This window comes from Neolamprologus multifasciatus, chromosome 18 (genome assembly GCF_963576455.1).
Source record: "Neolamprologus multifasciatus chromosome 18, fNeoMul1.2, whole genome shotgun sequence".
Lineage (NCBI taxonomy): Eukaryota > Metazoa > Chordata > Actinopteri > Cichliformes > Cichlidae > Neolamprologus > Neolamprologus multifasciatus.
This window is the reverse complement of record NC_140456.1, coordinates 6,927,043-8,080,475: the sequence shown is the minus strand read 5'-3', so window position 1 is coordinate 8,080,475 and position 1,153,433 is coordinate 6,927,043. Positions and strand designations below refer to the sequence as shown.

General features: G+C 40.0%; 10 protein-coding genes, 9 long non-coding RNA genes, 9 other non-coding genes and 1 pseudogene across 59 annotated transcripts in view; 11 read left to right on the top strand and 18 right to left on the bottom strand.

Annotated features, from left to right (window-relative positions):
* Window positions 1–10,543: 10,543 nt before the first annotated feature.
* On the bottom strand, window positions 10,544–11,900 carry LOC146497280 (uncharacterized). The gene is made up of 2 exons (XR_014870921.1): window positions 11,398–11,900; window positions 10,544–10,658 (listed from the first exon to the last, which is right to left on the bottom strand). It is a non-coding gene; the product is annotated as an uncharacterized LOC146497280 (long non-coding RNA).
* A 2,443-nt stretch (window positions 11,901–14,343) lies between these two features.
* LOC146497272 (contactin-associated protein-like 4) lies at window positions 14,344–173,257 on the top strand. 2 transcript variants are annotated; one of them, XM_085141740.1, is made up of 24 exons: window positions 14,345–14,736; window positions 54,018–54,128; window positions 65,338–65,531; window positions 73,094–73,241; window positions 76,655–76,861; window positions 94,516–94,688; window positions 94,788–94,934; window positions 97,520–97,787; window positions 97,922–98,071; window positions 102,226–102,397; window positions 117,590–117,696; window positions 120,585–120,704; window positions 123,484–123,684; window positions 127,727–127,889; window positions 129,309–129,436; window positions 130,808–130,978; window positions 135,698–135,916; window positions 148,961–149,200; window positions 157,050–157,274; window positions 158,788–158,921; window positions 160,604–160,691; window positions 166,450–166,668; window positions 167,767–167,838; window positions 169,110–173,257. In XM_085141740.1, the coding sequence occupies exons 1-24, from the start codon at window positions 14,652–14,654 to the stop codon at window positions 169,301–169,303; spliced, it is 3,936 nt and encodes a 1,311-aa protein (XP_084997866.1). In that variant the 5' UTR covers window positions 14,345–14,651; the 3' UTR covers window positions 169,304–173,257. The 2 variants fall into 2 exon arrangements, with proteins under 2 accessions (XP_084997867.1, XP_084997866.1); XM_085141741.1 differs by lacking the exons at window positions 167,767–167,838; window positions 169,110–173,257 and adding an exon at window positions 167,658–167,747 and having other exon boundaries at window positions 14,344–14,736.
* LOC146497279 (uncharacterized) lies at window positions 20,441–45,916 on the top strand. The gene is made up of 2 exons (XR_014870922.1): window positions 20,441–42,660; window positions 43,066–45,916. It is a non-coding gene; the product is annotated as an uncharacterized LOC146497279 (long non-coding RNA).
* trnal-uaa (transfer RNA leucine (anticodon UAA)) lies at window positions 83,235–83,317 on the bottom strand. The gene has a single exon. It is a non-coding gene; the product is annotated as a tRNA-Leu (tRNA).
* trnal-uaa (transfer RNA leucine (anticodon UAA)) lies at window positions 106,707–106,789 on the bottom strand. The gene has a single exon. It is a non-coding gene; the product is annotated as a tRNA-Leu (tRNA).
* trnal-uaa (transfer RNA leucine (anticodon UAA)) lies at window positions 107,207–107,289 on the bottom strand. The gene has a single exon. It is a non-coding gene; the product is annotated as a tRNA-Leu (tRNA).
* Window positions 109,891–109,973, bottom strand: trnal-uaa (transfer RNA leucine (anticodon UAA)). The gene has a single exon. It is a non-coding gene; the product is annotated as a tRNA-Leu (tRNA).
* On the bottom strand, window positions 110,262–110,344 carry trnal-uaa (transfer RNA leucine (anticodon UAA)). The gene has a single exon. It is a non-coding gene; the product is annotated as a tRNA-Leu (tRNA).
* trnal-uaa (transfer RNA leucine (anticodon UAA)) lies at window positions 111,497–111,586 on the bottom strand. The gene has a single exon. It is a non-coding gene; the product is annotated as a tRNA-Leu (tRNA).
* A 22,699-nt stretch (window positions 173,258–195,956) lies between the features above and the next one.
* On the top strand, window positions 195,957–209,898 carry LOC146497271 (uncharacterized). 2 transcript variants are annotated; one of them, XR_014870866.1, is made up of 3 exons: window positions 195,957–206,035; window positions 207,925–208,028; window positions 208,311–209,898. It is a non-coding gene; the product is annotated as an uncharacterized LOC146497271 (long non-coding RNA). The 2 variants fall into 2 exon arrangements; XR_014870865.1 differs by having other exon boundaries at window positions 195,957–208,028.
* An 82,548-nt stretch (window positions 209,899–292,446) lies between these two features.
* Window positions 292,447–318,001, bottom strand: LOC146497270 (uncharacterized). Of its 2 annotated transcripts, XM_085140420.1 has the most exons (14): window positions 317,773–317,999; window positions 315,960–316,018; window positions 312,532–312,671; window positions 310,997–311,181; window positions 308,672–308,896; window positions 306,988–307,110; window positions 306,666–306,756; window positions 301,796–301,866; window positions 300,825–301,650; window positions 299,356–299,518; window positions 298,770–299,131; window positions 295,891–295,964; window positions 295,584–295,630; window positions 292,447–295,188 (listed from the first exon to the last, which is right to left on the bottom strand). In XM_085140420.1, the coding sequence occupies exons 1-13, from the start codon at window positions 317,875–317,877 to the stop codon at window positions 295,595–295,597; spliced, it is 2,460 nt and encodes an 819-aa protein (XP_084996546.1). In that variant the 5' UTR covers window positions 317,878–317,999; the 3' UTR covers window positions 292,447–295,188; window positions 295,584–295,594. The 2 variants fall into 2 exon arrangements, with proteins under 2 accessions (XP_084996546.1, XP_084996548.1); XM_085140422.1 differs by lacking the exon at window positions 308,672–308,896 and having other exon boundaries at window positions 317,773–318,001.
* Window positions 318,002–322,807: 4,806 nt separating this feature from the next.
* Window positions 322,808–340,947, top strand: LOC146497269 (arylsulfatase I-like). 3 transcript variants are annotated; one of them, XM_085140424.1, is made up of 11 exons: window positions 322,808–322,950; window positions 325,756–325,948; window positions 330,671–330,810; window positions 332,069–332,218; window positions 334,324–334,398; window positions 334,496–334,670; window positions 335,015–335,251; window positions 336,543–336,689; window positions 337,482–337,620; window positions 339,596–340,221; window positions 340,309–340,728. In XM_085140424.1, exons 2-11 carry the CDS (start codon window positions 325,772–325,774, stop codon window positions 340,726–340,728), a joined length of 2,286 nt encoding a protein of 761 aa, XP_084996550.1. In that variant the 5' UTR covers window positions 322,808–322,950; window positions 325,756–325,771. The 3 variants fall into 3 exon arrangements, with proteins under 3 accessions (XP_084996550.1, XP_084996549.1, XP_084996551.1); XM_085140423.1 differs by having other exon boundaries at window positions 322,864–322,989; XM_085140425.1 differs by lacking the exon at window positions 322,808–322,950 and adding an exon at window positions 340,847–340,947 and having other exon boundaries at window positions 325,772–325,948; window positions 340,309–340,729.
* Window positions 340,948–360,599: 19,652 nt separating this feature from the next.
* LOC146497268 (enhancer of polycomb homolog 1-like) lies at window positions 360,600–394,964 on the bottom strand. Of its 4 annotated transcripts, XM_085140471.1 has the most exons (15): window positions 394,587–394,964; window positions 387,653–387,748; window positions 374,668–374,827; window positions 371,934–372,079; window positions 371,529–371,735; window positions 371,251–371,399; window positions 370,895–371,042; window positions 370,429–370,593; window positions 369,009–369,098; window positions 368,595–368,743; window positions 368,002–368,444; window positions 365,025–365,143; window positions 364,761–364,896; window positions 363,443–363,818; window positions 360,600–362,842 (listed from the first exon to the last, which is right to left on the bottom strand). In XM_085140471.1, exons 3-15 carry the CDS (start codon window positions 374,765–374,767, stop codon window positions 362,770–362,772), a joined length of 2,301 nt encoding a protein of 766 aa, XP_084996597.1. In that variant the 5' UTR covers window positions 374,768–374,827; window positions 387,653–387,748; window positions 394,587–394,964; the 3' UTR covers window positions 360,600–362,769. The 4 variants fall into 4 exon arrangements, with proteins under 4 accessions (XP_084996597.1, XP_084996599.1, XP_084996596.1 ...); XM_085140473.1 differs by lacking the exon at window positions 394,587–394,964 and having other exon boundaries at window positions 387,653–390,341; XM_085140470.1 differs by lacking the exons at window positions 387,653–387,748; window positions 394,587–394,964 and adding an exon at window positions 385,771–386,439 and having other exon boundaries at window positions 364,761–364,893.
* Window positions 394,965–395,894: 930 nt separating this feature from the next.
* On the bottom strand, window positions 395,895–423,495 carry LOC146497267 (integrin beta-1-like). Its single transcript, XM_085140474.1, has 16 exons — window positions 423,160–423,495; window positions 412,038–412,104; window positions 410,350–410,435; window positions 407,189–407,405; window positions 406,035–406,205; window positions 405,676–405,914; window positions 405,400–405,555; window positions 405,137–405,232; window positions 404,600–404,689; window positions 403,682–403,822; window positions 403,253–403,455; window positions 402,768–403,006; window positions 402,461–402,683; window positions 401,309–401,544; window positions 400,741–400,907; window positions 395,895–397,040 (listed from the first exon to the last, which is right to left on the bottom strand). Exons 2-16 carry the CDS (start codon window positions 412,102–412,104, stop codon window positions 396,975–396,977), a joined length of 2,397 nt encoding a protein of 798 aa, XP_084996600.1. The 5' UTR covers window positions 423,160–423,495; the 3' UTR covers window positions 395,895–396,974.
* A 4,906-nt stretch (window positions 423,496–428,401) lies between these two features.
* LOC146497265 (neuropilin-1a-like) lies at window positions 428,402–633,198 on the bottom strand. 5 transcript variants are annotated; one of them, XM_085140467.1, is made up of 20 exons: window positions 632,886–633,198; window positions 621,040–621,136; window positions 616,974–617,047; window positions 533,359–533,533; window positions 503,311–503,492; window positions 492,503–492,730; window positions 486,528–486,698; window positions 479,623–479,789; window positions 463,911–464,066; window positions 462,723–462,867; window positions 458,043–458,218; window positions 457,348–457,503; window positions 452,970–453,114; window positions 441,654–441,827; window positions 441,073–441,114; window positions 437,708–437,845; window positions 435,360–435,661; window positions 434,620–434,716; window positions 434,001–434,045; window positions 428,402–431,683 (listed from the first exon to the last, which is right to left on the bottom strand). In XM_085140467.1, exons 4-20 carry the CDS (start codon window positions 533,508–533,510, stop codon window positions 431,409–431,411), a joined length of 2,751 nt encoding a protein of 916 aa, XP_084996593.1. In that variant the 5' UTR covers window positions 533,511–533,533; window positions 616,974–617,047; window positions 621,040–621,136; window positions 632,886–633,198; the 3' UTR covers window positions 428,402–431,408. The 5 variants fall into 5 exon arrangements, 4 of the variants coding, with proteins under 4 accessions (XP_084996593.1, XP_084996594.1, XP_084996592.1 ...); XR_014870593.1 differs by lacking the exons at window positions 616,974–617,047; window positions 621,040–621,136; window positions 632,886–633,198 and adding an exon at window positions 534,453–535,301 and having other exon boundaries at window positions 428,402–430,676; window positions 430,713–431,683; XM_085140468.1 differs by lacking the exon at window positions 621,040–621,136.
* On the bottom strand, window positions 482,527–486,521 carry LOC146497266 (uncharacterized). Its single transcript, XR_014870600.1, has 2 exons — window positions 484,144–486,521; window positions 482,527–483,427 (listed from the first exon to the last, which is right to left on the bottom strand). It is a non-coding gene; the product is annotated as an uncharacterized LOC146497266 (long non-coding RNA).
* pard3ab (par-3 family cell polarity regulator alpha, b) lies at window positions 572,746–946,410 on the bottom strand. Of its 15 annotated transcripts, none has more exons than XM_085140456.1 (26): window positions 946,227–946,410; window positions 872,497–872,598; window positions 823,150–823,333; window positions 817,310–817,497; window positions 815,641–815,784; window positions 793,161–793,249; window positions 791,146–791,229; window positions 786,712–786,837; window positions 784,437–784,846; window positions 780,499–780,638; window positions 779,711–779,839; window positions 776,706–776,741; window positions 774,032–774,079; window positions 764,007–764,195; window positions 763,123–763,293; window positions 758,585–758,735; window positions 750,556–750,742; window positions 748,950–749,101; window positions 747,898–747,942; window positions 738,526–738,756; window positions 737,174–737,414; window positions 725,877–726,005; window positions 715,576–715,851; window positions 674,570–674,693; window positions 667,598–667,740; window positions 657,181–661,023 (listed from the first exon to the last, which is right to left on the bottom strand). In XM_085140456.1, the coding sequence occupies exons 1-26, from the start codon at window positions 946,236–946,238 to the stop codon at window positions 660,630–660,632; spliced, it is 4,125 nt and encodes a 1,374-aa protein (XP_084996582.1). In that variant the 5' UTR covers window positions 946,239–946,410; the 3' UTR covers window positions 657,181–660,629. The 15 variants fall into 15 exon arrangements, 14 of the variants coding, with proteins under 14 accessions (XP_084996582.1, XP_084996576.1, XP_084996578.1 ...); XM_085140450.1 differs by lacking the exon at window positions 946,227–946,410 and adding an exon at window positions 911,002–911,403; XR_014870592.1 differs by lacking the exons at window positions 657,181–661,023; window positions 667,598–667,740; window positions 674,570–674,693; window positions 946,227–946,410 and adding exons at window positions 572,746–579,137; window positions 693,021–693,826; window positions 911,002–911,402.
* LOC146497264 (uncharacterized) lies at window positions 828,832–845,657 on the bottom strand. The gene is made up of 2 exons (XR_014870601.1): window positions 836,218–845,657; window positions 828,832–836,185 (listed from the first exon to the last, which is right to left on the bottom strand). It is a non-coding gene; the product is annotated as an uncharacterized LOC146497264 (long non-coding RNA).
* LOC146497263 (uncharacterized) lies at window positions 875,450–877,078 on the top strand. Its single transcript, XR_014870595.1, has 2 exons — window positions 875,450–876,223; window positions 876,342–877,078. It is a non-coding gene; the product is annotated as an uncharacterized LOC146497263 (long non-coding RNA).
* LOC146497261 (cAMP-responsive element modulator-like) lies at window positions 917,143–932,272 on the top strand. 3 transcript variants are annotated; one of them, XM_085140477.1, is made up of 8 exons: window positions 917,143–917,268; window positions 918,926–919,043; window positions 919,192–919,320; window positions 923,442–923,530; window positions 923,630–923,766; window positions 924,570–924,758; window positions 930,871–931,030; window positions 931,465–932,272. In XM_085140477.1, the coding sequence occupies exons 2-8, from the start codon at window positions 918,936–918,938 to the stop codon at window positions 931,607–931,609; spliced, it is 957 nt and encodes a 318-aa protein (XP_084996603.1). In that variant the 5' UTR covers window positions 917,143–917,268; window positions 918,926–918,935; the 3' UTR covers window positions 931,610–932,272. The 3 variants fall into 3 exon arrangements, with proteins under 3 accessions (XP_084996603.1, XP_084996604.1, XP_084996605.1); XM_085140478.1 differs by lacking the exon at window positions 919,192–919,320 and having other exon boundaries at window positions 917,144–917,268; XM_085140479.1 differs by lacking the exons at window positions 917,143–917,268; window positions 918,926–919,043; window positions 919,192–919,320; ... (1 more) ...; window positions 923,630–923,766; window positions 924,570–924,758 and adding an exon at window positions 928,493–928,672.
* On the bottom strand, window positions 918,358–928,335 carry LOC146497262 (uncharacterized). The gene is made up of 2 exons (XR_014870596.1): window positions 927,934–928,335; window positions 918,358–925,509 (listed from the first exon to the last, which is right to left on the bottom strand). It is a non-coding gene; the product is annotated as an uncharacterized LOC146497262 (long non-coding RNA).
* Window positions 939,284–967,397, top strand: LOC146497258 (cyclin-Y-like). 2 transcript variants are annotated; one of them, XM_085140475.1, is made up of 11 exons: window positions 939,286–939,891; window positions 956,702–956,776; window positions 960,159–960,176; window positions 960,460–960,494; window positions 960,656–960,750; window positions 960,840–960,875; window positions 961,744–961,801; window positions 962,157–962,276; window positions 962,691–962,857; window positions 963,241–963,403; window positions 965,725–967,397. In XM_085140475.1, the coding sequence occupies exons 1-11, from the start codon at window positions 939,738–939,740 to the stop codon at window positions 965,839–965,841; spliced, it is 1,038 nt and encodes a 345-aa protein (XP_084996601.1). In that variant the 5' UTR covers window positions 939,286–939,737; the 3' UTR covers window positions 965,842–967,397. The 2 variants fall into 2 exon arrangements, with proteins under 2 accessions (XP_084996602.1, XP_084996601.1); XM_085140476.1 differs by lacking the exon at window positions 960,159–960,176 and having other exon boundaries at window positions 939,284–939,891.
* On the top strand, window positions 946,623–952,027 carry LOC146497259 (uncharacterized). Its single transcript, XR_014870599.1, has 2 exons — window positions 946,623–949,505; window positions 949,571–952,027. It is a non-coding gene; the product is annotated as an uncharacterized LOC146497259 (long non-coding RNA).
* Window positions 967,398–968,135: 738 nt separating the features above from the next.
* On the top strand, window positions 968,136–972,393 carry LOC146497257 (gap junction delta-4 protein-like). The gene is made up of 2 exons (XM_085140481.1): window positions 968,136–968,526; window positions 968,795–972,393. Exons 1-2 carry the CDS (start codon window positions 968,463–968,465, stop codon window positions 969,895–969,897), a joined length of 1,167 nt encoding a protein of 388 aa, XP_084996607.1. The 5' UTR covers window positions 968,136–968,462; the 3' UTR covers window positions 969,898–972,393.
* A 68-nt stretch (window positions 972,394–972,461) lies between these two features.
* On the bottom strand, window positions 972,462–989,017 carry LOC146497256 (frizzled-8 pseudogene; annotated as a pseudogene). Its single transcript, XR_014870594.1, has 4 exons — window positions 987,538–989,017; window positions 987,003–987,166; window positions 986,739–986,845; window positions 972,462–980,099 (listed from the first exon to the last, which is right to left on the bottom strand). The product of XR_014870594.1 is annotated as a frizzled-8 pseudogene (transcript).
* A 12,450-nt stretch (window positions 989,018–1,001,467) lies between these two features.
* Window positions 1,001,468–1,001,560, bottom strand: trnar-ucu (transfer RNA arginine (anticodon UCU)). The gene is made up of 2 exons: window positions 1,001,524–1,001,560; window positions 1,001,468–1,001,503 (listed from the first exon to the last, which is right to left on the bottom strand). It is a non-coding gene; the product is annotated as a tRNA-Arg (tRNA).
* Window positions 1,001,561–1,007,373: 5,813 nt separating this feature from the next.
* Window positions 1,007,374–1,007,461, top strand: trnay-gua (transfer RNA tyrosine (anticodon GUA)). The gene is given in 2 exon segments: window positions 1,007,374–1,007,410; window positions 1,007,426–1,007,461. It is a non-coding gene; the product is annotated as a tRNA-Tyr (tRNA).
* Window positions 1,007,462–1,020,208: 12,747 nt separating this feature from the next.
* Window positions 1,020,209–1,020,295, top strand: trnay-gua (transfer RNA tyrosine (anticodon GUA)). Its single transcript is given in 2 exon segments — window positions 1,020,209–1,020,245; window positions 1,020,260–1,020,295. It is a non-coding gene; the product is annotated as a tRNA-Tyr (tRNA).
* Window positions 1,020,296–1,114,434: 94,139 nt separating this feature from the next.
* LOC146497251 (uncharacterized) overlaps window positions 1,114,435–1,153,433 on the bottom strand; it is a 169,353-nt gene continuing 130,354 nt past the window's right edge. For both annotated transcript variants that reach the window (XR_014870598.1, XR_014870597.1), the window contains one exon: window positions 1,114,435–1,118,382. This is a non-coding gene — a long non-coding RNA (uncharacterized LOC146497251). The remainder of the gene's footprint in view (window positions 1,118,383–1,153,433) is intronic.

Sequence of the window (1,153,433 nt, the reverse complement as noted above, 5' to 3'; positions counted from 1 at the left end):
CCCAAGAGATTGCCTATAGGTGTGAATGCGAGTTTGAATGCTTGTGTGTTAGCCCTGTGATAGACTGGCGACCTGACTGTGTTGTATCTTGGCTCACCTGACAGTAGCTGGGATAGACTCCCCTTGACCCTGAACTGGATAAGCAGAAGAGGATAGATGATTATTATTATTATCAATATTAAATTTTTAAATATCACTCATCAGTTTCAGTGTACCGTGACACACCTGCATCAGATGTAACAATATAAACCATTTCAAGGCATGAATGCACACAGTTTCCTGTAGACGAACTCCTCCAGCTACAATGAAGCTGGAGTCCTGTTAGGATTCATTGATCTGCGACTCTGTGGCAGTTCCATGTTGGTAAAATCCTGCACATTGAAGCAGCGGTTGTGATTTGGTGCTATATAAATGAAATGAAATTAAAGTGAATATCCATAGCTACCAATTCAACCACACAGAAAACTTGAGGTTTCCTGAATTATACACATATAACACTATCCAATTAATCCAATCCCGATTCTTATGCAATACACCGATATCTATTGTAGCTGTAATACTTTATATTTTGGCTATTTCTACAAAGCACTAGATACAACAGCAGGTAACTCATTGTGCTATTTGACTTAAATGGCTCTTTAATTTCCAACAGAGGAACTCTCATTCCAGCTCTTAGTACCTAGAATGCAGTAGAGCACAGGTGTCGAACTCCAGGCCTCGAGGGCCGGTGTCCTGCAGGTTTTAGATGTGTCCTTGATCCAACACAGCTGATTCAAATGGCTAAATGACCTCCTCAACATGTCTTGAAGTTCTCCAGATGCCTGCTAATGAACTAATCATTTGATTCAGGTGTGTTGACCCAGGGTGAGATCTAAAACCTGCAGGACACCGGCCCTTGAGGCCTGGAGTTCGACACCCCTGCAGTAGAGAGTAGGGATGCACCGATACCGGTATCGGGTATCGGCCTCGATACCACATTTTCTAAAGTACTCGTACTCGTTAAAAGTCCCCCGATACCGGGGACCAATACCACGGTCTGAGACCTGTCTATGTTTGAGCGGCATGTAAGGGGTTAATCACAGGCGCCGAGTGCCCGCCCCCAGGCCCAGAGTGCCCGCCTCCAGGCCCCGGCTGCAGCTCAGAGCGGGGAGAAGGCGAGGCGAGACATATCAGCCGTGTGGAACTATTTCAAAGTGAACAAAGACGCGAAAACAAAGGCGGACTGCAAATTGTGCTCAGCGAAATTGTCCAGAGGAGGCTCTAAAGGTAGCGCATTTAACACAAGCAATTTAATCAAGCACCTAAAATCCCAACACAACAACGAGTACAAAGAGTTTACCCACGCTTATTTACCCACGCTTATTAGCACAGAGGAGCATAGCTGATGCTATAGCAGTGGGACGGAAAATAGTTGGGCATTTTAAACATTCCGCCTTAGCCTACTCCCGCCTCGAGGACATTCAGGGACAGCTCAACCAGCCAATAAAGAGACTGCAGCAGGACGTACAGACACGCTGGAACAGCAGGTATTACATGCTCCAGTCCCTCATTGAGCAAAAGCGAGTGCTGGGGGTGTCCAAGCATGAACTCCCTGACCCCTCACCGCTCACCAATGGGCTCTTATGGAGACGACTGTTGCCATCCTCGCCCCCTTTGAGGAACTAACTAAAAAAGTGAGCAGCTACGACGCACTAGCCTCTGATGTCATCCCAGCTGTGACTGTGCTAGTGAGACTTCTAAACAGAGAAACAGACGAACATATTTAAAATTAAATTTTGTTTTTTTATAATTATTTATTCTGTAATATGTTGCATACAACATGCTTTTCATTTTAAATAAATGTTCTTAATTCCAAACTAGTCCCTTGTTTGTTTTTTGTTAAATTATAGGACTAAAGCTGTTCCTGTAAATTTAAATCATGTTTTTATTAAGTACTCGGTATCGGTATCGGTGAGTACTGAAATGCAAGTACTCGTACTCGTTTCCAAAAAAGTGGCATCGGTGCATCCCTAGTAGAGAGTTTACAGTACACAGAAGACTGAACTTCTTTGTAAAACTCGTTAATTTCGCTGCCTCTTTTCTGGCTCCCAGCAGCTTGATCTCTGCTCTGCTCTCAAAGAAACTCTGAGTGTCTTTTCTGCTTCAGCCAACTGGCCGGCCGGTCAGGCAGCAGGCCTCCAACAGCCTGCAGCTGCTGCTGTGAATATAAAGCAGAGGCAGAATGCACTGATCACCAGCTCTCTCCATCTGCTATTCAACACAAATACAACCGTGGACAAAAGGCGAAGCAGTAGCCCGGGCTCACATCATTCAGCTGCAATCTGAGTCATCATGTTAGAGACATTTTGAGCCTTTAATGCCTCACTTTACTCCATTATCTACTAATAAATGTGCTTCTCCCTTACATTTCATAATGCTGGATGAATCCACTGCTTTGAGTCAGAGAATTTCATCTTGGAAAGAAATGTGCTTCGAGATGTTTGATGGCATAGGGACGATTTGCAAGTTTAACTTGTGAAATACTCTGGCAATGAGTTCATTAATAGCTGGATTGGTTCGTGGCAGCACTAGTCAGTCACTTTAGCTCTCTGGGAGTCTTGTTCTATAGACTGTACATCATTTAATTTGATGAAGAGTTTAAATTAGCTGTGTAAAACTATGAGCAATTGCTAACTGTGAGTTTGGAACCTAATTAATTAAGTTTCGGGCAGGACTGCTTGAAAAACATTCCTCTTTTAGAGTGTTTATACTCAGGAAGTTAAAGAGAAAGTGCAAAACTGCAAAGAAGTTATAACAGCTTCTTTGTTTTTTTCCAGCTTTTTGTTTCCTCAGAGGTTGGCGCTGTCAAACTGCTCTTACCTCAGGGCATCAAAAAATGCCATTTTGATCTGTGACAGACAATCTACCATTAGGCCATGGTTCATTCCTGTTTAGACATTTTTAGGTCATGTTTGTTGGTAGTGTTTGTGTGCATGTGTACTTTTTTCTGCTTGTAAACATCATAATTTGTTTTTAATGAATTCCAATAAAACTTTGTAAGGGTGTAGAGTAGAGTCATTTTAACAACCCGTTAAAATTTGGCTTAAATCCACCACAGTCTTCAAGGTTAATTCGAAAATTACCAGAACAATCTTTGAACTTAGAAACTATGAGGTGCTTATGAAACTTATGAAGACTTAACATATAATCTCAATTTTATTACATTCACATCTTCCTTTCTTTCAAGTTGACCCCAAAATGTGTTATATCTTTAAAGAATGTGTTGCTAAGAGAAAGTGAATGAGCTGCGTAGTTAGTTATTATATAATAAGCTCAAGTTTTATATGTTCACTAATTTACAAATCTATACTTTTTATCCATTACTAACTTCAAAGTAAACACCTGTCATATTACCTTCATCTTTACTACAAACTTATTTAAAAAGAACAAAAAAACAAAACAAAAACAAAATACAATATTAGTCCCTTTAAAGTAAATACTGCCCAAAGAGTGTGGTGCCATATGGAAGTGCTGCTTATTTGATTAGTTTTCTTTTCACCCTCTCTTTATCTTTACGTTTGCTTTCATTTCTGTTCAGTAAGGTCTAGGCACCAACATTTGGTTCAACTTTAGGAAAAGAGGTTGGTTTTCAATGGTTGGTTCAAATACACCTCATTCAAAGAAACCCTACAAGCAAAATGATGCTAAAGGGTACCCAGCATGTTCAAATGTAACTCGGCTTTACATGAGCCGTTTAACTGTTGAGGCAACCGGTGAGTGACAGCACCAATACGCGCTTCCTTGTTGGACAAATGCAAAACTTCAAAGTTATCATAGTTTATTCCCAAATGCCCATTATCATAGTCGCTGATAATGGTCATAGAATGCACAGTGATATCAGTTGGGCTGTTCCCAGCATTTGATCCCCATGGAGATGAATAAAGTTTAAAGTATGCTTTCAAAGTTGCTTTCAAAATGCTTGGAAGCACAGATCTACCTGTGCAGTAGCCCATTCACATGCTGAAAGCTGTTATATTTATTTGATGTTTATTCATCATGCTGGTAATTTTGCTGCTGAATTTTGTGGGGAAAAAAAACTCAACTTTAATCATTTTATTTTATTTTTTTTTGCATTGGGTTGGAGATGTGAGCATCTCTAATGGGATCGACCACAAACATTATCCCTGCACCATCTAACCTGCAGCATTTCATTAACTCGGTGTCGAATATTTCCCCTAACCCCCCACCCTCCCTCCCTCTTTTCTGCTGTTTTCTCCTCAGAAACTGTGAAGTCTGTTTGCAGAAAGTTGATTCTGTTCATTTGAATGCAGCATTTTCACTGAGAGAAACCTTTCATCACTCATCCACATGACTTCTTCCTTCTCAACTTTCCCAAACTTTATGAATAGTCGTCTCTTAACAGTCGTCCTTTGGGACCATTTGAAAAAAAACAAAAAAACGGAAAAAAATCCTCTGGTTGCTAGGCAGCATTACAACATGATAATGTGATATAGATAAAACCTTCAGAGGCCTAAGACATACCTGCGTGCCAGGTTTGGTTGCTCCCAGTCAGAGATTTGGTATATTATAGTAAGATTTGTCTCCATGCTCTGTTAGAAAAAGGTCCTGATTTGTAGAAACAAACATGACTCTAAAGTGGCTTAGACAGCACATTAGTGAATGGTCTCAAAAGAAAAGCTTCTTTCTCTTATCAGTTTTTATCCAAAGACATGCACAGAAATACTAACAGATCCCAAGTTCATCCTTTCACCTATTTTCACACTCTGTCAGGAGGAATTTTCAGCTCTGCTCATAAAGTATAATGAAATGAATTTAGATTAAAAAATACCAATCATAGATGAAGCCATAATTAAAAACCATCTATATTACTTTCTTTCAGTTGTAGTTACATCTACACTGGCCTCCCACTCCCTCTGTGCTCATTCTTATGCAGCTCCTCATTCTATTTTTCAGAAGTCCATTCAGCATCTCTGTTTAGCTGTGCAGGAAGTTACCATGGTAAAGGGAAAATATGTCATTAATTGCTATGTGGTGCAGAAGTAACAAGTTGCTGGTCGGGGATCAGGTTCAGGGATCAGAGAAAGAAATTCCTCTGCGTTTGACAGAAGAGGAGATGGTTTAGTGCAGGGAAGGATCCATTGGGAGCTAATGGTTGAATGAGTGCTCAAATAAAAGCAAGTTTGCTTGCATTTATTCAATCACTAAACCTTTTGCTTCTTTGGTTTGGTTTATTCTGCAAAGTGGGAGTGAAGCAATCTAGTGTCATCAATAAGTCTGCGATCTAAAAAGTTTAGCTTTCATCAGCTTTTTATTCTTATTTAGAAACACCAAGGAAGTGATGTCATTTCTAATACAGCCCAGCAAAGATAAAAGTAAACATATAGTGTAAGCATGGTACGGAGCCCCGCAGGGGACATGGGAGAAAAAAAAAATTAAGACGGACTTTTGCGAGATCTCGCAAAACTAACTCGGGATCTCGCAAAAGTTTTGCGAGATCTCGCAAAACTAACTCGGGATCTCGCAAAAGTTTTGCGAGATCTCGCAAAACTAACTCGGGATCTCGCAAAAGTTTTGCGAGATCTCGCAAAACAAACTCGGGATCTCGCAAAAGTTTTGCGAGATCTCGCAAAAGCTTTAGCCCATTAGCTTGAAGCTAACGGGAGGTCAAGACCTCCCGTTAGCTTCGAGCTATCGGGAGGTCGAGACCTACTACAGCCGGGAGGAACACCGCTTTCCCGGCACATCGTGCCTCGACCTCCCGGTCGGCTTCGAGCCAGCGTCCGAAGAATGCGGCTAAAACGTTTGCGAGATCTCGCAAAAGTTTTGCGAGATCCCGAGTTTGTTTTGCGAGATCTCGCAAAAGTTTTGCGAGATCTCGCAAAAGTCCGTCTTAATTTTTTTTTCTCCCATGTCCCCTGCGGGGCTCCGTAGCATGGAAATAAAATACTCTGATAATTACAATAAAGAAAACCGAAGAGAGATATGAGTCACATAATAAAACCAGTAAGAATCTATAGACTAAACACAAAATTAATGAGGTGCTGAAGACAAATAAAACCTGTATATAATTTCATGAATATGTGTCAGATTTTAGATCCATCAAAGTGTTTGCTGTGATCACAACTTTACAAAAGAGAGGCAGTATCCTTGCCAGCATTAATGCCCGGGGTGCCTTTTAATTAACAGACAACTTGTCAAAAGTTAGTTTGTGGGATTTCTCACCCTCTAATGAGACCATCAGTTGTGCTGTGTTGAGCTACTGCTGGTATACATAAAAACAGTTCTATCTGCCTACGTTGGTAATTCATTGGGTAATTGTTTTCCCCGCTCAGCTAAGAAAAGCAAAGCAGCACTTAATCACCAAAAGACCCCAAGTTCAGTCACAAGAACCATGAAATGCTGTGATGAAATTCTGGAAAGGAAGACCAAAGGTGGCCATCGTCATGTGTCTGGGCCTTGGAGCCAGGCTTTCATCTTTTTGTTGGCTCATGTGGGTTTTTGGTTTTGCTCTCTGCATTTTTGTTTTTCTGTTTCAGGCTTGTGAGTCAGAGTTATTGTCTTGGTAATAGTTAGTTCTTTCTTGTTTAATTTTTTTAACTTTTCCACAAGTCTTTACCTTCAGTTGTGTTTCTCGGTGTTCGGTGTTTTTATAAAAGACTTGTCGTTTTGTATTTCTTCTTCCTGACTTGCGATTGTTTTATATTTTGTGAGAGCTCACCATTAAAAGCTGCTTTTTGAGTTTACTCAGGTCTCCCAAATCTTGCATCTGGGTGGACATCCTGCCTGCTAAACAGCTGTTTCATGACAGCCACTGCTGCAAAGGATTGATTCACTCCATTAGAAACTGCATCAGTCCAAGCAGCACATGCATCTCAAAATCAGCTGGATGGAGACTGAGTGACTCTTTTATCATCAAACAAGACTTAACCACCATGTACACCACAACATCTGAGACAATGACCCAAAACACACCTCAAGGATCTTAAAGGATTCTTGACAAAGGAGCGTGACAGAGTCCTGTATCAGCTCACTGACCTTAACCCAGCTGAGAAGGTTTTAGTACGATTTAAATGTAAAAGTAAAGAAAAAGCAACCAACAAGTGCAAAATTTGCAGTCTGTGTGAATGACAAATTCATGGGTGTGCTTCCTGCTTTGGTTTCATTTCCCTGCCAGCTCTGGCAGAATGGAAACTTTGCTGAGCTTTGTTCAGTGTCCCAATTTTAAAATTGAGGATTGATTATTCTAACAGTTTCCCATCACACTGTTATGAGCATTATTACACCAGACTATAAAATCCCCCAGGCCACAAAGGGTACGCTCAAACAATTTGATAATTCAAAAGTAAGGCAGTTTTCTTATTAGAGATATATTGAAGCAAAAGTTAACATTTAATTGACAGTGGCCTTTCATGCTCATACGAGCACTTCTCCACATGCCTGTCACGATGTGCTGTCATCACAATTTGGGTGGATTTCCTTCTGCTGCCAAAATCTCCAACCAGACAAGATGAGATGTTACAGTCTGATAAATGAGCTCCATCCAGGTTTAACTGACTAACTCCAGAGAGATCAAATTCTGCTATGGAGGATGGAGGGACATTAGTGTTCGTTGGTGGGTAACGTCTGGGTCACAATTAACTCCCCTGCTCTGCTTTCATCTGTACTGTATTCACTGGTGCCAAACCAAGTGGACAGAAAGAGTCTTATTTTCTTTCTTTAACCTGTAAATGAAAATCTGGTCACTTTTTACACACAATTCTTTGAAAGTTTTTCTAGTTGAAAAGAAGCAAATTGGTTTTCCCCTGTGTCCCATTGTAGGCTTTCACTGAGAACTGCCAAGTGATTCTGTCAAACCTGTCAGATAAGGCAAAAACTAATCTTCCTTTCACAAAGTTGAAACTACGCCCGTGTTGTGAAGTTGTTGTTTTTCTTTTCAGACTCTACAAAACCTAAGATTTGTCGGTCTTTTCCTCCCCATATTTTACTCTTTGAGGATTTTTTGATGTTCAGAGCTGGTTGAAAGAGAAAAAAAAGTGCATTCATTATCCCTTTACCTGCTTCTAAAATGTTATTTTAGATTTTCTGTCTCACCTTATCAATCTACTGTAACTTTCTTGCTGTGTGTCACTCTCAGTTCGACCTCTGCCACCAAAAGCCTGCTATTTTCTGTCTCTGCATTTTCTGCACGTCTCACATTGACATAGTTTGAAAACCTCTCACTGGTCTGATTTAAACATTAAGCAGCAGCTGTTTTCTCTGTGTGCGGTATGTCCACAGGCCAGCAAGGTGTCTGATGCTAATGTTGAGTGTTTGTATCTGATTCTCCCACTGTGTTTGCTCTCAACAGGTTTTTTATCATCTCATCCCCCTGCTGTCTATACTCTCAGTAGGTTTTCATTATCAGATCCCCCTGCTGCCTCTCTGCACGCCTTCCCCTCCCTTCTCTGTTTTCAGGGCTTTTTCTTGACCGTGCATTATCGACCGAACGCAACCGAAAGCTTCTCTCTCTAAATGTATGCACTCACTATTCTGCACTGCACCCGATCTGTTGAATGTAACATTATAACCTCATCCCCAGGCACTTCTGTGTTACACAAATTGGTCTCAAACGACTACTGTGCGTTGAATCACGGTTGCTTTAACGCACCCCTTACTCTTGACTTAAGTAAAGCCAAGAACAAATTTCGCTTCGAACTGTAGAGCAAATTTTAACCTAGTGTTTAGAAAATCTGGGCGCCATCAGAGCACTCCATGCATTTTGTGTGTGTGTATGTGTGTGTGTGTGTGTTTGTAAAACCTTATACAACAAAAAAGTAGCAGACCAAAGTAGATTTTGAATGTGCTTATCTGGGGACCTTTATAGCCTCCTCTTCTTTACATGCCAATCAGATGCTTTTGTCTCTCACGATGCAAGCTTTACTTCACATGAGCACAGCAAACTATTGCCACCTACAGCGACTGCCTGGCAACGTTGTTGTTCTGTCATTTGAATTAGCAGCAGCTCCCGGATACTTCAGATTATAATGGCATGCACAGCGCAAGCTGTTGATATACTTTATCTGAGACAATGTATGAGGAGGAGACATGGCTCAAAGAATCCTGAATAAAAATCCATGGGACAATCCTGAGTGGCTGTTGCCTCACCCCTGCCCCCCAAAAAGCCAATCAAGCGTCAAATGGGAAACATATTGGCTAATTTTCTTGCTACACCGATACATGCGCAAAGCAGATCGTTACAGCTGTTTGGTAGCTGGCACATTTCTACATCTTTAAACATGATTACTGTAGTAAAGCTGTAGGTAACTGTAGTGTTCATTAATTTTTATCAGCTTGCTGTATCCTTAAGCATAAGCATGGTATTTGATCACAGTTGTTGTTTTTGTGGGAGAAGCCGAGACACTTTTGTGTCGGCACTCTGGATTGAGCACTAAATGAAGGTGTGATGTTGTGAAACAGTGCAGTAGGAATATAACTGGTGGAGGGAAAAGACTCTTGGTGGCCAAAATACGCAAAGTTTTAAAGCAGCACACTTTATATTTCACGCGGCAGTGACCACTGAAATAAAAGCTGTCTCCCCATTCTACTAGATAGGAAGTTTCAAGATCATTGCCAAGTTGCAAAACTTGCTTCTGATATCACATTCACAGGTCTTGATAAAACCCATCAGACTAGCTGATGGGTTCGGAAATCCATCAGCCATCCTGATTTAATTGTAATTTAGCTCCTGGGGTCCAATATTTCAAGACTTCCAGTTTAGGAAATCACATCTCTGCCCTCGGAAGCTAAGTCATTACTGGGTGATGACCAGCAGTTGTTCAATGCAGATATCGTTCCTCTTTCCTTCAGTGACTGCTTACTTCATTCAGCCAGTCCTGCTGCAGTCTTGGTATTATAGCCAGGAAATAAAATGGACTAGAAATGAAAAAACAACAAAAAACACCCCTTCCCAACTTTAAATGTATTCCGTAGACTACAGTTGCCTAAATCCACAAAGACTTGGAAACATCAGAGCCATAAGCAGTAAATGAGCTGATCGCCTTTCTCAATCAGAGCAAGTCCACCGGAGTTCTCAAGATGAATCATTTTTTAAGGTCAGTCATTTATCAGCGTTGCCTTAAAGTTCCCCCATCTGCCAAATTCTACTTTACCCTTAACAGACAAGTAAGAGTTGTTTTTAACCCTTAATCATTCAAACCCCTGGTAGTAGCTTAAAATTTTGGGGCTGTAAATGATCTCCTGTAATGTTTCTCTTGCTGTGGTTTCTGTGGGTTGGCATGGTTGCAATGAGCCATGGCAGCCAGTCAGAAATTTATTTTAAAAACAACTCACTACTCGCTGTCTGAAAGTGTTCAGTTTAGTACAACGAGCTAGATTTTTGTGATACTACAATTTTTGTGGTTTTGCAGGTTTCCAGTGTTTACACAGTGTTTTAATGATAAAAACTGATGGACAAAGATGCACCTCTGGGATCACATAGTAGGAAAAGCAGTCAAGTGGCTAAACTGAGAACCCACACAAACAGAAAAACATTTCAGCTCAAAAGTGTAATTGCTTGTCATTGCAGTTCATTTTAATGTTTTTGTCTTTCTGAGATTTTTATTTCCTTTTTCTCCTCTTCTGCTTGATCCAGTAATACCCAATGTTCCTCAGAAACTTTTCTGAAAGAGAGAGAGAGACCGTAATGCATCACACACTGCAAGAATTTCACTTAAATAAGCATTAGAGGGGATAAAATTCTTTATATTATATTATATTATATATTTTCACTTAATCCAAGCTTCTACATTTCACTGTGAAATAAATGCATTTTAAACCCCTTACATTTAACAGACCTTAAATATTTCTGTTATTATTTAAAACCACTTGAAAATAAATACATGTAAAACTAAAGTGACAAGTCAATTAATTTATAAATCATTTGACAGACTTTAAATTGAACTGATCTAATCTAGGTCTCATCTATGAAAAATACAGGTGAACTTCACATTTAAAAATATTGTTCAAATTGAGCATTTTTCATTTTTACTACTTTAAACCATTTATTATCATATTTAAAAACATTAACTTAGGCTGTAGTTTCAGTGCAGGACTTTCACATGTGATGTGTAGTACTTTGACAGTCGTATCATGTAGGATCTGAAAACATTTTAGCACTAACAGAATGTTTTGTGCACAATATATTACAATTTCTTTTCACAGCTTCACTTCTTTTCATATATCTCTTCTGCTCTTTTCCTTTATCATTTTCAGACGACTAAATGATACTAATTTAGTTTAGTTATACTAATGATGATACTCATCAAAACTGCACAATAACCAACTGTGTTAACTCCCGTGGCTCTAAAGTGAGCTATTAAGTTGTCTAATAACATCACAGGTAATTGCTATCACACTCACTCTCCTGGTTGCTTGTTGTCTCTCCTATCATGTTGCATAGCTCAATTTCTTTGAGTCTGATGCAGAGCTCACAGATATCATCCGCCTCGCTCCATGACGCTACAGTAGGATCTTCTTCTGCCGCACTGAAAACATCCAGAGGCTGGTAATCAGGCACCGGCAAAATGTTTGATGTCTTCCAGGCTGCTGGAGCTTCGAGCTGCTGATCAGCACCATCACTCAAGTTGTTAGCAGAGCAGTCGTTTCTGGAACCGATGGGCAAAGAGTTTTCCTGGTTTGGCGCAGGGTCAAAAAAAGGCCAGGTTTTCTTGTTGTCTGTTTTGTCGTGGATAGAGGGGAAATACTTGACAGCTGCCATTTTGCTCAAAGAGTGCATTGTTTTTGTTTAAATTCAAATTGGGAGATATCCATATTAGCTATTCCAGAACAGGAGTTTCCACAACATGGTGCCCGATTGTTACCTGGTTTGATGAAAAGCCCAAACCCAACTGACAACCCAACAATCACTGACCATGTATCCAGAGTACCCTCTGTAGCACAATGTCATTTTTTTTTAAACACACAGGCTGATATTCTTCTTCAGTTTAAAATAAAGATGGACACTGTAGCTTCTGCATTTGAAAAGGGAAGCTCATATGTGCCTAAAACCTGCATTATTTCCAGTTGCCAGAAGGGGGCACGTCTTTAGGTTTAAAAACAAGTCAGATTTTATAGAGGTCTATGGGAAAGCAACCCTTTGCTCACTGAGCTATGGCCACAGAAGTGGTCTCAGTCACAAGTTACAAAGCTTATTTAAAATAACGTGAGGATCATGTTATAAATGATGGTTTCCATCTGACTTAAAAAGGAGAACAAAGCAGAGCATGCTTTAGTTTGGTGAACTTGTCTCACAAATACATTAAGTATGCTTATACCACAATTTTCCTTTTGCAGACTCACCTTCGCTGGGTGCCACCTGTTCTTCTAATGTATCTGCAGCATCTCAAAGGGATGAGCACCAATGTTCCAGCCAAGTACAGGGCACTTGTGGAATACATTTTCAAGACAGTAATGGGATGCTAATGCAAACACTTGTCATGTCTTGGTGACAATTGAAAAAGTCCACCCAACTTAAAACAACGAGATAATTAAAGATTGTGGAAAATATGCTTGTTTGATTACTTACAGAGCTGGGTGAGAAGATCGATGATGTTGTAGCAAATGTAAAGCACAGTCACTAGCTGATTAGGTTAGCTTGGGTCTTGGCAGTACTTCCTGGAGTTGTACACATGTTGCCCCTTATTTCTCCCCAAGAAATGTAAATAGGGGAGACCGGGGATAGTTGTAACGTGGGTCAGTTGTAACACTTCCAATTTCTCCAATCAGGGCTAAGTTTCAAATGATGTGATTCATCCTGTACATGTCCAATTCAGTTCTGCTATCACATGTGAAAAATCAGCATATTTTGTCAAACACAGACAATTTAACACGAAAAAAAGTAATTTGTATGCCAAAAAGTACGTTTTTCTACTTTATTTCAATTTCTAATAGCATTATCTGCTTTGCAGTTAAACTCATCAAACTTAAATTATGTCATTTGTATGTCTATGGGGATATATTCTGTGTAGGTCTTTAGTGATAATATTTTAGCCGTTGGCTGTAATGTTAGCTAGTTCATGGCTATAGGAGTCTGGGTCAGTTGTAACAGCAACAGTCTGGGTCAGTTGTAACAATAATGCAGATGTTACAACTTACCACACTATTACTTTAACTTATATTAAACAAGTTGGGGCAACGACATCAGCAGAGAGAGGTTCACTGGTCACCTTTGTATATGCGGTTAATGCCATTGGCAACACAATTCCTCCACTGTTTGTGTTCCCACACATACGTTATGCAGACCACTGTGTCAGAGATGGACCAGTAGGAAGTATTGGTAGTGGAAATAAATCAGGATGGGTGCAAGAAACAGATTTCCTCATCTTTCTGAAGCACTTTGCAAACCACACCAAGGTAAGCCATGATAAAAAGTAATGGAATTGCGATGCTGGTGCACAACTACATTTTTTCAGCTTCATTGTTATGTTCAAAAGTTGAGTTGTAGATTATAATGCCCACTGAGCCAATGAGGCCAAACTCAAGGAAGACCAACCAAAATTAATGAAATATTCAGTTGCAGAAAATTCCATAATTTGTCTTTTTTGGGGGGGTTGGCATATGTTCAAAAGCTAGATTTCTGCATTCTGTCACACACACATAGCTACATAAATGGCTCTAAGTGCATTCATGTGTTGAATAAACAAAGATTACATGTTAATGTTTTGTTAGTACCCTTATCTCATTGTGTTACATTTCACCCCAGGATATGTTACAACTAACCCAGACTATGGGGTTAATTGTAACATTTCACTCTTTGTGTTTGAGACCATACCATGCAATGGGTAATTGTGCTGCAGAGAAAATAGCTGCACTATTTAATAGCAGAGACATGTAAATACTTTGCATTACATTTTGAATCCACTACCTTAAAAGAGCTCTAATTTACAGACAGAAATGTCAAAAATGTTACAACTATCCTCGGTCTCCCCTACAGCTTTATATGAGATTTTACAGCTGAACGTTGTAATGACAGCCCTTTTTTTTATTAGCTATCACACATCGCCTTCATTCTTATGCACTTTTTGTATTGCTTGTTTATATTTATTTTTAAACTAATGGGACTCAGCAAAATTTAAAGGATCAATTCTTCTCACAATGTTTGTTCCTCAGCTGTGCGCACGTTTTAAGCCCACACGGGAATATAACTTGCTCCAAATGTACACAAATTTAGGCGCTTGCACAACTACTTTACTTTTTGTAAATAAAAAGCATTCGAGTTAGTGAGATTTAAAATGCACACACCATAAAAATGAAGTGTTGAGTAAGGCGTGGATTTGTGTGTGGTGCATTTCACGTGAAACGAGTCTGCCTGGCAGGATTTATTACCCCATTGGAACTGAAGGACCCAATCTTGCAAGGCGCAGGGCTTTTGAAACTGCGCTTATTAAACATCGATGGACTGAAGAAAAGCTTTCAGAGGAGAGGGAGGCGCATGGAAGCTGCCGCTGGGAACGCGTAGTAAGACCCTCGCTCTCGCCCTCTCTCTCTTTCTCACTCTCCCTCACTGCCTCCCTTCCTCCCCTTCAGTTCTGGTTTGAGGAGATCTCTCTTGGAGCTGGAGAGGAGAGTTCGTTCGTCTCTCTCCTCCAGCAGCCGCAGCCTCTCGCCGCTTCACCATGGATCTGGGAACTGAAAGAGTTGCTGGGATTATCGCTCAGGTCGCCCTGCTTCTCTCCTGCGCGTACGGGACGACCGGAGAAGGTGAGCCGGCTGTGCGTTTTTTTTTACTTTTCCCGCAGGTAGCGCAGCAAGTGCGGGGAGTCTGCTTAAAACACGACACCATTCATCTGATTAGAGCGATAGAAACACAGAGTCCCTGTTGACCGATATGTTTTTGTTACTTTTTAAATTAACATTCGAGCTTTATAAAGAGCTTTCTTCTTCTTCATCAGCTTTCAGCGCGTCTTCGTTGCCAATCAGAGGAAATTAAAGAACTAGATTGGTTTTAAAGATATTTTTATTAGAGCAACATTTAAGCCAAACGCTTGCCCTGCACAAGTCAACTTCTCTAGAAAACATTCCCCTTGCGATTAAGCCCCTTGTAATACATCTTTCCAAAGATTCCTGATTCTCAGGCTCACAGTGCCTCCTGAAAACCTTTGTATTTAGGATGCTGCAGCCCAGAAGGTTTCACAGAGCTCAGTGTTTGTCAGTAAAAGGTCTCAGCTGTGTGTTCAAACCTCTGTAGGCTGAAGCCTTTATGATAACCGCTGAATCAAGTTCATCCACTCCATACAGCAAGGTTATGTGTTTGCTTTCTGGTTAATTTTGTGCTTGGCAAAGCATGTTGAGCCTGCCCGGAGTACAAGAGTGTGTGTGTGTGTGTGTGTGTGTGTGTGTGTGTGTGTGTGTGTGTGTGTGAGTGTGAGAGAGAGAGAGAGAGAGAGAGAGATAGAGATAGAGGTTGAATGCAGCTTGTACAGTAGATGTGGGCTTGGGACTGAGAGGATGCTGGGTTGCGTCTGAGGTGATGAAATGTCACTTTTCATCACTGAATCATGTCTGAGTTGAGCATTAGTCAGCCTCCAGGTCTCTAGTTATGTGTCACTGTGGGAATGTGAAGCTGGGCGTTGCTGTTTTCTTCCTCTGCCCGAAAGAAGAGGCGAAGAGGAGAGAGATGGACAAAAGGAGCAGAGAGGGAGATGCCATACGCTTGTACATGTTGGAAACAGATGGCAAAATGACTCTCCCGCCCTCCTGTCTTGTTCTCTTTTCTCGCAGCTCAGTGATTTCTTTTCATTTCTTATTTCATAGCTTCGCTACCTTACACTCTTAAAGACGTGATTTGTGTAAAATATTGTTATCTTCACTTTCTTCTCCGTAGAAGAAAGTGCAAGTCCTCCACTTTTCTTTTTCGTGTTCCCTTTTCCTCTCGCGTCCAGATTTACAGTCGCTGACCCCCTGAATCCCACAGTCATTAGAAACTCTTGCTGTGCAGCCAAACATTGCTCACACTCGCAGAGCTTTATTTGAAATTCAAGTGGAGACTTCAAAGTTTCCAAAGACACCACATTTGTCAGGCTGAGTGTTGCGAGCATGTCCGGGTTAAAGCGATGCACTAGACAGCCTGAATATTTCCACTTGATAGAAGGGCGCAGTCATGAAAATACATGAAGTGTTGTGCTTATTAATGCATTTGGATGTTTGAGCTTCACTGTGCAGAATGATATATGGGCACTTTGACACCAGAAGGCTGGATTCACTTTTCATCCGCTGAAGGGGGGAGGGGCTCTCTCAGCTCACCTTATATCTCAGTTTAAATGGAACCTATTATGATTTTCATATTTTGCTGTCATTACTTTGCTGTTACAGTGGTAGATATTCATTTTTTTAAATAGAGTTTCAGATAATAAAGTCAGAGCACAGGTTCAGTCTTTTTCTATTCGTTACAATGTGTGCTGTTTTAGAGAGCCGATATCATATATATGGTCATCTCATACACGCAGCCACCTGCCTGCTCAAACCTTCTGTTTACAAGGAGCAGCTAGTCCTCATCTTCTCCCCGTTAAGTGAATTTTCTTTTCTTAAGGGAAGGAGAGAGGCTGGACTGTGACGGGCTGCACTGAGACCCCAGTATAGGATATATGAGTGAGCCACTTAGACAAGTGCAAAGTGAAATAATGAAACATCTCATCTTCTGAAATGGATATTTGCATATTTGTAGGTTTAGGATTTCTGAGACACAGTAATAGAAACAGTTTTGTGAAACTTATTTGTCTCTATATAATTTGAAACATCATTGAGTGGAAATACCAAATTAAACATAAAAGCAAAGAGAGAATCCTAATGTTTCACCCTTTGTAAACTGCCAGGAGCAAAGAGGCGCATAAAAAGTCTCTTTCAGTTTGTGTGTGATTTTGTTGTCTAACAGTAATGAGGTAAGGAAAGAGACACATTGCTACGTCTGCAGACAGATGATGGATAAATGGTGTTGTGGAAAGAGTGTAGACAAAGCCGTGTGTAAGCAGTTAGAGTCGATGGCTTTGTAGTTTCCATCCTTCCTCCTTGAATAAAACATCTAGAGCTTCACCAAAATATCAGGCTCTCTCTCTTTTTCCACCTGCTGTGTTTCCTCCTCGCTTTCCTGCTGCTTCTCACTCAGATGTGGTGCGAGCTCTCCATCCGTTCCTCCTTGTCCGACTTGTCTCTCTGCCTGTTGCGTTTTTCTTTTAGCCTTCCTTTTGTTTCCTGCCAGTGTCTCTCCACTCCCTTTGTCCTACTGAAGAGATGCGTCTCTATTTGTTTTCCTTTCGAGTGTCTTTCTCTTTGTCCTCCTCTACCCAAATCTCTTCTCTACACCCGGATCAAAGAGGATGTCTCACTGCGCCATCACTGTTCTTCCAATTCATGCCTCCGCATTTCTTCATCTTTCCCGCTCTGCATGTGTCCTCCCTGCTCACTGAGTCCTTCCACGTGAAGCTGAAAACAGTTTGTTAATTCTTTATGACCCAAAATCTTTTTTTTCTGAGAGACCTTGCTAGATAGATGTGTTTCTGCACATTTCCCAGCTCAGCTTGAAGGTGTGTGGAGCTGTATGTGGAGTCGCCTGCCATCGGTATTACAGGAATAACAGACAAGCCATTTGTGCCACCTTTGCACGTGCAAGAAAGCTAACAGGGAAATCCAGAAGATTTGCAGTCTAACACGTAATATGTGCAATTGTAATCCTGAGACAAAGATAGTAGAAGTGAAAAAGTCTATTTTGGTGCGCTGCGTATCTGTAAATGCTGTTGGCAATGCTTATCTGAGGGTTTATTAGCAACAGAGCGCTCGGCCTCCCAAAACAATCCCACATTTGAATAAGATGTCTCTATTTGTAGTTGTTGTTGGTTGAAACAACTCAAACACTTAATTTGTGATGTGGCTGCAAAACACCCCTTATAACGGAGCTCTGATTGTAAAAGCAAATCTTTCAAATGTTGCTTTTCTTTTCTCAAAACAAAACAACAACAAGGAACTATTTTATCAAAAAAAATCTGGCAAAACTTGTGATGGCAGCTTGATTTCTAGTCAGAATGAGACCACCACACATTTGCAGTTTACTTGTACGAGAAGCACAAGTGACGCATGAACAGTGGAAGGTGTCGACATGTTATTCAGCTCTGTTCTCGTTGCTTTAACACTTTTTGAGAAGCTTTTAGCTTTTGCACTTAAAATAACGTAACATATTGTCACCAAAAGAATGAACAAACAGCAATGCAGCTGCGTCTTGTCAGCTCCACATGTACGTATTTATGTGCGAGGAGGTGCACCCACAGTAAAAGCTGGGAAAGTAGAAATTAGCATCATTGTAAATGACAGCGTGCAGGAGCTATTACTGCATATTGCATACATGTTACAATCAGAATGTAAAGAATCACTGGCAGCAATGATAATTAACTGTTAAAGAAAAACATTATCCATCTCTGTCAGGAAGAGCACCCAGCGTAAAAAATCTGCCAGATGAAACATGCGGCGCTACCCTCTGTGACAAGGGAGCAGCCAACAGTAGCTTTTTAGTTTTTGTCAAAGCTGTGGTGATCACCACTGGAGACTCACAAAGAGCTGCATGAGGCTCAGAGCCACAGGTTCAAAACCCGTAGTTTGAACACTTCTCTTCATGTTTGCCCAAGAGTGAAATTTACTCCCTAGAACAGCTGCTTAGCTAACTGCATTATGGATCTCCATCTCGGGATATGTTCGTTTGCCTTGAATTAGCTTTTAAAGTGAGTCTCACATGTTCAGTGACAGGAAAAATCAGTGATTTATGGAAGCTTTTAAATGATAAGGCTGTTTACTAACACATACTTAAAGCTTAGAAAATGCAAAGAAGTCGTGCCATGGCAGTGGCCTGCCAGTATTGCATGAATATTTAAAAAATAACTGCGACTGTTACAGTCAGTGTTTCTGTCGATCTCTCTCCGTTTTCTTTATTTTTTGCTTTGTGGTTCTTTTCCTTGGCTAGGCTCTCTCTCTCTCTCTGTATCTGTCTCTGCCTGTGATTATCTCGCTCAGCGTGACCCAGCAGCACACTCATCATGCACGGACCATAAACCACAGCAGCATAATAAGTTAAGACTGCAGAGATGGAGGGATCCCAGCTGCAAGTTCTTAGCCTGAGCCTCACGTCTCAATTCTCCACGGAGACAGTTCACTGTTCATTATGGAGGTGGCACTAAATGACAACAAAGTAGAGATACATATTTTAACAACCGACGGCGCTCGGATGACTTGTTAGCCGAAGCAGCGAGCTGCTTTGCCACTGGAGTTGAGCTGATGAGATTCAGGGAAGTCGGTGTGTGAAGCAGCTATCCGCAGGGCCGTAAAGCCAGTGTGCATTTAATCGCCTTCCAATATGAAAAGATAAAAGAGTCAATGCATGTTCAGCAGCTGCTATATGACGAAAATAAAAGCTAAAATATCCCTGTGGCAGGAATAAGGCACGGCGGGTCCAGGGATCAACGTTTTGTGTTATTTTATTTACAACACCTCACACACCACACAAACCTGAGTCCCCGTGTTTTTAACGTGGCGGGCGTGATTGCGGATGCCGTGCAGGTGCGTCCGCCCTCCCTGCACGCCACCGCAGACCACGCCCCGCCACACACCCCCATCGCCCGATTGAGGCCGGGGAGTCATCCGGCCGAACCTACTCCCCCCCACCCCACCGGTTGGGGGGAGCAACGTCCGTTGCGGAGGCCGCCCACACCTCCAATGGCGGCGAGCCTTGTCCGGGGGTCGGCCACGCCTCCAGCAGCAGCGGCGAACCCGGTCTGGAGGCCGGCTACCCGGCAAGCCGGCACGACCCCGCCGGCCCCGGGAGGAGCTCACTACCCGGCGCATCTGACGCTCCGGGGCAGCTCGATCCTCGACCTCGGGCACAGGTCGAGCAGGCTCCCCTGGCACGGGGACCGCCATCTCCCCTCCCGGTTTCTCCACCGCCGCTGGCTGGAGCGCTGGCTGGGGCGCTGGCGGGAGCGGCTCGTCCGCCGCTGGCTGGGGCGCTGGCGGGAGCGGCTCGTCCGCCGCTGGCTGGGGCGCTGGCGGGAGCGGCTCGTCCGCCGCTGGGGCGCTGGCGGGAGCGGCTCGTCCGCCGCTGGCTGGGGCGCTGGCGGGGGCGCTGGCGGGAGCGGCTCGTCCGCCGCTGGCTGGGGCGCTGGCGGGAGCGGCTCCGGCAGCCCCTCCCGCGACTCCTCTTCCTCCAGCCGGTGCCGACCCTCGCGCGCCTCGTCTGCCGCCTCCGGTCGGAGCGGCTCGTCCACCGCTCCCGGCAGGAGCAGCCCTTCACCCGGCTGGTCCCCCTCCTCCGGCAGGCGCAGATCCCCGCGCGCCTCGTCTGCCACCTCCGGCTGTTCAGGTGCCCCACGCGGCTCCTCCACCGTTTCACTGTCCTCGGTACATGCCTGTGGGGGTGGCGCCCGGCCCAGAGCAGCGCCGCCAGCTCCCCAATCCGTTGCAGGTGGCGCTCGGACTGGTCCTGCAGCTCTGCCTGCTGGCGACGCACCTCCGCCGCCTGCTCCCGCTGGGCGGCCGCCATTTCGGCCACCCTCTGGGCCAGCTCCTCCGCTCCCTGGCTCCGATAAGAACCCGCCGTGCCGCCTCCTGGGTTTCGGCACCACTGTGGCAGGAATAAGGCACGGCGGGTCCAGGGATCAACGTTTTGTGTCATTTTATTTACAACACCTCACACACCACACACACCTGAGTCCCCGTGTTTTTAACGTGGCGGGCGTGATTGCGGATGCCGTGCAGGTGCGTCCGCCCTCCCTGCACGCCACCGCAGACCACGCCCCGCCACAATCCCCTTTAAGCTCCAAAAACAGTGAGTAACTGTTTATCGGCTGGAGCTTCGAGCCTCAGGTCAGTTTTAGGTGTCAGAATGAGGTAATGAGAATAAAACCCTGCAGGTTTTAAACAAACTGTTAGCAAATCTTGATGTGGATAGAAGTGCTTTTTTCTAAATGCAGGAGTACAAATGAAATTGAAAATTAGAATATAGAAACATAGACTCTGTAGAATTTGTCAGCTGCCATTGGTGCTTGAGTTGGGTTAACAATATGCTGTCAGTGCACCACTGTTCCTGTTTGAAACATGTTTTTGCTCCATTTTGTTGTGTTGAACACAGAGATATACATGCAGAATGTGGAAAGTTACTCTCATACACCTCCTACTGTCTGGAAGAAGGTCCTAACTATAGGCGGTACAAAAGTTGGACATGAAAAGTGAAGCCAGTGTAAACTTGCAGACGTTTTAATAGCCATCAGGGGACAATGCCCGTGATTTTCTATAGGAAACCCGCCCACGGAGTTAACTTCAGTAAGCACTTTTCTAAAGAGTGTTCAGGTTCAGCCAGTCTTCTTAGGGCATACAAAATAAAAGATTAAGTCCATTATGTGAATTCTGGTCACTTTAAGTTTCAGAAGGGAAGATTATCTGAATGACAACAATGAAAACACATCTCAAGTCTTTCAGAAACCACACAGTGACGTCATGGTAACTACATCCACACTTTATACTGTCTATGGTTCTATCTTACTCTGACAGACTGCTGATTGAGAGGGGGACATATGTACAGTGGCAGAAAGTTAATAATTAAACTGACACATTATAACATTTCATTTATGATGCAGATGCTTTTTTAGTTTTATTTCATGCACAGAAATTGTGATGTGTAGATGACTATTCATTTGTTAATTTGCAAATGGATTCAATTCAATTCAATTCAATTCCATTTTATTTATTAATTTCTATAGGGTTGTGAGTCTCAGGCTACCACTGCAAATTCAAGGTCCTTAAGAGAGTTTGGTTGGAAAAATATGAGATTTTTTATCACTCCTAAATTCACAGCTCGGCAAACAGGCTCACAGAGCCAGGGCCTATGTTGGAGAGGTTGTGGTACTCCCATGGCAAACCATTTTCATGTCTTCTGGGCCTGCCCAAGGATCCAGCCATATTGGGGGGAGGTGGCCATTGAGATAAACAAAATAATCGGGATAAAAATAGACTATTCATTTGATACGTTGTATCTTGGCAATTTACCTAAGGCGCTTCCACATAAAGATAATTATTTATTGAAAATACTTTTGACTAGCAGCAGAAAGGCCATAACCCGAAGATGGCTAAAGGCAGACCCTCCAACTCGGGCCCAGTGGCATGGGATAGTGGAAGAAATTTTTGGAATGGAAAGACTTACCTTTGTCCTTAGACTTGAGCTTGAGAAATTCAAGAAGCTCTGGGAAAAATGGATTGTGTACTCCCTTTGTACTGAACAATTAAATATTACCATGATGTAAGTAGATACTAATGTTGGTAATGAGTATGTCTTCCATGCTGACCTAAATTTTTGTATTCTCATACTATAAATTAATAAATAAAAAGTTATAAAAAACAACAACATTTCTAAAGGGTTGCTTTCCAGCCACCCCAACCTCCCCGTGACCCAGATAAGGATAAGTGGAAGAGAATAGATGGATGGATAGCCAAATAGTCACATCAATACATTTTATTGCAAGGTAAAGATGGTACAATAGCAGAAAGAAAACAACAATTAAATGACTCTCTGAGCAAGCACTTGGTAACAGTGGGAAGGAGAACTCCCGATTGCCAGGCTCAGGGAGGGGAGCAAACTGCTGTGTTTGGTTAGGGCTGATGGGAGGAAGACAATAAAAATAACGTTCTCTGTACTGAAGGTTAAATATTATAGGGGGCTATTAATTGCTCCAGTAAGTTTTAAAGAAACTGTTTATTTTATTAATATATATAATACCATATAATGTATATATTATATAATATCAATTAATATTTTAATCTTTATTAAGAGAAGATGTCACGCTTAAATGGAATTTTAGAGCAATATTAACCAGGATCAGTGTGAAGCATGTTGAACATCAGAGCTTATAGTGAATCCTTTTAGCTGCCTGCTGGGAAACAACCTGCACTATGAAGGTTGACCTGCAAAATCTTTAAGACAGCAAAGAAACATTTACTAGAGCGGCGAGTTTACTCATGTGAATCTCTTAAAAATTCATCTTGCGAGAACAGAATTTCAGCTAAAACCACAAACGTGTCCACAACCTGACGGCGGAGCGGTTTGCACTGAGCATTGAAGGAGCCAAAGATTTTGTATTGCTCTACTGAGTGGGTAGAATTGATGCAAAGCAAGAAACTGCAGAACAGTGAAGCCCTGCATTGAATAACAGTAATTAATTAGAGGTTTGTTTCAAAACTGCTGTGTCTCTAATTGTGCCCTCTAAAAGTTTAATATCATGACCTGTTTTCTTCTGATTTATTTTATTAAATATGAGCGCTGCGCTACTTTGAATTTTGAGACTCCTGTTTTAATTACTGGATTTAATTAGCTTTGCTTTTTGATTTTTGAGGGGTTTTATTGGTTAATTGTTTTATGTGTGTGTGTGTATTTCCATTATGAAGAATGAAGACAGCTATTACTTTTCCTGACAGTATTACTCAGAAAAGAAAACAATTAAGAAAAAATCCACATTAGAGGTTTGTACCTCATTTATGTGGACGCTCGCTGACATCAACCAAGTCTTATTGCGGAAATTCAGCCAGTTCTTGCTGCTATATCTAGTCTACTATCAGTGAAGTTCAAGGGGTAAATCTCTGAAGTCTAATATCATGCACTTTATTTGAATCCTAAGATCCTTCTGAGTAGCTTGTTGTCTCTGGTGTACCATATAAGTGTAGGTGGATGAAGCGTTTGTGGTAAAGTAATGAACTTCCAGGGGAGGAAAAGTTGTAGCGTAGAGGTATGGGTGTTCTAGCACACGCTTTCCATCTGTTCAAATTATGAAAAGAAGATTTTGAAGAGGCTACTTTGGGTGCAATATTGGTCTCCCGCCTCCTCAGTAATGAATTTTTATGCTTGTGCATTGGAGACAGCTGTGGAGGAGGAATCTTGTTTTTCGAATTGTCCGTTCTTCCTGCGACCACGACACTGCGGGAGTGCGTCTGGAGAGAGAGTAACCCAGGTTATTTTTTCGGACATAATATTTACAGATTTCCCCTGAACATGTCACATGCAGGAATCATTATGTTACTGTTTCAGGAGAGAACAATAAGGATAAATTGACTCATTCTGTTTTTGATTGTGCAGAATGGACAGATTGTGCATTGCACTTTTCTTAAGAACTGCTCATCCAAACAAGATGAGTGGGTGACTGAAGTCAAACTAGTGGCAATGAATACTCGTATAAGTAAAAGTAGTGTAGAATACAATACAAAAAAAAAACGTGTGTATTATGTTTTTGAGTTTTATACCAACAGAATAGTAACATTTTGTAAAGGTTAAACATTTTTTGGCTTCTTGTAGGCCTCTCGCTCCCCTTACAGACAGAGCGGAACAGGCGGCAGTCGCTGGAAACAACTTTCAGCTAAAACAAAAGAACTGCTCATTTACTGTGAAGCATCTTATATAGTGGCACTGCATTTAATCAGTTGCACAGCTTATACAGCTGCCGAGAGAAGTGGATAAACTGTTGTCTGTGTTTGGCACACGTGATCATTTTGGTTCAACGAAAAACGTTTACAATTTTTCGATAAAAGGCACAATTTTTTTTGTCATAACTGAAGAATTCATACACTGATTGCTTCAGAATTTCACGCATATGTCATAAACTGTTTACTGTTATGGCTGCAGCATAATGTTTATCTCTTGGCTCACCTGCTGAGCTGTTCAGCTGGGGTTTACCTATGATTGCTGACAGTGGTCTGGAAAGCAACCCTGGAAAATCAGACTAGGTTGAGGTTGCAGACCAGGCCATATGGCAAATATGTTTTTTGTTTAAACATTTATGTAATCCAAAAAGGAAGATTGCCATGTGGCTGTGATAGGGAGTGATGCCAGTACACTGCAGATGACTAACTGTCATGTATTTATTATAGAGATGGACCGATCCGATATTACGTATCCGTATCGGTCTGATACTGACCTAAATTACTGGATCGGATATCGGAGAGAAATAAAAAATGTGATCCGATCCAAAGTATCACAAAATCACATCACAAAACGCGCTACTTAGCGTAACCCAGCTCATCGGAGCAGTATGTGTCACGTGATAGAGCGGCTGTTGGCGGTCTGTTGGAGCATTTGGAGCCTTGCTACATGCTTCCTAACCGCGACATTTCATCTAGGTAAAAACTATCCCAGAGAAGTAAAGCAAGTGTGTAAGTTCATCCCTGAATGTTTGCGCAGTTTTTCCACGTTAAGCTTAACAACTGATATATTGAGCCACAGCTGGACTGGCCATCGGAGTTCCATATTGAGGTGAAAACGAAGTGATTTGTCCCGTACTTCAGCTAGAATTAAAAAATAGACACAAGGCTGGAGTTATTCTGTCTTTGATGTTTGCTGGAGCCACGGCTGTAAAAGCTGCTGGTCATGATATCGGTTTGGATATGTGGTGAGAGGGAAACATGAAGATGAAACCAGGAGATGTCCTTACTGTATCATCAGAGCTGAGCAGGTGATGGAGAAACAGGTTTACCTTTTAGGTGACATGAATGGGTTGAAGGGAAGTTATGAACTGTTTATGAGAGACAAATAACACCAGGTTCCTTTTCTACAGCTGACGGCTGGTAACTGTGCAGGGGCGGATCTAGCAATGTTTTGTCGGGGGCCAGGTTGGGCATTAACAGGGAGAGGGGGGCACAAAGAAATACTTTTCTTTGTCATGTCATTTAAAAACGTTGAATAAATAATTACCTGAATCTTACAACAAAAGTGGTCATTTGATTAAATGTATAGAAATCCATTATTGTATATAGTAACTAATAAGTCTAATATACACCCTAGTAAGCTATAGTTCTTTTTCCTTTGGGAAGGTACCATCTGTGCAGTCTGCAATTCTGTTGAAGCAAGATGTTGAATCTATTTAATTATTGTAGAAAAATAATTGATTTCTGTGCATTTGTTTTACACTTGCATTAAATTAAAGTTGATTACATCGATTAAGGGCGGGGGGTGGTTCCCTAATATTTTTGCTGGGAGTTGGCAACCCTATTAGTTAGGTAGGTAAGTACTCTTTAAAATACCAGAATAGGGAGGATGGTGTAGGTTTAAATTTATTAGATTGATCAGTGTTGCTGAACTAGAAAATGTTTTGGCTGGAGTGTATTTTTTGCATGCAGGTATAACAGAATAGCTTCAATCTCTTGTTTTTTTAAAACTTGAGTATGAACTTATACAAAATGCGGCATGATATTTATAAAAAACAGTTTTATTGATTACAAAATACGCTATATCGGATTCATATCGGTATTGGCAGATATCCAAATTTATAATATCGGAATCGGTATCGGACATTAAAAAGTGGTATCGTGCCATTTACGGGCGATCGTGGCTCAAGAGTTGGGAGTTCGCCTTGTAATCGGAAGGTTGTCGGCTTGGACAGTCTCGGTCGTTGTGTCCTTGGGCAAGACACTTCACCCTTTGCCTACTGGTGGTGGTCAGAGGGCCCGGTGGCGGCAGTGTCCGGCAGTCTCGCCTCTGTCAGTGCGCCCCAGGGTGGCTGTGGCTACAATGTAGCTGCCATCACCAGTGTGTGAATGTGTGTGTGAATGGGTGGATGACTGGTTGTGTAAAGCGCTTTGGGGTCCTTAGGGACTAGTAAAGCTCTATATAAATACAGGCCATTTACCATTTCTAATTTATAAGGAGGTGCTGCAAACATGGAATTCAGAAACAAGCAATCATTTGTATGTGCATGTCCAATGCTTTAAGTAATTGTAGTTATTTAAAAAATTGTCTTCCTGACCCCTTGGGTTGAATCAGCAGGATGAAATCAAGTAATAAACTTCACATTGTGAACATATCTGTTTGCCAATCCATACTTGCACCCAAAATACAGAATAACTTGAAACAGTTGATTTTGGTCCACCATATTCCCTATCTTGTTTTTATTTTGGCTCTGGTAGGTAGTGAATACAGTACTTGAGTTAGGCCAAGGCTGCTGACCTACTGGCAACCTCCCGTCTCTAGAGATAAACACTGCTTGCTTGTTGATAGATGAAGTTGGCTGCAAGGAGGGCAGTACAGCAATTAAAACCTCCTTGTAATTGCACCTGCAGTTTGGATGGGAGACACAGACTTGTCTGCAATCTTATTTACTTCCAAAGCAGTTGTAAAAAAGTGCAATTCAAACCAAAATGGTGAAGGTTTGCACCCAAAGTAAAAGCTCTAACATACTGCTGCAATCAATTAAAAGGTGCCACGTTTACTTTGAAGGTGAGCTTTCACCATTTCTGGATATTGTTGTCAATCTCACTACTTGCAACATTTTGCAGACAAGCTGGATACATCATTGCAACCAGTTTCAAGCTACTGTCTACCAGTAATCACCTTAATTTGACAAAATAGGGATAACTTACCAGTAATTCTTCAGCTACTGCAACTACCAATAATTGCCTGCACTCAGTGGGGGAATACACATTTTTTCCCTCATGATTGGTGATGGTCAGAAGGTCGCAAACCACTCTCTAGGCCTGTTTGACTTGGGCTTTCCACAGCTTGGTTATTGTAAACAATTCTGTGCCACTATTTGTGAAGATGTGGGGCGTAACATTAAAAACAGGAGTTGAAGGATCTTAAAATACTTTGCAGAGTGCAGAGAGTGAAGATCGGTGCCTTTGAGTTTAATGTAGTAAGTAACCACCGAACAATTAATTCAGTTACTCAATTTTTACAGTAAAAGGGTCACTTTTTGTCTTTTGTGTCATTTTATAAAGATAATTTGAAATAAAATGAATGAAAGAAATTTCAGTTACTTAAATTTGAACATTACCGGTGGATTAAACGTAAGACTGCATTGACAGAGGCGGGCTCAGGAGTCGATAGAATGAAGACTAGTGTGCTCCCTGAAAGAAAGAGAAACGAGATGAAATAAAACTTTAATGTTCCTTGTGGGGGTCAGTGCAGCTGGAAAAAAGAAATACACACACACACACACACACACACACACACATACACACAGTAATGTCATACAGAAGGCGAAGCTGGTGCCTAGCTGTGTATTAGTATGAACATTAGCAGATTTCTTCTTTAGGATGGCGAAGAAAGAGGAATTTTATGTATTTAATTTATTCTGTGCAATAAAAATTATAATGATTCTGAGATGAAGAATACACTTATAAAAGCCATACCCTGACATCTTACAGAATTAAGGATACACCAATATGTGGACGAATGGTTTCTAAGGGGAAATCTAAACATGAAAAACTACATTTGTAGAGGTTTGGTAGAGGGTATATAAATTTAGAAAACAAAAGCTGCCACTCAAAGTATATGCACTGCCATGAAATTAAAACCACCTTATAGCCGAGATGGAAAAGCTTCTGGACCCAGAGGAGTTTCTGCAATTTATAAGCTATAACCAAACACAAACCACAGATGCCTGAGACCAATAAGTTGTCCTTCAGCTATTTACTCCTCAGAGAGTCCACCTATAGCACATTGTTCACTTAATAATCATCCACGTCGACTTTTCCCTCCACATTTCATTTGTTTCAGTGCTCTGCTGCTGCCAGGGGCAAGGTCTGGCTAAAGCTGTTTATCAGAATGAACTGAAGGGGCTAAAATTCGCCCTGAGAGGTTTGATATTTGTGTTTCTTCACTAACAATATTTCACTTTTCATCAGGATTAGGGGGGGAAGGCTTTACATTGATGAATCACAACATTAAAACAAAAATAAATTAAAACAGCTCTGACCCATTAGGGCATAGATATGTTGGTAATGAGTATTTTGAGTTTTGTGGGGTGAGGGCCTCAGTGGATTGGACTTAGTATGGGGAATCTCGCAGATGTTCATTTGGACTGGCATCTGAGGAGTTTGGAGGCCTAAAACGTTTGAAGTATAGTGGGGCACATGTCTCGCAGGGATAATCTGCATTCATTGGTTTCTGGGCCTCGCATGTTGAATCCTAAACATGAGCATTCTCGCCACCACCGTGTTGGTTTTTTAGAACCAGAAATGACAGTAATTAGCACTTGTCCTAACATTAAGCCTTAACCAAATGAAAGCAGCTGAGTTATAAAACAGATCATTTTGCATACAGCTGTTGCAGATGAGGGGGTGGACCATAGAGATGGAAAATGGACATCTATGTAGCTCTCTAGACTACAAGGCTCATTTAATCATACCTTCAGTGCTTTTTTTCCTGTATAAGTTCTCTAGCTCCCATCCATGCTCAATTTAGATGCATCATTTAACTTAAGGTGCATGTTTTGGACTGTGGGTGGAAGTCAGAGTACCTAGAAAAAAACTAAACAAGCAGGCTTCACACAGAAATGCCCATTTCTTGTTTCTGATGTAGAATTTAATATGGCAAAAGAAATTCACGTGTTTATACATGGAAGTTAAAGGGGACTGAACTGTCTCATTTCTGGAGCCAGCCTCAAGTGGCCATCAGAGAAACTGCAGTTTTTTGCTACTCTGCATCTTTTTTTTCTTCTTTTTTTTTTTGCTGACTGTATTAAGGACAGCCCTTCTTACTGACATTATACATTGCCAAAAGTGGAATACTTATACATGGGTTGACCTCAATATTTTCATTGTGTCACCCTTTAAGCTGAACATCTGTCTTTACAGCCAAGAAAAAGGAAAACTAGTGGCCTCTTACGTGTTTAATCTGCTTTCTCTGTCCCAGTGTTATTGCTGCCTTGTTTAAATTATTCCTACATGTCCCTATATTTATTTATGTACGAAATGTCAGCAATTACTCTTGATTTAAAAACTGAACCAAAAAGTCTTTGGTTCAGTTTTTGAAAAATTATTCCAATTTAAATAGAAATTGCAAAATTGGTCAGAAAAACTGCGCTTGGATGTTTTTCTCAAATTGTTTAGCCTTAATGGAATTTTTTTTTTGCTTTGCATGTTTTCATCTTCATAATACTCTCCCCCTCTCTCATCAGTCTTCCTTTAGGATTTTATCTCCCCTCTGAGCTGGTTCACATCCGCTGGAGTGTGTGCTATAATCATAGCCTAATGACAGATAATCTCAAGAACACTGAGTGACTTTAATCCTAGCCTAATGACAGATAATACCACACGATCCCTGCTGTGTGTGTGTACACTGATTTGCATTTTCGCCCTGGTCCCTCTGTGTTTAAATGATGGTGACTCACTGGTTCCTCTGAGTCACCACATTCCCAGTACGACAAATAAAATTAAAACTTTGTAGTCGGTTTACTTTCTCCCTGCAGAGAGAGCCTGAGGTGTCCTGCCTGAAAGTCAAACTAAATGCTCTTTATGAGTCAGGTGTCAGACTACTGAGTTTCAGACTGCCTCTGCCCATTTGTCCTATGACTGAACTTCATGATGGTTGATATAATTGGACAGGTAATCCTACTTTCATTATCTTGAACTTAGTAACCTGTTTCTAAGCTAATTAGGCTGTAAGATCTGCATCGTTATTGGTTATTCACATGCTTGATGCTGAAGGAAAAGTTTGATTATTCAGCTGCTGCAGGCTGGAGGGATTTAATATGAGTTAAAGTAAATTATTGAGATGCTGAAGGCTCAATGGCAAAATCAGAGGTGTTATTATTCACCCAATGAAGGCTATTGGCTGCCTTTAGAAAGAGTTGGTTATTTAAGCTGTGGAGGCTCCAGGGGAATATTAGGAGGGCTTGATTAAATCTCCGTGCTCATGAAGTATCCCTCATCTGTTCCAGGATTAATCTGGTAAAGAAAATCCTGAGGATGGAGAGTGTGAACTTGAAGTCATTTCAGGTGTGGCGCAGCCCTGTCTCAGGGGAATTTATTGCTTTTCAGTGAGGTAGCTGAGAAAAACAATGGCATTGTCATTTGGTGTGAATATGTGGTGGAATTCCTTGCAAACCTCCCCGGCTGTTTATGATTCATGAGAGGGCAGCATCAACAGGAGCTGGGATGGGGGGGTATGGGGGAGGGGGATAGAAAGTAACTGAGGGTAAATCCCCTTCATATTTCTTCTTTAGTGTCATTTATGGAAATGCGTGCTGGCAAAGTGGAACCATGAATGGGTTTTGATGAAGTCAAGGTTGCAGAGCAAACGAGGAACCACCGGTCATGAATCTGGATTTATTAACCCAGGAACAGGTAGTTAAACCAGGAGCTAAAAAGGGAGCTACAGTCCAGCCTTGTGATATTAGGACCTGCTGGACTGGTGTTTGTTCAAGGATGTCCCTAGCAGAAGTCTGGCTCCCAAAACAATGAAGCCATTTATCAAACGCAGCCATTGTTATCGAAGATGACTTGTTGTCGCTTCAGATATCAGCTCTCATGTGTGGAGGTCACGATGCTCCATCACTCTGAGACTGTAGACTCTAACAGTAAATGGATTTTACACTTAAAACTCTATTTGCAGCAGCTCATACTGTATTAGTTATGAGTGTCATAATTTGATATATATACTGAGGACATCAAACTTACCAGCTCTAACTGCATACCAGAGTTGCCACGCTGTTTCACCCACCAGAGATTAGCCTTTCATGAGACAGATTACAGATTAAGTTCTGCTGCAGTTAGTATTATAACAGATTATGCTTTAAATACTTTGAAAAATACTTTGAATTTAATTATGAAAAGGCTCCAGTAGATTTGACAAATAAGTATTTGGTGCCCAAAGTGAAAGCATTAGGTCCCCTTTAATGTGAAGGAGACAAGAACGCATGCCTGGATGATATATGGAAACGCTACAGGTGGATGGTGTTGATGTTCATGACACACTGTCTCATCTATATCTGATACATATCTGAAACTTTGGCCTCTTGGTGGTGGTACAGAAAAGCTTTGCAGTGACACCAGCTACATCAGGGTTTGTTCTCTGGGGATCATACGCTCTAAAAGACTTTAAAAAACTTTTTTGGGTGAATATGAACGTGATGAATATTTAATTGATTGCAAGTTACAAATTTGCTTCATGGGGCAACCCAATAAAATTTACCAATTACTAATTAATTAGATTATTTTAGTACAAGACACTGTTGAAGAGTGAAAAATATTTATATAATTGAATTCCTTGAACTTAGTAGTTAGAGCTCTGCATATGCACTGGTGTGATATTTGCCTTGTGGATGTAGTCATTGCAGCCTGGTGGTAGAGCCTAAGGAAGTCATAAAAGTCATAATGAGTCATCGTTTGGGGATCTTTTGTATTCTCTGTATCATCTGTGTCCTTTGGCCTTATGTGTCTACCCTGCATCTCAGTCTGATGCTCCCTAGATGAGGTCGCAATGGGAAAATGGTTTTTCCTCAACATCATTTGACCCCTTCTTTTCCACTTATGGAAAAGCCGACATCATCCTGCCCTCACAGTGTGACTTAGATACTGGGAATATAGAGTCCATGCAATTCTCCTGCAAAGCTAGCGTTTATGCTGAAAGACCAGGCTTTTCTTCTGAATTGGACACACTAGCATTCAAAAGTTTTTTTTCTCTTTTGTGCCCATTTTTTCCCCTCAAACAAACTGCTCAGTGTTATTTAACACCAGCATCGTATTAATACAGTTGTAGTCCTGAAGGTTTGTGTCATCGCCTGCAGCTGGAATTGCTTTCACTTTCTTCCCTGTATGTCAGAGGCTCAGATCACATGTGTGAATAAAGTGTCCAACCAGAGTTTCCGAATTTGTCCGTAATTAGTCCAGAAAGCAAACTGAAAGTTGTATTTTCAGCTTTCTCAACATTGTAATCTTCAAATTTAAGCTGTGGTTAAAAATTTGATGAAACAAGAAATTCTAATTGGTGTCTGCAATTTTTGAGCAAACAACCAGATATTTAAACAACTCTGAGTTGTTTATTATCGCATCATCCGGAACTCAGCAATTTATCAGTTCCTTTCATTCAGGGAATTTGTGCATAATTCTGGGTTTAATTTTCACACTCACAGAGTAGATCCTGCCACTACTGCTACTACTACTTATTTTTAATTGCATAGAGAAAATGCCAGAACAAAAAGTCTGGTAAAACAGACACACTGGCTTCATTGCACTCCAGGAATAACTCATTTCATTCTGGTTTAGTCAAGCCGTTTTCTACTATTTGCCTTATTAGAGGCAATAATTACAGTTTAGTTAAGTTGGTGTTTGATGATGGAGTCTGCATTAATTTCATGTGCCAGTTGAAACCACTACCAAAGTGTGCCAAAAATATATCGCCCACACATCACCAGCAGCAGCCTAAACTGTTGATACAAGGCAGGAAAAGTCTGTGTTCTCAGCTTGTTTAGGCCAAATTCTGACCCAATCATTTGAAAACTGAATCAGCTGATTCACATTGTAGCCTAGTGCTCGGTGTGGTCTTCTGCTGCTGTAGCCCATCTGCTTCAAGGTTCGCTGTTTTGTCTATTAGAAATGCTCTTTTGCATGCCTTGTTTGTAACGGCTGATGATTTTAGTTACTTTTGTCTTCCTATCAGCTCAAAGCAGTCTGGCCGTTCTCCTCTGATATCTGTCATAAACACGGCATTTTCATCCAGACAGCTGCCACTCACTGGATATTTTCTCTCTTTCTTCAGAACATTCTCTTTAAATCTCACAGATGTCTGTGTGGGGAAAATCAGCAACAAACATGCCACATTCAGACGTACTTAAATCACCTTTTTTTCTTCATTCTGATGCTCAGTGTGGATGTCAAACCTAACCTCGGGGCTGATAATACTTTTCCAGAAGCTATGGGAAATGGAATAAATCAATATTCTTTCAGGGTTTTGTTACAAAGTCAGAAATTCCAGTGCAGCATACTGTAAACAGTAGTTTTTACTGCTGTCAGTTTTAAGTAGCTGGTGTATCAAATTTACTTTATACCTCAGTCCAAGCTCTAGGGTGTCATCTTTACACACCAGAATGGATGCTGATCATAGTTCAGTGTTTTCTCTGCTGACTATTTTTTATGATTTCAGTGTCCAACAGCTCTGCAGCCTGCTCCTCTGATATTCTGCAGCGAATGCTGATGAGAAGAAGCACGGCCAGTCAGTTTGTATTAGAGAGGAGGACAGAGCTGAGTCAGTGGCCATTAAAGACAGAAGGGTGAGGCTGAATTTCTACACAACAAGACAGCGGTAAATCAGAACTAAGCACTTTGAGGTGAAACAGAAGAGGATGAGGAGAATAGGTGGACAGTGAGGAAGAGGAGGAATGAGAAGTGAGGAGAGCTGTATAAAGTATGAAAGGCTACATTTTAGGGGTAGCAGGCTGTCTGGCTGGAGTATTCCCTCTGTGTTTCTCACAACTGCAGTGACATTTTCCTCTGCCTTTCCCATTTTATCCCTCACTGATTTTGCCGTATGTATGCACCGGCCTCCATCTGCTTCTCTGGATGCCCCACCTCACATCTTGGAGATGATTTGACTTCATGAGAAGCAAAGAACAGACTGTGTATGGGGAAAGAAATGATAAGCACTCGAGGATAAGAGTGTAGAGAAGACAGAGGGGAAGAGGAGGATTAGGGTGAGGTGAGGAATGAAGAAGGAGAGGAAAAAAGGGATGATAAGAAAAAACGTCTAGCTAATAGTCCCCCCGTTTGTTTCCCTGCTGTGACACGCTGAACCTCTTCTACAATTTCACCCCCGCTGGCTTTTTAGGGAGTGTTAGTGTCTATGTGTTCCCATGCAGCCCTCAGTTTTGCAAAGCCTCAAGAGTACTGGGTTTCTGCAAAGCAGCAGTGCTATAAATATTAATGTCTGTCCAGAGAAGTGAACGTTTAAGCAATAGATTTTTGCTAAGAGTGGTCGGATCTGTCTGTATTTGTGTCAGTGTCGCTACTTCCTGAAACAATTACAGGGGAGTTTTCTCTGTATTAAAGAATTAGTCAGGGTCTAATTTCTTTGTTTTTTTCATCATAGCCAATGAAATCTAATCTCATATGACTTTGGGCTGAAGATGTTAAGGATGTGAATTCAGCTTCATCAGACATTTATAATATATTCATTGATTTATTTTTTGCATCTAAGCTATCAGGCATCCGTTTTTTAAAGCTGTTCTCATGAATAGTTTTAGATTAACACTGGATTAAAAAACGGAGTCCTTCATAGTGGATGCACCCACAGGGATTTTCACCCTTTTCAACTCTGTGGGGCATTTAAGAGTGTTTTGGATCATTTTTAAAAGGTTTTTCTACTTCTGTCTTCCCCATGAAAATGATCCAAAATGTTCAGTAGTTTTACTAGATAATGTTATTACTGTGCATGACCACAAGCAGAAACTATGTAGATGGCATGGAGTGTAGTATCCTGTTTTTAACATCATTATAAATTATATTACACCTCATGTTGCTCTTTCTGTAACCCAACTTATTCGATTTTCCAAATAAAACTAAAGAGCGAGTAACAAAGAAAAGAGGCTCGACTTGAACTCACATCTGGACCTGCTTGTGGCACAGCCAACTAGAGGTGGGAATCACCATACATCCCACGATACGATATTATCACAATACTTAACGCACGATAAGATATTATTGCAATTTTTAAAGATTTTTTGCGATATTCAGATTCTGTACATAAAGGTAAACTTTATCAATATTCATTTTATCTAATAACAAAGTCTCACACTCAGTCTTTCTCTCATTTCAGTTTTATTGTTGACAAACTGAACGGTTTGTATTACAGTCTAGTCCAACTTAACTGAATGCAACCATCTGGTACAATTATAGCTATTCTGAACTATGCAGTTTATGAAAACTATGCAGCCCCTTCAGCAACTGAAGAATTTGAAAGTAAATTAAACCAAAATATAATTTGACATTAAATAAAAAAGTTTTAAACTTAATTAAAATAAAACATGTCTTAAATTAAAATAAGTAAACTGTCATGTTTATTGCTGCCAAAAAAAAGTTAAACACATTTGGACAGTGAAGGAATGTCAGGATTCTTGCTCAGAAAAAGGAAAAACATGCTCTGAAGTCAGTTCCAGTCCACAAAAACTTTTTTTGTAACAAAATATCGATTTCTGCTGTCCCTGTATCGATACATTATTAACAAACAAAATATCACAATCCTACACAGTATCGATTTTTTCCCCCACCCCTACAGCCAACCCACCTACTCCATAATGCACATTCTCTGCATCCCTTAAAATGGAAACTGTTATATTTTGTGTCAGGAAAATTTACACGGGTTTGAGATGGAAGGAAAAATAATTTACTTTAGAAAAATCCATGGGAACTGTCTGAGAAACATATGAACCAATCCTGTTATTGGTAAAGGAACTCATCATTTCTCTTCTCTAATTATATCCCCGATGTTGATGGGTTGAGACAGAAAAGGTGATGTGTTGGCATTCTGTATTGAGCCGCTAATGAAGACGTAATGTTGTTTACTTATGGTGGAAGTGAAACTTGGAGGGAGCAAAGCTCTTGGAACCTTAATTTGGGTGAAATTTAGTGAACTTTGAGAGCATTTTACGGTAATTTTAATTTAAATTGGTGATTCTTTATTGCAGATTTTGTCACCATGACTTTTAAAGAAACAAAAGGTATAATGATATTAAGTTGATTAAGTTGAGTGGCTGAGAAGTATGTGACTGTTATGCAGGACATGTATGAGACATATATAAGGATAGCGAGACAGTGGTGAGGTGTGTGGTAGGAGTGACAGATGCTTTCAAGGTGGCAATTGGCTCTGAGACCTTCCTTGTTTGTAGTGGTGATGGACAGGTTGATAAATGAGATCAGGCAGGAGTTTCCGCAGAGTATCGTATTCACAGATGACACTGAGCTGTAGTGAGAGTAGGGAGCAGGTGAGAGAGAGCCTAGAGAGGTGGAGGTATGCTCTGGAGAGATGAGGAATGAAATAGTAGAAGCAAGAATACATCTGTGGATGAGAGAAAGACAGGTGTAACCGGGCAGATAAAAGTAGCAGAGGTAGTGAAGGTCAATACAGCAAACAAAGCCATGGATGGAGTACAACAGAGGTGAAGAAGAGAGTGAAGGCAGCGTGGAGTGGGTGGAGACAAGTGTCAGGGGGGTTTGTGACAGAAGGATGACAGCAAGAGTGAAAGGGAAGGTTTAGATGAGGGTAGTGAGACCTGCTGTGATTATCTGGAGGTAGCTGACTTGAAGATGCTTTTGAAGATTTCCACTGGGAATGGCCTGAATGGACAGCGTTAGAAATGAATACATCAGAATGACATCTTAGATCAAGTGCTTTGGAGATAAAGTTAGAGAGGCAAAGTTGAGGTGGTTTGGGCATGTGCAGAGGATAGATAGTGGATATGTTGGACAAAAGATGTTGAAGATGGAGCTGCCAGGAAGGAGGAAAAATGGAAGACCACAGAAGAGGTTCATGGATGTAGTGAAGAAGGACATGCACTCGTAGGTGTGACACAGGAGGATGCTGGGATAGGATGAGATGGAGGCATGCTTGTTCAATCCAGAAACTTGCCATGAGGTGCTCACCGCTGCATGATTGAAGTTCGTAAGAATACAAACTTCTTTCCCAGAAAATGCCCTTGAAAATTGTGCAGATGAGTTTTACTCATCCCTTAACACCTCAGATACCTAAAAACAATCAGTGAATGCAGCTCGGAAACAACCCTTATTAAAATTGTTCTTCAACTACATTTGTAGGTGTTTTGGCCATGACCATGAAGAATGTATGGTTTTTTTATGCCAAGAACTATTATGGTGCTTTACAAATAATGAAGAAATGTATGTGGAAAACATAAAGCTGCTGTCTTTTCATAGTATTTTAACTCTTAAACTTTCAGTAACAAGAACTAAGAGGAAAAAAATAAAAATCTGAACCATAAATTAGATGAAAATCAGTGTTTGTTTCAATTTCATGAAATATTTTACCCGTTTTGCAAGTTTTTATATTGCCAGTGGTGTCACACTATTTCCCTCTTATTACAGCATGATATTATTCCAGAGATTAAATGTAAAGGGTTATCCAAGCTGCGTGTTTTACTGGTCCTCAGGGAGAAAAGTGCAGCTTGAGGGGATTTCAGGTCTTGACCGGTCATACTGCAGTTGTGTGATAAATTCTAAACCCAGCAACCAAACACCAAAAAATTGAATTTCTCTACAGGGTGTATTATCAACTTGGAGATAAAACACTTCAAGCTTCAGCAAAAGATTCAATTTAAGGCAGGCTGAGAACAAATGTGTGTAATACTGGTCTGGAGCAATGCCACCTACAATCTCGTGCTCCCTAACCACCATGATCACCCAGAGCTGCTTTTTTTCTGAAAAGACATTGGAGTTCATCTTTGGTGTGACGATGCTGGTTTATCAGTTTGTGTGTCATCTTGTTGTGTGCTTTTTTTCATGTGAGCTGAAAGAAGGACTCTAATGATTGCCTGTCTGGCTGACTGATGAAGTCTCAAAAGTTCTGCAACTAGTGATGTTTTTGGACTCAAGGTCAAGTCAAGTTTAACTTTATGGTGCAAATGGATGTTAATGTTAGTTGTAAGATTTTGGCTGGAAACATTTTTCCGATTTTGGTCGATATCGACATGATCACACGGTTGCTGCAGACAGATGCACATCCATTGTGTGAATCTCCTGCTCCATCATCAGTGTTGGGGAGTAACGGAATACATGTACCGCCGTTACGTATTTAAAATACAAAATATGAGTAACTATATTCCGTTACAGTTACCGTTTAAAAAGGTGGTATTTAGAATACAGTTACTTTGTTGAAATAAATGGATTACACGGCGGTACTTCCCTGTTTCATATTGTGGCGGGTCAGGCCTGTTTGGGTTTTGTTTGACAGCTACGTTCTGTAGTTCCAGGTGGCAGCGTTACGGTTGCCATGGTTACAGGGTGACGCCCTCTCTCTGTGTGTTTCCTGGGTGAGAGAGGCCTTTTTGTTGTTGTTGTGCTAAGCTAATAGGCAGAATGCTACCGGTATAGCTCTAAAGAATGTAGCATCATAGGCAGTGTAGTCCGTGCTGCAGGGAGAATGGACTGCTGTACACGTTATGTGTCTGTGAGCGAGGGAGGGAGAAAAAGGAAAAGTACGAGCTGTCATCGAGCAAAAACGGGAGCTGGAAGCATGCAAATATAATAATAACCACTGCAGCCAAGAAGAGTGCCTGACGAGCCCAGTTGTAAGTAAGCTATTAAGACTACACCGTGTTCGTGTTTTCCTCCAAAAACAATAAGTTCTGTTGGAGCAGCCTTTCAACGCCTCTCTCTGTCTCTCACTAGCAAAGTTGACCCGGACAACAAAGTAAAGCTAGTTTTTGGCTACGAGCCCGACACAGAACCCACCGTATTAGCCAGAGGTCCCTTTACTACGGTTCGGAGCTGCGGACCTTCAGTAACAGTAATAAATCACAGCAATAGTACATTCATGTAGTTGTAAACAGCATGATAATATATTAAGTAATCCAAAGTATTCAGAATACTCTCATTGAGTAACGTAACGGAATACGTTACAGAATACATTTTGGGGCATGTATTCTGTATTCTGTAATGGAATACATTTTAAAAGTAACCTTCCCAACACTGTCCATCATCATCCCTAAGCTGCTCTGTTGCACTGAGATCTGGTGACTATGGAGGTCATTTGAATACAGTGAACTCGTATTCATGTTCTTGAAACCAGTTTTAGATGATTTGAGCTTTGTGACTTAACACATTATTCTGCTGGGAACCGCCATCATCAGATGGGTGCACTGTGGTTATAAAGGGATAGAGATGAACAGCAGCAGCACTGGGGTACACTGAATGGTGAGCTTGTGCGATTTTAAGACTTAGTTTCCTATTTTTAGTTGACAGTAGTAGCACCCAGTTTGGTTGTCTGTGGCTCATCTGTTGAGCTGAGCATTTAGAAATGCTTTCTGGAGCACGTCACTGAATATTTTCTCTTTTTCAGACCATTCTCTGTAAACCCTAGAGATGGTTTAGTGGGAAAATCTCAGACCTGCCCATCTGGTTTGCTCTGTCAGCGGTCTGCCTCTATATCGCCGAAGTAGGGTGGCATTACCATAATACATCAACACAAAACTTACTTACTATCAAAGCACAAGTAAAGAAATGAAATGAGTAAATGGTAGATGATGATGTTTTCTAAAGAACCAGTTGGGGAAACTGTTAGTGCAAATGAATGAACCGCTTGTTAAACCACAGTTACGCATTCATAACTACTCTCTTTGTGCTTCTTTAAGTGGTGAAACATCATATCAAACAGTTACAAATTAATTCCAGATTAATTGAGTAACACAAGAATGACAACGGATGGCGGAGTAAACAATAATAAATGAGCAGTGGTATACTGGTGTATTTTGAATCAACATTAATCAGGAAAAAGTGATTCATGGATAGTTTTAAACTAATTATTACCTAGTAAATCTTGATATAAAGTACTTAATATGTTTATTTGAAAGTTTTTTTCAAGGTCAGCTTTGACCTTAGGTGCTAACATTGAAGGCCAAGGTCAAATTGTTAGTCAACCCAGGTACTTATGTCCCCCAAGGCCTAGAATATTGTTGTGAAGTTTAAAGGTGATCCATAAAAATGTGGGTAATATAAAGTTTTTACTGATTTTCACATTTGGTTCTGTTCCATAATTCATTTGGAGATCATTGTCCTTCTACTACAATAAAAGGCTCAATGAAGCGAACAATATCACAGCCATTTGCTTTAAAGTGAAGCCATTTCAATAGGTGCAGTCACAGCCATGTTTAAAGAGTACAAAGTACAACTATGAGGAAATCTGGAGGGAACAAACAGCTCTCTATAGAGACACTTAATCACCTTTGCTTTTTGGAATCTATCAGACAGAAAGTCCAACATCCAGGCATAATATTGTGTTTTATTCAGGCTTTCCCACTATGACAGGAGATAACAGCCTTCATTTGTGACCGCAGGCCTAATTGGAGTCCATATTTTAACTCCAGCTCCCCTCAATTACCCTGCACTGTGAAGATTTAACAGTTCAAGCCAAAAGTTGTGCTTCAGTACTTTCCTCTACAACTTTTTGGAAAGCTCTGCTGTTAGCTGGAGAAAACCTAGTAGGTTTTGTGTTTCAGCCCTGAGGAAACCTGAGCTGGAATTGCTGAAGAGGCCGGGGAAGATCGAGAACATCAAATTATCTGCAGAGAAGATTTTTTTTTAAAGAGCGCTTATTTTAATGTCTCCTTGGGGAAGCTGGCTGTAAAGTAAAACTAAGTAGTTGTTGTGAATGTGGCTCCTGTTGTGGTTTAGTGAAGGTGTGAAGCGGTTGTGCGCACAGACAGACACCACACAGGGAGAGAGACAGAATTTATAGAACGATTTATAAACGTCCTCTGTCATCATGACATCAAGGGTTTTTTTTTTGTTAGGTTTGATGTTCATATAAAAAAAAATATTATAGCGGTGACAGTGCAGTGAGGTTTTCTCTCTGTGCAGCAGGTTACAGTGGGTGTGGATGTGATCTTCGCTGCCTTGCTGTTGCAGTGACTGGATCTTGACCTCATTTTACAGGAAACCTGTCCCCCCACAGACTGACAATATTTTCTGCAAGCAGCATCTACTGCAAGCAGTTCTCTAGCTGACCACCGCTGTTGTTTACAGTGATGGCCCTCATAAACCTCTAGAGGAGGAAAAGAAGCTTAACATGGCTTTGTGTTCATGCAGTATTGGTTTAAAACGTTACTATACAGCTTATAGCCAGAAGGAATCCAACCTGAACATGTTGTCTTTTTCTCTGCCACTCTCAGTTTATGTAGTGTCCCTCTAACAACGCTCGCCAACATTCATAGACAGAGCTCAGTTTTATTTACAATATCAAATATCACAGAGTAGCTTAACACCTGGCAGAGAGTACGGTTAGTACTTGGCACTAAGCTCTTCAGATGAAAGTTTCTGGCCTGAGCAGAAATCTGCTCCAAGTATGACTCCTCTCAACCGTGAAAGCACTTTGAATATTAATACCAGTTCTGTCATACCAGATTTAAAGCATGTTGATATGCTGACAGAGTGTTTTTTTTCTCTCTTGTAGAAAAAAAAAGGTAATCTTGGTCAAAAAGTCTGAGCTGCCTATGTTAATTTGATACCAGAGCCAAAGAAAAAGGGGTTGTAGCATTTCCTGTCAATCATTGTTTGTATTTTGTAGTTTATTAAAGCGCCTAAACTAGCTTTAATCAGGCGTAAGTTAAATGCTCTCTAAAAAAGATTATGTCACCAACCAGCTAATTGCAATAATTTACACAAGCAAGAAATCAACTGTTAAGTTGAAAAAGGTCTAATCAATTATATTATTCATCCTATTTAAAGAGTAGGTGGGCAGTTAAGCTTGATTTATAGTAATGTGATAATTCTGTTGTACTTTCCAGAAAATTAACAATATGTCAAGGCAACAGCTGTGATTAGACTTCTTGTTCTTAACACGTCTTGGTAATAAAATAAATTGATTAGCACAAAGATAATTTCTCTGTTTAAGAAAATGTAATAGATGATGTATTTCAACGTAAAGCACAATGTTAATAACTGGTGCTGTTTCAGTGTTAACACAGTGTTTCTTGTTTCATAGCTCTGAAAATTAGTGAATAGATTTGATGATTTAAGTCATCATTCATTCCAGCTGTTTAAAATCTGTTACCTCTAAGGCTGAGCTAAGCTTTAAAGCTTTCGCATGAACTTAACGGGATTGTCCACCCCAAAATCAATTTTACATGTCCGAGATTTGTGTTTTAGTGTTTTAATTTGACCCACACAGGGTCAAAGGTATAGCATAGCATAGCATAGCATAGCATCTTTATTTATAACGTAGAGAGGAAACAGTTTAAATTACATATAAAATATCTTAAAATTAAAAATAATATAATTAATAAGAAAATATATTAAGAGACATCAACAAGTCCTGCTGTGCTAAAAGCCAAGGTAAATAAGACGTGATTTAAAAACAGGTAAGGAAGGTGCCTGTCTAACATGTAAAGGCAACTCATTCCACAATTTTGGTGCTGCCACAGCAAACGCCCGATCCCCTCTGAGCTTACGATTAGTCCTGGGCACATTCAGGAGGAGCTGGTCTGCCGATCTGAGGGACCGGGAAGGTATGTATGGATGAAGAAGCTTAGAGAGGTACAGAGGGGCAGCATTGGACAAACATTTAAAAACAAATTAAAGCAGTTTAACATACGGGTCCAAATATATAGCTACACTTGAACCTTTTTAAAAAGTGCCGCTGAAGGATGTATAATGTACAGGGGTTTCTTTATTGGTCTTTTAACCAATAAAGAAACCAAAATCAATACCCTAAGTTCAACTGAAGTTTGCAGCTTTCCACTCAGAGAAGCCAAAAGTTTTATGTTCATTAGAGACAAAGAGCTACCTGGCCACAATGACAACAGGTATGCTGGGAGGGGTAAAGATGAGGCTTTATAACCAAAGAACACTGTTCATCTGTTAAGCATCATACAAGTGGCAGCAGCATCCTCTGGGGTTGTTTTGCTGACAGTGGTGCTGGTATATGGGCCAAAGTGGATAGAATAATGAAGAAGCAGCACTAATTCTTCATCTTCACTTCAAATCAACAGCTAGATGTTTGAAACTTGTACATAGTTGGGTGGCCTAGCATGAAAATAATCCCAACAATTTAACTGATCTTAACTGTTTTTCTACCCAGAAGAGTAGTTAATTATCCAGTCAGAATGATGCCTCACCAGAACTGTACGTGTACCTTCTCTTCAGTTTAATACAATTAAAGGGCACTCACGTTGTGCTGCTTAAAATTCCACAAAAGTACATTTGAAAAATAACAGTGTTTTTGGAAATCATTCACGGCTTACTCCAAACATCAACATAGTAACCAGTTTCATGTGAACTTCATTAACTATAACTGTGCAAAAGGATTACCTGTGATGAGAGGGTCGTAACCAAGTCGATTTAAAATCCTGATTACACCCACTCGGCTTAGCTGTAAAGTCAACTAGCTGCATGTTTCCTTTGGTTTGCAAGTGAATTTCAGCACAAAGAAAATTGTGGTAAGATGACATGAAAAGAGACATTGATGCTGTTCAGTTTTCCAACAGATTTATTTTTATTTCTTTTTTATATTATAGTCAAGATAAGCTAGACGTCTTAAAAACACACATGTAATCACACTGGAGTACAGGTGGATAAATGGCACCAGAGGAAAAATTACATTTGTGCATTTGATTCCTGAGGTGAAGTGCCCTTTAAGGAGTCTGAATCAACATATATCAATGCAAAAAAAATGCCCTTTAAGCATGAAGCAAAATGAAAATCAATAAAATAAAGTTTCATATTACAATACTGCTTCATATTTATAACTACTGACCCTATGAAAAAAGATAAAAGTTACACTGTGGCACTCATTTGCATAAAAATAGTTTGTAGTGTAAGCTCTTCTGCTGGTGCAATGCAGTTTTCAATTTTATGAATCCCCAGTGTCCAATTCAGTGTTTCCTTTTTGAAATAAATTAGATTTGCCATTGCTTGAATGATATGAACATCCCTGCATTTTACTTGAATGACAGAACGGTATTACATTTTGTACCATTTCTTTTCCCCACAGAGACTTGTTGGTCTGCTGCTCTCTATTAATAGATATTTAGGGGCAAATATATTAAAATCATTTGCTTATTGCTGCCAGTGAATTAGTGGATTTTTTAAATTAAATATATATCCTCTTGGGGCCATCACTATGATTGGTGTTTCCTGCAGCACTCCTTCTAAATCTGCATATCTCAGACGTTGTGATTCATGATAAATGTTCTCGGTTTTAGCAGCATATAAACGGACCAAAGTCTAATCTCTTAGCAGCTTCTTGTAACTCTGTATCCGTGTCTTTTTGCAAGTTAAACCTGGCAGTTTCAAGATGAAGGGATTTTAAATGCTGTGGTTCTGTGGCTCGTTGCTGTTTTGATCACTTCATTTGGTTGATGTCTGTCTCCCACACAGCCGCCCACATCACTGATCAGTGTGACGAGCCTCAATAAGAAGGATGATTGTTCTCTGCTTTCAAAGGCAGTGTCGGATTGTGTGTGGGCTACTGTATAGCCTTACACACACAGATTGTGTTGCACTTAATGAGTTGATTATCTGGTGTTTTCTAGCTGGATAAGGCCAGAATGAATCGGCATTATGCAGGAGCCTGTTCGACATCTGGCTAAAGAATTGGAGCTGAAGAACAAATATCCTTGCTATTGCTCACAGCCAGAGGAGTTAAAGTGCTGAGCATCTCAGTTTGGTAGCTGTCAGACAGGCAAATGTTTGCAGGGAAGAACACAGGAAGCAAACAAGAGGAAGCCCGCCATAAAGTACTGATTCCTTAAAGCTGATCTAGTACTTTGAAGCATTAAAAACAGTGAGCAAGAAATATAATTCTTTATCTTGTGTTTCCAGTGTCACACAAATATCAAGAAAACTCCAAAACTCTATTACCCTGCAAGGTCATCTTCCTATCACCCTCTGGACCTCTTTCAGGCTTTCCATAGGTCTGTTCTGTCCTCGTATGCTTATGAGTCAGTGATGCACACGTTCTTTCAGTTTGTCAAACAACAACTTAAATTTCATTTTGGGTGAGTGGACAATGGGAAACGAAGATTGTCCGGGTGTTTTTTCTGTGTCAGAGCTCTCAGAGCACTACATTAGAACTTTAAATCAACAAAATGACCCTAGGGAACATATTCAGTTCAGTTCAGTTCAGTTCTTTTTTATTTCAAACATTTCAAACATGTGCCTTCACAATCATTGCAAAATATCATTCCATTATTTGTTTGAAAAGGAGTAGGCAGAAGTATTTACTTATTTGTCCCTACCCCCTCAAGTTTTACCTCTCATTCATTTAATTTTTTTTTTTAGTTTTAAATTAAACAAACAACATATTAAACGAAAGTAAAGTAAAACAAAACAAAACATACATAAATCAAAAACAAGAAATTAGCAAGCCCCACCACAGTATAGTTTCTTTCATATGAAAAATACAGAAGGTGTATATTTGCAGATACACAAGTTATGGAAAAACAAACAAACCAAAACAAACAAACCAAAAAAGAACCACAACACCATTACATATTCAAGCTAGGCAACCTTGTGAATCTCCAAAGAATAAAAGAAATAAATAGTTATGTGATGTGTACGTCCGAGGTTGGAAAATCAAAAGTGTTTGACTTAAAACTGCCGGTTAGAACCTCAACACGGGCAACGGTCAGTTTGACAGAAGAGTTGATGTTGTTGAAGTTTAAGGTCAAATGTGTGAGTGCAAAAGGAATTTCTCCAGAGAAATCTCCAGAGCTATCTGGTCAACAGATACATGACAACAATCCAGTTTAAATCTTTTTTCTTGCTTCCCTGTATCTTTTAAACAGATAAAATATGTGAGGCAGTGGTGTGGTTTTACATCTAAAATTACTGTACAAAATGAGTAATGTCTGAATCAGCAGTAAGATCTACATTGTTTTTATGTCACAATGACTATTTCTTTGTTTTATTCTCTTCTGATAGCACTGTGATAGAAAACAGTCATACAATTTGTATAAACAAATGTAGGTTGTACACTTAAAAATGAGAAAATATAGTCAAGTTCTAATCTAGACAGTGTCTTCAAGTAGTGTGAGTAATGTGTATGTTTTTAAAATTTGATGTTTAAAATTAAAAGCCTATATTTAAACCTACATTTAGTACATTGTTCAGCACTTTTTTTGTACATTTTGTCTTTTTTTTTTCTTTTTTATTCTCACTTGTCGATCTGACCTTTTCATTTAATTAACCTATTCCTCCCTTGCGCTCCTGGTCTAAAAAAAACAACTTATGGGGCTATTTTTCAAAACTGCATGGCAAGTTCATTCAACCAATCGAGAAATCATTTACTGCTTTCTCACTAAGGGGATGTCGGATTTGTTGCATTTGATTTATGTTCCAACAAGTTTGGTGACAGTTATTTAATTACTCTAAAATTGTCAGAGTTTCATGGAGTTTTGCAAATCGCTGTCTGGACTGATGCGAATGCATTTTTCCCAAATGTCTTTCATAAAACTCTAAGGTTATTCACGGTACTGTGGAACAATATTCAAGGACTTAAAGTAGGGCTGGGCGATATGACCCAAAATTCATATCTCGATATTTTTTAGCTGGGTGGCGATATAAGATATATATCTCGATATTTTTTTAAAGCCATAAGTCACACTGTGTCCCAGATGTCACACAGGCATTTTTATTTACATACAGCATAGATTTACATGAAGAAATTACTCAAAAAGAAATTATCAGCATTTATTAAATAATCATGCTCCATAAATAAAAGAAAACAATGTTGTTTTTGTGCATAACAAAAAGCTCATAATTGTGCAGTCAAAATGTAAACTAACAGACGCTGAGCACAATAACAAAGACAGATTTCACAGCTGCTCTGTTCCCAACTTCTACTGTGTGACTGACAGCCTTGAGTTTGTAACCATGTCTCTTAACAGGTGCCATTTATGGCCCTTATACACACACAATGTGGTAATATTACGTTGAAGCACGGTACGTATCACTCCGCGAGGCTCCAGACTACGGTAGCCGTAATGCTCTGACAATCTATCAAGCGCTGCATCTCCTTAGCTTACCAAAGTTGTACTAAAACATTTTTTGACAGATTGCTGAGCGCCGTGTACCACCTAAAATCGGTTCGCGGTCAGTAAGCACAACCAGAATTCATACATAAGCCGCGCTGTCAACTTTTGAGAAAATGAAGGGATTCTAGGCCGTGCAGCCCCTGTGGGCTGACGTTAGCATGGTTAGCTCGTTAGCTCGTTAGCGCGGTTAGCTCGCTAACACGTTGACGCCGTCCAGCCCCACAACTCGCTAACGGAGATTTGCCGTGTCCATCGTGTCGCCAGTGTTGCCAACTCCTCAGTATGGAAAATCGCTATTGGTTGTCCTAAAAGTCGCTAGAAGTCGCTAAATGACATCATCACCTAATTTGCATAATTGGTCATGCTAATGTAATTGTAACCTAAGCTGCTGGAGAGAGAAATAACATCGTGGACGAGACATAAAGTGAGCAAAAAACGTCCTAAATGCATTTAGAATTTATTTAGAACTACAAATTAAATTTCTTTTAGCAATTATTGTTTTTTGTAATGTCTTTCACGTCTTTTTTTTAGCGACTTTTTTTTAGAAAAAAGTTGCTAGGGGGTCTGAAAGCTCGCTAAATATAGCGACAAAGTCGCTAAGTTGGCAACACTGCATGTCGCTGCCTGCAGGTGAAGCTATGGGGGAGGAGGGAGAGTTGTGTTCAGTGAAGGAGGGGCGAGGCCGAGTAACGTTGCGTAGAGACAAAAGTGGACGAAAGAGAGGCAAACGTGTGGCTCCACAAGTATAATTATAACGTAACATAGACTATATCGATATAAAGGATATTGTCACATCTTATATCTCGTATGAAAATATATCGATATTTTTTAAAAACTCGATATATCGCCCAGCCCTAACTTAAAGGGTTACTTAACTATATAAACTTGGGTAAACTTGAAATGATTTAGCAGCCTTGAACAACCAGGCTTAAAGAAGTAAAGCTAAAGCACGTAATCTAAAAAACATATTGGGCCAAAGGTTTCAATAAATTCTGCAAGTGCAACAACAATAAACTGGACTGAACGAGTGGGAAAAAGTTGAAATATATGTCAAAACTAAATTAAGTGACACATGGCTATTTAAGTTTCAGATGTCATTGATAAATAAGACAGCACAAGATAGAATTAAATATCCTAAATGTCAAAACCATTTGAGCCGATAACGAAATTAAGATCTTTGGTCTATTTGGAGACTATTTTTAAATACCCTTTACCAGTTACAACTCAAAATATAAGATTTCTTTTTCTTTTTTATTTCTTTTAGCTTCGCAACATTGAAAAAATAAACCACGCGGCTGAGCTGAAGTAAAACAAAATGCAAAAAAGCCCACTGTGTTGTATTTTTAATGCGTTCTTTCTTTCTCTGTGTATATCCAGGCAGGAGCGGGCTTGAACCCCCTTGGGTCAAACTGGAGGTAGACGTTGTGCGGATTAGTAAAATGAGCATTGATGTTTTTTTGCTTGAGGATGATTGTTAGCGCTCCGGAGCAAAAACAGCCATCGCTGGAGCCTCATTATCCTGCTTACTGCTACGTGCTTTGAACGGCTAAATAAGTTGGCTCATACTGAGAGGCACTGAACTTTGGGTTTGTGGGGCTTATAGAGCTCTGAAGTGCAAGACCTTCTGTTTGCCGAGGTGATGGATGGAGCTCATCGGTATTCAGGGTCCCCAGCTCAGTCACGGACTCTGTGGGCACTTTCTATTCAGTAAAGAAGTGGACAGTGCAGGTGAATGAGCCACTCTGGTATTAGTCTGTCACTTCAGGGGTGATAAAATGTATTTGCCTTATACCCTCCTGAGATATTTTCAAAATTTCCTTTAATGTTTTTTAATGCGGTCAAACTGACCATTTGTCACATTTGGTGCAACGATAAAGTTGGCACTGTATGAATTGATGGATAGTGCAGACGCTGAGTGATGGGTGTCCAGGAGGTTTTTGACTGAACTGAAAGGATATTTCCCATCACTCAGAGTTCAATACTTGCTTCCAGTTCTGGAGTTTTTGTTTTATCAAAGGCAAAGAATGCTTCTTTTTTCTGCCTGGAGATATTTCACTTTGCCAAAGATTGAAGAATCATCTTTTCTGGGTAAATTTATAATACTTTGATCAGGAATAATGTTTTTGTGGTGATCTGAATGCCTAAAAGCATTATTATATATTTTTTTAGTCTAACACCCTTAAATGTGAAGCTTACACAAAGACAGGAGGTGTTTTCAGGAGGGTGCAGCAGTTTAATATTCAGGAAGGCTCTCTGTCCAACACAGCCAGGGTCAGTGTTGAGGTTCGTTGGCTACAGAGGCCAGCAGGTATTCAACATTTAGCTCCATTTTCCTCTGAGCTGTCTGTGTTTGTGCTCCACTAGTCACACTGTCAGGGACATCGGCTTTTAAATGCCACAGCTCCGCCGAGGAAAAGTGGCCCTGTGTTTTAAAACTCCACTGCTCTCACCACACATTATCTCCTCAGGGATTACAGCACTCCGCGTTGGAGAGCCGTCCCTCTCATCTCACCTCTTCAGACTACTGTAATTCACCTGCTTTTCATACTGAGAGCTCCCCCACCACCCACAGTTATAAGTGTCGGTAAGGGCAAAGCCTGGAGGAATAAAGACTATCAGGAGGAACTTCAGAGGACAAAGGAGCTGGACGCCTTCTGATGATTGTTGAGTAGCTGGATGGCATTTAAAATGCTAGAATTAAATATGTATGAGCCTCTGCTCCACTCTGGTAACTATAAAGTGCAGTATAACTGTGTTATATGGTCTGATGTTTAATGATAACTGCTGCAACACACTGTACTAAACAGAGTTCAGACTCTGTTAATACCCAATAATTTTACAATCAAATTACAGTGCCACTGAGGCCAAGCTGAAGGCTTTCTAATGTTAACAAGCAGCTGGACCAAATATTCATAGACATTTATCCCTCCACGTGGATATACACTCACCAACCACTTCATTAGGTACACCTGTTCAACTGCTCGCTGACGCAAATATCTATCAGCCGATCACATGGCAGCATCTCAGTGCATTTAGCTACATAGAGATGGTGAAGATGAAGTATTGATGTTCAAACTGGGCATCAGAATGGGAAAGAAACATGATATAAGTGACTTGCATGGTTGTTGGTGACTTACAGGCTGATCCTCTGGGATTTTCCCACACAATCATCTTTAGAGTTTAAAGAGAATAGTCTGACAAAAAGACAATATCCATTGATCAGCAATTATCTGCATGAAAATGCCTTGTTGATGCCAGAGATCAGAGGAGACTGCTTCGATCTGATACGAATAGTGACTCAAATAACCACTCGTTGCAATCAAGGTGTGCAGAAGAGCATCTCTGAACGTGCAACACATTTAATCTTGAAGCAGATGAGCTACGGTAGCAGAAGATCATCCTGGGTGCCACTCCTGTCAGCCAAAAACTGGAAAATTAGTCCAGAATTTGCAAGAATTTACTAAAAGTGATCAGTTGAAGACTGGAAAAACAAAACAATCTCTGCTTCGCCGTTCAGATGGTATGGTCAGAATTTGGGTTAAATGAATAAACGTGCAACCATTCTGCCTTGTATCAAAAGTGCCAACTAAGCATCATTTAAATGCTACAGCCTACCTCAGTATTGTTTCTTAGCTTGTTGATGCCTTTGTTCACATCTTCTGATGGCTGCTTCCAACAGGATAAAATACCATATTACAGTGATTTCTTGAACATGAGGTCACTGAGTTCATCGTACTTAAATAACCTCCATAGTCACTAGATCTGAATCCAGTAGAGCACGTCGGGATGTCTATGAGGAATGTTTTTTTGTTTCATTTTGTATCAGTTCCTTTTGGAAATATCAGACTTTTAATCTGTGAAATGTCTCATTATGTTTAGCTGCTCTTTAACTTTATCTACAAACTGTTGCTGGGTGGATAGCATAGCAAAGTGTACAGATCTTTCTAGCTGAAAGCAGCTTGGAATTAAGGCTGATGATAGTCTTTATATTTTTATTAAATCAAACAAAAAATTTTATGATAGATTTCGATGGAATTTTTAGCAGTAGCTGCTCACTGTATTGCTTTTCACTGTACATTGCAGTGCTTTTTATGTTACAGGCAAATACTCCTTCCTGTCCTAAGGAGGATTAAAATAGTATCAGCACATAAAATTGGCGGACAGAAAATGCTACATGCAGGTACTGGATGTGCTGCAGGAGACAGCTAATGCATAAGTAATGGTGAAGAAGCCTTTTGATCGAATATTCTGGGTATATATGTTGTAGTATACTCACCGCTCTAAGCACTTTACACTGTCACAAACTGTGATGGATATATCAACTGTTGCTTTTGGCACTTAGTATCTTGTCCAGGATCACTTTGACATGAAGTACTGTAGCTTGAGATTGAAGCATTGACCTTCTTATTAGTGGGCAACCCCGACTACCCCCTGAGTCACAGCTACCCCTCAGGGTTCCTATGTGAGACCGTATTGGAGAAGACTGTTGACTGTTTCTGTATTCTCTTTAACAGAAGTGTAATACTGTAAATCCTCAACTGACTTGTGGTGTGTTTGAAAGTACAGCTGTTGCTCATTGCTATCGTGTGTTGCAGTTCGGTTAAAACACCTGCCGAAGAGATAGATTTAATAATATCAAAATCCAGTATTTTGAAGCATTCAAATGAGAAAAAATCACATTTAGACCATTATCTTGAGAGTGAATGCCACATTTGGGCTCTACGGTGTATTTAATTTACTAAATAAATATTCCAGGATTTAACAGCTTTAAAATGTCAAATCCTGCTCTTTTAACTACAGGTAAATAGGCCAATATTGTTGTTGGCTCTAGCTACACATTTCATTTGAAAAGAGCTGCTGTAAATGGAATGGTATTCCTCTATGAAATTATCGGGAGGCGGATGAAGACCTTGTGTTGTTGAGATGAAGTGCACTGATGTTGACAGAGTAATCGAAACTAAAGCCTTGCTGTCAGAGTTCTGGGCCCAGATCGGACTGCCGCGTGAATCATAGTAATTGGCTCTTGTCTCAGTGGTGGAGAACAACATCCATTAACGGAGAGGCTTTGGATGGAGGCGGTGATAGTTTGGCTTTAGCTTACAGTTTGCAGCTTGAGAGGAAAAGTATGAATATTTATGGGGCTGGTGATCATGAATCCGTGTGTATATCTGTGGGATGTGATTATGCTGTGCAGACCAAAGACAATCAAATACAGTAAAACAAACATTCATTTGTATTCTGTCTTTACAAAAGATTTCTCTATGTCATGTAGCTATAATAAAGGAAAGAGAAATCTGCTTTAATTTGAACAAAAAAGTGCTTGTTTTCTTTTTTTGTAGGTTTATTGGCAACTGTGAGAGAGGCTCCAATTAATATAAGAGTAATTAATGTTAATTACTGCATAATGTTCAATATATTATGTTTTGAATTCAGGGAATCATCCATAAACTAAATATGAGAAAGATGTAAAGGTTTCCTCTGACAACACTGAATCATCCCCATCAGCATCCAGGCTATAATGACTCACTCAGGACGCCATTCATCTCCGCAACACGACATGATTGCAACGTTCATTTATCCATTGAGCCAGAATTACACCATTTACTCATCCGACTGGACATTATTACGCTGTTCATTCATCTAATATGGAGCCATTACTGCTGAAAGACCTGTTTCTACCTGGGGAACATTAAACCAGCTCCTGAATGATTAGACTCCCCTCTGACACGCATGTTGTTATATTCACAGGCTCAACACTTTAGTTGTCATTAGCGCCTCTTTAAGACTTTAGAATGAAACAATCAAAAGGTGTCCGAATAAACTTCTTTTATCTTAAAAAAGCTGATCATTTGCAGAGACAACGCTTTTACCTCTCAGCATCAGAGCACTCCCACCCCGCTGTTTATAACATTTCATCAGGTTTCCACTCAGGCTAAGAGATGGAGACTAATCCATCTCCAGCTGTGTCGGGTATTGTGATATTCTCATTGTGCTTTTTTGCTGTTGATCTCTACTCTTTGAACCACTCAGCTTTTTTTTCACTCAGATAAAAAGTTTAAATGCTTCCTTCTTTTTTTTCTCTTGATTTTAAAGCATAAAAAAGACATTCCCGCATCAACTGTTGTGAACTACTTAACTGTGCAGCGAGGAACTGTAGCTGACATTAACCCTGCAATTCAAAGACAACACATCCACTGCTCCTCTCTGCTTATTAGGGCTAAAACTGGCACTGAAGCCCAGGAACAGATTTCTTGAGCTAAGAGTGCTATTACTCAGGATGCGTCATAGCTGTGTTCAACTATGCTTACTTCTCTCAGACTTTTAATTTTGTTTTGTTCACTCTAGGAATATTTTGAGGAGGCTATATTTGTGGGGAGATGTTGAAACAAATGTAATTATAGACCCTCAAAAAGCACAGCAGTGCACATGCTGACATTTACATGTAAATGTCAAAATCTGAAGGATATTCATTATACTTTATGTTTTGATATTTCTCGACAGAGGCGTGTGACAGCGCACTGGTCTCCAATCTGCCGCCATCTTCCTTCCGAAGCTCTTCCCAGCTGTCCAGCAGCCACGCCCCGGGTTTCGCCAAACTCAACAAAAGAGAAGGTGAGGAACAGATTCTGCTGCTTCCTACCTAACTAGTATTAAAATATATTTGATGATCTGAAACATGTAAGTGTGTCAAATATGCAAAAAACTGATGCGAATAGTGTTTGTGCCTTTGGCATGGTTTGGGGAAAAAATAGGATTATGGATTAACTATTAGTGGGAGGGTGGTACATGCTTTTAATTTAGACCTGAATGTTTTTAACTGGGAAAAAAATGCTTGAAAAACACAGCGTGTTAGTATGTGAGGCTTACAGTAAACAAGAAGGTGCCAGTGTGATCTTAGGGAAAAAAATCGACTTCTGTAATTTGTATCTGAGCAATCTGTAGGAGTACTCTGTCAACATTAAATGCTAAATTATTTTAGCATGAATTATAATAGAGCGTGACTCATTAAATCTGAATGTGACTTTCTACTCTGCTTGGTAGTAAAGAAATGAGCAGGCGTCGCAGTGACACTTCAGGCCGTGTATTAAAGACTGTAAGAGCTCATTTTTCATTGTTGCCCTTTGCTGGCATTTGATGTTCAAAAGCCACCCTGCTGTAATGGAACTGACATTTCTTGGTCTTTCATTAACTAGGAGACGCAAAGATGACAGAGACAAGATTTCAAAGATTTGTGAACATTTAAAACTCTTAAAACTAATATTAAAAGTAACCTGAGACCATTTTATATTACCCATAAAGCAGATTATACTTACTGCTGATTGATTAAAGGCACTGCATGTTAGGATGTGAAGCAATTAGAAATAAAAGCTATATTGCATAACAGCCTGTAGACTGTTGACTTGATTTATAAGTCTCTGATCCAGACTACAGCATATACAGACCTGCACCTTCTCAGAAATATAACTACGCACTACAATAACCAGACTTCAGTGACAATGCAGGTCTGTTTGGGAGTAATATGTCTTGTAAACATAGCATATTGATTAGCACAAGGATGATACCTCAGTGAAACAACATGTAATAGGCTGTAATTGTCTCTTGCTTGCTCATTATGCTAATGCAGTAGCCAGTATTCTTCCAGAGTAGACATAAGCAGTTTTTCTCCTTTTCAAAGCTGTGACAGTATGTAAATAGATTCAGACTTCCTGAAGGCTTCCATCTTTCCTGTGTTTCAGTAGGTGGCTTTTTTATATACTGTGTGCTGTTTGTGTTTAAGATTTATTAGTTCCAAATCCAGTATGAACAGCTCAGTTTCCTTGTGATTGCAGAGCAACACAGACCCAACACTACACAAGTATTATTAATGCAAACATCTACATCGCCCTATACGTTACAGATTCAACACAGTGCTGTAAATCATGCCTTACCCAGTAAGACACCGGGTGTGTCTCCAGTGCAGGTTTATTACAGCCTTCACATGGGTTCAAATTACACAGGAAGTGAAGCATTTAGTGTGCGCTGAGCACTTTACTCTGATAATCGACCAAGTTCTCTATCCATTCCTGTGTCTGACTTCCTGGTATCTTCATCTACTTGCTGGCACTTACACTTGCTAGCACCTACATAATACCAGCGTGCACAAGCAACCCACAAGCAAGTATCGGCCAGCGTTGTCATTATTTACAAGGATTCAGGATTTATGCAGAGAAGCGCAGCAACACAAGTTTGTTCTTTGTGTAAATGCACTATCCATTGCATCTGTCTCACTTGATGGCGTTTACACAGTTATCATTAACATGAGCTGAGTTTGCAACTGGAATTGTTTCAGCTGTCTTATATGTTGCACAGTATACGACTGGGTTTTTATTTCCTCGAAATCCAAGTGAAATGTCTTGTTTCCATGTTTTGTAGTTATGTTAAACAGTAGTAAAAAGAGAAGACAGAGAAGAGATAGAAAGTGCCTCCAGGATTTTATATATTGAGTAATTTCTCACATAAATCCTCTCACTGCTGCCATCAATATCACAGACACTTTGTGCTGTATATTTATGCAGTATATACTGTATATATTAAAAAATCTCAGTGGTACACAGGCATAAATATTCATTTCTGTACTGTGGGAAAAAATCAAGGTTGGAAGACCAAGGCAACTGTAATATTTTTAGCTCAATTGGCCACCGATGATCTTATGCTGTGGTGAAGTGTCGATCGTGCATCTACCCACAGTTTCACTCCTCCTACTGGAATGACCGGATTTTGGTGAAAGTTTCAGACGGTCACCTGATGGATCTTCAACAAAAGTCTTTAGTTCTCATTAGTTTGTGTAGTACTGCTAACCGATGACAAGAAAACTGGTCGCTTTTCTTTTCTACTTCACGTTACAATAACCGATGTGCACCTGTGAACTGTGAACCAGATGCACCTGATTTTGGGGTCATGTTGAAAATTTGTGGCAGGAGTTGTTTGTTGTCATTTTGAATATATAGGTTAAAGATTAAGTCTGAAGAAAAATGTGTATAGTTTTATTCCTCAAAATCAGTATTTTTCTTCAAACTCGTGTCCTTACCTTTATCAAGGTTCGGACAGGATCTCACTGAGCATGTGCAGAGTCAGGTTTCGGACTCTAGCTTGTTTACTGAAATTAGATTGAAATTTGTAGTCTTACAAAAATATGACAATTGTTAGAATTGCCCCCAGCCGACCCATACATTTTAAATTTGCCACAGAGGAGAGCGTTATAGGACAAATAACTTCCTCAGGCTGCCAGTTCATTAAATTTACATGAATATAAAAACATGATGATGCTATACCCCTGCACTAAAATAATCCAGGTACAGTCAAAAGACCCAGAATAAACTCTACATTCTTTAAGTAGTACAGTGTATCCACAGGGGTTGTCGTTAATGTGTGAAGGGAAATCTGTAGAAACAGATCATTTAAACATGAAAGAACTCCTGGGCTATAATAGAGTACCAGCTGAGATCCCACAGCAACATCTGGTTTAATGTCCTAACAAATAATTTCAAGACAGCGGTAACCTTCATGCATTTATTTTTCCTAATCTTGCTCTAGTGTGTTGCCAGTAGATAAGGAAGTTCTTGGTTCGGGATCCCAGGGAGCATTCCCAGCTGTTTGCTGAGGAAATCGATGAATAAATGAATGTCTCCGACTCATTTCCATCTCTGCTGCAAAATCTGCTTCCTCTGGTTGTTCTCTAAGGAGCCGCTTCACTCTCACTTCATTTATCCACTAAGTGAACACCGATTATCAGGCTTTAAATATGACCTACACGGCACACCATAACAAGAAATCTATAATGTTTCACTCATTCAAACTTTATTGTTATTGATGAGCAGTGAAGGTCATGAACATGTGTTATATGTGATGAGATTATTCACTTTAAATGGAATAACTATAGATTACAATTCCATTTTTCATGATATATCAAGTACATTTATACACCAAAAAAATGTGAATACGAGCAGAGCAGCATCAGAACAGAAGATTGGAGTGTCTTCTTTAATCATGGGAGGTCTGTGTTCGCTGATAGCAAACAAAAACAATTTTTTTTGGCTTCTTTTAACTACTGAACCAGTTTTGAATTACAGCCTTTTGTTTGACAGAAACTGTGATCTTCAAAGATCAGTTATTTTCCCTGCCAGGGACAGTGGTGCTTTGAGCTAAAAACTGGCATATTAACATGTTTAAATACAAAATGTTATTATGTTGAAGCTTAGCGGAGGATTGTCAGTGTGCATGTTCAAGTAACTACAATGAAGTTGAAGTTGCTGTTATCATTTTTTGAGTGCAATTCTGTATTTTGTTATGAGACTAATTTGTGCTAAATTATAAAGTAATAAATCCTCTATGTCTGTGTATAAACCTCAGTGTCGATCAAGTAGTTGCCAAAGATTTTATTATAAATGATCAAATAACTGCTGAAGGATTGCAGACAAAAGTTGTAGACCAAACATAAAGAAATTGTGGATCTAAGTCTCAAAGTGCTCAGACACCATAAAGTTGGCTACAAAAATCACGTTTCAGGTGGCCCAATTTTCTTGTGAATCTAAACTTTGATTTTGTGGCAGAGGTGTGGTCCCTGGCTCAGTTGCAGGGGAGGGGTGGTGCAGTGAGCTCAAGGGGGCGGTGGCAGGGAGGCAGGTCCGGTCAGGTCTGGTCAGGTGGTGATGATCTTCCTAACGAAGAGTCTTCGTTTTACAGTGAAGCTGGCGACTGGAGAGGAAAGAGTATGTGCTGGAGACCAGCTGCAAAGTTGGCGAATCGGGCGTCAAACCGAAGGCAACTGCATGTGGGAAATTGCAATAAACAAAGTGATCACAATAACAGTGTGTCGGGTCGGGCTTTACAGATTTGTTTTTCAAACTTTCACTAAATACTCACTGAAAAATGATAGTGATTGGACTTTGGTGGTCAACAATTAAGGTCACTGTGACCAGAAACATGTTTTTGGAATTAAGGTGAAGTCCAAGTCACTTTATTTCTACCCGTCAACAGATTGAGTGAGTCATCCATCCTCGCCAGTATTTCCAGTAAAACGGAGACAATAAAGAATCATAATACAAAGTACTGAAATAAATTACAGAGAATGTAGCATGGCAACGTTATGATTTGTTCATCTTTTTAAACTGTGATGATCTGTGATGATAATTTTTCCAAAAGGAAGAAAGTGGAAGTCATTATATGTAAAGGGTGAGAGAAAGTAAAACCAAACCAGCTGAGAACTTCGAGGTTCACCACTCACCTCAGTCTGGAAATATTGCACATTTATGTAAACTACAGCTTGATATTTTACTGACGCATGCAAGGAATGAATGGACTGTTTGTATATGGCTTTATACTATTCTTCACATATATGGAAGACCTAAGGAAGAACAGTCAGGGATCAGACTTTAACTGATCAAACACACACATCCACAAATGTGCAATAATCTTTTCTGGCATCGTTGTATTTTTACTCAGTTGTATATAGCATTTGTATTCTATTTTTATCTTATTGTATATTTTATTCTATTTTATTCTACTGTATATAGTATTTTATTTTATTCTATTCTGTACAGTTGTGTACTGTATTTATTTTTATTGTATTCTAATTTTTGCTTCATAACTTTTGCACTGTCCACTTCCTGCTGTGACAAAACAAATTTCCCACGTGTGGGACTAATAAAGGTTATCTTATCTTATCTTATCTTAAATCTGATGATAATGAGGATGCTAATAGAGATCCAGAGGAACCACTCAAAGTACTTTATACCGCAAGCAAATTTGTACATAGAGCTCTTCTCCCAGCACAAGCAGATAACAGATGTCTTACCCAGGACTGGAGGAGCGAGGGTTTAACCAATAAGTGGATGACCCTCTCTGCCTCTTCAGCCACAGCAGCCATACAACAACAAGGCAGCAACACTGGGATTTGCAAATGAAAGACAAAAAAACAAAATCCCAAAGTCATTTATAAAGGACACAAAAATATCCTTTTAAGCCAGACACTTTATGAAACAAAGCACCTTCCCTTTGCATTCACACATTCACCTGAGGGCCTGACAATGTACTTGGGACTTTAACCTGATGTAGCTGATCACATTGGAGGTCTGAAGGGGACACCAGAAGTGGATAAAAACCCTTTTATAGTCTATTGATTAGATATGAATGGCCTATTAACAGAAACCTGGAGGATGAATGACTCAACTATTTCAGTTTCCCCACTGGTTACTGTTATCCTTCATTTATCTTTCCTTTCTCTGCCGCTCACCCTCTCCTTCTCTTCGTGATGTCCCATTTTTCTTTCCATATATCTTGCCCATCCCACCTCATCCTTTCGCTGAATTGCCCCTGTCCATCTTCTGCTTCATCTGTATTACATTTTATTTTCACTGGTAAGAAGTCATTTAGCCATCTCGGTCTTCTTGCCAAATGTTAATAGCAGTCTTCATGTTTAAACATTTTCTTTCTTCTGTAGGCGCCGCTGACAGTTATCAGTGACGCCACTGCAATTATGTTGAAATTGACTTGAAAGAATTATTGTGCCACAGTAATCATTTTCCCAAAGGGTTGGATTTGAAGACAGAATTAAACTTTAATTGGAATCTGTAAATTGGAACTATGTAAGAGCAGCCAACTAATCAGGTATTGATTTTCATATTCAGTTACGCTCTGCGGTTTCCAAAAAAGTTGTTATTTCTAAAATAGTAATACTTAAGTATCTGTTTTTTTCCCCTGCATGTAATTATATTTGCAGCAGTCCGAGCTCATGTTTCTAGTCTGAATAATTCATACATTCCCCAAATTTACATGATGCTGGATCTTTTGAAAGTAATCTTCTTGTTTCCATAAATTGCAAAAACAGCAATATTATCACAAAGGTCAGAACAGATTCATTAATTAGTTAATTAGTTTGGACACCTGACATTTATCAAGTCAACTGCAAGTGTCGGAAACCCCACGAACACTTTGATTAGTTTGAAACTATTTCAGCAAATTCTGCAAATTGAGATTTTTACACTCTAAAATAAGATGTATTACTTCCTTCGTGGGCTCTTTTTGTAGCATCTCATATGGATGAATCTTTCCTGCTTCTCCTGCAGAGAACCTGCAGTATTCCTCAGCCTGCTGCTGCTGTCAGTGCCGCATCGAGCCCATTGGCCTCCTGGTGGACTTTCTGTCCGACTGACATGTTATCAGGCAGCTGAAATTACCCTCCAGACTTGGTATTCTCATGCAAATGACCAGTGCTCATTCTGGGTCGGGTGCTTGTATCAATCTGCTACATGTCTTTCCAGCTTTCTATCCCTTTAAGCTGCCCGTCTCTCTCTACCATTTCCTGTCTCACTTTTTTTAATTGTCTGTCTTTCAGTTCCTTTTATTTCTTCCTCTGGTCATTGCCTCTGTTCTGTTCCACTCAGTCTGCCTGCCTGTAGCTGCATGATCATGTATTAGTGCACAATTGAAGGTGAAATAGTCATTTGTTTGTACTCATTCACCAACGTTGTACTTTGCAGCGTCCAATATTGTTGCATAATTAATATTAGACAAAGACTGCATTCGCCCTCGGGCAGCTAATTATGAAAAACACCTCATTTTCTCTCCATTCAGTGCTGAATTGTATGTCATGCGCTCCGCAATCCATCCATCTACCCACCTATTTTCTTAATTGCTTATCTAATTCAGGATTGTGGGGGTGTGGGACGTAACACAGAGAGACGGTTGCAGTTGCACTCCCATTCACTTCTACAGCTGTCACCAAGTGCCTCGTCTTGGACTGCAGGAGGTTCTTAGAGCATGACACACACAGTGGTGCAGTGGTTACTACTGTCACTGGGGTCAAATCCACCGCCTTCAGGCTTTCTGTGTGGAGTTGAGACACCAGACTGAAATGCCCTAAATGTTATCATTCAGTACCAAAGATTGGAAATGCAGCTGTAGGTTTCGTTTCTAAAATTCAAAGTGTCTTAAATCATTTCTTCTGGAATGGCCAGCAGCCGATAGATCCACTAGTTCCAAAGGTTCTATAAGAGTCTGTGGGAAAATGGTAATGGTGATCTAAAATCTGACCCCTAAAGGCCATCATGATAAATCTGGGTGGGAATGAAGAAATGCACTTGGCTCTCCCAAATTTCCATCACTGAACAGTCCTTGAGCTGCTCAGCGGCCCAAAGGTTAAACTGTTTTGGGAAGTTCCCAAGGCTGGACTTGCTAGTGTGGTAAGAGTATTCCTTGAAAAGACAACTGTCAGTAAAACTATCTGAAAAGTTGAAACCGGTGTAACGTTAATCATTGTTTATTTGACTTTTGGAAAAATATCCAAAACAGATCTTTGCAAAATAACAATGTATGCAGCGCAGCGTGACTCTGCCCCGATTCGTCGGGCTACATTCATAATTTCATCCTCTGTTTGGCCGTAAAGGCTGTGATATCACACTCCTGACCTCCATTAACCTTTAGCTCTTTTTGTAGGTGGTCAGATCAGGTATGCTGACAGAGAGTGGGGGAGAAAGAATCCAGAACGATCTCTTTGATTTAAAGCGACAGCCGTGACACAAAGTGTTCAGACCTACCACCATCACTTCACCTCCATTGTATTAGCTGCAGTTACTGTGACAGGGTGGACACAGTAAATCTTTGTAACGCCTCTTAGCCTCTCAGTCATTTTGCTTTAATCTCTTTCTCCTTTTCTCCACAGTCTTATCTTTATGAGCAAAGGTCAGAGTGTCTGCTCTTTTCTGTTCTGCTGTCACTGGACACGTCTGTTAGTCAAGTTCTTAGCTCTGGCCTTTAAAGATCAGACTGGACCTGCCACCAGACCGGCACGGATTTCCTTTCACCGCTTTTTTCCCATCAGTCTGCCGCCACATTGTTCTGCATTATTTTAAAATGATAAACAAAATAAATAGTTGTTCCAACTGCCGTTTCCCATTTGAACTTCTTTACCTCAAAAACTGTCCCTATTGACAACCTGTACAGTTCAGGTTGTCAGTAGGGACAGTTTTCAAAATATTGAAAACCGCAGAACTTGCTGGAGAGTTTATATAACTTGTCTGGCCCGGGAGCATCTTTGAGTCCACTGGGAGGAACTTGTAAGCATTGCTAGGCAAACTGACGTCTGAAATACCCTGCTAAACCTGCTTCCACTTTGACCCGGCTCCCAAAAATTGGACAGAAACATTCAAATCTTCGTGTTTTTCGAAGGTTTATAATCTCTTTTGTGAAAATGAAGGTCTCAGGGAAAGACTATAAAAGCACAGGAGAAAATGCAAACTCCACAAAGCAAGGCCCTGCGCAAATTATGCTCAAGAACCTCGTTTTGAAGGAACCAGTGAGTAACAGTGCTGCCTATGGTCTGCATTCATTCTCAGATGATGGCACAAACTGTCTGCAGAGCTGAGAAGTGGAAGCAGCAAGCTAAATCTAATGGGTCAAACTGATAACATATGACTTCAAACCACCTGATATCACCTGGAAATGAGACAGTCAGTGTGATCCATTGTTCTTTTGTTGTTTTAGGCCATGGCAAGATGCAAGTAATTGTCTAGGATACTCAATGAGCCTTTAGCTGGCATTTGTGAAGTGTTTTGTTATGCCAAAGCTTCTGTCTCTGGTTCTTACTGCTTTAATTCCTTTATTCATGATGCAGGTCGCTCTAAGCCATAATTGGCTAGGATACAGTGTTCGGTGACACAGCAGGTTTTTAAGGAAACAAAATCACCAAATCTTACAAGTGGCTATCTGGAGTGACACCGGTGTTCTGTAATCTGATCTTGATGGTCTAGATTTTGTCATTGGGCTGCAAGAGGTGGTCCTGCAGCTATTTAGCTTTGTGCATGCTTTTGCCTTTTAGCCTGCCTGCACAGCAGCATTTTGAGAGAATAATTGGCTCCAAGCTGATGAAAGAAAATGAGAGATGGCTGCGAGCGTGTTTATGTTCTCTACGGCTTTCTGACACGCAGCATGGGCGTGTTAGCTTGTGAGCTCAGTGGGACTCTGGTCAGCAGCCTCCTTCTTCAGAATTCGTCCATCTGGTGTTTGAGCTCTGTGTGGCTGCTTTCCACACATGCAACCACACACACACACACACACACACACACACACAATTGCCTCTCTTTTTCTGCTTTTAACACTTCTTTATTGTGCAGCAGCCCATTTAATCAACTGCAGTTTATCTGTCCAGGCAGACGTCTGTCAATAACTCCCACACTTCTGCATGCATTGTGAGCAGTGTGCACACACACACAACTGGGGTTTACCACTTCGGAGGACATTATATTGACTTACATTGATTTCCAGGACCTCACCTTGGCTCAGTCTTAAAGGGGATCTGTTATGCTTTTCCATATTCGGTTCCAATGGTGTATTCTCATAACTACACATTATGAAAATTGATTATGTGCCCAGTTACTAAACCTTCACTTGTTCAGGGCGGTTTCATGTCACACTATCAGTGTACTTTCTCTAATGCGAGGGTTGGGAATAAACTTCCTCCAAGGGGGGCTGGGTTCTCTCTTAGAGACAGGGTGAGGAGCTTGGTCATTTGGGAAGCACTCGGAGTACAGCTGATTCTCCTCAGCATTTAAAAGAGCCAGTTGAGGTGGTTCAGGTATCTGTCTCAGGATGCCTCCTAGGTGAGATATTTTCAGGCATGTCTTAGAGAGCAAGGCCCTGGAGCAGACCCAGGACACAATGAAGAGATTATAGCTCTTGGCTGGTTGGGAATACTTCTGTGACTTCCCAGATGAGTTGAGGAGGTGGCTAGGGAGAGGGAGGTCATGGATTGTCTGACTGCTGTGCCTGCAATGGATGGATTGCAATGAGCCTATACCTGGACCTATAACATTTATTTCCAGTTCAGTTTTTCTTTTACTGGAGTAGCTTTGCATGATTCATAGCTCAGAATGATCTCTATTCATGTTATTCTGGGCCTTGGTGCAGCCCACAGTTCATCCTGTCTGAAGCAAAGTATTTTAGCTCGCTTTCTTCTCCCTTAAGCCAACTTCCTGGACTGGCTATGTAATAAGCACATAGGTGGGGCAACCTATCAGCTCAAGCGCCTGCGTGACCTCCTCTTCTCCTTGACCTTATACAGAGCTGTAGGTAGAGAAAAATGTTTTGAAATGGAGCATTTTGAGCAGGATAACCTCTAAGCTTTTGGCTCATATGGACTGTTAGATTTACTGACCTCATTATTGGAAATTCAAATATGAACATTCTCCACTGCAACAGGATATCTTTGCAGAACGAGCTCCATTGAATCAAATACGGAATATATTCAATTTAATAGGATGAAGTGATCAGGTTTAGTGTCGCTGTGTTAAGCAGATCTTTTACGGATCTACAGTTTACACACAGACATTTTTCATTGCTTTGAAATATTTAATGCTTTTAATGTCTTTACCTTGAGGCAACTGTTGTTGTGTTTGGTGATTATAAATAAAATTGAATTGAATTGAATACGCCATCTTTTAATCTTACATTTGACCAATAAATATGCTTCTGTACCAAAACTTTAAGGCCCTGTGCATCGTGACAAATTCAACTTTTTAAGTTCCTAAAGAAAGTTCTTAAAGTACGATTTATATTTGAGTATAGCTTCTGAATGGTTCTAATGATGCATACTGCGGTTCAATCAATTTTCATTATTCGGGTTTCATAACTGAAAAGTGGGATTTTTGGCTCACAATGAAAGGTCAAGCAATGCAATTCATTCTTTTCTCCTCACCAGAACTTATTTCATCTCATCCAATCTACATGGACATCTAATACATCACTTATCTATAAATGGTGTCTTTTTTTTATTCACATTTGTCTGCAGGAGCTGGAGGCTGGTCTCCTCTCATCTCAGACAAGTATCAGTGGTTGGAGGTCGACTTAGGCGAGCGCACCAAGATCACAGCTGTTGCCACACAAGGCCGTTATGGCAGCTCGGATTGGCTGACGTCCTACCTGCTGATGTTCAGTGACACGGGACACAACTGGAAGCAGTACAGACAGGAGGACAGCATAGGGGTGAGTAGGGTTTGGCGATCTTCTCCATAGTCCTATTGTCCCCCTGTGAGATAAGTGTCCCCCCCGCCCCCTTCCATCCACGAACAGGGAAGGTAACCGAACAGGTAGTTGTTAAGGCAGCTGTCCAGCTTCCATAAAACATACAGTGCTGTGTGGGAAATAGAAAAACGCCACCGGCGCTAAAGCTATGAGACAGACGGAGAGAAAGACAGAGGATTGTTTTTACACTTCCAGCATGATACAAAACAAGTTGGCTACACCAGCAGGAGAACATAGTTTAGATATAATTGTGAATCGTTTAGTCTGTCATAATTAATGCCTGTAAGTGGGCTTTTCAGTCTGTTTTTGTATATGTGGAACATATCTCTGTCTCTATTCTTCACCATGACCTCACCACACACAGCAGTCTTTTACCAACAAACACACAAAATAAAAAGGTTTCATAGACCAGAGTGACAACAGACTAAAGTACCCTCTTCCTATTTTTGTGATGCTGACTGGTGAATGTAGCTGCTCTCCAAACCACAGCTGCCAACAATCCTTTTCCCCAGGTTTCTCCTGTGTTTCCAGGAAAAATTTACAATGACTGTTGACTCCCTGAGCCTGGTTCTGCCAGAGGTTTCTTCCTGTCAAAAGGGAGTTTTTCCTTCCCACTGCTGCCAAAGTGCTTGCTCACAGGGGTCCTGATTTTTGGGGTTTTCTCTGTTTTTTCTGTATTAAAGGACATTGCGGCGCTATTGAAAATCAAATTGAATTCAATGCTGTAATCCAGCGGTCCCCAACCCCCGGGCCTCGGACCGATACCGGTCCGTGAGTCGTTTGGTACCGGGCCGCGAGAGTTGAGGCTCAGGTGTGAAATGTATAGTTTTCAGGGTTTTTACCGGTTTTCAGCGTTATTTTGTTATCGTTTTTATCGTTTACTTGGTTTTCCTTGTTCTTTTCACATGTGTTATGAATAAATTTTCTTTTTTTCGGTACCGGTACTAGTTTTATTTTGTTGTATTTATCCGCGACACCTTAAAGGCCGGTCCATGAAAATATTGTCGGGCATAAACCGGTCCGTGGCGCAAAAAAGGTTGGGGACCGCTGCTGTAATCCATAATCCAGGCATCCATAAATTTTGTTAGTTTGTCTTTTACCCCAGTGCCAAATTGACAAAGAAGCACCGTCTACATACACAGTCCACACACTACACAATTTCAACTCACATTTCACTGCAACCTGGAAACAACATTCCTATTTCGGGACTTTGTAAGCAGCTAATCACTGCGTCCGCATTAAAGTCAGATGCTGAATAAATGAGCTTGCTGTCTTAGCAGATTCTGTTGCCTCACTACCTACAGTACAGACACAATAAGTGTTACACAATAAAACAAGTTAACCAAAAGAGAACTTTTTGGATGTGTGTGGCATTGAGTTGTTCAGTTTCCCCAACAATCACTCTTTCCAGCCACATTAAATGAGTCAAAAACTTAGTAAGTCTAAGCTCCTACCCTGTATTGCACTGTGGTGTTTCCCCCCAGGGATCACTAAACATGATGCACTTATTGTAAGTCATATGAAGTGATGTGTTGTCTTGTTGTGGCTTGATCTGTCCTGTACAGATAAACTCAGCCATTATGCGTTTATCCTTTCATTTCTGATGTATGAGCCCAGGTCGGAATCTGCTGAGTCTGCAGACCTTCTGACACCACAGTTAGCCTCAGATCATGAGGAGAGAGGCAGTCAAAAATAGATAAATAGATGATAGATGGATAGATTTAAATAACAGTTCTACTTGCTCTTGCTGTTCAAAGCACTTTATGTTTTGTTGCTAGTTGAAGCGCTTTGAAAAGTCAGAAAGACTAAAATAAATTATATATAAATACCACTCTACTTACATTTTACCCTTTAATATGATTCAAACTAAATGCAAATAAGATCTAACATTTAAGACTTATAGACATACCCCTTCTATCAGAAAATACAGATTTGTCTTATAAAGGCTAACCCCAGCTGTACACGATGAACCTTTGATTTTTAATCTCAAATCAAACATGTGATTATTGCATTTTAAGTGCAAGAAGGTTAAGGCCATTGTTTGTTTTTAAAGACAAAAAGCAATGATTAAATACATTATTCTGCTCTTATCTGTCCAAAATAGCTTCACCTACAGCTAGTCATCTAAGAGAACAGAAAAGAGCATGTGTCACTCACATTTAAGGCCCAATACATGAGGTCAAAGGTGACAAAGCAAGGGAATATTTCAGAACCTGCCAACAGTCTTCAAAGGCTGAATTATCAGCTTTTTATATAACCCCAGTTCTCAATTAGTCTACCAAGATTTGGGTTCAAACTCCGATGAACCCTTGGCCATTAGATCTTAAAAAAAGATGTAATGATCTAACAAATTAAGTCCATCCACAATGTCTGCTGATGTTGCATCATACACTTGATCACTTGACACTTTTTGCTGTTGATTAGTGGAAGATGCATGTGTTTTAAAAAACAAAAATATCCTGTGCTCCTCATTAATTCATTTTTTATATATATATTTCATTTTTATTCCGCAATAAAAATAATGCGAAAAACAACACGCCCCAAAGTTACTGGTTCCAGTCTGTCTGTTATAGATAAGCCAAGGCCACGTGATAAAAAAGCCCTCACTCTTACACACTCAGTTAGGTGTTTCACTAAAGTGCATCCTAAAGACAGAACCAGAGTAAACAGACAGATAACAAATGTAAAGGAAAACCAGAACCACTTAAGTCCAGTAAGTCTTTCTACCATAGCAGGATTTTGCTCACGGGGCTTATTTCCACTTGTCTCCGTAAGGATCAATGCAAATTAACCAAAAATGGTCACGTTTGTGCTGCGATGAATGACTGTGTACTCATCACAGTACTGTTTGCACTGGGTGAAATAGACATGAAAGGATCAGTGAAGCTGTTCTGGAAATCCTGTGTAGGCCCAAAGCCTTAATCAGACACCTTCTGTAGAATTCTTCTGTAATTTGTTACCTTCCTGTGGCTTATTTTATTACTTTTCCCCCACTGATCACAACTAACAACATGGCAGAAACATGGCAAAACATAGGCATGAAGTGATAAAGCCTCAGCTGGTCTCTGAAGGGCTGATTAATGAAAAAAATCAGCGAGATGGGTCACAGACGCAGCGAGGCATCGCCTCCCGCCTCTCCATAGACACAGCACTTCCCTTTCGCGTTTTCTCATTGCACAAGTGTCATGTTGGACTCTGTTGTATTTGTCCCACTGCAGCGGCGATACATGGTTTAGTATAATGGCACTAGAATACTAAGTAGCTTTGGTGTTGAAAGCAAACACAGTGATGAATCCTGTGAGCTCAGTGAGCCACTTCAAAATATGTACCTGCATGCTCCCAGTGACTTGGACACTAGATCAAACAACAAACCTGCAAAGTGTTCCACTGTGTACATGGACACTGATCCAGGAAGAAAGTGCATTTGTTACAGAGCTGCAGAGAGGAGCTTTGATTAGAAGTCGAGCTGAGTTTTAATCCAACTAATCTCAGAACCGTGGATCTTTTCTGAGAAAGCAGAGGAAACTGCTCCTAACAGTTGAAAAACATCTTAATCTGAGGTGCTACACAAGTTCTCTACAAACCCAGTCACATTTCAAAGGGTTTCGGAAACTTTGTGAATTTGTCAGCCAGGCATAAAGACTCTTCCAGAAGAGAAAGTTAATGGCAGAGTTCCTGGATCATTTGCGACTTTTGCTTTAGTGGGCAGAAGACCAGGGAAGGGAATTTGTTGTTTTCCTCTTCCTCTCTGAGGATGACATCTTTTTTCTCTCTCTCTCTTTTTCCTCAGAAGCCCGTGGGTGCTTGGAAATACTGCAATCCATCTTTTCTTTATTGTCTCGTTCCTCTTTATCTGTTTGCTTTCTCTTGCCTGGAGGGCTAAAGATGAGGAAACAAGTCCTGCTCTTTTCACTTTTCCCTGTTTCTCAAATTCCCTTTATTACTTTATTTTGTTTTCTTATTCACTGTCTTTACTGCTTATCGCCCTCCTTCTTCTCACCAGGTGATTCTCTTCCCCCTCTGTCATTTTCCACTGATACTCATCACTCTGGTCCATCCTTCCTGCTGTTTGCCTCAATGCTTTGAGCAGATGAAACACTCAGCCTCTCACTTTTTTGGACTGCAGCTTTCACTCAACTCCGTACGAACAGAAACATTACTCTTACACTCCTAAACAATTCTGTATCAGATTTTTCTCAGTGGGACAGCATTGGCCCTGAATTCCAGCACTTAAAAGTAATGTAGTGTTCTCTTCTCGTCCTCTCTGATGAGGTCTCCGTCTTGAGTCAAGGTTGCAGGTCTGGTTCATAAATGTTTCGGCTTTGAGTCAGAAGATTGATGCTCACATCCTGTCTGCAAACAACATGCTGTTATTTTAACAATAATCTATTGTTCTTTTAGTCTCTTCAAAGGAACATGTGGTATCAAAAACCTCCTAATATTAATGGAACATTCCTGTTAAGAAAAACTTGGTGCTATTAGATCACATGATACAAATAATACAATTTATTCCAAACTTACTGATGTTGCAGATTAATTAACTGCTTTAGTCTTTTCTTTTTTACCTTAAAATGTTAGCTGTTTTCAGCTTCTTAAACATAAAAATGCTTTAAGAGCTGAGTATATGTTTTCTTTTAAGAGAGCATCAGTATCATGTTATATGTGAGGATTTTCAGATGTTTCAAAAGACCAAGAGTTTAAAGTTTTCATCCTCTAAAGAACAAAGTGAACTAAATCACACATAAAAGTCTCAAAAATGAATTCTCAGATTTCACATTGAATGTTTTTTTCCTTTCAGTCAATAGTCTCTTTTCATCATATGATGTGATCCAACTTCACTTTCTTTTGATTACAGAGGAATTAATAAGTTAATTAAGTGTCTAAGTTTTATTCAGTATTGGGAGAGCGAGTTAACCTGCGTGTCAACTTCAAGGGAGGCATGTAATTAGGGTAGATAGCCAGATGGAGGAGATGGAAAGAAATCCATCAGGCATTATGCCCAGAGTCTGAGAGACCGACAAACCAATTCGCTGCTAACACTCCTCATTTTATGGAAGGATTTTAGCATAAAGTAGGTTAATGAATATAATTTCCTCAAAGGAAAAGTTTCCAAATCTGAAAAGATACAAACTGCTGTTAAACTTCCCCCTCACCTCTGCTTCCTGCCTCATCTGCCCATCAGAAACAGCTTTTTCTATGCAGCATGGTGTGTCTCCAATTCCTAATGGAAATGTGCTGTGTCCTTAACATGGTCATTATATAAGCTGCCAGTGTGATCAGCTTTATTTTATACATTTAAGGACAACACAGATGGCATATCTCTGCCGTAATTTTACCCAATTAAAAGCACTGTGTGTCTACATAGGTGGTAAGCCAAGTGAGAACTAGATAAAACAGCCTAGACTGGATGACATTGAGATTAAATCAAATAAAAAAAAAGCTACAAATAATCATAAATTTGTGTTTTTAGAAATACAGAAAAAGCGCTGACCCTCCATCTCAGAAGCTGAATCACTACTATTGATCGTGCTGCTTTTACGGCCCATTGATTAAAGATTGAAATAGTCCACAGTCAGACACAAAACTCTTATTTGTTTCAACAAAAAGGTGGAATAGCGTTGTGATTAAAGGAGTATCAGAGCGAGGAAAGAATATTGTGAATATTGCATCAGTAATTGCACTACATGTGGATGTATTTGACCCTGTACACAGTAAATGTCCCCTTTTAATGATGCTAATGGGACGGTTGATCTTGTTGAGTGGACAGCTGCTAAATGATTTTCAGTTATTTCGGTGCTTCCTTAACATTTACCGATTTATCGTCAATTAAAAGTTTTACTTTACTGCTTTTATATTTTTTGCTTTCGATGCTTTGGTGAATGTGGGAAAATTTTGACATGATAAACATTACAGCTTGCTACATATCATATCATATCTTACTCTTTAATATCAAGATGATTGCAGTCATAGGCTAGTCTTGTGGCTTAGTCCCTGGGGGAGATTTTCCAATATGTCAGGACTTTCGGTGGAGCCACAAGACACCCAATCAAAGACCTCCTCTTCCCCCAGCCATTCGTTCTTCAACAATGCAAAAAAAACCCCAAAAAACAGAAAGCAAACAACAAAAAGATACGCCGACAGTAGTCTTGGTTGATATATTATTATATTATTGGGAATGTGGATTATACAGTGTGAATTATATGCCCTCAAAGCTTCCTCAAACACGATTGGTCAAGAAAGCTCAGACTGCAAGCAGATTACAAACATACATTTTCTTCCGCTTATCCGGGGCAGCAGCCCAAGCAGAGAAGCCCAGACCTCCCTCTCCCCAGCCACCTCCTCCAGCTTGTCTGGGGGGACACCAAGGCGTTCCCAGGCCAGCCAAGAGATATAATCTCTCCAGCGTGTCCAGGGTCCGCCCCGGGGCCTTTCTGTTGTAAACTGAGCTGGGCCGCGCTATGAATTCTGGGACACTGCTTCTTCTTCTTCGGGGTTTAACGGCAGCTAGCATCCTTGTACATGCAGTGCTGCCATCTTCTGTTTCAGTCCGTTATTACACTCTTAAATCCTACTACTTATTCCTGCGTCTTTTAGGATCTTACAAAGCTTCAAACGACGCGTCGACTATTAAATTAGTCGTCGACGATTTTGATAGTCGACATAATCGTGGCTATTTGACTAAACGTGGCATCCTTGTCAAATGCCCGAACCACCTCAACTGGCTCCTTTCGATGTGGAGGAGCAGCGGCTCTACTCTGAGCCCCTCCCGAATGGCCGAACTTCTCATCCTATCTCTAAGGGAGAGGCCAGCCACCCTTCGGAGGAAGCTCATTTCCGCCGCTTGTATTCGTGATCTCGTTCTTTCGGTCACTACCCACAGCTCGTGGCCATAGGTGAGGGTAGGGGCGTAGATCGACCGGTAAATTGAGAGCTTCGCTTTTGCCGGAGTGGGCAAGCCACCCTTTTCCGGCTGAGAACCATGGCCTCAGATTTGGAGGTGCTGATTCTCATTCCCACCACTTCACACTTGGCTGCAAACCGTTCCAAGGCGAGCTGGAGGCCATCACCTGATGAAGCCAACAGGACCACATCATCTGCAAAAAGCAGAGATGAGATCTTGAGACCACCCAAGTGAAACCTTCTGCCGTTTGGCTATGCCTAGAAATTCTGTCCATAAAAATTATGAATTGGTGACAAAGGGCAGCCCTGGTGGAGCCCATCACCCACCAGTAACGAATCCGGCTATGCGGGCCAAGCTCTTGCAACGGCTGTATAAGGACAGAATGGCCCGTAGCAATGGGCCAGACACCCCATACTCCAGGAGCACCACCCACAGAACCCCCCAAGGGACACGGTTGAATGCCTTCTCCAAGTCCACAAAACACATGTAGACTGGTTGGGCAAACTCCCATGCACCCTCAAGTATTACAAACAGGAAACCAAAAAACTTGAATTTCCAGTGCAAATATTTACATATGTAAATATTTACATGTAATCTTTTTTCTCTGCTTGCATGTTTTTAGTCATTTCCAGGTAACAGCAATGCAGACAGTGTGGTTCAATACAAGCTGCAACAACCAGCGATTGCACGTTTTCTCCGCCTCATTCCTCTGGACTGGAATCCCAGCGGACGGATCGGACTGCGACTGGAAACCTACGGATGTCCTTACAGTAAGTTCTGTCTTCTTTATCCCGACTGGAACTCCTGAATTTTATTTAGTCTTGTCTTGAAAAATGTACACATTTCATGATTTTGTTATTGGGCTGCTTTTCTTTCACTGAAAGCCTTTTGTTAAGAGTTAAGAGCTGCTTTTATACATGCTGGCCCCAGCAGCCGTAGCATCAGTACAATGAACTAAACAAACACAACATTGGTTTTGCACATAAGCATTGCTGTCAGATTTATTCACATTCAGTTACATAACATATGTGTGTCCAAAATATTTCTTTTTGACAAAAATAATAGATACGTAACCTGTCAGAGTTTCTTCTTTTACCCTAGCGGCACACCGTGGCTTTATCTTCTTAGAGTTGGGTTTTTTTTTTCCATATAAAATATGAATCCTCTTGACTCAGCATGACTTTAAACACATTAGACTATATTTTCAATGAATGGAACTCCTCTTCATCCTCTTCTTTATTCCCTTTACAGCTAAGGTGTACAGTCAGACATACAGGCTTTGCTCATTTTCTTAAACGAGCAGGTGTTTGTAGTCTTTTGTCTTCTCAGCGTTCATTTGCTGCTCTGCCCGGATTTCTGTGCTCTAATCAAAACACGACATACTCATGAATATCAAAAGCAACTCCATATATTTACATATACATGCTCGAATAGACTTAGCAAACAATAACTATTCATGTGCAAACACAGTTTCCTGGGATTTCCTCCACAGCCGTCTCTGTGTATTATTTCAAGTTTCCGCCTATATTTCTCCGGCTGTACTCTGAGTGGAATTTTAAAATAGAAGTATAAAAATAAAAGGACATCAGCTTGTTTGCTTTGAATGGACTAAAAAGGAAAAAGCAATTTCACAAATACGACTTGGTTTCAAAAGGTGTCTTTTGAAAGTGTTCTACTTTTTCCATTTATTTCTAATTCATACTGAATGTGTCCTCAGGTTTTCTTTAGTTTGTTCTTGGTGATCGCCACTTTTACGTGATCTCTGTATCTTCTTTATAGTCTTACATCTTGTACTTGCATCTTCATCACATGTAATCTGCCAAGTATAAAGATGATTTATGCTAAAACCATTGTATATATCCTTATTTAACTCTATTTACTGTTGTCTGCGTGAGAAGAAGATGGATTTGGAGAAACATTAAAAGATGGATTTTGATGAATAGCCTATAGTCGTTATTACTTACGGATATATTTGTGTGCTATATTTATCAGCTGGTGTCACAGTTGTCAGAGAAGATTCCTGGTGTTCCTGCAGAAAACTAATGCAGCATTCACAGCGGAATCCTCCCCGGAAAAACAAATGTAATACATCGCAGGGAGCTGCGATATAGCTGCTGGTGACAAACGGTTTGCCACAGTGTGAGAAATGCACTGAATGTAAATGCTCGGTGGATATTAGTCTTTTTTAAGGAAACACAAAATAATGTGTTTTGTAGTTAACGTTATAAGAATGGATGGAGAACATTTTCCCTGGCCTACACGAGAGTTTAAACTTGAACAAAAAAATTTAAAAAATCATGATTAAAAAGTTAATTAGTGGAATTAGTCACACACCAGAGCTTTTTGGTTTCTGGAAGTGCTGGAAGTGTGATGATCTGTGTTATTTGCTAATAGTGTAAAACACTTTAAGAAGGCAAAACAACGAAGTATAAATGAGGAGTATTTTCACTACATCTTGAGCAAAAGAGCATTTTTCTGTGAAAGGAAGATTTCTTTTTGCACTAGCGTCAAACGTCTGTAAATGACAGTAGGTGGTTAAGCTGGTCCTGAAAGATACCAGCATCTGCTGGATGGATTTAAAGTTTATACAGTGAGTCATGGAGTAAAGATTATTTTCCTGGCACCACGAGGATGACTTTCGGAGTTAAATCATTGCCACCCATGGGATAGTTTGTCTTAAATGTAGACACAGACAATTGTGCTGTCTGCAGCTTGCAACACAGAGGTGTCAAATGTTTAAGTTATTAAAGCGCATACAGTCCAAGTTAATCTTAAGTGTGCAGGAGCACTATAAAAATACCTCCAGATCTATAGAATAACAAGTCCAGTTTGATTTTAGGAGAGCTAAACATCGATTATGATTCAGATCTCTGACTCAAATGACATTAAGAATTGGACAACCAGTCCCTTGACGTCCTCTATTCTTAACGACCTGTAACCCAATGCTTCCTACAGAAGCAAACAGTGGGAAATACAAACATTCTTCCCCATCTTCTCTGCAGTATTCCTGAAACCATCCCATGGGCCAGACTAGTCCATTTTATAGGCCTTCTTGCTGATAACCACACGTCTTTGAAGTATGATATTCATACCAGTCTAATTAACTGATGCTAGAATGCAACAGCAGAGCTAAAGGGACTTGTCTTCTCTATTTATGTATCTTTTTTTAATTTCTTCCCATTGTCATATGTGTGTGTTTCTATGATGATATTTACTGCAATCAATCAAATATATGTGTGTAGAACTATGTCCAGCTAATTACTGCACTCACTATGTCCAGTGCTATTTCAGTACACAGGTAGTGAGTCAAAAATAATCAACAATATGTTCTGGGGATAATTACAGGGATATGGCTGATTGTAATTACATAATACGTAATATTGTAGAACAAAATGTAATCTGGGACTTAATTAGAATGGCTTGATAGTCCACAGAGTCGACTTCAAGTAATGTTTTCAGCTTTCAGTCGCAGAGGATGACTCAGTGCTTCCGAGCCCGAGCCTACTGCTCTGCAATCAGCAGGAAATACACTGTACAATGCAATAAGAGCATTACTGCAAGCAAAGTGGTTGGCTGATTGTAAGTCTTGGGAAGCCAAAGAGTTGCCAAGTCCATTAAGAAACATTCAGTCGAAGAAATTAGTTGTACAACTGAAAAGGCTTTTGATGCTGAACTCAGCCGCAGCTCTGTTTAAACAGTTCAGTATTTGCAGTTCATTCTTTACCACCCACACCGTTTTCCTCACATGACCTCAGCCCAAATCCCCGGCGAGCAGCACAGAGTAACTGAGACTTCTTGATGAAAAGTGTTAAGCAGAATACAGATTCAGTCCTTGCTGCAAGGTTTTCCCTCACTGTTTAACAAATTGTGTGCTACAACTGCAGAATTACAGGTACAGGTAGATGAGTAACAGGTGTGAGTAACTGTGAGTTTATGCACGGTAGCATAAGCATTATTTAAGAATTGAATTAGAATATTACATGGCATTAAAAGTAACTCTGACACCCAGTTATAAGTCGGAGCTTTGAACAATCTGATGCTGTAGGAAAATTGCACAAACACAAGGACTGTCTGTTTCAGGGTTATATGATATGAACTGTTAAGCTTTTGCTTAAGATTCTGGTTTCGATGTTTTGCTCTCGTTTCTTTTATCACGAAATCTATTTTTGTTCTTGATTTTTAGCCTCTGATGTGGTGAGCCTAAATGGTGGCAGCAGCAGCCTGGTGTACAGGCTGAGTCCCGGGCCGTGGCGGACATCCAAAGAGGTTGTCTCTCTGAAGTTTAAAACCCTGAGGAATTCTGGGATACTGCTGCATGCAGAGGGGCAGCAAGGAGTCAGCCTCAGCCTGGAGTTAGAGAGAGGAAAGCTACAGCTGCTGCTCAGACAAGGTACAACACAACACAAACATAATGGTCGCCATTTATGGAAGCAGACTTTTCCTCATACATACTGGAGTAGAAGTAACAGTATTTAAGAGAAAAACGTGGGACAGATTTATTAAAAACCTCTTTTAAAAAATTGTATTTAAAGAAATAGACACAAAAAAGATACATGTTATTGGCCAAAACTATAACCTGATATAAATTTGTCTGATCTCCTAGTCGGGGTCATAATCTGGTACATGTCCAGTGCTACTGCCTTTTTTAGATCATACAGTGGAACTTCCCCTGCACACGTGCCCCTTCACTGCATGCTTTCATCCTCACTGTGTGAAAACAGTGACTCTTAAGCTTGATTTTGGTAAGGAGGACACCATCACAGACACTACAGTAAAACTGTGTTGACTGTCTAATGCTGTGGGTGAATTTGCGATGTGATTGCCCCATTCCTGTCCTTCTGTGCCTCCTTTGGGCTTCAAAGCTTTGCACTCTCCTGAAAACTGTTGTGCTATTGCCAGTCTGTCTGGTCAGATTGAAAGTTGATGTTTTTCTGTGTGCTGAAATCAAAGCACACACATAATACGTGTAATGGCACTGTCACACTAGAGGGGTGGTGATCTGGTGATTGCACTGAATTGCACTGAATTTCTGTTACATTAAGCGACCCGTTGCAGTGACCAACTGGTGTCCCGGTGGTTGAGCATGCAACATCCTCAGCTTCTGGACAACCACTTTTAATTGTAAGGCGCTTGCAAAGATCAGCTGGTTGGAGGGAACCTATATGTTTGGTCTTTTTTTTTTTTAGATTGCCAGATTTTTTTAACTGCACCCTATGCACAAAAAAGCAGTATAGCATTAGCTCTGGCTCTTAACTCAAATTTCCCTGCAGTCCCCGAAGATCAGCTGGTCTCAGTGGAAGCCAAAATCATCTGATGGCTCATCATTCTTTGCATCATATCGTCAAGCTATTTGTGGAGCTTTAGTTGGCTCCCAGCTGCTACATAACCACTGATCTTATTTTCTTTCTGTGCGATACCTTTAAAGGTTATCTGTTATCAGTAATGCTTGTTGTTGCTCTGATTTTCCATTTATGAACAAATATTTGAAGTATAAATGGCAACATGTAAAAATGCAATGTGGTTCCTGATATTTGACATAAGTATACATTTTAGTCTAAGAGGCTTTTTGAGTGTCCATATGTAAGATTTTTTTAATCAAACTGATAATCAAGCAGTAACTACGTCAGGGTTTTTTTTATCCTTTCAGCGGTTTGTATACAAATAGACAAAAGAAAGGCATTTTAGCACTCAGACATGCTACTGCAATTGGTAACAGCATTTTTAGCACACCAATTTTGCAGTTAAGCACATTTCCTCTGAGAAGAAACATGCTATTTCTGTTTTTATTTTCTGGTTCTGGTATTCTATGTTATTTTAGCACACAGAGGTTTTTTGTCACTTCGGGGTCGTATTGGTAAAAAAACATCTGTATAAGTTTGAGGACAGCTCAAACTCTAAAATAACTTTAGATTGTTTTTGGTTTGAGATGGTCGTTACACACACTGCCATCTGATTGGTTTAGTCTTGGCTGCTGCTGCATCTCTGTCTAGTTACAGCCGTGATGGATGGTACCCATTCACTGTAGCATGTGTTGGGGCTGGACTCTGTAAGCCTTGATGCATGGCTTACAGTCTGTATAGATTGTGTGTGTGCGTGTGTGTGTGTGTGTCTGTGTGGGTGTGTGAATAGGGTTAAACCAGAGGCTGTCAGACTGCCATCGTTAACATATGGCTTGCCAGTCATCAGGATTCCTATCAGGTCTATTCATCCATCTATCTTTCCATCTTTTTGCCCTCTCGCCATTTCATGTCTACTAAAAATGATTCCTCCATCGCCTCCTATTTGCTTTCATCTTCCCTTTTATCCACCCCCTGACTTCTATTTCTCACAAATGCTCTTCATCTCTGCATCTTTATCTCCCATCCCTCTCTCATGTATCCATCATCTGTTCTACCTTTCATCCATCTGTCAGAGACATCGCCGTGTCTCTTCTCTGAGACTGTAAACTTGTTTTGCACATCCTTAAAGAAAGTAACATCTTAAAGAAAGGTTACGACTTCTTAAAGCAACATTCGCTATGTCCGCTCCAGCACTCAACGCAGGCAGCAAAGAAACACTACCGCCTCAAAAAATGACCGAGACTTTTTCAAAATGTCATTGTAGGAAGTTGATCACCTTGAAGAGCTTTCTGAAGGTGGACTGTCACCTTCAAGAAACTTAAATCAATTATAACGAGAGCGCTCTAGCTTAATCAGATTAGGCATCATTTTACATAAAGGCAGGTCAAAGTGTACTTTCTCTAGTATGCTTCCATATGGGATATACACTGTGTACAGGGGTCCCTCGCTATAACGCCGTTCACCTTTCGCGGTCTCGCTGTTTCGCTGATTTATTTGGTGCAATTTTGCTTTTGCTTTTTTTTGCTTTTTTTTTTACAGCGCATTGTGTTCGGTGTCCTGATTGGCTGTACATCATTGTCAATCAATCTTGTGTCATGTCTCCTGCGCAGTACAGAATGCGTTCAGCTTGTCAAATTTATCTTAATCTTCGATCGCCAGCAGTGTGACTCTGAAGTGCTGCACTGTATGTTTGTAAGTTTTCTCCCATAAACACAAAAATGTCGATGAAACGTTTTGCACCATTGGTCCCTTTGGTTTTATTTTATAATAGTGGACTTATTTTTCTACGAAGGTTTGAACCATAGAGAAAAGTGTGAACATGTTCAAGCCTGTCGGAGAAACGTGTATAAAGGGTGTAGTGACGGGTTTTACAGCCATAAAACATCTATAATAATTGTAAACAATAAAGTTGGCTACTTCACAGATTTTTAGAACGTAACTCCCGCGATACATGAGGATAAACAAGGGACCCCTGTACTTGTTCAGTAACCCATCAGGGTGGTTTGATCTCAATTATAGACTTAAAAGAAATGACATTAAAAGAAATGACTGCAGTTAATTATACATTTTGTTAAAGTTTTGCTGTTATGTTGGCTCTGACTTCACCATATAGCATGTAATAGAAAACATTAGTGTAGAAAAATGTATGGTAAGTGTACTGCTGTTAGCTAGGTATCATTGGCATTGCCATCGATGCTGAGGACATATCATCCTCCTATTGGCTGAAAATGTAATTTTTGCCCCCCTTTCATTCTGCTATTTAGCCAAGCTGGCCATTCACCTTCCAGTTTTTGCCTCCCCTTTTTGAACCAGGGGTGTGAGCGACTAGTTGACTAGGTTTTTAAATACTGCCACCCTTGCTATACATACTTGCTGGAGCAATTATTCTGATTGTACACTGCCAGTTAACTGTCACTTCTGAGATGTTATGCAGATGTTGCACAGACTCTTAGCCCGAGCAGACGACACCAGCCCTCTCTGCCTTGTTGCCTCAGAATAAGCTGGCGGATTACCGCTCGCCCAGAGCAATGCAGAACTACATCTAGCACAGCGGGTGGATGTTAATTTGCAAGGAAAGAAGGCAGCTGGCACAACCACTGCTAATGTTAGCAACACTCAGCATGTGACACTGAGAGTGTACAGTGTTATGCATGGTGTCACACTTTTCAGCTGGATTTTGTTTATTGCCTGTGTTTAACCTCATCCATTAGATTGACTTGGATTTAAATGCCTTCTTATTGTTTTCATACTTGCAGACTGGTTGATTAGTCAGAATTTTTCTTCCCATCTAATCAACTTGTAAATTAGTCATAAGAAAGATCCCTAGTGTGAACAAACACATGTACTCAACATAGCAATATCCCAAGTCCTTTGAAATAATAGCAACAGAGCTTTCATTGTGGTTTCTCTTCCTCTCCACCCTGTTTCTCAGCAAGACTTTGCTTCCGTTTTTCCTCCTTTTCTGATTAATTAGTGTTGTTTTTCTGAGTTTCTCTGCCCACATCTCAGTGTTTTATTTTTTTTATTATTTTTTTAATCAGAAGAGACACTTTGGCTGTTTTTAGTTGTACTTTAATTTTCATTCTCCTGTCTTGCCTTCTTGACACACACAAAGACCTTTTTGTTATTCTCTGCAACCATCTTTTCTGTTTTCCTTCATTGTTATGTATCTCTGTCTTTTGGATATGCCAGAGCAATTCTTTTCCTCTTATGTTATTTCAAAAGCTTCCGTAAACCATTTTTCAGTCCTTCATCTTTCTGCCTCATATTTTCTACTTTTTTCTCCCTCTCTCTCTTTTTCACTTTTCTGCCCAAAGTTTTTAGGTTACGAATTGTGCAATTTGGGTCATCTGCTTCGTGCACTTTTGTACTAACACTAACACATCCAGGTCTGACCCTCCTGGAGCAGATGTTCTCCACATTATGAGGCAACACTGAGTAACAACCCTGCACAAACAGCAGCTCTGTCCTGAAGACAGAGGAACCAAAATACAAAATAAAAACTAGGTGGTTAGATTAATTACTTTTTAGCAGATGCTAGTACCTTCAGCAGTTCAGTGCTTTAAATAATGTGATTAATTCCTGCCCCTGTCACTCTCCTTTTACTTATTAACCAATTATAATTTTCTGCATGAGAGAAATTTAAAAAATCACCTCTCCTGTCACTCGTTGCCAATTTGTCGACCATCTCTTTTTAGATAATTGCATTCTTGATGGAATCTGTGTGATTGCAGCAGGTATGTGTAGTGAATATATAAGGACTAGAAGTTTAAATACATAGCTGACTGTATGGAAAGCCCCAGCACATAAAGAAGCCTTGTTACTTGCTTCCTAGATATGAAAGTAGTAACCAGGTCATTAGTCACAGTCACCTACTTGGCTGCACTGCAGGGTGTAATTACTGGCCAATCTTATTTCGTGACACTGCGTTGGCAGCTAAACATGTTATGAAATCTCCCAGCAAATATCACACTACCCCACAAAAAAAAAATTCCAATAAAAGTTTACTTTACAGCAGGTCGTTTTAAGTTCATTCAACTTATAAACCCAGGGGCCTTTATAAATTTGGGTTAACTGAATATACATTTGAAGAGAAGTTAGTTTTTAAGAGGACCTTTCATGCTCATTTCCATCTCATTTTTTTTTTAATTCTTGGACTAGTTTTCATTATTTCATTCATCATTTCATTTCAAAACATATTTGAAATGTTTATGTTATGCTGGGCTTTGGTTCAACCTCTCAGTTCATTTACTCTCTGAAACAAGCTGTTCTAGCTTCCTTCTCGATGCCTTTAAGACAGCTTTCTTGAAATTTCCTGCACCTTGCAATAGAGACTGTTTTAGTCGTTTTGAATATCAGGTGGATGGTGTCTGTGTGGTCACGGTCAGAGCAATGTGCCACCATATTATAGATATCAGCACCATTTGCATCATAGAGAGCCAAGAGTAGAAAAACTGTCTGAAAGCAAGAACTGAGAGCAGCGTGAAGCCTATATTTGCGATTGCTGCACATATTTCGCCTTTATTATTTTGAATCTTTGGCCTTCTTTGATCTTGGTGATTTGTCCAGGGTATAACCTGCGTCTCACCCTATGGTAGCGAGGATAGGCTCCAATGCTCCTGCGACCCCGATAAGTGGAAGAGAATGGATGGATGGATGACCTTGTTTGATGTGACTATCAATGATTGTAACAATATAACAGAAAATATTGGAGAGGTTGAAATGTCCACTTTAAGATACTAAGATTAATCAACAGTCACAGACTTATTACAGCCAGATTTGTTTTTCTTTCAATTTTCCTCAATTTTATGCATATTTAATATGCAAAACCTACAGCTGCAGCTATCAAAGCGATTTGGTACCAAAGTCAGTGCAAAGACAACAATCTGAGGCTTCTCTGGTGAGTTTTTTTAATTATAAGTACTGAGGTAATGCAGTGAGGTAGAGACTGAAAACATAGAGCAATGAATCTCCTCTTGACAGTAAAAAAAGAAAAAAAGAAAATTTTAATTTTCAAGCAGTCTGGGCTGGGAAGTCAGACATGTTTGTGTCTTTAAGTGCTTGTTTTTAATGACTAGAATGAAATCTCAAAATTTACATTTAAGCATCCTGTAATTGTCTGATTTTTCCCAGCTGTCTGCCAGATGGCCTTTCTAAATGTCGACTAGAAAAGCTTTTTGGACCTTGTTGCAAGGTCGCAAGGTTTCTATAACTTAATTGTTGTTCAGCAAATATAACAATGCTAACAGCTAAGGAGCATGGAAAGAAAAGCGACTAGACTTCTTTGAGTTTCTTGAAGATGTTTCACCTCTCATCCAAGAAGCTTCTTCATTTCTAAGACCAAATGATGGAGATTCCCTAGTGGGAGTTGTATATTAAGAGGTTGATTGGCCCACTATTGATCATCACATGAGCCAAGGTGTGTACCAGGAGTGGGGTTTGAACCCACGAGAGCATTTGCTCATTGGAACTTAAGTCCAACGCCTTAACCACTCGGCCATCCTGGTACTTGGGCAAAAGGAAAAAAAGGGATTTATACTGCAGTTTGGTAAATTAGTACAAACTGCCAATGAGCTGTCTTGACTGAAACTCGTCTTCACTGATTTGATGAAAGCCCAACTAAGATAACTTGTTTTAAAAGATTTCTTTACATGGTCAAAGGAGCTTGCAAAGAAAAGCGTCTGGAATTCTTTAAAGAATTCCAGACGCTTTTCTTTGCAAGCTCCTTTGACTACGATGACCTGGATGACTGAGAACCTTCACAGACTTTCTTTACATGTATGTGTTCCTTTTCTTTCCCTTCTACCTCTGAGCAAATGTTTTCTGCCCGGCGTTGCAGGGTCTTGATTACTCCAAGTTTGTGTTCCAGCGCGTCCAAGTCCAAGAGTAGGTCCAGTACCTACTCTTGGACTTGAGTAGGTACACAAAAGGAACACATACATGTAAAGAAAGTCTGTGAAGGTTCTCAGTCATCCAGGTCATCGTAGTCAAAGGAGCTTGCAAAGAAAAGCGTCTGGAATTCTTTAAAGAATTCCAGACGCTTTTCTTTGCAAGCTCCTTTGACCATGTAAAGAAATCTTTTAAAACAAGTTATCTTAGTTGGGCTTTCATCAAATCAGTGAAGACGAGTTTCAGTCAAGACAGCTGACTGCTGACTACTCTTGGACGTAGGTACAGACCAGTACCTACGTCCAAGAGTAGGTACTGGTCTGTGTGTGTGGGCTTCCAGTAAACTTCAGTGTTGAGGTTTCCATTCTCCTCAATGTGCACAGCACAGTATAGAAGTGGCAAACTGTTGTCCTTTGTGTTGAACTTTATGTTTCTATCCACTGAGTTGATGTGAAGGCTTAAACTTCTTGGCTTTTGATTTTGACCCTGTTGTCATTCACGTATCTTTACCAGTGGCTACGTGCTGCCAAGGGCTTTACTGTCCATTTCCTCCATGTAAATGTTGGTGGGTGACACTGGGGAGTCCATGGCACATCCATGCTTTTGTCTGTAGACACCCTTGTTGTATTTAAAATATCTGGTGGTAATGCAGAGGTCCAACAGTGTGCAAATCTGAAACTGTCTTCCTGTAGTCGTTTTCTGACAGTCTCCACTGCCTCAGGTATGCAAGTGAAGGGTGAAACCACATCAAAGAACATTTTGGTTTAATCTGGATCCAGAGGAAGTTTCTGGAACTTGTTGGTAAAGTCAGAGGATTTTTTGATGTGATGGGGTGTGTTCCCCACAAGGGGAGCTAGGATGGATTGTTGTTTTCGTGGCTGTGATTAGATCCACTGTGGGCAGCTGTTGTGGAGAAACGGCAAAATGGAGTCCTTTGGCTAGTGCCTTCTTTTCAGGTTCAATGAGGTTCCTGTCTGATAAGTTCTTCACTCACTTTTCATGACTGTCTTCAGTTCACTTCAAACAAAAACGTATAATTTTGAGTCGATGCCTAGACCAGACAAGAAGAAGAGAACACCACAACCAAAGACTGCTGAAAGACCTTTAGAAATCCTGGAGAAGATCACTTGAAGATCAAGTGTCAAGACCACTTTAAAAAACGACAGAAAGCCTGGCTCCTAAGAAGGAAAATGTAAAGAAATGAAGGGTGGCTCTTTCCACAGTACTGTATGATTGTTTTTCCCTGGTTTGTATGAGAGGGTATGACTGGACTATTATTTGATGTGTCTCCTCTGGCTGTCTGCCTCATAATCACACTTTTGGCTTCAGCCTTTGACCATTTTTGGCCAGAGACACAAAACTTCTGTCTCAGCGATGTTTGCTGGGATCACTGAACTCTCTAAACCCAAAACAGAACTATTCACAAAGTACTCACAGGCTCTCCCATTGCCTGTAAATAAAAATGATAAATGAGAATGAATCAGATAGTCCAGTGTATGCTTGAATTTGTTGGCAGCTACTTCAGCACATACATATAATGCAAGTTTGAACCTTTGCACCTTTGCTAGCGTTGGAAAGAAGACATTAAGCTCTTAGCCCCTACAGCAGAATTCAATAAATCCCACAGTATTTCACAATATCCAAATTATAGCAACACTCAAATGCTCAATATATATTAAATGACTCTTTTAAGATGAGAAATGATCCTGTATCTATTGGTTTTTGTTTGATCAGCTTCTCTTAATATGACCAAATGTGATTTTTGCACATGTCATTTTTGTTAGATTATTGTGCAAATTAAGTCTACAATAAAAAGTGAAAAGAAATAAAATATAAAAAGATGATTAACCTCACTTCACATGATGCAGGAGGGAAAAGGCACTAGAAATACTTTCTGAGGAAGCAAAAATCTTCCTGCAAACTTCTCACTTGGTGACCTGAGCTGTGAATCATTGGCGAGTTTCTGTGACAGACATGGTGTTTTATGGCAGTCAGTTGCTGAAATAATTATACCAGCCAGTTTTCTGATAAGAGCAATCAGATTTTGAGGAGCTGTAATAGAATAGGAGACAAGATACAGTGACGCGATAGTGTCTTGCGGGCATGAGTAGAATGACAAAATGATTTAAACTTGTGTTCAGTACGGACTTATAATGATGAGACAGCAGACTCGATCTGAGGAAGAACTGCTGCAGTCATTCACAGTTTAAACTAGGTTTCATTTCTCAACAACGTCTTGCTCGTGGGCACACACATTTCCATTTAAGTCAGATTTAAGTCATTAAAAAATGGATCTGATCTGCATCTTCTCTCAGTTTTGTCTAGTAAGGCCTTCGGGTGAATACGCTGAAGACAATTACTCAGGATATTCTGTCTTTTTCTCTGATGTTCATAAATAAAATCTTGCACAATTTATCAAATGACACATATTTTAAAAGTTTAAAATAGATTTTCTGACTGTTTCTGGGATGAGATGTCGTGCAGCTACAGAACATCATCTGTGTTTATTTGTGTTACACGGAGTCTAATCGGATATACCTTATGGTATATTATTGATTATTCCAGCACGTAGGAGTAAGTGTTTCTTGTAAGGTGCCTGGCTTTGTGTGTGCAAGATTAAGTGATCTGTTACAATAATTGGTTCTATTTAAACAACCTGGTAAGTTCTGATCCACAGAGTTTTAATGCAGAGATATAACAGTGAGCAGACAAAAGAGTTTTGGAAGGTGGAAATATCAGAACTGAGCCAAGTAATTGTTACTATGTACTCCTTTGCTAAACACTTGACCTTCACATTTAGTGTGAAGGTCATAAATCTACAGTGCATAATACAGTGTTTCCCAACCACTGAGGTGTGATCAGGTGTGCCGTGATCTGGTTCCATCTGATTAGTACTCTAAGCAATCGGCATGAGTAACCCGCAGAACAATTACATTCTCTTCCACTAGAGGGCAGTGCAACTACCTTGCTCTAATTAAATGGTTGCCAACTACCAGTAAAACATAAGAAGGTGAAGAAGAAATTCCATAATAGTCATGCTGTGAGATGACACAGTACATAATAGCAATAGATAAATATTTGTAAAGAAAAAGTAGTCAATCTGACCTGGGTCCTGGAGAAACCTCCAACCCAGATGAAGGCCCTAACATGATGCTGTGTGATTTTTCTAATGTGAAATATGTGACGTGGCTCCCAAAGGTTGGGAAACACTGGCATAATGAATAATGAATGGTATTAAATACAATTCAAATACTCATGTTTTCCATTAACCTGAAGAATGGCAAAATAAACTATAAATAATAATAAACATACTAGAGATGGACCGATCCGATATTACGTATCGGTATCGGTCCGATACTGACCCAAATTACTGGATCGGATATCGGCGAGAAATAAAAAATGTAATCCGATCCATTAAATATCAAAAAAGCACCTCACAAAACTTGCTACACAGCGTAACTCTGCTCATAACCGTAGCACATCGCAGCAGTGTGCATCACGTGATAGAGCGGCTGTGTGCATTTGTAGCCTAGCTAGCAAACCAGCATTTCATCTCCGAGGAAGTTTTCCCAGAGAGAAGTAAAGCAAGAGTGTAAGTTCATCTCTGAATGTCTGTAAACCATTCCCACGTTAAGCTTAACAACCGATATATGGAGCGACTGCCTCTCTCTCTCTCACTCTCTCTCTCTTTCCTGCGGCTACTTCAATCGAGAAACCGCTTAATGATCAGCTGATCGGCTTTTCTGTCGCGAGTCCGTCTCTCTTCTTAGTTTTTGGCCCACTTCTCACCAGAAAGAGGAAACCAGCGGCTGAACAACAGCAGCACTATTAAGCTTGATAAGCTGTTGTTAGAATTTATTTAATATTACTTTCTACACCAGGATCGTAGCTGACGGCTGGTAACTGTGCAGGGGTGGATCTAGCAAAGTTTAGCCAGGGGGGCCGATAGGGCATGAACAGGGAAAAGGGGGCACAAAGACATACTTTTCTTTCTTATTCTCATTTAAAATGTCTAGTTTTTAATAAATAATTATCTGACTCTTACACCCAAAGTTTTAATCTGATGTAAAATATATAGAAGTCCATTACTGTATATAGTAACTGTTAAGTCTAATATACCCTAGTAAGCTATAGTACTTTTTCCTTTGGGAAGGTACCATTTGTGCAGTCTGCAATTCTGTTGAAGAAAGATGTTGAATCTATTTAATTATTCTTGAAAAATAATTTATTTTTGTGCATTTCCCCCCTGCATCAAATTAAATTTGATTACATCGATTAAGCATCATGAGGTGGAGGGTGGTTCCCTATTTTTTTTGCTGGGAGTTTGCAACCCTATTAGTTAGGTTGCTTAATATTTCTGCTAAGTACTCTTTAAAATACCAGAATAGGGAGGATGGTGCAGGTTTAACTTTATTAGATTGATCAGTGTTGCTGAACTATGAAATATTTTCGGCGCAGTGTATTTTTTACATACAGGTATAACAGAATAGCTTTAGTGTTGTTATTTATTTAAACTTGAGTATGAACTTATACAAAATGCAACAAGATATTAAAAAAACGTTTTATTGATTAAAAAAACACACTATATCGGATTCATATCGGTATCGGCAGATATCCAAATTTATGATATCGGTATCGGTATCGGACATAAAAAAGTGGTATCGTGCCATCTCTAAAACATACAATCATTATGTTTGGTATCAGGTTTTAATCAGTGGGAATAAAGACTTGTATGACTGGGTACTTAATAACTTAAAAATAAAAACATACTGACTGGTAGTTGGCCAAGCTCTACATGTTCATCTTTGGACTGCTGTTTTTTGGCCTAGTCCCATTTTGACTACTTGTATCTGTGTATCTGAACTGTTTATCTATCCTAAGGTTGCAAGGAGGCTGAGTAACATTTAGTGAAAGGCAGGTTACACCATGGAAAGCCTGGACAAGATTCTAATTCAGCCCCAACCGATCAGGACTTTTGAATATGAATATGTGAGGCAGCAGTCCACTGCACCACTGTCCTACAATATGAATGCAGAATTCAAACCTGCTGAGAGCAAATATCAGCTTATATGTCAAACTGACTCAGAAGTCACCTTAATAAGTATCATCACTGGTAATGAGAGCCGGGGCTTTGGCTACAACCCTGTCAGCAACCAGAAGTTGTCAGAGGAAAAGTGCACAGTGTCCAAGCCCAAAGCCACACATCAGTTGGGGGAGATAACCTGGAGCATGTTTGTCATTTTTTGTGACATTCACAAGATTGTGCACATTGAAATTGTCCCCCAGTGTCATACTGTCAACATAAGGTTCTACAGTAAGGCATTTGACAACATTCAGCACAACTGACCTCCATGATAGCACATGTCATCGTGGCTCTGACTTCATCTTTTTACCTAACCAAATGAGTAGGCTGGAGTTTTCATCCACTGCAGGGTCCAGCAAAGATGCACAAGTTAGAGTTGTCAAGGTTCAGCTGTGTGGTAGGCAGGGAGTGGACCCAAATGCAGCTTATTGCAATATTTTTGGCTCATGTGCATTTATTTTGGTCCCAGTCTGTTTCAATGTTTCCTACACATACACCATGTATATAGTTACACTCACATATGTATACATATACATTGTTTTTTATTTTATTCTATTTATTTAATTATTTATTTATTTTCCGCCTTCGTTGTATATTGGTTTCTCTTCTTCTTACTTTAGCACCTTTGTGGTTCAGCTACCCAATGTCGCTGTGCAAGAAACTGCACAATGACAATAAAAAGCTCTAAGTCTAAGTCTCTAAGACTTTTTACAGAAATGCAAAGAAACTCAGTTCTGGGATAAATAATCCCAAAGGTTGGGAAGACATGAGACAGGACAAAGGGACAAATGATAATGAGGCTAAGGAAAAAACAGGTGGGAAATATGGCAGGTGTAACTCAGGGATAATGAGACAGGTGAAGTAAAAGTGAACATAGAACACACAAGACAAATGTTACCCAAATAAAACAAGAAATAACTTAACAGGGAAACATAACAGACAGAGACTTGACAAAACGTGGAGAGGCATTAATTATCAAGACCAATAATTAAGAACACTTAAAGACTAAACTAAGAGCACAAACAAAAATGCCTGTAACAGAGGATAAATTTAAAAAAAAAAATACATGGGCGCTCACTCCTGGTGGCCGATTGGCGGGGCCTGGCGCCTGTGGCCCAGCTGGGCCCCTTCCGGGGGGTGGGGTGCCCTCAGGCCTCTGGCCTCGGGGCCTGAAGCTCGGTCCTCTCTGGCACAGCTGGCTGCCGGCAGAGCCCGCGGGCACGCCACTGCAACCCCCTCTGGCCTCTGCTCCATAGCTGCTGGGTGACCTCTCGTTTGGGGCTCTACTCAGCTCTTCCCAGGAGGGTGGCACGGTTCCCCCCCTTTTGGTGGTCCTCCTCGGGTCCTCGTACTCTGGGGCCTCTGGATATCTGGGGCCTGGATCTCCTCCATACCTGCTTCATTCCCTGGGGGACGGGGCTATGGCTCCCCACACTCCCTAGCAGATCGTTACATGGAAAAACCTTTGGAATACAAGCATGCTGATCCACACAGGTGTACACACAGGTGTTCACAGACACGGACTACACCTTTCTTGGCTGCTGCCTCAAAGCACATTGTGCGCTGTCTATCTTGCGTGCTGCACAATACCATTTAATATTTAGTATCTACTGTTATCTACTGCTAGCTACTTTATTGTGATGGTGCTGTATTTATTATGTTGGTCTTTTTTTGTTTGCTTTTCTTTCTTTCTCCCCCCTTTCTCACCGTCTCTTCTCCCCTCTGGTTTTCTTTCTCTCCCTCTCTTTCTTTCATTCTTTCTCCCTGTCCTATCCCCCAGTCATGTGTGACCCGTTTGTAGCAACCGAAAATAAAATAAATACATAATTATAATAAAGGTCAATCAAATGGACCAATATGGCAAGGCCATGATGATCCACTTGGTAAAATAAATCCACTTGGCATCTTTCTTGGCCTTAAGACAACAATTCTGATGGCTAAAGATCCAAACGGGACAAAAAAAAAAAATACACAAAAGCGACAACTGAACAGTAAGCAGCTACAAGCTTAAACAACGACAAACGCAACTCAAAAACATAAAATGCTGGGTCAAAGACTCAGGACCACAACACAACTGGTCATAGTGGGACTTCCAGAGTGACCTAAAAGATATCAGGCGCAGTGACAGTAGTGAAGAGGTGCACATGAAGATGACCTTGAAGGGAAGGTTGTAAATATTTACAAGTTTTCCTCTTCATTGTCATGTTTGTTGGAACCTTTTGATTGCAGCTCTTCTACGGCTCAGCATAATTATATCATTTATATCTAACATACCGAGTTAAACTGACTGCATCGCTGATTAAATAACACAAACTACTCGTTTAATTAACAGCTATGTCTAACAGAGGACTGTGATGACAAAAAAGGTGAGACAGTCTCATATTTTGTAACACTAAGTCCTCAAAACTGGAAAAGTTTCCTCCCTCATAGGCGATGATTTCACAGCCAAAAACAATCGGAGAATACGAAAGACAGAAAACGCACGAGGAAAGATTGATGAAGAGATGGAAAGAGATGGCTCTATTTATTAATATTAGTAAAGCAATTTTCTGTTTTGGCCTCTGATCTCTGATATTGATTCCTGCTTTCTCTTTCCCATCATTCATGCAGTAATCAAATCATCCATCTAATGAAACATCCATCCAGTAAGGCCCTCTTCTCTACCTCCTACAACACAGTAATTTTTACATTAATCAAAGCCCATAAAGAGATTCTCATCTTTCCCTCTCGTATTGATTGCAGTGTCTCTTTCTGTTCATCCAGACTCTAATCAAATAAGTCATCACAATAACTGTGTTGACAGGAGAGACTTCCTCTGTATCATTAGTTTAATTTTCTCTGATAAAATAATAAAATTGTTTTTTCTTCACTCCACCTGATGTAAGAATGTGAAAACGTGACAAACTCAAGTTAAAAAACAAAAGAAAGCTCAAAGCTCAGTAAGGTGTTAACATCAGAAGAGTTTTAATGTTTCTTCCAAGCACAAACTATCCAAGAACATTGTTTTTCTGGTCACTCAAATTTGTGGTATTACTATTCTTGAATTGTACCAAACTGCAGCAATTCGTGCTTATCCAAGTAAACAATTTTCTGTTAATTAGAGCTTAAGGGTTTAAGGCCTTTCAAGGTTAAAATTAGTTCTAATCCGGTGAAAGGTGAAAGTTATAGAATATTTGATTGGCATTTCATTTAGTTATATCAGATTGAAGTTTTGGAAAAAAGAAAAGCGTGTTGCATGTATTTGTAGCAACCTCTGGAACTTATTGTTCCCACATGCTGGAGTGGAAAGGTAGTACGCGAAGTTCCCTTGAAGCACAAAGGGTCTGGGTTTGAATCAACCAGCTGTCTGAGTTTGAAGAGACACTGAGGAGGAGGACTTGTCATCTTTTGCTAAATGTATTTTAAATAACCTGAAAAGCTGGCCTTCCAGCTTTCGGTATTTAACCAGAGCTGCAATATATGCATGTGGCAGAGTCATTCTTTAACATCGTCTGAGTTGACATTGATTCTTTGATAACTTTGCTGAAAGATAGAAATGTAATTCTTTGAAAAGATGTTCTTTTTTCCTTCATTTGGTTTTTCAATAATGGCAAATGAGAGCATGGTCTAGCGTATCATTTAATCCTCCCAATACCTGATTACTGTGAAGGTCAGACATATGAAACCATATTCATATTTTTGAACCTTACAGTGACCTCTTGCTCCCTATCGATTGTCATATGGGATGTTGTGCAGACCACTTATATCAAGAGCTTTGTGCTGATTTAAATTGACTCTATAAAGCTGGGTATACACAGTGTCCCACGCAAGCACCATAATCATCAAATCACAGAAATATCTTTCTTTTGTAGTGGCTCCAAAATGGTGTTCTTAAGCAGAAGGCTAAAGGCTAAAGGTAGCCTAGAAAAAAATGTTCCAAATTCTGGATGACCACCTATTCAACTCTACCAACCAACAAACAGAAATGCAAGCTTGAAATGATGTAGTGGTTAGTGTAACTACAGCGCTAGTTAGAAAAAACAACAACAACAGAATAGTAACTTATCTCAAGCAGACAGCAGTCAGTAAAATGTGGGAACGTAACAGTTTGGGACACCAACAAGAAGAAAATGTGGCAATAGAAGACGTGTGGAAGCAAAAGGTGGAGGAATTCCAGCTGTGCATCATAGCCCATGACTGACGTGTTAGGAGACAGTATTCATTTGTAACACCTGATGTTGTACAGTTTCATTAGACCTAAGTCAGAGAGTTTTTTAAGCTTTGTATTAAACTTGCAAAAAAACAGAAGAAAGGGCGTAAATCTAGGGCACCAGGAAGTAGAGTAAGTTTAGAAATCCAAATCCTTTAATCCAGGTAGGAGTTACATTTAAAGGCAGCCAGAGGAAGAAAACACTTCCACCAAGGGGTTAAACCCACACCATAAATTAGGACATTGGTAAGAACATTAGGAAAAACACAAGGAGATACTGGGAACTGCTGGAATACTTGTTTTATTACAAACTTACAAATCTGGCTAGTTGTATTTAGGCGAGAAAGATTCAGCAGAGGTAAAGCTGAAGAGGACCAGACAAACAATTACAAGGACAATAAACTGACTGAAGGGAAAGGTGAGCATAGGCACCTTAACAACTCGTGCATGATCTCTAACTGTAAGCATGAACAGTTCAGGGTTTTCCTTTGATTTCTCACTAGGTTGTATATATTCTCACAGACCGAAGTGAAATATCAAAGCTATTTGACCATCAGCTTCCAAGTGGTCTGTTTCTTTCTCTGAAGTTGAAATTGCTTTTCCCTTAAGACTATCTAATACATTTTTAATGACTGACAGTATTCTGCTCTCTCCAGTTCCCCCTGTAAGCAGAAACACAGTTTCTTTCACATCCCTAGGGGGGGAATAGAGATGGATCCACTTATTAGGACCGGCTGGTGCTCATCTATCTTTAATGGTGTCTTGCCATGTGTCTTCTCCAGTTTTTCCCCCTCAGATTAGGCATTAGGACATATTTGGCTTCGGTTTTCAGTGTTAGCGTGCAGTTATGTCTAGTTGTTCCTAATGAGATGACCAAGGGTGGCCTCTCAGTGATCCTCGCTGTGGGATTCAGAGAAAAATGAAATATTTAGATGCAGTATAAAGTCTGGTTGTTGTTGTTCCCCAGAATAGTGGGTCAGATATCGACAAGCATGCAAGCTAACAGGTCATATAACAAAAGTCGCTGTCAAATCAGGTAAAAATAGAAAAAGTGCTAAAAGCCACCAGAAAACTGAATAATCCTAATGACATAAGTGAAATCATTTGATGAGCGCTTCACTTCTTTTCTATTTCATAGTGACCAATTTGATGTACAGTGTTTCTTTTTTTTCTTGTTTCTTACAAATAAAACAGTTTTGGTGTGTTGATTAAAAAACAAAGTCTGTCTTTGTAATTTCAGTTTCACTCTGAGTAGTTTTCAATAACGATCTATTTGTCTCTGCCTGCTTTATCCTCTACCACCTCTTATTCTTTCCCTGCCATCCATCAGTCTTCTTTGTTTTTCTTCCATGACATGTATCTCCTCTCCCCACCTCTCTTCTACCTCTAGCTGATTTTTACCTTCTTCACCCATTCCTTCTCCTTTTTATCCTAAATGTATTTTTCCAACACTTTCTTCTTTTGTCTTTCCTTTTGCATTCTTCACCATTTCTCTTGTTATTCTTTATTCACCCATCTTTTCTGTCTCCCGCTTTCTCTTTCAGGTAAGACTTCCCCTGAACCACTGCGTGTCACCTCCCTTGGCAGCCTGTTGGATGATCAGCATTGGCACCATGTAGTACTGGAGCAAAAAAGTGCTCACCTCAACCTCACTGTGGACAAAAACACGGAGAGAGTGCAGCTCCCGCCAGAGTTCAGCCGCTGGGCCATCGAACAGGTGTGCTAAAACACACTGATATAAAACTGACCAGTGGCGTGTTCATATAAATGTGCACAGAAAAAATACAATATTTTTTTCATTGTGATCTCTACATAGTTGAGTTTGGGAGCTGTCCATAGCCTTCAATCGCAGAAGCCAGACGCCTCCAGTAAGGACCTCCATGGCTGCATAGAAAACCTGCTGTACAATGGCTTCAACTTGATAGAGCTGGCTAAGAATAGTGACCACCAAGTTACTGTCAGGGTAAGTACATGATACCAAGAACACCCATTTTTCTGTTTTCAAGAAAGCACTTATATGCTGTGATTCCAGGCTCTCAAACAGAGATATATATATTATTTCCACTTTTTCAATTTGGGGTCAAATATTAGAACCCAAGACATCTTCCTCTACTTAAATAAATGTAAAAACAAAACCCTGGCTACTCAGGGTTTAAGTATCTTGCAAAACTGTCATGATTCTTGCCTTCCTAAAATAGAAAGAGATACAACGTTACAGCATAAAATATCTGCAACACGCAGGGCTAATAGCTGAGCAGACTATTAGCACAGGAGAGGGTGGTGTTACTTCTAATGGTTTAGATAAGATAACTGTAACAATTTGTTGGCTGAGAAGCTTAATTAGTTGAGAGTAGGAAAAGCTAAACATGACTCATGGATGTTTTTAATCGTGCTTCTTCTTCAGGAGTAGTAATCAATTGGAAGAAAAATACATTTATTCTAAAGACATAAGCATTATGAAACAATTATTAGTGTGTACAGTTAGCAGAGTAACCTGATACCTGATGAAGATTTGGTTGAGGTTTCCTGAGCATCTCAAGAATCTGGATAAAGTGTAGTTAGTGACGACATGGCTCAGTTGGCAATGTAGCAAGAGATTAAAATTCATTTAATCTGTCATCTATTTCCCAATAGATGAATGATTATTGGGAAACAGTGTTCTGACTGAAATTTTCAGTGAGGTCAATAGACTACAATTAGCAAAGAAAATAGACTTTTAGGGGGTAAATGCTTTGCAGAATGAGCTATGTGGGCAATCGTGGCTCAAGAGTTGGGAGTTCGCCTTGTAATCGGAAGGTTGCCGGTCCAAGCCCCGGCTTGGACAGTCTCAGTCATTGTGTCATTGGGCAAGACACTTCACCCGTTGCCTACTGGTGGTGGTCAGAGGGCCCGGTGCCGCCAGTGTCCGGCAGCCTCGCCTCTGTCAGTGCACCGCTGTGGCTACAATGTAGCTTGCCATCACCAGTGTGTGAATGGGTGGATGACTGGTTGTGTAAAGCACTTTGGGGTCCTTAGGGACCAGAAAAGCGCTATACAAATACAGGCCATTTACCATGTGTGAGCTGTACAGCTTTCCTTATATTTATCTTTAGACATGTTCTATTTTCTTAAAGCTTAATCCGTCCTTTACACACTCTGATAATTTATTGATCAGTGCATCGAGAGGGTTAATATGGAAAAAAATATTTGTTCATAAACTTTTTTATTTTTCTATAGTGTGATGACGACTGATTTTGTGCTTTGATGTTTAGCTCCTCAAACTCCCCAGGCTCTGTGGGTTTTATATCTGAGAGAAAACACAGCATCAATAGCTAGATCGGAGGCACTAAAAAAAAAAGTATAAACTGCAGACTCGTGACTCAGTTTTTTTTCTTTTAGTGACTTGATTATTAGTATTATTAAGAAATTCCTACAAACAGCACGAGGCAGATTCCTCTGCTACTTCTCCAGCACTCACCAATCCTCCGCGTGCATAAATAACGACAGGTTAGCCTCGAGAGTATATGAATGTGTTTGTACGTGCAGGTGTGTTCATACATGTTCACATCCTCAGAGCACCACTGGGAAATTATGTGGATGCCTGCAGCGGCGCTGCTAGCTGGTTAATGATGCTAATGAGCTCCTAACGAGGAGACTGAGCGATGAGAAGACAGAGGAGCCTTGATGGTGGTTAGATTTCTAGTAAGATTTCTTCCTCGCCTTTATCATTAGAAAAAGAAAAAAAAAAAATTCTCCAATGACAATAAGTGTAGCGAACTCAGTGGAGAGCAACTCTGAAGCATTTTGTAACAAATGGTTTCTCATTACAGTTTAGGATGAGAGAGCAGAGAAGCAAAACGTCTTGGTAAAAATGGTTCAGAGATTCACATGCATGGCTGAAGGTCTAATAGAGGCTGTTTTACAAGAGCTCCGTACATCTCATAGTAATAGAGTATTAACACTGTTCTAGTCTGTCTTGATAAAGAGAGCACTTTTAGCCTTTCTTAAAGGTAATGTGGAGTATTTTGGTTGTGCATATGTGTTAGTGAATGGCTTTTGGGGAATTTTATAGCCCACTTTTTACTTTTTATTTTGCAGTGGTGAAGCTTTCTCCACCGTATACTTTCATATATCACTTTAACTACTCTACAAAGGGCTTTTAGATGTCATCTGTGTTTCCAGAGCATTATAAAGATAGCAGGCTGATATTCCCAGAAGAGTGCAGGGGCTGTAATATATAACTGCTACAGCCTTAGCAATGGACCTAGTGTCATTACCACTACTCAAAACAATGGGCCGCAGTGGAAATGCCTGTATAGCACTGTTCATATGCATATCTACCTCCCTGTACAGCTCTGTGATGGGTGACATTGCTGTTTTCCAGTTAGGAGCCATTGCTATATTGCTATATTCAAGGAGACTTGCTGATGAGATCGCTGCGCCACAAGGTCACAGCGACACGCCCTCAGCAGCTGATTAATATTCATGTTTTATGTTGTTTTATCTCACCAGTAATCATTTTTTTTCTTCCCACCTCCCCACTCTCCACTCTTCATGTTTCTCTCTCAGGGCAATGTGACCTTTTCTTGTGCTGAGCCAGTTTCCGTTGCTTTGACGTTCCCCGGGCCACGGAGCTTCCTCCAGTTGCCCGGGACTGCAGCGTCCTCGCCGGGTGGCGTGTCTGTCGGATTCCAGTTCAGGACGTGGAACAAGGGGGGGCTTCTGTTCACCTTTAGCCTTCCTCAACAAGAGGGCATGGTCTGGTTATATCTGAGTGACGCCAGACTCCGACTGATGATCCATAAAAGTGGCTCAGTGGTGCCGGAGCTCAGTGCAGGTCAGTGTATAAACCTGCACAATGAAATCCTAACCTTTCATGTGTCAACCCCTTACTGATTTATGTGTTTAATACTGTTTTTAAAATAAAAAGAAATAAAATATGATTAGGGTTGTCGCCTGCTGTTTTCTCAGGTGCTGCTCTAAATGATGGTCAGTGGCATTCAGTGGATTTTACAGCCAGACGCGGTCGCTTGACAATCTCTGTGGATAAAGGAGAAGGGGGCATTGCTCATGCTGCTCCCTCATTTCCCATCACCACAGAAAGTCAACTGTTCTTTGGCGGTAAGAGTGAATTCAGGCTTTTGGGCTTTTATAAACTAAAAAACTTTGAAATTCCTCAAGTATATGTGTTTCTACATATTATATCTATGCTTAGATTAACTGGAAAGGCAATTAGAAGATTTCTGTTCCTTCTGTTGGCTGTAATTAAAGTTCTTATTCAGTTACAAGATCCCCTGAAAAGTGATTTTAAAAGTATTTCTCTGGAAAGCTAAATGTTCATGAAAAAAATACTCTTTGAGGTGTTTAACACTACATACACAGCTAACCTCCTTCATCGTGACTGTGTGGGTGTGTTCTTATTAAATTCAGGAAGCTGAGAATAAAAGCGAACAATCTCATATCTGTTTAAATATTGCATAATCCTGATTCGTATAATAAATTGGATGGCAAAGTACATCAGAAACCATTGTGGAAAATAAATCATGCTTGATATCTTTACTGATATGGATTGGGTAATGCGGGAGGAACAAAATGATTCTACATCATTTCATGGAAGTAAAAATTATCAACGTACAGAGGACTGAATTCAAAGACACTCTTTCAAAAATGATGCAGCTGGTGGTTGTATGCATGCCTGACGATGTTGGGACATTTTCCAAATAAGATGATGGATGGTGTTCTGGGGAATCTCCTCCCAGCTCTGAACCAGCACATCAACAAGCTTCTGGATAGTCTGAGGTGCAAACTGGTGGCATCAGATGGACCGAAATGTAACGTCCCAGAAGTGCTCTATTGCAGCGGTCCCCAACCTTTTTTACGCCACGGAGCGGTTTAATGTCAGACAATATTTTCACGGACCGGCCTGTAAGATGTCACGGATAAATACGACAAAATAAAATGATACGACCAAGAAAAAAATGTGGTATTATGTAAATATAATAATAAACGCAAATTCACTGTGAAATTGTGTAACTTTATTAGCAGCGTCCTCCTGTAATGCACCAACAACATTGAGAGTAACATCCTCCTCTCTCCCCCTTAATGTTCTCTGGTCGCTATGATAACGTGTAAATATTTCTTTCAAAATAAGACACACAACTACAACACGGGAAAAGACCCAGGGAAACCGAGTTATCGATAAAATCCCTGAAAACCATAAATTTCACACCCGAGCCTCAACTCTCATGGACCGGTACCAAGTGACTCCCAGGGGTTGGGAGTGAATAATTGGAACTGGCACTCAGTTGTATCCTCCCCAAACTGCCTGCATACTGTCACCACATATGGCGTTGTGGTGCACAGGAGGAACCCTGGACCTATTGCACCAACATACTAGGGTCTGACAGTGGGTCTAAGGCAACAACATCCTGATACCTAATGGCAGTCAAGGTGCTGTTACCTAACTTTTAGAGGTCTCAGCTTCTTCAAGAAGCTCAACAGGACAAGACTGAGCTGTATATCTGCATCTAAAGGATGAAGGTCACTCTTTCGAGGATGCCAGCGACCATCTTTGAACAGAGGGGGTCGCTTACAACTGTCTGCCATCTATAATCCAGTTTTGAGATCCCTTCCCAGACGCCTTAACGTTCACTCACATTTTGAGTCATTTGATCTCAGTAAGTCACATGACTGGGTGAGGCAAAGTGTCGCAATGGGTTCACCTGAAACCTTGGCTGATAGTGACCCACACCGGTTTTCACACCTTGGCTGGTGAGATTCGGCGGAGGATCAATAGTAGGTCCATGAACATTATAGGGTCACTCCCAAAAAAATCTGGGACTAAAATCCATCAATTGGTCTTAGAACTGAAGAAGCTTCTCACATGAGAGGTGAAACGTCTTCAAGAAACTGAAACTAGTCCAGATGCTTTTCTTTCAAAGCTCCTGTATCCAACAAGGGTCCCTAGGCTAGACCCCCCATGCTATCCAAGCCTACTTCAGACATGAGCAAAAGACAGGGAACTGAAACCATACCAGCTTGGACGTTGCCCGGATGTTGAGGAACCAGGACACGCTGATGAGAAGTGGGCTACTAGAACAAGAAGGCACAAGTGGGCTATTGATATAGATATACACACACTTACAAGGATGGATGCTCATACTAAACATGGCTCAGTTTCAAATGCTGAGGTCAGTGCATGTGCAAGTACACCCTACATGCCAAAAACTCATGCAGGCTTTAGACTGGTCCACATTCTCGTTTCAGTGAGAGGTTGGATATCCCTAATATGGTCATCTCTGGCACACAACAGTTCCACCCATCTGTTGTTCAGATTTTCTGCTAACGAGGGGAAGTCAGTCAGATTAAGTTGGCTTAAAGGCAGAGGATTAAACAGCTTGTTCCAATACAGTTTAAAAGAGCATAGCTATGTTTATATAGAAGATGTGTATATACGGTTAGTGTACTCTTTCTCTCATCTTGCTTTTGTCTCTCTTTACTCTGTCCTTGCCTCATGCTGCAATCCACTTCATTCTCTTTCTTTTTTCTCCCTCCCTTTCCCCCTTTTGTTCATACTCCACTGCCTCCCTCGCTGCCTAAAAAATCTCATCTCCTTTGTTTTCTATCTGCTCAGCAATATTGTAGTCTAGCATTTTGTTTAACAGCTTTAGGCTTTTTTTATCATCCTGCAAGTGCACTCTCGCACAATTACACATTTACTCTCGCTAGCTGCAGTAAATGGACAACAACAAAAAAGATTACCTGTTTTCATATGATTTAAAGATAGATATGAAGCTATAAAATAGCCAATTAAAAGGTGCAAATGATCCCCGTAAGACTAATCATCAGTATTATGAACGCTATTAACTGCATGAGAAGACCAGGTCATCCTCAACAGTGTTCCCCTGGTACTCAAACTGTAATGGTTCCAGTGCATGTTGGACTTGTGGTCTCATGGGGCTCCCACTCCCCATATCATATCTCTGTTATTTGAGAAGTGAGAGCAATTGCTCTGTAGTGATTAATCATCATTAGCTGCCCTGCCTTACTGGCATAAGACATGATGTTTCCCTCCTGCACCAATGACTTAGGCTGAAGATAGCACAGGCAGGCTCCACCGGCTTTGACACACGGTCTTTAAGTGCCAGAGTACCGGGCACCACGGTCTTCCGCCTTCCCTGAATTCTGCCTCCTCACCCAATCCACTGTAAAGAAGAGCTGAGGAGAAGCGGGTGTAGAAGATGCTTAGTGAGGGTGGTGGTGGCGAAGAGGCTGGACTGGCAGAGGTTGAAGGGAGCAGCTGGTCAAATCTGTTTGCAGAGCATCTTAAACGGCTGATTTCTCTTCTGCTTGAAGCCAGTAATGATGCTCATTCCTCTCTACACCTCTTTGATGTTATTGCACTGCAGTTTCCTGTCTAACTTCCTTTTACAGTCCCCTTTTTCCTGTTTCAAACTGCTTTTCAACTCATGCTATGCCAACCTAATTTTTTTCCCAGTCACTAAACTTGAAAACTTCCTTTTTCTCAGTTAGGAGGCACTCGATAGTGCACACAATCCAAGGTGTGTTAAAGGGAAAGGAGTGAACTCTGGTCCACATTTGCAGGATTTTAGGCACTTAGGAGTACAAGAAAAAAGCACAAATAACAGCACCACTCTTTATGTGGTAGAAGACCTTTTACCAGAGTTTGACTTCATTTTACTCTCACTCATCATTTTACTCATGCACTGCAGTTCTGACATTTTCTAAAGGGCTTAAGGACTTACCTAAGAAAGCTGTATGAACAGAAGTGTTCAATGCAGATGAGATATTAACTGATCTTTAACCAGCCAGCTCTGTGGGACAAAGGGCATGTGATGTTGGATTGTGTTGATATAAGAACAGAGCAACTAATATTTGGGCACATTCACTAGCAAGTGGGTGTTATGTGCTCTGTCTCCTGTATGCACTAGTAAGGCAGCAGTCTCACGTACATTTTACAGATTATTTTCACTGGTACAAATGTGTGTGAAGCAAAGTTTTTACTGCTTTGTGCTACATGTTTTCACTTCACAAGCATGCTGCAAAGCTTTCATTTATACATTTAAAGCCAATCTGAAAGTTCCTGCAATATACATGTAATTTTCACACCACCACTAAACTTTAAAACCAAACTACTGGTCTTGTTAACACCTTGTGCACATGGCCTGTCCTGTTGTTTTCTTTGGGGGATAGCATAATCTCATCGGTGTTGTCTTGGCTTTTTTTTTAACTGATAAAACTTCTTTCCCATCAAGGTTGTCCTGCTGAAGAGCACAGTGAGGAATGCAGAAACCTCTTCGAGACTTTCCAGGGCTGCATGCGTCTACTCACGGTGGAGAACCAGCGAGTCGACCTGATCAAGGTGCAGCAAAGACTGCTGGGAAATTACAGCCAGCTGCAGATCGACATGTGCGGCATCATTGACAGGTCAGCACCAGCAGGAACCCGTCTCACTGAGCTCAGATTAAATCATTTTATACCCTCGCTGTCATTGACACTGAGACGCACCGACACCGATGCATAAATCCTTACCGCTGTGTTGCTTGGATAAGCATTCATGTTTAATTTTAGCCATAATGTGATGGAGTGGCTCTGTCATTGACTGCAGCATTCTGTACACATACACAAGCATGACACACATTCCCCTTAGCTAATAAAACATGCTAGTCTTTTTCCTTGACTGTATGGGGCGTTTGTACATACATATGCACAAATAATATAGTCAGTTACAATATGTTGGTAACTTATTGCCAGTGTTGGGGAGTAACGGAATACATGTACCGCCGTTACGTATTTAAAATACAAAATATGAGTAACTGTATTCCGTTACAGTTACCGTTTAAAAAGGTGGTATTTAGAATACAGTTACTTTGTTGAAATAAATGGATTACACGGCGGTACTTTTCTGTTTCATATTGTGGCGGGTCAGGACTGTTTGGGTTTTGTTTGACAGCTACGTTCTGTTGTTCCAGGCGGCAGCGTTACGGTTGCCATGGTTACAGGGTGACGCTCTCTCTCTGCGTGTTTCCTGGGTGAGAGAGGCCTTTTTGTTGTTGTTGTGCTAAGCTAATAGGCAGAATGCTGCAGGTATAGCTCTAAAGAATGTAGCATCATGGGCAGTGTAGTCCGTGCTGCAGGGAGAATGGACTGCCATACCCGTTATGTGTCTGTGAGCGAGGGAGGGAGAAAAAGGAAAAGTACGAGCTGTCATCGAGCAAAAACGGGAGCTGGAAGCATGTAAATATAATAATAACCACTGCAGCCAAGAAGAGTGCCTGACGAGCCCAGTTGTAAGTAAGCTATTAAGACTCGACTGTACACCGTGTTCGTGTTTTCCTCCAAAAACAATAAGTTCTGTTGGAGCAGCCTTTCAACGCCTCTCTCTGTCTCTCGCTAGCAAAGTTGACCCAGACAACAAAGTAAAGCTAGTTTTCGGCTACGAGCCCGACACAGAACCCACCGTATTAGCCAGAGGTCCCTTTACTACGGTTCGGAGCCGCGGACCTTCAGTAACAGTAATAAATCACAGCAATAGTACATTCATGTAGTTGTAAACAGCATGATAATATATTAAGTAATCCAAAGTATTCAGAATACGTTACTCTCATTGAGTAACGTAACGGAATACGTTACAGAATACATTTTGGGGCATGTATTCTGTAATGGAATACATTTAAAAAGTAACCTTCCCAACACTGCTTATTGCATACCCACTCCGTCATCCCATCAAAGAGTTCAGTCTGTCACACATAAACACGTAGCAGCTAATTACTTCTAAGTAATATAACAATAACTTTTATTAACCCAAATGGGTACACGGGCTTCTTGGGCATAGAAAGACGGTTTAATTTAAAATTCTGCCTTTAAAAAGCTGCCTGAATCTGCATTCATCTGCCGATACCCTTAGCGTAAGCCTTGATAAAGTTCAAAGGGATGAATTACAGTAAAAATAATAAATCAACACATAAACGTTTAATACACAGAGACAAAATGAATGGAAACCATAATCATTGTTGTTCCACACAGTAAAGTAGACCATGTTTAATAATAGGAGTACATGTCAATTAAATAGTTTTTCTAGCTATAGAGGCGGGTTGACGAATAATGCCTTTAATGGTACAGTAAGGGGGCGCATGTAAAAATGCCCTGCAGTAAATACAGACCTGAGTTTTCAAACACATGAAAACATAAAAAGAAAGGCAATACTTCTAAAGAGAGCAAGATCTAAAAACTGGATGTTGAACATGTGTTAGGTGTTAAAGCTCTTATCGGTAGTGCACCTGCAGCTCCTCCTGCCTCTTGTATTCATTTGTTGTTCTTTTGAGTCTATTCCTGACATTCAACAAGCTGAATGACAACCTTTGAAAACTGTCTATTCAGCCTGCTTGTAGGTGGAGTCAGTCTTGGTGTGGTTCTTTGTTTGGTTTTTGAGGGATAGCATTTTGTAACATTTGTCATCTTTTATTTACAGCATTTTGGCTGCTGCCTTTCATCCTTTTTTATTATTATTTTTTGTTCGCATCATCGCTTTTAGCGCCATCATTTTTTTGCTTTCTTCCATCTTTTATGAGCTAGAGAAGGAATTGAGCATCACACATAATACACCGGGTACTTTTGCTGATCACCTGGTGTTCTCTGTGTTTGGTGCTTTGATCCTACAGAGAGTATGGATGTGATATTCAGGGAGACTCAGGGAGGGTTCAGTGAATAACGTTTGGAACAGATTGAAATTGTTTTTCTGGTAAAATAATTTATTTCCTCCCAAGAGAGCTCAGTGTTTTGCAGCAGCCTTTGAGATATGTTCACCCTCGGTTGGTGGGTGTGCGTGACGATGGGAACATAATGGAGCTGTAGTGAATGCAAACACAACAGTGTTCACATCTGCCAATATCATTGTACTAATGCAATAATTCAGCTTTTTGGCATCTTCAGTGGCCAAAATCCAAGAATATGAACTAATCCAAATCAGACCTGTTGAAAGAAAGCCACGCAATGCTACATTTTCACAAATGAACATTAATCACACACATGCTAGCGGACATATATTTTCTATTCTTGGATATAATCAGTTTGATTTTAGGTAAACTGCCTGCTGTGAATTCACTGGATAATTATCACAGGTTAATGACTGTGTGGTTCTGAAAATAGAAGGAAAGTCTAAGGAAGGGGTGTCCAACTCCAGTCCCCGAGAGCTTCGGTCCTGCAGCTTTTAGATGCATCCCTACTCCAACACAGCTGAATCAAATGATTGGATTACCTCTTCAGCATGCCATCACGTTTGGCAAAGGCCTGGTAACAAGCCATTCATTCACAAGGATGCATCTAAAAGCTGCAGGACAGTAGCTTTCAAGTAGGGGTGGGTTTTTATAATCGATTTATCGATTAAAATCGATTCTGGCTTGGATAACGTAAAATCGATTCATTAAAATCCTGAATCGATTTTTTTAATATAAATTTATTTTGCCCGAAATGCCAGAATCTCTGGTGAAATCTCACAAAATTTCAACAACCACCAAACAGCTAAGACAGTAAATGAGAGCAGGAACATGGATTCTGCACAAAGACTTAAACACACAGCCCAACCGCGGATCAGAATCAGTGAGATGTTGCCTTTCTCACAGTCGGGGCTGAAAGCCGACAGCGCGCTGATTCTGATCTGTCGGCGGTCCGCGCTTTGTGTTCACGCCCTTTATGCGCTGATTCTAAAGCTGTTAGTTTTATCTCTCTCCAAACAATATTGACCGAACCAGCAGCAAAAGAAGATCCAAACTAGGCTTCACATAAACATCGTCATGAATTCACTCTGACTTTTATTGTTTTGCTTCGACCACGATGCACAGCTCTCTCTCATGCTTGCTCTCTTGCGCGCTCTCTCTCCCTCTCTCTCTCTGTACTGTTTTCTGCATTATTCGCTTGCTTGTTACGCACAAGTTGGTTTTCTTTCGTTTTTGATCTACTGCAGAATATTTTTATAAAATCCCAGAACAGGAAAATCACCTTCATGTTTTTCTGTGTTTTATCTTCAGCTACTTTGACACAAAGGCCTCTGCTGTGATGCTCACACCTTTGATAAAGTCTTGGTGTGTCAGCTTCCTTTTTATAGATACAAAAATATGTAAATGTACTGATCTGAATTATAATATTTCTGACTGTCAAAATTTCCCAGATTCAAATCAAAGTGAATCGAATCGAATCGAATCGAATTAAATCGAATCGATTCGGGACCCTGTGAATCGGAATTGAATCGATTCTAGAAATCAGTGACGATACCCAGCCCTACTCTCAAGGACTGGAGTTGGACACCCCTCCTCTAAGGTATAATGATCAACTACTACCCCCCTCTGCGGGGGGATACTCCCACTAGGTTTAAATTTGGGACTCTCCACCATTTGACCTTAGAACTGAAGAAGCTTCTCGGATGAGAGGTGAAACGTCTTCAAGCAACTTAAAGAAGTCCAGATGCTTTTCTTTGCAAGCTCCTTTGACTCTGGAGAACTTCAAGACATGTTGAGGAGATAATTTACCCATTTAAATCAGCTGTGTTGGATCAAAGACACATCTAAAACCTGCAGGACACCGGATGTAGAGGCTTTAGTTCAAGACCCCTGCTCTAACATTTGAATGGGATTTGAATCCACTGGAACTTAACACATCACTGTAACTTTTTGGTTATAGTCACTACTTTTTACTAACATCAAAGTAAATCAGAACTCCACATGGACAGCAAATTTGACTCTACCAGGAGTGGGGTTTGAACCCACGAGAGCATTTGCTCATTGGAACTTAAGTCCAACGCCTTAACCACTCGGCCATCCTGGTAGTTTCCAAGCAAACTACCAAGTAGATGTAAGCGCATGTTACATGTAAGCAAATCACTGCAGTTTTACAATGCAAGCTAGGTATTTTTACTGGAGGAATAGCCCAGTATCTTCATACAGCCAAAGCTAGGAAAACGGTAGTTATGAAAACTGGCTTTCCTAGATATTATAAACACTGCAAGCATTATGGAAACTTTAAAAACAGTCTTATTTAAAACTGGTCTCAAAACAGTGTAGGAACAATTATTGCAAAAGCTTTTTTTACAACAACCAGCAGATAATCACTATTATATGGAACATATATGACATGAAATCTGTGTTATGCAAATGACTGCAGTTTCACTTACCTATGTATTTTTTTTTACCTAGGTTTGTTACACAAGGTAAGGGTTATGTGAAGCTTCACCAAAGCACATAATACCAGGAGTGGGGTTTGAACCCACGAGAGCATTTGCTCATTGGAACTTAAGTCCAACGCCTTAACCACTCGGCCATCCTGGTTCCTATATAACTTTTCAATGCACTTGATCAAGGCATATATGAGATTGACTCTGAGGAGGGATTTTAAATTTCTGACATAAAATCCCATCAGTCATCCACACACAAAAAAGTGAAATGTCATCCCTAAGTATGGCACTGTAACCATTCCAGTTTAGTTTCACAATAATTCAGTTTAATGTCCAATAATTAGCAATCGTTTTACTAGTGCAAGCTATGTCACCAGGATGGTTAAAAGAGGTCTAATTGTTGTAAATCTTAAAGGCAAATATGGCAGGGCATACAGCAGATGCAGAAAGACATTGAGAACAAGTGTAAGAGTTTCCATTTTCTAAAAGTAATTTATAGTCCTCTGAGATCGGCAGAGTAAGTCATGCACAACAGAAACAATTGCCCTCTGTCTTGATGATACACTAATTACACAATGCAATAAGAGGAACGATTATCATAATTATGAATGTTCCTTGTGGCAAAAACCAGAAAACACACACTTATATATGATATGGAGTTTGTGAATACAGTTGCAGACATCAGCTACACATTTTCACCAGAGAAAGAGGATCTCCTCCAGCTGGTTTAATTAAATACCTTTCTTTTCTCACATTTATCAGATTATTTTTCATGAGAATTCAGCTCCTGCTCAGCTCTGGCTGCAGGAACAGAACAAGACATAAAACAAAAAAAACATAGCCTCTACTGTACAATCGTACTTGTGAGATATAAAGAAAAATGGGTCACACCACACACACCTTCCATATAAAGGAGACTGTTATAGAAGTATGTAGAAGCATCCATGTTTTTTATACTCAACACTTCAAACTGTAAGCAACACAATTAAAATGTTTCTTAAGCAGCTCGAGTACAACACCATAACTACTCAGCCAGCCTGTTCACAACCTTGGAAGAGATTTTCTTGCCTACTCTTTTGTTTTTTGTTTATTTTGGTGTTTCCTTGCATGATTAAATGCAGCCCACATGTATTCATATCTAACAATACCACATACTATATATAGTACATGGAATTGTTCCCCCGGGGTCATCTCTGGTGAGGCGTCTACATACCAGTGGAAGATCATATTTAGGCTTGTTCACCTAGAGCTATGAAAGATTGAGCCTGCTTTGACAGACATCAGCTGAACACGTAAAGCAAGAAAATTATCCACCTTTCAACTGACTTGAAAAGCTGTCAAAGGTTCAAAAAGAACTGTTTTGTCCTCAAGAATATCTGTGATAGCTAGAGTAGAGCCTAAATCCACATGGGTACACACCCATCTGAGTCCAACATCTTAAATATTCAGGTCTTGCACAGCCTGGTGATGTACAAGGCCTGATACATGTCATGCCAGCTGTTACGCTGTAACAGTCCTGGCAAGGACTGTAGCTTTAAATGTAGTGAACAGGGCCGTAACAAGATGAATCACAGAAAGTTGAATCTGCTCATCTGGACATAGTTTTGTCTTTTGCATTATTGATTGTTTATGGTTCAGTGTTTACTTGACAGACATTAACCCTGATATTGAATATGTACAAGTCTGTTTGTGATAAGCAAACTGATGGCTATTTTTTCTTAGATAAACTTGGTTTCAAGCTTGATTGCTCTTGTCAGTGCAAGAAGAGTTGCCAAGCAACTAAGGATGTGTGATCACAACCAGGGAGTAAACTAAAACATTGCTAGAGTGTCATGACACTAACATATGTGCAGTATAGCTATTTAGAAAAAGCACAGCTTACTGAAAACCAGTAAAACTGCAGTGTGGAGGCAAATATGCCTGCAGCAGAATATTCTGTTGTTGTAAACATCTTGTTTACAACCTTATCTGAACACTGACCTGGTGCTCCATATTTACCAAAATTCAAAGAAACATCAAAATATGAAAAAAAAAAAAAAAAAAACTTGTACAAAAACTAAACACATAATTAAATCAACAGGGCACTGTTTTCACATTGTGCTGCATTCCTGCTGATTAAAATGTCACCGTGATTATACCTGCATGATGGATGTGACTAAAACTCATAGCAATGTAGTCGACAGCTGTGAGATCCCTTTCTTTTTGTCAATTTGGAAAAATACTTGCCTGAGGCGACACTTTATATTTTATCTAGTATTTTGCCCCTGAAGCCTTCTTTACTCACCGTTAATCACTTATCTTTGGCCACAAGCAACGCAATTGGCTGGTGAGTTCAGTGTGTTTTTGTAAACTTGATGCACACACAGACATGTTATACACGCACAATGAGGATTAAGGATATTTGAGTTTATGCTCATGTTAGTAGCCGTTACATTGTTTTCCTTGGCCTTCATGCATGTATTAAACTGCAGTTTACTGTGGTAACGTTAGCCACTCAGATTAGATACCAGGAGTTGCTTTTGAACTCACAAGAGCATTTGCTCATTGGATCCCACTTTGTTACAGCAAACCAAGTTTCCATTTTCTAAAAGTAATTTATAGTCATCTCAGATCTGTAGAGTTAGTCATGTGTAGCAGAAACAATTAGCTTCTGTGTTGATGATACACAAAGTAATAACATTACTACTTCCTAACATTACATTATAAATGTTCTTTCTGGTAAAGAACAGGGCAAATGATGTGAGTTCTTTATGTATACCAGGAGTGGGGTTTGAACCCACGAGAGCATCTGCTCATTGGAACTTAAGTCCAACGCCTTAACCACTCGGCCATCCTGGTGTCCGCTCACATAGTAATAGTTTGTCACGATCAACAAGCCCAGAAACACGTAACTTTTTATCAACTACAAAACATTTGCTTGAGAAGGTAACATATGATATCATATAGTAAAAATCACTGTGTCTGGTAGATATATATCATTAGGCCAAGGAAAGATGAAGTACTACTTTTTGAGCTGCATTTCATTGTCTTCCTTTAACACAACACTTACTTACTAACATGCAGAAGGAAGCGCAAGTAAGTTCCCACAGATAACTTCCAGATTACCACACATGGGGTTCCAAAATGTACCAGGAGTGGGGTTTGAACCCACGAGAGCATGTGCTCATTGGAACTTAAGTCCAACGCCTTAACCACTCGGCCATCCTGGTATCTGCCACTGACCCAAGCCAACATCACATCAAGAAGGCCCTGAGTAAATGTGGTTATCCCAGCTGGACTTTTGTCAAAGCTGGGAAGGCGCCAAAAGAAAGCGCCAGTCAATCCAGGAGAGAAGGACAACAGCTGCCTAAGCAAAAACCTGTAGTGATCCCGTATGTGTCAGGAGTATCGGAACAGTTTAGCATTTTTTCTAAACACAGAGTCTCTGTGGCTTTTAAACCCCAAAACACGTAGCGCCAACAAAATTGGTCCACTCCAAGGATCGGGTCCCCCGACACAAACAGAGTAACATAGTGTACGCTGTTGTGCCAGGAGGATTGTCAGGATTTATATATCGGGGAAACCAAACAACCTCTTGCGAAGCAGATGGCACAACACAGAAGAGCTACCTCGTCAGGCCAGGACTCTGCAGTATATTTACACCTACAGGCCAGTGGACACTCTTTCAATGATGAGGATGTACACATCCTGGACAGGGAGGAACGCTGGTTTGAGCGCTGAGTCAAGGTGGCCATTTACCTTAAAAGGGAAAGACCATCTCTGAATCAAGGAGGGGGCCTGAGGGTACATCTTTCGCCCTCTTGCAATACTGCGATTGCAGCCCTTCCCCAACTCTCTGTGAATGGTACTCATGGCCTTTAATCAGTGGTTGTTGATCAATTTGCATAATTATGATGAAGGAATTGACCTCCCAGCCCATTGTTCCTTCAGTGGGCTGGTTTCTGTCATTATGCAAATGTACTGTTTATAAGGTTGGGGAAACCTGCAGTCAGCAGTGAAGAAGTCACTTGGATGAGTGACGAAACGTTTCTCCTACTGAAAACGCTACGTCCAGATGAACAGAATCAACTTTTGGAGATCCACTACAAAACATTTGCTTGAGAAGGTAACATATGATATCATATAGTAAAAATCACTGTGTCTAGTAGATAAATATCATTGGCCGAAAGACCTTTCTCATTGTCTTCCTTTAATATAACACAGATACTCATTAACTTGTGATTTAGTCCACCCTTATTATTAAACTTCTAGTTTAATAATAATGGATTGCATTTATATAGCACTTTTCAGGGCCCTCAAAGCACTTTACAATTTATTCACTCACTGGTTCTTTAGTTTACCACACATGTGGTACCAAATTATACCAGGAGTGGGACTCGAACCCACAAGAGCATCTGCTCATTGGAACTTAAGTCCAACGCCTTAACCACTCGGCCTTAACCACTCCTGGTACACTGGCCACAAGAAAATGTATTTCAATCATGATCCACTTATACCAAGGTAAGTTATACCTTCTGTGGTTCCAGAAATTTGAATTTTGTTGCGTGTCTGTCTTTTAATCTTGTGCCACTCATCCAAACTACTCCTGGAAACTTTAAGCTGCACCTAGCAAAGAACAACTGTGATTGGGCTCTTTACGGTTTTAAGAGTCAGAATAACAGTGTGAACTGTCTTACAAAACCACTAAGGCCCTTTATAGAATCCATATGATGCTGACCGAATCACTAACATCTCATATTGCAGTGTGAGCTAAGTGTGAGAGCTCCTTCTTAGGATAGTGAATGTTTTAGACCATTTAAACAAAATTGCGAAAGTGATTCAGAGCGCAAAACAATTTCACACATTCATCTCCTCACAGGCTCTCAGTAATTCATATTTGTTTGCTACCCCTGAGTGCATGTGCATGTAAGACGTGTAGAGACTTCTCATTTCAGCAAAAGCCGCATTGAATTCGAAGCTCATCAGCAGTCAGACAAAAGCATCTATATAGATCATGTACAGTATACACTACTGACACACTGAGTCTGATTGCATCAACAGTCACGTTCCTGAAACCCTCCCTGCTACTGACTCACATGCACAAATACTCAATATACTGTGTAAAATAAAGGAATGGAGCAAAGTGGAAGTGCGAATTTAAAGTGAAAGCTAAGTGGTTTATCTTCAAGGCTCCAGCTTACTCTGAGATTAAAGTAGTATAGAGATAAATGGAGGTTTAAAAAAAAAAAATCACACTGTTGCAGGCTGACAGGCTGCTGAGTTAGGGCTTTTATCTAAATAAAGGCGAGCTTGCAGATTCTGTGCAGTCATCTGTTTTCTCTTAAATATTGCTGCCTGTGTTCGGGCAAACACACAGTTTAACACTGTCACATACATTTACATAAGTAAACTCACACACTGAAATGTACGTTTAGGATAGAAGAGAAAAACACACTGCTCAAAGCCTGCACATACCGCCGAGCGCTGCATCCACCGCTGACTTAAAATTGTCTTTGTGTGTGTGTGTGTGTCTGTGTGTGTGTCAAACCTCCTGGAGGTGCCAGCCGGTCGTGGAACAGATGGAAAGCAACCGGTGTAGATAAAAACACTGTTACTCATCGTTTCCTGTTGTCCTCTCTGTGTCTTTATCTCAAGAGAATGAGGTCACATTACTCCTTTATGTGGGTTAGCAGAGACACAGCAGCTCAATCTGTCACATATATTCTCTAACTTCTCTCAGGTACAGCACAGTTTTTGGGGTATCTGTCTCAAAGATTGGTGTTGTGCAGTGGTTTGAGAGCTCAACACACCAGAGTAACAAATACAAACAGACGATGCTCAAGCAAGCTGAGGAAAAAATGCAGAAAATTGAACCTAATTGCAAAACACCACTAATACTATTCTTAAACTTTATATCACTGCAGATACCGCTATTAACCAAAAAAGGTTGGTACCATCAACCTGTGGGGCTGGAAAAATAGAGTCTGTGTGAAAATGTCAAAAAATGCAGGCCCTTAAATGGCCACTTCAGGCTGGTTTCAAAGGTGAGTCAATCCCTCTAGACTCCCATGTTAACATTAGTCCTCTCCTCAACCGCCTATCCAATTCAGGGATTCAGGAGGGCTGGGCCCTGCCGTAGCCGCCATTGAGTAAATGACAGGGGTACAGCCTGGACACGTAGGTAGTCCATGAGAGGTCGCATGACAAAATGCCCAAAGTTAAAGTGGAATAAACACGTTTCTATTCAGGGTTTACATAAGTGACCCAACTGATCTATTAAAACTTAAAATTATGCAGTTTTGGAGTGTCGTCCTCTTTGAGTGACACGTGGGTGCCAGGACAGGCTAAACTGTGTCAGCTCAATGATTTCTGTCAGTGAACTGGACCTCGAAATCTATGCTCAATTTTTATCGGCGTTCTGGTATCATGTTTTAAAGTTTGTAATGGGTATCTGTGTCTTTGTGTTACACTTTACATTCTGTGGAGCAGTTGGTAGTTTATCACTCATCTGTCTTTTCAAAATAAGGTTGGTTCTGGCTCCAAAATAACAAGATGGCAACAGCCGAAATGCCAGTGTTAGGTCTTAAACACAGTAATACATGATGTCACATTTCCTATACTCATCTTTTGTGTGCAATTTATGGAAAATAAACATAATCTGGGTATAATCTATGGGCCATGTTAATAGAGTGAAGAGACAAATAAAACAGAGGATTTACATATTTGTTTACCTTCTAATACAACTCGTGGATTATTGATTCAGTAACCTCCTGAGTGACAATGGCAACAACACTGTGTCCCAGTCATGCCATCACATTTTGGTGGAAACTGAAAATATCTGAGTTGGAGTCTCAGGGCCAGTGAACAAATAAAAGTATGCAGTGTTCAACAGCAATGTTTCTGTAGTGTATATAAACATATAAATAAACTGATAGAAGTTCAGAAATACCGAGAAGAATGAATTATGCCACAGTACATATTATGACGACATATTCAGCCATTTCAGCCATGTCATTAATAAAAGAGCAATTAGTGCCTTGATTTGTGTTTTCAGCTTAAATAAAACAAAACGAAGCCTCGCACATAGAAGATGCAGAAAGATGTACAGCCTTTTGAGTTTTCATAAAAGTAAAACTTATCACAGAACTTAGAAGCAAAGAGAAACTAAATTAATAAAAGTTAAGAGCAAGTTTTTATAACTACATAAAACATGATCATTTAACTGTTAGTACGATTATTTCACAGCTGAAGTAATCTTTTATTCTGACTTCACAAGTTGCTCATTTGATGGTTGCCTACAAAGTTTTTCTCTTCCAGTTGCGCTTTAGAAAATCTTCAGACAAACAGAGAGCATAGTTTTCTATCTGCGACTGTTACAGCCTCAGCGGGGCTTCCTGTGAATTTAGCCTTGTGTGGATGTTCCTGCCGTCTCTCCTGCTTTAGGCGCCACCCTTTTTGTACAGCTGATTCTACTCAGCAATTAAGATAGAGCACTTAAGTCCAGAGAAAAGGTGAGCTCTGGTGTCATAGAGCCATAGAAGCTAGTGAGCTGTGTGTGGGGTGGCTGTTTATTCCTGCTCTGTGGAGAGGAGTGTGTTTCAGTGACTTTTCAGTTTAGAGACCAACTCCTGGGTTTTGTTTTCTTTCTTTAAAAGTTGATAGCGGCTTGTCTGTCTCTTTTGATTTATCAATTAATTCAAATTAAATAACCTTTAACTTTAACAATTTTGCCTCCTTGTCTACTTTTTTAAGCTGGATATTTTTTGTTACTTTACCACATCCCTTGGACTTTATAGGAGGAACGTAACAGTGACGTTCACTTGTTTTTTTACCTTTACCTTCTACCATCATGTGACAAAATATTCTGCTCTGCAGTTGTGGACGTTTGCTTTCTAATAACAAACTGCTCTGTTTTATTATAATAAATTACACATTGCCTTTCATCACAACAAATCTCCCACAGTGGACAAAGTAATCACAAGTCACATTTGCAAACATTGCAAACAACAAGTCAGGGAAAAATTGTAAAAGCACGATGATCCAAACAAACAAAAAACTGGGATCTGGAGTCATTGACGCAAGTTGTAAATATGATTACAGTCTCTACAATATTTGTCATGGCACAGGCAGTTTATAACTCCCTTAGTATCTTGTGAGCTGCACACATATCCACTGTAGATCATATAAATGAAGGGGAAGTGGAAAGCACACGTCAAAGGGAGCGGAGTTTTTAAATGTTGGAGTTTAGTGATTTCATTTGCAGCACTGAAACTTAAGATTTTAACGGTCTCTGCCTGCCTCCTTCAGTCCACTCCATCCCTCCTCCTCCCACACAGGACCGGTGTCATGATGGTTACAGCAGTATGATATTTATCTATAAATAACACACATAGCTTCAGTAAAGTCTCCTGGGATTTGGAGTCATTGATGGAGCTTCTTCAAACAGTCTTGCAGCAGTCAGAGAAGATCTGCCGCTGAGAAGAAGCGAAAAGATATCCTCTGTTCACTGGAAAACCTTTCCTTTTATATAAAATGAAAGAAAAATCTAAAGCACGAGTCTGTGAAGTAATGAATTTATTCTTTTGATCTCACAGAGGAATTTCAATGGATATTTTCCATTAAGCATAAGGAAGTCAATTTCTTTTTAACCCAGCAACATCTCAGATTGTACCTAAATACAAAAACCGATACTGGAAATGATTGAAAATGTTTATGTCGTTTCACTGCTGTTTAGTAGCCCATTAGGTGGATTTAGAGTCTTAGGATAAATGACCTCGAACATCTGCGAAAAACGTTTTTCCCTCTGTGAAATGAAAAGGTGAATTTTAGAAGCAGAGCTAGTTTAATGATGGTGTTTTTTTATGTTTGTTTGTTTTTCTTCTCAATATACGCTTTTAGTCCGCGACGCCAAGATTCAAAGTGCATTTACATGCCAGTAAATACCGTTATTACAATGACACCAAGGCACACATTATACAACAACATGTAAATAATTTAATAACTCGGAGACTTCCCCAGCCTTAGAGGAGCATTGAAATTAATATTTGGGTGCAGTTAATATAACATCAGCTTCAAGCTGCACTGATACATCGGAAAGATTTATTTTTCACACACTCTTTATGTCTGTGAATAATGTATGTGTATATTATCTTCAGATTATTCATTTATCTTTTAAATTGCTCTTATAACTCACAGGAGGTGGCATAGTGTGAGTGTTTTACACTGCTGCAGAACAAAATACTGTGTAGAGGGAAAACATACTATTTTACATATATATAAGTATGTTTTTATCATGGGTTATAACAGGGGTAGGCAACTCCAGGCCTCGAGTGCCGGTGTCCTGCAGGTTTTAGATCGCACCCTGGGTTAACACACCTGAATCAAATGATTAGTCCATTACCAGGCCTCTAGAGAACTTCAAGAAATGTTGAGGAGTCATTTAGCCCTTTAAATCAGCTGTGATGGATCATGGACACATCTAAAACCTGGCACTCGAGGCCTGGAGTTGCCTACCCCTGGGTTATAATAATAGTCTCAAGCAGAATTAGTCAGACAAAAGCAAACGATTTCTGATCAATGTTGACATCAAACTGAATCAATAGTAGAAAAAAATTCTGTCTGAAACTGACCTCATTATTTTGAAACTTTGACCATTTTCCTTATAATATCTGACAGTATACAGCAGAAAATGGGAAAAAGCACAGTAGATCCCCATGTAACACATTAATCTTCTTATTTGTCACTGTCAAACTGAAATGATCTTTTTTTGTCATTTATTTCTTCCATACAAAAGTAAAGTTTACAAGTCAAACACTTAAATGCTCGGTTGCTAGATCAGCAACAGAAACACATTATGTTCCTTTTTCCTCAAGGTGCTGCTGCTCTGTTACTCTTTGTCATGGTTCTCGTGGGATCTGTTAGTTTATTTATTCATTTAGTGTTTTTTTTCTTTCTTTTCTTTCTGTGTTTGGTTATTAGACGTGTCTTAATGGTAGTTACTTGTCTTGTGATTTGCTTTGAAGGTGATTTTGTGGTGATTTCACGTCCTGCTTCTGTTGCTTTCTGTCTTTTTTTCCCGTTTGATTTCGCTTGTGTTTCCCTTCTTTTTTTCCCCTTGTCCTTGTCAGATTGTTGTTTGCGCTCTCTGGGGTTTCCTACTGTTCCACACGATTATGTTTATTTATTTATTTATTCATTTTTTCTGCTTATTGAATTAACATAAAATAACAATTAAAAAAAAACATTTGTTCCCAATTGGTCGTTTGGGGTGTTTTTTGTCAGTATTGTCTGCATCTGCATCCTGCATCAGGATCTTCTCTCCAGCTACACGTTACAGTCTGCTCTTAAAATGCTTTAATCAAAATGAATGCAGCATGGTGCCTTTTCCTGTTGCTGATATGGTCTCTTTACTTGCAAAAACTTGATGGAAACTGGGATTTCTTCCTCTGGTTTATACATCTCTCTCCCTCTCTCAGGTGTTCTCCCAGTCGCTGTGAACACGGTGGCCGCTGCAGCCAATCCTGGACCGTCTTTCACTGTAACTGCTCTGACACCGGCTACAGCGGAGCAACCTGCCACAGCTGTGAGTCACCCGACAGCTAAACATCACCACATGACAAGTACAACAAGTGAGGGCAAATGGAGAAAGATGGGGGGAGGGTAAGAGGGACAGATGAAATGCAAATGAGGAACAGATAGCGTGTCAAGCAAGATAATGAGGATGTTTTTCATCTTGAATAATTTAAACTAGGAGGGGGAAAAAACAGGGAAGGGGAATGGCAAATAAAATCAATTAAAATGCCTTGGGTGGGTTGGTTCAGTCAAAATTATTAAGTTATTTACAACATATCCAACCTTGGTAACACAAAACTGTGATTCCTGTCGTTATTGTGTGTGACAACCAAAGTAAACTCTAAGGGTGGTACACAGCTATGTATTGTAATTGATGTTTTTTTGCTGTTGCTACTTCCTGCACACTCATATGGTACCACTTGTCAGTGAGGGAGGCCCACTCTGAAGTAAACCCTACATTTTCCCCCTTTTTGACTCTAACTAAAGAAAGCTGAAGGTCATTTCCCCATAGACCTCTATACAAACAGACTTTGTACACCTCAGGAAGTCACTTCCTGCTGGCCAGGTTTAAAGCACTTCTGCATCAGCTTGATTTTTGACACCTGATTTGTGTTATTTACAATCCTTGCACCTGTTACATACTCACATGTGATGAGCAGTGTTGGTCAAGTTACTTGAAAAAAGTAATCAGTAATTAATTACTGATTACTTCCCCAAAAAAGTAATCCCATTACTTTACTGATTACTTATTTTCAAAAGTAATTAATTACTTAGTTACTTAGTTACTTAGTTACTTTTTAAAAACATGATTTACAACCTGAATAGGTGATAAAGCGATAGATCTTTCAGCCCAATTCTACTTTTTCTACATAATCCATCATACAAAATGTAATCAAATGGAAAAGTCTCTTTTTAAAACTTGTTTTGTTAGTTTTAATCTTTTAACTTTATGCATGAAGCAAAATTTTAATTATATGCACCATTCTCTGACTGGAAGAAATTAGTTTAACATTTAAACCTATTTTCTGCACATTCCAGCACATAATATATATAATAAAAATTAAAATATATATATATATATATATATATATATATATATATATATATATATATATATATATATTTTTTTTTTTTTTTTTTTTTTTTTTTTTTTTTTTTTGTGTTTACACTCACTCTTTCAGATGCAAGTAAAACACAGCAGAAAATAAATAAAGTCACAGACTAGCGGTCCTTTTGCTCTATTTTCACCTGTAAAGCAGGAGTAGAGTAGGCGGAGGTTTATCCTGGTGCAGGTGTGCCGCAGCGGTCAGTGGAAGGATACCGCAGTTTCTCTGTGAGTTTCTCATTACGTCATTATGCACTCGGCGCTTGCTTGGAAGTTTAGGGGTTTTTTTCGCTGTAAAAAGAAGTTTTCTTCCCACGCACAGCGGACACTAATGTTTTTGTCACTTTTTACGGAATCAAACTCAAAATAAGGTCAGTACTTCCACGCTTTAAACGCTGCACGCTCATACTCTCTCCCGCACTCGATATATTATCCATTGTTGATCTGCACACAGCTGTTGTCACGAACATCACACTCGCTTACGTCACTGTCATGAGACATTCTCGCAAGAAAATCACGGTTTTAGTAACGCAGTAACGCAGCGTTCCTACGGGAAAGTAACGGTAATCTAATTACCGTTTTTGCAATAGTAATCCCTTACTTTACTCGTTACTTGAAAAAAGTAATCGGATTACAGTAACGCGTTACAAGTAACGCGTTACTGCCCATCTCTGGTGATGAGTATGGAAGCCCCAGAAGCCTGCCATTCAGATTTTCAGCCGGCCAAAAGAAAGATCACTTGAAGGAAAGTAGAAGAGAGCTGAGCATCTTGTCTCTGACGGTGCATTAACTGCACTAATGCTCAAAATAAGACAAATAAGAACAATCTTCAACTGTGACTCTGCTGTAGAAAGAGTCTGAGAATAAAAGTATGTAATTTAAAAGTAATATAAGTATTTGTTAGAGAATAAATATTGACAAATACCTGCTTAGAAAATATTGTTTATCTGAAGGAAGATGAAAACTCTTGTGTGATCTTCTGACTGCTTGCGTGTCCATAAATCTTTATTATGGAATCAAACTTTAAATGAGGTGTCCCCTGAGATCTATTTTTATTACCTGCACATCTTTTCTCTCTATAACGCCTTTTTGTGTATAAGGTGATATGATGGAGGTTAATGAGACTGTAGCTGTGACTAAAATACCAAAGAGGGGAATAAATAAATAAAACCGTGACAGTGAGTTGAGCTTGCAGGTGAGATTTAGTGGCTGTGTGCTGAATGCCTCGAGTCAAATCCTCGAGACTAAAACAAGGAGCGTTTCCCACACGGTTCACCTATGGTCTCATTTTTATTTCTGATGTTTCTTTGAAAACTGGTCTCTAACCACACTCGGGGAGTGTGAGGAATAAAAAGCCTTTAGCTGTGGAGAAGAAGCGAGATAAACAGGTGAGCAGAGTGTGGGAACTTTCAGATATGGATTTGAATTGAAGGGCTCCTTTCTTTGACTGCAGAAGATGTACTGTTGCGTGCTTGAGACGGAGATGAGAGGAAGACTTATGGAGACACAGAGAAAGAGGCGAGAAGGTCTGATAAAGTTAAATTTATTGAGGCTGTGTATTCCCATCAGTCATTACTGTCATCTCCAGTTGGATTAAACTTTAGTTTATCGGATGCCGGTGCAGAAAAGGAACCTCCGATTATTATTTTTTCTCTGATCACGGGACTTTGATTCAGTTGTGATACATATGTATGAAGCAGCACCCACAGCATCCTCCACAGTGTGTGATCTTCATCCCCTCGCAGCTCCGGTGGGTCAGCGTGTTGATGTAGTTCTCATTATTTTCCTCCCAGCTGTGTACGAACAGTCCTGTGAGGCATACAAACACAACGGCAACACGTCAGGACATTTTTACATTGACGTGGATGGCAGCGGACCGATCAAACCACAGCTGGTCTACTGCAACATGACAGGTGACACACACAGACTCACACATGCTTTTACACCTCGCCTGCCTTCCATCATCACTGAACCTTTTTTATGATTGAGATGATTACATAACTTTAAATGATGTCCCCGCTTATCACACCCACACCCACATTATTGTCCACCTTCATCTTTTTTTATTTCATCCTAGACTTCAATCACTCCCTCTCCTCCTGTTTCTCTTTCACTCAATCTTTCATGCCCTTTGTGTAATCATATAAATGAACTATGATAACGTTCTTTACCTTTCTATGAATCACATGCTTACTTAGTTTTTTGTTTTTACTTTTCTATCTTTGTCCAACTCATTGACGGAAAGTGAAAATTTACTGCCTAGATCAGTCACTAGAATAGGAGTAACACACTAACTTCACATGCATGTGTTTGGAAGCAGCATGAAAAACATGAAAAATCCACACACAGAGTGAGCTGAGCTGAAATCACCCACTCATAAAGAAATGAAAAAAAAAAGTATTACTTTTTATGTTTCGTTAATTATAGCGTTAGACATAAACATTAGGAAACAAGGTCAAACATTTACTATTGAAGGACTGGGAAATTTATAGCAGTCAATAGCACTGATAACCATTGTCACCACTTTACATTTATACATCAAATATACATTAAAAAACAAAACATAACTGCAAAACCTAGCCGATGAATCAGCTGGCTGGTTTGCAGAAGATCAAATGACCATTAAATACTTTAGATCAACTATTTGGATAATTGATGTGTTCCTGTTTCTTCCAGTAAAACATTCCCAAGCTCCAGCTTCTGAAATTTGACATTGTACTTTTTTTCACGTAGCATCAAAAGGGCAGTTATTTGTTAAAAGAATAGTAGCAAGAATGAAAGGGAAGGTTTACAGGACCGTGGTGAGACCTGCTATGGCAGGGGTGGGCAATTCCAGGCCCCGAGGGCCAGTGTCCTGCAGGTTTTAGATCTCACCTTGGGTCAACACACCTGAATCACATGATTAGTTCATTACCAGGCCTCTGGAGAACTTGGCTGTATCCCAATTCAGGGTCTGCAGCCTTAAAGTACGCAGCCTCAACGATCCTCAAGGGCCGCGTACTTAAAGACCGCTAAGGCCGGAAGTGCGAGGCTTGTGAAATGGGACGGTCTAGCCTCCGTTGCGCTGCCCAGGTTGCCTAGCAACCATGATACTAACAGCTGGAAACGTTTCATACAGCTTTGTTTGACAGAAATGAAGGAGAAAATCTTTTGTTCATTTGTTTGTTTGTTTGTCTCTACATGAGCTTTGATCATTCTCTGTAAGATTAAGCTCAGCTATTGAACGGCGTATATTTTAAAGTAAAGGCTTTAAAACCAAGTTAGCACAAACGTCACTAATGTCACATAACTTTGCCGACATGTGGCCAACAGTAATGTTTTAATGTTCTTCGTTATTAAACATTTGCACATAAATAAGTGACATAATATTCAGTACTTACTTAAAGTTTACTCTTCGGCGCCCCTCATCCGCCGTTTTTTTTCAGCAAAATTATCCACACCCACCACCGCGCTATGCATTCTGGGATATGTTGGGCCACGAAGTCTACACCGCCACGTCCTTAAAATTCAGGGAAATTAAGGACGCATTTGAGGGCCGCATTTCAATCAGCCTTCGAATTGGGACAGCCTTTGTCGCGTCGCGGTGACGTAATCGGCCTTAAAATGCGGCCTTTAAGGCTGCAGACCCTGAATTGGGATACAGCCCATCAGGAGCTAATTTAGCCATTTAAATCAGCTGTGTTGGTTCAAGGACACATCTAAAACCTGCAGGACACCATCCCTCGGGGCCTGGAATTGCCCACCCCTGTGCTATGGTATATTGTTTGGAAATTGTTGCTCTAACAAAAAGACGGGATGCGGAGTCAAAGGTGCTAGAGTTGAAAATGCTAAGATTGTCTTTCTCTCCTGGTAGAGGATTAGAAATGAGTATCAGAGGAAGAGCTCAAGTTGAGCAGTTTGAATGGAAATTTAGAGAGTCAGGGTTGAGATGGTCTGGAAATGCGCAGAAAAGGTATAGTAGATATTTTGCACAGCAGTAGTTGAACATGGAGCTGCCAAGAAGAAGAAGAAAAAGAGGAAGACCACAGAGGAGGTTCATGGATGTAGTGAAGGAGGACATGCAGCGGGTTGTTCTGACAGGAGAGCGTGGTAGTGGATCAAGGGAGATGGAAGCAGATGATTCGCTGCGGCAAACTCGAAAGCGAAGCGCTGAACGAAAATATGCAGATCCAGCATGAAAAGGGCAGCTCCATCAGCTCTGTTGCATCATAGCAAAAGATTTTGTGGCTAAAAACTCCCGGTCAGCTCGAGTCCTGTGTTCACCTGTTCTTCCTGTGGGTACGCCGACTTCCACCCACAGATTAAATAGCGATTCAAACTTAGCTGTAGGTGTGAATGTGGGAGTCTGTGGTTGTCTGCATGTCGCATCTTACACTGGAATAAGCTCCAGCCACTCCACGACACTAAACAGAAGGACCAAAGTGGAGGGATATTTATACGAAAGTAGACGACTCTTGAATCTGTGCTATTTTCTAAAAAGTATAATCTGCAGAAATATAATTGTCATCCATTTCACTTTCTTCCATCACAGGCTTATTTGTGTAGTTACATCATGCATATCTTGCTAATTTCACAGTCTGGCTACTTAGATGGTATTTAAATGGTGCACATTCTAGGAAAGAAACTTTGCAGTGGAGCTTTATTGTAATAATAATAACTGAGTATAAATTGCATGCTCATCTTTCCCACCAGAGGAAAACACATGGATGGTGCTCCTGCACAACAACACTGAGCTGACCCGAGTGCGACCGTCTCCGGCTGTGTCCCAGCATTCGGTTCACTTCGACTATTCATCTCAAGAGGAGCAGCTGCTGGCTGCCATCAGCCAGTCAGAGCACTGCGAACAGGAACTGTCCTACCACTGCAGGAAGTCCCGCCTCCTCAACACTTTGGGTAAAGATTTGCTGTTAGTTGCAGTATAACATTATATGTCTTTCTTTATTATTCTGTGGAGAATTATTCTGATGCTGCTCAGCTGGAACAACTGGAAGTGTTACAGTGTAAAAAGCACGTAGCTATGAAATTTTTTTTCAACCTCCAAACACTAAACTCTCTTCTGTAGCATGAAGTCTGCCTCTTCTTGGCTCGTTGTTCATGTCCCATTTGCTGCAAGGCAAAACATTTCTTTCCACTTTAACGATGTTCTGTAATATGATGCTTGATATTCACTTTGTATTTCCCTCTCTGAAAATAGATACTAGTTTATCAGTTCAGTTTCTGACAGCTTTAACTTAGACAACTTGAATTGCGTTCTCTGTTGCTGCTGAAATTTTCTTTATGCATGTTAAACTTCAGTAATTCTCACTATTTAAACATCCTACTTAATCCTCATCCCTGTAATGTAACTGTAGTTAAAATATTGGCGTTGAGGTTTTAACTTGCTTTTTCCTTTGATATGTGTTAAGAAAAAACTGGCAAATAAGACAAAACTTGCTTTTAATTAATGTGTTTGGGTCAAAAAGAAAAAAAATCAATAAAAACTCGATTAGGCTGACTCTGTTCAGCTGGAGCTCACCACATCATACTCTCAGCCAGAGAACAAACCTATTTCACTCCTTTCTTCAAACTTAGTTTGGTTGCAGGGATTTTCTTGTCTTTCACAAATGATTCAGAAACATTGATTGTTCAGGATTTGTTAAAAACCTCCCCCTTTTGGAATGAGTATCGAGTTGGATTAGTGTTTTCTTTTTCTGTTCATGTGTTTTGTTGTGATTGCATTGACTCAGAGGCGGTGAGTATTAGAAACAGAATTAGAATTACTTTGATCCCTAAGTTGCATTAAATTTGTTTTAGTAGCAGTGGATTCAACAGCTTATCCTTTCAGAGTCTGTGTAAAAGAGCATCCGAACGTTCAGTGTTGAGAAATAAAGAATAAAAACATTGATTTAACTTATCAAACGCTGGTCTCACGGCAAATTGTGATGAAATGCGATGCTTGTGAGGGGCAACCCAGCAAACGGATCTTTTTCTAAAGCTTTCCAAAAAAAAACTAAACAAAAAAAGGAGGAAATAAAACAATTAACCCTCTCAGGCTCAAATTAAGTTTTTGTTGCTAATGCACAAAAGAATACCTGCAGTGGTACTTCTGAGTAAAAACAACTCACAAAATATGTATGTGGGGTAATCAGGTTGTCAGCTTTTAACTGTTGCAAATCTGCAACGCCTGCCTTGAGAGGGTTAAGAAAGGAAATGTAAAATATTGCTCACATGTGGACTTCAAACTTAGAAGTCCTTTGAGTTTTGTCCTTTCAACAACCCAAAAGTGGTCAAGAAATATCAGCCTGTAGTAACGAAGCTGACTGACCCTCAGAAATGTCCGTCAGGTGTCTCAGCAAACCAGATAAACAGTTTAGTTTTGTCTTTTGATTGCTACCCGTCCAGTGCAGATCAGTGGACGTCTTGAAAGTTTTTATCAACTCAGGACCTATAATGGAGTGTATAAGGGAAAGATTTCAGCCCTGAAGAAACTTTTGGTCTGGTGGGTAATAGAATGATGGATGAAAGTGGGAAAAGTGGTCGAAAAGGAAGAACGAGCGGAGAAATAGAAGTTCCATTATAAACTCTCTGGCACTCCCTGGGAAAAATAAAGGAGTGCTGACTCAGCAGAGACATCTCCAATCACCCTCTCGCCATCTCTCCACCTACACGCTCTCAAAATGTGAAATACATATTTCAGCTTATACTGTCATCGTCCTCAATATGAAAAACAATATATTCAGTGTTAGGGTTAGAAGCTGGCAAGCATCCCTCCGCCTCAAACACTAGCTTTGTCTTTGGAGGATCATGTGGGCTCTTTCCATGCCGCACTCTATTTTCTCACAGCCCAATCCATCTTGGGCACAATATGGCATCCAAAGAAAGCGCAATAAGGTATGTGTTGTACAAATGGCAACATCTTAGCCTGCATTTGAAAATTGTGCTTAAAAATTTGAGACTCAGTTTTCTTTTAAAAGTTTGAAATAATTCATGACGTTACAACTCCCACATAATACTTAGTGGGTTTAAAATGACCAGTCATATGGCTGCAAGCGATTCTACAGTCATTCGATTGGTCAAATGACTGTAATTTATGTTTGCTGACTCTCTTCTAGGTTTTTCTCACCAATATGTTCACACCTCCTGCGCTTATATGTACTTACATGGAAAAACTAAGGCTGGGAGACCAATAATAAGACCGTTCCCTGCAGAACAGAGCAGATATCAATGACAGCAGACATGACTCTAAGTCATGCAAAGCTAAAGGTGCTGCTGGGTGACAAACCAGCTTGCAGATGCTCCAGAATTCTAGGAAAACTAAAGAAAACTAATAAATCTAACAATCTTGTCTCAAAAAGAGATTTTTTTTCTTAAAGGAGGATCCCCCTTAAAGCTGAAGGTCATTTACAGAGAATAGTAAAATGCTTTTATCACAAAATAATCAGTCTAGTTGTTGTTTCATTTTGAATTTGATGATTTTATAGAACCGGACACTTACATAGCAACAAAAATATCCAATTTAATTTGATCAAAAACACCCTCTACAAGTTTCCAAATGCAGAACCTTGTCTTTCCATCTCCTGCTTCTTTTTGGGCTCAGTTTATTGAAATCAGTGAAAACAGTTGTAAGAGAGAGATTTGTCTGTGTTTAGCATTGGAAGCTCCACAGGTTTTCCCAGTTTTCTGAAGATTATTTTTTAAAGGAGGAATTAGATTGATGGTAAATTAAAAGTAAAAAGCCTGTATTTAGAAGGCACGCATGCTGTAGTGAGAGTTCTGATATTTCCTGTGATTTGAGTAAAGGATCTGCATCAGTTGCAGTCAGCTAATTTGGGCTGGCACTGAGAGCAGCAGGCTGAAGTTAAATAAGATGTGCTCAGTCTTTGAGAATAAAGATAAACATTTCTTTGATTTGACAGGAAGAATATCTGTTAGTGTAGGAAAATTATACCAGTTATGAAATGGAAGACTTTGACATTTCCCAATGCGTAAGCAGTCTAGCTGTAGTTTAGATATTAGAGATGCACTGAGTGAATTTTTCTTGGCCGATTATGATTTTTATCTTTGAATTGAGGATATGGATTTTAGCCAATTCCAATTTTCCTTATCAGAACAATAATTGACAGGATATACAAAGAAAACTAAACTGTTACTCTATGCAGTATATTATTTTCACAATTACAAAAAAGTTCAACTTTACAGTTTCCTCCAAAACTTCAAGTAAATCACAGGAGCTTCTCTCACTGAAACAACTGAAAACAAAATGCTACTGGTGGTAGAAGTGAAAACAATTAGCCGAAGATGAGCTGCTATTCAACCACCTTTACCCAACATATTTTACCTTACCAAACAAAAGCAGGTGCAACAGATTTACGTAACAACTCTCCATAATTTGTCTGATAGCTGCTTTGATTCTTTGCTCATACCGAGGCTGCTGGCTTGGAGCCTGATCTGAGATCTGCATAACTTTAACTTTAGCCACTTTGATTTATGGGTGTGTTTAAAATGTTCACGTTCAGCAGAGTCGGGATGATTTAGGTTCGATTAGGTTTGTTGTTGAGAACATTTTGCGGCAATCTCCTCACAGTTTGATGAACTTTGTGTCTCCACTCAAAATAAAGAACTTATATGCTAATAATGTGTTAGCATGCATCTATGAGTTTGTGTATGGCTGTTTGGCAAGACTGAAATTAACTGGCTCATAATGAGACATCCATGCGACTGACGAGCCAGTCACTGGAAATCCCTGGCTGTCCATCTCAATTAAATATTTTTAATTTAGCCTTTTGATTGCGTCGCGGTTTTCAACTCAGCAATAGGTAAAAAGAAGTAGAAGGATAAACATTTAAGGATTCCTTAGTTGGCGTTATTTAATAATAATAATAATAATAATAGTAGAAGTTGTAGTAGTAAAAAAAATTATGTTGAAGCTACACATGAACATGATTGTGTGTTTCAGAGGGCTCTCCATTTAGCTGGTGGCTCGGCGGTCCAGGTCAAGGTCGAGTCCAGACTTACTGGGGAGGAGCTCATCCAGGAAGCCAGCAGTGTGCCTGCGGCCTGCAGGGCGACTGCGTGGATCTACAACACTACTGCAACTGTGATGCAGATCGCCTGGAGTGGTACTGACTTTTAAAAATTCATAGGCATTATTATTACTTTGTTCATTTCATGCCAAGTTTGCTCTCTCAACATTATTTCATAAATTAAACTATGGTAGCCCTGCCACAGTCCAACATTAATGATCCATTCTAGTTTGAGGGGTTTCCTCCTCTCTGTGGTAACTTTTGGTTTGCCAGTGATTTGTTTGTACTGGAATTAATTATTTACCAACCACATGCCAGTGTGCAGGGTTTTTTGTCTAACTAATCAACTCAGCGAGTGAGTTCGCTAATGAAGTCTTCTCTGCTAATCAGACAGGTGGAGTTTGGGTTGTAAAACAAAACCTGCAGAGTCTTGGCTCTCAGTAGCACACTCAGCTCTCTACCTGTAATTTAAAAAATGCAGCATCAGCAGGTATTAGGTATGTGCTCTCTCTTTTGGGCTTAGATTTAGAGTTTGTATGATCATTTTTCAGGCTACCTCCCATGCATTTAAACATTACTACCTGTAACGATAACTGAAAAAACTTAGGTACACCAAAAGCTGTAATTTCTAAAAGATAAAAGAAAATACTAAAGTAGGCAGGTATTTATTTCTGATCAAATTCTTGTGTTAATCCTTTCAGAGTGTGGGATTAATTATTTTGAATTTGACTTGTTTTTGAATACACGGAGAAACAGACTTTCTAGCCTCGAGTAATAAATTATTGCTCTTTACTTACCGTTCTTCGTGCTGTGAACAATCCTGCTGCTTTCATCACACTTCACCTTCTACTTTCTCTCATCTCGCTGTCAAGCTTTTCAGCGCAGACACAGGCTTCACAGATCTGCTTTGCGAGTATGCCACTCATTTCCAGTCTTGGATAAAATTCTCACCTGACAGCGAGACTGTCTTGTAGATTATCTGAACACGTGTGTAAACGGACGGCGCTGCTCGTTCGGCTGTCTGTCTGGAGAGCGCTTTTGGAAAAGGCTGTCACAGAAACTGGCGGAGATGGAGTGTTGAGTGTCAGGTTGGATATGATACGATCTGTCTCGCTGCTAAATTGTCTTCCTGAAAATTTGTCTTGCACATAAAACAGGTTGTGGCAGATTATTACAGCAGTCTAGACTTTTTTTCAGCAGTGCCATTTGCTTGGAGATTTATGCAAGCAAATTAGCCTAATTAGCATACATGTCAAAGCAGTTAATCCCAATAAAAAGTAATTTGTCCTTTTTCATGGTTTTTCTCATCTTCTTCCCTCTCTCCTCATTTTTCTTGCTCCTACTCCAACTTTCTCTTTCATCGATTCCTCTTCTTTCCCGTTTTCCTTCCTAATCATTCTTCATGTGTTTCTTCTCTCCCTTGTCTCCTGCTCTCTCTCAATCTCTCACCACCTTTTCCTTCTCCCTGCTTACTTTTCTCCATCTCTGCTTCCTTTCTCACCTTCCTCTTTACAGGACTGAAGATTCAGGCCTTCTGACCCATAAGGACACCCTCCCGGTTAGGTCTTTGGTGCTGGGTGACATCCAGAGGCCAGGGTCGGAGGCTGCCTACCGGGTGGGACCACTCCGTTGCCAGGGAGACAGTAAGTCTCCATAACTGCTTGGTTACAGCAGACGGAAAGCTGACAAAAACCATCCTATTTATAGGTTTTATGTGACCACACATCATTATATAAATGACCACCTGGAAGGCAAAACAAAGCTCTCTATCGCTGCCTGCCAGTTGTTTTTTATAACAGGTTTGTTTAGCCAAAATACTGGATGGTTGTTAAATAATATGCACTAATGACTTGCCGTCATTGTCCTAAATCTGCCATACCAAATGTCCACATTGCACAAGTATGCCTGTCTGCAAACTGTAGAATAGAGCAGCATTAAAGCTTAACCATTTAACAGCCCATGTATTTTAATTCGTTTAAATGCTGAATTTGGGCAGTGTTTTTGGAGGTGTTAAGCATCAATATCATTGGTTTAGACAAGTTAAGTTGTGGTCATGCATTAATTTGGACTGGTTTCTGAAAAGTTAACCATCTACTTAATTGGTTTGGACAGCTTTGAACAAGTTTTAACATTGATTTCATCAGTTTGGACAGTTGGTAGGAAGGGCTTAACGATGATTTCATTGGTTTGGACAAGTTTCACTGGGATTAAACATCTATTCCAACTGGATATGTCCCATTTTAATCAAAGCCTAACCTTTGACACTGGAGAATTTCATGGTCTTCACCGTTCTGAAATGGTGACATTTTTAACCAATCACGGAAAGAAATACATAAAGCCGTCTGTTTTATTGTACACTTTGATCCTGGAAGCAGGTTACAGATATGATTTGTCTACAAGATATTTTTAAACATCATGATGCTCTGACTTGGACTTTGCTCTTTTTAGAAATTCAGAAAGTCTATTCAAACACGTTTGTTTCCCTGCTTTTTAGAGGAGGTCAGATGTTTGTGAACAGAAACAGAAGGTTGACAAGCTTGTGGGCAGCTTGTTGGAACTTTCCCTTGAGATCTCAGTCATGTGACACAGATCTATGAATTATGGAAGTAATGCCATTTCCTTGATGTAAAAGATGCTGAGTACTAAATTTAAAAAAAAATAGACTAGAAGTTTTTATTAAGTATCAAGCTTAGAAAAAACGATTATGTGTCTAATGTTTAATTAATTATGAATTAAATGGATTCTTATGGGTTCAGCACCTCCTCCTCCTTCTAGCTATCACTAACATAACTGTTACTAATCCATGTTTCCTTTTAAGTCTGCATTCTCTGTTAACTGCTTCTCATTAAGAATAAAATGCAAGGTAAATCAAAGTCAAAGTATCGCACCGACTTTGTTCTTCTTTTCATTGACTGCTGTTCCAGTCACTGTGTAAATGCTTCACAACATTGATAAATAAGTGTTATGAGCTACATTTAATGTTCATGACACAAAGTTTTTATCATGCTTCTTAGAGAACTTCTGGAATGCCGCATTTTTCGACAAGGAGACGTCGTACCTGCACTTCCCCACCTTCCATGGAGAGCTGAGCGCCGACATCTCCTTCCTTTTTAAAACCACGGGCTCCTCTGGTGTGTTCCTGGAAAACCTGGGCATCAAAGACTTCATTCGCATCGAACTGAGCTGTGAGTACTGTAGGAGCTTGAGGGCACCAATTTAATGAGGATTAGAGTGATGTGTCACTAAAACCTGGAAGTTAAAGTTTTAATCTGGATTTGTGTAAACCCAGAGGTTAAAGACTTTATCTGTGTCAAAACTGTCCTGTAGGCAGAAATATTACATTTTTAAAACATCACTGTATCGTTCTGTGTCTTGCACAATCTGAATGCAAACAAGCGACATTAAGTTGACGCAAGGACACCATTTGTAACTTTGGCAATGGTTTGCTGCAACGTTACCCTCGATTCTTCCGGGACACCGTCAAACCTAGCTGCAGGAAACCGAATAATGACGATATCTGAATCATCACAATCATCATCCCAACAGTTCGGGATAAAGTCGAGTAACTGAACTCAACCTTACATGCAGGAATTTTAATTCCAAACAAAAATAAGCTAACACTTTATTTGTTTATGTTCTGCCCAACTCTGCTCAGATCAGCTGTGTTTGTGGCCCAAAGAACTGCTGCCAACAGGGACGCTGCATAGCGCCCTCTGGTGGACAATATGTGTAGCATCAACAGTCATAGCGTGGCTAAAGGGTGTTTCTCTTCTTTACTTTTGAAATTTTCATTTCTAAATGCTAGCTTTCTGTGCTACCTGCAGAATCTTCTAGCAACTTAATATTTAATGAATAATCGTTTTTGAAAATATTTAATTTAATGGAGACATTTAGCCAGAGGAAGCCAGAAGAAGAGAACTGTGGCACAGTCTTTGGCATGGCTATGGACATCACTTTTTTATTGTGCAAAAGGACAAGAATGTGATGGTAAAGTTGAAAATACAGAAACAACTCCATTATGCTGCTAACACAGCTTTGGCGCTTTGCTAACATCTGCACAGACAGCATGCTGATGCTAAGTAGCCAAGAATACAGTGTGATGTTAAAGCTGAGTGAACTGTAGCCTGTAGGTTTATATTGTTAGATAGTAATTATGAGACAATGCCACACAGCAATTAATTTGTATGCACATAATGTCTTTGATATGCTGTTTAGCAATGGTGGTGATAGATGATTGGTACCAATGTTGACCCAGTGGGAGTCAATAAGAGAATTGATTGAACTGATAAGTTGAAATTCTTCTTTTCCCCCATCTAATGGGAACCCTGATTTACAGAATGAGTGTACCCTAAGAGTTTAAACTAAAAAAAGTTGAACTTTGAACTCAGAAGTGTCACTCCACGCTGGCCATCAGACAGAGTGCATGTTTAAGTCATGTGTCCATCTTCTATATACTTTCTATAGTATCATTTAGGAAATAGCAGAACTACACTCATGGATGCTCATTACTTTGCCTACAGCACTGACTGCAGTGCAGCAAAGTGACAGGTACACATTTATGAGCCAGTTTTATAGTCAGTTTAGTTTGAGGTTAGTTTGCAGTGTTATCGCTGCACTGCTTTTTGCATTTTCCTAAAAAATAGATTTAAAGGGGCACATACACAGCTGAATACAGGGACACTGCTGGAGCAACAGCTTTTCTCCTCGGGGAAATCACTGTCAGCGAGGTTGTTTCAGATCTGAACAGTGTTGCTTTGTTGGCAGCTGCCTCAGATCACTCTGTAACGCTGCAGCTGGGCCTGAGAACAATTTCTAAATGAAGTTACTGCAGGATATTGTTTCATCTTGTTCTGTGCTCACAGAGTAATACATCTTCTCCTTCCAAACCATGAAGGATGAGAGTTTGTTACACAACTGCCATCATGTCTTTTTGTTCGGATGAACACCGCAGGAAGCTTTTTTTCTCGAGGATGTGCAAAAAGGTGCAGCACTTTAAAATGTGATTAGACTTTTCACTTCCTGCTCAGTGTTACCAAAACTGCTTCCCTGGTTTCTGTCAAAGCTTGGTGAAAGGATGATCTATACCATGACACTATAGATTTATCAGCCAGCTAGGATTTAGTTACAGCCTTTATTTCATATAGCATATATATATAGATCTGTGAGTTGCTTCATCACAATATAGCCATTCTGTGTGTGTGTGTGTGTGTGTGTGTGTGTGTGTGTGCTCCATCAAGTCATTTGAAAAAAAAAACTGAGTGTTACGCACTATGTGCATCTGCAAACAGTGACCCCGCTCTGTAACTTTACATGGCCTCTCACTTCATGGCTTTGACAGTTGCTATGGTTACTAAACACTCCCACTTTGCAATAATATAATTTACAGTTGATCAGTGGATATCTAGAAGGAAAGAAATTTCACAAAGTAACTTGCTGCAACAGTAGAATCCTGTTACAGTATAGAAAATCCTTTATTTCACAAATGGTTATGAAGACAAACTGGAGAGCAAGGTGCTTCATTTTTTTTTTGTATAAGGAAGCACCTTATAAAAAAAATAAGGTGCTTCCTTGTTTTTAATTCTGGCAGTAGAATTAAAAACACCTGAATTCAAAGTTCATAATGTATCATTTATGATACTCCAAACGTGTTCGTCTGCATACGTGTTTCTGTTTGCAGTGGCACTTTCACCCACTACAAATGTGCTCCCAGGCAATCCTCCAAAGCCCCATCTGTACGTTGGGGCGTGGATGACTGATGCGTCGGTCAAATGCTGATTGGTTGGCAAATGGACCGGAATAGGGAAGGGAGTGACAGCAACTTTACCAAGAATTGGAGAAACTTGAAAAATCTTGAACTTGACTTTGAGAAGAAAAAGATTTAAAACAATACAGCATGAAAAGTAGAGACAAACACTCAGTTTCACTTCAGGTCTCTATTAGGGGTGCAACGATACACAAAATTTACGGTTCGGTTCGATACTTTGGTGTCACGGTTTGATATTTTTCCGATACAAAAAAATGTTCATGCTTTTTTAAACTTGTCTTTTATTAAAATTATAAATATATATTTCAACTCAAAAGTACAGTTTTTAAATTTAATGTTGCTGAAACAACAAAGTAATAAAAAATAAATCTATCTGATCGAGAAATCACTCATCTTTGGAAAAGAAAGTTTATTACAGCGAAATGGCTCTTTCCAAAATAAAAGCTATACTATATGCTTCTTCTGGGCTATATTCTCATCAGCATATTAAACATATCAGGTCCCCATAAGGAGAATCATGTGCTAACGGCTGTCTAAATGACTCGGGTAAAGTTTGTAGCATGCGTGCTTGTTTTTGTCTGTTTCCACTTGTCTTTGCACTAGGATGATGTCGGAGTAAATGTGCAGTCATATTCGTTGTGTTCCCACTAGTGCTGTCAGTGTTAATCTGAAATGACGTTAACGCCACAACACGGCAAATCTCCGTTAACGAGCTACAGCGGATCGCCCCGTGCTTCAGCTGGATGCCGTCAACACGTTAACGAGCTAACTGCGCTAACAGTAGTTCCCACCCATGTAATTGAGCATTGCGTGGCACATCCGACATACTGTTACTGTGGCATACTTTTGTCCATGACGCGCTTACATTCAGGGTCATACTTCACATGAAAACCAAAATAGTTCCAAAGGCCAGATCTGAATAAGGGTGGGGGAGGTTCAATTTGCCATGTTGCAACGAGCTTAGCTTCTGTCTTGCTAGCTTGCGCTGCGCTCAGTGGATCTGCGCTCGACAGTGCAGCCTAGGCGGAGTAGTCGAACGCAGATCCACTGAGCTGTCAACACAGACAGCATCGTCAGAAGAAAAGTTGATCAAATAAATAAAAAAATTTTGTATTGTTTGATACATATGCATACCGAACCGAAAGCACTGTGTCGAACGGTTGCACCCCTAGTCTCTATATATTCTAACTTCACTGCTTCCTGCAGCTGGCTGATAGATGTACAACAGATGGTCTCTGCAGCAGGTTGTTGGACAGACTGTGACCGAGGTGTGGCCTAATACTTTTGCCTGTATAATGTTACTGTATTGGGTGACTTTTGTTGACCCACTCTTTGGAATATGTGAATTGGGGGCATGCTAGCGTTGATTGACAGGCAGCTGAACCTGATTTATGCCTTCTAGAACATTTTTTTATTGAATGAGTTAACAAATACTAAAGCCTGCTGTATGGTGGACAGCCCCTCCAAAACATTAGTGTTGTACTTTTGGGTATTCTAGTTTTGGTGAGTAAAATATAAGTACTGTATTTTGTCAGGTGTCTGTGTGTTGAATCCATATAGTTTAGTGATAGTTTTAAGAATGTGATATCTGACATATTTTTCCAAAAGAGAAGTGTTTCCACAGTCACTTTAACATACAGATAAAATACCTGTAAGTACTACAGTATACTATAGAGCAGAGCTCTCAAACTTAAATGAGCCGTGGGCCACTGCAGGCACTGTCGTGTCATGTGAGGGCCACTTTAGTGTTCAAGTACTTCAAAGGAAAACAAGAAAACACCCACAAATATTTCAGAAAATGAAGTGTTTTGTTTGCTTTTTTTCAAATTTCAAATATTGTATAACATGACAAAACTGCAAGCATGAACACAATTTATTTTTCTCACTTTTAACTAACTGAAGCCTTTCGTTGAACTACCAAATAAACAAATTGGTCCTGTCTTTCTGGCCAGGAACATGGACGCACAATTTTGTTCGTATTTAACAAAATAAAAATGCAGAAATGAGTGTATACATTAGTTTCTGACTACTAGTGAAAATTGTTTTCTTTTAATTAATTCCCTCACTGAACTAACACAACCAAAAAAATAAATAAATAAATGAAATTACGCTGTTTTCCTGTCTCTTGCTACTTTTTCAGCCTCCACTCAGGTGGTTTTCTCCTTTGATGTTGGTAACGGCCCGCTGGAGGTTCGTGTGGAGTCAAGCGTCCCGCTGAATGACAACCGGTGGCATCGAGTCCGAGCTGAGCGGAACGTCAAGGAAGCGTCGCTTCGACTGGATGAGCTTCCTGTCGCCACGCAGGAGGCGCCAGCTGACGGACACTTCCACCTGCAGCTCAACAGCCAGCTGTTCATAGGTGAGGATGACATGGATGCACTTGCACACAGTTTTTGTTTGTTAATAGTAGTACTGCTGGTTTTGGTGTCTTTTTTTTTAATGTCTCTTTTGTTTAAGGAATTCTCTGTCTCCATATATTCCCCTGCACTTCTTTAGAATATAATATACGTAGTCTATATCTCAGACAATATCTTCTTTGTTCTCTGGGGAACAGTAGTTCAGCTCAGTGTTTCTGTACTGCTCCTTCTAAAGTCTGCTTTTAGCTTTTAGTCCTTTTCTTTCCTCCGTGTCCCCGTAGTATAACTCTGTGCCTCCCACTTAAGTTCACATCAGATGTCACTGTAGGAATTGTTGTGCTGTACAGGGCTATTTCTGGTTCCCAAAGGCCTTGGTTTAGAACATTTCATTCTCACGGTAGCTTGTATAGCCATCTGTGCCAGGAAGTAGAGCTACCTCAACTTTTAGCTTTATTTTAAATGTTTGGAACCTGTAGGTTACAGTCGGCATTGCAGAGACGGAAAAAGTAAAATATGGAGCAAATACGGACTCGTATTTGCATGTGTAGCATTAAATAGTCAGCTGTTGAGTTTTAATTCATTCTTGAGTGTCTTCGTGTTCTTGTTGCTGTTGTGTTTTTGTTCTCGCTATAGTTTGCTAAATTCAGGGATTTTCTGGATTTATTTGTTGGTTCATCATCACATCACACAAATTTAACCTTAATGAACAATAAAAATTAGTGTTCAGCACATTAAGCCGAACACTAATTAGCAATGCATGTTAGCGTTGATGAAGCACTGATAGTTAGGATTTTTGTTGTGTTTTGCAGAATGGTTGTTGTGTGTCCTTCCGACGTTTAGGCCAGGTGCAGGATAATAGATACAGTGCACAGACCACTTAATTGGAGTGTTTAGCTGGCAAATATCCAATGTAACAAAGAAGTTCTATTGTTTACGAGGAAAAAACCCACACAGAATTAAATTGTGCTGATATATATATTCTTTCAAACATCCCTGAGGATTAATTATTAATAAAAAACAATTCTGTTGGTTTTGTCGAGCCATTTTTCACAGACACCAAAATGCCCAGCTGTTGTTTGGAACCGGAAAGTTTTACTGTGTTAGTTTGTTGATACCTTGTATAAACAGTGCAGTTGCTCCTGTAGAGGACCGGCTCTCAAACAGACGGTGAATAGATCCACTCAGGAGGTCCTGATTACCTTTAGAAAATATATATAATAAAACTAAGTTAAAGGAATATGAACGAACCAAAAACAAGAGGTTTTTTTAAACAAATATTTCAACCAGTATCTGGATTCTTAACGATTTAAAAAATCATGGCGCTTTTTTTTCCACACACACTTCTTCATTGACTCTGATTATTTTCATCTATCTCACATCCACATCACAAATTTAGAAGCACCAGTTAACCTCACGTGCAAACTTGGAGAAACCCCTCACAGGTGCAAGCAGTAGATGCCAACTCCAGAGAGAGAGGGCCAAGGAAAGATGCTGACTATTGCACCATCAGAGCCTATACAAGCCTTGTTTTTTGGGAGTTTGTTTTTTTGGCTTCTAAGCTAACGTTGGGTGGAAAAATAAATTTTAAAGATTAGTAGTCCACTTTTTTTTTTTACTACTGTTTATATAAATCCTGTTGCCTGATCATTTCTAAAAAGCTGACTTGGTGAGAGAGAGTGTTTTTAGAGGCTCCTAGAAAGCTAATGCTTGTTTTTGACCCTAAAGTGTGTTTCACAAGTGCAGCCTATCAGCTCCACTGCAGGATGTCTATGAAAGCCAAAACCCAGCCAACACCCGGGACCAGTTGAGAGATTAAGTAGAGGTTTTACAGTCTATTTTTGATTTGCGCTCTAGCAGTTGAGCTCAGTTGAGATCTACAAGATAATTTTGACTTTTCAACTTCTTGGCTCTAGGTCAAATGAACTGTGAGTGAGATTTTTAAAAAAAAATAAGATTAAAAAAGTACAAGAGAAGCAAATCTTTTTTTCTTTTTTCAGATTATTTTCTCCTAATTTTGTGAGAAATCCTCCTAGACTTGAATTCAAAAGCAGGCCCCACGTCTGGATTCCTCTTTCAGAGTCATACTTTAAAGGACAAGAAATCCTCTACAACAGAGTGCTAAACTGTTCTTGGCCAGATGCCATCAGCTCTTCAGTATTATTGAATATGAAAGTGCTGAGGCCATGGTTCTGACCACTGAACAATAATCACAATAAATATGCATGCAGTAGGGAGTTGTGATTATCTATATAGTAAATAATCACATGGTTATGTGATTATTTACTATATATATATATATATATATATATATATATATTAATTAGAGATGGCACGATACCACTTTTTTATGTCCGATACCGATATCATAAATTTGGATATCTGCCGATACCGATATGAATCCGATATAGTGTGTTTTTTAATCAATAAAACTGTTTTTTTAATATCTTGCTGCTTTTTGTATAAGTTCATACTCAAGTTAAAAAACAACAACAACAGTAAAGCTATTCTGTTATACCTGTATGTAAAAAAAAAAAAAAAACACACTGCACCCAAAATATTTCATAGATCAGCAACACTGATCAATCTAATAAACTTAAACCTGCTCCATCCTCCTTATTCTGGTATTTTAAAGAGCACTTAGCAGAAATATTAAGCAACCTAACTAATAGGGTTGCAAACTCCCAGCAAAAGAAAATAGGGAACCACCCTCTTCCTCATGATGCTTAATCAATGTAATCAACTTTAATTTGATGCAGGGTGAATAAAATTCACAGAAATAAATTATTTTTCAGGAATAATTAAATAGATTCAACGTCTTTCTTCAACAGAATTGCAGAATTCACAGATGGTACTTTCCCAAAGGAAAAAGTACTACAGCTTACTAGGGTATATTAGACTTAACAGTTACTATATACAGTAATGGACTTCTATACATTTTACATCAGATTAAAACTTTGGGTGTAAGATTCAGATAATTATTAAATAATTAAAAGCTAGATATTTTAAATGAGAATAAGAAAGAAAAGTATGTCTTTGTGCCCCCTTTTCCCTGTTAATGCCCTATCGGCCCCCCTGGCTAAACTTTGCTAGATCCGCCCCTGCACAGTTACCAGTCGTCAGCTACATAGAAAAAGATCCTGGTGTAGAAAGTAATATTAAATAAATTCTAACAACAGCTTATCAAGCTTAATAGTGCTGCTGTTGTTCAGCCGCTGGTTTCCTCTTTCTGGTGCAAAGTGGGCCAAAAACTAAGAAGAGAGACGGACTCGTGACAGAAAAGCCGATCAGCTGATCATTAAGCAGTTTCACGATTGACGTAGCAGCAGGAGAGAGAGAGAAGAGGCAGTTGCTCTATATATCGGTTGTTAAGCTTAACGCGGGAATGCTTTACAAACATTCAGAGATGAACTTACACACTTGCTTTACTTCTCTCTGAGATAACTTCCTCGGAGATGAAATGTTTGCTAGCAGGCTACAAATACACACAGCCGCTCTATCACGTGACCACACTGCTGCAACGTGCTACGGTTAGGAGCCGAGTTACGCCGTGTCGCAAGTTTTGTGAGGTGTTTTTTTGATATTTAATGGATCGGATTACATTTTTTATTTCTCTCCGATATCCGATCCAGTAATTTAGGTCAGTATCGGACCGATACGTAATATCGGATCGGTCCATCTCTAATATATATACATATATATATATATATATATAATATATATAGCCCATGGTGTGATTTCTTGCAGCAGTAAGCTTTAAATAAACTGCAAAGAACTCTAAACCTCTAAGTTATTCATTTCGCACTTCATCAATGCCGCGGCCCTATTTAACTTACAGCCAGTACAATTCTACAATTCAAGTCTTATCATTCTGTAAATATTTAGTCTTTCACTTCTTATCAGTAATCACACTGAAGGGAAAACAAGCCAACAAACTCTGAAATTGTCTGATGGTCACAAGAACAGACAAATCAAGGAGTTTGGCTGAATGTGTTTAACCAATAGGCTTTTTGTAAATTAACTGCGCCTCACCTACAAAGCAGAGCAGGCAGCAGGTGGCAGAGAAAAATATCTGCTGTCGTTTTGCTGCTTCCTATATATTATGGTTCTTCTGCAACTTGTACACTGTCTCCAGCAGCTGTTAAATCTGATGAGTTAGCCTCTTAAAGTGCTATAAAGTCTGTAATCTCTCTTTACGAATGGTCATGGTCAGTTTCACATGAATTCTCCTCAAATCAGCATCTCTTTATGGCTGTATATAAATCACCTGACCCAACCTGTCCCTCTCAAACAAAGTAACTCAACCAAAGACATCAATAGAGGAAATAATTACAAAAACAACAGGTTTCAGTGTCTAACCCCTCACCCTTCAAACAGTCATGGCGGAAGGTTGCTCTTTCCTGAGTGTGGTTCTGATAGAGGTCACTTCCTGTTAAAATGGAGTTCTTTATCCCCACATTCACAAAGTGCTTGCTTGATCAAGCTGTGCTGTCTTTTCTTAAAATATAAAGAACATCAAGATTACTTTTGCAATAAACTGACAGTAAATTTAAAAAACAGGTGGTTCATACTGTAGCTTTTCTTTAAACAGCAAGCAGTTATACTCTACTTTTTATACTGATAGTTTATGTCAGTAATTAAAAAAGCAGCAGCTGACATCAATTGATACCTGGATGGATGCTAGCTACATTACCTGGTTTGTTGTTGGTTCTCTTTTTGTTTCTATGTTTTATTTTGTTAGCTTTATTTGTGCATTAATGTTTTAAATATTAGCAATGATGTTGTTGAGCAGAAGACTCATAATTTGGCACCAAAGTAAATAAACTGATTAATGACTTGTAATTGTTGAGATTTATTTATTCATTTACGCTGCTTTTGAAGGGCAAACACATTTTGCTTATCATCAGTGACAGGGTCTTAGATATGCACACCTTTTCCAGCAGTTTATTTATGAGAGATTTTTCTTCAAGTTTTTTTTTTTTTTTTTTGTGTGTGTTTTTGTTTTTGTTTTTCACAAACCTGAATTTTTTTGAAGACGGCAGCATTGCTCCCTTACTTGGATGGATCTACATTTTTGGCACAGGTTTTACAAATGCCTTACCTGCCACAGCCCTCCCATTTATCCGGGCCTGGGACCAGCAGTAGGAGTAGAATGGCTTGAGACCCCCCAAATCACATTTTGAGTAATATTTAAATGAATGCCTCGTTTCTGTTGTGGGGCTATTTGGCATCAGCTTAATAACACATGCAGTCCAGTTTGATTTTCTACACAAGGCCTCAAGGATCACGTCTAGATATGTCTAAAAATGTTGGTTTGGATACAGATCCCTCAATAAATTGTTCAATTTTGTTGGGGGTTTTTTCCCAGTAAAATTTCGGTTTATTTACATGTGCCCCTTTCTTTTTTCCTATCACCATCATCAGATCAAAACTGTAGCTATATTGTCCGGTTCTTTGGTTTATTAGTAAATATATGCTAAAATGGATAAATAAAACTAATGACATTCCCATCAACCCTAGCTGTACTTTGAATTTTGTGCAAATTTGCATGTTAATAAACTACGATTAAGATGCTGAACATTAGCTGCTAAACATCAGCATGACAAGCTGATGTCAGCATTTCTCTCACCACCACGGTGCCTAAATACATCCTCCACACAGTTCGCAGCATGGCTGTAATCTCATATCTTGTTTTTTATTAAGCCCTCCCTGACAGCTGGATGGCTCCTTACTTCTACCTCTCATCCCCCCAGTTTGTACCAAACAATCTCACTTTAAAAGTTAAAAATATCAAACCTCTACAGGGTAATATGTCATCCAACACGTTTCTTAAAAGATATCATTCAGCTATATTGCACTCATAATAATCCCCACAATTATTAATAAGATTTTAAGTGTAAAACGTATATATGAAATGTAACCCTTTTAGTGTCTTGGCGGGGGGGTGACTTTAAAGCCGTGTTCAGATTTCTCTCTACATCGTCAGTATCTCACCGCGTCCCTCCTTGTTCACATAGTATGAAAGGCTGAATATTAAGTTATTTGCATTCACAAGCCTCAGCATGGGCGTGATTACATTTACAATCCATTTTACCACATGAATTGTATTTGTAAGACTCCATTTGTAAGGCAAAACTGTTCTATTGTGTAAATTATAAGCTCCTGTGTTGGTTTGTATAAATTCACAAGCCATATTTCAATGTATGCTGTACTTATGTGCCATAATCCTGCCTTGCTTTATAAGGCAGCGGATTCCATTGTCTTGATTAATAAGCCGTGTTATTGCCTTGCATGGATTTATAATCCCCAGCATGCTGTTTGTGTTGGAGGTGCTAAAAATCCACACACAGCAATTTAAAGTGAGCTCGGCAATTAGCTCAGCAGAAATCACTTCCTTTGTGAAGGTTAGGAGCAGTTGTTTTGTTTTGTTTGGATAGCTGAGCCTTTGTATATTTGTGCAGCATCACTATCCACCAACTGATGCACAGTTTATTCCTCCATGCTGGGATGTGTAGATGAGACTCCATCCTCTACAAGGATTTTCAGGATTCCTTTGATCTTCCCTTCATATCCCTCGAAATGCAGCTGCATTGGCACTAGATTGTCCTATTATAGACAGTGCGGTGTGCACGGCATCCTGTCAAGTCAAGGTTGTTATTTTTCTTCTAATCCCCTTTGAAGCGCAGCTTAGTGGGGGGGGGGGACTCTCAATATTAGGTCCAAAGGCATGGTGATGTAGGAGGAAGTCATCATTAGGCTGAAAAAAAAGAGGGATAGCAAAGGTTTTATCAGAGGTCAGCTGATCACTGCAGTCATTGCCTAAAATGAATGAATGCAATGACTAGCGCAAGAACACCAAAAGGCCTGAAAGACTTATGTTTATGATCAAAGAATTATTTCCATCGTTTCCATTTCCATCTAGCTAGGTTAAAAACACTCATTAGGAGGATAGACTTATCTTTGTTAAGTTCAGGAGATGCCCTCATGAATGATGATGAGGAGGCTAAGAATACAAAAAAAGTATGGGCATAGAGAGAAAAGCTCATGAGCCAAAGCATACCACATCTTCTGTCAAACATGATGGAGCCAGTGTTATGGCCAGTGGAACCGGGCAACAACTGCTTATAATGACTTAAGTGAATTCTGAAGTGGAGAGCTTTTTATCAAGTCTTTGCACACGAGTCAACATCTTCCTTGCAAACCATCACAGCAACCCGCTAAAGATCAAAGCAATCACAAGGAGGTTTTCAGTCTAGCACTGTGTACCATTCGGTGCCCAGTTTCACATAGCAACTGCCAGAAACCACTTAGCAACCAACAGTGTTGGGGAGTAACGGAATACATGTACCGCCGTTACGTATTTAAAATACAAAATATGAGTAACTGTATTCCGTTACAGTTACCGTTTAAAAAGGTGGTATTTAGAATACAGTTACTTTGTTGAAATAAATGGATTACACGGCGGTACTTCCCTGTTTCATATTGTGGCGGGTCAGGCCTGTTTGGGTTTTGTTTGACAGCTACGTTCTGTTGTTCCAGGTGGCAGCCTTACGGTTGCCATGGTTACAGGGTGACGCTCTCTCTGCGTGTTTCCTGGGTGAGAGAGGCCTTTTTGTTGTTGTTGTGCTAAGCTAATAGGCAGAATGCTACAGGTATAGCTCTAAAGAATGTAGCATCATAGGCAGTGTAGTCCGTGCTGCAGGGAGAATGGACTGCCATACACGTTATGTGTCTGTGAGCGCAAGGAGGGAGAAAAAGGAAAAGTACGAGCTGTCATCGAGCAAAAACGGGAGCTGGAAGCCTGTAAATATAATAATAACCACTGCAGCCAAGAAGAGAGCCTGACGAGCCCAGTTGTAAGTAAGACTCGACTGTACACCGTGTTCGTGTTTTCCTCCAAAAACAATAAGTTCCGTTGGAGCAGCCTTTCAACGCCTCTCTCTGTCTCTCGCAAGCAAAGTTGACCCAGACAACAAAGTAAAGCTAGTTTTCAGCTACGAGCCCGACACAGAACCCACGGTATTAGCCAGAGGTCCCTTTACTACGGTTCGGAGCCGCGGACCTTCAGTAACAGTAATAAATCACAGCAATAGTACAGTCATGTAGTTGTAAACAGCATGATAAATAATCCAAAGTATTCAGAATACGTTACTCTCATTGAGTAACGTAACGGAATACGTTACAGAATACATTTTGGGGCATGTATTCTGTATTCTGTAATGGAATACATTTTAAAAGTAACCTTCCCAACACTGGCAACCAATCAGGGAATGAACCATTCTTCCCTAGCAACCTGTAGCTATCAGAGGGCCACAAACAGGTTCCTAGGCATGTGTGATTATTGCCTAACTTCCAGTGTTTTTTTTTTTTAATGCTACCTTTTTTCTGCTTTTATATGCCTCTGTGTTCTATTCAGTAAAGATTATAAAAATATTCTTACCCTCCAGCTTGCACACAGTTATTGAGTAAAAATGATCTTGCCAAAATTTCGAGATGTGGCAATGATTATTTTGTGAATCAGTGTTTATCCGTGATGGTACAAAGTAAATACTTGCTCAAACATCTGAAAGTTTCTTCTCAGTAATGAGTAAATTGAGGAACTGTTGTATAAGGAACAATTAATGAGTGAAGAAAGGAATAAAAAGGCTAACAAAACTGTATGTTTCCTTTTTTATAATTGCAACTTTACAGACTCTTAACTGTAGGGGTGGAATAGACATCAAATGTAAAGTGTTTAGGCTGAACATATATATCAATTGCCATGTTATCTATATGCTCTTTTCATGTGTGCAGCATAAGCAGCCCACACAGCACATATAGTGTTTGATGATTGTTTTGTTCGCCATCGCTCAAGCGGTGCAGGTCAGCTCATCCTACAGCATACTGTTTTTGGTTGTTTGTTTTTGATCTGTGTTTTCAGAAAATATCCTGGTTTCATATTGAGATTTGAAGTCTTTTCTCAGAGCTGTGCTGTGCTTTTGCTCCTTCTTAGTTTAACTTTTCTTTTTCCTGCGTTTTGCTTTTTGAGCTCGATGTCCAGGCTTGAACACGCATCAGCTTTGATCTCCATTTCACTAATTAATTTCTATTCACTCTCATGTCGTCTCACGTGTCCAGTATTACACAGGATCCAGACGTATAGTAGACACTGAAAATGTCTTGTTAGAGCTGATGCATTTTTGATGGATATGAGGCTGAAATTCTCTTGAAGGTCTTACTCGTAGCTCTGCTCCTTTGGTCAGAGGTGGAGTTTATCTGCATTTCAATTCTTTGATGTATGCTTTGATCCCCACATCACAAATCCCTCATTATGCTGTTTTAAGTGTTTTCTTGAAGCAGCGTTTCCATTTGATGTGAAGACTCTGTAATCCTTGTTGGAGCTGAAGTTGTATGGCAGGATGTTTGTTGGAAACCCTCACCGCTCTGATAGCCTCCCTGGTAGGAGGGTTTGTTCTTTAATAACCTCTCCTTGCTGCTGTTTTATTGCTTTGATCAGAGGTGGTGGTCCTCAGGGATGCTTTTCTGCTCACTGCTACAGTCACCTCTTTCACTCTCACACACTGCCATTTAAAAAAACCAGCGCTACTAAAGCTTTTCTTTTTGGCTGCCAAACAGAAGTGGAGTAAGATATTTCCGACATCTGGGGTTTTGGACGTGACAAAGATGAGTGGAGCACTTAAAGCTTGGATAGACGTGAAAAATATCCTGTGTAAATGTTCGTCCTGAAATATGAGCGTCTGTGTCAAAAGATTTGTTTCCTCAAAAAAATATGCATAAAACTCAACAACAGCAGATAATGGTGACTCTCAAAATGCACTTTTGGGAGAAACATCAAGTCAGCAGATTTCTGATTTGGTTGCGTGGAAGCTAATCATTGTAATTGTATAATTCTGATAAAAGTTTTCTTTCACTTACTGGATAAATATTTGAATGTATCTGAATTTAATAAAAATGTACTTTGAAATATATTATTCTATTTTGCCAGCTTTCTATTCAATTCAATTCAATTCAATTTCAATTCAATTTTATTTATATAGCGCCAAATCACAACAAATGTCGCCTCAAGGCGCTTCATAGATACAGAGAAAAGCCCAACAATCATATGACCCCCTATGAGCAAGCACTTTGGCGACAGTGGGAAGGAAAAACTCCCTTTTAACAGGAAGAAACCTCCGGCAGAACCAGGCTCAGGGAGGGGCGGCCATCTGCTGCGACCGGTTGGGGTGAGAGAAGGAAGACAGGATAAAAGACATGCTGTGGAAGAGAGACAGAGATTAATAACAGATACGATTCAATACAGAGAGGTCTGTTAACACATAGTGAGTGAGAAAGGTGACTGGAAAGGAAAAACTCAATGCATCATGGGAATCCCCCGGCAGCCTACATCTATTGCAGCATAACTAAGGGAGGATTCAGGGTCACCTGGTCCAGCCCTAACTATATAATTTAGCAAAAAGGAAAGTTTTAAGCCTAATCTTAAAAGTAGAGATAGTGTCTGTCTCCCGAATCCAAACTGGAAGCTGGTTCCACAGAAGAGGGGCCTGAAAACTGAAGGCTCTCCCTCCCATTCTACTTTTAAATACTCTAGGAACAACAAGTAGGCCTGCAGAGCGAGAGCGAAGTGCTCTAATAGGGTGATATGGTACTACAAGGTCATTAAGATAAGATGGGGCCTGATTATGTAAGACCTTGTATGTGAGGAGCAGGATTTTGAATTCAATTCTGGATTTAACAGGAAGCCAATGAAGGGAAGCCAAAACAGGAGAAATATGCTCTCTCTTTCTAGTCCCTGTCAGTACTCTTGCTGCAGCATTTTGGATTAACTGAAGGCTTTTCAGTGAGTTTTTTGGACATCCTGATAATAATGAATTGCAGTAGTCCAGCCTGGAAGTAATAAATGCATGAACTAGTTTCTGTATCTTCAGCTCTTCAAAAAAGCAAAGCACTGAAGGTCATTGGTAATACTAGGAGCCATAGGAAACCTCTTAACCTCCTGAGACCCGAACTCTTCCACAGCATGCATTTTTAATTTCTCTTTGATATTTGGGCATATTGGGGCCCGATGAATGTAAAAACAAAGAATTACCAGATTTATTTTTTTTACGTTATTTTTGTTTTTAAGAAAAATAAGAGCCAAATATGAGGATATTCATTTAAAATGGACAGAGGCAGTATAATGTTCTTGTAAGTGGATATCAGGCCCTTGTAGAGCAAAATTGAGTATTTTGGTCTAAATAACCCAAAATGTGATGTCCACATATGTGGACGCCAGGTCCTAGGAGGTTAAGGGGACAAAATATAGAATTCCTGATAAATGAAGCTGAAATAATTAAAACTGGTGGTCATAACTACAAAAGACATAAAAAACATAAAATTCTTAACTGTGTGACTATCTCAAATTAGTGTTTGGTAAAAATGACTTTTATGTGTGCTGGGTGTTCTTCCTGGAACCTTTTGAAACTTCATTTAAAATGGACAAACTTGCTTCCTGTTGAGTATTTGAAATCATTGCTGTATAATAGGCCAGCTGTGAGCTGTAGTTTTAATATCAGAGTCACAGCGTGAGATTGTGTTAATTATTTTAGTTCTTTTATATTGGGTTGTTGTTGTTGTTGGAGGCCAGTTTAAGATGGCTACATAGGTTTTTTTAAACTGTGCTTTCTGAGTCTCAGAATGCAATTTTTTAAAGAAATCTTCTTAATAGCTAAACCTTTACATGACTGAATGGAAATTTTATTTAAAAAATGGTGTAATAAGTAATATGATTCTTAATCTTCTTAATCTCAGCATGGCCTGAGATTAAGAATCATACTGATTAAAAATGTCAGCATGAGCCTAAACTCCCAGTTTTTACATGTGAACCTCTTGACTGAAGAAAATGTAAACACATTTGTCTTTTGTCAGGATGTCCAGGAGGCATATTTAAACACGTGACAGCAATAACTGTCACAATTTTGTATGTGTACGCCTGTGTTTAATAAGTGCAGAGTAACATGTTCTAATACATTTACAGCTGGAGATTTGTGGGTCGGGACACATTTGCAGTTAAAGAAAGGTGTTTGCATATTGTATTAATTTGAATCACTATGCAGAAAACTGTGGTACAATAGCTGTGATTATAACACTGATTAACATGTGATTACACTGTAAGTCTGACCGCTGCAGGGTTGCATTGTTATGCAAGTGAAGGCGTCCAAGTGTCTAACCTCTCTGAGTGATTATTTAAAGAGTAACAGTTGAAAGGATGACAGGATGACTGGATTGCAGACATTTGAATCATGAACAACGACTTCCAGGAGAGTCTGTGAGGATTCAAATGACTATTATGTTATGTCAGAAGCAAGTTTCATATTATGCGGTGCTTTGCTGGTTTAATCATTTATGGGAGTTGTATCAGAGCAAAGACGGAAGGCCTAGACGAGACTCTAACAGAGATCAGTGACTTGTTGGTGTGAAAAGCTGCTGCTGAACAACAGGACGTTGTCTCCTTCTAACTTTGACTGCAAAGAGCTGCTGAGTTAGTGCCTCGAGCAAGGTTATAGATCGACTCTGATATATGTAGAAAAAGAGGGGTTGTCTTATTTGAACTATGTGAAGAATTGGTGACTTTGTAAGATCTCAGAGAGAGTGTGTAACAATGAAAACAAGGTTTAAACCTCCACTAAAGAGAGCATGCAGAATGTCCTGTTAGACAGGCAGACAGATGGATGATAAAAGTTACGTCCCCCAAACTGCTTCCCACCTACAGTTTGTTGCTTCATTGCTGTTTTATCGTTGAGTCATTTCATAAAAACGTTTGACAGTTTGGAGCTTCTGGGGAAGCACAGGCGACATGTGTATCTGCTGTAGTTGACAGGAGAAGCTGTCAACACATAAAGAAATGAAAGAAGGGCTGAAACAAAGACAACATGTTGTCATGCTGTAGTAGATCGTTAGCTAAACATGCAGAATTTTGCTTCCTCTTTGTTTTGGAGCCTTTGAGTTTTAGTTCATTAATGTTTAAAATGGAAATGGGATGCTAATGCCATGCCCTCTTTTTGTGTTATCAGGAGGCACAGCATCTAGGCAGAAAGGCTTCCGGGGCTGTATCCGCTCTCTGCAGCTGAACGGCGTCACTCTGGACCTGGAGGAGAGGGCAAAGATAACACCAGGGGTTCAACCCGGCTGCCCGGGTCACTGCAGCAGCTACGGCTCGCTCTGCCAGAACCATGGCCGCTGTGTGGAGAGAGCCAGTGGCTTCCAGTGTGACTGCAGCCTGTCAGCGTATGCTGGAGTTTTCTGCCAAGCAGGTGAGCAGATACAGGAACACACATTTTACTATTAATACTGTGTATGGCTTAGGAAGTTGATTGCACAAGCTTTTCTCTTATAAAAACAGATTGTTTTAGATACTTAGTGATGCTGACCCCCAGGTCTGTCCCACTCATTTTTTTTTTTGTTTTGGAGTCCTTTTTTTATGCTGGGTTTACTTCTCTGTGGTTTCTTTGTTCTTTATTTAATGCAGGTTTTGTTTTTCTACCTATTTGTCACTGCCTTAAGTCCTTGTTTTTTAGTTACGGATTTCATTTAGAGTTTTATAGTTCCCTCAATGTGTCCTTTGTCCTCGTCTCCTGTGAGTTTCCCTCTGTTAACTTTATTCATGTGTCTGTACCCCCTCGTTTTTTTGTTTCTCACTTCTCGTTTCTTTTTGGAAGTTATTTTCTCTTTTGTCTGGTTTTAGTTTAATCTGGTTAAACAGTTTTTTCATCAGCCCGTCATAAAGGTCTCAGTCTGCTTCACGCATTCTGCATCGTGGTACTCTCACTTCATTAAACATGACAAATGTATTGTTTATGTGTAGAGGAACTCCACAGCAAGGTGAGGTACATGGCCCACTCATTCGCCCTTATCTTATTTTGGCTTTTTGAAAAGTTTGTCTTTTTTGTTGTTTGTTGCTGGGTAGCTTCTTATTGACGAGACACCTGAGGTCGAATGAGTAGAGTAAAAGTCCAGTATAACCAAAATGTCTTAAAGGCGCTCCATCGTTGATGAAAAAATGCTGAGCTCTTAGTTAATGTAAGATTACTTCTCAATAATGTAGAGTTAAACTTTTTGGAAGCATGATTTTAGAAACACACCGTGACATTTTATTTGATATTTAAAATACTTTTTGTCACGGTTCTGGGTTATTTTGACCCAGCATTTTCAGTTTCTTGTATTTTTTTTTCTCAAAGATATTTTTATTGATTTAAAGCAACAAAGAAAAACAGATACACACAGAATTGTTAAACAACAAGTTTCACAGTGACTGTGTGAACTGAAATATTAGAATACAGATTAATGACACACTCACATGTCTTGTAATTGCTTACATCAGTTAAAAAATACAAAAAAAACATTGCAAATACAACAACAATAAAATAAGACAAACACACATGACTAGAAAAAAAAATAACTTTTTTTTTTTAAATAAACAAAAAAAAAGAAGAAGGGGTGCAGGACTTCCTGAGTAATGCTGGAAGTCAGGTTCGCAACCTGGAGGCTGGAAAAGTATTTCAGGAATTGCCCCCACACCTTGTAAAACCTACCGCTGTTATTACTAATCGCATATCGGATCTTTTGAAGGCTCAGATAGTACATAAGGTCCCTCAGCCATTGCGTCTGGGTGGGCAAAGGGGCACCCCTCCATCTTAGTAGGATTGCACACCTAGCTACAAGGAAGGCGAAGGAGAGCATGCAACGCTGTGACGAGGTCAACCGTGCATCAGCTTCTCCAGTGGTGCCAAAAAGTGCAACTAATGGGTTAGGATCCATATGGTGTCCAAGAATTAGGGACAAGGTTTGAAATACATCTCTCCAGAATCCTTCAAGGCTAGGGCACGTCCAGAACATATGGATAAGGGAAGCCTCCGCACTCCCACACTTATCACAAGTGGGTTCAACATTCGGATACATACGAGATGGTTTGACTTTGGAGAGTTGAAACCTATGCACGACCTTAAATTGTAAAAGACAGTGGCGGGCACATAGTGATGTGGAGTTAACTAACTTGAGTATTAAGTCCCATGTATCCATAGACAATGACCGATTTAAATCTTGTTCCCAGGCCGTTTTAATCCGATCTATCGAAGAACCGTTCATGCTCACCAGCCTGTCATAGATAAGAGAGATAAACCCTTTACGTGTTGGAACTAGGGTAAGGAGCATATCCCCTGGGCTTGCAGCTGGTGCTACCGGGAAGTTTGGAATCTGAGATTGGAGGAAATGTCTGGTCTGCAGATATCTGAAAAGATGCAAAGATATTGTCAGAAAACAGATCATTGAAACATGTAATGCCCCTGTCACGGCAATCTCGAAATATAGGATCAGATAATGATGGCTGAAAAAAAGGGTTAGAAAAAATTGGACTCAGAAGGGAGAAGCCTGTAAATCGAAAATGCTTCCTCATCTGAGCCCACACCCTCACCATGTGCCAGACAACTGGATTATCAATTGTCTTGTTTGGGGGAAGGGGGAGTGAAGAACCAATCAGGGCCAGGACAGAAGAGCCTGTAGTTGAGTTCAATTCCATGAGCACCCAAGACGGGCAATTACCTTTGTTTTGGAAGTACAGTCAAGAAATAGTGTAGCTTCCCAATGGTAATATCGAAAGTTAGGCAGTGCCAAGCCTCCACGACTCTTGGGTTTTTGGAGTTGAGCCTTGTTCATTCGAGGGCGTTTACCTCTCCATATATAAGAGGAGATAATTGAGTCCAATGAATCAAAGAAGGATTTGGGGATAAATACTGGTAACAATGGGAAGAGATACAAAAATTTAGGAAGTATATTCATTTGGATTGAGTTGATTCTTCCCACCAAAGAGGTGGAGAGAGGGGACCACTGTGCCAGATGGGTTTTTTTGTATTATTTAACAGAGGGAAAAGGTTCGCTTTGAAGAGACAATTATGTTTCCTTGTAATTATTACACCTAGATATGTAAATTGATTTCCTGCCATTTTAAAGGGGAGGGTAGTATAGTGCATACACTGATGCATCTCCATCCACAGGAAACAACTCACTTTTATATAGGTTGAGCTTGTATCCTGAAAAGTGGCCAAATTGGCGAAGTATGGATAACAATGTAGGTATAGATATTTTGGGGTTTGAGATAAAGATTAAGAGATCATCTGCATACAAGGATACTTTGTGTTCAACACCCTTCCTCCATATCCCATCGATCTTGCCACAGCTGCGGAGTGCAATGGCAAGTGGTTCTATAGCCAGGTTGAAAAGAAGAGGGCTTAAGGGGCATCCCTGGTGGGTTCCTTGTTGGAGGTTGAAAGGCTGCGACTGTATGGAATTAGTAAAAACTGAAGCGTTAGGACACATATACAATAACCTTATCCATGAAATAAATTTTGATCCAAAATTGAATTTATCTAGAACTGTGAATAAGTATTTCCACTCGACCCGATCAAACCGCCGCCATGATTCTAGCCTACGTCACAGCGTCATGTGCGCTTTTTACATCCAACACAAAAACTGCAGTCATGGTCCTTTGATTGCACTCAGAACTTGGAAATTCTGCCTTCCGAATAGGAAGATGTAGGTAACACCAGACTGCAGATGAGCTGCATACAGGGCTGGACTGGGACAAAAAATCGGTTCAACATCAGTATCATAGCACCCGCCCAGCTGTATAGAAACTCCGTCATGCTAGCTAGTACCCAGTACGAAAAAGTCAGCATAACGAAAATAAACTCCACCTAAACTTGGTTTATATCTGACCCAGATAGACTGCAGGTCATAACTTCTTACCTGAAGTTCAGTTCACCTGACACTTGGACCGGCGGCCGCCTCGGGTCTCTGCTCCTCCTGCGTCCCCTTTCCCTCATCCACCTGCTGGCCTCCACCACTTGCTAATGTTACTGAATCAGTGGAAGCTCCGCGATAGCCACCGCAAGAAGTAAAGAATAACAACCCTATCTAAATCCCAGTAACGATTAACGCGTTCCTCATTTTGGCATAATAACTAGTTAACGTGCTCGTTACCACAATAATAACATAGTTACTGTAACGCATTACTTAATAACGCGTTAGTCCCAACACTGGTCTTGCCTAATAAGTTGTGTCCACCTGTTCCTCATTTCCTCATCTTCCTGCTAGTGTATTTTAGCCCCTGTCAGTCAGTACTTGTCGTTGCGTCCTCCACGTTAGTTATGTGTGTATCCCTCGTCTTCTGTCGTCAGGTTATGTCATGCCACGCCATGCATTCCCAGTCTAGTTAAGCAATCCTTGTTTGAGTGTTTTTGTATTGCCAAGTTTGTGTTTCCAGCAAATAAAGCTGCCGTCTTAAGTTAATATTTTGTCTCGGGGGCCTGCACTTGGGTCCAGCCACTGCCAGCCACACAGCTAATCGTGACACTTTTACTTTTCAAATCTCAAATACAGAGCAAAAAGATCACAATGATTATTTGTGATACAAAAAGAACTGTTCAGTTTGACCTGGATTCAAAACAGCATTGATTGAGCTAATCAATGCAAAAGCGTATTTTAATCTAAGTAGCTTATGTCAGGATCCCCATGCAGAACTATTCAGACGCACATGCTTTTCATTGTGCATATTGAGGTTTATAGTCACACATTAATTTTAAATTAACCAGAACATTTCTATTCTAAGGAATTTTTACACCTTATGGTTGGTTGTTTTTGCAGTTTGCTGACTGGCTCAAAGCACACAGGTAAAGAAACCAAACACAAGTTCTTCTGAGGGTGGGAAGAACAGAAGATAAGAAATATGAAGTGAACCCCTTCCCCTGTCTTTAGCTCTCTTATAACATCCTGACCAAAACCACTGTTCTGTGTGAAAAGCAAAAGTTTTGGAGATGGCAAATCATTTGATATTCAGAAGAGAGAGTTTGGATTGGGTTTTATTTCAGTGGTGTCACCTGCTTTGACCCCTCTCCAGAGGATCTGTCTAAACTCTACAGTATGCTGCACAGTGTCACATCATACTTCCATCCCCTTCCCTCAGCGCAACTGCCTTATACATCTCACAAACTAAGGTTAAAGCATAGTTTGAAGATATGTAGGTTAGTTTTATTTCTCTGAGAAGAGTCCTTCACTGTGAAGATCAGTCCTGATTGTCTCTCTTGCCATAGAAAATTAGTCTTTCAGAGTTATTTCTAATACAGATGGGTGAAATTCCTCAAGTTTGTGGAGTGGAAGTTGAAATAATGCCAAAGCACTTACAAGTGAGTGTTTATCCTGCTGCCTGAAGGTTAAGAACCTATACTTTACTGAAAACATTTTTCTGCTTTTATGCTACTCAGCACCCATCAAGAAGTACTTGATGTGGTTTGATGTAGATAGCTACTGTTTCATATGGTTGAAGTCTATTTTAGTGATTTGTTTTTGATGTTAAAGTCACTAACAGTGCGTCACTACATTGACCTTTGTGTTCTCCATTAGTTCAATAGCTGAGTTTCAACCATCTGTCCTTTTTTAGCCCGCCTCCCACTAAACACCAATATCTACTGATCTCCCACATCATGCTGATGCTGATGCTGATGCACGCTTTGTTTTTCTGTGTGAGTCACAGTGAGACACTCTGTGTTTGATATATTAAAAGTTAATCTCTGAATCTGGTTGGAAAATGAAAGCAAGAAGTTCTAAAGACTAATTTCTGTAATTAGAAATATAAAGTTCCTAAGTAATAAGACATGCACGATCCTTCCTACACCACAGCCCTCATTTGAAGTTAATTAAAGTTGGAAAACACTGTGGGGATAATTTTGTATATATTTATTGTTCTGTGCCCCAGAAATAATTTGTTTACTCTTACATTATTGAAAGCAGAGCTAACACTTTTCAAACTAGAATCTTTTTCATGTAGGCTGAAAACTTAGGGTGTGAAGTTTTCAAATTATTGCCAATGCTCTAGCAATCAGCTGAAAAGCAGAAGATTATTAATGATATTTTTGATAACTGAAATTCTGGAGACGTCGGTAAACTGGTAAAACAAATAAGGTGGGTTTCAAATATCCAGCTAGTTCAGGCTGGGTACTTGAGCTTCACTCTGTCACACAGAGGCAACACACCTCACTCGCTCTGCAGACTCACACATGTCTGCAGTGATGTGGACAATGTACGACTCTCTTGTGGTAAAGGTACAGCTGAGAGTGAAAGCAAAGCTGTCAGTTTACCAGTTAATCTACGCTTACCTATAGCCGCAAGCTATGAGTAGTGACTGAAAGGATGATATTGTGGATGCAAGCAGCAGAAGCAAACGTCATCCCTTAGAGCTGTTTAATTTAAGAGGGAGTTAAATAAAGCCACTACTCCTTCACAGTGAAAGAAGCTAGTTGAGGTGGTTTGGGCATTTAGCTGTGATGTCATAAGTGAGGTGTTCAGGCATGTCCAGCTAGGAGGACACCCTGGGCATCGCTGCTCAAACCCCTACCGTTGCGAGCTGGACCCGGGTAAGAGAAAGAAAATGAATAGATAGATACTGTAGGTTGATGATGATGATGATAATAATAATAATAATAATAATAATAATAATACATTTTATTTATAGGCGCCTTTCAGACCCTCAAGGTCACCTTACAGTAACACGTAAACATACCATGAAAAACATAAGAAAAATGTATATATAGCAAACATGGTAGATAGAATTTAGACATAAACAGTCATAAAAGTATAAAAGCAAATATAAAAAATGAGCAAGGTAAAAATGGCCTAAGACAGATCAGGTGTATGCAATTCTAAACAGATGGGTTTTGAGTAGTGATTTAAAAGTGGTGAGACAGTGTGTGGTCCGTAGAGCAAGTGGAAGTGCATCCAAAGTCTCGGGGCAGAACAATTAAAGGCTCTGAGTCCAATGGTAGTCAGGCGAGCAGGTGGAACTGACAGAAGGGAAGGTGAAGAAGAGCGGAGTGTACGAAGGGGCGAGTATGTATGGAGAAGATCGGATAGATATGGAGGAGCAAGGTTATGAAGCGCTTTGAAAGTGAGAAGCAGGATCTTGAAATTGACACGGAGGTGAATTGGGAGCCAATGGAGCTGTTTAAGAACAGGTGTTATATGTTCAGTGGATCTAGTTCTGGAAATAATACGAGCAGCTGTATTTTGAACCAACTGCAGTTTATGGAGGGATTTATGAGGTAAACCATAGAGAAGAGAATTACAGTAATCCAGACGAGATGTGACAAGAGCATTGACAAGTATGGCGGTACTGTGTGAAGTGAGTGAGGGACGAAGACGGTTAATATTACGGAGATGAAAGTAGGAAGACCGAGTGATAATATTTATATGTGCTGTGAAGGACACAGTGCTATCGAGAATGACACCAAGACTCTTAACCTGAGGGGAGGGTGTGACAACAGAGTTATCAATGGATAACAAAAGACTGGTTGGAACTGTATTTAGTTTTGATCTGGTGCCTATTAAAATGAATTCTGTTTTATTGCCATTAAGTTTAAGAAAGTTGTGAGAAAACCAGACTTGATTTCACTTAAACAGTCAGAAATGGATGTGGGTGGGAGAGTAGCTGTGGTTTTGGAGGATAGGTAGAGCTGGGTGTCATCTGGGCTCATTCCAAAGGCTGATCTCGTTGCGCAGGAGTAAAAAGTTTACGTTTGAGCTCCAGTGACCTTTGATACCTCAGAACAGCGGTCACCAACCTTTCTTGCGCCACGGACTGGTTTATGTCCGACAATATTTTCACGGACCAGCCTTTAAGGTGTCGCGGATAAATACAACCAAATAAAACCAGTACCAGTACCAAAAAAACAGAAGATTTATTCATAACACACGTGAAAAGACCCAGGGAAACCGAGTTAATGATAAAAACAATAAAAATATAATGTGAAAACCATACATTTCACACCCGAGCCTCAACTCTCGCGGCCCAGTACTGAACGAATTACAGACCGGTACTGCTCCGTGTCTCGGGGGTTGGGGACCGCTGCCTCAGAATGATGATAAAATATGCAATGTGAGTTTAAAATTTTGTGTCAGTTGACTTTTTTTTTTTTTAATTATAAAGTCATATATTTCATGTATGTATGACAGCAATAAGATGTTGTTGCACTATTCTATAACCTCTTTAACTCTTTTAATGTTTAATTTGAACAGCACTCTAAATCCTCGCCTATTTATTTTTGTCCTGTCTGCCAGAGGTGTCAGCCAGCTTCAAGCCTGGAACATCAGTCAGCTACACCTTCAAGGAGCCCTATGAGCTGAGCAGGAACAGCAGCGCTCTGCCGTCCTCCATCTACTCTGAGATGACACTGAGAGCAGAGAACATCTCTTTGAGCTTCAGGACAAACCAGAGTCCAGCTCTGCTGCTCTACGTCAGCTCCTACTACAGAGAATACCTGGCTGTGCTCATCAACAAGCATGGTAAGAGGAGCACAGACCTCCTACGCTTGTTTGTCTTTTCTTCTTTTCCTTTTAATGATCTCATCTCCTTTCTTTCCTTATCCTCCTCCTTAAGTTAATTGAGAGGTGTCTTGATCCTCCTTGTACACTGTTCTTCTCAGTCTTACCCCGCTAACTCCACTTTTAGTTTTCCCAACTTTAAAGTTTTGAAGCCTCAGAAACTTTTAATGCCAGCCCTCATTTTTCTCCCTAAACTTTGTCTAGTTATATTTTTTAAATTTGCTTCTCCTCCCGGATGCTCCTCTCGTTTCTCTTCTCCTCTCCTTTTATTCCCTCCTGTTCTCTCCTATTCATTCCTAACAACTTTTCCTGATTTTGACCTCGTTTCCTGCTCTCCATCATCAAAATCTGTCAGATCACTCCTCTCTCTGGATTTGCCTCGTCAGCCTTTAGCATTTTCTATACAGCCAGCTTTGCCAGCTATTAGGTTTTGTCTCAAGTTAAGAATAAAGCGTTTTCTGAACTTATCTCTGAGACCCAAAGAGTGACACTGCAGGAATAAGGATTAGGTCGGCCGATAATAGGAGGCAGGTCAGCGCACTTCTGAATAAAAGAGCCAGAAACATGCTGAAGTGTTTTCTTAGCTTCTGTGTGAAATAATTGTGTTGTGAGTTTGACTTTTAAACGTGGTACGAGGCACTTTGAGTTGAAAATTACATTTTCAGCATCCAGGAATCTAATAAAATTGGCACTTTGCTGCTAGATTAGTTGTAAATGGATTTTTTCTGGTGTTAATGATTCAGAGAAAGCTGATGGACAGCAGGGCATTAAGATTTGCTGCTGACCGTGGAGTCGTCAGGTAAATGCTCTTAAAATGAAGCGTCCAATTAAATCCCTGAGAGCTTTCTCTTGTTTGCCCTAAGATGGCTCATTTCTTTTTATCCTTGACTGCAGTTAAACCCCCTCAGCCCGAGCACTACTGCTTCACTTAGGGCCCTTTTTCCTTTTTTAAAGAATACATTTATTGTTATTAGAGCAGTAGCTGGTAGGTGGAGGTCTTTAATGTTTCCCCCTTCTCCTCAGCACCTCAAAAAGAAGATATTGAATTGTAATTTTAACCTTGTGATATGATTTATTCACTTTGATTTATGGAAATATTGCAGATGTGAGAAAGAAACTTCACTCTTTTGATAAATCTCCAATTAATATGCTTGACTATTAGGGGAATTAATTGGATTAGCTCTGTTATAGATGGGTAATTAGCGCTTATCCTTTTTATATGCAAATCTCAATTAATAGAACAACAACTTCTTCAAAACATTCAGATCCATATATGAAGGATTAAATGTATGTTTGCCCTGTTGGTGAAGATTATACAACGTAGCAAAGCCTAATTTTCAGGAAAAGACAAAACTTAATGCTGATGATCTCAAATCCTTCTTCTGTGAAAGTGTAGAAATGTTACTTCTTTCATATATCTGAGTTGTAACACTATTATTTGATGAGTATGTGTGTGTGTCTGTTGTGTATGAAGATAAGCTGGAGGTGAGATACAAGCTGGACAGCAGCAGAGATGCTGAAGTGTTAAGGAGCAGCGTGAGGAACGTGGCCAATGGACAGCTTCACACCGTTACCATCAGGAGGCTGACAGACTCTGTGTCTGTGCAGGTAAAAACACCTCATCAGCTCATGAAATTACTGCAAGTTTGCAAATTGGCAAAGTACAAAGACATCCAGCTCGCACAAAGGCGTCGGTATTGTTTTATGTAAAAAAAAAAAAAAAGTCCAGCGTTTAATGCAAATTTGCAAGGTTGTTGTTTTCTTACATCGGAGGAACAAAAGACAGATTAGCAGAACACAAATGATCCTGTTTGCAGAGTTAATGTGAGTGACAACAACAACACATTCCATTAGAAACCTTTGGCCACATCCCTGCCACCTTCGCTTCATAACCCTTAAAAAGTCTACAGACTGATGTTTCATTATTGTGGATCTCATAAGCTTTGGTACACAGCATCATGTTTTATTCACTGTTTGCCGACTGTTGTAAAGGTGATATATGCTATAGAATTTCAGTGCACGGCAGCAATCCCGAGGGTGTCTCTCTCCATATTACTTGCTCCTTTGCACTGTCATTATCACACCAGAAAACACATCATACAAACAAGCTTCTGCTGCCACAACTTGACAAGAGTTTCTTCTTTGCTGGAAACATTTAGTTTGCATGTTTGAACCACACACTGAGAATCACTTTATTTTGTATTTCCAGAATGATTAGCAGGTGTGGCTCGTAACAGTCACAGCAGTCTCATTGTGAGATAGGTGTAGTGATTCTTCTGACACTTCCAGAATTTAGCCTGACGCAACAGGTTATGATGTTATGATGTTGCTACGTTGTTATTATGTTGCATCAAATACAATATCCTAATTGTGATTATCCAGTAACCAGTACCGTTACCAGTAATGTAATGGTGCTTGAGCCACTTGCTAAAATTATTCCATAAATAATGCAAAGTCATGCATCACTGTGTCGTAAAACCTTTTATGTCGATGATGTGCTTTTGTACACGCAGATAAAGAAGATGAGGTGCAAAGCTACTTAAGATAAACTTTTTTTGTTCCATGTCTTTGCCAATGAGGAGCTTATCTCAAGGGCAATAACACACACACACACACACACACACACACACACACACACACACACACACACACATGCAAGCAGTTCTGGTGTGGACCGCACTACAGTATTGTAAAAAAATCCCTCTTTGTTTTAAGCCTTAGTCAGCAATTTAGTTTACTTCCACCCACAGTAGTTGGATGCAGCTATAGCAGGACAGCGCGGACAAACTGCCCATTAAATAAGGCACAGATGAAATATGAAGCATCTTCATCGTATCTGGATCTCCTGAATCTCCTATCTTGTTAACAAGAGCCTCAGATGATGAATGAGGTAAATTCTATCTAACCAGGAGGCAGCAGCCAGAATGCCTATATAATTATCAACTGTGAGATAAATTACAAGGTGACCTTGTCTTGCGTGGGTGTAGCCTCCTGATTCACTGTGTTGTGAGTCTCCAGTAAACTATGAGGCACATTTCATCTTATCACTTTCCGTCATACTGAATTGTTGTATCTTTAGCAGCATACAGTATAGGAGTCATAAGGTGATAGTTTTACATCCATTTTAAACAAATTTGAAGCAAATTTGAAGCACGTGTACCTCGTAATACCATTTCTGTTTCCGAGAACTCTGTAAGATGTTTTTCCCGTACCACACCTACCGCTCAAAGTTGCCGAAATTAAAACAAAACTTTCCTATTTAAATAATGGAAATAGCTCTCTTCCTTCAGATTGATGAAAATGCCAGAGAAGACTTCAATCTGACATCTGATGGGGAATTCAACGCTGTGAAGTCGCTGGTGTTGGGCAGAGTGCACAGTAAGTGAGGAGCCTGTAAAAATAGAGAATAAGCCTTTTTACTTAAAGAACACTCAGACTCGCACTCATTTGAATAACAGCTCTGGGGTGTTTGGCCTCATTTCACACTCAGCTTTGGGAAACTCAAAGAAATAAACGTAGCTTTAGCTGTTCTCAGCAAGCCTGATTATTCAGATTATCTGGAAAAAAAAAGACTGAGGCAAAATGGAAAAATGTCTTTAATCATGACTTTAACCCTGAACTTTGTGTATAGCTGCTGCAGGAACTGATGTTCAGACATTTCTAGTATCTTTCGTTTAAAAAAGATGCCATAGTTCAGAAGCCAAAAAAAGCAAAAATGATATCAACTTTAATGTATGATGTCCTGAAAATGGCAAGTGTTTCATAGCATTGTCCATTTTCTCTATAAAACACAGGCAATTATAGGTAGCTAAAACTAAAAAGTAGGTATAAAAAACATTTCAGTTAACTTAAATAAAAATAGAAACAAGATTTTAGAAAAAATAAAGCTAACGATACAATATTGTTGATTAAACATTGTTTAATTATTGGGGTTTCCATGTATTACTTTAGTGTCTTTACAATGTAAGCTCTTGTAACTTGGCGCTTTTCAATAAAATCAATTTGAATTGAAATATGTTTAATTTTAATGCTCATCAATTGTGGGAAAATTTGTTATTACAACAAGCTAAAGGAAACACCATTGCGTATGTGTTTTAACCCTGAAATATGATGACTAATATAATATAATATTGTTTCTGTAATTAATGGAAGCTTGGACGCTAGTTCAAACAGACAACTTGAGCTTTAAGAAGCTTCACTCTCAACTCGAGACAACTCGATCAGTCTCCATGAAACTTTGCGTAAACATTGCGTGAGGGCCAACGTCTTTGAAAGTTGACTGTTCAACTGAGCACAAAGAGACATTCATAGTGGGGGGGTTTACTAATTCAATTAAATTATATTTTTAAAAAAGTCTATATTACTTTTTTGAGATGCAGTAGTTTGTAAAAACGAATAAACGTAAGAACTCATCCCCATCGCCAGTTCATAGTGAAAACATGAAGAACAACTTCGGCTCAGTAAATAGGAAACACAGAAAATCAAACTCTCAGTCTAAGATGATGCAGGTGTTGTTGTAGGAGGTTGACAAATTCCCTCAGCAAATAACAGCTGGGGAGGTTGAACGTCATGCCTTTTGCAGTAACGTATCCGGGATTACAGATTTTTCAATTAGTGACCCTTATTTTATTGAAACCCTAACTTTCTTGTGTTGTGAATTTGCCCTGTACAGACTCTTATTTCTTGTATTTTTATTCTTTACTGTTGTGTGAATTTTCTTGCTCCATTTCTCTCTCACATTGCTGTTGGAACAGGTGAATTTCCCTAGTGAGGGACAATAAAGGATATTTATATTTCTATCAAATACTATGCAAATGAAACAAAACACAACGATGGTGCATTTATGCAAATCACTGCTAAACAATCTTTTTGTTATTATTCACAAATTGGTACTTATTGCATTTTAATTATGGATATGATCTGTTTGGTCCCAGTATAAGGATGTGCTGGTGAGAAGGATTCATAAATATTAAGTTAATGGAGAATATGGGATTCAGTTTTAGTGTTTTTTTAGCCATTAATCTGAATTGCATTACATTTCCATTATTTTTTCCATCCCATTTCTATTAATGGGGCTAGGATAAATATTCAGAACATTTCTCTGTATAATGCAGTGTATGCATAAAGCAACCTTAAAACATATGGTTCGGTCAACACAGTATAATCTGTAAACAGCATAAATCTTCATAGATGGTATAACCACTTCACTTATAGTAAAATGCATGTTATTATCGCAGTATGTGCAATTTAGACATGTAGATATTTAAAAATTACATAACAACTAAAATAAATACAAATGTTTTCCTTTTTTACCTTTCTATCATACAAAAATAGATACTTATTCTGGCAAATGGGGTTCCGTCGAGGGTTTACCGTGATTGGTGGGTGAGGTTAAACCAGAACTGTGTTTGCTTTAATGCACAAGTGCAGATTTTACACCTGGGGAAAAGTACTCACTCTCTGGGAGATGTAAACCACATCTTCATTGATCTCCAATGCATACTCTTGAACTGGGACCTGTAACGGTGCTGGGGTGAGGGAGAAATGGGCTCTGTCATGACTTATTCATGCTCTTCCTGAGCAGTACCATCAAAGACAGGCTGAGATATAAGCTGTTAATAACACGAGGTGCTGAGAGGCTGCAGGCTGTGGTCACAGCTTTCTGATAAGACTCGGAGTCACAGCAGCGCACTGGTGGTTTAAAACGTAACACTCTGCAATTAATAGTGAAACATGAGTCAGCCGAATGAAATGCCTTTCATCCGGGGCATCCATCAGGACGTGCTATGTAATGAACATAAGATAATGTAGAATTTTGCACCATGTAAGAACTGAAAAACTGTGGCAAAATCTTTAACAGTTTAAAAGAACAACAATTAACGAAATAATGGAAATCCCCATGTAATAGAAGCCGTGCATTCATGCTGTCTTATTACACAACTAATACAAATCCCCTCAGGATCCTTTTCTTTATGCAGTAAATCTGCTCAGTGTTCCACTGTGGGTTTTAACCCTGTCATGTCAGCATGTGACCGGTCCTCCCCTCTGTGTAACCAGCAGAGGCTGGGAGTCAGATCAGGATCTGAAAAGCAGCAGGAAAGTGGATTTTCTGTCACTCCCCTCGAACCCTGTCATCCATCAGCCTAACTAATGGACCCGGAAGGAATACACAGAAACAAAGTGGGGATAGAGAGAGTGGCTGTAGTGTATCAGCCGAGAGGAGCTTACAGGCTGCGCCAGTGTCTCCTGCTGCTCTCATCAGCATGCAGATGTGTGCTGCTTAAACCACAGTCACCTCTCAGTCATCTGAACAGATAGTGATGCAGCTGTTTCCAGCAGTAGTGTGGGCTTTCACAGCTGCTGTTTACACTGCTGTGAAGGAGCAGAGGTGAATGATGGAGAGTTTGAAGTCAATAAAATGAACAGAAAGAGCTGGAGAGTGCACGTGTCAAACGGAGTGATGGATGCAGACTTTAAAGCTGACCAGCTGAACGGTTTGTGTTGTATTGACAGTGTGTGTGAGGTTGTGTGTGTCCTTATTACTGTCAATGAGCTGCCACTATTGTCCCACTCTGATAACGTGGGAATGTGAAGCAGGATCAATGAACCTGTCAGTGTTTGTCGTGCTTTTTGTCGTGTCAGGTCACCCTATTGGTTGACAGAGCAAGCTTCTGAAAGGTTAAAAGTTCAGTTATCTGAAGTGATTAACTAAACTGTCCTATGGAAACCATAAGGTTTATATTTTTAAAGCTGTTGTTGAAATGATGACACACATGGCTTCTTTTAATGTAAAGCATTTCGTTTACATTTTAAATTTACATTTAAAGTTAGTCCTAAAACCAAGTTAACTACGGAGCCCCGCAGGGGACATGGGAGAAAAAAAATTAAGACGGACTTTTGCGAGATCTCGCAAAATTTCTGCGAGATCTCGCAAAAGTTGAATTCCAACAATGGCGGCAGCTACTTAGTTGTAATATTACTCTTTCTGGGTCACAAAATACATTTTTAAGATATTTTGAGGCGTGAATGTAGTTGTGTAAACGTCAGCTATCTGCTCGGTTTACAAAAAAATTAAGACGGACTTTTGCGAGATCTCGCAAAAGTCCGTCTTAATTTTTTTGTCTCCCATGTCCCCTGCGTTAGTTAACAAGTTCAGTCTGATAATAAGACAAAACAGCAAGGTCTGGCCGCTGTGGCATGCCAGTAAATTGTAAAACTATAGATTAAACTTACAAGGTGAAGCTAACTTACGGCTGACAATAGATACACATTTCTTAGTGATACAAAGCTTCTCACTAAACTCTTTCCAAAAAAAGCAAAGACATGCACGTCTCAAATACTCGAAGCAATGAGTTACAGACGTGGACAAAATTGTTGGTACCCTTCAGTCAATAAAAGAAAAACTCACAATGCTCACAGAAATAACTTTCATCTGACAAAAGTCTTAATAAATAAAAATTCGATGAATGTTAACCAATGAAAGTCAGACATTGTTTTTCAACCGTGCTTCAACTGAATTATTTAAAAAATAAATGCATGGAACAGGCCTGGACAAAAATGATGGTACCCCTAGAAAAGAATCAAAATAATGTGACCAAAGGGACACGTTAATCCAAGGTGTGTCCACTAATTAGCATCCCTGGTGTCTACAATCTTGTAATCAGTCAGTGGGCCTATGTATAGGACTCCAGGTAGTCGCTGTGTTGTTTGGTGACATGGTGTGTGCCACACTCAACAAGGACCAGAGGAAGCAAAGCAAAGAGTTGTCTCAGGAGATGAGAAAGAAAATCATAGATAATCATGTTAAAGGTAAGGGCTATAAGACCATCTCCAAGCAGCTAGATGTTCCTGTGACTACAGTTGCACATGTCATTCAGAAATTTAAGATCCATGGGACTGTAGCCAACCTCCCTGGACGTGGCTGCAGGAGGAAAATTGATGAAATCAAAGAGACGGATAATCCGAATGGTAACAAAAGAGCCCAAAAAGACTTCTAAAGAGATCCAAGGTGAACTTCATGCTCAAAGAACGTTAGTGTCAGATCGCACCATCCGTTGTTGTTTAAGCCAAAGTGGACTACATGGGGGACGACCAAGGAGGACACCATTGTTGAAAACAAATCATAAAACAGCCAGACTGGAATATGCCAAACTACATGTTGACAAGCCACAAAGCTTCTGGGAGAACGTCCTGTGGACAGATGAGACAAAAATGGAACTTTTTGCAAAGGTACATCAGCTCTATGTTCACCAACGGAAAAATGAAGCATATCAATATCCTACTGTGAAACATGGAGGAGGCTCTGTTATGTTCTGGGGCTGCTTTGTGGCATCTGGCACAGGGTGTCTTGAATCTGTGCGGGGTACAAGGAAATCTCAAGACTATCAAGGACTTCTAGAGAGAAATGTGCTGGCCAGTGTCAGAAAGCTTGGTCTCAGTCGCAGGTCGTGGGTCTTGCAACAGGACAATGACCCAAAACACACAGCGAAAACACCCAAGAATGGCTAAGAGGAAAGCATTGGACTATTTTAAAGTGGCCTTTTATGAGCCCTGACCTCAATCCTATTGAGCATCTTTGGAAAAGCCGCCCTTCAAATCGGAAACACCTGGAGCACTGTTTCCTTTGAAGTGGGCCAAAATACCTGCTGGGAGGTGCAGAAGTCTCATTGACAGTTACAGGAATCGTTTAATTGCAGTGATTGCCTCAAAAGGTTGTGCAACAAAATATTAAGTTGTGGGTACCATCATTTTTGTCCAGGCCTTTTTCATGCATTTATTTTTAAAATAATTACGTTGAAGCATGGTTGAAAAGTAATGTCTGACTTTCATTGGTTAACATTTATAGAATTTTTATTTATTATTACTTTTGTCAGATGTAAGTTATTTCTGTGAGCATTGTGAGGTTTTCTTTTATTGACTGAAGGGTACCAACAATTTTGTCCAGGTCTGCATTTGTTCACTGAGAGATCCTTCTCCTTGCACAAGGCTTGCTGGTTGATTTGTAAAGTTACACTTTCAAATCATTATAAAATCGACAAAAGGGCAAAACTCTCAAAAGTGGATTATATGGTTGTCACAAAAAAAAAGACTTTTTGGTATTTTTGATTTTAAGAGTCTGATATTTTCTTATTCCCAGAATCTGATGACCTGGATCCAGACCTGGCCAAGTTGGCGTCCCTCGGTTTTACCGGTTGTCTGTCTGTGGTTCACTTTAACACCATGAGTCCTCTGAAAGCAGCTCTTCTCCACTCAGACACCAGCCCCGTCATTATCACTGGACCATTAGTCCAATCTAACTGTGGCTCTGCAGCTTCAACCAATCCCTATGCAGCTGAGAACACACACCACCTGTCAGGTAAGAAAGGAAGAGCCTCATTTGCATCATCTGTGAAGAAGCTGTTTTGTGGTAATTAAATTGCTCACAAATTATTAGAGTCTTAAACATCAAAAGACTTGCTCTATTCCATAACTGTATATATATACATAATTTCTAAGGGATGGTCGTGTAAACTGTTTGGTACACAGAAATCCTCCAGCCAGAATTTATCATTCCAGCTCAGGGTTATTTCTCTGGGTCCAATCAAGCTGTCATATAGCCCGCTGTGTGCTTTGCAGTTTGGAGAGGACGTGATGTTCAGAGGGTGGGATGGGAGGTCAATAGAGGCTCGACAGGGAATTCTTGCCTCACACCATGGCTGGAAAGTTGTTTCATAAAAAGCGAAAGCCCAATTTTCTTGCACTGGAAACATCAGCCTTGCTGTATGAGCCCTTGAATCACCCAGGGTGCTGTACTTTTGCTCACTGCAGATGAGAGTTCAATTAATATTTCTAGAAAAATATATTAAACACGCCCCCCAAAAAACATTCAGAGGATACCTCTGCCCTTTCATTTTAAATGTAACTGCTGCTCTCGCTGGCCTAAACGCCTTATAATTTCCAACCCTTTTAACATGATAATAATTGTGCAGTAGCAGGTTAGAAGGCGCGTGTGTGTGTATGTGTGTGTTTGTGTGTGTGTCTTATTGATGAGAGCTGCTTTTTGTGAGCTGCAGTATGGTGTCATTAAATTTGTACACCTTGTTGGGACGACAAATGACAATGTGCTTGATAACATAATTAATTAGGCCCACACAGGGGAGTTACAAACATTTCCTCCGGTCTTGTTTTCATCCAGTTTTATATTTCTTAAACAGTCGTCTAACTTGCTGCTGTAGTGTTTGTATCTGTTTTTATGAGCGTTATTGTTTCTCTAAATAGCCCTCCTTGTCCATTTCTTTTGTCTGACCTGTTCATTTCCTCTTATTGCCTCTCATTCATCTACCTTACCTCGCTTTTCTATTATAGCTCTCTGTATCTCCTTTTAATTCACGTTGCCCTTGGTTTTTCATCCTTACTGCGTCTATTTACCTCGTTTTTCCCTCTTTATCTCATCCTTTCTCTTTCTCTGCTGTAGATCAGTCTGGTTCAGCAGGTTCGGGTCAACCTTTGATCAATGCCATTAGGACGGACTCGGCTCTTATTGGAGGTACCGTTTTTTTTTAAAAACATACTTCAATATACCGTGAACCTTTTTCACCTTGTTTTGCTGCGTTTTGCTGTTGAACTTTTCTTGAACTACGTGAGACTCAATATTTCAGCGATAAGGGGTTTTTGGCAAAGGTGATATGATGAGCAAAATATTACATTTGAACTAAATTACATCCCCCCCGCTTCTCTGCAGAACGATTCAAAATGAAGATTGATTCCAAAGTGTTCCCATAAAGTTGTAGCGAGACAAAAGTGAGAGATTCTGGTGTTTCAGTGTACAAAGGGCAGCTGAACTAACCAAACCTCTGCTGAAACTTTCACCCTGTTATCTTCAAAAGTTTTAAAACCAAAGTAGTAAAGCGCAAAATTGATATCTGTTTTTGAATTCCAATTAGATGAAACTTTCTCTGAATGAAGAAATGTGTCAAACAGGAGTCCAGCTGGGTACAAATGTGTGAAATTCTGTTCAGTGTGTGCAGAAGTTAGATTAGAACAACCAGACTGCAGGGCAAGAAAGCCGACTTACCCAGGAGTGATGGGCAGACAATGTACTGTGAGACTGTGAGCACTGTGAGAGATTTACAAGTGAATTACAATGTGGATTCTACTCACTTCATTGTCTAACCCAATTATAGGACTGTAGGTATTAGCTGCAGGACATCACATTATTTCCAGCTTTCTTATGATGACAGTTCTTTATGTCTTTTTGACGAGTGATTTCCAAAGGCTAAGCGTGTTACTGTTATTGGCATACTTACAGTCAGATAAGAAAAGTAAGACTTAAATAAATAAAAATGTTAGTGTTTACCTTTTAAAGGGCTTCTTGTGTTACATCTTTGTCCCTGAGATGAGATATCCACTCTGTGTCAACAAACCCAACAGCAGCTGCTCAGCACTAACTATTTTGTACCTTCTTTAATTAACATTTTCTTTAATAAACAGCACAGCGAGCAGGTTTTGAGCCACCTCAAATAGGTGCAGGGATTTATTGAAACGTGCAAACATACAAGGACTTGCAGGGTATACGAGAGTGATATTAATATTTGGTTTGACCGCCTTTTACTCTGAAACACAGCCTCTGATCTCTGTTAAGCAAGCTTTGTTGTGATTTCTGTAAGTAGTTCTCCAGGCTTGTAGTTTGTAGTGCTTTTAAACTCTATTGTGTATAATTAAGTCCACTCCATTGATTCAAATATAAAGTTTAAGTGCGGGCTACATAACATAAAAGACCTGTCCAAACCTGAATGCCTGGATATGTCTGCCCTGCAGGTGTCATCGCTGTTGTGATCTTTGTGGTTGTGACTGGGCTGGCGATAACGGGCAGATTACTCTACCAGAGAAAAGAGACATATCGAAACCAGCAAGCGAAGGACCGGCAGGAAAACAGCCAGGATTTTGCTTTTAGCAACCAGGCTGATACCCAGAGCGTCCCCTGTGAAAACCCAAAGGAGTATATCATTTAACAAGAATCCTGAATGCCTGATGAGATGGTGGTTTTTGGAGGGGTGCAGACCGGACTGTCCGTCATCCCTCAGCACTTCAGACTGCACACTGAGCCACAACGCAGCGGCTCCACGCAATAGAGAACGTATAAAAGGAACAGTTTTGTCTTTTACTGTATATTATGTATATAGTGAATCAAACAGACTACAGTGCTGGACCTAAAAAGTGTTGACAAACTTGTTTCCACTACTATAAATATTTTAAAAAAAATGTATATGTTGGAAATTATGTCTACAGCAGTCTCTAGGTATTGTCACTCTGTCATATTCAAAGGTTGCAGGTATTTTGTGTGTTGTTTTTTTTTATGGGTTGATTTAACTTTATTTCTTTATTCCTGAGAATCAGGTTGTTTGCAGTTATTTGGCTGATGGTGCATTTTTATGAGGGTCATGAATGTTGTTTGCTTAACTGGAAGTGGAAAAGTCTGTCCCTTAATCAGGCCCTCAGGAAGACTACTTCTGTAAGTGCTGGCATTTGTTCATTTGTAATGCCTTTTTATTATGCGGGAAGTTTTGGGAGAATAACAATTTGGAGTTTCTGGAACCTTGAAGACGTCTTTAAAGGAAAACTGTGCGAGCTTGTACAATTGTACTTTGTCAGAGGAATTTAGCTAACAAACATCTATGGACTGCTTTTGTCAGCATTTCAATTATACATTTTATTGAGTGATTACTTTCCAGCCATGCTGTGCTAGAATAGATTATTTTGGTCCTTTTTAAGTGACATCTTAAGGTCAACAGTCTTGCTCACACATGAATAAGCACATATTGCATTTGTACTGTTGGTATGCTGCAGTTGTGGAAATAAGAGATTTTTATACAGTAGGGACTCATTTTCTCCTTTCTTTTTCAGTCTCAGAGCACACCACAACATTAAACCTTTTCTTGTAGTTTCCTAGCTTTTTATATATATTTTTCTTTTATTAAAGTTTTCTCCTCCGCGCTGCATGTTGCCTGCTGGGAGCATCCTCCCCAAATGCTCTAAATGTCTCTGAATGGGGAAGTTTTTATTGCTGGCGGTAACAGTGCGGCTGTCTGTCACCTCATTCACTGCACACAGAGACGGTTAATGTGTTTGTGAAATGCTAATCTGCTCTGATCTGACAGGTGAATTGTGATTTGATGGAAAGCAGAGACAGAGGAGAATAATAACACTGAAAGATAATCTGAGAGACTGTGTCAAGCAAACATGGTTATAATGAAAACACCACCAAGCAGAGAGGCCCAACAGCAGCTGTTTATCAACACACGCACACACACCACCGTCTCTCTGAGAGACCCAATGCACAGATGGGATTTTAATGACAAAAGTTGCTAAATCTTCAAAGTGCATAATTCATCTCTTTGTGTTGTTGTCTGTCCCATTCTTGATTCCAGAGAGTTCATTCTCTGGTGAAGAAGCACTGACTGTCCTCGCAGCAGAAGTTACTGCAGTGCAGCACTCTTAGGTTCAACAGGTAACTCTGACATCCAGACGAGCGTGCAGACTGAACTGTGCTGGATGACACGCTGCATATGTATAAAGCAAATAAGACGTTTCTCAAGACCCAGAGAAGAACATTTTCAAAAGTTTCCTCTGCAAACACAGCGTAACTTTGGCACCAGTCACTAATGTGGGATTTGTGAAGTGATTCGTGGAAACCGTGTGCAAACTGCCACTGTGAGCGTCTCTGGTTTTGTCAAACCATTTTAACACGACGAACAAGATTACAACCATGTTACATTTGAGGCTGATCATTTTCTACACTATTGTGTAGAATTTTGTTAATTTGTCATTTAAAGGATGAAGACCTGGTCACACGAGAATTAAAGGAAGCCTGTGTTTTTAGGAAATTGCATTATTATATTATATCATATTTAGTACTGTCAGCGTTAATCTCGTTAAAATGACGTTAACGCCATAACTGGATGACATCAATGCATTAACGAGCTAACCATGCTAACGCGTTGATGCTGTGCAGCCACACGCACGGGGCGATCCACAGTAACTCGTTAACGAAGATTTGCCGCATTAATGCAGTTATGGCGTTAATGTCATTTTATTGAGATTGACGCTGACAGCACTATTATATTATATTATATTATATTATATTATATTATATTATATTGGGCCATACAACCACTTCAGAGTGGTACCGTTGGTGTGGGAGGGTTACATCCCACTTCCTGTTGTATATTTTCTGTTGTCATCAAGTGGACGTATTAAAGAGAACTGGATGCTGTATTAAAACATTGTGGCTCTTTCATTCAGGTTCTAAATAAAGCACGGGCTAGTTATCCTGTATGCTCTGCATTCTCGCCAAATTTAAGCCCATGAATACAGGAATATTATCTGTGACACTCCAGAGAGCATGCATACCCGAGACTCCCACATGCCACTCCTACTGACTTCCACTTGGCTCCCTCAAACCGACTAATGGACTTTAATGAAATAATCATACCGCTACTTTCAAAGCATTACTGAACTTTTAGTCTAATACTTTGATCTGTAACTGAGCTGAATGTATCAAACTCTCACGATTAAAACGGAAAAAAATTACGTTTGTGACTTTAAAAAATTGTCTAAAAAGAACGAGTTAAAAATCAGAAATGTGCAGCAAAGCCTGTAATGTGAGCACAGCCACAAGAACTATACATTCTTAATGCTCCACTAGCTGATGAGCTACAGCTTCTTGACTGTCTTTTAGTTTAATTGTGTAACGGGCTGTTTACACCGCCTGTCATTTCGTCATCATATTTGTCAGTACAGATTAACTGACTAAAGAACTTTCCAAAATAAAATCAGGAAGTCCTTATTGTCATCAAGTTTGTCCACTTACTAACTTAAACGTTTTAAATACATATTTAAAATCATGTATTTTAAATTTCATGTTCCCGATTTGTTTATTTATTTATTTATTTTTGATAATCTAAATAGAAGTGATTGATGCAACATGGCTAACAACCTACAAAACCTTCCTCTACGATCTCTGGCTCTACGTTCCCTCAAATGTTGATAAAATATGCAAATTGGCTAATAACCTAAATTAATGTGATTAAAATAAAGCAAAAAAAATTGCTTAAATTCACTTTGCATTGGTGCCATGTTAGATCATTACCCTAGCAGGTTGTGGGGGGTTATTATTATTAATTTGATGAAACTTACATCATGTGACCAGGTCTGAAGTTATGCAGTTTTCTTATTGTCATCAAACTCTGTGAAGTTAAAAAAACAACAACAACAACAACAGGTAACTGATATTAATTGTGATATATATTTCTCTGTGAGACTTTACTTTGATTGACGAGTCATTTTGTTACCGTGAGCACAGTACACAGGTGCACCTATAGACAGGATAAAACATGGACATAGCTTCCAGGTCTGAAAAGCATTACTGAAGTGCCTTAAACCTACAGTTTTCTAATTGTCCAGCAGGGGGCAACTCCTCTTTCAATAAAACTTACAGTTGTATAGAAGTCTATGGGAAAACACTCCCTGGCTCCCTTGCTCTGTGTGACTTCAGTAAATATTCCCCTGATGGATTTATGGTCATTCGCCATAACAAATAACAACATTAAGCCCATTTTGTAAATTACTGCCATCCAGAGAGTTGTGAGGGACTTATCATTGCACACTATTTCACTGTTGGAGCTGCCCTTCCCTCATTGCATCTGGTTTCAAACGGCTTGAAATGCTCTACTCAAGGCTTCATAACAGGACTTTATTGACCAACAGGCCAAATCAGAGTGGCTACGTCCATCCTTTATACTGTCTGTGTATAAACTGTCCTGCTATGGGAAATGCTTGCTAAAGTATTTGTGTGTGAATCTACTGCCTAGCTGAGTTGCTAACATATAAGTACGTAGCGAAGTCCCGGTAAGGTTTGCCAAAAACTACCGTCAAATTAGTTTTTGGCAGTTTTTTTCAACAGTACTGAGGCTAAAAAAAAAAGTTTGGGGAAGTGAAATTTGACCTTTTCATGGGATTTATTGACTTTAAGATAAATATAGAGTAATTAAAGTCTTATTCGTCTTATTTTTTTTTTGACTGACAGTGGTGTAGTTTCTCTCTGACAATGCACTTGTTTAACGATGAAATGTTGTCAGTGTATCTGTAGTGTTAGTGAATACAGTGATGTGAGTGTGAGTGACATGCAATAGAAATATACAGCTTTCATCCATAACTCTGGTTGTTTGGTTATCAACAAAAAAGGCCTGTTTGATGAAAATAAATAACAATGCTTTTTTTAAAAATAAAAACTATCCTGTTTTCATGCTTTACACACGAATTGCAGGAGTGTTAAACAGTAATTGTGCTTGTGAATCAATTTGTTCTTACATTTACATATCTGAAGGGTTCTGCAGGACGATGACATGTCTTTCCGCAACAAAATGAAAGAAAATTAGTTGAGGTAAGATTCTTTACAAAAAAAATGTAAACCACTGCAATCTTTTGTTTCTTTGTTAAATGAATGTGACATACAGCAAGGACTTCCCCCTCAATAACCATAACAATTTACATACATTTACATCTTTTATGTGTGTTCCTTTTAACTGGAGTGTGGGAGGATGCTCATCCTTCACCGCTGACATTTATGATGGCTGTTAACATCCCAGAGATGAGAGAAATATGTAAAGCCATGTGGCATCCAGGAGCAGAGGGTGACAAAGTGATTGCCTGTGAAGAGTCACTTAGCGCCTCTCTCTGTTCAAGCGCTAAGACGCCTGAGGTTATGATATGATTCAGCTGCCGCACATCAGTGGTCCCTGCTCGATTCGTTTAAGTATCTGCTTACTGGTTGTGATCAGAGGCCACAAGTAAAGCTGATAACTGACATCTTCAGCATCAGCTGCGATATCAGAGACTCGCTGAAGAAAACATCAAACGGATCAAATAATCTCTACAGCCAACTAGAATTTAAACTCGTTAAAGGATTCAGTCTCATCTGTGGGCAGTGCGGTATACATCTAATGCGTCTGATTAGGATGATAAATACCAGTCTCTTCCCCTCTTCGCCAATCAGTTGACAGCAGAGGGAAAGAGACTGTCATCCTGGGTTAACATTTGAAAGAGCTTTGATGTGCTAGCTTTTTCATCTGCGATGGCGCTGTGACTCACAGGGCTTTATGCAGCTCCCTTCCTTTGGTTATTTTCGACACACACAGTGGTTGAAGCTTTGGAGCTGCCTCTGTTTTAAAGCAACGCCGTGTTAAAACTGCACCGGTTGATGCCGGACTGAGCGTTTCTCCTGAATGGTGTGCTGTGCACGTTTGTCACAACCATACAGTATTTTTGCAAAATATACAAAGTGCAACAAATATGTTTTAATTTAACTTTGCTTTATTATAGTTTTGCTTGATGTTCATTCACATGTTAGATAAAGGCACCTGAAAATTGTTCTGGAGTTGTTACGCTGAAAAAAAAATTATAAATTACACATATAGTAATGCATTATTTTACTATTATATAAGTCCACTTATCTTAATAATTATATAAGGATCCTCTATGGACCCTCTATGGTATGGTTTTACCCTTACACAGCAAACCAAATTGTTGGTTAGTACAAGCTGGTCGTTAAGTTTCAGTGAGAGCAACTGCTAAGAATAATGTGATTTCTATTGGCAGTTCCCTTCAGACTAAAATTTGAACCTTACCACTGCAACCATTACATTTCAAAAAGCCCAACTTTAGATTGAAGTTTGCTCAGTTTTCATGGATATTTGTGATTTTTAGCAGATCACCTGATATCTTCCATGCAACTAGTGACAACCGCTGCAGTCTGCTAGCAAACTAAGCAACTGCAAGGAGGTTTTTTAATGTGGCACCATATCGCACTTATTTGCAATCAATTTCAACTAGTGACTGCCAATAACATCTAGCAGCATCTCATCGATGGTCCAGGTGACCAGTCTTGAGGTTTGTGTGACTACGGTTTTGCAGAATCAAGGCAAGGTAGGTTTTACTACCTTAAACTGTAAATGTAATGTAATTATTATATTGATATACTGTAATGCATTACATCACTGTATTACAGCAATGTGATTGTAGAAAGGGTTTCACTTGTATTATTATTATTATTATTATTATTATTATTATTATTATTATTATTATTATTATCTGAACTTTCAAGCAGTATTACTTATTATTATATTTAAGAAAATGTGTGTGCCACAAAAGTAGGCTGCTCCATAGTCATTACACACCACCAAAACAATATGAAAAAGATATTGTTTGTAGGTAATGGTGAATTGAAATCACTTCCATTTATATTAAAGCACGTGTCAATGGCTGGATGAAGTTTATAGCGTAAAGCACTTAGAGTCCAGAAAACCACCATGGTAATGCAGTCCATTTACCATTTACAGCAGTATTACACCAGTGGTCAGTGGTCTGAGACAGATCTATATCACCCAGTGCTGCCTATAGATGCAGTGTTACTTCACAGCACCTCCACACAGATGAATAATTTAAACTTTACTGGCATCTCTTTGCTTTTGTTTTTCTTTATTTTATCATGAATGGACAGGTAAGTTTGATCTATAAGTCACATCAGCAGAAAATAGAGAAACCTGAGTGAAATTAAAGAGCATGCCCTTTGCTGAAATCAGGTACTGCTGTTTCCCCCATTAAAAATCTCTGGCTCTGTTTTCTCCTCCAGTTGGCCAGTTTGCTGACTTAAATCCCTCAATTATTCACCTCTACTCCTCAACAGCGATGTAAACAGCAGCTTTAAAATCTGTAATTACTGTGGTATTCAGCTATATTAAAGGCTTCTTAGATGACAGAGGGGTGAGTGAGGGTTTAGCGGGACAGATCTGCATGTTGATGAGAGCTGCTGATGCATGCTTTTTGTGCGCCTGTAAACATGGTGCAATTGTGTTTTAATCTTTACGTACAAGATGCTAATGCAGTAAGTATCCAGTTATGTCATCGCTCACACAATAAATGAGCAGAATATGCGGCAATGCAATAGCAGAATAGTACTGTAAGCCAGCTGAACGGATGGAAATACACATTTTCATGAATAGGCTACTAATCCCACTTTGCAATTGAAATGACTTTTTGCTCACCCTAAACCCTGCAGTTAACCCAGAGCTAGCCAACTAAAATTTGTTATGTGTTAAATCATGTTCTTTCATACTTGCAATTAAGAGTACATAATGCATGGATTTACACATGCTATTAGGCTGAGAGTGTAAGTAGTGTAGCCATACCCAGATTATAAACCCTGTATTTGGTGAGATTTCACAATTTTTTAGGATGCAGGAAAATGGAGCGCTGTTTTGGCTCTACAAAGGGCTTTTAGTGTAGAGATATTGTGTGTTTCCTCATCTCAGCTGAATACGGGGTAGAAAAAACTGAACTTCCGATTAAGGACTTGATTCCAGCTTTTCTGTATTTGTTTTTCTTCTTTTTGATATCACGTAATGTCCTAAAATCTCATCACTATTTACTGTGAGACACACTCCGTTAAAGAATCTTGAGGCGACTCGTTTGAACTGAATTAATGGTAAAACAAAGTATTTATAGGGTGGTTATAGGAAAGCTGTAGGGCCTCAACCTAGTCCCAGTCTCACTCTAACCTTAACGTTAAACACATATTATCATCGCTTTAAAATGCAATGACTAGTGTGTAGCCAACATCTGTAGATGGACCTAGCACTGCAACCACTTGCAGCCACTTGGCGTCTTTATCTTGATGCCTCGAAGTTGAGTTAAACATAAATCTATGAGGGTCACAAATAGCTACATAGTTGCTGTATGACAGCAATTTAAAATGACACAGGTGCTTGGCAACCTTGCACTTCAGACCGTTCTCACTTCCGATGCGTAATATACCGACGATTCGTCACATCCCGAGGCGTTGAACGCAAAAAGCGACCTTTTGCATTCCTCTGCTAAGCGCCGGGTTGTGGATGAAATCCAGTAGAACAACAGTCCCGCAGTAATAGACATTCCAGCCCTAACCCTAACCTTATCAGTAACCCTCACCACTGTAATGATGTTAGATAGTGTTTTCCAAAGCAATTTAAGTAAAATGAATGTACATGTGTAGATTCATTCCAAACGGTTCTAATTTTTCCGATCTTGTAATATAGGGACGTGTTGGGTGCCTGGAAGCATAATATACCAACGATTTGTCACCTAGCGTAAAATGTTACGCTTTGGCAGTGAGAACGTGTTGTGCATTTATATATAGAAATATAACCAGAATACATCCAACTGAGTCTGATTCAGATTCATGGCGAAGTGCTGGCAGTCTGTCTGCATTTATAAATTAGATGGCAGTTATCTGCAAACTAGATTCAGACAAAGTCAACCACAGTTGTTTGGAATTGGGTTACTTCTGACTAGAAAACAAAACCTACAGTTACTTGCAATCTGTCACCAAATGCAAAAAAACTGGAAACCACTTATTTTTTCCCCAGTTGCAGGGAAGTTGCAATTCTACTTTTAATCTAGTGTGACTGAGCAATTATTTAAAAAAAAAAAAAAAACCTTCAAGCTGTGCAGCAGGTACACAATAGTTAAGTCAAGTGATCAAAGCTGGCAGATTTTAGCAGGTGATTACTGCAGTCAATGAGGTCATCACAACTTGCCTTCTTAGATGCTGGACTCAACCACCCTGCACATTGTGTACATAGTGAAAATACAAGCTTGCTAATGCTCTGAGACAAAGTGAAAGAGACTCTTCAGCCAGATGCGTGAAGTCCTAATTGGTAGTGACCAGTGTTGGCTTTGTCTTGCTTTGCTGTTTGTTGGGTACATCTAGACTTTTGGCAGAGCACCGGTTAGCTTGTTATTAACAACCCACTAACAGTGTTGGGGAGTAACGGAATACATGTACCGCCGTTACGTATTTAAAATACAAAATATGAGTAACTGTATTCCGTTACAGTTACCGTTTAAAAAGGTGGTATTTAGAATACAGTTACTTTGTTGAAATAGATGGATTACACAGCGGTACTTCCCTGTTTCATATTGTGGCGGGTCAGGACTGTTTGGGTTTTGTTTGACAGCTACGTTCTGTTGTTCCAGGTGGCAGCTTACGGTTGCCATGGTTACAGGGTGACTCTCTCTCTCTGCGTGAATCCTGGGTGAGAGAGGCCTTTTTGTTGTTGTTGTGCTAAGCTAATAGGCAGAATGCTACCGGTATAGCTCTAAAGAATGTAGCATCATAGGCAGTGTAGTCCGTGCTGCAGGGAGAATGGACTGCCATACCCGTTATGTGTCTGTGAGCGAGGGAGGGAGAAAAAGGAAAAGTACGAGCTGTCATCGAGCAGAAACAGGAGCTGGAAGCATGTAAATATAATAATAACCACTGCAGCCAAGAAGAGTACCTGACGAGCCCAGTTGTAAGTAAGCTATTAAGACTCGACTGTACACCGTGTTCGTGTTTTCCTCCAAAAACAATAAGTTCGGTTGCAGCAGCCTTTCAACGCCTCTCTCTGTCTCTCGCTAGCAAAGTTGACCCAGACAACAAAGTAAAGCTAGTTTTCGGCTATGAGCCGACACAGAACCCTATTAGCCAGAGGTCCCTTTACTACGGTTCGGAGCCGCGGACCTTCAGTAACAGTAATAAATCACACAGCAATAGTACATTCATGTAGTTGTAAACAGCATAATAATATATTAAGTAATCCAAAGTATTCAGAATACGTTATTCTCATTGAGTAACGTAACGGAATACGTTACAGAATACATTTTGGGGCATGTATTCTGTATTCTGTAATGGAATACATTTTAAAAGTAACCTTCCCAACACTGTCCACTAAAGCCTTCAGTTCCCTTCTTTTGCTCCTCTTATTTTTTCCACACACACCTACACCATTTAAATTAAATATCTATTCCAAATTCAACATTATTAAAAAGTATCATCGTTAATCTCACCAAAGTCCAGCATCTCCACTTGGTGGGAACAGGTTATTGTCTTAAGTAAGCCGTGTCATATCAGTACTGCATGTAAGCATATTACATCTGTGTTAATGCACCAACTAAAGAAAGAAAAAATCATTGCATTACAGACTTCAAAGCTTTTAAAGGAACCCAGTCTAATTTAGCCTTTGAAGCTCTGTAACATGGTGAAGATGCTGTTTTTTTCCTTGATGTTTACAGCACCTGCTACTGAATGAATTAAACAAATGACCCTTAACAGCCCCCGAACTTCTTCTGTAATGTCTGTGATTCTCTTCCTCATATTCAGCTACAAGGATCAGCACATAATACGGTTTTTATATATTTTCTGCTCACCATGTCAGCATCAAACCATCGCAACATGATGTTAGAGACCTTACAGCTAACAGCAAAGGTAGTTATTTCACAATAACCAGTTCTATGCTGCTTTCTCAGGGAAGTGAGCAGAGCGGAGAAGCTCTCTCATTAAAAAGCAGTGTCTGGTTCAGCTTGAAGCCCTTGATATTTTGACATGATGTTTTGCTGAAGGGAAAAGATCTCTATTCTAATAGCAGGCTTCTGGTAATCATCCAGACCTCCCACAGATTATAATTTGACCGACTGCGGAGTAATTAGATGGCAGAGTTTGTCCTGCTAATTATCAGCCCACCTACAGTACAGCATGTAGGAAGTAACAAAGTCTGTCCGCTGCTACTTCCCTCCACTTCTCCTTCATTCATCTCTAATGAACACACTTAATTCCATTCATGTGTGGGCTGGTTAAATGAGACACTCAAGACATTTGACACAGGAGCCTTGTCTGAATAGCTCATTACAATCAATTAAAGATGGGGTTAGGCAGAGTGTTTATGGTGTCACTGGACAACAAGCCGTGTTAGCTTTTCAGCATATTCGAGTGCTCCGAGAGGGAACCAGATTCCTGTATTTCCTTTGGCCTCTTTTTCAGGCTTGTGAAAAACGATCCTGTCGGTAGAGACTTTGGTCTATCACAGGGATTTCCGACCAGATCAGGTGAGACTTAGGAAATCCATATAGGAATTCATATAACGGTGCTCTTATCTGAGAAAGTGGTGCTTAAATCCTGTCTTCTTCTTTCTGTTGCTTCCTTTAGGAGTCGTCTGCCTCAGTCTCACCTCATCTGAAGCATCTTCTGTCAGGTCAGTCGTCAGCGTGTCCTTCTTCACTACATCCATGAATTTCCTTTGTGGTTTTCCTTTTTTCTTTCTGCCTGACAGCTTCAACATCATTTGCCCAATATATCCACTATCCCCCATAGTACATGTCCAAGACATCTCAAACTTGCCTCTCCAACCTTGTCTCTCTTTTAAATCGTGTGCAAAGCCTTATTCGTCCCTAAATGTCAGAAATCAGTCGACATGGTTAAAATCAGCTCTATTTATTGGCATTTTAGTTATAACACTTTGAAGAATTACATTTTGGGTTTTTATCTTTCTGACGTGAAGAACGCTGCAGGAAATTACTGTTCTCTATAAAACTGAACAATAACTCTTCTTTCTGTGGCACATCAACATACCTATCAGGCATTTTTCTGTATTATACCTTCTTGCAGTTCTTTCTCAGATTTATACAATACTTATTATTTATTAATGACATTTGAACTACTCTCTTGGATAATCTCAGTCTTACTTTTTACTAGGGATGCACCGATACTGATACTGGTATCGGGTACCGGGGCCGATACTGTAAAATGTGTGTGTACTCATACTCGTAAAAGTTAACCGATACCATGAACCGATACCAACTTATTTCATTAATCAGAGGGTGGCTTGTCATTTTTGTTGTAGTTTTTTAGATTGGCCACTAGGGGGACATCCCGCGCTAAACAGGCACAGGGTTAGACGAGTCAGACTGGCGGCTCCAGAAAAAAAGAGAAACTGGAGGCTGCTGTAGCTAGGCTAAACAAAATGTCAGCAGTGTGGACCGGAACAGCCAACTTTAGCTCAGGTTTTGGAAAAGCGAAGAAAAATGTCAAGAGAAAATCCATGGGCAGTTAAAATAACAGAGGCTCTGACTCATTTTATCGCTCTGGATGACCAGCCAATGCCGGTTGTGGAAAACATAGGATTGCACCGTCTTCTCAGCATACTCGAGCTGTGATATGAAATATAATAAATAAACAGAAGTGTTTATTTATTATTCTGAAAGCTCGGGACAGTGCCAATAGTTCAGTGATATTTTGTTAAATTACAATGTGGAGACTCCGCAATAATTTAACAGAAGTGCTTATTTTTCACTTGAAATTTTTTTGTGGTCATTTTTATTAAGATTTAATTTTTTATCAGCAGAGAATAAAATAAAACCTGTCTTCCAATTCATTGCATTTGTGTGTGTGTGTGGTAGAAGTATCGGTTTTTGTACTCTGTATCGGCAAGTACTCAGATCCAAGTATCGGTATCGTATCGGTTTGAAAAAACTGGTATCGTTGCAGCCCTACTTTTTACTCTTTATTACCTTACCTAATTTGTATTTTTTATTTTTGTTGTTTTTTATCACTGTTGTATATGTAAAGTGATCTGTTTCTCTCTCTCTCTCAATCTATCTATAAAACAGAAGCAACGTGCTTTAATTTTCAGTAATTTTGTTAACACCTTAAACATGTTGCCATTTGAAATGCACATTTTCTACACGTATTATACCTAGATTTGTACTCATATTTCCTATATGTTTTATATTTTGAATGAGTATATAAAACACAGAAAAAACGAAAGAGATTCAGTGGAAAGATGTGACAAAGATATGTGAAAAAGCAGTTTTAACCCAATAGAACTGCCCTGGATTCCACACAGCACATGTATATTTATGTTTAGATGGAGGTTTTAGCCTGTCTTTTTTCTTTTACTTCATTCAACAACTTCAATAAATAAAAAGGTTACAGATAACAGACAGTTTGTTGTGGTCACTGAACACCGAAGCTCTTATAAAGAGAGCTTAGCGGCTCGTGCAATTTTTGAGAAGAGCTCACCTTCCCTCTCCCACCCTCAGCACTATATCGGCACTATAGACAGTTTATTGACCACATGCATGTGTGGTTGGGAGCCTGTAGAGAGTAGTAAGGAGAGTGGAGAAGATCACTGGGCTCCACTTCTCCACATCGAAGATTTTGCACAAAAACGCTGCCTAACCAGCACAAACAAATTCCTGGATGTTTCAAATGCTCAACATGGAGATTCTCAGGGATCTCCTGACCTTCACGGGATAATGTTGGACTCTCTCGTCAGTTCATAAGAATTCATTCTGTTTCTGTTTTTGCATTTCTGTGTGACTGTGAATGTGTTGCTTTGCTTGCTATTGGAAAAGTAACCATGGTTCATTCATGCAGCAACAACACTGCACTGCTGCACAATAGTGCCTAGCAGTTTCTTAGGGAAAATACAGGCAACACGACAGACAATCTTATGTTTGTAAGGTAAACATCAGTAAACGTGGCGTTTACTCAGGCTCTATATGTTGAGCATTTTTTCCATAATACTCCATATCCATAAAGATATAATTAACAAATCCAATTGATTTCTAACTTTTTATCAGATTTAAGTCTTTACCCAGATTAGAGGGATTTAAAGCTGGATAAAAGATCATAATTAATAGAAAAAATGTATGGGCTGTTGAAGGCTTGACCCTCCTCCTCACAGCCTTCAACATGGCTGATAACAGCATTTGGAGGTGAAACTGGAAAATCATTTCATTATTGGATAGCAAGGTTGTAAGGTAGCTCTGCCGTGATAACTGATACAAATCAGGGCAAACACTGACTCCACTATGTGGAAGCAGACACAGAGGAGAGGCTGGAAATGTTTTTGGGGAGAGAAGGCGATGAGTGCGAGGATAATCCGTTAAAAGTACATGTCGTCTGCAGGCAGACATGTTTAAAAAGTTGTCCTCGTCTGCTGTTATTTCTCTGTCACAGATTAGCTCTGTTTCTCTGGGGACTGTTATTTTTCCATTAGAGATTAGACCAGTGTTATCTTCTATTAAGAAGGAGAGCTTGGAAGAGTCAAGGTGCTCTTAAACCGAAGCTGGGGAACTGTAGAGCAATCTGATAAATATTCTCTGCAGACCAGAAGAGCTAATGCTCCATTTAAACTCTGTCTCTTGACTTGTCATCGCCTTCTACCTTCCTCTGTCTGACTTCTTTCCTTCATCTTCTGCCCTCATCAGTCTGTTAGACTCAATCACTGACTAGTGAGTCATTGTGACCATGGAGGAAAACTTGGTTTAAAACCCATCAGCAGCGCACTGTAACCTGACATTTGCATGATAATCCAACCGCTTCTCAACGCCGACACATGATGCTGCCTAAGATCAATGTTATGTCTATATGTGAACCAGCTTCTAAACAGCTCTATTGAGAGCTTGAAAACAGGAAAGCAACTGGACTTCTTTAGTTGTCTTCTTTTATTAAGCTCTTAAAGCTACCATGACTGAAAACCTACACAGACATTTCCTGGTTTCTGCTTTTCATTTTTAGTGCTAGCCTGCTGCGTGTTTACCGTGTCTTCTTTACTTCCTGCTTTTTGTTTCTTTACCTCCATTGTGATTGCATCATCTCTATTGTCTTTTAGCTGCCTGGTTTCATCATTAATCACCACTGTGTATGGATAAAATATAGTCCCGCTTTTTAACTCTCCCTCTCATCCTTTACTTTTAGTTATGTAACCTGTCTCTGTGCCCTGCACTTCCTGGCTCATGTATCCTGAGCCTTTAGCAGGTGTAATTAACCTGAACACAGTGCTGTCAGATGTTTATCCAGTCGAGTCATTAGACATTATATACCTTGTCATATATTTGAAAAATAACGCTTCTGTTGTTTTTGTTACTTTGATGTTGTTGCAATAAATACGAAAATATGCATTTCCTGTGTCTCTTCTCAATGCAACTAAAAAAGTCCATTGTTCTAAAACAGGAGGGGACAAACTGAACTATTAAACTGGAAAACTGGAGATAGCAGTCCGTGCTCTTCATTTCCTTTCTGTTGTCGCAGTAGTATGCACAAATGTGAAGAATGAAGAAAGAGAGGTAGAAAGAATTTCACATCTCCTCAAAAATTTCTGCATAAACTGGAAAGTTTTTAAAAAAAATGTGCTGGAAGGACCTTCAAATATCTGACAGCAGGAAGATGTGAGGTTGGGAGATTTCTGACACTGTCCAACAATCTAATCCCAGAAATTCCTCGCCTGGATGTCTGTGGCGCAGTGTCTCCAAGACTGTTTGTTTTTATCCTTTGCAAACCGTTTAGTCGGAAAAGGCTCTTTTTTTTGAAAATTGAAGGACTAAAGTCATACTGCTGTTACGATGTAGAGAAGATGGAGTTAACCTCCATGACATACCTCACTGACAAGTGAAGTGAGGTGTTTTGTAAACAAAGTGATGGTGGTTGGCAGTTCGTCTTGTAATCGGAAGGTTGTCGGTTCGAGTCCTGGCTCTGACAGTCTCAGTCGTTGTGTCCTTGGGCAAGACACTTCACCCGTTGCCTACTGGTGGTGGTCAGTGTCCGTCAACCTTGCCTCTGTCAGTGCGCCCTGTGGCTACAATGTAGCTTGCCATCACCTGTGTGTGAATGGGTGGATGATTGAATGTAGTGTAAAGCGCTATATAAATACAGGCCATTTACCATTGTTATGCAGCAGAAGTCCATCAAAGTACTCTGACTCTTAGAGCATCCATAATTTACAAACTGAACATTATGTAGTATTATGAACTGATCTGAACAGAAAATAGCTTTTTTCTATTACACTTTTACACAATCATATTTATTTTTGCAGCCAGATGAGTGGCCCCCTGGTGGGCATTCAAAAAAATACAGATTTGCGGCACTTCTAGCCACAGCAATGCGTGTAACGATGTCAAGCTTTGCCTGTCGCAAGTTGCTTAAGTTGCGGTAAGTTGCAGTACCAGCAGATGGCGATATTTTATTTCAAGCCAACATGAAAAAATAAATGGAAAACATTTAAAGAGACATTGCTAGCACATTTACTTCTAAATACATATCAGCCAGCGTCTTAATAGTTCCTGGCATGGAAGGAGCCTGGAATGTATTTCATATATTTCTGGTAGCGACTTGTTGGCTTTAAATATTATCTCCCCCTGCTGGTAGTGCAAATTAACCATGCATGTCCATTTGACGCTTAGGACAGAGAAAGCTGAACATCCACAGGGTTTACCAGTGTGTCCATTACACACTTTGCTATGATCTTGAGTCGCAGCTTAACTTTTAAGATGAGAAGATGTCATTTTTTAAAATGCAGTCTAATGATCGTTAACAGATTAAGGTAATAGAAGTTACCTTAAAAATTTAGATGTCATAATCTGTTTGATAGTGTTAGACACATTTTAATCCATATTATTACGGCAAAATCTTTTATTTTATTTTATTTTATTTTTTAATGAAACTAAACCTTTAAAAACATTCTGCTGTAAAAAAGTTTAAAAAAAAGAAAAAAAAGCTCAGATTTATTCTCAGCAGCCTCGGTTCATTTTACAACATGAGCTGCCTGTTCTATTAAAACATAATGTAATTCAGAAATTCAGCTTCCACCTGCACAAATGCCAATTTTCTCATGTTTGCCCGTAAATTACCTGGACTCTAAAGTGATATTCAACAAGCCCAAGTCATTTTCAATTCTTTAAGATTGTAATGAAAATTGCCCGTGTTTTCAGTCATATATAATTATCTCAGTAAGAAGCCTCCATTTTCCTGCATGTATCACCTAAGCTGTCCCATTACAGTCGATACCATGAGGTTCTCTCCAGCTAAAGTCTCTCATTTACCCGGTGACACACCTCCCATTACACACGCCCACAGGATGACATTTACAGAAGCCTCCTATTTGTTGTTATCTCACAAACCGAGATGGTGAGCTATTTTCTGCTCAGCAGGAGCCTCCATCTCATTCTCCCTCAAATTATTGTCTCTTTTTTTTTTTCTTCTTCAGTTTGCTGTTATATTTTCCCAGATATTGTCAGGCTATCTTCAACTTGGTCAACTTTTCTCTTTTTTTTTAGAGCTTTTTCAAAAGCTTTTCCAGAGTCAATGCGAAATGACTCTCACAGGAGCAGCAGCGGCAGCGTATATTGTTCAATTTAGGATCAGTTTACTTTTTATCCAGGTGACGGGCAGAGGAACAAAGATGCTTTGACAGTCGCCTGGCACCATGAGGATTACGCTGACATTGGTTGTGTGTTTTCGGTGCTTGATAAGATGCTCAGAAAACAGCTTTATTAAGCCAAAGTACACAGGATATAAACTCTGTAAATATAACCACAAATCTCTTAACATGTTTTCCTGTTGTGACAGTGGGATTTATATTATCAACCTACAGCAGAGTAAAGTGGATTATGGTCAAGCGTTGCAGGAATCATTAGTGCAAAACCATCCCTGCAGATGCTTTAAAAGGGCAATATATTCAGCCAACAACGAGGCAAGAGAAATGTTTTCAGGCTATAATTTAAAGTCAGTTTAATGTCTACTGAAGGGCACATGAATAATGTATTTCTAAATAGATCTATTTAACCTCACATCGGTTTTCTGCATTTTTTTCTTATTTTTGCTCAGAGAAAGCTGTTAGAACTGGCAGCTGCAGTTTAATTTCCCCACCAGGCAGATTCTAGATTTAGAAAGCATTGCTACCCTTGTTTTCATTTGTTGTTTCAAAATGTAGGCGTCGTGAAGCCCTGTGAGACTGCAGCCTTGATTAAAGTCATTACAAATCAAATTGACTGGACTTAAAGGAAAACACAGAGCGCATTTAATGCTGCACCAGGCAAGGCTGTGAAATGTTGCATCAAAAAGTCGCCATGCACTTCCCCAAGTACCTCCTGTTCAACTGTTATTTAAAGAAATCCATGTACATCCTCACCACCACGTGGGGCAAGTGCAGAGCTGAACATAGAAAAGAATTGACAGTTTGCCCACAGCAGAACTCAAATTTTCTTATTTACTGCATCTAGTAATGTGCAACGGTTTGAGGACACCTCCTCTTCAACAGACAGTGAAACACAGGGATACGCCATTTTAAATCACCCGTGATAAGTCACATGAACACGACCAGTGGCAATAACGTCTAATCAGAACCACGTATTAGATAGGACATACATGTTGCCTTGGCATAAATCAGAAAAACAGAAAAATGCCTCAATAGACAAAAGGAAATAAGTACAGAAAATAAGTAAATGAAGATTATCCCCACAAACCGGTTCAGGGTTTGACTTATAAACAGTGTTGGGGAGTAACGGAATACATGTACCGCCGTTACGTATTTAAAATACAAAATATGAGTAACTGTATTCCGTTACAGTTACCGTTTAAAAAGGTGGTATTTAGAATACAGTTACAGTTTGAAATAAATGGATTACACAGCGGTACTTTCCTGTTTCATATTGTCGCGGGTCAGGACTGTTTGGGTTTTGTTTGACAGCTACGTTCTGTTGTTCCAGGTGGCAGCGTTACGGTTGCCATGGTTACAGGGTGACGCTCTCTCTCTGCGTGTTTCCTGGGTGAGAGAGGCCTTTTTGTTGTTGTTGTTGTGCTAAGCTAATAGGCAGAATGCTACCGGTATAGCTCTAAAGAATGTAGCATCATAGGCAGTGTAGTCCGTGCTGCAGGGAGAATGGACTGCCATACACGTTATGTGTCTGTGAGCGAGGGAGGGAGAAAAAGGAAAAGTACGAGCTGTCATCAAGCAAAAACGGGAGCTGGAAGCATGTAAATATAATAATAACCACTGCAGCCAAGAAGAGTGCCTGACGAGCCCAGCTGTAAGTAAGCTATTATACTATGTTTTCCTCCAAAAACAATAAGTTCCGTTGGAGCAGCCTTTCAACGCCTCTCTCTGTCTCTCGCTAGCAAAGTTGACCCAGACAACAAAGTAAAGCTAGTTTTCGGCTACGAGCCCGACACAGAACCCACCGTATTAGCCAGAGGTCCCTTTACTACGGTTCGGAGCCGCGGACCTTCAGTAACAGTAATAAATCACAGCAATAGTACATTCATGTAGTTGTAAACAGCATGATAAGTAATCCAAAGTATTCAGAATACGTTACTGTCATTGAGTAACGTAACAGAATACGTTACAGAATACATTTTGGGGCATGTATTCTGTATTCTGTAATGGAATACATTTTAAAAGTAACCTTCCCAACACTGCTTATAAACCTTCAAGGTTAACAGAGACTGGTCCAGAAAAAGAGAAAATACCCAGTGTGTAGCAGTTCACTGAGCAGAAGAATTACTTGACTCTATTGAGCTCATTACACCCAAAGTATGCAGAAGAGCAGGCGTGTTGAACTCCAGGCCTCCAGGGCCGGTGTCCAGCAGGTTTTAGATATCACTCTGCGTCAACACACCTGCATCAAATGATTAGTTCATTAGCAGGCCTTTGGAGAACTGCAAAACATGTTGAGAGGGTAATTTAGCCATTTAAATCATCTGTGTTGGACACATCTAAACTTGTAGGACACTGGTCCTCGAGGCCTGGAGTTCGACACCCCTGCAGAAGAGCGTCTCTCAAAACCCAGCACAAATTAAGGCTGTTCTGAAGGCAAAAGGTGATCCAAATCAATACTCGCAAGGTGTAACTAACAAAGTTACTGGTAAGTGTGTATAGATTATATGACATTTAAAAGATCCCTATCTTTGCTAAGTGAGAGCTGTCCATATACTCCAGGTCCCTAATTGAAATTCAGAAGTTATGTGGTCACTGGTGAGAAATCCTCTTCACGTACAAGGTGACAAAGAGAGAGAGAGAAAAGAAAAACATCTGTGATTGAACGCTCTGTCCAGAGGAGGCTGAGATCAGTCGTGTTAATCTTTTTCCTTTCTCATCCTTTTGGTATTATTTAGTGTGAAGCTTCACAGAAAAGCTGGATTTGTACACTCACTGATGTGCTTTCACAGAAATTAAATGAAAACATTTCAGTTTCCTCGCTCCCGGGTGGAGCCGAAGCAGAGGCTCCCATGAAGTTAGATTTTTTTGTTTGTTTGTTTTTGGTTTTTTTTTTAGAGAGTTGGTTTCTTTATATTGCAGATATTAGCAAAATGGTGATCCAGACCAAAAATCAGTACCACTCCTGCAACAAATGTATTTTGCAACAAATCACATTAAGCATTTAATTGTTTGCAAAAGTAAAACATTTGAATTAGATGGTTTGAAATGTTTCTTCAGTTTGGGCAAACCTTTATGTAAATAACATATACTGTATTTTCCACACTATAAGGTGCACTTAAAATCCTTTAATTTTCTCAAAATCGACAGTGCGCCTTATAATCCGGTGCACCTTATGTATGAATTCTGGTTGTGCTTACTGACCTCGAACCGATGTTATGTGCTACACAGTGCTCACAAATCTGTCAAAAAATCTTTTATTATGACTTTGGTAAGCTACGAAGCCGCACGGCTTGATGGATTGTCAGAGTATTATGGCTACCGTAGTCAGGAGCCTCACAGAGTAATCTGGGTCCAAAACTCTGTCTGCTTCAGGTCCCAAAGTCTAACGAACAATGAGTTAGAAGTTAGCAGGAAGCTGGAAGTTAGCTCGCTAGTTTCCACCTGAACATGATATAGCATGTTCTGAAAAAATTTAAACGTATGCTATCACTTCCAACATAAATGAAGACAAAACTAAACAGCAGTGACTTTTGTAGGGTTATTGAAGTTGGACTAGCTGGTACATAATGATGTGCTACACGATCACTAGCGACACAGCTATGTTAGCATAACATATACGCAGTGAAGCTGGAGGATGAACGCTAACTTTGTTCCACTGGATAAAAGTAGAGGTGAGGGTTCCTGATGGTTAGGGACAAATGTAATCGCATGGCAGGATGCTGTAAACGAACCAAACTTCAGTCAGGAGAACAACTGAGATAATCCATATGAGGTTAGTCATTAATATACTGCAACAACATTGGAATAGAGCAGCTGCGAGAGAATTCAACATTAATGAATCAATGGTACGGAAATGGATGAAGCAAGAAGAATGAGTTGAGTAAAGTTTGACTTATCTGACTGTTTTGTTTCGCTTAATGCGCCTTATGGTCCGAAAAATACAGTACATGTTGTTCCTTATCCTGATTATATACAGCAGTAATAAGTTTATGAATGGTTTAACATACAACTTGAACACTGTAGCTTGAACTACATATCTGCCAAAAAAAGACCATTTACATGAAACCACCATTGATTTGTTTAAAAAAAAAAAGCATGAAATTTAATTTTAAATAATAATTAAAGGGAGCCTTCCATGTTCATATGGAGTTCTGTTGTCTTGAGTGCAACCACTGTTGGAAAAGACTCAATCTGTGTTATTATTCCTGGTTGAATATTGCGTCACCCATCCTTCTCCTGATTCCACGTCTAAAGTAGAAATGTTTCCAGAATAAGTACACAGGTTCCCCTCAGTTGGGTTATTTTATGTTGTAAGAACGATGTCTGATATGAGCATTTTGCTTGTCTTCAAATAAACAGACCATAGTATCTTTCCCTCACATCTTTTTTTTGTGAATGGGGGGTTTTTAGGCTGGCTTCATTATGATCGTGTCTCCTGCTTTTTCTTTTTTTACACATGCGCTCAGAAATTCATCACGAGCGCCACTGAGCAGTGATAGAGTTACATTTGGAGTCATTAATTTACCACGCAGCAGATATGAAGGGATTTATCTGGATAGCATTAAAGCAACTTTATTGAAACCATCTATATTGCCACCCACGCTGTTTTCATGTATAACCAGATTTGTCATCATAATTAAATTCACTACATCGGAATATTTTACACGAATAAAACTTTGTTCTCTCCATGTATCCATCAATCTATTCCCAGCTCCATCTCACTGTGTTTCCACCATAATCAAAGCTGTGATCGCATCCATATTCACATCCCACCTGGATCCATATTTCTACTCATCCATATTGGCAATGGGCAGCGAGCCAGTCGGAACAGGTGTTGAAAGTTGTCGCCTCTCTGTGCCGTTTGTGGTGTTATTGTGATGCCGCTTATGTCCCAAGGTCAGAGCGCCCAGTGATGGATTATTACTTTGCACAGCTTTGAACTGCATGAGACAGAGACAGATTTCAGTGAATCGGAGAAAAGCAGTTTTCTGTGGAGCGTTTCGGGCTGAAGCATCAGAGTGGCTGGATGAAAAATGACCTCTAAGTTCTCCTGAGTGAGACAATGAACAACAATCAGAATCACTTTGATCATCTTGTACAAAAAAACAATGGGACTTTATCTTTGTGTTGACAATACTAATAGATGGGAAGAAGATACTGTATGGGAGTCAAACAAATCACACTGACAGACATGGAATAGGAAATCTTTAGCCAATCGGCTGACTGCATTGCCCTTAAACTTCTCACTCCTTTTGCAGGTTTTCTCCTGGAGCTTTGCTGGTGACTGCCTTAAATTTGCTTTAACTTTTCTGTATAACTTCATGCTTGAATACAGATGAGGTGAAAATTCGGCTCTAGACTCTCTAAGAGCGCTGGCCTGATTATGTGTAATTTGAAAAGACAGAGCTGAGGCGTTGAAACAGTATAAATCATTTTTAAATGTCAACGTTACAGCAACAGCAGTTCCCTACTTTGTAATAAGAGTGCTTTCCTTTCAAAGATAAGGGCACATTCTTGTTTAATCACTATGTACTCCACATTATTTCCTTCACAGACTACAAGACTCCAATGAATTAAATGTCTTCATGCGTTTAGTCTTTTATATTGAAAAATACGGTGAATTTTAAAGGTCTTTTGGTGTGACTAAAGCTCACTAAACTCAGGCTTCAGAGTGATCTGATGTCACCAATATGGTGTCAGTAATAGCAGATACCCCTTATATGGTCAGAGTACGGAAGCCCCACCCACCTGAAAATGTTTCGTTAGTGAGGGGCACCCAATGAGAAGAAAGTTGGCTTAAAGAGATGAGCAGCTTATTTCAGACAGTGGATAGACTGAGCGGTTGCATTGTGTGTACTTTGCTATAGAGTGAAATAATAAAAATAAAGAAATGTGTAACAGGTAACCTCAAATAACACCAGCCACAGACTATTATCAGATTTTTAATAAAATGCTTGAAAATTAGGATTCTGTATCTTATAGTATGTTCTTGACACGGAGAATTGCATTTTTTATGGCCCTAAAAATGTCTATGAGCTGGCTGTGTGAACACTACTTATTGTATGTAGTGATGCCTCTTCTTGTGCAGCTTGCTAGTTATACAGTAACCTGGTGAAGCTAGTTCTCTATTATCATCAGACAGTTATCAGTAACTTAATGTCATTCCTTTTGTGTTTGTGATGGATGTTGGAGAGGAACATGCTCTGCATTGGTGCTTTATGTGGGCATACTCAGCCTTGCAGCTAGGCCCATCCGGCACCCTCGTTTAAATAACCTCTGAACAGAAGTTGGTGGTGATGTTTGGCTATATCGCAGTAGAGAGGATGTTCAAATACTGCCTCACAGTGTGCTATGCCAGTTGCTCTGTAGCTGACAGAAAAGCTCCACAGAGGGTCATCATCACTGCCCAAAAAGTAATTGACTGCCCCATGTCTCCCTTTGAGACATTGCAAACATACGTCACCTTTCCAGAGGCCAAAATGTTGTAAAAGACTATTCTCATCTCAGAGACCGTCTGTTTGACCTTCTGCGGTCAGGGAGATGCTACAGGTTACTAAAAACTGACTTACAGACACACAAGCACTTTCTGCCTGAGACTGTTCACACTCTCACCATACAAGATGAGCAGTCACAGTCCACACACAATGTGTTTATATGCTATTTATTATGCTTTATGTTGCGAAAACCGTTACTTTTGCAAAATCAATTGACGCCGGCACTTTATTGATTGCAGTATTTTATGTTGTCTGCATGTGGTTCTTTGCAATGTGCTTGATGTTAAAATGCTTCTATTTAAGTAGTCCTTTTATGGTGTGCTTAATCAATTTTATTTATTTATTTTTTTAACCACAATGCAAGCATGTAAAGTTAGCCTTGGTGCGCCAAGCAAGAGCGGCACTTCCAGTCTTTTTGTATCCTTAATGCAATGACAGTAAAGGCTTTCTATCTTTGTCTGTTCAAGAAATATTCTCTGTTGGATCTCTGTTTTTCTCATGCTTGACATTGAGTACTGAGACCACAGCAGGATTAATCCTTCCTATTTTGCTCTTTTAAATTGAATAATTAGTTAAAATTGTTCAGAATTTGCAGGAAAGAAAAAAACTATCAGACTACATCTCTTCAAATTCATCTTGTGGCACCACGGGGCATCAAAGCCCCAAGCTGTTTCACTATGTAATCAGACTCGACGGGGTCAGTTCTTACACTTTTGTTTTTTTTCCTGACAAGCCCTTTGCATCACACATTTGCCCAGCAGAGATGTCAAAGCTACAGATCTTCCATCATAGAAGATTTCTGCATGTTGGTGCTTCGCTTTGGTTCTGCACCGGAATGGAGGTCGCCCTTTTCTCTGCCTGAAGGAAGAGGTTAGTGTCAAGCAACTTGAAATAGTTGCAGCAGGTTGCACGCCAACTGAGCGGAGAATTCCTCCCATGCCCCTCTGTCTTATGAGACAGGATGGAGTTGCTCTCCTGAGATTTCTGTGAGGGAGAAGCGTGCCAGGTGGGAAACCAGCAGTCATAGAGGTATGTCAGATTCTGATGTAACTGTTGTCAAAGCTGTCAAACATTGCTAGAAGGTACCGTGCTGCTCTGCAAGGAAGTCAGCATCAGTGGACTGAACCAAAGCTGCTGCCTGAACTCTTGCTTTGGTTGCCTAATTGTTTTTCGTCTGTGAGGAGAATATTTCTGCTGTTGTGTGTGTTTGTTTTTAAAGTAACTGTATGTGTGGCTTGCAGCTTTTTTTTTTCCTTTTTTTTTTTTTTGCCTTTATGCTAAAATGTATTTTAAAAGGTTTTAAAATTGTATTTTGTTTTTTTTTAAAGGAAATTGGTTTTCTCAAAGATATTCAGTCAGTGATGTAGGTCCAGTTTTAAATATCATGGTATATTTTTAAAGTAAAGCCTTCATTTTTTTTTTTTTTTTTTTTTTTTTTTAAAGAACAAGTTTAGCACCTTCCTACAAAAGCAAAAAATCTTAGTTAAACTAAATTTATTCATGATTACCCAACACTTGAAGCTGTTGAGATTTATTTGCATGTTGTTGTTGTTGTTGTTGTTGTTTCAAATAACAACCTCTTTTTTTTTTATTTCACCACTGATGCAGTAATAAAGCCTCTGCAGTCTGCGTATAAATAAGCTCTAATGGCACTAGACAATTGCTGTCATAGGTATGTTTTCTTTGTTTGTTGTACCACCTCCATAATTTATTTAACAAATGGTGGGACATTTTTCTAGATGCAAAAAAGAGTGGAAACTACTGTCCCAAGGGGGAAACCTGTTCACCATCCTTTCACTAAATATGCAAACCAGTGAGTCTTACTGATCCCTTACATGTAATCACAAATGTGGTTAAAAAGATACTTGCTACCTTTCAAAACAGCCAAAAATGGCTAGGCATAAATATAACAAGAGATTTGCATAATCTCTATGAAGAAAACTTCTGTCCGTTACTTGAAAAGGTCAAATCAGACTTAAAGAAATGGAAGCCACTTCATTTATCGTTGGCAGGGAAGGTAAATTGTATAAAAATGAATATACACCCCAAGTTTCTTTATCTTTTTCAGTGTATCCCACTTTAACTTCCAAAATTATTTTTTAAATCTATTGATAAAGCTCTGATCTCATTTATATGGGATGGGGGGGAAAAAACTTAGAATACGCCTGGATCTGTTACAGAGGCCTAAAAACCTAGGCGGCTAAGCCCTTCCAAATTTTCGCCATTACTATTGGGCCTCAAATGTTCAAAAAAATCATATACTGGCTCAATACCCCTGATGAAGACTGGTGCCAAATTGAAGTGGCGTCTTGCATCGCCACCTCTCTCAGAGCCTTGGTCAGCTCCAGCCTTCCAATTTCCTCACGGCAGCACACCACCAGTCTTATAGTTATTAACACCCTCAAAATGTGGGCTCAATTTCAAAAGAACTTTGGGTTTGAAAATCTTCTCCATTTAACCCCTATACACAATCACCTTTTCCTTCCCGCCAGATTACACTCTGAATTTGCTCTTTGGCAGAGACGAGGCCTCCATAACTTTTCTGACATGTACATAGACGGTGTCTTGGCAAGTTTTCAGGATTTGTCACACAAATTTGACCTCCCCCGGTCCAGCTTATTTAGATACTTTAAAGTTCGCCACTTCCTTCAGCATCATAACCCTGACTTTCCAAATATAACTCCATTTACTGCTGTAGATGATCTGTTGAAACTGACATTTAAGCCTAAAGGCCTTATTTCAAGAATTAGTAATTGTATAGCCTGGGGGTGGACTTGGAGGAGGAGACCTGGGAGAGTGCTCCTTTTTTTTTTTTTTTTTTTTTTTCATATATTTTTATTGAAATTTTTTATAGTACAATACAAACAAATGTTGAACACATTCACACATCCATACATACATCAAACCTGCCTACATCACGTTCAAATGTAGAAATGAGCATAGTTCTCACAGTAATACAAAAATACAAGATAGACAAGATTTTCCCTTCCTTCCCTTTTTCTTTTCCTTCTTTTTCATAAATGTCCTTCACCTCCAAACATAGATGCAAGCTGTAAAAGATGTAGAAATCCCTCTGCAGATTTAACACAAATGGTTTGGTCATGTCCAACTTTAAAAGCCTACTGGTCAACAATTTTCAAAACATTGTCCGAAGCATTGAATGTTGAGCTTCAACCCAGTGCAGCTATGGGTATATTTCGTGTCACAGATAGTGGACATAGAACATTAAAAGTCATAAAAACATAATCGCTTTCACTACACTGCTTGCACGCAGAAGGATATTGTTGCATTGGAAGTCAAAAAAGCCACACAAAGCGGCTCTGTGGTTTCGTGACCTGACACAATTTATACAGTTGGAAAAGACAAAGTACGCTCTCAAGGGGTTGAAGGAGAGATTCTTTGCTGTTTGGGATACATTGCTAAAACATTTAGAGAAAATTCAAACCATACCCACCTGAAAGATGCTTGACAGCTGCCGTAAATCCTTTTTTTGTGTGTGATTGGGATTAATTTTTGTGCAAACTATACCCCTTTAAGTGCACATCTTCAAATATGGTGAATTTGTACCTCATTTAAATTCACTTTATTCATTTATTTATTTTAATTTTTTCCCCTCTGGATCGGTGTCCAATATGTTCTTGGGGTGGGGTAAATATATAAAAAGGAGCGTTGCGGCCTTGCTATATGTATGTCTCTGTACTACATTGTTGATGCTGAAAAAAGATACTTGCTACTTTACCCAAGAGGAAGAAACAAAGGGATAGCTTTAGCCATTTAGCTTATATTTTACAATTACAGTGATCTTGATTCATTTGCATATCTCTGAAGAATAAACAAACAACTTCTGAATATGTAATGTGTTTACAAATTTTATCAGGTCTCATCAGTGACTTCCATAAAGTCACTCAGAATAGGAAGACTTTAAATTGAACCGTCAAAGTCAAAACAACAGATGCAATAACATCTTTACTTTTTACTCCAGTTTGACTAACAAGACAGCTTTAAACCAAGGATGTCAACCTGATTTTGCATCAAGGGCTAGATACTTTGATCTTAAGTGGGCCAGATTGGTGAAATTCCCCTTTCTGTCGGTGTAAAGAAGTTTAACAACACATTCACTCCCTGAGATGTCTTAATATGAGGAGAAGTGCAATTTCAACTAGACGTCTCAGTTTTCCTACATGATACAGAAATGCTGCTGTAGAAAAATGAAAGAAATCTGTCAGCACAACTTAAATTGTAAAAAAAAAAAATGGTTATTTCCTCAGGGATTAATGAAGTATTCTGAAAATTATGGCAAAAATTCTGGTATAACTTGTTGTTCAGACTGTCCCGTATTTATGAAACAAAGTTTTGTTAATTTACAAACATTCTGGCCCCCAGACCTCATGTCTGACACCCCTGCTTTAGACTGACTAACTCTGCCTTCTTAAAACTGTCTTAACATTATATATTTTATTATGATCCCTGAGTTGGGAAAAATGTTCCTGTCAGTCTGAATCATAACAGCTGTAAATCCTCCACAGCTGGTTCACAGCAGCCCAGTAATACTGTGCCTTTAATTCATTTCACTCAGGTAATTTAGCGCGATTTACTTGGTAAGACACAACATAAACCTTTGCCCTCACACACAGACTCTATAAATATTCACAAGATTTTTCCACCATAGCCTTCAACATTGAAATGCCCCACTTTACAACAGAAATAAACATTTTACAGGCTCACACACACACAAAGCTGTTTTAGTTTTTATAAATAAACTGCCCACTTGATCACAACTGCTGAGAGAACATCATAAGTTAATTATTGAAATGTAAGCTTCTGAATAAATATAAATGTATGCTTTGTTGGGGATCACAGGCAGCTTTAGCAGCTCTGGTAGGCTTCGCCACTACTTTACTGAACTGGCCCTCCTGAATATGTTTGTGTCGTTGCTATAATTATAATATGGCTGACTGTGCTCCAAACTGTAGGTAATTTAGCACTAATTAGCATCTGCATTGCATACACACACAGTGTACAGTATGGCTGCACCTTGCTCACACAGCTTGCAGGCATTAACTTCTTTCTTTTCTTTCACTTTCTCATGCAGATATTTTGTTCAGGTTCCAAAGAATCCAGAGGACTATGGCCATTATGTTGTAGGTTTCAACAAACCAGCAGGTGGTTATGTCAATATTTTATTCAAACGACCTGGTTAACAAAACAGAAGCAGATAATTTTAGACATTTATCTGATGTGACAACAAGGTTTATCCCTGGTGCATACACTCAAATTGAAGTGGCATTTTTCTGGATCTGTGTGAAAGCAGCAAACACAGCACACCTCAGGTTTGTAATTGTTTTTGTTTGCCATATCAAGTTCCACAGAAGACATTAAATTCCTGTTCTGACTGATTTGTACTTCTCAGCTGAGCTCCATGTGTAAAATCAGCGGAATTCCCCCTTCGGGAATTTGCGAGAAAATGTCAGCTTTTTCCATGAATACAGAAAGTGCATTCACCTAAAGGGAAAGTTGTCCTGCGTCTCCTTTTGGCTGCTGCATTCAGTCAGTAAGAGCCCTGCGAGTAATCCTGAGAGATTCTCCTCAGTGCTGGTTCCTTTTTATTGCTAAATAATTAATAATACCTGCTGGTTTTACTACAAAAGTCATTTGATTGTTGTTTAGGCCCGTCTTTGCTCCGCACCACACAATCATGTGTTTGGGATTGTTTTTGTTTGAAAGGTGCAGGAGATCTGTGGGGACTCACCTGGTAAGGAAATAACAAACTGGCTTTGCTGTGGGCTTTCATGTTCAGTCACAGTTCTTCTAAATACACACCTGCCTGTTACAGCCACCTCCACCACTTTGTCTGCTCATTGAACAGGCCTGCTGTGATTTGACTGTTGTTTTCAGACCCAGTCTTGGGGGCTTTGATAAGAATTGGCACAGCTCAACGCTCCACGGGGCTTTCGCAGCTCCAAGAAACAATTTGATATGAACAGAAAAATGGCTGCAAGATCAAAAATGCAGGGATGGCTTTTTAGAAAGTACAGAAGACTAGGAAACTTCTGCAGAGGTGCAACAAAATGCACACCCCTTGGGTTTTGCAAAACAAAACAGAGCAGACCATCCTCATTAGAAGCAGATACCTGCTGGGTTTCTGTGGTTGTCTTGAAGCTCGAGTGCAGTGTGACTTTGAAAAAGCAGGCAGCTCCTTTTATTTATCTGGGAGATTTTCACCGATGCTGGCGTGGCCCATTAGGCAACATAAGCAGCTGTTTAAAGGCGCACCTGCTGCTCGAATGGACTCCTGGAAGCCTGCATCATGATGCAGATGGTGAACCAATCCGGCCACATGCAGCACACATCTGAGGCTCAGGGAGAGTGAGCTATGTCACCATCACCTGCTATCACTCCTTTGTATAAAAATGATCTAATGGTCTAAGGTTGAAGAGAGTTAAGTTGGTTTAATCATGTGTGAAATTTGAAATCTCACTATGTGCAGCTTGGAAGCAGTGGAAACATCAGCACTGAGGTCAGGCTATAGAAAGTGGCATTCACATCAGTCACATCATGCCCTTTTGGTGAAGTTGTTAACAGACAGATTTGTTTTTTTTTCTCTCTGGGTAATCTCCATAAATAGAGATCTGCTTTTGAGCACACAGAATCTAGTGGCAAGCAAAAGATTTAACTCTCTGGTTTCCATTTTATCAGGGACTAGGCAGCCAAGAACATACAGACACAGGTGACATCTTAAAAAAATGGGTTTTATTATACCCCAAAAAGGACAATTATTTTAAAAATTACAAAAACAAAGTATATTAAGAACCAAGTTGGCCCATAAAGGAGGTCAACTTAACAAATTTCTACTCAAAAGCCACTTAACAAAACATAACTCAACAAACTGACCTTCCCAAATGAGAAACAGCCCCAGTTATAAAGCAATGAATAAACCATTGTATACACCAAAGGTGAAAACCACAGAGATACCAGCTAACCATAATTCAAGAAGAACCCCATTTCCCCCTGCATGGTCACAATAGATGGATCAGTCCATTTTATTGGCTTCTACATTTAAACCAGCTCCACCCTCAGCCTCCTCTTTCACCCAAACCAGGAAGGACTGGAGCAGCAGCCAGGTAAGTCAAAAAGAACAGAAAATAATTAATATACCATATATACATATTACCATAACAAACAATACAAAACAGATTCTATGCCATCATTTGGACTGTAGCTGTAGCCGTCGTGTATTACAAACCAACTCAAAATTTAGAATTGATGAACTTTGAAGCTTTACAGCACAATGTAAAAATAAGACAAAAAGGTAAACATGAGTATTACCCGAGTATTTCAGTTGTGTGGTTGCACGCAGCCATCACACATTTGTTGTCCGAGTAGTATTAATCCATCCCATCTGAATCATCTGTGGGTATATATATACTGTAGGTAAACTGTCTCCATGGAGATCACAGAAGGGCACACTGGCTGAATAGCAATCGCAAAACCATCGACTATCCACTCATGAGCATTTTGCTTTTTGTTACTTATTGTATTGTAAATTTACCTGTATTCAAAACAGGACTTTAAAACTCCACTCAGAGCAAGACGTTTTGGTCCAGATGTCATGTGTGTATAGTAGAAAGAAAAATGCTGGTTATTTAAAGGCTGCCTGGCTCTTCAAAGAACATCTTTCATATATGAAAGGTTCTTTATGTGTATTAATTATTTGGTTGCTTTTAATGTTTGAGTGGATTAAGAGTGGAGCTGGAAACAGACTGGACAGGTTGTAGTGAAGACAAAGCTGAGCATTAAAGTGAAGCTGCTGATTTACTGCTTGATTAACTCTTCACCTATGGACACAAACTTTGGTTGGTAACTGAAACGATAAGATCATGGATACAGTTAGAAAGGATGAAGACCTCAGTCATTCATGTGCTGCTCCTCCACATTGATGTGGGATCTCTCAGTAACTGCACAGAAGTCCTATAGAGAGGGATTTTGAGGCATCTGTGCCTTTCTTTCAATGGATGGACACAGAAATGCACAAATTCATTTGACTTTATGCAGTGAAAATTACCAAAATGTTTCATACTGGAAGCCCCTAAAAACTAGCCAATAACCCTAGATGCCAAGTCGTCAGACAATTATCAGTTCCCTGATCTGTGCGAGTAGTTCCTATCGTGCCAAGGACAATAGTAGAGCAGTGAGAGTGGAACAGAACTATAAATTTAGAGGCTGGACAGCCAAACAATGAGCTACAACTTACGATAAAGCTCTGTGAAGCCAAGATGAGCCTCAGATTTAGATGATAAGTCATTGTAGGGTTGTCACTAACAGATACTTCTTTATTCATTTCATTGCATCTTTAACTATAGAATGTTGGTTTTAGCCACTTTTTACCAAATATTTATGCCTCACAAGTCATTCCGCTTTCATGATTCAGTTTAAATTCTAGTTATACAAAGTGAATAATGGACAAATACACTATGATCCATTGACCATTATGTCAAACGGTAGCACATTCCAAATAGTTTCAGTAAACAGTGCAAATTAATGTGTCGAACTCTTTATAGTTTATAGAAACCAGAATCACTGAACATTTAAGATGTGACTGGAATTTTATTCTTCGTGCCCTCAACGCCTGGTCGGTCTCCTCACCACATACCTGCATCTCATTTGTCATCAGCCTTATTTTCCAATAAATACTACCCTGCTCACATTTATAAACTTCTCCAACTTCCTTTGATTTATATTTTTCTGTCCTCTTTTTGTCTTGCCAACCTGAAATTTGCAACCCCTTCACTGTATCTTAGATACCTGCCAGCTGGCCGCCGGCAGACCCTGCAGGCACGCCACTGCAACCCCCTCTGGCCTCTGCTCCATAGCTGCTGGGTGACCTCTCGTTTGGGGCTCTACTCCACTCTTCCCAGGAGGGTGGCACTGTTCCCCCCCTTTTGGTGGTCCTCCTCGGGTCCTCGTACTCTGGGGCCTCTGGATATCTGGGGCCTGGATCTCCTCCATACCTGCTTCATGCCCTGGAGGATGGGGCTATGGCTCCCCACACTCCCTAGCAGATCGTTACATGGAGAAACCTTTGGAATACAAGCATGCTGATCCACACAGGTGTACACAAGGGTGTTCACAGACACGGACTACACCTTTCTTGGCTGCTGCCTCAAAGCACATTGTGCGCTGTCTATCTTGCGTGCTGCACAATAGCATTTAATATTTAGTATCTACTGTTATCTACTGCTAGCTAGTTTATTGTGATGGTGCTGTATTTATTATGTTGGTCTTTTTTTGTTTGCTTTTCTTTCTTTCTTCCCCCCTTTCTCACCGTCTCTTCTCCCCTCTGGTTTTCTTTCTCTCCCTCTCTTTCTTTCATTCTTTCTCCCTGTCCTATCCCCCAGTCATGTCTGTCCCGTTTGTAGCAACCGAAAATATAATAAATACATAATTATAATAAAGGTCAATCAAATGGACCAATATGGCAAGGCCATGATGATCCACTTGGTAAAATAAATCCGCTTGGCATCTTTCTTGGCCTTAAGACAACAATTCTGATGGCTAAAGATCCAAACGGGACAAAAAAAAAAGAAGAAGAAGAAAAAGATCCTTTTTTCTTTCTATATCTGGCTGCCTTTCACATAATGACTGCCTTTTATTTTTGCTCAAGTAAACACTGTTTCCTCCCCTCTCACGCTTCATGCAGCAAACACATCGTTTTAAAAGACACACTTGGAGTTACTTTAGCGATGCTGATTGCACCTGAAAAATAGAAATGCCTCCTACACTTTTCTTCTGTTGCTGTGTGCTCATACAGCGAACAATATTATTTCTTCAGTATATGTTGAAAATTACTCACCATGCCTTTCTATTATGAACTGGCAAACATTTAGAAAGTGTCTTTTATGTATTGAGTCGCACACTGTCTCAATTTGGATACTTCTGTGAGCACACAATGTGCAGTACTTACTGGCGTGATACATGTTTGACAGAACTGTGTTGCCTCAAACTGAACATGCAATGACAGCTGTACCATTTTGACCATGATTTACACCTTTTGCAAACATTTACAGCTTGTCAGGCCTTTTGCATGTATACCACATATATACAGTGTTGGGGAGTAACGGAATACATGTACCGCCGTTACGTATTTAAAATACAAAATATGAGTAACTGTATTCCGTTACAGTTACCGTTTAAAAAGGTGGTATTTAGAATACAGTTACTTTGTTGAAATAAATGGATTACACGGCGGTACTTCCCTGTTTCATATTGTGGCGGGTCAGGACTGTTTGGGTTTTGTTTGACAGCTACGTTCTGTAGTTCCAGGCGGCAGCGTTGCGGTTGCCATGGTTACAGGGTGCCGCTCTCTCTCTGCGTGTTTCCTGGGTGAGAGAGGCCTTTTTGTTGTTGTTGTGCTAAGCTAATAGGCAGAATGCTACAGGTATAGCTCTAAAGAATGTAGCATCATAGGCAGTGTCGTCCGTGCTGCAGGGAGAATGGACTGCCATACACGTTATGTGTCTGTGAGGGAGGGAGGGAGAAAAAGGAGAGTCGAAAAGTACAAGTTGTTATCAAGAGCGGGAGCTGGAAGCATGTAAATATGATAATAACCACTGCAGCCAAGAAGAGTGCCTGACAAGCCCAGTTGTAAGTAAGCTATTAAAACTCGACTGTACGCTTTGTTCGTGTTTTCCTCCAAAACAATAAGTTCCGTTGGAGCAGCCTTTCAACGCCTCTCTCTGTCTCTCACTAGCAAAGTTGACCCAGACAACAAAGTAAAGCTAGTTTTCGGCTACGAGCCCGACACAGAACCCACGGTATTAGCCAGAGGTCCCCTTACTACGGTTCGGAGCCGCGGACCTTCAGTAACAGTAATAAATCACAGCAATAGTACATTCATGTAGTTGTAAAATGCATGATAATATGTTAAGTAATTCATAGTATTCAGAATACGTTACTCTCATTGAGTAACGTAACGGAATACGTTACAGAATACATTTTGGGGCATGTATTCTGTAATCTGTAATGGAATACATTTTAAAGTAACCTTCCCAACACTGCATATATAACACTGTTTTATATGTTATAATGGCAAATTAACATGAGGTAATACCAAACTACTGTAATTTCAGTGTGCCCAAGAACTGCTGCTGTGAGCTAGCATAGACGGTATAAAAAAATCTGAAAAGTGAAGACAAGACACTTGTGCTTCATATGTGCATTCTTTTTAACAGGCACTAGGGGGCGAGGCGAAGTTCATACAAGTCCACGGTAGAATTAGCCCTCGGCTTCTTCACATTTAATAAATGTTGATAAGGTTGCATCACTTTGCATGTGTATATGCCTACAGAGCACCTACTGAAAACATGTTTCTTTGCAGTCCTCCAAAATCCAGACTTCTCATTCCTTGAGGTGAATGACGCTGTGTGCTGGTCCAATGGAGATTGAGTTTCGAAATTTCAGGAGCAGGACCACGCCTACAAACATGCTCCTTCTGGTTTTCATTTATATGGGTTCCCCCAGTGCTACAAACTGTTCATTCTCATTTACTTGCCCCACCCTCCCCCACCCCTTTCAATTCTTTAACTTCTTCACTTCTATTTAGTAGGTAGGGAGCTGCCAGGCCCGGGAGCTGCCGCCAGTCCCCTTCGGGGCCTTCCCCAAACCGCAGCTTAATTCATGTCCAAGCCATTCACCTTTACCTTCAAATATGCTGTCAAACCTAAATGAGGACGTAGGCCCAGCTAGTGAAATGCCAGTTAGTTGCCATATGCCTCGCATCTGTCAGTCTGCCACAGGGCAGCTGTGGCTACAACTGTAGCTTGCCTCCACCAGTGTGTGAATGTGAGAGTGAATGAATAGTGGAATTGTACAGCGCTTTGAGGGCCCCAAAAAGCGTTATATGAATGCAATCTATTATTATTATTATTATTGTTGTTATTAATATTATTATTAAGTGATCCAGAACAGGGAAGCGACAGTTGGGTTCACCAGAAATGGGAGCGGCACAAAAAAAACTCAAACATTAACAAAAAGCTACTTTCAGCTGCTCCTTTATTCACAATAAGTTTCTACAGCAGGTAACTCTGCATATTTGGCAGATTGTCACACCAGATGTCCCTCCTAATGCAACCCACAAGGAATCTGTAACTCCGTGTAGGATCAAACCAGGAATCTTTTACTTGTTAGGCAAATCTATAAATCCTTATACAATGGAGCAACTATCAAAGATTTACAAAATACAGTAAGAAAAGTACACACAGTAACGGACGTGGACAGTTTTCACTGTTTTTAACACTCCATTTCACTCTGTATGTTATAGTTTTACTCTTCTCCACAGCTGGCTGATAGACCAACAACAGCACAAGTCAGAGACACCCACAGGCTGATTGTACCACATATACAACCCCAGTCTGACAACAGATGCTCTCTTCAGGTAGACGGACCCCACTGCCGCAAGAGTGCCAACCACCACTAAACCATAATTTACCCTTCACTCTGCAAACCCTAATGACTTTACAGGCTCAATCAGTAGTTTCACTTCTTTTGAAGAAAACTGTTTCAAAACAGGAAGATGGCAATAGCAAAAACATTGCCATCACTGTGTGCATAATATATTATACTGTCTATGCTAGCAGTAGACAGCTTAAGCTTTGCTATCTGTGCAGACCATCATTCCTCCTACCAGCTGAAAACTGGTTGGCTACCTTGTCCTCTGTTCAGTCAATATGCCATTAAGTGTATTGATTATTAGACCATTAAGCATCCACAGCTTTTCATACTCAACTTTTTTACTGTTAGGCCATCATCTGGGTTCTCATATACTGGTTTTCCCCAAATATGGTATGCAGTGTTTTATGTAGTATTGCTAGCAGAAGTTAGTCTGCTAACTAGTTAGAAACTCATTACAGAATCTGTGGGCAGAAAATCACTGGTGAAATTCTCCCGTGGTTTCAGCTTTGGGTCCAGTAGTGTTCTGGTGCTGTCTGGGTTTTTTTTGTTTTTTGTTTTTTTTCCAATGCATCACTGTACCTGATCTTAGATTTCCTCCAACAGCTGAGTTCTCCCAGATGCATGTAGCCATGCGTGTCAGTGTGAACACACAAGATAGCAACAAAGTAGCAAGCGGAAGTGCACAATTTGAGGCAAAACAAGGATGTTGACTTTGAACTATGTCTTCAATGTAAAGGTGAGCATTATATGGTTAATGTAGTTTCCATACTGTATTTGCACGCAACCCTACTGAGCATATCACCACTACTAACACCATACCAGGAAGCTGTCTTGTACACACACGCGTGCAGAGTGTGGCTGCAGTCATATCATCCTGTCTACAGCTGTATTTTTCATCCGCGGTTTAATCTCTGCCGCCTCTGATCTATAAAAACCAGTGAAGCCACCAGAGCAGATGGCAGAGATCTGGCTGTACATTATTTTATAATCACATTCAGCAGGAATACCGGCCGCCTGACACCAAATAACTTTCTCTGCCCAAATGAAAAGTGTCACATATTTAACACCTAGCCAGACTCTACTTTCACCGCACGTACACACCTCTAATTAGAGGAATTAAATTCACACATGGCTGAAAGAAAACATGTGCAGCTATAATGAGATCTGACCCATATTCATTTCAGCATCATTTGGTTGTTTATTCCCACTGGCCACTCCTGGAGATGGCAGCTCTTTTCATTACCTGTGTATTAGATGTGAACCAGCCTGCTTGTTTATAGAAGCCACTTAAATCTGACACAGACTCAGACCGAGCCCTACCAGCTCTGCTCCTTCATTTACTTCTTAAGGTCCGGCAAGCTGTAACGACGTCAGCTTATGTGCTGCAGACAGCCCTCGTTCTCTCAGGATGATTTCATTATATTTATTGTAACACATTGTTCCAGCTTGATCTCTGCACGACATGTCCATTAAATTTTAAGCCTGCTCTGGATCACCCCACCTACTGTATTTTTAAATGAATGCTTCTGCAGAAAAGGATATTCCATTGCCACGAACCTCTTTTCAATTTAATATATGCTGCTACTGAGTAGTTTATAAATGATATCACATGCCACAATTGCAGTTTGACCTGCAAATGGTATATAGATTCTTTTCTGGATATACTTTTCACAGGTATATGCCACACTGTACAACAGACTGGCAACAGTTACCATGGATCTAGCCACTGAGTCTAAAAAGTGAAGCCCATGCATGTGGAAGTGTCTTAAACCTGCAGTTTTTTGTAATAGCTAGCAAGGACTGGCTCCCCTGACTTCAAATTATATAGAAGTCTTACTTCTCCCTTGATTTATTACTTTACCAAGTATTTTGCTGATGAGAGTATGTAGAGTCTCAAATGCAAGGTTCGAGTTATATTCAACACAACATTATATCCATGTTGTAAATTATGGTTGACAAGTTTTTGTACACAGATGTTCTCAGGCTCTACCCTCCACTTTTTGGTAAAAACCATTATCAAACCAACATGTTACTTCTTGGTGGTTACGTTCATGTTTTATATACAGTTCCTGTTATAACTGTTGTTTCATTTCCTCTGCATGTACATTTTTGTGTGATTTAATTACAAATGTTTGACCCAATTTCACTTTGTTCCAGACTGAAGTGAAGAAGACACTACATGCACTATACTGCCAAAAGTTTAGTGTAGTGTGAAGGACTCTTCAACACCCAACTTTCTCATTCACATCTTTATGCACCTTGCTTTGCAAAAAAAGGTTGGGGACCGCTGCCTTAGACTACCCATTCTTTCACAAATGTTTGAATGCCTAGGTGCTTGATTTTCATACACCCATTCAAGTGCTTGGAACATCTTAATTCAGTAATTTGGATGGATGAGTGAATAATTTTGGCAATATAGTACATGAGAACCGTCATTTTAAATCTTTAAACGAACATGAGGATGAGGTTGCCATTTAAAGAGCCTCCTTAAAAAGCCCTTTAATGCCCATTTTCCTTAGCATTTCAATGGGAACCATACAAGACCGTCTCCCACACAGGGCTTAAAGCAGCAGAGCAGTTATAGTCTATCAAACAGTGTATAAAGCCACCGTTATGTCCTTACAGGCTGCTTAAATCCTCAGTCAGAAGCCTCTGTGTTTGTCCACACTGTCAGCTAGACGGCCTGATGAAAGGCAGTCGCTCTGCGGCCGGTCCGTCTGTGCTTTCAGGTGAGAAGGTTTCATTATATTGATTTCCCAGGAGGCTCACCTCTACTCAGTTCTCTCCTTGTTGGGTCATTTCTGCTCAGTTTCTGAGACCTTCTCATTATTCTGCAGCCCGATACCCAAACGTATGGATCAACGAGTGATTCTGTGCCTCGATACATGCTGTTATTTTTTTCTGTTCTAACACCCACACTATCATTTACTTTCATATTCCTCATTGCTGTAAAACCAGCAGCAGCCATTAATCATGAGTCTGAATGCTCACATTGCTTGTTTCTCATTCAGCCCGCAGGCTGTCGTGGATGCCGCCTTCCCAGAAGGCCGCTGGCTAGCAGCTTGTTACTGTGTCAACTAACTGACCACCCACGACTCTGCCTGCATGCCTTGGCCTGGCCCCAGAGGCCCATGGGTAATCTGTCATCCAGTGTGTGTGTGAGTAAACAGAAGAATATTAATCTTATGTTTGCCAAGACCTCAAATCCACTCCCACTCAGCCTTAATTAACTGTTTCACAGTAATTCAGGGAGCTGATCTAATTATTTCACTCTCTGGCCAAAATGGTTATAAAAAAGTTCTTTCCAGGTCTGACGCATTCAGGATTCAAGGAGGAAGTGATGATGCTAAAACCTTAAAGGATTGTTACAAACTGGAATATGTTTGTTTTGTTTGGTTGGGTTTTTTTGGCCTAGTCTTGACATCTCTAGTCTGTTTCATGTATTGACTTTTAAAGCCCACATTACATTTCAAGAGAAAATGTAATCACTGCTTTCCAGTTTCATGATCTCCGTGTTTACTCCAGCAGCTGTGGGCACAAATGAATCCGTGCAGCTTGAAGTAATCCTCATCAATTCAGCACAGTGTTTTCTCGGCAAGCATACTGCCAGTGCATGATATTAACATGACAATGAGCCAGTTCTTTGGTCAAGAGTAACACTTTATAAGGTGCAGAACAAGTATGCAAACACAGACTTCGAGCTGTTTAAGGCTGATTATAAGCTGAAGCTGCAGTTTGTGCATCGCTACAGCATGAAGTAACAGGAACTGACTGACCCTTTAGCTTTGGTTCACTACAGCTCAAAACACTTTCACAGAGATCTAGGTTGGGTGGGCTAGCTGATGAAGCTAAAGTAAGTGAAGAGTCACATTCTGGAAAACTGAATTATAACATGACACACGTAGCGCTCATTTACATTAAACTCCATAAATATATTAGACACAGTGTTAGTATTTGCCAGCTAACAAGGCTCAAGTCCTTATATTGTGGTTATGTTTTGACAAAAACACTGCGGTCTAGTTTAATACAGTATTCAACCATAGCAAACATTTTTTCTTGATGATACTTCATGATAGATGGTAACTCAGGATCTGTATCCTACCATAACTCCATGTCATGGCCCAAGGAAAATGACATGGACACAAGCGCAGGATCCAAACCGGAAGAGAGGCAGTAAGTGAACAAAAGTTTATTTTCCCACATAGTAAACACAAAATCCAAATTGAAACTATGACACTATATTAGTTGGCGTGCTAGCAAAGCTAAGGCATTTAACTGAAAACTAGGCAGCTCTAGAATACAGTGGTACATCTGTGACTGTGGGGAGGTGGCAGCTGGGCCGGGGGGAAACTATGACCACTGAAATGAGAGGAGAGCACAGTCAGAGCGGTCCAGCGGTGAATCGGAGTTCCCAAAGTCAAACTGAGTCACCTTATTTGGGTACAGGCAGTGTTGGTCAAGTTACTTGAAAAAAGTAATCAGTAACTAATTACTTGTCACAAACGTCGCACTTGCTTACGTCACTGTCATGAGACATTCTCGCAACAAAAAAAAAATCACGGTTTTAGTAACGCAGTAACGCAGCGTTCCAACGGGAAAGTAACGGTAATCTAATTACTGTTTTTGCAATAGTAATCCCTTACTTTACTCGTTACTTGAAAAAGTAATCGGATTACAGTAACGCGTTACACGGAACGTGTTACTGCCCATCTCTGGCTACAGGTGGAGGGAAGCAAGAGGGGTGACCAAGGGATGACTGAGGCAAAGACCCCACTCCAAGAGCCGACTATGAAGACAGGAAAAAACAGGTAAATTTTCACACAAGATCTAGACTGAGCGATACGGCTAACATGGGTTAGCAGATGCTCAGACAATGATTAATTGAGCGTGCAGGTCTTATATGCTGCTGGAATAATTGCCAACAGATGGCCGGACAGAGAGGAGCAACCAGTCTCCACCCAGAGGAGGGCTGCTGCTGGATAACTACAGACACTCCACATCTGGGAGAAGAATGGAGAAAAATGTGAATAACTGCTGATGTTTGTCAGATAGAATGATTATTTTCTTTGTTCCCTGAGATTTGGGAGAACAGTTTCATAAAAACTAAAATTACAGTTAGCGTCAAGAATTGGTTTGGAGTCATTACTGATGACACAGGTTTTACATTGGCATTTTTAGATAGTTGCCTGTGCAGACCCTACCCCGAGAGGTATGCAACCCATGTGTAGATGTATGCGGATGATGCTGTTCTTAGACTGAATCCTGACTGGAAGCGGAGGATAGCAATGGGAGCGAAAAAGCATCAGATTAAAAAGGTGGGGACACCAAAAGCACAGGCAGCAGCAAAGTGGACAGTGTCCATTGTTTTTAATGCTTGGTTCCACTTCAGCTCAGTGCATTTCTGCACTTCTCCACAGCTGCTTCAAGGTCACTAGCAAGAGTAGCCCACATACTGGTGTTTGTTACAGTAAAGTCTGGTGGGAATAAACAACTACAACATGCAGACCACGGTCCACAGTGCTGTTCATAGGCTCTACATAGGACCAACTCACAACTATGTTTAAGCCGAGACCTCAGGGGGTTGGCAAAGGTGATTTTGGTGCTTATTTAATGGAGATGGAAGTCTGACTGTGAACTATAGCATCTACGGGCTTTTATAAATGTGGTGCTTTTTTCCTCTTAAAAGAAAATATCACTCACTAACTTATTTATATGAAACTGGTAAAAGAATAAGAGTAAATGTCCCCAAACCTGATTTTTAGGGGGCAGGGCTGTCTGGTGTTTCATTCTCTGCAGGTAGAAAACTTATCAAATGGGCTGATTTTATTACCTTTGAACAAAGTCGGTCCAACATTTCCACTTTGCGTTAGACTCAGATAACCAGCAGTTTGATCTTATTTTTTCTCTCTCGGTAAGAAATTGAAGCATATTTCCTAAATCTCATCATCTCCAGATGTAACATAATCTTTTTTAATTATCAGTTTTCCTACCACTCCTTCCCATCAGCCCACTCACTGGCAAATTGGACAGTAAGTCGACATGCATTAAGAAGCGCGTTATTTACATTTGCAGGTTTTGTGATAAATGTCTAACTGTATGATTGTGGTAAAGAGTACTCATTGGGCTTGTACGTTATCCTAAATACATTAAATATACAAATGAATATTAATTATTGTACTTTATTTATTATAACTCACTGTGAACCTTCTATAATTTGATTAATATGTTATGGAAAAGTTTTCAGATCTTCAGATGACCTTTCTTTGCACTTCATATATTTTATTTCCCATACAGCACAACCTTATTGTTTTTTAACAGGCAGAACAATGTTCAGACAGGAGCTTTGCAAGTTAAATTCTCTCTTATATTAGCATAACACATATACAGTACAGCGCTGCTTTGTTCGCCTTAAGCGAAAGCTGATTATAATTAGTGAATTAAATTACAGTGTCGACTGCAGAAAAAAGTAAAGGAAGAAGATAAAAAGCTTATTATTTGTTTGAGCGTGGGAGTCTGTGTGAGTGTTTGACCTTGAGCTTGTGTGACTGTTTATTTCCATCACAGTATATCCATTTTTTAAAGAAAGCCCAACAAAAACTCTGAGACCTGCACGCTGCCTTCTTGTGCTCACTGTTCTTCTGCTCAAAGCCGATGGAAAAATCCAAATGGTGAATTCAGAGGGATGCATTGCTAATCTGATTGTTCTGACCTCGCTGCTCTTTCCTAACCTGTAATGGAGGAACGGCACACTCACAAAGACCATGAAAGAGAAATTAGACTCGCAGACTGGAAGCATTTTAGCTCCACAATCTGCATAATGAACTTTAAGCTGCTGATCCCCGGCTGCGCCTTTCTTTCTGCCTCACTTTCTTTCTATTTTTTTTTCCTTTTTCTTTCTCTGTCTCCCATAACAGGCTGCAGCCCGCTGATAGCAGACCTTCAGTCAGAGAGGATGGAGCTGTGATGTTTCTATCAGCAGACAAGCGAATGAACGAACTTCCAGCTGAGCTTCTGAAGCCTCGTCAGCTGCCTCCCTCCTCTTCCTCCTGACCCTTTCCTCTGTCAGCCCTTTCTTTTGTCTCACATTATCCCCCCGTGCCACTCTGTGACTCTTTTCTTCTCTTTCGTAAATGGTTAAAGTCACTCCTAGAATATGTTATGTTCCTTTATCGTGTCCGTTGACGCTTTCATCACAGCTGTGAAATGTTTTTGTGTGAAAACAGCAGAGTCCCATTAATCATTTCAGTCGACTGTCCAGTTCTGGTATCAGTGTTTGAATGTTTGATGAGGTTTGGACTGCTGGAGGATGTTCGGGTGGAGTCCAGTGGGAGTCGGTCCAGCTGCTGCTGCTGTTCAACAGCCTGAAGCTGTTTGCCTGATCATTAGTTCGCCTGATGTTACTACTCAAACAGACCTTCTTTTTTACACTGTAGTTTGGAAAGATTAGAGCATATAAATACAGAATATGTATGAGAGACCCGAGGAGCAATGATTTCTACGGATGTAAGCCTTTAGAGTACCTCTCTTATTTTTTACTTCCTTGAAATCATGCTAAGCTAAACATGGACTCCATCTGAAGTCCACTTGTTGTCATATTGATATGACTAATTACATTTTTTGCAGGCTTTGGTTGCATAAACAGAAAACTGTGTGGGGAGCAAACAGAAAAGTGCCACGCATCAGTTCAAATTGTGTTCAAACGGGGAACGTAAAATGTCATACACATTATTTTACAAAAATACACATTACATGTACTTTAGTCAAATCTTTCAGAGATGGCTACCTGAAACATATTTAATAATTCTATAGGATGCTAAAAGTGACAACAGAGGAAACTTAATGTCTTGTTTTGACAAATTGCAGTAATATATTCTCTTTTTAAAAAAATAAATAAAAAAGGTGATAGCAGGGCTTACATTTCTCTGGCACTGTGATGAAATGTGATGGCAGATAGTCAGTGTTGGGGAGTAACGGAATACATGTACCGCCGTTACGTATTTAAAATACAAAATATGAGTAACTGTATTCCGTTACAGTTACCGTTTAAAAAGGTGGTATTTAGAATACAGTTACTTTGTTGAAATAAATGGATTACACGGCGGTACTTCCCTGTTTCATATTGTGGCGGGTCAGGCCTGTTTGGGTTTTGTTTGACAGCTATGTTCTGTTGTTCCAGGTGGCAGCGTTACGGTTGCCATGGTTACAGGGTGACGCTCTCTCTCTGCGTGTTTCCTGGGTGAGAGAGGCCTTTTTGTTGTTGTTGTGCTAAGCTAATAGGCAGAATGCTACAGGTATAGCTCTAAAGAATGTAGCATCATAGGCAGTGTAGTCCGTGCTGCAGGGAGAATGGACTGCCATACCTGTTATGTGTCTGTGAGCGAGGGAGGGAGAAAAAGGAAAAGTACGAGCTGTCATCGAGCAAAAACGGGAGCTGGAAGCATGTAAATATAATAATAACCACTGCAGCCAAGAAGAGTGCCTGATGAGCCCAGTTGTAAGTAAGCTATTAAGACTCGACTGTACACCGTGTTCGTGTTTTCCTCGAAACAATAAGTTCCGTTGGAGCAGCCTTTCAACGCCTCTCTCTGTCTAGCAAACTTGACCCAGACAACAAAGTAAAGCTATTTTTCGGCTACGAGCCCGACACAGAACCCACCGTATTAGCCAGAGGTCCCCTTACTACGGTTCGGAGCCGCGGACCTTCAGTAACAGTAATAAATCACAGCAATAGTACATTCATGTAGTTGTAAACAGCATGATAATATATTAAGTAATCCAAAGTATTCAGAATACGTTACTGTCATCGAGTAACGTAACGGAATACGTTACAGAATACATTTTGGGGCATGTATTCTGTAATCTGTAATGGAATACATTTTAAAAGTAACCTTCCCAACACTGCAGATAATTATGTGTATAGCAAATAGTCTTCCTCGTTTTCTTTCTAGCTGTCACATAACTAGAAAATAGCTGCATATGCATGTATTAAGCCAGACCTCCCTTATGCCTTAGTCTGATGTATTTTAGACTAACATACAAAGTATATGTGAAAATTTTTATCTTTAAGATCCACTTAGTGAAATAAACTTTTATTACTAAAAAAAAAAAAAACCTGTGTTGTATATTAACAACATTGTTTAAATATTGTTAAGAAGCATAATAAACCTGCAAGCTTTTTAAATACGTGCTGTAATACATATGCAGTTATGCACACCCATGTCTTATTTTTGTGACAGCGATTTAATTTAATGGGTGAACCCTCAAAAGGGTTACGATGGTAGAAACATGGGCAAGAAGAAGTGCTGTGTGAGAAGGTGGACGTCACAGATGAAGGAAGAAAGAAAATTCACAGAGGAGGAGGAAGGGAGCTGTCAAGGTGAAGGAGGGTAACAGTTTTCCTTTTTCCTTTGTGCAGCTCCCCAGAGGCTCTCCATTTATCTCTCTTCCTCTCTCCTGCTTCTCTCTGCCTCAAATAAGAGATTTCCTGGTTTTTTTTTTCACCTCTCTGTTCTGTCCCAGTCATTTGGTATTTATTCGGAATCCAAAGAAACACTCGACAACTTTCTTTTTACCGTTAGTCTGGTTGTGTTACTGTGTCTGTTCTGTTAATGCTTCCTGCAGGCGTCTCTTTCTACTTTCCCAACTGTCCCTTCTGTTCTTTTCTGGCTCTTTTTCCTTTTTGTTGTCATCTCCTGCTTACATGTGATCCAACCACAGACACTGATCTCCAGAATATAGTAAGATTACACCCAGAGGCAGATCGTTCCTTTCCTTTCTGCTTCTCTTTTTTCTGCTGCACTCCTGCTGTGGATACGAAGTCAGAGACAGGCTGTCCTCAGTGGAGCAAACCTCCCCAGGTGTTATGACTCACCTGTCTGACATGACAAGTTTTCAGACTCCACTAGCATGACCTTGTTATATCTGTTACAGCTTTACCTCAGTGCCCTCTACATTTCTATGTATATTATGTTGGGAAATACTGCAGCAGAAATCGTTTTAATCAGCCGTTTGTGGCAAAAGCTGCTTTGCATTTTCAATCCCTCTTTGCACAATCACATCCTAAAAAGAAGTACAGTAGTGTTCTTAGTTGTGCAAAAGTTTGACTGCTTTAAAAACCAGTTATACATTTTTTCTTTTTAAAAAATATATTTTTATCGAAATCACATACGTATGATTTCTGGTTATTTTGTGTCTTCAGCTGTGAAACTTGCAGGTATTTTGCATCATTTCGTGTCTGCTGCATTCCAGATTTTGTCCCATTATGGGTTTCACTTCACTTTGCATCTTCTTTTGGTTTTTATAGTATGCGTGACTTTTGTGGAAGTGTAAGTTTGCTTCAGCTGCTCATTTTCAGGCCCCTCTCCTCTACCAGGTCCCCCCTCTCAGCATCTGTCAGAGCTTATGCTTTAGATTTATGTAGTACAGCTGTGAGCTATTTTAATGATGATCTCTAATTACTTTTACTGGTGAACTTCAGACTTCACTGACTTCAGATTTTCTACTACTTACCAACCTGTGTAGAGCTTTAGCACCTGTAAATTAACTGTTTTCATTTCAACGTTTCAGCTTGCTGCCCAGCATTCTCTTTAGGGTCACGAAAGCTTAAGAAACACTGCACACAACCTGCTGAGCATCAAACAGGAGAGACAACAAGAGTAAACAACTGGGTGGAGATTAGAACAACTAGAGGAGATGTTGATAAAAACTAACACGTTCGTCAAAGTAGCTAAAAACTAAATAAATGTGGGTGTTACTCCCAAGGTACAGCAAAGGTACCCAGTGCATTCAAACGGTCTTTACCAAGCAAGGTTCTGTCTTCACTTTAAGAACATTTGCATCCTCCATGACCTGCATGCACATATAATGAGCACATAAGTAGAGAGAAACATGTGTTTTATGGCTTTCTGGGTTTAATTTTGTTAGATTTTGAGGGGTTTTTTTGTTGTTACACAACTACCTTTTGAACAATAAACTTTCTCCAGGACTTGAACAGATCCCTAATGCAGACTGAGTTCCAGTGTTGGGGAGTAATGGAATACATGTACCGCCGTTACGTATTTAAAATACAAAATATGAGTAACTGTATTCCGTTACAGTTACCGTTTAAAAAGGTGGTATTTAGAATACAGTTACTTGAAATAAATGGATTACACGGCGGTACTTTCCTGTTTCATATTGTGGCGGGTCAGGACTGTTTGGGTTTTGTTTGACAGCTACGTTCTGTTGTTCCAGGTGGCAGCGTTACGGTTGCCATGGTTACAGGGTGACGCTCTCTCTCTGCGTGTTTCCTGGGTGAGAGAGGCCTTTTTGTTGTTGTTGTGCTAAGCTAATAGGCAGAATGCTACCGGTATAGCTCTAAAGAATGTAGCATCATGGGCAGTGTAGTCCGTGCTGCAGGGAGAATGGACTGCCATACCTGTTATGTGTCTGAGCGAGGGAGGGAGAAAAAGGAAAAGTATGAGCTGTCATCGAGCAAAAACGGGAGCTGGAAGCATGTAAATATAATAATAACCACTGCAGCCAAGAAGAGTGCCTGACGAGCCCAGTTGTAAGTAAGCTATTAAGACTCGACTGTACACCGTGTTCGTGTTTTCCTCCAAAAACAATAAGTTCCGTTGGAGCAGCCTTTCAACGCCTCTCTCTGTCTCTCGCTAGCAAAGTTGACCCAGACAACAAAGTAAAGCTAGTTTTCAGCTACGAGCCCGACACAGAACCCACCGTATTAGCCAGAGGTCCCTTTACTACGGTTCGGAGCCGCGGACCTTCAGTAACAGTAATAAATCACAGCAATAGTACATTCATGTAGTTGTAAACAGCATGATAATATATTAAGTAATCCAAAGTATTTAGAATACGTTACTCTCATTGAGTAACGTAACGGAATACGTTACAGAATACATTTTAGGGCATGTATTCTGTAATGGAATACATTTTAAAAGTAACCTTCCCAACACTGCTGAGTTCAGAGGCTGGTGCTTCTGGCACTCAGAGAAGACTTCCTCGCTTCTGTAATGGAGATGTTGCAGTATGCTTAAAATGAGATAAACATTTAGCCATGATGTCCCCTAACTGCTCCTGTTGTGTTTGCCAAATGGAATCAGATGAGGAAACTTGTGTTTTCTAAATGCCACTAAGCTAAACGTCTCATCAGAGAACAATAAAACAGATTTCATATGCAAATAACACAGACACATGCTGCTAAAGCAAATTAACACTTCCACAAGGGTCATTTGTGCCTGGTCTCATCTCAGCTTAGGAACTTCAGATAAACTCTGCTGGTGATTTTGATGATTGTTACATCTTTTGTGGGATTTCTTGTGTGTGGAAAATACTAGTGAGTAAATGCAAAAATGCTTTAGGGTTGAAAATACACCCCATTAGAGGATTCAAACAGCCCTTCTGGAAATGCAAACACGAAGACAATCTGATTTGGACAGTCTGGGGACACGTGAATCACAACAATGAAGCGTCCTGCAGAGACTCCTTTCTGCATGACCTGCACTGATACGGGTCAAAGGATGAGATTGTTTTGTGGTCACGCAGAGAAGAAAATAAAAACAGAGTTTGGAAACTTGAGGAGCCGCTCCACAGCAAACTGTCAGACACTAATTGGTTTTGCAGCCTGAGGTGGAAAACTGAACCACCGGTCCACTGGATCCACGGTTGCAGCAGCAGGTGATTGACAGTTTAGGGGTAAGAGCCGGAGCTCAAAGTGAAGCAGGAAGCCGGGCAAAGTTTGGAAGGGTAGCAGGGTGTGTGCAGGGGTCTGAGGCTAGCGGTGTAGGATGATGCTGAGGATTTGATTAAGGCTGGAAGTGGGCAGAGGGCTGAGTCTGGAGCCATGACAGGGCTATGATGAGCAATGGAGTCAAAACCTCATTCTATCAGTTCAGCAAAATTAGTATTTAAAGTGGACGTATTTTCATTTCTTTGATTCAGAGTTTTAGTGTTACTGTAGTAGATGCTCAAATTATGAGGTCCACACAAGTACAATTAATCAGTTTCTGTCATGTTTTTTCTGCTCCTGGCTCTGCATGATGTCAGAGATCTGTATGAATATGGTGATTTTAGGCACGCTTCTCTTGCTGTGAGCATTTTGCCCCACCCACCTGCAGTTGAAACCCTCAGTGTGTGATGGACAGCCAATCAGAAGAAAGACGTCAAGACGTTCAAGTTTATTTCTACAGTGCATTTAAACATCTTCGGTGATCAACTAAAGAACTGCTGTGCACGCTATGCAAAATCTGTATTACACACAGCAGTCAGTAAGTTGAGAATAAATATAGACTAAAGTGCACAATGAAAATCAAAAATTATAAATCTTAATTTGAAAAATCAGAATACTTTATTAATCCCTGGGGGAAATATGTGGGTTACGGTTGCTCCAGTACAGTAACATTAAGAAAAACAAAAACAGACCAGAGTATTAGCAATAACATATGTTAAGATATAATGAATAGCACGATATATACAAATCACCAAATAATAAATATCCAGGGTTGACAGATGTGATTATAAATAAATATTAAGAAAATAGACAGCAACATTACAGAGTCAGAAAAGAGTGTGTGCAAAAGGATGTAACTATTGCAGTGTTTTCAGTGTATTGGATGGAGGAGTTGTACAGAGAGATGGCCACAGGCAGGAATGATTTCCTGTGTCGTTCAGTGGGACTTTTTGGTAAAAAGAAATCATGAAATTAAACAGTAACAGAAGGAAATATGTCTGTGTTTGTACAATGAAGAACCAGCATACTCTGCTCAACTAGAACTGGAAGCACGCATGACTAAACAGGCTTTTAACAGTGCTTTAAAATGACGGAGTGATTTGGCAGCTCTTCTGCAAAAAGGTAGATTCCTTCACAAAGTAGGACCCACCGCTGAAAAGGTTTCATCTCCTCTGCTTTTGAGCCTTGAACCAGGAATTTCAAAGAGCAGCTGGTTCATAGAGTTCAGCGCTCTAGTAGAAGCATGGGGCTGTAAAAGTTCAGTTTATATGGTGGTGACAAACCGCTAAGACTGCTGAAAACTGTGAAATTTAAACTGGGTGGATCCTGACATGCACTGGAAGCCAGTGTAGGGCTTCCAGCGATGTGATCTTACCATTTCTTTCCTGATATAAGGTGAACTGCTGCATTCAGTACAGCCTGCAGGTGATACAATAAGGTCGGCTTGAGGCAAGGTTGGCCTTAAAGAAAAAGAAACTGCTTGTTTAAATCATAAGCAGCTGCACAAAGACCCTGCATAAGATAAAAATGATTTTAGGAGTGTCGATCATCCAAAGCTGCGCTAAAAAAATCCAATATTTAAGATATCGAGCTGTAAATAAATATAATATGTCCAATGCAACATCTCACTGTGGTATATTTTGCACTGATTTAAAGCTATCCATCTTGATGCCGTAATAAACATTTTTATGGGTATTGCTGTCACTCAAAGTGACACTGTTTAACAAACTAAATTGATACATACAGCCGTCCCAAACATTTGACACAAATTAATCAAAAGTTTATTCAAAGCTGAAATATCCTGGTCACATGGCAACATTTGCTGAACATTTGCCCACACAGCAATGAATGTCTGTCTGCCTAGACGGTATTTGACCTTGACTGACAGACTGATTTAGTTTGTGTCCGGCTGCCTCAAATCAGCCACAGGTCCATCTCATATGGGCCAAATTGCAGATGTCGTTTTGTTTGGGCCACATAAAATGTATCTATGCCATAACTAATTACCGTTTGTGGTAACATGTTTGCTACCTGGCCATGGAAGTTGTACAAAAATAGTCAGAAATTTCACCAATGCAGCATCTGGTGACAGATAAAACTCTAAAGGTTTGCTGCCATCAGCCAACCAAATCACATGAAACTGTAGCAGCAAAGTGGATTTTATCGTTTGTAACTCTTTTTCTCTTCTCAGAGCTTAAACAGGCTGCCGGTTTTCTCTTGTAACTGTGAGGGGAGCACACGAACACTGAGCAGTGTGTGTTTTAGAGATCCCCACCTCCTGTGCCTCCAAATGATGTAATGGGAAGCAAAACTCCCAGCACCTGTTTTGCGAAGAAAAGTATTTTAGGGCTTATCCGAAGGTAATATGAACCCACAGCAGTCTTAATTAAATAAATTAAGCTTCCAGCTTTGCAGCTGTTTAAGTGCCAGATTTTCTTATTATGTTTCTCTCTTAAGTTGCAGGAACAAGCAGAAGGATTTGATGTGTCTAGCTGAGACTGCTGAAGCCTTGTTTTAATTTCAGATGAACTTTTAAAACGATTTTGGAATTTAATAAGGACTGTGTGTTTTGTGTTTATCACTTGCACTGAATGTTCAGGATGAACAGAAGGGATGATTGGTGCAAGGAAAGCCTTTCCTGATGTCCATGAGAGGAAGTGACTGATGTTTAACAGCAAATTTAAATTGTTTATTTTTTGAAGGGAATCATAGTGACTTTGGGTGAAATTTGGTTACAACTGGTAAGTATAAATAATACTGTTTTATAATGTTTTCTCATCTATGAGAGAAGAGCTGATCTGACTGAAACTAGGTGGGAAACTAACCTGTGGTCTGACCAATACAAATTTTTAATTATGGATATCATGAATAAGGCCAGAGACCAGAACGGGGCATCTGCGAATGCCCAGTTATATTCAACAGCACATGCAGGTTTTAATTCAATTCAATTCAATTTGAATTCAATTTTACAATACACAGAGAGAAAAACCTAATAATTATATGACCCCCTATGAGCAAGCACTTTGGTGACAGTGGGAAGGAAAAACTCCCTTTTAACAGGAAGAAACCTCCGGCAGAACCAGGCTCAGGGAGGGGCAGCTATCTCCTGCGACTGGTTGGGGTGAGAGACGGAAGACAGGATAAAGACATGCTGTGGAAGAGAGACAGAGATTAATAACAAGTATGATTCAATGCACAGTGAGTGAGAAAGATGAATGAAGAAGAAATACTCAATGCATCATGGGAATCCCCCAGCAGCCTACACCTATTGCAGCATAACTAAGGGAGGATTCAAGGTCAAGTAGAGATAGTGTTTGTCTCCCAAATTCAAACCGGAAGCTGGTTCCATAGAACTGGTTCCAGTATGTTGCTTTAAAACATGCAGGTTTTAAAGCAACATATGCAGCCATCCAGATAACATCAATTCAGGGATGGCAAGACAATGTCAAACCACATCCTGCTCCATAATCCAGCACAATGCCTTCACGGTATTATGACAAAAGAGGTCCCTAAAGTGCTGAGCAGCTCAAGTGAGAATGGGAAACTTTTTCACCTTTAAAGCAGCACCAACAGGTCTCCTCAACTCTGAAACACTGTTGTTCAAAGAACAGAGAATACTTTGGTACTATTTTAATTAAATGTAGCCAGAGATGCCAAACCATTGAAGTGGGATGTCGAGGATTCATGTGCCAATCTGTTTGCAGGGCATACAAAATGCTAGGCATCGTAGGGGTTAACCAGCGAATAGCTATCAAGTTGGTCACCAACCCAGCAGAAGCAGCATCGAGGTGGCTGTGGATCAAAAGAGGAGAGGCATGGCATAGGGCAGCGCTACCTGGACACAAGCTGGAGCTTGATCAACCCTGGCTGGGTCGCAGGGAGAGGGGGTCTGATTGTTGAAAGACCCGAAACCCCCAATGACCCCAGGTTACATCACTGATGATGTGTCCAGAGACACCAGATGGTGTACCATAAACTATGTATTGAGTAGGATCTGCTGATCACTGCAATCTCCTGGAACTTACACTTTATACAACATCCCAGTTGTTTTGGGGAGATCATTAATAGCTTTAATACAGATTTAAAGCTTTAACTGAAAAATACATTTTCTTTTTGATCTTTTAAAGCTAATGTTTTTTATATAGATGTAGTCACATATTTTTGTAAAAGACATTATGTAAATAAATTATGAGATTAATGTAAACACTTTTTTTAAAGTAATAGTTTAATATGAGCCGAGAAGATGCAAATATGTTTAAAGGTTTTTGTTTTAGAATAAAGTTTAAGGAAAGTGGAACAAAAAAAAAGGTTTTTACCTTCAGTAGGTGGCAGCGTGCACATGTGTGTAGCATAAAAACTGAAGAAGAAGAAGAGCAAAGCCAACAAGCTGCTAAACTTCTACTCAGGTAAATGGCTTCTGATTCCTCTTTTACAGCTGAGATCAAACCTGTGAAATGTTTACTAGTGTGTGAGGGTGGCATTATGTCACTGAGAAATTTAGAGTTTTATAAGAAGACATCTGCTGTGGAAAACCAGTTTGAGAACCAAAGACGCTCGTCTTAGAAAATTTCAACTTTATTTATTAGGGGTGCAACGATACTCGTATCGATATCGAACCGTTCGATACAGTGCTTTCGGTTCGGTACGCATATGTATCGAACGATACAACATTTTTAATTTATTTTATCAACTTTCCTTCTGATGATGCTGTCTGTGTTGAGCGCTCAGTGGATCTGCGCTCGACAGTGCAGCCTAGGCGGAGTAGTCGAACACAGATTCACTGAGCGCAGGGCAAGCTAGCGAGACAGAAGCTAGGCTAGTTGCAACATGGCAAATTGAACCTCCCCCACCCTCATTCAGATCTGGCGTTTGGAACTATTTTGGTTTTCATGTGATGTATGACCCTGAAGGTAAGCCTGTCATGGACAAAAGTAAAACAGTATGTTGGATGTGCCAGCAATGCTCAATTGGTGGGAACTAGTGTGTTAGCGCAGTTAGCTCGTTAATGTGTTGACGTCTTCCAGCCCCACTCATGAGGTGATCCGCGGTAGCTCGTTAACGGAGATTTGCCGTGTTGTGACGTTAATGTCATTTCAGATTTACGCTGACAGCACTAGTGGGAACACAACCAATATGACTGCACATTTACTCCGACATCATCCTAGTGCAAAGACAAGTGGAAGCAGAGAAAAACAACAAGCAGCATGCTACAAACTTTACCCGAGTCATTTAGACAGCCGTTAGCACACGATTCTCCTTATGGGGACCTGATATGTTTAATATGCTGCTGAGAATATAGCCCAGAAGAAGCGTATAGTATAGCTTTTATTTTGGAAAGAGACATTTCTCCATAATAAACTCTCTTTTCCAAAGATGAGTGATTCCTCAATCAGATACAGGGCTCGCAAAATCGCTAGCCCGACGGGGCTTTTTTCCAGTCGGGCTACCAAAATCTATCTCTGCCCTGCCCGTCGGCCTATCCTAGGAAGGAAAAATATATGTCAATGCTTTTGCATTCTTTTGGAAATGTAGCTGGGTAATTATGTCATTGGCATCGGCCACTGTCAATATGTGACATACTGAAATCGCGTTTGAATTTGCGCTTGTTTTTTGCTTTCACTTTGCAATCGCGTGAACTGTGTATAGAGAGCGACAGTACTGATTGGTGAGTGATGATAATTTGCGCACCAATTCCTCTGACATCGTCTTATCAATCGTTAGCTTACTATGCAAACATGACAAGTGAAATCTCCCGCAGCTTAAACATGTGAGAGGTTGATCGCGCAGAGAATCGCTGAGCGTTATGTTAGTGCGTGTGTAAAAGCAGCAGGATATATATTTTAGTTCTGCTGAGCCAAATAAGACAGGTCAGCGTGAAGAAGTGACAGCCAAAGAAAAGCTTACCACAAAACGGAAAGGTTATGACAAATCAGACTATAAGGAAAAAAGAAAGTGCAGCTTTATGGTTTCATGGACAAAAGAATTTCTGTACCTGCAATATGACGAGCTAAATAACCAGGGCTGCACATAAGTGGTCCGCAGGTGCGCATTCGCTGTCAAAATAAAAACCCGCACAAGATAAGAAGTTGCAACGCGTGTTTGCGTACATAAGATTTTCAGGAGGACAGACATTTGTTTAGAACTCTTAAAGATGTCGAAGAAGCTCCTTTAAGCAGTTACTGTGATGTTCCTCCACCTCCAAAGAAATGTCAGAAGGAGTCCGAACCACAAAAGAAGCGCGTATTCTCTGAAAAGTGGTTGCAGGAGGTGAGCTGGCTTCAAACAAATGATGAACGCACAGAGATGTGGTGCAGAATGTGCCGTGAAAATTTAATAAATGACAAATTAATAAAAAGGCATGAACATTTTTTTTGTATCGAAAAAATATCGAACCGTGACACCAAAGTATCAAACCGAACCGTGAATTTTGTGTATCGTTGCACCCCTATTATTTATATAGAAGTTCATAGACGACTTCTCTCAAACCCACTAAACCTGGGCTCTCTGGTGTAACCCTGAGTTTGGGGTTTTGTGTTTGAGTAACAGAAAAAAAGCTGTCATCTTCTAAGTTTTTTCATAATTGATTTAGAGAGGTCACGTGATCACGCACAGCTTTCTGGCCCCCTCTTATCTCCTGTTGAATGGCTTCCACATCAGACTGCACCTGTGCTCCCGTTTTCAAATGTTTCCCTGATTGCAGTAAGCAGAAAGTGTCGGTGGAGCTTGGCGAGCTGCGGCCTGTCGTTCTTCCTCTGATTGTCTCTCCTCCGTCTGCTTTGTATTATTCAGCTCGCTGTACTGAAATCCAAGTTTTGCCTCCGGTCACAGTGCAGAATAACATACTGATTACTTCAATAATTCAATACTCTAGTGTTTCACTACAAGTTGAAACAAGGAACACTAGAATATTTAACTCGCAATCAGTCAAGTCTCCTCCATCCCTGGAGTTTTAGGGATGTTGCACGGTTTTAAATCTAATTTTAGACTTTTTAAAACTTAAACAGAAACAACTTAATACAAGTTGATAAAAAAGAACAACACCAAACTGAATAATTTACCCTGTTTTATTCCCAACACAAGTAAACATCTGTTCACGTTTGGAGTCAGGAGGTCCAGCATGCATGTCGCTGTGGAGAAAAACCTCAATCCTCCATCTGATAGACCTGTTGAGGTTTTTCCATATTTTTGATCACATACAGGCATGTGAAAAGGATAGGTTTACAAAGGATAGAAAAGATTCTTCTGAAAAGAAAGTCCATTCTTACTGCTTCTGTAGAAATTAAGGGATTACGTTTAATTAGTACCTAGGTGCTGTTAACGAAATGAATTCGGTTAATCGATCAACAGCAAGTGTGAGCGCCTCTATAAAAGGCGCTCAGAGCGTGCGCTAAAACAGTGCCACAGTCTTAGGTGTGGACATCTCACCAAACACCCCAGTTCCCTAAAGTTGTATTTTATTATAATGCAAAATGAAAACATGAAATTACATTATTTTCATGTAATTATTTCATGTAATTATTTTACATTATTACATGAATTTACATGAAATTCTTTTCCTTTTTGATACCTTTCTAAATGTTTCTTCTCATTGTTTTAAAGTAATTTGATGGTCAGTCTTTGAGTAATATTTAAACTGTAATGCACCCTTTTATATGGCCGGGGTCTCGAGCCACGTTATCAACTCTGCACATTGTACTGGACTAATTTCTTTATAGGCAATTACTAAATATCAAATAAGCTGTATTTAGTGGTTGCTGTCTGTTTTATTCAAACTGAAAACCAATGAGAATCATATTTGAATACTAGATCATAAGATCCTTTAGCTTGATGTCTGCTTAAATAATCCAAATCTTATCATTTTGAGTTCTTTTTTTTCCAGTGGTCTCATCCTTGATTTTCAGAAAACTGGTTGTGGGGAGAAACCAATCCCCAGCCTCATGCGGATGCTGTCCAAAAATGTTTAATTCCCAACCCTCAGTTCTTCTTTTTTGATCAAATATTAATTAAGAAAAAGGTTAGGAGTATTCCAGAGGACTCTTTAGACTCCGAATCAGAGCAGTGTTACAAGTGAAGCTGCTTGTCAATTAAAAACAACATCGGATTTGAGCGTTTAAACAATTCAGTCAAAAAAACTGCTAAAGGTGATTTTACTCATTTGTTCGTGCTTTTTATTTTTAAGCAGAAACTTTGAGTGGTAAGATGAGATGCTTTGTGATTTTGTATATATCTTCTACTGCGCTTGCTGCCATGGCCCAGGAGGTTGAGCAGGAGGCCCTGTTTATCTAGAATGCAAAAAGAGCAGTGTATGAATGTGTGTGTGTGTATGTGTGTGAGTGTGTGTGTGTGTGTGTGTGTGTGTGTGTGTGTGTGTGTGTGTATATGAATGGGTAAATGTGGCTTGCAGTGAAAATCTCTATATAAATGCAGTCCATTTACCCTTTTTGTACTGATTAGTCAACGGGATGAGTTTTATGGTGACAAAGTGGTTGAACTGTGAGTCATTTGTCAGTTTCCTTTAAGGAACAAAATACTTAAATTAGCTTTTTATGTTGTGTGTTTTTGTGTTTTACCACCAGGAGTCGGGTGGGAAGTGCTCAGGAGATTGAGTTCCTTTTTGTTTTTCTTGTCCAACCAAAGTGAGATAAATATAAAAATATAAGGCCAGTTGCTTAATGCTGAAGCAAACAGATCATTGTTACAGTCAGCATGGCCAGGGTCGAAACACTCTTCCTCCCGGTTGATGATAATGTTGACATTTTCACTGCACTGAAAGCTAGATTGATGCAAATAACCGCAGTCACACAGCCTGAGAGATCGGTCAGCAACAACCTCGCAACTACCAAATCACAGGAGAAAAATCTGCATTTCCCCACAGTTGGCAAGTGGTTGCTGAAGGCTGTGGGAGTCTTAAGGTTATACTGGCCACAAAGAGACATTTGATGTTGCACCAAAATTGTGATTGCCTCAGTTGCTGTAGTTTGCAGTGAAGACACCAACTTTGCAGTGTCTTCACTGTGTCCATTTGCAGTAGTGAAACTGTGAGAAGTGCAAATGCAAACTGGAAATGTAAGCCATTTTTCTTTAAAGTAAAAGTTGTTCCCTCTGAAATATATTGGCTGCAGCAGTGAGGCACAACGTTACCTTTGAAGGCAACTGTTCCTATATTGCATTTTTAAAAATGTCTCCTGCTGTTTAGCCAGGGGTTAGCATTTTCCTGCAATATTTTCCATGCAAGCTATAGACAGCTACAGCAATCTTGACATTATGACCATTGTGTGGCTTTAGATTCTGTACCTGTGTGTGCATTGTCTTTCAGATACAGTCTGTGACCGATGTCAGTGCAAAATTCTCCAAGTAAAATGAACAAAGTCTCATCAATTTTCTGTTGAAGAGATGATCCGTGTGTAAGTATTTATTGTCTATCATGTTATCTTGTAACATTGCGGCAGACATCGCACTGCTTCCTGAGCCTTGTTCTGCTGGAGGTCTCTTCCTGTTAAAAGGGAGTTTTTCCTTCCCGCGGTTGCCAAATGCTCATATGGGCTTGTCTGACTGTTGGGGTTTTTTCTATGTTACTGTAGGGCCTTAACTGCCTTAAGGCGACTGCTGTTGTGATTTGGGGCAATATAAATAGTTGAATGGAACTGAATTATTGCCAACTTTGCTACTATAACTACTTTTCTTACACCCATGAATTCAGTGAGAAGTGTGTCTCTGAGCTTTATTTACATTGGGGTTACAAATCAATTCTTCTAGTTAGTTTCTGCATCATATATGATCAGTTTATAGGTCAGCATTCACCCTAAGTGCTAAATTTACAATGCAATTTACAATATGTTTAAGCTGCTCTTCAAAAGCGCCTTTGTTTCTGTGGATGAATCTGACTCCTAATACTGGTCCTTCCCTTGTTTAAGCCTTCCTTCTTTAAAACACAAGTGACAAGTCCCCTTTTATAAGTCCTGTGCTCAAATTTCTGCCTTCCTGTGATAACATTTACTGAAAAAATGAGCAGTTTCTGGCAGCACAAGCTCATAGCATTCACATTTGAAAATGCTTCCAATCATTTTAAAGCATGAAAGCATCCACACCCCGTTGCTTTCAGCCTCTGTATTCAGAGTCGTGCTCCGAGGGTATTTTTGGAGCGCAGGACAATCCTACAACTGTGGACAAATACATGATCTACGCAAACATTTTCAATATGTTTAGGATAAAAATACTTTTTTGTGTCTCTGATAAAGGAAGAGATGAGTCATCTCTGACCGTCTGAATGGAGGGTACAGTCACCATTATGATGCGATTGCACAAAGCTGCATTTTTTGATAAGCCTTCCACTATATCACACTCCACACTGCCCTTTTTCCAGTCGTCATGGAGTGAAGAACGGTGTCATATGACTTTGCTATTGATTAAATTTTGGAAGGTGTTGGGCTCAGTGCAGTCTGCTACTGATGCTCCTGCTTTTACTGTCCTGCTGCAATTGTAAAATTGATTCCAGTGTCTGCTGAACAATAACAATGCAAAGCCAGGCACACGGATTGGTTGCTTAGCTTCCCACACAGGCAGGGAGGAAAGCTCCCAGATCTCATCTCATTCAACAAAGAAAGTACCGTTACATTTGCAATGTATGGGAGAAGGGAGACACCGCAGCAGCAGAAATGAGAGCACTGCTGCACCTCGGGGATTATTGAGAGCAATGGATGGAAATAAACAGCCTTAATATAGCATGAGCTGTCAGACAATAATCCATATGTACTGTAAATGAAATCTCTGGAGAGCTGGGAGGTTCTGATAAAGGGTAGGAACACACATATATGTACTCACATTCACATAAAGCTTATATATGCAAGAAACACATTCCTAAAGCATAGTGAGTAATCTATGACAACTCAAGGGAGTGCTGCGTGTTTATACTTTACTATCTCATCACTTTAATAGACTGCACTGATCCCTCCTCGGCATATTTATACAGCAGAAAACATAGATTGAGTTATAGTTCGCACTCCCTCTGCACAACAATGGTAATCTCAACCTGCAGAGACAAGATGAACATAAGTAAAACTGACAATTTCACCAAAGGGAGGTTCGCAAAAAGAGAGCATCAGTTTAAAACCAGATAAGTCTGCACACTGCTGTGCTCCCAAAGTGTTTTAATAGTAATTGCTGCACTGTGTTCATCAAGCTCTTCCTTGCACACTTTTTTATGCACAAATATCATTTTTAATTCGCACATATTCAACATTGTGAGTGACATCCATTCATCCTACTAAAATAGCAGTGCAGCAGTGTGCTGCAGTTTTCTTCCTGTGAAGACTGCACAGTAACAGAGTACTGCTCTCAGACTGTGGGCTTACTAGTGGTTCCTAAAAGCAGAATAGAGGGCATCGCCTTCAGCTATGAGGCCTCTCTACTATGGAATCAGCTCCCAGTTTGGATTCAGGAGACAGACACTCTCTCTGCTTTTAAGATTAGGCTTAAAACTTTCCTTTTTGATTAAAGCTTATACTTGGGGCTGGATCAGGTGACCCTGAGCCATCCCTTAGTTATGGTGCTGTAGGCTTAGGCTGCCGGGGGGCTTCCCCTCTCTTCTCTTTCCTCTCATCCCCAACCAGTGGCGGTGGATGGCTGCCCCTCCCTAAGCCTTGTTCTACCTGAGGTTTCTTCCTGTTAAAAGAAAGTTTTTCCTTCCCACTGTCACCAAGTGCTCTTTCTAACACTGAATGGTCTTTACCTTACTATATAAAGCATCTTGAGGTGAATGTTGTTGTGAATTGGAACCATATAAATAAAAATGAACTGAAAACCACAAGAAGACGCCGAAGAAAATGAACTTTCGAAGTGAAACAGTAAGAAGATAACAGACAATTAGCACTGAGGTTGGAAGACTTACACTCAAAATGAACCAGCTCTCACTTTGGATGCAGGAGACGCAAAGAAAAACCTTTTTTGTTTTTCATTAAAGCTTACAGTTAAAGCTGGATCAGGTGACCCTGAGCCATCCCTTAGTTATGCTGCAATAAGGTCTTGTTGCTGGGTAGCTTCCCATGATGCACTGAGCGCTTACTCTCCATTCATCTTTGGGTTTTCTGGGTTTTTTCTTTTTACTAAGAACAACAGTACGTGACACCCCATAATTTCATTTATCTAGAACATATGCAGTTTTTCTTCAGTTATTTTCAAGCTTTTATTTGTTTTGTTTAACTCCAGCTCACAACAACAGCACAATAACCCCACTAACCTTTTCTTTCCAGCTTAACACAAATGCTTTTATCTCTTCTCTTCATCCACCACCTTTCCTCCTTAATCTTAACCCCACCAGTCTGTCCTCAGTCTACAACAAGGTCTCCCCTCAGTTGAACATATCCAAAATATGTCACTTAAAACAAGGAGTCAGACACCTTAACCACCTGAACTGGCTCATGTCCATGTGGCGAACCAGCAGCTCTACTCTTAGCAGCTCCCAGGTGACCAGTCTTATCAATCCATGTGCAAGGCTGAGCAAGACAGCCTTCCAAAAACAGCTTTCCACTTGTATCTACTTCTCCTTTGAAGCGTAAATGAATGAGGTCAAAGAGGACGATGATTGTGTACACATGCACTCAAACTGTATCAAGTCTATTAAAGTCAAATTTCTGGCTTCAAATGTGCAGATACTGTGATACATTGTTTATCATTGAACTACTCGTGTTAAAGCTTTGTTATAGGACGCAAACAATGTTTTCTTCTAGTAAAGTTGCAGATGTTATGATCGGCTGTGGATGACAGCATCAGCTAAATGTTTGAAATGTAGATGGAGCGATTGTGTCTGCAGCATGATGGACGAGGCGAGCAGAGAGACAAACACAGACAGATATAGACGGAGCGAGCCTGGGGAAAGCTGAACTCGGCACAGCCACAGAGGGACTCGTGACAGACAGACTGTTTCTCCCTGCTCGGCTGCTTTAATGACAGGCAGCAAACTCATTCTGCAGGACAAACAAATCACTGGGACAACCCTCGGCAGGCATCTGCTGTTACACACTGGCACATACTAACAGTGCTCCCTACTGGAAAACCTGTAATTCTGCTGGGGTCTTCAATTACACTGAAAAACTGAAAGATTTGTCCATTTCACGGCACCCAGTGAGAGGGTCAGTGGGTCATAGTGAATGAATGGAGAGGAAAAAAGGAGACTCGCAGAGATGTAAGACACAGGTGGATTATTTGTGATGCTCTTTCCCCTGCTTCTAATGTCCATGCAGTCAATATACCTCTAAGTTATCTCACTCAGGGATGAAATTCAGCTTTTATGGTTCGTTGGGCTGAATGAGTTTTTCACCAACAAATCAAAATGAAACCGTGCAGCAGGAATGATAGAAACGGTGAGCGAGCAGCCTGAAGCTTCATGAGAACCAACTTATCTTGAAATGCTGTTTGTTCCCTAATAGCGCTTGCTTATCGGCGAAAGTGCAAAAGAAAAGGTTAATATAACTGTTACACTGACTTCAACATGTCATTTCAATTTATTTATTAGTTGCTGCGTTTGGGAAACTAAAATCTTCAGAAAACTCCCATTACAGCTCCGCGGAGCTGAAGACTACACCTCAGAACAATATCTGTCTGCTCTGTGGGGGTGCCTGGATTAAACACTCTGACTTGAATCAGACTCGGGGAGCAAAGGTAGCTCAATAAGGAGAGATAATTTGCAAGAATTTAATATGATTTATTAAGATACAGAATTTGATTAATAAGCTATTTGACAATTAAACTCGGATTAACCAACATAGCAGAACAGAAATTATGACAGGACCCCTCCTCCCCGGAGTCTACACACTGGTGGTGGTGAAGATGAAGATGGAGGCTTGGATGGGAATAGGGCAGAGTTGGGGAGGAGGCGGTTTGCACCAGATTCTGGAAAGCAGAATGACAGAAGAGCAGTGAGATTTAAAGCACACCGAACGGAGGCTGAGTTTGACAGCGTGAGAAAGAGGAAGTGATGTAGCTGCCTGGAAAGCAGGCGAATGAGTCCCTGCAGCCTTTCACTGGCTACCTGTTAGTTTTAGAATTGATTTTAAGATTTTATTGTCGGTTTTCAAAGTCCTACACAGGCTGCCTGCTGCTTGACATCTTCTGGCTAGTGATTTAGGAGGCTTGTTTAGTCACTAAAGGTGAGTCTTTGCAGTACGGGCCCAACGACTTTGGACTTAAATCCCTCCTTAAAATATATTTTTGTCATTTGGCTTACCGCTTTTATTGAGTTTGAAGACCCCAGAGTGTATATGTATGTTTTTCTTTTTGTATTGTTTTTAATTTCCATTGTATTTATTTTTCATTTTAACTTGATATTTGTTGCTTTTATTATTGTTCAGCAATTTCTATCTTTAACAAATTGCCCCACCTTCAGTGAGCCTGAGTGGAAATGTTTTAAGTTAGCCAAAGTATCCTATATTCTTGTAGTACCTTGAGCTGTTCAGTTTATCCTGCTCCACGTATGTTCATTACTTGAAAAAATAGTTTTTCTTTTTTGTTTGCCATAGTATGAAACAAACTCCAGCTGGAATGTCAGTGCATGCAAAAGTAGCAAGCTGCATCATTATAGTCCTTTATCACCCAGAGTTTAATGCAGTTTTCATATTTTGGTGGTATTATTATGTGTAATGTGTGAATCTCTTATGAATGTTTTTCTGCATTGTGCACATTGTTGGTGTATAGCATGGGATTATTTATTTACTTTTTTATACATTCTGTCACAGTTTCTCACCCTGACCCAGAGAAATGGTACCTTTTTGTGCCAGACCTGCTGGTTTACTCATTGGGCACTGGGGTTTTTTCCATCTTGTGATACAAAAGTAAGACCTTAGCATGTGTCAGAAAGTTGATTGTGTTCATGTGAATGCAGGTTTGCAGTGTTGCCTCACAGTAAGAAGGTCCTGGGTTTGAATCAGCTCTCTGGCTGAGGTCTTTCTATGTGGAGCCTGCATGTCCTCCCTGAGTCTGTGTGGCTTCTCTCCGGGTGCTTCGTCTTCTTCCCACAGTCCAGAGACATGCCGTTAGTGGGACTGGGTTAAATGGTGATTGGCTATAGATGTGAATGTGAGTGTGGTTGGCTGTCTGTCTGTGTTAGCAGTGTGACAGACCTGCGACCTGTCTAGGGTGTAACCTGTGTTGCCCTATGGCAGCTCCACCCACCAACCCACCATGATGGATGGATTAACTGACTGGTTGACTGACTGATTAATTGATATAGGAGAAATGTTTAATCACTCATTCCAGTCTTCCTCAGTCTTAGCTGACTGCAGGAAAACCTTAGCACCTTTTCCTCTCTCCAGCATTAAAACTTTTGGCCCCTGCCTCAGTTTATCAATTGTCATTTCTTTTTTTCTGCTCATCTTAGATGTTCATATGCTTATCACTAAAGGAGAGGCCACCATCTGTAGGTGGCAGAGTCCTATCCTGATGAGATGGCTCTTCTGTATTGTGCCCTCTGCTTAGCCAGTGGTTTGGTTTCCTCCAGTGTGTAATCCACAGCAATGCTCTTGACACTTAACCCTTTAAAACCGGTGGGAGCGGCACGCTCTGTTTTGCGTAACTATTTTTAAATCACAGGTGTTCTGACAAAACGTCCTACCCATCAAGCTGCCCTACTTATTGTTACTGCGCATGCGCACAATTCAAAACGGCCATGTTTCCGGTGTAAATAGTACACGCCTATTATTTCATCCTACCCCGATCTTGTGCCGATCTCGTTGCTTTCAAAAAAAGGTTTGTGTTATGTTACTGCTTAGTTAATTTCATGTTTTGAATGTTAGTAAAATGTGCCACCCTGTGGCCCCTTTAAGTCGATGTTTTGTGACAGTAGAAGAAGAGTTAAACAGGAAGTGGATGTTTTCTTGCTATGCTGTTTCAAGATGGCCGCGCCACATTCATGTTATTCTTTTGGGTGTTTGTTAAAGCATTGTCTGTAAGTATTTAATGGTGAAAAGCAATGAGACACTCCAAGTGTTGTCTTTATGTGTGATGGACCACAGTTAACAAGTTTTCTATGTGCTATTCATATGTAAATGAGATCGCCAGTTCATATGCTAATTAGCGGTCCTAATCGTCATGCTAGCTTCTCAAATGCATTGTTAGGTCATTGGTTTAAGGCACATGTTGTTGTTAACAGTACAGATGAGTAATGCACATTTCCACATATGCTTTATTGTTACAGTTTCACAAAATGAAAGAACCAGTAAACTTCATAAGATCTCATCTATTGTCTGGAGTTCCTGGGTTCATGTTTAGCTGTTTGGATAGCTAGTCAGACTTCTAGCGAGGCCATTTACAGTTTGTATTATAAGTTTTACTTCTTTATTACAGATGATAATTGTTTACCTTAAGCTGCTCACTCAAAGTCATATTCCAAGTGTTTATTTTGTGCTTTTAAACTTCTGCAAACCTTCTCAATTTATTTTAGTCCTCCTGCAGTTACTGGACACCACGCTCCGTTGTTATGTTGAATAAACGCTCCGTTGTTATGTTGAAGAAAGTACTACTGCACCACATACTTGTTAATTGCGTGATAACGTCGTGTAGTCGTTTTATTTACTGTATGGATTCCGAAGCCATGTTGAAATTGTCCGATTTTCTCCTTAGTTATGGAGAACAAATACGAGGAACTGCTCATGTTTCTGTCTGCTGGGTCCTACCCATCGGAATACGATAAGTCCCAGAGGCAAACCCTTAGGAGATACACCGCAAAATTCAGGCTGAAAGGTCAGTATTGTAATGTAAATAAACAACTAAATGTAATTATTGGTTAAATACATGTTATAATTAATTTACATTTTTTTAAATATAGGCGGAGTGCTCTTGTTTGGAAACAGGAGAGTGATAAAAACAAAAGAAGAAGCCATGGGACTATTCCAAGAGTTTCATTTAAGTCCCATTGGTGGACACACTGGTGTACTCAAGACTCGAACTGCAATTTGTTCCAGATTTTACTGGTATGGCATGTCGGTTGACATTGGGAATTGGGTATGTATTTTTAAAGTTGTTATTTATATATAGTATGTTAATAGTGCACCAATAGAATGCATAGTTATCCTGAAGACACGTACCAGATTTCAGGATGATGTACAGTAATTAACACTGTTTCGCCACTTGATCGAGTATTTTTTTTATAGAACATTTGCAATTTTGTTGTTTAATTAATTGCGATTGTTGGATAATATAAAGATCGTTCAATATGTTTAAGGTCCTGGCTTGTGACCAGTGTCAAAAAATGGGAAAACCATTGGCTGCTGTGCAACCACTGCAGTGTATAAAGGTAAATTCAGAGCTCTTTTGAGCCAACCATCCCTTTAACGTTAACTAGTGATGACTTCATGAACTTCTTCACAAATAAAATTTTTATCATTAGAGAAAAAATTACCAATAATCATCCCACAGATGTAATATTATCTACAGCTACTCTTAGTACCATTGATGTTAAGTTAGACTCTTTTTCTCCAATCGATCTTTCTGAGTTAACTTCAATAATTACTTCCTCCAAACCATCAACGTGTGTTTTAGACCCCATTCCTACAAAACTGCTCAAAGAAGTCCTGCCATTGATTAATTCTTCGATCTTACTGTATATATGATCAACCTATCTCTAATAATCGGCTATGTACCACAGGCCTTCAAGGTGGCTGCAGTTAAACCTTTACTCAAAAAGCCATCTCTAGACCCAGCAGTCTTAGCTAATTATAGGCCAATCTCCAACCTTCCTTTCATATCAAAAATCCTTGAAAGAGTAGTTGTCAAACAGCTAACAGATCATCTGCAGAGGAATGGTTTATTTGAAGAGTTTCAGTCAGGTTTCAGAGTTCATCACAGCACAGAAACAGCTTTAGTGAAGGTTACAAATGATCTTCTTATGGCCTCTGACAGTGGACTCATCTCTGTGCTTGTCCTTCTTGACCTTAGTGCAGCATTCGATACTGTTGACCATAATATCCTATTAGAGCGATTAGAACATGCTGTAGGTATTACAGGTATTGCACTGCAGTGGTTTGTATCATATCTATCTAATAGACTCCAATTTGTGCATGTAAATGGAGAGTCCTCTTCACACACTGAGGTTAATTATGGAGTTCCACAGGGTTCAGTGCTAGGACCAATTCTGTTTACATTATACATGCTTCCCCTAGGCAGCATCATTAGAAGACATAGCATACATTTTCACTGCTATGCAGATGACACCCAGCTCTATCTGTCCATGAAGCCAGATAACACACACCAATTAGTTAAACTGCAGGAATGTCTTAAAGACATAAAGACTTGGATGGCCACTAACTTTCTGCTTCTTAACTCAGATAAAACTGAGGTCATTGTACTCGGCGCTGAAAAGCTTAGAAATATGGTATCTAACCAGATTCTTACTCTGGATGGCATTACCTTGGCCTCCAGTAACACTGTGAGGAACCTTGGAGTCATTTTTGACCAGGATATGTCCTTCAACGCACATATTAAACAAATATGTAAGACTGCGTTCTTCCATTTGCGCAACATCTCTAAAATTAGAAATATCCTGTCTCAGAGTGACGCTGAAAAACTAGTTCATGCATTTATTACTTCCAGGCTGGACTACTGCAATTCATTATTATCAGGATGTCCAAAAAACTCACTGAAAAGCCTTCAGTTAATCCAAAATGCTGCAGCAAGAGTACTGACAGGGACTAGAAAGAGAGAGCATATTTCTCCTGTTTTGGCTTCCCTTCATTGGCTTCCTGTTAAATCCAGAATTGAATTCAAAATCCTGCTCCTCACATACAAGGTCTTAAATAATCAGGCCCCATCTTATCTTAATGACCTTGTAGTACCATATTACCCTATTAGAGCACTTCGCTCCCGCTCTGCAGGCCTACTTGTTGTTCCTAGAGTATTTAAAAGTAGAATGGGAGGGAGAGCCTTCAGTTTTCAGGCCCCTCTTGTGTGGAACCAGCTTCCAGTTTGGATTCGGGAGACAGACACTATCTCTACTTTTAAGATTAGGCTTAAAACTTTCCTTTTTGCTAAAGCATATAGTTAGGGCTGGACCAGGTGACCCTGAATCCTCCCTTAGTTATGCTGCAATAGATGTAGGCTGCCGGGGGATACCCATGATGCATTGAGTTTTTCCTTTCCAGTCACCTTTCTCACTCACTATGTGTTAATAGACCTCTCTGTATTGAATCATACCTGTTATTAATCTCTGTCTCTCTTCCACAGCATGTCTTTTATCCTGTCTTCCTTCTCTCACCCCAACCAGGTCGCAGCAGATGGCCGCCCCTCCCTGAGCCTGGTTCTGCCGGAGGTTTCTTCCTGTTAAAAGGGAGTTTTTCCTTCCCACTGTCGCCAAAGTGCTTGCTCATAGGGGGTCATATGATTGTTGGGCTTTTCTCTGTATCTATGAAGCACCTTGAGGCGACATTTGTTGTGATTTGGCGCTATATAAATAAAATTGAATTGAATTGAATTGAATTAAATATCAGTAGCATTTTAGTAGAAAATAGTAATGTTATCATGTACATTACATATTAATGTGATTCTTTTATCATTGACAGGTGTCACATGTCTGGGAGCTAATCGGAATATATCTAACTGGACCTCTTCCAAAAACGTCTAGTGGCTTCCAGTACATTATGACTGCAACAGACTATTTTTCAAAATGGGTCGAGGCTTTTCCATTAAAAAGCAAAAGTGCTGCTGAGGTAGCTCATCAGTTGTGCTCACTCGTATATAGACATGGCTGCCCAAAAACGAATTTTATCCGACCAAGGAAGAGAATTTGTTAGCGAGGTAAGTGTTAAGTTTACTTTTCCATACCTCTTTAGGTAAATACTTGGCCACAGTGTGCCAAGTAGCTGCCAGGCCAAAGGTTTTGTGTGATTGTTTTTAAAAAACAATTTCCTTTTTTTCTTTGAAGCTCAACTCAAGACTTTGCATCTTAATGAAAATAGAAAGAAGTGTCACAGCAGCGTATCACCCTCAGACAAATGGCCTAGACGAAAAGACAAATGACAACATAAAAAGGTATGTTTTATTTGTATGTAACATTTCATTTGCTTTTAAGACACTGTCACTATTGTGGTTTTTTTATGTCCACGTGTAGAGCCCTGAGAAAATTAGTCAACAGTCAACAGAATGACTGGGATGTGTATCTGGATGCTACACTGTTTTCTTTGAGGTCCAAGGTCCACACCACAACCAAATACACACCATTCCGTTTAATGTATGGGAGAGAAGCTACATATCCTTCTGAAGTTCCTGTTGAAGTCCCAGTAAGTGTTATTAAGGAATTCTATTTATGCAACAACTATGATAATGCATAAATTAAATGTAATTTAAGTTTTCAGTGGCAAAAACTATAGTAATTTTTAATTTATTAACTTTTTCTTTAGATTGTCAACATTTCTGCACAGAAAATACTGCTCATAGACCCCATGGGGAATGAAGGTGTTTATGACAGGAAAATTCTGCGCAACTGGAGGTATGCATGATACTGAGGTATTATTCTTAGATAAAACATTTCTTGTTTCATTACAAACATTTTTGTTCAACTAGGAATTTTCTGAGGATGAGAAGGCATGAAGACACCATGGAGTGGCAGTTACAGACTATGCAACACAACAAGCAACAGGATTCCAGCAGTTGCGGAGTTTTGCTGTTAAAGGTAACCCTTATTCAAATGATTCCATTTATTGTTAGCTACAATTAGGACTTTACATTATAATAATGAGAAATCTCACAGTTTGCAGAACACTACCTTGCTTTTGGAGAGGTCAGTGAAGTATTAACCACTACAGAAGCAGTTGTGCTGGTGCGAATGCAGATAGCTTGCACCCTACTTGAACATCGAGGTAAGTCCAGTAAAGTCCTTATCACGTTAGAGTGTGTACTTCCAATTTAAATAGTGCTTTTTAAACAGCACAGTACAAATAGTGCTTTTCAAACACTTTCAGATAACACCCTTCTTTAAGTCTAATTTAAAAAATTCAGGGGACTAATTTGCCATGAAGTATTTGTGGAAAAAATGTACTATTATTTTTTAATTAATCAATAAATAATGTTTGATTAAAACCTAACCATGAATGTGTTTCAGGGAACACTGAGGATTACTGCATTGTTTGCTCTATGTTAGACGCTAACGCTGACCGCAGCATGATTGAAATGGTAAAACAAAACAAAACAAAACAAACACATAAGTCTTAGCATCATTACTTGCTAATCATGTTTAAAATGTTGACTAATAGTATTCACCAAACATAATATGAGCTATTTATTTTTCCTTTCCAGGTGCAGTGTGAATCTTGCCAAAGATGGGCACATTTTGCATGTGCAAAATATAAAGAGAGCAACCAAGAATATAAATGCAAAAAATGTAAGCAAAACACATAACAACTTCAAATAAAAACAGCTGTCTTTTCCTCTCCATGTCTCTTTGCATTCTTTGTCAACATTAGATGATTGTGTGCTGGACGCACGTTTTAATAGTGTGATTTGGCCATCAGAACATGCTACCTAAATAAATCCCAGCAAGAAGCATGTTTTAATAGTGTGATTTGGCCATCAGAACATGCTACCTAAATAAATCCAAGCTGGAAGCATGTTTTAATAGTGTGATTTGGCCATCAGAACATGCTACCTAAATAAATCCCAGCAGGAAGTATGTTTTAATAGTGTGATTTGGCCATCAGAACATGCTACCTAAATAAACCCATGCAGGAAGCATGTTTTAATAGTGTGATTTGGCCATCAGAACATGCTACCTAAATAAATCCATGCAGGAAGCATGTTTTGATAGTGTGATTTGGCCATCTGAACATGCTACCTAAATAAATCCCAGCAGGAAGCATGTTTTAATAGTGTGATTTGGCCATCAGAACATGCTACCTAAATAAATCCCAGCAGGAAGCATGTTTTAATAGTGTGATTTGGCCATCTGAACATGCTACCTAAATAAATCCATGCAGGAAGCATGTTTTAATAGTGTGATTTGGCCATCTGAACATGCTACCTAAATAAATCCCAGCAGGAAGCATGTTTTAATAGTGTGATTTGGCCATCTGAACATGCTACCTAAATAAATCCATGCAGGAAGCATGTTTTAATAGTGTGATTTGGCCATCTGAACATGCTACCTAAATAAATCCATGCAGGAAGCATGTTTTAATAGTGTGATTTGGCCATCAGAACATGCTACCTAAATAAATCCATGCAGGAAGCATGTTTTAATAGTGTGATTTGGCCATCAGAACATGCTACCTAAATAAATCCATGCAGGAAGCATGTTTTAATAGTGTGATTTGGCCATCAGAACATGCTACCTAAATAAATCCCAGCAGGAAGCATGTTTTAATAGTGTGATTTGGCCATCAGAACATGCTACCTAAATAAATCCCAGCAGGAAGCATGTTTTAATAGTGTGATTTGGCCATCTGAACATGCTACCTAAATAAATCCCAGCAGGAAGCATGTTTTAATAGTGTGATTTGGCCATCTGAACATGCTACCTAAATAAATCCATGCAGGAAGCATGTTTTAATAGTGTGATTTGGCCATCAGAACATGCTACCTAAATAAATCCCAGCAGGAAGCATGTTTTAATAGTGTGATTTGGCCATCAGAACATGCTACCTAAATAAATCCCAGCAGGAAGCATGTTTTAATAGTGTGATTTGGCCATCTGAACATGCTACCTAAATAAACCCATGAAGGAAGCATGTTTTAATAGTGTGATTTGGCCATCAGAACATGCTACCTAAATAAATCCCAGCAGGAAGCATGTTTTAATAGTGTGATTTGGCCATCAGAACATGCTACCTAAATAAATCCACGCAGGAAGCATGTTTTAATAGTGTGATTTGGCCATCTGAACATGCTACCTAAATAAATCCCAGCAGGAAGCATGTTTTAATAGTGTGATTTGGCCATCAGAACATGCTACCTAAATAAATCCAAGCTGGAAGCATGTTTTAATAGTGTGATTTGGCCATCAGAACATGCTACCTAAATAAATCCCAGCAGGAAGCATGTTTTAATAGTGTGATTTGGCCATCAGAACATGCTACCTAAATAAATCCAAGCTGGAAGCATGTTTTAATAGTGTGATTTGGCCATCTGAACATGCTACCTAAATAAATCCCAGCAGGAAGCATGTTTTAATAGTGTGATTTGGCCATCTGAACATGCTACCTAAATAAATCCCAGCAGGAAGCATGTTTTAATAGTGTGATTTGGCCATCAGAACATGCTACCTAAATAAATCCATGCAGGAAGCATGTTTTAATAGTGTGATTTGGCCATCAGAACATGCTACCTAAATAAATCCAAGCTGGAAGCATGTTTTAATAGTGTGATTTGGCCATCAGAACATGCTACCTAAATAAATCCATGCAGGAAGCATGTTTTAATAGTGTGATTTGGCCATCAGAACATGCTACCTAAATAAATCCCAGCAGTAAGCATGTTTTAATAGTGTGATTTGGCCATCAGAACATGCTACCTAAATAAATCCCAGCAGGAAGCATGTTTTAATAGTGTGATTTGGCCATCAGAACATGCTACCTAAATAAATCCAAGCAGGAAGCATGTTTTAATAGTGTGATTTGGCCATCAGAACATGCTACCTAAATAAATCCAAGCTGGAAGCATGTTTTAATAGTGTGATTTGGCCATCAGAACATGCTACCTAAATGAATCCATGCAGGAAGCATGTTTTAATAGTGTGATTTGGCCATCAGGACATGCTACCTAAATAAATCCCAGCAGGAAGCATGTTTTAATAGTGTGATTTGGCCATCTGAACATGCTACCTAAATAAATCCCAGCAGGAAGCATGTTTTAATAGTGTGATTTGGCCATCTGAACATGCTACCTAAATAAATCCATGCAGGAAGCATGTTTTAATAGTGTGATTTGGCCATCTGAACATGCTACCTAAATAAATCCATGCAGGAAGCATGTTTTAATAGTGTGATTTGGCCATCAGAACATGCTACCTAAATAAATCCAAGCTGGAAGCATGTTTTAATAGTGTGATTTGGCCATCAGAACATGCTACCTAAATGAATCCATGCAGGAAGCATGTTTTAATAGTGTGATTTGGCCATCAGAACATGCTACCTAAATAAATCCCAGCAGGAAGCATGTTTTAATAGTGTGATTTGGCCATCTGAACATGCTACCTAAATAAATCCCAGCAGGAAGCATGTTTTAATAGTGTGATTTGGCCATCAGAACATGCTACCTAAATAAATCCCAGCAGGAAGCATGTTTTAATAGTGTGATTTGGCCATCTGAACATGCTACCTAAATAAATCCATGCAGGAAGCATGTTTTAATAGTGTGATTTGGCCATCAAAACATGCTACCTAAATAAATCCATGCAGGAAGCATGTTTTAATAGTGTGATTTGGCCATCAGAACATGCTACCTAAATAAATCCAAGCTGGAACCATGTTTTAATAGTGTGATTTGGCCATCAGAACATGCTACCTAAATGAATCCATGCAGGAAGCATGTTTTAATAGTGTGATTTGGCCATCAGGACATGCTACCTAAATAAATCCCAGCAGGAAGCATGTTTTAATAGTGTGATTTGGCCATCTGAACATGCTACCTAAATAAATCCATGCAAGAAGCATGTTTTAATAGTGTGATTTGGCCATCAGAACATGCTACCTAAATAAATCCATGCAGGAAGCATGTTTTAATAGTGTGATTTGGCCATCAGAACATGCTACCTAAATAAATCCCAGCAGGAAGCATGTTTTAATAGTGTGATTTGGCCATCAGAACATGCTACCTAAATAAATCCCAGCAGGAAGCATGTTTTAATAGTGTGATTTGGCCATCTGAACATGCTACCTAAATAAATCCATGAAGGAAGCATGTTTTAATAGTGTGATTTGGCCATCAGAACATGCTACCTAAATAAATCCCAGCAGGAAGCATGTTTTAATAGTGTGATTTGGCCATCAGAACATGCTACCTAAATAAATCCATGCAGGAAACATGTTTTAATAGTGTGATTTGGCCATCTGAACATGCTACCTAAATAAATCCCAGCAGGAAGCATGTTTTAATAGTGTGATTTGGCCATCTGAACATGCTACCTAAATAAATCCAAGCTGGAAGCATGTTTTAATAGTGTGATTTGGCCATCAGAACATGCTACCTAAATAAATCCCAGCAGGAAGCATGTTTTAATAGTGTGATTTGGCCATCAGAACATGCTACCTAAATAAATCCAAGCTGGAAGCATGTTTTAATAGTGTGATTTGGCCATCTGAACATGCTACCTAAATAAACCCATGCAGGAAGCATGTTTTAATAGTGTGATTTGGCCATCAGAACATGCTACCTAAATAAATCCATGCAGGAAGCATGTTTTAATAGTGTGATTTGGCCATCAGAACATGCTACCTAAATAAATCCATGCAGGAAGCATGTTTTAATAGTGTGATTTGGCCATCAGAACATGCTACCTAAATAAATCCATGCAGGAAGCATGTTTTAATAGTGTGATTTGGCCATCAGAACATGCTACCTAAATAAATCCCATGCAGGAAGCATGTTTTAATAGTGTGATTTGGCCATCAGAACATGCTACCTAAATAAATCCATGCAGGAAGCATGTTTTAATAGTGTGATTTGGCCATCAGAACATGCTACCTAAATAAATCCATGCAGGAAGCATGTTTTAATAGTGTGATTTGGCCATCAGAACATGCTACCTAAATAAATCCATGCAGGAAGCATGTTTTAATAGTGTGATTTGGCCATCATGAACATGCTACCTAAATAAATCCCAGCAGGAAGCATGTTTTAATAGTGTGATTTGGCCATCTGAACATGCTACCTAAATAAATCCGTGCAGGAAGCATGTTTTAATAGTGTGATTTGGCCATCTGAACATGCTACCTAAATAAATCCATGCAGGAAGCATGTTTTAATAGTGTGATTTGGCCATCTGAACATGCTACCTAAATAAATCCATGCAGGAAGCATGTTTTAATAGTGTGATTTGGCCATCAGAACATGCTACCTAAATAAATCCAAGCTGGAAGCATGTTTTAATAGTGTGATTTGGCCATCAGAACATGCTACCTAAATAAATCCATGCAGGAAGCATGTTTTAATAGTGTGATTTGGCCATCAGAACATGCTACCTAAATAAATCCCAGCAGGAAGCATGTTTTAATAGTGTGATTTGGCCATCTGAACATGCTACCTAAATAAATCCCAGCAGGAAGCATGTTTTAATAGTGTGATTTGGCCATCAGAACATGCTACCTAAATAAATCCCAGCAGGAAGCATGTTTTAATAGTGTGATTTGGCCATCTGAACATGCTACCTAAATAAATCCATGCAGGAAGCATGTTTTAATAGTGTGATTTGGCCATCAAACATGCTACCTAAATAAATCCATGCAGGAAGCATGTTTTAATAGTGTGATTTGGCCATCAGAACATGCTACCTAAATAAATCCAAGCTGGAACCATGTTTTAATAGTGTGATTTGGCCATCAGAACATGCTACCTAAATGAATCCATGCAGGAAGCATGTTTTAATAGTGTGATTTGGCCATCAGGACATGCTACCTAAATAAATCCCAGCAGGAAGCATGTTTTAATAGTGTGATTTGGCCATCTGAACATGCTACCTAAATAAATCCATGCAAGAAGCATGTTTTAATAGTGTGATTTGGCCATCAGAACATGCTACCTAAATAAATCCATGCAGGAAGCATGTTTTAATAGTGTGATTTGGCCATCAGAACATGCTACCTAAATAAATCCCAGCAGGAAGCATGTTTTAATAGTGTGATTTGGCCATCAGAACATGCTACCTAAATAAATCCATGCAGGAAGCATGTTTTAATAGTGTGATTTGGCCATCTGAACATGCTACCTAAATAAATCCATGAAGGAAGCATGTTTTAATAGTGTGATTTGGCCATCAGAACATGCTACCTAAATAAATCCCAGCAGGAAGCATGTTTTAATAGTGTGATTTGGCCATCAGAACATGCTACCTAAATAAATCCATGCAGGAAACATGTTTTAATAGTGTGATTTGGCCATCTGAACATGCTACCTAAATAAATCCCAGCAGGAAGCATGTTTTAATAGTGTGATTTGGCCATCTGAACATGCTACCTAAATAAATCCAAGCTGGAAGCATGTTTTAATAGTGTGATTTGGCCATCAGAACATGCTACCTAAATAAATCCCAGCAGGAAGCATGTTTTAATAGTGTGATTTGGCCATCAGAACATGCTACCTAAATAAATCCAAGCTGGAAGCATGTTTTAATAGTGTGATTTGGCCATCTGAACATGCTACCTAAATAAACCCATGCAGGAAGCATGTTTTAATAGTGTGATTTGGCCATCAGAACATGCTACCTAAATAAATCCATGCAGGAAGCATGTTTTAATAGTGTGATTTGGCCATCAGAACATGCTACCTAAATAAACCCATGCAGGAAGCATGTTTTAATAGTGTGATTTGGCCATCAGAACATGCTACCTAAATAAATCCATGCAGGAAGCATGTTTTAATAGTGTGATTTGGCCATCTGAACATGCTACCTAAATAAACCCATGCAGGAAGCATGTTTTAATAGTGTGATTTGGCCATCAGAACATGCTACCTAAATAAAGCCATGCAGGAAGCATGTTTTAATAGTGTGATTTGGCCATCAGAACATGCTACCTAAATAAACCCATGCAGGAAGCATGTTTTAATAGTGTGATTTGGCCATCAGAACATGCTACCTAAATAAATCCATGCAGGAAGCATGTTTTAATAGTGTGATTTGGCCATCTGAACATGCTACCTAAATAAACCCATGCAAGAAGCATGTTTTAATAGTGTGATTTGGCCATCAGAACATGCTACCTAAATAAATCCATGCAGGAAGCATGTTTTAATAGTGTGATTTGGCCATCTGAACATGCTACCTAAATAAATCCCAGCAGGAAGCATGTTTTAATAGTGTGATTTGGCCATCAGAACATGCTACCTAAATAAATCCATGCAGGAAGCATGTTTTAATAGTGTGATTTGGCCATCAGAACATGCTACCTAAATAAATCCCAGCAGGAAGCATGTTTTAATAGTGTGATTTGGCCATCAGAACATGCTACCTAAATAAATCCATGCAGGAAGCATGTTTTAATAGTGTGATTTGGCCATCAGAACATGCTACCTAAATAAATCCATGCAGGAAACATGTTTTAATAGTGTGATTTGGCCATCTGAACATGCTACCTAAATAAATCCCAGCAGGAAGCATGTTTTAATAGTGTGATTTGGCCATCTGAACATGCTACCTAAATAAATCCAAGCTGGAAGCATGTTTTAATAGTGTGATTTGGCCATCAGAACATGCTACCTAAATAAATCCCAGCAGGAAGCATGTTTTAATAGTGTGATTTGGCCATCAGAACATGCTACCTAAATAAATCCAAGCTGGAAGCATGTTTTAATAGTGTGATTTGGCCATCAGAACATGCTACCTAAATAAATCCCAGCAGGAAGGATGTTTTAATAGTGTGATTTGGCCATCAGAACATGCTACCTAAATAAATCCAAGCTGGAAGCATGTTTTAATAGTGTGATTTGGCCATCAGAACATGCTACCTAAATAAATCCATGCAGGAAACATGTTTAAAATAGTGTGATTTCGCCATCAGAACATGCTACCTAAATAAATCCCAGCAGGAAGCATGTTTTAATAGTGTGATTTGACCATCAGAACATGCTACCTAAATAAATCCCAGCAGGAAGCATGTTTTAATAGTGTGATTTGGCCATCAGAACATGCTACCTAAATAAATCCAAGCTGGAAGCATGTTTTAATAGTGTGATTTGGCCATCTGAACATGCTACCTAAATAAATCCAAGCTGGAAGCATGTTTTAATAGTGTGATTTGGCCATCAGAACATGCTACCTAAATAAATCCATGCAGGAAGCATGTTTTAATAGTGTGATTTGGCCATCAGAACATGCTACCTAAATAAATCCCAGCAGGAAGCATGTTTTAATAGTGTGATTTGGCCATCTGAACATGCTACCTAAATAAATCCCAGCAGGAAGCATGTTTTAATAGTGTGATTTGGCCATCAGAACATGCTACCTAAATAAATCCATGCAGGAAGCATGTTTTAATAGTGTGATTTGGCCATCAGAACATGCTACCTAAATAAATCCCAGCAGGAAGCATGTTTTAATAGTGTGATTTGGCCATCAGAACATGCTACCTAAATAAATCCATGCAGGAAGCATGTTTTAATAGTGTGATTTGGCCATCTGAACATGCTACCTAAATAAATCCATGAAGGAAGCATGTTTTAATAGTGTGATTTGGCCATCAGAACATGCTACCTAAATAAATCCCAGCAGGAAGCATGTTTTAATAGTGTGATTTGGCCATCAGAACATGCTACCTAAATAAATCCCAGCAGGAAGCATGTTTTAATAGTGTGATTTGGCCATCAGAACATGCTACCTAAATAAATCCATGCAGGAAGCATGTTTTAATAGTGTGATTTAGCCATCATGAACATGCTACCTAAATAAATCCCAGCAGGAAGCATGTTTTAATAGTGTGATTTGGCCATCAGAACATGCTACCTAAATAAATCCCAGCAGGAAGCATGTTTTAATAGTGTGATTTGGCCATCAGAACATGCTACCTAAATAAATCCCAGCAGGAAGCATGTTTTAATAGTGTGATTTGGCCATCAGAACATGCTACCTAAATAAATCCCAGCAGGAAGCATGTTTTAATAGTGTGATTTGGCCATCAGAACATGCTACCTAAATAAATCCATGCAGGAAACATGTTTTAATAGTGTGATTTAGCCATCTGAACATGCTACCTAAATAAATCCCAGCAGGAAGCATGTTTTAATAGTGTGATTTGGCCATCAGAACATGCTACCTAAATAAATCCCAGCAGGAAGCATGTTTTAATAGTGTGATTTGGCCATCAGAACATGCTACCTAAATAAATCCCAGCAGGAAGCATGTTTTAATAGTGTGATTTGGCCATCAGAACATGCTACCTAAATAAATCCCAGCAGGAAGCATGTTTTAATAGTGTGATTTGGCCATCAGAACATGCTACCTAAATAAATCCAAGCTGGAAGCATGTTTTAATAGTGTGATTTGGCCATCTGAACATGCTACCTAAATAAATCCATGCAGGAAGCATGTTTTAATAGTGTGATTTGGCCATCAGAACATGCTACCTAAATAAATCCCAGCAGGAAGCATGTTTTAATAGTGTGATTTGGCCATCAGAACATGCTACCTAAATAAATCCATGCAGGAAGCATGTTTTAATAGTGTGATTTGGCCATCTGAACATGCTACCTAAATAAATCCCATGCAGGAAGCATGTTTTAATAGTGTGATTTCGCCATCAGAACATGCTACCTAAATAAATCCCAGCAGGAAGCATGTTTTAATAGTGTGATTTGGCCATCAGAACATGCTACCTAAATAAATCCAAGCTGGAAGCATGTTTTAATAGTGTGATTTGGCCATCTGAACATGCTACCTAAATAAATCCATGCAGGAAGCATGTTTTAATAGTGTGATTTGGCCATCAGAACATGCTACCTAAATAAATCCATGCAGGAAGCATGTTTTAATAGTGTGATTTGGCCATCTGAACATGCTACCTAAATAAATCCATGCAGGAAGCATGTTTTAATAGTGTGATTTGGCCATCTGAACATGCTACCTAAATAAACCCATGCAAGAAGCATGTTTTAATAGTGTGATTTGGCCATCAGAACATGCTACCTAAATAAATCCATGCAGGAAGCATGTTTTAATAGTGTGATTTGGCCGTCAGAACATGCTACCTAAATAAATCCCAGCAGGAAGCATGTTTTAATAGTGTGATTTGGCCATCTGAACATGCTACCTAAATAAATCCATGAAGGAAGCATGTTTTAATAGTGTGATTTGGCCATCTGAACATGCTACCTAAATAAATCCAAGCTGGAAGCATGTTTTAATAGTGTGATTTGGCCATCAGAACATGCTACCTAAATAAATCCCAGCAGGATGCATGTTTTAATAGTGTGATTTGGCCATCAGAACATGCTACCTAAATAAATCCCAGCAGGAAGCATGTTTTAATAGTGTGATTTGGCCATCAGAACATGCTACCTAAATAAATCCCAGCAGGAAGCATGTTTTAATAGTGTGATTTGGCCATCAGAACATGCTACCTAAATAAATCCCAGCAGGATGCATGTTTTAATAGTGTGATTTGGCCATCAGAACATGCTACCTAAATAAATCCCAGCAGGAAGCATGTTTTAATAGTGTGATTTGGCCATCAGAACATGCTACCTAAATAAATCCAAGCTGGAAGCATGTTTTAATAGTGTGATTTGGCCATCTGAACATGCTACCTAAATAAATCCATGCAGGAAGCATGTTTTAATAGTGTGATTTGGTCATCAGAACATGCTACCTAAATAAATCCCAGCAGGAAGCATGTTTTAATAGTGTGATTTGGCCATCAGAACATGCTACCTAAATAAATCCATGCAGGAAGCATGTTTTAATAGTGTGATTTGGCCATCTGAACATGCTACCTAAATAAACCCATGCAGGAAGCATGTTTTAATAGTGTGATTTGGCCATCAGAACATGCTACCTAAATAAATCCCAGCAGGAAGCATGTTTTAATAGTGTGATTTGGCCATCAGAACATGCTACCTAAATAAATCCCAGCAGGAAGCATGTTTTAATAGTGTGATTTGGCCATCTGAACATGCTACCTAAATAAATCCATGAAGGAAGCATGTTTTAATAGTGTGATTTGGCCATCAGAACATGCTACCTAAATAAATCCCAGCAGGAAGCATGTTTTAATAGTGTGATTTGGCCATCAGAACATGCTACCTAAATAAATCCCAGCAGGAAGCATGTTTTAATAGTGTGATTTGGCCATCAGAACATGCTACCTAAATAAATCCATGCAGGAAACATGTTTTAATAGTGTGATTTAGCCATCTGAACATGCTACCTAAATAAATCCCAGCAGGAAGCATGTTTTAATAGTGTGATTTGGCCATCAGAACATGCTACCTAAATAAATCCCAGCAGGAAGCATGTTTTAATAGTGTGATTTGGCCATCAGAACATGCTACCTAAATAAATCCCAGCAGGAAGCATGTTTTAATAGTGTGATTTGGCCATCAGAACATGCTACCTAAATAAATCCCAGCAGGAAGCATGTTTTAATAGTGTGATTTGGCCATCAGAACATGCTACCTAAATAAATCCATGCAGGAAGCATGTTTTAATAGTGTGATTTAGCCATCTGAACATGCTACCTAAATAAATCCCAGCAGGAAGCATGTTTTAATAGTGTGATTTGGCCATCAGAACATGCTACCTAAATAAATCCCAGCAGGAACCATGTTTTAATAGTGTGATTTGGCCATCAGAACATGCTACCTAAATAAATCCCAGCAGGATGCATGTTTTAATAGTGTGATTTGGCCATCAGAACATGCTACCTAAATAAATCCCAGCAGGAAGCATGTTTTAATAGTGTGATTTGGCCATCAGAACATGCTACCTAAATAAATCCAAGCTGGAAGCATGTTTTAATAGTGTGATTTGGCCATCTGAACATGCTACCTAAATAAATCCATGCAGGAAGCATGTTTTAATAGTGTGATTTGGCCATCAGAACATGCTACCTAAATAAATCCCAGCAGGAAGCATGTTTTAATAGTGTGATTTGGCCATCAGAACATGCTACCTAAATAAATCCATGCAGGAAGCATGTTTTAATAGTGTGATTTGGCCATCATGAACATGCTACCTAAATAAATCCCATGCAGGAAGCATGTTTTAATAGTGTGATTTCGCCATCAGAACATGCTACCTAAATAAATCCCAGCAGGAAGCATGTTTTAATAGTGTGATTTGGCCATCAGAACATGCTACCTAAATAAATCCAAGCTGGAAGCATGTTTTAATAGTGTGATTTGGCCATCTGAACATGCTACCTAAATAAATCCATGCAGGAAGCATGTTTTAATAGTGTGATTTGGCCATCAGAACATGCTACCTAAATAAATCCCAGCAGGAAGCATGTTTTAATAGTGTGATTTGGCCATCAGAACATGCTACCTAAATAAATCCATGCAGGAAGCATGTTTTAATAGTGTGATTTGGCCATCTGAACATGCTACCTAAATAAACCCATGCAGGAAGCATGTTTTAATAGTGTGATTTGGCCATCAGAACATGCTACCTAAATAAATCCCAGCAGGAAGCATGTTTTAATAGTGTGATTTGGCCATCAGAACATGCTACCTAAATAAATCCAGCAGGAAGCATGTTTTAATAGTGTGATTTGGCCATCTAAACATGCTTCCTTCATGGAAGCATGTTTTAATAGTGTGATTTGGCCATCAGAACATGCTACCTAAATAAATCCATGCAGGAAGCATGTTTTAATAGTGTGATTTGGCCATCAGAACATGCTACCTAAATAAATCCATGCAGGAAGCATGTTTTAATAGTGTGATTTGGCCATCAGAACATGCTACCTAAATAAATCCATGCAGGAAGCATGTTTTAATAGTGTGATTTGGCCATCAGAACATGCTACCTAAATAAATCCATGCAGGAAGCATGTTTTAATAGTGTGATTTGGCCATCAGAACATGCTACCTAAATAAATCCATGCAGGAAGCATGTTTTAATAGTGTGATTTGGCCATCAGAACATGCTACCTAAATAAATCCCAGCAGGAAGCATGTTTTAATAGTGTGATTTGGCCATCTGAACATGCTACCTAAATAAATCCATGAAGGAAGCATGTTTTAATAGTGTGATTTGGCCATCTGAACATGCTACCTAAATAAATCCAAGCTGGAAGCATGTTTTAATAGTGTGATTTGGCCATCAGAACATGCTACCTAAATAAATCCCAGCAGGAAGCATGTTTTAATAGTGTGATTTGGCCATCAGAACATGCTACCTAAATAAATCCCAGCAGGAAGCATGTTTTAATAGTGTGATTTGGCCATCAGAACATGCTACCTAAATAAATCCCAGCAGGAAGCATGTTTTAATAGTGTGATTTGGCCATCAGAACATGCTACCTAAATAAATCCCAGCAGGAATGCATGTTTTAATAGTGTGATTTGGCCATCAGAACATGCTACCTAAATAAATCCCAGCAGGAAGCATGTTTTAATAGTGTGATTTGGCCATCAGAACATGCTACCTAAATAAATCCAAGCTGGAAGCATGTTTTAATAGTGTGATTTGGCCATCTGAACATGCTACCTAAATAAATCCATGCAGGAAGCATGTTTTAATAGTGTGATTTGGCCATCAGAACATGCTACCTAAATAAATCCCAGCAGGAAGCATGTTTTAATAGTGTGATTTGGCCATCAGAACATGCTACCTAAATAAATCCATGCAGGAAGCATGTTTTAATAGTGTGATTTGGCCATCTGAACATGCTACCTAAATAAATCCCATGCAGGAAGCATGTTTTAATAGTGTGATTTGGCCATCAGAACATGCTACCTAAATAAATCCCAGCAGGAAGCATGTTTTAATAGTGTGATTTGGCCATCAGAACATGCTACCTAAATAAATCCCAGCAGGAAGCATGTTTTAATAGTGTGATTTGGCCATCTGAACATGCTACCTAAATAAATCCAAGCTGGAAGCATGTTTTAATAGTGTGATTTGGCCATCTGAACATGCTACCTAAATAAATCCATGCAGGAAGCATGTTTTAATAGTGTGATTTGGCCATCAGAACATGCTACCTAAATAAATCCATGCAGGAAGCATGTTTTAATAGTGTGATTTGGCCATCTGAACATGCTACCTAAATAAATCCCATGCAGGAAGCATGTTTTAATAGTGTGATTTGGCCGTCAGAACATGCTACCTAAATAAATCCATGCAGGAAGCATGTTTTAATAGTGTGATTTGGCCATCAGAACATGCTACCTAAATAAATCCCAGCAGGAAGCATGTTTTAATAGTGTGATTTGGCCATCTGAACATGCTACCTAAATAAATCCATGCAGGAAGCATGTTTTAATAGTGTGATTTGGCCATCTGAACATGCTACCTAAATAAATCCATGCAGGAAGCATGTTTTAATAGTGTGATTTGGCCATCTGAACATGCTACCTAAATAAATCCATGCAGGAAGCATGTTTTAATAGTGTGATTTGGCCATCAGAACATGCTACCTAAATAAATCCCAGCAGGAAGCATGTTTTAATAGTGTGATTTGGCCATCAGAACATGCTACCTAAATAAATCCATGCAGGAAGCATGTTTTAATAGTGTGATTTGGCCATCTGAACATGCTACCTAAATAAACCCATGCAGGAAGCATGTTTTAATAGTGTGATTTCGCCATCAGAACATGCTACCTAAATAAATCCCAGCAGGAAGCATGTTTTAATAGTGTGATTTGGCCATCTGAACATGCTACCTAAATAAATCCAAGCTGGAAGCATGTTTTAATAGTGTGATTTGGCCATCTGAACATGCTACCTAAATAAATCCATGCAGGAAGCATGTTTTAATAGTGTGATTTGGCCATCAGAACATGCTACCTAAATAAATCCATGCAGGAAGCATGTTTTAATAGTGTGATTTGGCCATCTGAACATGCTACCTAAATAAATCCATGCAGGAAGCATGTTTTAATAGTGTGATTTGGCCATCTGAACATGCTACCTAAATAAATCCCAGCAGGAAGCATGTTTTAATAGTGTGATTTGGCCATCAGAACATGCTACCTAAATAAATCCCAGCAGGAAGCATGTTTTAATAGTGTGATTTGGCCATCAGAACATGCTACCTAAATAAATCCATGCAGGAAACATGTTTTAATAGTGTGATTTGGCCATCAGAACATGCTACCTAAATAAATCCAAGCTGGAAGCATGTTTTAATAGTGTGATTTGGCCATCAGAACATGCTACCTAAATAAATCCAAGCTGGAAGCATGTTTTAATAGTGTGATTTGGCCATCTGAACATGCTACCTAAATAAATCCATGCAGGAAGCATGTTTTAATAGTGTGATTTGGCCATCAGAACATGCTACCTAAATAAATCCCAGCAGGAAGCATGTTTTAATAGTGTGATTTGGCCATCAGAACATGCTACCTAAATAAATCCATGCAGGAAGCATGTTTTAATAGTGTGATTTGGCCATCTGAACATGCTACCTAAATAAATCCCAGCAGGAAGCATGTTTTAATAGTGTGATTTGGCCATCAGAACATGCTACCTAAATAAATCCCAGCAGGAAGCATGTTTTAATAGTGTGATTTGGCCATCAGAACATGCTACCTAAATAAATCCAAGCTGGAAGCATGTTTTAATAGTGTGATTTGGCCATCTGAACATGCTACCTAAATAAATCCATGCAGGAAGCATGTTTTAATAGTGTGATTTGGCCATCAGAACATGCTACCTAAATAAATCCCAGCAGGAAGCATGTTTTAATAGTGTGATTTGGCCATCAGAACATGCTACCTAAATAAATCCATGCAGGAAGCATGTTTTAATAGTGTGATTTGGCCATCTGAACATGCTACCTAAATAAATCCAAGCTGGAAGCATGTTTTAATAGTGTGATTTGGCCATCAGAACATGCTACCTAAATAAATCCAAGCAGGAAGCATGTTTTAATAGTGTGATTTGGCCATCAGAACATGCTACCTAAATAAATCCAAGCAGGAAGCATGTTTTAATAGTGTGATTTGGCCATCAGAACATGCTACCTAAATAAATCCAAGCTGGAAGCATGTTTTAATAGTGTGATTTGGCCATCAGAACATGCTACCTAAATAAATCCATGCAGGAAGCATGTTTTAATAGTGTGATTTGGCCATCAGAACATGCTACCTAAATAAATCCCAGCAGGAAGCATGTTTTAATAGTGTGATTTGGCCATCAGAACATGCTACCTAAATAAATCCAAGCAGGAAGCATGTTTTAATAGTGTGATTTGGCCATCAGAACATGCTACCTAAATAAATCCCAGCAGGAAGCATGTTTTAATAGTGTGATTTGGCCATCAGAACATGCTACCTAAATAAATCCATGCAGGAAGCATGTTTTAATAGTGTGATTTGGCCATCAGAACATGCTACCTAAATAAATCCAAGCTGGAAGCATGTTTTAATAGTGTGATTTGGCCATCAGAACATGCTACCTAAATAAATCCATGCAGGAAGCATGTTTTAATAGTGTGATTTGGCCATCAGAACATGCTACCTAAATAAATCCATGCAGGAAGCATGTTTTAATAGTGTGATTTGGCCATCAGAACATGCTACCTAAATAAATCCCAGCAGGAAGCATGTTTTAATAGTGTGATTTGGCCATCAGAACATGCTACCTAAATAAATCCAAGCAGGAAGCATGTTTTAATAGTGTGATTTGGCCATCTGAACATGCTACCTAAATAAATCCATGCAGGAAGCATGTTTTAATAGTGTGATTTGGCCATCAGAACATGCTACCTAAATAAATCCCAGCAGGAAGCATGTTTTAATAGTGTGATTTGGCCATCAGAACATGCTACCTAAATAAATCCATGCAGGAAGCATGTTTTAATAGTGTGATTTGGCCATCTGAACATGCTACCTAAATAAATCCCAGCAGGAAGCATGTTTTAATAGTGTGATTTGGCCATCAGAACATGCTACCTAAATAAATCCCAGCAGGAAGCATGTTTTAATAGTGTGATTTGGCCATCAGAACATGCTACCTAAATAAATCCAAGCTGGAAGCATGTTTTAATAGTGTGATTTGGCCATCTGAACATGCTACCTAAATAAATCCATGCAGGAAGCATGTTTTAATAGTGTGATTTGGCCATCAGAACATGCTACCTAAATAAATCCCAGCAGGAAGCATGTTTTAATAGTGTGATTTGGCCATCAGAACATGCTACCTAAATAAATCCATGCAGGAAGCATGTTTTAATAGTGTGATTTGGCCATCTGAACATGCTACCTAAATAAATCCAAGCTGGAAGCATGTTTTAATAGTGTGATTTGGCCATCAGAACATGCTACCTAAATAAATCCAAGCTGGAAGCATGTTTTAATAGTGTGATTTGGCCATCAGAACATGCTACCTAAATAAATCCAAGCTGGAAGCATGTTTTAATAGTGTGATTTGGCCATCAGAACATGCTACCTAAATAAATCCAAGCTGGAAGCATGTTTTAATAGTGTGATTTGGCCATCAGAACATGCTACCTAAATAAATCCATGCAGGAAGCATGTTTTAATAGTGTGATTTGGCCATCAGAACATGCTACCTAAATAAATCCATGCAGGAAGCATGTTTTAATAGTGTGATTTGGCCATCAGAACATGCTACCTAAATAAATCCAAGCTGGAAGCATGTTTTAATAGTGTGATTTGGCCATCAGAACATGCTACCTAAATAAATCCCAGCAGGAAGCATGTTTTAATAGTGTGATTTGGCCATCAGAACATGCTACCTAAATAAATCCATGCAGGAAGCATGTTTTAATAGTGTGATTTGGCCATCAGAACATGCTACCTAAATAAATCCATGCAGGAAGCATGTTTTAATAGTGTGATTTCGCCATCAGAACATGCTACCTAAATAAATCCAAGCTGGAAGCATGTTTTAATAGTGTGATTTGGCCATCAGAACATGCTACCTAAATAAATCCAAGCTGGAAGCATGTTTTAATAGTGTGATTTGGCCATCTGAACATGCTACCTAAATAAATCCATGCAGGAAGCATGTTTTAATAGTGTGATTTGGCCATCAGAACATGCTACCTAAATAAATCCCAGCAGGAAGCATGTTTTAATAGTGTGATTTGGCCATCAGAACATGCTACCTAAATAAATCCATGCAGGAAGCATGTTTTAATAGTGTGATTTGGCCATCTGAACATGCTACCTAAATAAATCCAAGCTGGAAGCATGTTTTAATAGTGTGATTTGGCCATCAGAACATGCTACCTAAATAAATCCATGCAGGAAGCATGTTTTAATAGTGTGATTTGGCCATCAGAACATGCTACCTAAATAAATCCAAGCTGGAAGCATGTTTTAATAGTGTGATTTGGCCATCTGAACATGCTACCTAAATAAATCCAAGCTGGAAGCATGTTTTAATAGTGTGATTTGGCCATCAGAACATGCTACCTAAATAAATCCAAGCTGGAAGCATGTTTTAATAGTGTGATTTGGCCATCAGAACATGCTACCTAAATAAATCCAAGCTGGAAGCATGTTTTAATAGTGTGATTTGGCCATCAGAACATGCTACCTAAATAAATCCCAGCAGGAAGCATGTTTTAATAGTGTGATTTGGCCATCAGAACATGCTACCTAAATAAATCCATGCAGGAAGCATGTTTTAATAGTGTGATTTGGCCATCTGAACATGCTACCTAAATAAATCCAAGCTGGAAGCATGTTTTAATAGTGTGATTTGGCCATCAGAACATGCTACCTAAATAAATCCAAGCTGGAAGCATGTTTTAATAGTGTGATTTGGCCATCAGAACATGCTACCTAAATAAATCCAAGCTGGAAGCATGTTTTAATAGTGTGATTTGGCCATCAGAACATGCTACCTAAATAAATCCAAGCTGGAAGCATGTTTTAATAGTGTGATTTGGCCATCAGAACATGCTACCTAAATAAATCCCAGCAGGAAGCATGTTTTAATAGTGTGATTTGGCCATCAGAACATGCTACCTAAATAAATCCAAGCTGGAAGCATGTTTTAATAGTGTGATTTGGCCATCAGAACATGCTACCTAAATAAATCCCAGCAGGAAGCATGTTTTAATAGTGTGATTTGGCCATCAGAACATGCTACCTAAATAAATCCATGCAGGAAGCATGTTTTAATAGTGTGATTTGGCCATCAGAACATGCTACCTAAATAAATCCCAGCTGGAAGCATGTTTTAATAGTGTGATTTGGCCATCAGAACATGCTACCTAAATAAATCCAAGCTGGAAGCATGTTTTAATAGTGTGATTTGGCCATCTGAACATGCTACCTAAATAAATCCATACAGGAAGCATGTTTTAATAGTGTGATTTGGCCATCAGAACATGCTACCTAAATAAATCCAAGCTGGAAGCATGTTTTAATAGTGTGATTTGGCCATCAGAACATGCTACCTAAATAAATCCAAGCTGGAAGCATGTTTTAATAGTGTGATTTGGCCATCAGAACATGCTACCTAAATAAATCCAAGCTGGAAGCATGTTTTAATAGTGTGATTTGGCCATCAGAACATGCTACCTAAATAAATCCAAGCTGGAAGCATGTTTTAATAGTGTGATTTGGCCATCAGAACATGCTACCTAAATAAATCCATGCAGGAAGCATGTTTTAATAGTGTGATTTGGCCATCAGAACATGCTACCTAAATAAATCCCAGCAGGAAGCATGTTTTAATAGTGTGATTTGGCCATCAGAACATGCTACCTAAATAAATCCAAGCTGGAAGCATGTTTTAATAGTGTGATTTGGCCATCAGAACATGCTACCTAAATAAATCCCAGCAGGAAGCATGTTTTAATAGTGTGATTTGGCCATCAGAACATGCTACCTAAATAAATCCATGCAGGAAGCATGTTTTAATAGTGTGATTTGGCCATCAGAACATGCTACCTAAATAAATCCCAGCAGGAAGCATGTTTTAATAGTGTGATTTGGCCATCAGAACATGCTACCTAAATAAATCCCAGTAGGAAGCATGTTTTAATAGTGTGATTTGGCCATCAGAACATGCTACCTAAATAAATCCCAGCAGGAAGCATGTTTTAATAGTGTGATTTGGCCATCAGAACATGCTACCTAAATAAATCCAAGCTGGAAGCATGTTTTAATAGTGTGATTTGGCCATCTGAACATGCTACCTAAATAAATCCATGCAGGAAGCATGTTTTAACAGTGTGATTTGGCCATCAGAACATGCTACCTAAATAAATCCCAGCAGGAAGCATGTTTTAATAGTGTGATTTGGCCATCAGAACATGCTACCTAAATAAATCCATGCAGGAAGCATGTTTTAATAGTGTGATTTGGCCATCTGAACATGCTACCTAAATAAATCCAAGCTGGAAGCATGTTTTAATAGTGTGATTTGGCCATCAGAACATGCTACCTAAATAAATCCATGCAGGAAGCATGTTTTAATAGTGTGATTTGGCCATCAGAACATGCTACCTAAATAAATCCAAGCTGGAAGCATGTTTTAATAGTGTGATTTGGCCATCTGAACATGCTACCTAAATAAATCCAAGCTGGAAGCATGTTTTAATAGTGTGATTTGGCCATCAGAACATGCTACCTAAATAAATCCAAGCTGGAAGCATGTTTTAATAGTGTGATTTGGCCATCAGAACATGCTACCTAAATAAATCCCAGCAGGAAGCATGTTTTAATAGTGTGATTTGGCCATCAGAACATGCTACCTAAATAAATCCCAGCAGGAAGCATGTTTTAATAGTGTGATTTGGCCATCAGAACATGCTACCTAAATAAATCCATGCAGGAAGCATGTTTTAATAAGTGTGATTTGGCCATCAGAACATGCTACCTAAATAAATCCATGCAGGAAGCATGTTTTAATAGTGTGATTTGGCCATCTGAACATGCTACCTAGATAAATCCCAGCAGGAAGCATGTTTTAATAGTGTGATTTGGTCATCAGAACATGCTACCTAAATAAATCCAAGCTGGAAGCATGTTTTAATAGTGTGATTTGGCCATCTGAACATACTACCTAAATAAATCCCAGCAGGAAGCATGTTTTAATAGTGTGATTTGGCCATCAGAACATGCTACCTAAATAAATCCATGCAGGAAGCATGTTTTAATAGTGTGATTTGGCCATCTGAACATGCTACCTAAATAAATCCCAGCAGGAAGCATGTTTTAATAGTGTGATTTGGCCATCAGAACATGCTACCTAAATAAATCCCAGCAGGAAGCATGTTTTAATAGTGTGATTTGGCCATCAGAACATGCTACCTAAATAAATCCGTGCAGGAAGCATGTTTTAATAGTGTGATTTGGCCATCAGAACATGCTACCTAAATAAATCCCAGCAGGAAGCATGTTTTAATAGTGTGATTTGGCCATCAGAACATGCTACCTAAATAAATCCCGTGCAGGAAGCATGTTTTAATAGTGTGATTTGGCCATCTGAACATGCTACCTAAATAAATCCCAGCAGGAAGCATGTTTTAATAGTGTGATTTGGCCATCAGAACATGCTACCTAAATAAATCCATGCAGGAAGCATGTTTTAATAGTGTGATTTGGCCATCTGAACATGCTACCTAAATAAATCCCAGCGGAAGCATGTTTTAATAGTGTGATTTGGCCATCAGAACATGCTACCTAAATAAATCCAAGCTGGAAGCATGTTTTAATAGTGTGATTTGGCCATCTGAACATGCTACCTAAATAAATCCCAGCAGGAAGCATGTTTTAATAGTGTGATTTGGCCATCAGAACATGCTACCTAAATAAATCCATGCAGGAAGCATGTTTTAATAGTGTGATTTGGCCATCAGAACATGCTACCTAAATAAATCCCAGCAGGAAGCATGTTTTAATAGTGTGATTTGGCCATCAGAACATGCTACCTAAATAAATCCATGCAGGAAGCATGTTTTAATAGTGTGATTTGGCCATCAGAACATGCTACCTAAATAAATCCATGCAGGAAACATGTTTTAATAGTGTGATTTCGCCATCAGAACATGCTACCTAAATAAATCCAAGCTGGAAGCATGTTTTAATAGTGTGATTTCGCCATCAGAACATGCTACCTAAATAAATCCAAGCTGGAAGCATGTTTTAATAGTGTGATTTGGCCATCTGAACATGCTACCTAAATAAATCCATACAGGAAGCATGTTTTGATAGTGTGATTTTGCCATCAGAACATGCTACCTAAATAAATCCCAGCAGGAAGCATGTTTTAATAGTGTGATTTGGCCATCAGAACATGCTACCTAAATAAATCCCAGCAGGAAGCATGTTTTAATAGTGTGATTTGGCCATCAGAACATGCTACCTAAATAAATCCCAGCAGGAAGCATGTTTTAATAGTGTGATTTGGCCATCAGAACATGCTACCTAAATAAATCCAAGCTGGAAGCATGTTTTAATAGTGTGATTTGGCCATCTGAACATGCTACCTAAATAAATCCAAGCTGGAAGCATGTTTTAACAGTGTGATTTGGCCATCAGAACATGCTACCTAAATAAATCCCAGCAGGAAGCATGTTTTAATAGTGTGATTTGGCCATCAGAACATGCTACCTAAATAAATCCATGCAGGAAGCATGTTTTAATAGTGTGATTTGGCCATCTGAACATGCTACCTAAATAAATCCAAGCTGGAAGCATGTTTTAATAGTGTGATTTGGCCATCAGAACATGCTACCTAAATAAATCCATGCAGGAAGCATGTTTTAATAGTGTGATTTGGCCATCAGAACATGCTACCTAAATAAATCCAAGCTGGAAGCATGTTTTAATAGTGTGATTTGGCCATCTGAACATGCTACCTAAATAAATCCAAGCTGGAAGCATGTTTTAATAGTGTGATTTGGCCATCAGAACATGCTACCTAAATAAATCCAAGCTGGAAGCATGTTTTAATAGTGTGATTTGGCCATCAGAACATGCTACCTAAATAAATCCAAGCTGGAAGCATGTTTTAATAGTGTGATTTGGCCATCAGAACATGCTACCTAAATAAATCCCAGCAGGAAGCATGTTTTAATAGTGTGATTTGGCCATCAGAACATGCTACCTAAATAAATCCATGCAGGAAGCATGTTTTAATAGTGTGATTTGGCCATCTGAACATGCTACCTAAATAAATCCAAGCTGGAAGCATGTTTTAATAGTGTGATTTGGCCATCAGAACATGCTACCTAAATAAATCCAAGCTGGAAGCATGTTTTAATAGTGTGATTTGGCCATCAGAACATGCTACCTAAATAAATCCAAGCTGGAAGCATGTTTTAATAGTGTGATTTGGCCATCAGAACATGCTACCTAAATAAATCCCAGCAGGAAGCATGTTTTAATAGTGTGATTTGGCCATCAGAACATGCTACCTAAATAAATCCATGCAGGAAGCATGTTTTAATAGTGTGATTTGGCCATCAGAACATGCTACCTAAATAAATCCCAGCAGGAAGCATGTTTTAATAGTGTGATTTGGCCATCAGAACATGCTACCTAAATAAATCCAAGCTGGAAGCATGTTTTAATAGTGTGATTTGGCCATCAGAACATGCTACCTAAATAAATCCCAGCAGGAAGCATGTTTTAATAGTGTGATTTGGCCATCAGAACATGCTACCTAAATAAATCCATGCAGAAAGCATGTTTTAATAGTGTGATTTGGCCATCAGAACATGCTACCTAAATAAATCCAAGCTGGAAGCATGTTTTAATAGTGTGATTTGGCCATCAGAACATGCTACCTAAATAAATCCAAGCTGGAAGCATGTTTTAATAGTGTGATTTGGCCATCTGAACATGCTACCTAAATAAATCCATACAGGAAGCATGTTTTGATAGTGTGATTTGGCCATCAGAACATGCTACCTAAATAAATCCCAGTAGGAAGCATGTTTTAATAGTGTGATTTGGCCATCAGAACATGCTACCTAAATAAATCCCAGCAGGAAGCATGTTTTAATAGTGTGATTTGGCCATCAGAACATGCTACCTAAATAAATCCCAGCAGGAAGCATGTTTTAATAGTGTGATTTGGCCATCAGAACATGCTACCTAAATAAATCCAAGCTGGAAGCATGTTTTAATAGTGTGATTTGGCCATCTGAACATGCTACCTAAATAAATCCATGCAGGAAGCATGTTTTAACAGTGTGATTTGGCCATCAGAACATGCTACCTAAATAAATCCCAGCAGGAAGCATGTTTTAATAGTGTGATTTGGCCATCAGAACATGCTACCTAAATAAATCCATGCAGGAAGCATGTTTTAATAGTGTGATTTGGCCATCTGAACATGCTACCTAAATAAATCCAAGCTGGAAGCATGTTTTAATAGTGTGATTTGGCCATCAGAACATGCTACCTAAATAAATCCATGCAGGAAGCATGTTTTAATAGTGTGATTTGGCCATCAGAACATGCTACCTAAATAAATCCAAGCTGGAAGCATGTTTTAATAGTGTGATTTGGCCATCTGAACATGCTACCTAAATAAATCCAAGCTGGAAGCATGTTTTAATAGTGTGATTTGGCCATCAGAACATGCTACCTAAATAAATCCAAGCTGGAAGCATGTTTTAATAGTGTGATTTGGCCATCAGAACATGCTACCTAAATAAATCCAAGCTGGAAGCATGTTTTAATAGTGTGATTTGGCCATCAGAACATGCTACCTAAATAAATCCCAGCAGGAAGCATGTTTTAATAGTGTGATTTGGCCATCTGAACATGCTACCTAAATAAATCCCAGCAGGAAGCATGTTTTAATAGTGTGATTTGGCCATCAGAACATGCTACCTAAATAAATCCATGCAGGAAGCATGTTTTAATAGTGTGATTTGGCCATCAGAACATGCTACCTAAATAAATCCCAGCAGGAAGCATGTTTTAATAGTGTGATTTGGCCATCTGAACATGCTACCTAAATAAATCCCAGCAGGAAGCATGTTTTAATAGTGTGATTTGGCCATCAGAACATGCTACCTAAATAAATCCCAGCAGGAAGCATGTTTTAATAGTGTGATTTGGCCATCAGAACATGCTACCTAAATAAATCCGTGCAGGAAGCATGTTTTAATAGTGTGATTTGGCCATCAGAACATGCTACCTAAATAAATCCCAGCAGGAAGCATGTTTTAATAGTGTGATTTGGCCATCAGAACATGCTACCTAAATAAACCCGTGCAGGAAGCATGTTTTAATAGTGTGATTTGGCCATCTGAACATGCTACCTAAATAAATCCCAGCAGGAAGCATGTTTTAATAGTGTGATTTGGCCATCAGAACATGCTACCTAAATAAATCCATGCAGGAAGCATGTTTTAATAGTGTGATTTGGCCATCAGAACATGCTACCTAAATAAATCCCAGCGGAAGCATGTTTTAATAGTGTGATTTGGCCATCAGAACATGCTACCTAAATAAATCCAAGCTGGAAGCATGTTTTAATAGTGTGATTTGGCCATCTGAACATGCTACCTAAATAAATCCCAGCAGGAAGCATGTTTTAATAGTGTGATTTGGCCATCAGAACATGCTACCTAAATAAATCCATGCAGGAAGCATGTTTTAATAGTGTGATTTGGCCATCAGAACATGCTACCTAAATAAATCCCAGCAGGAAGCATGTTTTAATAGTGTGATTTGGCCATCAGAACATGCTACCTAAATAAATCCAAGCTGGAAGCATGTTTTAATAGTGTGATTTGGCCATCTGAACATGCTACCTAAATAAATCCATGCAGGAAGCATGTTTTAACAGTGTGATTTGGCCATCAGAACATGCTACCTAAATAAATCCCAGCAGGAAGCATGTTTTAATAGTGTGATTTGGCCATCAGAACATGCTACCTAAATAAATCCATGCAGGAAGCATGTTTTAATAGTGTGATTTGGCCATCTGAACATGCTACCTAAATAAATCCAAGCTGGAAGCGTGTTTTAATAGTGTGATTTGGCCATCAGAACATGCTACCTAAATAAATCCAAGCTGGAAGCATGTTTTAATAGTGTGATTTGGCCATCAGAACATGCTACCTAAATAAATCCAAGCTGGAAGCATGTTTTAATAGTGTGATTTGGCCATCAGAACATGCTACCTAAATAAATCCAAGCTGGAAGCATGTTTTAATAGTGTGATTTGGCCATCAGAACATGCTACCTAAATAAATCCATGCAGGAAGCATGTTTTAATAGTGTGATTTGGCCATCAGAACATGCTACCTAAATAAATCCCAGCAGGAAGCATGTTTTAATAGTGTGATTTGGCCATCAGAACATGCTACCTAAATAAATCCAAGCTGGAAGCATGTTTTAATAGTGTGATTTGGCCATCAGAACATGCTACCTAAATAAATCCCAGCAGGAAGCATGTTTTAATAGTGTGATTTGGCCATCAGAACATGCTACCTAAATAAATCCATGCAGGAAGCATGTTTTAATAGTGTGATTTGGCCATCAGAACATGCTACCTAAATAAATCCCAGCTGGAAGCATGTTTTAATAGTGTGATTTGGCCATCAGAACATGCTACCTAAATAAATCCAAGCTGGAAGCATGTTTTAATAGTGTGATTTGGCCATCAGAACATGCTACCTAAATAAATCCAAGCTGGAAGCATGTTTTAATAGTGTGATTTGGCCATCTGAACATGCTACCTAAATAAATCCATACAGGAAGCATGTTTTGATAGTGTGATTTGGCCATCAGAACATGCTACCTAAATAAATCCCAGCAGGAAGCATGTTTTAATAGTGTGATTTGGCCATCAGAACATGCTACCTAAATAAATCCATGCAGGAAGCATGTTTTAATAGTGTGATTTGGCCATCTGAACATGCTACCTAAATAAATCCAAGCTGGAAGCATGTTTTAATAGTGTGATTTGGCCATCAGAACATGCTACCTAAATAAATCCATGCAGGAAGCATGTTTTAATAGTGTGATTTGGCCATCAGAACATGCTACCTAAATAAATCCAAGCTGGAAGCATGTTTTAATAGTGTGATTTGGCCATCAGAACATGCTACCTAAATAAATCCCAGCAGGAAGCATGTTTTAATAGTGTGATTTGGCCATCTGAACATGCTACCTAAATAAATCCCAGCAGGAAGCATGTTTTAATAGTGTGATTTGGCCATCTGAACATGCTACCTAAATAAATCCATGCAGGAAGCATGTTTTAATAGTGTGATTTGGCCATCAGAACATGCTACCTAAATAAATCCCAGCAGGAAGCATGTTTTAATAGTGTGATTTGGCCATCAGAACATGCTACCTAAATAAATCCAAGCTGGAAGCATGTTTTAATAATGTGATTTGGCCATCAGAACATGCTACCTAAATAAATCCATGCAGGAAGCATGTTTTAATAGTGTGATTTGGCCATCTGAACATGCTACCTAGATAAATCCCAGCAGGAAGCATGTTTTAATAGTGTGATTTGGTCATCAGAACATGCTACCTAAATAAATCCAAGCTGGAAGCATGTTTTAATAGTGTGATTTGGCCATCTGAACATACTACCTAAATAAATCCCAGCAGGAAGCATGTTTTAATAGTGTGATTTGGCCATCAGAACATGCTACCTAAATAAATCCATGCAGGAAGCATGTTTTAATAGTGTGATTTGGCCATCTGAACATGCTACCTAAATAAATCCCAGCAGGAAGCATGTTTTAATAGTGTGATTTGGCCATCAGAACATGCTACCTAAATAAATCCCAGCAGGAAGCATGTTTTAATAGTGTGATTTGGCCATCAGAACATGCTACCTAAATAAATCCGTGCAGGAAGCATGTTTTAATAGTGTGATTTGGCCATCAGAACATGCTACCTAAATAAATCCGTGCAGGAAGCATGTTTTAATAGTGTGATTTGGCCATCAGAACATGCTACCTAAATAAACCCGTGCAGGAAGCATGTTTTAATAGTGTGATTTGGCCATCTGAACATGCTACCTAAATAAATCCCAGCAGGAAGCATGTTTTAATAGTGTGATTTGGCCATCAGAACATGCTACCTAAATAAATCCATGCAGGAAGCATGTTTTAATAGTGTGATTTGGCCATCTGAACATGCTACCTAAATAAATCCAAGCTGGAAGCATGTTTTAATAGTGTGATTTGGCCATCAGAACATGCTACCTAAATAAATCCCAGCAGGAAGCATGTTTTAATAGTGTGATTTGGCCATCTGAACATGCTACCTAAATAAATCCCAGCAGGAAGCATGTTTTAATAGTGGGATTTGGCCATCTGAACATGCTACCTAAATAAATCCATGCAGGAAGCATGTTTTAATAGTGTGATTTGGCCATCAGAACATGCTACCTAAATAAATCCCAGCAGGAAGCATGTTTTAATAGTGTGATTTGGCCATCAGAACATGCTACCTAAATAAATCCATGCAGGAAGCATGTTTTAATAATGTGATTTGGCCATCAGAACATGCTACCTAAATAAATCCATGCAGGAAGCATGTTTTAATAGTGTGATTTGGCCATCTGAACATGCTACCTAGATAAATCCCAGCAGGAAGCATGTTTTAATAGTGTGATTTGGTCATCAGAACATGCTACCTAAATAAATCCAAGCTGGAAGCATGTTTTAATAGTGTGATTTGGCCATCTGAACATACTACCTAAATAAATCCCAGCAGGAAGCATGTTTTAATAGTGTGATTTGGCCATCTGAACATGCTACCTAAATAAATCCATGCAGGAAGCATGTTTTAATAGTGTGATTTGGCCATCTGAACATGCTACCTAAATAAATCCCAGCAGGAAGCATGTTTTAATAGTGTGATTTGGCCATCAGAACATGCTACCTAAATAAATCCATGCAGGAAGCATGTTTTAATAGTGTGATTTGGCCATCAGAACATGCTACCTAAATAAATCCGTGCAGGAAGCATGTTTTAATAGTGTGATTTGGCCATCAGAACATGCTACCTAAATAAATCCGTGCAGGAAGCATGTTTTAATAGTGTGATTTGGCCATCAGAACATGCTACCTAAATAAACCCGTGCAGGAAGCATGTTTTAATAGTGTGATTTGGCCATCTGAACATGCTACCTAAATAAATCCCAGCAGGAAGCATGTTTTAATAGTGTGATTTGGCCATCAGAACATGCTACCTAAATAAATCCATGCAGGAAGCATGTTTTAATAGTGTGATTTGGCCATCTGAACATGCTACCTAAATAAATCCCAGCGGAAGCATGTTTTAATAGTGTGATTTGGCCATCAGAACATGCTACCTAAATAAATCCAAGCTGGAAGCATGTTTTAATAGTGTGATTTGGCCATCTGAACATGCTACCTAAATAAATCCCAGCAGGAAGCATGTTTTAATAGTGTGATTTGGCCATCAGAACATGCTACCTAAATAAATCCATGCAGGAAGCATGTTTTAATAGTGTGATTTGGCCATCAGAACATGCTACCTAAATAAATCCCAGCAGGAAGCATGTTTTAATAGTGTGATTTGGCCATCAGAACATGCTACCTAAATAAATCCAAGCTGGAAGCATGTTTGAATAGTGTGATTTGGCCATCTAAACATGCTACCTAAATAAATCCATGCAGGAAGCATGTTTTAACAGTGTGATTTGGCCATCAGAACATGCTACCTAAATAAATCCCAGCAGGAAGCATGTTTTAATAGTGTGATTTGGCCATCAGAACATGCTACCTAAATAAATCCATGCAGGAAGCATGTTTTAATAGTGTGATTTGGCCATCTGAACATGCTACCTAAATAAATCCAAGCTGGAAGCGTGTTTTAATAGTGTGATTTGGCCATCAGAACATGCTACCTAAATAAATCCAAGCTGGAAGCATGTTTTAATATTGTGATTTGGCCATCAGAACATGCTACCTAGATAAATCCAAGCTGGAAGCATGTTTTAATAGTGTGATTTGGCCATCAGAACATGCTACCTAAATAAATCCAAGCTGGAAGCATGTTTTAATAGTGTGATTTGGCCATCAGAACATGCTACCTAAATAAATCCATGCAGGAAGCATGTTTTAATAGTGTGATTTGGCCATCAGAACATGCTACCTAAATAAATCCCAGCAGGAAGCATGTTTTAATAGTGTGATTTGGCCATCAGAACATGCTACCTAAATAAATCCAAGCTGGAAGCATGTTTTAATAGTGTGATTTGGCCATCAGAACATGCTACCTAAATAAATCCCAGCAGGAAGCATGTTTTAATAGTGTGATTTGGCCATCAGAACATGCTACCTAAATAAATCCATGCAGGAAGCATGTTTTAATAGTGTGATTTGGCCATCAGAACATGCTACCTAAATAAATCCCAGCTGGAAGCATGTTTTAATAGTGTGATTTGGCCATCAGAACATGCTACCTAAATAAATCCAAGCTGGAAGCATGTTTTAATAGTGTGATTTGGCCATCAGAACATGCTACCTAAATAAATCCAAGCTGGAAGCATGTTTTAATAGTGTGATTTGGCCATCTGAACATGCTACCTAAATAAATCCATACAGGAAGCATGTTTTGATAGTGTGATTTGGCCATCAGAACATGCTACCTAAATAAATCCCAGCAGGAAGCATGTTTTAATAGTGTGATTTGGCCATCAGAACATGCTACCTAAATAAATCCCAGCAGGAAGCATGTTTTAATAGTGTGATTTGGCCATCAGAACATGCTACCTAAATAAATCCCAGCAGGAAGCATGTTTTAATAGTGTGATTTGGCCATCAGAACATGCTACCTAAATAAATCCAAGCTGGAAGCATGTTTTAATAGTGTGATTTGGCCATCAGAACATGCTACCTAAATAAATCCAAGCTGGAAGCATGTTTTAATAGTGTGATTTGGCCATCAGAACATGCTACCTAAATAAATCCCAGCAGGAAGCATGTTTTAATAGTGTGATTTGGCCATCTGAACATGCTACCTAAATAAATCCCAGCAGGAAGCATGTTTTAATAGTGTGATTTGGCCATCTGAACATGCTACCTAAATAAATCCATGCAGGAAGCATGTTTTAATAGTGTGATTTGGCCATCAGAACATGCTACCTAAATAAATCCCAGCAGGAAGCATGTTTTAATAGTGTGATTTGGCCATCAGAACATGCTACCTAAATAAATCCATGCAGGAAGCATGTTTTAATAATGTGATTTGGCCATCAGAACATGCTACCTAAATAAATCCATGCAGGAAGCATGTTTTAATAGTGTGATTTGGCCATCTGAACATGCTACCTAGATAAATCCCAGCAGGAAGCATGTTTTAATAGTGTGATTTGGTCATCAGAACATGCTACCTAAATAAATCCAAGCTGGAAGCATGTTTTAATAGTGTGATTTGGCCATCTGAACATACTACCTAAATAAATCCCAGCAGGAAGCATGTTTTAATAGTGTGATTTGGCCATCAGAACATGCTACCTAAATAAATCCATGCAGGAAGCATGTTTTAATAGTGTGATTTGGCCATCTGAACATGCTACCTAAATAAATCCCAGCAGGAAGCATGTTTTAATAGTGTGATTTGGCCATCAGAACATGCTACCTAAATAAATCCCAGCAGGAAGCATGTTTTAATAGTGTGATTTGGCCATCAGAACATGCTACCTAAATAAATCCCAGCAGGATGCATGTTTTAATAGTGTGATTTGGCCATCAGAACATGCTACCTAAATAAATCCGTGCAGGAAGCATGTTTTAATAGTGTGATTTGGCCATCAGAACATGCTATCTAAATAAATCCGTGCAGGAAGCATGTTTTAATAGTGTGATTTGGCCATCAGAACATGCTACCTAAATAAACCCGTGCAGGAAGCATGTTTTAATAGTGTGATTTGGCCATCTGAACATGCTACCTAAATAAATCCCAGCAGGAAGCATGTTTTAATAGTGTGATTTGGCCATCAGAACATGCTACCTAAATAAATCCATGCAGGAAGCATGTTTTAATAGTGTGATTTGGCCATCAGAACATGCTACCTAAATAAATCCAAGCTGGAAGCATGTTTTAATAGTGTGATTTGGCCATCTGAACATGCTACCTAAATAAATCCCAGCAGGAAGCATGTTTTAATAGTGTGATTTGGCCATCAGAACATGCTACCTAAATAAATCCATGCAGGAAGCATGTTTTAATAGTGTGATTTGGCCATCAGAACATGCTACCTAAATAAATCCAAGCTGGAAGCATGTTTTAATAGTGTGATTTGGCCATCTGAACATGCTACCTAAATAAATCCCAGCAGGAAGCATGTTTTAATAGTGTGATTTGGCCATCAGAACATGCTACCTAAATAAATCCCAGCAGGAAGCATGTTTTAATAGTGTGATTTGGCCATCAGAACATGCTACCTAAATAAATCCGTGCAGGAAGCATGTTTTAATAGTGTGATTTGGCCATCAGAACATGCTACCTAAATAAATCCATGCAGGAAGCATGTTTTAATAGTGTGATTTGGCCATCTGAACATGCTACCTAAATAAATCCCTGCAGGAAGCATGTTTTAATAGTGTGATTTGGCCATCTGAACATGCTACCTAAATAAATCCATGCAGGAAGCATGTTTTAATAGTGTGATTTGGCCATCAGAACATGCTACCTAAATAAATCCATGCAGGAAGCATGTTTTAATAGTGTGATTTGGCCATCAGAACATGCTACCTAAATAAATCCATGCAGGAAGCATGTTTTAATAGTGTGATTTGGCCATCAGAACATGCTACCTAAATAAATCCCAGCAGGAAGCATGTTTTAATAGTGTGATTTGGCCATCTGAACATGCTACCTAGATAAATCCCAGCAGGAAGCATGTTTTAATAGTGTGATTTGGTCATCAGAACATGCTACCTAAATAAATCCATGCAGGAAGCATGTTTTAATAGTGTGATTTGGCCATCTGAACATGCTACCTAAATAAATCCCTGCAGGAAGCATGTTTTAATAGTGTGATTTGGCCATCTGAACATGCTACCTAAATAAATCCCAGCAGGAAGCATGTTTTAATAGTGTGATTTGGCCATCAGAACATGCTACCTAAATAAATCCCAGCAGGAAGCATGTTTTAATAGTGTGATTTGGCCATCAGAACATGCTACCTAAATAAATCCGTGCAGGAAGCATGTTTTAATAGTGTGATTTGGCCATCAGAACATGCTACCTAAATAAATCCATGCAGGAAGCATGTTTTAATAGTGTGATTTGGCCATCTGAACATGCTACCTAAATAAATCCCTGCAGGAAGCATGTTTTAATAGTGTGATTTGGCCATCTGAACATGCTACCTAAATAAATCCATGCAGGAAGCATGTTTTAATAGTGTGATTTGGCCATCAGAACATGCTACCTAAATAAATCCATGCAGGAAGCATGTTTTAATAGTGTGATTTGGCCATCAGAACATGCTACCTAAATAAATCCATGCAGGAAGCATGTTTTAATAGTGTGATTTGGCCATCAGAACATGCTACCTAAATAAATCCCAGCAGGAAGCATGTTTTAATAGTGTGATTTGGCCATCTGAACATGCTACCTAGATAAATCCCAGCAGGAAGCATGTTTTAATAGTGTGATTTGGTCATCAGAACATGCTACCTAAATAAATCCATGCAGGAAGCATGTTTTAATAGTGTGATTTGGCCATCTGAACATGCTACCTAAATAAATCCCTGCAGGAAGCATGTTTTAATAGTGTGATTTGGCCATCAGAACATGCTACCTAAATAAATCCATGCAGGAAGCATGTTTTAATAGTGTGATTTGGCCATCTGAACATGCTACCTAAATAAATCCCTGCAGGAAGCATGTTTTAATAGTGTGATTTGGCCATCTGAACATGCTACCTAAATAAATCCATGCAGGAAGCATGTTTTAATAGTGTGATTTGGCCATCAGAACATGCTACCTAAATAAATCCATGCAGGAAGCATGTTTTAATAGTGTGATTTGGCCATCAGAACATGCTACCTAAATAAATCCATGCAGGAAGCATGTTTTAATAGTGTGATTTGGCCATCAGAACATGCTACCTAAATAAATCCATGCAGGAAGCATGTTTTAATAGTGTGATTTGGCCATCAGAACATGCTTCCTAAATAAATCCATGCAGGAAGCATGTTTTAATAGTGTGATTTGGCCATCAGAACATGCTACCTAAATAAATCCATGCAGGAAGCATGTTTTAATAATGTGATTTGGCCATCAGAACATGCTACCTAAATAAATCCATGCAGGAAGCATGTTTTAATAGTGTGATTTGGCCATCTGAACATGCTACCTAGATAAATCCCAGCAGGAAGCATGTTTTAATAGTGTGATTTGGTCATCAGAACATGCTACCTAAATAAATCCAAGCTGGAAGCATGTTTTAATAGTGTGATTTGGCCATCTGAACATACTACCTAAATAAATCCCAGCAGGAAGCATGTTTTAATAGTGTGATTTGGCCATCAGAACATGCTACCTAAATAAATCCATGCAGGAAGCATGTTTTAATAGTGTGATTTGGCCATCTGAACATGCTACCTAAATAAATCCCAGCAGGAAGCATGTTTTAATAGTGTGATTTGGCCATCAGAACATGCTACCTAAATAAATCCGTGCAGGAAGCATGTTTTAATAGTGTGATTTGGCCATCAGAACATGCTACCTAAATAAATCCATGCAGGAAGCATGTTTTAATAGTGTGATTTAGCCATCAGAACATGCTACCTAAATAAACCCGTGCAGGAAGCATGTTTTAATAGTGTGATTTGGCCATCTGAACATGCTACCTAAATAAATCCCAGCAGGAAGCATGTTTTAATAGTGTGATTTGGCCATCAGAACATGCTACCTAAATAAATCCATGCAGGAAGCATGTTTTAATAGTGTGATTTGGCCATCTGAACATGCTACCTAAATAAATCCATGCAGGAAGCATGTTTTAATAGTGTGATTTGGCCATCAGAACATGCTACCTAAATAAATCCATGCAGGAAGCATGTTTTAATAGTGTGATTTGGCCATCAGAACATGCTACCTAAATAAATCCCAGCAGGAAGCATGTTTTAATAGTGTGATTTGGCCATCTGAACATGCTACCTAGATAAATCCCAGCAGGAAGCATGTTTTAATAGTGTGATTTGGTCATCAGAACATGCTACCTAAATAAATCCATGCAGGAAGCATGTTTTAATAGTGTGATTTGGCCATCTGAACATGCTACCTAAATAAATCCCTGCAGGAAGCATGTTTTAATAGTGTGATTTGGCCATCAGAACATGCTACCTAAATAAATCCATGCAGGAAGCATGTTTTAATAGTGTGATTTGGCCATCTGAACATGCTACCTAAATAAATCCCTGCAGGAAGCATGTTTTAATAGTGTGATTTGGCCATCTGAACATGCTACCTAAATAAATCCATGCAGGAAGCATGTTTTAATAGTGTGATTTGGCCATCAGAACATGCTACCTAAATAAATCCATGCAGGAAGCATGTTTTAATAGTGTGATTTGGCCATCAGAACATGCTACCTAAATAAATCCATGCAGGAAGCATGTTTTAATAGTGTGATTTGGCCATCAGAACATGCTTCCTAAATAAATCCATGCAGGAAGCATGTTTTAATAGTGTGATTTGGCCATCAGAACATGCTACCTAAATAAATCCATGCAGGAAGCATGTTTTAATAATGTGATTTGGCCATCAGAACATGCTACCTAAATAAATCCATGCAGGAAGCATGTTTTAATAGTGTGATTTGGCCATCTGAACATGCTACCTAGATAAATCCCAGCAGGAAGCATGTTTTAATAGTGTGATTTGGTCATCAGAACATGCTACCTAAATAAATCCAAGCTGGAAGCATGTTTTAATAGTGTGATTTGGCCATCTGAACATACTACCTAAATAAATCCCAGCAGGAAGCATGTTTTAATAGTGTGATTTGGCCATCAGAACATGCTACCTAAATAAATCCATGCAGGAAGCATGTTTTAATAGTGTGATTTGGCCATCTGAACATGCTACCTAAATAAATCCCAGCAGGAAGCATGTTTTAATAGTGTGATTTGGCCATCAGAACATGCTACCTAAATAAATCCATGCAGGAAGCATGTTTTAATAGTGTGATTTGGCCATCTGAACATGCTACCTAAATAAATCCATGCAGGAAGCATGTTTTGATAGTGTGATTTGGCCATCAGAACATGCTACCTAAATAAATCCCAGCAGGAAGCATGTTTTGATAGTGTGATTTGGCCATCTGAACGTCCGACCTATACGACGGAGCCATTAACCACGTAAGGTAGCATATTCTGATAAGGTAGCACGGATTGATAGACAAGACCATAAATTTACGCTACGGTAAGATGTTTTGACAAGGTAGGACGTTTTGTGAGAACACCGGTAGCTCTGCAACCACGTAAACTAGCACAATAATTGTTTTTTGCATATGAAACCGGAGGAGTTATGCCATCAGCTTGTCCTAGGTCACAGTTTCCTTCCACATATAGCTTTGCAAAAACTGCATAAAAAGCGCTTGCAGCAACAAAAACATAATATTCCAGAAACACGCTTGCCGATCCGATCAGCTGTTCATAACACTTCCTACGTTGGAATAGACGTCAGCGCGAACTTTTGCATGTCCGCCATTACCTGCCCGAAACCGGAACTGACGCCATTTTCGCGGAAATGTAGTTTTGTTGTTTTTTTACCATATATCCTCATGAGTCTATACTGGTGTTTTTAAAAGTTATCTTTGACTTTATGACTTTCTGTGTCGTTTCTGGGATGCTTAGAACTAAAATTGCACTGCTGGAAATAGTTTATTTTGATGCATATGCTGCTTTTTTGCAAATTTGCAGTATAATATTTATTTTCGATTTTCCTGCAGTATATAAAAATTGGTGTATTTCAAAAATAAAACTATGAAGACACTCAAAATAAATTTGCTGTGGTGAGAAACTATTTTGTGCAACTTTTTTGTATTTACAGTTTTGAGGGATAAGCCTCTTAAATTTCTCTAACTAGAAATACATGTTAACAAAGCAAAAATGATTTTCAATTTTTTGTAGTTTATTGCACTTTTTTGCAATTTATGTAATAACTATGAACTTAATGCATACATATTATTAAAATCTGGGCTATAATGGTTGTATTGATGTATAGAAACTTGAAATGCTCCCAAAAATGGCACTACAGCATGTAAAAATATAATATAAGCTCTGGCGGACTTGGTTCTATGGTAGGTCTTAAAGGGTTAACAGATTAAAACCTGCAGTCAGTTTAAGACTGAAGAAGTCAGTGGATGAGTTATGAAATGTTTCACCCACTGAACAACTTCCTGTGTATCCAAATGAATGGAATACATTTTCTGGAATTTCCTTGACTTGATTAATGCGCACATTTCCACATGTGGACTGTTTCTGCGTTTCCTCCATGCAACAAGAAAACTTGTGAGTGGCAAAAGTATTAGCAGAATGAGAATGTGAACAAGAAAAGCAGCAGAGGGAGGTTTTAAATAGCAATTTACATATTCATAAGCCCGCTCGTGTTGAATGAGACCAGTTTTATAGAATTACATTCACATACAGTGTTGAAGATCTGTGGTGTCACCCCCTGGTTGCTGTTGCCTGCTCGGCGCTGAAAAGCTTAGAAATATGGTATCTAACCAGATTCTTACTCTGGATGGCATTACCTTGGCCTCCAGTAACACTGTGAGGAACCTTGGAGTCATTTTTGACCAGGATATGTCCTTCAACGCACATATTAAACAAATATGTAAGACTGCGTTCTTCCATTTGCGCAACATCTCTAAAATTAGAAATATCCTGTCTCAGAGTGACGCTGAAAAACTAGTTCATGCATTTATTACTTCCAGGCTGGACTACTGCAATTCATTATTATCAGGATGTCCAAAAAACTCACTGAAAAGCCTTCAGTTAATCCAAAATGCTGCAGCAAGAGTGCTGACAGGGACTAGAAAGAGAGAGCATATTTCTCCTGTTTTGGCTTCCCTTCATTGGCTTCCTGTTAAATCCAGAATTGAATTCAAAATCCTGCTCCTCACATACAAGGTCTTAAATAATCAGGCCCCATCTTATCTTAATGACCTTGTAGTACCATATCACCCTATTAGAGCACTTCGCTCTCGCTCTGCAGGCCTACTTGTTGTTCCTAGAGTATTTAAAAGTAGAATGGGAGGGAGAGCCTTCAGTTTTCAGGCCCCTCTTCTGTGGAACCAGCTTCCAGTTTGGATTCGGGATACAGACACTATCTCTACTTTTAAGATTAGGCTTAAAACTTTCCTTTTTGCTAAAGCATATAGTTAGGGCTGGACCAGGTGACCCTGAATCCTCCCTTAGTTATGCTGCAATAGATGTAGGCTGCCGGGGGATTCCCATGATGCATTGAGTTTTTCCTTTCCAGTCACCTTTCTCACTCACTATGTATTAACAGACCTCTCTGTATTGAATCGTATCTGTTATTAATCTCTGTCTCTCTTCCACAGCATGTCTTTTATCCTGTCTTCCTTCTCTCACCCCAACCGGTCGCAGCAGATGGCCGCCCCTCCCTGAGCCTGGTTCTGCCGGAGGTTTCTTCCTGTTAAAAGGGAGTTTTTCCTTCCCACTGTCGCCAAAATGCTTGCTCATAGGGGGTCATATGATTGTTGGGCTTTTCTCTGTATCTATGAAGCGCCTTGAGGCGACATTTGTTGTGATTTGGCGCTATATAAATAAAATTGAATTGAAATTGAATTGAATTGAATTGGTGTTTTGAAACTCATTGTGGTGAACAATGAGTGGATGTGGACATCACACGATCACTGGGTAGAGACTTGTGATTGACATGTTGTAAGCCAATTAGCAAATCCTGGATAATCCTTCTTTCTGAAGTTAACAATGAGCACAATTTACAAACTGAACATTTTATTCAGCGCGATGTGAAACTGGTGAATGAGCTCAAACTCATCAGGAAAGTGTTTACAGAGATCTCAATGCACAGCAAACAAAAACAGGATTTCTGTACCAAAAAGCTGTTTACAGTTAGAGAGGCTGCCCCCTGTTGGCCCTTAAAAGTAGTACAGGTTTAAGGCACTTTTCAGAACCGGAATCTAGATCTCTTCTAGAATGGTGGTAACATTCAAGCCACTTTTAAGGCACGAAGGAATTATTTTGATAGAAAATTTTCTAAGAATGTGATTTTGATGAACCGAGACCATAACTGTTATATGCTGAGAATTCTATTTAAAATCTAGATGTTGGTGATAACATTTGATTTAGTTATACACGCATACACCGGTCAGGCATAACATTATGACCACCTACCTAACATTGTGTTGGTTCCCTTTTGCTGCCAAACAACACTGAGTCATCAAGGCATAGGCTCCATAGAGCCCTGAAGGTGTGCTGTGATGATAGCAGCAGATCCTTGAAGTCCTCTAAGCTGTAAAGGCCTCCGTGGATCATACTTGTTCCGCACATCCCACAGTTGTTCACTTAGACTGAGATCTGGAGGTTTTGGAGGCCAAGTCAAAACCTCAAAATCATTGTTGTGCTCCTAAAACCATTCCTGAACTATTTTTTTTCTTTGTTGCAGGGTGTATTATTCTGCTGAAAGAGGCCACAGCCATCAGGGAATACCATTTTCATGACAAGGTGTACATGCTCTGCAGCAGTGTTTAGGTAGGTGGTACATCTCAAAGTAACATCCACATGGACGCCCCATGCTTTTCCAGCAGGTTTTGCCTGAAAACCTCACACTGCCACCACTTGCTTGCCTTCTTCCCATCACGCATCCTGGTGCCAGGTTCCCCAGGCAAATCATGCACATGCACGCTGAGCAGGGTGCATGAAAACATAATTCATCAGACCAAGCCGCCTTCTTCCATTGCTCCATGGTCCAGTCCTGATGCTCATGTTCTCATTGTCACTTTGAGTGGTGCACAGGGTTCAGCATAGGCACCCTGTCTGGTCTGCAGCTTGCATACACAGCAAACTGACTATTCTGACATCTTTCTATAAGGACCAATTTTTTGGCAATTTGAGTTACAGTAGCTAACCTGTTTGATTGGACCACACGGGAGCACAGACAGTCTTCACTCCCCATGTGCATCATTGGGCACGTGGCACTGTCGGTGGTTCAGCACTGTTCCACTGCAGACCGGAAACAGTCATCTAGCAATCACAATCTGCCCTTTGTGAAACTTGTTTAAATCCTTTTTCTTACATCTAACACATCAGCTTTGAGGACAAAATGTTCAGTTATTCCCATCTACTAACAGGTGCCACAATAATCAGTGTTTTTCATTTCACTTATCAGGTTAGCTGATATTTGTCCTATTATTTCATATTAAGGATGAAGTGAGTGAAAACCTGAGCATCGGCTGATCAGTGTCTGAAAAGGTTATGGGACTTACTGACAGGGACGATGTGCCTCTGAGGATCCTAAGAAATTTTGACAAATGTCTCGATGTGTGCAGCATCGCAAACTGCAGCAGCGTGAAATGAGCTTTAATTACTGCTTGTTATTACCACTCCAACTTTGTTTGCTTCACTCCGGCAAACAGATTTGTTTGCAGATGAGCGGAAGAAGTTGTTGTCGTTGAAGGTGAACATCTGAAACCATCTGTATTCGATGTGTGCAGATGCATCAATTACTATAAAAATTAGTACATTCAGCACATGCTTGACCTTCTGAGTTTACCAGTGAATTTTAGTGGATGCCTTTGAGTTCATGAGATGAACAGAAATAACAGCTCCTTTGTCTTGACATACTGGTTTCACCAATTAAGAGCTATGTTTGCTGGAAATCAAACATTTTATAAGGGGGGGGGGCAGTGATGGGATCATATGACTTCTGATTCAAATTTATCGAACACTTAATTAAAGCTTAATTAAATTGTCGCTGCATTTTTTTTACTAAAGAGAAATTTGCCAGAAATTAAGAAAATTAACAACGCCTACACGCTTTTGAAAATTAAAAAAAATGCTAATTTAAGTTAACTGCTGCAGTATTCAAACATTTCCTACCTTAACCTTCCTCTACCAGCTGACTGACAGCAACAATTTGTCTCTGATGCTCCGTCAATTGTGCCAATTCAATTCAATTCAATTCAATTCAATTTTATTTATATAGCGCCAAATCACAACAAATGTCGCCTCAAGGCGCTTCATAGATACAGAGAAAAGCCCAACAATCATATGACCCCCTATGAGCAAGCACTTTGGCGACAGTGGGAAGGAAAAACTCCCTTTTAACAGGAAGAAACCTCCGGCAGAACCAGGCTCAGGGAGGGGCGGCCATCTGCTGCGACCGGTTGGGGTGAGAGACGGAAGACAGGATAAAAGACATGCTGTGGAAGAGAGACAGAGATTAATAACAGATACGATTCAATACAGAGAGGTCTATTAATACATAGTGAGTGAGAAAGGTGACTGGAAAGGAAAAACTCAATGCATCATGGGAATCCCCCGGCAGCCTACATCTATTGCAGCATAACTAAGGGAGGATTCAGGGTCACCTGGTCCAGCCCTAACTATATGCTTTAGCAAAAAGGAAGGTTTTAAGCCTAATCTTAAAAGTAGAGATAGTGTCTGTCTCCTGAATCCAAACTGGAAGCTGGTTCCACAGAAGAGGGGCCTGAAAACTGAAGGCTCTCCCTCCCATTCTACTTTTAAATACTCTAGGAACAACAAGTAGGCCTGCAGAGCGAGAGCGAAGTGCTCTAATAGGGTGATATGGTACTACAAGGTCATTAAGATAAGATGGGGCCTGATTATTTAAGACCTTGTATGTGAGGAGCAGGATTTTGAATTCAATTCTGGATTTAACAGGAAGCCAATGAAGGGAAGCCAAAACAGGAGAAATATGCTCTCTCTTTCTAGTCCCTGTCAGTACTCTTGCTGCAGCATTTTGGATTAACTGAAGGCTTTTCAGTGAGTTTTTTGGACATCCTGATAATAATGAATTGCAGTAGTCCAGCCTGGAAGTAATAAATGCATGAAGTAGCCACACTGAATAAGACACAACAGTTGTCGTTCAATACTTACTTTAATCAGATGCTTAATAGATGGTATTGGAAGCCTGAGGAGTTTGCTAAGTCAATATCGTTATCAGCACCAAACACTCTCAGCACGTCTTGAGATTATCAGCTGACGTGTAGAGCTGCAGTCTGGCTCAAACGCATCAGCTGAACTTATGACTTTAAAGACAAATGTAAAATTAAAAATAAATTTTAAAAAAACATGTGCAGTCAGTTCATGTCACTATAAATTTCATCAGTCTTTCATCGCTGCCTTCAACATGTTTCTCCTGAGACGTGTGGTAACGTCTCATCTACACCTACTGCATCTCAGTTTATCCTGACAGTAAAATCAATCTTATATCTCAATGAATATTAGTAGGTACCTCCACCAGAACATACACTCACCAGCTACTTTATTAGGTATACATTTCTATTCAATTCAATTTTATTTACATAGCACCAAATCACAAGAGCAGTCCCTCCCTCTAAGGCACTTTATATTGTAAGGTAGACCCCCCTATGAGCAAGTACTTTGGCGACATGGGGAAGGAAAAACTTTCTTTTAACAGGAAGAACCCTCTGGTAGAACCAGGCTCAGGGAGGGGCAGCCATCTGCCACGACCGGTTGGGGTAAAAGGAGGCACCAGGTTGGACCACTTTTTGCCTACAGAAGTGTTTTAATTCTTTAAGATGCTGAAATATTATTATAATATTTTGGTTGATGTCACGGGGTGGAAAGGGACAAGTTTCTAGGGTTTTATCTATGCATGTTTTGCCGTGTTTTACCTTTTTTAATATTTTAATATTGTACATTGGTTTATTTTTATGAGTTTTACTGCATGTTTTTATGGTATTTATTTGGTGACTTGTCCTGGAAAGACTCCGCCCCTAACTGATTACAAACCTGATCACACCTGGGAGGTCCCACAGGCCAATAAGAGGGCCTGGCTTTCCACAGAGAAGCAGGCTTGGAAAGGAGGCTTGAGAGACGGGCAGGAGCGAGTGGTGTCAGGCGGCGGCGCCTGCAAGCCCGGAGGGCTGGTGAAGGTTGGCGTCAGCAGAGAGAGGAGGATACAGCACCGGCAACCAGAGACGCGGAGTGAGAGGTCCGACTGCTGCAACAACAGGAGGCCAGAGTACGCGTCTGCAGGGAATTGGAGGCGACGAGACGGGCCGGTGCCGATTGGCAGTTACAAAGAAGCGGCGGGCAGAGTTAAGAGCTCTGCCCACCCGGGGTAAGTCTCTTGACTTTCCCCTTTTAATGAATGAAAGCTGCCTAAAAGAGTAGTAACTGCCGCTGCCTCCCTTCCTTTAGCGCACCGGGGCGCAGAACGTGGAGAGGAAGGCGAGGACGCCGCCGGGTTCCCCTCCTGCACCGCTCCGCTGGATTTTTAATTCTTAGTGACTCTTATACTGTGGCGGACGCCACTGGGCTTTTAACGTTGTGTTTTATTGATTTTTATTGTGTTGTCCTCTGGCCAGGGTTGTTTTAATTCATTTTACATTTTTAACTATTTAAATATAATAAATTATATTTTAATTATACAGTTTAATTCGTGTACTTTCCCTTGGCGGCTCCACTGCTCTGTCCGTTTTGGAGGAAGGTTTCCCTCCTTTAAACAAACACTGTGAAAAACATCACCTTCGCTCCGTTACATTGATAACATCACAAAGTTGCTGCAAATTTCCTGTTCTAGCACTTCCCAGACCACAAGCTGCTCTATTAGACTGAGACTGTTGTGACTGTGGAGGACGTTTGAGTACAGTTACTTATTGTCATGCTACAAAAAAGGACAGTTTGAGATTATTTGACATGGTGTGATTAAAAGATGAATACACTGTGGTTATAAAAGGATCAGTCATGGTCAGTGATGATACTTTGGTAGGCTGTGGTGTTTAAAAGCTGCTATAGATGATTGTAGAGGAAAATCCCAGTAGATCAGCTGGTTTGTCAAATACTGCCTGTATGGCACCAACAATCATACCACTTTCAGAACTCTTTTAGAGGTCTTTCTTCTTCCTGATTGTAACCAGTGGTTTGCACCTCGTTGTAAACCCTTTGATCTTGACAATGATACACCTTCATTCTTACAATCTCAACTAGAGTGGATGTTGTGAGGCTGTTTTTCCCCAATCATGGAAAGAATTCTGTGATCATACACTGTTCTGTGGTCTTTCAGGCTCTTTGGTGTTGCTGGTAAATTCATTCATTGTGTGAGTTATTGAGTTCCTGTTTCTCTTTATTCCACTATAATCTAGTTGCTTCCGTACATTTTTTGGCACTTAACTACTCCCTCAGTTTTCAGCCAATTTTCAGTTCAAACTTTTAAAAATTCAGCTTTTTCTGCTAATGGGTGCTATGACTTTTGGTGCTCATAACCTCTATACTTTTTGAGATATTGAAATTTTTTTTGCAATATTTTTTGCCCATTTCTTCCACATTATCAGTGGGGTCACTGATTTTCCTCACTGGGTTGACCTGTGTTTTAGCTCAGGGTTCAAATCCCGCTTATGGCAACATTTCTTTCAGTTAACAGTTAAACTTTTTTAACTCTTTTCAACACAAATTTCAGCTTTTTCACCCCTTTTCAGTGAAATTTTCAGTTTTTTTTTTTCTTCTGTTTTCAGAAAACTCTTTTCAGCAGAAATTCTGCTCATTCACCTCTTTTCAGCAGAATTTTTAGAATTTTCACCTCTTTTCAGCCCACATTCTGCTTATTCACCTCTTCTGCTTCTCACCTCTTATCAGCACAAATCTCAGCTGTTTTTCAGAAAAAAAAAACTCTTTTCAGCAGAAATTCTGCTGATTCACCTCTTTTCTGCAAAGTTTTCAGTCTTTTCACCTCTTTTTCAGCAGGCAACTTCAGCGTTAAGTCATCCACACAGCATTTTTGCAGGAAATGCAAATTTTTCTAGTTCTTTTTATGATTGTAACAGGTTGCAGATTTAGCCACTAAACTTTTTACCAACTCTCTGATTGGTTTGGGTTTTTTTTTTTTTTTTTTTTTTTTTTTTTTTTTCCTTCTTCACCCTAGTAATCGCCTCCCTCACTTGCATCTTATTGAGCCTCATATTGAGAATTACAGTGAATTGGCTCCCAAGTACAAATCCAACTCTTTAAATCAAATCCAGATCGTTTATCTGATAGTTTGTCATGGATTAATGAGGGAGTGGGCCTTACATGGCCAAGAAACTACTTGCCAATTAATTCTAAGCCTCTGAAAATGAAGGACTGTGCATGAAAATAGCAGTAATACCAAAACAATTAATAGACACTTTTGTTAAACCCCTTGAATTAAAGCTGAAACTCTGCATTTCAATCACATCTTGATTGGTGGATTTAAAATCCACTGTGGTGATGTGGAGTTTTAATGTCTTAATCAAAGCAAAACTCAAATGTCTTTAATGAAATGTTGTGGTTATAACCTCTTATTGGGATTCACTGCCGGAGCTTCACTCTTGTTTGGCTATGATATGCCCATTGTGCTGTCAGATGCTGTTATACTCGTCTCTATTTAAGTCTTAAAGCACTGAATCCATTCAGCATTCAAACTTATGTGTTTTCTTCCAACAAAGCCCATCAGCAGAGTGGTGCATTTTATATATCTACAATAACTGCAGAAAACTGCTGTAGGACTAATTTGCACAAAAACAACCCACACTACATATTTATAATTTCATTGTGTTGTAGTTTGCTTCGGGTAAAAGGTTCATTATGAGAGCACATTTTCATTACCTGGACATTACAGTAGGAATCTCCTGCTCTCTAAAAAGCAACTTCACCTCAGGCTGTAGTACTTAAACAAATGAAAAAATAACTTTCTTAATGTATTTGTCCTTTAGCACTGTTTTTAGCTGAGTGTGTGTGTGCTCCACGGTAAAGCTCTCCTGACTGTCACACAGCAGGTTATTTTTCTCTGCGTCTCCCTCTCCCATTTCCCAATCTCATCATAGATTTGTTCTGTAATTACACATAATTGGTTTCCCGCACCAAAAATCATTCACGCAGATAATTTCTCATTTGTCTCAGTGAGAAAAATGAATGTTAGATTACAAAGAGTTGCATTTTAAATGCTATGTAGAGGCGGCTGTATGCACTTCTGCAAAATGTTTTAATGTTTTCAAATGACTGAAAACTAATCGCATATCCGATCAATCACAATGAGAGTGACAACATAAGAGGAGTATTTTGTTTTTCATTCTTTTAGGAATGTCAGAGGGATCCAAGAACTCAATTGTGTGGAAAATATTATGTTCAGTCACTTCAAAACTACAAAGAGAGGCTATTACAATTCACATAGAAAGATGCAACAAAACTGAGGGGCAAGTTTAATTTGAGGCTTTTTAATTAGTTAAACAAAGTTTGTTTTTGTGGGTTATTTTTTTCAAACATGATCAGATTGACAGTACATGTGTCAAATTAAATTACAGGAGAATATGGTATAAAAGTCACATGCCTGCAAAAGAAAAATGACACTTTATTTGATTTTGTTTGTCAGGATTGCTTAAAGTTCTGGATGGATTTTCATTACAGTTTTAGAGACTAAACAGTATATTTTACCTGTGTTTACCACCCCTGTGGATTTTAAATCAAACGATCAATATGCAAGTAAAATGCAGATTTTCAGGGTTTTGACAAAAACAAATAGATCAATGGGAAATGAATCACAAAATTGACTGGAGAAACTACCATTATAAATGTAAGGACTGTAGTTGAGAACCCATGGATAACACCAAATGCTTTCTTTGCTCCCTTGAGATGCTCAGTTTGGCCTTTACTGCAGCACCTTCAGTTGCTGCTCATTTGTGGGTCTTTCTGCAATCGGTTTTGTCTTCGGACACTGAAAAGCATACTCTACTGGAGTCAGGTCAGGTCAGGTGGCTGCGACTGTGCCATTTCTTTGCTTTAAGAAACTATTAGGTTGCTTTTGCAGTATGCTTTGGGTCCATTTGCGCTTTGAAGTACCGAAGTGCAGTTTTGCAGCTTTTGTATACAGTACAGCCCTGCACACCATCATCAATAAACAATAATTATGTGTACGTCTACCAGAATGTTGCCATCATCATGTCTCTCCTCCTCCATATTTTTGTCTTCAGAACTCTGTAGATCAGTTTTCTGCCAAGGTCTAATCTGACTTTCTTGTTTTTGACTAGTTTGCACCTTATTGTAAAGTAAGTAAAGCTCTTTTCGCAGACTTAGTGCCAGATTTACTAATGCACCAAGTCTGCGAAAAGAGGGTTTTGGCTTAGAAAAAAAAGTACTGTTGATTGAATGTCAACGCGCAAAGTATAAGCAGGAGAACATTAAGCACACAAATTTGTGACATGCATTTTAGCCTACTGCTAATTGCATCTAAATGAGTATCTGTTTGTAAAATTAATAAATTAATCCTTTTAGGAGGTTTGTCTGTGATGGTGGGTGCCTGAGGAATTCATGACGCTGTGACGACAATCACAATGCCATAAAAAAGGTTGGCGCTTGTAGTAAAATAAATACTGATACAATATTTAATTTTTAAGGTCTCAAATTGTTTGTAGTTTCAGTAGTTCCTTTTTTAAGATTTAGTTAAATCTAAATAAATAAAATAAAATACATTTCTATACAAGTATTCCGTATTGTATCAGTAAAGTTAATTAAAACTCCCTCCTCTCGTGGGTGTGCTTAATCTTACCCCCCACACACAGAGTTAGAGGCGGGTACACCCCAAACAGGTCACCACTCCATCACCGGGGTAACAGAAAGGCACCCAACCACACACTCTCACTGATTAAACTTAAAAAACCTCTAAATCACAGGTGTCGAACTCCAGGCCTCGAGGGCTGGTGTCTTGTATGTTTTTGATTGTGTCCTTGGTTTACCAGACAAAGCTGAAAAATTATCCTACCGGTAGGATGGTTTACCAGACATCGCTGCCGCTAGGATAATTTTTCAGCGATGTCTGACAAAACATTCTGTTAAACCGTCCTTTGTTTATGCACATTTCTGCTGTCACACAATAATTCCAGCATAAATTTAAATAGGGTAAATGTTTGCCACTGATCTTGACCCATCAGAGTATGCCTCTAGCTCCTCTTCATGAAGGTAGAATGGTTTGCCACTGTCTGTAGAAGCAGTCTGCATGCCAAGGTGCTTAAAGTTATACCGCTGTCACCATGGATGGTTTACCAGACAAAGCTGAAAAATTATCCTACCGGTAGGATGGTTTACCAGACATCCATCCATCCATTCGCTTCTGCTTATCCTTTTCAGGGTCGCGGGGGGCACTGGAGCCTATCCCAGCTGTCATAGGGCGAGAGGCGGGGTAGAGGCGGGGTACACCCTGGACCGGTCGCCAGTCTGTTGCAGGGCCAACACACAGGGACAGACAACCATTCGCACTCACATTCACACCTAGTGGCAATTTGGATTATCCAATTAACCTATCCCCACAAGCTGCATGTCTTTGGACGGTGGGAGGAAGCTGGAGTACCCGGAGGGAACCCACGGAAACACGGGGAGAACATGCAAACTCCACACAGAAAGACCTGATGGTGGAATTGATGGAATTGAACTCAGGACCTTCTTGCTGTGCAGCAACAGTGCTAACCACCGTGCCACCGTGCTGCCCGGTTTACCAGACAAAGCTGAAGAATGATCCTACTGGTAGGATGGTTTACCAGACATCCATCCATCCATTCGCTTCCGCTTATCCTTTTCAGGGTCGCGGGGGGCACTGGAGCCTATCCCAGCTGAAAAATTATACTACCGGTAGGATGGTTTACCAGACAAAGCTGAAAAATTATCCTACGGGTAGGATGGTTTACCAGACAAAGCTGAAAAATTACCGGTAGGATGGTTTACCGGTAGGATGGTTTACCAGACAAAGCTGAAAAATTATACTACCGGTAGGATGGTTTACCAGACAAAGCTGAAAAATTATCGGTAGGATGGTTTACCGGTAGGATGGTTTACCGGTAGGATGGTTTACCAGACAAAGCTGAAAAATTATACTACCGGTAGGATGGTTTACCGGTAGGATGGTTTACCGGTAGGATGGTTTACCAGACAAAGCTGAAAAATTATCGGTAGGATGGTTTACCGGTAGGATGGTTTACCAGACAAAGCTGAAAAATTATACTACCGGTAGGATGGTTTACCAGACAAAGCTGAAAAATTACCGGTAGGATGGTTTACCGGTAGGATGGTTTACCAGACAAAGCTGAAAAATTATCGGTAGGATGGTTTACCGGTAGGATGGTTTACCGGTAGGATGGTTTACCAGACAAAGCTGAAAAATTATACTACCGGTAGGATGGTTTACCGGTAGGATGGTTTACTAGACAAAGCTGAAAAATTATACTACCGGTAGGATGGTTTACCAGACATCGCTGCCGCTAGGATAATTTTTCAGCGATATCTGACAAAACGTTCTGTTAAACCGTCCTTTGTTTATGCACATTTCTGCTGTCACACAATAATTCCAGCATAAATTTAAATAGGGTAAATGTTTGCCACTGATCTTGACCCATCAGAGTATGCCTCTAGCTCCTCTTCATGAAGGTAGAATGGTCTGTAGAAGCAGTCTGCATGCCAAGGTGCTTAAAGTTATACCGCTGTCACCATGGATGGTTTACTAGACAAAGCTGAAAAATTATCCTACCGGTAGGATGGTTTACCGGTAGGATGGTTTACCAGACAAAGCTGAAAAATTATCCTACCGGTAGGATGGTTTACCAGACATCGCTGCCGCTAGGATAATTGCGTCACACAATAATTCCAGCATAAATTTAAATAGGGTAAATGTTTGCCACTTATCTTGACCCGTCAGAGATAGGGTTTGCCACTGTCTGTAGAAGCAGTCTGCATGCCAAGGTGCTTAAAGTTATACCACTGTCACCATGGAAGTGACTGGAACACCTGACTATATAAACTTTGACAATGAACTCACTCCATTGGACTTGCAGCATATATTTACTGAATATATTTACAGATACATATACAGTGGTCCCTCGGTATAATGCAGTTCACCTTTCGTAGCCTCACTGTTTCACAGATTTTTTTAATGCAATTTTGCATGCTTTTTTTTAACAGTGCATTGTGTTCTGCGTCCTGATTGGCTGTAGACCACAGGTGTCTAACTCCAGGCCACAGCTGAATCAAGGACACAGATGTGTCCTTGATCCAACACAGCTGATTTAAATGGCTAAATTACCTCCTCAACATGTCTTGAAGTTCTGCAGAAGCCTGGTAATGATCTATTTGATTTAGGTGTGTTGAAACAGGGTGATATCTAAAACCTGCAGGACACGGGCCCTCGAGGCCTGGTTAAGTCACACAATAATTCCAGCGTATCTGTAACCGGAGGGTCGCCGGTCCTGGTCGTTGTGTCCTTGGGTAAGGTTCAAGGACACAACGACCAGGACAGAGAGCCCAGGGATCGAACCGGCGACCTTCCGGTTACAGATACGCTTCCCAACCCCCTGAGCCGCGGTCGGTAGGATACGGTATTTAACTGTATCCTTTACTTTTCTAGCTTGTCACTTTGAAAATGTAGAAACTTTTTGAGGCGTTTGATAGAGTTAAAGTTACCGTTGCTTCCTGTTGGATATTTCCCTAAATAAATTAATCTGCCTGCGACTCAGCACCTCATTAGGTTTGTTTTTTCAAATGATGCAACAGCTGCCTTGAAGGAAAGAAACGATTAGGAAAAAAGGGGGGGGTGGGAATTATTTGCTGGAGGATTTCTCAAGCAGTTACTGAAGCATGGTAAAGTCCTGCTGATGTGCAGCTTTTGAAAAAGTTGGGCAGGATATTCGTTGCTGTGCAAATGATCAAAATCTTTGTACTTTCTATCTGTCAGACTTTCTTGCGACCTTGAATAGAAAGGAAAAACATCTCTTGCGTTTTAGTGCAGCAGTGGAAATGTAAAATATATCATCAGAAAATATCTACAGGTTTTCCTTTATGGGTTTTTTTGTGTTGCATTGTTGGAAGTGAGCGAGAGGCTGATGAATTCTGCTTCCTAATCCTGTTGCACAGAAAATTGGCTGCAGTTCAGCCGGAAGAGCAGCAGTGGCGACTCTCAAGCTGTTTCTCAATGAACAGGAATGGAACTAATCGGCTAAAATAATTATAATTATTTAAATAATTATTTATACAGCCTAAGCAGAGAAGTCCACACTTCCCTCTCCCCGGACACCACTCGACATGTTTTCCTGAGGCTTTCCCAAACCAGCCAAGAGTCTCCAGTCATCTCTCCAGTGTGTCCTACTGCCCCGGGGCCTCCTGCCTGAAACGCCTAAAACCAAAGAGACCACTCCATGAACTGCCAGATTATCGTCCTGGAGGCCTTTGTGTGTCCTAGTTATCCCAGGAGCTATGTTGTCAGGGATCATTTTTGGGGTCTCCCAAGAGCGAACCAAAAGACTTCTATGAAGAAAATTAAAACGTGGACCAAGTTAGCTCCCTGAGACTGGGGTTACCCAGGCCCCACTTCTGAGACCTGGAAGGTACATCCATCTTTTATAGAGTCTGTGACAGGAAATTGCTGCTTGCTTCATGCCTGAAATCAAAATGTGGCCCTAAACTGGCTCACTATGCTGTGGCATACTCACAAAAAAGTATTTTACTACAATTGAAACCCATAAAAAAACTAATAATTGAACTAAATGTATTGTTAAAGCTCCTCTTTTTTTTAAAATATAAATAAAATAACAATAAATAAAATATGAGTTTGAGATTTACAAATTGCATTTGCAGGCTGTCCTTTTTTGGAATCGGGGTTGTATTAAATAATCTGTCCTGTTCACAACTGCCTTTATTATTATTTACAGTGAGCAACAAAAGTGTTTACAAGTAGTCATAAGAGAACACAGCTCAGAGGTCCAGAGAGAAGAAGCAGCAGTTCAACACTCCGATAATCGGCTATGTACCACAGGCCTTCAAGGTGGCTGCAGTTAAACCTTTACTCAAAAAGTCATCTCTAGACCCAGCAGTCTTAGCTAATTATAGGCCAATCTCCAACCTTCCTTTCATATCAAAAATTTGGCGCTATATAAATAAAATTGAATTGAATTGAATTGAATTGAACACTCATACCTTAAAGAAAATGTCCTCCTCCAGATGGCAAATATGGTTATTTAAAAACAATATACTATGCCACAAATGTCATTACGGCCACTTTAAAGCAGCCGGCCATGCACAGCTGCATCAGCTCTGTAATTATGTATAATCACACTCAAGAACATCCTGTCTGCTGTTAGCATTCCTATATCACATCCAGACACTGTCACTGAGTAATGGTGTCACTCTCTGTGTCTGTGTGGGTGTCTCATGCAGGGAGAAGACAGAAAGGCAAAAGTATGTGAAAAGCTGTTGAGAAAGTCGTGATGAAACTTTTGGTTTAAATCTTTTGGAAAACACACAAAACCTTCAGGACACAATGTGTTTGCAGAGTTGGTGATTGTTTGCCATTTATCGATCGATGCCTCGTTTGTCCACAGGAGAAACCGCACCAGTGCACCCAGCGGGAAATGGCTCCGGGAGTACATATTACACGGGAGAGAAGCAGGAAACCCACTCGGGAGTCAAGCAGACTGAAGGTACTTTTATTCATTTTAGAGATTTTGCTTTGTTAACTCTTTTAAAACGCATCTGTCGCTCAAAATGATTTAGTGAGAACTGGCGTCCTCATCATTCTCTGCGCTCCCAGATTCTCGCCCTTTCGACCGTAAAACCCTTGTGTCCATTTAGACTGCAAATAACCTAAATGGTTCAGACTTTTAGAATTCTATGAAATTCAATTTCTTCCAACTTAAGCATCTTTATTTGTTCTGAATAAAACTCCGGGTGGGAAGCTGTTGCTTTCCTTGCTGCCATATTTGTTTGGGTCAATGAGTCTCGTTTAAGAGATGAATAAATGTGCTTCATGAATACTTGCGAGTATTTACTTTGATCAGCAGCAGAGTTGCTCAATAAAAAGGGAAGCTTTCTTTATTGCAGTGGACACGGTTCCCTGTTTGTGCCCCACATCCCAAATGAAAAGGATATTTGTACAAAGAATATTTGAATTTCTGTTTAAATCAACTTTTGTCCCTAAAAAGTAAAAATCTTTTTGAGAAAAAAATCTTATGCAGGATTCTTCAGAATTAAACAAGCAAAACATGAAGACATTTAACAAATATTAGAAAAAGACAACACGTGGTAAATAATTTTGCTTTACTTGTTATAAATAAATAATACTGGTTAAACATAGTGCAAATAATCTTACTGCTCAGGTCGATTTGACTGCATTTAATGGGGCAGAAATGTGAACCTTTCATTTCTGTGAGCTGGGATAGGCTAGAGCATCGTCATGACCACGAATTCAAGAAGTGGTTTTAAAATGAATGAATGAATAACTGTAATATAAGTGGACCTGAAAATGAGTTTCAGCTGCACGCAGCCAGACAACACGTCCCCTGAATGTTCCTCATGTTCATGTATGTTTTATTAAAGCAGTCAAAGGGCACGCCCCCGCGTAAAGTCATGTTTCTGACTATATTCAGGTCAACGATCAGTGTTACATGATGAACCAGCTGCTGATATTGAAGAACAAAAAAAGTCATTTTAAGGGAGAAAACATTTTATTGACAGATGCTACAGGACAAAACGCGAACAGAACTGTAAACTGATAATCTGAGAACTGTCGACACTCGTGAGACACCGGCTCGCTCATCATGCTGCTGTCAACTTTTTTTTAAATGCATCCTTTATTTTTACCCTTGTAGGAAACTTTTCTCTTAATTTCCTTAGACTTTACAGCTGATATTTAGCTAAAAAACCAAGTGCACAATTTGGTGTTCCTTTATTCTTTCCTTGCTGTGAGGGGCAGCCAATCAGAAGAATGTAAGAGGAACTAAAACGTCCTGGTTCAGACAGGATGACTCGACAGACTGCACGATCACTGTTAACAATGTATCGAGTCCAGAGCGCACACTGTAGAGCCACTTTTTAATCTTTTGAACTCATAGATTTGCACCAAATTCAGATGGATGTTCTTCTCAGTTCATAAGTCATTTTACTATACTGGACCTTAGTTTAAGATTTGTCGTTATCTCATAGGGAATAAAGAACTTTTCTTTAAAACAGCAACAATGTTTAGGAAATTATGAGAAAATCTTCCAAGGAATAATCCATAAATCACAACAGGATTTTGAAAAATTGAGGTCACTTTGTTTAAATTCAGGACAAATTAGATTTGAACTCTGGTTTCTTGATCGTCACCATGTGGCGTTTGCAAACTGCCCCGCGTATTGACTTGATGAATTTCTGTTTCAGAGGGAAAAAAGCGGCGAGTAAACACAGACACCGAGGGTGGAAAACCTAATTTCTCCTCATAGTTCTCCGAATCGATATCGGCTCCAAGCTGTGTCTCTCACAAGTTCAGACACCAAATAAAGCAAAGTTTCAGAGTGCTTTAGGTAACGAGACAGAGGAAGTTAACAGCATGTAGGCAGACTTCAGTTAGTGACTAATCGTTCAGTTTAACAGCATTAGATTAGTTATTTCTAATTATGAGAAACTGTTAGCTGGGTTAATGAGCCGTTTGGCTCCAATTTTTTACAAAAACACATCACAGCACTACTTTTTTTTAAAAGGTATATCAAATCATCACTTATGTGCTTACAGATTCAAATTTGACAGATTTTTTTTTTTTTTTTAAGGGGATAAAATATAATATTACAATGCCATGAGATTATAATGTGAAATACTGCATAAGGAATCTTAGTGAGATTCAAGTTTTACCTTACAAAATGCATTTCATGTAAACTTTCCCTGAGCTTTTAATCTGCTTGCATATTCCAACAATGAGAATTTCTATTCAAAAGTTCTGAAGTGGAAAAAAGTGACCCTGCGAGGTCCGAGTGACAACTCCAACCCTAAATATAACCAATCAGAATATGTATAATTTGTTCTTATTTTAACTATATTTAGACTGAATTTAGAAACAAAATAACTGAATCACAACCAAAAATGTGATGTTTTTAGGGTTGGATTACAGCGATCGACTGCGAAACAGACGTGAGAAGCACTTATATCAACAGTGTTTATGTCACGAGGGATGGATGCAGAGGTGAAATGAGCTTCGACAGCACAAACCTTACAAACAGCATCACATCTGGGTTTAATCGCCTAAGAAACAAACGCTGCTTTGTTGACGTGATGCCATTTGCTTTATAATTTCATGCCCAAGTTAGATCAGTTTCCCAGTTTGACTTTCACTGTGAAACACAGCACGTGTAACAGTGTGGGAAGGAAAACAAAGAAAATTACTGCCGCTGCAGAATTAAAGCTATTAACGACCGGCGTCCTCGAAACGTGCTCGTTAGAAACGGCAAATTTAAGCAGTTAAAGCTGCACAAAGATTCCTCAAACAACAGCAGCGGGATTTAATCAGTTGCATAGCTGATGGCTGACAAAGTTTGCATCATATGCACATCAGAACAAAACTACAAATTCTACCTCAAACAAACACAAATGCTGGTTTATCAATCAGATCACATGAAAAGAAAAGAACAGACAAAAGAAGAAAATCAAGCCACCTTAGCTTATTAGCTTATTTCTAACTCAAACTCAAAGATGTGGAGGTTTGTGAGCCCCTCTGACTGTAAGAAGACGCACGACTGTGAAAGTTCCCCCTTCATAAGTTTTTATCAGTTCTGAGGAGAGATGCAGATTGCAGCTTTGAAACTTAAAGACGGAGCTGCTCTGCAGCAGAAATGCGTCTCGCGCTCTCATCTTTCACAGCCTCCAAACATCCTCAGATCCCATCTTCTCTCAGTTTTAAACTAACTGCCAGCTGACTAACTCGAGGGCCATTTTACGCCAAATGATAAACTGTGATTTAAGAAAATTAATAGCAATCCTGTTAATAATCTAATTCTTTGATTTAAATAGAAATTTATGTTTCACTTGCGTGAATTCTTTCAAACGATAGGCAGCTCATTTAAATCATTTCTTTAATGAGCCTTTAATGGGAAAAGCTTCCAGTTAAAAAGGCTGCGCTGAATGAAATGCATAATAAAGTCATAATTTGAGTAATTACTATGCTTTTTTTTTTCCTGGCAGAGCAGGTCTGCCTCCAACAAAGCTTTAAAGCCGAATCTGCTAAATAAAGGGGGATTCAGGGTGTGTATTGTGCTAAATTCACAGTTTAGGAACAAAGGGTAGTGCGAAGTTACTCCCAGCACCTCTCAGAAATCTGTTTCTCGTGGAAAAATGAACCTCAGACAGAATAATCGGGAGAAAAGACGCTGACATTTTTAGGCTTTCAGGTCCAAGTTGCAGTCATCCTCCTGAGTACGGCCTGGGAAGAAAAGGGAACGTCATAATTAATCCTCAGTAAACAGACAACGATGCCGCGTCTGCTGTAGAGAGAAACCAGACTTATGCGTTAAGTTTTAGCTACGATCACTAAACAACTTTCTGATTCTGTTTGTTTGACGTTTTCTGAAAAAGCAGCGCTGAGGCTGCAGTGGCGTTCTGAAATGAAAAAATAAAAGCACATGATTTTTTAATCACAGGTGAGATGACCCATGAACACGGCCTCTGAAGAGCCTGTGAAGGCACGAGCGACGCTTCTGAACGGTGACTCGGAGACGGCCGTATAGGAGTTAAGCTGAACCTCTGAAGAAAGCAGCATTTTAAATTCACAAATTAGTTTCAATAAAGTTAAAGTGGAAAGCTCGAGCAGCTACTCACCCAAATTTAAATCAGTTTGTCTTCTTCTTGGAAGATTTCTTCTTTTTCTGGAATAAGAAAAAAAATAATAATATTGCTTAACTGCTTCTGCATGCAAATTATTTGGAGAGGAAACTTTGAGTTTACTTTAAAATGCCTCGCAGCTAGATGAGTGCCAACACTTCTTCACAGACCTATAAAACAACTTAAGCAAAGACCGAAGATTTCTTTTTCTTGTCTCTTCAAACTGTCAGTCTCATTAACGAGGGGGAAATGTAAACGGCAGCGTACTATAACTATTTTAAAAGGAAGGATGAGAGTTTCTTACCCCAGAAAGAGCTGGAGGAGTGTGTGTGTCTGCAGCAGGCTCGGCCTCTAGTTCCTCCTGTAGTCTGCTCTTCTCTGTGAATATCAGCACATTATGAAGTCATTTAAAGGAACTGCTACACTTTGTGGTAGTGTGGTGTGTGGAACCCCTGCACGGTCATTTTTTTTCACCTCTCTGGATGATTGCAAGCATCATCTTGCAATAGTTTTCCCCTCTTAATCCACAGGCAGAGTTGTACTTAAGATAAACTGGGGAAAGCCAAAAGACATCTGGGCCACGGTTTCATTTTGGAAATATACCGGCATACCGGCAGGAAGTGGAGCGGCTGGTACTCTGGTGCAGTCAGCACAATCTGGAGCTGAACACTCTTAATACTGTAGAGATGACAGTGGACTTCAGGAGACATCCCTCAACTCTGCTCCCCCTCACCATATCAGACAGCCCTGTGTCGACTGTGAAGATCTTCAAGTTCCTGGGTACAACCATCTCCCAGGACCTGAAGTGGGAGACCAACATCAACTCCATCCTCAAAAAGAGCCAGCAGAGGATGTACTTCCTGAGACAACTGGGGAAGTACAGTCTTCCACAGGAGCTGCTGATCCAGTTCTACACTGCAGTCATTGAGTCTGTCCTGTGCTCCTCCATCACAGTCTGGTATGGAGCAGCCACTAAACAGGACAGGAGCAGACTGCAGCGGACTGTACGGGCAGCAGAAAGGATCATCGGCGCCCCCCTGCCCTCCATCCAGGACCTGTACCTCTCAAGAACCAGGAAACGGGCAGGGAAAATCATCACAGACCCCTCACACCCTGGACACAGACTTTTTGATCTGCTGCCCTCTGGCAGACGGTACAGAAGCCTGCAGACCAGGACCACCCGACATAGGAACAGTTTCTTTCCCCTCGCCATCTCCCTTAACAGTTGACCTGGCACACTGCTCCCACTGCAACTGCACCTTATGTACATTCTGTAGTATTCATTCCACCTCATTCATTCTGTATTTTATGTTTAGATTAGTTATTTATAGTTGGTTTACACAGCTTTGTGTATGTATGTGTATGTATGTATATAGACACGTGTGTGTGTGTGTGATATTTACATTGCTGTGCTTGAGAGCCACCATCTACCGGAACCAAATTCCCTGTATGTGTCTGCACATATACTTGGCCAATAAACACGATTCTGATTCTGATTCTGATATGTGCTTTTAGCTCTCCACATGGGCCTTTTGTCTGCAAAAAAAAACCCTCCTTGAATGCAACTGGTCGCTAGAACTCTGATTACAAAGAGAAACCACAACTAAAAGTCTTGTCTCTTCCCCTTCTGTATATGAATACACCAGTTTCTCTTCAGAGGTTATAAATATGATTCAATATCATGTAACAGACTACAGAGAGAGTGTACTCTCAGCTGTGGCTGCAACAGCACAAATGTGCAGCTCTGAGCCGAGAGAGAAAACTACAGCAGCTACGTCTTTGTTTTAGACGGTGTATGAACCGAGGGGCGACATTAACGCACCATTTGTTACTAATAAGGATTATTTTGAACCGTGAATCTACTCATGTAGAATCCAGCAACTAAAATGTAAGGTGATGGCCCCACAGTGGAAGATTACAGAGGGTAGCAGGTTGTCCTTCTCAGACATTAATGCATCAAAAACTAAAGACGTGGTGATGTCGCTCCATCTCTCCTGTGGTGAGGTTGTTGAGTTCGTGTAGCCTTGCACTGTGACTGTTAACAAGCTGACCTTTGAACTTCAGGTGGACATGCTGTAGAGCTTTTCTCTGTCGGTAAGCTCACCAGCCCCTTTACTTTGATAGGAAGCTTTGTGGATTTTATGTAGACAGCATCTTTATGAAAATGTTTTATTACAGTTTTATGGAGTCTGTCCTGACGTGTCCTTTTCTCAGCCTGTGCAGGTCACTGAACCTCAAAAACAGGCTGTGAGATATAGTTTAGTCTAAAGAACTGAACACTGTTGTGACGTAGTGTCCTGAAAAACTATGCACATTCTTACTGTTTGCATAGGAATCACAAGGCTAAATAGCAGCTAGGTGTTGCTAATAAAATTGACTTAACTGATCAAAAGCAGTCGGTCTGGATCATTCGGGAGTATCAACGCAATGCCACAATGTTCCCATGAGTGAACATATCCCAGCAAGTTACTTATAAGTTCCATCGGTGCAATGCTCAGAGAAACTGCAAGAGCTACACCTCAGACTCTACAGGCCTCAGTTAGCATGTTAAAATTGATGACAGAAAGCCTCTTCAGAACATGGCAGCACAGCTCAGGTCTGCAGCGCTGCATCTGCATAAATCGCATGACTCCTGGAATAATGTCCTTTGGATAGAAAAGACCGACATATAGATATCTGGCCATCATGTGCAACACCACGTAACACACAAACGCCTCATACCAGCTGTCAGTTACGGTGATGATTTATGCTCGTTTTGCATTCACAGGGTCTGAGCTCCTTGCACCTTCATTTGATTGAGTATACCAAAGTGTGGGCCAAAACTGCAACAATGTGAGACACTGATAAAGTCAACAGAAGACAATTACTTCAAGTTATTGCTGCTAAAGGTGGATCTACAAGCATCGTGTTTATCCCAGCAGTGGTGTAGCTATGGTTCAGTTCATATCTCACAGTCTGGGTCATTGTTTCTTCTTCCTCCAGTATGATGACGAACAATAATACTCTGATGTATAACTTGTTACCGCAGCAATCTTTAAACATTATAGCTTTCACCACGCTGGTTGCAGATGGCCGATGGTACCACAGGACGATATTGCAGATGTTTGTGTCAAGACTTCATGAACTGTCGCACCCTTAATATAGCGCAACATGAATGCTAACTTAGTAAGAAGAAAGTCTTACTTGTTTTCTTAGCAGGTACATCTTGGCTCACATTTTCGGCAGCTTCCTCACATTTAACCGCCTTCTTTTTCTTTTTCTTCTTCCCTCCGTTTGAAAGCGCCGACGTATCGGCATCATCAAGAATCGCAGCACGCTGGTCATCTGCCACACCGCTCTGATCCTCAGCCTGCAGCTCCCTCTTCTTCTCCTTCTTTGCCTTGGGCGGTTGGTTTTCCTTTGATGAATTTTCTTCTAGGTCAGCATGTTTCTGCATCTTTTTCTTCTTCTTTGGTGTTTCGTCCTCCCGAATGGGCTCAACTTTGGGTCTTTTGCTTGACTTTGGGTGAAGCACTTCCTCTGTTTCTTCTTGTATGTGTTTCTGTCTGAAAAATGGAAGCAATCCTTTAACTTTTACTGTGATTTTGTAAGAACCTTCTGCACATACTCTTTGTAAGAAGTACCACTGGTAGCACAAACCTCTACAGCATCAGAATTCTGCAAGGTGACATTGAAACAATGATAGCAGCACCAAGTTCTACAATCGTTTGGCTTCGCTTTTGTTTCACTTTATGATAAAATATGCCAAAGATAAGCAGAAACTACTCACTTCTTCCTTCTCACATGGTTCTGATCTGCAGATAACTTGTTGCTCTTCATCAACCTCATCGCCATCTTCTCCTTCTTATGAAGTTTTAATCTCCTCTTCAGGCTGAGCTTCTTCCTGAGACGCTTTTTCTTTTTGGCCGAGGAGTCCAAAGAAGACTTTCCCTCTGCAGGAGCAGGCCAAAAAGAAAAGAAAATGCACAATTAAAGTTATCTAAAAATCACACTAGATTTATCACCACTAATGGTTAAGAGTAAAGGCCACATGAAATACAAGTCCATGTCTTATTACAGGGAGCTTTCAGGAAAGGCTTTTCCCCTCTCTCTCTCTACCTGTGGCTAGGGGTGGGTTTTTATAATCGATTTATCGATTAAAATCGATTCTGGCTTGGATTACGTAAAATCGATTCATTAAAATCCTGAATCGATTTTTTAATATAAATTTATTTTGCCCGAAATGCCAGAATCTCAGGTGAAATCTCACAAAATTTCAACAACCACCAAACAGCTAAAACAGTAAATGAGAGCAGGAACACGGATTCTGCACAAAGACTTAAACACACAGAGCAGCCCGCGGATCAGAATCAGTTAGATGTCGAATTTCTCACAGTCGGGGCTGAAAGCCGACAGCCCGCTGATTCTGATCTGTCGGCGGGTCCGCGCTTTGTGTTCACGCCCTTTATGCGCTAAATGTAAAGCTGATAGTTTGATGTCTCTCCAAACAATATTGACCGAACCAGCAGCAAAAGAAGATCCAAACTACGCTTCACATAAACATCTTCATGTATTCACTCTTACTTTTACTGTTTTGCTTCTACCATGATGCACAGCTCTCTCTATCTCTCTCTCTCTCTCTCTCTCTCCCCCCCTCTCTCTCTGTATGGTTTTCTGCATTATTCGCTTGCTTGTTACGCACAAGTCTACCTTTGTTTACAGCGCTATCGGCCGACTTTTTTTTTCTTTCCGTTTTATATACTTCCGAAAAGAAAACCTAATTTCTGCCGTTCAATGCTGAACAAATTTAAACTTTTTAAAATTATGCAAAATGCAAAATGCTTAGCCGTGTCTCTAATAAAACCGCTGTAACTTCAGAGGTAATGTTCATATGTTGATTAATGGTTTTCTTTCGTTTTTGATGTACTGCAGAATATTTTTATAAAATCCCAGGCCAGGAAAAATCACCTTCATGTGTTTCTGTGTTTTATCTTCAGCTACTTTGACACAAAGGCATCTGCTGTGATGCTCACACCTTTGATAAAGTCTTGCGTGTGTCAGCTTCCTTTTTATAGATACAAAAATATGTAAATGTACTAATCTGAATTATAATATTTCTGACTGTCAAAATTTCCCATATTCAAATCGAAGTGAATCGAATCGAATCGAATTAAATCGAATCGTGGATCGAATCGATTCTGGACCTTGTGAATCGGAATTGAATCGATTCTAGAAATCAGTGACGATACCCAGCCCTACCTGTGGCTTCCATTTTCTCCTCTGTGCCATTACTGCCCCCTGCTGGTTGTTCTTCAGATTGCACCGCCTCGTTCTCCTGACCTCCTTCCTTTCTCCTCTTTTTCTTCTTCTTCTTCTTCTCCTCCGTTGTCTCTGCCAGACTCACAGGGTTCTCAGCCTTCTCCTCTACTGCTCTTCCTGCCTCACGCTCCTCCTCTTCCACATCTTTAGCCTTCTTCTTCTTCTTCTTTTTAATTTTGTTTTCAGTGACAGTGTGAGTTTCCTCTTCCTTCTCTTCTTCTTCGTCTCTTTCCCTTTTCCTCTTCTTAGCCTTCTTTTTCTTGTCTGGTGGAGCTAACTGAGACGCCTCAACCTCATCCTCATCCTCCTGATCTCCGCCATCCTCTGTCACCTCCTCTTCTTGTCTCTTTTTGTCTCTCTTTTTCTTTTTGGCAGATTTCCTAGAAAGAGGAGTGTCACTGAGTGGATCTGGGGTAGATGCATCAGTGCTGCTGGGTGTGTCCGTGATCGATGTGTCTGCTGTTGACGTCTCAAAATCCTGTTTGCTCTTCCTTTTCTTTTTCCTGGGAGTGCTGCGGCCTTTACAGGACTCGGCAGTCTCCTCAGGGGACAGCTGGCCGGTCTCTCGCTCAGCTGCTTCGTCATCTTTGACTGTGATGTTGATGATGATGGAGGCCTCTGGGTCCGATTGCTCTTCTGAAACCAACGTGACTTTGATACCAGTTGGAGTGGCTGAGAGGTCACTGTGGATCCCGGTGTCCGCAGGGATTTTCAACATCTCCGCGTCTCCCTCCAGCTCCGAGGAAAGTTCTGCGACCTCTGACGTCTGAGTGCAGAGATTCATGCAGGAATTAAAACATGCTGCATATACACAAAGTCATTACAGATAGTGTAAATGTACTCATTATTATTCCCCATCTGCTTCTGGCAAAGACTTATCTTCACCGTAAATAGTTAAGTAGTTGTATCACCTCAGATTTCTTTGTCTCCTCCACATCATCCTCCTCCTCCTCTTTTGGATTTTGAGATTCACCATCAGGGTCTGAAAAATATTATAAAATGTCTACATTATATTACATTTGTAGTCTTTTATACCTGATCAGAGCTTTAAGATTTAGGTACATGACGTGAGACTCAATAAACATCTTTTTAAAATCAGTCGACAGTCTATTACAGTGGCAACTCTGGGAAAAACAGCAAGAGACATTTGGTCATAACAGAAAAGAAAATGGCCTGTATTTGTATAGCACTTTACTAGTCCCTAAGGACCCCAAAGCGCTTCACACAACCAGTCATCCACCCATTCACACACTGGTGATGGTAAGCTACATTGTAGCCACAGCCACCCTGGGGCGCACTGACAGAGGCGAGGCTGCCGGACACTGGCGCCACCGGGCCCTCTGACCACCACCAGAAAAATAAGATAACGAGACATTTTAAATTGTCCTGATGGGATCTCAGGCTGGGTTCTGTCTGATGTATTGAGGATTAAAGTGGAGAGCAGAGCACACACTACGACATGTTTGTGATATCTCTAACACTTTTATTTGACGAGCATCTCCAGGTGTATTTTTTTCCTGACTGCAGCATCAGAACACTCTCCTCACACAGGAATCCAACTCTGAAGCCTTTCTGCAGCAGATGTTTGGACTTGTCATAGCAGGAAGTTCAGGTCGATAATAATATTATTAACAAAAGGCTCCTTTCCAGGAATTTGTGCAGTTCAGTTCTGTGTTTGACAGGTCAGAATGCGAAAAACCTTCGTTTCTATTCAAACGTCATCTATCATTTTCAAATTTTTGGGTGAAAGATGCAATTGTTTTCCAGATGATTGCAACTCTCAGAGTAGTCACTCCGGCTTACTTAACAAGCTGCGACAAGCTTTACAAAGTCCTCTGAGAAGTTACACAAGTGAAAAACAACTGCTGTTTCTCCGGCTTTGGCAGAAATCTGTCAAACTCTTTTACAAGTTTTGGCACTGAATCCAGCTGCCTCGGGGTAAAAATATTCAAACTTTGTCTAAAACCTCTGTGCTTAAACAGCCGGAGACGACGTGCTGTCGATAAAAGGGAAAATGAAAAAGCAGAATGCCTTTTTTCTCTCTTGTAAATAAATGGAAAAAAGTAAATCCAGAGTACAGCGACGAAGCTGTGCTTTGTTGGAAACCGCTCCAACAACAACTCCCTTTTTGGAACTGCTTTTTAATATCAGTGAATAACTTTTAGGTCAGTTCGTCCAAATCAGCAGCCATTAAATGAAAAGAGAGCCGAGCCTCACAGCTGTACGCCTCCACCACAACAAGTCGAGATAAAGCCAACATCCACCTCCCCTTCTGTTCCCGAGGTGTGTCGTCACATCACCACAAGAAACGTGTTGAGAGGCGGCTGGATTCTCACTAGATTTGCAAGATCACAACAACCTGGTGTGCTTCATGCTAGACGAACCACAGTTGATTTAATAAAACGAGTGTCCTGCGAGGAAATGGCGAACACCAAGGTCACAGCTACAGATGGGCTTCAGGTGTGACAATATTTAGTTTTTTGCCTGGTTAATTAAACTTTCGGGGGGGGAAAGAAAACTGCTGAGCAAAGCAACAGGTTGAAATGTGTCTTTCTTCTTGATGCTATGAAATATCAGTTTATACACAACTATGAGTCCTGAAATCTTTTTTATTTTTGAGGGTGCATGGGAGTTTGCCCAACCAGTCTACATGTTTTGTGGACTTGGAGAAGGCATTCAACTGTGTCCCTCGGGGGGTTCTGTGGGGTAGGGGTGGGTTTTTATAATCGATTTATCAATTAAAATCGATTCTGGCTTGGATAACGTAAAATCGATTCATTAAAATCCTGAATCGATTTTTTAATATAAATTTATTTTGCCCGAAATGCCAGAATCTCTGGTGAAATCTCACAAAATTTCAACAACCACCAAACAGCTAAGACAGTAAATGAGAGCAGGAACATGGATTCTGCACAAAGACTTAAACACACAGCCCAACCGCGGATAAGAATCAGTGAGATGTTGCCTTTCTCACAGTCGGGGCTGAAAGCCGACAGCGCGCTGATTCTGATCTGATCTTTCTCGCATGCTCGCTCTCTTGCGCGCTCTCTCTCCCTCTCTCTCCCTCTCTCTCTCTGTACTGTTTTCTGCATTATTCGCTTGCTTGTTACGCACAAGTCTACCGTTGTTTACAGCGCTGTCGGCCGACGGGTTTTTTTTTTTCGTTTTATATACTTCCGAAAATAAAACCTAATTTCCGCCGTTCAATACCGAACAAATTTAAACTTTTTAAAATTATGCAAAATGCAAAACGCTCAGCCTTGTCTCTAATAAAACCGCTGTAACTTCAGAGGTAATGTTCATGTGTTGATTAATGGTTTTCTTTCGTTTTTGATCTACTGCAGAAATTTTTTATAAAATCCCAGAACAGGAAAATCACCTTCATGTTTTTCTGTGTTTTATCTTCAGCTACTTTGACACAAAGGCCTCTGCTGTGATGCTCACACCTTTGATAAAGTCTTGGTGTGTCAGCTTCCTTTTTATAGATACAAAAATATGTAAATGTACTGATCTGAATTATAATATTTCTGACTGTCAAAATTTCCCAGATTCAAATCAAAGTGAATTGAATCGAATTAAATCGAATCGAATCGAATTAAATCGAATCGTGGATCGAATCGATTCGGGACCCTGTGAATCGGAATTGAATCGATTCTAGAAATCAGTGACGATACCCAGCCCTACTGTGGGGGGTGCTCCTGGAGTATGGGGTGTCTGGCCCATTGCTACGGGCCATTCGATCCCTATACAACCGTTGCAAGAGCTTGGTTCGCATTGCCGGCAATAAGTCGGACTCGTTCCCGGTGGGTGATGGGCTCCGCCAGGGCTGCCCTTTGTCACCGGTTCTGTTCATAATTTTTATGGACAGGATTTCTAGGCGCAGCCAAGTGGCGGAGGGCTTTCGCTTTGGTGGCCTCAGAATCTCATCTCTGATCTTTGCGGATGATGTGGTTCTGTTGGCTTCATCGGGTGAGGGCCTCCAGCTCGCACTGGAACGGTTCGCAGCCGAGTGTGAAGCAGCAGGAATGAGGATCAGCAGCTCCAAATCTGAGGCCATCGTTCTCAGCCGGAAAAGGGTGGAGTGCCCACTCCGGGTCGGGGATGAGTTCCTGCCCCAAGTGGAGGAGTTCAAGTATCTCGGGGTCTTGTTCGCGAGTGATGGGAGAAGGGAGCCGGAGATCGACAGACGGATTGGTGCTGCGGCTGCAGTAATGCGGACGCTGCACCGGTCCGTCGTGGTGAAGAGGGAGCTGAGTGTAAAAGCGAAGCTCTCAATTTACCGGTCGATCTACGGCCCTACCCTCACCTATGGCCACGAGCTGTGGGTAGTGACCGAAAGAACGAGATCGCGGATACAAGCGGCGGAAATGAGCTTCCTCCGAAGGGTGGCTGGCCTCTCCCTTAGAGATAGGGTGAGAAGTTCGGCCATCCAGGAGGGGCTCAGAGTAGAGCCTCTGCTGCTCCACATCGAAAGGAGCCAGCTGAGGTGGTTCGGGCATCTGCAAGGATGCCCCGTGGGTGCCTCCTGGGTGAGGTGTTCCAGGCATGTCCCACCGGGAGGAGGCCTCGGGGCAGACCTAGGACACGCTGGAGAGATTATATCTCTCGGCTGGCCTGGGAACGCCTTGGTGTTCCCCTGGATAAGCTGGAGGAGGTGGCTGGGGAGAGGGAGGTCTGGGCCTCTCTGCTTAGGCTGCTGCCCCCGCGACCCGGCCTCAGATAAAGCGGAAGAAGATGGATGGATGAAGTTTTTAGACCGTTTAGTCTTCTTCAGTTGAGAACGTCTGGTCTTTTCGTTTGCCTTGACTTGAGCTCTTCATGCATCACAGTTTTCAGATCCTTCAGCGTGTAGCTGAATGAAAAACTGAAGACCTCGTGCCCATATGTCCGGAAGCGCATCCTACTTAACCTCAACTCTTTGTCATTGTGGCACAACAGCTTACAAAATGAGCATTGAGCTGCCTGAGCTCACACAAGTGAGAAATAATGTTATACTTTTTTCTCTATTGTTGACTTATGACGAAAAAGATGTCCAAGTAATCATAAATACATATTCAATTCACTTTTATTTATACAGCACCAAATCACAACAACAGCCGCCTCAAGGCCCTTTATATTGTAAGGTAGACCCTACAATAATACATACAGAGAAAACCCAACGATGACATGACCCCCTATGAGCAAGCACTTTGGCAACAGTGGGAAGGAAAAACTCCCTTTTAACAGGAAGAAACCTCCAGCAGAACCAGGCTGAGGGAGGGGCGGAGCATACAACAATAATATTCACATATAAAGATAAGAAGCTATAAAGATGAACCAATTTTAGAGATTATATGAATGTGTGTAATATTCTTATAATCAGTCATTTAATTATGTCGGTCATGAGCACGTGCATCTTCTCTTTGCCTTATGTAATCGTAATCGTATGTAATAAGTTTAAATCAATCAATCAGGAGAAACATTCTGATTACAGATACAACCCTAAGACAGATCTCACTTTCTTTCTTAAATCAACCTTGCAGTGATTTTCATTCCTGAGCAGAAATGTGTAATTTTGAAACTCTTGTAACTGTGGAAACAAACCTGGACAGCAGATGTTGTCAGACTGATTTTCGTAATACATAAAAGGAACCTGCTGCCTCTGCAGCCGCACCGAAGCCTCGGTTTCTTAACAACAGCTTGTGACTCTTGTCAGAGCAGTGAGAAAGAGACGGAAAAGATGCCATGCATTTAGGGGGAAAAGAACAAACCGGTAATTAAAAATCTATTGGCTGTTAATACCTGTAGAGGGCGGGGCTTGACCGTCTGCTAGCTGGTCACTGGTTTCCAGAGCTGTCAGGTCAGAGGTGGTGGGTTCAACCAGGATGGGCATCTGCAAGAGGTCAGAGGTCTTTCACCACCAGACATGACGAGTCAAGTTTTTACTTTTAAGATCTTTTGATCTTTTTACAGATTTAGTTCTTAGTTTAACTGAATTATTTAAATACTTTGTAATTGTAGTGGAAATATCAAAATATGCAGGCACTTCAGGGATGCATAATTAAAGCAATCACAGGTTCTGTACTCGTATCAATTAATATATGAATATGAAGCAGTACTGCACCTCTCCTGCTGTGGCTTCTTCACCTTCTGGAGACTCGGCTTCGCTGACTTCCTGAGTGGGAACATCTGTCTGCTGTGACGCCGAAACTTCTTCTATGTCTTCTGAGGTGTTTGTGGTTGCTTCCTGGAGAAAAACCGAGCAGAACGATCAATTTAATCCTACAAGAAAACAAAGGCGAATTAATACAGCTCATTTTTGTCAATAAAAGCTAAAATTGCACTCGAAGCCACAGTTAAGTCTTGGAAACATGGCTGCATCACTAAAGAGAAGTCAGATGGATAATGGTTTAAACACTTCCAGCCTGGAGGCGCTGGTGCGAGCGCCGGCCAGTATCTGCTTTAAAACTCAGCCGGCACCATTTTCTGAAGGTTGCCAAGCGTGGCTGCATTTGCTGAAGAGGACAGCTGGGACAAAACTGAATGCAGTTTCATTTGTGTGTTGCATTTCTCGTGCACCAAATTAGATACCAGTGCAGGTGATAATCTTTAGTTTTAGGTCTATGTTGATGTGTGCATGCGGGCAGTAATAACAACAAGAGGACTTATATTTGTTTCCCAAGTTGCATTTCTGCCGATTTATTGTTTTTCCAGCTGCTCTGGATTTCGTGGAAGATGACAATTAAATTTAGATTATTTTTTTTCCTAAAAAATATTCTAAGACTTGATATAAACTAAGCATCTACAGATATGAGCATAAGAGGAACGAGCATAATGATCTTTGATGCATAGCACACCAGCATGCTGCACTAGTCTGTAAACAGAGCCAGATGTTTACAACAGTTTGGGCGACAATTAATTAATATTTAGCCGATCAGGGTTTTTGTTTACAGCTTTTTGATTGCTCATGTCCGATTTATTATTACTGGCGCTTCCATCTTTCCACATGTGAGCAATAAATCTTGCAAATACAACGCTATTTAACTGATCAAATAAGATGAATTATTCATTTTAACAGTCCTGTTTTGACACTTGGAGAGATGAATGTTGCAGAATTATTATTATGGTAAAAAGTTGGCACCACAAATTCTCATTTTTATGGAAAAAAAAAAAATCATACATTTAATTTCTATATTTTTTTTTTTAATTTGATCTTTTTCTTGTTGAAAACTGGCACCTAATTGCTTGTTTAAACAATGTAAATGCCAATTAAATCTGACATTTCTGTTTCTGTTGGAGCTTCAGATGATTTAAACATGAATACAGAGTTTTAAAGTGCACCGACTTGTTGCTAGCACTAATTAAGAGCAACATCAAATACGGTGACATTTAATCGCAATCGTTTACGTTCCAGTAAAGTCCTAAAAAAAAAAAATCACAATTCAGCAAAGAAAGGCTGGCTGCAGTGTTGACTACTGGAAGCGTAACAACACAAACAGTCCACTGCAAAATAAGTTTCAGCTGTGCAGAGGTGAGCTGAGGAGAAGGAGGCTCTGCTGAGCCAGGAATCAACAGCTACTCCCATTTTTTTTACGAGTGTGGTTTAAGGTGATTAACATTTCTGCTCATTGCAGAGCGATCAGTGCGCCATGAGGAAAATTAAACAGCACACTAAGCCTTTACAGACATCAAGGTAGAGCGAGTGATATGTGCTCAAGTGTCAGTCGCGTGAAAAAGTTTTGCGAGATATGATGAAAAGAAAAATAAACATCTGACACAAAAGTTTAAAATGAAATTGATGACCTAACCTGCTTCAGATCATCACTGCCCTCTTGATGCTCCGCTTTAAGGTCACCGCCTGAGACTGAGGCCTCGGCTGGATCGGGGGCCTGCCATTGCACCTCAGCCTGATCAGGTAACACCAGGCTATTGTTACCCTGGCTGGGTGCAGTTATTTCCTCAGCGTCTGAAGAGGCAGAGCTCAGGCTTTCTGCCTCATTGGACGCCTCAGCACACACTTTAGTTGGAGCCGACTGGAAAATATGTACAGGCAGTTAGAAGAACTTGCATCCTGCTGTTTACTCAGAATATCTGCTAGTTTCAGGAAGACAAATCCAAGACACTCGAGGATCTTTTTACTGCTCTGTATACCCCATTTATTGGAGACTATATTTCACTGCAAATGAGGTGCTATGCTGAGAACAGTGTACAGGCTTTTTACGTTTGGGGGAAACAATGCAACAGGGCAATTTCAAATACTCGCACACAGACTTTAAACTTGTTGTGTCAAATATATCTGGACTATATAGACAGAGACACCTTGTGTTTACGCCCCCTAGCATGCACAACAACAAACCCAGACATGCCGGAGAGCGATAGCTGCATGTGCCAGCCTCCAATGATGTTTAGTACATAAAAAGGGAGCTACTTCAACAACCCCCAACAAACCACACTCCTCTGCAAAGTATGCAAGACAATTGTTGCCACTAAATATGGAAAAAAAAACTTGTTTCACCACTTTAAGCAAAAAAACACCATCAAGTCCAAGCAGGCCAAGAAGGCACGTGAGGAGGAGATGCTAGCAACTCTTTATATGCAATCCAAAAGTAAAAATATGACTCCACTGAGTGTCGCTGGAGCACTTGCTAGCTCCGCTCCACATCACAGGAAGTCCTTTTTAATCCACAGGGAGCAGATTTAATTCAACCAGCTGGAGAAAAACTACAACTAAAAGAAACTAGAAATGCTGCTGAGTAGAAACATCTTTGCCGTTAAGAATGTGTTGTTGTTGTTGTACAGCAAAAAGAAAGCCGCAGTGCTTTTACCATTAGACACAAAGTAATGAGGGTTTCCAGCAGCTGTCGACAGAAACCACAACGAATAGTTCGCACAGAAACGAGCACGCGCACAATTTGTCTCTGAAGATTACCGTTGTCACACGCACACAATTCTGTGTCCACACGGCATTATCTGCTGCATCACTGGGCCAACACAAAAGAACAGACAAGACACACACACACACACACACACACACACAGCAGTAATAACAACAGAGGAAACTAATACGGGACAGATGAGACGAGTGGAAATGTGTCCGTGTGTTTCACAAGCGTATAACAACACTGCAGCTACTGTCCATCTATCAGCACATTATTACAGTGGCTGGACAACAGCTATGTGTGTTCATGGTGGCACTGCTTTCCTCCTGTAACAACGCTCAGCACTCGATACTTACTCGAACGCTTTTTACTTTTTGCTTTTAACTTTAATGAAAACCTTTAAAACATAAACCCCAAGTAAAAATATTCCTACATTAACGATCATTAACACGTCGCACCTTTAACTTTCCCTGCTCGTAGTTATTTCAAGAGTTGCTTTATGAGATAAGACTTAAACAACTCGCGTTCACTTCATGCTTAATCGTACAAATTTAGAGATTCATCTTTAATTAGATAAGGTCTGCTGGAGATTCCTCGCCTACTTTAATTCGTTTTAAGATGCTAATATTTGAAAATGTGATTGTTATCTTCAGGGCATAGCTTATTTAAGATTATAAATGTACTGTTTGGGTGTCAGAATGTCAATATTATTACCTGTAAAAGCTAATCTGCAGAAGCAGAACACATGGCGCCGCCTTTGTGTCTGTTTACGCAGCTTTTTGGTGACAGAGCGAAGGATTATTAGCATGCAGACGTGCTGCAAAACTTTGCATATAACCAACAACAACCACGCCTTCCTGCAGCTGCTGTTGTTGAGAAACCTCTTTTGAATTTAAGAAAACACATTTTAAAGCTTAAGTCATGCCAGGAAATAAACTGTTAGCATCTTAGCTGAGAAAAATGATTCTCCTTCTTATCTTGTTATTTCTCCTGTGATTTTAATACCATTTGAAGGCTACGGGATATTTTCAGGTTTTCTCGGTGCACGTGTTCATCAACACATCCTAAATACCAAACATTTACGCTCAGCATTCAGTTTGTCCTTATTGGCTCTCCCATATGAAGCACACATTAGCAATGACACAACAGGGCTACGCTAACTGAAAGTGTTCCGTCTCCTCACTTTGAGAAAAAGGGGGCAAAGCTAGCACAGAAAAACTCAAACCCATTTTTCATGATATGTGAGATGTTCACCTCTTGCTCTGTTTTTGTTTCTTCCTCCTTTATCTTTTCTTCTTCCACTTCACTGTCAGAGGAGCCGGTGCTCTCGCTGTCAGAGTTTGTTGCTTGGGATTTATTATCAGCATCCAGCAGCTGCTCACAGACACTCTCAGAGATGCTCTCTGCCTTCAGTGGCTCAACAACATCAGGCCCAGGCTCTGAAAGAGAAAATCAAATATATTTTAGACTGGCTTCATAGTCACCGGTGCCAAGATTTGTAAAAGAAATAAACACAGAGTGAAAAAAAGGATAACTTATACAATGCAAAGTTCGACTCAGTTTTCTTTATGTAGCGCCAATTTCACAACAACAGTTGCCCCAAAGAGCTTTACATTGTATGGTAAGGACCCTACAATATCAGAGATAACAACCCAACAATCAGATGATCCTGTATGAACAAGTTACGAGACGTAACCCAGCAGCATTACTGAGGCACGTGTCAGGGTCAACCGATCTAGTAGTTATGTCTGTGAAGGTTCTCAGTCATCCAGGTCATCGTAGTCAAAGGAGCTTGCAAAGAAAAGCGTCTGGACTTCTTTAAGTTACTTGAAGACGTTTCACCTCTCATCCGAGAAGCTTCTTCAGTTCTAAGGTCAAACGGTGGGGAGTCCCAGATATAAACCTAGTGGGAGTATCCCCCCACAGAGGGACAAAAGGACCCCCTGATGATCCTCTAATCGCCTGAGCCAAGGTGTGAAACTGGGTGTGGGTCCCAATCAGCCAGAGTTTCGGGTGAGTTCAAACTGGCTGATTGGGTAGTTACATTCCCTAAAAAGTCCAGGTGATGTGGAGAAGTAACAAAAAGTGTCCAGTTTGAACAAAGAAGGCAAGAATCTAACAATAAACTTTATCAAAAAGTTTGAAGACTGATCTTAAAAGTAGAGAAACGTCTCCTACACTATGAGCTAGCTGTGCAGGAGAGGAGCTTCTGACCATTTACAAACACTCGACACACATTACTCCAGTCCTGGCAGAATTACACTGGCTTCCCATTTGCTACAGAATCCAATTAAAATTTTCACTGATTACTTTTAAATCACAGACAATCAATTACTGTTACAACTTCTGCAGTGTGGGCTCAAAGCACAGAGGCCATAATTTTACCGTTTTAGCTCCAGCGTTGTGGAACAAACGTCAGCGCATTGCTAAATTAGCTTTAATTTAGCATTAGATAAATAAACAAAAACATATTTTTACAGAGAGGCTTTTGTTTGTTTTACGTTTTCCTCATTTCTTGTATCTTCCAAAGATAAACTAATGAATCGACTGTATGACTGACAGGTTGCTAAAATAATTAATTGCCAAGTTGTTGCTCTATGCATCTATAAAACATCAGAAAAATAAAAATGGAAATCATCATTCTCCAGATATCGAGATCCACAAGATTTAAACAAGCATTAATTAGAAAATGTTTGACATTTAATTAATTAAATTCATTTTAGCTACAGATGTGCACATATTAGTGGCTTTATTTTGTCTTAACTACTGCAATCAAACATAAAATTTACCGAGTGGAGGGTTGGAAGCCACATCATCTCCTCCTGTGACACTGGAGAGCCTGGTGTCTGCAGCCTCTGCTTTGATGCTTTTCTTTGAGTAACTGGACTCTTGTGTCTCCTGTTTGGCATGCTGGGCTAGGGAGTACAGTCTGTAACACACAAATGAATTACATTTCTCTTACTGGCTATGCTTATACATTAGGTAAAGCACCAACTGATGAGCTGAAAAATGCAGTCAATGCAAATCTCGATTCCTCCAGCGACCACTTGAGGCTGACTCTAAAAGTGAGTCTCAGACTCTCAGATTCCCGTGTTAAAATGTCCAACTTCAGGCATGAATTTAACACGTTTACATGCTAGTATGAGAAGTATTTTTGGCCTCATGTATGTTTTCTCCCCTCATCACAATCGTACGCAGGGCTAATCTTTATTATAAATCATTTAAATGGAATTTGCTGATGCTTAAAGTTACGGCTGCGGCCTCTTTAATTAGCAGATTTACAAACACAGATTGCTTAAGTTGATAGCAGCGTGCCAAGTTTCAGCCCAGAAAGTCTGAAATGAACTCTGGACCATTTTAGTGTTTAAAGCATTTTGGAACAGTTACATGGCTAATAATTTAACTTTTTTCTCCAGTTTCCAAACTGTTATAACATAACATACATCTGCATATCTCTAGTAAAGTAGTAAAACTAGTAAAGCGCTATACAAATACAGGCCCTTTACCATTTACAGCCGGTTTCACCAACACCAAAATGGCGAGCCTTAGTGTTCCAACACTCACTAATACGCAGTGTTGGGAAGGTTACTTTTAAAATGTATTCCATTACAGATTACAGAACACATGCCCCAAAATGTATTCTGTAACGTATTCCGTTACGTTACTCAATGAGAGTAACGTATTCTGAATACCGTAGTAAAGGGACCTCTGGCTAATACGGGTGGGTTCTGTGTCGGGCTCGTAGCCGAAAACTAGCTTTACGTTGTTGTCTGGTTCAACTTTGCTAGCGAGAGACAGAGAGAGGCGTTGAAAGGCTGCTCCAACAGAACTTATTGTTTTTGGAGGAAAACACGAACACGGTGTACAGTCGAGTCTTAATAGCTTACTTACAACTGGGCTCGTCGGGCACTCTTCTTGGCTACAGTGGTTATTATTATATTTACATGCTTCCAGCTCCCGTTTTTGCTCGATGACAGCTCGTACTTTTCCTTTTTCTCCCTCCCTCGCTCACAGACACATACCGTGTATGGCAGTCCATTCTCCCTGCAGCACGGACTACACTGCCTATGATGCTACATTCTTTAGAGCTATACCTGTAGCATTCTGCCTATTAGCTTAGCACAACACAACAAAAAGGCCTCTCTCACCCAGGAAACACACAGAGAGAGAGCGTCACCCTGTAACCATGGCAACCGTAACGCTGCCACCTGGAACAACAGAACGTAGCTGTCAAACAAAACCCAAACAGTCCTGACCCGCCACAATATGAAACAGGGAAGTACCGCCGTGTAATCCATTTATTTCAACAAAGTAACTGTATTCTAAATACCACCTTTTTAAACGGTAACTGTAACGGAATACAGTTACTCATATTTTGTATTTTAAATACGTAACGGCAGTACATGTATTCCGTTACTCCCCAACACTGCTAATACGTGATGCTGCAGTGGCAACATCCATCTTTTATAAGCAGTCGGGCTCAAAACGTCTCAAACTGGTTTCTTGAACACGAGTTCGCTGTACTCAGACGGCCTCCACAGGCACCAGATCTGAATCTAAGAGAGCGCCTTTGGGATGCGGCGGGAGACTCAAGCCACGGATAAATCTGCAGGAAACTGTGTGATGCTATCCTATCAACGTGGAAAATCTCTGAGGAATGTTTCCAGCACATTTTTCAATCTATGTCACAATGAATTAAGGCAGCTCTCAAAGCAGAAAAGGAGTCTAACCCAGTACTGGGAAGGTGTGCCTAAATGGTCGTGAACGTAAACAAGCATTCAACTTGATTTAGCCATGCGTGGAAGCAAATAGCTAGCACAGCTGTTCTGTTTACATATCTTTACTCTTTATCAGTGCAGTGAAGTAATTCAATTCTGTGTCTTTCTCCCACAGTGTATCTTTTTCTCACTTTTTTCCACCTTAACCCCCAACTAGCTGCCCGTCCCTGAGTCTGGTTCTGCCGGAGGTTTCTTCCTGTTCAAAGGGAGTTTTTCCTTCCCACGGTTGCCAAGTGCTTGCTTACAAAGTGTCAGCTAACTTTGGAGAAGTTAAGTGTATTCTTATTTTTTTATATTGTAGGGCCTACATTATAAAGCACATTGAAGCAACAGGTGTTGTAAATTGATGCTATATAAATAATATTTAATTGAATTCACCATCATTTAAAACAAAAAAAACATTTCTGTGAAACTTAGAAGTCTAAGAACTGCAGGTTTTTGATCATTTGCATTGTGGCATTAATTAGAATAGGGCTAAGTATCATTATGAGTACTTATCTCATCCCAACCAGTCGCAGCAGATGGCCCCGCCCCTCCCTGAACCTGGTTCTGCCGGAGGTTTCTTCCTGTTAAAAGGGAGTTTTTCCTTCCCACTGTCGCCAAAGTGCTTGCTCATAGGGGGTCATGTGATTGTTGGGTTTTTCTCTGTATCTATGAAGCGCCTTGAGGCGACTTTTGTTGTGATTTGGCGCTATATAAATAAAATTGAATTGAATTGAATTCCTAATGAGCAGCTGTTTGAAAAGAGTGTTTTTCTGATAATCAGAGGTGCCTTATATTCGGCACATAATTATGTATTTTCATTGACTTCTGCAGATTTCTGTTATTTTAGTGTTAGATTCACTTCGGCAAATGAGCTGATGTCATTCATTTAGCCATTTATCTGATGCCCATTTAATCCTCATTAGGGAGGCAGGGATTTGAAGGTGATCCCAGAATGCACTGGGCACAAGGCCAGGAAATCACTCACACAAGCTGTACCAGTCGCATCCTGCTCACACAGACAGTGTGGAGTCTACAAATCACCTCAGCTGAGTGTGTCTCTGAATCGCATTACCTGCTGAGCTGTGACTCCAAAAAGCAAAAAGGCATAAAATGTGGAGATAAAGAAAAACAGAGGATGATGAGAAACAAGCCACTATTTATGCACTTCGTTGGGCTTAATCTCATTTTAGACCATTAAATGATTGTTTTAAGGTTCTTTGGGAGCCTAAGAGCCCCATCCTGTTTTCAGCTACTGACATTTTTAATCCACACATGCTCACCTGTACAGTTTGCTGTACACAGTCAGTTTTCACAGGATTTGCAGCACATATAACAATTACAGCACAAAGAATGTGACGTGTTAAATTTTACAATTTTCTTATAATTACTTTCTTTTTGGTAACTTGTGGCATTTAATATTTATGTATACAAGTGTGTAACTGGGTGTGACTTACTTCATCCAGCCTGTGTAGATATCATGTAGGGTGGAGGAGCTCTCCATTGGTGTCTCCACCTACAACAGAACACACAACAGCCTGAGAAATACTGTGCATCTAAAACTTGCTCAGTACTGACTCTTCAAGAGTGTTTTCAAAATACAATTTCTCCTTTTCACTGATACCCTGAATGTTCCATCTCTGCTTCAGCTAAACTTCCTGTGCGTCCCATAACTACATAGACAAAAGAAGAAAGGGAAAGAAGAAACACAGATAGCAATGGGAAATAGCAAATTTCCTGTGCTGCAGGAATGCTGCCACAAGCTTCCAGATGTGAATTCATGTAAAATATGCCAAAGAAGAGAGTATGATGAATACACAATGTTCACATAGAGGAGTGAAGGATACTCGTAAGTAAATTCTAATAAGACTGCTGCTGTAACTTCATTCAGACTTTAAGGTGTTGTATTATGTCCTTTCCAGCTCTCGTTTTATGTTTGAACTCCACGACAGTATAATATTCCTTATTTGTATGTTTTGATGGAGCCCACAGCTCATCCAGTGTCTGAAAAACCCTTCCCCCCTCTTTTTAATGGTTAGGAACCAGCCTATCCAGGGTTACCCTGCCTCTGGCATTGTAACAGCTGGGACAGGCTCCAGCTACCCCGCGACACAACGCTGGATAAGTGGTTAGTAAAATGAAAGAAAAGATACATGATATCTTATAATGAACTTCAGCAGACCGCTCAGTTAATTCACTCTCCCTTTAAGCCAACTTTCTTCAGATTGGCCGTCCCTGTAAACAGAAGGTCTGACCTGCAGGTGGGCGGGGTTTATGTACTTGCATTCAAACCTGTGAAGCCAAAATAGAAAAGAACTGTTGCAAACAGAGAGTCCTTGTGATTCTCTGTACCAACTCTGATCTCATTTTTTACATTTTCTTTTATCATGTTAAATATGAGCACCCGCCACTGTAAGTATGAGCAACTTTTGACAATGACATTTTTATCTCATAAGCTCTGCAGGAAAAGCTTACATCACACCTAAGCGCATGTTTCCTAACAGACAGACTTAGGAAGAATAAGACAATATTATTTTTTTAGATTTCCCCTGTTAAAAAAATAAAATTCCAGAAAAGTTTATTTTACAGTGTCTGGTTGCATCATAAGATGTCATCGGCACAGCTACTGGATAATCAAGAGCTGCAGTGATTATGTGCAACAGTCCAAATACCCCAAATTCCAAAAAACGAGTGAATTACAGTGAAATATAGATTAAAGCATCCAGGTCTCGTAATTGAAAAATATGTAAGTAGAAGTTCATCTCAGCTATTTAATTTAAAAAAGCTGCCGATTGTTTTTAAATTGATAAAATAATCAATTAATCAACTAATCACAGCAGCTCCAGGAGCTTTAGATAAAAAGGTCAACTGTTATCACTAAACACAATGAAAAGGTGACGAGGTTTTGAATGGGGTGACAGCGTGCAGCGATAGGCCGCAGGAGCAGAGCTGCTTTGTGCAGCTCCTGTAACATAATGTTCTTTTCCTCCAGAAGGCCTGAACAAGGAGCCACACGCTTTGTCGCACACACACACAGACTGAATCTTACCGACAGCCACACTGAAGCAAAAAAAAAAACAAAAAAACACACACACACACACATCATTTATATTTAAGTTGTTATATAACATGCAAGATGCGCATGTCAGCTGATGAAATTACATAAAAAATAGTCTTTTTACTCACATTTAACTAACGTGTGCGAGCTAGAACCCAGTCTACCGACTGCACGCTAAATATTAGACTGTAAATTCAAGACAAACTTCTTACCCGGGTAACGTGCTTCTCCAGCACCTGGGCAGCTTTCTGGTAGCCGTTCACCTTCAGGTGCTGGTAGATTAGAAACAGCAGCACGTCGTCCTCCTCTGAGGCCATGCTGTCCGACGGGACCGACTGGCAAACCGTGAAAAAGTACAAATAATATTGAAGGGTTATTTACACTTCAGTACATGCTCGCTATTCGGCGTGCGCACATGTGCGCTGACAACGCCCCCCTCGAAAGGCAGCATGGGAAATTGAGTCTTTGGAAGACAACGACTCATAATTTGAAATTTACCAGTTTTATTAAAGAAAAATGTAACCAAAACATTAAAACAAAGCTTAAATGCATATATGAAATAAAAATATATAAAAAAACTGGATAATATTTCTGATTTCTTTATATTTTGCTAGTAAGATGGGATTAATTGTGGTGATTTATTGAATCGTGCAACTATAAGGCAAAAATAGAGTTTGTAAAACTCTAAAGAGCTTCAAAGCTCATATTTTTATGGCCACCTTTATTCTTTCTCAATGCAGCCTGAACTCTGTTGGGAAAGCTTTCTCGTCATTTCTCTACGCTGTCTTCAGGACGTCTACACTCTTCTTGAAAGACATTCAAAGCTCTTCTTTAGATTTTGGCTGTCTGTTGTTTTATTCTCTGTCAAGATGATTCCATCATGATTCCAGTAATGTTGTGGTCTGGACTCGGGGGGTCTGTGTGTCTGGGATCATTGTTCTGCTGAAAAGTGAATCATCCCCCACAGTTTGTTACAGATGGCTGACCACCTCCATACATATTGACAATTATTTGAAACAACATATTCAAATTTGGTTTCGAAAGATCTGTTGCCATGATTTTCAGTCCAGTTCTTGTATAATCTGGCATAATTCAGCCTTTTCTCCTTGTTTCCCTTCCTTAGGATTGGCTTCTTGACAGCCACCTTTCCACTGAGACCTATTCTGACATTTCAGCAAACAGTATATAAATAAACTGAAGGGCTAAAGCATCACTCAGCTCTGGTGTCAGTTCTTTAATGGTTTTTGTTCTCTTTCTTAAGAACATGATTTTCACTGTACTGTGCCACTTCTACTTTTGTCTTCCACCTGTCCAGTTTCCTCCTTTTTTAAGGACACACTGACAGGTTTTCAGCTACTAGCTCTTTGTTAATCACCATTTTTGTTGGAGCAAAAATGCTGTTTTATACCAGTCACACTGTTTTGTAGATTTAGCTCAGGAAAGCTGCTGGCAACAAAGTCCTTAAAGATATCATTTAAAATTGGTTGTTTGCTAAGTTAAGTCTTTTATGTGCTTTGATTATGGAGCTTTTTCACGGTCAAACAATTGAAAGATCAGTATTTAGTGAAGAAACAAACAAAAACATTCATCTAAAAATGGTACAAGGACTGGAGTAAAAATGAATGAAAAACATTGAAAAATCTCCAGAAAGCCTGCAAAGCTACTGCTCAAGATCACTTGTAAAAAATCTTGTTAAAAAATTACAAGTGTGGCTCCTTGGAAGCAAAATATAAAGAAATAAAATGGGTGATTCAAGACTTCTGCACAGCACTGTATATATAGTGGTACAGTGGTGGATACTGATATTAAAAATTAGGAAACTTTTTATTTTATTTAGTTTTTATTCTTAAATAAAATTTCACAAAAGTTAAAATAAAATAATAATAGTAATTAATACAAATAAAATATAAATTTTAAAAAGGGGGAAACTTTAATGATGTAAGAAGTGTACATCTGATCCCTGTGAGACAATAACAGGCTTCAAACTTGTTTTAGATATTTTTTCTACTCTTGGCTCTGTATGATGTCACAGAGGGCACATCCCTAATAAATGTGACTTATTCAAAACTACAGTAATACAGTCCAAGAAGAATAAAAGTTAGAAGTTGTAAATGAGCAGAATACAGCTGACAGGAAAAGGTCCTCAGTTAACGCTGAGCTGTTTAATTAGACAGAAAGGTTTCCACTCATCCATCTGCTCTTATTTGTTCAATACGAAGGTTATTATCATATAAATAAAGTAATGCAGCATTTTACATTTTTAACAAAAAGGAACAAATTTAAAGTTAATCGGTAAAGGTTAATTAATAGACTAATGAAATCCCTAAAACACTATTTAAATTGTTTTTACAAATAAATACATGGATGCTGATTTTGCTCAAAATACAAAGTGAGTCAAAATCAGAATTTAAAATCCGTATACGTGACTAGTATTAGCTTTTCAGTCAGCTGAATCAAAACTACAATATGTTTTTAGAGTCTGGAAGTGGAATTTCATTAATAACCCTGACCCAACATATTTCTTTGTCAATAAATGGACTGCTTATAGCAGGTGTGTGAAACATAAGGCCCGGGGACCATGAACTGGCCAGGGGAAGACTCCAAATCTGGCCCACTGTACATGAACTTTGAATTTTTAACTGTTTCTTGACTAGTTAATGACCTCCCCCATGGGCATACATACTACACCAAAGTAATGAAGTTATTTTATTACTTTACACATTTACTTCTTACATGTGGACAGATTTCTTAAATTTACTACAGCAGCATTTCTTTATCAAGTAGAAAACATGAACTGCACAGTTGTAATTGTGCTTCTTTTTCTTATATTAAAAAAATATTATTGATTAAATGTAAGTTTCTGTAAAGAAACAGAAAGAGGAGTTTCACTGTGCTGACCCACTTAAGATCAAAGGGGCTGTGGACGTCAGAGAAAGTCAATATTTTAGCTTAGCTCAATGTTGGCTTGACTATTTGTTTACTATGATACAGCGTCTATTTTAAAAAATAAAAGTCAACACTGACTTAATGAAAATAATAAAAATGATGACAATTTCTATGATTTTTCATTTAACTTCTCCCATTTTTTAATATCAGAAATGGACTTCAATAGCTGCAATGGATAAATTCCATTATAGGCACATTATAATCTCCATGAATTCCCAGATTGGGTGTTGATATTGTTTTATTAGAAACATTAGGGACAGAAATTCTGTGGCTTTGTGGGTGAGCAACTGAGGGAGCAGCAACAATGTCTGGTAGTATTCCTGCATGTACTGCTCACTGCCAGTGAATCAGGCCTTAATAAATCACGCACAGCCTCTTTCAACGCTGTGTTTGTTGGAAACTTGGCACAGGACGCAGCACAGGCAGAGGGTCCCACTGTAGTCGGGACTATTTGGACAGAGACAGAAAAAACTGTATCATTTAAAGAGGGATTTCAGAAAGGCTCCTTCCACCAAGATAAAAGAGTCTCACTAGATTTTGCCAAGATATTCTGAATAACCAGTCAGTCATCCATCCATCCATCCATGCATCCATCCATGGACAAAAGTGGCACAGCTTGGAAAAACATGATTTCTCTTTTAACTTTCAAAATAAATTAAGGGGCCAAATGAAACAGCTCCAGCATGTCTTGAGTAACACAGCCTCTGTGGCGCCCTTGTTTTGTGCTTATTGTCTCTATGGATGAGTGTAAAGTCTAATATCTAAAGACATCACAGCAAAACATCTGAACAACCTTCTCTACAAAACTTTGCCAGGTTTGAATTTAAATCAAACAAACGTCTCAGTTATATAATAAAATAAATGAAAACCGTTTCCAAATGTAACAATCCAAAGCTGGAAATAAAGATTAAAACGAGCAGCTCAGCACTATGAAGACCTCATACTGATGACATGTGTTCTTGTTTTGTAAGACCCACCGTCTACAATGTAGGTACATTTAGAAATAACAGACTCCATCTAGGACATAGACTTCTAAATGCCACCTTTCTCATATTTGTCTGCACACGTGGTCTTTAGATTTTTGGTATTATCCATTTTTTTCTGATTTTTAATAAGGGTTGAATGGAGCTGGTATTTTTTTTTTTTTTTTTTTTTTTAGTCTGGCATATTTTCCTGCCTCATCCTGAATATTTTGGGATCACTTGATCCTTATTTTGCATTTCTACAGCATGTTGCCCTAAAAGAAATTCCAGGCTTCCTGTGAGTGCCAGCGGACTCCTTTTGCCTGTTTAACAGTCCGGTCTGCAGGCAGGCTGCTCGGCTGAAGTCCTGCCTTTATTCCCGGAGACACGAACAAAGTGACGGTGTCAGTATTGACACTACAAGAAACACATTAAAGAGACTTAACGCCGTTGAAAGAAACGGCATTTATTGCGGCTTTATTACCGGTTTCCATAAGCGTTAAGTTACAGAAATAAAGTCAAGAGGAGCGGATGTTAAACTGGGAAATTTCCAAATTAATACAGAACTTAACGAGAGCTCTTGAAGACTGTTTTTGTTTGTTTGTTTGTTTGTTTGTTTGTTTTTAGCAAACATTTCATCTGGAGCAGTCCTTGAAGTCCTGTTATTCTGCAGCTGGACAGCCTTTAGGCGTTTTTTTATTATTATTATGTAAATAAAATGAAATTCAATTCGTCACTGGGACATAAAAATGCCATACATCAACAAACAACTCCGATAACACTCCTTTATAACGTCTACCGACTAAATAAAGATTTTTTTTTTAAAGATTTGAATTCAGGATCTGTGGTATTTAGCTAATTTAGGTCAAAATACACCTCACCAAATGACTTAATTATTATATACTGCCTACTAGAGGCAAAAGAGTCCCCAACGAAAATGCTGATTACAGGACAGGAAGTTAATTCACTGTTTATCAGGAACATTTGTTTAAGTGATGTCAGAGTTGTATTTCATTAATAATGCTTTATTGTGACAGTTTACACGTTCAGCCTGTTGACGTTATCACAGTTCATTTACGGCCCTGCAGTGGTCACTATGGTAACTGGAGGAGGTTTCATTTCATTCACAGCAGCAGTTTAAAATGACTTGGTCACGGACACGAACGATGTCGAACGGCGAGTCGAGCGTATTTTATTTTGGCGAGTCATGCCGGAAGTGGGAGCGCGTTTGTGTGCGGCTGTCCTTCGCTCGTATTTCATCTGCGGGGAGAGAAGGCACTCTTCAGACTGGAGGAAGGAGGCTCTGGTGGAAACTCAAAGGACATGCGGCGTCTTTTGCAAACTTTTCTGCAAACCAGGCTTTCTCCGAGCTGAAGAAGAAGAAGAAGCCGAAGGGTGAGGAATGAACTGAAGAGGAAGAAGAAGGAGAGAGAAGAGGAGGGGGGAGAAGAGCCGTTCACTCCCATTGATCCTTGTATCGAGGTATTGATTCAGGCCTGGCTTTGAAATAACACAGCAGAGGTGAGGATAAGATGAACGATGCTGACTTGAGTTTTCTCGACCTGGATATACTCTGATACCAGACTTAATATAGTATTATTACAGTTTTATTATTATTATTTCTGATAAATACTGCATTTAAATATATACTAACTCCATCAAAGCAAAACTAGGCTATATAAGGTTAGTCAGAGCTTCTTAACTAAGACACTCAAGGCAGGAAAGGAGTCACTCAGACTACTCTGCTTCTTTCCCATGAGTACCTGTATCTCACCAGTAGTTGGAAACCAGTACTCTACAATCAAGCTGAGACAGCTGCTATTCGTCAGCTTACATATAAAAACAACATTACATGGTCTTCTTGGCTTTCAAGTTAATAAACATGTCGTAGATGATACAGATAAAACAGTCTGAGGTTACCCTTCCTCTTAAAGAGCGCTCAGTTACAGTTTGCTTTGAGAAAATAAAGATTAGAGAGTTTAAAAAGATCCTTTTTGAACCTTGTTACTATTTAATGTCATGGATAATTTAATATTGTTTAAAAACTGGCAATTCGAGGAAGTATCAACGAGCATTCGGGCCTCGTAAAGGTGATTTTACACATCTATTAACAAGTGACTCACTCATCAGATCAGTCAAGACTGACAGCAGTCCTCAGTGTGAGCCAGCAGAGAGACGCACTCACCGAGATAAAGTAAACAATGGGCTACACATCGGACAGTTGAAGAGAAACATGGCACACATAGTTCTAAAATATGTTTGAAACTCCATGAATGTGGTCAAGTATTTCACAATAAGCCATTTTCCAGCCAAGGAGGCGGGCTTGTTTAAAAAAAAGAAATTATTGATAAAAGATGTTGGTCAGTTAGTCTTTTTACAGCTTTAGCAGCTCTGATGCGCTCAGAGTTTATAATTAAAATGTCACCAGGTTACAAAATAACATTTTACCCACTGGTTCCCTCGTCTGCAGCTCAGACCTTCACTGACCCGCGTAAACAAGCTAGTTTTCGCGTCTGTATCGTGTTTTTTCTGGCTCTGGTGGGAAGTTGAGGGTGTAAATATGCACGCAAACATGATTGATCTGCATTTATTTAACAAAGTGAGTCTATTTCACCTTACTTAAAACCAGTATGTGCATTTTATTGCTGTGTTTCAGCATTCGGTGAGCAAAAATGTTTATGTTTATTAGCGGAAGGCCAAAATATTGTTTAGGTGAGCACCAAAAAGTTTCATATGCAGGGAAATCCTGTGTACTTTATATACCTTATGATCCATAATAGCATCACATACGTTATTACTCAATTTAGATTTAAATCTGAAAATTCAACTTTATTTATACAGCACCAAATCACAACAACAGTCACTTTAAAGCACTTTATATTGTAAGGTAGACCCTGCAATAATAAATACAGAGAAAAGCCCAACAATCATATGACCCCCTATGAGCAAGCACTTTGGTGACAGTGGGAAGGAAAAACTCCCTTTTAACATGAAGATACCTCCAGCAGAACCAGGCTCAGGGAGGGGCGGGGCCATCTGCTGCGACCGGTTGGGGTGAGAGAAGGAAAACAGGATAAGTTTTTGATCAAATGTAGTGGAGTACTGTCTGCAGTTATTCATGCTGAGAGCATGGAGCAACATTTACATGAAATCTGCCGCATTTTAAGATCGTTCCAAATGAAACGAGCATCAGCTTTTCTGTCACGATGTAAAAGGTGGAAAGATGGCTTGTCTTAGTGGTGGGATAAAACATATCAAGGTTTAGATTGTGATTAAAGTACAGAGAGACTCACTCATTTGCATCCCTTTTTGGCCGTAAATCTGACTCCTGATGCACATGCTGTATTTCCCACGCTACAGAGGAATGTGTCTTTCTTTCACTAACATCACACCGTATAATGTGAAAACACTGACAGCAACAAAAGTTAGAAGTCAGTGAGGGTTCACTTTATTCAGATTGTTTTACGGGTGAAGGCGTGGGTGCGGTTTTGGAAACACCGTCAGCTGCTGACCAATCAACTCGCCATACATACTCTCTGTTGTCTCTGGACCATCGGGGCATCAGTTAGGTTACTTCCTGAAAAAGCGGTTTAAACTGAAAGAGAGGAAGTTTACATGAACATGAAAATCTGGCTGCCAACACAGGACTGTGATAGTCATGCATTTCAAGTATTAGAATTAATTCAGGCAGTTTTTCTTTGTGACCATCTGAGAAACACTAACCGGAGTTTGCTGGAAAGGTCTGATACGTGACATTAGAAAGCGTGTAACGTGCTCCAAGCATCGGTGCATTCCTAAGCGCGACCGTGATCATCCAGCTGCTATAACACCATATCCCCAGTGACAGAGTTTATCCCCGTTTGACACTCCTAGGGTGTGAAATGTGAAATAAATCAGCAAATGATCAAATAAAAGTAAGTAAAACCCTCTTCCAACGCTTCCAAACGCCCTTTTTCTGCTCTCTCTCGGTTCTGGGTAATATTCTAATAGTTTTTCTTTATTTTTTTATTCATGCTACTCAGTTCCAGAGATTGTAAATAGCTGAAAGCCCTCCTCGGAGTTTCAGCTCTCTGTCCACCAGATGGAAGTGTTTCAGATCACATTTGCAGCCAAGTTGGCAAGTCTGTCTCAAATGTGGTTTCGTGATCTACAGTCAGTCACCCCACTGATGGCAGGCTTGTGTGAATTTGTGCTGAGTCTAACATTTTTGAGCTACTCTTCCCTGGTGTTTTGTTCGTAGAAGTTGTCGCCGTATTGTTATATTCTTGTTGTCGTTCTTTTCCGCAGAGCTCCTGCTGTAAGGATGCAGGCTGCCCCTGCCGCTGCAGCTGCGGCTCTGACTGCACTGAGTGTTTTGCTCACCCTCGACTGCCTGTCGGCTCATCGGCCCCCGAACAATCAGATACAGCAGCAGACTGACGACACAGCGCAGAAGAAGAAGAACCAGCCGCACATCGTATTCATCCTCACCGACGATCAGGTGTGTGTGAGAGTCGTGCGAGTGCGTTTTCTTGAATCAAAATGCTTGGACGGTGCCACTGAAACGAGGAAACACACCATAGTATTTGCATAAATATATATTATTGGGGATGGAAATCAAATCATTCCCAAAACATTACAACCATATGTGTGAAAGTAGCTGAAAATCTGGTTTATAAGCAGTGAAATGAATTAAACAGCACGCATGAGAGCAGCATAGGAGGACTTAACGGCTCTCTGATTTAAACCTGAATTTCAATTTGGTAAGTCCATCTCAAATGTGGTTTCACGTATCCACCGCATGCAAACAGATGTTACAGACAAGATATTCACAACTTTGGAATCAAGACTAAAACCCTGGATTTCAGGTTAGTCGGTCATAAGTTGTTGTTTTGAACTGGGGATTATTTTTAGTCGTGGACGCCGATAGCTGCAGGTACCACAGAGACACACTCCTGTTGTGCTTGTTTAAACTCAGTATGTTGCACCGCAGTGTCACTGAAGACTGAGTGTGGCTAGGTGCTCGCGTGAAGTCCTCCCAAAAAACCAGCAAACAGTGAGGACACTATGCGTAAGTCAGATCGATTGAAAGTTTATACACGCATTAGAAGCACGCACAGTGGTCAGTTTTGATCGTTTCTATGTACTTGGTATGGTTCGACGTCTTCGTTTTCGCCACGCAGCAGCTCAGCTTAAGGATCGAGATTACCACCCACAGAAGAAAGAGTAACCCACAGACCTGGTGACAGCTGCAGCGTTTTGGCAGTGACACATGAATCCACAGGTCCCGTCACGCTTACTTAAAACCAAGCAGATCCTCTCATAGAAACTGTAAGACATACACGGGTCCAGCCTAAAAGTTACACACCTTGACCTTCTACTTCCTATGTAAAATACTACTCTTGACAAGCAGCTGATTTTGAGATGACTCTGGAAAGGAGGTCTTTCCACTGTTTTTTTATTAGTTTGTTTTGTTTTCAGTTTTTGTTTTCTGAGTGAAGGACCTCCATATTGGAGTAACTGTTTGTTCACTTCCTGTGATTTCTTGTTTAGATCACATTTAGACTGCTTAGCAACCAAACGTTTTGCTGCTGTCTGTACACCTCTGTTAATTTTCACATTACACTGTTGGTGAAATTGACTTTTTGTTAGCTTAGCTTTGATTTTGCATAATTGCTGCAAATCAGAAATGCTACATTACCAAGACAGCGCAGGCTGCTAGGAAGCAAGCATCATGTCATCGCTGAGGCCAGGTGAAGTTAAGTCCTTACTAAGACCAACTTAACAGCTATATCGAGTTTATTACAAACCATTTTATGTGCAGAGCTGTGCATAAGTCTTGAGCCGCACAAAATTTCTTTAAATGTTGGTACAAAATGGGAAACAAATGCAGCAATTTATTGAAAGGTGCAAACATGGAAATCCATCCATCCATCCATCTTCATCCGCTTTATCCGGGGCCGGGTCGCGGGGGCAGCAGCCTAAGCAAAGAGGCCCAGACCTCCCTCTCCCCAGCCACCTCCTCCAGCTCATCCGGGGGAACACCAAGGCGTTCCCAGGCCAGCCGAGACATATAATCTCTCCAGCGTGTCCTGGGTCTGCCCCGGGGCCTCCTCCCGGTGGGACATGCCTGGAACACCTCACCCAGGAGGCGCCCAGGGGGCATCCTTACCAGATGCCCAAACCACCTCAGCTGGCTCCTTTCGATGTGGAGCAGCAGCGGCTCTACTCTGAGCCCCTCCCGGATGGCCGAACTTCTCACCCTATCTCTAAGGGAGATGCCAGCCACCCTTCGGAGGAAGCTCATTTCCGCCGCTTGTATCCGCGATCTCGTCCTTTCGGTCACTACCCACAGCTCGTGGCCATAGGTGAGGGTAGGGACGTAGATCGACCGGTAAATTGAGAGCTTCGCTTTTACACTCAGCTCCCTCTTCACCACGACGGACCGGTGCAGCGTCTGCATTACTGCAGCTGCAGCCCCAATCCGTCTGTCGATCTCCGGCTCCCTTCTCCCATCACTCGCGAACAAGACCCCGAGATACTTGAACTCCTCCACTTGGGGCAGGACCTCATCCCCGACCCGGAGTGGGCACTCCACCCTTTTCCGGCTGAGAACCATGGCCTCAGATTTGGAGGTGCTGATCCTCATTCCCGCTGCGTCACACTCGGCTGCGAACCGTTCCAGTGCGAGCTGGAGGCCCTCACCCGATGAAGCCAACAGAACCACATCATCCGCAAAGATCAGAGATGAGATCCTGAGGCCACCAAAGCGAAAGCCCTCCGCCACTTGGCTGCGCCTAGAAATCCTGTCCATAAAAATTATGAACAGAACCGGTGACAAAGGGCAGCCCTGGCGGAGCCCATCCCCCACCAGGAACGAGTCCGACTTATTGCCGGCAATGCGAACCAAGCTCTTGCAACGGTTGTATAGGGATCGAATGGCCCGTAGCAATGGGCCAGACACCCCATACTCCCGCAACACCTCCCACAGGACACCCCGAGGGACACGGTCGAATGCCTTCTCCAAGTCCACAAAACACATGTAGACTGGTTGGGCAAACTCCCATGCACCCTCAAGTATCCTCGAGAGGATGAAGAGCTGGTCCAGTGTTCCGCGACCAGGACGAAAACCGCATTGTTCCTCCTGCATCAGAGGTTCGACTAGCGGACGAACTCTCCTTTCCAGCACCCTGGCATAGACTTTCCCGGGGAGGCTGAGGAGTGTGATCCCCCTGTAGTTGGAACACACCCTCCGGTCCCCCTTCTTAAAGATGGGGACCACCACCCCGGTCTGCCAATCCACGGGTACTGCCCCTGATCTCCACGCAACATTGCAGAGGCGTGTCAGCCAGGACAGCCCTACAACGTCCAGAGCCTTCAGGAACTCGGGGCGGACCTCATCAACACCAGGGGCTCTGCCACCAAGGAGTTGTTTAACTGCCTCAGTGACCTCGCCCCCAGAAATTGGCGGGTCATTCCCCTCATCCCCAGACTCTGCTTCCTCCTTGGAAGACGCGTCAGTGGGATTAAGGAGGTCCTCGAAGTATTCCTTCCACCGCCTGACAATTTTCTCAGTCGACGTCAGCAGCGCTCCACCAGCACTATACACAGTGCAGGTAGAGCACCGCTTTCCCCTCCTGAGACGCCTGACGGTTTGCCAGAACCTCTTCGAGGCAGTCCGAAAGTCTTTTTCCATGGCCTCTCCGAACTCCTCCCACACCCGAGTTTTTGCTTCAGCCACTGCCCGAGCCGCATTCCGCTTGGCCTGTCGATACCTGTCGGCTGCCTCCGGAGTCCCACAGGCTAACCAAGCCCGATAGGACTCCTTCTTCAGCCTGGTGGCTCCCTTCACCTCTGGTGTCCACCATTTGGTTCGGGGATTACCACCACGGCAGGCACCAACCACCTTGCGGCCGCAGCTCAATGCAGCAGCTTCGGCAATGGAGGCGCTGAACATGGTCCATTCGGACTCGATGTCCCCCGCCTCCCTCGGAATGCTGTTGAAGCTCTGCCGGAGGTGTGCGTTGAAGATCTCGCGGACTGGGGCCTCTGCTAGTCATTCCCAGCACACCCTCACTACGCGTTTAGGTGCACCAGGTCTGTCCAGCGTCCTCCCCCGCCACCTGATCCAACTCACCACCAGGTGGTGATCAGTTGACAGCTCAGCCCCTCTCTTTACCCGAGTGTCCAGAACATGGAAATGCAGCCTCAAATACAGTCTGTAAGGCAAAAACAGAGTTTCTACAAATCTGATGAGCTTGAAGTCAATATTTGACATCACCATCTTCATTCTTCAACACAGCCTGAGCTCTCTTAGGTGAGTAGTCTTCAGGAAAAGTGCTCCAGCCTTCTTCTTTGATTGTTGGCTGCCTTTGGCTCTGCAATCTGTCGAGATTATCCCACACTGCTTCATTAAAGTTGAGGTCTGGGCTCTGGGGAGGCCAATCCATCACTGATAGTGTCGCATTGTGTATTGTGTAGACACCTGCTGTTCACATCTCTCCTGACCTGCTTCATACTGATGACAATTTGAAACTAAATTTTTAAATTCTGAATTCACTTCTTATTTTGTTCGCCACTTCTCATGTTATCTCGTTTTTTTAAGGACACATTGCACACCATGGCGCAATGTGCAAAGTTTTTGGCTAATGGCGCTGTGAGAATGTCCTTCGCTGGTCCAAAAATGTTTTCAAAGATTCGGCTAACGAAATGGGAACAAATGATGTATTTTGGGACAAGCTATTAGAAAGAAAGTGCCTAAAGCTAGGATTTAAAACAGGTTGTTTTCTAAAGTGGTCTGTTATGTGGGGACGCAACACTGGTTCATCCCTTGAGTTATGTGCTGTTTGTGATGGTTAAATGGTTTATAGGTCAGTGTTAAGTTTCTCAAGAAGCAGAAAGTATTGTTTCCTACAGTATTGTAACAGGACCCAACATCTTAAAATGACTCACAAGCCTTAAGAACCAACCACTGTGGGGCTGAGTAATGAAGCATGCTTCTGATAGAGCTTCTCTGGAACTGTTGCAACACTGTTTCCAGCTCACAAACAAAACTGTACCATAGAAAATACAGACAAAACAAACACAAGGAAAGGCAGGCTGCACACACCTGGACCCATTACTTCCTTACAGTATAGTATAGGAACCACTGAGTATGTATTTGGCAAATTAAAGTGACACTCTAAAACACAAAGTCTTTGATGCAATCATGAATCTGTTGCAGGGTTTCAATGACATCGGTTACCACAACCCGACCATCAAGACTCCCACTCTGGACAAACTGGCAGCAGAGGGCGTGAAATTGGAAAACTACTACGTTCAGCCGATCTGCACGCCGTCGCGCAGTCAGCTCATCACCGGCAGGTACAAACACACCTTTACCGACCTCCTACAGTAAATATCGGAAGTCTTTACATTAAATTTTGACAACATTTAGCCCAGTCTCTTAATAAGCTGTCTCATACATAGTTTTCTCTTTGTTTCAGTATTTAAAAAAACACTTAAAAAGATCTTAAATCATTATCTTATTATCAAAGCCGTCCGAATATTGACTCATTAATTCATTTATAGCATGTAACTGCTATAATTCATATCCTCTGCTCTTATTTGTCTGGATGTACTGTCAGATTGTTCCATTTTAATGGTAAGAGATTTACAACATTAAGCCATTACCACATTAAAAGCATTTGAAGTGCATCCACATTCTTTCCAGAACTTAAACTACCCTGTTGATGGGTTCATTTGAAGCTTTGCTCTCGCGTCAGCGCTTTGAGTCTTGGCATTTTTTGCATTTTTCTTCCAGCTGTGCTTGTTGTGTCAGGTTTTCCTTTAGGATTTGTGCTCAGCAGTTATTAGCCAGCTGTTGTTATTTGTTGTGGGCAATACATCCCCGTTTACACATTGTACTAATTGCATTTTCACCACATCTGTAGCTTGACATTTCATTTCAAGTATATTACAGCTCACAGGGGGCATTACAGATTGAATGCTTTTCTTTTTGATAGCACGATTCAATGAAATGTTCTTTGTACAGCACCAAATCACAACAAGAGCTGCCTTAAAATAAAACAGAGAAAATACCAACCTTGCTGACCCCTTTTCAGCAAGCGCTTTGGCGACAGTGGGAAGAAAAAACTCCCTTTTAACGGGAAGAAACGTCTAGTAGAACCAATAATAATCTCTTTCTTGAAGGCATCTCTTTTCTGTTGGATTTTGAAACTCCAACAAGCGGTTTTTCATTCACTGCCAATTGTTTACACTCATATTAAGGCAGTTTTAAATCAACACATTAAATTGTGGGTCATTTATTTACAAGAATCTCATTTTTTAGGATATTATTCACTCTAAGCAGTTAAATTCACACATTAGAGAAGCACAAGAATCACGTTAAAGGATTAGAGAGGGCTTTAAATGTGTGAAATGAGGAAGAAATGGCTGCATGTGAAGCTCCTGTTTCAAATGAGGTAGCTGCTTTGAATAATGAGTTTATTGATTAGGCCCTGAGCTGCAGCCAGGATTAATAATGAGCTCCCCGCGTCTTCTCTGAGGCCAAACGGAAGCTCCTGCCTGAGCGGCTTGCCTGTTACAAACCCACTAACAGCTCCTTTTTTCTTTCTTCCAGATATCAGATCCACACGGGATTACAGCACTCCATTATCAGACCCAGACAGCCCAGCTGTCTGCCCTCGCACATGGACACTCTGCCTGAGAGGCTTCGCGAGGCCGGCTATGCCACACATATGGTTGGCAAGTGGCACCTGGGTTTCTACAGGTGAGAGGGAGCCTTCGGTATAACTTGGAGAAATATTGTTTGGTGAAAAGTCTGCTGATACAAAGATGGTGGAGAAACAGTGATGCAGTCATGATTCAGTAGCTGGACTACTTAACTTGAAGTAATCTTTTTCCGTATGACTTTATCAGTTTCTCATATCATCGTGAAGGAATCTTGGGCCACTCTTCTTTACAGGGGTGCTCCAGTCCATTGGGGTTTGCTGGCATTTGTTTATGTACCGCTTCCATGACAATGCCTCGGCATTTCTATTAGATTGGGGTCTGGACTTTGACTGGGCCATGGTAGCATCTTTTTTAGCTTTTCTGTTGTAGACTTGCTGCCGTGCATTTGATCGCTGTCCTTTTGTGTGACACAATTTGGGCCAAGCTGTCGAAGAAATGGCCTCACATCTGACTCCACAGTACTTTGGTATACAGAGGGGTTCGTGGTCAACTCAATGACTGCAAGCTGCTTAGGTCCTCTGAGCAACCCAAATCATCACCCCTCAGCCACTATGGTTGACAGCTGATATGAGATGTTTGTGCTGATGTGCTGTGTTTGGTTTTACCAAATGTGATGCTCTGCAAAATGACCAAACATCTACACTTTGGTCTTGTCTGTCTAAACAACATTGTTCCAGAAGTCTTGTGGTTTGTTCAGATGCAACTTTGCAAACCTTTTAGAGAGAAGAGGCCTTATCCTTGCACCCCAAACAAGCCATACTTTTTCAGTCTTTTTCTAATTGTACTCTTATTTACTTTGACATTTAACATCCTAACTGAGGCCTGTAGAGTCTGAGATGTAACTGTTGGGGTGTCTGCACCTTAAAGCGAATTTTCTGGGACTTATGGACCAATGGATTCTTATGGAAGCAGTAAGGGTGCACTTAGTTTTTCACACACTACTTTTGCAATTTGACTTTGTTTCTTGTAAGTAAATAATAACATGGTGTAGTATGTTATGTGGTGTCGTTCAGCTGACTTTGTATTTACCGGATTTTAAAAAGTGCTAAGGACAAGATGATTTTTTAATTATGTCCACGTTATTAAAAACGTAAAAAGATACTTTTTTTTCATGACTAGTTAAAATATGAAATGACGCAGGACGGTCTTTGACTGTGACATACTGTGTTTTTAAAAAAGAGACCAGCCTACCTTTCTGTCTCCACACACCTCACTAAAGGTTTCAGGGCTTTGGTATGATGCATGCTGGCTCACAATTATGGTTTACTTGGACTCATCATAATAGAGTCATTAATGTAACTGTTGACTGCACCTGTGCTTTTCCTGCTATGACAAGCAGAAGTATGTAGTATTATAAGTTATGCAAATTTACAGGAGTTGGACCAAAGGTTTCACAGCTGGACCCCACAGTGTTCATAAGCAGTGGGGGTTTAGTTAACCAATATATATTAATAGCTAACTATTGCTGTTAGCCATTTTACATGTATAAAGACCGCTCAGTAAAACCAATAATTTTTTTAAATTAAAAGTGTGTATGGTTTTTTTGCGTGACACATTTTAAGATATGATCAGTGCAGCGCGGAAACAGTACAAATCAATCAATCACATACGTCTACATATAACGCAGTGAGGCGCCTACAAGAAATGACCTGAGACCTGAAATGATCTGAGGGTGTGTCCAATAGAAATGTTCTACTGTTTAAAATGTTATCTGTGATACGTTTTTGTAATCAGCCGGAAGAAGGCGACAGGCTGAAACTTGCCAGACAACACAATCGGTCTTTATTCTACAGTTCGCTAGAGCTTTGAACTCTCCTATGGTTGAACTGAGTTGGCATAGTGCTGAACACTCCCTACTGTGCTTATTCTGTACAACAGACAGCATGAAGAGAAAGAAACTTGGCTATTCAAGCTGGAGAGCACTGAATGATCTAACTTACTGGAGTTAGTGGACGGATATCAAGTAAAGGGGAACAGCAGTTATCAGGTTCTTGACATTTTTCAAGACGTTTAAAGTCATCGGCCATCATTTGTGATCATTTCTTCTATGAAATGGTCCACATTGCTCAGCTGGTTGTTGGGGTGTCAGGCTTGTATTAAACCCTCCAAACATCTGTAAGCAGTAATCATTTTTTCCTTTAGGAAAGCGTGTCTGCCCACCAGAAAAGGTTTTGACACTTTCTTTGGTTCGTTAACTGGAAGTGTGGACTACTACAGGTAAATCACAACTACTATTATCACCTGTTTTCATGATTGCTCTCTGTCTTTTTACTGTGTTTACTCCAGTAACTCACATTTCTCCATCTGCGTCTAGTTATGAATCGTGTGACGGCAAGGACTTGTGTGGCTACGATCTCCATGACGATGAGGGCGTAGCGTGGGGCCACGAGGGGAAATACTCGACCACGCTCTTCACACAGAGAGCTCGCAAGATCCTGGAGAGTCACGATCCTGCAAAGAGGCCGCTCTTCCTGCTGCTGTCCTTCCAGGTACGGCGCTGAGGTCGTTACATTAAACATCTTTGGAAGATGGGTTACGTTAAAGCCAATCGAACGTTTTAAAAAAGGGGTGGAGGGGGGATCAGAGGGCCCAGTGTTCACAACAGGATGTGTTTGCATGTCATGTTTGTTTATGTCAGAATGTGAGCGCTCAGAGAGTGCACAGTCCACATTGAAGTGTTTGTTTGTTTGGCTTTTTTGAGACAGTTTGTTCAAACAGACTCAAAGATTTTAATTCAAAACACGCCGCCCAGATGTTTGTTGTTTACGGCTGATTATGGATGATTGATAGAATTTAAAAACACGTTATAATATCCTGTAACGTTTCCCTTCAGGCGGTCCACACTCCTCTAAATCCTCCAGAGTCCTACATCTACCCCTTCCGGGACATGGTCAACGTCCCCAGGAGAAACTTCGCCGGCATGGTTTCCACGGTGGACGAAGCGGTCCGAAACGTGACCTACGCCCTCAGAAAGTACGGATACTACCGAAACAGCGTCATCATCTACTCCACCGACAACGGCGCTCAGCCTTTCACAGGCGGGAACAACTGGCCGCTGCGGGGTCGTAAGGTAAAATAACTGCACCGCGTCTAAGCGTAGGCTTCATAAACAGTCCACATAGTCAAAATAACGTCTCTCACTGCTTTGTGAACTGCTGTTCTGAATGTGAGTGTGACAGAAAATAAGGCACAGTCAGTAATGCCTTTTTACCTAGAGAAGACACCCCCTGGTGGCCATTAAAAACAGTGCAAGTTTAAGGTTATGGACAATCAGGATCTTGCAGACATCTTTTATATACAGTCTGTGACCGATTAGGAAATTGCCCTCATGAGATTTTTATTTCGAGATGAGTCTGACAAGCTTAATATGGGATGTAATGAAAGAGCTATAGTCCAGAAGATTGGTTTTAAATGAGGACACACAATAAATGTCCTTTTATCAGCTTTGTGATATTATTATTACGGCTGTAGTCTGGTTAAATCATTTAATTTAATACCTACATTATAAATGTAGAACCACTTGTAGGTGTAGGTGGCGTGAACAACATCGATCTCTTCCTTACTCTGCGGTGTCCTGCAGGGACACACTGACTTATGCCATTCGTGTGGATTGACATGCAGCAGCTTCCTAAGCAGACTAGGGTTGGATGCTCTGCTCCAACTGTCCACTTGTCCCCCTGTGTGAGCGCCAGTAACAAATGCCATCATCGCTGCTGCAAAGCTTTACATGCGCCCATTAATGACTCACAATCCACCCTTGGTAATGCACACCATGTGGTTACACATGACTGTCTAAAATGTATCTACAGTAGGCACATTTGGCAAATCCAGGTTGGAAAATCACAAGGACTGATTTTTAAGGAATCTTATATAAGTGGGGTTTATTTCACTCAACCTTAAAATAAATATTTTGTTTAATAAATGGGTAAAAATATCAATAACATACACAAACTTCTTTTAAATCCGGGAGCAGACTCCTTTTCTTAACTGTATGAGGATCAGCCGTGACCTATTTTGAGCCAGTTAAAACCCAAAAACACGTGCCTGGCTCTACTTTGACATTTCTTTAGTCCTGTTGTTCTGCTAACCCATTCAGTCTTTTTTAGATATGTAAAAATGGTGCTAAAGAAAGCTGCGCAGGGGTGGGTTGAGGAACACAACAAAGAGCTGAACTCTTTACTCGGCCCTTAAAATTCTGCAGATGCCAAATGTGAACTGTAGGATGTGCAGACGACGCACAACCCAAGTATCCAGAGGCCTTTCACACGTCTGCAGTAGTTTTACAGATAACATATAAAAAATCTCAGCTAACCAAAATGGAAGAGAGCAGAATGTAATTAAATGTGCTGGCTGTGTTTCAGGGTACATATTGGGAGGGTGGAGTCCGCGGCGTGGGGTTCGTGCACAGCCCTCTGCTCAGGCGCAGGAGACGAGTCTCTAAAGCTCTCATGCACATCACAGACTGGTTCCCTACACTGGTGAGCCTGGCCGGAGGAAACATCAGCCAGGTCAGTGGGCCTGTGTCAGAACAATAACCTGTGGGAGCCGTTTGCTTGTACTTCCTCGCACTTGTCTCTGATGTTTCTTCTTAGACAATAAGTGTGGGAGGATAAAAGTTAAGCAGCATGGAAAAACGACTCTCCGAGTGTGTTACTGACCATTTTATTGTGCTATAAAACAGAGAGAGATACCGATACAAGCTCTTCTGTTACTGTAAACTCACTTCGTTCAGGATCTGTATGTTTTCCAGTCGTCTTGTCAAAGAGCTCAATCTCTGGTCCCTCAGCTCGCTTACTGTCTCCCCCTAATTTCAGATTAAGTTTATTCGTTGTCATTATTAGAGATGAATGTGGAGCTCTGCCTATACTCATCTCTGTGTTGGCCTCAGACTGAACAGTGCTACTGTAAAGCCGTCCCTACTTTTACTGTCATCTGGATAAATCAGCCGGACCTATTATGATAAGTGCAGCATTTCCAAACACTGGCCTCAAACACGCTTTGTGTTTTTGTTCGGATATAAATCATTTCTAAGTCCGTGCAGTCTGTGTATAGTGTCCAAAAAGCTTTGTTGGCTTGATCTGTGGATAGATTTGCATTGCCAGCAGATACGCAATGCTTTCTTGGGTACAGGAAACGTAGTAATTCAAAAAGTCAGTGGCGTCTTTTACAAGGAAATGACTTATTCTTTATTTGTGTCCAGTAAATGTATGAGTCTTGCTTCTGGTATTTTTTGCAGCATACCCGTCATTACCCTGCTCTGTAATCTCTTACTGTAAATGAAGTGTTTGCCTTCCGTTCAGAGCCCGGGCCTGGATGGTTTTGATGTTTGGCCCGCCATCAGTGAAGGGAGGGAGTCGCCCCGTAAGGAGATCCTTCACAACATCGACCCGCTGCACAAATCTCCAATTGAAAAGAAGAACCAGGACAAGGAAAACTCGGGTAACTACAGGGGCAAAAAAAGTCCATAAAGGACTTTTTTTAATGAGGTGTGAACAAAAAGGTCCAGGAATGGGCACGTAGGAATCACAAGTCTTCCTCATATAAATTTGACTGGTTTCCAGTTCGAGGTCGTCTTCTCAGGAATTTCCTGACAGCTTTTTTCACAACTGCTAATTTTAGATAACTCCCTGAAAGTCTGACTACTTCAACTGGGATTTTACCTCAAACTCAACTCAAAAAAAGACCAAACATTCATTTCCGTTTCAAACTAATCAAGATTGATGAGATCTGGATCTGCAGCTACAGCTGAGCAGTTTTCAGCTGAAACCTCTAAAGTTTCCAATCCGGAAACATCCCAAAGTAATGTCAGGTGAAGAGGCCAGGATCAGGCTCTTCTTTTTTCAAGAATCCATTTCCCAGTGTGGACTTCTGCTGTAACGCCCTGATTCATTTAAGGGAAACTGCCTCAACTGTGGCCATCACGTATCGTCGCAAAGCGTGTTGAAAACACTTTCGTTTTTTAGCCACGTCAACACAGTCCTGGTTCACCAGCTGGACTTACGCCCTAGCCAGATGGGCAATCCCACAGATTTATTCTACCTTCTGTAACATTGAAAATAAAGTTGATCATCGCACGAGTGCAAGCAAGCATAACAGGACTTCTGTGGAGTGATTTAAAATTAGCAGACATGCTGACAAATCAATTAAATTCAGTTTTATTTATATAGCACCAAGTGACTACAACGGTCACCTCAAGGTGGGTTTTTTTTAGGTTTTGTATATTTTGAGGTAAAGACCATAAAAAAAAGGAAAAAACTCCCTTTTAACAGGAAGAAACATCCGTCAGAATCAGGCTCAAAGAGGGGCGGCCATCCCTCTCGACTCAACCCCCAGCAGTCGTAGACTATGCCCTAGCCAGATGGGCAATCCCACAGATTTATTCCACCTCCTGTAACATTGAAAATAAAGTTGAAGAATTGCTGTTTTGACGCACTGGAAAAAAATCCAGCAGTAGCTCAAATGTGCTGATGCTCTGCAAGATAAAATGCTGATAGGTTGAAAGATTGGCTCGAACAACTGAAGAGGGCACTGAAGAGCTTGCTACGAAGACAAAGAAGGACAAAAATAATAAGGTATTAAGAAAAAACAGCCTGCGAAGGCTTCATTATCGCACTTCACTACAAAGAAGCTCTTTGGGCTCTGTGACAGGAGCTCTGCTAAAATAACAACAAACAGTTAAGCACAAACCAGTCATGCCACATATTCTGCCCCCTAGTGGAAGAGCTGCAGAACAACAGTCTGCAGAGCTCGACGTAGCCTCGGAATCAGACCAACGCACCACCGCGCCTGTTCCTTATCTCATGCCCTGCCCACTTTGCACGTCTCTTCACCAAGCAGCTGCTTTTAATTAACATTGACTGGTTTCAGCTTGCTGCTAGTGTGGACGCCTCTTTAGTCTACATTAATGTATAAAAACAGTTTGAGGATAATAGTTGTTATTGGTGTTTAAAGCTGGTGTTGAAAATGCTGGAAAAACAAATGTTTCATTTTCTTTCATTTTTGTTCTGTTCTTAAATATTTTGAACTGATGCTCTTGAGTTCATACATGGAAGGACTATATTTTTACTTTATTAAAAAAGGCTTAAATTGAACTTGCTTATACTTTGGGACGCTCAGCTTTATAAGTTACACTGATGCGGTTGCGCAAAATCTAAAATATTTTAACAGTGCTACGCCCATTTTACCAAGTACTTCTAGGAAATACTCTCAACTGAATGTACTGAACTCAGTGACCTTTTCAAACTGGTAGGAGATGATCTTTTAATAAAGTCTCATGTCACTAAATTTACCACCAGGGTGGAAAATGTTTGTTTACTGTAGGAAATACAGAGAGAAGAGAAAGAGAGAAATATGAGCACAAAAGAGGTAATTTATCTTTAATATATCTTGATCTCTGTTTTCTTTGATTTGGCAGTGAAAACTTCAAAAACCAAAGTTTTAAAGAAGGTGAAGAAGAAGAAGAAGGTTCTGAAGAAGCCACCAAAACAAAAGTTAGCCTTCAAAATAAAGACCACCAAGAAACCTCAAACATTTTCCCATCATGCCTCTAAGCCTAAATCTAAGCCCCTCTTCAAAAAGAAGCTCAAGCCTCGCCTAAAATCAAAACCCCCACCTAAAGCTAAGAATACCAAAGCCCACACTTGGGACCGGCCTCTGCCCAATCACAGGCCGCATCCAAAGATCGGTGGCACTTCGTCAGGGTCTGGAACATCCCGTCCTAAATCTCAGCCTCCGATCCAAACCCGTTTGAAAACAAAATTCAGGAGGACCACATCCCAGAACCAGAACTTGTCACAATCAAGCCAGCCGAAATCCAAGAGGCTCAAACTACATTCAAAGTCAAAGTCCAAGCGGACATTATTCCCATACCAGAACAGATCCCAACCTGGAATCCCACTGACCAAATCCCATCCAACCCTCCAGTTCGGGCTGGAGTCACTACAGCCGGTGTGGGACACTTCAGTCCAGGCTGCCATCAGAGTTGGAGATTGGAAGCTGCTGACAGGTGATCCAGGCCACGGAGATTGGGTCCCCCCACAGGTACTGCTGCATGCTTCAGAGAGCTTCATTCTACTTTTCTGTTTCACATTGATTGTTATAACAAATATTTGAAACATTGATCCTCAGATGCTTCCCACCTCTCTACCCGGTCGCTGGTGGAACCTCGAACGCTCAATACTTTACCAGAAATCCTCCATCCACAAAAACATCTGGCTGTTCAACATCACAGGCGATCCGTACGAGCGGCACGACCTGGCAGACCAGAGGCCAGATGTAGTCCAGCAGCTGCTGGCCCGGCTCGCCTACTACAACCAAACAGCCGTTCCGGTTTACTTTCCACCCGACGACCCCCGAGCCAACCCGAGCCAGCACAGGGGAGCGTGGGTGCCATGGGTGGAGGAGGAGGACGATGAAGAGGGAAAATATCAGGGAGTTTACAAGAAAAGTAACAACAAGATGAAGAAGAAGAAGAAGAAGTGCATGCTTTGCAATCTGCAGTCCTTCTTTTCGAAGATGAGCGAGGGGACCGTGTCTAGTCGCATCTGAGGTGTCAGCTGGAATTTGCATCAAAGACTTGAAAATTAATAAATCTTATTTTTTACTTTCACGTTTTCACAACTTTAAAATATTCAAGTTCTGTTATTGTGAATAACTTCTCTTTCAGAGATACGTGACCTTTATTTGTTCGTACATGCAGCTTATTCACCACCAAACGTGATCTGAGGTTTCCAGCTGGACCGTCCAGACACATGAGGCTCTTTTCACCGAGATTTAAAGGGTCAGTCCACTCAAATCACAAAAAGACGTTACTTATGTTGCCTGCAGACATCTGAAATCATACCACTAAGATCATGAAATCTTTGTCGTGATTTGGGTGAACTGGCCATTCATCGGGTGGTTCTAACCCCTGATCTCTGAGTCGGTGAACGCTGGTTTGTTGTTTTACAGATTTGTCAACCGAAAACTGACAGAGGTCCTCATACAAGACCCGACAACGAGTGGCAGTGAGATTTGTTTTGACACTGTAAATGTAGCAGATCAATTACAATAAGAGACTTGAGTAAATATATAGATTTACAGGTTTCAGTGTACGTTTACACCCTTAATTCACTCCACACAGCCAAATCAGGGTTTTAAAGGGACACTTCACCCAAAAGTCAAATTCATACATTCGGTGAGTAAAATTTTGCATAACTCGCCTGTCTGGCTGTTTGGACTGACAGACGTGCCAACATGTGCAGCTTCTGCGAGGCCTCACCTCGGCTAATTGGAGTCGCTGAACTGGACCTCGAGACTATGTTTGTGCTTTTAGAGCGTTTTTAAAGCAATTGTCTGATAATAATCTAAGTGGTATCGGCCGTCCAACAAAAGTTTGTGCTTCAGTTTTTGTTTGTAAAACTTTTTATTTGCCTTTTACTCAAATCTGCATCGTTGAGTTGGAGCCACGCTGTTTATTGATGCAGCGGCTCTTCTTCACACTGCACAGAGCAGAAGAGGAGGGGCAGGATGTTAGATAGAAGAACGTTAATTTCCCCACCCCAAAAAGTCCCGTACAGACTAGACACTGCCTCTGAAATGCTCCTGTATTCAAACCCGTACAAAGAATAACACATGAAACTCACCCGGTGTTTGTCTGGAGTAATGATACTGTAGCTAGCTGCATGCTTTGCTTGGTACATAAGTTCATGTGATTTGGGGTGAATTGTTCCTTTAAACAAATGTTTACATATTACAGTGGAAGTGTGTAATCATGACATAATGTCAGAAAGTTTTATTGTGTAATTTTAATATACTTGCACGTTTTTTTGTGACACATTCTCGTGACTTTGATGGTTTTGTCTCACTTTGTGTTGCTGTGGCTGAAACTGGCCTCTGGCAAGCTTTTCACTATGAATTTAAAGCATTTCACAGCACCTTTAAGTTACTACTGTGAATATCAGAAACCTCTTACTTCACACACACAGCACCAACGCATGTCACTGACAATATCAGTAAAACCAAACTGTCTGATTTTAATTTCCTTTAAGGAACAATTCCACTTCCACTAATGTGAAACTTCAGATTTTTATTCGTCTTTTTTGAAAGCACAGCAGAGGAAGTAAAAAAAGTCTTACAGCGGCCCGTTTTGAAGTCGGACGCTGGTTACTTGAGAGAGAGAAAGACACCTAACCTCGAAATATTTCTGTGTATTTGCTCAAAAACGAACAAACCACGGCTGCGGCTGATCTGCAACAGTGCGCATCAGTGTGAGCGAGGAGCAGAGCGTTCCCGAGAAACATTTTAAATGCACGTTGGATTTCTCCACCCTGGGTAAATAAAGGTGAAGTCAAATGAACCTTTGTCCTTCTATGTTTACTGGAAACAACGGCGAGGGTATGTATGATCTCATAAAATGTTGTTGTTGTTACAGATGGGTGTTTTTTGGTTTTTTTGTTGTTCTTTAGGGCAAGTAAGCCACCCGTGTTCATCAGGAAAACTCTTCATTTGAAATGCAGGCTATTAAAATCATTCAAATTTGATACACTATTCACTTAAAGTGTTTATATTTTAAGTAATTAAATACATTTAAAATGCTTTTGTTGCATAAGATGAAAAGACGTGTGCATGCATACATATTTTTCAATATGTCTCTGGGATTCTTATCTGGTCTGCACATCATTGCCCTCCAAATCAAGTCAAACCCAAATGATTTTGAGACTCGAGCCTTCTGTTATTGTGCAAATGCTGATTGTTTAAATTAGTAAACAAATATTCAAATCTTCAAGAAGCAGAAATATGCCTTGCATTTGGTCATTCACGAGAAAGTCGTTGTGCAAAATCTGCATAACCGCTAGGTGGCGCCAAACATTAATAATCCTGCAGATGCAGCACAGACCCCTTTCTCTCGCTCTCTCTCACTCTCTCCACACACTCACACACACACTTGGGGCAAAATAGGATTTTCCACGCTGCCTTCCTACTTCACACTGTTTCCGCTGAGAAATAATTTAATTTGGGGCTCCTTTGATCCCTGAACACAGCTGGATTGATGTAATCCTCTGGGATTAAATCTGACTCTGAATCATGAAGCCGTTTAGGCTGTGATGCTGCTGAAAAGCTGCAAGGTTGACGTCCACAGTCACTTTTAGTACTTTAAGCACTCAAAACACAGAAATTGCTCCAGTTCATTTACAGATTTATGATTCATTCAGTAAGCTAAACCTCACCCCCGTAAAAAAATCATAAATAGCTCAACCATAGCTTCAGTCCAGACCTTTGTGTTGACTTAACTAAACATAAATTGGCCTGCATCTGAATTTCTGTGTATATGAAACAAGCTGCACGACACCCAAGTCTGTAACAAATATGGGTCTCAAAATTATCAACCACTTATGGCTGCAAATATGTGAATTTTGTTAAAAGCTTTTTGTTAAAGTTTGTTCAGTTTTCAAGAGTTTTCTCCATCAGTATAAACTAAAAATATATTTAAATAATAATCTAAAGCCCTTGGTTTTCTGTTATAGGTCTCTCACTGTAGCTGGTGGTAGTGAAATTAAAGAATACGAGGGGAAAATGTGTTAAAATTTGAGTGTTTGCCCAAAAAAATGTTCCAGTTCTGTTTCATCCAAAGATCTGAACCTTTTTCAGTTTGGGCCTGAATGGATGTTTATAACAGGGATGGAGTTTCGAGAGCGTCCTCTGCTGCTACATCACTATCTGGTACGGGAACTGCAAAAGAAGTCTCTGCAGCGGATAGTGGGGACAGCACAGAGGATCATTGGAGGCCCTCTCCCACCCATCTCCCAGCTCTACAACAAACACATCATCCGACATGCGAACAGCGTAGTGAAGGACACTTTCCACCCCTCACGTGTAATGTTCTCCCTCCTTCCATTTGGCAGACGGTTTCGCAGCATCAAAACCATAACGGCCCGACACTGCAAGAGCTTCTTCCCCCAAGCAGTCAGAGCCCTCAGCTCACTCCCACCAAAGGAATGATACACACATACACCTTTACAAACACCTTAAAAACTCACCAAAAGACTCAAAAACAACAAAAACTTCACAAACCCACTACAAACTGGACCTGGGAACAATATGCTTACTTGCACACTCAGTCACATAGTTACTGAGCACACATCTAAACTATACTATATTTGCACATTTTGCATCTTGCACACGTCTTCGTCCTCTCTCGTCTACAATATCCTGGTAACAACTTGAACCTGGTATTCAGTACCTACTGCACAATCCACTTTGTATAGTCTCTGTCCTGTCTTTGTTTATTGTACAGTTAGTACTGTATAGTTATCATTATAGTACTGTATATGGTAATGGTAAATGGCCTGTATTTATATAGAGCTTTTCTAGTCCCTAAGGACCCCAAAGCGCTTTACACAACCAGTCATTCACACATTCACACACTGGTGATGCCAGCTACATTGTAGCCACAGCCACCCTGGGGCGCACTGACAGAGGCGAGGCTGCCGGACAATGGCGCCACCGGGCCCTCTGACCACCACCAGTAGGCAATGGGTGAAGTGTCTTGCCCAAGGACACAACGACCGAGACTGTCCAAGCCGGGCCTCGAACCGGCAATCTTCCAATTACAAGGCGAACTCCGATCTGTATAGTACGGTATAGTTAGTAATTAGTACCTTTTTATCCCTTAATTCTACCGAAATTTAGCATGTTAATTATTTGTAATTCCTAGTTTTATATATCTCTTGGAGATTTTGTACACTTATAAATATAAACAGCATTTCGGTACGCTGTATACTGTGTATACTGCTGTCTTGACAATAAAGCTCTTGAATCTTGAATCTTAACTATTGCTGCTTTTGATAGTTGCCACCAGAAACACTAGTCAGTCAAATGAACTGCTCTTATTTTATAAAGGTCTAAAAACCAGTTGGCAAGCGGCTGGCAACCACTGGTAACACTAAAAAGTGTATTCCCTGATACTGGCAGCTGCTGTGAAACTGGTTGAGGGTTTGTTTGGTTGGGGGGGGGTGAGGGGGGAGCGGTTGACCCAATGATAACTAGTCCTCCTGACACAGGCCAGTCAGAACACCAAAGTTGGCATAAAGGGGGCGGAGCTAAAGCAGCTTGTTTCACACAGACGTCAAACTAAAAGACTGCATCAAGGCTCAGAGTAAACTGAATCATACAAAGCTACTGTAGTGGAGTCCAACAACAGAAATAAAGAGCTGGAAATGAGTAGGCTAAATCACGTATATTATGTTTACCAGCATTAACAGACGCTTCTCTCTCAGCTTGAATAAGCGCACTCACACATAAATAATGCACTCGCTCCTCTCACACCTTAACAAGTTTAAATTAAAAATATCTCCTCCTTCTCGCCCTGCCTGTCACGCTCTCGCCGACATCCTGCATCATCGTGAACGTAATAATCCGGTATTCATCCCGCGCCCCCCGCTGGGAGCCAGAGGAGTGTGAGCTCCACAGAACTGGAGCATGTGGGCAGCTGTGAAATCAGGATTCCCTCAGCACGGAGCAGCTTTTTAGACGCTTTCTGCTGACACAATGAAAAACTCATAATTGAGTTCTGTTCCGTGGTCGCACTGACATGAGCCTCGCTTTCTACTTCTTTACAAGATTAAAAAAGGAGGAAAAAAAACAGAAAAAGGAAAAGACGACGCACAATCGAGATGATTTAAAATGGTACATAGTGGCATTTCAGCGCATTCATGAGTCAGATTTGTCACTTTTTCAACATGACATGTATTGCAGTATCAGTCTGACATTAACATTAATACTGATGCCACACCACCTCCTCCCCCATCTCTTTGCAAAGCTCCCTTTTCATCTTTTCCTGCTTTACTCTCAGTGTCAACCCCCTTTTTTGCCCCGCTGTAGCAATACTTGCATCACCCACTTATAAGAACTGAAAAGCATCTTGAGTCTTTAAAAGGAGCTGCTCGTTATAAATCCCTCGTACTCTTACCTCAACTTATGAAATTATTATAACACAAATGGTGCAGCGTTTAAACCCATTATCATTTAAATTACATTCCCTTTTTTGCGGTTTGTTTAATTTGCTGCTGAATGGGCTCAGTTTGCCCACGAGGATTGTTTAAGTTTTCTCTTATTATTTGAAGATTTCATTGTCTTTGCTCAGACACAGAACACCGTGTACTCCTTCTAACATGGTTTTTCAGACTGAATCTGTCCTTGAAAGGCCTCCGAGAAAAGAAGACCGTGCGCTAAACCTGTGCTGCTGCATTTCACACTTCCTGAAAATAAAAGTCAATGAGTCACATCGTGATTGGTTTCACAGAAAGTAAGCCAGGTTTCAGGATCGCCTTCACCTGTGGGAGGATGAAGCCACATCTAATGATTGATCCCAAGTGAAGGTTGCACAAGTCAGTTGCCTAGGAAACCCCATAATGTATTTACCGCCCCCTCGCGTGTCAGTCGGTAGCAGTCACTCCAGTCACCCATCTCAAAGGTCAGAAAGGTTTAACTTGGGATCGCTGACATTCATGATTGCCGGTCATTACATTACTGATAATCTCATGGAGAAAACTGGACTTAGCTCCACAGTTCAGCTAAGCTGCCAATACAAAAGATAGCCACCGTACCATCACTCATTAGAGAAGTCTAGTGTTGAACTGACTTTACCATTTTTGCTGTCACCATCTTGCTTTTTTGAAACCAAACATCAGGACTGTGAAACTAGGTGGGCAGTGATGGCCATGTGTGAGCCTGACTTAAAGCATCCCGTTGGTCCTTTTTGACTGATAGCTGTTATAATTAGGAGGTTATGTTGGACCATAAACTTATCAGGTTTAGTGATGTCACAGAAAGCAGCAGGAAAGGGTTGTTTTGTAAAATCCAAGCACCTTGGGACAACAATTTTTGTGATTTGGTGCAATTTAAATAAAATGTAACTGAGTTGAATTGAAGAGATCCAGCGACATATATTTTCTTATACTGCATGTGTCTCCCAGAGAACTTTTGGGGGAAGTTTTCTGTGAGATCATCTAATTTATTAAGGGTTGGAAACTCACAGAGGGGAGAAAGACATGTAGCAGACTGAGAAACACGAAGCTATTAGACTTTGGCTAATAGGTAGAGCAGTTTTCACTAAAGTGGATGCCGTCCATGAGTTTCAATATTCGGTTCTGCTCCGTTCTGATCTGCAGGAGACCGAACACCTGCTGCTGCTTTTCATCAAATCTAGTTACTTTTGACTCAACAATACGCCGTGAAATGTGACTTGAATTTAGCTTTAACGTTGAACGAGAGGTTTTTGTTAATTTGAAATAGCGATTCATATTTATAAGACTAAAGCAGCATCTTCTTTTAGAGAAATAATCCCTGAGTTAAGGGTTCATTAAAAAGTCATACCTTTCAGCTAGGTCCCTGATAAAGATAATGTGCAGGTTTTGATTCTTAGTCCACTAAAATGATGAAATTTAAACATTTACTTATTATTCCATGAATTTCAGAAAGAAAAACTGCTGAAGATTTTCTCTGACTTGTTTCACTTGTCACAGCAGCGTGTAAGCGTCTCTTGTCAAGGATGAATGAACATGTTTGGCCTTCTAAACCGTTATAATGCAAAAAGACAAACATTTACCACACGATCACTGCTAAACACAAAGGGAGGACTGCAGCAGGACTAAAATATCTGCAGGGCTTTGTAGCAGTGCTGCTGACACTTTCAGCTGCTCCCTCATTTCCCAACTAGTCGCCACAGTGGATTTGCATGTTTGACTTGGCACAGGTTTGACCCTGGATGCTTTTCCTAAAGGAATACTATCTTGTGACCCCCCCTGAGGCTCAGTTTGTGCCTCCTCCCAGTCTTAAAATGGGGATCTTTTACATGTAAGGCAAATGCGTTAACCCCTGCACCATAACACCACAAAAGAGCTCACATAATGTTAGATTTCTTCTAGCTGTATCCAAACATATTGACATGTCATAGTTACTTTCTGCTGAGTTACAACACATCACAAAAATGCTCCATAGATCTACTAATTAACTTATAAAAGTCACGAGAACTTGTAAGGAGGGCGATAAAAAACAGCTTAATTTATAAATTCACCATCCAAAACACGCGAACTGCAATGCGGCATTATTGGAGGCACCGGTGGATACTCCACGGTCAAATCAAAGAACAAAGACTGAGACAGTCCCACACTTTGAAGTCAGACTCGAACGAGGTGATCCGACTCTGCAGACAACCTTGATCATCATTATTTGCCCTCTGACTCATCAGCCTTAATGAGCTGGCCTGTCCACAATGTCTCCACTGAGGGCGTCTGCTGTTCATTAGGGCTCCCCGGTAATTGAAAGGCACGACTCTAAATGAAGATATGATGGAAGCTGTGAAAGATAAAGACAGAATACGTGTGAGCCAAGAGCAGTGATAATGAGGCCGGGGTGTGAAAGCGTCTTTGTGCTCGGCTCTCCTTGGAAGCCACAGAAAATAACCTTGATGATGGACGACACAAAGCAATGCCATCATACTCTTGTTTACTATAGCAACTCTTACACCGAGAGACAAAAGCGCTGTCGATGAAATCTGACAAGTTTTTCATTGTATCAAAACAGCCAATTGTGACTTTCATTAGCTGAGTGTCTTTTCAACAGGTTTACCATGAAAACACTTTGGTTAGAGACCAAGTGTGTTTTTATGGTGATGTTTTAATTGTCGGTCTTGTGAAAAGGTCAAATACACCCGAAGGATAAAAGTTCAAAAAGCTCAAAAAGACAAGTTTTTAAATGAGGCTGTGATTTCCTAAAATAGTCGGTCTTAGCACATACTGTATATGTCTGGGTCTATTTCCAGCAGTGGATTCACACACATTCGGTGCTCTAATGAGTGGAAGACTGTCACTGCAAACATGTGCCTCACTGCAATGTTAGAGGATATCACCTCTATGAATCCCAACATATTCATATACCTTATTTAAGAATACATCTTTTCACAGTTTTGTTCCAATATTCTGTCTTGAAGTTCAATTCAGCAACTCTGTGTAATTAATAGACTGTATTTTAAAAATGGATGTGGCAACTGTGACATTATATACTAGTTTTAGATTCGGCGGTTTTAAGCGTCAGCGTTTTCCAAGCTACCGCGTTGCTGTTTTGGAGCCACAGGTGACCGTATTTGATTGATCAGGCGCCAACTTATCAGCATAAACCAGCAGGCTTGGTTAGCCAGCTGCATCCACATCTGGTGTTGGTGCTAAGTAACAGTGTGAGCAGTGTTGGGGAGTAACGGAATACATGTACCGCCGTTACGTATTTAAAATACAAAATATGAGTAACTGTATTCCGTTACAGTTACCATTTAAAAGGGTAGTATTTAGAATACAGTTACTTTGTTGAAATAAAGGGATTACGCGGCGGTCTTTTCCTGTTTCATATGTTAGGCCAGTGGTTCCCAAACTTTTTTTGCTGGGCCCCCCTTGTTTCACAAGAAAAATGTTCGCGCCCCCCCTTGCGCGCGCGCGCATGCACGCAGGTAGTAAGAAAATAAACTAACTCTTTTACGCTATGTCCACACCTACACGGGTATTTTTGAAAACGCAGCTGTGTCGTCCACGTAAACAGCGTTTCGAATCACCGAGAACGGAGATTTTTTAAACTCCTTTTTTGCGTTTCCTTGTGGACCAGGAATACAGAGTTCATCACACAACCTCAAAGGTATGTGCCTTTTTTCACGTCACGCTGTGCGCCACGTTATTGTTTACATGAGATGAATTGCAGAATGGCAGATAGAGACTAAATACTGTTAATCTGACTATCTGCAGGTTTTACACGCAGTTACTGTCCCTCCATTTACAAAGGCAGAGGCGTCACGGTGTAATTATTTTACATGTAGTTGTTTTTTTTCCTGTGTAATAATATTCAACATTGCTATCAATACATTTTTCAAAAAAATCCCTCTGCAAAATGGGTTCAAAAACATAAACAACTGTTGGATGCTGTTTGTCCGTGATTTGAACCGAGGGGAACAAATTGTGTCAGGATCAGCCTGATGTTATTTGTATCCCACTGTAACTTTACTGTATAAAGAGCTAACATCTCCAAAATCTCAGGAGTAGTTAGTCATTACAACAAGTGTTTGTGAATTAAAAATCAAGAATGTGGGATCCTGTTTGTCCGTGATTTAAACAGCCCAGTGCTGCTCCCTACGCAGGGAAAACCAATCCTGCAGGGAGACCTACCTCAGCACTTGTGCAGGTGAAACCAAAGGGAAGATATGCTTCACCATATTTTCTAATCTTTGGCTTAGAATGAAGTTGGTTTGGAAACATAATCAGCAATGCTTCATCTCCTGCTTTGCGTTTGTGTGGGCGCCTGTGCTAGCAGTGTCCAAGCGTTGTTTTTTGGGTTGGTTTTTTTTTTCCCTTTTCATGCCGCGCCCCCCCTGCAATGGCTCTGCGCCCCCCCTAGGGGGCAGGCCCCACACTTTGGGAAGGTCTGTGTTAGGCTATGCCCTCTCTATTTTTTGTAATTCCACACAGGTGGAAACCAAACAAAACACGCATTAAGAGGCTCAAATGCCTGTGTCTCAATCTCGAGTCTCATAATGACGTGAATAAATTTTTTTTTAAATGATTTAATATGAAGGCAATAGCAGAGTGTTACAGGCATAGTCCTAAAGAATGTAGCCTCATGGGCAGTGTAGTCCATGCTGCAGGGAGAATGGACTGCCATACACGTTATGTATCTATGAAAAAGGCGAGTGGAAAAGTACGAGCTGTCATCGAGCAGAAACGGGAGCTGGATGCATGTAAATATAATAATAACCACTGAAGCCAAAAACGAGTGACGAGCCCAGTTGTAAGTAAGCTATTAAGACTCGACTGTACACCGTGTTCCTGTTTTCCTCCAAAAACAATAAGTTCCGTTGGAGCAGCCTTTCAACGCCTCTCTCTGTCTCTCGCCAGCAAAGTTGACCCAGACAACAAAGTAAAGCTAGTTTTCGGCTACGAGCCCGACACGGAAACCGACGTGTTAGCCAGAGGTCCCTTTACTACGGTTCGGAGCCGCGGACCTATTTTATATACGCGCGGAATAGTTTTCTATACGAGATCGCTGCAAAAAGTGCAGCCTTACTTACCTAATGTCCACCTACTGTTACTCATTTTATATTAAGATTTAAAAATCTAGTTGCTATTGAGTAGCCTTCAGTAATAGTAATGAATCACACAGGAACAGGACATTCATTAGTTGATAAAAAAGCATGATAATATATTAAGTAATCCAAAGTATTCAGAATACGTTACTCTCATTGAGTAACATAACGGAATACGTTACAAAATACATTTTGGGGCATGTATTCTGTATTCTGTAATGGAATACATTTCAAAAGTAACCTTCCCAACACTGAGTGTGAGCCACAAACTTCTTGGATGGGGTGTACCACTCACAGTGTTGGGAAGGTTACTTTTAAAATGTATTCCAGTACAGATTACAGAATACATGCCCTAAAATGTATTCTGTAACGTATTCCGTTACGTTACTCAATGAGAGTAATGTATTCTGAATACTTTGGATTACTTAATATATTATCATGCTGTTTACAACTACATGAATGTACTATTGCTGTGATTTATTACTGTTACTGAAGGTCCGCGGCTCCGAACCGTAGTAAAGGGACCTCTGGCTAATACGTCGGGTTCCCTGTAGGGCTCGTAGCCGAAAAATAGCTTTACTTTGTTGTCTGGGTCAAGTTTGAGACAGAGAGAGGCGTTGAAAGGCTGCTCCAACAGAACTTATTGTTTCGGAGGAACACACAAACACAGTCGAGTCTTAATAGCTTACTTACAACTGGGCTCGTCAGGCACTCTTCTTGGCTGCAGTGGTTATTATTATATTTACATGCTTCCAGCTCCCGTTTCTGCTGAATGACAACTGTACTTTTCCTTTTTCTCCCCCCTCGCGCTCACAGACACATAACGGGTACGGCAGTCCATTCTCCCTGCAGCACGGACTACACTGCCCATGAAGCTACATTCTTTAGGGCTATGCCTGTAGCATTCTGCCTATTAGCTTAGCACAACAACAACAACAAAAAGGCCTCTCTCACCCAGGAAACACACAGTCGCAGAGAGAGCGTCACCCTGTAACCATGGCAACCATAATGCTGCCGCCTGGAACAACAGAACGTAGCTGTCAAACAAAACCCAAACAGGCCTGACCCGCCACAATATGAAACAGGAAAATACCGCTGTGTAATCCATTTATTTCAACAAAGTAACTGTATTCTAAATACCACCTTTCTAAACGGTAACTGTAACGGAATACAGTTACTCATATTTTGTATTTTAAATACGTAACGGCGGTACATGTATTCCGTTACTCCCCAACACTGACCACTCACCAGGCTTTATCAATTGTTCTTTTATGCCAATAAAGTTGCTCTAAATGGCATTGAACAAGGTCAGGATGCAAATAATCCACAGTAAGAGTTATTAAAACAACTGACTCAAAACCCCTCTTTGTACCAGGCTCTAAGCAGGCTTTCTATTGCTCTAAATTTTAACATGGGAGTCAATGTGGACTAACTTCCTGAGTCAGCCTAAAGTGACAACTACAAGGAAACTGCATTTGTTAGTAATTCCATGTTAGCTTAATGTTTCATTTTCTTGGTTAATATTATAGATTTAATCACATAATGTGGCAACTTTGGTTCAACGAGGTAAAACTGAGCAGTTTTTGTTTGTTTTCTTTCAGTTGTAATTTTATTTTTTGCCCCTATGCCAAACCTTTTTGAAGTAAACCTCATTCGAAGCATTCAGAGTCAGTGTTCACGTCCATCTGTGTTACGCTGCTACTGTCTAATAAGTGACCATTTGTGCGAGATTTATGAGGGGAAATTCGTGGCTTTATTAAGAGTTAGTAAATCATTGACTGAATGACTTGTGCTGACGCGTCCACATGATTACACAGCAGAGCTCACACTGTATAACAAACACAGAGCTATAATTTGTCTTTAGAAGCATTAAGGCGCCAGCCACTGACAAAAGTTATGTGAACCCCTGTGAGAAATACTGCAGATTGTAAAGTTAACTCTCCGGAAACAGTTTCACGAGGATTCACCTGATAGTTGCTGAGTGTCTTTATGTGTGGTGCAGAGAGTTTACTGCTAGTTTAGACTTTCACTGACTAAACAAAAGTCAAACACTGACTCGGACGTGTAACTGAAACGTGATTAACATGAAGGTGACAAAACTACTGAGCTGTAACAGAAGCCTGCACAGCTCCCACAGTGGTGCTGCCATAGTAACAGAAATCCAGAGCTGGTGAGCTGCTTTGTGTTTGCTGTTTCACACCCAGTGAGACTTTACAAGGTCGTGTGGGATTTTTGTTTGAAATTCTTAAGAAATTTGAGCTGTGAGTTACTCCCACTGTGATGACAGGTCAGAGGATTTGATGGCAAACACACTGATTTGGTCGTTTACCTCTAAATCAGGCACAACTGTGGGTTTGGATCTTCAAGGTGTGTTGCCATACCTTTTATTATTTCATATATAGATACTTCTACCTGCGTCAGTGTATGTGTGAGTACTCCCTGTGAGCCAAAAGCTCAGACTTCAAACTGCTCTAAAACCTCTGATGCAGTATTTTTTATGGCTCTGTATGATGTCACTGAGGGACTAAAATGCCTAATATGGCCATCTCAGGTATACAACTACCTCTTGACAGCTTAAAGGGAGGGTAAAGGAGCTTAAAACAGCTTCTTACAGACAGAAGTGGTGCATTGAGGCCCAGTATGAGATAAATCAGGACTATTTTGAACTGCGTCTCATGCAAAGCTCCTCTAACCAGGTTCACCGATAATAAAAATAGCTGCAAAATAGCTAAATAAGTTCCCTTTAAGTGTTTTATTTCAGACAAAGTGGCTATTAACACTGCAATTAAAAACATCTTATGCATGGGCATGAACTATGCTTGATTGCCTAAAAGTTTCTCGGTGAAGAATTTGATCAAAAAGCGTATCCACCAATTTCATTCTTTTGTTTATCAAGCATGCAGGGAGCTGTTTTCTGGGAGTTCTGATAAAGCCGCTCACCTGCACAGCACCAAACAGGAGACAGAGATAATTAGAGAGTAGCTCATAATGCAGAGGAGAAATTAGCAATTAGCTACTGGATGCATTTCCCTCAACAGTCAACTGAGGTAAAAAACAAACAAACGAAAGAGCTGAAAGAAAAATGAATGAAGATGGCTTTAATAATCCCAGCAGGGGACATGATTAATAGTTCTGACCCTACGTAATGAAAGCATGACACCAAATCAATTAAAAAGACACAAAAGATATATAAATTAGCAACTTAATGTAATTTCAAGAACATGTTGATCAAATATTTACTGAGTTCAGCTCAAGAAGTCAGTTTAATTCCACTCTTATTAAATTGACTCTTTTAAAACTTCAGATTTTCCGTGAAGTTTGAGTGAGTTATTTTTTTTGCATGTTTTTTTCCTCAAATTGAAATCACAGCTGATTCTTTAGTAGAAAAAAATCAACATTATACTGAAAAACATTCTGAGCAGACCTGTAGCAAAACTGAATTTCTTTCAATAATGTGGCAGGAATTAGCACTTCTTCAGTAAAGCTCTTTGAAGAAATGAAAATTGCTCCAATTTCCAACACGTTGCTGTGGTCTCTAAAAAATATTTTGTCCTTTTTATCACAGCTACTCAACATTGTTAGAAAATCACAAATTACAAGCCGTGCTTTGTGCTTTTTCTTTGACAGACTTTTGTTACCATCATTTGTTGACTGGAACTGGAAACAAAACAAAAAACATAGAACCATCCTCAGAGTGATGCTGAGAAAAGTAATCAATGGATTTGTTTCTTGTAAATTAGCTTTAAACGCTCACTAAAAAACGTTCAGTTGATCCAAAACACTAGGGGTGCAACGATACACAAAATTCACGGTTCGGTTCGATACTTTGGTGTCACAGTTCGATATTTTTCAATACAAAATGTTCATGCTTTTTTAATTTGTCATTTATTAAAATTATAAATATATATTTTAACTCAAAAGTACAGTTTTTAAATGTAATGTTGATGAAACAACAAAACAAAAATAAATCTATCTGATGGAGAAATCACTCATCTTTGGAAAAGAGAGTTTATTACAGAGAAATGTCTCTTTCCAAAATAAAAGCTATACTATACGCTTCTTCTGGGCTATATTCTCAGCAGCATATTAAACATATCAGGTCCCCATAAGGAGAATCATGTGCTAACGGCTGTCTAAATGACTCGGGTAAAGTTTGTAGCATGCGTGCTTGTTGTTTATGTCTGCTTCCACTTGTCTTTGCACTAGGATGATGTCGGAGTAAATGTGCAGTCATATTCGTTGTGTTCCCACTAGTGCTGTCAGCGTTAATCTTGTTGAAATGACGTTAACGCCACAACACGGCAAATCTCCGTTAACGAGCTACCGCAGAACGCCCGTGCGGGGGTGGGGTGGGGTGGGGTGGGGGGCTGAACGGCATCAAAACGTTAACAAGCTAACGCACTAGTTCCCACCCATGTAATTGAGCACTGCGTGGCACATCCGACATACTGATTTACTTTTGTCCATGCTTACCTTCAGGGTCATGCTTCACATGAAAACCAAGATAGTTCCAAACGCCAGATCTGAATGAGGGTGGGGGAGGTTCAATTTCAGGTAGAGTTGAGGTAGTTGCAATGTTGCAACGAGCTTAGCTTCTGTCTTCCCAGCTTGCGCTGCACTCAGTGGATCTGCACTCGACAGTGCAGCCTAGGCGGAGTAGTCGAACTCAGATCCACTGAGCGCTCAACACAGACAGCATCGTCAGAAGAAAAGTTGATACAATCAATAAAAAAAATTGTATTGTTCGATACATATGCATACCGAACCGAAAGCACCGTATTGAACGGTTCAATATCTATACCAGTATTGTTGCCCCCCTACAAAACACCACAGCGAGAGTACTAATAGAGACTCGAAAGGAGGATTGTCTTCTTTTCCTTCTCTTCATTTTGGACCCTTCAAATCTTGAAGCACTTCAGTGTCAAACTACAACCTCACGTGTGGTTCCTTGAGTTTCTTAATTGGAGGCAGAGGCTGTCTCTAGTTTTAAGAACAGGCTTAAAACTTTCCTTTCCTAAAGCTTATATTTAGAGCTGGATCAAATGAGAATGAACGACCAACCTGGTTTGATCCGAGCTTTCTAGCTTCCTACTGTCGCCACTCACAGTCTGAACATTCAGGTTGTCTCTTTACTGTATGATCAAATTTTTATCAACTGAAAAGAAACAAGAAATAAGGAGGAAGTTGGATCTGAAACTAGCCTGCATTAGCCCAGGAGTGTTAAACTACATTGTTGGCCCACTTTGATCTCAAGTGGGTCAGATTGGTGAATTCCCCCTTCTGAAAAAGAAAGGCAATTTCAAAAATGCTGCAGTGGCAAAGAGAAAAAGTCTGTCAGTACGAATTACAGAAAAGTACTGAGTCTGTAATTATAAAACAACAAGTTTGTTATAAGTCACAGAAAATATCCATTTGCTTTTATTGTTGTAAAAAGCTGATAGTGAAAAAACAGGAAACTCTATGTTATTTAATTGTTTATCTGTTACTTAATTGCTTTGGTGTAGTAAGAATGGCTGTGGGAGAAGTCTCTATCAGCAGGAAGAATTTATTTCCTCCTTTACTTCTTCCAAAGCCGTCCAGTGGGCCAAATTAGACTCTTCTGGGTCCTATTCTGGCCCCTTGGCCTTATGTTTGACACCCCTGCAGTAGACTATTCTTAGAATAAAATTAGGACTGGCTTCACACAATGGACCAATCTGAGTGCGTCCTGTGCCTTTATCCTCAAGCTGAAATGAATCTTTTTGTGCAAACTTGCACTAACCTCTTCTCACAGATAAAGCCAGCCTCCCACTAACATCCCGACTCTTTGCCTTTCCATTCTTTCACTTTTATTTCTCTGCATTTTGCTGAACCTGCGCATTAAAACTTTGATTTCAGCCACATTAACCACTTTCAGCGCATTTACTTTGAACTAAAAGCGAAATCGCGCAGCACTTTCCGAGACCCAGTATCAGGTCACGTCCTTAAAACTGTCTTGCATTTGCACTTCATCACTTTCTATCTTTTTGAAACAAGCAATTACAGGAGAAAGATCTAAATATGATCAAGTCAGTCACACAGCAAAGGCAATCTCTCTCTGGGAGTTAGACTCCGCTGTGCTCATTTACTTTGCAGCTCTTATCGACTTTGCTTTTCCCTCTCTAAGAAGTAGAATTTACATTTAAATGTCATCGCTTATCCTGCCCAAATTACTGCAGTGAATAGAAGCCACGAGTAAACAGCAACACTATGTCTGGATGGCCTTTTTTTCTTTTTTTTTTGCAGGGGAAAATAAATGTATGTTTGCTCAAACTTTGATTTAAAAACTGTGTGTGCGCTGCAGTACTTTTCCGTGCGTTTTAGTTGTGAGCCACCTTGATGTGGTGAAAAACACTTCATGACCTACGCTCACTACACCCACACACGCTGCTTTATTTTCAGCTTTAAACACGGCTCAGCGTCCTCTGCCTGTTATTCAGTCAATGAATAAAAGGGACACACGTGGGCATGAGGCACAAAGAGAACTAAACCGGTTCATCAGGGTACAGTCACCTTACAGTAAATGCAGCGGTTTGGGGAGGGTGGATACCTGTAACGCTGGCTGTTATTTTTAGAGGAACTGAAGACTTGAACCACAGTTTGCGTGATCAGAAGAAAAGTGGAATTAAAATCTGTTATAATTATAACATCGGGGCTTTGCTGCACAGGTAGGGTGAGGTTTTAGGTGATTATGAGGGGGCTCAGAGGAAAGCTGATATGGTCTGGATATTTGAGCAGGATTCATGCTGGAAGGCTCTAAGGTGAGGTGTTTTGGGTAGCAGTTATTCCTCTCAGCTGGGTCTGTATTTCACTAGAAGAGGAGGCTGAAAGGACGGCGATCTGGGCATCTCTGCTCAGATAATTTTGCTTGGGTTTATGTCAGCTGAAGCCAGTTCTCTAAGACAGGCCTAACAGACCCTGGTGGTGTGTCAAATCATAAACCCTAAACCAGATGGAAGAGAGGGTTAGGGTCAGTCACTACTGGGTGCTGTGGTGTTGTCTTGAAATCTGAGGAAATCTCCACCATCTGTAAACCTCTCTGTGACTCACAGACGCCTTGGAACTCAAACCTCCCCCGTTTTGTTGGTAATATTTGCCCTGAGGGACGATGTTATGGCATCATTGAGAGAGATCTGGCTGTTTGTTAAAAAGCAGGATTACTCTAGTGAGGGTGCATGTTTTTACCCAAAACTAATCAGGTCATCTTTAGTGGCTAAAACTAACCAGTGAGTAAAAGTGAAAGAAAATAATTCAGCGAGTGGGGGGAAAAAAAAGCCAAACAAACTGTAAAACGGTCTCACAGGGGCACACTTCCAGCCTCCTGCTGCAGGCTTTGCAGGTCTTCGATAGAGGACTATAGAGGACTGCAGCGGCTGCTGCGTCAGAGCATCGCTGCCAAAGGACGACGCAGGAGACGGTAAACTGAACAGCAACACATAGTGTCCCAGGATGATAACATGGTGCAGCTTCAGCTTGAAAAAAAAGGAAAAGGTGGCTTCACGTTCTGCAGTCGCAACATTAAAACTATGGATTATAGCTCAATAACACATAAGGGAACAGAATGACACTCCTCTTATTCTGCTACACAACAGATATATATATATATATATATATATATATATATGTAGACATTTTACAGGTTGGATTATTTTTGAGTATTTTTACTCTGTAGCATCTAAACCTAAAGTTCATTTTGAAGCCACAATAATCGTCCCATCACTTTTTCCTCTTGTACAAACCAAAATAGATAAATGTCACCAGTGACTTCTTAGAGGAAGAGGAATTGATCTTTTTTTTTTTTTTAATTTAATATTAATTTCTGAGTAAATCTTTTGGAAAAGTGTTTAATGAAAAATATATCAAGGCTCCTGCCACTGCAGGCTGCTACTGTGCAAGCATTTTGAAAACTAGCTTTATGTGTTTTAAAGTTTTATCACTTAAACACTTTAATGAAAGTGCTGAGTCAGCAGCTTCATAAACCACTGGCTATAAAATGTGTGGAAGGAGCAGCTGCCAGCCTTCTTCCAGCTGCAGCAGGGGTGTCAAACATAAAGCCTGTGGGCCAGAATCGGCCAGGCCAAGACTCCAATCCGGCCCACTGGACATCTTTAGAAAATGTAAAATGAGTTTGACATCCATGATCAAAGATATACCAGGACACTTTATTAATCCTTCTCATGAAACTGGATCAAGTAGCTGAAGCGGGAGTATTCAATGTTTTCATTTTTATATCATAATGTCATAACAATATATAATAACGATCATTTAAACCCAATTCTGCAGAAGTCATTGGTTAAAGCAAATTAACCGCCTCTCATGATGTAGCTGAATTAAACTATTTTTAATGGAAAAAAGACAAAAACAAGAATATCACCTTAAGAACTCATTTTTAGTCCAAATTTCTTTTAAAAACAATCAGTTTCTGGTGTCAAAGTAATAAAAGTATAAAGTTTAAAGATTATATCCTTATGACAGGATATGATTGAGGACAGTCACAAACTTCAGTTTTCCTGCATTATCATTCCCCAACTCTTTCCAGTCCTTCGATAGCTCCAACACCACCGTGCTGATGCTACTTAATCATCCCACACTTCACCAGTTTACGAACATACGTAGTGTTTTCAGCTACACAAAAATCAGTGGGAAGAAATTCGCAGTAGACTGCATCTGTGGGCTGCCAGTAACAAGCCCCTCAGAGATGCTTTCTGTAAGGCCAAACGAGAAGTTTGCATCGCCCTGGATCACTAAAAACATCAGCAGAATTCATCCCCAGTCTTTGATTATCACATAAAATTAGCTGTTGGTTAGGATGTGTTTACTGCCAGCAGTAAAACACGAAACCACAGCAGTAGAAAGACTACAAAGTGGTCATAACTTTAGCTTCACTACTACCACGCGGTGCATTTAGGGATGAATGCCCCCAGCAACTTCTGCAATCTGTTGGCAAACATAAGAGTTTAAGTAAAACATCTATCAGTTATAAAAACTTGTTTCAAAGTAAATAATACAAATCAGTTCTTGCGGCCCACCTTCAGCAGCTTCACAGCCCACACTTTGGAGCTCACTGACTCTACACTACTTTAAACAAAGGAAAAAGTCGGGTTGCTCTTTAGTTCTTTCTCTCAGGGTGTTCATCTAGTTTGCATGAGGAATTGGACGGTTCATTAAATGTTCACATGTAGGAGGATTACACAGTTTGTCTTGTCCGGCCCACCTGAGATCAAATTTGGCTCCTAAACTGAAGCTTCTTCACACAAAGACGCAACGAAACCATTAAAGTAACAAAAACAAAGGAGACATGTTGGTCGAAACACATAATGCCCTGGATTTTTATTTCATTTTGTGACAATTCAAGAGGATTCTTAAGTCTTTCCCATGTGTGTGAGTGTGTGTGGTGGAAGGGTTTACAAAAACAAAAGGGAAACAAAAAAATCATGAATCAACTGGGCCATTGGAATGGGCATTGGGATTGTGGTACAGACAAAGAAAAACTACACGTAGCCTTGTTCAGTACCAAACTCTTCACAGAAGAGAGTGATTTTTTTTGTTTTATTGATTTTTTTAAAAGTTTTTTTTTTTTTCTTTTTTCCCAAATGAAGGCACCCGATAACTTGTGGTTCATGGCCTTTCAGCCTTCTGGAGTTTTTAAAAGTAGAGAAAACTGTTTCATTTCTTTTTTTTCTTCTTCTCTCAATTGATACATGTTCCTTATTATACAGAAGCTGGAATGATAATAAATGTCAGTTACTGCATTTTTTTTTAATTACTCCCTTAGTTTCTTTTTTTTTCAGAACAAGTAACAAAAGAATGAAGTCTTTCATGGGAAAATAAAGGAGAAGGGAGATACAAAAATATTTGTTTAAAAAAAAAAAAAAAAAATGGTAAAGGGAGGGGGATTATCCTTTAGAGAAAACTAAAAGTTACTAAGGCCATCTGGTAGAAACCAGAGGCCAAAAATCATACAAAAGCAGCATCAATTAAAAAAAGAAAAAAAAAATTATAATATATAGTGCTTAGATAAGTCAGAAGCAGCAAAGTCTTCTGGGAAAGTCTTCATCCCCATTGTTTTGTTACTTGTCTCAGGAATAACATATGTATGGAAGAGCTTTGTGGAGACTGATTTACCCACTGACAAACTGATGCCTACAAACAAACAAAAGCCCCTTTCAGACATTTCAATTAATCTGACGGCATCTGAACGTGTTGGCGTCTCAGTGACATTCATTGGCCACTTTAGCTCGTCTGATTGCGTTAAGTCACGTCGACGAATGAGCTCGCACTAGATCGAATCTGTGCGCGATTCCCCTGCGTCTCTGTGAGCTGCGTTACACAACGATAACATTTCATCTTTGATTTAGATTTGAAATGAGACTAAAACATTTATCTATGATGTATTTTAGCTGCTCCTGATTCAGAAAAGCCCTCTGCTTGTGTGCAAGGGGCAGGTGGGTACAGCACGGTCAGCAGCACCCGCAGATGTTGGTCAAAGAAACATTCAGAAGCGCGGGCTGCACCTCGCACAATACTAATCACCACAAATGTAATAAGTTCTTGGTACACGTGGCAACCGAAGCAGCCCCCCCGGGATGTGTGTGAGTGAATTCTGAACGACAGTGCCGTCAATTTAAGAGACTGATTGAGCCGAATGCTTCACATCACGTCTGAAAAGGGCTAAATACACATCTTCTACTGCCCTGCGCCTGAATCTTTAACAAACACACCTCTGCGTGGATTTAAACAGACACATGGGAACACCCAACAAAAACGGGTGAGCCCCCGGCCATGTTCACAACATCCAAAAAGGAAAAGAAAAAAAAAAAAAAAAATAGTGGGGACTTCTTTTTTGTATAAATCTACCTAAACACTTACTACAGCACAGGGAACTGATGAAGGATACAGTGTATTTAAAAAAAACCAACAAAAAAAAAAAAACAATTTTAATGAATGTGGGGGGAAAACCTCTGTAAACACGGCACAATAAATAGATCAAACAGCAGGTTCCGCACCATGCATGTGATGACATACATTTTTCTGTGGTATAACTTTCACACCCCATACTCGCACCAGTTGCAGTTTGTCGTTTTCTCTTTTTAATTTTCATTTTGATTTTTTTTTTTAATATCGAGTGCAAAACATCACAAATGAACAATTCTGTATTCAAGTAATGTTATATACAAGAACAAGGGTGGGGAGAGGGGTATTACAAATATGCAGTACTGTACATATAATTGCCATATTAAGAATTTACAGAGATTTCCTATTAACAGTAACAAATGGGGGGGGAATTGTACGAGACGAGCATTGCAATTAAGTCCCAAACTGTTGCTATGGAAACCCAGCCTTGCCGTGCTCAGTCCGCCACCACTTGCATTCATGACTAACGAATGATGCATAGCACCTTAAAAAAAACAACACAAAAACAAAAAATAAACCCAATGGAGTCACGTTTCCTCAGAGCGGTGTATGAGAGGCTACGTAACCTCCATGGCCACTGTGTTGTCCGTTAGACTGTTCAGTGCTGGCTTGTCTTGTTCATGATTCTCCCTGAGGGGGAAAGGGGAAACCGTTAGCACAGACAGGCTAGCATAAACCTGTTACTTCAGCTGTCTTAAAATTAAGCACAACAGGCCTGCTTTAAGGACAAACAATAGTTTTACTCATGTTTCTACAAACTAGAAAAGCAACAGATGAAATCTAAATGTGCTACATTTCAAAATAAAAGTAAGTGTTTTATAGTGATTAGACACGTTATTCTTGAGTAAGATGTAGGTGAAAGGTGTAAAGTAAAGTCTCTTCTTTTTTGGTCTATGTCTGAAAATAAGTCTAACATGTCATCCCTGGAATATATCTCAAGCAGACAAACTGTTTGTCACAGAGCAGAATGACTAGAAAATGTGGAAGCTGGACAGCTAAACTACATACTGAGCTCACAAGAACAAGTAAGCTTTGAGAGCTGCCAACTCTGCTGGTAACTCAGTAGGTTCATAACAAACACATTCAAGAGTGTTCCACGTTGGACATGGCTGCTTTGAGTAAAAGGTAATAAATTAAAAGGAGTAATGTTGACGTTTTCCTGTGTGTTATTCAGCTAGGTACAGCCTTAGAAAATCACTTCACCCCTCGAGTGTTTTAAGTTTTCCTTACCTGGGCACTATGTCCAGCGGCGAGGCCGAGGCTGTAGTGACCTTGGGTTTCTGACAGTTGGCGGCGGCTGCGTGGGCGAGCTTTAAGGCGGATGTAGACATGGTGGTGCTCAGTGTCCGGGGTGTGGGGATGCGCTTGGTGGCGGGAACACTCAGCCGTAGGTTGTTGTTATTTCCCAGCAGGACCTGAGTGGTGGTGTTAGTGGTAGTTGTGTTGGCAGGGTGAGTGGTGCCATTGTTGTTACTGGTAGCAGACGTGGAGCTGGTGGTGGTGGTACAGGGGTGGAGCGAAGCAGGTGTCGTGGTAGCAGTGGGAGGAGCCGGGGTGGCAGGGGACGGGGACGCTGTGCTCGAGAGGTGCAAGCCCTTGTAGACACCTGAAGTGGGTGGGGTGGGGTGTTTGGTGGTGTTGGAATAAACAGGATTTGGAGAAGAAGTTTTAATTATCACCTGATTTTTTTTTTATTTGATTTTTTTTTTTTTTAAACCTGCTCCTGTTATGAATTTGAAGCACTGAATTTGCACAGCAATTTGAAGTTGAGTACACAAAGTTTCAAAGCAGCTTTTTTCCCTCCCTTCAAAGTGTGAATCAAATCCTTAAAACATGAGGTACTGTAGATGTGCACACAGGTTTCAAAGCCCCTCGTTCACCTAACTTAACAGAAACTTGAATTTAAAAAACTTTGACAATGAAAAGTTTTTAATCTGCTGCGTGGCAGAAGAAAATGTACAAGCAGGAGGTTTTATTTCCCTTTTCACCAAATCAGTATTCAAAGAAAAAGTCACTGATTATCAGACTTCAGGTTGCAGGAGTTTGATCGGTGAAGGACACCTTGGTGCCCCGCTTCCATCTCCAGATTAATGAAAATCTAAATTCCCTTTTGTCACTTTTCTTGGTTATCTAGCAAACACTCCTCCGTGAAGCGGCATCAGTCGTTGGGGTGCTGCTGGTGCAGGTTTTGTTGAACTTTCATTGTGCTGCCATCTGCTCTTTTGTGTTGATGAGTATTGAGGGCGTTAGTACTATGATTACCTTTGTCCCTTTGTTTGCTTTGTCTTGACTTCACTGACACTGTACTTTAACAATTTGGTAAAGTGGACTTTTCATTTTAATAGTGCTGTTGTAAAATAAATGAAAAAAAAAATCAATTTAGTTTTAATTTCAAAATATAACTAGAATTAGAAGCAATAAGTAAACAATTTTGGGATCGTCAATACCAATATACCTTTGTTAAATTCAACAACAGTGATTACAACATGAGCCTTCAAAGCTAAGAGGCTATTGGGCAAACCAGTGGTTGTGTGGGAAGCCGTTATACCTGAGGGGGACAGGACGCCATTGACTCCTGGTCCTAGCTCCTCCTTGGTTTTCAGAGCCAGCAGTTGGTCGGCGGTCACGAGGGCCGAGGCGGCAAACTGAGCACTGGCCTGGTCCAATGTATTTGCCAGGGTCTGCTAGAAGACCAAGAGTAACAGGTTTACATGATTTGAAGATTACGGGGGGGGGATCAAACAAAAAGTATATATTATATAAATATATAAATTCAGATCACTGCTGCTGGACAGTTGATCTGCACACTGACCTGTGTGCTGTTGGCAGTGGTGGCGCTGTTGGCTTGCTGTTGCTGGACTTGCTCCAGCTGCTGTTTGTGCATCAGGGACAGCTGCTCCTGATGCTGCTGGTACTGTTCAACTGTGAAAGCTGAGAGAAACAAAAACAGTGTTACAAATTCACAATCATAAAACAAACAGATCTTTTGACACAAAGAATATTTGAGCCAAGTAGTGGCAGGTTGGCATTAAACCTTAAACCCAGGTCAAGACACGTACCACATGATGCATACGGAGCCTTTCAGATACACTGTCCATGACACATTGTGCCTAATGGATTGCCACCCAACTTTCTTTCTTCCCCAGAAGATAGAAAGTTGGTCAAATATTTGTTTTCAACAACTTTTGGATGAATAAAAAACATATTTGGGAAAGAAAAGTAAGCTGCTCCAACAGTCTGAATCAAACAGCAACACACAGACACCAACTCTGTCAACTCACACCCACTCAATATGCCTCGTTTGATAAGTCAGCAGGGAAGCAAACAACAGTGAGTACAACAAAGGCCAAAGACTTCAGTCACGAAGGAGCATCTTCAGTCTTGGATTTTACTGTTATGCTGCAGACCTTACTGCAAACTGTGCTCATGATTAACTGAATGACCGAACCAGAAACCAATGCACTATGAACAAAACAAAACCACTACATGGTTTCCTGAATTATTTTTAACACCTTTTGGGCACCAGTGAGTTTTTAGTGATGCAAAGTCAGACCAATGTTTGGTAATGAGTACATCCATTTACTCTCCAGGTTATTTCTGGTGGCTTTTGTACTACAATAAAACATTCCAGCTTTGATTCATTCAGTTTTGAGTATATGTGGTAGGAAAAGAAATCGTTTTGGCCATATTCAGGTAAACCCAGGGTACTCCAGAAAATATATTCTCAGATTTCCTGCCGGACAACTGAGGTTTACTACAAAGCAAGATTATACAGTTAACAAGTTTAGACACAGAGTTTTTAAATGTCACAGGTGGCTCTCTCAATCGGGCTAAATCCCTACAGAAACAAAAGTATCAGTTGAGCCATATGTCATGAACGCCAGCAAATAAAGCCCTGCCAGGCACAACAGCATAAAATGTGCACCCAATAAATGCATGAATACGTTTTCATACTTGGTCCTAATTAGCTGCCAAGCCCATTTGCATTGGATCAAATTAGTCTATTTATAGGATGTTATTAGTGGCAAAACTCAAGTCAGTATTTAATCTGAAGTGATATCCATATCTACGGCTACGGGACAGCTGATTAATAGATTTAAACTGATTAAGTTAGATTTTAATGGCATCAATAGGATTGGCATTGCAAATTAAATACACCAGGTGGAAATTGTTCCGTTTTAAGGTGAAGAGTAAAATATGCCTCTAAGCAAACGTGCAGTTTCTGAAGTAGAAAGCCTGAGTCAATGTCAAACTCCTTCATCAAACCAGTCACGTGTGACGTTTTAGGTGTTGTAGAGCCAAAGAAAACCTGAACATGTTTTTGTGGATGTTTCATCCACCCTAGTATTTGAATCAAAGCTGTTTACCTGTAGATAACATGGCCGTAAGTTTTTCTTCATTAGTTTTTGAACTGAAAAGTCCTCATCTCATGTTTTAAAGGCGTTATGTGCATCAGTGCATTATTGATGTATCCATTCCCTGTGTGCTTTTCACTTCTCAGTTTCATAAGATCCACAATCTGAGTACATCTCCAAGTCACAGCTCGTCCTGTGGCATTACCTCCATCTGGAGCACATGTCATTTTTATTTCTTGAAATCTAACACCGTCTAATTTAATCAAAAATCAACTACTTAAACAACAAGTGCAGCTGTCACACTTGCTCATACACAATACATATTAGTAGAGTTTCTTGAAAGATCTGTGTTAATTATATCAGTCTTTCAGGTTCTCACTGAACCTTTTTTGGAAAAATCAATAAGCAGCTTGTTTTTTCATGCACATCAAAACAAGTTGCAGCGATATTAAGACACCCGCCGCCTGACTGCCCTCACAGTAAAACCACCAGGGACCTGTGGCATTTCGTCTCTTCGTCAAATCCATGCATGTCATGAATTCATTTATGAAATCCTGCTTTAACTGACACCTTAAGGAATGAAAGGTAGATTGTATTCATACAGTGTTACCCCCAAAGCAACAGCTGTTCTAGATAAACAAAAAACAAAAAAATAAAATAAAATATATAGAAATTCTTGCTATTGAAGCACAGCCACAAAACAAGGAAATAAAAAGGTGCAAACATTCGGTTAAAAATCAACCACACTTGGACATGTGTCCTGAACAAGCCAGCTGGCGACTCACTTTATCACCGTTACTTTTTCGAACTCTCCAAGCGAACGGCATCCATGACTGTCATACCACTGAAAGTGCTCTTACTTTAAATGTTTAGTCATTAGTAACGAGAACCTTCCTGCTGGCCTACTCCCATTGGAAGACAGTCTTTGTTCCGCTCTCAACTTGAGGACCATGCTATCCTGAATATGCAATAGGATGAGAGCTAGTTCAAGCACTGACATGCCAAAACTACTGAGGACTACCATTTAGTTTGTGCAGACCTTATGAAGCAAGTCTGGCTTTGCTTCCTTTTCACCCTGACATATACCTAGCCCAGCCCTGACAGCAAAACCCGCCACAATAAATAAAAATATGGGAGAAAAATTGCATCCTGAGCTCGAGCAGCTGAGGGCTGTTTTCCAACAGAGTTTTATACAAGTGGAATTCTTTGAAACCACAGAGGAATTAAAAGGACATTTTACCTTTGCTTTACTTTTCAGCTATCTTTATACTGCCTGATGAAAAACTGCTAATTACAAACAAACCACTATATAGCTAACAATATCTAACACTAACTAGCTGGTATCTTACCGTCTCCATGAGTATAAAGTTATGAAACCAACACAGCCCAAAGAGAACACAACAGTGTCTGTCTACAGTTAGATAAGCCACCTACCAGCGACGGGTGTGGGTGTAGGGACAACCCTCCCTGGACGTTGGGAGCCAAAGGGTTGCCCTCCGGTGGTGGAGGCCGAGAGTGGGCGCTTCAGGCTTCGGCTCAGCCTCCTGAATAGAGGGTGGGCATTGTCCAGCTCATGTAGTGGTAGTGTCCGTGGTCTAAAGTGCCTCCATCGGCACGACTTTATATTCAACAGTATCTGACTGAGGTCCGTGGAAGTGGGGGAGGATGGGGAAAGAGAGGAACTGAAGGAGGAACTTCTTTCCGAGGTATTTGTTTCTGAGGTACTGGCAAACTTGTCGGTGGCCGGTGCGCGTGAAGTAGTTGCAGGAGTAGGAGAAGGAGGAGGAGGAGATTGAGGAACAGGCAGGTCAAGCATGTCTGGATCCAGTCCATGGAAAATGTTGTCAAAGTCTGTGTATGCTCTGTCCAGCAACACCCTGAGAGAAAAAGAGGGAGAAAAGGGTTTAACAACGAAAAGTGATCAATTTAGCTGATTTTGCTTTGTAGATATCTACACAGATGAGACAGACGAGCATAGAATGTAAAGCTGGATTCAAATGCCAGCACTTTGCAGTAAGTGAACTCACCTGCCGCCTCGCCCCACGCGCCGTCGAGCCATGCCCAGGCATCGCCGTGGCATGGTGACTGTGGTGAGACTGTAGCGAAAGCGAGCTTCTGCCAAACCACCCTCCCATTGTCCACACCACGGCCAGCTACCCACCCGATCTTGACGAGCCTACAAAGACAGACAGGACACTTAAGTTCACCTTTTCCACTCGTTCTTGCAGTTCTCTGAGTTCAATACATCTGACCTGTGCAGTTTAGAATCAATCCGCATCTCATCAGTGAACTACAGGCACCAATATATTGACTTCAGTACTGGAAAGCATTGTTCAAGTTATGTTTACAACATAGTAAGGGTTTCCTTAAACATGTAATACTAATTTTCATTAGTACAGAAAACTAAGGTATTCTAAGGAACAAAAGGTAATGTTCCTTACAGCATAGTACTGGCAGCCTGCCTTCCTGCGAAAGGCATAGGCACCATCTGGGTCGTTCTCCTCCTCTGCTTCTGATGAGCCTGAGTGCAGCTGTGGATGAGAGACGTCAGAGGTCAGTGTAAGGTCAGCTGAAGAGCAGAAGTTATAGTACTGAAGCCAGAAGCCTTTGTTAATTTTTTTATTTTAAAAAATAAAACATGGTTTGGCAATTTTGAGAAGATTCTTGAAGACAAAGGGCAGAGTTTAGCAGCGGTAGCACTCCTCATCTCCACACGTGGAGACAAGAGGCCGTAGTGCACAGCCAAATGGCTGCAGAGACAAGAGGGAACAGAGTTTCCAGTATGTGTTGTACTTCATAATTAAGCAACAGAAGACAGATGTTGTCTTTTTACACTATTTAAAAAAAAAAAACAAAACCAAACCAAAAAAAAACAACAACAACAAAACAGTGAATAAATCAATTTTCTGAGAGTGGAGGATTATTTCTGTAGTCTCATTTTGCCCCAAACTCAATAGTTTGGGGCAAAATGTAACATCTTTTCACTGAGTACTTCCTCAAACTTTAAAATGAAAAACAAATGGAAAAAAAATAAAGGTAGAGGAGAACGAGGTCATCTAGTACAAAGCAAGGACCCGACTTGGAGGAGTTTGACTTTCTCTGTCACAGCATGTCTGCGAGTGCAGACGTGTATGATGAGGGCCCAGGCGGCAGCACACCTCCACTCCTCAGGAGGCCTACACAGTAGCCAAAGGGCAAGCAAAAAGACAAAACTGGCTGCAAACTGTCACACACTACCCAAAATGGACCAGGTGAGAGACACTGATCTGGAAACAGAGGGAACTGCAGGCAGCCAATGAGAATCCTTTTGAAAACCTATCGAGCTTTATTCCCTAAGGACTTCTGTTTTTTAAATTAAAGCCCAGATTCACTCAAGCTGAACTGAGTACTGAAACAGCTTTTATGCAGGTTTACCCTGATATTTTTTCCTCCCCTTTCAATGATTATAAAATGAGTCTGGCTGTGCCTATGACAGCAGCAATAGGCTCCAGCCCCCGGTGACCCTGCAGGTTCTACAGTGAAGCAATTGCCTGGCAGTGATTCAAATCTTTCAGTTTGAGTTGAGATCCTAAAAATAATTTCCAAGTATATAAATCTTTGATTTAAATCATAGCCCTCTTTAGCATCCTTTGGGTTCTGTACCTACACAACTCCCCATTGATGTTTTCTATTAAGCACCAAACAATATGCAGCCAGGAAAACACATTTTCTGGTATCTGATCAGTTTTCAGGTAGAGGAAGAAAAAAAAAGAAAATAAAATAAAAAGCCTAATACAGACAGGTGGAAAAAGTCCCAAGCTTGACCTGCGTAACATGCTTGGCTTTACATGAATGAGCGCATTTGCTTAAGCGTGCAGGTACCTGGGAAAAGGGCTCATCATCCGAGCTGGGGAAGTCGTACTGGTTTAGGTCCTTGGCGTTGAAGACAACCGGACCTGTATGGTGGGGTGTGCCTGATGATGGTGGCAGCACCTTCGGCTTCTTCTCATACTTCCTTTTCTGCCGGGGAACTTCTGTCTTCTCAGGCTACAAGAGGGAGAGCGGCCAAACTCAATGACACTGCAGAGGCACTTTAAAGTACACTTTTAGAGACCGCAGCTCAAGGGCAGCCTTTTATCTTGCGCAGTTTTCCTCTTAAAATATTCATTATATTAACTTTTCATACCACCATTTTCACTTTTCCTTCTTGGTTGCATTTTAAGCAGGTCAGTGGTTTAAAAACACGACCTGCAACAATGCCACTGACCCTTCAATTCTGGATATAAGCAACTTTAACTAATTCATCGGATGTTTTTTCCGTAAGACTAATTTTTTCCTACGGGCTCACCTTAGACTTGTAGTCCTTGAGGTCCATATGGTCCTGGTGTCGGTACTGGTTGGTGAGTGGGACCAGGGGGATGATTTGTGGCCTCACCAGTGCCCTTTCAGCCAGAACTTCTGCCATAACCTCACCACCAAAGTCTGACATGACATTTCTGGATGGAAAGGAGAGGATAACTTCATAAATCTAAAGCCGAGGCATTTCAAAGTGGTTTAATTTGGCACAAGTCCACATTTTAACCCCAAAGTACACCAATGGATGGGTGAAAAAAAAAAATAGTAACAAGTAAATAAGAATCTGCTATCAAGGTGCTTTAACTTCTGTAGCCACGTCCCGTGGGTGCAACCTGGAGGCTGGCTTACCTCTTCTCAAAAATCTCCAGTGTGAGGTGCAGCAGCTCTCGCTTGCTCTTCTCCCTCCTCTTGATCATTTCCAGGATTGTGACGGCTCGGCTGAGATCTCTGCGAAGCTTCAACATCTTCTCGTACGAGGCCTCGTCGTTTTTACGGTTCTAAGATGTAAAGCGAAATTTACAAAAACAGGGATAAGAAATAAAAACAATCTCCAAAAGCAACACTGATTGTATAGGACTGCAGAAATGCAGAACTAAAAATTAGCAACAGTAATTGAGAGCACCGACCTTCCTAGTTTGCATCTTCTCAGTGCGTCGTCGGAAGGCCACGTAAGGGTCACTGGTGCTTGAGCCGTCCCGTTTCTCCTGCTTGACGGTGGGGATGAGGGAGTTGGCTTTGCTGTTTTTCCTCTTGCGGCTCCAGTAGTCAAAGACCTCTTTGATGAGCTCATCATCCTCTTTCAGCAGCAGTTTGGCCTCAGGAAGACTCACAGCCTGCGAGGGCAACAAAGGAGATAAATACAATCACGTTAGAGAGCAGTGAGGGTGACAAATCTGACCCTGCCTACCATCAGTGGTTTCAAGTCAGTGTTAGTAACTAATGCAGTCTTAAAAAGTTCTTTAACCGGTGAATCTCACTTTGGAACAAACCTGATATGAATTTGTCTGCAAAACATTTTTTAAACTTCTAACCTGCTGTCCACTGCCTTTCTCCAGCCGGTCAATCATTTCTTCAAACTGCAGGTAGCTGATCTCCATCTTCTTTTTCAGCTTGTTGACAAAGGCCTCATCATCTGAGTCCAGGTCGTAATCTGGCTGCTCTGTGTCCAAGCTGAAAGCTGCATGAGGGAGGCAACAAATAAATAAGTTTATTTTTATTTAACTACAAGGAACAATACAAAGCATTTAGATTGTTTCTGGACAATTTCACACAAGTTTGCTTTGGTCTCACTAAAACAAACAGACAAGATGCAAGTAACATGGACTCATTTGGTCCAGCATCTGTTTGGATTCCAAACAGTTCTTACTGTTTATTCTAATGCTGAAAAAAAAGAGTTTTGTACAGGGGAATATAACCAATTATTATTATGGACCAAGCAGCAACAAAACACCTGCTGCATAAAATATATAATCCAAAATTAAAGCGTTAACTAGAATAAATGAGTGTTCAGCAGCTGTTGGACATGAAGGCTGGGGATCCACTGGATGATTATCAGGCTTAATTACACCAGATTTGCCATTTCAGACAACTGGAAGGAAGGGCTGTCTGGAGACCAAGTGGAACCAATGAACAGTAAAGATTATCTGGGTGTTTGTTGTAGAGTGTTGACACAGTGCATTACGCCTACTGCTCCCTTTTCCCACCTCAAATTTTTAGGCCAATCTGTTATATGCCAATTTAAACATCAGTATCACCGAAGCAGTTTCCATTCAGAAAGCACTACCAGGATGCAACCCTAAAGCCACGTGGCATCTGAACCGCCCTGATGCACAGGAGGCAGGCATCAACCAATGACCTTAAGTAACCATAAACATTGCTTTTGTCCAAAATGTGCGTTTATGACTGTAATCCATCTTTAATCCGAGGCGCCCATAAAACTGCTTCGAAAACCTGCATCGAAGCAACGCCCTGACCAATTGAGAGCCAAAGCAGAAAGATGCCCGTGTACCACTTAAAGTGGACATGAAACCACTGCATGTATAAAGTTTAAGTTACACCATGGATCCCTGCTCCTAAAAACAGACACTGATTTAACATTGTGTGTAAAGCTTTTAAGAAATACTTAAAGGTTTTTAAACATGTTAAGCACAATCTTGTGCCATTACAGAACAGCAGTAAGTGGTTCTTCCTTGTTTGGCTAGCTGCATTGAAACATGGAAGTCTGTTTATTGTTAGCCTGTTTGAGTCACCAGATTGACACACACACACACACACACACACACACACACACACACACACACACAAAAGTAACTTCCCAGGTAAGTATGTAGCAATTCAAACATCATCTTACCAGGGATGTTACTGGAAAAACGATTATTGATGTTACTGGTAAGCCTTGAAGTGGTCTGGACTGAATCCTTTAGCAGGCTAAGCCACATGGTTGACACCCTAGCTTGATCTTACTGATCTAATTCTAGGCTTCTCAGGAGGGCCACAAATGCACCACAGCTTCACAAAGAAAATGAATACAAAAAAAGGAGTCATTTTGAGTTCATTAACAACAGAATCTGAAACAAATTTGCATTCTTGTAGTTTGTTTAAAGCCAACGAGTCTCATCTCAACATTCAAATAACCACATTTATTTGGCCTGAAACCTCACCGCCAGCTGCATTTATGCAGGCGCATCTGCCAAAATCAAATTAAAACATCTATGCTAACTGAACTTATACCTGCAGAACAAAATGTGTAGATCAAAGCATTCGCAGTTTCAGCTTTAAATGAAACCCTCACTTCAGATTTAATTACACCAATTCACTTTCATCTTGAGATGCCAATTAAGCACAATAGATGGGCCAGATGGTTATTGAAGAGTAAAAAGGCAAATTCACTTTCACCAGCCAGGGCCATTAATTTGAATTTTTTTTAACATTCAGCATCTTTTCACACCACTGACTTAAATATATAAAAGGTTTTTAATATGCATGGAAAATGGCAGGCCTGCTTTTGTAGAATTTTAAATACTTTCGTATAAACACTAAACTTTCAAGACTAAGACGCAAACTGGGTTTTCTACTTGTTTCAAGCCTCAGACTAATTTCAAGGTTTTCTCTAACTAGACAAAACACGTCATTTGATAACATTGTATGTTTCAGGTACAGCAAATTGCTTTTCTTTTGAGAAACAATCACAGCAAACCACTTGTGACGCAGCCATGGTTACTAAATGAAGCCGTGTAGCAAAATAATTTCCTCCAATTTCACTACTGGAACAGGCAATCTCGAGTTATATAGAAAAACATGACAACTTCAAGCTAACAAAGCTTAATGCCAATAAAAATGATAAAAGATCTCAATCACCTAAACTGGTTGGGATCATTTTACACTCTAAGTAGCAGCCAACTTTCCACTTTATTAAGTGGTTTGCTTTCAATACAGGATATATTTAAATGTCTGTTCAGGTCACCTTTCCCCCCTTGCTTCTTGGAAAAACTCTCCGGCTACAGAGCTGAGGGGAAAGTAAATCTAATAACATGAGTGACAATTTTCAAATTAGAAAAGCAAGTAACACTGATGTGAAGTGTTCAACGCATTGCAGCGTATAATCTTTGCTCGGCAAGCCCCCACGTGTCATTTAACACATTTGAAATAAATGAAGGGAACGCCATTATAGGCTAATGAAAACAACTGGGGCCCCTAATCTGCTACATCACACTCATTTTCTCTGCTTTCTGCATCACAAACTTTCCATTAGAGAAGCCCACTTACGCTGTATGTGAATTAGCTGCTTTGGCATCTTGAAGTCTCCAGGGTAGAGGGAGTCGTAATAGGTGATGTTGCTCTCCGCCTCCGGTACTGGGATGACCATGTTGTCCCGCTTCTCGCCGTAGACCTGCTGTGCCGAGATGGCCCGCTGGAGATGGTGTTCCTAAAAGAAACACGGAGACGAGGTGAGGATGATGTCCTCTTCAAAACAAAACTTAGCAAAGTACTTTTCTTGAAATCAGCAGGCTGATATGAAGGCAAGAGAGAATATAAATGCTGATGCTTTGTAAACATTGTTAAAAACAACTATCAACCGATATGATCGCCAAGCTGAAGGACAGACGTGTCGAGTTAGGTTTAAGGCCATTTTAAAGGTTTGTTTTTTTGTTTTAACTGTAAAATGTCATTCTTAGAATGCTTTGACAATGATAAAATAAAATATTATGTTAATTTAAAAAACAAAACAAACAAAACTCATGACATCAGCAGAAAGAATGCTTTGTGCCAGCTTTGGCAACGAGTTAATTTGCTTGTACCTTGCTAGGCAAACACACAGTATTAAATTAACTATAGAATAGAAATCCATACCCAGTGGATTGCGTCTAATCAGACTTCAGCTTCTGTGATACTTAACCTATAAAACTTCTGATATAGCAAAGCAGATATTCAGGCAAGAATTTCTGCTTCTGTTTGCAAACTCCTAATGTGATTGGCCAGTACCAGACTCAAATGGAAAGAACTAAACATCCCATCTAATGCCTACAGAATTTACATGCAGAAGTTGTTCATAGAAATGAGACTATTTACATTTTAAAAAAATATCAACATTGGTATGGGTCAAGTGATAGTATGGTCACGTAATACTCTCATATGCATAATTATAACCTGACCTTGCTTGTCCAGGGATTGTCAAATACAAGGGAAACAGCTTCAGTCGATCATCTCATTCAAGCATATTTTAACCAACAGATCCCTCCATAAATACTCTTAAATACTTATTTGTATACCTCATTCAAAGCTAAGCACAAAAGGGCTACAACAAAACAATATTGAACAACAAACTTGCAACCAGTGCGTGTATTACTTAGAAAAGAAAATGGGCTTAAATGAAATGTGATATCCTTTACACACAGAGCTGTGCAATCAAATTTTAATTGAAATTACATTTCGTCTTCACGGGAATAGTAAAAACAAGATAATCAAAACTATCACTGTGCCATAACACTTGCAATAATTGTCTTGTTTTCCCTTTAAACACGTCCTTTTACTTTTGCCTCAAGTCCAAAACAAACTTTCCAGACTTGGAGATTCTGTTCATTTTAATTCACCCTTATGATTCAAATGGAGGGGAAAGTAAGGCCAAGGAAATCTGCTTAAATAAAAGCATCCAGACCAAAATAATTGCAATTTTTTTTCTGTAATCAAGACACCCCAAGACCACATTAAAAATACACATGCATTTGGACAAGTGCAGTAATATTCTCTTGCATGCAGACATTACTGGAAATTCTCAGTGTGGTATGGTTTTGGCTAGCAGGTTATGCACTAGAGTAAGCCAACCCCAGCTACTGGCACAGTCTTTGTACTTGGGAACTGAGAGGTTAAAGTTCGACCAACATCCAAATGAACTGGTTTAATTCTAAAACGCACTTCTATCAGGCGATATCTAGAAAAGCTGAAAGCTGGGGTGACTGTAAAGAACTTGTAACCCTGCAAACTGAGTTCCAGGAGGAAACCAGACATGCACAAGCTCCAAAACAAACATACTTCTTGTACACAGCTAACTGTCAGTCTTGTACACAGCTCAGTATCAACATAACCATCAGTGCCTGCTCATGCTTACTTTGTTGGAAAAGTTGATCAAAGACTAAAGACGTTTCCTGTTTATTTTTAGTTTTTATTTATTTTATTTTTTTATTTTTATTTTTAGTACAGCTTATTCAGTGATGAATATGTTTTACATACATTCAAGAGAGATGCAAGCCAGTTTAAAAACATTGGCAACAGTTAGTAGTGAAGTGAAATGCATCAGGAAAAAACAAGTCACCAAATAAGTTTAAATGATTATTATTACCTGTGTGTCTTTAAATCACTAGCCAAACATTATGTGAAAACAACTGAAGACAGCTCCTCACAAAGGATTTGTTTTGGTGCTTTTGTTTTCTCAAACTTGACTGCAACTCAACTACCTTTAACAAGCCTTTATTGTAATACGGACTTAGAGAAATACGCTGTGCACAAATTAAAATGAAAATCAACAATGAAACTCACACTGGAAACTAATTCAAACTAAATTTAACCAAAAATTAAAACATATAAAACACATATGTAGTTTGGATCCTAATAAAAACAAGAAATAACAATTTGGCTCTAGAAGTACAAGTTTTAGCTAAACGATCCAATCATTATCTTGAGAGCAGAAATAGAGGCTAACAACATTTTTTGCCTCATGGCAGGTAAATAAGAGATGGAAGCCTACTGCTGCCAAGATTGCAAGCTTGCTGAGGGAATAAGGCGGAAAGCAGGCAGACAGGCTGCAGGACTGACTAACTGGTTTGTTGGCGGGCTGTTTGTCTGAAGAGTCGGAGCTGCAGAGCCTTTGGCCCAGAGCCGGGCACCAAGCCACTGGCAGGCATTTTGTCAACAAGGCAGCGTGCTGCTGGCCTCGTACAACAGCTCTCCGGAGAGAGGGTGTGTTTATCGTTTTCCCCACGGCTGTCAGACATACAAGAGTAGTTTGGGGGGGGGGGAGGGGGAGTATTAATGCCCAGAGAAGGTTGATAAAGTAAGTGAATGAGTCAGTAACTGGTCCGTTATTCAAAGCAACTGAACTTTGTCTGTTGCCAAAAAAATCCCTAATAAGTCCGTTACCGTTGTATGATCACATTTATTCTAGCTTAGATGGGCTTTGAGAGGGTGACCACAGTTTGTCAGGAATAAATGCTCCAAATCTGTGATAACATGCTACCACAAGTGCATTTGTTTTTATGTGACTGCGCAAAAAAATGTTCATAACTGGACTATGAAGACAATGAAGGGCTGGGCTACTTTAAACAATGCTTTGGTATTTGTTTGTAATTCTGGTCATTTACATAATAGTTAATTTATTTATTTGAGTAAATGAACCCGGCTTAAAAAGGTTTTTATTTGATCTGTTTTTATGCATTTTAACACCTCGTTTTTGGTTCTGATCATTTGACAAGAAAGATGCTCATGCTTGAAAAACTCAAACTCCAATGCTGACAACTGTCCTTTAGCTCTGGTTCAAGCCTCTTGAGGGGGAAAAGGCAAAACTTCCTCTGCAGGAAAAACCCAAATAATCCATAAACAAATTCTGAGGAGGAAGTACTGAATGGCTACATTCGGACTCAGCCAATTGGACACCTAGTGCCCCCCCTCAAAAAACATCAGCTGTGCAGGTAACGCTGGAGCCACTGCTGCTTCTTTAGTCACCGGATGTGTTTGCATTTTACATGCTTCCATTTGCCCAACATGTACCAGGTCATATTAGTGCCTCACAACTTGTCTGATAGACTGAAGCAGATGAGAGTAGAAAATACTGCACATATGCTGAGTGCATTACTTGAAAGATTAGCTTAATATATTTAATAATATAATATAATATATGAGCATCCACCATTCAAAAGCATAACAAATCCAATTTTTCCAGCTTAGCTGACATAACACATTTCCCAGTGTTAAAAAGCATCAGTGTGATGCACCACCAAGCTTGGCACACAGAAGTAGAGACCCTGCAACATGTGCAGTAGTTAAGTGATCGAAACATTAACATGAGAAATGTAACTTGGTCTTCTGATAGAGGCCAAACAAGCAAAAAAAAGATCAATTTGCTCTTTATAACACAAAGCTGCCATTTCAGTGCACCAGAGATTTTACTGTTATTCAGACTCTTACAGAGACCTTGAAACATTGCTGCTCTACCACATTGAGAGCAATCTATACAATCTCATATGGTCTGTAGTAATTTATTATATATAACAAATGCAATCAGATGAGGATCATCTACGAGACAAGACTGCAAAATGTGGACTAACCATCATAACAAAACTAATTATTTTAGAGATGCTTTTCAGAACTACCCAGTCAGAAACTACCAGTGGAAATAAACAGAGATTAAGGTGATTTTATTTCATGAAAAACATAATTTTGGTGAATTTTCAAGGTAGTGTCCACAGTGGCTGCTTTTTCACAGGTTTTAATCAACATCTGTTTTTACCAATTAGACAAACAAATTTGTATTCCAAATAAATATAATTATAATGAATGATTACTCATACCTGTTACCTGTAAACAGCAAGTCACAAGAAAAACAATATAAAACTGTTAGGAAAGCAAATTTGACAAAGTCTGACCTTCAATTTCTAAGTTTGTGCTGTCATCCGCAAAACTTTCAGTCTACAGTCCTAAATCTGCTTTATGGTGTCCCAGAGCAGTGTTCATCACCACCATTTGCACTTTTTGGGCCTGACAATATCCAGCACAGTCTGTTTAGTACACCCGAGGCGAACGGTTGTCTTTTACATTTATCGTTGCCATGTGGTGCTGCGATCTGTTCTGAGGATGCAGATTCAGCCAGGGACTTTCCCCCCCTTTTCCTAATAGCCTCTCCATGGTGCCCTGCAAACATAACCCATCCTGACTGGAGTATACTTGAAAGACATTTACTTTGTGCATTTCAATATTAAGTTTCATTCCATTTTAGTTTTTAAAAATGATCAAAACTGTAACATTTCTATTAAATAACCTCTAATGTACTCATAAATAGTGTGTAATATTGTCTGCTAGCAAACGTTTCCTGTCTAATCTTGTTATGCATTTGACTGCAGACCCGCCACAAACATAGTTTGCCTTATAAGTTATCTTTAATTTAAAGATCACGAAGAGTTCTTTCAAACTACATATGCCCAAATAACATTTTCATCATGTCTTTGTTACATCTTTCTTCTACTTTATTTCCACCTTTTCCTTCTCACCTCAAGCCACATCTCCTGAACTGGTTCTAATAAAAAAAATTTAAAAGTCCACAACTTGATGTTTATTCCTCATATTGTAGCAAGCTAGTTATAAGCTAATGTCACACCAGCTAGTATTAGCCTTGTGTATCCTAAAAACCACACTCTGAGAAACCGTTTAATTAACATTCTCAAATCATTTAAGAGTTAAGTGCTCCATGTCCAACAGTGTTAGAACCACTTCAAAATCTCAATAACAGCAGCGCTGGCAGACAGAAAAGACCAGGATATCCTCATCTCACCCCAGTATTGTTGTTCACTGTCTCTTTAATTCATGACTCCTTTCACAAAGTTTTACAGCCTCCTCAAGAGTAAATAGATGTGGAAACAAAGAATAGCTGATAGCTGAGGTAAACCCACTGCAGATGAACAGCAGCCAGAGTTTGTCCTAGAGCAGCCACTGTAGCTAAAACTGGGCAGGATAAGAAAATAGAATTTGGGGTACTGTAATCTACCAAAATCTAGTGGTCAGGTTTTACACACTGTACCTTTAGGTTTTTCAGTTTTATCATCTAGCATTGCATTATTCTAATTATACCGACCAATTAGAGCTCAACTGCTGGACTTATTCTATTTTGTGACATACCTGCCTTACTTTACTGTCCATGTTCTAATGGTTCTGGGTTTATTTTAATGTTTTCTTATTTCTTTGTTCCACATTTTTAAATTTAGTTTAATCACAAATTAATTTGTGCATTTCCTTTGTATTAGTCTTACAGGCCAGTCATTCATCTGATCTGCACTAACCTGCATGAATGAAACCATACAAATACCTTTTAAACATGCAACATATGCCACCACACCCTGGTGCACTTCTACACTTATATGTTCCCAACTTATTCCAACTCTGCTTCCAGGTCCCTCTGCTAAAACTTTATCGACCAAACAGCCTTGAGCAAAAACACATCGCCTGCCAAACCTAATCAAGCAACGTGGTTGTTTACTTTCCTGGCTGTGGTCATTTGCCTGACAATAAAAGTCAGATTGAGATGAACAGTCAGAATACAGAGCATTGGCCGATGCCCTCGTACACACACACTTGCACTTACACACTCGTTTCCTCAAATACACAGAGGAGTCCAGAAATAGCCCTCTAAAATGACCACATCGATCACTGTCAAGTCTGCTGAGCCAGCCGCGGCCGCCTCCACCTTCTCCAGTCTCGCCCCTGACAGCTACTGTCCCCGACACTGTAAATGCCACTTAACATGATGGACAGCCGCAAGGGACAGTCTGGTAAGAGGCTGTTGAGGGATGCTTAGCCACAGTACAAAAGCAGTTTTATGCAGCGTGTGTGGGAGAGAACGATATTCAACACCAAGAGTAAAAGAGGTGGGAAAGTAACGGCAGCTACGAGCCTGGGTTTATCTCCACAGTTGGTCAATTCAAACTCTGTGGGGCAGTTTGTAAAGTAACAAGCAATTAACTGAGCAACTTTCCATCCCGCTTCACACATTAAAAGAAATGGGGAGAGAATTTGCCTCGGTCCAGACCCTGCTTTATAAGACGATGTTCAGCCTCATAAGTTAATAAGGCTGTGATAATTTACCAACCCCCAGCCCAGTCTAAAATGTGCATAGTCACCTTCCGGGGATTACTATTGACGTCATTAGCCATTCGCAGATCCAAATGCTCTACAATGAGTCCCCAACGAAAGTAACAGATCATCCAAATTCTTTCTACTCAAATAAAATGATCAGTGTGGCTGTGCCCAGATGTTATTATGAAGTTTGGTTTTCAGGAATCCATAAAGAGAGGTTACAAGGTTTAGTTAGAAGAGAATTAGCTAGTTGGTCTGTCATCATTAGATTTAAACTATTTTCTAACTTTGTTAGACTTAGTAAACATATAGCTCTGCTTTGGAAGTACATTAATAAAGAAAAGTAGAGATGTGAGGAGGGTTTGTGAATGTGGGCTAGTTGATGTAAATGACTGGTACCTCCTGGCTCGTGTTACCCGAGGTACAGAGCTCGGGTTAGGTTGACAAACGGTAAAAAACAGGGAAGATACAGACTTAAGATGTTGACTGTCCCCAACAGACAAGAAAGCTTGTAGAAGCTGACAAACAAGTTATGTGCAGTGTTAAAATAAAGCCGCTAGCTAGTGTTAGCCATGCTCTGAAAATTGTCACACCAATGTTATGCACAGCACTACACATTTTAGCAGCATCTAAACCATGTTTTGGTTCATTCACAATGTGATTAGTGTTAAAATCCCTTAAATTCAGCTGGAGAGGGAAGAAAACCAAACAGAAAAAAAGGCAGAACTAACAGGAAACTGCAAAGATTTCTGTCAACCAGACTCCTTGCCACTGTACATGGCAACTGAGCGGCCCTGGTTTACATGTATAGTTTACACACTCATTCTTTAATTAATGGGTCACAGAGTGAGCAATTCCACAGGAGTTGCTACCCATCTGGCAAACTTGCCAACTCACTGGCCTGAAAACCCTTCCTGGAATCTGGTGCACAAACGCGTCCAGAACCAATCTGTCAACAGTCAAACGGAAAGTGAAACAGCTGACGCAGGAAGCTATCTAGTTGACGTCGTGGAGCCAGCAGAGACTTTGGACAGGTGACATGCCCCACTTTCCCACCCAGCAAGGTCACAAGCAACAAAAAAAGAAAAAAACCTGGTGTCCCGCCAGAGCATGTGGCTGTGTGTATGTACAAGAAGCGTGTCTGGAAAAGAGGCAAAAACAGATGCCTGTGGGTTCCCAGCAGGGCTGCAGACACTGACCTCACTTTCACCCAAACGTAAACACGAGACAAAGTGTCTGGCTCCAAAACAAACACGCTACATGTGCTGAGGGAATTTCAGCAGTGACAGCTCTTTAGTAGACCTACGCTACAAGAAATACACAAACACGCAGAGACCGGCCTGTTGGACAGAGATACGACGGTTGAAAGCGTTGACTATTCGCGTGCCAAGCAGGGTTACAAGCGTTACGAGGTGTCCTGTTGCCCAAGCGGAGCAGAAAGATGGACATGGAAGCGCAAAGTTGTGAGTTCTCAATGCCATGAGTTCAGCTCTCTTAACTTTTGCTGAAGTTACGAGCTGGTGCAAAGGAAAGTAAAGTTGACAATTCAGTTTAAAACCTTCCTGATGTGCCAGATTTCACTAAGCGTATACCAATTCATTTTCAGTATACTCTTAGTGAGGTACAGTCTCTGCTCAGAATTGTATAAATTTAAAGTGTTGAGCCATACATTGAATACCATCACTGAAGGAAGCAGCGCAGGAAAAATGTTTTTAATGCTTGATCCTATCTGCTACCTGGTATGTTTTCCTGCTGGAAATGCAGCTAATAAAAAACAAAGACAAATGCTTCGTCTATTTCACGGTCATTTATCACCAAGAATATTGAATCTGTGGAAATAATTTCACTGGCTACAACCTAGAGTGATTTCCACACCACTTCCACTGAGCTATGAGACCGAGTCAATCCCGATGCACTCATGTTTAAATGTACAAAGTCTCAAAGCTCTAATGTACAAGAGAGGGGGAAGGTGCAATAAATGGGAAGCTGCAGCTTGATAAATTTACAATATCAATCATTTTCTGCAACTCTGCTTTGATGTTATTTATCTTATAGACTGATCTTTATAACCTCCACAACCTGTTCACTTGACGGTGCCCGACTGTGCAGAAGCAGCAGAAAATGATGCATCAACCACTCGCTTTTATGAGTGTGTGCAAAGAGCCTGGAGCAGACCGCCTGGGTTAACAGAGAAAGTTAGTATCAGTTACTGCCGTGATGCCCGTCACCTCCGACTGGGCTTTTAGGCTTTGTTGAGTCAGGATAATTAACAGAGTTGGTTTTTTTCACCCTCACAGCTGAATAATTTTGGTGCTGTCCAGAGGAAAAATAACAAGGACTGAATTTTTAAACAACTTGTTTGTATTGAGCATTGAATTTACTCAAGCTTAAAATTAAGTTTTGAGCATCCAACGGTGATTTCGGGTAACAAGTTGTCCTAACGTGCGTGCATCGCTACCCTCCAAGAGGCCCACGTGGAGCCAGAGAAAATGTGGCTATGCTGAACATACTATGCAGCGTCTCCCTGCTCCTTTCAGAAATCTTTCTATTAGCAGAGTGTCAGACTACCCAGCACTGCATAGTCTGTCTTAAATGGTCCTAAGTGAAACATGCAAAGCTGATGCTTTCTCTGAACACTTTCAGACTGCAGAAAATAAATGCAGTTTTTGCTTTCACTGGGTCAAGCACACCGCTAAGGGACAAAAAAGAAAAAAAGGACCAAGTATCCCTGTGCAAATTAATGAGAGTGGAGGTAAAACAAATAATATGTGCTCCCACAAAAGCTAAAAATACACACCAGCAGCAGCAACTACAACTCAAAATACATTTCCATCTAAAGACTGACGCAGAATCCATAACAGACAGCTCCCAACACAGAGCGGCTGGCACGCAGCAGGCCTTGGCCTACCTCTTATGATAATATGACTGTTACATAACCAAGCACTCCAGCTGAGCAGAGCACAGACTTTGAAGTGACAGCAACCCCCACCTCCTCTCTCCTCCTTCCTGCCACCCTGATCTCCTCTGGAGCGCCACGTGCGCTGGTCTGCCAGCCCGCTGTGCCATCTGACACACTGAACCCCTGACACCGAGCCTCCACAACACTGGCTGCAACACACTTTGCTTGAATAATTTAGGAAAAAAAGTATCCAACACAGATCCCTGTAGCGATATCCCCCTCGTGTACTCAACCTTATATTTAAACATCAGACAAGACTGCTGGGTAAGCTGTGCAGCAGACTCCTCAGAGAAGCAGATATATTGTTTAATACTCCCGGGATGAGAGCACTGCTGTGTCAGACTACTGCATAGTAAATTACATAAGAAGCAAAGAACAGGAAAACGAAATCCCACAGGGTGCATGTGCTTTACAACCCCCCCCCCTTATTTTTGAAATAATCACAACAGCCCTGTGGGATGCAGCAAGAAGCAGAATTTGTTAAGTTACTTGCAGGGAGATCAAACTAGAAAGATACGTTTCTCTAACAATTATCTGCAAGCTTTCATGAGTTTTGAAATGTAACAATGTTCTTATATAGATAGTCAACTATCAATGCTCATAGCCATTTAGATGCTCATCCCACAGTGGCTTAACTGTGGAGTAACAGGAAACACAAAAATAAAGTTGCACAACAAAGTCCCAATCTTATTTTGCAACATTTACTTACACAAAAATGATAACATATGAACCAAAGCACTTTTAGGTAATTTAAACGATCTTTTCTGGTTTATTTTGATGTTTAAATATTCCTTCTATGCACAACTGAATATCACCACATTGCAATGAGAGATGCCGGTGACAGCACCTCTGGAAAATCGACATCATTAACATATTACAGAGAAGTATCTTCTTGGTTAGAATGACAATAAGTTATTTACCTGTGTGACTGCTGTACATGCAATAACTTAATTGCAACAACATATAATAACAAACCCACAGCGTCCATACTAATAACGAGTCGGGCTAGCCGTATGGAGAAATCATCGTAAACATGTGGCACCAGCAGCTGCATTCATGACACACAAGGCTCTGTGCAGGAAAACAGCAAGCAAACATTTACATCAAGTCAATGCAAAACGAACACCGCTGTGTTTTCTCCAATGCATGGCCGCCTTGTTGACATTTCTGACTGCTGGTAGCAAAGATGCCACATAATCTGAAATCACTAGCTCCCCCTTGCCCTGGTCCGCTGCAATTACGCCAACACAAGGCCCCGTCCTGACAGACCAGACAAAATGTCGGAATCGCTCAGGTCACATGACTCCTTTGTACTCAGAAAATCAGCTCACGCACAAATATGCCGGTCAAACCGGACAATTTTATCCAATAACGACACAAAGCATCCCCGCTTTGCCCAAAAATCCGTCCGAGCCCCGTATACGAGTCGTTTGCGGCACAAAACCGTCGTGTTTCTCCTGAGAAAATTGGCGGCCATTTTGTGAAAGCTTGCGCAGAAAAAAGAGGGACGCCTGTGATCACGTAAAAATGAAACAAAACGTATAAATTCATATTTTCAAACGGTTAAAGCATACCGATTCCTCTTCTTTCTCCATCCCCGTCGGCATCTGCGGCACTGCCCGGTTAATTGATGCATATTCGTGTAGGTCGGGTAAATCCTCACAACGGAAGACGGGTAGTGGCTTGGAAGCGTCCAGCGCCCGTGCCCGAAACGACAATTTACTCATTTTTCACAATTCGAGGTGCAATATAAATCTATCCGATCTCCTAATATTCACAACGGTACCGAGTGGAGCTTTCATGGATGTTTCTGTGCGGTTAGTCTCTATTCTAACGTTCGAATGGTTGTAGCTTGTATTTAGGGCGTCGCCAACGGAGCCGGGGGAAGGCCCGGATCTTGGTCGCTCTCTCTCGGACTGTTTTTTTCCGACGCTCCGCTCCCTACCGTTGGTTCAGTGCGCCATGGACAACATGGCGGACATTTAAAACTCGTTTGCTCTGTTTCGCTCGGAGCGGTCCAACCCCCAGTTCGTGGACCGACCATTCCCACACGGTCCCGAGCGCTTGCGCGTTGCGGGGGTAGGGGGAAGGGGGTATTTCTTGCAAACTAACTCCGTTTCCACACATACACATAAATTATTGAAATAAGCACCGGGAATGGCCGAAATGTATATCGTAAACTAAAACGAAATAAATTTTAAAATAAATAAATTAAATGACAAAAGTAAAGTTGTTCTATACCCCCTTTAAAAATAGTAAATGAAAGAAAATAAAAATGCGTTTTTAAAAACATAAATAAAAAGTGGGACTACTGGAATAACAGGACTACGGTTAAAAAAAAACAAAACCCAAAACTGTATTTAGCACAACAAATAAAAAAGACACCCCTATTTAAAAATGTATTTAATATATAATGAATAATTTCTACTTTTGAAAAAGAAAAAAACACTTAAAACTTTGTAAACAAATTAAATTAATTTGAAAAAGGTATTTAATATTGCATGGTGTACATTTTCTCTATTGTGTAGTATTATTGTCATGGGTTACTTTATTGCTGCTAATATTTTTTTTTCCTTTTAAATTTTGCTGTTGTAATAAAGTGAATTTCCCAACTGTGGGACATACAAGCTATCTTACTGCAGTGTATTTTACGTTTTGGTTAACAAAATTAGAGACAGACTAGCTGCAGGCCAATGCAGCTAACAGATAACTGTTAACTGAGCTGAAACAACTACAGTGATTCATTACAGCTCATCAATCTGATGTGATCAACAGCCCTGCATTTATTGGCAAGGAATGACAAACAATGTCATTTAATTGTATTTTTTCCACCCAAACCTTTGTCATATATGTAAACAAATAAAAATACTACTAATTACTACTATACATTGGAAGTTTTCACTATAGTGTATTTTATGCTTTGATAAACAATACAGGAGGCACAGAAATCTTAAAAATAACTACAGCCAACGCCTTTAACACCACATGGTAGAGACAGTCGTCCCTTTGAACCACACAGAAAGAACAAACTTATCACTCTGATCTGACCACAGCCCATCATTAAAAAAAACAAAAAACAGAAACGTTTATTCCCGGTGATACGCCTCACCATGTGAGCACAACACTGCCCTCTTCTGGTCTGACAGGCAAAGGATCAAATCACCAGCATGCATGTTGGCACTCGCTGCCATTTCTCTGAGTGCATCACAACTGTGTGCATCGTTTTGAGTGCATGTTTATTACATGTATAGGTTAAAAGCTTAAAAGTGACCATGCTTATCCCAGCAGGCTGAAGTTGTGGTGCTTTCAGGGTAAGACTAGCACGCACAAAGGTATGGTTTGAGTATGCTACCCAAGTGAACCCCCCCCCACCCAAAAAACAAAACAAAAAAAAAAAAAAACAGAAAAACCCCACACCACTCCCAAACACTTACAACATTAATTTAACATTGTTACCTGTTGATGGTGGTGACATGTTGCTTAGCCAGGATCCACCCAGGGGAACTGAGGTTTTCTTTTCATCAATAAATCCATAGATGGTGCCACGAAGACCTGCAAGCAAATTGACAACAGCGCAGGGACATTTAGTCAAAAAGCTCACGCTTGATGAGTTTTTCACATGTAGTTTAAAAGGAGATTTAGATCCTGTTGGTCTGGGTGGAGCAAAAACAAAATCCACCACCTGTTTGTAATTGTCAGAAGGGCCTCCTGGTCTGGCCATCCAACAACTACACCTGGCTGTGTTGGTGGGTAACACACAAAGGCACTCAAATGGACCAAAAGGAGTTTATTTGTGTACAACAAGGGGTTTTAAACTGAAATGGCACTTTTATTGAACATTTTCCAATAGGGAGATCTGCTTCATATTTGTACATTACTCTCACATTCTTGCCCAACAGCACACAAAATGCAGCATCTGCAGCTCCATAATCTTCATCCTTAGTCTGATATATCTACTATCCTTTCTCTGTACACGTCTAAACCCCCTCAGACACGCCTCTCTAATCCTGGTCCCTCTAAACAAGAACTTCAACTCTGCAATTTCCTGCTCGGCCTCCTCTCTTTTTTGTCAGTGCCACCGTCTCCAAACCACAGATCATAGTAGGTCATGCTACCATGTTGTAAACCTTCCCTTTCACTCTTACTGCCATCCTTCTTCCAAATCCACTCCATTGTGCCTGCACTCTCTTCTTCACCTCTCTTCTGCACTGTCTCTTGCTTTGGATGGTCGATCCCAAGTATTTCAATTCATCTACCTTCAAGTACCTCTGCTCCTCGCATCGTCACTGTTACACCCATCTCCCTCTCATTCACACATGTATTCTGTCATGTTCCAACTAGGGCTGCCACGTTTAGTCAACCCGTCACGATTATGTCGACGACTAATTTAATAGTCGACGCGTCGTTTGAAGCTTCGTAAGATCCTGAAAGACGCAGAAACAAGTAGTAGGATTCAAGAGTGCAATAACGGACTGAAACAGAAGATGGCAGCAATGCATGTACAAGGATGCCAGCTGCCGTTAAACGCTAAAGAAGAAGACGCAGTTTCCAGTATTGTAGCCGAGTCGAAATTCAGTGGGCGCATCCTCTGGAGGCCGCATTTGTAGGCCGATTACGTGACAGGCTGTCCAAATTTGAAGACTCCTCCATATGCAGCCAACAAATGCAGCCTCCTTTTCCCCAGATTTGAAGCATGGGTTGGGCGTGTCCTTTGTTGCCCAACCTATCCCAGAATTCATAGCGCGGCCCATCCAATTCCAGTTTCCAACAATGGCGGCAGCTACTTAGTTTTAATATTACACAAAATAAACTTTTAAGATATTTTCAGGCACGAATGTAGCTGTGTAAACTTCAAATAACTGCTAGGTTTATCAAGACAACACATATTCCCAAAAGTGCTCCGACGTTTTCAGAGATGAGCTGATTGGGAGATCAAGTCTCACTAGAGCCGGCGAGAACACCGAACTCCCGGCACATCGTTTTCAGACCCCCGCGGTCTTTCGCTACTCAGGTTAAACATGATATCTAAGTCACTTAGATGACTTAAAATGTTATATTGTTTGGCTTTGTTCAGTATTTTATTTGTTCCTGAGTAAATCAGTTTGGCTGAGATTAAAGTTATAGTTTTCACAGCTGAATAAACGTCAAACAGAAAACTGATTATCAGAAGTGTGAGGTGGTCGAGAATTTACTCCAGTGTCCTGTTATATGTTAGATAGCGAGGAGCAGACGGCTGAGTTTATTAAACTTCACTGAAACAATCTGCAAATTTCATTAAAAGTTTAACAAACTATCATCTTGTCTTTATTTTTAGTTAGCACATACCTTAAACACTTAAAGCTGTAAGTAGAGCTGGGCGATATATCGAATTTTTAAAAACCATCGATATATTTTTATTCGAGATATAAGATGTGACAATATCCTTTATATTGATATAGTCTATGTTACGTTATAACTATACTTGTGGAGCCGCAAGTTTGCCTCTCTTTCGTCCACTTTTGTCTTTACGCAACATTACTCGGCCTCGCCCCTCCTTCACTGAACACAACTCCCCCTCCTCCCCCATCGCTTCACCTGCAGGAAGCGACAAGATGGACACGGCAAATCTCCGTTAACGAGTTACTGCGCATCGCCCCGTGCGTGGGGCTGGACGGCGTCAACGTGTTAGCTAGCTAACCACGCTAACGAGCTAACCACGCTAACGCCATGCACGGCCTAGAATCCTTTCATTTTCTCAAAAGTTGACAGCGCGCCTTATGTATGAATTCTGGTTGTGCTTGATGGCCGCGAACCGATTTTATGTGGTACACAGCGCTCAGCAATCTGTCAAAAAATGTTTTAGTACGACTTTGGTAAGCTACGGAGCTGCACTGCTTGATGGATTGTCAGAGCATTACGGCTACCGAGGAGCCTAGCGGAGTGATACGTACTGTGCTTCAACGTAATATTACCCTACTGTGTATAAGGACCATAAATGGCACCTGTTAAGAGACGTGGTTACGAAGAGGATTTCAAACTCAATGCTGTCAGTCACACAGTAGAAGTTGGGAACAGAGCAGCTGTGAAATCTGTCTTTGTTACTATGCTCTGCGTCTTTTAGTTTACATTTTGACTGCACAATTGTGAGCCTTTTGTTATGCACAAAAACAACATTGTTTTCTTTTATTTAGGGAGTATTATTATTTAATAAATGCTCATAATTTATTTTTGAGTAAATTTTATGTACATCTATGCTGTATGTTAATAAAAGTGCCTGTGTGACATCTGGGACACAGCTTTGACTAAGAACTCTCTTTTTGTTCTTACTTTATGGCTTTAAAAAAAGATATCGAGATATATATCTTATATCGCCGTCCAGGTAAAAAACATCGAGATATGAATTTTGGGTCATATCGCCCAGCCCTAGCTGTAAGCTAATGATATTTATATAAGAGCAGATGCATGCTGGTGCAATAAACTGTATGTTTTACTTACAATGGATGATGATCTGATTAGTCAACTAATAGCAAAAATAATCGGTGACTAGTCGACTATCAAAATAATCGTTTGTGGCAGTCCTAGTTCCAACTGACTTTCATTCCTCTTCTCTCCAGAGCATACCTCCACCTCTTACAGACTCTCTTCCACCTCCTCTCACCACAGATCACAATGCTGTCTGTAAACATTGTTCACAGAGACTTCTGACCTCATCTGTCCATCAGCAGTTCAAGACAGAAGACGTTCAGAGGCAATCCCTGACCCCATCCATCACTCCTACTGCACACGTTCCCACCTCTCTTCAACAAGTCTTTCCCATACCTCCATGTCATGGCTCATCAACTCTATCCCTGTGTAGCGACTGCAGTTCTGCATTTCACCTTTGTTCTCAAAAGTTGGCATTCTCACATTCTCCAAGATTGTTTAACACAATCTGATTAAAAAGTCCACTTGGAGACTCAGTCCCACAAAGGGGGTTATCGTCTCGATAAGTTAAACCAGGGTTTCACAACATAGCTGTGAGCGTGTTCATGTGAAAGAGTCAGTGTTGGGAGCATTTGATTTATCAAACATTGACGGATTTGTTGGCAACAGTGTGCCTGATTTTATAAAGTTAGATAAAACTATGATATTAGAATAAATATAAAGATGTTAAAACACAAAATACAGGCTGAAAGTAACTCAGCCGAAGGCGAGTCACTACATGTTTGGGTACGTGTGTGAGGAAAAGCATGAATGTCAAAGTACTTTAACCACTTTGGCCAGTAAGACTGGAAAGAAATCTAGTATATTAATGAAGTTTAGCCTATTAGAAATCAAGATGTAAAGCTGACAAACAGACTGTCATTAGGGGAGGTTAATTTTTTAAAGACGACAGCCACAGGCCCAGAATTCAGACATAGGCTTAGTCTATGTATAAACATGTGATTTACAATCACATACATGGTATATAGAACAATAAAGCTGTTATAAAAAGGGGTTTTAGCCAAAAGGAAAAACCAGGAAATGCTCACCAGGAAAAGAAAAAACCTTAAGACACCTTAGAACCTCTTATTATTCACACACAGATGTTCAAGGGATTTCCAGGAATAATTCTGTTTTCTGGAGAACTAACTGATCAGTAGCTGGTGAATTAAAACCTGTTAATCTCTAATCTCAAACTGCTTCGGAGCTGGTTACGTCTGCAGTATATGTTACCATGGTGATCTACACCGTTAAGCAATTAATCACCTTTGTAACTCTTAAAACACCGTTAACCCCAAAGCCTGCTTTGTAAACAAAAGGCCTCAGGCGTGTCATGGCATCCTCCACCTTTGGATCTAAGCCTCCTGTTTATCCAGTGAAACATTTCAGTGTCTACCACATGCGGCACCATCCAGTGTCCGCAGCAGGCTGACATTTTATGAAGGTAACTAGGTAAGGTACTTACCTTTAATTCGCAGTAAAGTGTCACCAGACAGACAATAAGTGTTTTAATACAAGTGTTCGTTTAGATCAAGAAGGATCCCTAACCAGTGATGAATCTACATGTTGGACTTGCAGGTCTCTCCATCTCCAAATCTTTCTGCAAACAGTTGCAGTCTGACTTGGACTGGCTGCAACCACTCTCAGAGACATTGTCAAAGGTTTGCAAATCATTCCTATGCCATCTATAAATGTAGACAAATTCATCATGTTGTCATCGGTCTGAGTCACAATTCGAGGGAACTTGACTCTTATAGAAGAGGAAGGTTGCTTAGCACAAAGTTAATAGTTAAATGTGATTTTTTTTGTTGTCTAGCTGGACAGTAACACTACGCGATTTTTGATGATTTATACCTGGAAATTCCTGTATTATCAGTAACCGATTGCGGTGACCCCATTCCATATGGTAACATTTATGGTAGGTTTTGGTTACAGTGTTGGTATGCTTGACAATTTCATTTGGAGCAAAGAAAATACATAAATAATTGAAATGAGATAACTTTATCTTTGGATAGAACAATAACTTTGAGGACATAGTTTGCACTTGAAAAAAAGGTGATAAATCATAATATATGTTAGTGCAATACTCTGCACATCATACAATGTTAATTAATATAACATGAATAGTATTGTGATAATATGATATTGTGGGATGTCTGGTGAATCCCATCTTTACTAGCGAAGGTTTAAGAAGCGATTTTAGAGAGAACAACTCTGACATTTATGTCTAAAACAAGAGTAATGGGAAATAGATCGGATTTACAAAGCATATTTTGGTGCCTACCTAAAAGGAAATTTAGTTTTATTTATCAAATGGTAACTATCTGGGATTCAAAGTAAAGCTTTGTGCCGTGATGAAGTGTGTGACTGTAACCGAGCTCCCTGCTGTACACAAACACACAGATGAGCCCAATTTATTTATATTAAGAGGCACAGCATTACTGTGGTCATTGACTCCTGCTGTGACACATGAAACCACCTTCTATAAGATTTTACTTGAAAATAAATTGTCAGGCTACATTTAAGATAAAAACTGTAAAAGGTACTTGCATTTGTCAGTACTTTTATACCTTATTTAATGATTTCTTAAAGTTTCTTATAAGCAGTTTATTTGGTATAATTGTAAATGCAGTGTCAGTAATATTACAATGCTCGATAGTTTCCTTCTCTTAAATATTTCACCTTTTATGCTGCCTGCTACTGTCATGAGGTTATGACTAAAACATGGCTAATGGGACATGTGCATGTTTCTAGGTTTTGAAACGAATAAAGTCTGTGTAATGCAGTTATTATAACAGCTGCTGGATGCTTTCCAAATTAGCCAAGCCCATATTAAGCTCTATTGGAGAATAAAGCCTTGAAATCTGTTTTAATTTCCAGAAACTTTGAGTAAAGGCGTTCTGAGGACAAGGCCTCAAGGGCCCTGTGGTTATGCAAAATGACAAGAGCTTGAGTGACATATTTTTAGGAAGTTAAGCTTGTGACCTTGAGATTTATACTTCTAAAAACATCTTTAAAAAAATACAAAAGAGACGACCTCAAACTAAATACATTACTTTCATACCTCACATACTTTGGGTCAGCACACAACACAAAAGTGCCATGTGGGTGGGGTTTGTCCCACAAAAAGTTCACATAATCACAGGAAAACACGAGAAACATTGTCCTCGTCTGATTTACATCCCGTCTAATGCAGAAGATGAGGCAACCCCAACACAGTTTTTATCCCCAGCTGGCCTTTATTACTAATTATTAACTAATAATGACAGCACAACTAGTCACCATGAGGCAGTTCCCATTTGAGCTTCATCCAACCGAGCAGGCCAGGACAGTCAGAGGTCTTCCTCTGGCTGGGTGTTTTATGAAATGAGCTACTGTAGGTTAGATAATACAGTGGAGTGGGGCATAAGGCTATGATCCAGACCCATATAGGCCAGGGCCAAGCAGTTCCCTAGCAGACCACAGGAGCTGCCTGGCACTGTTCAGCCACACACCCTAAAGCCTATGATCCCCCAGTGCTACATTTCCAACGATGATGATGGAAATTCCAGAGAAGAAATCATATTTAAAAAATTACCTGCAGCCCTTTCAATGAGGAAGCCACCTTTTGCTCATGTTCTCTTACCCCCCCCTCAAATAACCCCGATCAGATTTCCGACATCTTATTTTTCCACCTAACTGTAACAACTAGAGTATTAGATTTTTTTGTTTTATAAAAACAATAAACGTTTCATCCGAACATATCGATCCATATCACGGTCTCCTAGCTTCGGGAGGTGGCAAAGTGATTAGAAACTTGTGGTTTTAGTGCTGAATCGCATCCAGCTGACCAGCCAGGAATTTGATTGCGTGTATGAAATCATCTGATGCCAGAAAACACTAATCACGATGGGCCTTTTTTCCAGGCGACCATCGATTCAAGTTAAAAACACTGCAGAAAAATACTCACCAAGTCGACCATCGGTCACACGTCGTGGATTTATAAATAGATGGGCAATATTTCTGCAAGTCAGAAGTTTAAAAAAAAAAAAACGACAGGCAACACGACGCAGCTAGCTACAGAGGCACCCAACTACCACTGACGTTAGCCACAGCTACTTCTTCTAGTTGGTTTCATAATAAAAGCCGGTCGGTCCGCCGGTGTCCGGGCAGGCAGAGCCATTGTCCGGTGTAGCTCTACCAAAAAACGGCTTATTTTGGCTGCTGAAAACTCCATGTCGATGTAAAGCTGGCTGAAACTAGAGAGGTGGAAACCAAAGTGCTACTGTTGGGGGTTAACAACTTTGCTGTAAACGACGCGATCTGATTGGCCCGACGAAGCCACCAATCACCTGTGGAGAGCACTCGACTCAAGGCGTCACGCTCCACGGGGATGGAGTGCAACGTGATTGGCTGGCGACGTCACGACGAGCGTTAGCTTGTAGCTAATTTACATGCTAAAATAAATAAATAAAAGTATAAAATGAAAGCAAATAAAAGCTATATACAAAAAATAGAAAAATCTGCTAAACGTAGAATAGTAAAAAAATATTTCTATTCTGTATGACTGAGGTTTTTAGATTATTACATTTTAAATTGATTTGATCAGTGATTTATTTATTTAGTTTTACTCACTGAACTCCTTTTATTCGAATCCATTTTTCCTACTTTTATTATTGAACTATTTTGCTAATGCATTCATATATTTTGAGCTATGCTATTCTTACGATTTTTTTTAAATTTTTGTAAAGGAACGTCTGTAATACATAATACATAAACAATGACTTCAACAGGTCTCTTGAGTTTCTTTTTAAGAGTTGTTTTCATACATTCAGAATACCTTTGAATACAGAGAACAAAAAAAAAAAAAAAAACAAGAGATTTTTCTCCCTTTTCTTCTTTGATACCGGACACCTTTTCAGAGACAGATATGGTATTTAAAAAAAAAATCATGAAATGAAGCAACAGCAACTCTCCTGCTGCAGAAAAAAAATGGTCAAACATGTTTATCTCTCTTATTTTCTGTCCCCCCCCCCCCCCCCCCATTTTTCTCTTACATTACTGTAAAAGTAGGACTGTTTAATCACGCATACTGCATGCATTTTAAATTGTATTACTTTAACTTATAAAACTATATAGTACTTCAATTATTTTAGTATTAAACAGGATAAAACATTTAAATGCTTGATAATTTCATCTTGTCATTTTTAACATCATGATGTAAGTTTCCACTGCATCAAATCTTCAGCAAATACACAATGACACTTAACAATATGGGTACATTTTTTTAGGGGTTTATTCAATAAATAATTCCAGAAAACAGAATCGCAATTGTGAATGTGATGGAGAAATAAACAAAGGCACTTAAACGTTGATGACAGGCGTAGCCTTCCAAAAGTTCTCTTATCAATCCTCTTTTTTTCCCATCATCCCCATTTCTTTTTAATTAAGCACGTTTGATCGAGGCACCTCTGAAAGAGTTAGGTGTAGTAACTCAGATGTAAAACAGGACACTTGCCCCCCCATTCACATTGTACAAATAAAAACAATATAAGCAAATTTAGTCAGCAAATAAGGCAGAATTGTGTGTATTTGGCATTGCTGAGAAGAATAAAAGGACCTGAGTTGGCTTTAAATTAAGCAAGTAAAACCTGGAGCTGAACAGTAAGACTACTGTACACCGCTGCCCTTCATCAGGTAAGGCAACCCAAGAAAATCTTTTCTCCACAAAGACACATTTAATAAAAATGATTGTTCAGATGGATTATGTCACTTTGAAAACAAACATACCATCACCTCCAGCTCTGTTCTGTGAATACATGTATGGCTTTACACAGAACACAGGAAAACAAAAAGAAAGTTAAAAAAAACCCTAAACAAAAAACCCACTTCCTGTACACACCCCGCTGCTGCCAAACCCGGCACTACATCTGAAGGGCTCGATCCAAAGAGACGCCCACTGAAAATGATTAAAGACACAGTAAAACTTTTGTGTGCCTGTTTCTGAAACACTGATTGCCTCCTACTCTGCACTGTATGCATGCACGATAAACCCTTCCTTTACTGTCCATTATCAACATTCATTTCGACCGCTCATCGAAACACTGATGGCTTCTATTTAACAAAAAAAAAGTCTCTCAACAAAACCAAAACGTAAAACCCACACGTTTATACATACTGTACAAATTACAGATGATGCATAGAAGATCAAAAGTTAATAGAACAGAGCCGCAAAATGCAATGCTATTATTTGGTGGCTACAACAACAAACAGACAAACAAAAACAGTGAGCATTATAAAACCCGCCCCTCCCGTTTTCTTTTCCATACAGTGTTGTCACGAAGTAGGCAAAGCTCCATCATTTGCCCTCGTACTTTGGATTGATGACAGTTGTTACGGCACTTTTGTAGATCGGATTCTCACCCTGAGAAATGCAAAGAAAACAGAAAGAAAAGTGAGTAAACCGTTGCAAACACAGTAAATGCATCACTGAGACACAGCACTCAAAAGAACAGGGAAAACATGCGTAGAACCTTTTCATGTTTGTGTGCCAGCTGCTTACAAATTGATACTTGAACCTCTGTTTTCCCTAGCAAGCGGGTCCACACACTCAAAATACTGACAGTATCCTTTTTTTTTTTCTTTTTTAAAAACGATTTAATAGGTTTAATTTAATTGAAGACAATGTCCTCCTTTTTTAATTAAACTGTGCTTTCCCTCCTGTTTGAACTCTGAGCTAGTTCCTGACAGCTTTATGTTTATTTTTTCATCTGTCCTAAAAGCAGCTGACAATGAAAACTCCATTTTCCCTGGAGGTTTTTTTTGGGTCGGGCAGCATAGAGCGGTGGTTAGTACCGTCACATCACAGCAAGAAGATCCTGGGTTCAAATCTGCTCTGGGGTTCTCTGTGTGGGGGGTACTCCAGCTTCATCCCACAACACAAAGGCATGCATGAAGTTAGGTTAATTGACAGTATATGTACAGTGGGGCAAAAAAGTATTTAGTCAGCCACCGATTGTGCAAGTTCCCCCACTTAAAATGATGACAGAGGTCAGTAATTTGCACCAGAGGTACACTTCAACTGTGAGAGACAGAATGTGAAAAAAAAATCCATGAATTCACATGGTAGGATTTGTAAAGAATTTATTCGTAAATCAGGGTGGAAAATAAGTATTTGGTCACCTCAAACAAGGAAAATCCCTGGCTCTCACAGACCTGTAACGTCTTCTGTAAGAAGCTTTTCTGTCCCCCACTCGTTACCTGTATGAATGGCACCTGTTTGACCTCATCATCTGTATAAAAGACACCTGTCCACAACCTCAACCAGTCAGACTCCAAACTCCGCCATGGCCAAGACCAAAGAGCTTTCGAAGGACACCAGGAAAAGAATTGTAGACCTGCACCAGACTGGGAAGAGTGAATCTACAATAGGCAAGCAGCTTGGTGTGAAAAAATCAACTGTGGGAGCAATCATCAGAAAATGGAAGACATACAAGACCACTGATAATCTCCCTCGATCTGGGGCTCCACGCAAGATCTCATCCCGTGGGGTCAAAATGATCATGAGAACGGTGAGCAAAGATCCCAGAACCACACGGGGGGACCTGGTGAATGACCTGCAGAGAGCTGGGACCAAAGTAACAAAGGTCACCATCAGTAACACACTACAACGGCAGGGAATCAAATCCCGCAGTGCCAGACGTGTTCCGCTGCTGAAGCCAGTGCATGTCCAGGCCCGTCTGAAGTTTGCCAGAGAGCACATGGATGATACAGCAGAGGATTGGGAGAATGTCATGTGGTCAGATGAAACCAAAGTAGAACTTTTTGGTATAAACTCAACTCGTCGTGTTTGGAGGAAGAAGAATACTGAGTTGCATCCCAAGAACACCATACCTACTGTGAAGCATGGGGGTGGAAACATCATGCTATGGGGCTGTTTTTCTGCCAAGGGGACAGGACGACTGATCCGTGTTAAGGACAGAATGAATGGGGCCAAGTATCGTGAGATTTTGAGCCAAAACCTCCTCCCATCAGTGAGAACTTTGAAGATGAAACGAGGCTGGGTCTTCCAACATGACAATGATCCAAAACACACCGCCCGGGCAACAAAGGAGTGGCTCCGTAAGAAGCATTTGAAAGTCCTGGAGTGGCCTAGCCAGTCTCCAGACCTCAACCCCATAGAAAATCTGTGGCGGGAGTTGAAAGTCCGTGTTGCTCGGCGACAGCCCCAAAACATCACTGCTCTTGAGAAGATCTGCATGGAGGAATGGGCCAAAATACCAGCTACTGTGTGTGCAAACCTGGTAAAGACCTATAGTAAACGTTTGACCTCTGTTATTGCCAACAAAGGTTATGTTACAAAGTATTGAGTTGTATTTTTGTTATTGACCAAATACTTATTTTCCACCCTGATTTACGAATAAATTCTTTACAAATCCTACCATGTGAATTCATGGATTTTTTTTTTCACATTCTGTCTCTCACAGTTGAAGTGTACCTCTGGTGCAAATTACTGACCTCTGTCATCATTTTAAGTGGGGGAATTGCACAATCGGTGGCTGACTAAATACTTTTTTGCCCCACTGTAAAAAGTGAGCATGAATGGTTCTGCCTCTCATGTTAGCTCTGCCACAAAGTGGCGATCTGTCCAGGGTGTTGTAGCAGGGGAGAGGTTCCGGTTTTTGTTTTCATATGTGAAAACATGTGCTGTGCTGTTTTAAGCTTTGCCTGTTTGTAGATGATGCAGCTGCTTTTTTATACGTTTATAGGAGAAAGTTTTCCCACAGAGATACACGTTAATCACCAAATGTGAAAATAAATCTGCTTTCCAATGTTTCCAGGATATAAATTTATGGTTAGACATGCATATAAATTCACAACATGCGGTCACTAAACTTATTTCATTGCTGCACTCATGCAAGAAGGAGCGATACAAACTTTGACCTAAAGGGCAGCGGCTTTATTCCCATAGCTGGGATTGTGGAACTGGTTAATAGGACTCTTGTATATGGGGTTCCCTTGCTAACAAGAAGAAAAAGAAGGAAGATGAATGGAAAAAACTGAAGAAAGAAATGGAGAGAATCAGGAAAAGCACTGGAAAGGATAGAAAACAGTCTAAGAAGGCAATACATTATAGTAACTAATTAGCGTTATAATTATTACTACCAGTCATTAGTGCTGCACAGTTTGTTTAGTAGTTTATGTTTCCTACTTTCTTTAAAACTGTTTTTATATTTATTCTTCTTCCTTATAGGTTCCATTTGTGTTGCCAAAACATTTGATAATAAAATAAAATCTTAAAACTCATTTTCTTTAAAAAGGTTTGCTGAAACTAGGAAGAACAGACTTGAATACCATTAAAAAAAAACTAAAAAAAACCCGACTGACTGTAACAGTCCACTTCATGACATCAAAGCCATCTACTGCGTGTCTGTAATATGGTAAATAATAGTATTTAAAGTCCTCTGGCTGTGATTTGTGTTCTGCTTTTTCCTTCAAATCGTAAACACTGCTGCTGTAACTGCCTCACACTGAGCAGCAGCTGCTGCTGAGCTTTCCATCAGTGGTCATTCTGCAGGCTTCCTCGCTCTGCTCCGTTGCCTTTTATGGTCATGCAGTTGTGGCATGTGGACGGCGAGTGGCAGCACCAGCAGCAGAGAAAAGGCCACTCCCTGCCCTCAGTGAATAGAGAACTAACACAACTCCATAGAGCTGGGGTTCATGGAGGACTGAGTACAGGCCACACAGTGAGAGGCATATCCTCATGATTACTTCACATATTTGCCTAGAGAGCTTTGTCACACGCACAATCCTGGAAAAATCTGTAAAGTTACACTCATCTTTTTGTTTAACACTTACAGTTTAAAGTGGACTCATTTTACTCAAGCTTCTAGCTCTACTGGAGTAGCTCTGCATAAGTCCCAGTCTAAAATGATCCGTATCTTATAACACTCTCACCATCTAAAACAAGCAGCCTCCTTCTATACCAAATTTAACCTGCGGACTGTGACACAATGGCTTAAAAAACTCTAGCTCTTTCAGCATGGTACATTTTTTTAAAGCCTAAACCCGAGTGAACGGCTCTGTCATTTAGTGCTGTGGATGATGCGGTTCTACTAACTCACCGTGTCCCATTTGGCGTTCATCTTCTCCTTCTCGAACTTGGCGAACTCTCGGCGGTCGTGGATGATCATGAGCAGTTTCCAGATGAGCAGCAGTGCGAGGCCGATGAGCACAATGCCCGCTACCACACCTGCCACGATGGGGATGATGTCAGGTCCTGACGGGCAGTCTAACGGAAAAGGAAAGCAAAGACACCCAATGAAAACGGTTGCTCATATAAAGAACAAAAATGTAATTATCATAAATAGAAAATAAGTAATCATTGATATTAATGGCTATTTTCTTGATTTCTTAAAAGTAGGGAAGATTTGCCTTCTCATTTTCTTTCCCTTGGGTATGATATTTTAGGATATTGCTGGAGATTATTTTCCAAGTCTAAAAGCAAGCTTCTGTGCTTATATATAGCACAGAAGCAATAACCTATATAAGACCTATGAATAATCCAGTCTCAATTACATCAAAGAGAGCCAAGAGTAGAAATATTAAACTGTCTAAGCATCTGCTTTTGTAACAATAAACAGAAAGCAAGTAAAAGGATAATCAGACAAAATCAGCTCAGTGTGACCGTACCCAGTTTCTCTACCACAAAGACTTCCTTGGTGGAATTCTTGGTGATGGCGTAGGTGTAGTAGAACCAGCAGTCGTTGGCATCCTTCTCTTTGCAGTGGGTCAGGGGGAAGCTCTGGTCTGTGGGCTGAGGTAGATCTTTTCGGTCCTTCACCTTTATTAGGTTGAAGTAGCTGCACTCCTTTTGGCAGATCTCCTTCTTCTCGCCATCCCCAAACGCTCTGCACTGCACACAATCTCTGCGGAAGCACAGCGTGGTTTACTCACCACAGTGTTTTATATTCAAGACGCCAGACATTATAACCGCCATGCTGGAAAACAGTCGCCTGGTCTGAACTGCCACACATGAAAAAAAAGAGTGAAAATCTAACTGTTTAGATAAAGGATGATGTAATCATTTTAATACAGTGAGAACTCTTAATTTTAACTCTTAGTTTTACATTTTGTTTTTGATTTATTGTACTTTGGGTTAATTTCCACAGTGAGTTTGTTCATTTTAGTTTTTACTGTTGAAAATGTTTAGTGTGAGTTCAGAACAGGAATTAAAAGGCATTTATTTTGTGAGAGCCTCAGTCATGCAGACATCCCCGGCTTAAACATAAAGGCCTCTCTATTGACAAAGTCTAAAACTACAGACATGAACTAAAACTAACAGCATTTCTTCCACAGAGTTTGTTTTGTCAGTTGTCCATAGGCTTATTCTATGCACTGCAAGCACATCATCTAATTTAGAATCACAAGCACGTCTCTGGGAGGAAACGCAGGTACCTGGAAGATTTCATGAAATTACTGGGAAAACATGAAACTTCACACCCAAAGGCTCCCAGTGACAAGGACCCAGGCAGAACCTTGTTGGTGTCCTGTAAACTGCCTGATGTGTTTTTTTAAGTGTTCCTTGAATTGTTTTGTAATGTGTATCAAATAAGTTTTATAATAATTCATAGTCATTAGTCTCTGAGATGATTTGTTATGAAATTCTAGTTAAAAATCAAAGATACATAAAGATAAATCTTTTGGCTTTTAACTAGAATTTAATCATAAATCACATGACTCCGTTTGGCATACAACTTCTAAGCTTCCATGTTAAAACAGACTTTACATTTTTAGATTTCTATATGTTGTTTCTCCAAGCAAAGATGAAAGCTTCGCACTCACTTGTGCTCAGTGCAGACACCGGGGCAGGTCGGACAGACCTCGCATGTCGGACCCTGGAATTTGGGGTCTTCGCATTTGCAGATTCCACACTCGCATTTACCGCGGCCATTACAGAGCTGCCCGTTCTTGGCAAGGCAGGTGGATTCATCCAGGGAACATTCACAGGCATTGCCTGTGTAGTTGGTGTCACAGATGCACTTCCTGCATTCGCAGCGTCCGTGTCCTAATGGAGCACAGGCATCAAACGCATTCAGTGTGGAGTTAAATCAATCATACTTTCAAATGAGTTTACTTCAGTAACCCTTACCTCCGCAGAGCAAGTTGCCAGAGCGGTCGCAGTTGAAGTTGTCGCACTCACAGTACTTGCCACTGTAGACTTCTGCAGGATTCTCCCGCTTCTTACATTCGCAGGTGCCACAGAGGCACTCGCCATTGTTGCTACAGATATCTGTACTGTTGGGTTTTCTGCAGTTAGCATCCAGGTCGTCTGACCGGACTTCATCTTTGCTGCACTCACATTCACGCCCAATACGTCCTTCGTTACATCTGCAACAGAACAACAAAAGTTTAATTATTCAAGTTTTAGTCTCACATTACAAGCAACAATAAGTCTCTTGACTATTTAGGTGGATGATCAAAGTATGCCACTGAGATCATAAATCCAGCTTTTAATCAAATTACTTAAATATGTTGAGGAATATTTTGAAATTACAGACCAACACATCCTTATGCTCCATCATACATGGCTCAGCAGCTCCACATCTCTCTGCATCAATGCACATCAATACTTACTTGCAGGCTCCACATTCAAAAATCCCGTTTCCCCCGTGGCACTTCGGACTGTTGGGCTCTCCCTTTTTGGCACATTCACAGTCACAGATGAAATTGAGCTCTATCGCCACCTCCTCATTGAAGCCCAGCGGTTTCACTGTAATGACCTCAGGCTTGCCACCTGAAGGACACTTCTGAGATTCAATAGAAATCTTAAAAGACACCTGGAAACCAGAGAGAATCACACCGTATGAGGAGGATGCCATCAAGGTAACTGGTTTTCTTTTTGTATGATTGTCACATTTAAATGTTTCAGATCATCAAATACATGTATTTGACTCGATACATTCTTCCCAGAGTATCTAAACTCTTTCTTTTTCTCCGATATAATTTTTGGTTTGCTTGTTTTACACTCGTCAGCAAATGGAAACCAAGCCTGGATCCTATTACCTCGTCGCCAATGGAGATGTTAGTGCACTTCCTGCCGTTGTCCTCTGTTCCTCGCACACCGTTTTTACAGAAGGCTTTGTACGAGATAGAAACGCCCTCGGGCAGCTTGCTGTTCTCCAGAATCACCTCAGATGACAAAGACTGCAAAAAAGAAAAAGATAAGAATCAAACATTTATTAAACTTTGTCTCTCTACAGATGAGTAGCAGCTTATAACTAACTTAAGTAATAATTAATTCCTTATAATTAATATGTATTTTTGGGAGTGGCACAGCTAAGGCATAGCTGTCACTTGGGTTTGTTTATGATGGAAGAGGGAAAGTATTCATGCACACAGGTGAAGAGGAAACCACCAGTTCCTCAAATTGATTGATAGCTCTTTCTCGATTCTGTGGGTGGTGGTGCATGGCCGTTCTTAGTTGGTGGAGCGATTTATCTGGTTAATTCCGATAACGAACGAGACTCCGACATGCTAACTAGTTACTCGACCCCGTGCGGTCCGAGTCCAACTTCTTAGAGGGACAAGTGGCGTTCAGCCACACGAGATTGAGCAATAACAGGTCTGTGATGCCCTTAGATGTCCGGGGCTGCACGCGCGCCACACTGAGTGGATCAGCGTGTGTCTACCCTTCGCCGAGAGGCGTGGGTAACCCGTTGAACCCCACTCGTGATAGGGATTGGGGATTGCAATTATTTCCCATGAACATCTGGAAGAAATTTGGCTGATTATTTGCGTTGAATTTCTCTGTATGTGACCTCTTACGTTTATGTTACATTTTGTTACCTGTAATCTTTACGTGCTCAGATGAAGATGACAAATGCCTGGCTATGTATACATGAGAAATAACCCAATGCTAAATCAATCCCCGATCATCAGGGAGAGTCGAAGATCACGTGATGATTGTGCAGTTCAACTTACATTGTAGGCATCAATGATGAGTTTGATGACATTACTGGAGTTGGAGGAAAGCGTGCCGACAGCTGATTTGGGAATAAGATTTTTCAACTCCTGTAAGAGAAACGAGAGTCAAAAGAAAGAATTAATGTACATGAATTACATAAAAAAATTGGAGCTGATCTATCGGTTGGATGATATTCCTAACTAAATTGTGAAATACATTGCTGGAAAGTTAATACATTTTCCTGCATTTCTTTGAAATTCTTTGAGAGCAGAAAGGAAAATCACCAACGTTGTGATTGGTTTTTTGACCTTGTTTTGTTAACTGAAATATAATGTACATTTTTAAAAAACAAATAAGATAATAGATTTCATGTCTAATGGACCGATCAACCACCCAACACCCATTCTGAGCCAAAAAACATTATATAATAAAACAATAAATATTGATAGACATATATACATAACAATACAGGGTTTTTTTAACCTTTCGAGTGTGGGTTCTGCTTGTATAAAAAATAAAAAGAATCGTCTTCAAACACAATGTACAAAGGTTACCTGGTAAACAGGCTGAAATTCCTCAGTCACAGCAAAGATGGTCTGAATGTTGTGATCACTCAACTTCTGGACCAGGTGAGCAATAGAGGGATAATCCTGTTAAACATACAAACTATTAACAAAGAATATGGGTCATGTGAAGATACAATTAATGAACAGACGATAAAACTGAGACCATTATTAAAAAAGGTGAACATATAACAACATTCTCAGTCAGCCCTCCCTGGATTTACTGTTAGTGTTAAAGACGTGATGGTACATACGTAGTAGTGGCTCATACTGTACACGTTGTTTTCCAGGTGACACTTCCCATCGTTGGGGAGGACAATGCCGCCCAGCTTGCCGTCCCCAGCGAAGTGGAAACCAGCATCAGTGGAAAACACCAGCAGACGAGTCACGTTCCTCCAGCCAATTTGCTCCTGGGATCAAAACAAGAAGATATCCTTATTTATCTTATTTATACTTATTTGTATTCTATGCATTTTGCAGGCACAGAAGAATGAGGGGAAAAAAACAAGCTTAATTAATTAAACGCTCACCTCACAGACTGCCACCTGCATGATGGCATCAAACCCCCCCTCTGGAGAGTCCAGGTTTCCTGAGATCTGCTGCTGACTGACCAGCTGGTTAAACCTGTCTCCGTTGCTGGTGAGCTTCAGGACGTTCTTGTAGCTGAAGGGGCTCGTACAGTTCTCGTTGTTGGAACAGGGGTTGATTAGCCTGGCGGGTGTGGTGCTGATGTAAGGCATGACCGTTTTCTCCACAAAGGAGCCAAAACCTTAAGGCGAAACAAAAAAGGAGAGCATTTCTTAACTTGGGATTATAAACTCATTTGGAAGGCTGAGGGTTTTCTGCTGTTTTGAAGGACATTTATTGGGTTTCATGTTTTTAACCGTACCTATCCTGAAGTCTGACGTGATCTCCCGCATTTCCCTCATGAGGTCAGTGCCAAGGTTCTTCACATTTTCCAAATCATCTTTCATGGAGAACGAGAGGTCCATAAGGTAATACAAGTCGATGGGGTAATCCTCAGCACGCTTGAATTTCAGGTCAAAAGTCTGTGGCTCACCTTAAAGGCAAAAGCAGAGCATTGTTAGTTATTAGACTAACGACAAGTTTCCTGTTTTTAAACACAAAAGGGTTGGAAACTAAAGATAATTTAAGGGGGATGGTCTCAAATTCTTTTTACCATCTTTGGAAATTTAAGTTTGCATCATGCCAGCTTCTTCAAACTGATAAAACTATTAAAATAATTCTTGTAAATTTCTGATCTTTTCCAGTCCACCGACTTTAAAGTGGCTAAAGGTGAGACTGACACAAATATAACTGCTTCTAAATCTAAACTGCTTTGACATTACACCACACTATACCAACTATGAACCATCAACATATTTACTCCAAATAAAAATTTGCTTTTGTTTTGACCTGACAACAGTTTCAGCAAACTGCCAAAGCATCAAAAGTTCAGGCTACATTGAAAGCCTTTTTAACATAACACAATCTGTTAATCTCTAATTACGTTACGGTATTTACACAGCTGTTTTAACTGTGACGAGTAAAAGAAATCCAACCAGGATATCAGAATCAGAATACTTTACTGATCTCTAGGGAAAATTATGTATATTTACATCTATATTCCTCTGGTTAAAAAAGACTTAGTTTCTAGATCTGAGCCTTCATAATACAGCGGTTTATGCATTTGCCTAAGAAGCAAAAGATCTAAAGTTTGATCCCAGAAGCAGACACAAATCCCCTGACGATGCATTAGGAAGGGCATCTGGCATAAAATGTAGCCACATTAATCATGCAGTAGCTTATGGTCACTACTATCATCCAGGGAACGTTCACTGGCTATTGACTTGCTAATCACAAATGTTAGCCCATGAGTTTGCCGTGTCCTTGGTTTCACAATCAGACCCGCCATCACTCATCACATCTGGTTTCAAAATACCAAGATGGCGTCGGTGAAAACACTGAAATCGATGCTCTGTAACAGCTAGCTAATAAATGTAAATATAGTCAGGAAAATAGCATCAGCATACGCCTGCTTACCAGATCTGAGCGTCACTTTGAGTTTCTGAGGCTGTATCTGTGTGATCTCCTCAGGCTTGAGTTTTACGTTCCCATCCTTGTTGCGAACGGTGACATCTTTGTTCTGGGTAATTTCAGTGCTGCCCCGGGGGTCCTCAATATTTCCACATTTTTTCTTCTTCAGGTAGGTCACATCATCACAGCGGGCTGATTTGGACTCACCTTCTGTGAGGAAATTCTGCAAAAAGAAGAAAAGACCATTAGAGAATTACTCCATGATGATTTTCCCACCACAGACCGGGATAATTTTCTTCAAATTGCTTGTGTTTTCCTTTTGGGTTGTATTGTGAAAGGAAAACCACGCTGCCGCAATAACCTAATCAGTGAAAGAATGAATAACAATGCATCCTTGTATGTGGCAGAAGACCAGGATTTTGAATTCAAAAATCCTGGTCCTCACAAAGAAGGTTGTGAATAGTCAGATCCCATCTTATATTAATGACTTTATAGTACCATATCACCCCATTAGAGAATTTCGCTCTCAGACTGCAGGCTTACTTGTTGTTCCTAGAGTATTTAAAAGTAGAATGGGAGGGAGAGCCTTCAGTTTCCAGGCCCCACTTCTGTGGAACCAGCTTCCAGTTTGGATTCGGGAGACAGACACTATCTCTACTTTTAAGATTAGGCTTAAAACTTTACTATTTGCTAAAGCATATAGTTAGGGCTGGATCAGGTGAATCTGAATGCTTAGTTATGCTGCAATAGGTGTAGGCTGCTGGGGGATTCCTATCGCTACATCTACACTGATCCGGGTAAATTTTAAAACTGTGTTTTTATCTAAAAACACTCCACGTTCACATTAGCGTTTTATTTATATAGTTTTGAGGCTACATGTCACACCCTTGCTCACAGCTTTTACCATTTCAGACCCTTCAAATTAAGGATTTTTTTCCCTTTCACTGAATTTGTTTAATTTATTTACTTTTTTTTTCTCGACAAAGCTACTTCCTTAATTTATGCATCTTATTAGCCTAACAAAATTAAGTAATTTGATCTTTGAAGACAAACAATGTATTTTCAAATTTAAAATCTAATTTTCCAAAATTAAGCTTAGTGGCTTTCATTTTTCTACCAGGCTTTAATCCACCATGGAGCATCTTATATTCTGGAGCCTCAATGTCAGTGTTTTTAATGACACTGATTTAAATGTGTCACTTTACAAGTATAAAAGGTTAAAGACTCATTCAGTGAAACAAAATTGTTTTGTTATTTTAACTAATAAACAGACTAATCTTTGGAGCACGAGTGCTGCAGATACAAATCTCATGAACGTTGAAATGACAAAGTATGCAACGAAACATAAGATAAGGCTAATCTGTTACTCGTGGAAAGGAGAGAAAAGGAGAAACAGATGATTGACAGGCCTAACAGAGAATATAGATTGGATGCACATGAGACAACACAAGGAGCAGTCGAGGAGAAGCCGAGACAATGAACCCAGTCAAAACGAAAACAGTGCTTTGACTCAGATATTTCCAAAACCTCATGAAATAAAAAACACCTTTTTCTTTTTGCTGCATCTAGCTGCACATAATCTGATGAGTTCTAAAGCATGGCTACTTTGTGAGAGAGCGTTTCTTCTAAAGAGAGATCTCTTTAGGTGCTCCAAACGACTTCACTCAACTACAAACTGAAGTCGAGGCCTGATTTCATAAGCTCAGGGGTGGATATCAGCAGGCTGATAGAGAGCAGCAGACATGATTTAACAGGAATGCAGTTGTCTTGGCACATGACGAGAACAAAAGCATTTAACCCTGACATGGTTTCAACAGTTTAGTAAAAGGCTCACCTTAACTATAAACCCGTTTTCCTATAGTTGGCCCACCACCATCCTCTCCAATAAAACTCAGCCTTTCCATCTAATCAATTTAATTTTTTTCCGTTTCAGTGTTTTTATTCTGTGCAGAACAAAACTGGACAGTTTAAGGATTGTTCTTCTTCTGTTGTTTGAAATGTGGTGCAGGTTAAAGCCTGTCTGTTTCCTGGGCGGTTAAGCTGTAACGCAGCTCAATCTAGCTCTTTTTTGCCTTTAGTTTCTCTAGTTTCTCTCTTTTTGCAATGAACATGTACAGAAATGTAAAATGTTTCATTGATACATCCAAGGCTAACCAGGTGTAGGAATTTATTGATCTGTGTTCCCACAACCTTGCTTAAAGTGAACATGAGACCTTAAACACATACATACAAGTAGCGCAAAGCAGGAAATAGTCTGCTTCAGAGGTATTTGGAATAATGGAAATGCTCTGTATCCTCTGATAAGGCGAGGGAGCTGCTTGGACAGAGCATGCAGAAGACAGGAAATGCCCACCCACTCTAATACCACTGAGACTTTATACTAGGGAACTAGCAGGTTAAAGATTGGCCCGTGTCAAATGGGACCTCTGTGCCACTGAGGGGCAGAAAGAACAGCTCCTGATGCCCCACTCTGTGTCTAGTGTACTAACTTAAATATACGCTGGATTATAAATCCATTTTTAGTTGCAATCGAAGTATAAATGTAAACAAAAATTCTACTTGCTTGTGTTAACTTCACTGACACAGCATAAAAAGAACTTCATTTACATTTGTTTGTTACTGTGCATGAATGTTTAATTCCAACTGCATGTTTTTGGTCTTTTCCTCATACTGTGGTCTGTTTGCATTTCAACCACAGCAAGAAAATCCGCCTTAGGTACACTAAACATCTAATTAAGCAGCTTCATCCTGACCAAGCAGCAGCAGGAGCAGCACTGCTGTTTACAATTAATGGACCAACTGTGGTTTACTTGCCATTGGGTGAAAAACAAAAAGTCTCTAATCTCTTAACTCCTGAGTACTTGTACTGCTTAAAGGGTGAGTACAGATTACATGCACGCATTCATATAAACAAAGGTGAAAGTTAATTTAATTAAATGGATTTTATTGCATTTTGTCACTTAAACCATTTCATTTGCTTTGAATTGCTGAATGACTCCAGTCTTGTACTCCTATTTAATAATGGTGACAATGACAGATATTACAGTTTTCATCATTTTTTGTGCAGCTCAAGTAAACTGAAACTTTCCTCACTGATAAAGAGCTCTCTGATATTTTTCACTCATGTGATAAAACAGCTTTGACACAGCTTTGCTGATCCAACTCACTTCATCTGTGCACCATCCACAGATCTCAGAGACCTGGATGCATTCCCCACATGACTGCGCGTTTGCCTTGATGCATATGCTTCCATCTGAAAGAGACGACACAAGTTCCTTTTAGCCAAGATGATACAGTCTTTTCCATTAGCTCACTAACTCAAAGCAGCTTTTGGCTGGAAAGCATCCCCCCTCCCTCCTCCTCCCAGACCAGAAAACTGAGTCATGCTGGGAAAAGCTCCAGACAACTCACCAAGTAATGACCTAACTCCATAAAACAAAAAACTCCAACTGTTGGCCAAAAGGACTAACAGTCATAAAACCATGAATGAAGATTTGAAAGGGGAAAAAGCATGACAACAAGCCAGTGTGACAACTTTTCTATCACTATCATTCATAATGTGTGTCAAGAGCAAAAGAAAAGAAAGAAAAAGAAAGTGTAACAATAAATCATTTCTACTTCACTATTTGATGGTTCTTGGGTGGTCTGTGTACTTTACTGACCTCTGTGAGACTTCTTACAGGGCAGTTTTCATGGAAAAAAGAAATACATACTCATAGGCTAGTACTTCTGTGCTTGAAGCTAATTGTTTAAGAAAGGACGACTATTTTTTAAAACCCAGTCAGATGTCAGATCAAGAATAGCAGAAACAAAGGAAAAGAGTCAAAAATAAAAATCAGATATAGATCAATGAGGCAGTGATCAAGTGGAAGGAGATTCTGTGCCAGTGGGAGTGGTTCTGCAGTAGTTATATAGGGATGCTCCATGAGGAGGACAGGAAGTCAGTCATAATACAGAAGATTTTTATGAAAAAAAAACCCACATGTACACTTAACACCTTCCTTATGTGCACACTACCAAGCCAGGAAATTTGCCTTCTACCAAATATGTATATTTTGATACTCAGTTACTTAACTAAGCAACTGGAATAAATCATCAACAGCACACCGTGAGGAAGGCTAAACCAATGCATACGTCCCAGCAGGGGTGACTTTTGTGGCTTCCAAAAAATACCTTATCCTACGCAAATCTATTAAGTCAAAAACATCAAATCCATTTTGCGTATTTTATGTCATTCTAAATGTCAGAAACAAAGACTATTCAGGGTCTTGGCGGTGATGTGCATGCCAGGTCAGACTCGCCTCCTACTCGTCACCTTTAGGTTCAAAACATGGGATATCAGAAACTGATGGGTGACATCTCTGTGGCTAGGCCCATCTTTTATATTGTCAATGCATGTGACGATAACGTCTCTGAAGAGGAGTCTGCAAACAGTGCCTCATGTTCACACTTTGTAATTATGAAATTTATGTCACGCAGGTCTAAGGAAACCCTCATATACTTGTGGAAAATATAACAGGCTTCACTCTGCTTGTTATATTGTGTGAGTGCTTGTGTTTTTTAAAAGATTGCAAAAGCCTACATGTGGCCTTGTATCTCGGTTTTATTGCATGTAAAAAAAAAAATTAAAAAAAAAAGGCTGTTGCTACATCAGCGGACTTTGACCCGTTTATTTCCCTGAAACAGGTTCCTGAGAGAAACAGTTCCACATTCTTAGGATGAAAAAACAAATATTAGTAAATTAGTGCTCTCATAGCTGTACTGCAGAGGGATGAAAATACCTTGTGCAGTAGGTTAGATTATAATTAATAGTTAAGATAAGAAAAGGAGCAAAACGGGAACTTTAACTTCCTACCTTGCTGTGCCAAGCTGCCACTGAGGGCTGCTGATAAAGCTGCTATTAAAAGTAACCTCAGGTCCATCTGCAAAATAAAACAGAGAAAACAAAACAGGTCACTGATAGATGACATTAAAACATCTACATTGGACACATTTTTACAACAGCTGCACATGCTGAAACGGCTTTACAATCATACTACATTCTAAGAGAGCAAAGAGAAAGAGGAAGGTGCTGGCATATGTGCTGTTGTGGTTGTGGAGGTTGAATGTGGCACAGAAAAAAACTTTAAAGACATTCAAACACAGTGAGATCTGAAACTTGTGTGGCCTCCAATACAGGAAGATGGGTTTCTTTTTAAAAACATACCAGGTTTCAGATTTAATTTCATTACAGCTGCACATCATACATTAGCTTCTATGGCACTACAGCATTGCACTTAGTTAAACCTAAATTAGCTAATTTAAGTTGACACTTTATTGTTTAATAAAATGTAATTTTTAGTTCAACTTTATTAGTTTGAAAAATTTGGAATAAATATTACAACACAAACTTGCAAACTCACGGACATCTGGGGGCCAAATGTCTAAAACACTTGCCAAAGAATTAACAGGCTTTAAGTCTTGATCATGACAGTCTTTTAATGTCTATCCCATCATATGTTATTGAGCTTCTGTCTTTACCATGAAATGAAAGCAGCAGCAGGGAGGAGCCATTCCCATTTTGAAAATCCTAAATAAGGAGAGCTGATTCACCCACACTCAGCTGGCCTCAGCTGCCAGCTCATCATCACTTCCATGGATCAACTTCCTGACTGTATCAGGCGGACTGTGTTTGGATGCTTTTAGGCCAACTTTTAGGCTTACTAATGAAATTCGACAAAAGTAGGAAGATAGAACAAGACTGAAGTGATCTCTTAGGCTTTACTGTCTAAGTATCTCATAATGACTTAAACAGAAAACATGTAATGACTCTAGCAGGCATGACGAAATTTCAAGCTGCCCATGCCAGAGAATGTAAACTAGGAAGGAATAACTTGTGGTTGATTAAACAGATGCCTTTCTACCACACTGTGTACTAACCACACAGCAAAAGTGGGGGGGGGGGGGGGGGGGGGGGGGGGGGGGGAAGCAGAACTGAGATGATCAAGATTTTCTTTAAGCTTAGTACCTCATACTCATACTGTGAACCCAGGCATCAGATTAGCAAACTATATTAGCTAGTGTGAAATATGTAACTCCTCCCAATTTAAATTAGACAACTGTATATACAAGATATAGAAACTATAAGACACTAAATAAACATTAGTATTCATTTAGAAGTATTTAAAAGAAAAAAAAGCTTGTAGTTAACATCATGAGATCAAGAAAAGGTGTGAATGTGCATTTATAAAGATGAACAAAGAAACATGATGTGCAGAGAATCCTGCTGCACTCTAACTAGTCTCCTTAACAATTTAGTGACAGATTTTAAGAATTCAACCCCTGGAGTAAAAGCAAACTGTTGCGCACAACTTAGTTTTATTTCTTCTTGTCTGTTTATTAGTTTTGTCATTTTGGTTTTAAATAAATAAATAAAATGTATATCAGAAAACCCCACCCATACCAGAAAACAAAGAGTTAAGGGTATTCACATGCATGTACATTCCCATATTTGGTGAGGCTGTTTCATGCCGCCTCCTGAATCTGTGCCGTTATCAAATCTCCAGTGAGACACTTCTTGACTGTCTGCCCAATCCTCAAACTCACAAAACAATTTTCAGTGTTTTACTCACAGTAAGATAACACTAAGGAAATAGTCTGTTTAAAGGAAATCCAATCGTTGTGACTCAAAATAGTCTGTTTGGATAGTGTTAGGATAATAGGCAAGGGACAAAAGTCCATTCATATGACCCAAGAAAAAGGTCATTTAACACTTATGTAAGACAGGTTTTGATATGAAAGGTGCATGTATGTATGTTTGCTGTTGTGCAGTGGGTCAGAAAGCACGGGAAACCACAAAATAACCACTTCCTATTATATCGGAAATACTGACCGACTTAAAGCAAGTTTCTCATTTAAAAATAAGAACATGCACTTCCTACGGGATTAATAAAGCATTTCTGATTCTGATTTCTGTAAAAAACAAACAAACAAACAAAAACCAAAATATGACATTAGCAGAAAAAGTGCGCGAGTGTGAATTTTTATTTTAAAAAAAAAATTTGCAGTCACGAACAACAGATTATAGCTCACTCTTTCAGTTGATCAGTAAACAATCTCACTTCAGAGTTACAACCAACTAAAACTCGGACACAAACAAGACTGTGTGGCAAGACGGACAAAATGTTTCAACACGAAACACATCCAGCACGATGTGAAGACTTTGAGCTCCACCCCGACATTTCTGAAGGCCAACTCTGTCTGTCGACTACAAATTACAGAGAGATGACAGATTTGAAGGCACTCAATGCCTCCTTTTGTCAAAGGCATTGGTATTTGTGTTGCTAATCTTTGGGCATGACATGGCTTACACATCTCTCCTGAAGGAAATATTATTTTGAACTCTCGACTCATTTGGACTTTCCTTAACTATACATTTATGTCTCAGTTATCTACATTAAATTTAAGAGCAAGCAGCAGAGAGCTACAACCAACACCCAACTGCTGAGCGACAGGTTCACCTACAAAAAGGAACAAAGGTTTCCTTCCACCTAGATCACTAGGAGACTTAAAGATCCTTTGAGCTAATGACAACAGTGTAGGATACATTAACTAATTTAACATAGCCTTTGCATTTATTAACAAGCTACTGGGTTTAAATATCCAGACAGACAACTTACTGCTTAGTTTGAATTTTTTAGAAACACTTACTTAACATTTTTATTTGAACCAGTGTCTGACTGTTGAATGGGAAAGGCTCTTGTACAATAGTATTGATAGAACATTAACATGTGCAGCTGATAAGAACTGATAGCTTCAAGCTAAACAGTGTGATGGCTTAATTTGTAACAGACTGTGTGGCTAAGCAGCTTCTCACAACTGTAAAACATGATAGAACGCCAACTGGCATAGGAGCATGTCCTACATACAAGTTTGAACACCGATCACTATGACAATATTTGGGACTTCAAAAGATTTATGTTAGTGGTGACCTCAAAAAACATCTCATCTGCTACAGAAGGTCCAGTTAAGGTGTAACATGCTTTAAACTACATGATGATTATGGAAAAAAGCTGCAGATGAGTCTATCAAAAGATAAATGAGGGACCTTTCATATGCTATAACTTCTTTTGATCAGCCACTCATCGCACTCATGGTGATATGGTCCTTAAAGTTTACCCAAATGCACTTTTTGGAGTTTTTGCTGGTAATTTAACCCAAAACAGCTTAACCCTTCAGGGTTCCAATGCTGGCTTCTGCTACTCTACATCACTGACATTCAACTGGTTTTACTACTGAAACTAAAATATATTTTAAGATAGTGATGCTCAGTGATTGTTTATAGAAAAACAAGATGGCTTGGCTTTAGACTGTGACATTTGAGGTGGGTGCACAACTGATTTCGTTGCCGGTTTCAACTTTACTGAATTTAACAATGTTCATTTTCTAAATTATGGTCCACATTAGAGTCAGAAATGAGGATGAAGCTGGATCAAAATCAACCAATTTCTTTATGTAGGAAAAACATTCAGTGAAAGGATATGTTTTGAGGTGGGTCTATATTGTGATTAGGAAGTTGCTCTCTCTTTGTTTCTCATTTATATCTATCCCATGGCTCGCCCTGATTTTAAAAAAAAAAAAAAAAAACAAAAACAAAAAAAAAACCACCCCCTTAGGACCTCACTTAACCAATGAAAGCACAGTGTAGCAACTGTAATTGTGTCAAATTACAGTGGCTACACCCATATATATACATATGTATAGCTGAAATTACACTCATCATCAGGGAATCTCCAGCATATTTCCCCCATTTACTTATCAGATTATCTGTATGATCTTAGAAAAAGTGGTAAAAGTGGTTTATTCAGTATTCATATTACTCTTGCACAATAACGTTCAGTGTATTAGCAGAAAGTTCTGAAATCACATTGTGACTACACAGATTAGTCTGTACCATATGTGAGTTAAAGGAGTTGGTCCTCTACATGCCATGCTGCTTCCTTGCCGCACACTGTTGGTAAGTACTGATTAAAAATGTCATAATTAATTTTTTAAAATTAATAAACCTGCCAACAAATACAAGTGAAAACACAACTGTGACAGTTATGTTCCCATTTAAAACCTGCTCTGAATCACCACACGGGAAGACGGGACAGACCTGCGAGCCTAATGTTTACAAGAACATGAGTAAACTGTGGCTAACTATGACTTTGTATGGTCACGCTGATGGAGACGGCACAAGTTCTCCATTGGTGCTGCATTGTAGTGTCACACTTTTTCATAACAATTCAGCTCCTGCTGATAATAACCAGCACAGCTCTTACCAGTACAACTGCAGTAACTGGGATGTTATATGGCCAGGCATTTCTTAAATAAGTGCTCACATCCAAATGCTACCTTTCAATATCAATAGCCTTACACTGAATTTCAAAGTCTTTTACTAGGAAATGTCACCATGAGACTCAGCTTTGGCAGCCATTCCTCTGAAACACAGAGGCTATTATTTATTTACTGACAGGAAATTAACAGGGAACCATTGTACAAACACAGTTTTCTTAACATAAGTGGGTTACAGGAGAACTACCTACAACCATGAAAAGATCATAAAAAGTTGATTGTGTTCATCTGGGCGTAGCATTTTCAGGGAAAACGTTTCATCACTCTTCTTCTGAAGACTTCTTCAGATCACCTGGATGAGTCACTTGGACTGAAAACGCTACAGCCGGATGAACAGACTCAACTTTTTCAGATTTCCTCACCTGGATGACTGAGCATGCATCAAGATAGCTACAACTTCCATAACTGTCTACGATTTTACAATGCCACGAGGCCCAATAGTCAGCACCGTCCGTCTTCCTCTGACAGGAAGCTTTAAACAAACAAGGTTTAAAGTAAAACAGACGACATCCTGCTAACCAGCACAGGCCTACAGTCTGATGAAGAAACTGGAGTGTCGCATGTAGCACTTGAACAATGCGATGTGTAACCACATTCAAAAATCAAACTTTATAACAAAAATACTTTAAGGTACTGTAAATACACCCCACTTACAACAACCTGTTCAAAAACCACAGTGCTAGAGACTTTCCTTTGGTGTAAGACCAAAAACCTTTGTTCTGATTCTTTTTACTTGGCCCAAAAGGAACTACTCTGGTCCCAGAACCAGGAAATAAATATAGGTTTTTTAAACTTGAGGTATTTTGTATAATTACCAGCAAGTAGCGTTGTGCAACATGTTACAATTTTCCAACTGTTAGTTCAACAACTGGCAGAAGTAAATATATTCGTCCAATCCTCCAAACGTACCGGCAAAACACAGCACGCTAACAGAAGTTGTGTCATTTTCCATGGATTACTTTGGATAGCCATAAAAAAAAATAAAAAAAAGAAATGAAAAAAGTTTTTTCCAACAACTGCTGAGAAAAGTCAACTGAAACTCAATCCTCCACAGCACCTTTTACTACGATTTGCTGCCTGCTATCAGCCCCGAGGCATTTTGATTCAATTTGCAATCAGAAGGATGCCTTAGGGACCAGACCCCACGCTCTGTGATGAAAATTCACTGCGAATTATTTTTGTCCTGCAGAAAATCGACCCCTCTCTTATTTTGACTTACATTACACACTATCATTCCAGTAACTGCATTTCTGAAAGGAAAACAGAACATCATATATTGATTGATAATTTAAGATTCGCAGGCAGAACAGGACTGTAGTGGTTAGCAAGACAAACAAGGGTTCGATTTCTGTCTCCTTAGTCTCGCTTTCACTCAAAGTACTAAGACGTGTCGGGTTAACTGGTGATTCCACATTTGCTGTAAGTTTAAATGTGAATGTCACTAATTGTCCATCTCTCTGCATTAGTGTGGAATAAACTACCTGCCCAGAATGTACCCTACCTCTCACTCTATGATAGCTAGGACAGCCTCAAAGGCTCCCTCCAAACAAAATGGTTCAAATCTAATACAGCAAGCTGTTAGGGGGAATAAAATGCTTAACTGAACGCAAACATACCCCAAGTTTGGGGCAATACAATTACATCTGATATCTCTGACTTAAAACAATGCTGGGATTTTCTCAGGCAGGGTAAGTATGAGAAACACAAGAAGTAAACAAGGAAGTTTTGACTCAGACTCTGCAGATGTGTGTCATCATGTGTTACACAAAGTCTGAGGAGAGAGACCTCTTTTAAAATGGAATTTAAAGTTGATGCCCGACAAAAAACGTCCCATAAATTGTTAGGCTGATATGTGGAAATGAAATAGTTGCTCTGATTTAAAGTAAAACACGTCAACAAGTGGAGCTTAAAAACCTGCTGTCCTGACTCCTCTGTGACTTGCCTGTCAATACAAATATGAACAGTTAAGCCCGGTGTGGTGAAAAGGAAGCACATCTGTTAGTATTTAGTATTCCATAATATATGTCTATGTTTTAAATTGTGGATGACCGCAGTCCAAAACAATAATGAGTGGCTGTGTTTATGGTATTTTTTAGCTAAATCGTGTTTCTATACAAAGTGTTATGTGATAAACACGAAAAATAGAAGCATGACATGATCTAAAAGCCTACGTCTACTTTGCACCTCCCCCCATGTCAATCTCAAATGTATTCATAACACCTGCAAAAAGTTTCCTGCCAAATAGGTTCTGCTGATGTGCAGCTTCCTCGACTTCCTCAGGCTGAAAATAAAAAATAAATAAATAAAAGAACAAAAGAAAACAAATGGTTGTCTAGACAACACTCTACCCACACGGGCTGAATAATCTTCGCAGTTCTTTAGCCCATGATTTAAACAAAAAGTCATACATATAAATGGAAATTATTGAAAAGAATAAGCACCAATTCTGAAGAAAAACATATCACTTTATGCCAACTATTTGCATTTGTGCATGCCAATATTTAACGTGGAAAATGTTTTGTGACTCTTGCTGGTTTCTCATTGGTTTCTGGTTTCATGTGAGCTGAGGTTAGCCACTTGGTTTCTTGTTGCCTTACATCATTTAAAATGTGCATCACACTATTAGACACTGAATACTGTGAACTTGTTGCTGTGACAATTTCTGCTACTAATCTACTTTATTTTTGCTCTTCATCTTTGTCATCTTATTCTCTCTGAAGTCTGATCTTATGCAGTGTAGATACCTGTGGTCAGATGCACAGTATCCCTGCACAGTAAGACCTTGAACACTTTAATTTTTCCCATCATCATCAGACAATATTATAACCATTTCTTTTCCAATGCACAAACAATCCCCAATATCATATGTTACATTTAATAAATGGGCTCCTACCTGAAACCAGGGCTTTTACTAATGATTATTTAATTAATCTTTCAGTTATTTTCTCAATTAAATGTTATCAAACATCTAAATTTTCACAAGAAGTTTCTAAATCAAAAACATGGAAACAAACATCTATAAATTGCTTCTTTTGTACAACCACTGGTAAAAAACATTTAGTGTTTCTATAAATTAAGCAGAAAATCATCACAAAGGCTTTTCAGGATAGAGGTGGTGTTTATGTATGCAGTTATCTATGTGCACCTGAAAGGAGATGCAATTGTGTGTTCTTAAATTAAATGTGGACAAACTTCAGCAGCACCATATTTGACTGCAACTGTGAGCTCAGCATGGCAGCACCAACTTTCAAAAATCTAACCTAGTTTGATTTCTCTAGCTCAAGCTGTTGCTTTAAACACCATCTTTAAAAGTTTCACATTTGCCCTAAAGATTGTTGACATGGTTTCCCGCCTTGTTTCAATGTACATTTATTCATTATGTAATGGATCATGTAATGCCACAATGTGGGCCTTAAAAAACTGACAGCTACTGTAGCAAGCGCACTGGTGAAAGCGTGACTCTTCCAAATCTTCTCTGAGAAATATGCAAAAGGGAAAGATGGTTTACAATACAAGTCCCCATTGTTCTTACAGAGTGGGTCATCTGGGAGTTCAGAGAGCGAGTCGAGCACCCTTCCCCCACAACCAAGCTCTGTTTGCCACCCGGTCCACATCTGCTGCTGAAAGTCACAGTCTACTCTTGGTTCATTAGGCCCCCAAACAACTCAGCGTGACTTTTCATCAATTTCCTTAATCAAACCACACCCAGCCTCATCCAACAGGCCGTTGAAGGATCAGGATGGGCACGCCCATTGTCAGAGCACAGTTGAAGGAAATGACCTGCTTGCAATTTCAGTGATTCCCTTGTAGCACTTCCAAAAACATGTTCTACTTTCTAGCTGTTTTTCCTTTCGTTGCTTGTGCATAATTTGTGTACTTTTTTCCTGTTACAGAATCAGAAACCATCATCTGGCAACCAGAAAAAAAACAGTTGAAGGGAAGTTACTCTTTCCACCAACAAGTGTTCAGCTGATGCCTTAATTGTCAAGAATGCAGATCTTTATTTTATATTGACCCCTGTATCAACAAAGTATTGAGAAAGAAAGTATTCGTTTTAACTAAACTATCTGTTGCAAAAAAAAAGAAGAAAAAAAAGTTTAAGGTGAGATTTGATTATTCTGACGAGCCTAAGCCTGTGAGCTCTTGCTTTAAAAAAAAAAAAAAAATGTGAGTAAATCCAACATATCCAGTGTCTGTTAGATATCCAGGAATCATGGAATCTTACTCTGACAAAGATAAATCTATTGTTTTAGCTGAAAACTGTTTGTAGAGTTTCTTTGGAGTTTTTTCAGGTATGAAAAAGATCTCCATCTCTCAACATTCCTCAGAGGGATGAGATAATGCATTCCATTCTAACAAACTCCAAATTTATGTTGTGGGAAACTGTAAATTTCTCTTTCCGTTTACTGAGTTTACTCAGTCTAATCCCAAGTGACTTTGAGGACATTTTAGCTGCCCAGCTGTCTTTTACATGCCAAAGCCAGAACAGTTTTCCCTAAATAAAAACTGCATTAAGAATTTACTACGGCTGGATTTCATTAAACACTGTATAAATTAGTTAACTGACGTACTTCCAAAGGCTTTGAAATTTGAAATTGCTCATGCTAAATGTTTTGTAAAGTTATTTTATCATTGTTTCCATCAATTACAGCAGACCAGTAGTCTTTACATTTTTGGGGGAGGGGGGCTTTTCACCAAAAGAGAGGTTATTCTGGGAGATTTCTTTTACTCTGACTTATAACAGATTTTAATAAGGCCTGTTGTAACCAAAGAAAACCCTGATGATTCGCAGGGTTGTGTCTTCACATGTCTTGTTTTTCCCCGCCCAAAGTTAATGAGGCAAACATTTTCACTTTAAAGTGAGAAACCAAGCAGCGAGTCCTTGTAGTGTAAGAGGCTGCAAATGGATTAATTTTGACCATAAAAGGATTACCCACCTGGTGATGTGCAGTTACATTTCTAGGGAGCTACAAGTCAAGTTACAGCATATGGTTACAGGGTCTGTGGTAACACTATACCTATGAGCATTGAGTTAACGCAGAAGTACAAATCCACTGTAAAAATGGCCTCGGGTCCATCTACCAACCTTCATGTGTTTCTTTCTGCACATCTGAAGTGTTATGAAACTTTTCTCCTCTTAGATGTGAGAACTACCACATTTTACCACTGACTCAAGCCTCATAATATCCATGAAAGGATCATGATTATATCTCCTCAAACAAACACTCCCAGTTGCTTCGTCTTGCCGTCACTGGAGGTCCTGTAATCTGTGACTCACATCTGACCAGTCAGAAGCAGGCTAAGGCACTGAGTAAGGTTAAATGACCCTCCAAACCTCCCCCGGATACTTGCAGGGCCTTGCCTAAATAGCACAACAATGTAACTAAGGAAGTGACTCACTGGTGCACATTTGGCTACAGTCTGCAGGCATGTCTGGAATTAACATGCCTGGTGAACATTATCTGTGCTCTTCTGCTGTACAAGATCAAATACATATGTGTTTGTCACACCTCCATATGACACCATTACCATGTCATTATAATGCTGTCTACAAGCCAAGACTGGTCAGTAATTAACACGAGTCCCTTTATTAAAGCAACAACTAGGTGGCCACCAACTACTACTTCAACCAACTCAGCTTGCTCAGGGAAGACAAAACACAGCCCGAGGCTGCTATTCTTTTACAGGAAGATGCAAGCAAGACCAATCTTGTCCAACTGGAGTGCTGGCGTCAACATATCTGAATCATAGCTGTGGCCAAGGCTGAACAAGAGGTTCTTAAGAATCTGGTTAACCAAGCTGACCTAGATTTAAGACGTCCTGGTTCTTACTATATCCTCAACCACAGTTTACAGTCCATAATGCAGTCTAACCAAACCATAGTCCAGCTGTGGTCTCTTCGAGATATTCTTTACAAGTCTCCCAGGGTGGTGTGGGTCTACAAAAGGGAAGTTCTATTCTCAGGACATCAGACTAAACTAAAGGCTGTTTAGGACACAGTGGGGGTGGCTTTAAACTTTGAGCCAAATAACCACATTGTTTAGATAAACCAGGCAGTTTCTGATTGATAACTTGGGAATTAAAAGCAATTATTTTACAAATCTGATTACTTCACAACACCACAATAACTACTACAACTTTGTATAACAAGAAGCCAAGTAAAAAACTGGAAAACAATTTAAGCCTCTGCTAAATATCTGATTTGATTCAACAAGATTAAGCTTTGTTAGCAGCTCCCTTTGAGGGACAAATCCCACTGTCCACTCACAGTTTAGCCTCCCACACTGCCCTCTTTAGTAGTACAAAGCGGCTACTTTTTGGCCTACTTTCAGCACAAAGCTCAATTTGAGATTTTATCGAGGAGCCTGCTTGAGGTGTAGCTTTAAACAAGCCAACATTTCACATGCTACAGAGCTGAACAAACAAAGAAACCAACAGTGAACTAAAAACTAAACCGCTAGCTAGAGTTGCCGTTAATCCACACCCAAACTTTTTTTTAGCCTCAAGACACACATTCTTTGCTTCTCCCCCATCGTCATTGTGATTTCAGCCATGGCAGGCCGGTAAATATCACAAATGTCGGTTAAAATAAAACCACTCACCTTAAGCCGATACCTTTGTGATGTCTGTGTAGATTTACAGTAACATTTGCTTCCAAAATGTATCCTCGTCAAACGGAATATAACCGGTAACCGAAGCGAAGACTAGCTAGAACTGTTCTGAGGGTCCGCTTTGTTTTAGCTAATAAGCCGCACCGCTCGGACGTAACGTTAGCGATTAAAAACGGGTGGAGTTAACGTTTATTCATGTGAGCCTTCTCAATAATAGATAAGGATCTTTGAGACCCCGCTCAACCAACACGTTACCGCCGTGAATTTGGTGCTGCTGGGTTTTTTTCTATGCCCCTACTTCATAAACCTCTTCTTATCTAGCTCCGCCTACCCAGGAACAACTGCGGCACGCAGAGGGAAAACGAACAACCACACCGGAGAGAGCAGTGAACCCTTTTTCACCCTCGATGCGGTAAAAAGTCACACGCACAATCTCGCAGGCTGTAGCCTTTGAAGTAAACACTCATACACACACATATGCACACTGTACAAGTAATTTACACTCAAAGAATTATATTCAAAAGCAAATGTCGTTCTTAATTTCTACATAAGAGACATTTTTAGACTTTTGTTTGTTTGTTTGTTTGTTTGTTTGTTTGTTTGTTTGTTTGTTTGTTTGTTTGTTTGTCGCTTTTAATATGCCGATACCAGGGGCGTTTCGAGGGATTTTTCAATGGGGTGGCACTGGGTGGACTAAGAACAAAGCAGAGAAGCCCCACAGGAAATCTGAATATTTGAAAAAGAAATTAATACGTATGTAAAAATATGTAAAAAAATAAAATAAAATAATGTATAAAACATTGTGTGCAATATTTAGGCATGAATCACAATGAAAGGTGACACAATGCAATAGTTTAAACAATGTTTTGTAATGATAGTGTATTCATTCAACAGAATTGTATACACAGTATTTTTAAAATAATTGTTCTATAACTTCTATTTCAGGCTACTTAGTAGTTCTGCACTATACTGTAAAGGTAAATACTCAGTTATAGCGTTATTTTACAAAAAGGATTTAAAGAGTAAACACAGAATTTTATAGGCTCATGCAATATTTTTTATTTGAAATGTAATCTAAACAAATCGCTTGTATTAAGATACCTTCCACCATACTATCTCAGTGGAACAACTAGGAAGTTCATCTGCAGAGGGTTTTTGTTTGTTTGTTTTTAGCTCTGCTGCACTTAGTTTCCCACATTTTTCACTTCCTCTGTGAACAGTATATTGATTAAGTCATTTGTCACCTAGACCTATTTCCTGTAAAAAAAAAAAAAAGAAAAAAAAAAAAGAATGCTGACAGCTACTGTGCTTTAGTAGTCGTAGCAGTTCAACTTTTCAGCTTTGATCACCTCTCACTGACAGTTTTAGCAGTTACTTCTTAAATTAAACAAGTCTTATATTGGTGTATAGCAGCTGATGCTGCCAGCTAGAAAACTGACTCATGAAGCTTTATTAAACATCTTGTCACCACTGCACACTCATCTTGCTTCGTACCTTTGATAATCCATTTAGGAAGAGTTCACTTGGTGCTCTATTTCAGTCTCTGATTCATATGTGGGGGGGGGGGTCTAACATGACCACAGTCTTCTGTAATTTGTTTTTCTTGGTTTAATGGGGCACCACAGAGGAATGCAAAGAAAATTGGCGATGTTTGCATTTGCTGAACCAGTCTGGAGGATTCATAGTAGCAGCATGAATACACTTACTTCATCCTTATATATATATATGACAAATGAACACCAGAAGAAAACTACATTTTGATCCATCCATCCATCCATCTTCATCCACTTTATCCGAGGCCGGGTCGCGGGGGCAGCAGCCTAAGCAAAGAGGCCCAGACCTCCCTCTCCCCAGCCACCTCCTCCAGCTTATCCGGGGGAACACCAACGCCTTGGTGGGAACCAAACTACACCAAACTACATTTTGAATCATTCATTATTTGCATTGTATGCATGACGGTTGGTTTGCATGATAAGATGATAAGGATAATGTTGAGGTTGAGTACCATCAATGTTAGATGTCTAGCATAGATTTAAAATGCACTTGCACAAATAGAGTTGAAGTATTACTGGCCAGTTAAAGCCCTTAAGACTAAAAGACACATTTTAACCATACGGCATAACCATATTCTATAATTTCGGCACTTTATTTGCATCGCATCCATAGCCACTCTAGAATTACCCATTAACCTAACATAGATGTCATGTAGAATAACCAAGAGAAACCACACAGGCATGCAGGCTATACGGGTAAAGGCCACAGCAGGGGTTCAAATTCAGAACCTGCTTGCTGTGAGGCATCAGTGCAAACCACAGTATAGTGTTACTCCAGAAAATAAAACTGCGGATACAAAAAAAAGAGGGTGAGAAAGTGGTGAAGTGGGTTCGATTTGGGCAGGAAACCTAAGTTGAAACAAAGCCACAAACTGAAGTTCACACGAAATCAGACTTAGCTGGGGTGAGAAAGATGTTGTCATTTATGCAGGTCAGAAAACAAAAAACAGAAAAAGTCATTTATTTTCCACATAAAAATTTCAAACATGAATGGAGCAGTTGTATGAGAATAGAAACGGGGCGATCGTGGCTCAAGAGTTGCGAGTTTACCTTGTACTCGGAAGGTTGCCGGTTCAAGCCCCGGCTTGGACAGTCTCGGTCGTTGTGTCCTTGGGCAAGACACTTCACCCGTTGCCTACTGGTGGTGGTCAGAGAGCCCGGTGGCGCCAGTGTCCGGCAGCCTCGCCTCTGTCAGTGCGCCCCAGGGTGGCTGTGGCTACAATGTAGCTTACCATCACCAGTGTGTGAATGAATGGGTGGATGACTGGTTGCGTAAAGCGCTTTGGGGTCCTTAGGGACTAGTAAAGCGCTATACAAATACAGGCCATAGAAATGCATTTAGTTTTTGCATCTGGCATATGGTCATGTCACATATAGTATTAATAGGGTCAATGCTGCCTCTTTGTGGGCAAAACACAACATAGCAAAGGGATGCTTGAAATTACTGGGAAAAAGTAAACATCCATCCATGAAATTTTTGTCTTTCTATAAACCAGTTCACGGTTTTGGGTGGAGTAGACCAGAGGCTCTTGAATACTGGTATCTAAATCATTCTGAAAACAGATGTACAACATGATATGAATGACATTATTTTATTTATAAGCCGAGGGTTGAAAAAAAGCAAAGTACAAATATTTAGCTAAAATTCACAAAGAGCAGCAGCACAGTTGTTGTGGCTTATTTCTCTATATAAATGATTATAAGTTACCATTTTTCCCATGCTGCACCACTACAACCAATCTAACAGTTCACCCACCTGCTGAATCTCAATTTACTGATTTTTCTGTTTAGGTGTGAAGGCAACGTCATCCGTCTGCAATGAAGGCAACAATAGATAATTAATTTTTTAGAATTCACATTGTTATCCCTTCTTTTTTTTTCCACAAAAGCGGACGTTCAAGCTGACTACATTAATTGGAATTCAAATTTAAGTTAAAATAAAGTTTATATTTCCTTGTGTTAATATTTAATTATTATATTGAGATTTGCACCAAAGTTGTTGGTAGAAATGTCCTCCAAAGAGCTTTTCAGTTTTATACTTTGAGTTAGGGCTGTGCAATATGACCAAAATCTCATATCCCGATATAAGAATTCTATCGTCCCGATAACGATATAAATCACAAAAATGTAACATTTTCTGTAAATTCTGTGAATCTCGGGCAGCTCGACTTGCGTGAAGTGTTGCGCGTCATGTAGCTGGAGTCGAGTGTTTTAACCGATGCATGAAACGATATATTTTTAGACATAAGTTGTAACAGCCCCCGTTTTCTTTGTATTTATTACACAGCGCGCTGCGGGGAAAAGCCTGTTCTAACGTTTGAGTCTAAGGTCTATTTTTTTAGCACCTGGCGGCTCTTTTTTACTGCTCATCTGTAAATAATCTGCTCTTTCACGTGATTCAGTTTAAGTCTCAACAGGATCTTGAGCTTTATTGTGAAAGGTTTATGTGAAACATAAACAAGCGGACACGCGATGGTGTTACCGTCGTTGTTGCTAACCACAAAGCATAAAAACAGGCGCTTGTCCGTCCATAGTGTGGTTATATAAAATATAAGAGAAATAGAGAACTTTAAGAAATTAATATAGCAACTGCAGTGACCATCAAAACGATGAAAAAATATTGCTGTAAACAGTTTATTTTGCGACACCAAGAAACAAACGATAGCTAAAATGAAATGATAGACGTTTTTATATCGTCATCCGATATATATCGTTATATCGAACAGCCCTACTTTGAGTACATTTCACCATCTGTACTTTTTCCACTTTCACTTGAGTAAAGAAGTGTGGCACTTCAACTTCTAATACAGTATTTTTGTAACACAAGTATTTGTACTTCTACCTGTGACAAATTTGTGTACTTTTGCCAAAAGATAGTGATGCATTGCCTTTTTTATTGTTCATAGAAAATACAATATGACTAGATGTTTGAAAATATACACCAAAAAGTCTGATTGGGAAACTTTTTTCACTGTTTTATATTCTGCTACACTGTGTTCAAAAGGAACAACCTTTAGTTTGAAGGTGAACTTTCTTTGTTTCTAGTTTGCTTTGTGCTTTTTGAGATTTTCATTTTTTGTACAAGCCGGATAATTGACAATCTTGAGCTTCAGTGTGCCAAACTGCATTACATGTCTTGAGCAATAATAAGACAGGCAAAGCAAAACTTACACATCATTTAGAGAGGGGTCTCACAGACCAATAGGAAAATAGGAAATTTTGTAGGCAACATTTGTGGTTACTTTTCTACAATGCCAGGATTTGTGTCCAGTATTTTTGATAAACTGACCTTCATCCAGCTGTAGCTTTAGCTTAATCACAATTTGTCCAGAAAAAAGAATAAAAGCCAGAAATTTTAAACCATCCCTGAAACCTTGAATTTCCTGTGCCTGGTGTGTTGGCAGCAACATGTCAAACCCTCTTGGTAACCCCTAAAGTGTCCCGTAGGTAGTCAAAAGTCTCCCAAACAAAGTTAAAAAGTAAGTAGAAACACTGTGTTAACCGAGGATTTTCCATCTGAGGTATCCGATCCTTGTCATACATAGTGATGCCAAAATATTTTAAAGTAACATCTGCATATGACAAAATTGCTGCAGTGAAAACCCTTTTAAATAGAAATAAAGCTTTATGTAATGAATAGAAAATATATCTTTGATGTTAGAAAGAAAAAGCAGCTCAGCTTTTAATTAAAACATTTATTTGATCCAATTCTTTGGAATGTAATAGTCAATGATGAGAGTCTGAGACAACAGAGACAGATGAGTCTGAGTGTTGACCAGAAAGTCAAAGTACAAACAATACTATTAGTCACGTAAGGCCTCACTGCTTTCCAATGTTTTTTTTTTAACTTCCTCATTTCCTTTCTTTTTCTAGATTTGAGACAGCAAAATTACAGAAAACGGTACTGAAAATAAAAATTTTTTTTGTCATACAAAGAAAAAAAAATAAAACATTGGCACGTACATCAGTGACAGTACAAAAACACAAGGTGATATTATACCAAGTAAATAAAATTGTTACTTTTCAAAGAGACGCATATAAGCTTTTTCAAGAATGAAAAACATCTCTGTAAATTGTACATTTCAGAATTATAACGTAGTCTTCTGAAACCGTGTTAAAAAGAAGCAACAATAACACTGTCCTCTCTTCCCTCTCTTTTTGCAAATCAACATCATAAACACATAGATTATTTATTTATTTTTTAAATATATCAGTGCAACATTTGTTTTCACGTTGAGTGCTGCAGCATCCTTGTAAGTTTAAAGGGGGAGGATATCTTGTCTGGTTATTTTTCCTGTCATGAATGTACAGGTAAAACTTTAGCAAGAAGATGAAGAGTTACGTGTAAGAATAAAGAATGAATGCCTCAACAGTCAGCACACTTTATTTGATTGTGGATGCTTACTGAATGGCTACAGAGAAAAGACAGTTAAAGATGGAGAACTGATACTTAGGTGAGCACTTCTCAGTTTGAGCTGGGTGATGTCTCATAATGCTACATTAAAAATAGGTAGAGTTACCACTCATGGTGCAGTAAAAACAGGAAATAAACAAGGCAAAATGTCAGTCAACCACACTACTGGGTTTCAATAAGTTTTGTGCATGTGTATTTTACCCCAACTTAAGGAGCAATAAGTCAGAATGTTCCCATTTAAAACAAACATCTGTTGGAGGTTGTCAGATAGTTAGAGAGTAGTAAAAAGTTTTCACCAACATTTTCTTTTTACGGTGTTTTAAAGAAGAGACCCATATAACAACATGTTCAGCTAAAAAGCTAAAGCACAACAAAGCAGTCTTTGTAGAACACTTGCTGTTCTTAGTTTTTAACCAGTTTTCGAAGATAAATACCCTGACTTTATATTTCACAAACACCAAAGTTGGTAAGTGTAAAGGTTTACTATGGTTTACAGTAAATAAGGCATTAAAATGCTCGAGCAAATTAAAGACCAAGTACAAACCACATGAAACAGAAATACAAAACCAAATCTCACAAAATAAACTCATTTTAAGTTTTTTTTTTAAGTGAAAACAATTTTAAATTTCCAGCTGTTCTTAATTCTTCAGTCCTATCTAAAAATGAAACCTGTCTGCTCAATAATAGATGCTGTTAGACCCTAAAGAGACTGAAAGAGACGCTTGAAGTCCATCACAAGGCTCCCGGACCACTGGGCACCCTTCTGCTTAAAGCTCTAGCAGTCTCATTGTGTGCCAGTGGCGTTCAAAAATAATCTTAACAATCCATCCTCAACTTGTTGTCAGCATCTTTATGGTACTGAGGTTACCCTGTACAAAAAAATCCATCATCTCTTCTTTCAAGGCATATCTGATGCTTTTCTCCTTACTCTCATTTCCATGTCTGTAAAAACATAAGTGAAAACCAGGGAACAGTTAAATTCAAAAACCACAAAAACAACAGGCCTGTATCTCTTTGTTTTTCTATACATTATCAAAATCCAAATGATAAACAGTGACATTTCTTTCAGCATAGAAAGGATGCTGCAGCACTGGTGTCTTTCTCTATAAAGAGGGCGCTCAAATATATTAAAACCTATGTACAATATGGTGGATGTGTCATGAAAATGAGGCATTCGGGGCTCCTACACATTTTCCATCTGGAAAATTCCATAGATTTCACAAGTTTTCCTAAATGTCGCCTAGATTTTAAAAGTGTGTCAGTGCCACTGTTATTGAGGCATGAGGATCTACAGAGCTACACCAACACATGTGATATTTGACAACACACTACAACATTAAAAAGTTTGTAGGTTTATTATCACAATGTGGAAACGTTATTTTTTTCCATTTTTTTTTCACATCCGTGTAGGAACCCCAGATGGGACATTAGCTGATGGGAAAACAACCAGCAGAAAAAAAAAAAGGCAACAGAAAAACTGGAGGAAAAAAAAAGGCACTGTCGGAACTAGACGCAGGTCAACAGGCAGGGACGGGTCCCCGCTTTTCACACATACACACACACACATACACACTCACACACACACACACACACACACACACACACACACACACACAGATGCATGCTGATCATGTACACAAACATGACTGTAATGATACACACCTCTACAGTCAGACTACTACCCATACACACCTTATATACAGATCTGTATGAATGTGACACACACACACACACACACACACACACACACACACACTCATAAACACTTTCATGCACACATGGGGACGGGGACATACGGCCAACAAGAGCCAGATATCACAATAGCATATTTCAAATAGTCTGCCTGTTCTGTGTAACAATGACATCTGAAACAACAAAAGAGGAAAAAACAAAACAAAAAACCAAGCAAACAAACAAACGAAAACAAAAAAAACAACAGATTTTATCTTTCCAAATAATACTTTCATCTGAATTGGTCTCAACACCAGCATGTGATTACATGAAATCAACAAAGCACGCCGAAAAACAAATAGAATCCTTAGTTTTCTTCTTTTTTCTCTTTTTTTTTTTTTGCTGTACAGATTCTTTATACACAGTGCCCCCTATAGGTGAGTCCCTTCCACTGCTTCTCCTGAGAAATAAAATTACATCGGCTCACTTTTCAGCCCACCCTGCCGTCCCATTGGTGGCTTCAGCCCTGTGTTCAACTTTCTTGATTGGCTGCATCGAACGTGTCCATGCGGAGCAACTGCAGCTCCGTCCCCGTTTCTAACTCACGCCTCTGAGTAGTTAGTCTGTCCATTTATCTTGTCCTTCTTTAGTTTCACACCATCTACCAGCTCAAAGTTATAGTTTTCAAGGGCAGATAAGTTCCTGTCTGTCATGCTGCCCTGTGAGCAGGCACAGTACAGGACAACACCGCAGATGGCGCCCAGGAAGACACCCAGAGCTGACATGGCAATGATTGTGATGAGGATCGGGTCCAGGGTCTTCAGCATGTTTCCTGGGCTGCCAAGTGGACTATTTTCTTGTGAGTAGGTGTCCATGGCTGCAAAAGATTAAAAAAAGATTCAATTTAAAATATTCACAATAGAAACAGATTCTGACCCTGATGCCAGTGTCAAATGTAACGTCAAAAAAGTCACTTCAGTGGATGGAAAGTTTTAAAATGTGTCTCTCAAATGATCCTAAATCTACTCCCTGATTGTCCTAAACTCTGATTTTTAATGAAAGACATTTTTTTATTTAATTTTTTTGGTTGGAAAGCCCTAAAAGAGGCTGACTCTTGTTTACTAGGTTAATAGCTGCCTCATTGTGCCTGATAACTGAATAATTAATATAGCAAGTGTAAATGTTCATAATTTTATTGAGTTTGGATCTCCTTTCTTAGATTTATGTAGGGAAAGCTGATGTAACTTCGATGGCTACTAAACTTATAGTATTCTTACTATGTTATAACCAGGGAGGAAGCTGCAAATATATATTCATGCGTACGTCTTGTTCTTTGATAAAGTGTGTCTTGATGATAAAACTACATCTGAAACAGAATCAATGCATGTGCAGGTCCTTTACTAGAGGCTTAAGGAGCTTGAGGGTCCTTATAGTATTTTTAATGTTTCTAGGACTGCACTCTTTTGGACAGAGATCTCAGAGGTCTTTCCTAGAATGTGTTGAATCTGCTGGACCCATTCACCTAATTCGAGTGGTCTCTGACCCGAGTCTTCCGATTACCATGGGGAAAATATGTATATTTGCCAAGAGGGATGGTGAAAATTCCCCCCTGTGACCTATATGTCACTGCCTTGCAGTACAGTGGAGCAGCCACACTCCCAATCCGGTCGTAAAGTCTGACGTCACTAGCCGTGTCTGGGCCTAAACTCCGCTGCAGGTCCATATATCAAACGATCACTATGGCATTACTGAGAGTTGAAAAACTGTCTAAAGACTTTCATCTTTAATAAAATGATCAGCGTTCTGCTCTACCAGGTGTAACAATTGAGTTTAACATCCAGGCATCCATGAAAACGGAATTTATGACATTTAACGGAGTTAGAAGTTAGCAGGAAGTTAGCTCGCTAGCTTCTATCTAAATACAATATAGCATGTCCTGACTGCGGGGTTTTGGAAACAAATTAAAACGTACAGCTCTGTTATCACTTCCAACATAAATGAAGACAGAAAACTAAACAGCAGTGACGTTTGTAGGGTTACTGAAGTTTGACTAGCTGGTATATAATGATGTGCTACGTGACTGCTAGCGACACAGCTATGTTAGCATAATATAAACAAGCTAACTTTTTTTCCACTCGATAAAAGTTAACGTGAGTGTTCTCGGTGGTCAGGAACAAATGTAATCGAATGGCAGGATGCTGTAAAAGAACCAAACTTCAGCCAGGAGAACAACTGAGATAATCCATCCACAATACGAGGTTAGTCATTCTGCTAACCTCGTATTGTGCTGCTGCATGGGCTGGGCTGTAGTTAAATCCTAAGGTTTTAAAAACTGAGCTTAAATAAATGATTAGCGGTATTAAAAGCCGAGGGAGGTCAACAGTGATCACTGACTGTTTTAGGAGCTTTTTGAGATTAAATAGAAGAAAATACAAAACATTAAACATGTTAACAACACAAAAGCCATATTAAACGCAGACTACTTTAGGCCCGGAAGTAGGATTCGTCACGTCATCACTTAACGACCGGATTAGAAACACTAGCTCCTGATCTGACTAAATGCATCAGAGTTGCCTTCTTCTCCATACAGAGATTTGCAGATGTGGGCGAAAGAGCAGAAGCAGAAAGCAGAAATCATCAAACTCGGCTGTTTTCTACTTCTGATATGTCAGAATCTACTGGAGCGTAATATTTATTTGCTATTTTGTCAATTGACAGCATTTTGTGTTATTGAAATTTTAGATTATAATAGCGATACATGGAAAGGCCACAGCTATCTGAAGAGGAAAATGTGAGACTGAGAATATTGCGCATATTAATTTCATTAGAATTATGTTGAAATATTCTTGTAAAATCTGGGACTGTTTAGTTTCTGAGGTTGCTTACTTGAAGACCATAATTATTATATAAATATCACATTTACAGCAGTACAGTAATGAATAAGCTTGTTCATTTGGTATATGGGAGCACAACAACAACAACAACAACAACAGATGTAGTTCTTTGACATAAGTAAAACCAAACAAAATAACATGCTAACACAAGTCTGATTCTTATTCTGGCATTGACTGAATGTTTTTCTTTACCAATTCTACTTTGCAGAGACAGAGACAATGATGTAAAGCAGAGAAATGTCCAATAAAAACTGCATGCACTTATTTACCGGGCACCAAGATATTATGTTCAATACTTACGCAGAATGAAGATCTCTGTAGGTGGAGATGTAGGAGGTTTGGGATCTGGAGTATAAAAAAAAGATTCTCTGTTTGCATACAATGCAGAAGCAGGCCTACTTTTAATTTATATTGTCAGATGCTGGCATTTCATATCTTTCTTTTTACACATTTTGGATGATGTCCCAGACAAAAATAAGAGTATTAGACAAAAAATAACCAAAGTTGAGCTAATATTTAAAGCGCTGATTCGTTCCATTTCTTGCATTTATTGGAACAAGATATGTGTTAGTGTAGGTTATTTTTTTCCACCAACAGCAGTTCTTTTTTCACTGTAGTTGTTGAAAAAGGACAAAAGGACTTTTCCTGCTAAATAAAGAGCAGAGTTTTTTTCATCTTGGTGCTTTTAAACAGGCCACGAGGGATGGATCTGACTAAAAAAAACCAAGGGATACTGCACATTCACACAGTAGTGACATTCCACTTTTTTGGCTAAACTAAAATATTTACTCTCAAATTCTGATCACATATTTAACCGGGCCGATCCCACATCTCAACCATAGCTACACTGGCCTCGCACAGAAAAAGCGAAGCACAACACAGCAATGATGACGATGTTAAGTAACATTGAAATACACACCTTTGCAGTCCTCAGCTCTGACTCCATCCATGATCTGGATGTTGTCCACAGCTATGTAGCCTGAGCTGCGTCGGTCTGCGATGCCTTCCACCACCACCTGCAAAAAACAACACAAAGTCTTTCACATGCATTTTCTCATACAGGACAACAAAAAGAGAAGGTTAATCATCCAGAAACTTTGCTGTATATAAGTAAATTTTTTTTTTTATTTTTTGGCTAAATTGTTAAGGTGCAAACTGTAATCCCAACATCCAGAGTTTATTCTTTTGTTCCAAATCATACCTTTCTTTCTCTGCCCTTAACATACTTTCTGTTTGCACATAATGACGGCAAAAATAACCCCGAAAATCCATCCTAATGGTAAATGGCCTGCATTTGTATAGCGCTTTACTCAACTTTGGGGTCCTTAGGGACTTGGGGTCCCTAAGGACCCCAAAGCGCTTTACACTACATTCAGTCATTCACCCATTCACACACTGGTGATGGTAAGCTACATTGTAGCCACAGCTGCCCTGGGGCGCACTGACAGAGGCGAGGCTGCCGGACACTGGCGCCACCGGGCCCTCTGACCACCACCAGTAGGCCAACATGGGGTTAGTATCTTGCCCAAGGATATTTGGCTTGCAGCCAGGAGGCAGCCCTGGATCGAACCACCGACCTTCTGATTAGTGGCTGACCTGCTCTGCCACCTGAGCTACAGCCACCACTTTTAAGAGTCATTACATCCAGATTTATATTACCTGATAGGGGATGCTTGAGTGTGGCAGTATAACTCGTCCCTCCCTCCACCGACTGCCCTGATGGCCACTGAGCGTCCACAGGATTTGCCCCTCCTCTGTCTCCTTCCTGTGTTTGATGTGAAGCGCTCCTGCGTGTTCACCAACCATGTGATACCAGAACGCCATGCACAGGTCAGAGTCTGGAGAGGTGATGGGCAGGCTGGCCAACCTCGCCACCTTCTCTTCTTTGTCCTCATCTTCACCAGTTTTACTCGGTGTGTCCGAGTCAGTCACCTGCACGTAAATGAAGTTCCCAGGTTGGCCTGCAGGGGGCAGCAGAAGATAAGGTAAGAGGTGATTGTGACATTAGAGGACTCCTGAAAGCTTTTCCAATGCGTTACTGCTGATATTATTCTTTTAAATACATCCCTGAATGTAAATATGCTGATATCTATACATCTTTAATGAATACACGCCTTAATATGACTGAGCGCAAACATCAGTGTGACAATAAAGGACTTATAAGTCTCCCAAGCCTTCATTACAGTACATTCATTTGACTGCATTCAGCTGATTACCTTCCTTGTGGTTTGTCTAAACATTTAACTGTCTTTTCATAAAGCGAGGACTTGATAATGTCTGTGATACTGCTTAGCATCAAGCTTTCGAAACCCCCACAGACATCAGATTCAAGGACCTCACAAGGTTTTCTCGTGAAAACAAAGGGCTCTTGCTTCAGGAGAAAAATCTGACTTGACATCACAAAATACTCATTTTTTATTAGTGATCTGGTTAAGTCAAGAAATCAAGGTGAAATCATTCATTTTAGAGCTGCTGCTACTGCTGCTCCCGTCTCCACAGAAACATCCATCACATCCATCAAGCTTGAATGGAGAGAAGGACAGAGAGCCGAGGCATGTTGATGAATTATAGTGCTATATGTCTTTTAAAAGTCAAGGATTTCAAGTCGGTTCGTTCCTTCTTCAAATTGTATTACAGCACATAACATTGAAATACGCCCATACAAACATATGTTTTGTTAGAAAAAGGCACAAGATGCAATTGCATCTTTCGTTCTTTAAAAACAAAGCAAAACAAAAATAAGTTGATTTAAATTCACGCCATCTCTTCTTATCTTTTTCAAACATGGCTACTATTTTTGGGTTTCTTCCACTGTCTCATAACAGCAACCTTTCAACTTGAAGATAATTTTTTTTGAAGAGGAAGAAGCTGCAGGCAAACATTCTGGTGAGTAGGGCCGGGTAGTAAGCAACGATTTTGTTGGTGCAGCCAGAATACTCTCACTGTATGAATGCACACAATGACATGCACAACAATTTGGACCATTTTTGACAACTCTTCTCCATCAAACCCATCAGGAAGCTACAGCAGAACAGCATGCTTCTGATTCTGCTTATGATTACATCCTCTGCTTTCAGCTGTGAACACGCTGGACTGTTCCATTGTAAAACCCTGTGAGAGATGCTGCCCTCATCAGGAAAAGGTCCTTATTGGGAAGGTTGGGTCAGTTCAGATCCAGAAAATGTTTGCCGGCTGTGCTCCATGATGAGTATAGTTTTGATATTTATGGATGGGTTACTGCCTCAAGTGGAGAAGTTCAAGCATCTCAGCGTTTTGGAGGTGGGAGACTAACAGGCTCGGAGGTTGAGTTATTTTCCCGCCCACATCTGGGGCCAGAAGGTGCTGGTAGTGACCAAAAGAATAAGCTCTTGGATGCAAGCAGTGAAAGTGAGATTCCTTCTGAGGGTGTGTGGTCACAACCTTGGGATAACGGTCATTTGGTCAGTTGTTTGCGCTTCGCAAGGTGACCAAAAGAAAGAAGTTTGGGCATCTCTGCCTAGACTTCTGCCAGATACACTTTACAGGATGGACAGATGGACCTCTTACAGTAATTATTACCCAAATATGTCCTTTTGGACCTTACAGGGACTTAACATTGTGGCATGAGTGAGTGGCTTGAGCCTTTTCATGTGTATAACAGCTCATAGAGCATCAGGCCTACTTAGCTTTGTGATATATTTCCATATTCACAAAGTTTTTGTCCTTCAAAGCAAGAACAAGGTTGGGTGTCCAGTGGGAATTTCTTTTTACATCATAGGCATGTTTTTCCTCATTTCTTTAAACAGAAAAAAAGGCAGAGTTGTGAATTTACAGCAGCACGGGGACTGTATAGTGTTATTTAAAGCTTTGTTGAAAATATTCCCATTTCTAGCACAAGAGGTTTCAACAGACTTTTCAGCAGATGCACAGTAACATCGAGAGCTACGGAGCACTCTCCCAAAGCATCTGTCGAGTGCCACTAGTTCAAAGAAAGAGAGAAAAAAAAAAAGTCAGCACTCATCACCTACCCATGTGGTCAAGGGGTGGTCCTCTGTGGACAGCGGGAGCCCCGTTGGCCTGGATAATCCACTCAGCTCCTGTACCGGTCTCTCTGGTCCAGCCGCAGAACGACGAGAAGTCAAAGTTACAGGCGAACCACAAGTAAGCTGTAGCAAAGAGACACAAAAACACTCCTAAAAATCTTGTATCTACAAAATATAACTGAAAATTTTCCCGGTAATCAATAATCAGCTATTAGTAAGCACAGTTTTTGTGAGTTCAGTCCTAGGCTACGTCCACACGTACACGGGTATTTTTGAAAACGGAGATTTTCCATTTTCGTTTTAAAAAATAATCCCGTCCACACATAAAGGCAGAAATGAAGGAAAACGCTGCTAGGAACATGCCAAAGCAACAGGTGGCGATATATTCCTAACCGTGCAGAAATGTTGGCCAATCAGAAGTCTAGAAGCCTCGGTGGGAAAAAGTAAACAAAGCTGGGGCATAGAAGCAGAACCGAGCCGTATGTGTGGAGGGACAGTAACTGTGTGTATATATGTAAGCATTTAAGCACTGCAGAGAGTACAATTAACAGTAATAGTATTGTAGAAATTCATTTCACCGAAACAATAACGTGGCGCACAGTGTGACATCAAAAAATGCGCACACCTTTGACGCTGCGTTTTCTGCGTTTTTCTCGTCCACACGTAAATGCAAAAACTGCATTTTTAAAAATCTCCGTTTTCAGTGACCAAAAACGCCGTTTACGTGTGGACGAAAGGTGCAAACGCATAGAAAAATCTGCTTTTTCAAAAATACCGGGGTACGTGTGGACGTAGCCCTAGTCTTGGAAGGTCCTCTATTCAATTTAATTCAATTCAATTTTATTTATATAGCGCCAAATTACAACAGCAGTCCCTCAATCTAAGGCAATATATATTGTAAGGTAGACCCTACAATAATACATACAGAGAAAAAAAACAATCATATGACCCCCCGTGAACAAGCACTTTGGCAACAGTGGGAAGGAAAAACTCCCTTTTAACAGGAAGAAGCGTGTCTTAACTATATTTATTTCTATCTTTGCTGGTACATCAAGCACTTTAAAGACAACCTTAAGGAAACAGTAGCCCTTCATTTGAATTCCAAATACTGAAGTAAACACCTCCTATCTGCTCCTGTAAACCCTTCCTGAGAACTGAATCAAGTCCCTGAAAAGCTGCTATGCTATGTGACAAACTGCTTAGGTTTTTAAGTGAAGAGGCGTACAGCTACGATCTGGTGCTGTGTTCACTGACCAATCAGTGTCATTCAGGAGGAGGTAAGGGGAGATGGCCTGAAAAAAAGGACAGCAAGTCTCGCAGCATTCCTATCAGGAAGCTGTTCCTGCTGTCGTGTGCTCTCAGAGTATAAATTGTGCAGCCTACAAAAGGCTTGTGCAGATGGGATGTGGTGAGACAAACAGAGAGACCGTTGTGACTGTATGTACAATGTGCAGCGCTGGAGGGCATTTTCTCCACATCCTCAGCAAGATGTCAGCCCTGATAGAAAACAGTACCAAGCACGTACATATGTTTGGGATCAGCACTTTAGGAGAGAGAAACCGAAGAGTGGAGGGACCACGGAGCAGGGCGCGGTGCCACCAACATCAACGGATGTGGCCCCCTTAAAAACCCAAACAGAAAATAACCTCCCTTTTTCCTCTGCCAGCAGTTGACGGGCAGTATCGCTTCACCGCAGCATCCAAATAAATGCAAAAATCTCTCAACAGTAGACATGTTTCTGAGAGGCTAATAGGATGCAGAGATGACCATGGAGCTACACAGTAATACCCACCTTACCCACCCACCCACCATCCAGCAACCCCAAGCTGTCTTCACGCGATGCTTCAGCTCAGCTAATTGAGACCCAAGAGGCCTTTATTCTTCCTCCGCTGCTCTCACTTCACCTCCCTCTGTTCCTCTCTTTTACCTGCACTCTCCCTTTCTCTTTTAGCCTCCTTATCCTCCTCACCCAGCCCCCCCCGCTTTATTTCTTTTCCCACCCGTCAGAGCTGCCATTTTTTAAACCTTTCTGCCTATTCATTCCTCTTCTTCTCAGCCTGTTTGCTCCAAATGAGTTGAATTCGGTGTACCCACAAGGGAGGGTGAACTGTGATGTGGTGCTAAAATGTTCACCCAGAAAAGAAAGCCATAAATGACCAAAACAGAGCGCTGCAGTTGGCTTTAAATGCATGTGCATCAATGTTTAACACCTGCAGTTTTTTCTATCTCATGAGTCTAACGCCACTCGCTTTTCTGCTGTTGTTTCCACATCTGTAAAGTGCAGTTTTATTTCAACCTCTGACACGCTTAGAAAGTTTTAAGTTGTTTCTTTATAACAAAATGCTATTTAAACATTTCCAGTGGGGTTTAAGAGAAATCTACAGGGAAAGGAACATGAAAAAAATGACATTTCTGCACAAATATCTTGACTTTTTTCCCCTATTTTCTTTCCTTCTTTCCTTTCCTTTATCTTTCCCCTTGCTGTTGAAACCTTTAGAAACCTTTTCATCGATGTAAGAAGATTTAACCCAGAGAAATATATAGCGATGGCACCTCAAGGATCAGACTACAGAAATCTACTAGTGAATCCAGTACCAGTAAAAGCAGTGGATGCCCCACCCATATGTCCCGCATAGCTTAAAATGTTCTATTCTTGAGTTTTAACTATTTCTTTTATGATTTTTCAATATATTTATTCATTTTTGGTGTACAGCAGTGTACAGTGTAAAGAAAACTTTGATTAAACAGATTTTTTGAGCATAGAGACAAGCTACAAATACAAGCTCAGCTGGTATCCTTGTGATCAGCTGATAGCCTTCCAGTTGCATCTAGCTGGCAGATGTGGCGCAGCATTTAAGCTTGCCTACAGGTGCTGTGCATCTTCAAGTCTCCGCGATCTGCGCTGTGCAAATTACTACACAGGGAAATAATCGTCTTTTGACTACAGCTGGTCTGGCATCAAAGATGAAAAACACTGACGAAAAAAAAAGCTTTGCTCTCTCTTCCACCCTCTCTCTCTCTCTGTAAATACATAACCTAACAGCACGTGTGTCTGTTCTGTCTCTCTCTGTAGTCCGCTAGTGTCAGCGGTCAGCAGTGTCAGGTTCATTTGTGAAGTGGGGCCATGAAAAAGCTATTAACTCTAATGGAGGTCAGCTTCATTGTTCTTCGCGACCGTGGTCAGTACTGTTAGTGACACTGAATAATGGGTCCATTGGCTGAATTAATGCACCGATCTGGCAAAGCAGCGCTTTCACATCTACAGCTGCCTGTAAAATGGTTCAACTTTGCTTTAAATGAAACACATTGTACGGGGAAACATGGGAGCAGATTGGGGCGGAAAGGCTCACCTGGCATGAACTCCATAATGGGGTTGGTGGACGTGGTGCCTCCTGCGAAAGACAGATGGGGCAGTCAGTTTGGGGTCAAAGGTCAGAGAGGGATTTCTCACCCACACAGATGCCAGCACAAACACAACATACCTGCTTTTATGAAAAACTAGTAGCAGGCATTCAAGCCAAACAGTTTAACTTTTAGATTTTTTCTTTAGCTTTTTAAATCCTAGAAAAGAGGCCTAATGCTTAATGTGGCTGTAAATAAAAGAGAGGATAAAGGAGAATCGGAAACAAGGATAGTCAGACAGCGCTAAAGAAAAGCTAATAAATAAATAAAGCTGAACAGAAAAAGACCAATTCAGTCAAAACTGTAGCAGCTAGTGAGAAGATAAGGGAGAATTTCTCATGATCCAATTCCAACTGGGCTTCATTAAAGCAGAAATTAAATCAATAACATTTAAAGGAAGAAGGAAGAAAGGCTTTTATTTCCGCGTTCAATCCTTTTACCTTTTATTGCTTTGCATTTTAATTTGGCGAGCGGGTTCACACACCGAGACGGAGAGCGAACTAAAAGGAACCGAGTTTCCGTGGTTTACCTTCGTCGTATTCGGGGGTCTCGGTTTCGGTGATGCAGTCCAGCCGTCCATCTTCACACTGTATAACTGCTGTAGTGCCGGGGTTGGTGATCGGTGCTGTGGTGGTCGCACCAAATGTGGTCATGGGAGGCGTAGATGCGAGTGGGGTGGTGGGAAGTGCTGTAGTTGTTATTTCTGTGGATGAAGATGAAGAGACAGGAAGTGTGAGTGACTAGAATGGATTAAAAAAAGGAGATGAAAGAGTGTCAAGAACTGACCCCACCTCTCACCCTATCAATGCCCTTCATGCACATTTAAATGCAGTTTGAGTGTCAAAGGGATATAGCCTGTTTGGCTCAGTAATCGCTAGGGCAGGGGTGGGCAATCTCAGTCCACGAGGGCCGGTGTCCCTGCAGGTTTTAGATCTCACCTTGGGTCAACACACCTGAATCACATGATTAGTTCGTTACCAGCCTCTGGAGAACTTCAGGACATGTTGAGGAGCTAATTTATCCATTTAAATCAGCTGTGTTGGTTCAAGGACACGTCTAAAACCTGCAGGGACACCGACCCTCGTGGACTGAGATTGCCCACCCCTGCGCTAGGGTGATCTCATATGAGGCCCTGTGGCACAACTATACTGGTTTCATTTTTTTAAGTACTCAGACACCTCCAAAGTTGTTTCGTCACAGGCGACTGAGGCCCAGGAGGTGGGGGGCTCATCTACCAATCAGAAGTGCTTCTCCAGTGTCCCATGTGTGGACATTGAAGAAGCCCAACAAATGTGAGGATGCTAGTTATTAAAAAGCACTAAAAAAAGAAGAAGTGTATGACTGTGTGTGTGAATGAGTGAATGTAGCTTAAGTAGAAAAGTGCTACATAAGCACCAATCCAAAGCTGAAACCAAAGCCAAAATAATTCACTGATTTCTCAAAGCTAATTAAAAGCTAGCAATTTTTCTTTGACAGCGAACTCATCATCTACTGGACAGAGAAAAAAAAGAGTCTTAAAACACTCAGTGAATAATGATCGGCCTTTAGTGATTCGTTAACTGCTAAAGACATCCTGAGACCAAAGATATTTTGCCGCTGTCTTACAGTTCTTTCCTCGGGTTTCTGCTTGATAATTACACAAAGCGCTGATGGAAAGAAGCAAAACTAAAACAGTTTGGTTCCAGTCTGAGTCCCTTTCATGTACTGGAGCCAAACTCGAAGGATGCAGGACCGATCATGGGTGACAGACTTATGAGTCCCCCTGGAGTTGTGGGTTCCTGAGCATTTGCTTAGTTTGCTCTGTTTGTAATCCTGCCTTAGATGCAGTTTACAATTCACGTATATTGTAGTGTACAAATCAAAGAGAGTTATAGTCTGAAAATCTAACTTAATAGCTGTAATATGAAAGCTGCTTGAACTTGTTTTAAAAATTACTGGGACTGAATTAGGAGTCTGCTGACAAAAATGCCAAAGAAAAACAAAACGTAACTTTTATTTGGTAACTAACAAGTAAGAGGACCCAATCACCTCCTACTGCAGAGACAGGCGTTCTCAGTGGGATGCCACTGTGTCTCGGTCTTGTCAGATACCCACTGGGGGAAAACTGTTGCTTTTCATCTGCTATCAGTCTAATTAAGTTGATTTTCACAGTTTTGCGATCGTGGTGGAAACGCAAACAGAAATGGGCACAAAGGACTTTTTGATTTTCTGATTTATTTCACGGTGCTTCTTAAAAAATGAAGATTAAAAATAACATGGAGCTGGGCAGATCGCGTCTACTCTATAGACAGATTTACAAAGAAGAAAAGTAGCTACATGCATTAAAAGCTTTTGACAATATAGTCGGTCTAATTAACTTTTTTTTGCAGTGAGCTCGAAAAAGAAAATGACTGAAAAGAAAGTTTCAGAGGATTTTTGGTCTAGAAAGGAGAATACTTAGGAGAAAAGTCCCATCATTTATATCTTGACAGAGAAAACAGACGTCTCTCTCTTAAGAGTCATCTATGAATCCAAACAACTAACACATTTTGTCTCTTTTATATGAGAATTCAGAGTCATTATAGCGGACCTATTACGCTTTTCCATATATACTGTTACAAATGGTGTTCCTCCTATTACACATGACAAAACATAAAAGTAATCCCTGTGAGTCTGATGCTCAGGCTTCAGACTGCTTTCAATGCCGAGTTGTAGACAGTTTTTTTCTTTTATGTTTGCTCTGTCTGTTGCCAAAAGAGAGGATCTATCATGAGAAGTGGGACGTGTGCAGGCAGGGAGTGGACCCAGAACGCAGGACTCAGCATACAGATGTAAAACTCCAAATCACAAAATTATTGCTGGTAATCAGGAAACAAAAACCTGAAAGACCTGAAAGAGTCTCCAAAAACGTTAGAGCACTTATGCAAATATGTGATGTCTTGATGAATCGAGCTGATATTAGAAGTTTACACAGCACCATTCTCGCATGACAATATCTTAAAAGTTTATTTTGTGACCCAGAAAGAGTAATATTTCAAACTCCGCCACTCTGTGTTCCTCCACCACTGCCTCGTTTGAGTTTTGGACAAAATGGATTCTGGGATATTGCATTTCGTCATTTCGAGCTGATTGGAGACCAGAACAGTCAATCAGATATTTTTGCATCCAAGTCTGTGATTGGCTGGTTTTGTGGCACAAATATAACGGTGTACAGAAAGAGTTGAGTGCGCACGGGCAGAAATGTTGAGAGCGCGAGCAACACGTTGAGAGCAAGCACAAGTGCAAACACTGAAATACATTTTTAGCACGCAGCTATGAATTTTGTTCACTTAAATTTAGCTTTTCTTCGCTCAAAATAAATTTCTCCTCAAAATGCAACACTTGCACCTGCAATTTTTTTTTTTACGTGCGCTCAGAATAGTGGCACAAAAATAACGCCATAGGAATTGGGCAGAGTGAACACACCTGGGAACAGCTGAATGGAATCCCCCTGACCAGGGCAGTTTCAAAATAAAACAGGAAGTAACACACACACTGAGAGTCAGACTAAGACATGTGGACAAAAGATGAAGGAACGAGACAGGACTGGGGAGACCGAAGGCAAACAAACACATAGACACTGAAGACCGACTGGACGCAAAAAAGGGAACAAACATAAACGAGAAACAAGAATTATTAATATAAATAGCAAAACTACGAGGCTCTAGCAAATACTCAAATCCAAAAGAATGAATCATAAGTCCAAAATGCAGGGGCAAAGACCCGATAACATAACAGGATGCTCTTAATATGGTCATTAACATGATCTTTAGTTTACCATGGGCCAGTCAGAAGAAAGTTGTCTTAAAGGGAGAGCGAAGAAAGCTAACAGAGGATGAACTGAAGGGCTGCACCAACACCCAGCATAAGTTTAAATAAAGATGATTTTGACTCTAGTAGACTCTCCAGATGAAAATATGGAGTTAGAAATAAGCATAATAGGTTCCCCTTTAATGAAAAGTGATATAAGGTTGGATACAGCGCTCTCATTAACTGCAAAACTCAAGTGTCTTGATTTCTCGGAAGGTTGAGAGCTGGCACTTTTCCCCCCCATCAAGTACCAGAGTAATAATGACAGAAACTCTTGTATCTTGTTAAATTCTACTCTGCAGTCAATGTGTGGTGATGTGTTTTTATGTAAATTAAACAAATTGAACTTGCATTAAGCGTATGCAGACTATGTGAAAACCACAGATGGTCTGCATATAATTAAACTTTGTGAGGAAACGTGTCTGCGACACTTCGAGTGGGATGGAGGTTTGCTCTTACAGCAGCGTGGATGTAAGCGTCGAGCTGATTTAACTCGGAGCTCGAGGCAAAACATCTGATTAAGCTGCTGAAAGTGATCCGCAGGAATATCGTTGAGCTTGTTAGTTTCTCTTCGCTTGTGTTTGTCTGGGCTCGAGTTGGCATCTTGATGTTCTCGTGAAGAGAGAGGGAGACTCATTAATGAAGCGCGGCTCTTGGTCTAATTAACAAAAACCTGTTTTCAGTTATAAATGAACTGCTGGTTGATGCTTGGTAAATCCGACACCGTGCATTTCTAAAGCTTTCGACAATAGCTTTAGCACATTTTATTTATTTAATAGCACAAATTTTGCTTGTTTAGCCCTTTAAGGACCACTTGAGGTCATTATGCACATTTATGAAGCACCAAACTGCCTCAGCGAGCATCTCTGTTCCTACAAGAAAGCTGTGATTTGGCTAATTGGATATGACTGAATGTCTATGTATCACGTTTTTATATGTATCCACATGGTTTGCATGTATTTTATTAAGTATGTGTGCATGTGCTGCAAGGATTAAAGTGTCTGTGTCATGTCTCCTGCTGCAGTGTGTATTGCAGTGACTTTCCCTTTTAACTAAAAATACACTAAAGTATCAGTTTAACTTAATAATGCCACACCATCATCCACCACATACTGTACACGGTGTTGTTTAAAAACACATGTAAAAGTGTGAGTGTGCGATTATCTCCCAGCAAAGTCTACATAAGTGGAGGAGTGACAAATTAAAGGAAAAAGTGGAAATCAATTTTGTGGAACTCAAACTTGAGGAGGACATCAGACTGTTTCGTGATAATAACTCCAAAACTGCAGTCTATGTTTGTTTCCCTGCTACGCTCTCGTTGTTGCAGTCACGATAACAGCTGGAGGAAGCATCTCGGAAACAAGACAAATTCTGTTTTGCATCTACTCTGTTCGAGTTTGTTTGCCTTATTTTTCCTACAAGAGCATCGAGTTCATCCGCATCATTTCACGCTGTATTCCGATTGGTTGGTTCATAAACAGTGTTGGGGAGTAACGGAATACATGTACCGCCGTTATGTATTTAAAATTCAAAATATGAGTAACTGTATTCCGTTACAGTTACCGTTTAAAAAGGTGGTATTTAGAATACAGTTACTTTGTTGAAATAAATGGATTACACGGCGGTACTTCCCTGTTTCATATTGTGGCGGGTCAGGACTGTTTGGGTTTTGTTTGACAGCTACGTTCTGTTGTTCCAGGCGGCAGCGTTACGGTTGCCATGGTTACAGGGTGACGCTCTCTCTCTGCGTGTTTCCTGGGTGAGAGAGGCCTTTTGTTGTTGTTGTGCTAAGCTAATAGGCAGAATGCTACAGGTATAGCTCTAAAGAATGTAGCATCATAGGCAGTGTAGTCCGTGCTGCAGGGAGAATGGACTGCCATACACGTTATGTGTCTGTGAGCGAGGGAGGGAGAAAAAGGAAAAGTACGAGCTGTCATCGAGCAAAAACGGGAGCTGGAAGCATGTAAATATAATAATAACCACTGCAGCCAAGAAGAGAGCCTGACGAGCCCAGTTGTAAGTAAGCTATTAAGACTCGACTGTACACCGTGTTCGTGTTTTCCTCTGAAACAATAAGTTCCGTTGGAGCAGCCTTTCAACGCCTCTCTCTGTCTCTCGCAAGCAAAGTTGACCCAGACAACAAAGTAAAGCTAGTTTTTGGCTACGAGCCGACACAGAACCCACCGTATTAGCCAGAGGTCCCTTTACTACGGTTCGGAGCCGCAGACCTTCAGTAACAGTAATAAATCACAGCAATAGTACATTCATGTAGTTGTAAACAGCATGATAATATATTAAGTAATCCAAAGTATTCAGAATACATTACTCTCATTTTGGGACATGTATTCTGTATTCTGTAATGGAATACATTTTAAAAGTAACCTTCCCAACACTGTTCATAAATGTGAGCTTCAGCAGCAGTTATTCTTCATTTCATTTCATTTATTTATTTCACACTTGGTACAACAATTTAAACAAACCAACCACACTTTCTATCAAAAAGCACTACAACCATGTGTGAAAAGGAGCAGGAAGAAGAAAATATTCTTATTAAACCCTGCCCCCTATCTACAATCCAATTTATATTACAAGTGGGCACCAAAAATCAAGGAACAAACTAACATTAACATTTATCTCCGGTCCTAACCCAAACCAAACAACAAATTTACAATCAGAATATACCACTCCATAGGGATGGGTATCGTTTAGGTTTTATCTGATACCGGTGCCAAACCGGTACTTTTGAAACGGTGCCGGTGCTTAAATGGTGCTCAAACCGGTGCTTAAAGAATGGAAAACACAAAAGTGGTCCAAAAACCTCTCATGTTCAGCTGTTTTTTTGTAAAAAGATAACAATGTTAGCCTTTTCTGCAGCTATGGGGCATATATGGTATCATTCTTGGCTGGAAGCAGTGCTTAAACAATGGAAAAAAACACAAACTTTGTCCAAAAACCTCTCATGTTTAACTGTTTTCCACTTTTTCTTTGGTCATTTTAGCCTTTTTGGCCAGGGTGAAGGGAGTATCTGCCATCAAACAAGAAGACAGCTGCATGTAGCTATGATGGTGTTTGCTGTTCACCTTACATGCATTAATGTAATAACGTGGTTAGCCTACTCAACGTAAATTACACACGAACAACATTAAGCTACTCACGCAGAGAAGAACGGCTGCTGCTGCATCATCATCCTCATCATTTCTGCCAGGACTCTCCTCTTCGGGTTTTTGGGGGATGTTGCTAATTCCGGGTCCGATAACAGGCAACCCACAAGCAGTAGATGTGCTCGGTGTGAGGTCTCGCAGCAAGCTATCAAATACGGCGCATTTCTCGGCTTTAAAAAAAAACACTATGCGTCGCCAGGTGTTTCATCAGATTTGAGGTGTTACCTTCTTTGACAGTATCACAGTATCACCTTAAAGCACTTGTTGCAGGCTGCTGAGTTTGAAGTACAGCCAGACTTTTGACCGCTTCGCCTTGGACATTTTTAATTTGTAGCTCTGCTCTAAAAGAACGTACGTACCTGGACCCGCCTACTATTCTCGGAAACTTAAAATGATTGGCTAGAATCTAAAGTGTATCATTCCATACCAGTTGGTGGCGGTAATGCACCTTTCAGTTGTTTGCCAACCGCCAATACAAATGTAAGGAAGAAGAAAGTGTATCACAGCTCAGGAAAAAAAGCACCGAAATAAAGCACCGAAATGTGCGCTGCTTTTCGGTCTGGTTACTACCGTTTATGTCAGAACCGGTGCCATCATGGCACCGGATACCGGTACCCATCCCTACCACTCCACATAGTAACAAGGAGAAAAATAAAATTAAAATAAATAAAACAAAAAATTATAATGGATCCTTTTTCAATGAACTCCAATTTCATTCACATTCTTCACATTGAGTTATCGTTTTAAGCATGTAACACTTTTGAAAACAATGTAAATTTATACTATTCTTTAAATTATAATGAAGTGAGTTCCACAGTCGTATACCCCTAACCGTTGGACTCATTAATCTTTGTGTAGTCCTAGCTAACTGATGCTTAAAATAAAATTTCCTTCTGCTATCTTCTCCCCCTGAACACAATAAAAATACTCTTTGTAACTTAAAGGGCAAAATATTATTTTTAGCCTTAAACATTCTGGCAGATGAGCGAATTTAATTTACTTTGGCTGCAAAACTGTTGCCTTTCTCACTGAGTGACCTCTGCTTTTAAGGAGTGACCTTAAAAAGAAATCCGTCCATCGACCCATCCTACCTCTCCAACCTGATAATCGACATGCTTGTGTGACTTGCCACACAGACTTTATTTTTCAGTCAATATGAACCCAAAATGAGTAACTAAGCCCCAAAACTCACCAGGAACGTGTTTACAGAGGTCCAGACAGAAAGCTGTTTTCTCATACACCTCAATAGGACTGGAAGTCTTTTTCCAACCACAGGTATCGCCCTCTCATGGCCATCAGACAAAATGCAGGTTTGAGGCACTTTCACACTGGATTCAGGTGTTTAGACTAGTTAAGATCTGGTGACTCCAAAAGATAGAAGATGATTTACATCACTGCTGCACTCCCAAAACTGCTCAGAGACGGTTTATTTCTTATTAAGGTGGGCACTGCCATCTTCCACTCCCACTCAGAACAACTTAAAAAAGAAACCCAAACTGATTTGCTGTGATTTTTCTGGCCAAAAAACCAAGTGCACCCCAACAATGCCAGTAAAATGCCCCCAGAGTGGAACAGAAGGAACTTACAGCCCCTTGCTGTAAGGGTCAAGGATTAATGCTTTTCCTTTAATATGACCCACATATGCCCACATGCAAACGGACCTACATGGTAGATCATTTGTCAAAAACAATGAGTCACAGTCCATCTGTAACATGAGTCACAAACTGTTGCATTCACAAGCATATCACTCCACACAAGAAAGTGTGTTTACTGTTTTCATCTGGGGAAGAGTAGGACGTTTGTTTTGCATATGAGCTGCTTACTTTTACTGGATTTTAGTTGAGGAGCAGTATTAAAGTTAATGGTTTGCATAATTAGGTGTGCAGGTACTGTCGCTGTCTCCGAGCTGCTTCCCTGTCGACTGGGAGACATTTTTCTTTGAAGTGAACGTGAATACAAAGAAAAAACAATTAGCTGTTGAGAGATTTTAAGGTTTTCAAAAATTCAGTTTAACATGGTTGATTTAATTGAGTTGACAGATCCAAGACGCCCCGCGTACTTCTCTCATGTCTTTGTCTTCTCCGTCCTTTAATCAGTCTTCTCCTCTCTCGGGCTCTCACGCACAGTCCTGCATGGTTTTGCTGATTCTTATCATTCTCCCCACAGTGCAACCAGATACTCCATCAGAGAGCCTGCTTCCTCCCTTCATCTGTTCCTTCCTCACCTACTGTGAGAGGTCAAACCCTTCCTCCCTCTCTTCCTCTCCCTTTTTCTCCCACACACCCGTCAAGCTCTGACCACTGCAACAGCAGAGATAGTACCCTGCCATGGCATGCGTCAGCCTTTTCATGTGCTCACGCTCTCTTTCTGCCTCTCATTACACCAGCCAGCGTGAAGTGTAAGCAGTTTACTGTTTAACGGCTGACTGAGGCCAAATACTGTTTGCATGTCGAACGTTTTCAAAGATTTCATTAGCGTTTGCCTGAGTCACTGTTATAAATTATCCTTATTTATCGTATCATAGGCTTTTGTGCGTGCCTTCAGTCTGAAACGAGCTGCTTTAGCTCCCTTTCCTTCTTTCTGAGGAAGCTTTCTTCTGATTGGCTTCCCCTCGCAAACAAAAAGATTCGACAAGCAGTTTAAAATAACCATATACATCTTTACATTGTTAGCATCTGTTAGCCAATGAGCGTGCGGTTTCATACCACAGATAATCCTCGATTTTGAAACACAGTATGGCCAAGATTTGCCACACAGACTTTATTTTTCATTCAATAAGACCCAAAACGAGTAACTAAGCCCAAAAACTAATCAGGAAGGTGTTTACAGAGGGCCAGACAGAAAGCTGTTTTCTCATACACCTCTATCGGACTTGAAGTCTTTTTCCAACCACAGGTATCGCCCTCTGGTGGCCGTCAGGCAAAATGCAGGTTTGAGGCACTTTCACACTGGCTTAATTTTTCCAACCTTTTCCGTCTATGGTGACAAAATCATGCTTGGAATTAGAGCTGGGCGATATATCGAGTTTTTAAAAAATATCGATATATTTTTATACGAGATATAAGATGTGACAATATCCTTTATATCGATATAGTCTATCTTACGTTATAACTATACTTGTGGAGCCGCAAGTTTGCCTCTCTTTCGTCCACTTTTGTCTTTACGCAACGTTACTCGCCCCTCCTCCCCCATCGCTTCACCTGCAGGAAGCGACAAGATGGACACGGCAAATCTCCGTTAACGAGTTACTGCGCATCGCCCCGTGCGTGGGGCTGGACGCCGTCAACGTGTTAGCTAGCTAACCACGCTAACGCCATGCAGCCCAGAGGCGCTGCACAGCCTAAAATCCTTTCATTTTCTCAAAAGTTGACAGCGCGGCTTATGTATGAATTCTGGTTGTGCTTGATGGCCGCGAACCGATTTTATGTGGTACACGGCGCTCAGCAATCTGTCAAAAAATGTTTTAATACGACTTTGGTAAGCTACGGTGCTGCACCGGTTGATGGATTGTCGGAGCATTACGGCGACCGAGGAGCCTCGCGGAGTGATTACGTACTGTGCTTCAACGTAATATTACCCTACTGTGTATAAGGACCATAAATGGCACCTGTTAAGAGACGTGGTTACGAAGAGGATTTCAAACTCAATGCTGTCAGTCACGCAGTAGAAGTTGGGAACAGAGCAGCTGTGAAATCTGTCTTTGTTACTATGCTCTGCGTCTTTTAGTTTACATTTTGACTGCACAATTGTGAGCTTTTTGTTATGCACAAAAACAACATTGTTTTCTTTTATTTATGCAACATTATTATTTAATAAATGTTCATCATTTATTTCTGAGTAAATTTTATGTACATCTATGCTCTATGTTAATAAAAGTGCCTGTGTGACATCTGGGACACAGCTTTGACTAAGAACTCTCTTTTTGTTCTTACTTTATGGCTTAAAATGGCTTAAAAAATATCGAGATATATATCTTATATTGCCGTCCAGGTAAAAAATATCGAGATATGAATTTTGGGTCATATCGCCCAGCCCTACTTGGAATCAAGTGTTTAAAGCTTTTGATTCACATGGATTGCTGTAATGTAATCATGTGCGATTTAAAAGAAGCAAAAACTGCAGATCTATAGATTTAAAACTGCTGCAGCACGTCACCTGCTCTCTCTCTTAAAGAGGCTGAAGAAAATAAAAGGATTCCTGTGATGTGTTTAACGGTGAACTTCATTTGAGGAAAAAAAACCAAGCAAACTTTAAATATACCTGCTGTTTTTATGTTTGCCTGCTTTATTTCATTTAACACCTTAAAGTAAACTGAATAACAGAAAATGTGAGAGAACAATGCACAACAACAGAGGCGTAAAGTTGGAGCTTTCTTGTTAGTACAATGTTTTAAACATGAGATAAAACATGCGGCCTAGAGATGTAGTCTGAATGTTTGTGAGTGTGATGACTGAGATCTAAGACTCAGCCCAGATACAAAACATTTACTGTGCGTGTCCCATTGTGCCTCACTGTGGGTTTTTTGTTTCCTTCTGTCAACAACCCGAACGGTAAATTCCATCTTCCTGCAACGAGTTTCCTTGCAGGAATTCACCTTCTTTTTTTCTGCATGCTCTTTGCTATGGTTTATGAAAGCTCAGTGGCAGTTTCAAGCAAGACCAAGCCTGCCAAAGGCAGAAACCACAGGAGTGTGTAATATCAGGATATTAAACTGCAACATGCTGTTAAGTTTTCCAGTGTAATCTGATCCAGTTCAAACTTGCTCCACATCACAGACTTAATGCCATTCTTTATATCTTTGTGGCATAATGCAGAACGACGGACTGATAGATCTGTTTGTGGTAAAAGGGACTCACCCTCCAGTTCGCAGCCCAGCAGCTCTAAACGGAGGCCCACGCCCTCGTTGGTGGCTCTCTCCGGATAGATCCTGATCAAGCGGGTAATAAGTGGACCCATGGATCTCAGCTCCGGGGTGTCATGGTTCTGATTCCCCAAAAATACCTGGAAAAATAAAGGCATTGCACAGATTTAGGCCTTTACATATAAACAAGGGATGCGATTATGAAATGAATGCGCTACAGCTGATAAATATTGACCACTGACAGCGGTAAACATCATCTGATCTGCAGCCCTACATAAGCTGATATCGATTTTTGGTGGATATATGTTTGTATCCCTAAATCAAATGACCATAAAGTTGGAAAGCATGCTTTCTGATCTAACTTGTGCAGCTTTATAGTTAAGTCGTTCATAATTTTACCTGTAATTATCACCAGTGTGTAGAGTCTAAGGATCTTTCTGATATGAGATGCATGAAATTGCGTCAAAGAAGTAAACGTATGAAACTGGTATGAAAGCTCTGTCATTTATAGAGGAAGGTACCAGCATAACTAATACAACCAAGCTATTCTGAACACTCTGCAGCACTCACTGCTGTAAAGCCCCATCCTCGGGGCTTTGATAAGAATAACAGAAGAAAACAGCGTGTGCTGCCTCTGATCAGGCATTACTCTGTTTGACAAGGAGCTGAAACAAAATGAAAGGAGGAAATCAGATCCAGAGGCCATCCTTTCATATTTTCAGCATGGAAGCAGCACAGATGAAAATGGTTACAGTCACACCGGGAACCAAGTGGCGGGACACCAAACACCAAACGCACGCCTGCATGTCTGAAGCGCTGCGGTTTCCTCGTGCCTGATTTATTAAAGGCTGCAGAGTGGCAGTATAGCTGGAATTATAATATGAAAAGTTTGTGTATGGACATAACTGTTACACTAAAGCTGCTCCATCTTTGCTAACACCTTAGCATGTTCTGGTATGTGTTGACTAAAAGTGGCCTTTCATAAGAAACTAAAGGCAAAACTGTTGCAGCTCTTAATGTCTACATGTGCAAATGCACAAATTGTTAGGGTGCCTGGGTCATCGGCCCAGTGTTTTGTGGTTTTGGTTCTTTGATTTTGTTTATTTCATTATATTATGGGTTATAGGTTTATTCTTAGTTTAGGTTTTCTATGTGGGTTTTGTTAGAGTTTTAGTGTTCTGGTTTTCTGTCTGTGATCCATAGTTGCTGTCTCCCCTGTCTGCTGTATCCCCGTGTCAAGTCTGCGTCTCCGTGTTATGTTTCCTGTTTTACTTTGAAGGTCCATGTCTTATGTTAATGTGTCTGGTTTTGCTTCCTTTGTCTCGTTAGGCCTGAGTTGCCCCAGCTGTGTTTCCCTCCTGTTTGCCCTTCCCTGATTGCTCCCTCCATGTATTTAAGCCCTGTGTTTCTCTGTGTCCGTGTTGCGATCTACCCTTATCTTGCTGTGTGTTCTGTCTGTGTAAGCTTCTTTTGTATTCTCAGTTTTGTTACCCTTTTAAGTTCAGCATTAAAGCTGTTTTTTGAGTTCATGTCTGTCTCTTTGGGTCCTTTCCCTGCCTGCACACAGGCTATTAACTATATAATACATATTATGCATTTCAGATTGCTCAACTTAAATCATATACATTACAAACCTTGTTCCCCTGTCGACTGTAGCTAGAACCATTCGTTTTTGTACAATTTAACCATGTTTTTCTCTCCCTTTTCTCCGTTAGCATTAGTTTACCGTTTTCTTGCGTCTTTTTTGTACATCAAGTTGGCTACCGTTACACCGTTCACTTCCGGTCACACAGGAAGTTACCAAAATAAAAGCACAAACGTCATATTACGTGAATATGAGCTAGTTTTACATATCCGCCGTCACATCCACCCTCATCTTGTTCTGTCTGTGTAAGCTTCTTTTGTATTCTCACTTTTGTTACCCTTTTAAGTTCAGCATTAAAGCTGTTTTTTGAGATCATGTCTGACTCCGGAGTCTGCACTTTGGGTCCTTTTCCTGCCTGCACACAGCCGTTCCATAACACAAATGTTATGTTTGTCTGCAGGTGCGCATAAAATCCAACATATATCTGATGAGTATACGAGCCTGCGAGTTTTTAAAAAATTTCCTGTCAGACAGAGTATCCTTATATGGGCATGTCAGGCACAGAAGCCCCGCCCACATGCTGTTCAAACTTTCAGAGGGGCAGTCAATCAGCAGAAGAAGAAGAAAGAAGGAGGAGTTTAAAGAAGGACAAAGTAAGGGGCTGCACGCAGGGGAAATTCAAGAAGGATAAGGATTATTTCAAATTGAGAATCATGGAAAGATTTTCTGGTAAAGAATAAAAAAATGGATCTGGAAATTAGCTTCTGGTCCTCTTTAAAGAATAGTGCCACAATTTTTTCAGCCTGTCCTCCAGTATTAGGGAAAATCTTAGGAAATTACAGTAGCCTTTTAGTTTCTTTAGACAACACTGTGGCACTTTTACACTCATAAAATGCGTGATTTGAATTTGCATGCTGGGAGGTTACTGTAATTGTAATCTTAAAATCCATTACAAATGTGGTTCCTGAAAGCTAATCATCTCTTACTTGTGTGCATCTTCCAGGACGTCTGTTTGTGATTAGACAGAATAACCCACATGCACACGTTATACAACTCTATATACGCTCATCTTTATGCACGAACATGCACTGTACGTACAGAGTACGCGCTTGTGCCCAGGCACCTTTAAACACACGTACCACTGAGCCTTCCTGCCTCGTCTTTTGAAACGTTTTTTATAAAAAGCTACAGGAAACAGAGCGGAGAGGCTGACGGGAGCATCTAGATCTCCGTCTGCAGTAAATCAGCAGGAGTCTGATGGCCAGCTTCGCCCTCCGCCCTGCCATCTGGAAAACATAGAGGAGGATGTCGCACCAGCAGGGCCAGCCGAGGAGGGGAAGAAGGGTCTCGAGAGCAACGACATGCATTTCCTTTTTGCAGATTGGAATTACAGTTATGTTTACAGAGACAGAAAATGACACCAAAATCGTGACTTGTTATGTTTCCGTCATCTAAAGCACAAAAAGAAAAAAGCCCAGCAACGTGAAATATACTTAACAACTTAAAGTTACTTGCATATTAACGTTTTTATCGGCTTCAGTTCAGGACTACACCCTGCACTCTGTTCTCGAGCAATAAAACTTCATTTAGTTGCAGCAGTTTTGTGGTGTCATTAAGCCAAGAAAGTGCTAGAAAGTTGATCGATGAGGGAATCAGTAAGGTATGACCACTAATATTTTTGTAACACAGACGTATCGACACGTTTGATCAATACGCGTCTTAGAGGCTCTGGTGCAGAGAGAAGCGAGGGACCTCGGCACAAAGCTCGGGCGAATGTGAAAAATAAATAAATGCGTGGGTGGTCGAGCAGCAACTCCCGCCGTACTTTTTTGTGTCACCGAATCCTGCTGTGATGATTTCACACCCCCCAATAATGCCGCTTCAGTTTTTTTACCCACAGTTCTTCTTTCTTCTTCTAGCCTGCGTTTATTTAAAGTACACTAAAATGATTCGCTTCCATAAAAACACAAATTTCTTGATGGAAGTTTTGTGGAGCTCTTCAGACAAAAGCATCCAACAAACACGGACCACCAAACAGAGCTCGCATGAAAAGCCGTCTATAATTTAGGTGATTAACATTTCATTCCAGGAGCGGCGCTGTGTCGTGTAGAGCGTCTGTCTCACGGCTTTCAGGAATTACAGATGTCTGTGAGAAGATGTTTATTTCATGTCAACAACTTTTTTTATCTGCTTTCCTTGTAATTCATCGCCTGCTTCACAATGCTGCCGATTGAGACACGGGGAGGAATAAAGAAAGAAGAGGAATAGAAGCCAAAAGAAAAAGTAAAGCCACTTTCATCTGATGTGCACACGTGGTCCTTTCAGAGCCTCGAGCACCACCTTCAGATGTGCTCATTTGAAGTCATATTAAGCACATTTAGTCACAGTCTTATGGTTCTGTGTTGTTTTTGAGTTTTGGATTCTCGTTTAATCGGATCGCTGTTTTGATTTAATTATTCCAGTCATGCTGAGCCTCAGTTCTTTTGATATTTTTGAATTTTTGTCCCTGTTTGGATTTAATTGTTGTTTTGGTGATGTGCAGTTTTCATTTTTAGCCTCTCGGGCAATTTCCCGACTGCGTTTCCTCATTTCTATGTTGGCCGTCATGTCTTTGGTCATTTTCTGTTTTACTCTTTGCGTGCGAACTAATTAATCTGCATCTCAAACAGATAAATAGATGTTGTTTTCAGCACTCGTGTTACACAACCTGACCTTCTGGCTGCCAGGCACCGCAAACACAGGCTAATAAAAAGTGACATTTTGCTGTTACATGTGTAAGTGAGCCAACCTTGACCCTGGTGGTGTTCTCCTCCTTCACCATGGTCCACTCCTCTCCGTCCAGGCTGTGGCCCACCTTAAACTTCTTCATGAAGACGTTCCTGTCACGGTGTTTCCCTCCTTGGATCACCACACCGGTCACTATCTTGTCCTGGCCCAGATCCACCTGTGAAGGAGCAAAATACTGTCTGCACCTATGATCTGAATCAAAAATAAACCTTGTCGCTCTGTGATAGATTATAAAAATGACAAAGATGACGGTGGTTTCATTTAAGAAGAACTGGCTTGGACTGGTGTGGACGAGTGGTTTCCACTCTGGGGACTGGGGTCCCTGCAGGTGGGAATCGGGATAATTTGAGAAATCTTAAGACTATTTAGATATTTACTAGTCAAAATGTAGATATTTTCTAGCCTGATGCTTCCCATCTGAGTGGGGAACAGGAAAAATAAACTGTATACTCTATTTTAAACTGTTTATAAAAGCACTCGTGGCCATATGAGTGAGCAGACACTGTCTTCATGTCAAAGCATCACCAGCCAGAAACTTTGGGAAGGACTGTTTCAGTTAACAGTGCGGTAGTTAAGGATCTGCTTGTGGCTGCTGGATGCATAACTGAACTTTCTAATACTGTAAACAAATAAAACACACATGAGGTCATGATCTGCCTGTTTCATCTCTAAACTCAGCTGTGTTTGTGAACCCACCTGCAGCCACTCATTCTTGAAAGGCTGTTTTGTCGACTGTCCGGTCCAGCCCGACCTTCCCGTCAATAAACGCGCGTTCTCGGCCACCCAGCCCCGGTCAGCGTAGGACGAGGCACTGATCTGAGCATCTGAGATCTGGCCAGACACCATCCCCAACATCCCTGCACACGGGTAGTCTGTACAGCAGGAGAACGACGAGCAGACAGTGAACAGTGGGTAGGAAACTTTTGAAAGGCGTAAAGTACGATAAGAAATGCCACGGCCATCATTATCTTGTCACTGCTTAAGTCAGCGGTTTTAGTTGAGGCCCTCTGGGTGCTGGAGCAGTGTTTAAACGCTTTGGTAAAAATATCAAAGAGTCATCTTTAATCCCCAGGATGGGTTTGTTTGAATAAACGAGGAATTACTAAACTTTTAGTGTGTGTACGCTGCTGCTCTGTAGACGAAGCAGGGATTCGGTATCCTTTTTGCAAAGCACCAAATCACAACAACAGTCGCCACAAGGGACAGTAAGGTGTTTGTGAGAAAACCTATCAGCAAGGACTTTGTGATGGTGGGAAGGAAAAACTCAATTTTAACAGGAAGAAATCTCCAGCAGAGATGATGGAGAAACAAGACGAAATAGAGGCGGATTTTGAGATAAGACAAAAATGCAGCAGTGGTGTATAAACAGGTGGGGAGTGAAAAGACGTGAGTGGAAAATAAGTGTTCAGTGCATCACTTGAAAGTCCTCCAGGAGCCTGAGCCTTTAGCAGCATAACAAGGGGATATTCAGGGTCACCTGATCGAGCTCAAACTAAAAACTTTATCAAAAAGTAAAGCTGTGAGTTGAATCTTAAAGAGGGTGTCTGCCTCCTGAGTCGAGCCTCTCTGATTCTGAGGGGCTTGACTATCAGCAACTATTCTCCTTCTTGTACGCAAGCACAGATTTGACTTCGCGGGTATGTTTTTCCGAGCGTCTTCTGTGGATTGAGGCACCAGCGGGATTTCAGTCTCACGCTGACTCCATAATATTGAGATCAGGGTGATGTGAGCTGCCACAACATCTTTTTCAGGACTCCTCGTTAATTCTTTTTGACTGCGACTGTAAGTTTATGGTCACAGACATTAAACAGAATGAAAACGGGCAGTTTAGAAAGCTCCCTGATAGCAACATGATTGTGATGGATAAGAACCCAAACATCCAAAGTCTGTGTCTCAGCTGTGTTTTGAACTAAAATAAGTGCTTCTTTTTATATTTCTCCTGCCATTACTGATGTTACTATAATGGCTGGATATACTCCAACACCTATAAGACAAAGGTTGTTAGGTATGAACATGTCTGTGCCCTCTATGTTCAGGCCAACATTAAAGGGAAAAAAGAGGAATATGCCTCCTTCTTTGTGACTGTTAGATCCAAAGCATTCATCGTGTTGCCGCATAGTAGGGCTGGGCCATATCGATGTTGAGCAACGATAAGAAAATGAAATATCGCGATAGAATATGGGTAAAACGCGCATGCACAGTGAATTTGTTTTCATAAAAAGCAGAAAAAGCATGGCGGCGACAGAGAATGACAAAAGATAACAGCTGAATGAAACGGATGAACCAGAACTGGTTTGTAAAAATGCTGCAACTTCACTGGTGTGGAACTGGTTTAGCTTTCGTCCCTCAGATACACAACAAAGCACTATTTTTGGTAGCGCATGCTAGCGGGCCGTCGTTATTACCGTGTTGTTTGGAAAATACGGCACACTTAAAATCAATCCTTTGATTTTTCTGAAAATCGACAGTGCCCCTTATAATCCCGTGTACCTTATGTATGAATTCTGGTTGTGTGTACTGACCTTGAAACGATTTTATGTCGTACGCGGCGCTCCAAAATCTGTCAAATGTTTTAGTACGACTTTGCTAAGCTACGAAGCCGCACCGCTTGATTGATTGTCGGAGCATTACGGCTACCGTAGTCAGGCGCCTCGCGGAGTGATACGTACTGTGCTCCAACATAATATTACTGTATTGTGTGTGTATAACCTCTTTTTAAGTTTTGTGGATATTATACATGGTTATGCTCAGGATATGTCGGCCAATTTCCACTGGAAATGCCTTTTGGTTAAACTGTCAGCAAGGAATTTGCATTTGCACTGTTAAATTTTTCTATAGCTTTAATGCACATAAAAAACAGCTGCTTGTTTAAGTGAAAATACATTGATGGGTTTTTTTTTTTGCACTAATAAAGTTGTGGAGTTGTAGTGTGTTTTGTCTAGTGTCAGTTATATTGCAGTTATATCGTTATCGCAAATTTTCAAATATATATCGTGATAAATATTTTTGGTCATATCGCCCTGCTCTGCTACATAGTCTCAAGTACCAGCTAGATGATAAAAAATGATTCGGGATTTAACAGATCCTCAAGTATGAAGAGTTATCAGACACCAAAACACTGCAAAGTTAATACATTAGGATGAGGAGGGGGAAGTTGTCACAGTGGAAATGATTTTATTTTCTCTTGATGAGCATGAGAGGGGATAGGAGAAATTCTGCATTCAGGGTAAAAGGTAATTTAGTTGCATTATACACTTGACAGCACCTTGCCAGATGATACCGAGCCTCCACTGAAATAAATGAAGAGGCTGCATTATTCATGCAGAGCTAAAGTTGGTCTAAACAAAGCTTTCTTTCAGCACACAGAAGGCTTGGAAAGTTTCACTCCTATTGCAGTGAAGTCATGTTGAGTTTTAAAAATAATTTATATAAACCAAAATGACAAATTTGCCCCATTAAGCAAAACCGGACGGATCTCTGATTCAAATGAAGAAGGAGAGAAAAGTTTACAACTACAAATCTGCCTCACATCATCAGAGGTCAAAAGGCGGCTCGCAGCAGAATCTTAGCAACATGTTGGAGGTTTAAAGTCTCGCCTCACGGGCATCATGCCGCTGACAGACTCATCGACGTGTGTGAAAAACCTGCGACCTTGAGGTTACAGTACAATCTGTTCAACAACCGGGCCAGGCTGCTTTTTTGAATGCTTCCATTTTCATTACAGTGTTTAAGTGCTGGAAAATATTCTGGGATAATGACTGGATAAGCTTGCCTGGAATGTGAACTCTTAATAATACTTGCACAGCATGGTCTAGTCATTGCAAGCCCAAGTTAAATCCATTATCCACAACAAGCTAGAGCTAATATCCGGGCCCAAGCAGTCATGATATTTGCATTTGACAAATGCTCCCACAGTTGTATCTGCCGTTTAACAACAACAACAGCTCTTGGGGATGTAAATTCTTGCACAGTGTGAAAATATAAAGCTATTCAGACTCCCTTGTGGAAACCTCCTACAGGGCTGCCAGTGTGCGTTTTGATGTTGCTGAGCTTATAAGAACCAAATGTCCTCCCAGGGACAGCAAACGATAACGTGCATTCATGTTTTTATCACTTCTTTAAATTGCGAAAATGTAGATAAAAACTTTTGTGCTCTGAAGTAAATGATGGCTCTGCTTCAAGTGCGTTACCTGCATACAGCACACATATACACTCTCCAAACTGCGTCACTATATCTCCCGAATCACCTGTCCGGCACTCTCTATCCAGTTCTCCAATGAGTAAGAGCCTGATATCCGATTCATGAGGCCCTCCTACTGAGAGTTGTTTGTAGCACATCAAGGACTGAGGTTTATGTAATGTTAGGGGATGAGTAATGAGGCACCATGATTTTCCTCTGCTCCACTGTAATGAATAACGGCATCCTTCTGTGGGAGTTTGCGCTCGCTTTGGAAGCAGTGATTATTTTAAATCAACAGAGAGCGGCGGGGGTTTTTCATCCACAAAGCGAAAAGATGTTAGTTTGATTCATGATGAACAAAAGTGAGGAAAAAGTAAAAGGAAGAAAAAAGAACTGAGCTGGTGAAATGTTAGTCATTTCTTTAAGAGATCAGTGGCTTTTTGTTTTTGGCAATTAATGCAGTTCCTCTAACGATCACTCGCGTAGGACTATGAGTAAGACTCGCATCATAAAACGCTAACTTTACAGCAGAAAACAATCATGATTACAGCCTGTAATCACCACCTTCATCACAACTTTACCCTGGTGGATTTTCGAAAGCTTAAAAGTTACCCACGTTCTAGCACGTTCTAGCTCTGAAACAAGGCTGCGGGGCTCTATCCATCTTTTAAAGCGAGGCTATGTTAAAAATTTCAGCTCAGGTTTGGAGAAGAGCACGAAAGGTCTATAAAAACGGAAAAGAACTGAACATTTTTCTCAATTAAAATTTCATAAAACATTTAATAAATGATAAATCTTTCTTTTTGTGTTTGGGGAAAAAATGCAGAATATTTGCAAGAGATTACTGAGCATGGAGAAAAATTATGGAGATGGTAAAGTGAGCTGGAAACTTCTGTATATACAGTCTGTTTGGCTTACTATATTAGAAAATAGGGAAAAAAGCAATCCAGTGAGTATTAGCAGATGCATACGCTGCATATGTATATGTTAGATAAGGGGGAAAAAATGATTACATTAAACTTCATTAATCCCCGAGGGGACAGGGAAAGTTAATTAAGAAGAAAATGTATGAATGGAATATGTAAAAACACGGACTTCAGCACTAACGGTATGCGGCGGAGTAGCTGTGGAACATAAATCTATACATCAGGAAGCTGGGAGTGAGGTCCCACATCAGCATGTATGAGTTTGTGTACCTGATGTTCTGCAGCCGTAGATCTCGAAGCGCATACAGATGCCTTGCTCCCAGGACATAGGGCGGATACGAATGTAGCGAGCCAGAGTGGGTTTGGGAAGATTGCTGCGAACTTCATCTGTGGGGTTGTAGTTCCCCAGAAAGGTCTAAAAATACAGGCACAGAAGAGCATCTGTTACTTTACTCATATTTACCCACTTCAACCGGGCCGCTGCAGTGACTGATGGGTTTAAAACTGTGTGGACTGTTTCCAGATTGGCTTCCATACATGACTTTGGAACTCAGGTAAGATTAAAGAAATGCACAAACATTATGTATGCACGCATCACAGTTACTCCTAAATTAGGTGATTTTTCTGGGAGAAAGGTTTAAAGCGTGAGGGTGCAGGGGATGGTCTTTAAATAGAAGGAGAAAACCTGGGCAAAACAGCAGCGCTGGCAGGAATGTTTACTGCTATTCATCACAGTCACTGCTAATCAGTACAGCTATGCACTGTAACACTGTAAGTGTTTGCTACTCCCACCAAAAGTGCAAATAAAGCTTCTGCTCTGGCTGCTAGCATCTCCACAATCGACAATAGAAATGAGTGTTCTTCCCAATAATACAGCTGCTTCTACAGTAACACCACAGCTGCCTTATTGAAAATTATTTATTCGTTGCACATGGCTACAGCAAACTGTAGTGATACTACTGGTACAACTGCCTGAGCTGCGGCCTTGTGGTTATGCAGACCTTTAAGAACTGAGCTTTCAGTGTGTTTTTTGCATGACTTTAGATGATACTGTACTATCAGAGTAATTAGAATTTGGGAAAAACAACAAATAACACCTGAAACAATAAACCACGAATGTTCAGCGTGATGCAGATTTAGCGTAGAGTAGACGAGACTTTCTTTTGAAGCTTCGTGTTACACAGTTTGTCAGTATGTTGCCTAATTTCAGTCCCTAGAAGTTTATTTCTGCACCAACAACTTCCAGTGCCAGAATAAATGAATTCTAAACGTGTTAAAAGAAGTGGGATGCAAAGCAGACCTTCAGTGCACACTTTAGTTTAGGCATGCAGCCAGCTGCTGTAGCCTTGGAAAACATTGATTCAGCCATTTACCTCATTGATTAGAATGCAGGGTCCTTCATTACTTGTCAGCATTAGGTAGATGATCATTGTAAGAGAATAAGTGACTCATCGTTACCTTCTGCTTTGAGCCGTCCTTCACGGCGACCCAGTCCTCTCCGTTGGAGCTCAGGTCCACTTTGTATGTGCGAACGTAGTAGTGCTTCTTGGTTTCTTTTGAGATGGCACCCTGCGTCCCGATGGCTTTGACGAATCGTAGGAACCCCAAGTCCACCTGTAAAGACAACAGAGTCCAACGACGGGAAACGATTGAATCCTACAACTGTAACCAAGTGGAAATTCCAACATTCCACATGCCGAAACCCCAGACTGTCTTTATGTATAATCAGTGGCTGATAATGAGAAATACGAGACCATTAAGAGTTGGGTTTGAAGAAGATTTGCCTAAAATTTTTAAACTGTTACTTATGTGATGGATAAACAGCAATAAAAGCAATCAGTAAAGGTGAAAAAAACATGTGAATACAGTACATAAACAGTGGAAATGTAAACGCATTAAGGTTGTTGAAATGGGTAAAAATCAAAATTAGCTAAACCGTTTTAGAAGTATTGTAAAAACTGTTAGAAGAGTAAAAGTAAAAAGTGTGTGGGTGAAAGCCGTGGGGGACTTCAGAGACAAAAATATTTTAGGAGCGGCGATTAAAGGAGTGGATTTGTGACAGAAAACCCAACAGCAGATGCTTTTCCACTGAACAACAATTACTGTCAAAGAGCACTTAAGCAAGGAAATGAAAGCCTGTAGATTCAAAAGTTCTGAGTTTTGAGGCCCGATTTAACCCCAGTGCACTCAAGCATAAGATTGTGTTTCTTTGGGAACAACTTAAAGCGTCAAAATGTGCCTGTAGTGAAATAAAGCAACTTGTTTTTGCAGAATTCAAGCATTTTCTGCAGGTTAGTTCTTGTATCTTGTAGAAAATATACAATGAGGACATAATATGAAAGCAGCACTGACTGGATAGGCTACAGTGTCTTGCTCTGTTTTACTTGAGGCATACGGGAAACAAGGACTCAGACCTCATTAATTACACTGTGATTCATCATTAACTAGACGGTGAAAAATCAGAGGAGGATGCTGGAGAGATATGCTGCCCCATTTGTAAACTCAGACACATAACCTAATGAGAAAGAGTTTACAGAAACATTAAGCTGCCACTTGTTTCTATGAGTAAAATGCTGGCAAGTGTTATAAGTAATGAATACTCACTTTCTACAATTATGCACTTAAAGACAGTGAGAGGAGGCATCAATGGCTGAAATCATCTCTCTTGTTTTAGCTATTAATCCCAGAAGTGACTTCAGATTTTGACGTTTCTTTCATTTATTGTTTGATTGAATTTGACTGTTAGACGCAACATGTCAGAGCTTTCTCATTAACAACAATGTAAAATTTCCCCACGAAGTAATTTAGCATGATACACGAGTAAAATCTAAAACTGTCCACACGCCTGACAGTGTGCGTTTGTAGGAGCTCATGACTACTTTTATGGTCGTCAGTCTGCATTACTACTAACTAGTGTGTGACATGCGGGGTTGGTTTTAAGAGATTGTGTTAAACCAACAACTGAAAGCAAAGAATAAATATGTAACTCGACCACGGGCGGGCTGAGGGGCATGTCAGCTCGAAGGGAATTAACAGTAAACCGCTGTATTACTCCAACCTACTACAATAGGTGCTGAAGATGTTTTTTTGGACTAAATAGCAAAATAAAGACCAGTCAGGAAATATAAGGAGTTAGCTAAAACACTTTCTTTTTGGGAGCTGTCTTGTTGTTAACAGTAAAGTTCTTGATCCACCTTGATCTTAAAATTGAGACCTTGGCCGACAACAAGGCGATTTGCAGTAACAGTTTTAAAAAAAGCATGATGTGTCTGGGGCTTTCTCAGATTGACTCTGAGGCTAGACTGACTAAGCTTACTGTCATGTGTCTGTCTAAGTTAAATTATCCAGTATAGCAAACAACGACAAACTTCCCAGAAATCCTAAAAACAGAAAAGAATGTGAAATGAAAATGATTCAATCACGCTTGAAAATCCCCCAAATGGGAACATAATATTGTGTAACTCAATTTTTCCTTTTAACTAGTACAGAGTCTGTTCTGAGAGATTGTAACTATGACGTACAGATGTCCTTAACGTGCACGCAGTCATTAAGTTTATAGGTTTGACAAGAGGACTCATGAAGAAACGCTCACTGAATGCATGCGTGTGATTGGTCTGTTCAAATGTGGCTGCACAGAGTGTGCAGACCTGGGGTTGTAGCTTTCTCAGGGAATAGCTAAATTAAGAGATAAGGCGCTTGGCGATAAATGTAGGGTAGGTAGATTTAAATTAAATGTGGTTTAAAGGTTACACATTTTTTTGCAGCTGGAGAATAGAAAGAATCACTTAAAGCTTTGACATATAAAAAATAAAAGTGGCTACGTCTGATTCAAGACACCTGCCGTAGGGGCAACACTGGCCACACAGAACAAATGAAAACATAAAAACAGCTCATCCAGACAACTTCAGATTCAGCACCGTGCTCGCTACGATACAGAGCAACACGTCCAACGAGTTCGAAGAGGATCAGATAAGCATTTGTCGACCTAAACAGACAGTAGGACAGCTATATGCAGATTTCTCAAATTATTAGCAAGAATCTCAGAAGCGATCATCTTTTTTCAACCACACATTTTACTCGATCAAAACGGATCTCCTGGCAATGCGTTTCCCCCAAGTTTTTTTCACGGAATTATGATCTAAGGGCTAAAAAACCAGATAAAAATTATTTTTCAGATGGCGGAAGGTTTTTTGTTTTTTTATCTCAATGCAGCACAGCAGCGTCCAGAAACACGGCTGTTCAAAGTGCTGAAAAAGGAAACGATAAAAAAGGAGATTAAGAAGTGATAGTTATCATCAAAGAGAGCAGCAGTGATAACAGAAAGCCTCACAGTGGTCTATAAATGTCCACACTAACGCTTATCTTAAATTAAGATTTTTTATTTCACCAACACACAGATTCGTGTTCGTCACATCGAGTTTCTCCAAAGTTTGGAAACGATTTAAATGTGTAATAAAGACTTTCTTTGGGGCTTCCATTTAATTCCTCTTAAACTCAGTCGCTTGTTTGTTGAGTTTCTAAATTATCAGTTGCATACCAAAATACACTCTAAGCTATATGTGGGATGGCTATAATATATGGTGTGTAATTATATTACCATAGAGACACTGCAGCTGTGATATTGTACATGGGAAGACCCCAGAAGTCAGGATTTGACTTCTCCCACTGTTTCCTTTTAAGGAGAAGAGCGGAGAATAGCTTCCCGCAGGTCTTTGTGGGATGTGTAACTGACAGGGAGACCCCTGGGAAACGATACTTTGTGGGATTACTTGACGGCGCTCCCAGCTCTGTTCTCATCTAAATTCCCACGAGACGTCTCACCCACATACACTATGCATACTGTATGTGACCGAGAAGCTTTACACAGCAGGATTTTGTTGTGAAATCACAAACAAGCTACCAGATCTGCTCTGACTTAAGAAGTGAAGCAAGTCGGGGAAGGTTAAGTCAGAGGGCACCCTTAACTGGGAAATGCATAATCCTAAAAGAAGGTTTGTTTTAACAAAGCTCATTTTAGCTAGATGTTTAAAAAAATTGCTAGTGTTGAAAGGATTTTAAAAATATTAATTTCTGCTAAACTATCAATAGTAGGTGTCACAGTCATTTCTGTGTTTCTGGAGCTGTGATTTTGTACTTAATGGACACTCATATATGGAGAAATTTATCTGAGATTTTGCCACAGCAGCCTGCAGTTAATGGTGTGCTTTCTTGGCCAGGCGTCTCTTAGAAAGGAGATTTCAATCTCAAGAAACTTTCTGATTAAATAAAGGCTTAAATTAAGAAAGGCTGTAAGTCAGTACACTGGGAGGTGAGGAGGTAAGTCGTGAATACTGCGTGTAGGATAAAGACCTGATTCAGAAATAGGAAAAAAGGATTAATTTTAGAGTAACTTTAATGTTAATTCTAGTGTAACCTAATAGATATAAATACATTTTGTAAAAACCTGACTTGAGAAATAACATATTCTCATTCCCAACTAATCATATTACGGAAACATTTCCATTTTTCATCATAGTTTTACACAAAAAGTGCCCCCTTAGTGTCAATTTCCACTGTGAGGGAGGAAGTACCAGAACCTACAGTAGTTTGCAGTAGTTGGTTTTTGGAGTGGTGGACGGGACAATCCCACAGCCTCCAACCAGAAGACAAAAGTCTGAATCCTGTCTGGGATTTTACTTTTGTTTTGACTTTCGTAAGCCCATGAAAGTACATGGTTTGAATTAAAGTACACCCTTTCACAACTTTAATCACATGTTAAAAGGTAAATTTCTATCTACACTACAAGTGACTTCATGTCCTACAGTGAAAACACTGCCAGACCACTTTTGGCTGCGGTCTCATTGCGTTTGTATCTCCGAGGGACTCGTAATGAACTCCATCTGGTGACCATGCATGTTCAAAAATTATGCTACAGCATGTTAAAATATGATGTCTGTGGGTCCTGACCAAACATCTTGGGTATAACAACGGGTTGGAGGGACTGCTATTTCCCTGTAGTGCTAAAGTTTCTTCTGTGGCAAAAACAATATTTGACACAAGAGCTTTTAAAGAAAAGGGAGACCGTTTACTTAAGATTAAACAAAGTGTTTCAGGAAAACCATCTACAGCCATCCTTTGGCCAGCCATTGCTGTCATTACATGTTTTCTGCAGCGGTCGGCCATAACTCCATTCTCCAGACTTCCTCCATCAAGCAACCGAGGGTAATTGCTCTTCCATCTTCTAATTATTCAACACTTGGCAGTGCCTACCATTTATGCCACAGAAAATGGTCACACTTAGAGCTTTTTAATGAAGGGAACAAAATGCAGGAAGGGGACATAACTCGAGCTGAAGTGTGGCTAAATGAGATTGAACAGAAACTCTGTTACTTCCTGCCAAAACAGGATACTGCTTTTAGAGTGATAGAGAAAGAATGAGCGTCAATTATTCCATTGTCATCTGAAGTTTTTAGTTTTTACTTAGGAAAGTGGAGGCCTGTGGTGATGCAGCTGATTGCAGTTTGTTTTTATCGATAAAAAAGATAATTAGATGGTTGGAACATGTGGAAAACTACACAACGACCTAAATATTAATTTTATTTTCATATATTTACCAAGGTTTTGTCCATACAGCTGATATTTTATTAGGCTGATTATTTGTCAAATCAAACAACAATGAATAACATGTTTATTCTGTGATTTACAGCGCATATGGAAGCTGTGATAAAGGTTACATAGCCCAACAACCCATAGATTCTTCTTACTCATAAAACTGTTACTGAGCTAGCGAGAGAATCTCTCACTTCTGGGAAGTCATTTGATTTTGGAAAGCGTATCTTTCATTTTAGACAGCCTTCTACATTGAAACCAATATGCTTATAAAACCAATACTTTCAGCTTTATCAGATGACCATAATATTACAAAGCAAGCAAGACTAAGAGTCCTGCAAGAAGTTTAGATTATTAGCATACAGCCGTTTTTATATAGTATTTCACTTATAGCACTTTTTTTTTTTTACTTTCCTTCATCGCCTGGACCCTTTTAAGGGAACGTAACAATCTGTCAGACCAAAATGCATGTATTAAAGTTTATCTAATAGATAGCTTGTTTAGCTAAATGCTTGTTTAGCATGAAGCTAAACAAGCTACATGCTAGCTTGTTTAGCTACAGCATGTAGCTTCTTTAGCTACATGCTAGCTTGTTTAGCATGTAGCACATCCTCACCTGTTTTGAGCTTAATGCTACATGGATAATATTGGAAATCAAGGGCTGCCTGGAACAGTCGGAGAAGACGGTCCAGTATATGAATACAGAATGATTTAAAAAGCAGTGCAAAACTGACGCTGTATTTACGGTAAAGAGTTGCAAAGAATTTTATTATGGCCTTTTATATTCACATTATATTCAAATGTTGAAATAAAACTGCATCTGTTGACGTCCAATTTCACTTCTTAAGTTATTTTGTTAGTTTCTAATTTTAAATATATTTCTGGAACTACAGGGTTTCCTTCTAAAATAATAAAATAACAGCAAATTCTCATTAACTGCTCATTGATTTTCATGCTGCGAGGAAGTGAATTTGAAGTGATGTCCAAACAGCTAAAATTCTACTATTAAATTATACTAATGCTGCAAATAATGCTTTGCAAAGCTAAAGCTGTGGCATGTGGCTTGCTTTTACAGTGTTAAAATCGTTAAATGGCAAAATCATTAATGGCCCTAATTGTTGCTGGAGGGGGGAAAAAAAGTCACTTTTAAATGTTGTTTGTTTGAATGCAATTATGCATCTGCTGAGTGCCATTTAGAACCACGGGATCCTTAAAATCTTATTACAGCATGACTACTTGGCATTGCTTAAAAAGAAATATATTTTGTTCTCACTGTCCAACTACGTCTTTTTTCTATCTTTTCTTCTTCTTCTTCTTTTTTTTAGCAGCCTTGGGTTTCCAGTCAAAATGAGCTAATGAACAGACTAATTAGATCTACATGGTTTGGGGGCATTATTTTCTTTGATGAATGATTGACATAGCTGATGAGAACATCACCTTTTTTCGACCTCTCCTCTCTCACTAATTGAGAAATTATATTTATAATCAGTGTGAAGGCTCTTCAGTTCGTTCATCACAACTTTTGGACACGTTTCTATGTTAACAAGTCTGACGTGCACTGATTATTTGTCTCGGTTAATGATATTTCCCAGGTTTGGAAGTTCACTGTGGCATTCCTCCAGAGGTCTGCTCTGGATAGGCCGACCCGTTAACATTCTGTGGATGATCTTTTGTCTTTCTGCTTCCCTAATGCCCCGGTTTCAGTAACACACCTCACTTGCGAGATGTCTAAATGAGTTCTCCAGATGCTCTTCCTGGTGGCGTCAAAGAGATCCTGAAGACAAACAGCAGGGGTTCTATAAATACCTGAAGCCAGGAGGGGAAGGAAACCTTTCCTGGGTTTACATCATTGCCATCAATAACAGGTCAATTGTAAAGATGCACCTACTAACCATGTTTCCCATATGGCAAGGAAATTCAACACGACTCAAGAATTTCCATTTACCATTAATAACTTTTTGTTTTATTTATGAATGATTCTTATTTCGGACTTCAATATAACTGCCTTGGAATTTTTCTATTAATAATAGAGTAAGTAGTAATTATAAGTAGGGATGGGTACCGGTATCCGGTGCCATCATGGCACCGGTTCTGACATAAACGGTAGTAACCAGACCGAAAAGCAGCGCGCATTTCGGTGCTTTATTTCGGTGCTTTTTTTCGGTGCTTTTTTTTCCTGAGCTGTGATACACTTTCTTCTTCCTTACATTTCTATTGGCGGTTGGCAAACAACTGAAAGGTGCATTACCGCCACCAACTGGTATGGAATGATACACTTTAGATTCTAGCCAATCATTTTACGTTTCGAGGATAGTAGGCGGGTCCAGGTACGTACGTTCTTTTAGAGCAGAGCTACAGATTAAAAATGCCCAAGGCAAAGCGGTCAAAAGTCTGGCTGTACTTCACAGCAAAAGATGCAAACTCAGCAGCCTGCAACAAGTGCTTTAAGCTGATACTGTCAAAGGAGGTCACACTTTAAATCCGATGAACCTAGCCCTGCCAGTGTAGCAGAAATGATGATGGCAGCAGCAGCCGTTCTTCTCTGCGTGAGTAGCTTAATGTTGTTCGTGTGTAATTTACGTTGAGTAAGCTAACCGCTAGTGATGGGATTTCCGGCTCTTTGTATAGATCCGGCTCTTTCGGCTCGGCTCACTAAAAAGAGCCGGCTCTTTCGGCTCCGAACCGGCTCTTCAGGTTGTTTTGTTGCTTTAATTATTTAATCATTAACAATAATATAAAATTATGCAGAAAAGGAATTACTAATGTAAAAAAAGTGGTTTTATTTATATATGTTTATATATGGCCCCTAGTGACAAAGCACGTACAAACTCTAAAGCATATACAAACTCCAAAAAAGCACGCACAAACGCCAAAACACATTTCTAGCGTTTACTGAACTTCCAAAACAGAGCTACCCAGATCACTTAAATTATACAATTGAAAGCATGTGTGTATTGTTTGTGTATTTATAGACAAGCACTCATATTTATTCAAATAATTAAAAAAAAAAAAGTTCATTTACCTGTTACTACCACACACCAAATCCAGTTGTTGATACTTCCTGGCTTGTGTAGCCACTAAGTAACAAAAGCTCAACACTGCGCCCTGCATCCTGGAGCACTTCTGTTGTCTTTTGTACGTGCTTCTGAGTTTTTACGTGTTTTGGAGTTTTTACGCATTTTAGAGTTTGTACGTGCTTAGGAGTTTGTATGTGTTTTGGAGTTTGTACGTGCTTTGTTTCTAAGGGCCACCATAAGTATACTTTATTTATTCACTCCACATAAAATGTAATAAATAAATCATATAATACAAAAAACAACTATTTACATTTTAAACTTTTAACTATTTAAATTTTCAGCTTTTTCCTTTTAAACAAATTTAACGTGAAACAACACAAAACACTGCAAACCACAACACAATTAAATATAAATTAAAATATTAAAACAAAAAGAAGATGCACATTCTCTGTCATATGGGCCTGCATGATTTCTGAATCCTTTATCATCTGCAACTGAAAATAGTGGATGATTACTATACCTTTCTAATGTGACGTTGTTGTCCCTCGCTCTCTTTCTCTCTGGCTCTGTTCCTGTGCTACTGCGAGTGTAACTAACGCCCCTCCCCCCCTCTGCCCAGCGCAAAGTACAGGCCGCGCATGCGGAGTTTAGCGGAAAAAAGGGCGAGAGAGAGGGTGAGAGAAAGAAAAAAAAAAACCTCACGGCTCCCAATAAGGAGCCGGCTCGCGTCGTTCACTTCAAAGACCCGGCTCTAAGAGCCATTTCGTTCGCGAACGACCCATCACTACTAACCGCGTTATTAAATTAATGCATGTAACGTGAACTAGCAAACACCATCATAGCTACATGCGGCTGTCTTCTTGTTTGATGGCAGATACTCCCTTCACCCTGGCCAAAAAGGCTAAAATGACCGAAGAAAAAGTGGAAAACAGCTAAACATGAGAGGTTTTTGGACAAAGTTTGTGTTTTTTCCATTGTTTAAGCACTGCTTCCAGCCAAGAATGATACCATATATGCCCTATACCTGCAGAAAAGACTAACATTGTTATCTTTTTACAAAAAAACAGCTGAACATGAGAGGTTTTTGGACCAATTTTGTGTTTTCCATTCTTTAAGCACCGGTTTGGGCACCGTTTAAGCACCGGCACCGTTTCAAAAGTACCGGTTTGGCCCGTATCGGATAAAACCTAAACGATACCCATCCCTAATTATAAGAATTAGGAATGTATCGAATACATGTTCGAGTACATGTTCTTAATATGCTCAACATATTGTTTGTAGCTTTTAATTATTTAATGCTCTGCACATATATAGTGCCTTTTAATCTCAAGTATCCAACAAATTACTTTGGCGCCATTGTGCTGTGGCTCCGCTCTACTAGTGGAGCCCAATTTAAACATGTGTAAACAATAAAATATTTATAACAACCATAATAAATAGTAAATTTAGAGCTAATTAAACTTACCCAAGTAGTGATTTTTTGTAAAGATTTTCCAGAAATTAAAATGAATACAGTCAGTTATTAAAATGTTTGCTTTCCAACTATTTTAACTTTAATCGCTTAAACCAAAACTAGTTATTTATCTGTAAGAGGTAGATATCTATCTGCATCTTCCTCATTTAAAATTTTAATTCAAAAACATGTGAATCAGATCATAATGTCCCCCATATGCACATATGCAGAATCTTATCAGCCCATTAAATGGCAGTTATCAAATGTTATCAAATCTATAAATCTTGCCAGTAGATGGGCTCCTCCACCCAGTGCTATCACTTCATTTGTTGATGGTGGTTGGAGACATATTGGTGTGCTTCCACTTTGAAAGAGCGCCAAAGGCCTACATGATGAGATTGGAGGGCTTGCATGAGTTGTGAGTGCAGACTCATAGTTTATAAATTTTTTTTATTAAAAGTTGTTTTTAAAGCTCATTTGACTGCAAAGTTCCTGCTTGGTTAATTTTACTGCAGCACAAGTAAAGCTTCAGCATTTCTTCTTGAGCAAATGTGGTTGTAGGAGTTGGGCCTCATTTAATTGCAAATATCCAGCATGTTGATGAAATGGGTCACTACGCGGCACTGCAAAATATGATTACATATTTATCATACAGCTAGATAATGAGCTCATGGTGTGTCGCCATCCACATTGCCACCGGGTAACATCACCCCGATCACATTATGAATAGGAACCTGAAAATAGTATCAATAAAATATAAATGCCTTTAAATGAATAATAGAGGTGTTTGCAGTGGTGGAGGCAGGCATGCAAGAATTAACTAAGTCATAATTCCTTTTTTTCAAATAAGATGAATTGAAAGCCGTAAGGCAAACCATGCTGTGCAGACTTGGCCACGCACCACACTTAATCAAATAAAATGGGAAAATTCTCCTCACAAAAACCACCAGTCATAACTCAAATACCTCACAGAGTCAGAGGGGCGGGCAACAGCATTGGTTTGGAGGCTATAAATCACCGTGGCAGGGGGATGGTCTGCCGTTTCTTCATGTTTCTTTATGTGAGCAACGGATGAACACACGTGCAGAAAGCTGCTTGCACGCACCAAACTGGACCTGGTAGCTTTCAGAGTTCTCAGAGCTTTCTGACACAAGGAGTGTCGTCACCTCCTGCAGTACCTACAATCAGACTGCTCTGAGATGGAAACACAGGAGAAGCAATATTGCTGAAAAGGCACATTCAAGCTAGGTGTTTTACCGCTGCGTTTTTTTGTTATCGAGAAAAAAACCTGCAGATTTTATAGATTAATTGATGGGAATAAGAAAAATGCCAGTGTCTCTGCACTGCAGCTGCACAGATGGGTGCTTGTGTCAATAACAGTGAATTGGAACAAGTGAGTGACATGAATTTTTCTAGGCTCAGATTGTCAGCAGTACCTCCTGGAGCCACCATGCTGCCTAAAAAACCTACATTACTAAGAAAGCTAAGCGCCATTTTCACAGTGTGTCAGTTAATAATTATTTGATTAATTGCACTCGTGTATAACATCACCTGAACTGACGCTTCAGGCTTGTAATGCATTAATTGTGCAAACCTCCCGGAGAGGTGTCAAAACAAATTTGTTATATCAGCAAATTTTATGTTTTAACCTTTAATGAGATTAGAATATTTTTGATCACTTGTATCAAAGCGACCTTTATGCATTTTCATTGTTAGTCCATGCAGAAATAGCTTTGCATGAGTCACAGTCAGTGTTGGGGAGTAACGGAATACATGTACCGCCGTTACGTATTTAAAATACAAAATATGAGTAACTGTATTCCGTTACAGTTACCGTTTAAAAAGGTGGTATTTAGAATACAGTTACTTTGTTGAAATAAATGGATTGCACGGCGGTACTTCCCTGTTTTATTTTGTGGCGGGTCAGGCCTGTTTGGGTTTTGTTTGACAGCTACGTTCTATTGTTCCAGGTGGCAGCGTTATGGTTGCCATGGTGTTTCCTGGGTGAGAGAGGCCTTTTTGTTGTTGTTGTGCTAAGCTAATAGGCAGAATGCTACCGGTATAGCTCTAAAGAATGTAGCCTCATAGGCAGTGTAGTCCGTGCTGCAGGGAGAATGGACTGCCATACCCGTTATGTGTCTGTGAGCGCGAGGAGGGAGAAAAAGGAAAAGTACGAGCTGTCATCGAGCAAAAACGGGAGCTGGAAGTATGTAAATATAATAATAACCACTGCAGCCAAGAAGAGAGCCTGACGAGCCCAGTTGTAAGTAAGCTATTAAGACTCGACTGTAAACCGTGTTCGTGTTTTTCCTCCAAAAACAATAAGTTCCGTTGGAGCAGCCTTTCAACGCCTCTCGCTAGCAAAGTTGACCCAGACAACAAAGTAAAGCTAGTTTTCGGCTACGAGCCAGACACAGAACCCACCGTATTAGCCAGAGGTCCTTTACTACGGTTCGGAGCCGCGGACCTTCAGTAACAGTAATAAATCACAGCAATAGTACATTCATGTAGTTGTAAACAGCATGATAATATATTAAGTAATCCAAAGTATTCAGAATACGTTACTCTCATTGAGTAACGTAACGGAATACGTTACAGAATACATTTTGGGGCATGTATTCTGTATTCTGTAATGGAATACATTTTAAAAGTAACCTTCCCAACACTGGTCACAGTTTAGTGTAATCCTTGGTAAACATTTGGTTTGAACATCTGGTGGGAGGGTCTTCTGTACTCTCAGTGAGCTGTGTAATTACCATATTAGGGAAATCCACTCTCTGTGACATTTTTCTCAATAACATTCTCAAGTTATCTATGTTTACGTCAGATCACTTTTGCAAATATTTGATGTCTAGATAAATCGTGCAGCTATTTGAAGTTTACACAGCTACAATTTTACCTGAAAACATCTTAAAAGTTTATTTCGTGACCCAGAAAGAATAATATTAAAACTAAATAGCTGCCGCCATTGTTGGAAACTGGAATTGGCTGGGCCGCGCTATGAATTCTGGGACAGGTTGGGCCACGAAGGATACACCCAAACTATCCTTCAAATCTGGGGAAAAGGAGGACACATTTGTCGGCTGCATTTGTCGGAGTCTTTAAATTTGGACAGCCTTGCATCGCTGTCACGTAATCGGCCAACAAATGCTGGACACAGCTACAATGCCGGAGACTGCTTCTTCTTCTTTGGTGTTTAACGGCAGCTGGCATCCTTGTTAGATGCAATGCTGCAATCTTCTGCTTCAGTCCTTTATTACACTCTTAAATCCTACTACTTAATCCTGCGTCTTTCAGGATCTTACAAAGCTTCAAATGACGCGTTGACTATTAAATTAGTCGTCGACAATTTTGATAGTTGATGTAATCGTGACTAGTCGACTAATCGTGGCAGCCCTAGACATCATACGGAGCCAAGAGTTGAATAAATTGTCTAAAACAGAGTTTTTAAACCTTAATACAACTTCACCAATGTTGCAGCATAAATGTGACAGAAGCATACCATGTTCTCTTTAAAGAGAAATGATTCATTAAACAACTGCCAATTTCTTCTCTGAGATATTAAAATTAGCATCTAACTGCACAGAGGAGTGTGCATTAAAACAAAGGAAATAAATTAAGGAATACACCACACATACATATTACTTATAAATACAAATTGCACTCCCATTGTCTGTCCACTGTGTGTATAATAAGTAATCTGCACCGTGCAGATGGCAGCCTTGGAATACTTTGCCTAGAGGCTCAGAAACAAACCAGTTCTCCTCTGCAGGAATATGATCCTCCATCTATAATGTTAGTAGATCTGCCACAGTGCATATGTGGTTAAAGTGACAACTGTTGCCAACCTAGTCTTCAGTCTTCAGACCCAGGACACGCTGGAGAAATTATCTCTCTCGGCTGGCCTGAGAAAGCCAATGCATTTATAGTTGCTCCTGCAACCCGGGCCCAGATTAGCAGAAGAAAATGGATGGATGGATGGAAACCTTAAAACAACTAAGAAACATATAAGGGGATTTAACTCATTAACATTGCATTTCCAAGCATCTTTCTACTTTGTCACTAAATGAAACATCCTTCAAAGTAATTGGTACCATCAGGAAAAATAAATATTTAACATCTCTTAAGGCAAACCTTTAAATACTACATATTGTATGTAGTATTTAAAGTGACGCTCAATTAAATTTAGCCTCTTCTCAATTTACCCATTGACCTCTACTAAAACACTGTCCTTCATATCCTAATATCCCAGAGGGCTCAGCAATGAGCCACTACCTAAAACAAGTCCCAAGACAGACAATAGAGGGCCACTAATACTAATCCACCGCCGAGGCCGTCTTCCTGTCTGCTTCCTGTTGTAAGCCTCACAGGAGGGAAGTGAGGGTCTGCTCTTATTGCGAGGGGCATTGTGAGTCTTCCTCTATAAGTTCCTGTCCCGGACAATGGGACAGTGCTGGACTCTGGCCGCACCTCAGTACTGGGACTGTTTATGTGAAGTAGATTTTGTTTTTATTGGTTCAACCCATATTAGGAAATTCACAGGCTGGTTTTGTTTTGCAATTGCTAATTATAAAAAGGTCCCTTGAGTTTTACTAATTTGAGCGTCTGTTGGGTATGATACTTTAATGGGTTCTAATATGAATGTAAATAAATTAGATTTTAGTTCCTGTAATCATAATTAAAAACCTAAATTTGATTGACCACATTTTTCTTCAGAAAATAAGGGAAAAACAGCTTTTGTCCTGAGGACTCACACATTTGTTGCTCATCTCACCTTGATTTTGTATTCTGCTGTACAAAAATAGTACCTACATTTATATTGATATGTTTAAAAAAAAGTAGGCTTTGACTTGGCTGTCTCTTAGTGAAGGCAACACAAAAGAACGAATGGTAGCTACAGGTAAAGTAATAAGCTAGCTGCAGCTATTTTTAACCCTTAACACTGTCTCCCTGAAAAAATATCAGGTGGTGAATCAAAATTTAGATTATTTTATATGCAGAACAAAAGAAATAAGAAATAATAATATATATTTTTTCATGATATGGGGAAAAAACAACTAAAAGGCTTAGTATAGTAGCTATAGGGTAGCTACTAGCTTAATTTTCACAACAAGTTAGCATAGTTTTGTGGTATTTTCATAAAATAACTCACTATACCGTGGTAAATAACTGCCATTAACCATCCTACAGCATTAGTTGTATATAAATCTTTAATCTGGGGTGGCTGTGGCTCAGGAGGTAAAGCAGAAAGTTTGGTGGTTTGATCCCCGTCTGCTCCAGTCTGCATGCTAAATATCCTTGGGCAAGATGCTAACCCCAAGTTGCTGAATTTTAGTTAGAAAGCACTTAGACAGGAAAAGCATAGAAAAGTGTTTGTATAAATGGGTGATTGAGGCAAGTTGTTTAAAAGCATTTTAAGTTCTCAGAGTAGATAAGCGCTTTATAAGAACCAGTCCATTTACCAATCTACATATCATCTTTAAGAATACAACCACAAACTAAGCATTAATAGTTTCTCCTCACCAGTTTATATTAATTTTATGTCAAATGCTCCACAAGCGTGAACAAACTGATCAACTATTGAACCAAACAAATTTACCCAACAGTTCTATCTTCTTTAAAGGGTCAAAAAAACCAAACTTCAACACAAGAATGTTTTGTTCCTTCATTCAGGGATTGCTGGATGCTAGTTTATCAGATTTCACTATGAATAAGAGATGTCAGCTGTGCTGGAGAGGCACGTTCCAATGAATAATGCAGACTGGTTTATTTTTTCACTGTCGAGTGTCCCCATAAAATGCACAGAAGTGGTACATATGAGTGAACAATATTCAGACCAGATGTGAGCATGGTCTCAGTGGTACAGTGAAGTTCAAACTGAGGAACACTCTCTTTCCACAGAGATACAAGGATGCTTTCAGTCTGAGATCAGACTGAAAATTAAAGCCAATGTGACATAATTTCAATCCCTCTAACCTATTCTGAGCCTTCAAATGTGGAATTATAGCAGTAATTATCGCTACATTACCTAAAGATATAAATGTGAGTAACTCTAACCCATGACGATAATGAATGATGAATGACAGTTAAAAATAAGGACAAATTTACTCACCTGTATCCACTCCCGCGTGTTGTCATCTGAGGGTGTCCAGCCATTTTCCTGGTAGTTGAGGCGGGAACGTTCAGGGGACCAGTTGGAGTTATACTGGGAGGAAGCAGTGATCTGGTCAGAGGAAATTTCTCCAGACTCCATGCCCAATGGCTCCATACAAGCAAAATCTGACGAGACGAAAAAGACAGAAATCCTTCAGATAAAAAGCTCCACAGCACAGGTATACATCAAAACACCCCCAACGAGAAAATAATCATCAAGTTACTGTTGTGAATCAAGAGACGCATTAATTCTTTTGCCTATAAATTATCATCAGGTTAGATGGGAAAATGTTTGTTTGTCAAAATGATACCAACGGCTTCTATAATATGAGTTTAAAAAGTCTATTACACACATCATTAGCTGGATGAACTGAATTTTTGGTATTTTGCTCTTGCATGCAGTCATTACTAATGGATGAATTTATCATTAAACTCCAGAACCGGGCTCTGAAAGTTAGAGTCATAAATCTGAGTTGGAAAAAAAAACAACTACTCAAGTTTGAGTTTGTGTCAGGCAGGAAAACAAGTGAGCCTGAGTGTGATTAGAGTGTCGCCCAGACAATGTGAAGTAGTCTGTCCCAGCTTCCTGCTGCCTGCAGAGAAGTCAGTAAGAGGTCATTACAAAGAGCTGCTGCACTGGTTTGATATGTCTATGCAGCATCCACACATTCACAGGCTATACTCCATTTGCAGACATATGGAGCCAGCAAAATATATAAAATCCATCTGACTGAACAATCTATGTGTTTTTGCTTTAGTCCGGGCCACGGAGGGTTACTGTGAAGCTGTGGAAGCTTCAGCATGTCAAAAAAGCTATAAAATGTAACAAAATAGTGGAAAATGGCAGAGAAGCAGATGATATTGCTAACTGGGTCCAAAGTAACTTAAAATCTAACTATAAATCAATTTACAGATTAAATAAATCCTTGCATTTTAAAAGCTGGATTCGGGTGGCGTTACTATTTTCGATAAACACATTTTAATCATATCTGCAACTAAATTTTGATTTTCTGCTTTGTACTTTACCATCGCTGTGAATCAAATTTTTTCCATGGGCCATGTATAGCAATGTTCATTAAAAGTTCTTATTGTAAACGAATGTGTTTGTAGTAGTGCTGTCAGCAATAGTCTCGTTAAAATGATGTTAAAGCCGTAACTGCATTAACGCCGCAAATCTTCATTAGCAAGTTGGCGCGGATCGCCAACTTGCGATTGGCGGTACATGGTTAGCCATGTACAGCTAACTGTACATGGCGTCAACGCATTAGTACAGTTAGCTCGTTAACGCGTTAGCGCCTGCCAGCCCCACGCACGGGGCGATCCGCGCCAACTCGCTAACGGAGATTTGCGTCGTTAATGCAGTTATGGCGTCATTTTAACAAGATTAACTCTGACAGCACTAGTGTTTAGTTTAGTTTACAGTACAACAAGATGGTGCAGTGAGTCAAAGTGACCTTTATTTAGATGGTGACAAAAACAAATAAAAAAAACTGGAGGCAGGGCAAAAAATAAAATTATTAACGATAAAAAAGCAGATAACGCCACTTCTGTTTCTACTGTGTGTCTGTTGCTGCCTCTAGTGGTGAAAGTTTTAGTTGCAATTTGCAGAGATTCTTACAAAATGCATCTGACAACAAAACCCCTTCATAACCATATAGTGAGGTCGTTGGGAAGATTTGGGCGTTTTCCGATGAATAAATTCGTACTTACTAACGCAAAATTTAAATTCACCTCATACCAACAGATTTTTTGTCTATTAATAAATGCGGTAGTTTTGTTGTGATTCACTGCTTTCCCTGCTATTTGTGCACGATGATATACGACGCTTGTCTAGGAACCACTTTTTTGTACTCTGCCTGTAGAGACGTATTGTGGGATGCTTATAGTCAAGTGTAGCATACTCATTATACATTCAGAAGCACTCAAAGGAAACTAAATAGTCCATTATAGTGAGCAGTGAGTGATTGCAGACACGGGCAATGTTCTCTTCAAGTATATTTGCTATTCTCAGCTTCTAAAATAATTTGCTGCTTTTCTTTGTGACCTGTAATTGTTAAAGTAAAATAATTCTGGCTTTCTGATGTTTGTTAGAGAAAATATTATACATGTTTTGTTAAGTAAATTGACAATAATTCCAATAATAAAATGTTTGTTGAGGTGCTATTATGCATATGTGCTCAGCTACAAACGGATATAAATGCATACAAGCCCAAGCAGGCAGATATTGCAGCTATTGTTGTGTTTGGTTCAGCTTTAACACTCTGTGATTTCAGTTTTAATCTTCATCAGAAGGATGATCCACTCCTCGGTGGGTTTAGAGTGCTCTGCAATCCGCTGGTCTTACGAAACGGACCAAAAACAGCAGCTTGGACAATGTCAAGCTGCACATCTGTATGAGTGTCCACTCTGTAACAGCAGGAGAGTGTGGGGAAGGAAGAGGGAGGGTGGCCGTAAAGAAATGTGTGTTTGTGTGTGTGACCGTGTGTGTGGGAGGGCTGTCTGGAGACACAAGGTCTGCCAGACTGACACAAACACACTACATCATTCCAAGTCCCACAAATAAACCAGGGAGAAAGTTTGCTTGCGACATCTCCTAAAGCCTGCAGAAAGCTGGATATTGTTCTCATCATCTTTTATTTATTTATTTTTTTAAATTGACAATTTTCAGGCCCAAATCCTCCAATTCAGCTTTCCCCAGAAGAATCCTCTTGCCAGAAAATGCTCTGAAACTACAACTAGACCATAAGAAAGCACTCTCATACAGCTGAAACACAAGCTTATCCCCAACAGCTCTCCAGTTCTCTCGCTTTTTCTGCTTTCCATCTCAGCTCAGCTCCCGTCTCATCAAACTTATTTTTATTCATGAGACAGCCCCTGCGTCCCCGCCGCAGCAGGTATACGAGGGACAAACATCCAGCCTGTACCTGTACCCCGCTATCTAAAAAGAAAGAAAGGATGCAAACTGAAGCCCCCGTCGAAGCTTCAGCTGATCAAAAGCTCTGCTGGAGGCCACTGTTGATGGCAGGGACAGAGTGAGAGAAACCCATAAATTCACTGCAGGACATCAGCATTTGCTTCCTCTAAGACTGTAAGAATTTTGCTTGGAGAAAACTTCTCTGCGGATTCTTTTACGAAACTGAAGCGAAGCACTGGTGTGAAAATCTGCATAAAAACAACAAAACATTTAAAGCTGTAGCTTCTAATCTGACAGTTGTTTCAAATGTGTGCATTTTAACTGACTGTTTATTCACATTTCAGCTATTTCATTATCTCTCTGACATTATTTACATGCCTGCTGCTTCTCCGACACTTCATTATCCAGACTAGTCGGATTTCCTGATCTTCATTAACGCTGACATATTCTTATTTACAAAGCCAGACTGGCTAAACTTCTTTGGCATTACAGCCTTTTCAAAAGACACCATAAATTTAACTGATAGTTTAATTTAAAAAAATCATAATAATCCTAATTGTCTGCTTGTTTTAAGAGTCCACAGAGTCAACTAACAGTAGCTGTAGTGGCAGATTATTCCACAGCCTTCGCTCCTCTGGATGTCTCCTTTTTAATAATAGGTAGCCAGGACTTTATTTTGCACCTTGTTCATGAATAACCTCCAGTGCACACTAAAGCTGAATGTTTTTGTCTCCAGTGAGACTGTAAAGCTCTAAAGAATTGCTAATTCTAAGCTGGACTTTGCATTTTGTGTCATGTTACTTGCTTTCCCTGATTTGCTTTACTTTTATCCCACGCCTGCTCATGTAACCTACCCAGATCACCTAACTTATGTTTACTAGGAGACAAAGGAGAGGTGCCGCAATTAAATAAACACCAGTTTAGAGTGTTAAGTACTGCATTGGTAACATGTGCCTGTATCATTATGGAACACTGGAAGGACTCCCATACTCCAACGCTTAAAATGTGGAAAGAAAGAATGATTGGGAATGTTGCGTGCGAAAAGATGCTGGGAAAGATACATCATGTGACGGAAGCTGCGGTGGAACAGTGGGACAATTTTTGCACCTACATGTCTACCTGACTTGGACATTTGAGCTTAATACAACATCTGTTAAAACCTCACTGTTTTTGTTTTGTTTGTTTTTGTTTGTTTGCTTCTTGCTTTTGGTTGCTGCATCTTTCTTGCATCTTTGTATTTGCTGTTATAAAATGTAAAATCTAATAAATACTTGAATTATTAAAAAAAAAAAGAGTCCACAGAGTCAACTAACAGTAGCTGTAGTGGCAGATTATTCCACAGCCTTTGCTCCTCTGGATGTCTCCTTTTTAATAATAGGTAGCCAGGACTTTATTGTGCACCTTGTTTGTGAATAACCTCCAGTGCACACTAAAGCTGAATGTTTTTGTCTCCAGTGAGACTGTAAAGCTCTAAAGAATTGCTAATTCTAAGATGGACTTTTTTTGTGTTATGTTACTTGCTTTCCCTGATTTGCTTTACTTTTATCCCACGCCAGCTCATGTTACATTTGATTTAATACTCGTTTAACCTGGTAACAGTGCGCCGTCTTGGGTAGATCTCCATTGAAAAAGAGATTTTGATCTCCAGTGGCTTCCTGGTTAAATAGAGGTGAAATAGAATTAAAAACAAAAAAATCAACAACTGTTTCTCAGCCGGTGTTCTTGCCTGTATCACAAGGTTTATTTAGTACACATCTTTATTAGTGTCAGAGCAGTTGAGCTACCCTAAAATGTGTCCATGCACCCTTTGGCAACTGCTGAATTACCCCCTGCTGCAGGAGTAGCTAACCCTGGTTGTATAAAACTGCAGAAAAGACAATGTGATTTGGTTTGGTGAGAAGCTTTGATTCAATCTGCTGAGTCTAGCCGACGGTCTGCAGGCAAAGTAATTTCCCGTGTGTATGTGTATATTTGTGTGCGAGCTTTTTTCTAAACCCAGGGCTGTTGTCAGACATCCTAAAAAAGAAAATTCGGCTAGTAAAGCGACTTATCGTTACTGTTTAAATACCAATTGACATATCTGATACATGCACATCAGTGCATTATTGCACTGTCTCGAATGCTCACCATCAACATCAGATACAAGCTGACAACACCCACATCTTCCGCCCACAGCAAAAACAAACAGGAGGAGTGAAAAAAAAAAAAAAATGGTGATAACAACTTTGACTCTCTGGTGAAATTCGTGATTTACATGTTTGGTTACAGAAATATTTCATTTTCTCAAAAGTTCCAAAATATCTAATAATTGGCTTGTGATTATGCCCGAAAACTATTTGTGTCTGACCATTTCCAAGTGTGTTTATATTTCCCGTCTTGACATAACCAGTTATTTTGGTTTTATATAAAAAAATAACACTGGCCTCTGTGTGCAGCTGCCGGTAATCTTACCCTAAAAAACACTTAAAGATCGATTTGGAAGAGCAAACTGAGTATTTTACATCGGTTTCTCCTAAAGCGCCACTGAGGGACCTTAAGGAAACTCACCTTTGAACACACACACACATTCCTACAGAGGGGTGACCGGGGTCAGGGTTACCAGAGTGCAGTTAGCATACAGGCCAGCATAACTTAAACCTCTAAAGGCATTCCAGCAAGGTCATACAGTCAACCGACGCAGACAAACGGCTTCTGTCCCGAACACGTGGACATGAACAAACACGAAAAAGACAATAACCAAGCATGAGGAACTTTTGCCTCGTGATAGTATCCTCATGGGGGAAATTGATCAAGTGAATTGGAGATAAAAGCTAAAAGAAATTAATTTAAAAGCAACCATGTGATAAGATTACATTCACGTGTCTGATGGTAACGGTTCATTTAAAGTTGAGTCGTTTAAGCACAGCTGTTGCAAATAACTCTTTGAACTATTGGTTTTATCTCTCAGAAAACACCTCTCTAAGTTCTCACTTACAAAAACAATATGCAAGATTGGTTGTATTTATTCTAAAGACTCAAATTTGTCCTTTCAATCACTCAGAAAACAGCTATCAACAATTCTGCAGCATCTCCAACCACACCCTACTAAGTCGTGCGTAAATCCCACGACTTGATTAAAAGGAAAGAAAATATATCTAAGCTACACAGCATGTAATATATAATCTTACCCACATCTATGCGCCACTCTTGTTAAATACTGCCGAGTTTCAGGAGGCTATCGTGTATTAAAATAAACGGGTCTTAGATGGGAACACTATTTGATTGAGCTGTCAGGAGAATAAATTGCTTTATCATAAAATAAGCCCAAAAGTTGGGAAGCAGTATTTTTGGTCCATTTGTTAGACTTCAACCACAAGAAATGGACTTTAAGCTGTAAAATGCAACAGCTGACTGTAGCAAATATTGATCATCAACCATTAACTTAATTATTCAACTGCATTACTAGTTCATTAATAGTTATTTTATAATGCAGTGTCTTTCGGGGCTTTTGTTGATTGGAAGCTCTTTTCTTTAGCTGCTTTCGATCTCGCTTTCATATGTCGACATGTCTTTGGACTAAAAGGATCATGAAATGATTAACTGATGACAAGAATAATTAATGGGAAAGTTGGTTGTAACTAAAAACTCTAAATCTCTCTCTCTAAACGTAGGAAAAGTCTAATTATATCCTTTGTTGCATGATATTAGCCCCTGAAGGATACATTCTCATTCTGCTTGTCTTGCCTCCAACACAGAGGCCAGAGGTCAGACAGCGGATAGAGTCCGGCTTCTGCAGAGCTGGAGGAGCTACTGCCTCGTGCTCAAGGACAACTAGGTTGAGTTGAAACTACAGACTGGCTCATATTTACTCTGTTTTCATTCTCGATGAGACCAGAAATATCAAAGAAGTGAACCAGATGACAGCTTTGCCCTCCGCATCGCGCACTCCTTTCACTAATCCAGCTGCTCACCCTCGTCTTCGTGTCCTGAGGGGAGGGTCCTCTCGCGGATGGTGTAGTTGGCAGAGAATCCCTCTCTGGCGATGGCGTTGTCAGTGGTGATGGTCATGGACAGGATGCCCGTGTAGGAGATCACTCGGCCCGGGGACGTCTGGCCACAGTATCTGCCAATGTGAGGGCCCACTGGGAGGAGAAGGGGGATGGGAAGAGTATGGGCAACGGGGAGGGAGAAAGAAAAGGAGATGTCAGCTTCATCACTCATCACCCGACCAGAGAGTGTTTTTTCTGTCCTACACTTCCCTTGTTATCGTGGGAAATATTACGTGACATCAATTAAATCTACTTGTTAAATCTTGCATGGAACCCAAGATTGAAAAGTTCTGATTTAGATTTAGAAAAACTCGAGTCTGCTCTGAACAAATAAAGTTTGGAGCTGATCTCCTGTCAGCAACAATCTGCCACCTCTCAGGAGTGATGTGACACCTTAGGGGCAGAAATAAAGGTGAGATGGCAGGCAGCAGAAACACTCATTCCCACCACGTATTGTTTTGACACTCCCTACCCTAACACTCCAAGTAAAGGGTGTATACAGGATCATATCAGGCGCAGCAATGAATAACCTTTGTATCAAGTGAGTGCAAGGTATTTTATTCTGATATCACACCTTGATTAAGTTTTAAACTCCTATCGCATGACATCAAATTATAACAACCCATGCAAAAACTTTCTTTTAGCTGTAGTTTTGTGGGAGGAGCAAAATATGGCAGATATATTAAAAAATATAGTTTGAAGGGTCCAAGAGCAGATTGAGGAAGAGTTACCCGTTTCTTTTTCCATGTTAAAAAGCAAATAAATAAATAAAAGCTGACTTTAAAACATTCATGCCACAAAACTAAACATCCATTTTACAACATGAAATGTAAACGATTTGTTTAAGCTTCTTTGTACAAATTTCCTACAAAGTACAGTGTAATTACCAACACTTATGAGGAAACACATACAGCAAACAACCATCTATTGAACCCCCCCAATTTACATTTAATTATAATTAGAAACTTTGTCTTCAATTTGCTGAATCAATTCCTTGCTTGCATAAAAAATTAACTTTTTAAAAATATGTTCAGCTGGTTTGCTGTTCCCTGATTTATGCATACAAGTAAAAACAGAAATGCAATCTCTGTGTGCTCTGTACAAAACACATGTTTGAGCTTGTTTGAGAAACACAAACTATTAGGGAACTACTGAAGGAATTATGTTTAGCACCATTCATGTTTATATGCTTTTACAATGTCACTGGACTGAGTCTCCAGTCCTTCTATTTACCTGGTTGGTGGGTGTACTTCAGTATAAAGAATTAAATGATAAAAGCAATATCAGGTAACACCAGAATCTAGATGGATAAACAATGAAAAATAAGTATATTTAAAGTAAACTGTCACTTTAAAAGTGCTGTAGCTAATCACCACGCTCAGTCAGGCAAATAATGAAAATTAATGCAGATACAGTTAACAGTGTGAGTTTTAAATAATAATAATAATGCTAATTGATTGATTGATTGATTGATAGGTAATTTATTTCAACATGTGAACAGTATACAGGTACATTTAGAAAAGAAAACAAGAGAGAAAAAAATACTATACAAAATACATACAAAAAACGTTCTGATTAATTTACATGTTGAAAGGGAAGAAGTAAACACTTATTTAATCCCACCCCTTTGCCATAAATCATCAGTTAATATTTAGTCAGCTTCCTTACTGATATAATTTGTAATAAAAATAGTGAACAGATTTCTGATATACTATATACTATAATATCACATGAGGTTTTTTTTGTTTTGTTTTTTTAAAATAGAGACATTCAATTAATTTCAATATTTTCCTTTTCTTTATAGTTCGAGAAGATCATATTTTTATAACTCTTTTTGAACAGTTTTATGTTTGGACATTGCTTGAATTCCATATTCAGACTGTTCCATAGTTTCACTCCATGAACAGAAACACAAAAGCCTTTTCTTGTAGTACGTACCTTCATTGTTTTGAAGTTACAAAAACCCCTTAAATTATAACTTCCTTCTTTCAAAAAAAAAAAAAAAAAAAACCATACTCTGAATATTACCTGGCAGTTCTTTATTTTTTGCTTTGAATAGAATAATTCAATAATGCAAAGTGGTGTAATTTTGTTTAACCCTGTTAGGTTTGTGTCATCATAGTTGGTCACCAGAAAATAAATATATTATACATTTTTATTTTTAGGGAAAAATGTGAATACTTTCTTCTTTTTTGGGGGGGGGGTTTCCAGTTAGAATGACCATTTTCTTTATTCCCTGACTACAAAGACATAGAAGAAGAATTTAATAATAACAAACATGATATATTCTGATTGACTAGTTACAGTTAAAGTGGGTTTGGGGTCTTAAGTGACAACAATTCAGACCTGAGGAGGTTAAAGCTCCTGAAAACCATTGAAAACTATTGTTTTTACTTGGACAACAGACAGAACCAGCATACTCGGGGATTCCTGTTTCAGTAAAGGAGACGCTCACAGTTAAAGATAAAACATGAGAGCATCACAGGAACGCCCGCTGTAACATCATGTGTTTTTATGCGCAGCACACAGTCACAGACTGTCTCATGTCTGAAGACTTTGAGTTCCACATCCACAGGTGGTCCCCTGTTTCATCCTCTTCTTATCTGTGAGAAACAATGTGAGTCTCGCCTGCTGCTTTGAGGAGATACTGCGCCAGCAATCTCCCAGAGACCCACGGAGCAAGATTCAGTTTTATATGTTACAAAAATTATACTTCTCTAACAATTTCCTTCAGCTTTTAAAGGCAAACCAGCTAAACAGAAACACGAGGCGGTCACAGCAGGAACGCTGAGCTGCGTTACTCTGATGGTTTATGTTTATCAGTTACAGTTTGAAGCGGGTAGTCGACAATCTATGACGGATTACATTTTAAAACTACTTCAGCCTTATCGGAGGTGTTGTGAAAATGGTTTTGCTGCAAGGCTGTCAGTTGATGCAATCAGAAACTCCTGCAGGCGATATGGCTCCATATACATCTAAGGAAATGGTTATATCTGCAGCAAACGGCGAGGAAAAGTGAGGAAGAAAATTACATTTCAGCACTCTTGACATTAAGCTATCAGTTTGTAAAGTTTGAGAATCCAAGCCACCAAAATAAATAGAGCTTTGTACAACTTTATAATATTTAGTTCAAAGTTTCTCTAAGTTTTTTATATGATCTGTGCTCTCCGACAAACTGAAGTAACCCAAAATAATAAGTTTATAAAATAATGAACGCATAGAACCATCACAGAAAATCTGAAGTTGCAAAAAAATTGCACTTTGGATGCGTGAGTATGTACAGATGTTAGTTCTCAAATTGTGTGTTTTGGTATTCAGCCACCAATCTTCTCAAGAATTTGTCAACTAATACAAGAAATTAAAGAAACAATCTAACATAAATCTGCACATGTAAAGCTCTGACAGCTGGCTCAGGAGGTACAGCTGGTGGTCTACTAATCATAAGGCTGGTAGACTGATCTCTGGGCCCACGTATTGAAGTTTCTATTCCCTGCACCACACATCACATGTGGCTCGTATAAATCAAATTCCCCTGTAAGCACTAACTGCAGGCAGTGCATTAGAATCATAAAATGGATAAACTGCATCATAGTTTTTTATAGGTTTTCAAAGAGGCACATCTTGTAGCCTTTCTAAAACAATCGGGACAAACCTCAGGAACTAATGAAAGCCATGAAATGTGCTTAAAGCTTTGGCAAAACTAAGAAAGTAGGAATTTTTCATCCAAAAGATGAAAAGCTTTGATCGAGATATTTACTTGGTAATGGTTGCATTGTTCTGGTGAGATAATATGTGAAAAATCTCTTGTAAAGAATCTTTTCTGAAGAATAAAATAGGAAAACAAAAAAACAAACAAAAGACCATTGAATGTTTTTCTAATTAAGCCCAGTCAGAAGAAAGAGCTTCTTTTTGAAGAACTGATTTACAGCCCTCAAAGACGAAAAAAACGTGGCTAATGAGAACCTTTGATGTGCGCATGAACGTTTGTTGGGATCTAGAGCTACATGCCGGTCTCAACCCTGCTGCAGAGACGCTTTGTTGTCGGCTCGGCTTTAACATCACCCACAGATAGTCTCTCACACACACACCCGCATGCATTCATGCAAACAGACACACCTGAACACACGAATGTACGCACAGATCATTTGACAGGAAAAGCCCTGGCATGTTATGTATACTGGCACCGCTTAAAAGTGCATGTCACTGCCTGTATACCTGTGCCAGTCTTTGTGTCCCTCACGTCCTCATGCCAGTCTCCTCCTTGGCAATAATCAGGCAAAGCTTTGGGCACAGCAGCAAGTATTGTGGGCATCCTGGCAGCCGGCACAGGCCTGTCCGAGGTATGTAGCTCTCACGATTATATGCACGCTGCACGGCTAATTAGACAACAATAGAAGCTGAGAAATGCTGTCCAAAGCGAGGGGAGCAGCGCGAATAAAGGGTAGAGCAGGTTGTGCCTGAGCTGATTTTACAAATGTGAAAGGAACAATGTGTGGGAGTCTCTGCATCATTCACTTTCAGTGCAAAAGATGCAAATAAGCGTCACCTTCTGCATGTTCCTCATATTTCTGCATGTCTGTGACACCTGGATACACCTCCCTTGAGGTTTAATGACACTCATACATAGATTGTTTTCAATCAGGGCTGTTATCTGCCACTCCAGATTGATCTTATTTAATAATTTTATTCATCAAACTATTCCTTTAATGCATAATCATCATCCTGACCGGACTTGGGATGTGCAAAGCAGGAGAACAAGCTCGGACACGTACTTCATATGAAGATAATTTGTAGTGTACTGAAGCATTGCAACATGTGTTTTGTTGCTGGGGAGCATGAGGTCACAGAGAGTGATTCACCAAACTGCAACGGCAAAACAACGAGTATGAGGGGTTTCATTTTAAACGTATTTAAGCTCAGGCTTAACACTCAGCGACTTCTCGTGACTTCGAAGATTTTTTGTGGGCGAGTGAAACTTGTTTTGTTTTGAAGTGATGAGAAAATCTACTGCAGACAATTCTCGGATTTTGCTAAGTGAGAATTAGTGTTTCTACACAAACTGGAAATTAAATGTTAAGGCCAACAAGGTTTTCATCCTGTAGCCTAAAAAATATGTTTTTAAATGAGCCAATCAAGAAAAACACACACACACACACGTGCACTCTGCATATCCTGTATGTATCCCTGTCTGCTGTTCTTGCTCCCCCTACTCATCCCGCATCTCGCTTTTGCAATTATCCACCTCTTTTTCACCTCTGTCACTCAATCCCGACTCATCTCACCAGCAGGGAAGGCATCCATACTTGTTTTCCACGGTCCTCCTCCCCTTCACATCCGCATGTCTCTGCCTGTTTTCTGTCTGTTTTCTGTCAGCATCCACAGGGGGAAGCTGTCTCAAACCTTTTTCATCCTCCTCTCCTCTGCTTCACAACTCTCTCTATTCTTCCTTCACTTCTCCGTCCCTTTTCCTCCCAATTCCCTCTCCTCCTTCTACATCTGCGCCCCTTTTCTTGTAACTTTGCTTCACATCTGCGGAGAAACAGCCCTGCTTTTTTTTTTTTTTACTTTCATCTTTTCACATTAATCAGTAAATTTAAAAATATATTTTTCAGATTATTTTGCATGTTTTAATTCATAAACAAGACCATTTTTCTGGCATTTAAGTTAAGTGTATGAATGCGTAAAAAGAGTGCTTGGAAATTCATAAAACGTTAAAAATCCTTTATGCTCTTTAGAAATTATTTATCAGGTAATCATTTTTTTATATATATATGCATTTACAATTTCTGACCTGTTAAGAAAATGCTCTTTTATGATTACTATTTTGAAGCTGAAAGCATCATCCTCTCTAAGGTTTCAACTAACATTTGCCCGTTGCACCCCAGCCCTCCGCTCACCTGCAGGGAAGCCGTCCCAGATCTCCAGCCAGTCGTATCGGCAGAGGGCGCCCGGTGGCGGCGTGGTGTCAGGCTCCATGTCGAAGCTATCAAACTCCACCACGATCTCTGTCATCTTGGGGGCAAAGATCATAAAGGTACATTCCAGGTTGTTGGGATACTTCTCAGGGAAGCCCGGTGTCTTGATGACTCCACTGGGAGCCGTGAAGTTTCTGGAACATTCAGGACCTGCGAGGTGAGAAGATACAGATGAGGCTTTTTAAAATGTCAAGAGGTGACCAACTCTCAGCTAAACGACGGCGTAAACTCTGTGGAGTTAAGGGGCAGTAAGGGGTCGTGATGTGTCCGCCCTTACGTTGGTTTTGTAGTTTATTTCTTACAATAAAATTCATGTTTTTGCAACGTAGAAAGAAAAAATTAAACATTTACAGAATGAGAAGCAAAATGTCAGAATGTTTTTCATCTGCTTCAAAATCAGCTTCAACAGAGGGCCTTTTGAGGTGGTTTTTTGGTCTGTTTGTGTTGGCACGGTTTACAAAATCCTCAGCAGTTTGGATTTCTGACCTTTTCAGTTGTTACTGTGGCAAAAAAAGGATAGACATGTTGGAAATCAACTGAATATATTTGCTTTTGACCTTTCCCTGTGTCTGAAACTTTGGCTGTTCCAAACACTTTTGCAGCTTTAACATCTTAAAAAGGAAGCAATAGGTTCTAAGACCGGAAATGATTTTCAAAAACGAGGAGAATCTGAAATACCTGTTTTATACAGAAAAAGCCCCCCACTCACACACACGCTGTTTCTTAATGAGAGAAAAAAAAAAAAAACCCTTGGTTTGTTGACAAAATTCATGCGATTTCCATTCAATTTGCTGCGCTCCGTCGTGATTGGTCCCCTCCCTTGTCGGACTGCGGTGGGGTTGTTTGACTGGAATTTATTTAAGATCCCAGACCATGTGAGACTGATCATGGCAAACAAACAGCAACACAAGAGACACACTAACAGACAACACAATACTAATCTTGCAATCACAACTAATAACATAATGAAACTTGCACGGTCAGGACGCAGATGTTAAATTTACTTTATGGGTTTTTCGAGGGAGTCATAATGAGCCTATGATTCGATTTCTTAAACAAATTTGCTTACCTTCTGTTTTATGTGTAAAGCTTTTAGTGCATGCATTAATTTTAAGTTTTGCAAACAGCATTTGTGGATATTTTCAAGCACAAATCACGTACAGTACATAAATATATTGAGTATTGACATTTAGACAAAGAGGTTTACAATAAGTTCCTGGTAATAAGCTTTAATTAATAGTTAAAGTCCTTATATTTATTCTTAGTTAAAGTGAGAACAATGCATGTATTATTTCGGATATCATACAGGTCTAAGTATATAATTAAAATTATATAGGTCTAATAAATCTTGGTGACTGCAGCTGAATTGTATATTAGATTAAACAACACTGGAAACTGCTTTGTGCTTTTACACCGGCAGTTATGCATGCCAGTAACTTAAAAAGGACAGTTCAGCCCAAAATTAAATTTACATAGCTTTCATCTGGACTGGAGTGAGTGCCATTTACTTTATATTCAAGAGAACCCATCATCTTCAAAACTGGCTAACCCCGACCAAAATAGTCTAGAAGGATGAAAAATGCTACAAGCTAAAGGGAAAATAGAAACATTTGATTTGAGCAAAGCTTTGACTACAAATTAAATTCCTGGAGATGTTTTTAGAAAGTATGATTCTTGTCTACTGGACAATGAAGCCTCAGAGTCTGACCCACAACCGTTGCATGAAAACATCACATGCTCTTTTAGATCTTCACATTATCTAGACAAACCTTTTTTTAGTACCATATTACCCTATTAGAGCACTTTGCTCCCGCTCTGCAGGCCTACTTGTTGTTCCTAGAGTATTTAAAAGTAGAATGGGAGGGAGACCCTTCAGTTTTCAGGCCCCTCTTCTGTGGAACCAGCTTCCAGTTTGGATTCAGGAGACAGACACTATCTCTACTTTTAAGATTAGGCTTAAAACTTTCCTTTTTGCTAAAGCATATAGTTAGGGCTGGACCAGGTGACCTTGAATCCTCTCTTAGTTATGCTGCAATAGATGTAGGCTGCCGGGGGATTCCCATGATGCATTGAGTTTTTCCTTTCCAGTCACCTTTCTCACTCACTATGTATTAACATACCTCTCTGCATTGAATCATATCTGTTATTAACCTCTGTCTCTCTCCCACAGCATGTCTTTTATCCTGTCTTCCTTCTCTCACCCCAACCGGTCGCAGCAGATGGCCGCCCCTCCCTGAGCCTGGTTCTGCCGGAGGTTTCTTCCTGTTAAAAGGGAGTTTTTCCTTCCCACTGTCGCCAAAGTGCTTGCTCATAGGGGGTCATATGATTGTTGGGTTTTTCTCTGTATCTATGAAGCGCCTTGAGGCAACTTTTGTTGTGATTTGGTGCTATATAAATAAAATTGAAATGAATTGAATTAACACAGACGACCCAGTTCAAAGTAATAACACGTGACACAAGGCTCATCCAAACAGACCAGCGGGCCAGCTTGGCAGCTGTTATGTCAGTGCCATCTTTTGTACACAAGCTGTTTTCTCCACAGTCACATCCGCAATGTTTACACTGCTCATGTAAAATCTCTGCGTCGGCTTGCATCGGTCAACGCGGCGGGGAGGTTCACACCTTGCTTGTTGCAAAGTGACACGAGCGAGGTTACGAGACAGTGACTGATCTCCGAGCGAGACAGGAGGACACGAGGCGTGGACGCGGGTCAAGCGTTGCTCGGAGGCAGGAACAAAGTGTGCATGTGTGTTAGCGTGAGTGTGTTGCGGCGCGGGGGGCTTCTCGTGTTGCCAGTCCAGATGTGACCTGCATGTTATCTGAGCATGGCTACAAACGCGAATCCACACACTGATAGAAACACAAGGAGAGGCACGCACACACTGAAGTGGTCCCCTCGCTGTTGACACAGGTGGTGTCATTAAAAGGCCGACATGATAAATGATGAGGAAAGATGGGCGGCGAGGGATGAGGGAGGCTTCACTCCTGCTCAGCTGGCACACTTTGGACTGTGTGTGTGTGCGCATGAGTTATGTGTGTGTCTGTGCGAAATGTGCAGATGGGTTTCTCAAATCTAGGTTGAGAAATCTGTGCTGCGGTATGTCGATCAAGGACAGAAATTAATCTGATTTAATGAAGATAAAAATGAATAATGCAACTTGTTTGTTCATCAATCAATGTGGGTTATTTTTAATTGCCATGGTTTGCAGTGCCTGTGATTATTTTTCTGGTGTTGCTTTTCTTTTACTTTTCCCTGCCGCCCCATCTTTTCTTCTCACCGCTTCCCTATGTTCACCTGTGTTAGTGTGTTTTGTTCTGTTACTGCATGCCTTTGTTGTATTTCCTGCCTTTAAGATGGTTTTCCACAACCTGACTTATTTCACTTCTGTTTTATTAGTCAGTGAGTTCTCAGAGTATTTATAGTCCTGTATTTCGCCATTACCACCAGCCTTTTTGTTTACAAGCCTCTTTTCACCTCTCCTCCTCTGCCTCCGTGCATTGTTGTGCTCTTTGAGTTTAAGATTTCCTCATGTTATAAAAACAAATTTACAACCAAACAAATTCCAAATCTGTACCCGTTTGAATAAATATGACTTAACCATAGACTGTATATAAAAGATGGGCAAAGTCCCTATGACTATGACATCATCAATTTGTTTGTGTTTTTTTTTACATGAGAGGGTGAAGTTATCAGCTGAGGTTAGCGAGCTTGATTAGCAAGCGCCATTGTTAAACTGTATGGGTGCATTAGTAACGGACTAATTAAACAGTAGAGCACAAACCTTTTGGATGGGCTGCATTACACAGTGAATCAAATTATGTGTCAGATCATTTCAGTGGGTGTGAGGCCCTGTAGATGGTGCTGTCAGTTAAAATGGGCATGCCTCTAATTTTCACCCACAGTGCTTTTATTGTGGAGGCAGAAATAGGCTAGGGAGACCAAAAAACCCCATATATATATATATATATATATATATATATATATATATATATATATATATATATATATATATGGTTGTCTACTTGCACAGACATGGAAGCAGCCTCAAGTGGCCACTTGAGGAACTACAGTTTTTGGTACTTCATTTTTTTTTGTTGTATTTTTCAGTTCTGGATGTTGTAACTTGGACTATTGTGTCTTGAAAATGAGAAAACCCCATCTTAAACAAACAATCAAATAGACAAAAAAGACAAAAAGCCTGTGCACCCTTCAGTATGTGTATATTTCCATATTTAACAATGTTTTGGTGAAAAGCATGTGTGTTACTGTGCTACGTTACTGACACGAGTGCATTCTTTCCTTTAACAACATGGTGCTCTCATTTCCCATTTATCCATCCTCTGTCCATCCATCTTCTTCTTACTTTCATCTTTTTTCAATCAATGACCCTTCAATCAGCTGCGGCTTGAGGTCACATCAGAAAGAGAGAGGGGAAAGATATCGCCCCCCCTCTTGTCTACCAAACCACAAAGACAAACATGTGTTTCTGGTTTGAAAAAGCTGTAGTGAAACAGGAGAGTTGGGACAAATATAGTTCCAGGACACTGAAGAGGCCTCACTTGGCTATCATTTCTAAATAAAATGCACTGTGCGGTCTGCAGAGGGTGGAGTTATGGTTATGGTTACAAAAGACGGATGCGACCGAGCTTTACAGCCCAGCACTCATTAGTGCCATCTTTAAAGCCAAACAGAACATGTCATCTGAATGAGGGTTGGTGCTTTTTGTGGCAGTGTTTAGGGATTTTCTTGTACTAATGACAGGGGGGAAAGAGGGCTGAGATGAGGGACGAAGCCACAGACTGATACACAGAATTAGGCAAAGGTAAGTGGAGACATATGTCAAATCTAGCAAAAAGGCTCTCATATAAAGGGAAAATACTAAAACCCAATGTTTTATTTTCATTTCATTTGCTTGGCTTAAAAAAAAGTCACATTTAATAATGTTGAGTAGCTCCGGTGGTCATGGGTGCAAGAAAATAACGCTGATGTCGGTTAAAAAAAGGGAACTTCAGTTTCCTGTGTGAAATTCCCACATTGCAGATTGCACACGAATGGTTTTTATGATGATATAGCAACACTGCATCACTGCTGCCTTTTATCCAGATAAAATCAGTCATTCGGAGAACACCCACAAGGACTTTTTTGCAAGAAAAGAAAAGCATGCCATTCATGGTGTTCAGACAAACAGCTAATGCTCCCCTGTTTTTACAGACTTCATATTCTTCTCTTATTTCAAATGCAAATACTGCTTAAATATAAAAGAGAAACTGAGATTAACATGATAGAATTGAAGTTTTTGAAGGTATGGTTAAGGCTTTGGACTACAAATGGAACCAAACAGCTTGTTAGCTTGTTAGTTAATCTTGTTAGTCTTCACTCTTGTAGAAAAAAGCCTGAAAAAAGCTCATGGATACGAGTAGCACAGCTGATTTAAAATAGTCAATAATTCTGCACCATTTCCAACCTTCCTGCAACTAAAACATATAATGAAAATCCCCTTAAACGTGTGATTCCAACAAGGACGGCAAACAACAACTTCAGCGTCAAACTGAAGCAACTTTCAGGATCACCACCGGTGCTGAGAGATGGCTTGAGAGAGAACCTGCAGTCTGAAGGTGGCACATAAGGTCATGAGTGTCGCTTTTTCAATCAGTCATGAGGTTGTGCACCATGAAATCTTCCCCCAGGATGAGGCTGCAACATCCCGAGGCATCTGAGGAAGAACATGTGGTGCAAACGACCTGAACTTTGTGTGTCAGCTGCTCAGAGTGCATTAAAAATATTTTTTTGACCACAGCAGTTTGTTCTCAAATTTTCTCTCATTCAAACCCCATCCACTTTCTCAAAATGAACCTTGGGTTGAAAGGTTTTAACACAGAACACTTAATACTGGCTACTGGTCAACGTTTATAACAGGGAGTAATTCAAATGCAACAGGAGCAGTGCTTTCCAAAGAGACCTCGTCATCTCCATCACTTTTCCTTTTTTATTCTCACATATTTTATTAAAAAGTGCCCATAACAACAGCGAGAAAAAAAAAAAAAATCTTACATTACATATAATATCTAAAATCTTTGCCTAATCTAGTCCCTCTGATACTTTAGGGTGCACAGATCTGAAAAGATCTGCGCTCAAAGGACAAAAACAGAGAGAGATAATCGTGCATTGAAGACAAAGAAGAGCAGTGCTCAGAGCAGTGGCTCCATTTAGCAGTGAGTCACAATATGCTGCTCTGACTGTAATGGATTTTAAATGTGGTGAGGAGCCAGGCAGCGACATGGCAGGGGGATTACCTGAGTGAGTACAAGTGCTGTTTTTAACTTGTTAGGAGGTAGAGGACCCATATTGAGGCCAGCACACCCCCACACACACAAACACATGCTCCCACCCACACGCGTATTGTGCCCTAGTTTCACAGGCCCTCTTCTATGCCAGAGCATCCATCTCATCTGCAGGTCACCCCTGTTGCCTCCAAGGACAAACAGCCCATTAGCTAAATGAGCCTGGGGTCCCACACACCTGTCTGTTTCATTGTGCACAAAGGAAACCAAATGAATGCACCGCGTTACCAACAAAGACTGATTTTCACACACGCAGAAGCAAAAAAAAAGAATATAAGATGTTAACACGTGCATGTGCAGGCTGTGCAATAACATAAAAATGGGTGTGAGCACATTGAAACAGCTCGTTCTGAAGCATTCGTCTTGGTGCTGAACAGTAGCTTGCAGACAAGACAGGGCAGCTGGACGCGTTCAACAACAACAACAGTTTCACTGACAGTTACAAGGCGGGACAACAGCAGCATGGCAACACTCACAGATCTGACAACTACGCTTCATTCGCTTCATACATCACACAGTTGAACCCTCGTTTTTTTAATCGACACGTAACAGTAACATGAGAAAAATCGGAGCAATTTTATTTTGAAAGACGACCTTTCAGATACTCACCGCAAGGTGCGTTTAGTAGCTGCTGAGAAGATTCTGATCACGTTCTTTAACGATGGCGAGCAGTTTTCTGGTAGTGATTTATGATTTGTCTAAAGTAAACTCTTGGCACAGTTCCATGAAAACCTAGCGATGAAGAGCGGTGATGATTAAGATCAATCACCCGCAGAATAAAGACTAAATGGACCTTGTGGTGAAACGTCTCTGCAGCTGTTTCCAGTGCAAAGTGCAAGACTTTTCAAACCATTTTTAAAGGGTCTGTTTCATTAAATATATATTTGGGGTTATTAGTTACAACGTTTAGCTAAACCCAGCGTTCATTCTAATGGTCAGTAAGGAACAAAAAGAAGCCTATGAGACGGTTTCGGCTTCTCACTTGATTTATGGCCTCATAATAAGACCTAATTATGACCTAATGAGTTTATAGCCGTTCTCATTAGTTTTAAGTCTTATTTAATATTCTTCCTCCCTTGCTCCTGGTTCTGCCAGAGGTTTTCCTTCCCACTGTCGCCAACTGTATTATTATGCAGCTGTATTATTGCAGGGTCTTTACCGTGCAATATAACGTGCCTTGAGGTGACTGTTGTTGTGATATATAATAACAGCCTATATAAATAGGCTGTTATTAAATTTAATTGAATGAATACAAGAAAATTGCCTTTTAGTGTAAAATAAATGAGCAAGAAGCTGTTTTCGGTCACGATGCCTGGTTTCACAAAAAAAAGAGGGAAACGGCCAAAAGGCAGGAATAGGTGACATCGCACGGCTACTGTGTTAAAAACTAGCCTGTTTTTAGCCAAAACATTACCACCATCCATCTCAGATAAAATTATAAGAAGTTGTATCTGTTCTTCAAGCAGTCGGCTCATAAGAGCCTACGAATCCCAATCTTCACTTTATTTAAGATCAAAGCACAATTTTTTTGTGGATCTTTAAAAAGACCCTTAAAGAAAAATGCTCAGGACCAGTGTTCCTTCCATGCTAATACTTTGCTGACCCACTTTTAAAGATTTATTACACCGACTCTCTAATGACATCCTGTCATTCATCAGTCACGGCTACACTTTGTACCCTGAAATTAAAGTTGATACGAGCATATTTTTAAAGTTTCAGAGTCAGGAGTCGGGCCGTACTTTGTAGTTTAGAGAAGAGACAAGTGAAGAGCCTGGAGGAGCTTCAGTTGGAGCTGGGCCTCTAACCTCCCCTCATAGTACTGCCGTGCACCTCGTTAAAGAACAAAAGAGCACTTGCCTATCCATTTTTCACAGTACAATGGAGCACTTGCTAACTTAAATCCACCTGGGGATTGTTATTTCTGGAGGCCGTTATTTTCTGAATGGTTATTGCTCTCTTGGGTACAAACAAAAAACGAAGGGGAATCTCACACATGTTCCCTTTTTATCTGATTTATCTCCAGTCCCCACTGGTGAAAATTGAAGTGGTCACAGGAGACTTGTCATTTTGGCGGCTACTCAAATGGACCCTGGAGGAAAGACCAGATACAAATGTAGGACATGGGAGCAAGGTTCCTTCCTTGAGAGGGAGTGTTTATGTAGGTCTATCCTGCTAGCATCCTGCCCATCTGGGACTTGGTGTTCCTCCAATGAATTCTGGGTCTTTGAGTTTGTTTGGCCTGCAGCTATAGAGGTCACTGTACCAGAGGTTCAGCTGCAGCTCTCAGGCAGACAAACCCAAAGATATTGTTAAACCCTAATTTTAGAGAAAGCCTCTTGCGGGGAGTGAATTCCAGGTTTTATTGACTGTTGACGTTGCAGCAGGTTAGTGAAGTTGCCTTCACGCCTTTCAATGCTTATTGGTGTTAATAATAGATGCACTTCCATACTTTTGATTGTTTTCAAGTCATTTCTTATCTCTGTTGCTGTCATGATTACATTAACATACAAATTGTTATTTACTCACTGCAAAAATAATACACATGAAGCATCTACACAATCATCACAGTAAGAATAGACTTTCCTGATTTTATAATTTATCAACTTGTATGTTTCTTTAGCCGGGAAGCTTTTTTGTGTTACTTGTGGTTGCTATGGTTACTTGACCAACTTCTTCCCGTTTTACTTCCTTTCAGTAATCCATAGATTATATAAAAATAGCCTCTGGGTCTGAAAAGTGGAGCCAGTGCAAAACTTACTCGAATCTGCATTCCTACTAAAGGCCACCAGGGGGTAACTAATGGCTACTAATGTGGATACACAAAAAACCTGAGTGCATTACTTAATTTACAATGTTAAAAAATATTCTCCTAATGGGTTTAAGGGTCTGAGTTGCTAGTTTTACATCCTATTAAATGCAATCTGATGTTCATTTGCTAAATTATAGTTAAATTTAGAGTAGTGCCGTCAGCGTTAATCTTGTTAAAATTATGTTAACACCATATCCGAATCAATGTGGTAAATCTCCGTTTGCAAGTTAGCGTGGATTGCCAGTGCATGGGGCTGGACGGTGCTAATGCGTTAACAAACTAACCCCGCTAATACGTTGACGCCGTGCAGCCCCACCTACGGGGCGATCCGTGCTAACTCGCTAATGGAGATTTGCCGCGTTAATGCCGTTATGGCGTTAACGTCATTTTAACGAGATTAACGCTGACAGCACTAATTTAGGCTACGTCCACACGTACACGGGTATTTTTGAAAACTGAGATTTTCCGTTTTTGTTTTAAGAAATAATCCCGTCCACATGTAAAGGCAGAAATGAAGGAAAATGCTGCTAGGAACATGCCAAAGCAACAGGTGGCGATATATTCCCAAACGTGCAGAAATGTTGGCCAATCAGAAGTCTAGAAGCTTCGGTGGGAAAAAGTAAACAAAGCTGGGGCATAGAAGCAGAACCAAGTCGTATGTGTGGAGGGACAGTAACTGTGTGTGTGTATGTAAGAATTTAAACACTGCAGAGAGTAAAATTAACAGTAACAGTATTGTAGAAATTCATTTCACTGAAACAATAATGTGGCGCACAGTGTGACGTCAAAAAAGGCGCACACCTTTGCGTTTTCTGTGTTTTTCTCGTCCACACGTAAATGCAAAAACTGAGTTTTTAGAAATCTCCGTTTTCAGTGAACGAAAACGCCGTTTACGTGTGGACGAAAGGTGCAAACGCATAGAAAAATCTGCGTTTTCAAAAATACCCGGGTACGTGTGGACGTAGCCTTAGAGTAAAACAGAGGAGACGCAGGGTATGCCACAGGGCATGGCTACATTGTTACTGAAAAGTCACTGTGTCCCTCACTTGCTACATTCATCTACCAAAAGCATAAATTCGTAGTCAAGATGATTTTAGCAAAAACACAGGTCACATGATTGTGGTCTATTTTATATGCAATCTCAGATAATATGATTGCTTCAATGGAGCTCAAAATTCGACTAAGTTTGCAAAATTACTGCGACAAGTGGCTACCATAACTACCATAAAATATAGGCTGTATTTGCCTTTCAGTCACAGAGGGCAGGTATAGCGATTTTGTTCAATTTGTCATCTGCTCCTGCATTTTTCCACGTTAAATGGCTAAAATGGTGTTCAATTCAGACTTTTTCCCATTATGTATGACAAGGTGATATATAAAACTGATCCAAGAGCAACAGAACAATCACCTGGATATCTAAAACTACATTTGAATTTAAAGGGGCCATTTTTCACCAGGCGTATTCAGCACATTCATTTATGGATTTATGTAAAACAGCAGAGCCATTCAGCTCATGCTTTTACTGCTGCTGTGCAGATAAAGCAAGGACATCACAGCAGTTCTGTTCGAAACTACACACCTGTCTTGAAGACCTCATAGCGAACAGAGAATCCCGCCCCGTGGGTCTCGTAGTCGGAGACAAACTTGATGAGGAGCTGGCCGCCGGTGGAGATGATCGGAGACGGCGCGATTTTCCCGCAAAACTTTCCCAACATGGGCGAAGACTCATCGCCGCCATTGTAAACTTCCACATAGTCGTACCTGTGGGGGAATCAGAGGAGATGCACGTTCAGATTTATGATCCTGCAAAACAACAACAGCAGCAGCTGTGCGCAACTTTGACTTTGAATTGTTGAGACCGAGGATGATTTTTATGTTCCTGTTGATTTGCTTATTAGTGATTTGAGGCATTCTACTGATTATAGGTGGGACTGCTAGCTTACTGCAAATGTTTAATGAGGAGGGGAAGTGAATTTGTCTTCACTTCCCCTCCTTGCTGTTTGGCACACGATAGTAACTCAATGCGTTCCTGTTGTAAAAAGGAACAGAAATAAAAACTCGCACAATGCAAGAACAGGTCCTGCCTTGTGTTGCTGAGACAGATTTATCTATTCTTGAATGCATTTTCATAAATACTTTGATTCCGACTGCTCGAGGAGCTGAGGGGACACGCCCATACTGTGAAACCCCAACAAAGGAAGAGCATATTTGTTGTTCTCAAACATGTTTTGTTGAGCTTCTGGATTTCGACTGAATCGAGGCGTTTCCCCAAATACCACCTCAGCTGGCTGGCTTTGTTTGAAATGTTTGGGGTTTTTGTCCTTATAGCTAATACTGTTGTAGGATTATACGGTCTCAGCTGGATAATGTGCTCTGATGCAGCATTGTAATTAATGAGGAATGTAACTGTTTGCCTAGATTTAGAGCCGGTATCTGGATGGGCTGTGCAACAAGCTCACAAGGCAGTATGATATTAAAAAACTCAACCTCAAAAACGGCGTATGGCTCAGACTTGTGTGACTCTAGAACGTCTGCACATTCATATAAAAATGATCTTTGCTTAAATCTAACCCCACGTTGCGATCCATATAGTCACTGGACTTCATCTAGAGTAAAAAAACGAAAGACTGCGCATGTTGTTTTTTTTCACGATGATAAGAAAACATCAGCTCTGTCTCAAGTATGTGAGGGTAAATGAAAAGAGAATCAGATGCAGGAAACTGTAGCGTGAACAGAATCTATGAGATCGGACATGAGGCTTCTCCGTCTGGGAGTCAGAGGGACACCACAGAGAGAAAGAGAGAGGCAGAGATAACAGGAATATGAACACATGGCAGGATGAAGCACCGGGAGGCTGCAGGGATCCCACCGAGCGCACCGAGAGACTTCATCAGTCTCTGCCCTCAGTGTGGACCTCCCACCACCGCTGCAGACTCATCCTTTACCAGCCGACACCCTTCTGTCCGCCCATCGTCCGCTTTACAACATCTCAAGTCTGTGTGTGAGTATGTAATCAGTAATACGTGTGTTTTTGTTTATACTCTGCACATCAACTCGTGTTATTCAGCACCTTAACTACACTTTTAAGGGTCGAAATGAGCAAAAAGTGGATGTCTGCCTATATGAATACACTTGTAAGTGTGTGCATGTGATGATAATCATCTATTTGTGCTATGCAGGAGCTAAAATAAATAACTGGGCCTGTAGACGCTGCACAGGTTGTCTGCTCAGATGCAAGCTGGTTGAACAGATTCAAGACCACGTACACCAAATGTGACGAGCCCATCGTCAAAACAGGGTTTGAAAATGAAACATTTTCTATTCATATCAACTTGATTGCTTTCAGATCAGATTAGAGTAAGCTATAGTGCACAAAAATGCTGGATTTAGTCGTTGTTGAATAAAACATTTTGTCCTTGCGTGCTAGAAAACAGTTACGCCATGATTATTAATTCACTGCCTAAGAAAGCAGATAATCCAAAAAGTGAGTGCTTTAGGGTCGAGGTCCAGCTCCAGTGTTTGCTGAAATACCTCAGGCTGAGACAGAGGAGATTTTATGGTATTATTATTTTTTTTTCTTTTTTATTACTTGTAAAATTGTTGTTTAATCTACACATTTTGTCAGCACTTTATTATAGTTCTAATATCATCATTATGCATTCATCTCTGTGCACCTGGAAGCTGTGTGATGTTGTGTGCACTGGAGTTCTTGTTTGCAAAGGTTTGATGGGCCTCCTTTACATCAGAAAAAAAGAAACATTATGAAGCTCTTCTGCAAAGATTTCCAATATAGCATTAAGAATATCAGGACACCGGATACTCTCTGTACCTGGCATTCACACCCAGTTTGGAATTAACTATTCATTTCACAGGTTTTTAAAATGATAATATGTATGGATATTACCAATCATATTCCTGATTTATCACTTCCTGAAGCTGTATATCGCATCTGTATTATCTATAAGTCAATTTGTTTCTCGCTCTAGGAATAGATCCTGAACTCAAGGAAACAACCTGTTTAAAGAAGGGATTTAATAATAATTTAAGAGCGTGTGGATGCTGCACACAGAGGTTGGCCTCATCCTTGTGTGGGAAACACTGTTAAATTCCCTGTCTGGCAGTTATGGCGGGAAACCCCACTGGAAATCAGCTATACTGCTCAGACTGCCTCCAGCATCGGCACTCGGAACATGTAGGATGTGAAAGAAAAAAAAAAAAATCATTACTCACTATTCACTTGTTGGCCTTTTTATACTCTGCTCTTCATGTCCTTGTTTTGACATGTATCTCTTATTATTTCTACAGTGTCTGAAAGCGTTAGTAGCTGTTTTGATTAGTGCTTTACAAATATTTCGCACAGCAGTAATATATGATGTACAAAGCCTCATCCTTTCGAGGCAGCAATGGAGGCAATTTGGGATAAGAAGAATCGGAGCTGATATGTGTAAAATAAAAGAGCGGCAGAAGTGGGACGTGATTGGCTGTGCCGTCCTTGAGTAAGACAGAAAATCCATACGAGCTCTAAGGTTTTTGTTTTGAAGCAAAGTTTGACCTCTGACCTATCAGACGAGTTTTCTTGAGGAAGCTGGAAAGAATATGAAAATATTCCTTTAGCAGCTTGTTGGTCAGAAGCTCGTAGATGAGACTGACATTAATGAGAGTTCTTCCCCACAGTGATGCATATTTAAAACAAAAACAAGCTTCCCCAGATAACCATGACCGGTTTAATGCATTTGAACCAGAAACGATAAACACACCTATGGCTTTCGCACAGAAACTTAATCGGTGGGTTTTGACTGGAGCTCGTCTAGACGGTTAGCTTGACTCAGACTGCTGACTGATGATTTTCCTGATGGCTAACAGCATTAGCGTGCAGGCAGAGAGCTTGTTAGGTAGTAGTTTTCAAAGAGCCTCCCCGTGAGTCTGACAGCAGGGTTTGTTTTCTCTCCTGTATCTGATGCAGACATCTTGATTTAAAGTCTTTTTGGTCTCTTTGTCTTTACGGTGAGGGAAAAACAAAGCTCCTGTGCATCAGTGTGCACAGATGTGAGGATGTTTCTAGATCTAATCTTGCAAATCATAGCGGTGATTATAGGTAAGGTCTTGAACAGGTGAGCAAAAGTCATTTAGAAAATTATAAAAAATATAATTTGGATATTTTAATTTCTAACAGTGTAAACTGGATTTATTAAACAGCTTTTCTCGCCTTTATTAGATGGTTAAAAGTGGAAAGACAGGAGACACAACATAACAAGGTAAAATAAAGGCTCATTTTAGACCAGGCTCTCCCAGGACACGTTTAAATCTGCAAACATTTAAGGACATTGGCTTTGTACTTTCATCCACCTAACAATAACACATTTCTAAAGAAATCATACAGGATCAGCTGCCAAAGAAATGCCACAAAATTCAGAGTTTTACACCAGCAGGCAAAGTAGAAACACAGTCAAAGCCCAAAGCTGCCCAGACGCAGACTCTCTAAGCTCAGTGAATTAAAAGGCCCCAAGTTATTTAACTAATACACCTATTACGGCAGCAAAAAGCTCTAAAAACATGATTATGAAAAGACAGCAGCATTTTATTTTAAAAAAATGCTTTTAATTTTAATGTTGTGAAATTTACAGTAGCTCTCAGACAGCTCAGGGGACAGATGATGTTTTCTGTGTTCAAACAGGGATACGTTCGCCTTGGGTGTACAAAATCTGCTCTTTCTCCTTTTCTGACTTATTTTCCTTTTGTCTCTGGTCTCACTCTGCATGCGTTCGCAGACGGCTTTACATGCCCGGTGAGAAATGGACTTAAGTGCTCACTTGTAAAGTCTTAGTGCCGACGGTGATGTGTAGGTGATGGCATTTTTATTCATAGCATCAAACTTCCACCCAGCTCCTCCACCTCTCCCTCCCTTGTCCTCCCCTAGAAAGGCTCATAAAATAACAGGGAGAGCGAGGCGCACAGAAACTGTGTGTGTCTGGTGTGTGTGGCTGCATGCAGATGGCTACACTCACTCCCTCAGTCACTGCAGCCAGTCCTGCAGGCAGTGAGTGTTTGCACAGACAGCCCGTTTAATGAAGTGGGTCTGTCTCTTCACACTCTAGTTAAGGAGAGTCTCTCAGTCTTCAGCCCTGCAGCCTCCTCTCCATCCCCTCACATCACTCATTAACCACACCGGCTATTCATGCCCTCCAAATGCAGCTGTCCGTGGCAAATGCCTTGCTCAAGGGCAAAAATGCTTGGCATTCCATCTGGAGGCCCAAGAGCAGATGTTTAAATTAACATTTTATGCAATTAATGGATGCACTTACTGACCGTCATGTATAGAACAGGAAGTGCATGTGAAGGTTAATAAGCAGTAGAAGAAGAGCAGAGGAAGGTGAAGAGGTGGATAATAAAGAAGCAGGAGCTTCAAGAATTAAACAGTTTCATAAGAAATGTGCGATTTTTTTTGTCCACTCTATGGCACAAAGAACTCATAATTTAACAAAATTCAGTGGAAGCTAATAATTGTGCCGTTTCCCCCTCAGAAAATTAAGGGAGTGTGCCCCAAGGAGCCAGGTCTGTCACTTTTATAATTACGGTTTGATTTGATTGCAAAAGTTACAAGATGAAAGAAGCTGAAGGTTAAGATTAAACTGGTCTGAAATCTCTTTTTTGGATGCACTTTCTCAAGTTTCTAAATATGTTTGCAGACTATGATTATTGAAAGTTTATGAATTCATTTGAAAAGTCTTTACAGATATTCATCTTACATATATAACCACCTGACAAAATCTATATGGCGAGGACGCTACAGTCTTAACTGCAAAAGAAAATGACTAAGCGGTGAGACTGTGAGTGCCAGTTCACTTTGCTGGGTGAGCAGGTGACCATATGCCACATGGTCGGAGTGCAGTAGGGTTTGAGTCCAACCTACGGCCCTTTGCGGTGTGGCATCCCCTTCTTTATTTTTCCACCTTTTGGCTTTAAAACTAAACAAAGTTGAGACCTAACGTGTGGTCTTAACCTAACAGCAGTAACAATAACGCTATATTTTAATTGATGAGAAAAGGGCAACTGAAAAATAACGATTATGCAGATGTGTCAAAAGCTGCAGTTACTCCAGTGGCCACTAGAGGCTCTAAGACAATTCTCATGTGTGCCTCTGTTAAAATCCCCAACTTCAACAAAATAACATGTTTACAGCTTGGTACAAAGAAAGGTTTAGTACAAAGTAGCTAATTTCTCCCTTTATAACGCTCGTATGGGGGGTGATCTGCTGTTATAGCTCATCCATCTGGGAGGGAGAGCCTTCAGTTTTCAGGCCCCTCTTCTGTGGAACCAGCTTCCAGTTTGGATTCGGGAGACAGACACTATCTCTACTTTTAAGATTAGGCTTCAAACTTTCCTTTTTGCTAAAGCATATAGTTAGGGCTGGACCAGGTGACCCTGAATCCTCCCTTAGTTATGCTGCAATAGATGTAGGCTGCCGGGGGATTCCCATGATGCATTGAGTTTTTCCTTTCCAGTCACCTTTCTCACTCACTATGTATTAACATACCTCTCTGCATTGAATCATATCTGTTATTAACCTCTGTCTCTCTTCCACAGCATGTCTTTTATCCTGTCTTCCTTCTCTCACCCCAACCGGTCGCAGCAGATGGCCCCGCCCCTCCCTGAGCCTGGTTCTGCCGGAGGTTTCTTCCTGTTAAAAGGGAGTTTTTCCTTCCCACTGTCGCCAAAGTGCTTGCTCATAGGGGGTCATATGATTGTTGGGCTTTTCTCTGTATCTATGAAGCGCCTTGAGGCGACATTTGTTGTGATTTGGCGCTATATAAATAAAATTGAATTGAATTGAATTGAATTGAATCCGTTCGGATTTAGTTAAAGATTGAAGTCTGGGCGTGGCCACTTTAATAAAAGGGTCAGCACAGGCAGCAGCTAAAATGGATAGCTTGGCCTATGCTAGTCCCGTATGTCTATTATTTATGTGCAATAACAACATGCACTTGCATGTTTTTCTGTACAGTCTATGGAAACGGGGCGGCTAGCAAAATTTCTAACAGGCCTAACTGGGAAAACAAAAATGCGATTTCACTGATTAGAAATAATTTCCATTCAGTTGAGAAACCAGCTAAAGCAAAACAAATAAACGTGTCACAGTATTACCCTCGCATATAAGTAATCTCTGTTACGGTAAGTGCAAAGAAAACTGTTGAGAACAGTGACCATTTAGTTCTTCCAGCGCTGCCAAATTTAACACAAATGAGGATGTGGCAGATTACCACTTAAAATAAATAAGATCCAGACATGGAATGGGAATTTTTCACACAGCCCCGAATTCCTTCTCACCTCTTTCCCAAGCTACTGGAGTGCTGAAATGTAAGCATGCACCCTCGTTCTGCTCTCCAAATGCATTACAACTCATTAACATGCTCATGGTGCTGTGTTGTATTGCATTACCCCTGTGGCTAACTTCTTACAGCACATCTGGAACATATCACAGGAGCATTTACAGAGTGAACTTTGAGCTGTTGCTACGTTCACCTCCTGCGAGGCGAAGCTGAAGCTGGGAATGACTCAGTGTTTCTGCAGAGCGCCGTCACACCTTCTTCTTTGACATCCCTTTATTTTAACCAGATCCCTTTCCTTTCGTCTGGATCCCTCTGTGCAAACACTGTCTGCGCTCCACCTTCCTCTCCAGACATTAAAAGGTTCTTCCAAAAGCTTCTCTTTCAGTCATTTTCAGGTGGTAAAGTTTGATCAAGTAGTGTAATAAACTTTTTGGCATGCCCACTTTTCTCCGACAGCACCCATCTACTCCTGTCTCATCCAGTGATTTCCTTCATTAGCCTTTTAACAACCTAAGCAAAATATTTTTGGACTCAGCAGCAGACTGAGAGCCATTGTGTCGATAACACTAAGACAGTACTCTGTTTTTAAAAGGGTATCATGCCCTATTCTCTAAATTTAACAGGTATTGTCATGCATCATCGTCCAACGGGCCTAAAAAAAAAATTGCATAATGCAACATTTTTTCTTTTACACCCAAACAAGTCTACTTTTAATGTATTAAGCAGTTAAAGCTGCCAAACTGTATATCCTGAATAATTACCCAAAAATCCGTCAATACAAATTCCCTTCGCCTTTGTAAACAAGAACTGCACTGAATAATAGGCAAAATTGTCAGCAGCCTTTACATCAGAAGTTCTCTTCTGTTACATCCTGTTTCCTGTTCATGAGTCATTTAGGACTTTTTACGCCAGAAACGATGGCGCACACTCCTTGAATGCTACATTTGATCTGTGCATCATTTCCTCACAAAGCAGAGAGGTGTATCTAGTTAAACTAGGTGTAAATAATGGATGTTGCTCACTGGTTTGTGAAGTTCCACATTGATTTTAGCATTTTGGCTGATGTTGTTTTGTCTTTATGGAGCCAGAAGTCAGCATACGAGCTAATGCATGCTAGTTTGTTTAGCAAGGTGCAGCCATAGTTTCCTCCACCATAGAATTCAAATAATTTGGTAATATTCATGTTGCACATTGATATAAATCACATACAGATGTATGACTTGAATTAGCACAGGTTATACCCACCTAACAGGTTCTCACTCCCAACGCGTAATATACTGACGATTCGTCACGTCCCAAGGCATTCCATGAGAACGCGAAAGGTGACCTTCCGTATTCCTATGCTACGCGCCGGACTGTGAATGAAATCGAATAGATTTATTCCAGCCCTAACCTTATCCCTAATCTTAACCACCACCTTAATCGTGTTAGATGGTGTTTTCCAAAGTGATTTAAGTAAAATAAACATACATGTAGATTCATTCCAATTGGTTCTCATGTTCCTCATTTTTCTGAACTTGTAATATAGACATGTTGGGTGGCCGGAAGCGTAATATACCGACGATTTGTCACCTAGTGTAAAATGTTACGCTTTGAGAGTGAGAGTGCGTTTGCCCACCAAATACCACTTAACAAACAGGCTACACGCCTAATCATAAAAAAATTAAGTCTATTAATTATTGATACAGCTCAACTGTTGACATGTACATTAAGAAAACATATGGAGTGGGAACAAAACTGTGGAAGCTAAAATTGTTTTTGTAACAAGCAAGGAGAATGACCGTTTCTGCTGTGGACAGTTTAACATGGGAGTCAATGGACTGTGTGATTTGCAAAACCAACTTTAACCTCCTAAGACCCGAACTAGTCCGTGGCATACATTTTTAATTTCTCTTTGATATTTGGACATATTGGGACTCTGATGGCTGCACTTACAGCCACACAGTGGTAATACCCACCATGTTAGTGTAGAGGCTTATAAGTAACATTGCATTCACATATGTCTGTCTTTAAATATAGGAATTAATTTACAGGACAATAAATAACTGGTTTTGGTTTAGAATTAATTCACATATCCACATAACACTGCATTCTAAAATAAGTGCGCACATTTTAGTTTACACTGTTATGTATGATTAATCTTTTGTTTTCTGAGTTAGTTTCTTAGTTGCAGCTGTTCCAGTCCCTTGATTAAGGAGCCAAGAGGTGGAAAAGGGGCGGAGCGAGCTTTAAAGGAAGACTGCAAATTGGTTCATGCCATAACTCGGGACCATGGGGGGGAATTGGAGTTCATTATGTTTGGTTTTGTGTGTTTTACCCCTTCTCCTGTTTTTGTGGGCTGATCAGCCACTATTTAAGTTTCCCCTTTGTCTCGTTAAGTTTGGTCAGTTTGTTTGAGTTATCAGTAGTGTTGTCAACTTTGAGTAGAGTTTTGTTATTTTGACCTCTTTTATGGGCCCAAGATTTTGATTCTTTTTCCATGATTTAACCAATAATTTTTTGTGGGTTAAATAAAAATCATTTTTTTGGACTTTAACCTTAAACCTAAAGTTTCTTTCACTTCTCGGTCCATCACAGGGACCCAATGAATATAAAAACAAAGAATTACCAGATTTTTTTTAACCTGATTTTTGTTTCTAAGAAAAATGAGAGCCACATATGAGGATATTCATTTAGAATTTCAATAGAACAGTGGCAGCATAATGTCCTCATAAATGGATATCAGGCACTTGTAGAGCAAAATGTAGTATTTTGGTCTAGACAACCCAAAATATGACGTCCACATATGTGGACGGCAGGTCCTAGGAGGTTAAGTGGCCAACTGAAGAACTTCCCTGTTGGTTCAACAATGGGGGCACCACACAGTGCTGTCTAAGCTTGACTGGAAAAATAATATGTGAGGAAGGACATAAATGTTCTAACGTGGTCCCCAAATTCTCTCGGATTTTGTGCATACCACTGAACGTCTGTCAATAACAAGCTTCTTGAATAAACAAACTCAAAACTGTCCATTAAAACATTGTTTTCTCAAGTGTTTTTGTTGCTTCAGAAAACAGACTTACGCTCATTCTCCCAGGATTTAAACTGACCTCGAATCTCTAAATTACACGTCTGACCTTCAACTCTAAACTGAGTCAACTAATTTAATGGCTTTCCTTATTGATAACAGCTTTCGTCCCTAAATGCAAGCCAAGCTCCCACAGTGTGACTCTGTGAACACATTTTTGTCCTTGTGAGTAATGCGCACACACTCGCACACAGGGGGACGCTGAAGGCTACAATGTTCCGATTTTGTAATACATGAGTGGTTTCTGTGTTTAACCGATAAACTCAGCCTGACCAGTCGCTCTGCTGGGAGGCTACAGATGGCACATGTGTGTGCGTGCGTGTGCGTAGTGTCTGAGCGCGTGAGCAGAAAACACACTACGATGCCACCTGTCATCACAAACGCACACCAGTCCATCCCTCTGCGTTTATCACCTCCTCCGTGTTCGTCACGAAATCGACATCATCTCCTGCTCGCCGTCTTACTCACTCGCTGCAGCTCAACTCATCTCCTTACAATACTCTTAGTCATTCTTCTACTCACGCTCACGTATTTTGCATAAATACTCACTTGCATTCATGCCATCCAATTACTCACAACACACGTGTCCATTTTTAAAAATTGGGTTCTCCCTAACTGACACAATATATTCCTTAACAGCCCCACAGTCACAGACTGACTCGGTACAACTGCAACACGACTGTTAGATGCCACCAAATCCTTTCAGGCATGCAAACCACTGGCCTTCTAACGTATTCTCAACCCAGTGCATCAAACGCTGTAATCTTTCAGTAGCCATTAGTGTCACAGAGAGAAGCTCGAGCTCCGGTGTCAATGCCTTGATCCACCGGGCATGCCCGGGACGATCAAAGCGAATGGTTCTGTTTGAAAAACTGACAAAATATGCAAGACAGTAAGTAGAACAAAAAGAATATGTCATGGTCCCTGTGTCTGCCCGGTCAGCCCTACAAGGCGACATGTGTTTGTTTTAAAGTTTTTCTCTCTCGTCGCTCTGCCTTCCCCACACACCCGTTTCCAATCACGCATCTATCATGTTAGTCCAAAAAAGGCTAGGCAGCGCCTGTACCACCTACGACAACTAGGGAAGTTCAGGGTCTCACCAGACATCCTCAGGACTTTCTATACAGGCGCTGTGGAGAGCATCCTCACAGAGAACATCACATCCTGGTATGGGAACAGCTGTGTCAAGGACAAAAAGCTCTTCAGAGAGTGATCCGTACAGCAGAACGCTGCTGCAGGACTGCTCTCCCCTCCCTACAGGACATTCACACCAGGAGATGCTGGTCCAGAGCAGCGCAGATATCGAAGGACCCGTTCCACCCCAGCAATAAACTGTTCCAACTTCTGCAATCAGGCAGAAGGTTTGGCACCATCTGGGCAAGATGCCCTCAGGCCATCCGTGTGTTAAATCAGGACATGCCCCCTCCCCAATCAACCATAACTGACTGAGACGAGACTCGTTATCACATTCTCATATCACGCCTGATCCTCTGGCTTCACTGCGGCACAAGTCACTTTAACACCCCACTCACACAATGTACATTCCCAAATTTGAACTGTAAATTTCCAGATTGTTTATTTAATTTAATTTAACTATCTTAATGCAGCGGTCCCCAACCCCCGGGCCTCAGACCGGTACAGGTCCGTGAGTCGTTTGGTGCTGGGCTGCGAGAGTTGAGGCTCAGGTGTGAAATGTATAGTTTTCAGGGTTTTTATCGGTTTTGAGTGTTATTTTGTTATCGTTTTTATCGTTTACTCGGTTTTCCTGGGTCTTTTCATGTGTGTTATGAATAAATTTTATTTTTTTCGGTACTGGTACTAGTTTTATTTTGTTGTATTTATCCGCGACACCTTAAAGGCCGGTCCATGAAAATATTGTCGGGCATAAACCGGTCTGTGGCGCAAAAAAGGTTGGGGACCGCTGTCTTAATGTATATAATTCATTCACTGCCTGCACATAATGTCCTCTTTGTATATATTTACTTACTTACTGTATATAATGTTTTCTCTCTCTTTTTGCACAGTCAAGGCGCGTATCAGGACACATTTCACTGTGTGTTGTACTTGTATAACTATACACGTGATAAATGAAAGATCTTGAATCTTTCTATGCCACGTCTTAAGGCCGGGACTTAGAGTCTCTTGTCGCTGAATGATTGTGCTAGACACGTTAGTGTAAAATCCCGGCTTCGTGAAAATTAGAAAAGCTTTCCTTCGCGAGTTTGTTTCCTGGTTGTGTCCTCCGTCTCTTGTAAACCTCTAACCCTGCGTTTTGGAACCCTGAGCGTGAGTTGTTTGGCGTGGCTGTGTGAAGATTTCCCCCCAGCAGAGCGAGCGAGTGTGGAAGGAGCGTGTGGAACTGTGTTTGGAATATGAGTGTGAGAGGACCTGTGGACCTTGGCACCCCCGACTTCTCCCCACCTGTATATATTCTGCACCTGGTATTTTTGTGAATAAAGAACTGTTTAATTGTGACTTTCAGTCTGCGCCCGACTCCCATCCGTTCACCGTGACAGAATAGTGGCGTCGTCGGCTATCGACAGAGAGACCGACTTTTCTCCCATTTGTTTTCGCCGTTTCCTTTCATGCGAACCTGATATTTGATAGAAAACGATGGACTTTCTGGGTGTGATAAGTGAAGCAAATGTTGAAGCGCCTTCTTTGGTGCCAAAAGAGTTCTGGTTGCATAGAAGACTTTGGAGTCGAGTCAGAAGTCTTTAGAGTCAGACATGAGGATTATCCAGGCAGTGCTCATTGGCTAGCAACTTGTCAATCCCAATGTCCTCAGTTTGACTAAGCTGGTTAGGCTATGAATGCTCAGCTCGAAGCTTGACTCTACAATAGAAAAACTGCACATGGAAAGATGGTGCTATAGTGGTGCTGAAGGTGTTAAAATGTGATGCCAAGCTGTGCTAACCAGGACAAAAGCTGCTCTCAGTGTCACAGTGCATCAGCAGAGGACTCCAGCTAGGAGAAAATTGCCTGGCTGTGAGACTGTGCTGGTTCTTCACCAGATGTGTTGATAAACGTGTATCATTGCTTCTCGAATATCCTTTTTTACATGGTCCAAAGATTATGCATGTAAGGGTTTAGAGAAAGCGGCTGGCAAGTCTACAGTGACAAGTAAAATATGTGGTGTCACATAATTCATCACTTCTACCCGACCCAGCAGCTTATGCCAGCCTTGAGATTAAGAATAGCATCGGAAAAAATGACCTAACTCTCAAATTCAGCAGTTAAGGACACACTTATCACAACACAACAGTCATTTCACATCTAACAGACTTAGATGATCAATGACCATGGCTGCTAATCAAATACCCTGAACCTACATGCAAATTTGGTCCTAGATGACAAATTGTTCATGAGACTCTGTAACTGAGGTCTGATGATGAATCTCAAAAACTGAGAAAACATATTAAAGCAAATCCAATTTAAGCCAATAGGATTAAACAGTCACAAGAAGTTTGCCCAAAAAAATAAATTGGGCCAAGCAGCCAAAGTATGAATATCCTCATCCTTCACCTCGGCCGTGCAGATACAAAGCCACGGCAGCGCAATCCTTCTGGGAAATTAAAACGGAGGCAAGGAGGAGGTGGAATTTGTTCTCATTTAGGAAGCCTTAATCCAGCAGAAAGGGGAAAGAGAACACCGTTTTCCCCTCCGCTTTCTTAGACAGACTGTTTAGGGACCCAGAAGGATGAAATGAGATTTGCTGCAAACTCGTCGGTGTTTAATGTGGAAAAGGTGAACAGAACGAACGTCAGACTCGACATTTTGGAGAGTCGGAAAGTTATTCTGTTGCTCGAAGTGCTTTTGTTTTATGATAAAAAAAAAAAAAGATGAGCTAAAGCCTGTATGTTTTATACAAGTAATAAAAAATCCAGGTGTTTCCTGTGAGTGCAGAAAATGAGATAAAGTTTAATCAGCTTCATAAAATTTGCTACATCCTGAGCATGCCTGGGTAACTTTAGACTTCAATAAACACAGCAGGGCGTTTCAGAGTCTGAATCCTGAAAAACTCCAAACTTCTCACTTTGTACCTGAGAGATTTGGGAGGAAAAAGACCCTTTGTCAACCGACACTCAATCCTCACCTCTCTGAAGTGATCCAGGGTCAAAGCAATAAACACGCTGTCACTTCCACTGCACTTTGACATGCGTTAGCACTCGACAAGTTCATTTGCATTCACAGAGAGCCTTTCCCCCGCTATACATTCTCCTCTCTAGTTTCCAAAAACATGTGAGATTAATTATCCAACCCTATTCAGACACAAATATAGAAACTCTAGCAGGGATTGTTCAGTGTGCAGCGATGGACGCTTGCTGACAGACAGACACGGAGGCAGATAGAGAGATAAAGAGCAAACACTCAGAGGCTGCGAAACAGTCTTCATTCTGACAGAAAGATGATACCGAGCAGAACTGCCTCCTGGTGTTGGGACTTAATGACTAACATTTGGAAAATAAACCAAGTTATATGGAGATTAGCCCATTTGCAAAATTGGCTTTTCAGTAATAAAAACATAAACACCCAAATGAGTCTCGTGTTATTTGAGGATTACTGTTTCTGGAGCTCCACGCTAACACTTTAGCAAGATGAATAACAATAGGATTAGAGTTTTTAAAACAACAGCATGTTCTAATTGGAAAGCTGAAACATTTCTCATCATTCAACAACCAAAAAGTTGATGCACATTCTCCAAAGAGCCAAATAAAACTACATTCTCCTCATTCAATTAACACTAAATCGCCATTTCTCATAATAAAAATGTTCGGCAGTTATAACCGACGTGTCTTATCTGTTCATCTAAACACGCCAACTATTGCCTGTTATTGCTCGAATAAATGTGCACTACACTAAATGTTAGCAAAGAACAGCATAAAATATCTCTGGTGACTAATGCAGCATTTCCTGGGGAGTTTCCTTGATTCATCAGTCTAATTCAAAACTACTTACAGCTTATTATGCAGTCACCTACCCCCACTCACTGTGCTTTGCAAAGTATGCAAAAGTTAAACTAAGAAAGACACAGACACACTGCACTAAAGTTTATTCACATGAAAGTAAAGTATCAAGTTATTCTCAAAGTTTTTCTAGATAGTAGCAACTAGCGTTGGGAGAAATCACTGGTTTTCTTTGGGGCCACATTTGAACTTGAATGCTGGCATCGATTCTGGTCTGGCTGCTTTAACTCAGCCGCAGGTTCACCTTATATTAGCCAAATGTCAGCTAGGTTATGTCACTGTAGCTCACAAACAGTGTTGGGAAGGTTACTTTTAAAATGTATTCCATTACAGAATACATGCCCCAAAATGTAGTAAAGGGACCTCTGGCTAATACGTCGGGTTCTGTGTCGGGCTCTTAGCCGAAAACTAGCTTTACTTTGTTGTCTGGGTCAACCTTGCTAGCGAGAGACAGAGAGAGGCGTTGAAAGGCTGCTCCAACGGAACTTATTGTTTCGGAGGAAAACACGAACACGGTGTACAGTCGAGTCTTAATAGCTTACTTACAACTGGGCTCGTCAGGCTCTCTTCTTGGCTGCAGTGGTTATTATTATATTTACATGCTTCCAGCTCCTGTTTTTGCTCGATGACAGCTCGTACTTTTCCTTTTTCTCCCTCCCTCGCTCACAGACACATAACGTGTATGGCAGTCCATTCTCCCTGCAGCACGGACTACACTGCCTATGATGCTACATTCTTTAGAGCTATACCGGTAGCATTCTGCCTATTAGCTTAGCACAACAACAACAAAAAGGCCTCTCTCACCCAGGAAACACGCAGAAAGAGAGCGTCACCCTGTAACCATGGCAACTGTAACGCTGCCGCCTGGAACAACAGAACGTAGCTGTCAAACAAAACCCAAACAGTCCTGACCCGCCACAATATGAAACAGGGAAGTACCGCCGTGTAATCCATTTATTTCAACAAAGTAACTGTATTCTAAATGCCACCTTTTTAAACGGTAACTGTAACGGAATACAGTTACTCATATTTTGTATTTTAAATACGTAACGGCGGTACATGTATTCCGTTACTCCCCAACACTGCTCACAAAATATTTGCTGTTGTTCACGTCAAACGTAGCTCAAGACTTTTGGGCTGCAAATGAGGTGTAAGTGCAACACGTAGCTCAGATTAGGCCCAAATGTGTCTGTTAGCTGGGCTGGGGTCAACACAATGAATACATTCATTCATACATGCATGCACGCATTGGTCTCATTTTTAATTCGTGCATATATCTGTGTGCTTTTGCTTATGCCTCCCACACATTTCCGTCTGTTTATCATCTGCCCGCAAGATGTGTATGCATGTGTATGTTCTGCCTGCGTGTCTCATTCAGAGGTCACTCTGGATGTTTCTACCCAGACAGATACAACACATTCCTTTACAAGCTAAAGAAGAAAAAGGCTGTTGTCCATCCCGCGACTGAACTGCCATTCAGACTGCACTGAGGGCTGGTCCCCTGTTACGCATATTTAAAAGCCTCTCAAGCTGCTCGTCCTCCCTGAAGGGGGTCAAAACACAGTTTGACCCCTTGACTGACCTCTAACCCTCATATCCCGAGCCTGACCTGTCCTGACTGAAGCACGAGGAGTGAAGTCGTTACGTTTGGTGATGAGTAGTGCGGTCCCTTTGATTTTTATGCATTTAACAAACAAATCACAAGGATTCTTTTCTCTTTCTAAAGACATGTCTGGGAATCCTATTTTAGAGGTGTCTCAAAGTTCACACAGGGGCATTTTTACACCACAGCCAACTGCTGGGCAAGACCCCGTTTTCCCTGAGAGCTTTGCTGAAGGGTGAAAGCTGCTCTGGCTGGACTTCAATCCAGAAAAACTGTCTTAAGTAGATTCTTATGTGCTATCAGGAACAAATAATCCATAAGTAAAGGGCAAAAATGAAGAGACTGTGTATTGCATTTGTACAAAAATACAGAGCAGCAGATTTCAACTTTGATTGCGACACAATTCGATGTTGCAACCAACATTTCAGAGATGAGTGTTGCGTATCAAAACAAACCTGAATAATCACTTAAGCCGAGCTGAAACCTGAAAACCTCTTAAGATTTAAAGGAAGCCATATCCAACCAGCACCACGTGAAATATAATCCTAAAGGCGATGCTTATACTTAAACGCCTCTTCGGATAAAAATCACCAAACTTATTCAACCCATCCAGCAATTTATGAAACATTTATTCACTACCATCTGTCATTTTAGTGCTTACTGTGTATCAGATATATTGAAGTTAAACAGAAGATTAGATAACAGCCAATGGAAGCTTGGGGGGAAAAAAAAGAGTTCAAAACAAGCTTTATCGTCACCGTTAAATCCAGCTGTTTACGCTGATGGATGCCCTCTGATGCCCTCTGATGTATAAGTGTGTGAGTGTGTGTTGCTTTGACGACATCTGGAGTGTATCAGCGAGTGTGTCCTGTAAATCCTGTGATTGCAGCTGTGTGTGTGTGACATTGTCGACTAGGTTGCCCCTTTCTCCCCCCCTGCAAGCTCTCTCCCTGCTAATCTGCTCGTTAAGGATCTAATCTGACATGTGTTTTCATTTGTGTGTGAAAGTGTGAGTGTCTGTCTGTGTGTGTAGTTCACTGATGAGTCCACAATGGCTCTGATTACATTCACAACATATTGTTAGTTTTATTGCGCGCGCGTGCGTGTGTGTGCACGCACTTGACTTTGTGTTTGCTTAGCTGGTATGTGCGCTATTGTTTAACGCCTGCCTTGATACAGTCAGTGTGAATCAGTGTTTCCATATGTGAGAGCTGATTCACAGAATTCGGCGCCTGTAATTGTTTAAAAAAGGCAAATCTAAACAATATTAACTTACATAAGAGAAACAATAGCGGGATTCAGAGTTCACCCTTCCTCCTATTACACAAATATTTGCTGCTGAAAGAGAGAAGTCAGCTGGTGAAAGTCTGTTTGTTCGCCAGTGTTTAACCTCTGTTCGTACTAAATGGTGGATGTCAATTATTGCATTCACGGCTAAATAAATTCTAAAAACCTCGCACCAGCCAGATCTGTAAATCTAACTGTCAGTTATTGTAAAGTGCTTTCATTCGGTGTGTTTTTCCTAAAAGAAATATTTATTTTTTCTTTTAAGGGCCTCAAAAAGATCCAATCAACCAAACAATCACCGTTAAATAACTCAAAGCTCTGAGTTCTTTGATTGAGGTGTCTCATTATGCTCTTTGTAGAGGTTTCCTTGTTTTTTTTCCTGCATGACTTTATTTTGAGTGCAGCGTGTCCTTAAAGCTGTCACATAGTTTGCATGATTCCTATGAGCTTATCAAAACTTCTAAATCCTTCATAATCTTATAAATTTAATCTGAAGCTCCTAATTAGGAGGCATGAAAACAGAAAACTCAGTTTCACCCTAGATTGTCAGGTTACCCCTGCTAGTTCTCTCATGGCTTGCAGTTAATGGATAAATGAGATCTTTGAGAGGTTACGTGCAATATCTGGTAAACAACAGAGATAAGGACTCTCTGTTTTCTGGTTGTGTATGCACACGTTTCTATCTAAAGCCACTACATCTCACCGACCCTTTTTTAAAAAGCCGATTCTTACACCTTCGCAAATATCGTCTCCTATGATAATGTGGTTCAGACAAAAGCAAATGCTGGTAGGCTGTAATTTGGCCAGTTATCGTTTTGTGTTTGTTTTTTGTCAAACAGGGCCGAGAGCTCAGGTTGCACACGGTTTAAAGTTCACCATCATTTGTCAAATCAAGCAGAGAGGGAGAGCATATGGCGAGCAGTGGAGAACGTGGGCTGAAAACATAGCAAGTGCACACCGAGTTCACAGGGATGAGAGAGCAAGACGACGGACAGAGGAAAAGAAAGTAATGGCAGGAGGCGACTGGATCAAACAAGTGACAGGACAGCCTGAGGGTGGAGGAGGTGGAGAGAAACAGTGAGGTCTGTCGCTGAGGTCAGGATCAGACTGACCGTGCCAACCAGCATGACGCTCGCTGTCTCTCTGAGTATATTGGCGCCCTCCTGATCTCTTTTTCATCCTTCTTTGCTTTAATCACTTCACTCACTAACCTTTGGCTTAATCTTCATCTCTTCTTATGAAGCAGATTTTCCCTTTTCTATAAAAAGCTGAACGTTTTTTCTGACCACACAGGATTAAACGATCAAACTTCAGTCCTCAGTGTGTATTTCTATTTCTATTGAAGCTTAGTGCTCATTTTTAAAAAAGGAGAAAGAAAGCATGCAGTTATTTTTATGATTGCAGCTATTGTTAGATCTGTAGAAGGAACATTAAGTCTTTGTCTCTGTATCGCTGGGGATCTCTCAGCATGCAATCACGGTGTTGGTTGTCGGCTTCGGCTCTCCGTCGCTCTCTGTGTAGCTACCACGCAACTCTACCGAGGCACGCGAGTCCACTGCTCCCGGGGCCTCTTGTTCCCCCATCTGCACCCACAAGCATCCTGCAGTGCTGAGGGCTGTCAGGGGCCACTATGAGATTGGCTTTACAGTCAAAAACAACCAGTCAAACCACTGCCAGACACGAATGTGTAAAAGGAAAGCTTTAAGGTGGTCTGCTTTACAAGTTGAAATAGTCCCGGTGTGCCTGCTATTTTTACAAATGTACTCGAGAAATCACAAATTTGTTTGTGCATTACTGAAAAAAATAGAAATGATATTACATAAGACACTACAACTGTTCATTCAGAATGCAAACACGATGACGCTGACTTAATCCTCATTGTGCTTTAGTGCTTTAAAGTTACACATAGAAGAAAAACACAAAAACAAACAGCTAAATTATTTTTTGAAGGCTCCCGCCTCGATTTTTTGGGCCACAAGTCACTCGTGGAGTGACAGCAGCACATTCAGCCTTCCTGTTTTGTGTGGTCGCTGTGGAGCTGAAAAATACAACCATCTGGAAGGGAGGCTTTTATTTTTCCTCTGAAAATGGCAAAGTCAGAGTGAATGCTGAGAATTCAGAGCGCCGGGCGGGTGAAGCGACGCCTCGGTCTAAAGCCACAAAACAAAGGATGACATTCAAGACGACGCGTTTTGATGTGGTATAAACGCACACTTTCAGAAGAGGAGGCAACAAAGTTCGTTCAAATGTATTCATATATTCGATAAACACCCTTTTATCCACTAATCGTGTCATGCTTCTCTCAGTCACCCAGTCGCCTATATGTAATTTCTCATCAAAAACACTCATATCTTGCCAATCATTTGTCAATCTATTCATCCATTCTGACATTTATTCCCATCACACTGAATTCCATCCTTTTATCGGCCCATCCATAAACGCGTGCGTCCATTAATTTGATTCTACCATCTATTTTATACCAGGGTTTGTTTCCTGTGGAGGTCCTCAAAGCACCTAATAAAAAGCCCAAACAAGCTTCTCTTACACTCCTTCAGTCTGTGTAACAGTGTCGCTGCCCATTACACTTTCTTCTCTTATTTTATTTTGCAATAAAGTGTATTTCAGTCAGGACCTCTATAGTCATTTCCATCTGCAGTAATTTATATCTGGCTGCCTAGCTCTGTCCCGGGGCCTCCCTGACCCTCCATTACGGGAGGAGAGCGCACCTCCCAGCCGTTCCATGTGCATACATATAAATGGAAAGATGCAGACGGAGATAGCAGCGGCATGACCTCAATACAGGACGGAGCAAGTATCAGTAACGACAGACATGACAATGATTAAGTAGGACGCGCCACGTAAAGGAAGAAGTGGAGTGAAAATGTGGGTTGCAAAGTGACAATAATATTGTCTGATCTACCTTAAATCTTATATATAACTCTTACTGGTCTTGCCTTAAAGCTATATTAGTTTTGCTGACTCTTCTGTGTTGTTGCCTAAAACACTGGGGTCAACTAAATGAAGCTTATGCATAAGTTCAGTAAGGAAGATCTGCAATCACTGATCTGGGTGGCTGTAGCTCAGGTGGCAGAGCAGGTCAGCCACTAATCAGAAGGTCGGTGGTTCGATCCCAGGCTGCCTCCTGGCTGCATGCCAAATATCCTTGGGCAAGATACTAACCCCATGTTTGCCTACTGGTGGTGGTCCGAGGGCCCGGTGGCGCCTGTGTCCGGCAGCCTCGCCTCTGTCAGTGGGTCAGCAGCTGTGGCTACAATGTAGCTTGCCATCGCCAGTGTGTGTGTGAGAATGGGTGAATAACTGAATGTAGTGTAAAGCGCTTTGGGGTCCTTAAGGACTAGAAAAGCGCTATACAAATGCAGGCCATTTACCATTCCTGGCTGCTTTTGTGCTACGGCTTTCCGATGCCGGACTAGAGCAGCGCAGACCCGTCCCATCCTGGCAACAAACGGTTCCAACTTCTGCAATCCGGTAGTTCTGCATCATCCGGGCAAGGACAGAGAGACTCAAGAGGAGCTTCTATCCCCAAGCCATCCGGGCCCTAAACCATAACATCCCCCCCCCCAAACACCACACACGCCCGCCCTCTCACATCATCCATAAGTGACTGAGACAGGACTCTCTTCTAGACACTCTAAACCCACCGGCACAATGTACATTTCAAATTCTTTTAATTTGAAATATGTTCAGATTGTCTATTCTTATTTAATTCACTTCATGTACTTTTGCACAATTCGAGGAGCGTGTCAGGTTACATTTCGCTGCGTGTTATACTTGTATAACTATGCATGTGGCGAATAAAGAATCTTGAATCAATACCGACACCATTACTCTAGTCCGATCATCTAGTTGTCCACCTTCTTTGCCTCAGCGTCGCATGGTTTAAATCTGCGCTCTCCGTCATTTTCACATCCTCCCCATCTCCACCTCAGACACCTCAGCCAGAGCTCTATTCAACCCATAATCTCCACCTTCTCCACCACCACCAGCGTCTCGACTCCGTGGGGTCCCGTTCTAAATCGAATCACCGCTGGGATTCCTTTCAGCCACGATGGGCCATCGGAGTCTAATCCCCAAATACTTTATTTTCTCTATCTTAATAAATCATGTTCAATTCCTCCAAGTGATTTCTCCTCATTGAAATAAATGTTACTGCAAAATAGAAAAGAAACAAGCTTTTCCAATGATCCATTCTTCATTTATTCACATCAAACCATGCCTCAGCAAAAATAGATATATAAATAAGTGAGACATACTGGGAATAATAATAGAAATGAGAACATGAAATCAACTTTGAAAACACGAGCTCCACCAACCATTACACACGCAACACAAACGCCCTCTAACAGTACGTTTCCATTCATGTGACACCTCCGGGCTACGAGATGTCGGTCCTGTGACTGTGTCTCTGCTGGGGCATTTTTCTGACTTATCATGAAGCGCTTTGCCTGGAGACAAACTGTAAGGAGCAACTGGTCCTTCCGTCACACTCTGGAGGAACTCTATTTTTCTCCCTTTTTCCCTCTCCCCCTCCAGCCTCTCCTCTGTACGATGACGAGTTCGCTGTATGTTCCTGAAATGTCAAGCTGCATCAAATTTAAATGTGTTGCTGGGCAGAGAAACAGGAAAAAAAACATAGATATCCTTATAATGTTATTTATTATCACGAGGCAGTCCACAAATTGCAGCTGTGATTAACTACTCTAATTATCTTCTTAGCCGTGCCTATACCCTGTTTCATCTCCATCACCATAAGGAGAGTTTTCACTTGTGTATTTTACACTCGTTTACTTTTTTTAACCCATGTTAATGCAGACCGATACAACGAACTTGTAGTAAATCCCTTTTAAAAAATCTACATGATGATAAAAACCTGGCAGCAGGGTGCATGTGATGTGGAGTGTAACCCAGTTCCAAAACAAAGAACCCCAGTGTTTTTCCACATATGAATCACACTGAAATCCACTTGTGTGTTTATTAAACTGGTGGTGCTGGAAAGCCTTGAGGTCATGTGACACAGCTTTGATAGCTTCCTCTGTTTTGGATTTTCTGCTTCTCTCTGTTCTCTCTAAGGTCAGCATTGTTAAGACTGTTTATAACTGTTCACCAACTGAAACAGCGACTAGCTGAACTTCACAAAATCCCAAATCTGAATTCTCTTTATTTGCACCTTCCTGCTTCAACCAGAATTAAGAGGACAAGTAGCTGCCAGGTGCTGCTAATGAAATGCATTTGATTAATTGATCATCATCAAGTGTGGGCACCTCTATAAAAGCAGAAGTTTTAGCAGTTCGCTGGTCTGGAGTATTCAGGTTTATTGTGACACATGTCATAATCTTCCCAGGAGTGGATATCTCATCAAATTTACTCTAAATGTTCTTCCTCTACCCACCCCCATTTTTGCACATGTCGAGGAGCGTGTCAGGTTACATTTCACTGTGTGTTATACTTGTATAACTATGCATGTGACAAATAAAGAACCTTGAACCTAAAGTCAGACCGTTCAGTGCTCAGGGAAACTGCAAAAAATAAATAAATAAATCCAAGGCCTTCATCTCAAACTAGAGGCCTCAGTTATGATGTTGACTGTTAAATGTTGTGACAGTGCAATTACAAAAAGACTGAACAAGTAGGGCTTGTTTGGAAAGGTTGCCAGATAAAAGCCTCTTCTCTCTAAAAACAACCTTGCAGCACAGCTCAGGTTTGCAAAGCTGCATCTGAACATAAGACTGCTGGAACGATGTCCTTTGGACAGATGAGACCAAATTAGAAATGTTTGGCCTTAATGTGCAGCACCATATTTGGCAAAAAAACGAAATTCAATTCAATTCAATTCAATTTTATTTATATAGCGCCAAATCACAACAAATGTCGCCTCAAGGCGCTTCATAGATACAGAGAAAAACCCAACAATCATATGACCCCCTATGAGCAAGCACTTTGGCGACAGTGGGAAGGAAAAACTCCCTTTTAACAGGAAGAAACCTCCGGCAGAACCAGGCTCAGGGAGGGGCGGCCATCTGCTGCGACCGGTTGGGGTGAGAGAAGCAAGACAGGATAAAGACATGCTGTGGAAGAGAGACAGAGATTAATAACAGATACGATTCAATATAGAGAGGTCTGTTAATACATAGTGAGTGAGAAAGGTGACTGGAAAGGAAAAACTCAATGCATCATGGGAATCCCCCGGCAGCCTACATCTATTGCAGCATAACTAAGGGAGGATTCAGGGTCACCTGGTCCAGCCCTAACTATATGCTTTAGCAAAAAGGAAAGTTTTAAGCCTAATCTTAAAAGTAGAGATAGTGTCTGTCTCCTGAATCCAAACTGGAAGCTGGTTCCACAGAAGAGGGGCCTGAAAACTGAAGGCTCTCCCTCCCATTCTACTTTTAAATACTCTAGGAACAACAAGTAGGCCTGCAGAGCGAGAGCGAAGTGCTCTAATAGGGTGATATGGTACTACAAGGTCATTAAGATAAGATGGGACCTGATTATTTAAGACCTTGTATGTGAGGAGCAGGATTTTGAATTCAATTCTGGATTTAACAGGAAGCCAGAAAGACAGCAAATCAGCACAAACACCTCATTATCAAGCATGGTGGTGGACGGGTGATGATTTGGGCTTTTTCCTCCCAGCCATAGGACCTGGCACTTTGCTGTTACTTAATCAACCATAAAGTCCTCTGCATACCAAAGTATTTTAGAGTCAAATGTGAGGATGTCTGTCCAACAGCTAAAACTTGGCTGATACTGCAGCACATCCTATGCTGCTGTGGTTGGGACAATGATCCCAACCACAGCAGCAAATCTACAACAGAACGGCTGAGAAAGAAAAGAATTAAGTGAAGAAGTGGCCCAGTCGAAGTCCAGACCTCAGAGAGAGCCGTGCATAAACAAATGCCCACAAAGTACAATGACCTGAAGAAAAGTTGTAAGGCAAAAACAAAAATCACACAGTAAACAATCACTTCAAGTTACTGCACTGCATCGACATACTTTTTCACAGAACTGCAAAGAGTCATGTGAGTCCCTTTCATATAACTGGAGATGTATTTGAGCCAAATTGGGCTATGAAATCCACGACAGACCTCTTCTTTGTCTCTTCTTTGATGTGGCTGGTAACCAAAAAAATGTTGGTGACAGAAGCAAAACTCAACAAATCTTTGAAACTGTTGTTTCACAAAGAGGCCTCAGAATCGCTTCAGTGCTTTTTTGTATTCAGTGAGTCACGTTCAGTACTCTGTCCTTCCAAACGATATTCACTTACTTGCTATCCGAATGATCAAAACTGAATGAGAGCCCCAGTATGTTGCCTTTAACCCTCCCACTTTTTAGGTTCACATTTTCCCTTTAATCTATCATTTATTTCATTTTATGCGCGTGATTTTTCTTTATGCATTCGGACATTTATCTACACGAAAGAAAGATGAGAGCCGAACAACAAAATTGCTCAAAGACAATATCCATCACTGAAAGGAGATAGAAATGGCAGATTTCCTTTTGAAGTTACCTTTAAAGCATCAGTATGAATGTGCGTTTGAGGATGTGTGGTTTGTGCGTTCAGTAGCAGCGTGCATCGACGTCTGAACACGAGGCTTAATGTAAGCGACAGAAAGTTTAGGCTGCCTGTGTTTGTGTGCGTGCCGTGTATGTGTGAGGCGCACGCTGTGCCAGTTCAGCCTCATGTAGGAGGCAACAGTTCAGCCAACTCCTAAAAAGATGTCCCAAATTATCCGGCCACCGACGCATGTTCCTTACCCGTGCCTCTGCTCTATTTTACCACGCTCCGCGGGGATTCACTTTGTCGGCCACGCTATTTCAGACGTGGACGTGAGACAAGTCTTGTTCTGGTGCGGCTCCAGATTGGCTACAGAGGAAGAGCCGACGGATCTTAATGTGTCTCAAAAAAAAAAGTGTTACTGCTTCTCGTCTGTTCACCGAGCACAGAATTTGTCACTTGAGAGGTTGGGTGATAATTCCAACAACGACCTTTTACTTCCACAGACTGACTGTTTTTCTGAAGCTTGCGACGGCCTCGTGAACCACAGATCCATCTATTTGACCTCAAAGTGCACAAAAAAGATGCTTCCATTTTTATTTCTTTTTAAATAACAGCAGCTTATAATGGTGTGTGTTACACTTGTGTCATTTTTCAGATAAAGCTACATTGTCTCCACACTGATGGATCATCTAAATCTAGTGCACAGCTCCTCCCAGATTTCTTTCTTCATGAATCACCCCTGTAGAAAACAGGGCTCACAAACATATATTTTTACATATGCTGTAATTAGGGATCATAATTACAAACCCTGGGTCGTGAGGCTGCACGGGGAAGATATTTTGTGACACAGATGTCGGAAATGTAGCCGCCGTTCGCTCGTGGAACAGCACTGCTATGGTTTCTCTGCTTGGCTAGTTAACTGCAGACATGCTTCACAGCAGTGGAACATGTTTGTTCTGTTTTGGTCCAATAATTTAATTATGGGACTGGGAGAAATGGGCAAGCGGCTACATGCTATGATGGAGGAGGTGGAATTGTCATTCCAACAATGAATTTCAATTTGGAGAGTATCTTAAAATCAGGGATATTTGAGAAACTGTAACCTAAATGCCACTGGCTTGATTTTCCTTGTAGGATTTCCAAATGTGTGTTAGCGAGACACTTCAAACCAGCACTGTGAAGGTGCTGTGAAGGTTACTGATGATTGTAGTGCTTTGGAAGCTGAAACACTGGTTGATTAGCAGACAAGTAAGTGACAATAGTTTAATTTATGCCATTAATCAGACAAAAAAAGATGAAAAAAAAACACGTTTTTGTTCTTTTTAGCTTCTCAGACTGGATGATTTCCTGTTTCCTCTAATAGTTAACTCAATTTGCTCTCTGGACTATTGATTAGACATAGCAGACCATTCAAATGCATCATGTTGGCTTCTTTGAAGATGAAATTGGCAATTTGCACTATTTCAAATTAATCAGTTTATTAGCCAAAATACATTTACTATTGTTGTGTGTTACGAGACCTAAATCAATGATCAGTTTTCGTAGCTGTTACTTGTAAGCTGCCTGCTTCTAGATCGTCTTTCTGCTGAGTAGAGGTAATGTGAATTGTGTTGCCAGCTTATAAACAGTCTGCAGAAACATAATTGATTCAAGTTTAAACTGAGTCATGAGTTTGAGACCTGTCTTTTGGGTTAGGGGGCTTTTTAAAAAAAAAATGTTGATTTCAATTATATTTCACTCGCTAAGTTAGGATCAGGCACCAAAGGGATTAGGTTTATGCAAACAAACTACTTGGTCAGGCGTCAGAGCACTTTGGTAGGCTTTGGCAACAAAAGCACTTGGATGCATTAAGGCAGCAAAGCTAATAGACTAAGGTGAGAAAAACAGTACTGTTTGTGTAAATTGCTTCCTTTCACATCATAAAGCACATGTTACAAAGCTCTGTTTCTTAGCTCACCATATTTACCATTGTATAAATTCCATATTCACTGCATCCTGCCTGAGGTCTCTTGTATAACGTGTCTTTTTATCTACTAATCGTTAAATACAATCGATTATAAGAGCAAACTAAGCCTGCTAGCTCAGAGCTACTGACCATATGTATTGGACTGATAACAGCTGATGACAGCTATTGACTGGGCTGATAAAAGGTGTTAAATTGCTGTTGTTACAGCTTTTAGTTTCATTTCTAATGGCATATTACTCACTAATGTAAAACAGAGTCTTAAAGTGATACATATACATTTACATATATTTTTAACATTTTTAGCTTAAATTATTATTATTAATCCTTTATTTATCCAGGTAAAAAAATCTCATTGAGATTAAAAATCTCATTTCCAAGAGAGACCTGGCATCGTGGCAACAAAAGTCACATAACACATAGGTATATAACATTTAAAACAAATACAATATCCCATACCAACATGTGTAAACATGATTTTATGAATAATCTAAACTGTTTCTGGGTGATGTATGGCACCTACAGGGCGTTCAGGTGAGCAGTAGCCATCCCAGGTGTTCTACAACAGGTGTGTAATGCCTCACCCGCCTTCGTCTATCAACAGAGATTAACGCACAACTTTTCAAACATTCAGTTCACAGTAAAACATTATATTCTGTTCCTGTTTCCACTCATGTCCCCGCCAACTGCCGTATCATACTCCGGCGCTGACGCTGTGCCATCCATCCAGTGAAATAAAACTAAGATATCATCTCAGGAAATTTTTAAGTGGGACCGCAGCGCTGCCAAAGGCTTAAGGCCCCCCTCGACGGGCATATTTCGAAGATTTGACTCGTTCCCAAAAACAACACCGCTCCTGCCAAGTCAGAGAGCTACGAGCTGCACCCCATCATCATCCAACATAAACTCACACAACAAATAATGAAACCAATCAAGGAAAGCGGAGAGGCCCCTAAGTAAACAGCCAAATGACATGTTGAGGTGGCTGCAGGGTGGTCAGGCTGTTCAGCGGGCACAGGCGCGTCAATCATCATGTGGAAACGTTGGCTCTCTTGACTGCGAGACATGGAATCAGGCACGTGTGGCTGAAATGAACAATCCCATAACACTGAAGAGCAACACGATCAATACAGCTCATGCTTCCATTTCCCTCCTGGTTTCACACTTTTCCACCTTTTGGACATAAAAAACTTGATCTTCGTAAAACCTGAACACACTCTGTTGGTGCTTTGCCCGACACCAGAAGCCAGATGGTCTCTAGTTAATATTAAAACCATTTGCTCATGATAAAACCTGATTAAACTGTAATATTTTATTTTACAACTGCCTTATTTCAGCACATTAACCTATGGAAAAGTCATTTAGGGAGACAATAACGTTCAGTTCGAGATCTACTGCAGTGCCAGCCAGCCACTGTCGAAAATTTTATCGCCGTGATTTATTACATTTCATTAAGTACTTAAGCAGCATTATTGCATGCTTATACTGCTCCCTGGGTTATCACACAAAATAGGGTCACTGCAGAATTAGCTTCCAAAGGAGATTCTTTTCAGCTTGTTTGCTTTCAGCACGGTGGACGAGGTATATTCCCCCGAAAGACACACGATATCCACTATCTGTCCCGAGCGCTAATGGTTTATTAGTCCCTTGGTGCTGAAACGTGATCCAATAGTATTGGTGGACCCCATCTGTGAGACAGCGCCGGACAGCTAGTCATGATTTACACAGGAGCCATTTATGGAGCTTTTAAAAAAGTCAGAGGAGCCGACATAAAAACAAGCTTATTTATGGACAACGGCAACACATGGGTTGTGGTGTGGCCGTGCACAATTGAGTGTGTGTTTCTGTGTCACGGAGGGTGGCTTAAGGGTGTCTGCATGGGTGCTTGCTCACAGGTTCTGAACAGTAATTCAAAGGAAAGCACCATGAGACGCACACATGAACGATTCCAGCGTGCGTGCATCATTATAAGAATGTTTTTTCAAAAAGTCGATAACCCAAACTGCCTCCAGTGACAGCGATAAGGCTGAATAGACCTTTATTTATCTTTTGCTGATCATTTTCACAAAAAGGAAAACAAAAAAAACAAATAAAAAATATAAAATACAAATTCTCAGGAAGCAACATCCCATCACTTACGTTGTTTTGTCTGACCAGTGCTCCCAAGCTCGAATATATTTCCTTAACTATGATGGAAGACAAAGAAAAGCACAAAAGCTTCAAAGTAACTCAAAAACTGGAACTTTCCTAAAGAAATAAATGTTTTTGTTAGATATCAGGATGCACTGGCGTATTCTTTTGTTACTGTGATTCATAAATAGCGCAAGAAAAAGCAGGAGGGGAAGCATGATTACAGATAAAAGCATTAACTGACTCGTGTTTATCTTTCAACATCTTCCTCAGAAAAACCAACACAGCAGCCCTTCCATTTTAAAAATCAAATTTGATCATTATTCCAATGCTGCATACAAAAAGGCACACAAAGCGTTTCTCCTTCAAGTACAAACAGGTAAACTCTACTTCCAAATGAAAAGTAAACACACTTTCTCCATTTCAGCACTGAGCAAAGTGAACTTCATTAATCAAAAGCGGATGCAGCCAGTTTTGCAGAGTTTGCTCCCCCCTAAAATCATGCTAAAAGCCCGTCCAGCCTGCCTCCTTATCATGTATGAATTACTAAACCCATCAAAGCCCATTTCCTCTGAAGTAATTGCCAGCACCTTCAGCGCCATATCTCATCCCTGCACCCCCGTTTCCTGGGAACAGATGTACAACTATCTCCTTGACCAATAGGTGGCACAGTTTCACACTGTATCCAGGCAGAATTGAGGAGAGAGAGAGCAAAGAAGGGTGGGAGAGGCAGAGAGAGAAGAGCGAGAGGAGTGAACTCTTACTTGCAGTCTCTGTCCTCCAGATCAAAATGCGGATTGAAGTTGATGAGGATCTTCTGACCCGCTTCGGGGGCGGTAATCACCCATACGCACTGCTGGGACGGTGGGTAGGCGCTGGGATAGCCCGGGGAGGTCAGGTAGTCCGCGGCGTGCATCTCTATGTTCCCCCCGCATTTATCTACAACGCAAAAAAAGCAAGAAAGTTGTTCAGTTACAGGAGATAAATTGACTTTCTGGGCACTGGGCTGCACTGTAATGTTGACTGATTGCGCATTCTGGTGTAAAAGATTTAAGTGCAACCGCAGGGGTGGGAGTGAGGAGGACACTAACAACTCCAGCTTGGGCACATAAATCCAAATATCCACCGCTAGAGCAGAAATTAAAAAAAGAAATTACACATATTTTTTTGCGCCAATAAACCAGGCACACATTGGAACTATAAATTCACACACTAGAATTCTCTAAAACTTTACACTCGTACACTTTTTTAGAAAAGGTGTTGGATAAAGTGAGGTTCCTTTGCATCCGCACCATAAGGTGTGATTACGCCCATGAAGGTGAGGTGGGCTGCTTTGCCAGCAATCAGGCAGGATGATTAAATTTAATTTTCTCTCTGAATGATTTAATGAATTGCTTGTAGCCAAGATCATGCTTCAATGACAACAAGCGCCAAGCTCCAAAATGCGTCTCTGAATGGATGAAGCCAACAGACCTCAAAGACAAATTGTTTAATTTTTCTATTATAATAAGGAAACTTATTACAGTGAATTGTTGTGCCTCAGTGACTGTATGTATTAGTTTACAGCTGCAAGGTAATTTGCGCCTCCGTCGCTATATTATACATTAGTATAATCCGGTTTCCGTGTATTTTGTGGTTTATCCATATTGCCGTTTCCCCTCCATCTGTTGGAGGAATTCTACTGAAAACGGTATTTGCGTGGTCTAACTTGAAGCCCCGCGGACGTGCTCTCAAAGGGAGAGCCGAAGCATAACAGGTGAGCGGCAACAATGGTGCAAAACGATGTAAAACGGATCAACGTTCAGCTAGACTGCCTGTTGTCAAGCCACATGTATTCATTCAACCCGTCAACACCTACCAGTCTGTGTCAACGAAGCAACCAAGAAGACTTGGGCGAAAAGGAACAATAGCAATCCACTACGCATCCTTATTAGATAGCACAAGACAGACATTTCTTTAAAATGAAAAAATAAAGAACATAAAAATTAAAAATAAAAAAATAAAGGCAAACGGGTGGGTAAACGTCCAGAGTTTACGTCCACACAGGAAAAATAACAGAGATTTGTCTCAAAGTAAGAAATCTGGTTGTTGTAGGGTCCCCAGCATCCTGTGAGCTTCAGCAGCAGAGCCTTGCGTCTGTCAGGGAACAACTTGGCATCTCCTGGAAAAAAAAATAATCCAAATGCAGAAAACAAGACGAAGAATCAAAAGGAAAAATCCGATCGTCAAAAGTGGCAGCCGTGAGCTTGCGACTCTTGCTCAGACCTCTCACTCCTGACACCAAACGGGAGCGACAGACATACTTCCAAGTGGGAAATGGAAAAAGAGAAATCACTAGTTAAACGGTATTCAGAGGAAACCCAGCCGCGGGGAATATCGGAGCGCCGCTCTCCAGATCTTCACTCCTTATTTCAGCTCAGCTCTTTCTCCGCCTCTCTCCGCTCTCAGCGACTGACTGACCGCCGCAGCAGAAATGTCAGGAAGACGTGAAAGTAACAGCGGAATTTCCACTCCCCAAATTTCTGCTTCTAGACGCCTTGCGCGCAGCCACCAGCGACCGACCGCTACAAAGAGGCTGGAGCAAACTGACACCGGTGCGCCCTCTTTGCGCTCCAAACGCGTGCTCGCGGGAATAAATGCGCACGCAAACTCAGGCTGGCATGTGGGTCTGGTGTAAGGTGAGGTGTGGACAGCGACCATATGAGCCAACGAGAATCCACATCTGACACGTAGTCACGAGGAGAAAAGTATTGGAGGGAGGTTTATTCGGTCCTTTGTTGGCGACCTACATCCCACATTTAATAGTTTGCTCCAATGACCAGATACGTTCATGAAATATATTAGATACTTGAATTGTTAAATTATACGTCTTTCCTCTGAAAATAATTACAAGTATATTGGGGACAGGTCTATTGCATATTTAGTCTATTTTCGTTATTAATGAGGGTGGTTTGGGTGGATGGAAATAACACTGACAAAGACTGAACTTGTTCAGTGAAAAGAGAGCTGACAGGGGAGAGAACTGCGTTATCTGGAGTGGTTTTTTGTTGTTCTTTTGTCTGTTAATATATTATACCCTAATTTTTGTGTTAGTAGTATATACTAATGTCTATGGATCTATGCTAATGTATAATAGTATTCAACATATAGTGAAACTTCACTACTGTCTCAGATTAAACTCAAGTCCATTAAAGGAGTTTGTGATCACGTCTTTAAAAGGTCTTATCTAGTGAAGCATGACGTCCTACAGTTCCCACAATGCCTTTCATGGAATCCCCAGAGAACATGTCCAAACTAGTAGGAAAATAAATACTTTGAATGAGAATAAGGCAATGTTGACAACGAAAGCGCAACAATAGGCCTAAAACAAAGCGCAGGGTCATGGCACACGAGGACAGAGTGTGGAATTTCAGGGGCCATTAGCTATAGCATTCTTGTTCTATTCAAATCGTGGTTACAGTAACAACATTCAGGATAAACAACACTTTAATTACAATAATAGACGCACTGAACTGACTAAACTGTCAATCACAAGTTGACCACAAGACAGAAAACATTAGTGCTGCACTGCTGGCCTCCTGTGATTAATGCATTCATGTTTAGTCCTTTGCACTCGAGTTCTCCAACAAAATTACTTTCATCATTGCACTAGACATTGAGACTAATGAGAATATCTTAAACTTACGACAAGAACACAAACTCCATTTTTCTTTTCTCCAAAAGCTCACGAAGGAGTTAAGAGTACCGACTGAGTCTTTTGGAGGAGCAGAGAATGTGCCCTTTGGATTTTACCATCTAGTGCATAACAGTTACAAAACATGCATGAAGAATAAAAGTCATAGCTCAAACCTCATGACCTTTCTAATATCCTGGGCCTGCAGGAGTCTCTCAGTGGTAAACAGCAGAACAGTCCCAGGTGGAGCTGCCTATAATTAATGAGAGCTTGCTTGTTCAGCACATCATCCCTGGCTAAATAAAGATAAAAATGTGATTATTAGACACTTATAAGAGGGGCTAATTACTCACTGCAGCGTAATTCTGAACAACTGTATGCTTAAAGAAAACACTTTTGCAATCTTCTGCTCTTTGCAAACAAATTTTAGTTTCCCTCAACATCAGCGTTTGTCATCCTCGCTGATGAGCTGCTGTGTGCAATTTAATCTCTTCAGCAGTTGCTTAGATTAAGGTCAGTGTCTCTGGAGAAGATTTTAAAAATAACAATAGCAGTAAAGTATGTTTCAAATTAAATGTACACATGCCAGTCTTGCACTTGGGGTTTCTAGCACTGTGTGCACAATGAATGCTCATGGTGAACAGTTGAAATTTAACCTCCTAGGACCTGGTGTCCACATATGTGGACATCACATTTTGGGTTATTTAGACCAAAATACTACATTTTGCTCTACAAGGGCCTGATATCCACTTACGAGGACATTATACTGCTACTGTTCTATCAAATTTTTAAACAAATATCCTCATATGTGGCTCTGATTTTTCTTAAAAACAAAAATAAGGTAAAAAAAAAAAAAAAATCTGGTAATTCTTTGTTTTTACATTGATTGGGCCCCAATATGCCAAAATATCACAGAGAAATTAAAAATGCATGCCGTGGAAGAGTTCGGGTCTCAGGAGGTTAAAAAAAAACAAAAAAAAACATACAACAGCAAAAATGTAAATTCATTTGACTGTTTTAGGGATTTAAGTGGTTAAGTTTTAATTTTAGCATGTAGCGATAGTGTAGTGCGCCGAAACACCAGTTTTGTCACGGTCTGCGGAGACAGGCCGTGCGGTGGTGTGTGTAATGGACCCAGGTGCGTACACAAGTGAGTAGACGGGAGTGAACTTAACAGAAAGCGAGCCTTTATTATGGCTGAAGACAAAGTGTACAAACAAAGCAGGGATAGCGTGACTAAACTAGACTATAACTAAACTGGGAAAACTAATACTGTGACAAACTAAGAAGACTCAGAGACTATGATGCTCACTGCAAAGACTGACAGAGAAAACATGAAGGTGAGAACACAGACGACGCGACACTGAACACAGCAAGACTGAGGACTAAATACACACATGAGGTGATCAGGGGAAGTGGAGACACATGAGGACACAGCTGACTAGAATGAAACATAATTACAGCACAGGGGAGCGTAAACCTAAATGCAGTGAACAAAGAACACCAGACTCTTTCAAAATAAAACAGGAAACCCAGAGACATGAAGATAAATCATGACATGAACTTAACATAACCACACAGACATGAAACATGACAGGTAGACGCACGAATCAGGGAGACTGAGTACAGGGGGAGATGACAAAAACAACTAAGAAATAAAGGACTAAATAGCCACCTAGAAATTAACTAGATGAAACATGGATACAAAAATACATAAAACTCAAACACTGGGTCACACGACCCAGCCCATGACAAGTTTTAATGCAAAACAAGTTTATTTTTCAATTCAGCAACAATTAAAAACAGCAAGAGGAGCAACAGGTCTATAAAAATTAAAACTGTTAGACTTCCAGGAGGTTAGCAAAGGAAATAACTGAAACTTTTTTTGGGAAAGGGCCTCAAAAAACACCCTCGAGCCTACATAAAGTAATTGTTCCTACAGTTTCACCAGTTACTAAATTTGCACTACACGCACCTGCTTGAACATAATCGCATGCAGAGATGGATCCTGCAATGTAAACACAAAGGACGATGGGGTGAGCGAGTGTTAGCGAGAGCGAGCAGAACGAGTGATTGAGTGACATAAAAACACAGTAAGAGATCAGCAAATGAGCAGCTGAGTGGGTCTGGCAGAGAGCGAGGAGACACAAGACTCTCATCTCAACAGTTTGTATTACAATCCAAAGATCCCGATAGACTTTAATGTTTCCAGTCAGTGTTCAAATCTGATTTAGTTTCTAGTTTTAGTCTTCTGATTATTTTTTTCCGCACCAGTACATGCCGGAGTGGAGACAATAAAAAATCGTTGGCAGCACGATGCACTCATAACACTGCCAAGCATGACTGAAATAGCATCGGTGGCAAAGTACATGTTAGTGACGCAGATTGTAAAGCGAGAACAGAACTTGTGTTTGTGTTATGACAACAGAGTCAAGCTTTTGAAGACTGATCACAACTGTTTTCTGCTGTATCGACGCCTGTTGATATTTTTTGACAACTTGACATTTTCCTATTTTAATGCAAAGTGCTTCCAGGAATTCAGAGCCATTCATCAGGATTTAATAAAAGACCAATAACAGCCTAATAAATCACTCTAATGCTAGTTCATGTGTACTAATGGTGGGGAGTGTGGCTTCATTAAAGTGAATTTCAGCATGTAGGTGAGTGTGAAAAGATGGAGGAGTGACATATAGAAAGTGTTGAGAGCGCTATTAAAAGTGAAGCCATATGTTTATGTGTTAATATAAAGATATATGTATAATAAGAATAACACTATATTCCTCTTCTATTAGGCGACGCCACAGCTAAATATCTATTTCCATTTTGTCCTGCTCTATATTACGCCTACCGCCTGCACTCTCTCTCGCCACATCCATAAACAACCTTTTTGGCATTCCTTTTTTCCTTTTGCTCGGCTGCTCCATCTTGCCTGTCTTACCGTGTCCCCGAACCAACTAACCTGAGTTGCCCCTGTGATATACCTTCCCAAACCCATCTGTCTTTCCCAGCTGTTTCATAGACATATGGGGGCTTATCCGGGATTCGGACCCGTTACGTCTCCCAAACTTTTAACTTTCTTTGAACCCTCTGCTCCTTGCATCCTCGTGATCCCACATTCCTTCTTCTTACTCGTGCACAACTATTCTGCCCTTCTTCTGCTGTATTTTATTACACCTTGTCTTCACAGCACTCCCTGAACTTTCCAGGCAAGTCACCCCAATCTCACTACAAATCACAATGTCATCTGCAAATATCCACAGAGACTCTCGCCTGATCTTCCCTGTCAGCCTGTCTATCAAAACTGCAAACAGAAAAGGGCTCGGAGCCAACCCTTGGCGTATTCCCACCTCCACCTAAAAACCATCTGTCACACACCTCACTATAGTCCCACGACACTCATACATATAATAAACCAATGTCACACACTCCTGACTTCTTTACCCAGTACCACACCTCCTGTCACAGCACTTTATCATATGCTTTCTCCAAGTCCTCAAAGACTGTTTGTCTAGCAGTACTCTCAAAGTCAAAGCAAGCACTGCATCTGTAGCCCACTTCTTGGCTGCATCTCACTAATCCTAGCCTAGCTTCCAATACTTTCCACAACTAACTCCCCCACTATGGCTGATTATTTGTATATTTACTACAGCTCTGCACATAACCCTTATTCTTCAGAACTGCAAGCATACTAGCCCATTTCCTCTCTTCATCCACTTCATTTCCAAAACAGCGAAACACTATTTAGAAACTTCACCGTCATCTCGACTGTTGACCTCTTTGTCTCTCAATGTCTTTCATATGGACTAACCACCGTCCCATTTTTTTTATACTCATCCTTTACTTACACTCCCAGCTCCACCATCTCTTCACAATGCAGCCTGTAATTCTTTATTCATTATCTCCTCAAAACACTCCTTATCCTTCTTCTCTTTTCTTGTCAGTTTCCATCTTTAATCTTTCTAACCTGTGACACATCCTTTGTGCACATCCTCGGACCACTTACACAATACCTCGTCCTTTTCATTCACCACCTTATCCCACAACTGTTTGTACTCTTGTCAGCTTTCTTCTTCTTTCACTACTCCGCTTCTTTTCATCAGCCTCTTTTTCCATACATTTTCCTGAACTTCCTCATTCTACAAACCAATCTCTAGGCTCCTCCCCTCTGACCTACATGTTCTCATCAAATACTGATGTTTTGTCAGATGCTGCTGGTGTTGCGGAGAGAGATTTTCTGTCTTTTACTGTGGTTATTTTTGCTGCTGTTTGATGAAGTTTAGGCAGTTGATTAGGCTTAAGCAAAGATTACACCCCACATTTTGATAAACGACCAGTGGATCTGAACACAGGGTAGGGTGTTTCTGTGTGGAGTTTGCATCTTTTGTGCCTGTGAGGGTTCTTCCCAGTTACTCCAGCTTCCTCTCAGTCAAGACACATGAACATTAACTGAACTGGTGACTCTAATTTGACCATTGTTGTGAATGTGAGTGTGAGTGATTGGCGACCTGTCCAAGGTGTTCTCCACCTCTCACTCTATGACAGCGAGGATAGGCTTCAGTGCCCTTGTGATTGTAAACTGGATAAGCGGTTAATAGAATTGAAAGATGGATGGATATTATAAGGTGATGCATATGCCATGCATCTAAGTTTGAAACTACAGTGTCCTTCGTGTGATAAGTCAGGAGTAAGAGACCCTCCTGACTATTGGTTAAACTGTATCATAGCAGAACACCAAAGGACACCACACACTTATCTGTGTAAAAGCTTTAACACAATGGGTGTATTTATCACTCCATGAACGAGCTCATCGCGCACCTTCTTAGCTGCCTTCGTCTTTTGATGAAGTGATTTCCCAATCTGTGCCGCATTCATTCACAGTAGTTACGTTATTTTGTATCATTTCTTAATATGATAATGTAATGCGTTTTGGGCATATAGCTGTTATATAATACGCTTAATCTACTTTGCTATGCAGGTTTTTTTTCAGTTGAAATATACTGAATTAAATCCATTTCTTTTGGATATTCATCTCTTTTTTGATGGTTGATCATATATTGCACACGCTGGTAATTCTGCTGATTTGCATGTGCAAGTTTTAAAGAAAACAAAGTTCAGGTAATTTAATTATGAGCACTTTAACTGTAGATGACCATAAGTTGGATCGCTTCCAGGGTGTAGTTGGATATAAAACTCTCCAGAATAAATCACTACACGATGTGTAACTGTGTCAGGGGTTAAGATAACTGTGCCGTTTATCTGAACAACAGCCGTAGATAAAAACGTTTGTGTCTATAAAAATGGGAGAAAACTAAATGTTGACTTTGAATGAACACTTTGTGAGATATTTGGTTTTAAAGTGTAAAATTTCAATTAGTCATTGTCATTTAAGCTTAAAGATGACACTGTAAAAAAATAAATAAGTAATATAAATAAAATATTCAGTTGCTCAGCAGGAGCTGGACAATGTTTTATTGTAAACCACAGCAATGAAACCCTGATGTTTTTTATAGCACTGTGATTGTGACTGGGCATTTCCCGAGGGTCATGAGATACCATTTTCCCTTTCAAGATGGTGGAAAAAAAAAATCCTGGTTTCTTAGAATCGCTGTTGAAATAACTGAAATAAGTCAAAAAAATAAAAATAAAATAAACAAAGCACATGTACATTATTCAGGAAACTGCCATGTTTCATCAATGAAGATAACATTTTTTTGAAAATTTGAAATTACTGTGATGAAAATACCCTAGATGAGCTTTAATTATACACTTTTGATATTTTAAAGCAGATTCATTAGGATTAATCCTCATGCTAAAAAATGAAATCCAGTTACGTTATTTCAACAAATGTTTAGAGGAAGGATTTAACCCTAAATTAAAGCACAGTGTCAGGAAGTAGGCTCACCAATAAGTAGTGTACAAATAATAACCTTCAATCACAAACATGTGCTGCTGCAACTAGATTCTTTGTATTTATGGTAGTAATAGTTTAGCCTTCATCTATCTTATAATGCAGAAAACGTCTGCAATTTGTCACTTTTAATTAAATTAATTAAATGATGCAAGGGAACTTCTATGAGAAAACCTGTGAAGTTACAGGTGCATCGTCCACTGATGGACGAGATACTTGCAGAGCAAACTTTCACAAAAGGTTTAAAGCATTCCCAAAAACAACCCTTTATTTCACTGGATGTATAGTTGAATGTGTATGTGCATACTGGAGCGGGAACATGCACACCCACACTCAATAACACCCGTGCATTTAACGGCTGTGGAATGATGGAGGAGGGGGTGGTATTTCTATAATGACACAGTCATATCTCAGTAATTACAGGAGAAACTGACAGTGATCCATTAGTCTGCCGTGGTGGGCTGAGAGCAACAGCAGCTACATACTGGCTAACACTGGGCTTCTGGTAGACACATCCTATTATTATGCACTTACCGATCACATGTAATAAAACATAGCTTCTATATATGCCGCATTCAGAGAGCACATGTTCAAGGGCACATGTACAAAGAAGTGTAATGCAGTGATAGTCACGTATCTGAAACACAGTCTGGCAATGTTATTTCAACTGTTTTTATCTGCGTGTACCATAACACACTCATTAATACAGCTAATTATAGCTCTTTATATTCTGATGCATGCATTTCTGACACACGAATGCGGTTCAGACCATTCTCATGACTGAATATTCAGCTGTGGCTGCATAGGAGTAGTGCTGGTCACACTGGTGGATGGGTGATTGGAGCCTGTTCCAGCAGATATTTGGCAAGAGGTAGGGTACACCCTGGACAGAATGCCAGTCCATCAAAGGCATGGAAATCTAAGATGCCTTTCACGCTAAAATCCACACCTCTGGCCAATTTTGAATCACCAGTTAAACTGCATGCATGTCTTGTGGGTAGAAAATAGAGCACCTGGATAAAGTCCGTACAAGCATGGAGCAAAAATGCCAAGTGGAGAGAGAATGACCCGATCAGACCAACAGGTTCAAGCAACACACAACTCAGTTTCAGTTAATGCATACAGATATTAATGCTAATACTTGCAGTGAGAATATCTTCTCAAAAAACAAACAGTAACATTTACATACAATTAATTTTTACAGTCTGCCATAGCTGACCAGTCAACACCTGGATCATTGAGCCATCTGGCAAGGACATTTGCTGTTCCCAGGTTCAAGGATATGGTCACATGTAAATGGTGCAATTTCTTCCATTAATTTATTGCCATCTTGTGGTTTTTATCCTTATTTATGTTGATGGTTTTGCACTTTCGGTAAAAGATAAAGTACAGGGCAACCACTTGTGATTTTTACTCACATGCACACTTATTGATTGATTTAATTTTATTTCCTACATCTAAAAATGCTGCAGAATTTGCAAAAGCAATCGCATGAAAGTTCACATGCATTAATGTGCTCAAGTACATATCAATATCCGAGGCACATGCAACCCTAGCTCGACTTCACACACTCCTCTCATAGTTTTCAAAAGCTTTCCTTCAGAAAACAATCCAGTGAAACCAAAAAACTCTCATAGTGTTGATCCCCCCCTCCTTTTTCCACACACACACACGTATACATGTGCAGATTAACGGCAGCACACACACAAACACACACACACAGTGAAAAGATATTTCAACACAACACAAGGTCATGACACTGATGATCAGGTCTCACTGCCTGGCAATGAGCCAAGCTGGTTATGGTACACAATGTGAGACCCCCCCTCCAAACACACACACACACACACACACACAGCCTTGCAGCAGGCATGCCAGTTATACTTCCCAAAGGACCTAATGATGAGAGTCTGGATTGGGGAGTGAAATGGACGAAGCTGGCCAAAAACGCCTTGTTTGAGGACTTGGATTGTGATAATTACTGTCATTACCAAGGAGGCGATTTGAAAAAGGACGCCATAGCAATCGTCCAGCTGTAAATAAAAGAGTGGGTAAACCCCAGCTCATTTCAGCTACTACGTTGTTGGGCTGCCCAAAAGCATGTTGGTTTGCTGGAAAAAGTTAAGAAGTTGCAAAACTTTAAGTTGCCCATGTGCACCAGGGAGCTGCTTTCTATGATCAATGTACAAAATTGAACTACAACAAAACATTTACTAGACAGATGGCTCCTTCACATAATCCAAGTGGGACATGCATTTGGTATTAAAGCAAAAAACATGGTTTAAACCTTCAAACCTTTCACTGCAGACCACTACTGACGTTCCACCGCACTTGACAGCCATATCAGAGGTTTTCAGCGCTAGTTCACAAAGAATGGATTAAATGGTTATTTTCACTCAACAGAACAGAAATGCTTTATTTACAGTTTGTGCACTATTACTGCCAGAGAAGTAGTCATCATAGTTTAATGTAAAATAAAAGTGAAACTTACTGAAATGTACATACAGAAGCAATACAAAATAAATAAGTCAATAAAAAAAACAAAAAACAAAAAAACAGTTGGAGGTAAAGATGATTAACTTTTAAAACTAAATATAAACATCAGAGGACCCAAGATGAAACCCTGTGGAACCTCAAAGAGAAACCTTTTATTGACAAAGTCTATGCTAGAATATTTCAATACAATTGAAATTGTATCCTCTTAAATAATTGCTAAAATAATTTAATTTGCAGTTCTAAATAGATTCTAAATGCATTTAGGGTGTTTTTTACTCACTTTATGTCTCTTCTACATATGCATGACCAATTATGCAAATTAGGCAATGATGTCATTTAGCAACTTTTAGTGACTTTTTGGACAACCAATAGCGATTTTCCTTACTGAGGAGTTGACCACACTGATAATGACAACATTAACAGCAGCAACTCATCCAGCCATCAGTCCGTGATGGGGTCACAGAGGCACCAGTTCCAGATCCTTCTCAGCAGGCATTCTCAGGCCAGATGAGATACATGATTTCTCCAGCAGATTCTACGCCCTGAGCACTCTACCCAGTAATCTAGCTAGTAATAATAATACATCTACAAGTACTCCACATGATTCGTTTGTTTTAGTTAGAAGTTGTTTCACCACAACTAAAGACATTTTTTTCTGAAACTGAATAATAGAGATTATAATTATTTAACGTAAAACCTACAAAACTAATGTACAGCTCTCAGCAGCAAGGTCTACTATTAAACATCACTAAACGAGAGAAAATAAGGTAGAAAGCTTACAGTAGTGAAGCAATTTGCTGCTAAAATGTAGCACATTTGGCGTACTGACATATGGTAGTTATCAGCATGATTTGTATACAAGTTTTTGATCTGTTAACTTTGCTTAAAATCTACATAGCACGTGGCTCTAAAATTAAACGCAAATGCTGAAACGTAACCTTTCTGACTTCAGATGTTACAAAACCTCACATTTCCCACGGCAGAACAAATCAGAAATTTCCGTGACTGTAAAAATCTGATGTCTATTAACGCATCCCTTATTTAAAGAGCCCGGATATTAAATGCCGAGTCATTACTGCATCAGAAACATCTGAAAGTCATACCTTTCAGTAAGATTTGAGCCCAGCTGGTCCGCAGTGCCACACGTGCAAGTTTTCCATCCAAGAGCAGCAACAGTAGGATGATTCAGTATTTATCAGATGAAGTCAAAGCCAATAAGTGAAGCAATGACCACGATTCACTCCAATGCTCTACCACGCAACTTAAGCAAAAGGTATATAAACAAAGTGAACACGTGACATTCAGATGCATTTTATTTATCGTTTTTTGTGTGTAATATATTCGTGTCGTTAATTCAACATTAAGATCCACCCATTCCAACAAAAACCAAAGAAAAAACACGTTTCCGATTATATTTGTTGAGACACGGACGTGAGAACCCAATGCTTTAACTGATTGATAAATAATGATGACCACATGTGTGCAAAATGCACCGAGTCACGCAGTAAGCATCGAATGAGGCATTTCAGCTGCTACTATTGCATGTCATTATTGGAAAAAAGTAGAATGCACAAACACATTGTGTTTCTACTTAACATCAATCAGTTTACTGCATTTAATTTGTTCTGTAAACCTTTTTTTTTTTTTAGGTTACCCGAAACATATTTTGTTGTAACTTTTTCCAGCTTTTAGTAAAGTTGCACCAACACAGTTTTGATCCTCTTAAAATATCCAAATCAAAATGTTTTCTGAGTGAAACTAAGACCACTCACATGCTTCTCCTCAGAATGATATTTGCCTCCATTATTTTTAGGGACAGCTGTGCAAAATTTACCCTTTCATTCTCTGTCTTGGCACAGTCATCATCGATTTAGCCTAAGCCCTCGCTTGGCACCGAGCAGCTATTCACGAAGGCTTTAAGTGCAAATGCCAGCATCTAACACTTCCAGGCACCCTGATACTTTGTCAAGTGATATGAAGGGCTGCTTGTCAAGAAAAGAACACTGTCCCACATCTCCCTCTGTGTGGGTGAGAAGCGGGATGGCGCAGTTTGTGGTGTTGTATTACATCAGCTGACAAAGAAACGACCACTACATCATTCTGTAGACCGCACAGTCCACATGCGTGTGTGTGTGGACACAGTCCACACACACACAAAAAAATCATCAAAGCTACATAAAAACAAGAAAAATTCTTGCTATATGAATATTTTTATTCCTATTTTTATCTTACCTTAAGCTTGCCAGACATTACTGTGTGGACTTTGCATGTTCTCCCTGGGCCTGTGTGGGTTTTCTTTGGGTACTTCAGCTTCCTAACACAGTCCAAATAATAGGTTGTTAAGTTGATTCTAAATTGGCTGCAGGTGTGTTAGCTGTCTTTGTGTCAGCCCTGTGATGGACTGCTGACCTGTCATGAGTGTATCTCCCTCTCACCCCATGACAGCTGGGATAGGCTACAGCTCCCAGCAACCCAAAACTGGATAAGCAGTTAAGTAAATGGATGGAACGACTTATTGCACGACTTAAAGACGTGGATTTGCCTGTTTCAAATAAGCTCGCTGAAATGAAAATGTGATATTTAGCTGCAAATATTATTATAAAAAATGACCCCAAATTAACAAAAATTACTATTTGTTTTGCCAACTTGACTGAACTACTGTTGAAAAGTGACCTTTCCTTCCTGACCCTGGTTAAAATAGACCAATTTTGTTATGTAATGAAAACAAAACATAAAAAGAAAAAAACCCTAATTTTCTTTGGGTCTTTGCTTTAAATTAATAACTACAAATGGTTACAAATAATTCTTTCAATTTAATTTCAGCACAATTATATACTATAATGTTTGCTGATGCTTTTCAGAAAGAGGTATTAACGGGAGGAAATTTGGCATTGAACTAATGAAAATGGCTCTAACATAGTAAATGGAAGCAAATAGGATACTGAGAGTATCATGGCCTAAAGGTCACACAGAGTGCGATCAGTGACCTGGAGCTGTAGGCAAAAGGATGTCCATTACACAGTCAGGGGGAGTGCCTGTGTGTGTGTGTGTGTGTGTGTGCAAAGTCCTTGTGAACAGTAATTTGGTTAAATACAATCATGAAGAGTTGACTTAAGGTGTTGGAAAGGGTAACACAAGCAGCAGTTATGGTTAGAAGTCTCCAGGAAATGAATGCAAGTCAAAGTAACATCTTCTAATGTCATGGAAACACTGTTTTTGTTACTGTATCTCTTTGTAGCTACTTTATATAGGACTGAAACTAAAATTAGGAAATGAGATGGCTGGGAATGCGTGTGCCGTGGTCCCCGCGTCCTCTCAGGTTGACCTGCCGTCTGGTTTTCCTCTTTGTCGCAAATTCTGTCCTGGTGTGAAGTTGCCCGGCTCCTCTCGCACACAAACAAATACTCACTTACATATTCGGAGACCTTACCTGCACCAGAGACTGGAGAAAGAGAGAATAGTTGTCAGAAAATACAAATGTGGAAAACAAAGTAGACTTACATGCAATTCCACATGTGAAAGTAACCATAACCAACCTGTAGCTGCAGCCAGTGAGAACAGTGAAAACTTTCCTGTCACATGACCCTGTGGCACCTGGACTTACAAAAACTGAAAGCCACTGTTTGAATATCGACTTCACTAACTTTCTGAAAAGCTGCAAATTCATACCTGTTGTGAATTCAAAAGTGTAAATTAAGGTCTTTGAACTTTTTCTACAACGTTCAGCTCCTTCGGTCTCTTGCACTAATCGTGACAGTTTGCAAACACGGATGCAGGGAAGCGTGTGAGCGAGATGTGCAAGAATGAAAGTGTGAGCGTTTGGGCCTGTGATTTACGAGAAGGGAAACTGTGAGAGAAATGACTGCTTGTGCGTGTTTATGTGTGTTAGTTATTATCGCCGTCCTTTTAAAACATGCTCCAGCCAGCCTGAGACAAGGACACGGCAATTACAGCATAGTGACTAACAGAGGTCAAAGAGCAGCGAGGTCACCTCGGTTGACTTCTAACGACCTGAGCCGTTAATCAGCGAGGGAGCGAAAGCCGTGGCCACCGGCTGTTGTTTTATTAGACGTTTCAGCAGAATGGTCACTTCAGCTATGCAGAGGTTATTTACCTTCCTTTAAAGTTTGGCATTTATGTAGCAGGAAAGTATTACAACACGCTGTGCTCCTTCTGTTAAGACAAGGCAAGTAAGGCTTGCAAATATAGTTTTGTTTTGTTGAATAGCTTTTCTTTGCATCGTTTGTAGTGCAAATCTCTCTGATTTATTTGTTTTGGTGATCAGATAAATGTATAATCAACTGAATAAAAGCCCAACTCGCATAAATCAACCAGGACTAAACAAAACAGGATAAAACTACGCTGTCCCTAAAATAATGCAGAAACTGAACCAATTTGGCAACAATATCGTAAAAAGGAAAAAGTTAAATCTAGTAACAGAACAATACAAAGTAATAAAGTTAAAAAAAATCTTTAAAGAGTGGGGAAAGTTCTTAAAAGCTTCACGATAATGACTAAAAATCATCATAATTTTTACATCATTAAGGGCAGTGAAGTTGCACGTGTCTTCAAACATAATGTTTTTTTTTTTAAATGAAATGATTTTTTAGCAAAAGAAGAGAGATATATAAGTAAATTGTGCAAATTGCTGTTTTTGTACTGAAAAATACTGAAAGATTATCAGCCTTTAGTAAAATGCTCTTTATTTGCGTAGCACCTTTCATGCAGGTTAGTACAGTTTAGATCTGCTGGATGAAACAGATTAAAAGGACAAAACAATTGGAGCATATCTGCAAAGAATATTTGAAATTAATCACCCCTGTTTTATATTCAGTCAGTTTATATTTATATTTGCAGAATCTATAAAAAAAAAAATCATCTGAAAAAATGATGGTTGTCTACTTTAGACTTATATAAGTCACATGACTACCTGATGGTCTTGGTAAATGCGTCTCTAACGTTTTGACGTTGTTGTTCTCGTTGTTCACCTCTTAAACATGATAAGTTCACATATGCCAAATGTTTGCAGAACACACATGCAGCATGCAAATCTGCAGCTTTCTCTCAGAAATTTATTACATGTGGCTTTTGAATACTCATTTTCTTTCTTCCGTTAAACTGAGGCAGCAACTCAAAGCAGAGATCAAAGATTGCATGAGAGCTAAGCCGCTTGCCTTTCAGCCATCGCTTTGAGATAATCTTCTGATATTTGCTTGTACTTGTGGCACAATGAGAGTTTAAACAAAAAAAACACTAAAAATGAAAAAGACAATAATTCTTTTGCACCTCCTTTGCTTGGAGTCTCAGCTTGAATAAGGATAAATGACAATGTGCGTGTCATAGATCAGTAAGACCTGTATGTAATATGCTGAGCCGTTCACTTGAACAAACATTAACTTTGCCAGGGTTGCATGCACCCCTCTGTAGCGTTTAACTGAAGTCATCCAACAGAATGGCAGCTATGAACAGCATTTATCACTTGTTTGTGGTTATATCTCAAAATGCTACACTGCAATAATCATCACAGTCAGTAGACGGAAAAGCCATCGTCCCCTGTTTTTAAAAATACCATGCTGTAACTTTCCATTTACCAATAAACTCAGCAACACACTCCCATTCTTCACATGGCCAACCCCACTATCACTGTATTTACATTACCCAAAATAAATGACCCTAATCGAGTGTGGCCTACAGTTCCTAAATCAGTGAAAACAGCTACTTCAGCCTGACAACATGTTCAATTTTCCAGCTGCCTCACCTCATTTTTATTCTATGTGTAATGTCCAGTGTCATGGAGCAGCAGTTTCAAGCCCAAGCAAAAGGATTGAAAAGGAGAGGAGGAGGGGTTGAGCAGCAGAAGCCTGCGATGGTTTAAAGCACCATGCATCTTTTCTATCTGAAGGACTCCGCTGGTTACAGAGTCGATGGTTCACTGGGCCATGAAGGAGCCGATTTGTTCTCCTCCCCAAGACAGGCTCTGGATTTAGCTAGCCTGCACTCCTCGCGAAAAAAAATCCATCTTAACAAGTCATTTAATCTGGTATCGTTTACATTTGTCTTGGGGGGGAAAAACACATGTAAATGCAGATTTCTTCAGTATCAAATACATTAAACAAACAGATCACTCCACAGACCTCCATTCAGACCTTTCCCCATTTGATTAAAGCCAATTCTGGAAACATGGTGTTGAATTAGAAACAAATAAACGGTGAAAAAATATGGATCGCCCAACAGTACAGCTTGTTTTCATGATTTGGTTTTTCAAGTAAGCATTGTTCATTTATTTTGTCTTGAAAGATGATTTGCATTTTAATTTAGTAAACTCTAATTAAAAATGGATTTGGAGGCTTAACACTTAATGGCCTGTTGACAAGTTTTGCAGTGCAGAGAGGTGCAACATGTGGATTGATGGGAAACAGTAGAGGTTGTTGGAGGTGGATGGAGAGCACTATAAATCATCTGACACCACTGTCTGAAAGGAATTTAAGCAAAACAGCAGGGGTTTCTTACAAAGTGCCAACAAGGCAACAAAAGTATCTCAGATTAAATCCAGACATTTTTATAAAGGGGAGTTCAATGTTCAACTTACTTAAAGAGACGCAAACATAAATTTACTGTATGAAGGTGGATAACCAGCCATTCTCTTCCACATATTCAATTTAGGGTTGCAGGGGAGGCGGGGGCTAAAGCCAATCCCAGTTGTGATAGGGTGAGAGGTGCGGCACACCCTGGACACATCACCAGTCTATTGAAGAGCCAATACAGACAGTCATTCGCACCAATGGGCAATTTAGAATCATCAGGTAACCCACTAACTACGTCCTTGGACTGTGGGAGGAAGCCAGAGTACTTGGAGAGAACAGGTAAACTCTACACTGAAAGGTGCGAGCCTGGATGGTGGATTTGAACCCAAGAACTTCAGTGCTAACAACCACACCAGTCTGCTCCAACACACTGCCATATGGTCTTTAATTTGGTCATGTCATTAAAAAAAAAACTGAGAAAAATCATGGTGCATTTAGTTAAATGCTGACATCAACATGCTAATATCAGTGACTGTATAAAAGATGGAGGACATGGCTCCACTTCTTTCAGTATAAATCGAGGATGAATTACTGAGAAAACCAAACAGTTTCTCACAGTATTTCTGGTTGACATTCACAAACTGACATTCACAAATTAATTATCAATGGCTTGCTTTTGGCAAACCATTAATAAGTTAAAATTTATGCCTAATTTTTCTATTGTGGAGCAGAGCTGTAGCTCCGCATTCGGGGAAGAGCTACACATACTTTAAGTCAGAGGAGGTCTTGCCCCCTCGCCTTTCAGAGCGTTATGCAGATACTAAAATAACAGAATTTATGGTCAGCAGACAAGTATTATCTAAGGAGTTTTTCATGACATTTTGTGTTGAACCATTTCTCTTTGGCTGTGCTTCTCACAAGGACACATTTTACCAGTGCTACCATAAATTTAAATTTTAACCATTTTGGGAGCTTTACCAATAGTAAAAGAATAAATGTAACAGCTATTTTTTAAACAATTAAGTGTCACATAAAAATATGTTATATACTATAACTCTTTGGAAGCTGACAGCATTTTACTAAATTGTCAGTCTTTGTAGATTAATCCAAAGAAATGGGAACTAATGACATATTTGTTTTGGCGCGCTAATAAAACTATTAGTACTACTAGTATTGGAAGTACAGAAATTTGCCATAGAAATAAATAAATAAATATTACTTTAATATAAATATTATTTACAATGCTAACATTTTCTATTTAGCATTGTCTGTGTTTTTGCAAGTATTTTTAATTATTGGTATTATCATTAAAATATGAAATATTTTCTGATTTCATAATTCATATTTCACCTCTGTAATATTATTAGATAATAGATTCTCTCTCTCTCCCCCCATATATATTTATTAGGGGTGCAACGATACACAAAATTCACGGTTCGGTTTGATACTTTGGTGTCACGGTTCAATATTTTTTCGAAACAAAAAAAAAATGTTCATGCCTTTTTAATTTGTCATTTATTAAAATTATAAATATATATTTTAACTCAACAGTACAGTTTTTAAATTTAATGTTGCTGAAACAACAAAGTAATAAAAAAATAAATCTGATTGAGAAATCACTCATCTTTGGAAAAGAGAGTTTATTACAGAGAAATGTCTCTTTCCAAAATAAAAGCTATACTATACGCTTCTTCTGGGGTATATTCTCAGCAGCATATTAAACATATCAGGTCCCCATAAGGAGAATCATGTGCTAACAGCTGTCTAAATGACTCGGGTAAAGTTTGTAGCATGCCTGCTTGTTGTTTTTGTCTGCTTCCACTTGTCTTTGCACTAGGATGATGTCGGAGTAAATGTGCAGTCATATTCGTTGTGTTCCCACTAGTGCTGTCAGCGTTAATCTGAAATGACGTTAACACCACAACACGGCAAATCTCCGTTAACGAGCTACCGCGGATTGCCCTGTGCGGGGCTGGACGACCAACACATTAACGAGCTAACTGCGCTAACACACTAGTTCCCACCAATGTAATTGAGCATTGCATAGCACATCCAACATACTGTTTTACTTTTGTCCATGACGCACTTACCTTCAGGGTCATACTTCACATGAAAACCAAAATAGTTCCAAACGCCAGATCTGAATGAGGGTGGGGGAGGTTCAATTTGCCATGTTGCAACGAGCTTAGCTTCTGTCTCGCTAGCTTGCCCTGCGCTCAGTGAATCTGCGTTCGACTACTCCGCCTAGGCTGCACTGTCGCGCGCAGATCCACTGAGCGCTCAACACAGACAGCATCGTCAGAAGGAAAGTTGATAAAATAAATTAAAAAATTTTGTATTGTTCGATACATATGCATACCGAACCGAACAGTTCAATATCGATACGAGTATTGTTGCACCCCTAATATATATTATAGTATTTAATTAGTTTAGTCTGTTACTGTTAGTCTGCAAGTGTAACCCACATTATTTCCTTAGGGATTATTAAAGTATTCTGATTATTCTGATTATAGGGTTTTGTAAAAAGTTTAGGTAAAACCAATATTTCCTCATAAATATAAAAATTTGGCGCATTACAGTCAATAGTTATTGTGTCACTTCAAGTAAAAGTATGATTACCATACTATAAATGTGTGTACCAATTTTTAAGGCAATCCATCCAGTGATTGTGAATTATTTGATCTTTACAGTCCAAGGCCACACTGTTAACATCATTAAAAGGCATCAGAGGCAGTTTCCCTCTAACATACTTGTAGAATAACAGCATTAAATGTATTTGAATCGCAGTATCGTTCAATGTGGACAGCTTTTTAAAAGTCGGTAAAGCAGCTGAAACATATGAGTCCACCTGCAGGTGAAACAAGAGCAAAACAGATTTACTGCAATGTCGTCTTTGTGCTCTGTGGCCCAAACAGACCAAAATGACTCATTCAGAAACTCCCCGGTCTGTCAGTGGACACACTGTCAATCCATCATATTGATTATGTAATCAGAGTTGATGATTGTTTACAGGCCAAATCAATAGTTAGTGCGAAATATAGTCATAGCTCACCCACACACATGAATGGAGTGTCATATTCTGGTCAGTCTGGAATTTTAGGAAGTGTGGCCGCGCACAACCTTGCATGAATCTATACACAGACGTATAATACACATCTAAAACAGGTCAGCTTGTGTGTGGGAGTGAACATATTTCACCATATCAAAATGTCCAACACTACACAATCATAGGTGTGTGTTAACATTCAATAAAATTCAACCCTTTATCAACACCTCATTATCATCTAGAGCTTAATTTCCATCTGTCACTCTCATTTAAATCTTAATTTCATTAGTTTAATTCAATCCAATACTAAGTTCACTTTATATATACAACAATCTAAGCGGGACAGGATTTATGCATCTTTTAAATTAAATGAACTGCAAACAGCCCTCAAGCTATTTATTCCCTTTGGAAAAATTAAAGCTTTATTATGAGATGTCCTTTATGGATTAATTGTTATTTTATGGAAAGCTGCTGCTGCTGGTTGACTTTCTATTTATGTATTTATATTTGCTTGTGCCTGACTATATTGATTAAATAATCCCCTGTATATGCAAGGTACATGTTTGTCCACACATCAGTATGAGTTGCACTAGTTGCCATGGTGTGCGTAAACTGATGGGTAATTTCTATTTAGGTCCATTAACGGCAGGCAAAACATAATGTGAGAGAAACAAAGCTGAAATAATTAAAACTACTTAGCAAAACAAAACTCATTAGGGTTATTATTCCTGAGAGCCTTCTGTTTTGGGTTTATTTAGATTGAAGGTATTATTCAGGAAACTTCCTCAAATGGTTGAAAATTTGCATCTGGATTCTCACAAGATTAAGAGACTTAAAGGTATGAGCCTTGCAGTTGACTTAATTGCTAAATGTTCTATGAGGAGCTACTGATCTGATGAATGAAAGATGAATCATCTAATTGCCTACTAATTTCTTTGAGATTAACTACCTGCAAGTGCCTTCCATAGCTACATTTTCTGCACAGAGTTAGCATGCCATTACACAATTCTTGCCAACTAAAAAGCTAGGTACAGGAAAGCTAACAGGGGCTTGTTAGCTTTCCTCTTCTTCGTCCCCTATGTCCTGGCTTGTTAACCTAGCACTAAGAGAAGGTGCAAGGAGAAAGAAGTGAAATACTGAAAGTGATCTTGAAAGGAAGATCAGCTACGATCGGTTAATTTTATGGAGTCATTGCTGGAACTTTCTTTTAACATAAGCAGGGTGAGGCTTAAGGTATATATTTGCTAGTCCAAAATTAGTTCAGTAATTGGTTGATAATCCGTAGAAGATATACAAATGGAAGAGCACAAACATTTTTATATTACTAAGAAGAGATAGATCACCTTGTAATTCTAATTAACAGCATATAATGGCTGTTAGTTCAGTTAATTTCATTATGATCCCCATTAGCTGCAGTCATTCTTTCTGGGGTCATTGTAAAAAAGTGCACCGTAGAACATGCTTTATATTGTAACGTAGGCCCTACAATCATAATACAGAGGAAAAACCCAACAATCATACAACACCTATGACGTTGCACTTTGGCGACAGTGGGAAGGAAAAACTCCCTTTTAACAGGAAGAAACCTCCGGCGGAACCAGGCCATCTGCCACGACCAATTGGGGTACACTACACACTACACTAATACACTACAGAAACTATGTAATGTATACAACAATGGTCCAAGACAACTTTCTTAAGGTACTCCACAGTCTACAGCTTTAAGGTCTAAAAATCACTCATATTAATAAACAGATTTTTTCCAATCACTCAAATAACTCCTCATCCACATTCTAATTTCTTCAACAGTAAATCATGACCAAGTATATAAAAGGCTGCTGTGAAGTCCAGCAGTACCACACCAACCATTTTCTTGTCTTCTATAGTTAGCCAATTATCTGTCAATTGAGTTAAAGCAGTAGTTGTAGAATATCTTTTCCTATAAACATGCTGAAATTCAGTTGTTGTACCCACAAAAATAACAATTAATCTGCTCATAAACAACTCTTTCTTTAATCTTACTCAAAACAGGTAGTAGACTTATCGGACGACTATTAGATCCACAAAAACATAACATACTATTTTTCTGCTGCTGAAATACTAAGCACGTTTCCATGCTTTATGGGAAAATTCCTTTAATAATGTTTTACAATATGACAGATAGTCAGCCAGCTATCAACTTAGCAGCTATTGTAAACAGTGTTATATCTAACCATTTAACACCAGGACTTTAACTTAATCTCTAATATATTTATATATACTAGCTTAAAATTAAATGTACAATTAGTATGCTTAGTGATTTGCTTTTAAATTAAATATAATACATCATTATCTGTTCCAGGCACATTATTTCACATATTCAATGCATTTCTTTTTTGCAAAACAGAAGGATTTCAGGCATGATGAATTATACTGAGTAAGAAAAGAATAAAAGAACTGCTATCGGTACTCTGATATACAATGATCTTGGTCACTTTTAACCAAAACCACACACAATAAGATTCATTGATTTTGACTTTTGTGTATTTTTGGTTTTGGAAAGAAAGAAAGAAAAAGCTTATGACACTTTTTTATAGCCACAGAAACTCAGTGTCAACACATCAGACAAACTGCTTAAAACAGAGGTTATATTAATATTTTACATATCAGAGACAAAGGGTTAACAAAAAAGTAGACAAAGGGCTGCTCCGCTCATAAATGCAAAGTCAAATTAAAGTAAAAACCTGCACATACAGTACACACCCACATTTTAAGCAGCATGATTTTGCCAGTCTTGTTGCAGACCGTCACCCTCGGCCACTTGCCGCCTTTGAAGTAGATTTGTAAGAGAATTTCATAAGTGAGGCTGAATTGAAAACAGAAGGCTGCGGATCAATATTTGAATAGGAGTGCTTTGGTTTACTCACATGTGAGTTTCCTCACATGCATGCGTGCGTGCGTGCGTGCGTGCGTGCGTGCGCGCGTCGGGCTGCCTTGGGCAGTGCTAGTGGGACAGTTGCCAGACAGTTTACTGTCTGGAATTTGATGGAGTCTGGTAATGTTTTATACGCACTCGTCTCCATGATACATTATGAATGAAGCCCACCTTCCATTAAAAAGAAAAAAAAAAAAAAAAAACACAGAAAGGCATATCAGTTGCATGGACACAGAGTAATGTGTGGATGTGCATGCAGTATTTCTCAACAGTAACTTAAATATAAAATTCATATTTCTTTAAAACAAATGTTCCAGACTAAGCGCACTTTCCCCTCGTATCTAAATGTAAAATGGTAACCTAATTGTAAAATCAAGTCTTGACCCTCAAACAATACTTTAAAATGAAAAATGGCATAAAATGTCCTCATACTCCTCAAATATCCTCTCTCTGATAGTATAAAACTCAATGGTCCCCACAAATGCAGACATACCAGTATATGCACACATGCTCACACAGATGCAGCAGTAAAATTTTTAACTCATCTCTCAGTTTGACAGTTTTGGCTCATGTTTGTGCCACAGAGGGTTGGTCTCTCTCACACTCTCTCCCTTTTACACACACACACACACGTAAAATTTTTTTATCTCATATCTTATTGAGACAGTTTATGGCTCACCCTGACAGACACACACACTGATACAGACACACGTACACACAGTAACCCAGTGGGAGAAAGCGAGAGGGACAGACTTCATTTGACAATCCAACAGCCCGGCCTCCTTCCTCTCTCAACCCTGAGGTCTCCTATTTCCTCACTTTCCCACAGACGTCTCCTTCAATGATGCCGTATTGATTTATTGTCCACCACATGACAGTGAGACCGAGTGAAAGATGCTGAAAAAGGGACAAAAAGATATCGAGCCAGGAAAGAGAGACAGAAACTGAAAGATGTTATTAATGTTCCCGAACGGTTTGTTGTTGCTGTTGTCATCGTCAGAACTTGACTGTATTTGTTTTTTTGAGCATGTATGGAGTGTAAAAACAATAGGGGGGGGGGGGGGGGGGAACACCTCTAAAAGTACAAAAAGTCCACATTTTTGAAATGATGAACTGAGAGAATGACTCACTTCCAATTCAGAGTTTTCAGAGGTCATTTGTTAATAACTTTAAAGCAAATGAATTACTGAGTGTGGGAGATGAGATGCTGGGCAGTGCATTACTGTCTCTGCAACATATTGACTTTTCTGAAAATTAAATTAGACATGCATTTTTTTAGTTTGCTTTTTTCAGTCATTTGGACAAAAATGTGATGAAGGTCGTTCTTCGTTTACAGAGTCCTAATTAGCCTATATGGAAGGGATGGCTTCTCTATCTAATCACCTGTAACAGAAGACGAGAGCAGCAAAACGGTTTATCTTTCTGTGCACGCCTTTATACTTTCAGTTTAGGCTCAGCATGTGGATCATTATCTTATTTAGCATATTTGTTTTTGTTTTAGGGACCCCACAACTCCTGTTGAGGATGTACCTGTGCGCATAACAAACATGCACAAGCATGGCATCACATTATGTTTACTTGTGCAAAAACACATGTAAATCTGTGATTTACTTATGCCTCACAGTCCTTTTAGTGAGACAGATGAAAAGCAATGATGCATTCTTTATGTGTGTTATGCCACCATAAGACGTTTTGCAGCTAGCACTCATACATCACTTGATGTGCTGCAAAACAGTAGCTGTTTTCTGGGTGACATCCAAAAGAAGCACAAAAATCAAACATTAAACAGGCACAAATGATAAGAATAATCATTGTGTCTCAATCTAGATAATTCACTTTGTACATTTCCATGCAGTAAACTGCATACAGTCATATTTGTACCGCTCTACGTGCATGGGGAACAGGTGTTGTTTAAAACCAAACATGGCAAGTTGCGCAGAAATTCTCACATTTAAGACGCCACATTTTGTGAGCATTTACAATCTGCTGAGCCTCTGACCACACATCTTCTATGTTACAGATGGCAATTCAGCACACAAACACCCCCAAAATTTAACACATGTACCATTAAAGCCTGACCAAAAAACAAAAAAAAAGAAAAAAAATACTGTAAGTAAATGGTCTGTTTTTGTATAGCGCTTTATAGTAAGTAGTATTGGAATTGCTCTCAGAGACGACAACTCCTCACTGACTAACAGAAAATTGCTCTGTGGTTCATGTCCTTCTTCTTCATTGGCAGTATGATGACCATTGAGGGTTAGAAGCATACAGTAATCCAAAATAAGCTTTGTAAGTGCATTATGAGGGCATTATATCGCTGTCAATGTCAGCACGACCACACTCATGCACTCAAAATAGCCAGCGAAGTCTGCAATTATGTGACTTGAGACACAGAGTGGGTACATTGGACGGTTTTATTTGATTTTATGATTTTTATCTGTCTTCTGAGGGCAAAGCTAGTGACTAGTGAGCTCTAAGTATGGGTGAAAATAAAAAATTAATTCAAAATAAAGCATCACAAGATAAATTGTGATGGTGGTGGTCCTGCCTCTTCCCAAAAAGAAGAAGTCATTTGTTTTAAGGTAGGTTAGCTGCGAAACATATTTGGCAATCGTGCTCTTGCACAGACGCAGCCACATAGATGACGTCATCAGAAACATGTCAGTTAATGTATGTTTTGTTTTCTTGGCTTACTGTACCTGTAATGTCAATCAGCAGGGTGTTTACCTGAAATGAAGCAGCAATGTTGTGAAATGTTGTGCATTCAGAGTATAAGTATAACCTGCTGGGAGAAAAGTTTTTTTAAATCTTGTTCTGATATGTGTCATCAGCATTTTAAAGCACTGCTCATCAGATACGAGTGGTGGTTTATAATGTATATTGTACCAAACTGCATTTAATTAAGGGTTTGGTTTTGCTAGCCCACTTCAAATGGTGGGATGGCTGCCAAGTGGCAAGACTTACTTCTAGAAGGATTTTGGCATCATGCATATATTATATTCACTTAGTAGCAGCAGAGCTCACCGAACACAAAGTCTGTATCTCTCACTATCTTTTCCTTTTGCCAAACAAACAAAATACATTCAATAAGAACCTTCCGCAAAACGCTGAACAGCTCATCTGTATCAGGGAGTCCAACACAAAATTAGGGCCACTCTCTGCTCCTAGTTGCCAAGGCAACCACTCAGAAATATAGAGGCTTTTCTGCACAGGGACGAGCAGCATGGTCATATTATTTACCTCTGGCTGCGGCTGTAATCCCTGTCACCTACCCGCTGTGTCGCAGACTATACCTCTGGAAAAGAACATCCAACCCCTGTAAGCAACAGCTACCCCCCACTCCATCTCTTTCACACACAAATACATACACTTTGGCACAAACAAACACACACACACACACTCAGGCATACACTGCATCGTGGCATTGTAGGTCTCTGGTAACAGCAGGGCCACAGTTACCATGGCAATATCGATAGTTATCGTTCATGCCCCCTGCATGTCAACAGGTGAGCTCCGTAATGTAAATTTGTCACGCTGTCAGGCAGAGATGGGGGGGGAGTCCGCAGGGGGGAGCACATAGAGAAAATGCACAAAAGGTCCTCTCTGAATATATCGAGACAAAAACAAATATGAACACATATGTGTAACGATGCAGATTTGCATAATCACACATGCATGAAAGAATGTAATATAAATGGATATGAAAAAACAGAATGAAGCATAAAAAAGAAGCATAGATGAAAACAGACAAACACCACCTACATGCTACATGCAAGCATTCAATGCACATGTAAAAATAAATGCAGTATGGGGTTTTTTTTATTAGAAAAAACAAACATATACACACTATCGCAGTCATCATTTCAGTCACAAACATATCACCCACCACCCTGTGCTCCCCCCATTAGTCAAATCCATAATTGGGCGACCATTATGCCAGAGTTCATTTGCATGGTTCCAGCTGAAGTGTTTACCAGATGTCTGTGGGTGTTGCTAACATGATTAGGCTGCCGTTCTGCTAATTTATTGGGTTGATCCTCTGGGTACTCGTCCATCATCTGTTGGATTTGGGAAATGCTGTAAAACTAACTGTTTCATATAAAAAAGATGTTTGTGATAGAGACTGTCTTCTGTGCACGCCGTTTATGAACTCTGCCTGCGACACCTTGCAGTCCCCGTATGATGTATTGTCATCAACCATATCATAAGTATGATGGATCTTTGTACATTTATCATGGTTAGTGATACAAGTGAGGCCGGTTTAGAGTATGGCCCTGTCCATTGCCATACATCCATTTTCCTCCGCTTATCCAATTCAGGGTTGTGGGGGTGGTGGAGACTGGAGTCTAGCCCAGCTGCCACTGTATCAAAGGCGGGATACACCCTCGGCTAACACTGAGAAACGGCCAATTTGCAATCGCCAATTAACCTAACCCCACTAACTACCATTAACCACCTACCTGTCTTTGGACTGTGGGAGGAAGCACGATAACTTCTTTCCGTGAGACAACAGTGCTAACTGCTCCACCATGCTGTCCCCAAGTCGAGTGTTGTGTTCCATTTATTTGCATGGTTGCATTAAAAAAGAAACTTAAGGTTTTCCTCTGAGGGTAAAGAAAAGTGATTAGGGAAAGACCTCTGAGGTGGCTAAAAGGTGTAATGGAAGATTCAAAGGGACCACAGTGCTCAGGGAATCTACCTGCACAAACACAAGTCTACTAAAACAGCGGTCCCCAACCCCCGGGCTTCGGACCGGTACCGGTCCGTGAGTTGTTTGGTACCAGGCCGCGAGAGTTGAGGCTCAGGTGTGAAATGTATAGTTTTCAGGGTTTTTATCGGTTTTCAGCATTATTTTGTTATCGTTTTTATCGTTTACTTGGTTTTCCTTGGTCTTTTCACGTGTGTTATAAATAAAAAAAAAAATTTCGGTACCGGTACTAGTTTTATTTTGTTGTATTTATCAACACCTTAAAGGCCGGTCCATGAAAATATTGTTGGGCATAAACCGGTCCGTGGTGCAAAAAAGGTTGGAGACCGCTGTACTAAAACCTTCACTTTGATAATTTAAACCTGGCTAATTATCACGCTACAACATGCAGATGTTAATAAAGTAGCTATGAGCATTCATATGTAGATTGCCTGTTAGTTAAACAAGTTCAGAAGTTCAAAAACATGTCTGTACATTAGCAGTTATGGCCTATGGAAGCAGCAGTAATTTACATGATGATCTGTGTTACTTTATATATAATCAGTTAGGCTAATGATGTAGTTGCAGATGGTGCTTTGAATTGTGTGGTGGCATTGTCTCCTTTACTTTTCATGCTTAGCTAAAATTAAAGTGATCCCCTGCTAATTAAAAACAGTGACGCACCTTTCCTTTGCATTTGGAGAATTTGATCGGGTCTTTTTATGGGTGTCGTGCAGAGCCTTCTGGGTCATTTCACTCATTTTGCTGCCAGTCTGTTTCACATCCTGCCTTTTGTGATTACTTGCTCTGCTGTGGATCAGTATGTTCAATTATTCAATCAGCCCTCTCACTTTATACACTTTCTTGCACTCTTTTATTCCAGTGAAGATTTAGCTTGGGCCCTGAATAGTCATACTTTCCAGGCATTTTCGTTTGTTTTCTTATTTTATGTATCTTTTGTCTCATTGAATTTGACAAATTTCAGTTTTCCTTGTTGGACTTTCTAGTTTCTGTTTCTCCTTTGCTGACTGCCAACGTGTGGATGACCTTGGGCTACGTCTACACTAATCCGGATAAATTTGAAAACAGCGTTTTTGTCTAAAAACGCTCCACGTCCACACTCTCGTTATCAATCGTTTCCGAACAGTTGTTCATCCACACTGAAACAACTGAAAACGCTTACGTTCCTGTATTGCGCATGCGTGAAACGTAAGACGATTTGACCTGCGTCATTTCTGTCTGCCGTTTATTTACTTCCCGGCTCTTTGAAACTTTGCAGCAAAAGTGTTTTCGGAAAAGCACCGAATTTTTTAAATGGACTGACAATGAGGTGGAGTTGTTGCTGCGAGTAACACAAAAGTACAAAGTTGCAAAAGCGAGTGAGAGTTAAAGAATTTGAAGAAAAGCTATCTGGAGCATGTACAGACTGATATTAATCTTTAATAGGGCTGTAAACAAAACAACTGCTGTGTAATGCCCTCCGCCATCTTAGTTTAATTGGTCACATGACTGCCTCATGCGTCTTAAGTGCGTCATTGTTTCCTAAAGGCTCCGTTTACGCAGTCTATGCTGCGAGGTGAAAACGGTGTTTTCAGATATATCCTCTTTGGAGTTTTCAAAAAGCTCCGTTATCCTTGACCAAAAACGCCGTCTCAGTGTTGATGGAAGGCCAAAACGGAGAGAAAAAGATGAGTCTTCAAACGAAAATGTATTAGTGTGGACGAAGCCTTAGACTGTTGATTCAGAACTGTAATTCTGAACTTTAGCCTGCCTGTAGTGTACTGATTCCTTTCATCTCTTCTTCTGTTACAAAATACTTGCCAAGAAACAACTGAATGGCTTAAACTGACACACATTTTAAGTCTGGGCAGGGTAGGTATTTTACTCATAGATACACATCCACACATTTTGTTAATAAAATAACAAAATCTATGTTTTTTGTACTCTCGCTATTAAGAAAATAAAGTCAAAAAATTAGTTGCCATTCAAGAAATAGATTAACCACAAAAAAAAAAATAAAGAAAAGTGTCAGTTTACTCTGCCATTGGGCGAATGCGCATTTCCATTGGTGCGAGAGTAATGGACATGTGAACAGGCTTGTACATGTTTCAAATAATTTGTCACGACACGGACATGTAAACGCAGATAAAGGCATGAACAAAAACACAAACACCTGCTACAAGATCCAAACACATGCACACTTCTTACACTCTCTGAACCTTGTCCAAATCCACATGTACATGATCAAGTCTCACATATGCGTGCTCTCATTTGCACCCAACTCCCCACTGTCACAACACTACCCGTAATGGAAATGTCACTCTGCCAGGCAGCTTTAGGGAAGCTCATATTTCCTCAACGTTATCTGGAAGAGGCAAAGGGAAATTTCAGCTGAAATGCTATCCACTATCCCAGTGACATCTAAATAATGTGCTAGGGGCCAGGCCTATCTAAAATAGCAATCACAAGATGTAAATGTCATTGAGAATTCAACTCAAGGGTGTTTTGAGAGGAACACTCTGATCCTGGGATTTAAATCCATAAATGGCTGATCTGATTCATGTATGTCCTGCGTGAGAACAATGTGGAGGCGGCTTCAAATGCCAAACAAATGTCACAGGTATTAAACAAAAATACACATTTTTTTATGAGATATGACTGTCAAGTATAATATGTCAACGTATTTTTGCGGGAAACTGAATGGCTAAAAAAATAAAAAACGTGTCTGCACGTTTTTGCACAAACACACATGGATTCTGTATTGAAATCATCCAGCACATGTGGGCATGGTTATCACTGATAAATTTGTGCACACAATGAAAACACGAAGAGAAATGTTGTCACTAGGTACTGGCAAGAAGCTGAAGGTATTTGCTTCAGGCTTTACTGCAGAAAATATTTTGTGCAAACATGCAACATGAATGAATGTGGTGGCAATTCTTTACCTACGCTATTGCACGCTACCGGCATGTGGAAACAGGATGTACATGTAAAAAAGCTTTTCACACATGACTTAAAAGAAATACCATCAATTTTTGCTTACGTGAAGTAAATTCACTGTTTGAATTATCAGCATATCACAATAGGGTTTAATATAAATATGTTATAGACCTTCTTTATGTGTGCCAAACTATTTGCTTACAGAGTTTTACCCTGATTTTCTGAGTGCTTTGCAATCCTGTGTGATGGTACTCTATCATTTCAACTCTGGCATGATAAAAGATTATATTAGCAACATATTAGCATTTTTTGTTTATGAGATGGGTAAGTTAATTATTATAAGTGAACTCAATAATATCCAAGTTCATTTACTGAAGGAACTGGGATAAAACTCCTGCATTGCCGTTTCCCAAGTTGGGAAGCCATTCTCTTTGACTTCAGGGTGTTCACATGCTTTTAAGTCAGAATGTGGAAAGAAAATAGATTTTACAAGGAAAATGTGTATTATTTTTAGTGCTCGTTATTATTTTTAATCTCGTTAAAATGACGTTAACGCCATAACCGCATTAACGGGGCAAATCTCCATTAGCGAGTTAATGCGGATCGCCCCGTGCGTGGGGCTGCACGGCATCAACGCGGTAGCGCGGTTAGCTCATTAACGCTAGCTAACGAGCTAATAGCTAACCAATAGCTAGCAAGCTAATAACGAGCTAATAGCTAACCAATAGCTAGCAAGCTAATAACGAGCTAATAGCTAACCAATAGCTAGCAAGCTAATAACGAGCTAATAGCGTTATGGTGTTAACGTCATTTTAACTAGATTAACGCTGACAGGACTAATTATTTTATTACTCCAAGTGTTTAAACTCCATAGAGATAGTCGTTTCCCTTACATAACTGTAGCTGCTTCTTTCTCTTCTTCTTTTGGCTGCTGCCTTTAGGGGCTGACACAGCGGATCATTTCACACTATGCCTAGGATCCTCCTCTGTCACACCAACCCTCTGCATCTCGTCCATCACTACGTCCATCTTCTAAGGTCTTCCTCTCTTTCTCCTCCTTGGTCCACCGTATTCACTATCGTTTCTCTGTACATATCCAAACCATCTCAACCTTGTCTCGCCAACTTTATCTCCAAAGTGCTGGACCTGAACTGTCTGTATGATGTACTCATTTCTAATCCTGTCCATCCTGGTCACAAAATCTCAGTTCTTCCACCTTCAGCTCTGCCTCTCTTTTGTCAGTGTCACCATCTCGAAACCACGTTTCAAAGCAGATCGCTACCATCTTGTGAATCAATTTCACTCTTGCTGTCACAAATCAATCAGGAAAAAAAGTTAGAAGTAGTAAGACAGAATGCATGCATGTTATGAAGGTGGATAAGATTAAATACCTGGGGTCAGTGCACAAGAGAGGTTAGGAAGAGGATGTACTGTCCTTTGGATGGTCGACCCCAGATATTTAATCTTATCCACCTTCACTACCTCTCCTTGTAGCTGTACTGTTATACCTGTCTTGTGTCTAATGACTTTCATTTCACCTCTCTTCAAAGCATGCCTGCACCTATCTGCTCGCTACTCTCACTACAGATCACAATGGGATCTACAAACATCCTCGACCATAAAACTATAATTTTTTTATTATTGATAATAATAATAATAATAATAATGAATAATTACTAATAATTATATAATGTGAAAAAATGGATGTGGATTATTAATTAAAACATTCTTATGAAAAATTTATTTTTAATCCAAATTTCTGTTTATGGGGATGTGAACTGGAGAAGGTCTTCACCAGTTGATTCCATTCAACTTCTATAATAATGCATATACAACATCAACAATAATAAATGGTAAGCAGTCCTGCACTTATAGCACCTTTTAACTTTAGTGGTTCTTCACAATGCTTTGCAATGGGCTGCTCATTACTCACATACCAATGGTTGTGGAGCTGCCATGCAAAGCATATGAGTTCTTCTGGCCATCTTTGTTTTATGGATCATAACTGTGTTGTCCCTGGTTCGAGTCCACTCAATATTATTTCATTCTTTTATCTTCATCCCACTTAAAGTTAAACATTTCTTACAGTCTATGTGAATAGCTCACGTATATTTCCAATCATCTAAAGGCTAAAAAGAATTGGAGTCTCAGAATAGGTTTGTTATGATTCAGCATGAGACTTGTTCACACGAGGACAGTTAACAGTTTAGTTAAACAAGTAAGAGCAGCACTATTGAAGGCCTTGCAACAATGAGACCTACACATATACAGTGTACAGGCAAGTTATCATTATTCTCAGTCAGTACATGTGGAGACTTTGCAACCTCAAGGTCGAAACCTTAGAGTCTGGTTTGGCCTTGATTCTAGTCTTTATTCACTGCTCACCGTACGTGGCCTCCATCCTGCACTCTGAATGGTGTATTAGTAGGCTGTGCAGCACTATGGCTGAATTAGAATTCACTTCCCCCACCGCCAAGCGAGGGGAGTCCATTCAACATTTCATTCAGCTCAGTCACTGGCAATGCCCTGCATCAAGTCTGCGAATTAATCTACCGTGACTTGGCTACACTGACCCATAAATTACACTTGTTGTTGAAGATTATTGGTTCTTTTGAAATGCACTCCTTTAAAGGTGGGGTTTGTGGTTAGAGGGTAACGCTGTGACCTGGAAGTTCAAACCTGGCAACCACAAACATGCCCATCAAAGATCCTAAAGGATCTCTTTACATTTATGGCAAGATTGATCAGTATAAGCTTGGATTGGATGCCTGAAATGTAAACAGTGATGCAGAAAGTATGCAAAGTTAAAAGCCAGAGAGTAATATTTAATAAAGGATCCTCATCCTAGGCTGGTAAATGAATTAAAATGCCTTGCATCAGCGTTATTGATATGCTGATCTATGACTAAAATCTGAATGTAAGTTTTCATTAGTTTTCATTAGCCAGTGGAATTAAAGTCCCATCGCTCATAAATTAAACAAAAAGCCTTTGAGATTTAAGTGATTTCCCCAGCGGAGTAAAGATCCATTCAAAACATAATTATAGGTTTCATAAAGATTATCAGCACAATAGTTATAAAGCATTAATGTCAAAATCAGGCAGAGAAAAGCTTCTGCAGAAGAGATAACAACAGCTCGACATTTAGTTTTTACATTTTAGCCATTATCTGCAGTTTTGTAGAGTGTAATGACTGATAATACAGAAAACCTGGAAATCATGCACTACATAAGCACAGAGTTAAAGAAACATGAGCGAATGTGATTTATGCTGCACAGTATTTAAAAAAAATAAAAACGTTTTTATTAAAAATGGGCAGTTTCTTAGCAAATGAACACTAGGGGTAAATATGTTGTTGTGCCTTCATACTTGATCCACATATTTATGCTCAGTGTCCCTCCAGTAAAACAACAGATAACAGCATCAAAGAACAGAAAACAACTGTTACTGTACTTGATGCTAAGCGTTTCTGGAATTTGGGGAAGCGTATCCTGATTTTCATCTGTTTTTCTTGTAATCTCTGCTAATGTGTAACAATTTAATTAGAATATCTTCGTATTGCTTCCCCTCTTTGAGAGAAAACTTGGAACTCAACACTTAAACTGTGATTAGAAATTTAATTTGATGGAAACTGGTTTCAGGCTCAAATATTGCCTTTTTAAAACTATTAGAAAATTCCCAAAGAGATAGAGCAACTGTGAGTAGTAAAATTATTAATAATCCACTGTATGAGCTTGTTGGGTTTCATGAAAACTGCTCTACATCATGTCTTTTTTTTTTTCATATTTGTCTCTACTCCTCTATTTTCTAAGAATATACCTAAGACCCCAAGTTTACTGGTGCTTTATAATCAGTAAGTAAAATAGATCAGATTATAGTCAAAGGAGCTTGCAAATAAAAGCGTCTGGACTTCTTTAAGTTGCTTGAAGACGTTTCACCTCTTCAAGCAACTTAAAGAAGTCCAGACGCTTTTCTTTGCAAGCTCCTTTGACTACGATGACCTGGATGACTGAGAACCTTCACAGACAGATCAGATTATAATTGCTAAAGCGTTCCTCTTTATCATGTAAATTGCAACAGTACCAGAGTAACATGTGTTTACTTTGCCTTAACCTCCTAAGACCTGAACTCTTTCATGGCATGCATTTTAAATTTCTCTTTGCTATTTGGGCTGATTGGGACCTGATGAATGTAAAAATAAAGAATTACCAGATTTTTTTTTTTTTTTTTTTAAACCACCTGATTTTTGTTTCTGAGAAAGATTAGATCCACACATGAGGACATTCGCTTTAAATTTCGATAGAACAGTTGCAGTATAATGTCCTCGTAAGTGGATATCAGGTTAAATATCAAGGACAACTCTTACAAGGCTCATTATAGGAAAAAACGTTCGTCTCTTCTCTTTTTTAAACCAAAAAAAAGAGTTAAAAAAAGGAAGATATTTGATATTATTCAGTTAAATTTAGCTGATAACATCCATGGATCTCAGGCTATGATATGACTGTTAGATGTACTGCATGCGTCCAGGATTGTGGAAGGAAGGGAGGAAGTACGTCTTGGCATTTGGCAGTAGTTATTTAACTAGTTACTGTAAATCCTCTGTCTGAATGAATGTGTATTTAGCCATGACTCAAATTTCACTGCAGCACGTTTTATTTTCCAGTTTGGCTTTTGATTGGCTCTTTAGGAAGAGAGGTGGGAGAAGTGGCATTTTTTCATGATGGAATTTCTGGGACTGATTTTAATTGAAGATCAACAATATGTGATATGCTGGAAGTGACAGGTTTGTGACTACAACAAATACCTGAACAAATTGAAGAAAGAGATGCACTGTGAAGAGGTCTTTCTGCCTATATGTAGAGCTAAATAGCCGTGGGTGTAGGAGAGAGGTTTTTTTTAACCTTAAAGGTTTACATGGCCCTTTAGGGATTCAGGAATCCGTTCAAAAGGTATTAGCTTTGCATTTTACAAAAGGCATACTCATCCCTAAAAGGCTGTCAATGTAGATTTGACTCAAAAGCAGTGAAATGCTCTTGACATCACTGATAATCTGAGAAGGCTACTGTGTCTTCTGCCGCATCAACAGCAGCAGACATCCGCTAGCATTTCACTTGTAATCCTTTTACATGCTGCATAATCCGACCACCCTCAACGTGATGCCATGTCACTCACTCAACTCTGACTTAGACATCTGTTAGCTATCTGCAGAGACAGACAGCGATAGTGACAGACACTTGATAGAGGAGTCCTGGAGCTGACAAGGAAAGAGGCTCAGACAGACAGGCCAGTGTGCGGGGTGAAGAGCCGAAGGCCTGCCAGAAAACCTGCCCTACCACCCACGACCCTCCAGCCCCCCCGCAGGACACGAGCTGGTGTGTGTTCGTGCCAGCAGATGACAGCAGCCGGTGAGCAGACGGAGTGTGTGCGCGTCTATGCGTGCGTGTGTGTTTACGTACATCTGCGACTAAGATGACACCATAAGACTACTTAGCTGCCTCTAACGATGTGTAGCCATGATGTGAACAGCACGACGCAAGTACACACAAACCAGTTTTGTTATACTTAACAGCATCTTAATAGCGATTGTTTTAAAGAAATGTCTGATTTTGGAATGACAAGATAACTTTTAAACTTAGATATTATTACATTACTTGTTGACTTTATGTAGTCACAGAATTGGCAGGTTCGGTCATTTTACAGACTTTAATATAATATAATTATATATATTCTTTAGTTCTCCTCAGCCATGTACTCTGTTTTACAGACAAACAATATTAAAACAACAAATCGGGAGCGTATCTGTTATTACAGTAACATTTCTTTAATTTCCACCACTTTGATGATGATGATGATTACTATTAATATTAGGTTTTCAGGATCCAGTCGTTCTGTTGTTCTGCCCGAACTACATACAATCTTGCCAAAACCACAAAACAAATTTAATAGCAGTTTATTTGGAAAGCCAAGTCATAATCCATACCCATTTCTCACTTAGACACCTTCTAAATCATACTGACAAGAAAGGTTGCCTCATTCCCAGCACACACGTAAACCCTCGGGGGTACTGATAACATATAAGATGGGAGGCACACTCGTGTGAATCACGCACTCGAGGAAAGAACTAAAACTGACAGCTACTAAACAGGCTGTGAGAGAAAACAAATATCAAGTACACCCATGAGCCATAAAATTAAACAGACAACATTAAACATTGATCAGCCGATTACAATCTAATGTCCTGGCAGGAAACCTTGGCATCCATGTGCATGTTAGTTACAGATCAACTAAACTACAGAGGGCAGTGGCCTTTCACAGCAGCTGCCTGCCGCACCATGTTGCTCAATTCCAGCCTCATCATTTATTTGCGGACTGCAGTCTAATCCATGAGGCCTTACTCACAACCTTAGGAACTACAGGCAGGTGATTTTGTAATAAAAAGTGCATTGTGACTGACGTGTCTTAAGGATAGTACAACATGAAAGGACATACATCTGACGTATGCTGTTCTTCACCCTAATTGTCAGCCCAACGCAATGTGTGTTCTTCACGGTTTGTGCTTCAGCACATTCATTTTGAAATTAAATAAAACATGCTACATTAAAGTGCCAGTGCCTCGCTTTAATTTGAGATGGTTAATGTCAAAATTGAGTAAAGAGCAAAAATGTGCGACTGTCCAAATAACTGTCTGCAATAATGTGACACTGATGAGAAATTTGTACTTCTCTTGAAGCTAACCTCAGGACTGAGAGCTGCATGTAAAGTCACTTTGTACCAACAACTCCTAATGAGTAATAACTGCTTAAAATTTATATTGGCTGACACTCAAAGACTAAAGCTTATGGTTAAAAAAAAATGTCTGATAGTCTTTTCCCTTCTATGGCCGAATGACTCACTTGACACCAAACCAGGATTTCATCTATTTTGATTCCTCATATGCATTTATTGCCTGTAATGAGCCACTCAGGGTGTTTAAGTATAAGCAAAAGCACAAGAGATACTTGCAACTGAGCCAAAATCTCTTGAGTGACTGACAAAAGTGGCTAGGAAGTCACAGTTCTTATTCATCATATGGTTCTTCTTTGAAATAAGAAAAATAAACAGCGAACATTGCAGGAAAAACTACAGATGACAACCATGTCTCTGGCAGTATTTAGTATCTGAAAATGAGGCACAAGAAATTTAAGGACTGAGATTAGGATAGATGGAAGTTGAGGCCAGTGTGAAGGAGAAGTGGACATTTGGGGAGTTGTAGGCCTTTCCAAAAATGCCCCAGGACAGAGTTGTAGAAGTCTGAGATGAGCCTTATTCCTGGAGATACGTTTATGCTTCATAACCTTGTGAATGTCAACCTTATTTTAGCTGTGACCTAATGTGCCACGTGCAGGCTAAGTTACTGTTGCAACCTGCTTTCATCAGCAGTTACATCAGTCGTCATTAAAGGCTGATCAATTTGATACAGAAGCTGCTGTTTGCTCTTTTGAGGTTGGTTACATTTCAGATATCTGCATGGAAGTGAACAGGGTTTCCAGAGAGGCCCAGAAACGGTTGGTTGATACTGTGTATGGTGCTTCTCTGAGGTTCATCACTAACCGTAAATCTCAGACTCACCACTGTGAATTATACTCTCAGGTAGGATGATCTCTCATTTATACAGTTTTATATATAAGGCAATACTTGGGTTGCTACCTTCTTATATATGTTCCCTGCTTGCAATGGAGCCCGCTGGTCGGTATTCTCTCTGTCCGCATGGTTACTTGTTGCTTTCTGTTCCATTTTCAAACTGAATTTGGTAAAAGAGCTTTTGTCCATTTAGCATCCTTGGCTTGGAACAATCTGCAGAACGACTGAAAAATGACTGAATTCATTTTATTAAATGTCCATAACATGCAACTGTTTCAATTGGATTGATTGTCAATCAAACTCATTTTTTAAAAATTTTATTTGAATTTTACTGAATTTTATTGAATTTTTTATTTTATTTTTTTCCATTTATTTTTGCATGTTTGTTGTTGCTGCCTGTGTTTATTTGAGTAATTTCTGTAACTGTGAGACACTTGCTGCTGCCTATCTTGGCCAGGTCGCCCTTGAAAAAGAGGTTTTTAATCTCAATGGGATCTTCCTGGTTAAATAAAGGTTAAATTAAAAAAAAAGGGTCCAGGGATGCAAAAGGAGACGATCTTAAAAGGGAGACCAGCCAAATTCAAAAGCCGGTGCATGTTTTGAATCTTCTTGTGTTTGATATACATCAGACATGAACAGTAACACTTTTAAATGCATCGACTTACAGTAACAGATATACCTTTCACCTTTGTACAATTTAAAAAAAAAATCACTTCAAATTAAAGATGCCAGTGTTTTAAAAACGCTGTGAAGGGGAATCAATTTGTACAGAGATATTTTTCAAGGCCTGGAAATAAGTGAAAGATCATGTAGCGTGTAGCCATCCCTTTCTCATTTTTCCAGGCTACGTATAACTACTGAAGGTTTCCCTACATCCCTAGCTGATGCCAAATGTCCCCACTCTATAGGTGTCCTTATCTGTGGCTAATATTAGCCCAGTACAAGGCTGGTTCCACCAATCGCCTCTTCGCTGAGAGGAGGGGGGTTGATGGCGATGCTTTGCAGGTCCCCCAGGACCATCTGTCTTAGTTAGGCGCACAGTATGGGATAATGGCATCATGCACTGCTGTTTCTCACATCCGGAGGATCCTTAGATGCAGCTGCAGATTTCATTTATCAGCTCTCGTGACCTGGGAAAGAAAGTCTCTTGGTATTTAATAACTGCTTGGTGTAGCTTGCATGCAGATGAGGAATCCGCTGACCCTCATTTAAATGAGAAAGGTATTAGTGTGAACAGAGGTCAGTAATTAGTGTCTTTTCATCTCCTGGCTGGCACTTGTGGAGTGGAGGGTGAAACCGATCAGAAACAGTCACCTCGCTGTCAAACGGAACGAAACTATGACCTTTACAAAACCCAAAAGACCTTTAACTGAATATTATTAATCAAAACACAAACCGGAGATTGGATGCTCAGCCATCACAGAAGCCCTATAGTCAATGAGAGTCAGCAAACTTAACCAACTGTGTCTTCCCTCTTTGTTGTCATTCACAGGCATGCTAATCCAGGGAGCAAATCTCCATATGCCTGGACAAACCTAATTAACACCCATCACTTATTAACACAACCAGCACTGAGCTTTATTCCGCTAATTAGATGGCTTTTATAAAAGCGATGCCTCGACAATGTTCCACGGCCTCCGATGCGTCACAGAACATTGCAGGGTCTTTGTCTTCAGGTCCCCCCCCCCTCCTTTTCTCATCTTTGGATCAGCCACATTTATGCAAGCCTGTGCCAAGCTATTAATCACCAAGTCATTAGCTATGCATCAATTACTCAAGATGCCCACCACGCTTTTTGATTAGAAGCTGGGCAAACTCTGGAAGACTGATTTAGTGAATATTTAACAATTATCTGTTAAGCTGGTGCCAGTCCTGTTCCTCTGACAACCCCTCACCACATTACAAAAAAACCCCCAAACCCATCTGTTGGAATTAAGAGCTCCTACTGAAAATGCCTACAAATCAAAATTATCCAAAGATAACCTTTAGGTACCATAAAAAAAATAATAAAAAATTCAATTCCTAAATTGTTTTGCACAGCCTCCTGTCCCAAAGTGACAATATAAATTCAGTTTCCGTGTATTTAACTTTTACGCTTGCTTTAAATGAATTCATTTCCTAAAATCAGCAAAGTGGCCACAATAAAATAGATCAATAATTCACCATCTCAGAGAGAACATTGATCAACAACACTTTCCTGTAATTGATAGTCCTTCAAAAGATTTAATCGGTTATCAAAAAACGTAGTTATTTAATCTGCCTGATAAAATATGGTTGGCAGACTTTCTACTGACTTGAGTTTTCAGAGCACATCTGTTTTCAACAAAGCTTTAATAAATTGTACTTTGCAGTCAGCCTGTGCAGCTCATAACAGTGAAGCTAGACTATTGGTAGCCTCAGTGCAGTGATAACGGGCTGCAGGTACTTGGCTGAAAAAGCAAAGCTGTAACACTTCACTTCTCCTAAATTGACAGTTGCTTTAAGAAGCAAGACTTTAATTAACATTATGACCCTGCTGAATTACTTAGAACAGCAGCAGTGTGGTTATCCTGTGTAATATCCCAGGTGTAAGAGCATATATACAAAGGCTAAGAACACACAACTAAACAAACAAATCCAGTCAATGTGAAAACATTTCAAAGAATATACAAGGAAGACAAAAAGGAGTGGCATTTTCTGGTCAACCATGTGTGCAAATCTTTGCTATAATTTAAAATATCTCAATGCTATCCCTTTGAACTTTGAGAAATGGTTTTATAATCCAATAACAAAGAAAAATTGGACTAAAGGAACTTCTTCTAATGCATTTGGCACATTAATGTAATTAATAAAATATTGAAAATTAGAATAAAACACGAGAACTGCTTTCTCAAACCTACTAGATCACTGGAGCTAGTGTAAACAAGACTACATATGGTTTGAAAAACTTAACACCACAAAACCTGTCATTTAGCACAATCTGTTGCTGTTTTGTTTGCAGCACTCCCGCTTCCCCCTGGAGACACTGAATTAGAGAGCTGTTTGCTGCACTGCTCGCTGGGGGAATGCAGCATAATCTCAAAGCTCCCCCGAGTGCTGTGGGAATAATTGTTCAGCCAGATGCTGTAATATCAGTGCTCATCACCACCTCGACAGGAGAGTTGCAGACATAAAATAATCTCGACTGTGAGCTCGCCACGGCTGGCTATCATACTCAAGTTAGCACAGCCGATGAGTTCAAATAAAAGACTGTCACGCCAAAAATAACTTTAGCTCTTTTAACGGCTTACAACATCCCATGTTTACATTCTGCAAAGCAGGAAGTCATGTGGCATTATTGTAATCCAGCAAACAGCTTAGAGGGAGGAAGCTGTGTTGAATAGATGGGCGTGCAAAGTACCTCTTCCTACAAACAGCCAGCATACTTTAAGTTTCCTCTAACTGTGAGAAATATCGTTTTTACCTAACGTAACCTGAATGTATGAGGGTTAGAAGTCTGCACTTAGCAAACGTTAACCACATTGGCAAAAGACCACGAAGGCAATCATGTTGTACATTATGTACTGTATGGTATACATAGGGCCAGTTAACTAAGATCACTCAATTATCACAATTACAATGGGGTTCAGGCCAACCCACAGCTATTTGCTGTTTATAACAACAATGTTGAGGCTGAAAACTACATAAAACTTATTGTAAGTATTTTTAAAGCAACACAAAAGGAAAACAAATGTCCTCCATATCTGTGTTGCCTGCATGACTTCACCAAGAACTACCAAAGACTTGTTTGAGGGGTTAAAACAGCTGCTGTTTGTGACCAAGTTTAAAAAAAATGGAGGCTTTTATTTGCAAAGTTTTGTTTTTACCTTCTGGACTGAACAAGCAGGGAGGTATCCAACCAAAAATGCTGTGGTAGAAACTGCACAAGGACAAATACAGTTGTAAGACTGTTTAAATGAAATGCACCGGTGGATGTAAACGGTTAAACCAAACTCTTTAGCAGGAACAAATACAGTCAGAAGTGAAAAATGCTAGTGCGAGTGATGGAGGTTTACGACCCTCCACCCGGTTATTGTAATGCCTTAGAAAGCTGTTCATTTCAAAAACCAGAGGCTCGGTAGAAGAGCTTTTTAATAAAAAAAAACCTGGGCTAGTGGACATGAAAAGAAAGTGCAATGAAAAGCTTCTCTAGATTAATTGACACTCGTGGGTCCATTAAATACTCGCAATAGCCTGGTGTAATTTCTCTCGATCAGAGCACTCAATGCAGTGAGGTTCAAAAGCGATCATGGGAGTTAATTACGTTCAAAAGAGTGCCGCAGTTTCATCACATGAGACTGTGGTGAGGATTAATGGCAGGCGTCACAGAAAAATCCAATAGACGAGTGATTAGCATTCCTTGGAGATACTCGAAGATTCGGTGCATTGCTTGATAATCAGAGCGTATTACTCTGTCTCAACTTGACACACAACATGTAATTTCATCCCAAAGAGAGAGCAGATTCATCTTACAACAAAGAGGTGAACTATTTCTAGTAACATGAAAAGGTCCTGTTGTCCTTGAACCGCACGCGTCCGTACTGTGAAACAAGAGGACACGGATATATATCAGTCACCCAAACTATTCCTTTGAATTTATTGCGCTTATTTAAAGTGACCTTAAACATAGCTATAATATAAAACTGACAGTTATGACCCAGTGGTGATATTAATATCTTGACCCATGATGTGATTGATGTCAGTGACTTTAGAGGCCTTCGCACAGCAAAATCTAAGAAATTGCCCCCAGATTTCGGCTTAATCGCATATTTAAAATAAACTTTACGACCTCAAGTCTCCAGATAAATTTACAGCAAAAATATCTGGAGTAAAATTTTCGGTCTCCACCAACTGATTAAGAAAAAATAAGCTGTGAACCAACAACTCATGAAGCATTGCTAAGTTTGAAACCTGCTGCAAGGTTAAAGAAGAACACAAACAGATTGTTTTGTGTAGATCTGCCAATTTGCTGGAGCCTTTAACCTCACATAACATTAAGAACCGAAAACAGGACACAAGAAAGCATTTACTAACTTCTGTTCAGTTCCGTGTATAAAAAGCCACTTTCCAAGAAATGAACAAAGGTTGCCTGCAGAAAGAAAACCACTGTAACACAGTCTTGAGTTGCTGTTCTTGAACTTGAGTCTGCAGGACTTGCTGTCACTTGCCCATTTCTAGTCTGTGATTGCACCTTTCCCGTGTTTGAGGGCTTATCATTTACACTGCTATAAAAATATCTTCGTAGTTCACACCCCTAATGTATACAGCCAGACCGCTGTGATTACCGAGGGGGGAGAGCTTGGGTTGTTTTTGTAGCTCCTTGCTTCAGAAGCCAACCATTTATTTGCCTTGAGTGCCATTCTAGACTGAGGCAGTTCTTGCATTAGCGCATCTGCATACAAAGTAGAAATTTATCATGTGTTAGCTCCTAATTCCACTTTAATCTCAGATGAGGCAAGAACAACATTTAAAGGGATGTTGCGCTTCATTTCAACAGACCTTTGACTTGGAGCAAAGTCACGACCCCCCCCCCCCACACACACACACACTCGTCTCCCCCGAGCACCATCTCGCACAAACATGCATGGCCTAATCTCTACTGCAAATTAAAAGTAGTAAGATACAAATTCTATGTAGTTTAATTTAAGATCCTATCAGTCAAATTATCTGCCGTGCTGCTGGACAATTGTTCCCGAGATGAAACTGAGGGGAGGGATTATGGATCGGCCTCAGTCTGTTTATCAGTTGGATGTTGTTGATTGGATTTTAATGGAAATTTGTGGAATGACGCAGACATTCTCAGCTCGGGCATTTTCTAATTTATGTTAATTGGCCCAAGTGGGCAACAGTTTGTTCAACTCTCTGCGTATCACATATATCTCACATAATACTTCTTGCAAACACTTCTTCCATTATAAGTAATGTAACGATAATGTATTTCGCAGCTATAAGACTGGAGTTTTTAGATATTTGACCATAAACCTTGCAGACAATGCAATAAAACAGCTATTATATATTTTGGTGTAAAAGTGCCTTTCTTTGATATGACAATCTTTGGAGCCTCAGCTTTTAACAACTCACTGTATAAAATTATAAGCAAAGTTTTCAGGCTTACACAGACAACTTTTTAAAATTTGGCTCAGTCATCTCCCGTGTACTTCTCGAGTTCTCTTTCTTGACCGCTACCTGGAAGACCTGTTGTGCCCTGTCTGCAGTGCACACTGGAACTAGCGAGCAGCATGCGAGCAGCATGGGTGATGAGCATATCTTGAACTGCGCTGAACTCTGCATTCACACTTTGAGATCTTTATCTTGTACACTGCTGATGCCTCCACTGAAAGCTGGTGTTTGATCTTTGACTAATAACAAGAGGTGACTCTCTATTTGAGCTGGTACCTCTCTGGGGCAATATCCAGCAGCAGGTAATAAAGTTATCTACCAGAAAGTCAAGCTTTAAAGTTAACTGTTGAAATCTTACCTTGCAAACTTTTTAATACTGTAGGTGGCCTCATCATTTGTACTTCCTAGAACAGCAGCCCCTAACCTTGTTTGCGCCACGGACCGGTTTATGATAATATTTTCACGGGGATGGCCTATAAGGTGTCGCGGATAAATACAACAAAATAAAACCAGTACAGGAACCAAAAAACAGAAGATTTATTCATAACACATGGGAAAAGACCCAGGGAAACTGAGTTAACAATAAAAACCGATAAAACCCTGAAAACCCTGAAACCATACACTCAACTCTCACGGCCCGGTACCAAACGACTCCGGTCCGTGGCCTGGGGTTTGGGGAACGTTGTCTTACAACATGTTGCAATCAAGGAAAGGGTGTAAAACTGATGCCTTGAAGCAAAAAAAAAAAGGTAATAGGTAATTTGTGTCATTTTTGTTGACTCAACAACTTTTAAAATTGGGAGAATCAAATGAGAAATATGCCTACTGGATCATAAAAACACCTTCTGGGTTCTCTGCTCAGCAAGTGCAAGAAGGTGCATGGTGCCAGGGTGACATCTACTCTTTAGAAACTCAGCTGTGACTCCAGAAACGCCCCAGATATGGCCCACGTCTGCAGTCTTGGACACTACAACACACAAACAAGTATCCTCCACCACAGACACTTTCAGCACCATCCACTAACTATCACAAGTCATCAGAGAGTTGGCGTTATTGGATGCACCAGGCGTCTCTGACGGCACTCGAGCATCAAGCCTTCTCCTCCCGTTGGGTGTTGAAGCATTCTATTGCTCCGCCCCATCTTACGCTCCAGGCTCATTTTATTTCAATTAATTAGCATAAATGTATGTGTACGACGCCCCCCCTCCTCCACCTCTCAGGCACCCTTACAATCTAGTATGCAAATGTTAATTAGAAATTGATGTATTGCAGGAGGGTTTAAAGTAATGACATCCCAGGGGGGGAACTTTTACCATAAAATGCAGTAATCCGCACTGACAGAGAGGCTTCTGTTGCACAATGTGTCTAGAAATGCACCTCCAAGCCAAAATTGCCTGTTACACATAACGCAAAACTGTTGAGATAAACACAGCCAGATATTACATATTCATATTCAAAGTTCATTTGGAGAGGAGCATATTAGGGATTACTGAGTGTTATTTATCCGATTTTAGACACTTATTTGAAGGAGATGTGAGCTTGAAGACAAATGAATGTTTGGCAGCTTAACCTATAGTAGTTACTCATTCTAGTCCAACATTTCAGTGCAACAGGTTTGTATGACTGATATGACGACTTTATGGTGCAGATTTTACAAATGCACGAGGAAAAGGGGAATAAAATTATTCGCCAACATGTTTATGCTATTAAAGAGGAAGAGAAGAGAAAACCTGTGATAGAAAACAGACAAAAATCTATCTGCACAAACAATATAACTTTTTCCATAACGTAGTACATTTTGTGATAGTTCTGCTATTATCACTTCACTGGCAAGTGGAGCAAAAATATCATATACAGCATCACAACCCAAAACAAAGTGAGTGCTGCAGTACAGACATAACAAACCTGGGTAAGCAGGCTAGGGCCTGTTCTTCAGACATTGCTTAAAACACATTAGATCAACTGGATGACCCAGGATCTGCTAATCACAATCGCACTAATGCGGTTTGCTCATTTCAAACCTCCAACGACAATAAAGATGACGCACTATGCTTATTTCAACCTCGATGCTTTTATTCTTGGTCACTACTTAACTATTAAATGATTTAAGTGACTTTGAAAGTGGCGTGGCTGTTGTTGTCAGATGTGCTGGTGTGAAGTTTCAGCTGGGATTTTCCCACATAAACATTTCTGTGGTTTCAGAAAAAGGAACTATCCAGGGAGCTGCAGTTCTCTGGGTAAAAATGCTTTGGTAATGCATGAGGTCAGTGGAGAATGACCAGACTAGAGTCACTTAAATAACCCCTCATCACAGGTATGAGCTATTCAGGAGATGATCTCTGAATGAATGCAGCAGCAGAAGATCACACCGGGTGCCACTCCTGTCAGCTACAGTAAGAACAGGAAATCGAGCACGAGTCTGTGATGGTAGGATCACAATATGGTGTATAACACATGAAAGCATGGCTCCTTCCTGCCTTGTATCAACAGTTCAAGCTGGTGGTGATGATGTAATGGTGTGGAGGATTATTTCTTGGCACCATTTAGGCCCCTTAGTGCCAAGTGAGCATTGTTTAAATGCCAAAGCCTACTTGAGTATTGTTGTTGCTCATGTCCATCCTTTTATGACCACACTGTACCCGGCCAGGTTCAGCAGTATGTGACAAAGCTCAAATAAACTAAAGTTGGTTTCTTGAACACGAGAGAAGGTGACCCCTCGTCTGGGGATCCTCAGCCCTTCCCATGAAGGTGGCACGGATGCCCCTCCGGTGGTCCTCCTTGGGCTCTTGCACTCTGGAGCCTCTGGATGTCTGGGGCCTGGATCTCCTCCATGCCTGCTTCATGCCCTGGGGGACAGGGGCTATGGCTCTCTACATCCCTCTTGCAGACCATTACATGGGGAAACCATTTGAATACAAGCGCGCCGATCCACACAGGTGTGCACACGGGTGTTCACTGTTCGTAGACTTAAATCACACCTTTCTTGGCTGCTACTTCAAAGCACATTGTGCGCTGTCTGTCCTGCGTGCTGCACGACAACATTCAATATTTAGTATTTACTGCTGTTTACACTTAGCTAGATTAATGCGATGGTGTTGTGTTTAGTATGTTGCTTTGTTTTTTTTTTTGTTGCTTGTTTTCTATTCTTTTTCTCTCAACAGGTGATCCCGGAGATATTTTTTTTCCCCCTTTCTCACTCTTCCTCTCCCCTTCTGTTTTTCTTTTCCTTCCTCTTTCTTTCTCCCTTTCCTATCCCTCACTCATGTCTGTCCCGTCTGTAACAACTGAAAATAAAATAAAATGAATAATAAAAACAAAGGTCGATCAAATGGACCAATACGGCAATGCCATGATGATCCATTTGGCAAAATAAATCCATTGGGTATCCTTGTTGGTCTTCAGACAACAATTCTGACGGCTAAAGAACCAAATGGGACAGGCAAAAAAACACAAAAAAAACAAAAAAGAACACAAGAGAAGGTTCACTATACTCAAATGGCCTTGACAGTCACCAGATCTCAATCCAGTCGAGCACCTTTGGAATGTGTTGGAACAGGATGTGTAGCCAATAAATCTGCAGTGACTAGGAGATGCTATCATGTCAATATAGACCAAAATCTCTGAGGAATATTTCCAGAGCCATGAAGAATTAATGAAGTTTTGAAGGCAAAAGGGGGTTTCAACCTTGTGCTAGCAAGATGTAAATAACCAGTAAGTCTATATGAATAGTAAAACAAAAGGTAGCCCACAGGCCACCAAATTAATCTCTTGCAGTCCTTCTCCAACCAAAATTCATTTTTAATGTGTTTTTCTACTAAGATATGTTAATCAGTGCTAAAACAAATCAGATGTCACTATAAGTCAGTAGCTTAGTACAGCATAATAATCAGAAAAATCCAAAATGTGTTAAAAAACATATGTTTCAGAGTTAAAATAAGAGAAACATACTGTAGTATGAACACTATACCGTAGTAGGAGTGGCAAAGGTCAACAGTGTTGAAAATTGTGTTATTTTTCACACTTCTCGCTTCATTTATAAGGTTTACTTTATAAACTGGGTCATGTATTTTGGGTGAGAGCAAGTTAACGGGTACAGGATACTATTATTACTTTAATACGACCCCACATGATATTAGCTGCAATTAAAGGAGCATTCAGTCTCATCAGGAACACCAATGAGACTGAATTAATTATGCACAAAAATGCAGGAAACAGCGGTTTATGGAGAAAGATGACTTGAGGGACTAAAATGGATCATGAGGTACTGAGACGGTATAAAAGACTGAAGGGAGAATGTGGGATCACAGTAAAGCATGAAGAGTTATTTGTTTTCACTTACGGTGTAAAGAAGCCTCCGACTTGGGAAAGACACAAATCTAATAAAGAACAGGGTCGAAGATACGTCAAAAAACAAATTGACCCAAATAGGAACTTGTCAGGGGAAAACCCACGAAAGGAACTTACAAAGAATCCTTGTGTGAATATATGACAAAGATAAACACTAAACTTAAGAGAAGAAGAGAATAAACAAATAAATCTGTGACTCCTCTCCTCAGCCTCATGTATAAAGAGTCCATTTTCCCAACGCCCTCCTCCGGTTGAGTCACATTGCTTTAAAATGGAGCACCAAATGTCTCACAGTACATTTCGAGTACAAAGATTCCCCGAATACAAAATGCATATTTCATAGCAGGGAATGCGTTATGTGTACAAAATGCACCTTAGGGCACCGAGTATCGCTTTCAGTGCCATGTAATGAATTTCTTCTAAATATAAGAAGAAAATGAACTGGTAATAATTATAATATAATTACCATATAATTTCCATATTAATCTGCTGCACTTGAGAGGCAATGCACTTTGATGACACTTAATGGCAATTTTGCAGCACCAAAGATATAACATGCAGCGCTGGGTACCCCATAACCTGATGCCTCACACTGAACATTGAGTCTGCAGCACTTCTGTGGGTTTGTGTGACTTGTGATCCACTAGAACCTGTTGTTTAATGTATTAGGGACTACATTTCTCTCTTCTTTCTATGCTATTTAAAGCCTCAAAGCTTATTTATTTATTTACTTTGGTTACACACTTATGTTTGACATAGTATTAAATGTGTTTGTGTCGTTGTTAGCAAAGAAAATTACATTAAAATACATAATTAACAGTGTAAACAGTGCACAACTTCACCTTAAACAAGCTTTCTTCAGACTATTTTGCTAGCTACTACTCCTGCTCCAGAAAAGGTATGTAGCTTTCAAATGAGTGTACATTGTGCTTCTGATTCTTTGTGTAACATTAAATGAAACTTGTACCACTTGTGGCACACTAGGGCTGTGCCACAGTTAGTCAGTATAAATGCCAGTGTAGATTTAAGATATAAAAATGTCATATCAGCAGCACCACCAACTTCAACGTCCAACAATGCACAGTTTTACAAATTATGCAAGAAAATTATTCCAGATAAACATGGAAACAACAAACTCGTTTCACCACTTGAGATAAAAATACACCACTGAGTACAATCAGGGTACAAAGGCATGCAAGGAGTGATGCACGACTAAAATCTAAACAAATGACTCAACCAAGCATCTCTAACTGCATTCCATATGACAGGAAGAGCAAACGGTGGATGGAAATTACTGATGCACTTACACGGAAAAGCTGGTTAAAAATCTTGCCTCAAGTTACATCATGATGGGTCAAGACATCCTGGGTAGAAAATACTTTTCAGTTTTATTATGTGCCAATATTGTGTATCTAGGTATTATTAGTGTGAAGCAGTTATTTTATACTTTTAATACAAAATCCAGGGAGACATTTGACTCGTGCTGTGTAATAAGCCAAAGTCCTGTATTACTACTATTACTGCTGGCACCTTATTTCTAAAGATTCACTTTTCCAATTAGGAAGTGACAATAACGAATTGGAAATGACCTTCATTTACTTACATTTACAAAAACTGCCTGCAAGCTACAAGCACCAATAAAGCATTTGGTATATTTTTTTCTTATATTGTCAGAAATATCATTAACACATATTTTTTTGATATCATTTTGAGACACCTGTCCTTAACGAATATAGATGAAGCAGATGCCCAAAACTCAAAAGCCCTGGTAAATAAAACTGCATAGTAGATAGTGAAACATAAGAAGAGTGAACAAACTCTATAACCAGCTGCACCTGGGATGTTATTTTATACATTGGGGACAGTTCAGGTCATCTACTAATGGGAAGGTTGGTAGTTTGATCCCTGGTTGCTCCCAGTCTGCTCCCAGTTAGATAGAAAGCACTATTTGGGTGATTGAGGCAAATTGTGCTTTGAATTCTCAAATAGAGCAGAAAAGCACCATTTACACCTCTTTAGAGGTTTTTAAGACTGTGACATATGGTTTGTTGGCCTGAAAACTACAGTTTGTGTCCCTTTTTCTGCTTTTGTCCCATTTTTTGTTCATTAATTTCTTTCAAATCCCTTCTCTGATTACGTTTAAGCACCACGAATGTGATCAAATCAGATTTTTTTGGGTCCTTCTCAAATTGTCATCAACTCCTTATTGCCATAAGCATCAACTCCTGATGCGAGACATATGTCAATAAAAATGACATATTTCACAAATTGCACAAAAGCTATTAAATAAGTTAAGATTATGTTAGGTGCATTCATGTATTTTGACACAAAATGTCGCTTCCAACATGTTTGGAAGCATAGCCATATGTTCCCGCAACAGCCACAAGCTACAATCACGTAGAGTAGCCATATTTATGTGCATCTTGGCCAAATATGTTGTGCATCTTGACAGCATACATGACAGTATGTCACTGCACATGCATCTACATGTACCTGCTGTAAACAGGATTTACTCATCTCTGGTTTGGTGCGTTCAGCATAACAGCAAACAGCGCTGTGTGGCTCAGGGATCTAGAAATAGTTTCACTGTCAACGGAGCGTGAGGAAAGAAAGACACTGGGTGAGTGACACTGAAACAAAATGAGTGATACAATGAAGGAAGGAGAAAAAGTGTGTGTGTGGGCCGTTCCACAAAAACGGGGGGGAAAAAAGACATAATTAAATAGCATAACAAAAAGAGGACCAAACACATAACAGCTTTGTGCACATGTCTGTTTCCATGAAAACAGTTTCCATGTTTGCATATGCATGTGTGTGTGTGTGTGGCAGAAAGTGACAGGTAGACAGACAAAACGAGCAACGGAGGAACGACTGATTGAGGACTGAAAGCTTTTTTCTTTTTTTTTAAATTTCTCATCACTCGATGAAGCAGCTGTTCACCTATCACCCTGTGTCTTTATATAGATTAAACCACAGACGTTTAATAATTTAATTAGCCTGTACTTAGCTAAGCCTGCACAAACACAGCAGACTGCAGAGGGGCATGAGAGCAGTGGCAGGAGCCCCTCAAAAGCTCAATGACTTATGAGACAATAAGATGTAGAGATGCTGTGACCGCAGCGCTGCAGACGACAGCATATGTCTCATCCATCAAAATAGTGGGTGTACGGAGAGACATAAACCATTAAGTGTCATCATTCAAAGGGAATGTCATGCTGTCAGATTCTGCAGAAGCAATAACATGAGCTTATTGTCAAGTTATTGATGGGAAGACATGCAACAACGCATTGATTGTACGAGAAAAACCTGAAATGTGGATGGTGTTGAAGGAGTGCTTTTCAGTGATTAGTGGGTCAGTCTCCTTAGAGGCTGTTGTGTGGGAAAATGAGTGCATTGGTTTAACACAGGAATATGAAAAAGCACCTGACTAAAACGTGCATCATGCTTCTGACATAATGACTGAATCAACAAGTAAACATCTGAAGTGGTTATTAGTGTAAGATAGTCTTTACACTTCTCTGCAAACGTCAGCACATTTCAGCCCTCTTTTGTCACCATGCTGTAATTACTGTCAGCAGCTTTCACCATGAGGCTTTAGGGCTTTGTCCAACTCCTTATCTTTTTATGAAGTGCTAAGCCCATGTTAAGATGCAGGTGAATGGCCTTTTTACTCTGCTTCCCACTCTCGGGATAATGGAACTGCAAAATAAAAAGAAAGAACAAGAAAAAAAATATTCAAAAATGTAAATTTAAAATCACTTATACTCCCAGTGACCTCTCAAATCATTAAAGCAACTTAAACAGTGACATATGTCCGGGTAATAATGCAGTTATTGTATCATGAGTTGCTGTAGCCACTGTAAAAACCACAGAGACCCTGTGAAACCACCAAGTCTGCTAACTTTATCTGCTGGTTATGAGTAAGAGTTCATGCAGAACGCTAATAATAGAGCAAAACCGTGAAAACTGTATTTCAGAACTAATCTTTAATGTCAGGCTGTTTGAGGTCCCTGCCTATGTTGGGTTTGTTATTTAGTTCCACATCACCGCTGCACCCTTGATTATACACAATACACAAACTGATATCTATAATTAACTGAGTAAGTGGGCATTTTAAGCTAAAAAAATCCACCTGCTTTCTCTGACTGACTAATAAAATCACATTTGAGAAAATCTGCCACAGAGGAAAACAGCCTTCGGACTCTAATTGAGACCCTGTAGACTCGACTTGTCATCCATATTCAATTCTGGTGTGGAGACTCTGGCATATAAACTCATGCACACACACAAACATAGACACACGTGATAATGAAAAGGGTTTTTTTTTTTTTTTAATCTGCAAGAAACATTTGTTGAATGAACGAATCAGGTTAGGAAACAAAAACATGCTTTTAGTCTACATTTAGTCTACATTTAGCCTCCTTATGTCACTTGTAGAGGTTGGATATTTACAGGGGTTCACATGCATCCTAACCAGATGTTAAAAAGACATTTGCTCAGCTAACTCTCCATGTCTTGATCTTGATTTTTGCTTGTCTCAATTGGTCGTATATTGAAGTAGTTTCTAGAAGATGCTCAAAATTGAGGCTAGAAATTAGCTGCTTTCATTATCCTACTACATGTATATATGTATATAAGTCTGTTCCATAACTCTCAGACACATTAATCAATCTGGATTCGATTTACTATATGAGCTGCCTCAGGTACCAGGATTATCGGTTTAATTTACAAATTATTTAAATTACATGTAGAAACATGCACGTTACATGTACATGGTGCATATGTGTAAGTGTTCATCAGACAGTGACACTACTAGTCCCTGAAATTGCTTTCTTTGTTTTATACTATGAAGATGTAACTTGCAAGAAGGAAGAAGAAGAACACATATATGTTTGTATTTTTCTATTCTTTTGTTTGGTGTTTCTGAACAGCCATTTTTGCCATTTTATCACATATAGATCTTATCACATATATCGTATTTATATTGCTTTATGTAAGCTGTACAATCGATCCACAGTTTTAGCTCACTGATGTTATAGGCAGGCGTCTTAAAACTGTTTTACTGTAGGTGCATTAGCAGCCAGGCCAATGGTAATATTCACGTACACTAGGGAATGCAGTCAAATGTTGAAGGTACACCTATATTATGTTTTCATGCCAATAACAATTACATCTTTGTCTGTGACAATGTCAAAACTTTGCCTTAAAAACACAATTTAGTAGTATTACTAAACACAATGCACTTAGATGCAACTGTAAGGATGTGTTTAAATAAGATTTGAACCATATCTCCAGTGTTGGGAAGGTTACTTTTAAAATGTATTCCATTACAGATTACAGAATACATGCCCCAAAATGTATTCTGTAACGTATTCCGTTGCGTTACTCAATGAGAGTAACGTATTCTGAATACTTTGGATTACTTAATATATTATCATGCTGTTTACAACTACATGAATGTACTATTGCTGTGATTTATTACTGTTACTGAAGGTCCGCGGCTCTGAACCGTAGTAAAGGGACCTCTGGCTAATACGGCGGGTTCTGTGTCAGGCTCGTAGCCGAAAACTAGCTTTACTTTGTTGTCTGGGTCAACTTTGCTAGCAGAGACAAAGAGAGGCGTTGAAAGGCTGCTCCAACGGGACTTATTGTTTTTGGAGGAAAACACGAACACGGTGTACAGTCGAGTCTTAATAGCTTACTTACAACTGGGCTCGTCAGGCTCTCTTCTTGGCTGCAGTGGTTATTATTATATTTACATGCTTCCAGCTCCCGTTTTTGCTCGATGACAGCTCGTACTTTTCCTTTTTCTCCCTCCCTCGCTCACAGACACATAACGTGTATGGCAGTCCATTCTCCCTGCAGCACGGACTACACTGCCTATGATGCTACATTCTTTAGAGCTATACCTGTAGCATTCTGCCTATTAGCTTAGCACAACAACAACAGGCGCTCTCTCACCCAGGAAACACGCACAGAGAGCGCGACACCCTGTAACCATGGCAACCGTAACGCTGCCGCCTGGAACAACAGAACGTAGCTGTCAAACAAAACCCAAACAGTCCTGACCCGCCACAATATGAAACAGGGAAGTACCGCCGTGTAATCCATTTATTTCAACAAAGTAACTGTATTCTAAATACCACCTTTTTAAACGGTAACTGTAACGGAATACAGTTACTCATATTTTGTATTTTAAATACGTAACGGCGGTACATGTATTCCGTTACTCCCCAACACTGCATATCTCCTATTCATGATCTGTTTATACTGTACTACTTTACCAGCTAATGTTCATGTTCTAGCACGGCATTCAACTTAAGCAAACAGCGAATTAAGAAAACATCTGTTGCATATCCAACCATCAGGCCATTGTCATTACATGCTTATTAGCTCATTGATTGCCAAGGAAAACATGCAGCCATACAACTGGCAGAGACATCAAAGGTTCAAACGCTACGAATCTCTATTCTCAAGAGAAGAATCACAGTCTCAAAAAGCTGTCCTGACTAAGTCCCCCATGTGGCAGGGGAACGTTCTCTTCCTTGATCTGTGTCTCTCAAATGACCCGATCCTCTCTCAGTGGGCATGTGCTCTGTGAGAAAATGGCTCATGTTTCTGTGCAAAGATTTCATGTTGTTTAGTTACATTGGATGATGTGTTTGAACCAGACGGAAAGCTGTCAGACTTTTAATGCCATGTAAAGTTTTTACTGTAAGCTGCACTTTTGCTGTGTCCTCAATTACACCCCTCTGAATATATTTAGTTTTTATATAGAAGAAAAGGCAAACTTTTTACAGTTAAAACTGAACGGGATTACGGTATCAGGACGATGGGACCTCTGTAGAAGACATAGTCTGTGCCTTTGTAATATGAGAATGGTATTTTCTTTGCATTTCTACACATAAGAACAAATCTATAACCTAAAAGATAAACAAGCAAGTTGACATTATATGGTAGCCAAAACTCCATATGAGCTTAAATAATGATTACACCACTAAAAAGCACAAATTGCATTGATTTTCAGCCTTTTGTGCAGTTCAGACACAATGGACTATTCTCCCAGTGAATCATCGTTTTAGTACAATCCACAGGTCCGTGCAAGGAAACATCTGGAAACCTTCTGATTGTAACTCTTGCAAAGAAACTTGATGTTAACATTTAACACGTGTTATGAGTTGTGTTTCTAATAAGATGATGTCAGATTTAAGCAAAATTTTGAAACAATTGTTTTTTTTAAACATCTTTAACGGGACGATTGATTACACAATCAAGAACCCATCAGTATTTCTTCCACGCCATCATGGCACGGTAGGTCTAAGTATTTTTGCAAACTGAAGTAATTAGTTCTTTTCCCTGTCTACCAAAACTCAATCAAGTTTCAAAGTGAAGCTTGAGGTTAAATAAAGAAATGCACTGCTTTGCATTTTTTTATAGTTTCCCTAATTTTAGTTTTTTAGTGTACTTAAAAATTACACCAGTGTCCAGCTGATCTAAATGTATATGTGACTCAAATGTGTATACACCTTTTTCATTCTTATTCCCATCCCATCTTTTCAACTGTTATTAAATATAAAACATTTTTGCTGGCTTTTGTTTTTAAATCTGTGCCTGTTATGTTCAAGTGCAATCTGAAAATTCACATGTGATACGCATGTTCCTATACTTCGGTTTGCATTAGCAATTTAGTAACAGCTGTGTCACTCATGCTGTGTGTTCATGCTCGACAGTTCGGGACTCATTCAGTTGCTTGGCCACTAGCTAATTGGACATACACACTAATATTCAGGAAGTTGTACACAGCTTTCATAACATCAAACTCTTAGATTTTGTCAAGGTGGCAGGTTTTGTATCCTAGCAACCACCACCTTCCAATCCTCATATATGGACTTTTATGAAATCGCTAGCCATCTGGAAGTGCAGTGACTCCTGCATCAAGGTACTGACACCAAAGGACATCATGCATATGCAGTTTTGGACCGCCTGAGATTACGTGGGATTGTGTGCGGCACGGTTATTTAACACTGACATGCTGTTACTTAACCTGAAATACTAACAAAGTTAAGATTTCCATTAGCTCAAACACACTTAAAATTACTAAGGCATCAATATTGTTGATGTTTTTTTGTTGAGGGAGGGTTTCTAGCAGGACTGAGGTCTCGCAGCAGAATTGTGGTATTTTTTCTTTCAAGTCCGTCAAAGAGCTCAGGCTGGGGTTTTTTGTTGTTTTTTTTTCAACCAGATTTCACCGTACAGTCATCTTTCTCACAGCCATGACCTAATGTCTCGCAAACCTTTCACGTTTCTCCTGCCTTGGCTATCCATCTTGCACCATCTCATTATGAGAAATCCTCCTTTGCACTGCCAGACATTACTGTCAGGCTGTGAAACTTGTCAATTATGTGTTAACACAGCTGTTTTAAAAGGAACCTACTGGGTTACCTCACCTGGAACAGATGTCTTGGTGATCATTTGTTGCCATTCGATGAATAAGAATCACAATCATCCAAAAAAAAATTCATATCTTTAGACGAAATGACCTTTTTTAATCGCTAATGCAATCTGTTAATTTTAATGTTCTGCAACAACCTGTTAGTTTTTTTTGTCTCAAATTAATGCTTGACAGTTTGAAAGGGAATTTTTTTCACACATCTTCCATCTGTGCACCAGTATCCAGCCAAATGATACTACCTGAAGATAAAAACTGACACCAGCACGCATGAGTCATGTGGAAATCAGCTTCACATTTCACGTTCTCCTGTGCTGCTCCCATATAATATACAGGCCCTTTAAAAAAAAAAGACTGTCTTTGGGGCTTCTTCTCTGTAAATGTCATTCTACTTCAGACATCACTCTGAAAATGTCACCCCGCTACCCTTTTCATTAGCTCACCAGCGCTCTTCTCGATTATACACTATTTTCCATTACCATGATCACACACCCTGGGCGAGGCTCTTTTTCGAGCTGCACGTACTGAAGTGTGATTGCGAGACTGAAAGGATGGCTGTTCTGGATGTTCTGGCACTCTGCTGTTATGGTTTGATGTTGTTTGCTCAGCCGTGATCACCTGTTATTGAAGATTCACTGCCATTTCCCACACTGCAGTGCTGCAGAGGAGTGCGGGACTGTATAAGCTGTCAATCATATCTGTAGAGCAAAAAAAAAAAAAAGCTGTAATTTATGTGTTTTGGCTTGTCTGAAATGAAAGTTTTAAGGTTATGGTACTTGGGCACTCGAGTGAACTCTAGACTTTTGAAATTTTCCTGAAAGCAGCAAAAAAAATATTTTTTATTTTGAGTGCTACGTGGGGTATGTTCTTGGGCTGCAATCAGTGAAAATTCCTGTTTAAATATATTGCAATCAGCTCATCAACTCTACTTATATTTGAGTAGATATTACACTGACAAAAAAAGCAAACTAAAATTCAGTCTGAGTACCTTCTAGTTAGTCACACAAGCTCACATTTGGTGCTCAAAATATTCAGTATTTATTTATTTCATCGTGTCCATATTTATTAATCTTTCCAAAGGGTCCAGTAATCTCTAGTGATGGGTCACACTTAATTAAGTTAATTTATGCGACTGCATTTTGCCTTTTGTTTTATTGTGGTATTTATTTATTGCATTATGATACTTATTTGTGAGTTTGCATGTGCTTCCCATGTGTGCATGGGTTCTCTCCATCTCCAAAAACATGCAGTTACTGCGGTTGGGTTAAATGTTGATTTTAAATTGCCTATAGGTGTGAATGTGAGTACGATTGGTTGTCAGTCTCTGTGTTTGCTCTGTGACAGACCCTCCAGGGTGTACCCCACCTCTCCCCCTATGTTAGCTGGGATGGGCTCCATTTCCCCTGCGACCCAGATTAAGAGAAGCAAAAGAGGTTGTTAGTGTCTCAGTCTGATTTGACTTCCCTTCCATTTTCTTTGTCTTGATTGCACCTGTGTCTTTCCCCCCTGCTCTATCCACTTCCCTGACTGCCATTCCGTGTACATGTAGTGTATATATACACTATTCCACTCAGTTCTTTGTCGCTGTTGCCATCCTTCTGCACTCTCAGCTGTTCTTGGAATCTTAGAAAACTTTGCAACTTTATACTCTCTGCTACCATCTTTAATAAATGTATGGTTTTTTGAATATGTCTGCCAGTCTGAAAGTCTGCATTTAAGTCCCCATTTCACATATTCTGCAATAGCCAGGAACATAAATCCACATCAATTCCCCAAGTGTTAGTGGGACTTTTTAGGGGCTGCCTCCAAATGTATCAGAAGATTTGTGAACCTAAAAAATCCACAGCAATTTAGAGTGCTGTTTACTGAAGAAAATTACACTTCTCATGTAGTACTTTTTTTTTTTAACTTTGTAAAAGTTACAACAACATCCTTGACCATAAAATTCCACATAGCACATAGTAAAGTGTGCTGAGGTCAGAAAATAGAGGGATTTGGAACGCTTCCAAGCGTTGGTAACATTGTTACCAAACTACTTCTAGTTAGAAAACAATGTAGGGTCATGTTACAGCATGTTTATTTAGCAGCAGCTATGTACATTTATGTTTCGGAAGATATGCTGTGCAAACTTTGTTCTTCAGTCTTGATATTATTTGCAAATAGTAAGAAGGAGCTTTACCCATTGCATTCAAACTGATTGCAGAAATGAAACACTTTCCCAGCCTGCATGCAACAACCACAGTGTGATGAATTTGAAGCAGTTTGCTGCCAAAATGAAAATGTGGACATTTAATATATTCCCAAAAGAAGGTCTAGTAGTACAGAGGCTTCATAACTGCGGATGGATTTCAGTAAGAAGAGCATCTCACAAATCCAGTCACTTAATATGCAAATGACCAATGCATTCTCCTCAATCCAGCAGAGTTTATCAGGTTCCTCTCAGTCAGTATTAAACCTATTATTTGATGTCTGCTGTCGGTCAAAGTCAGCACCCGGTTCTCGTCTCTCTCCGTGGACCAAGGGTAATATTTGCTAATGAGTTGCTTTGCTGCTGCCATGGCAACAGGCCGATCACCACAGAGTGTGAAGCAGGAGTGGCACCCTTGACACCAGCCTATAAAGCAAGTCACCCAGGCTTATGATCCACAATGCATAATGCAGTGCTGTAACCCTCATCCTCCCCTCCTCATCTCACTGTCTTTTGCTCTGCCCCTTCTCCAGTCCCTCACTTTTCCTCACCCCCTCCCCACCTTTTCCTCCAGCCATTCATTCATTCCATCTGGTTTAATCAAATCTACTGGATGGTCCCTCTGCACCAACTGCACCCACCTTATCCCAAATCAGACAAGGAGACTCAATAAAAGGAAGAAGAAAATGAGATAAAGTCTTTCGAGAAACCTTATGCAAGAGGGAAAGTTCATTTTCGGTCACAGTGTGATTACAGAAGAACACGCAGACTGTCGTGTCTGAAATTAATATGGATCCAATTCAAAGTTCAAAATTAAAACTGGCCATGCAACACATACCGTTATAATTGGTCCCTGGTGGAAGTAAAGTTTAACATCCAAGAGCCCAAGCTACTGTACACAATCTATAAACAGACCTACCTTCGTCCCTTTTTTAATAAATGGATCCCAAAGTTTAGAACTCCATTAAAGAAACATCAGCAACAAGCAGCACAGCAAGACTGTTTTCATCTTAACAGCACGCTGCAGCAGGTGCAGACAATTAAAAACAACGATACAATCACAACTACATCCAGCTGCACCTCAGCGCCGTTTTCAGTACTGGGAGGCACACACGTAGGTATCATTAACATATTACAGCACACTCAACCATGAAAGTAGCATCACTGAGAGTAAGAGACTATGGTAAAAAACAAGATGTGCAGCCAATTATAAAGCATACTCAAAACCCGCAAGGTACTCTACAGACGCCCCTTAAAGCTATTTTGAGGCCATATTTTAGTCACAATGTGAATTTTTGGCTTTTTCTTCCTTTTAGCACATTTTTGTAAAGAGGAAAGTTCATATTTTGCTCGACATTAATGATAATAAAACTTGCATGAATTGTTGGGTGTCGTGTCTCAAATCGCATAGTTCTGTGCTTAAACTTGATATTTTGAGTGCATAAATTAACTCACTGACAAGTAATGCTGCATGAAGTGTAGCAAGTGCACTCAATTGGTGTACTCATACCAGTCAAAACAGTGAGAATACCACAGATATCGCCATCTTGGTTCCTGCTTCTTACAGCTGCTCCTTTTCAGGTTCCCTGTAGCGAATCATCCAAGGTCTGATCTCCTGATCTGGCATGGAATCATTCATTTAGCAAATATTTTACACCAGATGTCCTTTGTGACACGACCCTCCCCTTTTTATCCAACTCTGGGGAAGCGTATACGAGCTTAAAGCCCTGACTGGAGTTTATTGATGGGCCTTCATGTGTTATGGCATTTTGTTGCCATTTATGGGTGTCAAATTTATTGTTGAAGAATTTTGTGTTATGTGTGGCCAGAAGCTCATAAAGTTTATATTTGCAGCAGTGTACTACAAGAAAGTATGTACAAGAAGTGTTTCTGTGCATGTGTGCATTAATAAGGTAGATTTTATATATTTTATTTGAGGGCTTTTAATTGTCTCAAGTGTTCATATTTAATATGTGTTCCACGATTTCCACTCTTGCAGTCTGTACATAGAGTATATTAAAAGCTGAATTGGGTCTCGTAGCCACACTAACTCTCTGCAAGGTGAATGCTTTTGTGGAGCACTTAGGTGAAAGAGTCAGGTGACGGCATTTTATTAAAGCCGAGCTCCCTGTCTAGTTTTAATGCAAAGCCCAGCATCAGTGGCTCACAGCTACAGGTTTCAGTGTGAGCTCACCAACCAACCCGCAGAAGGCATCTATCTAATTACACAAAGGTCGCCCGATGCCCTTCTTGCCACGGTGTGACCAGATGACACCGCTCACTCTCCCATCTGTCCTGGCCTACTGACGCCTTGCAAACCAGAAGAAGCACAGATTGTGACTCTTGTGTGACTTCGCAGGCACAGCAGGCCATGATGCTCTCTCAAGCCCCAGCGGTCCTACATCCCATATGACCCTTTGCGAATGTGAGAATGCAGTGATTGCATGAATGCTCAGTTGGGTATCTCACAATCTGTGATACACGTCTCACCATTTTACCCACTTTTCAGTGGAGAAATTACTTCACACTTTGATTTGAAATCGTGACACGGCTTGTGCACAGCTGTGATCAGTCCGCCATTTTTATGGTCACCATTTTGCATCAGCCTAGGGGACCCCCAGAATATGTAAGAGTCCTACTTGTCTCAGTGACTATAATACTATACGTATAATTAAAAAAATAATCATTTTTTCATTTTGTGACTCAAATCTTTTCCTTGACATAACTTAGGCTGAGCACTCACTGAATGGTGGAGTTTCTACAATCATTACTTATCGCACACTCTTAGAAAGAACCCAATGTATATTTCCCAATATATTCTAATGTTATTCCATTAGAAAGAAAGGAAATCAAACACAATTTCAGAAACCACAGACATTTTATAAATGGGCACAGCCTGCTTTGTTTCTAATTGCTAGCGCATGACAACTGCATAAAGGACTAATGAGAATACTTTAAAACCATATTATACATGTTCCTAATATCTTTGTGGTCTCAATTATTATAATAATAATGATAATAATAATGGATTGCATTTATATAGCACTTTTCGGGGCCCTCAAAGCGCTGTACAATTCCACTCTTCATTCACTCTCACATTCACACACTGGCTACAGTTGTAGCCACAGCTGCCCTGGGGCAGACTGACAGAAGCGAGGCTGCCATATTGCGCCATCGGCCCCTCTGGCCAACACCAGTAGGCGGTAGGTGAAGTGTCTTGCCCAAGGACACAACGACCGAGACTGTCCGACGAACTGCCAACTCTTGAGCCACGATCGCCCCAAGAATTCCTTGTTGAATGTTCATGTTTACTGAAAGATGCAACATGCCACTTAATATCACCAACTACAGTATGCATCCTGCTAACCAAGCTAGCTTTCTAGTAAAATCATTGCTTGACCAGCTCTACCATATTTACCAAGTAAGGTCAAATCTTGTTTTGAAAAGCCTCGATGTCCACAACCAGTGGGAGACGTCGCAGTGGTTACATCCATGTAGTTCAGTCTATGACTGAAGCATAACCCTGACATATTACTTGTTGTGACAACATAATATTAAACTAAACAATGCCATTTTCAGGCCTCTAAGTACATCTGCAGCAAAGCAAAACAGAAAAGTTAAAGCACTGATTTGAGTATGAGCACCTAAAACATTTTAGTTAGTTACATATCATTTCATGAATCTACAATTGTATTTCCTACTTCTCCTTAGGTGGCACTTTTTTCTTTTCAAATGCTCATAGTTAGTTATACTAGCTTTGAGCAACAACAAATGTTAAATAATTAATTTCTGGCTATTTTGCAAGTAATTTTATTCACCACAGAGACATTTATATTTATGAACAGATCAGGATTATTATTTTAAAAGCACCAGGGAAATCATTTAATTACTATAAGATTATTTTGTGCTTTCTGGGGCAAAAAACGTACGCCAGTTCACCATTTTGGTTTCACGAGTGTCATTTTTCATGGTAGCACATTGTAATTACACTTTATGTTTTGCTCCATGGACCCCTTTGCTTTATATTTTGTTCATTAGGAGCCTTTGGTAACATTATAATGTGCAGTCATTATTGCAGGCATCATAAAACACAGGAGGCCAATGAATTAGTGAGTATTTTTCCATTAGCATGGCCTATTGTTTTAGTAATTGAGCTGAAAGACGGGGAAGAGCTCTGGTGCAACCATGAAAATAAACCACTCTGATCAAGCAACAATTTATACTGAACATTCAGCATCGCACCAATTTCACTTACAACCTTTATTATTTCAGTGTTACCTATAAATGCATTGATACATTTTTCAGTAAATGTATCATGTTGTATTATCAGTATTTTTTTTCTCTGTATAGTACCTGAACAGATCTTTGATAAACCTCAATAAGTCCTCATGGGCTTGATTTTCTAAAGCCTGAAAACAGAGGCTGGAGGAAGTAAAGGTGTCCGGTTACCTCTCCGTCACATGAATTACAATGTGCTGAAAGGTTATTATTGATTTTATGTCTAATGACACCAAAAACATGTTGTCTACCCTAGTTTAGAGAATATTTTGCCTAAAATACTTGTCTGTTGGACTTTTGCCTGTAGTATTCTTAAGGACCTGAGTACAAAGTGAGAAAAATCATGGTTAGATATATTAGTTACATGCACTTCCTCACATGTAACTATTCAACTTGTAGCTATAATTACCTACATTTCCACTATGAATGGATTTGATGGATCCTGGTGTACGGAGGGTGACTTGTGTTGTATTATTGCACAACCGTTGAACAATTAATGTGGGGTCTCAGACCCCCATACGCTGCCTGTGTCTAATTTTACATAAAATACACTGACCTTTTTTTCACTGGCAAATCCGATGTCCATTACTTATTTCTAGGGCGTACATATTTGCATGGCAACACAACCTGCACGTTAACAACAAATTGCCACCATCCATCACAGCTGTGCGGCTTTCGACTGCAAGACGTTGGCTGCTTCTGCACACTATCCCTCCAGTCTACTATCTCTCAACTTACATAACCTCTGTGGTTCTCAGGAGGCTTCCGAGGCTGGCAGAGATTGTATCATAGCACAGGTCAAGGGAAGGTGATGACTAATTCATGAGGCTGTTTGCAGGGAAGCCTCATTGAGAATCATTAGCTGCCTGTCAGCCACTGCGCATGAAGCCAAGGGAGTTGGGCAATGTTGTGTGTCGTGATGGGCTTTAACAAACAAGACCTTCTTTGCTCTTTAGACATAGAAGTCACAAGGAACCAGTGCTGACGGGTGGCTGGTAATGGCTTAGGACTTTTTTGAATGCACACTACTGTTGTAAAGAGCGTTGATCAATTTCCTTGATTTGAAATGGTTTGTATAATAATAAAAACTCCTCACATTTTAATGTTATCCTAAGCTGGGAAGCCGCATGAGTCAGTTCACGTACAACCCTGTTAAAGAGACTTAATCAAACATTTATGGTGGTTCTACTCACGTGTATGTTTTTCCTGAATCCCACTGTCCACCAGGCTTTATGACAGGAAAGAGTGGGTTAAAGTTTCACTAATTCCTCACGTGGTCTATACATTTACATGCACAATTTGTGTAGAGATTCACTTCATGTACATGAGGCCGATATATGGGGACTTCTGAGATCAGGGGCCTTTTTGCAAGCATTTGACCTCACGTGGCTGCTGACACAAAACAGCCTGGTAAAAATGTAACAGGTTATGTTGACATAGAAGGTCATCGCAATAGGCTTACCTACGTAAATACATGCAATCTGACACCCACACTCGGATTTATGGGCATGACCACCTCTTGGGTCAAATTGTTTAAAAAGGAAAAATATGTAGCTTTGTAGAAAAATATGTAGTTATATGTATATGTACTGATTTTGAGTTCTTTGGTTGGATGGGATGAACAAGAACCCAATAGATATGGACTGGTGAGCAAGCACACTCTTTTGTCTGAATATATTAAACTGTTAATAATCAACCTCACAAACCTAGAATTCTGGCCTCCATACGAGTTATGATTTGATAAATGCCTGCAGAAAAAAAATGCAAATAAGTGTTCAGTGGTCTGAATATTAAGCTGATTCCTGCAAAACACTAAAATACATTGCAGATTACCATTTCATTGGATTTTATTCCTCCTGATCACAGGTGATAAGCTTTTTATGTGATTTCTCATTTGGAATTTTTCTATATGCTATCACACTTTTCTCAGTTTTGTTGTTATATTTTGGTGAGTTTGCATTCAGCATTTCTTTTCTGCAAGTAACTTTCCCACGGACTTCGTAGGAGCTGGTGTCACCGGGCACTGATTTACTCTGCCCTCATTGTTACCACCTTGTAAAACCCCCAATTCCAACACTTCCTGTGTTTGCCTTCTTGAGACAGGAAGTAGTCTGGAGTGTGAGATCAAAGACCTGCACTCATCCCTTATCAAGGAATGGAGAAACAGGGCTGTTGGATAAAGCAGTCTTGATAATTGTTTAAGAATGCCAGAAAAAAAGGAAGACAAAGGAAGCAGAGAGTTTATGTGTGGATACCACAACCAATTTTAGGCAATTTTGATCCAACTGAGGTGAAATAAGAAGCTGTGGGGTTTAGTGGGGCCTCTCTGCAGGGTTTTTTCTTCATGTTCTTGTGATCCAGCTTCCATGCACATGTTCAAGACATGGTTGGTAGGTTAGCTGATAATCCTAAATTGGTCCAAGGTGTGAGGTGCCTTTCTCTTTGTGTTAGCTCTGATTGGACTGGCACATGGGCGTGTGCCACTATTTGCCTGATATCAGCTGGGATAAGCTTTACTCCTCTCTCTGCAGGATAAAGCAGGTATATTTAATGGATGGCTGTTGTCTGGGGACCCACATAGAGAAAGGTTTTCCAGATAAAGATTAAATAAAGCTCTGAGACCCCAATTTCCCCACAAGGGCTTTTCATGTGTAGAATTAGAAGGTCTACCTGCTGAAAAGAAGAAAAAAAATCAATATAAAACAACCTCAAATGGGTTAAAACTATTGCTTTAGCTTAAAAAACTCAGCTTTTGTCTCATCGGTCCATAGAATATTTTCCCAAAAATGACCATTCCTGGAAAGCTTCACTACTGTCCCAAGTTCTCACCCTTTGTGGATAACGACTCTCACCTCTAAAGTCCTAAAGCCTTAAAAATAGTGTTGTAACCATCTTTAGACTGACAGATGTCATTGACTTTGATTCTCTTCTGTTCTTGAGTTTCTTTAGATCGTGGCAATGATGTGTTGTTTGTTGAGATCATAAACAGAACCTGTGTGACAAAATTAAGGGATTTCCTGATTCAACAGGTTTGTACCCACAGTTTGTTTGTTTGTTTTGTTTTTGCTTTGTTTGCCTTCTCTCACCCCAACCGGTCGCAGCAGATGGCCGCCCCTCCCTGAGCCTGGTTCTGCCGGAGGTTTCTTCCTGTTAAAAGGGAGTTTTTCCTTCCCACTGTCGCCAAAGTGCTTGCTCATAGGGGGTCATATGATTGTTGGGCTTTTCTCTGTATCTATGAAGCGCCTTGAGGCGACATTTGTTGTGATTTGGCGCTATATAAATGAAATTGAATTGAATTGAATTGAATTTTATTATTTGCTTCAAGCCCTGTGTACAGGAGCTGCATGCTAAAAGATCTTTTGTTAAAAGGGTTGGCGTAATAAGCAAATGCTTCAGCCAATACCTTTTGATTAGCCTTGTCTCATGCTTTCTTGCTTTGTGGTAAATCTTTGTTCTGTCTTCACTGAGATATTTGAATGCTAATCAATAAAAACAAATGACAAAATGACAAAAATGACAAAAATGACAAAAAAAGATATCTTATAAAGTTTGTATCTGTCTTGTGTGAAACTTGTATGAAAAGCATACAAGAGTGAGAACAGATATAAGACTCCTTGAAAAATCATATAAATGAAACATGTATGTTTTGGATACTTACTAAAACAATATATGAAAGTAATGAGAAAGTGGCCACTTTCATGAGTAAATCATATAAGCCTTATATGATTCACTATATGAAGTAGGCCACATCTTATGTAAGTCTTTTATACGTTTTTACTATTTCTTTTCCATATGGGGGAATTATATATTTCCATTTGGGGTGGCTGTAGCTCAGGAGGTAGAGCAGGTCACCTACTGATCGGAAGGTTGGAGGTTCGATCCCAGGCTCCTCCAGTCTGCATGCCAAGTATCCTTGGGCAAGATACTAACCCCAAGTTGCTCTCCGATGCGTCCATCGGAGTATGAATGTGTGTGAATGTAGTTAGAAAAAAAAGCACTAAGTACAGATAAAGTGCTTGTGAGAATGGGTGTGACTGGGTGAATGTGGCATGTTGTATAGAGCGCTTTGAGTACTCCGGGAGAGTAGAAAAGCGCTATATAAGAATCAGTCCATTTACCATTTATGGGTAATCAGGCAAATAGGCTAGAGAAACTGAACTCAGCTTTGCAAGAAATATGATAAACAGTTAACTTAAGGGAGGCAATTACTTTCTCACATAAGGACAGGTAGGTTTGGATAGCATATTTGGGTTTTTTATGTTGTGTTTGTCTCATATTGAAATTTATTTTAATTTAATTTAAAAAAATGAAATCATCCATTGTCTCTGTAAAACCCTTTACTGGATGAAAGTTCACAAGCATTACCTTTCTCTACCTGTGTATGTTTTGGACTCATTATATTTCAACTGTCCAGAACTTTGCACGGGCCAAAAGCAGGAACATGTCTTATTTGTGCTCTATTTCAGTTTATTTCCTATTCTTATTTGTGTCACAAAGGGCCTGTTGTGCTACTACAATATCCAAACCATCAATAAGGGATTCCTGTGCTTTATTAATTACCAATATTGGTCACAAATTATAGTTAACATATACTTTGAAAAAGTTCCCAAGACACCATTAAAATATTTGTCTGACAGGCCAAAACTCAAAAAGAAAACAGTTTTCCTTTTGACCAATTAACATCAATAAGACAGTCCTAATAAAGTGTTACTGAAATCTTTCCATAGACATGATTCACTGTTAGTGAAAATGTTCCTAACTGAACAATAAAACATGCTCTTGTTGACCTGGGCCACCCTGGTACGAAAACCTCTTTCTCTCGCAGCAGTAATTAAAGCTGTCAGTAGGTGTTTGGGCATGACAGAAGGATTAGGATTCATGGTGCTGGATCTCAAACTGAGCTGACAATATGGTCCAACCACAAAGCCAGGGGCTTCTGGGACGTCAGCCAGTGGCTGATAGATCCATCAATATGACGTGTTTAGTCAGCACTGATTGCTCTCCAGAGCAGCTCCTGTTGGTTTGATGGTGCAGTGATGCGTGGAGTTTTCCACATTGTCAAACTATTTAATGCTTTATTTACATGCAGGCCCATAACAGGTCAATGAGGACCCACCGCAGGCTAAAGGAGGACCTCAATGAGTTTGCTGAAAGTTGAAAAATGAAGCTCAATAAAGGTCCTATGCCTTCTTTACTAGGGGTAATGGGTGTATGTGTGCTTGTATATGTGTTTGCTGTGGTTTTGGTGACCTTGTCATAATTTTGTGAGAAAGTAGCGCAAATATTTTATTTAAATGATTCTAATGAAGTAAAACAGTCATTTCCTCATTGCTGATTACTTGTACTTAAACGATAAAATGTTTTTATTGTGATAACATCTCACTCTTAATACTGCAAAATTATAATAAATACGTTCTGTCTCACCTCGTGGTTCTAATACTGCATCGTATCAGAAACCTCAGTCACATCAAGTGATTGAAAAATAGTTTCTATTTTGCTCAATATCAGGATACATTATCAAAGAAAAACAAACAATTCATGATCCCAAAATCTGACTGTGCTACTCCTTAAATCTCGAGGCTTATCTCAATCAACTATATGACCCAAGTTTGGTGTATGGGAATAGTGAGATAGAGCAGTCGCAAAGCCGTTTACTGCACCACGAGATAACATTGTCACAGAGCAACATGAAGACTTCCCTCTCAAAAGGGTGCCTTGAAACGCCGCGCTAATTTTAGCAAAGAAAACATCAAGTGTTGTATGTTGATGAATAGCTTTTCAAGGCTGTGTCAACTACGTCACACACAATAGTCCGTATAAAAATGAAGGTAAAAAGACTAAAACAACCACAAAGTCTCACTGGGACAATCATTCTACGTTTCCTTCCTCAAAGTGCTTTCAAAGAAGCACGTGAATCACAGACAGGAAACAGAGAAACAACTAGAACGCAAACTGGGCTGCAGGTGATAAGACATTTTTCCCCCCCACTGGTCATTCACCTAACACCAATTCCTCTATTGGTCAATAAAATGTTTTATGTGTTTTATTCATGTATTTAGTTAATTTAGTTATTCTATTGTTTTAACTTATTTTCTGTACAGCACTTTGTTCCTGTGCTGGGTATTTTAAAGTGCTTTATAAATAAAATTGGATTGGAATGAAACCCAAAGAACTATTTAAATCCCAAATCTACCAACAAAGGAAACTCACACACACTTCTACAGGTGAATTAATTCTATAATTAATAATCCATTCCAAATAATTAATTTTATAATTGCTGATGTACAAAAAGGAAGAAAAATTTATTTATAGAGCATTTTTCACATTAAGTTACAAAACCCTGTATAACAAAATAAGTAAAAGCGAGAAATAGTCACAATAAAATATAAAAAAAATGTACAATTAATAGCAATACAATATTATGTTAATATGATTTTTGTAATTTTCACTGTATCTTTAACACCAGCAGGCACTGTACTGCAGTTTCTTAATAGTCTATCACAGCGGTCCCCAGACCCCGGGCCTCGGACTGGTACTGGTCGTGAGTCAGGCCGCAAGAATTGAGGCTCAGGTCTGAAATATATGTTTTTCAGGGTTTTTATCGGTTTTCAGCGTTATTTTGTTATTGTTTTTATCGTTAACTCAGTTTTCCTGGGTCTTTTCACGTGTGTTATGAATACATCTTTTTTTTGGTACCGGTACTAGTTTTATTTTGTTGTATTTATCCACACCCCCTAAAGGCCGGTCCGTGAAAATATTGTCGGGCATAAACCGGTCCGTGGCGCAAAAAAGGTTGGAGACAGCTGGTCTATCACATCATAAGAGTGGTTGTCTGAGCTGTTTACTTCCTCTCAGCCAGAGGTCTGAATCATCGTCAGTTTTATAGTCTTCTTACTAACGAAGACATTGCATACCAAGTCTCACACTAAAGTACGAGCTGTGCTGATGTTTACAACAGTAGTTGTGGTCATTTTTAGGCATTTTGTGGATCGCATAGTTTGTGATATTTCTCAACCAGCAGCATCTTTCCCTTCATCAATTGTCCTACTACACACAGGCCGCAGAAAGAAGTGATGAAATGGAGGTGCCAGGAGCAGAAAAAAGGGGAGCAATGGAAGCTGACAAGGGAAAAAAGTACATCAGCTTGGCATGATGCATCATGCCAAGCTGATGCTGGTGTGGAGTTCCACATAATAGGGGCCTCAAGTCTGTGAGAAACGAAATCCTACACAAATGCATTGCTGCACCAACTGTACGGTGCAAGCAAGAGAGTGAAAAAATAAATTCACAGGATTCGCTGCAGAGGTTACATCTTTCAACTGGCTTGGGAACGCTTCAGTGTCCCCGGATGAGCTGGAAGAGGTGGTTTGGCTGAGGGAAGTCTGGGCTTCTCTGCTCGGACGGCTGCCCCCATGATCCGAACCCAGATAAGGAGCAGAAAAAGGATGGATGGATTCTTCGGTGGATCCAAAGCACATCCTTCTTGTTTACTCCAGAAGATGACAACACAATCAAAAGTCTAAGTTCATACATTTTTCTAAGACCCATGAAGCTGTCACTGTGTGTGTGTGTACAGAACAGGCTGCAGGCACTTTAAACAAAGGTCCAAGACATCCATTCTTCTGCAAACTATGAACAACATGCAATTTACAAGAATTAAACCAAAGGTACTTCACAAATTAATTTCTGCAGTCACAAAGAAACCGGATACCTTTTCTAGTTAGCAAATTTTTCTCATGACAAGATAAAGGAACCTGCTAAGTGTTTCCAGGATGAAAGGCTGTTTGAATGATAAGCATAAATAAGGCTATACAAAAGTGACCTGTCCAGAAACTATCAAATGACAGCACAAGTTTAGCACCCATACAGTACGTTCCCCTCACTGATTATTGGAATCATAATATTAAGATGCATGGATGCTGTGCTCTTTGCAGTGGGTCAAAATAATGTAAAAATGTCCCTAAAAGATGCTTCAGTGTAAAAAGGGCTTTACTCCTGTGTAAGTGCAGGACTTGATTGGTATTATTGATCAGAAATACAGGATCATGAAGAGCCACTGAATGTATAAAACCTGTAAACACAAAATAATACATTTTCTGTCCAAGGCCATCAGTTAGTTCTATCAGTTATCACAGAATCGCAAACCCACATCAAACACAGACGCCTAACAGACAGTATTGATTAGACAGCCATGCATGCAGAGCCGTCTCCCCATGAAATGGGCTATTATTACTGCAGTTTCAGTACAAACTACCCACAGCCATAAAATCCATGACTATGACCAGATCACTACAGCAAATAGGTGTCAATATATACCACACAGGTATCTTTCTTTGAGTAGTGAACGTTAGGCTAGGTTCAAAAACATTTTTTTTTTTAAATTTGTCTTAATTTCCATCATGTATTCTTAGTTGTATGTATATTTTTTTTCTTTCCCTGGATTCTTTTTCCTATTTTTTATGGTTGGTATCAACTGAAAATATTACTCACCAGTACAGTAACAAGATCTTGCCCTCAATGACTTTTCACATTTAAATAATCTTAATTAAAAATCACAATTTAACAACTCAGTAGCCTGTCAGTGATCATTCAGACTGATAAACCATTGTAACAAATCTAATTTTACAGCTGACTAATATGTAAACCAATAAAAAAAATTATACATGGTTCTGCTCTGTTAGCAAGGCACGAGCAAGTTTACAAAAACAGCCGCAAGGTAAATGTAAAGCAGACAATAAACCCATATCAGACATCACAACTACTGAGAAAGAAAGCTAAAAAAAAAAACATGACAAAACAAATGATTTTAGCAGCTTCAAATCAGATTGGATTGGAAGGAAGTCAGTTGTCTGCCTTGCCTGGTGGTAAGCAGCGCCTCCGAGTAGGAGAGCTCAGTCCTTCTTTAGAGGAAGTTTAGGAATATTCATCACTGAGTGATCTTACTGATGACTTTAGTGGGTGTGTATGAAACTATCTCAGTGTTTCACTAAATTCAGCTGATAGTGTATTATGTGTTTAACTTGATCAATGCCATGTCTTCCTACCTGCACCTCCATTGTTTCATCATTGTTTAGCCATCCGGTCTTTAAGTGATGACATGATGAACCCTGCTTCCGGTCCAAACTACTCTGCGTTTATTAAGGCTGTTGTGTTTTTAACATGTTTTAATGCTTTGTATTTTGTTCTATTTAATCTGAACAAGCCCCTAAAAACAGTCAGTGATTACTGTCGGCCTCTCTCGGTTTTTATTACCACTATTCATTTTAAAGCTCAGTTTTTAAAACCTTACGATGTAACTACAACCCAGTCCATGCAGCAATAAATGAATGACTAACCTCTTGTTGTGGATGGATTATCTCAGTTGTTCTCCTGACTGAAGTTTGGTCCGTTTACAGCATCCTGCCATGCGATTATATTTGTCCCTAACCATCTGGAACCCTCACGTTAACTTTTATCGAGTGGAAGTTAGCATTCATGCTAAAGCTTCACTGCTAATGCGTTTATATTATGCTAACCATAGCTGTGGAGCTAGCCACCACGTAGCACTTCATTATATACCAGCTAGCCCAACTTCAGTAACCCTACAAATGTCATTACTGTTTAGGTTTTTGTCTTCATTTATGTTGGAAGTGATAGCAGAGCTGTATGTTTGAATTTTTTCAGAAATCCCTCAGTCAGAATGTAGTATATCATCTTTAGATGAAAACTAGCGAGCTAACTTCCTGCTAACTGCTAACTCCCTTAAATTTCATAAATTCTGTTTTCATGGATGCCTGAATGTTAAACTTAATTGCTACACCTGGTAAAGCAGCCACACAGATCATTTTGGTAAAGATTTTAGATTTAGCTCTCAGTGATGCTGCAGTATTTGTTTGACTTTGGGACCTAAAGCGGAGTTTGGACCCGGAAACGGCTAATGACGTCAGACTTAAAGACTGGATAGCATCCTGACTGTAAAAACTTATTATTAGTATTATTATTATTATTATTATTATTATTTAAATACTTTCCATTTGGTTACCAGGGTGATGTGCCATTGACATTTCAGCTCTTTCTTGTAATAAGTTTTACGCTTGTAAAAAGTGAAGACTAAGTCACACAGCAATGTGACAAAAAAAAGTCACAATGTGTAATCACAGCAATTATTACTGCAATTAAACTTCCGATTTAACTGTGACCCACAGATCAAATCAGACATATCCCTTTTTCTATTTTATCTTTCCCATCTCTCTCCAGCACCCTCGCACTAGAAGGATCTCTCACCCCAGAAAAAGCAAGAGGAAAAACGAATACATTTTCACCAGCGAGGTGCTACTCCATCTGCAGAGCCACAGCAGCCTCATTTTCCCGTGTACATCACACAGGCGGCTGATTGTGAAAGATGATGCACTCGCACCTCGCTAACAGGTTCACGAAAGCCCACATGCTTAAGCCACCTTCGGCTAATTCAATTCCACTGCCATTGCAGAGGTAATGGAGTGTGCCTGCATCTCCTTGCAGTTTGTGCATAGAAAAAAGTGGGATGACAGGGTGGAGCGGTTGGTTGTGGTGGTCAGTCCACCGCCCCTGTGGATTAACAAGGTTATCCTGTTGTTGTGTTTCATTTTTCAGCTATCATCTCAAATTTCTTGTCCAGGAACTAAACTAAAAGTGACTGAAAAAAAAGAAAGTGTCTGGATTTAATTTCCTCCATTCACTTTACCTCACAGAAAAATATTTATCTTTCCTTTAGTAGAATCTAGACATTCAAATTGTTTTGCTGTCTGTGATTTTTGGCTTCCACTCCAATATAATTATCAGCCAGTGAAGTACTTTGTGATGCTCAGTGCACTAAAAAGAAATGAATGTTTTCCATTACTCTGGAAAATGATCAAAACAAGTTTTCAGAACTGCTTTTTATTGATAAAATGGAAACAGGAGCTCCAGCCATTTCTGTTATTTCCCTTTAATTTCCCAAAGATGATTCAAATAGTGTCTTTGTTGTTTGTTTGGTTAGTTGGATGATTGTTCTTTTAATATCTGTAATTGGTCTAGGATTGACTTTGCAGTTTGTCTTAACACTCATTACCAGACAAACACAGAGTTTGCGTAGTCAGACTAACACCTCCCACCAAAATAAAATAAAAAAAAAAAGGATTGAAAGAAAAACATTTTGGCCTCAGATGAAATTTATTCCCTTACTTTAAAAGTCTACATTAAATATAGTGATTTGACTACTTTATTTCAGGCAATCCAGCTCATACCCCTCGACACCTCTAGTTGGACACATAGTGTGCCCTATTTAACCTGATGTAGCTTGCTTTGCACACATCTGCAAGTTACCTTTCAACCTGCCTCCAACTTTGTCTAACTTAACCAATGCCGTGTCTTCCTACCTGCAATGTTCTCCCTTTCCATGTTTGCACATAGAAGGCATGTATGAATGACAGCCACCTGCATGGAAATAACAATCTTCATTTAGCTATAGCAGGCCTAACTGAAAAGCTTCAAAATTATTTAAATACCTTCCATTTGGGCACCAGGGTGATGCAGCATTGATATTTCAGCTCTTTCTTGTAATAAGAATCATCTCTGAGTCCCAGAGTCCCCGAGCAAATGTGCTCACTCACTCTGACTCATGATACAGAGAGAGGCTGAGCAGTCCCTCAAACACACTTTAATTCTGAAATGTGTCATTCCTCCTGAAGCCCTTTGACATTCATGCATATGTAAGAGCCCAATGGAAAGTGTTCTGTGCACTGTGTGGTCATAACGAGCTGCAAACAACTTTTACTTTGCCTTCATATTCTAAACACCCGTTAAAAAGGATGTTTGTATGATGATGTTATCTCCAAAGCCTTGAAGAATTTGTTATTGCATACCTCCTCAGTGGAGGGAAACAAACTGAAATTACAGAAATGCAATCTACTGAGAACGACAGAAATGGCCCATGAGTGGACTTCAAGCCTCCACAGTTACTAATCGCCTCTATTCCTCTGATACACTCAGAATGAGCAACATTGCTACTGAGAGTGTCTGCCTGCTCACCAAAGCCACATAGAAACACAACATTCATCTTCAGACACAGTGGAGCCTTGCCCACCTGCCATGAAATTGCTTTTCACTATAAAACCAGCAGTAATATTAAAGGAAGAACAAAATCACCTGCAATATCGGAGTGATCTAAAATAGATCAGAAATATACTTTGATGGTATGCAATACATACAGAAGCCACTATTATTGCAATATAACAAAGGACATTTCCCTTTTGGATCGGCATATGCAACACAGGTTTGCATGGTGCATATCTGAAATTTTTGTTCAATAATAGAAAGTTTAGACAGTGGAGTGAAATAAAAATTCCTTCTCCAGTTTTAAATCCCTCCTTATGAAATGCTTCCTTGGCCATTTGATAGGATGCCTGAAAAGCAGCTGTCTCATTCATTTGTCTGGGTTTGACTAAGGACCTGCTAACTTGCTTGAATCCCCCATTAATGAGACCAGACTGAGCTTATGGCATTCAGCATGTCACATAAACCTTCATTAATGTGGAATGAAGGGCCAGGTTTTTTAATTCCTGGCTCTACAGAATCAGCAGGGTACAAAAATTGCCCCTGAAAGCCTAAAACTGCTCTAACGCACGTTACCCAGCTTCAGAAGAGAATGCCACTATGAGCTTTATGTTAAGTGCACAGTTAAGTAATGCAATGCAAAAGAGTGCAATTTATTACCATAGACTGAACCTCATGTTGATGAGAAAATAGTGGAAATTTACAGGTTATGGCAAAGAAATAGTCTGACACATACCCCTGTTAATGGACATTTATGTGGAGATTTAAAAGAAACTGGAATCATGTTAAAAAACTAACTTCAGAGATCCTGATAAGTGCATTTTTCTAAAGCTTTCGGACAGGCTAACCATTTCCACCTGTAAACAGTCATTTCCATGGATTCCCTCACATGACTTTCTATCTCCATGTGTTACTGTCTCTATGTTGGGTATTTTGCCTTATAGATGAAGGGTTGTTCTCCTGCACATTCAGGTTCGGTCCTGAGTATCACTTGTGCTCCTAGCAAAAGAAAATTCCAGCGTTCTTGGAGGCTCCGAGTGCAATGGCTGCCCTACTGGCAACTCCATTGTCCTGCTAGGAGACTTCAACACTTACATCAGCAACAACAGTTAGATCTGAAGGGTGTGATTGAGAAGAACGGCCTGCCTGCTGCTGACTTGATTGATTGATATGTTTATTGATTAGCATTCAAATATCTCAGTGAAGACAGAACAAAGATTTACCACAAAGCAAGAAAGCATGAGACAAGGCTAATCAAAAGGTATTGGCTGAAGCATTTGCTTATTACGCCAACCCTTTTAACAAAAGATCTTTTAGCATGCAGCTCCTGTACACAGGGCTCGAAGCAAATAATAAAATTCAATTCAATTCAATTTCATTTATATAGCGCCAAATCACAACAAATGTCGCCTCAAGGCGCTTCATAGATACAGAGAGAAAAGCCCAACAATCATATGACCCCCTATGAGCAGCACTTTGGCGACAGTGGGAAGGAAAAACTCCCTTTTAACAGGAAGAAACCTCCGGCAGAACCCGGCTCAGGGAGGGGCGGCCATCTGCTGTGACCGGTTGGGGTGAGAGAAGGCAAACAAAGCAAAAACAAAACAAACAAACAAACAAGAAAAAACAAAAAAAACAAAAAACTTTCCACCTTAGTAAGTAACTACATCAAAGCAAAAGAATCAAGAGGTTTTCTGTTTTTCAACTGTTGAATTCAACTGAGGATATGGTCAGGCGGTGGTCGGATGAATATTTTGAGAATCTCCAAAATTCCACTGACATGCCTTCAATATAGGAAGCAGAGTCAGAGGGACAAGGGCGACAACTGACCCATCACCAGGTGTAAGATCACTGAGGTTCTTAAACAACTCCTTGGTGGTAGGGTCCTTACGATGGATGCAAACCGCTCGAGTTTGCATCCATCTCTGTCATGTTGCATGGAGAGACTGGGCATCTGCATTAGAAGAATGAGGTGGTGGTTCAGTCTTCAAGAAGTGAAAAGGGAGGGTGTGCTCCAGATAAGGGGGAATCACACAACTCTCTGGGAAGGTCTGTGCCAGCGTACTGAGGAGGAAAGTCCATTCCATTTGTTGGATTCAGAAAGAACAATGAATTTTAACCAGTCAACATGTGTTTTGTGGATGTGGAAAAGGCATATTAACTACTTCCCTTGGGGGATCAAGTAGGAGGTGCTTTGAGAGTCATCCATGCTCCTACCAACTTGCAGTGGCTCCTCCACCCCCTGTTTGTGAAACAGTTGTATACAAAATAATTTCACTGTGAATCAGCTTTGGAATATTAAAAATGTATGTCACTGTATTTCTTGCAACAACTTATTTCTATTGTAAACACTGAAAAAATAAAGTCATATATCTCTAAAAAGCAGTGATGTGAATATTATTGTGCAGAAATAGGCCGTGTGAGACACACTGTAAAGAAACGAGTGACAGGTCTATCATTTACATCCGGATTAGTCATTAGGATTAGTCACGATGAGGATCCACGCAGCCTGAAGCCATCCATTAACTCCATGTCACCAAGTTTAGTTCATTTCATTGGGGATATGAAGGGGAAAAGATTTATGTCAAATAGTTCCAGAGAGTTATGTATTGTGTTCAAGAATATTTGTAATAAAGAAACATCTCCTGCTTCAGACTGAATATCAAGTTCATGATTAGCTTTCTGATCATGCCCAATCTTTTATATCATAAGGTGACATTATCATTTTTACAAAGTATTACATCATGTAGAGAAAGGCGGGTGAAGTAGATTTTCCATTGCTGTGTAAATTAAGTCTTGAAACCTTAAAAACAACAGCTGCTCATTTCACTCACAGCTTTTTAAGATATAACGCATGCACGCTGGGCTGTGCCAAGTTGTTGGATACTCAAGCTCCAAGCATGAAGCAGCCCTTTAAAAAAGAATAAGGGCATAGGACTGATTGCAATTGTATTTTCACACACACACCGTCAAAGACATCAAATGTCATGTGTCTGCGGTCCTATTGATTGCCCAGCGGGGCATCATAGGAAAGAACTCTGAAACAACCCGCAGAGGTTAATGTACACGCATTTCAACCTGCTGGATATGAGTCAATACATCTATTGACTGCAAACCACTCAACAACATGTGTCAAGTGCAGAACTACGTAGATCTAAAGAGTGTTTTAACTGACATGGAGTGGCAGCTAGGCGATATTTACCCAATATCCCCATTTTGGAAACACAAGCTACAGGCTCGGAAATATTAAAAGAAATCAGACCAAAATGTTTAAAGGACTCAAATTTTAACCACAACAATCAATTTACCAAATTACATTGAGAAAATAACTCAATGTAAAAGGGTTCAATTGCAATGAACCTACTTGCGCAGAATAATCATCTGAATCTATGGCTCCCATTCGCTTAATGATTTGTTTCAAGTCTTTGCTTTCTGGCCCACCACTTTGATGTTTTGGTTCACTCTCACTCTTCACTAATTCTCATAGCATTGTTTGCAAACAGAGAAGAGAGCTGGAGGACACATACTGAACTATTTTGCAGCCAAAGAACCAGATGTCTCTTCTTGGACCAGTAAATAAGTAGGTAAAGTTTATTTATGCAGCACTTTTCAAAAACAAAAGTCCCAAATGGTAAATGGACTGTTAGTTATATAGTAGTTTCTACTCAATTTGAGCACTCAAAGCACTTTCTTCCTACAAGCCTCATTCACCCATTCCCACAAATGCATTTTTCTAACACTCACACATTGGTGGATCCATTGGGGGTAAATTCGGGGTTCAGTATCTTATTCAAGGATACTTTGAAATGCAGGTTGGAGGAGCAAGAGACTGAACCACCGACCTTCCAATTAGTAGATAACCTGCTGTATGTAAGTCACAGCCACGCTACAATATAAAATAAATGGATAAAACACAATAAAAGCAAACCTGCATGAGTAGCTCTTAAGCTTCTTCTTAAAGGTATCATCAGTGTCCACAGATCATAAGTGCACAGTCTGATTTTTATTCTGAACCTGGACTGAGGTACCACAGACATGATCAGCTGACCTCAGAGACATAGTAGATAACATATTTATATACAGCTTCACAAATACAGGGAAACATCTGACCTTAAAGATCTCTGAAACGAACTTTAAACTGAACCCTCAACTTTACAGGAAGCCAGTGGGAAGAATCGGTGTTACATCCAACCTCAGAGTGGACCTGGCAGGAAGCCTCGCTGCAGTATGTGGGAACATTAATAAGTGATTTGCTCAGTTTAAGGATTAATGAATTCCAATAACTTAGGTGTGATGAAATAAAAGCATGTTTGAACTTGTATAACATCGGAAATCTTTCTGAGACACACATTCAGAAACATTTTATAGTATTTTAAATTTGAATTAAGGGTTAAACCCTGTGTGGTTACACCACCTTCTTTTAAAGGAAGTCCAAAAACGTAAAGAGAAATTAATAAATATTAGAACAAAAGCAAAGCTCATACATAATAGTGACAGCTAACCTGATAGAGCAAAAATAAAAAAAAATACACAAATGATGTTCTTTCACATTCACAACAGTCTGGGTCAGTGATCTGCAACAACGCTGCCTTTGAATGACAGAAAACCTGCTAAGTGGTCTGACTGTCGGATAAACCTGGTGTTTGTGTGATTTGCAAACATTTCCCGTAATTCTTTAAGCTCTCGGGTGCTCTTTGTGTTTTGCCGTAAAGGTCAGTGGAGCTGCTGCGTGTGGGCTTAGTTTGTAATGGTTACAAGTATTCTTGTTGCTGTCATTTTCTCGAAATATGTAAAGAAAATTGCCTTGAATTAACTGTTAGCACTGATATATCAAATCTATATCAGAGCAGTACATAGAACATGTAGACTCAGCCACCAGTTTATTGAGTGTACCAAACTACAAATTATTTTAGGCAGAGTGTGACACTGCACTTGCATTCTTCTTGCTTTAAAATTGATGCTTGCAGTCTGGGAACAGGCCTGAAATCATTTGCAGTCAGTTGCAGTCTTCAAAGCAACTTACATGTACATGTTGCTGCCACCCACATCTACTTTAACTACCACTCCAGGAATATAACCAGGGTAAAACTAGTTTGCAACCAGTTAAGTCAAGTCGCCTATACACTAAAGATGCACGTTGCACACAAGCTGCATGTGACCTGTATAATCTCATTGCAAGCAGCGGTCCCCCCATAAGTTGAGAATGCAACACCCACAGCTGGTCACCGTAACTACTTGCATGTGCTCTTGGACCAGCTGAAAAGTACCGCCGTGACTAATTGACCAAAAGACACTGGTCACTACTGGTTAACAATCTTCTTGCCTCGCTCGGTGTCTATTTAATGACTGAAATCAGCTCAGGAATCTGAGACAAAGCTCCACACAGCCAAGTATCATCAAGTCAGTCAGGAGGGAATTGTATTTGTCATGTGGCTAATGTTCTGACCTGCTGTTGTGCCACATGCTGTCCAGTTAGATAAGTCGCCGCCTTTGTGTGAGTTGTTAGGAAAAAAAAAAAAAAAGCAAACAGCTTTTCTTTCCAATATTACAATTGCTGTACGACTTCGAATAGCAGCACCTTTCTCTGCGAACAACAGCAAAGCTTGTTTACAGAAGCAGAGGAGACCTTACTCTGATCCCATGAGTTCCATCAGAGGATCCGGCTGTGCAGCAAAGAAATAAAACATTAAGCAGCTTCAAATGTTTCTGATCAAAAAAAAAAAAATCAGGAGCAGAAATCACACAACAGACTGAACTTCACAGGCAGACTGACTAAAATCCCCTGTTGTGCTGCATGGTAAATATCTTCCACTCCTGCACCACTTGTTGCTCAGATGCTTTGATTTGGCACAGCCGTTTCCCTTGCTGAACCATCAAATACCTAATTTAAACACCAGAAAGACTGTGTATCTCTCTGCCTTTTTCCTCATCCCTGCGCTGCTTCCGTCTTATATGCTAATGCGTGAACACACAGCACTTTAGTTATGAATTTACCTTGGCTCTCTTTGGGAACAAATACCAGGCAGAACAAAGCTGAGCATACTTGTCCTAGATGTGATAGCTTGATGAAATCTGTGCATGTGTGTGTAAATACATGCGAGTGTATCTGCGCAGGAACAAAAAGAGGATCAAACAAATGTGCATGGGCGCACATGCATGTTTCTTCTGTTCTTTTTAAGAGCCTCTCTTTGTCCCTGGAGACCCTCCACTCTGCAATCTATCATTCGACGTGTTCATTAGCGTAAGTGTGTGTTGGTGTGTGTGCTGCATGTGATTCACCAGGCATCGCTCGCCTGGGAATCAGCATTAAGCGGTGCAGCAGCTCGCCATATGCTGAGATCAGGAAGAAGAGCATCAATTAACAGACTTTTGATCCTTTCTAATAAAGCACAAACACATTGTACAACAAAGGCTGATAGCAACAAATCCCACAATGGGATCTAACAATCAATGGAAGTGTGTAGCTCTGACTCAAACCTAAAAATAGAGTGATCTGATAGCTCTGTGGTATTTAAGACTGAAATTTGTTGTTTTTTTACACAATATTGAGATACAGCCAAAAGCATGTCAAACTTTATTCAGTGACTTGACTGGAAAAAATGACTGGTCAGTGCTGCCCTGTTTGCACAATAAGCAAGGGTTGTGTCTAGTGGCCAATGTTAACCATCTATTCTGACCATCTCAAAAGAGCGTTGTAGTCTGACCCTAATAATACTCCAGAGTATAACAAGTGAACAATGTTGACATCACCCATTGTTTTGTGAAGCCCTGTTATGAAGACTTGAACTGAGTGTTTTTTCTATTTCAAACAAGCAAAAAATGGTGCAACTATGAAACCGCACACTCATTGGCTAGTGATAAGTCTTTAGCCAATGAGAATACCCAGGATAATCCTCCTTTGTGACTCTTGGATCATAAGTCATAAAATTGACTTCATTTTCTTTTCAGTAAAACCCAAATCTAGGTCATAAAGTCATCAGGAAAGTGTTTAGTGAGGCTGCAGAGCGAAAAAGAAAGCCAGGGCTGTTTTCCCATAGAGAGGTATACAACTGGAAGTCATTCTGCAACCACATGAGTTACCCCCTGATGGGCATTAAATAGAATGCAGGTTTAAAACACTTACTTTTTTGGCTTCAGTTTTCAGACCTCGAAGTTACATCTATCTGTTTACTCTCGGTGGACGTTACAGAAGTTTACCTGTGGTTGAAAAAATACTTTAAGAATAGAAGTCACTGTGCATAAAACATTTAGAAAAATCATTTTAAAAGATGAAACAGACTAAGGTTAAACAGAAGAAAAGTCAGTATGGAATAAGGTGGCAGTTGTGAGCCTTTGGCGAATAATTTGTCAAATTAATGTTGCGGGTGAGAACTGGTCACGCCAGGATTTATGCTGCCTGCTGATGGACAATATCTTAATCTTTGAAATATTTGTGTTTTTCCTATCCAAAGAGGTGTGGGGGGAAAAACAACCTTACTTTCACCTACAAGAAATAAAACAGGATGTCTCAGATTACATAAAAATCTCAAATCACCCCAGAATGTTAGCAATGGAATGCATTCAACATATGGCACCTCTTCTATGTGAATAATAAAGGGATTGAAGTGTGATCAACAGTTGCCAAGGTAACACATGTTTGTTCTCATATGTGATTTGTAACTAAATTTAATAAAAGCGGATGAAATCACAAGGCTGTTTTATTATAGAGCACAGTCTGCTACAGTGGGGACAGAGCCACTTTGAGGTATTTATTATTATCATTGTTTATTCATCCATCTTTTACAGAGCATGCACACACACATGTTTGGGATCCAATGTAATTCTTAAACCACCTCAATTTGGCTGAAACATTCCTGGTGCACAAATAATGGTATTTTAGGAGATTCTTTACTTAAACTGATTAAATAAGCCTACAATTTTTTACAGACTTAATCATCAGTTATATGAATACTGTGATATATAAAGGATGGTATTAATGTTGCTGTTAATATACAAATCTAATACTTAACCTTAATTCAGTGATGATTAAAAGATTTATCATGTGCACATGCCCTAAATCCATATGTTAGTTAAAAAACAAAATCATACTAGCTTAAAAATTAAGGAGTACTTATTTCCTTCAAATATCATTAAAATGCTATTCCAGGTACCTAAATTAAATAAATATAAATTACTAGATTATGGGTACTTTAATGTAACATTTAAAGGAAACCTTACAACTTCATATTATTATTGGAGTGTAATAGATTAGCTTTAAATGACTCAGTTTGAAAAAAAAAAAAAACACATGTTTATCATGGGCATGAGGTAGGACCGTGATAATACACAAGATAATGAAGAAAGAGAAAACAGGAGGTGCAACACATTTAAAAAGGAATAAAACAAAACAAAAATGGACAAGGGAAATAAACTAAATCCCATTAAGCACACTAGACAAAGGCTACCAAAATAAGAGAGGAAATAACCAAACAAGCGGGACACCACTGATGAAAACTTTACAGAAAGGGCAGAACAACATGGAAGATATGCAAAACCCAAGAAAAAGAACAGAATTAATACACAAAGGGGAAAATAATTTTGAAATTGGACCCAAGTGTGGAACAGAGTGCGAAGACAACAGAAGTAGTTTTAACAGTTTTATTTTGGTAGTGACAAACACAGCATAATAACTTGGCATAGAAACGTGGCAACTTAGAATATATACAGTATACAACTTAGCAGGGTGAGGGGTGAGGGACTAACGAGGTGGACTGAGTCACGGCTGGAAGAGGCTGTGGTAGCAGTTGCAGGTGGAGTTGGAGTAGCTTTGAGGGGAGAAGGTGTAGCTCCGGGTGAGCTGAGCGGAGTGGAATGGCTGACCTGGGTTCAAGAGATCCACCGAGCAAAAGGTGGCAGGAGGGCAGGCAGGTGTAGAGCTGGAAGCTTTCCAAGAGGTGGCGTGTGAAGAGCAGAGTATGGCTTGGAGTCTGAGAAATGAGCAAAGCCTGAGGGATGAGCCGTGGCGTGACCAGAAAACTGCAGCACAAGAGAACAAGGTGGACTTGAGACAGCAGCATAGAGCATAAGAGCCTGTTACTAACATGGGTCAGTTGACAAACTGGCGGTGACAAGACAACGCAGGTCTCGGCGGACACAGGTGAATCTGGAACCCAGTGGAAATTTCCAGCAGCTCACCCGGACTGTGACAAAGAATCACACATTTACACAAAGAAAACTAGAAAGTCCACAAAAAACTCAAATCACAGGCTAGCATATCCAGGACCATAACAACTTCCTGCAAATCGAAAGCTTCAGTAGAAGGAACATGGGGCTGCTGTACTAGCAGCCAGCCTCAAATGACCATGTTAAGGAAATCCACAGCCACTGGCGCCAAGTGTCCAGGAAAACTGTTGGAGACGGCACATTTAATGAAATATGAAGCCTGAGGTTTTGGCCTCATTATCTGAAACTTTGGCCATGTTATAAATACGCATCCAACATCGTTTTCATATATGCATGGCAGAAAATAAAGCATGGTATGTTTCCTTTAAAACAAATCTACTTTTAAGAGAGAATAAACCCACACAGAAACATATGTAAAGAGCATCAAAGAATCCATCAGACCTCATACTGTTTTGGCTTTAAAGAGGCTCAAATGAAAGTAGCAACATAAAATGATGATCTAATGTCACCGGGCTTCAGCGTCTCATCAAACAGTCGCACTCTGAGGCAGAATCTAAATGGCGTTTGGTACTATATAGATATTTTCAACAGTCGACATGGTCTGTGCCGCAGGTGGCAGAATATCCATTCACCTCTCAGGGTGCTTTCTCTGCTCTCATTTCATTTCTCATGGATGAAAGAGAATAAGGGGAAAATGCTACCCACTGGTTCTCACTTTACTCAACAGCACTCTGCACTAGGCTCTGTTTTGTCAAAAGCCAAAATGGCTTCATTGTAATTCAGCAGACATGTTTGAGAAGTAAGGGAGATGACAAGTCTTAAGACACTCAATATTTCTCGCTGCTGTTCATGTGAAGAGTGAAAAGATGAAGATTTTCTGCATAGGAAATAATCGGGAGTTGATGTCTTGGCTCTTCTATGACTTCAAAAATGTGTTTTTGCTGTGCCAGCTGTACATATTTATATATAACTGGTGCAAGAAAAAGACATCGACACACATATTATATACAGCTGTGGTCAAAGGTTTCATCACTCACATGTCATGGTAATCTGGGGCTATTAAAGATTTATTTGACCTCTTCTTTTTTCCAGGGTGTTATGATTGTGCAGCATATATTAACTTCTTTGAAAACTGAAATGGGTGCACATGTTTGAATTCATTTTGGATTTTCCCTAATCTATATAAGGTTAAATGCACTGTTAAAAAAAATTAAAGGAACACTTTCAAAACACATCACATCTCAAAGGGGAAAAGACATGCTGGATATCCATTACTGATATGGACTGGATAATGTGTTGCCATTTTTTGATCAAATTAAAATGTTCAACCTACAGTGGGACTGAATTCAAAGACCCTGAAAATCAAACTGAAAAAAATGGTTACGGTAACACAGTCTAATGAAGGAGAAAACCCTTGGAAAACACAAAGGAAATTATTTTTATTGATTGAATTGGTATGCTTGGTGATAAATGGCCAACAAATGCAACTGATCAGTTTTCTAATCTACGCTCTTATTAGCTAAAATTCCAGGAGTGTAACTTAGACATAAAATCGTGTAAACACTTCCAGCATCACCAACTGAATACATGTAAAATCCAATGAGAAGGTGACACACACTTTGTGCCTCTGTAACATTATAGATGGGCTTCATTTTATGGGGTTTTTTTAAACTACAACTTAATATGCTGAACTTTAAAAGAAAACACATTCTCCTAGCAGAGGATCTATATCACACTTGTGGGCGCTTCTACCTGATTTTAAATGGAAACTCTGAACATATGCTGGTCCTGATCGGGGTATGACTTCAGCATAAGTGGCGACAGTGAGTTAGTCACGTAATAAGAGAGTAAATTCTATGATAAAAATGGACTTTAAGCCTAAGCTTGGCAGGATATCTGGCACTTTTACCCAGCTGTCCAAGAGGTAAAGAACAAAAAGTACAAACTGTACACACAGGACACAGACAGGGATGGGAAAAAGAAAGAAAAACAAGAGGAAACAACAGAAAAGTAATGATCAGTCTTACTAGAATCCATTTGTGAGTCTGATGTTGTAGGCAATTCTGTTTTTGTCTGTTGGTCATTGTTTACGAATGGAGACTTGGGTCACTTGTACAACAGCTTCTAGTGCAGAACAATAAAGGTGAAAAAGTCAGTAATGCTGCAGATAATTTCTCTCAGTTGTTAAAAATGTAACTAAATTATCAGATGATAGCCAGTGGTTATGGCATTGGTCTTCTGCCACTTCTCTTTTATTCTTTAAGCAAACTGTTTACCTGCATGCAACGATTCCTTGCTCAAAGCTGACTGATCAATAGCACTCAGAGTAAAAGCAACAACAAGAAACAAGAAACCAAAAATATTTTCATTGCTAGCAGATTACAACAGAAGCAATGATCAAAAATAAGATTTCTAAATAAGGTGTATGTGTAGAATTAAGGGACAGCTAGTTGTCACTACTCTCTGTGGCAACTGTATCTGTATCGTAAACATAGGTAAAAGCGAATTAGTCGAAACCTACTTTAAAACCACAGCCTGATGGGGTTTTTCTATTGAATAAATAGATAATAATAAATACATAGACATTGTGACAGATCCAGGTCAGCCATTTTCCTTTGTTTACACTCCTGCGAAGCTAATCTAACAGGCTGCTATGTGTAAGTGACAGTGTGCAAATACGACTGAAAGACATTATTTTTGGCTTATATTTAGAATAACATAAGAAACGCAAAATGTTTAACTTTTCAGTAACTATCAGAAATAACCTTGCAAGTTAAAAATTGAAACGAGAAACTAAAGGAACGCAGAAGAAGAAAATCACGAAGCAGTGCTTGTTCATTTCGCACTCTGGTGAAGCCAGTGTTTTCATGAAATGTTGGCACATTGTTGGGGAGTCCACTCACTCGCTGCTTTACCCCCTCAACTCGGGGACTTGGCTCGATATGAGGAGAGTGTTTTTACATAAAAATCAAGATGCCACGATTCTATTAAATTTGAATGAACTTCGGAGAAATCCGTGTTGCCTTTAGGAAAAGGAATTCGGTCGAAGTCTTGGAACGAAACAAATGTAGGCCAATCAAATTAAATGTAGATGAAGGAACAAAATAAAACGAGTTTAATGGAAGATAAAATGAAGTATTTGGCACGATGGAGTTTAAATTATTGAGCTCTCTTTCAGCTCACAGCCAGTGGCTTCAGGGTGCTACAGGAAGACCCCAAAAGACACATCTGGTCTTTCTCTCCAGCATCCTTTTAGTTTTATAGTTCTTAATCTCCTGCAGTGCGTTCCACAGCTTTTACCATTGTGGTTATTTGCTGCATGGAGTGACTCACAAAGGAGTGCCATTAATCATAAAAGTACAGCTCAACCTGATACTCAAGTCTTTTAATTTACTGTTTGGAAGATAAAAGTTTGCAGAAACATTAATATTGTGAAATAACCCCACCGTATAAACAATAGTTTGGTGGTGTATATGAATACAGTTATGCCCATAAATATTTGGACAATGACAAGTTTTTGTAATTATGTTTCTGTATTTCGCCACAGTTTTAATTTAAGAGGGTTAACAAAAGCATTGCACTGACTGTTTAGGACTTTTAAACAGTCGCCCTTTTCAGAGGCTCAAAAATAATTGGACAATTGACTGACAAGCAGTTGCCAAGTGAGGCCTGTTCATTTGTTGTTTTCTAACAAATGAAATCTGGAGTTTAATCCAAGTGTTAAACTTGTATTTGGAAATCTCAACATTGGATCCAAAGAGATGTTGATGCAAGTGAAGGAGGCTATCATTAGGCTGAAAATAAATCCATCAGAGAGACAGGCAAAAACATCAGCAGAGGCCAACAACCTTGTGAATTCTTAAAAAGAAAAAATGCACTGGGCACTTTTGCAACATCGAAATATCTGGAAGACCACAGCAGGGTTAGTGCACAATGACAGATTTACATGGTTAACAAAAACAATGTGATAACATCTAACCAAGTATAGGATAGCCTTGAGGAGCCAGGTGTATCACCACCAAGGTCTATAACCAAGAGATGGAAATATTGAGGGATAGGAACAGGAAGACCTGGTCAGGCTGCCAGAAAACATCTAAAAGAGTCTGTACAGTTCTGGGAAAAATATTTGGGACAGACAAAGATTAAGTTATAGAAGAAAAGAAGAAAATGAGCAGCTTATGATCTGAAGCATAACACAACATCTGTCAGACATCTGTCACAAATGTGCATGTTATGGGTGCACATGTGCAGAAATGTACATTGGGTATACACTCTGCTCAGATTCACCCAAGTGCTAGAAAACTGATTGGACAGTACTTCACAGTGGAATTGGATAATTTTGTATAATTTTTCAATTCAGTTTATACACATACATATATGTGTATGTATATGTATATATACACACACAAAGGGACATTCCTACATATACAACTTTTTTTTTATTATGTTAATGTTAACCACAACGATAAGTCTAATGCAACACCCTCATGACCGATCAGGACAGGGACATGAATTTAGGTGAATAATTCTTCATGGACCCACATTTGGGGGTTTTGTTCCCCTCACCACCACCCAGCCCACTACAGCTTCATCTGATAAACACTCAAAGTTTGTGGCACTGGAAGAACTTTGGCATCAAAATTAGCCTGTCTGAAAGTCCCCTTGTGGCTTTTTGTTCTGAAGCACAGTTGGAAAAGCATGCCAGGAATGACCCTCAATCCCAGAATGATGATATCATGACAGAACCAACAGCCAAAAGCTGTCACAGCACTGAGTCAGTCAAGTGATATAAAAACAAGCAAAAAAAAAGAGAGCAAGAGAAAACCACAGTTGGCTCTTTCTCTGTATTAAATGCACATGCTGCATCCATCAGAGCATTTCTTATAAACAAAGATGCTCTATTGAACCAGTTTAGCCTAAAGCAAAAATACCAAGAAGTTTATAGGTTTTAACATTATTGCAGCATCATATTTGGCTGGCATCTGTGCTTGTTTCAAAGGTTTTATAGGCTATCTGTGTACTAAACTTATGTGCATGGTTGCCGCGATGTTTATTTTATTGTTGGTGACACTTTATAACTTCATTATTTATCACTATAGTAAAAAATAGGCTCCTCACAAAAGGATGGTAAATGAGCTCAGCCACTACTTCTGAAATGGTGATATCTATTCTTGCTAAAGCATTCATTTTTGTTACCTCGCTCTACTTCAAGCTAAAGAATGGCTGCCAATGATGAAAGCAATTAATGGCATCTAAAAGGAGCCGTAAGCAATGATGCAGTGACTTAATCTGCCTTCTATTGCAGGGCCTATATTGAATCTGTCAGTCTGCCTGTGTGCCACAATAGGCTATTGTTTAGGAGGAGGACATGAGGGATGACTTCTGCCTAGGCAACTGTCTTTTACGTTAGGATACACCTGAGTAGACACCCATGCTATACAGTCTGAATGGGTAATACACTACGTTAGTTATGTATGTACACTTTCAGCATATTTTTGTAATGACCTATACATTCAGGGATGTGCATAGAGGCAAACAGGGATGTAAATCTTTACAAATACAGACGCATGCAGATCATTTAATATATTTTGAGTGATACTGGGCTGTTTAGCAGAAAAATTCTGTCTTATAAGACATTTACATTAGCTTTTAAATAATACAACAAAGTAAGGAGCCAAAAACATATTCTCATCCACAAACTTTCTGTGAATACACCTCAGAAAATCCCAGCAGGCAGAGACAGCTACTATACATGCAAACTCACAACCAGTATGAATACTCAGAACTCATACAATCACAGGCACCGGCGCTCTAAAATAAGCCACTAAAAGATGAGATAAGCACAGGAAGAGAGTCGGCACGAAGGCTTATACTCCACAACACAAACACCTTGCATGCAAAATTCTGGGTGCTCACAGAGATGACAACGCTGCTAAAAGTGACACAGGTGCACAACCCACTTGCATTAACATGCGCATTTTTAGAACATGTGCCAGGCTTTGTATGTTTAAAATAATTTTTTGTAAACATAATATGAAGAGTAAACATATCTGCTTGTTTAACATACTATTGAGTGCATATAACAACAATATAATCATAGCATATGTTCACTTGCCAATGCATATATTAGATTTCCTACCATGAAGCAATAATAATGAACAATTTTGTCTTCAGCTTGACACAATCTGGACATTTTCATCTGACTCTGGCATCAAGACGGTTACAGGATATTTTTTCTGCTCGTTTTCTATAAACTCTTAGATTGTTATGCAGGAAAATCCCAGCAGATCAGCAGTTTCTGAAATACTCAGCCCATCTAGGACCAACAGTGTTGGGAAGGTTACTTTTAAAATCTATTCCACTACAGAATACATGCCCCAAAATGTATTTTGTAACGTATTCCGTTAAGTTACTCAATGAGAGTTACGTATTCTGAATACTTTGGATTACTTAATACATTATCGTGCTTTTTACAACAACATGAATGTACTATTGCTGTGTGATTTATTACTATTATTGGAGGTAAAGGGACCTCTGGCTAATACTTCGGGTTCCGTGTCGGGCTCGTAGCTGAAAAATAGCTTTACTTTGTTGTCTGGGTCAACTTTGCTTATGAGAGACAGAGAGAGGCGTTGAAAGGCTGCTCCAACGGAACTTATTGTTTCGGAGGAAAACACGAGCACAGCGTACAGTCGAGTCTTAATAGCTTACTTACAGCTGGGCTCGTCAGGCACTCTTGTTGGCTGCAGTGGTTATTATTATATTTACATGCTTCCAGCTCCCGTTTCTGCTGGATGACAACTCGTGGTTTTCCACTCTCCTTTTTCTCCCTCCTCACGCTCACAGACACATAAAGGGTATGGCAGTCCATTCTCCCTGCAGCACGGACTACACTGCCCATGAGGCCTGTAACACTCCGCCTGTTAGCTTAGCACAACAACAACAAAAAAGGCGCTCTCTCACCCAGGAAACACACAGTCGCAGAGAGAGCACGTCACCCTGTAACCATGGCAACTGTAACGCTGCCGCCTGGAACAACAAAACATAGCTGTCAAACAAAACCCAAACAGTCCTGACCCGCCACGATATGAAACAGGGAAGTACCACCGTGTAATCCATTTATTTTAGCAAAGTAACTGTATTCTAAATACCACCTTTTTAAACGGCAACTGTAACGGAATACAGTTACTCATATTTTGCATTTTAAATACGTAACGGCGGTACATGTATTCCGTTACTCCCCAACACTGAGGACCAACAACCATGCTACCGTCAAAGTCAAATCACCTTAAATCACATTTCTTCCTCATTCTGATGCTCAGTTTGAACTTCAGCGAATTATCTTGACCATGTCTACGTGTCTTTATGCACTGAGTTGCTGCCAGTAATCTAACAGGTATACCTGAAGTAAAAACATGGCGGCTGGGTGTATATCTATTATTAAATGCATTTTTCTATAGAAAGGTAAAAACTTCATAAATTTCATCCTAATATTTTTTTCTCTTATTCTCAATCTTTGTCTGGTCAGTGGCTTTCAGGAGCCCAGAGGGTCTCTGGGTTAACGACTTTCCCAGCCACGGCTGGACAGATAGACAGATGTGTTCTATAGATGGTGTTGCTGGAGATAAAGTCGAGGGGGAGTTACCATGTGTCCTGGTTGCTACAAAGCCCTTTGGTCTCCATTCATCAGCAAGAACAGGACCAGACCGCATGAATCACACACACTGCCAAGAGCAGTTTGTGTTTACTGTGTGTGTGTGTTCATGAATGTAACATACTGTCCGTAGGCAGAGCACATGCACTTTGTCTCACCATTGCAAACGATACATAGTGACAGAGGCTTGTGTATACAATGTGCAGGTGCAGGGATTTTGCACACACACACGCTTTCTGCTTTTAATCAGTCAAATAAACGCATACGAAAGAAAATCAGTGCATCCATACCTCTCTCGTCTAATCACACGGCATCATCTTAAATACAGGAAGTACAGGGTAGTTTGCACACTGAGTGTCAGCACTGTAGATGTTAAACAGAAAATAGTCATATTGTCCTTCAGTAAACAAAGGCTGGTAAACAAATAGGCAAGAGTGGGTTATTATTACCCAACAGCACACACTCATATATTACACACACAGGCATTCACACAGATATAAAAGCAAGAGCAGTATTCATTACTGTGCCACATTAAAAGACAGCACAATGGAACATAAATGACTCTGCGCTCCAATAGCTTAATTGCTAATCTCTTCTTTTAGGACAGTGTTTATTTCATTAGCCTCGTTTGCGCTGATGCTATCTCCCTCCTAATTAACTTGTTTGGATTTAAATGTCTTTTCCCTTTGTGCCAGGCAAGAAACAAACAAATGCAAGGACCACCGTGAAGCCTGGTACAATAGATGTGAAAAAATAAGAATAAAGAAAATATATAAATCACAGGTTTACACGGACTTTGCGCTGTATTAGAGATAATGATCATTAAATGTGGAGTTAAAGTACTGGAAAAAGTCTATAAGTAACTAATATAGCTATTAGCCCATTTTGTAACTAATAGGAGAGTAATTAGTGTTTAAATATGTACTGCGCATAATTGAGAAATGAGAAATATGACCCCATCTTTACACCTCAAGACCGAAGCTTTTCGATCTTAATATTGAAAGTGTTTTTTCCTCTCATATTTCATATGTCTTCTCCTACTAGTAAATATCTTCTCCTTCTTTTATCTTTTTTATTGTAATTCTGTTAAACTTTCAGTAATCCTAGTCTTTGAAACTGATCAGGTCTTTCAAGATGAAATGCCCAACCTTCCTCACATTGCTGAGAGAGATCATGAGACACAGCACCCAGAACTACAAATTAAATGCTCTGTGCGTAGGCTGTTCGAACAAATATAGTTACAAAATCTTAATCTAAGGCACAAATATCTTTGTGATCCGTCCGTCTGACTGGATCACGGCTGTATTCTCAGAAGCACAGTGCCCCGTGAACAGGTTGCCAGTTGATTATATGCCTAACACAGACAAAAAGGCAATCATTCAAGCTTCTCCTGCATCCAGTATTTAGAATGGCCACTTAACCTAAGATTCATGTCTCTGGACTGTGGGAGGAAGCCAGAGCATCTGGATTAAAAAAGGGCAGGCAAAGGGAGAACATGCAAACAACAGGCAGGTTTGATCCCAAAACCAGTATCAGTATTTGCCATACTTTGACAAAGAGCAATTACATAACCGTAACCAAACCTTAGCAATGGCCACAGTGCTTTTCTAGCCTTATTTCCAGCAGCTAAAAGAAAGAAATGCATTTTAAAAATCATGGTGATTAAATGTAAATAGAGCTTCACTGTGTCAATTAAACAAAAGCTTTGTTCTTGTTCAAATTGTTAAAAAAAATTCCCAGCATCTGGTTCCCCGGGTGGCCCGCTACATCAGATGAAAACTGAGATGTCTGGAAGCCTTCACCGGTCCTCATTTGTTTTAATCTGCTACTTTGGTCTTAATCTATCACTGTGGTGCTCTGCAGCATGGCATTCTTTCATTGTGTCAGACTCTGACACTGCAGGCTAGTTTATCTTCACAGTTTGAGTTTGTGCTGCAATGTGGAGCAAAGAAAATAAATGTTTAGGGGAATGCGCTCGGACATGTGTGTGTTTGAGAAAGAACAATAGGTTGAGGGTGGTGGACAAGTCAAATGGTGGATCGAGGGAAAGCTCGAGGTGTGCGCTTGCTATTTTGTGGCCATTCGCCCCCAAAAGTGATTTCTTTATCTCATTTCTCGGTGTTTAGAAGCCTGGAAAGGGAAGAAGGCTGGGGGAAAAGGAGGTGTAAGACAGAAACATTATTTCTGTTTGTTTAATTACGTCAACGTGATTGACGGTCAAAGGAAAACAATTTCTTTATCTGGATCCTCAGTCCTGGGAAATAAGAGGGGACGGAGAATTAGAGGAGAAAGAAGATGTGGGGCAACGAGAATGAAATGGAGTAAAACACTGTGTGCTTCGGGATGTGTGTTTTTCAGTCTACATGTACAAGGTGTGTAAAGAAGTGCAGTGATAAAGAGGCCGCGAAGACAGCAATGAGAAAAAGAGAGGGTGCGATTAGAGAGAGAAGAAAGCGGGCTCCGAACTATTGAACGGCGTATCTGGCTGTGTACACAGCCATCTGTACGCGGGGCCCTGAACCCATTTAAATTCAGGACGATTGCACTGTTTCTCAAATCCTTCAGAGCTGAATGCTTTTTGCACCCCGTCGAACAGGCTCAGAAGAGTAACACTGCGTCTGAAAATACGAACAGCAGCAGCACACGGAGGGCAGATCTCTTTGTCTGCTTAGAAAGGCAGCATTATCCACCCGGCAAGACACGTTTACACTGGGCGGCCTACAGGTTCTCACTTCGTGTTTTCATATCATTATTGATGGGGGCATTTAACGGTGTGGTGGTTTTTGTTCAAAATGCCCGGAAGGTCAGTCTAACAGCATGGCCAGTCGGCTAACATCAACCAGTTAACAGACATGGATGAGGACAATAAAACATCACAACCGGCTCAGTTTTCAAGAGTGTGTATGTGATTGAATCTCTTGGACATAAAGTGAATATTGGAGACTGTCTGATCAGTTCCTATAAGACAAAGCTTAGGTTGTTCGTTCATCAGACATATGCAGTCTAAGCAGTCATGAGTCGGCTTTGTTGGACTATAAAAACAAGTCAAAAGCCAACACTTTGGTAACCACCCTACCCAGTAAAATAGGAATTCAGTGCAGTGGTGTGGTAAAACTCCCCTGAGGGGGAGAAACAAAAATACAGACCACAGCAGCGTTATAGACAGGGTTAGGTTTTATTGCTGCCTCAAGCTTGTACTTGATCCCAATCAAAAGGGCACGTTGGCATCTAGACAGGTACTAGAGAGCCATTTGGGAGATACAAAATAAAAATACAAAACTGAAATGGAGAACTGTGTGTCATACCCCAAACAGGCAACCTGTTGCTTTTTGTACCTACTTTTTTTTGCCAAGATAAAATTATAATATTGGGCTACTGTGCCAATATTTACTTACTGGCACAGTGTCCCACTAATTTCATCTGACTGCTGCAATCAATGTAATATATATACATAAATTACTTGATTAGTTTTGTTAATCTTGTGTCATGGTTTATAGTGCAATTAATATTTTACATAATTCATTATCGTTTTCTTGTTCTTTCCTCGTGTTTTTCCATTTTCCCCACTCTCTTCTGCATTTCCCTGCTTCCCTCTGTGTGTATTCCACATTCCTTTCAGTTACTTCCCACTCATATTACTTCCTTATGTGGCTTGCTGTGTTTTGAGTCCCTGTCGTGTTATCTAATTGAATTTACCTGTGTTTTATTATATTTGGTAAGTGTGTCCCTTTCTTCAGTCTTAATGACCTTGTCGGGCTTTCCCCCTCTGACTCCTGTGTCTCCCACTGCTTCATTTTCTTGCTTCCTTCAGATTTTCTGTTTGAACTTTGGATTATTCTGCCATATTCTTACAGCACTTTTTTATTTTAAATGAAAAAGTCAGATTAAGGATGATTTTCCTTTTTACAACATACAGCCTTTTTGTGCCTTTGTTTTGGTCTGCTAAAGACAGCATCATTGTATATAAACAGGCATCTGCCCACTAACTTCTTCCATCAAATTAAAGCAGATGAAATATGGCTTTTCTTTTATGTCCTTTCTCCTTTGAGAATTCTCCAAAAGCTTTCAAAGTGATGCTTTAAGCAGACACACAAATGCACAAAAATACGCCAAATGATTCATGTCATTATTTTCACTCTCTTATCTTCCCATACTTGCACTTGACAGGGACCTGTATGCAAGAGTCTCATAGAGTCCAATAAAGTCAATAGGAATCCCTCCAAGTCACCATGAAACCCCCACCTGATTGATCTTCTTTCTATAGACATCAGAATTAAATTGGCTAAAACTAATGACCATGTGAAGTCAGAAGTAGAAAGTGCGTTGGCTTGTAAACAGAAAGCACTGTGCTTCTGGTTGAACTCCCACGTCACCATCACGATTCAGTACAACCTATGCATCTGTGCTAATGCTGGAACAATCCATCAAATCACTCCCCTCTATTGTTTTCTATGCAATTTCACAAACTCAAATTTCACTTGTGCTTGAACTGCTCCCTCTACACATTCAGTATATTCAGCTGAAACATGTCATATAATGTAGCTCCTCTGTTTTTCACTTTTTTCCACCAAGTCCAGCTGCCGATAAGTGAAACTGCCACATCAGACTTTAGATAAATGCACATCTAAAACTAGAACCGTTTGCCGTTCCAGATTGACAGGTGTATTACATTAGATGAAAATACAACCCCATCTACTGCACGAGTACATAAATTCATAAACAATCATCCCTCACCCTCTCAGGATACCATGCAGCAGTCAAATCAGTGCATCTCATCAGCACCCATTCAATCAACACTTTGGTTGCTGACACTCAAGGGCAGCCTCTAATTTCAGCCAGTGATGAATGAGCTGGTGGGACAGAGGGAGGGGGATGAACTCCAATCAAGGGGCTCCTATGGGACTGTTATCAATGGGGTACTTCCGGAAACATCTGCCACATGGCTATCTATCATCAGATGACCAGAGAAGCTGCAGTGGGGAAATGATGGGCTCAGCTGTGAGGCTTGTGTGGCTGTTGGTAGAAGCGCACCTTTTGAGTTTTTCATCACTGTACTTTGTCATTACATGATCAAAATGATAGTGGGACAGGTTAGCACGCATTCTCCACCTGTAATAAATCAGTGATTTTCTGTAATGATAAGAGAATGTGGTGATGGATTTCTTGAAAGTGTCTCGGTATGCTGTACAACCGCATCTTATCTGATCTACGCGGAGCATGGAAGTTATTCCAGGGAAGCGAACATCTTCAATAAAATTGAAACCTATCAGAGCTCTGAACAAAAATCTCATTTAAAATATGAAACACAAATTTGGTGAAATGCTGTGCTGTCGTCTTCAAGAGACAAGCTTTGAGCTGCGGGTGTCAAAGAGGACATTCTGTGTTTCCTTTAATCAGTGAACAAACAGAAACACTGTTGCTGGAAGCAAAGAGCAGAAAAAAAGTAGCTAAATTTAAAAAGTGTAACATTTCATCCTTGTTTTATTTTAGGACGTGTTGTCTCGTTTTAATGGAGGATTCTTCCAACATGCTACGCCCTGTTGCTTCTGTAGTGTGTGTAGTTCAGAGTGATAAAGCCCATGGTGTTTGGTGTGATTACCCCAGATGCTGCCTGGCACGTAACTAATGACTTGCGATTCACCCTAGGTCAAGTCTGCGGCTTCTGCTTGAGCTTTGAAGCTTGTTTACCCTGCTGCTTAATGCCCATGAGACTTCTATGCTCCCCTCCGCTCCCTGCATACCTTCTAGACAAATTAAGTACCTGCACTAGAAAAGGATTTTTTTTTTTTAAGAAAGAAAAGAAACAGTCTTTTGGTGCTCAAAGCAACAACAACAAAAAAAAGAAAGAAAAGAAAACACATTTGAAAAAGTCAGCAGCAATGTCTCTTTCCAGAAGTCATGACAGAGTTGTTGAGAAATGTTTCAGGCAGGAACTTTTTTTCTGTTAACTGTCTCCATCCTCCAACCAAGAAGCATGAAGCTAGCTAACGTTAACGTTGCCAAAAGGGACACGATCAGTATTCTCATGCCATCGAGCAAAAGCCTCATCGGGGGTGGTGGATGCTTTTCTCTTTCAAGTGACGAAGACAAAAAGTTGTACATGAAGCTGTTTAGTACTACACTTAGTTAAGACGTGTGGATTTCTTCATTCCTTTATGGCTTGATCTGGCATGATTTTGTCAAAAACACATTGCTGTCATTGGGTTTTACTGTACTCACATTGTTACACGGCCTGGTCCGTACAGACAGGGAACTCGCACCAAAACTGAAGCAGACTGTGTGGGGAGTGAGCAGGATCCAACTGCACACACGGAGGGAGACGGAACTAAGGTTAAACAAAAAGCGAGCTGTGTATTATGGCTGATACATGAGTACAAAATAAAGCAACAGGGGCGAAAACAAACCTGAAACATAAACAGAAAAAACTAAACTGAGGTAACTATGTCAACGGACACGAACATGATTCTGAACAGGCACGTGCGAGAAAGTATGACAAGGAAAAATATGAACTGAGCAGAATCAAGTACATGGAACTTGACAGACAACCTGACAAAGACTGAATGAAAACACACAGACTAAATCACAGAAGGGTAATGAGGCAAGTGGTAACACCTGGGGAGACACAGCTGACACAAATAAACATAATAGCGCCACAGGGGAAGAGTAATATATGCACATTGAACATAGAAACCTCAAAACTTTCAAAATAAAACAGGAAACATGGAGACACGTAGACATAATGACACAGACTAGACAAGATGACAGACGCAGACAAGAAATACATGACATACTGACACTGAAGACAAGAAAAGACTTGCATGAACTGCACCTTTAGTTTGAAATGTTCCTGCACGTTTCTTTTTTCAGAAATCATTGTGTGCATATGGCATAAAGTGCAGGGCTTAAGCTGTGGATTTAATTCAGTATTATAAAAAAAATGCTGAATAATACCAAATCTGGCAAGTGGGGCTGTAGATGAGTGGCGGCTGTTTTAGTGTATCAAAAAAACCCTCAAAACTCCTTTTTCACTGCACTGTGAGCAGATGCACAGCTGAGGTTGTTTGTGCCAAACGGTCCTCTTCAGACACTTTAGGATGTTACACTAAACCCCAAATTCACAATGCAAAACCATGTGAATGTCATTAAAGAAAAAAAAAAGCATAATCCTGACCTGACACACTGCCTTCAGGGATGGATACTGTGGATCCTTCCACTGAAAACTGCTGTTTGGACTCTGAGTTGTAGCCAGTGATTCAGCTTTTCATCATCCTCAAACCCAAAATGATGATCTGTGGTTCAGTTTGAAACAGTTGATGTTTGCACTTTTGTCCAGTTAAAAGTAGTTGTTTATTTAAGCGGTGAGACAGGGATTTTCAGTGAGTGATCTAAAAATATTGGCTCAGAATCGCTAGAACCAGTCCAGAGGTGCACAAGAACATGACTTTGAAGCAGAGCCGTGCCAAATTTAAATCAGGTACTTTTTTATTTTTAATTAGCAGGGCTGGAAGACATTGGCAAATTGACCTGTTAAATATAAAACTGTTTGAAATCATTTGTTAAAGTGTATACTCCATTTAAATGTGCTGTTATGATATCAAAAGGAAACTGAGAAGCATGGAAGATGGTGTGTACCTATAAAGACCACTGTACAAAGTGGTCATACAACCATGGCATCCATCAGGTTAAAGTAGACAAGTAATTAATATTGACTGGGAGCACTGAAGCTAAATAATCCAATTGTTTTATCTAAAAGAATAATCTGACTGTAAAGCACCATAACACTCAACCTACAACAACACGATTTCTTAAGCTACAACCAATTTCACAGGACTCCAAACTTTTAAATGTGAGAACTTCACTCACTAAAACTCTTCAACCACTTGAAAAAATTAAATTAGTGAACTGATCACAACTCAGACATGTAATTACACAAGGCTTCATTTCAAAGGGTCACAAGCAAAACCAAGCAGAACTTCAAATTACTCTCATAGCGCCAGTATTTCAACACCATGAAGAGATAGCAGGTTCTTTAAATTCCATTTCAAACACCCTAATAAATTATGTTTAAGCTCATTAAAAAGCCTTCATTTAAACCAGAATGCTGCATTGAGAGTGACGACCGGGACTAAAAGGCAGACCACATATTACTAGTTAAATCTAGAATTGGTCTTAACTTAAAGACACTACACTGCAACACTATTGTATTTAATCATTAGTAATTGATTGGAAATTTTGGCTCCCTCACAGTCTGTCCTTTGCCCTGTCTTCCTCCCCGCACCACAAATAGATGGCTGCCACTCCCCGAGCCTGGTTCGGCTGTGGGAGCTTCTCCTCCTCACTGTTGCCAAGTGCTTGCTCATGGGGGTCATTTGATTGTTTGGGTTTACTTTCCAATATTGTAGCTTCTTTACCTTACATTATAAAGTGCCTCGATGTGACAGTTGGTTTGATTTGGCGCAATATAAAATAAATTGAATTCAACTGATTCGAAATATTTGCTTTTTACAGTTCCAGAAATAAAAGCTGAATAAATGGTTGCGGTGACTGTCTTTGCAAAATGTGTCCACTGAAGGTTAGCCCAAGGACTCTAACCCCACCACACCTCTGGATATAGCCCCTTGACACATTTAGCTGGCTCCCATGCCTCTTTAATAAATAAAGCTGACTCCTCAGCTGTATTACAAGAAGCTGGGAAAAATGAAATGCCTGTGATGGGTAAAGGCAGGGCAAAGAGTCAGCCAGCCTGGAAACAGATAAAAATCAAAAGTCAAGCAGGATTTCTGGGGACTTGCAGCATCTAGCTCAAGGTTCACTGCTGGAGGTGTGTGTGTGTGTGTGTGTGTGTGTGTGTGTGTGTGTGTGTGTGTGTGTGTGTGTGTGTGTGTCAAGTGTGTGAGAGAGCTGTGTGAGGCATTTAGTCTTGACCTTGCCATGCTGAATCCTATTTCCCTTTGGCTGTTGCCCAGCAACATCACCTTGACAGCAAGAAATGGTCAGAGAAAGATATAAAAAGGAGGATTAAAACAGAAATAGGTCTCCCGCTTACTTGATACATTAATACCACCCTTTGCTTCAAAGCTACACGATGGCTTTTTCCCACATTTCTGCAGTAGCAGGGACTTTTTTTAATTATTATTTCAACCTAAGTGGGACAGGTCAAAGGTCAAAGGGAAACCGATAGCATCTGTGGCCCCTGTGGAAGGTTTAGCAGCTTTAATCTAAGAGAAGTTATGGCCTTCACTTGGATGTGACCCTGGGGAGGCTGCAGGGCAGTAGGTGGTCAAGATCAAAGTTGTCTTGCAGGACACTGGCACTTATGGTCAGGGAAGAGTCTGTACTGCTGCACAGATAAACATGATATAATATCCGTGTGCGCTCGCAGCTGCCCTGCCAAAGGCCCCGCCTCCTCACCCCAGAGTCCGTGCAAAATGAATGTGCTCTCTTCTTCAATCAAAGGGGAAGGAAATGATTGAGTGGCTCCCACGGAAGCATTTCATAGACAGAAGAAAACGTTTGACAAACAGGCAGGAAGATGGGGAACACGCAACGTGGATTCAAAGGGGCAACATGAAGAGACTAGTGCTATAGTTGTGACAAGGCTCATTTAAGTTTGCTTACATCGTTTTAGTATTTTATAGAAAAATATAGTAGAGACTTAATAACATGATTGTCTATCAATCAATTTTTATTACCGACATGAAGTTTAACTGTCACGTGGGATTTTCAGCTTTTACTGTCAGAAGCCACCAAGGTAACTGGTTACATGGTTACTACTACAACAATATCAGAAACAACAAGCACAAGTTTGTTTTAGGGCTGCCACAAACGATTATTTTGATAGTCGACTAGTCACCAATTATTTTTGCGATTAGTCGACTAATCAGATCATGCATCCATTGGACGTAAAACATACAGCTTATTGCACCAGCAGCATCTGCTCTTATATAACTATCATTAGCTTACAGCTTTAAGTGTTTAAGGTATGTGCTAACTAAAAATAAAGACAAGATGATAGTTTATTAAATTTTAATGAAATTTGCAGATTGTTTCAGTGAAGTTTAATAAACTCCTTGCTATCTAAAATATAACAGGACACCGGAGTAAATTCTCGAGCATCTCACACTTCTGATAATCAGTTGTCTGCTTGATGTTTATTCAGCTGTGTAAAAACTATAACTTTAATCTCAGCCAAACCGATTTACTCAGGAACAAATAAAATACTAAAAAAAGCCAAACAATAACCTTTTGAAGTTATCTAAGTGACTTATATATATTTAACCTGAGTAGCAAAAGATGGCAGTGGGTTTGAAAACGATTTGCCAGGAGTCCGGTGTTGTCACGGGCTATAGTGAGCCTTGCCCCCGGCTAGCTATCGAGCTAGTGGCTAACAGACGTCTCCGAAAACGTCGGAGCGCTTTTGAAAATATGTGGTGTCTTGATAAACTGAGGAGATATTTGAGGTTTACACAGCTACATTCTCGCCTAAAATATGTTAAACGTTTATTTTGTGACCCAGAAAGAATAATAAGAGTAATATTAAAACTAACTAGCTGCCGCCATTGTTGGAAACTGAGCTGGACTGCGCTATGAATTCTGGGACACAGCTCCTTCTTCGGGGTTTAACGGCAGCTGGCATCCTTGTACATGCAGTGCTGCCATCTTCTGTTTCAGTCCGTTATTACACTCTTAAATCCTACTACTTATTCCTGCGTCTTTTGTGATCTTACAAAGTTTCAAACGACGCGTCGATTATTAAATCAGTCGTCGACTAGTCGACTAATCGTGGCAGCCCTAGTTTGTTTAGTTGATGACATTCTCATTAATGATGACATTACAGTAACGAACCTCTGAAAATGCTTTTAGAAAATTACTGCGCTTGCTAATTTTGCTTTAAGAAAAATCTGAACAAGAAACAGAAGTAGTCAGACATGTTTTTGGATCAGAACATGAAGGCAATCTTTGTGTGATTCTTTCATCTTTCACTGCATGTACTTTACAAAGCTTTGTGACAAGAAACTTTAGCAGACTTTCTCTTAAGAGAAGAAAAACACTTTTGTATGCTAGAGGCTTTCGGCAAGACGAGATCAGAAAATTGCTTCAATTCAGAGAAACCGAGGCAGACAGATTTATCTATATTATATCCCTAACTGCAGCGTTTGAGGATAGATGGGCCCAGGCTTTTATTTTGATAGAGTATAAATGGACAGGACTATCTAATGCATGTCAAACAGCCTCGGTTCAAAACAAGATAACAAAAAGTGGAATTGGCTCTAAGGATATGAGCCCAACCGAACACAAGTTTTTACAAAAGTGATCGTGCCTACATTATGATATAGGTAACACTTCTATGCACTTAAAAGCAATGCACGTTTCATTTTTTGGCTTTCAGCCTGTTCAAAGCAGGTTCATCAGGCCATACATTTATCTTTTCTCTTCTTTTGTGTTATTTCTTAAAAGCAATCAGCTGCAGAAACTGTCGGCTCTGAATCCAAAATATCTGTTGAGTTGAAACCAGTCTGCTTGTTGACTCCTTATATAGACACACAGAAATTATATTTTTTTGTAATGATCAGTTCAGCCTTTAAAACCTGCGTGGGAACATCTTTGAGCAACATAACGAATGGTAAATGGGCTCAGAGTGTTTTATACATCATGTCTGCTTCACCCATTCACACATATATTCTTTTTTTTTTTTTACATGTAAGTGCTTTTTACTGAACATGGACACATAGCCACACTCTGATGTTCAGTATCTTGCCCAAGGACAATTTGGCATGCAGAATGGAGCAGCCATGGCTCAAACCACCAATCTGATTAGGAGATAACACTGCCCGTCTTTAGTTTTGATGACAGGATGCATTTGTTTCAGTAAACTTACACAATGTCACACCATTTATTTCCATCCAGAGTTGATTTTCTGTTCATTTTAAAACCAAGACCTTGCATTGATTTTGGCAGAGTTAAGTTCAGTGGAGTTAAGGTCTGGACTCTTCGGTGGTCATCCATGTGTGGAAATGATGCATCGTACTCTGAACTACCCTTTGGCAGTTTGAGCCCGATGAATCTTGGCATTGTCATCTTGGAGCATGTCATCGGGGAAGGGAAAAAAAATCTGCTGATGAAAAAAAGCCTGGTGATTCAGTATATTCAGATAGTCAGCTGACTTCATTTACTGGGCACATACCCTCTGTGAACTTAGATGTGACCAACTGATGCAACCCCAGCTAATAACACTGCCTCCACAAGCTTGTATATTAGGCACTAGTCATGATGGATGCATCACTTCATCTGCCGCTGATGCACCAGTGACTCTGACAGCAGGGTAAATCTGGACTCATTAGAGTACATGACCTTTTCACACAACCTTACCTCAACCCAAAGTTAAATATTTATCCTGCCCAGCAAACAGAAGCTTGTTTTTTCTGAGTAGCCTCACTAATAAGTTGTTTTCTTAGGGCTGCACAGCTTTAGTCCCAATCCCCTTGGTTCTCTTCACATTATCCATGTAGACTTGCTCTTATTTTTACAATTTTACTTTAGTGATCTCCAGTTATGATCATTCAACTTTTTTTTAGATAATATTTCTTCCACCTTCCAGTTTTAGTAATCTCCCTAGTTGTTTTCTGTGTTTTTGACCCAGGATACTAGTTTGACCTTATACCTTAACTTTTCCACAGCACGGGATGTGTCTTCCATATCCAAGAAAGGAGAAGCTACTCACTATGTCAGTTAAGGTTAAATAACCTGCTTCCAGCTGGAATATTAGTCGCAGCAGTAATTATCTAATGCAAAGCTCTTACCCCGAGTTAAATCCAGGTCTATAACAATGCAAAGCAAGCCACCAACTCTGAATTGAAACCCACATTAGCTTTCTAGCCAACGTCTCTTGTATTCTTAAGCATGGACATGAATATTTAGTTGTATGGTGGATTTTTATATAAACAACCAGAAGCTAGAAAACCGCAGCACACATCATCAGTCTAAATTAGAAGTTTGCTGTAAATGCTGGTACTGGCCATCTTTCCATGCTTATATTTTCTTCCTCTTTCATTCTCGTTCAGTGAAAATTTAGTAAAGAAGTTAAAGTTGCAAATCATAGATACATGCATGTATGCAGACATACAGAAATATCAGATAACAGCTGCATATCGACCAGTTATGGCATACAGAGTTTGTTTCTTTGCAGCATGCTTAATCAGCCTACACAACTTGCTTCCCCTCACTTTACCCTTAGATATTCAAAAGAGCACAGTCAGCAAAGTTAGTGCAGAGTAGAACATAAAAGAACACAAAGTCACAAAGTTCAGGAGTCACTTTACATGTCGAGACAAAGTGCAAAATGATATCTTTTCAGAGGGGTGTCTAAATAACCAGAAGCTAACGCACGGAGTTTCCACGTGACACAAAAATCAATGATATCAGCTGATTTGGCAGCGGATGGACCGGAGCAGATGTGAGCAAAGGTTAAGTGTCAAAGCACTGCAAAACATTCCCTCTTTGAGAGATATATTCACAGCGGGATACAAGCTCTATGTCATTACTAAAAGGTCAAAGGAAGCCGTGGACAGTGGAGTTCTGAAATGTGGAACAGCCAATCAAATTGGTTGACGTCTGCATTTGCTGTTTTTACCACTATGGAAAATCCTGGTCAATGAAGAGGATTTTCAGATGCCCTGTGGCAAGATGTTTATTTAAAACTAGGTCAAAGTCATTTTCTACATTTCAACTGTTGTCCCGAGTATTTGACATGTAACTCTGGTTCAGTTGAGTAACTTGGGGTTTTTAAAGTATTATTTTACTCACCGAGGTCAGGAGAAGTTCTTATGGGGGAAAATCGTGATTAGTCAGATGATCAAAAGGGTTTTAAACAAGCCAATGGTTCATCCAAACTGTGGTTTGTTCCACTCATGAGTGTGCTACATTGTATCACTATCTGCATGATGAGGAAAATTTGGGATATCCTATAAAGCTGTTCATTGTTGCAGTGACAGCATGAGTACATGACTTTTCTCCTGTGCATGTTAATATTTTACGGATGCAAAGCACTAGCATAACAAATGATGCAAGACATGCATAACAAATGATGATTTCCCCCGAAGGTTTAAAAGCTTGATAAAGGCCAAAGAAGCAGGAAGTTGCTTTTTAGGTTCTGATAGATATTTTTAACAGGCAACTCTTTACCATCATCATCATTCAATCAGTGGATCTATTTTCTATCAAGGTTTTGGCGATGTGTTTTTGCAGATCTGCTCTATTAGATTCAGAGCTAAAGTCTAGGAAAGACAGAAGAAAAAAATATCCAAATATATACTTGTTGCATAAAAAGAAAACACAGGAGACTTTGCAAGACGCTGGGTGCTTGGCAGCTTTGTTTATTAGGCGAGACATGAGAGAAAAGAAAGCTTAAAAGCGACTACCACAGCACAGTCTGCACTTAAAAGACATTTGAAGTCTACTTCCCACAATCTACTGTGTGGAATTCCCTTCTTGGCAAATGTATCTCATAAATTCAGCATGAGAGAGAGCGAGAGAGACTGTAGAAGGGAAATGGAATTCAAAGGAAGAAAAAAAACAATTTCACTGGAGAAAATGTTGATATTTACATTTTTAAAAAAAGCTTTCCAACATGAAGCCGTACAGCTGACTTGTGTTCCCATCTCTCGCAGTGCAGACAACACAACTCCCACAAAATAATTTCCACAGCACAGCTTTAGTAAACTGGATGGATAATTTTATTGTCCAACAATTGGCCGAGCTGAAAGCTGGCAGTGGCAGAGACAATGTAATTAGCCGTTTTACTATCATGCCTGACCACAGAAAGCCCAATTGTTTTTGCTGACGGCGCACACAACAGGTTGAAGAGAGAATGATCACACAAATGTTACATTTCTCCATGAACATGCAGTCAAATAAAGAAAGACATCCCCTCCCCAATCTATTTCATATGATAAGTGGCATTTTAGCACACCTGATTGGGGTCTCCTACCTTTAAAAGAGCATAATCCTGTACAATTACACAAGATGTATCATGCGTCCCCTCCCACATGTTTTTGGAATCAAACAGAGGCCCGGTTCCAGTCTGGCCCCTGCACCCTCCCCACACACTTTCTCTCTGTATGCTCGTTCGTGTGGAAAGTGCTGTTCCAAACCAACTAACCTTAAGTGGGAGTGGGTCATAAAATGCTCCAACACAGAGTCAACAATGATGTCAGCTTACTAACCACATTCCTTGAAGGTGTAGTACCTACTTGTGTCCAAAAGTGGAGGGAATAAAAGCACGCTTACAAAAAATGACTTCTGTGTGGTTATTTTGATATAAAATGAAATAATCAGAAGGTCCCGTTTCAGCTGGAAAAGGACCGAGGCCTCTGAAAATCTACTGCTGTATTTATAATCTACCCCTTAATTAAGGGGCCTTCCTTCAGGAGTTGCGAGTGTGACTCCACGTGGAGATAAACTCATCTCGGAGTAGTACAGACTGGGATTTTACCACAGTTTGATTACAGACACAAATAGCACGCTGTACATGCTATTTTTGCTGCTCCTCGTTGACCAGGTTAATATCCATATGTAGCAGTTCACTCGCAAATGTTAGCATCACAAGCTTCCCCAACAGGAGCTGTTTGATTCATCTGCATTTGTTCTTTAGTCTTACCTTTTTGTCTCTAAGCACCTCTTAGTCTTATACATCCATTTTCTTTAAATGTCTTGTCTAACATGCAGATGCTGTTGTGCATGTTTTATTTTTTAAAGATTTATATACAGATTTTTCACTGGTTATTTTGAGTTGCATACTTTGTGTATGTTTATTAATGTTGCTTAGCAGTTGCAAATCAACCAGACACCTTAGGTAGCTATCAGCAAGCTTATAGTGTAATTCTGGCTGAATATTTGAGCACTTTTTTGGGGAGAATTGGTAAAATTCATCAACACCTTCAACAGCACCATGTCATTGTGGCCAGTTAGCTCCATCTCGACTGACCAAACCAGTCAAGCTTAAATGTATCGACTTTGGCATAGGGGACAAAACCACCATGGACTGAGAGGAAATCACCTCTGTATAAATCTGCAATTCTCCTTCTTAGATTTGGACAGTCTCTTGGACTGTACCATTGCTAAACAAATCAATCATGATGGCCTTTTGAAGTTAAAAGACACTATAGAACCTTCAGCACACAAAGATTGATGTGAGCATGTATGTATATAAGTAGGGATGGGTAGCGGTATCCGGTGCCATTATGGCAAAAAGATGCAAACTCAGCAGCCTGCAACAAGTGCGTTAAGCCCCACGCCCCGGTACCAGGAGCAAAAAGGAGGAAATCATGTTTAATCGGTTATAACACCGGGTGAGATATATAAGTCCAGACATGTGTGGTATCCACAGAAACCTCTGAATCTCAGCTAAAATTTCATATAAACCATTTCTACAACCACCAAACTCAACAAAAACAAGCCATGATTAAACTAGCAGTTATGTAAATGCGCACAAGTCCGCTAAACAAACAAGGCAAACCAGAAATTCTCCAGACTTCATGTAACCAGCTAAAGATAGGCTGGTTGTCTTCCAGAGCTATTACCAATTCCAAACACCAAGTTTCACCACACTCTGACCAAAATTCACTGAATGAGCCACAAAAAAGAGACCACAAAAACACACAGCGGCGCAAATGCGCTAAGACAGAAATTGTCTTACCGTCCAGATTTCTTCCATTATTTTCGCTGGTAGCCGGTAGCCACGTGATTATCAGCAGTTACCACACCTACCTAGCTGCATCAGAGCCGTTTTCTGTCAACAACCTCCATTTTAGACCCACACGTGACTGGACAGACGTCACATACAACGTGGCACCGTTACTGCGATTCTATTGGCTCAAACAATTAAAAAGAGGTGTCGATCATGCAAATTGACCAAAAGAAACCAAAGTTACAGCCCCTCTGAGTTTAATTAAGGGCTCCATGCACATGGCAAAAAAGGCACATTACCATGTAAATGTGTGGTTAATTCTTCAAAAAGAATTAACCACAGTAATATCTGCTTCAATATTTCCACCTCTGATGAAATTTCACAAGTGTTAGCTTTATTTTGATACCAAGATTGTAAGTACAGAGTTTGTAATTGCAGAGAAATAATCAATTAAATTTGGGCATTACATTTTCGAGCAGGAAGCTCAGAAACCCCTTTGGGGCTAAAGAGGTTAAGGTGATACTGTGCAAAGGAGGTAACATCTCAAATCTGATGAAACACCTGGCGACGCATAGCGTTTTTTTAAAAGCCGAGAAATGCACCGTATTTGATAGCTTGCTGTGAGACCTCACACCGAGCACATCTACTGCGAGTGTGGTAAATCTCCATTAGCGAGTTAGCGCAGATCGCCCCGTGTGTGGGGCTGGACGGTTTTTATCATTTTGCAGAAAAAAAAGAGACTGCTAAAAATAAAAACATAAGAGGTTTTTGGACAAAGTTTATGTTCTCCATTCTTTGAGCACCGTTTAAGCACCGGCACCAGTTCAAAAGTACCGATTTGGCACCGGTATCGGATAAAACCTAAACGATACCCATCCCTATATATAAGTAAGCATGTGTGTAGTCTGTGTAGATTAGAGAAAATCCAAAATAATTTCCAACTTGTGCTTCAAATTCCTGTTTTATTTTTAGTCATTACAGATGTTTGGTGTCCATTCATTCCACCCTTGAAAAATAACATTTCAAAGAAATCATTAAAAGCTTAAAATTACTCAAAATGAGTTTGTGTAGACTTTTGACCATAACTGTATTGTTTTTTGTACAGTATTCCATCATATGATGATATTATAATTTGAAGGTGCTTTGGAGCAAAGCTTTCAGCCTCATTGCATGAGTTCAGTTGAGTTGGCCAGTGTTGAAGATCTTCCTTCAGAGAGTAGAGCATCTCCTTGCTTTTTAGCTAGAATGTGACAAATCGCATGATAATAGCACAAAAACAAAACAAAATAAAAATCAGTGGACAGGGACAGGGAAAAAAACGTATACATGGATCACTTGCTGGCAGCTGGATACATGTGCAGAGGTACTGTTGTGAGCTTTGGAACACATCGCTGCCAAATAACTAAGATTTCTTACTCTGAGCTGACAGTACAAGGGCAGATTTATGCAGACTTTTGCATTTCAAGTCCAGCCCCTGTTTACCCCAGTGAGGAAAAAGCCTTTAGTCCAACAGTTTTGCTTGAGGGTACAAACTGGAGTCTATTGTTGAGGCAAAATTCCATCAGTGGAGTTACAAGAGTACAGCCCTGTTGTAGCTTAAACACAGTGATTGAAAAAGCTATCTGGGAAAGCGTTTATTCGTAGGGGACAATCGTTAGCCACAGTCTTGATAGCGCCAAAAGCTTTATTTAGACTTTTGTTTCATTCTGTCTCTGCAGTCTGAGATAAGCTGGATGTGTGGGCTAAGCGCAGACTAACCCTCTCAGCCATTACATGCCATGACTTGTGGCCAAATCTGGACAATGACGCTGTGTTGGGAGAACCAGTCATGTTTGAAGGGCAGTCTGTGAAAACACTAGAGGCCGGATGGAGAAAGATGTACAGAATAAAATGTATGTATGGATGAAGAGACTGAATGTAATTCAATTGGGTAGCAATCTCTGCAGGTAACGCCGCTTTAATCAGAGGCATCTTATCTGAAAACACGTTATATAGAGCTCGGATTTGGGGGTGGGGGAGGTTGTCCTCCTGGACCACAAAAAGAACAACATGGCTTTCTGCAATTTACTTATGAAACACACGACAGGTCATACACATTGTATCTCAGCTATTATAAGTCTGCAGATTTGCAGTGGATACCCGGAGCAGCATGCTGCCAAGTCTGCAGCGCAACGTTTTTACAACAATGTGCAATTCTATTGATTGAAAACTCAGTGGATCCACGGTAATCTTATCAGCTTCTCTCTTTCCACAGTGGCAAAAACAACAGTGGCACACTGAAAGGAAAAACAAGCTCCTATTTCATGAGATAAAATGACAAGAGATGGTCCCACAAGACTACTCAAGAGATGATACACCAAGATCTGCAAAGCCTCCATCAGATATTAAAGTGGGTTAGAGCTTACCTTAGATATAGAATTAAAAAATTAAAAAAAGACTCCCGCCAAAAGCCAAGAAAAGTCCCCAAAATCGTCCAGTTTCATATGCATACATTGTTGTGTGTACATATCTATATTCTGAATCTATCTATATTCTGAAAGCATGTGCAGCAAAGAAGAGAGATGGGTTTTTCAGGTTTTGGGGCCTAGATGGACAGGCCTTGGCCTCAGGCTACCGACCCCGTGTTTTTCATTTGGAGCCCCCATCTTGGTCACTCTCTAGTCTTTATTTTCCATTAGGGAGAGAAATGCCTGTGGACGAAAAGTGGAAGCACAGAGAAAAAGAGGGCAACACACACACTCACAGAGGAAGAGAGAGAAAGGAGCTGAGCAGAAACACAGAAGACAAAATGGCTTTCATTCGCGCAGCGGTAGAAGGCCAGAGGTCCCTTATTTTTCCTCTTTCACTTCTTTCTCGCCTCCTTTCATCTCGTCTGTGAGGCATGTTGTTGTGCAGCGTTTTCAAATCACATAAAAGATGTTTACACGTGCTCCACAAGCCCCTGTGATTGCCGTGTTTTGCGCAATTGTATGCAAAGCTACACAAACCTGGATCAATGCAGCGAGAGGAGAGACTTTCATAAGCACACGCAGTCGGTGACTCTGCATGCCGGGTTCCTCCAACACTCCTGCCTAAAGTGTTGGTGGTGAACATGAAGTGGGAAAAAAGAGCCTCTCAATCTTTTGAGAGGCATGTGAGCTTGGAATTATGCGCACGTTTAGCTTATTGTTGTGTACGGTTTGCCCGGTGCACGCCATCGGTGTGTGGTGACAGTGATAAATAAGCATTATTAAACAGGAGACAGAGGCCTGGTGGAGCCATTAATCTTCATCCTTACTGGCACCATTGCAGGACTCACTCCTCATCAACCCGCCACATCTACACGTCCCATTATCAATAAGACAAAGGAAGCAGAACCAGTTGCCCGTGTTCTGATGGGGTTTGTGTGTCTTTAACCAGAGTGGACCATCTGCAGGGTCACAGCGAGAAGTGATTAACATCTACTAGTATCAGATGAGCGATGGGACAAAGAGAGAGAACGACACCTTGTCTGGTGGCTCAGAATTAATCACACTCTGCTTGGAGTTGACACACAAGTCTATTGCAGCAAAGGAGGAGGAATATGAACCTGTAAGAGGAGGCTCGCTGACAGTGAGTGCCACACTGCGGCTTCTGACATTAAACATTAAAAAAAAGGATAAAGACATTCCCCGTCTTGTCGCTCCTTCCCTGGAAATAAAAAGCTGGGATGAACAGAAGCAGGTTGGAGGGGGGTGGGGGAAAAATGATGAATCATCAGGCAGTCTTCTTTTATCAGCAACTCAGATCAGCAGGTGGGAGGAAGAGAGGAAATAATAAGATGTGTGCAAAGCGAAAGCGCTGAACATGGACCAGTGAACACGCAGGTACCTTTTTAGAAACATTTCTATGCTCTCTAAAATTAAACTCCCACATCCTGTCAACACATACCAATATTTACTGGAGGCTTTGTTTTTTAACATATGTTCAAAAAAAGGGGATGGAGCGAAAAAGAGTTGTTGTTGTTTGTTTTTAACTAGGAATGGGATCCGCAAGAATAATGAAAAATATTAAGCACATTTAACAACATAAGAATGTCTTCATTAGGGGTATACTTGTAAGATTGGATTGGTAACCAAATGATTTTATTGATTCTTCTTACGGATTTGACTCTTTAATCGATTTACTTATTGATTCCTGAGGGAAACATGAACGTGCTGTCAATACAGAGTAAATAGAAAGGTTTGTATTAGGCTACTAGAAGCATGACAACAATACCATCATTCCAACAGTGGACAGTTTAGTATCACTTTGGTTGGAACTGGTTTCCAGTTTGCATCCCTTTTCTAACTGATAGAGTCTGAAAAGTAGCAGTTTGAAGTGAGAGAATTTTGAAGAGCAACTCGTTGATTTTGGTCTTTCGGCACTTTCACCAGATGGTCACCAACAGCAGCACCTCCCTCCACAGGTGGCGGTACTTTCCCCTCCACTCATCTCCTCAACCCTGTGATCACACAACATCTGGTTCCACGGTTCATCGTACTCTTGCCTCTCTCTAATAAAACTGTGGCTCCAACCCTGAGGTCGTTTCCTTCATTTGCAATATTTTTGTACCTCCTTACAGCAAACTGAAGATTAGGACAGGAAACAGCAGGAGAGTTTAAGGCAATGGAGCAGCGCTGTGTCAAAAATTCAAGGGCAAAGGCCTTTGCAGATGGGAGACGGGCAGAGAAGTGAAAGTCGAGTTGTCAGTCAAGCATGGAACCGTGGTTAACGCCCAATATCAGTTGGAGGTGGAATCAGAGAGCGAAATAATGACAAAGTGAATGTGCATTTTCCCCCAAAAGGACAAATAAGTAACAGGTGAGCTGGTGAAGGAAATCTCTGCCAGGTACTGAGAAACTTTAAGGTCTCATAAGTTTCTTTGCACAAATGCCAGGAAGAAAAACGACAACTCAACTTTGTTGTCCTCGGTGATTAACAAGATAAAATCAAATCCAGGCGATCATCAAGCGTGTGTCGGAATTACAAAAACAAAGTAATTCATTTCATGAAGCCTGAACCAACGACATCATTATCTATCCATCTGCACTCAAGAATCATTGAGCAAGCCTTCAAATTGTTCACATGGGCCACATGAGCTTCGTTAATGTTAGTGCAAGAAAATGGAAAGCTGGCTTCTTATGCTCGATGTAATCACAAATCACACTGTTCAATTTGCTTCAAGGAAACAAACACGACTTTCTTTTAAATAGTAAATACTCACCTGATCCACCTGTGGACTGAAAATAAAATAAAGCAGATAACATCTTTCACATTTTAAGGATTCAGCAGGCGGTGATTCTTAACTGATTGTGAACAGGTGCAGGCTACATCCTACACACACACACACACACACACACACACACACACATAAACCGTGTACCTAATAAAAAGCAATTGTGTATTATTATCGATTAAAAGTAAAAGACAATTGCAAAAGTTTTCTTTTCTTTTGTGTCTTGAAGTCCCAGCTGTGGTGTTATTAAATGTCAGGATGTGGCCTGTTTTAAAGAGGAACAAAGAACATGACCACAGACCCCAAGCACGCCGGCGGCTGCGTGTGCTGATTGGGGACTTTGTGTTTTGCACCTTGTTTTCATACTCTGCTTTGGTTTAGGTGCAGAAAAATACTTTGTTTGGTCAGAGTTTGTGGGTTTTGGTTCACCTAAGGCACTATTAATCTTGCATGTTGAAAATTGAACCCAGGCGCAAATAAAAAGCGACGCCGAAGGGGTCCATATGCAACACATGGTTAGTGACAGCAGTGATGCCAAATGAGTATTTCATGCTCTGGAAACAAGAATGGGCTGATATTTACCAGGCGAAGGAGAAAAGGGAGATTTTACCAGCTTTTTCTCAAAAAATGACTCAAACAAAACTTGTTGACAACAAAATAAGATTAATTATTTTTTGATAAAAAGTTTTTTTCCATTGGAGACCATTTATGATTCCTTATATATATATATATATATATATATATATATACACAGATAATAGTTGTTATGTGACACTTGGCATTCTTATTAGTAGTCGGTGGCCTTGCTAGAACTGAGAGCGTAACATTTATGTGACTCACATACAGGCTATGCCTATCAGATCAGAGTTTCTGCAGGATACTGCAGGGATAAGAGCCGCTCATCCTCTCGGAGGCAAACTTGGGAAGCCGCCAGCATCAGACAGCTCAATGTCCAGCTACAGAGGCATGAAATCTGGGAAGGGGGTTTCATGGCTAAGCAGGGCAAAGCAGAAGAGAGCTGGGTGTGTTAGAGCCATTTCATGGAGCATTTGACAGCGGGAAGTTGGACAGAATCCTGTCGGAGTCCACGCTCGTAGGATTTGAGGCTCCTAGTTCTTCCCAGTCTGTGCTGGTGATGCTTGATGAAGGTCCATGTCTGTGTTTGCTGATTTACAGACTTAATTAGCATTGCAATGTTTCCTCTGGGCCTGTTACATTTTCTCTGTGTTAGTTCTAACTTGTATTTCTTATTTTGGACTTAAATCCAAACAGTTTTCTGTGATATTTGTTTGGTTTCTCTTCAAATTCTCAAATCTCCACCAGTGAAGTTCCCAATAATAAATAAAGGTTTTCTTTTCTCAACAAATAGGTTTCATGAGAACCTTGATGTTTGAGTTAGAAAACAGCTGAAACTAACAAAACGACAAGAACATTTTTTAAAATGTATTTATAAAAGCATGAGGGGAAAGTACAAGCAGAATAACAAGAACTAAGAGACAGACTTGCACTTCTGGGCAGAACAGTGACGCAGTGGTTCAAACTGTCGCCTCACAGAGTGAAAGTCGTGGGTTCTCTTCAGGTACTCTAGTTTCCTCCCATAGTCCAGTGATATGCTAGCGTTAGGCTAATTGGCTATTCTAGATTAGTCACAGGTGTGAATGGTTCTTAGTTTTTCTGTGTTAGCCTTGAAATAGGCTGTATCCCAATTCAGGGTCTTCAGCCTTAAAGTACGCAGCCTCAACGACCCTCAAGGGCCGCGTACTTAAAGACTGCTAAGGCCGGAAGTGCGAGGCTTGTGAAATGGGACGGTCTAGCCTCCGTTGCGCTGCCAGGGTTGCCTAGCAACCATGATACTAACAGCTGGAAACGTTTCATACAGCTTTGTTTGACAGAAATGAAGGAGAAAATCTTTTGTTCATTTGTTTGTTTGTTTCTACATGAGCTTTGATCATTCTCTGTAAGATTAAGCTCAGCTATTGAACGGCGTATATTTTAAAGTAAAGGCTTTAAAACCAAGTTAGTACAAACGTCACTAATGTCACATAACTTTGCCGACATGTGGCCAACAGTAATGTTTTAATGTTCTTCGTTATTAAATATTTGCACATAAATAAGTGATATAATATTCAGTACTTACTTAAAGTTTACTCTTCAGGCTCCCCTCATCCGCCCTTTTTTTGGGCAAAATTATCCACACCCACCGCCGCGCTATGCATTCTGGGATATGTTGGGCCACGAAGGCTACACCGCCACATCCTTAAAATTCAGGGAAATTAAGGACGCATTTGAGGGCCGCATTTCGAGCAGCCTTCGAATTGGGACAGCCTTCGTCGCGTCGCGGTGACGTAATCAGCCTTAAAATGCGTACTTCATGCGTGCAGACCCTGAATTGGGATATAGCCATCGACTTGTAACTTGTCCAGGGTTTATCCCACCTTTCCCCTTTTGACAGCTGGGACGGATTTCGGCACCCCCGCACCGCTAATTTGGATAAATCAAAGAAAATGGATGGAAGGATCTTTTTAAAATGCAATTTATACACCATGTATAAAAGGTTGAGGGAAAATTATGGAAGTTACCAATGGAATAACAACAACTAATAACAATTAAAACAGACTTGCACTTTGTCTTGATGCATGCTCGATCATCCAGGTAAGTAAACGTTTTCAGTGGGAGAAACATTTCGTCACTCATCCAAGTGACTTCTTCACTCTCAGCTGACTGCAGGTTTCCCCAACCTTATAAACAGTACATTTGCATAATGACTGAAACCAGCACCACTGAATGAACAATGGGCTGGGAGGTCAATTCCTTGATTATTAATATGCAAATTCCCATGACCAGTGATCAACAACTATTGTCCTGGCCTGACGAGGTAGCTCTTCTGTCAGGCCAGGACTCTGCAGTCTATTTACACCTACAGGCCAGTGGACAATCTTTCAATGATGAGGATGTACACATCCTGGACAGGGAGGAACGCTGGTTTGAGCGCGGAGTCAAGGAGGCCATTTACGTGAAAAGGAAAAGACCATCTCTGAATCAAGGAGGGGGACTGAGGGTACATCTTTTGCTATCTTACAATGTTGTGATTGCAGCCATTCCCCAATCTCTGTAAATGGCTATTGATCAGTGGTTGCTGATTAATGGTTGTTGATCAGTGGTCATGAGTATTTGCATATTAATGATCAAGGAACTGATCTCCCAGCCCATTGTTGAAACTAAGCATCAACAGTACATTTGCATTATTATGTAAATGTACTGTTTATAAGGTTGGGGAAACCTGCAGTCAGCTAAGACTGAAGAAGTCACTTGGATGAGTGACGAAATGTTTCTCCCACTGAAAACCTTACATCCAGATGAACAGAGTCAACCTTTTGGGAAAGACTTGCACTTTATGTGATAAACATCTCATCTCAGGACAATGACAAATACATTCAATTTTTTTTAAAGCTTTTCTTTTCCTCAAATGAACAAATTCTGCAGATTTACAGTAGTAAACACTAATATTTGTTCCTCATTTATAAAATTTGTTACATGTCAACGATGTTGGAGTTATTGAGTCTGTTTCGTTTTATGAGGGTCAAAACTTCACACCCTGCTTCCAGATGTCTGACAAATGGAGAGGATGTTAAATCTGGAGAACTTCCTCAGTTAGTTTCCTCTGTCCCCCATCTTGATTTACGCTCTCGTGTCTTGCCCTCCTTTTGCGACTTCTCCAGCTTCCTGCCCAAATTCCAGAAGGATGGCATCATCTACGAGCGATCCTCACTAAACATTATGGCGGAAGGAGGGGGGAAAAAAGAGCAAAAACAGGTGTCACCTCTGAATAGGCCTTTACCCGACCTCCCAGGAGCTAAATGGCTTGGCTGCCCCCTACACAAGGTGAGTATGACATTAAACAAAATGATAGGCTTTGTTAATGGCATCACGGTGCACGGATGGCTGTAAAACAAAAGGTTTAGCAGCTTCTTGTTTTGGCTCGGTGTTGACAGAAAGGCTGGTGGTTGAAATGATCCGTGACGATGCTCCCGGGTTGATGTGGAGTGCATCAAAATGTTGTAATGCTGCTAAAGGGAAATGAGAAATAACATAAGGTGCAGTTTATTTGCTCCCAAAAGGCGCTGCACGCACAAACTGTAGAACCCAAAGTCTTTTCACTATTACATCAATTTAAACAATTAATTTGTTAATATTCCCAGAAGTAAAAAAGAAAAACAAAACAATTATGAATTACATTTGCATTTATATAATTCATGAAAAAACTCAAGAAAACAACATGTAGCAAAACAATCAGTTTCTGATTGCCCTGACCACACCAATACATAAACTTAATCTAATTAACTTAAGACAATCAGAAAATGGAAAACATAAACAGCAGAAAACAAATTAATTGCATGATTGATAAGCAGACACAGTGAATGAGGGGAAAAAGGTAAAAATGAAAGAATCCCTTTTTATAAACAGACTTGCGATTACATTTTGAAAACCAATTATTACTTCAATTAAAAACAGAATAAGCAACTAGAATAATTAACCAGCAACTTTTTTTTTCTTAAACTTTAGACCTGTAGTGCAGAGTTTTTGTCTCTATTGGGAAGTGAGATCGGAGTTTCCTTCCTCTTTTTTTTGGATGCTTCCGGTGTTTGAACACTGTAGACTCAGACATGGGCTGTATCCCAATTCGACCCTGAATTGGGATATAGCCCGTCGCGTCACCGCGACGCGACGAAGGCTGTTCCAATTCGAAGGCAGCTCGAAATGCGGCCCTCAAATGCGTCCTTCATTCCCTGAATTTTAAGGACGTGGCGGTGTACACTTCGTGGCCCAACATATCCCAGAATGCATAGCGCAGTGGTGGGTGTGGATAATTTTGCCGATAAAAAACGGCGGATGAGGGGCTCCCGAAAATTAAACTTTAAGTAAGTACTGAATATTATATCACTTATTTATGTGCAAATGTTTAATAACGAAGAACATGAAAACATTACTGTTGGCCACATGTCGGCAAAGTTATGTGACAGTAGTGACGTTTGTACTAACTTGGTTTTAAAGCCTTTACTTTAAAATATACGCCGTTCAATAGCTGAGCTTAATCAAAGCTCATGTAGAAACAAACAAACAAATGAACAAAAGATTTTCTCCTTCATTTCTGTCAAACAAAGCTGTATGAAACGTTTCCAGCTGTTAGTATCATGGTTGCTAGGCAACCTGGGCAGCGCGAGGCTAGACCGTCCCTTTTCAGAAGCCTCGCACTTCCGGCCTTAGCGGTCTTTAAGTACGCAGCCCTTGAGGATCGTTGAGGCTGCGTACTTTAAGGCTGCAGACCCTGAATTGGGATACAGCCATGGTCTCAGCTGGATGAGCTTACTCTGTTGCTATTAGTCGTTCAACTGTGGAAAGCCAACTATTGCTAGCTGATGTGAAGCACGTGCATCAGTGTACAGATGTCTCCACAGATGCTGGATTTAAAGCTCTGGAATACTGTGTATAGATTGAGACGGCGTTAAGAGGCTTTATCAGCAATGTGGAAACTTGCTTGGCAAATGTCCATATATGTACAAGAAATACATTTACTGTATAGTCCCTCCCATCATGCATTCATCATGCATTAAGAACTAAATTTAGTTTTCCAATTTCTCTGAGATTCTCTGAATGCAAATTTATATTCATTTACAGACAATCAGCCAACTGTAGGTTCCACGCAAGCAGGATTCTTAAAGATATGTGTGCATGTAGCCATTTATGTGTTAAATATCTATAAATGCAAAGTAGTGCCAGCACTCATTTGGACTATTTAAAATTTTCCACTGGCATTTTTTAAAATCTGGCAAACTGTTATGAGTAGGATACGGTGATGAAAGCTTTTATGTGAAACACATTAGCCTGATGTTTTACGGTTAATAGAGATATGATTTAATTGAGGTTAATTCTTGCAGTGGAGAAGTGCCATTTCCATATTTCAGAGATGTTTTTGGAAGTCATTATGCAGCTTTTGGCTGAGAACTGAAGCAGATGAAGGTTACACGAAGACGATCACCTTTAAGACGGGGGTTTGTTGGGAAGAGATCAGAGCTTTTCTTTCCAAAAAGGATTTTTGGAGAGCCTTTCAGCAAGGTGGTAGAGCCGCAAGTACTGGAGTTATTAATGGCAAACAGAAAGTGTAGTTATGTTTTGCACGGCCAAGAGAAATAACTCCTTAATTACTGGAACTCGTCCATGGACATTCTCGACATTTGGCCAAAACATATTAAGGACTGATTGTTTCATTGGTTATTATTATTATTATGCCCAAGAAAAACTACATTTGGTCACTGATAGCATGCTGTAGGAAAAAGGAAAATAAATCTTTATGTTGCAATGTGTTGCCCCATTCTGAGGATTGCAGCTGTGTGGGAAGAAATATTGGGCCATAGTTGCAAGTCACTGAGTTAAACTAAGTGCATGGAGATCTAAAGGCTTCAAACAAGTCATCAAGTAATACGTATTCTGACAAAAACACTATTGGGCAGCATGCAGCCCGGTTTGACTCCTGCCCTATGGTAGCTGGGACAGGCTCCAGCCTCCCTCTTTTTTCTTTTCTTTTTCTCTCTTATCAGTTCCTTATTAGGATTTGTGGCACACTAGCCCTAAGGTCCCATCACAGCATTCCAGCTGCGTTACGGTCTGGACTTTGACTGGACCATTGCAATACAGTGGTCCCTCGTTTATCGCAGGAGTTACGCTCTAAAAATAACTTGCGATAGGTGAAATCCGCCAAGTAGCCAGCTTTAGCTTTATTTTTTACAATTATTATAGATGTTTTAAGGCTGTAAAACCCCTCACTACACACTTTATAGACTTTTCTAAGACAGGCATGAACATTTTCACACTTTACTCTTGTTTAAACGCTCTCAAAGTTCAAACCTTCGTAGAAAATAAGTCCAGTATTATCGAATGAAGCAAAGATCAAACCCTGTTTTCAGGTCCAGAACATGGGAATAGAGCGCTGCGAGTGAATTCATCATTAATTAATCAATGCTACAGAAGTGGAGGAAGCAAGAAGAATGATTTGCGTAAAGTTTGACTTATCTGACTGTTTTGTTTCACTTAATGTGCCCTATAATCGGCGTGCCTTATGGTCCGAAAAAAGGCTCCAGCTTCCCGATCACCCGGATAAGCACAAGTGGCTAAAATATGAATGTGAAACTGAACTAAACAGTTTAGAATAAATCCCTGGTTTTGTTAGCACCGTATTCATTTTTCTGAGCTTTTTTACTTTCTAGAGACATTTTTATTGTTCATCTTTTTATGTTTATCTAAGTTTTTTACTTAAGCAACTTTATTTTTTCATTTTATTCTATTGAACCATTTTAGAGAAGTTTTACTTTATGGAGATGTTTTTTTGTGTCATATTCTACTTTATCGAGCTAGTCTACTTTTAGTCTACTGCAACACTGGAATTTCCCAACATTTGCGTTAAATTACATATGTTTCCCAATGATATGACCTTCTTCCCTATTCCCAATGGGATGTACACAATGCCTTTTTTAAACATTTATGGTTTTGAACCAAATTCCATCCCTGGATAAAGGAAACCACAATACCCAACAACAGTATATAAGCCTAAGTATCCAGCCTACAAGGTATGAGCTGAAGCCTGAAAGCACCTGTTAGTTCTGACGGGGTCTCAGTGCACTGCAGTAAACTCTGGGAGGGCTGTGCATGTTCCATATTTCAGCTGTATTTGAATACCAATGTGAAATGAGACAGCTGAAACGGCATCCTGTGTTCTTGTAAATCCACACTTGTCAGTGCCAAATGCCCTCATAAATGCAAGCGTGAATGGCCGGGTATTCATGCGAGCTTCCTCAGCGAACCTTAAAGGATGTGGTCTGAAGGTTATCATCGACTAAAGAAATAAGCACACAAAATCCCTTCTGTTGTCTCGCTGTGATCGTGGCATTGTTACACGTGACATGTATAATTCCTTCTTAATGTCATGCTATTAAGCCAGTAAAAAGAACGACTGCTGTGAATGTTAAAAGCGCAGGATGAGGTAGGGGGATCAAACTGCTTCCAGCTCTTTTTCCGGTGTACCTATATCTTAGTTTCTCTCAACACATGCAGGCTGTTGTCTTAAGCAACATTAATTGTATTTAGTTAGGATGTCACCTTTGGCCTGAAGAACAAAAACAGTAGCAGGGAGCTGCTCGACAGGTCCCCTGTGAGTCACAGTGGGAATAAAGTTGGACTTAATAACAGGAAACGCGGTGGTGTTTTGGGAGATTATCTCATTGTATTCACCAGGTCGGTTACACGGGGGGAGACAGCGCCGTTACCCACTAGCCAAATGTTTGTTTCAGTTATGTTTGTACATCAACTGCTACACCATTTCCCCCCACAGGAATGAATGATTTCATCATGTTATCTCCTCTTTATCCATCAAACTCTCTCAGTTTGTGTTTCTGAAAAAGACATCAGCAAGCAGCCCTGACAGGTTTGACATCTGACTGCAGAGTCCCTCGTGGTTAATTGACGACACGTCTGATCAGGGTTCAGAGTCGGGGCTGAGAAGAAAAGCCAGGGAGGGGGAGCGAGACAGAGGCAAGGCGAGGTTGGAAACAGGATGGAACAGCCTTCTGTTTTATTCTAAATTTGATATGTACAGGAAGAAGTGGCTGCATACATTTCTTAATAGATCATGTAAAAGTTTTCTGGAAAAAAAACCCAACAACAACAAACAACAATTGCACATCAGCATCTAATAACTTCCATTTGTTTTGAGATACTTTAAAACACATCCTGCTGCAGTTTGTTTGAAGGCATATCAAACAGTACAAATACAATGATAACTGTCTGCAAGTGTTGGCTCTTACAAATATTAAAAGAAAAACGTTCAGGAAAGTGTACCCTTAATATGGATTTAAAATGTTAAAAATAAAAATCCACTGCAATTTGTGTGCTGCAGTGTCACTGAAAGAAAAAAAAAAATAACATCATAACCTTCTTTGTGTAACATTTTGTGATATTATCTCAGGCACTTGATATAACAGGAGCAGCTGAGCAGCTAAATACACTGTATTTAGAGCACAGGTCAAATACATCCTTCTAAATATGCTGGTCTGCAATTTGTGTTCACAGCAGGAAACAAACACTTCGCTAAAATAATGTGCGTAATGGAGAATGCTTTTACTCTCATCTGCACAGCTTGTGTCATTTTTTGGTAAGTTTTTCATCAGCTTCACTCTCAGGTGGGTTTAAAAACCTTCAAACTGGGAAGACGCCCCCCCTCCCCAAAAATCTGTTTCTATCATTGCACCTATGCACACAGAAATATGTGCGCTGAACAATACTGCTAAGTTTAAACCTGGAACAATGCCACTAAAGGTTCAATTTTACTTCATCTCATTCATTACCCTTACCAGGCCTGCATCTATCCCAGCAAGGGTCTTCGTTAACCAGCAGGAGATCATGTTTATCATGCAGCTTCCCTCTGCATATGGAGATGGTGTGGGAGTGAAGGGTGATTATGCACTGCCCGTTTGTTCTCTGTAGCTTTTTCTGTATTTCCCTTTTGTTTAAAATTTGACCCCTGCCCCGTTTCATTTGTTAGCTCGGAGGCAGACACAATCACGTCACAAACATTAGCGCTGTCAAAGAAAGGCGAGCGCCGAGTAAGAGGTTGCCACCTACGGCAGCAATTATAATAGTGGGCTGGTGGCAGTATTTATTTATTTTTTTAAAAGTATGTGTCATCGATGCCCAAGCGTTTTTTCCCAGTACACCTACAACAGCTGTTTTCAATCAGCAGCTGCAGAGTTGGGCCAGAATGGAAATTTTTTTCTAGTCTTGCAGATATTTCTTGTTTAATTTGTTCCGGTTTGTTTTTTTTAAAGTTCTGTTTCCTCATAAAATGGAGACCAACAACAACAACAACAAAAGAAATAGAGAAAAAAGTCCTTCTCAAGGCTGTCACAGCAAAAACCTACGAAACAAGTTCATTTTGAACAGAATCAGTGGGTTTGCCAGGAGGTCCGACGTAAATCTGTGTGCAACCTTTTCATTTTCATAACAATCTTCCTTCAATTTTAAGCGGAGCCATTGGGAGAAAAGGGGAGGAAGACATTTGAATAAATCAAACGTAAATAATTAGCTAACAATAGACAGTTCGACAGCAAGCAAAATAAACTGAAGCCATATTGTGACTAGTGTGCGTTAGCATTATTCCAGCCTGAAGATTGCTGTGGAATCTTCACCTGTGTCACACAAAACCCCTGCTGCCCGGAAAAGCCACTTCCATGGGAACTCCATGCAGGGCGAACGGCCAGATGACCCTCTCACCTTGCGTAATGATTAATGAAAGCCTGTTTGTTTACTTGTGAGCCTGTGGAAAGATTCCATGTTTGTACCAGCTGCACAGAGAAAGAGGTGGTAAACACAAAGTTAGCATAACCCACTAAGCCTAATTGCCATATTAAGGGAAACAATTCAGGATGGTTAAAAGGGAGTTAAAAATGTTCTAAACGTTTGTTTGGAAATTACAGCTTCTTTCGTTCTGCTATTGTCAAGAGAAAAGTCCTATTTCATCGACTTATGGCAGCATAAGCAAACTCAAAGCTAGACACTGCAAAATGTGGGCCAGTAAATAAGCTGTTGTGTCATTTTGTTCTGCCCTGTAAAAGCTTTTGGCATTCAGATTATCTACTGACTGATGCTTTTTTAAAAGTATGATAGCCCGTTTACCTGTTCCCTCTTTTTAAATTATTATGTAGAATGGGGCTGACTAAATGCTAACAACTGCAAAAATAAAATACAAAAAGCAATTATAGCAATTGAAAGCAATTATCTCCCAAGGACAGTTTTGCCTTTTGTTAAAACTGGGAAAAGGCTCCAGCTAATCTCACACTCGGAGGCTCGTTGTCTCTCTTCCCATCTTTATTCTGTCTGTCTTTTTTTTTTTGGCTTTTATTCCACTCTTTATGTCAGAAGCCGGGCCCTCTGTCGATGCCTCTGGTGGCAGCGTTCTTTGGCTCTGGCAGGCAGCAGGTGGCTTGTGATGAAAAATTCAGTGCAGAGCCTGACTCGGGAGACGAGGAGGAGGAGGGTGGCATCATGTAGCAGGAGGAAGAGTAAGGGGAAGCGAAGGTGTGAGATGTGCAAAGAAGGGAGAGCAGGGGAGCAGAGGATAAAGGTAGGGGTGTTGAGGTAGAAAAAGAAAATAGGAGCGTAATGAACAGGGAGAAGACGAGAACAACGCAGAGAGGATGAGGGCTCCAGACAGACAGGCGGGCGGGCCGGCAAGTCAAGCCCGGAGCCAAGCAGAGCGGCCAGGCAGAGGATCAGAGCTGTCTACCCTCTCCGCCTGAGCCTCCTCCATGAAGATAACACAAAATATGAATCATTTATGAGGGGGTCTTTTTTATTAATAACACACACAATGCGCCCCGCTTTCTTTCACACACTTTGCCTTGTTTTCTGTGCTCCCTGTGGAGTACTGCGCGAGGTGTGTTGCTGTGGAGCGACGGCTAAAAGTGGAGAAAACAGAATGCTGATAAACACCGGCAGCATCTGTCGGGGCTGAACGTGACAGGTGGGCAGAGTCATCCGCGGGACACATTCTTGATAGTGAAACATGTACCTTGTCACATGCCCACATGCAAAACCCACACAGAAACTTGCGCCTCCCCGTGGGCTCAAAAAGGCGCCCACTCACTTGCCTGTCTGCCCATTTGATTGTCAGTACACGACGATGCCAGATCTCGATGAATCAGAGTCCTGGACGACTGCGAACAAGCTTCGTGTCCGTGAATGCAGAGAAGGCACTGTTTGTAGGAGGGTGAATGACTGACTAGTATAGGTCATCCTCGCAGCGGAGGACTGAACACAAACACCCACATACCGAGTACACTTCACAACTGTTTACCTATAAGCTCACTGCTAAACTATAAGACCTCTAGGTTGTCCCCTGTCAAGATTCATAGTGTCTATTTTTCTTTTTTCAAAACAATCCCCTTGGCTCTAATCGTTTCGTTTGGCTCTTCATCAACCAGTCCAATGATGCTCTTCAAGAATAAAAAAGTCTTCCTTTCTCAGAACCCAATCTATTAAGCCTCGCTAGCTGTGAAGGCGAAGGTGGCACGTCGTGTCGGTACGGCCCTTTAGGAGAGGCGGGGTCTTTCAGATGTGCCGTGTACCCCTCATAGCTGCTGTTGCCAGCACTTTCCTGCATTAATTTCCCTTTGGCTTCTTGCTCTCTGCGTCTCTGCTCCTGCCTCAAGAGCTCCTGGGCCTCCAGAAGGACTCTGGCATTGACACCGCCTCCACCTGGATAGCCGTTCCTGGAGCCCTGGTAGCTGGAGTACCTGGGGTTGTCCTTAGCAGTCTGGAACCCTTCACCAGGTGGGTACGCCTTATCCCAAGAGTCTTGGGAGATGGTGCTAGGGTTCTTCCTGGGTTGCCTGAAGTACAAAGAAAAATACAGCAAGGGTAAATGTGAAACCGCTTTTGACATATTCAGAAATAATTAACTCTAGGTTGTTTTTATCACCTCATTTTCACTCCCTATCCCTAGTTAATCACGCCATCAGCAATCTGGAAACCTATCAGTTTCCAGTCCTTGCCTTTGGATATCCTGGCTGTGACTTCCTGTTACATTGTCCTAGGATGATAGCTGACAGTTTCGATAGAGATTTCATTTTTGGCACGTGCGATCCCTATTTTGTTCAAGAACCGTTTACCTGCAAGTACACAAAGCCTCCTCTCTTCTTCAGTCAAAGCTTTCTTGTCTATAGAGTCAAGATATTCATATGCACAATCTGTTTTTAGGGATCATTCCACATGTGGTTATTTTCTGAATATATTTGCCTACAAACTGACTTCATCAGTTGTAGCAAATGCTGCAATTCATAGTGTAGGTTTGATAACATAGAAAGGGAAGCACTTTTGAAGCTGAGTGTAAAATATCACCAGTCTTATGTCAAAGTCAGCTTTTTTTAAGCTTTTCCTCTCTGGTTCTTCTGCAGAGGGACTAAAAAGCGACGTTTAAAGCTCTGGAAAGATCTACGAGCGTCAGGTGAGATTTGTACAATGACTCGAAATTATGTCACGAGTAGGGATGGGTATCGAAAACCGGTTCTTGTTGAGAACCGGTTCCCACTGTTTCAATTCCTTGGAATTGTTTGCCATTTTTGCAAACGATTCCCTTATCGATTCCAGTCGCCCCGAATGACGTCATTTACCTGGCAGGAAACACGGCGGCTCAAACGCTCAAAAGTTTGGTTTTGCTTTACGAGAATGGATGACAACAGGGCAACTTGCTATACTTGCAAAGTAGATATTTCATTTAAGGGAGGAAACACTACAAATATACAAAAGCATTTGCTCACAAAACACACGATGACCTTAAATGAATGTCGTGTTTTTAATTCTGCTCCGGACTCGTGAATCTCCACCCAGCAGCAGCGGTAACGTTTGCACGTCCTCTCCTGTTAATGCGGCAGGTAAATAATCAACTAACAGTTCATATTATGTTAGCGCGATCTGCCTTATTACAAAACCTGCCATTACTGTGCATTTAGATGACCATGATGAGAGAGACAGACAGAGTCTGGCTCAGATGCTGGCAGTTCTCGCTGCAGTCTACCGTTAGCGTCTCCTTTCAGGCCAGGATAGACGAATGTCACCGAGCAGTGACTAAGTTTGTGGTCAAAGGCTTGCACCCATTTGCCACAGCAGATGCCCCCGATTTTCGGTAAGTGATTGCTACTGAATAATTTATGTTAAACTTTGTTATTGCTACAGAAGAATATTTATTTTATTATTTTACATTTACAATTTTTTTTCCTGGGGACCCTGTGACACCCCATTGAAGAGCCGTAGGCTGTGGATCTCTTAAGATCTCACTGTTGGGTTTGTAAGGCCATGTTACTCCTAAATTTCTATCTTGTTCAAAGAGAAGATATAAAACAAAGTTCTAAGCTAATCGACCTTAGTGTTAAAAAAAGAATCGATAAGAGAATCGAATCGTTAAACAGAATCGAAAATGGAATCGGAATTGTGAAAATCTTATCAATACCCATCCCTCGTCACGAGGTTTTCAACTGACAGAACTTAGAGAAAGATTTTACCTTCACATAAGCTGTAATGTTGCCATGGAGATCAGCACAGAAAACTCTTTTATTAAGGTGGATTTATCTGTTCTGGGCCATTTGTCTGTCCGCTTACATAAGCAAAGGAATTTTTTAGTGTGGATCCTGGATGGGTTTCTTTAAAAATCAAGAAGGGGCTTTGCCACATTATGCTTCTGTCGGTGCCCTTCCAACCATCAACTGACACGGTTGTATTACAACCAGTAAATTAACTTGACTGAACTGACATGATGGAACAGATTATTTATTTATTTTTTAAACTGATGTAATAATTACTGACAAACCTGAAATTGAATAATTTGACTATGTATTTGAGGTAAAATGAACAAAAACTAATTTTGGGTTTATTAACAACCGAACCTGTTATCTCCAGACAAAGCACTGGTGTTTGGATTATTTTTCTGTTGTTGAGGAAAGAAAACGATAGTGTCAGTAGCACAAGAGCCAAAACATCATATTCAATGAAAATGAGGCACCATTAGAGCCTCACAAACTGCCTCTGGGCAACTATCAACCCACAGCGACAACATACAGGGATACCTAACCATGTCAGAGTCTCCTTCCAGCACATTGGGCCCACGTTGAGACGGACTGAAACAGCCATTGGATCTGACAGACACAAATAGCAGACCTTTTGCAGCTAGAAAAATGAGGCGACCATCTTGTCCCCTATGGATTCATACGGGCTGATACGCAACACCTGACACAACAGTCTTAAAGGTGATTCTGGGGGACTGCCCTGGCCTTTACAAGAAAGATCGACAGACAGAGTGGGGTGGGGGGGTCCAGATGTGTGACATCACCTCTCATTTCTGCTTGGCTAGCCTCTTTGTGGCAGCCTTGTCTTTGTGTGTGTTTGTGAGCCTATACGATATGCATGAGTATTCTAACAGCTCCACCCGTTTATCCCGAGGGCAAAACGGGAGCAAGAGACATAGAAGACGGCGACACACAAAAACATCAATGGGCATTTGACTGCGAGCCATGCATAATTAGCAGGTTTATCAGCCAGCTGTGAAGAAATCGTATTATTCCTGTGTTTGGATTTCAGTAGGAAGAGGAGGGAAAAAAAAATCCTTAATGAGAACAAAAAAAGACCTTTTGTTTTTATTCAACGGGGATTGAATGCGATTGGGAATGGATACGCTCCTCGATCGGCAAGATAGGAGTATATAGCCCAGGTTTATTCTTGCACACGCCTGAGCGCTTCCAATTTTCAGAGACAGGCGTCCCTGGGATCTGATTTCATTTCATATTGTTGACAAAGAGGCCAAAGCCGGTCTGCCTCCCTGCTGAGAAATGCAAACCAGATCACCGCCTCAGTCTTATGCTGTGCCAAGAGGGAGCGTGTACATGTGTGGTAAATACAGAAAGATGTATACCGTTCTGTATTCCACTCATGCACACAGTGGAGCGTGAAGAAAGAGAGGGAAGAAGTGACAGAGTGAGACTGACAGAGAAAAGGGGAGATGGGGCAGGGGTGTCATGACATGTGGTTGCGACACCCACGCATGCACGCACAAGTAAAACCAAATGCCAGCTGTTGCAGCCAGCCTGTGGCGTTCCGAAATGGCATTACTTTGGCTCACAGATCAATGGTGCTGATCTGTGATAAAGATCCCATTGCCCATCATTATTTCCAGTGGTGGCCGTTTATTTTCATTCATGCCTCCTTGTTTAGGAAAGGGTCTCATCCAGAAGAGATCTGGCCTTTGCTGAGAATAAAAGCTGTTTTTATGGAATGATACTGTTATTAAAAAAATAAATAAAAAGCTATGCTCATCCACTTGACGCTCATCAGAGCCGTGACCTTCCAAATGGAAAATGTAAAGCCTCTGACTCCAAAGGATGTTATGCTTCTCAGTCAAACAATACTTAGTGTTCTGGAGAAACTGCAGCCGTGTTTATCCAAACAGAGCAGTTTATTAATGGAATTAGTGTAAAAGTGAGGGTATGCAGCCACAGGATGTTGCCTCTGACCGCTGGAGCGCGACGGTAGTTCATTAATCTTTCAGCAAAGCTGCCTGCAATATTTATCAAGGAAGGGATTTATGTTGATAACAGTGGATTAGAGTACTACGGTGAAGTAAGAGAAGATAATGTATTAAATTGTTGTATATGTACGGTAAGTGCGAGGCCACATGCACCAGGATGTGTCTGCTTAAACATAGTTGGCCTTAAAATGAGTTTGAAGGAGACATTACACAGATGGCTTCGGGAAAGGCGGCAGTAGCTGTGAACAATGTTTTCCTTCTGGATTTTCATGCTTAAAGTGAAGAATTCAAAAATATCCATAATAGGGTACTGCTATGATTTTAAATTAACATCAAATCTATGATTATAATCTCATTACGAGGTGTCATTATTACTTAACATAGTTTTTTTTCTTTTTTGAAAACAATACTGAGGAAGAGAAATGATTATTTTTATTTCCTGACTTTCCAAGTGCTTTAGCGTTTTTAGAGGGGCTCATTCTTACTCTACATATGATACAAATATGTAAATATATGTAATCTGTTCAGGGATGCTGGAAATTAGGGGTGGGTTTTTATAATCGATTTATCAATTAAAATCTATTCTGGCTTGGATAATGTAAAATCGATTCATTAAAATCCAGAATCGATTTTTTAATATAAATTTATTTTGCCGGAAATGCCAGAATCTCAGGTGAAATCTCACAAAATTTCAACAACCACCAAACAGCTAAGACAGTAAATGAGAGCAGGAACACGGATTCTGCACAAAGAAAAAACCCGCGGATCAGAATCAGTTAGATGTCGCCTTTCTCACAGTCGGGGCTGAAAGCCGACAGCTTGCTAATTCTGATCTGTCGGCGGGTCTGCACTTTGTGTTCCCTTTATGCGCTGATTCTAAAGCTGTTAGTTTGATGTCTCTCCAAACAATATTGACCGAACCAGCAGCAACAGAAGATCCAAACTACGCGTCATATAAACATCGTCATGAATTCACTCTGACTTTTGCTGTTTTGTTTCGACCACGATGCACAGCTCTCTCTCTGTACTTCAAGAACAGTTTCCCATCTATAAATCATTTTTCTTCATTATTCGCTTGCTTGTTACGCACAAGTCTACCGTTGTTTACAGCGCTGTCGGCCGACTTTTTTTTTTTTCCGTTTTACATAGTTCCGAAAAGAAAACCTAATTTCTGCCGTTCAATACTGAACAAATTTAAACTTTTTAAAATTATGCAAAATGCAAAACACTTAGCCGTGTCTCTAATAAAACCGCTGTAACTTCAGAGGTAATAGTCATGTGTTGGTTAATGGTTTTCTTTGGTTTCTGATCTACTGCAGAATATTTTTATAAAATCTCAGGCCAGGAAAATCGCCTTCATGTTTTTCTGTGTTTTATCTTCAGCTACTTTGACACAAAGGCCTCTGCTGTGATGCTCACACCTTTGATAAAGTCTTGCGTGTGTCAGCTTCCTTTTTATAGATACAAAAATATGTAAATGTACTGATCTGAATTATACTATTGCTGGCTGTCAAAATTTCCCAGATTCAAATCGAATTGAATCGAATCGAATCGAATCGAATTAAATCGAATCGTGGATCGAATCGATTCGGGACCTTGTGAATCGGAATTGAATCGATTCTAGAAATCAGTGACGATACCCAGCTCTACTGGAAATTAGAGGTGGGAATCACCATACATCCCACGATACGATATTATCACAATACTTAACGCACGATACGATATTATTGCAATTTTTTTTTTTATATTTTGCGATATTCAGATTCTGTACATAAAGGTAAACTTTATCAATATTCATTTTATCTAATATCAAAGTCTCACACTCAGTCTTTCTCTCATTTCAGTTTTATTGTTGACAAACTGAACGGTTTGTATTACAGTCTAGTCCAACTTAACTGAACGCAACCATCTGGTACAATTATAGCTATTCTGAACTATGCAGTTTATGAAAACTATGCAGCCCCTTCAGCAACTGAAGAATTTGAAAGTAAATTAAAACAAAATATAATTTGACATTAAATAAAAAAGCTTTAAACTTAATTAAAATAAAACATGTCTTAAATTAAAATAAGTAAACTGTCATGTTTATTGCTGCCATAAAAAAAGTTAAACACATTTGGACAGTGAAGGAATGTCAGGATTCTTGCTCAGAAAAAGGAGCTGATCAACATGCTCTGAAGTCAGAGCATGTTCCAGTCCACAAAAACTTTTTTTTGTAACAAAATATCGATTTCTGCTGTCCCTGTATCGATACATTATTAGCAAACAAAATATCACGATACTACACAGTATCGATTTTTTCCCCCACCCCTACTGGAAATGCTAAACATTTCACCAAAATCAACCCTTAACTCACACCAAAAGCATTAAAGCAATAACCACAACTTCTCAAATTTAGAAAAAAAAAAGAATAGAGGAAAAAAACCCACCCACACCCCAGCACACTTCCTGGAACAAGAGACGCGCATCTCATGCAGATCAAAGGGAATTACATTAAGGGAGAGGAAAGCAATCATGTCATATCTTTGGAAGAGGGTAACATGATCTGTCCATCCTGACACTGAGAGTGTGTGTGTGCAGCTTTGTGGTCTGAAGCCGACCAGCTTTGACCCTTTTTCTTACTCAGATGGTTTATATATGTATGTATAAATTTAATCTGCCTTCACTACTGTCACTGGGCCATTACGATGAATCAGACGTAATCAGACAGGCGCGTACACGAACGCGCACACGTAAAATCCATTACACCGGATTACAGATCAAACAATCGCAAACTCCAGGACACTTTTCATATTAGACAGACGCACGAAAATCTCTTGGTACATATCGATTGTTGAACAGAAATAAACATCAAACACAATCGTGTCAAGTTCTACATCCGTCAATCTTACCGTGGCAGGGAGCTGTACTGTCGCTGCGCCTGGGTGAACGAGTCTCTCTCCTCCTGCCTCTGTCTTTGCATCTGCACCTCGACCGACACCGAGTGACGGCCTGGCTGGCTGTACCCGCCTGGACCGTTGCTGCTGGTGTTTGACTGAAAACATGAGAGCGGCAGCTCAGTTAGAGCTCAGAACACAATCACCGCGCATATAATCAGAGACATCCTTTAGTTTTCTAGCTGCTACACTTTGATGCCAATGCACAGAAGATACTAACTAATGAAAATCACAGAAAAAGTTAAAAAATATTGCATAGAAATCAAAAATATTTTGCTGATCTCAGTGCAAAACATTATGTATAGAATGCAAAAGTCTTGAACCAGCCCTCATTTCTTTATATTTTGCTTCCAAGGGGCCACACGTTCTTGTAATCTTTGTGGTCTTGAGCCAATGGTTCTTCCGGCTTTCTGAAGGTCTTTCAAAGTCTTTCTCTGGACTTTGGCTGCTTTTCCCCTCATTTTCAATCCAGTCCTTGTATCTGAAGTCACTCAATACTTATCTATCAATCATTCAAGCACCTTAAAAAGGCACCTAACTCGAGGGATGGGCCGCTGTTTTGTCTACACATAACAGACAATTTATGAAAGAATTTAATCAGCAAAGCTGATTAAATTCTTTAGCTGGATGTGTAAAAAAACTGCTAAAGATGACACTATTTCACTGTGTGGAGTGTGTTCTTGAAAATAATTGAGGAAACTGATAAGTAGAGGACAAAAGAAGAAGGGGTAAGTCTAAAACACTACCTAGAGTAGATGAGCAGTATCTGAAAGTCACGTCCTTAAGAAAATGGGGCAGGGGAGAGATCCAGCAAAGACCTGACACAGGACCTGATAGATGCATCCTGGCCCTTCATCCATCTACTGTTCACTGAAGCCTCATCAGAAATAGTCTCAGTGGAAGGGTGGCTGTCAAGAAGCCATTCTTAAGGAAGGAAAATGGGGAGAAAGGCTGAGGTATGCCAAATTATACAAGAACTGGACTGACAATCTTATGGAGGAGGTCAGGAGAGGCTGAACAGTGTCTGTGTGTAAAATACACTGGAGCCTCCGTCACAGTTTGGAGCTGCATTTTAACCAGTAGTCTTGGCGATTTTGATCCACCATGCAGTACCATCTAGAAGAGGGGTTGGAAACTCTAAGCCTCAAGGGCCGGTGTCCTACAGGTTTTAGATGCCACCCTGGGTCAGCATTACCAGGCCTCAGGAGAACTTCAAGACATGCTGAGGAGGTAATTTAGCCATTTAAATCAGCTGTGTTGGCTCAAGGACACATCTAAAAGCTGTAGATCTGGAGTTCCCCCACCCCTGATCAAGAAAGCCTCTGATTCAGCATGTCACTGACGCCAAACACCAGTCATGGATTGGCCTCCCCAAACCCCGGACCTCAACATTACTGAAGCTGTGCGGAGCATCTCGACTGAGAAAAGAACCAAAGGCAGCCAACATCCAAGAAAAAGCTTTGAAGGTCCTTCAAGAAGCCTTGAAAACTATTCCTGAAGACTATTCAAAGAAATTAGGTGATCATGCCAAATATTGCTACAATTGTACCAACTCTATGTTTTCCTTCAATACTACATTTCAATTTGTGATTGTACATATTTTATTTAATTAGTGACTGCTGCCCATTTCCTAGCAAAATGTAAAGAAATGAGTGGTGGCTTGAGACTTTTGCACCATATTGTAACTAATAAAGACATTTTGTTTATGTACTAAAATTAGATAATCCACAGATTTTAAAATTTGGTAAGAAAAACTTACAGGATTCAGAGATATTCTGCTGATCTCAGTGCAGGACACTGTCTAACTGCAAATGTGTATTGACACAATCAACCTGTATCAAAGTGTTTTGAAATATAAATAGCTAAAATGTCTTATCACTTTCTGTATCACCCTTTGTGGCTCTAACATGAGCAAAAGTGCTGCAGGAAATGTCCTTGCGACAAAACAAAATTGTCAGTAACGATGTGTTGATCAGAGCGCTGCTTGTACTCATAAAAGCTAATATGACTCTGGGACTTGTGGGAGTTTTACGCTCCCAGTGTTAAATAAATACTGATGACTTTTTTGTGTCCCGTTAAATATTTATGGGGCTGAAGAGCCTCAAGGAATGCAATAAAGACTCTAACATGCCAACATGTAAAGTGAGAAGAATTTCGTTATTTATGTGAACTGATAATCACTGGAAACTCAAACTATACACATCAAATACACATGCATGGCACATGTATATACAGCTGTGGCTAGGCTACAAAATTGTGGTGAATTTCATGCTGTTAATATGCAAAATCCTTAAAGAAACAAAAGATTTTTTTTCGTTTTCTTGATAGGCCTCTTATAAATTAGTGTGGCGAAAACACCACATTGCCTGTATAATAGCACACATCAATACATATTTTTATGAAAATGGCGTTTTGTTCTGAAAACTAAACTGCCACTGAGTTATATTTGCACGGACATCTTGACTTAAAATAGAGAAAAGAACACACGATCCCCTCGGTACAAATTCAAAGCATGAAAATCACCACAACTTGGAGTGTGAGTTTCCTCACAGTAGCCCAATAAAACTAGCAGCCATCCCTGACACAAGATACCCTCGCAAAATCTCCCCATCGCACCCCTCCGCCCGTCCAAGCTCAAACCGCAGACACTTACCAGCAGTTAGTGGGGCAGACACACCCTGAGCTCGTCTCTTCTCAGGTCAAAATGAAGGTGAGTCACACAGACAGACAGGGAGGGAAGGTGATGTGAGAGAGGAGGGGGGGAGCCATGCTGGAGACTCAGAAGGGTTACACAATGAGATGTGATGGATGTTAGTGGGTGTTAATGAAAAAGACAACACCTGACATCGTGACAGTCCTCCCCATACACGAACACCCCCTGCGTTCCTGTTATCGGGCTGTGGTAGGTATGTGCACTCAGACACAGACAGCTGAGATCAATTTAAATTTTATGGTAGCAAATAGTTCATGACTGCATACAACGGCGTGATTCGGATATGCACATACACATTTTTACTGCTAAACTGTGAGAATTTCTTAGCCCAAAAGAGGTTGACTATATTGAAACAAATGCCTTCGTATTATTTGTTGCCCCGGCATGCCTACAAAGAAAAGTATCAATATCTGTTCCCTAGTAGCGATACTTACAGGCAGGGGGAAGAAAAAACCCTGACATTATGGCCTTGCAATTCCTCTCCATTTTTTCTTGGAGAGATATATGTCCTAGGCTGCTGCAGTTCAAACAGGGATAATGGCACGCATTATGATACACCGTCTCCTTAAAAGCACTCACCAAAAGAGACGTAGCAGTTGCAAACTTGTGATAGAAGCTCAAATCTTGCATATTTTTGCATGTCGGTCCATGCTAATTTGCCTAGGAAAGTGCACACACCTGATTAGCGGATATTTCCTCCACTAATTCAGAAGTTGGAAAGGTTGTACCTTTTTAGCCATTCACAATCTGATAAACGCTTCATTTGGAGTATAATTAGCTTTTAACCTTAATCCCCTTTATTGCAACTACAAGCCTAATTCATATCCTTAACCTGATCGTAACCATAACCTAAACATTGTTAAAATATGCAAGGGCAGAGCAGATCATACTGGACCTCACAAAGGCATAAACACAAGAACGCATACACACTCTCAGAAACCTCAAGTTTCACCTCGAGGTTCAGCCCACACTTGTACCACAACCCCTCTTCCTGCAATGCTCATTAGCTGTGTGGGTGCAATAACTGTGCGCAGATTAGTTGCAACACAAAGCCAATCTAATTACTTTTATGGCTGTGCAACGTATTGAGAGCCTGGTGGGAGCCGTGTGGACATCAGTTGGTGGGAAGGCCATAAAACGATTAAGGGTGCTAACGAGGCTCGCCTTTATACCAAATGAAGCCGGGGCAATCATCTCTGGCACCGAGTGGCGCTGGATTGTGGTTCGGCTGACAATAAAGGAGGAGTGAGTGCCTATAAAGCCCGTATTCCACATGTGAATTTAAAATGCTCGTAGGAGAAGTTCAGGCTTAACATTTTTTTTCCCCCCACTTGAGAAAAAAGAAAAATCCCTTCAGGGAGTGCTGAATATTCTTGGGAATGTTTTCTCATTCCCAAACACAGTGATTGCAGAGGGGAGTGGAAAATACCCCGAAGGAGGCCAGATAATAGCAGCATTAAAATGTTACAGTAAAATACAAAAGGCAATATCGTACCATTTCTAAACCCCCAACATCAACTGAATGAACTCCTCAGTTCCCGTAGTGGTATAAATGAGTGCAATAAAGCTCGGCGCGGTGCTGCCGAGAGGGTGAGCATCAGTCATCGTTGATGGAATTAGACCGTTCTACCCACAATCCTCTCCTGCTCCCCAAACTATGGCGAAAAAGGAGGAGAGGGGACCGATCACAAAGAACGGATATATTGACCCAACGCATGTGGCTACATATGGATGGCTAAGAAACAAGTGTTTATTTAGCCATCCATATTTAGAAAATGTATAATTGGGTGGATGAGATACTGTGGTCAATAACTCCCAGTTTAAACAAGAGAGAGATAACTGGAACTCATGATCATTCGAACACCAACTAATCTCTGTTTCGCATTAATTTGTAGATTATTGTTTCATGAAATAACCAAAAGTATAGTCTTCTTTTTTAGGATGCGGATAGTACAGCACACATTTTTAAATTTGCAATGGTTAAAAACCAGATTCTCACGATTTATATTTGGCAAGTTTGCTTGAAATTTTTAAAACACTGAGCCAAGTTTTTGTCCATTAATTCAATAAATCTACTCTATTAGTTATTCCAGCACCGAAAACCACTGCTGCCCCTATAAATCTACATATGGTGAACAAAGGCAACTCTATTTTCATTTGGATCATACAGCATTACAATTTTCTACTATAAAAATAAGAGCAGTAGCAAATGGCACCATCTCACTGTTCTGGCAAAGATTAAGTGGGGCAGATGTAGGTGAATTTAGAAAAAGGACGGTGGCTCCTTGAGGTTTGCAGCACATCACTCGGATGAAGCAAGAAAACGTAATAAATGCACGGCAGAGGTAATTGAATTTCAAAGAAACGCTCTGCTGTTTTCCATATGGCCCACAAGTATGGCCAGAGCATGAGTCTAACAACATGCAATTACTATAGAAAGCCTGAGAGTGGGCTGCAGTCTGACAAAGTAAAAGGGATTTAACAGGCTGTGGAACTGAAAAGGATTGCTGGGAGAAATCTGTGCTTGTCAGGTTTATTTCCAGACTAATTAAGCTTTAATAATAATACACTTGACACAAAGATTTTTTTCATGTACCAATTTATCGGGTAAAAAAAGAACAAAACATTGTAGCTGATGGAATATCTAATTTTTATGGGTAACTAACACTACTTTCCATGATTTCGATGGCAATAGAAAGTACATTGCAACTAATATAAGAAAAAACGCTGCAACGGCTCTTTAAACGAGAGCACGCTCAGTAGCTTTTCAGACAAAAGGAGAGATGACCTACGCTCTTCTTTCCCACACGCTGCTGCTTTTCCTGTACAAAGCTGGTTGGAATGTGCACCAGTCCATCTACCCCATTTACACGCAGGACACTGGTTAATGCTGCCAAATGCAAAACACTGCTGCACACATTTGTTGGGCTTATTAGTTAGAAAAGAAAGAGCCAGAACACAGAGGATATGGTTCATGAGCTCTCACTTTATCAATTCATTTCAATTATAAGTCACAAGGGTAAAATTTTCCCATTGCACATCAAAAGACTGAGCAAAGTTACAGTGGGAATTTCTAGTTTACACACCAACAATTAAAAAACAAAAAAGTTCATACAGAAATATACAAAAACATTTGTGCGAAAACACCTTGTAGAGGGAAAACGCTAACAAGGGCGCTCAATGTTATTCCTTATGGACAACACACTGTCTGGTATGGGACAACCCACATTTGTGCTACCTACCACCATAACACACTATTTAAAATGATATGTATTGTGTTATATATATTAGAATAAGTTGGGAGGGACTGTGTGTTAAAACAAAACAAAATGTGTGTTGTCCCGCACTCAGCGCAAGTATGTGAAGACATCTCATTTATAACACACACTCTACCAATTACAAAAAAAGGAATAAAAAAGATGTATAAGGTTTAAAATCTGCTACAGCTGGTTGTTCATTTAACCAGAGTTTCCTACTAGAGTTCATGTAAAACCAAGTACACTTGAGGTGCAGTGCCAGGAAGCAAGAAGGACTCAAATAAATACTAAAAATATGACAAGTGATTGCATCAGCTCAAAAAAAAACTTTGAAGGCATTCAGATTTTGTTCGCTTATAATTACCCCTTGTTGCTTCAGAATGCACTCGTTATCCTTCTCCTCAGCTAATGCAACTTTGATTTAAAGCAATGTCCGTTAAAAAGCACATAGCTCTTCACTTGAAAACTGTAAGAAGGCACAGGTCGAAAAACAGGTGACCCCCTATACAGAGAAACAAAATGGAAATGACCCAAATCCATGAGGTGGTGGGCGGGTCCATGTGGATGACTGACACACAGAAAATGAAGACGATGGATCAGTACAGCAGGTCGTGACAGGTGGGTGGGGTTAGTGATGGTTGTGTCAGGAGGTGTGAGGACTCCTGCATGCAGACGGTGTTAGCATTAGCACAATTAGCCATGAAGGCTAATGGAGGTTAATGGTAATCCTCAAGTGTAGAGGACACATCAGTCTTGTTCATGGCTGCTAGTAGTGGGGTTAGTGACGGTAAGCACCCATTAGCCACAGGTGCAAACACTGTTAGCATTCTCCTCAGGCTAGCACTTGAGTCTCGGCCTGGTAGATAGCGGTCGTTTCTGGACAGTCTTACAGTTTAGCCGTCTTCTCAGCCCAGCAGCGGATTTTAGTTACAGGCCCCAGTGATTTTAGACACTCACCCAGGGCTGCTCGAAGCTGTAGGTCCTCCTGCGATCATCTGGGTCGTCCGGGACATTCTGGGCCTGCTGAAACTCTTGCCTCAGCCTCTGTATCCGGTCGTGGTTGCTGGGGGTTAGTCGGTTACTAGGGAGAGAGCAGGGAGAAAAAAAAGAGAGAGGGTGGAGGGAGATGGATGAGTGTGAAAGGTCCATTGTTAACAAGTGACCTGATTCCATCAGCAGGCAGAAATGGCCTGCAGGATGATGTTCTTTAAAGTCCAGCGTGTTTTGTCCATGAATTGATCAAATGCACTGTTGACACTGGCAAAGCACCCGGATTTACTCAACCCAGATAAAATGTAAAAAATGTGATAAAGTGAGGCCGGAGCCAAGAGCGAGCTTACAGCTGAGCCAACAGCAATATGAATCAAACTAATATGCTTCTGATGTATTATTCAGAACAATGAACAAAGACTAGTGGTGAACGGTGAGTAGTACTCCAACATCCCCACGCCCCCACCCCATCCTTCCCATCGCAGCCTTATATCATTCATCCACTGCGCTGCTATTGTCTTTCGCAGCCCTGTTTACATCCGACAACGCTGCTGTCAGTGTAACTTCCTCATGGTACAACGAGTAAATACACTCACACTGGTCATTCATAATAACTCTACAACTGCAACTATATTAGGAATTACAGAGTCTGAAATGCTCAGCTATAACACCATGAAGTGTGTAGGATGACGTTTATTAGGAAACAAAAATATGGTTTTGATTTACTTTTACGCTGAAAATCATTTTATACATTATATGTAAAAACTCAAATGTGTAGATAGATAACAAATATGTATATTTTAAAAAAATGTTTATTTATTGTCATGTGTTATTTATTTCTTGTTCGTTCCTACTATAACAACATTTTATTTTGTATAGTACTTTATTCTACTGTATATAGTATTTTATTCTTGTTGTATACTATGTTATTCTATTTTATCTTATCCTATTCTATTGTGTTTTCTTAACTTTTACTACTCTTAAACTTGCACTTTCTGCTGTGAACAAAAAATTTCCCAAGTGTGGGACTAATAAAGGTTTATCTGACCTTATTTCTCCTCATAATTTTTTTTTAATATATAAATTGTGTGAAATTTAGATTTTGAAAGTTAGTCCCTTTCACCAACGGTTTGGACCATGTGTCATAAATCAGTCCTAAAATTTTACCTATTTTATTTCCATTGACTTTTCTGCATTTCACCATAAAGGCTTTTGCGTCCTCATGAACACAGAACGGAGAGAAATCTATAGACCTAAATAGAAACGAAGCGACGGGGTAGTGTTAAATTCACATGGCCTCCTACAGAGGAAAGTAATTAACACATTTTCCCTCTCTCACAGTGTGAATGAATAGAAGTGTTGGGCTCTAAATGAAGGAGCAGCGGGTGACTGTGACTCTGAGCTTGACTTTTCAACTTTCCAACTTTTGCCAGGAAATTCCTGTGGACTTTGTTATCTCTCAAACTCAAAAGGTCCAGCCTGCAACCTTTTCAGCTTTTTCAAATCGTCTCCTGACTGAAGACGGGGAGCGTTAGGGTCAGCATAAAAAATTCCAGACTGCAACTGGTAAGGGTTATGATTAAACTAAAGTTAAAAAAAAACATAAAATGCACACTGTGCATATGCAAAAAAGAAAGAAGAAGAAATCCCAGAGCAGCTGCACATTTAGAATAGACTTAGAATAGCAGTTTGTCTTTATTAGGTCAACGTATGACTCTATGTAGCATAAAATTACTGCCTAATTCATTTCATCCATCACAAACAGCCAGAAAGAGAGCTCTAATGGCATAACCTAAAACACAACAGCACCACCAACTTAGCCAGCTATCAACTCCAGACGCACAATAAAAAAAGCCAGAGGCGGTCAGCCTTGTTAAAGACCAGGAACCTGCCATATGCAATCCAGCTAATCTCCATGACATGTAACACAGCTGCTTGGCCTTTCTGTAACTCAGCTGAACTGATGTGTGACCTTTTGACTACGGGTCAAGGATTCAATGCCAGCTTTAGCAGAAAGGCTCATATCTAATGTATGTAAACAGATGCCTGTCCAAAACAAAAGAAAAAAAAACTTTAACAAAAATGTAATGTTTGTCAGATGGAAGCTGTTCAGTCTTGCGAGGCTCAACCTTGTAATAAAAAATCGTATCAGCTGATATTACAGAATCCTGCCCGAGAGACTAAAGAAAACAGGAACTCAAATAAAGGGATCAAAGATCTCCAATCTTTGACAAAACGCTGTAAATCAATCAAAGAAAGAGCAACACAACAATACAACTGTACTGCCAAAACACCCCAGAGACCAGGAAGAACAGCAGGCTGAAATTTAGCCTGAGATGAGCTTCATCATCTGGACAGACTCACTCAATATCTGGCACTACTGTATGAGGCTGAAAGGTCACTGTGAGGCTTTGTGGAGTGGAGTGTCTCTGGGACTCAATAAGAGGACTGTGGCTTGCTGACTGGGCTGCCAGCAAAGCTGTTTACGCTGAGATGCACCCTGCCTTTCATGGTCGGGTGTGCCTCCTGAAAAGCTGTCTGTCTCAGCCTTAAGCCTGGCAAGGAAGGAGCTTTGGGAAGATGTAATGTCTGCACTGTGGGCAGACTTTGACGACGCTACTACAATATGCCCTAATGCGGCGTGTTCAAGCAGAGGGATTGCTCAAAAAGAAGCTTTGAGAATAAAATCCAAACAGTCAAAGGATTTTTTTTTTTTAAATCAAAACTTGTGTCTGTTTTAAAATCCTTGGCTATCATTTGGGTCAGGAAGTCTGTAAACTCTGTGGTAACTTTGACAGATGCTTAAAAAGAAGAAATGTTTGGGGGAAAGGTTTACCGCTGACCCTTAGCAGATATCGATTACGTTGTTTTTAACAGCTTGAAAATACTGACTTTTACTTTTAACTGATCCAGATAATGGAGGCCCCGAGTCCAAACTGTAAGCTTAATGAGCATACGATATTGATTCAACGCATAAATGGTATGACGTAAGATTATTCTCTTCAATGTGCTGCGATTAGCTGTTAATTTTGTGTATCACTCTGTTAAGTTTACTGGCAGCAGCAGAGTGACGACTTGGAGTGATGTCATTTCTACTTAGTAAACATTCTTTAGCAAATTACAAAGTGCAGCTTGGAGTGATCATTACCAAAAGGCCAGAGTTTGCTGAAGATGCATCAGAATTAACGTTAATTATAGCTCATATAATCTTCTTGGGGTTTTTTTTTAAAAACAGAAGTAAGCAACCCTGCAGGTGACAAACAAAAATATTGGCACTCGGTAATGCAAAAATACTTCAAAAAAACTAAAGCGAGTCAAAGTATTTCACAGAACTGAAACAGATCTTGATGGGCTCTTTGTATCTGTGACTACTTATTCTTGGTGCCCTTTAATGACAATTAGGGCAGGGCAATATGGCTGAAAATATTTATCACGATATATATTTTAAAATTTGCGATAACGATATAACTGCAATATAATTGACACTAGACAAAACACACTACAACTCCACAACTTTATTAGTGCAAAAAAAACAACCCATCAATGTATTTTCACTTAAACAAGCAGCTGTTTTTTATGTGCATTAAAGTTATATAAAAATTTAACAGTGAAAATGCAAATTTCTTGCTGACAGTTTAACTAAAAGTCATTTTCAGTGGAAATTGGCCGACATCCTCAGCATAACCATGTAGAATATCCACAAAACTGAAAAAGAGGTTATACACACACAATACGGTAACATTATGTTGAAGCACAGTACGTATCACTCCGCGAGGCTCCTGCCTATGATAGCCGTAATGCTCTGACAATCCATCAAGCGGTGCGACTTCGTAGCTTAGCAAAGTCGTACTAAAACATTTGACAGATTTTTGAGCACCGTGTACGACATAAAATCAGTTCGAGGTCAGTAAACACAACCAGAATTCATACATAAGGCACACGGGATTATAAGGGGCACTGTTGATTTTCAGAAAAATTAAAGGATTGATTTTAAGTGTCCCGTATTTAAAAAAAAAAAAAAAAAAACACACTGTAATAACGACGGCCCGCTAGCATGCTCTACCAAAAATAGTGCTTTGTTGTGTATCTGACGGACGAAAGCTAAACCAGTTCCACACCAGTGAAGTTGCAGCATTTTTACAAACCAGTTCTGGTTCATCTGTTTCATTCAACGATCCGATTTCACCCTTCTCATTCTGCGTCGCCGCCATGCTTTTTCCGCCATGTGCGTATGAAAACAAAGGCACTGCGCATGCACGTTATACCCATATTCTATCGCGATATTTCATTTTCTTATCTTTGCCTAACATTATACCGGCATTACCGTGAACGGTACGATAAGGCCCAGCCCTAGTGACAATGCTGTGGTCTTAGAGCTAAGGAATACAAATTCAAGATTTAGGTCTTTAATAAACACAATTTATTCTTGAAATCTGGCCTGTGTTGCAGGCAGTCTTTTTGATCTCAGAGCCACAATGTGTATGAAAAACGCAGCCAAGACACTCAAAACAAGAACCCAAACTTTATGAGCAAGATTGATTTAAGGCAGGCATACAAAGCCTTTGCTTCATTTGGCAGGGAAGAGGACTTCCAAACTAATAGGATTAGAAGATATGGGCTGTCACCTCAAAATCCCACATGACTCTGGCACTGCTTTCACAGATCCCAATCAAAGCATGCCAACAGAGAAAGGGAAGGTGCAATGTACAGTAAGTGACAGGGGCAGCTGATAGGCAGCGCTTTAATCCTGCAGATTACAAATGAATGGCCTCATTCACAATGTGCGCTCTTCCCATGTCTTTAACATCCTTCAGACCTACCAGCAACTGTATAGGGGCATAAATTTTACAACCATCGCTTAGAGGACTTGGCAACCTTTAGTGGATCGATGTGCTCTCGAGATGAATGCAAAGCGGCGGGTGTCCGCGCAGTTGAGAGCACTAAAAGAGAAACAACTGGAGAGGACCCCACGGCCCGCAAAGACCATCTGAGCATGTACGGCCTGCTGAAGTTCAGAAGCCTACATGGTGGGAAGATTCAAGTGGATCTTGTGTCTGTTTTGTGACGAGGGCCCTTGTGGTGAGTGGTTACAAGTGGGGTGACCTTGAAGATACAAGAGCAGCATTGTTGGTTCACACTTCAAAGTATTAGACGAATGCATCGCCCTGAGCCAAATGCACCACCATGCAAACGAGAACCCCAGCCAAGACTACTCAGTGTCTTAAATGTTAGTGCCTTCAATTCGAGCTTACTTCATTACACTCCTTTAACTTAAAGGGCATCTTTTGCCCTTTAAGCAAATTAACAGTTGCTGACTCAAAAATAAATCTCACCTCCCTTTTAATAACGATAGGGGTTGCGTTCTGTGATATTCTATCTATTTAATTTGGCAAAAATCCTCACTTCATAATAATCAACTTTTTAATTAAAAACACCATCTTAATTAAACATTTAATTAAGCATGGGTAGTCATGGGATTCCCATCTCTGATGTGACTGTTGTACTGAATAGCTCGGCAGCCTCTTAAATAAACATTCACTGATGTACCGATACGCGCGGTAAGGGAAAAAAGTGCCCACACGTCCTTCTTGAACGCAGCAGATGTGGTGGTTAGTTATCAGATGGGTGAACTAGGCCCTACATCCTCTGACAAAGAGGAAGTAGCTGGTGGCGGCTTTCTCTGCTGTGAAAAATGAACTGAGATGCTGGAGATGATAATCCAGGTCTATTGATCGAAGGCTCGCAGACAGCTAGAAGGGAGACTGATGCTCTCGCTAACTGCTGCTAGCAGCTAACTCTCCATCTGTGAGCCACTGTATGACAGTGTCCCTGTTATCTACCGCAATAAAGCAAGAGGGATCGGCTCTTTTTACACTCTTGTACAGATCTGCGATAGCTGTTAGATACTTATTCCGATTTTAAAAAATGTAATTTATTTTCTAAGTGTATTTCTGAATCCAACATTCATGACACCCCCGTATTTATTTTTGTGGTTTATCACAGGACTAAGAGTTAACACAATTTTATGCCTTGATTTGCTCTACATTATGATTTACTTTTTAAAAAATAAACCGTCTGCCATCTCTGTCGACTTGTTCTGGTTGGATGCTCATAAAAGCGCGTTTTAACAAGGGAGCCCTTCTTGTGGCATTTTTTTTATTTGTAGAGCTTCTAAGTTTATTGTTTTGAAAGTAATTTTCTTCCCTGAGTGTTGTTCACTGCTGCTACTGTGTAAATGGTGTCTCACGGGTCCATGTGGGCTGTGTGGTCGATGAAATAAAATATTCTCAAAGATTTTCTTGATTTACTTTTTAACGGTTTAATATCTAGATTTCTATATTTTTCTGTGATGCCAAATCTTTTCTAAGAGGCTGACTCTATATAGATGACGTGGCATTACTGACAAGACAGAGGATGAGAGAGAATTAGCTGAGATGTTTGACCACTCACAGCCTCGCTGGTGTCTGCTGATGCACTGGAAAGATTAGAGGTTCCAAGAGGCCATCGAGTCTGTGCCATTTAGGCACTATTAGTCCCATCTTGCCTTTATTCAGGATTACACAGGTTTAACATTGAAACAGAGAGAGCCAAATTGATCTGCAGAAACATGGCAATTAGGCACCAATCGATACAATATCACCACAGTTAGCAACTCATTATCAGCCCCCAGGTATTTACTTCATGATGTCAATGGACTAAGTGAGACTAAAGGAACTGCGTGTTGATGAACTGCGCAAACAAATCAGTTAATATGCAGAGGAAGAAACAGCCAAGTAAAATGTCTCATTCTATGGAAAAGCTCGTGTCGACAGGGAAGTTAAGAGGCTAATGAATCCAGCTAACACATTCTGTAACCCAGGCCGAAGCAGACACCATCTGCGCGCTCGCGGCCCGGCTCGGATCAAACCGTTCTCTTCACAGAGTGCACAGCATGGGCACAGCGCCGGCATGCTGTGCCAAGCTCAGAGCGATAAGTGTGCAAAAGTGTGTGTGTTCACCGGGAAAGAAACATGGCTCTTTGGTTGACTTTTTGCCACAGAAGCAGCGGTCAATGGGCTGCATTAAGAGCTGCAGCTATGGAGATGGATTTGAATACACGTGATGAATTCACACGTGTCACACTTTAGGTAAACTTTAAGGACCAAAAATGGACACAGAAGCCGATCTAATGACTAACTTGATTTACTGAGATTCGTTTTGGGTCACTTCATCATTTAAGACTTTAACTTTGAATCCTGTGCATTTTTTAAATCTATCATTTTCCTCAAAATGATGGAAGACAACTTTCCAAGAAATGACTAATTTCCTACAGCACACAGATACCCTCCTGCAACTTACAGTAGCAATCATTCTGAGCCTTAGCAATCCCACCGGGTGTCAACACTTGTGCAAAGCAGACAGTAAACATTGGAATCCATTGACGGAACGGATTGAATTTAATTGGCTTTCAGTTTTATAAGGCGTCTCTATTTTTCCAGGGGAACTGCCGGTCAGAAATGTGGGTGATGGTAATATAATATTTGACTGATATTAATGCAAGGGTGAGCACACACACACACACACACACACACACTTAAAGCAAGATGGGTAACAGTTCTTCGATTTCAAGCCATGGCGCCACTGGAAGCAATAATGGCGCGGCACACAGAAATATGCCTCCTTTTAATTCATGGGCCAATTTCATGCTTGCACACATCAGCGTATCGATGCCGGCCTTTTCAGTTACAAGCAAATAAATTGCTCTGCGATTCTAATATCTGTAATTCTGCCCTACTTTTAATGAAGGTGAGGGACATGCCATGTCCTATGTGGGCCATTTAGGTTTCATCACTCAGCCCCCGCCCCCCCCCCCCCCTCCCCCCTCCGTGGCAGAGCCACTTCTAAATATGTCAGTGTAATATATGCAAGAGCATTTCACACGTGGTACAGCAGGAGCTCCGTTTCCTTTTCCTAACAAATGCTTTCTTTACAGCGCTTTATGAGATTAAACTTCATCCCCGGATTAAACTGAACAGGGACGGCGTCAAATCTAATCTGATAGATGCCAAAAACACAACGGGATCAAACTTACTCTTTCAGAGTAAAAATTGATTCTAAGAAAAGCAGAATTTACTGTAAACTGTGTGCCTCTTATATGAAGACAAATAGCTCTCCGTGTAACTGTCAAAGCTGACTACATATTGGTATTTACATCACTGCTTTGAGGCATCCACTGTTTGTCTGCATTGTGGTTAGCCTCGACACCACTTTACATTTTAGACAGTCCATCAAGAAAAAGACTGCATTTGCAGTCAACTCAAAATCTTAAAATGACATGTGATAAGTTATCTCATTATATGTTTTACATCCAAACAGCAACTCAAAGTCACAAGAGGCCGATTAGCAAAATGCTCATTGTGCTCCTTGTCTGTATTTTACAGGGTGTATCAAAAATAATCCAACGTGCTCTAATTCCACAACCATCCATCAGTAATGATCAAAATGTGTACTGTAGCATCCCTGGCTGAATGATAGTCTCTTATACTGATGTTTTATTGGAAAGGTTTTTATTGAAACATTCAGTGAAGACACCGTAAGAGCTAGGAGCAAAACAAAACCAGCAATATTAATATCATAACATCAAAGGAAACAAATTTCTCCTGCTCACATATAGCATATACATCAAATTTACATCACTCAATTCATTATATCACCTCACTAACTTACAACTGCACATAAAGGTCAAGGTTAACAACATAAACTCTATTAAACGACATTTTGATTGCATGTAACTTATTCCGTTAAAGGAAACATTAACAAACCTTGTGCCACTGTCAGCCAGGTACTAATTGGCAAAGGAAACATACATATTTTTCACTTTAAGGCACACTATTTACCATATCCTAAAAGAAACGTTACTAACGGCCCTTTAATGGTTTTGCGCCAGTTTCCTGTTTCAGAATAAAAGCATGAATTTCAAAATAAAACCGAAATGCCTTTCAAACAAACGTAAAAATATTTACCAAATTTAAAGGTCATTTACATGTACTGCTAGAAAAAGGGGATTCGTGAGTTTCACCTAGTTGCCAGTAGGTAGTTTAACAACCGCAGTGGCTGCAGTGACTCAAGGATGGTCGCAAATAAGGATGTAAATACTTAAATTGTAAATACATTACTTAAAAAAAAATACAGCCTTCTTTAAATCAGATGATTCTTTTTGATACACCCTGTATTTCTGAGGTGCAAACACCCTCAGGCTCTGCAGTAGTGAGGGGATACACAGAAATCAATCAAACACCAGTTAAACAAGTGCATCTGAACAGATCGGAGCAGAAAAGTTAACTAAACTAACCGAAGGAAATGCATGAATGCTTGAAACAGCCTACACTATTGCTAAAAATGCAAAAGCAGCTGATTGATAAACAAATGAAGCTGTTACATTGTAACATAATGGATAAATACATAAATAGTTAAAACTGGCACCTTATCATAATGACTGGCTGTTGTAGCTACAGTAATTAAATCAATGAGTCAAAGAGTAGCACGAAATAAACAGGCAGACTGTGTGAACACCCTCATCTTTGCAGGTTACTGTGCATAACTGATAAGCTAAAAGTAGTCTCAATCTAAAACATCTTGGACATGAGAAATGTTGATGAAGGGGTTTTTGAGCACACTGGCGGGTATGCGATATGAAACCACAAGTTGTCTCACCCATGTAGGTTTCGATTCCATCTCCCCGCTCCGCATTGAAATGCTAAATAGGGAATATCTGATCTTATCCACATTAACAGCAACTCCTGTAGATGCCATCGCAGTACCATCAGTAGTGCTTTGATGTAACAGTACGAGAAAAGAGCCTAATCTCATCCATCAATGATAGATGACAATCTCGGTGCAGAGAAGGCGTAATGAAAATGAGATTATTTCAAACCGTGGAAATCTCCACACACTCGTGTTTAGACTCTTCTTCCTTTGTGAAATTTGAAACAGCTCTGAAACACAAAGCACATTTTTCCGTCGCTTTCACCGCCCGTCTGTTTCAGAGTCTATTCATCTCAGATATAAATTCGCAGACCCTTTCGCGCCATCTCCATCACACCTTGCTTCATTGCTCTCTCCCCCCTACAGACACTGACTTGAGGGTTAAACAGAGACGGCACACCGTTCAATCAGTCAACCGACAGATCTGTGCTGTCAGATAAGTCACTTATTGTAATATATCTGAGCTTCACATTGCCGCTACGATCCCACCAATCATAACTAACGCCTGCAGGCCACTGTCTTAGTGAGTCACAGCTGATCACTATGATTCAGCACATTTGGTCACCTGGGGAAACTGTAACCAGGCAACAGGGTTTGGAGAAAGGGTCGTCCGAGTTAATGGCTTTACCGCTGGCAGCATCGCATCCTACTAATTATTCCTTTCTGTGTCAACACGGTCGGAAAGTAGACTCTTCTAGGCTATTAACTTGTAGTGGTGCTTTAACAACTCTGCAGCGAAGCGAAAACTAGTTTCAACCTGCTTGTGCCCACAAGAGCAGCGTTTTCCTACAGGTAGTGCAAATTACTGGCAGAGTTTGAGAACGCAAAGTGTGAGATGAAAGGGTGAGGGGAAGAGGAGAGGATTTTCAAACCAGCAGGGTGAGTACGCAGTCTTATCAGCGGTGGATTAGGGAAGCATTAAAGAGTCCGACTGGCTTTTTTACATTTTTATGAGGGCTCAGCTAAACTAAACATTGATAACAAGGGCTGACTTTTTCATACTCATGAATAAAGTTCAGTCTGAATGAGAAACTACAGTTGAACAAGTTCTTTGGCTCTTGTCTTTTCATGTTGGCAAAGCATCACAGAGTTTCACTCAAACAGTATTTCTTTGTTGAGGTGATAATAGAGGATTTCAGATTTACCAGTGGTTCTTAATTAGGATGTAAGGTTGCTATTCAGTGACTCAAAGTCTAGAGCGCTACTGGAAAGGAGAGCTGTGACCGACACTTTCTTTTCTATTACCGTATTTTATGCACTATAAGGTGCACTTAAAATCCTTTAATTCTCTCAAAAAATCGACAGCCTTATGTATGAATTCTGGTTGTGCTTACTGACCTTGAACCGATTTTATGTGGTACACGGCGCTCAGAAATCTGTCAAAAAATGTTTTAGTATGACTTCGCTAAGCTACGAAGCTGCACCGCTTGATTGTCGGAGCATTACGGCTGCTGTAGTCAGGAGCCTCGTGGAGTAATCTGGGTCCAAAAGTCCATCCGCTTCAGGTCCAAAACACTACGGCATCACTGAAAGTTAAAAACTGTCTAAACTCTTTAATAAAATGATCAGTGTTGCTGCTTTACCAGGTGTAACAATTAAGTTTAAGTTAGCTCGCTAGCTTCCATCTAAACAAGTTCTGAGAGATTTCTGAAAAAATGAAAACGTACAGCTCTATCACTTCCAACATAAATGAAGACAAAACTAAACAGCAGTGACATTTGTTGAGTTACTGAAGTTGGACTAGCTGGTATATAATGATGTGCTACGTGATCGCTAGCGACACAGCTAAGTTAGCATAACATAAATACAGTGAAGCTGGAGGATGAACGATAACTTTTTTCCACTCAATAAAAGTCAACATGAGGGTTCCCAATGGTTAGGAACAAATGCAATCGCATAGGGTTAGGCTGTAAACGGACCAAACAACTGAGATAATCCATTCACAATACGAGGTTAGTCATTAATATACTGCAACAACATGGGAATAGAGCAGCTGTGAGAGAATTCAACATTTATAAATCAATGGTACGGAAGTAGAGGAAGCAGGAAGAATGAATTGAGTAAAGTTTGACTTATTTGACTGTTTTGTTTCGTTTAATGCGCCTTATGGTCCGAAAAATACGGTACTTGACACTTATTAGGTAATATTTATTAGCTTCAGTAGTAGTAGTAGTAAGATAAGATGCCCCATCTTAGTACCTTTTCTTAAACTCTGTATCAAGATTAGGATTAACAACAAAAACCCCCCAAAAAACCCAAAAAACCTGGGCTTACAATAAAAGTCTTCGATGGGAGCACTGCAGGTAAAGGTAAATCTCACTCTACCGTCCATCAGAGGGCATCACCCGCTGTGGACAAACCTCAAAACTGGCAAAAAAAAAAAAGAAGGCGATAATAAAAACCCCAGGAAAATAGACTAGTAAAATGGGAGAACACATAAAACTTCAATAATGGATAGTAATGACTTTGAACCTATTATATGCATGAGAGGCAAGATATCCTAAGGTCTCAAAAAATGATTTATCTATGCATGTATCAAAGACCGAGTTACTCAGCGCAGTAAATTTGCTAGTGGTCACAATGATCTGTACATTAGGAAGTGGACACTCTGAGTGGGAGATTATTCACGGCAACTACAAAAGGATCCATCCCATCTATGGCAGCAGAGTAGAGACAATTGTAACTTAAAGTAAGTCGAGCAGGCATACATTACAATTCCAATGCTCGTTTTATTAGCAAGCGTTAGGGTTTGACTGATGCTCGTGTCCAATGCCAGCTGACATTTTTGGCCTGACCTGGACTGGGAGAAAGGGGAGCAGTCATAAATGAAGGGGGAGGAGAGGCAGAACACCACAGAGAGAGAAAAGAAATCAAATTGGAGCAGTCTAATTTCTGGGGCAGGCATCACGGTCCAGCTCATATGGCCCTCTTGTTCTCTCCGTTATGGCGACCGGTGGGTGACGGATGGATGTCTCACTTGTAATGGTTCCCATTCTCAGAGAGCTGCATAATACTTCCGACTGAAGCATGAGCAGCATCTGATAAATCATAATCTAAGTCAAATTAGGATCCATTATCATCAGGAGGCAGGGGGCCTTTTTCCCCGTTTCAGGGCAGCATTGGAAGAAAATGAGACTGGAGGCATCTTGTGACAGCAGGCAATTTTGAGAGAGAAAGATTGAGTATTTGATGTATAATTGCCATGGTAATACGTGTCCTGGATGCCAGGGAGAATGCTCGCTCTCAGGCTGCATTTTGACAAAACCATGTTCTAAACATGAACCCATCCTCAGCCTCGTATGCCCTTAAACCACCCAGATAACATCTTTCTACAAATGTAAGTCTCTGACAGCGATTCCTGTAAAACATATTTATCGAAAAGAAAACAGCCAGTGCTTCTGTGTTAAATCGAACCATCTATATTTGCAATATTACATTTCAAACGCTGGACTTGTTTGCTTTCTTTCTTTTTCTACCATTGTTGACTGAAACTGATCAGCTAATTACAATGTTCTGATGGGAAACATTACGTCTTGCCACTTGGTATTTAATGTTCAGAATATGATCTATGTTGTTACTGATCTGTTACTTAGTTGCTTGTTTTAGTTCTGTGTATGACGTAAAAAAAAAAATGTATCAAATGAGTATTTTTGTTACTAAATCAACCCATGTATCTCACATTAGCTGAAAAAAAAAAAAAAAGGACATTTGTTTTTCCAAATCACTCTTGGGAATGAAGCTAAAGTGCAGCAGTGGTTCAGGAAGCATTCATTAAAAACTGGGACTCTACACAACAGCCTCATGAAATATTCAGTATATATAGGAGCTTTTGGAGGACATGATTTCCAGACCACCACCAAAAAACCCCCAAAGATTCTGAGCAAAAGAAACACGAAATCGTGTGTCTGTTTTATTTTAAGCACAGACGGCACACAGAAATATCTCGGATTTATTTTTTCCTAGACAAATTTAAAGGTTAGAGTCGTCTCCTTGATATTTGCAAGCTTAAGATTTTAATAACACTGCAATAAAGAGTCAGATACTCAACGAGTCGGGGCTTATTACTTCAGATAGTGATGAGCCTTGAAATATGATCCTTGAGGTCCAGTTTGAGTACCACAATTATGAGTTTAAAAGCCAAAAGACTGAATAATCATTTATAATATGGCAACAGAAAAGCGAACGTAGAAGGCTACATTGTGACAATAATAAAAAATTTGCAATAATCTCCAATGCAATTCCTTGGGAACTGTCCCTTCTTATGGCTTTATATCTTTACTTGAAAAGTGTTAAGTCTCAGATCAACACCAGATATTAATGCCCTTTAGCAGCACAGAGTAATGTTTTTTAAAGCCATTCATCTCTCCCAGAAAAACAGAAGCTGAAGTTGTTTAACAGGAAATCCTGGGTAACCTCCTCCCAGCCCTCTACCGAATGCTCCCACACAACCAGCTGCAGCCGTGAACACCGAGAGGCTCTACAGGCGCATAAAGACTTTCCTGCCTCTCTTCAGGACAAACGTTTCAAAGCAGGGCCACCGTGAAAAATACCCATAGCATCAGCAGGGTACAGACGCTTCCCCTTTCGTGCTCTCCCCTGCCTTGTGTCAATCCCTCTTCCACTTTTTCCTGCCATTCAAATCTAAGCAGCACGAACTCCCCAAACAGGTGGAAATTCTCTGGCTTTTGTTGAGTCGCATGCAAATTTGTACTAGAATCAAAATTCAGGGGCTATTTTAGACTAGTTTACAATTTTTTCACTATTTTCTCCTGGATGCGTCTGCGTATGTCTGGGCTGTGTTGGATTGTGGGGAGCTGTGTAGTAATGACCCACATTTTGACAAATCCAAGCAATACTTTTCCCGCTGCAGGCGTTATGTTTTTCAATTAAACGATAGATTTGAAAACAAATATAGGGAAAAAATTGTTTCGGTCTTCACTGCAGAACCAGAAAAAATGCTTTAAAAAAAAATCTGTGCTATAGATCACAAAATTCACAAACACATTTACAAGCTGCAGAATTATCGATATGAAAATTAATTTGTAGCTGCCGGATGCAAAAATTTCCACTAAGCTGGAATATCATATGTTGCATTCAGAATTAGATTTGGTCATACTCATTGCCTAAGGGTAAGAGAGCATAGGGGAAAGCAAACAAACAAACAAGCTGTCTGGTCTCTATTCAGGCCACCCTCTGCTTCACAACCCCTGTCAAAACATCCACCTAGGCTCAGTGGTTGCTTAGTTAGACGCCTAGCAGCAGAGGAGTTGACAGGGTGACTACATCAGGTCTGTGTGACTGGTAAGGGTGTTTACATACAATGCTTCTGCACATAGGTGCAACATGTCTGCTTTATTTAATATGTTTCTAGCGCATCTTTGTGCATGGCATTGTCACTGCATCTAAACAGTGATTCTAAAATGTGAAAAGAAAGAAAAAATTAGAATTTAGACTAATTTATGAAGCAAAAATCTAAAACATTTTTCGATGTTTGTGTTGTGGATGTAATGCAGTCACACAAATTTTGAGCTACACTTGTTGCTTGTTTTATTGTCCTTGTATTTCATTATTGCTTTATGATTTAAGGCCAATATCCAAAATGGGGAGGCAAACTAAACTTCAGTGGGAAGTAAAATAACACTTGCAACATTAAAACAAATTCTAGTCGTAAATGGCGCCAACCTAATATTGTAAATGGAGACGCATAAAGGCTCTAATTAATTAAGACGTTTTATTTTTACGCATTTGTTTGAATAGAAAAAAGAAGTTTTTCGAGGCCGGCACAGATCCTCTGCTCTGCCTGACGCAACAAAACGACACACATGCACCCACACGAAACACATACAAGTGCAGCCCATCAAAGAGCCCCTATGGAAAACTCAAAGGGAGTCACAGAGTTTCTGGCAGGTACCCGTCACACATCTCTCCACGGTTCAGATCCCTCAGGGAGGCTGGTTTCTGTCTAGAGAATGCTGTCAAGACCTCAAGATGGGAACTCTTTCTGAAAGCTGCGATGAGAAAGATAGGCTGAGGGTGGAGGATGAAGGAGCAAAGAGGGAAGACAGTAATGAAAGGGAGGATGAGGGGATAAAACAGGTGGGGGGATGGGGGTTCATAGGCCAAGTGTGAAGGAAGGATAAGTGAGGGAGATGACAAAGGAGGCAAGATGGTGGGAGACAAAGGCAGGCAACAACAAAAAAAAGGTGTGGCAGACTGAAACCAGGAGTTCAAATGCATCTTTTTTACACAAGTTTTAAACAAGTCTGTCTTAAATTTAGCCTTAAATTTAAATGTAGGGTTTGGGTTTCTGAAAGTAAAATTTGGATAGTTTTTCATTTAAGTTTGAAGAGATGCTGAGCTCACAAGGTTACGAGAGATAGCGACAAGTCAAGGGATGCTAAAAGGATGGCCGAAGGGAAAGAAATATTTATAGATAAGGGCAGACAGTAAGAAGGGGAGCAGAGATAAGACTGAATGACAGCACAAAAGGCGGAGTCCGGTGAGAGCCTTCTGTAAAGACTTCAAAGAGATCAGGGGGGAGAAGAGGAGATGATACATGGGAAAGTGGGAAGCAGAGATAAAGTGCTGTGGCCATATCCACACCAAGCTAGCTAAATTAAAAACAACAACTTTTTCTTATCACTAAAAGCATTTTTTAGCCAGCCAAATTGCAGACATAGTTTGTGTCGCAGTGCTGAAGAAGACCGAGCCCCTGACGGGTTGAAGAATTGAATAAGGAAGAACACAGGCGAGGGTGCAGTCTACGTACTGGCATGAAGTGAATGAATCCCTGGAGATCCTGCAACTAGCTGCTGACACAGGCTGGTTTTATAGCAAACCAGGGGGCCATAAATAAGACATTAAGGCTTCGTGGGTGTGTGCTGGGTTTTAGTGTGCCACTTTAAAAGGCCTTTTTGCCATTAGTTGAGTGTCCAAGCTGGTTGGCGTGATAGGCCTATGCGTGCACGCACTTCGAGTGACCTCACTATGGCAGCACCGTATTTTAGACGGCCAGACAAGACAACTCAGGCGGCCTCGAGGGAGCCGCCTGTCTCTAGATCATGATTCCCCTCTTCCTCGCCTGTTGTGCTGTTAATCATATTGTAAGAGCTGGAGTATAATGGTGCATAATGGTGGCCATCTCATCATGGAACAAAGCTCTTCAATCACTTGTAATATATTTTACATTGTATTGTGGAGGCAAGAGATGTTGAATTGATTGTGCATATTAGAACACTTTCTCCTTCATTTATTAATCTCCTGCATTTTCATATCTGCCAGAGTTCCACAAATGAGACTTGAAATGTAATGTATTCTCCATTTCACTCCCCCCCATTCTTCATCTTTCCCATCAGCTCTTATTTGTTAAGCTGCCTCCCTCCCTCGGTGTATCAGGAACAGTTGTACTGCTGTAGTGACTGTACTGGAACTATGCCTATTGTGATGCACTGCAGTTTTATTTATACGGCACAAACTCACACCCATAGTATCGCCTCAGAGCAGCCTTACCAGGACCAAACAGGTGCAACCGGCACCAAATAAACACACTTAGAAATCCATAACATGGGAACGTGCCCTTTACATGTATATTTATATTGTACATGTAGTATATCCTAGGTCACAGCTTAAACATAAACGCCTTTTGAACATATTACCAGGGTTGTATTTGCTCCTTTTTTGGTATTTGTATGAAGTAAGACAGGATGATTACACTGTTTTATTCTTATATTTTACTATATACAGATACTACTGAATGTATTAACAGCAAACTACTGTGAAATCTTACACTAATACAGCATTTTGTTCTTTGTCAGTTAAATTGGACTTTTGCTGAAATAAATACTGTAATCTAAAAGTTACATTTAAATACTTTATTCTCAAGTGCTGTACTGATACAGTGTTTCCATTTGCATATATGTATGCTATGGTGTCTCGTATTAAGGTTTACCTAACAATGGGTAACCATGACTACAGCGATTAATCGTATCTGCCCAGCATTTTTTTTCCAGTGTGTATTTTTTATGTTAAATAAAGCTTGTGTGTATATATATATATATATATATATATTATATAGAAAAATACTGAATGCAATAATATATTATCAGTAGAAACATAAAAGCAACACTGCAATAGTAACCACACAATTAGTAGTACTATACTGGCATATGTAGCACACAGTACTTTACTGTAAATTCACAGGGAAATTTGTTCTAGTAATTGACTTATAGATTTGTGCAAAATGAGTATTTTTACTGCAGTTGCTGGCCTTTACTACTTAGTTTCACATATTTACATTGCACTTCTATGTACTAGATCAGCGGTCCCCAACGTTTTTTGCACTACAAACCGGTTTAATGTCAGACAATATTTTCACAGACTTTAAGGTGTCGTGGATAAATAAAATAAAATAAAATAAAATGATACGACCAAGACAAAAATTGTGGTATTTTGTAAATATAATAATAAACGTGAATTCACTGTGTAATTGTGTAACTTTATTAGCAGCGTCCTCCTGAAATGCACCAACAACATTGAGAGTAACATCCTCCTTCCTGGGCCTTAATGCTCTCTGGTTGCTATGGTAATGTGTGAATATTTCTTTTAAAATAAGACACACAACTACAACACTGGAAAAGACCCAGAGAAACTGAGTTAACGCTAACGCTCTGAAAACCATAAATTTCACACCCCAGCGTTGAAGTCTTGCGGTCCGGTACCAAACGACTCATGGACCGGTCCGTGGACCGGGGGTTGGGAACCGCTGCACTAGATGGACGATTATATGGAAACTAAGAAGTATTATCAACACTTCTGAGAATATTCCTATTTTTCCATTTTTTCTTGTAATGTATTCCTGGGTTTGACCACCTCCTTTAAACATCATATTGTTAATTACATTAACCACACCTGCCACACTCACAGCTGCATATAAGCTTTCGTTCTAAGCTTGAGGGTCATTAGCTGCACTGGAAGACTTGGGCATCTGATGCTTATCTGATAAAGAACATGAAAAAGAAAACTGTGTGTAATGAAAGGCTTTTGCAGTATTTGTAACAGTTTTTTTTCACCACTATTCACTACTTAACAGGATGTACTTTTAGAAAGCATATTTTCATTTTTACTTTCATAGGAAACTCCACTCAAATACTGTCTGTATTTGTCATTTCCATGAAGTGTAGCTGCTCACCAGACACTGGATCAAAGTAACTGCACAGACAAACTTGTATTACCCATTCAGGATCAGATGTTTAGAATTTGCCACAAACAACGGGACAATTACTGAAAAACACTGAATATACAAGTCAGTTTATTACTATTTGCTGTGATTAACCATGATTAACCACCTGCAAATGGCAAATATACTGCATGATCCAGTTCTGGTTTCTGGCAAGAAACTGGTTTGTACTACACCAAGGAATAAGCTAGCTATTAACATACAAATACCACTTTCCATTACCTTCCTCCGTCAGTGTGCGGTCACTGGGTTGTCAAGGTCCACGAAGCGTGAAAAATCCACAAAATTTGACAGGATACAAGGGTTAGTTAATTCCAACATCTGTTTTTTTTGGGAAAAAAAAAAGTAAAATGACAGACGTGCCCTCTTAAAATAGCTCGGGGAACATGATAGGGATACACTCTGGATTAGTGTTAGTGATGGAACATTTACAGCCAAATCTACTGTTTTGGAAGGGGATTAGCACACGAAATCTGGACGTAATTCATATGGCATTAAATGTTAATATACGGAAATACCTGATAAAAATGCATAAGCTTCCTTTTGTCGAGGATTACTTGTCAATTAATGACACAGTGTAGGCCTTAAGTAAGAGACCTATGTATAAAGGAATAAAGGAATGATCAAGACAGAAACACAGCACATTCAGGTTCAAATTATGGAAATCGTAGCAGGAGCTAATTTTTTTTACAGTTTCAAAACCAAGTTTTGAGTGTTTCTGCTGTAATTGGAAAGTGTATATTTGATCAATTTAACAAATCGGTGCCACCTCAAAAAACACAATAACACAGCGACTTTGAGGTCACATCCTGCAAGATAGAAGCAGAACAGCAGCATACAACAAAATGATTTTGATAATCCGAAGAGCAAATCATACTTAGGCTTCCCTTGCAAGACCAAACTACTGCATTAGCCTGATTAAAGGGGGACGCCCATAACCCTGGAAACGTTTGATTTCCTCAAAAGGCACAACTGTTGAGTCAAATGCCGTTGAAACAGGCAAGCGAGGGAGAGAGACAGCTTCTGCCCATGTGGTTGTCATCACTGCTTCCGACGTACAGCCACGGAAATCAGATCCACTGAGAGGGGAAGCTCAGGGCAGCCCGAGCCTCAGTGCACTAAGTGCTGGCTTTGCTGCCACAGGAGCACCCCTCATGAGACAGATCGTTTACCCCACATTCTTCCTCACCCACTCATGAATATGTATAACTATACCGATGGAGAGAAAGGCGTGGAACAGCACACAGCCTCTTCCACGCTTTTCTTTACGAGTGAAAACAAACAATACTGGCCTTTTACCAGTTTGAGATTTCTAAACTAAATAATTATGAGAACCGCTCTGTGTCCTGCTGATATATTCCTTAAATAAGACACCAGACCTCCTGCTCATTAAAATGTAACACGCGCACTGACATATACACAACGTGTCAAAGCCGCCAAAGTGACGGATGTGACAAAGCAGAGAAAAATCCCTTCTTGATGCAGCGATCTGCCATTACAACTTGTTCACCGACAACTGCACGCAGACAGTGAGTGATGAACTGAAATCTCCAATCAATGCAAATCTACATAATAGATTCCAAATAGTCAATAAAGCCTCAGATGTGTGACCAAACTGCCCCGCTACTGCACAATCTAACCCAATCAAGGCACGCCACCGAGGACACGCTGATATAGGGCATTTAATTAGAACTAAACTAAAATAAAAATGTATTTAACTGCATACGATGAAGAGAAACGGGTCTTCGCTGTGATTGGTTAAATTGATTGGCTGGTAAGTGAAATGAGTAAGAGAGAGTGTGCGCTGCTGTGACATAAATCTAGTGTTAAAAGGATATTCGCGGGGACTGCGGCGCATATTGATTAGACATTATTTGTACTAACGGGCCTGAGGGGAGGAGAGATGGGGGTAGGAGTGGATGTGCTGGCAATCCATTATCTAAAGGGGGGAGAGAAAGACGCTGGCAGGGATCAATAGGTCTCGCACGGGTCTGGGTGCGACTACGTTCTTCCTCTTTTAAGTTCCACTAAGACACAACAAGGGGGTGAAAAAAATCACTTACAGTAGTATGACTAGTAGAGTAATGGTCCTAGGCTGGCTGGCTTATGACCCCTTAGAACGAAGCTATGAGCCGTAATCGCTAAGATTTCCATTCCCAATTATTCTTTATTTGGCTAATCTCAAGGGCCTCGAGAGGGACCACTCATCTGTATTTTACAAGAAAAATCTTTGCTTTCCAACTTTATGAATTTTTTAAACTGAATTTAAAAAAAACTTACTGGAAATATGGAAAATACTTTTATTTTAAAAAAAGACCCACAACTAATAGAGAAATATATTAAGAAATACTGACATGGCTCATCAAGGGAGACTGGAGAAGAAGTTTCCCTTCTTCCCGGCCAAGCAACAAAGCTGTCAACACTTCATAGATTCCTCCTTCTCTTCCACTAAACTATCTCTCCCTTCCTTTCTTAATGTTTCTGGAGGCCTCTGGGACTTTTTTTTCTTTTTTAAAAAGCACTGCTCAATTTGTTATCCTCACATTCTCCCTCTTTAACCCATGAGAACGAAAGGCGAGTAGTTTTGGAACCGGCGGTCTGTTGGGGCAAAGGGCCACTGTCTGCTTCTTGTTAGTAGTCCTTAAGTGGACAGTACATGGAATAGGATATGTGAAGAAAGAGGGGAGGTTGTGGCCTGACGTCTTGAAAATATCAGGTAAATGAGGACTAATTGAGATCCCTTTAATCTACAATGTTTCCCCTGTGTGTGTGATTTGAGAACCCAATTACCAATCAAAAAAGAGGCGTCTTGGCGTGAGCCCCTGTCATCACGTAGTCATTACACATTAACAAGGACAATAATTTAACTCGAGTTTTGCTTGTGTGAGGACAAAGACAAATTAATGAGGAATCAAAAGGATCTTTCTGTCAATCTGGTCATCTGTTCAAATGTTAAACACACGAATGTGTCTTATGGCAGTGAGGCTCCTCTTCAGCCCATCTATCATGTGAAAACAGACCATCTGACTGACATCACGGTAGGGCGGTGTGGTGAAACTAAAAACATGGTTTCAATCACGGGCGGTACAGTTTTACTTATTTCACCACAGATTTTTAAATAAAGTTAATGTGGTTTTAATCCAAGTACACAATAGTGGGGACGGACATTTTTCCTGTGATTTATCTTCTTTGAGTTTGCTTAGAGTGGCTTTTCTCAGAACATCAGTAAATAATTCATTTGCAACTCAGTTTGGCTACATTTCATCTTTAGTAGTTGTACTTTCTTTTTGCTTTGCCGAGCCACAGTTTGAGAGTTGCATACAGACACTTCTGCACGACTAGCAGATGTTATGGAAACTTGCCATTAGATGGTCAGTGTTCAGTCCAAAGAAGAAGAACAAAGTTTACTCCCACGTCAGCAAATGTCTGAGCTAACCAGCTATCGAGGCGTCCATGCTAGGTAAGATACCCACATGGTGTTAACTGCTTTCTAGCACTACTGGTGACCAGTGTTGGTCAAGTTACTTGAAAAAAGTAATCAGTAACTAATTACTGATTACTTCCCCCAAAAAGTAATCCCATTACTTTACTACTTATTTTCAAAAGTAATTAATTACTTAGTTACTTTTTAAAAACACGATTTACAACCTGAATAGGTGATAAAGCGATAGATCTTTCTGCCCAATTCTACTTTTTCTACATAATCCATCATACAAAATGTAATCAAATGGAAACGTCTCTTTTTAAAACTTTTTTATTAGTTTTAATCTTTGAACTTTATGCATGTCGTAGCGCACTCAGTGCTTGCTTGGAAGTTTAGGGGTTTTTTTTGCTGTAAAAAGAAGTTTTCTTCCCACACACAACAGACGCTAATGTTTTTGTCACTTTTTATGGAATCAAACTCAAATAAGGTCAGTACTTCCACGCTTTAAACGCTGCACGCTCACACTCTCTCCTGCACTCGATATATTATCCATTGTTGCTCTGTACTCAGCTGTTTTCACGAACGTCGCACTTGCTTAAGTCACTGTCATGAGACATTCTCGCAAAAAAACCCCCACTGTTTTAGTAACGCAGCGTTCCTATGGGAAAGTAACGGTAATCTAATTACTGTTTTTGCAATAGTAATCCCTTACTTTACTCATTACTTGAAAAAAGTAATCGGATTACTGGTGACTGCTGGTGACTAAAAACAGCACAGGATCACTTTCACTGTCATACTGAACAGAAGTGTATTTCTCAGATCCCAAAGTGAATATCAAAATGAATTCAAGTGGAATTATATGAGAATATGGTTACTTACAGACATTAAATAAAAAGGGGATTTAATACATTTTTTTAACAACTCTTAATTCTACCACTGACTCGAAGCTGACCAAACACAACCCCTATTTTTAGAGCCAACATCCAAACATATTAAATTCTTCTTGACCCAAATCAACATCCTCTCCCAACCATGTAGATCGTAAGAAAATAAGCAACATACATAGAAAGTGAACTCGGTGACTTTCCACGTGCCTGGTGTCTTAGCAGAGAAGCCAAGTTGATTGGAGATTTGCAAAAACACGGAAGCATAAAGGAAGGATTTTGTTTGGCAAATCATTCGCAGCAGTCTCGAGTCATTTCTCTGGTGTTGTAAAAGGACGACACATTGAATCCTTTATCCCGATGACAAAGTGCAGATACACACTTTGCTACTGAGACTTTGGTAATTAGTCTAATGACTTTTCCTTTCTCCCCACCACCATAAAATCATTGCATCTAATTAAACAAACAAAAAAGCCCTATAGTTGTGTGTGTGTGATTGTGTGCGTGGAAAGGGGCCAAAGATAATTACACTGAAGTCGCTGAAACAGGGGGTCTCTTAATCCCAAATGCAGTTACACTTATTAAAGCAGAGAGGAGAGAGGGGGCTGCAAACAACAGCAGCCCGATGCAATTCAAAAGAAGATTTATTTTATTGGCAACATCGTATTCTCCCAACAATCTTATGAATTTGAATAAATGTCTATTTTTGTTGGGCTAAGATAGTCCATGAAAATGCACTAAATACTCAGATATCTATTTTTATATTTATTTATTTTTAATGAACTGCACCACAGTAACCTGGATCAACAGCAGTCAAATGTCAGGTGATTGATTGTTTGGCTTAACTTACCGTCACCATCTTAGCTTTGGAGTCAGAAGTGATCATATTTTATACATGTAACCATAGAAAGTTGTTGCTAGGCAGGTCTGTAGACTGGGTGTCACACACAATATGCTCCAAAAGGAACCAAACAACTTTAGGGCTAAATATAGTTGAAATGGGCGACTTACAAAAAAACAACAGAAACAAAGCTGCGGATGCCCAAACCACATTTTGTCCTGGGTTGTAACGATGATTATTTGTACTTTCTAGTTGGTCATGTCAACTGCTCTGTTTTTCTTCTTGAAACCAAAACATCCTCATTTAAATAAGATATTTCTGTCTTTCTTTTGACTGCAAATTGCTGGATACAAACTGAATACTAATACAGTGCATAGTTTTTCCTAATTTGGATGTTCTGTTCTTTTCCCCTACATGACAGAAAAAGTACCACACTATTTTCCACTACTCCCTCCTCTCTAGGTTTTCCTCCAGTCCTTTCTTGACCACCCCAGACCTCATCATCTCCTTTCCCACTCCCTCTCAGCATCCCTTCCTTCCTCCTCTAAATAAAAAACAGTCGTTGTGATGCAGGCTGCAGCTCCTGCTGGTTGAGCTCTGCCGACAGCTTTGGAGGAACGCCCTCTATTTTCTGCCCTCCGTGTGGGAAACCTGAGGCCTCAGCATTGTGGGCAGCACGCTGAGCTGAAGACAAGCCAAGGAGGCCTGATGTCCATTTCCTGAAATTACACACTCATACCCAACCGCACACATCTAGATTGACATTTACTTATGCACCCATAGAGCTGCAGCGAATCAGAGACTGAAATGACTCAGATGGGCAGCCTTTATATCGCCATAATGTCATGGGTAAAACACTTGTACTGCACTTCTTAGAGAAGAGCAAAGAGAAGACAGACAGAAGGATGATGATCAACAACAGCCTGGTGTCAGGTCATGTGTGAATGAAACAGTGGATAAGCAACTGGGCTACCCAGAACTCTTTGTGAGTAAATAGTATATTTTCTGAAAATTGCATACACCGCAGTTTATCAACACACAGATGAGATGAGTGTGTCTGTCTGCTTTTGTTGAGACACTATCTTAATGCATCGCACGTTTCCGAGGGTCTCGCAAGGTGCAAAGTCACTCATCATCAGTGAGCTCACGTTTATCTTTCCAAGCAGCACGCATGCAACTCGTGTATGATGAAAGCCAGGTGCAAAACATTAAGCTCTCTTAGTGAAAACAGTCTCTATTATTATCAATGTCTGCTTTTGGCTAAGAAACGGTATCAAGTTTAAAAAACCATAAATCATCATACTTCATCAGATGAAGGAAAAACACTCTTAATAAGCCCTGCAAGTCTGTAAGATTGCCTATTATGGTCTAACGTTGTAACAGAACGAGAGATTTATTTTGGATTTATCACGAGTAGTGAAAATATCCACTTATGTGGTGCAGATTTCGATAATTCATCTGCAAACTATATGAAAAACGCATTTGAAATCTTTCAGCACACGCAGCATCCCGACGGCACAAGGAATCCGCCAAAGACCAGCTCATCCTGTCCAGTCCTGATATCGTTTTTGATAAAAAATGATGTGTTGGTTGAATGAAAACCGAGCCTGTGCGATTCCCAGTTTTCAAATGTGCAGGTCAGGCAGTCAAAGCATAAGTTTTCATGTCTCCTGAGGCTAAACACAACAATCCAGCAGTTCACATGGCAGGTGACTCCCGGCCGAGGACAGAGCTCTGCTTCTCTGCTGTTTTGCTTCGTAGCTGCGCATCACATGAGACAAGAAGCCTCCTGGCGGGCGTCGTATCTAACCATCAGAAAATGAATACAGGCCAAAACCCTTTGTAGAAGTTCACATCCAGAGCAACATTATGAGACGGAGAGGCACGACACAGAGCCCTAATGGCTACATCATCACACAAATAAAGGATTCTCATAACCAAAGCTCTGTTTGACACCCCACAGGCATAAAGAGAGCACGCATGCACACATAAAAACAGTTTCCCTGCTGCATCAAAATCTCTCCCCATTTCTCTTTTTTCCTCTTACCAGACTAGAGATTACATTATCTATGAGGGCCTAACAGACACCCCATGCTGTGCTTGCTGCTGCTATAAAAGCAGTGCTTTTCACATGGAGCGCTTTGCTATCGCTAATGATTAACCAGAACTTGGACAGCACAGTTATTCTCCCAACACTTCAAAGACGAAATGCAAAGACGATTCAATTGCTTTAATAGGCCCCGGGCCGAAACGGCACAGAGAATGCACACTTCAACCCATCTATAAATGTCATAGGCCATTTAAAGATGAGAGCCCTGATGTAATTTTTATGTGGTGCAAGAACAAGTCTTGTTGAGAAGCGAGTGCGGGTGTAAGAGCTGCGGACGTGCTGGATAAAATGTAGAAAAGATCGAAGTGCATGTTTTCTGGTAATGAGCTGCAGAAGAAGAAGAAGAAGGCAGGCGCAGAATGAAATCAAAAACCAGTCACGCTTTGCTTTTTCCAAGGAAGGATAATCGTAAATATCTTTATTTCAAAGAGGACACTATGCTCCCGACAGCGTGATGAAAAAGTTTCCTCTGATGCCCTGTGGTCTGTCGTGTGCATATTTGTGTGTTTTTTCATTTCCCCCGTCTTTCCTGCTGACTCTGATCTAATAATCGCGGAGTTGAGAAGTGATGCATCTCCAACAGCGGTGCAGCTGTAAGCAGAGGCACTCTGGAGTCCTCTGCGTACGCATGCAAACTGCAAAGCTTGAAAAGTTTGAGTAGCTTCACTTTCTCTTTAACTTCCCAACCTCCTGCTGCTCCAGGTATTTTGTAAGAAAAGAAATGAAAGCGACAATGTTTGACACCAGAGAGGAGAGCAGCAAGATGAAGCATAAATACATTAATACTGAATGCCATATGCTGTTGGGGAGTAAGCATCTGAATAGGGGATGAGCATGAGAAGGTCTAAAGAGGGGAGGAACGGGAGCGTGAAAATTTCCGAGGATGTTGCAACATGCTGTAACTCCCAGCAAACTCAGCCGGTACATCCCTAATGGCTCAACTGTTTCGTTGTCAAACAACTCCTCGCGACCCCCTCCTTCCTCTCTTTCTTTACAACCAAAGTCCCCACTTACACTGTCCCAGATTGTTGTCGTACATCTACCTACATGCCGTGTGCCATTTGTAATGAGGTCATCAGGTTGCAAGATGGGAGCACTTTAACGTCCGCGGTCATTTTGAAGAAGGAATTATGAAAAGGAAAATGTGAAATCCATGACTGAGCTACTTGAAAGTTGATCTGGACCATATATCTGCGCTGGTGGGATTAGCGTGTACTGAAGACCGACTGACATAGGCGTTTATGGTTTAGAGGAAGGGGAGGGAGGCTTAAGAGGGAACAGGCTGTTGTAATGAAAACCAGCAGGCTCTCAGGATCTGCTGTGATTTAAATCAAAATAAAAATGGAAAAAAACAGGGACAACCCAGGTAGAGCCATGCTTTGTCTACCCAAAGGCACATATTTGAATAACTGGTCATTTTAGGTCCCGTCTTTCTAGCGAGTGCATGCACACATTTGCATTAACTTGCAAAAACTTGCAAGTGACCTACTCTGCTAGTTTGACATACCTGCTACTATTAGACGAACACAGTCCATCCTACGTTCCACATCTCTCCACCCAGTACACACATGTGTGTGTGTGTGTGCGATTCCATTATTTAGAGATGAGTCTTAAATCAAAACTCTAATTAGGTAATACATAACCCCACCTTCCAAGGATTTCCCAGTGTGGTCCAGTTTAGGATGGATTAATGCATGATAGGGGTTGGTGCTCCAGGGGGAATGTAATGGTAGTCCTGAAGAGTCTTTCAACTAAGATTTATTACCCTCTTCTTTATTATCATGATTTGAATAAATTATTAATTTTTAATGGGGGCAATTTTTTCAATTGATCTAGTAGCCAAGTAGTATATGTAATTACAAAGCTGACATGTAATAACATCTCCAGTTTGATTCCATTCATGAAAATTATAAATTATTCTGTTATGCCTTCACATCTCGAAGAAAATGAATAATTTACAAGAGCACAAAGGAAACATCTTTTAACTGCTTGATTCGTCCATTCAGCGGTCCCAAAGAGATTTCATTTACACTGATTTTCTCTAATGCAACTAATGATTCTTTGTTAAACACAAACACTGTAGTTCAGTTAACAAAAAAATGAAATAAAATGCTGTAAATAAGTCCACCAAAGTTATTGTATGATGTCTGCAAATTAAACACCTGCATACACACACACAGAGGAACACGGGGAGTTGCATGCAGACAGCTAAGTGATACAAAGTGCCATCCATGACACAAAATGTGGGTCAACAGCCTTTTAGGCTCAGACCAGTCTCTGAATCCCGCTCTTGTGCTAAAACGCAGATGGTCAAGAGTTCCCCACTTACACCTCTGCTTCGCCCGTCTACTCGTGCTCCCACTGTGACAGACTGCATTCCATTCACAGTGGGAAATAAAGCAGAATATGTCGCGCGGGCAGCGCACCATTACCACCACACTAATGCGCAACATACTGTCAGAGATGGCTCAGCTGCAGTTAAGCGCTTTTGAGTGCTATTAGAAATGTTGGCAAATTCCTTGATCTGATGAATATTAAATACCTTAAGTGGATTTTGCAAAGACATTTGTGACATTAATGGCTTCACTGCTTCCAGGCTTTGTGACGAGTCGTGCCTTTAAGTCGACAGTTTTGATTTTTATTCTTGTTTAAAGAAAACTGTTGGGAGTGAATGAAAAACATTTTTCTTTCCAACCTTTGAACTGAATGAATAATAATACCCCCCCCCCCCCCCCAAAAAATACAAAGACACACAAAAAGAAATACAGAAATCAGTGAGAATCTTAGTAACAAAACACACAGGGATGCTAATCGTGCTAAATAATTGATCTGACCCAGTAAAAGCTTAAATGTAAAACCCTTTTTCAGATTTTTGGAAATATGGTGAGAACAGTTAAACATTGTTAAACATTATATTTTTATGAGAGACTTACTTCTTTAACTTCCTCCCTGGGGTGTTGATAAAAACAATTATTCAACTTGCCTGGTTGAAGAACTCTTCTCGTTGTAATAGTCACAAAGTAATGCAATGCGACTTCGAGGAACATCATGATGTTCCAGTTTCATAAAATCCCTTTATTGCTGCTATTCTGATTTACTACAAACCTGTATTGCTTAATAAGGTTTTTGTTGTCAGGTTTAAAGGCGACATGTGATTCCTTTCATACATTCACAGTTTTTGAAAACACGTATTTGCCAGTTCCTACTTTCTTATTGGCTTGTAAATATTAGGAGCATATTGCAGCCTCAGTCATTATGAAGCACTTATCAATTTATTTGGCATTAAGATGTTCTAAAATCACAATTCCAATAATTGAGACCATTCTCTCCATAATTTCTTAGCTATTTATTTTTAATATGCATTAAACTTAATACAAATTATTTATAAGCAACAGCACCTTTAAGTTCTTATTAATAACCTTTGCTTCTGCCAGAGGTTTCTTCCTGTTAAAAGGAAATTTTCCTTTCCACTGTCGCCAAAGTGCTCGCTCATAATGACCCCCTCATCTTGTTGTTAGGGTTTTCTCTGTACAGTGGAACCCTGACTTATGAAATAAATTTGTTCCAGAGGGTCTTTCGTAAGTCAAAAATTTCGTAAGTCGAAGCACCTTTTTCCATCGCCTTTTGAGTGACGAAGTTCTTGGTGGAGGAGGACCTCGCTCATATTTATCAATAATTTCTCTCTTTGTTTCCATCGAGAGCACTTTACGCTTCTTCTTTTCACTAGAATCACTTGCAGAAAGTTTTTTGGGCCCATTATGAATTAACGATGGGCTAATTGCAAACGAAAAGCACACAAAATAGCGCACTGCAACAACAATACAGCGAAACACAAGCACGAAAGCCAAGGGGTTATCACATGATTTGGAAGGCATTGTGGGCTCAGCCAGCGGATTTCGTTACGCAGGCATTTTGCCGTAGCACGGGCAGAAATATTGCCGTTAGGTGCCTTCGTAACTTGAATTTTTTGTTAAATGGGGTCTTCGTAAGCCGGGGTTCCACTGTATTATTATAGGGTCTTTACATTACTAAATAATTTGGTGTAATAATAAGGGTCAAACTAAGAAATGTATTTACTTAGGTTAGTTCATGTACAACAACTTTTTAATCAATAAGCAATGTCACGTGTAGTAACAGTAAGCAGTTAATAGTTAATTGTTACTTTTTTCCCAATATTTTCTCCCTCCAGTCTCTCTTTCATTGCTGGCATTTTCAGAAAATCTCAAACTAAAGGTCTTCAGATGGACGGACAGTCTGGCTCCAAATAAGAAGGAATGACATCATTACGCCATCAGACATGGTCAATACTGGGTGGAGATGGCCCTCAGACTGTCCCTGACAATAAACACGCGCACACATACAGTCGACACAATAAATTTCTAAAAACTTCAAACTCAATTATACACATAAATTCCAGCTACCATTATTTGGATCTTCCTTGCCTCTAATCTCACAATATATATCCGTGTGTGTGTGTGCACTGCAGTTTCAATACTAACCACTCCTTGCTTTCTGTTGTTCACTCTAATACCTTCCAGTGTCCCCGAGGGCTTCCACCCCATGTCTGCGGTCTTGTGAGAAACATTACTCACAAATGGAAAGGGTTGAGATAAAGTTACTGACCCAAAAACGAGAAGAAAAAGCTTTTTCATGAGGACAGATCGAGTATCTGAATCTATATCGGGTTTTGGTGCCAATTAAGAATACCATCTTTGTTTTATGAATCTTCAAATGTTTTTTCCTGGTGTGGGCTTTGCTTCAAAAAAGAAAATAATAAATAAATAAATAAATAAATAATTATTCATGTAGGTTAAAAAAAAAATATCAAAGCATAAAGTTTAATTTCTAATCTCACCTAAACTACAAGAATAAGCTTGTAAATTTGGGATAAAGGAAAAATAAAAGTTCAGTGCATCAAACTTATATTAAAGACATTTCCCTTTTCCTGTACTATTTTGCACTCTGAACTGCACACCACTCATTATTTTGATGACAGCGTAATCTTGGATTACTGTACATATTAACGTAAGCTCAGATCAAACACTTAATTCTGATTAGGACTCAGAGGGTGGCAGTGTTTAGTGCGATCACAGCAGGTTGTCTGTCATTAAAATGTTTGGAACGTCGAGCATCGATATCCACCACGTAAATACGAGACATAATCCTCATCACTGTATCAATCAACAATGCACTTAAGGGGGGGATTCTGTTGCTTCTGCACAGCTGTTATTTTTGTGGAGGGATTACTATGAATCTGAGAATGTTGTTACTTGACGTCACACTTCTCAGACCATTAAACGGTAGCTGCTGGTAGGATATTAATTATATTAATATTTTAGTGTTGCAGGAAACGTCATTGTTTAACACCGATTGATGATGGTCGTAAAGGCTCTTTTGTGGTGAAATTCGCCTTAAAAACGCGTCGGGTCTATTGTCAATGCTTCGATGTGTAAATATAATAACTAATCCTTGTGAACAATGCAGACGCATCATGTTCACAGACTTGCAGCCTCAGAAAGGAGGGACGAGTGTGTAGATATGAATACATTCTTTTCAATGCACAAATATTTGCTCGTTTCAATTAATTCTGATTGAATTTATCCTTTTATTTGGGTTTTGTTAGCTCTCTTTTTAAATCCTTTTTTTAAACTAATGTAAGGGTTTAATAAGATTTGAATTGTAAAGACAGAGGGGAATGATCTGTCATACTTTTCTTCACTTGTGTGATATGTAGCTATTTCAATCAGTAAAATTCATATTCAACAGTCTTCTGTTGCAGGAAATAGTCAGAACCAATCATTTAACCAGCTACATCTCCACAGGGTTGAATGTTGAGACCATATATACGTATGTTTGATTTACAGGGCCTCCGTGTATTCTGACAGGGCCAAATCCACCTGGTCTTAAAGCTATTTAAAACAACTCATATTTTACAATCTAAAATAACGAGACTTTAGAGATTTGGACCAAGAAAAAAAATTAACAGTCGAAGCTGTGACTTTCAGTGAAGTTTGTTCTCCAGCTGCTTTGTTCAGAACCAACAATACGTTTTTATTCCCTTCTAAGGAGAAGATAAACAGGACCAGAATACGAATGTAAGAATGTTAGTTAAATCATTGGTTTATAAAACACAAGTGACATAGTCACCGTTTTTAAACAGGATGACTCTGCTCTTCCAAAATAAATAAAAAGAAGAACGTGGAAATAAAGCTTTCACCTGCCTGCTTTCGTTCCAAGCCAGAAAACACCCAGATGACCCCTAAAAACCCACAGAGCCGTCCTCTCCCACATTCATAAAGGATTCCCCGGGGCAGAACACATCTTTCTTCTGTAGCTGTTGGCCTTGATCCAAGGATTAGGAGCGCAAGACGACTGGCCTGTCTCTCCTCATTTACAGTATAACTGATTCTCCCATATAGAAGCAGATGGTTCCTGACCGGCCTTAGCTTTAATACAACCCATCTCACGCTATACTCCGATTCATAATCATTAATATATGAAATATTCTGATTAAAGTACAGGGGAAGCCATTTCAAATTATTTTAAATGGAAGGCCGGCTGGCAAAACAGCAGGCATGAGGAGTGGTGGTATAACCCAGCTTGTTCATTGCAATTCATTGTTCAGCAGTTTGTATTAAATAGACAAAAAGCTGCATGTGTAGAACAGGCAGTTTTTTATCCTGCTGCTGCTTCAGAAAGTCGATGTAGTACATGAGCGGCAGATTTAGACAATACTACTATAGAAAGCATGCATTTCGCGTAATTAGCCGAAACATGCTTTAAAACACGGCATTACAGAAATTCAATTTCAATTCAATTCAATATATTTATTTATCGCCAAATCACAACAACAGTCGCCTCAAGGGGCTTCATATTGTAAGGTACACCCTACAATAATACAACAGAGAAAACCCCCAACAATCATATGACCTCCTATGAGCAAGCACTTTGGCCACAGTGGGAAGGAAAAACTCCCTTTTAACAGGAAGAAACCTCCAGCAGAACCAGGCTCAGGGAGGGGCGGGGCCATCTGCCGTGACCGGTTGGGGTGAAATAAGGAAGATGAGACAAAAGACATGCTGTGGAAGAGAGATTAATAACACGTATGATTCAATGCAGACAGGTCTATTAACACACAGTGAGTGAGAAAGGTGACTGAAAAAGAAGTACTCAATGCATGATGGGGATCCCCCAGCAGTCTACACCTATTGCAGCATAACTAAGGGAGAATTCTGGGCCACCTGATCCAGCCCTAACTATATGCTTTAGCAAAAAGGAAAAATTAAAGCACTTACATAGTTGATACATGAGCCTGCCAGTTTCTTGTAGCATAACAAAAATGTTATTTTTAAAAGAACCAAATAAAAAAAAAACCCAGTACATTTTAAGATCAAAATGAGACGTCCTAATGTTTTTAGAGCCACATTAAGCACAATCACTTCCCTTATTTTCTCCAAACTGTTACTCATTAGATGAATGCATCCTTTTAGGTGATGAATAAACATCTGTATCAGTGTTTTTTTTTCCATTGCTGCTTCACACATATCAGTTGGATTCCATCTGTCTGCATCATAAGTCACTGTGAAACTCAAACTCATGATCGCTCCACGGTTTGCAGTCCCAAATTCATAAAGTAAGATGTGATTAGTATCCTGCAGAAACCCTGACTGAATCTAAAGAGCCTCTGACCACAAGGTTAGAGTATCAAAAAACAAACAAAAAACTGGTATCATTACAAAATGATTTTAGTTCAAATTTTAGTCAAGAGAGTTTTTGTTTTTTTTTTACCTAATTTTGGGTGTGAGGGGAAAAAATAAAGTTAAGCTGTAATGCGTGACCTGCTGTGTGCACTTGGAAACCACAAAGTGTACCACCATCTCCCACAGAGATATGCTCAATGTGTCCTTTGGCAACGATGCCTTGATATTTGATTCAAAGAACTAAAATGTCTTCATTTAAAGAGTGAACAAGTGCAAATTTGGAGGCTGTTTCCATTTTAATTTTACTTTTCACTCGCTGTTTGGGTCTGGCAACAAAAATTCCCTGGCTACGTTTAGGAAACAATTATATCTTGGATTAAACGATACCGCTCAAACACATTATCCCTGAGCAAAGAAAAACGGCACTGAATCTGTGTTTAAATGTGCAGCCCAAGGATTTTTTTTCTTTAAATGCTACGAGTCGAGTGTCAGACTTGTCTAAATATCGCCATAAACCTGGTGCGTCTCGTTGTTGACACTCTGGCCCTTTGGCATAATATCAGTATTTGACTCCCTGCAAAAGAGAGTTGAGGTTATATCACCAGTATTTGCCAGATGATGATGATGATTATGGGCTCAGTAAGGACAATTTTATTCCTATTTTGTTAACCTGCCATGCCTACAGAAACCTGCATTCTAGTCTTCACAGGTTAAACAAACCTTGCTAGCTTTAAGTGATAGTGAAGGTACATTTTTATATGCTAGCAGCGATCAGATCCCCAATTTTCTCAGCTACCTTCTGCTGTAGATTTGAGTTTTCTCAGGTGCAAAAGTTCAGTCACGTCTGTGTTATGAAGACGTGTCTTACTCGAGGCAAAAAAAGGTGGCAGCTTATCAAAATTCTGTCCCCGTTCTCATCACCAGGCTCTGGATCAACATTCACAGCAACAAATTCAAGCAATCAAGATGACCCTCAAGCAGAGACGTTCCCCAAGCTGTAGTAAGACATCCTGTTCTGCTCAGTGAGTAGTGAGAACGCACATTCATATGCCGTATCGGAGTGAAAGCCAACATTTTGACTGTGATAGTGCAGCAGCTGAGGTGCAGAAAGATGTGACCGAGCTTGATTTTTCTCAAGTCGGTTGTCTGTTAAATGGTTGCGAACATGGGAAAAGTCACAGCTGCAACTTCCTACAAATCCAGGTTGATCTGGCAGAAGGAGTAAAATGTACTTTTTTACTTACCGACTTTAATTTAGGGTATAAATTATAGCAAAATGTAAAAACGTTGGTGGGTAAACTTTACATTACTCAGAAATAAGACAATTCAATAATGGGTTAAATAGTCAAAGAAAGCAACTTCCTCTACGTCCAAGCAGAGGAGGTCATTTGAAGCACGGTGTGTGGGATTACATCACTGTCATTTGGTAATTATAGGGTGTAATGAGGAAAAAAAGACTTGTTTTCTGCTGGTCCCATCCTACATCGTACACTGTATGTAATGTAACATAATTATATTTAAGCTTTTAAAATCCCGTTAAATCTCTTTGTACTCTAAACTCATGAGAATCACAAGATCCCGACTAGACAGGAATGTTTGATTAGATGCACGAGATGCAAGAGAATGAAAGGCGAGTGTGTTTAGATGAACCGGTAAGCAAAATAACATTCCAAGTACTTTGGAACCAAATTTCTTAACTGAGTCTTACTTTTAATGGCGTGGTTACAATTCCCCTAAAGCTGAAGTAATGAATAGCAGCCCAACAAAAATAAACCCTACATTTATATTCCATTGTCCTTAGAAGATGTACAAATTACACCTTAGGCAAACTAACACATTAATAGCAATGTTTCTCATTATTGGCACCCATCCCACCATTACTCTCGAGTTGTACTGTGTTATCATTTGAACTCTTTTCCTTCGATCTCCGTTTGGTCTCCACTGACCACTGAGTAAAAATGGCCATGCTTACTTAATAAGGATATTCTTCAGCATTTTTTAGCCAACATCAAGCATAATCTGTGTTTATTCCTACATAAATGTATGCTTGAAACTAAACTATGACTAAGGGATTTGTGCAAAACCCCCGAGTGGTAACGAAAATGTAACAACGCTGTCATATGCACTCAGGAACGCAGACACAATGGGGCCACAATGCTGGTTAATCTAGCTCTAGTTTCACTTCACCAACAACAGAAATCCTTTTAGAGGTTTAGAAAAGGCAGGGGCTTTGTATTCACTGCATGCTGCTGCACACCTGCCATCACTCTCTATCTCTGAGTCACAGCTCTGACTTGTCACCCTCACTCTTTGAAAAAAAAGTTGGGTTTTTTTTGCAAACACACGTGCACAACAGACTGAGTAGCACCTGCATCGAAACTAGGCAAAAAACAACAAAACCACCAGCAGAGATTCACATTACTAAATAACATGTACACAGAAAACACATGAAGCCAATAGTAAATGCACGCAGGTGCAAACACACACACCTCATCTTATCAACCTATAAAAAGCTGCAAGGTGAGTACTTGTCGATTTGTTTGTGCACGTTGCCGTTTCTGGTGTGTTTGCGATACAACACGGCCGCGCGTGCTCCCTCTGCGGCCTCTTATTCCCCCGGTGGAGATGAAATGTAATGGAGCCGATTCAATAAGAGCGCCGCCTCCTCGGAAAATGTGGAGAATCAAATCACGCCAAATCCCTCGGAGCCTTCCCAGCATTCACTGCTGCCTCGTAGTCGGGAGGGGAATAAAACAATGGTTGCTAATTCACTTGGCTCTTTGCACACTTATTCTCACACAACAGGGGCAGAGCGTGATACAGCAAACGTCGAGAGCTAATAAAGCTGCTTAAAAACATGCCGTCTACATTATGTTTTCACTGAATTCAGGTAATTAGTTTCAGTAAACACAAAAGAAGCATCCAGTGAGTGAGCTGGTAGAACTTTCACGGGATATTGTCTCCCATTACTTCTTAATTACGCTTCCTAGGCTACAAATGTTACCAGATGCCAAGTATAAATACTAAAAGCACTAGTCGCAATAGCGGGGAAAACACTCGGGGAGAGGGGATAAAATCACCACACTTTGAACAATATTTAGTTTGGCAGGCTTCGAAAAGCAAAAGAAAGAAAATAATGTCTCAGCAGTGAGGTTATGCAATTTGGTTGAGAGCCAAAACAAAAACATTAAAAAAAAGAAGAAAAAAAGACATTTTTCAACCTGATACTACACCGTACCACCTACGCGGTAAACCAGAGTAACAACTAAAACATCATGTGCTCCAATATGCTGTCTCGCTAAAATATGCGGCTGTGGATATAAATAAGAGACATCTAAGGAACACATTTTATCCTGAAAGCAGCAAAATTTTGTTTCAGGCTTGTTGCAGCAGACTGCTCGAGCCTATAGGACTGTGTGGTCATTTTCCTTAAAGCAAAGGAAACGTAGACAGCTCCCAAAGGCACACGCGAAGCTCCTTCCAGCCTCTTTAGTTGTTTGTGTTTTTACACCACTGCGGTTAAATTGAAATTTCTGACCGTGTTTTGTTTGAAGGAAAAAGAGGCAATTAAAAATGAATTCCACTGGATATTTATGCAGCTGCAGCTACTTTTTTTTGCGTTTCCCCTTGGAGTGACCCGCACGACAGCGTTAAGGAAAGTACGTTTTACAGGCCCAGAGGGAATTAAGAGACTAACAGGGGTGGTGGGATTCTGGTATTCTAATCTGGAGACTCGAGAATATTTTTAGTCTTATTGTTCACTGTGTTCAAAGTGACAGACGAGGTTACAGATGAATTTCCTTTTGGCTAAAACGCGTTTGGATAACATGTTTTGGGAAGATCAAGGTGACAATGCTGATGATCAGCAACTATTAGTAGCAGCAGAAGGAGCAGTGGTAACAGGAAAAAGGAAGACTTGTGTCTTGTTGCCTTGTATTTAAGCTGTTTTGCCCCTTTTTGTGTTATTATTAGTCTTATGGCCTGTCAATCATTGTGTTATTCTGTGACTTGAAGAACAACTGGGATAAAGGTTACCATACTGTAGCTGGCAGGCCTCATATAGACTACTGCAACACATTATTTTCATGCCTCACATGAACTTTCACATGATTTATTATGCTCTTTTTTTATGCACGTTTACATACTTTAGCATTGCGATGCATGCAGTTCTGTTTTTGCTCTGCATCTTATGGTTTTCGCAGAGATCGGCGTTTTAATTTGTGCTTTGTGTTTTCAGTGCAAATCAAAATGAAGCCATGTTAAAAAGGATACTATGCGAAGATAATTATTATATTTATGTAACATGCTGAAACTGGATCTCTCTGCCACAGCTTTGTCTTCTTCAGTTTTACTGCGAGTCATAATCATGTGACAGTCACAACATTGCGGCACCAACAAAAGGCGCACACAAACAGCACAAAACACAACTGTGACATTTTGAAAGCCATGATTCGGGGCGTGTAATGGGCACGACTTAACAGATGGTCAGAGATCAATCTGCTTTTCTCAAGCAAATAAAACAGTTTCCTGGTTTGAACGATGTAAAAACAGCGAACGCAACACAGAGCGACATCCTGTGCACGTCGAGCATTTACGCTGACTACAATGAAACCTTTCACATGCGTGCTATTTTAGAGAGAAGTGTTAATGTTGGAGGAAAAATAACATTTTCCTTCACTGCCTGCTTCTAAGGACATGTTATTGCTTTGATTAAATCTCCACAATCCTCAAGCTCTGATATCAGCTCACACTGCCATTTGAATCCCACAATAACAAATCCCCCCCTTCTGTCAGGTGAGAGCCCCCCCACGCACACACTCTGCCACCCACCCCGATGTGCTTGGCGTTGCAGGATCTAATTCACTTCCTGTTCAGCGGAGGGGGGCAGACAGGAAACAGGAAACGTGCTTCCCGAATCTCTCAAAAGGTATATTCTTCTAATACTCGGGGGAGATGAGAAAGGAACACAATATCTTTCAGACGTTTGTGTCCCCGGCTGCTACACTGCTGTAATCAAAGCTTCCTGAAAAGAGCAAGTGTTCTTGGGGGAGAATAGGTGGCTAGGAGGACATTATGAAAAGAAACAGTGTATCAGCTATGTGCAAAATTATAGAAAGTTCTTTATTAAAGCAAGGAAAGACTTTATTATTTGCTCTGAAACCTGCCAGAGCCACTTACATTGTCAGAAGAGACCAATATTGGTTACATTGATGTCCAAATGAGTTACGTCTCTTTTAAACAGTGATGTCTTAGAGAAAACAACGTAAAAAGCTTTGTGAGCATGATTTTAGGGATGTATTTGTTGTTTTAATTCCTTATTTGTTGACAAATGTGACCGTCTCTTTACAAATTGATTCATAGTTTTATTTGTAAGAATACGCAAACTTTCCATCACGAGATACGTCCTTAACTTGCTTTCTCAGTCCAGAATCTCCACATTCAACCTTACAAAGAAACAATGAGAAATATTTCATATTTCCATATTTGTAAGTAGTAAAGACTTAAAACGTTTGCTTGATGAAAGAGACTTAATTTTCAAAAAAAATCTGCTTATTAAAATTATTTCAGGCTAATCCATTTGCCTGTCGCCGATCCTAAACTGCAGCAGCATTTCCACAAAACTCATGCTTCCCCATCTCTAAGAGGTATTAAACTAAGAAAATCCCAGTAGTCCGAGTGAGAGGGAGGAGAAAAAACCTCATTAATTGCTTATGTGGTAAATGAGTGAAATGGCTACAGATTTTAATAAGATGATGATGATTAAAGCCTAAATCACGAGTGAATTCCATCACCTAATTAAATAAGGCTTCGTATCTGTAATGCTAGTATATCATCTTCTGTTGTGCATCTGCATGCCTTAATAAAGTGCCACATCAGGGACTGTAAAATAAAAAAAGAGGAGAGAAGTGCGCAGTGACAACAGCAGCACAATGAATTATGAATCGATACGTGCTACGGCACTCTTGAAGTAGACACAGGCTGCTGAGGTCATCTGGGGATGCGTGAAAACCACAAGGAAGACAAACCCATTCATTCAGCTGTGGAGCTACTTGCCCGCACAGACTACGTTTCTGCTGCACAGCAGGTTTTCCTCAATTTGCTTCAAGTTCCCCAAATCCATCTTAGGGCCACGAATCTCTGCGTTCATCGATCGGAGCAGGATTGGGGAGCAGCTCAGCACCGGCGTGCAGTGCTGAGAACTCTGCTTCTGACGACCTGCATGATTTTTAAAACAATCTGGCTTTTGTTTGCTCTCTGCTGTGGAGTTGGCGTTTGGTTATGCGGGGGAGTCTCGTGGTGCCATTTGGCTGCTCTACAGAAACAAAACAGTGTCAATGACAAAGAGGCTCTTTATGTCAAGCCTGGGTGATTATTTTAAAAATGACTGACAGCTCTCAATTAATGAGACCGCAGGTTTGAGCTGCCAGTAGCTCAGGTAGTATTGTCCGTGGGAAGACAGGAAAATGATGGAAATGCAATAAAAGTGAAAAGGTGGCAATAAGGTGAAACCAACAAGAGCACAAAAGACAGCGAAAGAGAGGTAGAAAGGTCAAGAGAGACAGAAAAAGAGACAGATATTCAAAGGTTTCCATTCACTCACTGCCTCCCCCGAGTATTCCCACATCCCCCTGAGAGCAGCTCATGGTGTCTAGCAGTCGGCGAGCTGACATTTAACGCCTGCCTTCTGTTGCTGTGATTATTTTCTCCTCCAGGTGTGATAGCTAGCCTGCCGTCTCTGTGCAATAATGCCGCCTCAGAGTTACGAGAGCTGGGAAGGCGAGGCGGAATCCGACCTGGACAGACCTTTTACTGAAATACCACAGGTGAGCCGCACTTTGAAATTACAGGTAAGAAGGTTGCTGAACTGTGACTGGCAGCCCGTCACCTGGCTTAGACGGAAGTGGCTTCTGAGGGGGAATCTGACTCCAGAGGTATTCATGAATTAATTTTGCCAAGATTAAATAAATAACAAAGAAATGAAATAAGATCCACATGATTCACAAAACACGTGAAATGCATCAGCTCACTTCTTACCTGTCTGCAGACGGAGGTCGCTCGTTGCGCGCCTTGCTAACTTGGGTGTAGAGGGTATCGGAGTGCTGGTGCTGTGGATGGATGTGAGGGTGCTCATCACGGGGGCTGTGGGGGCGACTATGGCCACTGTCCATGGAGCTGTTAAGTTGGTTGATGCCAGCGTACTGGTGGTCCTCCTCAGAGGATCTCTCCGGCGATCGGCTTATATCCAGAATCTCAGCGTAGTCTCGTTCCCTGGCCTGACGCTCCCGCAGCTCTCTGGTCTTAGCTTGGATCCTGATAGTAAAGATGATGTTGTTTATATTAAAATCCAATAACAATCTTGTGGTTGAAATGATCATATTAAGACATAATATTGCCGTTTATCCCAAGTAAAAAATCTAGGCAATGTCTGATCAGTTGCATTTTGTACTTTTTTTTAAAAATCAAGGTTAAAAAAAACTAACCAGGAAATGTATTTATTATACATTTACTATTGGGTGATAGGTTTATCCATTGTGACCCACTGGCAGAAGCCTGGGGGCTGTTGTTGTTGTTGTTGTTTTTAAAACTTTAAGGTGGAGAAAAAAAAAGAAAAAAAGGGATCTTATCTGCTAAACTTCGGCTCGAGGGAAAAACTTTACTCTTTGGCTTCTTCTGGCAAGTGTTTGCTGGTTTACTCAAATTACATTTCTGTGTCCTAATGCTCCTTTATTTCAGTAAGCAAGCCCTGAAGCACCTTTTAGAGCCAATTCTTCTCCAATAAGATGGCTAATCTAAAAGGCATTACAATAAAGCAACATTCAGACCTGTATGAAAACAAGGACTGTATGATGGTTAGCCATAAGTTAGCTAGCTAGCTGAAGCATTTCCAAAACCACAACTGTGGATGTAAAAAAAGACGGAAAACTAAACACCAGTGATGTCTACAGGGTTAATAGAGATGTGCTAAATGAGATTTAATCTTCTAGCTCATAGGTAGCTCAAGAGCCATGGGTAGGCTTATATAGTTGGGGAAGATGTAGAATAATCGCTCAATAAAAGTGCATGTCGAGTCCCCAACAGGCAGAGAGAAATGCCATCAAAGTTGAAGAATTCTTCAACACAATATTTGTGTCTTTTGAGATACAGTGGAACACCGACTTATGAATACCCCGTTTCACAAAAAATTCAAGTTATGAAGGCACTGAATACGACCCGAGTAACGAAATCCGCTGGCTCTGATTGGCTGAGCCTACAATGCCCACAATGCCTTCCGAATCATGTGACAACCCCTTGGCTTCCGTTCTTGCGCTTTGCTGTTCCACTTGAACGACGTATTGCTGTTCTAGTTAGCAATTAGCCTATAGCCTATGGTTCAGCATCGCCTCACTCAAAACGCGCAATGGGTGCTTCGACTTACGAAAGACCCTCGGGAACGAATTAATTTCGTTAGTCGGGGTTCCACTGTATTTTGAACTTTCGGTTTGAAAAATTGAAGACATTTGAAGACAGCACTCTTTCAGAACAACAAACCCAATTCACTGAATAATTAATAATCCAAATAATACTTACTAGTAGCAGGTTCACTAATTATTTGCTTATTTTTAACTGCCAGGTTTCCGAGTATGATATTTTCAGTTGTCTGGTTTCCACTGGCCATTGGCAGTAGCCAATTGTAAACTGTAAATGCACACTGCATCTAAAAAAAGAGAATGGATGTAGGGCTACATGGAAAACTGGGATGGTGCCTTACTTTTTTCTTTGTATATATAAAAAAAAAAGTCCTGTAGCGTGTCCAATCTAGATGAGAGACGCTGTAAATCTCAGTCGTCACATTAACAAAACACCAGATGAACCATTGTAACATCTGCTGATTGGTTATTGCACTTTTTAACTTTCCATTACAAAACAGAGAGAAGATCTGGAGTCTATTATTTATGCAATTTTCCCCACTGAATAATACCATAAACAATGCATGACAATCTCTTGGCCCCAATAACACCTAGCACAAGGGAAGCATTTTGTATTCACAGAGTAGTGCTAATATATAGCTAACATGCTTTTCTCTTTCTTTCTCCCTCAACAACACACGCAGACACACATCTGACATCTTTCTGTCTGTCACGCACACACAAAAATCACACATTCGCTCTTTCTCTTCAGGCCATTATCTTGTGAATAACTGGCAATGCTATTTTCTATAGCGGGGGGACTACCTATCACGCAGCCCCCGTAATTACAGCCTTGCCAATTATCAGAGCTTTACAACTACCAATTATCATACTGCTCTCTTTTCTGCAGGCCTCTTTTTAATGGCAGTGGGAAAGTGAATGGGACAGGCGCCGTGGTGACAAGGTAGGGGGTGCAAGTGCACTGAAAACTCAGTGGGCTAAAATCTGAAACATTTCCTCCAGAAAAATTGCATGGTGTGCATAATGAAACAATAACTCTAATAAGGAGGGCTCCCTACCGGAGACTACAAAATGTGTTAAAAAAAAAGAAGAAAAAAATCAAGGCCAAGTGGGTAGAAATGCTTCACTACTAAAAAGTAGGCTGTTAATGAACTTGATGGTTTCAACGGCTCCCCACTGAATCTGGTCAGGGGGTAGACAATCATTTGTGGCAAAAACGTACACTTATTCCAACAACTTAACTTGAAAGCTTGTGGAGTCGCACGCTATTTGTGGACTCAGCGATTATCTAATAGCGCAGAAGGAAGTGAGGCCCTTGAGGGAACTATCTTTAAACCCAGAGGAAAAACTGTGTTTTCCATCAGTGAAACAGCAACAGCAGCAGAAGTAGTGGGAGCAACTACTGATTGTATGCACAAGCACAGTGGCTGATAAGATAAGGCCAGACATACCAATCCAACGCACGGCCTCTTCTGTGCAGCCCCTTTCCATAACAAGGCGCTGCATGGGTCAACAAGGTCACTTGCTGAGTTAGGGAGGATGCATCATTGAAACACTCGTGCTGTGTTGTGTGAAAAAGAAACTCTGAATTCTTATGAGCTTACGGAACAAAATATACTATCTTTACGTTTTGCTTCCAGGAAGTCAGACCTCCTTTACATTGTCAAACTTTTTCAAAACTATTCTTCCCACTTAGTTCTCTTGGTTTTGTAAAAGTCTTTCAAGGTTTGTTTGTTTTTTTAACGTTAGCTGGTTTTTCCACTCGTATTCATTTAATTAACTGAAAGCATGGAGTATGTCCCTGAGGAAACTGGAGCCCTCAAAGACAAAAAGAAGACTTTCTACAGCAGATGAGAGTCATGTTCTTAACCCTTTAAGACCTACCATAGAACCAAGTCCGCCAGAGCTTACTTTATATTTTTACATGCTGTAGTGCCATTTTTGGGAGCATTTCTAGTTTAATAATATGTATGCATTAAGTCCATAGTAACTACATAAATTGCAAAAAAGTGCAATAAACTACAAAAAAATTGAAAATCGTTTTTGTTTTTTTACATATATTTCTACTTGGAGAAATTTAAGAGGTTTATCCCTCAAAACTTTAAATACAAAAAAGTTGCAAAAAATAGTTTACAACAACAGGAAATTTATTTTGAGTGTCTTCATAGTTTCAGTTTTGAGATACACTAATTTTTATATACTGCAGAAAAAAGGAAAAACAATCCTATGATGCAAATTTGCAAAGAAAACAGCATGTGCATCAAAATAAACTATTTCCAGCAGTGCAATTCGAGTTCTAAGCATCGCAGAAACTATTCAGAAAAGTATGAAGTCAAACATGACTTTTAAAAACACCAGTATAGGCTTTTAAGGCCTACAAGTAAAAAACTACATTTTCCGCGAAAATGACGTCACTTCCGGTTTCGGACAGGTAATGGTGGACATGCGATCGTTCGCGCTGACGTCTATTTCAATGTAGGAAGTGTTATGAACAGCTGATCGGATCGGCAAAGCGTGTTTCTGGAATATTATGTTTTTCTTCCTGCAAGCGCTTTTTATGCAGTTTTTGCAAAGCTATATGTGGAAGGAAACCATGAGCTAGGACAAGCTGATGGCATAAGATGTAAGTACAACTCCTCCGGTTTCATGGGCAAAAAAAATTATTGCGCTAGCTTACGTGGTTCCGGTTCTACAGGGATCTAAAAATAGTTATGCAAAACGGAGCGTGCCAGCTCTGACCGGCTTTAAAGGGTTAATAAATATGAAGAAATCCAGCAAAGATGTGACACAGGACCTGAGAAATGACCTGGCCCTTCAGTTGATCCATCTCGTGTTGGCCAAAGACTCATCAGAAATGGCCTCAAAGGAAGAAGCCATTCATAACGGACCCTGACAAGGTGTGTCATATTACACAAGAACTGTACTGACATCAGTGGCCAGAGGTTTCACAGAGTGATGAATCCAAAATGGACATTTTTGGCTCAAGTTGTTATCAATCCAACAGTGAATGTCTACAGCCATCTGTAAAACATGACAGAGGGTCTGTCATGGTCCGGAACTGCATTTCAGCCAGTGAGATGGAGCTCTTGTCGAAACTGACAGAATTATGAACACAGGAAAATACGGCCAGATTTTGATCCACCATGCAAAACCATCTGGAAAGTCACTGATCAGCAACAGCTTCATTTTTTAGCACGACAAGGATCCCAAACACGTTGCCAACGCAATGGAAGCATACCAGTATAGGAAAAAACACACAGTGGAACGCCATCAGTCATGGATTGGTCTCCCCAGAGCCTGTGAGAGTTCAAGCTGTGGTGTTGGGGTTTGTTTTGTTTTTTTGCACCCATCTTTTTTCATCTACATAAGCTACATATACATGAACAATAGCTGTCATTGCCCAGAAAACTGCAAGGTGTCCAACTTTTCTGAATTACCTTTAAAGAGTGCAGGAAATGTTACTTTAAGACAAAGACCATGACTGTCTGTCAACATGACAAGCACTTAAAATGTTTCACAAACACAAATGCAGCGCTGACTGAAATGGGACAGGAAGGAAAACCACACTTCGCCATATCATTACCCTTAATCCCAAAATACCTGCATGTGACAAGGGTTTCTCTTAAACAAATAACCTTAATGACAGATGAAAGAACTCTTACCACGTAGAGTAAATCATTAAGAAATCCAATGAGAGGTGCCAAAAGACCCAGAGGGGGAATAACAACAATGTAGAGCAGAAAGAGAGGAAGAGGCGGCAGATAAAAGGGTATAGAAATGGCAGAATGGGATTTTATGGTAGAAGAAATTTTTGACAAGTGACCTTTCTACCACATCAAGCCAGAACAATGGTCCATTATGTGCTATTGTAGTCATTGTGTAATAAAGCGTTCTCTTACCGGTACTGCTGACACAACTGACAGACTACAGTGAAAGGCAGGAAATACATGAAGGGAGAAGGTCCAGCAGGACAAGATGGCCGCTGAAAGACCTTTTAGATTGATAACACGGGTACGTGGAAATGTTTTATGATTTGGCGACAACTAGCTGCAGTTGGTTTTAAAGCACTTGTGATTTTTGAAGGTTAATACTAAAAGCGTTTGACAATGCATGCCTTAAATATCCTTAATTCACACTTCTGTGTGAATTAAGGATATTTTTAGAATCACACACACACACACACACACACACACACAAAATGCATTGTACTTAGACTGACGCTGTTCATCTTGAACAAGAGTAGCAGTACTGAGCAAGTGTTGAGGTCAAGGGAAGTTCACTGTGACAAATTACTTCATATACAGCAAGTCTGTGGTATAGATTGAACTTGTAACCTCTGGTCATGTGACTGCTGCTTAAAACAGTTATGTCAGAGCATGATCTGATTTAGTCTACAGACGGCTAAGGCAAAACCTGCTGTGCTGCCCAACGAAAAACGTTTATCTGGACTGATCTGGAAAAAAACCCAACAATCAAACGATAGCCTGTGAGCTAGCACTTAGCGATGGTCGGAAGAAGGGTTTCCATTTTAAGGGGAAAAGACCTCTAGCGTGATCAGAGGGGCAGCAAGGACAAAACACCAAATATAGGAAAAAACAGAAAAAAATGTAACCATAAGCAGTATTTGTATATAGGGAATGAAAAGATGTAAGTGGAGAAGAAATGCTCAGTGCATCACGGAAAGACCCCAAGCAACCTGAGCTTATATCAGCATAACTAAGGTGATGGTTCAGGGTCACCTGACAGAGCGACAACTACAGGCTTTATCAAAAAGGAACATTTTAAAGCTGATCTTACTATACAGAGGGTGTCAAGTGGAAGCTTGTTCCACAACAGAGTGCTCTGTCTCCTATTTTACTTTTAGAAACTTTAGAAAGTCTGAGAAGTCTGAGAGCAAGATGCTCTAATAAAACAGTACAATACTATGAGGTCTTGCATTAGTATTGCGAGTACAGTAATTTTAGTAAAGACCATTCGATTTAGATCAAGTAACATAATATAACGTAACAAATTTATGACACTACTGAACAGTTATTCGCATACCTGTATATTTATCTTTTCTTCAAACAACCTCCACCAGTAGCGTACAATCTAAACTGTCAGTCAAGGTTTGTCTGTCTGCCTTGGGGCTAGGGTCCTTTGAGACCTGAGAATTAAACCTGTGAGGAAATCCATTCATCTAGTCAATCGCAGCTGGATTAACCACAGCCTCTGGCAGTGGTCAATCGATACCTTCTGCAGTGAGGTGCCGAAGTTCCCAACGGAACCTCTGCAGAGCGGCTTGGCAATACAGCAAACTGGATCGTTGTTTAACACCAAGGTAGCCGCAGTCTGAGCATGTGCTCCGAGGGATCTCTCGGTCAATATCAGCATCTCTCAGCTTAAATATAAACAAGAAGCGTGTTTGTGCTTTTGGGGTGTTCAGGGATGAGTCACGCCTGGTTGGAGTGCCTCTAAGAGCCAACGCATTATAAACTAATTAACACATTGACCTTAGAAATACTATGATCTTATTTTATTTTCTGCTTCAAACAGGAACTTTTTACTGCTCTCTGGACATTTTTTGGTTTCTCTTGTAACCATTTTGCCAGATTTCTTTTGGCTCTTTGGCCCCAAGAACTCAACACAACTAAAATTGTTCACACTAACAAAGAGAAGTGAGAACCTATAACTCAACCTAAAAACCAACATGCTATCTCTACTTCTAGTACAGTGGTTCTTAACCTTGTTGGAGGTACCGCACCCCACCAGTTTCATATGCACATTCACTGAACGCCTCTCTAGTGAAAAATAAAATGTGATTTTTTTCAAATTCAAGACATAGATATGCTTTTTACTGGTGCACAAAATGAGCCGTGCATGTCACGGCGGAGGCTCTGCCAAACCCCTCAGACCAACTCACCGAACCTCTAGGGTTCGATCGAACCCAGGTTAAGAACCACTGTTCTAGTACTTCTAGTATGACTTTTAATTAGACTTATGCTTTATCAGCTAGAAATAGGCTGATAACTAATTCACATTTTATGATGCTAATAAATCGAGGTTAATATAGTTTAAAAATAATGTAACCTACATTTCATTTAACAGCACATTTAACTGTTTTGAGCTCAAAAAGCTTCACCTCTTGTCTGAGAGTTGGAAATAAAAGCAAACCCAGTTTAATCTACTTTGAATCAGAACGTTATTGCAAAAGCATTACAGTAGGCTACGTGTAATTTGTGTCATCCGTGCTCTTATGCGTGTGAAATAACATAATGGAGTCCTGAACAGGCTTAAATAGTCCAAGTTGTGTGTAACAAACACACGTGACTGTGATATTTAAGGGCAAGAAATAAGAGAACACTTGGACGGGATTAACACACAAAAGGACCAGTCTGAACTTTTAACTATATCCAGCATAACAACCAAATCATCTGACGTGGCCTTTGCGTTAACTTTAAACCAATTAAAATTAAAGACTCAGCCATTATCATATTATTAGACTATCTGCTCTGCAGGCGCAAAGGAAGACTACAAACCAAATTTTCATAACAAGCAACTGTGGGGAGTAATGACTCTTGCCCTACACCAAGAGCAAGGGATTTAATTAGCTGGCAGGGCTGTAATGGCCTTGGCATTTATAAACTGCTGCCCCCCCAAAAACCTGGCACTGTGCCTGCCTGACATTTCCATTGGTGAAGAAAGAGTGGGTTGCAGTGGGAAAAGGACTTGCCACTTGAGGCTTTTTAGTTTTGGGCACCCACGTAGTAAAAGCAAAAGAAGGCACGGGTTCTTTAACCGTGTAGTCATTATTTAAACACAGAGACGATCGATTTATTAAACTGTTAAACAGAGAAAGCAGCTCTTTCAATTAATTTTTATGCAGCTTCATTCAGATTTTTTACACTAAACTGAAAATCCCATGCTGCTTCAACCATCATTTCTTTGGAACTTTAGATGTAATCAAGATAATGGTTGTGCTACAGTTTGAGTCATCTTTACAAGTTAAATGATTACTGCGAGTGTTTTTCTTCTCTTTTCATGCAACCCACGGGACCTGTGAGCATGAGCTCGCTGCTGAACAGAGCTGTGCCTCCAGTGCTGCAGTGAGACCTTTGCAAAGCAGTACTTTCTGTAGGTTCAGGTATGAAAAGCGGCTGAGCCTAGCAACAAAGCTGCTTAGCTGGCAACAGTGAGGTGAACCAAAGCCTGGTGGCTGCTGTGAGTGAGATGCATGTCCAAACAAACCCTCTGAATCAGTCTTCTGATTCCCCAAACTAAAAAACCCCAATACGTGTCCAACGAACTGATGCTCAAATATTGACTGTTCAGGTAGAGAACCTATAATAACGTGCTTAGCTGAGCACCAGAGAAAAGTACAGTAAAGTATAAAATGTGGACAATGGTGTCCACATACTTTTGAATAATTTGGGTTTGGCACTATTCATACTTTTCCCAATTTTTCTACATACAGTTTGTTTCAGATATTTTGTTTTTGTGTTTTAACCCGGCAGAAACTGGGTCTATAAATGTAAATGAGGAAGAGCTCAACTCGCCTGCACTGAACTGCTGACTCAGCTAAATACTTACCAATTCAATTCAGTTCAATTTTATTTATAGAGCGCCAAATCACAACAACAGCTGCCTCAAGGCACTTTATATTGTAATTAGGGCTGGGTATCGTCACCGATTTCTGGAATCGATTCAATTCCGATTCACAAGGTCCCGAATCGATTCGATCCAGAATTCGATTCAATTCGGAGGAATTTTGCCTCAGAGTCAGAAATATTATAATTCAGATCATGCATCAGTACATTTCCATATTTTTATATCTATAAAAAGAAAGCTGACACTTGCGAGACTTTATCAAAGGTGTAAGCATCACAGCAGAGGCCTTTGTGTCAAAGTAGCTGAAGATAAAACACAGAAAAACATGAGCGACTTTCCTGGCCTGAGATTTTATAAAAATATTCTGCAGTAGATCAAAAATGAAAGAAAACCATCAACATATGAACATTAGCTGATGCTGCTGAAGTGAAGCAGAGCAAAGTTACAGCGGTTTTATTAGAGACACGGCTAAGCCTTTTGCAATTCTGCATAATTTTAAAAAGTTTAAATTTGTTCAGTATTGAACAGCAGAAATGAGGCTTTCTTTGTCGGAAGTAAGTAAAAGAAAAAAAACAGCGGCCGACAGCGCTGTAAGAACGGTAGACTTGTGCGTAATAAGCAAGCGAATAAAGAAAACAGATTTTTAGACGGGAAACTGTTCTTGAAGTACACAGACAGAGAGAGACGATGACGATGTTTATGTGAAGCATAGTTTGCTGCTTCTTTTGCTGCTGGTTCAGTCAAATAGTTTGGAGAGAGATCAAACCGACAGCTTCAGAATCAGCGCAAAAAGGGCGTAAACACAAAGCGCGGACCCGCCGAAACATCAGAATCAGCGAGCTGTCGGCTTTCAGCCCCAACCGTGTCCGTGCTGTCATGTGAGAAAGGCGACATCTCACTGATTCTGATCCGTCTGTGCTCTGTGTTTACATCTTTGTGCAGAATCTGTGTTCCTGCTCTCATTTACTGTTTAGCTGTTTGGTGGTTGTTGAAATTTTGTGAGGTTTAACCTGAGATTCTGGCGTTTCGGGCAAAATAAATTTATATTAAAAAAATCGATTCGATTTTAATCGATAAACTGATAATCAAAACCCCCTAATTGTGATGTCCACCCTACAATCATTCATACAGAGAAAACCCCAACAATCATATGACCCCCTATGGGCACGAACTTTGGTGACAGTGGGAAGAAAAAACTCCCTTTTAACAGGAAGAAAGCTCCGGCAGAATCAGGCTTTTCAATCTTATTTGAAACACTAATCTGTTTAAATGTCTATACACGTTTGCTAATGTCATTAATAGCCACCCGTTGTCAGAATAGGTGACCATAAGTTGCCTCACCTTTCTTGCTCCATCCTCATCTTCATGGTCTCCTCGTCTGACGCCTGCGTCTCCTCTGGCCTCCACTTGCTGGAGCCTTTACGATCAATCTTTTCTCCCAGCCGCTCATCCTTTCGGTGCTTCCCAAACCTGGAGTACATAAACAATTAATATCCACCACTTCATTAATGCTGCTATACTTCACTTTAACATTTTCTGTTGTATTCAAATTATGATTCGTCACAAGTTACTGCTGCAGTTGCATGACTAGACAGAAAGTCAGAAGCTACGGTGCAATTTCAAAAACCTCTTAATCAGATAATGTGATGCAAAAGTGTCGTCTGAAACACAGATGTGTCTGCCAGAACCTTGACAATAACACAACTTTTACCAATACGGCTGAAAAGTTGTCTGCGATCACAAAAACAGCCCACTGCTACGACTTAACAGTTAATCAACCCCACAAATGAAGCATTTGAAAAGAAGCTCTCACAAATTCAAACCCAATTCAGTTCTTTTAAAGTTGTGGAGAAGGCGTAGACGCAGCCCATCACAGTAATTATATTCATAGGGAGGGAGTGACGATTCACCGAATAGGAGGCACCGCAAAGATATTTCAGCTTGATTGACTCAGTATAAAGCTGCAGCCTGTTGAAGAAATGACTTTGGCAGCGCGCTCGCTTCGACAATGAACCGCCGTGATTATTCACAGGGAAATTGGTCCGCAGAGAATATCTACGACTTCGAAAGAGACAGCGCTGAGAAAAAACCAAAGAGGTGTGTCTGTGTGTTAATGAAAGAGGAAGACCGCGAACAAGAGGAAAAAAATGAACACGCACAAGAGAAACTCGTTGAATGAACCATTAAGACCGAAAACTAAACTATGGCGAAGAGCACAAAGACTACCTTGAAAGGAATGTGTGAGCGTCTGTGTGAGCAAGCTTCAGAAGAAAGAGCGATGGAAAAAAAGAAAGTGAAAACTCCAAAAGTAGAGGGCGCTTAAAGAATAAAGAGGATGAGTGCAAATTGCCTGAATATAAGTGCAAAAGAGAAAGAAGAAAAACACTTGGATGACAGGTACGTGAATTTGTGGTTTGCATGGAAATCAATACAGAAGAAAGAGAACTGAAAGCAATAAAAGTAAATACAAAAGTAAATCGATGAGAGAAGCACAAGAACCAACAAAACAAGCAAATGAAGCTGCGCATAAAACCCAGAGGTGAGAGAGTGTAGGAGTGAGTTAAACACTGGAAAATAAAAGAGAAAGAAGAAAATGGCAGCGCGTGGGGGAAAAGGTAAGAGAGAAAAATAAATGAATGCAGGCCGGAGAGAAAAATGCATAATTAAATTAAAGTCATAAGAATCGTGTCATTCTCTTTGTGGAAAAACACAATGAAATGAGACATGAAAAAAAGAAGAGTATGATAAAAAGTGTATGGAGATTAGTAAAAGATGTGGATCAAAGTCATAGTTCATTAAAAACATAAATAAACTCAGAGAAAAAAAGAATTTTTCTGTTTGTGGCGTTTTTAAGAAGTCGCTGATACATTGTTTATATTTCTACTAGTTTAGTAGCAGATATACCATAATTATATAATATGTGATGATACAGTTATAAATTTTGTTGTGATATAAAAACTCTAAGTGTCACAATATCACAGCTTTAGCGAGGCCGTGTGTTTATGTTCAGTGTACACAACAGCAAGTCTGAGAGCGAGAGCTGAAATTCCTGATATGGCTACAAGACGGAAAATTGGGTCTGTAAGCATCTGGTTAAAAAGCTTGACCCAAGATATAATTTATATCTGCGATGTTGTATTTCAGGTTAATTATGTGACAATATTCTGCTGCTCCTGGCGAGTTATATCCTTACGCTGTTTTAGGTACTGTGAAACTAAAGCGTAACATTGATTTTATTCCTGTATGTACAATTCTAAGGAAAAACATGACCAAGGGTACTTTGATTAATGCTGTGTCCCTGCTATTGCACTGCAATGCTGCTAGCATCTTGTTGCAGTAGATTCACAGACATTAAAAAAAGGAGAAACCGCTTCGATACTACACGCTAGTTCAGCTGCACCTATAAAGGTGACATCATACAGGAAGGCATAGCTCAAACTGATGGATCAACTCCTGCTCCACTGAACTAAAGCAGCGGTCCTCAACCTTTTTTGCGCCACGGAGCGGTTTAATGTCAGACAATATTTTCACAGACCGGCCTTTAAGGTGTTGCGGATAAATATAATAAAATAAAAAGATACGACCAAGAGAAAAACTGTGGTATTTTGTAAATATAATAATAAACGTGAATTCACTGTGTAAATGTGTAACTTTATTAACAGCGTCCTCCTGAAATGTGCCAACAACATTGAGAGTAACATCCTCCTCTCTGCCCCTTAATGCTCTCAGGTCGCTATGGTAACGCGTGAATATTTCTTTCAAAATAAAAGACACAACTAAAACAAGGGGAAAAGACCCAGGGAAACAGAGTTGTCGATAAAAACCCTGAAAACCATAAATTTCACAACTCTCGCGGGCCGGTACCAAACGACTCCGGTCCGTGGCCCGGGGGTTGAGGACCGCTGGACCAAGTACCGGGGTACAGTTGAATATGGGTTTGCATCATCCATATGCTCATAACATGTCAACTGGGTAGATGTTTGTGAACTTTCTCCACAAAATAAGTGAATAAATGAATTAAAGACAAGGCAAGCTGCTTTCTGGTAAACAAGCGATCTGCTCAGAGTTCGACCCGCTTCCTGTCACATCTTTACCATCTAATACCCCACACAGACAAAAAAACGCCTTGCAAATTAGTTTTTCACACCATCTATACAACTTCCCTTGAATGTTGTTCCAAGTACTAACCCCAAAGACAGCATATACTGATACCATGGAGTGTAAAAGACAAACAGAAAAGCTAAGAGACAGGGATGAGGAGGAAAAACTGCAGCTGGAGGGGGGAGGGGCGCAGACTAAGGGCCATTACTTGATTAATTTAACTACGGCTGTCTGAAATGCTCAGAGTGACAGCCTGCCGTTAATGCTAAGAGCAGGAGTGATCTATCACGGCGAGAGACGGTTGACACTTTCTCCACACCACTAACTTTCATTAACAGCCCCTTTTAAAAAACAGCCTTGTCATACACACACGCGAACGCGCGCAAACACCCGCACAGTGTGATTTATGACTGAAAAGGAAAACTTTGAGGAGGAGACCGAGTATTAACCATGACACCAGGGCTTTTAATAATCTTATATTCCAGGCACAGTTAGGCCCGCCTCGTCTTGCGAGTGCAACAGCATCGATAAAGAGGCTTTGACTGCTTTCTGCGGTTTGAAAAGATCACTTCAAAATGTCAGGGACTGAGCTGATTCAATTCAGCAGACCACCCGTGAAACACCGTTAATCCTTTTAATAGCACAAAAAGTGAAAACAAGTTTTTGGTAGCGTGCCGCAGTTTTTCGGGAACTCGCATAATCAGACGTGCGTGAGGAGCAACGCTAATTGCCAAGTAAGTTGTTTTTGATTTCCACTGGGCAGAGACACACTATCAACCAGATGGTCATCAAAACATCTCAACAACCAATGAATGGACTTGGTTGCTCAGTGATTAAGGTGATGACCTGATTTAATCGAATTACATCCACAGCTGAGGTGTACACCTTTAATTTTAAAACTAAGATTTTTAAGGTGGCCTTGGTGTCTTCTGTCACATCGAGGCCACATTTAGATTATTGCAAAAGTTTTCATCAATCCAACTTTTTTTCCTGATGTGAAATTACTCATATAAATTCATGTCTCCAAGGAAGGTGTTTCATCGGAATTTTTCAGTCATTTATTTCAATGATGAAACTGTTACACTGTTTTAAAATATTTTAATCAATCTGGCTGTATACTGAGTCTGCAGAATGCCTCACATTTGTCTTACACTATACACAGATTAACCATGGACTATATATAAATATATATCCATATAAATGATCGATGTACCAACCCGGATGTCACCCGATGCGCCATTTGGGCCCATCTTAGTTTTTTAAGACCCAGAAGTGATTATATTTAGATGACAGGGTAGAATTTCCCCTCATCGAGCGAAGGCACAACCATGATCCGCATGGGTGCACATTTACAAATACTTGCATAGTCGCTCTAAGTAACAGAAACAGAAACGCATTAGAATTTCACTCACCATATCTGGTACACAAATTTATAGGAAGGACTGTTATTACAATTAACCACTAAGGATAAAATCGAGAACCAGTTCCCAGCAGTCCAATTCCTTGGAATTGTTCGTTTGCTTGCCTATCGATTCCGGTCATCGGTTGCTTTTGCGCACCAGGAGGAACAGTGTGGATATGACATTACTTTTATTTTTAATGTACAAAAGTATGAGAGCACGATGTTAAAGTGCAAACTAAGACAGAAACAACTGCTAATATGCTGCTAATGAATCTTTGGCTCTTTATAAGCACCTGGACAGACAGCATGCTAATGCTAAGCTAGCCATAGGGATGCTAAAGCTGAGTGAATGCCGAGCCCAGCCCAGCGTCCAGTCTTCGTGTTTCTAAAGTAGAATCACGAAGTGTTCTGTGTAACATGTCTAACTACTTTTTTTGAGTAATGACCCCAACACTGGCCACAACAAAGAGGGTAAATACCTCCAACATGCACAAACATTTGACTACACAGCGTGCAATTAATTTGCATGAATGTAACGTCTCTGCTTAGCGATGGTGGTGACTCTCAAAGCAGAGCCAATGAGAACCCAATGAAAATGAAGAAGAGAGTCAATAAAGAATCGAATCAAAGTGAAATCACTGAAAATGCTGCTGCTTTCCTAAGCCTACTCATGCTGCATCACTGTTGGTGTAGAGTTGCATGATTGAATACCATGTCTTAAGTTGCAGGAACACCCAGCACTACATGCAATACCTCAACATAAATATATTATTACAGTTACGACTATAAGGACCGCAATTATTAGCATTTTATCTTGCGGGCAGCAGAATAACAGAGCACGATGCATTGACGTCCCTTCATCCATGACTAATCTTTCCTCGTTGCTGTTCAAGCCATCTCCGAGTCGAAGCCTGCTCCGCTTACTCGCACACAAACATGCACTAAAACCACTGCAAATTTAGTGTAGCCCTCAAATTTCTGGGCAATGACCACGTTCGCAGATGCCAAGCCCATAGACTGGGTGTTGCTTCTGTGTCCAAGTGATGATCAGAGAGCGAGAGAGGAGAGGAGCGGGAGAAAGGGGGAGGGGAGGGCTACAGTTGGCAGGCCGCACTGTTGGCAGAGGCTGATGGTAATGATGCTTTGATTGGGACTGAGTGTGAGGCCTTCAAGACATGAGAGGGTCAGGCAGTGGCAACTCTGTTGATCACACACACGTGTGCGCGAGTGCGTACACAGACACACACACGGTCCTCCAACTTCTAAGGGCCTCCCTCTCCTGATCCACCCCTCCTACATGCTAACACATCAAAGCTCCCCGACACTCACAAACGCTGCCTCGCTCAAACACATGACACTCATAGGGAGCTCTTAACATGCTGTACAGCCACTCTTGGTCTTAAACTTCCCAATTCACAAAGTGACACGGGCACACTTATAAAAACCTATGCCATTGTTCTCCACACAGCCAGCCTTTGCCTTAAGTTTCATCACGACGTGTTGACACTGACAAATGGAATACATAAATTCGGATGCTTTTCCCCCCTCTTAGTAACATATTTGTTGCTAAATGCTCACTGCTGTGGTGTTCGCTAAACTGTAGCTCCCACATATCACCTTTCAGTCACACAATGTGGGTGTTAATGGGACTTTTTTTCCTCCTTTGGATTTTCTCTTTATGCTTATTTTTGAATCTGGATGTGGTATTTTTTGTGTGTCTTTAGAGCACATTGCAAAAAGTAAAAAAGCTACATGTACGCTTTTCCTGCTCTGTTCAGATGTGATATATATTCAGATTAGGTCTCTACCAGTGTCATTTATCTAAATAAACAACAAACTGTGATGTCAATAATACACTTTATTAATTTTCCTCTTAGATACAATACTTTCTTGCCCAGTAGTATGAATTATAGAGTAAAGACACAACAGTTTAAATATATTTATATTTTATATTTTGATGAAATTGGAGGAATTACTGCTTAAACTTAAAAATTTGCATCCATAAAATGAACGGGTCCCCTCAAAATTTGAACTTCTTCAGGAACTTGCTTCAATATCAAGTTTACTGAAGCCAAACTTTCTGGGATGTGCCCTTTAAAATTAATATGAGGTCCAGATTACACACACAGACAGATGGATTGAATGCATCTCACATCATTTTTAGGGGGCACACAGCTGTCTCGGCCAGTAAACACTGGGCGTGGATCAAACAGGCAGCCAGACGGCGTTTTAATGGACCAGATCTGATGTGGGCAATATTGAGCCAATCAGAGCAGGATAACATTGATGCTTTGACAATACACGCCAATCGTTAACATATGGCAGGATAAGAAGGAAAGTAGCACTAAGTCGGTGTGAGTGCATGTGCATCTGTAAGAAAGGAAAGAAGATTACTGCAGTGTGCGGTTGTCTGTGACCGAAATTGTACGCGTGAGCTTCCCTGTCACTTTAAATCCAAAAGCCAGCATGTATTTGCAGCTTGTGCATATCTATAAACCTCTGCATGTCAGTATGTGCAATGCATATCTTCAAGTATGTGTATGTTGGAGCTAATTAGGTCAAATGTATATAGTAGAGATGGCACGATACCACTTTTTTATGTCCGATACCGATATCATGCATTTGGATATCTGCCGATACCGATATGAATCCGATATAGTGTTTTTTTTAATCAATAAAACTGTTTGTTTTTTTTTTATATCTTGCTGCATTTTGTATAAGTTTATACTCAAGTTTAAATAAATAACAACACTAAAGCTATTCTGTTATACCTGTATGTAAAAAATACACTGCGCCCAAAATATTTCATAGTTCAGCAACACTGATCAATCTAATAAAGTTAAACCTGCTCCATCCTCCCTATTCTGGTATTTTAAAGAGTACTTAGCAGAAATATTAAGCAACCTAACTAATAGGGTTGCAAACTCCCAGCAAAAAAAAAAAAGGGAACCACCCCCCACCTCATGATGCTTAATCGATGTAATCAAATTTAATTTGATGCAGGGGGGAAATGCACAGAAATAAATAATTTTTCAAGAATAATTAAATAGATTCAACATCTTTCTTCAACAAAATTGCAGACTGCACAGATGGTACCTTCCCAAAGGAAAAAGTACTATAGCTTACTAGGGTATATTAGACTTAACAGTTACTATATACAGTAATGGACTTATATATATTTTTTACATCAGATTAAAACTTTGGGTGTAAGAGTCAGATAATTATTTATTAAAAGCTAGATATTTTAAATGAGAATAAGAAAGAAAAGTATGTCTTTGTGCCCCCTTTTCCCTGTTCATGCCCTATCGGCCCCCCTGGCTAAACTTTGCTAGATCCGCCCCTGCACAGTTACCAGCCGTCAGCTGCGTAGAAAAAGATCCTAGTGTAGAAAGTAATATTAAATAAATTCTAACAACAGCTTATCAAGCTTAAACGTGCTGCTGTTGTTCAGCCGCTGGTTTCCTCTTTCTGGTGCAAAGTGGGCCAAAAACAAACAAGAGAGACGGACTCGCGACAGAAAAGCCGATCAGCTGATCATTGATCAGTTTCACGTTTGAAGTAGCAGCAGGAGAGAGAGAGAGAGAGAGAGAGGCAGTCGCTCTATATATTGGTTGTTAATCTTAACGTGGGAATGCTTTACAAACATTCAGAGATGAACTTACACACTTGCTTTACTTCTCTCTGGGAAAACTTCCTCGGAGATGAAATGCTGGTTTGGTAGCACATAGCCGCTCTATCACGTTATGCACACTGCTGCAAGTGCTACGGTTATGAGCCGGGTTACGCCTTGTAGCAAGTTTTGTGAGGTGCTTTTTTGATATTTAATGGATCGGATTACATTTTTTATTTCTCGCCGATATCCGATCCAGGAATTTGGGTCAGTATCGGACCGATACCGATACCTAATATCGGATCGGTCCATCTCTAGTATATAGTGGGATTATTTACAGTATTTGTCGAAGTGTATAACAATGTAGCGTTTATATGCAACTCTATTGTCTTACTGCACTGTCTCAACCCCTGATCCCCCTTTTCTGTACTTTGCATTTTATTCCTATGTTTTTAGGATTAAATATTATATCACATTAAATATATTCTGTAGTGTTACAGTGGATGTATTAGTGGACAACATGATACCCAAAAAAAGGCTTATTGTTTAATTTAAGCTCCATATGAGACTTTCCTGCTCCTAATTCTGTATGATGTCACTGAGAGGGGATTTTCCCAATATGGTCATCTCAGGCACTCACCCCTCTGTTTGTAAGGGGCAGCCAATCAGAACAAAGCTGGCTTAAAGAGAGATTACAATGGCTCGTTTTAGGCCTTGCCCAGTTTGAGATAAATAAAGATAAGCTTAAACCTTAAATTATACAAAGTTATTACAGTACCATCTCAGGCTATGTCCACACGTACCCGGGTATTTTTGAAAACGCAGATTCTTCTATGCGTTTGCACCTTTTGTCCACACGTAACCGGCGTTTTTGGTCACTGAAAACGGATATTCTTAAAAACTCCGGCCAGGGTGGATATTTTTGAAAACTCAGTTTTTGCATTTACGTGTGGACGATAAAAATGGAGAAAACGCAGCGTCAAAGGTGTGTGCATTTTTTGACGTCACACTGTGCGCCGCATTATTGTTTCGGTGAAATGAATTTCTACAATACTGTTACTGTTAATTGTACTCTCTGCAGTGTTTAAATGCTTACATATACACACACAGTTACTGTCCCCTCCACACATACGGCTCGGTTCTGCTTCTATGCCCCAGCTTTGTTTACTTTTTCCCACCGAGGCTTCTAGACTTCTGATTGGCCAACATTTCTGCACGGTTAGGAATATAGCGCCACCTGTTGCTTTGGCATGTTCCTAGCAGCGTTTTCCTTCATTTCTGCCTTTACGTGTGGACGGGATTATTTTTTAAAAGGAAAATGGAAAATCTCCGTTTTCAAAAATACCCATGTATGTGTGGACGTAGCCTCAGTGAAAAGAACAACTACTAGCCTGTAAAAACTCCCTGAAACACTGAGCAAGAGGATCTTATTTTTTAAAGGGCAGTATCACCAAATATTTATCTGAATTTTTACGTCTTTTATTTATTTTTCTGTTTAAGTTGACTGATAGCAAAAACAAATTTTTGAAAGCATTCTAATGTTAATTTTTGGTTCTCCATTTTATAAACTGGATCTATAAATGTTGACCGTTCACTGTTAAAATTCCCCTCAAATCCACATAATCCACTCCCCTTCTCCCACCCTCATGAGTTTAAAGCTCCTTTTATTCTCTCATCTACTTTTTATTTCAAAAGATTGCGTTTGTCTTTCGCTACCTGTTGCTCCAAACCCCGTCCTTCTTTCGCACATATTTTCGTTATCTCCTCATCTCTGTGGACCTCATTATTTCTCCCCATCAAATATTGATACTCTGTCTGATATACTCGCTGTTTTCCTCACTCTGTGCCACTGTCACTTTGGTCAATATCACAGACAGATAAAATTACTGGCAAGATGTAAAGCTTTCCAACAAATCGGATGAGAAGACCTGCAGACCAAACGACCTGTACTCCAATAGTAATGAGGATTGGGACAGAGAAAGGGGAGGGAATATGTAGACAACACGCTAATGAGAGTGCATTTGTGTGTGCTATTTAGCTATAAGACAGCATAACAGTTGTAATATCAGAGGCTGAAAAGAAATTAATTAGAGGGAGATAAACCACAAAGGTCAAGTTGTCTGGGAGTCTAATTAAGGTTTCCTCAGACTATTTAGCAGTGCCACGGTTGTATAACAGGCTTGTCAATCGTCTGCATTATGCAGGTCTTTCTGTTCTACCAAGCATTCCAAAAATGAGGCGAAATGTTACATCTGTCTAAAAAACAACAATAAAAAAACTGAAAGTTCAGGTTGTCCATGTCTAGACCTATAATGAGTGATTTAAGCTTCTTGCGCACGCAGGCAGACAGAACACAAAGCTCACTTAATGAGGCGGTATCAACTGTTCACAGCATCGATCACTGTGGCTTTGACACGAGCTCTGATATTGAACATCAGATATTGATTCTCTCTTTTTCCACTCTTAAAAAGGACACAAAAACCCTCAAAGATATGACGTTTTTACCCCCCAAATGAAAATCATCTGCTGCCGTCGTGCTTTTATTAAGGGGACAAGCGCACATGTTGGAGGCGGATTTGTCTGCTACACAAGGCAAGACACAAGTTACAACACCACAAGATAAAATATGAACACACTGTGTACGGTGGCCTTGAGAGGCCAAACGGACTGCAACTTAAGAAAACAGCAGTAATAAAAAAAACGCTGCAAAAGCACACAAAACACAACAGAAACAGGAAAAAACTAATTTCCAAAAGCACAAGGGAAGTGTTTCTGGGGAGGCAAGTGGACCTGACGGACCACTTGCAGGAACCAAAATATGCTAAGAATTATGCTGGGAGACACTTAAAAGAAGTGGACGATCTATTGGTTTTGTGTGGAAAGAAAAGATGAGAGGTAAGTGTGGTAGCCTAACTATTATCTTAAATGCCCCTTGGAGATAAATAAAGTTGTTTTAAAAATCCGTCATCAGTATTGTATGAATCATGATAAAACACTAATTAAGTTTTGGGTTCCTGCAACTGGTCCGTCAGGTTATTGCCTCCCCAGAAACACTTCCCTTGTGCTTTTGGAAATCAGTTTTTTCCTATTTCCGTTGTGTTTTGTGTGCTTTTGCAGCGTTTTTCTTATTACTGTTGTTTTCTTAAGTTTCAGTCCTTTTGGCCTCTCAGGGCCACCGTAACTGAGCGCTTATGTTTTGCAATTTGTTCTCAGGCAAAGTTGAACCAAAAAGTAAAAATAGTAAAATAATACAAAGAAAATACAAGTGTGTGTTTGATTACATACACAGACTCAGTCAATAAGATGACCCTAGTTGCATTATAAGCTCACGAGCTTAAATCTGTTTGCATATATTAAAATATTGACATTTCATGCACAGAAATGTCTTGAAAATTAAACTGAACTTTGTAAAATTTAATGAGGACTAGTCTGCTTCCAGCACTGATTGCTATTTAATGAAACCATAAAGTCATACAAGTCTTTGATTAGTTACCGTTACTCACTTCAAAAGTTTTAAAACTTTACCTGAACATGTCCCCGAGTCCCTTCAACATCCCCTTCTTAGGTTTTCCCTTGTCCTTCTCCTTCCCTCCCTCCGGCTTCTTCTTTTCCTTCCCTCCCTTGTCTTTGTCCTTCTTCTTCTCCTCTTTGGTGCGGTTTGTGCCGTTGACCAGTGGCTTTTCGGTAATCGACAGCGGCGTCTGGTCCGCTACTGTTGACACAGAGTCTCTCCCCGACCGTGAACTCTCCTCAGTGTCCTCCTCCACTAAAGGGAGGGAGCGATAAAAACAGAAGACGAAAGGGGAAGAAAATTGGAAAGGAACGGAGAAAGCGTTCGTGTTAACCATTGAACAGGTAAGTTTTACGATGGACTGTAGCACATGTGAAAATCAATAACCTTAATAAATGAAAATCTATAAGTCATAAACGCGCAATTATGTCTCCTAAGCACCAAGAGACTAATACAATTTAAATACATATTACAAGTGCTTAAAGAGCTCTGCTCTAAAACGAGACAGAACCCATTAGAGACTATTAGACACGGATTTATGGTGAACGGCGACACATTTGTAGAGTTTTATGACACTATGGTGTGGTACGCTACCTAAATTACATAATCTTCATACTTTTGTAATACTGCGGTTATTGAATCGTTAATGAGTCATTGGACAATCAGCACATCAGATTAAAGATACAGTAGCTACACTGCTGTCTCATTCTCAGTTCTTATATTTGGAATGTTTAATTCATGATTACACAGAATAAAAAGACTAAAGCAAAGAAGGAGGATTGTTTATCAGGTTACCCTGTGTAATCTTTACCTAAATTGACTTAACACTGCTCAAAAAGTAATGTATGCTTGAGACGTTTTGAGACATTTTGACTTTTACTATAAATTAAAAGCTGTTTTTTTTATATAAAATTTGAACAGATTTCCCAAAAGATGGAAGCTCCTCTGTCGACTCCACATAAGCTGCCCCTTAGTGACACTGTGACCCTGTGATATCTGATACAGTGCAGGTTACATCCTGACTCACCCATATGCCATAGCCACAAGCAGTGATAATATCAGCTGCCAGATATTGAGCATTAGTCAGAATGCCGTCACTCCCATGCACAAGCATGAAAGCCACCTCAAAATTTTAGGTACTGACACTTCATCCGTTTCAATAATGATCCCTGCTGGGAATCATCACTGCTGTTCGTGCGAGTCGGCATCATTTCAGTAACCCAATGCAATGCCACATAACGTTTCACATGACACAGTGCAGGCGAAGGAACCGCCCGGTTAGGGGGATGCCGTGGTCACTGTGGGAATCAAACCTGTGATGCTGCGAAAAGACGGTCACATTAAGATGGACCATTTGATGCCTTACATGTCTCCATGCCCTCGTCGTCCTCTTCCGTGGCGGCCGGTCGGTCGTAGGATTTGTCGATGGCTGCTCTGAAGCTTTCGTTACAGCCCCGCCCCCTGATGATACGAGGGCGAGGCCTGTGGAAGGGGACGTCCCCGTTCAGAGTTACCTCTGCTACTGCTGTCTGGAGACTCTCGAGCGAGCTGGACTTCTTTAGGCCCAGCGATGGCCCCACGTCCTTTGTGGAAGAACCTGACGGGGGATATAGCGGTACGGAGTGAATGACATGAACAAACAACTCTGACCAAGACCTCTCCATTCACAGCAGAGGCCTTCAAGCGACCCCATTAATGCTTTATAGTATCGTTTATTGTACTATACACTAGAATGGATCTCTATGCTGACATATGAGGATACAAGCATACCTTGCATACAGGCATACAGGCAACACATCTTATACAAATGAAAACAAACTTTTCTTCAGGAGCCAGCTGTATTATTACAACAGGTAAAAATGTTTTTTAAAAACCAACGTCACCTCTATTGTTAAGATGTTGCCCTGTTTGTAGTGTAGCTCTCATCACCCTTTACTTATCCATGTGTACCACATCTGTATAATGCCTGCATAGCAGCTTTTTTGACACTTTCAAAACAACAAGCAGCTGACTCACAGTCTCCCACTATCTAAAAACATTTTAGCCATGAGCGAAAAACAGCTCGCTACGTTATCGCTTTAGGAGTGATCGCAAGACTGTTCGTGGACTCCTGCCATCAGAGGAACTGATGACCCAGAGGATTACTTTTGATGGCAATGTCCCTGCAACAATATGGAATTAGAGGTGGTACATTAAGCAGCTACTGTGGCTACACAGAGCTGATGCTATAATTAACTTTGACTGCATGGTCACAGTAATCAGAACTGTTGGAAACTTGAGCACTGATTTCAAACTAACAAACAAGGGCTGAGTGTGAGCCGCTGGTTTTTGTTCTAATGTGCAACCACATCATGTCTTTTATGTTAGACGTAGGAGTCATGAGTCCTGTTTTGCTTCAATCATGAATGGATTTTGTCACTAATGATGCCTTGTTTCCTCTGATCCTGCTGACCAGGCAATCTTTCTTAGAAGATAAGGTAACAGAGTTGCTGTGGAAAATTTAAAGAGTAGACAACTGTGTTTAAAATACGCTGAAGGACGACGGATGGCGAATGACGATGCTAAGGACATGAAACAAAAACAGGAGAGTTATGTGAGAGGATGACTTCAGAGGATGGACGTAGAGGATGGGCGTGTTCGTTTTCCCACCGTGAACACTGACTCAGCAACGTCACACATGTTTAACAACAGCAGCACACTAAAGCTGTCCAACTATGACCTCAGACTCTTCCCCAGTGTGTCCGCTTTGATTTTATGCAGCCGCAGTACTGTTGTGTATCGTACGTGAGTTATTTATTTATTTAGTTTTTGCAGTCTGGGATTTGTTCCAGCCAGCTTCTCCATTCCCTCAAGGTGAACGCATCTACAGCAGCATCCTCAGCGCACACACGTGTGTGTATGATGATGACGAGGAAATGCAGAGGCCGCAGGAACACCATACACAGACAGCTGATGCTACGTGTCCACTGTTAAGTCTCTTTTTCCACAATGTGTGATTAAAGGCTTAATTTCTTGTTAACGCCAACAAAAGACGGGCTTACTCCAAGGAAAAAACAAAAAACAGTTTGTAGTCATGTGAGCTGTAGCTGTATAACAGTGTTTTAACTATGACACCCTGACAGTATAATAGGCTGATGTCATATTGTCATAAAAACATCATAAAACATGAACATTTTAGTATAGCTCTTGATCTTTTGGTAATAATTGGTTAATAATTCATTAGTCCAACTACTACTTTACTGAAGCGTTACTAAAACACCTGGTTTACCTGAAGATGAGCGGTCTCCTAAGGGACAATAAGCAATAACCTCTAACAACAATGCGCCGTAATCAAACCTGGCATGCTCGTTTCACTAAGACGGGAGGCTTATCGATTGTGTGCGCAGGTTCTCCTGTGTGCACGTGCGACAACGCCACTGACCGAGTGCAAATTTCATTACGAGATGTGGCTCTAAATGAAAATAACCATCAGCAAAATTGGAGAAACATGACAGTTTAATTAAACTAAGCCTATTCAGACAGTGGTGCGGGTATAATTTTTGCTCCCATATGGCACCTTTCACAGGCTCAGAACATGTACGGTGAATAATAAATGTGGAAAACAGATAAGGTGACGAGGTTGGGAGGTAAATGAAATAGTCCCTAATCTCCTGGGTGGTGTCACTTCAGAGTGTATGAGGAGGCTGCAAAATACACAAATCCTAACAGAATAGCATGAGCTGTCACGGCACGGGAGGCTGAATGAAAACGATAGGCTACAAAAGAATAGCACAAAGTTTGAAGTGGCATACAAATAAAAGCCAAAGACATGACGAAAATAGAGCAGCGAGACGAGTCAACATGTAACAGTAAGCAGAGCACTGAATCTGTACATTTTAACATATGACCGGGCCTTCTTTCAAACATTCAAATATATGAATGAGATTACTTTCAACCTATTTTAGTCACATTAAGCTTCTGCAAAGATTTCTTTTGTGAATTCGATTGTTATTTATAGGCAGAATGTTGCTGGCATTCTTTAAACAAAATCAATTTGGGCAAAATGTATTGTAATTTATTAAAATTGACCTGCCAGCGCTGTCGTATATTCACAAACGCCAAGTCTGGAAACAAGCAAAAAATATTTGCCAGGCAGCTTACTCACATTGAGACTGACCCAAAAAAAATAAAAATAAAAAAATAAAAAACTGTAGACAGAGTGAGCGAGAGAGAGAGAGAGAGAGGGGGAACAGAGCTAGAAAATTGAATACATGCAGAATGAACAAGCTTGTGGGTTAGCAGCCTCCCATTCATTCTCATCAGCCTGTCCTGTTCCCTTAACGTCTTACTGAGAGCCGGCCTGATAGGCTTTTCACGCTGTGCAGCCACATTATTTAAAGGCTTTGCCCAGTGCCATTCACAAAAGTCACACTTCAGCGGCAGTCTTCAAAAAAAGAAAGAATAGTTTATACTGAGTTGGAGATCTGACAAATGGCATTTAGTCACAAATATGAAAAAAAAACTTTTGCTTTATATAAGACTTGACTTTTAAGTAACTTGGTGAGGACATTTCGTCTTATTCAGTCAGCAACTCTGAAAGCATACAGGTCATACAGAGGACTGCTCACATGCTGGCAACCAGTGAGATTAAGATAATCGTTATATTTCCATTTATACTGTTGTAATTACATTGCCACACGAGCCCAGTTGGTGGCATAATGGTAGATTGAGGCAGCAGTCATGTCAGGTTTTTAGCTACCAGCCTTTTCTTTTGCAAGAGTTTTTTTCGTCAGTGTTATGATATTGAGACAACAGTTTAGGCCCACTCCCCAACAAAAACACTGACTCATGTTTCAAAAATAGCCCATAGTTCACTCTGGGAAACATTTCCTACCTCCCAAAATTCATATAAATGAGCTTTTAGTGTGAACTTTGCAAGGATTACGCAGGGGTCACTTTCTCACAGATTTAGACCTGCAAGAAATCTGGATGCAGTTTCAGAGACTGCCAACAGTCCAGTATTGTCCTCCGTCAATGGAGTGTCCTTGTCCAACATGTGGCAGTGGCCTGTGCCAACAAACATCTCAGTCAATCACAGCTTAGGAGAGGAGGGCCGCTGTATCCCGTCTCGGAGCTGTCAGAGTCTTTGGTTTCAGCAGGATGGTCGTGTTTTGACTTTGCTAAATGGACCATGGATCGCTTGTACTTAGTGGAGAGTTCAAATATTGGGAAAAAAAAAGTCGGTAAAGTGACACCAGAGGCCAACAAGCTAAAAATAAACACTGAGCACTTAAAGAAAAAAACAGGGTGGAATCTATTAGTCAAACCAATCAGGGAATGGAAAGGGAATCTGATTCCAGCCTTTAAAAACACTTTATTTTTCATGAATTTCACACCAAATATCAATTAGATTGTAAGAATTTCAGCACATTTAGTCTTCGAAATTAGAATCTCAAAATTTCAGTGAAAAGGAAAAAGATAAGCCAACGGTAATTAAACTGTAACCACACAACCAGTTTCATGGTAAACTGTTTTCAGATCCAAGGGAATTTTAGAAGAATGGATACTATCGGTCACTACTAGCATTCTTCTGAAGTCATCTGAACTCTGGAGCAGGGTTGCCACAAACGATTATTTTGATAGTCGACTAGTCACCGATTTTTTTTGCGATTAGTTGACTAATCAGATCTATTGTATGTAAAACAGAGATCTTATTGCACCAGCAGCATCTGCTCTTATATAACTATCACTAGCTTACGGCTTGAAGTGTTTAAGGTATGTGCTAACTAAAAATAAAGACAAGATGATAGTTGATTAAATTTTAATGAAATGTGCAGATTGTTTCGGTGAAGTTTAATAAACTCAGCCGATTTACTCAGGAACAAATAAAATACTTAAAAAAGGCAAACAATAACATTTTTAAGACATTAAGTGACTTGTATATCATGTTTAACCTGAGTAGCGAAAGACGGCAGTGGGTTTGAAAACGATTTGCGGGAGTCCGGTGTTCTCACGGGCTCTAGTGAGGCTTGAACCCCGGCATGCTATCGAGCTAGTGGGTAACAGACGTCTCAGAAAACGTCGGAGCGCTTTTGAAAATATGTGGTGTCTTGATAAACTGAGCAGATATTTACACAGTTTACACAGCTACATTCTCGCCTGAAAACACGTTAAATGTTTATTTTGTGACCCAGAAAGAATAATAAGAGTAATATTAAAACTAACTAGCTGCCACCATTGTTGGAAACTGAGCTGGGCTGCGCTATGAATTCTGGGACAGAGCTACTTCTTCTTCGGGGTTTAACGGCAGCTGGCATCCTTGTACATGCTGTGCTGCCATCTTCTGTTTCAGTCCGTTATTACACTCTTAAATACTACTACTTATTCCTGTGTCTTTTGGGATTTTACAAAGCTTCAAACGACGCGTCGACTATTAAATCAGTCGTCGACGATTTTGATAGTCGACGTAATCGTGACTAGTCGACTAATTGTGGCAGCCCTAGTCTGGACCATCCTTCTCTATGCTTAAAACAGCTTGTGTCTTGACTGTTTGTGGTCTCTGCTGCATTGGTTGTCATTTAGGAAGCGGAGACAGACAGTTGTGCGTACAAAGCATCTAACTCTGACATTAAAGCCCTCCTGCTTCAATCAACCAGTGTTTTAGCTTGACTTTGATGTTTCCCCCAACCATAATCAAACAGTTATATGTGCGACTTAAAGAAACCTGTTATTAAACTATTAAGAATAATGTATTTTGTCATTTTAGGCATGAGAGCTTGATGGATTTTAAGATGTCACGCCAAGTTGTTACTTTTCTGGCTGTTATCAGATTATGCAACAAGTACAGTTGACTCATCTGTTGCCACCATTTGGCAAACACAGCTTATAAAATATGCAGCACTCCCATCCTCGCTGACTCAGGCCATCACAACATGATTAAAAGTTGGGAACAAAATCACTGTTATCCACATGCTGTTAAAAAAAACAAGAGGTTGCATAAAAGAATGACAATGGTGGCCTCGGCATCAATCCGCATTTTTATTTGTTTTTCACACCTGCTGTGAGCTGCCCCAAAACATCTCATTTCTCAAAGTCTAAAGTCTCATCCCTCTCGCTCCTGCTCCGCACATCTTCCTTCCGTCCATGTCACCAATTTCAGAGGCAGACCCTTTTATTCAGTTGAAGCGACAGCGAAAATACACAAGACTTGACAGTGACTGATGACTCGCTGTCAGCTCACTGCCTTAACCAAGGACAGAGCGCTTTCTCTCTACTCCCTCTACTGCCACACGCTCACAAAATAATTAGCGCAACAGCGGCATTTGAGGCAAAACTGGAGAAAATCTAATCTGCAGTCACCCAACTGCTTTCACAACCGTGTTCAGCAGTGACCTTAAAGTGCAGCGAGGGCTACGAGTCTTCACTTTGCAAACTGACAAATTTGTCTTGCCAGCGATCGAGCCAAACACTAAACACGGGGAACACTACACAAATGCATAAAGACTCGAGCAGTGGGTAAACTTTAAAAACGAACCCTGCAAGCAAGCTGCAGAATCTGTTTGTAGATCAATGTTTAATTTAATGGCTGTCATTGTAGCTCCTGTGCGATTCCTGCCTTGTACCTGTTATGAATCGATCTCTCTGGTACAAAAAAAAAAAAGAAAGAAAAAGGGTGTAGTTATAAAACCACCTCTAATCTGCAGTTAAAGCGTTTCCAAGAAGGTTGAATAATGTGTTGCTAAACTAATCTGTGGTCTGTTTTATAAAGGAAAGAGTCAAGGGGAAGATGATATGCAGGATCAGTGGGGCCTAAGCTGGTTTCTAACAGAGTTGAGTAAACTTCTTTGTTGCTGGAGGACATTAACTTGAACTTTTGTTATAACAAACGAAGACAGTTCTTTTTTCTTCCAGTTTTGGAAAGCCTATTCCCCAGAAAACACACATTACTATGTGAGTAACTTATATCTAAAAACCCATCTTGAGGACATTTATAAGATTAAACACAACTGCCTCATATGACGTATAAAGCAAATACCGTATTTTCCGCACTATGAGGTGCACTTAACCCTGGAGAACCCATGGGGTCAGAGCCGACCACATGGGTTCTCCAGGGTTAAAATCCTTTAATTTTCTCAAAAATCAACAGTGCGCTTTATAATCCGGTGCGCCTTATGTATGGATTCTGGTTGTGTTTACAGACCTCCAACAGATTTTATGTGGTACACGGCGCTCAAACATCTGTCAAAAAATGTTTTAGTACGACTTTGGTAAACTATGTAGCTGCACCGCCTTACAGCTACTGTAGTCAGGAGCCTCGCGGACTCGGAGTAATCTGGGTCCAAAACTCAGTCTGCTTCAGGTCCCAAAGTCAAACGAACACTGCGGCATCACTGAGATTTAAAAACTGGGTAAATTCTTTCATCTTATATAAAATGATCAGCGTTGCTGCTTTACCAGATGTAACAATTAAGTTTTACATCCAGGCATCCATGAAAACAGAATTTATTAAATTTAACAGAGTTAGAAGTTAGCGGGAAGTTACCTAAGCATGATATAGCATGTTCTGACAGAGATTTCTGAAAAAATTAAAACGTACAGCGCTGCTATCACTTCAAACAGAAATGAAGACAGAAAACTAAACAGCAGTGAATGCTAAACCGTGTGGCTCTCCAAATGACGTTGTTCCTCCCCGTTTTCTTAAAAAGGTATTTCCTACCATCGGACCACACATTCTGAACATTATTAATACTAGTCTTTTGTCTGGTCAAGTACCTAGGGAATTTAAGCACGCAGTCATACATCCTTTACTTAAGAAACCAGGCTTAGACAGTTCAGTCATGTCAAATTTTAGACCCACCTCTAACCTTCCCTTTCTTTGTAAGATTCTGGAAAGGATTGTTTATACTCAGTCTTGTTTATCTTTCAGTCCGGCTTTAAGCCATTTCTCAGTACGAAGACAGCCCTCGTAAAAGTTATGAATGACATCCTAGCAACAGACCGTGGTAAATATGCAGTGCTGGTCTTGTTGGACATGACCACTGCATTTGACACAGTGGATCACGATTTGCTGATCTCCCGCTTACAGCACCGTGTGGGAATTTCTGGTTCAGCACTTTTGTGGTTAAAGTCCTATCTCTTAAATAGGACCTTTTGTGTTAAGTTGGGGTTGGCTTCATCCTCTGTGGCCCCTCTGCTTTGGGGTGTGCCACAGGGATCTATTCTTGGGCCATTATTGTTTTCACTGTACCTTTTGCCTCTTGGCGCGATTTCCGGAAAACATAAAGTGTCATTCCATCTATATGCAGATGACTGCCAGCTTTATTTACCTTTTAGTCATTCTGATAGTCTCCCATGTCGACCTCTGCTTGACTGCCTTAGTGATGTTAAAGCATGGATGGCAAAAAATTTTAAATTTTAATGATCGGAAGACAGAAGCGATTTTATTTGGCCCAAATTGTTTTTCTCACACTCAAGATGTTGATCTTGCAGCTTTGACTTCCCAACTTAAGAGTTCGATCACAAATCTCGGAGTAAAAACTGATTCTGCACTTACCTTTGATGACCACGTAAACGGGGTGGTAAAATCAGCACTCTATCAGCTCAGACGTTTAACGAAGGTTAAGCCCTTTCTTTCCAATTGTGACTTGGAAAGTGTTATTCATGCCTTTATTACTTCACGTTTAGATTATTGCAATTCTCTTTTAATAGGGGTTGGAGAGGGCACTTTGTCATGCTTGCAACTAGTGCAAAATGCTGTGGCACAATTTTTAACTGGCAGAAGGAAATTTGATCACATCACTCTGATTTTGGCCTCTCTACACTGGCTTCCAATTGAATTTAGGATCTGTTTTAAAGTCCTTTTATTGGTTTTTAAATCTCTAAATGGTCTGGCAACTGTTTATTTGTCTGACTTGTTGAAGCCCCACGTCCCCACTCATTCCCTTCGGTCAGCTGAGCAGTTGTTGCTTTTGGTCCCAAAGTCACGGCTGAAACTTAGAGGAGACCTTCCTCTCCATATTAGACAGGCTACATCAATGCCAGTTTTTAAGTCCTTATTAAAAACCTATTTTTACTCCCTGGCTTTTAACTCTGTGGGTAACTGACATTTTTTATTAATTTTATTGCATGTCTGGTTTCTGCTATCTTATTACTATATTTATATTTGTATTGTACAGCACTTTGGTCTACCAGGTGTGTTTTTAAAGTGCTATATAAATAAATGATGATGATGATGATGATTTGTAGGGTTACTGAAGTTGGACTAGCTGGTATACAATGATGTGCTACGTGATCGCTAGCAACACAGCTATGTTAGCATAACATAAATGCAGTGAAGCTGGAGGATGAACGCTAAGAGGGTCCCGGATGGTTAGGGAAAAATGCAGTCCCATGGCAGGATGTTTGAAACGGACTAAACTTCAGTCAGGAGGTTAGTCATTAATATACTGCAACAACATGGGAATAGAGCAGCTGCGAGAGAATTCAACATTTATGAATCAATGGTACGGAAGTGGAGGAAGCAAGAAGAATGAGTTGATTAAAGTTTGACTTATCTGACTGTTTTGTTTAACTTAATGCGCCTTATGTGTGAAAACAGACCCGTTCATCGACAGTGCGCCTTATAATGGTCCGAAAAGTACGGTATCACCTGTACCCTTCAGTACCACACTTCTGAGATGCAGCTCAAGAATGAAAATATGATGAATATGTTCTTGTTTTTTGGCTTTTAAATCAACCTTTCAGTGCACCCGTTCCTTACCTGCGGAGGTCTCAGGATGAGGTGTGAGGTTAATCTCGTCGGCTACTGTTAAAGGAAGGGGGGAAAGAGAGAAGGGATACAAACATTTGGGGTTCAGTTAGTGCTCACGACATTCCACATGCAACATACAGGTAGTGCTGCGAACATCAGAACGAGCCTCATCTCAATTAGGATCGGAAGCCATGCGAGACCAGGGGGGTGGGGTCGGTGTGGGGGGGGAGATGGGAAATGAAAAGAGGGTTTGAGGATAGCAATCAGACTTGTTGTGATATCAACATGGCACACAGCAGCAATCTGGTCGGGAAGATTAGATATGATTATAGAGAGTGCGAGCAGAGAGACTGTTGCAGCCAAAGCAATCAGCGACTGTTCGAAGCCATTTCAAGGTGAATCAACACAGTGAAGTTCTTGACTTTGGCGAGAGATGCAGAGTGTGTTTTCAAACCAAGAGGCAAAGGGGGTGGAATACATTTAAATACGAGGTACATGTGTGAAACGCGAGGAGCATGCAAAGATATGCACTCAAGGTTAAATGAAATCCAGTTAAACTAGTTAACTAGGTTTAGTGAACTGATCAAAATTCGAAAAGTTTCATAAGCCATATGCAACTTTTTCTTCACCAACAAACAAAGCATGGGTATAGCACTCATGTTATTTATGCCTTTACTATTAATTTGTTCACATTTTCTTTTAGAATTAACAATAACAGGTCCTTGTGGATTATTTGCTTTTTACTTTATGTATCAATGGGTATTAAACTGGTTATTTCTAAACTTTAGGACGTCTAAATACAATTACTTTATAAGCATAACCTGGATTTTAATGTGAATGGGATTAAAAAGTTTTCATCGGGATATTCTGAGTCAAAGATGATTGATGCAAGACACTGACTATGTTTTAAAACGTATTAGCACTATATGAATATGAAAGAGGAGCGTGTACAAACGGCTTTAGTCTATATGAAAGGCATTATTGTAGCATCTGGAAAATCCTTGAATTCTTAAGTCGAAGTTGAGTGATGGAGAGCAGCAGAAAGTTTTTAAACACTCTACCTAAATCCATGCTCTTGGACTTGCGTGTCTTGATGATTTCAAGTTGAGAGGCGTCTCCAAATTGCTTGGTGCGCTTCTCTGACATGCTCTGGCGTCCAAAACCTTCCCTCTGGAAAGCACCATCTGGATTATTTTCATCTGGAGCCGCAGAGCTGGATGGAGAGAGCGACAGGTTAAGATGAGCTGGACCTGATCTCACACACAAATATGTGTTCAAAAGCATTTCAATGGATTCAATTACTCCAAAAACAGGAATGTTTTGAAATAGTTGTCATAATTTTTTTTTATATAAAAGGAATGTAAAGTGAAAGTAAACACATTCTACAAGCAGAAAAGAAAGAAAGAAAAGTGGGAAGAAGAAAGCTGAACATGGTATAAGTTAAGAAGGATTCAAAGAAATTCAAAGAAGCTGTCCTCTTTGAACTTGAGGCCTTCAAACATGAACATGAAGGGCATCGGGGAGGGACGGGGCAAAAATCAAGAAGAAGGTATGGGAGCTGAGCAACTGGAACTAGTGGAATATAGATTGGGGCAATGAGAGAAACAGGGTTGGTGAAGACAGCATGACGGTGAGAACTAAAATAAAAACAGCAGAACTGAGAGGGCAGAAAGGCTGACAGCAGGAGACAAGGAGTTATCTGGATGGAAGAAAGTAAAAGAGGAGATAAAGGTAGCAGTAGAATGGGAGGAAAACTTAACAGACAAAAACAGACAGAAAAAAAAAATCTGTTAATCTTTCTCACACTGACACACTCAAGATGTCCTTATCATCACTGTGGCAGAAAAGGACATCAGCCTGAGAGGATAGTAGGGGGAAAGGAAAGTAGCTGCTCCGGGAAACGCTGCTTACAATCAAAGAGCAATCAGCTGGAAAATACAAACAATCTGCACACTGATAATCCACAACACTGCAACACCTGACAGACAAAACACTGATTATCACCTCACAAAAGGGTGAGATATACTGTACTAGACAGCAAGCGAACAGTTAGTGCTTGAAGTTGAGCCAACAGGGAGATGAGCAATCATAAGGATTTAAGGGACTCTGACAAAGGTCAGACTCGACAACTGGGTCCAACAGAAGTGGTCCAAGGAGCCGCACAGGTGACAGCGTGTTGGTTAGCAAAGACTGGCTTGTGTAGTCTGATGCTACAGAAGAGCTACTCCTCTGAAAAACGTCATGCTGAATAAGACAGGAAGGTCTCAGTACAGTGCAGCCCTTCGAATGGCAAATCATTAAATAAGTAATGGCAGCAATCTGTTAGAATAATAATGTTTTCTGTTGCTCTTGTCAGACACAAATTGCATCGGGGTGCACTGTGGGAATAGGCCAGCTACTGAGGCAACATGATGCTCTGGGCTACAATGTAAAATTTTAAGGAACAGCTTCCAGAACAAGTGTTCAGAGCATCGAACGAACAGGAACCATCTCACAGTTTACAGAGCTTAAAGAGCCCGCTGCTAACAACTAGTGCCTGATACCGCATGATTGCGAGGTCTCAAATAGCCGTAAAAACTAACAACCTGTCGCAGATGAAGTTTTTCTCCAAGAAACGTTATTATTTTCAGATATGTACGCTAACCAGAAACAACAGTTTCCGCCTACCTGTGATTCTGATTGGGCAGCTCTTTGGTCCACGGTGGAGTCACATCAGCTGCGAAGCCGACATCATCGTGCGAGCTCGAGGACGACTGGTCGGAAAGGTTGGGTGGAAGAAGCGGCGGCCGGTCATCTTCTATGATCACGGTGTCGTCCTGCGGCATGTTGACGGTCGGTGAGAGCTGATAGTTTCCTGCAGGGGACAAAAATACACTTTTCATTATTCGTATGTTTTCATCGCTGTGCTTATGTGTTTTGGTCCTTCAGATCCAAAGTTTTCTGTGTTCCCAACTTCACAAAGAAGACTTGTATGTCTCCACTCTGACAAAGACATAAATACACGTGTAGAAAAAATGAAAAGGTTAAAGCCAAGTTGTTATGTTAGTCCTTGAGACTCAGAGCAACAGCAGCATTTTTCAAGTAAATAATAAGAGAGAAAAGGACGGAGAATCAACACGCCAGAACACAAAGTTACAGCTCGGTGTGACGGAGTAAAGCAATCTAACAAAATCAGTTAGTTTACATTTATACTGCTTCTTTCTGACTGGTTTCATTTCTCATGACTTTCACTAATGAAGAACAATATGTTTTATTGACACGACTCCAATTAGAGTCTTGCTTCTTCTTACAGTTCAGTAAGATGTATGCGACAAGTGCACATCTCAACGAATGAATTGGTACTCAGCCGCCGTCTACTGTACAAACCACACAGCATCCCCGTCAGTGTGCTTGAGCGTAAATCAGGAGTTATTTCCAGAGAGAACATTTGAGCCACACTTCCTAATCCGTCAGTGCTGCAGCGATTTATCAATATGGAGAACCTGAGAGTTGAGAAGACACTCATCAGCGATTTTATTTTATTGAAATAATTCCGACATAGAAAACACCAGCCGCGATTTATATTGGCACCAAGGTGAAAATCATGAAACCTGAACAAAGGAGCACACTGACTGGAGAAACCCTCAGGAATTCATTTATTTGCGACAGAAGACAACTACTGTATTAAGCGTGAGACTGCAGTCACAGTTTAATTGGCCAGCGACAACAAAACACAATGAAACACGGGTAACTTTTGAAACCCCAAAACATATTTTGAAGTTTAAAAACGGTGAGTGAAACGGCTTCTGGCTAATCAGCTTATACCAAGAGGAGTCTGGCAGCAGGCACAATGGTGTTCCTATGTCAAAACACTATGATTAATTCAAGCTGTGCCCTCACAAATAAAGATAAAAAAAAGCCTCTGTGTTGAGGCAGAAAAAAAAATTAAATAGTCTCCTTTCTCTGAAAAGCACAGCTTAAAAACTCTCATTGATATGCAGCACATGACTTTGTCTTTAATCTGTATTTTGAAACTGGCATCAAAAAGGGTATCTTCAATGCTTCATAAAAGCCTTGTGTACTGAGCTTAGGGAGGAGTTTGTTTGTCAGAGACCAGGCGGTCTAAGCCAGGCCTGCTGTTTGCTTCTCTTAACCAGGCACTGAGGGGACCGCAGGGCCGCAGCATGTTGTTTCATCCAGCTAGCATGGGTGAATGACCTGATGTAAATGAGCTGAAAGGAGAAAACAAAGGAGCGATGAGGAGGTTTGAGTGTGTTAGGGTATGCAAATTTGTGTGTAGAGGTCAATTAAAATGTTGTCGGTCAATATTCAAAGTGACATCTTATTTATGTGAACTGACTGATGCACAACGTACTTTTTAATCCCATTTGGGAAACATAATAAGGCAGTAAAGCTTGCGCCACACAAAACCCTATTTAGAGTGCTATTTTAAAGGAATTATCTGTCAAATAATATGACTTATAGTGATGTTTGTGCTGCAGTTTTGATGATTGAAATTCTAGTATTTCAGCAGTTATCTGTAAGGGATGTATGTGAAGCTGCTTGTAAATCAAGGTTAGCAGCAGTAACTGATTACTTTGCCCTCCACCTTCTAAATATGGTTCTGGTTTCAAAATTGAGAGCTCAGAAGCCAATGATGAAATAGTTCATATTTACAGCCTCCTTGTGCTTGGTAGTGACTAAAAAACTAGTGGGAGAAAAAAGACAATAAGAAATGCAGAAATAAGAAATAAATGCACACATTTCCAGGAATATATAGAGATGTTAGTGTACAAGCATAAATTCTCTCACACTCAGTGTGAATGTGCTGTGCTGGATCTGCAGAAGTGTGCAAAGTGCACGGCCTTAACCTTCCCTGAACAACTACAACTGTTCTAGTGGTTTTAGTGTGTGTCTTTGCCCTCCTTTCAGCCCCGCCTCCTGCTGTGCATGTTTGTTATTCACTGTGAATCTGGGAGTCCGGGCGGGTCCTCCAGCACAGCATGGCCACTTCTTTCTCTCAGACCACAGCCACACACATTTTACACAAGCGTCCGCACACATGTGCATTCACAGAACCACTTAATCCCATTTCCCTAAGCAGTCCAATGCGCAACACTGAGAATCCCATCAATGTCACAGTTTGAATCACTGCAGTACAATCAACTGGCAGCTACTGAGTAGGAAACCAATGAATCTGTCAACTCAGTTGCTCGGTATAAGGAGGGGGTAAAAAGCTTCTTTGTTTTAGTGCCAGCACCCGAGGGCAGCCGTCGGCCAGCGACAATGGCTGTGCCATGTGGACGCAGCGCACACCCAACATCACCTGAGAATCGAACCAATAAACACAAATTATTGTTCCCAACGGCTGTAATAATTTTAGACGGCGCTGCAGTGGAACAATAGGCAGCATTTCATTGGTGAGTCTCCAGTATTATTAGATGCTTTTTGTATACAACTACTGAATACTTGAAGGCAAAAAAAAGGGGGACATGGAACTGGCAAGAGGGAAGGAGGGGGTACAAAAGACTTTCTGAATGAAACTGGAACTGGAATAACATGAGGTGAAAGCCATGCGGAGCATTCCCCCCCTCCCTCCTTTTAATTTTGTCTTGTCTCAATGTATTTGCATAATTAGCAAAGAGGTTATTGCCAGGGGTGCTGGGCCTTGAAAGCTATTGGCCTGAAGGAATAATTAAGCTGCTCTCTTATCCCTGGCATCTTCAGCAAGCGATCTAAGAGTGCACGCGGTCCGAAATTCAAGCTGATATGTTCGAAACCAAGTTCTCCTCTAAGAAAGCTTAATGCATGATTTATGTTTAGCTGCACCCTCACAACGCAAGAACAGGCTTATTCCAAGGAACTGTGAAAGACCCCTCCAGCACTCAAACACACACACAGACACACAATTGTATTTATCTTAAGAAGGTTTGCTGAGCATGCAAAGCTCTACTTTGTGTTCACATGCGTTCCCATCTGGGACCTGCTTCTAGTCTTTTCCCGACAGCTCCTGACTACCAGCAATGGAGCAGCTCATAGCTGTGCATCTGCTTTTCCAGACCCTTCCACTGTATTCACATTAGTCATAACACAGCTGCCTATGTTGGCGAATCACCACATTTATGTTAATTCACAGGGAATTGACTCAAGTACAAAGGGTGACAAGTTAGCTCGTGCAATCATCAGGAGTTACACAACTCAAAGTTGCAAATCCTGCAGCTGGTCCATCAGTACAAACGTAAGCACGGGCCAGAGCACTCGTCCAACTCCCAGACGTGCACTTTAAAAGTGGTGGTTGACCCAAATTACACAGAAAGACGCCACGATTGTTACCCTATGTTGTAGTGGTGTGAAGCCATGTCCAAAGTTTGGGTTTTTCCGCCCATGTTTGGACATATTCTTGGAGGTGTCTTCTTTCACTCAAATACGGTGTCAAAAAGCTCTAAAATATCTTTCTATAAGACAAACATTAGATTCCACCAGCGCAACTTTCATTAAAGAAACCGCTCCAATCCAAACAAGAAGGGTTCTATAGAACCAACCTTCTAAAGTCAAGTCATGATCAAAAACGTGACATTTACTGCAGCAAACCTGGTCTGGGGGCCAAAACAGTCATTTTATAGGTAGCCATAAATAAAGGGAAAAATTAGATGTGGAGTGAACGTTTGGGAAAAAAAAAAAGTTTTAATAGCTTTAAGAACGGGGATGACAGATCAATTGTTTGGGAGAAAAATTCTGATGTTTATGATGGGTTTGGCTGGACTATCAGCCCTCCATCCAATGTTTATTTAGAATTGCCAGCACAGCCTCTATAATTCTCATGCTAGAAAGAAGAAGAAGAAAGATGCAGATGACACAAAAAATGTTCAGCTAATGATTTTTGCAAGACTCACTTTAAGCAGGTGGGTAATTTACCACTGCAGTTTAGACTTTACAGATTACTGTCGGGTGATTTTCACAGGATTGAGATCAATAATCATATAATTATTACAGTTTATTAGATGTATATACATACTAACCTCACGTGAAGAGGAATAAAATTCAAACTGAGTCCTATCAATGTAACTGATTCTGCTGGAGGGTTCTTCCTGTTAAAAGGGAGTTTTTCCTTCCCACTGTCGCTTGCTCATAGGGGGTCATATGATTGTTGGGTCTTTCTCTGTATGTATTATTGTAGGGTCTTACCTTACCATATAAAGCGCCTTAAGGTGACTGCTGTTGTGATTTGGCGCTGTATAAATAAAACAGAATTGAATTAATCCAGGTATCAGGTATGGTCCCCATCAAATCTTATTTTTAAGATAGCCCTAGATTAGACACTTGAGCTATAAATATATAGTTATAGACAACACAAAAGACATTTATTTATTACATTTCCCTTAAAAAATACCTTTAAAATGTTAATTCATGAGGAAAATACTAAGAAAAGCAGAGTCTACCAGCTTAAAGTTTGAGATTGCTGACCTTTATCCTCTTTGCCGAGTCCACAGTGGCAAATTAAACACGAGTTCATATAAGGATTTAATCCTTTCCCTACCTCTCCCAATCTTCACAAAACCACAGAGCAATGTTCTAAAAAGCCCGAACTGCTTATCTGTAGTGATTCAAGTACATGAAAAAAAATCCTTTTATAACCCACTTGATTTTAAAACCATGTGTCAAAAAGAAGACTCTGAATACGTTACATGATATATTGAGGCTGAAATGCCTCCTTAAACAGTCAAGGAAAAAAATCCACTGGGTTGATTAAGTGTTTAATAAGCAGAGAAAAGAGTCACGTGTCTGTGACACATAGCAATTATAGAGTGTGCAACCCTCGTAGGCCAGCCTTGGAGGTTTCAAGCGTGCGGTGTCTGATCTTGGTGGACAAACGGACCACTCTCGGTGCTTTGATATCAGATATTCCCTGCTCAGCCCAGTCAGTTCACAGTGAAATTACAAAAACAAGACACGTGACAGAGGATCAAAAAAGCACGTGGCATGTTTGTTGGGAGACACAAATACTGATGGGGCATGAGCTGCAACACTACAGCAGCACTGCGGTGACATTATTTAATTTAAGTTGACCTCATCATGTTTCACAAAATCCATCTCTCGCTTGTAAAGGTTATGACTGGATGCAGCGCCACATTTTGGACAATATTTAATCATATTTAAGGGAGACTGACAGTAGAAAAGCAGATATTAATAACAATTTCTATATTTTTTTCTTAGTATAGCCTTCCTTTAATTTCACATAACAAACAATCTCATTCTCACCAACAGGCCAAACTTCACTTTTGATTTTTATTCTGGAAGATTATTTTGTTTGCTTAGTTTCCATTTGTTTGGATCGAATCTCCTGCTTAAAGAAAGAGGAAAAAAAAACACTTTAAATATTAATGCAACGACTGTGCCACTCTGGCAACAACCTGAGAACCCATCAGCTAGTACACTGACTTGGCGTCCAAGTGCAACAGCTAGTTTTTCAGGGCTTCAGGATTAGGGATGGGTACCGGTATCCGGTGCCATGATGGCACCGGTTCTGACATAAACGGTAGTAACCAGACCGAAAAGCAGCGCACATTTCGGTGCTTTATTTCGGTGCTTTGTTTTCCTGAGCTGTGATACACTTTAGATTCTAGCCAATCATTTTACGTTTCCGAGGATAGTAGGCGGGTCCAGGTACGTACGTTCTTTTTGAGCAGAGCTACAGATTAAAAATGCCCAAAGCGAAGCGGTCAAAGTCTGGCTGTACTTCACAGCAAAATATGCAAACTCAGCAGCCTGCAACAAGTGCTTTAAGGTGATACTGTGATACTGTCAAAGGAGCTAACACCTCAAATCCGATGAAACACCGAGAAATGCGCCGTATTTGATAGCTTGCTGCGAGACCTCACACCGAGCACATCTAGTGCGGGTGGGTTGCCTGTTATTGGACCCGGAGTTCGCAACATCCCCCAAAAACCCGAAGAGGAGAGTCCTGGCCCCTAGCCCTGCCAGTGTAGGGCCAGTGAATATGAGAGGTTTTTGGACCAATTTTGTGTTCTCCATTCTTTAAGCACCGGTTTGAGCACCGTTTAAGAACCGGCACCGTTTCAAAAGTACCGGTTTGGCACCGGTATCGGATAAAACCTAAACGATACCCATCCCTATTCAGGATACCCAAACTGCGGATAACAGATATCTGTTCAAAACCCCCCTCTTTTGTTTTTGCTCACGACATAGACTGACCTGCAACCAAAGCATGCTCAAATATTTGCTTAGTTAACAAGAAGCAGGAAACTTCTGTATATCTATCTAATAGCTACCCCCGAAAAATCAAAACTGTTTATTCGTATTATTTTCTTTTTTCTGTAAAAGATCCTCTGCCAGGTTCGATTTTAAAGTTTAACAAAGTCCCATATTAACCACCCACTGTTTGCAGAAAGCTGTTCTATGCTCCAGTTCAACCTTGACAGCTTTACTGCTTTTTGTTTTGCATTTCAGGCAGAGAAAAAGACTCTTTGCAATCTCTAGAAAGCCTTCTCCCGTTCAACAAAACTAAAGATCAGCAACTGTTGAAACACGCCAGATCTGGTCAGTACATTCTGGAGGCCCCTGCAGATTATGCTGATTTTGATGTATTAACTTCATCAAGCATTAGGATAAACTCGAGCTTCACAAAAGATTCAGACATCAGTTTGTCTGGTCGGCAAAGTGACAGCGATCTCGTTTAGCACTGCTAAGCAGACAACTGCTGTAAATGTGCCTCGTGCTTTCACTCCCAACCCTGTACGCTCATTATGCGCTTGCTGTTTGTTAAGCATGGATGAACGCAGCCACTGTAGCAGCATGGAGGAGCTTCACCTATTAATGCTTTCTCTGTCACTCATAGCTTACACTTTTATATATACTGACAGTGTCAGAGTCCACCGATTTGCATAAATGGAAAACACTTTCAGATTAAGTTGCATTGATTAATGAGACAGATTTACCTAGAGCTACTTTTTTAAAATGCAAGATAAGAGTTACTTCAACTCTTCTTACTGTTTTTCTACTTAATTCATTTACATTAAAAGTATTTTCTGTGTCTTTTTTTCCCCTTTGGGCTCATTTGCAATGATTCAGCAGAAGAGAAATTGAAGAATTCAAAGCAAATAAACAACTGCAAAGGACAAGATGTAGGAAGATGGTCGGGTCATTTTGTTCTTTCTTGAAATTAAAACAGGCGAGCTTTGCGATTTTACCATCTGGTGCACAGAATCCTTTCTTTGACATTAACGAACATAACCACCCATCCATCAATCACTCAAGTGCTACACAAATGCAATCCTGCACAGATGCGCACAAAGCTCTTACACACAGATACAAATATGCTTGCTAATCTCACACACACACAAACGCAGTCACTTTCAAACCAGCTCAGAGCGTGTTTGAGCAAAAGGTTATTTAGAAACAGGGAGAGTTGCAGGTTTGAGAACCAATGCATGCGTGACACGCTTCCATATGATACTGCTGGCTCATGCTGAGAAAACCTGGCAAGCTAGCTTAGAGAACACACAAAACGAAATGCTGTAATTGCTGTAAAATACTGCAGTTGTGACCCTATAAACATCCTTAAGCAGAAGAAACAGGAAATCGCATTGCACCTGAAAATGGCCATAAACTACAACAAGGCAGGAAATCTTATAACCAGTTGCCAATGAATGAGTACAAAAAAAAAAGGTCAAAATTAATTAGTTATGCTGGAACTCACCTATCGTGCGTGGCAGCATGCCTTGCCGGGGCATCAAGTTGTCATCGAGGCCCTCCAGGCCACCATACAGCGAGTGGGAGATTCGGCGCTCGTGGTCATCTAGGGAGGTGTTTAAAATCTGCTGGGGTCCCAGTGGGCTCCCTGGTGTCTCCTGAATGAAGAGGAAGCTGATGTTACATCAAAGACTAACTCCCTTCCTTTGTTTGAATCACCTGTGAAGTGTTTTTATAAAGATTAACAAAGAACAAATAATCCTTTTTAACGGGGACAGAGTGAAGTGCTAGAAGTTAAGTCTCACTCAAAAGTGAGAGAATGATTCTGAAGGGACCTAGCATCGCTAACATTTGTTCAATAGTAATGGCTGGACACAGGGGTGGCGATCCATGCTAATGCTACCAATGTGCTAACAAGGATAAATGAGGATGGATTTCCATTCGGCTGTTGAGCCACAGGCTGTTACCGAGCTGGCGATCCCCCGCTGGGGAAGATTAGCTTCCTAGCATCTTGACATTTACCTTAAAACCCATGATGACACTCTTTCTTGCTGGACAAATAGACCATTTGCATGCCCGGTTACCCTTTTGCACACATCTACTGCCTGAGAAGGTGTGTGCACGTGTGTCTTTTGTCCGTTGGATCAGTGGATGTACTGATGTATTGATGTTTTCTGTATGGTTTTTGCATTTCTTTCTGAAGGTGATGACAGCTCTAATGATAACAGTCATAAATGTTAACACATATCAGGAAATGACACTATCAAACTTGACTCAATACTGGGACCCAATGACTCCAATCAATGACTATGACTAGCTTGGCTGGGATTTGAGTTTAGCAGAAGGTCTTTGCCCAATGATCCCTTTCACTTCAGTGAATGGTTGTGCTGCTATAAACACTGCCGAATAGATAGAGCATACATATGGTGGTAATATTAGGATGCTGGCAAAAGTGTCATGAGGCAGATTACAGAAAAGAAGGCTCTTTGTGCAAGACTAGAAACATGTTCACATCCTGAATCACCTTTAGCTCATTGATCAAACTGCTTTTTCTTTCTTGTTAGGGATTCACAGGGGTCATTTAGACAAGACAAGTCTGTTTATGAAAAAGGAATAAATAAATAAACCCTTGCAGCAGCCCTGAACTCGATCTTGTGTTGTGAATGCTTAACGTTATCTAGCACAGAAACCTATAACTTTCCAATAAATGTACGCAAGTAAAAATAAAGCACAGGCCTGCGAAGTGTAGAGTAATACAATAAGTTCACACTGGAAATAAGGCAAAATTCAAGCACCTAAAATTTAAACTCCTTTAGAGAGCTTGAGTAAATTAAAAAGACCTAAACCCTGAAACCCTTAAGCAAGACACCATAATAGCTCTTGTAGAAAGGTAAGAAAATCATAGACATTTCCTTTTTAAATAACTCCTCCTTAAGAAAAAAATGTTAGTATGCCAATAAAAGTTTCTACCAGTTTTACTGCTAACACGTCTTAATTTTTCTGGATGCCTTTCTTGCACCACAAATGAAGAAAGTCATTTGCTGAACAGATTAAAGAGTTTGAATGATGGCAAACATAACTAATGAAAACTTCACATGGATAAAACAAATCAACTACGGCGAGCGACTCATTTCGAAGGTCGCCATATGGTGCTGTGACTGCCGGCATGCAGCTGCTCTTGACTTTAAATGAGGTAGTTAATGAATCGGGCGACTGAGGGGCCGGGGTGAAATGCCTCGGTAATAGCCGATGGGATTCGCCGTACTGAGGGCACATGGACAAATCACACCGCAGCTCATTGCATATTCAGGCTGATAATTGAACTCCTGGAAGGTCTCGATCCCTTCGGGTGCCAGCGGTGATGTGGAAGTTGGCTGGTTGGAGTTCACTGCGTTTCTATGGGGATGGAGGAAAGATCGGAAGTGGTGGAGCCTGTGATTTATGCAAAAGCAAACATTTGAGATTGATATCAGATTGACGGGGACACGGGGGGGAGAGTAAATAGAGATTTATCTGATCACATATGTCGCTAAATGTCAAATGAGCTATAGCTCTTATCCTATAGTAATTAGGTGTTATTAGATTTTAAGTAATATTTGATTGACGGCTGGTTATGATGCGTTAATCTATACTGAGCCTATGGGGCTTCAACTCAGACTAGTCTCTTTGAGAACAAGTGTATTAAATTGTTGCTTTCCTCTTCTTGTTTTCTCAGTGTCACGGACTCTATTTTTATAAATAGCCAGACACTTGGACAGCCTCAGGCCATGCCTCCAGCTCTGCATGTGAAGCAAAGATTGACGAGACTCCCAGCGCTCGAATTTTATTCATCCACCACGCTCTCTGTGAAGTCTCACTGCTTCGACATGTCGGCAACACACACGCGTGTGCATATACATGGGACGTGTTGGCAAACGGACACGCAGAAATATCCTGGTAAATAAATGCATATGTGCATAAGCCGGATGTACAAAAGCACAAACTGCATGCTTCACTACACATATATACACGCACACAGGCTGATAAAACACGCACGCACACACACACACACATACACACACACGACACACCTCCAGGCTTAGCCTCTGCTTTCAATTACGAGGCGGACCGAGGGGAAATCAAAACTTTGACACACCAGGTTGGAAAAGGAGAGCAGAGAAGCCAGGCACTGCCAGAGGCGTACATGTGCACACGGACGTGCGCGCCCATTTGCAGACACGCAGCAGCGGTGCACACAGATTCAGCCTCAGCTTTCAAGCAGGCGACAGGCCAAGGTGTACGGAGAATGTAAAAACATGACATTGAGGGGAGGAGAAAAGTTGCGCAGCTCAGTTCGCAGCCGTGTATTTTTCCTCCACCTGCCTCGAGGGAGGCAGGAGTGAATGTAAGGGGTTGGCGAAATGCTATGACCTGACTGCTTCCTTTTATTTTATGAAATAATTAATTGATGCTTATAAGGGTATTTCCCAGTGGTTTGGCTTTGGGTTGTTATATATTTATCACAGAAAGGAACTCACAGAAATCAGGCCTAACGACTTAAGTGGCTATATTCAGGAACAGCAATGCCAAATTTTACAGGAACAAAAGCAAAAAAAAAAACCCAACAACATGGAAACTGCAACTATAGATATTCTGATCTGAATACTAACAGATTGGAAAGTGAAATTTGAAATTTTCTGCTAGGTTGGACTCTAGCAGACTGAAATAGCAGTTCTTTACCAAACTGCAGTCTGCATCTAAATCTAGATGTTTTGTGAATCAGCAGCAGCAGTCGAAGAACTCACTACACTGCTTCAAATCACAGAACAGCTGGTAACGAAAAAGCCCGAGCATTAATATTGAATGAACGCCACCTTCTTTTGCTCAAAAACTAATGTTGACATGGCCTTGGGCACGATGTTTCCCCACAGTTTTCCCAATGAAACTGCTCAACTCTGCGCAACTCTGAGGTTTGAATTTGTGAGAGCCAAGTCGGCTGCTGCAAAAGGTCGTATATGCTCAGAGTGAGCAAAAACAGTAAATTATTATAGTTGCTGTACTAGTTGTAAAATCTTCTGATTGCATGGTTTACACAAAAGCGTGCTGGTCACAGGTATGATGCTGAACTTGAGTAGATCCCGACTAATACAGCGTTCTTTAGGCCAATATGAAATTTAGTCACTTTAAAATCCAAAATAACAGCCACATGTATGGATTTCCCTAATATTTGTTATGTTTAGTTTAGCACTGTCAGCTTTAACATGTTAATACGGCATTAACGTGGGTAAACGCGTTAATGCTGTCATCACAATTAACGCAATTAAATTAGGTTTTAGTGCACTCAACACATTTGGAGTGCAGAATGGACAAATCGGACAAGCTGCCCAAAATGCTCCAGATGAGGTAATTGTTAATTGCGTTAGTCGTGATGACGGCGTTAACGCGTTTAAGCTGCATTAACGCGTTAACGCTGAGGAACCCCTCACACGGACTAATCTGCGTTAACTCGTTAGCGGGGATTTGCCAATTTCGACGCGTTAACGCGAGTCAGTTTGTGTTAACGCATTAGCGCTGACAGCACTAGTTGAGTTATTTATGAATCCTTACTAAGGTCAGGGCTTTGAGTACTCCGGGAGAGTAGAAAAGCGCTATATAAGAATCAGCCCATTTACTAAGGTGATATATGAATGCTTTTTAAAAAAGTTAATAACTGTTTTACAAGTCATGGATCAGTCGTTTACGCTCTGCCCCCTGGTGGACAAATTAAGCAATGTCAATGGTTGAAGGGTGTTTCTTCCATCTCCACTTTTAATTTTTCAACTTGGAAATTCTGACACTGATTTATCGCCAAACAGCCAACATCCGGCAATATAACGACCAATATGCTGGATAAGTTCTAAAATAGGCTTTAAATGGGAGTCTGAGAGGGCTTAATCATCAGTAAGACACATTAGCAAAATCGGCAAAGCAGAGGTTCTAATTAAAAAGTAATGATTGTCCTGGTCTATATAAATCCACACAGCCGAGAACCAGACATTCAAATCCATCCTTCACCTTGGTTCCTACCTCATTTCTTTTGGCAACTCGTCTGGCCACAATGAGCTGGATCATACCACGCTTGTTGCCTTCAGTTGACATGGACTTGCGTAGCGTCTCCATAGCGTCTTGGTTGGTTTTGCCCAATAGCGACTCGCCGTTGACAGCAATCAACTGGTCATTTACTCGCAGGCGCCCGTCCTTTTAATAAACAACCAATTACATATGCTGTTTAAACTTTTAACACTATGTTTTTACTGACTGAACTTAAATAAACGCTGTAAATAGACCTAAAAGCACTTACACCTCCGGTTTAACAATAACCTTGATCTAATCAGACAAACGACCTCACTAAGAGGATCCTGTTTCTAGTCATGATCTAATGTCTTGGAGAAAACAGTCCTTTCAAGGCCATTATCATGAGCTGTCAACACAAGCTTGTTTGTATGAAAAACAATCAAGTTGAAGGACTATTGAAACTGACTGCAGCACTACAGACAGCCATGGAAGAAAGGGTGCTTTGTGCTCATAGAGCTCATCACAGCTTAAGTGTTTCTTAGAAACAGAAAAGTCGTTTACCTCACGTTCCCTGTTAGAAGGTTAAAGTTACTTTTTAAAGTTTGGCATATCGAAAAATCACACCTAAAATATAAAAAGCTTTGAGGCAAAGACATTCTAATGTAATGTAAAGACACACAGATTTAATTCTAAACTTAATGATTCTGCCACCGGCCAGGTGTCAGTTAGGACTTGCTGGTGTACATTTAGAGTCAGATTTAACTGAATCAGCATCTTTATATTTCAATTTCAGATAAAAAAAACTTGCCTCCATGAATGAACACCACATTTTTAATCTTTCTTTCTTCTTTGTTTCCATTCAGACACTTTATTATTCATGAGAGAGGCTACTGTACCTTGCAGGCTGCACCTCCATTTATGATGGATTTGACAAAGATGCCCAGATCTGCATGGTTTTCCTTGGAGCGGTTGCCTTTAACGCTCACACCCAAACCTGCAGAACCCGAGTCACTGAGGGGGATCTCAAAGGTCAGGAACTCTCTGGTCCCATCAGGGGTCAGGACCAACTCGTCCTCCTCTGTCTTCTGTAAGAGGCGGAGCAAAGATTGAGATATGGAGCCCAATTTACAGAGCCAAAGCAACCCGACCAGCGACTACAAAAGAACTTTTGAAAATCCGCCGAGACAGAATCACATTTAAATACATCTAAATGCTCGTACACCGTAATACATATTTAATCATCCAAACCAAAAACATTCATGCATTTCGCCTAAGCAGTAAAGCAAACACCCCTTCAACCTTGCCACACTTTCTCCGTCTTCTTGGGGTTAGCAAAAGTACAAAAGTTAAAAGGACATTCATTTGGTTACTTGAGGTTAATGAAAAGAACCTGCATATAATTTGCAGCAGGGCAGTTAGCAGGGAGGTAAATCAGAGTGCAAGCTCATTATCTACAACTGATTTATTAGTGTTAGACTACCAGTCTTAAGTGTTAAATCAGGTGCTTAGTATATGCAGGCAGAGACTTCTGTTGTATAATTAAGGCACACGGCTCTCATTACTCAACTATGAATCAGATAAATTAAGGAAATATCCATTCTGACATCAAAATGGCATCTTATAATAGTTGGGATGTGATGTGTTAGCTTTGATCTTTGGTGCCAGTGAATAAGCTGCAAGTCCGAGTAAGTTCTGCAGTCCCGTCTCCTACACTGGAAGAATTTTGGAGAAGGATTGTAGCCCGCTCCGACAAATGAGAAATGACATAACACTAACCTGCTTCCCCTCCACCAACAACAAACACTGCACAGTTATATGAAGCTCCACAACAGCCAAGATCTTGGCTAACTGAACACTTCTGTCATGTACTTGAAAGCGCAGCGTGAATCAAAGCAAATGCAATTGGAGAGCATTTACTGTGAAGCATCTGCAGGTACACAACTAAGAAGTGTTCAATAACTGCAAATTTGCCAGTGCGTGTTTCTGATTAGATTACTGGGTATATACTGCATCTATATTGTGATTAATGTCAGCCTTATGAGGTGTTCAAGCTCAGTCCAATATGATTATTTCCTGTTAATTTCAAATCATTAAAGCACAGATGCACTCCAGATTAACGCCACAACTACATTTAGTGTTTGAAGGACACGGAGACTCCAAATATGGCCAACAAATGTCAAGACGTACTCTTCTTAAACATCCCTGTATACTCAGGACTCAGGCCTCACCTCAGAACTAAGAGCTTAGATATTAAGTCACAGCTGAATATTTCCACTAAAAACGTCTGACTAAAAGTGTTCCTATAGAAAAAAAAAGCACAAACTTCGCACCTGAATCATGATGCCAAGTGCGTCAAACAGGCAGTAAACTTCCCAGTAACCCTGCATGAACACAGCAGCCTAATTGACATGCTGAGTGCTCTCTCTGTCTCTCTCTCTTCCCCTCCACAACAGGTGCTTCTCTCACTCTTTCTCTAAATTCATTCTCCCTCTCTCTTCCAGCTCCAACAATAAAAAGCTATTCTCTCTTGCTTGTTATTTGACAGCTGTCCTCTGAATAGATGGGTGCGTGCACGCTAGCGCCTGGCAATTATTGTGCACGCCTAATGAATTCAATCATCGGGCTCGGTGTCAGCATGTCATTAGCTCCCTTTGTTTGCTGGGAGAGAGATGGAATTACTCTGGGTGCAACCGAGGAGGGAGAAAGAGGGATGGAGGGAGAGGCAAAGTGGCGGAGGAGGAGGGCAAAGTGAGGATGGAGTAAAAAGGACGGGGAGGGAAGGGGAGGAAGGAAGGAGGAAGATAAAGGACAAGGAAGCACGAAGAGCACCGTCAGGGTGTCTGCGTGTTTCAGAAAGACAAAAGAACGCTACCTGGAATAAAGTTGTGAGAAAATTAAAAACAGAGCACGAGTCGATTTGATACGAGTGCTGCGGAATAATAAAGACAACAGGAATTTAATTATTTTGGTGCAATTCATTCTGCTGGAATAAATTTAAGGCTAATTAAAAAGTGACTCCTGAACTGCGAGTAAGTGAATAAGAAGAAAAGTGAAGTCACAATAGAACTGATCTGTAAATGAGGTTTTATTTCAGGGCTGAAAATAGCCTCCTGTTCCCTTTTAGATTTAAATCTAATGGTTTGATTGAATTTAACTGCCATATTTCATACAGCGTTATGCAAAACTTACAAGATAATTGGACTGGAAAGTATATCTGGTAACCCTGAGAGCAAAAAAAATGGTAACGTCGGAGATGCTCCAAAGTCTTTTCGGCTTTCCATAACACAAAAGAGACTGGAAAGCCTTCCAGCAACGGCAGTTAGCAGTTAGTCTGGTAGACATAGTTAAGACTGATACTGTATCCACAGATGGCAAACTCAGCTAAAAATCAATTAATTAATTAACTAATCAGTTAAGCCTGTTATTTTAAATGCTATAACTTACTGCATTTCCAGCTAATGCTGGTCTCTGTTAGCTAAAATGTGCTTGCTCATCAGCTGGTACCACCAGTTTTTGATAAAAGAGGAATTAATTGTACTTTTTCTTCCCTAATGGCACGGGCATGCTCCCGCCAGGATTCATCAGGATCACTTCTGAGAGCACGAGACATTTTCTTACATGCATCGGCCTCCACAGAGTCCAAAATCCCGACGAACATTAATACAAGAACTTGTCAAAATCAGTGCTCTTCTGGATGGAAATCAATGTTGTGATATTGCATATGATTAGCAAGATCATGTCACAGCAAATGCTGTCATTGAAGCTACAGATGCTTCTAATAACATTTTAGGGAGGGGGCTTAGTATTGTGTCTTTTTGTAGGTATTAACAGTCGTTAAACCATCACAGGCTCGTTTACAGCATTTGCAATGTTGATTTTACACATTAAATGTGCACTAGCAAAGAATTTCCACCACCAACCAACACAATTATGGTTTAGTGTGGAAATATAATGAATATTATCTTTGCAAAAACGAAACCTGTTGTGTTGCTTCTTTATTTTGAAGACGATGTCAAAATCTTATTTTTGCCATTTAACTTCATTGCTGTTCTTTCTGGAACCAAATGATTGATGAGACTCATTCAGCATGCAATATGTGCACTTCACACCACAGGGCTCAATGTGATGTTTGATGCAGTCACAAAGGTCAGAGCAAAACAGTTAAAGACTTCCAGCAGTGTTTCAGTCTGTGCCCTGCACCTCTTTTCTTCATTACTGAGAGGAACAAATCAAAAGATTTTCTCTGATGCTCTTACTACAATCTCAAAGCTCAATTATATAATTCAGTCACTTTACACCTATAATATCAATTTTCCCTCGATCCCTGCACACTGCTGCGTGGATGCCGTCTTTCCATTGGCTGCGAGGGCAGCAGTCACAGCTTGAGCGAAGCAGTGTAAATAATGGGTTTCAGAGTGCGCCACTCACGAGGCATCCTGCGTGACAGCACTTTAAACGGGCAGCGAGTGGGCCTGCCACAGATCAGGTATGGTACCATCTGTGGAGAGAAGTCTGTGGTGCTAAGATTAGCATAAACTGAGAGCGGCTACTTTTTCCTTTTTTTTTTTTGGAAAGGAGCTGTGGGTCAGCCTGGGAAAAGTTCTGAAGTACATGACTTTAACACTAAGGCCAACTGTGGGCATCAAATGCTCCTACTACATCCCTGTTTACAGTGTGTAAGCAAAATTATAAGTAACATTTTATTACTATGTATAACAAAGTTACAACCTTCTGATAACCTATAATCTAAATTTTAGTCATGATCCAAAATATTTATCTTAAATTGGACGCAGTGTACCAACTATTAAATAAAGCTTAATTGTTGTTTTTCTGAGATCCTGAATTATCTAACTGATTATTATTGTTATTAAGACCAGACAGAGAAAATACACCAACAAGAAAATCAGAAGAAAAACACCCACACAGGCACAGGAGGCAAAGAAGGTTCAAAGTGAGAGGAGCTGAATGAAGGTGATGGAAAGGAAAGTAACGATGGGCTTGAGGAGGAATGGGGGGGGGAAATGGAGAGGGTGGAAAGGCGAGGAGCCGAAAAGAAAAGGGTGAGAAGAATGAGAGAGTGCGAGCATGACAATGACAGAGTGAGCGAGCGAGCGAGTGTGAATGAAAGGCCGACAGAAAGGGATGAATCCATGTGGAACACAAAAGGAGAGACACTGCCACCTCTCTCACTGCGCGCCTGTATCTCTCACTCTCTCCGCTTTTCATATTTTTATACTGCTCTTTCACATTTATTTATTTTTTAAATCTCCATCTCCTCCCTGTTTGGCGCCACCTCCCTTCCCCAGCTCCCACGTACTTGTTCTTCCGTCGCCCATCTCTTCGGCTCCTCGTTTACCCCTCTTATCATTTATTCCTACGAGCACACCCAACATTAAAACATCTAAATTTGAGGAGCCATCGTTTTTGCTTTTATCCTTGACGCTAAAGTAGTGTTTGTGCCACACGGAAAACAAGCTTTTCTCAAAGTACTGTGCAGAAAGATGCACTTGAAAACGTGAGCCTCAAATTTGAACTCAGTTCAGATAAACACCGCTTAAGTCTGAAAACTCTGAAATCACAGGAAAAATGCTTTTTGTCTAGTTCACAGGTGGCATCCATAAAGTAAGCAGCTCCTTCTTTCTCAGTTATCCGACTTAAGAAATGGAAGAACTTATACATAAGAACAACCACAGATTGATGGGACTGGAGTGTTTCAAGTCAGCACAGGTGATGACAGTGAGTTGGACGAGGCTTTGAGGATTAACAGGCTTTAACTCAGAGCAATAACTTTTGTTTTTTGTTAACTGCTGACCAAATTTTGGCTGTAACATAAAACTTTATAGTTTGACACTTAAAAGAAGGAAAAGATGACGCATTAAATTCTCCTATTTAAGCCCTCTCACACACACTAGCTGAAGCCTTCTGTCCCTCTCGCATTCTCATTTTCACTCATTCCCATCCATCCCCCCCAAACCTCTCCAGTGCAGCACATCTAATGCAAGTCTCACACCTTCAAAGCCTCTGCTCTTCTTTGTATGTGTGCAGTAACTAAAACTTGAGCATTACGAGGAAATTATTACTTTTCCTGCTTTTTCCTTCTCCGCTGCGGGCCTGGAATGATTAGCTTGACTTTGGCTGTACAAACCTGTCGATTTGATGGCATCTGTAAAAGTCAGTTGAGGGGAATTATAAGTGGGGGGGGGGAAATGAGGGCTGGAGGTGATGATTGAAAAGAGAGAGAATTAAAAAGGGGGCAGTGAAGGGTGTAATTGGTCGAGAGAAGTCGGGCGTGGAGAGCATTGTTGGCTGCCTACTGTAGCACAGTCCATCTCTGCTTATTCATACTCCAAATCTTTTCATATTCCTGGCTTTCTATTGCTGCTTTATGCACTGCCATCCTCGCTCTATGTTCCTGTATCTTCATCAGCATCACTCCATCTCACCCTTTACAATCCACACTATACCCAAAAAGTGCCTGACTTTGGTCGTTTCTGCTATGATCCTTTTTTCTAGTGAAGAAAAAAAAAAATTTCATAGCCTCTTCCCTCGTCCTCGTCTTTCCACTCTCCTCCCCTTTTCTCCCACCCTCCTTTCCTGCTTCCCCCTTTTCTCCCCTCTATTCATGACTCCTACTTGTCCCCCCTCCCCCTCACCTTCTCTCTCTTCTCCCACTCTTTCTGATGCGTCTCGCTGTAGCTCCATGCTGATAAACCATGAATATCAAATACCTGTGTGATCGACGCACCCGAGGCAGGCACAGCACGGAGGAGGAGAGGAAGGCAGGTGTGTGGAGTGTGTATGTGTGTCATAGAGAAAGCCAGTGACAGGGGGGAAAGAGAGGAAGTGTGTGTGTTGGTATGATTTGTGTGTGTGAACAAAAAAAAACAAAAAAAACATGCTATCCTTCTATGATATGACTATGCTGATAGACACTTCCTTTACAGCATTATGGAGGCTGATATCCACACACACACAGTCACATGTTCAACTTGCAGTCCAAAACTAATCAGCTGCCCTCTTCCTAGCTCTCCCTCTCTCTCGGCCACTAGAAACCATTTATAACCTCATCCAACCCCAAGCAATTACACTAGCAGCTGCTCCCAGTCACTCTACGCACGTGTGTGCTAGTGCGCGAGTATACTTATGTGCAAATGTGTAGTGGTGCGTGTGCATCTGAGGTGTTGCGTGTTTATGGAAATCGTGCCATATGACCCGTGCGTTTTAGAGTTTGCAACGTGCAAAAGGCTCTTGATAGTCTATGTAGCTGCATACAGTGTGTGTGCGTAATGTGCTGTATGGGTGGCTGTAATGTGTGTGCGCGTGAGGGTAGAGGCCAGGTGGCAGCTTGAAACATCACTTTAATTAAGCCAAAATGCCTGTTCTGTGGTAGAATGGCCCTCTCTGATTGACTTGTATGTGTCACCACCGGGCCGCTGGAAAACACAGACACACCACTGTGCCTGCTGCCACCGAGCTGCAACCATTAATCACCGCTGCTATTCTCCTGTGCTAATAATGATACAAGTTATGCAACTCCAGTAATGACTTCTTGCTACATTACAACTAAAACCCCACTAAGCTGCTATTTACCTGAGGTGGCGATAACAACAATATTCAGATCATGTACACTAGTAAGAGCAACAGATACCCCATCAACAGAAAAACTATAAATTCAAAGTTTACAGGGTTGCAGTAAGTTATGAACTGTCCACCAGTTGTGACTACTCAATGTATTTGACTAGTAGGACAAAAATTGAAATGCAAAGGTTATTTGAGGCTGAAAGCAGTACAGTTAGGTACAGTAATATTATCTTTCAACAGACTTATTTACCTCACACAGAGACTCAGTTCATCCTTTGTCTGAAATGTGTCCTTTTAACTCTTTTAGGACAGTTTTATTTTGATTCACTGCAAACAGAAGGTGGGTTGTCGCTTTTGAGCTCATGGAGATCCATGTTACCCGACATCATACAGAGTGCAAAAAAATGTCTGAAATAAAATGTTTAGAGCATTGTCACGTCTGAGCTTTTGGCCATTAAGGATCACCTGCACACTGAGTACACTGGGCACAGTTTTAGAGCTTTGGACAGTGGTTGAGTGGTGAGGACCTATGGAGTTAGAAAGAAAACCATCTGGACTTCTTTAAATTTCCTTGGAAACGTTTCACCTCTCATCCGAGAAGCTTCTTCAGTTCTAAGAGCAACTGAAGAAGATCCCTTCCCAGACGCCTTAACGCCCACTCACATCCTGGGTCATTTGATCTCAGTAAATCACATGATAGGGTGGGGCTACGTTTCACCAATGGATTCGCCTGAAACCTTGGCTGATTGTGATCTACACCCACTCCCATAGGGTTTAAAATCTGGGACTCTCCACCAGTTGCTCTTAGAACTGAAGAAGCTTCTCAGATGAGAGGTGAAACGTCTTTAAAAACCTCAAGAAGTCCAGACGCTTTTCCTTCCAAGTTTCTTAGACTGCAATAACCTGGATGACTGAGAACCTTCACAGACAGTGGTTAGGACCGTTGCCTCACATGTGCAGAGTGACTGGGATCAGGAATCCACTGGTCAGCCAGGAGCTTCCTGTGTGGAGCTTTCATGCACCTCAGCTTCCTCCCACAGTATGTTAGATTGATTGGTGATTCTAAATTGGGCATAGGTGTGATTGTGATCATGAATGACTGTCAGTCACTCTATGTTAGCCCTTTTGTTCCACCTTTCACCCTCAGGCTTCAGCGTCCCCACTGTTGGTACGGAAGCTGCTCTGCCAGCAGCCGTAAATCACTACAGAGGGTGGTGAAGGCAGCAGAGCACATCACTGGCACGAGGCTTCCTGCCATTCAGGACATTTATTTCCAGCGATGCCTCCGTAAAGCTCACAGCATCATCAAGGACCACAGCCACCCAGCACATCAGCTGTTCTCCTTGTTACCATCTGGCAGACGTTACAGGAGTCTGTCTGCTCGGACTACAAGATTTAAAAACAGTTTTTACCACCAAGCCATATGACACCTCAACCACAACACTTAAACACACACAACACAGTCTACAGGACGCACTCAGAAGCTACCTGCAGCTTCACAAGTACTCTGTTTAATCTGCACTGGTCACTCCACTTTATTGTTATTGATATTTATATTTAAAAGTGCAATACTGTAATTTTCTGCTGCTCATTCCTGTGCAATATCCCATTTTGCTCCTTACTATTTTTCTATTTTTTATTACTTTATTTTATTTTATTATATTTTCTCCTACTGTATCATGCTGCTGAGTGACTGCTGCTCGTCAAACACATTTCATTGCAATGTTGACCCTGTGCTAACTTGCATATGACAAATAAAACTGAAAACTGAATACATATAAATAATAGGAAAAGCACAATAGGTACTGCTTTAAAGTCAGGCTTTGTTTTATTAGTTATGCTCGCTTAGAAGACACCAGCATTTTAGACTTTAAATAAGAATACTTGTCACTGTTATTGCCAGATAGATTTATGCTGACGTAGGCCATCAGACATGCAGCAGCAATAACCAGCCACCTAATGTGGAAAATGCAGAGTGAGGAATATCATATCAGATCTTTTGAGATAGAGATATGATGCAATTATTACCCAAGTCAGTAGAGCTGACTCGTGGCTATAAACACAGCTCAACAGTGCTAGTTTCTCCAAAGGTTGAATCTGAATGCCTGCTATGGAGTCTGCTGTTATGATCCAGAAATATGTGAGATAATTTCATTAACTCCCTGGAATGAAAACTTTGGTGACTGTGCATTCTCTTTCAGTTAATCAAAAATGAATTACGACCCCATATTCCACCGTTGACAGCATTTATTGCTTAACAAATAAACTGTGCACAGTTGTTTAAATGAAATATGGCGTAATGTTTGTTATATTTTTGCAAAACCTTAGATGAGTCCAAAAAAACAAACAAACCCCGGAGACGTTCGGTACTTTACTTCATGTAGCAACTGCTGTATGTTATGAAGCATTGAAACAAAGAGCAGAACATAGACGCTTTGATGCATCATGCGCTCACAGTTTTCACCGACTGACTTGTTATTACGAGCTGCAAATGAAATGATGTTGCACTAATGCATGGCTTTGGTTTGTCATGCAAGTTGTAGTTTAAAAACAAAAATACAAACCCTCCCACACAACAGCACCACACTTCTCACCTCCTCACAGACAAATACAGTATAACACTGCCAGATTTTTCTGTGAATATATGCCGTGTCATGGGCGGCCATGCTGAATGCTTTATCACACTGTGAAAAAAATCCTTCATCATTACACCAAAACGTGCTAACAAATTACCATTTCATAACAGCTTTGTGTGCGCAGAGAAACATTCACATGTGATAGATAGCATCTTGGCACGGCGCTGCTGTAGCATTACTGCTGCTCCTGCTGATGGCTTTTCAATATAGCATTGCAGTAATTTTCCATAAGCCAGTATGACTAATGGCATAAACAATGGAGCTGAATGTTCACGTTATGGGCCCATTATGAAACTATCAGAGCAGGCATGTAAAGACGGATGCCTTTGATCAGCACTCTATTGTAGCAGCCAGGTGCAGAGAAGAGGATTTAAGTCTTAAAGTGTGTCTTAAGTGTGCGTGTGTGAGGCAGAGAGAGAGGAAGGGGAGGGGGGGGGAGTGAAATAAAGAAAAGGGGAACTAACAAAGACAGAGACAGGAGACGAAACAATGAAAACTGAAGAGAAGAAGGGGGCGAGGAAGAGACAGAAGAGAAAACCCAACAAAGTCTTTTGTTTTTACAGACCATTGGGAAAGCAATGGATTGCTTAAATGACTCCCAGTCTATTTGTGCAGCCACCCAAAGTATCTCATTTGCCTTTCATGCCTTTTCCCCCCTATACAGCACATAATAGCCCACGCTGTCGATGTCATGCAGCAGTTACCTCTATCAGCCAGTGGTGTTTCCCGGCTGTCACAGGCTGCCGTGGATGCTAAAGGGAGCAGTGAAAGTCAACAGGTTAGACACAGAAGCCCCTTAGACATGGACCACTTACTGAGTCCAAGACACTACTTGCAATAAAGAACCTATTTGGCCAGAAAGTTTAAAGTGACTTGACCAAATATGTAACAAAGAAGGTCATGGGAGCTAATGCCATGGATGAAGTGCTAAAAGAAACAGGAGTCTCCTTAATCATTGGCCATTTTTATTGCAATGATTGGAGAGCACGGTGGCTTTACCGCGTAAAAAAAACATGACAAAACAACTAAAAGTTGTCAACCTCTAAAGCACTACTGTAAAATCGTATGTGATTTTTGGGTCATTGGACCGATTTCATAAAGTGAGTGCTTTTTCCACTTCACTTGCTGCATTTTGTCTGCCGTGTAACCCTTGACAGAGCTCTCTTAAAGGATGAGTCATGCTGTGCCAGCTTCCAAAAACCCAGCTGAGTGCCGGCAAAGCCGCGGATCTAAAAGCTGTCTACATAGTAAGTTTTGTTAGCTTTTTTAACTGCTAACAAAACTGCACTGTAGAGATGCATAACAGAAAAGTTAAAGAAAATCAACAGATATAATTAAGCTCCCCATGCGGCACGTGAGCCTGCTTTTTACTTCCTGCTAAAGAAATAAAAGCTTTAGATGTTTTAATTAAATGCTTTTCAACTTTGGACAGTTGGCTGAACAAAATTAATGATTTGAAAATGATTTGAATTTTCACAATGTTCTCTAGTTGTTTTTATTATGTGGTCAAAAATAATACGAGAATGAGGACAATAATAACTAGCTGCTGTCCCAGCGGCACTGCTGTTATCCCGCCTTTTCCATTGGAAAGCTATCTAATACTTGCATGTCCATTAAAAGATGTTCTTTCGGACCCACTCCCTGCCCCTTACACCATCATGATGCCTCTGCTATTGTTGCTGTTATCGGCGGTGAGATGTTTAAAATGAGGCGCCTGACAACAGATAACATCTGAAAGGCACTGAATCCATTATGGCGGTTGATGTTCCGGGAAAGGGTAAGGAGAAGGCTCATCTGGAGGTTTGGAGTTTGGAAAGCAGGAAAGAAGGGAGTTGAAAAGAGAAGCGAGAGGAGACAGCAGGACTGTGGTGCTTTTTCTTATCCGTCTGGCTCTGGTTCACATTGATCTTTAGGTTGGGAAACATCCAAAATTGAGGAAATGGACATTATTTTCTTGCATTAAAGACGCAAATTGCAATATTTCTATATATATATATATATATAAATAATTAGGCTAGCATCAATTCCTATAAAGATAGAGTCAGAAAGAGACAAAACCACATGAAACTGCTACACAAACCACACAGACCACCTGGATTGTTCTTTACATTACTGAGAAAAAAGAAATGTGAGTAAAAGGCAAAAGCAAAGCAATTAATTCCCAATAAATATTCCAAAAGTTTAAACTTATAGTGCACTTCTGGAAGGAAAACAGCACAATGCTTCCAAGGATGGCTTATACCATTCTGACTTTGAAATGTGACATTTAAATGGCAGCAATGGGAGACACAGTGGTGTTTATCTGCACTTATTCTAATGCTTCTGGAATGATACGCGTCATCTTTTCTGCACATGTGCACACATATGAAATGTGCCAGCTGCAGTCACAATAGTCAACAACGCCCCGCCATAACGCTTCGTCACGACGAGGATCATCCCCACAGCTGGCAGGTAGAACCGCCAATCAGATTAACTGGGCAATTACACTTCTAATGTGCCACGCAAAAACCTAACCAATTACCTGCACTCAGCCAGATGTAACCTGAAGGTAAGGCCAGATGTGAAGACGTGAAGTCTGTTAAATCACAAATCAAATTTGGCATGTAAATGGAGTGTTATGGAAATCTGAATAGCTTTTTAATACGAGCAGTAAAAACAGACGAGCTTTTAACAGCTGCTGCAATCGAGAGCCTTTTTGGGTAATGTGTGCCATAAAGACCACACTGTAACAGTTGGAGACACTGTACATCCTGATGAGGGCTGATTATTCACAGAAGGTAGATTCTGAAACATACTCCATAGGGTACAATCCCAAGATTAAAAATCTCTGTCAGACATTTATAGCACGCTATATACTTTATGTTAAATTCCTCAATTACGGAGCCGTTAATCTATTAAAGCTGTCAAAGTGTCTGTGCACGTTTCACTGCACTGTCTGCATTTCCCCCTAAACTAAACTGGGTTTGTTATTCCCCTCACATATCGGAGCGGGTCTGCAGCAACAAGGCCAGACTGACAGCCTTATCCACAGCTAACAAATACAGCAAACTTCCACCTTCACTGGCAAACACAGCTCTGAAGGGAGTTATGGAGCAAATTATACTGCAGCACAACTTCAACAGCCACATACTGATGAAGCATGAAATTGTGACTTCTTACAGCGACTCTAGCTAGAGATTTAAGTTAGTGACTAACACTATAGGTAGGGTACCGACTTGCACTCTGATTAACTAGCTAGTTTAGCAGCAGAGGTTGGATGCATGCATAAGTTGGGTGATAAGAGCGGGAGGGGGGAGTTTGGGCTAAATAAAGAGGAGGGAGTTGTTAAAGACGAGAGGTGGAGGTTTGTTGCAGGTCGGTGTAAGGCTGGTGTCTTACCAAATCTCTGGGGATTTGCATCTGGGGCTCAGCATTCTAGAGGATGGAGGAGGGACAGAAGAACCAAAAGTAATCAGGAAATAAAATATACTCATTTACATAAACAGTGAACATTTGATTATAACAGAAATCAGGGAACTAGTGGATAAAGTTAAGCAGTTCAAGAAAAAGCGCATGCAGGATATGAAAACGATAAATCTGACGAGTGCAGAGACTTTGAGTATCAACCGTGGCTCGGAAACAGCTGAAGCGGTTGCAAAGACAAAATGTCATCATCGAAATGCTGTCTTTGCATCCGCACAAACTTACAGTTTCACTTTCATTTACTCTGGATTTTTTTAACCATCCAGCTGTGCCCTATCGCAAGATGAGACAAACATCCAGATTGCTTTCATCGTAAGAAAAACGACCCGAAGAAATTCCCAGCCACAATCTTTACAAGTAAAATGCTCCGTGTAGACCGAGATTCTGAAACTTTCACACAGTTTTGACTGTAAATAAAAAGTCAGCATCAGTCCTCAAACAAAACAACAACAACAAATCTTGGTGAGCACCAGAATTTGGCCAAGCCCAAAGTGCGGTTCAAAAAGGATCGTCGAATGCATTCGGCACAGTTTAGTAACCGCTTTGAAAAAGTTGCTTTAATTTAACTATATTCAAAACTGTAAAGGACAGAGCTGCTTTTTACAATCCTGCTTCTCTCCGAAACTAAACGTGATTTTATGCCAGATTCTTGTATTGGTGATGCAGGAATTTGAATAAAAATACAGCAAATCTGATTAACATTTCCAATATCTTTGTTATCCTACCATTACAGTGTAAGCTCAATTTCCTGCTCGGCGTATTACGTGTCACATTGATGCAGTTTCACATTAGTGATAAAATAGATTGTTCAGCTTAGATTAAGGGCTTTTATACCTGCTGAGAATTATGTCACCTGTAATACAACAGCTGCTCACTTAATTCTTTTCATTACTCTACATTAGATTTAATATATCAGGCTTAGTAATCGCCATTTGTAATTCATAACTATGTGCCAAGAAAGACAGATCTAGTTTTTTTTAAGCTTAAACTACCAAAGTAATGCGCTACTGTGAATTTAGAACATCTTTCACCCTTATGTTGTTGTTAACTGACAGACTGTTTCGTCTCTACAGGCTCTAAAACGCAGAAGAAAAAGTGCAGTCTAGCTTTAGATAGAGACTCGAGCTGCTCATTTTGAGCACTGGACCTCATCTCCCTCGAGTCCCATTTCAGCCCTTTCACATCGCACTCTCCACCCTCTGCAGCTGATAACCACAGATCAAATAAATCCTGCCATCTAACTACCAGCTATGCAGAGTCAGCCAGACTTAAAGCTCTGCTGTAATCTAAAGATGAGTATCGACCAGTGTGGCAGTTTGCCTCATCAAACTTCACCCATGGCGACAGCCAGCCAATAGCCTCATCTGCATCGCTCGCTGTGATAATTGTCACCAATCAGCCGTTTGATTGGCACCGCTTGCTAGTGAATAGCTGTTTGTGGCTCTGCTGGCTGTCGTGACTTCTGAAGGTAGAGGGAGAAATAAATTTTTGCTACAGCAGAGCAGAGATTTAAGGCTGTTTGGTGCCATTACTCACGTTAGTACTCGATAAGCTGTGTGTTAAAGCCAGCTAGCAGAGGTAGGGAGATAGCAGAGAAACCTTGACTGTTGCTGTAGAGTAAACACCAATGTGGTTTAAAGCGCACCCACAGCCTCCACTGTTCACTTCCCACACATTAATAAAGCCACTTAATTCTCTGTGTTCTGCCATCTTGCTTCTGCCTTGGTCATTATAAGCTCCCTTCCAGATTAAAAAACACAACTTTGAGGCAACGCCATACGTGCCAAGCATCCTGTTATATGTTTCTGCAAAGATAATTAAGTACAACATCTGGCACCATGTAAAAACATGAACTTCATGAACATAAACAAACATGAAAACTAAATTAGCATCAGTACGCATGAATCACTGAGAGTGGCTTCTGCCAAGACTGAGTGACAGCAGCAGCATCCAAAAACTGCTCGCAAACAGTTGCATTTCAGTTTGTAAAACGTAATGTGTGTGGACTACGCCTGATTGATATTCAAGCCAAGTGTGTTTTTCACTCTCTGCCTGCTACCTGCCCTGCGTCTGTCTTTTCATCCACACATCCATCAATCTACCGAGTCAGCTTGGAGGCAAAACACAGTGAGAGGAGATGGAAATGCAGATGCAGAGAAGGTTACCCACCAAATGTGAAGAAAGAAAGGGAGCTGGTGAAGGAGGATGGAGAGGAGGGTGATGGATAATGAAAGACTGAAGACAAAGTGAAATCGAGAAGAAAGGAGAGGGTGAAAAGACAGCTCTACAGGTTTCCACCGAGACTAGCCACGACTTGATAATAAAGAGCGGTGCTGCGATGGAGCAGGACAATCAATCTGCATGCTCGGCTAGCGTGCTGTGTTAGCTGGGAAATGAGAAGACGGCACAGCCCTCACTGGAAGAACTAACAGGGCTTGTGACAGCTCAGGATCACACACGGAAGTGCTCACACACATGTGCCAGAACACACCATCTCTGTATACACATAAATGGTAAATGGCCTGTATTTGTACAGCGCTTTTACTAGTCCCCCCCAAGGGACCCCAAAGCGCTTTACACACCCAGTCATCCACCCATTCATACACACATTCACACACTGGTGGAGGCAGCTACAGTTGTAGCCGCAGCTGCCCTGGGGCAGACTGACAGAAGCGAGGCTGCCATATCACGCCATCAGCCCTTCTGGCCAACACCAGTAGGCGGTAGGTGAAGTGTCTTGCCCAAGGACACAGCGACCGAGACCGTCCGAGCCGGGGCTCGAATCGTCAACCTTCCGATTACAAGGCGAACTCCCAACTCTTGAGCCACGATCGCCCCACAAATTACATATATATGTCATGATATGTAATGCATTATGGTGACAGGGTGAAGAGCTGCAGTGAGGCGAGCACCCAACGTACCACTTCTCGGGGTAGGAAAGAGTCCTCCTGGCGTAAAACCAGCAGCCCCACAGCCCCGCCCATGGGTGTAGCTCTAAGCAAGGCGACCACTTCCTCCTGGGTCCGCCCATTCAGGTCCACGCCATTCACCTGAACAGGAGGAGGCACAGTAATTGGGTTAAACTCTACATTATCTTGTATGGATTATTATGTAGGCTTGTTTTAAAAAAGGTGAAACACTCAAATCTCTTAATTGCGCCTTTTGGCCGTGACAGAAAAACAGCAACACTTTACATTTTTATCAAAGCGGCAGATGGTTCGTTTTCTAATTTGATTAGTCGATCAACTAGTCGCTTTAGCCCTAGTTCAAACAAAGTTTGAAAATGAGAAAAACATGAGGATAAAAGGATTGAAAGTTTTGGTGGAATAACCCCATACATTCAGAGCTGCACAGTGTAATCCTTTATGCAAATGGTTTGCAACGTGGGATGATGCAACTTCAAAAGCCGTTCTGTTTTTGCTGCACGAGATAGCGTGTGGAAGCATAGTCTTTGATTTAATTTCAGGATCCACATTTCCATTTAAAACAGTTACGAGAAAGGAATTTGTTACACTTCAGCAGATGGCGAGCAGCGTATATCACATATTTAAAATTGCAGTTTCTCGTGTTTTGGAACGAAATCGCCGTTCCTACGTGATGCACATCTACCTTCCAGATCACAATCGCCATCTAAGACTTTATTAAATGACTAAATGAAAGCCTCCTCACACACGCCTTGTAAAGCATCACCGCACTTTCCCGTGCTTACCTCTAGCAACCTGTCTCCTGCCTTGAGACGGCCATCTTGGATAGCAGCTCCTCTAGGGAGGATATTCTTCACGTAGATGGGTGCTGAGCCCCCGATGGGAACATCCCGTGACGTTATACTGAAGCCGAGTCCCTCGGGGCCTGCGGGATGAGCGGGTGAATAAGTGAGGATGCAAAATCTAATGATAGGATCTGGTTTTATCTTGACGCACAGTCTCCTCTGTACCTCTGGATCTCAAGCTGCTAAAAATATGTTAATATTCAACTGATAAAACTCTCCTGTATCTGAGAGGGCAATAATATTGGCTGGTGTTTTGGGAGACATTTAGCTGAGAGTCAAGTGGGTTCTTTCATTAGGAGTAAAGGGTTGGTATGAATATAGTTGTCCCACCCGAGGGGAACACTTGACCCATTAACTATGAGTACCTCATCTCTTTTAATAGAGCACACTCCTAACCAGTTTTTCCAGCACCATCATCCAGTAACAAGTGGCCCACCTTACCTGAATTAAAGAGTGCGTCCCCCAGTGTCAGAGGAAATAACTGTAATCCACGTTAATAAGTGAGGCCGTTGTTTAGGCCACTGTGAATTTACTACTGCAACATCGTGATAAACACGATCCGCCTGATTCTGTCTGATTCAGCTCAGCATGCAGCTGAATGATTACATCATACTTTCAGGAAATAATCAGTAGAATATCACAATGCTGAAAAAAAAACAGAGGCAATATAATCAGCATTACAGCGACAACCGTTGCTGTAAATTTCACAATAAATGCCTCTCACACCATCATTTATGAAAACTGACTGTGTTTTGAGAAGAATACACCAACGAGTCTCTCCTTTCCCTCGTGAGCTGGCCTATAAGGCACACAGTACCCCGAGATGTTGTCGATCTACATGTGCTCATTAACCTGTGTTTCTGTGGGCGGATTGCATTTGGCTTGTGTACGTTTGCAAGTTTTGCCTGCAACCTCGTACGAGTGCATCATTATGAGCCATTAGGAACGCGGGTCTCTGTCTCATATTATCCATATTCCTAGCAGACAAACAAACAAACTATTTCCTATTATTGGGCAACTTGAAGTTGCAGGAAATGAAGAGAAATCCTCTACCCTGTCAGCACAGCACTTAAGTAGGTTTGTGGTGAATAATTAAAGTAGTTTGTACATTGCAGGGCAATGAAAATGCATGCTTTTAAAGTCTCAGTTTGAACCAGTCAATAATTACACGCAATTATGTTGTGCCAATAAGAAAGTTCAGCCTGAAGAAATGTAATACTTTTGCTTGATTTTTAATTGGAGCCAGAAATTGGAAAAACAACCTGGGTCAAAAAAACAACACGCATTACACAACAGGGTTAGGGAGCGGGTAACCAGAACTTTTTATCTGCAAATGCAATGCAGCTCTAAACCTTTCTACACAAAACCTGCAGGTCCACAACAGAAATGTCTAAATGAGCAGGACCGGACAACTGCAGATACTGCAGGTAAAAAAAGCAGTGAATTAAAACTGAACTGAGCATTTACGGTTGTGAGTGGATGTCTGACACAGACTGCTCTGCAGCATGTGTGAAGGAAAAAACAGCACAATGTCTGGTGTATTTCTCCAGATAATCAACATACTTGAGTAACTTCTCTCACATAAAGATTACTGTACAAGTGCTCAGAACTTGTGATCATGTGATATGTTTCTGTAAATAAACCATTTGAACAGATATTAGAGGTGGGAATCACCATACATCCCACGATACAATATTATCACAATACTTAATGCACGATACGATATTATTGCAATTTTTTAAAAATATTTTGCGATATTCAGATTCTGTACATAAAGGTAAACTTTATCAATATTCATTTTATCTAATAACAAAGTCTCACACTCGTCTTTCTCTCATTTCAGTTTTATTGTTGACAAACTGAACGGTTTGTATTACAGTCTAGTCCAACTTAACTGAATGCAACCATCTGGTACAATTATAGCTATTCTGAACTATGCAGTTTATGAAAACTATGCAGCCCCTTCAGCAACTGAAGAATTTGAAAGTAAATTAAAACAAAATATAATTTTACATTAAATAAAAAAGTTTTAAACTTAATTAAAATAAAACATGTCTTAAATTAAAATAAGTAAACTATCATGTTTATTGCTGCCAAAAAAAAGTTAAACACATTTGGACAGTGAAGGAATGTCAGGATTCTTGCTCAGAAAAAGGATCAACATGCTCTGAAGTCAGAGCACAAAAACCTTTTTTGTAACAAAATATCGATTTCTGCTGTCCCTGTATCGATACATTATTAGCAAACAAAATATCACCATACTACACAGTATCGATTTTTTCCCCCACCCCTAACAGATATGTGTGTCAAAAAAAGTTAATATAAGAACAATGAGGAGCATTTTTGCTGTATAGGGGTTTTGGCCTTAATCCCCCCCCTGCCTGTCTGAATGAGCCAATGAAAAGAACAGCACAACACTTAGCCATCCTGTTTCACATCCTCTACCTAATCCCCTGCATTGATGAGCCAATCAACTTCCCGCAGGCATTCGAGGTGCGGCATTAAACTCACCGGTAAATGCTTGTAGAGTTCCTGGCTTTAAACAGGGAGGAGGATCTTTAAAACTCCCATTAGCTTGATTAAGACATACCTAAGCAATTTCCTGTGCAGAAATAAGATTCTGTGATTGATTTTGATACTCCCTGGGATTTGCAAGGAGCCTGGTGTCTGATTCGAGCACATAAGAAATGCAGGAGCTTAATCTGCGCTCAAAGCTGTAGGCTTAAGTCGGTACTCAAAACAAAACAGATGAGCCAAACAGCCTCTTGGGAATCACTGTTAATCCATGTAAGTGTCTGCTCCAACAACAGCAAACAAAGGTAGAATGAGAAAAGATAACATCTTTGACTGTGAACATAACAGATCTCCTGCCATATCATGCACAGAATGCAGTGTTTTCACAAGTGTTTTGTCAGCGAGAGGGCAGATGAGGATGAGAAGAGTGAAAAAAACCTGACAGAAGAATGGATGGTAAGAACTGTGAGTCAGGAATTTTTAAGAAGCAGCTGGACGTTTTTATGTTTTATGTTCTGGCTTGATTCCCGCCCCATGAGAGAGGACAGGTTTGGGTGAAAACTTCAACGGGCATATGGTGCGGCCCTGTCAGACTCTTTGCTGTGGCATTTGACAGCGCACGGGGACGAGCGGCTGCTTAGCAACAAGCTCTCTGGCCCTGAGACCTGGCACCGACACCTGGAATCCTGTTGGCAGAGGTTTGCACCACCTGTGTCCACTGTCAGTCAAAGCGTACACCAGGATCCCTGCAGCTTTGCAGTCCTAACGTCGCCTGTTGCTCCACATTTCCATCTAAGCAGATGCTGTTTGCTTTTATCACCCACTTTTTCACATCTTACATCAGTACGGATAGCTCTGGATGGGGTTTTTAAGCCTCTTACATCCTCGTTCACATATGTGCTCGAACCATCTTCCAACTGTGTTCCTACACTTGTTTGCAAGGACTCAGGAAGCTGCTTGTTTATTGGGTAGATATATAAAAAGGTTAGACTGATGCTGTGTATTCCTCTAAATCTTAAAAAGCCAGAGAAACGCACAGCACGAGAAGAGACTCACAGATCCTCTGGAAAGAGTCTCAGTATGCTTCAAAAACAACAACAAACCCAACCCTTTTACAGCGGCTAGGATGACTTTGCTTTTTTTCTTCCTCAGAAACAATAAAGATCTTTCCTGATGATGAAAGCTCCAAATGTTTCTGTGGATCATGTGTTAATATTTACTTAACAATGAAAAACTTAACCTCATGACATAATTAATGTTAATAATAAGCTTATGAGACTAGTTATGGTTTATGATCTATTATCTTTGAGTTGAAACCAACACTAAAGCAGAGTTTGTGCGTTTTTGTGGAGACCTCTCCTCACCTTTCTTTAGCTGAATGCTGAGCCTCCTCCCGACTTTTTTCGTATAGCCTCCCGCTGGCGTGGAATTCATCCCCTTCTGCGGTGAGTGGGCGTGACCTGTCGGGGGCTTGGCCGCAGAAACCGCGGGGTGAAGCAGAGGGGGGTAACCGTCAGTCGGCTCTGAGAACACATGGGGGTACGGATGGGAGTGTGGGTGCGTTTGGGAACCGTGCCGGGACATCCGCTGTGGCGTGTGGTCGATGCCTGACACAGTGCTGCCGCTAAGGGAGTCGGGGCTGAAACGGCCCGAGGCGTACACGGGGTTCCTCTCGGCGTGGGACAGCTGCTCGTAGTGGGCCTTCATCGATGACGGCACCACGTGGAACATGATGACCGGAGAGCGCATGGCTTGACGGAACATATTCTGGGCTCTGGGATAAAGACAGTGGGAGGAAATTTACGAGTTTTACGATGGTTTAAGGACATGGAGAGAACAAAGGATAGACACAGAGGCAAAACTCAACATACTTAACAATCAAGTGCAATACTTGTCTGTACAAACTTGCCAAGTGGAGCACTCCATCTACCCAGTGTCTCTCAAACACACACACCCAGTCGTACTATATATAAAATCCATCTTCGCCCACCTGAACATTCTGACATGTTAATTAATACTCATTGCCAGCGTGAGCGGCTCTAGAAAGTGACTGAACCCTCCCCAACAGCTCCATCGCATAATCCCCTCATTTGGCTCCAGATGAAGGAGACCTCCAGTCGTCGAATACTTTGCAGAAAATCCTCTTTTAAGACCCCTTCGGTCTGAGCTCGTGTACATTAGGTGTGAATGGAAACTTATGTTGGCTGTCAGCGCCCTGTAAAACCAAAGCCTTGTTAGCGCCACCTGTTTCAATAAAGCAAACGTGGGTCCCCTGACAGCTGAACAGACGTTTGAGAAAATGCTAGGCCGCGAGAATTTCTATTGCTCCCCCTCCACCCCCAGACCGATAACCAAAAGTCGCGCTGCCGAAGAATTTCTTTGTGAAATTCCGGGCCTCTTTTCCCAGCTACCAATAACCTTCCCTCAGGGGGATGGTCTCGTCACGGTGTCTTTACAATTTCAGGCTGGATCGAGTGTCAGAGGAGATGTAGTCTGCCCCCTTATGAAAATAAATAACAAGAGCAACTGTTGCACTTGTCGCAACACTATGTATGGAAGCTTTATTCCCACCCATCACATAACTTGTGGCTCCAACTGTGGGAATGGCTGGAACATGACAACATGACTGGGATCCAGAAGTTGGTTGGTTCACCCAAATTATTCTTATATACCTCCACTCATACTTTTGCTGCAACTGCTCAATTTCTACCCAGTAAACAGATCTGACAGCACATTCCTGGTATTATCAACACAGGAATTCTGTGTCATGTAAGAGATAATACTAAAGTAAAATCCCATTAATCTCCATTATAATGAGGTGGTAGCAAAAGTCTCAAAGCCTGAACTTATCAGAAACCAACCAATATAATCTGTGTGACTAGATTCTGATTTAATTAGTTTGTTAAATGGGGAAATATATATTTGACTCTTTACGTTTCGAGGAACGGTTAAATCCACCAAGATGCATCTATGCATAATAGGTGTCCTACATAATGTTCATCAGTTTGGAGCAGCTTATTGCATTTAAAACATGCATATACTTTGTATAAATGTAATGCTGGCAAAAGAACATCGCAAACAAAAAAGCATCGCTGCATTGCTGATACTGCATGTACTGTATACACAGCATATAGGTTCGCATGCATCGTACGGGATCTAGAAAATGAGTGGATGTGTGAGTTTGGTTAGGCAGGGAATAAAAGCAGGAGACATGAACAGCACTGAAAAAGGAGAAGCTGTGAATTTTAGGAGATTTATTCCCATTCCTTCTGACAGAAGAAAAGAGAAAGTAGCGAGAGTAGGAGTCCAGTGGAGCTGTTACTGTTACTGAAACACAAGGGAATAAAGGCTAAGAGGATTGCAGGGACGACTTGAGGAATTGAGGCTCTGACCTACAGGAGTTAAGTAGGGAAAGGTTAGCTTAGCACAGTGACAGGCAGCAGAGGAGACTGTGCGCCGGCAGGAGAGGGAGTAAAATAGGCATGAGGAGAGAGGAGAGCAGCCAAAAAAAGAAGAAGAATGTTTTAGACTATGGGTATAAAAAGCTGGGGAAGAGGCGATGGTGCGAAAAAGCCATTCACACAGGAAGACCAGGGACCACCAGAGCTCAACAACGGCTCCCGTGAGCTGCAGTCTTACTGTTCAAATCTGATGTTTCGCAGGTCTCCGTTATTGATACGGACGATACAGTCGTTCTCCTGGAAGAGGCCCTGCTGCTCGGCCTTCCCTCCTCTCTCCAGACGCTTGACCAACAAGCCAAGAGTCCTGAAATGTTCAGAAGTTTATGTCAAGAGGATGCAGTGTCTGTGGACTCAACATGGCTGTTAAAACACTGTGGCCTGCACAGCTGGGTGAAGAATACACTAGGACTTTTTTGCACACTGTATAAATGCTGGCTAAGAGTCTTTGTCCTTGTGAGGGGTTATAAAATCTTTGATAACGCTTTGATATTCGATATAGTTTAGATTATTCTGACTACAGAAAATAATTTTTTTATTTTAACAATCCCTCTTCCCGTGGCCATATGGTTATTCAAGAATCATCAATGTGAAGCTGATGAAAAGCCCCTTTTTTTGGCAAAAAAGACAGCTATGCCTAATTGCTGCCTCTGCTTCATCATGCAGTACTAGTGAAGAGAGTACAGTGTGGTCCTGTCATTTGCATCATCAGTGTACCAATGAGGCTTATGAGAGAAAATAGTCGCATCACATCAGGGTGCTTTAGAGGCTGTGTGTGGGGGAGGCATCTATTCAAAGGCAATCAACACATTCAAAACCTCAAATGTAGTTCTGGTCGGGTTGACGCTTTGCATGTGTTAATTTTCGAACCTCTTAAGCTCCTCTGTCCTTTTTCTGAATACAAAGTAAACAGAGTGATTTCTGAGAGGACTAAAAAAAAACAACAGTATTACAGACTGATGGCAGACAGTAGCTGGTATATCACGCTGTAGCGCTTCAGCCATGCTGAGCTTCAACGCTTGTCGCTCTGTAATCCAGTGTGGCAAACTGGCTTATGCCTCCCCGCACAGCCACAGCGAGGGGCTAACTTCACCTGAAAGAGCGCTTTTTGGATTATAGACCAGAGAACGAGGAAGAAAATCAGCTATGGGTAGGGAAGACGGCGCGACCCTAATCGAGTCTTCTTCGGCATATAGTCCGTGTCTGAGAGCATCAAGGATTTTTCGAGGGTAGTGTGAGCGAGTGTTGCCTAGGTAAATTGGGTTGATTTTAGGCTTTAATACTTGCCCTCGCCTCTGGCTTATAACTCAATATGAATGAGAATGAGATTACTCCGGGGGGCAGAAAAGTTGAGGAGTTGAAAAAGTTCAGAGACAATTCGGCTGATTGAATTTGAGTGAGAACACAATGTGATTTGCTGTGGAGGGGCCCATTTCTCTGATGAAAGCTGGGCATCTTAATCTTGGTGAACCACCCAAACTGACATTTCCCCAATAGCAGAAAAGCACATTATAAATGTGCTTTTAGGCTGATTACATTGGGCAGAGAGAAAAGTGATATGATCTTGATTTTCAATAAAGTACAACAGAGACTTTACAGTCATTGATGGCATTTAGGAGTCTTAGTTTAGACTGATACGTAGAGGAAGTCTGGGAATAGGGCTGTTCGATATAACGATATATATCTGATGACGATATAAAAACATCTATCGTTTCATTTTATGCTATCGTTTGTTTCGTGGTGTCGCAAAATAAACTGTTTACGGCAATATTTTTTCATGGTTTTGATGGTCACTGTAGTGGCTATATTAATTTCTTAAAGTTCTCTCTTTCTCTTATATTTAATATAACCACACTACGGACGGACAAGCGCCTGTTTTTATGCGTTGTCGTTAGCAACAATGACGGTAAAACCATCGCGTGTCCACTTGTTTATTTTCCACATTAACCTTTCACAATAAAGCTCAAGATCCTGTTGAGACTTAAATAATGTTGAATAAACTGAATCACGTGAAAGAGCAGATTATTTATGGATAAGAAGTAAAAAAGAGCCGCCAGGTGCTAAAAAATAAACCTTAGACTCAAACGTTAGAGCAGGTTTTTGCCTCACAAAGAAAATGGCGGCCGTTACAACTTATGTCTAAAAGTGTGTCGTTTTATGCATCGGTTAAAACACTCGACTCCAGCTACATGGCGCCCAGCTGGAAACACTTCAGGCAGGTCGAGCTGCCCGAGATTCACAGAATTTAGAGAAAATGTTACATTTTTGTGATTTATATCGTTATCACAAAGATATAAGATAGAATTCTTATATCGGGATATGAGATTTTGGTCATATCGCACAGCCCTATCTGGGAATGTGCGGGGCTGCGGTTGGCTGGTGGGAAAATATCTGAGACAGGAAATACCTTGGCACTATGACATTATATTAGACCTAAATAACCTGGTCAGCGCTGGGGTTCATGCTTTTTTTTTCTCTTTTTTTTTTAAGGTCTACATGTAAACTTCAGCTTTAAAACTATGCTGACAGCTAGCTGCATGGGGTTGGCTCTATAGTTGTGTTATAACCTCAAAGGCATTCATGATGTGGATCTTCAAAAACCAGATGTGAAATTCCACTAATTCCTTCAGAGTTTTGTTCCATGTGCGCTTCTGAATGCGAGCGTATAGATGTGTGTGTTGAGTGCACTGCTCAGTGTATTCTTTAAATAATGTAAAGCTGATGTGACAGCAGCCACAGAGAAATAAAACGGTCACCTGCAAACCCCAAACAGCCATGATTAATCACTAAACTGGCAAATTGCTTCATGATGCCGGCATGAAAACCTCTGTGGTCGCACATGTGTGTGTGTGTGTGTGCGTGCTTGTCATTCAGCCTGTATGACTGATGAAGTTATTACACTTTGCCACCAAAGAGGAATGTGTGGCATGCATGGGCATTACTGTGAGGGAGTGTTTCTGAGGTAATGCAGCCCGCTTCTCTCCAGGGGGTTTGCAAAAAATAAAAGGCCAAATTAACACATTTCGTGACATTTGTTACCAGAAACCAAATTCAACCAAAGAGAATTTCTTTTATGAGACTACAATAAGGCTGACAAGTCATCAGCTAAAGTGGGCAATTTTCTTTTTTCCTATTTTCTTTTCTTAAATATAAAACCTGTCAGACGTGTGCCAGTGGCAAAAACTAAAACTATAAGCGAAAAGATATATTTAAAAAGAAAAGAAAGGCAGAGACCAAATGTTTGCAAAAAATCCTAATTAAACGCAGCCGATTAGCAGAAAGAATTTAACATAATGCTACATGTTATAATTGTGTTCTGCATCGTGTGTTGCTAACACTTTCCTGTGGAACCCCAAATACATAAGAGTCTGATCTTTACAGTGCTTTTGTGTGCTCTGCAGTGCTATTCATCAGTCTAGATAGTTATGCTGTACTTTGGCCAGTTTTTGAGCTATTGGCTTTAGAAATGTGATGCAGCACAGCAAAAGGCAGCCAAGCATGAAGACTGAGAATCCAAAAACAGCCGAGCAATGACGCAATCAAGAAAAAACACATTCTTTACGTCACCGTCTGCAGACATCTCTCAAAACGATGATCAAAAAAACGGTTTATTGAACAGTTTCTGATGCATAAACTGCAAATAAACTCCTCGATATTTTGCCCCAAGTCCTTGTCCAGCAACCTTTCTCATCTATGAAGGGAAAACACTCGGCTCGGGTGCAAAGTGGACCAGCAAAATCTGTCCCCTCTTAGTGAGGCCAAACTGGAAACACTGGAAAAACTGGACTGTGGCCATAGCACAATTTAATTTAAACATAGTGGCGTTTTTAATCAAAAGTACAATGCTTTAGAAATAAGTTGCCACGAACTAAACCACATTTATAACTAAAGCTTTTTTGGCATATTCATAAAGAAATTTTAACATTTTATGACATGCTGTATTAAAAAAAGTAAACAAATATTGGACTTTAGCCTGATTGTTTTTTGGGTTTTTTGCATGCTCTGTCTGCCTTCTTTTGGATTTAATGAAAACTCAAGACCAGTGTGATGGCACAGGAAAAAAAAAGGAAAATTAGCAGGAATGTCTTTATCCAGAATTCATGATCTGCTTCCTTAAAGACAAAAAAAAAAATAAATCCCCACAAACTTTGCTATGAGCAGTTACCTACAGGAACTCATTTCTTACTGTATACATCCGCCTAATGAGAGGAAGGCGCAGCTACTGTAGCTAGTCGCAGCTATTGCTGTCAATATTTACGTCTTGTAACACTGTCATGAATAGATGCATGCAAGTTGGTAGAAGTTGGTTAGAAAGAAAGTTCCGACATGAAACTCGATACATTAAATGTATTTTTTGGCTGTTTGAGTATCATAAGGCAGCTGGACTGCATTATATTCAAGAGCAATCAGACTGATGATACCTGGCAGCTGGTATCAAAATAATCTAGATGGATAAAAAGCACTGCAGGTCACAGAACAAAAAAAGGCTGAATTGGCCCTTTGAGCACACATATTTTATGCAAAAACCCGTGGACACCATGTCTGAATGGCCCTCAGATTTATTTTCTTCTAGCCTGTCTGAAGAGCACAGCGGTTCTGCTCTGGTTATTTTTACCTGCGGTCCCTGCCACTGAAAGGCACCACGTGGATCCCCAGGGGCCCACCGTCGTTTGACACCTCCACCAGTTTGACAATGTCTCTGGGATCGGAGACGGATGAATGACAGAGAGAGATGGGGGTGGGTAGGTGGGGTTGGGGAGGAGGTGTGGGGTGGAGATCAAAGGAGAGGGGTGACACCATGTGGGCAAAAATAAAAACAGGAAATGAGGCAATGAAGACAGAAACATTATGACAACAGCTCAGTGGTGCAAACAAACAAATAAAAATAGAAGTCAGAGGAGACAAAAAGCACAATAAAACAGAGCAATCCAAAGAAATCAAACACATGTACGGGAAAAAAAAAAAAAAAAAGGTTTTCAAAAAAACCCTCACACCCCCAATTCGGACTTAAGATGCTCTTCAGAGGGTGTAATGAGACAAATGCAGTGTGTTTGCTTTTTGGGGCGTGGGACCTTAATCCTATGACACATTAATATCTGTGGAGTGGAAAATTGCCCTTTCAAAGCTGGAATTAAGCTGCATGTAAGCGAATGGGTGCTGTTTGAAGATGTACACAGTGGGGTAGAAACTGAGTGTTAATTAGAAAGTTCCTAAACCAAATGGTACAGAAAACAATCAAGTCAAAGCAATGTAACCACACCACACAGACACATTTAACATCCACTTATCCAAGAAAGAAATATGTCAAAATTTGAAATTTAACACTGTAGCACTAATAAGTTCCCTAAAGAGGAATTCAGCTTCCTCTGCTCTGCTGGAAAATCTCTTCTGGCAGCACTCTGCTGAAATGCACAGTCAAACTTGGCAAGAAAAAAAGAAGAAGAAAGGAAGCAACTTCCTGACAAGATGCTGGATCAACATATCAGGTTCCTTGAGAACAAATGGTACATGTTACTCAGATTTGAGAGGTATGTGCATCAGCGACTTGACAAACAAGATATGTTTGTGCATCTCTGCAGAGGTAGTTTTTTTTTTTTAAAAGCACGTCTGATGTCCTTGAGTAAACAACACAAACCAAAACGTTCCAAAAAGTTGTACAAAAAGCTCAAGTTTACTGATGTTTTTGGCTTTTGCATGTAGAAACTGAAAACAGCGACGGGGGAGACCTAATAATGAAAGAACTGACAGAAAGTTGCATTCTTAAAGCATTTATATGTAAATTAATATGTGATGATATCCATTTAAAAGCAAAGAAAACCCAAAACAGTCCCAGCTATTTGCATTTCTAAGGCTGACCATACACTGGCAAATATTATAAAGATGCAAGATCTAATCCATCCACAGCTTTGATACAACGACTATGATTAGCCCAGGGAAAATGGGCCCCTAACTGACAACTAAGAGGCAGGAGAAACCAGAGTCTCTGGGAAATCACAGGAATAATAATACCATACCTGCATATTAAACTGGAAGCATGCAATGGAGCAAAATAACAAAACAAAACACAGTTGTTAATAACAGAAGCTGAATGGGTTAGTGCGTGGGAGAGCTCTGATGGCGAGACGAGGATCATTTTGCTCCCACAAAAGAGAATTATGTAAATCGGAAAGCAGGGCTGAAAATGAGATTTTCGACAAACAAACCTCGGCTACAATATAGAATCTGCTGCTTTAGCTTTTAAGTGCCTATTATGTGAAGAAAGCATGCGGAGAACAGATTTACAACGGTCAACTCTGAAGAGATATTCTAGTCTCGAACAACCAAAGTTGTTACTTCTTCCTGTTAGGTTGTGTCCATCATACTTAACACTGCGCGTACCAGGTTGCTGAGATGAGGAAACAGTATTGCAGTATTAGCAAGACATCAGGCGCTGGCTTACAGAGGTGTGGCGACACCACGAATATTGTAAGTTTCAGCCAATACATTTAGTTTAAACACACATAATTCAATGTATAGTGCAATTATTGACCAGCAAAGGTCGAATGATCTTCTGGTCAGAGTCACTTGGAGAGGATGAGATTGACAAAGCTGGGCGTCCTCTACAACCATCATTCTAGCGAAGTGACTTACTCTAGTGACCTCACAGCAGTGTGGTCAATGGAGTCAGCTCGGCCAACAGGCTCGATCCGTCCGTTTTCTTCTTCTCTTGCCGCTTCCTCCTGGAACGAAACAAAAGGAGAGAAAAAAGAAGAAGAATTTGGAGTGAGTGACACTCAAAAAGCACAAGAAGACTTGAGCCTGAATCTCTTTTACATAAACAGATTAATCTGAAACATTCAGCTCAGCCACCAGATTACAAGTGTGAGGTAGATGAATCCTGTTTTAGTTCAAGGACTGAATGATGTCCATACGACTGTTGGCAACACACACCCATGACTAAATGTCTGCAGGATGAAACCGCATACACAATTTTCCAGTTTTTCTTGCCAGCCAATGAACTGGTTGACAGTCACTCACATTATCTATGCTTTACAGAAAAATGATGTTGTCAACAGGCTACACAGCATTTTCTGCCACTCCAGTTGGTCCATATGTCACACTGGGCACTCGTGCTCGGCCATGAGTTGGCCAACGTTCACGTCAGTTGAACGCAGTCCAAGAAGCGTATGGTTTCTCACAGACCTCAGAGATGTGCAGCTATGATCCAGCAGGAGGTTTTTAAAGACAGACTTCAGAGATCAGGAATGCATAACCGGCGTGTCAATGTGTTGAAAATGTGTCAACTTAGAGAACCGAACCTCCGTTATATCTTCAGGACCTAGTGTCGTTTCCTAGTTGGTACAACAAACACATAAGACCACGATCAACGCTGCTGGATTAGGCCATTTATGAGCCAATATTCCTCACCCATCTTGTTTCCTGCCTTTCTGTTTGCATGCCGACACAAAAACAGTGCCGTCCACCACCCAAAAAGTCTTAAATGCAAACCTGATGTGGCCAAGAGGAGCAGACCAGAGGAGGTTTTCCACAGCTATAAAAATACATGCCCTTTACAGCCGTACGCCATCAAAATTACATCGCCTTTGTTCTCTTCTTGTATTAACTGTGGACACTTTGTGCGTGTCAGTTTGGACAGGGAACTTGACATTCATGACACACACGCGTTCACAAACACACACAAGGTGCACCGAGAGGAGAAAAATGAGAAGCAGAGAAAGAAGGTCATTAAAATTTCAGGGCGACATTGGAGAGGAGACAGGAGCGAGCGGCTGCAGCAGCAGAGGCGCAGGCCTCCCCGGCAACTGGCCTCATCAGTATGAAAATGAGCCTGCTGTTACCGTGGCTGCCGTACGGTTGCCATGACACTTTGGTTGCCTTGAGGACATGGAGCTACAGGGCGGCATACGAGTGTAAGCATGAGTGTGAAGAACTTTCGGCTGCTGTCTTTTAATTTAAGTCGTCTTCTGCCAGCCCGAAGTGCTGACTGTAACAGTGAAAACAGAAAAGTCAACAAACGTGACAAATGCAGTATACGCATTATTTACAAACAGACAAAAACATGAATTTTCAATGACTCTAGATAGTTAGAAAAGTTACAGGAATTTAGATCTTAATTAAATGTCTTTTTATATTTACAGGGATACACACCTGGGACTCTGAGGACTTACATTTCTTGTATTTTACACCTTGTTTTGTTTTGTGCTATGCCATCTGGGGACCAGGTTAGGAATAAGTGTTCAAACACTAATGACTAATGCTAAAATCTAATGCGTCTCATACTTGGTGAAATCGTACAATTCTGCCCACCTCTAAATTTCCCAGTGCACTCCCAGTCTTCCTGCTAATAAAGTGTGGCTGTGTGTTCAAGTTTCACCATGGAGCTTCAAACCAGACAACCTCTGTGCCAAACTGACCCAACTTTAATGTCAGGGCCAATCGCTGGCGATTTGACTAATACACTGAGACAAAACCACACTAGGAGCATAAGCATTGCTTTGCACTGAACTTTGCACCCTGAATTCTTCCAAAGGTTAGTCCATCAGCACCAAGATTTACTTTAACCTCATGAAAAACCTTTGGCCAAACCACCACATACAATTATTTCATCATGCAGTGGGAAACACTGATGAAAAACACAGCATCTTTTACACCACATGAGCAAAACCACTGCTGACCACATTGCTTTAGCAAGATTTGGTTTGGTCACAGATTTGGCTACCTGTGACCGTTTTCTATTCTAAATTTGAAGAGATACATAAATCTTAAACTTTTTGATCCATAGACATTCAGCTTTCTGTTTCATGATTTAGTTTCTCTTCATATCAGCTTTGGCACTCGACTTCCCTGCCACTTATAGGCAGTGATCATCACACATCAGCTCCTTGTTTCAGCGTCGAAAGAGGCTTTTTCTAGCCCTCTAGCAACTGTTCAGAAAATCCCCTACCCAAAAAAAAGTAATGCTTTGCAAAAATTGTAATTGTAATTGAATATTGTTGTTAAGCTAACTGCAGAACAAACGTTTCGCAAGAAATAAAAAAAGGGCTTACTTCTAACATTTCTGAAAAGCCCTGAATCCCCCCAAAACAAGGTATAGAAAACATCATCATTAGTTAGTGTAATAACACAAAGTATAAATAACATGCTTTTTACATCGAAGCCATTAGCCAGTGTTGTGGAAGTTTTCCCACTTAAATAAAGTCTGCAGACGAGCGGTGAGCGGTAGCCAACATTCTTTTATTCCCATGCACACAACATACAAACAAGCTTGTGAAGCCCCTGCATGACCACGGGGCAGGGTCAGCAGAGTCTCCCTGAGCCAAAGTCAACCTCTCAGTTAAATACCTTCTCCAGGAACAAAAGGCAGTACACAGCTGTTTCACACTCCCTTGCTACTTCCCAGAGTCCTCAAGAGACAAAAGACTGGTCCTCTGGAGTTCCTGTTTTCCCCCCAACATCTTTGCTACACCCCCTACCATTTGTCTTAAGTATGAGTGTCAGACATGTTAAAACAATGAAATAATGTGATTAATACCTTAGTGAAAGAAATTCCTCTACAACATGCTGACAGTTTATAATCCATCCATCCCCCTTACAGTAGTGCATCACTTACAACTTAGACAACTGCATCATAAATGCAATCAAGTTTCAGTGCTATATTCTGCAACTTTGAGTGTGGCTGTATCTAATAATATTCACTATTCTCTGCATCATCAAATGAGAAATTTAGTTCAAAAATGGCTCAATGAAGAAGAACATTAAAGTGTTCTGCCTCAGTCTCCTGGATACAGAGTTGATAATATGAGCACTATGGGGAACACTATAAAGAAGCCAGCGTGGCTCTTAAAAGAGCTCTCTCTGATCGGTGGAGAGAAGCACCGAATTCCAAGTTTTTTACATCATCATAAAGAAGTCATGTAATAATAATAATATTTTAAAAGAGAACATTCCTAATGTGTCATTTTGACATTGCAGAAAAACTCTTCTATAAAATGGTGCAAACCTATGATCTAATCATCCACTGAATATTTGCCAAAACCATGCAGCCTTGTTCATGTGCACATTAGAAAGAAAACACACAAAAACCAGAGCAAAAAACCCAGCAGGCAGAGAAACAATAGCACCTCAAAGCGCCTAATCCTAATACTATTCAACACTTATCAGGAGATGAGGAAGTGAGGCAGGGGGACATCAGAGGGGGGAGAGGAGTCGCTATCTGGGGAAGACCAAATGAGATCCACATTCATCACAACACACGCTGTTTTATTTCATTAGAGGAACAAAATGAGAGACATTTATAAAAGGCAAAGTGTGCCGGGAAGAATGTATTAACAACATCATATTATTCATTCATGGCAACTCCCATGGGCTAATGTGCATAGATGGATTTGCCAGTTGTCGTCAAATAACATCAACACAATAGAAAGTTTACTAGTGAAACATGGATAACACCATCTGCTGATGAACTTTCTGTGAAATGACTGAAAGCTTCAAGAGAGAGGAAGGGAAGAGGCGTGCAATTAAAAAAAAGAAGAAGTAACAAACAAAAAACTAGTTTTTCCTCAGACAATTTTGGCGACAACTTGATTCGACCAGTTTAATGGAACAAATTTTTTTTTTACTTCGGCATCCTTTTCAGAAGTCCAGCTGGAGACACTCTGAGAGGCATCGCCACACTTTGCAAACCACACAATCAAGACGTCGCCCATTCCCGTTGCTGGGAGGGGGCCGAGCGAGCAAAGCAAAGGATAGAAGCATTAATAATTCAGGGTCGAGTTGGGGGGTTAATGGCTAGCAGGCAGACAGGCAGGTACGAGGGCCGGCGGCCGATGTGTTTTCCAGCCGAGTCATTGTTTGTTTCCTGGATGTGGAAAAGTAGAGGCAGGCAGGCAGTTTTCAGGCCCGGGGGCTCATTAAAGATTAATAGGAGAATCCATTGGGGTCTGTCCTTTCTATCTCTCAGACTAAATGAAGTGGTCTGCACCTGGTGTGTATGCATGGGAGGGAGACTGAGTGGAGTATTGCTGCACTTTAATGAAGTGTTGCCCACTCCCCTGTCCTGCCACTTTGACCATGCTGTCACTTACGAACTGATGCGAATGCACACATAAACACACACACGCAGACAGATAGAGGAGTGAGTGTTATTTGCAGAAACAAGAACAACTTTCTGAAGACGCTAACACAAATCTGCAGAGACCAAATGCAAACATTTTGACGTGGCAGGAATGTTAAATGCGGCGGTGAAGCGTAAATGTTTAAAAATCAGTAACAACCGTAGTTACAGTCATTTGTGGCATCGTACCTGGATCCTTTCATTTCTTTGAAACTCGCATTAAAATTTTAAAATCCCGTTTAAATATGAATGATTGTGTCTCCGGAGTACGGAAAGTTTTTGATCATTAGGTTTGATGTTAAAGCTGCCCTTCATAGCGACAACCTCTGAGAAAGGCTTCACAGGAAGTGCTTTGAACTGGTGCAGCGGTGAGAAGCGCTGATTTGCTTTGTCAAGCTGACTGTTAGCAGTGCCAATTAAGTCAAGTCAAAGTTTAAAAAAAGAATCATACAAAGTGGCGCCTCACATAAAAATCAATCTTTGCAAAATGCTGCATTTTTAAAATGAGTAAAAATAAACAGCAGGTTTAGGAATAATGAAATTGCCTTTATGATGGCCTTTAGCAAAGTATAAATAAAGCTTTATATGCACACAGGCAGGCTAATTAGACATTCTGCTCTTGGCAATTTATTTTTTAGATTTTAAAAACAGAATAAATAGACTATATCAGGCTGCCTGTGTTCAGTTGCAACCGCTGGTCAACATCCATGACCCGTGTTACATACTGGCTACTATGCAGCAAATATGCAGTTTTACACAATAAAATTCAAAAAAGACACTCCTTAAAATCTCAAAAGCGAACGATAAAAATATAAATATATCACAAAATATCGTCAAAATATAGCACCTTTTTATTTTCAGTTTCATTATGATACGAGGTCTTAATCTTTACTTTTAAAAACACTTAAAAATGAATGGTGCTCATTAATTTGTGATTTTTTCCTCCTATTACTTCAGTACTTTTGCATTGGAATTGGATTTCCTCTGTTTTATTTTAAAATGTCATATATACATGCAGTTATATTTCACAGTTCGATGAACATTCATTTTCAAGATAACCAATGCTACATTAAAACACAAGCTCACAAACATTTATCTGTGTTAACTGGTATCTGTGTCCTCTCCAGCAGAACTCCATATGTTCACAAACGGATGAAACACTGAGCTAAAGACTATAAATTAGCCTTAACCTTTAACCTCTAACCTGAAAGCCACCACACACCATCTGTGGCTGACAGACAGATGAAAGTTAAAGGTGGACTTCAAATAAAGCTCCAGACCATCTTTGCAGCATTCGGTCTTCTGTGAGCTCAACACAGCTGCTGTAAGCTTTTAAGCTCTTTTTCCCCTCATGGAAAAATCCTGTAACGTTGGGGATAATGATGTGATAGACTTTAAAACAGAGAACTGGTTTGTTAGCATTAGCACTTTGCCTAAAATAACTCAAGCAGAGCAACTCGTACACAAGCCGAAAGCGCTTCTTTCCTTAAAGACAGACAGTAACAACAACACCACAAAACCACTAATAGTTTTTGGGGCAGTGGCTGTGTGACCCTTTCAGGAAGAAATAAAAACAACAACAACAAAAAATCTACTCAATTTCTTGGTGAGTTAGACAACAAATACAGACAGCTTCAGATTTCCACCAGAACATTTACTGAAAGCACTCAAAAGGTTCATTAGAGGCCACCTGAATGGACTCACACATTTCATCACGTCAAGGGATGTAACGATCAAACATGGCTGCACATGACCTTCGATGTCTTATTCACATTCTGGCAGAGAGGAGGCAGACATCCAGCTAAGAGGATAAAAATAGCAAATAGTAAAAGAACACTAGCTCATCTCAAGTTCAGCTTTACTAGCTTTAAACATTTGATGCAGGATCAAATAAACTCGTGTCCCTGATAAGTTTGATGTTGCGCTTCACACAGTCCAATCCATCCCGACACAGAGACGTATAATGAATGCTGATGCTTGTCTCCGTGCAAGACCACAATGCATCATTAAAAGCAAGCTTTCAATTACAGATCCCTGCACTAATTCAATTAGTCTCCTTTGAAGACACTTTGATAATGGGATCCAGACGGGCGGACGGCATCGTCAATAACTCGAGGATTTATTGAGCCAAGGGGACGTTATTGGAGTTTATATCATCCTGGCAGCCTGTCGAGGTGCTACACAAGGAGAGGAGAACGCTACGTGTTCATGTGAATTGTGCGGTTTTGCATGAAGGGTATATCGAAAAATATATAGAAGATTTCAAAAGATAACGTGCAATGTATTTCACTTTCAAGGACTTTACTTTATCTTTAGTGTATGCATCTTTGTGGTGTCACTTCTCTTAAATCCTGGCACAGAGAAGGATTTGAATATTTTTCTCTCTCTTAAATGAGTCCTTTTCCCGTATTGTGACATGGCTGAACAGTTCCTCCAGTGTAAGGGGAGGAAATGTTCCCTCGTTCTAGTGAGTGGTGCTTGTTAAAAATGGAATAACAATATTTTATTGTGTTGCTGTATTGAATTACAATGAGTGTTAACTTAACTGGCTCTCCTCAACCTTTAAAAGCTTGTTTTGCCTGATCATTTAAACATAATATGAACAAAGACGACCTTAACTTCAATCATTTGAGTTCCTTTGGTCTCAGCCCATTTCAGTTGCTTTGGGACCATTAAACTGGTTTATGGCGTCATGCTATCTGCCCATAGATTAATGTTGCCATTGGGAGGTCACCCAGTGGTTTTTGAAGTCCTGCTTTGAAGCCTCGGTTTAGTGTGTGCATCTTTTTTGTTTTGTTTTTTTACAGCCTGGGTGGAGGGCAAAGTGCATCGATACACTGTATTGGTCTAACATACAGAAAACAGATAGCAGCTCATTCCTGCTGAGCAGCATACAAATAAAATCCTGTATGTTCTACTTTTGGTGGACTTGCTCAGGCTTTTCTCAGATAATTGCATTAAATGTATCCTATAACACCAACACCACAAGCATGGCTGTTTGCCCAGTACAGTGACTCTAATTAGCCGAGCAGAAAGGTAGCCGCATGCGTTAGCATCCACCTGTCAGTTACAGCAACCATGACTTATATAATGCAAACTTTCTATAGCCAGCGATGTTTTTGTATCAAACTGTAACATGTTTATTTTATTTCTGCTCTTGCGAGTCTACATGGACCTTCTTGGTTTTGTAGCCAGCCTCAGCCAGCCTTTTTCCACGTTTTCAGCCCCAGTGGTTACTTTTTGTTTAACAATTGGTAATCGAATTTATTTGCAAATAAATTGTGATATTTGACTCTGTGGCGCCTTCTCCATTTTAATGTCAAAGGGAGGTAAATGAAGAAATGCTTTTCTTGGTTTGGGGGAACTATCCCTGGCCTTAGTCAGGTTTACAGTGTTATCCAACATCATTAGGATGAACTAGACCCCATATAGTAAACCAGGCCCCACATTAAAGTTCAGGGTTCAGTGTTAATAAGATGAAATCGGCTGCATTTCTTTGGTCCCGTCTGTTATCTCTGGGTTCTGTGTCTGCAGCGCCAGGCTGGCATGGATAGTTTCCCCCGGCTCAGGATTATTTCGCAGTGACTCAGTCCCGGCCAGCTTTCCTTTGTTGCCAAACATCCCAATCAGTTTGATTGATCTGCGTAGTTCTCTCACCGGCCCCTGTGAAAGCGTTAACTTTTATTCAATATCAACAACACGTCCATTCACCAGATGTGGGGACATTATCTTCAACCCATCCTTGCACTGCCACAGCTTTACGATGGCAGGACAGTAAGTCCCATCTTAAACTGTTGGGTTTCAGGCGTGGTTGGACTGGTGGCAGCCGTACTACAGATTCCAGCTCAAAACTAGGAGATGCAGAGACCGTTATTCCTCAAGAAAACTCCTTATGCAGAAAAATTCTGTGCCGAAATTACCCCTCATAACATGTTACAGTGCCATGACTCCCAATCCACAGTCACCTTCTTTGAAATCATCTCCCTCCCTCTTAATGCGTCTTTCTAAAGGCCTGTTGATACAGCGCACTTCCAAAACACTCTTGTGAAGGTCGTTTGCACCGTCTCTGATTGTGACCCTTATCAAAGAGGCTACTTTTCCTTCTTTCAATGCAAAAGGGCATCACCGTGCAAATATAATTCTTTCTTTGAATGTAGAGGTCATCCTCATCAACTCTCCATATCTGATGTCTCCCGATGAGGAGGAGTTGGTTTGACGGACTAAATGATTTCTCAAGGCCACTCTGCAGAATAGTCACTCTTTTCATTTCTTCTATATTTGATGGTTTCAGGTAAAATTCTCCTGTGTGTTTTCTTCTGATTTATAAACGTCTCACAGGGCTGGATTGTAAGCCCTTTATTTAGACCGGTAAATAAAACATTAAAAAACTCATCCCCTCCTTGATCTTACTTGATCCTCCAGAAGAGTGTGTAAATGTTTATATTTTCAGCTTTCCTGACGGTAGGATATTTTTCTTCTTTCTCCTGGAAGGAAATCTTCCCATTTTTTTATAATGTATTTTTTTCCCCGTCCTCCCTCTGCTGCGCTCTTGTAACCTCGAGATAGTCATAACATTTTTATAACTTTGCCTCTGCATACGACCACAGTGGATTTCAAATCAAACAATTAAGATGTGATGGAAGTGCAGACTTTTACTTTAACTCAAAGAGTTGAACAAAAGTATTGTGTTAACTCTTTAGGTTAATCCATTACTGCCAGTCCCAAACAGCTCTAGGTCCCCATGGTTCTGGTGAAAAGCCTTTGCAGAACAGTGGAGACTATGGTGACTCTGATTTTCTAGGTAAATGTACAAAATCACATTCCAGAAAAGTTTCGGTGTCTTTGAAGGCCAAAGAAATGCTGACAGTAACAGCACGTCCTTTCCACGTCTCCACACATACAGCACTGTTTCTGCGACACTCTCATGTACCTCATGGAACTACAAGAGGCAGCAGTAATATCGGCGCGTACAAAATGAGACTTCCAGCACTTCCTAAATTACCGCAGAGCCGCTGTAGCAATCCACTTAATTCAACTGCAATTTCTCCGATCCAATTCAATCAAAGTGGCTGGGGTTGGTGGAGGGGTATCAGCGCACCAAAATATGCAATGCAATTTACTCAAACATAATAGACAATGGAGGCCTCATCAGGAATCAAAGCAATTTCAAAACTCACATTTTAGAAGAGATGTCCCCTAAGAGCTCAGTCAGTCTCGTTGGAAGTAAATTTGTAGGTTGTGTTAAAAACGCTCGTATTGTGAGTCTGACTGAAGATGCGGAGGAGGGCAAAGGGGGGTTTCCCTTTTAAGCCAACTTTATTCCTTTCCCAAAGTTATCAGATATAGTCTACAGGAAAAATAAGTGAATACAAAGGTTACAGAGAGGTGTATCAGTATTCCTCCAGAGAGTGAAGGGGGAGATGAAGCGAGTGATGGGACAGAAATGAAAAACTACAGAATAAAAGGAACAGTAGATTGAGGGAGTGACTCAAAGGATGACAGAAGCAGATAGCGAGACAGACAAAAACACATTACACGAGGGACAGAGAGCCACGACAAACCTCGTTCAAAGGATGACAAATGACACTTTGAAAACTCCCAGCTATAAATCTGAGGGGATTCTGAGATCTTCTGACATTTACACTTTCACACTTTTGGCTGTCAAAACAAAAAAGAAGCTTCAAAGTTTGAGGTTCTCCGGATGTGTCAATCATTCAAACGAAGTATTTAGAAATACTAAAGGAGAGTCGCACGAGTGAGCTGGAAATACCACCAGGGGGTTAACTACCTAATGTTTGCTGTGGGGGTTATACCTGCCATTGTCACTCCTGAACACATCCTGAATGGTGACGCGACATCCACTGATATGAGCCACACAGAGTGGAGGTGCGAGAAACCGGAGGAAGAGCGAATGTGTTCGACTTCGATTCGTTAAACCATGTGCATCCCATATGGAGAGTCGAAATATGTGGCAACTGGAACAGATCAAGCCTACACACGTTGCACTTACTTGCATATATAAACTTTGAAGTGCAATTCATTCCATTTAGAGAGCAAATAAAGGGGATGGGGTGCATATGCGTATGTTGCAAAAACGTGCTGCATAAAAGTAACGAGGCACGGTGCCATTGCTGAAGTTTTTGCTGTCGCGCGTGTCAGCTTCTAAAGGTTTTAACTCCGGAAGCTAATCAACATGAATGCTCAAAATAATGAGCAGTGCAAGCATGTTCAGTTGGACAGAAAAAACACAGACTGAGTGTGCTGAGGAGGGCTGTGTAATTCTTTTAAACTGACCTCCCGGGCTGATTAAGCTGCTGATTGATCTTTTAAAAGTCACAAAAGAACTGTCAACTTCAAATATACCATGATTCCTGCATAAACAGTGCATACCAGCTGATTACACTGAAGCTTTCTGAGCAAGCTCTGCACTAACGTTCAAATCTCTGCAAGTAAGTTCAATTTCAGACAAATATCCTGACAGACGAAGGAAGTGGTGAACACGTTTGAAGCAATATTTACTTCCTGGACATTCTAATGGTGTTAGCGCAATGAAACGTCTTTTAAGTTGGTAGTTTTCTGAAATTATTCACCTGGAGACAGAACGCAGCTGGAGTGGCGAGGGTATGGGGAGTGTTTTAGTGCATGAAGAGTAGGTATCATTTATAACAAAATAATCAAATAATGAACCCAAGTACTTCCTGATGTTACAATGTCAACCTTTTAGCTGCCACAGTACCAAAAACCCAAACAGCCATTTCTTTATAGAGCTTACATCAAACTTGAAGAAGTTTTTATTCATTCGTGTGCTTTCAGAGGTCTTAGAGGTCTAATCTTCGTGGTGTATTCGCCATATGCCCTTACAACAGAGGTGAGCAGCATGGGCCGTGGCCAGTCACACAGCTTGTTATGTGATGCACCATTTACCAAGATGACACTCCCGATAGAGCCGCTGCAATAGAGCAAAATAACAGGTAAAGCTGACCAAACTACCCCTCTGAGAGGAAGGGAGCTGTAGATAATAGTGACAAGAAACAACCACACACACACACACACACACACACACACACACACACAGCGGTAGAGATGGCAGATTGAAAGCCATTATTCTGACTGACTCAAACTGTAATGGGTGCAGCTGAGAAGAGCGTGTCTATATAAACAAGTCAAGAGGAAAAACAAAATTTCTCCCTCTGGCTTTTTCCTTCCTGCAGCAATGCGTTCTGTACCTTCAGCAGAACTTCTGCAACTCTCACAGCATCGTTAATGAGTCAAAAACTTTAGCTGAGCTATGACTGAACATAGTGCATCAGTCAAAACAATGAAATTTTAGTATATAAGAGTGTTTATTCTTACTATTATAATTCAGGGAACTGTAATTTAAAATAAGCCCCAATTTTAGAGAAATCCACCTAGGGCTTACAGCATGTCACATATTTGACATTTTTTGGTCTTATCAACTGATGATTTGCATTTATTATAAAGTTTTCTGCAGGTTTTGGACCCTTCTGGACAGAAATCAAAACTAAGCTAATTAACAAATTGAAATTCTCGTGTTTTGCAAATGAGGGCAAAATGAATTAATTTGTAGTGAACTGGCAAATCGCTCTGGAGGCTAAAACCCAGGGATGAAAAAAAGTTTCATCTATATTCACTATTACAGTTTTATTCAGGTGTTTAGAAAAATGCACTTTGAACCTGCTTGCAGGTTTTGCAATCAGCTGTTTTGGATGTGTACCTGTCGTCCTTCATTTCAGAACAATCTGCTCGACTCTTCGGTGGGCAGGTTTCATTTCCAGAGCACAACAGACCTCAATAATCAGCTCCATCCCTCTTTTGTCAGATCTCTGATTCTCCTCTGATAACAGCTGGCACCTGCTGTTGTCATCCTTCTCATCTGTCTTTGATCGTTTTATAGACCGCCGATAAACTCTGTTGCTCACGGAGCCCGTAGAGCGCTGCAGATGTACAAAACTGAGATCCTTATCTTGGATTTCAGTCTCTGCTGTATGTGTTTCTAACCCTTCCTGAACATCAACAGGCAACAGGTGGATTAAGTTTTGAGAAAGAGCTACCATCTGTCCAACCAGCGCAGGTCTTTTAGGTGTAATTACTTCTTGGTAGCAGGTGAGCAACATGGAATTACATGCTCGCGTGTGTGCCTGCAATGTCCTGACAGCAGCTTGCAGCCTAAGATGGAGCTCCCTTTGGGAAAACTGTGTACCCACAAGAGGGGGAGAGCTGTCTTTCATCTCTCCTCCGTCTCTCTGTTCCGGCTCTCTCCCTGCGTCCCTCCCGGCTGGAAAAGATCTGGGCTCCCACAGCTCTCTGTCATATTAAAACCAAAAGATCAAAGGTGATGAGGAGTGGAGGACCAAAGAACAGACAGAAAGAAAAGAGAAATGAGAGGAGTCAAAACAAAGGGACTGATGTGAGGACGGGATATAAAGAGCAAAGAGAAGAGGAGGCTCAATAGAGAGAGATGAGGAGCGGGATCTGTGGGAACGGAAAGATGAAGTAGAATGGAAAGTTTTTTGGAGTTACAATGTGTCGCTCTAAAAAAAGCTGACGCTAATTCTACTCTCCTAAACGTCTTCCTGATTGAAGCAGAGGAAGAAAAAAGAGGAGGGGGGTGGTTAAGCAAAGAATTTGTTCAATCAACAGCAGCGGAAGCACACGTCAAATAAACAACGATGAATATGTGAGATTGGATTTCACATGTGGAGACGTTTGTAAATGAAGGACGGAGACATGCAAGTCAAACACGGGCAGTTATTCCAGGTGGCTTTAAGCGTGATGTCCTTGTCCTTCAGTCATGTGTGAAAGAAACTGTTACTGTAACCTTCTATTACAACGGCAACATCACTCCTCCTCAGAGGCCTTCAGAAATACAGGAAAAAGAATAAAATGAAGCCATCTTACTGTGTATGAATATAATTAATAAAAACAACTCCTCCCACGGAACATGGAACAACTACTACACAAAATTAACAACCACACTGCTTAAACAAGCTAGCAATAGCTGGTCACAACCAGCAGATCGTCATTTCAAGGTCACTTTGGTCATGTTTGGCTAAGTACATAAACATCTGAGTCTTCATTCTCACAGTTCAAGTCTGTTTAAAGTTGAAACATGAGCTGCAGAAAGGCCAGCTTTGGCTCTATGGGAAAAATGCAGAATTAAAAGAAATTTCTGTAAGCACATGTGAGCTGGCAATGGGACTGACGGGCCGGTGCAACGCTGGCTTGAATAGCATTATTCTGCTTTTAACCTCATGATCGTTGAGATGGACGATAAATAACTGCCAGTATGTTAACACTGCAAGCTCCTGGAGATATTCCATATACTTCCTGGATCGTATTTCAACTTCTCACAGTGTAAGAAGAGCCTCCTGTTAGACATAGCCAGTCTTGTCACAATACCAGATTACTAGATATAAATGAATTTAATCTTTTGTTCACAAGTATGTGAAAGAAAGAGGAGGAGGGATGACAATTAGGTAGATATGTCCTTAGATAGTAAACATGACATATTACTCTGTCATTAGTTACAATTGCATAACTGGCAATATGTCAGTTACTTGACACATGCCTCTTTGTTCTTATCTTCATCTCTTAAAAAACAAACCTTTTCCTCTGTGTGCATTTTGTTTTATATTTGTATTATTTGACTGTAAGATTCCCCCCAGATATTCACCCAGACCTGGTGACTGTGTGAAAAAGGCAAATAAAAGATTTCATCTTCATCTTATCTAGCAAAAATTAAGCCAGAATGAAGGTGCAGTGTGTGAAAAACAAAGTACACTCAATGATTTACAACTTGTAGAAGTCCATTTAGCAGTAATAGCTTAAAGTAAGCATTTTCTGTGCTCTTTTCATATTATTAGATGAATTTTGGCTCTTCCCACAACCTTGCTTTAGTTTATTGAGATTTGTCTGCACAGCTCTGTTATGGTCCTGCCTCAACATTTCAATCAGGTTGAGGTCTGGATTTTGACAGGGCCATTCACTTGATTCTGTCTTTATTCTTTTTCCCACCAGTCATTCCTGCTGTAGATCTGCTGGTGTGCTCGGGATCCTTGTCCTGTTGCATGACACACTCTGTCAGACAGATTGAGTCTTTGGCATACAGAAGTGGTCACGGTCAACTCAATGACTGCAAGCCTCCCAAGTCCTCTGGCTGCAAAGCAAGCCAAAATCATTGCCCCTCCACCATTTAGCCTGACAGTTTAATGTGTGGCCGTTTGTGCTGACGTTTTCTATGCTAACTGAGGCCTGTAGAGTCTGAGATATAGTTCTTGGTTTTTTTCAGGTTCTCTGACCTTGGGGTGAATTTGGTGGGGCATGCACTCCTGGGCAGCTGTCTCAAATGGTTTGCTCTTGCGAATAATCTCTCACACTTTAGAATGACGCACTTCAAATAGTTCTGAAATGTTCTTACAACCCTTCCCAGATTGATGGACAGCAACAATTGCTTCTTTAGGATCATTGCTGGTGTCACTGCGTTAACACTTGAAGGCTCCAGTCCAGCAAACTGTCAAGAGTCCTGCTTTTTTTAGGTCCCCTCACACTTGCTGATAATGAATTAATTAAACAGATCTGATTAGCGGCACCTGGCTGCTACTTACCACCTTAATTCCTATGGAAGCAGGAAGGGTAAACTCAGCTTTTTTCCACTGATTCTGCATTTTTGGCTTAATTATTGTTAAATAATTAACAACATGGTGTAATAATTCACCCGAGGTTGTATTTACATCATCTTTAAGACCTGCAGAGGACCAGATTATTATTTCCATTATGTCCTAATACATAAAATGTTACAGCTGAAAGAGGGTGCACTTTCTTTTTCACATAACTGTATACGTATACTATTCCTAGTACTCTTTACAAGTGTTCATGAAGCCATTTAGTCCTAGAAAAGCATAATTTTATCTGTGCTGTGGAGATTTCTTTTTCTAAATTAGCACTACTATAAGTAAAAAGAAAAAATGTATAAATAGCAGTATGCTGTAGTAGGTGTATGTCATGTCTGACGAGTGGACATCAAAGCTAATGAGCACAAATGTTAAGATGAGACAAAGAAAAGAAAACTGATTGAATGAAAAGAAGACTGTAATTACCTACAGTGTGCATGGAGCTGAAAGAGTGGCACCAAAAAAAAAAGACATGAGGGTTATGATGTATGAGACAGAATAACAAAGTTCAAATTAAAATAATAACATTGGAAGAGTGAGAAGAAAAAAAGATTAGAGGCTCATTATAACAAGGTGACAGCAGATTAACACAGTTCACACATCTGCAAACACACACCTACAGCATTTATCGATACACTCATTTACACCACACCAACATATTGTACAAAAACAGAAGGAAACACCTTCAATCTAAGCTCCACAGCAGCACCTACTGGTCGCTTGCACAGAATCTGTTTGCACTGATCGTACTGCTTTCACCCATCACTTTCATCTGTCTTATTAACGCACAGACACACACACACACACTCTATAGTATGCACCCACAAATCTCCTGAACCATCACACAGAAAATGATATGTACACCAGACAGCTGCACAAATGGAAAAAAAAACAACAAAATAAAAGAAGATCATATACACAGAGACACAGACATGCCACAAAACTTGAACATGCAGGTTTCAGTGCACATACGTACACAGTCTCACACAGTCTGAGGTGATTTATGACTGTGCGGCTCAGGTTTGCATGATTTATCCTGCTAAAGTTGCATTGTGCACCTGAGGGACTCAACCCTCCACTACACACAATGCATGGAGGCTTGTTAACAGCAAAGCAGCAGAGGAATGTGCGTTTGTGTGTGTGCTTACACATTTTTGTTTTTGTGCACACTTCCGAGTGTAATTTGCTTTTATTGTGTAGGTGTGCACACGGCCTTGATCACTCTGGCTAAGGAATGCCTTGAATCCATAACAGCAGTATAAGGTACTTCTGTGTTTTAATGAAATCTTCGTGTACGTTTATCATGTGGACGGATCATAACATTGTGCTAGTATCTGCAAGCTTGCAATGTAACATGTTACTCGTGTGTAGCAAAGCTCACAGTGCAGATATGCAAAGGCACTGACATTCCTGCACAGGTCTGTAGGTGTGTGAGCAGATCCACCGTCAGAATGTCTGTAACAACAACATCCCCAGTGAGCCGTGTGAAGCCTCCATCCCACCATGAAAGATAACCTGGTCCCCCAGCAGTCTAATGGCTGAGGACACGCAGCAGCAAAACAAGCTTCTGTGATCGCTGCATCACATGCTGTGATACACTGAGCTGCTTTATGCTACCAAGGATTTTTTTTATTCTTTTAATATTACATTTTGAGAAAAAAATATCTCAGATTTTATAAAGGCTACAGCCAGTTTAATGAGGTCTGTACTGTTTCTGAGGCCATGGCGGCTGCAGCTTTGTCAGTAGATAATCTGTAGCGAGCATCCCTGGAGCTGCTGATAGAAAAATCAAAAGCATTTCCTTCAAAAATCATTTGACTTTATTTTATAGTTGTCTGGAAAGACGTCTTGCTATCAAATGGTAATTGTTTTAAACTAGCCCACAGTCCACCACTCACCTAAAAGTATGAAACAATCCTAATAAGAATACGAAGTAAGCAGATTACTCCTAATCGTGGCGTAAATATGCAGATACAACAACAATTAACTATAAAATAAATAAGTAAATAGAATTAAAATTGTTTACGATTGTTTACTTCAACTAATAGAAAAAAACAACAAAAAAAACAACATTATGCCTGAGTTTAAGGATATGTATGAGTGTTAGAAATGAGTTGAGAAGAGAAAGTACATTTCCTGCATTAACACTATGGAAGCTCCAGCTCTGGGCATCAGGAATGTCAAGGGAAGCACTCCAGGCATATTACACATGCACAGAAAGAAACTCACTGTGGTCCTGTGAGTTGTTCATCCCAGTTCTCAGTTATTGAATTTTTAGGTAGAAATAAAAGGAGCCTTTATTTGAATCATAAAATTGTGAGTTGGAGTTCTTTATTTTTTTATTTTTTTATCCACCAATCTGATCTTTTTTTAAATCAATTTATTACAATTTATTAATTTGCTGACATTTAATGGACAAATAAACGCAGACAAATATACAGTTTTGTATCTAAACTACATACAAGTGCAAGTCACATAAACACAGATGCCAGATATTAAAAAGAAACACACCCAGTGCACCAAACAGAAGCAGGCATGCACTGACCTGCAAGTCCTCAGAGACCGCCGTCTAAGACTGACCCTGACATGTTACAGTGAGAGTGTGTGTGCGTGCGTGTGTGTGAGTGTGAGTGTGTTGTCAGGGTTCAGCTCACTAACACTGCAGGTGGTTCAGTGGCTTTTGGTATTTCCTCTTAATTGGTTGATTTGCAACCCACTTGAAAACTGTTTGGATTTTTGACACACACACACGCACACACACACACAGATGCAAAGATCCATAAATGCCCTCACGACTCATGAATATACACACAAACGCAGACGGCAGCACAGTGCAGGCCTCTTTTCTCTGCATAGCCTCAGCACCTCCACCCGGCTCTCATTAATACACACTCGAATGACAGCTCGCTGTTGCCATGGCGACCCCCTACCTGTTGCCAAAGGAGGCTGGTAGTTTAGGGGGCTTGTGAACGCTGCTCAAAACTATTGCAGCTCAATTTTTTTATTTTAGCTGTGTGTCAGGAAGCTGCCAGTGCTGCTCCAGGCACGCACAATTAACCACTTTGGAGCAGAGAATAGTTTCATTCATTTCAATGCAATTCAATCTGGCTCACTTCAGTGCAAAGCTATGCCCTGTTCTGTGCGTTTTGTTATGAGAGAGGCTGAATTCTCCTCAGGAGTAAAATAGGCCTACTCCAATATATGATGCTCTATTCTAATTCTTCTCTTCATTTTCGTACTCGTCTGTTCGACGTTATTCATTCCGGGAAGATAAGATGAAACTAACTTGAGGAAATTGCTTTGCTTAATTCATCATTCCGAGCTGCTCTATTCTAATTAAATCACTGCATATTCTATTCTTGCTCTGCTATTCTTCTTCGCCACACCATTCTATTTTATATTGTTAACAAAGGTTTTATACACTGCTGGAAAATGGCTTTCTGGGCTAATTGTGCCGTGGAGGGATTCTTCTTGCTTCTCAAGAGGAAGTTTAGGAACTATACAGAAACTGTACATCCATTAAAAATACATGAAATATTCCAAATCAGCACTATTAAGAGAAGATGCTTAAAAATCACACCCTTGCTGCAGCTTCTCCCACAGGTTTTTATGCACCACGATAACTTCAAACTCTACAATTTTTTTCTTTTGGTCTACATTCTGCTAATGTGTGGTGTTATTTTTAAATGACCCATGGCTTACATGCCTGTGCAGCCATGTTGGCCAGGGATTGCTGGGGTTAGGGTAGGATGTAGGGTTTTAGCGTCTTTATGTGTAAAGTTTGCATGTTCTTGTGTATGCGTGGGTTCCCTTCAGGTAGACCAGCTTCCTTCTAAAGCCCAAAGACACGCAGTTAGTGGGGTTAGGTTAACTGGTGATTCTAAATGCCCATAGGTGTCAAGCTGAGTGTGAGTGATTGTCTGTCAGACTGGCAACCTGCCCAGGATGTTTCCTGCTGCTCGCACTATACATACACATGCGCACACAGACGTATGGACCTAAATGTTGTATGTTTAAGTGGTAGTTAAATGTTGACCTTTTATAATATCAAAGGTCAAGCATATCCATGTTACACCTATATAGGTGATTTGTCTTGCTTCAGCACTGTGTGGGTGTGTACAAATGAATTAAAGCTGAAATCTCGGTCACTCACTTATTTAGTTGCATTCTTTAGGGAGGGGATTTTTTTACCTTGATCATTGTGATTTTCACATGGAGTCTAGTGAGATGGCTTTCTTTCAGCCTGAGCAAAGGTCAATCAAAAGTCTGTTACACTGTGTACGAAGACGGTGCTGAACGTGACAACTGATAATTAAATGGCTCCGTTTTGCTATAGTCAAAGTGGAAGTAGATGCTCATATTAAATGTTTTTAAAGTTTAAAATAATGATGGCATATGCACAAATAATCTCAGGATTCAGACTGCTCTCTTTTTGCACTCCTGGTTTTGGTTGATTTCAACAAGACTGGATTTTCCCTTTATCGGTTACTAGATGAGCTGCACCCCAAGCACAGCACGTGTTCTGTCGACTTTTTATCCAACACTTCCTGCTTTGACCTAGCTACTCTGCAGGTTTTCAAAGTTAATCAAAAATGCCTTTACTGTGGTAAAGCTAAATGCACTTAGCAACAAGGAATCCACATAAAAAAAAAATCTTTTTTGAACCCAACAGGAGGTAAAGGCACACGCTCACTTCACAGAGGGCTTTCATCAACAAAGCTCATTATGAAGCTAGTTTTTCGGTTATGCTAATGCTAACACTGTTCCACCTTAAAAGCATTTTTTTTTTTACATAGTAGATAAATCCAGCGGCACGCTTCAACTTTAGTATAAGATAAATGGGTAATTTTCCAACTTTGACTCAAACAATTAAAAAAAAAAAAAATACAACTACAAAGCTAAAAATGAACATTTGTTTTTACCTAAACAGGCAGCAGACTTTGTGCTATTTCATAATTCAGACATGATGTCTAAAGACAAAACTTCTCAGAGGGCCGGGTCTGGTTTAGAGGGTTGCATTTCTATATAAAACAAAAAATGTCTCCTTTTCATTTAAATTCAGACTAACAAAATGAAATATAGTGATGGACAGTGCTTCGGTCAATGCAACAATAGAATAAGACAAACGAGAGCATTTTAAACTTAATAAAGCAGCAGTCACGGTCTATAATCAAGTGTATACCAGCAGACTTTAGCTTCAAACACAAGCCACCCTACCCCCCTGGTCTGGTATATCTCATATTCTTTCATTTGATTACAGTAAAAGTCCGGAACAAAATCAAGGCTTTTCTCATCATGCACTAAAGTTGCACCATCCTTCCTGGAACAAAGTAAGCTAACTGCAGCTTAAATCAATGTGATACAACCCTGCACACAGAAGGTTCCCGTGCAGAGTCGGCCAACACAAGCAACTCGTGAGGTCTCAAGACTGCGTTTGTAACACTGCAAAAACCAGTCCAACTTTACATATGATGTAATGGAACAGATTCAAACCGTTTCATTGGTTTTTTTTCTGCTCGGCCACACACACACACTCACACTCCACCTGAGCTCTTGCAGAGCTAGCACAAAAAAAGCTGTCTCTCTCCATCACAAGGAGAGAGACACACACTCACACACTCACAGGCCACACAGAATATTGTAGTTGGTCCTGTCATTGTGGGAGCTGTCAGGATGAACATATGGTTGGGGAACATGTGCTCGAGTGTGCATGTGTGTGACTTTAGGAGGGCAGATGGCTTTCAGCAGGTCATTAATACCAACTACACATCCTGCACTTATTCCATCACTTGATCCCCTTCAAACTAAAACCTGTTGTAAGGCGGAAGGAGGAAAACGGCGCAGCCCCAAACTAATAAATGGTGACAACTTGTTGTACATTTAACCCATCAACCAGTTTACAAAAGACCTTATATAACAACAAAGGAAGCAACCACTTTAAGCTAAATGGCACTTTGCAGAGAATCGAAGTGCTTAAGACAATGAATCAACATTAATCCATAAACAGTTTCAAACTGCTTTTAAAGCTTCTGAGAAACAGGTTAAATTGTTCTGGCTATTACAGAACGAGAACCAGGAAATTATGACATATCACAGATTATTTCTTAATGAGGTTCAACCAGAGCACAGCGTAGGCAACGTTTAGCTAATTGTAAAGAACATATGCATGAAAACGAAAAACAAACTAACAAATAAATAGTTTGAATTTGTTACTTTTTTGTTGGGTGACAAAAAAAACGCTGATGATGTTGGATTTCTTCATGAGCATGAAGAAACGGCCTGAATGTTTATAAAATTCAACATTTTCAACTGGCCATGTGGTTAGCGTTAAGAGCTGACAAACCAAGAGACACAGAATCTAAATCCATTAAACGTGAAGCATTCAAACCCAAGATCAGCTCATCTCCACAACCACACTTTGATGCTAGCCTTTATGATATGTTCAGTTGACACTATGGGCATTAAAGTGAAACATTTTAATGAACGCTCAGTTTTCACAACGATTGTGGATCAAAGACGAATCGACTGCTTTGTTTTCTTCCGTTTCATCTTCTGCATTACACAAGAGATCATCATTATTTCAACACAGGACTCGACTTTAAACCCAAGTCATCGAAGCTAAACAGTTCTACTAGTGCAAAGCTGAAAGGCCAACCAACAGAAAAACATCCTGAAGCTATGAAACTGAAAACTGTTCATTTCCAAACCAAATACAATCCAAAGGATACATGCAGATCATACAGAGTCATCAGTATTTATTGTGATATTCCGAAAAACTCCATGTTATACTTCATGGCATACATGACCCGAGTGGGAAAATATCCCCCAACTCTGAAATGTTCTCGGGATCCAGTTAAACAAAACCATATGTACTACGGGTGCTTATGTTATTTACTATATCAACATTATGTTATTTCCCCATCCTCAGCTGCTCACTCATTGTGGATTTATGGTAGGAATTCTTCACTTTTTAACCTTTCTGCAGAGATCCAAGGGGAGTCATAGAACTGGGCTCGGGCTCTGGAGTGGATCTAGGCCACTCAGACAGGCTTTCAAAGAGCCTGGGCCTGATGGGTAGTCTCAGGGTAGAACTGGCAGTAAATCTCTTAACCTGGAGAGTTGAACTTATCAGGTGTGCGTGTCATGTAAAGCCATAAATGTCTAACAGATGCAGTGCTTTCTTCCGGAACAGTTGATTAATCCTCATGTCTTCACTTTCCACACACACTTTGGGAACAATACACAGACAGAATGCACTGCTTTGAAGGAAAGCCCTGGTAGTACACATGCAGAAATAAACTCCTACCTGTTCCTGTCTCTCCAGCCAGCGGTCCACCATGGGATGATTGGCGCTGAGCGATGACCGTGCTGTCTCTCTCTGGAATTCTCTCTGATTGGCCCAGGTCCCAGCATCTCGTGGCAGACTGCGGTATGTGTCCATCCCTTTACCCTACAAGAAAAAAAAAAAGCTATAGTTTTTGTTTTTACTTTTAATACTGTTACTACATTTCTCAGACTTTTTGTTAAGTAAATGTTTCTTTTCTTACTGAAAAATGCACATCTAGCATTAAAACCTTAACAATAAAGGCTAATCAACCTGCGCTGAATTTGCTCACAACTCTTTTTAAAAGACAGACGGACCACTTTATAGTTGTGAGCTGGTGTGTGTACACCGGAGTATATTCTCGAGCATCTCACACTTCTGATAAGCAGTTGTCTGCTTGGTTTATTCAGCTGTGTAAAAACTATAACTTTCATCTCAGCCAAACCGATTTACTTAGGAACAAATAAAATACTAAAAAAAAGCCAAACAATAACCTTTTGAAGTTATCTAAGTGACTTATATATATTTAACCTGAGTAGCAAAAGATGGCAGTGGGTTTGAAAACGATTTGCCCGGAGTCCGGTGTTCTCACGGGCTATAGTGATCCTTGCCCCCAGCTAGCTATCGAGCTAGTGGCTAACAGATGTCTCCGAAAACGTTGGACCGCTTTTGAAAATATGTGGCGTCTTGATAAACTGAGCAGATATTTGAGGTTTACACAGCTACATTCTTGCTGAAAAATATGTTAAACGTTTATTTTGTGACCCAGAAAGAATAATAAGAGTAATATTAAAACTAACTAGCTGCCACCATTGTTGGAAACTGAGCTGGGCTGCGCTATGAATTCTGGGACACAGCTTCTTCTTCTTCGGGGTTTAACGGCAGCTGGCATCCTTGTACGTGCAGTGCTGCCATCTTCTGTTTCAGTCCGTTATTACACTCTTAAATCCTACTACTTATTCCTGCGGCTTTTGGGATCTTACAAAGTTTCAAACGACGTGTCGACTATTAAATCAGTCTTCGACGATTTTGATAGTCGTCGTAATCGTAACTAGTCGACTAATCGTGGCAATCCTAGTCTTCACACTGACAAACACAAGTCGGTGGGTGTCTGGTGGGCTCTGAGCAAAACATTAAACAGTTACTTTTACAAAAAGAAAAGGAGAGACAGAAGATGTTGGAAGTAAAGTGAGTCTATCTGTGGCTCAGCAGAGCTACAAAAGCAAGAAAATCACAGATGTCCAAATAGCAGAGTTGTGGCTTCTGTGGTTAAATACAAGCAAGCTAGATACAACGAGCATCTCTTAGTCGATGATGTTTATTCAGACTTATTGGGAGGTGCATCTTAAACAACAGTGTGGAGGTATGTGGCTTTAGGCACAAACCGAGCAGAAGGGTGCAAATGTTCAATGTGATCAGTTTCAGCTTGGGAAAGTACAAAAAGCCATAAAGCAGCTTTTAAGGAGTTCTATGGTGCCGAAAACAAGATGTTGATATATAACAGATGCAAAGAAACCTTTAGTGCATTTGTACTAAAAAGACAATGGCATCCCTCATGCAGTTTTGTGTGTGCAATTTCCTTCATTACCGTCAAATTATTCAAAATTAGCTAGCGCAAAGCCATGTCTGGTTTTCACATCCAAGCACCAACCTTCCTTTCCAGGCTATTTGTGCCAGACGAGTGCCGAGCTTTCAGGAAGCCAGCGGTGGTCGACCAGCGGGTTGGGTTCTTCCTTGATGGCGTCTCATCTGGTTGGACCCGTGACTCACCGCCGCTGAACGGCCCATTGATGGTCATCAGAGCAGGGTCACTGCTGCGCCGGACGTGGAGGGGCATATCTGAGGAACAGGTCATACACCCGGGCGTCAAAGCATTGTTGTACCTTTTTGTTTTTTACTTTTCAATGGAAAAGTTCCACTTTCATACTTATGTATGTGAAAAACAAACAACAAAAGAAAACCTTGGCTCTAGCTGTTAAAGACTATCGGCAAAGGCTGAGGAAGAAGACAGTTTGGAGATGATTGATGTAAATTTGCTGGAACAAATTTTACGTCTCAAACAATGTGGGCTAATAAAAGAAACAGATTCCATTATCATCCCATTGTAAATTAATGTGATTTATCGCCACAAGTCTAATCAGGCAGCCCTGCTTTACTGTCAGTGCATCTCACCCATAACGCAGAGCAGCAGGCTCTGTGTGGGAACAACAATACGAGGAAGAGCCTATTGAGACACCCCAGCGTTAGTGGATGCCTTCCATTAAAACTCTTCACTCTGAAAAGTTCCAGTGTGTGGGTGGTGGGCCAAGGTCCAAATAACAACCTCCAACAGGGGCAGCGCGCACGAAAACACCGCAGCCCGCGCTTGTACACAAGGCACGACGTTATGACAATAAAAATAACCTCTGGAAATTTCCACGAGCTCATTTGATTAGCTGAAAGGGAAGCCATCAGACCACACAGGAGACACGGATTATAAAAGATTAGAAGTGTTTAAAAAGCCCGAGCGCCGTCTCGGGATGACCACGCCAAGTGTCATGTTCCCATGTTCTCTTCCAAAACATATTGCTGTTTACAAGCTTTCAGATGTTTGGAGATGGTGGTGTGTGCTCATACAGGAAATGCTGTGATCTTCCCAAAGGGTGTGTATCTGAGTCAACAGCTTGTTTGTGTGTGTGTGTGTGTGTGTATTGTGAGACTAGATTGACTGTGTTTGTCTGTGTGTGTGTTAGTGTGCCTGTTTATTTGTGTTTCCTGGTGAGTTTGCGCATGAGATCATCTAATACTTTTGTTTAGAGTAGGATGCGTTCACATTAAGTGGATCTTTGTGTGTGTGTTCAACTTGTGTAAAGAATACACATTAATGATGAGTTTAAATTTCGGATGTGCACAAATCAGTGACCAATGTTGTTTATGTTTGGAAGTACTAGAGCCCACAGCTACAGTGGTTGATGAGAGTGTGTAAATGTGTACACTCATGTACTTGGCTCGGTGGTTCTTCTGGGTCATCCAGAGCGTGGGATATGAATCGCTCTGAGCTGTGGGAGGCAGTGGCTCTCTGGGGGATGGAGTTCAGGAGGGGACAGAGTGCGGGCTGCCTGACAGGTCTCAACAACACCTACAGCTGAAACTGCAACTCCCAGGAGGGCATTAGGATGCAGGGGTGCTTCCCTCGAACCGAATCACGGTCAAGACTAATGTGTCCCAAACCCACATCTACTGAATTTGCATCGGCGCTGTGGAAAATGCTTGGCGGTTTCACGCAGTCAATGCTTTAAACAAAGACAGGTCGCTACCCTTCTTTGTCATCGCTCATCATAAATGCCATTGTGATCTCGCGGCACAGCTGCAGTCATTAACCTTTTGTTCATCTTGTCAGACGCAGTGATCAGAAAACAATTATTCTAACTACAGCACAACAGCTTGGTTAATGAGTGCCGGTTAAGATACCGTTCACCAGCTCAAATTTCACGCTACTTCAGACATCTCATAAGTGAGAAAAAAAGAAGTGCATAATGACAGCACCTATGTCATGAACGCAGCTGCAATAAAACACAGAATAAATTACACCAGAGTCTGCATAACTCTTTGAGTACAAGACCTAATCAAATTAAATGAGGAGGTATGCAATGTCATTTAGAAGTAATTGCAATATTTAAGGGATGCAGGGCAGTTCGGCAATAACATTCCCGATATAAAAACATAGGATTTGGAAACTCTAAGGCTACGTTCACACTGCAGGCGAAAGCGCATCAAATTAGATTTTTTTGACCCTATGCGACCCATATCCGATCATGCTATGACAGTGTGAACGGCACAAATCCGATATTTTCAAATCCGATCTGGGTCACTTTCGTATGTGGTACTGAATCTGATACATATCTGATGTTTCAGAAAGCGACTGCTGTTTGAACGGTCATGTCGCATTAAATCCGTCTTTTACATCACTGACACAAGACATACGCCGATTATCAGCGCCAGAGAAGACACGAACGCTTCCTGGCCATCCGGTAAAACTGCTGGGAAGACAACGTGAACATTTTATTTGTACTGTATAATCTGCAGATTCTGACAGAAATCTGCAACTATCCTTTGAAGCACCGCTCCTCTAAAACAGCAATAAGGATCATTATTAGGTTATTTACATTATTATGTAAATGTTATTTACATTATTATGTAAATGTTATTTACATTATTATGTAAATAACAAAATAACTTAAAGCAAAAATTGGGAAACGTGAAGTCCGAAGTCTTTATATTAAGGGCCATCAGTCAAACAACACTGTTTGCTCTGGGTCTAAACAGAGCGCGTTGTGTGTGACGTCTTCTTTTGCGCATGCAGGCCGCTTTGAGCGTTCACACTAGAGCGCGTTTGCTGTCGCATTTTATTTGTAGTGTGAACGATCAGACAAAAAAAATCGGATTTGATCAAAAAATCGGAATTGAGCATTAAGACCTGCAGTGTGAACGTAGCCTAAGGCTGCAGTCCCAAACGTTTTTTGCCCCATGGACCAGTTCAAAGTCTGACAATATTTTCACGGACCGGCCTTTAAGGTGTCGCGGATAAATATAATAAAATAAAATGATACGATCAAGACAAAAACTGTGGTATTTTGTAAATATAATAATAAACACGAATTCACTGTGTAATGTGTAACTTTATTAGCAGCGTCCTCCTGAAATGCGTCAACAACATTGAGAGTAACGTCCTCCTCTCTGCCCCTTAATGCTCTCTGGTCGCTATGGTAACATGTAAATATTTCTTTCAAAATAAGACACACAACTAAAACACGGGAAAAGACCCAGGGAAACTGAGTTAACGATAAAAAACCCAAAAACCATAAATTTCACACCTGAGCCTCAACTTTTGCGGACCAGTACCGGCCCCCGGGGGTAGGGGACCACTGCTCTAAGCCACGATTACGGTCCCCATAGCGTACTTTCAAATGTATGATGTATGCAAAAAGTTCCTCAACTAATTATTTTTTCCTACACCCTCCTGGTCTTCATTACAGCTAGTTCACACAAAACAAATGATGCTTCTTTGTCCCAGACACAAACAGAGCTCCGTTTTTACCCCCGTCTATTCATAATCAGGTTGTTTTTACCATTTTTTACCATTTGCACCAGTGTGATATGGAGTGAAATCATTTTATGCCCAATTTTTGTTGTTTTGTTAGTTGACACGGGTCAAAGCAGCAGTCGCACTGTGAGATGGCCAACCTTCATTTGATCCCAGGCCATCTCTGATCACAAGACAAGCTGCAACAGCCAACTTTCACCATCACTGTGCAACAAAAGACTACTGCTCTGGAGAGAAAAAAACTAAAGAAATAATCACAATTATTTCACTTTGATCATCTCTCATGTGGAATAGCGTAAAATCACACAGGGTACACCAAGCTCAGTTTTCTGCTATGTTCAAAAACACAATCTTTTTCAAGTTGGCATCTGAAAGCCTCACACGTCCACAACAGTAGTATTGTCCCTTAATTATTATTTTCTTATCTGCAGAGGTTTTTCAATTAAACAAAGCCAAGAAAATAACATCAATCCATTTGTGAATTTCAATAGAGCTCTCTGTCTAATAAGCTTAATCATTTTTCTTTTGAGCTCCTGGGCCGAACAAGAAAACTGGCAAAGCCCCACAGAGTCCAGCGCTTCTCGTCTCCTCTTCTCTCCAACATAAATCAGTGATTGAAAGCTAGTCTCATTAGGGTGCTTATGAAAAAAATAATCGAATTCCTTCTCTTCCATGTCAGACATTTTTCTTAAAACCCATTAAAATTCAGCTGATGAGATTCTGAGTCGTCAATTAAGCATGGTTAGAATTTATTATGAAGAAAGTTAAATTGGACATATCTGGCAGGTGTGATTGTAGCAGAGATGTCAATTTCTTACTGAAAATTCACAATCAGCATTCTCATCCAGAAACGCAATTAGGGCTAAAGTGACCTCCGTCGCACTGTGTGTGTGTGTGTGTGTGTGTGTGTGTCTGTGTGTGTGTGTTATTGAGACCAAGAGAAAAGGAAAATTGTGCTTTCTCTGTCAGTCAATGCTATTTCAAAGGTCATTAGTGAATAAGACAGTAGAGGGCTTTGGTGCTAATTAAAAGACAGTAATGAAAAAACTCCTTTTAACTTTTACTCTTTCTGATAACTACACGTAAAGGTGCTCGACACATCCAGTCTAGAGGTAAACAAGCTCTATGCTAAAAGTGATAAATCTTAATCAAACTTCTAGTTTAGTGCAGGAGCCTACTTTACAGTGCTGCTGTGATCACTAAATACATGCTAACACGCTAATTCTCTGTTTAAATCAGACTGACTTAGCCACTTCAGAGTGGCTAGCAAGCTAGCTAGCATTAGCATTAGCTGACAACTACCCGCTTGATCAAATACGGTCAACTCCGTAGAAGACAGCGCAGAAACGCAGCACCAACAAACAAATAAATACAAAGAGAAAAAGAAAGGCAAACATGAGCCTTCGAGTTGTTTTAATACAGTATGTAACTATAGATTTACTTTAATATCTTTTTGTCTGCATCCTATTCATTAAAAAAAACACTTGGTATTAATTAGACGCATTTCTTTTGAACCAAAAAAATATTTTGAATTCATGATTTTCTCTATTTTTGTTATTCAAATTTATATTAATAAAACCACATTTTTTTATATCAACTGTATTCAATAGACACAGTGAAGAGAGGACAGGAAAGCAGGGGCAGACATGCGGCAAAGGGCCGCAGGTCGGACTCTACGCTAACCCGGGCCAGCTGCTCTCAGCTGCATGGCATGTGGCCGCCCGCTCAACGTACTGAGCTAAACTGGCGCCCATAAAACCACAATTATTAATTATTCTAATACAAATAGTAGGAACACTTCTTTCTTTCACTTTAGGTAGTCTGATAAAAATATGGACGGGTGGTGACGGTTGTCTTTCTGTATATTTGCGTGTACATGTTTGCTCGCTTCTGTGCAAAAGATCTCGCTTGATCCGAATTGACAAATCACCTACACGAGTCACTTTCCCATTCAAACTCAGAGTAATTGCAGTAGAAGAAGCGACTTGGCCAGCGAAACTGCAGAGGTGAATGGCCTCAGCGTCACATTTGATTTAGGAGGCAGCGAATAGAACCAATTAGCCACTTTGGCCGGGGATCAAACGGCTATCTGTGTCTGGAAAAAAAAAAAAAGGCACCTCCTGTCCAATTAACAAAATTTATGAACAGGGCGACGGTACGGCTGGGACGTGATAAGGTGATTTGTTGTGTTTTCTCTATACTGCTGTGGTTGATGACATTTGACTCCAATGAAGATGATAACGTGAGGAATATAAGACAAACTGAATTAAATATTAATCAGCCAATGTTGCAGTTCCTGATTGTATCTTTAGGGTAATGATCCATCTGTCAAAAATAATGCATGTCTGTGCAAATAACCCTAATGGTACTTGATCCAGAAACGTGTGTTCTCCAGTCTCGCGACTTACTGGTGCGCAGGGCCGAAGGCGTGACCTCGATCTCGCTGGCGGCCTGGTAAGGTTGGAAAGCAGAGGCTCCGCTGCCTGCGCTGAGGTCTGCAGCAAACAGGTCGGGACTCTGGGTGCCTGTGGAGCTGGCACTGGTGCCATCACCGCCATGATGGGGTTCCTGTTCATCATATATAGCTATTAACTGCAGGAAAAGGGAAAAACAGAGGAGAGAGCACAAAAGGTCAGATTTCAGAAATATGTAGCTTAATGTTACACCGCAGTATAGCACAGGAAAAATATATATTTTTTAACTTTATGGAATGACAATGCTTAGCTGTAATCTGGATATAGAGAACAATTACAAAGGTGCAATGACAGGAAACAAAAAATGATAAACACCTAAAAAGAAGAAGATGATGATAATGATGAACGACTCTTTTGTGGCGATACCTAGTCAGTTTCCCTTAGACTTGAAATTAAGCAGCATTCATGCATTTTCCCCCATATTTAAAACTACACGGGAAAGGAGAGACTTCATTATCTGCAAATCTGATTTTAATCCATTTAATCCAGGAAGAGGCAAATAAGAATAATTAAAACACAGCACACTGTGTGATTTTTGAAGGTAGGCATTAACACCAACTGAACCACACTGGCTCAAAAATCAGTCCTACTGGGTGTAAATCAGGAAGTCCAAATCATAGCTGGTGTTCTATAAATGTAGAAGTGGCTTCCCTGAAAACATGCACAGATAAATAGAAGCCACGGTGGTCCTTCGCGGCTCAAATGCATGGAGACCGCACATAAAGTCCAAAGGAAAATTGAGGTGATTTAGACCCCCTCCCTATTTTATTCTATGACAGAGACACACTCATTATGTCCAATCATATTCTCCCTCCACTCAAAAAGCTTCGTCTTTCACTCCACGTCTTTATGTTCAAAGACCTCACAGATCTGATTAATTCCAGCCTCTGCAGAGTCCCTTTATTAGATTAAAGATTACATTCATGCCATCTCTCTGCGACTCCCACTAGGCCGGCGTATGTGTTCAGCTGGCTTCAGTTAGCTGAGGAGAAAATGAAAAATCCATCCAACACGTGCCAATTCGAGGGATGTGATCCGAGCGTCCCTCGAGGTGAGATCTGATGCAGAAGCACGACTGTGATAAGGTTTGCCCCCTAATGCACAAAATATTAACCACATTCAAAACTAGCACACGTGCTCAACCGCTCAAACATCTTCAAGACATCACTTCCCTTTATCTGGGTTTATTGACATGATCCAAACCAAAGGAAACGCCTGAACTTTAAAGAAAAACTGACCAAAAGCAGCTAGTCACAGACAACATACTAATTTCACCTCAAGGAAAATATATATATATTTTAAAAATACCATGCTGTGTGTGAAATAAAGATATGTTTTCGCAAGGGCTCTTTGAAGATCAGTAATAAGGGTTTCCAGGTTTATCGATTTTATTTAGCGTCAGAAATAGATTTTCCTCTTAGAGGAAGAGTTTCAAATGAAGCCAGTTTAACATTTATAAGAGGAGGGAATTCAAAAGGAGAAGCATTTCACTTCTTCCAAGCAAGCAATTCTTTAATCAACAATTTTAGTTGCATATCCATCATGAATACTGCTTTTAATATCATGGGCTAGAGCTAATCAGTAAGGTAACACTCAGGAGTATGAAAGCAAAACAATCACTACAAGTGAAGGTGTCTACATAACAAGCCTCGCTTCGACTGCAGTCGGAGGAGAAAGCTTCGGCTCTGATGGAGCTTTGCCACATCTGTCCTTGATGATGAGTAACTTTATAAAAGAAATCTAAAAAATATAACTAATTTGAATTTGGACTATTCGTCATTTAAAAGTTGCTTTCCAAAGCACAGCTGCAACTTTTATACTAATCTCAGGAAGTTCTGATCTGACACCGTGCAGAAACACGGTCTAATTTCACTACGGGCAACCAAGAGAGAAATTCTGTGTCAAACTGACCCAATTCTGATCAGCGATGACAAGAGTCCATCGCAAATGCTCAAGTGCAAGTGGTCACACCGGGAAATCCAAGCAGCTATTTAAAAAACAGCCACCACTCAAACCAAGGTCGAGGGCTGCCACTGGAGAAAAGAAGATCAGCCGAATTTCTATTCCATGCGGTTTTTGACTTTTTTATGGGCATAGACGGGGAACTAAAGGGTCACACCTCGCCGTTCACGAACGTACGGTACAAAATGACTGGAGGTTTTTTTTAAAAAGTAGTATATTTATACGTAACGTATGACTAAAATAAATGAAACCAATTCCATGGCGGAGTCGTTGTGCGTCTATTGCTTCAATGATTCTCACAAGTAACATCAAAGTCCAAACATCATCTTCATCACACTACAGATGAAAAGAAACTGCAAGCACAAAGTATTAACACTTCAAGGCCATTCAGGCTGCATACAGTGCAAATTAAAATACATCAAGTTCTCTAAATCACAACTCTTAAACACACACACACACACACACACACGGACAAATAAAAAGAAATGCATTGATACACACACAATTACATCTAGAGACACAAAGACACCCACAGAATCCATTAAAACACACACACACCATTCAAATCCAACGACCATTTTTCCAGCACATTAAACCTTCATTTCAGCCACATTTAGCCTGAGAGCTGTGGAGTTTCATAGCTTGCTGGACAGGCTCCCCTGGTGAGAGAGAAACACTCTCCAGGGCACACACACAAACACACGCACACTTAAAAACATTTACAGACCTCAACACTCATTTTTCCCCATTAGTCCCTTTACATAAACGCAAACACATTTACTTCGAATTACAGCTCGCTACAGCCAGAGGCTAATGTGAGCGCACGTTAATGAGGATTACAAAGGTCAAAGGGCGAGGCTGTGTGTGTGCTGCAGAAGTAATGAAAGTGTGAATAAAGACAGAAAAGAAAGGAGAAGAGGTGAAAATAGTGGACTGACAAGTAAAACAGGTGTGTGCGCTCAGGTGCGAGCGTGTGTGCGCTTTAGTGAGACTCATGAGAAAAGGGAGTGTGTGCTGTGTGTTTGTAATTGTGTGTTTTATGTGTACAAATCTATATAAACCTGTGAGTGTAGTCTGCGGCTCCCTCATTAAAGCTCAGTTCAGGCCACAAGGGCTGAGTCAGCAAACTCCCTGCCTCCCCGGGCTACTCCCCGAGGGCACCACAGAAGAAGAGCTCTCAACCCCATGTGCTGTTTTCAGCCTGTGTGGCTGTTATTACATGGTAATCGGTTCAGCTGCAGCGGGCACTAAAAATGTGTTCAGGCTGAACTTACCTGATATCGCTCGAAGTAGAAATAATCTGCAGCAATTAGCATTGCAAAAATAAAAGCCGTACAGCGCTGGGATATCTGACAAAAAACAGCAGCAATCATAAAACCTGTTGAGACACACAAATATCTGCCGCTAAAGCCATTTTGGACAGATCGTTAATCACATTCGCCCATTATCCCTGACGCTTTTCTGCATTATTATTATTCTATGGCATTAAGCTCCCAGTCTTTGACGCCTGAAAAAGCCTGCAGGGACCTCGAAATTTTTTCGCATAATTTAAATTATTGAAACCCAGAAACAGTCACTGGAAGTATTTGCATTGCATTGTTTTCTACACGGCATACAAATTGCGCATGTACGGGACCATTTGCTTACAGTGAACACATCCGTATGCAGATGAGTAGATAGTAATAAACATTTTTCAGTACAAAAACAAACGATTGCTGCGGGGTACACCAATAAGACACAACCGTTGCAAGAGTGTAGCTGCTAAAAAAAACTTAACTAGCAAACACGCCTCAAGCTTTCAGAAGGAACTGTCAGGAATAAATGCTGTTCAAGAAAAGTCCCCAAGAGTATTTTTTTTTAAACCCCAAAATATGCATTCAAGCCTTAATTTGCATTCCCATGAAAAGCTTGTATCAGATTGCAGCAAGCGGCATACGCCAAACTTTGGGCGGGTGGAATTATTTAAGTCGTAACAATATGAGCAGAAGATTGGTGGTTTGGAATGTCATATTTCCTACTAACATGTCCATCATTTGAATGCAGCACCAGACTTCAAGCTTAATGTTCCGCTTGAGTGTCATATGTAACACTAAAATGCACAGTAAAGTAAAAATGTTTTAAAAAAATTAAAAATACATTACTTATAATCAGAGTTGACTTTCAGTGTCTCGGTGGATTTGGCTTTTGGCTGCTATTACTTTACACGCTGAATAAGGTCAAAGGGAACATCATCTGTTGCCAGACTTCCCTTGGAAACTGACCAAACATGGGTTTTAAATAAGTGAATATGCCGTAGCGTCAGCAGTACAGGGCAGCGTTGTGACTGACAGATGCTCCCTCGAGGTTACGTGTTATTTCTGTCGGAGGTTTTGAATTGTTGTCTGCGAGCTAAGAAACAGCCCCGAGTCAAAGCTAATTGCTGAGGTTTGTTGACAAGCACAGCCCTGACCCTGCCACAGGAGAGCTGCTTAAACGCATAGGAGCGCACGCACGCACGCACGCTCGCACTCACGCACACACACACACACACACGCACACCACAAAACAAGGGTGACATCCAATTAGCAAGGTTCTGAGAAAAACAGAGGATGTAGAGTGAGAATTAGGTGTTGATTGGTCTGTGGAACTGTGTCAATATGTTGAAGACAACAAAAATAAATATGTAACCTGCTGTTTGCAAGGCACTATGTGTATTTTTCACTTGTCTTTCAAAGTAAGAGTACTTATCGAAAACAACTATACTTGCAACTTTTCCTTTATGTAACTTGCCATTTGTGTTATTAAGAATGTAATAATAACATCAGAAATATGAAATTAAAGGACTTCAGATTAAAGGGAAGAACTTTTTTGGTAAATATAAAATCCAAATGAAAATGATTTGCAATCCATCTGGCTTTATTATGTGCTACATTTCTGCATAGCTCTGTAATTACACCTGCAAAACTCGAGTTGACGTGAGGTTTCTATGCACTGCTGATCTTCTTTAATGCCCACTGAGCTGAGCAGAATAAATCAGAGATTGAGCTAACAGTAAACACTGCAACACACTAGGGCTGCCACGATTAGTCTACTAGTCACAATTACGTCGACTATTAAAATCGTCGACGACTGATTTAATAGTCGACGCGTCGTTTGAAGCTTTGTAAGATCCCAAAAGACGCAGGAATAAGTAGTAGGATTTAAGAGTGTAATAACGGACTGAAACAGAAGATGGCAGCACTGCATGTACAAGGATGCCAGCTGCCGTTAAACCCCGAAGAAGAAGAAGCTGTGTCCCAGAATTCATAGCGCAGCCAAGCTCAGTTTCCAACAATGGCGGCAGCTAGTTAGTTGTAATATTACTGTTATTATTTTTTCTGGGTCACAAAATAAACGTTTAACATATTATTAGGCGAGAATGTAGCTGTGTAAACCTCAAATATCTGCTCAGTTTATCAAGACACCACATATTTTCAAAAGCGCCCGACGTTTTCGGAGACGTCTGTTACCCACTAGCTCGATAGCTAGCCGGGGGCTAGGCTCACTAGAGCCCGTGAGAACACCGGACTCCCGGCAAATCGTTTACAAACCCACCGTCGTCTTTCGCTACTCAGGTTAAATATATATAAGTCACTTAGATAACTTTAAAATGTTATTGTTTGGCTTTTTTTAGTATTTTATTTGTTCCTGAGTAAATCGGTTTGGCTGAGATTAAAGTTATAGTTTTTACACAGCTGAATAAACATCAAGCAGACAACTGATTATCAGAAGTGTGAGATGCTCGAGAATATACTCCGGTGTCCTGTTATATTTTAGATAGCAAGGAGTTTATTAAACTTCACCGAAACAACCTGCAGATTTCATTAAAATTTTATTTTTAGTTAGCACATACCTTAAACACTTAAAGCTGTAAGCTAATGATAGTTATATAAGAGCAGATGCATGCTGGTGCAATAAGCTGTATGTTTTACGTCCAATGGATGCATGATCTGATTAGTCGACTAATCGCAAAAATAATTGGTGACTAGTGGACTATCAAAATAATAGTTTGTGGCAGCCCTACAACACGCACACACAAAAAGAGCAGACCTAGATAGAGTTTAAGTTTATACACAGACTGCGAGAGCTACGAAAACCAGAAAATAGCACCTAGCAAGTCAGGAATATTACACATGGCGGTCACACTTGTCATAAGCTGGATAATGTTAGCAACAATGGGTGTATGCCAGGTGGAAAAAATGGCTGATTCTGGTCTTCATATGAACAAACAATAAATAAACAAATCAATCAATCAATCAATCAAAAACCAAAAAACCCAAGCAGATGACAGTTAAGAGTTAGCAAAGAGGTATTTTGGAACTATTTTCTCTAAAACAAGTCCAATAAAAACATAATTTGCTGACGGCCTGTACTGCCTCCCTAACATAATTTAAGTAAAGCCTCTGAAATGTTGGAAAAAGATGCAACTCTCTCTTCATTCTGTGAATCCCTTTTTAAAGCACAGATTGATGTCACATAGCAAAAATATAGCAGTACTTTGGCTAACACAGCAACTGTGTGCAACTGTAGAAATCACAGCATGGAATAACAGAGCAGGTATGAACTAATTCAGGTGAATCAGTTTAATCCAACTTTATTTACACAGTGTAAAATCACAATAACAATGAGATAATGTATGTTAAGTAGATTTGCCAAACGCTGTCCTTTGATACTTTTATCAACTTGTATCCCCTTTCTTGCACTTAGATTCCTTTATATACTCAAAAACTAACAATTACTGAAGAGCAAATTACAGTGGAAAGTGTGAGTCAGCCCACTTTTCAGCAGTCACTTTCAGCTCGTAAATCATCATCATAACTCTGGCTAGAACAATATGCTGGCAGCGGGGCAAGAGAGAGGAAACCTGAGGTTTCTCAAAGGGGAATTAATCCTCACGGATGTGTGTTGGGGAGAGGATTGAATTTAGCAAGACGCAGTCACCGCTTGTGCCACATCAGCAATTGCCCCTTTTTATTTCATCGAAATTCCCCAGGCTTTTGCGGTGCGACCGTCCAAAAGTTACACTTGCCTTAGTTCTGGCTATCAACTCCAAAACATAAATCTTTCCAAGTTGAGCCTCCATCTATTGAGCGTTTGATTTATTCCCCCGTCACATAAAATAACGTCAAGTCATTACAGTTTCACACAGAATTATATTACATCAACAGACCGCATTTTCCCTCATGTCAAGCTCCACGTTGCATATCCTCTGTTCTTTCATAAGATTTATTTAATCTAAACTGTATATATCAATAAACGCAGACGCATAAAACTAAAGTGAGCTCGACTGATTATTTGAGCAGAGGGGAAATTAAGCTTGTCATACACACTGCAAATGACGAGACGTTGGATCCTGACACGATACCAAATGTGTCACTGAAATTATAAATGAAAGACAGGATTAAAAATGGTGATAAAACTGATTATTTTTATTATTAGTGATTTTCATTTTAAGAAATTCTCTCTTTATGTTCTGCTGGTTTGGTGCACTGACAGTCCAGAATGAAGATAAAGCCTAAAAATGTAATAACGTATGAAAGAAATTGAAATTTTTCAAGATATAAATATTGGTAGAAGGCTATTTCAAGCCAAAATCAAAGAGCTCAAACGTTTTCTTTTGATCTCCAAAAGTTGATTCTGTTCATGTGGACGTAGCGTATTCTGGGAGAAACGTTTCGTCACTCATCCAAGTGACTTCTTCAGTCTCAGCTGACTGCAGGATTCCCCAATCTTATAAACAGTACATTTGCATAATGACTGAAACCAGCCCACTGAAGGAACAATGGGCTGTGAGGTCAGTTCCTTAATCATAATTATGCAAATTCTCATGACCATTGATCAACAACCACTGACCAAAACCCACTGATCAAAGACCACTGATCAATGGCCATGAGTACCATTCACAGAGAGTTGGGGAATGGCTGCAATCACAGCATCAACTTTTGGAGATTTATCTTCCTGGATGATTGAGAATGCATCAAGAAGTTTTCTTTTGAGTTATTCTTCGCCATCAAAGATTACCCTGATTCTGGGAATCAAAACCTTTCAGTTCTTTGGCTTGCACTATACCAGTTTCAGACCAGGAAGTAAGAGGGCAAAAAGGAAAACCGTCAGCAAAATGAAGCAAGTAACCACTAAACTTTCACCTACACAGCTGTGTAATCCAAAGCATTTTCCTCTAGGTCAAGAAACAGCAGTCTGGAACAAATTTTCTTGGTTACACACTTTATGTCGAAAGTGCGAGGTTGCAACAGGCCTTTTCCCAAAAGCAACAGCCATCAAAGCCCTCACCATCAGCTCGCCAGAGCCAAAACCCACACGGTGCAGACAGGCAGTGACCAATGTTACTCCCGGGTCAGTATACCACAGTATTTATGTGAGGAGTTTAGTTTCAAAATGAGATATCTAGCGATGCGGGAAAAGACGAGACACACCATCAGTTTTAAAGAATGGTTGCAACTTAAAACCTCAGATGACAGTATGATAAAACTCCAAGTTTTTAAAAGATGACCTTTAGATCATTTCTTATTTGAAAATAGATATTTACTTCAAATATTTAAAAATGAAGCACATACTTATTTTGTCATTACATCCATTTCTTTCACTCATGAAATCTATCTGCGGTTTGGGAAATGGGAGGAACACGACTCTTGACAGGTTCATTAGGTAAAAGCAGGAAACTGACTGTACATTAGGTCTTTCTTTAGAACCCTAAAAAAGGTGAAAACGCTGTGACAAGAGTTATGGTTACATGGTTTCTGCTACATCAGTAACATATACATGAAGGCGGCGAGAGCGATTTATCAAAAGTAGGGAAAGAAGACGTTTGATTTGTAAACTGAGAGGTTCGTGAAAGTTTTTAATGTAGCTGCTGGTGGAAAGCTGTACGGCGAGGTCATATAAAAAGGTACATTATCACATATCTGGTAGGATATATGGTATTTTCCTCAGCTTTTATTAACAAAAGGAAAAGCATGTGGCTTAAAACACAGCCTCTGGTATGAATCCGAGACCTTTAGAACCAACTGGAACAGTAAAGACCGTCTTATTTCCCAGGACATTAAATACTGGAAATAGGGAGAACTGAGTGAAAATGGGGATGACAATGGTGGGGAATCTGGTAGGGAGTTAGGCCCCGATTATGAGGTGTATTTGATGGTCTCGGAAAGGCAAATGCCGTTCGGTCTGCCTTCGCCACAGGATGTCTGTGGATGCAGATGGGATGTGCAAGGGAAACTGTACAGTAGCCACGGAGCGACAAACAGAGTTAGCTGTTCCAAGCTGCTAAAAGTAAATCAGGTGACCTTGTTAAGAATAAGAATCCTTTATCATTGAGTTCACAGTATAAAAATAGTTTTACTTTCCCCACATACATATTGTTGGCAGAAAGCTCACAAAAATGTTGTTTTTGTAATAGCTAGAAGCAAAAATCATTGGCAAAACTGAAATTTGATTAGTATCTAGCATCTGTGCCTGACTAATCAGTTTAGGGCAATATACAAATGAGCCTGTCACTTCTAACTTGTCATGTACGGCTGCATGTAAACGAACCTCTTGGCATCACATATAAACACTAAGCTGCTCATAGTGTCTAAACCTAACCAGTTCCGGTTTGTTCAAAGCTCCCACACACGACACAAATGATGGCCTTCCTCAACTACAACCTCCTGAGACTCCTAACGAAGCTTCTGTAGCTCTTTCAACAAGGAGCCTTGAGGACTAGTGCATCAACGCAGGGACGACATCCTCAGATTAAAACACAGTGGAAGGTCTCATGTATCACAATGTGTCCTATCTCACTTTGTGTGTAATAAAGCTATCCTCCAAAAAAATATATTTCTATTAAAAACGTCATAACTGACATCAGAGTACACTTGTTTTTCTAAAGCTTCCCTTTCAACACATCGCTGTCCTTGGAGCATTAAATGTGTATTCAGAGCCACTACTAGATTCTTGCATTAACTTCACAATGCAGTTAATGCAAGAAGTGCTGGATATAAAACTGTTTAGTTATTTTGAAACACTCCTTCACAGTCAACAGATATCACTCTAATCCAGCGGTCCCCAACCTTTTTTGTGCCACGGACCGGTTTATGCCCGACAATATTTTCACGGACCGGCCTTTAAGGTGTCGCGGATAAATACAACTAAATAAAACTAGTACCGGTACCGAAAAAAAGAAGATTTATTCATAACACACGTGAAAAGACCCAGGAAAACCGAGTTAACGATAAAAACTATAACAAAATAACGCTGAAAACCGATAAAAACCCTGAAAACCATACATTTCACACCTGAGCCTCAACTCTCGCGGCTCGGTACCAAACGACTCACGGACCGGTACCGGGGGTTGGGGACCGCTGCTCTAACCCACTCACGCGCTCACGTCTACAAGTTTCAGAAACAAATTTAAGCCTTTGTGGGAAATCACTGGAGAAGAGCTCCCTGAGACTAGAGGAAGTTTTGCAAAGCAGATTCGAAGCGTGCACTATGAACGAAACAAATACGAAACACGTTTACTGCCCCCAAACGCCACTTTTCCCTACATACTTTTACTTTGTTTTCTCGACAGTGTGCAATCCTTAATTACTTAAGTCTGCGTAAAATAGCGTAAAGTTCAAGATGTCTGATTGTTTAAAACTTTCTCTTGCTTTTTAATTTCATTTGACTCATTTGTACTCAGAAAAGAGTGTTGCAACAATTAGTCTTTGTGGAAAAGTGTTCATCTGAGCAGCACAAGCCAAAGGGGCAGTGGTTTGGATGTGTGACTGATGTGACTAAGATTAGCTGAGGTTGCCAGACGAGCAATGCAACCCCAAACTCCCACAGAGACTGGGTGAGCTCAGGCAGAGCACGCAGTAACCTTGACCTCAATGAGTTTCACAAAAAACACACAAAGGAGAAGGAGATGTATTAAACACAGGGGAAGGAGACCCGACACTGACCAGGTGCGAGCCAACCTTCCCAAACATCCACTCCAAAAAACACCTTTCGGTTTCTCATTCAAAACTCAATCTGACACAAAAACACATTCATTTGTGAGAAAGCACACATTTAGGATTACTGTGTAATAGAATTGGGGACAGCTCAGACCAGTGTGAAACAATCCCAGTCACACTGATGACCTACTATCCATTTCACTTTAATCCAGACAATAGAAAACATGTGGGGGGAAAGCAGTGTGCAGCCTGAGTCGAGGCCAAACGGACAAATGAAAACGGCAATCAGGCAGAGCCAGGAGGGAGTGAGGGAGCGAGGCACTGAAGGTAATTCATTCTCCAAAATGAGAGCAGGGCTGAGCTGTGACTCGTATTCCCTGAAAGATACTCCCCTAGTACACCACTTTTTATTCAACTCAAGTTCTGCTGAACTTTGGCCACATGTACGGAAACAGTACTTGCAAAATATTTACTTTGCATAGCCATATACTTTTATCTTTGATTTCTTTTCTTAAATATAAACTTGAAGACAGGTTTTGGATGACATTTATCTTCTGATCTGATCTGGAGCATTGAGGTTTAATGGCAAGGAGGAGAGACATTAACAACAATGGAACAATTGTTGCTGCCCATCAATCAGGGAATGGGTCATAAGGCCATTTCCAAACAATTTGGAGTCCATTATCCACATGTGAAAAACACTTAAGACAGTTGCTAATTATCCCTGGATTGGCAAATTCACCCCATCGGCAGACTGTGAGATACTCAGATAAACTGGAAAAAACTCAAGCGCTACAACTCAGACTCCGCAGGCCTCGGTTAGCACGTAAAATATTAAAGTTCATGGCCTGTTTGGAAAGGTTATGGCCTTATGGAACAGTATTCTTTGGAAAGACAAGACCAAAGTCAAGGTGCATGGATATCATACACAGTGTCATGTTTGGCAAAAACCAAAGAACATATCAGCACAAACACCTCATACCAACCATCAAGAACAGTGATGGTGAAAAAGGAAAGAATCAAGGTGTTGCATTAACCCAGTCATGTCCAGACCTCAACCTGACTGAAATGCTGTTGTTTATAGAAGCCAAGCAGGTATAGAAGCAGGCGACCCACATAAGGCTTCTCCAAAGGCTCAGGTTTAAACCTCCCATTCTCTCCACTAATATGGCTTAGAGATTTTAGCCAGGCTGCTGGAGAGGAGAGTCCATCCATTAGTCAAACCTCAGAGGAGAAACAGTGTGGCTGCAGTGATGCTGCTGCCGTACCAGTCAGTGTGTTCTTTATTGCTGTATTTAAATCACTTTGGTGAAAACGTATTGCCCCTCCAAATTCATTTCAGTAATTACTTAATGAATACTTACGAACTAGTTATTTATGACTCAATTATTTGATGTATTATTCTTTTACAATCATTTAAATCTGGTTATATGAAATAAAAGATTTTTTCTATCAACTCCCACCGTGGAGTTTTATTTCAGGCTCATCTTCTCATGTCAAATTAGAGAAGCCTTGTTCTCAACTGAGCCCCATCTGCTCATTCACTTACCTGCGACAACTAAACTGACTGTTCTGGATATCTGAGCTTTAAAACAACAACAACACCGAATAAGAGTGCTGACAGTCGTTCAGCTGGGTGAGAAGTGTGTTTAATTTAAGCTGCTGAAAGCTGATAGATGTTGATACAGCACAAAAAAAAGAAAGAAAAAAAATCCAAGTGAATAGAAACACACAGACCATTTCCTATGGCCAAAAACCTGATACTGCACGCTGAACCCATTACTGAAACCTCTGTAAGAGTTAAATATCCTCTGGTTTGGTGGGTAGAGCAAAATACATCTATCGGCATGAGCACAGCTTCGTTTCTCATTGAGGCTGCCCGCTCTAAAAACAAAATAATCTCCATCATCATCAACTTATCACTCATGTCATTGACTGCTTTATATACGCTGCATTCACACTGCACCACCACTCTGACAGGTTTGGTGTATATACACTAACAGCAGGCAGATTCTGGTGTTCACTGTAAACTACAGACTGCAGGAGGAGTTCTTTCTATTTCAATATTACTGGAAGTACAAACTAGCCCTGACCACTTCTTCAAACTTAAAATCATTTTGTAACAAATATATACATAAATTCAGTTGTTAGATATCTAAACATTCAATCCCCACTAACATTCTTATCCAAACTGGCCTACTTTTTTAAAATCAGCTGTCCAGGACTAAAAGGTTTTGGATCTTGAAATCATGTTTTCTGATATGAAATCCCCACACAGTTGTACCGAGCTCGGAGGCTGTTTCTGCAGAATAAACCTTGTGAGCTACGGACAGTTTTTCATACAGCAGCTTCAGGGCCGAACTGTGTGGTGATCCGTCTCTATCATTTCAGTTACCAGAGTAAACAACCCAGACAAGCCAAAGCCAGTGCTGCTGGCTAAAAGAAAATATACAAAATAGCACAAGGAAAATCTGTGAGTCTGCTCAGCAATGCTCACTGATATATTGTGCACCGTATCTGGTGAACCAGTTGTATATTTGTAAAGTAACCAGGACTGATTGTTTTAGCTCTTACCTTTGCGAGCCTAAAGGAAAGGTCACTCCATTTTTAAGCTCAACATACATTTTTGGAACTCACGTTAGACTAAATAACAAGTACAAAACCAAGCCTGAACCGAGCACACACCAGCCAAACGTATCCTTGTGAAACCTGATCTGACGGAGATGGCACCGACACACTTTACGTCCTGTATTGATCACCACTCCTGCCATCAAACAGAGAGATAAGGAGATAAAGATGAGGCTGAAAAGCAAACGGGGACTCCTTTAATTGAACGGCCACAAAAATCTGTGTGTGTGTGTGTAGACAAGCTGGTTCTGGGTTGAGGGGGTTGTAAGCTAGCAAACTAATGAGCACCATACATCACATGCTATCACTGTTAATCACACTTAGGGCTATATTTAGCCATTTAGCTTTAATTACCCGTTTTCCATAAAGGTAATCAGTACTTAGTAGGGAACACGTAGCAGGCGATACGGAGTCTGTGTGTGGATGTTTACGTTTATAGGTGTGTTTTAGGTAAGACAATCTACATGAAAATAAGAGCTCTTGGGAGGAACCTGTGGCTCTCAGCATCAACTCATAAAGCTAACAGGTCATCTTAGGTTTCAGTGCCACAGTCCTCGAGACAGCTCCTTGCAATTGCTTTGGTTGCTAGATGGTTGCAACAGTCGCCAAAAATCTTCATGAAACACTTCACGCAAGTCGAGCTGCTCGAGAGTCACAGAATTTACAGAAAATGTTACATTTTTGTGACTTATATCGTTATCGGGAAGATATAATTCTTATATCGGGATATGAGATTTTGGTCATGTCGCACAGCCCTAGGTGACTCAGCTACAACAAAGTTTGTTTTTTTGTTTGTTTTTTAAAAAGGGGGTAAAAAATGGCTGCATAAGATGTAAAAATGTAGATGCAAAACACAAAAAAGAGAAGTGTGAGGAAAGGAAAAAGAATAAGTTTGGATGGAAGAAGCTCGAGAGGGGAGAAAAGGAAGAAAAAGGAAGGAATAGATAAGAAAAGGACAAGGAGCAAGGAGATGATGGGGTTAGCAGAAGAATGAAGAGGAAGTGGGTGAAAGGAGGAAAGAGGCGAGACCAATGGTCCATGAGAAAGACTCGTCGGAAATAGCACAAGCTCTCACGATGGAGCCGACGGTGCTTTAAACTAAGCTGTTTCTTCACAGAGCCTGGCTGAGATGCTCAGAACACAGCGAACTGGACAGCTTCCCTTCTCTCTTTGCCGGGAATTATTCTGTCACTCCCTTGGCCTGGACAAGTGGTGCTGGGAGAAGTGTTAGTGTAGCGTGAGCGAAATCAGCGTGTGTGTGTGTTTTTGTGTGTGTGTGTGTGAGTGTGAGAGAGAGATTGCAGCAACACAGCTGGCAAGCCTCACGCTGGCTCGAGTGGTGGGGCATTTTCTGTTGCACAATGAAACAGCCATCAGCGAAGAGGAACCCACTGTTTTTTTTTTAAGCAATAAATCAGCTGAGGTAAAGAAGGTGGGAAGTGATGGGAGGCAGGGGGAGGAAAAAGAGGGGGGGTTGATGGGAGATTGAATGGCAGAAAGGACGGTGAAGAGACACACACACACTTGGAAAAAAGAAAAAAAGAGTTAGACTCTATTGCCCGTATTAAGCATATACTTTATAAGAGACCTTTCAAGTTTTAAAACCCTAAAGAGATCGCATGGCAGCAGCAAAGGAAATTACTTGTTCACACATAAAGCTAACACACTAATGGGGCTACAACTATTTCCGATGAACACGCATTAGAGTCTTGTAAATATTGTTTTTGGGGGCTGTCCATATTTGGATGAGAGGTTGAAATGCCACATCATCAGCCAACACTGGAGCTAGCTTGTTTATCAATGTGAATCCGTGCACGGTCCCTAAGCACACACACACGCACCTGCAATAAATGCAATACCAGAGTATCACTGAAAAACCAGAGTCAACTTCTTGTACATGCTGCACCTAGCAAGCCACACATTTTTCCAGATATCTGCAGTAAAAATGCTCCAAAATCTCAAACACAAAGGAGAGGTCTGAACTCTTTTTAATGTTATGTTTGTAATAATTTTCTGCTTGACAGAAAACCGCAGTCTAATACTGAAAAGCTTCAACGACAATTCTTCCCTAGTTGTCTGCTTTCTCTCTTTCTGGTCGGTGTAAGATTTTTGGGGGGAGTTTTTACTGCAATTATGGTAAAAATTACATTCACCCATGTGAGAAGGTGCACTAGTGAGAATAGGGGGAAAAGAAACTAGCATGACCACCAGTATGCATCAGCCTAATGACTCCCACTGAGCCGAAATGAGTCCAGTGCAAACAAATTACATCTATAACGAAAACACAGAGGGTAAGGGTTATCTTGGTTCAGTTTTCATTTACAGTGCTGTGAAAAAGCATTGTAATATTTTCTTTTGCTTCATGAGATTTAATCAAAAGGCTCTACAACTTCAAACATTATGATAAATAAATGAACAAAAGGAGCTCTGCATTAGCTCAAAGAACCATTTATATTAATGACAGCAGTGCCTGTAAATTAAACTGTTTTTCATGTTTGCCTGTGTTTGCGCTCAGTCGCTAAAAGAACACAAGACTGTGCTGCTGTGTCGCACTACTGTACTTGCACATATTGTAAAGTATATTGATATTCCTGTATGTAATTTATTTGTTACATTGCATTTTACAAAGCTAAGAAAGCAATCTCAAAGTTGAGCCTGATGTTGCCTTCCTAATAAAAGACTGGTAGATTAAATTGGAGCAACCCAACTCAATCTAAAGAGCTTAGAAAGAAACGCGTCTGGACTTCTTTAAGTTCTTGAAGACGTTTCACTTCTCATCTGAGAAGCATCTTCAGTTCTAGGTGGAGAGTCCCAAATTGAAGTCCTAGGGGAGTGTCCCTCAAGGGGGTCATGAACCCCTTAACAATCCTCTACCTAATCACACGAGCCAAGGTGTGAAAATGGGTGTAGATCAGCCAAGGTTTCAGGTGAACACGCTGTGAAACCTAGCCCCACCCTATCATTTGATTTCCTGAGTTCAAAAGGCCCAGGATATGAGTGGGCGTTAAGAAGTCTGGGAAGGGATCTCAAAACTGGATTATAGATGACAGACAGTTGGTGTTGTAAACCATCGCCTCTGTTCAAAGATGTTCGATCACGGTGGACATAGATGGCTTCTTTCACTCTTCTTTCAAACCACCTGTCTTCTCTGTCCAAAATGTGAACATTGGCGTCCTCAAAAGAGGATAGATGCAGATAGACCGCCGAGTCTTGTCCCGTGGAGGTGGCTCTTTTATGCTGTGCCGTGCGTTTATGAAGTGGCTGTTTGGTCTCTTCAATGTAGAGCTCTGAGCATTCCTCGCTACACTGTACAGACACAACCCAACTCACTATTATTTACATGAGTGTGTTAACTTGGAGGACGACCCTGGACCCTTTCGTAATGAGACACTGGACCGGATGAGCACCTTTTCTTCCAACCTGCTCCTACACAGGCTACTTTACCCCAAACCTGTTCTCCAAGTCCATGGAGAAATATATTTGTTGCACTCTGCTACACTTACACATACTGTTGTTCATAAAGTCAGCAAATCAAATATACCCATATGAACAAAATAGAACATAATTACTAAAATGTACTGCTATTAGAGCTTCTCAGCCTGCAAGTACTACATGGTAGAATTCCAAAAACCACACCACTATAATCTCTGAAGACATCATTAAAAGAATATTTGCAGAACAACTATTACCCCTGAGCTGTGTGGGCAGTAACCCATCATAAATAAAGTCCAGATCTGTATAAGAGCAGCCCCGGTGGGAATGAAAGTGCTAATACTAAACATGTTAGTGCCCTTAATAAATCTGCAGAAACACTTTGTGTTATGGAGGATTTAGGGATACTTTCAAACTGCGTGCCTGTCATTAGACGGCATCTGCGACTTTATGCGCACATATGTCTGTCCAAGGATTTGAAACCTCAAGATGTAAGACTGACCCACATATGCAGCCGTTCTCCAGCCAGGCGGAGGTCTCGTAAGCCTTGCTGTAATTGAGGGCCAAGGGAGCACCTCGGGAGTGACGGTCGTTTAATGAGAAATTATAGTTGTGCTGATGCTTTCAGAAAACCTGACTCCATTTGATAGTAATTACATCTCATATGGTTTCATTACGCAAGCTCCTTATTTGGATTAGGAAATATTACAACTGAAATAGGAGAGGATAAACTCTGCTGGGATTAACACTCATCTGAGACCCGAGACCCCCACAGCCCCTTAGCAACCCCCAACACACACACACACACACAACCTCATTTTTGTGTGCGTTTGTAAGGGAATTCACTGGTCATTAATACATAAATAATACCGTGACCTTATATGAATCATCTTCGCTTTGTCAATTTGCTCAAATTACAGTGATTAGTGCCGTTACAGAAGAACAGGACTAACATAACTAAGAGTCTCCAAGGTGGTAATCACACTAGATTAGCCTTGATGCATTCGCAACTGGCTCCGGCGGGTTCGAAGGATTTTGTGCACTCTTGATATTTCCCATCTACTTCTTCCTGAAAACTGTGCATTTCTTAGAAGCTGTTTAAGCTAAAAGAAAGGTGCAACTGTAAGTGGGTAAGTGCTCAGTCCACAGCACAGTGCAGGCTCAATTAAATCATCTGCGAGCAAAATGAAGCAAAGTCCTGCAGATTCTGTTCTGGACCAACTGAAGTAATACTATATAAAATGAATATATTTCATGCGATATAATCAAAATCTCATATCCCGACATAAGACATTTATCGTCCAGACAACGATATATATCACTAAAATTTTACATTTTTTGTACATTCTGTGAACCTCTCATCTTCACTGGCCATGCTGGTATTCTCTGCGCCTGCATCCACGTGGTGACTGTAAGCGCCATTTATAGTTACTCATGTTTGTATTTGAGGTAATTTGTTTGATGCATATTCTGAAATTTGATGTTTGAGAATAATGTATTTTGTCATCATTTCAGTTTATTTTGAAAAACCTCAAACGGATCTTCAGCTTTATTGTGAAAGGTTTATGTGGAAAATAAACGAGCGGACGGCGGAGCCGCACGCTGGGTTTACCGTCGTTGTTGCTAACGACAGCGCGTAAGAACAGTCGCTTGTCCGTCCGTAGTGTGGTTATTTTAAATATAAGAGAAAGAGAGAACTTTAAGAAATTAATATAGCCACTGCAGCGACGATCAAAACGATGAAAAAATATTCCCGCAAACTGACACCACGAAACAAATGATAGCGTAAGATGAAATGATATATATTAGGGCTGCACGATTTTGCATAAAATGAGAATCACGATTTTTTGGCTTAGAATTGAGATCATGATTCTCTCACGATTTTCTTTTCCAATATTTATTGCACTTATTAACTGCACATCAACTTCGTAACAGTTGAGACTGAACATAAAAACAATAAATAAACATAAAAACAACAAATGTCTCACATTTTGTCGTTGCCGCAAAATGTTGTACTGCTTGAAATTCCATCTCCACCGGACGGCACTGTGTAGCGTTTGTCTAGGGTGTTGATCATTTTCCCAAATCCCTCGTTTTGCACAGTGTTGATGGGAGCCATATCTTTGGTCAGGTGATAAGTAATAGCCTCCGTAATTTCTTTGTGCCTGTTAGAGTTCGACGGGTATAGGGAAGCGCTGTATAAGGTTCCCGTTATTGATGTTTGGGTGGTTGACCGGTGTTGTGCCAAAAAGTGATTGTCTGCCAAAAACTGATTTCCGGTATTTGCCAAAAACTGATTGCTTGTATTTAAACTGCTATAAGTAACTTGTTGGGCTATAATATGTGAAACATATGTCAAATGCATCGCTTATGGATGACATAAAGTCATCTTGAGCCACAAACAGCATTCGTGTAACAAGGTAGAAGCCGCGATCAGTTTTTGGCAGCGACTTTTATATAACCTTTATTTATGCAGTTAAAAAAAATCTCATTAACATTAAAAATGTCTTTTGTAAGAGTAAGTGGGTCAAGAGGACAGCAGAAATGGCAGCAAATATTACAATAGTTCTGTAAAAATATTTTAAGTGGGGATAAAGGACCGGATTGGTTATAATGTAAGTACAATAACACAGAGTTGTAAAGATACTTGAAAAACGGATAATTTTTTAAATTCTCTATATAACCCCTTTGTAAACCCTGTTCACCGAAGTGTATTTACGAACATACGTAAAGATATTACACAGAAAAAATACACAGAAACATTGGAAATCAGTTTTTGGCAGACAATCACTTTTTGGCACAACACCGGGACGGATTTTCTCCTGTCACTTTCTCGTCATCCCTGACGTGCTCTCCGTTGTTTTTTCCCCTGCCAATTTTAGCATCACACGGCACAGCTTCTGTATCACGTGGTATAAGGCTCCGCCCTTGTCATTTGTTGAGCAGGAAGAGTGAGCGCTTGTTTTCATGCAGATTACGTCCCGGATCAAAATGCGGTACAATCGTCGTCTTTTTTTTCTTTTTCTTTTTTAAATCGATGTCATTTGGAAATGAGATCGCACATAAGTATGAATCGAGATCGCGATTTTCTAACGATTAATCGTGCAGCCCTAATATATATCTATATCTGATATATATTTTTATATCGAACAGCCCTAGTTTCATGACAGTTTTTATTTATTTGTCAGTTAATCGTCTTATTTGATTGCTTAAATACTAACAGTTAAATATAAGTTACATGTCTTCTGCTTGCTTTTAAAACACTTTACCTATTGAGCCAGTCAGTAAAGGTAGAAACAACTTCAATTATAAATTATCAGCTGAATTGTATTATAGTACTGTATATCGCATCGTATTATGAATACTAGGTGTGTTATAAAACGTGCATGCTTTGGTCTGAATTCAACTTAAAGCTCATAAAATGGGCCAGAAGCCTCCAACTCAGTGACGGCTTCAACCTTTATTTCACTTGGGAGGCCTTTCTGGGTCAGTCTAAATGCTTTTATGACCACTGTTGACAATGGGACACCTAAAGTTTGCATAGAGAATATTTCAGGCTGCGGCAGCTTTCCCATTACCACAGATAGTGCACTTGAGATTTGAAGTGCTTCTGCTAAGTCAGAGGTAAGAGCCAGTGGATTTGAGGTGCAGTGGTATTAGCCCTGCGAGTTTAGGCTTTAATCCAGGCCGAGGTAGCGCAGACGTCAAGGTTTTCCTCGAGTCTATCTCTTACACCCACACTCACTCTCAGGAGGAAACACACACCCCCACAAGTTAACTCTGTGCAAATTTATGAGTTCTAACCTGCACACACACCAACGCAGAAGTTAACTCTTACCTTAAAAGAACCCGAAGTTTCCTCATCTCTTTCTCACACACATACACCTCCCCAAACCCATCATCAAATCTCTTTGCCTTTCACCACCTCCATCCTCAGGAGAGGAGCCCCAGCACTGAAATCTAATTAAAGGCTCCATAAGCAGAGCTCAAATGAAACTGTCACATCAAAGTCGCAGCTGGGACGGAATGACACAAATCAATAAGATTGAGAGCTTCGGCAGATCCCCCTGCACCCCGGAGACTCCTGAGCAGACCTGGGCTGGGATTAGGCCAGTCAGACTCCACTCAGGTGGGAGGAGAAAGGGCTCTTCTTTGTCTATCTATTAGTTTCTATGTCTGCCCAGCAAAATCCGGATTTAATTAAGAGAGTGACTTTGATTAGTTTCACCTTCTTCACCCTGAGCGCACTACAGAATCAGGTTCTGTGTCTTTCAAAGGTTATCTCTGATCTACGACATTTTATTTCCAATTCTTCTCAAGTCACCCACTTTATTTACTGCCGGGTGTGTCGATAATAAGCACACAATACATCCCTTGGTTTTGATGCTACAATGTACAGGGTTTAGGTAATAGTTTAGCCCACCTGACTCCCAACTCCTTGTGGTTGCACTTAAACACACTGAGTAAGCGCCTCCTTCCCACAGGCAGGTTTAGTGTTATGACAGGCCATATACTGAGTTGGTTTCCTTTAATTTTGGTAAATAAACCGAACAAGTGAGTGAAAGTAAAACATAAGTACAAACAACTGAAAGCAACAGGGGGGAAAAAGTACATCCAAACTTTTGTCCACCCTCTAAAACAGGGGTGGGCAACTCCAGGCCTCCAGTGCCGGTGTCCTGCAGGTTTTAGATGCGTCCCTGAGCCAACACAGCTGATTTAAATGACTAAATGACCTCCTTAACATGTGTTGAGGTTCTCCAGAGGCCTGGTAATGACATAATCATTTGATTCAGGTGTGTTGACGCAGGGTGATATCCAAAACCTGCAGGGCACCGGCACTCCAGGCCTGGAGTTGCCTACCCCTGCTCTAAAATAGGGCCACTGTGTCATGGCCACCGACGTCCAAGATCACCTTTATTGGATCTTTGTGACGTCAGCCGAAACTTTCAAGTAATATTTGACCCTGTGCGGCAAAAAGCATCAAGTTAAAAAAAAAAAATAAACGAAACAAAGCTTAGCATACTGCTACTAACTTTTACTCTTATGTATATGTACATTTATGTATCAATGCTATACATATAAATCTTCCATCCATCCATTCGCTTCTGCTTATCCTTTTTAGGGTCGCGGGGGACGCTGGAGCCTATCCCAGCTGTCATAGGGCGAGAGGCGGGGTACACCCTGGACAGGTCGCCAGTCTGTCGCAGGGCCAACACACAGGGACAGACAACCATTCGTGCTCACTTTCATTCACACATTCACAGCTAGTGACAATTTGATTATCCAATTAACCTATCCCCACAAGCTGCATGTCTTTGGACGGTGGGAGGAAGCCGGAGTACCCGGAGGGAACCCACGCAAACACGGGGAGAACATGCAAACTCCACACAGAAAGACCCCGGCCTGATGTTGGAATTGAACTCAGGACCTTCTTGCTGTGCGGCAACAGTGCAAACCACCGTCACGGTGCTGCTATGTAAGGCAGCACCGTGCCACCGTGCTGCCTTACATACATTTATAAATCTTTGGTTTATAAAATTCAACTGAATGTGCGTCATGTTTTTGACTTTTTTATCTTTCCATATATTCATATAATGTACTCACATGAGTAACATACTGGAATATAAACTGTTTTCCCAAAAAACAATGCTTAATTTAGGAGCGCTCTGTCCACTCAGGTATCCAGTGTAACCACAGTAAGAGCTGAGCAGCTCTGCTGAGCAGGTGGTTGATTAAGGGTCTTGCTCAAGGGCACACAAATGATGAAAGTGCTACTTTTTCACTCGACATATTTATCCCGCTGTTCTGGGAACGGCACTAGTCACAAGCTTGGATTTATAAAAATCTGGGTTTCTGACAAAGGATCCAAGTTAATATATTATAGCTCAATGTGAGTCACACTGTCTGTTCACGTCACTGATCTATTTAAAAACCCCATACATTTTTCTGAGAACTGTGCAAATCTACTTGAGGGAGCTATGACAGCCAAGTGGGAAACTTTATTTCTTCTAAAATAGATTGTTATACGGATTTTATTTATTTTACAAGCCTGCAAAATGAAGCGCATTACTTTTTAATAAGTGTGCAGCCATAACTTGCTGCTCCAGGTGTTGTTCAACTTTCAGTGTTTCCTTTTGCATAAATCCCCCACAAACTAGCACACTGTATCAGACAAAGCGCAGTATTAGGACGATGTTTTTGACAGAACTTATAATGTAAACTGAAACCCGCATGCAGCAGGTTTCAGTTGACTGTTGTGGGAAGATTCAGAGGATTTACAGGTGAACTGGAACAACGGTTTAAAGAACGGAGAACGACTTACCTGCATGGATGAAAGTCGAGAAGATATTGAAAGGAAAACATGAACATGAAAAAAAGAGAGAAAATACAAGTTTCTTCAGTAAGCCAGTGCACCTCTTATAACACACCCCAAAACCTTTCATCTACACTATAACTTAACTTAAAGCAACAACAAGGTGTTTGACACTTTCACATGTTTGGGGTGCAATTCTGCAACCCCCCCCCCCCCCCCCTCCCTGAATCCTAAAGTTCACTAAGCGAGAGCCAAGAGATATTTCAGACAACATCAGCTTTGATTGGCCAGGATTTCATTCGTGCTGTGTGAACTAATCTCCCCCCGCAGGCTTCAAACCTAATTATACGTTACACAATATCAAATCGCCAAACAACAAACACATTGTTTCCATACAAAAACCAGTGGGTGCCAAACAGTCTACTCTTTTTTCCCTCCCCCACTGTAATGATTTAATTTACAAGTAAAAAGACGAAACTTCTCCTGCTGAAATGCATCAACGCTTGTCTGGCATTTTTTCCCCCTCACAACGAAACAAACCTTGTGATACGAGACGTGACGGTGCGCTATTCAAATACAGGTTTTAACTGTGGTTTGAGGAGATTTGATTTCACCATTAAGAAAGTGTTGTGCGAATCAAGTGTGAGAGGTTAAATATGCATCTGAAAGCAATCCTCTTGACTTTAACGGTACCTAAACAGCAGATTCCCATTTAATCTAACAGTTTTCTCCAGTATCCCATGCTTTCCATACCACTTAGGGAATAAAAAGTACATTATCCCACTCTCTGCAGAGTAATGCTCGTCTTAAAAGACACTGATACTTAACCGAATACCAAGGGAATAGGAGAGTGGTGCCGACTACGCCGCCCTTGTTGTTGAAATAAGCACTTTCAGTCTCGCACAGACAGCAGAAACCTGACAACGATACCTTACACAATGGCCATTGTAGGAGGCAAAGCCGTAAGGGAAGAGCAAGCAAATGGGCTAATTTGCTGTGTGAACAAAAGGATGTTGGTGACAGCTCAGCAATGACACATTTCTGTTGCATTAAGGCGCGAGAGGGGATTAGAGAGAGCGTGCGATCCCGTCTTGTCTGACTCTGATCTCCGTGGAAAAGACGCTGCGTGGCTGACAGAAAAATGTCGACAGAAAACAAAATAATAGGAGCAACAACAGAAGCCTCTCATTCACTACATTTTTCCTTTATCCATCCTGAAGAAATGCTGCAAACAAAGGCGGTCACTCCTCACGTCACCTTTATGGATCACACTTTGTTGTCTTCCCTTTATTCCTACAGAGGCAGCGAGTCAAGACATCTTTTTCTTTATTAGTAACAACACGTGAGCTGACACTTCACCACTGCACACCTTCCTCTGCTATTTGCACTGTGTCGTACGTCCCTTGAAACAATAGGGATGCATAACACTACAGAGTAAATGGTACAGGCCATAAGCTGAAATGGTCACATTTGATTTTATGGGAAATGCACTAAGGTTATATTCAAAGTTATATCCAAATATATGTCACTCTTAGTAGAACTGTTGAATTTCAACTTTCAATGCATAAAGCTGAATAAAGCTATATAAGAAGCTGTCTGTAGTCTATGTTTTTTAAAATGTGAATGGGTACGAAACATCTAAGGAGATCTGTGATTGGCCCGAGTATAGCCAGATGATTTGAGCAGCACTTCTAGTTTGATAAATAATGTACACTACGAGTGAAAGATAGAAAGAATGAGACCTCATTTCAGCCTTTCCCAAAAAAGATTAGTATAAAAGACGAGTATGAATTATAGGGGTGGGGGAAAAAATCGATACTGTGTAGTATCGTGATATTTTGTTTGCTAATAATGTATCGATACAGGGACAGCAGAAATCGATATTTTGTTACAAAAAAAGTTTTTGTGCTCTGACTTCAGAGCATGTTGATCCTTTTTCTGAGCAAGAATCCTGACATTCCTTCACTGTCCAAATGTGTTTAACTTTTTTTTTGGCAGCAATAAACATGACAGTTTACTTATTTTAATTTAAGACATGTTTTATTTTAATTAAGTTTAAAACTTTTTTATTTAATGTAAAATTATACTTTGTTTTAATTTACTTTCAAATTCTTCAGTTGCTGAAGGGGCTGCATAGTTTTCATAAACTGCATAGTTCAGAATAGCTATAATTGTACCAGATGGTTGCGTTCAGTTAAGTTGGACTAGACTGTAATACAAACCGTTCAGTTTGTCAACAATAAAACTGAAATGAGACAAAGACTGAGTGTGAGACTTTGATATTAGATAAAATGAATATTGATAAAGTTTAACTTTATGTACAGAATCTGAATATCGCAAAATATTTTTAAAAAATTGCAATAATATCGTATTGTGCGTTAAGTATTATGATGATATCGTATCGTGGGCTGTATGGTGATTCCCACCTCTAATGAATTATCTATTTATCCTCCCTTTAAAGTGAAAACACTCAATGAATGACTTAAAACACATAAACTGGATTAAAGTAGCATTTTAACTTCTGAGGAAAAAACATTTTTAAATGACTTATTTGTTTTCTGTAGAAAGATCAAAGTGCAAGTGCAGGGATTTTAAATATGTGCTGGTCAGCTGTTGTAAAAAGAGCCAAGCGTGAATTCAAAGCAATCAACTGACTGCTTGACCTTCCTTGCCTCCCCATGAACCGTGGATTGTGAAGGAGAGGAATAAAATCAAAATGAAAATGAGCTTCCTCACGTTTAGAATGAGCAGCCGGGTTATTTGGAAGAAGCTCGGGGTAGAGCTGTTACTCGTCTGCACTGAAAGGAACTAAGTGTGTGGTTCAGGTGTTTGACTAAAATGATGAGGCATTTCAGGCATGTCCAACTGGCATTCCCAAGGTAAATCCAATATATGCGGGAGAGCTGTCTTGACATGAGATAAAAAGTTGCTGATAAAAAAAGTAAATCCATAAAGAAACTCATTTTTAGCATCTGACGTAGTTTTCTCTCTGTGCTCCTGAATATTGACGATATATGTTGGATGGATCTACTTGGTATTCTGAATTTGGTACACTAGTCATGCATGACAGATAAGCCCATGCAATTCATCACCAACCCTGAAGCAGAAGGTGCACTGACTAGACATGGAAACACAGTTTCACAGTGCGATTCCTAACACACATCTTTGCAAAATCCGAGGTTGTATGTGCACATCCAAGTTTGACTAAGCAAAAAAAGAAAACATGATATTTATGGACGTGAACTCATTTGCAAACATGGCGACTCACAATCTCCTTATATGGGCCAAGTTTGACTTCTGCATCCTTGAATCTTATCGCGATTCCCTGAAAAAGCTTCAGAAATAAGTTCCCATGACTGAGTTAATACTCATACAAAGTCCTCTTACAACCGTTATGGAATAATTGCATCATCTTCATCATCTCCATTAAAAAGCTTTCTCTCTGGCTGATCTGAGACAGATTTGGTCTAGATTGGTCTTGATCAGCCCTGTCAGACCAAAAGTTCAACCTGGGCTAAAATTCCCATGATCGGCGAAGGCCTGGGTGGTACTGAGGAGTTTAAGACAGAAAGACAGGCAGAAAACAAGCGGAGGAGATGGGCAGGAAGAGAAAAAGAAACAGGCGTGCAGAGAGATGGAGCTCTCAGTGGCTCTGGTTCAAAGACAACTGCACCGGGGCTCTGTTTTAATGTTAATTCAACCAAACGGACAACAAGTGCTGCTCTGCTTCTCTACTAGGCAATTAATCTTGCGTGAGCCAAGCAAAGAGATTTCAGAGAGGGCTAAAATAAGTCTGCATAATTTTTCTGAGCCAATTACCGTGACAAGAAGAGGAGGGGTGAGGAGAGTGAAGGGGAGAGGAGGGAGAGAGGTGGTTGGACAGAAAGAGAACGAGGAAGGAGGTTAAGGAAGAAGGAGGCATTTGGGAATATAAATGAGGATATGAAACAAAAATGAGAAAGTAGTAAGGAAAGATGCCAAGACTTGGTTCTAAGGTCAAAAAAGTGCTTGAAAAGCAAAAAGAGGGCTATAAGCTGTCAACAAGAGCTCAGAGTAAGACTATCCCAACTTGTCAAAATGAAAATATAAATCAGTGTGTCACAGAAATCACTAGTCCTCAACGTGCATGAAAAGAGGATGTGAAGTCTGATACTTTGAGAGCTTAGCTGTCAGTAATGCACTTACTTTGACAGATAACCATTATTATAGAAGACACCATCATCAAATGATGCTGCTAACAGAGATATAAAGACACTGACACAGGCGGCTTGTACAATGAGATGATTTCCCCTCACCGGAAAAGTAGTTAAGCCAGGAATATTTTTTAAACTCCCACGAGACTATAAAGAAACAGGATCGTTTCGAGGAACGTGAGAATAAATATATGTATAATTCAGAGCCAAACTGGTATCGATATTTGGTGCTTTTAAAATCTGACGCGTCCGCCAATTATTTTTCCCGTTTGCTTTCAGACACAAAATATAAAAATGCATTTCCCATTATCCATTTGACATTATTTATGAGTCCTTACTAATTTAATATGACCGTGCTGTTAAAAGTCATGGATTACTTGTTTATGACACGCCCAGTTTTGTTCAGATCAAATGGTGTTGCCATCAAAGAAGCGCCCTCTGGTGGGCATGTTAGAAGACTTTTCCAATCACTCAACATATTAGTAACAGCCAATATCGGCCCTCCTGATATATCAGTCGAGCTCAAGTAGAAAGTATCGTAGTATCGTTAACTCAGTTTCCCTGGGCCTTTCCCCGTGTGTTAATAATAATGTATACTTTACTTTATTGATCCCTGTGGGGAAATTCCTCTTTGTATTCACTCAGTGAAGCAGTGGCCAGTAGGGCTGCACGATTTTGCATAAAATGAGAATCACGATTTTTTTGCTTAGAATTGAGATCATGATTCTCTGACTTCTTTTCCAGTATAAATATTTATAGCTGAACTGAACATAAAAACAATAAATAAACATAAAAACAACAAATGTCTCACATTTTGTCGTTGCCGCAAAATGTGGTACTGCTTGAAATTCCATCTCCACCGTTGCTCGACACTGCGTGTATAGAGCAGGAAGTGCAACAATAGAAAAATAGTTGCGGGACGGCACTGTGTAGCGTTTGTCTAGGGTGTTGATCATTTTCCTAAATCCCTCGTTTTGCACAGTGTTGATGGGAGTCAGGTGATAAGTAATAGCCTCCGTAATTTCTTTGTGCCTGCGGGAGTTCGACGGGTATAGGGAAGCGCTGTATAAGGTTCCCGTTATTGATGTTTGGGTGGTTGACCTGGACGGATTTTCTCCTGTCACTTTCTCGTCATCCCTGACGTGCTCTCCGTTGTTTTTTCCCTGCCAATTTTAGCAGCCAGCTTCTGTATCACGTGGTATAAGGCTCCGCCCTTGTCATTTGTTGAGCAGGAAGAGTGAGCGCTTGTTTTCATGCAGATTACGTCCCGGATCAAAATGCGGTACAATCGTCGTCTTTTTTTTTTATTTATTTTTTTTTAAATCGTTGTCATTTGGAAATGAGATCGCACATAAGTATGAATTGAGATCGCGATTTTCTAACGATTAACGTGCAGCCCTAGTGGCCAGCCATTGGGCGCCCGGGTGTAAGGATGGTACGTTGCTCAGGGGTACCTCAGGGTAGCCATTTAGTGGATTTGAACCCCCAACCTTCCGATCATGGGGCCACCACTCTACAACTACTGAGCTATCCCTGCCCATGAACAAATCTTTCTTTTGCTACCAGTACTGGTTTTATTTTGTTGTATTTGTCTGCAATACCTTAAAGGCTGGTCTGTGAAAATATTGTCAGACGTAAACAGGTCCGTGGCGCAAAAATGGTTGGGGACCGCTGCTCTAATACCAATAGGGATGTTTCACCCCCTTCAAATTAATCCTTAAAACGTTAAAAGGCCACATGTGTTTGTTCCTTTCTTTGATGACCACATTTACCAGGACATTCACAAAGACCAACTCAGGACATTTGGAGCCTTTTATGAGTTGCCACAGTGTGTTCTATCATTGTGACAGCGTGGGCAAAAACATCTCAGGAACAGCAACGGCAGCAGAAAAGTCCCCATGCCTGGGGTCTGACTGGTTTTTGAGTGGTTTGTGTGTCTGAAATAACGCTGCACAATTACACAACTGGTTCGATGACAGGCGAGAGGGTCACAGTTTCAAATGTAGGGCGCAGCTGTGTGGATCCAGTATTGAATTGCAATTATTGTTGCTACATATCAGTGTAGTCACACTACAGTCACGCAGATAAAGGTTAAAGAGGTGTTAATGAAGATAATTACAGGCTCTGTATATTAAAATAATAAAGTCTGCACAAGGCACTGATAACATTCTTTTATTTGAACTTTAGGTGTTGAAGTCGAAGTATTTCCAAAGAAGGCTTATGTGTGTATCTCTGTGCATGACCGTATGCCAAATATAATCCGGTCTATGTTCTGACACTGTGTCCACACACGTTTTTATTTTTTTTTTATTTAAGTACATCACTGTGCTCATGTGTGTCTGCTCTCTCCCCTGCTGTTCTGTGAGAGATTGCGAGGGTTATTTCATAAAGGTCCATCTCCAGCCCTGCCTCAGACCGAATCATCCCGCCAGCAAATCTCATTTAGACCAAAGCCCCGGGGACATGATGGCCATTTCTGCTGCTAACTCTATACTGCAGCAGCCTGCAGCGACGTTGCATTTGGAACAAAAATAAAGAAGCTGGAGGACGCTGACTTTGCCATTACACTATCTCACATGAAATGTAAGTTTTAGATCACACTGCAGAGTTAAAGCTAACTATCATCAGATTCTACTTTGGCTCCGGAGACCCTTTGCACACATCTGCAGGCATTTTCACTGGACACTGTGGCCTTAATGAAAACCTGTCAATCTGACATTTACATTGGCGGTGATTTCACCACTGCTGTTTTCAGAAAGCTTCTTATGCGGTCTCAACATCTGGAGGCATTTGATATGCACGAGGGTTTGCAAGGTCAGATTTTGCCATTCGAGGGCTCTGTGGCAACATCCACAAACCTTTCACACTCACCTGTGTGCAATCTCATAACAAACATGTTGCCTACTAACAGTTTAGATACCTGGCTATAACACTCGGAAACCGAGTAAATAACTATGCAGATGCTGACTGCATCAAACAACAAATATACCATTACTTTACAGAGATGAAATTTCCATGTCCCACATGTCTAACATGGTTAGTGCCAATATGCTGCATAAATTGATGAATGATGAGCTTTACTCTTATTAAATTGCTCAAGTTTCCATATGGTTCTGTGCTGCAGGAAGCAAGGAGGATCACAAGCGTGCACCAGATAGTGAGTTTGAGCCTAATGCGAACCAACACCGCAGATCCGCATCTCACATTCACAGACGATTCTACTGCTGCTCGTCCTCCGAGAGCTCCAGCAGCCAAAGTCAGACTTATCAGCGTCTCTGTTATGGCAACAGAGCTGATTAAAAAATGTGTTTCTGTGTGTGTGAGCGTGCCTGTGTTTGCATCGTCTTCATGGCTGTCTCTGTTATAGCAACCAAATGTTTGGGATGAGGTTAACAGTAACTGAGACGGTAGAGAGTTCTTGCTCATCACATGGTCCTGACTCAATTATTATTATTTTTTTAAATGACTTTGGGGACCAAGCATCGAACTTTCAATGACAGATGAATCAAACCTCTTAGTTTGGAACTTCAGAACTAAATATTTCCTGTAATATCTGACTTGTAAAAATGTCTTTTTGGAAATACATCTGGAAATCGTTTGCCTAAACCACAGTCCCTTGTGACTTTGGAAATAGTAAAGTTTTCCTCTTTTTTTTTTGGATGCACAATCACTTTCCTACATGACTGTACCCTGGAGGTTTACCACAGTCTGCAGACATAGCAGCCATTTGGTTCATAGGTCCTAACAGTTGTTAGTGTGTGTGGCTACAAATGACCATGGCTACAAATTGTGTACGCGTTACATTTTTGCTGACTGTGTAGCAATTATTTTTGATTAGCTTTTGGAAGTTTTGGCTGAATCATGGTTGCTGCTTGCAAAAACCATCAAGTCTGCAGTTTTTAGTTTTGTTTTTTTGGTGTATGCTTTAAATTTTGCTTTTAAACTCACTAAGAACAAATTCTACCAGAATGGTAGAAAAATGTAAAACACGTGTGATTCAAATCAATAGGTCCAAAATCTGCATAATTAACGGCAAAGTCTGTTAAAGGCCAGAAATGACACAATACAAAAGGAGCCATTATACCACAAACACATACTTTACATCCTTCCCACACTTTAATCACTTCATATATCAGACGATAACAGGATGTCTTCCCACTTGGGTCAACTGCTGACCAGAGCGTTCAGAAGTGGTGTTTAGATCTGATAAAAAACAGCCAGAAAGTAGCGCGGCTGGCCGCAAGTCAAGAATTTGCTTACTTAACACTCACGTAGAGTCCCTCAGATCAAAAAAAAGAAAAAAGAAAGAAGAGCGCACACACACATATGCTTCTCCAGACTAGCCGGGGTGAACTTGGCACTTGTTGATTAGCCGTAATGGATTTAACATGCGCTGAGAGCAAAGAGGCACTGGCCTTTATCCCCACATGCCAGAGTTTGTGAATGAAGGAATAAACGAATGGCAGGATATCAAGGCACTCCATCACATCCGGCAGCCCCTCAACCTGCAGCTCCCGATAATGTGGCCATCTGTTTACACAGCCTATCAGGCAAAATGCTGCTCACGCCATTCTGAGAAAAGTCTTTTGTGGCAGATGTAAATATGTGAAGACACCAGGAGATCTGCTCAATTGCACTGGAGTCCACTTATTACGTACTGACGCAACAATTTTGCCTGAATTGTGTAGATTGCACAAAAAAACCCAGTTGATAAAATACATTTCTTCAGGTTTCATCATTCAGTGATCTCAGAAACACAGACCGTTTGGTTTTCCTGCTCATGTTTATGACAAATTACTCTAATTACTCCAAAAGTCTTCAGAACAGATCATTATTAAGGTGGAATGGCCTGTATGACACTCGGGCGATTAAAGGTTAAGGATGTTCTAAAAGCTGAAATGGTCCACGGTTCAGAGGTCCAGTTGACTGAACTGGCAGAGGTGAAGCCTAGCAGATCTGCAAACGCCATTCAAAGTGGCAACGGTGCATCATTTAAGCCTTAAGTATCAATAGTGTGTTAGCAGCCTAGCAGTCCAAAGCTATTCTTTGTACCATCAAAACATGATTTTTAACTTGGTTACATTTTAAGACTCGCCTCCACACTGGCTTCATTTTTATTTTTTTTAAGGTTGTCACTTCCTTCAGAAATTATGTTAGGATGACGTCAAAAACAGTAAGCTTTTCGATTAATCAGTGATTTTAGGTTTTAATGCTGTAGTTGTCACACATTTGGTTCTGTTTAGTCCAATATGTACATTCTTTTCCCCCCAGCAGCTTAATATTATTGAAGTCCCCCTTGTGCCGCTACGACAGCTCTGACCTTGGGCTATCAACACAGGACCTCTAAGGGTGCCCTGTAGTGTCCGGCACTGGGATATTGAAAGAAGGTCCTTTTTATATGCTGCAGTTGCCAGGTTAGGTCTTTGTGGTTGAGGTTTCGTCTGGTGCTTGATCTGACTAGGATCTGGTTTGTGATTATATGTCTTGGCCTCACCATTTTTCCAATCTAGAAGGGCTGTTTGATATAACGATATATATCGGATGACGATATAAAAATGTCTATCGTTTGTTTCGTGGTGTCGCAAAATAAACTGTTTACGGCAATATTTTTTTACCATTTTGATGGTCACTGTAGTGGTTATATTAATTTCTTAAAGTTCTCTCTTTCTCTTATATTTTACATAACCACACTACAGACGGACAAGCGCCTGTTTTTATGCGTTATGGTTAGCAACAACGATGGTAACACCGTCGCGTGTCCGCTTGTTTATGTTCCACATAAACATTTCACAATAAAGCTCAAGATCCTGTTGAGACTTTTCAAAATAAACTGAATCACGTGAAAGAGCAGATTATTTACGGATGAGAAGTAAAAAAAGAGCCGCCAGGTGCTAAAAAATAAACCTTAGACTCAAACGTTAGAACAGGCGTTTCCCCGCAGCACCCTGTGTAATAAATACTCGCAAAGAAAATGGCGGCTGTTACAACTTATGTCTAAAAATGTATTGTTTCATGCATCGGTTAAAACACTCGACTCCAGCTACATGACGCGCAGCTGGAAACACTTCACGCAAGTCGAACTGCCTGAGATTCACAGAATTTACAGAAAATGTTACATTTTTGTGATTTATATCTTTATCGGGACGATAGAATTCTTATATCGGGATATGAGATTTTGGTCATATCGCACAGCCCTACAATCTAGGACGCAGTTTTGTACATTTCACCTGTCATTGCTTCTTTATTTGTCAAGACATACATTTAGAATTGGATTAGCAAAAATCTAATGAAAGAATTATGAAAAAAAGATGAGATCAATTGGTTAAATTGTTATTATCGGCGATATTCTGGGAGCATACGTGTAACATGAAGGCTTTTTTTTACCTGACGAATCTATGACCATGTCATCAGGACACAGTTGGGGGCAGAAGTACAAACAACAGGAACTGCTACTGAAAACCCTGACAACATGCAAACCATTATATGGCTCTTCTGGAGTAGCAGTGCTGTGTTTGGGTTGTCTTTAGTGTAACAATGGGAGGATAAAGTGCTGACAGGTGAGATGAAGTGCCGAGTCCATTTGAAAGAACTCTGACTCTTAGAGGTTAATGAGTTTGTTGTGAGAAGGTGGTTTTCCGTGCTTCACGCTGTTCTGGCATTGGAATTAGCTGCTTAAAGGAAGTCTATATTTTGAGTGAAGGTATGTACAGCACATGCAGGAAACTGTACAAATAATATAAATGTTCTCTAAAACTTCTGTGCACACTTCACAGTTTATTATTTTATTGCTTTCTTAATTTTAACATAAGGGCAGCAAACCTCCCATAAATAGTATAGCATCATGTATGGTGACCAACACTGTGAGAATGGGAATGCTTTCAAAAGATTTCAATGACTAAACTAAAATGCGCTGCAAAATAAAATGGGACCCCAGATGCAAAACTACAACCAATCAAGTAACGTCCTTGCATGTCATTTTAAATGGAACATTCCAGCTACAACGGGAAGATCAATGGCAATCTTTCACAGAATATTTCTATTCAAGTCGAGTCTGTGCCTGCAGATGAGAGAAAACAATTTATTTTCTCACTCTGATTTATTCCTGACGACCATCAAAGCGCGGATGCTAGAAGGAAGTGACTACACAAACAGTGCTGATCACATCACAACATCCTGTTTATTCCCCCCAGCACTCACTTCCTGCCTGCTTTCTGACACTTCCTGCAGTAGGAATTAAAAATTTATAGTTGCCCTTTGGTGGAAGAAGGGAGGAAATGATGACTGTTGGTCATTAAAGGTGGAGGTCGCAAGATCGGAGGGAATATTTTGGAAATGGCAATTCGTGCTACGCGTTTCAAAAACGTGTTATGAGAGATTTGGATGAGGATATAACAGAAACCTTACAGTTAATACTGCAAGATGAATGCCCTGTGTGTTATCGATCCTATGCTACATCCTCTACTGACCTCTGCCACAGAGCCAGAGAATTGTGGGCATTCACTATTAGTGTAAGTAACACATAAAATCACCTATTTCCTGCCATCCCCCACAAACACTCTAAAAGAACCTTCTACAAGCATCCTAACAGTAACTACAGTCCCAGCAGGCACAGAAAACACCCGGGGGAGCGTGATGCAAGGCCTCACAGCTTTAAGAGACACAATTACTCCTGCTCTACCCCCTCTGCAAGCAGCACAAAGTCCACGACCTCAGCCTGGTTAATCCTAAACCCACACTGCCCCCTGCTGGTGCAATGAGAGTACTACAGGACAGACTGGGTCTTTGAGATCTTAGTACAGTTACAGCCTATATAAGAACACAGAAATGACCACCTACTAAAAACTATACGAAAATTATCAAGAAAAATATGCAGGATGGATTCATTTAATCCCGCATATTCTCATATTTGTGACAATAAGTTGTTACATTACCCGATACTTATCATATTCTGGATTAAATTCACAGGATTCTGATAAGTACATTTAAGATTTTGGCTGGAAATCCCACATATACAAGTGAACTATTACAAAAACCCTTGGGGCTCTTTTCAGATCTGTGTCAACTTTAGACATAATGCAGACACAACACACAGAAATAGTCCCACACCACTTCCTGACTGTGCAGCCCGTTCCCACAGACCGCAGCTGGGCTGGCTGAGTCACCGTGGTGAGAACCCCTCTGGCAGAGCCTACGAACGACTGAGGGAGTGAGTTAACATAGAAAAGTAAGAGTCAATGAAAAATGTCTAAGAAAGATAAAATAAGCCAAATAGCAGGTCTACATTTTTAATAACCACGATAAAAAACACATTAAAAAGAAATGCAGGCGTTTGCATATTTTGCTACAAGGAAATGTTTCTACTCATTTAAATGAAAATATTTAAATGAGTTTATTGCTTTCCTTTGTGCAAACTTTCAGCAGCAGCAAGCAGCACACTTAAGTGGCAATAATTTTGTTTAAAACAACCTGTAAAGTACTGAATTTTTCATGCTTGGTTTTATAGTATTTCTATATTTGTGCGTTGTGCTCCAGCGTAGTCATTGTGGCCACTGATCTGCTGAATCTGTTGTGTGACTGAGACAGAGTGCAAGTGAGCGGTTTCTTAACAACAGTTTCAATGTTTACAAGAAGGGGGGCTAAAATCTTCTAGAGAACAGTTTTGCCCTCTAGGCTTGGACCCCAACCAGTGTGTGTTTGTCAGTTTTAATATCTAAACCAGGCAGACAAGAGAAACAGACAAAAGAAAAGAAGCAGAGGAAACAATTAATGCATAAAAACAACAGGAGACTCTCATGTTAATTTAAGCCAGATGCATCGTGGGATCATGCACCAGTAAATATCTCTGCAAAGATTCCTGAAAGCGGTGAGAAACTTCACTGGAAAAACGAGCTGACCTGCCCCCACATGTCGCAACAAAATCTGCACTCTGCATGTATGACCTCCACTGGTCACTGAAACAACCCTCAGCACCAGACCCTGACCAACAAAATAAAAGAGCCCCCACAGGGTCAGACGATCACAGCATCACTGTCTATGTTTGTCTCTGTGGTCTCCCACTGTTGCTTCTGTGGTCCAGAGGCTGTTGTTAGCAGTTATTTTGGTAGAATGGCCGGTCCTGAAACAGCGACAACAAAAAGCTCACAGTCCTTTTTAAACAGCTTGAAGAGCTCCGTGTTTAATCCTTCAAAAGAACCTGCTATGCTCATCGACACCTGTGATTTTTATTCTTGGACTGAGCAGCTTTGCATGAATCACAGCGCAAAATACTCCGTATTTATCTGACACCAGGCTCTGATCCAGACCATCAGTTTATCCACTGTGTAAAAAAAAGAGAAGCTTTTTTCTCTTTTTTTGCTCCTCTCTTTTTAAAGCCATCGCCCCTTTTAAGCCCATTCACCCTTTAAGATCACGGTCTTATTTACTGCTGCTCATAACCAGAACATCTGAAATGTATGCCCAAGAGGACCACATCTGGAACATCTGCTTTCACTGATATACCGAGCAGAGAGTAGAAAACATAACCTGTCTGAGTGTTTAGAGCAGTCTGAAGCCTGAGCTTTGGGCTCACAGGGACGACTTGTACATAAGCTGACATAAGCTCATGAAATGTGGAAAAGCACAAGATCCCACTTTTAAAAAGGAGACTAACAAAGTTCATAGACTTGTCAGTTACAGTTACAGGGTGAACAGTCTTAAAACTGTGTGAGAGCCAAAGCAAACATCTCTGCAGCAACAACCAGAAGTCACCACGTCTATATTTTTGCTGTTCCAACTCAACTTTAAAGAAAACTTTTCTATTTGCACACAGCTATGCAAAAGTACTGAAAGATGCACTGACACACCAACACCACTAGATGGCAGGACAGGCCTAATCTTCCTCTTCCTCAATGATAGTTGAAGATTTTTATATGAGGACTATATTACAGCACAAAACCTAAGCACAACACAGAGCCAGTACTTCAATACTTGACAATATCTTGATAAAACCATAAACTATTGTGGTGGGGAAGCAAAAAAAACACACAAAAAAGGAAATCAAGCATTGAGGCAGGGGAGAAAAGCAGAGAGAGATGGATGGCGCAGAGAGTGGATGGAGGAGCAGAGATAAAGGAGACAAGGAGGGGAGGCGAGGGCGAGGGGAGTCATAATCTCATTACCGCCAACACAGAGACACAAAAACATCTGTTGTGAGACGCTGTAATCCAAACACTCCTGTTGACTCCTTACGCGTAGTCTTTGTTTCCTCCTGACAGTTTTCTATCACAAATTAAGATTAAAAACCTCAAGGCCAACGCAAAGTCCTACGAAACCAGGTTTTAGTCAAATGTGTGGTTCACGGATTAACAAAAGTCTTTTCTTTTTGGCAGCTGCTGCCTTTTGTTCAAATCTTTTGAGTCAACGGAGTAATTTATGTGAACTATGTGAACTACATTGCCATTCAATTCAACACAAAGTGAGAAAAATCAGAAATACATTGAACAGCAGCAGTCATGCAAAGAATGTTTGAGTATTGGGATTTCTGGGTGAACATCCACACCCCAGAATCATGTCGGTGCCCTGCTAAAACACCTCAGCTCATCACTCTTATTTTAGTTTCATCAGCGTTTAGTTGCCATGCTGAAAGCTCCCTGTGCCAAGTTTAAATGAGCTTGCACTGCTGGTAGGCAGCACTGAACTAATACTGGTACAGGACGCTGAATTAAAGCTGTGCTAAAATGAGATGATATAATTAAGTGAATGCACGAGGTATTTATGCCGGATGTGAACGGATGTGTTCAATATAAATAGAGGTGAAGCACCATTTTTAGCTTCAAAAACAGTGTATATGGTTACAACGGCCAGCGTAAGCTCCGTTTCCTCAGTTTAGAGTTTTCAATCCAATTTCACTTTATCACCATGACGACAGAGAGTGGCGTTTATGTGTAATGAATCTTTAAGAGCTCAGTAATAGTTTATTCCAATGTCAGTCAGTCTACTTTATAAAGCAACTGGATTTTTTCCTACACTCTTCAGCGTGACATGGATTTATTTCTCCATGTCCATGTACGGTGTTGTCGAACTCAGGCGGTGTTGTCGGTTCTCTGGTCTCTGACCGTATCAGACACAGAGCGAGGCAGGGAAGCGAAGACTCACCGCACTGTTACCACAGAAGGAGATGACAGCCGGCGACGCTTACCTCACTGCTAACCTGCAATTACGCTGAAGGACCCGCAATACAAAAGATGAACGCATAAGACACAATGCACAGAGTGCAAATGCACTTAACATGCAGGACGTCTACACACATATGCATGCACACACAAACACACTTGAGTAATCATTACCCTGGATTCGTGTGGGTGACAGTTACTCAAGGTGAAGTGCTGAGACTGCTTAAGTGTGGGTGAGTAATCATTCCACACAGCGCTGTGAATAATAGACGGGTTATTAGGGGCATAGGAGGTATAGAAGAATCTTATTTGAACTGTTTTTCTGTCCAATCTTACAAATTTATGATCAAGCAATCTACAATCTGGTGTTAATTATAGAAGAAATTGAGACCATGGTTTTCACACACAACCAATTATTGCAGCTCGTAGGCAGTGTAACCTTTTTTTAATGATATAATGAGTCAATAACAGCAACAATAGGTCAGCTAAATTCACTGTGACACATATATCCTATTTATTTTAATCATGTTCGTAATATAAACATGCACAGTAAGAACGGATGACTTGTAAAGAAGTGATTTTATTTACTTGCTCATATACTGACACTCTGCATGCACACATTTGACTCCATTCAGCAAAAATATATGTTTAAAATGCTGATTTTCACTTCATTATTTAGAAGTAATTCCATCCATCCGTCCTCTTCCGCTTATCCTTGTCGGGGTCGTTGGGGGAGGGGGGCTGGAGCCTATCCCAGCTGTCATAGGGCGAGAGGCAGGGTACAATCTGGACAGGTTGCCAGTCTGTCGCCCTGATTTAGAGGTAATAGGCTATTAAATGTGTGGCATCAATGCCAGCATACTGCAACTAATTAAAGCAGGAAGACCTACGAAGAAGTCACAAATTCATCGCAACATCAAACAGTCTAACGCTGATTTTCATCTGGGAAGCACAAAGACAGAACTGTATACCAACCAACACAGTATGCCTATGATTTGTACAGACTATATATTATACAGACTAGTTCAAAGACAGTATGAAGAAAAGGCCTACATTTCACTGATACAGGCTTAAAGATTGCATACACTTCCTAAAAAATTCAATTATGGTCAAGAAAACCTAAATTCATAAATTTGCGCGACCAAGAGTCTCACGAGTTGCTCCCATAAGGCTGTATTCTATGGCGTTATTTTTGTGCCACTATTCTGAGTGCACGTAAAAAAAAATTGAGCGCACGTAAATAAGAAATTGCAGGTGCAAGTGTTGCATTTTGAGGAGAAATTTATTTTGAGCGAAGAAAAGCTAAATTTGAGTGAACAAAATTCATAGCTGCATGCAAAAAATGTATTTCAGTGTTTGCTATTATCCACACACACAATAGCAGCCTCTCTTGCTCAGTTTTTGCCTTTGCGCACGCTCTCAACGTGTCGCCCGCCCTCTCAACGTGTTGCCCGCCCTCTCAACGTGTCGCTCGCCCTCTCAACGTGTCGCTCGCCCTCTCAACGTGTCGCTCGCCCTCTCAACATTTCTGCCCGTGCGCGCTCAACTCTTTCTGTACACCGTTATATTTGTGCCACAAAACCAGCCAATCACAGACTTGGATGCAAAAAAATCTGATTGACTGTTCTGGTCTCCAATCAGCTCGAAATGACGAAATGCAATATCCCAGAATCCATTTGTCCAAAACTCAAGCGAGGCAGTGGCGGACGAACACTGGGTCACAAAATAAACTTTTAAGATATTTTCATGGGAGAATGGTGCTGTGTAAACTTCAAATATCTGCTCGATTTATCAAGACATCACATATTTGCATAAGTGCTCTAACGTTTTCTTGGCTCAAAATAAATTTCTCCTCAAAATGCAACACTTGCACCTGCAAACCTTTTTTACGTGCGCTCAGAATAGTGGCACAAAAATAACGCCACAGTATTCATCTGTCGGGTGAGTCAAGCCACTGTCTACAGAACACAAGAGGTGGGCTGTTCGAAACATGACCAGGCACAGCAGCGGAAACACACCTCCGAAGTTTAAACAGCTCTAACATTTGCAACATTTCGTCTGTTTAAACAAGTACGTCTGCTATGGCTATTAAACGCGCTCCAAACAACGAGCTTAAACGGTTTACAAAGAGGGAGAGAGTAAGTGCTTGTTAAGACAAACACGCTAAAGTCCGCACTGATGGCAAGCCAAGTGGATGTCATCAATCTAGCAAGTACGCGTAAATTAATTTCATAAAAGCTTCGTGTTGCTTCACACGGACCGACAAGGCGAGGTTGGGCACGACTGTTTTGACAAGACTCCAAAATAGGTAATCTGATCGATGTTAATATCACATTTATCAGAGTGAAGAATCTGACTCTGATCTTTCTGGAGTCATAACGTAATTATGAAGGAACCATAAATCAGATTTTATCATAACGTCAGCAGAGAACATAAATACTGGTTCTCCATCGTGCCTGAGCATGTGGGCTTGTGTTTGGTATTTGATCTATATGTAGCGCCAAATCACTGCAACAGTCGCTCCAAGGTGCTTTATATTGTAAGGTAAAGACCCCGCAATAATGCAATCACAGATATAACACATGCAGTTATGTACTGGACCTTTAGCTGCATTATTTGCACATCAGACTTCAGTAAGGAGCAGGCAGGTTAAAGAGTAACTAACGTGCGTATGACTGCGCCAGACACTGGCGCCTCTGTCGGGTGACGTCGAGTTGAGTTCAGGGCTGTTGTGCATGTGTCACAATGGCTCAATATACAGTCTGTATTATACTAAATGTACATGTTTGTATGTATTGGCCAGTATAAAATCATTTTTAATTACTCTGAATATTAATTCTGACATCTGCCAGCAAAAAACGGTCATTCAAACTCTATTTTTTGTGTGTCTACTCGCCTCAACACAAATGCGAAAAAAACATTTTGACACTTACACGCAACTGAAAATAGTTAAGATACTATATTAACTTTTTGAAAAAAGGCAGTCACTTCCATATATTCATGCATAGCATTTCTAGAGTTGATTGCTCTTTCTGTGTCCACCCCCTCGACTCACGCAGGAAGACTTGCTCAAAAAAATTCTGTGTCACCCATCTGATTCTGGTATAAAGTTGTCATCTTGTTCTCATTAGGAGGCTAGAAAGAGGGAAGAGAGAAAGGGAGGAGGAAGTGAAGGAGGAGGGCTAGCCTGGAATAAATGAGGTCACCACTAACACTCCCTGAGGAGGATCACTGAGGCCTGGAGGAGGGGCCCGGTCGGCCGTAGTTTGGTAAAAGTGAAACGTGTTTTAGCAGTCCAAAACAAGACAACCTCTCTGTTTGTTGGGGAAATATTTATATTATATAGTCATATCTTATTCTGCATCCTGCACTTTTAGTTTTCCACGAGTTCTTAGAGGGTTTTCTCTAGAACTAGAAGTGAACAGAAGCTTATGCATTTTCTGTTTACAGCAGCAGCTCCAGGAGTTTGAAAAACAGGATAAAAGTCATAAGCAGCACACGCGCAGCTGTATAAGTAGAAGTACACAGTGCCTTCTACAACCAGAGCTTTTTTCAGTGCTGCTGCTGACTGGCATGAAACTGACAATTGTTGAATTATTAAAGAAAACTCTCACTTGCAACCGACAGAATGTATTTCAGTATGTAAGATGCTATTTTTGTTACTTTTTAACCACCACATAGATGAGAGGTCATCTGATACATATATCTCAACCAACTGTTGTTGGAACAGCTCCACACAGGCAGTGGTCCAAACCAAAATCTGCCTCGCAGCAGCACTATCCATGGTATCCATCTCCCTATATGGTTTTAAAAAAACAACTTTTTTTTTTCCATGCTCAGGTGGCTCAGATCAGCAGTATCTGTCTAAGGTTCGATTCAGAATCTGGACAAAAATCCTCCCCAAACAACAAGGCAATGAGAGTATAATGTGAGAAATACATAGATCGGTTTTACTGAAAATATTTCACTACACCCTTCAATTCCCAAGCGCTCCTCTCTCTTTCCAATATGACCCGTTTCCTATCTGAGGGAAAAAAAAATCTCCATACTCAGCATCAGTCAGCATCTGCCTTTAAGAGGCCTCAGAGGGGATCGGTTTCACAGCACTTCCCCATCCTAGTGCAGGCACTTAGAAAAATCAATACCAACCACAGACACAACAAATACAAAACCTTTAGATCAATACGTGTAAACGCTTCTTTTTGATTTAAATAGGTGGCAGCCTTGTTTTCAAGCTATATTTATTATCATATCTTCCACCAATGGGATCATTTCTTAAATATTTAGTTCTTGCATAAAAGCTATTAAATATATTTTTAATAGTGTCAAGATTAAAATCTTAAATTATGCACACAAAAAAAAGCTTCAAAGAAAGTAACACTAAGTAATTTAGTAGCAAGCCCTGCAAAGGCATGAATGACAGTCAGCACACTTGCTCACAAGGATCATATTGCTCCGACTCCACACATGCACGCGTGCGCACACACAGGCGCACACACAGGCGCGCGCATCACCAACTGTGAGTGGTAGCCTGCTCGTCTGTTGATATTCTGTGACAGGATAAACAGAAGACTGATGGAGTGGTTTTAAGAAACTCCTCTGGGTTTATTTAACCCAGCGGCCCCTCCTGTCTGTGTCTATTCGTCTCCTACACGGGAAGACGCTTCTATATTCAGCTCAGACTAAGATATCGCCTGGATCAAAATCAAAAACATGCATGAGGCAAACTCAAGCCAGAACTAGTATACAAGGAACATCACTCGGTCTTTCTGTTCAGTGTATCGTATTAATCAAAACAAAACAAAACGTACAAAAACACTCAAACTTTTCCAAGTTAAACACCGATGCAATGAAGACGCTGTGTAAATTTAACATGTTTGAAGAAGGCACAGATGTCTGCACACACACACACTCCGACACACGGAGCTAAATATTCAGTGTGCCTGTCACAGAGCCAGACACCATGCTGACCGGGACCAGACGTGTCAGCGATGGAGTGAAGGCAAGCGCAGCTGTGCGGCACACCCTGACACCACACACGCTCAGAGGAATGTGGTGCTGGCACCGCCCAGGTGCCGTCACTTAGGGTTGTGACATCGCTGCAGGAGTTTGCGTAGGGACAAGTCTGTCATCGGACTCCCGGGGTACGTCGGTGGGTGCGCGTCAGAAGAGAGCAAAGAGAACTGGATGACAGAAGGTAGCAAAGATATCCGAGTGTTCGCATATGAAGGTCCACTGTCCAGGAGCAGGATGGGGAGCTTTAATCTAGCATATTTTCGTTGGGCTCCTGGAAAAAAAAAAACAATGCAAGCACAAGGGGAAGATATAAGGTGGGTTATGCTGGGTAGTGTTGTGCTGCCAAGACTGCACGTGTGTGTTGCAGTACAGAAGAGTGTGTGCATGTCTTAGGTAACTATTAATGTACTGCCCCTGGACTTTGATCATCCTCACCAATCTTTATTGTGTTGTCTAAAGTATTTTTACGTTGCAGGCCAAACCTTAGCACGTACACTGTGTCTGCAGGTTACTACTGTACAGCTGTACTTATCTATCGTAAAGTAAATGGCCTTCATTTGTATAGCGCTTTTCTAGTCCCTAAGGACCCCAAAGCGCTTCACACTACATTCAGTCATTCACCCATTTACACACACATTCACACACTGGTGATGGTAAGCTACATTGTAGCCACAGCTGCCCTGGGGCACACTGACAGAGGCGAGGCTGCCGGACACAGGCGCCACTGGGCCCTCTGACCACCACCAGTAGGCAAACATGGGGTTAGTATCTTGCCCAAGGATATTTGGCATGCAGCCAGGAGGCAGCCTGGGATTGAACCACCGACCTTCTGATTAGTGGCTGACCTGCTCTGCCACCTGAGCTACACCCAAAGAAGCAGCAAAATTTCCACCTTCATGTAATCTAATCAAAGCAAGACGCTTCATGATCTCCATTAGTAACAATGTACAGTGTTGGGTCGCTCGAGTGAAAAAGAAGTCATAGCATGATAGATGAAGCAAAACTGGAATAATGGAGTCTTAAAAAAATTAAATATATATATATAAAACATATATAAAAATATATATATTTATTTTTATTTTTTTTTTAAGACTCCATTATTCCAGTTTTGCTTCATCTATCATGCTTTCACTACACATTAACTACCACATCTCCATATGGCTAATAAACATGAACAACATGAAGGGGAGAAAGGGAAGAGGGAGCCACAGCACAAGACTAGAAAGAGCGAGCAAGAGAGAGATTTGGTTTCTATTTAATAATTAGCTCATTCACTTGCAATTAATATTGTTCCTTGACTGAGTAATTTAAATACATTAAGCACATATAGTACAGTAATGCTGTACTGAGAACAGGGAGGCTGCAGACAGTATAATTAATACTGCGCTCTGCCACCCCTGGAGGTCATCGGCAGATCCTCCTGTCTCAGTAAAACCTGGGCCATCACAGCACTCCGTCCAGCACCTGTTTGACCCGCTGCCCTCTGGTAGGCGCCTCAGGTCAATCAGGTCCCGCACCTCCAGTCTCACTAACAGCTCCTTGCCCTGGGCCTAACCCTAACCCCACCCCAGCCCACTCACTGCACCACTCTGAGCCATGATCCGAGTAACCCACCTCGCTCGGGTCACTCACACATGGACTCTAGTCAGACTTTTCTTTGCACTTCCAAGCACTTTGCAACTTGTTCCCTAATGTGTGCCCTTCTCTTATTTTTCTATGTATCCCTCTTGATTATATACATTTCCCCTGCTTGCTACTTATTCTTTTTGTCTACTGTTTATATTTTATTCTGCCACTGTTGGTGTGGAGCACCCACAATTTCATTGCACATGTACAATGACAATTAAAGGTTATTCTGTTCTATTCTAGTGAATGACCCAAGTAATAGCATTTAAACCATGCAGCCAATCAAACAGGTATCTTCTATGACCACAAGCAATGACTACTAACTGAATTATGAACTATAAAGAGAGTCAGCCACCAAAGTAGATTCTTAGTTATTGATGTTGTTACAGTTCATAGAAAATATGGTATGAAGGGGGAAAAGGAAGGAAGTCTGATGAAAGAAGGAAAAGATGGCATCTGAAAAAATATTCCCTCTGTGTGAGTTCAAACTGCCACTTTTTTCTGGCGACGATGATACTGACTGTACGGTGTTAAATACACACTTTATACTTAAAGGTGCTTCCACAGATACAGACACAAACACTCGGTAAAGTATTAAACTGTGTTGTATATACTTGTATTCCCCAGATGAGCACTACACGCAGCCCGTTTCATTCCAGTGTAAGCTAATAAAAGTGTCCTTGTGTGATGGGCCAGACATTCCTTCCAGTCTTTAAAAAGCTCCTGTGCAATGGCAGAGATGAGTCACAGCTGCCAGGAGACCACCAGTCATGTTCAGTGGGACACACGGAGTCACTCACACTCATACATGTTTTATGTCCCTACGTTTCCCCTCTGTTCTCGCGCTAAGTGTACATGAATGTGGATCGGTGTAAAAGCACATCAGACTCTTCCTGTTGGAGTGTTAAATCTACACAAATCCACAGTTTTCAAAAACTAAAAACAACGGGAGAATATTTAAAACTACTGATGACAAACTTAAATTTAAAAGTAAAAATATTAAGGTTCACTGACATCGCTGGTACTTGAGAGCAAGAATGTTTAGAAAGCTGGTTGTGGTGCTGTTTCACATCCTTATAAGGGATATTCCTTTTGGTATGAGCGCCACTTGATAAAGCCACATTATAAACATAAACAATTTATATTAAAAAAAAATCCCCATTTATTTGTAGCGTCTGTATTAGCTGTTTAACATTATTACTTTTATTTGTCATCATCATAAATAATTACACAAAAGGAAGAGCATCTCTTCAAGTGCTCACTGGGCTAATACAGAAAGGATAACATCTCGTTACAATGTCACGTTCTGCTGTGCTTCTACTCTTATGGCTGATGCCTGTAAACGTTCAAACTTTGTAGAAAAGCAAAACATCCACCCGCAAAGGATTTTGTGTCATAGCGGTGAGAGTGATGCAGATGTGTGTCAGCGAGGCTGACAGGTTGTCATGTATGAAATGTACGCACACTCTTCTGCGCCAAACGCCTGCAGGGACCAATGAGAGCCGAGCATAAAAGACAGAGGGATGTGAAAAGATGAGCATGATGACAGCTCGTTGTAAGGGTGCACACGTAAACACATGAACTCACAAACGTGCAGATAAACACTGAGGCATGGGGGCTTGTAAACAAAGGTTGAAAGGGTTGCATGAGAGAGTGTGCGCCGCAGAAAGCACAAAGACTCCACAAAGACACAAAGAGCCACTGACTGTAGAGCAGATGGGAGAAGTTAAGTAGATCCTGTGCACCTGAAATCTCAATTCTTACTTTAACTTTAGCTGGAGTTTTCGTGTTTGGGCCCCCAAAGTTCTACCAAATGTTACGAGTTCTAAAACTGTTAGCACCTATGGAAAAATCAGCTCTTCATCTTTGAAAATACAATCAGAAGTTTTTATCTGTGTGCAGAAGTCTGTTTCCAGTGGAATACCTCACAGAGACTCTCGATATATTTTCAGATTACTGGCTAAATGAACCGCTTAGAAATAATAGCTGGCATTGATTGGCTGAAAACAAATGAGTGCAGCGAATAGAAGTGGGAGATCCAAACATCGATACCAATCCTGGTATTGGTACTGGATCAATACTGGCTCAAAAGGATTGATACTTTCTAGGGCTGGGCGATATATCGATTTTTTGAAAAAATATCGATATATTTCATACGAGATATAAGATGTGACAATATCCTTTATATCGATATGGTCTATGTTACGTTATAATTATACTTGTGGAGCCACAAGTTTGCCTCTCTTTCACCCACTTTTGTCTCTACGCAACGTTACTCGGCCTCGCCTCTTCTTCACTGAACACAACTCCCCCTCCTCCCCCATAGCTTCACCTGCAGGCAGCGACAAGATGGACACGGCAAATCTCCTTTAGCGAGTTGTGGGGCTGGACGGCGTCAATGTGTTAGCGAGCTAACCGCGCTAACCACGCTAACGACATGCAGCCCACAGGGGCTGCACGGCCTAAAATCCTGTCATTTTCTCAAAAGTTGACAGCGCGCCTTATGTATGAATCCTGGTTGTGCTTACTGACCGCGAACCGATTTTAGGTGGTACACGGCGCTCAGCAATCTGTCAAAAAATGTTTTAGTACGACTTTGGTAAGCTAAGGAGATGCAGCGCTTGATGGATTGTCGGAGCATTACGGCTACCGTAGTCTGGAGCCTCGCGGAGTGATTACGTACTGTGCTTCAACGTAATATTACCGTATTGTGTGTGTATAAGGGCCAGAAAGAGGATTTCAAACTCAAGGCTGTCAGTCACACAGTAGAAGTTGGGAACAGAGCAGCTGGGAAATCTTTGTTATTATGCTCAGCGTGTGTTAGTTTACATTTTGACTGCACAATTATGAGCTTTTTGTTATGCACAAAAACAACATTGTTTTCTTTTATTTATGGAGCATGATTATTTAATAAATGCTGATAATTTATTTTTGAGTAATTTCTTCATGTAACTCTATGCTGTATGTAAATAAAAATGCCTGTGTGACATCTGGGACACAGTGTGACTAAGAACTCTCTTTTTGTTCTTAACTTATGGCTTTAAAATAAATATTGAGATATATATCTTATATCGCCACCCAGCTAAAAAATATCGAGATATGAATTTTGGGTCATATCGCCCAGCCCTAATACTTTCTATCCTTTAAGTTTAGTATGTAGGCCACTGAATTGTGCAATTATTATCATTTTTTAAATTGAAAATGTACTTAAAATTTTCACTATAAAAATGTTGAATTGAGTTGAGTGTCGCATCTATTTGTTTATAGCCTAGAGGACATTTAAACGACAGAAGTCGACCCAAAGTGCTTCACAGACGGGCAGATTTACATTCCAGGTCTCCAAAAAACTATAAGAAGTGGAAGGGGGTTTTGTTGCGTTAACTAATTATTGTAGAAAGTCAAAATCACAGTGATTTAGTAGCCGTTAAAATGTGTTCAGAATTTGCAAGTCGACGACTGAACTCATAAATCATGACACACTCTCCCAAAATTTTCGCACACCACCAGTGGCTGAGACGCTGCTCATGAATAACAGCAGTAAAAAAAAATAAATTTAAGTTATCTTTTTTTTTTTTTTGGACCAACTTTTTTGTCCCCCACCAACCACCATGACCTGAATCAGAATGGCAACACAGTCAGGGAGGTTGGAGTTTATGTGCATGCACAAATGATGAGTGCCTAGTTTGATAGCTGTAGACTTTGGGAAGAAAACAACTGAATATTTACATTCCTGACCTCAGAAAGTCGTGATTCAGGAGCTCTAAAGTAAAGCACACTGCTCGATCTGTTTAACTTAGATTTACCAAGAGATAGGCGAGGCCATGTAAATATATGGGGAGCGTTTAACTGATTAAAGAGATGGTTGATGACGGCATTAATGAAAATCCAGAAACCGATAAGAGGCGCTTTGGTGCACAACAAATTCTCTTATCTGTCTGGTCAGTGAGCACTTCCTGTGCCTTGGAAAACAGAAAAAAAAATCTTCATGAACAGACATTACTCACCCTGTCTTTGTCATCAGCCACATCGCAAAGCACATCATCCAGGTCGAGGATTCCCCCATCACCGTGCTCCAACCGGTGAACCTGCAGCCAGTAGCTGGCATCCTGCAGAACAAGGAGGCAACAAGATCAAAATCAACAGTTATTTTAAAATGACCCGACACATGAAAATTTGGGGCAGCAACTGTAAGAAGATGCATATGTTCCAAATGACCTTCAAGACCCATTTTATTCATTTTATATTTTAAATGCAAAGAAATGAGTGCACACAACCTTAAAGCATAAACATCGTGAGAACTGATAAAGGGTTTTAGTAGAAAAGTAGACATGACTGAAAATCCCTCGAAATCTCTTTGGAGCTTACACGAGTCCACCAGCGGACGCTCCAAACACTTTGACATGCCACTCATCTCATCATTGTTGGCTCTTTAAAGCAAGACTATCACAGTCATCGAGACCTGCGAGGAATGCCACCCACCACTACCATATAATCAAGTTCAATTACGTGTCAAAGTTTCTGACATGAAAAGCACATGCAAAGGTCACGCTTGATTGAAATAAGTGGGAATGGGTTAAGAAAAGAGAGGTGAAAGAAAAAGACACTGTACAATTACAGAAAAATGTAGCTTTACAATAACAATATAAGGCAGGGATAAAAGGTAGAGTATTACCGCCATCACGCAGTTCTAAATAGGAAATCCAACTCCCAGATGATTGTAAAGCCCCCTCCCTGGGTCTTGACATGCAAAAACATGAGCACATGTAACTTGCTCCAAGCTAAACAGGAGAACGAGTCGAGTGCACATGCATGGAAGTGCCCAGTGTCCTGGCATCATTTGACGAAGTATTAACTTTTGAAGTGACTGTTTGGCTTCGTCCCACACACACAGCAGCCTTGAGGGTTACAGACTCATTACCCACTTATACAGTTCCACTCCACTGCAACACACGCAGGTCACTGCAAAAGGGCACCAGACGCACGTCTGATGTGTTTAACTGGCAAACTAATACTACATGACAGGCCTGCCTCGGAGAAGGAAACAGATTTTTTTGGGGAAATAAAAATGCAACTACACAGCAATGATAGTTTTGATAGTCTGAGTCTAAATGCACTCAGTGAAAACACAACAATTCAAACAGCTGCATTAGTATTTTTCATGTGTTGCTCTTTTTTAGCTTCTCTTTAACTCACCCACTCGCTGCTGTGACAGATGTCATAGTTTATTACAGCCAGTGTCACTTTGTGCAACCCCACACACACACAAAGACCCTGTGGATTCTAAATGATGGATCTCAGACACAAACACACAAAACATTTAATGTCAGCGATTTTATAAAGGAAAAGATGAAAAAAAGAAGTTTGGCCAGACCAGACTTTAGTAGTGATTGAACCGTAATCATTAACAGTGAACCATCCTAAAGCATCACTGTCTCAGAAACACTTGTTTAAAAAGAAACGGAGACCTCAAACACAACGTGTGTTTGTAACAAAATGAAACTTGAAGTTTATTAGGAACACTCCGCTGTACGCGACTATAAATAAAAGATGGAAGTTCTGGAAATCAAAGCTAAGCTGTAAAACTTATCTGACACAGAAAAGCAGTAGCCAGCACTCACCAGAACTACATCTGCAAACAAGCCAATGCAAACAAATTACTGTAGGTTTCTGTGTGTGCTCAAGAACTTTTTTTTTTTTTTAATTTATCGCTGCCTGTTATAACTGAAAGCATTCAGTCCAAAGTATTCATCTGAAACAGAGCCAGCACGTCCAACTTTTGTGTTTGTTGTGGGAAAGAAAGCCACAAACCACTGCCTTTAAGCCAGTTCAGCCAAAACACATTTTACTGTTTTGTTTTGAATCAACTGGGGCGTCTCCCCAAAAACCATAAAATCTAAACACTTTGTTAATCATAAACAATAAATCAATGAGTGAGCGTTCAAGAATGGCTTAAAAAGCCAGGATTTTACCTACTTTACAAAAACTGTTACGTCAATTTGAGAATGACCCCGATAACCCATCAGCTTATTAGAAAATTTATATACAATGTATCTAATACACTTTAAAATAATAAGGATACAGATTTAAAAAGTAATACTAATCCAGCCTGCTCTTAAGATAGTCACACATAATAAGTGCACATAGCAGCACAGTCTATTTAAAGTCCCCTATAGTATGTCAGTGTGGGGACAGACCAGGGTTGGGCACAAAGAGACTTTAAAACTGATGTGTGCGTTTGTGTGTTGTTCTGTGGTGCCAAGTTCATCGCGCAAAAATAGCTCACAGCAAAATGTCACGGTGCCAGACTTAAGACAAGGGACTAAGTCACATAGTAAACAATGTTTCAACATAACAGCTCTCTGATGTGGGTATTACAACTTTTTGTGCACATCATCCCTCAAACTGTCTCGACTTTCGGAGAGAAAAAAACAAAACATTACAAACAAGTTAATGTGGCATCTTCTTCCTCACTCGAGTTTGATCCCTCTGGGCCTCATTGAGATTCTCACGACATTATTCTGCTGAAGCTCTCTGCTAAAGAAAGGAGGAGCGATCTAAACTATTGGAGCCCTCAACAGTCCAACAGCAGTCTTGAAAGGAGGCCAAGGCAAACACGTTGGCAGCAGGGGAAGCCCATCACTACGTTTTAGCGAGACAATGCCGAATCGTGAGCACCAAGGTCTCTCTAACACCGTGAAAAGGAATGTCTGGAAGTGCCAGTGTCCACAGTTGAGAAGTATTCAAATGCTATTACACAGTCCTGAGTGTACTGACATGTGACAAAGACGCTGTATGCAAAGTTGTGGAGGCAGACTAACTCGATGTGTTTCGCAAGATACTCTACAATAAGTTACAATTTTTAACTATAAAGGGAAAAAAAGCCTGGAAAAATGCTGAATCGTTTAATAAGATATCAAATGTTTAAAAAAATATATATATCTTACAGCATAAATAAAGCAGCCTGTTTAACAGGAAGCCATCAAAATGATGTGAAATATAAGCCTTTAAAAAAAAAATCGCTTTTCAACAACAAATCTTTCAAGGTCTTACACGATACTATTTTCACACAGTCCCAATAATACATTTATGATATAAATTGCATCACATGTAGCAGCCTTGGAATTTGTCCAGTACAAGAAATGTGTGAGGAGAAAGTGACATTTGCATGTAAGGACAAGAAAAAGAAAAAACTATGTTTTAATACTTTCAGTGCACAACTTCTCATGACATAGTGGCACAGCGTGTTAAACAAGAATAACAATAAGGTGAATAATACATGCAAATAAGGGCTGTGTTTTTACTTGACGGTAGTTATTTTAATTTTGAGGACATTAATAAAGCTATCAGGACAAGTTTTTGTTTGTTTGTTTAAACGAGGAAACTGTATTCCTGAGCTGAAGTAACAGCAGCAGTCCAGAACTCTACAGTACTTTTCAAATCAAAGCACCAAACTGTTGTCCAGCATACAAAACAATGCGTGGATTTATCGTGGCAACACTCATTCTGATCACAGCAGTGTGCTGTAGGAGACTTTGCACCACAATGTCTCTTGAAGACCTCAGCGTATACTTAGAATCGGACGAGAGTGACAACGATGCCAAAAAACTCTGGAGTTACGGTGAATCTGACGACAACGGCAGCGAGGTGAATTACGGGGATCTTGTTTGCCTGCATGACAATCTGGTGAACTTTGAAAACATCTACTTAAACAACGCAGTTATAGACATGGAGGTAAGGTTATTTTAGGTGATTAAATAGCGTTATAGCTGAAACATTGAATATCTTTGTATTTTATGCCACAATAAATGATAAATGATGATGGCGGCAGAAATGATTTCTTTATTTTCAGCACTACTTGGTGAGTGAGGGTGGACAAAGCTTTGAAAATGACAGCAGAGAGTCTCCAATCGCTCTGATTCGAGACTATATGGAAAGCACTGAAGGGCTGTTGCCCAGCAGTTCCTCCTCATTGCCTTCTGTTGTACCACCTGAAGCCGCGGCGAGCCCAGGCACAGATGACTCGGAGAACTCTACTGTGAGGTTGCTTCAAGATTTAGAAGATTTTATCCAGGTGTTTCAAAGCATGATCGCCTCATTCTCCTCCACGTCATCAGACTCAAGTGAGTCTGATTTACAGGGGACCAACTGGGATGACATAGACACCTCGGAATGAAAATCTAGAGCGCCAACCTCGATGGTGTGAGCAATTATCCAATAAACAAGTGCATCATAGTCTTCATGCTAATTATTTTATTTCTGTAGGAAGTACAGAAGTAATTTTTTTTGTAGCCAGGTTAAGCTATAAACATTTTATGTATCACATGGCCAGAAGAATTAAAAACCCCAAAATGAGCCAATGACACTCAGATTTTAACAAACTCAGTCCAGATTTAACCAGAAAAGAGTTTTTAGAGCTTTTTTATTTGATGATAATGGTTTTTGTTGTTTAAATTTTGGCTAAAGAGGGTTCCGCCCTTTTTTTTAAAATAAGCCAAATAAATGCATGACGAAATCCAATATTTAAAAGTTATTCGACTTTACAGCTCCGATGGTCAACTGGATTTAAAGGGATATTCCGTATGATTTTTTTTTAAAAAAGAGAAAAAAAGTAGTTTTCAGAAAAACAGAAACAGTTAAAGAGAAGAAAAGTGTTCTTCTGATTAAAACATTAAATAATTTTAAAAACACTTGTGAAAAATGTGTTCAAACTCCAAGAGAAGACTAACCTGAAATAAAGAAAGGGAACACCAAGACGTACGACAACATTGTGCATCTCCAGTTAAAAAGCTGGTTTGGTTACATTATGTGTTCACAGTTCTCACACAGAAAACAATCTATGCTGTTAGGTTAGAGGCTTTAGCACAGATTATAGGGGTGGGGGAAAAATCGATACTGTGTAGTATCGTGATATTTTGTTTGCTAATAATGTATCGATACAGTTACAGCAGAAATCGATATTTTGTTACAAAAAAGGTTTTTGTGCTCTGACTTCAGAGCATGTTGATCCTTTTTCTGAGCAACAATCCTGACATTCCTTCACTGTCCAAATGTGTTTAACTTTTTTTTTGGCAGCAATAAACATGACAGTTTACTTATTTTAATTTAAGACATGTTTTATTTTAATTAAGTTTAAAACTTTTTTATTTAATGTCAAATTATATTTTGTTTTAATTTACTTTCAAATTCTTCAGTTGCTGAAGGGGCTGCATCGTTTTCATGAATTGCATAGTTCAGAATAGCTATAATTGTACCAGATGGTTGATTCAGTTAAGTTGGACTAGACTGTAATACAAACCGTTCAGTTTGTCAACAATAAAACTGAAATGAGAAAAAGACTGAGTGTGAGACTTTGTTATTAGATAAAATGAATATTGATAAAGTTTACCTTTATGTACAGAATCTGAATATCGCAAAATATTTTTTAAAAATTGCAATAATGTCGCAATTATGCGTTAAGTATTGTGATAATATCGTATCGTGGGATGTATGGTGATTCCCACCTCTAACAGATTACCTGGTATTCAGGCATTTGTGACATTGGCACTGTTTACTATAGTTATAAAAAACTCACTGTGTGTCACTTTAAAGGCTTTAAAAAGGATGATGTTGGGAATCCATATAAAGTCAATCCAAAGACATGTGCAGATACCAACTTGTCTTCAGTGGCACAGATTACATGTACCTACAACATTTTTAAACTTGTGAAACTGAACCGTGTTCACCTCGGGGCTGAATGAAACCAATTCTCAAATGTTCACTCTCTATCAATCATCCCTTTGTTGCACAGATCATAAAGAGGTATTTTGGGGGGGGTGAATTTTGAGCCAAAGACACTCCTGTGTGCCTTAAAGAAACGCAGCATTGTTCTGCCAGATCCAGCCTTCTGCTACACAGTGTGTCAGAGCTTGTAGACACTCTGTGTTCTTGCCAAAGGTTTGGGTTTTGTTATGATCTCTTGCAGTGGTTATGCATTACTGTGCCAAAAAAGAGACATGACAAACTGTAGGTCATGTTCCCACCTACTCCTGTATTTGCTGCTCTTCGTCTTACTGTAAATGAGGTCTCTTTTTTGTTTTTTTAAACTCCCTTTTCAGCCCTCCTTTCTCTTTATTCTGTCTTTTGTCAAACATTTCAGTCATTTTTTAACGTATTTTTTAAATCTTTGTTTTAATAAAAGTAACAGATTGCTGCCTTACGCTTTACACGAATTAAAATGTGTTTATTATTTCAGAAGTCGCCTGCAGTGTTCCCCTTTACTGGGAATCCTCTACACATCTCACAAAGCCTACGGTGATGGATCAGTGCAGATCCAAAAGCATTTGTTGTGTCAACTTTAATTTGCAAGTTGAGTGTGACACCGTTTTGTACTCTCCAGAGAGCTTCCCCGTCACTAAAAAATGCATTTTGCTGCAGTCTTCTCTCCACCTCCCTTTTAATTTAGGAAGAAGGGGCAGAGGAAAGAGCTGTGAAGCACAGAAGATCTGAAAGAATATTTAAGAGCATGTAGATTCTAAACACAGGCCAGATGGAGACCTGGGGAGGAAGTCACTTAAAGGAAATGAGATGGTGGAAGCTCCCAAAAATCAAGACAATGTGACACTCATCTTATGGTGAGGGCAAACACATGCTTTATCCTCACAGCAGGCTCCACTAATGAACAGTGGATTAAGAGCACACAGTGGGGTTTTTGTCACTTAAGTGGTGCATGAATGTGTGCACGCTCAACTCACTGTAGTTTCCCTGACCTTGATTTCACAACAGCCAATAAACCCTCACTTACTTTATCGGTTCACCCAGTTTAACTTTCTGTATACAGTATTTTCCTTTTAATAACAAACAGACTGATTCGTGCGTGTAGCTTGCAAAAGTCAGAGAGCTCTTTCCCTGCAATTGAATTAGCGTCTGCAATTGAAAGCTAGATTTTTCATCCATACTTTTGGATTTTTCCAGATTGTTCCAAACCAAAAATTACAGGATTTAAACCTTTCGTGAACCACAATCCGTAACAAACAGTTAACACTGGTCCAACAACTAGAAGTGGTCTTGATTACTAGTGTGAAAACATGTCTCAACGCGGACTCTGTAACCTATTCCAGAACCATATCAGAAAATGTTTTTAAAATAAAACTTAATGCAAAAACTTTATAAAACAAGGAAAAACTTGAGAAAAACAGTATTGAGAAAGAATAAGCAGGAGAGTACACTGACTGTATAATGAGTATATTGCCTGAACTTGCTCCCAGTAACACAAATTGCATAATATTTCTATACAAGCAACACACTTTTCCATTATTTTTCTCTATTTTTCAAAAGGCAGAAGGGTAACATATAAAATAATAGAATAATAGCCAATATAGGTTAAGTATCATGAAACACAAGGGAGTTCTTCCTCCCCAATGTCCCCAAATGGTTGCTCAAAGATCATGATCAAATCAATGGTGCTCCTGTTCTAATTGGGTCATGTTTTATTTTGTTTGTTTTTTTCCCCTTGGAATATAAACCTTCGTATGATGACACTTGCTGTGAGCTCAAAACTGAATTAAACTGAATTGAGCTGAATTTGAAGAATTGCATGGAAATAAACTGGAGTTTACAATCAGGGGATGGATATGCGGCAGGACAAAGCTCCGCCTCCTTTACGTTTGAATATATATTTGCACTCATGTTGGTACAAGACGTGATGAAGTAACCTTGCTGTGATATGTGAAAAGGAGCTAAGTAATAATCTGTTTTCTTTTTACTGCTCAAGGACGGACTGTTGTAGTAATAAGCAGCTCAGGCTGACAGTAAAAATATAAAGCGGGTTACTGCTGGAAGCACATGCTTATTTTTCCAGGAAAACCCTCCCTGGATAAATGAAAAGTTTCCTCAAGATTGTACAGAACATCTTTATAAGAGCTGTGATTTTAAAACCTTAAAAAAACATGCTTACAACAATGTGAGTGATGACTTTCTCCCTTTTTTAAAAAGGAGAAAAGGTCACCTTTTTAGACATTATCACCCATCTCAATCTTGCAGACAAACAATGTGAGTGCTCTGTTCGTGACGACTGACAAAATCCCCTTTCAATCACATCTGTTGTTCGGATGTGTACACAGCCACGGTAGGGCAGCACACTGTACGTTTCCTGGATTGTAGGGTCAAAGTAAGGCTGGCGTAAGGTACAAAAGACCCTTTCATTCAAGCACAATGACATCAGTGAGAAGAGAAACAGGAATTGGAAAAAGCCACTAAAGTGCTCCGCGATGTGTGTAAAACCGCAGACAGACGTGTGCGAGTGTAAGAACTGTGTGTGATCTAATAATACATTTTATTAGCTGTCAGTTTGATGTCGAGTACACTTTGGGTTCGATTTGAACGAGTGCCCTGCTGGGCTCCACTCAAGTGAACACCAACACTAACATTATTAACTTTACCAGTGCACTTGGACCATGCTTATCATTTCAAAGCCTCACTCGTGCTTTGATATTAATCTTTTAACCCCTGAGTTGTGTTGCCATTGGCTTTTCTTTCTCAACCCACTACCCATGTCAAAATAATAAGAGCCATTTTTCTCCTTTCTTTTGTTCTTACTATCCAATAAAACCCATTATGTGTTGTAATAAGATGTTTTCCACAAACTGGGCTTGTTCATTTCATAATTCAGCACTTCTTCCCCAAATTTTTTGCAAGATACATGTCTTAGGGAGTTGCATGATATATGTAAATACATGTCCTCAAGGTTTTCAGAAAGCTTTGATGACATCACTCTGACTCGTTCTGTCCTCTTCAAGCACCAACCATTCCTTCTGCTTTATGTGTCAAGACTCAATGCTCAGCATGTAGTAACAGACTAACTAACTGTGGTCTTCACATATAAATATTCATTCTGAATGGAAAGAGGTGCAGATAATGAAAAGGTTAGGTTCTTCTCTGTGCACTTGCTCACTTCCTGAATCAGAATCACTTCATTATGACCTTGATGACAAATGCCACAGTTTACCAGTAAATTTATTTAAATAAAACCTGAACATCACTTCCTATAATTAGACACGCATGAGCATCACCAGAGGTCAACTACAGCAATGTCTTGAATTATGTTTCTTATCCATTATACCCTGTGTCAAAGTCACTCCTGGGACACAAACACCATCACTCTTTGTCTTTCCATTCAAATCCACTAATGTTAAAGTCTTTGTCTCAGGAACTGAAATGTAGGGATAATAAACTGAGAAAAGGCAGAAAACTCAGGCGCTCCAATGGTGCTGAGCCATACACAGAACAATGCTGCCATTCAAAGAAACACTCATATCTGATCAAAACAGGCAACCACTTGACAGCATAACGTATTACTCTCCAAAAATAGTCAAAAATTACACCGTCTGGGAGCAAACATTAAAACTAGGCAGGTAGGATTAATCAGCAGTCTTTATCCAGCACATGAAGCTTTAAAAGAAACCAAACAAAGGCATCTTTATTACAGCATGTGTGAACCACTGCTCCGAGTCGTGCAAGGAGAGAGCTCTCCGTCTTATAAATTACTTATCTGATTAACAGAGGGGGTAAAAAGATACCTGTGCAAAAAAATGCAAAAGAGGATTTCACACGCAATCCAAAGAGAAAGACGCAGGAGATTTACGCCTGTAGCCTAATTAATTTAATGAATCATGAACAATCATTAAGCAGCCTGCATCTTTTAATTCCTCACATGCAGCAAAATCCAAAGCAGCCTGAGAGGAAAGACAAGTAAATGGAAATTGTGGCTCATGGGAGCCATAAAATCAGAGAAATGTGAAGTTCACTGCGAGTGGCTGCAAATCCCACTCAAATTTTTGGAGTAAAAATTGTTTGTTTATTTTAATCTTTTTCAAAAAAAAAACAGAAATCAAGCAGTGGAAAAGTGTGCAGTCAAATCCATGAAATGAAAACAGTTTTTGTCATGTATTTGACAAATCACAAGTTACTTGTAGTACATAAGGTGCAAAATGGGGGGGGGAAACGCTGTAAACTAAGACATTTTGTGTGTCACACAAAAATATACACACACACATACTTGAGTTCAGTTGACTACAGCATTGTAGGCAAAGCAGACTTCAGGCCTTCATTGTGATCAATTGAATGCATTGTCTTCGAGCTCATCGCTATAATGACCTTCACACTGGTTGCACGTTAACAGGATAAGGCCAAAAAATAAATGAAAAATCAATGGAACCACAGGGAATGCTGGGAGCAAAGGTTTTCACGTTAAACTCGAGTGAAAGGAGATAACATGCAAAAGAATTTGATAATCTCAAAGTACCAACAATTTTAAAACGACAACAGCTGTTTAGTTCGGTTATACTGTCTGAACTTTTAAAACAGTCACTTTGAGCTGCTCTCGAGAACCAAACTAAGTGGCAGAAGTGCATCTGGTTTAAGCCTTTTCCATGATGCTTCCAGAAAGTCAGGAAAACCGCACACGCTCCTTAATGATATGGATGTAGAACAACCATCTACAGTTGCAGTGTTGCTTTCTTGTACAATGTTGAGGCGAGGATTCGTCTTCCGATAGAATTTATTGATCTGATTAATTAGTCAGGTCTGCCTGAGTGAAGCTGCATGACACTTGATGCAAGTGATGCAAGTGAGGCTGGCACAGCTGCACTGAAATCCAATAAGCAACTTGTGGTTGCTAATGAACTTGACACGCTTTCAGTTTTTCCTGGCTCAGCGTAGGCCTTGGGGGTAGGGTGGGGGTGGAGGGTAAATACTCACGTAGGCACAGTAATGGCATGTGCTGCCTCCATAAACCCCAAACTATGTCTTTGGGTGGTGAGAAACTTTTTTTTTTTCCTTCCTTTTTTAAATTTTTTTAAATTCTGTTTACTTTGTGTGCACCTTCAAGTGTTGCTATAAAGTTGCATCATTGCCACGAGACATAAAATAATTTTTCATCAGCGGCGTCAAGGTGATTCAGATGAGATCCCTGAAATTCAAGAAATGCCTCACTGGGAAAAAAGCAGTAATCTGTCATTGGTATTTACACTGATGGCCATGGTTGAGTTCTTTAAAAAAAGAAAAATTTCCCAGGCTGAAATATTTCGGCTATGTTTACTTTAATCCCAACAGCCCTCAAATAAAGTCATTTTCCTAAACTAAAGTCTATTTTAAAGTTTGAATACACACAAGTCAGCAGCACAGAAAGTTTCAGGAAAACAAGCCAATAAATCTCAATTTCATCAGGTTCTTTTTTTCCTGGTCGTGTCAACAAATTTGCCAACGTTTTATAAAAACGGCCTTAATATAGGTTTATTTTCTCACTACCAATAGCTGCTTATATTAACATTGCTCTTACTCTTTCAGAGAGTCACATATTTCACTACTCAACAACACTAACTCTTTGGTACAGTTCTGTTTGGCTGCATTTAAAACCGGAGGGTTAGTGTTACGGTCATTTAACTCCTTTTGGAACAGCACGCAGATGGTTTCAAGTATCACAACTGTAACACTGTTTACTACATGTAATGCTGCATTTGAATTACATTTTCTAAAAATCCAACATCAATTGAAGCAGTAGGTCAAATGTCTTCTGGATAAATACTTCTTCCACTAAGCAAATCACAAAAGAAAAATCAGAACAAAATACTGATGCGATCATCTCCAACAGTTATGGGGGAAATCTGGGCCTTAAAGTTCTTACCTGAATTAGAATTCAGGTAAGAATTCCAATGTAAAGCCTTTTTGTGGTCAACTACAGAAAGCTACACATAATAAATTAGTTTTAAGTTTGGTTTCTTTCAAAGGTCGAGAGCTAAAGTGAAGACGCACGTCGGCGTGGTGTCTAAGGTTACACCAACTGTTAGCCTGCCAGCACGTCCGCCCTTAGCCCGGCATCTCTTCATCCTACAACAACGAGGGGAACTGAAATCCAGCCCGAGTGGCAAGGAAAAACAAAACAAAACACTATCTAGACTCTTAAAACGCTTTTTCAAAAAAGCAAAGCGGAAACCTGGCAACTGTCGATGCGAGTCTGAGATGTTAAATACCCTAAAGGAGACCACAAATTGACACAATGGAAGATTTTGAAAAGGCATACAAAGCTGTTCAAGAGATAATTTGCTAGGACTCGCTGGCAGACTCACTTAGCCGTCAATCGATTTCAATGTTGTTGCCAGACATGTTAATTTGTGTTTTATCATTTTCCCCACCTGACTTGCAAATTTGTCATAGCATGACAAGGGATGGGAAGAGAAGAGAAGAAGAAAGATTAATATGCCCTTTATCAAGTATCTTTCTTCCTTTCAACATCACTGCTAGAGCGAGGCAATCCTTCATTTTTATTATCCTTTTCAGGGAAAAGCACGAGATGCGCAGAAGAGAATGAAAAGAAAACCACAAGAGCAGCAACTAGTGTGACAGGAAGGAGGAGATATAATCAGAAGGTGAGTCGGGGACAAAGAGCTCAGGTTTTTGAGAAACCGGTGATGAAAAGTTCAGTTGTGACACTTGATTCTTTCTCAGCACTGTCATCCACAACTGACCTGCTTCGGCAGGCCTCGGCACAGAACGCACAGTGACACGAGACGAGTTCAATAACGTTATTCGGTGCGTTTTAGGATTTCAATTGATTCCTTGGAGGAGTCGTTTTCAGTCTTTATCGTCCAGCTACAAAGGTGAAATTACAGTGACAGGAGGAAAGGGATTTGTCCCCTGAAAGGTCCTCAGAAAGTAATACCCAGCCTAGGGGTGATACCTACCGCCATAAATGATTATAAACAGTAATATTTAGGGTTCCTGTTGCATTTTGGATAGCCTAATACAACTGTAGAAGTGCAGTGTCAGTCTTGACAAACTGTTCAAGGACCTTTCCAAAGAGCAAGACACGTCAAAGATTTGGTACCCTAAAATTAAAAACCTGATTACTGTTTTCATCTAAACCAGCCCTGCTCATGACACTCCCTGCAGTAAAATGGAGCAGTTGGCAACTTTGTCATCTTAGCTTCGTCTGTCCCTCAAAACAATAAGATTTACCAATGTAGCATAGATTGAAGAGCTTGGATGCTGATAGTTGGCAAAAGATCAGAAACTGAATACAACTGGAGCCCATCCCAGTATCCCAAACATAATCCTAATCCTATCCAACAAGGGTCATTCCTAGTAAGCAGTGCAAAATGATAACACTGCAGCATTCACTACACGGTACTAAATACATGGATACACCGAGTCAGACCCCTCTCTCTCTCTCTCTTTTTCTGCAGCGCTGCAATACAAACAGAATAAAAGATCATCCATCTAAAGAAACATACCTGTCTGCCTCGGCATGACTCCACTTTGAGTCTCTTCTTGAGACCATGGTGGTGCTTCCACATTTCATCTGTAGCTTCCGCTACACACTGTTCTTCCACTGCAAACAACCTGCAGCTTTAGCCTCGTCTAGGATCGCACATACTGGTGTGTGCATTTGTGCATCTGACATTTCGCGTTGTGTTGCATGTGCAGGTCTTCTCTTGCATGTGTGTAAATGCAACCTATCCCATGAAAGGGACATGAAAGGAGACACACGGCTGCACAGCAACCTGCTTTCCTTGCTTCAGAGACCGTGTGTATCAAATTGCCATCGGTATCGCTGGCAGGGTAACAAGAAGCTGTACAGATTCAACTGCGTGAAAAATTACGTTGATAACGGAGCTTCACAAGCTGCACGCTATTTGCATTTATACGCCTTGTTGTGACAGCCACGTCAGGCCGTGAATAATCGTTTCATGAAGCACAAATCTCTGTGTTATGGTTCGGTGTCATATAAATGACCAGAACAGACATTCATTTTGCTGTGACAGAAGTGTAGCAAACTCACTTAATTTTTGAAAGACAAAACTTTTGCTTGCTAATTATATTCTGTTGTTTAAGTAGTACTGCATTTCATTGAACCCTGCGCTTTGACCCACACATCAGAAAAGCTTTCCACTCCTGTTTCTTCCCAATAAGAAAAAAAAAACAATGGTCGTGAAGTCCAACCTTGAAAAATTCACTTATGCTTTTATTTTCTCTACCCTCTCCCGTATAAATTAAACATCACTCTTAACTCCATTGAGTTCAAAATGCCTCTGAAACCAGCTTCACACTCGTTTTAGAAGATGATGTCACATCAACCCAGCCCTGGCTTCTCTCCATTGGCTCCCTGAACTGATTTTACGGATCACTTCTAAACCATGTCTGGATCTGGGCCCAAGTTACCAAGCAAGAAACCCCACTGACCTCATGTGAGCCATTTCACAGTCTTACATCCTCAGGTGGATCCTTCTGGCTGTTACAAAATCAAAGCTTAAATCTAAAGGTGACCATCAGCGTCCCTCAGCTTTAGAACAATTTAGAATTCTTCATGAAGATGGTTTTAAAAGAATTTAGGAAATGATGCCACTTTTCGTGATATTTAATCTGATCTAGTAAATGTGATCGGCCTGTAGAGGACGACAGCATTATGTCATCAAGCAAACTTTTGTTCTGCAAACTCTGAAAGCAATAGGAATTAAATGTTTAGAAGACAACAACAAAAAGACCAAAGCATATGACCTCAGAGCCACCGACATATGGTACAAAGTAGGGCTGGGCTATATCATACCGTTCACGGTAATACCGGTGTAATTTTGGGCAACGATAGGAAAATGAAATATTGCGATAGAATATGGGTAAAACGCGCATGCGCAGTGCCTTTGTTTACATACGCACATGGCGGCGACGCAGAATGAGAAGAGCGAAAGCGGATCGTTGAATGAAACGGATGAACCAGAATTGGTTTGTAAAAATGCTGCAACTTCAGTGGTGTGGAACTGGTTTGGCTTTCGTCCCTCAGATACACAACAAAGCACTATTTTTGGTAGCGCATGCTAGCGGGCCGTCGTTATTACCGTGTTGTTTGGAAAATACACTTAAACACTTAAAATCAATCCTTTGATTTTTCTGAAAATCGACAGTGCCCCTTATAATCCGGTGCGCCTTATGTATGAATTCTGGTTGTGTTTACTGACCTGGAAACAATTTTTTGTCGTACACGGCGCTCCAAAATCTGTCAAATGTTTTAGTACGATTTTGCTAAGCTACGAAGCCGCACCGCTTGATGCATTGTCGGAGCATTACGGCTACCGTAGTCAGGACCCTCGCGGAGTGATACGTACTGTGCTTCAACATAATATTACTGTATTGTGTGTGTATAACCTCTTTTTAAGTTTTGTGGATATTATACATGGTTATGCTGAGGATATGTCGGCCAATTTCCACTGGAAATGCCTTTTGGTTAAACTGTCAGCAAGGAATTTGCACTGTTGCGTTTTTCTATAGCTTTAATGCACATAAAAAAACAGCTGCTTGTTTAAGTGAAAATACATTGATGGGGTTTTTTTTTTGCACTAATAAAGTTGTGGAGTTGTAAAGTATTTTGTCTAGTGTCAGTTATATCGTCAGCTATATCGTTATCGCAAATTTTCAAATGTATATCGTGATAAATATTTTTGGTCATGTCGCCCTGCTCTAGCACAAAGCTGTGAAAGTAATAGCAAGCGACTGTCAGATGTTGAGGATCTGTAAAGAAGTGAATGTGGCAGACAGGTGCAGGAGACTCTGCAGGCAGCTGACTCAGATCAGATGAACAATCTACTGAGGCCGAACAAAGCAAAGCCATCAGCTGCTGAAAGGCCGTCTCAGTGATCGCAACAGAGAGGTCTGTGCCACGTTTCACTTACAAGCCTGTTTCTGTTTTACGGTTTTATATTTGGGTCCAACCGCCTTCAGTAATTGTTTCAATAAACTTTTCTAAGATGGAGTTAAAAATTAAAGACAACAAATTTGTTTCTGTAAATTCTGGCAAGGGCAAAAAAACAAACAACCTTCTGTGGTTACCGCCGCCTCGTATTACAAAATCCTGTCACCACAGGCATCACTTCTGACTCCATGACTGACTGCTATCAGCAGACAATCTCGCGTTTGCTCCCGTCTGGTTTCTGAAGGAATGTGACAGGAGGATATCCTGTCTGTCAGCGGTAGAAGCCTCACAGACAAAATTGTGGCAACTTTAAAGAACCAGTTCAACCAAAGCCACTTCCTTCTACCTTCCAGAACAACCTGTTTTACGCCCTCATGCGTGATTAAAAGCCCATCGCCTTCTGACAGCCATAACATGCACCACATCTAATGAACTGAATGTTCTCATCGTTCCTTTTCAACCAGGAAGTATTTCTTTGAAATAAGAACTTTTACAACATTTTTTTTTTAATTACTTGACAGCAGATATGTACCTTGTGATTATTATTATTTCATTATCAACGGGCTAATTCATTTAATATATTGGCACCCCAATGACTGGGCAAATCACCAAAAAGTGCGACATAACTGCTGAGAAATGAATACGCTGGTTGGGCCCACAATAGTAACAACTCACAGCAGATGTAAACTGCAAAGAGTGCTTTGCTATTACGCATTATGTATGCTTTGGAGACAAACTTCCCTAAACTCACATCAGGTGGGCAATATAACAATAAATAGATTAATAAGTGGCAATAGTTATGGTGCAAAACTATGTTAAGTCTGAAAGCAGCCCCATTATGACTTCATGAAAACAGTAACTGCATCATTGCGTCAATGTTTTCAGAAACTGCTCTTCAAAGGCACAAACATTTAAAGCTCTAAATCCTTGTTAGCTCAGTCTCAATCCTGGCTTTCCCCACTCCAACACTGACAGAAGCTCAGCCAAGAAGAGCTTTGGTCATCTCCAACACCGACACATCCCAGGTTTGGATGACAAACAAACCAAAACCATGGAGACTGAAATGACATCATCGCTGTCGTTTCTCACTTCAGCCAATCAAACAATGAAATAAACAGTGGAAGGCCCAAACAGTCACTCACCACTCTTCCTAGGAAAGTGGGTGGCCCCAACTCCAATACGGCCCCTACACCCTCGCTCCATGGGTAGTCATAATGGGGCAGTGGAGGGTCAGTTAAGTAAGGTGGGGTGGAAATACACATTTTGGGACTTTATCAGATCCTCTACTTGGCATCTGTGGCAATATGAAGTCAAAAGCAAAGATTTTTTCAGATCACATGGTTTCCATCACCAGCTGGAAAATATATCTGTTCCATTTCGCTTGCATTTATTTACAACGGAGGCAATAAAACATTTTCTGATATCCTCTGACTTTTTTATAAAACAGAAGCACAAAGTCCAGGAAAATTCAGATAAATGAATGCTGCAGAAACACAGAAATGCAAGACTGATATTAGTATAAAAGCCATTGTTTTATTTTTAGAAACATATTTCTGCCTGTGTTTGAATTCCTGTTCTTTACAGTGTTTCCACTACATTAGGTCCTTTGTGGAGGCAGGACTGATTTTAGATTGGGTCTTCCTAAATTCTCAAGTTTTTGCTTTTACATTAGTGTTACTGCTTGATAACAATGAAAATGTTAATTCTTGCTAGTTAAAACAAGGCTTCACACAATTTATTACATTTATTACAACACCCAACGACATTATTTCCAGCATGCTGGCTGTTATAAAAACTGATGTGAACCGGGCATAAAACTGGTAAATCTCATGTTTCCCTGTTTGCCAAAGGCTTGCATAGAAGAAGGTTGACAACCATTATTTGCTCTACTTGGCAACAAGGCCCCCCTTTTCTCATTTTACTGAACTTTTATTTTGTGGAATAGTTCCGAGGTGCTTTTCAAGGGATCAAACTTAAGAGCTTCAACAGTGCTGGACCAAAGCAGGTCAACAATCCAGTTTGACAGATCTCTTCTCTAAAAAGAAAAAGAGTGCCAGCAACAGGTTTTGTGGAAAAAACAGATTTAGTATGAATGCATATGTATGACTCCAAATACATTTTACAACTCAGTGAATATCTCCATTTTATTTACCAGACTATACTGCCATCTGGGAGCATTTTACAAGCAACTAACCAGCTCTGGTCCTTACCATCTCTTTGACGACTATGCTGCTATTGTATCAGTATCATTCAGCTGCTTCTCCAGAAAGCCTCTTGTTTTGTGGTCGGAGAGGCTCCACTCTGCAGAGAGCTAGAAGGCCATTCTAACCAGAACCTGTAGCTGCTGGAGAATTACACTGAAGTCGCATGGGGAAAGAAGATCTGCAGCTGCAGTCCAAGAAGGTGCAGCACGAGTCCATCCACTAACTGGAGATGCTGTTATTTACTGCCACAGAGTATATATAGCATTAGTTTCAAAAACATTTAATAAACAACAGGCATGCTTTGCATGCACAGCCACATCCGTCCATATGTGCATGTGCATACCAACACCACCGCCAAATGAAAATTAATTCTGAACCTGCAAGTTCTAGTTGTCCAGACTGGGTTTCAAGTAGGGCTGCCACGATTAGTCGACTAGTCACGATTACGTTGACTATCAAAATCGTCGACGACTGATTTAATAGTCAACGCGTCGTTTGAAGCTTTGTAAGATCACAAAAGACGCAGGAATAAGCAGTAGGATTTAAGAAGACTGAAACAGAAGATGGCAGCACTGCATGTACAAGGATGCCAGCTGCTGTTAAACCCCGAAGAAGAAGGAGCTGTGTCCCAGAATTCATAGCGCAGCCCAGCTCAGTTTCCAACAATGGCGGCAGCTAGTTAGTTTTAATATTACTCTTATTATTCTTTCTGGGTCACAAAATAAACATTTAACATATGTTCAGGCGAGAATGTAGCTGTGTAAACCTCAAATATCTGCTCAGTTTATCAAGACACCACATATTTTCAAAAGCGCTCCGACGTTTTCAGAGACGTCTGTTACCCACTAGCTCGATAGCTAGCCGGGGGCAATCTGCAAATTTCATTTAAATTTAATAAACTATCATCTTGTCTTTATTTTTAGTTAGCACATACCTGAAACACTTAAAGCTGTAAGCTAATGATAGTTATATGAGAGCAGATGCTGCTGGTGCAATAAGCTGTACGTTTTACGTCCAATGGATGATGATCTGATTAGTCGACTAATTGCAAAAATAATCGGTGACTAGTTGACTATCAAAATAATCGTTTGTGGCAGCCCTAGTTTCAAGTTAAGCTCCAACACACACGTCTAACTCACACCTCTTAAGAAAACACGCACACACGCTTACACCTGTTTGAAGTGCAGTGATCTAACAGACGAACGCTCTCATTTAAAGTTTTTACATGCCGTCTCCATGATTTGGACGAATTCTGCTGTAGCCATACTGTGCTCCAGCAGGTCCATACATGTTATGACCAAAGCGGCACACACCTTGGCCATTCTGCTTCCCAACCCAAATGAAAAGGAGATGACAAGAAGTCTTTCGGGGGATGAGTCACATCACAATCAGTGGTTTGGGTATAAAAGCAGCTGGTGACAACAGTCTGAATAAAAACAACTTACTCGCATACAATTCCTGATCCAGTTATAAAGACTGAATGTTATCCAGGGGATTGGGAGATGTTGTACTAGAGGATTTGCGAGAGCAGAAGTAGTAGGAACAGTTGGTCAATAGGCAGACAGCAGTGGCATGGGATTATTCTGAAAAACACAGACTCGCACACAGAATCAGAAGCAGCGCTCTCTGCGCCAGCGTCATGTGACAGTTTGACAGTGGAGAGGAATAACTGCCAGTGGCCTCAGCCGTATCAGATTACAGCTCACCAAATGGAAAAGGCAAAAATAAGGAGGCTTATTTGTAGTGGTCTGAGATATGTCCTATTATCCATAAGTGGAAGAGCAGAGGGATGCAGAGGAAGCCTGCCAAAATAAAAGCTCACTGCACCACAGGGAGGCACGGGCTGCCAGAAGAGTTCTGCTGTGGAGAAGCACAGCAAGACCTTTCAAACTCCGATACATTTTTAAAGATGTTACAATAGGAAACTTACTGACAGTGAAGTTAGTTATAAATATTTAACAATATACGACACAAATCAATGTCTGAACTGAAGAGAAAGCAAAAATAATAATAACGATGATGATAACAAGTTACAATACTTAAACTTAAAAAAGACAAATTTGAAAAGACAAAAAAAACAAAAAAAACAAAACCAAAAACCAGGACTGCCATTTGGTGCATCTACGACAGCTCCAAGATGTGACTGCACCTCACCTCAGCTTACGGGTGCTTACTCAAAACAAACAGCGGATCACTGCGAGAAGCCAACAGACCAAGAGTAGGTGGATATTAACTAAGTCGTAGGGGCTTTAACAAGTGAAACAGTGCGCTTACATGTGCTCCAAATATCTGATTATAAGTTTGCAAAGTCAATATCCTGATTACTGGCAAGAGGCATTCATTAACAATAGATCTATCCTAATAATGGAAGAAGCAGGTCACATTTAATTGGTCTATTCTGGTAGCCTATAAGGTTAACAAACCTAGGTTAAAAAAACTACTCTACTGTAACCTCTGTCATGAACTTACACTGTTGACTGTTAACTGATTGTGTGTGTGTTTGTGAGAGAAACCTCACCATGTTGGCAGGCTTCAAGTAAATGACAAAGAAGCACTCAATCAGGCTTTAACCTCCTAAGACCCAAACTCTTCCACAGCATGCATTTTTAATTTCTCTTTGATATTTGGGCTGATTGGGGCCCAATGAATGTAAAAACAAAGAATTACCAGATTTTTTTTTTTCCTTATTTTTGTTTTTATGAAAAAAATCAGAGCCACATATATGATATTCGTTTAAAATTTTGATAGAACAGTAGCAGTATAATGTCCTCGTAAGTGGATATCAGGACCTTGTAGAGCAAAATTGAGTATTTTGGCCTAAATAACCCAAAATGTGATGTCCACATATGTGGACGCCAGGTCCAAGGAGGTTAAGATTTATAAATCTGAACCCAACAGCCATTTTCCTTGGCCTTCCGATGGAGATAAGATATCCAGATGTTAAATAACGGATATCCTGTTCAAGATTTCCTGTTCTGTTTTTTTCTGTGCCCACAAGCAGACTGCACCAAGAATACTGTCTCTGATCAACAGAGACAATATTCATCGCAATATTGACAATATGTCAAATGTGTATAGGGATTATAAAAAATGCTTGGGTCTGATGCAATCTGCTCTGGACATCTCCAATTTGATCACATGCGTTACGCCATTTCTGGTGGTGTGAGCAGAAGTGCATGGCCAAGGTGTGGAGTAGGGACCCAGGAGTTAACATCTATGGGGACTACAGAGGCTTGTGCTAACAGCAAATGTAACAGACAGGCCCAGGCAGGCAGAAAACAAAGTACGGTACAGTCACTCATAGTTTACAGACATCGTTGCGTAATGTTTATGGATGCAATTCAAACAGTGAGCAGTTCATTGAAAAGGCGATGGAAAGGCACAGGGGGGAAAAAAGTGTGCATCCCCAAGTGTCGAGCATCGGGGCTACACAGAGGTGATTCTGCAACGAAGATGGCAAAACCTCTTTACAACAGCTGGAGCCCATCCTTCAACGTCCACAGGTGCACGGGCAACATCCTATAAGCCTCCAAGCTACATCTGCACTCATCATTTTGTAATGATGACAAACAAGATCAGGGCATCCTCAAGAAAGTTTGGGATGCATTTTCAAAACTGGCAAAAATCAAATAAACAACAAAAGGACTGTGAAAAAACATTATGTAGAAAGTGCGAGGAACGAATATACGAATATAGAGCTACTCCAAAGGACTAATGCGCATTTCTTTGTGCATACGTGTCAAGAAAAAGATGCAGAGCTGCACCGTTTAAAGCTCAAGCACAGGCCCGTGTGGATCAAAGCTGAGAAACGGGAGGGGGGTTGTTTCAAGAAGTGGGTTGTGCAGATGGTGGAGGAGGTAACAAAGCATGGAGGATGGAGCGCTGGGAGACGGAGATGCAAACTGCAGTCGTTTCCTCCTTTGGAGAGAAGTTGAAGGGGGGTGTTAGTTACAGCAAGAGAGGCGAGGAGATCATTTTCTTTGGCTCTCTGAAACGTATGATGAAATAACAGTCATAACCCTAGAAGTATTTAATATCCATTTGGACTTTGGGTCAGAAATGACTCAGGGCTGTAATTTACATCTGCATTACAAAAATAATGTTGTGATTTGATCTAATCAAGGTATGCACATAGCTGTTAGGACACAATCGAGGAAAAACAATCCCTACTTACGTCCTAAACATCAAATGCTTAATATGATCTTTGAAAATGTACCAAGGGCTGGGGGCAAAAAAAAAGAAGGAAAAAAGAAATGAAACATTGCTTTTGGTCACTAGGATCACGTGACTTAAAGTCTAAGCATTTCTAATCCAACTGCAATTTAGATTTTTATTCCTTAGTACCAACAATATAGCATTTATGCATCAGCATGCTCAAAGCAGGACTCGCTGCACTGATTTACCCTCTGCAAGTCTAACGCTGGTTACGTAAGAGGATAAACTGCAGGGTCAGGACACTGTCTGATCCAATGAGACAACAGACACGGACATGATACATGATAGCGGAAAAGTTTTGTATCTAGAGAATCCATTTTTCTTGTTGCTAAAGGCACTGGTAGCATACATCATACCCATATAAAGATCAATAGATCTCCAATGTAAATGTGCTCCTTATACAATGACATGAAATGTGGGGTTTATTATATTTTAAAAAAAGCTTCTTTACGAGTCTCTGATGGGTGCACAATCTTCTCTACAAACATGGAATATGAGCTTTTTATAGAGAACCAAGTGAACTAGAGCACACATGGTTCCTAACTCTGGCAGGGGTTAGGCTTTTCCATCCATCTGGAGTCTGGATGGTGGAGATAGAGGCATTTGCAGCATCTCCTGCTCTTTGCCAGACTTTCACACAGCTTCACTTGCTACTAAGCTTCAACTAAGCTTTAAAATGGTGGACACATCAGCAAACAGCATCGTGGAAAAAGAAGTTAGCCACATGAATTTTGAAGAGCAACACAGACTTGCAGCTGCTGACTTTGAAATAAAGAAAAAACGAGCAGCAAACACAAATGATTACCAATCAGAACCAATCAGCTTCTCGTGATGCACAATTATAAGCTTAAATGCACTTTTCATTGAGGGTAGATAAATCCAAGCATACCCTAGTTTATTGACCATGACTATGATGAAAGACATTTAGCAGTCATCTGGTTCACTAAGGAATCTGGCCACATGTGAGGACCAGAAAGAGCCGAGCATCATGAGAATGCCTGAAGGGTTTTCCTGTTGTGACACAGCAGGAAAGGCTTCTGCAGTGGGCGTGTAATTGGGGAATAAGTAGAGCGTGCAACTTTGAAGCTTGGGTCACTTTAAATGTAAATCAAGTCATTTGGAGCTGGAACTGTTTCTGTTGACATGTGCACTCACCTTGGAGTGCACATGTCAACACAACGATAATATTCAGCAACAATGAAACCACACCACCACCAATCACACTACCTGATAAGATTCCCACAACCAAATCCACTTTAATAATCGGGCAAAAGGGGAGATGACGCTGAGAAAATGAAGGATAGAAGTACTAAAAACACACATTACCTTGAAGACAAAACAGGTAACTTTTTAGGGCATTTAAATACAATGAGACTAAAGTCAGTTTTTTTAAACCATATCCAATGCTTGCCTCAACTTGAAATCAAAAAGAGGTGCATGTGAAAATCCAAATCTCCAATGTGAATGTGCTGCGACTCCTTTGTGCAAAACCTGTGTAATTACATTGTATCAATGTACAAATAGTGTCAGTGTCAGTGGTCCACTGAAACAGCTCCTTCACCTAGACTACACTGAGCTCACATCAGCTACAAATGCTTCCTTTCTTCTGGGTACTACATGTGAGAAACAACAAATGTGGAGAATAGCCAAACCTGATTCTCCTGAAAATGTCCAAGGTTCATTGGTGAAAAGAGCTTACAGCAAAGCTAAGGTCACAAAACCATCTTCGCCGAAGTTTAAACAGCAGTTGATGGCTGGAACAATGGGACAGACAATGCTTTTCAACACAACCATCAACTTGACTTCCTCTCCGAGGCCGTTTTGGAGAAGTACAGCCTCGTGCCACTTCCATCAGCACCAGTTTGAGAAATACAATTATAATATCTGCCATAACAAGTCTGACTATGCAGTGATTTGTAGTTACACACCTTTACAGCAGAGCAATTTCCCACTTCTGGATTTACGACTTTTCAACATAAATGGCTGCTTGTAGAGAAACCTTTAGCCAACATATGGATTGCAGACAAACTCTCATTCTGCATGAAGAGAAGGATGTTCCTAAAACAAGATAAAACTCATACATTCCTTTACTGGGACACGAGTGCAACTGAATATTAAAGTCCAACCTACAGGGTTGCGATTCTGGGCACACTTCAATACATGGATCAGGATAGTCTAAATGGGGCGCTTGTCTTCAACAAATGGCCTCCTCTTTGAAATGCCAGGCGTGTTGGGTTTGGTGTCCTAATTCATGTGTGCGAGAGGGCAAACTTGAGAGCTGAATGCACACACACACACAATCTTGTTCGATCATGTCAAAAGAGGCAGCAGTCCCAGGCCAAACCTGACACAGTTCTTTCACACAGTAAGCTTTTTATCCCGCGAAGGCCCTATTCTGCCTCTGCTGACAGCAGTAAAATAAGCTGCATTCAAGTCAGAAGTATTCAGAATGCACCATTTATTACAGAAATCATTTTCTTCAGCTTTAACTCGTTTCTACAGAACAAAGCTGAAAAGGAAGCTTTGTAAAAGCCACAACATTTTAGAGGGAATGTGTCGAGCTGCTTTTTGCATGCAACTTCGTGCAACATTCATGCAACAAAGGGAAACGCTGGAACGTTTGGTCATCGTGCAGAGAAGATCCTCTCGAGCTACTTTATTAGCAAATCCTACATTTTCCAGCTTATTGTTTTTTTATCACTTCCTTTCTGCAACGTTCTGTGAACTAAGCAAAACTGAAACCTTCCTGCAGAAAGAAACTTCAGCAGAATCCACTGCCACCATATTACACCTGCCAATGAAGCCCAAAATATCTCATCTCTGGATTGGCTTCAGGCTCTGCAGTAAGAAATATCTCACTTATTGAACTTGTTGTAGTTTTCCTAAAATAGCCCTAACAGAGCACCAGCTGGTGTAAAATAACAAACATTTATTTGTGGCGTTTTTTCTTTTTCTCTTAATCCTTATTTTAGGTCTTTTTTAAAATCTTGGATCACAATTAAACAACTGCAACTGTTTTCTATGACTTCAGATGTTCCTTCACCGCAGCATCACTACTGTTCTCTCTCGTGTCTTGGAGAACACCATTTCTGGTTTCACCAACTCACAACAGACCAAAAAAAGTCTTTCATTTTAAGTTACATAAAAATATCTAAATTTTTTCAATGATATTTATATACATTGTCTGTTCTATCCTCCTCATTGTTAGTAGCTACACTTAGCTCCCTTCTGCTCTCCAGAGCAAAACAATGGTCAGTTATTCACCATTAATCAAATTAGAGTTTGAAATGGCTACAGTATATAAACTGAACTCTCAATGACTCTGATGTCTCTCTGAGAGCACAGCCACCCCCCTCCATGCATTTCCTCAACACTAATTTCCTGCACACTAACGAGAAAAGACAGGAAAACCCATCTTCCACTGTGATACACCAGTAATTCGATGCCATCTGGGCCGAGGTGGCTTCCTCCAGCAACAAACTGTTTCACATGGACTACATGAAACTTACTACTTTTAAAAACTTGCTACTTTTAAAAGTAACTTTCAGCAATAGCTCTCCCGGCTTTGTGAAGGTCTGTAACATGAACATTCCTAATTCTTTAGTTGAATCTATTAAGTTTGACAGGTATAACTGAAATGTGTAGTGTTTTCACACCAATAAGGTGATTCTCCAAAGGTTGTGTGCAGACTGCCCTTAATAATTTTGAGGAACTGGACAAGTAGAGGACAAAAAGAAAGTCGCAGGCCTTAAAATAATAAATCTATCTAAAAGTCATGTCCTTGAGAAATAATCGTGCAAAGACCAAACACAGTACCTCCAGTTGATCCCTCTACTGTTCACCTCAACAGAAACCATCTCAGTGAGAGTTTGAGAGCTTCTGTTGGTATTTTTTATACGTTTTTCTTAATCCAAACTCCTAACTGGTGCTGGCAAAAATCATCAGACTGCAATTGAACTAGTACAACCTTAATATGCACTTTGATATGTCTGTGAATCACAAACAGCACAAGAAAGGTTGATATGGCAAAGTCAACACAAGTCGACAAAGTTGACAGGATAAAAAAATTAAATTGCAGGCCCTCTGTTAGCTTGAGTACCCACTTGGTGGCGCTATCTAAATGTTGTACATTAACTGGTCAGGCAGAAAGCAGTTTTTCCAGTTGAGCAGCATGCCGATCTCACAGAGTGGTTTCTCCAGCTGACTGACATCAGTCTACTGCACGGACATCAGCTCCTCAGCTTTAGCTCACAGGACTAATACGATGAAATTATTTTAAAAAGCGACCTACGCGGCTAGTCTTTAGAATCAGGCATCAGGTGATACCTTTCCATCCATTTTCTTTGTCAACTGCACCAGAAGCAACTGCAACACTCCTACAGCCATCCTGGAGAGGATGAAGAATGGAGTTCAAGGCCCTTGTGTGTCTGTGCTCTGCTTGAAGGCCAATAATCATCTGTCACAGGCACAGCTTTCATTTGGTCTGTCCTATATTTAGCAGACAAAGCCTTATCAGCCTAAGTACTGAATTCAATTTAAAGGGACATCATTAATCTACACTCATAAATCATTTGTGCTATGCTAATGTGGGTTCCTCTTTCCTCTGCTCAACATCAAATTCTCTTTTGCACAAAGCGTAACCTTGCATTTATCTCTGGTTACAACCATGTTTCAAAAATATGAATTATGCCGATGCAGTACCCGCCATCCCTTTGAAATGCATTTGGGTTTCCATGGAGAACATGCCTGGCAGTCTAAGCTTTGCACTTTGCATCACAATACCACCAGGTTTCTCACTTAGCTGCCAGTAATTAACATCTGGCTGAGAATGAGAAAGTCTGTTATGAGGGGGAAAATGACTTATACTGGGAATTCCAGAGGAAAGCAACAACACACAGAAGCAAAACAAGAGTTTGGAAAATCTGAGCAAAAATAAAGGGTCAACAGCAGAAAAGCAAGAGAACAGTTTTAGTAAGAATATTCTCCTGACTTAATCAAATATCCAATTTGTAGCACGGTGCACTGAGGGATACGCTACATCTGAGCTGTACTGTCCTGACATTCCTCAGAGACAATCCTCTCCCTGTGCTCAGCAAGCCACACACAGCAAGTCCTTGACATTTCAGTCGGTGTCTGTCCACTTACTGGACAAGGGACAGTCATCCTATGAACAAGGCCAGTCTGCACGCTGAAAACAAATGCACATTCATTTTCCATTTATCTGATACTCTGTTCTAAAGCAAATCATGCAGAGTCTGCAAGTAGTAGAGGGCAGATAGGGACTCCAGTTCTTGCTAACAAGCACCACAACAGGCCAATAGATCATAAAATAAGCAGTTATAGAGTTCTGCTCTACTTGAATCTGAGCTGAAATGGGCAAACAGAAGACCCAGACTGACAGAAAATTCAAATGTAGCAATTTTGTGAAAAGAAAACATTTTTGACTTACTTTCCTAAAAAAACCAATGAAATGAAAAGCAAAATAATCAGCAAATCTCAACATGGAAACTGAATAATATCTTATGATTTGCAGCCCTATAATTAGGAAAATGATGTGAGCGACCAGTTCTCCCAGCCAGATGCAACTCCAAAGGCAGGTTCACATGCTTTTATAACATGAAGCAAAATTGAAAGAGTGCTAGACAAAAAATCTTTGCTAAGTTTTAAACCAGAGAAAGGAAAAGGTCCTTCCACACTCTGCCCAAACAGCTCGGGGTCCAAAGAGAATATTGTTCCTTTCTGCTCTACAAGATGTCGTCTAGGCTATGAAACCTCGGCGTTTATTACGGGAGAAAGTTGATGAGTACCCAGCTACACTTGGCCAGCTTAGTATAACTATCAGTTGAGACCGTCTAAATGTTACCGAGGCTGAAGCCACAGAACTCCAGTGTAAATTCACTGCAGGTCGACTGCTGAACCAATTTTTTCTTTAAAAATGAAAAAAAAAAAGGCACAAAGATGAATATGGCGCAGTGTTCTCAGTACAAGCAACGACACTGTTCTGTAAGCAATCATTCAAATTGCTAATGGCTTCAATAACATGGACTGGTAGGTTTTCATTTCATACCAGATGTTTTATGGGTTCATTTGTTTTAGAAAACGTACACAGTGTAGCTTTAGTGTTGCTCTACTTAGGGAGGGGAGAATCTAACACTCAAGCCATTACATTTTCTTGATTTCAGCTTCTACAAGGACTTTATTCTCCTGAAAACATCATAAACATCCTTCTGCGAACACTCTTTCATAACTAAACTATTTGGCTATTAGCAGAAAGTTCGACGGACAAAGATGGACAAAAACATGAGCGCAGATGTAGAAACTTTTTTTACTAGCTTCCGGGTCATTCTTCCATGCACAAGTTTACATTCAGGCGCTTCCCTTGTTTATGGAAGAAAGCCTACAGCTGAACAGAATGGGTGGGGAAAAGAAAAATCTTGACCTCTAAACACCACCCTGTGATGCAAGCATTCATCAAGAGATCTTCGAGTGCTGCTGATAATTTTTGAAGCATCCGTCACCTAAAATAGGCTGCTGTCAGCCTGTGTCTGCATGGCCTACTCTGTCTGCAAGGCCGGCCGAGGGATGCAGTTCCATATGGAGCAGACCTTGCTTCACATGGCTGGGCTGCCAATGCTCGGCCGACTGGACCCAAGCCAGAGTTCGAGTAATCTGTTTACATCGCACTCTCTCAACTTTAAGCTCTCTGTGCCATTAAGTCTCGTGATCTGCTCCCTTATTAACTAAGGCCTCCCTCCATCGTGGTCAGAAACAGTTGGCAAGTTTCATCTCGTGTTCTTCAAGTGATCGAGAGGAAAATTATAAAAAGTATAAATAAAAGTCAGGTTTTCAGGGCAGTATATGCTTCTGTGTCATCTAATCACGCCAGCTGGCAAAGTGGTTAGAGGTACTTCCAAAGGCCACTTTTAAAAGGCCTCCTCCCCAAGAACCTAAAATCACAGAGTGAGGCATGATGTGATAATCCTTGACCAGTTGGGACAAGGATTATGCACATTTTCAGACTCTCCTCAAGGGCGTTCCTAGTTACATTTGAGCGTACATTCAGAATTGAGGTCTTGCATTAATTCTCACATCCACACATTGACACACAATTACCGCAATGTTAAAAAAAAGGTGCAATGCAGCTGAACACCTACACCCCCATGGCATTTCAGACCCCAACAAGCAACCTGAACAGCACAATGACACCTGAAGATATTCAAGTATTAATATTAGTGCCTTAAAATCTAACTGAAGTTTAGATCTCAGATTTCATATCTCGAGTCTACAGTTCTTCTACATCCTGAATACCAATGTATTGGTAATGTTCCCAAAACAACTAGTAAGAAGATTATTAGCTGCACCATAACATCTGCAACGCCGCTCACAAAACTGGAAAACCGCATCTTATTTAAATTTGGTTTCTAGTTTAAGGTTGTGTCCTTGGACACCACCACACCGCTTCCAGAGGGGCTGTCATTTTTCAGTTGCATTCCCTGAAACTACCAGCCTGGCCACTCGCATGTCTGTGACGCACGCTGTATCTCATCCACTGACTTGAAATGGCACCAGTTCAATGGAAATTTCATCTTGATTATATTTAAGATTGCACTGGCGTGGCTGAACGCCCTGTGCAGAATGGCATGCTAGCCGCAGCTGAGGTTTTTCTTCCACCAAAGGCATTTTCAGATTCATCAGGATGGTCAGTCGAAGTCGGAATTGGCCTCCTGACACCAGGGAACAAATTCAAAATAGAAACCCCATCAGTTTTGGGGGGGAAAGAAAACTACAAGCGACCATGAACCCTTTAACAAAAGCTTTTCTTTGGAGAGCTAACACTAAGCACTCGTGATGAGCCTCAACACGATAGGCTGCTCAGTTGCTCTCTGAGCAAGTTTGAGGTCCACGATGAAAACACAATCACTTAAGTTCAAGTGGTTCTAGGAAGCTATCTAAAATGTAGCAGCTGTGCTGGGATAGCTCCAGAGCCCTACAAGGAGATAACCCTAAAGTTGAGAATGAATGATATTAGGATAGTAGATTTTTTTTTCAGCTGCTCCCTTTAGGGGTCAACACAGCAGATCACCTGCCTCCATCACACCTATCCCTAGCATCCTGTCACACCGACAACCAAGAACCTCCTCTGAGGTCTTCTCTTTTCCTCCTGCCAGGCAGCTCCATATTCAAAATCCTTTGTCCAGTATATCCACTGTCCTTCCTTTACACATGTCCAAACATCATAAAGCCTGAGCTAAGAAAATGATGAAGAAAATTAATTAAAAAAAATGTATATGTCAATATAATGTTAATTATTATAAATAACCCCCTGAAACTTATCAGTATAAAAGATTTTCACCAAGTTTTCCCAACAACTGTTTGAACTTGCAGCAATAGTTAATCCTCTGTCGGGGTTGCCTTAATGATCGTGCATCTTAACACAGATTTCTTGTGTTACAGGCAATTTAAAGAAGTGTCAATTTAATATTCAAGTGCTAACTTTAAAGCAAACAGCTGTGGATAACAACATGAGCTTAACTTCTGAAATGTAAATGAACTTCAAAAGAAGCAGCAATCTTCCCACAATGTGAGAACTCTGCAGTCAGCACTTTACACCCTCATACTTAGCATTTCTCTCCCTCTCCGCCCAAACAGTTGTTCTTCCCCAATAGTGACTCCAATGCTGCTGGGGTGTCTCCTCCTGAGAAAAGCCCAGCGGCAACTGACGATAGTGACTCTTCTTTATTTTCTTTTTTTTCCTAAATCACATCAGTGTCACGATATGCAACATGATAAGGACAACAGCTCGCTTGTATAATGCCTTACAGTGAAGCAGCGTTTTTGTAACGGGGGTGGAGCATTCAGAATGCACAGCAAAGAAGCACAGTGGGAAAAGTGGTAACGTGAGCGTCATCAAGTGACGCAGAACGGGCAGACTTTCTCACAACCTCTGGGAAAAAAGACGAGCTGCTCTCGATAACCATCTCTTTAGCCGTTTAAAGCCAGTGATTTCACACTTAAAATTCTTAAATTGCAAAAACTGTTTACATATTTGGATCATCTCCACCTGATTTTTGTATTATTATTATTCCACACTCACACAGGAAGTCTCACTTTGCTAATTTTCTTTCAACCGCTCATTCATCCCAGTGTCTTTAACAGGCTCCTTTAGGAAATGAAACGCTGTGCCAGGTCATGTTTTAGAACATTTTTCACAGTAGTTTGGTCAAGGGCAAAGTCAGCGGCCCGGGGATCATCAGCGAAGCTTTTAATCCTGCACTGTGCTCGTTTTGGAAGCAGGAAACCCTGGCTGGTACAGCCTGGTGACATGAGGATCAAACAGTTGAACTGTAAAATGTTTAAGGTTTGTGACCTGACACGAGGGAGAGCTACTGCACAGTCACATCTTTAGTAGAGCTGGGCGATATATCGAGTTTTTAAAAAATATCGATATATTTTTATACGAGATATAAGATGTGACAATATCTTTTATATCGATATAGTCTATGTTACGTTATAATTATAGTTGTGGAGCCGCAAGTTTGCCTCTCTTTCATCCACTTTTGTCTTTACGCAACGTTACTCGGCCTCGCCTCTCCTTCACTGAACACAACTCCCCTCCTCCCCCATCGCTACACCTGCAGGCAGCGACAAGATGGACACGGCAAATCAACGTTAACGAGTTACTGCGCATCGCCCCGTGCGTGGGGCTGGACGGCGTCAACGTGTTAACGAGCTAACCACGCTAACGAGCTAACGCCATGCACGGCCTGAAATCCTTTAATTTTCTCAAAAATCTACAGTGCGCCTTATGTATGAATTCTGGTTGTGCTTGATGGCCGCGAACCGATTTTATGTGGTACACGGCGCTCAGCAATCTGTCAAAAAATGTTTTAGTTCGACTTTGGTAAGCTACGGAGCTGCACCGGCTTGATGGATTGTCGGAGTATTACGGCTACCGAGGAGCCTAGCGGAGTGATACGTACTGTGCTTCAACGTAATATTACCCTACTGTGTGTGTATAAGGACCATAAATGGCACCTGTTAAGAGACACGGTGTTATGAAGAGGATTTCAAACTCCAGGCTGTCAGTCACAAACTTGGAAAGAGAGCAGCTGTGAAATCTGTCTTTGTTATTATGCTCAGAGTCTCTTAGTTTACATTTTGACTGCACAATTGTGAGCTCTTTGTTATGCACAAAAACAACAGTTTTCTTTTATTTATGGAGCATTATTATTTAATAAATGCTTATAATTTATTTTTGAGTAGTTTTTTTCATGTACATCTATGCTGTATGTTAATAAGTGCCCGTGTGACATCTGGGACACAGCTTTGACTAAGAACTCTCTTTTTGTTCTTACCTTATGGCTTTAAAAAAAATATCGAGATATATATCTTATATCGCCATCCAGCTAAAAAATATCGAGATATGCATTTTGGCTCATATCGCCCAGCCCTAATCTTTAGGTTTAGCTAGTTCCAAAGACAAAAATCAGTTCAACGTCTCTGAAGTGCATAAAGATCTTTCCACATAAACTTAAACAGGATATGGTTCTTTTCTGATGGAAATTGTTCAGGTAAGGGATGCTGCCTGGATACAGCATTATTGCTCCCTGTACATTCACATTACTCTCACAAGTCAGACACTAGAAACCTCAGCGGCTAGACTGCTAGTGTCCAGTCTGACTGCTCACGTCGGCCTCAGTCAGGAAATGGATAGAAAAGGTTACATAAGTTTCTCTGACACCTGAACTTGAATAATATCGCTTTAGATAGGAAGGACTACTCATCTTCCTGCCAGAGTTGGAATAAATAGCTCAAAGTATGCTTGGCACGTACACGCCCCATATGCAAACAAATATAACCACGTACTGTTTAGATGTTTCGATAATGTCAAACTGAGTCAGTACTTTGGAAATACCCCGATAACATCAATAACACTATTCTTGCATAGCTGGCAAGAAAACAGGAGGAATAAACAAGTTTTACTGACGTACAAGCAAAACGTGATCAAGCAAACTGCTAAATGCCAAAACAGGTGCTAGGTGTTTGACGACTGTGGTGAACAGAAGGAACTTTAATGATAAGAATTACATGGAAACAACCCACAGAATAAACCACATCAAAAGCAGACCAGAGACACTTCACTCTAACAAACCCTGAGTGAAGGCTGCCTTAGCAGAGCACACTTGTCGTTCAGGCTTTTTCTGCTCACACTTTGCACTCCAATGGATACATGACACCATCCTTCATCGATACCACGCCAAGCGTAATGTACCATTTCATGCATGCAATTGTGTTGCTTGTTTGAACAAAAATGGGGCCAGCCTCGATAGCTGTAACTTTCGCTTTAAAGATGGAGAATAGATCTAGTGGAAAACATTTTAATCCATTAGCGTACGACCAGAACAGCGGCGGTTAACTCTCACACGGCACACGCACTAGCGCATATCTCCAGGCTCAGTCGACCATCAAAGGCCGATGCACACTAATTAAAAACAGTCATTTGTGTAATGAATTGTGTAATATCTTGAGCACACTAAAGCACATTGAAATGACATCAGGATAAGATTAAAAGGAAAAAACCGACAGATTGGGCTCAGTCAACAGCAGTTGACAGCTGCTCAAATGTGATGATTTTCGGAGCTTGAGCCACACTGAGGGAGGTTTTTCCACCAAAGTGTCAACTCTGACCCTTGATCAAACCCTTTATCCTTTTTATATCTTTTTTTTTTTTTAAGTAAGCTCCCCCCCACCCCAACCCTACCCAATAAAATCCATAATACTTTTAAAGGCCAGTAGGGCTGGGCCACATGTTAGCTTGTGCAACCAAAGCACAATTTTTTATAGAACATGCTGCAAGGGGGCCGTCATGGCGAAGGGAGGAAACACCGCAAACTAGGGCTGTGCGATATGACCAAAATCTCATATCCCGATATAAGACATCTATCGGCCCGATAACGATATAAATCACAAAAATGTAACATTTTCTGTAAATTCTGCAAATCTCGCTTAGCTGAAGTGTTTCCAGCTGGGCGTCATGTAGCTGGAGTCGAGTGTTTTAACCGATGTATGAAACTACACAGTTTTAGACATAAGTTGTAACAGCCGCCATGTTCTTTGTGAGTATTTATTACACAGCGTGCTGCGGGGAACAGCCTGTTCTAACGTTTGAGTCTAAGGTTTATTTTTTAGCACCTGACGGCTCTTTTTTGCTTCTCATCCGTAAATAATCTGCTCTATCACGTGATTCAGTTTATTTTGAAAAGTCTGAACAGGATCTTGAGCTTTATTGTGAAAGGTTTATGTGGAAAATAAACAAGTGGACACGCGATGATTTTACCGTTGTTGTTGCTAACGACAACGCAGAGAAAGAGAGAACTTTAAGAGATTATTATAACCACTACAGTGACCATCAAAACGACGAAAAAATATTGCCGTAAACAGTTTATTTTGCGACACCACGAAACAAACGATAGCGTAAAATGAAACAAAGATGTTTTTATATAGTCATCCGATATATATATCGTTATATCGAACAGCCCTACCGCAAACCTATTTCATCTAGTGCTGTCAGCGTTAATCTCGGTGAAATGACGTTAATGCCATAACTGCATTAATGCGGCAAATCTCCGTTAACGAGTTACTGCGGATTGCCCCGTGCTTGGGGCTGGACGGCATTAACGAACAAACCGCACTAATACATTTGAGGCAGAAGCAGTTGTTGGAGTACAACAAAGCTGTTAAAGCACCTGAAGAGGCGTCCGCTTCAACTAGCGCAGTGGTGAAACCAAAGAACTCAAACAATCGGTGTAGCTTTAAATTGCTACTTTTGTCATAAGGCTGCAGCTAACGCTGAGGGGCGCTAACTAATTAACTAAACTACTATAAACAGCTGCTTATTTAAATGAAAATAAATTGATTTTTTTAACTAATAAAGTTGTGGAGTTGTAAAGTACTTTGTCTCGTGTCAATTATATTGTCAGTATACCGTTATTGCAAATTTTCAAACATATATTGTAATAAATATTTTTGGCCATATTGCCCTGCCCTAAAGACCAGTTTCCTCTATTTACATACATGCCACTGGTAATGAAATAATCATGAGTGTGCTTATCAGCCTTTTGCAGTTGAGATAAATGGGAAAAGAATTTAAAAAAAAACACATTTCCTTTTCTTTTTTTTTTGTTTAAGCCATCTGCTTCTATTGTCTGGAACAGGTCAACGTCATGTTAAATCTCTGCCTCAGTGGTCAAGTATGAACACAAAAGCCCAGACGCTGCCAGAGGAAGCATCAGCAGTGTGAAACTGTACATGCTCGTGGGCTGTGCGCTCGTGTGGAAATGACCTAACAGACACCTGATATCTAGAGGAGGATTGTGGGCGTTGGGAACAATCCAACAAAAAAATATCAAAAAACTTTCCTGACATGCCAACATTCCAGCCCCTTTAAGGTTTGGAGCAATACACCATCAGTTTTCCAGCACAGGGTCTAATATTTAAAGCTGTTTCCACACTCTTGGTTAACATTAGAGATTATCTGCATTATGATCTGTGGAAGGAATGAGAGTGGAAGATCATCTGACACAATACTTTTCCTCCTAGGCGTTGAGAGAAATTAGAGCTTTTTGCTCGAGTGCAGTCAGATGTCTAAGTGAGAGCACTGTACAATGTAAACAGTTATCCTGGTGTCCTCATCTTTCTAATTCCAAACTTATGAGATGGCAAAAGGCCCTCAGAAGTGCACTTTTTCCCTTTTCTGCAGGAAGCATTCCTCTCTAATGACAGGGGAAGTTACAAGAAGGTCCATGCAAACAGTGACCCAGGAGAAAACACCCAACCTAAATTTGGTCATCTTATTAAAAGGTGGGTCGAGCAAAGAAGCTGTGATCTTCAACACGACATCTGTGGCCAAGAAACTTCCTGAGACTAAGCTAGGTTGCGACAAAAAGGGCTGGGTGGGGCTCAAGCAATAAACGCAGATATAAGAGGATAAAGTGACTAAAGTGTTGTGGATTTAAAGTTGTGGGTGAGGAGTGCGTGAAGAGCGCTGGTTTATTTTATTTAGATCAAAAGTGGCCTCGGTGCCACCGCTCCCACCACAGTTCCATCGACTGGCGTTAAAAAGCGGCAAAGTCGAGTTTTCCAGACGATCGCCCTTTGCTAAATTGTGATAATAGTCTAAAAACATAGCTATTAAAGTTAAGTGAGCTTCTTGCCAAGCTCAACAACAATTTCAGCTAGTAACCACAAAAAAAGTCATGTGTAGCACCAGGCAATAAATCCAACCTTACTACTGTGAAGCCTGATTTAAATGGGATTTTTTCAGACCTTACGAATTGTGTTACAAGTCAAGTCAGCCTTTAGGTTCAGTACATTATACATAACACAATCTATGCTCACAGAATCTTACAAAGATTCAATCTCCCCAATAATCACAGAGAAAATAACATTGTTCAAACTGCTTTTGGGTTAGGTAGCAAATTTTGTACTTTTTCACGAGGAAAATCTGTCCTTTCTTTTTGTCTAGAAGAGGTGTAGAAGATTGTGTCTAGATTTTAAGTGAAGTGTCAGCCTATTTGCTGGCTAGTTTTCTGTCTTACAGCTGCGGCAATCTGAAACTTGAAAGTCAGTGGAAATCTGTTACATCCCAATCACAGAAATCACATATGGGACAAATACAACTGCACACACCAGCCTCTATAACATCATGTTAATCACACAGTTTCACTTTGACATTGCAGCTCATGCCCTACTACCCGCGCCTGCTTTCAAGGAAAAATGCCACTGATAAAAAAAAAGGTTTCACGTTGTAAAACTATTTAAGAAATGCTCAACCTTCTTCATAACGCTTTACTGAGTTAGTATTGTTTCAGCACACAAGGTTCACAGAGCAACTCTTTAAACCTGCCTCTCAACATGCAGAGATCTCATCCTGGCTGCTGAAGCTGAATTATTCAAAAGGAGAGGGAGAGGAGAATACAGTAGGACTTCTAGGTGGGTCACTATCATTACAGCAGAAAGAGATGAGCTTAAACTTAGCACCCGGATGGGCAAAGCATTCATAAATTATGAAACCCGAGTTGCTGCTTAAGGTTTGTTCCTTAAAGGAGACTAGCCCGTTATCCACGAGTATTCAAATTACCACCACTGATAATTTGCAGCAACTTCTTCTTTGAAATAGCTGGAATAATAATAAAACTACTACCTGTAACATCTAACCAACTAATGGCATAACATCCATCAAGGGAACGACATAAAGATCAAAAGTGTTCTTAAAGCAGGAATATGTAAAAGCTTTAGTCACTCCAAGCCATGACTCCATTGAATATTTCAACACTGTAAGTGAATATTTATCAGATTATGATGATGTAAATGGTCAGCGCTACTGGAAACAATATTCTATGATCCTGCTGTTATCATCTTATCTTACTAGACAACCTCGAACACTAAGATAATTCAGAGGTTATCTGCAGCTACAAATTTCCTTTTCTTTCCATTTTATCTGCATGATTTATGTGTCAGGTCCATCACGTCTCCCAACAGTCAGCTGGAACTGGCTCTGCAGTTTCCCTGTCCGTCCTGCAGGGCTGCTCACCCAGCCGTGCAGCTGAAGACAGCTCCTTCTCTGATGATTCTACCTACAGCCTTACATAACTTTTCAAAAAGTCCCGAGTGTGATCTTCCTCTCAATCTTTTCTCTTGCATTGCTGATTTGCTCCATCATTACCTGCACATACCAACTGAACCTTCAAGCCACTATTATGAACCAAATAAAAGAGCAGAAACGTGGTTCTTTAATCCCTTTCTTCAAACGGGATATATACATTAGGCCTTTCCAGTTGCTAATTGCAATGACCTGGTGCCAAATCACCTCAGTCCTGCAAGTCCTCCTCCTGCAGCCTGCTGGCTAACTCGCTAGTAGGCTAATCTCTGCTGGCAACTTTCAGAGGCACGACCCCGTGGACTTGCAACTTGGATGCAAAGTCTACAAAAAGTGCGTGCCCAGTTCGGCGTTAGAAATTCACGTTTTATGCTTCGAGGTTGCAGCCAAACGCGGACCGCTGTGTTGTGTGCCGCAGTTAGAAATCCCTGTGGAAGTTTTGTGGGTTTACAAACAAGAACCACAATGGCGGTGCGCCTTTCTTTGAAAGCACCGACACACGGGCGAATGCACACACGCTCACGGTTTGGAGATGAGCAAATTGTGCAAAGCAAGCGCAAGAGAGTAAATACAAGCACCTCTTTTTGTTCACCCCCTCTTCTTTGCATCTGTGTGAACTTTGCGCCATATTGAGCGTGCCCGCAGAGCCTGCCTGCACGGCGCAATATTGTTTCCAGGAAAACAAAAGCCGCAAGAAAACAAAGTAGCCACCACTCACCTTGGCGATAGCCTTCTTATATCTCATGACAGCCTGCTGGATGAGTGTGTGGACTTTAATATTCCCATCCCCGCACGGCACAACCACCCGGGTCCTGCCAAAACACACCGTGACTTTCATGGTTTAGTATCCGAGATCTTCAACAGATTCGGAGCAAAACCGAGAAGAGAGGAGGAGGAGAAATCCGCGAGAAAATTAAAAGGAGCATGGGTTTTTCGTTTGCTCTGCTCCGAGGCTGTCCCGGTATTCCTTCACAGAAGCGAGAGCTAACGGTCTTTCCGCCTCTCCCCGCCGGACGACATTGTTTTCTGCGTGTTTTCAGACCACCTGTTTAGCTGAGTCTCTCTCTCTCCTTCCTTCCTTCCCTCTCTCGAGCCCAATCCCTCTCTCTCCCTCTCTCTCTCTGCTGAGCTAATGCGCGGTCATATGTTGCCTTCACGTACACCTGGTAAAGTTTAACTAAAGTTGACCAACTTAAATCAATTAAAGAAAAATCTATTTTAGTAATCAGTGCTCGACTTGGACCAGTTTGTTACAATCTAGCTATATGAGTCGGTAGAATGTGGTTTTTCATTTACCATGCAAGTTAATGTTTATTCTATTGATCTGTTTATATTGAACCCTAAGCTTATCCAAAGAGGCTTTGTCCTTCCCCAAAAGAAAAATAACCAAGACCTCATTAAAAATTCTATTTTTTAAGTAGATTTTCATTTACTCGGGTATAAAGTTAATTTTATTTCCCGAAAGCCCAGAAAAATAGGTAAAATGCACAGATTTCAGTTAGGTACATTAACACAGACTCATTACCAAAAACCAATTTTGACCATGGAAAAAAATGCTGTTGGCCAAAATGGGTATCGTCACTGATTTCTAGAATCGATTCAATTCCGATTCACAAGGTCCAGAATCGATTCGATCCACGATTCGATTTAATTCGATTCGATTCACTTCGATTTGAATATGGGAAATTTTGACAGTCAGAAATATTATAATTCAGATTAGTACATTTACATATTTTTGTATCTATAAAAAGGAAGCTGACACACGCAAGACTTTATCAAAGGTGTGAGCATCACAGCAGAGGCCTTTGTGTCAAAGTAGCTGAAGATAAAACACAGAAACACATGAAGGTGATTTTTCCTGGCCTGGGATTTTATAAAAATATTCTGCAGTACATCAAAAACGAAAGAAAACCATTAATCAACATATGAACATTACCTCTGAAGTTACGGCGGTTTTATTAGAGACACGGCTAAGTGTTTTGCATTTTGCATAATTTTAAAAAGTTTAAATTTGTTCAGCATTGAACGGCAGAAATTAGGTTTTCTTTTCAGAAGTATATAAAACGGAAATAAAAAAAAGTCGGCCGATAGCGCTGTAAACAAAGGTAGACTTGTGCGTAACAAGCAAGCAAATACTGCAGAAAACCATACAGACAGAGGGGGGGGGGAGAGAGAGAGAGAGCGAGAGAGCTGTGCATCATGGTAGAAGCAAAACAGTAAAAGTAAGAGTGAATACATGACGATGTTTATGTGAAGTGTAGTTTGGATCTTCTTTTGCTGCTGGTTCGGTCAATATTGTTTGGAGAGACATCAAACTAAAAGCTTTACAATCAGCGCATAAAGGGCGTGAACACAAAGCGCGGACCCGCCGACAGATCAGAATCAGCGGGCTGTCGGCTTTCAGCCCCGACTGTGAGAAATTCGACATCTGATTCTGATCCGCGGGCTGCGCTGTGTGTTTAAGTCTTTGTGCAGAATCCGTGTTCCTGCTCTCATTTACTGTTTTAGCTGTTTGGTGGTTGTTGAAGTTTTGTGAGATTTCACCTGAGATTCTGGCATTTCGGGCAAAATAAATTTATATTAAAAAAATCGATTCAGGATTTTAATGAATCGATTTTACGTAATCCAAGCCAGAATCGATTTTAATCGATAAATCGATTATAAAAACCCACCCCTAATGATGATACACACAGATACCACAACCTATTAGAGGTAGAACTGCTATTTCAGGATTGCAGGACTTACGAGCGGGACTTAAATGCAACCTCTAGTAGTGATGGCCGGAGGTGCACCGTGACTCCGCGCTGTGGTCAGTGTGGGTAATGTTTGGCGCCCACGAGGCAGCGGAGGGAAGAAATGAGAATCAACACACTGAATGAAAATAAAGCCGAAAACAGCAACTTACTGTGTTTGTAATTCTGCCTTACAGGACAGAAAGCTGTGTGAAATCCTCCAAAGTGAAACACTTTTGTTTCTTTGACTTAAGAAGCTGCTTTAAAGTTAAGACTTGAGTTTGGTTTTAAAGGACGAATTAGGATTAGGCAGAGATTAAGTTTGGTAATAGGAAATGACTTAAGTAATTAAAGACTTGGGAATTATGTGTGTTTCCACCACCAGTGCACATTTCTTTTTATTAGTCAGTGACGTATACTTTATTTTTTCCAACATCTAATTTGATGATACACCACTTATTAAAAGTTTCGTGTGTACCCAGCCCTTTACTACTTTCGTCTGCTGCCTCACCTGGGATTAAAACAAGCCCCTTTACAAAAACCAGTCCAAACCCATGTGGGGAGCTTTCAGGAACAGCTTCCTCAGAACATGCATGGATCACATGGATCGCCTTCCTCTGGCTGAACACAGTGAGTTATAGTGCCAAGAAAGGATGCAGTGCGAGGTTTAGTACAAGAAAAGAGAACTGCTGAATTTGAAGTATGCAGAAAGTGTGTGTGTGGTTTATATGGCCAGTGTTTAAACAGGATCGCTCCATCATGTAGTGCCAGCATGCAGCTGGGAGGCTATTTTAACTCTTAACACAGCTGGAGTACTCACAGGCCACCAACCACAGCCACAGCAGCTGTTGCAATGGATTAAGCAACCTCACCTTTGGATATATAAGCACTTGTTTATCATCATTTACACAAAACATAACAGAGGAAATGTGCAATCACACTGTCATAACAAAAGAAAGTAACCTATAATTATAGTGAGGGGGGCAAATGAAGAAACATCTGACTGACGTTCTGGTACAGATATATGTAGCTGCAGAGCAACAGTGGATCCAGTTTCTACAACAAGCAAAGGGGTGAAGGGGAAAATGGCTTTGGCCTTCAACCTTTCTAGAGAAAGCAAGAATAGGTTAGAAAATCAGTCATTGGTTAGCATTTATTCTATATTAAAAACAGCAGGAGTAAAAATAATAATGAGATGCAGAAGATGTAGAAGCTGACCATGAGTCAATTTTTCAGATGATTACACTTCCCAAAGTCAAAAATTAACTTCCATTCTTAATAGACAAGAAAGCCTGTATTTGATATGCCTCACAAGTAACCACACACAGTACCATCAAGAAGTATTTGATCACTTCCTGATTTCTTATTCATTTACATATTTCTCACACTTTCACATTTCAGATCATCAAACACATTTTAATATTTTATAACAATAACAAAGTCAAGCAGGCTAAAAGATCTTAAAAAGCAACACATCATGGCCCGAGTTAAAAAAAACTCAAAGTCCTTGACATCTATCAGTCCGGAAGGGCTACAAAGCCATTTCTAGAACTTTGTTTCTCCGGTGAATCATGGTGAGAGCCCTTATGGACAAACGGAGAAAACTTGGAACAGTGATGAATCTTCCTGGAAGTTACCAGCCTACTAGAATTATGCATTGACGACTCATCCACGAGGGCACAAAAGAACAAGGAGGCCTCACTTGCCTCAGTTAAGATCATGATTCATGAATAATGCTACATGTTACTGATCTCCAAGACTTTTGGAAAATATTCTGTGAACTGGCGATATATACGCTCTAAAGTTTCTTGGAAGGTTTCAGTCATGTTACAATTGTTATAAAACTAACAAAGCATTTTATAACAGGAACTTTATACCAGCAGTTAAATATGATGGTGGCAGTGTGATGGGCTGCCACAAACTTCAATCTGTAATATAATTAATGTCTTGAGATACGCAAGCTAAAAAGCTCCTAGTTTCAAGGGGATTTAAATTCAAGTATCCACCAGTCAACATAACCAACGACCATATGTGTTTCAGTAGTGACCTCTTGTGGTGCACTGCTGTGGTACCTCTTTAAGATGATTTTAAATCTTATTTGGCATAACCTTTATTAAAAGAGCAAATATATTACTTCTTGGTAAGCTCAGTTATGGCATTTATAGAATTTCCTATGTGTATTGCACTTATTTAATATCAGTGTTTCCCCAAACAGAAACGTCTTCCATTTGCAATTTCAATGAAAATATAGTATATGGTTTTAGGATGCACAGTAAGCACAATAAACGCCAGATGAGATGGGCCTACCCCTTTGCAGACATTACCTGCAGTCTTTCACTTAGTATAAGATGCTGCAATTGATCTTTTTAATCTGCAAATTAATACTTGAAAAAACACCACTATAAAGCCTCTGCATCTTCATCATTTTGTGTATGGTTATCATGAGATGACATTACTTTACATTCACATTTTAAACTTTGACTTTCCCGAAAAAGGCCATGCATCTTCCAGAAATATGGCGGTCAAGCTGGAAAGGCCATGGCAGATGCTCAAATACCTCTTTGATGGTATTATCAGCGTGAAAATTGTGTTGTGTAGTTATCCCAGGCTAATTTTGTGCTAAAGAGCTGTCTGGCCCAGGTCATATGTTACTCCCCGCTGTCAGGCCTTTGTGTCACCCCAGGGTTCCCCTTCTGTTGCTGGTACTTGGCCATCTGGAGACTCCATCCTCTGGCTACAGGATAGGCCAAGGAGATGGAGGAGGAGGAGGGAGCAGCAGTGGGGGAGCATTAAGACAATGTAATTTTGTAATATAAAGCTGTGCTAGTTAGAAGTATATGACACAAAACCTTTACAAAATGATGGACAGCAAAACTGGGAAAACTTAAATACTGTAGTCAGACTAATACTAATATCAATCATCATCATCATAATGCTGAAAGAATGGTTTACATTGAATGTAATGCATGCTGCACTCATGTTGTATACATCAATGCATTGCACCCAACAACACACATAATAATTTTTTCTTTAATTATATAAATGTATGCCAGATGAATAGGACTACTCTTTGATAACATCGGGTGGCGCTGTTGTAACAGTGCAGCCTCTACAGGAGGACAGATGGTGGCTCAGGGGTCAGCCAGTCAGTGCTAAATAAAGGAACCCAGCAAGTACATCACGGAATCTGCAGTAAACCACAGTTATCTGCACATTTTTTTAAACACACTGACATTATACGGAAAAATTAGCACCAGGAAACAAGTCTGAGTTTATAATGTAGTTCTAACAGGTGAGGTAACCATTAACAGTCCAAATATAGCCTCTATTTTGTAACTATAAAACATTATTTGGTCTTTAGATTGTGTGGTCAGTTTATACTCTTTACAATCTATTATTATTATTATTATTATTATTAATCACTGTCTATCAAACATCCAACTGAATTTAAATGCCCAGGGCTATTTGGTTGATTGTGGTAGACATAACTGCCAACACAAGCCTCACTTTCTTATTGGAGTCTATGAAGTTTGCACTCTTAAATATATATTCTGTGTACTCTTAAGTTTAAAAAAATGTCTCAAACAAAATGCAATACATTCCTCTTAATCTGCTTCGGCTTTTCAAAGTGTAATTGCTTCTTACGGGCACTAGACAGCAGCATTACTTTGCTGTGTAAACATGAGTGTCCAAGTTACAAAACTATCACTGTAGCACTGTTATTGCACACTTCAACTTTTGTTGTTTAATTTGAAATTTCCTTGTTCCGAAAATTGAATGTATGAATATGAATACACTTCTCTTACCATGCTAAATTAAAACAATTACCCTTTTGAAAACTTTGACATAAAGTGGTCGAGTTAAGCTGTAGCTATGACTGTTTTTCGGAAACAATTTATTTCAAACATTTCGCGGACACATATACGGTAGAAAAACTAAAAGATAAACATTTGAATTAATTTCCAGATTCTAAGATGTTATGTGTGGCGTCTTCCCGTGAAATTCCTGCATTATGTTGACTTAAAGCAAGAATTTAGCCACGGCTTGTTTTTTTCGCCCGCCGAGTGTAAACAAGGAAGCAGGAAGGCGTGAATGCTCTCGCTCCACCTCGACACTCTTCGGCGTTAAACTGACTCGCCAGTCGACATTTTCGGCACAGCATCATCAGCGCTGACGTGGAAACTACGTGAGCGAAGGCACGGGCCGTTCACCCATACTGTCATTAGTGACGACTCAGGCTACGTAAAACTTCGGTAAGTCGCTGCAAAGCTGTCACATTTTTGGTCAGCGCCAGTCGGGCAGAGTCAAAGGAAAATGTGCAAATACATCTTCGGTGCGAAACGCTCCATTAAAGCCTCGTTTTGTAACCACAGCTGATAAATTGCCGACCATCATGGAGTTAAACAAAATGTTCTCAACTGTCAGCAGTTCCTCTCTGAAGTTTACTGAGCTACGTCAAGTCAGGCGGAATAGATGTCGGAAGTGGAGTGGACGCGACCTCTTCAAAATAAAAATCCTAAGCCCAACTACGTAAAATATTCTAAAATATCCAATGTGAAGACTTTGGGGGGTTTTTTTATTCCAAATTTGTCACGTGTAACAAAATTTATTTTAAAATTGTATTAAAATATGTTGCTCAAAATAAAAGTCCAACTTTGTCAAATTTTCACCCCGTAAGGTCTGCCCCTAAAACGGAAGTCCATTTTGTCCCCCATTTTTTCTTAGTTCAAGCGACAACGATCTGTTGTAATTTGTTTTACTTGAAACGTTAAAAAGTGGCTTTCTTGTTAACAAATACGGGTGCTGCTTTAAGAAAAATTCACACATCTCGAAATATGTTAAAACGGGTTCAGGACATTTCTAGGGCAAACGGCTGTGGGTTGCTAATTTTATTTTATTGAAATGTTTCAGATTTTCACTAGTAAGAAACTTCAGAGTTTGCCATCAGTAGGAGAGAATAAACAGTTTGAGGCTAGTCTAAAAAGCAGGGCTCTGTGGCTCATCATGAGGGTCTCTGATGTGTATAATATGTAAATATTTTGACAAAAAATGCTTTCCAGTTATGATGCTGGCTGTTTACATCAGTCCAATTTCTGTTGCAGAGACCCTGTAAAAAATAGAATTAGAATCCCTCCATTTGTTTAGTTGTGACACTGCAGCCGGCCTCTAATTTGAAGCAAACCTGTTTTAATTTTCTAAAACACAGTTGGACACAAATCTTTACAGCCTTTCATTGTCATTATTGCCCTCTAACAAAATTGTACTCGAGTTTGTAACAGTCTGTCTCCCAAAGTGTGAAAAAAAAAGCCTAAATTCAGTCAGCCAGCTTCACCTGGTGGCTACCACACTTAATGAGCTTGCTAGTTATATAATGCAAATTTGTCACAAGCTGAAAAACACTCTCTCAGCACAGATCTTCGGACAAATAATTTTGATTTAAATCAGGAGTGTTTTCATTTCATTTATTTCTGTTGGCTCTGTCTTCTCAAATTGTATTTTAGACTCATTGATTGAGGAGCATTCAGTTCACCATCTCATTATTCTGCACTTCATTACAGTGCAGTTAATGTTGTTATTTCTGCCTCTATGCACCCGGCTGTCTGGATCTTTTTTGCGTGTCAGTTAAGCTTGAACGGAATCGTACTGAACAAAGTAATTAAGTGCAGAAAGAACACTTATAACACAATATAAAAATATAATACAGGTCTTGTAAACACAAGACAATTCTTGCCAATATTCCAAGGTTAAATGTCTATCTGTAGCCAATGTTAAATGAATACTGGGGGGGGAAATTGGACTGCGAAAACACATTTATTTGTCTTTTACCTGTGTAATGATGTTAGTGAAGAAAACATTAGGATTGCCTTTGTCTTCTTCATTATTAATTTGCCCGTCCATCTGTCTGTCTAGGTGAGCGACTATGGATAGCTCAGTATCGTCTCAGCTGGACAGCAGTTTAAATGACTCATTGACAGATGGAGAGGAAAACCAGAGTGAAACCAGCCCTTCTCCTGCAGCTGCTGCTCAGGTGCACACATGCGCGGTTAGGAAGTGTTTGGTGGTTTTAACCGGAAGAGAACAAACAAACTTTAAGATGTGTTCAGAGACAAGAGGTGTTCAGACACTCAAGTCTAACTGTTGCAGGCAAACATTCATCATTTCATGTGTGCCTGCAGGCGTCACTAGCAGAAGAGTCTTCCGGTGTGACTGTTGTTCAGCTGCCTGGTCAGACAGTTCAAATCCAGGGGGTCATCCAGGCCCCGCAGACCTCTGTTATACAATCACCACAAGTTCAGACTGTCCAGGTGAGGGCACATGCTTGCCTCAGAACTCATTTGAACTCTTTTAATGGATGACTCAGTTTTTACATCAGAGAATAGCTTTGTCAATACATGCAAAATTTAATTTCAGTTCCAAATTTTAACTAGAGACTAATGAAACATCTGTATGCAGTAAGCAAAGTAGTTAGATGCTCCTTTGGGTCATGCCAGAGTCAGAACCCAAGTCAATCAGGAGACTGAAGTCAACTCTTAGCCAAGTTGCCAGTCTCTCAGGGTGGGTCTCAGGTCTTACATAATTTAAGATATGATCAGGTCAGATGTTTCAGAGTAAGTTTCAAGTCCATTAGGATAAGTCCAGATTATGCCTCAAGTCACTGAAAACAAGTCCCGACAAATCTTAAGTCAAGTCGAGCCTCCAGTAACACCTCAAGTCATTTGAACATGTTTCAAGATAAGTATCTCTGTCTAAGCACTACTGACGCAAATGCTCTAGTAAGATGAACATTTAAGCCACAAAGCCTGACAATAACACCTAGAAAAGCAGTAAATACTGCCCTTACTCTGCTCTGTACACTAATTTAGATCGAGATCAATATCTTGGTCAATGAACTTGTAACTGCTGTGTACAAGGCACACTACAGGGCTTATGGTTTAATGTAGTGGATCTGTTAATAGGATTCAAGCGAGCGGCAGGAACTGAGGTTTAAGCTCATCAGTCTAACCTTCACTCTCAAGAGATGTTGTGTCTCGTTTAGATGACTGCTGTAGAGCTGCAGATGCATAAGATAACAGGGATCTGTCATGTGAAAATGCTGACAAGAAGTTATTAATATTATTGTATTGAGGACCAGTGTCTAGAAGTATAGGGCTTGAGAAAGGAAACAGTGGTTAAAATGGAGAAGCAGACTTTTCTCTACTGTGCAGCTTTGTTTGCAAAGCAGAGGTTACTTTGTCGTCTCATGGAAAGTATTTTTTCAAGGAAATTAGCATGAAAATAGATTATATCTTTGAAATGCACAGTCAAATGGCATAGATCTACACCACAACGTGGTTTTGTTGACTGGTTTCAAACTACTCTGTACTTCTTATCTGTGAAACTATCAGTAGCAAGTTTGACTTGTTGCCGATTGACTGCTGGTATTAGCTGTACGCTTCCAGTAATAACTGTTATTTAAATAAATCCTGCATCAGTAAGTCTTAACGTAAGACTCTGATTGAGTGCCATTAAACATCTGGAGGCAGATGCAAAACATCCTGTTTAAAGTCAGCACTAACACTGTGTGTGTAACAGCACAGCACAGTTATTTCTTGCTTTAAATTTGCTTCCAGAGCATAAAGCTGACAAGCTTAGTTCCAACTTCCACTCTATTATAGATTAATGGACACACCTCTGTTTAACCCGGCACCTTTGTCTGGTACAGACAAATGAATGTAATGTACATTCATTACACAGCAGTGTGAGTCATAAAAGCCCTTTGGCTTATGACACATTACCAGGTTGACTTTGTTATTATTCCCACAGTATGTTTCAGTTGGGAAAACAAACAAATGCTTGAGGGGGAGAAAGGTGGTAACTTTTTTTTGCAAATAATTGTGCAGAATATACAGTGCTGTGCAAATGTCTTGACCCTTTATATGTTGTTTCTAAAAAGCCAGACTTTCTTGTAATTTGAAAGTGGCTTGAACCACAGTTCTCCAGTGTTTCTGAAAGCCATATAAGTTTTTTTCCTTTGGACTTTGACTGCTTTTCACTCATTCATAGTTCAAACCTTGTACCTGACTAATTTCAGGATTTAGGATTTTTTTTATTTGTTTTTGCTCAACACTGATCTATGAATCACTCGAACATAAAACAGGCACCTATCTCAAGGGATAAAGCAGTGCTGTGTCTCACATTACAGACAACTTAGCAGTGAACCAATGTAAATCATATCTTCAGGCAGTTGAATCTGTGAAAAATGTCAACAACAAGAGTTTGATGGACATTGAGATATACATATATACATACATACACACTCATATATATACACATATACACATACACACACATATATATATCTATATATATATATAGATATATATATTAGGGGTGCAACGATACACAAAATTCACGGTTCGATATTTTTTTGATACAAAAAAAATGTTCATGCCTTTTTAATTTGTCATTTATTAAAATTATAAATATTTATATTTAACTCAAAAGTACATTTTTTAAATTTAATGTTGCTGAAACAACAAAGTAATAAAAAAAATCTGATCAAGAAATCACTCATCTTTGGAAAAGAGTTTTTTACAGAGAAATGGCTCTTTCCAAAATAAAAGCTATACTATACCCTTCTTCTGGGCTATATTCTCAGCAGCATATTAAACATATATAGGGAGAATCATGTGCTAACGGCTGTCTAAATGACTCTGTTTGTAGCATGTGTGCTTGTTGTTTTTGTCTGCTTCCACTTGTCTTTGCACTAGGATGATGTCGGAGTAAATGTGCAGTCATATTCGTTGTGTTCCCACTAGTGCTGCCAGCGTTAATCTTGTTGAAATGACGCTAACGTCACAACACGGCAAATCTCTGTTAACGAGCTAACTGCGCTAACGCACTAGTTCCCACCAATGTAATTAGGCATTGCGTGGCACATCCAACATACTGTTTTACTTTTGTCCATGAAGCGCTTACCTTCAGGGTCATGCTTCACATGAAAGCCAAAATAGTTCCAAACGGCAGATCTGAATGAGGGTGGGGGAGGTTCAATTTGCCATGTTGCAAGGAGAGCTTAACTTCTGTCTGCTAGCTTGCCCTGCGCTCAGTGAATCTGCGTTCAACTACTCCGCCTAGGCTGCACTGTCGAGCGCAGATCCACTGAGTGCTCAACACAGACAGCATTGTCAGAAGGAAAGTTGATAAAATAAATTAAAACTTTTGTATTGTTCGATACATATGCGTACCGAACCGAAAGCACTGTATCAAACGGTTCAATATCGATACAAGTATTGTTGCACCCCTAAGATATAGATATATCTATCTATATATATATATATATATATATATATATAGATAGATAGATAGATAGATAGATAGATATATCACCAAGGTGATTCCTAAAGAGTTGAGTCCTTGATATCAGCCACAATCTTGGCATATCTTGGGATTGTGTGGAAGATGGAGGACAAAAAAAAAATCTATTCGTGTCCTTAGGAAATGCATCAGGCCTTCCAGTTGACCCGTCTACTGTCAGTTTAAGCCTCATCAGAAATGTCTCAGTGGAAGAATTGGGCCAATCTTAAGGAAGGGAAGCAGGAAGAAATAGCTCAGTTATGCAAGATTGCACAAGAGCGTGGCTGAAAATCAACATGGCGAGTCTTACAGAGTGATGAATCCAAATTTGACATTTTTGGTTAAAATCATAATCAATATGTGCGGAGGAGGTCAAGAGAGAGGGACAACAGTGAGTGTGTGTCATGGTTTAGGACTGCATGTCAGTCAGTGGTGTTGGGGATCTTGTGAAAATTGTTGGAATTAAGAATGCAGACTAGTACCTCTCTATACACTGCCAATGGAGTAAAACATAGCTGGATGGAAAAAGACACAATGAATCAATATCAGTTATGGATTAGCCTCCCCAGAGCTAAGACCTCAATATTACAGAGGCGGTGTTGGATCATCATGACAGAGAACAGAACAAAAGGCAGAAAATATCTAAAAAAAAGAGCTTTGAATGTCCTTTAAGAAGCCTGGAGACTTAAAGAAGTCACAAAAAAGCTTTCGCTAAGAGTTTTCAAGCTTGTTAGAAATGTAAAAACTCAGTTTTTGCCTTCTATACAGTATTTCCATATATATTTGCACACTTCAATACATGATTTTCCCTGGAAAACTATAAAGAAATCAAGAGTGGCAATCAAGTTGTCTCTTGTGACATGCAATGCGTTGAAAAGAGTAGGGCTTGAAAAAATGCTGCTCAAATTCCTTCTTTGACGTCATCTTTGTCTCTCACAAACACCTCCCAGTGTTCCACAAAAGACAGTGTGTGGAAAGGTACACCAACGCAGTGACAACATTTAGCACAAATGATGTTGCCAAAATAATTAAAAAAAGAAAACAATGTGGATTACTCATCACTATTAATTACTGCCTGCTTTTTGCTCAGATTGCTACTGTAGCAGAACTGGAGGATGACGAGTCAGTAACAGACACACAGAAAAGGCGGGAGCTTCTCTCCAGGCGTCCATCATATTGGTGAGAGGATATGAAGAGTAAGCTAAATTGTGACATATGTCATAAAAAGCCTGTTAGTGTTAAAAGGTCTTTATGAAAATACTTTATTTTGTTTGGCAGGAAAATTTTGAATGAGCTTTCCTCCAACTCACCGGCAGTTCCTAAAATTGAAGAGGAAAAGACGGAGGATGAAGTGCCAGTTTCCAACTCCCCCACAGTGCCAACCTCCATCTACCAGACCAGCTCAGGACAATACAGTCAGTACACACGAGAATGGTCCACTCACTATAGAGTCATCTTCAGCATTTTCTGCTCTGGCACATACATTTACAGAACTGTGCAAAAACGTTTTAGCCACACTTCACTATTTATACCGTGCTTCCAAGGAGCCTGTAATTTTTAAAGTGGTCTTGAGTAATAGTTGTCCAGACATTTACTTTAGATATTGGCAGCTTTTTCACTTCTTTTCAATCCAGTCCTTGTTCCTGACCATTTCTGTTTCTTTCTTTCTTCATGAAGCCAATTAACACTGACCTATGAGCTATGGAGAACGCTTCATGAAGTCTGCTAAAAGAAATTCAAAGAAAGCTTGCCTAAGAGAGTCCAGGCTGTGCTGAAGAACAAAGGCGGTCATACCAAATATTGATTTTCAAATTTGTTAAATTTGTAAAAACTCTGTTTTAGCCTTGTGTACCAAATTCCCATTCATGTTTTAAATGTTTCCCAGAAAATATAAAGAAGTGAGAGTGGCTCAAGATTGTTGCGTGTAATCAGTTCATTGGGTACATGCAATTACAGGAATTATTTCATTGCTTGAAGAGATTAGCAAAGGTATTCCTTTCCTTCCTGTGTACACATTTGGAAGCTTTAAGTGTTCACAGTGGGTTAACTTAATAATTATCTAAGTCGTTTAGAGAAAATGCTCTCCAATAGCCTATAGAGGTTTATGGCTCCTGTTAGGACCATAAAGCTTTGTGAGCTATTGGAGCAGAGAAAATCAAATTTCAAGCATTAGATGTTACTATTTCTTCATTCTAACTTCATGAAATCCCCTACACAGTTGCAATCACCCAAGGGAGAGCCATCCAGTTGTCCAGCCCTGGAGTTCCAGGTCTACAGGGGATCCAGAACCTGCCAGTCACAAGTAGTCCCACCCCACAGCCTGGAGCCGCTGTCTTACAGTGTGCAGCTCAGCCTGGAGATTCTCCACAGCAGCTCTTTATCCAGGGAGGACAGGTACTCATCCAAGGTAGGGTGCAACTTTGAATTTATATCAGAAACAGCCTTTATGAAACAGCAGCATACATGTTGGGGTGTAAATATTGAATGTTTTGGCTTTTTCTAACAGCACCTCAGATTTTTTTTTATTTATTTTCTCTACAGATATAAGCCATAAATGATAGCAGAGATCAAAATCTGTGTAAAAAAATAATAATATGGTAATCCCCATCTGACATCGTGGGATTAAGGACTCAAATTATGGGATGTTTCTCAGTGAAAACATGCAAGACCCTTTGTGAAAGTAATTCGTCCTACAGACAGTAAATTGTGTCTCAAAAAACATTTGAGATTCATAACTCTGCAATATTAAAGTTTTCATTAGGATTTCCATTACGTTCCACAAATGTGTCCACACCACTTGGATTCATTGTGCAATATATTCATCTTTTACTCTCAGTGATTTCTTAAGCAAGTTTGTAAAAAATTGCCTCAAGTTCATTTCTTACTTTGAACACAGCTGCAGTTCCATCTTCAAAGCACCAAAAAGATGATTATTTGTTCTGAGTAAGTGCTTGAATTCATCAAGATGTGGTGAAGGCTTACTCATCTGCTCTACTCCAAGACACTCTCTTTCTTCTTTAGTTAAGATATCTCTCTGTCCAGCTGCTGTTGACCATGTCGTGTTGTCAGGTCTAATCTCTTGCTTCATATCGAAAGTAACACATAGCTCAGCAAAGAGCTTATCACTGTCATCTGGCAGAACTTGGAGCCTCTGGTACCTGTTGAAGGACACGAATAGGTCAGTTTTGGTTTTTTGGACAAAGGGTTAATGACTGCCTGGAGTCTAAAACTATGGACATTACAGGTGATGATTTTCTTCCCTTGAGATGCTCTGTAGTCATCTATAACAACAGCCTTCAGTTTCTGCTTGTTTGTGGATCTTTCTGCATTTAGTTTTGTATTTAACTGAACAGGATGCTCTCTGACCGACTCGTCCATTGAACAATGTCCCATTTCTTTGCTTGATAAACTCTTGGGTTGGTCTTGCAGTATGGTTTGGATTAGTATCCTTTTGCATCATGAAGTGCTGGCTAGTCCGTTTTGCAGTGTTTGAGTGAATCTAAGAAGAGAGTATAGCTCTGGAAACTGAAGAATTCCCCCCCTGCTACTTCTGTCATCATCAGTAAATACCCTGAACCACCTTGAGTGGGCTCCTGTTTTCATTGGGTTTAAAAAAAATTGTCTTTCTTTCATGTCCTTTTTGAAATTCAGCTACAATGGTCTTCCTGATGTTGCACTTCAGCCTCAACACCATGCAAACTAAACCCTTTAACCTGAAGATCAAAGTAATGAATAGGAAAAAGAACAGAATCAAGTTGTTATCTGTGAAGGAGCTGGTTGTGCTCAGCGCTTGTTAACCTGAAGTTAACTGGATAAAACTGTTGACTTTTAATTTTAAGCTAGTTAGGACGAGGGAAGTTTTCAATATCTGATCATTTTTTGCTGATATTAAGATGAACACACAAAAGGCGAACTAACCCATGCATTTACTCTCATTGACTTGTTCATAATAGTAAATCTGTGGTTTGAGAACTGACGCTTTAAGAAAATAATTGCATTCAGAACATCCGAAACATGTTAATTAGAAGGTGAAGTTCTAGTTTGATTTACAGTCAATGATAAGATGAAAGTAGCACTCGCCCATGCGCTTGACTTATCAGCAGAGGTTCCAAAAGTACAGAAAGTCTGTACTTAAGTAGAAGTGCAGATACTATTGTTAAAAAATCCAGTAAAAGATGAAGTAGTGATTCCACTTGTTTACTCCAGTAAAAGTGAAAAAGTACAGGCTCTGAAATTTACTCAAAGTAAGAAAGTTAAAAGTATCTCTTTAAAGGACATTTCTACCAGCTACTTTTATGCAAAGCTAACTGAAACTTGCCATATTGATGTAATAAGGAAATAATATTAGTGGTTTATTTTAGTCTAAAATGTCATTCTTATAACTATTCTTATCTTGAATCAGATTAGCAGAAAGTGAGCAGAAAAAATTAAGGAAATAAAAGAAAATGCCTCTGCTTTCTGTTGCCTGCACTGTAGAGGGTGACTTTGACTCTAAACAGAAGAACAGTAGATGTGGGGTTTAACCTGTTTATCCCGCAATAACATATTTTCATGCAACCTTTAAATAACACAGATAGTCTACCTCAGTTTGTTTTGCAGCAGGTTTTGCAACATGAAAAAGACATAATGTTACATGCGACCAACCTTTATCTGATGTAAATGCATGAGGACTTACATGTAAGCTTTAAATTTGCAGTTCAAATAGCAGGTTCAAATGGGTTTGATGTTTGAAGGCCCGGAGTGACGTGAAATAGTAACTCCCCGCTGATGCATTAAAGCAAAAGTAATGAGCTGGTTTTGAAAATGTAAGAAGTAGAAAGAGTAAAAGTAAAAAGTTGTCAGGAAAAAAACTACAATTAAAGTACAGATACCTGAAACAGTATTTTTAATTTGTTATTTCATACTCTGCTTTTCAGGGACTGTTCGTTGTATATTTTCACAGAGTCACATGCACTGACATCGTGTTTCATACCCTATGATCATAACCGATAGTTTTGCAGCGTAATAGCTGATGAATGTCTCATATTAGTGGTCAGGTTTCAGTTCGTGTAGGTGCCTTTTCAGTAACTCAGTAACTCTGCCTGACACTGTGTTATTTACCTTATCAGTCCATAAGTCCATATCCAGCTGGCACAAACAGAACCACCTATGTGCTCGGGCTAATTTGTTCCTTCCAGCTGAAGAGCTCTGTATTAACAACAAAGCTAATCGAGCTGCTCAGCAGCAGGGCTGTGGATGTACTAATAGTTAATCAGGATTGTTTTAACCATGGTGAAAAGTCATAACAACATTTTTTACGCATGTTGCTATTACTAAGAGGTTCAGAGTTTCCCTTTTTGAATTGATTTCAGAATCAATGGTTAACCAACAATAATCAATGTTGCTTGCTGTCTTTATTTTCGTTCCTCTGGTATTCTTTTCTCGATATTACCAGGAGTTAGAGTGCAGGTTTCTGTCTAAAGTAAAAGCCCTGCAAATGTTAGGCTGAGCTGTGACAGTGCCAAGAATTGTCAAATAAAAAAAAAATAAAATAAAAATAATGCATGATCCTCCTAATTAGTAATACCATAAATTTCACTCACATCCTTTCCATCCTGGCTGCTGATTTTCCCACCAAAGACCCGTCAGGAAACTAAGTGGTTAATATTGTTTTCACAGGTTTGGTTAAATAACTGTTTTGTAGAATTCAGCAGGATAAGTAATGGACGTTTGCTTAAACTTGAAAAAAAATGTAAAACCTTCATTATCTATGTTTACTATTTTCTTACTTCCTTAACACTTTCCAAAACACACACACAGACACACACACACACACAACTTGAATCAGGGAGCTCAACAGTTTGCATGGCAGCCGCTTGGGACACAATATCCTCTTGTTTGTTGAGTGTCGCTCTAGTTGCGTCACTGGAGCTAAAAATACACCCCCTCAGCTACCGCCCTCCCCCCTTTAGCTCCCCGCCTTCCCTGCCTCCCTCCCTCCGTTCCTGCCTGGCTCACATTGTGTTTCTGTACTTCAGTTACTCCTCTGCAGGAGGGGAGGGTGGGAGGAACTCTAATCCAGGGTGTTTTACTGACTTCAGCGGGCAGTAGTGATGTCATTGTGATGTCAATGCCTGTAATTGTAATCAGGCTGTAAAGTTGGCAAGTGAGCACTCTGATACAGAGAGCTGAGAGGAAAGGAGAAGCGGGAGCAAAGGAGATTCAAGTAAAGCAGAAAAGTATAGTGGTAGAGGAGAGTTTTCGTAGTGAGGTGTCTCTCTGCCGTGGTGCTGGATTATTGGAAACCAGAGATGGCTGTAACTGGGGATGAGACTGAGTCAGGTAGAGCTTCTTCACATGTTTAATAATGTGTTCTCTGCAACACTCCGACTCTTTTCTCTGTGCTTTTTTGAGAGATATTTGTGCATGTTTTGATTTGATGTATAGCTCTAATTATACCTGAATGTAAGTCCTCTTAAAAATATGCTTGTGGTATTTGGAGCTTCTAATTGTAAGAGGATCTCTTTTATTCAGTAAACTGTGAGAGCAGAAGCTTTTGCATTCAGGGGCATATTTATGAAATTGAAATTACTTTTACTCGACTTTCAATTTCATGCCTTGTGAAAGGGAAGGTGAGTCTTTACACAGATCATACTGGTGTCCTTGCAGTTGCAAAACAGGAAAAACACTCATGACAGTTCAGGGTTGAATTCAGATCTAGCAAGTAAACAAGCATTTAGTTAGTATGCTCAGCGTTGCTCCATTCAGACTCTTTCTCGCTGTTGCGAGTATGTTCACACACACGCACACAGTCTTTTAATCGCTACAGTGGTTGTTGGGCAGACAGGCAGGGAGGGGGTAATAAGTAAGGGAGAGGTGGGGAGGGGGTGGTAAGATAGTTGGGGGTTTGACGTCACTCCAGTTTCCTGGAACAGACGCCAGGCAGGGAAGAGAGAATGCAAACGGGCAAGTGAGACGCACGCACTGACGTCAGCACAGCCCGAGTCACTCTGTTATCACAATGAGAGAAAAAGAGACAGACGCTCTGTGTGTCTGTGCGTGTTTGTGTGTTCGCACCTGCTGTGTCTCTTTCTGAATGAGTGTGTGTGTGTGTGTGTGTGTGTGTGTGTGTGTGAACAGCAGGTCAGGGCAGAGCAATGAAACTTCTCAGGAACAAAGTGAAAACGAGAGGGTGAAATGTTACGAGGCAGCAGGCAGAGCAGCACACAGTTGAGTCATGAAAGTGATGACTCAAATCAAACAGCTCATAAACCACATCCACAGAATCGCTTTGTTTTTTCAGCCTTTTCCAGAATTAGCATCACGTTCTTTTAAGAATTCGAGAGGCTACCAGTTATCAGTAGCGCACAGTGGTTTACAAAAACGTCACCTCCCAAATGCAAGTGCTGTTATCTCGTTAGAGCGATACCAGATCTTGTGAGGAAACAAACTAAACTTAGGGTTTATTCTACTGAGAATAAACGCAGTCATATTGTTTGCAGTTTATCATATGTTTCAGTAAATGTTAGTATAATAGAAAGGCAATAATGACTCTCTATTCAAAAATCAAACGGTGAGCAACTTATTTAGATTGGACAGTCTGATAACAAGTTGTTTATTCTGCACCGCTTCAGGCTATAAAGTTACATTGCATTACATTAGCAATAGCAGGACCGAAGGTGTTTTAGAGCAGCGGTCCCCAACCCCCGGGCCTCGGACCGGTACCGGTCCGTGAGTCGTTTGGTACCGGGCCGCGAGAGTTGAGGCTCAGGTGTGAAATGTATGGTTTTCAGGGTTTTTATCATTTTTCAGCGTTATTTTGTTATCGTTTTTATCGTTTACTCGGTTTTCCTGGGTCTTTTCACGTGTGTTATGAATAAATCTTTTTTTCGGTACCGGTACTAGTTTTATTTTGTTGTATTTATCCGCGACACCTTAAAGGCCAGTCCATGAAAATAATGTCGGGCATAAACCGGTCCGTGGTGCAAAAAAGGTTGGGGACCGCTGTTTTAGAGTATTTGGACACAGCAGGCCTCTGACCTTTAGTTCCTATGGTTAAAAGCACTTAACTCTGGTCCTAGAGCATAAATTCAAAATTTATGAGGGCAAATTAAGTAAAAACAAAAGCAGATCTTACTAATGTCTGCATAAAAGGAACAGAAATAGACTTTATGGCACTTGCTGTGTTGCTTAGTATCCCTCAGAAGTGGGAATTGCTTGACTTTGTATTTCAGCAGCAAAGTTTTGAAATTTGTTTGTTTGAGCCAGCATCTTTTTATTAGAGCTCTTAATTCCTGCTTTTAATGTAATAAAATAATAAGTACATCATAATGTTAGGACACACCTCAAGAATTTTTCTTAAAAATGCAACAGTTTGTATTCTGTGTTAGTCTGATGGTATAAGGATAAATGAAGCAGGTAAAGATTTTTGTACAGATTTAGAGTTTTTATGAGGAAAATATAAAGACAACAAAGATCAACAAAAAGTAAAAGGTTGCAGAATCTTGATCTCCTATTCTTTCGTCTGTATTCGTCTACAGCCGCTACTGGAGACATCCCCGCCTACCAGCTTCGTTCACCAAACTCGGGCCTGGCTCAGAGCATTGTAATGGCTGCGTCTCCAGGCAGCATGCAGAGCCCCTCATCACAGCACGCCGAGGAGATCACCCGCAAGAGGGAGGTCCGCCTGATGAAAAACAGGTAGGAGCTGAAGTAGAAGTAAGAGATTGTATTTGAGGTGTAAGATCATTCCTCGTCAGTAATGGAAATATGATTGCAAGCAAGCAAGAGAATAAATGTTGGGGACCCCCTAATTCATGCATATTGGAAACTTTGACTGAAGTGTTATTGTGCATGTCTGGAGGTTGCTGTTCACACTTTGTGTCAAAGTGACTATTCACAAAAGGTCAAAGCTAAAGATTTCTGCTTTTGTAGGTGATCGGCAGATTTTTTTAAAAATTTGAAAACTAAACACTGCAGCGAATCTCTACGTAAACAGATTCGTGAACTCATGAAACTCGAACTCAAAAGCCTCAGACATTGTTTTGTTTATGGATTGTGCAGACTTGTCTTGACTCTTATATTATATTTTCATCTGGAGACTCATCCAAATTTTTCCTCCATTTCCTCCTCAGGGAAGCAGCTCGTGAGTGCCGCAGGAAAAAGAAAGAGTATGTCAAATGTCTGGAAAACCGTGTGGCTGTGTTGGAAAACCAAAACAAGACCTTGATTGAAGAGCTAAAAACACTAAAGGACATTTACTGCCACAAAGCTGAGTAGCAGTGGCTGTTTGTGGTCATGGGCTGAAGACAGTTTACAAACTTCTACAGCAAAATAAAACAACAAAAAAAACCAAAAAGAAAAAAAAGAAAGAAGAAAAGACTCTGGAACAAAAACTACTTTCATCGTCTTTTATTCTCTGCTCACTCAGGCCTGATTTACGCCAAATTTCAGAAGTGTCGTAGGGAAGTCAAATAGCTTGAGCTTGCCAGTTTCGCTCTTGTTCTTATCTTGTGCTCTTTGCATGTGAAGACTCAAGTGTCGTACACATTGTGTTTGCTGTTGCTGTTGCGCACGAGCGAGGCTAACCAATGAGAGCCGGCTGAAGAAGAGGAACAGGAAGAGGAAATACAGGTGTTTCCTGAAAATGTGCCGCTCATTTATGGCAATTACGAAAAATCCTTCGAGGGGTCAGCCAGGTCCCGCAACCAGCATGTTTCTCTGAGGTCAGACGAGCTGCTACGCAGATCCATCAGCACTGCGACAAGGCAATTCAAAGTGTGTTTACCTGATTATGTGTTATTTATGCTTCTGTTTTTGGTCATTGCATTCCTTCATGCGGTTAAAAAAAAAAAAAGGAAAGAAAGAAGATTTATCAAGCATTTTGTTTGTAAAGTGGATTTTCGTCATTGTTAGTTTGTTACAAAAGACCTTTTTTTTTTTTTTAAGAAAACACTGGTAAAGTCAATGAAATCAAGATAAAAATCCATTTGCGTTTGGTTGCGTTTGCACAGATTCACGAAATCTATTTCATACTAATAGAGAGAGGCATTATCTGAATCACAGTATAGTTTCAAAGAATCAAATAATGTTCAAAACAATCTTTATTTTTGCATTACTGTAGTGACGTTACAGTACTTGAAGTGAAACAAAAGAGCACAGTTGGACTTTGGACAAAGCACAGAAAGTAACCAAGGACACGTGTAGATATTAGAGTTTATATTCTATTGCAGTTACTTGAATTTATCCCCCTTGGGGATAAATAAAGTCGTCTGATTCTGATTTCACATAAAAACGTATATATTCTACGAAGATAGTTGTTGTATGTTTTAAAAATTGAAATATCAAATTTGTAAACAATCATTTTACATTGAATATGGCCCCAAGAATAACAGTTTTGGTCTGCTGTTCAATACCTTTTTGAATATCCATTTTGGAATAAAACTGTATTTATGGCTTATTGTAATATTAAAATGCTCTGTTTAAAGGGTAATGCCAATTTTTTTGTCTTTTTTTTGTAAAAATATTCTTTCTCAAATAATGTATCATTTTGTGTTCATGTTTCTGGTAATATATGTAAAAGCTTTCTCTGTTTCTGTTGTAGCTCGCATTGTTTCCCTGATTATACTTCATTAAAATATTTGATTTTCTAAGAAGAATGTAGACAAATGCACAAAAGAGCATTCCTCTGAGTAGCAGACCCTGACATCTGTTACAATGCGGCTGCCAAAGCTCTTTAAGTAACAGTAAGGGATCTACCCACTGACTAACTCAGTCATAGCAGTATCAGTCTTGATAGTTGCCACCCAAACAGTCTGCTACTGTTTGTGATCTCAGACGTGCGCCCATTCTTTTAAATTCTATGAAAGGAAAACATCCAGGCCTTCTATATCTCTATTTCTTTAATATCAGATGAGCTGAATATTTTCTGCACTTAGTTTTTGCTGTTTTAAATGGCTCAGTCTTCTACCAGGTGTTCTGTTGTTGACGTACTTCCTCATTTGAATTGTAAAAAAATATTTTTGTTTATCTAATAAAATATACAAATGTGACATGGATTGTGTGATAATGTTTAGCTCACATACTGCTGATGAAACTCCCTCAACACTGAAGCCATCTTATGTTAGTGCAGTTAAAGCTGTGCAAGATAAATCCGCACTTTACAGGTCCATAAATTGTCGGACAAAGCCACAATTTTTGTGGTTTTGCCACTGTACACAAAAAAACTTATATGTAATTGAAGTGCAGACAATCAGAGGCTCAAAAACAGTTGACTGACACATGGCTACACGGTATGAAGTATGTTATGAATATTCTATAACTATAAGTATGTACAGGCTGTAGTGAGTACAAGCTATGTACAGGCTATGAACAGGATATAAATATGAAAAAAAAAAAATTTATGAAGTATACTGGGTTACACTCGCCACGTAGATGCAGCCAACAGCTGCAAAACAGTCCTAATATTTTAAAATGACTGATTATGGTGTTTAAAGGTAAAGCTACAAAACTGTGTCTTTGCACAACAACATATGGGCTTAACTATATAAATTAAATAAAAGAAGGGAACTATATTATATTATTGCATGATTATTAATTGAATAATCATATATAAGCAGCATATTACTTTATTAGCTTAGGAGAGGAGAAAATGGGTGGTAGCTTGAATCATTTTAAGAATTGTTGGGTAATTTTAACCAATAGGGATTCTTCCCATTTCCAAAAAAATGTCAGAGACAATAACACCAGTGTTTTCTGTATTAGGACATTTTCAAGCAATCTGATGGGTTTTAAAAAAAACTTGGTCTTCAGTTAATCAGACTGAAGAGCAAGACCTAAAAGCACCAAATGTGACTTATTGCAGCCAACAACAGAGAATATTTGTATATACTGATCTCCAATAGCTGCATAGCTGAAACCTCAAATAGTAATTAGACTAAAGCCATAGTATTAGCTGAAGTAGAAATCTTATGGATGTTTATGACTACTTCAGAAATAAGGAGCCAACACAGAGCTGTAATATGTGGAATATTGTACACACTGTAGCTGTTATAGTGCACTTTCTCTATTCATTTCTTCACTTGCTTTCACTCGCTGCTTTTGTATGTCAAAATTGTGAAAGCCCTCATAGAACAAAGGTCAGTTTCACAATATGAACGCGGGATACACATATTTCAGCCTCAAGGCTAAAGTATTCAATGCAGTTAGGTAACTGCATACATGTACATGTATGCGAAACATGTACATGTATGCAGCTAAATAAGCTGCTACATGTGAAAAGAGGAAGCGGGGGTGGAGGAGGGCTGCACAATGGCTTGCAGAGGTAGCAACAACTGTAAGAAGGCTAACACGAGTGAAGTATGAGATTTGGGAGCAGGATGCACAAAACTGGATCGGCTGAGGCATTAGCTAGGCTGAGCTGATATACTGGGACCGTGGGCGAAGCTTGACCTGCCTGAACTAAGCTCAGTTTAAGGTCACAGTGATAAAGATCAGCTTGGCTCATTAGTCTCAGTGTTGTAGTCTATTTTCAGTGATGTTGCAGGGCAGATTTTATGTTAGTCGTTTCATCTTTTTGTTGGTTAAAGTGATTTCTTTGTATCTATAATGTACCAAATCAAGCAACCAGTGCCTTCTCCATCCTGATGCTGCACTTAAGTTCAGCATCTAAGTTATAAAGCATGTTGCTACTGTATCACCAAGACATTCCTAAAGGTTTGTAGTACTTTTCCTTGTAAAAGAGTAGCAGTTTTGTCTTTGTGTATATCCTATTGTAACTACTATTGGCAGGGACAGTGTGTTTGTACCTGTTTAAAATTTCCTCCAGCCCCTAAAGGTCACAGATTATGTAATGTGCAGGCTGAAGAGTAACAAACCTCAGCTTTTATTTTGCTTCCCCAAGCAAACCAAAGGTTAGTTCCTCATTGGAAAGTAATAAACCTCATTTGCGTCAAAGCACATTAGATGGAATGTAAAGAAAAAAAAAATCTTCTAAGAAGGCAGAAAAAAATGTTTTAAATAATACCTTTCTTTTAAATACACGTATTTATAGTGTGGTGTTTAAGATAAAAACAAACTACCGACAAATAATAAAGCTGAAAAGCTGCTTCATGAGCCAACAAAAATTTTTAGAACGAAATTACTCTTAACAGTGGAAGCAAATGAGGACAGTTTCCATAGCAACCTCATAGCAATATAACAGTGACCTCAAAGGGGTTGATGGTGATAAAAGCACAGATAATTCTGTGTGATTTTTAATTTGAATTGGATTGATCTCTTCACCTTATACCATATGTTGCAGTCTCATACACTCACCAAAATGAATTATGCATGCACACGTATTCTGTGCTCTGCACTGTGAATTCAACTTCAATGACAATGACAGACAATTCAACTATTGAAATACAGCTTCACTCTCTGTTACACACACTTACTGCCAAAAACTATAAAACCATAGTTATTCATTTTCTTATTCTCTCTCTCGCTCACAAACACACACACACACACACACACACACACACACACACACACACACACACACACACAGCAGATCGGAGAAAAATACCTCCGAGGGAAACCTTGAACGCTGCTGTGCATGAAAAGACTGCAACTCCCCAACGACGCAGCAGCAAAAATATTTTTAAAGCTAACACACATATTAACATCCTAGTTAAAAAGCAAATATATAAATTCCAAGTCAAACTTGTGGAACAATTTACCCAAACTCTAAAGCCAAGCTGTTTATGACCCCTACTTTTATGCTGTTTACAGAAAAACAAACCAAAATGGAAATTTTTAAGCGTGGGAGTCTATTTAATGTTTCATTATCACTCTTTTCAAACATCTTCATGGCCTTTGGTCAAGTGTGGTTTGAGTGGAAATTTCCACCTAGAGACTGGCTGCCTACCAGTAAACTGGGGCCCACTACCATGACAACATGAACAGCGCCTCCACTGAAGAAGTCAAGACGGACCTCTGCTGTTCAGTACATGATACTGCAACTACCCTCTCATAATTATACTACTACTACTATTACTACCACTAATAATATTTTTTTCTTTTTTACTCTGAAAAATGTCGATGGCCCTCATGTGTTAAAAAAATTACCAGAACTTATAAAACACATTCGATTCAGTTTTTATAACAAAATTATTTTACTGACAGCGATCAAATAATCTATGTGATACTCTTCTACAGTTTTCATACAGAGTAATTGTCCAAGTAGCACCTGAAAAAAATTCTTGTCTACAGATTTTCTAATATTGATCCCTTCCTTATCCCAGTTTTAATGTTAGCACCAAAAACACTACACCTTTTATAAGTTAAAGAAATAATGTTTCTGATCATCGATTTGGTGCTAAATTATGAGTATCTTAGTTTGGCCTGGTGTACATAGATGTAAGTAATACACAGATTCAACTCTATCTCCCTTTTTTAATGTGTTGTAAATAATTACCTCATTTTTCATGTGTAACTGAGTCAGAGCAGGAGCTATTTGTAATGTTCACTGCTTCTGGAGAACACAGAGATTTCAAAATCGAAGTATTCCTGGAGAAAGATGCGACATTCTGTGATATGCATCCAACTGATAGCTAGGAATAATGCTTGTTATCTCAAGTGTTGCTATTTAAAGTATATAAATTATCTCTCACTTTTTATCTCTGTCAAACTTTTTTCTAATTAAACCTTTGTGTTCAGATGACGTGTTATTTCTTATATCTTGCTTGGTTGTAGGTGCTTATTTTGTCAGCACTATGATGCTACATTTTCACCTGCAGAAATGTATAACACGGAAAAATCACTGACAAGATGTAACCCAGTAAAGAATTGTTGTGTTATTTGAGAATGACAAGTACTTTCTCCATTTGGTTCTCCAAGGACTAACTGTCAAGGAAAGTTTTTAGAAATGTACAGTCAAAGAAATCTCAACAGTCACATGACCCCCTATGAACAAGCACTCTGTGACATTGGGAAGGAAAACTCCCCTTTAACAGGAAGAAACCACCAGGAGAACCAGGCTCGGGGAGGAGCAGCCATCTGCCGTGAACGACGTAATCGCTTCATAATGTAACATATTTGGACTCTGAGTCTGGGTGCAGAACTCTACTGTATTCTGCTGCTGTAATAAAGTATTTCAAGCGTGATTTTTCTGACTAAATAATAACCTACTTAAGTTGATAATTTGGTCCTGATCTGCACTCTGGTGGAAACACTGGTTAATTTTGTACAAACTCAAAAGTTGTCCTAGATTCTTGTATACATGCATCATAAACGTGCATAAATGTGGTTCACATCACACACGCACAATGATTGACAGCGTGGTTTACCATTTCAAATCATCTGTTTTTAATAATAAAAGATTTAACCTGTGAATAAAATCATTTCAGTCATGAGCAGTGTTGGTCAAGTTACTTGAAAAAAGTAATCAGTAACTAATTACTGATTACTTCCCCCCCAAAGTAATCCCGTTACTTTACTGATTACTTATTTTCAAAAGTAATTAATTACTTAGTTACTTTTTAAAAACACGATTTACAACCTGAATAGGTGATAAAGCGATAGATCTTTCCGCCCAATTCTACTTTTTCTGCATAATCCATCATACAAAATGTAATCAAATGGAAACGTCTCTTTTTTTAAACTTGCTTTATCAGTTTTAATCTTTTAACTTTATGCATCAAGCAAAAATTAATTTATATATGCACCATTCTCTGACTTGAAGAAATTAGTTTAACATTTAAACCTATTTTCTGCACATTCCAGCACATAAAATAAAATATGTTTTGTGTTTACACTCACTCTTTCAAATAGATGCAAGTAAAACACAGCAGAAAATAAATAAAATCAAAGACTAGCGGTCTTGTTGCTCTATTTTCACCTGTAAAGCAGGAGTGGGGTAGGCTGAGGTTTGCCCTGGTGCAGGTGTGCCCCAGCTTCAGTTGAAGAATCCGCGAGTTTCTCTGTGAGTTTTCCATTATGGCGTTGTGCACTCGGTGGTTGTTTAGGGTTTTTTTTCTCTGTAAAAAGAAGTTTTCTTCCCACGCACAAGAGACACTAATGTTTTTGTCACTTTTTATGGAATCAAACTCAAAGTAAGGACAGTACTTCCACGCTTTAAACGCTGCACGCTCATACTCTCTCGATATATTATCCATTGTTGATCTGCACACAGCTGTTGTCACGAACATCGCACTCCCTTATGTCACTGTCATGAGACATTCTCGCAAAAAAATCACGGTTTTAGTAACGCAGTAACGCAGCGTTCCTACGGAAAAGTAACGGTAATCTAATTACAGTTTTTGCAATAGTAATCCCTTACTTTACTCGTTATTGAAAAAAGTAATCAGATTACAGATACTGCGCATCTCTGGTCATGAGTATGTCTTATTGTGCTTTGACTGTTGACCATCTTAAGTTTTTTTTGTATCATATAGTCCTGCATTGCCAGGAGTTGGCCAGCAGATGACCCTATTTCAACACTACCACCCACGCTCCTCACTCCCAGCCACCCACACACGATTTTTTAAAAATGTAATTGTTTTAATTGTTCGCTTGTGCTTATTCAAAATAGCCCGATGCTTCACAGAGCTGGGAGAAACACGAACTTCAAAGGTTTTAACGACAAAACAGTTTCTGAGTGTAATGATTATAAAATGCTTGTTTTCATCTGATCATTGAACTTGGCCTCATTTAACCTGGTCTACAATAATATAAAGATTTAGCATTATTTTGTCACAATAAGACAATTTCTCTTTAAAATTAACACATACGCACAAACCATCGTGTAACACCTCATTTGCACAGCATTTCTGTAAAAACCTGCACATTTCTATTTGCTTCTTAAAGATGGATCCGTCTATTTAATGGTGGATTAATAGACAGACAGATTAATGGACCTTTCGACATTAGGGATTAAATACCATCATTAATTAACAATAATAAATCATTAAATCAGCTCTCTCGCCCCTTAGCCTCTCTCTTTGCTGTCTCATTTGTATCCACCCACTTGAACCGGAACCTTTTCTCGGGATTTACACCCTCCCCGTCGCTGTATCGCGCTGACAGCCAGCCTCAACACCGATCCACACATCACCGTGCGCCCGTCGTCGCTCACATCATCAGCGGTGCTGCACGGGATACTCCGGGTTGTACGATTCCTGTGGTAGCGGTGGTAGGTCGGCCCGTTATTTACTCTGGCTTCTAGAGAAGTGTCATCTTTATCTCCCGTGACAGCCTCACCGTGGACACCAAAGACTGACAGCATCTGTGGGCGCTACGATGGATGCTTCAAGTGCGCTCTCGTGATCTACGCTCACCGGCTCGGTGGGGTCGTTTCAGCTTCCGTTTCAAACGGAAAGGATAGATTATATGCACAGCTCCTGCCTGTACGCGCAGTGAACGGGTAAAGATGGGGAGCACGACCTCTTGCTGCGTGTCTGGGAGCCCCAAGCTCCGCAGAAATGCCCACTCGAGGCTGGAGTCGTACCACCAGGAGTCGGATATGAGTAGGGAGGAGACGGGGTGCAACCTGCAGCACATCAGCGACAGGGAGAACGTTGACGGTAAAAACAAAACAAAACAAACAAACAAACAAAAAACCCTTTAAGGTGCCAACATTACATTTTGCCATGACGATAAAAGATAAAAGTTTATGGCTGGTATAAATTTTTGGAATTAAACAAACAGCCTAATTGAAGCTAATTACACGTATGTATAAATGAAATGCAGCTAATAATAACATGGAGTGAAACATTCAAATGTACCAGTTAGGTGCAGTAAACTAATGAAAATAAGTTATAGGAATAATAAATGTTTTATTATTCCTGTGGGAAAGTTTTGAGCCTTTTCTATTCTGGTGACTCTGCTTACTCTAAAGGCAAAAAGGACCCTTAAAACAACACAATAAAAAACACGTCACACCCATTTTCAAATCTTGATAAATTAATCTGTAGCTTTCACATATCCACCTCTGCTCGCACTACTCATGTGTCAAAAAATACTGAGTTGACTGCAGAGACATATCAACCTTCAGTACAGCCGGGCACATGCATGGATCTGTGTGCGTTCTCATTCTCATGTGGCACTGCAGAGAGATATGGAGCTGCAGAGAACATCCTGTCCGTGAGGGCAGGCGTCTTTGTGCCGGTCTTTGTTTTTGCAAGCATGGTACGCAGCCCCCTCCACTGACACATGCTAATATGCATTACAATTGACCCATTCACGCTGGAAAGTGGCTACTAAATGGGCTGCCTATTTCCATCCAACAGCAAACCATTTCATATAAATGGTTTTTCTCAAAAACTGTACAAAATCACCCCCCCTGTACAAACTATGTCCCTGTCAAAATTATTTTAAACTCTTTTATTAATCATTGTTTTACTGACACTGTATTACAAGACAGTGTCTGTCAGATAAGTTGTAACCTTTTCACTCTGGCTTAGGAAGATTCTCATAACATCAACCACTATAGATTCAAATATGGAGTCTAACAAAGCATAGCCACACAAGGACAAGGGCTGCTAACTTATCTGGTGCACAAATTAAGCTGTATTTAATCCTGTATCTGCTCTGTAGTTTTCACCTGATTTGCTTTGGGTCAAGTAAAGAGGTCAAATTTCCATGTTTACAAATGCATTTGACCTATTTTTTTCCCCTTTTAGTCACTTTTAATTTATTTGACCTGCTCATCAAAGACTTCTGAATCCTCTTCCACATTACATTCATGTTATACAGGATACAGCCTCATTATCTGTGCTTTTTAAAGAAGTCCCACATTCATAGTAGGTGCTCATTCTTAGTCATACATTTTGCCACTACTTGCTGGAGAGCCCTGACACATCTGATAGCATCATCTTTCCTCTTTGCCATGTTTACAGTTCTGTGCGGAACACTTTGTACGGGTTATCATGTGAGGCGGAAAAAGAGGAAATTATTCTCACCTGCCGATCTAATCTTGTTTTAGATGTGTTGATTTCTTTTGCCAAATCTTTGCACAACTGCAAAGCTCAAGAAGAGCAGAAAACAACCCGAAAGAGGAAACATCTCAGCAGCACATTAGAAGAACCGTGTCTGTTGTCTTACATCTAAAATCTGAGTGCACATGAATTAAAAACATTTGGAGCCATATTCGCTTACATATTTTGCTATAGGAAGCCTATCGACCTTCATTCAGCACAGTCAGCATGGTGAGAGACCTGCCTTTTATTGATCAGTGATGTCACTTCCTCTTGTAAAGATTCAGCTTATGTTCTGCATGGTATTTGTGGAGACTACTGACTTGAGTGCTTTGCATTACAGCAGGGTAATGTTGATAATACATCTTCAGTATCTGTGACAAGGCGGCTTTAAGATCACTGAAAACATTGCGTAGAGAAGTGGAAATCTCCCCCCCAATGTGTTTTGGATCGTTGCTTTAATCGGATGCATAATTGTCTGAGCGTGGAGCCAGATGCTCTTTCTAACAGAGAAAGAAAAGAGCCACGATGAAGATTCAGAGAGTCGACTGTCATTTCTGGCGAGGATAAAGATTACTCGCGCTGAGAGGCCGTCTGTCTCAGCGGTGCGGTGATTGAAACCGGAGCGTGTCTAATGTGTTCGGACTGTTATGAATTCACAGATTAGTGGGCTTCATTAGAATCTGCAACATCAGAAAAAAAAAGAAAGAAAGAAGTCTTCGTCCCTTCCCAAAAAAGAGGCAGCTGTGAGCCTGTGTCAGAGCAGATACAAGAAGCCTCGAGGGACAGTTGATTGCCAAGAATTAACGCCTCAATTTAGAGCACGACATGCTGCTTTCAAATCATCACGTGCCTCGTAGTGAATGGGCTGACTTTGCACTATTAAATGGGAGTACATGTAGGGAGGTCAGGGTCACTTATCGTTTTATTTTTTAATTAAAAGAGAAAGATTGTTATCACCATTTTCCCAGAGCTCATCGTAACATCGTAAGATCGCGTCGTCTTTGTCGAACCAGCAGATTTTCTTTGGTGTTTAATTTAATGTCGGATCTGACGGATCATTTGGCCATGAACTAACTACTATCCCTTGATTCTTGATACATCCGAATGAAGCTCAAAATGCTCTGATGTTGTTGGAGAAATGTGCTTTTTTTTTTAGTTGTTGTTTCTCTCAGCTGACTTACAAACAACCAGCAATGATGTCATCCATGCTTGTGGCTTTTTTCCTATGACTTTAGCAGGCTGATATTATGTCTCAATTTTTAAAGCCCTTGACCGATTATTCTTCCTACTGAGCGAAAAGTTAGTTGTGCTCGAATTCAAAGTTCACAGAAATGAGAAAATGTTGTTTTGGTGCACAGAGGTTATCTGAGGATGTGCAGTGGTTTTCATCAGAGGCTTTCAAGCTGCTTAGAAGGGAATTAGAAGTTTTGTTTATGCAAACTGTTAGAGATAGATAAGAAAAGATCACCATGTTCCCCTGCATAGTAATCTTATCAGAGAAGATTTTTAGTAACAATAAATAAAATTAATTTATTAAAATAATCTCAATCTCAATAATCTTGAGATTGTTATTATAGTAGGAAACCATAACTGTAATTAAATTTAAGCCCAGTTGCAATTATGGTTTCCTCTGATTATGAAAACAAGATAATCAAGAGAAAACCATTATTATACAGTGTTTGAGCTCTTTCGCCGACAGGCTTTGGCAGACATAGTTCAGCCCGAGTTGTTTCAAATCACTTTGGTTTCGAGGAATCTGGAGAGGAACAACTATTACGAAAATCATGTTTGTTGAGTAATAGTTTTATCTGAATTCAGATTTTTCTTTTTTGCTCGGAGAAAATTGCGTCTGACTTCTGTGTGTAGAGATTAGAGATGGACCGATCCGATATTACGTATCGGTCCGATACTGACCCAAATTCCTGGATCGGATATCGGTGAGAAATAAAAAATGTAATCCGATCCATTAAATATCAAAAAAGCACCTCACAAAACTTGCTACACGGCGTAACTCGGCTCCTAACCGTAGCACGTTGCAGCAGTGTGGTCACGTGATAGAGCAGCTGTGTGCTACCAAACCAGCAGTTATCTCAGAGAGAAGTAAAGCAAGTGTGTAAGTTCATCTCTGAATGTTTGTAAAGCATTCCAGCGTTAAGCTTAACAACCGATATATGGAGCGACTGCCTCTCTCTCTCTCTCCTGCTCCCACTTCAATCGTGAAACTGATCAATGATCAGCTGATCGGCATTTCTATCGTGAGTCCGTCTCTCTTCTTAGTTTTTGGCCCACTTTGCACCAGAAAGAGGAAACCAGCGGCTGAACAACAGCAGCACGTTTAAGCTTGATAAGCTGTTGTTAGAATTTATTTAATATTACTTTCTACACCAGGATCTTTTTCTATGCAGCTGACGGCTGGTAACTGTGCAGGGGCGGATCTAGCAAAGTTTAGCAAGGGGGGGGGGGGGGGGGGGGGGGGGGGGGGCGATAGGGCATGAACAGGGAAAAGGGGGCACAAAGACATACTTTTCTTTCTTATTCTCATTTAAAATGTCGAGCTTTTAATAAATAATTATCTGACTCTTACACCCAAAGTTTTAATCTGATGTAAAATATATATATAAGTCCATTACTGTATATAGTAACTGTTAATTCTAATATACCCTAGTAAGCTATACTACTTTTTCCTTTGGGAACCATCTGTGCAGTCTGCAAATCTGTTGAAGAAAGATGTTGAATCTATTTAATTATTCTTGAAAAATAATTTATTTCTGTGCATTTTCCCCCTGCATCAAATTAAATTTGATTACATCGATTAAGCATCATGAGGTGGAGGGTGGTTCCCTATTTTTTTTTGCTGGGAGTTTGCAACCCTATTAGTTAGGTTGCTTAATATTTCTGCTAAGTACTCTTTAAAATACCAGAACAGGGAGGATAGAGTAGGTTTAAGTTTATTAGATTGATCAGTGTTGCTGAACTATGAAATATTTTGTTGTATTTTTTACATACAGGTATAACAGAATAGATTTAGTGTTGTTATTTATTTAAATTTCAGTATAAACTTATACAAAATGCAGCAAGATATTAAAAAACGTTTTATTGATTAAAAAAACACACTATATCGGATTCATATCGGTATCGGCAGATATCCAAATTTATGATATCGGTATTGGTATCGGACATAAAAAAGTGGTATCGTGCCATCTCTAGTAGAGATCAGGAGAAATCCTAGACAATAAGAGAACTAGATGGATGTGAGAGAGGACCCAGAGTCTGGAAACGACGTGGTGGCGACTCAGTGACAAACAGAGGGTCTGAAGGTGAAGAGTGCTGGGATTGTTGAAGATGGATGAGGGGCTCAGTGGTCACCAAATGAGAACAAACAGCCTATAGTGCAGGAAGACATATATAATCACAGAACTGGAAGGTCTTATAAATGATCTCCAAAGTATTAAAAAATGTCCAAAAAAGTATTTGAAGTAGAGATGTATGATTGTGCTTGGTCTTATTAACTGAATAAAGTCCTCACGTAATTCTTTCCCCATGACATGCACTAGGTGAGTTGGCGTGAAACGACCAGATGCCCTTCTTGGAAATTCAGTTTGATTAAAATATCTTGACTGATGTTTTTCCAGTGCCTCAACCCTAAACAGTTGTGTCTGAGTCAGTGTGGGCTATTATGTCACTTGGGGGATTTTAGTGTTAGAGTCCTGAAGTGACCTCCCAGCATGCTCTGTTTATAACGAAAGATAAACGCTTCACTACATAACACCATCATTTCACTAACCTGGGATCTTGAATGCTGTCGTAAACTAAGCCGGTAGCTAGTTTCACAAAAGACAGCAAAGGAGAATTTCAGTTGTTGCTATTTTGACATGCAAGGATGCATTTATTTTGGTGCAGTTCTCCTTACACTGGTTAGGAATCTACCTTCATAACACCAGATTTAAAGATAAGCATGTCACATGACACTGATTATTGCTGCTTTTTATCTTATTCACGCTGAACTGGCCCAGTGCTCCTTCACATTTGTACTTTTTTAGCTGTTGTGATCTCACGAGGGATAAAGCTGGCTTAAAGCCTGAAATAGAAGCTAAAATGTTGCGAAACTGACATATGGTTTGTGCTGTGAAAACATTCTCATATATAGCGAGACACCAGTCCTGGAGGGAAAAGATAAAGAAAGTGAGAATGAGAGACAAAGCTGTCTGTGTTTCTCTATTAAAACAAGTTTTTCTGTTCCTGTAAGGCATCACACATCAACTCACATGCTTTTATTTGTATGGGGGGTGGAAGGGAAAAAAAAAAGTTATATATATAGGGCTGGACGGCGTCAACATGTTAACGAGCTAACTGCGCTAATGCACTAGTTCCCACCAATGTAATTGAGCATTGCATGGCACATCCAACATACTATTTTACTTTTGAAACAACAAAGTAATAAAAAAAATAAATCTATCTGATGGAGAAATGACTCATCTTTGGAAAAGAGAGTTTATTACAGAGAAATGGCTCTTTCCAAAATAAAAGCTATACTATACGCTTCTTCTGGGCTATATTCTCAGCAGCATATTAAACATATCAGGTCCCCATAAGGAGAATCATGTGCTAACAGCTGTCTAAATGACTCGGGTAAAGTTTGTAGCATGCGTGCTTGTTGTTTTTGTCTGCTTCCACTTGTCTTTGCACTACGATGATGTCGGCGTAAATGTGCAGTCATATTCGTTGTGTTCCCACTAGTGCTGTCAGCGTTAATCTGAAATGACGTTAACGCCACAACACGGCAAATCTCCGTTAACGAGCTACCGCAGATCGCCGTGAGTGGGGCTGGACGGCCAACACTTAACGAGCTAACTGCGCTAACACACTAGTTCCCACCAATGTAATTGAGCATTGCTGGCACATCCAACATACTGTTTTACTTTTGTCCATGACGCGCTTACCTTCAGGGTCATACTTCACATGAAGACCAAAATAGTTCCAAACGCCAGATCTGAATGAGGGTGGGGGAGGTTCAATTTGCCATGTTGCAAGGAGCTTAACTTCTGTCTGCTAGCTTGCCCTGCGCTCAGTGAATCTGCGTTCGACTACTCCGCCTAGGCTGCACTGTCGAGCGCAGATCCACTGAGCGCTCAACACAGACAGCACCGTCAGAAGGAAAGTTGATAAAATAAATTACAATTTTGTATTGTTCGATACATATGCATACCGAACCGAAAGCACTGTATCGAATGGTTCAATATCGATATGAGTATTGTTGCACCCCTAATATATATATATTTCTTTTCTTTTCTTTTTTTTAAGATTTAGAGCAAATTCAGGTAGTCTGATGAACCTGGTGTTGTGGTAGTTTATTATGTTATCATTAAATATATATCTCCTAATGCAAAAGCAAATATGCATATGTTTGTTACTCAAAGGCATTTTACATTTATATCTGCATAATCTACATCTATAAAATAGCAGAACATTTGTTTCCTTGTCCACGTCTTAGCAGGTAAAGATCATGGTCGCTGTCATTTAGGTCTTAACTCAACACTGTCAACCAAGGTTCACAAATGGTTAATAGAATAAAAGGATGAAAATATGACAAGAAGGGGCAAAGGTTAAGTGCAGACAGACGTGGCTCTGCGACTTGACTTTGTGCAGGGCCATACAGCCCTAACTGAAATAAAGCCTCCTTTTGTTTGGGTTGTGTGCACTTGTGAAGTAATAATATGCTTAATCTTTTGATTTTGGCACTAGAGAGGTGAGTAGGAAACACTGAAAATCTAAAACCAAAAGCTTATCCTTTTACCAATTTACCTCCTTAGTTTTCTCTAAACCTCTATTTATTACTTGCAATCAACAGACACACAGTTTGTCTTTGTCTTCCAGCCTTTTTCTCTTCTTTTATTCTGCCATACATTTTAATCATTGGGGCTCTTTCTATTGTTTCTCTTTTCTGCTTTACACAGACTGAGAACAAAGCTACACAGACAGGCAAGACATGATTTCAATTTTAACTTCATTTTAAGCCAGTAGTGAGGTGTAACATTAAAAAAAGGTAAAGTTAAGTCAGCTGATAATAAACCAGAGCAGTCAAATGAGACACACGAAGATTATTCTCATAAAGAAGAGGACAGATGAGATGATATACTCAAACTGGTTTCTTGAACACGACAATGAGTTCACTTTGCTCAGATGTCCTCCACTGTTACCGGAGTTTAATCCAATATAGAGCCTTTAGGATGCGGTGGAACAGGAGATCACATCAGCCAATCTGCAGCAACAGTATGACAGCTGCGTCATATCATAGACCAAAAATCAGTTTAAAATGCTTCCAGCAACTTTTTGAATCTATGCCACAAAGAAATAGCTCTGAAGGCAAACTCCAGCCTAGTACTATCAAAGTGTACCTAATAAAGTGTTTGGTGAGTGTATACTTGCACTGATGTCTAAAATGGAGCAACTATGGAGAAAGATGACTAATCAAGTGGTTAGTTCGTGTGGGAAGGGTACAGGGCAACAACAACAAGATAAATAAACTGGTCTCAGGAAAATGAATACACCCATCTTTAATTAAGTGTCTCATTATTACCACACACCAACTGAGATCCTTAAAAAAACCAAATCAGCTGCTCCTCATGTGCTCACAGCAGCCTAAACTAACAGCACATTTTGCCCTGTGAAGCTTTCTCATAAGAGGAAGAGGACTTATTTGTTTTATTGATGTAGACATGGGTGTGCCATCAGTAAATGAAACTTAGCCAGGAAACACATTTTTAGTGCTTTCAGCAGCCAGTTCTGCTATAAAGCACATGCAATGCAAAAATGTGTATAAATAGATATAAATTTACCAAATGGAAGTCACGTTTGAAAAGTTGAGTTATAATTTTTATCTGAATATCATTTTTTCTTCTTCTTTTGCTTTGGGAAATGTCATCTGACTTCTGTGTGTAGAAATCAGGATTAATTCTTGACAATGAGGACTCGATGGACGTGAGAGAGAACCCAGGATCTGGAAACAACGTGGTGACGACTCTGACAAACAGTGGTATAAAGCACTGCAATGCAAAAAAAGTATATGAAGAGATGAAAACAAATGAGTTTTCAGATATTTTATTTCTATTTTCTCTTGAAATTGTGTAACAAAATAAAAAAACAGTAAGAAAAGTAACATTACAAAATATTGCTGAAGTGGCACAACATTCATTATATCCACTTCTTTCCACATCAAGAAGCATTACTATTTTTACAGCACTAGCAGTCATGTGTTTCCTCAGGGACATATGACTGGCTCAGCTCAACATGTTTGCAGAGCTGAAACGACTCAGATAAAGGAGTTAAAATATTCTAAAACAAAGAAAAAGATTACTAGGCGCCCTTATTCTTCCTTTGGAGAAAAAAAAAAGTCCATTCAGGGTCGCTTTGAAGGAGAAAGTACTGGTTTGGCTTGCTGACTAGTAATGAGAGAGCAATTTGTCTGCCACTACACATCAAGACCACCTCATCCCACTAATTATCACTTCAGAAAGGTCTGCTTGCTTTGAGCTCCTGAGGCAGAAAACTCCTAAAAGACAGTCTCATTTAAATTAATGAGGACTTAGAGGAAGCTGTCAACTCTTGACTATAAAGCTAATCAGAATCAAAAGCACTTTCAAACTGACATGTCACCTGATTATACCTTGTGACCGATCCCCTTCAAATTCTGCCAAGTCTTCCACAACACGTTTACTTATAAAGGTTTTATCTTTCTTGCTGTAACTCATTTCCCAAACTAGTACTTATAGAATTTGGTCATCATTAAAGGAGGGAATAAATAAAAGTGTTACGATGAAGCAATATGCCAATATGTTTAGGTTCAGTCTGTGATATCTTGGCCTGAATGTGCGATTGATGCTACACGAAGCTGAAAATAAGGTTAAGCTCACTGCTTCGTGCATAGCTTCCTGACTAATCTCTCGTTAACCCAGCATGTTATGAAATACAGATCGAGGTGTTTTGTACAATGAAGGTGTGATTAGCATTGGTTTTATTTATTCATTTTACTTTTGTTAAGGAGATTGCAGTGAATTGAAACACTCACCACTGGGAGTGTAGTGATGCACCGTTGTCTGGGAATGAGAATCCTGAAATGGTCAAAAAAAGTTTAAAATTTAATTTACTAGCTGGGCCCACATCCTTATTTTAGGATTGCCAGTGTTTTAAAGGCAAATGGCTTAATCGAGAATTGAGCTGCGGTTTGGGGAAAGCCTCGATGTGGACTGACGGCGGCTCCCGGGCCTGGCAGATCCCCGTGTGCTAGCGAGAAGTCAAGAAGTGAAAGAATTGGAAAAAGGGGAGCAAGGGTGGGGCATGAAAACGAGAACGAAGAGCTTGTAGAACTGGGGGTCATATATACAGGGTGGGCCATTTATATGGATACATATTTATATGGATACACTGTAATAAAATGGGAATGGTTGGTGCCAGGTCCGAGCATTCCTAGATTAACAGTTTCCTGGAAAGTGGATTGGTCATCGTGGGCCAGTTGAATGGCCCCCAAGGTCTCCCGATCTGACCCCCCTAGACTTTTATCTTTGGGGTCATCTGAAGGCAATTGTCTATGGTGTGAAGATACGAGATGTGCAGCACCTGAAACTACGGATACTGGATGCCTGTGCTGGCATTTCTCCTGCGGTGCTGCTATCAGTGTGTGAAGAGTAGGAGAAGAGGGTTGCATTGACAATCCAACACAATGGGCAGCACATTGAACACATTTTATAAGTGGTCAGAAACTTGTAAATAACTCATGAAAGAATAAAGTTACGTTGAAACCAAGCACACCATTGTTTTTCTTGTGACATTACCAATAAGTTTGATGTGTCACATGGCCCTCTTCCTATTGAAAAAATAAAAGTTGTATCCAAGATGGCCGACTTCTAAATGGCCACCATGGTCACCACCCATTTGAGGAGTTTGCCCCCTCACATATACTAATGTGCCACAAACAGGACTTTAATATCACCAACCATTCCCATGTTATTACGGTGTATCCATATAAATGGCCCACCCTGTAGATTAGATAAGACCCAGAAGGGGCGTGTTTGGAGGTGTGGTCCCACTCCTGAAAGTCAGATCATTTATCTCCAATAAATGACTTTTGACTTTATGACTTTTGTCCATAGTAGTCCCTATAGCATTACTGATGTGATTGTGTGTGTATATGTTTGTGTGTGTGCTTATGCTTAAGCTTATCAGTGCTTTCCCAGGGAGCGCCCCCTTTCTCTCCTGGGAATATAAAGCCATGTGTGTGTGCAAGTCCTGTTTGTTTAACTTAGTCTGATACCACTCAAAGCCAGTGGTCAGTGTGTGTGCGTTCAAATAGTGGATGGAGTTTTGGAAAAAACAACTCTAAAACAAAACCAAAAAAAATGAAAAAAGGACCAAAAAAACAAAACTAACATAGAAAAGAATAAACTGCTCACACACTGCAGAACTCTAATCTTTTGAATTTAATGCACGTGCTGGTGTTGGACATTTTAAGAGTGCCCTCTCTTCATCACGCAATGAAAAGGCCTGATAAAGATGGTCAGCGCCATCATAAATCACATTAATTGGTTGAATAGGTTTAAAACATGTCTATTCAGGTGTATCAAAGATTATACTGTTAGATATTGTCTCAGGCATTATATATATATATCTTTTCTGGATTTGTCGAGATGTAATTCTTCACGTTCTTATAGGTTTCCTTTATGTTTTTCTAGTTAGCCTCATAACTCATGCAAAGACAATATGTATTACTCGCAGATGACTCATTTATTAACTATTTTTCCAATGTAATACGTGGTTCTGTTTGAATATTATCATCACTGGTTGTGGTCATATGACCTATCACAGTTTATTCAACATGGCGCCGCTCTGTGTTTCATTATCTGATGAAGAGCAGGTTTGTAGGAAACTTCATACCCTACTTGATGCAGAGTTTCCTGAGATGCTGGTACTCAGAAATCCCTTACTCTGCTGTTTGAAATGTGGGTAAGGTCCTTCAGAAAGCGATTTCACCTCAGCATTTATTTATTATTAAACACATTCATGTACAGTACATGAATTTAGACAACGCTGCTAAGAGGAAAAAAAGAATACACATGACTGAACAGTGACCAGAATTACTCTCTGCATGGGAGCGAGTGAGTTTTCATGCTACCACAGACTCCAACAATAACAGTGGCATCACATTCATAACAGTGAACTTTAGATCCTGCTCAGGCAGGCTCTAAAGTTAACAGAGGCAAAGCTGCTCTTAGTATAAACATGGTCATAAGATAATAAGTCATGGGTGAAGCTTAAATGCCGCAATACAGATAAAAAATAAAGTAAAATAAGTCAAAATGAATGTGTGAAGTAACTTTCAAGATAAACATCAGTATGTGCTTCACAAGAAGAACTCAAATTATTATTTGAAAGTCATCCAATAAGATTTCAATTAATTAAAAAAAAAAACAACCAAAAAACCTTGTCTGAACATTTATTAAATTCATTTTTATATGATAGGCTGATGGACCTATAAGTTTCAGTTTATGAGCTGTAACCCTAAACAGTAACCCTTAGCATCTAGATTCAGTGGTAAAACTAACATTATTAAAGGCATAAAAATAAATATTTACCTTGAATGGATGAAAAGGACCAGAAGATTTTTGTTTTGCCTGAGCTTTTGGCTATTAGATAGAAAGTTGTTGGACTTAAAGAGCAGAATTGGAGAAATTATTAGCAGTAATGTGTCCTTAAAACAAAACAGCAGTACATTGTTGCTGAGGCTGCCACATTCAATACTCCCAATATAACACGTACTTCTACAAAAATTGACGCATTAATACTTTTTGCAATAATTTTTCCTCAAAAAGGTTTAAAAAGTAGCAAAACAGACAGTGTTGGAAACAGTGTAGTGCAGTAGTGGACTGGCCTGTTAAAAGCATTGTGCCTGTTTTTAATTCATTATGTAAGAGTAGTGAGACAGACAGGTAAGTTTGCCAGCTGATAGGTTAGCTGAGCTCCTCCTGTTTCGGTGTGCCAAAGCAGACCACAACTCTCCGTTAAGTTTACTTGAGGTGGTGAATATCATGTGTCAACACATGACACCAGCTACTGTACACCTCGGGAAATCCAGCAGGTTGGCCTAGAGGGAGCTAGAGGTCCTGTGAGATTGATTCAGAAGTGCTTCTGCTAGTCAAAAAACACTTTGTGAGACCAACAATGTTTAATGTTACATCATCTTTGAACCACAGAAACAACTAGAAAAGTGAAAGCGGTTGTCTCTCTGTGTCAGCCCTGTGTAAGGCTGGACACCAGTCTGCCTCTCACCCTACTGCAGCTGGGATAGGCTCCAGCCTCCCATCGACCCTGAATTGGAAAAGCAGAAGAAGATGGATGGATAGATTTCTTTTGCTATATTTTATAGTCCTGCTGACTAATGTGGCCTTGCCCCAGGCCTACTGGTTTCCTGGAAAGATTCTTGACTGTGGCTCCACCATTGTTCTCTATGCAGTAAAAAGCAGAGCTAGCTGTGTGTGACTGGAAGACTCAAACTGACGCATTCATCATATATTTGACACAGCTGTGGTACATTTGAGAAATCACTCCACCGTGATACAAAGGTGTGTGTGTGTGTGTGTGTGTGGTTCCTAATAGTAATAAATTGCAATAAATAAATTGCTAAGTCTGATCTTTATAGAAATGGCAGTATGACTTTGACATACTGGGAACAGGTCAAAGTCTGTGATCACAAATGCAGTCAAACTACAGCTCTCATGCATCATGGCCTGACTAAAATATATTGTGAATGGACTGCTACTTAATGCTTTCCTACTCTTTCTTACTACAAGCCTCATTCACTCACTCTCAAATACACAAACACACTTTTCTTTCTTTTTTTATGTTTTAATGTGTTTTTTTTTGTCCCGTGTCTGTTTTCACTGGGCTAAAGTTTATATGTATATTTTTTGCACCCTTGTGCTTTCTTGGCATGCTTTCTTTTAAGTTTCAGACAAATTGAAAACCAGTTAAGCTACCATTTAAACTACTCCTGACTACTGTTACATAAGGTGCTAACGTGACACAAATCTAATCCAAGCTGGGTCCATTCACCCTGGTGGATTTCAGAGGCTTTTGGCGAGACCAAATCACATGTGCAGCTGTATATTGTAAGAAAGCAGCAGGGGAAACAGCAGCACAGCCCGAACTAATTAGGAGATGCCTAATTCGATTAATATTATTCTGGAATACATGAATAAAATGAATCGTTGATTAGCCTAACCTTTTGGCATCAACCAGTTCATCTGTTAATGCTGTTTTTTTGGCCTAAGACTAGAGTTCATTTGAACTTCAGTTGTTACCTTATGGACAGAAAAAGCTTAAACTAAGCAGACTTATATAACAGGCTTTTAGTAAATCCTACCTGCATGTTTGCTATTTTTACTTTTTATTTTATTGCACACAACAGGAAGTGTTTGTCAAAGTCTTTGCTGTTTTGCAGAACTGCTGTAATAAGTGAACGTTGTTTCTCCCTGTACAAAGCTATTCAAGCAATTTAATTTGTTACTGTAACTGTTACTGCAGTGTCACAGCTGTTTTGTTCTCATTTTAATTTACCAGCAGTCATTCGTAGTCCAGCAGTTGCTGTGGCTGGGACAGATGATCAACCATGTGTCCCTCTTGCTGTCTGCATTATAATCAAATAGTCTGGATTTCAATCTGGGGCTTTTCCTGTCGTATTGTAGGGGACTGCATGCCGGGAATGTTTAAAAGCTGACATCACCAAAAACAGGCTCGTAAAACGTTTCTAATTTGTTGCAGGACACTACAGGATTTGTAGTTACAAGTGATTAATAGCAGATGCTGTACCTGTATCATTTTTGGTGTTGCTTATTCAATTTTGTCATTTGACTTCAATTACTCTCAATTATTTATGCACATGATTGTTACGCACGTGATTTCGAATGCCGGGATTTGTTTTTAGATGTGCTGGGTGTGGAAATGATCGCTCGCTGAAGAGAGAAAGCTTCCCACTCATAACAACTGTGCTCTCTGTTGTCAGAGTAGCTGATGTTATCGGCAACGAACGAGGCATGAAAGGATTTTTTGGCATCTGTTCTGAGTCCTTCTGCTGTATAATATGCGCGCACAAATGCCTCGCTGGCCCATGCCTTTAGGCCATGACGCAATCCAGATTAGGTCTGGATGGGAATGATTCATGCCCGGATTTATTAGAGTAGAGGAACAAAAAAACAAAACAAAAACCGCACACAGACTTACAAGAGTAACGCCTGTGATTTAAATCAGACTAAACTAGTCATCCTTTATGAGCGAGTCTTCTTATTTGCTGGTTTCTCTGCCACTACAAAAAAAGGAGACTGACCAGAGGTGTGTTATAGTGATGACTGCTTGTCGGCCAATGGTGCACGGCTGATTGCCAGAATTTTGGCAAGGAGGTGAAACGTGGACAGAGGGAGAAAATATTACAATTCATTTAAAAATGCAAAATATGAGCTTGGAGGAGCGAGAGCTCTCTGAGCAGCCTTTTAGTTTAATTTCATTTGCAGTATTAGGCATCAGTAAGAATCTATAGTCCTATAACATGTAAGTATTTGCATGCTAATATATTGATAATAATATCAGTTTATACTAGAGATGGACCGATCCGATATTACGTTGCTGTGGCTGTGCTGTGTTGCTGTGCTGTGTACGTTGCCGATCCAGGAATTTGGGTCGGTATCGGTCCGATACTGACCCAAATTCCTGGATCGGATATCGGTGAGAAATAAAAAATGTAATCCGATCCATTAAATATCAAAAAAGCACCTCACAAAACTTGCTACACGGCGTAACTCGGCTCCTAACCGTAGCACGTTGCAGCAGTGTGGTCACGTGATAGAGCAGCTGTGTGCTACCAAACCAGCAGTTATCTCAGAGAGAAGTAAAGCAAGTGTGTAAGTTCATCTCTGAATGTTTGTAAAGCATTCCAGCGTTAAGCTTAACAACCAATATATGGAGCGACTGCCTCTCTCTCTCTCTCCTGCTCCCACTTCAATCGTGAAACTGATCAATGATCAGCTGATCGGCATTTCTATCGTGAGTCCGTCTCTCTTCTTAGTTTTTGGCCCACTTTGCACCAGAAAGAGGAAACCAGCGGCTGAACAACAGCAGCACGTTTAAGCTTGATAAGCTGTTGTTAGAATTTATTTAATATTACTTTCTAGACCAGGATCTTTTTCTACGCAGCTGACGGCTGGTAACTGTGCAGGGGCGGATCTAGCAAAGTTTAGCAAGGGGGGGGGGGGGGGGGGGGGGGGGGGGGGGGGGGGGGGGACGATAAGGCATGAACAGGGAAAAGGGGGCACAAAGACATACTTTTCTTTCTTATTCTCATTTAAAATGTCGAGCTTTTAATAAATAATTATCTGACTCTTACACCCAAAGTTTTAATCTGATGTAATATATATATATAAGTCCATTACTGTATATAGTAACTGTTAATTCTAATATACCCTAGTAAGCTATACTACTTTTTCCTTTGGGAAGGAACCATCTGTGCAGTCTGCAAATCTGTTGAAGAAAGATGTTGAATCTATTTAATTATTCTTGAAAAATAATTTATTTCTGTGCATTTTCCCCCTGCATCAAATTAAATTTGATTACATCGATTAAGCATCATGAGGAGGGTGGTTCCCTATTTTTTTTTGCTGGGAGTTTGCAACCCTATTAGTTAGGTTGCTTAATATTTCTGCTAAGTACTCTTTAAAATACCAGAACAGGGAGGATAGAGTAGGTTTAAGTTTATTAGATTGATCAGTGTTGCTGAACTATGAAATATTTTGTTGTATTTTTTACATACAGGTATAACAGAATAGATTTAGTGTTGTTATTTATTTAAACTTGAGTATAAACTTATACAAAATGCAGCAAGATATTAAAAAACGTTTTATTGATTAAAAAACACACTATATCGGATTCATATCGGTATCGGCAGATATCCAAATTTATGATATCGGTATTGGTATCGGACATAAAAAAGTGGTATCGTGCCATCTCTAGTTTATACACCAAAGTTGGTTAAACTTGGTAATGTAGTAGATCACACATTTGACTAACAAGCAAAAGATCCCTCCTGGGAGGAGACACACATCCTTTTGGGGTTTGCCTCATGAAGGGCGTCCTGCATAGAAATCTACAACATGAAACATGCAGGGCTACCTGCTGTGGGACCCCATTGTGAATCCGCTAAAAGTAGTAGCCTTGGTTTAGCATTTGTGCAAAATAAACAGAACATATGTCTGGAGCATGTGTGAATGCTGCACCGAAAAACATTGTGTTTTTTCTACTGTCGTGTTTTTTGGGTTTTTTTGCTCATCTTTGATATTTCAGGAAGGCCTACATATTCTTTGCTCTTTGTTTTTGACAGAGTTGAATATGGAGTACAATCCATCAGACCATCCACGGGCGAGCACAATATTCCTCAGCAAATCACAGAATGACGGTGAGTGGCTTGGTTAAATAGAATTTCACATAACAGGAAATTTGTCTGTTTATCAGGGTTTTTTGGTTCTGGTAATTAAATAATTTTGTTACATTTGATACTCAGTTGAGGAAGAAATATAGAGAAGGTCAGAAAGAGTTGCATTGTGTCTTTTTATAGATCTAGAGGAAGCATATGGTAGGATGCCAAGAGACAAACTGTGGTACTGCATGAAGAAGTCAGGCAGCAAGACAGTGGTGAGGTGTATGATAGGAATGACAGATGGGTTCAAGGTGGGCGCGGGATTCAATCAGGAATTGGCTGCGAGTCCCTTTTTGTCTCAATTGTTATGGACAGGTTGACAGAGGAGGGTTAGTCGGGAGTCTCCGTGGACTATGATGTTCACAGACAACATTGTGATCTTTAGTGAGAGTCAGGAGCAAGTGGAAGAGAGCCTGGAGAGGTGGAGGTATGCAGCGGAGAGAAGAGGTTTGAAAGTCAGTTGTTATTGAAGGTAGATGTGTTCAAATACCTGGGGTCAAACATCCAAAGCAACAGAAAGTGCACAAGAGAGGTGAAGAAGAGTCTGCAGGGAGGGTGGAGCGGGTGGAGAAGAGTTTCAGAGGTGATTTATGACAGAAAGACAGCAACAAAAGTGAAAGAAATACAAGATGGAAGTGAGACCTACGATGTATGGTTTGGAGACGACGGCAAGAAGACAGGAGGTGGAGCTGAACATATTATGATTTCCAAGGATGGCGAATGTGGAGATGCCAGACAAAAAAGAGACGAGGAAGGCCGCAGAGAACATTCATAGATGTACTGAAGGAGGACATGTAGAGGGTTTGTGTGACAAGGAAAAATGTTAGGGACAATATGAGACAGAAGATCTGCTAAGATGTTCCCTAAAGGGAGGAGCTGAAAGACATGTAACAGGTTTCCAGTGTTTAGTTTTGATGTAATTATATACAACAAGACAAAAACCTTGACAGCTTGACACGCTGCACTTCCTGTTATCAGCACTGCAAGTTGCTCAAATGCAGTCACAATAAAGAGGGTGTGGGAAAAGTCTGGACACAGTGCACACAGCAGCTCTGATCACGGAAATGTTTGCAGCCAGCTGAATTTGTGCTGTTGCATTAAGACAGACTTTTAGCTTCCTGTTGGGGAAAGCTTGCACATATAGAGAGAAAGTGTTGCTAAGATCCATTAACGTCCCAGCATGAGATTGTTGTTGTTGCTGGAATTTCAGAAACAACTAAAGATGCTTGCTTTTTATTGCTTTTTAATATTTTATATTGGATTGAATTTCTTTTTGCACATGCGTATGAACTTGTTCATGTAGAGAACTTCCAAGTGACATTTGATTGATGTTCCCCCTCCAAACAAAGAAGGAATAAAATGATGTGAGATGTGTGAGTTTTTTAAAATATAATCATTGCTTAATATCTGCAACATTTAGAAACAAACTCCATCTTTTTTGTGGCTTTAAACAAAAAAAATGGTGCTTTTATAGCTTTCTTTTCTGAAGTCAAAGAATCCCCTAAAGACATCAGTGTTAAATAAATTATACTTGCTGATATTGCTCATGTAGTCACAGAGTGATGTAAGCCTTTGTGCCTCTGAGCTGTTATTATCTGCTATTATCCAGAAATGCTCCAAATATAAAAGCAGTATTTGCAATTTGTTTTTAACTCTGTCTGCTTTTGGTCTTTTCATATTATCTCTTGTACTAAAAATACGATGCAACACTAGCTCTATCCTTTAATACAGGACTGAGCACAAGTCTCAACCAACACCTCATTTCTTAATATTTAGTTAGAAAAATGCAAAAAAAAACATGCAGCATTTTACCGAAACGTGCAAATTCACATTGAAATACAGGATATAAGACAAAAACAGAGTTTGTGCTATTCAGTGTGCTTGAAAGCCAGTGTTTGAATATTTGACCACCTTTATTCTTCAGCACAGCCTTGGGTTCCTGAACACCACTTAAAGAGAGTTTACTCTTTAAGTGGTGTTCAGGAACCCAAGTTCCCTGAAGGATATTACAAAAGGCATCTTTGGATATTGGCTGCCTTTTGTTATGTTTGTTGTCCATTTGTCATTGCCCCTTCTCCTCTTTTTGGGAATGACCTTGTTGGCATGGGCGTAACTTTGTGCTGAACATTGGGGGGGTCAAGATCTCTGTCTAAATAAATAAATAAATCTGGGTAAATTCCCAGATGATTAAACATGCAACTATTTTGCTGGTAATACCTGAAATGAGTAAAGAAAATCAACAGCCTATTTATGCAAGATAGTTCATAATTTTATTGAGGGGGTTATATTGGCTGGGTCTGATTATTGGGGGGGGTCATAACCCCCCTAACCCCCATGAAAATTATGCCCCTGCTTGTTGGTGCAACACTACAGTTTTATTACTGCATGTTTCTTAGTTTCGCATAAGATGAGAACAAATTATGCATTTTTGTAACAGACTGCTACTAACAATGTGCCTACAGATACAATTTAAAACTGGTTTATACAGAAATCATTATACAAAGGCTGAACTAAAAATGAGCGACAACAAAGCAGCCAGTGTCTAAAGACAAGAAAAAAGAAGACCTTTAGAAGGACTGGAAAACTATTGCCTGAGGCCACTTCAAAAGAATTACACATCTGTCTCCTTGAAAGCAAAATATTAATAAATGAGTGATGGCTCATGACTGCACAGCTCTGTATTTTGTTTAAAATTCATAGTACTTGGCTTATGAGCATAAAAATGTTGGACAAGTTCTTCAGCTGCTTATGACAGATTGCTTTTGCAGGAGAAGTTTACTGAAAGAGTGATCTTTTTGTCTCAGGTACTTATTTTAGTACTTGAAGTGCTGACACTGTTCCCAGAGAAAAGCCAAAATGTGTGACACAAGTGAGACAAAAAGCAACAATAAATTACTTTATCAGGGATTTCCTCTTTTGTAAGGATTTATTTTGGGGTGGGCAAGGTTTGCAGGTTTTAGATCTCACCTTGGGTCAACACACCTGAATCACATGATTAGTTCGTTACCAGGCCTCTGGAGAACTTCAGGACATGTTGAGGAGCTAATTTAGCCATTTAAATCTGCTGTGTTGGTTCGAGGACACATCTAAAACCTGCAGAGACACCGGCCCTCGTGGACTGAGATTGCCCACCCCTGCCTTAGATGTATCTCGCGACCCTCAAGGATGCCCTCACTGTTATCAGAACCCAAACCATATTAGAATATTTAAGCATTAACATTGTGACATTACAAATGTTTGTTTGATGATCATTTATGAGGATGTTTTGCTTTGCCCTACAATGTATGCCATTTGTTTCTTTAAATGAATCAGTGACTCTCATGCAAAGAAATAAGGCTGTTGGTTCCTCTTTTTTTTCCAGAGGTAGCATACAGGACTGGTGAGTAGTGTAACTTTGTCTCCATCTAGTGGCAAAACTGCACATTTCCGCCTCTGTGTCGCAGCTCACTCTTTACTTTTACCCTTTAACACTTCCTTTAACTGTCTTTTCTCAGCAATTTATTGCAACCTTTTTTGCTAGCTGCTATTAACACTTTGCTAATAGTGTTTACTGTGTTTTACAGTGTTTTACATTTGGTGGGCTTTGTGTTTGGCTTTTTTTTTTGCTTCTGGCATTTTAGGAAAAAATACAGATGTTGAATGTCTTCTATTTATTTTTACAGTGCGGGAGAAAAGAAAGAGTCTCTTCATCAATAATGTGAGTGCACAGATTTTTCTGCTTCACTGCAAAAATTGAAACATGATATTTTTTCTTCTTCTTTATTCTTTTTGTGCACGTTACCCTTGCATGCTATAGATGAGACCAAAACATGTGAATTCTAATAACAGTCTTTTGTTTGTGTGTTTGTGTATTTGTAGCACGGAACTTTGAGGCGCAAATACAGCTCCTGCTCCACCATCTTCCTGGATGACAACACAGTCAGCCAGCCCAACCTCAAATACACCATCAAATGGTTGTAACACCAGGAAGGAAACATTTATATATTTTTTTAAACCTACATGCTTTTCTGATATTAATATAAACATTTCTTTCTGTCTACAGTGTAGCATTGGCAATATACTACCATATAAAAAACAGGTAAGGATTCTCGTGTTACCTAAAGACTGCCAGTTAATATCTGGGCATCTGATATCAAGGACAATATATTCAGTTTATCCCAAAATCTAAATGCAGAACTGCTGCCTATTCTGGATGCTTTATTTGTGCTTCTCTTTGTCTTTTTTAAACTTTTTATGATGAATGCACAAAATTACATTTAAAATTCAGCACAGTTTGAAGTCTGTACTTATGTTTAATCTTCTCACAGTGTCAAGGGTGTCTGGACTGTTGAAGGATTCAATGTGAGGGATGCAAGACATAAGAGTTATCAGAATATAACAGGATGAAGAACTTCTAGAACTGAAACAAGAAGGCGCGAAACATGACACTAAAGAATAACTAAGAACAAACTAATTCAGGAGGGAAAAAATAAGGACGTTGCTAAACAAAATCTGGAAACCAAAACAAAAATCTAAACTTCAAGTCCCGGAATAACACGTAAAGAATTCCAAACCCCACGTAATTACAAAGGGCAGGACCTTGACGAGTGTATACTTCTGTGACAGTGATCTGTGTTTTTGGATTTAAGGAAGCTTCAAACTGTTCAAACTCTTCTTGAAACTGTTTCAGTTGCAGTGATCTTTATCCATAACGTAGCCATAATAGCCTACTTTAAAATAGTTAATATGCATCTCTTTACCCAAAACTCCATGGCATTTACAGTTTGTGAACATCTCTGTTTTTGCTACGGTAGTAGCTCACTGTGGCTAGCACACTAAAGTGTACCCTGCCTTTCGCTCTATGATAACTGGAATAGGCTCCAGGCTCTTTGACCCTGGATTGGATAAGTGTTTGAGAAAGTGGACGGATAGAAGAGAGGAAAAATAAATGTTTTATTCCTTTTCAGAGATGCAGACGGTGGGACGCTATTAGATATCTTTGATGAGAAGCTTCACCCTCTCTCGGTAAGATAAGCAATTTCATTTTTAAATCTGTTGACTATCCTGCTGCTCGTTTTGACAAACCTGTGTCAGATGTTCTGTTGTATTTTTATTGCACCTTGGTAGACTCTGGTTCTGTGTGTTAAGATTTTTTTTCTCTCCCATTTTAAACACTTTATTTTTGCTCTCACCCTTACCGTCTGTTGCTTCATTTTCACTTGCGCTCTTTTCTTTATGCCTTGTTGTCTTTCTCACCCTACTCTCTGTTTTGGCTTTTCTTCCTCCTCGCAAAATTGTCATCCACCATCATCCACTTTTCTCACTTTCCTTGATGGTTGTTCTTCTTTTATCCAATCTCTGCCTCCCTTCATTTATCCAGAAATCAGAGGTTCCACCGGACTACAATCAACACGATCCGGAGCAGAAGCAAATTTATCGTTTTGTCAGGACACTGTTCAGTGCTGCTCAGCTCACTGCTGAGTGTGCAATTGTCACACTGGTGAGGCTTATTTGTGTATTGCCATTAAATAATGCATTTAAAAAAAAAAAAGGTATCTTCATGACACTTTGCCCCCCTAAGGTGAGATAAGATGGACCTTTCAGTTGTGCGCACACAGTTTGTGTTTAGGCCCCCGGGAAATTGCAGCCTGATATGTTCAGACAACCCAGGCATGTGTGCAAATTGTTGATGAGACTATGCATCATAACTACTGTGATGCATGTGACTATTGTGGGCTCTGAGAGATCAGTGATGAATGTAGTTTGTCATACAGGGGGAAAAAAACCCAATCATTTACCCCCCAACTCTATTAGTTAGATCAAATCAGGTTCTGTTAATAAACTGTTTTTTCCATGTTATCTGCTGCTTTGATTTTCTATCTAGTTTTCAGTCTTTATCCATGTGATTGTGCAGGTTTATCTGGAGAGGCTCCTGACCTATGCAGAGATTGACATCTGTCCAGGAAACTGGAAGAGGATCGTTCTGGGTGCTATCCTGCTGGCTTCCAAAGTCTGGGATGATCAAGCTGTCTGGAATGTCGACTACTGTCAGATTCTCAAGGACATCACAGTGGAGGACATGTGAGTGATTAGCATTAAGGATGGGAATGGTCTTGAAATTTAGGATTTTATTCAAGGTTTATGGTTTGAATTGGGAGTAGGTTGGGGACTGAGTCAAAATTTTAAAAAAGACAGAAAAGAAAACGACAAGCAGCCCGAGAAAAACCGGAATGATGCTCATGAGATTTGGTGTGATAAGCTTCTTCATCAAGTCATAGATTTAAATCCTCAAGGTTTCAAATAAATACATAAAGGGAATGAAAGACCCAACAACACCTAACTTTGAACTTTGAAAGATGATTTGTGATTTCAAGGAGCCGTTTCAAGGATATCTTCTTGATATCATTTTTAAAAAGTCACTGGGGGAGCGCACTGACACAGAAATTGTATGATCATGCGACCAGGAACGAATTGGAGCGACAGTTTCTGGAGCTGCTGCAGTTCAACATCAACGTGCCGTCCAGCGTCTACGCCAAGTACTACTTTGACCTGCGATCTCTCTCAGAGTCGAACAACCTCAGCTTCCCCCTGGAGCCGCTCAGCAGGGAGAAAGCTCAAAAGCTGGAGGTGAGACGTCACCGTTAAGGTTTCCATCCGAATCTTTTTCTTTCTTTTCTATCCATCAAATTACTACATTTCCCCCTTGATTAGTAATCGATGAAAATAAAGAAACTCAAAGCCAATAAATATAGGAGTTGCCCGATTGCCACAATTATTTCTCAGGGTTAACAACATAGAGAAGGGAACTAAAGGGATAAGCCAAGTACTGCATTTATTAAAACTCGTTAACTAAAAAGAACCAATTACAGTGGGGCAAAAAAGTATTTAGTCAGCCACCGATTGTGCAAGTTCCCCCACTTAAAATGATGACAGAGGTCAGTAATTTGCACCAGAGGTACACTTCAACTGTGAGAGACAGAATGTGAAAAAAAAATCCATGAATTCACATGGTAGGATTTGTAAAGAATTTATTCGTAAATCAGGGTGGAAAATAAGTATTTGGTCAATAACAAAAATACAACTCAATACTTTGTAACATAACCTTTGTTGGCAATAACAGAGGTCAAACGTTTACTATAGGTCTTTACCAGGTTTGCACACACAGTAGCTGGTATTTTGGCCCATTCCTCCATGCAGATCTTCTCAAGAGCAGTGATGTTTTGGGGCTGTCGCCGAGCAACACGGACTTTCAACTCCTGCCACAGATTTTCTATGGGGTTGAGGTCTGGAGACTGGCTAGGCCACTCCAGGACTTTCAAATGCTTCTTACGGAGCCACTCCTTTGTTGCCCGGGCGGTGTGTTTTGGATCATTGTCATGTTGGAAGACCCAGCCTCGTTTCATCTTCAAAGTTCTCACTGATGGAAGGAGGTTTTGGCTCAAAATCTCACGATACTTGGCCCCATTCATTCTGTCCTTAACACGGATCAGTCGTCCTGTCCCCTTGGCAGAAAAACAGCCCCATAGCATGATGTTTCCACCCCCATGCTTCACAGTAGGTATGGTGTTCTTGGGATGCAACTCAGTATTCTTCTTCCTCCAAACACGACGAGTTGAGTTTATACCAAAAAGTTCTACTTTGGTTTCATCTGACCACATGACATTCTCCCAATCCTCTGCTGTATCATCCATGTGCTCTCTGGCAAACTTCAGACGGGCCTGGACATGCACTGGCTTCAGCAGCGGAACACGTCTGGCACTGCGGGATTTGATTCCCTGCCGTTGTAGTGTGTTACTGATGGTGACCTTTGTTACTTTGGTCCCAGCTCTCTGCAGGTCATTCACCAGGTCCCCCCGTGTGGTTCTGGGATCTTTGCTCACCGTTCTCATGATCATTTTGACCCCACGGGATGAGATCTTGCGTGGAGCCCCAGATCGAGGGAGATTATCAGTGGTCTTGTATGTCTTCCATTTTCTGATGATTGCTCCCACAGTTGATTTTTTCACACCAAGCTGCTTGCCTATTGTAGATTCACTCTTCCCAGTCTGGTGCAGGTCTACAATTCTTTTCCTGGTGTCCTTCGAAAGCTCTTTGGTCTTGGCCATGGCGGAGTTTGGAGTCTGACTGGTTGAGGCTGTGGACAGGTGTCTTTTATACAGATGATGAGGTCAAACAGGTGCCATTCATACAGGTAACGAGTGGGGGACAGAAAAGCTTCTTACAGAAGACGTTACAGGTCTGTGAGAGCCAGGGATTTTCCTTGTTTGAGGTGACCAAATACTTATTTTCCACCCTGATTTACGAATAAATTCTTTACAAATCCTACCATGTGAATTCATGGATTTTTTTTTCACATTCTGTCTCTCACAGTTGAAGTGTACCTCTGGTGCAAATTACTGACCTCTGTCATCATTTTAAGTGGGGGAACTTGCACAATCGGTGGCTGACTAAATACTTTTTTGCCCCACTGTATGTAGCGTGGAGAGACTTTGCTCCTGTAGAGCCTGCTGGCTGAAAGAGACTGTGCATGTTGGAGGTGTCACTGACTGATCAGGGCAACTAATTGCTGATTGGGCTTTCAATTTTATTTGTATAGCGGCAAGGTGCTTTATTTTGTAAGGTAAAGACTCCACAATAATACAGAGAAAACCCCAATAATCAGACGACCGTCTACGAGCAAAGTACTGGGCAACAGCAGGAAGGAAAAACTCCCTTTTAAGAGGCAGAGGGGAAGAAAAAAATAAGTTTAGCAGGATAGGACAATTACCTTTACAGATCTTCCGGTGTATTGAAAATGTGTAAAGGGGCGTCAAATTCCACTATTTACTTTTAAACAAGATTTGAAAAGTTTTCTAGAAACCGAAACGCTAATGCTTCAATCACATTAAAGCCCTGCACGCAGCCAAATGACAACGATATCTTAAAATTCCTTTATGCCCTTTTTGCAGGCCATCTCCAGGCTATGTGATGACAAGTACAAAGACGTGCGGAAAGCTGCCAGGAAGCGCTCGGCGAGCATGGACAATCTATGCGGGATCCGATGGGTTCCTGCAATCCTCTCTTAACCACTAATATGCTGTCATATAGTGAAGAGTGACATCGTGCTACAGACGCTGCCTGAAGGAGAAAACGTGTGTTTGTGCTCAGTGGAAGTGTGTCAGTGTGAATGGACCCAGGATGCAAAGCTACATTCTGGAACAGCGAGTGTAACCTGGCACCATCCGACGGACCTGGAGTCAAGAATCGCAAACTACAGTTTAAGCGAACAAGACGTGTTTCTACTTTAACTTAATGCCTTCATAGTGCCTCGATATTTTTGTACTGTAAGAGGGAAGGGAGTTACTGGTTGCCACGTCAACCATTCAAAGACATTCGGAGACAACTCTAGTTTTGGAGTATAAAGGAAATCCAGGACAAGACAAAGGTCTGAAACTTTTGAGGACATGGCATTGTCAACCTGTCTCAGTGTAAAAAGTCCCAGTTTGGTTTTCTGGTTTTGTCCAGACAAATCTCAGTTTTAACTAGCTTCAGAGATTCTGAATAACCTGTCTTTCAGATAACCCTGCGTATTATTTATTTAAGTACTTTTCAACATTTTCAACTGTGTTTGGCAATTAGTAGTGTAGCACAGGACTTTCTACTGGTTATTTATTTCTTTGATGGGAGGAAGAATAAAGATTTCTTCTCTGGAAATATTCAAGGTTTACAGTTCTAGTGTACCTCTTTATGCTCAGGTAGTCTGGTTGATATGTCGATTGACTGTAATGCTCCTCATTTCGGTTATTGGGAGGATAAATGAGATTAGATAATGAAATAAACACCATAGAAAGAAAGGGCTAGAATACATTTAAAGTATCCCTATAGATGTATCAGTATAGCAAAAATCACCAGGGTTTTCCTTCAGTAACATGACTCCACCAATTCAAAAGCAGGAGACAGCACGACCCTCTGCTGACATCTAGTGGTTATTTGAGGTGTTGCAGAAAAAGGCTGCCAGTCCAGGGTAGGACTGGACGAAGTTACGTTACGTGTTAACATTACATCGAAAAAGTATCTGCAACACATGTTTCAGAGAACATGTTTCCTATTATCCCAAATAATCCACATTTCTTGCAGTGAACCGTCTTTATAGACGTTGTAGTCAAATTCTACACAGTCATTTTTGTTACTGGCTGAATGGGGAAAAAAAGAGAAAAGATAGGTGAAAAGATGGAAAGTTGTTTTGTACTGAACATTTAACAAAACAATACATTTACTGTCAAACTCAAATGTGCTGTTGCTACTTAAAATGTTTTATAGTCAAGTAAAATTTAATGTCTAACTTCAAACAAAGAGAATGACATAACTGGTCTGACAAGTGCACTGACCACTGGATGCTGATCTATTGCAGATGTGAGGAGGCTACCCAACATTCCTTTGTTTATATATGTTCAGTATTATAGCATTACTGACTGTATATATCACATTTACTGTTCATCTGGAAAATCTGGTAAAAAGCCCCGGTCTCATGAGCTTCATGCTCAGTGTATCCTACCCTGGCTACTGTCTTTATTTACAGTATTAACATGTTCTTGGATGGATGCTTGAAGGACTTGCTGACATGTCTGGGTTAAAGGGTTTCTGTTTTGCAACTTCTCAAACCCTGTGAAACCCAAAGTTCCTCAAATATAGGGGTAAGCCAAAAAAGAGAGCTGTTTTCCTTGTGTTTGATGAGGTCATTTTTGTAGTTATACAAGTTTTCACAGGACATGTTAGTAAGATAGCACGCTACTAAATAACAATATGAACCAAAGAAAAGTGTATTAATTGTATGACTGCAACTTCACAAATATCTAATGCCTCAAATCCCACAAAGTTCTTCTCTCATACCCCCAAATATTTTTTTTATTAGAAGCAAAGTAAACACAGGTCTCATCTACTATGTATGATTGGTAGTCTTTGATCATCAACAACGTGTCCTTGATAAAGGGTGTCTTGAATCCCTGTGTTTAATCATGACAAGCTAGTACTGCTTAATCTTTAAAAACATGGTTTTGTAATTTGGATTTTCTCATTTGGGCAAGATATGAATTTTTTCCATGTTTCTTTTCACCTCAGTGTCTCAACGCTAAACCAGTAAAATATAGAAATATAGTGTAGTTATTTTGGAAATTAACTTTGTACAGTGTGTAAAGAGTTCAAAAACTGAAACAGGTTAAATTTAAGTTATTTATGGATGTGACTGATTTGTGTTTTTAATAAAACAAAATATTCTCGTTTGATAAGTCGTTGTCCTTTAATTATTTTTTATGTTTTTATGGTCATGTTGTAATTATGCTTCCAGTGTTATCTAATTAGTATCAAATTAATTTTTTTGTGGTGTGACTTTAGCGGATGATTAACAAATAACAAACCTGGCCATGTATGAGTGTGACGGCCAGCTTCCAGTAAAGTTGACTTGTACCTAGACGTCCCAACAATGCTTTGATGGCAGCACGGTAAGAATAGCTCCCTCCGCAGGTCCTGTGCTCTGCAGACAGGGGTAAGAGGCACTATCAGCGCGTTAGAGGTCAGTGTGTTTAGTGGGAAGCGCTGAGGATCAGCATTGTGATTTTAGAAGCAAGTTAAAGGAGAGAGCAACTCAGGGGACGTCACCTCGAAACATCATCAGAAGTCGGACTTGCCAGTTTAAAAGAGGCGTTGAACAATGAGGATGATGGGGGCAAAAGAGATATTCTTCATCACTATAAATCAAAATGTGTCCTTTATTGGTAAGTCGGTGTGGCAGAATATTCAAATTAACGAGTGAAATCATTAAAACGTTTTCATGAGTTATTTGTGTATAAGCGGGTGCTTTATAATAATTTATCACTAACACGACAATTTACTGTTGCTATTATTTTTAAATTACTAACATTAATACATTATATGCTTATTTAGCTGTATTTAACTTTACTTAATAAAAAAATACAGCTTCTTATTAGGCATTGAAAAGATTTGATAGCACATATTTACACATATTCACCATCTCCATTACAGGCAAAACCTGGTGGATACTGATGTTGGTTTTCCGTCTGCCTGTCCTCCTCCTGGCCGGCTTCACGCTCTTTAGTGACGAACAGGACAGATTTAACTGTAACACCATGCAGCCAGGCTGCTCTAACTTGTGCTTCGACCTATTTGCTCCCGTCTCTGTCCTCCGTCTTTGGCTCTTCCACCTTACTCTTCTCGGTCTTCCCCATTTGATGTTTGCCACCTACATCATGCACAAAGTTTTGTCATGTCCCTATTTTGGAGGTTTCTACTGGGGCAGGAGTCGAGGAGGCTCGCCTTGCAGCGAGAATTCAGAATCCTCGAGAGAGCCGTCCTCGCATAAAGCCCTGCTTCATGACCTCCCACTTGGAAGGTCATGCGTGGGAGCGCCACGCTTCTACGGCGCTTACTTCGTAGTAATAATTCTACGGATTCTTCTAGAAGCTATTTTTAGCGCAGCCCAGTTCTTTCTCTTTGGTTTGTCGATTCCTAAGAGTTTCCTCTGTTATGAGGCTCCCTGCACATCTGGAGTTGAATGCTACATATCCAGACCAACAGAAAAGAACTTGATGCTCAACTTCATGCTCTGCGTTACGTTTTTATCAGTCCTGTTAAGTTTGGTTGATTTGGTGAACTCTGTGAAAGCAATGCTGAGGTGGAGGAGGAAGAGGGAGATGCTGATGGAGGAGATAAGTAATAGAGAGCAAAACAGCATTTTTACAGTGGCAACGGTGACAGAAGACACTGATATTCTTTTAACCAGACGATCCAGCCCAAGTGGAAGCTCAAAGGTGAATGGCCCCAGAGATGAAAAACCTGCTGATGGAGTTGTGCCAAATGGTGGACTTTTTCAAACGAAGGCGAGTGTTGGGACCACGGTTAGAACTAGTGCAGCTAATGACAAGAGGCCAGAAAATACAGATGGCAAAGAAGTGAAGCCTCGGTCACCCACAAGCACTTCAGTGTCATCTCACTTTGCCCCTCAGCACCACTTAAAACCTCCACTGTTCTCTCAAACAGACAAGGGATCACCAACGAACCCCAGAGCAATAACACCAATCCGGCAGTGTCATAACGATGGCTCTCAAGACAAGAGAGCATGGGTCTAATTGGCTAACCATGGCTGTTCATTATTGGCCCTGCACGCACATTTACCTCATTAACAAAACCAAATATTTTGCTAGATGTGAATAAATAAGTTCTTCTTTACCAGGAAGTTCTGGGAATTATGGACTAATAAAATTTACAGTTGATAAAATACTGTAAATTTTGAAATAGGGACCTCATAGCGAGAGCCCTGCAGCTTCCTCCAGCTCTACAGAACATTTTTATTATCTTTTAGCATGTTGTTTTGATTTGATGACCACTCCACTCTCATAAAATGTGTTTATCCTTTTAATTTTGCAGAAAAATAAAGTTACCAGCTAGAAACCTAAAGCTGTGTTTCTACTAATGAATACAGATATTGTTGGAGATTAACACCAGAGCTAAAAGGAGAAGGAAAACGGTCCTAACCATGCTGTAGTGCTTCTCTATACATGTAAACACAAATGCTAACTGACATGTACATCGTGCCAACATTAAAAGAACATAATGTGTCAGAGTTTTGCTTTACATTTTCTTCAGTTTCCTCCAAGTGGCTCAAAATCATTTAATGCTGCTTTAAAACACACAGTGCAGAGTTTGCATTTCAGCATGTCAAATGTTACATGTTACACGTCATTTCTTTCATAACAAAAAAAGCGCTAAATTCTCAGAATCAAAGCCATCTTGATACGACAAAATTCACTGTTAACTCTATGAAACAGTCATAGCAGGTCTGAGCATGCTTATTTTACATTTTGAGCTATTTGTGTTTCATTATGAGAAAAGGAGGCGTTCAAAATAAGTAAGGAAAAAATCCCTGACTGCTTCATCAAGGCTGACCTTAATAAAGTAGCGGTAACAGTGCTCAGCTGTTGTCTGGATTACTGTGTCTGGCAGTGCGTCTAGCAGCCACAACCAATGCACACCAACCTGACTTCTGACCTCTCATATGACCAGCTGATGACCTCGCCATGACCTGACTTAAGCTAACCCTGCTCAGGTTACATCAGACTTCAGCCTAGTCACCTCCATCAAACAAGATCAGCTCAACATGCAAAGCAAACTTTTACATTTTAACGTGCAGGTCAGGGAGTGCTGCTGCTAAAAAGATGAAATAACGCCATCATGACACATTAGATCTATTCTTTGCTTTTTTCTGACAGTAAAGGCGTACAGTTTGTTTCTAATGAAGAAGAACATCAACAGAGTACAGGAGTAGTTGATGGGCACTTGATGAATATTTTCTGTGAATGTCAGGCTTTACATTGCTGTTGTTTCATCATTTGAGTAATCTACTCTCTCCTGTGAGTAACTGATTATTTGTTGTGCGTCTTTTATTATTTGTCTCACAGTAAGAACTGTTGGTTTCTTTGTGCACTTAGACAATTTCTGTGTGAAGTCATTTTTAAACACAGTTATGTGACATTTCCGCCATATAAATATCTAAACTTGTGCTGAAAAACAAAACTTTGATGACTTTCCATCCATCTTTATTTGCTCATCTAATTCAGATTGGCAGCCTATCCCAGCCCCATAGGACAAGAAGCAGGGTACACCCTGGACACGTTGCCAGTCTGCCACAGCGCCAACGCAGAGGGGCACTCACATTCACACCTATGGGCAATTTAGATTCACCAGTTATCCTAAACTCCTAGAAGCTGGAGTACCCACACGCAAAGGCCTCATCCTTTCTGTGGATTTGAACCCAGGACCTTCTTGCTGTGAGGCAATAGTGCGAACCACTATTTTAAATTCAAAGAAACATTTACTGTCTATTGTCATGCAGTAGTTCTATGTAATTACTGAGCTCAGTCTGTTTAAATCAGTGACTGTGAACAAAACAATAGAGCACCTACAGTGTTGGATGACCCCTTAACACATGCCTCGTGCTCTTCTCATTGTCCTGCTGTGCTATTTGGGGCAGCTAAAACACAAAGCAGTATTAGGAGGCTGGCACGTCATCAGCTGTGTGCTCTGACAAAGGACTGCACTGTCACTGGTGTTGGTTAACAGGTCAGACCAGCTAACCTGGTGACCCACACCTGTGTTAACCCAGATTCATGGTAGACCAATGTCTGTTGTTGGCCATGATATCAGCATTGCACATTTTATTCACCCAGTAAGTAACTATCCATCCATCCACCCGTCCGTTCGTCCATCGGCATTAAAATTATTATTAAATTATTATTAAATTTTAAAAAACAGCTCCCCCCAGACCAAGTAATGGCACTATTTGGTGTAGCTACAGTTAAATACTTAAATAATAAACAAATTCGTGCTCTGAGTTTTATAACATTGCTTGCAAGATGCCTTATACTTCTAAATTGGAAAAATAAAGCCCCCCCCCCCAAACTCATTCTGCTTTGTTAAGAGACACAATGTATCATTTAAAGTTGGAGAAAATTAAATTTTCATTGAGAGATAATGTTAAACAGTTTTACCTAATTTGGCAACCCTTCATAGATTACTTTAATAAGTAAAACTGGGAGGTATGGCCTCCTCCCATATCTGCTCTAAGATTATATACATTATATACAGGTGTATTGTTTTTGTATTGTATTTTTTTTTTTTTTTTTTTGTGGCGGAGGGGGTCGTTTGTTTTGGGTTCTTTTTTTCCCTCTTTCCTCTCCCCCTCCTCTGTATATACTTATTTGGGTATATAAATGTGTATGTATAGACATAGATATATGATTGTTTATATAAAAAGGATGGGGAGAGGAAGGAAGGGAAGGGGAAAAAGAGGGGAGAAAAAAAAATTATGTCACTGTAAATGAGATACATACTTTGTTGCCTGATTTGAAAAAAAAAGGGAAAAAAATTATTATTAAAAGATGTTTATACACAGAACTTTTTACAGAAGTGTCTAAAACTCCATAAAAAAATGTGATTAAAGCAAAAGTATGTGGACATCTATGCATTATGCTGATATGTGATAGCTGGACATCTCTTATTTCCTTACTGTAGGCATTTCTCCAGATTTAGGAACCTTGTTGCACACAGTTATTCTCACTCAGGCCCAACAACATGGACACTGTCATCATGAACTTTGCGGTCAATGAATTTCTTCTCAACCAAATTAGGGAAAAATTATTTTAGTGCTGGCTTGTGCATGTGGAATTAGTCACAATGAAGCCATACACAGAACTTTATCAATGGAAACCCATTAATGTCTTTATATACTTCTGGTTTTGGGTTCAATGTCATGGGTGATTATTTAATAGTTACAGCTCAATGATTTTCTTTAATAGTTTGCCGATTACTGCCACCTTCTGGTCAAGGAAGGAGAAACACAGCAAACAGGACAGAAAGAAGTGAGCGTCAATTCAATTTTTTAACTCAATTCAATTTAGTTCAACACCTATAAATGTAAATCATATACAAGACAGTAATGATTGATAAAACATAAATAATGCCTACATTTCCATGTAAGTGTGATCCATTATTTCTTTGATTAAAGCTCCGGTCAGTTTCCGTTTTTTAAATAAAAATAAATAAATGCATATTTCATTCATTGTTAAATGTTTCATTCTGAAACCAAGTTCTTCTTTTGTGGAGTCTGTGTTGTATATCAGTACAAAGCAGAGAATTAAGAGTTGACACTTAGACTCCTCATCGATCCTCAGCTGGAGTTGACGCGTCAACCTGCGAGCGCCTCCGGTGTTATAACGCAGTCGGATCTCATGGGTGACAGACGGAGGAGATTGAGAAGTAAGAGGGAAAACTCAACATTGACCACAGCAGCACATCAGAGAAGATGTCAGAGGCATCAAAAATATTGATCCCTCAGCGCCCTTCTCACCTATGAGGATGTAGCTGAGATGAATGGGAGGATAAGGTTGTCCCTGATGGCTACACAGAGAAAGAGAAAATCTATCATGCCCCCTTTGATGTTCTTGATACAGGGATTGGAGAGTAAATAAATAAATAAATAAATAAAAGAGAGAGAGAGAGACAACGAGCCTATGTGAAGAAATGTTGAATAGCTTTCAGGTGTTTTCTTACAGTAGCTGCGGCTTCTTGTCTGCAGATTAGAATATTAAAGAGCCGAAGCAGAAGCCAAAAAAGCTCACGAATTAATTTCAGCAAACACATGAAAATCTTTTTGAAAAGGAGAAAATGTTTCAGCCAGCATTTCCCTGGCTTGTGCTGTGAGCAAAGCTTATGCTTTATGTACATCATTAAAAAGGATGATGCAATTATCATTTCTTCTAAAGCATAAACACTTAGAAGCCCATTTCTAGTGTTTTACTAAAGAGTTATTTGTCATGTCATTTTGAATCATGTTTATTATTAAAAATCTTCAGTTTGTTTTCCAAGTTTGCGTTTCATTTATTATTTCAAACCTTTTGTTTTATCTCTGTTGTAGGTTGAGTTTTTTTTACTTGTAGTAATCCTGCACTTTCAGATTCCTGGTGTCTGGTGTTCCCATGCTCTGGTTTTCTCCACCTCTCTCATCCCCTTGTGTGTATAAGCAACCTTCTCTTACTTGTGTTCCCTTGTCGCATCGTACTGATTTCCTGCCTGCCTCTTTCCCTCTGTGTTATCTTGCCATTTGCATTGTTTGTTACTCTGCATCTTGGACTCTGTTTTGGATTCATGTTTGTATTAGAGATCCAAAAGTGCTAGCACCTACACTTCTTAATGAACCATAAACCCTACGGCAAATGCCCACATCAATCATATTCTATTAACCCTGGTCATAACTCTGATTTTCAAGTGACAGATAATCTTTGCTCACTCTGGCCCTGCTTGTAAGAAAAATAAAAAAAATTAAAAACATCTAAAACAAAGTGGATGTTTTAATCATTAAGACATTTACTGGAGGAATCCATTCTGCCCAATCAGATATGTCCAAAGCGATCAAGTTACAGCTAATAATAATTTAGTGGGCTGATCTTTTTGCCCCTGCACAGAATGCCAGACAAATATGACCTCTCACCTCTCACCTCTGCACCTCGCATAACTTGACATGTAGGCATGTGCGATTTAAAAAATGCAGGTAGAGTAAACTTTATGGGTCTTAATAGCATTTATGTAATCCTGTCAAAAACTACACTTTTACCTAGTGGTATTAAAAATTATTTCTTATAAGCTTATTAGAATATCAGTGGGCTAATTTTATGACACTGTAGAGCTTAGAAAGCAGGTTTTCATTTGGCCACATTGGCTTGTCAAACTTCTCATGCAGCTATTTATTATTATTTTTAAGTCATTTTCCTTAAACACTTCTTTTCAGAGTAATGTGGCATTTGTTCTAGCATGCTCTGAGACAGAAAGCAGTGAGGTGATCCGTCCATCACAGACCTGTCAGTTAGCACTGTTTGCTTAAGACTGCATTGTAAATCAGCCCTGACATGACAATGGTTGATAATGAAAGCTAAATGCTCTCCCCCAGCTCTGTATACTCTATGAAATTAAAGGTTCCTATTGCTACGTGACCTTTAACAGCCCATATAAGCCATTCAGACATCTTAACATGATTTATTCCCAACCAGTCACAGTTTGACATCGAATTAGGTCATTATACAAAGACTGCATTCACGAAGATCCTAATTGGAGGAAACGAAGACGAGTTGGGCTCTCTGGGTTTTACCAATAGGGTCTGGCTGCGATGAGCTGAACTGGCAAGTCAACGTCTTGTTTATGTTAGAAGGAGATGGATCGGGCACGACCTCTCGACCCATTTCCTCTGTTGATTTTTTGCTCGTGGGCTTAAGGGAGCATGCCCAACCCCCCCCTGCCACAACATAAATATACACACACCACGGGAAGAGGAAGCAAACTTGTCTCATGCCTAACAAGTAGTGGCAGAGCAATTTGTTCTGAGACAAATTGAAACATGTCAAAATGGCCTCTGTAGGAAATAAGTGATTCGAACTGATGCCCTGTGTGCAGACAGAATCAGGTCACTTAAAAGCCATTTAATGTTGGAGTCAGAAATGTCCATGTGTTTACCTAAAAATAGTAATAAAACAAACCCCATAAACAGAATAAAAACCTATTCACACAAATAAATAAATCACTGACCGCTTAATAGGTGTGAATACAACTGTTCTCCTTATTTTTGATTTGAAAATTCGTAAAATATGTATTTAATTTAATTTTCCATTTGATTTGTGATGTATGGAAACTTTACAGCTTGAACTGGGAGTGTTTGGGAAAAAGGAAATGGTGTGATGAGCACTATTTTTTTTAAAAGGAGCTTCATTAAGATGACAGATTGTTTTTAGAGGCATTATCTTACATAAGAGTTGAGCCATATCTTCATACTCTCAGATTAAAAGAAGGATTTTCAGGCTTTATGTTAAATTAAACTAATTTGTATCTGCTACTGTTAGTTTTGTGCTTTGTGAGCCACTGATGGCTGACAGCTTTTAATAATTTGACCAGAAGATGGCAGCATTTTATTATCATTTCTCTCCTTCTTAGCGAAGTACAATTTTTCCCCAAATTTTGCTGTAACATTTGAGTTTATGAATAGCGTTTGGATTTATCATGCTGGAGAACAGGAATAATTTTTTTTCCTTTTCCAAATTATGGACACAAATAGAACCACAATGGGGTGATGATGTTCAACAGGATAAGCGGACCACACACTGCAGAGACGTGATCACGATGGAGAGAGTTTCTAATCTGTCTCTCCTCTCTGACGTCTTAATTAGAAGCCACGGTCATCACATTTGTAAATGATCCATCTTATTAAGAGTTATGTGAGCCTTCAGCTTAAACCTCTTATAATAAGCATTTTTTGTCCTGGTTTAACAGACGGTTTCTTCTTTAACTTCTGATGGCCAAACCAAAAATAACACCGGGAATAACAAATGTCACTCTTCCACTACCGCTGTTCCAAAAACGAATAACTGAAGACTGGGCGATCTATGTGGGATAAAGTAAAATGTGAGACATTAAGCTCGACAGAGAACAGAAGTCAAGAGTTAATAACAAATCTTAAGCGCAGGGGGCTTTAAACTAAGAAGACCACCTGTAGTTTCACCATTGCCGTGCCGATATTGTTCTCCTCGTCTCGCAGCGTGCAAGTCTGCAGCACCAGGGACGCTTAATAGAGCTTATCCCACGTGGCTACAAAAGCAATTTACATGTTTTAGTTAAATACAAATGAAACTACAGCTGTCATAGCTCAGCCATTGCGCACAGAGATGCTGAGACTTTAGCACCTTGCGCACTCTGCTCGTTAGTCTGCGGAATACTGAGATGCTGCTTCAAGGCATGAATTGCATCAACAACTTAAAAAAAACAACTAAGAAATACACAGTTTGACAGTGTCAGATTCCAGGAGAAACAAGTATTGAGAATAACCAGGAAGCACGAGTAAACGTTCAATAAAAGTTGTTTTATTCTCAAAATAAAATCTTCTATCAAAATGGAAATTATATATATTTACAGTCTCGTAAAATTCAATGTACAAATGTACAATGTATGTACACCAATAATTATATAAATACACTTTATGCGCAAATGCAACCCGTACGAGGCAGTATTAAGGCATTGATTAATGTACGCATAAATCCATCTTGTAGACAAAACAGCCCAGCAATGGCCTCATTTCTAGCAGAACAGTCTCATTGTGAATATTGTGTTTAAGACACAGCGGCTCTTTGCAGTGAGAATAAGGAGATACTCAGATATACCATATAACCTATCGACAAGGGGGATCTTGTCAGCTGTGTGCATTCAATTAAGCCCAGATAAGACTCTGCATTCTTCGTGCCAGGTACATTGTTCTGCTGCTGACAGTCTCATTATTTAAAGAGAAGCCATTAGGCGCTCATTAATGTGCTAATTACAACACGCTGATGGACAATCCCAACACAATTAGTCACCCCTCCCCCTCTCAAACCCTCTATTCAAAACCCCTGTACGTCACTGGAAGAAGGCAAGTGAAGAGCACTTTCCATAAGTCAAACTGATCTTCTAAGTTTTATAAGCAAACCGGAGCATAAATCCATTAAACTTTCACATTAGGGGAGTTCTCAGGAACAAAGTTTGACTTTAACTGGCAGTTTGGGGACTGACGTTTAATAATTTACCCATTAAAAACAAAACAAAACAAATCATTCTCTACGACACATTGCTCCCAGAAAACTGGTTTTAAGTCTTTAGTGTCAAATGACATGAGATTGGGCAACTGGGCGTCCAATCCACCTGATCAAACCCGGGAAAGTGGCATCTGTTTGGGGCAGGAGACGGAACTGGCCGTCCCAGACCTCCAGGTCAGTCCAGTGCTCACGTCACTGTACATGGAGCCCGCTGAGGCTTTACTACCCCAGCAGCACCGCGTGCAAAAAGTCCTCCAGGAGTCCAAGGTCTTCCCGGACCAGATCCAGGCTCCCGACGTGATACCCACCAGGAGGCACATGAAGTATTTCAGCATAAACACAGCATAGTCTGGCCTCTGCCTGTTCGGGTCCGTCATGCACGTACAGTTGTGCGTAATTTCCCACGTCTGCCTGTTATGCTGCTCGTAAAAGTAACACGCCACTATGACAGTCGCCGGGACTGTATACAAAACAGTGAAAACTCCTATCCTGATCATCAGCCTCTCCAGTTTATCAGTTTTTGTGCCTCCTTGTTTGATAACACTCCTGATCCTGAACAGCGAGACGAAGCCGGCCAGCAGAAACATGGTACCGATGAACAGGTAGATAACCAGCGGTGCCAACACAAAGCCCCGCAAGTTGTCCAAATTCTGGTTGCCTACATAGCAAATCCCGGCTACGGAGTCCCCGTCCACTGAGCTCAGAGCCAGAACCGCGATGGACTTCATGCTGGGAATGAGCCAGGCGGCTAAATGAAAGTACTGTGAGTAACTGGCTATTGCCTCGTTACCCCACTTCATACCTGCAGCGAGAAACCAAGTAAGGGACAGAATCACCCACCAGATCGAGCTGGCCATGCCAAAGAAGTAGATCAGCAGAAAAACGATGGTACAAAGAGCAGGTCCAGTGGTTTCATAGTGAATGTATTCTCCGCCGTTTTCTCTGTTGCAGGCCACTTCTTCGTGTCCAGCGATCAGTCTGACAATATATCCAACTGACACGAACATGTAACAGGCGGAGAGGAATATGATGGGGCGCTCCGGGTACTTAAACCTCTCCATATCAATTAAAAAGGTCGCCACAGTTGCAAAAGTGGAGATGAAACACAGAACCGACCACAGGCCGATCCAAAAGGCAGTAAAAGTCCTCTCTTCTGGTGTAAAGTAAGGGTTGTGGCACGGAATGGCACAGTTCAAGATCTGTCCAGTTTTGACGCGGTTGTGCAGAGGGTGGCTGTCGCTGGTAACGGGCACCATGGGCGCACGGCAGAAGCATCCCGTTTCACACGTAGACGCTGCTGGTTTGTGCTTACCGGGGATCCCACGACCATAGCCGCTCTTCTTTTTGGTGTTGTACGGCTTTAAGGGTCGGTTGGTTGGCTTCGCCACCACAGGAGAGACAGTGGTGGTCTGGCTGCGGTTGTAGTCCATGCACAGCGTGTCCTGGTTGCCTTGTTCGGGCAGCAGGTCGCATCTCATCCGGTCTGGCCACGGGAAGCCGTACTGTCTCATGAGCGGCGCACATCCAGCTTTGGCCCGCTCACACACACTCCTGCACGGTGGCAGCGGCTTCTTGTAGTCTTCAAGGCAGATCGGTGTGTACATACTGCAGAGGAAGAAGCGCAAGTCGGGGGAACACTTTATTTCCACCAGCGGCCAGAACTGGTGCACTTCCAGGCCGGCTTCGTCCTGCGTGTCGTGTTTGAACTGGTTGGGCATGTAGGTGTAGTTGTAGCCGATGCCTTTGCACAGAGGTACGGAGATCTCCTGGCACTGGAGCTCTTTGGCAGCCAAGCAGCGCGTTCCGTGCAGAACCAGGGTTAACAGCACGCACCATCCCGGGATGCTCCTATCCATCGTTGTTTTCTGTGCGCGTTTTGTCCTCCAAAGTCAGAGCGAACTTGCTTTTTGCAAGCAGGCTGCAAGTCCAGTTAATCCAGGAGAAGTGCCAAACTCATGCTAATGCGCACGCAGTTTGTGAGTATGTTTAGTACGTGTGATATCCAACACAGGCGTTTTACTTTCTGAGAATCTGTGGATACTTCCAGTCTACCCTCCCTCTCTCTCTCACTCCTTTGTGTCGGTGCAGCACCGCGTCTCTGCCTGCATGCTCCGTAACACACGGGAGCGTTTGGCTTTATACGAGCTGGAAGAGGACACTCCCTCAGCCTGGGCGGAGAGGAAGAGTAAGTCAAGTCAATCAAGACTTCCTTCTATAGGTGTTTGTTTAAAATGTTCACCCTGGTGGAAGGGTTATAATCACTTTGCCCTTGTTTGCACTCCCCCAAGAGACACACACAGACGCAGAGTCACAGCGCCCTTTACAAACAAGGAAAAGTTATCAAAAAATAAATACATTATGCAGGAATGTAAATAGGAATGCAGACAGCCAACTAATAGGATACAAATGAACTAATCAGGGGGTGGACTTAATACATTAGTGGCTGTTCTCTTGGTGGTGGGTTGTAGGTCAAAACACTTGACTCATTTTGTCAAAAATGCAACATGAAATGAAGGAGAAAACTAAAACGTTTGCTGTTTCTTCTATTGCTGTTTTTTTCTACTGAATCTATAACGTCTACCTTCAAATGACAAGGAGCATCCAGTGCTGTAGTGATTGCCATTACCAAAATAGTAAGCGAATCAGATTCTCAGCAGACTCACAGGATTCATCTGCAGAGGATGGAAATATTACATCTTGTACCTACACAACACCAGATCACTTTATTCTGTCACAGCTCTTAAGTTAGAATTTAAGAATGCAACTTTAATATCTGGGCAGTTTCTGAAAATTAGCTTTTCGACTAATTTCACAGGATTTCTCGGTTCGTTAATGTTGTCAAATCAGTGAATTAAACAAAAATATGGTTGTCTTCCCCCAGTGAATCCTGCTCTGTACTTTAGCTGGTTTTCAATGACAATCTTTCAAGTTAATCAGTGGATCAAACATCTTCCAGTCCTAACCTATACAAGTAGGGAAAAAAAAGAGCTGTCATTGCTGCTGATGATACAGCATATTCCCAATCATCAGAGCCTGATCCATTCAAATTTTAACTTTAACTGGACAAACTAGTTTCTCTGGTTTTTAATTGGAAACCAGTATAAACTCAGTTTTGCATGCAAACCTCCTGCTTCACATTGAAGATGAGCTTGATAAAATTAATTTCACTAATCTTCAGTAAACAAATGGTTGTGAAGGCCCCAAGGAAACACTCCTTTTTGATGCCGTCTGTCATTTAGACACAATCCAGTGCAATGAAAAAACTCCTGCCCTTATATCTTACAATGTAAATATGTTTCTGTGGCCTACATGAAAATGTTTGTACATGCACATTTGCATGTGTCTTCTTGCATGCAGGAGAACTACTACGGGGAAAATGTGTGTGTGGGGTAAGGGTGGTTGCTATAGTCTTGTTAGCGCACAGCAGGGGGTCGTCTTGTTTGAAAGGGAGGGGGCTGTTTGTCTTAATGCTGGTGCCAATGTTTCAGTAAGATCATGCTGGGCCAGCGATTACTGCAACACACCACAGGCCTAATAGACGGGATAGTGTGTGTGTTTGCAAACAGTTTCAGAGCTCAGCTCTAAGAGAATAAGCTAACATGGGCAAATACAGCATTGTGATAGCACTAATTAAAGTCATTCACACTTCTTATTGGATTCAGCAGCTTCAAATGGAGCTGAGACAGTTTGGCAGACAGGCGGTGTGTTTCCAATCCACAGGTTTTATCAGAACTAATTAGCCCCAAACTCCAGTATTTGCAAAAGGCTGCTTGTTTCAGCTGGGTTTGGATTCTCGGATGTGTGGGGTTGTGTGGTTTCTGGCTAAACTCTCAATAAGAAAACCTCCAATCAAATCAATAAAAGAGCAAAACTGTTTTTATTTACCATTATCAGACAAACATGTCTTTCTAAATATGGATAGCTGTTGTCTTATCACAGCTTTATTTATAAGATACATATTTTTTTCTTTTAAGTCAATCTAAGCCCAAACGTATAGGTTAACCTCGCAACATACAGAAGAACTTAAAACTAGATCTCAGATTATCTAACGAGTAAAAACAGAGGTTCTTCTATTCTAAAGGAAGAATGCACAGAACTAATAGGATTCTGTCAGTGGTATAATTGCGGTTTTTCAAAATAAAAATATATTCTTGCCGAATTTCCCTGGATCCATCCTGAATTCCCAGTCACCCTTCAACTCTCTTCACATAATAATTTAAAGTATATTTCAGCATAAAGTGTTTCCAGTTACAAATGTGTCAGCACATTTGCACATTAAGAATACTTTTCAAAACCCAAGTCATGACTTGAGTTACATGCACTTCATTTACCTGCAATATGGACAGACAGAAAAAAGGAAACAAAACAAATAGTCCTTTTCCTGCTCACTGTAATCAGCTGACTTCACTTTGTGTGGAAGGAGTTGAAAAATAGCAGAATGGTCTGAGACTGCCGAGGAGTAGCAAGAAGAATATTACTTCCACATCAATTGCATGCATAAATATGAAAACAATGACAAAGTGCATACTGCGATGTGGCCAGAAGCAACTATCAACTGCTAATAGCAACGCATCAACTCTTTCCACACGTCTGCATAAATAACATATCAGAGCTAATGACAAAGAGAATAATCTTAAACCAAAGTGTATGCTGAGCTGGGATTTTTTTCAGAGGTTAGAGAATGAGGAGCGTTCAGGCCTACAGTCACAACCGCCAGGTTGTGGGATGTTCTACCTGTCCTTGCTCCAACAGGTGTGGGCAGAAATGGCCTGATTGCTTTTCTTTGAAGCACTTTCGTTTTTTTTTTTTGTTTTTTTTTACTAACTTAGATGAATGCTGTGTGTTAACAAATAAATGCTAATTCACTAGCTGGGCCCACGTCCTCATTTTAGGTTTGACAGCGTTTTAGTAGGTAAAGGTGAACGGCTTGGACATGAATTGAGCTGCGGTTTGGGGAAGGCCTCGAGGGGGACTGGCGATGGCTCCCGGGCCTGGCAGATCCTCGTGTACTAAATAGAAGTCAAGAAGTTAAAGAATTAAACGAGAACGATCAGCTTGCAGAACTGGGGGAACCTATATAGATGAGAACAGGAAGGAGCGTGTTTGGAGGCGTGGTCCCGCTCCTGAAACTCCGATATATAACTGTCCAATAGAAGGATATTGTGTGTGTGTGTGTGTGTGTGTATTGTTAAAGTATGTGACAATGCACATTATGGAATAATGCAAAAGTAATGCAACTTTTGTTCATTCTTTTGATTATTTTTTGATTATTACTTTATGACCCTAACACTGGTGGTTTTAAACAGTACATTTGTTTACACAGCAGGAAAAACAACCTGAATGAATTTGTTTTACTATTAATTTCAGATAATAGTGTCTCATTTTGGTTGACTTCCACATAAAAATAATGCTTTTTGCAGCTGGTTTTACTTTCAAAACAATTCTCAAATAATTTTCTCATGAAGAAATGAGACTCCTCAGACATTCTTATGTATGTGCAGGAACGTTTTGGGGCTGATCCAGATGCCTCACGCTGGGCCAGCCGTCTCCAGCTGAGCTGTGAACTGCAGGTGAAAGTCTTAAGAAACAGGTGCCTACTCCTCCTGCCAGAGGGAACAAAATAGCAGGCTGGGCATCGGTTACACCAATCGCTGTCTATCAGAGTGGAACCCGTATTGATTAACAAGGCCGATAGACTCGGTGGCCCCAGCCACCAACTGTTGACTGCGCCTCCCCCTTCTGTGTGCAACAGCGATAGTGGGTTTAGGGTTACGCACTGGCCCCCTGCATACCAAATTTAAAAGGGTGGAAATGGAATTACTGCATCTGTTTAGAAGTCAACTTCTGCATTCTCTGGGCTGCCCACTCTGCCACTCCTCTATCTAACCTCCCTTCTTGACTCTCGGTAGGTTTCCCCCCCGATTCTCCCAGGGCTCTCAAAGTTCATGACGCCAAAGAAAAAGGTGGGTGGGTAGCAAAGGAGGGCGGCTTCTCACAGAGTTACTGAGGCGTGCTGTGAAACTCTGAAATGTCTGTGTCTTTGTAACCTCCTCATGGGAAGTTTGGGCTTGTGATACTCTCAAACACTCCTCTCCTTTCTATAATTTAATGTGGTAAAATTAAGTTGATTCACACTGTGGAGCCACAACCCTGTCAGTCTTGAGTTTCTCTGAAAAATGTGGTTAGATCGATAAGCAAAAAGGGAATTAGGGTTAACAACAGACAAGATAATAAAGTCTCAGTTAATGTGACGCTTCCTCACAAATCAACTCACGTTCATAAGCTCCCACAGAGCGTAGATGATCATCACTGCAATGATGATAAAGTGGCATTTTGTTTTAGCTTTGAAAGACAGAATGTCACAACTGCAATTATATTTAAAGGGAAGTTTATAAAGTCTGATTGGAGTGAGGAACAAGAATAATTACTCAGAAGACACATTTGTGCATAATCTGGGAGTCTTTGCACACATACAGCTCAGAGCACCTGACATTTGTGTCAGATTTGGCCCAAATGTCATTAGCTGCACTTGACATAGACTAGGGGAAGCTTTTTGTGGGACAGATGTGACCCATATGTCAGTACACACCTCACATCTGGCCTATATAAACTGAACCTGGTCAAGCAACCAGTCTTACCTCAGAGTCAGTGCAATGAGTCAATGGCACGCAAGAGAACCAGCTTTGGGCTAAATTTGTGCTAAACAAGCATCGTTATCTGGATAATGTTCTATACATATTATAAACAGTAATGTATATATATATATATTAATACACAATCCTCATGTATATACTGTGTGTGTGATAGATATCTATCTATATATCTATCTATATCTATATATACACTCATTTATTTATTAACTAGTTATCCATATCTTATTTATTCCAACATCTTCGAACTCTCTACCATGTGCCATGGATATAAACATCTCACACATGTTACACATGTTTTGATTGTTAGTATTGTGTGTTGTCTATCCCAGCGGTCCCCAACCCCCGGGCCTCGGACCGGTACCGGTCCGTGAGTCGTTTGGTACCGGGCCGCGAGAGTTTAGGCTCAGGTGTGAAATGTATAGTTTTCAGGGTTTTTAATCGGTTTTCAGCGTTATTTTGTTATCGTTTTTATCGTTTACTCGGTTTTCCTTGGTCTTTTCACATGTGTTATGAATAAATTTATTTTTTTCGGTACCGGTACTAGTTTTATTTTGTTGTAAGGCGACACCTTAAAGGCCGGTCCATGAAAATATTGTCAGGCATAAACCGGTCCGTGGCGCAAAAAAAGGTTGGGGACTGCTGGTCTATCCTGTTACTTACACTGAAAGAGAAGGAAAAAGCCCAAATCCTTTTACTTGGTCAATAAAGTTGATTCAGACTCAGATTACAGTGATGGAATCAAAGGGAATTTTACTGCCAAACAGTATAAATAGCAGGAATACTCAACAGAAAGAAAAATGAGGGAAAATTTCCTTTTGCTATAGCTTTATTACCGGGTTCTCCGCATTATGAACAAATTAATAAATACAAGCCCTTGTGTAATTCTTAACCACCTCTCTGGATATTCAGTAGATAATAGTTAGCCAAGAGATTTTAAGGGCAGCACACTCCACTCACTCATGGCACTTGGGCAGAGTTGGCACATGTGAAATTGCTGACATATTTCCCAATGTCTACAACATTTACATTAGATTCCCCCTGAGAGAAACATGTCTGAGCCACTGTGCATGAATTACAGGTATGTACAGGTATGCTTTGTTAGCAATGTTTGTCTTTGCCACCATCATCCGCTTTTGAAAAAATGAAGACGACAAACAGAAAAGAAGCTCAAATGAATTTCTTTTAGCTGCCATGTTGTCAAATTGTATCCGTGATTACATGTCAGATATAATAACCTAAGAACAAGTCTTAGCTTTCTTAGCGTCTCATTCTGTAGGCACCAATAACCGACCTGACCCAATTTCATTGAAACCTGCAACTCCGCGTATAATATCTTTCTGAAGCTGGCAATTAAATGAATATTTAAATGAGTGTCGCCTTGGTCCCCAGGGTAATTTGGTTGATTTAAAACTTCATGTGCGCATGGGAGAAGAGGCCTGAGTTTAATTAGATGTGATGTATGTCTTCAAGATAAGACGTGAAGGCCCTCCTGACTTCTGAAGATGTTTACTTTCTTTAAGTTTGGATGCAGTCTTTCAGACGCCACCCTTGATCTCAGAGGGAATGCTGCTGTCACCAGCTTCTCACTGGCTGGATAAATAATCAGAGTATAAATAACTATGATATCTGATTTTGGAAGTGTCAATTGCTCTGAGCTAATTACTCAACAGCCTGGCAATTCAACACTCACCAATAAATACTCACTTAAATGCTCATGCTTGCCAAATACTTTTGACAAATTTGAATCTGCTGATATTTCAGATAAATGCGATTTTCTGTCAGAAAAATCAGCTTTACTTTGTTTAAGCAGGTGTCTTTTTGACAATGTGTTTTTCCTTTAACGGCTGAGCGATCATTATTGAGTGGAAGGTGGTCACTTCCCAGGGGAAATCTGAATTTCTTGCAGTGTGCGCCCATTCTGCATCTCCTGGTCAGTGATGGATGGAGGATTTCTCTCTTCCTTCCTTCCACAGGTTAGATTCCTCTGCGCTTCTCTTCCATGTTTACTTAAAGACAAACTACTAATCAGCCCGGGGTGGGTTGGGAGGCTTAGGGCAGTCACCCTTAACACAAACACGCACTCGTGCACACACAAACCCTGACAGTGTTGCACTACTGATAGAGTGTGTATGAGTGTGTATTGTATGGACTCACCTTCCTTCCGCTCATTAACCAAAGCAAACATTGACACGAATACCTCCCATCCAATCAGTCTACTGCTGGGCAGGACCATGACAGCCATGTCTGTGTTGACCAACCTCCTGAAACCACACACACACTGATATGGGAGCCAAAAGGTGTAAAATATGCTGAAATATTGTTTTTTTACATATCAACCATCCCTAACATTTAGGTTATTTTCCATTATAACATGATTTTAACTTATTTAAACTTTTCTAATGCAGCCTAAAATCTCACCCTGTGGGGTTGCTGGAAAATTATCTGCAGGCTTTCCTGTGTGGCTCCAGTGTTTCTCCATGGATAGGGTGATTCCCAAAAGTCTTGGCTCCAGCCTAGCTTTTCTTTGTCACTATTTTGGTAGCTGAGTTTCAGGATTTTACAACCAAAAAACTCCTCAGAAGCTTGGAATTTGAAAATAGAGCAATTAATATATCATAAAGATGGAAGGTGAAGTTACAGATAAGTCTTCCAAATTCCAAATTTCATTTTTCCAAATGCCTTGAGTGCTGAAAAAACAAATTCCTCAAAAATCCCAAACCAAAGCTATCTGCATGGCTTGATATCACCAGGTGCTTCAAATAATAATAATAATAATAAAAAAATAGGCCAATAAACAAAAACATGTACATACATTGACTATGGAGCAGTGGCTGGCCTTGTCTCTTTAAACTACAAGCTACCACATGACCAGATACACACAGGGTTGTACAGGTGTATGAATTCAAAGACACACAACAACAAAGAAAGCAGTAATATTGCTTTAACTCAATACCTTTTAACTGCCGACACCTGAATTTAGCTTAGGGGATACAGACACACACACAAACTTCAATAATGTGCGATCTGCTGCAAAGCAATTTTACTTTCACTCACACAGCTTAACTGTGCCCATTCAGTTACTGCCTGAAGCCAATAATGCACACCTGGTTTCACTACAACAGAATGAGCTGATAATTTGCATTGATTGAACAGGTCACAACCTCAGGGAATACAAGTGAAATCCAACTTAAAAGGGAGTGGAGTTTTGCTGTGGGTCATCCAATAACAATTTGAATCGTCGTTTCCAAAAACTGGCAACATCCTCACCCAGTTAATTGCTCACATTTGGCAGCAAAAAGACACCAAACGTGACAGTAAACCCGAGCAGTCAGACTGCTAATGAGACTGCTTTGAGCAAATACCCGGGTCAATGTAACAGGTACAAATAAACAAATAAATCAGAGGCTTTACAAGTACAGTTTCCTGCACTCTTAGAGATTATGGGTAACATGTTTGTGTCATGAATAAGCTAGTTTGCTTGTCTAACACTATGACTGATTGCATATCTTGGCACTACTGTTGTAGACATATTGCCGTGTTCATACACCTCATGAATCAGCTTGAACAGAGCTATTAAAATAACTTCCTGGGTTATAATCGAAGAGTGTTGCTGTTTAAACTGACGCTATTGTATCTTTACTGCAACATCACGTGTCGATTAAAAACCCACGAACAATTATTTCAGCACTTTAAACACACACAGAAGTGAATGCAACAGAAGACAGTCATGTGTTTCCCTTTCACAGGAGGTAAAATCAGCTGCCAGAGTCTGACCACTTGCCCGTGTCTCCCTTCATAATCCCTCCATACTGTAGTTTAAATTTGGAGGCTGCCAGCCCTGCATTGAGGGTGTTACCATGAACCCTTCTAAATTGCCACTTGTTCTCCTGGCGTCATTAAGACCCTAGGGCGACAGGGGTCTGTTCTTAAATTGCTACGACTGGAAACAGCAGTGGCATGTTTATAATTACGATCTTTCTTCAGCAGCGATGACGTCTTCCCTGCGGTAAACACCAACACGCGGCCGGCTCTGGTCCCGAACAGGCACGAGGATTCATTAAGAGCCTTGACGACAGCCTCAGAGCTCACTTAACTTCGAGACGTTGGCTGTGTTTTATGAGAGGCTTTCAACCGCAGAGGGACCTTTTCAGCGAGGCTGTTCTGAGGGCAGAAGCAGTGACGAGGTGAGAAATGTAACCATGTTGAAAGCCATTAGTGTTCCATTAGAGTTTGGCCTTCAGGAGTCGGCTCAAGCAACGAGAGGTGACACAGTACGCCTTTCATATCTAAAACCTGTGGCATGTGTGTCAAGGGCCATTTAAGACAAATTATCCTTTCTTGATTAAGCAGTGTGTTAATAAACAAAAAGAAGCTGTTTTAGGACTAATTAAATACTCACTGAATTAACAAAACGCATGTTATTTTCATATTGATGTTATGTTTACACTTAAATACACTGCAACTCACTGTATTCTTTGCAGTAAAATTGTTCAGCAGCAATAATATTTAATAATTAATACAATTATAATAGGTAAAGTTAATTATTTCCAGTAGTAATGAGTCTGGTAAGCCAGTATCTTATCTTTTTCATTCTAGTCAAAAAAGGCAGATACATTTTCAGTTCTTGTAAACTAAAGACCAGAAATATTCAAACCTCTTCATCTAGTAGAAAGACAATAGCTGGCTTATGTATAATCTGGGAGTTAGCCTGTCGACAGCCTCTGGGGGCAAAGGTTTCTGGTGTAGCAACCAGATGTCCTAATGACTTACTGTTATGTTTGCTTTTATTATTTAGAGCGCAGATAAATTAATAAAGCTAATGATTGCTCCTGATTGCTCAGGGGATTGTCGGCTGTTCTTTGCCCTCTCTGGACAAACTGCACCGCTCTCACTGTCTCAGGAAAGCAGGAAATATCATAAAAGACTCCTCACAGCCCGCTCATAACTGTTCCAACTGCTGCCATCAGGCAAAAGATACAGGAGCATCAGAACAAAGACAAATAGACTAAATAGCAGTTTCTACCCTGTAGCTGTTAGGGCATTGAATTACAAGTAATCACCTACAATTCAACCTGCCAAATACTGTGCAGTGGATGACATCCTGTGCAATAGTGTCTGTGTGCAATACGGTTCTATTTATTATACTGAATGACTGTGTTCTACCTCTCTTATATTTATATTTTCTTCTCTTGACTCTGCAGGGACTGCACTTATTTTGTTGCACTTGTTAAAATGACAATAAAGTTGCTAGACACAAGTTGATGATTTCAAGATTGCATTTGCATGTTGCAAAAACTGTTCAATTGCATGCAACCAAAGTCTGCTCAGACCTGTTTGATTATTGCAGTGTAACTTGCGCTCTTGGTAACATTAAATTTTGATTGTTCATATATATATATAGTTCATATAGATCAGCTTACTTAAAAGAAATAGTTGCTGCTTGCTACAAAAAGTACAGATAACGTATTCCTCATTTTATATAAAACTAAAGAGACGCTCAAGGGACATTTATTCAACCCGTTCTTGCTTAAATTTATACTACATCCCCTTTATCAGCATGAGTCTTTAACATCTGGGAAGATCAACTTCCTGAAATACTGAAGCTGTGAGTGTAAATGTTTGAAAAAGAGATAAGTGGGATCTCCATAGTTCTTGGGCTTTGCCCTCTCCTTCTCAGGGAATTGGATTTGGCAGATTTCCATCATCTTAGTGGAGCTGGGCCTGTTTTTCTTTCTCTTTTCTTTATACTGCTGCTAAACCTGCTGCCCCCTTTTTTACTGCTGTCCTTCTAGCTCAAAATACCTGGAGCAGTGAAGCTGGAAAAGCCATTTAGGATGGATATCAGATGATGTGTAATTTGGGCTTAAAATAACATGTAGGCAAAGAGTAAGTCTGACGGCTCAGCTTATTTCCTGGAGCGTTTAAGTGGCCTCGTTTTAGTCATTTGGTAAAAATCTGACTAACATACACATTGTACAGACAGGTTAATAAACACTCAGGCGCACACACAAACACACTCAGGAAGACGACCCACACACATACACACATCTGCACAGAGTCTAAACAGTCAGCCAAGCTCACTCTTTCTCTTTCTCACACACACACACGCACCATGTACAAGTGATCCCGAATAATATTTACCCCTGTTTGCCCCTGCTGTAACAGCTGTGCAAAAGTCTTGAGCCACGCCTCATTTCTTTATATTTTGCTTCCAGACTTTCTGAAGGTCTTCAAAGTTTTTTTTTCAGTCCGGCGCATTTCACAGGAATGCTTTTTCTTGTTTGTTAAGCCACTTAACACTGACCTGCGACGAATTCAGGGACTAAAAAAGTCACGTAACTCAAAGGATGAACCAAATTTTCTCACTGCACAAATTATATATAAAGCAATAAATAACCTGCTTCCTGACAATATTCTAAAAATGTTTTCTAAAAGGGAACGGGGATACAAATTGAGGGGGGAATTAAATTTAAAACATCCTCGTTTCCGTACAACATTAAAAAGTTTTTGCATCTCTGTGTGTGGAGTGAAACTGTGGAACAGACTAAGTAAAGATATAAAGCAATGTCCGAGCATGGCACAGTTTAAAAAGCGGTTTAAGGAGATGGTTTTTACAGGGTACAGGGAGGAGGTAGAGATTTGATAGGGTGTTCTTGTCTAATATTTTCATGTGTGTGCGGGTGCACGGGTATGTTGGTATGGGTATATATATATTTGTAGGTTGTGTATCCTTTGAGGTGTTAATGGGGTTATTGAAAATGTGTATATGTGCGTATGTGTAAATACGTTTGTATGGATAGATAGAAACATATATGTATATATATTTAAAAAAAATAAATAAATAAAATAAAATAAATTTAAAAAAAATAAAAAAATACACATGACATATAATGTGATTGCAAGGCGGTATTTCGGTAGTCTATAATTTTACTAGATAGTGGAAAAGGGGTGGGATTAAATAAGCTCATGCTTCTTCCTGCTCCTTTTTGAACATAAAAGATATTTGTAGATGTGGTTGCTCGTTTTCTTTTTGTTTTGCTTTGTTTATTTGTCTCTTTTAATTCTATGTTGATGTACTTTTATAACATGTTCAAAATAAAGATTCAATCAATCAATCAATCAATGTTCCATCTACAGATAACAGACAGTTTAGTAATTAACCAATTTTAAATTGTATTTATAGAAACTTTATTATTACACTTGTTATTATTACACAGTCTGTTACAAAAACACATAATTTGCTACAGATTTCTTTAGCTGAACCTATAAAAAACAATAACACAGTTTGACAGCCTAGCGCGTAAAATTGACAGGCGTAAAATTGTATTTTTTCACCAACAAGCTTATTCCCAAAGAGCTATTCGCCAAAAACTTGATATATATTGGCATGGTGTTACAATTTGAGGAATTTGAGGAAACTGGACAACTGATGGACAAAAAAAGGAAAAAAAAGAAAATAATCTAGACCAGTTGAATATTATCTGAAAGTCATGTTCTCATGAAAAAGGGAAAAATCCAGACCTGACATATCACCTGAGAGATGCATTTTGACCTTCAGCTTATCCATCTACTGCTCACTGAAGCCTCATCAGAAATGTTCTCATTGAAAAGGATGCTTGTCATGACGCCATTCTTAATGAGGGGAACAGGGAGAAAGACTGAGGAATGCCAAATTACGCAAGAACTGGACCGACAATCAGTGGCAACAGATTTTATGGAGTGATGAACCCAAATTTGGAGAATGATGACTCAAGTCATCAACAGTATGAATGGAGGAGGTCAGATGTGAAGTTCAACAGTGAGTGTCTACAGCCATTTATAAAACACTTTGGAGGCTCTGCCTTGTTTGGGGATTTGTATTTCAGCCACTGGTGTTGGGCAAAGATCAAATGTTGATCCACCATCTAGAACAGGGGTTGGCAATCTCAGTCCACGAGGACCGGTGTCCCTGCAGGTTTTAGATCTCACCTTGGGTCAACACACCTGAATCACATGATTAGTTCGTTACCAGGCCTCTGGAGATCTTCAGGACACGTTGAGGAGCTAATTTAGCCATTTAAATCAGCTGTGTTGGTTCTAGGACACATCTAAAACCTGCAGGGACACCGGCCCTCGTGGACTGGGATTGCCCACCCCTGATCTAGAAAGTGCGTGATTGTCAACAGCTCCATTTCTCAGTATGACAATCCAAAAACACTGCCAATGCAGTCAGTTATGGATTGGACTCCATAGATCCTGAATCTTAATGTTATCGAAGCAGTATGTAGTCATCTAAACTGAGGACTAAGAGCTCATACCCTTCACAACAAGCCTGGAGAATTATTCCTAAAGACACAGTTACACATTACTGGTTGTGTTCAGATTGCATATCCAAATGTATGATAACTTCCCTTATTTCCATTAAGGATGTTGATTAAATTACTTGAAGTGTCTGCAACAGTGCAGAAAATATGAATTTCAGAAATGTGTCCTATTCATGCAGCTTTAAAACCTAGATAAAACACAGGGTGTTGGCCGCTCTCTGAAGACAGTGCACATACATTTATTTGTATCAGGAGGAGCAACACATTCCGCAGGAAGGTGATGAGTCAACTTTGTCCCAGATGAAACTTGGCAGAAACCGCCATGCATGACTTGACCAACCCACCCATGACAATGTTCAGATTGTTCAGTCCAGACACACAGTGATCATTAAAGATAAATCCCACACTTGCCTAACCTAAACCTAATGTTACCTTAACCTGGCTACACATTTAATAACTAATGTCAGGGGTTCTCAAACATTTTGGGAACAGGTGCCTTGAGGGGAACCTTTCACAGAGCTGCTTCACAGTGACAAACAGAAACACATTTCATAATTAATTGTATTAATACCCATTATATGCTTTTAAACTGAAGGCAATTGTATTTAAATTTTATTTGGGCTCATCTTAACAACCGTCATATGATGCAGTTTGGCCTCCCTTCTTGCTGTTGTCAAAATAACCGAAAACAATGTGTTTATTTAGTTTGTTTTTAGGATTACTGAAAATAAAAACTGATGTTATTTCTCTTTGCTGAGTGACATAAAGCTCTATGTAATGTGTCTAAGTGATATCACAGTTTCTACTGGCATTTATTAATCCGATCTAGATGCACATTTTTATGATTTGTAGAAAATTTAGCATATTATTCACCCTTTGCCATTGGTGAATACTTTGAAGGGTTTTTACATTAAAACATACCTCGAGATGACTGTTGTTGTGAACCTGTGTGATATAAATAAAATTGGATAATTAATGGAAAAACAACAAATGCCTTGCCATGGGTCACAAGTCTTACCACTTTGATGACCCAGAAAGTGACTCCATAGAGACCAACATTTAACACTTGTGGTCATCTGAGGACTACCAATTAACCCCATGTCTTTATTCTGGAGAAAACCTACATAGACACAGCAAGAACCAATGATCTTCTTGCTGTGAAGCAACGGTTCCCCTCCCCCCTCCACCACAAAACAGGCAGGTACTGAAGTAAATGGGGGACACTGTGGGAATGAGGAGGGAGGAAAATAGAGCCGTGAGGACAAAATAATACAGAGAGGTGAAACAAGTGACAGGTAGCAATGATTTCCAGCGATAGTATTTTTATATGGATTCTCAGTATATAATGAATGAGCTGCTTTTAATCATGCATTGTATAAGTTAAGGAAGCAAGATTATGAAACAGTTGATCGACTTTATTATCCTTGCAGGTGATTGTGAAGTATTTTTCTTGCAATTCATTTATCATTCACAAAATACTACATCTACTGAATGGCATTCCTAAAGCCTTGGAAGTGCAGACCCAGTACAAACTCTAGCAGTGTCACTCAGCAATGATAAAGCATGCACCAGAGTGTAATTAAGCTTATCTCACCTCAAACGTGTCTGACAACAGGTGCATTCAGAGCTGCAGTTGTCAAGGATTGCAGCTGCATGAGCCTTCATTTGTGAGATAGCGCTGTCAAAGGGTAACCCACTCAAGGAGGAATGGCTCTGACTGTTCAGACGCCTATAAAAACGCCAGTCTGTACGCTGGTCTAATGGTATTTTGCTTGCAAATTAGGTTGGTGTTTTCATCTGATAGTATCCCAAATCTGCCATGTTTTATGCCACAGCTTTTTAATTGGTCCTCATTTTCAGTAACACAACTTGATATTCTGAGATTAACTTGATTATATGATACAGACGGGGGAGAAATTAGATTTTATAAAAATGTTTTGGTGTATTTTACACATGTCAAACTGAAGAAATTTGTTGTTTTGTTTTCCCCCAGACTTGGCTCCCTGAACTCAGCTCCAAAGGTCACAGACGTTGACAGAGTGAGACACTCCTTTCCTCTCTGTCAAAGAACCTCGAGTGCTTATAGCATGGACATTCCAAACTTAGAGACATAGTCCTAAATACATACAACCTTTTATACCACATGGCCCGCGAACATCTCGACCTGTCCAGACAACAACCTACTAATCTCAGCAAGCTGAAGCTAACTATTTAGTTTCTGTGGTAACGCTGTGTTGTGGTACTTCGCAGTAAGAGCTATATAAAGGGTCACTGACTTAAATGAGTATTTACAGTACAAGAACGAGATCAATACTATGAGATACGGCCTGTTAAAATAATACATGCTCAGAGCCGTGTTGGCCCTTCACTGATGACAGAATCCTTGGAGGCCATTACTATGTATGTTGTTTTGGTCCAACATTTAACTAAGTGTGCATACTGTGCATCCATAACCTCTGCTTTTAAAAACAATATTAAAGTTTCTTCCAAATCTTTGAATATCTGCAGCTTCTGTGCATTTGCCAGAACTGCTGTGGGCTCGATTCTCAGGAGTTTCTTCCAAAACAAACATTTGTCTCTAGGGATTTTACTTCTGCAGGTAAGCGTTTAAAAACATTTTTCTACTTTTTACTCTTTATTTCTTTGTCTTCTGAATGAGTGACACCCCAGAAGATAAGATCCCTCAGCGATGACGATTAAGTGAATGACTATAAGCGTCTAGTTTGTGAGGAAACACAGTTGTTAAACTGAACCAGAGAGGTTAAGCTGACAAAAAGAAACCCTGTCATCCATTTTTATTAAACATAAAACAATATGAAGAAATATGATGACATTTTTACCGCTAAAATGACCAAAACATTTTCTGGATTTTGTTACAATTGTTATAAGTTCTTTCAGCATTTTAATACGCTGCATTGAAAATGCAGTTTATAGTTTCTGAGATTCTATACAAATGTTCAGATACCATTCAGTATGCAAGAAAGGGAAATTTCCTGTATGCAAATAAAAGTAAAAGTGGGGATCTTGGAAATAAATCCAAGTAAATGTAAGATTGTACAGGGACATTTTAGAGTATTTGCAGTAATCCTACTAGCTACCTGCTGTGGTTTTGGCGTGGAGCTGTAAGCGTTGGGTTTCGCCGGCGGGTCTTTTGACCGGGCTCACAGAGGATGAGTGGAGATCCTGAGTGCTGTAGAGGCACTTATGAAGGGCGCACATTGTTGCCAGCCCTGGGGAGAAAACTGAGCAGTCTGGCAACACAGGCGGAATTTCCTACTGTGATGTTATCTCACACAAGACATTTAGCTTCAGCCAAATGAAGAAGGGGGAGAGAAAGTGGTAAGGAAGAGGAGGGTCAAAAAAAGAGGGCGATAGAAGGAAGGGGAATGACAGCTGAGGACATAAGGGAGAGGATGAAGAGGTGGTCAGATAATGATGAAGAGATGGGAAGTAAAATGTCCTGTAGAACAAAGGAAAATGAAGTAAAAGGCAATGAGGAAATACATTATGAAGGGTAGATGGGGAACAAGAAAGAGAGACTGCAGAAATGGGAGTGTAGGTACTTTTCTTTACACATTAGCTTTATGCACATTTTATATTCACATGAAAATCGTGTGGTACCTTCTTCTGTGTCTCCAACTGTGTATAAAGCCTGCATGTCATTCATTCTGTATTCCTCTGTGGGGGTGCAAGCATCAGACCAGGCTCACTTCGCTTCTGAACATATTCTATGTTAACCAGAGGGGGCCACGAGTGGAGTCGAATTCACCGCATCAGAAAAGTGAAGATATATAATTTACAGACAGGACACATCCATCCATCCATCCATCCATCCATCATCTCCCACTTATCTGAAGTTCAGTTCTGGTGGCAGTAGGCTATAAGCTGGATCCTTTTATCCAGGATCCTTACCCCCACACTTTCCATTTCCTCCTGGGTCTCCTGAGATTATACGAGAAATATAATCTCTCCAGTGAGTTCTGGGTTTACCCCAGGGTCTCCTTCTAGTTGGGCAAACCCAGAACACCTCCAAACTTGAAGTACCCAGAAGCATCCTAAGCAGAGGCCCAAACAATACAGGACACATACATTTTTAAATTTAATACAAGGTTTTTTAAGTTACAGAACTGAAATGACAAGATGAAAGTTCTTTAGGGACACATAAATGATCAGAAATACTTTCATTTGTGCACAAATTGAGCACCGAGGAAGAGAAACCTGAATATGGTTTCAATATGTTTTGCAGCGGAAATCGATTTAATAATCTAGATAAAGGCCTCAATTATATCAAATGTTACCAAAATTAAATGGTCAACTTTTAGATCCACACTCTTTCTCTGCGTTGCCATTGCACAACAACATCTTCACTGCATTGCACAGTAGTATATGGTGGAATTTTCACTGTATCATCAAAGCTGCGTAGCAAAGAGAGTAATGAGAGGACCTTTGAATCAGGGACTAGAGCAAGACTAGTAAAGCATTTTTATGACCTTTGCATGATAAGATTTAATCATTGAACCACTTGACTGAAAGTACAGTTTGAATCAAAACAGTACAAACAGTTTAGAAATCAGTTGGAGAATCAAGTTGAATGAGGAACTAGGTTTGTAATTTTAACAAAATATGTAGGTTTGAAAATGCTAAATGTTAACACACACTAACTGTTTACATGTTTGAATCACACTGACATGTCAAACTAAACCTGCAGGGTGAAAACTACAACAAAACCACATTTATGAGCCTATGTTTGTTTTTGTTTTTTAAATTAAACAACAGAAACAGAAAATGTGACATTTCAAATATATTACAATCAACATTGCTATAGTTAAGAAAATGTTCCCCCTTTTCCTTTTAAAAACGAGACATTTCAAGACATTTATGCAAAATTGATAAGATCATTTTCTTATATGAGCTCAATTCTTAAAAAGTCTCATTATAAAGTCAATAAAATAACACCTCATCAAAAGGACTGGGAAAACAGCCTAATAAAAATTCCACAAGCTCTAAAAGTTATCCTTCTTATCTCTCTGATTGAGCTGCAAGAGGACAAAAGTGACAACATAAAATGATAAATTGGAAGCACTGTTGGGATTGCAGAAAACGCTAGTTAGACTAGTAAATGTTTTACATGTTTTATATAGGCAGCACTCTCGGTGAAGCCCATAGCTGGCCTGCAGCCTGGAATCCAGAGATTTAAAAAGTTGTGCAATAATAAAGCAAAGAGTAATGTGCCCTGAATGACTTCAAGCAATAACATGACTGTTGCTTTAAATTAGCACTTCAAGAAGCTTTTTGAGTCTTAAAGAGTTCCAACATTAACATAATCTAATATGAGGTATTACAACTTGTGTATAAAATGCACTATTACATTTAAAGTATTCATTTTCCTTTGAATTTTCTGTCTAAGAGAAGGTATCAGCCCCACTTTTAAAGCCAAAGTCACTGAGAGTGACATGTGACTGTAACATTTTGTCATATGCAGGCCTACTGCATCTGTTTTGAAGTCAAAGGACGTCACTCTCATGTGAAAGGAAAGATTGATCCTCAGACTGACTTCAGGCCTTTCTTGCTTCTGTCACATCAAAACCTTTAAGTCTCCTTGATGCTGAAAAAGGAGATCTCATGAAAGTTTTTATTTTCAAATTGACAGTCTTCTTTCTATATACATATCACAGAGACTGCATGGGGTTTATGGTTTATCTGAACAAGACCAGTCAAGTAAGTAAACACATAAAAATACTTAACAATGTAACAATATAACAATTTGAAATTAAACATGCCATGTGATTCATTCAATAACCTGTAACACATGACTTGATATCCTTCCTGCCAAATAAATTTACTCAACAGGAGTGTTCTTCTGGATAATAATTACCAACCGTTTTGTTAACACAGTAGTCGCCGTAGTAAAATGACAACAATAAAAATGGGAGAGCATTTTTCATTTTTCTGCCAGTATTAAACAAAGAAAGCAATGATCATGATCGTCTGACATTCTTGAAGTACTTTTTGTTTAACTTTCATCTAATTACTAGGGGTGCAACGACACACAAAATTCATGACGTTAACGCCACAACACGGCAAATCTCCGTTAACGAGCTACCGCGGATCACCCCGTGTGTGGGGCTGGACAGCGTCAACACGTTAACGAGCTAACTGCGCTAACGCACTAGTTCCCACCAATGTAATTGAGCATTGCGTGGCACATCCAACATACTGTTTTACTTTTGTCCATGACGCGCTTACCTTCAGGGTCATACTTCACATGAAAACCAAAATAGTTCCAAACGCCAGATCTGAATGAGGGTGGGGGAGGTTCAATTTGCCATGTTGCAAGGAGCTTAGCTTCTGTCTTGCTAGCTTGCCCTGCGCTCAGTGAATCTGCGTTCGACTACTCCGCCTAGGCTGCACTGTCGAGCGCAGATCCACTGAGCACTCAACACAGACAGCATCGTCAGAAGGAAAGTTGATAAAATAAATTAAAACTTTTGTATTGTTCGATACATATGGTACCGAACTGAAAGCACTGTATCGAACGGTTCAATATCGATACGAGTATTGTTGCACCCCTATTAATTACCTGAGAAAGTAACATACAAGAAAAGCGAATGTTTTGTCTGAAGAGAGGATTTTCAGACATTTAGGTGTGTGAGCACAGATAAGTGTACAATCGCTCAGTTGCATCACTTCCTTTGACACTTGACTGGAAAACTGATCCATATATGGTTTTCAGGGTTGGAGCAACAACCAACCAACCAAATAAAGTCCTGCAAATAGCTGGTTTGACACACCTTCAACCCTAAGAGCGAGAAGTTGACAGTTTTTTTCCTTGTTTGCTCGTCTTACTTTTAAAAGGCATCATTCTGCTTTATAAAATGATGATTGGATTACACAGGTGACCTGTTGGTGGCATCTTTCTATTATGTTGAGTTGCATCTACAGCCATGTGAAGTTCAGAAAGCTGAATGACACAATTTAAAGTATGGAAATGTTCCCTGTGAGAGAGAATACCCTCGGAAAACAGGTGTTAAGGCTTCTCCTTGTAAACACGGTAAATACTTTGGCTGCCCCCGTTGTCGCATAACAAGTTTGATCTGGCACAGTTTTATAACTGATACCCTTCCTAAGACAACTCAAAATGTACAACTCCTGCTGGATCAAACCAACACCCTGCACTCTGGGAGAACTCACTATGGAGGAACACAGGAAATACTCATAGTAAACAGTATTTCTCTGCATTAAACCTGCATGAAACCCAAACCTTTCAAAAAGTGAGCAGTCCTCATTGTACTGATTGTAGCAATGCTCTGCCAGAAATTCTTAGTGTTAGCATGTTGGATAGCTAACAGCTTGGCTAATAAGTGCAAAAGCTTGAGCGCAGCTTTGGCTCTGCTTAGGTTTCACTTCACACTTTGCAAATGGTAAAAAGAGCATGGCACCAAAGTATTGTGCACTGTGTATCTTCAAACATCTACAGCTGCAGGTTTCAGCAGATAGTTCTTACGTAGATGTGCCTCGCTCACAGGGCTGGTGAAGAGTGGCAAAGGTACAACCACAATCATAAAAATTCCATCTAAAAACAAAGGCGGATTGTCTTGAGTACTGGCAATGATGCTGCTGACCTGCAGATTTTATTTGGGCTTTGTTTATTCATTAATTTGACCAAGGGAGATGTTGAAAATGCTCTGGTTTAACTTTTATCCATGTGAGGTTTGTACATGCTAGGCCTTGGGAACTGATGAAGACTTTAGGACAACAAATTTTTAAATAACACAGTTTATGAATTAAGCAACGTCTATGCAGAAGGCCACGGTGCATGTATAGATGCAAAGTTCAGTTCTAAGGTAAAGGTAAAGGTAAAATAATTCTCTTGTTATAATGTATGTTAATACAGTTTTTTAGTTTCAGATTTGTATTTGACACTGAGCTGCTACCAGATCTAAAGGTCTGGTGCTGAATAATTGAAATCAGAGCAATGAAAAAAGCTTTGGGGATTTGCTAACTTTTCCTGGATAAATACAAAAGGGTTGAAAAGCAGCTCTTCGAATTATGCAGAGCTTTGTGAAACATCCACTTTTGACATATGACCTGTCAATCTAAGTCACAGTTGGACCTGATTAAGCTGATGAAACCAACAGAGAGCCACGTGAAACTGACAAAGACACATTCCACTTTGTATGCATAAGATGCTGTTGTTCCAGGAGCAACAGACTTATATGAAAAAATGTTAAAAGCAGCTCCAAAAATAAACCATCGTAACACTTCTTTGATACTAAGGCTTTATAAAATCTGCCAAATAGGTGAGTTAAGCTCGCTTGTTTTCAGTGCAAATGAGCTTTAATCAGTTGCATCATGTGGCGTCATCTTGATACCTGCGCACAATCTGCACATTTATGGCAATGGATACAGTTGGGAAAACTACTTTTTTCTAACATTTTATTTTATTCTTATGAATTTAATTAATTTAAATTAATAAATTTAAATATTTTCATCGACAATTTACACCCCCATCTAAAACCTTCTTTGTGTTTTATCATCTAAGTGAAACAGCCCATAATCTTTTGTTCAGATAGAAAACAGCGACCCTGGTGGGACTCGAACCCACAACCTTTGAATTGCATCTCTATGTCTTCAACTAGAAGTCCAATGCGCTATCCATTGCGCCACAGGGCCACATGCATGCATGCTGCTGTCCCTTTCTCCTTTCGTCTGAAAATGTGACTGAATCTTCTTGGGAATTACCACTAATTCATACTGTGCATTAATTCCTATGGATTGGGACAGGTAACAGATAAAATTGAGTGTCTCTTATAAAAGTTACATGTTTTGCTTTTAGTGATTTTAGTCAAGACCAATAGCAAAAGAGAACAGCATACACTGTAATGTCCTCTATACAATGTCAGTAATAAGGGAAAATATAAATAGAAATTAGTGCATTTGTGGAGGTTTTGATGCTTGAATATTGAATCCATCTGAATCTATTTTTCTTTTTTGTTTGAAACACATGTAGATTGGTTTGTTCCATTTTTTTATATTATGAAATCTAAAGATAGCTGACCTCGATGAAACTTGACTTGAATGTTTGAATACGGACCGAGTTTTCAGCTTAGGGTTACATGCAAAAGGGGCATTTATCTATAAAGATAAATAAGTAATTAGCAACTTTGATTTGTTCACTTAAACCCATTTGTTTTAAACAGCTTATTGAAAAGCCAGACTGCATTTTTAATAAAGTATTTTGGCATAATAGAGGACAATAGATGTTTTTCCTTTGTTGTATTCAAAGGAAGCAAACAGACTAAGGGCTCTACAGTTGCTCATAAATGTGTTATTTTAGCTTAAACCCTGCTGATGTGAATGGGTACTTGTTGCCATGTGTCTGAGTGAAGAGGCCCGGTCCTGGTCGACTTAGCTGTGTGACACGCGATAGGGTCCAAATCCAAAGTGGAATGGCTGCAGGCTTCAACCTGCGCTTAAGAGGGTCACTGCTGAACAAAGGGGGTTCAGTCACTTGCTGAGAGGCTGCACACACTGAAAGGAACATGGGGCCAAGGCGGTGTGTGCGTGTGTCCGTTCGTGTGTGTGTGACACAGAGGGAAAGCGAGCGTGAGCACGTTTGAGCTTAAAATAATTTTAAAGAGAGAAATTAGTGTAGCTTATCTCAGATGATTTGCTTTCTTCATTTAAATCTTTCCCTCACATCTTACATGTCTCATCTGAAGAAATTAAGAGGAGAAGTGAGAACAGAGGAATCCAGGAAATACGCACTTAGTGAAATGAGCCGTCTTTGCCTCTAGAGTGACATCAGAGGCGACATGAGTTAATAATGGCTGCGCCGCTGGATCAGTTTAGCTGCTCTGTCTTTTGCTGGCTGCACGGCACGGATGATTAATTAAATACTCCCAAAAATAATGACAAAGTGAGCAGTTTGTAGTAGGCTTACTGCTTTCATATCATCAAACAGGACCCTGAGAATTGTTTCTCTTTCTTAATACATACTAGAAGTTGACAAAAGTGTTGTGGTGATGCATCTGCATTGCAGCCAGATCACCACTTACTAAATATTTGAAGGCATTTTTAAGCTCATATATGCCAGCAGTGTGTTGAAGGTGTCCTGTGTAGTTTTCTTGTCTTTACTGGTGAATAAACCTGTTAAACTCTTTGATCCTCATAAGAAAAAAAAACAAAAAAAACAATAACCTTTTACAACTCTGCATACTTTCTTGCTTCATCAGTGTTTTACTGTTACATTGCCCTGGCTTTGGGGTATCTGTGAATCAGTGGAACAAAGTCTGCAAGTGACAAACAAAACAGGATGTGACTTAAAAAAAAATACAGTTACATGGAGCTACGCGAGCTCAGAAACCTTGCAGGAAACCTCTAAACTGTTACAACACTGAAAACCAGTGTGTATGTGTTTATACGTGTTGCTGTTTATGTCCCTGTGTGTGTCTATGGGTGTACAGGGCAAAGATGCACTAACGACGTCTGCTTGTTTAGTCAAGTGCAAGAAAAGTGAGTGAGATTTTCAGATTAGGTTCTTGCCAAAAGACTATGACTGCCCCGTGAGGTTTTCCTAAGCACTCTGAGAATGTTAAACAGTGCGTTCTGTGTACAAGTGTATCTTGAAGGGAAAAAACCCAATTCAGACATCTTTAAAAGCTTTTTATTTGTACTGTTTGTTCATATTTTTTGTGGAAGGTCACACCTGCCATTCCTCCAGGTGGCTGGGTATTATACTGCTCTATGAATTAAACCAAGAATGCAGCATTTCACAAGAGAACGAGTCTTTTATTTGGTCAGTGATATCCGTTGTGTCTGATTCTTGTGTGTTACCATCATAAAAGGGCTCAGCTTTTGCACTACACTCTCCTTTCCATGAAAAAACACTTCAAAATTCCCAGACGTGACATCCTGAAACAATATCTGTACTAATCTGGAAGAATAATACAGTAAATGTTCCCATACAATCAAGAGGTGTCTGCAAATTGTGTCTTTTATTGCAGCTCTTTCAAAATCCAAACTTGTGTAAGTCCCCGTTATATTGCTTCCCACAGTTTTGGCAGAAAGGCTCCTCAAAACGGGGAATATTTCACCTCTTAAGCCAAACGTGAAGTGCCAAACCTGCAAAACATAGCGACTGCCTCGGCTTTTCACTTTGCCTGGCACAAATCATTCAATGTCAGGCCATTTCCCACGCCAAATAGGCTTAAAATGCTAAAAAGACGAGAAGAAAAGAAGAAAGTCCTGTCAAGTTTTTCCACTTGGTTTTGTTCTCTTTTTCTGCCTCTGTGTTTTTTCACCTCAGTATCTATTTGTCCCCTTTTCTTTTCTCCTTTTCCCTCCCCCCTCCACCTCCTCCCCCCACCCTCCTCTGCAAGTCTAACATGTCATTCTCCTTCTTTTGTACCTACAGGCCTTTTTTCCTATTGAACTCCCCGCCCTCTCCACTCCTCTGGCTCTCCTTTTTCCTCTCAGGGGCCTAATTATGAGCCGGCATTAAATAAAAACATTTATATTTCTCCAAAAAAAGGCTTCTCTCTGTGCTTTCTCTGGACAATGAGGGCTTATGATTCTCCCTTCCCTCCTGCTCCCTCTTTCTGTCTCTTTCTCTGCTGAGTGGCCATTCACTGGGGGTCTATGTCTCTTTGTGATTGGCTTGCTCTAGGACTCCTAGGGGGCAGTAATTGTGTCTCATTAAGTCTTACAGTAGTCGTGAGGGGAGTGTAGTGGGGTGGGAAGTGAGGGGGAGTTTGCTGCACAAGGCCTCGCAATTAGAAATCCCAGAGAGCTTGAATGGGAACCCTAATCAGACCACAATGGCCGAGGCTCCCTGCCTATTAGGGCAAAAAGGAAGTGTTGCCATTGTCCAAACACACACACACATGCAGACACACACACACACACCAGGAATGCATGCAGAACAGTGGGGATGGATGTAGTTGTGTGGTGGCATCGTCCCACAGGCCAATTTGGAACGATTGGGAGATTTAAGAGAGCTTTTCACTGCCTCAGTCACGAAATACACATTCATGCACTCAGAAAGTCGAGTATACACACACACACACACACACACACACACAGGTGCAGGCACACATACACTTTTCCATCCATACTGAAGCTAAAAACGGGTCTCATTAGTGATGTTGAGGACGAGCTGGGAGTTTTCTTTCTGTTTGCTCATTTGTCACCCTGTGATTCCTCTCACTGCACACAGGAGGTTTTTCAATTTTTGTGTGAAAAAACACTTCCTGCAAGAAACATATTTTAGTGTCTCCGTGAAGCAGAAGCGGGGTAATACAATCAGCATGCTGTGTCTGCGGTGGATACATAAATAACCCATGCACCTCATCTCTGTGGAAATTCAGTAAATTTCAGTGTCGGTGAAATAAAAAAAGAAAAAAAAGAAGAAGAAAAAAAACATACAAATAATGATATTCCACCACCATCTGTCTCTAAAAGGGAAATGCATTGGAAAGTGAAAACTTTGCAAAGCCTTCCCTTGTTTTTATCTCATAATAGGAGCAGAAAGTGGGTCTCTTTTCCTCCGTTTATCTGTGTAGCGTTCCCAGGAGAAACAGTGGCTACCCCTCCTTATCTTTGTTACTGCCGAGTGCTGCAGTGGATTATGAAGTGGATTATGCAAATGTCTCACAATATATTCATATTAACAAAGGTTGAGGTTCATGTGCCTGTGCCCGGAATTTATGAATACGCACATATTTTAAAAATGGCTGGAATGTGCTATAATTTAATGGAAATTAACTCAAATGACTGTTATAATTATTGTACTGTGCTTTGCCTCGTTTTCAATTTGTGGAATTAGTAGCAACTTTAAAATAAAGCAATATTCAATTCAATTTAGCCCATTGTTGCAATTATCAGCTCTATTGATCCTCTGTAGAATAGACGGTTATTGTTGGACTTTGATCCAAATGTTAATTTGCAGTTTATTTTTTCTGGAGTCATAAAAACCGCTGGGATCATGTCACAAATGGATGCCTCTCTTGGTTTTGAAGAGTTTTCGTTGGTGTTTTGTTTGCGCTAAATGCAAAACATGGACGGTCTGAAGACTAATAAGCAGCGGAGGAAGCTCCTTGTCAGCTTACAAAAAGTCAAGGTCATAAAGGAAGCATTCTGTTTTCTATTGAGAAGGAAATGCAACGCTTATGGACGATTGGGAAATATTAACATCCTGCTTAGCCAACTGACTCATCTGAAATTATGCAATAACAGATTCATGAGCAGTTGTTGAATTTATGATTCATCTGGTCGAGTCCTTAAAGTCACCAATAGGTGAAGTTAAAAATTGTTTTTCTGGATCTAAGGTAAAACAGTTTCAGTATACCTCTATAGACTTCACAGGATACTCAGTAGTTACATTTCACATTAGGTTATCTATGCTTGGGTAGCAAATCAGTTCATAACAGATCTGACATCCCTGGAGATAAATGTGACTGGATAAAGGCACAAGTTCAAACCTGCTCACAGGATGGGAAGATCTGGGTGCGGAAAGTCAGCAGGAAACATATCTGCCTTCACGTGCTTCAATGACCTTCGCTGAGCCGTTCGGTTGTGAACCAAGCAAAACGCTGAAGCTGACTAACTTTGCATAGAAGCAGGAAGCAATTTTAAAGATATTGAAACGATATTCCTGTTTTAAAAATAGATCAAATGACAGTATGGATATTCAGTGTTACTCTGTTGCTATAATGAGAGAAAGAATCTGGAGTTTCTCTTGTCTCTGTGTAGTTTCAGCCATACTGTATATAAAATGCTGTATATAAAAGATGGACTATCAAGAACCAATGGCATGTGAACTGCCTTTGGAAACATCCCTTTTAGTCTTACTGACACCGTCGTTTTTTGAGCCAAAAGCCGCTATGTTTGTAAGAAAAGGTATAGTGCAGTGATGTCAAACATAAGGCCCGGGGGCTAGAATCAGCCCACTTGGAAAATGTGAAGGAGGACATAAATTTTAGACTTTTATCTGTATTTTCATACATTTTACAGCCTTTCTATTGAAAAAGACGCCTTCCATTCGCAATCATACAACACTAATGTAAATAAGTAGTAGATAAATAATTAAATCACAGTATGTTCCTGTTTTTTTTTTAAACTCTCTACTACAGAAATGTATGATTTTTACAGTGAGTTCACAAACAAACAAAAAAAAGTCAATTTTGGCCAATTAACAAAAATTCTCCTCAACAAAAATTTTAATCCATGACATTGAACACATCAGCTAATATGAGACCCACGTTTGGTTTCAGCTCATTTTTCTTTTATTTGATGTTTTGACCAACAGTCTTACTCTTTTGGTTCACCAACTTTGTTTTTGTCAGCAGTCAAGTGCTTCCAGCAACCTGCAACTGATAAAAGTCTACAGCAGTAAACAGCAGTAATCAGTTCACCTACAGTACTGTGCATATATACACAACACAGCTGTGTGTAGAATATACAACCTAACAAACCTGGAGTTCACCCCTTCGATAGCTCAGCTGGTAGAGCGGAGGACTGTAGGAGAGTTGTGCTGAAATCCTTAGGCCGCTGGTTCGATTCCGGCTCGAAGGAGGAGGCTTTTGTGGTTTGGTAAGAGTGGCAAACAGACATCGTCAATGTTGGCAGTTGGGAATGTCACATACGTTACTTGTAAACTGTAAACTCCCTGATAAGTGTGTCAACTTCTCAGCCACTACAAGCTCCTGAATCAAATCAATGTGGTAGAACGTTTCATAGTAATAAACTAAGCAAGAGTTCATTTATGTCTGTATAATGTATACTATTTACTCTTATTGAACTATTAAACTCTCATTGCCGAATTTCCCAGAGGAACCCACCCGAGGGATTAATAAAGTATTTTCTAATCTAATCTAATCTAATCTAAAGTCCACTTTAGATCAGATCTCTTGAAGACAACCTATCATAAATTGTGTTATAGTTGTTGGCATTATAGTTACGGCTCTTATTTAAGTTTTGTATGTGCTGTATGTGTTTTGTTTTTGGTCTGACTAAAAACAGACTAAAAAGTCTGACTAAGCAGCAAAATGTTTGCTGTCAAGGACACTTCAGTAGGATATTTGGCTACATCAAAACATACTGACATTCCAAAAAGCTATTTTATTTGCACTCTCACTGGTCATGTCCTTTCTCACATGCTCACTATCAGCACCAGTCTCACTGTATCATTTTCCTCATGCCAGATTACTTTACATCCAAATTATATCTTAAAGTTGAAGGCTTGACCAGCTTAACCAGTATTGTGGGGCATTCAGTGTACCGGAGAAAGCATAATGAGTTTTATCTCAACAACAGGCAAAGCAGTCTTTGGGTGTCAGCCGGGATGGACCTGTTGGCTAATTGGGGTTGTCAGGATTTTAAACACAATTAATGAAAATTCCTTCTCCTTTTCCCTGACCTAATTGCAGGTGATAATTATTGTTTGTGGCCAAATTTAAACAAATAATTAACAAATGTATACTGACAAACAGGCAGACTTGATTCTTTGCAAATCCCCGCACCATTGTATTGTTAATTGGGTTGAATGTAAGTGGAGACTCTGACATGTTTTCCACCCCCCAAACAGGTCCTTGCTGCATACAGTCTTAAGCTCTAGAATAAACAGCCTCAGCTTTAGGAGGTGTTCTTCTTAAAGCCTCAATATAGAGTTTCACATTATTAGCGCAGTTAAGTGAACACATTATAGTTGAAAAGTTTGTTTATTGGAGCCTTTGTGACAAAGCCAACAATCCAATGTTGAGTTTTTGTACGACTTAATGGTTAATGGATAAGTAAATTGTGAAACAACCAATAACATTGAAATGTTGGCTGAAACGCTGATCTTCACTGCATGTGGAAATCTCAGAGAATTGCAGTGATATTCTTTAGAGTTAAAGTTTTTAATCTCATTTTTTACATATCATTCTATACATAAAAACTGTCAGTTGCAAGACATGAATACACATTTCAAAATGTGGAAATGGGAAAAAAATGCTAATCTAAAAAAAAGAAATGAAAGATTTTTTAAAAACATCAGTTTGGGTAAATTTTTGGTATTTAGACTTTTCGAAGGGGGATTTTTTTTGAGTATATTGTTTTACACCTGTAACACAAACCCCAGTTTTCTCTGCAACACTGCCAGATGCTTCAACATCCCCCTGAGCTAATCTCATAATACCCTATTAGTAGCCCTGAAAGTGTACAACAATATGAGATCTCAGACCATGCCATGTTTCCACTGAGCACATTTCCAAAACATGATAGAGGCATGAATTGCGCTGGTGATGGCTATTTGTAAGGGGCTTCCCTCCCTGCCACACAAAAGGGGCTTAGCAGCGAGGCAGCATGTTCTCAGGCATTGTCTCTGGGCCTGGACCACCCGTTCCCCCTTGCTGTCCCACTGTCAGCCAAACAATGCAATGGTGCTACTCCCACTTTGCCCCCAACCCCCATCCTATTTACTCAACCACCCCCTCCCTTCCCCCACCACCCACACTCTGGACACAAGTAGTGGTGACATGATGTTTCTTTAGTGGTGAATGTGCACCATTAGTCAACAGCTGGGCGCAATTCATTTAGCCTGGAAAGTCAAGTCAAGACCAGATAGCTTTGTTCGAGTAAACTGCAACAGCATGGCCGTTTATGAACACAAAATCCATGCTGAGATATTTTATCCTAAAAATGTAAACTTTTTTTTTTTTGGCCAGAGAAGTAAGTGCAGCACTTCTAATGTGAACAAGCAGCAGCAGCATTTTTATGTGTCGTATAATGCAAAGTTTTTACAGGTAATTTTAGCTTTTAAAATCAAATTTTATCTCTTACCTGTTAAATTGTTTGAAAAATCTTGTCATATCTACAGTTACAGGCAGTAGCGGTCCTAGCCTGTTTGGCGCCCTGGGCGAACACCCCCTCTGGCGCCCTCCTCACACACACGAAGAGAGAGACGAAGTATGCATTATATGCAAACGTTGTATGCAAACGGCTACTAAACAGACATCATAATTCGTCATACAATGAGAACAGGACAAATCAACAATTGACACTGACTAATTAATATTATATTATTGTATATATTGTTTGGAGTTTAGTCTGTTACTGTTACTATTTTTACCATTTCTTCTTGGAGGAACTGTAACCCAAATAATTTCCTTAGGGATTAAGAAAGTATCCTGATTCTTAATGTTTTAGGATACATGACCTGCCATTATCCAATGACACATCTGCTTACCTGTATCTTTTGCTCGTTTCTCCTTGTAGGAGTCATAATTAAATGTATTGAATTTTAATGATCACTCGGTTTTCATTTGTTTGGTTGCTATGGTGATGTGTAACGGGAGTCACGTGGGTGCTAGCAGCGACATTAAGAGGGCGTTGTCAGTCTGTCTTTCACTGGTTTGATTTTGACAGAGAAGAGGGCTGGGTAGCTGTAGTTTTTGTTGACCGCAGCACAACGAGTTTCCCCTTGTTGTATTAGAGCCTGTGATGTTTTAAGAGCTTGAATCGCGAGCCGATCACATTGCTCTGAAACTTTTCAAGCACTTTAATAAACAAGCAAGCAATTCCACCTCTCGCATTATTGCGTAAAGTTGAGAGGCAAATAGACAGGCTCAGTCCCCGGCCTCTAGCGACTGTGGAAGTCGCTACACTCCTCCTCTTCTTTTCTCATTAAGAAGTTTAAAAACGGGTTGTGTGTGAGACTTCAGATCAACAAAATATAAAATATACATTTTAAATTGTTATTGATCCCTTTACCCCTGGTCCTAAAGTGTATATTTATTTTCTTACTCTTCTTATATATATTGTTTGTTTACTTGCACTGTTGTAACTGGAGCCTCGTCGTCTCGTCTCTCTATATACTGGACTGTATGTAGCGGAGATGACAATAAAGTTTACTTTGACTTCAGCAGCGAGCAGGCGCACCGAGGACTCTCGTGCTCACTTTTCGAGTATAGAATTTTGAAAAAACATCGGTGCAAATGATAAGTCTGTATCATAATGTCTGGTGTTTTCGTGTTTGTTGGTTTGTTTGTAATTTGTTTTATTTTGCGAGTTGGTAATTTTTGCTGCTCCAGCCAGCCAGAGCATCCCCCGCCGCCCCGCCCTTTCCTCCCTGTGCCGCAAGCAGCAGGCGCACCTCGCAAACGGAGGGCGCCCTTACTCCCAGCAAATGGGCGATAGAAAACCAATGCCATTCCCAATATGCGCTGGCATGATGTCGGGGCAGCATGAGAACGAGCCGCGATGCCGCCCCCACCACGATGCCGCCCCGGGCAACCGCCCGTGTCGCCCGTATCTAAAACCGCTACTGGTTACAGGGCTGTGCATCTCAAAAAATGTGAAAACAACAAAATCACAAGAATCCACATTTTTGTGGTTGAAACTTTTTTGTATAATAAATATTCTATATATGGGAGTCCTAATGTGATCTGACTGTTTCTAAAATAAAACCTTTATGGTCCATATCACAGCTTTATATGGAAAGTTCAACATACCCATGGTGTCTTTTTGTTATCACACCAAGGATTTCCCCAGGTTTACATGAATGGGAGTTGCCAGCATCTGACCATGCACAATTATGGATAAATGTACTGGCAGCAGAGCGGCTAATTTTACAAAGAAAGATATAAAACCCCTTTTCCATTGGTACCTACTTGGATTGACTCTCCACAGATGCCATGACCCGACGCGGATTGACTGGTTTTCCAATGCAATCCAGTACTACTTAACATGCGTGGTTGTCGTCATAGAAACACGCATAGAAAAAGTGGACTTCAAAGCAAGAATATACCTGCTGCTCGGTCTGTGGCTTTCTGTGGGACCAAACACTCTGGGACCACAGTGTTGTTTCTTGTAGCCATTTTCCTTGTTGTCAGGCTTAAAAAATGGCGGTTTTAATTTTCAATGACACTACTGACCAGCCAGTTGGTGGAGTCCTCAGTCTGATGACATCGGATTGCATTTTGTACTTGCTCGGATTGCTTGGAACCCCGAGCGAGCAGGTACTTAAAAAGTACCTGGTACCAGGTACTATAACCTAATGAAAAACCCTGAAAACTGTGGCGAACTGTACCTCAATCTGAGTAAGTACTAATGGAAAAGGGGCTTAACTGTACTATGGGACAAATGAAGTGGTTAAACACTTATTATGACACAGCTACTACAGACAGAGCAGTGGCATGAGAGAAAACATTCTGTACATTAGTTTACTATTAAAAGCATTGCATGAATACATGGGCACTTTCTTTTCACAAAAAGAGAAAAATCCAAGTGAACTTCAAGCAAACCAAAATGTGTCATTTGCAACCTCTCGAGAATCTTTAGAACACTTAATGGCCAGATGTGTCTTGGGAGGGAACAACAATGGTAAATACAGGATGAAGGTGCTGTGTTCTGTACTACTGAAAAACATGGAAAATTTATGTGTATTTCATGACTAGCTGCTAGCCCGTACAGACATTTGCACATCTATACCCCATTCCTTCATCCCTGAATACTAAGCATCACTATGGGAGATTTCTTTAGCTCAAACTTGCAACGTACAGCTAAAGGTTGGCTCGGATTGAGGTCAAATCATATTCACAGCATAAACTAACCACTCTGTAGTTATTCAGAGCTGCAGTGATACCACATCCTCCAAATGTCTTGCCTCAGTTTTTTTGGTCTGCAACTAAGTGTGATTACTGTGTTCTGCACAAATGAACGGCACCAAGAGGGAACCAAAGTTCAGTTTAAATGAACTAAACACTGCAGGTGTGACAACCCTGTAAGAAATTATATTTCTTACTGCTCACCAGTAAAATGCAAAAAACATGGGATGTTATTAAAAAATCCTTACCACATGCATGTGTGAGGTATCTTTGAGGTGATGCTGTTTTTTGGACAACTGACTAGTCAGTAGGTAGTGATTTGATATTTGTTGATCTCCAATCAGGAACACAACCTGGTCCTTTAAAGGTTAGGTTGGTAGCATAAGTTACCATGGTGATATAACCATGGGAGAAGTGAACTAGCTTTGTAGCAGGAAAATCCCTGCATGGGTTAACCCTGAGGTTAACTGGACAAGGCAAAAATCATGCTTCGTAGCACAAAGGGGTCTTTCAGTGTGGAGATTCAATGGGTAGATGTGGATATAAAAGTGTGTGGTTGTGGTCTCTGTTAGTCCTATGACTCACGATGACCTGTCCAGGATGAAACTCATCTCTTGCCCTATGAGAGCTGTGACCCTGAGTTGCATAAGTAAGAAAATTGATGGTTGGGTGGATAAAGTTTTGAATATTTACAATCCCCAGGGCAACAGCTGCCTCACTTTACAGTGCACTGTGTATAGAGACTAAAACTAACACAAGCTAAGTGTGAGCTATTTAGATAGCTCAGTTGGTGGCATAAAGAGCTGTATGAGAGCTTTGCTGAAATCCTTGAGTCTGCGGTTCAGTTCAGTTAAGGAGTAGGTGTCTGTACGTGGGTGACAATAAACGTGTATTCTTGTAAGCATTGGTCTTGCACCGGTATGCATCACTTTGACAAGTAGTGATGAAAAAGTGCATAATAACCCCTATGAATGTACTCTGTTGGGGGCATGTACAGCTGAAGACACCATGGCTGAATAGTCATTCCTGTCATACTTCTTTGAAGTGTCCTTGCGTAGGTTGCAAGCATAGTTGGCACATGATAATGTAAAGCTCTGCAGATGACTCCATGGTGTCACAAAAACACTTGCAGGCATGTGGACAAAAGCTCACACCGCACAGACATGGACTATAACGTGCCTGAACAGCAAACAGTTTGCTAAAGAAAATCTTTACTGTCTTTGTAGTTTTTTTCTTAGCAATGGGCTTGCTTGTATACACAGCCGCAGTGCCTAAGTAATCTGTCAAAACTAGCCAGTAGGTTAGAGGACTCCAGGTACACTGTGAATATTGTGATATGTTTGATATAATGTTATTATGTTTGAAAACTGAGAAAGACATAAGGCGTCATTCTCCTATGCTGTTTTAATGAAAGCCTTTTTTCTCCAACGCTTTCATTTAACATTTTAAATGCAAAGACACCAAATCTGCCATCATATATTTCCTTATAACATGTCTACTTGGTTTTAAAACAGAACTAAACCAAACTGTCTGTCATCTTGGGCTGCAGCTGTGGAGGCGAAATAATCAATCAGTGCTCAAAAGAGGCAGCAGATAGGGTTATTGAGATCATCAGCAAGCTAGCACAACACAGTGTTGTGGGTCCCTCGGGGTCATATCTGAGTTTTTGGCCCTGGACTCATAGAATCAGAAGTGAGACTGACTTTGTTAACTGATGTCTCTGTGCAGGCCCAGGCATGAGCCAGTGTGAATAGTGCCTCTGGCAATGCTGACCGGTAGTCAGGCAGGAGTCAATGTGGCTTCAGGCTAAAGCATCTGGGCAGACAGCTTTCTAGGTAGCCAAGTCTACATTCTGCATTACATGTTAAGAATGAGGAGGATGCTCTTTTCCAGCAACTTGGTAATGAGTGACACAGAGTTGAAATCCCCAGATCGTTCACCGGATTTTCAGCAAAAACATCCCAAGAACACAATCCAAACACCAAGCCATAAGTGAGCATACATGATAGAGACAAATGGTACAACAGGAAACAAGGGCTGAGGTGGAGAGATTTGCATGAAGCCAGCATTAATTTTGTATGACTGGACCTGGCCTCACTTACTTGACAAAATCACCAAGGGAATGATTGTTCTGTCAGTGGCCTGGCATGCACAGCGACTGCGCAACGAATATTTATTTTACATATATTCTTTTGGAGAAAGCTAACAATATTCTGGCATATTATTATTTAACAGCGAACGTCTGCTGATGAACGCCATGAGGAGGTCAGAAACAGTGTGTCAGCTCTCTGCTCAGATCAAGGAGAGGCTGATACTGTATTTCCATCATGACTGTGACCAACCTTGTTAGATAAACATGGAAACATTTATGAAAAATTTGAAAGGTGTTAGGCTTTTAAAATAGCAAATTGAACGTATTACACAAGGACTAAAACATGTTGTGAATTTCAACCCAGAACACATCTATTTACATTGTTACCAATTGAGATCACTAATTTACTGCAACACATGAGTAGAAATTGGATATATTAACAGTATGATTACTGGTGACAACTATGAAAGGATTAGAGAATAAAATTGTGAATTGTGCCTTAATGTATCCATCTTTAATCCAATTTTTTTCCTAAATAACATAGATGGGTAACATGTAATTAATCCAATCTCAAGAAAATAACAACAAAAAAAGGAAAAATCATGGCGTTGCTATAATCCCAAAGTAAATTTTGGGGGTCAGCCCTGGAGACACTGTGGCTGCTTTTCATTGGTAGTTTAGTGTAGTGGAATGCTAATGATGGTGAATCACACGTCTCCGCTTGATGTGCATGAGGGAGTGAGGAAGTTGGGAGACCACCCAGATCTCCTCCCATGTCTCCTTCTGAAACACTTAGCAGTGCAATTAAATGGGAGTGATGTGAAAAACACTCTCTGTGCAAATATGGATTAAATCCCAGACAGCAAGCACTTCCAAAACACCACGTCTTACTTTCCTTTAATCATCACCTGAAGTTACATAAAATATAGAGGATAAAATGTTGCAGTCTACTTGGAACTAAGTTGCTGGTTCTTCTTTAGGAATGCCACTTTGCAAAAGAATGGACAACAATATTAAAGTAGCATTAAATCACTATCATTGTAAAGGCTTAGTAGTTTATGGTATTCCAGTGAATACCTTTCTCAGTCTCGCATCCTCTTCTACTTAATCACGTGCATTTCTCTCCAATAAATCACATTTAATTTTCAGGTTGTTAGATTCACACCTCAGAAATAAAACTTTAAAAGATACTACTTCTGTATTCACTGACATATAAACATGAGAGTCATTCTGTTTTCTAATTTTCATGCTAACAGAAGGTGTGCAATTTTATGGTAATTTGGAAAATGTTTGTATTCAGAATCCAAATCTTTTTACTGTCATTTGGCAAAAAGCAGATTGAAATTATATGCTGTCCCATTTGGTGCAAAGAAAGCAATCTAACTACAAAAAAAGAGAAAAGAGAGTCTAATAACTAAACAGAGTATAAAGAGCACATGGACATCTATATCTGTTTGCGTGCTTGAGTCATCAATCAATCATAAATCAAGCAAAATATGATTTTTCTCATTGTGGACCTGTGTTTCAGTGAGATAGATAGATTAAATAATGTTAATCTTTAGATTTGAAATTTAAACATGTTCAACTTTGTCATGTTAATTTGACATTTCTATATACTTCAATATTTTTAATCATTTTTGGTGAAGGCTACATTTCCCCAGTGCAGAGGCCACTTCTTTATTGACTGCTAAATCATTGTAGGTGCAGGTGGTTTTATGCTCATGTGTTCTTTTGCATTTTAAGAAATCCATTTCTAGAGGGAGCTTAGAAAAAAAAACAACAACCTTGCAGTTCACTTCACCGCTGGTGACGTGTCTTCCTTCCTTTCATGAAATCTTATATCTGTGTTTGCTTGATCGGATAAACATCTGTATCTGCAGCAGCAGAGATCCCACAGCCCGATGCGGCCGATCTTCTCTTTCCCTGAGAAACTTTAGTGTTTACGAAAAACAATCAAAAACAAACATGGCATTCAGAAGTATAGACAATGCTAGGGTGGCCGGGTGAGAATGCTGTGCATTCCTCCTGATTCAAACTAATATTCTGGGAGATTCTATGCTTAATGTAATTACAGGGGAAATGACAGTCTCCCATGCACAGACCGGAGCTGGTGACTGACTGCAGGGATGGTTTCTAATACAGTGAAACTCATTCTGTTACACTGAGAGGAGTGCTAAATGTATTTCCCAGAATTCCAAGGCTCAGGTTTGACGTGGACCATATTTCAAGAGACGTTACACTTCCGTCTGCTGCAAAACAGAACAAACTTGATCTCTGCTGCAAAAATATAAATTTATGAATTTTCCAGTGACTAACTATTAAAGACGGAGCTCAGAGGCCGTCAAACGGATCAGCTGTAAAACAGATGTTCAAAATTTTTTTTTGCAGCATTAAGCAAGTTTCCAATCATGTATCAGCTTTCGAGGGAGATGTAAAACTGTGTGATCTGGAATGCAAGTGTTTGAGAACATAAGCATATAACTGAACTGCTGCCATTCACTCTACAGCAAACCAATTCAAGCACACCATCTGTCAAACCTAAAAAAATCACATGTTAGTGTGCACATGAAGCATGTAAAAACATCCTCTGTGCAAGAAGGGATGAACCTGTTTACAGCATTCAAGAATGACCACTTACTTTATGGACATTTGTTGTCTACACATGCAAACAAAAACTCAGATACTTTAAAAAAAGTATATGTATATAATAGAAAAACGCCATCATTGATGTAAATGCTTTCAGTTATTCTACAAAACTATATCTTTGAAACATTCTCAAGAATTTGGGAAATGCTACATTAATCTAGCATTTCGGGAACTGAAGGCTCTGAGATGAATCATTATCAGCCATCTGACCTCACAAAGTGTTCTTGACTCCCGCACAAACAAATCCTCCCTGCTTATTGTTTGGAGACAGGATGGAGACAAGAACTCTGTATCTGTAGCTGTGATCACCAAGAGTTTAAGGTTCTGGACTTGAAGCCTAAAGTGGACATTTGAATCCTTCACACAAATCACAGCTTTAGTGCATGGATGAGCTAGGCATCAGTGTTTTGTTGTTTTTCTTCAGACGCTCTGGTTTAATTTGCATTTTACAGGTGGATGCAATTTTACTGTTTTTATGAGTAATAAGAAGTTTCCCCACAACACAACATGTACCTTTTAACTACATAATCCTAAAGTAGCAGGTGTCTCACATTTTCTATCCTATAAATAGTCGAGAACAACGTCCAGTTGCAGTGCATCAAAACTGACTATGCAGAAATGACACAGTCGATGTTGGGATTTTTACTCAAAAAAGTAATGTATTAAACATAACTTATCATTTTCTTAAAAGTAATGCAATATGTTACTTAATTGCTCACTGGAGAAAGTCATTTGTTGCACTGCTCAGTACATTACTTTCTTGATACTATGTAAAATAACCTGAAATGCATTGTCACATAACCACCAGTTAACAACATAATCCTGTTGGCTGCAATTCTACACAGCAACGTAAAGGTGTCAAGACAAAGCAAACCAGTAAACCAGTAAAACAAACCAGATGCAAACCATGACAAAGAGATTTTGGAGTGATTGATTGTTCAACAGGCAGACCGGCACAGTTACCTGTTGAACACACATGTTGTGGCTGCTGGTCCAGGGTCGGCATGCACTTAGCTTTAACCTCATTCTGGGTTCTGTAATGAGATTACACCCATCACTGCTAACAGTCCATTTTTTCTTAATTTTAGAATGAAAATACTTGTGTTCAAGAACTTTTTTATTCTACAGAGTATTTATATTTTGGGTACGTAACCTAATGAAGCCAATATAATCTGTAGTATGAGCCAGCATTGCACTACAAAGAAGATGACGTACCATAAACTCAGGGCCATGAACATTAGAGAGGCAATTTTACACGTTTAGCTGATACTGTCAGATGTAACTTAATGAGAACAGCAGGTACAGATTTGTTATTTTTGCTGAAGGATACATGACAGACTGTTGCTAATGGAAACATTGTCTAAGGGACACAGGGAACTGATCATTGTTTTGTTATGGTAACAGGACTGGTCACAGTCTGCTTTACGTAAGATAGGTAAAGTATCCAAATTCTGACATTTTTCCTTTAGTTTTGCACATAGATGATGTTTGAAATGCAAAATATAGACATTGCTTTACCAGAAGGTCCATTTGATTTGTAATCTTCCTATCAGTGTTTGGGGCTTTGTTAATGAGACAAAACGATGACTTCTAATCACAGTGTAACTGGTCCCTTACATGTAATACAGAAAGATAGAGAGAAAAGCCCATTTGACAGCTCACTTGGTAGAGTTGAGGACTCTAGTGGGTGATGCTGAAATCCTCAGGTTGCTGGTTCAAAGGAGGATTTTCTTATGCTTGGATGAAAAGCTTAACGTGATGCTTACTCTTGGGTCTTATATGCACGTTATAGTTTCAACATCTGTGATTGTGCTTGGGTCTAAGTTATGTAAAGTTGGTAACAAGAATGTGAACTTCATGGTCAACATTGGCAGAATGGTGCTCACAAATTATTGCAGGATCACTGTGAGACTCAGCCCCTGTCTGCATACAGATACTTTGCAAAATAAGCTTGTTTTGTTCTATGTGTTTTGGCCTTTTGAGCACAGATAAATGTTGTTTTAGATCAATGAAAGTAGAGCTTTTGAAAAACTTCAAGGTCAAGATTTTCAGAAACTCAATTTCTGCATTTATGGAGACAAAGAAAACAGATTTTGTCTCACACCTTCAGAGGTGTTTGCCTTTGTCTTGTTTTTGATGTAAGGCTGGCTGTGTGTGCAAGTGCTTGTTGTTGTTTTTTGCATTTTCATGTGGATGTAGATATTTTTCAAAATGATTGTGGAAAAATCCTCAGAATACCTTTGTGTAGATGTTAGCATTTCCAGAATCTTAGTAAAAACACTGTGTGAGTAAGAACTCAAAGTTTTCTTTCATCCAAAGTTTAGAAGTTACCAGAGTTCAAAATGTCCAGTGCTGAAACCGTCCAACTTTAGCCTGTACAGGGTAGCGTGCAGGTGGCGTATGGTACACAGTAAGATTAAGAAAAGTGACATGAAGACTCGTCTCCTGGCTTGAAGGAGATGTTTTGTCCTTTGAAAGACTTAAAGCATTGTCATGTTTATTAGGGAAGCACTGTGTCTAACATTTTGGCTTAGATACAATTTAACTATGAATTACATTCTTTAATTCATAGTTAAGAACTTACGAGAATCAAAATGTACCTAAATTTTCCCAGCACAGGGTACTTCTTGTAGTAGCTGTAGGGTACTCATTGACACTAACCAAACTTTTCAAAACCTTTGATGTCTTTCTATTAGTGTCTGGTGTTTTTGTCCATTCAATCACTTTGGCGGTAAATGTCTAGTGCTGAAGTTCTCCAACTTTACACAGTACTGAGTGTGTAGTTGGTGTGTGGTACACAGTAATGCTAACAATGTTTCTGCTCCCTTTATGTCAGTATTTCTTATTTTTTAAATTTGTTTTTTTTTAAATGAGACGCAGCTATTCCATGTGATCACAATGTGAGTGGTCAGTTGAAATAATACCTCTGGATCAACACAAAGGGCATGTTCTGTCAGCACACTGACTATAAAGCACAGGGAGCCATGCAGACACGACCCTTCGATAGCTCAGTTGGTAGAGCGGAGGACTGTAGTGACATGAACAGAAATCCTTAGGTCGCTGGTTCAATTCCGGCTCGAAGGAGTGTATTATGTTGTTTGGGTGAATGTACTAAATGTGCAGCATTAGTAGTAATAGATACATGTGTGAACTTTCGTGGGTCCAGGTGATGTATATTTCCTTACCACAGGATTGCTGTGACACTGTGCCTTTCCACACTTAAACAGATACTTTGCTAAATAGTACGCTTTTTGTGTCATTTAACTCTTTTTACTTTAATTTGTGTGTTTTGGCCTTTTGAACACACATAGGTTTTGTTTTAGATCACTGAAAATAGACCTTTTGAAAAACTCCTTTAATTTATTATTTTAAATGAGACAAAGCTACAGCATGTGAATACAATCCAGTAGGTTATTTGCATCGTAGGGCAAAAAGAGCTAAACAATGAGCAAGTGTATAATCTGTCCGCATTGGCTACACAACACAGTAAGTTATGTAAGCACAACCCTTTGAGCTGTAGCAGAATTTGTTAGGTTGCTGGTTCAATTTTATCTAATAGGCATATGTTATTTTGTTTGGGTGATAATATTCATATTTAGTTTTTCCACTTAGGCCTTGAGGGGTAATACATGTGTTATAACAGAGTAGTTGAGTTGTTTCTTACTTTCTGTTGTTCCTTTGATTTTGCAAATGTCGAGTAAGTGTTGCAATCAGGATTTCTTCAGCTAAACGTGTTACTAAACTTTCCTGTTAGCCCTGCCTTTATTATTATGAATTTTATGCTAAATATTAGTTGTAGCCACTAAATTCTTGTGAGGTGTTTCACAGTGCAGAAGAGAAGGTACATGTCTGTCTGAGTTTCTGCTTGCCTACCTGGACGACTGCCTGCCTACCTGTATCTGTCAGCATGCCTGTCTGTCAGTTATGTTGTCATAATTAATGAGAAATAAATGTTTTCAAGTCTGGAATTGAAGGCTTAAACTTTCACAATAGATACCTGTCAGTGTTGGAAATGTTTTACATTACATTTAAAGCTAGTTAGCTGACACTTATGCTGAGTGATGTTTGCTGGATACGAGTGTGTGATAATATATGATACAGTGAGTAAAATCCACCCCGTTTGTAGAATAAATACAAATAGTAAAACACATCGAGGCATTTTCATTTCTGTGACGATAGAAAGATGATTAAATAGGTCTAAAATGCATGTATTTACAGCAACGTCACAAAGAGACAGTCATAAAATGTTTAAACAGGCATTCAGTTCAACACATGTGCTCTACATCTGAGAGAAAAGAAATGGCACAATTTCTAATCTGCTTTTTGTTACAGCGTTTAGCTGTTCATTACATGTTCATTATACTGCATGTGTATGAGTGGGCCTTCGCCCATGGGGAGGCTCAGTGGTTGCATTAAGCCTGAGGTAAAAAGGAGTGTCTGGGCAGGTTAACATCTCTGAGCGCCAGTGTCAGCCAGCTGTCTGCTGCTATCATGCTGCCAAAAATATGACTCTCTAGCCCTGGCATCTAGCAACCTGGCAAGAAAAAATCTGTCTCAAAACACTCCACACAGAGTCCACATGCAAACATGCTATGTGAGCGCTGTTCTGAAAATGCAGAATAAACACCAAATGACTCACTTTTCCATTACAGTGTCAGCTTGGTGATGAACTGTCTGATTCAAGAATTAGTCTGTGCAAAAGGAAATACTGACATTTGTTACTGATCCCAAACAGAAATTGTCATCATTACATATCCTGATTTTTGTGTGCAGTGACACACTGTCACCAAAGCTTATGATGACTACACTGCCTCGACTGTTTCAGTCTGCTGACAGAGACACCTTTTGTGGTAAGTGGGTTTAAACCAATTATCTTCCTCCCATGCCTTCATCCTTCTGTCCTGCCAACATGCTGTGTTTTGTTTTTGCACATGTCCATTAAAGGGCAGAAGTTGCCATGTGTGCGTAATGTCGAATAGTTTTTGAAAAAGAGTTCTCTTCCACAGCAAACTAATCTAAATCCTCAGTAGAGGTTTGGTCTCCAGTCTAATTAGTGCAGTCCACGTGGACTCATATGCAAGCTGTCAATCAATGCCCTCACTGGATACGCCCCCTGGTTATTAGAGCAACAAATGTAGCATTCTTTTTAACCATTTTACAATTTTAAAGAATCATTTTGGCCTAACAAAATGTGCTGGTTTGCACATTCACCTCACAAAATCCTTGTTTTGAGAGCAGGAGGAGGCACAGATCTCTTTGGGTTGTGTCTGAAAGGGCATCTGGTTTAAAAATCTGCAGAACGTTTATTCAAAATGCATCTTTTTATACATTTATAGCCTCAGGTAAAAAACCTGGCGATCATTTAAAATTAAAGTAGTGCATAACAAATATTCAACAGTATCCCCAGTCATCAAATTCACAGATAATATTAATCTTGCTAACAATTTATTGCAAGAACCCACATATGCACATAATGCAAATTCCGTAACTTAAAAAAATGTAGATGCACAGAACCAGATAGTTATCAAAAACAGAAATTCTTGTCTTCTCATGAAGTTTTGTCCTATATAAATAAGAATACTGAAAACATATAATTTCAAATATTATAAGTTGTTGGTAAACGATTAAATTGCCTGTGGAACCTATTAATCATATGTGATGAAAAGTCACTCTGCAGGGCTGGAGACAGACTGCGTACAGGCACCAGAGATTTAAGGGAATTTGGGTAAATTTAAGGGTATGAAAGGGACTGACTGAACCCAACAGACGCACACAGACGCAAGCTCTAAAAATATCAGACACATAGATGTGGTTTGACTTTCGTGGAAGTTGGTAATTCTCATCTTAGTAAACACAAGAGACTACAATATAAAATCTGTATCTTAATTATGAGTCTGCTTGTTAGATATACAGTTAACAAATTATTCAAAGCAACACAGGAAAATTTGGTTGTAGCTGTCTGTGTGACATGAGAAGAGAGGTTTCGAACACTTCAATTTTCCCATGTTTATAAATCTCTCATGGCAACCACCACCTTCTGTCAGCAAGTTTTTTTTCTTTGAAAGGTTATGCGATCCTTTGCACTTTATTCAAATAAAAGTCAGTGAAATGTCAGTTTCGGAGGTTTTTAAACACTGTAATCTTTCACTGCTGTTACATTTGCTGCCTTAGGTTTGAGTTCAAGCACATGATTTTCTTTAAGCAAAACACATTTGCCAAATTACTACAGTTCAGAATAACAACTTCTATGTGTGTGGCAGGTCTGAATAATTACATGTCTTTTTGCCAACACTTTAAAGATAAACAGTGATGTAATTTCCCTACCTGAACAGGTTCTATTTGTGCAAATTATGGTTCAGAACTGACTGTGCAGACTGTCTTCTGCTGTAATTCTTGTAATATGTTTTATTTAGCTATGAATTTTATTTTTAAGATTTTAAAAATCTGAATCTAAATCTCTTTGAAGCTGGACCTATGGTGCATATGTGACAATGTAACAACGATGAGCATTTAAATAGTTCAAGGTTGGTCGAATCATAATTTCCTGTGGATCCTGAGACAAACTATGCCCACGGAAGAGATTTTTGTCCCTTCTCAGCTGTGATGTTGTGTAGTCTTCCTTTGGGGTCACCTGGTGAGTTAAAGCACCCGAGGCAGAATAAAACTTGACTTGTGGGTGTAAAGACAGTTTCGTGTCTCATATATTCCTAGGAGAGATGTGCTATCTCAAGCACATTTGTAATGGAAGAAAACCATTTTGTCTCATACCAGACAATTCTGAGTGCACTTATAGTGTCTCATTTTTAAAAAAAATATTTTAATTCATAAATTATTCTAAAACCAGACGGAACTCTGGAAAACCTTGAACATGCTTCCAGCCAAAACTCACTTCGTGACCACCCAGCTACAGAAACAAAATCCACCACATTACAAAACCACGCCAGTCACAGAATGCCATTTACATGTCAAAAATCAATCACATCTTTTACTAAAGCAGCATTAATAAATAGTTTTGAGAAAGGTACCGTGTGAGTGTGCGTGTGTGTAAATCAAATTCAATTACAGTAAACGGCTCTGGCAAGAAAAGATGGAAAAACTAAGAGAGTAGATGGCAAAGAAGAACAGAATGGGATGTGAAAATGAAAATAAGAAGAAGGGATGAAATCTGGGCTGCAATGGCAAAGAGAGAAAGAGATAAAAAAAAAAAAGAGAGAGACGCAGCCAATTGTAGATTTGAGCTTCTATATTTGTCCCTCTGTGTTAATCTGCGATGGACTGTCGACGGGGTACCTCGCCAATTGCCCTGTGTTAGCTGGAATTGGTTCTACCCCCTGCAACCCCGAGTTTATCAAATGGATCAATAGCAAGAAGGGAGGCATCAATAATAGAAAAGTGACAGTGGGGTGAAGAAAGAACAAGTGAAGAGAAAAAAGAGAAAGAAATTATGAAAACTGGAAACAAGAAAGTGGAGAAAGTCAAAAGTGCTTGCTCATAGGGTTGTTGGGTTTTTCTCTGTATCTATTATTGCATGATCTACTGTACAATATAAAGCACCTTGAGGCGACTGCTGTTGTGAATTGGCGCTATATAAATAAAATTGAATTGAATTGAATAGAAGGGGTAATACGCTGCTGAAAAGGTAAAACCAAAGGTCTGGGAGAGCTAATCAGGACAACTAGCCCCCTGCTTTGAGCCTCGCTCCATGGGGTTGATGGGAAATCCCACTGATAAGCCACTGACCTTGAACTACCAGGGGAGAGGAATAATATGAGACAAAAAGGTATAGATAGGGATTGGTTAAGGTAAAGTGGAAAAGTCATGAATCATAATTAAAAAAACAGAATAAAAACTGATTATGTCAAATTTGCTGACAGTGAAACAACAAGAAGAGGGAGATAATGTAGAAATGGGTGAAGTAGGAGAAGGAAGGGGATCAGATGAAGAGAGAAGAGAACTTAATCCAAAGATATTCAACACAATGCAGGTTATGGGACATACATATATTGTTAATGTGCGAGCACTTCATCAGCACTGCAGGCCTACTTGCTGTTCCTAGAGTATTTAAAAGTAGAATGGGAGGGAGAGCCTTCAGTTTTCAGGCCCCTCTTCTGTGGAACCAGCTTCCAGTTTGCATTCGGGAGACAGACACTATCTCTACTTTTAAGATTAGGCTTAAAACTTTCCTTTTTGCTAAAGCATATAGTTAGGGCTGGACCAGGTGACCCTGAATCCTCCCTTAGTTATGCTGCAATAGGTGTAGACTGCTGGGGGATTCCCATGATGCATTGAGTTTTTCCTTTTCAGTTACTTTTCTCACTCCCTATGTGTTACTAGACTTCTCTGCATTGAATCACATTGATTATTAATCTCTGGCTCTCTTCCACAGCATGTCTTTTACACTGTCTTCCTTCTCTCACCCCAACCGGTCGCAGCAGATGGCCGCCCCTCCCTGAGCCTGGTTCTGCTGGAGGTTTCTTCCTGTTAAAAGGGAGTTTTTCTTTCCCACTGTCGCCAAAGTGCTTGCTCATAGAGGGTCATATGATTGTTGGGCTTTTTTCTCTGTATGTATTATTGTAGGCTCTACCTTACAATACAAAGCGCCTTGAGGCGACTGCTGTTGTGATTTGGCGCTAAATAAATGAAATTGAATTGAATTGAATTAATGCACTAGTCATGGAAATATGACTTAATGTAATATGGTGTATAATTCAAGCTAACCTCAGTGCAGATATCAAGATGCAGAGAACAGTAAAAAGATCCTGAAGCTGTCTTCAGCTTGTAGTTGTTTTTGTAAGGTGAAAATAATACTTTGCAAACTCAGTAGTTAGTTATGTAAAAGTACAACAACACCTGAAAATTCAGTTATGGTTTTTGTTGCAAGTCCACCACAGTAGTTACAGCACAATTTAATATAATTTCAGGAAACTGTGGTTTCTCATACCTGGAGGGAAAAAAATAAAGGAAAAATTAACTCACACTTTAAGCCAATAAACATTTTCTTAATGTTTTTTCAGCCTACAAAGAAGCAACAGTCAGAAAGGGTCGCATGACGAAAAAAAACAAGCCCTCCAAATGACAGGCAATTGCTCATCACGAGGGAGAGAGAGTGGGGGCGTGGGTGGGTGTTTGGAGCCTCTCCCAGCTGTCAGAGGGCACTAGGTGAGGTGCACCCCGAGTCCATCAGAGATGTCAACACACAGAACCATTCACGCTCACATGGACCATGTGAGGAAGGTGGAATATCTGGCCAGGGTACAGGGAAAACTCCAACTCCAGCAATTAGAGTAAAACTCAGTGCCCTCTTGCTGTGAGGCGACAGTGCTCATCACTGAAGACTCTTGCTCATGTGACCCCAGTGACAGTGGCCAAGTATTCAAAGAGTGTCTGTTTGTGTGGGATCTGATACGATGGACGACTGAATAACATGAATATATCAAGTCAAATTAATTCAAATTTAATTTAATTAATTCCTTACAAAATGCACTAAAATGTTACTAAAAGAGAAACATTTTGATGCCACTATAAAAGATTCAAATCTACCATCATAATTCATTATATTATTTTCTCTTTACAGCATTAAAAGCTGATATTAATGAATCACGCATGCGAAAAATCAACGCATTAAGTTGCAAATATAAACACTAAAAAAAATATTCTCAGTTCTAGTCATCTCTTGATATTTAGTAATTTATGTGGCAAAATGTGTTTGAATAATCAGCACTAATAATGGTAACTTCTGAGCGTGGTTGGAAAACATGCACTCACATTACATAATTTATCGAGTCCCATGGAAAAGATTTTGATTTATTTATGATGAATAAATTAATGAGTTGTTCACTGTTTAGTTTTACTCACATGACCTAAGGGAGAACAGGGTTGCACAGAGATATGACTGACAAAGACAAAGTGTTAAAACCCACATAGCAAAATTGGTATGGCCCAGATCTGGCCCACACAATGTGCTTTCACATGGCCCACATACGGCAAAGAATGACGGCCCTTTGGTGGCCCAAAAGGCCATCATTCTTTGCCGTATGTGGGCCATGTGTAAGTCGTGTGCAGCCATGGGCCAGTTGTAGACACACTGCTGGGCAGGGTTCGTATGGGTGCTTGAAAACTTTGAAAATGCTTGAATTTTAATGTTGTCTTTTCAAGGTTTGAGAAGTGCTTGAATTTCAGATGTGGTGCTTAAAACTGCTTGAAAGTGTAACTGTATTTCATTCACCACAAATAACTATCTGATTTAATAGTGTTCTTATCAGATAGAGAAATAAAATGAGTGGCAAAATGTAAAAGCAAAATTTCCCCGCCTGGGCTGCCTTGCGCCTCTGTCTGTTTCAACGTGTGACCCCGCCCCTCCCTCGGACAGTCGAGGATGAGTGCACTAACATACCTGTAGGTTGACGTTTTAATGAGTGTTTGATGGAAAACAACAACAATGGCGGAGTTTGCGCTCTCGAGTCGCATGATAGGTGAGTCCTAGTAAATAATTTAACAGTACGTGTACCTTACACATGCTATTTTTTTAAAAAATTATGATTATTATTTTGCCATCTATCAAACTCGCTGGAGAAATGATTGAAATGCACTGAGTGTGATGCAGTATGGCAGCGCTATTATGGAATATGCTGCGAACTTAGCTAACATTCCTTAGCAGTAATATGAGTTAATTTACTCAAGTGAAAGCTTTAAACATTAGCCTGATACATAACTAGTCAACTTAAGGCTTTCTGGTTAACCCTCTGGGGTCGACGGACCCAGAGTCTCCATTTCAACTTGGGTCAAATGAGCGGACTTCAAACTATATACCAGTTTTTAAATTGTGTTGATAGGCCACGTAAAACCGGTGTTTTGTTTTTCTGAATAAAACAGTGGCGTTTACTCCGGGAAGAAACGGTAAAAACAGCCTTTCTAAGGAGAGCGCTAGCAAACACGCTTTGCTTGTAAGTGAAAAAAGAAAAAGAAAAAACACTCCTTCCCTATTGGTGAAAAAATGTACCATGTCGACCAATCAAAAAATGATATGGCAACATGTGGCATTTGGTTGTTTGGGATGAGGGGGAAGTTTTAGGAGTGACCGGTGAAAAAGAGAGAGAGAGAGAGAGAGAGTTTTGATACTTGAGAGATTTGTGATGTTTACCGTGTTTGGAGTCTCAAGTTAGTGTGTTGTCTAGTGTAGTCATCGTTTTGTTTTGTGTGTCTGTTCTACTAGTGAATGTCACAGTTGCTGTAAAAAAGCCACCAAAGGCAGATGTAAGCGCTGTCTCCACATGGTAAACAGGAGTGACACACCTGCTGTCAGACCTGCAGCATTTATCCCTGTGCTGTTCTCCTCTGTCTTATAGTGGACACAAACTATTTTTGGAGTTGCATAAATAATTTGTGTGCCTTCTTATTTGATGCAGAACACCTGATTGTTCTGTAAATAGTTTTAAATGGTTATATAAAAACATCTGAGCCTTGGCTGCATTTTTAGGTAAATAGTACCATATAAAATTTTGTCTGAATTTAGATAAATTGTGCTGATACAGTATGTCGAAATGAGAAAATATCAGATTGGCAAGATAAACAGTTTTTAAAGGTGAAATATAGAGGCCAAATCAAAAGTAGTCAAAAACAGCCAATTATACCCTGGAAACCAGACTTTTAAAGGCTAAAAGCAAAGTTGTCACCAAGTGCTGTTTATATTTTGGGTCTTCTAACTAAAATAGGAAAATATGAACATAAATAGTGCCATCATTGCCAGACCTAGCCCACATCTGGTTGACGTACACTCTGCCATGACACCAGTCAGTCAGAAGTGCCAGCTTGTTGCTTGATCCGGGCCTGACCTGTTTTCTATGAGCCTGGGCCACATAAACCAAACCACAAATGGGCCAGATGTGGCATACCATCACATAAACAGTGCCATCTACGCCAGGCCTGGCCCATATCTGGATGACATACCACTTACCATGCCAGAAGTCAGCCAGCAGTACCGGCTTGACACCAGATCCGGGCCAGACCTGTCAGCTATGTGGGAAATACAAACACAACTCTCTCACTACGCCTGTTATCCTTTACCAAAAAGTCACCTGGTCTTTAAATGATGACATGATGAATCCTGCTTCCGGGCCCAAACTACTCTGCGTTTAATAAGGTTGTTGTTTTTTTTAAAACACGTTTTAATGCTTTGCCCCTAAAAACAGTCAGTGATCACTGTCGGCCTCTCGGCTTTTATTGTCGCTAATCATTTTAAAGCTCAGTTTTTAAAACCTTAGATGTAACTACAGCCCAGCCCATGCAGCAGTATATTAATGTCTAACCTTATATTGTGGATGGATTATCTCAGTTGTTCAAGTAGAAGAAAGAAACAAGCTTTATTGGTCACATACACAATCATACAAAGTACGATATGCAGTGAAATGTGTTGTGTCCGAGCTGCAATCAGGCTGCCAGACCTGCGCCATTCCAGGGCTTGACGTTTGGCATGGGGAGCCTAGCCAGGACCCTTACTGGATACTGGGAGGAAATCAAACTTGTGATTTCCGCTCCAAAGGTGTGTGGTCTTCCCACTACACTATCCAACTGCCAAGTTTGGTCCGTTTACAGCATCCTGCCATGCGATTGCATTTGTCCTTAACCATCGGGAACCCTTACGTTAACTTTTATCGAGTGGAAAAAAGTTAGCATTTGTCCTCCAGCTTCACTGTTTATATTATGCTAACATAGCTGTGTAGCTAGCGATCACGTAGCACATCATTATATACCAGCTAGCCAAACTTTAGTAACCCTACAAACGTCACTGCTGTTTAGTTTTCTGTCTTCATTTATGTCGGAAGTGATAGCAGAGCTGTACGTCTTAATTTGTTTCAGAAATCCCTCAGTCAGAACATGCTATATCATATTTAGATAGAAGCTAGCAAGCTAACTCCCTGCTAACTTCTAACTCTGTTAAATTTCACAAATTCAGTTTTCATGGATGCCTGGATGTTAAACTCAATTGTTACACCTGGTAGAGCAGCCACACTGATCATTTTATTACAGATGAAATAATTTAGATAGTTTTTTAAACTCTCAGTGATGCCGCAGTGATCGTGTGACTTAGGGACCTGCAGCACAGTTTGGACCCAGACACAGCTAATGACGTCAGACGTAACGACCGGACAGCATGGATGGGTGTGTCTTCTCCAAGCAGCTGATTGCTGTGGATTCAGCAAAATCTTTTCTTGTGTTTTTGCAATGGTGCAACCTGCGCACATTTAAACTCATAAATATTCCTAAATATATAATCTGAATTCACATTCACATAATACTTTTTAAATTCTTAAAAAAGCATCTTACATAATATTTCTGGACACCCTTTTCCTAACCGTATGCCATCTATTTGTTCTGCACACACCCTTTGGTCACCATACACATTAAATAGTTTACTAAACTAAACAAATGCAAGTTTAAAATGTGCATCAGCAAAACAGGTTTTACAACTTCACGTTTCCTTGCTTCTTTTGTGAACTTGTAAATATGTTTGGCCCAGGGCTGAATAGCTTCTTTCATGAGACGGATGCTAAATTGAATTGTGAAGTTTTCCATCTTAAGGCTACGTCGGCTCTGGCGTGGTTAATTCAATGTCTTTGTCTGAGTATGAATAATTCAGACTGCCTCAGAATTGGAACGAGCACAACATAAAAAAAATGTTTTTACAGCTTTTTGTTACAAATTTCATGAAGTAATCAGTTTTCTACCACCTCAAACATACATAATCTAATGAGTCTCAGAAACACAAGTATATGTTTGTGACAACCTTTACCTCACACAGACAGTGTGTGTGTGTTTGTGTTAAGGTGTGTATTGTGCTGCCTGACTAATTGTGCTCTTTGTTTGTGCTGAAAACAGCTGCAACAAATGCAGCTTAGAGGGATTATTAGTCCACTGTTGATTAGGGCAGAAAAGTACATTTTAAAGAAGACCGATAAGGTGATTTCACGTGGTGAAGCTGGAGCAATCAGCACTTGTCAGATGTGACCAGCCTCATCACCACATCAATAAATATTTCCAAGTGAACACATTTTAACCTCAGTTTACACCTCTGTTGTGTAAAAGCTGCTCATGTCTCACAGATACACAAGCTGCCATTTTTACATATGGATGGATGCAAAGACTTAAAGATCACATTTACACTTTGTCAGTTTTACAGCTTTTGCTAAGCTTTTATTTAAATCCGTATTCTGCTGCATGCTAGTTTAGCTCATGTGGTTGAAATGCTGCCTGGGTTCAAGTCTGACCTGTACCTTTTGGCTGTGCATCTTTCCCTGCTGTCCTGTCAAATCTCCACTATCAAAGGCAACAATGTCAAAAAAATAATCTTAAAAAAAATCTATAATCCTTTTGGAAGGTGTAATAGCACTTACCCACACACCCCAGAATACCTGCTGTTGACCACCGTTAAGTTACATATAAGCATGTTTGGAATAAACATGTAAAACCAACAGAAAAAAGAAATACAGTAACATAGCATACATAATGTAGAGACCTGTATGCCTTACATTCACTCACGTAGAGTAGAAACATAAACATAATGCGTTCACATTCTATCACTGATAGCTTTTGCATCACTGATATCATTCACAGGCAATATTCACTTTTTATTAGTAAGGTACACAGTCTTGTTCTGGCCTGTTCAAGAAGATTATTAGGAGGGTTTGGTTGGGGACACATTCTCCTCAGAGAGAGCTGATGTTTTTCATCCCTGCTAAACCACATCTCTGTTTCTGTCACCCTCTCACTGTCTTTTTCACTGCACCATAATTTCTCTCTCTCATACACACTTCAGCGAGCGAGTCCACATGTGGTTAAGTGTCTTTCCTCTTTTTTCCTCATCATGTTGGAGAAGTGGAGCTGAGCCCTCGGGGCACTGCTGTCTAATGAGCCACTGACTGCTTTGCGTTTGTCCTGTCAGAACAGAGAAACGACCTCGCTGCTGCCGCTAAAGCCATGCTATCTCTGTGGGGAGGCTAGCAGGAGCTGCAGCATCTTTAAAAGGATTTAAAGCAGCTGAGCGTGAAATCCCAGTCTCTAGTGGTGGATATCCTTATTTAAACAGATGTTAAAATCACATCCACCTGGAAGTCTGGATGTATGAACACCTGAGGGCCTATCTTTCTGTCTGCTTATGTTTGCTTACTCTGACTGAAAAGTCATATGTAGCCTAAAGAGACATACAATGCGTCTTTCCATGGATTCCTAAATGTATGCCATGTGTATCAGTGCCATGTCATATTTCCTAAAGATTTCCAAAATAAATATAACCTCAAGTCTCTTGTACTCTCACACAAACTCCTGCACTTTTTAAGATGAAAACAACTCTTCAAAAATCAATTCGAAGAGAAAGAAATTTCAAACACTTATTTCAAGGAGATTGATTTAAAAAAATCTTGGCAACAAATCCCTTTGCCTTGCTTATTTATTCAAGTGAAATCAAAGAATACACATAAAACCCGGCAGTTCAAGAATACTACATACCCGCAGATAACCATACCCTTTAAATAAACTGATCTAATCTCATTTATTGCCTTAACAGAAGCAAATCTTATGATTTTTATCCTGACCGATTAATTTCCTTTCAGTCTGTCTGAAGCCGGTTGATTGTAGCTTTCATTGCTTTTAGTCACTACTGAGGGATGCAGTGTTCATAAGATAAACAGACCTTACAAGAAGTGACCTGTATTGTGGATTTGGTTATATTCAGTTAATTTTGATGGACTGAAAACAACAAGCTGCTTGTTAGAGATCTTGCAAAACATTACAGTTTTTGGAACTGCATTAATAAAATCACTGTTTATTAGCTGGTCAAGTTCATCTGCATATTAAACATATTGTACTGTTTTAATATGGTGTATTCAGTAAGTGATAACTAGAGAATAATGTATATAATATATTGTACATTTTCTGCACCCTACCTGAAGAGTAGGTTGTCCATCCATTGTCAGCCTTGCAGAATCGTACACTGAAACATATACCAAATGAAAAATGTAAAACACAATCACAAGAATGCATGCTGATAAAGACCTGGAGTGTGCAGGAAGTCTGCAGCAGTCAAAATGAAGCAAAAGGCGAGAGGGAAGCCGTGACACAGACATCAGTGTGTTGCTGTCAGCGCTCTGCAGCGTGTGTCGGCTCAGTGCTGAGGGAGAGTGAAACCCCGCTGAGAGGAAAGTCCACCAAAGGGCTCATCGCACAAATGTGACTGTGTATGTGTGTGTCTGTGAGAGATAGAAGAAGCGACAGCATTGCTGCTGCACAGCTCTTCGTGATGTACTCCTACATACACCTTTGTTCTGTTATCACATGCAATACCATATTTACAGAAGGCTCATAGACGTACACATGGAAATGTTTTTAAAATGAAACTTTTTCTGTGCATTTGGCATTTTGGCCTTTTGTGCACAAGAAGGCAATGTTAGGTCACTGCACACATAGCTTTTGGAAAATGTTTTTGCAACCAGGAAATAGACGTTTTGACCCGTGATATCAGAGTGTCAGTACTCCTGACTGGTCGTGATGACTGTGTTAAGGTAATGCTGTTTTTGAACAGGCTTCAATTGTATTTTTTGCAGTTTGAAGGGAGAAAGAAAAGATTCATGTGATAGGGTTGTCATGATAGTAGGATTTCAATAAACCTTTAGTACAAGAAGGAAAACACAACGCTTTTATTAATGTTTCACTATTATTAAGTTGTCAGATGCAGTGACAAAAAAGAAAAAAAAAAACCCAACAAATTTACATAAAATGCAAAATATATGTGAAACATTACCCTAAGTAGTAAATAAAAGACAAATTTTTCTAGGTTGTCTGCGGTGTGCTGTGCGTCTGTTGTACCATATTTTCATTGCTGATCAAATAGAGTTGTTCAGGTAGGTGTCTGTCTAGTTGCTGATAGACTTTGCTCATTGTGTTATGCTATTAAATTAACACCGTCTATTAATGTCGGCAGGACTGATAACGCTTGCTGTCTTGGTTCCAATATCAGTGCATTGATTTATTATTAGCCACAGCCGCTGCCTGCTACAATAATGATAACTTAACAAGTGGCTAATGTGACCATTGGGTAATTGCTAATAGCTAAACAGCTAAAGTTATATCTGCACTGGCCAGCTTAACATGTATCATAACTGTTTAACAGATCAGTGTTGTTGAAACAGGATCTTTATTGACCTCTTGAAATTCCCCATAAAATGGCAGTGTTCAACGTCAGTAACTGTTCATGTGTTTGAATCCTAGTGAGGGAAGTGTGTGCCTGCCTGCCTGCCTGTCTGCAGTAGCGTTGTGTTAGCTGGAGACAAAGCCAGCACTGTTGGTATTATTGAGAAATTCAGACTGAACCTGTTTAGACTGAGATTTAGTTAAATAAAATTTTCAATTTTTTAATTCAATCATATGACACCCTTTGAGCAAGTGCTTTGGCGACAGCAGGAAAGAAAAACTCCCTGTTAACAGGAAGAAACCTCCAGCAGGACCAGGAAGGGGCGCCTATCTGCTGCGAACAGTTGGATTAGTTAAATAAAATACTGAAATAAAAATCAGTCAGTATAAATTAGTTAATCTCACCAAGATTGTACATAAACTGTCTGTACATGAACACTGCCTTTTTGATTTACAATGTCACATCGCAAAAGCATAACAAGTAAAAATTAAATATATGATCATTTAATCTACGTAACATCTCAGAAAGGTGTAGTTGGATTTTGAAGACATTCAAAAGGCCAAACGAGAATATTTATTGTGTTCTGTTATATTTTAGAATTTTCGCAAGTGTGCTTTTAAACTAGCTTTTGTAACAGTAGCTAGTTAGTTGACAGGCCAACAGTATCTAAAACCCCAAACTCCTGCAGTGTCGGCAGCCAAATTGCTGGTGACAGGTGAAAAGCTGGTCATCATAGGAAGTTGGAGTTCTGATATTAGTTCTGATAATTAAAAAAAAAAATTATTTCCTGTTCACTTATGTTGCTTGTTCCTACTGCTGGCTTTCCTTCTACCTTGTCTTTGCAGTGTCCTTCCTGCTTTCCGATGTCTTCAAGGTTAAATGCATGCACTTATCGGAGTTTTGAACAGTAACACAGCATTACATAATCTACTTCACCATATTAATCTTTCCATTTGTCTTATCTTGGAATCAGAATTTCAGCTTCGATGGTGCTACTGCTTCGCTGATGCAATTTAGATTATTCCCCCAGGTTGAGGAATGGTGTTTCAGCAGGTTAAGGCACAAACTGTACATCACCATACCTGCAAAACTGTAGATTTGAATCAAGTTATTCCTCATCCACTCTTTTCTTCCATATCTATCTTCCTTCATTTGCGATTTTTCACGATTCTTCTTCCCTCTTTGTCCATCCTACATCTTATGACCTTCAGTCTCTGTCATGCCATGTTTCCTGATGTTCCACAAATAAAGGAAAATGCTGCTAAATAGCTACATACAGCAGCATCCTTCACCATACAAGGCTGAGATCTCCAAATCCTCCTAGTGGAGGAAAGTAACTTTTTATCTCTGATCAGCTTGTTTTGTTTTACTTTCAACTCTTAATGAGCATTTTTATCTCTGCATTACCTATATTCACCACTATCTGTTATAAATCAGCCATGAGAGGAGGCGGAAGAAGAGGCAGAGGAGACTTAAGTAACCCACATTTATCTCCGTGTGGTGCCGCACTGAATTCGTTTCCATAAACGAATGAGAAAATGACAAAGACTTTTGGGTTAATTAGGGACTCGACCCCTTGGAGAACAGGCTACACAGTTTATCTCCTGCTACAACAAGCGTGTGGCTAACAGCCATTTAATACGCCACTTATTTACATTTAGAGTGAATCTTATGGCCCCAACAACCCTTGACAGGAACCTTAAGACTCACAGTTGAAAAGAAACAAATGCGTATAAGTGCCAGCTTTTTAAAAAGTAATTAACCCATTTGTTGGAATGTCACGGTTCTTGAGTTTTTTTCTTCTTCTTTTTTTTTTTTTTACACTGAGCGAAGGTTTGATTAGACATGGCGTTGGTTTGTTATCCACTTAGGAATATCTGTCCAATTCATCTCGCCACCGTGTCCGGAGGCAAATTCTCATTTCTTGTACTAGATTGGTGAGTGTGAAATCAGAAAGTTAACGTCAAATTGCAACGAAAGAGAAATGTGTTTAACTTGGCTTTTCCTATTTAGAAATTAGCCAAATCAGGTTTTGGTATCTCTCTGGTTTGCTAATCAAATTGTCCCTGCGTGACACTCAATTTTGATGTTGGAAGTCGTTGGGTTTGTGCTTAAGTGCTTTCTGATACATGTTCTTTATACACGATGCACTCGTGCCCCTGCCCTGTTTCCTGTAAATGCAGTCCCTCCCCTTAAAACCCGATAAACATATGGTTTGCACAACACAGAGAAATAGTGACCGAATTCTCTAAACTTGCTACTTTTACATACTTCTTCAGTCTCAAAGGGCCATCTATTTCTTCCTTTAAACCATCAGATAGGAATCATTTTCCCATTTGCTGACATGAATAGAAACTTAAATCAGAAGGATTTTTGGGATGAGTATTTGCAAAATTTGTTATAACCATTCTTTCCAAAATTCCTGCTGTGTATAGCTCTTGCCCTATATATAATATATACTTTTTTTATATGTAATATAAACTCTTCTCTTAAATTCAATATAGATTATATATAATCCATGATGTACTGAATTATATATACTCAAGTATCTTTGTTTAAACCTTAAAAATTAGTAGCAAAATGCATTCAAATTGTAAATATACACTTTAATGTTGTATACACAGACACACACAGACATGCCCGCATGGTGCTGATTTGTCATGAGGAACCACTTGGATTCAAGGACACTTAAGCCTGTTAAGGGACCCAGGGTCAAACTGCTAACCTTGCAATTACTGGACAAACCTCCCTACCACAGTCTGTTTCTGCCCTTTTAACAACTTTGCACACACCACAGATTTCTCAAAAAGAAAAAACAAACCAAACTGGGAGCTGAGACTCTAACTTAGGTGGAAAACCTCGTCTAACCCGGTGTCATGAAATGGTATTTAAAACAACACGCCAGTTTCTGTATATGCCATGCTTGGCTTCTACTGAGTTTGTCTTTGTTAATGAAATCTGCTAAATGTCTCATTTAACAAATAATAATAATAAAAAATGTAAATGGGAGCTAAATGATCAAAGATAAATTTATGTTGCACTACTTGGAATGAGATGCATTTAACAAATTGAAAACTCTGACTATGCTGCACTGTGACTGGAAGCACTGCTATCCTCTCTTGCCCTTCTTTCCTGTCTTTGTGCAAAAGCTTTTTGCCCAAACATGCATGTGTTGTTTTGCCAACTGAAATGAGGGAAATGGATAAAAAAACCTGAGAAAATACACACCTCTGCTGCCGTCTACTCTGCTTTACTCACATGTGCTGCAGCATACACAGTCAGCTCACTACAGCACAGCTGTGCACCGATGACGCAATCAGAGGTCTCGAGGAAGGGCTTAAATGTTGTGAGCAAAAGTATCCCACTTTGCTCCTAACACAAGCAAACCATTGTGGGTACGTTGAGTGCTAGAAACAGCTGGACCACACGGCGGGTATCTTGGACCCCGACCCTGTGGCGATGACAGGCTCAGCTTTGCCTGAAAGCTGTCTTATCCACAGTCTGCACATGATATCATGATGGATGAGGGCGCAGACAGGCTCGAGGGCTGTGCTGGCATGGAGTAACAACTTTTATACTTCTACTGGGTGGCACTTTACTATAGCCTTGTTCTAGAGTAAGTAATTTAGTTGTACAGTTAAAACCTCAACCATTTTTAATTTCAGGATGTAAAACAGAGCTCAGTGTGGGATCCCTCTTAGACTCATACAGTTAGTTATAGCTCATCAAGTTCATCTTTCACATTAGATTTTTCCTTTATGAAATTAATGTGTACCCATTAGTCATACTTATGTAAGATCACAGTAGATTAAGTGAAAAAAAACTGATTAAGAAAATGTATCATTATAAAAAACTATTAAATTTAAAATTTTGCACCAATAGAAACAAAAACATATTTTTGTCTTGTTAAATGACTCTTTGGCCCTCATTTTGCACACTATATCTGTCTCACTCACACAGATGTGAGGATTTGGGTGATGTATATGTCTGTCATCAACTGTGTATGTTCATTAGAGGATTATGACTGGATTTCTGCTTCTTGTGACCTTTGACCCTAGTTTTTCTTCACATATTATAGGACAGTGAGTGATGTTAAGGCTTTCTTTTGATATTTAAAGCATATGTTTAGTGTGCTTTGCAAAAAAAAAAAAAAAAAATCAAACCCTTTATTTACCATTAGTGGTGAACATTTCCTTCAGCTAAAAACATGAAGCCGTTTGTTTCTTTGTTCATTTTAAATTTGATACTTTTTTCAGTTTTCAGAGAGTTTTGAAGGTTTACTAAAACACTCTTAATTTTATTTCAATTTAATTAAAATTTTATTTTGATTGCTGTTCTCACTTATTGATTGCAGCATGTTTAATTGGTCAAACAAGAAGGCAAACACATTGCATGCAAATACATGTTTTTTTTAAATTCTAGCTCCACCGCAGTCTTCTAAGATGCAAATTTCCTGTCCTTCAATCTGGCTGACCACATGCATGGACACTTGCAGGCTAACAATGAAGTGTACAAAATATATTCGCTAAAGCAATCACACAAACCTCAAGTTAATTTTGCAGGAGGTCCATGTGCTTATATTAAGCTTTAGATAGCAAAAGAAAAAAAATCATCTTCTGTCCCACTTGTATTAATCATAACATTCACAAAATGATGCAACACTTGCAGCTCCGAGTTGTAAGTCACATGTAACACCTGCCTGGTCTGGGTTGAAATATTTCTCAGTTTGAGTTTTTTTTCAGTCAAACACTTGATACAAAATAATAATTTTCTCAAAGCAGGATGAATCTATAAGAGAGAAAAATACACACCTTTCTTGATGAACATCTAAAATTCTGAAAAATGTGTCAACTGCCTTACTTTGGACTAGGGCTGGGCGATATATCGAGTTTTTAAAAAATATCGATATATTTTCATACGAGATATAAGATGTGACAATATCCTTTATATCGATATAGTCTATGTTACGTTATAATTATACTTGCGGAGCCACAAGTTTGCCTCTCTTTCGTCCACTTTTGTCTCTGCGCAACGTTACTCGGCCTCCCCTCTCCTTCACTGAACACAACTCCCCCTCCTCCCCCATAGCTTCACCTGCAGGCAGCGACAAGATGGACACGGCAAATCTCCGTTAACGAGTTGTGGGGCTGGACGGAGTCAACGTGTTAGCGAGCTAACCACGCTAACGAGCTAACCACGCTAACGACATGCAGCCCACAGGGGCTGCACGGCCTAAAATCCTTTCATTTTCTCAAAAGTTGACAGCGCGCCTTATGTATGAATTCTGGTTGTGCTTACTGACCACGAACCGATTTTAGGTGTTACAAGGCGCTCAGCAATCTGTCAAAAAATGTTTTAGTACGACTTTGGTAAGCTACGGAGCTGCAGCGCTTGATGGATTGTCGGAGCATTACGGCTACCGTAGTCTGGAGCCTCGCGGAGTGATACCTACTGTGCTTCAACGTAATAGTACCGTATTGTATGTGTATAAGGGCCATAAAGAGGATTTCAAACTCAAGGCTGTTAGTCACGCAGTAGAAGTTGGGAACAGAGCAGCTGGGAAATCTGTCTTTGTTATTATGCTCTGCGTCTGTTAGTTTACATTTTGACTGCACAATTATGAGCTTTTTGTTATGCACAAAAACAACATTGTTTTCTTTTATTTATGGAGCATGATTATTTAATAAATGCTGATAATTTATTTTTGAGTAATTTCTTCATGTAAATCTATGCTGTATGTAAATAAAAATGCCTGTGTGACATCTGGGACACAGTGTGACTAAGAACTCTCTTTTTGTTCTTAACTTACGGCTTTAAAACAATATCGAGATATATATCTTATATCGCCACCCAGCTAAAAAATATCGAGATATGAATTTTAGGTCATATCGCCCAGCTCTACTTTGGACTCACTTTGCTTAAGTCAAGGGCTGATTCATCTAAAAGAAGTGATGTTGAATTTTAAAATTAAGAGTCTGTGAGTCAAATAATTCCTTCCACCAGCTGATTGTAAAATAAGCAGCAAACAGATGAGCTACGGATGGGAATAAATCCTCTCATACCTCACAGTGCCTCCATAATGCTCTCCTTAGGTGTTATTAGGGATCTTAAAATATTTGGGACTTAGCCCAGCCTGAAAGCTTTACATTTTTTAAACCCAGTAACATCTTCATTTTTTGGTTTATTACAGTAAAATTTAATATGTAAATCATTGTGCCCTACCAAAGGTTTCCAGCTATGTTTGTAAACCAAACAAACCAAATCACATGAACCTGAATTGTCACTTAACTTTGTTATTTAGCAGCAGCAATAAAACCACAAAGACAAAAAATACTTAAAAAAATGAAAACAAACAAACAAAAAAAACGAGAACTGCTACATTGTGGAAACAGACACACTGCATGCTAGATTGCATATAAATGCTTTGCTCAGTTGTAAAAGTTGGCCATTGTGTGGCCTTTGTGGCTCACTTTAACTCTGACCTTTGACAAACTGTGTCAACTCTTTTTTTCTTGTCTGAACTGGTGTCTCATCTCTCCTTTCATTTTCCTACTAAGAAATAAAACACAGACAGCTATGCCTTGGAATTAGTCTTATTAGTTTATTTACTTGGCCTTGATCAAATTTTGCAGGTATGTCTTAAAAATATTCATTTAAACAAAAGGTGTGGCCTTTGAAAAACAGCCGCTATTGGCTAGCCCCCATTTTCACAAAACTGTGAGCGCATCAGCTACAAGAACCGTTGACATGTTGACTCACCTGTAGACTGTTGCATGCACCATCTTTTAAAAATGTTATTTTAAAAGCTAACTATATCCACATCCTAACTAACAGATGCACAAAAGGGAATGCAATGTGCTGCTTAGTTGATAAACAATACACCTGCCTTATGTTTTACTATATTACATAATTTTCAGGGGCTATAATCCATCATTGTAATGACAGAGGAATAGATGTGGGGCTTTTTTTTTTAAAATTGTTATTGGGTTTTTGTTTTTGTTTTGCTAATTTGAAGCCCTGGACAATCAGGTCTAATGACACAGAGCTGTCCAGCAGAGCTGCAGGGAGTGTGCTTGACTTTTGACATACTGGACAAATCTGTCAGATCTGCGAGTGCATGTGAATGTGTGTGTATTTATTTTTGTTGCTCTACACTCATTGCAGCTCTGTGCAACACTTCCTTGAGGTGACTTGTTACTTATGAAGTGTTGGTGCTATGAGGTCAGAGCCTCGGCAGGTCAAGCTCTTTTCTTTGTCTGTTACAGCTGTTACTGTTCCCACGCCTTACACCTCAGCTCTTTCGACAAGTTGTCAAACCTCTGTACTTATAACTGCATAGTTTTTTTTGTGTCATGGAAGGTAATCTGTATGACAAGGGAATATCTTTATGTTCTATTTTGCTGGGAGTGAGATGAGAAGATTGATATTATCCAAAAGTCAAGGTGTATTCAGCAGCGTGTTGGCTTGAAGCAATGGGAAACATGTCAACAACATTTACGCATGTCCGCTTTTCATGTAGTAAAAACAGCATTAAAGCACATAGGGCGAATCAAATATGGATACAGGAGAGTGTCAAACAGTGTTAGGACCGTTACTCAAAAAAGGAACGTATTACACATCATTCTTTTCTTAAATGTAATGCAGTCCGTGACTGAGAAAGTAATTCCTTACACTACTTTGGGATGGGAACTGATAAAAATTTTGCGATTCTGATTGAGGTTCTCATTGGCTCTACTTTTCGAGGGTCACCACCATCTCTAAGCAGCATATCAAAAACATTGCATAAGTGCAAATTAATTTTAGAGGTATTACCACTCTTTGTTGTGATCAGTGTTGGGGTTATTACTCAGAAATGCATTGTATTAGACATTACACAGAACACTTAAAAGTAATGAAGTATTTACTAATTTACTTCCATGAAAAAGTAATTTGTTACACTAGTTGTTACACTACTTTCGCCTTTCTCTGTAAATGAAAGGCGAAAGTAGTGTAACAACTAGTGTTGATTAGCTTGTTACACTACTTAAAAATGTAACAAGCTGACATGCAGTTAACATGCACAGATTATAGAGATTATGCACTCATAATCTCTATAATCGGATAGTCTCATAATTGCTAGTTAACATTATAAACCTTTAGGCTACAGCCCCACACAACCAACACAAATACCTATCCTATTAAAAACCAGCACAAAGAAACTTTAAAATGAATGCCACAGTACCACACTCTCATTCTTGCAGAAGTGCACAAAAAGAAACAAAATAAGGGTTTTTCCCCTCTATATGTCGGGGCCCTGGGGAGGGAAAAATGGAAGCACCTGTGCAAACGATGCCCGACAGACCCGACCACATATTCATGTTTTTCAGAATACTCTTTATTACTGGTTTCTGTGTCTTACAGATACGGCTGCAGCTTTTCAGCCGCCAGCCGAACACCGAACACGCACCAGCAACAATAAACATCAGGACCCAGCACAGATTTTAAAGCTGCCGAGGCGTGATCGCCGATGCCGCTCAGGTGTGTCTGCCTCCCTTGCGAACGCGCCCCAGACCACGCCCTGCAACATATCTCCGAACCAGCCCCCCACCCCCCGAGTGGGAGAGGGAATCAGCCCCGACCGTCTGCATCACCCAGCGGCAGGGACGTGTTAGTTGCCGCATGTCCCACAGCGATAATGGATTTCGGCGGCCGGCCGCATGGTCAGGGGCGGCAATGGAGCCGGAGCGAAGGCCGCCCGCGTGGCATGCAGCGGAGCAGTCGCAGCCATGATTTGCGGCTCCCAGGTAATTTGACAGGCGGCCAGCGTGCAGGACCCTTGCTCGCCTCGACCTCCGGCTCCGGCTGACCACGGCCTGCCATACCGTGTCATGCAGGAAATGGCATAATTCTAACTGTAATGTGACTACTGAATTTTGTAGAGTAATACATAACTATGTTACTGAAAAATCTAATATGATTACAGTAACATATTATAGCCAACAGTGTGGTTTATTGGGGCCCCTTGATGGGTATAATTTCTCATAATGTTTCAATGTTAAGTTTACCAGTGTGAATGGGCACATTTTAAACTAAACTGTCATCTTTTCCTAAACCGTACCTAAACTAACCTGACCTGATGTCCGAAGCTAATCAAAACAGTCTATGAAAGCAATATTAACAAGTTGAAAACAATTCAAAGACAAAAAACAGGCTTCCACATGCCTCTTCCACCTTACACAAACTTTTCTCTCTTTCAAATGGGAGTGTTTGCAGCAGCCGGTGTAACAAGGCACTGATACCATACTGGTAACACTTAATGAACACTTTACATGAGAGTTGTGTTGCCGCTTTGTACATCTTGCAGGGCAAGCCAGCCACAGTGTATTTTTTTCTGTATGACAGAGTGTTGTGTCTGCAGCGCGAGTGCAGTAGGTACAGGTAGTCATACAAGCAAAGCGAAGATGCATGGAGCAGCCATGTTTAATAAATGAACAGCTGACCTGCTGGAGTTTTTTTTCCATTTATTTTTGACATATCACATACATATTTTATAGCGTGTCTGGTTGGACTAGGGAGCAAGACAGATGTTGTGGACACAAACAAGGCATCAGAAATGTGTAGATGTGCATGTGTGTCTCACTGTGAGATTTAGCCAAACAGGATGCTTTAGTACACCAACAGTTGACCTCTCTACAGGTTACTCACACAAATTGTTTAGTATGTGCCTGTGACAAAGTGGATGAGCAGTTGCAATGCTCTCCATTTGTCCCATACGTGTTGACCTTTTCTTTTTGCACATTATACACATTATTCTGTTTCTATTTATTTGCTATGATTTGCTATTTGTCAAGTAACATTGCTTCACTCACTATCCCGGCAAATTGTTGTTGCCGGCAAATCAAACATTCTGCAAATTAAGGCAAATACTCAGTTACACGTTTCATACTTACTTTGTTTGTCTTTTCAGTCTTCATGAGGGTCAGGTGTGGGGAAACTCCCGCCTGGCATTTCCTCATTTTAAAATCCTGATGATGTCACACATGACATCAGCAGGTCAAACCAAGTGGAGGGGTTTCTTTTTCCATAGAGATGCTTCCTTTTGTTTATGTTAAGGTTTAAAGGGATTTGTTGAATGTTTTTCCTTTCGGTAATACTGCCATTTAGTAGGTTTTGTGTTTTTTAGATCATCTGTGTAGAGTTTTAGATCCCTCCGTTTGAGTGAGTGGTACAGGCTGGGCAATTGGAGGGAAATTGATGGCCCTATTTAAAGCCAGTCTCTACCAGATGCAGCAGAGAGGAGAGGTGAGCTGTGTTACCAGAGCTAGAGAGGTGATTTGGGGGTGAAGTTTTGTTAAGTTACATATTAAATTAAGTTCACTGTAAATAAATTGCTCACCTTTGGAAACCTGAAATGTCTGCGTAGTCTGCTTCCCTACCACCTTCCTTGACGTTTGAGTCTGACTACTTCACAGTGCCATTTAAAATATTTGCAGAAGTCTCTAGTATGTTTTCCTGCCCATGACATTTCCCCCTTATAAGCAAAGATTAGACAGAGCACAATACTTTGCAGTAGTATAAGATTTGTATTTATTCCATTAAGAATTTAATGATAAAACAATGACAAGTCTTTGTCTATTAACGAGTAATGTTTCTGCAATGGTTGCCTGCTTCTTCTCAGATAAAGCAGGGGTAAATAGTTATATCACCAAGGTTACTCAAGCAAATATTTTTAAAGTAGTTTTAAATTTTGTCTTCTCTTCTTCTTGTGAAAGACAGGTTCAGAAACACTTTTAAGAGAAAAAACTGCCACATGTTAAAGAGAGCGTGCTGGTTTGATTTGACACATAAAGTCACTTTCGAATCATGTGACTGACAACACTTTTGTTTTGCTTTTCTAGATGTCTGTCACCAAGCAGGCAGTTTTTGTTTTTCATGAGACAAGACTGCCTCACCAAGGTGACTTAGGGTGCATTCATTTTGCAGCTCGAGAGATGCTTTGACATTAAATCAGCCTCTTTAGAAATCCGGCAATTTTGCTGTTAGACATAATGTTGTTTTTGAGTAATTTAATGAAAATTTTAAGCAGATCAATAAAATGTAAAGAGAAGCAACTTAGGGATAAGTTAAATTTATATGACAGCAGAATAAAAAAAAGGCACAGTTCACAAATAGATTAGACTTATAATAAATACTCGTACTTTACAAGGCAGTTTATTTAAATGAGACGTCTAATTTCTGACCTGAAAAAATAAATCATTTTCAAACCTTGTTTTGCTTCAATCAGAGATTTGATGGTTCCTTTTTTTCTAAATGACATTGCGTGTCAGTCACTTAAAGCCGATTCATATAAACAGCAACTGCTGAAGCAAGAAATATTGCAAACACCGTGCATATCAGGCAACGGTGCAAAATGCTACTCACACAGAGGACTCTCTCAAAAGTCCATCCATCCATCCATTCGCTTCCGCTTCTCCTTTTCAGGGTCGCGGGGGGTGCTGGAGCCTATCCCAGCTGTCATAGGGCGAGAGGCGGGGTACACCCTGGACAGGTCGCCAGTCTGTCGCAGGGCCAACACACAGGGACAGACAACCATTCGCACTCTCATTCACTCGCACATTCACACCTAGTGGCAATTTGGATTTTCCAATTAACCTATCCCCACAAGCTGCATGTCTTTGGACGGTGGGAGGAAGCCGGAGTACCCGGAGGGAACCCACGCAAACACGGGGAGAACATGCAAACTCCAGACAGAAAGACCCCGGCCTGATGTTGGAATTGAACTCAGGACCTTCTTGCTGTGCGGCAACAGTGCTAACCACCGTGCCACCGTGCTGCTCTCAAAAGTCTTAATATGTAAATGATATTTTGTGTAGGTCCATCTTCACCCTTACTCATGCATGGACATTGCTTTATGACAGCGGTCCCCAACCTTTTTTGCGCCACGGACCGGTTTATGCCCGACAATATTTTCACGGACTGGCCTTTAAGGTGTCGCGGATAAATACAACAAAATAAAACTAGTACCGGTACCGAAAAAAAGAAAATTTATTCATAACACACGTGAAAAAACCAAGGAAAACCGAGTAAACGATAATAAAATAACGCTGAAAACCGATAAAAACCATGAAAACTATACATTTCACACCTGAGCCTCAACTCTCGCGGCCCGCTACCAAACGACTCACGGACCGGTACTGGTCCGAGGCCCGGGGGTTGGGGACCGCTGCTTTATGACATCATGGAGTCCATTTCTTCTGCTGCACGAATTACAACTACACACATCATAATCCGCTTTGCTGAATCAATACTATTCAACTTCTTCTGAGAGTCTCAAGAAGTCATGAAGTATATTGTGTTGCTTTGATAATCAAATATATGTTTAACGAGACTGAGTTGTTTTTATTACATTTCATAAAGGCAATCAAGCAAAGAACTCTTTTTGTTTTTTCAACAACATGTTACCTCTTCAGGACCCCGTTTCTGTTTTGTGGCTGAATCGTACTGTGTATTTTTAAGCTATCACTCACTCCTCTTGAAAGCCAAGAATATCGTCATAAATTAATGAGTCTTAGTCACCTCTCGCATGGTTTTTAACACATTGCTCATTTTAATTGTTAGCATTGGAACGTGGCCAAGGTTTCCCTGTGGCTGTATTGCTTTTGGCTGTTTGTAGGTCTCTGGGAATTGTTTTTCCAGACTTGGAGAGAGCCACCTCCCCCTTCCTCTCTGTCCTGAAGTCTGAGCCAGGGCAAGAAAGGAGCCCTGGGGTACTCCTCGTTTCCTGTCAACACACACAGCCAACACTGTGACGCACCATTCACACTAGTCATGTACACATGCAGAACTGTGCCCGTGAACTGGCCCCCTCTCCAACCTTGTCTCTTAAGAATTACGTTTATGTGCGGCTATTCTGAATTAGTGGGCAACAGTAAATTTAGAGGCAAAGAAGGAAGCAGTGTGAAGTTCTTTGTTCAGCCAAAAGCAAGAATGTGGAGGTCAAGGTGATGAATGAATCCATAGCTGTGCGCCTTGAAGCTGCACCAAGAGGTTTTCATTCCTTTGACTTTATAGAAAGAGACAACACATTTACTTTAACTTAAATCCTATCTAGACCACGCAGCAAATACCACTAAAAAAGACAGAGTTTGAGACCCATTTTTAGAAAAAAGTTCAGTTTTGATTGACTTTTCCATTTCAATGTAGTGTTATGAGAGATGCAGAGACAGAAACTACTTGGCTACGGCTGAAAAGCACAATAATGTTTAATGCATTCCCTCACAATCGGCTCCAAAATTTAGAAAACTTGTTCAAAATGCTCATCTGGGGATTTTGCAGTAGTGATGGGATTTCCGGCTCTTTTTAGAGATCCGGCTCTTTCGGTTCGGCTCACTAAAAAGAGCCGGCTCTTTCGGCTCCGAACCGGCTCTTCAGGTTGTTTTGTTGCTTTAATTAATTTATTATTAACAATAATATAAAATTATGCACAAAAGGAATTACTAACGTTAAAAAAAGTGGTTTTATTTATGTTTATATATAAATATATGCGGTGGCCCCTAGAGACAAAACACGTACAAACTCCAAAACACATTTCTAGCATGAACTGAACTTCCAAAGCAGAGCTACTAGATCACTTAAATTACACAATTGAAAGCATGTGTGTATTGTTTGTGTATTTATACACAGGCATAAATAAAAAGGCAAAAATAATTTTTTAAAAAAAGTTCATTTACCTGTTACTACCACACACCAAATCTCGTTGGTCGTTGGTACTTGCTGGCTTGTGTAGCCACTAGGTAACAAAAGCTCAACACTGTGCCTAGCATCCTGGAGCACTTCTGTTGTCTTTTGTACGTGTTTTGAGTTTCTACGTGCTTCTGAGTTTTTACGTGCTTTGGAGTTTTTACTTGCTTTGGGGTTTTTACGTACTTCGGAGTTTGTACGTGATTTGAAGTTTGTATGTGCTTTGTCTCTAGGGGCTGTAAATATACTTTCATTTATTCACTCCACATAAAATGTAATAAATAAATCATATAATACAAAAATCAACTATTCACATTTCAAATTTTAACTATTTAAATTTTCAGCTTTTTCCTTTTACAAATTTAAAGTGAAACAACACAAAACACTGCAAACCACAACACAATTAAATATAAATTAAGATATGAAAACAAAAAGAAGATGCATATTCTCTGTCATATGGGCCCGCATGAATAAACTTTCTGAATCCTTTATCATCTGCAACTGAAAATAGTTGTGGATGATTACTATACCTTTCTAATGTGAAGTTGTTGTCCCTGGCTTTCTTTCTCTCCCTCTGGTTCTGTTCCTGTGCTACTGAGTGTAACTACAGCCCCTCCCCCCTCTGCCCAGCGTAAAGCACAAGGCTCGCGTGCGGAGTGAAGCGGAAAAAAGTGCGAGAGAGAGGCTGAGAGAAAGAAAAAAACCCACGTGACGACTCGCGATAAGATCTGGCTCGCGTCGTTCACGTCAAAGAGTCGGCTCTAAGAGCCATTTCGTTCGCGAACGACCCATCACTATTTTGCAGGCATTTATACACATGATCCATACAGATCTCCTGAAAAATTTGTGTGGCTTTCTATTTATCACTATGTAAAGCTGACAATTCTGAACCTTCTGGGAACACAGACACGAAACCCTGTCCAAAAGTTCAGGTAAGGTTTATGTAGCTCCTATTTAATGGTTTGGATAATTCTAATACTAAAAGCCAATTACTGGATAACCAGGTGACAACCTCTAATGTCAAAAACAGTTCTGGTTGGCTGTGTGCTGACCATGTGCTTAATTCATGCATTGTGCTTTGGTTTCTTTGCCAGTCTGCTTGTTTGTGATTATCACATGCTGTATGTTACCTCAGAGGTACCACATCTTGTCCTGTGGCACAGCAGCCTTTCTGCCAGTAGGCGCCATAATGAGAAGATGTTTAAACACAACTTATTACTAACAAGAGTCTAGCACCAAAGCAAAAATAATAATTTTTATACATATTTTTATCAGTTCAAGTCATGCAAATTATACCTTTTTTTTTAAAATACTGTTGAAAACATACTATTGATTACAAAGACACCAGGGCCCCTTGCTTAACACCATTCCTCAGGCTGTCTGAAAAAGAGTCATCCTGTTGCAGTTTCTCCTTACGGTCCTGACCTTCTGTGCATGACTGATGTTTTTATTGGTGTCCTACTGACTCCGGAGTGATGTGGCTATTACAGAGGTCACTGAGGTCCATTATGTTAACCACACCGTGCAACTGCCTGACAGCACAGCTCCGTCTGTTTCCCAAAAAATTATCATGAGACCAAGTCCTCCCTTCTTGTCTTACAGTGCATTGGAACAAAATGAACTTATTCTTTCCACAACTTTTAAAAAATGTTCAGGAAAAAAGAAACTCCTCAACCCCAACTCCACCTCCTCCCCATTTTACCATTGTTTAAATTTGTTCCACCTCATATTCAAACACTCACACGATCCCATTGCACAAGTTCCAGATTACATGCATGTCAGTGTATGTGCAGTCCTGGGCGGGCTGGGTTTCAAAGGGGGTTTAATGGAGATGGTTGGGAGGGCTGTAGGAGAAATTACTGAGTTATGCTGCAGTAATTGAGTTAAACAGGTCATACAGCAGTGTTGCTTTAAAAGGGTAACCTATCATTTGTCATATGTTGCTGAGAGTTATTTTTGACAAGCCTGCAACTCAAATTAGCTGAGGTCAGTGTCTCAATAGTGGAAAAAAGAAAAGAAAAAGAAAACTAAACTCCTTTTGACAGGACTAAGAAGACACAACTGCTCGGTGAAGAAGAATACAGCAAGTTGTGATTTAAGTGCAATTACAAAGAGCTTCGCATCAAAATATAAGACAGGTCTGGATGATAGCTCTAAGCTAAAGCTCTTAGTGAGGGTCTACTAAATTATTGACACGCTGAATACTTACCGTATTTTCACTCTTGCCAAAGATGCCAAATGATGAGGGGGAAAACATATTTATCTATTCCCTAAGTGCTTCAAAGAACCCAAAGTGTAACATAGACAAACTGAGCCAAATACAAACACTTGAAGAGAATATGATGATGCAGAAGCCAAATGGTGCTGAGCAGCGCCTGTAACAGGAGGCAGCAAGGGGAGTTTTGAAGAGCCATGCTGGGTTGTTGGCGGTGATGACATTCAAGCCGCGACACAGCTCACCGGGATGCGATTTAGAGCGTGTACTTCCACCTTCCAAATGATGGCACTTCTAAGAGGTGAAAATAGATCCTTCTGCCTTCTCGCAGAGTTCAGAGACGTTATATTTCTGCTAGCGAATCATGAAAAAGGTCTTTTGGAGCTATGGGACACACTAAGCTTGGTTTCAGCTTGGTAACAAACGGCTCAGCTCATTAAAACTAAGTTAAAAGTTATAATAATGCTCGTTCTAAAAAAATTGTTTGTTGAAAAGTACCGAATATTTTCATGACACTAAAGGTGATATTTTATGATCAAGCACGTTTATGCTGCTAAACTCTTGGTCATTTTAAATGTGTAATGATAAAATGATAAAAATTCATCCTATTTAATGGCAAGACTGTAAGATATTACCAGTAATAATCATATAGCCCATCAGAGATCAAATTTATTTTGTATATTGATATCAACCTTTTTCATATGTCAGCATACAAACTGAGGGAGTTTAAAAGTTTCAGATTCAGACGAGATGCCCGGTATTGTCAGGTGGATCCCACAGTCAGGAGAGGACCTCAGCCTACCCTCTTCTCTGTGAGATTTAACCCTCCTAATGAAACATACGGAAATGTGTCTCAGAGGAGGACACCAAAAAGCCAACTCTTCATTTCACTGCATGAATAAAGGAGACAAACTGCTATATAGCAGAGTCTCCGTGAGGAGTTTTTCCCGATTTTGAAATGAAAACAAACTTGGCTCCAGCCATTCACTGTAATAGATCCTTGGGAAAACTCAGACTCTAGGGCTAAATGGGACATTTCAATTAAACTGCTCTGGAGAAACATACACAAAAATGTTGACAGAGACCTTATTATAACTATGCAAATAAACAGTTTGAGTTAGGTCCAATTTAGATGTAAAATAGACAGTATAACATTACAGAATAAAAACAATCAGTACACATAGAATAGAGTGATGTCAGGTCATTGCCGCATGGCTTTCATTCCCAGAATTTTGAAATGACAAGAAACAGCAGTGTTTTTAACAAGTAGTACGCTTTACCTCTTTAACACCACCTGAAGTCAAACATGGCATGACACACTGCATCTGTCTCCGTCACACCCCTTCTATGTTATTTAATGCTAGCTTTTATTAATTTTATAACAAGATTTGTACCGTGCAAAAAATAGAAACTACAATGATGCTGTTCTGTAGAGGATTTTAGACCAGAATTTCATATTCATCTGTTAATTAAATTTGATTTTTAAATGAAATTGTAAGTTTTCTGAAGTATAAGCTGGAAGACACTAAACTTTGCAATTTATTTGTCTATTTCTTTGCATCACTGAGAACCTGGAAGGATTTGAAATTCCATGGAGGATGAACACTGAGCCTTTCCTTCATTTTCAGTTTGTCCTTATTCGCATTTGAGCGGACAAGTTATGTGAAAAGCTCCTTTCTTTCCCGTCAGTGCCACGGCCACCAGTTGCAGCAATGCCAGCCGTGGCTTTGTTATTTATCTATTTATTTAGCTGCTGGAGTTAAATGGCTTAGTGACAAATTAGAGTGTAACGATAATGACCGCGATAGTTAACAACACTTGCTTCTCATCGAACAGAGGAGGGAATTTCCAATGCTTCTTTTCTCTCATTCTTATCTTGACGTATTTCACGCCATCTCAATATGAATGACAATTACTGCCCCCGATGTGAAAGGGAGCTCTGAACTTTGTTTTCTTTTCTTTCTTGTTGGAGGCTAATGTGGCAATGCAGCAACAGAGCACTGGTTGCAAATGAAGCACACAAAAAGGGGGTGAGGTGGGAAGTTTTGCCTTTTTTTTGGCCAGGTTTGGGGGAAAAAAAGGGGTCAAGAATCAAAATGGGAATGACATTTGCCATCAACGGTGGCCTGCTTTGTGCCAGCCATTGATGCGCCGTTCCCAACGTAAGCCTGGAAGGGTGAGATCTGAATTGCAAATTTGCACTGTGCTGGCCCTTTTCAAAGGTGGACAGGCAGACCAGGGCATGGTTCCCACACACACCCTATCTGTCATTCAGCCCCCCACAACAAACACCCATCCCCCCCCCCCACTTCCCTACTAACCTCAGCTTGCCCGAGCGGCCTCAATCGTAGCCACGATGGAAATGGCTAAGGGTTCTCTCAGGCTTACTCCCCAAAGCAGCCATACACAGCAGGGGCTTTGTTCCAGCAGCAAGGCCAGGGGAGGGTCTGGGTCAAGGGGAGGAGACCAATAGCTTTGACAGGCTGTAACTAAAGATACTTATAATCTGGGCTGTGTGACTTCACCCACAGAGAGCTGCATGTTTGTTTGTTTGTTTTCCTTTAGCTTTTCCATCTGAGACACTTTTGTTTTCAGGGAGTATACAGAGTTTCCATTATTTGAATCATTAATGTAGCTTGTTCAGTCGCTCAGACCGTTGAAGTTGTCACAGCAACAGGATCCATGTGGTTAATTTAACAAATTAATTCAAATAATAGATAACAAAGCAGAAGCCTGTCTGACTATGCAGAGGGCCAATAAATGTATTTTATTTTGACATTAATTAATAATAAAATGAATACTGCAAAAAACACATGCAGCCCTATGAGCATGTCCTTTGGCGACAGTGGAAAGGAAAAACTCACTTTTAACAGGAAGAAACCTCTAGCAGAACCAGGCTCAGGGAGGGGTGGCGGGACAATGAAATGCTGTCAAAGAGAGTCTGACATTAAGAATGATATCTCTGCATTTAATAACTATTGAGTAAATGCAGAGAGGTGCATAAACACATAGTGAGTGAAGAAGAAAACTCATCATAGGAAGCCTCCAGCAGTAATGCAGTGTAACTGAGGAAGTTTTAAGCCTAATCTTAAAAGTAGAGCTGGTGTCTGTCTCCTGAATCCAAGCCGGGAGCTTGTTCCACAGATAACAATGATAACAATGAATTACATTTATTACAGCAATAATGTAGTTAAAAGCACAGAGAAAATGATCCCAATAGCGTTCAAAGTGTTTGTCATTTAATTAGCCCTCTACATAGAACTGTATAGAAAGTAGGGAGTAATAAAGGAGTGAACACAGCCATAGTAACAGAAACTATTATTAATCTGCACTTTCCCTGCAAAATAACCCAGTAGGACATGTTTTGAGCTGTGATCCTTTAAAGAGGCGTTTTCAGCTTTCCTGCTTGATTAGCTCCTCCGCAGTGTAGCACTGGTGTGTGAAAGACTGTGCTTGACAGACACCTCTGTACAAATCCTCTGCTATATTTTAATTTCAAAACTGATTCTAAAACTAATTAACAAGCTGCCAAAGTTCAATGAGTGTAAAACTTTAACCAGTCTGTTGATATTGCTCAATGTTTAACAGATTCCTGGAGTTTTCAACAAGGTTACTTCAGCTGAAATATGCAAGTTTTAATTGTGAATTGGTGATCTAACCAGGAAATTAACAAGTGGTTTAATGAGTCTCTTGATGCCACAAAGTGACAGATTGGGTACAGTTTTGTGATATTGTTAAGATAAAGGAAAAATGAGCGCTGCTTTACTTGTTTTCAGGTGTAAAAACTAAGTTAATAAGTATGGTGATGTTAATCAAGCACAGAAACACAGACCTGAGAAGACATGGATCACACATGATACGTATACTAAGTAATGGCAAGGAGGTTTCTTAAGAGGAAACAGCAGTATTCGTATGATTTAACAGACATCTCTAATAGATATATTTAGGTACTAATATATTACATTTTAATATATTACATTTTCATCAAAAATGTTTAAAACAAGTGTCAGTGGTGAAAGAAAATTTGGTGACGTGACACTTTGCGTAATGTAAATGTTTGGTGTTATTATTTTAAACTGTGACATGTTAGTAAAAACTGCATTAAGATTTGATGATGATGTTAAAAGGCTTGAGAGTCATTCTCAGTGTTGCAAACAAAGTCATATGATAGTTATAGATAGTTACAGAAAATGTGTGTGTGTGTGTGTAAGTAAATGTGTGTGTGTAAATGTGTGTGTATTTCAGTTTAAAGATAGAGTTGCCAAAGAGCAGCAATCAAGCAAATCCTACTGACTGACTTTCAAACCTTTGGCAAAATTAGGAAAAAACTGGAAACTGCATACTTTCCCATACTGTGCAGAGCCATTTCTGTCTATTTTTTGATGAAAACGGAACTCTCAGTATAAAAAATACTGTATCAATAAATTCAATCAACACAAAAACAAGCTCAGCCTGTATTCAGAAAATGTTTACTTCAAGCAAGCTGTTAAGATGTCTGAAACACTGCCCTCAGCCATGCCCCCAGCTCGAGTCAACGTACAACTTTCATTTTTTGGATGCAGTGTGAAGCTATGTCACACTCTAACACCAACTCTAGCTTGAAAATGTTTCAGCCATGAGCAAAGAACGGAAAATGTTCTGTTGGTTACAAAAGGGAACACAAGCTCGCTTATGCACTCCTGGAATCTGAGGAACAAAACCCCCACCGGATTCGATTTCCAAAACAATGGCATCACTAGTGTTAGTAGGCAAGGGCTGTGCAATATGACCAAAATCTCATATCCCGATATAAGAATTCTATCGTCCCGATAACGATATAAATCACAAAAATGTAACATTTTCTGTAAATTCTGTGAATCTCGGGCAGCTCGACTTGCGGGAAGTGTTTCCAGCTGCGCGTCATGTAGCTGGAGTCGAGTGTTTTAACAGATGCATGAAACTACACATTTTTAGACATAAGTTGTAACGGCCGCCGTTTTCTTTGTGAGTATTTATTACACAGGGTGCTGCGGGGAAAAGCCTGTTCTAACGTTTGAGTCTAAGGTTTATTTTTTAGCACCTGGCGGCTCTTTTTTTAACCTCTCATCCGTAAATAATCTGCTCTTTCACGTGATTCAGTTTATTTTGAAAAGTCTCAACAGGATCTTGAGTTTTATTGTGAAAGGTTTATGTGGAACATAAACAAGTAACCACAACGCATAAAAACAGGCGCTTGTCCGTCCTTAGTGTGGTTATATAAAATATAAGAGAAAGAGAGAACTTTAAGAAATTAATATAGCCACTACAGTGACCATCAAAACGATGAAAAAATATTGCCGTAAACAGTTTATTTTGCGACACCACGAAACAAAAGATAGTGTAAAATGAAACGATAGACGTTTTTATATCGTCATCCGATATATCGTTATATCAAACAGCCCTATAGTAGGCTGTGCAGCTAATTTTACCATTACCTTTTGTATATGTACTATTCGAAACTTCAAGACTGAATCCAAATCAGTCCCGTTTTGTGTTATAGTGCAAAATAGTCTTTTTTCTTGGCGCTATATTGCCTCAAAATATGGTTAGAAAGCAAAGTTTTACCACTCAAAAGCTCTTTGGGCTTATCATACTACATTGTTTATGGAACGAGTATTATTATTACTATTATTTAGTCTTTTGCGGTCATCCGTGGCAACTTTTGTTGAAAGATGTGTTCAGCAGATGGTTGTTTTTATTTGACAGTATTACACAAAAGCCTGTTTGGAACTTGGATGAAACCAATGGTACATAAGCAAGAAGAATCTCTGCAGTAATTTGAGTTGAAACTTACGAGATATTCTTGGGATTTGTACAACAGGCCATGCTTTTGTAATCTGGGACCTTTAGTCCAGGGTGCCATTTACTGATTAAGTTATACTGGAGGGACAGTTCCTTTGCTTATGCTGGGGCCTCCAAAAAAGTTGCCAAGAAAAGGCTAATCTTGCAGACACTTATTTTTGAACAGCTGAATCCCATTTATGCACAAAACATTAGCACAGCAGGAGGCATGAAATATGAAATACAATGGACCTCATTCCTGGCTACAGTGTTCTCAAAGTTATGACAGATTATTGTGAGTATTTCTTTCACATTTCCTCCTACATAACTTAAGTCTAACATCTGTTGGGTGAATTAGAATGGAGACACAAAGCCAAACACGAGTCAGTTGACACTAGACAAATATTGGAAAATTGCTATTAAATGCATATTGAAATGAGACTGTGCCACACTTTCTGCCAGAAATAATCCAACCTGCAAGCATCAGCCCTTCATGCCTCCTAACCAGCAACCGCTTACTTAGGATATGACTATGTCAATGAATATAACTTCTTTCTTAAATAGAAGAAAGAAGCAAGTTAATACTGAACACTGGCTCGTTTTAAGTAACTGCCCCAGCAAAATTACAACTTTACATTCATGAGTTTGTCAAATAATTGTTTAAGAAAGTGATTTAGAAATTACAGATCATCTATCAATTGTTTACCATATCCTTTCTGCTAGGCTACCAAAACTGAATAAGAAGTCTGACTTTGATACGTGTCGGTTTTTTCCTAGTAGTGAAGGCCTCCACACTTTACTAGAAACAACAGTGTCTGAGAGAGCACTTTAAAAACAAGCATAAATTGCAACCCTGTAAAGCACTCTTTGTCCAGGCTTTTAATATCAAGACTTTTATTACCAGCCTTGACATTGTGAGTGAGGTTTCTGGAGTGTTATTGACAGTGAATGGGCTCCGCTTCTTGTGGTAGCTCCCATGGATGCCTTCAAGCCTCACTCCCCCTATCCTGAACACTCTTTGTCAACCTTCACATTCAGCATTTCAAAGACACATAACCAGACCAGTTTATAATGTGCTCTGCGGCAGAATAAAAGTAAATTCCTGAATCATCAGGCACACATCCCTGTTTCTCAGAGTAGTGCTTTTTTTTTTGCTGGTGGAGGAAGAGTTGACAAATTACAAATGAAACCAGACCGAAGCTCCAGCTAATGCCAGTTTACGCAGTAGGCTTTTTAAAATTAAGGAAATAAATATAAACGGTCACTTTCAGGAAAGGAAGCGCTCGAAACGCCTATATAGAGGTATGGTAGCTCATCAGCTGTGTTCCACTTAGGCAGAAAATCATTTGGAAAAGACATGTTTTGCTGGCAGGTGCAACAAGGAAGTCAATGATGGTAATGAGAGTTTGTACCACCTGGTGACCACAAGTTAAGGTAGTAAAATAAAGCACTGAAACAAACACATCCAACCAAACAGTTAGAAATTTAGAAATTATTGAAACAAATGTGGAGTTTTAAGATTTTGAAAAGCAGCAATGACAATCCCTTTAAGCGCTCAAATATCTAAATTTAACGCCAAATATGCCACGTAAAAATACTTTATCATTAATTCTAGAGGAGCACAGACGCAACAAAATATTGCTGTCACCCTGTAATGATCATGTAAGTAAAGCCCCAGAGCAAAAATGGGGGCGGAGGTGAGGAGGTGCAGATGTTTCCTTTTCTTCTCCGCTTCTCAGACAGGGAACCTGGTGGTTTTATATTAGCCTGTGTGAAAGGGAGAGGCTGCTGAGGGAGCTTTTGTTAGCTGTGCTCCGTCTTTCTAGCTCCGCCTTTATGTTTGAATGCCTTTTGAGACAGGACGTGAAGGTATGCGGCTGGAAGAGGGCAAGTTCAGGGATGAATGGCTTCACATTTTCATTTGTTTTTAAAGTACAGGTTTGTTTTCACCCCAGAGTGTCCTCCCCTCCAGGATGCCCCAAAGCAGAGCAGTAGCAGTGTGGGTTAATTATCGAGGCGTCATGCTGGTACCTGCGTATACAATTAAGGCGGACACACAGGGAACTATATAGAAAACTATATATTATAAGCTACATGCAGTAGTCTGGTGCCTAATTGGATTGTTCATGCAAAAGTGAAAAAAACTTCCAGATTATTGAAGTTTAGGCTTATTACTTATTTTATCCATATCAAAATGTGGCTGACAACCTTTACTTGGGCAACAATTTGAAGATGTCACAGATCAATAAATTGATAGAAATAGAAAAACATTTTGTCTGCCTTTAGTCACTGCTCTGTATGCATGCTTCCCCCCCAATCCTAAAGCCTCTTCATTTTGTGTGTTACAGTTCATTTTATCACATAATTACTTTATAAATCTTATATGATGAAGTCTGATGGTCTTCTTTATTATAAGACAGCAACACAACATGGTGTTTATTTGTAAGGGACTACCTTAGAATAAAACTCAGTTACCTCTGCTCCCTTGTTACATTTAAACATACTCCTTACACACAGTTACAGGACATTTTAATTTTAGCTGGACGTTATCCACACTGAGATTGGAAAAACTGAAAAAAATACAAAGATAGGAGAGGAAAACATTATCAAGGAATTCAGTTTTTATTACCAAATGAAACATGAGATGTGACAAAAGTAAACAATAACCTCTGAAGCCTAATGAATCTATGCTTTCTTTACACCACACCACAAGTCAAATTTAGATCATTTAATTTCCAGTGGAATAGACTGCATTTCTCATCAGCCACTGAAGTCATGCTCAGCAACCCACTCATAACTTTACTTGAATGTGCAAAGAAAAAAAGAAGAAGAGAGAAAAACATTGGCAGGGAATTGCAGCAGTTTTTTACGAAACAGTGAGGTGAAAATGAGGATTTCAGTACTTGACAAAACTGAGCTTTGGTGTCTCCATTCAAACTCTGTCAAGCTTCCCTTCTCTCCGTGCTTCCATGAGACAACTATTAACGAGCGAGATGATTTCAAAGGCCCTCTGGGTTGAAGACTGCATGTCCGGGCATCTGTGGAAGGGGAGGGAAAAAAAAGTCCCATATTGCTCTCTCGCGCGCTCTCTCTGTCTCCGTCTCTTCTCTCCCTTTGAGAACTGACAGAAGTTTTGACAGTGGCAGTAAATTCACTTTGCAGACCTGCTGGGAGGCAGGGGAGCACAGCGATGGGAAGGCCTTTCTGCACTTCAAGGACCCCGAGCGTCTGCCGGATAGCCTGTCAGAAATACCAAGGCTGATAATAAATTTGCTTTTGCACAGCTGTGGCTGTGAAACGAGTGCAGAGGCACTGGGGTGGAGGAGAGAGCTAGAAGAGACAAATCTGAGGCAACTGGTTGGCCCAACTTTTTTTCACACAGGGAGCAATTTTTCAAACAGTGAAGGCAAGGCAAAAAAATTAAATTTATCACCATTGCAATTTCGTCACACAAATAACAAACTGTATGTCCTGTTTTATACAATTTTATCCAATAAATGTTCCAGAAAACTCTTTGCTGACCAGTTGCTCACAAGTTTAATTATTAATTCAGTTCAGCGCTGTTTAATTAGTGCCAAATCACAAGCAGTTGTTTTAAAGTGCTTTATATTGTAAGGGTAGCCCATATTGTGTTTAATATATTATATATTAATTGGAAGGTTGGTGATTCTAAACCTGGCAGTTCCAGTCTTCATGCCAAATATCCTTAAGCAGAGGGAAGAAAGTGTTTGTATGAATGGGTGAGTGATACATGTTGCGTAAAGTGCATTTAGTGTTCAGGTGGATCAGAAAAGCACTATGTAAGAGGAGGGAGGTCCAGTCAACCAGTTGGGGGTGATGGGAGGGAGACAGGATAAAAAATTGACTGCTGAAGAGAGCCAGAGAGGAATAATAACTAATGATTTAATGCAGAGTGAGAGAGAGTATAAACACATAGTGAGTGAAGATGAAATAGTGCATCACGAGATGCCCGCAGCAGCCTAGACCCATGGCACCATAACTAAGGGAAGATTCACATACATTCATATACACTATGGGAACATTGTAATATGTCTGTTGAAGGAAATCTGGGGTGAGTCATTCTTTAAGGTAAATAATTGCAAAATACAGTAGAAAAGAACCACAAAGTAGCACAAATTAGAAATATTTAAAGTAGAATTACATTAAACCTGTAATTGAGAAAAGCAATCTAGTAAATGCACTTTACTAATTAGTTACATTCCTTCTGGTCCCATGAATGCTCTCAGTCATGATGGTAGTGGCTTTATATGAACAGTTAATTGCCCATTTTTAAACTTTTGTGACTTTTTAATATTGAGAAGCACCGCATTAACCAGTCTTTAATATGCCAACCCTTAGTCCAAAGTCCGTGTAATGTTTGATATTGCCTGTGCATGCTCAGGCTCTTTGTCTGGCGTTATTGTTGAGTACCACAGGATGAATTTAGAGCTGATATGAAGCATCTCTGTGTTTATTTTGTCCCTATTTAGATCTTATTATCCTGTTTTGCCCCTTTTCATGCAGGATGAGTTGGTTTTTTTTAGGATTAAGTAATAGTGTATATTATGGAGTTCTCCAAATGGTGCTTGGAAGGCCAGATGATTGCTGCCAAGAAAGTAAATTGGGATAAGATCAAACTATCAAACATGCCTAAAACCTTTGCAAAATACTGAAATTCAACGGTATAAAATCTTAAACTTGGGCTGGCAGCTAAGCAACAGGCTAAAACATGTAAACCCACTGGTATGGTCCTGGTGAGCACACATGACGATAGCAGGGATCAAGCCCGTGAACTTGCAGTCACAGAGAGGTTTTCCTGCACACCTCCACAGCCTCGGGCTGTGTTTGCTCTGTAGCATGTATGTCAGAATGCTTCCAAACTCGGCGACCTGTCAGTTTGTCTCTGCATCAGTGTCATCAAAGCGCGCTCCTGCAGAGTTATTGCAATGGTAAATAAAATTAATTCAGAATGTTAAAACAAGTGTTGGTATAAACTTTAATTTTTCCTCTTCAAGTGTGAAAGTGTTAATGTTCAGTCGGATTTTATACATCTGAAACAGGCTATGCTGAGTACATTTCAAGACGTCTGCTCACATCCTTGCAAGAGATGCCTCTCGTTCCTTTTCCTCTGTGTTTCCTGTGATCTGCCTTACACAACGTAAAGGAAGGTGAAACGTGTCCCTTTGCAAATTCCCTCATCTGAAGCTGTTATTTCCTTTCTTATCACACAAATGCAATGAGATCTGTGAGAAATCAGCTCTCCTGGTATCTGCCCCTCTCCCTTCTCCCTTCTCTCCTTCGCCCACTCGCTGTCCCTCGCTCCCCCAGCACTCTCTCTCTCTCTCTCTTTTTTTTTTACATTCGCTTTGAGCCACTCTGTGCATTATGGCATGTATAAATATATTTATACCTGAAAATGTATAAATATAGTTAGTCAATTTATCCACACAACCTATCATAGAGTTCAGACAGACCTGGGGTGTCCTGGACCTCCTTGTGAGGCTCCCATGGGGGGAAATCTAGTGTTTGAAGCCATCTGCCTTTCTTTTTTTCTTTTCTTTTTTTTAAAATCTCCAGTCTGGGGGTAGGGCAGCATGGAAAGTAATAGAAAATCTAAAAACAGTAAGCAAGACAGGTTGAGATTTATGTTTTTCTAAGCTTTTACAGTTTAATATTGTAAGTGTTTAATTTTTTTAAAACCACAGGTTTGACATAAATCATTCATAGCTTTGCACTTCAAGACATTTATGGACACATGCCGAAATTCATGTCTAATGACATGACATGAACTAAGCCTAGTCCTAGTTTTAGACTTCTGGGATGCAGTGGACAAATATTAAATAAAATATTATTTAAAGCCAGCTGTAAATAATGTACTGAAAAGCATTTAAAAACAGAAAAAAAGCATAAAAAAGAAAGTTTTAAATTAAATTATGAAACAGCTACTCCAGTACAGGTCATATAATAAGCAATAAAATATTTAGCAAATTTTTATAATGCAATAATGCAGTTATGTAGTTGTGAAAATATCTTTGGCTGGAGCAGTACAAGTGCTCCTGCTTTTTGTCTCACATTTTTATCAATTTATAAATTAGCTAGAAACACTGTTAATTAACTTTACAAAGCTGGGATTATTGTAGTATTCACCACTGTAATGCAAAAAAAATAAGTATAGTAAAAATGTTAAAATATCTAATTCCTTGAATTACATTTTGGGTTTTATAAGACACGTAACTGTTTACCTACAAATATGTTAAATATGGGGCCACAGTGCTGATATATCATAAAGCCCTGTGGTATGTATTCTGCTTCAACAAATATTAGGCTGGCACATTTGTCAAAATAATACTGCATGAACACTGGAGCAGTCATAGATCGGTCTGTGTTAGAAATGTTAAAATTAATAGATGGTTTTACAAGTTAGAGAAACAATTTTAATGAGCACAAGTAACAACAGAGACAACTTTGAACAAAAAGTCTCAGTTGAGACTTTATTCTCAAGAGCTATTAATTGTAAAGATTTCACTGAATAATACATTAAAAAAATAATAAAAATACAACTGTCACAGCTATACATCTGGTTTGGTTGATATTTCAGAGTCTGACTGAAACATTTATAAAGTGATTTCCTTTTAGCATGGGAGCATAGTCGAATGTCTTTCATGCAATCTGAAATGTCTTTACTTGAAGTGGTTTGGGAACTTTGAGGTAAGATCAAACAGCTTTACGCTTCAAGATAAGAAACCACCTATCCTTGCTCAACCAGCTTAACGCTAGTTTTCTGGGATTTACTTGCTCATTCTGTGGTCTCACTCTTTGTATACATACATACATGGCTCGACTTCATACATACATTACTGGTGCTCAACGCAGTACAGCTTCTAGAGTTCAAAGGAAGATGCAACTTTGAATAAGGTTTTTGACTTTGAGTGATTGAAACATACACTTTTACATTTTATATTATGGATTAATAGCTAACAGTTGCTAATTTAAAACAACAACAACAATATTACCACTGCCACTGAGAAAAAGAGTCTACAATATAAAATATAAAATATAAAAGAATGACAAAAAGACCGAGAAGTCTTTGATTTTGCATTTGAAATCCTTCCTTTGTCCATCACCATGTTGTTTCGAGCCAGAAGTGGCCATATTATATATTACATACTGCACACCATGCTGAGATACGCCACCTTTTCAGGTAATAACTCTTTTGAATCTCTTTGATTCTACATTTTAAAATAGGTTCTTTGCTAAGTTAGTAACACTGGTTCATGCCTTGAGTTATGTGCCTTTTATATGCTTGAATGATTCATAGGTGAGTGTTAAGTGGTTTAACAACCAACCAACCAAACAAGCAATGACTCAGGGTTGGCTCGAGACTTTTGCAGAGCACTGTATGTTAGCTTGACCTTTTTAAAAAGTTTTTTTCCTCACTGTATAATTTGTAACGGTGATTGTCACCATTCAAATGTTGTAAGTTCTTGATGTTCTCACCTAAATGCTTTGCGTAGAGCAGAGGCTTAACGGGGCTTTCATCTCTAGATTTTGAGCAACAAACCCAACTGTTTGATACAGTTTGAAAACTACTGTGTCTTAAATTTTGATTTCCCCCTCGCCTTTTTTTTTTTTTTTTTACAAGATGTGCTGCGTTTAAAAACCGCACAATTAAAACATTTGCTATCAAAATTAGTCGCACAGATGTCATAAACATTTCTTATGTGAATTCCTTTTTTTGTTTTTCTTTTTTGTAATAGGGTTTAGACAAATGAAATCATTTTTTGAGTCATTTAATTCTTAAACTCCCCCATATGCTGTGCCATCTGTGCTCCACATAGCTGTTCTGTTTTCTATTGGACCAGCACACGGTCTGGCAATCTTACAGCTTGAAACCCAAATAATGGATTGTGTGTTTGCACAGGAAATCAACCTATTTCAAGTTCACATATGTCTTTTTCCACACCACCCTTAGACCTAAATAGCGACAGTTTCTCTTGGCTTCACACACTACAGCTAAGCATGCTAGCAGGAGGGCAGCATTTAGCCAAAGCATAACTGCCTTCTGCTGAGGACCAATTTGCTAAGGAGGGTCTTGGAGGAAAATGGCTGTGCTTTTGTTGGCTTGGAACGCTGCTCTATTTCAACAGAACTGACCTTTTCCAGACCAGTCAACCAACAAACTCTGTGGACACCCAGGGAGAAGGCAAATGAAGGGCAAACAAGATTAGAAAGAAACTAGAGATATTTTGTATGTTATTTGAAGCAGGAATAAATGACTCGCCATCTTTTACACTTTGGATTTTGGATTGGAAGTTGAGGAATATGACTAAAGTATTCTGTCGCTCTCAGACACCAAATGTACATGTCATTCAAGAAAGGGGTTAATGAAGCTGAACTCTGAAGTTGGTGTACTTTTGCAGCATCTACTCACCGAATATTTGAGCATTTGACTCAAAAAACAGTAGCTCTGAACTACCTCTTAGAACAGTAGTAATAAAGTAACCAATGCAGAACAGAAGACTATGTTTGAGGTTAATATACTGGCTGGGAAAAGCAGATGATATCTAAGTCTTTGTGCCTTTGTGCCTAGCCACAGTTTTTCTCTCCGCACTCAACTCTTTCCTTTTCACCTGATGTTTTTTTTTCCATACAGCTAATTCTAAGTACTGTTTTTGTGTTGGAATCTAAAAGTTATGAGTAGATAGTCATCAGCAATCTATGACCTAAATGCATGTTTAATAGTGAATTTGTTTTTCTTGATTATTCGTGGCTGCTTCTGCTGTGCTAAAACTGTGCTTGAAACTAAGTCTTAATGTCTGAAGCCTCTAAACTAAAAGAATTTAAATGTAGGAACAAAAAAAAGTGCTGCTTTGAATGTCTGAGGCTCGATCAGCTGACGTCTTAAGCATAAAGCAGTACAATCAAAACTTCCTGCCTCCACTGTGCAGTGCACAAAAGAGGTCCAATGTGGCAGCTTTAGTCGCCCTCTGTGGCTCGGCGGCTCTTCTAACCTGACAGCGACTAATTCACCTGTTATAGAAACTGAATGTGTTTGTGATTTCTATAAACATCCACTGCTGGGTTGCTGTGGGCTGCACCCTGCAGAGGAGACGTGGTTGAGTGATTGATAGCTGTCACAGTGCAAGCTGACACTCAAAATGCTCAAATTTCTTTAATGTCATGCTTTTATTTTTTTTTACTGACTGAAACTTAATATGCAAGCTTTACTGCGGCATTATTTGAGGCTTTGCTAGTCTTAGCCAGATTAAACAATTTAACCTCTAAAAGCCACATTTAGAGGCACATTACTAAAATAATTTTGTAGTCTCACCACAATCTGAGTAATCTTTTGAACTACAAGCAGCAGTAGTCAAATTTCTACATGAGATGGAGTCGAAATTGACTGAATAAAATATACTACTTCTGTCATGTGATAGCTAAACTGGCCTCATTAATGACTTGAATGAAATGACTTTACCAGAATGATTTACTACGACTGTTTGATGACGTCTTTGTGGTGCAGATAATCATTCACCTTCTGTGTGGAGATGTCAGAATCAAAACACAGACACAATAATGGATGCACTTTACATACAGTGATTTAAGAGTGCTGCTGACAGCCGCGCGTGTGTTTCAGTCATTCATCTCTTGTTTTTTTTTTAGCCTAATTTGACATACTATGACGTACATGAATATAACATACAAACTAATTTAAATACAAAAAGTTCAGCTACGTCTCAATAATTGTGCTGCTTTCAGCATTCATTCCATCAGGCATGTTCAGTTTTTTGTTAACATTTCACACAATTTGTGTGCTGAGAAGAAATTAAGTGACATTTACAATGTATATTATTTCTGTCCAAGTTCTGGCCACTTCACATCCTGTGTTATATGTCCCAAAAATGATCATCTAAGCCAGCAGTCTCCAACCTTTTTTGTGCCACGGACCAGTTTATGCCCAACAATATTTTCACAGACCGGCCTTTAAGGTGTCGCGGATAAATACAACAAAATAAAACTAGTACGGGTACCGAAAAAAGAAGATTTATTCATAACACACGTGAAAAGACCAAGGAAAACCAAGTTAACGATAAAAACGATAACAAAATAACGCTGAAAACCGATAAAAACCCTGAAAACTATACATTTCACACCCGAGTCTCACTCTCGCGGCCCGGTACCAAACGACTCACGGACCGGTAACGGTCCGAGGCCCGGGGGTTGGGGACCGCTGCTCTAAGCTATTCATGTGATAGTTTGTGTGTGGGAAGAGTAAAATCCTGAATAAGGCGATTATCAAGGTGGTTTTAATGAAACTGTAAACAGTGAGGACACTGAGGGGCTAAAGGGAAATCCAGAGCTGCATCACAGTTTTGCAGCATAACACCAATAACCAACACGTGCCATTTGAGGCATTGTTAACAAAATAATGCTAATAATCTCACCTTTACCACCTGAAGTGGCAGTTTTTATGATAATTGAGCACCTTACAGGTTGTAGTGTTATAGTATTTAGCCAGCATGCCCAACCAAGACAAACCTAAAAAGCTGGTTTCTTAAAAAACAGAACTCATTAAAGTTGTGTATCTGCTTATAGCTATGTGGACAATGGATAGTATGGTGTGTGTGTGTGTTTTTCATGAACGACAGTTCTGTCTCATTGGCCAAATCTGTCTGAGAGCAGAGTGACCTTTAGGGGATCTGGAGTGTTTTCCACTGGGGTGATGAAGAGGTCCAGAGCCTTGTGGGAGTATAAAAATGAGTTGGGTTAAAGGGAGATGAGAGTGGACTTGGGGATAGTGGGGTGTGGGGCACAATAACAGGGAGGTCCACTTGGCCATGAAATTAAAAAGAAATGCAACACGATACAAGAAAAATAAACAGAGAAGGGCCTCCCAGGTTTGAGTTAAACAGCCGGGGTGATTATCGAATTGTGTTGAGTGTTTCCTGGCTCCTCATTTAAAAACAGAAGATGTCCTGAAAACTCGACTGCAAACAGATTTAGGAAGACCAGAAATATCTTTCAGTTTTCTTTTCAAATCATATTTATGTGTGTTGCCTTGTCTACCATAGCAGTGGTCAACTTTTGAGAAGTTGATATGAACGATGGGAGGAGTTTTCTTCTAAATACACAGAAATACTACACTTAAGAGTGTCATGCACAATGACAAACACTTTTATAATAGACCGGGGTAGGATAATGATGTTCACCATATTGGGTATTTCCTGTTCAACTCATTCACTGATCTTTGGCCTCTTAAGCAATCTATCCCATGCTCCCTGTGTGAGGAGGCCCCACTGATCTAAGGAGACTCTATGTAGTTATCTGTGGAGTAATTTACACACAGCGTACTGCACGTTGCCCTCATCATAAATCAGCTGTACTTCAGCAGAAAAAGACATAATCTTGTGGATAAAAGGCACAAGGCTCCAGGTTCTATTAAGTAGGCTGACTGAGGGACTCTGACAACTTACTGAGAATTTTCCTGTCAAACATGGCATCTACAGTTTACAGCATCTTTACAAGCTTTAGGGCAAGTTAAATGCAATAAAAGTGCAAGTTGGCATTTACTGTCCTCGTCATTGGACATACATGAAGCAGTATACTCACCAGGCACTGGCTTCCCTCTAATGTAGCAAATAACCGTCAAATTTCTTGACCAGCTGTACTGTGGACTCTGAAATGTTGCCAGTTTAAATCCAACTGGGCAAGTTATTGCAACAAGCATGTACTGGAAACTAAGTTAAAAAGCAGTTCAGCCCTCCACTTTAAAATCTCATAACCTTTGCATGAATCTGCTATGTATGTCTTTCATTTACGTTTCAGTGTGTGCGAGAGTTTGAGAGAGAGAAAGAGCGACTTGTTTATAGTCTTTTTCTTTTCTTTATGGACATTTCCAAGGGGGGTATAATTTATGTGCTGAACCTCATATGCACCTTTACAAAGAAACTTAATCACTGGGGATTTCTTTTTCTTTTTGTACTGAGGACATGATTGATTCATGTCGTTTTTACAGCCTTTTCCTTTGGGTTATGTAGCTCAACCACAACCAGGAATTGGAATAATCCAACTCAGCATCCTGGCAGAGTGTGAAGCTGCAAAACACGAGTCTTAGAGTTGAATTGGCATTTTGGCACAAACTACACTGAGAACATTTTATTTCCTTCTAACATGTACCTCTACATGAACAGACACTGAGGGCAGTGGCTGGGCCAGGCACTTTATATTGGAGTGGAGCAGACTGATAGCTTGTAATTGAGTGGCACAGAAATGGATGTGCCATTAATGTTCTTTAAGCAAATTACTGTATGCCAAACTTTCATGATGAGTCACTGAGTCAGTCATTAATCATAACTTATCACATTATTAAAATTTGTCAGTGTGTTAACAGCATCTGCAGTGTTCTTTTAAAAAAGTTGATTTTTAAAAGTAGTTTGTGCTTAACCCCCGAGTGTGCAGGATAACCCGTATGGTGATTGTATTTTGCTTTTTGGTCACTATTGCTGCTATTGGCCACACCTTAGCTTTGCCCCCAGCCACAAGTGCACAAAACCTGGCATTTTTGAGAAATGCCCAGGGAATTATACATAACTGGTTACCTGTCTAGTCTAATTTTTTGTAAAGCAACATGAGCCTGCAAAAGGGAATCTAGACTTTTTAAAAATATATATATTTCTAGGATTTTTCTATTGAGATGTTGTTTGACTAAAGTTAAATTATGATGCTGGTAGTTTGGTAGTGAGCAGCAGGCCTACTATTTCTGGACTATATTAGCTTTTTAGCCACACTAGCAATTTAACACTAGCTATTTGGGTAGCCAGTAAACACTACAGTAACTCCACTCCACTGCATTTGGCAGCTACATCTGTCCACTACATGTACCCAGACCAACCAGACAAAATATTCTAAGATATGGGACCCACACTCTCACCTTTACCTTTCTGTTGACAATCGAAAGAAAAAGGTCTGGAGGGCCAGAGCAACCTTAAGTTTAAGTAGTGGGTGTGAAGAAGTTAATGTCTGCAGGATGTTTACCTAGACTATCCATGTGAAGCACAATGGAATGCCATGGGGGAAGAAATGGAGTACAGAACAGTTTTTAGTGGTGCTACGGACAACACCTGACTCATGTATTTACTCATCTCTGCTCAAGACCATCAAATTACTCATGTATTCGTCTTTTTACCCCTATAGGGTTTTTGGAAACAAAGGTTCATTCCCAAGCCGTGTGTTTAGCTATTAGCATCCTTGCAAAATGTCGTTTTGAATTATTTATTTATTTGTTTTTATTTTTTGAACCAAATTTTTATAGTCTGGTTTGTGTGTTCTTAACATATTATAATCATACAGCAAGTCTGGTTTGGTTTTCTAGTAACAACATATAAGGATCAAGTAATGAAGCAACACGTTATCAAGTTTTACTCGTTATCAATTTACAACTTTGCTGTATATAAGGGAATATAGAGTTAAAAATACTACTTTCTTTTACTGTAGATTCATTTTAAAAAGTACTTCAAGCTCGATTTAAAATTTTAACACATGTTCATACATGAAGGGTAAAACATTTTACACAGTACATTTATACCATTGCATTTGTTCTCGCATGTGCGTGAGAAGGCTCCACAGGGCTTTTCCTGCATTCTCTTTAGTAAAACATACTGTACAGTCCAGTGCTGATGGCTGGCATATGCGGCCAGAGTTCCCCACTTGCACCATGACACAAATATTCACACTCTGCTTCCACAGAGCTTTGCCATCGACAGCTGCACTTTTAACAAGAGCTCTGAGATTTAATTACTGGCCTGTTTCTACTCTGAAACCTCATCTGCTGAGCCGCACAGGAAATTGCCTCTCACAGTGTAAAGGTGGTAACTGGATTGCTGGACTCTTAGGGAAAATGTACACACATTGTTCCTGTGCGTATTTAATTATGTTGTGAATTGTTGGCAGATTGCATAATAGCAAGTTGGAAGCATATCCAGGCTGGGTTATACTGTATAAAAGGTCTGATAGAGAAAGTAGGTTTGGGACTCATTGGGATTGTTTTAATCAGGAAGTGAAAAAGGGCTTTCAGTCATTGAGGAAAAAAAAAGTAAACACAGGAAAATTTACATCTGATTGTTTCGGTTTCGGTCTCCTCTTTCTCTTTTTTTGCTTCTTCCCTCCTTTTCTGTGTCTCTGCCCAGTTGTAAGTCAGGAGAAAGTGGTTCAACTCCAACTGCTGTCACTCTTTCACCCCTAACACAACAATTGTCTGACAGCTTGAAGTTATACCACCACATCTTTGGCAACTGACCTGGGCAGTAAATCACAGTGAAACTCCTTCAATAACATTTGCATGGAAATTAAGTTGTTAGCTTCTCTCTTTATACTGAATCAATGGCTATGAAAATATTTTCTTCAGCTGGTTTTTCACTTTTAAATATGACTGTTCCAATGACATAGGAATATTTCCTGCGCTGGCCGTTAGGCTATTTGCTTATAGGTTTGGAGAGTAGTTGGCCCATTCTGCACCGCCCAGAATGGGCCAAAAGTAAGTTTCAAGCAAGATTTTTGTACCTTCCATTCTTTTGTTTTAAATTATAAAACAATTATTTTGTGTGTCTCATAGTGTCTGATAACTAATGGTAGGATCTGTGATAGTTTATGAATTCCAAAGTCAGCTTTTTGTTCCCACCTTGTCGTGTATTTTTGGATGATAATCCTTCCCTTTGATTTACTGATCTCGTGTGCACAAGCATAACGATTAAAAATCCAAGTTTACATGAACCTTGCTGTTTCTCTGACTTGACTGATATTTTTATTTCTCAACAGTTTAAACTGATATTAAATTATTACCAGCAGCAGCCTACGCTTCATAGCTGTACAGACCTCTCACAAGAAACTGGGCAAGACTGAGTATGGCTCCCTGGTACAAATATTAGCATAAAGTGATTAGGCAATCCGATCCTGGCATAAATGTGACGAGTCCTGGAACTAAAATTTTAGTTTTATTATGTTTAAAGTCTACAACATGTTTTGTTTTAATAGTAACATATTATACAAAATTAGATTTAATAGCAACATAATCCCTACTCAGGTTTCAGTTCACTGCCTTTTGACTCTGACAGTAAGCAGCACTGATAGTAAATTACTTTGGATGAGGTTGTCATTTTTAGTACTTAAAATGTAAATATAAAAAATGTGCTGGTAATTTATAGGTATACCATTTTGCCTGGGAAAGTGGAACAGTTCAGGAGGAAGAGCGTGCTTTTAAGGTACTTTTGACATTTTGTTGGAAATCACTGCCTGCGTGAGTGAATGAAACTCTTTGGGAACACTTCAGTTTTCCGTGAGAGGGAAGTGCAATGGTTTCCTTTTCCACTCTCACCTCACACACAGTTTGGCTCTGTTGCTCCCAGTATAAGTGGAGAAAGTAGATGTTTTATTCATTCTTAATAGCTCATACTATATGTATTTTTTTCTACCAGTAAAAGAGGGAAAGTTGCAACTACACAAACTAGCTGCTTTTAGGCCCAAGAACGTCGATTAATAAATGATTATGAGCTGATAATGAAGAGCTTCAAACTGTTTAAAGGCTGAATCACAAATGATTCTCAAGATTTCAGTCATGTTAGAAGTCAGAACGAGTTCAAAATGTGTCACTGCTGTTTTATAATCAGAAAAACGTGAAATCAAACATGGACTCTTTCTGCAGATGTGTCTGTAATACTCATCAGTGACCGCTACTGGGATGATACAAGCAAAGTGCTGACAGAGGCTCAGAAGCTTTTTGCTTCCAGCACACATATCATGGTGTCAACACACAAAGTTGGAGACAAATTCTTCCCAGAACCATCCCAAAAAACAGAGCTGCTCTCACTCTCTGGACCAAAATAAATAACCAAAGAACCTAGCTGAAGCACATTCCTTTTCCCTAAAACAGCCTTAAGTTTCCTCTGGATGCAGAACTGCCGTGTCTGTTGTAGAGCGTTTTCTGCCAGTTGGGAGTCATTGAGTGGTGTGATTGACTATTGGATGGTCTAATTGTAATTACTGAGGTTAGACCTTCCTCTGGGATCAGGATGATTCCTAGTCATCCATCATTGGTCATCATCACTCTGTCATCAGGCTCACTGGCTGCTTCCACCTTCTAGTTTCCTCCTTTTTGGGGAACACTTAAATATGGATATTCTTTTCAATTAAATTCCATGGAGCTATTATGTCTATTGTATTTAATTTATAGAGAATTACAATATTCCTTTGGGACTATATGGTTTCAGTTCTCCTGTATTAGCCCAAAGACATATAAAGACTTTGGGAACTAGATGGAAATATTTTCTTTAAAATTTGGTAGATGTCTCAGTTTTCAGCTACTTATCCTTAAGAGCCCCACAGGAAAAAATAAAACATTTCTCCTGAAAGTTAGACTGAGAATAACTTTGACTTTTTCTTTCCAATAAAAGAAAATAGATTGGAAAAAAGAAAAAAGCACATACACAATATCCAAGCTGCTTCAAATGGAGCTGCATTGCTATCTTGCCCTCAGACTGATAGTTGGTGTAGATCATTGAAATACACAGCTATGTACAGTTTCATAGTGAAAGTACAGTTATTTTATAGGACTTTTTTGCCATTATGAGCTTTACACCGATTTAATTTGACAGCTTTCTGAGCTCAGGGGTAGATTTGAAGGAGGTATCTGCATATTTATTTTGTCCTCCTTTACTTCTGTCTCCTTTATGGGCATTTTGTTTGAACATTTATTTTATATTTACACTTGCCAGCTCAAAGTATACTTCAAATTACTGCTGTTAGTGTTTAACCGCATACCTTTAAGCTAATGTTTTTCTATATTTTTAAAGACAGAGGTGAGAAACCAAACGTCAGTACACATTTTAATTCAAGTAAACTTTTGACATGATTCGCACACATCTCTGTCATAGACCAGTCAGCCACTGGATGTATCTTTATAGACACATGTTTAAAATAGCATGAACGAGACAGTCAGCATTCAGCTTGCTTGCTTGCTTTCATCTGGATTTGCTGCTTCGTATTGATTGCATGTTTTTCTTTGAAAACTTTCAGTGAGTGGTCTCTTTTTAAATCAATGCATCGAAGAGTCAAGGTTGGTTATGTCTTCAGGGTGTTTTTTTCCTATGTCTGCGCATTTCTGTCAGCAAGAGAATTGACTACACAGCATCAGTAAGCATTAGCCTTAGTCCCAGGGAGGAAAAGCCTCAAATCCCACAGAGAGATGAACTTACACAACTTTCACAAGTTAGGTGAACACAGAGCTTGTACTCCCAACTTTACAGTCAGTACATGCTCCAGAGCAGTTCTGTTTAATGAATGAACATTGTGTGGATAGTGCTGAACATATGAAACCTTCTCTTTCTCTGTGTGTGAGGTCTAGTAACCTCTAGTATCTGTTTATGGGACTGCTATAAAATATCCATCTCTTAACCAACAGCACCATGCAGACATAGTCCTGGACATTTATTGTTTTTGACTATGCTGATTGCGTGTTTACAAGAAATATAACCTCTTTACACTGTAGACATTGCACCAAATCTTGTTTTTCTCAGCTTTTACCCATAAACTGGTCTCAGTTCTCCCCTTGGGCTTTTTGTGCAGTAGAGAAGTGTTTTTTTCCCCTCAGCTTTCAGAGATGACTCAGATTGGACAGCCTAAAATTTCTGTGAGCTGCGTGCAGTAAATATCTGCCCAAAATGTGTCTGAGCTGAGAAACTTCAACTGATTATAGCCTCTTTTTGAATACTGAGGTATGTGGTTGAAAGCCACTTTGGCGAGTGCGCTTTGAGTTTAGCACAAGCATTATTATTATGCACAGAACCAAATTTTAAACATCACTGTGTAATGTGTTACCAAAACTAAACAAAGAAAATTGCCATATCAACCTCAACGCCCACCCCTTAAAAATTTTACTTCCTAAAAAGTTTCTTGCTGTTGTTACGAAACATTAAAAAAAATTACGTAAAGTCTCACCTGTATTTAAGTATCCAAGAAACATATCCATGCCCACATTTTCCTACTATTTGCATATAGTCATGTGCCTCCTTGTGCAGCTGATATATATTTTATTTTCACAAGTACACTGAAAATTTTCAGTCAAGCTGACTAGTTGAAATCTTATACTTTGTACGGGAGAGTGATAAAAACACTCTTGTCCGAATTCCAGATATAAGTATTGGTATGAGTAACTTTAACTTTTCTCTGGCTGTAGTTGATTTTGTAAAAACGGTAAAGCTTGTGAGTAATTCGTGTAAATATGAAAACTTACAGAATTAGATCAGATGTTAGTCTAAATGGAAAGGTTTCATTTATAAGCTTCTTTTAAAATTTTGCTTTTGGTTAAAAATTTTCCCTCGTGTGTTTATTTGTTTCCAACCTACGAGATAGCAGGTCACCACTAAAAGAGCAAATCCATTTAAATAATGCAATATATTAGTGACATGGCCTGAGATTGCTGTTTCTTGCATATCTAAAAAAATTAAAGGAATCCTTTAAAAGCTGTTCAACAGAACTTTGTTTTATAAAAATGTGTAAAAAATAAAATGTCAGAAAAGAGTTTTCTGACATTTAAACAAATGTTGAATAAGATATGCAACCAATGCAGTTCTAGAGTGACTAAAAGCAGTCAAGAGTCTGAATTTAGCTTAGAAAAAAAAGGACTGGACTTTAAGTTTTGTGAAAGAGATCAAATTATTAAAGTTTTAATTGTGGTGAAGCACTGCACATAAAAACCAAAATTACAAACTAATTTTTAAGAAAAACAGCCATAGAAAATGAGTCTGCTGCATGTTTTACACAGTAGCCATATCTCAGGTGTACAAAATAAACACTTGTCGTGATGTTGTTCACTTTTTGTGTAGAAAGAATTAGATTTCATTTTATTTGATAAATCTCAGACATGCTTCTGAACATATTGGCAGTAAATTAGCGGATTATCTGGAGAATTTGAGACAAGCGGGTATTTGTACAGCATTTCATTGGCAATTAGCTGGACCTGCAGCCCGCATACAGCCTGAGGTTGTTCCAAGGTTGAAAAAATAAGAAAATTCAATATATCAAGCTTCTTCCTCTCTGTCTCCCAATAAATGTCAGAGTAGCCATGGGATGGATTGAGGAGAGAACAGTCATAGCTTGTTAATTTAGAAAGTGGCCTGGCTAATTTACAGAGTGTAATATCTGCGTTCTTTACACATCCAAAATAAACAGGCTCTGAATTTTTTATTGGAACATTACCTCAGTTTTTTTTCCTCCAACAGCACACTGTCTTTCTTTTTCTTTTTTACAGCGACTGCTTTTACAGGAAAAAATAAGCAGCTTTTCCATTAAAACTACAACAGATTCTCTATTATTGGCTGCAAATGAATTAGGCATTATGGGATGGTGGAATGAATGGAGCTTTGATTGGTTTAACTGAATGCATGAGGTCCTGGTCAAGCCAGCGATGAGTCCCTTGGAGTGCGACCAAGAATGAAGTTATGGGCTCTTACTGTGAGAATGGGAAGAATGTGAGAGAGAAAACGAGGGAGAGAGTGACACACACACACACACACACACATACACACACACACACACACACACACACACACACATTATGATATGATGATACCAGCAGCAACTGCTGACCAGTGTGATCACTGTAGGCAGTCAGTATTTTCGGACCTTTACCTATTTTAGTTTGAGTTTATTTTTTACATGTCCCAAGTTTAGCAGATTATATAGAATGTGTCATAATCATAAAACCTAGGCAGGATTATTTGAAAAATTAAATTTTTTTTAGCATTATAAAGAAGACGCTTTTTCTAGATGGGGGAAAAAAATCCTAACTTGGTACTGCTGAATCTTATTGCAAATTGACATCTTCAGATGAGAAGATGAAGGGAGGAAGAATATGTGAGCAATGATGAGCTCGGCAAGAAGGGGCCTGTGAATTTGCCATAATTGCTCAAAAACATGAATTTTTATTGAATGCATCTTCACACAAATATGTGAGAATTCATTTTCTTAGGTAAAGAAGCAAATGTGCATCTATGATCAATTTGTGAGGTGGAAGAATACTAGCCCATATTGTTTCACATTTATCTCCCTTTTCATTTATTTAGTTTTTTTTAAGAAGCCGTTCTCTGTTCAGTATTAAGCTGACTAATCCTCCCTTTGTACCAACAGATTTTTATTTTTTCCAACCCATAAGGTTTGTTCTCTCAGTATCTCAGCAGCAACAATTCCCAGGGACCTTTCAGGTGAAACTAATCTCAAAGTGAATTTTAGATCAATTGTTAAAATTAAAGTACCGTACTGAATAGGATTAGAATGGAATAAGAAAAAAAATGGGTCATTTCCTAAATAAACATTATTGGGGGGAGGGTGTCAGTAACATCTGACAAATCATTTTTTCATACATAAGGAATAACGTTGGGGGCAGCATGGTGGCATGTTAGTTAGCACTGTTGCCTCATGGCAAGAAGGGAAATTAAAACTGGCCCAAGAAGGGATATTTGATGAACTAGTGTCGTCCATACAAATTGTCTTCTGTAGGACACAATTTTCTAACTGGTTGTTTGTAATATTTATATAGCTTAATAATCATAGTCATCACTCATATTCACACAGAATATGAAGGTACTACAGACAAATTCATTATTAAGTGCAGAAATTTGTTTTAGAGCAGCACAGTGGTGGCGAGGTTAGTACTGCTGCCTCACAGCAATAAGGCCCCAGATTCAAATCCAGACGTGGGAGGTTCTGATCCAGTTTGTGTTGTCCCCTGTGCTTGCGTGGGTGCTCTCTGGGCAAGCTGACTTCTTCCCACAGTCCAAAAACATGTGTGGGTTAGGTTAATAGGTGAGTCTAAATTGGCTGTAGTTGTGAATGGTTGTCTGTCTCTCTGTGTCTGTCAGGGTGTCTGTCATCTGGGGTGTTCCCTGCTTCCTACCCTGGGGTGGGCTCCAGCTGCCCTGTGACCCTGAACTGGATAAGTGGAGGAAAATAGATGATGAAGCAGTGCCATCCAAGGAGAGGGATTTTTCTTAAAACCATATCAGCATGCCCAATGATCTGGCAACACCAAATGCTGGCAAATCATAAATACTTCAAATAGCATATGTCGGATGTATATATATATATATATATATATATATATATATATATATATATATATACATCCATAACTATATATATATTTTTGCCTGTCCCGTTTGGCTCTTTTGCCATCAGAATTATTGTCTAAAGGCGAAGAAAGATGTGTATATATATATATATATATACATGTATATGTATATATATATATATATATATACATGTATATATATATATATATATATACACACATGTATATATATATATATATATATACACACATGTATATATATATATATATATATACATACATGTATATATATATATATATATATATACATGTATATATATATATATATATATATATATACATGTGTATATATATATATATATATATATACATGTGTATATATATATATATATATGTATATATATATATATATATATATATATACATCCATAACTATATATATATTTTTGCCTGTCCCGTTTGGCTCTTTTGCCATCAGAATTATTGTCTAAAGGCGAAGAAAGATGTGTATATATATATATATATATATATACATGTATATGTATATATATATATATATATACATGTATATATATATATATATATATATACACACATGTATATATATATATATATATATATACACACATGTATGTATATATATATATATATATATATACACACATGTATATATATATATATATATATATATATATATATATATATACATACATGTATATATATATATATATATATACATGTATATATATATATATATATATACACACATGTATATATATATATATATATATATACACACATGTATATATATATATATATATATATATATATATATATATACATACATGTATATATATATATATATATACATGTATATATATATATATATATATATATATATACATGTGTATATATATATATATATATATATATACATGTGTATATATATATATATATATGTATATATATATATATATATATATATACATGTGTATATATATATATATATATATATATATATATATATATATATATATGTATATATTGCACATGGAAACATGTGCATGTATAACATGAAAATTACTGTTTTATTTACTGCACCACACAAATTATGGTAGAATTTCAAATGCATTGTCACTTGCAGTATGCAATCCAGCATATTTCTGTCACTATTTAAGTCAAACTTTTTAGTTACAAATGCAATGGCCATTGCTGAAGAATGCCCCTCCCTTGGTAGTGTAAACAAATACTTGCATTTTGAATAAAAGTGCTTTTGTAAAATCATTGGAAAGTATGAAACCATGTGACCACTGAACACCTCAGTGGAAACGTTTGAGCTCAAAGACAAAGTAATTTGTGACTTTGATGAATTTTTTGCCAGTGTTTTGTTTGGATAGAGTCATATAAGGACAGATGACACATCATCTGTAACTATTCCTGTCCATGGCAACAGTTTTTTAAAAAAAAAACACATCAACATCAACTGAAATGAGCTGAAAACTTTGCAACTGTGCAGCATCAGTTCAGTTACATTACATAACACGTTCACTGTTGAAATTGTTTCCTAATATTTTCATTGAGATTTGCGATGATAAAACTTAACCTCTGTTGGTTTGCTGTAAGGAAACTCTAGTCATCACCAGCTCTCACTTCGTTTCTTGAGTAGCAGTTCTAACTTTAGATTGTTGAGTGTTGCCACAGGCTATGAGAAACGGCAGGCCTTACCACAGTGTCCATTGTAGGTCCACCCAGGGTACGACATGTAATTAGCAAATCCTGCTGACAGAATAGGGTCAATTTAAGGGCCACCTGGGATATTTCAAAAACTGAGAACGGCAACAACTATAACTCATTTTAGTTTAGCCTGGGTAACAAAACAAGAGCACCGATAACTTCTAGCTGTATTTTTCTGCTTTTTTGTTTTTGTACTAGCAATTTTATCCATGAGCAAACCTCTAACTTGCAAATGAGTTGTGCTGTGGTTGTCTCAACCACTGACAAATGCAGGTTAGGGCTGTGAGAGACAGACAACCACCCATTTAGGTTGACTGTGACACAAAAAACCATAAACATGCACATGCACACATGCATAAATAAAAACGTCTGCACACATATAGTAAGTGTATTTCTGTATGTTTTTGTTTTACTAAACAGTGGAACATTTAATTCAGAACAGATCTTGCAGCAGACAAGGGATTAATGTCAGTGATGGATTGATGGAGGGGAGGCCACTGTTCCCTCTGCCTGTTTGATACTATTGGCCCATATGGTGTGTGACCTGACTAATAGAGGGTCTCCGAAGGTCACAAGGGCAGCTGCAGGATAGGTGGTCAGTGTGGGTGGTATAAGAACCCACTGCTAGCCAGTTTTATAGGTTGAAAGTTCAGGCGAAGTTTTAATCAGGATCATAATTTATTATACAGGTATCACTACTGATACCTGCAGTAGTGACCATTGTGGGTTGTCACCATTACTTGCTTACTTGGAGTGTTGTTGCACAAGGGATAAAAGATCATAACTTTAAGCCACAGTGTTTCATAGCACCCATAAACTGGGCTAATTTGAACCAATAAACCTTTGATCAATTGCTTTTTAAACAATTTGTGTTTTTTATGAATTTTTCTGATTCATATGTTTACAAGTTCTTTTTTAATCAAAGTCTATCTAAATAGGAGAGAAAAAACATACATGTATAATCTTGCTATTTCAGTTGTGTCATTTTCAACATGTAATAATTTCAACAAATACAATAAATATTTTTTCTGTGCTGTATAACGCTTATATGACAAAGTTTTGCTGTTTTCTTCATTTATTTAAAATAAGCACCATTGCACAGCATCCTGATGTATAACTGTGAAATCTTCTGAGGTTCTGCTGCTCTGACTGTCCACCTGTGGTGAAAAATAACTGCACATTTTAAATAATCTAAATGATTGAAGTAATCCAGGTGGTTCTCTTCACTGATGCTGTTCCATCTCAATGACCCTTTTCATTCCTATAGCTACTAATCCAAATAATCCCCGTTGTATTACCTGGTGGTTACTGTACATTAGCTTAAGCTAAACGTTTTTAGTATGAATACAACCTTTTATCTTCCTCTTTATATAGTTTGCATTATATGCTTTTACAAATAGCTTTTAACTTCAGACACATTCAGCTTTTTTTTCCATTTACACTTTATCTCAAGCATGTCCTGTTCTTTTCTGGTCTCTTGACGCCCATTTAGGTCTGGTTGTGCAAACAGACGTTATCAGTTGTATGAAATGTTTTGTCTTAGTTCCATTAGCTGGTGCACATGGCAGCTTCAAGATGCAAGACGTCACAGTTGGAAAACACTGAAGCACATTAGTGCTGTACTTCTATGTGCAGACTAATCGACCCTTGAGATGCCAGCTTAGCATTACAGAACGAATGCAGCCCACGGGTCCACGCTGAAGTAATATTTAATGTTGCTTTCTGGACATTTTCATCCAAGCAGCCACTGTAGACAAACAGTGTAGCTCATCAGGATGGTTTGCAAATGTCGCAGAGCTATCAGTGCCTAAATACTATAATTTGGAGGCACAGCACTCTTCTGACATTAAACTCCACAGCACTTGTGCAAAGCAGCGATTATTTTTCATAAATATATTCTTACAGCTTGCCACTTGAAAATGGAAAGTAGAGGACATGTAGTAGTTAATGATGTTGTTTCCCTTAATTCTAAAAATGCACAATTCCAATTCAGGTTAAAATCAATGAATAAAGTGGAGAGTTGACCCAAATACAATATATCAAAGACAACCACAGATAGGAAAACAAACTCAAAACGAGACACAACAGAGAATATAGACCTGATAACTCTGTAAAGGCTATGAATAATTAACAAAAACACCTGGAAAAATATTAGGAACCAAAAGTGCAAGAAACATTAAACTGAACTACAAAAATTTTCTCTTCACCTGAAGTTATCCAGTGTAATCTACTGGTTATTTTTCTGAGCTATTATCCACAAAAACTTGTTTACATTAAACGGCGCAAACAAGTTTTTGACTGGTAGAAACATAACGTAAGTTAATATAAAGAAGTTAACTCCCAAAGTAAATTTATCCGGTTACTGTTGCATTTTAAGGGGCGATTGTGGTTTAAAGAGTTGGCAGTTCGTCTTGTAATCGGAAGGTTGCGGGTTCGAGCTCCGACTCTGACAGTCTCGGTCGTTGTGTCCTTGCACAAGACACTTCACCCGTTGCCTACTGGTGGTGGTCAGAGGGCCCGGTGGCGCCAGTGTCCGGCAGCCTCGCCTCTGTCAGTGTGCCCCAGGGTGGCTGTGGCTACAATGTAGCTTGCCATCACCTGTGTGTGAATGGGTGGATGACTGAATATGTAAAGCGCTTTGGGGTCCTTAGGGACTAGAAAAGCGCTATACAAATACAGGCCATTTACCATCTATTGTGGGAGCTTTACAACTAAATTAAAATGTAATTTTAACATTAAACACATCAGAAAAGACAAAATTAATAGCCAAAGGAAGCTGGTTCTAAAACTGTTACAAAATTAAAACACAGACCATTTTCCCATTATACTCCTCTGACTAGCAAGAGCACCTACAGATGATGGGAACTATTGGAAAGAGATCTTGAAAATGTTCCTGGATTATTCTGCTCCACTTCCAAGATTGAGCTGGCTTTCTTCTAACGTTTATTCAGACTTTTAGTGTCATCCATTCACAGATTTTTGCCTCAGCAGACCACAAAGAAAAGAAATAGCCACAGACCCATAAAACATTTTGAACATGGTCCCAAATCCCACTGAAGTAGTGGGTGGATAGGGTAGGAGGGTGAAGTCGACTGGCGGAGGGTCTACACATGATTAGCTGTTGTTGAAATTTCTTTGGAAATTGCCTTTAATACATTCTGTATGCGTGTCTTTCACGCGTCTCTAAAACAGCAACACCATCATCACCCTAAGAAAGAATGATGATCACCATCTGTTTAATAAAGTTTCTGTTCTGCTTAGTTAACTCAGTTCATTATATGTTGCGATACATTTTTAAATTGTGGGACTTTGGACCTTAACATAACTACATTAATAATAAATAGATGCATTACTGTCACAGTAATCTGCATGTGTTCACACTACTGACCTGACTCAGTTTTTAAAATTTTGGCACACAAAGAAAAAAGACCACAAATTTGCGTTGAGCTTCATTCATGTAATGGCTTGTTAATCCAAACCTCTCTGGCCAACACGACTGAAAGGCGAAATGTTTTCTCAGCTGTTTGTCCTTTTCTCTTTTTTCTTCTTCTCATAACTGCACAAGTAGGGGATTAATCTCATAAAGAAACAATTAACAAGCTTCTTTTTGTCTGTAGCGAAAACAGCTGGGCAGCCTGTGGCTGCTGCTTTGGTATTTGTTGGTCATTTGCTGAGGATGGATTAACTTGTAAACGGCATTTGACTCGTACTGTAAACTCAGGGTTCCTCTTATTAGGTCGGCATGTTTTTCCACTGCGGAGACAGATGAGATCAGGTTTGCAGTGGATTTATAGCAGTGTGGAGGGGAAGAGAGTGGAAGGGTCAAGTGGGCGTAAGCAGGTGGTCACTAGCTTTGTGAATAAACAGAGATGGATTGCATCTGCGCTGTGAAAAGCTTAGCTTTTACTACAGGTGTTTTTATAATTTAAAAACTGTTAAAGTGTGTGAAACTGTACAGTGTCACCCTAAATTCAGACCTTGTTGCTTTCTGTCACATTTTCCCCTGTGATGCATGTTTGCTTTTTAACTTTCATTCCATTCTTGTGTTCTTTGGTGACAAAACGGCCGCGTCTTCGAACAGTGTCTTGCCCACACTAATGTAAGGTCACCGACAGCAATCTGAAACTGCAGGTTTAAATTCTTTCTCGACTGCTTCCTCTGGCACTTTCCAAGTTGAAATGATACTGTGGTAAACCTCTCTGCTAAATCCTGTAATAGCTACTAAGAATACCCCAGACACTTTCCTGCAGCATCACCACCAGTAGTTAGTCAGGATCTCTGTGTTTTCTTTTGGCTTGTGAGTGGATGGGTCAGCAGTTTGGATTATTAACCAATAGCTGGGTTCACTGGTTAGAAAGACTGCTTTTGCTGTTCCTCAGTAATTCTTGTTGATACACACCACCACTGGAAAAACAATCACCTAACTTACATGTCTATGAATACACTCATTTACACTCCTAGAGACGAGCATTTTAAACACTAAAACCAATGAGATTAGATGCCAAGCTGAAAGTTAACATAACATAGTTGCCTTATTGCTGAAAAACAAACAAATTCCAAATTAAGTGCTTCTCCTTTTGTGTACCGTTGCATATTTAGGAATTATTTAGTATATGTCTTTTGTGTTATTATTTTTACATCTGCATCTGTCTCTTCTTAATTCAGCTGCTCCCTTTAGGGGTCGCTACAGTGGATCATCTAAAAACATCTCACCCTATCTATAGCATCCGTCTCTGTTACACCAACCCTCAGTATGCCCCACTTCCATGAATCTTCTTTATGGTCCATATATATATATGTATGTACAGTTGTAGTCAAAAGTATGAATGCTATGGCAATTTTGGCCTTTTAATTAATTTTTTTGTTCTTTTTTAAGGAGAAATAATTGCACAGAATCATTAATGACTTTAGATTTGTTTTCTACTTTTGTGGTTTTTAAAGTAGAATATATACACTACCACTAGTATTTGGTTAAATGGCTTTTAGCAAGTCACACCTGGGCTACTGACAAGCGTCTGACATATTTCAAACCACTTTCTGGTTACTATTTGACCTCTCTTCTTGGAATAATTTCTTTCTGACGATGATACCAAGTAAAATTCCGGCTGGTATCGGTGGCGCTGATTTGTTACGATATTTTGTACAAAAACTTAATGTGTTTGGAAAATCAAAGTCAAAAAATGTATTTCAAACTATAAGATAAGATAAGATAACATTTATTAGTCCCACACGTGGGAAATTTGTTTTGTCACATCAGAAAGTGGACAGTGCAAAAGTTATATAGCAAAATTAGAATACAATAACAATAAAATACTGTACACAACTGTACAGAATAGAATAGAATAAAATACTATATACAATAGAATAAAATAGAATAAAATATACAATAGGATAAAAATAGAATGCAAATGCTTTATACAACTGAGTAAAAATACAACTTTGGCAGAAAAGAGTATTGCACTTAGTCTTATTGCACATGTGTGGGTTTGTGTGTTTGATCAGCTGCAAAAGTCTTTGTTGTGGAGTCTGACAGCAGTGGGGAGGAAAGACCTGCAAAATCTCTCTGTCCCACACCGTGGGTGCCGCAGCCACTGAAGGAGCTGCTCAGTGCTGTCACAGTCTCCTGCATGGGGTGGGAGATGTTGTCCATCAGGGATGACAGCTTAGCCACCATTCTCCTGTCACTCACCACCTCCACTGGGTCCAGAGGGCATCCTAGGACAGAGCTGGCCCTGCGGATCAGCCTGTTCAGTCTCTTCCTATCCCCGGCAGAGATGTTGCCACCCCAGCAGACCACACCATAAAAGATGGCTGAGGCCACCACAGAGTCATAGAAGGTCTTCAGGAGTGGGCCCTTCACTCCAAAAGACCTGAGTCTCCGCAGCAGGTACAGCCTGCCAACTCTTGAGCCACGATCGATATAACAATAAGTCTGAGAAACCTTCTGTCAAAATCTTTCGACAAAAAACCCAAAATACTTTCAACTAATTTATACGATAATTTAGCATCTATAATTTTTATTATAAATGTATTTCCATTATCTTCTGCATCAAAATAAGAAATCATCTAAGAAAAATGAGTTTTACTGCTTGTGGTGGGGCGTGGCCTGCGGTGCCGTGCAGGGAGGGTGGACGCACCTGCACGGCATCCTTAATCACGTCCACCAAGTTTAAAACACAGGGACTCAGGTGTGTGTGGAGTGGTGTGTGGTGTTGTGAATAAAATGTGTGAAAACGCCGATCCCTGGACCCGCCGTGCCTTATTCCTGCCACACTGCTCTTAAATTCAGACTGTCTCTTTTTGTGCAGTAAGATAATTACCAGTATACCGAATTATCTTGCAAGTTATGTTGTAGAAACATTCCTCTTCTGTAGCTCTAGATGTGACTACAACACACAGACACCTGCACTCTTTCCTGCACACTTGAACTTGCAAGTATAACAGCATAAATTTTACTGATGAACCTTAATGATCGAGCCTGTTTTAAAAATGTAAGAAGTAGAAAGTATAGGTGTTTGCGTTAAAATGTAGGGAGTAAAAGTAAAAAGTTGTCAGAAAAACAAATACTCAAGTACAGACACACGATACATGAAAATTCTACTCAAATATTTCTACTTTGTTGCTTCCCACCTCAGCAAATTACTTATGCGACTTGTCAAGCACTGCACACTTTTGTATACTGACATTTTTATTTCAAAATGATTAGTTTTAGTGTTATTATTTATAGCTATGCTATCACTTTGAGCTGCAGATACATGTCGTGTTGTTTTTTGCTGCTCATAAATCATCTTGTCTACACTGTGAGGTTATCAGGAATGTAAACCGACCAAAACTTCCTTTCCCGTTAGCTGTGATGAAGTCATTATTAGTAGCAGCCCCTGGTGTAACTGGAATAATGTCTGCCTCGGTTTTTAGTTAAACACCACACTGGAACCCTGCCAGGTCCTGTATGTGTTTACTTCATGTCTGTCTACGGAGGAGCCTAATGACCTTCAACACATCAAGTGATGAGAGGACACTGGCAGAACACATAGAGGACAGGGTGCAGACACCCACTACGAACCGTGTCCTGCACAGTCTCACACACACAGGCCAAACATGTCAGATTTATGTGTCTCACACTGGCCACGATCTCGATGTTTTCCTCCAACAGTAGAAGCAATTAGTGCTGACATTTGTGTTTGCATCAACATTCCAAAGTTGACAAGTTGTTTCCCTCAAACTGAAAATGCAATTGCCATGTGTGTCTGCCCTACTGTTTCCCACGCTACCTTTACTTTTGCGGTTGCCAGCAATGTATAAAATCTCTCAATGTGAGCACCTTTCGCACATATGTTCAGTGTGTTTTCATCATCTCCAGAAGGCTACAGATTGAAAAACACATGGTTGCTAGGCACGACGCTCTAGCGTGGTGAAATAGCAGCTTCATGCTTTTTCTGACTCTGCAACATGTATTGGAATGTTACACACAGCTGCAAAATGCACTGACTAGGCCCTCATTTATTAGTTAGTCTGAGTTTAAGAATAGCTTCTCTGTTGCCAAACACTAAACCGAATAAATATCTATGACATAACAAAGAGTGCTATGTCAATAACTAGGTTTTTTGGAGTAAAATTAACAAAAGCATCCAGATATTCTGTCACATTTATGTTTGTTTAGTACATGAACACAGCTTATTTGGGGCTGATTTAGCCTCACTTGTTTTTATAGATCTTCGCCTTCCATAATCTTTATTTTAAAATAGCTCTGTATTTCCAACCTTGGGACACTGTGACAATTAGGGCCATTTAAAGAAATGCTTAAAACTTATACTAAGTGGTTTGGTAAGCAGCGGGGACAGCTTCATTAGTTGACAGCGGGCAGACACAAACCATATCTACAGCACATACAACAGCTGGAAAAAGGAAGACAAGACAGAAAAAGTTCCATCCTTCATTATGCTAGACATTAGCAGTTGTTGCTATGCTAAAAAACTGGCTAGTGGGCATACAATACTAAGCTGCTACATAGTTACATTTAGTTATTTAAGTGTAAACTTGTAAGCTACAGATAACCCAAGATAAAAGTTCCTCTCAGTGGTAGTTCTTCCATGGCACATTCCCTCTAAAGGGTATGGACAAGAAGAGGAAATGTCTGATGACACATTAAAACGTGGAATGTCACAGGTTCTGATTATTCTGTGTCAGCTGATCAGGTACAAAACTGCTGAACATGTTCAGGTCCTTTCGTCAAAGCCCTGTGAGATTTTGTTACTTTGAACCAACTGGGTCACCAGAAACCATAGACTCAGATCAGCTTACAGTAATGGTGGCTGAAGTTTATCACCATCAGCCTTGCTTCTGTAGTAGAAGGAGAAGCTGATAATGTCCTACGAAATGAAGCTTATGCATAAGTTCAATAAGAAAGCTCTGTAATCACATCTGTCAGCTTCCCAGGTGTTTTGTGGCTATTCTGTGCTTTACATCACTTCCACTTTTCCATGCTGGCAAGCTCATTGCTAACATCCGTAGCCTAGTTCAATTATCTTTCGTCTCAAATTCTTCAGGTGAATCCGCCACGACTCCGTGTACTTTAAGTCTGGTTGGTCATCTGCCACTCTCCCTTTCCGAAGCTTTCGTGCAACCCACCTGCTCATCATCTCTGCCTCTCCCATGTAACTCAAGGCTCCATCCAAGCCTCCATCTTTATCTCCACCACCAGCATCTAGACTCTGGAGGGGTCCTGCTACAATTCCTTTCACTGCTGGGATTAGGTTCTGCTGTGTTGGGCCATCAGAATCTAATCACCTAATAGCTTAATTTATCTCTGTAGATCAATAAATCACGGTCCTCACAATCCTTCTAACGATCTCTCCTTATTGAATTATCCCTTGAGAACTCCTCACAATTAAGTGTAGGTGTCTGTACAGTGCATGCTTCTGCCACATTCGTGTGGTTTGCAGAGGCAGCCAGGCAAAAAGCGCCTCAGCGTCAATCATACATCTGTGTGTTGTGTTTACCCAAGTCCCATAGTGAGAGGTGTCAGTCTCCATATACAAGCTGGATCTATGGCAGCTTTGTCTGCTGACAGGAGAAGCAGTGTGACAAAACAGCAGGGAGATTGGCATCCATCTCGCCCCCCCCAGGCGCTCCGCTTGACGCTGTACACATTGCTGGATGCTTTAAATTCCTCTCCCTAGAAGAACTGTCTTGCATGATCTTCTTCCAAAGCTTGTTCTGTCTTCTGACTGGAGAACTGTCAGAGTGCTTTTTTTTTGTCATCCGGGGGATGTTTTCAAGTAGGTGAAAGGTAGGGTGTGCAAGGGTACCGTTCAGAGAAATCAGCGTCTGAAATAGTTTGTCTGAGACTTTGACCCAAAAATGGTCTGTGGAAACAGAGTTTAACAGAATGATGCTAACATTTTTAACACAAGAAAAAAGATTTTTCTCTCTCTCTTTTCTGACAAATGATACTCACACAAATCTGAAAGTTGAGCACGACTCCTTCCACAACCATCAGACCTTCCTACTAAACTAGATCAAGCAGATGGCAAGTGCTCCAAATAAAGGGCATGAAACTAAATCTCTGGGGCACCTGCACTGCAGAGGCCAAGTTTTCTTGAAAACCAACACCGTCCCTCCAAATGTGACCAGGAAACCAGATTACTACTAGCCCCCTGACAATGGACAAACTGGGAGGGATCAGCTTGGCTTCCCTCTTTTTTGGAATCAGCATGAATGAGGTCATTATGGATTTCTGTGTATAGGAAGGATAACATCTGTATGGACGCAGGCTGAATGAACTCTATGAATATTTAAAAGTGCTTCATGCGTTACACTCTTTGCCGCTACAGTCGGACTGATTTGACATACACAAAGAGAGAGATTGTTATGACTTTTGCTCTAACCTTCTACAGTGAGAGCCAATGGATTAGGTTTGGAAGGAAACTTTCTGGACTGCATGATAGCAACAGATTGAGGGTGTTGCCTTGCCAGAGTAAATAGGAGAAAGTGCTCAGCTTTTCTGGCAAAGCAGTTTTGGAAGAGTAAGGCTTTGCCCCCAGAAAACACTGGGTTCACTTTTCAGTGAGGTCACTGTGTTGGCAGGATCTCATAAACATAGGAAGGACAGCATGGCAAAGAAACACAAAAGGCAACTGTGAATTGAGTATGTTTTTAGAATTTACTTTCATATCCGAGTCAAGGATCTTAGTTCACAGCACTCTTTTCACTGTGCCAAGTATAAGGTCAGTAAAGTTCTGACACTGATCTGCGTAATTGAAACAGATGAGAATATTATTCAGCAGTTTTATATTATAATTAGAGCCACTGCTTATGTCACATTAATAAATCAATCACTTCAGGGTGATTAAAGCAAGCATTGCTTTTCATTGTCTTCATGCTTTAAGAAAAGTATGATCATTATTGAGCTCTATAAGTGTACTTATTCTTTAAAGAAAGTATAATGGCAGAAAAAAAGATTTCTGGTTATTACTATAAATCTTTAAGCCTTGAAATTTGAATATAACACATCTGATGATATAGTAAGACATTCATCTTCCCCTGGTGCTCACATTTTAGAGTTTAAACTACATAAAGATTAGATCTAACCAGTTGTAGTGCTGCTTAATGTTACAGTAGACCTTTTTATCCTTTGGCTTCAATAAAATTTCAGAGTGTAGTCTCCAATTCTTAGTCTGGATAAATATTTTTCAAACCCACATACCTGGAAAAAAAGCCTCAAAAGTGGTGAAAACATACTGTAAAATGAGAATAATTTACAGGTTTCCAATACAGTAAAGTAGCAATTGATATCAAGGAATAACTGTGGGTAACTGCACCAAAATAGGTTACTAAGTCAGGTGAAGATGCATTTGTTTAATATACAGTACTATTATTTTACAAAAATGTATAAATGCCATTTTTAGCTAAAACCTGTCTTTGAAAAGCAGTGATAAACCATTTTGATTTCTTAGTTGTGTGTGTGTGTGTGTGTGTGTGTGTGTGTGTGTGTGTGTGTGTGTGTAGTTACCTGATGTAATCCATTTGTGAAGAAAAAGGAAGAAAAAGTGAAGAAAAAGTATTTTTTTAAAAAATATCTAATACATGTAAGATGCTGCTTGGCTGATTGAATTCGTTTAACGTGGAGTATTATTATATTTATCTCATCTCATTTTTGCATGTTTTAGTGTAATACGCTAAAATCTCATTATAAAACACATTAAATGAAATGAAAATAACCTTCCTCTGGTGATAAATTATTCACTTTTCTTGAGCACTTTTTTCTTTACTAACAACAATTTTAGGATATTTTTATATTTTAATCCAAATTAATTTTAGCTGTAAAATATTTGTTGCTCCATGTATCCAAATGTGTCCATTTTTTTTTAAAACCAACCTATGATTAATTCATTTTTGTTTTACTGGAAGGTAGTGTGTCAATTATGCATTCAGACTCCTAGACCACTCCCAGTCATTCAGTGTTAAGCCCCTTTAGAGACGAGAACCTCAGGCTTCAGTCCTTATTCTGTCCAAGGGTTTGCAAAAGAGACAGTCCCATATGCCTCATTGTGTGTTGGATAAGACCTACCTCCATTCATCTGAACCCTGAGAGTAACCCCTTGGCCACCCTTCTGCCATTCGAAGGAAACCAATTAGAATCAATTGGCAGTATTCTCTGGGGTGATTAGCATACATGCTCCGCTCGTGGGGCTTTGACAGTTATTGAATCTGTCCTGTTCGAGTGCCGTGTGTGTGGCTGTTTTGTCACATCTCTAACCACTAGCTTAACAATGAGGTAGCCTGAGATTTAAAACATAAGAACACGCTATAAATCTACTGTATATGTCACAAGTGTGTGCTTTAGTAAGATATCCTCTTAGTTAGGGGATTATGATTGAGCTCAATTTCCAAAATAAATAACCAGAAATAATGTCAAACTCTTTTAGTTTGAAGCTCTTGAAGTTTATAAAATCAAAACCAGCAACCTCACAAACATAAAGTATTGATTTTTACATAAAGAAACGACTGACTATGTTACACTATCGGGAATACAAACTATATATGAAATGAGTTTAAATATCCAACTGATGCCTGACTCCAAATGATCTGCTTCTACATGCATTTAAATGACTATACCAGCATCTGTAGGTGATTTTAGCGGGCAAAGAAAAATATGAATATTTCAAAGTGTTTGGTTGTTTTTAGGTCAAACCTGTGAATATTTTATCCTGAGTAGAACATGGAGAGCTTCTTCTGTCACACTAAACAGGGCTGTTTCATAAATTGGTTTTCAAATATTACTGACAAATGCTTTGAATAAGGACTTGGTGTTAGCCACTCTTTTCTAAATAAGTTTAGAAATGAATCCCGCTCTGGATGAATGTCATTAAATGGTAAACTGCCAAAGGGTATTAATTGGAAACCCAATAACAACAATGGCTAGCTAATTAAAAGATAATATTGCTCCACTGAATACAAAACATGTCAATAACACACTAATCATTTAAATAAGGAACCTTCAGCTCATTGCATGACTAAGCCCTCAAATTTACAGGGATCTGTCCTGGCTGATAATGTGGATCCAGTGGCCTCTGGCACAACTGCAGGCATAATGAATCATGGGACTCCTCCAGGGGATAGTCCAATGGATGTTTTCCAGCCGATCTTCATTAGCAGCCATCCAGCTGAAACATCTGTCACTGGAGTGCTTGGCACTGTCCCATGGCAATTAGTAAGCTGACTGCAACAGGTTGTGCTGGAAGATAAACAGGATACGAGCAGAGCCGAAGGCATGCACACAGCAGCTTGCAGTGAGCAAAAAAAAAAGATGGACAAGCTTCAGCTGAAAAAGTACTGTATATGTATACTCTCTCTCTATAAAAAAAAGGTCATGAAGCACCTTGTAATACTATAAATTTGTCTATAAACTCCTAAATATAAATCTCAGTAACACTTTCCTGGAAGAAAGGTTTGTTGTATGTATCTAGTTTCACGTTAGAAGAGTTTGTGTACAAATCACTGAAGGGGGAAAAAAATCTTCTTTTGTTTGCTTTTATTATTCATCACAATAAGCAGCTGAAATCTGATAACTCTGCAGACGTTATATTAAGATGTTATATTAAGGTAAGTGCAGCTGATTGAAATAAAAGATATCTACACTAAATCATACTGGTTGCATACAAATGATCACAAATATTATCAGGTGAAGTATGACTTGTTTGTATGTCAAGTTTAGATAAAGAGTGAAAAATTTCACAAGAATTTCGTGGACAAAAACATATTACACGTTAATACTGGTTCAATGAACTCTTCATAAGATGAACTGGAAATTCTTTGTACTATAAATCTACAGAGAACAGCAAGAAACAGGTAAAACTGAAAGACTGAGAAAGTCACAAAAAGTGAAAGAGGCAGTGAATGGCAGATGTAAAAATGGAAGGACAGGAAATCAAGAGGGATGAACAGATGCAGTCAATATAAATTGAAAAATGATCATTTGAAGGAACCCTATTTCAAAATACTGGGAAAATTGAGTCTGTTAGTACGTTACTGTGGTTGTGGGGTGTGTTCCTTCTCTCTCAGCTGTAGCAGGGAGAGGTGGGAAAGGGCAGATCAGGTGTGTCACTCGAGAAGAGTGGCACACCTGGCTCGCACCTGCTCATTAACCTCTCACCTTACATAGTAGATGCAGAGCTGGTGGAGGCATTAAAAACACATGGAGTTGCAGCAGACAGCTATGAGAGTCTCTCAGAACAGTGAGCTTGCCATAACTTAACAGCAGTGTGGAGCCAGAAATGTTAGTGTATGCAAAAACAAAGCACTGTGTGTGTGCAAAAAGGTGGCATGTTGTCATCCTTAAAGAGGACAGTTGAGGAGAGTTGCTACAGTTACTTGGTCCGTCAACAATATGTCTCCATATAATCAGAAAAACCAGATTATACCGTTTGTCAGCAGTAATAGTTGCTTAGTCTGTATTCAAAGTCCAACCACCTTTTCCATTGCTGTGTCCATCCCAGACTAGAGAACACAAAGAAGCACTTGAGCTGCACAAGAGAGAAGTTAAATCCCCAACAACCACCTGAATCACATAGTGAAACACACACACAAACACACACCCATCCATTTAATAATGCCACATACCTGAGGTAAACATAACATGGTTGTCAAGATCAACTGCTGAGGTTTTAGTTTTCCTTGAATGGTTGTCATCATATGGTCAAAAACATGTTGAGTTAAAGAATTCAAAATGTGTATGCGTGTCTGCAGTTTGGAGACTAGCAAACGAGGACTGAGGACATCAACGGCATTTAGATTGGTGCTACAGTTTTTTAATGTCATATAAAATTCATAGACTTCTGTACTGCCAACATAATCTGTGAAAGAGTGATTAAGTGTTTTATAAAAGGTTCTGTACTCATGAAGGTTCAGGTTCCTAAAAATATCCTATAGTTGAATCCTGTAAAAGTTATTCTTCTTTTGATGCCTGTGGTTGGCTAACACAAACAGTGTTGTTATCAGAATAGAGCCTGTACACAAATGTCACATGAGCAGTTGTAAAATGCAATATCATTAACAATCTTTAACAAAATTTGTCAAATGTAATGGCCATTAGCATTGACGAATTAAACATTTGAACCATAAAGATTCTTGGTTCAATCCCAGGACGAGGCACAAATCCATTGGATGCTGTGTCAAAAGGGCATCTACCATAAAAAGTGACGAAAGCAATCATGCTCACGTACTTGCTGCGGCAACCCCAAAGTGGCGTCTTTAAATCCTCACACTAAGGAACATTTTGATTTTGTCAACAAAACATGAATAAATTCATATTTTTCTTGTTCTTCATGTTTCTGACAAACAGTTTGCAAATCTCAAACTCTTCAACCTGGTAAAAAATGAAGAAAAACTCAAGCCTTGACTTTTTGTTCTTAAATCAGTGACTAAGAAATAAAATAAAAACAATGAAAATCCCCCAAATAAACCAAGAAATGCATTAAAAAAAGAAAAAGAGTCCCACATATGACAGGATATCTGCTCTTTTGCTCTTTTTTCCACTTTTTTGATGGTCCATTTACAAGTGAGAATAAGAAACTCTATGAATATGTGTTGCATCTTATTTTTAAAAAAGTGAATTGTTGAAATATGAATGTATCCAACCAGGAATTAATTTTTCTAATTATTCTGACACCACATGGATAAAGAAATATATGGTGTTATGGAATTATTCGGTCAAATATGAGGACTTGTTGACCAAAATATCTGCCAATAACATTCTTAAATCCAGGTTATCTCATTACTTCAGCAACTATAAACAGCTTAGATATCTGCCCTGTTAGATGCTGCATCTCTTTATAGAAAAGAACCCAGTGCCCCCCACAAGTACAGGAAGCTTTCATCTCAAATAAACAAAGTGAGGAATGATGGGAGATTCTTATCGAGATGCACACAGTTTAACACACGGAAGGGACGAATGCAAACAAAAAAAAATGCCACACAGTTTAGCAAAAGCACACAAGCAGACACACGCCTTGACCTGCTTCCCACTAAATAATCAGCTGTGGAATCTGCAAGACAAATCTCTGCTCTTCCCAAAGCCAACATCAGTGAGAGCCATTATTTTTCAATCTGCCTGGCAAATCAGCAAACAGGGAAACAATTTGACACTGGTGACAACTAAATTTAGATAGACATAGGCCACTAAGATTCAGGAGATAATCTGGTGCTTTCAGAAGTGCTTATGCAGAAAGCCCTATACAGATTACCTGCATAACCTATGACTCTTTAAACATGTAAAAGTAAAAAGTAATGTGCAGGACACTGTAACTCACGCTCAGACGTCTATGTTTTGGAGAAGGTTAAGAATACACATTTTTTCTGGATTCAGTAATGTCCCTTCTCACTGCGTGCCAGATAATGAGCAGCTAGTCTGGCCCTTTGTATAATTTAGGCTGGTAGTTTGTTATTGCACGACTGTGATTATGAATAACACAAAGACTCACTCCTGCAGGAGTTTAGTCTATTCTGTCTTTCCAGTGTTGCACCAGGCAGACACCCAGATCCCACTGATTAACTGGGACAAAGGAAGCCAGCATGTAAACACACAGGAAGACAAGAAGACTACTGTTGGGGCTCTATATCTGTTTTATGTGGTGGTAGTATTGTGTTTTGTGTGCTGTTGTTCACCATGCTGCCTGCATCGCATGTTGCATTGAAAAGGAGACATGTTGACTTGAGTAGAGTGTGCTGCGGGCCTTTTAAAGGTATCTTAATGTTATTTTTGATACACTGCCATTTTCATTGATGAGTGTGCAGCTGAAGATGTGTCAGATTTAACAGATCATTTCTGTTTACAATTAAAAGGAGAATTATCAATAATGCACATACATTTACAGTTCATTGAGTTTTTCAGGATTATCTACAACTTCTAAATTTTCTTTAACCTTTTAAGACCTACCATAGAACCAAGTCCGCCAGAGCTTATATTATATTTCTACATGTCGTGGTGCCACTTTTGGGAGCATTTCAAGTTGATATACATCAATAAAACCATTATAGCCCAAATTGTAATATATGTATGCAATAAGTGCATAGTAATTACATAAATTGCAAAAAAGGGCAATAAACTACAAAAAATTTGAAAATTTCTAGTTAGAGAAATTTAAGAGGCTTATCCCTCAAAACTGTAAATTCAAAAAAGTTGCACAAAATAGTTTCCCACCACAGGAAATTTATTTTAAGTGTCTTCTTAGTTTTATTTTTGAAATACACCAATTTTTATATACTGCAGGAAAAACGAAAATAAATATTATAATGCAAATTTGCAAAAAAACAGCATATGCATCAAAATAAACTATTTCCAGCAGTGCAATATGAGTCCTAAGCATCCCAGAAACGACACAGAAAGTCATAAAGTCAAACATAACTTTTAAAAACACCAGTATAGGCTCATAAGGCACTGATGGTAAAAAACTACATTTCCGCAAAATGACGTCACTTCCGGTTGCAGGCAGGTCATGGCGGACATGCAACAGTTCCGCTGATGGACGTAGGAAGTGTTTCAAACAGCTGATGGGATCGGCAAAGCGTGTTTCTGGAATATTATGTATTTGTTGCTGCAAGTGCTTTTTATGCAGTTTTTGCAAAGCTATATGTGGAAGGAAACCGTGACCGAGGACAAGCTGATGGCATAAGATGTAAGTACAACTCTTCTGGTTTCATATGCAAAAAAAATTATTGCGCTAGCTTACGTGGTTGCAGTTCTACCGGGATTTTAAAATAGTTACGCAAAACGGAGCTTGCCTGCTCTGACCGGCTTTAAAGGGCTAATGTTTATTTAGACTCCCATAGAAGAAAATAGTTCTACATTGGGAAACTGTTCAAGCTGTTTAAGCTGCATTAAAATTAGACAAAACCAAACTTTTCCAATAAAAAAAAAAAGACAGCGAGAGAGAAAGACAAAATCCCTGTGGCATCAAGATAAAGAGCAAGCTGCTCTCTTTAAAGAAGTGAAAATATGAGGTTGAATGAGGTGACAATGGCCTAATGGTTTTAGTACTGTATATCTTACAATATGTAGACATCTCATACTCTGATGAACATGATTTTTTTGCATATAAGTCTATTGACTTGATTCTTATTTAATTATGTTGCTTTGATTTTTTTAATCTTCATTGTAGATTTACTGTATTTAAACATTGTAGCAGTAAACTTACTAAAAGTGACCACATATTCTGTTGAAAACTTGTGTGCAATAAACACTCCAACAGGAGAATCACACTCCCCCTAAAGCTCATGTTTGCTAAATTCCCCAATGCTAAGTCTTTGAGTCAATGAATGAATCCCTATATGTTAACCCCTCCCTTTTCTGTCTGTGTTCCTCTTCCTGTGTGCGGCCTCTGCATCACTTAACACCAGCTGATCTCCTCTTCCACTCAAAAGCCGCCTTTTCATTTCGGTTCACTCAAACGCACTCTACAGATTTACAGTGTGCAGAATCCGGTGGGTTGTTTGATTCAGGAAGCTGAGGAGATCAACGAAGGAATTAGGGGATAATGTACACACATGCACAGCACTCTGTGTACACACAGAAGGGACACAGCACACATATTCACATATACAGGAAACACTAAACCACAAAATCTACACATCGACAGATGCATATTTACATGCATGAACAAACATGCAGAGGAAAGCCTTAAACACAAGACATGCATTCACGCATACAGAGAAAACTCTGTGGCAAATGATTGGAAACACACACATGCATGGACGCACACACAAACACGGTTTATGAGACCTGATGAAGACAAGTGTTCTATCAACAACTCCAACTCTGGTATCATTTCCTTCCTGAGGTTCACCGCAAACATTACAAGCCTCCTGGCTCTTTCACTACATGGCAAGTTTACTAACAGGGTTTCCAGGTTATGGCTGATTACCCGGGTGGCCTGCAATGGCTGAAAAACACATACAGAAAAACTCATGCACACACGTAGTGATTGAGATCACTGCAGCTCATGCAGAGGGACTGGACATGCTGGCAGGAACATACAAAGACGGAACATGCTGCCATAGATCCCAAAATACATTCAAGGATACAAACCATGCATGCACGCAAGTTTGAGGGGGAAATCCAGGGAGTCGGATGAAGAGATTAGTTTATCATCCCTCGTGATGACAGACCCCGCTGATGTGTGACCACAAAGCAAACAACCACTGATCGCTGTCATGTTTCTCCTGCAGCCAAGGGGAAACGATGGTGAAGAGTTTTACATGTGAAGGTCCAAACACTCAGGAGTATTGAGCTCAAGCCAGAGTGGGAACACACTGCACTCTGGAAAGGCCTAAGTGGAATATTCATCAGGCGAAAAAGCAGCTATGGATTTTACTGGGTTGACACAGAAAATTCTGTTGCTTGTTTACTTTTACTTGAAGTTCTGTGTAGTGCTGAGATGCGATCAGATGCACAAATGATGCTGCCCTTTCACTATGAAGAGGGTTCATGTGTTATATAACTATAAAGATGCTCAGGAGTCTTGTTGTTGGGTCTGTTAACACACTCCATATACATGCACTTCTTACCGCTGCCAATTTATTTGCCTCAGCTACTTTGAAATAGTTGAAATTCCTGCAGAGCCTTAACTCAATAAAACTCTTATTTAAGAAATTTAAAGAAAAATATATTGAATTTAACTGAAAGAGAAGAAGCACTGGGAATTTTCACATCAAAATCTCATCTACAGCAAGTTTACACCACTCTGCTTCATTAAACATGCTAGAGTGCGAGGGTATCCCTTTTCACCTCACCCATCTGTGACACTTACGGGCTTTATACCAATACATGCTGAAAGCCTTGGCATCTCTGTTATTTACAGGAATGAAATGACGATATCATTTTGGCATCTTTGGACGGTAACCTAATATGTGTATTTGGGGGGGCAACAAAGTGTGATGCAGGCAGGTTAAAGACCAATACTTAGAGGATGAGGAAACAAGCAAATTTCTTAATGCGTGAAAGGTGAAACAGGAGCAGTCTGACCACACAGTCTGATTTTAACCAGAATAATGGAGTTAAAGGTTTGTATTAAATCATGACGGTAAAGAGAGAATTTGATCTAATCGACACATGCCTGTTTTCACATGTCCCATATGTCCCCCTGTGCCTGGATTCCTGCATGTGTTCCTCAGTGTACGTCAAGCCACAGCAACAGACGGCCTTATATTACAAGAACAGGCAGAGAGGAAGGAGGAGCCCCCCAACACGTCCGCTTGGTGAAAGCAACTCTTCACCATACGGCAGCTGTTCACATTTCCTGCGTATTGGATGTCGAGTGGTGGCTATCGCTCATTTGCTGAGTGCATTATTAGCAGATGGACTTCCCGCTTAGCTCTAATATTGGGAAATGGGAGAAATGTGGAGAGCACTGTGGAGACACACACATCTATGAAGCAGCTGCTGTCGCTGCTAAAGAATTGAGCGTGTGTAGATATTTACTGCCGAGTACCTTCTGTTTGTGTTTCTCCGTGTCTGCATGCACATACCTCTATCAATAAATACTGTATGCGAGTCCTGCATACAGGAGGGTATGTGATTTCTATGAGTCTCTCTGTCTATTAGCAGTTCTGCTTGTGTGGGCTAGCTATGTGGCAAGAATTCCCCTTTGACCTTATCCATGCTTCAGTTATTCACATGAGGTTCTAGTAAATGCATGCCTGTCAGCACGGTACGTTCAGCTGCAAGAACCCAGTTGGATGACATTGTTTGTGCTGTTATAATGGATTTCATAGTGAATAAAGGCTATTTCAGTCATGGATGTGACACAATAACAACTTTTTAATCTTTACCACCCAGTGTTTCACTGAAAACATGCACAGATGCTAGTGAAATATATTGGAGCAGCAGTTGAATGAGTTAGCAGGAGCACTTTTGACAGCCTGTGATCAGCATTTGATTGTACAGTTATTCCTTTCTTGGACTTATTAGGGTGGGTTGAGTCTAGACGCTAGGTTCAGCCCAACTTTTTGGCTGCTTGGATTCTTTTCCCTCCAAGAACAGAGCATTTTCACTCGATACACAGCAACTGTCAAACCGTTTCCTCTATATGGCACGTTCTTTAAAACAACTATCAGAGTAACTTTGTGCAGTTGTTTTGCCTTTGTCTTTCTGCTTGGATTGTACCACATTTGTACATTGGGTTGGACAATAGAATCTCTCAGCTTAGAAACTGTAATGGGAAACTGAAGTAATTTTGCAAATGTAAATTTTGTCAAATTTAGCTATAGACAATGAAATCCTCAATAACATACAATAAATACTGAGCAGCAATTACTTGAAATCAAAGAAAGGAAAACTTTGGTAACAAAAGATAAAGTACAGAGGTTTATTAATCACTTGGTAAAAAAATAGATTCATAAATTCAAAAAATGAATGGACGGCAAAAGTTTCTAGCTTCCATTTCCCTCCACTTATCCAATTCAGGGTCACAGCTGAGCTGGAGCCAATTCCCAGCTGTTATAGGGCAAGAGGAGGGAAATACCTTGGACAGGTCGCAGATGTAATGTAGGGCTAACACAGAGAGAACATTTAGATTTAACACCTTAAACCTACCTAATTAACCCACTCAAATACAAGTAAAACATGCAATATCCAAATAGAAAGGCCCCAGCAGGCTCTTAGATTTAAATTCAATGGTGCTATTTACCACACCACCCAGAAATGTTAGTAAAATATATCTGAAAATCAAATTGTTTGGATGCCAAGTATTCCATAATAAGGTAATTAGTTAAAAATCCACAGAACCACTTGGGTAGTTACTGTAATATTGTTTGTGTTGAATCAGGTCCAAAGGAGATCTGGAATGTTTTCAGGAGTCTTTATGTTTTCCTACTTAGGTCGTTACAGTTCATTATTCAAAGCATACAAGCATCCAGTTATTTTTTTCTCTCTCCACCATCATTTCTTTGCTTTCCTGAACTTAACCTGGCACACAATTCCTGGCAAAAGATGACTCATTACACCCTCTTCTTCTCTCTATCTTCCTTGTGTACCTTCTCTTAGCCATTTGTTACCTGGGTATGTAAACACGACCAAGCACTTCCTCCACGTTGCTGTTCCTAAACTATATAGTCATTAAAAGGGACATAAACCAGGCCACTTCCTGTGTATGTCAAGCAGCTTATGATGGCACAGGAACTACACCAAGGCCAGGTTTATCTTAAGTGTCTCCTGCCATCTGAAGACACATTTGTTAACTCGGTCAACCATCAAGAGTCCCGGACAGTGGAACAGCACACTTAGAGCTACGCTTTCCGCTTCTTCCTTTAAAACAAACAGCAGTGGCAGAAGCCGAGGAGTGTGATGAAAAGGAGTGTTTTGATAAAAGGGTTCTCATACCCTGATGCCAGCGTTTTGGGCCAAAAACGGTTTAGACATTTGAGCTTTCAATCGCAGAATGTTGGCTTCTGTTTCTGTGATAGTGACAGTTTGTCAGACTTGACTGTTATAATAATGTTGTCTGTAGAGAATGACACAGATTAAGTGAATAAAATGAAATTAAGTTGACACTGAGTTTTGTTCGCTTATTGATTTCATAACTGCTGGTCAGAGGTTGTAAACAAACCACTTGCAACATGAGTGGCTATTTTGAGTTTTAGAATCTGTTTTGCGAGGGTGTTTTAGACCAGCGGTCCTCAACCTTTTTTGCGCCACGGACCGGTTTAATGTCCAACAATATTTTCACGGACCAGCCTTTAAGGTGTTGCGGATAAATGCAACTAAATAAAATGATACAACCAAGACAAAAACTGTGGTATTTTGTAAATATAATAATAAACACAAATGTACTTTATTAGCAGCGTCCTCCTGAAATGCGTCAACCACATTGAGAGTAACATCCTCCTCTCTGCCCCTCAATGCTCTATGGTCCGCTATGGTAACGCGTAAATATTTATTTCAAAATAAGACACACAACTACAACATGGGAAAAGACCCAGGGGTTAATGATAAAAACCCTGAAAACGCTACATTTCACACCCGAGCCTCAGCTCTCGTGGCCCGGTACCGGTCCGTGACCCGGGGGTTGGGGACCACTGTTCTAGGCCACTGTGCCATTTAATTCATTCAGAGTTAATAAATTTGTACTGGTTTAATGTAACTTAAGTAAAACATCAAAAAAAGGAAGTCACATTTCAGTCCTCTGGGGAATCTTCTATATATCCACTAAATGCTCCATATACCAAATGAACTGCCCCTGATTACAGTGTTTGTCTTTTCAAGTAGCTGTAAAATCAATAATCTCAGCATAGCATATAAGCAATAAGCAGAGATGAACTGCACGAAGAGGTGGAACACAAAAAAATTTAATATTACACATAGTACACATATAGTCAGACACTGGTTTTCTAATACGTTTCCACTCTTGTGGAAGCTTGGCAGCACCTCCACACCTCAGATATGAGAAACTGACTTGTTCTCTTACTACACACTGCACACTGAAGATGTAGTCATTGACCTACAGGTTACCTGCTTTGGTGATTCACAGTGTTACAGGAGCATAATTAATTTCTGCGATTTGAATTTTGACCTCTTAAATAATCCAAGTCTAGGAAAATGTGCTGAGCAGAAAATCACCAGGCATAGCTTACCACTAAGAGCCCATCCTAGATAAAGATACAGGAGGGTGACTGCAATGACTCTTGGAAACTGGTAAACCAAAAAGTTCCAGAATGGGTAGAAAAGTATACAGTAGGTTTCACTTTGTACACTTCAAAGTATCATGTATGGCATTCTGCTATTACTGCCAAATATCTTTGCTACATGTTTTTGAGTGTGAAACACTTGGGAGCTTTGATTGTCATACTAAAAAACTCCCAAACATGCCAAAAAAGCTATAAAAAGATAAAGGCATAGTGTTTCATCCATCTACATAAACAGTCGGTTTCAGAAAGCCTGATACTGTTTGTCCAGCAGTAGCAGAACAATGGTTTGTGATCCTGGGCTGCACTGCCCATGGTAGTCTTGCTGTCCCGAGAAGCTGCCAAATCATAACCCTCTTTCAATAAGTGGATAATGACGCTCTGTAAGCATGGTGGCACCAGACACCAACTCCGCATGGCCTGGGCTGCCATTGTCCCCACTTTGTGTCTTTCAGCTCATGCACATGAGTCAGCTGGACACTTAAGGTACAGCATGTCAGATCCAAACATCACAACACATGTCAGGTACTCCATTTGTAGTCATTATGTGCAAACATACAGGCACTGTTGTAAATTCCTGTCTGTTGTAATCGTGATCAGTAAAGTCAGATATTTGGATAAATACTTATTGGTATACACATGGTATCCCCTTTTGCCATATATGGGCACGAGATCGTGATTCATATGGGAGCCCAGATGATAGTCTCTTAATTTGTTATGTATATATACAAGTATAGGAATAGCTGTAGCAGCTATACAATTACAAAAAAACCCAGAAAATAAAAATAACAACTTTCCCCAAACTGCATATAGATCAATACATGTCATCAAAAAATAACTGTTCAATTCAAAGAAATGCATACTTATAAAGTAATAATAATAATAATAATAATATGCAAATGTGAAGTCTTGGGCTGGAGAGGTGGGTCAGCTATAATTACAGGTTTAAATATTTCACCCCAGAACTTTTGGTTCTGTCTTGCACTCCTTTTAGCCACTCAGAATCATTTCAGGTAATTTGGGAGTAATTTTGACTTTCCCAAAGGTAAATAAAAATGAGACGTCATAAAAAGGAAATTACATTGCATTACATCTAAACTACCAATTTTAGGTCCATGCATAATTTCATTTGATGTAATTAACGTACTGCACAGTGTTTTGAAGGCATATCATTCTGAGCTCTCATTTCCTCAAACCATTTTGTCATGCTACCAAACGCCACACTGATCCTCATAGTATTTTTGGCTAAATTTAAAATAAGCTGCATCCCCTTGGGATATAGCAAAATTCTAGCAGCAAATCTGCTTTTGGTATATTCCCCAACACCACATTAGCAATTTTCATTTGAAAATGACATATACTCTAGCAGTACGTTCAGCAGTATATCATATTTAGACCAACACAAAATCTGACATGATGTGCCCAGCAAGACCAAATCCATCTAAAAACAGCTTCCTTCCCACCATAAAGCTCCCTGTATATACTACAGCCAAAACCAGTTTCTGATGGGTTTCATACAGTCCTGCAGCTCCAGAATGATTGGATTGCCTCTCCTGGGCGTTTCATGAGGTGTACAGCTGAGGTGAATCCCACCGTGAGCTCTCATGCTTCATACTGAACCATCAAACAGTGGGATACTTCTTCTGGCCATTATGGAGGCTTCGGTGGACTCATTTGGTACCCTTGCAGAGAGATTAGATGGGAATAGAGGAACAGTTATGAAAGATGAGTATCACAACAAAAACATAATGGACGCAGTGGAAGTGATGTACAAGACTAAGGCAAATGTATTCTAGCATGTATAGCAGCAATTCTACTAATAGTAAATCTGCTATTACTTATGCCACTATTAGAACCTCATTCTTTAAAACGTTGAAATTCAGTGATAACTTTGAGTATATATTATATTAAACTTTCTTTAATATCCTTTGCATTAAATCCTAGGCCTAGGACTTCTTAGTGCTGGATTATTCTTAGTGCTAAACATTACCACCACGATCATTTCATGGTGGTAATGTTTTACAGTACAAGAAAACACATTTATTTTTGCACACACCTCGGCAGAATCCTTTGAGATTTTTATAAAAATGTAGCACACTGTGGCATCTCTGCTCTGTCTATCAAATAGACACATGGGCCAGCAGGTTGTTATACATTAATGACACAGTCAGAGCACATGTAAGTGATTCACAGCTTATCAAGTCCAGCTCTCATGATCTGGCTACCCAAAGCTGGACACCCAGGAACAACTTAGAAACACATTAAAATAATAGGAAATTTATTCTCATATGGGTAATAATGATGAGTTTAAACACATTTTTAGTAGCATAGACACAGTTAAGTTTGTAATTTATATTTTTAGTATATTCTCTAAAAGCTAAAAAAAAAAGAAGAAGAAGGGGGAATTAAATGTGCATCTTTTTTTGGTCCAGTATGGGTCTTTTGTTCAATACAGCATCAGCATCACAGTTTATTCCTCTCCTCTTCATGTTTTCACAGCAGTAAGCTGTTAATGGAAGCAGAGGCTGCTGGCTGTGTCTGGCAATGAAAATAAGACCCATGTAGGGAACCAGACTGGTGGAGAGAACAAGAGGAGATGAGATATGTGAGTGCATGCGATGCAGGAGAGCTCAGAGGGAGGGAATATTATCCATTTCCATTCTAATACCCTTTGCCATCTTCATTTGGTATTGCTTGTGGTGTTTAGCCAATAAAGAAACTTCTCAAGCATCAATGCAGTGCCTCTTTCTCACCACATTACAGCAGAAGCAGAAACCAAATCGTAAATTTGGTACAAATCTGAGGTTAAAAATAAGTATAAGCGTTAAATTTAAAGACCTCTAAATCTTTTAATGTTGCCTTATACGCTTGTTTTGTAGTTAAACAACTATGAAATCATCTTCTATGACAGTAGAGGGCTCCATGGAATAAAGTCTTTTCAAGATAACTGGTGATGATACAATGCATGTTTGTAAGCTCCACAGGCTGGATGAATCAAGGGCAAGAACGGGAAACACAGCGCTTTTCCCTCCATCACGACTATCCCTGACTCACCCTTAAGCGAGGCTCTTTGCAATGGATGAGAAATGTTTTTGACGACACACCCTTACTCTTCATAAACATACAAGCTGAGGGAGCGCCACTTCCCTCAGGTTCCACTGCACTGACTCATTCTTTCCCACTGCCCCGTGAAGGTCCACGGTTGGAAACAGCATTCTAGCTCTGCGCAGACCGTGACCCTTGACGGCCAGTGTGGAGTGAGAAAACAGCTGCTGCTTCGGGAAGGAGCGCAGTCAAAATTGGTTTGTGAGATGTTAGATGGCTATTGTAGAATATAATTAGTCCCTTAAGGAGAGGGGTCAGGGCTGTCAGCAGTAGGTGGGATGTTAGCATCAAATGAAAATAAATATCTTTGCCAATGACAGCAACCACAACTACACCATTAACTGGAGATTTTTGCAAGTGGCCCAGAAAAAGAAATATAAGAGGGAAAATAAAAACTGCAGTTTTTCTAGTCACATTTTTGCTGTCGTACAGCGCCACCCAGTGGTTAATGTAGTCCAGTAATGAACCAGATCATTGACAAGTTAAACCATGAGTGTATTATCCACAATTAAAGATAAAGAAATAAATCATAGTGCAAATGATTAGACAGGAAATAGCTTATCTTATTGTCTGATGAAGCAAGGTTATCATACTACTATACTTTTCTACTACTACAACTACTAATAATAATGGATTGCATTTATATACAATGTACAATTCCACTATTCATTCACTCTCACATTCACACACTGGTGGAGGCAAGCTACTACTACTAAAATAAACTAAAACTACTTAAATAAAGCTAAAAAAAAATCGAATATATAGAATATGTATATTAAAATGGTTGGCTTTGTCAACAAAACATGCATAAGGACACACTAATTCATATTTTTATTCAGATTTGGATGACTTTTTCACAAAAAAACATTAAAAAAAATATAATAATAATAATAACAACAAAGAAAAGCTAAATAAAAACTAATAAAAACTAGACAGAATCTACAAAATTGGGAGCAACTAAATTAACATAAGCAAGCCCTAAAAGAAATGTAAATGAAGTAAACAAAATGTTAAACTATAATGCTCCTATGAGGTCCATTTTACTCTCACCTACACAGTAAGGGAGCCTATAGTTTCTTGCTAATGCTTTATCCAGTCAGATGTCTAAATTGTGGATTTATTTTATAACAAACAAGTGTGCACGAGTTAATGAAAGACAGATCGCTCTGCTGAAGACATTAAACAGAAGGAGAAATGATAGGATCTGTAACTATAAATTTTCTCAGCCTTAGAGAGAAGCACTTTATGGTGATTCGTTTTACAGACCAGGAGCTGGAGGCTCCATTATCACCTTCCTGGATTAAGCTGTGACTGCTGACAGGCACATAGGGTGAATAAATGTCAGAGCACAGGGCTACTTTGCGGGTCAGATTTAGGCATCACAAAATGCTGAATGTAAAGATTTAGATTTATGAGCAAGGGCCACAAAAGCAGAGGACTGATTTATGATCAAATTGCCATATTGCAATATGTGGAGGTGATTGCCAAAACCAAATTAATAACTTTATTTTCTGCTTTGCAAGACATGCAGCACAGTTTCAGCTATACCATGATCACACTCTGATCTTACTTTGCTGCAGCAGTCTCATGCATCTCAATGCACACTTGAAAACAATATTTGTAAGACTTTTTTGATATGCTCATAATGCTGGTTTTGGTATATTAATAATTACAATTTCATATCATCATGATTTCATATAGTATAGATCCTAAATCTATAAAAGCAGTCTACAGATTGTGTTTCTTCTGACACATGGCAGCAGGTTATGTAGTGTGGAGTTGTGACTCTATAGTAGGGGGATTTCTTTAATGTCAACAGTAACATTGCCGGCTAAACACATAAGAAAAACATATCCCTTACAAAAACAGCACCTATTCATAACCACACATACAAGGCGTCAACGAGCACGCATGAATGAAACTGTTAAAGAAGTTCAGACTTGAATTATGGTTCTTTAATTTGTTACTGTTCAAAGGTGCAATACGTCAAAGAAAAAGCGCAAGGAGTTTTAAAAGTCATAACGTCTCCCATAAATGCTGGGTACACATAGAAAAATGACAATTTTACTTTCCCTGGATGGCCACTGACTAAACCGTCGTCCTTCCTCGGGACAAGGTCAGTCCTAACCTCCTGTAATTATTCTGTGCATAATTAAAGTACTTGGATTATTTTTACATGGCCGTGGGACAAAAATCTTACAATAACATCATGAACTCATCTGAAAACAAAAACCAGACATCTCAGTTTGATTTCATTCAGGAAAGCCGTGTTGGGTTAGAAGTTCGGAACGCAAGAGTTTATCTGTGGGGTAAATTTGCAGGCTAGGAAGAGAGAGGATAGAAGGACCACATTTATTTAGAATGAATGAACAAAAATTTACTTTATCAGTGTGTATATACAGATTTAATTTTCCATGACAGCCTCTGCACCCGTTGTGACCCTTTTACCACAGGTTAACATTTTGAGGAGAAGCTTCTCTTCCTGGCTGTAGCAAACTCTGTTGTCCACGCAAACCATGTAGCAAAGGCAAACAAACACCACATGGGAGCCATTTAAGAGGCACAACCAAGCAAAATGAGTCTTTAATAACACTCTGCGGAGGGCCTTGTAATTGCAAGTGAGTGGAACATTTTCTAATTATAATCACTCACAGGCACACTCACTCACAGGCACACACTCATTTCTTGCGCCTTATGTAGCCTAGCATGCCCTGTTAGCCAGTAGCTAGCTGTGCGGCTAAAACCACATGAGATGTTGGAGATTGCAGGCTGGCAGGGTTTGTTGTGCTCCGGTTTGGTTTTGGGTCAAGGTTGGTTAGCTGAGTAAACACTATGTGAAGTGGGCAGAACGTGTGTGCTGTGAGATTCAAAACAAAATCAAGCAAAGTACAAATTTTCCTTATGTTTGGCACAAGTTTGAAGTTGTGTTGTTTCTGGTTAGCAATTAGAGGATGTGACTGTCGACATAATTATAACTTCCTAATTGCAACTGGCGAGTTCCAAGTTGGATTCCAGATTGGAAAACAAAATTTTACTGTCTTTTTATTGGCATATTTCCTACCAGGAATTCCAATAAGATGTTTGTTTTTATGTAATTCTACCACAAGTACATATGTTGATTAAACTGGTTGAGCTTGCAAAGTTCAGGCTTGCAAAAGCATCAAAATAGCAATATGGGTTGGGTTTTTTTGACATGCTCAGAAAGAGTTTGGAAGTAGATATTTAAACAGGGGTTTTAACCCTGTTTAAGGACTTCATTGCTCTGGATGTCTCTGTTGAGAGGTTTAACCTCTGCTGTAAAATCTGAGAAAATATTCATTGACATTGTCTGCAGTCATCCAGCACTACATCTGTTTTCTGAGCGCACAACAGTTTTTAGTTTTTTCCTCCACTGACTGTTGTGTCGCCTTTGTATCTGCTGCTCCACCACACAACAGCTTGAACATGTCACTGTGAACTGAAAGCACATTCAGTGACCTCAAACTCATAGATCAATGTGCATTTTATCAGTAGCAGCTCTATTGACCTGGTGACTGAGAGCAGCAGTCTTCTTGTCTCAGGCAGAGTTCCAGTGGCTGATCTGCTCTGACCTGTTTGTCATCACAGTACCGCTGTAATTAACAACCAGTATGTAGGAGAGTAAATGGATGGAAATCAAAACACTAATCTTATAAGCTTAGCGCCAAACGCAACAGCACCTCTGGGCTTACTTCTATTTGCCTCCATTTTGGATGACACACAGTTTGTGCTTTTATTATGGCAACAGATCTTTGGTGCGTAAAAATACCACAGCCCCAGTTTCTAAAGCCAGCGAGGACTTTTTCCTCAGCGGACTGTTTGTGAAGCAGTTATCGCTGGGGTTATTCGTAGTGTCGAAAGATTAATCACACACTAGCGGTACTTTTAAGGAAACTACTTTTTAAAATCGTTGTCACTGCTTTCTTCTGTTTCAGCAAAGCTTAAGAAAAGAAAAACTTAACTTTGCTTTTACTGGGAGTAGCCATCCCTCTAGCTCATTCACATGAAGTGGAATTGCTATAACAGAAATTAGGGAAGTTGCAAGCCAGACACAGCAGAACATTCTTTGGACCCAGACATTCGAGTCCACCTGTTGCGTGATATCAGACAGCATGACAACCCAAGCTGAACCTTTCTCCTTTATCAATAGTTCTCCTTGACGAGGACTGTGAGCAGAGCTGTAGCTGTTGAGATTTGCATACACAAACACGCCTGCACAATGTGAGTTTGAAGGAAGATTGTATTTATGTTTGTCAAAAAGTCCAGATGTCAATAGAACAAGAGTCTATTTACCTAACTTATTTAACTTATATTTCACGTGTTACATATTCTTTTTTGAAACCAGCAGAAATACTATTCTTGTTTGTATTATGTGTATTATTGTTTAGGAAGGCTGTTACGGATACTGTAAATAATGCATATCCAGTATCCAAATGCATACATTAGTTGAGATTAATTGTAAGATTCACACAATGTATAAACACCAGCTGTAATTGTGGCTTTGAATCTTAGTGGCACTTTTTAGCCAAGGCAAGTAATGTGAATCTGTTTTGCAGCAGGCATATCAAACAGAAAAGGTAAAAGAAAACGAAAGGTTTCGAAAACATACACAAATTTGGACGGGAATACATTTTACTCGCAGTCACTGAGCTCCCTCTGGATATCTTTAGCATCTGCTAGATTCTGTGCTTCAGTGAGAAGGTCAGCTGGAAGAGAATGTGTGTTTCTCTATGGGAGTGTGTGATGAATAGCATTTGGCTGTCACCCAAGCCAGACAGCCAGTGTGCTCTCTCCGAACCTCCAGACAGTTGTTAACATACAGCCCACCTGAGACCCCGGGCTCATAAATTAGAACCATTTAGCCGAGCTGTCTATCCACCTATCCAAACAGAAGCTGACAGACTTGGTCTTTCTTTCTTTGGAAATTGCTATGAGGTGATCATGATTCAATACTTCCTCAGCAAAATTTACCCCAATTTTCATAACTGTATTTGTGATGCTCTCATTTGCACTGCATAGAGGGACAACGTCTTACAATCTTTTCCCATTCTTTTACTTATACATGTATTTTGCAGTGCATCACATATTTATTGTTTGAATGTGATGAAGAGTTCAGAGAATTAATTTCTGTTATTTAAACCATTGTTTCATGTTGTATTGTTTTATGTTACATTGCATATAAATCAGCTTTAGATAAAGAAATCCTGTTTTTCAGCTGCTTTGCTGCACGTTTATGAAGACTTTATCAGCCAAAGATCTGCTTTGTTTGTGAGTGATTTTTAAGTTTTGTTAGATTAACCTGACAGATGGAAAAGCACGGCCGCCATTAAAGCGTCTGATTGTAGCTTACTGGCCATGCCTGTAGGATAGGAAGCTACCTACAGGTGATATCTATAGGAATGGAGTATTTAAAATGGATGGCAGGAAAGTTTTACTGTGCTGCCAGCACCCACAGCCACACAGTAGTCATTGGTGAACACCACAGCAAATATCTACTCTAACAGTGATTTACTGCTGTGCTAAACCAGATATGTTCTTGTGCTAGTTGCAGTCAGGGAAATGTGATGTCTGCATGTGAAAAGTCCCATTTGACCCATCAGTCTTGATGTATATAAATATTAAAACTGAGTCTCATCCTAAAAACTCTTTTGCTAGTTTAATGGAGTGCCATCCAAGAACACTGTGTGCCATTACTGTTTAAATATAAGAATTAAACCATTTGCAAAGTAGATAAAATAGAGATGGACCAGTCTAATTGTGTTACAATGACAGTGATGAATTTGGAATTGCAAATTTGTATTTAAACCAATGCATACCTTGTATTCATTGGTTTAAATACCTTATGCATGAATATCTTGTGAGGTATGCTATAGAATTTATTCATAGAGTTTATTCTCACTGCACAAGGTTTTATCTTAGAGCATGGTCTGTTAGGGCAGCACACTGGTTGCCATGATTATCTTACAGCAAGGAGCTCTTGGGTTTGAATCCACCATCTGCCTGGGGCTTCTCTGTGTGGAGTTCGCATGTCTCCACATATCTGTGTGGGTACTCGGGCTTCCTCCCAGAGTAGATTAATTGATCATTATAAATTGCCCATGAATGTGAATGCAAGTAGTTGTCTTTCTTTCTGTGATAGCCCTGTGACAGACTGGTCCTGCGTCTCGCCTTATGGTACCCGGGAGAGGCTGTGAGCCTGAATTGGATAAGTAGAGGAGAATGCATGGATGGATATGGTATTGAGGGAGATTAGAGCAGTTTAGGATCTACCTTGTTATGTTCTCTGCTGCCCTCTAATGGTGTTAATATGTGAAGCAAGAGTTTCCCTTTAAGTAAATCAGTCGGTCAGTCATTCAGTCTGTCTGTTGTGCCATTTGATCTATTGAAATCACAAAAAATATAGGAACATGAAACATTTGTTGCAACAGATTTAACAAATAACAATTTGTTATTTGTGTATTGTGATTGCAGCCCTGCCAGGACTGTCGTTCTCAGCACTGTCAATGCAGTTCTGAAACACAGATTTCTCATAACACAGACTCAGCTGTCCAGAAGACATTGAAAATGCCACAAACATTTCACATATGTCAGAACAGACAAAATCACAAATAAAACCTGTCTTATTTAACACATAGATACCAAATGGCATACTACTTTTATCAAAATCTTACTGACTTACAGTTACAGCACTGAAAAGAATATCTGATAAAGCATACAACGATTTCAGAAACAAAAATAAAATATGTAAGGATTTATATAATACTTCACATTAGGGCTGCCACAAACGATTATTTTGATAGTCGACTAGTCACCAATTAATTTTGCGATTAGTCGACTAATCAGATCATGCATCCATTGGACATAAAACGTACAGTTTATTGCACCAGCAGCATCTGCTCTTATATAACTATCATTAGCTTACAGCTTTAAGTGTTTAAGGTATGTGCTAACTAAAAATAAAGACAAGATGATAGTTTATTGAATTTAAATGAAATTTGCAGATTGTTTCGGTGAAGTTTATTAAACTCCTTGCTATCTAAAATATAACAGGACACCGGAGTATATTCTTGAGCATCTCACACTTCTGATAATCAGTTGTCTGCTTGATGTTTATTCAGCTGTGTAAAAACTATAACTTTAATCTCAGCCTAACCGATTTACTCAGGAACAAATAAAATACTAAAAAAAAAAAAGCCAAACAATAACATTTTTAAGTGACTTATATATGTTTAACCTGAGTAGCGAAAGACGGCGGTGGGTTTGAAAACGATTTGCCGGAGTCCGGTGTTGTCACGGGCTCTAGTGAGCCTTGCCCCCGGCTAGCTATCGAGCTAGTGGGTAACAGACGTCTCCGAAAACGTCGGAGCGCTTTTAAAAATATGTGGTGTCTTGATAAACTGAGCAGATATTTGAGGTTTACACAGCTACATTATCGCCTGAACATATGTTAAACGTTTATTTTGTGACCCAGAAAGAATAATAAGAGTAATATTAAAACTAACTAGCTGCCGCCATTGTTGGAAACTGAGCTTGGCTGCGCTATGAATTCTGGGACACAGCTTCTTCTTCTTCGGGGTTTAACGGCAGCTGGCATCCTTGTACATGCAGTGCTGCCATCTTCTGTATCAGTCCTTTATTACACTCTTAAATACTACTACTTATTCCTGCGTCTTTTGTGATCTTACAAAGCTTCAAACGACGCGTCGACTATTAAATCAGTCGTCGACGATTTTAATAGTCGACGTAATCGTGACTAGTCGACTAATCGTGGCAGCCCTACTTCACATAGTGTTTTTACTGAAACTGGGAAAAACAAGATGATACATGTGAAACTTTGGTCTTCTACTTCTTTTTTCGACTGCTCCCATTAGGTGTCGCCAAAGAGAATCATCTGCCTCCATCTCACCCTCCTCTCCCTCTGCACGTGTTCCTTCACTACATCCATGAATCTTCTTTGTGGCCTTCCTCTTTTCTTCCTGTCTGTTGTGTCAATATATCCTTTATCCTTAGTCTGCACATATCTAAACCTTCTCTTTGTCTTTCTATCTTTGTCTCCAAACCGTCTGTCCCTCTGATGTGCTTATTTTTAATTTTGTCCATACTGGTCGCACCCATCTTAGGATCTTAAACTCTGCAAAACCAGCTTGGCCTCCTTTCTTTTTGTTAGTGTCCAAACCATAAATCATAGCAGGCCTCACTACCTTCCTGTACACCTTCCCTTTTCGTCTTGGTGAGATCCTCAGTCGCATATTTCTCATGATACTATATGAATCAGAAAAAAATATATACATCGCATATACTTGTGCTCAGTGTTGGGGAGTAACGGAATACATGTACCGCCGTTACGTATTTAAAATACAAAATATGAGTAACTGTAATCCGTTACAGTTACCGTTTAAAAAGGTGGTATTTAGAATACAGTTACTTTGTTGAAATAAATGGATTACACGGCGGTACTTCCCTGTTTTATATTGTGGCGGGTCAGGACTGTTTGGGTTTTGTTTGACAGCTACGTTCTGTTGTTCCAGGTGGCAGCGTTACGGTTGTCATGGTTACAGGGTGACTCTCTCTCTCTCTGTGTTTCCTGGGTGAGAGAGGCCTTTTTGTTGTTGTTGTGCTAAGCTAATAGGCAGAATGCTACAGGCATAGCTCTAAAGAATGTAGCATCATAGGCAGTGTAGTCCGTGCTGCAGGGAGAATGGACTGCCATACACGTTATGTGTCTGTGAGCGAGGGAGGGAGAAAAAGGAAAAGTATGAGCTGCCATCGAGGAAAAACGGGAGCTGGAAGCATGTAAATATAATAATAACCACTGCAGCCAAGAAGAGTGCCTGACGAGCCCAGTTGTAAGTAAGCTATTAAGACTCGACTGTACACCGTGTTCCTGTTTTTCTCCAAAAACAATAAGTTCCGTTGGAGCAGCCTTTCAATGCCTCTCTCTGTCTCTTGCAAGCAAAGTTGACCCAGACAACAAAGTAAAGCTAGTTTTCAGCTATGAGCCCGACACGGAACCCGAGGTATTAGCCAGAGGTCCCTTTACTACGGTTCAGAGCCGCGGACCTTCAGTAATAGTAATAAATCACAGCAATAGTACATTCATGTAGTTGTAAACAGCATGATAATATGTTAAGAATACGTTACTTTCATTGAGTAACGTAACGGAATACGTTACAGAATACATTTTGGGGCATGTAATCTGTAATCTGTAATGGAATACATTTTAAAAGTAACCTTCCCAACACTGCTTGTGTTTAAATAGCACTGGCATGAGATGCACATGTGCCACAAGACTGAGAGCATGGGTTTCTATTTGTTTAACTAAACCTCATTAAAGTACTATCCTTGTGCTCCTTGCTTGCATTTTTATATTATCTAAAACCTACTTTTACATTACGTCAGCTAATCTTATTTTTATTCAGGCAAACCAAACAACAGGTAAACCTCTCAAATAATATTGCTGGCACGTCACTGTAAAGCACAACATCCACCAGGAGGGGGTGCTACAACACAAAACATTTTCTTGTTTCTGTGAACGTGCCGTGTTTATGAAGCTGTTATGACTTAAACACATCCACAGACCCTACTGTGAGTACAGCTGAGGCTTCTAAAATATGCTCCAACCCCCAAATTACAAAACCCCAAAATAGTGTTCCAGGGAACATTTCTGCCACATACATTTATTTTAAGTGCATAATAACATTTGCATTGCATAACTCATGGCTGGACCGCCATCCAACCTCAAGAATTTCAGTGAAAGAGTTTCTTTCCTGCCTAGATACACAAAGGAAGGGGCTGGATGTTTACAACACATGCAAATATATTGGAATAATCGTCTTTGTTTTTTACTCAAGAGTGACAAAATATTATTGTTATTATAAAAATAATGTTTAAACCTGGATTCAAAGGAATTCCAGTGTAAAAAAAGAATCCTTCCTTTCTTCCTGGCATCTTTTATAAGTTCATAAAGCTGCTCAGCGATGGAAATATGTGGATAGCAGTTTCCATAATGAACACCACCATTTCCACTGCCTCTAGCTCCAATATAATTTAATAGCCGTTGTGGTAATTGAGCAAGTCTGTTAGGTGTTACGTGTTAATGTGTCTTAATTACAGAACTGACTCACGGGGCTTTCTCTGTGTGGCACGGACTAAAAGGTAGTCTGATATAAAAAGAAAAAGCTCAGAGACATTAAAAGGATAAGTCCACACGTTTTAATAAATTCATATTAATGATTTCATTATTCAGAGCAGATTGGATTAATATTCTGGTCTGGAATCATTTTAGCATAGAAAACAAATGAATTTGGAGCTAATGTTTTCATAATGAACACGACTTTTTCTTCCCTCCCTGTCTCGTACAAGCTCAATCTAGTTTGTAATATCTTTCAGACAAGCTGAAGTGTGGAATAGATTTATGCCCACAAAAGGCTGATAAAGTCCTTATCTGTGATTAAAATTCACTCTGCTCTCATCGTTAATATGCTTATTAGATTTTTTTCTTCCTTTTATTTGATGGAGAGATTATTGCCATTTGTGTAGTGGTGGCATTGTGGCTTGTTCCGCTGAAGCGCTGCTGGTATCGTCACACCATCGACTCCAAAAGTCTCCACCCAGCATGAAGTTTAAACGTGGTTGCCGGTTTGCAAAGCTGAAACTTTCAGAGCTCCTTTATGTGTCATAGAGATCAGAAAAGTGTGTTGGGCCTTTGAAGGAAAGTAGGTGGAAAAGACATACATTTCTGACCTTTAAAGGAAACACTTCATTGACCTATGAAGGAGTGTGTAGTTTCTCTCTGCAAACCTATGACAATCATTTTGGCTGGGCCTTTCAGATCTGACCTTTTTCAACCTTTCATACTGAGGTTTTTGATTGTTAGTTGAAACCAGTTGGCCTCATGGTTATGGAGATGGATTGGACTGGATCACAAAGGTTACATAACAAAATCCTGCCAGCAGCTGTTCCATCGTACTGTAGACAAAAATGGGTGTCGTGTTTCTGCTACTTATCTTATTCCAAATCGTGGGGGGGCAGCAGTCTAACAATGATTTTCTTAATAAGTCAAAATTTCGGAGTTCCGAGTCAGAAATTAAACCTGAGTTTGGTTGGCGCAACCCCAAGTTAACAATCCAAGATGGTGGCAGTGAACACTAAACACTATTTATGTCAAAATTCTAATCTGTAGTGCCAATATTGTGTATTTATGACTCACTAAAAAATCAATTGACCATGCTATATCTATGAGTGTGCTGCAGCTGTGTTTTTAAGTGCAAAAAACGAATATTATGCTGTTTTGCTAGGGATATCTGAATAGCTCTACTTCTCTAAAGAACCAAAACAAACCTTGTTTTTCCTTGCTTTTTCTCTAATGCGCTAATTTGGGACTGATATCACTTCCAAGTTTCAACATCCAAGCATCAAGGTAAAGGGGGGAGGTTCCTTTTGACATGGAGCAGCAGTGACTCTACTGTGAGTCCCTCTTCACTGGCTGAGTTCCTCCCCCAATCCTTAAGAGAGAGCCATTCTAGGAATCTCATTTCTGCCACTTCACTTCAATTCAATTTTATTTATACAGCGCCAAATCACAACAACAGTCGCCTCAAGGTGCTTTATATTGTAAGGTAGACCCTACAATAATACGTATAAAGAAAAACCCAACAATCATATCACCCCCTATGTCCAAGCACTTTGGCGACAGTAGAAGGAAAAACCTCCTTTTAACAGGAAGAAATCTCCAGCAGAACCAGGCTCAGTTGGTTCCATCTGCCGTGATCGGTTGGGGAGAGAGAAGGAAGACGGGTTTGTATTCGCCGTCTCATTTGTTTGGTCCGTACCTACAACTCATGACCATAAGTGAGAGTAACAATACAGATTGACCGGTAAATTGACAGCTTTACTTTTGTACTCGCTCTTCACAATAACAGACTGCACCATACTGTGTGCCATCAGCTCTACTCTTCACTTACAAGGTTAAGATACTTAAATTCCTGCACTTGGGGTAGCAAATAAATTGTTTATGATAAAAAAAAATGGGCACTCCAACCTTTTTTTCTAGCTGAGAACTACGGATTCATACTTGGAGGTGCTAATTCCCATCCCAGCTCCTTCAGACTCAGCTGCAAATGCCCTAGTGCGAGCTGGAGGTCAAGGCTCGATGAATCAACAGAAGCACATCATCTGTAAAAAGCAGAAACAAATTCTAAGATCATGAATCCCAAACCTCTTTTCCTTGAAATATTTCCATAAATGATACAAACAGAAAAGGTTTGCTTCTTGCTGCTTTATTTCTGCTTTTGCTTGGACTTTGAAAAGAGCTACAAACAGATGCATTTAACACAAACTACTGTATTACAGCCTTGTAGGTGGCATGTAAAGCTTTCAATGACGTGAATATACAATGTATATATACACAATATATATGCAATACAACTACACACCACACTGTCTCACTGACTCACATACATTTATTAAGTCACAACATATTATTCCTGCTATGACACTCCCAAATATGCTGCGAGTATTCAAAAGCCAACATTTAAAGAGTCCTTAAACATAAGCTTGTATAGCATTTTCTATAGTTCTGTTCAAAGTGCTTTACAGGTAGCTGACAAAGTAAGACTGTAGAACTTTAAGCAGTAAAACAATAGGGGACTAATGAACAGAAAAGCTATGCAGAAGGAGGACAATAAAATCTAAAATCATAAAATAGACACAGGACAATAAAAACATTTTAAATCAAAACAATAAATGTAAAAACCTCCATTAACTGGAGCGAGGAGCTAATCAGAAGTTAAGTGAAAACACAGCATTTTTCACTTTATTTTACTGCTGTTTGATGAATTTCAGCATTTTTGAATACCATTCATTATTTTTTAACTGTAAATCTGATACTTCTTTACATGGTAGATGTAGAACAAGACATTTTGAAACTAAAACACTTTCCCCGGCTCTCAAAAGTTACTCTTCTCAAGCAGACAATGACAACACAAGAATTGTTTGAAGACTCTAATTTAATCCAGCGTGCTTGTCTTCAGTGTTTTCCGACTGCTGATTTCTGACTTGCTGACTTTCCACTTAGCAGCTCACACATCCTCTGGAGTGTTATGTTACTAAAAGGAGCAAGTAGAATTTAGTGTACTATTTAAGTATCCATCTGCCGATGAGTTATAATCAGTTATCACTTGGGGTTTCAAGATATAATTAGTGCATGTATTTATTGAAATATATATTTATGTTATATACCAAGTCCCCCCGCATTCATGCATTGGGCACACTGCAGTCCTGTCATTCAATCATATATAGACCCTCTGCTTCAGCCTTTCTTTCTCCTCATCACTGCATGCTGATTTTCATTTCAGTGCTCACAGCAGGTGCCAAGGAACCAACTCCCGACTTAATGTCGGGCTCATTTCCCAGGTCAAGACTTTATTGATTGATTTAGAGTACAATTACATAACCTGCTATGCATATCCCCCCACCAGTTATTAGTATAATTTCCTTTATTACGCCCTCTATGAACTCTGAGGCAAAGTAACGGGCCACAGGCTCGGTCTGCCTCTTTCATCTGACTGCTGAGTTTTATAGTACTGACCTATGATTTCAAGGTGTCGCAGCTGCCAGAATAGTTTAACTGTGACAATTACACGATTTGAAATGACAGCATGATTCTGTCTTTTGTACTTCTTATGTCTTGCTGCCAGTCTTGTCACAGCTTGCCAGATAAGATGAGCTCTGTGATGAGAAGTAATAATATCAGATCAATATGTTCTGTACCTAATGTTCTCCACAGAGCAGGAATCTTCAAGCATGTTCTTTTTCTGTAATCAAATAAAAATATCTGCTGTCATAGTGGAATAAGCATATTTATGTTAGGGTTTGGACACTTTGGAAAAGGCTTTCCGTTTCTCTCTGAGATGATCAAAACAGATAGGTTGGCATTACACCAATTACAGCGGTGCTTCTGTAGTGCTGTCATTATACTTTAATTTGGGTTAAAATCACATCACTGGCATTTTTCTGAAGCTGTCGGTAGAAAAGAAACATCTTCAGACATTTCTTGAGTACATTTTTAACCCTTACAGAATCCTGGGGAATTTTTTTGCCGTTATGTTTTTGTTTTTTTTCGTGCTATTTTGGCTTTGCTGAATGAATATAGCTCATATTTGCCAGATGATTAAAAAAATGTAGTCTCTGTTCCTTCATTTAGCTTAAAATGGCTAAGCTACACAACCTGCCACATTTTTATCCTAATGCAAAAAAAAATGCCCCATTGAAAATATAATTTTTAATCTCACATTTATCTGGACTTTAACTAATGTCGACGGGCTTGGAGATGCAAGTGAACAGCTGTTCTACCTCTAAAGGTGCCCCTGACAGTAAATATTTTACATGCAGTTCTCACTATGGGCAGCAGAGGTTGTATCAATTCTGATACATGCAACACAATCTGTCTATTCTCCTCTGCTTATCCAGTTCAGGGTCGTGGAGTAGCTGGAGCTTATCCCAGCAACCATAAGACGAGAGGCGGTGTCCAGGTCACAGTACAGGTGCCTGGACAGGTCACCAGCCTGTCACAGGGCTTACACAGAGAGACAGACAACCATTCATATCTATGGGCAATTTTGAATCACAGTCTTTAGTATGTGGGAGGAAACTCAAGTGAAGCCCCGAGAGCATCCATGCAGACAGTGGGAAAACATGCACACTCCACACAGAAAGACTTGAGCCAGTTGGTCCAGTCAGACCCAGTTGGTCCAGTCAGACCCAGGACCTTCTTGCTGTGAGGCGTGCTAACCACTGTTGCCACCGTGCTGCCCACAACACATCTGCTTGTTTTCTTGAGGTGAGAGTTTAATCAGGAGCGCATTTATTTCGCTGTTTACAGACAATGTCATGAAATTTTTCATTCCATCTCTTTTATGGTTAAAGCGTCATTTGATTTACCCGAGTTACACCACATAGATTTACAAATGTTTCTGGGTAGCTCAAAGCCACTATGCTTTAGTTTTCGCCTGTAGATGAAAGTCGATGGGCTCACTTATTTCAACACGCTGTGACAAATTTTCTTCTTCCACCGGCAGATATTTTTCCACTTGCAAGAAAAGTGATGAGCGAAACGAGACTCAGTAGTAGATCAAGTGATTGACTTTGGAGCTGGATCACCCGCTTCTCAGTTTTTGCTGCTGTTAAGTATAAAACATAGATCAAGCTTCCCTGTGAGCTTGTCTGTCTGTAAGTAACCATCACTATGTAAACACTGCTTTTCATTACGATGGATGGGTGTGGGCACTGAGCCACTGGTCTGTGAGGTCTGTGTTATTGTGGTGAATGGATGAGAATACAATTTTAACACACACACACATACACCCCCACACACACACCCTTTTATGAGTCATTCAGTGTCTCTGTTTATTTATTTAGCTTTTGGTCATACAGGGAGTGTTCTTGTCAGACAGAAACGCCCAAACGCACGTGAAGAAACATGAGGATTTGAGGACGGGTTCATCCCAGGATTCATCCAGTTGCAACAGCAGGCATATTTTTAGCTCTGCACAAGTCAGAATGGCACAGAAAGGCAAGTAGGCACACGTATCGACAAAAAACATTTAAAGGTTCTAAACTTAGGGCTGGATAATTATATTATGTTACTTTTTAACCTGTGATGCACAAAACATTTTACACTACTCTAGGTCAGGAGTTCTTAGTAGAAAAGATTCTTAAACATTTAGACAATTACAGGAATGAAAACTAATCAAATTATTATCTAAAATATTTTTGATTTAAAAGCTTTCATTCAGTAGCTCGAAGACTGTGTGAAAGATCACTGCTTTACAAGTATGTGTGATCAAGAAATCAAGAAACACAAGCAAAGAAATGACTTAGTCGGCTCTGATTTTGTGCCGTTTGCTGTATTTAAGTGAATGATGCAATAGACTCTACATAAGGAACCCCAGTTTCTTTGAAAATTATGAAAGAGTTGCAAAATGCAATCTATTTTGTCATGTACGTGGACATACATTCTTCTTTTTTCATTATACTCAGCACAACTGAAACTGTGGCATTTAAACTGGAAGTATGTTGGACTTTTAACCCCCGAAATCTAGAAAATGGCATTTTAAAACCTACACTAAAGACTACAGTTTAACTGTAATAGCTCTGAATGAAATAAGAACATGTTTATGTCCATGAACACAAATAAACAAGAGTATTGTCTTTTTTTGGGCCCATGTACGTGGTTAAACAGATCGTGTGAGTTTTCACCAACTGCTCTGGGAGTGTTGACGAGCACCAGTATGTGTCAGTTATCCAGACACATACCGTACCTGTCAGGTCTCTAAAGAAAGCGCTACCAAACACAGGAAAATTACAAATAAAAGTAAATGAAAAATAAAATCAGTACACAATGGAAAGAAGCATAGGAAAGCATGTGTAACCTTTTCCACTAATAGGAAAAAATGTTACTCATACTTCCTCATATTCACACATTTTTCGCTTTTTTGTTGTTCTGGTGAGATTCATGTTAACACTTGCATGTTTTGGGGAAAGTTTTCATTATTGCCAAGACATGAATTATGGGTTCCATTATTTCTCTTTAGAGCTTGTATGACAGAAAATAGGGGATATCAGTTATCATTTTCTACCATTTTTATTCTCAACCTATCATAACAACTTCTCAAACTGCACAGTTATTTGTTGAAAAACCTTTTCAACCTCTGTGTAATTTTAGAGCTATCGATGCGATATTTAATAAAAGGACAATATTAACTTTATATCAGGCAAACCTATAATCACACACTGGCAAACAGGTTTCACTTCCACTGTGCTTTGCACATTTGCTCTCCCTTTGCAGTCCACAAGAACTTGCACAATCCTGCATATACCATTACGAAAGACAAATCTATCACAGAAAGAGACAGAGAAGCTCTCGTTTTATCTGTTTCTCTCACTTCCTCACACGCCGAAACCATCTTGCAGACATGCCTATTCATGGTATTAACAGAGCACATTAATAACAATACAACAGGGCTCCCATTGTCTCCCAAACATAATTGTATTATCCATCATGCTTCTCTGTAGCTCTGACACACATCGAAACATGGCTAGGGAGTCTCGCCAGGGCTGCTCGTCCACCAGCATTACCATAGATAATGTTTAATTATGCTAATTCGATTGCAATCATTTTGAACAAAATGACAACACGCTGGCGCTAATGAATATTTATAAGACAGAGGGATAGAAGTTAATTGTACTTTATGAGTGTGCCGGGGAAGTTATGTTGGGATCAGGATTTGGAAGGGATGACTGGACTGCAGGGAGTCAGGGAAGAACAGAAGAAAAGGAGGGAGGGAACAAGGGTGAATGGAAAACTATTGCAACTGATGATCTGTCCCTGAGTCATCTGATGGTGTTCACAGACTGGAAGTATATTTGATTTTAACTCCATCAGTGTACTGAATGAGCCGATAAAGAATCAGATGATTTATTTCAAAATTGAGGTGTTTTTCTTTCATTTTTCCTTCTGAAGAAGGCATTTTCCTGAAGGCATTACCTTCGTATCACATTCTGGCTGTTGAAGTACAAAACATTTTGTCAGACAAACCAGTCGGATCCAAGTCTGATAATGCAGACACCTGCACATTTAGTACTATAACTCATTTTCAATGTCATAATTAAATCATAATTAATTTGGAAGTGCTCATTTCTTTTTTCTGCCATCATTCATTCAATTTAGCCATTGAATCGAGTCCTTGGATGTATTTATTAGCTCATATAACATTGCTTTAAAAATGATTATTAATAGCTTTTAAATTAAGGATCACTTTACCCAAATTGTTTACACAAAAACCTTTTTTTTCAGCTAATCATGAGATTCTGCCTCCATTCAAATATAATGGAGATGAACAAGATTTGATATTTAGTGCTCAGAGCAATGGCAAATTAGATTTAAGTTTTTTTGATGGCTGTATTTATAATACAACCGATGATAAAGCACAGATTACTTTAAGGCTTGGGTACTGTATGAATTTGCTACCATATAAGCATGCAGTGTCTCACCAACGAAACAAGCTGGCGATTGTCAAAATGCTTAGGTTGCATCTTCAAAACCACAGCTAACGATGGTTAATCTCACTAACGTTTCGAAATTCGTCTGACTCAGACTGAACGAGTTGCCAGTGGCAATAAACAAAAAAAAGGTTTGCCAAATAATTCTTGTTCGAAACTGTATGACAAGCATTTTTGAGTTGCAGCTAGAGCAGATTAATTCTGTCCCAAGTGTGGATGTACAAGTTTGAGCTGGTTTGTTCACTGCGGTTAGTGTTCAAATAAAACTGAATGTACATTGCACAAACACACTTTGATCTTTGATCATGCCCTTTTTGCTTTTTAATTAGTGATATTAAATTTTACAACACTGTAAGTAAGTAAGTAAAGTTGATTTATTAAGCTTTTTGTATACAAAAAGAGTAAAATAAATAAAACATTAAGTAACATAATAGCCAATCAAATGACACAACAAGACACGATAAAATAAACAGGTAGTTTTTAAAATATGGAAATTCAACAAAATTGTCAACTACATGATAAAAGAGTCAACTAAGTGTAGTTGTAATGGTAGACTGTTCCACAGTCTTGGTGCCACAGAGTGAAAAGGCTCTATCGCCTTAGTCTTTAGTTGTGTACAGAGAACAACTGACAGATTCTGAGACTGTGAACAAAGATAACAAGCATCAGTATGTTTTGTAAGAAGCTGTGATATGTAATCCAGAGCTCGGCTGTTTTGTGCTCTGTATGTCTCTGCAAATCCTAAAATCTACTAGGACCCAATGTAAAGAGTATAAAATGGGAGTTATAGTGATGTGCTTGATACAAGGTATAAATAGTCTGGCTATAGAATTTTGTCTAATGTGGAGGGAGATGATGTGTCCAAGCTGCTAAACAGGGCCTTACAATAATCAAAACACAATGACACAAAGGCATGAGTATTTTTTTCCAGTTCAGCTGAGGATACCTTGTGTCACAATTTAGAAATGTTCCTTAAATCAAAGAAACAGGAACAAGACAAAGGAGTTAGAGCCTGACTTCACACCTAAAAGAAGTATATAGGAAGAAAATAGTAATGGCCCGAGACTGAACTTTGTGGAACTCCACAGGTTAGGGTTAGGTTAGAAGTTCTATCAGTTACAAAGAAAATGAGTTTAACACAGAGATACCAGCCATATCCTTAAGCATAAGTAAGATTGTATGGTCAGCGGTGTCAAAGGCTGAAATGTGATCAAGTAAAATGATTGCATTAGAGGCCATTAAAAGATCAATACACAATGATTCAAACAATTAATGTTATGGATGTAGCAATTCTCCAAAACCACATTTCAGTCAATATCCGTATTGCTGATCTACTGGTTTCGGTGAATCCTTGCCTTTATTTATAGGGAAGGAATAACAAAAAACAAGGAAAAATATTTTCCATGGTCACTTGATCATGACTAGAATACAAATAAAAAGTAAACTTCATTGTTCTTACTTATTCCCTGTTCACTTGTTACCTGAATTATGTGCAAAGATTACAGCTTTCACCTGACTCGCATGCTAACAGTTTCACATGGATGTCATGTTTGGGATGATGGAATGGCAACATGATGAATAAATATGAGGGCTAGTTATCCGCAGTGATACCTGATCTATCTGCTGTGGTGGAAAATGAGGAAGCAGTTGAATGTTTTTCTTTCTTTTTTCTTTCTTTCTATCAGGGTTAGGTTAACTGATCATTCTAAATCATCGATTAATGCGGGGGGAGAAAAAAAAGAGAGAAAAGAACGGGTCTCTAACTGCTGCTTCTGCAACAAAGCACACCCAAATGATGCACAGCACCAAAAAGACAAAACGGGGAGAGTGTGAGGGTGTGTATGAGAGAGAGAGACAGAGAATATGAGTGTCTCTGTGTGTGTTTGTCACGTATTTGAAAAATGAGAGCGAGAGACTCCAATAATACCACCCCCAGAAAGCCAGAGGCAGATAGTGGATGGCCCAGGAGACCCTGCCATCCATGGCACCCAAGAGAGCTGATGATGGGAGGCCACACGTCCAAATGACAACCATGCGTCCACCCCAGCTGAGGGAAGAGGGAGGCCCAGGACAGAGTTCCAACAGTCAAGGGTGGGGGTTTCAGGGGACCAGAGGTAACAGCATCCAACCCTGATGGACCAAAATGCCCAAGGGAGCGGGCTGGCAACCACACCAAAATACCCAGTCATCTGAGAGTACCAAGGACCCATGTCCCAGGAGGGGGGTCAGTGGTGACCAGTGGGGAGCAGCAGGGAGAGGAGGGGATTGTTACTAAGGGTGGGGGATCACCCTTAGTAACAATGTCCCAAGCCCCAGACCCAGACACACACACACACACAGAAACTGCACAGACAGTGGAGTGGCTGCATCATCTTTCAACACATTCTACCTTTTTAAGCCAATTTGTGGGCATTTAGACATTATGCATCATTATAGAAAATTTGTCAACTTTAAAAATTACAGTTTAAGCCTTTATGACTGTTGTGTGTCTTTGTGATCTTTGTGAGTCTAATTATGCTAACACTAACGCTAATGCACTTTTGCTTCTAAGAGCTTGTGATAGTGCTCATGAACTTACAACTTGTGTAGCCCAGTGCTGTCCTGTCCTATAACTAAACTGAGTTGGACAAATTCAGTGGTAAACTAATTTCCATGAGTAGTTCTTCTTCCTCTTTTTTGCTCACACTTGGTCTCTTACATCTTACACACACACGCACGCACGCACGCACACACACACAAGAATATAGTATACTGTATCGCCTTAGTGTAAGTGCTGGGTTAAGTTTCAGGCAGACCATTTTTCACTGTCAGTAATGCACATAACTCGAGTACAGAGTCTGTGCTGATGGGTAACACGATTACTCATTATGCCTTTCTATGAGGGGGGAAATGAGATTAAAAGTTGCCCTTTTACATCTTAGGGAACAGCAGCCTAGCACATTGCTGGTCATGTCAGGAGTTGGCAACTCCCTGCACAGTGCAGGTTATAATCCATCTTGATCTCATTAGGATGGCACGACTGATTTTTTTACTGAAATGTTCCTTTAGATGATGCCACAGGAATGCAGAGAGGCTTTTTTGGTTCAGACGATGCATCCGCACTTTCAGCTGACTAAGCGTGAATGGGTTGAGCGCTGCACATGGCAGCTGTGACTAGAGTTGGTAAGAAATGGAAAGTGACTGAAAGAGAGAGAGTTTATGTGTGTGTGTACATGTTTTCCCATGTTTCTATACTAATAAGAATCGATTTCCAAGTACTGCAGAAAAAGTCTGGTGTGAGCTATAAGGAAATTTTAGTTTAATGTTAGGGCTCTGATTTCGTTTGAAGACAACGATACAGAGAAAATACAGAACATGTCACACTAAACACAACGAGAAGAGGTAAAGAACAAAACAGGGAAACTTTACTGAAATGTGACAAAAACATGGACAAGGACTAGGAATGAGGTCATATCGGGGGGGGGGGGGGTAGAGCGATACTGAGAGAGATAAATAACTGAGATAAAGACTTATACTGTACTTATGGACCTTGCATGACGGAACTTGCAGTCTTAACAGTCTGAACCCTGAAACGAGAGTCTCAGTTGAACTCACTAACTTTCCATTCAAATGTCATATTGTCTGTGGTTGTTTCATAATATCTGAGTGCACTGCGTGACTGCTGTGTGTTTATCTGCGAATGTTTGCACACTGGGGGGCACCGTTCTACAGGCCTGAAGAGACACACTCTGCTTGTATTTAAAAGCGTCTGAAATGAAAGTACTGGTATCATGTTTGTTGTATTTTAAATCACACTAGTAAATTGATTCCTTAAATATTGGTCCAATATATATTCAATATATTATCTTTACAAGCAGATAATTTGGTTCTGGTGTTAAATAGTAAGCACTTTGCTTGACAAAGGTTGCTTGGCAAGAACATGTTTTTCTATCTTTAGGTAACATATCAGCATAAAGTAGCAATATGATAAGCTTTATGCCAACACTACAATTGGATTTCTTGTATGCACTTATTTAGCAAAGCATGTAGCTTTTCAAGTCTTAGCTACATCTGCTACGGTAAAAACACACCCAAAAAAATACAAAAGTAATCCAAAAATGCTCTTTATTTTCCCAAGGTAGACTACAATTATAATAAGGCTAAAAAACTATGTTTTTGTCACTTGCTTTTGGGTTTCTGCCTTCTGGTTCCTGTCTATTCTATTGCTTAAATTATTCATTTATACTTCTTTAACTGCCACTCCACTAAAAAAAATATCTGCATTGCCAATTCTAAACACACTGTTACCTTCAGGGGTATAGTTTAATGAGTAAATTTAGGAATATATTGGTAATATGAACAATCTGTTGTGTAGGTGTTCAGATACGTCTGAATTTATGCATTTTTTTTGACTGACAGCTGTTATTGATTTTTTGCTTCTTTGCAGTGCAATTGCTGCAGATCAACAGTGCTGTGAGTCTAAGGTGAGTCTTCCCATGGGGATTGTAAAGTATCTCACATCACACTGTATCATATCGCATAAGCACTCAACATTAAAAAGGTACAAAGTCCACATCCACAGCACTCTGCTAATTTCCATGACATTATCGTGGTCTCTTCAGAAGTCAGCGTCAGTGTTCAACAATGGAGAGACTTATTCTGTCTAGTCAGGTTCATTAAGTACAATACATTGTGAGTGAGGCTGGAAGATTCAGTTGTTACTATAGCAACATCATCTCACTTCAATATTGTGTACATCCAATTCACTGCAGAGCATCCAAGGTATCTGAATTAATCTTGCTCAAGGACTAGATGTCATCAATACTGCCTTTGTGTGATAGAGACTTCTCAAAGAGGTTGAGATTTTAGTTTCAACTAGGATTTTTCACATTTATCACTTGAAAGAGATTTGAGCTTGCACTTGAGATTCTTTGGACTCATTGACAGAGGAAGTGTTTGGCTGACTCATTGATGGACGAGTCATAAATCATGCTGTTTTCAAATTGATTTTATAACCTGCTGCCAGATATTTTACATTTTAAGATAATTTATCAAGAGCTGTCTTCAAATTTCCTAAAGCAACACAGAAATAGTTAACCATACTCAAACGACCAAATACAATCACAAATAAATAAATAAATACAAATCACAAGTAAGGCCTGATTTCTCACTGAAGCATAAATCTCCAGTTAGTGAAATAATCTTACTTCACCAATTATACATTTTAATAGTTAAGACATCACAGGAGGGGTTAATAAGCCTTTTCTGTCTCCCAAAAACGTCTGTAAAATACCCATGAGGGCATGTAACAAATACTGTGTAGTTTTCATTTTCATCAAAATACAAACACTAGACTAAATAGAAAGGTGAAAAAAACAAACTGTAGATACAATACTAGTTGTCTGCTGTTTTTTTTTCTGTGGCATAGAGGGTGACCTCTATGTTTGCATGTCTACATCACAGTTACTTATTATTTCTTTCTGTCTGTAGCTGGCCTAGAATTTACTGAATTGGGCTACTGTCATACTAAGGAACACAATGGTTGGAGACCTCTGTCAACTAAAACTGTATGCAATGAGTGTGTTGCCCATCTGTCTACATTCACAAATTAGATTTGCCAACCTTTGCTAATTTGTCTGAAAGTGATTACGATCTCTCTGTGTAGGACTGATCGTTTGGAGAGCGGTTGCTTCCTACCAAGCGACCTTCACAATCATAGTTTGGTGAAAAGCAGGTCGCCCAGAGGATGACGGCGTTGCACACTCAACCACTGGATGACCAGTTGGCTGCTGGATTAGTAGGTGGGTCACTGAATTCACAAGATTTCAATGCAATCACTAGCACCCACTATTTTTACTTTAGTGTGTCTGTGATCTCAGGTGTTGTTTGGACTGTCAAAATTCAAAGAAAAAAGCACAATATGTTCATGTTGCATCGGTTACATTTCATGAAAATTAGCAAAATGTATCTAGATCGTTACTGAACAAAACCTGTTAGAATTGTACATGCAGTCACGGTTATACCAAGTACTCATGTATACTCCAAGCTTTTCTTGTTATGTTTTAGTGCATGTCTGGGTTTGAACTTTCTTCCTTAATGCAGGAGAAAAGGGGGAACTAGAAGTGCTAGCTCAGCATACCAGGCTTTTGTGTTCTTTATTGTTGGCAGGAGTAACATTAAGGAACACGCTGTGCAGCAAGGAGACACTTTAACTGCATGTAACTCAACTCCTCGCTGCTCTAGGAGGACATCACACTATCTTTCCCTCACCTTGAATGCATGAATACAGTGTGTATCTGTTGTGTATATCCAAGTAATATGTGCAATCATGCTTGCAAACTTTGAAGGTCAAATCGTTTTAGTTAATGGTCTTCTTAGTTATAAAAAAAAAAACAGTGTAACACAAGAACAACTCAGAGAATGCATGAAATTCTACTGGGAATCTTACCTCTACATGTCTGAATTGATGCTTGTTATGTGTGTCGAGTGTAGCTTTAAGCTATTGTACAATAAAATGTTGAATTGATCTGCTAAATTCAAGGTCTAAGAGGTCCTTTCAAGCTGACAAAGAAAAACCTTTCAGTATGTTTTACTCTGGGTTTCTTTGATATGACAATGCAGACCTGCTCTTTTCAGTTGATAAATGGTTTTATTGTTCATATTATATCAACACTGAGTTGAATATTTATCGAACAGCTGCTTAAGCTGCTAAATGTATTATACTGTACTGGAACAAAAGTAATAATTACCAGTAATAAAAGGACACTTTACAAATTGCATTACCTATATTCAAATATCCAGTTGTTAAATACATTAAGGTGACTTAATATTCCTTAAGGAGACTTTTAAGAAGAAAGTTTATCTGAGGGCTCCATTATACTTCTGACAGCATTTATTGGTTGTTCTCTACACTTACTTGAATAGAAGACCCCTTTGCTAAATATCTTTAATCTTTGGTCTAGGAGTGTGTTTATAATGAGGCTTAGACTGAATGATGGCACAGTGAGAGTAAATGGTCATTAGGCAATCATAGTTTTGTTTTTTGTTTTTTAGTTATTCTTGAATAATTTAGAGACCCAAGTTAAAATTGAGTCCTTAGTGTTATCGTTTCATTTGTTTATTCAGTGTTTCCTATTTTATTCTTCTGTGTCAATTCCATTATATTTAGTTTTGTCCTGTGTCTGTTAACCATTTAAGGTTTCTCACTTCCTGTTTTATTTTGGAAGTCACTTTTTTCCCCTGTGTTTCACTTTTTTTTTTACTTCCCCTCCTGTCTCATTGTGTTTGATTATTATCACCTGCTTTCTTCCCTTTAGTTTTTGTCTCAGTGTCTGTAAATCTACCTTTATATGTTCCCTGACTGTTAAAACTGAAGAATGTAAAAATAAATAATTACCTGTTTTTTGTTTTTTACCTGATTTTTGTTTCTGAGAAAAATGAGATCCACATATGAGGACATTCATTTTAAATTTCAACAGGACATTGGCAGTATAATGTCCTCGTAAGTGGATATCAGGTTGTATTTTGGTCTAGACAACCCAAAATGTGATGTCCACATATGTGGACGCCAGGTCCTAGGAGGTTAAAGGTGTGCTATCAATTAACTTGTAGTGTATTACTAACAGGTCATATTAAATTAAAAATCAATAAAAAAAAATTCTGATTTTTCCATTTCCATTGAAATTGAATCAATGGAAATGCCAAAGATGACTCAATTTGAAAGACATAAAATAGTATTTTTATATTAACAAGGTGATTACTAAAGAATTACACTCATGCCAAGATACTGACATATCTTTGCATGATGTGCACTGTGCCCTTAAAAAGTGGACAATGGACAAGTGAAGTCCCAAAGTAAAAATAACATGGGAAAAAAAATAACATGGGATCTATGGTAATAAAATAATAAATAGAAAATGAAATATGAAATTACGGTTTTCATATTCAACAAACTCATCATACTAATACTGATATATCATTATTTTTAAAATTGTATTTAAAGATAATATTTTGGAACTCATTAGCAGCTGAAATCAATAATTAAGATATACAAGCTTAGCTCTGACGGAAGTCCAGGCAACAGAGCAGATACGAAGTGACATCTTCATCGAAATGACTCTTGTGAATAGACTAATATTAGGTTAATCATGCTAACTTGCCACGCAGACAAAACTCATCGTCCTAATGCTCTATGTAAGATGAAACTGCTGTGGGTGATTGTCTCTCTTATGTATCTGCTTACTGCTGGTATGTCTTTGCAATTTAATGTCTAATTTAGGTGCATGTGTTTGCATGTATTGGCTAGATTTATTTATCAATGTACCATTTCCGTAAAGTAAATATAAAATACACCATGTTCAGTATTTAATGTTTACTCTAGATTTTTAAGGGATGAGAAGTGAATTAACCACTTGGGACAATGTAATCCTCTGGAGAAATGTGAGCAATGCCATTTCTTTAATCTTAATCTCACACACACACACACACACACACACACACACACACACACACACACACACACAAAAGAACAGATCATGATATGAGCAGTAAGCTGTTATTTGATATTTAATAACAATCCAGCTGCCAGTTTCTCTTTATAACATTCTAATCTTCTCCATCAATTGTTAAACAGTGTAGAACAAGAACTCTTCGGAATTTGAACCTGTTTCCTACAGTAACTAACATCAAAGCTACAAAATATACACTGAACAACCATCAGTGATGTTCCTTGGAAAAAGTTTTTTTTATTTTTTATTAAATGTGTGGTGGGGGGGTTAGATGGGATCTTTAGAGGCAAAGCATCTTGCAGACACTGATAAATGTTTTGTACACTGTGGCTGCTAAATATAGTTTCAGATCAATGCAATCAAGAACAATCTCACCATTATACCAAGCAGGTTTGCTACTGATGGTAGATATCTGAGGATGTCAAGTATTTCTGTTGTACAGTCGGGTAAATGTATTCTGTACCAGGAGCTAACACTGTGAGACTTGGGTAAGGAAGCCAGGCAGTTTGCCAGGACTGCACATAATAACACTCATGCCAATAAGGGGCATTTAATTGGGTAAAAAGATAGAAGGGGTGAGACTGAGTGCAACATATGAAGAAAAAGAGGAAGAAAAAGAAACAACACATTTTTTCTCCATTGAAATTGGGCACTTTCTTTTTGTCTCATTAGCACAGATACATCCCCATAAAATGACCAAGTGAACACATTTAGCTAAATATACCTAATCTATCTATTATGTAAATCACAGACTTGTAAGGTCAAGACTTGTTTTAAGGTTACGTGTCAGGCACATAATCAATAGCTGTAATTTAGCTCATTCAGTATATGAAGGTGTGTGCAGAGCTGTAGCGATATAGCTGTCTCACCAAATGGACAAAAGGAGAGTAGAAAAGGGAGGAAGAGAAGGAGAGGAGTGGAGAATAATGAAAACATCATTGTATGGGAGGAGATCCTGATCTAATCAGTGAGGAAATGAGGCCTGTGAATGCCCAGTCGTTTGGACTCATTTACACATCTCCTTTAATGCTGCTCACCCATCGATTAGCCACTGAAAAGTTCAGGAGAGGAAAAGGGAGATGAGTAAATGGCCACGATTTTGACTGTTCTTGTGCTCTAAATTCAGGGAAAATAGTTATGTAGGTTGGTTCAAATTGCTATATAGATATACTATGATGATACTTGGGAGGTATGCATATATATGAACTGAAAATAAGGATCCAATATCATTTTGTTTCCTTCTTAGCGTGCGCCCCTACAAATAAGTTATTAATATGTTATTAAATAGAAACAAGCAGTTTTGTATATTGGAGCTCTGTTTCCTCCTTATTACACAGAAACTACCACGGGTAATTGAGTAGTAATACAATTATTGCATTCTGTTTCTGCCTTGTTACCATACTATTACCACTTTATTACCAAGCTGTAATAGAAAGTGCTACCTAAAATAGTCGTTTAGTGAAAATGCTTTTACAGCATGCTGGACTTTTTACTTAAATTTGTCAAAACAGATTTTAATTTGAGGTACCCAGACTGTATGTTGTTTTTTTTAAAGTTCATAGTATTCATCCACAGCATCGATAAAAGAAGCGACGTAAGTAAAGTAAAAGGGATCGACTGGATCAAGCGGACCATGCTAACCAACCAGCCTTCTTGATACCTTCATGGTTGGTATCCTAAACCGCCACAGCAAGATGAAAACGCATTGATGCTACATGTGCCAAATGCAGATAATTGTTTAGCCAATTTACTTGCATTGTTTAGCATTATTTACTATTTACAAGCTTTTTCCTTTTAGTCCAGAATCTTTCAAGTTTGCAGTAAAACCATATTTACTCCTCTTCAGGTATATTTTGAAGAAACACCTTAGTATGCGCAGCAGTCCATACTGCTATTAATTTTGGCCTTCTTAAAACTTGGAACTGCAGGCTGACAGATGTGAACAGCAATCATCTAATATCCCTAAAGGAATTCAATTTGCGGTCATCTACTACGGCAAGATTGGATTACCTTCTCACTTCTAATGAACCACACCATGTGAGAGAAGACTCAGACCAACATTTTCAGGTGTCAGGATGACAGTGATTGATGAACTGTGGCAAAATGCTTAAGGTTATAATAAACGGCTACAAAGTTGCTTCACAAAGCTCAGGTTCTGCTAGTGCTGCTCCACCACACCCCTGCTTATCACACACACTCTTAAATGTATGATCCCAGCCCTTTCTGTCAAGACGAAATCTTGCACGACATAGCAAGAATTATCTCTGAAAGGAGTCTCGGCTCCCACATGTGAGACCTTTAAGATAGCTCTATCCTCTTATACTTATCCCATACAAGCACACACACACACTTTCCCACACACAGACACAGGCACTTTTGCACAACGTGGACTCACAAGAAGGAGAATTCTGATTAGGCTGCATCCAAAGCTGCCACCCACGGGACCCGAGGGAGATATGAATTTGAAAAGACAGTGTAGTGCCGATATGAAGCGCCCGCATTGCTGGGCAACAGGGACCCCTGTTAAGACCTGCTATCCAACGACCTGTCAGGAGAGAGAAACAGAAGGAGACGGGGTGGGGGCCGGGGAGGTGGGGGTTGCATATGGAAGCTGAGTGTGCAGCAACCCAGGTCTCTCATTAAAAAGGTACTGTAGCATGCACATACACTAGCTGGCCCAGATAATACTTTCATATACCAGCAGAATAAATGCCACTGAGGGATATTAAAAAGTTTGTGATTCATGCTTATTTATTATTTTGAGTTTAAAAAATACTTAAGACCCAAACTGTTTGTGTTCACAGCAAGCATAATAACACTCAGTGTCAGTCATGAAGACTTTGAGATTTTAAAGATTTTGAGTGACTAACATTGCCTAGTAAGGCTGATCTTATTAATAATCCAATGACAAACCTAAAATCAGCAATCTCTGTATTCTCTCTGTGGGATTAAACTAAATAACATGTAGGTAAATGTCTCCCCAAACAGAGTACAATAGTTTTTACCAAGTGTGACTCAAAGAGTGCAGAGTGCATTCAGTGTGTGTTAGTGACTACAGCAGGTTGCTGGGTGTGCACTCGTGTTAACCAAGTATTGATGTCATGTTATCAAGTTTGCCAAAGACTTCCTCTATGGCACAAAGGATTAAGACATGTGAAAATTTCTGTTTATCTAGATGAACATAGCAATTAATATTTTCTACCATAGTGGGAGATCTGTTACAATCTGTTTGGAAGATGATAAACTAAAATCTGAATAAAAATAAAAATGTTTTTGATGCTTGGTTTTAAAAACAGAAAAGAAAAATCAGATGAGATTCTGTACTTTGTGTTTTATGTTTAAATGTTGATGTTTAAACAGCAAATGTAATCATAAAATCAGCTTCTCAGTAGCGTCAGCGACAATAATCAGAAAAAAAAGAAGATAGAATCAGTATAAATAAAATAAACTACTTTTACTTAAATGTATTCTTAGATTTTTGTTTCTATAAGAGATAAGTGAGTAAATTACAATCACTCTTTATTGAGATCTTATTATGTTGGAGGTGGCCATCGCTTTACCTGGCTTTATTGCATAGCAATCTTACTAACTGACATAATCAAGCATCAAACATTAGTAACAGAAGATCCCGAGAAAATAGAAAACAGAGAAGCTAGTGGAAAAACAAAAGAACCCTTGCGGGGCCAGGAAAATAGAAAATATTTCAGAGCCGCTCCCAGATATGATTGGCTTCATATGTTATACTGTCATTCCACAAGCTGTTACAAGAGGATGGAGTGGGTGAGGAAGGGAGGCCAGAGAATAAGGTGGGAGGGACGGAGGAATTAAGGCAGAGGTTTCAAATGAGATGCAGAGATGAGAGGAGGAAAAAGGAGGGACATGGGAGGTGAAAGGACTGGCAGTGGAAGAAAGAAGGAACAGCAGAAGAAAAAAAAAAGGTGGGGAGGAAGGGACTAAATACGAGTCTATGAGAGTGGGAGTTGAGTGTGCATTGTAGGGGGTGGGGGCTGAAGGGGAGTTCAGAAAGAATAGAGGAGGTGAGTACTGAAGAGAAATAAGTGTGGAAGAAAGTAGATGACCTCTGTCAGTGCGCCCCAGGGTGGCTGTGGCTACAATGTAGCTGCCATCACCAGTGTGCGAATGTGTGTGCGAATGGGTGGATGAGTAAAGTGCTTTGGGGTCCTTAGGGACCAAGTAAAGCGCTATACAAATACAGGCCATTTACCATTTACCATAAGGTTCCTCGGGATAAGAATGTACAAGCTGTGAGAAAGGAAGACGAGTTACACTGAACAGATAATGCAATTAAAGGGGAGAAGAGAGTCAATGTGGAAAACAGTAGAGGCATGGACAGCAGACGAGCTTCACTGAAAAAACAACCAGAGCAGGAAAACATAGCCAATTTGACATGAGAAAAAGAAAATAAAATCAAATGAATCCCCCCAGACTCAAACTTGGCTCTTCACCCCATCTGTTTTCAGTCTCCAACTGCTGGACTGAAAGCTCCAAGCCCGGCCCACCACCATGACTGGGTCATACAAGACTTGGAAAGTACATCTCCTCCAAGATTTACACCCACGTACGCAATCCTGGGAGAGTAGGCCTGACGCCAGAGCACAACATGAACCAGCTGTTCTCCTGCTCTCGCATATTCAACCAATCAATACCTACAACTATAGGAGTCAGAGAAAGAGAAAAAAAATGGTGTTGTAACTGTTTTTTGAACTTGCGTAATAGACTAAAACAGTGGAAGCGGCTAGTATTTTGCCTGCAGATGTCGTTTATTTTCCAGAATTTAACCAAGTAGCTCTTTTCAAAGGATCTCATAACCTTAGGTGCCCCACATTAGTTTAACTGGGTCAAGAAAATAACTTCATGTTTTGCATTATAATGCTTTCAGGCCAGTTTTAAAAAAGAAACATGCAGTTTCGTATACGGCATGTCCAAAAAAAAAGAGAGAGTGTGATTTTCAGGGAAAGCATGAAGGGGTATGGTATGTTTATGTGTGATTTAAACTACTTTACATTTTTTTGGTACTGATTTGCACTTATTTCCGATTTCATTTCCCAACTGTGTTAACCCTTTAAAGCCGGTCAGAGCAGCACACTCTGTTTTGTGTAACTATTTTTAGATCCATGTAGAACCGGAACCACGTAAGCTAGCACAATAACTTTTTTTTGCATATGAAACCAGAGGAGTTGTACTTACATCTTATGCCATCAGCTTGTTCTAGGTCACAGTTTCCTTCCACATATAGCTTTGCAAAAACTGCATAAAAAGCGCTTGCAGGAACAAAAACATAATATTCCAGAAACACGCTTTGCCAATCCGATCAGCTGTTTGTAACACTTCCCACATTGAAAAGCGCGAACGATCGAATGTCCGCCATTTCCTGCCCGAAACCGGAAGTAACGTCATTTTCGCGAAAAATGTAGTTTTTTACTTGTAGGCCTTAAAATAAAACTGGTGTTTTTATAAGTCATGTTTGACTTCATACTTTTCTGAATAGTTTCTGCGATGCTTAGAACTCGAATTGCTCTGCTAGAAATAGTTTATTTTGATGCACATGCTGTTTTCTTTGCAAATTTGCATCATAGGATTTTTTTTTTATTGCACTTTTTTGCAATTAATGTAGTTACTATGGACTTAATGCATACATATTATTAAAATATGGGCTATAACAGTTGTATTGATGTATAGCAACTTGAAATGCTCCCAAAAATGGCACTACAACATGTAAAAATATAAAGTATGCTCTGGCGGACTTGGTTCTATGGTAGTTCTTAAAGGGTTAACTGCCAGCAGGTCAGTAACAGACTGAGTATAAAAATGGCATCTTAGAGAGGCAAAGAAGTAAAGTTGGTCAGTGGTTCAGCCGAGTCTTCAAAAAACTGTATCTACAAATTACTGAGCGTTTTTTGAATGTTCCTAAAATTGTGAATTTTTAAAAATATCTCATTAACTCAAGGACATGTAATCATCTAAAGAATCTGGAGGAACCTCTGTGCAAGGGACAAAGTCAGAAGTCGGTATTGGGTACGTGATCTTCGGGACTTCAGGTGGTACTGCATTGAAAACAGACATGATTCAGTCATGGAAATCACTGCATGGGCTCAGTGACACTTCCAGAAATCATTGTCTGAGAACACAATTTGCCATGCCAGCCACAAATGTAAGTTAAAGCTCTATCATACAAAGCCATACTGCGTGTGAACACGATCGAGAAACGTTGCCACCATCTCTGGGCCAAAGCTCATTTAAAATGGACTGAGACACAAAGTGGAAAACTCTCCTGCGATCAAATTTCAAGTGCTTTTCGGAAAATGTGGATTCCATGTCCTCTGAATTAAAGAGAAAATGGACCATCTAGCTTGCTATAAGTGCTCACTTTAAATGCCTGCATCTCTGATGGTATGAGGGTGCATTAGTGTCTATGGAAATACAGCTACTGGAAAGACACCATCAACACTAAACGGTAAATAAAGGTTGTAGTGCCACACACAGCATGCTCCCATCCAGGTTACATCTTTTTTCCAGGGAAGACCTTGATGTTTCAGAAAGTCAATTACAAATCACATACTGGATCTATTACAACAGCGTGGCTTTGTAGTAGAAGACTGCTGAACTGGCCAGTTTGCAGTACCAACCTAACATCCCTTGAAAACATTTGGTACATCACAAACTGAAAATTACAACAAAAAAGACTCAGAACTGTTGAGCAGGTAGAATACTATATCCAACAGGAATGGGACAACAAAGTTCGGCAACTGGTCTCCTCTGTTCCAAGACTTGCACACAGTTGTTAAAAGAAAAGGGAATCTACACAGTGGTAAATGTGGCCTTATGTCAACATTTTTGCGGTGTTCCTGCTATCAAACCCGAAATGAGCTAATTTCTTTTCTTAAAATGGTACATTTTCTCACCTTAAAGATTTGATGTGTTTTTTATGTTATATTATAAATAAAATATGGGATTATGAGATTTAGAAATCATTGCATTCTGTTTTCATTTATATTTCACAGTGTTCCAGCTTTTTTTGCAAATGGGATTCTACTTGAGGGACAAACATACTTTGATTGATTGATTGACTCTTTATTTTGAGCATGTTAAAAAAGTACAACAACATAGAATTAAAAGAGACAAATAAACAAAGCAAAACAAAAAGAAAACGAGCAACCACAACTACAAATAACTTTCATGTTCAAAAAGGAGCAGGAAGAAGCATAAGCTTATTTAATTCCACCCCTTTTCCACTATCTAGTAATCTATAGACTACAGAAATACCTCCTTGCAATTACATTATATGTCATGTGTATTTTTTTTATTTTTTTATGATTATTCTTTTTTTTTATTTATATATATAGATATATGTTTCTATCTATCCATACATACGTATATACACTTACGCACATATACACATTTTCAATAACCCCATTAACACTTCAAAGGATACACAACCTACAAATATATATATACCCATACCAACATACCCATGCACCTTTCATGACCACTGATGAAACAGTCTGATTATATCCATCCCATTTTCTTCCACTTATCCAATTGAGGGTTGCCAGGCGGCAGGAGGCCGGGTACACCCTGGACAGACTATTGCAGGGCTAACTTGCTAATAATTTAGCAACTGTACTGTGTTTCTTGATTTCAAAACACCTTCTCATCGGTGATAGCATCCTGCATATAATACTCTACAAGTAAAAACCGACTCTAAAAGATGTCTGTACGAATACATTTGGGATATGGATATATAAGGAAACTGTAGAGTGGAAAGGACAAATAAATAAGGATAAAAAAAGTTTTGCACAACTCCTTTTTGGCTTAATCGTGGCTTTTTTCCTGCCTTAGGTTTTAAGATCACAGGTGTGCTGACAAGTTTCAGTCACAGGTTTCACCTGATGAGGTCAACAATTCACCGTCAACTGAATCAGCCGTCAGACAGGGCCAAAGGTTGCATCCAGCACCGCAGCAGTGTAGACTACTGTTTCTCCAAAGTTTTCAGGTGTGGATGTAAATGTCAGTAAACATAGACACACACACATACACACAAACTTTCTTTCTGTCACACACACAATAAATAGAAGGAATACTTGTGAAAACATGCAGTATTTAAACAATATGCACATGTATGCATACTCCCTAAGCAAAAGCACAGACAAACTGGCAGCAACAAGGAGACAAACATGCTCAGTTCATTGCTTTAACTGTTAATCTATGATTATAAAATATTTTAGATTATAAAATATTCAAAGTACATTAGTGTTTTTAAATCACCACAAGCGATTTATAAAAGCAGTTATCCTATAAAGGACACAAAAAGTATAATAAAAAACACTTTCTTTTGCCTTTGCCATTTTTAACACATTTTGGAATTTTCGGAAGCTCCTACATTCACCTCATTCGTCAGCTGTGTGTCCTAAAACGTGATATTTGCAGCATTTCTGATGATGTTTGCATGTAGAAACTATGTCGAGACCTACAGAACATTCTTCAGGTGGCTCGGCACAGGCAGAGGATTTTTGTCCAGAGACGTAATGTTTATCCTCTCAGTGTTGTTGCTTTTTAACAATGTATAACATACAGCATACAGAATTGTGCTTTTTAGTGAATGTGGCTTGGACTGGAGCCTATCTGAGGTGGAGTACACCCCAGCAGGTCTAGTCACTTTCTTGATTTAAAAAAAATAACAAAAATCTTCAGTGCTTCAATTTTTATTGTGAAGAGACGAACAAGATCTTTGCTTCAAATCAATTGTAGCTTATTCTGGATGGTGTGCTTTATGTTAGATTTTCTGTGCGATTCTGTTTCTGAGTTATTAATCTTGTAAGCACACAGGACAAAAACCTCTGCAGTCCCTCTGTACACACTCTGCACACCATGAAGCAAACAGAAGTGAGCAAAAAGCTGTTGAACAAGGCAGAGCCATTAAGAACTTTAAGAGTCACACATTTTAACAAAATGCGTTTGTTAAAAGAGGAGCAAATATGCAGTAACAGTTACAAATAAATGCTAATGTTGCTCTATGTTTTCAGAGTTTGTTAAAGAGAATGCTATTCCCCCCCTTGTAGTTGTTTAAAAGCAATGCAAGTATTTTAAATAAATGTAATAATTTCTAATTAAATTATCTAAAACACTCAGAGGCTGCTAACTTACACTAAGTAACAAATCCCATTTACAACTTAAGAACATCAACACACAAACACTTATCGTTTCGTGACCTTTTCAGATACACCTGAAAACACGTAAACCACAATCACACTCGTTGTCGCTCTTATCAATTACCTCACTGCTATGTAATTTGAGAAATGTGGGGTTAACAGCTGTTTTACACACCAAACAGAGTCGAGTTACTCAGACAGGCTATTCAGCAGCACAAATTGCCAGTCAGAAACACTTATTTCAGGGCAAACACAGAGACAAGGTTTTGAATGCTCTGTCACTGACAGTGTGAGGAAAAGTCGCCAGTTATGGCAGTGTTGCAAAATTGGATTTGGAATTGACGGCAGAATGATAGACATGTCAGGCACAGGAAGGTAAATGCCGTCAATCTGACTTTGAAAACGGCTTGACGTGACTGCAACAAAGGCGGGACTGAGTCACCTTGTCATTTTTGGTGTTTCTTTGTTTCTTTCACCTGGTTGACTGTGACTGCAGGGTCAGCTCCTCCAAAGGCCCGCCGGCCAGCACCAACCTTTGTGGTTTATGAGCCTGACTTCAGGTTGACCCCAAGCTGCCTTAGACAGGGTCATGACAAGCAAGAGAAAGCCCTTAAATTAAAGAGTCAAGACAGCTTTTATTTTCATAGTGTTTTTGTTCTTTATAACATGCCGCCTCCCTCTCTTTCACATTATTGCCAATGTCATATCACTTTCATGGTATGATTGTCCTACATTTATAAGTTGCATCTTAAGTAACACAAAGAGCTCATATTATCTGTGATGGACCGTCAGGGAAAATGTAATAATTGCCTCAATTGACAAATTCAATAAAATCTGCTGTGTGACTGGGAAAATAATTTCCAGTGCAGATTGCCTGCTGGATTGTAATAAAGACAGACAGCTGTTGAATTTAATGACAATACTCGGTCGTGTGAACGAAAACCACAATTTTAGATGGAATTTAGAACAAACCCCTCTGCAGGCTGAGGATCCTTTTCAGTGCAAAGTGCATGTTTACCCTTTTACCATGTTCTCATTATGATCAGTGTGATTTAAACAATATGTACAGCAGCACAAAAGAACAAAACATTTAGCATACTCGGGGTTTTGGAATGACCGTTATCATTTATTAACAGTCATAAACAAAGACAGTCTGACTTGGTAATGTATAAAAGTTGTGCTTTTTATCCCTCTGTTAAGAACACTAATTACCTAAAGAGAAGGCTGGAGTTCAAGTGAATCCTTTGAGGTTAGTGGCTATAACATTCTTGAGAAACAACAGCTTCTATTATTTATTTCTTATGGTTACTTATAAGATTAAGGATGATGCATTTTGGACCACTTCACTCTAAACTTTTATAGGTCAACAATACTTATGGGATGCTTATAAATCAAAACCCTCTTCAAGTCCTGGCAAAGCATTTCAGTCAGGTCAAGATCAGGGTTCTTGTGTTGGTTATTTAAACCCAGAGGATTTAAGGCTCTTGTTACATGCCTCTGACAGAAAGCTGGGAGAATTAACAGACATTTGGATCCAACAGTATCATGCGACCTATAATTCTTACTTTGGTCCGATTGCTCCCAAGAGCTTGAAGCATGGGAAATTTTAATTCTGGTGCACTTGATTATTAGGTTTATTATTTGGTTCAGTTTCGAATAATAATAATAATAATAATAATAATAATAATAACCTAATAATTAAGGTTGTCAGGGGAAATAAAACCACCCAGAAAAAGCTGCTTGTTGTGACAATATTTTGTGACACATATGCTAGTTGTACCTTTATGGCTAGAATTTTTGTGCCGTGCATCTAGTATTTATCAAAGCTAAATGATATGCCCTTCTGCTGTAGACATATCATCATATGACAGGGACATGATTTGAGCAGACAGACACAAACAGTATTCAAAACAGACACAAAAGTACAGTTAAATTGAATTTGTGCTCTTCCTAATAATCAAATCTGGACCAGGATTTATGTGCATCCCTCTAATGTTCAGCTGTCTATCTTGATGTTTGTTTCCCCTTGATTTTCAGCTCCATTTATGTCCTCAGCTGCCCCACAAGATAGTCTGATATCAACCTGAAACTTCAGTCTTTCAGTACATTTTACTTTTAACCCCAAAATGACAAAATCATGGGAGTGGCTTCTTTAATACACTAATGGTCTAAAGTAGACAGTTACCACATGGTTATGTCATATAGCTCAAATATCAGATTAGAGTTACTAGCATTTCAAATTCATCCCTGTAGACTGAACAATACATCTCAATTGATCAATTTCATAATATTAGATTTTTTCACATGTGTAAGCCACTTCTATTTCAATTATGTTGGAGAATAAAATTACAAAAAATAATGAAAATCAAATTATTGAAAATTATGGGCTTTTAAAAAAATAAAAACGTGGCTTCTATTTATGTATAGAAAAGGCAATAAATTAAATATGCTGGGATTTTAATTATTAATTGCCTTTAATTTAAAAAAGACTATACTTTTTGGTTTCCTATGAATGCACTCTTTAAACTTGTCTGCTACTTTATGTTTAAAACTCTTTAATAGTATAATTTCTCTGTTGTAATTTGTCAAAACTTGTTAACCTGTGGGAACATTTTTTCTCGTTCACAGCATTTCTTGGAAAGTGTTAAAGTAACATTTAAAGATTGGAAAGTGAAAATCCTGGAGCCATTGTGTATTCTTGGACCTGCTCGATAGTGAAGTTGACTTTTTTCTGCTATTCTGTTTAAACTTTATCTCTCTTATATGTCAAGTTTTTAAGCCTCAAATGGTTAAAAGTGCTTTTACAGTGATTATAATGTAAATGTTCCGCAAAGGTAGCATATCATAGCACTCTCCCAAGGCAAAATACCTTTTTAAATTGACCAATGAGAGGTAGAATGTGCAATTTCTGCATTCTCAACAAAATACTTTATGTAATACAGCGATACTTTTCCATGATGGTGGGCAAGAGTCATTTTAGTTATAGTCCAAGAATCAAACAGCCTACCCACTCAAGTAAAATACTCAGCACCACAGGAGCCAAGGGTGGCCTGTAAAATGATACACAGCCATGGTGCTTGTGCTAAGTGCAAACAGCTACTTCAAAAATTGCATATACGGTAGTAATATTTCTTGAATCGTGCTGCTTTCCTCAAAGAATGTATGAGAAAGACAGCTTTTGTTTTTGTGTTTGCACATTATTCCAGGACATTTGCCTTTGCTGTTTTTAATGAGCACATTTAATAGCTAATTGGGAGATTAGCCTCCTTGCCTGCAGGCTGGAAATTGTGTCCCCTGCTGTGCTGTTTGGTGTTCAAATACAAAGCTCAGACAGTCATGCCTCTCAGCTTTGGTCTGAACTCATTCTTCACTCTATCAGTCTGCAGAGAAATGAATCTTGATCCAGAGCAACAGGAATTAACTGGAAAATTCTGCATTTGTTTACAAAGAGAGTGCCTTCGTCAGGAGCTTTTCATGGACGAAAAGCTTTCTCTGCTATCTGGTCAGCCATAGCTATCTCTGGACACCACTAAGTCTTGGGCTGCTTTGCATTCAAAGTGATGGTCAATGGATCCATCACATCAACAAGTGATGAAAGAATTGATTTGTCTGAATGTAAACTGAAACAAATTTCATTAGCTCCTCAATAACCCACAAAAATGTCAGATAGCGTCATGCGGTTAACTTCATAAAGATCAGCTCAGGGCTATAAAGACAAAATAGTTTTATTTATTTTTTCAAATGAAAGAATTTTAATTCATGAGTTTTATTAGTACTTTAGTATCGTCATGAATTATTAAAAAAGTAGTGTTTATACTACAGAACTGATGTTTTCTACCTGTATTATCAGTAGCTGTAATCTTCCGATATCACTCCCTGTTCTACTTTCTACTTAATTGGATCCACAGCTGGCTACAATGAACTGGACACTATCCCAAGCCAAATTGTTAATATTAGACAATTCTACAAAAAGAAATGGATAAAACCATTTGTTCTGCTTCCTTTAGTGTGGCGACTAAAGCATGAATTAGGTTAACATTATCAGTGTGGCAAATAAAATAAGTGAATATGTTGTGCAATGTAATGTAACTTTAAAAAAAAGAAAAACATTTATTTTGGGGCTTTTTGCTTTTTATTTGACAGTTCAGCAGTGAGGAGTGGACAGGAGAGAGAGCAGGGGAAGCGAGGATCTGATTCAAAACTGAGCCGCTGCATTTCAACTTTAACGCCTGCTCAACCAGTGAGCTAAACTGGTGCATATAACATTCCTTTTAAAAGTAGCATTACAACGGTACCCACTGAAGTCCACAGCCAACCCTTTGCAAATTTTTGCAGGTTTTCTATGTTTTCCAGTGGTTGCTGTACTACTTCATATCCACCTCTGAATGTATTGGCATAAAGTCTCTGCACAGTAAGCCGATAACCAGCAAAAAGCTTGTTAATAAACCTAAGACTGCTAGCTTTTGTTGAACTAGAAACTGTGTGTTGCTGTTTCAGAGCTGCAGCATTATTCTCCACCGCCAGTATTCTGCAGTTGCTGTTTGCAGATGCCTTTAATCAGATGTGAAGCTGACAAACAATGATCTGTCAAATGATGATAACAGAGAATGCATTTCACTGTGTTGTTGTTCTGTTTCACTTACTTCACAAATTCAAAATAATGGGACATTTTCAGAATAAAGAATATAACAATTTAGAGGCTGTCATCACACACGTGTGCACAAGTATGGAGCTAGATGCCAAAGAGCATCAACCACAAAAAACACCCGCAAAAACAACAACAGCAATACTTTGGGAATAATTAAGTTAAGGATTATTAAATACTTCAGCTGAAGCTTTCTGATAGGATGGAAGTCCTGTCCAAAAAGTCAAATGAACTACACACCTATCAATCTTACTGACATCCTCTCCCTTACATTTCCATCTCGGAACAAAAGCAAACACTACCTCGTGCACTGGGTTGTAATATTAACACTTACATAAAAGTCATTCGAGGATACTGATTGTTTCATACAGCCTATTTTATTAAAAAAAGACAGAAGGTAAATTTTATGACATTGTTGATCATCTCTGGTTTTTGCTTCGTGCTGAATCCTTTCCTGTATCTGGATCTCTCTTACAAAAGAGGCCTTAATCTCAGTGCCATTAACTGATTAAACGGAGGTTATGATAATCAGTTAAGAATATGCTTAGTTGCATATTTCTTAATTAAATCACTGAGCACCAACAACAAACAAGTGGCCTCGCACTCTTCTGTTACAAATCAATTGATGTCTTGATTGCAGAGAACAGAAAGCTGTCTAAAAAATTACATGAGGTAGGGTACATTACTCTGAATTAGCTCAGCGCCAAAGAATTTCAGACATTTTCATATTTCAGAGTGAAATGTCACTGCGTGCACTCTCTGCTGTGCAGAGCACTCAGTTTGTTCCAAACAAGACAATACAGTATTCTTCTCACGTCAGCTAGGCCAGCCAACACATTCCTCTTTCCTCACATCCAATATTCCCTTATGGTTGACATAGAGCCACTCTCGCCACATCTCCTATCAAAGCTTCCTGTGGTGCCAACCTGCCCTGAAACTGGTGGCTTATGGGATTTGCGGTTCCTCATCACAGCTGGGTTCTCCCTCTGAGCTCCACTTAACCTCCATAGTCTACACGTCTGGGAGAGTCACAGAGGCAGTCCTAGACTAAAAATGTGAGTGTGTGCGTGGGTGTGTGTGTGACTACCAACAAAAAAGTATTTTATTTAATGCATAACATTCATTTGACATGTCAACACACACACACACACACATGTTCAGGCTTTAGATATGGTCCAGGATTTAAGCTTCTTTTTTCCCTTTCACAATTTCCTCCACCATGTTGGTTATAAAATCTCTGCAACACCACCAGTAGCTCTATATTGGCTATGTATGGCTTTTCATAGAGCCTCCAAGCTTGGCTTTTCTGAACAGTTTTACAAGTGTGTGGGAATCATCATATACATCCTCAGTAAACTCGGATTAGGCCTGAGGATTTAGGCCATATCTAGATAGAAAGCATAGCTCGAGCTGCATCTTTGCAGAGCAGCAGCTTCATTACTACCTCTGTATCCACACTGTAGGTATAGTTTAATTCCTAAACACATTCCTGGACAGTTTTTTTTTTCTCCACTGGTGCTTTATCGCTTTTGAAAGAAATCACTGCCATACAAGTATAGCATTGCATATAGCATTGTATTTGCAATTGTATTTGTATCTGCAACACTGCCAGGACTCAAGGTTTCCAAGCAACACTGTGCCCAGCTGGTCACACCGACTCCACTGACTGCTTTTTTTTTTTTCCATACTGCATCCTGTTGTTGTCTCTTCCACAGTTATGGGATGCACACGCATATCAACTAGATGCAAAAAGCAGCATAATTCATCAGACAAATACATCGTGTTCTGTTGCTCTATCGTTCACTTGTACAGTGCTTATTGTAATGCACATCAATCCAATTTTACTTATATTTCGCATAGTCACAACATTTTCTTCAGGGTGCTAACCATGTAGGTAGTCTTGGTGGTGTAACGGTTCACCGTGGACTCGTTCGCCTGTTTGTGGTGAACACATTAAGGTTTTTAACAATTTGTGCTCCTCACAGAATTCAGTGAACTTTGGGTGCTGATAATTCTCACCAGTGGTCGTTTTTTGGTAGGGACTATCTACTGCATACAAGGACACCCCATAGGACTGAGATCAGACTATTATACTGCACATTTACTGAGTAAAATAAGTACTTACTTTCTAATAAATATATCCAACCCCATTGCAGAACAATCAGTGTGTCATCAGTTTTTAATTTTTTGTTTTATAGTCACTTCAATTTAAGAAAACAGAAAAACACAAAGAGCTGACTTTTAATAGCATTGCTTGCGTGCGGGTGTATAATTGGGAGCTCCGTTTCGAAGCAGTTTAAATATGAATATTAATATAATATTTGGCAGTGATGTATGCATATGTGCTGTATCTCAAGTGTTTTGATTATTTCCCGAGACCGCACCGTGTTAGACATCAGCCGTTATGGTAATCCTTGTAAACCACTTTAGAACGTGGAGAAAAAAAAGTGCCAACTGAATTTCTAAAACAGGAATTTAAAAAAATGCTGTTCCATATCTTTTCCCCAGCAACGTTAAGTAGGAGACTGCTGTCTTCAGAGAAACACACCACTCTAACAGGACCGGCACAGGCACTCACTTTTGAGCTACCCCAGTTGCTCCCACAAATGAGACTGATAGGTGGGCCCCGGGGGTGCATGGGAAGCACAATGCCTGCTGATTGGTAGTACTTACTGACTCAGTACTTTGGGATGAATATGGAGAGCTTTTTGATAGTGCCCCTGAAGATAAAATGAAAATTAGTTGCTCACTTCACCAGCTGTACAGTTTGACTAAATCACAATTCTATCTGTGGTCTTGACAATTATTGTGAGGTCTATATAGACCTAGATAGAGCACAGACAATTCTGCGCTAGCCTACTGCTTTTCTGTCAGCCAAGAATGCTACAGAGTGACTGGATTTTGACATCAGCTGTCTGAAAATTCAGCTTTAACCTTTTTTTTTTCTATTTATACAGCATATTGTGCTCAAATCTGTGGAGGTTGTTCTCAATGGAATAAGCCACAAATAAAAAAAAACACCACACACACATTAAAATGTAACTGTGCATTTCATTATGATCATTTGGGCTTCTTTTCATTGTATTGCTGAAATTTTGACATTTGACACAAACAACTGTGCTCTGAAATTTCTAGACCCTTCTCTTCCCCACCCACCATTTCTGTATAAACCAAATGTATGTTTCATTATTAATGTGTATATTTATTTCATTTCTCATGTATGTGCATGAGAAATGCTCTCAGACGCAGATGCTCCTCTCTAGTTTCAGCAACACATGGCCGAGAACTTTGCCAAAGTTTGCTATAGCTGGCTTGAATACTTTATATTCCTTGCTCTGTGTCCATATGTGGGCGTGGAACAGCTGTGATGAGACAAGCCTGGGTCCCAAGTGACAGAGTCTGCAGAATGTGTGTACAGTTTTCACCCATGCCCCCTCATGGCTCTCCATTTCCTGCACAAAACTAAAAAATTTAAAAAAAGAAAGAGTGTCATTTAGAACAAGTAGCTTTGATTGCCACGGGGCCTTTCAAGCTTTTTTCCTAAACATGCAATTTTCACATGCGAGCTTCAACTCGTCCCTTCCTAAGTGCGCCTACATTAAATTACTGGGCATGAGCAAAACGAGAAAATCTTCCCTAACAGCAAAGAGTTAAAAAAAAAACACATGAAAGAGGAGCACAACCAGTCTTCAAAGCAATATCAAGTTTCTGTTAAAAACTTTGAATTCTGTCATCCATCGCGATATAGGTATGGGAATGGGTAGTAAGTATTCTACTATCCATCCGTTGTCTTAACCATTCCAATTTCAGGGTCACAAGGTGGGCTGGAGCCTATCCCAACTAACTTTAAGCAGGGCATACACTGATTTTTTCAGTCGCGTTATTCAGCTCCTGCTCAAACTGTACAACTGAATCGCAGGGGTAAGAAGTTCATAGGTCACAAGGCATGTTCTCACACTATACAGCCTGATGCTCCGATGTGACCTGAGTGCTCACACTGTGCGTCCATACACAACTGCGCACACGCTGCACTGGCATGCTGCTCTGTCTTTTTCACTTCCATTTCTGTGTTTGCGCATGCGCAGTGTGAGAGGTTGCGTTAAATCGGCCCGTGGCACTTCAATGGTGCGCTAACCTCACAAGGGGCGACCAGAATTTCAAACACGTTTGATTTTCTTGTGACCATACAATTGTGGATCGGGAGTTGGTCGTGAGGCGTTAAACGCTTCTTATTACCTCATGTATACTACACGATGCACAACACATTATTAAGGCAAAATATAGTTGCATGAGTGAAAAATCGTCTCAAAATGGGCCAAAAATCGCACAGTGTATGCCCAGCTTTAGATGGCTCAGTACACCCTGAAGAGGTAAACATTTTATCACAGGGCTGGAAAAGAGGAATTTTATTCATGCTCAAAATTACACCTTTGGAAAAATTCAGAATCACAAATTCACCTAACAGAAATATATTTAAACTTTTGAGTACCAGTACGCAGCAAAAACCCATGCAAACATGCCGAGAGCATGCAAACTCCACACAAATGCCACAAAAGGCACAGCTAGCCGACAGATTCAAGGCCAGGACCTTCTCAATATGAGCCAGTGCCATCACCCTCCTAACTAACACGTACACTTTGACTGAAAAAAGTACCTTACTCAGCTTCTTAAGAATACAAAGGTTTGTCACAGGGGCAGTATCTACTATTGTATGCTTGTGGTTTGTACTTTAGGGGAATCACTTTTGAAGCACCGGTGACAGTTTTGTACGTTACATTATGTACATGCTAGGGGCTAGCCTGCTAGGGGCTAGCCTGCTAGGGGCTAGCCTGCTAGGGGCTAGCCTGCTAGCCATGATGAGTTTTTCTTCTTCACTCACCTTTTTTATACATCACTCTGCATTTAATCATTTGTTATTAGTAATCTCTGGCTCTCTTCCACAGCGTGTTGTTGTTCTGTCTAACCCCAACAAGTTGTGGCAGATGGCTGCTCCTCTCATCGCCTGGTCCTGCTGCAGGTCTCCCTGTTAAAATTGAGGTCTTCCTTCTCACTGTCGCCAAAGTGCTTGCTCATAGGTGGCCATCTGATTGTTTGGGTTTTCTGTGATAGTGTAGGGTCTTTACCTTAGCATATAAAACACTCTGAGGCAACTGTTGTTTTGATTTGGTCCTGTATAAATACAAGTGAATTCAACTGAACTGAATATTGACCATTAATTATTCATATAATTTCATGAAAATAAACACTACACTTGAAATACAGTCAGGTTGTCTAGTCCTGGCATGTCATTTAAGTGAAAAATAGCTACAGAGACCAAAGCAATTTTATTCATCAGACTGTAAAAATAATTATTTCCATTGTGAAGTGGTGCAGTTTCAGTATTGGTGTCAAATGAAATTAACCACTAACTTTACTATTACTATATAACTAGCAGCTACACCAGGTCAAAATAATGTTTTTCTGACTGTTTATACAGTGGCCAAATATATTAAATACAGTGTACTAATACAGTCGGCATGAGACAATTTGCATTTCAAGTAAAGCTGTATAGGCTTATCTATTTCACAATTGTTTCACCTGACTTGACTAAGTTCTTGTAAAACATGAGGATAGTATTTTTCATCACTTACCCCCCCATGGATCTTTTTGTAAGTAGTTGAACAATAACCCGCATTCCCTCCAGCTGCACCAATCCCCCACCATGCAGGAAATAGGACATTCCTTCTGCTGGCTCGCAGAGGAAATAGAACAAAATACTTCAGGAATAGCAAGAGGAGGTCATCACAGCAGTTGATTTCATTGTTCCTGACAATGCTGAAGTAGTGCGAATGGAGCATAGAAATACCATTTTATTTCCATTCTGTAAGGAACAATCAGAGTCACACTGATTTTTTTCACACTTTGTTTTAAAAGACTATCTGCACAGTTTGATGTAAGGTCATTATTACACTCCTGGGCAACTTATACTGTGTATGGAAACGCTCTTAATTGCAAAGAGAGCATGTTTGGCCCAATATCTAATGTTGGGAGCTGTCTTGCTTTCAAAATATCTCTTCTGAAAATCCAAAGAGTTTATTTGCTTAATCTTATCATCATAGCAGTCTGTATTATTGAACTTACTCAAAATACAAACCATAAAGTTAATATAATTATGATTTCAGATCACACTGACTTTCAAAAAGGGGAAAAACATGACAGTTCTGACTCTTTGGTGGAAGTAAATGGTGTAACTTTAAAGTTGGTCTAAGACAGACTTTCTGTGTTACAGATAAGCAGATAAGCACCGCAAACTGATGTGATTAACTTCTGACATGTGCTCACAATACTAATGCGCTTATAATTTCAGAATATTATATGGTAAAATAAATTGCATAGTGTCTGTATTTCCCCCATATTAAAGGTTAATTGAATGTATGATTTGTTCAAAGCTTCCAACTTCCAACTGTGGGATTTTGGCATGTAGGTACCAGATGCTGTGCTGATGGCAGAAAACCTCAAATGTGAAGCACTGGCATGAGACCAACCTGGAATTAAATTTTATGGCCCTCAAACAAGGTGTTTAACTGTTTGAGGTGTAATTTTCCCAAGAAAACAGCAGTACAGCATTCCTTTTACTGTTTAACTTCTGGTATTATGCCAGACGAAAGAGGTAAAACAAGACAGAGTTAGGGCAGAATGTTGGGTGTTGATTAAATGTGGCATTATCCACCCATACTGCATACTAAGTGTCTGGCAAAGTTGGTGGAGCAGAGCTGCTGCACAGTGGAGCTGAGTTAAATTCTTCACTTACTGATTGGCTTCTCATTCATTGCCCGCTGTCTGTAACTCGCTGCTACTTCGTCTGCACAGACCTACTGAAAAGAGCTTTTTTCGCATGTTCAGCATGACGTTGGCTCCGAGTGTCTAGACTTACTTGTAGTTTGTAGAGATTTGTAAAAAAAAGAAAAAAAGAAAAACCTACCTGGGAGGCGGGGCTTTCGCTTATCAGGTTCCTATTCTTTGGATCCAGCCTTTAGCTTACTAGAGTTTGGAGGAAACATCTCTATCCTTAGGAAAAGGCCTCCTTTTGGATAAAGCTCAGACTCTGGGTTAGCTTATTTGGCAGTTAATACTTTATTAGCTATGGGCACATACCTTTACTGTGGCCACTCTGCATTTTGTCCCTCAGATGAACTTTATAATTCTATATTAATTAGTCCAAGTTTCCCAAAACACTAAGAAAAAATGTACAACAAAAATCACTTGTGCAATTGGCCATTCCTCAACTGTAGACTAAACTGAAAACATAGGGTGGGTTTAGCAGTTAACAAATGTAAATACTTTGGAATGACTTGTGTGAAAGGGGCACCTTAGTGTATCTAGCTCATTCAAATAACTTGCATAAAATATATGAAATAAATAGCTCCACGGTGGCACAGTGGCTCCTTTGTGCATGAGGTTTGCATGTTCTCCCTGTGTCTACATGGCATATGGCTTTCTCCTCCTAAGACATGCATATTATGTAAATTAGGTTAATAGGTTAAAAAGCGAGTAACTTGTATTTTAAACATACTTTAAAACATTTTTTTATGAGAGCTTAAGAGCTTGTGTGATTCTCACCACTTTGTTGAATTCCCTTGCTCTCTGATTTTTCTTTTTCATTTCTCCTCTAATGAACCAAAAATGAGGCAAAAGTACTCTATCAAACTGAATAAGTACTAGTTTTAGTGTCATAATAATTTTATATAGCATAAAAACTCACGATCCATGCAGGCTACATGCTGTAGTGCAGAATAAATCACTGACTTCACATCAAT

Bases quoted from the DNA above. Each gene is read 5' to 3' on its own strand.
- LOC146497272 (XM_085141740.1), top strand. From the start codon at position 14,652: ATGGATCTGGGAACTGAAAGAGTTGCTGGGATTATCGCTCAGGTCGCC. The intron at 117,697-120,584 runs GTGAGTCACCCG...TTTTCCTCCCAG, and splicing joins CGGAGCAACCTGCCACAGCT to CTGTGTACGAACAGTCCTGT. The intron at 135,917-148,960 runs GTGAGGATGACA...TTGTGTTATCAG, and splicing joins CAACAGCCAGCTGTTCATAG to GAGGCACAGCATCTAGGCAG.
- LOC146497270 (XM_085140420.1), bottom strand. From the start codon at position 317,877: ATGGCCTCAGAGGAGGACGACGTGCTGCTGTTTCTAATCTACCAGCAC. The intron at 308,897-310,996 runs GTGAACATCTCA...CATATTTTCCAG, and splicing joins AAACAAAAACAGAGCAAGAG to TCGGCTCCAACTAAAGTGTG. The intron at 295,965-298,769 runs GTAAGACTTTCT...TGATATTCACAG, and splicing joins TGTACCTGCTAAGAAAACAA to AGAAGAGCAGACTACAGGAG.
- LOC146497269 (XM_085140425.1), top strand. From the start codon at position 325,772: ATGCAGGCTGCCCCTGCCGCTGCAGCTGCGGCTCTGACTGCACTGAGT. The intron at 325,949-330,670 runs GTGTGTGTGAGA...AATCTGTTGCAG, and splicing joins TCATCCTCACCGACGATCAG to GGTTTCAATGACATCGGTTA. The intron at 335,252-336,542 runs GTAAAATAACTG...GCTGTGTTTCAG, and splicing joins GGCCGCTGCGGGGTCGTAAG to GGTACATATTGGGAGGGTGG.
- LOC146497268 (XM_085140469.1), bottom strand. From the start codon at position 385,923: ATGAGTAAATTGTCGTTTCGGGCACGGGCGCTGGACGCTTCCAAGCCA. The intron at 371,736-371,933 runs GTTAGAAGTTTA...TTGCCCTCGCAG, and splicing joins AGAAAGGCAGTGGACAGCAG to GCTGTGAGTCTTCCTGAGGC. The intron at 370,594-370,894 runs GTGAGCCCGTAG...TCCCTCTTGTAG, and splicing joins TCAAGGACTACAAGTCTAAG to CCTGAGAAGACAGAAGTTCC.
- LOC146497267 (XM_085140474.1), bottom strand. From the start codon at position 412,104: ATGGACCTGAGGTTACTTTTAATAGCAGCTTTATCAGCAGCCCTCAGT. The intron at 405,233-405,399 runs GTATGTACCATC...TATGTTTAACAG, and splicing joins ACAGTATGAGCCACTACTAC to GATTATCCCTCTATTGCTCA. The intron at 400,908-401,308 runs GTACGGTCACAC...CTTTTCCGTTAG, and splicing joins CTTTGTGGTAGAGAAACTGG to ACTGCCCGTCAGGACCTGAC.
- LOC146497265 (XM_085140465.1), bottom strand. From the start codon at position 534,546: ATGTCTGTCTTGTGCTATCTAATAAGGATGCGTAGTGGATTGCTATTG. The intron at 462,868-463,910 runs GTAACGATGAGT...CTGTATTTTTAG, and splicing joins AGGACGGCTCAAAGCAGAAG to ACCTTTCTGGGGAACTACAA. The intron at 434,046-434,619 runs GTGTGTATTTCA...TTTATACTCCAG, and splicing joins CAGAGCTGAGGACTGCAAAG to ATCCCAAACCTCCTACATCT.
- pard3ab (XM_085140450.1), bottom strand. From the start codon at position 911,121: ATGAAAGTCACGGTGTGTTTTGGCAGGACCCGGGTGGTTGTGCCGTGC. The intron at 791,230-793,160 runs GTAAGTCACTTC...CTCCGATCCCAG, and splicing joins ACTGCTGTGAGGTCACTAGA to AGACATTGTCAAACTGGTGG. The intron at 764,196-774,031 runs GTAACTGCTGCA...CGCCTCTTACAG, and splicing joins AACACCACTGGCTGATAGAG to AAGACAGAGGAGGACGAGTT.
- LOC146497261 (XM_085140477.1), top strand. From the start codon at position 918,936: ATGGATAGCTCAGTATCGTCTCAGCTGGACAGCAGTTTAAATGACTCA. The intron at 919,044-919,191 runs GTGCACACATGC...GTGTGCCTGCAG, and splicing joins CTCCTGCAGCTGCTGCTCAG to GCGTCACTAGCAGAAGAGTC. The intron at 923,767-924,569 runs GTCAGTACACAC...TCCCCTACACAG, and splicing joins GACCAGCTCAGGACAATACA to TTGCAATCACCCAAGGGAGA.
- LOC146497258 (XM_085140475.1), top strand. From the start codon at position 939,738: ATGGGGAGCACGACCTCTTGCTGCGTGTCTGGGAGCCCCAAGCTCCGC. The intron at 939,892-956,701 runs GTAAAAACAAAA...TGTTTTTGACAG, and splicing joins CGACAGGGAGAACGTTGACG to AGTTGAATATGGAGTACAAT. The intron at 962,277-962,690 runs GTGAGGCTTATT...GTGATTGTGCAG, and splicing joins AGTGTGCAATTGTCACACTG to GTTTATCTGGAGAGGCTCCT.
- LOC146497257 (XM_085140481.1), top strand. From the start codon at position 968,463: ATGAGGATGATGGGGGCAAAAGAGATATTCTTCATCACTATAAATCAA. The intron at 968,527-968,794 runs GTAAGTCGGTGT...TCTCCATTACAG, and splicing joins TCAAAATGTGTCCTTTATTG to GCAAAACCTGGTGGATACTG.